General features: G+C 34.7%; 36 protein-coding genes, 2 long non-coding RNA genes and 2 pseudogenes across 62 annotated transcripts; 16 read left to right on the top strand and 24 right to left on the bottom strand.

The window, feature by feature from the left end:
* The first annotated feature begins 3,643 nt into the window (after positions 1-3,643).
* LOC126772591 (organic cation transporter protein-like) lies at positions 3,644-8,941 on the top strand. The gene is made up of 6 exons (XM_050492993.1): positions 3,644-3,855; positions 4,351-4,576; positions 5,168-5,423; positions 6,375-7,016; positions 7,938-8,119; positions 8,777-8,941. The coding sequence occupies exons 1-6, from the start codon at positions 3,644-3,646 to the stop codon at positions 8,939-8,941; spliced, it is 1,683 nt and encodes a 560-aa protein (XP_050348950.1).
* A 1,501-nt stretch (positions 8,942-10,442) lies between these two features.
* LOC126772590 (organic cation transporter protein-like) lies at positions 10,443-14,359 on the top strand. Its single transcript, XM_050492991.1, has 6 exons — positions 10,443-10,756; positions 11,025-11,256; positions 11,684-11,939; positions 12,397-13,038; positions 13,108-13,289; positions 14,207-14,359. Exons 1-6 carry the CDS (start codon positions 10,587-10,589, stop codon positions 14,357-14,359), a joined length of 1,635 nt encoding a protein of 544 aa, XP_050348948.1. The 5' UTR covers positions 10,443-10,586.
* A 5,277-nt stretch (positions 14,360-19,636) lies between these two features.
* Positions 19,637-36,729, top strand: LOC126772536 (solute carrier family 22 member 1-like). 4 transcript variants are annotated; one of them, XM_050492934.1, is made up of 11 exons: positions 19,637-20,174; positions 29,670-29,744; positions 29,816-30,000; positions 32,252-32,456; positions 33,677-33,777; positions 34,175-34,323; positions 34,593-34,747; positions 34,867-35,040; positions 35,184-35,493; positions 35,760-35,941; positions 36,114-36,729. In XM_050492934.1, the coding sequence occupies exons 3-11, from the start codon at positions 29,816-29,818 to the stop codon at positions 36,285-36,287; spliced, it is 1,635 nt and encodes a 544-aa protein (XP_050348891.1). In that variant the 5' UTR covers positions 19,637-20,174; positions 29,670-29,744; the 3' UTR covers positions 36,288-36,729. The 4 variants fall into 4 exon arrangements, with proteins under 4 accessions (XP_050348891.1, XP_050348890.1, XP_050348892.1 ...); XM_050492933.1 differs by having other exon boundaries at positions 29,670-29,749; XM_050492935.1 differs by lacking the exons at positions 19,637-20,174; positions 29,670-29,744; positions 29,816-30,000 and adding an exon at positions 30,867-31,042.
* A 1,070-nt stretch (positions 36,730-37,799) lies between these two features.
* On the bottom strand, positions 37,800-40,974 carry LOC126772298 (organic cation transporter protein-like). Its single transcript, XM_050492590.1, has 7 exons — positions 40,562-40,974; positions 40,124-40,358; positions 39,792-40,047; positions 39,368-39,702; positions 38,943-39,237; positions 38,151-38,332; positions 37,800-38,012 (listed from the first exon to the last, which is right to left on the bottom strand). Exons 1-7 carry the CDS (start codon positions 40,765-40,767, stop codon positions 37,845-37,847), a joined length of 1,677 nt encoding a protein of 558 aa, XP_050348547.1. The 5' UTR covers positions 40,768-40,974; the 3' UTR covers positions 37,800-37,844.
* Positions 40,975-42,018: 1,044 nt separating this feature from the next.
* LOC126772300 (organic cation transporter protein-like) lies at positions 42,019-48,625 on the bottom strand. Its single transcript, XM_050492592.1, has 7 exons — positions 48,375-48,625; positions 47,916-48,150; positions 47,227-47,482; positions 46,679-47,007; positions 44,987-45,281; positions 44,446-44,627; positions 42,019-42,210 (listed from the first exon to the last, which is right to left on the bottom strand). The coding sequence occupies exons 1-7, from the start codon at positions 48,596-48,598 to the stop codon at positions 42,046-42,048; spliced, it is 1,686 nt and encodes a 561-aa protein (XP_050348549.1). The 5' UTR covers positions 48,599-48,625; the 3' UTR covers positions 42,019-42,045.
* A 3,237-nt stretch (positions 48,626-51,862) lies between these two features.
* On the bottom strand, positions 51,863-55,933 carry LOC126772456 (organic cation transporter protein-like). Its single transcript, XM_050492828.1, has 7 exons — positions 55,692-55,933; positions 55,304-55,538; positions 54,936-55,191; positions 54,531-54,859; positions 53,770-54,064; positions 52,390-52,571; positions 51,863-52,058 (listed from the first exon to the last, which is right to left on the bottom strand). Exons 1-7 carry the CDS (start codon positions 55,931-55,933, stop codon positions 51,891-51,893), a joined length of 1,707 nt encoding a protein of 568 aa, XP_050348785.1. The 3' UTR covers positions 51,863-51,890.
* A 684-nt stretch (positions 55,934-56,617) lies between these two features.
* Positions 56,618-63,256, bottom strand: LOC126772294 (organic cation transporter protein-like). Of its 2 annotated transcripts, XM_050492587.1 has the most exons (8): positions 62,697-63,256; positions 61,193-61,388; positions 60,643-60,877; positions 60,266-60,521; positions 59,833-60,170; positions 59,011-59,305; positions 57,165-57,346; positions 56,618-56,930 (listed from the first exon to the last, which is right to left on the bottom strand). In XM_050492587.1, exons 2-8 carry the CDS (start codon positions 61,372-61,374, stop codon positions 56,763-56,765), a joined length of 1,656 nt encoding a protein of 551 aa, XP_050348544.1. In that variant the 5' UTR covers positions 61,375-61,388; positions 62,697-63,256; the 3' UTR covers positions 56,618-56,762. The 2 variants fall into 2 exon arrangements, with proteins under 2 accessions (XP_050348544.1, XP_050348543.1); XM_050492586.1 differs by lacking the exon at positions 62,697-63,256 and having other exon boundaries at positions 61,193-61,587.
* LOC126772295 (organic cation transporter protein-like) lies at positions 62,872-69,061 on the top strand. Its single transcript, XM_050492588.1, has 8 exons — positions 62,872-62,970; positions 65,830-66,019; positions 66,557-66,657; positions 66,784-66,947; positions 67,180-67,558; positions 68,309-68,544; positions 68,638-68,819; positions 68,906-69,061. The coding sequence occupies exons 1-8, from the start codon at positions 62,924-62,926 to the stop codon at positions 69,041-69,043; spliced, it is 1,437 nt and encodes a 478-aa protein (XP_050348545.1). The 5' UTR covers positions 62,872-62,923; the 3' UTR covers positions 69,044-69,061.
* A 246-nt stretch (positions 69,062-69,307) lies between these two features.
* Positions 69,308-93,296, bottom strand: LOC126772131 (organic cation transporter protein-like). The gene is made up of 7 exons (XM_050492303.1): positions 92,914-93,296; positions 73,753-73,954; positions 73,392-73,492; positions 72,581-72,735; positions 71,793-72,434; positions 71,365-71,546; positions 69,308-70,020 (listed from the first exon to the last, which is right to left on the bottom strand). The coding sequence occupies exons 1-7, from the start codon at positions 93,072-93,074 to the stop codon at positions 69,841-69,843; spliced, it is 1,623 nt and encodes a 540-aa protein (XP_050348260.1). The 5' UTR covers positions 93,075-93,296; the 3' UTR covers positions 69,308-69,840.
* A 5,073-nt stretch (positions 93,297-98,369) lies between these two features.
* LOC126772130 (tetratricopeptide repeat protein 7B) lies at positions 98,370-113,551 on the bottom strand. The gene is made up of 17 exons (XM_050492302.1): positions 113,305-113,551; positions 112,547-112,826; positions 111,720-111,834; positions 110,260-110,405; positions 110,084-110,189; positions 109,882-110,004; positions 109,581-109,778; positions 109,347-109,464; positions 109,151-109,272; positions 108,910-109,026; positions 108,449-108,802; positions 107,497-107,641; positions 107,212-107,359; positions 105,953-106,034; positions 105,703-105,808; positions 105,395-105,621; positions 98,370-105,229 (listed from the first exon to the last, which is right to left on the bottom strand). Exons 1-16 carry the CDS (start codon positions 113,429-113,431, stop codon positions 105,401-105,403), a joined length of 2,508 nt encoding a protein of 835 aa, XP_050348259.1. The 5' UTR covers positions 113,432-113,551; the 3' UTR covers positions 98,370-105,229; positions 105,395-105,400.
* An 88,140-nt stretch (positions 113,552-201,691) lies between these two features.
* On the top strand, positions 201,692-221,031 carry LOC126772136 (calmodulin). 2 transcript variants are annotated; one of them, XM_050492313.1, is made up of 4 exons: positions 201,692-201,999; positions 205,251-205,425; positions 217,332-217,574; positions 220,274-221,031. In XM_050492313.1, the coding sequence occupies exons 1-4, from the start codon at positions 201,997-201,999 to the stop codon at positions 220,300-220,302; spliced, it is 450 nt and encodes a 149-aa protein (XP_050348270.1). In that variant the 5' UTR covers positions 201,692-201,996; the 3' UTR covers positions 220,303-221,031. The 2 variants fall into 2 exon arrangements, with proteins under 2 accessions (XP_050348270.1, XP_050348269.1); XM_050492312.1 differs by lacking the exon at positions 201,692-201,999 and adding an exon at positions 204,896-205,014.
* Positions 221,032-226,141: 5,110 nt separating this feature from the next.
* Positions 226,142-228,473, top strand: LOC126772133 (dihydroorotate dehydrogenase (quinone), mitochondrial). Its single transcript, XM_050492308.1, has 5 exons — positions 226,142-226,371; positions 226,451-226,660; positions 226,758-227,152; positions 227,232-227,569; positions 228,262-228,473. Exons 1-5 carry the CDS (start codon positions 226,348-226,350, stop codon positions 228,471-228,473), a joined length of 1,179 nt encoding a protein of 392 aa, XP_050348265.1. The 5' UTR covers positions 226,142-226,347.
* LOC126772135 (ATP synthase subunit s, mitochondrial) lies at positions 228,327-229,499 on the bottom strand. 2 transcript variants are annotated; one of them, XM_050492310.1, is made up of 4 exons: positions 229,396-229,499; positions 229,031-229,322; positions 228,691-228,954; positions 228,327-228,615 (listed from the first exon to the last, which is right to left on the bottom strand). In XM_050492310.1, the coding sequence occupies exons 1-4, from the start codon at positions 229,411-229,413 to the stop codon at positions 228,590-228,592; spliced, it is 600 nt and encodes a 199-aa protein (XP_050348267.1). In that variant the 5' UTR covers positions 229,414-229,499; the 3' UTR covers positions 228,327-228,589. The 2 variants fall into 2 exon arrangements, with proteins under 2 accessions (XP_050348267.1, XP_050348268.1); XM_050492311.1 differs by having other exon boundaries at positions 228,450-228,595; positions 228,684-228,954.
* A 1,030-nt stretch (positions 229,500-230,529) lies between these two features.
* On the top strand, positions 230,530-232,780 carry LOC126772134 (ras-related protein Rab-4B). The gene is made up of 4 exons (XM_050492309.1): positions 230,530-230,671; positions 230,751-230,831; positions 230,958-231,290; positions 231,368-232,780. The coding sequence occupies exons 1-4, from the start codon at positions 230,656-230,658 to the stop codon at positions 231,580-231,582; spliced, it is 645 nt and encodes a 214-aa protein (XP_050348266.1). The 5' UTR covers positions 230,530-230,655; the 3' UTR covers positions 231,583-232,780.
* An 802-nt stretch (positions 232,781-233,582) lies between these two features.
* On the bottom strand, positions 233,583-258,536 carry LOC126772132 (hexokinase type 2). Of its 4 annotated transcripts, none has more exons than XM_050492306.1 (9): positions 258,213-258,536; positions 245,631-245,793; positions 245,370-245,551; positions 244,857-245,030; positions 243,493-243,592; positions 243,032-243,221; positions 240,749-240,954; positions 238,357-238,583; positions 233,583-236,272 (listed from the first exon to the last, which is right to left on the bottom strand). In XM_050492306.1, exons 1-9 carry the CDS (start codon positions 258,237-258,239, stop codon positions 236,186-236,188), a joined length of 1,356 nt encoding a protein of 451 aa, XP_050348263.1. In that variant the 5' UTR covers positions 258,240-258,536; the 3' UTR covers positions 233,583-236,185. The 4 variants fall into 4 exon arrangements, with proteins under 4 accessions (XP_050348263.1, XP_050348264.1, XP_050348262.1 ...); XM_050492307.1 differs by lacking the exon at positions 258,213-258,536 and adding an exon at positions 250,839-251,042; XM_050492305.1 differs by lacking the exons at positions 243,493-243,592; positions 258,213-258,536 and adding exons at positions 244,071-244,170; positions 246,564-246,746.
* Positions 258,537-263,383: 4,847 nt separating this feature from the next.
* On the top strand, positions 263,384-302,010 carry LOC126772151 (proto-oncogene tyrosine-protein kinase ROS). Of its 3 annotated transcripts, none has more exons than XM_050492332.1 (37): positions 263,384-263,808; positions 266,677-266,736; positions 282,387-282,446; positions 282,520-282,610; positions 282,714-282,934; positions 283,212-283,460; positions 283,747-283,894; positions 284,019-284,138; positions 284,489-284,825; positions 285,063-285,272; positions 285,351-285,752; positions 285,831-286,064; positions 286,373-286,574; positions 290,106-290,295; positions 290,378-290,496; positions 290,577-290,772; positions 290,898-291,064; positions 291,347-291,534; positions 292,191-292,395; positions 292,635-292,904; positions 293,186-293,391; positions 293,477-294,312; positions 294,451-294,591; positions 294,830-295,064; positions 295,159-295,355; positions 295,638-295,773; positions 295,918-296,051; positions 296,544-296,750; positions 297,366-297,505; positions 297,585-297,749; positions 298,092-298,286; positions 298,415-298,634; positions 298,714-298,811; positions 299,065-299,174; positions 299,393-299,556; positions 300,011-300,061; positions 301,314-302,010. In XM_050492332.1, exons 1-37 carry the CDS (start codon positions 263,656-263,658, stop codon positions 301,715-301,717), a joined length of 7,461 nt encoding a protein of 2,486 aa, XP_050348289.1. In that variant the 5' UTR covers positions 263,384-263,655; the 3' UTR covers positions 301,718-302,010. The 3 variants fall into 3 exon arrangements, with proteins under 3 accessions (XP_050348289.1, XP_050348290.1, XP_050348291.1); XM_050492334.1 differs by lacking the exon at positions 263,384-263,808 and adding an exon at positions 266,535-266,570; XM_050492333.1 differs by lacking the exon at positions 300,011-300,061.
* Positions 301,896-313,191, bottom strand: LOC126772152 (probable serine/threonine-protein kinase DDB_G0280133). The gene is made up of 12 exons (XM_050492336.1): positions 312,603-313,191; positions 312,426-312,528; positions 310,907-311,038; positions 309,679-309,795; positions 308,448-308,536; positions 307,973-308,048; positions 307,820-307,891; positions 305,938-306,000; positions 305,543-305,806; positions 304,504-304,704; positions 304,166-304,380; positions 301,896-302,780 (listed from the first exon to the last, which is right to left on the bottom strand). Exons 1-12 carry the CDS (start codon positions 312,967-312,969, stop codon positions 302,542-302,544), a joined length of 1,938 nt encoding a protein of 645 aa, XP_050348293.1. The 5' UTR covers positions 312,970-313,191; the 3' UTR covers positions 301,896-302,541.
* Positions 313,192-314,242: 1,051 nt separating this feature from the next.
* LOC126772461 (armadillo-like helical domain-containing protein 3) lies at positions 314,243-323,263 on the top strand. Of its 2 annotated transcripts, XM_050492834.1 has the most exons (14): positions 314,243-314,369; positions 314,473-314,757; positions 315,241-315,401; positions 315,475-315,642; positions 316,171-316,282; positions 316,408-316,572; positions 316,829-316,970; positions 317,173-317,252; positions 318,713-318,845; positions 319,320-319,404; positions 320,509-320,741; positions 320,917-321,043; positions 321,144-321,298; positions 322,234-323,263. In XM_050492834.1, exons 2-14 carry the CDS (start codon positions 314,489-314,491, stop codon positions 322,444-322,446), a joined length of 2,043 nt encoding a protein of 680 aa, XP_050348791.1. In that variant the 5' UTR covers positions 314,243-314,369; positions 314,473-314,488; the 3' UTR covers positions 322,447-323,263. The 2 variants fall into 2 exon arrangements, with proteins under 2 accessions (XP_050348791.1, XP_050348790.1); XM_050492833.1 differs by having other exon boundaries at positions 314,260-314,757.
* A 677-nt stretch (positions 323,264-323,940) lies between these two features.
* On the bottom strand, positions 323,941-327,137 carry LOC126772462 (coiled-coil domain-containing protein 149). The gene is made up of 7 exons (XM_050492836.1): positions 326,973-327,137; positions 326,638-326,877; positions 326,362-326,532; positions 325,838-326,113; positions 325,676-325,754; positions 325,376-325,514; positions 323,941-324,853 (listed from the first exon to the last, which is right to left on the bottom strand). Exons 1-7 carry the CDS (start codon positions 327,045-327,047, stop codon positions 324,490-324,492), a joined length of 1,344 nt encoding a protein of 447 aa, XP_050348793.1. The 5' UTR covers positions 327,048-327,137; the 3' UTR covers positions 323,941-324,489.
* Positions 327,138-327,674: 537 nt separating this feature from the next.
* LOC126772469 (girdin) lies at positions 327,675-336,659 on the top strand. Its single transcript, XM_050492844.1, has 7 exons — positions 327,675-327,887; positions 328,831-329,247; positions 330,066-330,349; positions 331,334-331,504; positions 331,892-332,108; positions 332,197-334,804; positions 334,929-336,659. Exons 1-7 carry the CDS (start codon positions 327,831-327,833, stop codon positions 335,276-335,278), a joined length of 4,104 nt encoding a protein of 1,367 aa, XP_050348801.1. The 5' UTR covers positions 327,675-327,830; the 3' UTR covers positions 335,279-336,659.
* Positions 336,660-336,894: 235 nt separating this feature from the next.
* On the bottom strand, positions 336,895-339,341 carry LOC126772505 (threonine aspartase 1). Its single transcript, XM_050492902.1, has 4 exons — positions 339,167-339,341; positions 338,971-339,099; positions 338,086-338,900; positions 336,895-337,210 (listed from the first exon to the last, which is right to left on the bottom strand). The coding sequence occupies exons 1-4, from the start codon at positions 339,192-339,194 to the stop codon at positions 337,067-337,069; spliced, it is 1,116 nt and encodes a 371-aa protein (XP_050348859.1). The 5' UTR covers positions 339,195-339,341; the 3' UTR covers positions 336,895-337,066.
* Positions 339,342-340,962: 1,621 nt separating this feature from the next.
* On the bottom strand, positions 340,963-738,534 carry LOC126772529 (HIG1 domain family member 2A, mitochondrial). 3 transcript variants are annotated; one of them, XM_050492927.1, is made up of 3 exons: positions 738,523-738,534; positions 341,320-341,537; positions 340,963-341,233 (listed from the first exon to the last, which is right to left on the bottom strand). In XM_050492927.1, exons 2-3 carry the CDS (start codon positions 341,447-341,449, stop codon positions 341,067-341,069), a joined length of 297 nt encoding a protein of 98 aa, XP_050348884.1. In that variant the 5' UTR covers positions 341,450-341,537; positions 738,523-738,534; the 3' UTR covers positions 340,963-341,066. The 3 variants fall into 3 exon arrangements, with proteins under 3 accessions (XP_050348884.1, XP_050348885.1, XP_050348883.1); XM_050492928.1 differs by lacking the exon at positions 738,523-738,534 and adding an exon at positions 581,060-581,071; XM_050492926.1 differs by lacking the exon at positions 738,523-738,534 and having other exon boundaries at positions 341,320-341,583.
* Positions 342,465-364,140, top strand: LOC126772508 (uncharacterized). 3 transcript variants are annotated; one of them, XM_050492904.1, is made up of 7 exons: positions 342,465-342,566; positions 347,752-348,110; positions 354,378-354,625; positions 357,949-358,037; positions 359,367-359,548; positions 360,282-360,424; positions 361,099-364,140. In XM_050492904.1, the coding sequence occupies exons 2-7, from the start codon at positions 348,040-348,042 to the stop codon at positions 361,269-361,271; spliced, it is 906 nt and encodes a 301-aa protein (XP_050348861.1). In that variant the 5' UTR covers positions 342,465-342,566; positions 347,752-348,039; the 3' UTR covers positions 361,272-364,140. The 3 variants fall into 3 exon arrangements, with proteins under 3 accessions (XP_050348861.1, XP_050348862.1, XP_050348863.1); XM_050492905.1 differs by lacking the exon at positions 342,465-342,566 and adding an exon at positions 347,444-347,536; XM_050492906.1 differs by lacking the exons at positions 342,465-342,566; positions 347,752-348,110 and adding an exon at positions 352,534-352,700.
* On the top strand, positions 428,429-429,055 carry LOC126772532 (uncharacterized). Its single transcript, XR_007669670.1, has 2 exons — positions 428,429-428,488; positions 428,641-429,055. It is a non-coding gene; the product is annotated as an uncharacterized LOC126772532 (long non-coding RNA).
* LOC126772589 (uncharacterized) lies at positions 464,288-465,055 on the bottom strand (annotated as a pseudogene).
* LOC126772530 (protein couch potato-like) lies at positions 489,684-684,502 on the bottom strand. The gene is made up of 10 exons (XM_050492929.1): positions 684,357-684,502; positions 672,514-673,277; positions 500,440-500,517; positions 499,362-499,415; positions 497,838-497,900; positions 496,773-496,917; positions 496,018-496,145; positions 495,586-495,782; positions 494,488-494,698; positions 489,684-494,053 (listed from the first exon to the last, which is right to left on the bottom strand). Exons 2-10 carry the CDS (start codon positions 672,571-672,573, stop codon positions 494,015-494,017), a joined length of 975 nt encoding a protein of 324 aa, XP_050348886.1. The 5' UTR covers positions 672,574-673,277; positions 684,357-684,502; the 3' UTR covers positions 489,684-494,014.
* LOC126772522 (PRADC1-like protein) lies at positions 722,086-728,862 on the bottom strand. Its single transcript, XM_050492921.1, has 6 exons — positions 728,743-728,862; positions 728,535-728,671; positions 727,815-727,930; positions 727,481-727,606; positions 726,893-727,060; positions 722,086-726,490 (listed from the first exon to the last, which is right to left on the bottom strand). Exons 1-6 carry the CDS (start codon positions 728,834-728,836, stop codon positions 726,487-726,489), a joined length of 645 nt encoding a protein of 214 aa, XP_050348878.1. The 5' UTR covers positions 728,837-728,862; the 3' UTR covers positions 722,086-726,486.
* LOC126772470 (endoribonuclease Dicer) lies at positions 735,206-800,472 on the top strand. Of its 5 annotated transcripts, none has more exons than XM_050492850.1 (34): positions 735,206-735,270; positions 735,901-736,061; positions 736,140-736,267; positions 736,810-736,920; positions 737,606-737,783; positions 738,552-738,675; positions 740,174-740,366; positions 741,089-741,267; positions 741,719-741,855; positions 742,638-742,878; positions 743,203-743,321; positions 744,647-744,759; positions 745,570-745,675; positions 746,132-746,307; positions 746,934-747,049; positions 747,721-747,844; positions 748,619-748,902; positions 749,745-749,922; positions 750,909-750,994; positions 761,514-761,652; positions 762,537-762,751; positions 762,867-762,949; positions 763,617-763,713; positions 764,674-764,785; positions 766,594-766,787; positions 766,852-767,079; positions 767,756-767,891; positions 794,654-794,845; positions 794,918-795,022; positions 795,438-795,593; positions 796,318-796,529; positions 796,718-796,871; positions 797,531-797,715; positions 798,437-800,472. In XM_050492850.1, the coding sequence occupies exons 2-34, from the start codon at positions 735,962-735,964 to the stop codon at positions 798,591-798,593; spliced, it is 5,058 nt and encodes a 1,685-aa protein (XP_050348807.1). In that variant the 5' UTR covers positions 735,206-735,270; positions 735,901-735,961; the 3' UTR covers positions 798,594-800,472. The 5 variants fall into 5 exon arrangements, with proteins under 5 accessions (XP_050348807.1, XP_050348805.1, XP_050348802.1 ...); XM_050492848.1 differs by having other exon boundaries at positions 735,211-735,336; XM_050492845.1 differs by having other exon boundaries at positions 735,211-735,336; positions 735,898-736,061.
* Positions 776,472-778,961, bottom strand: LOC126772514 (juvenile hormone epoxide hydrolase-like; annotated as a pseudogene).
* Positions 785,007-791,676, bottom strand: LOC126772499 (juvenile hormone epoxide hydrolase-like). Its single transcript, XM_050492892.1, has 7 exons — positions 791,560-791,676; positions 788,685-788,867; positions 787,846-788,235; positions 787,565-787,722; positions 786,577-786,767; positions 785,792-786,020; positions 785,007-785,503 (listed from the first exon to the last, which is right to left on the bottom strand). Exons 2-7 carry the CDS (start codon positions 788,865-788,867, stop codon positions 785,284-785,286), a joined length of 1,371 nt encoding a protein of 456 aa, XP_050348849.1. The 5' UTR covers positions 791,560-791,676; the 3' UTR covers positions 785,007-785,283.
* Positions 800,473-807,278: 6,806 nt separating the features above from the next.
* Positions 807,279-816,860, bottom strand: LOC126772500 (juvenile hormone epoxide hydrolase-like). Its single transcript, XM_050492893.1, has 7 exons — positions 816,635-816,860; positions 813,150-813,332; positions 812,584-812,973; positions 812,030-812,187; positions 811,310-811,500; positions 809,884-810,112; positions 807,279-808,459 (listed from the first exon to the last, which is right to left on the bottom strand). The coding sequence occupies exons 2-7, from the start codon at positions 813,330-813,332 to the stop codon at positions 808,243-808,245; spliced, it is 1,368 nt and encodes a 455-aa protein (XP_050348850.1). The 5' UTR covers positions 816,635-816,860; the 3' UTR covers positions 807,279-808,242.
* A 12,014-nt stretch (positions 816,861-828,874) lies between these two features.
* Positions 828,875-831,109, bottom strand: LOC126772525 (60S ribosomal protein L18a). Its single transcript, XM_050492923.1, has 4 exons — positions 830,986-831,109; positions 830,376-830,552; positions 829,687-829,866; positions 828,875-829,080 (listed from the first exon to the last, which is right to left on the bottom strand). Exons 1-4 carry the CDS (start codon positions 831,001-831,003, stop codon positions 828,922-828,924), a joined length of 534 nt encoding a protein of 177 aa, XP_050348880.1. The 5' UTR covers positions 831,004-831,109; the 3' UTR covers positions 828,875-828,921.
* Positions 831,110-832,311: 1,202 nt separating this feature from the next.
* Positions 832,312-840,869, top strand: LOC126772491 (aarF domain-containing kinase 1). Of its 2 annotated transcripts, XM_050492882.1 has the most exons (7): positions 832,316-832,461; positions 832,548-832,867; positions 833,203-833,613; positions 833,906-834,079; positions 834,770-834,970; positions 835,866-836,072; positions 839,358-840,869. In XM_050492882.1, the coding sequence occupies exons 2-7, from the start codon at positions 832,604-832,606 to the stop codon at positions 839,475-839,477; spliced, it is 1,377 nt and encodes a 458-aa protein (XP_050348839.1). In that variant the 5' UTR covers positions 832,316-832,461; positions 832,548-832,603; the 3' UTR covers positions 839,478-840,869. The 2 variants fall into 2 exon arrangements, with proteins under 2 accessions (XP_050348838.1, XP_050348839.1); XM_050492881.1 differs by having other exon boundaries at positions 832,312-832,867.
* A 39-nt stretch (positions 840,870-840,908) lies between these two features.
* Positions 840,909-844,605, bottom strand: LOC126772521 (uncharacterized). The gene is made up of 4 exons (XM_050492920.1): positions 844,454-844,605; positions 842,929-843,150; positions 842,101-842,238; positions 840,909-841,162 (listed from the first exon to the last, which is right to left on the bottom strand). Exons 1-4 carry the CDS (start codon positions 844,542-844,544, stop codon positions 840,909-840,911), a joined length of 705 nt encoding a protein of 234 aa, XP_050348877.1. The 5' UTR covers positions 844,545-844,605.
* Positions 844,606-845,790: 1,185 nt separating this feature from the next.
* On the bottom strand, positions 845,791-849,879 carry LOC126772511 (ubiquinone biosynthesis O-methyltransferase, mitochondrial-like). 2 transcript variants are annotated; one of them, XM_050492910.1, is made up of 7 exons: positions 849,665-849,879; positions 849,477-849,554; positions 849,227-849,406; positions 848,835-848,949; positions 848,319-848,453; positions 846,412-846,682; positions 845,791-845,947 (listed from the first exon to the last, which is right to left on the bottom strand). In XM_050492910.1, the coding sequence occupies exons 2-7, from the start codon at positions 849,512-849,514 to the stop codon at positions 845,829-845,831; spliced, it is 858 nt and encodes a 285-aa protein (XP_050348867.1). In that variant the 5' UTR covers positions 849,515-849,554; positions 849,665-849,879; the 3' UTR covers positions 845,791-845,828. The 2 variants fall into 2 exon arrangements, with proteins under 2 accessions (XP_050348867.1, XP_050348868.1); XM_050492911.1 differs by lacking the exon at positions 849,665-849,879 and adding an exon at positions 849,638-849,656.
* Positions 849,880-855,259: 5,380 nt separating this feature from the next.
* LOC126772512 (ubiquinone biosynthesis O-methyltransferase-like) lies at positions 855,260-859,698 on the bottom strand. The gene is made up of 6 exons (XM_050492912.1): positions 859,608-859,698; positions 858,789-858,917; positions 858,428-858,542; positions 857,485-857,619; positions 856,714-856,984; positions 855,260-855,448 (listed from the first exon to the last, which is right to left on the bottom strand). The coding sequence occupies exons 1-6, from the start codon at positions 859,682-859,684 to the stop codon at positions 855,327-855,329; spliced, it is 849 nt and encodes a 282-aa protein (XP_050348869.1). The 5' UTR covers positions 859,685-859,698; the 3' UTR covers positions 855,260-855,326.
* An 8,519-nt stretch (positions 859,699-868,217) lies between these two features.
* Positions 868,218-869,210, bottom strand: LOC126772587 (uncharacterized). Its single transcript, XM_050492990.1, has one exon. The coding sequence runs from the start codon at positions 869,208-869,210 to the stop codon at positions 868,218-868,220; it is 993 nt and encodes a 330-aa protein (XP_050348947.1).
* Positions 869,211-876,243: 7,033 nt separating this feature from the next.
* Positions 876,244-881,738, bottom strand: LOC126772586 (uncharacterized). Its single transcript, XM_050492989.1, has 9 exons — positions 881,511-881,738; positions 880,695-880,858; positions 879,639-879,832; positions 878,695-878,919; positions 878,152-878,323; positions 877,900-878,074; positions 876,829-877,489; positions 876,636-876,751; positions 876,244-876,378 (listed from the first exon to the last, which is right to left on the bottom strand). Exons 1-9 carry the CDS (start codon positions 881,736-881,738, stop codon positions 876,244-876,246), a joined length of 2,070 nt encoding a protein of 689 aa, XP_050348946.1.
* Positions 881,739-892,915: 11,177 nt separating this feature from the next.
* Positions 892,916-905,493, top strand: LOC126772531 (uncharacterized). 3 transcript variants are annotated; one of them, XR_007669667.1, is made up of 4 exons: positions 892,916-892,976; positions 893,922-893,979; positions 902,526-902,582; positions 905,284-905,493. It is a non-coding gene; the product is annotated as an uncharacterized LOC126772531 (long non-coding RNA). The 3 variants fall into 3 exon arrangements; XR_007669669.1 differs by lacking the exon at positions 905,284-905,493 and adding an exon at positions 902,949-903,002; XR_007669668.1 differs by lacking the exons at positions 902,526-902,582; positions 905,284-905,493 and adding an exon at positions 899,272-899,507.
* Positions 905,494-965,403: 59,910 nt separating this feature from the next.
* On the top strand, positions 965,404-1,044,099 carry LOC126772488 (alkaline phosphatase-like). The gene is made up of 12 exons (XM_050492877.1): positions 965,404-965,695; positions 1,021,941-1,022,140; positions 1,024,629-1,024,710; positions 1,026,769-1,026,910; positions 1,027,959-1,028,133; positions 1,028,827-1,029,005; positions 1,030,804-1,031,011; positions 1,041,838-1,042,017; positions 1,042,410-1,042,604; positions 1,042,736-1,042,930; positions 1,043,420-1,043,553; positions 1,043,810-1,044,099. Exons 2-12 carry the CDS (start codon positions 1,022,044-1,022,046, stop codon positions 1,044,017-1,044,019), a joined length of 1,797 nt encoding a protein of 598 aa, XP_050348834.1. The 5' UTR covers positions 965,404-965,695; positions 1,021,941-1,022,043; the 3' UTR covers positions 1,044,020-1,044,099.
* Positions 1,044,100-1,060,052: the final 15,953 nt, after the last annotated feature.

Raw genomic sequence — 1,060,052 nt, 5'->3', positions numbered from 1 at the left:
AGTTTATGATGATTAACTTTATCAAAGGTCTTACTAAAGTCGGTATAAATAGCATCAAAGGATTTGCCACTATCCACCGCCTCAGCAAGGTCTTCCACAAACGAAACAAGGTTAGTTGTGGTAGAACGGGCCCTCAAAAAAACATGTTGTTGCGGTACAATGGTCTGCTTTAGTTGTGATAAGATACACGGGTATACAAGAAGTTCGAATATTTTACCAAACACTGAGATCACAGATATCGGTCTATAATTTTCTACACAAGCCCTATCGCCTTTTTTATGCAATGGTATAACCAAGGCTTCCTTCCAAGCTGAAGGGTAGACACCCGTACTCAATGATCGGTTGATGATTAAGGTAAGTGGCTTGACTAATTCATCAGCACACTTGGTAACAAATAATGCTCGTATACCCTCCGCACCAGCCCCTTTTGAAGAATCTAGACCTTTTAAAACTTTAAGGATTTGGCCAGAGGAGAATGATAGAGAGTAAAGGCAACTATTAACGGTTAAGGCCTTAACAGGATTAGGCTGAGTAGAAATAGATACAGACCGATTAAAGACTGAGGAAAAGTGTTTAGCAAAGAGATTACATATGTCCTCACCCTGGGTAGCCGCATTAGATTTGCAATTTAATTTATTTATAAGAGAACAAACGAGCTGAAAGTCCACCTGATGGTATGTGGTCAGCTACAACATAAAATAAGTTTCCAATGCTATGCAGGCTTTTAAAAAACCTGTACACTCGAAGTTTGTTCTAAATTATAGTTTTTTTCATCTGGATAAATATCATGCCACATTCTGCACCTACGCGGAAGGAATCCCCTTGGAATGTTCTACTATATGGCAAGGTCAATTTATAATATTTTCTAAAGCTGTGTACAATAACATGAACACAATTAAAAAAATACAATAAAAGAGTTTATTGGTTACACTGCCGTACCTTTAAAAGCATACAGACTTGTGCACTATAATATATCCTCCGCAGTTTGCTATATTTTTCATTTGTTTCTTTTTCTACAGACTTTTGCGTCCATACCTGTATGGACATGGATATGTATATCTTCCATGTATTCTTATTAATAATAAAATTATATCACTATAATATCAAATTCAATACAATAAATTTTATATAAAATATTGAATACAGAGCTATATGTAGTAGAGCAACTTTTTTTTTTCTCGCAGTGGAAGCCTTCAGAAAGGTCCCATGGGGGTGGAACCGGGTTATGTGGGATTATTGCCGCCGATGTGATTACGAGTACCCACTCGGCTCGGCGGAGCTCCCAGGGGTGACTCTCACCCTCCCCCCTCTCTTTGCTAGTGCGTACGACAGTGCGAGGCCATCCCGGCTGCCGTCCTCCTCACAGCCGTCTGAAATAGGACACGCGAAGCCCCCACCTCACGCATCCACAGCCCCAGGGTTACGCCCTATCTTTTAAGTCCCGGGTGTCTAGGCTATGGGAGGGCCGAGACGACGCTGTCGTCGTCTCCACCGAGCAGGATCGGCCCTTTCCCGTTCCCGCTCCGCCATCTGCTTCTGGATCATGACGGTCTCACAGAAGGAAGCCTCCTTCGGCCCTCGGCTCACGGCCCTCCACGCCGATTTCCTGTGAAGCATCGCCGACACGATTTCGCGCAGGGACAGGTCTTGTTGACAGGTCGTGACTTTGGGGACCAGGATCTTCCTCTCTGGGGACCAGGATCTGAGCGGTGTCCCGGTCCACGCCACAGTGGTGACACATCGCCGTCGATTCGCGTGCGATCTTACACAGGTATTCTCCAAAACAACCGTGACCGATCATTACCTGCGTAAGTCGGAAGGTGATTCGTCGCTTTCGTCTCATCCAGGCTTCAAAGGCTGGCAGGATCGCTCCAATGACGCGCTTGCGTGCGTACCGTTCTTTACAGAGACGGTCGCGCCACGTTGCAAGAGCTCTCCGGTGTTCCTGCCGCTTCAACGCCTCGAGCGCACTTGAAGAGGGCGCGCTTTCACTCTTCTGGCGGAGGATGCGGGTCTGTTGGTAGACCCTCGCGTCCATGTACGCCAGAATATCCAAGGGCGGAAAGCGCGCCAGGACGGTTGCTGCCGTAGGGTATCATGCGATATCCCCGCACTATACGGATGGCCACTTTCCGCATGTAGTAGAGCAACTAAAATAACGCAACCTACATGTCAAAGACATGTCTTTGTTTTTTTAAATCTACACAGAAACTGTGTAGTATAAAGGTATTTAATTAAGATCGGTTTTAATAATCTACAAAATAAATCGGACTTATTTTAAGAATAATTCAATTAGTAGTAGTATTGAACGAACTACATAAATTATCCTTTTAGATTTTAAGCTTTCACATTCTGCATGGTAAAAAGTTCGGAGGAATTTCAGGGATAATTAATCGTATGGCATCATTTTTAAACTTAGTCGAAAGAACATACCCGTACCTACAACAAGTATAAACATAATTTTCTTTACGACATTCAGTAAAATATATCGTTATGATTAATTCGTTACATTGCTCAGAAATAGCTATTGTTAAATAAGAGAAGCACTGCCTTCTTGGCTGCTACTGAAAAAATCTTGAGAGAAGAACCCAACTTTTATAGAGCTCACGGGAAGTAAGATTTTATGTCATTTTATCACATAAAATCTTTGTAAATTATAATTTTTGAGGTAAATTCTAATAGTAATTTACATTACATGTTGATTTGGAAATGAATATGATCAAATATGTCCTTAACTGTAGACTTATTTCCAACGCAATCTACCTTCATACAATCTTATTTATTATATAGATAAATACCTATCCGGATTTAACCCATTATCCACAATTTATAGTTATTGCTCATATTTTGCAAACAAAAGATATGATACGAATATTTGTGTATAAAAAATATGCAGTTTTCAATCATTAGCTCCAGCGATAAACTAGTAACTTTTATAATTCTAAATAATATTATAAATGCGAAAGTGAGCTTGTTTGCTTGTTTATTTGTCACGCTTTCACGACTTAACTACTCAACTTCAATCATCATGAAATTTTGCAAAGACGTTGTATAAAATATATGTTATGACATAAAGTACCTAATATCTGCCCTTTCCCTCACATGCGGGCGAAGACGCACTCAAAAACTAATCCTAAGTAATTATAAATGAGATACTCTTCAAGGATGCAGCAAAGGACTCACGGTACCTAATACCTGCCCCTCGCCCCTCACCCCTCACACGTGGGCGAAGCCGCTGAAATAAAGAATGTAAAATAATTTAATCATCATCATCATCAACAACAGCATGAAGTACTGAATGTTGGGCACACGTCTTCCTTAACTCTTGTTAGACTTTTCACCGATGTGCTGATTGCGACCAGACAACATTGACCACAAGCCAATACGCTGTTTATCGGATCCTTAATTCCTTGTCATTGACATTTAAAATCCCCAAGACCATACAACAAGAGTAATCTTTTTTATATTACACAGACAGGCGAAAATAAATATAACTAGATTACACTTTATAAACTCGTTCAATTGAATAATTCTTATCTACTATTGATACATTACTTACCATAATAGCTTTAGTAGACAATATCGAATCTGAAACACCGCTAGAGTCACGGAGCGCTTCTTGCAAGACGGTCTTGTTTGAAATATGGCTGAGCAGAAACAACCAAATCCTCATGACGATAATTATGAAGAGAGAACAGTTAAGAAGACTGTTAATCTAGATAGAATCCTAATAGAGGAGATCGGGGAAATTGGTCCATATCAGCTGCGGACGTTGGGCCTGTCCGTTATAGTGGTCATCTTTGCTGCTTGGGCTGCGAGCGAATACGTTTTTACGACTGCTCGCATAAGTACCAGGTATAATAAAATAAATTTGATTAAACTCAAATCAAATATTATTTACAATAAATCTTAAATATGTGCAGATCTAAATAAAAAACAGTAAATACTTGTATTATCATGCGAAATAGAGAATTGCAGAAGCATTTCCCTATCGATCGAAGTTTCTATTCTCTGGGCAAAATTTTATAAAATCACCAGTGATGGCAATGAGAAAGGATGTAACGTCTTCTATTTATTTTAAGCACAAATATGTAATTTAAAGTAAGATACAAATATTTAAGCCGCTTACCAGATGAAGGCATTCCCGACGCACCTGCCGCTCCTAATGCCGTTGTATTATGTCAACGCAATTTTCTCGAACGCCAATCCGTCCGTTCCGTTTGTATCTCATATAGTCTCCTACTATTTATTACGCACGACTATACCTGTTAATGCCATATTAATATGTATTTTTGGTATTTTTTAAAGGACAATGAGGGAGTTTTAATATTTTTATATATTTTATTTAAGATGTTTAATACAAGAATGCGAAACACAAGATACGGCTGAGTTCAGACCATCTTGGGTCTTCAACGCGGTACCCACTAGCAGCAGCTCTTTCGATAATTGCCGTCGATTCGATGTCATCAATGGAACTGGTAGAAGCGATGTCTGCCCTGCCGACTGGTTTAACCGCGAGAACGTCGTTGACTGCCAAGACTATGTTTACGAGAATACTGATACTGTCGTCTATGACGTGAGTTATATAACATTCTTAGAACTCTAACTACAACTGTCGACAGTCTTTCGATGCTCAGGATATTTAGTCAATCGCTCGTGTTTTATAAAATAATAACTATAATACTGCTGCTTTTTATGTTACTATTTATTTGATTTCTTAATTATTATTCTGTTGATTATTTTCAGTTTTAAAATAAATAAATATGGTACATATGTCGTCAATTACGTACATGACGATTCTAAAGTGCTTTTAAGAGCCTACTTGAATAAGTAATTGACGAACCGGTTGGCGCGGTTGGTGGACGCTTACTTTTCACGCCAAAGGTTGTGGGTTCGATTCCCACCCAGAACAGATATTTGTGTGCATGAACATGTCTGTTTGTCCTGAATCTGGGTGTAATTATCTATATAAGTATGTATTTACCAAAGGAAAAGTAGTATATCTAGTATATCAGTTGTCTGGTTTCCATAGTACAAGCTCTGTACAAGCTTAATTCGGGATCAGATGGCCGTGTGTGAAAAAATGTGCTAAGATAAAAACAAGTAATATTTTTTATTTGATTTTACATGTGGAACATAATCACGTAACCATCAAAATTCCTTTTAGTACGGGTTAGCGTGTGACGAATGGCGTCGAACCCTTATAGGCTCAGTTCGGACCTTTGGTACCCTGACCGCGTTACCGATTACGGGCTACGTGTCAGACCGGTGGGGACGGCGTACCGCACTCAGTATTAACGCCTTCAACACCGCTTGGATGGGTGCAATCCGGTACTTTGCCGGCACCTACATAGGTTTCCTCATCTCGGAAGTTGCAGAGGCTACGTTCGGTTCAGCTGGATTTTCCTGCTGCTATATACTTTGTAAGATTTTTCATTTGTATTAATCGTGTTTCAGTATGTCTGACAGATTACAGGAACAATGTCAGAAGTGTTTGAACGGTGCCAATCTGGCCCATTTGCTTGTTAAATTAAAATAAAAAAGTAAATATGTAACTGCATAAAAATTTAATATTTTTGAATTACATGTATGACACAATGTAATATGATAGAGATAATAATTTGTATCTAGAAAAGATAAGCTATATGCATGCATATATAACTATATGCATGACTTCATAATATTATTTGAGTAAGTACCTAACAGTTTATCTCCAGCGTTCGGGCGACGCCTTTTCCCCTTGGAGAAAAGGTACGAGCGAAGGTAGGAGGAAGGGGTGAAGGAAGGTTGAAGCTTATTCTAGCACGTTAGCTCGAATCCGAGTTGGTGGATACATACATGTGTGACAGAATTTAATACGCCACATGTAGGTTTGTTGGTTTCCTTCTCCGTCGAACAAGACGGGCGGGATTGGCTTGAATTTAAGTCGGCGATTTCACTGGTTTTCTTCAGTAAATATAAATCGAAAAAGTCACGCTTGCCGTGCATGGTCACGTGGAACGTGTATTTACTTATTATATAATACATATATGATATTATTATATATCAGCAAAAGTATTTATTTTATAAAAAAGAAACAAGTTTAAACCAGTAATTAGTATTTTAAAAATACATGTTATACGTACCACTTAATAAAATAAAACTCCAGTAGTTACAGTACATTAGTAGGAATATTTAGGAGACATTAATTTTCACTTTTATGCAAAATAAAATAAGACTTTCTCTTTTTCAATTACGAATTCTTGTTTGCATTTAAGAGAAACTCCACTTTTTCGTTTCTTATAAATTTACATTGCTCATAATTTAATTTATTTAATTGTAAGGGATTTAAATACGAATAAGACAGTTTGAAATTGGTTATATATTATTTTCAGTAATGGAACTTGTCGGTCCGAAGTATCGAGTCGCCGCTGGTGCGACTATGAATACGTTTTTTTCCGTTGGTCAAATAACAATGGGCTTCATTGCTTGGGGAGTTCCTAACTGGCAGAAACTTACCCTTACTTTGTACGTTCCGCAGCTCATTACCATATCGTACTTCTGGATCATGTCTGAGTCTGTTCGCTGGTATATGAGCAAAGGTCGTTTTGAAGAAGCAGAAAAGGTTTTAAAGGCCGTAGCCCGTGTCAATAAGAAGACATTATCGGATAAGTCATTACAACTATTGAGAGAAAATGTGATAGAAGAGGAGAGGAAGAAAGCCAACGTAGAGGCAGATAAAGCAAGAGAACCATGGTTGATAGTACTTGTATTTAGATACAAAGCAATTCTAGCACGAGTACTCGTGTCTCCGATTTGGTGGATTACTACCACCTTCATATACTACGGGATGTCAATCAATTCGGTGAATATGTCTGGGAACCGGTACTTGAACTATGTGGCGGTGTCCGCGGCCGAGATACCGGGTTACTGGACTGCAGTGCTTCTGATGGGCAGGATTGGGAGGAAACCCGTGCTGGCCGGAGCCTTTTGGATATGTGCTGCTTGCCAAATGGGCTATATCTTCATGCCTGCCGGTGAGTTTTATTGTATTTTATTTAAAAAATAGAGTAGGATCATAAATATCAGTGATAAAGATTTATTTTTAAAATATATAAATAAGTAATATCCATCAAACATTGAAAGGTGATCTTTCTATGGCTCTTATCAATGTTTAAAATGTTTTTATCATTATTTATATATTTTTTTCATTTAACAGTGTCAATAAACAATGAAAAGGTAATCTAAGTTTTCGTCGCAGACTGATATATTTCAAGATCACTTAAATATTTTACAAGCCCTCATCGAGGAGGATTATTCCAATTACTCTAAGTACTAAATGTTTTGGCATAGTCGACTGATTTTATAACAAATTGATTACTTTGCCATGATTTTTAATCAGACCTTTGTCATTTGAAATATGATCAATCTCTGCTGTCTCACTTTAATATGTATTATTGTTACGGCAATAACAAGATTGCCTGAATTCTAAATGAATTGTAATATTTGGTTGTCATTAAAATATCATTATATTTTCCGATTAGATTTTTTTAGTTGCAGTTTGGAGTTAGGAAGTTGGTCATTCTCGTGCTATCATAATATAATATAACGTTTTCTGGACAGTTCGCTAGATCTTGTGACAGGCTGGCTGCCATAGCCATAATTTGACCAGCTGTACTTCATTCATACTAAATAAAAAAATGCAGGTTTCCTCATGATGTCCTTTTTTGTGAATATAAAAAAAAATCACATGATAATACATAATATAGTGGTGCTTGCATGGGCTTGGACTTGCAATGATTGGTTAAGATTCTCGTCTTCTAACCACTGGGCCATCAAGGCTCTTCTGATATGATGCTATCAACTTAATTATGAAATATGAAACATTATCTTTTTAGAAATAATTGATAGATAGATGTTGAACATTGACGGTAACGAATGATTGAATTATTTATTAGGTTTCTACGGTGTTTCCTTGACGTTGTATCTGATCGGAAAGTACAGCATAGCCATGGTGATGACTTCGGTCTACGTTTACACAGCAGAGCTGTACCCTACGAAGTACCGGCATAGTCTCTTCGCCTTTTCTTCTATGATGGGCAGGATTGGATCTATTGTTGCACCACTCACACCTGCGTTCGTAAGTATTTCTATTAAATTCATACATGAACAAAAAAAAAATGCAAAGCTCAGCTTACATAAATACATGTAATAACATACTAAAGTATCCTCCGAAACGCGCTGCTTCCTATAGTATAAATTTTGTGCCTATATAATAGTTTTTTCAGTTAGGTTTTACAACAAAAATCTCACTATTTATTAGTATATATTATAATTTAGTGTTGAGTTAAGTTAAAGTAAGTAAGTAAGTTAAAGTATTGCAGAGTTATCACAATATAATTCATACAAGTTATTATATAGTTATTAATGAACTATATAATAACTGAGCTCAAGTTAAGCTTTTATATGTTACGTTTTTATCAAGTTACCGTGCTATTTTTGTGATATCTTATATATATATTCCTCAACAGATTTTGGTTGTTATGTTAAAAACAGTAACATAGACGACCACGCTTATCAGGCACCTCCCACATTTCACATACAAATAATAGTGATTCGAAACGTATTTCGTATTAAACTAATAATTAAATATATAATGAAGTTGGAACAACTTCCAACTAACAAAGACTGTACAGAGATACCAATTTTTCGCAATAATAAGGTTTCTATGTCGTGTATTGTGAAAATAATTTAATGAGTTGTTGAATTAATGTTAATAAATGTATATCGATTCCAGGGTGCTATTGTTTGGGATAACCTACCATTCGCTCTGTTCGGTGGCTTCGCGTTACTGTCAGGACTTTTAGTTCTCATCACCCCAGAAACCCTGGGCTCCAAGCTCCCGGATACCATGGAAGAAGCGTCTTTGATAGGCGTCAAGAATAAAAAAGCTGCAGCATAACTGTACCTTGTTATCTTTATACCGCCTTGAGTAATGTAAATATTTTTTGATTAAGCGATTATATTAAGATTTAACATTTAGTTTTTTTATTAAACGTCAAGTTTTTTTTGTCAGCCACTATTGTCAATTACAATACTGTACCTAAATACTTTATTTTCGAACGTTATATTTATGAATAAAATAAAATATTGATAAATTTGTCTGTATAATTCATCTTGTACTCTCAAGTGAAAGAAAACGACGCTAGAAAAACATGCCGGTTGCATGCGTAAGATGAAAATCAGCCACATCGTGGTGGAATAAGCTGCAACGCGGTACTCAGCGATGTAGGCCAAAGTTCACTAACCCAAATTGGTGCGTAATATATTTAAGATCAATATTTAAGCCACTCATGTCTGTAAAATTCTTTTAACTATTTAAGTGCACTGGGCTATTGCGTAATTTTAACAACATTATGCAAATAATTATAACTCATAAAACACATTGAAATTTTATTAAACCTCATAAAAATAGGAGTATTATTAGAAAAATAGCAATATAATAGTATACACAGATTAGTATGGCAACGATTCAGGCGCATCATCATACACGACCAACTTTACTCATTCACAGAACAATGGATCATTACTTTTCATTATTCGGAGATAAAAGGCAAATAAACAATAAATAATCTTCAAAAAGTTATTACAAACAAACATATGTTCTATCATAAAAAGTTACATATATTTTATACCATGTTAAGAGTATGAGTAAAGCCACGTCGAGAACCTTCTAAGGCATAGCGAAGACCGTAACATGGCAAACGTGATGATGTTCTCCTCCTCGACCGGCGGACTTTCTCAACACTTACCTACTGCGCAGGAGGTATTATAGTTTACAGTGATAAATGTTCTGTAGGCGCAAACAACAGAGCACTCTTTATTCCCTCAGTCCAAAATCCGATACAACCAGAGTGAGGTCCGGCTGAGTATCAACGGCTTTACGTGCTTTCTAAGGCACGGAAATGCAAGCACTGCAGACTTCCAGACTTCGGGCTGCTATTGAGAATTTCACTCTCAAGAAATAAAGGCTGTATAAGAGCTACGAGAATTATTGTTTTTTTCGTTTCTTTATCTATTTTGCATGTATAAAAATATGATTAAAATATAATATGCAACAAAATATACGAATAACATAATATTAGGTTTGGGTTGATTTTGAAAAGTACTAGATATTTTTTGTTTTATTTGATTGATCAATAATATTGATAAGATAATATGTTCGGGAATGTTAAAAGATAAGTACTGATTAAGATATCATAAGCTTTTATCGATACAAAATATTTTTAAAATTTATGATACTTACTGATATATTAATCCCTGTCAATACATTATAGAGTAATAATTCGTTCGCGCAGCACAGCTAATGACGATATTTATGATACAATGTAATTCGTGATAATGTTTAAATAACAAATTAAAGTATTTACACAGCGCTTTAAAATACGTCAATTCGTATAACCAATGCGCTGCGTTGACCATGCACAATATATCGTCAATTATGGAACGAAAATAGTAATTTACTCGACAATTTAAATAAACAGAAATACAATATAACGTTTAAACAAAAGGACGGTGTGATTAATCTGAATACGTAAAAGGAGAGAATGGAAAAAGAAGAAAATGAAAGAGTGCATTTAGATACTATATTAAAAAATGACATAGGACAGTTTGGTAGATTTCAACTGAGAATGCTGGGCCTGGCGGCTTTGGTGGTGGTGTTCATAGGGTGGTCGACTAGTGAGTACCTGTTCACGGCAGCTCGAATTAACACTAGGTTAGTTACAATTATTATTTTTATAAAAAGAAAACAAACTTTAAAATATGACGTCATATGATGTGACCTACGTGGCTCAGTGATATATCTCGATTAGTTATTTTAGTAGTAATAGTATGTCTTACGGAATATTACTTTGGGGTCAGTACATATATTGAAACAATTAACTTAATTAATTATACTAATAGCCATTCGTATACGTTTTGAGGTTAGCTGTAACATTACGTTAAGAGAATTTGATAAGACTAATCACTCTCGTGTCTTTCAGATGTCTCATCCCTGAGTGTGAGGGTAGAGAGGGCGCTACATTTTCACCATCTTGGGTGTTGAATGCGATACCAGCTAGCGGTAGCTCGTTCGACAGTTGTCAAAGATTCGCTGCATCTGATATTATATCTAACTTGACAGGTGAAATGTGTCCAAAAGAAATGTTCAACCGCGACAGAATTATTAATTGTGACAAATTCGTATACGAAAATACGTATTCAATCGTTTATGAGGTAATGACAGGGAATGTTTGATGAGATAAATTGTAGTATCTTTACATTATAGCAATAATACCTAATGAATTAATACTTTATTTCTCAAATAACATTTCATTGTTTATTTATTGATATAAGAAGCATCATCGGAATTTTCAAAAAATTAACAACGAAAAATTACGATAATAGGCTAGTACAGTGTTACTCATCATTACAGACTTTTACAACAAAACAATTGAATAACATGCACTTATAAAATAAACAATATAATTATAATGCTCACATTACAAGGTTATTCACTTGAAGAGAAAATTAACTATATAAACTCTTAATTTAAAATAAAAAATACTTACAACTCGTTTAAACTACTTATTTATTAATAAAGATTGCTATTTATTATAAGCTATTGTACATTGAAACTCTCTAAAATTACTTCATATTTCAGTTCAAATTAGCTTGCGACGAATGGCGTCGAACGCTGGTTGGGTCAATGCGGACTCTGGGCACTCTAGCGGCTCTTCCACTAATTGGCTTCATTTCGGACCGATGGGGACGCCGTACTGCCATCGTCGTAAGCTCTATTAACGCTGCATGGCTGGGACTCACTAGATATTGGGTTAACACTTACACAGGTTTCCTTGTTATGGAAGTTGTCGAATCCATATTTGGTTCTGGAGGATTTTCAAGCTTTTACATTTTTTGTAAGTGATCTATGTAATCATTAAAAAGTTTTACTGACACATCCAAATCGATAAAGTAAGTGTAATTTGAAGAGATTGTTACTGAAGAGGATTGTAATTATGCTTAAAATTATATTTTATCATGATTCCATACCCTAAATATAAAAAATTCGGGACATATCCTAGAGAATAATGCCATTAATAAGGATATATACATACTGCGAGGCCTTGGGCGTAATGTACAAAATATAAATATTATACAATATAGTTAAATAGGTAAATAAAATACAAAATTAAAAATGTCTTCTTTACAAATCATGACTGTGTGAAATGGTGGAAGGAATGCTAGCAGGGACCTGTTGAATCCCTTTGATTAAAGGAGACAATAATACTGGGTATTAGTTAGGGCTAGTTATAAAAAACAAACAATAGTCGTCAAATTGAAATCGATGGTGTATAAATTATACTTTCGTTTTAGTGATGGAGACTACAGGACCCAAATACAGAGTCGTGGCTGGCGCTTTTATGAATACTTTCTTCGCCGTTGGCCAGATGACAACAGGTCTCATTGCATGGGCTGTTCCTGATTGGAGAAATTTGACTCTGACCTTGTATATTCCTCAATTTCTAACAATATTGTACTTATGGATTATGCCTGAATCGGCGCGATGGTACATGAGTAAGGGACGGTATGATGAGGCAGAAAATGTATTGAAAGAAGCTGCACGTATAAATAAAAAAGAACTGTCCATTGAATCTCTTAAGGCGTTAAGATATAGTGCAGAGGAAGAAAAAAGAAACAATGAAATACTAGAAATGCAAAAAACACAGGAACCCTGTCTTGTTGTACAAGTATTTCGTCATAAGCCAATATTAATTCGAGTAGTTGTGTCTCCGGTCTGGTGGATCACAACTACATTGGTATACTACGGGCTGTCTATTAATTCCGTGCACATGGTCGGCAATAGATACCTCAACTTTGTATTAGTGTCAGCAGTGGAAATACCAGGCTATTGGACGTCTATGTTTCTAATGGGGAAAGTTGGTAGAAAACCGGTGCTTATTGGAGCATATTGGGTTTGCGCACTTTGCCAGATTGGATACGTATTTATGCCAGATGGTATGTATTTCATTTCACATAGATATTAATAATAAACCCTTAAGATTTTATGATATACTTTAATTTCAGGTCTTCATGGGGTTTCTTTAACAATATACTTGATTGGGAAATACAGTATTTCGATGGTGATATCTGCAATTTACGTTTACACGGCTGAACTTTACCCTACCAAGCATAGACACTCTCTTTTTGCATTTTCTTCTATGGTAGGAAGAATTGGATCTATTCTAGCGCCACTGACGCCGGCTTTGGTACGAACTTTTCAAAAATTATTATTCCAGCTATACATACTTAAGATCTTAGTTAAGCTTAGACATGGTCACTTCTATCTAGGGACATGGGTATAGCAGAATTAACACTAGTTACAACGTCTTAAGTACTACTCATTCTGCTCCGTGGACAATTTTTTTATGATATATGATTACAAATTGTGTCTAATGTCATTGAAATTATGCCACATGTGTATTCTACCAACCCGCATTGGAGCAGCATGGTGGAATAAGCTCTAAAGCATCTCCTCAAAAGGGAGAGAGGGCCTTAGCCTAGCAGTGGGACATTAACAAACTGTTACTAATGAATGCAAATGGTTCACCTGATAGAATGTGGTTACCATCGCCCACTCGTTACATCGCCAAAGCACCACCAACCTTGGAAACTAAAATGTTATGTCAATTGTACCTGGAGTTACACTTAATCACTCGAGCCGGAGCACAACAATACTTAGTTTTTTTTTTTATAGAATAGGAAGGCGGACGAGCATATGGGCCACCTGATGGTAAGTGGTCACCAAACGCCCTTAGACATTGGCATTGTAAGAAATGTCAACCATCGCTTACATAGCCAATGCGCCACCAACCTTGGGAACTAAGATTTTATGTCCCTTGTGCCTGTAATTACACATTCGTTTTGTTGTTTGGCCTTACCTCCAGGTAAATACCACACACCACACCTAACCATGATGCCATAAGGAAATATTGCTAGTAGATAGATTATGTGTGGCAAATTTAGTACGATTGATTTAAATGACCCTGTTCATCTGATTTACGCCTGATTTCTAAATAGATCACTAGATCACAAGTCCGTTACTGTTTTTTTTTTATTATTAATGCAATAATAATCTTCATAATGATTACTGAACGAGTTATTATTGATAAAATTGGATTCCCAGGGTGCAGCTGTTTGGGATCAACTTCCTTTTGTCTTATTTGGAAGCTTCGCGCTGCTATCCGGCGCACTAGTGATGTTAACGCCGGAAACTCTCGGCACAAAGTTACCAGATACAATGGAAGAAGCGTCTAAAATAGGCACAAAAACTATTTAATAGATATATTTTACAATCTAAAATATTTTTTTTTTCTAAAACTATTCTAACATTAAATGCCATTAACATTGAATTGAGTAATTAATAAATACGATAAATTCCTAATATCATGCTTAAGGTAATTAATACGTAAATTAGTGATAATTAAAATTTTACAATAACCTATCAAGTGTTAAATTACTAAAGGTGTATTAAATTGTAAATATAAACTCGTATCTAAAGAGAAATATTAATCGGTATTTAGCTATATGTTTGTCTATTTCATAACTAAGCTACTGAATTTATCGTAATGAAATTGAGATCGACAAACCTGGGACCTGAATACGTATAATAAACATATAAATTAGGAGGTTTCAAGTGACGAGAATTAGTAATGATACAAATTTACCAATTTATAAGATATGACATATACGAGTAAGTAGGGGATTAGTGTTTCAAAAGCCGTTTAATTTGCACTGTAAAGCATGAGTTATATAGTATCTCTCACGTTGTTTTCTTTAACTTCTCCTAGGAAGATAAAAAAGAAAAAGCGGCTTCCATTCTGCAAGCGTACCAGTAAAATGCAATGGTTTTTCTTATAATATACAATTGGAATTTACGCGATTCTAATTTAATTTTACACAAATAACAAGATCATTCAAGATACACTAAGGTGCTTAAGAGTGACGAAAGACATTTCTCAACAATAGCTCATTATTTTTTTACAGTTAGCACTAATTCACTGTAAAGTAATATCAATTCATAATAATTGGAATGTTCAATATTTCATCGGCAAATATCATCATAACTGTCTAAACCACATTTAACGAGTGTGGTCATATAAATAGAAAACGTTGTACATTATTTTCTTACGTGACGTAAGAAAGACTTCCATATCCTATTTTTTGAAATAAAATTTGACTTGGAAGTAAATTATGTTCTATAAAAAAAGTACTATTTTTATGGTTCCTAAAATCCATTTCTTAGTGTAAGTTAAATACAGCGTATATAGTTGACATCATGAGAGCAGCAAAAACTAAATATTCAAATCAATCACCCAAGCCAATATTACCTAGCATTTATTTGACTGACGAGCCAGTTGGCGTGGTTAGTGGATACTTGCCTTTCACGCCGAAGGTTGTGGGTTCGATTTCCACCCAGGACAGATATTTGTGTGCATGAACATGTATGTTTGTCCTGAGTCTGGGTGTAATTATCAATATAAGTATGTATTTACAAAAGAAAAATAGTATATGTAGTATAGTATAGTAGTGGTTTCCACAGTACAAGCTCTGTACAAGCTTAATTTGGGATCATTTGGTCGCGTGTGAAATGTGTCCCAGGATATTATTATTATTATTTATTTCTTTACTCGAAAATACCGCACACTTACTTCTGTAAGTCGATGAACTTATATGTCCAAGTGACGACTACAGTCACGAAGTTACTACGAAACTTTTGAAATAACTAATCGATTAGCGGCCCGTATAGTGTAACCTCTAAAACCTCCTGATGATATCAATAATGGTATTAGAGGAAGATGTAAATATTTTGTTCTAGTTGTATCTTACGTACGTAGCAAAGTTACGTATGTAACAAAGTACAATGATAAAATTAAATCTAAATACTCTCCTTCATCATCATTAAAACTTTTATCAGTCCTCATCTCGACCCACTCACTGTTGGGCACAGGGCTCTCCAAAGTTGCATAAAAAACCGGGCATTTCGAATCTAGTCAGGTCTCGATGACATCTTTGCTGTGTTGCTGTCTCCACCCTTGATTTATTTATAAGCAGGCTATTCGACATACGCTCACAGCCATTACCGTCTAATTAATAACATATTTCAAAATTATAAATATTAAGATCTTAAATCTCGAATCTTGAAATGTAAAAAAAGCGTTGACTGAATGGACTTGTGTTGGCATATAATATAAAAGTGTATATTTTTATTATGATCTAAATCTACATAGTATAAAGTGGGATCACGAGACCGTGGGTCACGAGACCGCTTATTTTAAATATTTTAAGCGACAATCGTGAAACTTTCAAAATCGTGTGCATATATGCACATGATTAACTAACTTACGATGCAAAAATTAATAGTGTTACGAATAATATACTCGTATATTTGTATATATAAATGGAGAATTATAAGTTGCAAATTTATATGAAATATTTTTCAATAAATTACTTACTGTAATAACAACAGAACTATATCCATCACCATGTGCGGCTAAATTATTAACAAACAATGGTTCTAAGCATTGAATTTTTAATTGAACAAGCCACAGCTGTAGATATAAAAGTATACTAAACTCTCAAACAAACTATGACCTGTGAGGTTATTGTGTTCCTAATGAATAATATCAAACACGACACAGTTCTGTAGATTTAACTTTTAACCAATTGATAAATAATCGCGGGTTAATATCCTAATGGAGTAGTTCATTTTAAGAGCCGCGATGGCGTGAAATTGCTTGTTTGCTATGTACATATATATATATATATATATATATATATATAATTTATTTCATGCTCGGCAGTGAAGGAAAACATTAAATAAATGCTGAGTCATGAAATATATAGTATAAATAATATATATTTATATATTATAAATATGTGTAATATGTAATACCATACTACAACAGAGCGGCGTGGTCGAAAAAGCTCCTAATTTTTGTCCCAAATAAAGAGGAGGCTCACCCAACAGTGGAATATTACTAGGCTACTTTGTTCAAGTATTCAAGAATATTATATAAAGTGTTACTTTAGGTATTCCAAATGATATTTTGTCTTACAACCGTTTTTTTTATTACTTAAAATAAAGTTAACATTTAAAATGATTCATCAACATAAAATTAGTCCACATAGTTACGGCATATACTGATATTATTATGATGAATTAGATGTAAAGGATAATTACATTTTAAACTCATTTTTCTTCGACATTTACAAACAAACAGATCCATAGAGAATTAATTTACTTTTTTGGTATCTTCAATTATAAAAAATGTTTATAAACATTTTTTAGTTAGACGTTTGAAAAAAGAAGGTCGCATTCGCCTCGTGGGGATCAAGTAACGTCGTCTCTCTCTAACAAAGAAACTAAACAATAAATTAACGTGACGCGAGTGTGCGGAAGTGCGTCCGCTCGTCACGACTCCATCAATACATTGTCACCGTTTGTTGTTAAAATGAACTGAAACATACTTTCCAGCAAAATTATTCATACGTACGAGTACGCTTTTAGCAACTGCTATTGTTGTTTTAATGATTACAGTATTGTTATTATTTTTTCTTATTAATGTTGTCGTAATAAGTAGTGACGAATGTAGATAGCGATAAGCTGAGAGGGAGACCGAAGAAGATAATAATCTTCTTGAGAGTTGGACTTTATATTTGTGCAAGTTTTAGTAGGTACGTTTTGCAATTCTGTTCAATGCAATTTTTTGTGTTTTGAACGGGGGAGAGCCAATGCTCCGGGATTTGTTTTGCATCAATTTAATGCTGTAAAAATGGTAATGATATGTTCCTGACCAATTTCGGCCACGGTGGATAATTTCTAGAGAGATTAGTCTATGCCGAGTATATGATAGTGCAGAAATGTATGCGTAAAAACAGCAATGCAATCTCTATACCCTCACTCTCATAATCCTACGGGGCGGCAATCCGGTACCACCGGAAATAGTTCAGATGCAAGACCAACGGCATCACGTGCTATCCGAGGCACGGGAGTGTTCAAAATAGCAATTTTCAGACTTCGAGTGCTACTGAGAATCTTCGACAAAAAATCCAATAACTTTGTATTGGCCCAATGTGGGACTCTAACTCGTCCTGTGTTCCTCGGGATCTGCTGCCTTATATCTAAAAATACGTTTAAAACCACTATCGTTACTAGCGATATTTTTTTACTGTAGGTATAACAGCCCTTATACTCCTATGTGTTTTTATCAGCGTGGCTTAAGTGGTTTCCGCAGAGCAGACTCTTGTGAAAATTAATAGTGACAAATTATTAAAAATTATTAAAAAAGTTGCAATATTAACTTCATGTCTATAAAGCACGATTTGTATAATGTTTGGATGACCTTCGAATAGATAAAGGAAACAATTTTTTTTAATTAGAACTTAACAAACGATTCTCTATACGCTGTTTTCTATATATTTGATATTAAAGTTGTCAATAATTATATATATTTATAGAGCTTCTTGGGTTACGTTGTGTAAAATAAATTACATACTCGGGCATATTAGTTGATGTATTTGAAAACAAGTAGAGAATGATTCATCGATATGATTTCATTTGTGTAAAGTTTCGCTGATTTTATTATGAGTTCTGTAAAAATAACATCATAAAAGTTTTTAATGTTTTCGTTTTGTGAATTAACTAACGCATGAACGAGAACTGAACCGCACAGTTATGGATATGGTATCTGGTATTACAAGATTAATTTTCATAATATATTTCAGGCTAGTTTCCGCCCCGGCTTCGCCCGCTTCTGAAGGGAGGTGTTACATATTGTATGTCCTTTTATGTATCCCTCACGTGTATATGAAATTTCAGTAGGATCGGTTGAGTAGTTAAAACGTGAAAGTGTAACAAACAACCAAGCAAACAACCCAACTTTCGAATTTATAATATTAAGGGCGCTTTTTACTTCAACTACCGACGGTGTTCTGGTCAATAGAGTTTTTAAGTAAATAATATGTAACTTAACTTGATATGAAACTATCTACAGATAAAATAAAGAAAGCAGTATTGTTAGTTCTGTTTTGAAGAGTGATTGAGCCAGTGTGATTACAGGCCTTATGCCTGTAATTAATTAAGAAATATATACCATTCCTTATTGCTAAGAAGCATCTTAGTTCCCAATAATGGTGGCGCGTTAGGAATAGTTATATATTTTTACAGTATTGGTGTATTAAGGTGGTGGTGACCACTTGCCAACAGGTGGCCCATTTGCCCGTCTGCATATCTGTTGTATAAAAAAATGTTGAAGTATAAGTAAATAACGTTGGTTTTGAAAATATTTCATTAATTTGATAGCATATTTTATTTAACGTATATTAAACACGTTTTAATGTTTTAATTAGGGTTTATTGAACTAGTACAATTTTAGAATATAAATAAGTTATGTCTTATAAACGTAAATATTGAACAAATAAAGCCAGCGGACAAACATATGATATCAATTTTTTTTATTTGACAACGTTTGTAAGTACGATACTTGGTACTGGCGTGTGCTCTCGACCGTCACATTGCAGAAGTCTGTTGTCAATGCACTGGCTCACTTACTCTTAGCTACGGCGGAGAGCGATACGGAATAATATTTCTTGGTTATAGAACACATGGTATATTATACAATATGACAGGATCCCAATACTGAAGGCTACTGGGAACTGGAGGTTCTCTCCCTGTATTACAGTTCGAAATGAATGACATCGACATAAATGTACCGCGATGTTTTATAGAAAGCGGAAGTATGAGTCATCTGTTGTTCGGATAACAGGTGCTTATGAAGAATTGAAATATAGCGTATTAGTAGCGATTAGCTGTGAATGAGCGGCGTCTTGACGTGCAGACGTGTGTGCACTTCGCTGCATCCACTGTTATCGGGCTATCGGCCGCGGTCCGGTGTCGCACGCTTCGTGAAATTAGTGTCATCGTTTCAAATATTTATTAAAAAAATAGTGAGCTTCGAGGTTTAATTACAAGTATTAATAAATTTAGAAACATTGTTTTAAATATATTTAAAAAAAAATTGTGTCGATAAAGTGACAAAAATTTTAATTTTTCTAGTGAAGTTTTTTTTTATTTTTATATTTAAAAAAAAAAGGTAAAGTATATTATGATTTGTAAATAGACACGATGACTTTATTATTTAAGTAAAATATACAAATAATGCTACATATGTTTGGATACTAAGGTCATGTTTACTTTTTGAAAGGAGATCCCTATCACAGCACAATGCATTGTTTCCGCGCATTTGATTAAACAACTGTTGGAACTTGGGAGATATCAATCGCGATCTGTCTGTACGCGCTATGCACATGTTTGTTTTTATATCAATACTTTAAAAAACTTTGAATAAATAAGATCTTCATACATCTCAAGTAAAAAACAAAATCAGTGTCTATGAGTGTGTTATTATAATACATATTTGATTTAAATAAATTGCATTTATTATAGTAATTAAGTCTGTCGTTACGCTTTCAAATATAAATTGGCGATAAACGTTCTAAGGTTAAACTAGTTACCATTAGAAATGGTAAAAGAAAAGCGTTAAACATTATCAGTAAATCCGAAATGTAATAAAACGAATCGGTAGGGCTTTGTGGTTGAGGAACCAACATCTGATCAATAATTACCGCTAAACAGCAGCAATTGGTGCTGTACAAATTGAGTGAGCCAGTGTCAATTTCAGCCATAGCGGACAATAGCGCAATAATGGTGTAAGGAGTTCATTTATTCCAGAGCCAATGTCTATGAGGTGGTGACCACTTTCTACCACGTAGCTTGTTCGCTTATATGCCTTCCAATTATAAATAAAAAAAAACAATATGACAATAATTTATTCGGTGGTTCGGCTTTGTACTAGCTCGTCTGGGTAGGTACCACCCACTCACTACACCAGCTACACTCAGCCACCAGACAGCCTAATGATTTATAAAAAACATTACAATTACATAACTAATAATGTTAAAATGATAACATGACGTCTTTAAAGCGAATATAGATACATACGAATTATAAAACGATAGCGATGGAGTTTTTATCACGCCTATTATGTACGATTAATATAAAAACGACAAAATAATAATTTAAATACATTGGAAATTTATGTTAATAAAATTTATAAGAACGATGTATAAAATTATTATAATTTAAAGTAATTATTGTTAGTTATAGTAATCATTTAGTTTTGACTTCGTTGTCACCTAAAGAAAGGCAAGACACATAACACGTTGCTATGGCTACACGTGATACATATATTATGTCCGCTTTATAAGTAGCGCTGTTCTACATTATATTGTAATAATAACATCTCTTGTATAATTTCATATCAAGGAATAATTTCTTTATGCTTCTATGATTTATCCATCTTGATAAGATTAATAAAAATACCAACCAGTGCAACGGAAACCGGACATAGTTTTACTGTTCACTGTGGATTTATTAATGGTTGTCATGTTAGCTGGTGGTAGAACTTCGTGCGAGTCCATCTGGGTAGGCATCACCCATATTCTTCCAACAAAAATAAATACTTAGTATTGTTGATACATTTTTTTGATTTGATTTGATTTGATTATTCAGATTTGAAGGGTGAGTGAGTCGGTGTAACTAGAGGCATAGGAGACATAGTATCTTCCCAAGGCTATTGGCGCATTTCCAATGTAAGGGATGGTTAATAATTTTTTTTCTAATGCCTAATCACAGTCGTGACCACTTATCATGAGATGGTCCATTTGTCTGTGATATGATGTTTTTTTTTTAACTTTTTTCCATATATGATGTCTTCGTCTTTCGAACCGATTTGGGCCACAGTGGCGTTCACAACAGACATTAGCCAAGTGTGCGGAACCTACTATAGTGCACAAGTGTACGCGCAAACACAAGTGCAACATATATAAATATTATTTGATTTTTAAAATATCAATTGTATTATAGAGCCCGGGCTCTGGGTGTTGCCCATGAGTGAGTTTTCCGATAATATATTTAATCGTAACGTATGTTAAAATAAAATATCTTCCGTATAGAAAATTATTACAGAATCATTAGACTTACTAATTGGTAGTTAAAATCTACTAACAGTTCGGAAAGAAATACCTCAGTCTTGAGAAGAATCTGCTAAAGAAACTCAGCGACATTTTAGTAATATGTAAAATGGATTATATACTTCGCGAAAGTTTGTTGCGTGTGTCTCTTGTACTATACAAAGTGTTCAGATCATATTGACAGCCGAGACAGTGAGAGTGGGATTCTATTAATAGCTGGGGTCGGAGCCCGCCTATCGGGCCGCTATCTAATGCACTTGAACAGCTGCTCTAATAATTATAGGCTAATTTACTCGTATATTAATAAAGTTAAGTTGTTTTTTTCCGGCGGCACGACTTTTTGATGTTTGTGTTAATACCACCGAAAGAAAGTGAAGTACCTGTGTGTAAATGTCCCATGCGGGACCAAGATTTCGCCTCCTTTTTAATAGGAAGGGTTGAAACTTATTCCGCCAGGCTGCTCCTATGCAATTTGGAGAATATATATGTAACAGTAACAGCCTGTGAATGTTCCACTGCTGGGCTAAGGCAGGAGGCCTCCCTTTTTGAGGAGAAGGTTTTTGGAGCTTATTCTACCATGTTGCTCTACTGCGGGTTGATGGAATACACATGTGGCAGAATTTTAGTGAAATTAGACACATGCAGGTTTCCTCAAGATGTTTGCCTTCACCGTCAAGCACGAGGTGAATTATAGTCACAAGTAAAGCACATGAAAATTCAGTGGTGCTTGTCCGGGTTTGAACCCACGATCATCGGTTAAGATTTACGCGTTCTCACCACTGGGCCATCTCGGCTTTATATTTATATATATATATATATATATATGTATGTGGCAGATATTGATGTGACAAATTTTTGCAACACGTTTTCTCACGAAGGTTTCTCTCAGCGCCAAGCATGAGATGAATATAAACTCAAATTAAGCAAATGACAATTCTGTGAGTCCTGTCCGATTTTGATCCCGCGATCTCAACTAAATGTTCACATGTTTTAACCACTGGGCTATCAATTAATCCAAATTCAAGCACGAATACTACGTAGTAATGTTCCGATTTGGGTAAGTAAACATAGCAGTGTAATTAAAGGCACATGGAATATAAAATCATACTTGTATATCCTACGGGAGGCAACGTATTGATGGCTTGTAATTCTTGCGGTGCCAATGTCTATGGACGATGTTCCGCTTAATCCACTTTCCAAAAATAAATTATAACTATAATAAGAAAAGTTTAATTTACCTATGCCAGGAATACGTATAAAAAGGTAAAAATGACAAATTATAACAACTGTCTATCTCGACCACTATGGTTGGCGCTACTTTACTTATGGGTGGAATAGTTAATATTTAGTCAGTCAGTCAATCAGTCAATCTCTAGTCCCTATTGGGGTAAAATTTGTTTATACAAATTTTGTTTTAAATCTAAAAATGGGGCCGAATTTGACTTCGGAACTAGTATAATTATAATGTATGTAATTTACATAGACAAATTATTTGCACATGTTTGCAACCATTTAAATACAACAATTGATACATTAAGTAGCATCAAATATCAGGGCAGAGGCCGAGTACGGCTCACGCTACACGTGGATACTTATCTCGTGGTCACAGGTTGCACTCCCGACGAACTCCGACCTTCTCGGTTACTTTGTTTACTCATCACCTTACTTTATTTAATTAACATTTATTGCACTAATAGACTGATAAACGCAGTAAATATTGCTTACATTGTATATAATATTGCGGTGAAGATTATTATGTATACTCGTATTGTTGTTATCTCATGAACGGCCTATAAAAATATATAATAAATTTATATTTATATAATAATTAATTAAATTATTTTGAAACATTTTCTAAGCGTTTGTTATTCTATTTGTAATTGCAACACAAAAGACAACTGGACCTCTAGAGCTTGTCCAGTAAGATGAGCTTGTTTGGTTTTGTAGGAGATCGATGACTAAAATTCTACTTACTCAGGTGACATGACACCGGGTCGGGTCATGTGTAGAACATGTGGCTATTAACTGTGGCTGTTTTTATAATTCGATAATAATTGTCTTGTGTTTATAATTCAATATTTTATACGACTAGATATATTATAATTATTCTTAACGAGTCTATGTCATTGAACTCCTCCTAAGCGACTTTTGTGTGTGTTTGAATGGTTAGATATTGTTGACTTAGATAGGACGGTAGGTACGGTGCGGTAGGTGGCACTGCGATCGGGGTTTGGGGTAAATGCAGATAATGCAGACAAAAATCTTATTTCACCCTTACGAAGTCGGAACGAGTAGTTCTGTATAAAAATCAACGAACCATAAGTCCAGGCATGATTATCTTTTTTTTATCGATTAATATGGCTTGTCTGTTTGTTACTCCTTCACACTACAACACAAAACCGATCGCGATGAAATTTAACATTGAACCTGTGACCTAGATATAGAGTATTGTAGTCTCTTATAAGATCACTACATCAAACTAGTATTCAATATAAATTTTCTACAATTGCGGACAAACGATCGTCCCTTGATTGCCCCATTACCATTACTGCGATATAATAGAATATAAGTAGTAATTTGAGAGATTTGCAGACTCACTGTTTACTTCCGAACATATCGTAATTATTGAAGTGATATTTCAATTTCAAATGACCATGTTTATGTACATAAATACATACAAGTTTCAGCGTAAGATTATTACAGAAGCTAAGATAACAACGTATGAAATTGAGTGTCTAACGCGTTACCGTATCGTATCGTTAGTTCATTACGATAATGAAAACAAAATCACTTGGCAATTAGGACGGTACTTGAAGTCGACGACGGAGTTTTTTTTTATATGCGTCGGGATGGCAAATCACTCTACTCAATCTGATGGTAAGTGGTAGTAGAGTCCAAACGCGACGACGCCCAGTACAGTCGGGAAGAATGTTCTGTACTAGCCATCCCCGCCTTGCCGGCCCGCAAGATGCCTCTTCACGCCTCGTTTGAAGGAACCCGGGTTGTAAGAGGAAGGGTCAGGCCATAAAAAGCCGTCGAGTATTTTTGTGTATAAGCGGTGGTAGGGCTTTTTGCAAGCCCCTCTGTGTAGTTACCACAAACTAATCACATATTCTACCGCCAAACAGCTATACTTATTATTGCTTTGTTCCGGTTAGAAGAATGAGAGAGCTAGTGTTACTACGGGCACGAGGGACACAACATCATAGTTTCGAAGGTCGGTGGCGCATTTGCGATGTAAGTCCGAAACAGCCTGTGAATGTCCCACAGCTGGGCTAAACGCCTCCTCTTCTCTTTTTGAGGAGAAGGTTTGGAGCTTATTCCACCACGCTGCTTCTATTCTACCAACCCGCATTGGAGCAGCGTGGTGCAATAAGCTCCAAACCTTCTCCTCAAAAAGAGGAGAGGAGGCCTTTAGCCCAGCAGTGGGACATTCACAGGCTGTTACGGTTGCCCGGGTTTAAACTCACGATCATCGGTTAAGATTCACGCGTTCTTACCACTGGACCATCCCGGCTTCAATGTAATGGAATGTAAGTCATGTTATATAATTTATACAGAACCAATCTAATAAAATAATTGATTAATTTAACAAAAAATGTATAAGAGGGAGGAAATGATAAAACAACTACTGTAGATAAAATAACGCATAAAATTAACAGTACCGCGGGAAAGTATTAGTTTGGGAGTATTTAGTAACACAATAGTCACATCTTGTATAAGCTGTTACGCCGAACTGTAATTGTTCGAGTTGTGAACTATAAAGACCGAAATTGTTACGAAATTTATTTCAGTGAACGTCGCTACGAATTCAAGTGAAATATTTGGTGCGAACGCGATTGAAATTATGTTACCATATTATCGAGACAATGAAATGTATTATATGTAATCACTTATAACGGTTGATCTTCTTTAATTGGAATAATGTGTGCAAATGGTCATAATTTGAAACAGGTATATTGTATTTTAAAATAATTTTATATTCCGGCGCCGGTCTATATATAAACTATATTATAAGCACTTTTAGTGGTACCAACCATTTTATATTAATTCTTTTGCGAGATATATATGTTTTGTGTTGGTATATGTCATAGGGCCATCTCAGTGTATTAAGAAGTGTATATGTGTCGTTGACCTTGTTTAATTGATAACCCCATAAACTAGTGTCGTACCCACTCGTAGCACAAGCTTGACGCTTATTTGGAGTAGCAGGTATATAGGAATATTAATCATCTCTTAAAGACTTTACTAGAAATAAAAACCGTCGTTTTAGTCGTCTCAATAAATTATTAAATCGTTTTCGGCTAAACTTGAGCTGCCGCTAGGAAGGCTTCGTTTATTTATTAAATTATTTCTTGATAGTATTATACTCTTTCCATTACTCTGTTTCAGATTATTTATCTGTTAAAAATGCAAAGGTTAAGTTATTGCTCGATCTCGTGTAAAAATTAAGTAATTGTATGTAATTTATTTGTATTTTTGAATGTGTTCTACAATCGGTTCCTTTCGGTAGAATCCACATTCCGAACCACATTCCAAACGCTTGACGATTCAGAAATTGTTTTGAAAGATTATATTGATATAATAATATTTTGATTTATTTTTAACTTTTAACATTTTCTCACTACAGTCTTACGCCTATAGCGATGTTTATAAAATAAAATTCCAAAACTGGCTTCCTATTTCATAAAGAGCAAAATTTGTATATAAATAAGGCATATAAATTACCGTATCTTTTTGTAAACAGTGCTTGTGAAATTTGTTCATTTCTACATACTCGTAGAAATATTCTATAATGAGCAGTTTGATTTTAATGCATTTCATTCGCGTCGAGGTCACTGAATGATTGACTTCGAGCGACTGCAAGTGACACGTGTACGTTTCTTTGTGCCTTTATTTTAAAAAAGAAAAAAAATGATAATTATTACATTATTATATATCATTCAAATAATATCATTTTCGTAATAATTGATGTTTCAAAACAAATAAATCAGCTAATGAAAGTAATTAAATTATTATGTTTATATTAGTAAATAAAATATTATTTACAAAATAAATCTATTATTTAAATTTAAAAATACATTTTTATTACGGTCAAAAAGAGTAAATATTTACAATAACCGATCAGTTCCTCGCGTAATCGCGGAAAAACTAAATTTAAATATGGATTTGCCTTATCGTGCTTTGGTTAACAACAACACCAAACCTACTTTTTAAAATTTGTTTTCTTTTTATAAAATATTTTTAATTACTTAACTTTTCCATCACTGGGCGGGTCTTTCACTATAAAAACTCCCACTGCTGATAGGAGTGAAAATTTAAACTGTTATATATTTGTAATATATTTGTTTTTTCAATTTCCATATCTATTGGCACACTAAGTAAAAATTCTATCCCTTTTTATTTTATAGCTTTTTATTCAAATTCAAAATACACAGTATGTCGCAAACTCGGTAGAAAATACTAATACAGATTAATTTAACAAAAAAAAAAGTTAAAATACACTTATATTATTCGTATAATATACTCTTAGTATTTACATAGATTTTAATCATTATTGTCCTCATTAATTTCCACAATACTTCAATTACTATAACTTACTTACTTTAGCACTTTCAACGATTTCATTCTATTAACATTAGCATATCGGTAACGCGAACCCACGTCTGTCCCCTACAATAAACCAGCTATGGACCACTATCAGTTAAGGCTGTAGATTGTAGAAGATTGCTAAATTATACTTCTCTCTCTCTCTCTATCAAAGTTGCAACCCAACGTTTTCAGTTAGCGAACATTTTTTAAAGTTGCAATTTCACATTAATAACATTAATTACATTATTTTAAAATGTCTGAGTTGCGTGTCGTGCCATCGGACTTGCGTTGCAGATGGTGCAGTCTAACGGTCTCCAACTCAGAATATCTCTGCTTCCAAGTTTTTGAAATATTTTATTTGTTATAAGAAGCTCTCTTATAACAAATAAAATATTTCTTCGTTAGTACTAAAGCAAATTGTAAATACAATGATAAGGGTTTATTTAAATACGTCAAAACCATTTATGTGGGCACTTCGCAATATATGCTAATAGTGCTCATTAATGTATAAAGCATTTAGTGTATTATTTTTTTATAGAGTTTATAAGTGACCACCTGGTAGTACGTGGTTACCACCGCTTATAGACATTGGCATTGTAAGAAATATTAATCATCGCTTACATCGCCAATGCGCCACCAACTTTGGATACTAACATGTTATGTCCCTTGTGTCTGTAGTTACGCTGGCTCACTCACCCTTCAAATCGGAACACTACAATACTAAGTAGCTATTTAGCGGTGGAATATCTGATGAGTGGGTGGTACCTACACCCACACGAGATAGCACAGAACCATACCACCAAAAAAAAAATGTTGCCCTACTAAAAAATTAATGAAAAAAAAAACAATACTCCCTGTACGCATGCGGTAAATGCTATAATCTCCATTTACAAAAAAATCTTCGTGGTTTAAGTCTGAGGAAATATGTTGTATATTACTAATTTTGTTCTGTTAATAAATAAATAAAAAAAATAATTTTTTTCAACCTGTCGTTATGATAAGCAGCCTAATAAGAATTGTTGTCACAAAACGGATTCCATGCGAATAGAAGCCGCGGGTTTAGCTAGTTTCATAACGTTTTCATTTATAATTTTAGTGTTGAAAATAAACGATTGCATATTTTGTTTTAGGTACTAAATCTGCAATTTAACATAATTAGGGTATTTTAATGTATTTGTAGTGGAGAGAATTAGTTTTAAGTTGCAATTTAACAATTAAATAGCTAATGACTTGTCGGAAGTTTACACTTAGCACTCGCTTAGATTGACGTTTTTTTTCCACAAAAATTTATCATTGTTGTCGAGCATTCACGCCACAGGCGCACTATTAAAATAATTTGCATTTCATCGCGTTATGTATTCGGATAATAATGTAAATTATTTTTTGCCTACACGAGGCACTTCTTGGACATTATTGGTATAAAAAAACAAATTTAATTATTATTTAAAAAATACATGGGTATTGCCTCCCCCTGTCTCGTAGACTGCGATCATTTTTTCGCCAGGATAATCGGAATCGAATTCAATAACGCGATCATAAATTTAATCGCTATGTATTTTTTTAATTGTATTGGAATATGCTCCAAACCTACTCCTCAAAAGGGAGAGGAGGCCTTAGCCCAGCAGTGGGACATTAACAGGCTGTTACTTTACTTTCTTTATGTATTTTTAATGTTAATCTCTACATAATAATGGTCTGGCCTCAACGTAACTAAAAACATTTAATTATGACAATACACTATCTATTTCTGATAACAGTCAATATTAAAATGATGCTTATTTATTAATTATAGAGGAGACATTTTACAATAATATTAAAATGATTTTTACTAAATCAAAATCGGTGCAATGGTTTAGCCGTGAACGTGCAATAGACAGACATAGCCACTTCCCAACTATAATATTAGTATAAATGTAAATATCATAAACTAAATAAGTAACAATTAACTTTATTTTTCATTTCAGGAATAATGGTTCCAACAATAAGAACGAGATACTGAAGTATTTACTTTGTAGATTTTGAATAAATAAAATAATAAAGTATGGTGATTATCATTGTATATTTTCATTTAAACAAGCGAGTTGTTTTGTAAAACTATATAATATTTCAGATGTCAGCCCAATCAAATATTGCGGACGAGCACGACGGCCAGTTCAACCTGGACGGTATCCTGAGTGAGCTGGGCAGCTTCGGCAAGTACCAGCTGTTCCTGTTGCTGCTGCTTGCCTTCCGGGACTCATTCCTTAACATGTGCAATTTCAATTACGTGTTTACAGCAGCCGAGGTTCCTTTCAGGTAGCGTTTTATGTAAAGTCTAGATCATCACTAACAACCAGAACACCTGTACAAAAACAGCCTTTACTCGTTTCACTACTGGGCACGGGCCATCTATCCTCTTGAGAAAAAATATTAAAAATATTATCGGCTTTTATAGAATCCCTATTTTCATTAACAACAAAATAAAAACGTATTAAAGAAAGCTGTAAAAATTAACTAGTATTAATAGTTCAATGACTATATATAATCGAACTTTGAATCTCATTCAAAGTTCGATTTGAACAATTTCAGACACGGGACCAACGCTTTTACTGATATAAATGTATTTTGAGGCACTGAAGTGTTATACTACTAAGTATCTCTGGGCAACTACTGATCAATTGTTGGAAAAAAACCTTCAATAATTTCTTTTGGCCGGACCTCAGTTTTGAACAAAGGACATTGTGATCTTAGGCTTTATAAGCGGGTAACGCTTAATTAAAGTGTCAGTTAATAAAATTCTCTATATACTTTAGTAATAATTTATTGTCATGGGTGTAATATTTTAAATTAAGTTTCCTTGCGAAATATTTGGTACATAAAACGAACCAATGACATTCATCGATGGTGTTCATATGTACAAAATATTAGTATGTGTATTATTTAAATTAACTAATCCTGTTTAAAGTGCAAAACGAGAGAAACAATAATTTTATTGAATATTTTACTGTCGGTAATTCAGTTAATATTTTACGAGCAACTAATATATATTTTGAATTTAGAAAGATTTAAAATACACGTGTAAGAAAACTTAATTAATTTTATGATAAAACGATAAACGAAAGTGTAATCAGTTTCATTATGAGTGCAGAATAATAATTATGAGCAATAAATACCTTGTTGCGGTAATTAAATCACCTATAGCATTTACATTGTAAACTGTTTTAAACTCGATTGTTGTATTATTCTATGTCCCCCCCCCAACCTAACACATAGCAAAAGTCAATTCTCCTCATTTATATGAGCATCTTAAATAATTGTGTTTAAAATAATATTGTAAGACAGTCACATCTTATCACAGGTAATCACATATTCCACCACCAATCAGCAATACTTTGTTTTGTGTGTGTGTGAAAAGGTAAGTAAGCCAATGTAACTACAGGCACAAGGGACAATATTAGTCAGTATAGTGTAAACACAGTGGTTATCAATATTTCCTCATGGTACACTATGTACAGGTTAGAATATAACTTGTTATGTCTAAGAAAGTAATGGTTTAAATTACGCAGATAAATTTGATCGACGATTTCGATCATTCAATTCATTGTTAAAATTTCGCAGACATTTTTGTTGCTGGTAACAAAGCAAAATGTCACTAATATCGTTATATTGTTCAAAATGGACGTCATGCAAGATGGCGGATTACCATTTTCGCTTACTTGCTTACTTAACTCCATCCGTTTGTCTAAATTTTTCAATAGAATTTTATATCAGTTCCATTTAAAAGATTGAAGTGAAATAACAATACAATGAACCATTACAAATGGAGAATATTTTATAAAGCTAAGAACTCAATTGAATGATATAATATCTGTACAAAGTGATAGATAGGTACGCGTCAGTAATATATATATATTAATAAATTTGAATTATAATTTGGTTGAGTTTTTTATGTTCAACAATTATGTATTCGTTTTTTTAAATTGAATCATAGAATATGTATACATGATAATTATATTAATGTGCCCCAAAAATAATTAATCGATTACAATACTTCATTTTTATTTTATTATCAACAAAATGTAGTGTTTGACGTAGATTTGATGTTGGCAATCAATCCCCAGTATTGTCCAATAAAGTAACAGATCCACTATTGAATTCCATTAGCCATATTTTACTCAAGCCTTTATATTCAATCGCCAAACAACAATACCTTTTATTGTTGTGTTTCGGTTTGAAGGTTGAGTGAGCCAGTAAAACTACAACTAGAATCACTTTATGGTACGGATTCGTGCAAGCCCATTAGGTGGGTACCACCCATTAATCACATATTCTACATCCAAACAGCAATACTTAATATTACTGTGTTACGGTTTGAAGGGAGAGTGAGCCGGTGAACTACAAGCACAAGAGATATAACGTCTTAGTTCCCAAGTTTGGGGGTCATTGACGATACAAGGAACGTTTAATATTTCTTACAGTCTATGGGAAATGATGACAACTTACTATACCATTGCGGTGCCATTTGCCAGTCAGCCTACGTATTTCATATAAAAAAAAAACATTTCAGATGTCGTATACCAGAATGCGAGATGTCAATTCTGAGTCTCAACGCGTCATGGGCTAATTTCGCGACATCCAATGCTACGTGTCGTCGACCCGTGCTCGCTGCACCGCCAAACTTCACCTCCTGCGACTCGTGGACGTTTGAGAGCAATCACACTGTCGAGTGCGATGACGTGCTTTATGAGAATTACAACAGTATCGTCGCTGAGGTATCCATCGTATATTAATTTAACTTTGTAATTATCAATCTAAGTCAATCTCCAAGACTAGCTAATAATAATTACGTGTACTCTTAATACCCTTAATTAATGTTTGTACTGCACAACATTTTTATTACGTCGGACGAATTTGTTTTTCGACGAATTAATTAACGAATACTTTCAAATAAAATTATTAATGAACCGTAGATTTTTAATAATTAAATAGATTAAGTTGCTTCGCGAATATTTTAGATACAATAAAGTGGGAAATTAATAAAGTGGGACCAACCTAATAAAACCGGAACTCGTAAACAAACACTATTGAACGGTCGTGTGAGCGCGCAATCTACGAGTCGTATCTACATGTTATATCAACGCTATTGTTGTTCGTGACATGTGGTTATATTTAATCACGAAAACGTATTTTCCCGGAACGGCTACACTTACTGTTGTAGGAGTACTTTCGTGCTCCTTATTATTTTAAATATTTAATCAATTATTCAATTTAGTCGAACGATAGGATAAACGCATAAAATTAATCTATACAAATCACCTCGAGTTCGGCGATAAAACTTTAATTGTAATAAAATTAACACTTGCGTCGAAAATAGATCCTTTTTTGAAGAGATTTTGTTTTAGAAAACGGGAGGATCATGTGAACCTCCAGATTATTTCCTTACTTACAAAACTATTATGGAAGTGAATTCAAAGCGAAAAGTTTCGTACTGATTCAAACTGTTATTTAGTGTTGTTTTTCATTTAACATGCAATTCAAACATAGGAAAATCGCTCTCGGCGACCCGGGCACTAGCGAGCCCCACATACTTTCACTGTTCCCATTGGGGAAACGCGAAACGCGTTTTTCCAGCGTTAAAAAAAATAAAGGCCTCTTCTCCACTCACGCAAGTGTGCCCGTAACTTCAATAACTTAATATATCTTTATTTATAGTACAAACTACTCCATACATCCAACTTTTGTTTTGTCATTTTTTCCACTTTAATTTTACTTCCAAAACTCCGATAACTACTTCCGCGACATTCAAAACACATTTTTTTGACGAATACATATTGATAATATAATTATTATTTAAGATCTCGACCAATGATATCGTATCAATTCAATGTCAAAGTTGTTTGTTTATCTTTACTTTTCTAAGGTCAGGAATTGGAAATAGCTATGTTATAGCCAGAAGTAAGATTCACAGCACCAATAAATATAATGATTTCAGTTTGATTTGGGCTGCCAGCCGTGGAAGAGGACTTTGATTGGAACCGTGCACAATCTGGGACTAGTTTTTTCCTTCATAGTTTCGGGATTTATATCAGACAGGTAACATTTATTTTACCATTGATACCTAAAATTCAAGGTGCTTAGATTATGATGCTTCAGCAGATAAAATAACTATATATGTAAAGCCATCTCGAGTCAACGCGTCGTGAAAAGCGTGCAGCTTGAGCTGGCCACTGAGCTGAGATCCTATGCGGCTGTGCCACTTTAACACAAACACGCAGTTTTTATTTAATATAGTATATAATACTTCAGCAAATCTGGAGATTTTTTTTTATAATATAAACAACAAAAACAAAATTATCTTATGTATATTGTACTGCTTCCATACGATTTTTGTGATAAGATATCGATACCAATTAATAGTCTACATACGTTATTAGATCATGTAAAAAAAATATCACCATGAGAGTGAACGATTCATACTTTTTGGCTTTAGATATGGCAGGAAAGTGATAATAGTTGGCACGCCACTAATGGTCGGCGTTGCGGGTCTACTCAAGTCTTTCGCCTTTGATTACTGGACCCTCCTCGTGCTGGAGTTCCTGGAAACCGCACTGGGATATGGCAACGCTTCGATGGTTTTATGTGAGTTTGTTGTGTATATTTTTTTTTTCAAGATTTTAAGATCACTTCGTGCCGACAATAATCAAGTTACTACATACATAGCTAATTCATCCAACATATGCAGATTTTTTCACGATATTTTTCTTTACATTCAAGCACTGAAGAGATAAAGAACACTTATTACGCTTACGAATACTCAATAGTGATTGCCTTTATAGCCGAGATCTAAGAATTAAAAAAAAATTGTCTCGCGTTTTATATATTCTTAAAATATCTTATTAACTTTGCAGCTCTAGAGTCAGTAAGTCAGAATAGCAGGGTAGCGTTTTCTTGTATATCGGACATTTTATCTAGTCTGGGTGGAGCATTCTTCGGACTCATCGCGTGGAAAATTCCTTACTGGAGACATATGATGCGCGCCATTTATGCACCGCTTTTAATTGTGGTAATGTATACATATTACATATTAATTTTATGAATGTTATACACTAAAACGTAAAATAATGATATACGTAATATATGTAAATAAATGACATACATTTTCATTCGTTGAATTAAATCCAGGTGTTCTACATATTTCTCGTCGACGAAGGAGTAAGATGGCTTTTAGCTCATAACAGAAAGGACGAAGCAGTCCGCGTGCTTAATAAAGTAGCGAAAATCAATAATATTACACTTTCTAATAAGGCTAAGGAAATGCTAACAAAGATAACAGAAGAGAAAAGTAAAGCAGACGAGGTAAGAGTTGCTAATTTTAAAGTTTGTGTGTGCACGTGTTGTGCTTTTATCGTTGTTTTTGTTCCTTATAACTACCATACGTTTATCCAAAGCCAATTTTTACTATTTATTTACAAGATGACTAAATAATATAATGATTTTAGGTTGAGCAGTCATCTCCATCAGAAAATCTGCAAATCTCATCGGTCCTTCGATCAAAAACTATTCTCGTCCGAATGGCAATTATGGCAGCTTGCTTGTTTTGGTGCATGTTTGTGTATAGTGGAGCCATGATCAACTCAACCACCATTTCAGGCAGCAAATATCTTAACTTTTCTGCCATGATGCTAGTGTCGGTACCAACGAGAATTATTACAGCCTTAACATTAACAAAGTTTGGTAGAAAAATACCCATTTGTGTTGCATACTGTTTGTGTTCCATGTTCTTTATGGCGTCCGCTTTTGTGCCTCAATGTGAGTTATTTTATATTTCATTTAATGCTGCATATCTTATGTATAATTCGATTATAAACAAAATTTTAAATAACCCAACGTACTTAAAATTTATTTTACTGACTCACCGGTCTGTCTGTTGGCCATCGCATCGAGTCTTGTCTAGTCTCTCTCGAGAATGGTGGTTATAGCCGAAACAATTGGAAGATCATCATCAGTTAATGTCAATCTATTTTTATGTTTTTCAAAAACAATGTGTAAGACAAACTTATTTTAATTTTCGACAGCTATCTGGTGGGCTTCTGTGATTTTGTACATGGCGGGTAAGATGTGCAGTAGCTACGGTATTTTCTCATTACAAGTAGTGGCGATGGAGTTATTTCCAACTACGTCCCGTAACTCTCTGACAAATATCGTTACCACTGTCGGCCGGCTTGGCTCTGTGATAGCTCCACAAACACCGTTATTAGTAAGTACTAAAAGTATTTTTCCTGCGATTTTTATTGTACGACTTAAATTATATTTAATTGTATTTTTAACTCTTATACAGTTTACTTGCAACTTTCTGTAACACATTTAATACAGTTCGATTATTTGATAAAAAATCTAAAAATAGTTATTAAGATGATTTGTTTTCCCAGGAACAGTTTATGTCAGGTATGCCTAGCGTGGTATTTTCATTAGCAGCGCTGGGCACAGCGCTGCTGGCACTCTTATTGCCAGACACAAGTCGCATGGCGCTGCCTGAGAGCATCTGTGACGCTGAGCGCATTAACGCCCCGAATGACACCAATCGTGATGTAAGCAATGCCTGAAAACTACTTTTCTAAAAGTATAGTGAGTTTCAATCCGCCTATTTTAAGAGAAAGACTGTGAACTACGAAGATCTGTAAACAGTAGTGTTATTTTGCTTAACCATGATAACAAGAAGTATAATTTTATTTAATAAATTTATTTATTAAGATAATGGTAAGTTTTTACTGTTTATGTTATAATTGTGTACAAAATAATTAAACTAACGTCAATGTATGTAACGGCCAGGGCGCCTGGCAGGACAGTTTACATGGCTTTTAGCATAAATAAGTATTTTTATTTTTCCTGGCAAATCAACGGATTAAAAAGTATCCTAGTATTATATAATATAAAAACAACAGTTGAGTGTGCTGACAAGATTCCGTAATTATTTAACTATATGCATAAATTTGTAAAAAAATATCAAAATTGTTCTGTAAGCATTAATAAAGTTTGATTTTTTTTTAATGTTCTTTTGTTAATTTTATATATTTACACCAATGTTAGTATGATATGATATTATACAGTTACAGTTAACTCAATTATAATCCATATAGGTGGTATTCAATTTTTTATTTTACGTAACATTGTAATTATATAGGCTTATGTATTTTTATGATCACTATATAATCCTTCTATACTGGCACAACTGTCAAAATTTCTTTCGTTAGCCGATATTAAAATACTTTTATAATTATAAAATAGATAAGATAATTCAACGGCAGTGTATATTGTTTTTAGAAAACATTATCACTTGACGATGACAGAGGTAATTAAGTGACTAACTTTTGAAATACTTACATTAAAGACAGAATATTTGCAAATCAATATTCAAATTAGCTACTGTATAAATCAATACTGCATGAAATGGTTCCAAGAATATTAGCAATATTTCCCAGGCTAAAAATAGGCTCGCTCTCCTGTCAACAGTGGAGGCAAAAAGACGGGGTGTCATATTTAATTAAAAGTGTTTGCAATACAATTCCAAAGGCCAAATTTGTAAACGCAACGACATTAATACAAAATATTTAATTAGACAAATAATGCGTCGTTTTTCGCTTCAGTTTCTTTGCACTATTTTTGCTTAAGATTGATTCCCTCATATGAGACGTCGTAAATCAACACATATAGTGCCCAACATCAGGGTCCGTCTCCGTTACCAGGGAACCAGTGTCGGTCCGTGAGGTCTTTTGCCATCATCACGACAGATTCTAGAAAGCTCGACGTTTCATCCGCTACATATTCTGCCAACAAAGCTTGGTTTTGCTGTTTCGTTATGAAAGATGCGCTATGGTTACATTTAAAATGTTAGAGACAGAATTTTCCAATATCTATCACATATCCAAAAGTAATCACCTTATCACTTACCTAATCATCTTAATCACATTTTTGAATTCATTAAAAAAAATCATCAATCATAAGTAACAATCACTTTAATTGCATATATTTTACTATATATTTATATTTGCGTTTCTTAATACTATTATTAATTATATTAAGGTAAAAATATATTTTGTAATATACTTCATTAATGAGATATGCTAAGAAAGATCATTAAAATTAAGGTTATGGCGATTGGATTATCTTGCGTTTTGTAAGTTCGACTCCGTTTTACCAAGAGCCTCTGCTTCTGCTAGGGTATTAGGCATTTTGGTGCCGAGCGTCTCAGGCTGCGTCAAGACGAGAAGACCGGACAGGATACCCATACCTCCGAACAAAACCGACGGGATGCCGTGCCAGTAATCCATCTAGAATTAAAATACTCCACTGATAAAAACCGAAAGATTTTAAAAGCTTAAGTGCTATATCGTAATATGACAATAATTTTACACTAATCGCTTATAAGGTCAATGTTATATACGGTATTTGATTATAATGAGACTTACAAGCACAGGTGTGAGAGGCGCTGTAATAGATCCAATTCTGCCGACCATGGATGAGAACGCGAGCAGAGTGTGCCGGAACTCCGTCGGGTAAAGTTCAGATGTGTAAAGATACACAGACGTCATCACAGTCGATATGCCGAACTTGCCCAGTAAAAATATAACTAAACGTACAGCGTAGTAATCTAAAAATACTTTATAACATTAAAAAAATATATTTCCAAACTTAAAACAACTTTTACTGGTGGTAGGGCTTTGTGCAAGCTCGTCTGGGTAGGTACCACCCACTCATCAGATATTCTACCGCAAAACAGCAATACTTGATATTGTTGTGTTCCGGTTTGAAGGGTGAGTGAGCCAGTGTAATTACAGGCACAAGGGACATAAAATCTTATATCCCAAGGTTGGTGGCGCATTGGCTATAAGCGATGGTTGACATTTCTTACAATGCCAATGTCTAAGGGCGTTTGGTGACCACTTACCATCAGGTGGCCCATATGCTCGTCCACCTTCCTATGTTATAAAAAAAAATACCAATTTTTAATATTTCAATAAATTACGTACATTCGATGAACGAAAATACTTAGTACTAGTATAGTTATAAAACATAAATATATAAACAATATATAAAATACATAATAAATTAAAGATAAAAAATATACTGAATATTTTACACAAAAATATTTCTGACTAAAATATTTGTTATATGCCTAAATATTTATATGCCATGTCATTTGTAAAAATAATTAAATATCTTAAAAAAATTTGGGGAGCGATTAAAATGTAAGTACTCACCGGTAGGAATAAACACAAAAGCAATGTTACAAGCTGAACTGAAGAAGTACGCAATTGACAAAGTCGCTTTTCTGCCAATTCTGTCCAGGATCAAAACAGCGGTGTAGAATCCAGGAATTTCAATGGCGCAGGTCAGTATGTAGTTTAAGTATATAGTATCAGAGAGACTGGTGGAATTGATAGAGAGTCCGTAGTAGACGAATGTGGTAGTGATCCACCAGATGGGCGTGGTACACACTCGTCTCAGTAATGTTGGCGAACGGATTATACTTTTGATAAGGTTTGGTTTTTCTTCCTGTATTGAAGAAATACTTTTGAGCTGTCTTTAAATTGTTATTTATTAATAAAATGTGTATAATTAGTTGCTTAGAGGAAACGTCAGTGTAAATAAAAAATAGGAATTGCTTAGACTATTAAAAACTCACTTCTTTTACACCTTCCGGAAGGGCCGCTTGAGGTGGATTCATAAGTCCCGCCATCGACTTCTCGCTTATTTCTTTTCTATTAACTCTGGCAACCTTTTCTAACACCACTCTAGCTTCTTCAAACTTCTTCTTTGAAAGGAGCCACCTCACACTCTCGCTGAGTATCCAGTAGTAACTTATTATCAGGAAACACGGAACATGTAAGGCTAAGATCATGTATCGCCAAGGTTGGACCAGCCAAGCCACACCGCCCATTACAACTTGGCCCACCGCAAACATCGATGTTGATGTCGCACTTGCTAACACGCGGTATTTCGGGCCGACGAGTTCAGCAGCTGAAACATACAAAATTAACTTCACAATCAGTTATATTTATTAACATTTTATTTATATACAATGTCTCGTTATAACAAGAATCTCATACCAAATATATAAGCAGAACTGAATGTCCCAGCTCCTAATGTTGTTTGGACAATTTGTAATATCATATACATTGTATAATTAACAGAAAATGCTCTAATAACTCCGATAGTAGCCAGATTTAACACGCTTATGACGAGAGCAATGCGGCGGCCAAAGCGATCTGAGATGTAGCCAGTAATAGGTAGTACCAATAGTGTTCCCACACTGTTTAAAGTTCCTGCCAATGCTCGAAGCCATTCCTGGCACCCTAAATCGAACTGCAACGACATAATAAACATGAAAACAGGGAATATCGCTTTTACAGAATTTGTATTAAAAATTATCGTTACGTACATCGTATACAACTGAATTGTCTCTAGCATAAACAAATCCATCACAACCCACTGTAGAGGATTGATTGAAGAGATGAGCAGGACAATGGTCCAAGGTACCATTGATACTCAGACCGTGTGGAGTGAATCTTTGACAACTGTCGAATCCTGTGCTTGTTTCAGGAACTGCGTTTAAAATCCATTCAGGTTCAAAATCTTCTAAATTGCTTTTTTCACCACACTCCGGTATCCGACATCTGCGAAACTTATTATTAAGTATATCGTACAATATAACATAGATACAAAGAGTTGATCTTGTTGGAAGCAAATATTTAATAATAATAATAATCTGATGAAATTGAAACTTATTTTATCAATTTGAATTTAATTTTATATTATCCTAAGAAATAAATCAAATCAAGGTACAAATTTATTTTGTTCTTTTGGAAATTATTATTACCTGTGTGGAATTGCAGCTGCTGAAAAAATGAATTCACTCATAAATGCCGACATGATAAGTGGCACCGCTACCAAGAGCATGTTCCTGAGCTGAAATCGTCCAAATTGTCCCAGTTCATTAGTAAGCACATCATCTAAGTCTACTGGTTTCTCAGCCACATTTGCCTCCAATCCATTTGTGATACTCTCCGTCTTTGTGTCCGTCATTTTAAGAATCAATTGTTTTGGTCTCCGTTTTGGGACTTGTACTGCAAGTAGGACCGTCTGTCCCGGACTAGTGACAATAATGTCCTTAAACGCTTTTGAAAGAAATCAATGGATGTGTTTTTATCTAAGAACTTGATAAAAATAATTACCAATGATTGATCTATTAATCAAAAGTCACAGTTTTTGACTGCGTAGATTGATAAGACAATATATGATATTTATAAACATTACACGATAAACGACTGGTTGTCACTAAAATGTAATTAAAAATTAAGGATATCTCCACATCGCACAAAATAGTGTACGTTTTATTATAAGCAATTGTATTAAAATGAAGGAGTGTCTCCTGCATATTATAATTCTCTTACGAGATGTGCTATGTTCTGTTCATCTCTTTGCAGAAGATTTATGCAACGATAAGAATTATCAATAAATACAATATAAATTGACGTCGTACGTAATCCAACAGTAAATAATTATTAACTTAAATAATACGAGAAGATCGATCTACAATGTTGCTATTATAATTAATGATATGTATCTTCATATTATTATTTCTTAACATTTAACGTTTCTCCTGTTTCGAAGGAGTTACACCTAAAATGCGGACCACAGCCAAGCGTGACATAAGATGATGAAAACTTTCAGGTATACGACAGGTGTTGTATCTGTCTCGTTGATCCACTGAGTTAGCTGCCGTGGCCGATGTCGTTCAGGACCACATCATCATCCCGGCAGGCCTTAAGAATGTTCGGTATATTCCATAAATCATTGAAGCCATATCATTGAATCATTTAAATCCACAACGTAGAGATACGGCGGTGTGGTTATCATAATAATTATTATGTAATGGTCTTGGTAAATACTGATTTATATAAATAACTTGTTTTAGCTTTGGTTAAACAATGCAAAAATAATAAGTTTGCTGACGTCGCGTTGGAAATAATTTGCGTGAGCTTTTTGCCATTGTTTCAAATGGATTTTACTTAGTTTTAATTTTAGAAACAATATACCGTAATTAATAATGAAAATTATGATGCTTATGCCTTACAAGTACATATTTATGTATGTAATACACATTTACAATAACTTAATACATTAACTAATGATATCATTATATTTTAAGTATAAAATATATTCGAGCTAAACAAATACATGGTTAACAAAGCACACGTCAAAGACGTCGACTTCATATAAAATAGGTGTTAGATCTCAATACTCAAATGAATGTAAATATATTGCTTAAAAATTTGGTAGATCCAGCTGGTCTTGGTAAAATTAACAAGTTCTTTGAGAGCGGTCTGTTCTTCCAAGCGCTTCTGCCTCAGCCAAGGTGTCCGGCATCTTGGTCCCTAATGTTTCAGGCTGCGTGAGCACCAGAATACCTGAGAGGATTCCCATTCCTCCAAACATCAACGAGGGTATACCATGCCAGTATTCCATCTAGAAAGCGATATTAACGTTCATTTTGAATCTTAAAATTAGTTAAAGATTAAATTTTATATAGGATTCTATAATATTAACATTAAATGTATATATATCATTTTTTATAATATATATATATTTAAAACTAAGAAATTAAATATTAAATAACATTTGAAACACATGAAAAGAAAAGAAGAAAACCTATTTCCGAAAACTTTCCTACCTAAATGGACATATAATTCAATATTAATATTAACAATACTTAATCAGTTATAATTTTAGTCGGTATCAGCCAAGGCAAGGCAAGGCTATTTGGATATGAACACCGTTTCCGGAACGTTATAACTCCAGAACTTCTGTTATTATTGAATATTTTGTAAAATAAAAGGCTACTATTTTTAAAACTTTTTATGTGCCTATAATTAACATAAAAAACATAACAAATAATAATATCTAATAATAAATTATTTATAGTCCTAATGACATTTTTTTAATTACAGGTAAAGATATAAAATATTTATTACATATGTATGTAAAAAAAACATACACACATAATATCAGATCGTTGCAATTAAATTTATTCAACGAAAAAAAAATCTATATCTACTACTTTACTCTATTCAACAATTGCAAAAATTAATAATAACCGACCTGCGGAAGATGCGACGCTGGCAAATGAAAATGTACAATGTATTTTGAAACTGATTTAATAAAATATTATCTGATTTTTCGCTGGTTCTTCTTTTCGGTGGTAAATTTTTGACAATCACAGTTAACGTGTCCTTATTGAGAAAAATTTTTTGCCTTTGGATATTTTGTGCGGGTTGTTATTATTTCAGTAACTACCCGACTGACTTTTACGTTTCGTTCATTGATGTCATTAACATAACACACCTTGAGGAAATCTGCGCCAGAACTCTCCGTCAATTCGGATTATGAAAATGATAGTATAGGGAGTGAACTGTACCATCCTTTGTACAGTTGTCTACTATCAGTTGAAAAGGGACACCGTACCGTAGTCAAGAGGACATCACACTAAGGGAACGCTTCCGCCTGATATTAAAGTGAGTGAGATTATTTGTTTTATAATAAATGATAGAAATCATCATATCATATTTTTGTTAATCGATGATTGAAGTCATTTAAAAAAAATCTACTTAAAAAATATCGAGTGAGTGTTCTTGTATGATAAGCGCAAGTGATGTATTAAATTAGTTATCTTTTCATATTTTAACGAAGGGAAATATTTTTTTATTATCATATTGATGTGATATAATAATGTTTTTTTATTTGTTGCTAACCTTAAAAGTTCTATAATATTGTTTATATTATTTGTGGTTATTTTAGTTTTTGAGGAATAATATTTTACAAATTATCTCTTCAAGATATTCTTTTTTAGCGTACTCCAACCACAAGAGGAGTAAAGACAAATAAACAGTCGCGAATAATGGCGTTTTAAATGTCGTCGAAGTTGTTATTGAAACTTGGTAATAAAAATAAAATGGTAAGTATCTAATCTAACCTTTTTGTTTTACAAGTGAACAGTAGGAGGGGGGGGGGTATGTGGGGCTCGACGGTGTCCAAGGCGCCGAGTGCGCCCCGAACATCGGAATAACCACTAAAAAACCAGCGGTACCCTTTCCGTCTTAACAAGAAGCGCCACGGGATCGCTTTCGCATGCTACCGTGATCTAATCTAACCTAAATTAAGATATATTAATCAAAAATTTCTTGTAGTGCATAATATTTCAGATCTATTAACAAATCTCATGGGATATATAAATCCAAGGTTTGTTTATTTTTACTCCTTTTTCGAGTGACTGCTCTAGTAGGGAGTTGGTAATTTGGTGTGTGCTAACTAACTAATATGTGTCTTACAATAGTTCATTTGTAATTAATCAATTCATTACAATTATAGTATGAATGTAACACTTAAGATATATATTAATAGCTACACAGTGATGAAATTGAAACCGATATGTCCCAGTGGACAGGCATTGGCATCTTAGCTCAAGATCGCGGATTCAAATCGGGGCACCACGTTCTGTGTGTTTTCATGTGTTTTGTTTGTACTTAATTTATTTTGTTTTGGTTTTATATTATTACTATTATATACTATTGTACGTCCACCACCCCAGTATAGAACAGAGTGGTGGATTTAGTTATTTTTCCTTTAGAGAGAGGAGGCCTTCGTCCAACAATGGGAAATTTAATCGATGCTACTTAAAGAATACTTAATAAATTGAATACTTACAAGTACTGGAGTCAGAGGAGCCGTAATAGATCCGATTCGCCCAATCATGGAGGAGAAGGCGAGCAGACTGTGACGGAACTCAGTTGGGTACAGTTCTGATGTATATAAGTACAATGACGTCATCACCATTGAAATACCAAATTTCCCTAACAGGTAAATAATGAGTCGGAGAACAGACAAATCTGAAAAATACAATTACTTTATTTGAAATTGTGCAATGAAGTCTTAAAATTTTAAAATGATCTAATTATAATTATGTTTTTTTTTTCAATATTCAATAATTAAGTTATGAATTCTTGATATTATATATTTTGAGTTTCGACGTAGTTATGCAAAATTGATCCAGCCAAAATCTTTTGAAAGAGTTTCTATAAAATTAATATAACAAAATAACAATACCGTTGGTTTGAAAATAGTTACGTAGTAACATGGATATTTTTGCACCGACTAAGGTTGATATATAAAGATAATTTATACCAATAATACAAAAATAGATTTTCAAACACTGGAATATTTTCCGTCAATTATAAATAAAACTTACCATTGGGAATGAAGACGAAAACAATGTTACATACAGCACTAAAGAAAAACCCGGACGATAGAGTTGCTCTTCTACCAACCCTGTCGAGTACCAGAACTGCAGTGAAGAAACCCGGAATTTCAATAGCACAGGTCAAAATGTAATTCAAATATATTGTGTCCGAGAGACTCGTCGAATCGATGGACAGTCCGTAATACACGAATACAGTAGTAATCCACCAGACGGGCGTGGTGCACACTCGCCGGAGCAACACCGGAGAGCGCACGATCGACGCCGTTAGGCTTCTATTCCCTTCCTAAAAATGTAATATTCATTCAAATTCTCAAATAATTTACAAAATGCTTACTCCAAGTCAGCTCTTGGATCTTTTAGTTTTCCTAATTAGTTTAGATACTTTTATGTTACTTTCTAAGGTTAAATTGAAGGGCTCCCAGCATGTCTACTAAAACAGGGAATATAGTGAATCTGTTATCCTGCAAAACAACTGCTTATATTGATTTTGTATATAAAAAATCTGAGTTGAAATAAACATCATCCTGTTAATGTCGTTTGGATCTTATTACATTATAAACACAAATAAGGCACAAGGAAACTCAATGGTGCTTGACTGGTTTGAACCCGCAGTCTTCGGTTAAGTTCCACGTACTATAACCACTGAGCCATGTTGAAAAGCCTAAAACAATTTAAGCATTTAAACCTTTAGTTAATACAATAAGAGTTTTAATTTTTAACAAATAAAATGACACAATATTTTTTATGTACGAGTATTTGATTTTCTAAAAAATATTTTTTTATATCTAATATAGTTTTATCCTTTTTTTTGAAATTCACGTGAGTTTAGCTGCGGCGGAATTTAATAAAAATTATGCATAAAATACGTTAAACGGTTATTATCTTAATGAATTAATAGATTGGTGTAATCTACATATAAATGATTACATTGATAAAAAAGCGATTTGAAGAAAGCCTTGATTTATAAATTGTTATTTATACACTAGAAATTGTAACTGTAACTGTAACAGCCTGTTAATGTCCCACTTCTGGGCTAAGGTCTCATCTCCCTTTTGAAGAGAAGGTTTAGAGCTTATTCCACCACGCTGCTCCAATGCGGGTTGGTAGAATGCATATGTGGCTGAATTTCAATAAAATAAGACACATGCAGGTTTCCTCGCGATGTTTTCCTTCACCGTCAAGCACGAGATGAATTATAAACACAAATTAAGCACATGAAAATTCAGTGGTGTTTGCCTGGGTTTTAACATACGATCATCGGTTAAGATTCACGCGTTCTAACCACTACTCCATCTCGGCTATATATATACAAGAAATTGTACCCGTTCAATTCAAAATGAAAACAAATTAAAGCAATATTGCTAGAAAAATTATCTTCTTATGTACTTTGTTACGTAGTTCACAATACCTTTAGATTCTTTGTTATTGTTGTGTATTATTATTTATTTTAATTGCCAACAATGCTATACGCTAAACGTTATAATATTATAAATAATTTTGTTCAAAATATTACTCAGTTTTTGAGCACTTTATCGATCTTCTTTGTGGAGTTACTGTTTTTTAAACGATAGATAAGCTGTAAATGACTGACACCTAACACCAGATGCAGTAGAAACAGGTAATGTATGTACTGGAATGACAAAATATGAAAGATATATGCGTAGCTATATAAGTAAGTACCTTTAAATGAGGCTTTGAGTGTTTCGAATTATTTATCAATGCTTCCAAAGATTTATCACTTATTTGCGTCTTATTCAACCTAGCCACTGTTTCCAACACCTTCGTCGCTTCAACGTACTTTCGTTTAGACAGTAACCAACGAACACTCTCCGGTAGAATAGCGTAGTAACTTATCACCAGGAAGCCAGGGATATGAAGAGCCATGATCATGTAACGCCAAGGTTGAACCAGCCAAGCTACAGCACCAAGCACTACTTGCCCTGTTGCGAAGATTGAGGACAAAGTCGCACTTGTAACCACACGGTATTTTGGACCGACCAGCTCTGCGGCTACAAAATAACACATGTTAAGTGTTAAATAAGTAAAAATAAATATAAAGACCACATTTTTTAATAAAAGTACATTATTTATAAAATTTTTAATTCTACATCTACACTACACCCTATTCAAATATATACTATATACACTAAATACTATTCAAATATAAAAATAGCATCATCTTGTTTTAGTATATATATGTAAAATGTAAATATATCAAGTATTCGAACCGAAAATATAAGCTGAACTGAATGTGCCGGCGCCGAGCGTAGTTTGGACGATTTGAAGCGCCATGTACATCGTGTAGTTGACAGAGAAAGCTCGAATTAAGCCAATAAGACTTAAATTAAATACATTGACGACAAGTGCAAATCTTCGTCCGAAGCGATCCGAAATGTATCCTGTGATCGGCATCGCCAATAAAATGCCCACGCTGTTGAGAGTCCCAGCCAAAGCCCTCAACCAATCCTGACATCCGAGGTCAAACTGAAATAAGTAAGTTGACATCGTGATAAAAATATATCAATAATTCAAACAAAAATTACTTGATGAAATAGCTTGTCCAAAAATATCATTTTAATACCATTATTATATAACGCACCCAGTATCTTTAAGCTTTCTAAAAATAAGTTGAGTAGTATATTATGTACTAATTGTAATTGTCCCTTTAAAAATAAATTCATAATTTATTTTGGAATAGTATTAAATTGGTAACAAGCAGTTAATATTGTATATAAGCAAATGCTAACTATAAAAATGTAAATAGTACGACGCAAATAGGATAAGACAATAAAGTGCTAATATCATTACACAGGCGGTTGGTATTGGGTATGTTTTTATGTTAAGGTTAAATAAGCGGTTAAATTGCAACATTATAAGTGTTACACTTATCGTTATCCTACAAATTATTGAGACTTACATCGTAGACCACGGAATTGTCTTTCGAGTACACGTACCCGTCACAATCTATGGTTTTTGTTTGATTAAACAGACTGGCAGGACAAGATTCGAGAGATCCTTTGGTATTGAGATTCAACAGAACATATCTTTCACAACTTGAAAACCCTGAGCTGGTCTGCGGTAGCACGTTCAATATCCATTCGGGATCATACTTTTGAGATTTATCTTGTTCATTGCATTCTGGGATTCGACATCTAAAATATTTTTGTCATAATATGTAGGATTATATTCTGTTTTACGATCACCTAACGCACCAAGCGTATTCTTAACATATCTATGATGACAAAAAGGGATAAATACATGTTTAACTCTAAACGCCTGCTGAAAAATGCTTTTAAAGAAAGCCATTTCTAAAATCTGGGACTTCCCTACATAAAATGTATTATTATTATTAATGTAAATAGTTTAAAAATATTACCTATGCGGTATTGCGGCTGCAGAAAATATATATTCACTCATGAAAGCGGACATCATAATAGGTATCGTGACCAGTAGAATATTTCTCATTTGAAAGCACCCGAATTGCCCTAGCTCGTTAATCAACACATCGTCCAGATCCAAGGGTTTACCGTTAATAATTTCTTCTCGTTCTTTATCCACGATTTCTTGTTCTGGTGTGTCAGATTCTGTGTTTTTACGCATTTTACTTTATGATTCAACAATTGCTTAGCAAACACTGCGATCCGTGAAGCAACTCTTAAATGAATGATTTGAACGCTTATATTTAGGTCAATCATTGCTTGTTAGGAATGACATAATATATTATTTACGTTCATCAGTATTGTCAATCAATTGATAATTAACAGTTTAATTAATCCGAATAGTTGTTCTCATATCAATGAGTCTACGGTTTACATAAGTTCGCCTTTAAGAAAATACTAATAATAATCCTTCAATGGAAATATAAATAAAAGTTTATTAAGCTTTTGCTATTCATACAAAACCATAATTATTTATTATTGGTCACGTTCATGATGTTGATGAAGAGCTGACATAGCCTACATATAGCTAGAACACGTAAATCTTAACCAATGATTGCGGGTTCAAATTCCTCAACGGTGAACAGAAACATCGTAAGAAGGCCTACATATGTCGGATAAAATTTTGAGACAAGTGGATACACCAATCCGCATAGAAGCAGGGTGCTAGAATAAGCTCTTGACCTTCTTTTTGGAGAGATGATGGGGCCTTTACCAAGCAGTGGGACATTTATGTGTGGTTAGATTTTTTTATTACTTTGATTGTTTAATGAATTAAAGAGCCAACAGTTGAAAATCCTTTTATGGAATTATTAATTATAAACTTTGTTAATCGTTTTCATAAGTACAGAAGCAAGGAGCAAGGTAAAAACTTAGCTCAATAGTTATTATAAATATGGTTGTGTATCAAAAAAATGACCGTTTTATCATATTTAAGATTTAAAAGTCTGTTAATATTTTAATCCTGTTTTATACTGACCAATACTTAATAATCCCTTTGGAGCATTCTCTAAACTTGTTTATTCCTAACCGACTTTTAAAAAAAAAGCCTGGTTTAGTTATTTGTTTCAGAGAAGAAACATGACAGTTTTCTTCGAAATTCTCGTAATTTTAAGGCATTACTGAAAAAAAAAATTTACAGCCGCTGAAGCAATTCGTGAAATTATTAAATATGAAGGGGAAGGTGTCCTTGATCAGTAACGAAGGTGAAAAAGAGTAGTAGACTGGTCCTACTGAAAAAGAGTAGTCATTAACTTATTCCTCAGAAATCAGCTAAGAGGTTAGCAATTTGTGGAAATTTATTGAAAAAACTTGCTGATATGAGATTTTACCGGAAGATTATGACCTGTGATAAATAGTGGGCTTACTGGCGAAATCCGAATATCCGTGAGGAATGGCTAGGTCGCGGTCAAACTGCTTTTCCGGTTGCTGCACGGGGGAAATTTCATAAAAGCCCATGCTTTGCGTTTTTTGGAATTTTGAAGGTGTTATCCTTCACGAATTTGTTCTTGATGGATGCTCTATGAACCCTGAACTTTACTGCGAACAACTGGATAAATTGTACGCCAAATTATCAGAGCGTTATCCTGCTTTGACTAACCCAAAAGGAGTTTTATTCCAACAAGATAATGTTCGTCCTCACACTTGCCGTCGAACCAAAGAAAAGTTTGAAGAACTTCATGTGTTCGAACTCAGCCTCATCCACCATATAGTCCAGACCTCGCACCATCAGATTACTACTTCGTTCGATCCATAGACCATTTTCTTCAAGGGAAAATATTTGATAATTTTGCATAAGTTGAAATTGCGGTCCAAGAGTTCTTTGACAGCCATCCCAAGGAATTGTATCAGCGTGGGATCGAGCAATTGGCTAGCAGATGGCTAATGACTGTTGATAACAATGGACTATACTTCAAGTATTAATTTTATTTTATATCAAAGAAATAATAATACAAATAGTTGGTTAAAAAACGGTCATTTTTTTTATACATCCTATTAATTAAAGTAAAAGCAAAAAACACTTTCTAAAACAACTAAGCTGAAATATCTCATTAGTTAGAACGCATGAATCATAACCGATGATTGCTAATTCCAACCCAAGGAAGCACCACTTCAGTTTTATGTGATTAATTTATGTTTATAATTCATCTCGTGCACGGCAGTGACTGGCTGTATAATAATAATAATATCCTGGGACAGTATTCACACACGGCCATCTGATCCCAAACCAAACCAGAGCTTATACTATGGAAACCAGACAACTGATATACTACATAATAATACTACTTTTCTTTTGTAAATACATACTTATATAGATGATTATACCCAAACTCTCTTGAGTTCATGCACACAAATGTCTGTCCTGGGTGGGAATCGAACCCACAACCTTCGGTGTGAAAGCCAAGAATCTACCAACCACTACAACCAGCCCGTCAAATAAATGCTTGGTACCTACTCAGATGGGGTTGCACAAAGCTCTATCACCTAGTAAGTTATATATTACTCGATTGATATTTTAATAATGATTAAGGAATGGTTAGTATTTCTTACATAGCCAATCTCTATGGGTGACCACTTAATATCTGGTGGCCCATTTGCAATTCCGCCTACGTGGTATACGCATAAAAAAATCAATATCAGTTAGTTGTCTAAATTTTTTAACTGAGTGAGCTGTTTTTTATAGAATAGGTAGGCGGACGAGCATATGCGCCACCTGATGGTAAGTGGTCACCAACGCCCGTAAACATTAGCATTGTAAGAAATTTTAGCCATCGCTTACATCGCAAATGCGCTACATCAACGTTGGGAACTAAGATGTTATGTCCCTTGTGCTAATTACAGGCACACTCACCCTTCAAACCGGAACACAACAATACATACGTGTATAGGTATACAATTTTATAAAAAAAAAGTTTCATAATCGATAGCGCTGATCAAATAATAACATCATCATAAATATAATTAACGTATATTAATAAATAATAATTATAATTTATATTTTATTTTCATATACATATAATAAAAGCTATGCAATATTTAACTTACGTTATTTCGCCTTTAAAATCACAAAGTTAATTTAATGAATAATAACTATAATCACATTATGTCATAAGAAGTACTGTTGTAAGGACAATTCCACGTTTATTGTAAGCAATAAGCGCCTAATACAATTCTAGTTGAGGGACAGTCTTAAAAGCCTTAGAATATCCTGTCATAAAGAGAAACAGTGCCGTATCGCGGACCGTATCCTTGAGATAGAATACAATTGTCTTTATATTGGTGGACAATTTGGGTGGCTTTACTTACATAGATACTTCTAAATTACGTCTAAACGATTACAAAATTAATAACTATATTGAAATTAAAAACAGATCGGTATATAAACAATTTGAATTAAACATAAGGCTCATGAAACTTTTCTTAACATAAAAATACAGATTCGTAGAAAGTAAGTATCAACTCGACTGTTCAATTTTGGAGTCAGTTCTTCCTAGCGCCTCAGCTTCGGCTAGCGTATTTGGCATTTTAGTGCCCAAAGTTTCAGGCTGGGTGAGCACCAGCAGACCAGAGATGATACCCATACTACTAAAAAGCATCGAGGGGATACCGTGCCAGTAATTCATCTGAAAAAATACTTATATTAAAATGTAATTCCTAGTCACTTTCTCTATGAACTTATTGACCATGATATACATGTTTGTTTGTCTTTGTGGGACTTGTGCATTTTCAAGTGTCAATAATATCGGTGGTTATAACTGTCCACCGATAATAAAATAAAAATATTGTCTATCAATAAAAATACCACTAGTAAGTACGAGAATCAACGTTGCGTGGCTTAACGTCGGGAAAAATCAAAAAGGAGGAGAATCAAATAAATAAAATTATATGGTCTAATGGTAATCAACAAGAAATACAATAAACAAGCTCTGTAAAATGAATGCCAGTAAAACTTACGAGCACAGGAGTAAGCGGCGCCGTAATAGATCCAAGTCTGCCAATCATAGAGGAGAAGGCGAGTAAGCTATGACGGAACTCCGTGGGATACAGTTCCGAAGTGTACAGGTACAATGACGTCATCACTACCGAGATTCCAAACTTACCCAGCATGAAAATTACCAAACGAACAACATATAGATCTGAAAGCAAATAGATTAAGTAACTATTGGCTGGTTAGATTATAGCCTAGGATAACGTTTTAAACGTTTTAAATGTTTTAAAGAGGAAATGTACAACAGAGATGAATCAGCAAGAAAATGAATAGCTTTTTTTCATTAATTTAATTACATTACTACTAGTATTACAACTAATTAACAAATCCTGCACGATAATCAACAAATACAATCCCCACGCTTCCTCATCATTCATATTAGTATTCTAATCATTTGATAATAATTTAATATACATAAAACTAAGCAAATAAACACTACATGATTTTACAGTATTTTGTATAAATATGTGCTAATCAAAGAGCCTCTTAACCGTGATAAGTTCAAAAAATATTTTAGTAAAACGCCAGTACAATTTCTAGTTATTGTTCATGCTTAATCGATTTTGTAAATTAACATTAATTAATTTATCTATATTAAGAAAGCTTGTCTTTCTATATAATAATAATAATAAATTTTATATAAATATAATAAAATAGATGAAAAAAAATTATAAAAGAGATTTTTTCAACAAACTACTGAGTAGGATAGAAAACATTAAATAAATACAAAAGTTTTAAACACCTACAATCATACAAAATCTTAAATACAATTTACAATAAGATTATCAGATTAACTTGAATGCAACGTACATACATACTTGTACATATATACGTGTTAGCTTTGTGGAAAAAAATAAAAGTAGAAACAGTTCTATTGACCAAAAAATATTTTAGAACATATGTATAAATAACCTCTTATGATGTCACACAGATAAGAAGATTATTAACTCAATTGATAAGAAAATATTCCAAATTACGAAACTGATTTACCTTTTGTTATGAATAAAACATTATTTTTAAACGCGATGAAATAAAAACTACTCACTATATCAGTCTACGTTTTGAATATTAAAATCACTAAAAATATTTACAATTCATACTAATTTCAAATATTTAACAAAATCGTAATCAAAAGAAACGATAAAGATGCTATGTATGTCTATTTGTTACGTTATTACAACTAAGCCACTAACCGGATTGTAATTTAACAAAGAGGTAGGCGTGAACTTGAATAAGGGTATAGGCATATAAATAATAGGATTTACGATGGTAGGAGTCGCAGGGAATAGCTTGTATATTAATATAAATGACATACTATTTGATAATGAAATACAAAATTTACTAACCGTTAGGAATGAAGACAAAAACTATATTGCACAAAGCACTAAAGAAGAATCCACACGAGAGCGTGGCCTTTCGACCAATGATATTAAGTATAAAAACTGATGCAAATGAACCTGGAATTTCAACCGCACAGGTCAAAATGTAATTCAAGTGCATCGTATCAGAGAGACTGGTCGAGTTGATGGACAGCCCATAGTAGACGAAGGTAGAGGTGATCCACCATATTGGAGTGGTGCAGACTCGTCGAAGTAAAGTTGGTGACCGTACTATACTCCGAATCAATCCTGGATTATTAGTCTACAACAAACAACATCAACTGTAAAAGTGAAAATATATATAATAATCCTATACCTAATATATAAAGCGTTTGGACCTTCTTGAAATCCTGTAATGGCAGCTAAAATTTTCACAATTCTTTTGATCAAAAGAATCCAAGTTTAAGGTGCTAATTTGATCACGATGTCGTATAAATATATATTTTTTCATATTTGATATAATGTCACATGATTAATAAGGTTAATTTTAGTGAAAATATTAATTGATGTCCTCCTGACCGAGTAATGGCCAAGAGGATGGCCAATTTCTAATACCAGTCTGACGAGACTGACAATTTCGTTTTATAATAACGAATAGAAAATACTTTCCTAATAATTTATCTGTTTTTTTTTATATCAATGCTCTCTATAAATTGAACATAAAGTTATATTATTATTTTATCTATTGTTTAAATATTTTCTAAGCTTACATTTAAAAAAGTACTTACATCTAAAGCTTGGACGGATGTTTCTGGCGGATTCATTAAAGCTTCTAAACTTTTTTGACTAATTTGTTTTTTGTTCACCCTTGCAACAGTTTCCAATATTTTCCTGGCCTCGGAAAATTTCTTCTTCGAAAGTAGCCACCTGACACTTTCTGACAAAATCCAGTAGTAGCTGATAACGAGAAAACAAGGAATGTGAAGAGCCATTATCATATACCGCCAAGGATGGATTAACCAAGCGACTCCACCAAGTATTACTTGTCCTACAGAAAACATAGATGCAGATGCAGCGCTTGTAATTACACGATACTTCGGTCCAACAAGTTCAGCAGCTAAAAAAATTCAAAGATATAAGTTACCCTGAAAACATTTGCGTTTTAATTTAATTATGTGATCACCGATTCTTACCGAAAATATAGGCTGAACTGAATGTCCCCGCTCCGAGTGTAGTTTGTAAGATTTGTAGAACCACGTACATGGTGTAATTGACTGAGAAGGCGCGGATGAGACCGAAGAGGCCCACGTTGAAAACGCTGATTACCAAAGCCGTCTTGCGACCGAAACGATCGGAAATGTAACCAGTGATCGGTAGCACGAGTAACGTTCCTACGCTATTAAGAGTACCTGCTAACGCACGGAGCCAGTCCTGACATCCGAGATCAAACTGAAAAACATTTTTATTTTATGAAAGGTCATAAAATACATCATATAATAATTTTTGAAAAATATAAAAGAAATTATTAATTATTAACAAACACTATTTTTGAAACACTCACATCATAAACAATAGAATTGTCTCTCGCATACACGTAACCATCACACTCAACAGTTTCCAAGTTGTTGAAGAGATCGGCAGGACAATACTTGAGAGTACCATTAGTACCAAGTTCTCGAGGAACGTATCTCTGACAGCTAGAAAAACCTGAGCTCGACTCCGGCACAGCGTTCAAAATCCACTCAGGATCATATTGGTGCAACTTTCCGTATTCTTCGCATTCTGGAATTCGACATCTATTTTTTTTTTAAATTAAATTTCATTAATATTTGTTATGCTGTAAAATTAATTTGTAAAAGTAGCATTAAAAATTAATGTAGGGTTTTATTTGTTGTTTTAGTTGTTGTTGGTTTTCAATTAATTGAAATAATTCCTAATCAAATAATTACCTATGTGGTATTGCAGCTGCCGAGAAAATGAATTCACTCATAAATGCTGACATCATAATGGGTATTGAGACAAGAAGGATATTTCGAAGTTGGAACCACCCAAATTGTCCCAATTCATTGATCAAAACATCATCGAGATCTAAAGGTTTCACAAAACTGCTTACTGGTCTGTTATTGCCAATATCCTCACTATATTCTTTTGACGGAGCATTCTCTTCGCTGTCCTTATTACCGGTGGACATTTATTATGATTTATTTTAGTAAGTCAATATCAAAATTCCCACATGCGACGAGCGACACCCACGGTGTGTGCAAATAAATTATTTCAAAATATGTTAAATATTACTTCAATAGGATAGAACTTTTATCAAGTTTTTCTTTATCAGAGCGCTAATTATCTGCTGCTTATAAATCCACCGTATAAATATATGAATATTTCATGCCGTATTTTGACGCATTCAATTAAATATTCATTATAAATAAAATGTACAAAGATTGCAAACCTTGCTGTAGTGTAATTTCATATTCTTTTTAAATTAAAACACAATCGGATCGAAAATCAAAGATTAACACGATGGTAGCTACAGTTCTTTCGGGTTTTTAAATGTATAGTATGTTTAATGATTGATTTTCAACAAATCAACAATGCAACAATCACCGAAGAATGGTACGCTTATACATATAATAAGGAGACTGATAGACAAAGTCACCAAGAAAACATACGATTAAATATATTTAAAAGTATGCCAACAACGCGTCGGTTCATATAATAAGTATTTATTAAAGAATAAGTTGCGACTATTGATTTAGACAAATATAAGATTATGTTTGAGTACTTATTTTTTATTTATTTTACAAGTTTTATATAAATATAATTATTATTATCTATGTATAATATAATTCTTCATATTTCGTAATGCCTGGCTTACTTTATTGTAAGATCTAGCTTAATATTTACAATTATTATAGTTAAAGATGTTATTTATTTCAATTAAACTTTAGTTGTTCTACAAAACATAAGGCGTATGAAACATTTCTTAACAAAAAATACAGATCCGTAGAATATTACAATCAGCTCGATCGTTCAAGTTTGGAGTCCTTCTTGCCAAGAGCTTCAGCTTCAGCTAGCGTATCTGGCATTTTCGTGCCTAAAGTTTCGGGTTGTGTGAGCACTAGCAGACCAGCGATGATACCCATACCGCCAAATAACATCGAGGGGATGCCGTGCCAATACACCGTCTAGCGAAAAATATGTATCTTTAAAAAAACATTATATTATACATTCCATTTTATTTTTATTGATATTTGGATTTTTTGTTATTTATACGGAGTAATGTAAGAAGTAATAAATCCCATCTTATGTAATACTTCCCGAACTAGTGCTGATTATTGGCAATCATTAAGTACGCTTAATACTTATATATTGAATTAATTATTTGAATTTTGGATAAGTCTAACAAGTAGAACACTTACAAGTATAGGAGTTAGCGGAGCTGTGATGGATCCTATGCGACCGATCATTGACGAGAAAGCGAGCAGACTGTGACGGAACTCAGTGGGATACAATTCCGAAGTGAACAGGTACACTGACGTCATCACTACTGAGATCCCAAACTTACCCAGCAAGAAGATGATCAAACGCAGAACATATAAATCTGAAAAACAGAAAATTGGTTGTGAGTATTTTCTTAACACGATAATAATAAATATTACTATATCACATACATTGTATTCCAAGAACAAGAGAGTTTCGCAGGCGATACCAATATACGCAAACACAAGTGCACTCTTTATTCCCTCACTATTCCTCCGAAGTGACGATAATCCGATCACAACCGGAAAAACTTCGAGTGCAGAACTAATGGGTTTGCGTTTTCCTGTAATGTACTAAAAGCTCCTTTTGTCTTTAGTTGGCCATACTATTAGACTACGCATAGAGAGTGCACTTGTGTTTGCGCGCACTAGTCCTCCTTGAGAATTGCTGCCGTGAAATATTCGTAATCAGATATAAGATACTGAGATAAGCCAGAGTTAATGATATATAATAATGTAATTAATATTTTCTAATCGATTTATTATGATTTAGACGAAATTAAAAAATCTAAGACATGTATATTGTTATATACATAAACGCTATGTATGTATTACGCAACGGGTGGGTAGGTTACGGGTGTAACCGGTTGTTTTTTGCTTCAGAAAAATTAATTACATATTTTTTTACTACATTTTAGATAACTACGAGTATATTGTAGTATTAACGGTATCAATACTTACATGTATATACTTTTATAATGTTATGTTTCATGATTATTTCATATTTTGGTTTCCTCATAAATAAATAAAAAAAGGAATAGACAAATGAATTTCATTCTTCTACATTAACCTACAATCTACAACTTCCGGCTTAGTATTGAGAATAACTTGAAAGTAAAACTCAATTACTTTTTAGTGGCCCGGCTCGAAATTTAAATCCGGTACTTCGAGATTTGTTTATAAACAAGCAAATAGACTAATTAGGATTTAAAAAAAAACATTGAAAAATATATCATTCAGTTGCTACAAAATCGTCTTCGTAACGTATGAACAACATATTACTTAATAATACAACAGCGCTCCATCAATTCTGTATTAATCAAAGTGTTTGCCACTTGAGAGTAACAAGTTCAATAAATCTTTAAGTGATGCACTCCTTATGGGTTGTCTGATGACCTCGAAACAAATAACCAAAGTCCTACACTATACTTTTATGCACAGCTCTAAGTACGTCGTCTAATATTGAAGAAATATGGTATATTATTATTACTTGGCGATAGGGCTTTGTGCAGACCCATTTGAATGGGTATCACTCATGACTTATTCTACCTACTAGATTAGTTTGTAGAGCTATGTTCCGAAACCACTAAAGCGCACTCATTACGAACTGATACAATAAAAAAACAATAGGTTTTCTAAGATACAAAACAAAGCGAATACACGACTCGTTCTGTCTGTTTTTTTATTACGTAAATACGTAAAAAATCAAAAGATAAAATAAGATTAATTGATACATTAATTTATTATAACAACTAATTTTCAATTCGAGATAAAATTGAAAGCTTATTTAAGCCTTTTATCACATAACTTGAGTAATACCGATATTGTTATGCTCATATAAATACACATCGAGTAATATTCTAGCAAGTTTCATATAAAAAATATAAAAACAAATTATAAGCAATAATCATAAAAAAGTATTTATCACGATCATGTTGTCACGCCGTCAACTAAACAAATAACATCATAAACATTAAAATTAAAAAAACAATCACTATATACTCACCGTTGGGAATAAAGACGAAAACTATATTACACGCAGCGCTGAAGAAAAATCCTGTCGAGAGTGTGGCCTTTCTACCGATTCTGTCAAGTACGAGAACTGCAGTATAAAAGCCAGGAATTTCAATAGCACATGTCAGAATGTAATTCAAGTGCATTGTATCAGAGAGACCAGTCGAGTTGATGGACAGCCCATAGTACACGAATGTGGTGGTGATCCACCAGATAGGAGTGGTGCATACTCGGCGAAGTAAAGTCCGAGAATTTACTATATTCCGAACCAACCCAGGCTTTTCAACCTAAAACGCATAAAATATTTAAAATGACTATGTATATTGTAGTCAAAAAAATCATTTATATGAGATTATAAAATAATTATAAAAAGCGAAGAAAATAATTTATATTTTCATCAGAGGAGAAAGTTATTTAGGATATATTTATTAAATTAATTTTAAATAATAATATTGAAACTGCCTGGCTGTTTTCGTATTTTATACAACCAGAAATATGAACTCCCATCTTCAATACAATTGATTTTGCTCTTTTTATTTTGTTAATATCCGCGACGAAAATATGTGTGTACCATAATTCATTTAATAATTTCCTTCACATCAACATTTGTTACTTATATCAAACGTCACCAATCTTTATTGCATGTGTCCCGTACTGATTGAACATCGTTTTATTGTCGTATATTGACAGATATTTAAAGTTAAAAAAAATTGTTATACTCAACGGAATTTAAGCAAATGAATTGTATGACTATTAAATCTACTTATATAATTTAGTTTTTTAACGATTCTGTCTTTAGTATTGAATGACTTACATCAGACACTTCAACAGCTGAAACGGACGGTTGCGATGTGTTCATCAATGCTTCCAAGCTTTTTTCACTGATATGCGTCTTATTTACCCTCGCAACGGTCTCCAGAACGTTCTTCGCTTCAACAAACTTCCTCTTTGAAAGGAGCCACCTCACACTTTCTGTCAAAATCCAGTAGTAGCCAATAATAAGTAAACAAGGAATGTGAAGGGCCATTATCATGTACCGCCAGGGATGGATCAACCAAGCGACTCCACCAAGTATTACTTGTCCGACCGCAAACATTGACGAACATGTGGCACTTGTAAGTACACGATATTTCGGACCAACAAGTTCAGTAGCTAAAACAAATCAAAAATCATGAACGGATTGTAATACATGAACATGATAATGTTGAAAATATTCGATTTAAAATGTTGCTTTTAACAAACTTTACCAAAAATATAGGCAGAACTAAATGTCCCTGCTCCGAGTGTAGTTTGTAAGATTTGAAGAATCATGTACATGGTGTAATTGACGGAGAAGGCGCGGATGAGACCGATGAGACCCAAATTGAAGACGCTGATTATTAGAGCCCACTTGCGACCAAATCGATCGGAAACGTAACCAGTGATCGGCAGCACTAGCAATGTTCCTATGCTGTTAAGAGTACCTGCTAACGCACGAAGCCAATCTTGACACCCGAGATCAAACTGAAGGAAAAACCGAAAAAATTAAATAAAAAATTACAAATAAATAAAATCAGATCATTCTTATACTATGTAAACGTAGTAGTATAGTATTGTTTTTTACAAAAACCCTTAAAACGCTCACCTCGTACACAACGGAGTTGTCTCTCGCATACACGTAACCGTCACACTCAACAGTTTCCAAGTTGTTGAAGAGATTAGCTGGACAATAATCGAGAGAACCATTAGTACCTACACCTCGAGAAACGTATCTTTGACAGCTGGAAAATCCCGAGTCCGTCTCCGGTACAGCATTTAAGATCCACTCCGGATCATATTCGTGCAATTTTCCATCCTCTCCACATTCTGGAATACGACATCTAAAATTTGTTTGTAATTAAATCAATGTTACTACCGAAAACAATTATCATCAAAACGGTATTTTTTAAATATACTTGCTTAAAGTGCTTAGCTTTACATTATACAATAATAAATAGATGAAAATGACTAAGACTTAAATAATGCATTTTGCGATAGTCAAAATTAGATGAGAAAAACACAAGGAAATTATAATGATTATAGATTATATTTATTAAAATTATAAACATACTAGTATATAAACTTAGAGTAACAAATATTATGTATATTTGGTATCGTATAGAAGTAACAAAGAAGTTCTCATGTAAAATATTTACCTGTGTGGTACAGCAGCCGCAGAAAAAACGAATTCACTCATAAACGCTGACATAATGATAGGTATTGCGACAAGGGCAATGTTCTTCAACTGGAACAGTCCAAACTGTCCTAACTCCTTAACCAACACATCATCAAGATCTAAGGGTTTTTCAAATACACTTGCTTTCCTGCTATTGACCATACTCTGTTTTCTACCTGGAAGAGCGTTTACTCCATTTTTTGTAGTATCTTCAGACATTTTACTTCTCTTAGTAAGAGAACGTAGCGATATATAACGCGACCCCTAAAGGAATGATTCTGGGCGGCATATATCCATCATTACCTCGAAGACGCAAAGGCTTTTTATCGATTTTTATCAAATTGTTGGTTATCAATAGCTTATTAACGGGGTATATAGCCCAATAAATAATAACAAGCCAATCAAATAATCCAATACATTACTTCTTATAGTAAATACTAAAAGATAAACGATACTAGAGATAATAATAATTTCAATACTTCAACAAAAACACATTTTGAGAATTGTTCAAGACTTATATATGTATATGTTAGGTGGCAGTCTAGAGTATCTAACATTTTTGGCGTAATACAATAAATTGTAATATATGGAACATCATTAAGACTGATTATTGTAAGCATTTTTTAACTTTATCTCCACTGTACTGCATCTTGAAAAAATTAAGCAAATCTTCAGAGCTAAGATTGGTCAATGAAAAGAACTCGTGGATTTTTAATAGAAGGTTCCTATTTTAAATCCGCTTAAGCACCTCTGACTTTCGTTTGCCTTATTTATGTTTTTAATTCAAACTTAAGACAAATAATATTCTGCCACACATGAACTTTACCTGTAAATTGCATTGAAGTAGCGTGTTAAATATGTTATAAAATGTTTCCTTTAGTTTCTCTTAAGGTGGCCATTTTTTTTTTATAGAAGAGGAAGGTGGACGAGCATATGGGCCACCTGATGGTAAGTGGTCACCAAACGCCCTTAGACATTGGCATTGTAAGAAATGTCAACCATCGCTTATAGCCAATGCGCCACCAACCTTGGGAACTAAGATTTTATGTCCCTTGTGCCTGTAATTACACTGGCTCACTCACCCTTCAAACCGGAACACAACAATATCAAGTATTGCTGTTTTGCGGTAGAATATCTGATGAGTGGGTGGTACCTACCCAGGCGAGCTTGCACAAAGCCCTACCACCAGTAAATGCCACTATTAGTACTATTTCCCACACGAGGCATTTATGTATTGAATTGTTATCTTACTACTACTTCTAGACAAGTTTAAAATATTTATTTGTGTAACCTTTCAAAGGGAAACCAGTAGATTCCATAAATTTATATTGAACTCAGCTAAATAATTAAGCTATGATTTACAGTAATGATAGAAAATCGTATGTTGTTAATCCAATAACAATGCTATTGTGTAAAGCGAATACAATGCATATATGATTTCCCCGTGACCATAATACACACTGCAGATGACTTACAAACATTACCTTAAAGTGTAATCGCGATAGGTTCACTGCAGAAGAAATATTTGTCCAATTTATTATATTGACTGCTTTATTGTATTTATGTGCTCAAAATGATAATGGAAATGGAAAAGTCCGATGATGTGGTGAAAGTATCAATCGGGGAAAGTTTATCAGAGCTGGTGAGTGGTTTTGGAAGGTACCAAGTGTGGCAGTGTCTACTCGCTTTGCTTCCAGTGGTTTGCACAGCGATGAGCAACACCAATTTTGTGTTTGCAGCAGCATCTATCAATTACAGGTACATTTATAACAGTTACCGTATTTTATATCCACAAATATAAAGTTATCAATAATATAACGATTCGCTTGGCCTTATCCCATTTATTACAAGTCTAGTAGTTGTGTAGTCGTCTCTATCTCAAGTCTACTTTCTTGCACTTGGCATCCTTCACACAGATTATCCATCACACTTAGGATCATACTGTGGTATGACGTCACAACCCTACATATTACTAGACCACATCATGATAATCTGTTTCCTTTCAAATTTTCTGTCACGGAATATATAATAATAGCTTAAAATATTTAAAAGAAGAAGATTGAATATTATAATTTCTAAGAGATATACTAAAACACAAACAATGACGTATACGGTAAAAATAAACTTAAGCTTAAAAAAATGGCTAAGTCTACGCACAAGGAATTGATGAGAAGCGGCCGGAAGTAACAGTAGAAATAATATCTAATATAGTTCTACTGATATTTTATTACACATGCAACGACTGAGGTCAATTTAGAAGCACCAGTAAATAAAATATATCTTTACGATGTGAGTCGATTATTATTCGACCAATAGAAAACAGTTAAAAGCAATCTTATTTTTTTTATTAATTCGAAATCGTTACGTTCCTGTCACGTACAAAGTAAATTTTATAACTTAGTACTCCAATAACGAAGTCTTATAAATATCATCTTGTTCATTTTTACAATGTTTTTACAGTTTCTAGAAATTAATCTGCGAGATTTGCTTAGAGACTATTTAGAGCATATCTGTAATAGAGTTTATAAAATCTTTAAATATTTCATTTCAAGTACACCAAACGTCCCAGTTTAAGGTTTGAATCTATAAACTTTAATGCTTATTTATTTATTAAGATTCTCTAGGAGTAATTACGCCAACAAAACAAAAAAAAAACAAAAAAACTTATAGCTTATAAAAAAAACTAGATCTTAATACGCAATCCACAATGCTCGTAAAAAGCATTCGAAGTCTGTTTTCCGCCATAAATGCGCCGTATCTGTCAAGGTTCTTGTTGCCAGATACAAATATAGATTATTATTGATTAATATAAAAAAAACTCTCCAGTAATACTTAATAATAATTCGTACCACGTCTAATATTATATTACAATTTGACTTAGTCTTACACTTAAAACTAGATGCATTACCTATTAATTCGTCAAAGCTTATCTGCAAGATTATCATGTCAATATTTTTGTTGACAGATTAAAAATGTAGAATATTATTGTTTAATATAAAAGTGAAAGATACTCTTCAGTAACTTTTAATAATAATTTGTATTACAAAGTAATTGAGTGTTACATATTAAATTGAATATTAAATATTCTTGACTTCCAAAGACATATAATTTGTGAGAAAATATATAAGCATTTTTCTAAAACACGTCACGTAAAATAATTATATACTGTGAACATAATTTCAGCTTCTTTGTAGTTAATTTTAGTTTGTTGAAATTGATTTAAAATTCAAGTTTTTCCTACACAAACTAAATTTATACATATATATATATATTAAAAGATTAAGATATTTTTTGTGCTATAAACAATTAAAACAGTTGTAATTTTTTTTCTTATGTATTTTTCAGATAATCATAATAATAATACCTCACGTGCGCAAATATGATTAAATAATTTTTATTATCCATTCTATGCAATAAATATTAAAAATTATCTTATCAATCAATAAATAATGAAAAAAAATGTAAGCATGACGTTGAAGGACAGCAGATAATACGTATATTACGTCTCGATGCTGTCAATGTAAAAATTGCAATGTCGTCTAAGCAATATTGATGATTTGTAAATATATTGTATTAACTATATATACATATTAATACAACTTGAAGAAGACATAATCATTTTGTTCTCTAGCATCACTTACCTCACACGCCGGCTCACTTCATGTCAATTTTATTCGTCAGCTTACTGCAACAATATGTCATTATACAATTAGTTTGTCAAAACCTCTAATCGTTAACAAAAGTACAAAACTTTTGTTAACGATTAGAGGTAATGAGCATTACGATATAATTATAATTTGTTCACATCTCATTACGTAAAAGACGTCTTATTATCTGTCTGACCATAATATTCTGTAAAATTTAAACATGCTTTTCGATGTAGTTTTTGATGATCCTTCACCAGAAAATACATCGAATACATACAAAAAGTATAGCTACTCTTGGTAACAAGGAATCCATAAGGAATTACTTTAAAAACATATACACTGTTTCTGTAAAAACTTTCCATCTTAATCAAAGAATCTTTATTTAATATGAATTTATGTATTGAACAGAGCCTGTAATTGGCAGTATTAAAATTTGTATTAAGTATCTTTGTGTCTCATGTAACCAAATAAATTTTGATTTCTGGCTTTTACTGAAACGGAAATTTAATTTAGTATAACAAATTTTCTCGAAAAAACAGCATGTTGGTTTATTTAAATGTTTTAAACATACAAGGCTATTCATATGCAATAGAAGTTTATACATTTAAATATATTTAATAAATCTTAAATAAAATTTGATGAAATTTGAGAAAAGTCAAGTCCTAGACATCTGGCTCTTCGATTTATACAGGACGGAGTCCGAATATAAGGAAGGTTTGTAGATTGCATGCGACAATGCGGAGACCACGTATAACCAGCTTAACGTATTGTTGGGAATGGAAATCGGCATATTAGTTAAGAACAGATAGCTCAGTGATCAGTTCGGCAACCTTAGCCCTCGATTAATTTTAATGTGATTTATATTCAATTACTCGAAGAGAACATCCAGGGGAAAGTGGGTCATGTAAAATTAGTTATATTTTTAAATGCAGTAACTACCGTAGTATTGTTTTAGAATTAAATCTTGCAGATGTGCTGTACCAGAATGCGAAGCGACTAATGCTTCATCGGCTCTACCTAAGTGGTGGCCGTCTAATGCAACAGATGATCGCTGCTCGCGACCAGTTTTCGATAATAACAGTTGTAGCGTTAACGATTTTGTTTACTTTAAACAATGTGGTGAATATATTTATGAAACCAAGAATTCAATCGTTGCTGAGGTATATATTAAAACTAAATTATGTTTATTTGATAACTTCCCTTTTTTCCCAGTTATTTGTGGTTTCTTCTTAGACCGTGATCTGGTTGTGATTTATATTAAGTTTGACGTGGGTGTTTTTATATACTAACTGTACGTATAGCAATCCAAGTGTTATATATATACTAATTAATTTGATGCAATTGTCAATTTTAACGATTTAACTGTACATATTATCCTCATTTTCAAAAACACCAAATTCTTTTCTTTTTTTTTTATATGACCCGGGATGGCAAATGACTCTACTCCACCTGATGGTAAGAGGTAGTAGAGTCCAAACGCGACGACGGCCAGTACATTCTATGCCATTTGTAAAAACTATTACATTAAAAACAAAAGGGTTCCGGACTTATTGACCTTTTCGTCCTTGTTCCTTCCTCATTCCACTTGTTTATTAATATTTCTAGATATATGTGATGACATTACATAAAAAATAATGGATACATTGATACAACGATTTTTTCTTGATGGAAAATGGTAATGTGATGTAAAATTTCAGTTCCTCCTGGCATGTCAGGAGTGGAAACGAACTTTAGTGGGCACCATTCACAATTTAGGAGTTCTAATATCCATGCCTCTAATGGGTTTTATTTCAGACAGGTAATGTATATATATGATTTTTAATTAATTTGCTACAAAATCACTTAAATTATCAAGTGCAATGCTGCATGCATACAGGATTATACACATATATTGTCTGCCTCAGACTCATATATTTTTGTACAGGATAGGCCGTCGGTCAGCGATTATTATAAGCGGCTTGAGTCTAGGATTTGGAGCGTTTAAGACTTTGTCAGGAGTAGGACCGACTGGATACATCACATATGTGTGTATTGAGTTTGTCGAAGCTGTTCTCGTGACTGGCACGTATACTACATGCTTTGTGCTGAGTAAGTCTTCCTTTTTACATTTTTAAAGAGCAATAAACTTTGAGTAAATGGCTGTAGGATCAATACATCAAATGCAATAAAACATTTGACTATTAAAAATATAATAATTATTTTCAAATATTTTTATTCCTGTCATAAAATCATTTTATGAAAATAATATTTTTTGTACTATAGATAAATGTTTCTGTTAATTGGCAAAAATAATGAAACAATAATTTTACGTTGAATTTAGTTGTTGAGCTCATTGGAAGTGACAAGAGGATCATAGGAGCTGCTGCTGTGGGTATATCAGTGGCTATCGGAGAACTAATACTAGACCTCATCGTGTGGTACATTCCGTACTGGAGGAATTTTCTCTTGATCATCTACTGCCCTGTTCCAATATTTCTACTATATACATATCTTCTGGAAGAAAGTATGCGCTGGTTGATAACGAATGGAAGAAACGGTGAAGCATTGATTTTACTGCAAAAGATAGCTCATTGTAACCAGTTCGCTATTTCTGATAAAACAATTGATGAAATTAACAAAGAATCGAAGGAAACGAATGTTATACATGAAGAGAAAATTAATATAAAACTACTTTTGTCATCTAAAGCTTTATTAAAAAGGTACATCGTGCGTTGAATATAGTATAAGAACTCATTTAGTAGTTTTATAATATTATTAAAAAAAATATATAAGTAAGCTTTTTGTTGTACATTTTTATATGGACTTCAATAATATGGAGACTAGAAATCTGTATAGAAGACATCTTATAATGCACAATCGTGAATATAAGCACAAGCGAATTAACTATTCCTCTCATAATTCGATGGGACAGCAATCCGACACGCAAGGACAGACTTTACACGTTTTCCTCAGGATCTAATAGGTTGGCCATTAGACAACGAAGCAATTGATACGTAACTTATTATAATACATAAGAGAAGAATAAATATTGTTATTAATTTTAAAATATCTATTTAAAATTTTTGCTCACACATTGACGATAACCATTTAGTTTATCTACCACGTTTACGACTACGTTTCTCTTGGAAGGAGTATTTCGACTTCTTTGAGTCCTTGTAGTTCTCAGCAGTCACACTTTTGTGAGTAAGCTCTGAACAGTTTTGGTATAATCCATACGATACCTAATTTCCACGGGACTCACGACATTGATAGTCGGATATCTGCAAAAGTACTCTCTTATCCTCTTTCGATCACGATGTCCTCAACGATTATAATTTTGACTGATGTGTTCCAATACGTATTGAGTCTAATTTTTCTGTAAGGATTCAATGAATTATTCAATATATCGTAATATATGTAGTATAATAGTTAATAAATAGTTTTTAGAAGACATTTGAAATATATTTCAGGGTAATCGTTTGTTCGTGGTGGTGGTTCACTGCTGCGTTCGTGTACTACGGACTCATGATCAACTCCGTTGCTCTCCCTGGGAACAAGAACACCAATTTTGCTCTCTCATCCCTTGCTACCATACCTGGTGATATTATAGCGGTGATAACTCTTGATAGATTTGGCAGGAAAAAGACGTTGCTTGTAGGATTTTTGTTTTGTGGACTTTGTTGTGTTACCAATGGCTTTATACAAGGTAAAAGGGAAACATTTCGATTTTATTTTTGCAGTAACATAGAGCTATATTTTAATTACTTAGATCTTTGATTTTTTATTTATTATGTTTTAGAGTATAAAATTGCGTCGACTGCAATATTCCTGATCGGCAAAATGTCTATATCCGCGTGTTTCAACGCGGTTTATGTGTATACGTCGGAACTTGTACCTACATCAGTTCGAGGATCTTTAGTGGGCACGTGTTCGATGCTTGCGCGCGTGGGTTCTGTGCTGGCTCCGCTTACGCCTCTTTTAGTATGTTATAATTTTTTATAGCCTCAATCAAAGAGGAAAGATTGTTCGACCTATCAGCTCGATGCATATTAATTTATTGTTAACAGAGAGAATGGTGGGACTCATTACCAACCGTATTGTTCGGCTGCGTGTCACTATCCGCCGCAATTTTGACTCTCGCCACTCCCGAGACGCTTCGACGACCTCTACCTGATACTGTGGCAGAAGCAACAGCTCTGTCTTAGATCAACAAAAATACATTAAAATATAATTATTAATTTAGAATAATCATCTTTTCAACACAACTTGGACTATTGAAAGACTGATGAAATTTATTAGTTGAAATATTTACATTTTTTTGTAATTGTCTTAAATATATCTAAAAATGTCACTTCAAGTAAAAAACAATAACAAAAATGTTGTTAAAATAATAATATGGGTTGGGTTTCGTAGTAAAGGTATAATATAAATCAAAATAATATATATTTTGTATTTTTAATACAATAAGCTAAGTCATCTTAAATATTTCTTAAAATAAAAAAGTAAAATTACCGTACATATTTAATACTAATGACTAAACAGGAAAGTGTGAATCAACAAAATACAAAAATTTTACTTTCTAAGTGATGCTGCGATCGAAAATTGGTCGCCGTGTTGTTTAAAACGCTACTAAAACTTTGGACTTCAAACCTTTCATTTTAGTGATCAACAGCTGATGACTACATTTAATGAGGAAACTACGGCCTTTGAGCATTCACTGGCTGGACTAAGTTCGGTCGCAACTTCAACTATTGAAAAATAGCTTGTATAACACATTAAATATATTCTTCTTGAAAGTTTTATTTAAATAAGTGTGAAAAGTTAATTGAGGATTTCGACTTTATTGTTTTACAAAATACGATTATATTGACTACAACTACTGTTTCAACTTTGCAAAAAGATTATGTCATGGATGTCCTTAAGTCGACTGATATTGATATTTTGTACTCTTCATAATTATATTAAATAATTTTATTTATCATTACATTAAGTGTCACGTTAATTAATCTACAATGATGTCGGTCGCGCGGCTGGTCCGCGGTGCGGTGGCGATCCTTTCAGCCTGTTTGACTGTGTCCGGCAGCCGCATATGCAGCGTCTCAGGTGTGAGGAGCATCAGCAGCGCTGACATGGCAGCCATCGCCCCGAACACCAGGTACGGGAGAGCTTCCATGTATGCCATCTGGTGAGCAATTGGAGCAGTGTACAACAAAGAGGAACAGTTAAGAGAAGAGGACAATGTGAACTTATCACTGGTGGTAGGGCTTTGTGCAAGCCCGTCTGGGTAGGTACCACCCACTCATCAGATATTCTACCGCAAAACAGCAATACTTGATATTGTTGTGTTCCGGTTTGAAGGGTGAGTGAGCCAGTGTAATTACAGGCACAAGGGACATAAAATCTTAGTTCCCAAGGTTGGTGGCGCATTGGCTATAAGCGATGGTTGACATTTCTTACAATGCCAATGTCTAAGGGCGTTTGGTGACCACTTACCATCAGGTGGCCCATATGCTCGTCCACCTTCCTATTCTATAAAAAAAAAATAAGAACTGTGAACGGGTACAAAATCTAAACATTTTCCTTTAAATTAAATTCAACACTACACTGTCCCAAAAATCTGTCGATATTAGAAACGTCTTAAGTAAAAGTCACTGACACGGTCTTGACTCCTTGGCAATTCCGTTCAATTACCTCAACAAATAATTTGCTTAACATAAGCTATTATGTGGAAACAATCATTAGACATCTATTTTTCAATATTAATAGATACATTTAAAAACACTACACAATAATATAAATATAATAACTTTAATTTGCGACTACTCTTTTATATTTTTACTCTATTAAAGCCAAAAACGTCATTGATTATTTTTGCCAAGTTTTACTAGCTATGGTTAACACTAAATATTTTATATAAATAATTCCACTATTTTTAGGTAAAATTACAAATATCCTCGGTTTTAAACCTACTTGTAACGTACTATGACTGTTCTACTGACCTAAAGATCAAGGTGAAAGGTAAAATACCACAGATGTATAAATATACTATTTAATGAAATAAGAGAACAAATTCCCATCGAAATAAAGCCTAATAATGATAGTAATAATGATGATAAGGCAAAGTATTGTAAATTATTCAACTACAAATCAATTTATCTACTTGGTCTACAACTCCAGACCATTAACGGCGTCATTGGCGCAGCGGTGGAACCAATCCGTCCCACCATGGAACAAAAGCTCATCATCGAGTGTCGCACTTGCGTAGGGAACAGCTCGATGGTGTAGATATAGATGGACGCGAATACCATACTTATCACCAGCTTGCCCAGCATTGAAAGCATTGTTCTTATTGTAGCTGTTGACGTGTCGATGTTTAAATATTTGGGATGCTTACATTTTTTAAGTGTTATTTAAAACTATGTGTAAAACAACGTATAAAAAGTGATTTCTAATAAGAAATAAGTGACTGACCCCTTTTAATTTGAGGTGTGATGTACATAAATATTAGTGTCTACGCAATACTAACCAGTAATGGAGTCTGCGGAGCAATGATCTGTCCAATCCTGCCGCACATAGAGCACACGGCCACAAGACTATGTCGAAGCGTGGTGGGGTACAGCTCAGACGTGTAAATGTAAATACTGCTGAATGCCATACTGATGGACAGCTTACCCAGCAAGCTGAGGCACGTTTGTAACCATTGCAGATCTGAAAATATTACACTACGAGCTCGTTTCTCTACGTACTCTACAATCTTATATATTTTATAAATAAAGCAATTCAACATTAGCAACTTGCAACATTGTTTAATATAGTAGTAGTACTAAAAGTCAAACTATTAACTAAATCAGTATAAATGTAAATGGAACATTGACACAGCTAGCTCTAACATGTAAAATAAAAAACTACGTTTACTTCATCTAAATTATAAATAACAAATAATAAGACACTTACTTTCAGGAACGAAGGGTAAAATGACGAGAGAGATTCCGCATAAGAAAAATGCCGTCATTATGGAACTCTTCCTTCCGAAGCGATCTAGTGTTAAAACGCTCATGCAATATCCAGGAATCTCCACCAAAGCCGTCAATATGTAATTCACGTAGCTGTTTCCAGCTAACGACACCGAGTTTATAGAGAGTCCGTAGTAAATGAACGTAACTGTGATCCACCAGAATGAACATATACATAATCTCGTCATAAGCACTCTAGACTTTAAGACCTGTAGTGCAAGAGATGTCTGCTTCTCTTGAGGCTCAGCTGTTCTTTTTGTAGCATCCTGGCCCGAAGGAGATTCTTCGGTTAATTGTTTGATTGTTTCGGGAGACAACTTTCTGTTATTGATAGCTGCTGCTTTGAATATAATTCTAGCAGCCTCCTTCTTATTTCCTTTGCTTAAAAGCCATCGTACACTCTCTTCGATTAAGAAGAAATATAATACAAAAATAAATGATGGCGTGTATATAATCCTTGTAAGTGTTCTCCACTCAGGTACTGCCCACGCTATCAGTGCGACGACGGCCTGTCCGATGGCGAACGTGCATGAGATTATATTGCCTCCGAGGACCCGTCGGTTGAGACCCATCATTTCAAGAGCTGAAATAGCAGTAAGCATTATTTTTTTTTAAATACTAAAGGAATAAAAATGTCATTCTTTGCTCTTCCACTTTTTTATGGCAGTTCATTGATTATCCTAAACTTTAATAACTGAATTGTAAGTGTTACATGTAAATATTATTTACCAAGAATAAATCCTGAGCTATATACTCCAGCGCCAAGGACCGCTTCTAAGAACTCAAGGATCACGTAAGTAATGTAGTTCTGTGAGAAGGAGCGTCCCAGACCCACGAAAGCTGGAGCTACGGCCGTTGAAATAAACGCCACGCGGCGTCCGAATCTGCAATACATTACAATATAGTTTAACAAAGAAATATTATTATATAAGTTCAATTAATTAAGCATTTGCTTCCGATACCTAATTAGTACATTTGTAGTGACAAATATATATTTGTCACTACAAACTTATAACAAAAATTTATCACTAACATTGGATTGAAAAGAAAACTATTATATTTTCCTCATTATATAATTTCCTCATTATATATATTTTCCTCATTATAATATTATAAACGTCCGCTGCGGATGGGTTTTGAAATTATTGCTTCCTGAATATGCGAAAGCGTTAATGTTATTTATCTTCTGCCTAGCGTTTTCCCGGCCTAGAATTGCCAGAGTCTGCTTTCCTGCATCTATTTATCTACTTTGACCGATATAAAGCATCCTTCTTAGTGAGATCGTGCTCTCATGTCGTCCTTCTGGATATCGAACCAGCGTTTCTTGGGCCTGCCACCGAATCTAGGGCCTTCGCCAACAAAGTCCAGGCATCAGTTACCGACGTAGGTTATTTATATTATATTAAATACTTTAAAGCTGTAGAAATAACGAATAAGAAAAAGTGGTTTTTATTTTAGGATACTTGATAATTATTTTATAGAATGAAAACAACAAATGTGTCAAATCGAATTAGTGTAATAGGAACAGACGGATGCTTACGTGTCGGATATGAACGCTGTGAGCGGTAATGCAAAGAACAGCCCGGCGCTGTGCAAGGTTCCCACCAGCGTCCGCTTCCATTCTTCACAGGCGAGATCAAACTAGAAAAAACCACGTTTATTCGATACACTTTTTGTGAATATTTGTGGAATATACGTCATGACTATATCACGATATACGATGTATCTCTAATGTTTATAACATTGACATACTTTCTTGCCAGCATTAATTCTTAAATTAAAAGTATTGTTACTAAGCAATAGAATGTCTTGTGGTCAAAGCAATCATGTTGTCCCAAGCCCAACATTATTTAGACAATAGAAGCCAAAATATTAAATAAATAATATGCATGCCCACATACCGTAGCCACAATGCTGTCGCTATGTTCATAAACCCAAGCGGTGCATATTTTAGTGTTGGTCTGGTGGAAGGACTCTGGAGCACATGTAGTCCCTATCGGCACGAAGCGCTCGCAGCGTCCTGCTCCATCTGGAAGAGCCCAGCTGCCCCACCCATTGGTTTCGAACTTCGGCGGCTTGGCTTCGCACTCTGGCACTCGACATCTGAAATACATTTCATTGATTTATATTAAAAAAAAAACGTTACACATTCAGGAAAGAGCCGTTGCTCGTCGTCTGCCCAATTTATTATTTAGTATATTATATAAATTGAGCCTCTCGATCTCATTATATATTACCCCGTCTTCAAAAATATTAAAGTGCGTATGTTATGCCTAGGTTTAGGTTTCCCCATTAGGTTTTATTTAAATTTGGTCGTACGTTTTAGTTAAGGGGTAAGAACAATTTAACAACTTGTCCTACTGCAAGTTTTGGACATATTATGTAAACCTTCTCGTGTACTAGTTACGTGTATGTAAACTATTTCTGATAGTTACAAATTTCCTCAATTTTTTAGGTACGTATTAATCTTTGGACTAACATTCCCCAGGAAGAGTACAAACTCGTTACCGGTAACGTGTTTACAAAATGGTATTACATAGTTAGTGAGTTCATAAATGATACACACCTTGGGATTCGAACGATTATTTTTATTTATTATTTTTCTTCTGTATAATCTATGTAATGTATGTGTGTAGCAAAATAAATGGTATAAATGGTAAACGATCTCTTTTCTTTCTTATATATAATATAACAATTACAATAATTAACAAAACCAAATCACTGCTTAGTTACTATGCCGGTTCTTCTTAGGTCTTGATATTTCCTTTTTCAAGCCGGCGGAAGTACCTGACCAATTGTCACGATGACTATTAACGTCAAAGTGACACTTGATTTAAATGTAATGCTTTTGTATTGTATATATTAATGATTGCCTTTTAGTCGTTACATTTCTATCGCACGTCCAAGTTGATCTCAGTACCGTAAGAGTGTTAGCACGATGCGTCAAATTTCCGTTCTTTTGTATGTCAATAAGCCATAACAATACAGAGGCCACTTGTCTGTGGGTATCTTAACGTCATAGTGACCTATTTTGAAACAATTTGCAATTTGGTAGATACTAACCGTGCCTGACTTCACACCCACGTTAAATTTTCTATATAAAAATATAAATGACTCTCCCAACAATTATAGTGTTTCACTAATTGTGGTCACGTCTGGTAGCATGACTATACAAGTATTTACTTAATTAATGGACAATATATCGCAAATATAATTGAGTAGTCGGAGTGTGCTGTTAGTTCATAAGATTAAAACATTCTAAAGTAAATAACATTGATTGATATATTATAAAGCAGGAAAACGATCTTTAGAGTGCAAGAACTTAAATGGCTAATATCTAAATTTGAAAAAATTAATATGTCAACAAAAACTACGGCAAATTTTGTTTTTTATGTCAAATTTTTCAGTTCAATTTTGTAAATGCACTGACAATGAATGAATTGACAAGCGAGTATGTTTTACTTGGTAGTAGGGCTTTGTGCAAGCCCATCTCACCCACTCATCAGGTCCTTATAGAAATACATTTTAATTAAAATACCTAATATTACACGATAAAGGCTTATTTCAAATCAATGTTAAAAAAATAAGTGACGTATCATTAAATTTTCTTTCTTTTGTCACAGACGCAAGAACGTCTGTACATAAAATAAGATAAATAATACAAATCTAAATTTTAACACATAATTAAACTGTTAAATCAGTCTTCGTAACGAGAAATGTTTTTAGAAAGTATATAGACTAGTGATTCTTAAATTAGTAATATATAGAAAATGTTATCTTCGTTTCCCTCTTTATTACTGTAAGGCAAACAGGCTACCTCATGGTAAGGAGTCACTTTCGGTCACACGTTTATATTATGAGAAGTGTAAACAGCTCACACCTCATTGTGCCAGCAAAGAGTTTGGAAGCAGGCAAGGTTAACACTCCCGTGCCTCGGCAACCACGTAATGTAATTGTTCCATAATCTGATGGTTCTCCAATTGTGGCTGGCTCTCACACTCTGATAGTGAAGAAATAGAAAGTACGTCTGTGTTTGCGTTGACTCTTGCACTATTCCTTGAGTTTATGGTTAGTCTCGTAAATATGTCAAGAGGACCTATAATAACACTGCCCCACTTAAGCTAAAAGCCGAAATACAACAATACAAAATGGATAACGAGAAAAATTGTAGATATAATATATATAGAGAGAATATAGATGGTGGGCCGTTATGAGTGGCATTGATTTTTACATTTTTATAGAGAAATAAAAGTTGGGACATGAATTTTAAAAAATATAAAACGTGACTAGGAACAATTGTATTATTCCAAGGTTCGAGGAAAACAGACGAGGAGGAAGCTGTTTGTTGTGAAGCGCGCGAAATATAACGCGGCGGTCGAGCGTCGGACGCGTAAGTGGGCCAAGGCGTCATCTACTAATATAATCAGAGTAAACTGATCTTTTAGTGAAAAGGAAATACTCGATCCTTGTCCTTTGATCGCCGCGTACTTGTATGATTCAATTTCATTCGAATGATCATTTACTTTTATATTCAAATTTGATAAAAATACCAATTAACTATATTTTTTATCAAGGAAACTTAAACGCAAAATACAGACAAGGAACACGTACAAGCGTACACTAAAACTAACTATATGGATGATAGCACACCTTTTGAAAAAACGATCGCTTTCAAGCTGTTTCAAATATACTTCTAGCATTACACTTTTTATTTGTGTTATTTTAATTGAATAAAGATTTTGATTTAAAAATTATAAATTTAGATCAGTTATAGTCGATTTAATAAAATAATCATTAAAATCGGTTAATAATCGACGAAAACGTTGAGCTGCATAATTATGTACAAACGAAAAATACAGCAAAAAGCTTTTTTTTCTCTGCTAAAAAAAAAATTTTCAATAACAAAGATATATCGAGGGGATAAATTTGTTGTTGTAGAAAAGTCATTTTGTTTTATCTAACTGTCCAACGTTAATCCCTGGCTCTTTGGCGATAGCAGAACGAGCCAAATAATGTCCAGTAATGAAGGGTTCGGCCGAGATAATACACAACATTGCAAATGTGACATTATCGTTCGCCTCCACTTAGATTAATTTTGAAATTAATTATCTGGGATCTGTAGTAGTTTCAATAACATGAAATATGGATAAAATATTATATAGATACATAAATATGTATGATTTTATCGTTTATAGTATTTAATTATATATATGAACGTCTATATATTTTGGACGTATTAAAAACGAATAGGCGATGATCTCCTGTTTAGTTCAACGATAGACAAAATTATCAAAGAAGTCAAGCCGGCAAGATATATATGTATATGATATACTATATTTGACTTTGTGTCCTCACAGGCGTGTTATCCTTTAGCGTAATACTCTGTTTTCTCTTTCTTTGATCTTTAACTTTTTTAATGTTATTTCAATGCCTACGTGTTTATTACCAGAAGGCACCACAATCTAAGTTTCACGATTAAAAAATGATAGAGTTATTGTATTCATTTGCAATATAATATATTGAAGTGCCTTCCCGACCACGAGAGGAGTATAGACTAATAAACCACTTTGACTTGAAATATAGCAAAGTTGCTCCTTTCGCGACGTAGACGCTGACTTAGAACGCAAATCCTATCCAAAAATATTTTTTCACCGTCTGAAATTTGGATGATAAGTTTCCAACAAAATGAAAAAAAAATGAATGAAATTTGTATAAATTTTACCCATACGAAGTCGAGCATTATATATTATATATAACGTGCTTCAATATAATTTCATCTATTTATCATATTCTTAAGTCTATATAACTGCACTAAGTCGAGAGAGATAGCAGATAAATGAAGTTATTGCCTTAGTGTAGAATGTATAGCATAATACAAACGTATTATGCTTTTTACTAATATGCAGAACCAATTAGAAGATACAATATATATTATATACCTACGCAATAACTACGTTTAATTCTAAGTGTAAATATGAATTGTCATAAATTCCACGTGTTAGACATCGTTAACAACGTCCTTTATCGTTTTGATTACAAGTAGTACTTACAAAACGATTACTGTTGATACTGTAATACAACACCGATTTAACTCTCGCTGTTCTAAAGAAACGATTGTTATGTGGCGTGATTAATTGGCTATCTAACGCACGTGGCTATCAGCTAACTTATCATGGACTTAGCAGGTTCTGCCAAAGACTTCCTTAAAAATCAAAATCATGCGAATGTATTATTATAAAAGAAATAATTGATAAATAAATATACCGTGTTACGACCGTATATAATCTAATGATAAAAATTGTATCTTATTATGTGTCTTAGTTAGTTGGACTTTGAATATTAAGATAGGCTACCGAATTTCCGCTGAAAACAAAAATTTTCCAGTTCAAGTTTTTTTATTTTATTTATTCCTGGTACATTGTTCACACACGACCATCAGATCCCAAACCATGCGGAACTTGTACTATGGCAAGTATCTACCAACCACGCCAACCGGCCCCTATATACATGTATTTTGTTTACGGACGACAATGTTTACCATTCCACTTGGTTTCACGTGGATTAATAATATTTAGTTGAATTTATATGAATTTATAGTATAATAATTCTTAAAACAAACTGGAATATTCCCCGGCTAGAATAAGTACCCACCCACCATTTTTAAATGAGTGGAGACCTTCGTACAACTGTGGGATGACTACGAATTGTTATGTACTTACTACTTTATATTGTTATGTTGCCCGATGCGTCATACCTAAATGGCTTCCAATGGTGACCCTAAAACATTTTTGATACCATCAATACAATACCGTCTGCAGGTCGGTGTCGTCTGCTACATTATATATTAATTTATTATCAGCTCTACTGTGTAAACCATTATCATTCCAGTAACCTAACATCAAAATAGATACTTACCTGCTTGAGTCAGAATAAATTATTAGAAATGTATCCTTAATGATGCCGCCTTTATCCTATTTGGGATAAAATAGGAATGCCAGGGTAGGTATAGGTGATGGTAGAATTATAAGCGCGAGTAAGTGGGTACTTCATCATTTCACCGCTAACAGCAATAAAGTGTATTGCTATATTCCGTTTTATAGGGTCAGTGAGCTAGTGTACCTAAATGCATAAAATACATAAACTATTTCCCATGGTTAGCGCTGAATTGATAAATTATTGATATTTCTATCGTCTGTATCACGGCGAGTGCTCTGAGGAATTATTCTCTCTAATTCCTGCTTCCCCCTTCCTTCTTAAGTCCACGCGAGCTGGTTCTCGATGTCACCGCCTAACTGTGACATCAATTCCATCGCGCACAAAGAAATTTGGCAACTCCTTTCTTTGCCGCACTACCAAAGAATGGAATTCCTTACCAGCTCACGTGTTCCCCTCCTCTTACAACCCGGGTTCCTTCAAACGAGGCGTGAAGAGGCATCTTGCGGGCCGGCATGGCGGGGACGGCTAGTACAGAACATTCTTCCCGACTGTACTGGCCGTCGTCGCGTTTGGACTCTACTACCACTTACCATCAGGTGGAGTGGAGTCATTTGCCATCCCGGGGCATATAAAAAAAAAAAAAAAATTTCAAAAACTTCCTTTCTAAAAGTTCGGCAACGCAAGTGCTCTGATGTATCCTAGTGCCTATAGGCAGTAGTGACCACTTACGTCACATAGTGTATCTGTTCGTTTGGTTTCATACAATAATATTATAAAAACTTGATATTTTATACATGGATTCTATCAAAGATTTTTTAATTTAGAATTATTAGATGAGAATGCCGGTGTCACGATAGACAAGTAACGTCGTAGTGCGAGCAGCGAGCAGCGGTGTATGTCCTTCTATAATAAGAATACTGACATAACTATTGGAATTAAATAATTACTTGCAATAATTGTGAATTATTTTTAATATAGAGACATATTATTATTTAACTTGAGTATTCGATGACACGTAATGGTGTGCTTTCCGTAGAAGAATAATTAGCATATCACTACATATTTACAATTTGTTGATATCATAAGGTATATACAGAAAACTGTCACTAACACGCGTTGACAACACAAAAGTTGCCAAGTTTCCTGTTAAATGGACGCAATCTTATAGAAGCTGAGATGGCCTAGTGGTAAGAACGCGTGAATCTTAACCGATGATCGTGGGTTCAAACCCGGGCAAGCACCACTGAATTTTCATGTGCTTAATTTGTGTTTATAATTCATCTCGTGCTTAACGGTGAAGGAAAACATCGTGAGGAAACCTGCATGTGTCTAATTTCATTGAAATTCTGACACATGTGTATTCTACCAACTCGCATTGGAGCAGCATGGTGGAATAAGCTCCAAACCTTCTCCTCAAAAGGGAGAGGAGGCCTTAACCCAGCAGTGGGACATTAACAGGCTGTTATTGTATATTGTTATAGGAGTTATACTCTTAAAGTATTAAAACAACAAGTAATAACAAAAATAAAAAGCATGACTTAATAACAATAACGTGTTCTTCTAAGGAAAATATATATTTTAAAACGATTGTAAGCGTTAAATACAACCACTTGAGACAACACAGGTGTGTATAGAGTAATTACGAACATTTATTATTGAAATTGTTAGCGATTAAGATAAAATTTGCTCTAATTACAATGACTAACTACCTATATCAATCCGCAGTAGAGGAACACAACTGTAAGTTTTTCGCGAGCTATTTAAACCAGAATATATAAAAATGTGATATTTACCTTACATGAAATTCTAGATGTGAAACGTCGAAATTAATGGTCATTGCAGAAAATATATTAATTGGAAACTCATAAATAAATAAATATAGAGTAACGTACGAGCGCGGCGGCGGAGGAAGCGCCGTGCTCTCTGCTGCGCATCGAAAATTGCTTGAGCTCGAATTAAATAGTAACTAGCTCTTGCGCACAATTTTGAACCGTAATTTTACGAGATTAAATTAATTTTAAAGTTACCACCGGTGTATCGCAAATATAATATATAAAAAAAAAATAAAAAAAATAAAAATAAAATCGGTCAATATGGAAGTCGCCAACAACGCAAAATCGTAATAGACCGACTTACACTTAGCTAAGGGTAGACTTGCACTGTCCTTTATAAAATTAATATTTTCACTTGTATTTTTATCATTTTTAAGAATAAAGAAATCGATCGATCTCTATGTAGACAATACATCAGATTATTCTTGAATCTTTCTTTTGTCGATTGCATATTAATTTTAATTATAAAATTATATACCTAATAGGTCTTTGAATATTCACAATTACATAAGTGTCAATTATATTGTGAGTGGAAATATTAATTACTCTTGAATAAAGCGGACTTAATATCTAAGATAATTAATTTGTAACAATATCGATTGTATTGTTTTGTTCGATAACAGGCTACACATCAGCCATTTAAATTGTAATACGTAACGCGACATGGCTCTTGTTTATGGACCGGCATTACGCGAGTACGTGAAGAAACGAGAGGATATAAGCTTAGGATTAATACTGAACATAAGATAACATATTATTTTATTAATTGGTTAATACCATGGGATTTGGGATTCATGTTTGACAGTCATACAGTCAAACTTAAGCTTGCATACATTGACGATATTGTTAACAAATTATAATATAGACAGTTGGCAAACAACGAGAAGATAACATGATGTAGCCATAATATGAACGATATCAATATCACCTACTCGATGTAATATAAGGAAGAACGAAACCCGAAAGTGACGACCGATTGCACAGAGGTTAGTGCAATTGATATTCAAAACAAAACAATAGTTTCGGTAAATTGCTCTTCATATTTCCTTTCGTTCAGTTTCACTTTACTTATGAAAATAAAAAATTAAATTTATGTGATTTATTCGAAGCCTTGGATGATGAAATGTTTTTTTTTTTCTTATAAAATAGGTAGGCGGACGATGAGCAAATGGGCCACCTGATGGTAAATATTCACTACCGCCCATAGATATTGGCATTGTAAGAAATAGTAAATATTGCTTATATGCCAATGCGCCACCAATCTTGGGAACTAAGATTGTCCTTTTTGCCTTAATTACACTGGGTCACTCACCCTTCAAACCGAAACACAATAATACCCCGTACTACTGTTTTGCGGTATAATATATGATGTGTGGGTGGTACCAACCAAGACGAGCTTGCACAAAGCCATTGTACTAATATAGTATAGTGGAAACAATGTTATCTGTGACATAGTTCGTTATTTTTTGAGATTAGTTTACTGGTGAGCAATAAGATATATTTACTATTTTTATATAATGTAAAAAGTATTCTTACATCAAAGTAAAAAATGTTGTTAAAAATACCAATGGGACACGGACATTTTTTTTTAAAGAATAGGAAGGCGAACGAGCATATGAGCCACTTGATGGTAAGTGGTCACCAAACGCCCTTAGACATCGGCATTGTAAGAAATGTCATCCATCGCTTACATAGCCAATGCGCCACCAACCTTGGGAACTAAGATTGTCCCTTGTGCCTGTAATTTCACTAGCTCACTCACCCTTCAAGCCGGAACACAACAATATCAAGTATTGCTGTTTTGCGGTAGAACATCCTCCCATAGATGTAATCAAATCCAATTGCTAATAGGTATACATGAATAGAGTGGTAACTTCAAAAAGGTCAAATAATCATTATACATTGAGCTCAGGCAGGCTATTGATTAATGTTAAAAAATTAAAAAAAAATTAAGAAAAGTGTTTTTAAAAAGGTTTTATACGATTACTAATTTTATTTATTATATTTTAGGCTATTTGATTATTTCACATTGTTATATAAAACTAGCTACCCGACTCGACTTCGCACGCTACAATAAAATTTACATAACACGTTTAAATATTAAATAACAAACATGAATGTTAAAGAAGAATGTTTCTTTATTCTTTTTTTTTCGGCCAGTGCCTTCACTGGCGTACACAGAACCCCTCGCGGAAGTTTCAACACAATCGAATGAATAGCTTAGGAACGCATAGAGGACAAACATACAAACAGAAAATGAAGAAGACGAAGAAATTGTCACAATATTATAACACTAGCAAAGTGAAAACGTTTCATTCTTCTTATCAACATCTTTAACTACACGCTTTTTTTATTTAACTGATAAAAAACGACATAAGAAAACGAACAATAATTTACTTAATTCAATGAGACCGTTCCTTTTCCTTAGTCTACACGAACGCATAGACTTGCACTCTGACACTACCGACAAATTTACGGACGATTGAGCGTGAAATTGCCTGCCTTGTATACTTTGTTAAAACGCATAGATAGTGTAGCGATACATTGGTAAAGATATATAAATATCACTAGCAAATTACCTACACAACGAAACATGACATTATTAAGTAGTGCTGTTTAGCGGTAGAATAAACGATGGGTGGATGGTACCAGACGTGAATGCACAAAGTAACCAAGTAAAATATCAAATAATACGGTTATCTGTGTTATTTTTTCCGTGATATGTACAAAAACCCTTATTTATTATATATTGATAGTTTAAATTATTTATTTCTATATTTAATTTTCAGAAAAAACAATGTTTCAAAATAATACGGCCTTACTTATAACTAGTTAGAAGTAACTGATTAGTAAAACTTAAATAAAAATACCATACGTTATAGTCTAAAGGTGAGACTTCAACATGGTCGTCCGTGGCTACGTCCGTCTTGGGTTATATTTGGTTTCTTAATATGTGTTAAATGTTTGATGACGTTGTACATTAATGTAAGTATTCAATCAGATATATAATATGTTACATTATAATAACGATAAAGTGCTAAGTAACAATATAGGTTAATAAACGTAGCAGACTAATTAGTTCACTAGACAGTTCGATTGTTTTAATCTCTTAATTTGCAAGTAAAATGAATTTATATGAAGATTGCACCAATTTACTTGTGATTAGAGTTTGTTCCAAAAGGATCGCAATTTTCCGTCGTTTTTAGTTTTTTCAGTTTTAAACGACGCATTTCGACGATGCGGAAAAAATTATCCGTCATAAATCAGTGTATAAGATGTACGTAGACTTAGCATAATATATATTATTTAGAAAGATATACAAATTAAAAGAGAAACATACATTATATTAAAAAAATGATTTTAATTATTATTAAAAATTAGTTTTGGCAATAGTTAATGCATATGTCAAGTAAATATATTTATTTAAACGACGCTGCCGACGCTGACTAAGCCGAGATGGCCCTGTGGTAAGAACGCGTGAATCTTAACCGATGATCGTGGGTTCAAACCCGGGCAAGCACCACTGAATTTTCATATGCTTAATTTGTGATTATAATTCATCTCGTGCTTTACGGTGAAGGAAAACATCGTGAGGAAACCTGCATGTGTCTAATTTCACTGAAATTCTGCCACATGTGAATTCTACCAACCCGCATTGGAGCAGCGTGGTGGAATAAGCTCCAAACCTTCTCCTCAAAAAGAGGAGAGGAGGCCTTTAGCCCAGCAGTGGGACATTCACAGGCTGTTACGGCAAACGACGCTCCGTGTTAGCTACATAATTAAATTATACAAATTATATATATATATACATAGATCTGAAACGACCACTGACTCACAATATGAAGATGCAAGAAAGAAGTGGTCACCAGTAGAGTTAGAAGAACTTATGTTTTGTTATTTTAAACGTGAAGGTGTGGCATATATCAGTAAATTGGAAGAAATTTTTAAAAGCAGAAACCCAGATAATCCTAAAATTCACAGATTTAATGGAAATACACTGTCTAATCAAGCACGCAGAATTCTGAAACAAAATCTTTTTTCTCAAGAATTACTGAACCGAATCAAGCAGCAAGCTGATGCCGAGATGCAATATTCTCACCATACTGACCCAAATAATCAATCGAATGCAGTATCGGCGTCTGTTTCGGGTGGTATGGTGGGGGCCCTTGAAGAAGACATGGTGGGTGTTGAGAGTGGAGGTGAAAAGGAATCTCCAACTGGCCAACTTCCTGAAACATCTCAAGTTGAGGATGAGGATCCCATCAAACTTCAATTCGTCAAATTTTTTGCAGAAGTAAAAGAAATACCTATCGGAGAGCGCACTTACTTGCCAAAAGCTAAAATCAATAAACAATTCTTACACAATCTTTCAATAATTAACAACTATTTACCCAATTTATTGGCAAGTAATTGTACTCTCCGAGACACAAATGATTTGATTTATGCAGCAGCTAAAACACTAATAGTTAATAATAAGCAATCTCCTTACTTACTAAGAGAAGTAATAAAACCCTATACAGACCCCCCATGGAAAAAGAGGATAAAAATTAAAATTGAACATCTGAGGAAAGAATTAGGTCAAATGGTAGAGATCTCGAGAGGAGTTAACTCACGAAAAATGATAAAAATCAAAGGCAAACTTTACAAAATATATAATATACAGAACGAAACAGAACATAAATGTACAGAAGAAACATTAAAACAAAAATTAAAAGCACTAGCAGGCAGGATAAAAAGATATAAACAATAAGAAACAACAGAATAAAATGTTCATTGAAAACGAGCATAAACTATACAAAAGTTTAGATAGTAAAAAAGAACGTGCAGATATTAAAACCCCAAACAAAAGCTGTACCGAGGTATTTTGGAATAACATTTTATCGCAACCGATCGCATACAACCATGACGCAAAATGGATATCAAATGGATATCTGAAATAGAGCAAGTTAATAGTAACTTAAACACGAGCACTTTTGAAGAAATAACTGTAGAACATATTAAAAAATCTGTTAGTAAATTACTTAATTGGAAAGCACCAGGGTACGATAAAATTCAAAATTATTACCTAAAATATCTCACTAATATACATAACCACCTAGCACTGTTATTTACCAAGCTTTTGAAAAACGAAGAACCTCTAGCAGACTGGCTCACAAATGGAAAGGTCATTTTAATACCGAAAAATAACGACACCGAAGACCCAAAAAATTGGCGTCCTATCGTATGTCTACCTAGCATGTATAAGCTTTTCACATCAATACTATCCGATCAACTGTACACTCATTGTCAAGTAAACAATATTATGGCCCCAGAACAAAGGGGATGTCGACGCGGAGCCCGCGGATGCAAAGACCATTTGATGGTAAATAAAGCTATTCTAGAAAATGCACATAAGGGACAAAAAAATTTAAACATGAGCTGGATCTACAATATTAAAGCGTTCGATAGTATATCCCACGAGTGGCTGTTACGTGTACTTGACATTTATAAATTCCCACATCTACTAAAATCTTTTCTTGAAAGAGCAATGCTTAAATGGAAAGTTATAATGACGGTTAGGGGCTCTAGAGAGTCTTATACTACTGAACCGATTTACATACGACGGGGCATCTTTCAGGGAGATTCCTTGTCTCCATTGTTGTTCTGCCTAGCTGTTAACCCAATTTCTACATTACTAAGTAAACATGAAACGAAAGGATATAAACTACAGGATAAAGTGTGGATTAATCACCTAATATACATGGACGGTATTAAAGTTTATGCAAACAATAGAAATAACTTAAAAATTTTACTAAATAGTGTTGACATATTTACGGAGGATATAGGCATGACTTTTGGTTTAGATAAATGTAACACACTTCACTTAATAGCTGGACACAGAAGCTACACTGATGGTAACGAGCATGTGCTACTTAGCGGAGATACTTTTAAGCAGTTAAAATTAGATCAAAATTATAAGTATTTAGGTATTAATGAATCCGGAAAAATTATTCATAGTGAAGTTAGAGATCAATTAACTAAAGAGTATTTCAGGAGAATCAAAAAACTAACAAACTCTTTCTTAAATGGGCGCAACTTAATAAAGGGGATAAATACATACGCCATTCCAGTTTTGTTGTATTCTTTTGGTGTAATCAACTACAACATAAGCCATCTTAAGCGGATTGATATTAGAACACGAAAAATGGTAGCAATTAAAAAGGCCCACCAAAAAAAAGCAGACGTTGATAGATTGTACTTACCGCTGATTAAAGGGGGTAGAGGACTAATTAATGTAGAATACTTGTACAAAACCCATATTCTAAAACTTAAAAAATATTTAGAACAAAAAAATGACTACCTAATTGAAGCAATAGTACAGCAAGACCAAAGAAGAGAAAAATATTCCATATTTACAGAAGCAAAAGAGATAGAGAAAGATTTGAAGTTACCAAACGGCAAATACACAATCACAGAAATAAAAAAGAACATAATTAAAAAGCAAAACGAATCCTGGAGAAACAAGAACCTACATGGCCAATTTCCCAAAAAGGTCCTTGACCTAGCCAATGTGGATACAGAACTGACGTTTAAGTGGCTTTCAGCTTTATTGGAATCATCTTTATTTGCAATGCAAGACGTAACGCACCTCTGGGGTGAAGCTATCGACAAGCATGGAGAATCGTTGGCTGTCAGCCTCGATATCTCCAAGGCTTTCGACAGGGTTTGGCACAGAAGTCTTCTCTCCAAGCTACCGGCATATGGTCTGCCTGCTCAGCTATGCACCTGGATTGCCAGCTTCCTACACAAGCGTAGCCTTCGTGTTTTAGTAGATGGTTGCGCTTCACAATTCTATGTAGTGAATGCTGGCGTCCCCCAGGGATCTGTGCTATCTCCCACACTCTTTCTTTTGCATATCAATGATATGCTCTCTCTTGGGAACATACATTGCTATGCAGATGATAGTACAGTGCATGGTGGATACCACGGACGCGCAGTGGCTGGGCGGGCGGAAACTGAGGAGAGGCGGGAGAATCTTGTTATTGAACTCGATAGGACATTAGAGCTCATCGCCAAATGGGGTTCTGATAATCTTGTTGAGTTTAATGCCAAGAAAACACAGGTGTGCGCTCTCACAGCGAAAATTCACCATTTTACCCTCATCCATCCCTCTGTGGCACACCGCTGATGATACAAAGCAAAATCGCCATGCTGGGGATGGACGTTCGCTGCGACCTTAGTCCAAGGGATTACATCGAGGCTATTATAAAAACAGCTTCACGAAAACTCGGAGTTCTGAACAAGGTGCGGCGTTTTATACAAAACACAGGTACGGTCTTGCGTTGAATATTGCTCGCACCTTTGGGATGGCTCCGCTAAGTACCTAATGGAGGCCTTGGACCGGTTGCAGCGACGTGCAGTACGCATTATTGGCGACGTAAAGGTCACAAACACCCTTGAACCTTTACAATTGCGTCGCGAGATAGCAGCACTGAGCGCTTTCTATCGTCTGTATCACGGCGAGTGCTCTGAGGAATTATTCTCTCTAATTCCTGCTTCCCCCTTCCTTCTTAAGTCCACGCGAGCTGGTTCTCGATGTCACCGCCTAACTGTGACATCAATTCCATCGCGCACAAAGAAATTTGGCAACTCCTTTCTTTGTCGCACTACCAAAGAATGGAATTCCTTACCAGCTCACGTGTTCCCCTCCTCTTACAACCCGGGTTCCTTCAAACGAGGCGTGAAGAGGCATCATGCGGGCCGGCAAGGCGGGGACGGCTAGTACAGAACATTCTTCCCGACTGTACTGGCCGTCGTCGCGTTTGGACTCTACTACCACTTACCATCAGGTGGAGTAGAGTCATTTGCCATCCCGGGGCTTATAAAAAAAAAAAACCAAGCGTTACTTACACGTCAGCACGAACGCGACATATTGAAACGAAGCGTCGACGGAAAATGCCGCTTGTGCGTATCTAAAGATGAAACTGTTCAACACCTTCTCGCAGAATGCGAAAAACTAGCTGGAACATATTATGTTAAAAGACATAACAATTTTGTACAGTATATATTCTGGTGTTTAGCAAGAAAAAGCAAAATAGAAGTTAATAAATTATGGTGGAAAGAAGAACTTAAACAACCCACTGTAAAGGAAAATAATATAGCCAAATTAATGTGGGAAATTCCCATACAAACCGATGTCACAATCACTCACAATAGACCGGACCTTATATACATAGATAAAATCAACAATAAAACTTACCTTATTGATGTTTCGGTACCATCTGACTATAATATTGGAGCAAAGGAAATAGAAAAAATCAGCAAATACCATCCGCTGAAAGTCGAACTCTCTAGACTGTGGAAAAGCACAGTCACAACGATTCCGATAGTAGTGGGCGCCACAGGAGTAGTGACAAAGAATCTGAAGCGGTACTGTGACAAACTAGAGACACACGTTAATATCAACATCCTCCAAACACAAGCATCACTCCACTCAACCACAATAATCAGCAAAGTTCTTGGAGACACAATATTTGTAACAAGCACACAGACTAATAACGTCAAAACTCTAGTTATTATACATCATCTTTACTCAGGCAGACCTGTTTAATTATAAATTATTGAAAATATAAAAGAAAATAATAATAATACAAAAAAGCAAAAAAAAAAAAAACAAAAAAAACATTAAAAAATGCACATTTAAAAATAATAATAATATAAATAGTTTGGTAAGTTTCATGTTAATGTATATATATTACTTTTTTGTCATTATTATAGTAGTAAGTAGATAATAGGGGAAAAAAAAGAATACTTTATTTTTTAAACATTAAAACACAGACGGGGATATAAATACTCTTTTTCCCGGTGACCGGGACGGAGTATTTATTAAAGCCGACTCAAAAAAGTCGAGAAAGTACAAACGTGATGTACAAATCTAATAAATTAAAAATATATATATACACAGACGACTTGATCACCTTCTTTTTTGTAGTCGGTATTAAAGCATAGAAAACGTAATTATGTTTAGAATAACAATTTGCGAGTCCCTGGCAACGATATGATTGGAATTGATTACAATAATTGGAATTAAGTGATAACATTGGGTTTTATCTTTTTTTTTACAATTAATAGGCCAGCGTTTGACCGTTGACTTGCCTGATGTTAAGCATCGACACGGTCTTATTCTATTGAAAGTTCTTTTAAGGAAACGATGATAGATGATAAGATGGCCACAAGATGGTAACTAGTCACCAACACCCATAGACGTTGGCATTGTAAGAAATGTTAACCAACCCATACATCGCCGATGCGACCTAACTTGGGAACTAAGATGTTATGTCCCTTGTGCCTGTAAAATTACACTGGCTCACTCACCCTTCACACCAGAACACACCAATACCAAGTACTCCTTTTTTGCGGTAGATTATCTGAGGAGTGGGTGGTAACTACCCAGACGATTTTTTACACAGCCCTACCACCAGTATTCAAAAGTATTTGCAATATCGTAATTAAGTAAAACATATTTAAAATGTTGTTTAATTACGTTGGTATCTGCTTTTAGAAAGGGTAGAGGAATCTCTTTTAATATAGTGGCTGAATCAAAAGGCGATTTTCATAAATATAGTCAATGTGTTATAACTAAAGAACAAGTAATGTAACTTTCTTTTTAATATAATTTTTTAAGCTCTTAAGTCTGAGCACTTTAGTATCGTCATTTTAAAAATACATTTTTGAAAATCTACCAATGTGACGGTTCAGAATATAGACTCTACCAAGAAGAACCGACAAGACACGCAGTAGATACTCTTTCATACTAACACAGTTATTAATTACATTAATTATTTATTGTAACACTATCTCTTCATAAAAATCAACGAATATTAATTTCACGCTTTATGAAGATAAACTTTATCGAATAATATAATGTTTTGTCTGTTAATATTTCCGTTAATCTGTGTTACTTAAAGGATTACAATAATTTATTACAATTTTCATAAACCAATTCAAGCCGTAAGTACAAAATGTGCGACATGGTTTGAACTGACAGGTATGAGTGAGCCAGTGTAGCTACAGGCACAAGGGACATTACAACTTCGTTCCCAAGATTAGTGGTGTATTGGCGATGTAATGAATGGTAAATATTTCTTACATACGTGAGTGCGTTTAAACGTTTTTATATTATTATAAAGAAAAATTACTATATATATATTCATTATGAACGATTATATTATATATTAATGGTGTGATACCTGTCTGAATTCAAAGCCAGATGACACAGTGGATACAATAGGGGACAAGAACTAGTCTATTGACGAAAACACATTGTGTTTATAATTCAGGCCACGCTCGACCATTAAGCGCTTAAGGAAACCTGCATGCGTCAGACGATCAGCCGCGAGCTACGTCAACCCGCAGTGGTGGTGAATGTCATTGGCTGGAGAGACACTTCGGAAATCGAACCCGGTCGGGCGTTGCAAGCGAAAAGGTCTCGGAATATATCAGATAAAAAATGCCCAGCGATAAACGGAAAACATGCTTAATTTATGCTTTAGCAACGCTTACGGGTAATTGGGATCAATTATTTTAGTTTCTATAAGATTTTATAACTAAATTCATATTGGAAGGCTACATGGTCATAATAATTTTTTTAAAAAAGCAGTGTGGTGTAAACTGTCTTCTAATATTAATCTCAAGGTGAGAGGTTTTGTCGAGGCCATACGTGCGCCGTTATTGTCACTATACCCATGAATATTTATATGTTATTTAACAACATTTATAATATTTAACAAGCTTTTCCTCTCCTTATGACTCTATCTGTGTCAATATGATTATTTCCGTTGATACCGTAATTTATTTCTCTATGCCCGTATCCAGGAACCAAGCCCGTATATCAAATTCTACTACGATCTGTTCAATTGTTTTTCGAGATGAGGTAACAAAAAGACAGAGATATATTTTCGAAAGTATATTTAGCGCCCAAATTAATATATTTAGATGTATTTTGACGTTGGTCATGTCATTATTATATCCTGATCAGTTTCAGCCACGGCAGCCATTCTCTAGTGAGACTAGCCAACTGCACAGGACGTATTATAATACACAAGCATTTGAGCAAACTCAAGTATCTTAAGGTATATAACTCTCTATACTTCACTCTCATTATACGATGGGAATCCGACACCTCCGAAAGGACTGCTTTACGTGCTTTCTGATTTTTACAACGCTAGTTAGAACAATTTAATACAAATTATTTTAACATATATTATACAAAAGTATAAGTATGTAACAGCCTGTATAAGTAGTTCGGTACTGACACTATCAGTTACTGCAATAACACAGGTGTGTTTTCAAAATCAACAGATTCGATTCAAGGCAAGGAAAACATTATTTTAAAAATCGAAGTAAAAAAAGTAACAGCCTGTAAATGTCCCACTGCTGGGCTAAGGCCTCCTCTCCCTATTTGAGGCGAAGGTTTGGAGCTTATTCCACCACGCTGCTCCAATGCGGGTTGGTGGAATACACATGTGGCAGAATTTCGATGAAATTAGACACATGCAGGTTTCCTCACGATGTTTCCTTCACCGAAAAGCACGAGATGAATTATAAATAGAAATTAAGCACATGAAAATTCAGAGGTGCTTGCCCGGGTTCGAACCCACGTTCATCGGTTAAGATTAACGCGTTCGTACCACTGGGCCATCTCGACTTTTTTTTAAAATTAAAAATCGAATCCGACATTAATTTTCATCAAAAACGACGAGCATTTTCCGGGGTGCCTTGTAGACAGATTTGGCCAGCCTTGCCCACTTGAACTTCATAGTCAAATAATAATAATTAGCTTATCATCTCACAGTACGAGTACATATGTACATATCATAAAACAATCAATGTTGATTAACTTTGTTAGCATAAAAAAGCGCTGTATTTTAGGACTTTCTTTTTTTTATTTTAATGATGATTAAATGAACAGACGTTCCTTTAAAATGGAAACATTAAAAAATATATATATTATAATGTTTACTAATGAGTAAACATGAATGCTATTCATACAAGTATATAACATGACACCGGAGTCATCTTTAACAGAATTTTAAAATGTTTTAAAAAGTATGACATTGACTTTAAGTATTAATTTTTAAATAAAGAGACAATTTATAAATAAAAAGTTAATTCTTTATTTATAAATTGAAGATAACGAATATAAACTCAGTTTATATAAAATATTATTATATTTTATTGACATCAACAAAGTTCAATGACATTAGTTTAAATATGTTTTTTTGAAAACATATATAATACAATATATCAACTTACCTGTAAGGAACGTTGGCCGCTGCAAAGATATATTGACTGTTGTACACAGCGCTGAATAGAATCGGTATTAAAATGAAACAGTAGGTCCGAATCTGGAAACGGCCGATCTGCCCCACCTCCACCAGGACCTCATCCAAGTCGATATCGCTTTCTTTGCCCATCGTTACCACTTCGATAATTTAACAAAAAAAAAGTTTATAATCCGTCAAGCATACTTTCCGTGTTCCATCTTGGATATAATATTCGTCACTAATCGTTTTATCTCATTAATAGTATTAATTTCGTATTTATCTTTTGTTATTTTAATCGGTAGCGCGGTGCTGCGTGCGCGCCACTTGTCTGCTGGCGGTGAGTCGCCACTCCGAGCGGTGATTGGTGCTCCTCGTGCGGTAGATGCGAAATAATCGCACGTAAAGAGTCTCCTGTCCATCGCGTATAGCGGACGGCAGTAAGATATATAGTTCGGTCCGTTCAATTGTCGAAGATATAAAGATTAAACGTGAAAAATTGTAAATGTTGTAACATTATGTTTAATCTATTTTTACCGATGTTTGTATTATTTTAATCCTCACATATCTAAAGATCTAAAAATATTATAATAATGTAAATATTATATTATTTATAAAATTTAAGGTACTAATCTTTCACTACCGTAAGTCTTTTTTTTCCGATCCAGTCACAATCGACTCCCACGAGGCAATATCGCTCCCTATCCAGTAGACAGTTATCTTAAGTGTCGAATAATTCAGATAAAGTTGTGATAGATTACAACAGATAATAACTTAATATTGTGTCGTGACTGTCCATATTAAAATAATCGAAAGGTAACAGATATAAACGTTAGACTTTGTAAAAAAAAATATCGTTTAAGACTTTTGACACTGTGAACAAACACGCTCCGCGCACTTACTCTGATAAAGTGTTTATATGATGAGTTGAGTCACTTCTTGACATGTTATAAATTGAAATGTTAGCTCTACAAGCCAAGAAGAGTCGACGTGGATACAAAGATGACACATTTACTGGTGGTAGGGCTTCGTGTGAGCTCGTCTGGGTAGGTACAACCCAACTACCAGATATTCTACCGCAAATCACCAGTACTTAATGTTGTTGTTGTTTCCGTGTTTAAAGGGTGAGTGAGCCAGTGTAATTACAGGCACAAGGGACATAACATCTTAGTTTCCAAGGTTGGTGACGCATTGGCGAAGTAAGCGATGGTTAACATTTCTTATAATGCAAATTCTTACAAAGTCTATGGGCGTTAGTGACCACTTACTATCAGGTGGCCTATTTTGCTCGTCCGCCACCTATTGTATAAAATAGAACTCATTATTAAAGAGTGAGAATTTAAGTTAAGGGTATTTCAGGGATGTCAAGTTAAGTTACGCAAAAATTTTCAAACTGTTATATTTTGCTTTAACACGCTATTCATCCTAACACTCACTACTAAAATATAGATAAAGTCGTTAATTTTTCCCTGTAAGAGAGACTTCTATTCAAAAGTCGTGTTTTCTCTATGCTCTAGTAGTCACTTAACCAAGTTTCTCTGATTAATGTCCCCCAATATTTATATATCTGTCAAACTTACCTGGCCTTGATGCCCATCGCCATGAAGACGTACTGAATTTTGTACATGGCGCTGAACATAACCACGATCAATATAAGGCAGTAGTTTCTCTTCTGGTAGCTCCCACAGTGACCCACTTCGACGAGGACCTTATCCAAATCGATGTCAGTCTTTCGTTTTATCATGATATATACTACCAACTGTGTTTAGGCCAATACTTGTTAAAGGCATTTACAAAGATCGTAACGATCAAACACTACTCTTCTTTACTAATAATAAATATTATTATATCTAGCAGTCTGACGTTTACGTTAAAGCCTCCAGGTCTCAATCGATCGCCATATTTGGGACATAGAGTTTAAAACTAGTAAGTTTATTTATTCTACTTCATATAGAACATTTATTAATTCATGATAGTGATACTGAAGTTGATACGGCCGCCATTGAATGTTATTATAAAATTCGAAATATATTTTAATTATTGGATTTAGTAACAATAATCAAGCTTGCAATTTTTATTTTTATAAAAAATTACACACGCACTTAAGCACCCTTACCTACTATTTATTAGAAAAGATAAAAACATCTTATTATAATAAGAGTAACGTTTGAAAATATATTTCTTAATCACAAACTGTCATGCGTAAAATTTTTCTTAGTTCTTTGCAAAAAGAATTGATATCATATACTTGTTAAGAATACGAACGAAAGTAATTACAGCTTATATTATTATCAATAACTATCTTATTTAATAAATAAAAACTGATATTGAATTATAAATCATGAAATAACGTACAACAATAAAGAAAAATCTAGCATATTATATTATAGGTTATCTTATTATTATATTTATGTGTTTTTAAAAATTGAATAATAAATAAGCGAAAATATTAGTTCAAATTAAGAAGACAAGTCTTTTTAAAACGAATAGCATATTATTTTTAATAGATTTACTTTACAAGACACCTTGTAATCTGGATCAGCATTTTTAAATAAATTACAAGTTAATTAAAGAAAGGAGGACCAAGCTCCAATATTGGCATACATGAGAGAAGAGATCGTTTGGTGCAGATCACGGCAAGAAATATCTATTCCACATTCGCAACAGTTAATAGTTCGCAAAATTGGGAAACGAAGCGCAAACGCCGCAGAATATGTATGCCCATACATTTCACGTAGGTATCGGCCTATATATGGCCTTGAGTATTTTACAATCAAATATTGATTGAATGCATCCATAAAAGTATATAATATATAATCGCATTTATTTCTGATGACACTTACATAATTATTGTAAGTGATACGCACACGATCGGTCATGCGTAGAACTCATCAAGATTACGATTACAGTAATGATCGTGTACGTTATATTAGAAATGGTTTTATATGTAAATATAATGTATCGACATATAAAGCCAAAGGTTCATAAGTAAAGTATATATTACACTGTTGGTCAAAGATCTCTCTTCTTCAAAACACGCACTGTTTTTGCATGAAATCTGACACATGCAGGTTTCCTCACGGTGTTACCTTTAGATCTATTGAACTGTTGTATTTTGTTAATGCTAACTGAGGTGCCAGCAAAAGGTATTTTTTTTAAGTTAATTTGTTGAGCATATTTTGCTTTTTTCTTTAAGCTTTCATCAATTAAAATGAATTTTAATAGTGTATAGCACTATTAGTCTACTTTCGTTCTATCTTTTTAATACTTTGTGAATTGACCGTTATTGTTTCTTATAATCTATAAATTAAATAGTTAAAATGAGCTTATACTGCTTAACAAATGAAAGGCTTTTCCGAAATGTATGATATTTTTTTGCCACCACCCATCAATCATCAATTTTATCTTACCACCAAATATCAATACTCCCAGGTCCCAGGTCTCAGTAGAATCTTCGGTTCATAATTGAATTACATTAAATTAATATATAATTAAATTATAGAAGTAAAATATATTCTAAAAAAATTTTTGCCAATAATTTATTTAAGCATTTATTTATTTTCAAAATGACCAAGATGGCCTGAATTCTTAATAGTATATAACGCGATGTCACGTCAAGGCAAAATGACTATTACGTTTGATTCCTTTTTAGTCAGAAGTAATGTTGTTTCGTTAAATGCACGTATTAAGCGCATCGTAATTCTTCGGTCAAGGCATTTATAAGACACAGATTGTCGGCGTCTATATTTTAAGTTACCTGTCAACAATTGGGACTAAAAATTTTATAAGAGCGCTTATTATAAAGAGAAATGGTTTCAGAGATTATAATTTTAGATACTTTTTGCTTGAGTCATAAATTGTGACTTTTAGAAGGTCTTCTTATGATGAACTGGTGCTGCCTGCTCCAATAAGGCGTACCTTATCGCACACACATTATTTATGGTTGGTCATGCTTGAAAGATTGGACCGGAAAGAGACCAGGCGGAGGCGGTTTAACTTGCTTTCCGAAGCACTACAAGGAACTTTCCCTGATAGATCAATCGAATATCTTTGGGATTCGAGCCTCGGGCCTCGTGATCTGCAGCCGCAATTCTAGCAACTAGTATACGGTAGTTGAATTTTGATCATCACAAGCAAAAATACTATATTCCTTCGCACATATACGTATTATTTGCGAAGGCTAGAAAACGCTTCAATTTTTGTTATATCTGATTTATGATAATTATTTATCTTATAATAACGATTTTCAACATTACTTACTGCCAGTGGTCAGTATAAATATTATAGGTAAGGTCAATATAAATATTATATCACAACGTTTGTCGATGTCATCATAATAGTGTATTTATAGTCAAAATATAATTTACACCGTGAGAATCATTTTGGAACAATAGGGGGTTATATGGGACTTGCCAATGTCCAAGGCGCTGAGTGCGCTTCGAACATCGGAATACCCCCTAAAAAATCAGCAGCCTTTTCCGTCCAACGAGGAGCGCCGCGAGTTTGCTTACGCATGGTAACTTGAAAAGGATTCCGATATTATAAGAGAATTATTTACCTACATCAAGTTAAAAGTAATTTATTAATTTTATAAACTTAAATAAAACTCTCACAGACCAATTTTTTTATTGCAAGCAAGGCAACTCTAAAATGAGTATTCATAATTGCATTATTTTCACTACTACGCTTACGTCTCGTTTATCTGTCAATTCACTATACATGTATGTATTACTATTATACAAAGGCATCTAGCATATATACTTACTAATGTTTACTGCTTTAACATATCCTGTAACCAGTAACAGCCTGTGAATATCCCACTGCTGGGCTAAGGCCTCCTCTCCCTTTTTGAGAAGAAGGTTTTGGTACTTATTTTACCACGCTGCTATGCGGGTTGACGGAATACACATGTTACAGAATTTCAGTGAAATTAGACACATTCCGGTTACCTCACGATGTTTCCCTTCACCGTCAAGCACGAGATGAATTATAATCACAAATTAAGCGCATGAAATTCAGTGGTGCTTGCCCGAGTTTGAACACATGATCATCGGTTACGCTACAAACAGCTCCAAAAACGTTGCGTGATTTTGCGTTATTGTATAAAGACGAGAAGTTAAGTTAAGCTTCCAACATCAAGTTCCCTTCTCCGCAAAGTCAATTTCTTCCGCAGATATTTATAACTTTGCATATTAATAAATGTAAATAAAAATAATAACTAAGGTTTATTACTCAATAAACATATATATAGGACAATAAAGCGTGGAGTTATTATTATTCTTCCTTGATTGTTATGTAATATATATAATAAAAGAAATTTATTCCATTCACTCATATAAGTATGTAATACTACTTCTACTCGAATAATGTTTATTTTGATATGATTTCGAAGGGTGAGTGCAGTAGACTTTTTGAATCGAAGAGGTATATCGTAGAAATAAAACACAATTATATGTAACGTAATAATTACATATTATATGTTCAAACTTTATATGTACATCAACATCGAATGAGAAAACAACAGCTACAGATAGTGTACACAGGAAACAACAGGTTTAAACGTATAGATTATGTACAGAGGTGCACCCGAGTATAGATACAAATATTACATTGCTTATATTATAGTTACACGTGGCAACGACGTTATCCTGCATATATACTAACAGCACTTACGCAATGATAATACAGTAGATTAAATTATTTTATATATAAATATTTATAGTTAGACGAAAAAAATGGCAACATTAAAAAATGTCAGTGTTACCATTTTTTTGTAATGCATTCAGAATATTCTTCAGTTTGATTGTTTATTTTTTAAGATAATTTTCAAACTGGCATTTTAAGAACGAAATATATATAAATAAATATACTAATATATACATATTTATAATACAATTGTTTTCATGATAGGTAACTTATGTTAACATTACTGTCAATATTAGTAATATATGAATACGTCATATGTTATATCTCTATTTGACATTGCTATTGATGGACAGACAAATGTTTTCATTATTCGCAGGGTGACGGTTACGATTTTTTTTTTGTTATAATTAATCCATGGCAAGATTACAACTATGTATTAACCAAATAATTATGAACAATGACAATAGGTGATTAAGGCCATGAATTTTCATAACTAATGTGAAGAAATACACAATAATTTATATATATTATTTCTATTTAAAATATACTTTTATATTCAGATAAAAAATCATTCGAAAATTATTATCTTGCTGTAACGTGATTGTTTTTAATATCAACATAAGAAAACTTATGATATAAATACGACTAGGAATGTGCAACTTGTAATTTGGTTATTAAATATATCGATAACAATAAGCAAACAATAAATCGATCACTTTTATGAAAATATTACGAAATATTAATAAAATAAAAACTATGACAAGCATTAGTTACTTAAAAATAATTTACACCATCCTTATGCGAACGTAGAAATTTACAATGAAATATTACACGTTATTGGGCTCGCGCGCTGCGGAATCCGTGTCACGACAATGATGGTAATACAGGTAACTGACGTATGTCCGACTGTCCCGAAACGTTTTATGCGCAAACGGCTTTGTTTTATACTCGTGCTTTTTTGAGAAACTGTTTATAATTCACGTCGCTATATTATTTGTTGCCTAACGATTAAAATAAGGTTGCCGCTAATAGGTTTCTTAAATACTGCAAAAAATACATTGAATTTTTATTATTTTCGTGGTTATTTGTTATAATATTGGCCATAATAACGGTTGCAAAGATGTCTTGTAATAGACATATAGACTGACTGTGCAGGGTTAGTAAAGAGTACATTTAATGCATTGTCATTTTAGTAATTAGCATCGTACTTGCTTTAGTCTAATTACAACTTCATATAAATTGGCCACCCCCCACTCCCTTTTTTATAAACCGATTAAATCTAATTTCACAAACTCGTCACCAACCAAACCATTATAAACTATAACAATAAATAATTATTATTTATTGTTATTATTATTAATTAAGCAAAAAAAAATGTTATATGGTAACAATGGGAATGACCACAATATATTGTGTTGTCAGAATTTTAATCTAATCACAGATAGTTCAAATTTTACCTTCAAACAACTTTTGTATGAATATATAACTTAAATATGAATAAAAAAAATTGCATTCGATAGTTCAAGTGTTTCAATAGGTGTTGTGTGGACTGACGAAAAAATTTGATCTAGCTCAGTCAGTTGGGCAGAAGAGCAAAAACTGAGATGTCCTAGTGAATAAAACACCTCAATCATAAGTGAAAATCACTAACAATACGGGAACCAACCACCAGGCATTAATACCAACAGAGCTACGCGATATAAGTTCCAAACTATTTCCTTAAAAGGAGAGGAGACCTTGGCCCATCAATATGGTATTTACGGGCTCCACCTGTGACTTTAGGTCAGTTTTCAAATTTATTTTGAAAGTTAAATAATGGTTTGACCCATCAAACAATCAATCAATTTGACGTCAACATTATAATGATTGGCAATTACACGGTTATCTGATCTCATTTGATCAATATTGAGGACTTAATTGCAATTAACTGGGTATTTAAGATACCTTCCTTAACCACGAAACCATCAATTTTAACATTACACAATTAATCAAAATATCAATTGAAATTAATTAGTAATCGTTTATTTTGATGCAGGATTGAACATTTTATTGGTAATGATATGTGCCGCGTGGATCTCAATCCGTAGGTATCCTAAGAGAAACGACTCGGAATTTTGTTAAGCAAATCCATAAATCGAGCAAATTACACTTGATGGCCGAGGAAACCAAAAAATATATCAGAAGAATTTCCAGATTGGGAAGGTAAGGAGAGCTGCGTTATATTGCAATAAACCACGCCGAAGACGCCCATTACTCCAGGTATTGGTAATAAAGACTTCCACATTACCCAGTCCCCCATGGGTACCTTTCTCACCACTGCGGAAAAACAAGAGAGGCAGCCTAAAAATAAATGTAATAAAAGCAAACGAATGATGATGACAAATACAAGTTCAAAAGTTTCAGTAGGAGTAACTACTACCGAGATTATTGAAGGGTTTACTCAGAAAGGTCTACATTCCAAACAAATTTGGAGTCGTTTTATTGATCGTGTCAAATGACCATTCGAAAGAAAAAAGTTTATGCGTTTGCACGTTATTTCTTTTCAGTTCGAGATATCTCTTAGACGAAGAACTTCCGCCCAATTATTCGTCCAATGGCAGACAATTATCATCGTATTTTTTTAATTTAATTTACTGAAACAAATATATAACAATTATAGTTAGACATTTACTTCAAAATGTAATATATGAAACAATAATCATTTCGGTGATATATTTAAGGTCACAACCAAATCGTCTCATTACGATCATTGTTCAGATTATTGACAAAATTAAACAGCACCTTTGAATTATAATAAGTTAGGAAACCATATCGTTGCATTGAACCCATTAAACTATATCAACCAAATATCCATGTAAATATTCACACCCTTAACCGAGACAAATAGCCTCTGAATACTTCCACTACCCCTAACCGCAGGAAATGTTTAACTTATATAAGTACACGAAAATAATACAAATAAAAACGCCATAGTGACTTAAGTATCAAGAAATAATAAACAATTTAATATTTTTGGAGCAAGTTTTTTCTTCAAGCGAACTCTTGTTACATTCATAATGTTGTATATATTTGTGATTATAATAAACATAAATAATAAGCTCAATCTTCGAAACAGTTTTGTCCTCCCCAGTAGTTACTATTTATTGAAACTTAATTGTCACTTTGATATTTTTTATCGATACACTATCTCTTTGTCACAAGTCGTGGAACGCCCATTCACTATATACGCACAAAAATATCACCCTAAAAATGTTTTATCTGCAACAATTGCATTTTTATCTCGTACTATCAAGTATCTTGTAATATTCACGATATATTAAGGTTATATTTGAAGAAATGCAAAATTGCAATCATAATTTAGGCTCGTAAGAAAAAATATTGAAAAGATGATTCCTCGAATATTTTTCACGGGAATTATTTGTTCGCTAAATATAATATTTGTCCAGTTATCAAACCATGCCAAATATAAATACAATATAATACCACGATCCGATCAAAGTAAAGTCATCCTTAACTACACTACCATAAATCATACATTCCTTTACGCCGAGTCGTTGGACGGGACTGAGCGCAGACAGACCGTAGACATAAAAACCTCGACTATAGAAAGCTCGTGTCCGTCTGTTCGCCATCTCTTGGACCCATTGAAGTAAAATGTGTTACTACGAAATTTAAATATTTCTAAAAATTCATTAAAAATTGCTAGGAAAGACGACTGTCTGTCGATTAATAGAATAAAAATACATCTGAAGATTGTAGAGGTAAGTTAATCAAGATTTTTATTTCTCTCGTCAGCCTCATGAAGAGTCACCACGTCATACACTATGTTAGTCTTTGCGATCTTATTACCTTATAACTTAAATAAGCTATAGAATTATTACGTTTCAAACACAAACCTAAGGGGACGTACTCGCCGAACGCTTTCGCGTAGCAGAGTCCTAGTAATGTTTTAAATAAATTCTTAACAATAAATTAAATCGCCACGGTCATACATCCCCGTCCCACCCCCTTATTAAATTAATATAAAACACCAAAAATCTAATCACGTCCTCATTCAAAGGCGCCCAAACCGCTGATAACTTATTAAAATGAACACGTATATTAAAAATATTGCAATTCGAAACGTTAAAATTATTAAACATTATAATACACCGTAACAACATCGACATAAGGTTGAGTTTCGTAATTCATATATATATAAATTGCTTCGTCGTTAATATATCAGCATTGAATAAATCTAATTTACTAGACTAGTTAACAAACATCTCACTATACTCGTTTTAACTTGATATATTAAGACACGCCACGACACGACACGACACGACACGACACGACACTCACGACGCCAAGACATACGATAGAATTTATAAGATACAGTATTTACACTTTAAACGTTAACAGTATGATTTCGTATACTGTGCGGAAACTTCCATTATAAATAAAATAATTATTTATTAATATATATACGAAGGTCGCAACATGATCATTGTTCGATTATTGAGTTAAGGAAAAACTAATGAAACACCGATACAGTATCGAAGGGACGAATGCAGACGAAAGTATTCGAATAATTATATTTATAAGGTACCACTTGACATTTTAAATAATAAAAAAAGTAATTGTTCTTAGTGCAGTCGAACATTTATCCGAGTTGCGATCTTTTATTCGATTATTTAAAAATAAGTCATTAAGTAATCGATGTGTTCGATTGTTACATCCGCCATCTTTAATCCAAAGTAAAATGGCATCGGACAAAATTAATTATTAAGTAACATCAATTATTATCGTTTTGCCGAATGGAATCAATTCCGAGGCATTAAGTATCTAAATATCAGTCACGAGATTTCATAAAGTAGAAATACTTTAATAATATAGACATATAGACATCGCCAAACATTGCCTGATACGAGGATATGACTGGGGGCCAATTCTACCATTTAATAATGGTCACTTCGACCGAACTGCGACTAGATCGTTGTGTTAGTAGAATAGGAATACGTACTAGTAGTAGAATTGTGCCCCAGTTACTCCAGACGAATCGCCGGCCACTAAGTCGGACTGAAAATATTACACAAACAAGTCTCCTTGAATAATTTACTAACATATTGCCTAGCTCCGTTGTATTGTGTAATAAAAACGATGCAATAAATATGTTACGACTCACAATGTCGTATTGTTTTTTAGTTACGCTTGCTGTCCGCCCCGACTTCGTACGGATAAAATAAAGACTAGCCCAGGATATTTTATATAATAATAGTTATGGATGTAGGAAATCCAAAAAAAAATTAGGACAGTTAAAAAAACTGATTGACGGTAACAATGCCTCCTCCGAAGATCTAGTCGAAAAGAGAAGAGGGTTAAATTACAATATGAAATGTTACATCAAAATCAGGCAATCCATTTTAGGAGAAGAATTACGAATTGTATATATAAATATATCGATGGCGCGGACAAACGCCGGTGAGTTAGTAATTGCGGAACCGTTCACTATAACTTGCTACACAATTAAATAATTATAAGGAAGACGTAATCCGATTCTATATATAGACATCGATAATATTATGCACACACTTGACTCATTGAACGAGATCATCACGATGTCGTCCGATGACTACGAGGTCGCCGGCGAGTCGTCATTTATGTGTTTACACTGGCATTATTTTAAAACAAATTTTACGATTATGACTTTTGTCGAATTTAAATATATTTTATATGACGTCACAGACTCGAAATGGCCTTATGCTAGACGTTGCTAGAAATTTTGTAACAATATTTCATGCGGAGATACTTTAGAATTTTCTAAATATATCAATATTAATAATAAGGAAACTTGCAAATTTTCTTAATTTAATACACAAACATGAACCTTATTGTCATAGAAATAAAGTTTATATTTTTAATGTTTTAAACATATTTAAACGTTGAATAACTATATATATACAAGAGTAAGACATTGATTATTTATTATTCTCAATGAGATTATAAGCCGGATACAACTAACTGAAATAACATACTTATTAAGGAAAATATTATTTGGCGCAATTTATTGTGGATAGATTTTGTGCTCGCGTGAAAAATAAGCTGTAAGCCAAAATTAAGTTATCTGGTGAATATTTACTTTGATTTTATTTATTAATAGCGGTAGCCGTCTAGTGGTAGGCTTACCTATGTCTTCCTACCACCACATACCACATCAGATACTACTTGTATTTCTAAGAGAATTTAACGACACAAACATTTATTGGCTAAAAAGGAAGACATATTTAAAAAAGTTATTTTTTTATGACATTAACAATTCAATAAACAGTAACGATTTTGAAAATTTAAAGTTTATGATTTGGGAAATGTCTTAGCAGTTCAGTGTGGGAGGCGATACATATCGTAGCATTCGCGTTATATTAAGTATCAATGTCGCACACTAAGTAATAACACATATATAATATTACATACATTGATACAACACAGCGGACTCGTTGCCAAGTCAATGGACTTAGTACCAAAAGTACACCGTGCTGCGTGCTGGTAAAGCACTCGTATTATAATTTGATCACCTCGGCAATTACAGTATATCTTATAAACATATTTCGTGCTCCCGACTCGGAGCGCGCGCGGGAGATATCTGGCAGTTGAATCACTCGCATCTAGCGCAATCGCGTAAGATCCTGGAATCGAATTAAGTCATGAGCGGTTTGATCTCTACAAGAGTACGATTTCACGAAAACGGGGTCGGTCCTTCGAGCCGGACTTCGGAAACTGATTACTCCGTTTAGGACTTCAACGGAGCACGGACAACTGACGGACACAAACATATGATGTAAAACACCGACCGCGGCTCAGAGCGGCAGGTGCGCGGCGGGCGGCGCGGCGAGCGGCAGCAGCGGGTGCAGCGCCAGCGCCGCGGCGGCCGCGTCGGCGGCGGCGCCCGGCTCGCCCAGCGCCGCCAGCACGAGCGCCAGCCGCCGCCACGTGTCGGCGCGCGACGGCTGCAGCGCGCCCGCCTCGCGCAGCGTGCGCTCCGCCAGCCGCAGCCAGCCCAGCGAGTAGTACGTGGCGCCTGCCGACACGGTTTCTTTTAGTTAGTGCGCATCCTCGGGGGCGATCGATCGAAACGCGTGTGCGGGGCGAGGGTACCGACCGAGCTGAATGATGCTGTCGAGGTGTGTGGGGTGGATGGCGAGCGCGTTCTGGAAGCACGTCCGCGCCTCGCCCCACTCCGCACTCGCCGCGTGCACGAGCCCGCGCTGCGGGACCGGCCCGAGTGTTACATATGAATAAAAATACCCAGGTAAGTTGCAAGCTAAACATTTCACAGGGCAAATGCGGACCACATAGCTAAAACGTAATCCAGTGCAACAGTGTAGCTCATTGCATAAATATACACTCACCGTGTAAAACACGTGGTGACTGAACGGCGTGAGTGCCGCAGCTTCCGACACGCACCCCGTCGCCGCGCTCACTCGTCCTAACCTACGAATAAAAATCACAGTAAGAACACTCAATTAAACTATAAAATGCTTTACTACAATCTTTTAACACAGCTTTACAAATTATATCTTTCGTCGTATCAAATTTAATTATATTGTATTATTAATGTTAAGTGACAGCGCGCGCTCCATGCGGTGCGCGCCCGTGTGTGTGCGTGTGTGCGCGTGTGCGCGTGTGTCACCTGAGGCAGAGGTCGGCCAGCAGCAGCCAGGCCTGCGCGCGGTGCTCGGCGAGCGGGGAGCGCGCGCGCGGCGCGGACTGCGACGACGCGCCCTCCGACAGCGCGCGCTCCATGCGGTGCGCGCCCGTGTGTGTGCGTGTGTGCGCGTGTGCGCGTGTGTCACCTGAGGCAGAGGTCGGCCAGCAGCAGCCAGGCCTGCGCGCGGTGCTCGGCGAGCGGGGAGCGCGCGCGCGGCGCGGACTGCGACGACGCGCCCTCCGACAGCGCGCGCTCCATGCGGTGCGCGCCCGTGTGTGTGCGTGTGTGCGCGTGTGCGCGTGTGTCACCTGAGGCAGAGGTCGGCCAGCAGCAGCCAGGCCTGCGCGCGGTGCTCGGCGAGCGGGGAGCGCGCGCGCGGCGCGGACTGCGACGACGCGCCCTCCGACAGCGCGCGCTCCATGCGGTGCGCGCCCGTGTGTGTGCGTGTGTGCGCGTGTGCGCGTGTGTCACCTGAGGCAGAGGTCGGCCAGCAGCAGCCAGGCCTGCGCGCGGTGCTCGGCGAGCGGGGAGCGCGCGCGCGGCGCGGACTGCGACGACGCGCCCTCCGACAGCGCGCGCTCCATGCGGTGCGCGCCCGTGTGTGTGCGTGTGTGCGCGTGTGCGCGTGTGTCACCTGAGGCAGAGGTCGGCCAGCAGCAGCCAGGCCTGCGCGCGGTGCTCGGCGAGCGGGGAGCGCGCGCGCGGCGCGGACTGCGACGACGCGCCCTCCGACAGCGCGCGCTCCATGCGGTGCGCGCCCGTGTGTGTGCGTGTGTGCGCGTGTGCGCGTGTGTCACCTGAGGCAGAGGTCGGCCAGCAGCAGCCAGGCCTGCGCGCGGTGCTCGGCGAGCGGGGAGCGCGCGCGCGGCGCGGACTGCGACGACGCGCCCTCCGACAGCGCGCGCTCCATGCGGTGCGCGCCCGTGTGTGTGCGTGTGTGCGCGTGTGCGCGTGTGTCACCTGAGGCAGAGGTCGGCCAGCAGCAGCCAGGCCTGCGCGCGGTGCTCGGCGAGCGGGGAGCGCGCGCGCGGCGCGGACTGCGACGACGCGCCCTCCGACAGCGCGCGCTCCATGCGGTACGCGCCCGCCGACCCCGCGCGGATGGACGCTGTCAAAATTTTAAAAAAAATTGTAAATATTTTTATGGACGATTGGGTAGTTCGTCATGATGATTTTTATTCGCGGATTTAGATGGAGAAGTTGAATTAAACTATTTTATTGGCAATTTCAACAGCAAATTCTTACCGGCGTCTCTGTTACTGTGAGTGTCGTCGTGCTGCGAGTCGGACAGCGCGTCGAGCTCGGCGTACCCGTTCGTGTGCTCCACGTCCACCTCGCACTCCGCGCCGTTCAAGAGTTTCAGGAGCTCCTTGCCGGTAGCGAGAGCTGCCTGAAACAGAGGCCCCGTACACTAGAGGCCGCGCGGCGCCTACTCGACGACTACTATTTACTCATTACGACTAGCTTGCAATTTAACGCCACACGACATTACAATATAATCAATATATATGGAATATTAATATTACATCTAATAATGCGGTCACCACGCGATGGGACCGGGTAGGTCGGGGTAGTACCTCGCCGCTCCGACGAGTCACCTTCCGACTTACACAGGTAATGACCGGTCACGGTTGTTTCGGAGAATACCTGTGTAAGATCGGACGCGAATCGACGGCGATGTGCCACCACTGTGGATGGCGTGCCCCGCTTGGAATGCGGAGAGAGATCCTGGTCCATGAAGTCGGACAAGACCTGTCTCTACGAGCAGTCGTGTCGGCAATACTCCGCAGAGAATCGGCGTGGAGGGTCGTAGCCTCCTTCTGTGAGACCGTCATGGTCCAGAAGGAGACGACGTCGGCGTCGTCTTGGAACTTCCACAGCCCCAAAGCCCGGGGCGTAAGATAGGGCGTAACCCTGGGGCAGCGCGTGCGGAAGGTGGGGGCATCGCGTGTCCTATTTCAGACGACCCTGAAGAGGACGGCAGCCGGGATGACCCCGCGCTGCCTTACGCACTCGCGAGGAGTACAGGAGAGGGGAATCTTCGCCCCCCGAGGAGAGCTCCACTGAGCCACGAGCGGAGCACAGCACGGGAGAGGCCGCGGATGCGTTATATTAACACGACCCCGCAGCCTCTCCGATCCGTGCCGAGGGCGGCCATCGCAGTGATTTTAGATTCCACTGCGTGAAAAAAGAGTACCTCGCCGCTCTCCCACACGAGCTGCAGCGCGGCGAGCGCGGCGAGCGGCCAGTCGGCGGCGGGGTAGTGGTGGTGCGCCAGGCGCGCGGCGGCCAGCGCGCGCGGGCCGCGCACGCCGGCGCACGCGGCGCCCCACAGCGCGGCCGCCAGGCGCAGCCCGCCGCCGCACTCGCCGCGCGCCCGCAGGCACGCGCGCGTCGCGTCCATGGCCTCGTTCAGCTGGCCCAGCTGGATGTACTGCAGCGCCAGGTGGTAGAACGCCAGGTGGTCGTTGTCGTCCAGCTCCACCGCCTTCAGCAGCATCCTCAGGCCGGTTTCGTTGTCCGCCTCCTTCTCGATGCGGGAGTTACTCTTCTGGAAGGGGAGACGATTTCTGATCACGTATCGCGGCGTTCCGTCTGGACCGGTCTTTTGCTCGATCCTTCGATGGAGCGCCTCGCCCCGCTCGTCGGCGAGCTCACCTGCGCCTTCGACTGTCGTCCGATCCCGCAGTAGAGGTAGCAGCGCGCCAGCAACGGGCCGCCCCGGGCCTCCTCTATCGCCAGCGCCTCCTCCGCCAGCTCGATGCCCTCCTCTATCTACGCGAGACGAAAACGATCGATCGGCATTATAATTTTGTAAACACGCTGCGTGCTAGCTTGACCGGTATGACATCTATATGTGGCGTAAGTTTAATATAAATTATTATACGAGGGCGCTCACCCATCCGGCGCGGTAGGCCGTGCTGGCGGCCAGCAGGCGCGGCGCGGCGTCGGCGCGCAGCAGCGGCGCCGCCCGCCGGCACACGCACAGCGCGCGCACGCTGGCGCTCCACGCCGCGCTGCCTGGGGGGGGCACCGCTATAGCACACGGGGTACGGGGTCGTCGCTATCGACTGAGCGAGCGTGCTGACAGTTACCAGGTAGAGGAGGCGAGGGGGGCGCGGGGGTGGCGCGGGCGGCCGCCACCGTCGCCAACGCGCGCTGCCGCCAGATGTGCGCGCACCCGAACGAAAACTTCATCGCGCGTTCCAGTGACTGCAAAGGAACAGGGTTGGACTCGGTGGGAGCGTAAATTACTTATACAACTATTATTGGATTTATTATATATAATGTGCCGACGCGCCAGCCGTGGCACGCAGTGTGGCACTCACCTCGATGACGAGCGCCAGCTGCCCCCAGCGCACGGCTGCCAGCGCCAGCAGGTCGGCCACGGCCATTGCGTTGAGCAGCGAGTGGTCCCGCGCGGCCGAGAACTCGCTGCTCTGCGACAGCACGGCGTCGCGCACCGCCATGGCCTCGCCCAGCAGCAGCAGCAGCAGCACCTCCTCGAACTCGTTGCGCGGCACGAACTACGACACAGGCGCACGGCTCACACACGTGTTCCTTATAAAGATAAACCCTCTCTTCCGTCCGACGGATCGACGAAATGTTCTCGACTCGTGTGTCAGGTACCTGATTAATTGCAGCGTATTTCTTCGGCTTCCACGGTCCCTCCGACACATATTCCTCCCTACGCCTCGTGAGCGTGCCCTGCAACTGCGTGGGAGCTGTCACCTTCCGCGGTGCTTTATACACCTAGATTAACATCAATAAATATGTAATCTCGGAGGGAGTCGGGGCACACTCTGAGTAAAACATTTGTACAGTGCGCTACCTGTCCCGTGACGCCCCTCATGAGCACCTCGGCGAGTTGCCGGGCGAGCGTGAGGCGCAGGGCTTGCGTCGACACCGACTCGACGGCCGTTAGCATCTCGCGATACCTGTTCGAGTGAGACTGATATAACAATTGTAACGTGTGACAAGCGCGCGAGAAGCGGCCCGTGTGTGCACCTGTCGATGGCGGCGTGCAGGCGGCCGGCGCGGATGTGCAGCAGCGGCGCGCGCTGCAGCGCCGTCTCCAGCGTGGCGCCGGCGCAGCGCGCGCAGCGCTGCAGGTACAGCAGGCTCAGCTCCGACGACACCTCGAAGCTGCGGATCTGGGGACGCCATGTGAACGGGGATTTATTTCATTTAGGAACGGAACTGTTTTGTATTCGCCGAGTAGTTTCTATGCGATATTCGGTATTCCGAGTTCTCAGTTAAACTGTCAATATCTTTAGATTAATGCCCGATTTCTGAGGTACTTTTATCGTTTATTTAGTCGTAAAGGCTGTGCGATAACTGCGATAACTTTTGAAATTGAATTTCCGCGCATTACAATGTAGAATAACCTCGAAGCGACGTCCGTTACTATTTAAGAAGGCAGCTATCAGCTTCATAGTTATTGAACAGCTACTTGTGTTTCAGAAACGCAGCAACAATTGCCGGACGTTTATACCTTAATTAAGCAGTAAATAACATCTAGTGACAGTCTGGGGTAGCCACTAGACCAAAGAAGCAAACAAAAAGATAAGCCAGCGATAGAGATACCTTAGGAATGTGACATAAGCTCTTTATACATTCAAAACGAATTCTTTCAGTAAGAGTCGATCATGTATGATTGATACTTATTTCTATATCAAATTTAATACTTAAGTAAGTATAAGAGTACCACCTGGTCTGTAACAGGAGGAGGAGGTTAACATGTTTTCCACCACACTACTCTAATGCGGATTGGTGGATACATATGTGACAAATTTTTCATCCAACACTTGCAGATCTTCTCACAATATTTTCAAGATGAGTTATCTTTCTTTTGGCCATTCTCAAAAAAAAAACGTATACGGTGGCTGGGACACGTGCATCGAATGGAGCAGACTCGTCTTCCAAGGCAAATACTACTGGGAGAGGTTGTGGATGCAAAGAGGTCTGTTGGGCGGCCTATGCTCCGTACAAAGATTGCGCTAAGCGTGATATGGTTGCGTTTAACATCCCTAGCAATCGATGGGAGGAACTGACCGTGCCAAGTGGCGACGCCTTATTCACGAAGGTCAATCAAAGCATGACAATGCCTGGTTTAAATTACTAAAAGAAAAACGCACTAGGCGTCATGAGCGGGCTTCAAACCCCGCCCATCTGGGGGCGCATACACTTGTCGGAAGTGCGGCCGAAGGATCCTCTCTCGCATTGGTCTTTTCAGTCATGAACGCAAGTGCCTTCGCGATGTCGCTTAAATCATCTGTCAGTGATATATGTATATATATATATATATCTTTTGTGTCTGAGGCGTGTTCTGTCTGTTATTGGTGGTTTATCTATTCAATACCCATTTGCCAAGTTATCTACTAAAAAAAACTTTATTGAAACTATAAGCTTATACTTACTGTGTATCAAAACTATAGTAAAACAAATTATTTGATAATACATCTTACCATCTCAGATTCTCTCTCTGCTTGTTTGTATCGACTTGTCGAACTTGGTAATGCAGTTTGTTCTAAGCACAAACCCTTGATGGCGTATGATTCAGCTACTATACGGAGACTTCGCCTGTAACAGAGTTAATATCTGTTTAGCATATTCATTTAATTCTTGTTCAAATTTTAGTAGTTCAACACCATTTTTTATGTTAGTAAATTTACTTTTTTTTAAATTAGGTTAACTTATTTTTCATATGTGAAAACACAGGATATTAACTTTAACCTAACCTAATATAAAAGTTTGTAAATTAATGACGATGCCGGTTGGCGTGCTTGGTAGATACTTGCCTTTTCACGCCAAAGGTTGTGGGTTCGATTCCCACCCAGGACAGACATTTGTGTGCATGAACATGTCTGTTTGTCTTGAGTCTGGGTGTAATTTTCTATATAATTATGTATTTACAAAAGAAAAGTAGTATATCAGTTGTCTGGTTCCCATAGCACAAGCTTTGTACAAGCTTAATTTGGGATCAGATGGCTGTGTGTGAAAAAAAAAGAAAAAAAAATGGCATTTAATGGTTTTTTGCAAATTAAGTGACCCATACATATTTTTTGCTACTGTTAACAATCTCGCTAAGTTAAGTAAATTAACAGTATTTGCAATGTTCTAGAGACATATTATATAACATATATTATATTTCATTATATAATTAGGCTGGCAACTAGGTAATGACCCCATAAAGTTGCCATTATGAGCCCAAATGTACATTGGAAAATAAAGATATGTGAAAGAAAAAGTTAATCACAATGGGTAGAAAAATATAATTTAATTATATACTAACACAGGCAACTCCTTCTCCGTCAAGGTACTCAGTTCAGCCAGTTTATAGTGTTTTAAGGCATCGTCATAAGCTCCACAGGCATAATTTAACTTCCCTAATAATAAATGGGAATCAAGAGCTACACCAGCCTTCTTCCCTGCCTCATCTGTAGCCAGTGTCAGGTAGCCACGAGCCTCTGAGAGCTCTCGTTGAGCCCTTTCAACGTTCTCCTTGATGGGTGCCCACTCATCAAGATAGGCTTCCAACTTTCCCTCTCCAATGAGAAAATGTGCAAGACTTTCTGAAATCATTTGAAATTACATAATTTAAACAATGTTAGTTTATATTAAAATTAAAACTTTTCCCATTGAAATCTAGACTTATGAAAGGATTTACTTGTTTTAAAGTATATCTTAGAAATGCTAAAATATCATTGTCATTTGAAGGTAATTTACACTTGTAAGTATATATGTGATTTTTGATTAGACATAAGTAAAGGAAAAAATAATAACAGTTTAAATAGTGACTAGTGATTACTTTAATTGTATTATAAAATATTTATGTATATGATAAGACACTTGTCGGGATGAATCATTGTATGATAAACAAACCTATCAAATAATAATAACAAAAAACTCTACTTAACTCATAGTAAATATTGCAAGTATTAGTTTAACAACAGTCAGAACAACCGATATAATATTTATAATTCTGAATTAATCTAAAAGTTACTTCCGTTTTTAATAATAAAAAAGGTATTAAATACAAATGCTGTTCACCATGTTGTGGTGACCTGGCCTTGAGCTGCTGAGCCAACTCCACAGCCTTCTTCCAATTAGACTCCTCCCGACTTTTTTCAATTTCAGTCTCGTAACTTCGTACTGCATTTTTACTTCTCGATGTCATTTTAACACGAGTAAGTCAGTCAATTGTCACAGCATCGATTTCGCGTGTATCACTTCACTCGGACATTGCAAAACCCTCACAAATTGCGAGAAACCACAGTAATTGAAGGCCAAATCTGACACATGATGACATCGGGTGTGAATTGCACGTTCTGTTTTACGTAAAGCAACAATCCAAAGGAATCATTTGTAAATACAAAATATGAAAATGAAAGAACTTTCTCTTCAATAATAAATTTATCTAAAATATTCAATTTGCATTTACGTTTGATCCAAGTATTCTTTAAGAAAAGTTTTAAATTACGATTTAAGCATCAAAATGCTTCATAAATGCTTATCAACATAATGCTGCAAATAAGTTTAAAAACTGCCGCTAGATGGAGCTATCTGCAAAAATTTTAAGTCTATTGTTAGTTTAATTTAATACAAAACACAAATTTATACCTTTTTCACGCACAACAAATTCTTCTTTTACCGTAAGTTATCGACAACCTGGCTTTTAAGGTTTGAGTTTTAAGGGATAGCTATACAAAACTTGCATATATATATATATATATGCAAGTTTTGTATATATATATATATATATATAATATTTATATATATATATATATATATATATATATATATAATATTTATTTATTAATTTAAAAACTTTTTGCCCACCACATTGAGTAGCATGACAAAATGCGGATTTAATGCCTACTTTTTTATGCTTTTTTTTTTTATGGATTTTATGCTCTACCAGTCAACCTTTAGGCTAAGCGGAAATTCGTGAAGGCGGTAATATATATAATATATATAAGTATATATATTTTTAGACTGATCAGTCTAAAAATAGGTCTCAATGAAATATTACAGAACATCTAAAAGAACTTAAGAAAAGGCATTTAGTAAAATACGTATATTCCAGATCATATAATACTATACTGTTTATAATGAAGGCAGATGCTAAGGTATCGCTTATCACGATAGTGATTGACAAATTATTTAAAAAAATAAATCGTATTATAAACTTAATTTTATTAAGCTCTTACGTAATAAATATGGATGGAGAGTTATTTGAAATTTAAAGTATCACATTAGGTAAAACAGAATGAAACGACTCCGTTTTTATAAATTTATCACCCGTGTATTTTGGTTTCCACCAAAAATTGTATGTACGGATGTAATCGAATAAACAAACTGCTGAACATACTTATTATAGTGCTACGCAAATTTAACTTTTTTAAATTTAATTCGTATTTTAAATGATTACTACACGCAACAAAAAGTATTTAAGCCTTTTTGATTTTTTTATCGTTAATTTTTCATTATTTTGATGTAGGGTTGCTCTTACTATCGTGAATACCCTCACGGGAACAATAAAACATTGTTTGTGCACATACATAATTACATTAGGCATAATAAGTTTTGGGGGTAATATTTAGACTTTTATATTGTAAGATATATTTTTTCATTTATGTACTGTTGTAATGCATGATTAAAAACGATTTACATAGTTAAAAACGAATATTAGAGCTGTTATATATCGCTTTACTGGGTTAGATTAAATCTTCAGAAAGTAGTTTCTACTAAATAGAACAGGCTAGAAACTGATGCTATATGTATATTCTGTATGGAAATCACTTATAACTTATTTTTTGTATTAAGTATTTTTCCTGGTCTAACATGTTTTTAACGTTCAATTTTAAGTGATTAATTGGTAAAGTCAAAAATATTAGCGTTAGATAAGTTATAAAATACGAACATCGAAATGACGGCACGGAAGCATGTGTTGAGTTCAGAAATGGGAGTATGTGTTTAAAATTATTCTTTGAGAACATCATACCGTTATATGATGTATCCTAATCGATAGCAGTGGCACAAAAGCGGAATTGGCAAAATGTCAGTGGCACCAGACCATGAGGCGCCACATATTTAACCAATGTAGGGCTTCCTACGAGAACAAACGCTAAGCCGCGCCCTATATGAGTGTATTTTACAATCCAATTTATTCAAAATGTAAAAATACTTATCAGCCGTTCTACTATCCTTCCCTACATACCTATTACCATAAACGTACAAAATATTTTCTATTGCTCTATTGCACTTTCAAGGATATGTACCTGTAGATACACTTAAAAGAAATAGAGTTTTATCTGAGCTATACGTAACGTTACGTTTAGTGGAAAATGTCGTATGTGCAATTGTACATTATATGTTAGAAATCTAATTTAAAAGTGGTTAGGGTATCTTTATATTTATAACATTAGAAATTACGTAATACATTAATTTAACTAAAAGGACGTAAATGTCCTACTGCAATTCAGAAGAGCAAACCAATCATAGCTTAAGAGTCACGAGTTCTAACCACTGAGCCATATCAGCTCATATATGGTGAGGAACCATGGAGACAGTGGAAATGATCATGATTACATATTAAAATTTAAAAATATAATCAGTTGCTGGGATCTGTAAATTATTTCATTATTTATTTTACTGTGACAACATTATGTATGTCCACTTTTGGGATAATAAATATCAACATACTAAACTGTTAAGTTGAAATTAATTTCATCGGACATGACAACAGTTATGTTTAAAATGGTTGCATTTATTTATTGACCGTAATTATATCCCCAAGGGCACGAAACGCTATATTAAGCACCGTATAAATAAATTGCTCATTCCAACTTCCTGAGCGCTGGCGGTGACACGCGGCGCCATCACCGCTCGCACCGCCGCCGCCTGTTACTGGAAGGTCACAACCTTTGCAGGATCAAATCCCATTATTAGCTCACATTTATTCACAACAAGCAGCTGCCTCAGGCCTTGCTTACATGCAAGTCAATAAGACTTGGTCCAACATCATGTAATAGATTATACGTTGTGTTTTTTTATAGAATAGGTAGGCGGACTAGCATATGACCCACCTGATGGTAAGTGGTCACCAACGCCCATAGACATCGCCAATGCGACACCAACCTTGGGAACTAAGATATGTCCCTTGTGCCTGTAATTACACTGGCTCACTCACTCTTCAAACCGGAACACAACAATACCAAGTACTACTGCCTTTAGAATTAGCCGTTAGAGTTTTGTTGTTAGAATATCTGATGAGTGGGTGGTACCTACCCAGACGAACTTGCACAAAGCCCTACCACCAGTAAGTGTGCACTGATGCCTTTCTGTTATAACATTATCACAATTATCTACCGGCGGATCATGATGCCCCAAAACGATTCAAATTCAGGTTTAGGCCAGTTATTGGATTTTTCCGTCAATTCATTCCCGACGGCTCGTGTGAGAGCAGTTGGCGGTGTTACGTTGTCACGCCTCGGAATACCCGAAAAATCAATAATCCTGCGCCTGATCTCTCTACAGGCGCGTTAGATTGACGTCTCAGTTTACACACACACATTATTGCATTGTCTTGTAATATTTATATATATTTTTAATAATAATAATGACTGCCTCGTTGGTCTACTGGCTTGATGTAATACCGCAGACCCGGAGGTGCTGGGTTCAATTCACAGGTCGAGCCAATAAAAAAGTTATTGAGTTTTTCTCTCAGAAAATTCTCAGTGGCAGCCCAGAGTCTGGAAGTTGGAAGTGTGTGCACTCCCGTGCCTCAGAAAGCACGTAAAGCCGTTGGTCCTGCTCCTGAACTCTTTCCGGTCGTGTCGGATCCCATCGGATTATGAGAATTAGGGAATAGAGAGTGCACCTGTGTTTGCGCACACACTAGTGCACTATAATATCTCCTGCGTAGTTGGCTAATCTCTCTTGAGATTGGCTGCCGTGGCCGTAATGTGGCCGTCTGGAGGACATTATTATTATTAATATATATATTTTTATTTTGATGTAGATTTAATATAGTTAGATAAAGCAAATATTGTTAGTTCGCTGGAAAATATAAAGAGAAATGCATAAATATAAGACGAAAGGAAACATTAATTGTTATCCAACGTTTGCAAAAGTTTTCCCTCGGGAATGAGTTATGAATGTACATTTCCACATAAGTTCTTAAAGTCAAATAAAAATAAACACACGTATTACTTGAAACTCTCTCCGCCCGCTCGCGTGCTGGGAGAATTTTAATAAAAACCTACCAAGTTCCTTTGTGTTACTTGCCATGGAAAACCCGTAGTCCGGAGGTAAATGGATATAGTTAAGTGTGTAATTTTCAATTTTATTGTTCCCGCGAAACTATAACTGTAACAATGCTATCGCGATTCAAAGTGTTCGCTTTGTTTAATTGTAACCGTCATATACTGAGGTATTATTTCAAGTATTTGATAAATATATAAAGGTACAACACAATATACAAACCTTGCCCTTGATAAATATATATGTCATTTATGAAACATAACCAGAAGACGTTTAATGTGAAACAAAAAAAAAAAAATGTGACGAAATTCGTTTTAGTGTGTAAAAAATATATACTATACTTTGAATGGTATGATTGCATCAAGTCGAAAATGGAGCGATCCTTCTTTTTTTTTTTGTAACGATCCATCTTAAAATACACATTTACGTTTTTTTTTTAAACAGAAATAGTTTGTTTACAGCAAAATATAAATGATTCAATAGCTAGGTTGTTTGTTGAAACGATATCATAATTGTATCTCTGGTGGCATTTCACACTAAGCAAGCTACACTAGCACAATGTGGTATATGTACTTATATTGTTCCTGATGAGTCCTGAAACCCGAGCTTAAATTCACGCATCTTTATCCAAAAAGCATGCTTTTAACGCCTATATAGATTTATTGATTAATTACTGTGACTTTGTTTAAACTATGCATTGCAACATAAGTATGATATAAATATGATAGTCAATCAGGACAATTTCTTGAGAAATTGTCGTTTATAAAGTGTAATACATGAATCGAGAAATGTTCCTCCCAACATAAGTGTTTCAAGTGATGGCTATAAGACAGTCGATACTGGTTGTACGCTATACCAACTTTCCGCCCGCTAAGAAAACACCACAAACCGTCTAGGTTTCCGATCGACATAAATTGTAGGGAACTAACTTTATTCTCTGAGGCGGGAGAAATAAACCGATATAAATAAAAGAAATGAACGTTTTCCTAGCGATTCGAACTCGTTTAATTTTATGGCTCTTCAATAACGTCAATTCGTCTGATTGAGCGTTCTCGAGTGCCTTCGATGATGCTTTCGTTAGTTCTATTTATGACAATTTCTCATTCCAACTCACGTTTTTAGCCTATTCGTAAAGTGTTTAACAAAAGAATATCATACATTTTAAGATTCGATTGTTAAGGGAAAAATCATCATTGGCGGTAGGAATACTTTTTAGAATTTGATAATGAAATATAAAACAAAACATTATATTATTGCCTTACACGCCGAAGGTTGTGGGTTCGATTCCCACAGGACAAATATTTATGTGCATGAACATGTCTGTTTGTCCTGAGTCTGGGTGAAATTATCTATATAAGTATGTATTTACAAAAGAAAAATAGTATATGTAATATATCAGTTGTCTGGTTTCCATAGTACAAGCTCTGTACAAGCTTAATTTGGGATCAGATGGCCGTGTGTGAAAAATGTCCCAGGATATTATTATATTGATAGTTTATTGCATCTATTTTATGTTGTGAATAATCGGTTATTTTTAGAAAAACCTACATTATCCCATAATATGTGACATATATATATATGAAATGAAAATAAAAAGAAATTAGATTTAAATGTTTTTTTATATATTTTCAGACTTCAATATAATGTTATTTTTATATCGACTAATAATTATATGACAAACGACAATTATAAATCATATTAGTATTATTAGCTTAACAAAATAAAAACGTTAATATTTTCCAATTCAAGTTGAAACTATTAGTCACCTAATTATTATTTTTTTACATAACACTTACAGCAGTATATAAATAGACCAATCAAATTATTTTAATAATAAATTAAAAGCAACTATACTCTTATGTAAAATGAAACGTATAAGACGAACATTTACATGGATGCGGCAAACAGCAGTAGTTACTGCGGCACTGCGTATTCAGAGCCTAATAAGATTATTGCAAGTCGTCACGAGCTCCTGTATGAATACGACTTAGACTCACTACAGCTCTCTATCACAAACACATTAACATTTAACTAATATAACGACACTAGCAAACAAAAGAACTCAAAACTACCCAATCGTTTTACAACGATCCTTTGATTTAATGAAATAAAAAACAAAACACTCATCGACGCGTTTGTCTAACCACAGAAACGAATATAACTATTTATTTGTCTCGATATTCCAAGAACATTGATACTTGAACAGGTCGTTGAGTAAGGAAGTGAGAAGTACAGCGCCCTCCTTAAAATAAAAATTTCGCAAAATTATTGCACTTGTCAATAAGGAAACGGTACTTTAAGCTACGTCGATAGTCAGGGTCGATGTCTTGTAGATGTGTAAATTACATTTTTATTTATTTTATCTAACATTATTTTACAAAGACGGCGATTTTTTAAAGGCGTAGTCATCTGTAAGAATGTTTTATGAGATTCCCATTATGCTTAAGTAGAGTATTGAAAGGAATGTAATGAGCAAAACGTTAAATAAAATATACGTTGCTATTTTATAGTAATTGGAATGTCGTGTCACAAAGAACAAAAGTAGGCATGTAATCCGTCGCAGTTAAGACGGGACGCAATCCAATGTACCGGTGAAGCGCAAACCGATAGCGATCAATGAGGAAGCCCGGCGGTGCATGAATCGCATATGCCATGCGTGCAGGCGATGAATGACGCACTCGGTCAATGTCGGGTCACGACACCCCCCACCCCGCCCCACTCAGCCCCTCGCCGTCCCTGTACAGCCAAATTGGTTTACTTCGGCCCACGTACCCGCTTTTCAATTTGTTACCTGCAAATTGATATCGGAAGGTTAATATCTGGTGAATTTATATTTACGAGAAGGTGCCTGGTTATTTAATGATTGAAATTTAATTAACGCGGTCTAAGAGGCGTAGTAGCTTTTACAAGGTTCACGTTGTTCGATCATTTGTTATATGAAAATGAATATTAATTTGACTATTTTATTTTATGAGGCTATTGAGTGTCGAGTTAAAAAATTATGAAATACTAACTTAACATGCATCACACGAACCAAAATTGATTAATTGATTGATAGTTCGTATCCAAACATTTGATTTGGTTCCGGTTCAATCCGATTCAGTCTTCGAGCGACAAGCGGAATTTTACTTAACTTCTTGATTTATTTTGCTTGAGACTAACCGGCTCTAAGGGCAAAATTGTTGCAATATTATACAGACTTAGTAACTTAATTATCAACGCAATTAAGACGCAATGTCCATGAGTTGCAAAACATCAACAAAAAAACTCGTAATCATCCTACAGCTGGGCAAACTCATTTTCTTTCATAAGAAAGGAGGTAGTTTATTATCAAACTGCTGCCGAGTCTCCCGTGTCGCATGAGTTGCATCCGACACAGCCTCCCAAATATTCACGAGACGATTGACTATAAACACAAATGTGTAAATTACGTAAAACAGCAACGCTTGGCCGGATTTGACCCCGTGTTCTTTGATTAATATGTAGCGTTTTTTCGGTTCCAAAATAAATAAAAGAATATGTATTATATTATATTTTTATGCAAAGGTTGCAGTCCTTATTAATTGAGTATGAATATGAAATAATGTGTCTAATTGAATGAAATCCGTACGACTTTTACCCATTCTATTTTTAAACAAATATATATATAATTTTTTTAATATTCGCCGGGAGGGCAAATGACTCTACTCCACCTGATGGTAAGTGGTAGTAGAGTCCAAACGCGACGACGGCCAGTACAGACGGGAAAAACGTTCTGCACTAGCCGCCTTCGCCTTGCCGGCCCGCAAGATGCCTCTTCACGCCTCGTTTGAAGGAACCCGGGTTGTAAGAGGAGGAGAACACGTGAGCTGGTAAGGAATTCCACTTTTTGGAAGTGCGACAAAGAAAGGAGTTGCCAAATTTCTTTGTTCGCGATGGAATTGATGTCACAGTTAGGCGGTGACATCGAGAACCAGCTCGCGTGGACTTAAGAAGGAAGGGGGAAGCGGGAATTAGAGAGAATAATTCCTCAGAGCACTCGCCGTGATACAGTCGATAGAAAGCGCTCAGTGCTGCTATCTCACGACGCAATTGTAAAGGTTCAAGGGTGTTTGTGACCTTTACGTCGCCAATAATGCGTACGGCACGTCGCTGCAACCGGTCCAAGGCCTCAAGTAGGTACTTAGCGGAGCCATCCCAAAGGTGCGAGCAATATTCCACGCAAAACCGTACCTGTGTTTTGTACAGCAAGCACAGTTGTTGTGGCGTGAAAAATCGCCGCACCTTGTTCAGAACTCTGTGTTTCCGTGAAGCTGTTTTTATAACAGCCTCGATGTAATCCCTTGGACTAAGGTCGCAGCGAACGTCAATCCCCAGCATGGCAATTTTGCTTTGCATCACCAGCGGAGTACCACAGAGGGAGGGAAGAGGGGAAAATGTTGACTTTTTCGCCGTGAGAGCGCATACCTGTGTTTTCTTGGCATTAAACTCAACAAGATTATCAGAGCCCCATTTGGCGATGAGCTCTAACGTCCTATCGAGTTCAATGACAAGATCCTTCCGCCTCTCCTCAATTTCCGCTCGCCCAGCCACTGCGCGTCCGTGGTATCCACCATGCACTGTACTATCGTCTGCATAGCAATGTATGTTCCCAAGAGAGAGCATATCATTGATATGCAAAAGAAAGAGTGTGGGAGATAGCACAGATCCCTGGGGGACCCCAGCATTCACTACATAGAATTGTGAAGCGCAACCATCTACTAAAACACGAAGGCTACGCTTGTGTAGGAAGCTGGCAATCCAGGTGCATAGCTGATCAGGCAGACCATATGCCGAAAGCCTTGGAGATATCGAGGCTGACAGCCAACGATTCTCCATGCTTGTCGATAGCTTCACCCCAGAGGTGTGTTACGTACGCTAGAAGATCACCTGTGGACCGTTTTGGTCGAAGCCCGTACTGACGATCATTAATTAAACAGTGATCTTCTAGGTAATGGATCAGTTGGTTGTTTAAAATCCGTTCCATCACCTTACAAAGTACTGAGGTGATAGCTATTGGCCGATAATTTGCCGGGTCAGACCGATCCCCTTTTTTGGGAACACTTGCACATTAGCTCTTCTCCAAGCCTCCGGCACACATCCCGAAGAGAGAGAAAGTTGGAACAGGCGCGTTAACACAGGAGACTGCTCCGCTGCGCACTTCTTCAGCACTATGGCTGGTATTCCATCGGGACCGCTAGCTTTCCGTACATCAAGTGATTGCAGCTCCGCACGTACATCACGTTGCCTGATTTTAATGTCAGGCATCGTATGGCCACATGAAGGTATTGTAGGTGGCAGCGCACTACAATCATCGATGACTGAATTATCGGCAAAGAGTTTAGCCAGGAGATCAGCTTGCTCTTGCGGACTGTGAGCTAGCGATCCGTCCGGATTTCCGAGCGGTGGCAGCGAAGGTTGGCAGAAATTGTTTTGCACAGACTTGGTCAGATGCCAGAAGCTACGGGAGCCCATAGGATGCGAAACAAGGTCATGACCAATCTGTACAATGCGCTGTGCATCCGCTCTCGTGTATGCCTTTCTACGGGACTTGGAATTTTTATTATAGTTTGCTTTCAGTGACCTTCTCCTCAAATAGGGAGAGGAGGCCTTAGCCCAGCAGTGGGACATTTACAGGCTGTTACTTTTTTCAGTGAGTCAATGTTAGATGCCCCGCTAATGCAGCCATTGATCCACTTGCGATATGCCGCCTGCTTAGATGATACAGCATCGGCACATTCACGAGTGAACCAACGGTTACGCGTACTCCTACTGACGAGATCTGAGCTAGGAATATAGTATTCCATTCCCAACATGATCTCGCCAGCAACAGCAGCGGCACTAGCTGTCGGGTCATTCCCACTGAAGCAACGTTCCTTCCAAGGGACCGACGCATAGTAATCGCGCATACCGTCCCAATCCGCCGACTTATAGAGCCAAACGCGACGTTTGCATACCGCTAGTAGCGGCAGCTTGGCCTGTGGCACTCTGGTAGATATAAGGCTGTGATCCGAAGAGCCAAGAGGAGCCTGAACCACAACCTGATATTCCATCGGGTGAGAAGTCAGCAGAAGGTCCAGTAGAGAAGGTGCTTGCCCATCAATGTCTGGGATCCTGGTGGGCTGATCAACCAGTTGGGTCAAGTCATGTGTGAGAGCAAAAGCATGAGCAGTCCTTCCAGCATGGTCAGTTTTGAGGGATTTCAACCATGATTCGTGGTGAGGATTAAAATCCCCCAAAAACACCAATTCCGCGTTAGGAAATTGCTCTTGTGCAGCATCTGCCACCCGACTAAGATGGTCAAATAATCGGCTTGTCTCCAAGTCACCATTGTGGGATCTGTAGAGGCACAAGTAGACTCGGCTCTGACGAACCAGGTCCACACGTACCACCAACATGGAGAAGGAGGGGTCCTCCAAGCAGCGCAGTCGGTGACAGCAAACATCCATCCTGACGAACAAGCATACTCCGGCTTTCGCTTTGAAGGATTCTTCAAGCGTGTAGCCGGGATAATTAAGGTAGCTGGTATCGGCAGGACGGAGTATTTGTGTCTCCGTGAGAAACAACATTGCTGGCCGTGCTGTCTCGAGATGGTGGTGGACAGCGTTGAGGTTAATGTGGAGTCCTCGGATGTTAGAGAACTCGACCTCAAACAGCGAGGGTATGGTGGAGGTGTGCACCGCTGTACGACCGTTATTTCTGTTTTGTTGCGCCATTTGGCAAAAATTAAAATGGAAAAGAGACGTGAAGCGAGCGATGTATTGCCACGATAGGGATGGGCAAAGTGTGGAGGCGTGTTTCCCCAAGTGGTTGCCAAAAGGAAAAATACACTGACCCGCCGGACGGAAGGGCCCCCGAACCCCCCCGGTAGTGGCTGCCGGGACCCCACCTACCGGTCACCAACCGGCACGACGGTCCACCCCGAGATTATGCGTGGCCTGGTGGGGCAGCCTCACGAGCTGGTTAGGCACGCTCGGGCCCCTGTACTATGCCACGGGCGGCCAGCGGAACAGCCGTTTCTTCGGGTCTCCCTGTCCGGCAGGTCAATACAGTTTCCCCCGGCATTGGTTCAATAGCCGTCTCCATTGGACCAACACCCATCGCGGCAATACTCGCTCGGCCTCTGGCTGTACGCTGGCTGACCTCGAAACGCGGCTGCAAGCCACTTCACGAGTTTTTCACCATGCGTACGGTGGTAACAAGCCAGGCGGATGTTTAATATTTTATTTAATATTTTTTATATATATATTCACACACAGCAAAAAGTTCATATTAATATATATATATATTTTATTAATATTAACTTTTTGCTAATTAAAATTGCTAGTTGATTGCAAGTTAAAATGATTATCGTAACGAGATCGACTATAGGCCCTTTGCTTTAAAATTTAAATGAATTTATAATAATAAACATAATAAACAGTAACAGTCTGTGAATGTCCCACAGCTGGAATAAAGCCTCCTCTTCCTTTTTAAAGAGAAGATTTTGCAGCTTATTCCACCACGCTGCTTCAATGCGAGCTTGTGGAATACACATGTTGCACAATGTCAGTGAAATTAGACACATGCAACCTGCATGTTTTCATCATCGTGATGTTTTCATCATCGGTTGAGATTCACATGCTCTAACCACTGTAATAGTTTAAACTATTTAAGAATCGCGTATAATTGATAGCGATTAAATAGAAAAATTATAAAAATATATCTATGTATATATGTATATGTATAAATATATGTATGTTTATTACATCTTAATTCCTTAGGGTTGTTACAAGTTTTATTTCTAAAATAGTAAATCAAGCGATTTCCGCTCTGAGAAATTTCAGCTATACGATCAAGAATTTCCTGTAAATTCTAGTTCAATGTTGTGTATTTATCTTCAGTCCCGCCATTAAAATAGGCTATACAGATTATACGAGTATAATTAAAACGCTAGAACTGCTTTAAGCATTTGTTAAAATAAATAATAACAACACTCGTAAAAGTAATATCAGCCTGTCTACGCCTGATAACATATGTATATATATATATGTTCAGTTAACAGAATATGTATTTATCTCGGATAATTGAAAAATATCCCGGGGGACCAAAAAACTCCATCTCTATGTCCAAAGGTCGAGGTCGCGCGCTCAGCTTCCAACGATAAATACTTTCTGAAATATTGTTACAATTTTAATATAACGCCTGGACTGTTGAAATAATTGTCTGCATAAAAATACAACCAACGTTATAAAATAAATGTGAGCCAAACATTAATTTTTTTAAGTCGGTTAAAAATTTAAATAATTTGTTATATAATATTTTATTATGTTAAATATTTACATAAACAATAATCTTATTGTAGAATTTCAATATGATTATAAAATATTCCAAATTAATAAAACTACATGCATATAATTTGAGGAGCATTATTTATATTATAATAATAAAGGGCGTTACTTATAAACATCAAACTACCAAACTGTAAACAGATAGAAAGATACACCATAGGCACGGACTATACAACCACAGACGACAAGACCGCATAAATCTCTAAGCTTCCTCTAAAGGAGAGAAGATCCTTAGCCCAACAGGTCGCCACCGCTCATAGAGATGGCGTCGTAAGAAATATTAACCACGCCTTATATCGTCAACCTTGGGAACTAAGATGATATGTTCCTTGTGCCTGCCTATAACTACAGAGTTATACTTTCTCAATGGCACTGCAAACTGAACCACAACAATACTAAGTATTGCTGTTGGGCGGTTGAATATGTGATGACTTGGTTGTGTCTACACAGGCGGGCTTGATCAAAAGCCCTACGACCAAATGAAGTGAAGTATATATATTTTAAAACAAAACAACATTATTAGTACTTACAAGTTATATAAAAAAAATTTACACCTCTGGAATAATTTAATACAATATTGCAAAGCTTGATACAATATTTAGTCGTTGGCAATCTTAATTTATTATGTTCGCGTAGAGCTTATGTTATTGATCGGAGGAGCTCGGCCTTGGTGTTCCTTGCACCGCCACAACCCATCCCCGTGTCTTGTCTACTACATAATATACTGTATATATAAAGCGATAACAGAGCTGTGGTGTACATGGAATAATTATGCTTATTTGAACATTATTTAAGTGTGTGAATTATGAAAATAAAGTTTAAATAAACGTCAAGCCTTTATAATATATAAAAAAAACTTTCATTTAATTTTATATTTGAATAATAAATATTTTTTATATTGTATTCTCAGTTCAATAGAAGTTGCAGGCTTAACTCATATTTACTATTTATTATATACATATAAAAATGTTGGTTATGTAAATAAATAAAAGGTAAATAAATAGATACGACGACGATAGCGTTTGACCAATTATCATGAAAGTTGGTAAATATATTATGTATTTGTATAATGTATATTGGTATCCTCTTTGTTGCAACTCTTCTAGAAGGCGCAGCATCACTTCATCTTCTTTAGGAGAAATCTTCTTTAGCTTGGGGCTTAACCCCCACAATGCTCCGATGATACACAAGTGGTTAACTATCATCTGAAACATGTAGGCTACGTCACGATGTGATACTTCAACGCATGTGAGAGAAAACAAGATGAATTCTGTGGAATGGTACTAAAAGAACTAATATACCCTTAATTATTATTATTTTCATTAAATATTATTAAAATACAATAACCCTTTCTTTTCATAATCAGAATAGAAACAATGAACACATATCGGTTGATTTATATAACATATGCCATTTTGTTTAATATTGTTGGTAATGTAAAGCTTATTAAGCTTATTGAGCACACATAAAATTATTATTTCTCTATGATTTGTCAAATCCAAAATGTGGTTTACATTTTACTCAAAAATGTACTTTGGCCATTTTAGCAGCAGGCCGCAGAATTATGAACACAAATTCAAAGCATGAAAACTTTAAGGTGCTTTTCCAGATTTGAACCCGTGATATTCGGTTAGGTTTATTCTCTCCAAGGGATTATAATAATATTAATAATAATGTCCTCCAGACCAATTTCGGCCGCGGTGGCCAATCTAAAGAGAGATTAATCGCAGCAGAAAGAAAGCTGAAGGCTAATCTCTTTTAAGATTGGCCGCCGTTTCCGAAATTGGTCAGAAGGACATAATCATTATAATTATTAAGCATTTCACATGCACATGTTGCTATCAAATCGAACTTTATCAAGAACATAATAAATTGTACTTTATCGACAAAAGATATAATTTAGATAGATTTATTAAAAGATAAATTTAATTTAGATTTTTTTTTATATTTTAATGTTTTATTTATTTACATTTTATATACAGACATTTTTATAAAATACAAAATTAAAATTAAAAGAACAAATACATATTACAAATTTAAAGCAGAAACACGCCGTCTAAAAGATTGTCCTGTGGCATTGTACCCAAGACGCTGGCACTGTTGCCTCTCTGCACCGCTAGACTCAGCCTTTGGGCTAAATAAGCACCAGCTCTTGGGTCACCAGAAGTGTGGACCAGTTTCTTAGAAATATCTTTTATTATTCTTTTTGTATTGGACGACCATGGACCCAATGTTTCAAAACCCAGCCCTGCAAATTCATAATCGTTGCATAAAAGTGAATATTTGCGGCGCTTGAGTATTTGAGCAGCTTCAGCGGCTGCACTGGCCTTCGAGACGTATTCTTGATATGAGATACTGCCAGCGTATCTACGCAAGTTGCATCTCACACAAGAACACGTCCCATCGACCATGGCACTATTGTCGCTCCATCGGGTCTTTTGCCATCATCTCTGCATAAACCATTCGGTTCCAAAGTAGCAGGAATCGATGCTGTGGCAAAAGCCCGACGAAGTATGTCATTAAGAGATCCATGGCGATATACACGGCCAGCGCTTTTGCGGCAGCTAAGTCCATGGCGTCCTAAATCCACCGTCCGTCCACCTTGGTACCACAGGGACATGTATGAGGCTCGCACACCTTTAAGCCTAAACGAAGGCATACGGCGATGCGTATCGTTGCCCGATCAAGTACTGCCCCTAGATTTTTAGAAAGGATAGCCTGAAGCCAGTGGCCTGACTCTCTTTCAGATACAGTACACTGGGATAGGAGCAAATTGTGTGTAAGTTTAATGCGGGGTGAATCCCAGTTCTTCTGACAAGTTATATCTGAGGGAAATACTTCATCAGGGCAAGAAACACTCCAAGCTGTCTTACCCTCATCAAGATCCTTCACTATAACATCAGTCGAACTTGGAAAGCTTAATATCCGACTGACGAGAGAGATATAACCATTAGCAGAGGCCAAGAAAGCTGGGAGCGTCAGAGATGAAGTAGACCGTATACCTAAGCCACCATATTTGACTGGAAGAGTTGCTTGTGTCCAAGAACGTGTATCGAATTGTAAATTTAGAATTTTGGCTACGGTGTCTTTAAGTAAGGCATCAATAGCGGCTGTAATAGAAGGAAATTTCTAAAAGGGGCTGCTGGGTAATAAATACATAAAATTTGGGGCAAATAAACATGTTCGAAGAATGAAAATGGCTATGTGTGGCTTAATGTCTAATAAACGCTTCGAAATGAGGTTAAACTTTTCTAATTTTGAATTTATTAAGGGAAGAAATGCATCATCAAATATTGGAGCGCCTAGTAAAGTTAAAGAATGCTTGGGCACCGTAATAATATTAGGGATTAAAAGGTTTAAATCTCTTAAAATTTTGTTTTTCTTTTCTTGTAAAAGAGAAATAGGTTCTGAAAAATGTACTTCACATTTACTGCAATTTAAATTAAGCCCTATGCTTTCAATTTTTTTTTAAATGTCTTTTCAAGTCGCTAATGACTTTTGTTAAATAAGCCGAGATGGCCCAGTGGTAAGAACGCGTGAATCTTAACCGATGATCGTGGGTTCAAACCCGGGCAAGCACCATGGAATTTTCATGTGCTTAATTTGTGATTATAATTCATCTCGTGCTTTACGGTGAAGGAAAACATCGTGAGGAAACCTGCATGTGTCTAATTTCATTGAAATTCTGCCACATATGTATTCTACCAACCCGCACTGGAGCCCTTTAGCCCAGCAGTGGGACATTCACAGGCTGTTACGGTTATGACTGTTGTTACATCTCCTCCCAAAGAGCCATCATCGAGGTACCATAAATTAAATTTTGAATTTAATAATGAAATTATTGGATGTATAACCAAACTGGCGGGGCCAAGCGGGTCACCTTGCTGACAACCTAATGATGAATTAATTTCATGCTCGCCAAACAATAATTTTGTGGGAGAACCATAACATTGCCACATATAGTCGAATATTTCTGGAATTTCTTTTAACATAGCTTCCCGATCAACCGAATTGAACGCATTTCGAACATCAATTTTGACGAAAATTTCATAATTTTCGAATTCACTTAAAAAGGTTCTAGCAGAATGGACTGCCGCTTCACATCCTCCCTGTATACCAAAACCCAGTTGTTGAGGCATGAATTTATTTTTTAATTTGCTGCTTAATATATTGCAACATATCTTAGAGGCTAGTCGCCGAATGGTGCTGCCAACTGCAATGAGACGTACTCCTCCATCTTTTTTTAATAGAGCTACTAAATTTGCACCATAAAGGACCGGTGTGATTGTTTCTGGAACTCGACCAGAGAGCATTAAGTTAACTAAATTTGCTAATTCCCGAATTAATTTTTCCTTGTCTTCATTAAGAACTGAGGGACTTAACAAGTCTTTTAGGTGCTGTGGAGTAAGACCGTCCAAACCTCCAGCAGAACCATTTGAGAAAGATTATATCCCAGAATGGATAGCATCTTTGGAAATATGTAGAGGCGTTATAGAGTCTACAGGGAGAAAGGAAGGTTGAGAAGGTTGTATTGGTAAAGGATGTTTATCCTGGAGGGCCTTTAGCGTCTCAAGAGTATTTGTTGCTAAAATATCATAGGAAAATAAAACATTTGAAGCGCCTCTTACATTTCCATCACTTACTTTATGCTCAATAAGCTTGGTGTGATATGCAGAGGGATTTGTCTTATTATAAATATATTTAGGATTCGGTAAATTATTATGTTTTGTATTTTCTTTAATTTAAGATGTTGGAGAGATGTCTTTGTTTCGATTTTCTATATTAAGTACTCTATATGAAAACGTGAGAAATTCTTCCCATGCTTGAGTTGTATTTTCCGATGAAACCTTGGACACACACTGTGAAACAATGAGCCACTGATGCTCGAGCTCCTTTCGGGATATGTTTTACCAACCTGACCCCGTGTTTAAGGAGTGCGAGTCTTTTCCATATTGGTGTATTGCTTAATGTCTCGTTATTCTCCGTCTTAAGATTAAAATGGTTCGATGACCTTAGTTTCTCATCTGGTTTTAAAATAATATTTGGTATATGACGTCGGCTGCTATGGATTGATAGGCCACGTTGTCCCTTGTAAAGTTTTGCATCGATGCAAATGGGACATTCAAGCAATACACAGCTACTATTAGACGACGTGTCGGAAGAAAACATGAAAATATTACAATCACTTAAACAATAACTTAGACACAGAGAAGAACAGAATAAAAAAAAAGGATATATAAATTATTTTAGTAGGATATATAATATAAAAACGCATACACCAATGTTTGTGTCTATTATTTTCTTTTTAAAGAACAATTTGTATCACTGTAATTTCACTGATTTTTTTTTTAAGTGTTTCACTGATGATCCAAACAAACAAACGCCGTCACTCTTAAGACCAGATTATCAGCTTCGTATTAAATAATAAAATATTTCTGATTCTGAAATTTTCGTATTTGACAATGCATCTGTTTTCTAATTTGACAATCTGTTTTTCATCTTTTTGGTGAAAAATGTATAATATTTCGATGTATTTCTTTGATATTTAAGAAATATTTGCAGTCTGAAATATGTTTTTTAACCGGTAAGTTTGAAATTGTAGTTATTTTACATATTTTTATATAAAATAATAAATGTTTATGAGTGACAGTTGTCAAAAAATTTTAAATTTTAAATTGTCAAAAAGATAGATTTATTAATCTATACACACATATATGACTTGTTATCTTATATATCTACATACAAAACATTAGGTTCATTTAAAAGATAATTGTGATTTAAAAACCATTGATTTCTCAGGAAATTTTTGGATACGGATGTTAATAAAAATAGTTCATTAATTTATTAATCTATCCAATCGGACGACATCCGTCGACATCCGACGCGTGGCAATCCGACACGACCGGAAAGAGTTGAGGCACAGGACCAACGACTTTACGTGCTTTCCGATACACGGGCGTGTACACACTTCCAACTTCCACACTCCGGGCTCCTACTGAGAATTATCTGACAGAAAAGCCCAATAACTTTTTTTATTGGCCCGACCTGGGAATTGAACCCAGGACCTCCAGGTCTGCGGCCTTACATCGAGCCACTAGACCAACGATTCAACGGGATGATACCGACTCTATAAACATATATACTTTAGGTAATAGAATATTTTTAGTATTGAGGCGTCTTTCTAGGTCAGATAACATCGAGGCACTCGTATAAATATATTATCATAATATACAACATATTTCATTATATAACGTATGATCTTATGTTAGAGCTTATAATATTTTATATAAATATTTGTGAGTTAATTTACAAATGATTAGATGAAGCAATTATTTATTTATTACTGAAAAGTCGGTTATTTTTCTAATGGTTGACAAAAAGGTAGGACAAATTATATAATATTATTATTTTACAAAAATATTTCACCAACCATTTACTTGATAAATATCTTATTTGTCAAACAATCAATTCGCAAATGTACTAAACGTAATTTTTTTTTCATCTAATCAAAGCATGTAAATATTAAACCAACTATTTCTGAATTTATATTTTATGGAACGTAAATGTGTGGTAAAAATTTATTTGTCAAATGAATTATTTATAGAAATAAGTTAGTATAAAAAAGAAAATTTGATTCGTAATAGTCTCAAAAAAAAGTTTATAAATTGAAACCCGATTTATATATGGCTCCTCCAAAATAGCGGCGGTGCAAACAGCAAAATTGGCCGCCTGCATTTTCAGTTACAAAAGTGACTGAATTGAAAGTCGAATGTTAAATGTTTTGAAAAAGATATATCTAAAAGTAATAAATAATGCCTCTATTCTTTTCAGTTGTTAACGTGATATATGAAATAACCTGCATAGTAAACATCAATACAATAACATTAAAAAAAGACGTCAAACCATATATGCCCATAGCGTGACCCATGCGAAATTAAGAGTAGATGACTATTATTATAGTCTTACCAATATATTTAACATTCAGGTAAAGATACGAACATAGCCTTCTAGTTACATACATAAGAGTACATAGTGAATAATATAGCAGTTCTGTAGTTACTTGTTCGCTACATTATGTGATCATCGTGTATCGCCGAGCCGAGCGCCTGTAATATTGATCACGGGAACGAACTCGCTTGTACTAACTAACTCGTTGAAACAGTTTCAGAGATGTAATTTATATGCAATCATGTATTTTCTATTTACAGAATTAATAAATAATAAATATATGTAAGTGTGTTAGTAACTAAATGGGCTAGTGGCTAGATTAATAAAGTGGCCGAAATCGGTCAGGAGGATATCACATGTACATCATCATATATATGTCACGATTGTCTTACTAAAACATGAAAGGTACTGGTTTACTGGTGGTAGGGCTTTGTGCATGCTCGTCTGGGTAGGTACCACCCACTCAACAGATATTCTACCGCAAAACAGGGACAACGGACATAATATCTTAGTTTCCAAGGTTGGTGGCGCATTGGCGATGTAAGCGATCGTTAACATTTCTTACAATGCCAATGTCTATGGGCGTTGGTGACCACTTACCATCAGGTGGCCCATATTCTCGTCCATCTACCTATACTATAAAATAAAAAAGTCACGTAAGCCGACATATGTTATTGGATCAAATACACTCTCATATTTAATAGACATCACTTTCTCAAATTCAGTCATCAGATCTTCTCTGTAGAACCAGCTTTTGTAAGTCGGTGGTTTATCCGAACATCCGATATAACATGGGAACCTTTAAGGCAACAGCCATATCACTCCTAATATATGTTCATAAAGGCCGGCAAAGCACCTGCAAGCCCTCCAGTCATGCAGATGTCAATTTCCATCAGGTGAGCTTCCTGCGCGTTCGCCCCCAATTTTGAGGTGTTGCATTCCAAGCCGGTGGTAGTATTTTTGACAATCAATGAGAAAGTGTAATACTTCAATGTTGTATAAATATTTATAAAACTTTGGGCGTGTGATAAGACGTATATACATAAATTCTCGTTCTTACCATAAATTGTAAGGACAAATCGCGTTGATCGATATTTATCGAATTGTAATAATTATTTCTATCTCATTGTTTAGGATATATCTGACATATTTTTAGCCAGCAACATAATGCAATCATAGTCAATAGCTCGTAATACGTTATACTTTCCGCAATGTTTTGGAACAATCTGTAGCCAAGTATTTACATTTTAAAGTGGTACTTTAAAATTAAAATGCATAATAAATAGTGGAAGACGGCGGGTGAAGCGAATGTCATTTGAAATTCTGATGCAGTTTGTCCTGCAGTTCGCTCTTTCGAACTTACCGGAGCTACTCTGCGCTCGAAACAGAAATATTGATTCGATTTGTTGATTGAACTCTATTGGACTTCATGTAATCATATAGTTTATTAAAGATTTCCTTCATATATAATATTATTTTTTTTCATTTTAACGCTTCATAATTCTATCTATCTTGGCTATTTCTGTTACGTAGAAGGTACTGGAATTCAAAAGTCCACTCTAGGACTTGCCTACTCCAATTCTCCGACCTGCTTCCTTCTCGGAGATGTTCTTACCGAGTTACCGAAAAGGAAAAGTCTACACAGCTGGGCCGTGGGCCTTCTTGAAAAGAAGATTTGGTGATGAATGAACTTGTAGTAGAATTTCATCTGCTATACCCATCTGCATGGAAATCGTTCCTCACGATATTTCCTTCACCGCCGAGCACATGACATTTCAATGCTTGCCTGAGTTTGACCCCGCAATCTACAGTTAAGATTAACGTTTTCTGATCAATGGGCCCTTTCAGCTCGAGTTCAAAAGCCTACACATATATTTTATCCTCTAAAGAGTAGGTTTATTACAATTAAATATAATATGATTTATCAAAGATCTAGGTGGTTTGTGTGTCATTGTCAGATATTTTAAGGGGAATTCTGTGCACGCAGAATTGTAGCGCGGGCTTTGTAAGGCAAAGAAAAATGTCAAAGAATTTCCTTCTTCAGGCTTTAGACAATTTCAATTTAAACACAAAGGAAAAGTGTCGTTCTGCGCAATTATTTTACTGCAGAAATATCTGAGTGTCACTGAGGAAAATATTGTGACTTTTCTTTGTTAAATTCTTGTTTAATTTATTTTCAACTTATTTATTCGTGTCATATTTTACATAATTGTAAATGTATTTAGGTTAAACTAAATCACTCTCTATAATCTATGAATAAAATAAAGCGAAAACACATAAAACTCCGATAGTGTAAGTTCATCTTTTATTTTAGATTAGATTCGGATTAACAGAATTTCACTCGTAATTTTGTATATTGACTGCTCCGTTACTTTTCGACTTTACAATAATGCTATATTTATTACAAACTAAGTTAACTGTATATGTTACTGAGATGTTATATATGTATAACATACGTATGTTATTATTTTTTTATCTTGTATCAGCAATAAAGTATTAATACATGTTGCGATGCAAGACTATCAAAACAAAAAAAAAAACATTTCGAAGTCACAACGTTACAAACGTAGCCCACTTTCAGAAGTACTCAAAGAACAAACAAATGTTTTTCTTTTAGCTTCCATTGTCAAGATAAACAGCGTCATATGAATCCGTATCTCAGAGCTGTTTATAATACGTAGACACAAAAAAGTTTAAGCACCCTTCTAGAACAAAAGCGAAAGAATCCATTCAGTCGGCCGCAGCGAGCGGCGACTGGGCGTAGGTGCAGGTGCAGGCTGCGCGGCGGGTGGCGCGTGTGGGCTCACCTCCAGCACGCCACGTAATATTGACCGGCCGGCTCGGCCTTGGCCCGATGCAGTTGCGCCACTCTTACACACTCAAATATATTATTTACAATCCTTTTCAGTAATGCCTTTAACGTTCTATGTTTACGTTATGCTTTTGAATAATGAATCGAACCGACGTAGTTTTATGATGTGATAACTTTACTCGTATTTATGAATGTAAGAACGTAACTCCAGAATATCATTTATATTTCAGTAGTCATTGATTTAAACATAAAATTAAAAAATTATGTGTTAACTATTATATTTTTAAATAAAAATAATTATTAATATTTTTTTATTCTCGTTATTTTTATTACTGTCTAATTGACTTGTTACTCCGATAATAACTATATGTATTTAAAAATGTACCAAAAATGTCGTTTAATTCTTTTAGTTCGAACAAAGGAAGTCTGGGAGACTCTTCAAAAACTCAACAAACGGACGTATAACTTTCGTTAACGGTTTCCGTCCTGTCACACTTTCGCAACATTAATAGAAATGCGAAGAAGTAAAAGCTAGAATCTAGGTTTTACGAAGTTCAAAAACTCCGCATCACGGTCGGAAGGCGAGATAGCATCATGAGTCTGAAAATTCCTCCCCTCCTCTGGCCCCTCAGCAGCCACTCCCTGGCCCCTCCCGCCCCGCCGCGGATGTCGTAAACTCGACGTTATTTTATGACTCTCTTTCCTTTCTCAGTCGTGGGGTTGGAGTTGTTCGTTGTAAATCGCAAAACAAGTGTCGATATTTGTTTAGTACTTTGCTTAAATAAGAAATTACAATATTTCAATTATTGTGTATTGAATTTTTCTATAAGTCTAAGTAATTCAATTTCATTACTACTAAAGCTTAATAACGTTTGTGTGTTGTGGTATGTTCGGCAGAGTAAAATATGACCCTCAACAAATCAATCCGCAGATGTCGTTAAAGTTGATTAAGGGAAAATGCGTTAAGCGCCACACCCATAAACACTGCCTCCGGCTTAATCACCTTTCAAACGGAAATACAGCAACACAAATAATACTATTTTCGTTGTGTTTAACATTATTAAAGCCTCACAACTGTATAAAGATTCATTTTAATCGGATGAACGATATACGAACGCATCCAAACTAACCGACACTATTATTATATAAAAGTTAAAAGTAGCTGCCCGACTGCTCTTCTTCTACATATAACATATTTACTTTGATTTCCCCAGATAGGGAGAAAGAAATTCGTCAGTTGATTATCTCAGGAATAATAATATCGATATCGTAGAACACCTCAACATCCCTAAACAATGCTTCTGAACTTTCGTATTATTAATAACGGAATTTCTTTTTTGCTTGGCGCTTAATCTCTGCTCGGACCGTTTAATAAATAGCATTACAAAATTTTCGCGATTAGTTTTGACGCAATCATTTTTGATTAACTTTTATAATACGAACTAGCTATTCGTCACGCTTCACCCGAGTAGATAAGGATCTACATTTGTGTCGTTATACAACTGTAACCAGTACAGTTGTATTGTACAGTTGTATTACGCGTGTAAACATTATAGATATCCACACATAAAAACAACAATTAAAAAAATATTATAATGATATAATACAATCAGAAAATAAATAAATCAAGGTAATAAAATATAATTCGATCTATTTGTAGATTAAGATATAGCAGAACGGGTTCAGGAGCACATTTGATGACTAAGCAGCACCGTACTCTGCGTACGTCTGAACAATGGTGGAGCCGAGAGAAGGCAAACAAAGCTGCAGCTAGTCTCAACCTTCAACCAGATAGCATCAGCAGTCATCGGACACAAGACAAATGCAGTGGCAAGACATTTAATAAAGTCACATCTATTAACCATTAAGAGGAACTACAATTTTACGAAAGATTTTAGAATAATTTGAGTGATGTAATATATATACACTGATGCTACCATCAGGCTTTGTGCAAGCTCTGAGTAGGTACCACCCATTCATCAGATATTCTACCGCAAAACAGCAGTACTCGGTATTGTTGTGTTCCGGTTTGAAGGGTGAGTGAGCCAGTGTAATTACAGGCACAAGGGAAATAACATCTTAGTTCCCAAGGTTAGTGGCGCATTGGCGATATAAGCGATGGTTAACATTTCTTCATAACCACCTGGCTAAGTGCTGGGAAGAAAACTACGTCCCTCAGGATATGCGAGATGCTAACATCGTCACTCTTTATAAAGGCAAAGGCGATCGTGGCGACTGCAACTGTTACCGCGGAATATCTCTTCTTAGCATCGTCGGTAAAGCCTTTGCCAGGGCCATTTTAGGCAAACTACAAAGGCTCGCCGACCGCGTATACCCTGAGGCACAATGTGGTTTTAGGTCCCAACGGTCAACTGTCGACATGATATTTTCACTCAGACAGCTACAAGAAAAGTGTAGGGAGCAACATACCCCCCTAGTCATTGCATTTGTAGACCTAAATAAGGCTTTTGACTCCGTGAGCAGAGAGGGGTTGTACTCGGTTCTTGTCAGAATTGGATGCCCCCCAAAACTCCTAAGGATAGTGCAATCGTTCCACGAAGGTATGGAAGTTACCGTCCTGCACAATGGCAACGCATCCACGCCATTCGACGTACGCCGTGGTGTTCGTCAAGGTTGTGCACTGGCCCCCACCTTGTTCGGAATATTCTTCTCAGTGCTTCTGAAGGTTGCTTTTGGAGATGAACAGCAAGGCGTCCACTTACACACGCGAACCGATGGTAGGCTGTACAACATCTCAATGCTCAAGTCCAAACGCTACAGGGAGGACTTATTTGTAGATAGTCTCCTCTTCGCTGACGACGCTGCCTTCGTTGCTCATGACCAAGCTCAACTCCAGAGTCTAATGGACAAATTTGCCAGAGCGTGCGACCTCTTTTCAATGTCCATAAACTGCAAGAAGAGCGTTATTTTAGCGCAAGGATGTTTAGAGCAACCAGTCATCTTGCTTAACGGCGCACCTTTACAGGTGGTTAACAAATTTTGCTACCTTGGGTCGCATTTGTCGAGCAATCTCTCGCTTGATGCAGAGATCGACTTCCGCATCGGCAAAGCAGCCTCTACGTTCGGGAGGCTCTGTTCAAGGGCTTGGGATAACAGACACCTTACGGTAAAAACGAAAATGCTTGTTTACCAATCATGTGTCCTAAGCACACTCTTGTATGGAGCAGAAACGTGGACAACGTACGCAAAACAAGAACGCCGACTAAACACATTTCACTTGCGCTGTCTTCGGAGCATTCTGGGCATCACATGGCAGGATCGCGTGACAAACGAGTCTGTTCTAGGCGAGGCACAGCTGCCTAGCATCATGGCCATTCTTAAAAAAAAACGGTTACGGTGGCTGGGACACGTGCATCGAATGGAGCAGACCCGTCTTCCAAGGCAAATACTACTGGGAGAGGTTGTGGATGCAAAGAGGTCTGTTGGGCGGCCTATGCTCCGTTACAAAGATTGCGCTAAGCGTGATATGGTTGCGTTTAACATCCCTAGCAATCGATGGGAGGAACTGGCAGAGGACCGTGCCAAGTGGCGACGCCTTATTCACGAAGGTCAATCAAAGCATGACAATGACTGGTTCAAACTACTAAAAGAAAAACGCACTAGGCGTCATGAGCGGGCTTCAAACCCCCGCCCATCTGGGGGCGCATACACTTGTCAGAAGTGCGGCCGGAGGATCCTCTCTCGCATTGGTCTATTCAGTCATGAACGCAAGTGCCTTCGCGATGCCGCTTAAATCATCTGTCAAAGATGCAGAGGCCTATATATATATATAACATTTCTTACACTGCTAATGCCTATGGACGTTGGTGACCACTTACCATCAGGTGGCCCATATGCTCACCCGCCTATTTATATTATAAAAAAATATATAATGTTCTTCGATTAAAATTCAAAAACATACAACTTAATGTAAACAAAACATATCTACTAATACGACTACAGCTTCGCGCCGAGTTCATTTCGCATCACGGTCGCTCCCACCTCCCTTAATTGCGTCGGTATTTGATCTCTAAATCTTAATTTGAAAACAAGGATAATGCCATTATCACGAGTTAATTATTAAAGCCAGAATTAGAGCGAGGTGTGTCGGCGAGGGCTTTAATTACGGCAGTCATGCCATGTGGCAGTTTATTTTGCACAACTCTGTAATTTTATATGTACTCATTTGTTTTGAAAACTTTAACATAGCGGTTTTATTCTGTAAAATAACTCACTTCGTACTCGTTTATTGTATTTTTTTCAAATGTATATTTATATATAAAGGCGCAGGTCACTTTCTGCCATTTCAATTTCAAAGATATGGTTTCTCTGAGGTTCGAACTGAAACGAGAGAGAAATAATAATAATGGTCTAAGCAAATTCCGTCCAAGACGGCCAAACTCAAAAACTAGTACGTGCTAGAGATATGTTAAAAATTTAGAGGGTAGAGAATGTACTTTGACGTTCTCAAATTGGCACATAAGCTTTAAATGCTTTGTACTTCTTCTTTGAAACATTATGAACTTCCTAACACCGGGCAACTATTTCTTTTATAAAAGTCCTCATTTTACGTTATTTATAAACAGAACATAACAAACTATAATAAACCATCTATTAAAACCACAATACAGAACAATTGTTTATTTTACATATACACAATACGATAAGATACAAAAATAATAAATAAAGAACATTACTTATATAAAAAAATAGAAAATTATAGAAAAGAGCGTTGAACAGTGCTAGTCAATAAGAAGTCACTTCATTACTCACCCGTGAAACATTAACAACCGACTTACGGCGATATACTGTTTGGATGCGTGTATTCTTAAAATGTTATGATTATTATGTTGAATGTCGCGTCACTATTTGACATTTCACGACCGTTTTTTTGCGGTGAGTGTCGAGTTGTTAGAATAGCCCTGCGGTTAAGTCACGTAATAGTAAAAGCATCTAAATAAACTTTCATTCAATCTTAGTTTTATCCGTTTAGAACGACTAGTTCAAGTTTTAATAACAATGCTAAGCCTGAGCAACTCAAACATTAGCTTGAAAAGGCTCATATAAGATCCGCAGGGGAATCTGCAACACTTCAGTGACATAGTAAAAATAAAAAGCAAACACAATTAGTACAGCGGCGAAAGCAGAGGGTCACGAGAGACATCCGTGCAGCATCCGAGACGCGTCATTAGCGTGGTCATTAGCACACAGGAGGGTCCAGCGGCAGTACGAGCGGCCAAACGAACAATAATAACAATAATAAGCAGACACTTATGCTTATTATGAATGTGATTGAGAATTTGTACTACATTTATTATTTCTGCGTCGAGACGATGCTATATAATCTATTTACAATAAAGATCCAGTTCAGCTCAGTTTTGTTTCAGTAAGGTTCATATTGTTCATGAACTATTATTATATATTATATAGAAGTTTATTTAGTAATATTTTCCATTTTACGGTAAAAATGCCGAACACGAATTTAAAAACAAATGAATAATGTCAAGAGATCTTTATCATAACAAAAATTGAGTACGTTGAGAGTGCTTTGAAAAGCTGTCCAAAATTTCATCCATTTCCCGCTAAAACTGCAGCCATTGACGTCACGCTAGTGCTACGCCTGACCCAATTCCCGTCGCGGAGCGCACCTGCGGTGGCATTCATTATTCACTACACTCTAACTGCGTCTGACCTCCGCTAAACTGCATTTTAAGCCATGCTCCATCGTATCTATTGATACTACTTCTTGTTCAAAACCCCTCCTGTGTCAGGACTTTAAAAATCTTTATATAACCTTAAAAATATACATACTTTGTTCAAGTAGGATCATTCATTTCACCAGATTTAATTAAATGTAAAACGCATACGGTGACTTCTACTCACATGAACTGCTAAGAAACTTGGTAGATTCTTTTTTTTTAATTACGTTACATTATGAACTATAATTAAATTTATTCATATATCTAATTTATTCATATATATCCTGTTAATAAGCCGAGATGGCCTAGTGGTTAGAACACGTGAATGGTGGAATAAGCTCCAAAACTTCTCCTCAAAAGGGAGAGGAGGCCTTAGCCCAGCAGTAGGACATTAACAGGCTGTTACTATATATCCTGTTTGGCTATCCACAAATACTAACTTCACTATGGTTGATTATCAATATTATGAATGTCTTGAATAACGCGCTTTATTTACAAATGTTTTTTTTTATCAACAGCTTATTATATCATTTTATTATTATTAACATTATCATCTACTGATAAATTCAGGGCTGAAAAAAACTGAAGAAGTTATGCATTAAATTTACTCAAAACTAAGTATCTAGCACTATTAATAATATACACAAGCATAGAAAAGCATTGATGCTTATGGCACATATTGGTACCTATTCCAGAACTAGGTAACTGTGTATTCTCCCACAGAAATGACATAGGTTTCAGAAACACAACATTATATAATATACTATAAATACACGATGTGCTCTATACATTTATTACAATAGTTATGTAATTACGTGTAATGTAATTATTTAAGAGTCGTTTACCCCGCCCCAATTCTCGCTTCGTGTCGATCTCGGTGCTCGCTCGACTTAATAGTTGAACTCTTTGTGTAACAGCTCGTGTCAACGATCTTATTATCTTATTTGATAGGAAAGATGGAGTTCGTCCATCTTGGAAGCTTCTTGCGCAAAACAATAAGAAACGTGATTATTTGACGAGCCGGTTGGTGTGGTTGGTGGATGCTTGCCTTTCACGCCGAAGGTTGTGGGTTCGATTCCCACCCAGGACAGATATTTGTGTGCATGAACATGTCCGTTTGTCCTGAGTCTGGGTGTAATTATCTATATAAGTATGTATTTACAAAAGAAATAGTATATGTAGTATATCATTTGTCTGGTTTCCATAGTACAAGCTCTGTACAAGCTTAAATCGGGGATCAGATGGCCGTGTGTATTAAATGTCCCAGAATATTGTTATTATTAAATAAGGTAACAACTTGGATAGATTATATTCTAAGATTCATTATGTTTTACTAGTTTTCACCTGTTACATATAAAAAAGCCTCATAGCGAATTTCATCTAAATCGGTTCAATGGGGAAAGTGTAACAGACAGACAAACAGAGTTACTGTCGTATTGATTGTAATATTTTATTTATTTATAATTTGTATATCAGTAAGAAAATTAAATTATATTTATTATTTGTTTATTTATTTATTTAGAATCACCAACATGGCGTACAGTAATAATTACAAATTAAAAGTTTACAAACTAATAGGTCTAAGGGTAAAAGTTGCCATACTTATTATTATTTTTGTTAAGTACATACAAGTATAATGCTTTTTTTCAAAGAATCACAAATATTCCTATTTTTCTCTTTAGTTACAGGACGCTAGCCCAAGCTAACACTAAGGTCAGGACAAAACTTGCATCTTTAACATCGCTACTTCATATAAATCGTATCGCTATATTGTGACTTGTATGCTCTTTTGTTTTGTATACGTCATGTTTAGCGGTCCGATGCCAAAGCTATTGTATAACAAGGATGTTAAATTTCAGTAGAATTTTTTTTTGTTTTTCGACAATTTCTACAAAGAAAAATTGAAAAACTACTCAGTAGATTTTCGTCAATCACTTACTGTAATCATAATAAATTTCTTTCCAAGGAAATTGCGCCAGAACAAGCCGGTTTTGTAAAAGGAAGGGGTACACGTGAACAGATCCTCATTGTTCGCCAAATAATAGAGAAGGCACGAGAGTTTAACAAGTCTACCTATATTTGCTTTGTTGACTTCTCAAAGGCATTTGACTCAGTAAAATGGCCCAGACTATGGAGGGTGTTACTGGACATGGGTACACCGAAACACTTAGTTCATCTTCTTAGACGTCTTTACGAAGATGGGACTGCATCCATGCGGACGGATGATGTTTTATCTGAAGACTTTCATCCCAGCGCTGGAGTTCGCCAAGTATGCATAATATCACCGCTCTTGTTCAATGCTTACACAGAACTGGTAATGCGCATTGCGCTTGAGGACTGAAGTGACGGTGTTGCAGTTGGTGGGCGCAAGATTACGAATTTGCGCTATGCCGACGACACGACCCTGTTTGCATCTGACGCGGTTCATATGGAAGAATTGCTTCTTAAAATGGTGCGCGTATGCCAAGAATTCGGATTAAAGCTTAACCGCAGTAAAACGAAGATGATGATTGTAGACCGGGCGAAAAACAACTCGCCCGAGATCACTCAGATTGCGAACTGTGAGGTCGTCCAATCCTATATATATCTGGGAGCTTTAATATCGAATAATGGCGGATGCGTAGATGAGGTCAAGCGACGTATGGCAATTACAAGAACTCCAATGGAGAGGTTGAAGAAAATATGGAGGAACAGAAACATTACCAAAGCAACCAAGATCCGGCTCGTACAAACGCTTATTTTCCCCATATTTCTATACGCTGTGGAGACGTGGACTTTGCGGCAGGTCGAAAAAAAGAAGATCGATGCTCTGGAGATGTGGTGCTGGAGACGAATGTTAAGAGTTTTGTGGACCGAATTTCGCACCAATATCTCCATTCTTCAAGAACTCGGCATCAAACAGCGTCTTTCGGCGCTGGTTCGAAAGCGCATATTAACATTTTTTAGACACGTCTGCCGGCAAGGAAATGACTCCATTGAACGCCTTGTTATTCAAGGCAAGGTGGATGGCATCAGACCACGTGGAAGGACGCCCATGCGATGGACCGACCAAATAAAAACAACTGTTGGCGGTCCTTTGCATGAATGCACGAGGCTTACCACTGACAGGGACATATGGCGCAGGCTCGTGAGGCAAATAACATCTGCGCCGAATAATTTATAATACTTCGTGGCGACCACGACCGCTCTGACAAGAGTGACACGACGAAGAAGAAGAATCATAATAATATACAATTAACTGTATTTGAAATTATAAGTCTGATTTATGAAACTTTTTTTGATATTTCACTGTTTTTCAATTTCATACAAGATCTGGATCTCACATCAAATTATCTAAACTAATGTTCACACTATTTGTTCAATGTAACTATAAAAACGATTGAATAAATTCCATTCCGTTTTCGACAATTAGATATTCATATTCAAAATACCTTTGTTCCATTTTGCAGTTAAAACTGTAGCTGAATCAACAGCGGCGCAATAAATTGGAGCCCAACAATAGAAGCCGCTTAGATCTGCAAGGCAAATGCGATCGCGCGCCAATTTGTATTTGCAAGCTTCGGAAATAGACGAAAACGTACAAATTGCTGCCTATATTTTCAAAAGAGTTAAATTTTATATGCACCTATATTTTTCAATATTAGTATATTAAAGATAAATCTATAGAGAACTAAAACGAAATATTTAATTATTCTGACGTAATTCCGTCAAAGCTTTACCTTTACTCGGTGACACTTTAGAAATATCTTTTTCTCTTAGATAATGACTAAGTAAATTGAATAGCTCAAAAACATTAGTTTCATAGTTAAACAACGTTTGTTGATTATTATAAGCAATTATTGTTATATAGCTACATCTGTACATCTCGCAATCCTATTAATATTAAAGGCCGACAAGGCAATTGCAAGCCCTCCTGTTGCGAGCATCTGCAACTGGAGGGCGTTAGACGTTGGTAGTCACTTTCCTTCCATAAATATATATGTTAAAATTTTTGAATATTTGTTACTTAATCACACAAAAAACGCTGGAAATATTTGAATTAATAGTTTATTATCAGCACTTGCGCAAAATATGTGATCGGATGCAGCCACAACCAATAATTTGAATAAAATATAGCTGAGCGCGAAGATGACCTTGTGGATATACTTTAGTACAAGATCTCTTGCAGATTCAAGACAGCCTTGAATTTGTTTTCAGTTACTTTGTATTTGTATTTCATCGCATGCGCGGCGGCGAATGAAAACAGAAACTGCAACATGTTTATCAAAACCACATGCATTTACTTTGTGGAATAAGCCTAAGGCCACTGCTTAAATTAACTGGTGGTAGGGCTAAGTGCAAGCTCGTCTGGGTAGGTACCACCCACTCATCAGATATTCTACCGCAAAACAGCAATACTTGATATTGTTGTGTTCCGGTTTGAAGAGCGAGTGAGCCAGTGTAATTACAGGCACAAGAGACATAAAATCTTAGTTCCCAAGGTTGGTGGTGCATTGGCTATAAGCGATGGTTGACATTTCTTACAATGCCAATATCTAAGGGCGTTTGGTGACCACTTACCATCAGGTGGCCCATATGCTCGTCTACCTTCCTATTCTATAAAAAAAAAACTCTTGGTTAACAATTAGACATTTACGAGATGATACTTAATTTTTTATTATGGTCATACTACGAGTTAGGAGGTCATTGTATATTCACGGTAGCATGCGAAAGCGATCTCGTGGCGCTCCACGTTAAGACGAAAAGGGTACCGATGGTTTTTTTAGTGGAGGTCATTGCATATCATATGCATATAGTCATTGAATATAATTTTGATTTCACATCTTGAACAGCAATTTTGGCCTTCATCTATTGATGATCATGGACAATAATGTAAACAACGAACAGAACATATACGCTGTGGAAACCATAATGGTATGTATTAAAAACATATTTTTGTTACTTTAAGTTTTGTTGTACTATTTGTTTCGCTTGAATAATAAATAAATAAACGTTAACACAATAGAACGCGTACTTATTCAGAACTATATTCCGATTTAAGTTTACAAAGAAGGTACTTTAAAGGAACTAAAATAATAAATTTATTACAGGTTGTTATTACCTGCTAATTAAGCCACCCTCATACTGAGGCACTCGAACACGCCATGTACGAATGGCATTCTCCTCCGTGGACTTGCGTGTGTAGCGTGGCGCGACCAGCGGCGCAGGCCAGTCGGGCTACCAACCTGTATAATCCTGGTGGCCATCTAAGAAAAATTATGCATATACAAATGCAAAAAGTCAATTAAGTCTACTTGATCACGCTAACGAACTTTTAATATTAAAATAATTAAACAAACTAGTCCTAGTTGGGTGGTAAGCAAGCGTAACGCGGTAGAAAGCACATACTCTCAAGTCAAAGTCAAATAACGAAGAGCAGTACTTGATGGTGAAATAAACGCCGTCTTTTACATTAATAGAGAGGAGGCTTTTTTATCATGCTGGAAAACTGCATTTACGCGAAGTAATTTCATTTTCCCCGGTCTTCTCCCCCACGCTGCACACTCCAAGAGGGTTGGCGCGCCGCGTCCACGGGCGTGCCATATTAGTGGCAAGAGGGTGACACTACCCGCCTGGCTATTCCATGCAGGTACAACCCGTGTCCGGTAAACATCTTTTTTATACATAAAAAAAATTAAATAACTTAATTACTTGTTGTATTACTGCTTACGAGCTATAAAAATATTTATATTGGCAGCTAATAGAAAATAAACAAATTGCTTACCTCAGTGTTAGACGATAGCTGTTCGTATCGGATATTAGGGTGCATGGAAAGTTCCTACTGGATAATTTACATTTTTATGATGCATTAAGCATTACTTTTCGTAGTCGGAAACCTACTTCTCACTCTATTTCCTGTGGCAGATTATCGCTGTTTCAATCTTTCTTAACTCTAACATCTTATAAATAAAAATATTTTTTTGTAAGTTCGTTTATCTAATTCTGATGAAATTTTGGTGAGTGTTTTGCATAAGCCAAAAAAGCCCCAATTTTTTATGTTTGTCTTTCAATATAAATATTTTATGAGGACCCTTAAAGTTTGCGAAGCCGAGACGGGCAGCTCATAATCAATATATTTAATATAATTCTTGTTACCGCAATACTTAATTTGCCTTGTATGTTGTATAGCATATATAGATAAGAAAAGAATTTATTTTTATCATTGTCAGTTATCTGTTCGTCCAAGGAGTCATCAAGATATATATATATATATGATACTTTATCTTCACACGACTGCTTTGAATACCTGGCGATTGTTTGATATTTCTATTTGATAACAATTTGATTCGTTTCCATTGAAATAACATTACGTAGCTATAGCAACCGGAATATGTATATAAGTATATATAACAACTTTTCCACGAACTATAGCAAATGAACTCGATACACCGATACTGTGATTATTAAAAATCACGTGACCGAGTATAATATTTAGCTTTTAAACTATTAATATTATCAATAGCATACATATCTCTAGCAACTGCTGAATACATTTATTTAAAGTCGACATGCCAGCTTCAATGATATTTCGTATTGGGTTAATTCGTACCACAGAGATAATGGATTCTTTCTAATATTTTACATTACCTTAAATAATTTACATAAACAATGCCCGGCAGATGTGAAACATAGAAATTGATGGTGATTAATATGGAATCAAAACTTAATTATTTCAATTTATGTGATGAAATAAATTGTAGAATTTGCTGATTTAAAACTGACCAACTTTATGTCACCTTCTGTTGTGGTGAAAAAAAGCAAATTGAAAGTAAACGAAATACAAATATAATTTTAAATATGAAAAAAAAATATCCTATTTTATCTAGATTATTACTCCTCGGGAGACTCATCTTGGTGAGTACAAATAACGGGGACTCTCCTCCGGGACGGCCGCCATTTTTAAACAACCCTCTTAAGTAAAACTACCCTTGCCCAAATTCATAAAATATGAAATAGTTAGACCTTTATTATAATACATTATATATAATATGTACGTATGTTAAAATTTTAAAGAGCAATCGTCGAAGTAATTTTCAAACCTTAGTACATATCCAAATATTATTGAAGACGTAGTTTTTACACTTGTATTACAATGATCTTGTGTTGTACAACTACTCTGTACTGCTTGTGATATTTGCTCTAATTTTCCGCATTAAAAAAGTGCTCTCAAAAACGATCTTAAAACTTTAATCTCATACGTAAAAAAACATTAACCGACATCCTAACCATTTCCTATAAGATCGGCTATATTAGACATCTCAGGGCCGAGGAACGAAAACAAGTCTAAATATGATGTATACGAAATGAAAAGTCGCTGTATCCGACACCGACTAACAAGATTATTATAACATACTATCAAAAAAGAGCTGATTTATAATATAACAGATATTGACGTCAAAAGTAGTCCTTAGTGCAAATGTTTCAACATATAAAGGTACAAAGTACATTTCTGCCAAACTTTGCGACAGGGCTGCTTTAAATGTAGTTTTAGAAGTGGCAAAGTTCGCCGCACGTTCTACCAGCGCGGTGAAGTAATGGGCTTACGAGTTAGAGTAACTTGAGAAATATCACTCTCGGTAAAATATTGTCTCTTACTCACAAGGGGCACTGTGGGCCGGGGCTTTGTTTTGGACTTCGATTATGACAATACCGTTTTTTGATAGCAACGTGATGTTCAAAGGTAGCTATAAAATATAAACGAGTATATGGCGTTTTTACATAGGTTAATACTGCGTTGAAAATTCAACAAAAAATTAACATATTTTTATCTTGAGTTATGGTTCTTTCCATGCTTGTAATGGCGATGGGGGTGGCGTGACAAGGTTATGTCAGCAAGTATCATCCGATACTCTTAATGGCGACAATGATAAATGACCACTTTAACTTACCCATCATGGAATTTTAATTTATGACGAAATCTAAAACCTAACTGGGCTGACCTACATACTTATACATTCATACATAAGCAAATACATTTATTTTTCAATTTGTTTCCCTAAATCGATTATATTGTTCCTGTTTTCTAAACTCATATTTACTTCATATATTATTTATTGTTATATTATTATATAAATACGATTGTTAGTATTACATAGTATGCGATAAAAAATAACTATTAAGTTTCTTGTCGGTTCTTTGCTTCAAATACAATTTATCTTGTAAAATGAATCCAAAGTGCAATTAACAGTGCTAGTTAGATATAAACATCTGCATAAATAAAATAATTATAATGGTGATAGTGACGATGAGGATGATGATGATTAATCGTCAGATAATGTCAACGATAATGATAAAGGTGATTATGACGCTATCGTCAGTATGCCTGCCTTGTGTCTCGATGTTCAACATTATATATAAATAGGGTGTACAACACTTCCAACTTCCAGACTCCGGGCTGTTACTGACAAATTTTCGACAGAAAAACCTAATAACTTTTTAACTGACCTAGGCTTCAAGCCCAGGACTTCGGGATCCGCCTTATATTAAGACACTAGACCAACAGGCAGTCAATAAGACTAATAATACAACAATCGTATATCTCAGAGTTAAACTTGATACAGAGTACAGACTAGCCGCATTATACGATAACTCTAGACCAAATATTGTAGTGTTACGACTCGACCGAGGTACGAAGGTACTAAATTACACAACGACTATATGAATACTCATCAGATATTCTACTGCAAAACAGCAATACTTGATATTGTTGTGTTCCGGTGTGAAGGGTGAGTGAGCCAGTGTAATTACAGGCACAAGGGACATAAAATCTTAGTTCCCAAGGTTGGTGGCGCATTGGATATGTAAGCGATGGTTGACATTTCTTACAATGCCAATGTCTAAGAGCGTTGGTGACCACTTACCATCAGGTGGCCCATATGCTCGTCCGCCTTCCTATTCTATAAAAAAAAATATATATATATATAATTGGTGTAATTTTGAATAAGTTTTGCAAAGTTAAATAATATTCGTGTAAATTGCTGGTTTTCGCTTACAATTATGTCGACCTGGATTGTTTTAATTCATTCCGAAGAAATATTTAGTTGAACTTTCAACTGCATAATTATAAAGACGTTGTACTAAATAAATTGAATTGAATGCAAACAGGCAAATGCCAGCTGATGGTATTAAAAAAATTATATATATAGAGCTATAATATATTATTATTTTACTTTATTTGTATATCTTTGCGTTGAACACTTTTGGGTATTTGTATGCACAATGCTGAACAAATGTATATGTTCAATCTTGTTCAGAATACTCTTTAGGCTTCAACGTAACGTTCATCATAGACGCAGGTCGTTTTAAACCGTAGAAATTAATATGTTATGTCCCTTCTACTATCACCAATTTTACTCTTGTCGCGCACAAATTTCTCTTTCTTTGAATTTACACAGCGTAAGAGTTGCTTTCTAGCGCGCTAAATACTTAAGAAACGATTTATCATCTGTAGACTTTACAGTTGATGACTAAGTGCAGATACCGTGATACTCAGGAGACATCGGTCAAGCTGGTTTACGAGGCCGTAGTCGAAGGGTTGAAAGTCGATTAAAGGTCCCTTCAGAACGGTCTCGTTAGACCGCTTCGTTAGTTTTATTGGTTAGCAAATAAAACACGTTTTATGAATGTCGGTGTGCCACATCGCTACAATTTTATGCAATATTGTTTTATAGCCTTGTAAAATAGCCGTGGGGTTATTTATTTTAACGTTGATTAAGATTAAGATTGAAGAAAGGAAAGCTATTACACTCTTATCTATGAACACTCACTACTTGAGCCCTGTTTATAGGTTAATATTGTCATATCAAAACCTCACTAGTTTTATGAGTTCTTAAATATATTATAATTTTATATGACCTATATTTCAATTAAACTATCATTTTATCGTCATCGCTTCTAGAAATATTTCTTGAACCAAATACAATAATTATGTATTATTATATATAATATAATTATAAGATTTCTCAATAAATATGCTATCTAATTTAAAGAATTTTCTGATCACATTAATCATCTAAGGATCACCTTAGTTAATTAATTATCGTTCAAACAAACAAACTTTTGTATTTTATATAATACAAACGACCCGTCCCGGTCTATATATTTAGGGTCTTAGTCATTGTAAGACATAATCGTGGTACGGCACGCCCGTCGAGATGGGTACCACCCACTCATCACATACTCTACTGCCAAACAGCTATACTTAGTATTAATATGTTGAATGTATTATGATGTTGAAGTGTAGTTAGCCAATGTAAAACAAGATATGTCACAATCTAGTTCCCTTGGTTGGTGGTACGTTGATAATTTAAGGGATGGTTAAATTAATAATAATGTCCTCCAGACCGATTTCGGCCATGACGGCCAATCTCAAGAGAGATGAGTCAACTACGCAGGAGATATTATAATGCACAAGTGTATGCGCAAACATAGGTGACTCTCTATAATCATCATAATCCGATGGGACGGCGTCCATTTACAAAGAACCTAATAATAATTATAAGCTACGACTATTTCTCATCATAGTTGCAGACACTCAGCGCGAGATCGGCTCAAAGATAGTCAAGGTTCAATTTGAAGAGCCCTAGAGAGGGTCAGCGAGCCGATTGATTTGAAAGTAACCATCGAGCGGTCTCGCTGCATGAATACTTGATAGGTTTTCACGGAAATGAGAATATTCATATAAAAATTTATTTTTATTTTTGATACAAAATTTAATTGCAGGCTGAGTTTATTCAAAGGTAACTCGCCAAAGGATTCAACGTCACACGATGAATCGTCTACATCATGCAATTAATGAAAAGTAATTACTCGGTTTAGGGTAGGTTTACTTGGTGGCAGCGCTTTGTGCAAGTCCGTCTGCGTCCACCCACTCGTTACATTCTATGCCAGTTGTTAGCTACTGTAACACACTCGAAAGTGCTTTACAGTATAGATATCTTTTTAATCATAAGTAAATGAAGAAAGGTATCCAGATTCTGAAATAAAAATCCAGATTGAATAAGCTTTTTCATGAGAATTAAAAAATTGCTATGCAATAAACAGCTGCGTGTTTACCTGGAAAATAGAATACTCCACTGTTACATCTGGATTGTGAGATTTGAACTGTTAAAGAAAACAAAACACTAGACACCTTTGAAGGAGGTGGATGTTGTTAACATGGGTATATGCTAATTTTTATTAAGAAACGGGGAACTATTACGACAAGGTGGTAAAAATAAGGACTTCAATTTGACTATTAAACAGAAAGATAAGTTATCTGGGTCTTACGATCTCAGACATGACCAGTACAGTCTCAGACCATCACGGTGAACAAAATAAAGAAATGGGAAGGGTTGGCAGACCAGGATAGCTGACATTGCACAACTTCTTCGTTTGGCGACGGGCAAATCATTAAATGAAGATATGACGGCCAAAACCTCAATAGCGGAAAGGCACATGGAGAAGAAGAAATTAGAGATATTATTAAATATTTGAATAGACTCGTGAAAAATGAACGTGGGAAGAATGGTAGGCGTTAACGTGTGATTAGTAGAGCACAGACGGATCGCTTGACTCGATATTTACTCTACATTTATATTAGCTATTACCCGTGACTTCACCTGTGTATTAATTTAATGTATTAATTTTATTCTCTCAGTTTTAATATTTCTTGCCGAAGTACCTTATAGTCACAAATATATAAGCACACTAACTGCTCGTCCCGACTTAGTACTGCGAGTTTTATTTATTTTATATTTTTATTAAAATTCTGACAACCGATCGAGACGCAAATGTCGTGAGTCCAATCTTAGCCATCCAGGGACTCACATAAATACACAAAAAATCATCGAAATCGTTACATTATAAGAAGAGTTCAGTACAGAATAATAAAATATAATAAAAATATTTTTTATAACTATTAAAACTATCAATATATACACTTAGTATAACAAATAAAATATTGCTTATTTATATAAAAGAGAAATAGTAAAGAGAATTAATACATGGAAACTCAACGATTTCCACAACAATATCGAGCAAAGCGCTGTATTATCATGCCGAGATAAGAAAATTTCATCGCATAAAGGGAGACAATGCGAACCCTTTTACAAAGGTCGGCGTCGCCTCGGGCACGATTCGTACAGATTTGTCGGCAAATATAAACAAATAAACGGAATTATTTGAACTTTTATGTACGCTCGTTCAAAACACAAGATATAGCGCTTAGTGCTATAACCTTACGGGTTAAATGCTTTTTTTCGTTACGTTAGGTTTTTGTGAAGCTACTATTCCATTTTCTGTGTTTTTTATAAAATTATAAAGTATATAAATGGGCAATCGTATAACAAAATATATATATATATTTGTAATAATGATGTAGAATTCGGTTAAAAATAAAAGAAGGTTAAGCTTAATAAAAAATAATACTTTAAATATTTTCGTTTTTCTTTAATAAACAATTCGTAAGCTTACTTTAATATATTTCGAGGCATTTTTCGTTAACATTACTAGTTCTATATTTTGGCTATTCTTTTTTACTTTGAACAATATTCAAATCTGTTGTATGCTTTGTCTTGTACAGGATACAATTTATCACTCACACACAGACTTGTATGTTGTAGAGTACATATATCATATGACAAGTAGTATTTAGACGGACTAGATTTTTTCGTACACATAAATTCACGATGTGTTTATTTCATATACTAATAATTTACGCTCGCGTGTTAGGAGGGGCAGGTGTTAGATATAGAAAGTGTTCTGTTCCTTGATTTCGTTTCGTTTCTTTGTTTTTCCATCTTGCTTTATAACAAATTTCATCAAAATCGGTTCAGTGGTTTAACCGTAAGAGCGTAAAAGAGAGGCAAACAGACAATGAAAATAAGTAGGTAAGGACCTAATGTACATAACATATTTTTTTATAATTTCTATTATATTATATAAAAGAATAGAACAAAGAAATTTCATTTTGATTTTCAAGATTCCAGCTCTCAAGCCGGAAATAGAACTAAACTGAACCCTCAAGGAGTGGCTTTAGGGTTTAAAGAGAGCAGTGAGAGCCCTCGACGCTAGAGCGTTATATAAGAGCCGTTTGAGGCTGTGCATTTCAACCCTCAGTATGTATTAGGGATGACTTTTCGCTATGTGTGGTATTTGTCAGAAATATAGGGCGGTGCTGCATATAGAGCATATACGTATAATATATAAACAAAGATGAAAATAAACAATATAAACAAAGAAAAATTCGTATATTTAAAGGCGCTATTTTTCAAGGCTACCAAACTATTTGCATAAAATATGTTTGCGTTAGGTAACTCGTATCTCAATTTATAAAATACCGTCAATAGGACGTAACCCACGCGATTTAAGAAGTTATGTCCCTCAAGCCCGTTGTCTACCATCGCAAAATAGCTTTATTACGTATTATACAACAATTGAAAACATGAATAAAATGCCTTAGCAAAATATATACATATATATTATACAAAGTTTTTTTTTGAGAAATGAAATGTGCCTACTCTTTGTTGGTATTATTATATACCTCTATAAATCATTGATATAGTACCAACGCTTCTCAGCTCGTAGCACTGTTATAAAAGTGCTACGATGTACCGGTCACAAAGGCTACGGCGCTACGAAATCCCTAACAAGCGCTTTAATGGGTGGAGAAAGGGGGAATATTTTATAAGAAGGCTTACAGTCATGTGTATGAATAATGTCAGGATTTAATATTTAATTAAACCTCTTGCGGCGACACATATATCGTGTGTAGATACACTTGTTATTTACGAGCGTTTCCAACGGATTTGCTAGCAATATCAGTTGTGTAAATAACAATAAAGCTACGATCCTTTCTTATACCATAATAACGTAACAGCACATATGTGCATACATCATACCGCGTATATAATTGTATGTATGTAAATAGAATAATTGAACTTTCTATATTTTACATGGATAATTAATAAATAACTACATACCTACCGCCACTTTTATCGTCTGATTCATTGATAAGCTTGTCTATAAAAATGAATGCTCGATTGTATTTCGGATAGTGTATAAATATATATAAGTGAAGTATATAAACTGAAATAATGATTGCCGGAGCTATGTTTTATATTTACCATGAGCCCCGAAACTCTCACATATATGATTTATTTAATGGAAAAAGTATATAAATTATCCTTTGTTGTGATTTAGGTCGCGCCACATCACACAACCTTCTATAACGTTCAAACGATCACCATAACAATAGGTATGTTACCGTATACTTGAAAATTGTATCTTTATAAAACTTTAAAATTTATTGTAAATTGTATGCTCCATTCGTAATGTTGACATAAACATATACACAGTACAGGACAATGTCTGCCGGGTTTAGCGAGTGACCTTTACTCTGTTATAAAGCCGAACAACTTAAACGAGTTACCCAATGAAGGTTCGTTTCATCTATCTGACGTCATAAAGGTTATAACAGATACCTTAAGGCATTTAAACTAGACGTTTAAGACTCGTGATGGTAACTAACATCAAGCGAATAATTAAATAAATGCTGAATAAGCGCTTTTTATAATAATTATAAAGAATTTTTTTTATTCGTTCTCAATTATAACAGTTAAATAAAGTGTGCCATAAATTCAATCAACCAAATGCAGCCATTATATGTAAATAGATTAAGTTCATCGCCGAGACAACAGAAACCTTTTTGCCTTGAAAAAATATCACTAAACGGAAAGATTTGGTGAAGATAATACTGTCAAAGCGTTATTTACAAAATATAATGCTTAATTCAACAGAACAGACGAATTGAAATAAATATTTAGATAAGATATGAGATATACGCGCGACAGTTAAATATTTACATGTTTTGATATAAATCTTTACATTAAGAGTAGCAGCACGTGAATCAGTCGTTTACAAGCCGTAAATACACATAACTCGCATTTTAAATAAACCAATTGCTTACATCAAAATCTACTAATCTTAATAAAAGTGTACTTTCATAGTACTTTATTATATACATACAAACATTAAATTATTGAGTGAGCCAGTGTAATTACAGGCACAAGGGACATGATTTAAGCGATGATTAACATTTTTTACAATGCCAATGTCTATGGCGTTGGTGACCACTTACCATCAGGTGGCCCATATGCTCGTCCGCCTTCCTATTCTATAAAAATATTTATATACATCAACGCACGTTATTGCGTTCCTGATATTCACCAATTTACTTTGTCAGTCGTTATTAAGCGCCGCTCACATCGCGCAAACATCACACACACTTGAATATGCATGTTATATGAATATTATACACAACACACTTTTTACATACTGGTTTTCGCATGCGGCTTTGTTTGCATGTTAAGGGAGGCAGGGTTATGTATAAAATGCTTACATCAGTGAGCCAGTGTAACTAAAGGCACAAGAGACATGACATCTTAATTCCCACTGTTGGTGGCGCAGTGGCCATGTAAGGAATGGTTAATATTTCCTCCAGCGAAGGTCTATAGATGGTGGTGACCACTTACCATCAGGTGGCCCATTTGTCCATCTGTTATATATTTAAAAACCCATTTCTTTACTCGCCAGTGAAATGTTGACAAGCGACTTATGGTGATTTACAATTTGTTGCGTGAATTCTTGAAACGTTATAATTAATATGGTCAATGTCGCATATCACGTTCTGACATTTTACGACCGTTTTCTGCGTATTCTGCGTTCGAGTTTGTTCTTACAGAATAGCCCTACATTTGTTATTTGATGCCAACTAATAGAATAATTTAGTTGAACTACATTAAAAACATTTATAACATTCTACATGATTCATATATTTGATTATAATGTTGATAATAACGTCCCCTGCGATTAATATTTCAAATAATAAATCATTTCGGTTATGACCCTGTTAGTTTTATTTGTAAAATATAAAGTAAAATTAAATCTATTTAAAGCGACTCAGAAATTTTACTAATAAAGATCAGATAAGGTCATGATTTTAACTCCAATTATTCAGGTCAAATATGTTCACTCGAAGCGCCGCATCGGAAGTATCACCGCATCAACAAATAGCAATAACTCATATCATTTTAGTACCGATTAATGGCGTATGGAATAAGGCGTGGTTGTTAGCATATACCAGCGAGCTATCAATTAACTTGTCTATAATATCAACATAATGGAGACGGCTGTTGAACCAATGCCGGGGGAAACTGTATTGACCTGCCGGACAGGGAGACTCGAAGAAACGGCTGTTCCGCTGGCCACCCGTGGCATAGTACAGGGGCCCGAGCGTGCCTAACCAGCTCGTGAGGCTGCCCCACCAGGCCACGCATAATCTCGGGGTGGACCGTCGTGCCGGTTGGTGACCAGAAGGTGGGGTCCCGGCGGCCACTTCCGGGGGAGTTCGGGGGCCCTTCCGTCTGGCGGGTCAGTGTATTTTTCCTTTTGGCAACCACTTGGGGAAACACGCCTCCACACTTTGCCCATCCCTATCGTGGCAATACGTCGCTCGCTTCACGTCTCTTTTCCATTTTTTTTTCTCCCAAATGGTAGCGCAACAAAACAGAACAGTCGTACAGCGGTGCACATCTCCATTATACCCTCGCTGTTTGAGGTCGAGTTCTCTAACATCCGTGGACTCCACACTAACCTCAACGCTATCCACCACCATCTTGAGACAGCACGGCCAGCAATGTTGTTTCTTACGGAGACACAAATACTCCGTTCTGCCGATACCAGCTACCTTAATTATCCCGGCTACACGCTTGAAGAATCCTTCAAAGCGAAATCTGGAGTATGCTTGTTCGTCAGGACGGATGTTTGCTGTCACCGACTGCGCTGCTTGGAGGACCCCTCCTTCTCCATGTTGGTGGTACGTGTGGACCTGGTTCGTCAGAGTCGAGTCTACGTGTGCCTCTACAGATCCCACAATGGTGACTTGGAGACAAGCCGATTATTTGACCATCTTAGTCGGGTGGCAGATGCTGCGCAAGAGCAATTTCCTAACGCGGAATTGGTGTTTTTGGGGGATTTTAATGCTCACCACGAATTATGGTTGAAATCCGAATGATGGTATTGACATTTTCAACAATAACCTAAATCTATTTAGAAAACAATTGGTTTCAATATTTTCAATTAACAACTAATAATAGTGATTAAATCTATTTTCTTATTCATTATTTAGTTCCTCATTTCAACATTTCATAATTTCATTTTATTTTTCATTGTCATAACTTGTTCATATTTTTCTGTATAATTTTTCTTTTCATTTATTGTAAACGTTTTTTGTAAAGTGTACAATGTATTCTCAAGTGCTGATGTTATTTGATTTTTATAAGTGAAATATTTCGTCTACAATCTGTGTTCACATAGTTGTTGGGTTATAACTTAGCTTGCTTATAATGTTTACTTATATATTAAATGTGTCTTTAGTTATAATCTGTTTTGTGGACCATAAATAAATAAATAAATAAATCCCTCAAAACTGACCATGCTGGAAGGACTGCTCATGCTTTTACTCTCACACATGACTTGACCCAACTGGTTGATCAGCCTACCAGGATCCCAGACATTGATGGGCAAGCACCTTCTCTACTGGACCTTCTGCTGACTTCTCACCCGGTGGAAAATCAGGTTGTGGTTCAGGCTCCTCTTGGCTCTTCGAATCACAGCCTTATATCTACCAGAGTGCCACAGGTCAAGCTGCCGCCACTAGCGGTATGCAAACGTCGCGTTTGGCACTATAAGTCGGCAGATTGGGACGGTATGCGCAATTACTATGCTTCGGTCCCTTGGAAGGAACGTTGCTTCAGTGGGAATGACCCGACAGCTAGTGCCGCTGCTGTTGCTGACGAGATCATGTTGGGAATGGAATACTACATTCCTAGCTTAGATCTCGTCAGTAGGGGTACGCGTAGCCGTTGGTTCACTCGTGAATGTGCCGATGCTGTATCATCTAAGCAGGCGGCATATCGCAAGTGGATCAACGACTGCATTAGTGGGGCATCTAACATTGACTCACTGAAAGCAAACTACAATAAAAATTCCAAGTCCTGTAGAAAGGCATACACGAGAGCGGATGCACAGCGCATTGTACAGATTGGTCATGACCTTGTTTCGCATTCTAGGGGCTCCCGTAGCTTCTGGCGTCTGACCAAGTCTGTGCAAAACAATTTCTGCTAACCTTCGGTGCCACCGCTCAAAAATCCGGCCGGATCACTAGCTCACAGTCCGCAAGAGCAAGCTGATCTGCTGGCTAAACTCTTTGCCGACAATTCCGTCATCGATGATTGTAGTGCGCTGCCACCTACAATACCTTCATGTGGCCATACGATGCCTGACATCAAAATCAGGCAACGTGATGTGCGTGCGGAGCTGCAATCACTTGATGTACGGAAAGCTAGCGGTCCCGATGGAATACCAGCCATAGTGCTGAAGAAGTGCGCAGCGGAGCTGTCTCCCCTGTTAACGTGCCTGTTCCAACTTTCTCTCTCTTCGGGATGTGTGCCGGAGGCTTGAAGAAGAACTAATGTGCAAGCGGTTCCCAAAAAAGGGGATCGGTCTGACCCGGCAAATTATCCGCCAATAGCTATCACCTCAGTACTTTGTAAGGTGATGGAACGGATTTTAAACAACCAACTGATCCATTACCTAGAAGATCACTGTTTAATTAATGATCGTCAGTACGGGTTTCGACCAAAATGGTCCACAGGTGATCTTCTAGCGTACGTAACACACCTCTGGGGTGAAGCTATCGACAAGCATGGAGAATCGTTGGCTGTCAGCCTCGATATCTCCAAGGCTTTCGACAGGGTCTGGCAGAGAAGTCTTCTTTCCAAGCTGCCGGCATATAGTCTGCCTGCTCAGCTATGCATCTGGATTGCCAGCTTCCTACACAAGCGTAGCCTTCGTGTTTTAGTTGATGGTTGCGCTTCACAATTCTATGTAGTGAATGCTGGCGTCCCCCAGGGATCTGTGCTATCTCCCACACTCTTTCTTTTGCATATCAATGATATGCTCTCTCTTGGGAACATACATTGCTATGCAGACGATAGTACAGTGCATGGTGGATACTACGGACGCGCAGTGGCTGGGCGACCGGAAATTGAGGAGAGGCGGAAGGATCTTGTCATTGAACTCGATAGGACGTTAGAGCTCATCGCCAAATGGGGCTCTGATAATCTTGTTGAGTTTAATGCCAAGAAAACACAGGTATGCGCTCTCACGGCGAAAAAGTCAACATTTTCCCCTCTTCCCTCCCTCTGTGGTACTCCGCTGGTGATGCAAAGTAAAATCGCCATGCTGGGGATTGACGTTCGCTGCGACGTTAGTCCAAGGGATTACATCGAGGCTATTATAAAAACAGCTTCACGGAAACTCGGAGTTCTGAACAAGGTGCGGCGTTTTTTCACGCCACAACAACTGTGCCTGCTGTACAAAACACAGGTACGGTCTTGCGTGGAATATTGCTCGTACCTTTGGGATGGCTGCGCTAAGTACCTACTTGAGGCCTTGGACCGGTTGCAGCGACGTGCCGTACGCATTATTGGCGACGTAAAGGTCACAAACACCCTTGAACCTTTACAATTGCGTCGCGAGATAGCAGCACTGAGCGCTTTCTATCGACTGTATCACGGCGAGTGCTCTGAGGAATTATTCTCTCTAATTCCTGCTTCCCCCTTCCTTCTTAAATCCACGCGAGCTGGTTCTCGATGTCACCGCCTAACTGTGACTTCAATTCCATCGCGAACAAAGAAATTTGGCAACTCCTTTCTTTGTCGCACTTCCAAAAAATGGAATTCCTTACCAGCTCACGTGTTCCCCACCTTTTACAACCCGAGTTCCTTCAAACGAGGCGTGAAGAGGCATCTTGCCGACCGGCAAGGCGAAGGCGGCTAGTGCAGAACGTTTTTCCCGTCTGTACGGGCCGTCATCGCGTTTGGACTCTACTACCACTTACCATCAGGTGGAGTAGAGTCATTTGCCCTCCCGGCGAATATAAAAAAAAATTAAAAAAATAAAAAGATCCATTCCTCTGTTTTAAATATTAACAAATGTTTAAGTGATAACATAAACAGTAATTTAATATAATATGAATATTAATTACAACTTATAATACAGTATATTTAGGTAATTATCAAAGCATAACATCGATCTCGTATTCACAGCTGTTATCTCGAACTATGGACTCGAAGAGAAAAATTGTTTTTGTTTATGAGGTGTTTCTCATAAAACAGTCCGACATGAAGTCGTTAAACGAGATACACAGTTGTAACTGAAGTAAGCTTTATCACATAGCGACACGTATTTATTGAATAATTACCAAATATTTTATAGCATAATTATTTATTATTTCCAAAGTTTAGCGACAAAAAAATCACAATTAAATAATAACTCGCTAAAGAATATAATACAAATGGCGGCTCCTATCTTACCACCAACATCTTTTGCAGCTTAAAAGTGTTTGTAGTTAAAAAAAAACTAAATTTTAAACTATTTTTTTAAATTGAAACACATAAAATAATCTTGTTATAATGGTATAATTTTATAAATGTGTAATGTAATGTAGGCAATGTAAACTTATATTGTATTATTTATATTGCATTAATAAAATATAAGTTTAATACCGTAACCGTACCGTAACAGCCTGTGAATGTCCCACTGCTGGGCTAAAGACCTCCTCTCCTCTTTTTGAGGAGAAGGTTTGGAGCTTATTCCACCACGCTGCTCCAATGCGGGTTGGTAGAATTCACATGTGGCAGAATTTCAGTGAAATTAGACACATGCAGGTTTCCTCACGATGTTTTCCTTCACCGTTAAGCACGAGATGAATTATAATCACAAATTAAGCACATGAAAATTCAGTGGTGCTTGCCCGGGTTTGAACCCACGATCATCAGTTAAGATTCACGCGTTCTTACCACAGGGCCATCTCGGCCCTTTAATAAGAAATATATATATTCATGAAACAATATAAGTTTAATAAGAAAATAAAATTGTAATGTTTTTTCTGTCCATACATTAATACTTTCCGCCATTTATACTCGTAAATATTTTCTTTATTGGCACTGTTCAACCGAATGTGAATGTTTTACCAGTACCATTAAATTATAAACTAATGCGATTTTACATAACGTACGTTATATTATCGATTTTCCTAATCCCATTCAACTCGCGTCGCAACACGGGTCTCGCCGCGTGACTCCGGCTGCAACTGGTACTTACTCGTACCACACCCACCACGAGACACGGTAATTTAAACCTTATGCTGACAGTAAATAGTCTTATATTGATGTTGTGCGAATACATCATACACATCGATTTTCTGTTAGCTGGTTTTAAAGACTCACCTTCGCGCCGCATAAAGTTTCGAACACACCTGCGCGACCGAGTGAAGCGAAAGCGATCGAGACGCGGATTTATTTGTAAAACTACGATCATACACATGACCAAGTGATAACGAAGTTCTGACCGTAAACTTATGGATAAATCGCAGTTGACACGAGTGTATTCAGTACAAGTCTACCTAATCATAATTAATAAATAAAAAAATTATGAATAATTAACCTTAGAATTAAGAGGAAACTTAAGTATTACGATTCTCCAAGCATGAAATTGTAATACCGGATTTCATTTACAAATCTAAACAGCGTAAGACGAACCAGCCCAGTTGATAGAAACTTCAATCTTAACCAAATATCACGAGTTAAATCTAGAAAAACGACACTGAGTTTTCATTCACTTCATTTGTGTTTTTAATTCATCTAGTATTCGGAAAAGGCAGAAGTGTAATATACGTATAATTTCTCCTGACAAGAACAGGTGGCCTTTGTCTTATAGGCTTTAGGCTTTATTGGTTTTTTAAGAAGACTTATTGTTTGGACGTTGGTGACAGACTTTCGAGAGAGTTTAGTTTGTTGTGGTAAATTGGAATAAAACAATTCAACATTCTTTACTGTAAGGAGGCCACTGAGAGCAGCGTCGAACCTCGAAGGCACGATGTGGTTTTTAGGTTGCCGCCGTAAGTTTAGAGGCTAACCGATGTATGACTTGACACTGCTGTGTCATTAAAATTTTACCTTTTCTTATAAGTTACTTATTTTAATTTTTTATTTTATTTTTTATTATTGGTAGCATATTTGTCCAAAAAGTTTTATGTTTTGTTTGTTTGCTTGCTTTTTTTTATAGAATAGGAAGGTGGACGAGCATATGGACCACCTGATGGTAAGTGGTCACCAAACGCCCTTAGACATTGGCATTGTAAGAAATGTCAACCATCGCTTATAGCCAATGCGCCACCAACCTTGGGAACTAAGATTTTATGTCCCTCGTGCCTGTAATTACACTGGCTCACTCACCCTTCAAACCGGAACACAACAATATCAAGTATTGCTGTTTTGCGGTAGAATATCTGATGAGTGGGTGGTACCTACCCAGACGAGCTTGCACAAAGCCCTACCACCAGTAAATTTATTGTTATTGAGTCTTATTATCAAAAATAATGTCTCATCGTGTAACACTAGAGCCGAATGTTGTAATCGTGAGTCGTCGGCGTTATAATGTCGATCTTGTGTTTATTTTATCAAATACGACGCGTGATATGTTATCTGTGATTGTAGATTGCACCAGACATTCCACAGATACTGGATTGATTAAATTATCAGCTGGACATAAAACAGATTATATTATGTTGTTTATTATAAGTATTATCCACTTATGCTAAACCTTTTTTTTCCTTTTCTTGTCAGTTGTGTAAAAAATATAATCTCCTAGAATTGAACGAAGGCCTCTTTAAACAAGTTTTTCGAGAAAATAATTAAGAACAATGTTTATAGTTACTGGTTGTACGGCTTTGTGCAAGCTCGTCTGGGTAGGTACCACCCACTCATCAGATATTCTACCGCAAAACAGCAGATCTTGATATTGTTGTGTTTCGGTTTGAAGGGTGAGTGATCTAGTGTAATTACAGGCACAAGGGACGTAACATCTTAGTTCCCAAGGTTGGTGGCGAATTGGCGATATTAGCGATGGTTAACACTTCTTACTATGCTAATGTCTATGGGCGTTGATGACCACTTACCATCAGGTAGCCATATGCTCGTCCGACTACCTATTTTATAAAAAAAAATCGTAATTAATGACTATTCTCCGTTTAAAATCACCGTATTGTCTGAAATCTGTCAAGAAAAAATAATCGAAGTTAATATTAAAAACAACTTTAAAAAAAGCTTATATTTAAATGCTCTAAAAAGGAGAAAATAAACTTCGAAGCATCCCATCATCTTGTTACATGTTATACAAATATATTTGTTAAAAATGCATTGTCATCGGAACTGAACCAACGCGTACAATTAGAGAATAAGTGAAAGTGACTCTAATTCAGCTCGCAAAGTTTGACCTTTAGTGAACAAACATTGTGAGGTAAATAAGAGCTTTTAAAATACATATCACTGCTTGAGCCGAAATGATCCCGTGGTGCATACACTTGATCTTGACTGAAGATTAAGGGTTTCATTTACGGGCCTTTAATTTTTTTTTTTATGGTCACCGCATTAAAGCAAATATAATTATTCCCTCTGCATTACTCTTAAACTATTTTAGGAAAACGTTCCTATAAACACATTATATAAAAAAAGTATTCATAAAATATAAAATTATATTCGTAATAGCTTTAAAATAAAACAATAGACTCTTGAACTTCGATATAAAAGAAAATATATTTAATGGAGGTCAAGAGCTGCGCCGCTGCGGTTGAGTTTTAAACTTATTATAATAACATTTTCCGAAGGCATTATAAGAGATGTAAGTCTACATTCAGCAGAAACTTGGCGAAATGAAAGTTCAGTAACTAACTCACACAGAGAAACGTTGCGATCAATTTACGTGTATAATGTGTAGCAGCGATGCACACAGACGCGTTACACAGACGAATTTATTTATAAAATGTAATACCGTACTATGCGATATTGAACCGAGATAGTGTAGCTGATGGAATATATTCGCTTTTGTTAAAGACATCGACTTAAGACAAATCAATGTGAAGATATGTTTATACGAATTCTCTGTTTTCTTTTATGAAATTTTGAAGATAATTAGTATATATTTGCACTGAATTGTAATATGGCTATCGTGGTACGGAGTTACTTAGTCGATCGTGTCCTAAGGCTTCGCCCTGGCTGTCTTAATGGCTTTCATCAGTTAGCATTACGTAAATACAAAGGGATAATAAAAAAAAAAAAAAGTCAGGGATATTAATCATTAAAATCCGACGAGATTGACTACATTTTTTTTTATATCTAAGTTATTATTTAAATTATATATTTTATAACGCATAACTAACGTTACGTGTTAAACGTTAAGTGTCCCACTGCTGGACTAAGATTTTAGACCCGAACATTCACGTGTTCCTAACAATGAGCCATACTTACAAAGAATAAGTGTTTTAAAATTTCACTAACGCTATAAACTGGAGGGTGATTTCAAGTCATCGCGTTGAACCGTGCTCAACAAACGGCCGAGCAAGATGCTTTATCATATTAAAACAATAGATGACAAACCTTATCGCGCGATACTGATTCAATATTTGCCAGCCGTTATCTCATTTATTTGAGGTCAACGTTTTGTATACACTGCAAGATAAATTAATTTGATTTATTTTTTAAGATATAGGCAGGCAGATGGGCAAATATGGTTACTGGTTAATGGCTACCTGATGTTAAATGGTCACCACTGCTCATAGACATTGACGATGTAAGAAATATTAACCATTATATACATCGCCAATGCGCCACCAATGTTATGTCTCTTATGTCTGTAATTACACTGACTCACTCAACCTTCAAACAGTAACGCAACAATACTAAGTATTTCTGTTTAGCAGTAGAATATCTAGTGAGTGGGTGGTACTTACCCAAACATGCTTGCACAAACACCTACCACATAGTAAAAAACTGATATTTGTAGACTATCTGGCGTAGACTTAGAATCATAATGTAGATTCTACCGAAAAGAATCACCAAAAATCTCAGTAGTTACTCTTTTCCAACATTACAAATACAGAGTAATGTCAATCAAATATAGTTATATATATCCTGCCTGCAATCAACAAGTACTAACTCCAGCGCGGAATTTACACCAGAGGCACTCGGGGATACTGTCCATGGCCACAAATTTTCAGCGACGGCAAAATTCGGAGGGTGAAAAAAATATATTCGCGTTATCTTACTACACTTGTGCGTCTGCCTGATATAATATGACACCACTACACGTACCACATGTTTTTCCAATGAGTCACTTTATTTAATTAAAAAGTATATATCTAAACTTCATCCATTTTATACAAAATTTCGATAACGCAGCGGCATTTTTATGGGCGGCGCTAACGTTAAGCCCGTCATTGACGAACTCCTCACTTTTTCATTGTTACAATACGAATGCTGCGAATAACAGATACGGAATAGCAGGTGTAGATAGTAAATATATTTAGATGACAAACACTAGTGTTATTATAAAATGTTATTATCCACAAACAAAACAAATCTATAACACCGCTTTATAGCTTTATTCACGGGGCGGGTCCGCTATACACCCATAGGTTGACACTGACAAGGGCTCGATCTAATACTCCGCCGGAACTATTTATCACTACTTTAAAACTTTTGAACTGAATATGCTACATTTACTTAAATGTATGAATAATTAGTCTCTTTTATTTCCAGCAGGTCGTCAAACAAATCGGCCAATATATCGTCAGATGGCGTGAGCTGTTCGCGTGTTCGTTCAATATTCAACTCCCCGTTGAAAAAAAAATTAGCATAATTAAATCGTAGATGTGTGTGTATGTCTTTTATAATTTAAACGCTTTGTATAATTAACCTTTATAAGTTTAAAATATGTTTTCGAGATATAATAGTACAAACACTATGAAATACATCGACCATGTCAACATTTATATTTTTCAAATATCAACAACTTTTATTTTTTTAATAAAAATTAGTTGGTAGACTTATTATATGATAGACTTAGAGCCAACTAATGGAAAGTGGTCACCACCGACCATTGATTTTGGCACTGTAAGAAATATTAACCATGTCTTACACCACCAATACGCCACTAACCTTGGAAACTAATTTGTTGTGTCCCTTATATCTGTAGTTACACTGGCTCACTCATCCTTTAAGCCGGGTGTAATTACTGGCACAAGAAACTTAATATCAAGTGTACACAAAAGACAAAAGTAGCTTATACGTAATATATGTATCTGTGGGCTAAGATCACTTACCACCAGTTAATTGTCCCACTGCTAAAATAAGGCCTCCTTAGGCCTATTTAGACGTGATGGTTATGAACGTATTCCCCCACGCAGCAGATTTTCATCCGATCCAGGAAGTTGTTTGACCATAACGATGTTTTCCTTTACCGTCAAGAAAGAGATGACACAAATTAAGCACATGAAAATTAATGGTGCTTGCCTGCGCTTGAACCCATATACGATTTATTACGATACATAGTATTATACTTTAACATAATTTGATTATCACCACAATAACATATTATATAATAAATACATACATAAACATATATTTTAGTATTTAACAGTATTACGTAAAAATAATAATAAAGTGTATAAATATGACAAGTACATATAAATACGAGTGTATATGTGTTGAGAACAGTGTAACAGCCAATCCCAAGCGCTATGATGAAGAGAAAACGACACCGGCGTTCGCTCTTTCCCTACAATTTGTAGCGGTAATTTCTTTATAACGTATAAATTGTTTAATTTGTTAATGAAACTGAAAACGTATAATAAAATAGAGACTTTATGTAGGTCGAAGGATGGGTGTGATCTCTTTACGTTACCGTTAATATTAGTATTTTATAAGGCATTTGATATTGCCTATGAATAAAATTAAATCTTATGTTAAGAAATATATTAATTGATACGGATTATTACACAATAGAAGAATATGTAATAAAAAAACGTGTAGTTATATGTGACTTACATACAGGACATATGAATTTAATTGTACATAGTTCATTTCAATACAATATAACTATTGGGTATCTTGCTGGTTCTTTGCGATAATATCTACATTCGCAAAAGGTTTACATTCGATTTAATCCTACCCGACTACCTACGAGCGTATTTGAATAAGAAATATATTTGATTTTAAATTTTCTATTCCATGCTTTTAACCTGAACACGTCTGCAATGTCGTGCCAAATACTGGCTGGCACTTATCGATGTGACCTTTTAGGGCGACAGAAGACACTAAAACAACTTATCGAATCAAAATATACTTTAAGCGCGCTCTTACGCTTAAATCTTCATTTTACAAGATTTTATTAAATTTAAAACAACAACTAACAACGGTTAAGAATATAACCGACAAGAATTTTAATTTACAAATATAAAGTAGCTGGTTACATAATCATTGGCGAGTAACACTTACCACTACAAACGACGCGTGTTGGGTTTATGATTTAATAACAAAAATCTTCAATTTTCTTGCAATTAACTCTCCTGGATAAATCTGATCTGAGTCAGTTCTTTGCCATGACTGACAAGCTCTCCACGGAGTATTTATGCCATATCAGTGAGACCTCACCAGTCTTACCATCATAAATAACAGGCAAGTTATATAGTAAATATAATATATTTCAATTATTTATTTATTTATTTATTATTATATCAACACCAACAAGAAGTACACTAATAAATACAATTGAGTATTTAAACATGACGTTATACAGATCAATTGTCTCCTAAATTATAGGTGTTGCAAAATATATCAACATTTCGAGTTAACAAAAAATAATAATTTTAAAAATCAATTATCATCTTATTACTTTCTTTGTTCTCGTCAAACTTACGTAAAGTAAATAAAGTATGTCTAGCCAATTATGTACAGGCGGGTATATACCTAAAAACGTATCATGTTACGCCTTAACAATAATCCTTGTTGAATTCGAACCTAGTACCCACTTAATACGATAACAATATTACTTAATCGTCATTATAACCTTTGAACGCCTTCGAAATGGCTTCGTTATTGAATAAGAAAAATTATACGACATTTTGAAAAGGCTATGTAGATACAATGGACTTCATTGTGATGGTATTCTTTCGGTATATGTATATACAGGTAAACATTGTGATTCAAACCTTTAAGTTTAAGTAATATAATATGTAAAGTGCAATTAAATGGTGTCTCCAGGAAATACCTATAAAAAGCCTATTTTGATATATCTCACTGCCTATATTCTTAGCCCAGCTAGGTCAGAGATATAAACCGGGAACCCCATCATCACTACTTCATCACACTTTTCATGAACTAAATTTGATTTTATAATTCATCTCATACTGCTACTGCTACCGAGTTCGAGATGTGCCAGAGATTCATTCGATGTTAAATGTACTAACTCACATTGGAGCGAGGTTACATGATCTGCAAACCTTCAAACTTTAAGAGAGGAGGACTTGCACGGCAGTGGCGTATTAACGTGCTGCTAATTTTCTTGTTTATGTTACCCAAGCCCTAACGGTCACAGCGGCAAATGTTTTTTTTCTTATGACGCGTGAACAATAAACATTACGAATGATTGTCAATTTCATTATGTTCTTACATCAATATAAAAACTATATATTAATTATATATACAAAAAGGGAGACCCTTTTCGTTTGTTTAAAAATAAAATGTAATTGGAATACTAAACTCATATGATTCTATAATAAAAATATTACTTAAATGACTTTATTGTTTTTTTCGCTTTATAACAATGAAAAAATTCATAATAACTATATCGATATTAAAATCAAAATAATTGTTAAAGAATTGTATGTTTTATTTGTGTTTATTACATGTATGACAATGTGGAACAAAAGACTTAACGCCGGCGATATGTCACCTTTAACTGACAAATAGGCACGACGCCATTAAACTACAATTTGATTAATACAATATCTTCATTTGTTTTATTACATTCTCGCTATATTCTCTAATATTTGCTTAAGTTGATTCAAAATCACTCGCATGGATTTTGAACCAACACCTAACAAAGAAAATTTGAAAACATGTATATTTTTCTTCTCGCGACTGATTTCTTACCTCAAAATATTTTTGTTTTATAAATTATGTGTTGAAATATATAAACCAATTGTTACGTAATTTATTTCGAACATAGAATCCTTACTACCCAGTTCATTGTTTTTCGAGGTTTCTCTTGCCAACAAAAATGTAGAGCAATTATTGCAAAAACTCACCCCTCCCTATGTATTCCTTTTTAAATACGCCTTCCATTGCTGTTTCCGAATAAGCTTATAGAAAAATTTCATTACATGTCGAGTAATGGTCAGGATGAAAAGTGGAAAAAATTACAAATAGTAATACAGTGTTGAGGCTGACGGGCGCCGCACGTGGCTGAAGCGACGATCGATATTACCGTTTACGACAACTGTTGCGCTATAGAGGCTCTCTCTTTCGCTCAAACCCAAATATGTATTCATGAAAGAGATGGGAAAAAGGATTCAACCACGAGCGCATGGCACAAATTCCACGCGTCCGATGTTTTGTCTCTGTTACTGTGACGGGATCGTTCTTACGCTTGAACGGGAGGTTAGATGCGGCACCGCGCTCCTAAACGTCACAAAAGAGGTCGCCGATGAATAACAATGCGGACTGCGGAGTGATGTCCTTATCGACAAGCCACGAGCCTTGCAACCTCGCCCTAAGCCTCGCACACACTACGACTTTAATTATCACGAAAATGTACATAACAGTTCAATATTTCAATTACAATTTACTCTAAAGAATTGACGTAACATTTTTTGTGCTTTGTTCAACTTTAAGACGTATGCATAAAAGTAAGTGTATAAATGTAAGCCCTTCAGGTTATTTAATACCAAACAATAAATACTTAAAAGATGTTAAAACCACAAGAAAAGCAAAAATGTACTAGTTATAAAGTTTTAACCAATTTTGTTATCCTTTAATTGGCTGCTATAACTCTAGTTTCAGATAACTAATGTACGAAATAACACAATCTAATAAATACAAACACGTTTGCTAATTCTAATAAGCGGTTACGCCCAGCTCTACGGCTAAATGTAGGGATGATAAAATTAAACAATCACTAATCAACTCATCCGCGGGCTCGTAATATACTCGTTTAAATATTTGACACATAGTCATTCTCACCAATCCATTGTCCTTATTTCAATATTGGTATTGACGCGTTATATTATATACCAGTGGAAAAGATTTGGCAAACGTTTCTACTTTTGTTAATGAGTTGGTGTATCCTTATGGTTTACATATAAACAGACTTGCATCATACAAAACACATCCCGTATTGAGCTCTTACGACACCTATGTTTTGAGTTCTATTATTCTATACTGGAAATCGACTTCAAGAAATTGTAACATCTTAATACAAATAAATGTAATTTACCCAAGAAAATGAAATACTTTGAAGGACTTGATTGTCACGATGACATTCAAGACCCTTCCCTTACAAACAATCAAGATAACGGTTCCTATTTGATTACAGAACTCCAAAGAAGATAGCAGTAACAATGACCGTAAAGGGAATAGTAAAAGACCTCGTAAGAGCTAAAAGATCGATAAGCATCAACGCTCGTCTTAAGCCAAGTGCTATCTCATACTCGTACATTTTATTTTCAGTCTTAAAACCTGGTCAATGAGTTCTATTTACAGTGGCAATAATGTTGCTACTATTAATACGAACATTAAGCCATCGTAGATTGAATGAGCTAATGGCGGATCGTGTCGTCATCAATTATGTAATAAGGTTTTTATACGATTAGAAATTGATATCGATTTTCTAAGCACACGTGATTAATCGACTTTGATGTGTTTATTAGTCGACGTTGTTCAAATTAAAGTTTTAATTTCATCCATGATATCGATAGTGAGTTTACTATTAAAATAATTCATGTAAACATTTAATTCGAGTTTGTTAAATGTTCTCAAATTAAAATATTATTTCATTTTTTGAAGTTTATAATTTAAACGAGTATAAGGTATAATATATAATTATAATATAAGTTTATTAATTAATGTAGGACGTATATTTGACGTCTACATTAATTTAAGAGAGTGAAAAAATAAAAAACTATTTAGGTACGAACGAAGGCTGGAAAGATCAAAAGTTGGGTTTGCAGCTTATTTCAGGGCCACATGTGCCACAATTACATGAGGCACTCGCATGTATCCCAATCCGCAAACACAGCTGACCCTTTGTTTGCTAGTGCTTATGATTCATCTCATGCACTGAAAGGAAACATCGTCAAGGAACCTCAATAAGTCCAAAATAATTCTTACAAACGTATATCGACTAGTAGTACAGTACAGTAACGAAAGTATTTGTTGAATAGAATAGGCCTTTGCACAACAATGATTTATTTAAAAGCTGAGATGGCCCTGTGGTAAGAACGCGTGAATCTTAACCGATGATCGTGGGTTCAAACCCGGGCAAGCACCACTGAATTTTCATGTGCTTAATTTGTGATTATAATTCATCTCGTGCTTTACGGTGAAGGAAAACATCGTGAGGAAACCTGCGTGTGTCTAATTTCACTGAAGTTCTGCCACATGTGAATTCTACCAACCCGCATTGGAGCAGCGTGGTGGAATAAGCTCCACACCTTCTCCTCAAAAAGCGGAGAGGAGGCCTTTAGCCCAGCAGTGGGACATTCACAGGCTGTTACGGTACGGATTTATTTATAGGTCATTACTATATAATAAAAAATAATCATTATAAAGCCGCATAAAAATTAGGGCAGTAGTTACAAAAATAATAATTTTAAAAAAATTTAAAAAGTATGATCATAATATCTAATGTGCGTATAAGAAAATAACGCCAAGCGCAGCATTTAATAGCATAGAAGATAGCTCCATAAATACGGGTAGGGATCGTTTGACGAGATTACCATGATTGATTGATGACGATCTCTTCCTGACCGATTTCCGCCACGGCGACCATTCTCAACGGAGATTAGCCAACTGTGTATGATTTATCAAAGTGCTCAAGTGTATGCGCAGGCACTTTCTTTTCACTCACTTTTCAACGACAGTTCGTAACGACCGTCGAGAGGTCAGTCAGAGCGCATTTATGTACACGTTTTCTGAGGGACAGAGATTGAGCACCAAGCTCACTTATTGTTAGGGCTTTGTGTAAGCCCATCTGGGTAGTTACCACCCTCTCATAGAATAACCTACTGCACAAACAGCTATAATTAGTAATATTATGTTCCGGTTTTAAGGGCGAATGAGCCAGTGTAATTACAGGCACAAGGGACATAAAATCTTAGTTCCCAAGGATGGTGGCGCATTGGCTATAAGCGATGGTTGACATTTCTTACAATACCAATGTCTAAGAGCGTTTGGTGACCACTTACCATCAGGTGGCCCATATGCTCGTCCACCTTCCTATTCTATAAAAAAAAAAAAAAATATCATATCTTAGTCCCCAAAGTTGGTAGCGCATTGGCTATGTAAGGTATGGTTAATATTTCTTACACGCCAATGTTAATGGTAGGTCGTGATGACTTACCATTAAGTGGGGCATTTCCCCATCTGCCAACCTATTTTATAATTTAAAAAATAATTATTAAAAACAAATAACTTCCTAAAAAATTTTGTCAATCCGATCCGAGACTTAACCATCAATATATATACTATGTCACTAGACCAATGAGGCGGTTTAATGATTGATTACGAACACCGTCCGTTAAATATACCGTCCCTACATACATACTAAAATGCGATGTTGGAGCGCGTCGTTAATTTTAATTAAGTGCTTGTGTTTTTTAAGTATTGTGGAATACATGAGGCCATCTCAAATACAAATAAAGCAATATATATATAAAAAAAACTTTTTGCTTTACAAATATGCTTGTATTTAAACTCGGGTTGCATCACAGGACTAATCAGGAATAATTATTGTGAACACTAACCAAACCAGCTTTAAACGAAATAATAATTTTCAGTATAATTTGTTTAAATATATTTTTGTATAAAACATTGTAAATATGACAAAAGTTTTACTGGTGGTAGAGCTTTGTGCAAGCTCGTCTGGGTAGGTACCACCCACTCATCAGATATTCTACCGCAAAACAGCAGTACTTATTATTGTTGTGTTCCGGTTTGAAGGTTGAGTGAGCCAGTGTAATTACAGGCACAAGGGACATAAAATCTTAGTTCCCAAGGTTGGTGGCGCATTGGCTATGTAAGCGATGGTTGACATTTCTTACAATGCCAATGTCTAAGGGCGTTTGGTGACCACTTACCATCAGGTGGCCCATATGCTCATCCGTCTTCCTATTTTATAAAAAAAAAAAAACGAGTATTTTTTTTTCGTTTGCCCATGAATGGCGTAGTTCATCTTATGCTGTCTAGCTCAGTTTTTGCCTGACCCTTAATGGGTTAAATTAATTCTTACCAAAAGTATTATCACGTCTGGTACATATAATAGATAAACTTTTACGCTAAGTAATTTGGATAAATATTTTATAAGTTACGAAAATGTGAAGGCGCTGCTCGAACGCGTCAGTGAACCGCGCGTCATTTCATACCTTCCAGTGGCGCGGTGCGCGATATGGGTGCGGTGCACGGTCAGCTCTGCATAGCTTGCTTACGTATTTCTAAGACGTAAATTCACATGTTTTCGCTGAAGGAAATACATCTATCAAAAAAGTTTATAGGAGGGTATTACAGTAAATAGAAAAGTAAAAACAGATAATGATTATCTGAGTTTGCGCGAAGTCGCGGGTCGAAGCTGGTAATAATATAAATATATGTTATGTTTTAACTATACATTCATACAATCATGAACTTACATACAAATGTAATAAATAATAATATGAGAAATTTAGAATATAAGGACTATTTTATCAGGTGTCTTGTACCCGACAAAATAGGGGAGCCATATCATATTGCAATACGAAGTCATGAAATGTTTTTTATAAGAGGCATAAAAATAGGTTGAGTTCCCGAGTTACACACACAGACAAACGCTAATTACATTATTATTCTCAGTGCAAGTAACCTCAGCTAACAATTCAGTCGTTCCGCAAACATGATTTTTTTTAATTGTAGTCTGTTTTTGAGATTTTCATAACGTCATTATAACTTCGACGTTTACAGAAGAAATACATCTGCTTTTGTAAGTCAATTTCCTTTGATATATTTAACGATATCAGATCAAGCAAAAGGGACCGTTCCTGAGATACAAAGTATACTTTGATAAAACTCCTTTTATCTAATTTTATAAACGAGTACCGTAAATAATAATAAAGTGAGCGAGTCTAAGATACAAGAAATTTTATATATGGCAAAGTTACTAACAAGAAACATTAATGGGAGGCCAAGTTCAGTTTCGTCGGAAATTCCAAAGTTCGACTATTTGAATATTGTTTTCATTTAGTTTAACTTCAAATTTATAGTCAAATGTTATTCCATGAAGACTACAAACACTAAAGTGAATAAATAATTGCTAAAGTTTTTGTTATCTTTCAAAAACTAAGTATGTATAAAATTTAGAAGGGTTAAATTTATTATTTCTTGAGACGTCATACATTGTAGACAAAGTTAATGTATATTAATTATAACAGTAAAATAACAGATTTATTTAATTTACTTAACCCATACTTAACATATATTACAATAAAATAAAAAATACAAATAATAAAACAAGACAATGCATAACGTAGCATACAATATCTCTGATTTATAGTCTGTCGCTGAGCAGTATCGAAGTCTTTAACACGCTAATATTTAAAGCATATCTTGGTGCCAGTTATAAAACTGGCTCAAGGCGAAAGGCCTTCAACACGAAATTTTGATGGTTAAACATACCCAGGCGTTCATAAGCAAACTCATACTTATTTATTAAAACGAATACAACCTATTTCAATCTATTCATAATTACAGCAAAACTAGCGATTAAAAGAAATAAAATATTATAATAGATTGCATACAATCAAGTTGTAAATAGTCTTTAAGATAATACTATACAAACCACATTTTTTATCGTGGTTTTTAAACTGCTTACATAAAAATATCTAACTTTGCTCGCTCATTCAGCTCGCTGCTAGAACTTGGCTAATAAAGTGCTGCGCTGAATCTACATAGCTAATATCGTAGCTCACTTTGACCAACTTCGTCTAATGGATACATCACTTAAATTATCCTTTGTTATGTAAGTAGAGTCTTTTAAATATGCTTTAAATTATAAATATCGTCCAGGAACATCTTAAGTACATACAAAAGCATAACTTTAGGACGCTGTAAATTGATGTTATAAAACTTCCTACTTAAAGCTTTTCTCATAGACAACGATAAATAAAAATCAACCTTGAAATGTATTTTTTTTACACTAAATAATTTTTATTTACATTTAAAATAAATAACCAGACTACCAAATGGGCTACCTGAGGGTAAGTGGCCGCCGTTAGACAATACGACAATGTGCCACCAACCTTGGGAACTAAGATGTTATATCCCGTGTGCCTGTAGATATACTGGCTTTCTCATTTAAACTGGAACTCATCAATACTGTATTTTTGTTTGGCGGTAAAATATGTGATGAATAGGTGGTACCCAGACGGGTTTGCACAAATCTCTACAAAAAGTAAAAACTAAGTAAGTTTTATTTTACAAAAACATTTTAGATTTATAATAAAATTTCATAATAATTATTATTAATAATAAGTGCTTAGAATAATAAAAACTACTTACGGCACATTACTTATTGGCTTATCTAGTCCATCCAGTGAAAATAGTTAAGTGACTTTGATTATCACACGGATTAATATATTACCGTTGTAACTCTAGTACTTATGAATATTAATGCGTTGTTGGCTAGCCACGAAATTGTACTAGTTACGTTTGGAAATAACGACTATGAAGATCGCTTCTGAACTAACAAACGGTTATAATATTTAGAGGATAACAATTCTGTTGTTGTGCTTTATTGTAAGCCGAGCTCTCATATTCAATCCCACAGACACTTAAACGTATGATAGCGTATTAGTCTTCCCTCACAAAAAACGCCCCAAAACGAGAACCAGCCTCATGAACCTTTGTACTTAAGACCCTAAAGATAGAATAAATTCTGAGGTTCCAATTTATGGTGGAGTCTAAGCGCTTCATACAAAAACGATGACGCTTTATATGACTGTAAACAGGCAAATCGAAATTTCCGAAAAATATAATAATCTCTATTGTTCAGAATTTATATTTCTTTGTGTTTTCCAGTCAATAGCAATAGAAGTTGAAAGGTTTTTCATGTTCTCAAAAGATTCTCAGATGGTTGTTGCTCTTACACGCCGCTTAACGATAAAAATCATAGAGGACTTAACAGAAAATTAATGATGTAGTCTGCGAAAAAATACTTTTTACTACGAAATAAATTTATGTAACATGCACAATATTATCAGTATCGGGTTTAGTTATTCGATAAATGTCTTCTATCTGTCTATGAATATGGGTCGTAATAATAAAAGCCTTTATGACTACATTTCTCTGAGCACACAACAGGATTTTCGGAATATTCAAAGAGCGCTATACGATACACTCGTATGTGTTCGTGCAGGTCGAATGTCGCCGAGCATAAATTTTCATTAGCTGTATTTCACGTCCGCTGAAGCAGAATTGGTTGCGCTGGTTTTTTGACTGCTAGATGTGGAAAGTGCATCACGGTCTGCGGACACGCGACATTTATAAAACGAAAAAATGTATGTTTTCCCGTCGGAAATAAAAAATAAATAACTTTTTCTTAATTCATTTTACATTAGTACGGAGCATGTACTATATACACACAAGATTTATAAACAAAAGAGTATTATTTAAATCATAATTGTATAAATAGCCAAATAACTCCTAAACCTGGCCAATTTAAAGAACTACAAGCGCACAAGCACTATTCTCTTATTAACATAATCCGACAGGGAAAGAAACTGACTAAGAGCTGGATGGTTTTAAGTGCTTTCCGAAACTTTTCCAAGGGCTACCATTAAGAATTTCTCCATAGAACAACTTAAGAACTTAAAATGGGGCCACCGCAGGATCCGCAGCCTTTAAGCTAGCCACTAAGTGAACGAGACATTTAAATGAGAAGTACTCCTGGTGGTAATACAGGGTGTGAATAGAGCACAATCGTTCAGAAGCTTAAAACTATAGTGACAGATAAACCCGACGACAAGATTAGTAGCGCAGCTTTGCCAAATTTCTACCCGAGACCAATTGTTTAAGTTGGAATGAACTTATCTTGTTTTGGGTTTTTCGATACTTGTTAAGCACATGTTAAGAGTTAACAAAGTAGTGTGCCAAGCGACGAGGCGCGGCCAGGCGGCTGGCAAGCTTTCCTCTGTGCTGCGCCAAACAGTTTTTCCTAATTGCCAACCCTGTCTCGATTGAGATTTACTTGGCAAGCTTCGATTTATTTTTTTCCACTTTACATATGACCTTTTTGTAAAATTGCGTAAGGCTGCTTAATTCTCTTAAAATTCAAATCAGAATTCAATCAGAGTTCCACTGTTCATTTTAAATCATGAGGTTAACAGTGTTTTTTTTATTATAAAGCTGCATACATTCGTCTCGATCGATATATGAATAAAGTAAGCTGACTAACAAATTAACTAAAACACCTTGACAAAGTATACGACAAAACATCAATCAAGACAGTCTGCTACATGTATGTATGCATGTATGTATGTACAATCTGCACTGAAGCTGCATGGGAGAGTTAACGGCCCTTCTCCTTAATAGGTGTGGTCTTTGACGGGGAGTGGGATATATACCAAAATAATGAACATAGCTAAACTAAAATTCAACACTCACTTTTGATGATAATACATTCCACTAAATGTTATTCTTTTTTTGTATACTGATTAAGAAGTAAGTAATCGATAGCTGCGAAGCTCTAAGTAAGGAGGTTTTCGTACAGCGATGACATATAGGCGTACTTGATGACGTACGGGGAACGCGCAAGATCTCTGCTTGTCATATATTTAAAAAAATGTTGTATTTTCTTCTAATTAAAAGTATTGCGAAATAGTACGATTATATAATAGATAGATACGATTTTATAATTATATACGACCGTGTATAATTATAAAATTTCATTTATAAAACGAGACAGATTTCGAGTTGAAGTTTAATATCATAAGTGTATTGAATATAAGTCATTAAGCCTCACCTCGGTCCCTCGGCGACAGCGCTTCGGCTTATTACTTACTAAGCTACAGTTTTGTTACACAATATATAATATCATATAATAAAACATCATACATAACGATCAAATATTACTGACAAACGATGTGGCAGGAATGTTTTATTTATATTATACCTTGAAAGTGAAATGGCCAGTTGCTGCCTAGTACTAAATAGAATATGTACATACAGTAAAGACATTAGTATATTAACTAAAGATTATTGGTAGAAAATAAAAAATATATTTATAAATTAATTATTGTGATAAGCAGCGCGCTTTACGAATTTTTACTTTTACGAATTACTTTCGCGACCACTTACTAGCTGAGTGTCATCTAAGTAGTACCTAAAGAAAGTATTGTGTAATTAGTGTCATTACAATCCTTCCATCTACCCGTTCTATAAAAAAGTCATCGCTGCATTTGAAAAAATCTGAACATTGACAAAAGTCACTTTCACAAAAGTCCCTTTGACAAAAGTCCGTGTAAAAACGGGAAAACGATCTATAGAAATTTTAGTAGAGCCGCAGATCCGCAGCATCGAATGCAAATAATGTCCGCAAAACAGGTTTTATTATATGTTCATTGCAATAGAAGTTTGACGACGTCGTATAACATTATAGTATGTAACAAATACACAGGAAAACTAATCAAATGTGTAACAATGTTATTTATGTATTATTATAATAGTTTTTTATTATAATAGTTTTTTATTCGATATATACAAAAAAACAATACGATTTCATAGATATATATACTTGAAGATAATATATTATACTCGAAGAAGACGGTCTGTCATCAAGATTTTCTTGAGTTGGTTTCATCTTCCAAGGAATACAGACAACTGAAATAGTAACACATCTGCAGTTTTAGTTCTGATCCAATGAATAGCTTAAGAAGCACCTTGACCTCAGCTTAGGGTGTGTATTTGCATCCTATTCTGCTATTTCATCATCATCTCACCAACAAGCTGTTGATGCCCCCATTTCTACAAGCATACTATACGGTGCTGCTGCTGACATCAGTCAAACAATTAAATCTACTCGCCACTAAATACATCCAAGTGTAAGTTGACGTTTCTTAAAGACTAACTAAATTAATCATAAATGATTTCTGAATTAAACTCTAATCTCCGATAGATACGATAACGTATTTATTTATTTTAAAAATAACGTAATAAACTGGTCAGGCTAAAAGCAAGACAGGATGTAACAGTTATAAGTTAATTAAAAGTTAATTACCCGAGATGAAAGAACAAAAACATGCGGAATACGACGAGCGTGTTTACAGATGGGCGGGCGGAAGGCGCATGCGCTGGGTTAGGGGCGAGGGGGAAGTAGGGTAGGGACGGTAATAAAATAAGGAGCCACCCTCTGAGGAGTATATTGTACAGTATGCAAACACGGACTTTGAAAACATATGAGCTAGTAACTACATTATACATTAATGTTTAATATTTCAATCATGCGTTAGACGCATGATACTCGTGCTATAGATAATTAAACGCGGCTTTGTTTGAAGATGAGCAATAACTTCAATGTCTCACTGATCAGCAAACGCCATACTTTTGCCATATCATAGATTAGATGCTATGTAAGATAAGCTATTTTACATTGCACCGAAACCGAACCGAAACAGCCTGTGAATGTCCCACTGCTGGGCTAAAGGCCTCCTCTCCTCATTTTGAGAAGAAGGTTTGGAGCTTATTCCACCACGCTGCTCCAATGCGGGTTAGTGGTTACATTGCACGCGTGCAGTGAATTTTGATTATATCCATTTTTGTTAATTGAGTTATAAACTTATGTTATAATAAAATACCTTTAGATAACGATAATACAATATAGCAAGTGTACAACCAAGCGGCTACACTACGGACTAATAAAACACGTAGCACTACATCTCACTGCATACTCTTTATGTCCTCATTTAAATATTTTGTAATATCTCTGAAACCACTCATCCGAATTGCAACATGCAAACGGCAAGCTATTTAGTTGATTGAGTTTAAATACTCTTACAACAAAAATGTTATTAATTTAAATGAACAAATTGAACTAAAGTTAATATTTCTTGCAATGTTTGTTAGTTTACATTAGTTAGTTTCAGGTCACATCTTGCAAGCTGAATTAGAACGAATTCTTTTTATTCTAGTCTAGTAGTAGAGTTGAAATTTTAAATGGTTCAGTTCCGATGAGAATGCACTATTAAGGTTAGCATGACCTAATTCTTCATCCACGATTGACTCCAGTAGAAATAACTTCACAACGTCAACAACAAAGACACAAAATATTCAATATAAAATTTTGTTTTAAAAGTGTTTTTCTACTATGATTATTTGTTGTTATGTTTTCCTATATATTTTTTAATTGTATCGAATACAATATACTAACTTCTGCGGTTATATCTGCGTTAAACGTACATTTGCTTGGATCGTCAAGTGATAACCTTACTCATATATATGGTCTGAGATAGGCGCGTTAAAACAAATTATAAGTATTTATTATATTGATGTATACTAATATCATAAAGCAAAACTTAACTGTAATATTATTATAGGTAAATATATTTAGCAAAATATAATGACTCGTAAAAGTTGGAGGCGTTCGTTTGGAAGATCGCGATGATTATACCCGTTCGATCCAATGAACCAAAGCGAACGGCGCATCTAGGTGCTTGGAATTACATACCTGCTATAAAGTTTTCATTAATTATCTATCCTAGTATAATAAATGCGAAAGGAAGGACAGAGGCTAATTTTTTTACCTGAAAACTTGTTATTTATAAATATAAAAAAACAGCCTGGTAATGTCCCACTGCTGGGCTAAGGCCTCCTCTCCCTTTTTTGAGGAGAAAGTTTTGGAGCTTATTCCACCACGCTGCTCCAATGCGGGTTGGTAGAATACACATGTGGCATAATTTCAATGAAATTAGACACATACAGGTTTCCTCACAATGTTTTCCTTCAATTTGTGATTATAATTCATCTCGTGCTTGACGAGATGAATTATAATCACAAATTAAGTACATGAAAATTCAGTGGTGTTTGCCCGGGTTTGAACCCACGATCGTCGGTTAAGATTCGCGCGTTCTAACCACTAGGCCATCTCGGCTTTGGTTTTATTTAATTTTAATTTTTGAATGAGCCCATTGTCTAGAACACATGAATGTTCATACCCTGTGTTTTCATGTGCTCAATTAGTTCGGTGAAATTTAGCGAGAATTTATGTTGGATCTCATGTTTATAGGAACAGCGTGGTGAAATACACAAGAGTATAGAAGGCCCCAGTTAAGTACTGTGTGCAGCTATCTGCGTGCTCTCTTCATTTCTGAACCATGTGACCATTTTCTAATGGAATACTTACTGTTTAATTAGAAAGTTAATTACATAACCACAATGAGTACATAACAAAGTTCATCTCATTAACTAACTACCAGTGCAACTTGCCAGTTATTTGACGTTTATAATCACCGCTCCGCTACTTAGGTTCGTAGAGTAAAGCGATATAGCCTAAACCTCACACAACATAAATTCTATCGTATAAAGACTTGTTGAGTTTCTGAGGGATCTTCGGTTCACGGCTTAATCCCGTTAAGGGTGTGGACCAAAAAATAAATATTCTATGCATGTTTTTTGAAACATTTAAAAACAATAGACGTACTGCTACATTCAACGTCTACTTGAACATCTAAACTATATCTAACGATCGACAAAACCGTGACATATTAAGTTTAGGAAAATTATCATTTTTTAACATAAAACTCAAATTTCTTATAAATATTTTTTTATTATAACCGATCTTACAAAATATGCTTAAAGATGATCAAATCTTCCGACGTCCGAGTTAGGAAGCTGATCGACTCGAACCGTCGCAAGTTGGGAATTTGTCTGTCGGTCTCATAGCCAAATTTAATATTATTCCCCGCGGAACAAATATTCCAAAGCTTTTATGGATACGGTGTAAGTAAGACGAATAAGCGTTTCATCTATTTAAAAAAATTGAATGGGCATAAGCCTTTTCTGTACTTTTATATAATGCTAACTAAACTCAGCAGGCATTGTCCTGCTATCTACATATATAAGTATACCAATAAACATGGCGATCTATGGACGGACCATATATCCATAGTATTGGTATATCTGAATTATAGTTTTAAAATATTTACAAATCACTTGACAAATATGCGACAACACTTCGCTAAACTACACTAGCTAACTTCGACAACCATAATCAAATATTTTACAACGTATTGTAACTAATCATATAATAATACCACTTTAATATTTTCCTTTAATATTAAGTTTTGGTAAATTTAGAAAATTACCAAAACATTTTCTTAATTAAATTATACAAGCTTGCAAAGATACCGGTTAAACTGCACAGGGACACGGATACCTTATTCCTAAATTACTATTTATGACAGATTTACCTACCTACGGAACATAAGGAGCTAATTTTTATCCTCCAGTTCTTAATTTATACTCAATTCAAACGAGTGGAAAAGCAACAGTTTGTATTTTGTTCCTCGAGATGAATCAAAAGCCTTCCCGACTAACTCCGCTGTAAGAGTCCTTCGACGAAATTTAGCCAACTTGGGCGACTGTTCGTCCGTATCGCTAATACTATGGAAATTAGCTCGCAAAATAGAATAAACTCCTGACAATTTTCGGAATGAATTTTTTATTTACTTTTGTTACTGCCTTTATGAGATGTTACTGTTAAAAATATGATTATTTTATTGAATCTAATCTTGGGAATAGCCTGTGAATTTCCCAATGCTGGGCTAAGGCCTCTCTCTTTTTGGGGAGAAGGCCAAGAGCTTATTCCACGACAATGCTCCAATGCGGGTTGGTGGAATACACATGTGGCAGAATTTCAATGAAATTAGACACATACAAGTTTCCTCACGATGATTTCCTTCACCGTAAAGCACGAAATGAATTAAAATCACAAATTAAGCACATGAAAAGTCAGTGGTGCTTGCCCGGGTTTGAACCTACGGTCATGGGTTAAGGTTCATGCGTACTTACCACTGGGCCATCTTATCTAAAGTTAACATTTTTTTTATACTTTAATTCCCACAAGTAAAAATCAATTTATATGTTATAATTTACCATTTTTATTCCGTTTCATTGGTGTAGACATTTATTTTTATACGAGCTATGTCATTATTTATTCCGATAATTCGCTTTGATTATTGAGTTAAAGATTTTCTCCTGCTCTACAAAACAAAATATATAAAGTAATTACGTTACATGAAATACCTTGACAGAAAACAAAATATCTTTTATTCTAGGGAAAATTTTGTCTCATGTAAAAGCACATTTGTATAATTTAAAATATAAGTAATTTTACTTTTTGTCTGTGAAGAAATACTGTTAAATTATTATTAGATATTTTATTGCCTTTTCATTTTCCTACTAAATGCAGCAAAGCCATTTATACCAAAAATCATATCCTTCCTGATCATACATGTGTCAGTGGCTAGCATATACGGCTGCTCATCCGGAACTCCCAAATCGAATTCTAGGTCGAGCCAAATGTTTTATTGCGAAATTCTGTAAGCAATTAATGAAAACATTGTTTGGTAATTTGATGCAATTATGCAAGTTTTGTATATTTTAAAGTTAAGCAGAATAAAATAATAATGAAAGATAAAAGAGTCAGGAAGGCTTCCTATCGTGTGTATAAACTAAACAAAAGCCGTCATAACCATCACGTTAGTATAATTACGGCAACAATTAATATTCAAGAGACGCGGACGCCGTCACACGGGGCTCGTTGGGCGCCTCCCTCCGAGTTATTACAAACTTCACTATATTATCTAGCTTTTGAAACGAGTAGGGTATTCACTTTGTGAGCTATGAATGTATGTATGTATGAACACACACAGCAATCTATCGTTCGTTTTATGGAATTAATGAATTACTATTGTTAACATTTAATAGCTTCATTACTTTCTACGCACGCATTCGCTTGATTGGTTTTGTTTTGTCCAATTTGAATAAAATGACGCGCATGTACATAACTTACTACTCGTCCTTATATTTATATTAATAAAAAAAGGAAAACAATTCCCTGTATAACCAACTGTTGATCAAATGCCTATTCTTGTCTTGAGGAGGAGGTTTGGAGCTTATTCAATCTCGATGCTCCAATGCGTTTCGGGTATACATGGGACAGATTTTCATTCGACACATGCATTTCCTCACGACGTTTTTACCGGCGAGGTCCATTCTTGCCCGAATCTGCACTACCAGTGTTCGGCTCCCATATTCGTATGTACAAATCTAAATTAAAAATCGCTACCGTACAAATCATGATCGCATGGAAAAGTGGCAAGAATGTTAACAGCATTTCTCCGTTGAATTGCAATTCCGATTCTCAGAGCGAAAAATAAACATGCTGTCACCAGTGGAGGGAATACGTTGGAGTGCTACATGTTTTAGGAATTTAAATTACGTATATAAGTCTTCAATGTAAGCTAATGGTTGGAAAGCTTTGTGCAAGCTCGTCTGGGTAGGTACCACCAACTCATCAGATATTCAACCGCAAAACAGCAGTACTTGGTATTGTTGTTCCGGTTTGAATGGTGAGTGAACCAGTGTAATTACAGGCACAAGGGACATAACATCTCAGTTCCCAAGGTTGGTGGTGCATTGGTGATGTCAGAGATGGTTGACATTTCTTCATGCCAATGTCTAAGAGCGTTGGTGACCATTTACCATCAGGTAGCCATATCAGGTAGTATATATACAACTGACATATCAACAGCATAAAAACTTTGTATACGGGTTCCTTTTGCACAAAAAGTTAGCACTAAGGACGGATATTTTAAAAATTTACCGCTAAGGTGATTTTTTTGTATGTATTTAGCAATTCTATATTATGAAATGGTTCTTAAACTGACGTACATACTTTATTATTTATTATATTAAAAAAGTAATATGAAAATAAATGGAATTTGTATCATTCGAAAGAAATTGTTATATATATATATTCACTATTGCCTATTTATTATTAAGCCGTTGGTCCTGCGCCTGAACCTCAAGAACCGCCAGAGCGGTAGGTAGTTTATTAAGGGAATGTTTTTAATACAACCCTCTCCGTGCATGTTATCCCCTCTGTGATAGATTTTCGGAAATCCAACTTTATAGTTATATCAATTCCGACTCAAATACTCTCTTTTAATAGAATACTAGAGATTTTTTTTAATTATGACTGCCTTATTATAAGTTCTAGAGATTTTAATGAACAGAAACTTAGATGGAAGTTTGTGAGTGCTTTCGACCTAAAAAACCCATCCCTAACTGTAAATCGTACAGAAATGAAACTGTATAGAAGTTCTTTAAAAAAACAGTTTTTTTTATTATATAAAAAAGGAAGGCAGAATGGCCACCTGACGGTAAAGCTGGTGGGTCCGACCTTTTGTTTTTTTTTATGCCGAGCCGAGATCACCCAGTGGTAAGAACGCATGAACCTTAACCGATGATCGTAGGTTCAAACCCGGGCAAGCATCACTGAATTTTCAAGTGCTTAATTTGTGATTATAATTCATCTTCGTGCTATAAGGTTAAGGAAAACATCATAAAAAAAAACGATCTTTATTCTGTTTCAAAATTATAATTAAGTATAATTATAATATAATAAAACCGTATGTACATTAAATTACATAATAAAAACAAAGTAACATACAATTAACAAAATACCGACGATCGGAAAATCTCATTCTTTACAGTTAATAAAATTAGAAAGACTCGCCTTGCACGAAGCTAATCAAATTACTGCAGCGTTCCACTTAGAATGAACCGTTATGGACAATTTAAATAATTTGCAATCGTGTAGGTATATAGCTTTCATACAAACCACAATTCGCTCACCCAATAATCACATAAATCTCATATGTACATATGTGTGTGTGTGGCTTTATGTTACGAAAGGTTATCGATTGTTTACGTTCAATCGTGTGAAAACGTTGCGCGTAAAATTATTAATATAAATAACACTGAACGGCTAGTACGTGTCCCACTGTTGGACAAACACTTCCTCGAAGCTTATTTATATGTACATAACTTAAATGTATGTACATGTAAATTTTATCGGATCTTTATTCGATGTCATTTCAGTTTAAGTCTGACCAATAATTATAATTAGCTCGTGATAGTATAATTTAGATTAATCGTAAAGATGAAATTGCTTATTATTATTTTTAATTAATTGGCTATGTTAACAATATACGAAGAAACGAACTTCTCAAGTGAAGTTCGATCATTATTATATGGGTCGTTTCATTCTTCAGATATAATTAACTAGGTAGATGTTTACAGATATCAAAGTTTTGCTAATTGTCATAAATAAAATCATCATTAATAAATCAAAAGCATCATTTATTTTTTCATAATACTATTATTTATTTATTTGTTTTTATACAATGTTAGCAATGTATTTTTAATTGTTATTAGGAATTATTATAGACCTTGCGAAACTGTCACGATTATCGATTGGTCGATCGTAAAACTTAACAAACGTTTCGGAATTGGTGGTCCAGCCGGCCGCCTTACGAATCACGTCCACGGAAAAGCCCGCAGCGCGAGCAGCTGATGTAGCTGCGTGTCTTGTGCTATGTGCACTAAATGCTGACATATCTAATCCACATAAGTTCATAGCTTGTTTGATCCAACGACCGATAGTTTGAAACGTGACAGTTTTCTATGGTCTTCTCGAAGTAATAAGCAAGTTATCTACATCACAAGGCCTTGAAGCTTCAGTCCTAGCTATGTAGTCAACCAAAGCCCTAGCCGGACATATGCTTGGTTTTTCTAAAAAATAAGGCAGTATAAGAATTGGTTGATTTTTTCCTGCTTCTGAAGTTTTAATTATATCGAATATATATATACTTATTTCTCTTTTAAAGTATTTAATATAACTTATTTTCATTAAAGAAAATGTTTGTAGCAGTACATATAGCTAATAGTATAACAAGTTTCTTTGTAAGTTTTTCTAAAGTTAAGTGATGATTAGGGTACCAATTATCTAAAGTATTTAGTACTACTTGTGGGTCCCAAGTATGTCTATATTTAGGTACACTAGGTCTTAGTCTATAAGCACCTTTCAAAACTCGTGAAATACACTCATCTTTACCTTTATTATTACCCAGAAGTAACGACAATGCTGAGCGGTGACAGTTAAGAGATCCATAGGAATTGCCTTTGTGATACCTATTCTCTATAAATGACATCACGACATGAACTAATGGATCCGTTGGGTTAAACTTATTCATATTTATTTATTTAACACTTTTTGCACAACATATACATAAAATGAGAGAAGTAGGAAACAATCAAAGAAAAAGAAAATAAAAAATGGTGCGCAAAGGCGGTCTTATCGCTGATAGCGATCTCTAACAGACAACCTTTGGTGAAAGAATTTTGTAAGAACAGGTAAGTGCATTTACATATAAAAAGGAGATACTAAATATTTAATAGACTACACATATCTACATCCCACTAACCACATATACATACATACATACACACACATACACATATGCATTCATACAAATATATATATATATATATATATACATACACATATATAATTATTACTTAGCATATACATATTATATATAATTATAGAGTATAAAATTATATATAGATAAATTATAAACCACATACTATTTCATACATACATACATACCTTACTTGGAAATGGACAAATAATAGCTTTTCAAGCGGTATTTAAAAATACTCAATGAATTCGACTGCCGAATATCTGTAGGTAGTGCATTCCAAAGTTTGATGGTTTTTGCAGTAAAAGAGTTACTGTAGGTTTGTGTCCGGCTGCAGGGAGTAACTAGCTTATTATCATCCGAAGAACGCAGGTTGTGTGCGCTGTCGCAACCAAGAAATTTAAAGCGTTCTTTAAGGTAAGATGGTGTGTGATCGATATAAATAATAGAGTAGAGAAGAGATAAGGCGTGTAGATTTCATAGTACAAAAATTCCACCATAATTTGTAAGTTACGTTATACTGACGAATAGTGTTGCCTGATAATGATGCATAAGCAAGATCTAGCGCTTGGTCGGGAACACCACACTTGGAGAATGCGAGCCGCAAAGTATGGCTGCTCCCAGGGTAGGCTGTAGGCTCTATTCTTGCTTCTGCGATCTGTCATATAAAATACCATTATTAATAATTACAATTTCAGATTTTAGTGATTTTTTAATAATGGAAACTAAGGCTGAGAGGGCCAGTAAGGAAATACAAAGATTTCGGTGGATTTTAAAATTAATGGAAATGGTGGAAATGCATTAAAGTATAAAGTTCTCCGATTGACTGTAAATGCATCAAGATTAACTGCATCAGGGTCAGGTTTCCAGGATGTGTAATTTTTACATTTAGTATTGGTGCGTGAAGCAAACAGGTCTATCTGAGTTTGTCCAAAGTTATTAACTATTTCAGAAAAGGCAACCTGTTATAGTTCAAACTCTATATCTAGTTTTTTTTTTTTTTGGTTCTTGTTTATCTTTCGTATTTATATAAGACGCAAACAACCACAGTTTTTAGTTTCTCGCACCATTGGCAAATTATTTTTGTCGTTCAAAAAATTTTTGTATATAACCACTCGTATCTAACAGCCGAGACAAGCTGCTCAAAACTCCAATGAACTGTGCAAATTCCCGTATAGTACATGTAGGTAATTGTAAATATTTGTTAACTAATCGTATTATGTTGATTATATGTTCTTTACCAATAGAAAAATGTTTCTATTGGTAAAGAACTTGACATTTTAAATGTATTAAAAATGAACCCTAAAAATTACAACTTTGTTGAGGCTTGATGCAACTTTTTTGATAATCGATAACAATACCTAAGCATTCATGAACCTTCATAGAAATTTTTACATTTTTCAAGCAATCTTCGTAATCTATTCCAATACACAATATGTCATATAAATATATTACGGAAGTATATCCTTGCCTTCTTAAATAATTCATTACCTTCTTCCTGCCACTGATAAACTATAAGGCATGACTTTAAATTCCTATATTAATATTTCTGAATTTTTATTTTTAAAATTGATTCTGAGATATTTTCGATAATTTTATGCTACCATGAAACCAGACTAGATATAGCTTTTTAATATAAATATGTATAAAAATAGTAATGCAGTTTAGTATCGCGCAGTCAACACAGCAGCGTAATATCAGATCAACACACCCTTAATTACTCAGGAGCGGCTCCGCGCTCACATGACTTCATGTTATTTCTTTGTATGAGGTTAATAACGACTACGAAGCCGTTTCAACTTCGCCAGGTAGAATTCCACTGTTTAATGTATTTATAGTAGTTATCCGCTCGCTGAACCTTTTTATTTAATAAACTTCAATGTTCTGTTACATATATGTCCCACTGCTGGGCTAAGGCCTCCTCTCCATTTTGAGGAGAAAGTTTGGAGCTTATTCCAACACGCTGCTCCAATTCGGGTTGGTAGAATACACATGTGGCAGAATTTCAATGAAATTAGACACATGCAGGTTTCCTCACGATGTTTTCTTTCACCGTCAATCACGGATGAATTATAAACACAAATTAAGCACATGAAAATTCGGTGGTGCTTGCCCGGGTTTGAACCCACGATCATCGGTTAAGATTTACGCGTTCTAACCACTAGGCCATCTCTACTCGTACATATATACACATGTTATTCAATAATGTAATGACTCCCCAGGTTCCATCCCACTACAAGCCAGCCCATTAGAAGCTGCAAATCACGAAGATTCCAGAAAATTCCAGTGCTCGTTCTAGCCCGTGAAGTAAAATTACTACTATTATCTTCCATAGAGACGTGGTGGGGTGAAGACTATTCCCACTATAAATTACGTGCAATAATATTACTATTATTACGACCGCACTACGTTTAGCACAATTCTATAATATATTGTGACATTATCAAATTCATAGGCGAGTTCCATTAGGCAGCAAATTTATTGGCAGTTCAACCTTTTGAGCGTGATGTAATTACAAATATGTCATTTATTACTTAAACGATTAAATAAAATCAATGAATACATTGAATATTTTTAAGTGTTTCATTATTATCAAGAGCCTTAATAGCCCGGTGGTTGGCGTACGTGAATCTTAACCGATCATTTTAAGTTCAAACCCGGGCATGCACCACTGAATTTTCATCTGCTTAATTTTTGTTTTATAATTCTGTCGTCTCGGCGGTGAATAAAAACATCGTGTGTAAGCCAGTAGCAGATTGTCATCCACCATATGTATCTACCAACACTCATTTTAGCAGCGTGGTGGAGTAGGCTCCAAAACTTCTCCTCAAAAAAAGAGATCTAAAACGGTGTCGTTTTATTCGAGTCAAAGACATTGAGATGATTCCATAGACAATCACCTCTTATATATATATATCCATCCTAACATAGTTAACTTTAACGAGGCTGTACTCTAGTACGTAGCTCGTAGCTTCGGTATGACTCAATCCGTGTTTTCCAGCCCGTCATCGCGCGGCTTGTTACTTGTAATTACGTTTAAATAAAGTGCTCATTATTCAAAACTTTTCCGTCGAAACCTGAATTACGTCATACTTTATTTATTTTTATACAAGTACGAACGTGTAATACTTTTATGTATTTTGAATAATGTACTCAACATAATGTTAGATATAAAGTACTCGTACATTGAAAAAATATCAACACTAATCGTAGTTAACATAAGCGGAGTAGAACCTCATGAAATACTCACACTCTCAATAAATTATATATAAAATCTCATTAAACACTAATTACATTAGTAAATTAATAAATTATGAGTAAACATTAGCGAACGCTAAATGAAAACGTTACATTTTTACAAAACGTTTGTACAAAATGTGTTACACAGATTATAATATATACGCATATAGCATGGGCGATCCAATTAAAGTCCAATTAAAGGAGTAAAGACAAACATGTGATTGGCTAATAGCTCTGCTACATGATGCACCACAAACAGTTCATGATTAATATATATTTATTTATAATACACTACTCCAATTCTATTTCCAAAGTTCCGAAAACGACTTTGCCAACATTTAAAAGCCGTTTTCCACGGCGCTACTTCAATACGTATGTAAACACGTGCGTTATAATAATACATCTTCAACATGTTAGTTTCCTTCATTAATTATAAACACAAATTGCACATGAATTCTCAGTGGCTGTCGCCCGAGTTCGAACCCGCGACTATCACTTAGGATTCACGTGTTCTAGCCACTGGGCCATCGACTCGCTAGTATGTTTATATGCTGTAGGTTTCGTATGTATACATTAGTATAGTCGGCGAGAATGTCATCTTTCCGGTCGCTTTTCTTTAGAATGCTGCCAAAACATACATCAAAACATTGTACAAAGGCATTGTGTTAAAAAAATGTTCACAGAAAAGTCAGTGACAACAATCGATGTGAGCTATTCACACGCTTATATAATACATAATATACTATAAAATCGGTAAATTATTATATTGAGAAATAAGTCATAGCTATAATAAATTTTAAGAAAGTAATTAATTTTATTTAGTCCTGATTTTATAAAACTTTATTAACCCTTATCAAAATAAGTTAATTATTAACTCGCTGTTAATAGTCTCTATTTAGATAAGTATATTAGATTTTTCATATATTATGGTGTATTTATTGCAGTTATTATAAATGTAATAAGTTTCCATACATATATATTATGATTAAACATTTTAGTGATGAGATGTTATTAGGGAATGTAATGATTTTAGAGAATAAATATATTAATTTATTAAATCCATTTCAAACTCAAGTTTGAAGATTGCTAAAATCGCTATAATAATAAAACATCTCTATTTTAATTTTAATTAAGTATATCAATGCGAAGGATGATGATGGACAGGACAAAGATAGTAAAATCAAAAAGTAATAGTACAATTATCTTGTACTTTCATAATAATAGTGTCAAAATAATTATAAAAAAGTACACAAAATAATAGAAAAAATCTAGCTTCATTTATTAATTAAAGATAATTATAAATTTTTAATATTCATGTGAGTATGTTAACCTCTTTGTGTGTTTGTGTGTGTGTGTGTTATAATACTCGTATATCATAATCATTTAAAGGTCAAGCATTTCAATTACACTTTGTACAACTGTCCTCGAAAATTTATAAATATTCCGGAAGTTGTTTGAAATTTGTACAACTCCATATTAAACGTGAATGTCACCTCGCGAGCTCGACTCCTATTCTTTAAAACAGTTTTCCTCTTGTCATATTTTGATTCACCCCACACAAGCTGCCAACGGAGCCTGCCAAATGGTCGCTTGGCAGATACACTGCGGACTCGGAACGATACAAGCAAAATTACATAATGATATAATTAATACAGCGCCGGAACTTAACAAAAGACTTATAATTTGAGCAAAGTATAGAAAACACTACGCAAAAAAGAAAATAGGGATATTTATGGGAACAGAAGAAGAAAAAAATGCGTAGAATATTTTTGATCATCAGAAATTAAATAATAAAATGTTGATGATATCTTACTAATTGAATGTCAAAACTCCACGTCCACCTTATGCGGCAGAATATACTTCGAATTTATGACCCTTAAAAATAATGTTCCTTTGATGTTAATTATATTTAATATCCTTTAATATCCTGGGACATTTTTCACACACGGCCATCTGATCCCAAATTAAGCTTGTACAAAGCTTGTGCTATGGAAACCAGACAACTGATATACTACATATGCTACTTTTAATTTTGTAATTACATACTTATATAGATAATTACACCCAGACTCAGGACAAACAGACATGTTCATGCACACAAATGTCTGTCCTGGGTGGGAATCGAACCCACAACCTTTGGCGTGAAAGGCAAGTGTTCTACCAACCACGCCAACCGGCTCAATTAAAAGTTTGTTTAAAATATTTAAAATGAATTACCTAATTACTACGGCATTTAATATTTTATTTCGTTTAATCTGATAGACGAATTTGACAAATCTGATTAAAATTTTAATTAAAAATATAAAACTTTTATCAAAATTATGATATTTTAAACTTTCTTATAAATTGATTAAATTATATATCTTAAAATTTTTTAACAGAGCTAAAAAATAGTAACACTTCTTTGTTTAATATACAAATATTAGAAAAGTAACTTTCTTTTCTATTTGATTTATCAAAGTCATTATTGTCATTCAGAATATGAATATCTTGAGCTGCATAAAACAAGAGCTCCGTTCCTAAGTACAACATATATGTATATGAGTATTCATTACATCTGCCTCATTGCGGTAAAATCTCACTTGGCAAGTTAGCATTCAGGCAGTGCGTCATGGTGCTGTCGTCTGCATTAATTCGTCTAATGTGAGCACTGCAGCTCAAATAGAAGACACCACTTCATTTGCAAAATCAATACCAGCCAGTCCCGTGTGGATACACTTTTTTCTTCCGTATGATAAAATATGTATTTTCAATTGCCATGTTCATTGGATAATAATGCTTACGTTACTTAAGTTTTGTGTTTTTTATTCATAATTATACTCGTATCTCTACAGACAGTTACTTTCTGTTATTTTATTACTTGTGTTGTTTCGCCCCCTTACTTGCGAATAAATTTTTTTAACATTTATATCATCAAAGACTAGAATAGAATAAGTATACTTTATTGTACACCAAAAGAGTCAGAGAAATCTACAAACACAAACATAAAAAAAAGAAAACTATTAATGTACAAAAGGCGGTCTTATCGCTAAAAGAGCGATCGACATCTACAACTACATTCTACAAATGTATTGTATTACATTTAATAGAGTTACACGTGATGGTAACCACACCAATTGCGTTCGAAATGTGCAATATTAGTATTATTATTATTTTTCGATTTTATGCCGTCTTTATGATAGTCAGTGACAGAAGTCAGGTTATGCAAATCCAATCTCGGTTGATATTTGCACGACACTGTTATTGTATATGTTTATATATATACATATATATAACATTATAAATTTTATTATAAATAGTATAAATGTAATACTTATTGTATTAGGAGTATAGCTTATCAGAGTAATTATCACTCGATGAAAACTGTTAAGTGCGGACGCTTGGCAGGCTTCCTGGCTGGCGATCGACTTGAAGTGAATCAAATGATGCTGCATTGACGTTAAACCGAACTTGGCCATAATAAAAGAAGGGAATATTAGCGTATTTCTTGTTTTAATAATATGGCTTGGCAAGATGTTCCAATAGATTTGAAATTCAAACATTTAAAACGTAATGTTTCAAACGTTTCTCTTGTAATAATAGTATATATTGTTTGCGGTAATGAAGTCAAAATCCAATTAAATATATACCTACACATAAAATAAAAAATAACATATTGACTTGTAATAGACTTTATATAATATAATTTAATTGAAACAAGCACTTTTGCACATTTTACAAGATTATATAAAATGTAACCGCTAAGTAACTAAGTTACTAATTTACATAATCAAATATAGATATACAACAACCTTTTTTTTTAATTTGCATGGAAATAAACGAATACTAACTGAACGCTATTTTATTATTTACTAGTTACCCGTCGCGACTTTACACGGGTAGAATAAAGATATATATAAAATGTTTAGATTATTTTAATTTCATCATTTAAATTAAAATTTTATATATAATTAAAATGATCAATTGCAAAAACTATTTGATAATAATAAGTGAATTGACGCAATGGATCGAAAACTTTGATCTAAAACGAAAATTGTGCGTTCATATCCGGGCAAGCAGTACACTGAGTCACATGTAAATCCACCAAGCACATAGCGGGACACTCACGGGCTATTATTGTGTCACTATACTATAGTGTGACGTTAAGAGAAAACAAACATTGCCAACGTAAGGGAGGGTATTATAGAATTAATTCAACCGATGGTATCCATTTGGGGCAGGCTCGTCTGGGATACGATCCACTCGCCAACAGGTAGGACGTTTGACAGTCTACCTACCTAACATAAGCAAAAATGAAAGAAGCAAAATTTTATATTTCGGTGTCGAGTTTTTTGCAGCTTATAATTATGAAGTCGTTGAATTTGACTTGCATATTTTCATGTCAATAGCACACTCTATCCGGCCTCCAGCAACTCACGGCAAGCTAAAAATAACTCCTCTTACCCCCTTAAAAGGGGCTCACTTAGTTTTACAAATTAGGCAATAAGTGATACAAGGATCTATTGTTATTCAAAAAGCTCTCGAGGCGGCTAATAAATTAACTTTAGGTCTTCTAATTGCCTTTGAATGAGCTCATTATCAGTCAAAATTCATTCTCATGAATAAACTTCTCGAAACTTCTTTTGAGTTTCATGATAAGGATTTCTTATCATTTATTTCTATTGCAATTAAGAAAATATTGAAATAGAAGACACGATGACGGCAACGAAATTGGTACGGCACGATAGCATGCTTTGCGTAAATTATTTATATATTTTAAAAAAATACAAGAATTAAGTTACGAGTAATTAATTATTCTGTTTTATTTTGCTCTCTATACATGAGCTCTTTGATGATTCATAACAAAATATTGCATCAGAATACGGTGACGATTTGGTAGTACCAACCAATAAGAACAAATCTACAAAAATATATAGATAGTCATAAAATTATCATTTTTATAAACTATCGCTCTTCCATTTTATATACTGGCAACATTGCTTATTATAATTAGAACTGTGTAATACCAAATCTATCTAACTGCAATTACTATAACTTTAAAATAAAATATAAACACGCGATAGAAATTGAGTTGTGAACACAAGGTCCTCGGATATTATCGCCGGATGTGACGTAGCCGTCATTTCCTGCAACGTGCTACGATGAGCTACGCCGTAGTACCGAGGAGCATGCTACGATGACTTGTGAAATGGGAAATTAGAGGAAACACGATGATTGGTGCTATCAAACCTTAAGATCACGATAAGTAATGACTTGTAAAATTATAACAGAAGTTTATTTCCTCGTTAAATTCAGCGAAAGAAACATTTCCTTTAGATTAACATCTTAATTATACGCTTGGTGTGTACAAGACCCAACAAATCATGAACATTATATTGATAGCAATACATGAAAATACTTTGAGAATTTTTTTTTATTTCCTTTCTCCTCAAGAGGAGAGGAGAGGCTTAGCCCAGCAACGGGAGTTTCACATTACTTTTAAGTTTACTTGCTTATTAATTAAAAATCTACAAAAATAAATTTTCTAGATTGAATGCTTGCGTTTGTTTGTTATGTTATGCGTTTGGGTATCGTTCGTTCGATCGAGTTTATAGTTTGCACAGCTTTTGATGGTATGTCCGTGAATATTTCTAATTGTACCATTAACATAGGGTAATTGTCACCTAAGTCATATCAGATAATTGTTTAAAAAAATATTTATATAATCTGTAACTAACTATTGTACATATTTAATTAACAATACTTTTCTTTAAATTAATTTATAATATTATTCTTTAGTAGTTTAAGTTTACAGTCTACATTTTTGTAAATATTTATTTCACTTTTCGAATTTTCAAATTTTTAGTGGCAAATAAGGTTATAATTTGTATTTTAAATGCAAGTAAATTTTTCTGAACGCGCTGTTCAAATAAGACAACGCCGTTCCGTAAAAAGAATCCGTCTAAAATTTGACTTATTATTCTATAGATGGAATTTAAGGATGCCTCACTGTGGTTGTATGCATAATAAAGACAGTTTTGCCTTACGTTTTGAATTTCAAATGACTAATGGCAGAAATCGATGTGTAACATTTCACTCGTCCTGTAGTTTATTAATAAGCCCTTAAACATTTAATTTTGATCATTTTATTTCCAAATGAGAAACAATGTACAACTTATGCAAATTATTAACGAGGGATAATTTATTATAACCTGTTTAATTACAGGCCATTCAAGGGATTAATTAAAGTCTACAACTAAATACCTTTTAGCGCTAGACTATTGTATGAATAAACTTTTATTTTATCGAGGCCACTGTATTGGCGACGCTGTCCCGTCTTCCCTCTGCTAACGAAGTTAATCTTTTCAGGCGGACCTTTCACTACAAACACATGTATATTGAAAACTAATCCTGAACAATGCCCTATATGGCGTGCACTGGTATATATATATATATATATAATAGATATTTAAAAGTAAAGCAACAGCCTGTTAATGTCATCTGAGCTCAGGCCTCTTCTTTTTTAGGGAGAAGGTTTAGAAATACTACTCCACCACGCTGCTCCGACGCTGGTCTGCTATCGCCGAGAACGAGATTAATTAGAAACACAAATTTAAGTTTAATCTTAAACCCTAAATCGTCTATTATGATTTAGGTAGAACACGTAGAGCAATGTAGCAAATAAAATATAATTCCGATTATATGTAAAAATAAAAATAAAGTCCGATTATATGTAAATATATTATATAGTTTAGTTATCTTACTTTTTTAATAGCAGTGGGATATTGACCGGCTACCATAGTAACAGCCTATTACATTTACAATTGAATCCGATATAAAGCGTGCGAAACATAATGCCTCTTATCTGTTGACATTTTGTCTGTTATAGGTCAAAGACTAACATTTTTATATTGCTATTTTAAGCTGCGGCCTTCAGCAATGATTTATAGTCATAAATCCAGTATTTGAATCCACTATACAAACAAAATAATCCGATAAACCTTTATTTACGTACTGTTGTAAACATCTTAATTCCCATGTACTATTAATTTTTTATCGGCCACCTGATGGTAAGTGATCGCCGCCACCCATAGACATTGGCTCAGTAAGAAATATGCCACCGACCTTTGGAACTAAGATGTTACGTCTCTTGTGCCCGTAGTTACAACAACAATAATAAATATTGCTGTTTGACGGTAGTATAACTGATTATTGACCACCCACTCTACCTACACTACCTACCATACCACTTACCCTACTCAATCTACCTCCCCAGATGAGCTTGCACAAAGTTCAACCACCAAGTAAAATTCAAAAAAATAACTATAGTATTCGATCCAGATTCTATTATTCCTTAGAAACGTGTTAATTATCTTCCATAAAAAACCTAATTCAAAGATATTAATATTTAGAGGTATTTTTTGTGATAGACGTTTCACAATCTTATTTATAAAGAAAATCCGTAGACTGTGAGACTTAATCCCCGTGCTACCTTTACTCACTCGTTTGTAGAGGATTACCGAATATTGGAACTTTAACGTCTGATTTTTAGGAGCTTTCAGAGGATTTCTGACTTATCTTTTTAGTAAGACTCCTCGGTGAGTAATTCAAGTTCATAACGTTGGTGTTGCTGTCAAAAATATGGAACAGTTTTATATGGATTAGCCAAAGGAATAACTACATAATATACAAAAATAACTTTAGTTCTACTGACAATTTATTAATTGCATATTTTAACCATAATTTAAAAGTAAATAGTTCAAATGTAATTGCATTGCAATTGCATTGCAATCACATTGCAATTGCATTTTTTTATGTTAAACGTCTATACAACAACAACATATTTATTATAACAAAAACTCTTTATTTACTTTACTCCATATTTATTTATTACTTATCTCTAATTACAAATTATTTTAATTACAATCAATTCCGATGTGTTATTCTTGCCGATCGCCCTGTGACTGCCATTTTTTGTATTTATTATATTCATTTATTGTTTATCAACCTACTTTTTAAAATAAATATCTTCATACAAAATTTAACAATGTCAAATTTCAGAGTCAATTACGATTCCTACAAAAACTCATGGAACATTACGAATATAAAACAAATATTATCAATGCATTAAAAATTATTTACCAAAAAAAATAATCGCCTGTTAACTTTATTCTACCAGAGCGCTTTTTTCATCTTAGACCCTGGATTGGGAAAACGATGACGTCAGTTTCCAAACTTTTCTTAAACTGAATCGAAAAAATGCTACCATATTACATCAATCACAACTTTATGTGTGAGCTACTTGAAAGCAAATTGTATACCGACAGTAAACAAAAAAAAGGGTTAAATCGTCTAACGAAGGGATGCATTACAACATGAGGCTTTAACTTACGTATTTTAATTTAACTACCTACATAAAATAAGTTCACAACTCTTAATTTGTAATTAAGCGGATAATTAATAATTAAGAAAGCGCCTTATTTATAACTACTCGCTGCAAATAACGCTGTAACGCTCTGTATGTGTACAGTATTTTAAAGATACGATTTTTTTTTTACTATATGACAATGGAACCGGCCGGGAAATTGAATAAATTAACGTGAAAAGGCTTAATTAAAGCGCCATCTGGTAAATATTATTTAATCCATACGAACTATTCAAATTTACAGATAAAAAATGACAATTGCTAATATCGATTGCTATCGATTCTTAAAACATCGATAAAATTCTCAAAACTACATGATTGTCTTCGTATAAATTAGCGAATCAAAATTAGGTTGAAAAGATTGTAGTAGTAAATGTTGTTTATGTAAATGTGTGTGTCTTATGTTTTTTTTTAATACTTTATTAAGAAATCCATAAAACAATATCCAACTTAACAACACCACAAGAGCAAAAGTTGAAAAAATTGTTTGAATTATCAACTTATTTAAAGACAATGAAAATGATTGTTTATTCAATATTATGCTGTTGTATAATTTTATTGTACATTGTCTAAAGAGCAACTTATCAAATATATTTATATAGCGTATGTATAGAAAGACGCATTGCCATGTCAGCGACAAATACGCATTTACGACGCGTCGCGCGATGGCGGGAAGCCTGCGCAATCCTGGAGGCCGGAGCTGTTATCTCGTTAAGCGCCGGCACTGCGGCGGGCGGGCGAGGCGCGCCGTGAGCGAACTGGGGCAGCGGGCGCTAGCAGCGGCGCGCCGGCTGGGTGTCGCCGCACCGCTGCCGACGCCGCGCGCGCCGAGCACCCCGTGCGTCCCGCGAGCCGCAGTGACGCATTGCAGGTGCGCGGTGGCCAATCGGCGCGCGCCGCTGTCCGCTCTACGCCGCCGCACCCGCCCGATATAAAACCGACTATCCTTTGCGGATCAAATCTAATCCCGTGGCGTGCGTCCCGAGATATGGACTTGGACGTTCGTAACGTGCATTGAATCGAATAACGTAGAAGAGACCGAGTGAGAATCGAGAACGGTCATGAGAGTGCGGCAATTCGATTGAACGATTCCGAACGATTCCCGCGGCGCACGAAGTGAATCGCGGTCGCGAGTTTCTCGGCGCGACCGCTCGCGCGAGTGAGGGCGGCAGTATCGTTTCAAACGTCGGTCCGTGCGGTCGCTTTTGCGGCGTAGTCTGTGATTTTTTAGTGTAGCTCCAGATAATCCAAGTTAATCTACGATGGTGAGTGTTTTTTCGTCAAAAAGAAATCAACAGTGTCATCGAGGGATCCTTCCAAATCTGCCTTGGGGTATATTTTTTGGTTGTGGTGCATCGGTGTTTATAGTGATGACGGCCTCCATTATTATTGTGATGGCCGTTTTTTACCGCATTGCGGATTGTCAACGTCGCCGAAGTAGTAGTGTAAATTTAAAGTGAGCCGTACTAAAAGCAGCGGAATGTCATTTATCAAAGATAAAGCCCAGTTTTTTTAAACGACAGTTCCGTCGTCTCGAGAAACATCCGTCGCCATAGTTTGTTAGGTGTAATCGATGAAATGACGTTACTATGTACGGAGGCTACTTTTCGGCTTTTATTTTAGTGCTCGCGTCGAGTGTTGCAGCTTGTGTTTTTCGATTATGCACAGAGCAGAGGCTGTGATGCCCGTCGCGCCCTGCTGACGAGCGATCGATCGGCCGGGCGCACCTGTCAAACGCCCATTGACTCATCGCAATGCTGGCTTACATTTTTTTATACGCAATTCATTGAACGGGTTCCGTTAGCTTTCTTCGCAAACTTGAAGCATGGTGACACCCATGGTATGTCGTACTTACTTAGTATGTCACTTAGATTATCTTCGCTGAAAAGCCGGTGTCCCTCGCAAAAGCCAACGAATGTTAGTCAGTTATTTGTATTCAAAACTATTATTTTAAAATAATTCTATCAGTGAAACAATGATGAAACATTATTTACGTTATTTTATTAGATAAATTAATAGACTAAACTGAGAAAAAAAACCAAAATTTATTCAAAATTACTGCAGTAACACTGATCTTAGATTACAAAGAATTGTCAGATGTCTCACTATTGTTAAAAATCTTTTATAGTCACCCTTTCGACAGCTGCATGAATCCCCTTACTAAATAACAAAGTGATCTTACAGTACATATAATATTTAATGTTTAAAATACAAAGTTGCTATTTCAAATAAAGACATATTGCAAAATCATAATCTTTTAATATTTAAAAAATTAATTTTGTTTTTTGATTATATATGACTATTTTATACAGTGCCTTAATTTAATCTACAAATTTAAGTAAACCTTTCATTTTATTATAATTTAACTATTTATTTAATCAGTTTATAAATGAATAATCTAATTTGGTATATAATAAATTTTATGTTGTAAATATTTTTGGGCAATGAGAATTTGAGAAAGAATGTGATTAAATTGAAAGTACTACTTTTTCAAAGATCGTCCTAAAATCTTATCACATTTATACAACAATATAAGAAGTTATTAAGGGATAAATAACTAAGTTGATATATCTTTGTTCCTTATGTAAATTTCCTTTTTTCTTAATTATCTTTATTTCTACATTATTTTGTTAATATTACATTTTAGATATGATGAAAAAAAGAAATTAATTAAATGAAACCTAAACCTAACCTAACCTGAAAAACAAAATTGACTTCCAATAAATTTTAAGCCTATAAAAAATTTCATGCCCTAGTTTTTCAACCATAGAAATGGGACCAAACAAATAGTAATCCCGAATAAATAGATAAATTTCCAAAACAGTTTATAAATGATAAATAAGAAAAAATACAACTGAATTGAGAACTCGTTTTATTGAAAATTTTTGGGATATTTAGTCATCATAAGTATTTAAATAATTAAACATTTAAAATTTAATTTTACTAATAGTCAATTAAGCTTACTAATGAAATTTATACTTAACGATATACTTAGTGTAATGTGTATTTTATAATAGTACAGTATGAAAAAAAAATACCAATTAAATAATAATTTTCTTTTGTTATAGTTTTAATTGTGCCATATTGACTCTGAAAATATCTTTGAAGTGACTATCAAGGGAACATTGTAGGACCACTTGTTTTAAACTGTTTTATTAGTTTTAACCTTGCATTCTGCCGCAGCTAGATTGAACTAAACACTGAACATTTTGGATACACAATATGATCACACACACACATAATATAATTTGCTATTATATATGATATTTGCATACATTATCTAATCAATACCTGTTATATAGATTATTAGGTTTTATTAATCTGAATACCGATATTATGACTGACTAATATTCAATTTAGTAACGAAAATATGATATCGTTACAAGTTTTAAAAATATTCATTAAAACAATTATTTAACACCTATACAATATTTTATGATAGAATAAAAATTATAAGCAAGCTCATATACATTTACATAAATAAAGACTGATCTTTTGTCTTAATTTAAGGGAACAATTAAAGAAACACTTGTATATATGTGTGAATTAAAATCCACACATACTCACTCGGATTAAGTTAAATAAGCTTATAATACAAAAAGCAAATCATATATATTAAAAATGTTTTTTTTTAACATTACTTTTATTTGAAGTAATCTTCATAAAGGCTTATTATTAAATTATAAAATTATAACAGGAGATAAATGTATATGACGTTATCAATATAACATGAAAATATAGTTTGCTTGTCTTGTGTTTTTGTACAAATAGAAGCCACTGTATGCGAATTTACCGTCGACGATACGTTAAGAAAAGATCATGCATAATGATCGTGTTATCACTTATTATGTTTACAATAGAATTTGTGCGAAATCATTACACTTATAACAAAAAATTACTTGTACTTATGTAAATATCTATTTTAATAAAAACAACTAAAATATAATATACATAAAGTTTTTGTGGAAATGGTTTGGCGTTTTTTTTTTTGTTATACGATTTCGATACACGTGTATATTTTAGATTAGCCAGAATATATATTCATTATATGTGTAATGTAACATTATCGTGCGATATATATATGTATTGACAGCGCTATTGTAATACTGCAGTATTTGCTATCTCGTAGTATCTCGAGTGGTCCGCAGTGTGACGTGTCACGAAGTCAAACAGTAATTACTCTCGTAATCTTCATAATAATCTTATCAGTCTAAATATCTCATTAACCGCTCCGACTCGGTCTTAGGCTGTTCTCTTTTTGTAAAATGGTGGTCACAACGGTGGGTTTACTTTTTTATAAATATTAAATGAAATTTTGATGTTAAAAATTTCCACTTTGTTTTTTTTATTGGACAGGTTTCGGGAAAATTGTTTAACTAGAGTAATGGTTTCTTTAATCCTCTATGAATAGATAATGAAATAAAACACTCGGTAGTGGCATTATTTCTTTATACGTTGATACGATAATGTATACAAAAACGTAATGAGATTTTTATATAAAATATTCGTATTCCAGGCGGATCAGCTGACGGAAGAACAGATCGCGGAGTTCAAGGAGGCGTTCTCACTGTTCGACAAAGACGGCGATGGCACCATCACCACCAAAGAGCTCGGCACCGTGATGCGCTCCCTAGGACAGAACCCCACAGAAGCTGAGCTTCAAGACATGATCAATGAAGTCGATGCGGACGGTAAGTGAAAAATATCAATGACGAAATACTTTAGTCACATACTTCAAATAAATGTAGCTTAACTTTTTTATGTATTTGGGCCGAAATCAGTCTAAATTTATTAATAAATATTTAATAAGGTAATTAATATTGAGTGTTGCAAATTCTCACGTAATTCTCAGTATAAAACTTTATCGCAAAAATACAAGAAAGAGATAAGTAAAATGTTGATAAGATATTATGACACAATCAATATATATTCTTTATGAGGACTGGCCATTATGACAAGTTATATTTGGGCCATAACTCGCATAGGTGTTAATATAAAGATTAGTTTTAATTGTAATGGTCTATGTTCACGAAGGAATGTTATCGCAAATCGAAACGTTATCGTTGGCCGTATTTATTGTTGCCGATAACATGCATACATCTAGTCAATACTTGTCGCTCTGGCAATAGTTTTAATCGAGTACTCGAGTCTATTTGGAAGAAGATTACTTTGTTTTAAAAACTCGACCAAAATTAGAAAAAATGTACACGTAGTTACAATAAATCGTGATTATGTCAACCTCTTGTTAAGCGAGGGCGAAAATCCAGCAATTTTTCGAGAGATTGGGGACAGCCGCGATAAATCAGTATTAACTTCAAACTTAAGCCGTGGACAACTTTTGCAAAACTGACTCGAGATATACTACCTTCCTTTGTCATTTTTATTTGTGCTTTCTTTATTTACTAAAGCCCGGTTAATATATTGAGAAATAAACATAGATAGCACAATAATGTGATTAACGATTACGAATTTTTTTATTTTGTCATATTTCTACATTTATACCAATAACAGATAGTAGGTATGGTATCCGTTAATAGCAAGCGAATAGAAGATTCTAAATAACAATTTTACTGTACGTAAGCAAAACTAGTCGTTTTTTTAATATTGTTCCCGGGCATACGCGGAAAATATCAAGTTTTACAAAGATCCTGCTTTGATCAGCAAAACATTAATATCTCCGCCCAAAAGTGAACTCGAATAAAAGTCGAACTTTAGTTTTATCGCGTGTCACGTTACTTATATTGTTATATCGTCTATTTTTGGCCGAGGAACATTAATTCCGCCGTCTTCGATGTCGTTAAACAATCGTCTTGAAACTTGATGAATGAGTGTAGGAAAGTATGTTGGGATCGTCTTGAGCTGGCATCCTTCCTACGGTCTACATATACCTTTACCGGCCATGATCGAGTCGATTTTTCAGGCACGTTAGTGGGCGTCTTAATATATTATCTACTACTGCGTAGGCCGAAGCTTACGTCGCACTTTATCTAATTGTAATTAATTTTTAAGTTAACCAACCGTTACGACATAATTATTTTTATAAACAGGTATTTTATTTATAATTTAACTATAATTAGTATAATGGGTATTGTTATTCCAATTACGTTCATTTCTTAATATTATTGTGTAATATTTTGTTAAAAATTACATGAATACCATTAGGAAAATTATACGTCGCAAAATGTTTTGATTGCGGCAGTAAACAGTAGTATTGCATGATATTTCAGGAAATAAGATGTTTAATAAATGTTTGCTGATCATGAAATGAATCGTTTAATTACACAGAGATTTATAAAGTTTGATTGCGAATCACGTGTTGGGACTACGTTTGCTCTCTACAGTCACAAGAACTTCTATTCGGGGTTGGGCGATAACAATGGTTCTGATAAAAAAACCAAATAATATGACTTATGACAACGGAGATTTGACTTAACGTCAGATGATTGCTTAAATATACAATACATTTATTTTTTTAAACAAATTATGAAATGAAAAACAAATAAGGATTTTGTAATTCTAACTCGGAATTATGACAAAACAATATCACTTATATGAATAAATAATTCTGATAAATATTTTGAAATTAAATGTACAAAGAATGAAGGTTAAAAAAAATCTTGAGAAAAAACCCCAACGCCGGCCGAGCCTAAGCTTTAAAAAGAGAAAGCGTCTGTACAATATCAATGTAAAAATTCCCAAGATCTCGCAGCCTCGGCAATACATCATATGTTAAGAGCGAGGAAGTCGTGTATCAGAATTGGACGGTATTTTCGGTATTGTTTACAATATTATATTGTACGAGCCGGGCGCGACGCGAGACGGCCTTGACATCACATGTTATCAACGTGGCGTCAAATAAGAATTGATACTTTATTAATACGAGGGGTATTTATAACGACACGCACTCACCTGGCCGACGTCTTGGCGCATATGAGCCGTGTTCAATGCCCACCCGTTTAGTCAATGTACGAAACAACGCCAAACCATCAACACTCCGATTCTCGGGAAAGCCATGTCAGAAACTGATCGAAGTCGCAACTTGCTCCTCCTATAATTATTGAGCTATTTTACTGAATGATCTTTGAACCATACAAAAGATCCGATTAAGATTTTTTACATTATGTTAATTATCATCCTAATATGGCACACATCGTTCAAATAAATTTGGTAATAAGAATTTGGCTATGAATAGAAAATATAAGAATCATGCCAAATGTTAAATTGATAGTGCTCACCTCATAGCACTCTATTTTAATGATTTCATAATAATATTGAAGTTTTTGCTTTTATATAATATACTCCTTCGCGTTTTTATCAAGTCTTATTGAAACTTGCCGATCGCTAGAATTTGCGTACATCGAAAATCATGGGAACGAACGTCAGACGCCTGGGTCCGATTGTTTATTATTTTTAGACGCAGTTTATTCAATGGGGGCGTGAGATCTTATATTACCATAACAATTACTCCGTTTATATGTTAACTGTAACGCAATACTTATTAACATCGCGGAACTCTTCTGATGTTGATATGATACCTGTCCATCATCATTGTCTTCGCAGCTCTGACGTCAGTCTAAGGTCATGTTTACGATCTCTCAAACAATTGTTTACGAATCTGCATGCGAATGGTGATCTTAAACATTTACGTTCATATGTTTAACATACAGGATATTACACAATAATAATATAACGTACAGAAAGTGAAAAAAATAACAAATAGAAGTTGATTAAATTGTGTGAAAGGCGATAAGGATATGGGTTATTGGTAATGCGGTGACTGACCGGGAGGTAGGGATGCAGATACTGCGCCAACCCTTAAATATATTGGGAAGGTTAAGTAATTATGATATGACTAAATAAGAAAAAGTAAAATTGACATATGTATCGACAGTTAAGATTAGGCGATGATTATATGGTGCCGACCCAACAGAGTACAAACAACGAACGGCAATAACTTTAAATATGATATTATGTCTATATAAGTTTCAATATTGTCTGACCTTGTGCGTTCAGAGTTTTTAAGGTCGAACTACGATTCTTATTTGCCTAACAAACGGCGGAAAAACTGCTCAGCGCAAAAATCTTCATCAAACTAAATATATCCTTGTAAATACTTCTTACTCGACAAGAAATTGAGTAGTACACAAATTTTCATTGTGTATGAAGTCAAGTATATGAGCAACGCAACTAAGGAAATTAGATGCTTCCTGTTCGGATATAGTTTCGGTTAAAAACCATCAGACACGGACTGTTTGAGATAATCACGTCTTCCCGTCTAAGTAGACATTAAGTTTGTCGTAAAATTTAGCCTAGCTTCACTACCTACATCAATTGGATGGGCATCCAATTGATGTAGGTAATTATAATAGAATGCCATAAGTTCATTATTCCGCTTGTTTGTGAAATATGGCGATGAATACAAGTCGAATGTTTCACTTGTTTGAACATTGTTAACATAATTGGCGTGTAATCAGTTGACGTTGTGTCGTTATTGAAGTCACGTTGAAGATAAACTTCCTGATTACATTTACTAATGCTCTTTTGATTACTTACTTTTAAATATACATATAATGTTTGATATCAGTATAAAACAAAATATCCGATTTAATTATAAGAATGTTCTCGAAAATTAAAACGCTCGCCGATTTGTTTGTATATATGAAAACATTTTCAAATAATCAAACGTGTTAACGGTCATTTTATGACCGTTACGTTCCGCAAACCATTTGCGGTTAATAATGTGATAATGCCACGCTGTCGCAACCGACGACCGCGACCGTTGCAAATTAATTTAACAAACGAATAGCAGGAAAGAGTCCTTGATAAACAAATGTATGTTTTCCTGTAAAGAGCCTATCCTGCCTCGATAACGACACATATTCAATAACAATTACTGTTATAAATTCGAACAAACCAAACATATTATACATAAACCATTTGAAAAGATTGCATGGATACTAAATTGGAACAAATTGCAACTGTCATACAACAAATTAGTATTCGTATGTTTGGTATTTCTTCGAAAAGTATAACGTCGTTTTTGATCTGAACAAGTGTGTTGGGCAAGCTTCCATTTGAAAAGTTTACGTCCATTCTGAAAACGATAATAGTTAATGTTCCGTATGTACGTAAATGATTGTTTACAACTCCCCCGCGGCCAGTCTTGACAGTTTTAGACGGCACAAACGTGGCCTACCCGAACGCGATACGCCATACATCAATTCAACTTCTGTCATCTCGCACTAACATCATATATACAGAAACTATTATTGAACACGACTTTAGAATAATTTTCAGCCGAAGTCAGTTTTTGATTTAATCATAATAAATTGTTGATATGCGACTAATGAAATGTAATGTCTTACAATTAACTTTTGTACAACACTTGGCGCTCGCGTCTACGATATTTGTCACGTGTCTCTCAACGATGCTACTCGCAATCAATATAACATACCAAGATACACTTTCCTCATGACGACGAAACGTTTCGAAGTTATTTTCGTCTTAAAAAGTGAAGTTTAACTTTTAATATTTACAGTCTATATATTTTGAGTTCGGCGTGCTGAGCCGTGGGGTTCGCCAACTCTAAAAGCCTTTCGAAAGCAAATTTGCATCGCCGTTTCATTGACCCCGTATTCTATACGAGATCGTTTTATGACTTTTCGATAGCGCTTTATTCAATGAGATCGCTGAACTGCAAAACGCTGCAGGAATGCACATGTTAGTCACCCACAGCGGAGCAGCTAAATAGCTGGCGTATATTTCTCCAGTGGCCAGGAAGTGCAGTGATTCAGTTAATTGCGTATAAATTCCGTCGAATAACATATTTTATAGAGAGTAAAATTTTATCGACCACGACGCCTTCGTCGAACAAATATGTTTGTCGCACTTATGAATGCAGTCACGTCGGCTTCGCATCTAATCTATGAACTTTCTTATCAACAGTAGCGTTTCATTTATATCCACTTCATAGCATCACCATAACGATTCGTTAAATTCGAATAGACTGTTAACGGATTTCGTGTGATTTTAATGCTGATGTCACACGATGTGTAAGAAGCCGCATGCTTGTCCGAGTGAGACAGAGTTTCGCCAGACGATTGTAACTCTTCGCTACAACGCTATTTGTGGAACAATGCTACAAAATCAAAAACCAACTCGGCTCTTGCGATCGTCAGCTGACCAGAAAAATCGACTTTGCTTTGACCGGAAGACTCATTTATAAAACGTACCACACTTGTACAATACAAGTACAATTTAAAAGTAAACTTTTTAAATTATTGAAGATATTTTTGTGATATACTTTCACAATTATAAATTGTGTTCATTGATATAGTCGAAATAATGTGAAAAATAAGGTTCTAGAAACACCGCTCATCGACAAGAAAGTCAGCTGACGTTGGGGCGGGTGCCGGGGCGCGATCAATACCGTCCGGACGAGGCGGGCTTACCGAATCCAACTAGCTCGAAAACTCGTTTTATGCGCTTAAGCCAGCAATATTCCTGTCAATCAGATTTATCGAGATTTCCCTCGGCTCTTCAAATTTAACATTCTTATAAACCATCTTCTAATAGTGAAATGTATTTCGCTTAAAAAATAATCAGTGTTAAATTGCCAGCACTCTGATCAAACGACCCTGCACAGTCGTCGATGCAGGTAAGCTATTAGCGTTGAGCGGAGGCGAACGACCAATTAACTATTGTACTGGGCTTACGATCCGCGTCTCTCGTCTTGATTGACCCCATTCAACCTCCAGTCTAATGGCAGACATATTGATTTATATGTATCAGATAGTAAATGACGTCATCGATGTGTAGTTTTGTAAGTAAATTAACGCTTTAAGACGACAGAAACAATCGAATAGTTAACTATAGATGAAATAATTAACGTAATGTTAGTAGTTCAAGTACAATTCGTTCCAGCAATCACTGTCAATGAAACATAATTGTCCTAGTGTCACGTGTCAAGTCCTGAGATTTATTATAGCTAAACGTAACGTAGTGAACGCGCATGCGCCTGTTTATGCTTCTAAACTGGGATCACAATATAAATAGGCCGGTCAAGCAACTCGCCCATCGATCGATGTCGAACGACACTGCTCTTAATATGTCAGCGCAATACTTGCGAGTCATGGCGCTTTTTACTAATAAATTCATAACAAATAATAAACCAAGTACTCGAAGAAAAGAGAAGATTTGATCTATCATCATGAACGCGAAGTCTCGAAGCAGTCATTAGTATCGCTAAGTGCTAATAATTTGGTATATTGAAAAACCGAGTACAAATCCTAAAGCTATTTGAATTGCTATTATTAACTAAATAAATACGAACTAAATGAAATTATCTTAAAAGTTGGCGTTATCTAACTACACATACAGATTTACTACCCCCAAGATATTCTTGCCAGCGATTCTGGTTTGTGTCTTATCGTTACGAGACCGTTATAAATTAGACAGAAATGTGGATAATCATTAAGAACTGAACTCTGCTCGAAACGTACGTTTTGATAAATATAATTTTCATAAAATTATCTGTTTTTTCTTCTAAAAAAAATATGTAACATATGAAGATGAGACGTCATCGATAATAATAATATCATTTGAATAAACTGTCAATTCGTCTGAACAGTTCGTTAACGGCGCTCTTGTCGTTAAACACAAACAACAGTAATAAATCACATATTGTAATATTCACGGACACAACATTGAATTTAGATGGAATTCAGAGGGAGGGAAATCGTAAGGAGCTGGGGAGCTGCCAAGATATCGATCCGCTCATCTTTGACTGTCGAGTGGCATTACGGAGACTACATAGCTCAAATGGCTGACCCATTGTCGTCCGTCCGTCGTAGTGGCTTACCGAGTACCCTTAACGACTCTGATTCACGGACGAATTTAGTTTAGCGTTCCATTTTACATCTGACATCATGTTATTGATATAATTTACTAGTCGGAAAGCTACTTGCGATAGGTTATTGATTAATATCTCGGTTGCTTCAGAGTAGTCGTAATTTTTTACAGGAATAAGGTGTAATCATACACTGTTCTCTTCTATACATGTCGACGGTCATAAACGTTTCGAATATAAGGTCGCATGGACGTCCGTGTCCGTTCGATTATTGCCAAGCGAAGTTGTTGACAACACGCTTATCTAACAGTTCTGTGTCTGGAGTCGCAGCGGATTGCAAATGAATTTGCATATTCCTCTGGCGCCGTGCCAGCGCGTTTGTCGCGATTACTCCGCGCACAGTTAGGAGCATCGTCCGAACCGAACACTTTTACCCTAAATATTACACGGATCTTCCTTCTGCCTTCCACGCTACATCTGGCAAACTGACAAAAATCATTCTGATAGTACAGTAAATTCACCGACTATTCACATGTTTTATAACAATGTCCCGTTTGTTTCATTTTATTATCTACAGTGCCTTAATATGAGCTGTGGAATAATACAAAAACTGAGTATGAAAAAACTACGTTCGTCTTCTACGTACACTAGTCAACCGTTCCGCAAATGTCACTATTAGGTTGTCATAAATTATATTCAAAACGTGTTCATAACTCTTCGCTCGCTCGTCCGCTGTCCGCGTGATAATTCCGCTTCAGCAGCTTCCGCGTGTCTCCCCATTTCTATCGTTACATGCAACCGTCGATAATTAAGATTCATTACGTTCTATGTCCGATCCCGGCCGGGCGCGATCTTAAATATAGTCTGTTATTAATACAACGATCCCGATACATTTCTCTTCTTTCTTTTGAATCGCAGTCAGATGCTTCCGTTATTAATAAACTCGTTCGTTCGATTATCTTTTATTTCTAACGCGTAATTTGGAACATATATTATTAGAGTACATAACAATAAATTAAAAGTAAACGGATAGTTATAACTTAGCGTACCTAAAGAGATGACGTAATAACGGAGTAGTATCCAATTATATGAATCGATTGTTGGACACGCATGTGAAGCCATGCCTAATTACGCAGTCCATAAGGAATTTAATACTAGTAGGCAGTGGCCCGCTGACGCCATCTTGACTCACGCGTCCTTGCTCACCGCCTGCTAAGGCTTCGTCTTGTTCGCAATACTGTATCGGCATACAAATTTATCTCTAAAACGTACAAGGTCTCGGTCTCAGAATCGTGTTATTTAAAATGTTGCTTTTAATTATACCATTCATATATGCTCGTCTATATTGGTTTTATCTATAATCGTTTTTAACTTGTCATATTCCATCGGACAGAAACAATATTTTTTCTAAACAAGCACTTTTATTATTGTTCTCACGAGTCCAGTAACTCCGTGTGTTACACTAAGTCCAAAATACAAGGGCCCAACCAAAGAACTTACTTCATAACGTCCTTCATAAGGTTTGGAGTTTTATGTGTCGCTGTAATACGATGTGCGACGTATACGTTTGTTGGTCACCACTGATCGCTGCGCTTAAAATGGCAACTAATTTGTCTATAATAATGTAATTATTTAAATAACTACCTTTCATATAACCAGTAACATTGAAATACCGATTACCTCGCGAAAAAACAATTATAAAGATATGATTAGCGACGGTCTGTGTAACGATTTAATTTCTACTTAGTTTTACTGTTCGGACGGGGGGGGGGGGGGATTACATTTGTAAATAATTGAATAAATTCTGTCGACGTTTAATATTTTAGTGAAACATAGTAAACATTTAGTTATTTATAAATGAGCCGGTATCTCTCGTTTCATGACGCAGTTCGGTATAACCAAAGCCGGCCGCAGACCGCAATAGCCTCATTGTTCAGGATTCACCGCAACACTAAAACATTTCCTGTCCTAATTGTGCAACGAATTAAATAACCGTTATATTTAGCCTTACACAGATATTCTACTTTGTATCATAGCTGTTTACGATATCGTTTAATGTGTGCCAAAATTTATAGCGTGTGTTTACACAGTCCAAGTTATCACGAAGCGTTGGACAGAGAAATGAGCACGGCACCGGCGCGTCCGGGTTCAAGGTCCTGGCGGCCATTGTTGTTCCTTAAACAATGAGCTGACCACCCAGGCGCCTAACTATACTCGACTCTTACGTACTAATTTAGCTATTCCAAAATAGGCGTGAACGGCCTGCGAAATAAAAGGAAGTCTAACTTCAACACTTTATTCATAACGGTAATTAATTTATGCTTATTAATTTTATTACGGCTGAAGGTTTTGGTAAATAAACGTATCTATTACGCATTATTCAACTTAATTTATTATTTTTATTTGTTGTTTTCAAAAGATAAATTAAAAATCAAAAAGAAGCCTACTGTACTACAATCGTCCAGATGTGGCCTAAAAGCGACAGGCATTGCGCGAGCGGGAATGCGCCGTGCATTCTCGAAAGCTCAGTGCCGGTATAAATAGCCCACGACGCCTCGAAAGGTTACCACGGAATTAGCAGCGACAAACTTAACAAGAACTTATTTTTGCAACAGTCTCGCAACGTTAAATGAACGAGACGAAATGTCGCCTTCTTATATTTAAACACGATGACAAGTGGATGAATTGCACTCAAACATGATTTGGTTGAAATGGTAACTTAAATGATTTTATTAATTGTATCTTTGAAATATGAAAACTGATTGATTCAATATAAAAATATAGTGTGATTCGATAGAATAGAGCCACCCCGTCTTACCCGAGGTATCAGAAAGAGCTGACAAAAGGAGTTTGTGTTAAGCTCATCCATAAATCAAGCACGTAAATGCCTCAACTAACCCCTTACAATGTCGGGAAACAATTCACTAGAATAATAAATTCAAAGAGCAGTTGAAGTAAGCATGCATCTAGACCGCAAAATTGTGGGTTTTTTTGTAGCAAACCGCGATAAGAGGTAATGACCGCTTAAACATACAGATCTAGATTTTTTTATAGTTTCGAATGTTCATTGTTTTCGAGTCGGAGCAAATATAGTTTACAGTTACCGAAACAATACATGAAAACCTAAGTCGCATTTACAACGATATCGCGATATTTTAATCTGAAATACGTGTAACAAACGTGTAGTTACAATTCATTTTATGCAGAAAAATTTTATAACTTACATTGGCTCAATCAAAGTGTAAATTAAAGTGTCCGTTAGCTCAATATCAGAAATTATACAAATATATATATATAAGAAACATTTCATTTAGTATTCTATAAAGTCGGTATCTTCTGATTGCTTAAACAGATGTAAAGTTACACAGCTTTTAATTAAAATCTCGGATCCGGTCAATTTCATGGAATAATAAATTTGTCACCTCTCCTTATTAGTTTCCGTATGTAAAGTTGAGTCATTGATAAAGAGTGTTTTTGTAAATGATTTAATCTATAAATAGTCCTTATTATCACCTGCCAATTGTTTAACTGTACACAAAATACTGTATGAATCAAGCATGTTAATTACATACAACGGCATTATATAATCAACTCGATTACATGAAGATTTTGGAAGTTTGGAGAGCGTTCAATGGTTGATAACTTTTCAATACAAATTGACAATATTTGCCATTGCAACATCAACAGTTTTGTTGTCGTAGTTGTAATATGTAGCTCGAATAAATTTCATTGTTACGTCTCGCCGCCGTATATATAATCTTAGAATTGTGTTTCCAGAATTACAAGAATTATTCGCCTCGTAATCTAAGGTATATTTATGGGTTTTCCGTCCATAACTTCTTCATTGTTCGTCTACCAATAAATCTCTCAGTCGGTGACTGACAATTACGAGATATAAGCTTTTGTTCAATAATTGCAAGTAATACTAGTAGCGAAGTTGAATTTGCAAGCTGATTTACAATAATAAGATAAATCACCGCTGCCTTTTTAAACAACATGTACGATGTTTTTTGCTACTCCGATTAATCTCACCCGCTTCTCATTATGTCAATCGATCACTCGGTAAAGTCAAGTTGCAACGAAATAAATTACGTGTATATAATGGTAACGAGTAGACACTCGAAGCTGATTTATTTCGATATCAAATCATTAGCCGGTATTTCTCATCATCAGGTCATTTACTATTTATTATGTTAGCGTCGAAAGCGTACTAATACAATTTTATCGACAATTAATTGATCATAGAGAGTGATGGAATCACAGCGTGGAACAGCTGCGCCGGCGCAATCCGTAAACAATGAAAACGGCTAGCTTCTATTGATCGGGCTCATTAATCTCTGAAATAAATATTAACTGCATTCGTGAAATTCGCGTCCATTATTTATTGTGAGAAGCTTTTGATATTATGTATTAAATTATTTTGATTGATTTACAATGAAAAGTTTTTTTTTTTTTAAATGATTTCTTATCTACCTGAATATTTTTATTTGAGTTATAAATATACTGTATTAACGTCGCCATAATAACGTTGAAATAAAAAATGTCAAAACGGTTATTAATCGTTAAAATTTATGTGAGTTTTTTAGATTTTTATCGTTATATTTTGTATGTTTTCAAGATAAACATAACAAAATGATTAAATCTATATCTTAAAAAATGCTCAATGAATTGACTATGCATAAAATGAAGCTTTACATATATGTCGATGTTGAAAGGGAATAAACTCAATCGAGTGCTATTATTTTGCAGGCAACGGCACGATAGACTTCCCCGAATTCCTCACGATGATGGCGCGCAAGATGAAGGACACAGATAGCGAGGAGGAGATCCGCGAGGCATTCCGCGTGTTCGACAAGGACGGCAACGGATTCATATCCGCGGCCGAGCTGCGCCACGTGATGACCAACCTCGGCGAGAAGCTCACCGACGAGGAGGTCGACGAGATGATCCGCGAGGCCGACATCGACGGCGATGGACAGGTCAATTATGAGGGTGAGTGTCGTGTTCTTGTGCACGTTGTGTACGTGTTCGAGCTGGAAGTGCCGTTGGGTGTACCACACGACATGAATACACCCAATGACGCCTCACATCAATGTTAAGCCTTTGCACTATTAATTGATGTACAATTTCAATTGATGTAGATTGTTTGCGACTATTTCTTTTTTTTTTAACAATGCAGCAGAAAACATTCGTGTCTTGCTCGCGGCATATTCAAATTCCTACATGGTCGTGCTCACAGGAGACACGGCTACTGTCAACTCTTTTCACCGACAAATATGAAACTGCACCACCTTCTAGATCTAGCGCTGACTTGTAAAAATACGACAGCGCGCCTTATAACTAGCAACGGTTTAGTGAAATTGCTTAGAAACGGCTCATATAATTATAAGTGTTGACTCACGAAGGAATCTCACGCCATAAAGATCATGTTTGTTCTAGTAATACGTATGTTGTATACGTACTCTTTGCTTTATAGATATCGTGAGTAACCGAATGACATTCGGGTAAACCGTTGAAACAATTTAAAAATACATTAGGCTGAGCGAAAGTTTTTATATGCTTATTTACACAAACTGATAATTTAAAAAAAAGTTTATTCTTATTAACATAATATTGTCAAGCTAGTTCAGTAAAAGTACCACTATCAGCCAGCAGTAAGCCAGCAATAATCGCTATCCATACATATAATAAAACAGTAGAAACCGTGTGTCTGTACATATGTATAAATTTATCAAAAACGGATGTGGGCGATAAAAACAGAGAAACGACAAGAATGCACGTTTTTAATATATCGTAGTAAAACCCACTTTCTCGCGGTCGAAGTCGCGGGCGCCGGCTAGTAACACAATAATTTAATTAGTCGAAGTGTGAGAACGTGCGCTGTTGTCACGTATCGCATGTACCAAGCTGTCGGAAATGACTGATGTTATCATTACCGTGTACAGTTTATTGCTGGTACCGTATATTCCGATAGTGAAATTTCGTGATAACGCAGTAAGGCCGATGAGATATATACTATAATTTGAAGAACTATATAGATAGGTTAGTATTCTTAATTGACATCTGAATATAATATCATACGAAGTTTTAATACGGTTTAATGAAAAAAAAGCATAAAAACCTACTATAGTCTTCTTGGCTTCATAACTGGCATCGCATTGCTAATGACAGAGATACTTCTAATTATTCGAACAATAATACGCACACCAGGTCTTAAACTCGATAAAAAATACTTGGTCAATTTCCAAACCGCATCATGTATTCGATTACTGAAAACGGATACAAGTGTGTCGTGACGTGTTGTTTACATGTAGTATGTACTATTGTTGTATATTATGGATATTTCAATTTTCACAGATAATACAACTAATTATAGTTTGATTCAATGATTGAAAATCGAAACGAATGCAACGATAGCAAAATATGTAACTCGTACAGACAGGCGGTACTCACTGGTTGGTGGTTTGTGACTCGGTACCTGCGCATGCGTGTAAACTGTCCCGTAACATAATACGACGTTAACTAAAACATCCTGTTTTAGTCACTAATGCATCCGACACGGGAATGAATTGGTAATACACAGACAGACACACACACACACACCTAAACGAACTTTTATTTGAATGCTACACCTACATCAGCAAAGGGCAGTGGCGACGCCAGTTTTTTGGAAACCGGCACTCGACTTATAGATACATTCAAAGCATAATATTTGTATTCAGTTGAAGTGATAACACAATTCAAACAAAATGGTGTAAATTGCGTGGCGCCGCTGCCCCCCCACCCCTCCGCATAGTGCCGTCTCAACCGACCGAGCGTTCTCTCTTGCAGACTTCCATGCGCTCGCGCAAATGATATTCGCGCGCGGCGACGGGAGCCGCTAGCGCGAGGCTCGCCCTTGTCCTTTCGTTACACTAACTAACCGTTACCATGGACGTACCATCGCAGACGATACCAATGTCACCTCGAACTATTCCCTAGTAGTGTGTAGAGAAGGCCTACGTCGCCGCGGCCCACTAGGTACTGACAGTGCTATCTCAATGGTTTGCTGCTCGTTCTTGACTGTTTCTACCTCTGACATGTTAGCTCCCCCGGCTCGCCCTCACCTCTCTATTGTGCCTCCTTAACTGCCGGGTCGCCCGCAATCCCGTCCCGGGCGCATTTCGGGCGACCCGGCAGACTCTGGTGCATGTATCTGTATAGAGTTTTCTTCTAGAAATACCACCTGGCGATCCCTTCCGCGCTTTGCACTTTATTTAGCTTGTGTACCTTCCGACAAACGAGCAGCAAACGTAGCGACGCCGGCCTCCAGGCGTTGTATCCAGACGGTGGTATTTCACGCAATCCCCTTGTAGTGGCATGACGAGGTTCGACGTTCGTTTGTACCGTGTCCGAGGGTCGCCGAGCACACTCCTCCCGAGGCCTGTGCTCGGCGACGGCGACTTTAAACTTTATATCACGATCGATTTAGCGATTCTATTTTGTCTAACAGGTTACTCGTTTTATATATATAATAGTGCATCCTCTGTCTGTCGGTCACAATCTTCTGTGTTAATATCCATCGTATTAATACTTCATCTCTAGACACGTTTGCGAGGGTTCTGTGAATACTTTCTTGTGAACATCTGTCGACGGGCGCGAACGTACTCTACAACGAGAGACTAATGCTATGTACGTTTTGTCTGTTTCAGAATTCGTCACCATGATGACGTCGAAGTGAGCCGCCGGCTAGTGTGTGTGTATAAAGCAGAGAATTTTAATATACGTTTTGTTTCATGACACACAATATTACCATCGTATTGGACCTGCATTTCTCTAGTGTTTGCGATAAATTAATATTGTCATCGTTTCAGTTCAATGGTATATATACCGGTGGGCGCGGCCCCTCCCTATTTAGACTTTAAAGTATTCCGTTAATTTTACTATATAAGGAAGAAAACTTCAAGTGTAGCGGTACAAAAGCGAAACGAGTAGGTGTGCGTCGCGTTGTGGCGGACGGCGGTCCGCGAGTGTCGCGAGTGTGGCGCGTGTGGCGTGCGTGGCGTGCGTGTGTGTGCTGCTCCACACCTTTCCGATACATTTAAATGTAAATTTTTTTCAAGTATGAGATATTTATAAAGTACGTGAAGATTAAAAAATTTAAAAAATCACAAAAAAAATATACCGTGGCCGTAGCACGGCGAGTCACCGCCGCTGTACATTAATCATCATAATAAATGTTTCAATTTAACTAACTCAGTAAACGAATAAATTAGATTTATTGGTACTGCATTAATTGTATCTGTAAATGACTTGATAAATATTATATTTCTATTGTTGGTGAAACTAATTCTATCGAATGGAAAGTACTCCGCTCTGTTATTCTCTTACCACTTTTGATTCATTCTGTTATTAAATTTTACAAAAGACATACTGAAAATAAATGTTTCTTCATTTTTAGGTCAATAAGGATCGGTGTTTCATTTCCTCTACCCATTCCACCCGCTCACCCCTTAAGACACACCCTTGAGATAATCGAATCAATAAGTAAATAGCATACATACACTTCTAGTCAGACACATTTTGAAATAGTAAAAACAATAGATATTAGAATTTGTTTCTAAAATTAATAACGAAGGTTAAGACAAAAATATCTTGTATTTAAAAAAAAAAGTCATCATTATCAAACTGGTATAATGTATGCAGTAATTTTTTAAATGTTAACTATTTTTAATCGTCCGATTAAAAAACTTACCTTATATCCTTTTGGTGTTTGTAATGTAAAGTGCTTATATTTAGAACTTTTATTTGTTATATTATTTTTTTAATTATTGACGTTTATTTGTTTTGTGCCAGTACAATATTATTTTTTAAGTGTAACCTATAAATTATTATTGCATACCTCCTTTTTTATTGGCTTTTATGACTACATCGTGTTGGTGACATAAATGCTGTAAATAAAAAAGCAATCATAACTTTTCTTACATGATATATTTATTAAACATTAAACTTTTTATTTATAATAATGTTTAAAGTTTCATTTTTCTACTATATTAATTAAAACATCTATGGACTATGCTCAGTCTTCATTACTAAATACAATATTATAGGGTTGACTAGACTTGCTACAGCTCTAGTATTATTCACTCCCTAAACATTATGTAAGCATTCAATCAATAGTCATATAGTATATACAGGTTATATTTCGTTTGTTGTGTTATTATTTTTATTTTCTGCTCCAAATGCTATAAGGGTGTGACCTTGTTAAACCGCATTACACTGCAAATGGTACGTGTAGTGCCAAAATAAAGATATTATTATATAACATAAGTCATTTCTATATATATATATATATATTGTAACTAATAAAATGAGAGTAATTAAAATAATGTTAATCGTTTAATTATTCTACTCTATTCGAAGCACACTGCTCTTTACAAACATTACTTACTTGCATGAGCATTTTTGAGTAAGTCTTCTTTTAGTACTTATTTTGACATATTGAACTAAATTTCGAGTCATTCCTTTTTTAATCAAGAAGGATTCCGCAGATATTTTAAATTTTGCCTTTTAGTAAGATTTGATCTTATGTTAAAAAATATTAATTGATTATATTTCTATACAGATAATATAAAAGCGTGGATTTCGTTGAGATCCCTAAAGGAATCATCGATTTAATCGTGTATTATATAACTATAGCCTATTCCAACAACAAGAGGAGTAAAGAAAAATAATGAACTTTGACATTTAATTGACGCGATATCATTATTCGAGATGGTGAATAATCCATGATATTCACAGTAGGTTCGCGAAAACATGGCGTTTTCAATGTCCGCGAAGTTGTAATCGGAACTTTGGAAGTTAAATGAAAGTGGTTATTACTAGGTTAAGTGGAATAGCGTTATAATATTTAAAGGCAAATTAATAAAAAACTGTTTGTACTGCATGATACAGCAGAACCATTATCAAATCGCAGTGAATATGTAAATAAGGTTGTTTATCTTTACTCACTCGATTGGAACAGGGTATACATACTTCACATGAGGAAAGAATTCTGAGTATCTTTTGTACCAATTGTACAAATTGTATAGAACCAATGTCCTATTTCAATGTAGACGAAGTTGTTATATGCAGATAAAGGTAATTTAAGCAATAAGAGATGGTTTTAGTGCATTATATATCAGAGCTTTTAGCAATACGCATGGAATAAGTATGTAAATCTAAATTTTGTTTATTTTTAGTCCTTCCATTGGAAAAGACCATACATTCCGAACCGATGGTAGCTTTACTTATTTATGGCTGTGTTTATTTAACCATAATCAAATTATATCTGTCGATCTTAGGGTCCGTTCACACAGACCGGCTCGGAGAGGAGAGCAGATTTTTATCACGTTGGAAACAGTGTTTTGAGTGATTGTAGTAAAGTTTATTTTTGCATTTGCACCTTTTTTGTCATTAAAAATGCCTGAACGCGCTTCGTGTGAAGTAATAAAAGGAGCCGACCGGCTCCGCTTGCGTGCTCTTTCTCGCTCGCACCCGCTTTCAGATCTCTTCCAGCCGGTCGATGTGAAATAGTTGGCGGCTGCGCTCCGGCCAATTCCAAGCGTATACGACCCGGTCTGTGTGAAAAGAAAAAAGCAGGCCGATGCTCTCCGAGCCGGTCTGTGTGAACGGACCCTTAATATTTAATGTATTAAGCGGTAAAATAAAATAAGAATATAGTTTGCGACCCATTTTACAACAGTAGATTTATCATATAACTTACTAGTACCATAACCACGAAATATATAACAATGTCTAAAAACGAAGGTACTTTTTATTACTAGGCTACACAATGTTAAAAACTCTGATGATGTGTGTATCTATGAAGTGGAACGCACGCTGATCGGCTTTGTATTTTGTAGTGAGCTCTCTTGTTGCCTGTTGGTACGTGTTGTTAATGTTACTAAATCAGTTTCAATACTCAGAGGCCGCCTCTGACTGCTATCAATTAAAGTATCCTATAATATAAAGTAATCACGACGCACACGAGCGTAGTAGTACCATTTAAGGCTAATCGAGAATCGCTGTTTTTTATTTTCATATACGAGAACTATCACGTCGCCTCGCGTGCGAGTTGCTACCTACCTACAATATAGTGCATGATATTAATCTTAAATCGCAGATAAGTAATCATACCCTGATTAATTATTATTCAATATTTTTCATCGATCGATTATTATGTTATATAAACATTCGCATAATTACCTCTTCACACTTTTCGCATTCAGTATTTATAATCAAGATGAAATATTGTTGTAAACGCTTTCTTACAATAACCCCCATCGATAATAGATATATAATAAGATAACGTCCCGCGATGCACGAGTACACAACAGCCATACCTGCTCCATAATCTACTAATAATTAAAAAAAGCCATAACACCATTACCGCTGCTATGGGTGTGGTAGATAATATGCTTACTGCGCAGGGGATTCGTGGAAACCGTACGTGACCTACTATGCCTATTTTGTCAGGCCTTTAACCCACATCTTGAAGCCCGTCAAAATTACACTCTTATGGTTTTACTAAGCACTTTCACTGCCAAGCTTCTGATTTCATTATAGAAATCAGATGCCACAAAATTTTTGAAAAATATTCGTCACTCTCGCTAGTCGAGTCAATCGCTATATAAGCCGATTAATTAATCCAGTAGGATACAATTTGTTTTTGTTTGTATCAATTTTGCGTGCGAAATAAATAATTAAAAAAAAAAACATTTATATTTTACCAACTCCATTAGCTTGTCGCTTACTACAGCCGTTAGGGATTACGTCACTATAGTTACGACTCGCATTCGAGTGCATGGCAATGAAAGAGTAAGCTGCTTTAATTGTTTTTTTTTTTTCAAAATATAGTCAGCCCATGTCAGATGAATGGATGACGACACACTGATATCTCCACTTTGCTCATATCTTGGGAGAGTTCCTCAGGGACCTCATGTTGTTTGCACGCTTCGTATATAATTCACTGTTTCAACGGTCGACGTGCGATGGGACATAAAGGTCTAACAAATATTAGATACAACTCATAATAATGATTATATTAGGGAATTAGGTATAAATAATATAACCATTCTTTACATCACCAATGCACCACCACCCTTGGGAAATAAGATTATATCCTTTGTGCCTGTAGCTACACTGGCTCACTACCTCTTCAAACCGGAATGCAACAATACTCAGTATTATTATTTAGCGGTAAAATATCTGAGGGGTGGATATATGGTACCCTACCCAGAAGGGCTTGCACAAAGACATACCACCTACTAAATAATAATACCCTTTTGCCTGATTTCGGCAACAGCGACCATTCTCAAAGAAAACTATATAACTGCGCATATTACTTTTTATTTTGTCTGGTGACATAAGCTTTTAATATTATACTAGTAAACGCTACATTATGATCTAATATAGTCGTAGAAGTTAGACAAACAAACTGAAAATAATTTAAGTAAATATTGAGTTTCTATTGAATTCATTGTCAAAGTTGTACTCGGTCGTGCAGTCACTTAATTATGTGCTTGATAATAGAATTATTAGTTAACTGCTACTAAATACATACAATATACCTTTATTGTCAGAAATACAAAAAATAGTCGGCGGCCCTCGGTCTCCACACTAGGACGCCTGTGGAGACCATTTTACTGCCTACAATGTATTTATTTAAACTACTAGGTTGAATGTATAATGTATTGATTTAATAATATGTATAATACTGTTATTTTTGTTAAATAATATTATAACATAAAAAATAAACCGATATTTTCAGTTTTGAATTTCACAATCTCTAAGCCCCGTAGTTATTGTAATATTTCTATATACTATACATGATATACTTGTTTTCATCTTTTATTTACAATTATTATTTACTTCGTTATTTGTTTCGTTATTATGTCAAAATATGATATTTGTCGTCTTTGAGTCTAACATTTTCAAGTAGCAACCAAAGCAATACGCAAACTTTTCTAATCAGTATCTGGTGATTCTTCGAGCTGCATCTTGTGTCCTTGCATCCATGTATTTGATACCTCTCAAATCAAACTTTATTTTAATTCAGACGAATCTAACATAGGAGACACAAAAATACTACTGCCTGAATTTGCAGCCTTGATGGAGTGGAGTGTAGACTATGCCGCGGCTTGTTTGTATACCCTTGGCTATAAAGCCAGGTCATAAGAGTTGATGCTTGGCCACAACTGGCCAGTGTACTTCAGGAAGTGATTCATGATATTTTTATCCAATGTTCCAGCTAATCTTTGTTGAGTTTTTGTAAAATTTTGTGTGAAAATTTGTTGTGTATAAATCTCCAGTCAACTCAAGATTCCCAACAAATTGGTGAAGCTGCGGACAGCACATCCTTTGATAGCTTAAAACATATTTTTATTTAAAATTAATGATTTATTCCATAACCAGCCATGTTTTTAAAAGATTTTAGAGATTGATGAAACTTGTTACACGCCCATTGACAGTGGTTGTATGATGCCATACTCGTGCCGATAGGAAAGAAAGAATTAAAGTCACATTGTAATTGAAAATGTCAAAACGCATATGTCACTTGACATGTGTATTTTATTAGCATTTACCACAACTACCTACCTATATTTACAAAATTAAATATAGCGAATAGCATTTAATTTTATGCAATAAATAATGCCCTTTACAACCGGTAAATAAATACTTTTTGAAAAGTTTATCTATTAAGGGACTATAATATTGTTTATTTACAACATAGCTAGCTATCATAATGAGTCGAAAACAAAGTAATTTGGTTTGTAAAACTTATGATTATATGATTTTATTTATTTCTTTCTTTGTTTTAGTCATTATAATTGTTTTCTTTTTTCTAGAAAAAAATAAAATCTCTTTGTTATTTGACATTAGGGGGTTCCCTGTCGTACCAATTTATTTACTTCAAAAAAGATTTCAATGGCTATTATGACAATGTATTACAACCGCTGAGCCAACAGCTCAATCCAGAATGGGCGCATAAAATTGGTGTATCAGCCATTAAGTATGGATTATTTCCCACAGAAAATTTTGAAGATCCTAAAGTTCTTGTAAGTTTGTCACACTTGTTTTGATTAATATACAAATTTGTAACATTTAAACATGAGTATAGAATGATATAAGAATTACAACTTTAATTTGTTCCAGAACACAAAGTTCTTAAAGTATGAACTTAGTAACCCCATTGGTATTGCTGCCGGCTTTGATAAGCATGGTGACGCTATCACAGGGTTAAGAAATATTGGTTTTTCTGTAGTGGAAATTGGATCAATAACACCTGAACCACAGCCGGGTAATCCAAAACCTCGAGTGTTTAGGTTACCGGAGGACAATGCGGTTATTAATAGATATGGTTTCAACAGTGAAGGTCACAAAGAAGTATATGAAAAAATAAAGAATATAGACAAGGCTTTACTACAAAATGGACTCTTAGGAGTTAATTTAGGCAAAAATAAAACTTCCAATGATGCTGTCCAAGATTACAGTTTAGGAATTAAGAAATTTCAAAATATAGCTGACTACTTTGTAATAAATATAAGCAGGTAACTAAAGATTATATCTAAGTGATTTTCTTTTAAGCATCTCTAATAATATGATTAAAACATTGAAAAATCTTTTCAGTCCTAATACTCCAGGTTTAAGATCACTGCAAAATAAAAACGAGCTCCAGGAACTGTTAGCTGGTGTCAATAGAACTTTAAACACATTAGAAGGAGGCAAGCGGCCACCTCTGCTTCTAAAACTTGCACCGGATTTGACTCTTGAAGAAATGAAAGAAATTGTTTCGGTAATAACAAAGAAAGAAACTAAAGTTGACGGTCTAATCATATCCAACACCACAATTGAAAGACCCTCGCTCATTAATCAAGAATTTTCAAAGGAAATAGGTGGTCTTAGCGGAAAGCCCCTGACAAATAAATCTACTGATGTTATAAGAACAATGTATAAACTAACAAAAGGTATATAAATGAAAATTATTTTTATAATTCAAATATAAACAATAATAATAAATCTATACATATATATATGAAAGGAGTAGTCTATTGACCTAAGGCAATATGGTAATCATATTGTACTGATATATTATAAACTTGATGATTGTTTAGAAACAATTACTGCAAAACAGCAGCAAGAAATGCACTATATTACATCTCTACATGGCTCAAACTTAAATGTGTAATTCAAAAATAAGATATTTTTATACTCAAAATATTTGAAGACAGCATATATTGTATTAAAAGAATATATAATTTCTTAAATTTTTAGTTAACCTCAGAAAAAGTATTTTTCTATTTCCATAGTTTAAACTTAGATATTTTATAGTGTTTTTGAAATAAAAACAATATCACAATTCATCTCCAAAATGAATTGATTGACTATTCATACAAATGGAACTATATATACTGGGTCGGTTAATACTTTTAATAAATATCAAGATTCATTTGATAAACAAAATGATCAGGTTTATTAATAACTACTACAGCACCACCTGTACAGTCATCTCAACAAAACACTGATGTAATGAAACTTTTTAAATGTTTAGCTTTTCATATGTTATTTTATTTAAGATAAATCTATTAGTAAGATAAAATTATTATTAGTGATATATGTTTAGGTACATACCCTTAATATATACTGTCCTTGTTTTTAGGTAGCATACCCATAATAGGTGTAGGAGGTGTGTTCACCGGTCAAGATGCTTATGAAAAAATATTAGCTGGGGCAAGTGTCGTGCAAATATATACGGCGCTCATTTATCACGGTCCTCCAGTTGTTACCAAGATTAAATCGGAACTAGCTCAGTTGTTATTAAAAGATGGTTATAATGATGTTAGTTCTGCTGTTGGTAAAGGTGTAAAATAATATAAATTGTTAATTATTAAAGATTATAATTACTATAAATAGTTTTCTTAATTAACATGACTACAAAAGCAATTTAGATTTTAGTATACAAGCTTTTCTTCATTTAATCCATTCATTTAACACTTAACCTGCTCTTCTTGGCCTGAAATAAATAATTTTACAAGTATTTTTAGTAAGTATGTCCTATAAATGACGATATAAACAATGAACTATTTACCTAGTATTTTGCAACTTGGCAGTTGAGACTGGAGATACTGTTTACAATCATCCAAGTTATTTACACTTGACAATTTAAATAGGACTAGGGTGTTTAGTTTTGTTAAAACCCTAATTTCTTTCAATCCTATGTCAGTCACGTTTACACATTCTGAAACTTGTGCATATTTGAGAGTAGCGTCACCATATGCAAGTCCTTTCATTGCTCTGTCATCTATATATTTGTTATTATGGAGTATAATTTTCTCTAACATTGTGCAACCACCTATAATTAAAATTTATATAAAATTAAATTGATTCAAAATTGTTATGTAACTATGACCTTCACAATGTCGACATACTTAAATGTGGAAAACCATAATGGGAAATGGATGAATCAGACCCATCTATAGCTACTATTTTTGGCACAGATTGTTCTTCTGGAGGAAGCGAATTATAGTCTTCAAGTTTTTTTCCATCAGACCAAATAATTTTGCCTCCATTGCGAAGAACCCATTCGGCACATGCTCTATCAGGTCCTAGTGTTTTTATACGCTCTGGATCCGGTTTATTAAACATCATATTAACATATTCCCAAAATGATCTCACCGGGATTGCTTTACGTCTAAAGTTATCATGAAGATTATTGATCACCTAAGAAACATTCAACATAATTATACATTGTTTTTAAACATTTATATATGCAATGCACCAATATGGTACGTACAGGTCGTAATTTATACATTTTTCAAAGATGCGTTAATACTAATCGTTACCAAAATAAAAATATTTTGCTGTCACTCAAAAATGAAAACTTGACAACAATTAAATCAGTGTTGCAATTTTTTTATATAAAATTTATCTTTAATAATTGTAAGATTGCATGAATGTGATTCAAATTCTCGTAATATATGTTACATAATAATTTCAGAGTTCTCAATTATAAGAGCAATAATCTCAAAGCTCCGTAAATGAAAAAAATAAAAAAAGAATCATGCAATAATATATGAGTATGTGGGTCTTTCGCAAAAAACAGTGTAATTAAGGATTATATGTGTCATATATATTGCATTATTGTTGATTACTCGCCCTTATGTAGTGAACTCTAATTTCCTTTATGATTTATATATTGCCTGTTTGATCACCATAGACTTAATAAGCGTGAAATATAGAAGCTGCTCATGAATAACAATAAAGAAAGTAATAGCCTGTGAATGTTTCACGGCTGGGCTAAGACCTCTTCTTCCTTTTTGAAGAGAATGTTTGGAGCTTATTCCACGCTGCTATAATGCGGGTTAGTGGAATACACATGTGGCAAAATTTCACTGTCAAAGACGAGATAAATTATAATCAGAAATTAAGCACATGAAAATTCAGTGGTGCTTGCCCGGGTTTGAACCCACGATCATCGGTTAAGGTTCACGCGTTCTTACCACTGGGCCATCTCGGCTACATATACAAGAAACTTGAATAGATTTTACTGGTGGTAGGGCTTTGTGCAAGCTCGTCTGGGTATGTACCACCCACTCATTAGATATTCTACCGCAAAACAGCAATACTTGATATTGTTGTGTTCTGGTTTGAAGGGTGAGTGAGCCAGTGTAATTACAGGCACAAGGGACATAAAATCTTAGTTCCCAAGGTTGGTGGCGCATTGGCTATAAGCGATGGTTGACATTTCTTACAATGAAAATGTCTAAGGGCGTTTGGTGACCACTTACCATCAGGTGGCCCATATGCTCGTCCACCTTCCTATTCTGTAAAATATATATATACTTTTACTATATATATATACTTTTTATATTCTCTAATATTATTAAAAAAAAATTCAACACACACACAATTGGCAACATTTTTTTGAAGTTTATTTATTTGTGACAGTTTTGACATATCTACAATTAGCCGCAACGAAAAGGTTTTGGATTTTCTTCAAAGAATAACAAATAAACCTTTGGTATATATAGCATTAACCCAAATTGCATCAGCCATGTCTGAATCCTATGGTAATGTTTATTTGCAATCAATGACGTGTAATATTTGTATTAACTCTACATGTATATGTTAACAGTTTTCATGTTTCAGAATATTTGTTCAAATTCTTAGTGATAGGAAGTGCGGGTACAGGAAAATCAAGTCTTCTTAACAATTTTATTGGCAACAAATGTAAGTATTTGTTGTTGCATTAATTATTATGTGTGAAGTATTTACATTTAAATCTGTACAATTTGCTTTTTCTTGCTGTAAATTTTTTTAAATTAAAAATTTAATAAAGGAACGCATACATTTTAGTTAAAGAAGATCGATGTCACACTATTGGGGTAGAATTTGGATCTAAGATTATAAATATTGGAGGCAAATCGACAAAGCTACAAATATGGGATACAGCCGGTCAAGAAAGGTTTCGTTCTGTTACACGATCATACTACAGAGGAGCTGCTGGAGCATTACTTGTTTATGACATTACATCTCGTGACTCTTTCAACGCTCTATCTAACTGGTTAAGGGATGCTCGTACATTGGCAAGTCCTAACATAGTCATACTACTTGTCGGTAATAAAAAAGATTTAGAGGAATCACGGGAAGTTACTTTCTCTGAAGCTAGTCAATTTGCCCAAGATAATGGTAATTTTTTTATTAAAGAAAAATATGTGTAATTCTTAAATATTGTTTTTTACTTGATATTTTATATTTTTCTACAGAACTGATGTTTCTTGAAAGTAGTGCAAAGTCTGGGGAGAATGTTGAAGAAGCATTCTTGAAATGTTCAAAAACAATTCTTGCTAAAATTGAGACTGGAGAATTAGATCCTGAAAGAATAGGTTCTGGGATACAGTATGGAACAGGAACCTCTAAGAGATTATCAGCACCAAAGAAGACTGTAAGGGCACCATCAGATTGTGCTTGCCATGTGTAGCGTGTTTTAATTATAAGAATAAGTAATCAAAAAAAAAAATCCTTAATTGGAGTCATAATTTTCTCTATCTTTGAATGTGATGTACTTTGTTTACAACATTTAGTTACTAAGTAAAACTAGAATTTAGATTTTGAATTATAAATTCAAAAATTACTCGAACTATTCAGAATGTATTTTAGGGAGGAGAATCTTTTTTTTAATATTAACATAGGTAAGAAGTGTAAACATTAGTAAATTATTATTATCAATATTATTGGGGAAAATATAACATATAATTACACTTCATGTAATTTAGACTTCAGCGCCACTAAATATATTTTTTTTCATATCTGACATGGTATTTTTTTTATTTATAGCAATGTTTATTTTATTTGAAATTAATTTTATCATAAAATATCATTAACTAGCTTTTGTTCTATGCACAGGCAAACCAATTGATAGTTAAAGAATCCAAGTTACACTAGTTAATATGTAGCATGAAAAATGCTATGTTACTTTTAATTTATATTCATAATGATATCATGATTTTTAAACAATGAGATCTTCTTATTTACAACAAATAATGATTTTGAAGTCGGGTTGTGTTTACAATTCTTTACTAAGTGTCATAAATACTTGGAACTAAAGCACTCTGATTGCTGTTTTTAGATTAAGACATTTTTAACTATATAAATTAACTATAAACAGTAAACCTTCTAGCTTATAACTCAGGTGCAATCAATTGGCTTGAAATTTTGTGCGAAACTCTTAATAAACCAAAACATAATATTGAGGTAGGCATCTAGTACATTTGTATAATATATTCTCACAAGTATTTTATGTTGTTTTGGCTTAGGTACATTTGAAAACAATGGGCAAAAATAATTTCGTCGCGATTGGTCTTTTATTTTATTTTTTAATTTATAATCTTTATATACTAATTTTGAAAGATCTCAAAATGACTCATTATGTACTTTTATCTATATCAAGGTCATATATAAATAGTCAAGTAGTTCTAAAATATTTATTGTTGTTGTTTGTATGACTTTGGACTTTATTTTTATGAGAGAAATATAAGTAAACCAAGTGAGAAGTTCAAAAAGGTAATTATTATTACTGGTGTTAAAATACTTTTTAAAATTTGTAATCAAAAACATAATTGTAATTTGAAAGTGTCACCTGTATTTTTATGACAATAAAGAAATATTTCTTTTCCGGATTTGTTTTTAAATTTCAAATGATTCAAGTGTAATAAAGTAATTTCTTAAACACGAACATATTTAATTTTTTGGTACTTATTTATTATAAATTTTAAACGTCAAGTCAATAAAAATATTATGTTTCTTTGTAAGGAAATTTTCAATAGCAGTTGATATTAGATAGTAAGTAGTACTCAGTTATTTAGTTGGCAGTGTATTTATTTAGATTTCAATGTATTTATTAAGATTTCGTTAGTTCAGCAACCTGTTTGTGTCAGATCATCTTTTATTTTATTTTTTTATTAGGAAAACAATCAGTATATTATTACTCTAAATAAACCAATTACTTCCAGGACATAAACAAACAAAGTTTCCACTTAAAATAGTACAAAAATAGGACAGTGCAGAGAGATTACAGATAGTAAGACAAATAAGGTTGAGGGAATTCTGTGCACACCCACATCTGGAGGATAATATCTTCGACGTAGTTGAATCTTTTAGATTGACTGGGATGGCCGAATTTTATTAAAGAGAATATTATTAACTTTAGTGCAAAAGCTCTTATAATTTATTTGAACTCAAAGAAGTGATTATTTCATATATTTTTTCGCATGTAACGCTAAAACGTTAAAATTATAAATAAAAAGTAGAGTAACATACACAGATTTGAAGTGAAATGGAACTTAATTGTTTTTTCTTTACACTTGCTGTATAATGATTTATTAATAATGTAGTTACTATGAAAATAATACTAATGTGTAATGGTATCAGAATTTCTGAATTATAGATAGCGTTGCGTTGACTGGAAATAAGAAGAGAGTATACTGTTTTTAAAAATTTATTCTTGCAATAACATTATTAACAGCGTTTACAGAATTGGAGCTAATTTTTTAAACAACAGTTCATTCTGAATTCGTTTGCTCCATTTATGTCACCTAAATATTTATAAAATATTTTCAAACATATTGGATACTAAAATCATATAATTAATTATATATATATAAATTGTTTTCATGAAGCAGCCAGTGCTTGTTAACCTTAATATCTTATTAATGCACTAATGGACATGTTGGGGTGGCGATATGTAAACTTCTGCTATACACAAACACGCTGTGTTATTATCGTCTCACATATTATGTGGAATGTAGCAACTTGCCGAATATATGCAGAACAAAATTCATTTTATAATTTCGATTTAACAAAGAAAATTCAAAAGTTTGAGCAAAATGAGAGCAATAATCCAATCGCGAAACGTTTTTTTTTTCTTAAAATTATAAAAATAACATCGTACAATATCTTTAGAAATAGTTAAGTATCTTCTGTATTTAAATGTACTTAAGCCACAAATCCCTACAACACATTAAAATGGTGCAAACTTTACTAAAGATTTAACATAAAAATTAGAAACATATGAAGTTCTACAAAAAATTATAGTCCATATATTTGTGCTTGAAAATAAATAATGTAAGTATATAAATGTCAACATATTATACAGAATTCTTAAGTAGTTACAAACTGCAAAAATTAATGAAAAATACAACTAAAAATAAAATGCACCTATTTGTAACTAGGAACTATAGCGTGGTGTGATGTCATACTATGACCTAATATCGTACTTAGCACTCGCCTTATCCTCTCACATATATCAATGAACAGAAACTGGTATAAATTATAATCGTTATCCGGCTTGGTTTGATTTCGGAATATCTCGTAATCTTTAATGTACTTATGAACTTAATATCATATGTTACAGCTACTGAATAATTCCAACCAAACAAAACACTTACAATGAGTCCTAGTTCTATCACAGTAAAATAATTAAAACACTCACATAAATCCCATAAAGAGTTCACTCCAATCGTTAATATTCGTTTATTTTAATGATCGAGTTGAACTTCAAATAAATGACGTCTAATTTAATTACAACGATTATGAAACTACAATTCTGTACAATAATAAAATATAAATAATAATTTTAATGATACTAATCAGTGTGTATTGATGCAATTTTTAATGGAATGATTGATATTATGATTCTAACGTAGCGTAAGGCCAGCATGTCTACTGAGATTCTTAGTATTGCTACATTTTAAGTATACGTATCTGCGGGTCATATTATGACGTATCGCGATCATAAACAAAGTACATACCGCACACATAACGAAATATTTCTTTAGTTATTTGATCATTTGCTATCAATACACAATTTTTAATTTAAAGTAATATAAATAATTCATATTAAAATTCATTTTAATACGTTTAACAATATATCATATTTTTTTTTTTCAATAATTTGATATAAAAGTAGATTCTTATATTACAAGACCAATATTTATTGTAAAGTGTAGAAATTACCGTTTTAATAATAATAATATAATCACTGCTGTTAAAACTTTCATAAAAGTATTATGTTGATAAACACTACAGCGATCAAATACAATGCGTACTGCGTGGATTGACACTAAGATTAGTTATTTGATTAAATTAAACAAATTTAAAAGTGTAAAACGTGAAGTCAGTCTTAAGAACTTTGTAAAACAGCAAGTACAAAATCATATTTTATTTTACAGTTTAAGGGACTTCTAATTTAGTACGATTTGTTTTATTTTAGATGAATAATAAAAAGCCAATTACTCTTTATTCACATTGACTAGACTAAAATAAGGTACGGTATAAATATAAGTACACGCATCTTGTATATACTGAACTTTCTTCTTAGTGCCTATCTCAGTTTTATTGAATTTTAAAGTGATGGAAAGCGGTCTATTTGTTTGTATAATAAACACTGGCTCATGCACAGTGTTGAGACCGCACCGCTCATATCGGACAAATTTCAAACCGAGCACGCATGTAACCGCCGGCCGAGCGTCGCAGCACGCAACGACAATTCATCTAAACTAATATAAATATACTGTTCCGATTTCCGATCTCCCCGGATCGCTCTTTCCTTATCACATGTCGCACGGTTACTGTAGAAGCTGTGACATCTGTATACGGCTTTAAAATATATTACCATTATCGTTTGATGGTGAACGGTCACTCATTGGTCCGCATTTAATGAAATTTTCGATTTTGACATTCGATTTGACAACGAAACGATTTGATTGATCGAATGTAGCTGATAATAATTGAACTAAAATTAATCACAATGTGTACAATGTAACCGCAATAGGGACGATTGGCAAGCTACGATGCAGTTACGTCCCAGTGACGCTATAATATCACGCCTTCTATAATAACCCTGCGACGCAGACACAAAACTTATCACTTCGAGACGCTAGTTGGCGACGAACGGCGGAGCGGGTAGGACCGGATATACAAAAATATAAAAGGTCGGCGTCGAAGCGCGTGCTGCCGACACACCCGCGCCAGCCCGGCGCCGCCGGCCCGGCGCCGCCAGCCCGCCGCCGCCAGCCCGGCGCCGCCTACGCCAGCGCCTGCTCGCGACACGCCACGGCCGCCACCAGCGCCGCGCCGCGCCCGCTGCCGTCCTCCGACAGCATCAGGTCGAACTGCAACACGACAGCCACTGTTAGTCGGGGTCAACGACACTAGCTTGCTTTTCACTTTAATATAAAAATGGTGGTATATCTGTTTGCTGGATTGCCTGGACGGGATTTAGCGGAGGTTTTAGCAAATATTTTGCTTGTCATGGGTTGCACTGTTACCATATAGGCAATTAATTAATTAACACACTTATGTAGTCGATTGAATGCGCTTTCAAAAATTTAAGAGATTTTTAATCTTCATAGGTAGGCACAGGCAACGGACAAATGGGCCACTTGATAGGAAGTGATCACCACTACTCATAAACATTGGCGCGGTTAGAAATACTAATTATCATCATAAGATGTTACGTCCCTCGTGCCTGTAGTTACACTGGCTCCCTCGCCCTTCCAAACGGATCACAACTATACTAATTGCTGCTGTTTGGCGGTGGTATATGTGATTAGTGGATGGTACCTACCCAGACGAATTTCTATCAAGCGCTAAAAAATAAACCATGATTGGAGATGGGGTATTATTCTCTACCGGAACCATGAAGCCCTTGTATGCATAAGGGTATTAGGATAAGGAACATACTAAGCTATATCCAGCTAAGCCTTTCGAAACAATGCACAATAATAAATCATTATTCATAACAGAGAATTACAAATACGTTTGTATTTTTCAATTTAACTCCAATCAGGTCGGTGCAGTCTGTACTTCTCGCTGAGTTATAATTAAGGTGTAAGAGTCCCGTTCCTCTTTTTGTATGTAACAAAATTATTTTAAACAATATACTTTCTTTTGACTGCCAACCATGTCGTAGAAATTTAATTAGTTATTAAACGCGGTCATAAACAAAAAAAAAAAATCGCTATCAAGAAAAAATATTTAGCATTTTTGAATATGTTATATACTTGAATAATTTAAATTAACATATTGGAGTCAAATATGAACTAAACCTATTAATCGAATGTTTTTTTTTTTATAAATGATATCGTTCGACGTACTCTCGGCCGCATTCCGGCACACGGCTCTTTCACCGTTCACGTTGTCAAGGTGGCGAGGTCTAATTACGTAGCGTTAACGATTAAAAATTTTGACTACAATATAAATAAGCGAGCGTTTGTAAATTGTTAATAATAACAATTAATTATTATCTGACAAATGATAAACCTATTTCTCAATATCAACACGAACAAAGTCACGGGACACTTGCAAACAGCTGGAGGTCCGGCTCGGATTCAATGCCACACGTTTTATCGGTTGAACGTTGAACTGTAGCATTGACGAGTAAAAAGAGGCTCGCCTCTCGCCTCTCGCCTCACGCCTTCACTTATCACTGTTTATAATTGTAATAACGTTAATTATTCAAATATATAGATATTTTTTTAAGTTAAATACTATTTATTTACGTAAATATGTGAATGACCTCAATAACGCGTACCGATTGTGAGCGTGAAGCGTGTTGCGCTCTAAGATATTTTGAAACACTTTCATTGAACAAGGTTTTGATAAGTTTAAAACAATAATTTTAAAACTAACAAAAACGCGTTCACTTTTAATAATTTTTCCTTGACATTTTTGATAAAACGAGCGAGTCTTGTTTAGAATATTTTAAATTTTTGTTGATATTACTAATTGTGATAGTTCAAGGCGACTTTAAATTTTAACGATCCTTTATCTAGGACCGAGTGATTACCGGTTTTTTTTTTAATTAATAATGTTTATACGGGGAAGTTTAGTTATATATTATATTTAGATTTCCTACCGCACCTATTCGATACATATATAATATATTACATATGTAAATAAAGTTCAACATATTTCAATGAATAAATAAAATGGACACTGGTATAAATTATTTTTGAATCGGTTTACACTACAGGTATAATATTCCTCGAGCCTCGTGATATTTATGATGTGAATATTTTTTTATATTTCTTACATTGCCAATGTTTTTGGACACTTTTACACCGCCGGTGGTCCGGTTACATGACTTTTGTCCAATTAATTTAATAGACTGCATAAATAGATAAAAAACCTCCTTTTAAAATGAAATGTCATAAATGAATTCGAGTCACTGATCTCGGAGTCTAGATAACCTCACCTGCAGGCCGGGCTGCACGAGCGCGGCGATCTTGTCGCACATGAGCGCGTGGAAGTGCGGGTGGAAGCGGTAGACGGAGCCGTCGATGCCGACGGTGACGCGCGGCTCGGCCATCTTGTTGAGCAGCGCGGCCAGCCCCGCCGCCACCAGGTGCGCCGCGCGCCGCGACACGCTCTCGCACACGCAGCGCACGCCGCACATGTCCGCCTCCGACGCGTGCGCCAGACCTGCGACGCGCACGCACACTCACTACAGAACACTGGCCGCCCGAATGGCCCCCCGCTGGCCTAGGTCCTCCCCTTTTTTATATATTATGGGAAAGCAAATGACTTCACTCCACCTGATGGTAAGCGGTAGTGGAGTCGAAACCTCCTGTCAACTCCTCTTTTTTGAGGAGAAGGTTTGGAGCCTGTTCCACCGCGCTGCTGCAATTTGGGTCGGTGGGATACACATGGCAGAAATTCAGTGAAATTAGACGATTCCTCGCGATGTTTTCATTCACCGTCGAGCACGAGATGAATTATAAACACAAATTCAATTAAACATATTTATTATTGTACACAATTTAATTTAACATGTGTTAATTGTTAAATACTGTACATTTTATTTACACACCTAAATACTAACAGGATTTTTTCTATAGCACTTGTCTGAGGTAAACCTATCGAGCTATGTCTAATATTTGCATATTGCGAAGACGATTTATGTAGAGAACGTGAATGATTAGCATAAATAGCATCGACATACTAAATGCGCGGATCTGTATGACTAACATTTAATCTCACAACAATTATAATTCTTAAGAAATATATTAAAATTATTATATATGTAACTTATTAAAGTACGTGTATTTGTTTATAATAATTATTAAAAAAAAACCAAATGAATTGTTACAACAGAATAAATATTATCTGCAAGAGAAAGTACTTCAAGTGTACTTGATCCAAATACATAAAACAACCTTATTGAAATGAATTTGTTTTATAAAAATAGTTAATTCAGTACTCATATGCATATTTTAAAGATAATACTTTGAATGGTATTTTAATGAATTCCTACTTTTTTCTGTTTATTATAATATATTATTTAATGCAGATTATTATTATATAATATATTCTTTATTGTATTAACATAAAATATCTAATATGCAATATGCCAGGCAACCTTATTTTTTGGGTTTTTTACACAAAGCCCAGCGCAAATGTGAATAGAATCAAATACATCAGTTTCCCAAGCGGATACCCATTGAGCTATATGGGCTATCAATGTAGTAGAAAATACTTAATATCATTTTTATATATATTTACTATATAACGTCCAGTAATCCCATCCAGAATAGTAAGGTTATCCAAGAAATTCCTTTTCGGGATGTGTCAACCTCCGTACACATAGTTCTATACAGCCTTATGTAATGTAATTCATGTTATGTGTGCAATAAGGGAATAAAGCAACTAACAATATATATGTATAACAACTCTTTATATAAGTTTTCTTACAATATGACAGTTACAAAATGTATAAAAAAACTTGCATAATTGAACTAATCGAATATATTTCATTAGCATATATTATGTAATGTTTTCTGTATATAAAATACTTTTATTGCACAAGTATGATTATGACAAAGGTGTAAATTTGTTTGTCTTTTTTTAATATATACTGATATATGTAATTTTATTGGAATTTAACGATAACTACTGTTTATGCTACAATTGGGTTTTATTCATATATGTTTTATGCATTAATTATCGAATTGCAATTTTTTTGAAAAATTTATAATGCCAAATATAAATTCGCTGGGTTTCTTTCGCGGGTTCTTTTTAACTTTGGGCAAATGGTAACATACGATATTTTACATAAATAGCATTGATAATTGATTTTAACGGAATTGTTATTACAATGGTATTCTTGTCTATTTTTATGATAATATAAAGAATGAAGATAAACATAATTTCAAAAGAATTGAATAATCTTATCTTTCTGATTGTATAGATATTATTAAAATAACGTGTTTCGTTGTATGTTAAAAACTTAAATTTTGGTATATTATTTTTTTAAAACAGAGATGGCCCTGTAGATTAAATCAAATTATTATTATATATTATAATTTATAATTCAAATGCTAAATAAATATACCTTTTTGTATTCAACTACAATTATGCCACATTTATTTATTTAGGAGAGGCAAGTTACCTACTTGCACACACACAGGACACATTTACACACACACACACACAATAGTGAGGACATGACTATATAGTCTATAGAAATAAGTCTATAAAATCATAATTAATAATAGCCACTGTATAAATCATAGCTGCGAGCAATCACAGCATTAATACTAAACAGCATTTTGAGTTTTTCTCAATTGAATAGTTTTAATATAACTCACCAAGCTCTTCCAGGACGTCCATACAACTGCTGTAGTCCCCGGGTTTGTCGGACTCTATTTCAGACACGTATTTTGTGTAAAAGCTTCCTTTCTGGAACAGCAGGTCGGAGCCGCGCCCACCGAACAGCAGCCCCATCTTTGTGAATTTGACTAGCGCCAAGCGGACCAGTTCACCCATGTACATTCCTGATATCATCTTCTCTTGGCTGGAATTGAAATAATACAAATTAACATTTAGACAATTCAATCAAGTTACATTGCTACTCATTAATCAATCATTTATATTGCTTTGTTCCTGTTTGAAGAATGAGTGAGTCAATATAATTATGGGATTACTCGAGAACCAGTGTGGACTAGGGACATAATATCTCAGATGCTGTGGTTGACCTGTACTGGAATGCTTATATTTCTATTAGTAATAATAATATCCTGGGACATTGTTTACACACGGCCATCTGATCCCAAACTAAACAGAGCTTGTACTATGGAAACCAAACAACTGATATACCACATATACTACTTTTCTTTTGTAAATACATACTTATATAGATAATTACACCCAGACTCAGGACAAACAGAGATGTTCATGCACACAAATGTCTGTCATGGATAGGAATCGAACCCACAACCTTCGGCGTAAAAGGCAAGTATCTACCAACCACGCCAACTGGTCCTAATAGTAAATAATAACATTATATTTTCATAAATGATATATAATTTTAATTGTACATAGTTGACTACATAGTCAACAATGAAATAGTAACTATTCAGTTTCTTGGCAATTTTTCTGTTGAATCTACTTTTTGGACTGCTGGTCGCATTGCATTCAAATTTCTTTTGTAACGAGACGATTTAAAAGTGCGTATTAGAGCTAACTTGATTATAGAATATTTTGATTTTCGCATCAGATTTTCTATCCTAATCATAAAAAAAGTTTAATAGGTATTTGACTTGTGACATACATATATCATAGGGGCGAAAGTAACTATGTCTATAATGCTTTCACGACTAGAACACTAAGCCGATTTTGATTAAATTTGATATGAAGCAAGTTTGAACACCAAGAAAAGACATACTTTTTTTATACCGATCACCTAAGATCCTCAACTCAAGACGCGGGCAAATACACGAGAGAAAAGTAGTTCAAATATAAAACTATGTAATCAAATTATCATATAAATAATATAATTATCAAATACAATGACGTACTTTCTATCGCACGAATATTGCACATCGAATTTATTAAATCATTACGTTTGAACTTTACACTTTAAATCGACATTGCCATTTGTCATGAGTCATTTACAATTGATAAGATTCAATTACGTAATACAATCACAATGGTCACTCGACACAACATACGAGCCAAGTATCTTACAAAAGTATAGTTAACGTATACAAAGATCGTTCTAATGTAAAACTGAATCATATTTTTTATATATTTTTTTATTAAATTGAATCAATAGCGCATCGGTATAACCCAGCCATCAGATCACGATACGAGTCTAGAAGCAGATCAGAGAACCTGCGACCGTAGAGGTTGAAGATTTGTCTTCAGAAATAGGCATCGTTATTATTTGTTATATAATGTAAAAATATGTACCAACTATGTGTACTTAATATTATATATGTGACGACTACGTATATGTACGTATATGTGATGACTATAACGAAACGTTCTCAGTGTACAATAAAGGAAAATTTTATTTATTTATACTTTAGTAAATGGACGCTTGTTGAACACGTTCCTGGAATTATGTTTAATTTTGTTTTAAAAAAAAATCAACATCTAGAACTTATTGAAAATATGTAACGCATATATAACCTTTTTTTTAACGCTAGAAAAACGCATCACGCGTTTCCCCCACGGGGAAAGTGGGGGGGTATGTGGGGCTCGCCGGTGTCTAAGGCGCCGAGTGTACCCCGAATATCGGAATACCCACAAAAAAAGCCAGCGGTACCCTTTCCGTGTTAACGAGGAGCGCCACAGGATCGCTTTCGCATGCTACGGTGACGCTCAGACGGCCGGCCCGCCTATGCAGGCCTCCATTCTCTAGGAAGGGTTCCCGGGGTACTGTGAACCCCCCTAGAACGCACATATAACCTGGATAACTATGTTTACAGGGTTATTTTATTAATCTCTAGTACAGTCGCGGGCGCAACTAGTTAGACAGTCACTGTACACACTGACTGATCGAATTATAAGTAACGAAAGTACAATGAAAATATAACAAAGTCACGAGTACTGAACGAATGTGGCAGCTAAAGGTACGGTGGACTCACATCTGCTTGCCGGGGTTGATGGAGTTCTCGTCCACTTCGCGGTCGAACTCGGTGCGGATGAAGTCGAGCGCGCCGTCGTCCCCGAAGGCGCCCCACTCCGTGTTGATGAGCAGCTCGGGCTTGCCGGCCGGCCCGTCGAACAGCTCGCAGTTCTCCGTCTTCTCAACGTAGCACGCGTTGCTGCCCGTGCCTGCACACAACCTCCCGTCAGCGACCGCGACCGCGACCACGCAGGGACCATTTCCCTCAAGCGTCACAAGTGTTAATCGTGATTAAGCAAATATCGTACATGATTTTGATTAGGCGTTATCACACAACCGATTAGATGAGTCGGACCGTGCGATTATGGGATGGCGGCTTTTAATCTAATCGAGCCGGGTGAGTAATGCGATAGTTAATGCCGTCTGTGAACCATAAGCGAGCGACTCAGCGCTGCGCCGCTGTAAACAAGGTAAACCTACCCACGATGAGTCCTATTTTGCAGTTGTGGTTTTTCCACGCGCAAGACATCAATGTACCCGTTGTGTCATTCAGTATAGCGCATATATCGATCTGAACGTCCTACAAGAGTGGAGAAAACAAGCTGTTTAGAAAAGGTGTCATGATGTCGGTCATTGCCGACGGAGGGCGCCGCGAGTCGTCGATGATGATCGATAGAGGCTTTCGTTCCCGGCATGAAAACTCAAGTCAAGTTGATTCAAATGCGTATTAATTCCGCGAGCCTTGACAGGAGACGCCAATGCAGTATAATTTTGTACGTAAACAGGAAACAGCCGAATTAAAAACCTTTTAGCATGCAACATTATCCATAGAAATAGAATGATATGACATCCAAAGAAATTGCCAATATGTTAACCCCATAATATAGAATGGTACCAATAAAAATTTTGACAAGTCTATTTTTACCGCCAATTTTTGCAACATGCGTGTTTTTTTTTTAAACTTGAGCTGAGGTTTCATATGTAAAAGCCTCTATTCAGCTCTCTTTGGTTTAAGAACATGCCTTATTAACTAAAGAGAGCTATCATCGTCAACTCACCAATTATAATTCCTACTCGGCAATAGGGATCTTTAAACGCACAGGACATAAGGGTCCCAGTCGCGTCGTTAAGGATTCCCATCACAGATAAAAATAGATCCTGGAAAATGGTGTTCCGTATCATTTACAAGCTTTTATTTAACTTTTGTATGGACCAAAACGAAAGCTGATATTTTCTAGGTGAAATATAATAAAAACTTTTTATGAGCGTTTTTTTTTAAATTCAATCTTTCTGTAGGCACAATGAACTAAGTTGAAGGACAAATTTGTGTACAAATATTTTTATATGTATTGTTTTTCCGTTAAAATGTGTTTCTGTCACTTGTTCTGAAGTAATGTTTATCAATAAATCCAGTTTACAGTTTACAAGAAAATACGATTAGTGTTAATACTGTATTCGATCGATAACGCGATCTGGTATTAAATGTATAAGTTGATTATCTTTCATTACTTTTATCTTTTTTTAAATACGAGTATATTAGAAATATTTTCCGTAAGTTAACAAAGGAACAAAAATATATTCAAGATTTTATTTAACTTCACATGTGTGGGTCACACTTGAAAGTGAATTTTAAACCAATTCCAGAAAAGCGATTGAAATGCATTTTTTTGCTCATACTTTTGATGCTGCGGACAATACTTCTCATCACAATATATTTTTTTAATTTAAGTTAAATAAATGCTTGTTTTTAAAGTTTTATATTTAATCTGACTTGACTTTAAGAAGTTATTTATTATGATTGTAATAAATGAAATGTGGTGGCATGATAATGTGTCGTGTCTTACCCCTCTCCTCGCGATAGCATCCTTAAGGCCTTGGACGACATCTTCGCCGACGACTCCGCTACAAGAGAAGCCCTTCGTCCAACGTTGTAATATCCCTTTAGTGAGACCGAGCTGTTTTAGAGGGAAACTAAACGTAAAGCCGAGGGCTAGACGTTCTTCGTATACATCGTGTTCCTAAAACGTGAGAAACACTTTCGATTATATCACCATGGTTTGTTATCATTGATATTAAGAGCAGATGGTTGAAGTGTAAGAAAGCACAACTAAAGTTTCGTTTGCTTTATTTGTGTTTATATTTTATTTCATTTCATGCGATGGGAAACGTGAGGCAGCCTAAATGTATCGGATATCTAAAAGTATATTAACATTCACCAAATACAATAAATCAATAGATACGCGTATGGCTTATACCATCTTATTACTAGTTTACTCAAAAAATAGCTACTGGCATTCGCGAAAACAAATTGTTTTTTTTTCCAATTAGAATTAACAATTTTGTCATTTTTTTTCTACCTTCATAAAATTCGCTAAGCACTCCGCGATGTGGTCGAAGAGGGCAACTCCAGTGCCGGTCATTATATGATTTGGTATAGCATAAATTTTCGACTGCATGTCGAAGTGATTTTCTCCTAAATTTATAATTAAAACTCTAAAATTTGTTCCTCCTAAATCTAACGCCAAGAATTTACCGCGTTCTGAAAGATAACAACAGATGTAATATTTTCTTTAACACAACAAATTATTTACTTGTATGTATATTAAAAAAATAATTACCTTTTCCATTCGGCAGATCCTGTATGTAAGTGATCCAGCACTTTACAATAGCATTGGCATGTGTGTCTTTGCCGAGGCCTTTAACTAGGTCATTGTGAAGTCTGTGCATTATCTCCCTAAGCGCTTTATCTGATAGGTGGAAGACTTCGCATTCTTCGCGAATCTATAATAAAAAAAATAATGTTCCATTTAATCAAAATTATGCAGTTACCAGGTAGATTAATTACTTAATAGTACATTAATTTTTGGAATGAATAAAAAGTTTTAATCTTAATTTAAAACCCAAAGTACTTTTTATATTACAGAATTTAATGAAACATGTCACGCAAAATTATTTTTAAGGTTAGTAGTTTGGTCGTATTGGTATTTACCATGCAGGTAATTATTAATTGGGTAAATGTGAAAATACAACAAAATTCTTTATATTTTACTAGAATATATACTATATTCTACATATAATAGTTAAACACATACGCAGTATAATTAATACCCCGCGCTTTATGAATATGAAACTAATATATTTAAGAGTTGACTTTTCCGTCCTTTATTTTACTTAAGAAATTTATATATTTCAAATTAATCAATGTTACTAACACCGTCGTACTTTTATATTTAAATTATTCTTCAAAAAAGAAATAGTAACAACAAATGATCTATAATAAATATTATTTGAAGTGTAAGCAGAATAATTGATTATATAGCAACTAACGGAAAGAAAAGTCAATTTTATGAAGAATTAAATGCATTTCCTTTGCATACAACTAATCGTCCATTTTATCGCGAACAAGTTTCACAAGGTCAAAGCGGTCATTACAACACTATACTACTGTCGCTTACGGTTGCTTTCCAATAATTCAACCCGGCTTAAACCAATAGCTGCTACATCTATTTTTATTTAAAATTTATAAATAGAAATAATTTTTTAACACTCACCTGAGGTAAATGATTAACGGCCATACCCATTTTTATTTTTTAACTATAACTTTTTATTATTAAAACACTGCGCGAGGTATGTGTACAACTTGCCAAAGCTGTAATGTAATGAGAAAAACGGCTACTACGCAAACGCTGTGACCGTCGATTGGGCTTGTTTCCTATAGACTGACGCGCTCTGTCGCGTTCTTTTCATTCATGTCTTCATGTAATAAAATATTGATATCTCTCTCTAATGCGCGAATGTACAGCGCGTTAAAGTAGTGCGGCAGTATGTTGTGCAATACAATGAGTACATACAAAATGTGAAATAATTATTTTTGTACTTAATTTTATATAAAAACTACATATAGTTGTTAATAATGTTAAATATAAACGGGGATAAAATATTTTTTGTTCAATAGGATAATGTTTATCTTATTTCCTCCGGCGAGCCTCTTGTTGTTTGATTCTGATTGGACGACGCGTGGGCTCGCTCATGACGTCATAAAAATTCCTCGAGTCGACGTCTTTCTATATTTACATTGCAATAGTATGGGTAGGTACTGTTAGTGGTAGTGAGATACATTTTATGTGTGTGCTAAGTAACGGCACAAGGATATTGAATTTTAGGGTAACCCTGTCGTCAAATATAAACGTAAGCTCTATATTAATTCATATGATAATTCACAATTTTGGTAATTCGTCACTAAATATAGTCATTTACGAATAAAATCTTAAAATAAATTTATTTGGCCTCGTGTCGCATTTTCATGAGATTAAGAGTTGTGTTTTTGATTCGATGTTGTGAAGGAATAAATATAATTATCGCTATAGACTATCGCAAACCCTGCGTCAATTGCGTCATTGTAATATACCAATATTGGGCAGCGATATCGTAGTGGTAACCAAAAACTCGAGTTATACGTCATAACACACAGTGGTTAATTTCCATTAGTTAATGTATAAAAACTGATAATATTCATATTCGTTAAGTATTTTCTTATATTTCTTTTAAAGTAAATAACAGATTATAATATATATATGCCGTTAATGTTTTCTAATTCTGTTTAGCTATTTTTGTGACATTTTCGTTTAACGTCAAAGTTTTAATTGTTTTTAAGCCTAATGAGTTTTAGTTTTGGCAGTGGATCGATTGTACGCTTGTTTATTTTCGAGTGGTCTCGTGATTGCTAATGATAGTAGAACGGCGAACGCAACTACCTATTATATATACCATAATCGCTGGCGCAATATATTATTGCAGTAAACGAATTTTTTTTTATGTCAGAATAATACACGTCAAAGGTTTGGTGCTGTTATAAATTTTTGTAATCATCTTAACAGTTTTTGGAAACGATAAGTGAACTTTAGTATTTTTTATCAGTTGACTTTATTTATGTTTTTGTTTAAAGTTTTACATCTCGTTTCCGTGCCTTATGAGTATATTTTCTTGAGGTTAGTAGTTTGTATTTTTAGTTCAGCATCACAATATACTTCAGAACTTTTAGTTAGACTATATCTATGTATTATTGTTGCTATGTGTTTTGTCTTGTTTATATAACTATTTACTATTTACGTGTTAATTGTCACAGTTATCCGACATAGACCCTACACACATGTAGTTGTGGTTGCGGCGTACTGTCATTACTTTAGTATGAGACCATAGACAATTTAGTACTTTTATTGACATATTCCTATTTGTACGTCACAAAAGCGACTGACCGGATGTTCTTTTCGACTGGTGAGATAACTATTGCTATCATAAAATAAACAACATACTTTGGTGATATGAAAACTATCGTTAAATACAATCGTTTACAGCCCTTTATATACAATAAAACTTTATTTTAATTTTTGTACTACATATTATAGTGATTATTCGAGTGACGTAGAGATGGCCCAATGATGAGAACGAGTGAATCTTAACCGATGGAATAAGCTCTAAAACCTTCTCCTCAAAAAGGGAGAGGAGGCCTTAGCCTATCAGTGGGACATTTACAGGCTGGTACTATAGTAATGAATTATTCTCAGTATGAATAGATTCCTTTACAAAGTCATTTTAAAGATAAAAATAATTTAAAATAATTGCAAACCGGTTATTTCGGGACAATGTCATTTTACGTTAAAAATAATTTCGTTGAGACAGCTCTACTGAAAATTTACAATTCTCGAGGTCGAGGTATCGTCATATAAAAGAAACAAATAAAAGAGATACCAAATTGTTATTGTTTGTTTTTACCGAATTGAAGCAAAAACTACTAATATATTACGTAATATGAGGTTATAATTTTTAAACCTACAATGTGTATGCATTATAAATATATTAATGTGTTTAATTATTTATAATTGCACGTAATTTTCAATATTTTAAGATCTTTAACCTTTTTAAATGTCACCGAAATCCGCAATAGCGTATGACGTACCTTTTAAATATCTAAAAGTTGGAATAAATTAACAAATAAACAAATGATTGGTGTGCTAATTTAAATATAAAAAAAAACTAGCCGTGTGTAAATTCCTATTTCGCGCGTAGTCAGGGTGAGTAGCAAGTACAGAATATTAAGTCATTTATAATATTGCATTGTCACTATACTCGATAATATGACACTCCCTGATATGTAAGATATACCTATTTATTAAAGAAGGTATTGTATTCAACTGAATAACAGTTTCATCATTTCATGATACGTCAACTCAAAGAAGAGATTTATGTTTTAATAATTATAAAATATATATATATATATTTAATAAATATATATTTAATAAATAATATAATCAGAAACTGATTTAAGTGTCCACAGATAACACATACAAAATACTACAAATAATACAGATTATTACCGATTAAAAAAAAATGCTAATAAACCTTATGAATACAAGCTTTACTCGTGGTTCGTATTTTAAGTATGTGCATAATATATCGCAGACGCTTCGTCACGGCACTTTAATCTAGAGTGTTATGATAAAACTCTACAATCTACATTGCATTTTATATGGCAGCGTATTCATTGTAGCTAATTCGCACATAGCCGATAAATTACCTACTTGTCATATTCATAGCCAAGAATAAATAAATTAAAAAAAAAAATTCCACTCGGTGTTTACGTTGCCCCGACTATGTATATTTATTTCCAGGTATAGGTAGTTGACATGTTACGTAGGTATTTCATTATAATTTATTATATTCGTTTTGGTACAAGATGCATGAACCCAATTTTACATATTATATTTAAAAAACATGTTTAGCATATTATTACAATTTACATAAAATGTATACAACACTGTCATCTAATAAATATGATGGTGTAAACTAAATCAGTACTCGTAAATCGTGGTTAACAACTTATACATAACCACAAACGACCAATTTTAAAGGTATGACAGAAGATTAGTAACTGGTTATTACAAGAAATAACAAACTAATAAACACGAATGTGGAAAAAAATATGTTATGTTTGAAATAAACAAATTCAGTCACGAATGAAAAATTTAAAAATGAGAATCTTTTTAATTGGTTATTATTAACTATTACGGACGCGGCTTAGCACGCGTGTGAAAAGGGGGGCCTGTGCTAGGTCTTCTATTTTGGGGTTTTCTTTACCCCTGACAACGTGTATCCAAAATTTCATGATTCATTGACTAGCTCAGACGTAAAAGCAAAACAAATTTACTATTGCATTTATAATAATAGTAAGGATTTAGTTAATCTATAAATCTTTTTCAAAATGACAAACTAAGTCTAAATCTAGTTTTATTACAATTATTCTAATTAATGTTTAAGTATTCCGAGTATGTTATTGGTTTTTTATTGAAATGACAGTTTATTATTTTTCAGAGTATACTTTACGTTTGACCTTGTGACGCGACCTTGTCACTCACATATCGGTTACTTTTAAGCCACAGATTATAGTAAAAATAATATATATACAGCTCAAGCATAGGTTATCGTAATATAAAAAGAAATTTTTTTTTATCATTATTATTATTGGATGTAGGTATCGACTTTCCTGTTGTAACTAGTTTTTATTTATGTCTATATACTTCATTTATATACAATGCTATGCACTAATATGATTGTTGTTGTTTAGAATATTATGTACGTAAATATAGCAGTGTAATTTTTTTTACTGTAGTTATTTATTTAATCGGTCACATTGCACCAGTATATTTATATTGGTTACTTAAAAAACTGGGTATAACAGTTATATTTTTAATGTAACGAAATTATATTACAGATAGTTTAAACTTTTTATATTAGATTATATGTTTGCAAATATTTAACGTAATACTTACGATATCCCGTGCTTGGCGCATATCGATTCGTCTTGTCAGTCGTGAAGACTGAGATAATAGGTGATGAATGAGAAGCGTTGGCGCCCACAGGGTGCTGTCATAAATTTCACCGAGCACAAATACCTGGTGATGATATCCGCGTTCGAGCGAATACCGGTTTGTCTGGACTGTATAGTAGACTCGTGCAGAAGTGAAAGGAACCGATTACTTTGTAAAGCGGCGCAACGCGGAGCACTTGTTTAGTGAATCGAGGGTCACCTTGAGACGAGGCGGCCGGCGCATGTGCACCACACCCTCGGCCTCGCGTCCCCCCCGCGCGCGGGCCAGGCGTGACGTCACGGCCGGCCCCCGAGCGCGCCGTCCGTGCGGAAGCCGACAGCCGCGGCCCTCTCACGTGACGCCCTTCACGCAATATCGCGTTAAAATAACGCAACCCGCTGCAGAAGCTTGTGAAATATTTCGATACCGTCGTCCGTGTCATCACGATGCTATCATTAAAAATACTACGTGTAATGCTTTATTAGAACTGGAATGATTTCCTTAAGTTTTCGTCGAATAAAATGATCGTCTTAGAAGAATGTTGGAAGAAATAAAAGTAAAATATATTTAAAACGTTATTGTAAAAGTCAAATGAACAGGTTTTTGCGTATTAAAATGTATGGATTGTTATTCTGCAGTCGAGTGAAAGGATTTTACGTTAGATGTGGGTGTGGCGACACGGCGCGACGTGCTCGTGCGCAGGTTTTTGTTCTCAAATGTTCCGTGACACCGAGCACGTGTCGCTAAAACACGCCGCACCTAATAAATGCTGGCCGCTAGGATGTAATATGTTATTCTGCAGTCGAGTGAAAGGATTTTACGTTAGATGTGGGTGTGGCGACACGGCGCGACGTGCTCGTGCGCAGGTTTTTGTTCTCAAATGTTCCGTGACACCGAGCACGTGTCGCTAAAACACGCCGCACCTAATAAATGCTGGCCGCTAGGATGTAATATGTTAAGAACTTGACTTATAAAAATTAACGCAAATCCTTTTAAAGGGCAACAACATTTACGTATTGAGTCGCATTGAATATTGAATCTATTTCGTATGTAATAGATTTATATCAAGTAATTTGTAACATTTTTAACTTTTATTTCATACTAAGAACTCGGTATTGGATAATTGTCTAAAATTCGTTGATTATCTTTACAACGCAATTTAAACACTGGGATAGATAAGATACATAACATGTGCAGACGGGACTTGTTGGCTTAGTGGTTAGCTTGAATAAATTACGAAGTACCGAGTTCAATCCCGCATCGGCTTAAAAAGGTAATTATTTTCACCCCTCAAGAGATTAATTATATTACCAGATCTGAGTTAGGAATATTAAACATGCATACTAAAGTATTTAACTAGTGGAATATAACCGAGAAAAGTAAAACGTTTGCAATACAAAGGAATTAATGGACAGGCTTTAAGTAAGATTTATCATCAACAAAACGACTATGAGACTAACACTGACTACGTGAAAGGGCACGATACATTAAATATCATCACTGAGCTCTATACATAAGGTTTTTGCTCGAAAACGTTAAAAAAAATGACGATCGTGGACGATGAAAACAAAATAAATAAACCTATGATAATATTGAATAAGATATGATAATAGATAAGTACATGGCATAGGGGGATCCCTTGAAACTGTAATCTTATACATAGGTCAATGTAAGCAAACACGTTTATATTATTTTACATTATATAGTTTTTTGTATACTGTAATTAAACGCATTTAATCAATTTGACACCTTCATGTTTTCTTACGATGTTTTCCTTCACCGTCAATCACGAGATGAATTATAAACACAAATTAAGCACATGACAATTCAGTGTCGCTTGCTCCGGTTTGAACCCACGATCATCGGTTAATATTCACGCGTTCTACCCACTGGGCCATCTCGAATTATATTTATATTTCAAAACTGACTGAATTTTCCGATTTGCTACTTCAGTAATTTATTTATTTAATAATTAGTAATATTAATTAGTTTTAACATGCTCGTTCGTGTTTATACGACCGACATCGCACACCGCACGAGCTCGCACCGCAACATTGAAGTCAACGACTCGCGGCAGCTCCAACACACTGCTACCATGATACTCCCACGGTGAGCCGGTGCGGGCTGGTCCGCGTGCGCCCATAACGAGATGGAGCCAATTTAATTACGTTTGTAAAGGTGAATAATCCGCAGAATCACGTACATTGGGAAGTTAAAACCAAAGTGCAGTTTTCCCATTGTAATCCTATGTGGCCTTACTTTAGTAATGAGTAATAACTGTACAAAAACTCCTGAAACGTTGTTGATTACAATAAAAAATAAAACAAAGAAAAGTAAAATATTGACAAAGACTGTGATTTAAAATAATTTTTTAAACAGATAAGACCCACACGGCGACCCATACGGCGCAACTTAGATTTTGTAAATTGGTTATTATGTTTGCAAATATTGAAGCGTCTTATATAACATATAGTAACATGACGTGTGTGAAGAATATAAACAGAACACTTAAAAGCAGCGTTAACAATGTTTTTTATTAAAAATATAATTGTATACAATTGAAAAATTTGAATTATTTTATGAATACGATTTTGGATGTTCCCTCGGCGGATAATTTATCTTGGCTTCTAACGGTTAAATATCAAAAAAATCTACTAGTACTGGCGCTTCGTCCTAATTTTTACGGGTACAATTTAAGACAAATGTATATAAAATACTAGTAATATTTCAAAGATCAACGTTTATTCTGTAAGTCACTAAAATACACCAACCGAGCACGAGCCGTTATCAGCTAATAGTCTTATTTTTTGACCGCGAATGCTGCAGAGCTGAGTCTACTCCTACCAGCCAACCTAATAATATGCGCCGGTCTAATTGTAGCCTATCATCTATAGTGATACCTAGTTATAATGCGTCTACAGTTCTAGTGCATTCAAAGAACATCGATTTTTACTCATTCTACATTCAAGCAGTAAATTAAATATTTAATGCTTTCTTATATAGAAGTTTCGGAAATTCTTAACACTGAATTAATGTATGTATTGATCACGTCGTCATATAATTTTACAAATTAAAAAAATACCAAATAAAAATATTAATTAACAATTAGGTCCCATTTACGAATATTTTTTACAATGAACTTTCGCAAAACTTTACATTAAATATCAGAACATACGAGAAGAAGAAGTGTCAACACATCTACTAAAATGGGCGCCGTAACCTCATCGACATCGCAAAAAGAATAACCACCAAAAGACGAACAGCGTGATGAAGAACGAACTTATATATGTATGTACAATATCTAGCATCATAAGCAAGCTTATATTCATTTATAATGACAAAACCAAACATGGCATATAAAAATACCGTATATACATGATTATATTCTTTATGTTTAGGGTAATATTAGCAATGTACATTTTTTTTCATTTGAGATGTTACAAACTAAAGTCTAAATAATAAGTATAATAATAATATGCATTGGATTAACCCAATTTAATTCTCTTGTACGACGAATCCTCGCTGGGGAATAACCGATTCGTGGAAAATGGAATTGCAGTCATGCATAAGACAATTTTGTATATTGTAACTTTAATGTCGACGATGGCTGCGGATTATATTTAAAAAAAAGGAAAACTGATTGGGCTTAATAAATACTCTCAAAAGGTTACGCGAATTAATATTCGCTTAATTAATATTATTGCAACCGTTGAGTTATTTAATATATACATTATCCTCAATAATACAAATACGAATGACGTAATTTCTTGACATTGTAAAGTGTAATGAAAAGTTTTGTTTTAAAAAGTTTTTCGTAATATTATCTGAATCTATGTTTTGTTTTCAAGCAACTTTAATTACGTGGTATTGTTTTAAACCTGCATGAAATTTTCTTAGTAAGTAAACTCGGGTGCTGTGTAACTATCTTTGTTCTCCTATCCTGAGTCCTTTCTATCTGTATTGTACTTTTCGAGTTGTGCCTATTTTAATCTACTTGGCATGGTGACAAGATGGATTCAGATGGGCGGATTCAACGTTTAATTGGTAACAAATTGTTCATTAAGTATATTGTGCATTATGTATTATATATATATATATGGCTTTGTGCAAAGCTCGTCTGGGTAGGTACCACTCACTCATCAGATATTCTACCTTAAAACTGCATTACTTGGTATTGTTTTGCTTTGGTTTAAAGGGCGAATGAGTCAGTGTAATTACAGGCACAAGGAACATAATGTTCCCAAGGTTGGTAGAGCATTGGCGATGTAAGCGACGGTTAACAGTTCTTACAATGCCAATGTCTATGGGTGTTGGTGACCACTGACCATCAGGTAGCCCATATGCACGTTCGCCTACCTATACTATAAAAAAATCTAAGTTACAATCACGATAGCTCAGTAGAACACCGATAAAAAGACGATATTGCTATAGTTGTACTTCGGATAACGCCAACTGCGTTCTATAATCGGAGAACAAGACGCATTGCACGAAATTATCACATTTGATGGATTTCCCCGTTATCAGACCCAAGTGTTATTAAACTTTTCACTATTGCGAACGGCTAAATTGAGGAACTCATTGTTATACCGTTACACCATTAATCCTTGAATCATTTTATGCCGCTCGTTACAACGTCCATCACAAGACAAAATTTTCTTAATAGAGCCGATCTATTATTTAATCATCTCTTAAGAAAGGTTTTTGATTCGATATTGTTGTTAATTTTTGATCAAGTGAATAAAAACAAACGAAGAAACAGAGAGAGAGAAAAAAAAAAGTTGCAGTGTAACATAATATTAATAAGTTTTGTTGTAGGATAATAATATAAATTCTTAATATAATAAAACATGCATATTTGTGGTATAGGTAGTCAATGTGGACAACTTAGACCGCGTGAGTCTTGGAAATAATTATATATACATATATGTGTGCAGTGTAGGTATGCACTTGTAAATTATAATTATTTTTATTAGACACATGGCGTGATATTGTCCCTACTATGTAGCAAAACAACGAAATAAGAAATACAGCCCACATATATTTATAAATATTTACAGTATGAACGTAATTAGGAGAGCAGAGGCAGTGGCACGTACCTATGTATATGTACATACGTCATTTGTTCATGTGCTTATTTTTGTTTTTAACAATTCATCTCGAACTCGATGGTGAGAAAACCCTGCATAATATGTCTGGTTAGAATGTTCCTCAAATTATACCTAAATATTTTTAGTAGAATGCAGGATATAGTTATTAATATGTATGTATATGCAGTGGGATATTTACGGACTGTCCTTGCAACGTTCGATGAACGTAAATATTACATTTAGTATTTTGTCTACACAATTTACTCATAAACTATAATGATAAGAAGGTTTTATAATAAAGATCAAAAACGACCTCTAGCTGACATAACAGTTGAAAGTTCAATTGTAGATTATAGTAATTTCCTGAACTCTTAAAGTCAAGTGAAACGTAAAATATAGCAAGATATGTTACTCGTGCACATACTACGTGATAAACAATCGCTTTTAGGAAAAACATCGTGTAAAGCGATAAAACTCGTTTAAATACTACATATTCTCTATTCGATATTGCGATTAATACCTATTTGTATGCTTTCAATAATTGTTAAACATATTTTTTTTTAACCGACTTCAAAATATTCTAATTTAATTTGTTTTTTTTTGGTCAATCTGCGTTGTTAATCCCAGAGGTCCTGGGTTCAAACCCCGGGTCAGGTTATTGAAACCTACGAATTACTATCAATATCTTGATCAACTATCAAGTACGTTTCAATATGTATCGGATAATTGTATTCAAAAACAATTTCGTAGGCATCGCAATGTGACGGCCATTATTAGCAGTCATGCTATTTTTTGACTCAATTCGTACCTCACTGGCTTAATCTTGGACATTTCACGATTGTCTTTTGTTTTTAAGTTTCAATCTTAGAATTTTTTTTATATTGCATTTAGTTAAGAGCATTTTTATTTATATAATATATACAGTACAGTAACAGCCTGTTAATGCCCCACTGCTGGGTTAAGGCCTCCTCTCAGAATTTCAATGAAATCAGACACATGCAGGTTTCCTCACAATGTTTTCCTTCACCGTCAAGCACGAGATGAATTATAAACACAAATTAAGCACATGAAAATTCAGTGGTGCTTGAAAGTTGCCCGGGTTTGAACCTACGATCATCGGTTAAGATTCACGCGTTCTAACCACACAATATATAAGTAGCCTTAATTCGATGACCGACGATTCGAAGATCATGTCTCTGTGTTACACATTTACTTGTGCAAGTTGTGTCGTATTAGAAGATTCGTCAGTTCCATATCAGTATTAACAAGATCATCAAACGCGATGACAACACTTTTTTTCTGTGTATTTAGGTATCTTTTACCGTCAAATTTCCTTGTTACACTTAATCCGGAATAACAAGAAATATTTCTGTTGACTATCTGATAATAAAAGTGAAAACAGCTAACGCGAATCCAGTTTAATATACTTGATATCATAAAATAAAATATTATTTACATTAGTTTGTTAAATTAATTAAATCTTGCATTTGTCTTCGTAACAGCCTGTAATTGTCCCACTGCTGGGCTAAGGCCTTCTCTCCTTTTTTTGAAGAGAAGGTTTGGACGCCTATTCCACCACGCTGCTCCAATGCGGGTTGGTGGAATACACATGTGGCAGAATTCCAGTGAAATTAGACACATGCAGGTTTCCTCACAATGTTTTCCTTCACCGTCAAGCATGAGGTGAATTATAAACATAAATTAAGCACATAAAAATTCAGTGGTGCTAGTCCAGGTTTGAACCCACGATCATCGGTTAAGATTTACGCGTTCTTACCACTGGGCCATCTCGGCCCTTTATCTTAGTTAAAAATAAACAAGTTAATTTCCTAATCCTTCCTGGTTCAAAGTATAGAGTATATAAATACTCTACACATATCGTTAGAACTTCGCCAATGAATAAATTCAACCTTAATAAAAAAAAAACATCAATAAATAAGGAAAATTACTCAAAAAAAGTTTATATAGATGATGAAAAGCGTGAAGTTAATATTTGTTGATTTTTTTTTATATATATATATAAATATATTTTTATATTTGAATTTAATACAAGCACATAGATCTTGATATATATTTAATTGGAGTCAAACGATCATAATTATATAATCTGCTATTATATATTATTTTGTAAATAATTCCTACACATGTGTATTGATTACGTAATATATTTGTTGTATTTACATAACTTTTACGTATATATCAATAAACATATGATATACGGTATGGTGAGCGTGTTGTAAGTACATACCATGGGGTCCAATAGATCCATCGTCATTTTGCGTCAGAGCAGTTCGTTTCACTCAGCACCGTACTAAGAACGTTATGAGAAGAAATGTTCTCCACACGACTTTTCTATAACGTACTCACAATAAAATCCTTTATCTGCTAACACAATATAATCTTTATCTAAATTGAAACCGACAATTGCCGTAATTATATTGCGTTGATACGAACAATAAAGTTATGAGTGTTATATTTAATATTCTTAGGGGGGCTTTATGTGTCAATAATTTTAAACAATAAATTAATTCACTTTTACAAGGCTGTAAAGATGTTTTGTTCGGACAGGCTGAACACTTTTTTACAACTAAATATTAAGATATATGTTGTTAGCTGGTAGGAATCTATTTGCTTGGCACGATATGGTTGGGAATTTGGATGTCTCCCAACTAGGAATGGACTGTTGATTCGAAGATCAAATCTAGGTCTTATGTTTACATTTAGTTTATTGACTTATTTACAAATCGGATTTTATTATATTTACATTTATTCAATACAGTCACAGAGCTAATTAATACTTATTATGTTACACTTTTACCTTATAATATAAAAAGGGCATAAGTCGATTGATATACGTATGTTTGTATTTGTGTTTTTTTTTATTTGCTGTGTAGACAAATGACTCTACTCCACCTGATGATAAGTGGTAGTAGAGTCCAAACGCGACAAAGGCCAGTACAGTCGGGAAGAATGCCTTGTCACGCCTCGTTTGAATTGAAGATGAAAAAATTGAGAGTGCCTGTGTTTGAGCTCACTATATCTTCTACGCAGCTGACTAGTTTCCATTACCAATGGCCACCGTAACCGGAGATGGTCAGATGCAACCATCACCATCAGACGTATGCGGGGTATTGTGGAGTCTTCGCAACCTGGGCTAAATATAATCTGACCTTATAAAGTTTAGCTTTAAAAAGCGAGCTGCGAAAAGTGGACAAAGTCAATTTTGGTAAACGACAGTAAGAACTTCGAATAATATTAACCTTGTAAACCGTTTTATATTAATTAATTAACTAACATGTAAATTTTTCCTTTGTGTTGAGAGAAATAATTATCATTACATTTCATTTAATATTATACGAATTTCGAATTATTATCGAATTGTTTTACTGTTTCTTACATATAAGTATTATAACGATTTGCACGGAAGTAATTAAGTTTGAAACTAATCGAAAGTAAATAATTATATTGAGTGGAATTTATGTAAATTATGTTCTATTAAAGGTAGAGGAAAGGGAAGTAAATAACATTCAGTTTTTATTTCCTGTATCTAATCCGCGTTTGTGACATTTATTTTATGCTAGTTTTTGACCGCGGCTTTGCCCGCTTGTTACAGGGAGAGGGAGGTCTATGGTATAGAGGTTCTTCCTCGGATTTCAAGTGCTTCATACCAAATTTCATAGAAATCGGTTCAGTAGTTTATCTGTGAAAACGAACCAGTGACAAAGTAGAGCATTTGTAATAATGTTAAAGATTAATGAGTATTTTAATTATTTCTATTTAGCTTGAGCAGTAATTAAGTTATGTTACTTTATAGTAAAATTATATTTTTTAAATAAATAAGTCTACTGCACAACTTTCGGAGCAAATCCTAATGTTATAAATGCGAAAGTGCCGTCCGCCTGTCTATCTGTCTGTTTTGTCTGTGACATTACAATATACAACATGTATGTATAAAAATTATTATAAATACATAAACGACACTAGATGCTTAGTGTGGTAATAATACGGGATGTTGAGAGATACTTTAAAAACGCACGAAATAAAATACGGAGCGTGCGATCGGAGTATTAGGACAGTTAGCAGGTACGGACAGATAAACCAAGTTCAATGTTTGTCTCAATACTGACTTATCGTGTTATTATATTTGTTTATATTTCAATATATCATAAATACCACTCGTGTAAAAGAAGAACTTGCACGAAGAGATAACATCATTCCTTTGATTATTTAGGCAGCTTTTTTATGTTATATGTAGGCGAATGGGCAAGCGAATTGCCTGATGGCAAGCCATCACCACCTGTTGATATTGTCGATGTATGAAATATAAACCATTCCTTTCATCGCCATTGTGTCACCAGCCTTGGGAATCTAAAATATTATGTCCCTGGTGCCTGTCGTTGTTCACCTTTCAAAGCAGAACGCAACAATACTAGTATTGCTGTTTAGCGGTAGAATATTTCCTAAGTAGGTGGTACCTATCCATACGGGCTTGCACAAAGCCCTACCACCTGTTAAAATGCCATAAACCCTCCCCCCTCAGCGTCCTCACCTCCAATGGATTACGATTTTTTACCGATTATAATAGCACCTTATAGAGTTATTTTTTTCAGAAGCGACGACACGAAAATTATACCGAACAAAAGATATCTACCTTCTCAACGAATACAACTTTTTAGGAAGTATTTTCCTCTAAAATGAATATTTATTGCAATAAACGTAAAAATATAATTTTATATAATAAATATAATGAAATTTGCGCTAATTTTATTTATAAGCGAGTCAAAATATACGAGTATACAAAACTTCAAGGAATACAGCGATACGGGCTTTTCGGAACTTTATCCAATGTTAAAATTCTGTCAAAGGTACTACTCATACACTCGGTAACCATTTGGATGAGGATTTTATTTATTTAACAAAATATTAAATATTATATGATGATTTATGAGGTAACAACATTAAGTATAATTTTTAACATTAACATAAAACCATTCGAATGGCTTCGTATAATATTTTGCCGTTTATCGTTTATGTAAAACATTAAAGCAAACAAATAAATACAGAGCTACTAAGTAACTTTTCACTTTCATTTCTTTTTTAAAAAGTGTAATTAATTGATTATGACAGAAAACAGGCACTTTTTCTTTCATTTATTCTACTGACGTATGTATGACGTGTGTATATTTTACTCATGTGTGTGTGTTATATAAAATTAACGATATAATTAATATGTGAGTGAGTGACCTCAATGCATTTGCGCACGAAGTTTGAATATACAAGGATGCGTTAAATCCAAAAATAAAATGCCCACTTGATGTTTATCTTACCAATTTATGTAACATATTATTTATGTGTAATATAGTAGGTAAATATGACATTCAAATAGAGCAATCACTCGCTATGATGGTTATTTACTGATAAAAGATTCACATAATAATAAATTTTATCTGAAAATTGAATATGCTAATTAAAAGAACCGGTACTATACTATACATACAAGTAACTATTTATGAATTACTTACTAGTTTTAAATCCATTTTCCTCATTTTGTGATTTCATTAATTTTTTTATCAGTGTACTAGTAGCGCCATCTAGTGTCGTACTTATAAAATATCTTACCTTAATAACGCCATCTATGTATTATTGTATGAACTCTCTCAATGAAGGAAAGATCACTCGGTACCATTAATTATTGGAAGCGAAAGATCTATCTTAGCATTTAGCACTTGTTAAATTATATCTAATAGATGGCATTATAAATGTGTGTTCTAGCGAAACTATAATATCGTAGCTACTTGGTAACTTATTAAATAATAAGTATTAAGAAATATTTATCTCATTTAGAATTATAGTTGTACTATAAATTCAGACATACGCAAAAATATACCTAGCTTGCCTTATTTTAAATTACTTACCTACGTTTATAATAATAAAAATTGCGCTAGTGACCTGCGTAATTCTGCGTTATTATTTATTATTACCATATACAAAATACAAATAGATTATTTCTAACGACTTCTACTTAGGTATTAGTAAAAAAGATTTTATTTCAATTAGATATTTTGCTATACGTTTGAAATACCGAATATAAAACTATCTTTAACAAAGTTCAAAAGTAAATAAACGTTTTATTCAAAAGTTACGTAAGTTACTATAGTAATGGTTAAATTGAAGCTTGTAATTTGACACTCATGGCACCCATTAACATTGTTCTTTAAAATATTCTAAATTAGGTTTCACTCGTCTCTAAACTGAATAGACAATTCAAAGAAATAATTTAAAATTAACAGCTTTCAACTGATCAATAATAATAATGTTTTTAAAACATTAAAAGAAAAATATATGCTTTTTAACTATTCAATTTTGTCATATACGTCACAGTAGTAATCGTTGAAATTAGTTTTAAAATTAATCCAGGAACGATTATAGCATTTAATAGAACCTAGAATCAGAGATGAAATCATTCAAGAAGTGGAATGCAGTTAAAGCGTGGGAAGTCTGCCAGTTAACTAATTGAACGCGGTGTGAGGAACGACCGCTCTCAGTGGCCTTGCTTACTGATGTACGGTATCATAAACCATTGTATTAGGTGCTAACAGGGTCAATAAGAGAAAATTTATTGGTCTCAACGGCACAACTAATAACATACCTATTAGTAATCTAGGTAATCTTGTACGTATATTGAATTAATTTCGAGATTAAACAAAAAGTTCTTGTCACTGTTATTATTGCAAAGGAAAGTAATAATTCGTTTAAATGAAGTGAATATCATCATCATTCTCTCGTCCTTATACCGAAATGGAATGGATGGATGAAATTGTATTTGTAATTTTACGGCCGGCCACGTTCTTGATGTCAAGCGGGGACTTGGAATCACTTTGACGACTGGTTCAGTTGAGACGTAATGTTTTTCTTAGGCGGCTCTTTACTACCTATACTTCTCGAAATGTGGTGTCTATTAATCTCTATCAGAATTCAATCGGCTGCAATATAAAATAAGTGTTATTAAAAGTTTTAATAAATGAATCAATAGTGTGTAACTTTCATATTTCTTGTAAATTCGATTAAGCCAATCATTTTTTACATCAATTTAAAACCGAAATATTATTAAACGAAGACATAATTCAAATAATTATTGTACCGAGTTGAATAAAAAAAATATCTGGATGTTCTATTAAATAAAACATCGATTAAACAGCTTACAATATTGTAAATGAGAACATTAAACGACCTCACCGGACAGCGCTAAACGCCAATTGACTTATGAATACATTTATGTAAATGGCAATCACTGCATATTAGTAACAAGTGAGTCAAAAGGCAGGTAAAGGATAATAAGCGTAGCGCCCAACCGTAGCGGCCCCGTAGCGCGAGAGTTAGCGCCGTTAGCGGCTGACGCGCAGTCAGTATGCGAGTAGCTTTCGCTGCGCACGCGCACCCAAAAGACGAGTCCATTCATTTTCAACTTACGAACGTTGCGCTCATATCCGTCCTCTGATATTGTTCGTTGACATTGATTACTTTCAAAAAACAATTTAGAACAGTGCTTCAAAATTATCATTATTTTTTTTGTTTTCGGAAATAAGAAAAAAATGTTAAAGTTATGATATTAAACCAAAAATATAAACAAGTTATGTTTTGTGTGTTCGTGCGACGGTAAGCAGAAGTGACGTTCAGCGGCGGCGGGCACAATGAAACCGCCGCAGAATTGGCACAAATGGCTAGTGTTGTCGCTGTTCGGATTGGCTTTGTCCGCTCGCACAATTGGCTGCGATTACAGTTCCATCGCCGAGAAATTTGGAGCGGAAGCTGTGGCTCGATGTAATGAAAAATGCCCTTTCCAGGTCTGTTGAAGAAACTTACAAATAATTTCTCAGTAATACCGAATTACAATCATTAATTTGTATGCATAATAGTATATTTTATAATCGATAATAATAGCAACTATTCCTACGATATGACTTTGAGAGACCTCTAATATGTGTCTTGTAATATGATAAGACGTAAAATATAATGTTTCTTCCAAAGAAATTTAATTTTTTAATATGAGTAGTATTTATTAAAAGTACCTCGCATTAGTATACAATTCATCCTAACACATAGTAATTACTAATTATCATTCAAATGAATCAAACGCAAAATTATTGTAAAACGAGATTAAGTCGTTTGTTTGCAACGATCGGCGCTTACGCAGGTTCAACGCACAACTAATTGTTGACAATTAGTAAGCTAGTAATCAACAAGATCGCGCTAAATATAGAGGAGTGTGCTACCACTGTATTGTCCAACAGTCGGCCCGACCTTGGATCACACTGGCCATGTGGGACGATACTTATGTGTAAAAACAGTTTCATAATATTATATATTTTTTACACATTAGAACAAAACCATTATCATATTTAGAAATTTAACATTGTCTATGAACGTCTATATTTCATTCATTTACAAAATATTTTCAATACATCCCCGCCCATCACTATCATTCTAAGGAATTTTTCAAGTTGTTCTCGTAATATTATTAAATTTTTAATGTGCGGAAGTAAGCTTGAATTTCAATATAAAATACGACTATATGCAGGCTGAAATTCACATTACGGTTTATTTTACTCTGAATAAGTTTTTTTCTCATAACGTTTTACTCTTAAATAATCTTAATAAAAATAATATTATCTATTTGGGTTAAATGATGCGTAATTATGTTATTACAAGCAATAGTTATCGCGGCTTCGTACGATCATATTTATTTCATTTGGTGTACTAAAAAAATAGCACTTATAACATGGGAATTGAATGTATTTGAAGATTGCAAAAGTGAAACATTTTGCAAAATCTAATTTATGTGGGCTTCTACACTAGCAGGCGAAGGACTCTTTCGATTTTCAAGTCCTAGTTACGTAGTTTACGCTGAGCGCCGATATTAATCAGTCGGTCATTACATTGGTTTTTATTGCTTTTGCACCCTTAATACCAATCACAAAAACCTTAGTTTGCAACTCAATGACCACGTTACTCCAGTGCAATTTTGTAGATACACGTATGGCAGAGTTTCATCTAACACATGCAAGATATCTCACGATGTTATTCTTTGCCGCCGAACAATAATTGATTTAAAACATAGATGAAGCACACTAATACAGATGCCAGACTAGATTTGAACCCACGATTTATGGTCAAGAATCTCGTGTACTGTACACTGGACAAGCTCGATTCCTTAAGTGGAGTAGTACAGTAACAGCCTGTGAATGTACCACTGCTGGGCTAAGGCCTCCTCTCCCTTTTTGAGGAGAAGGTTTTTGGAGCTTATTCCACCACGCTGCTCTAATGAGGGTTGGTGGAATACATATGTGGCAGAATTTCAGTGAAGTAAGACACATGCAGGTTTCCTCACGATGTTTTCGTTCACCGCCAAGCACGAGATGAATCATAATCACAAATTAAGCACATGAAAATTCAGTGGTGCTTGCCCAGGTTTGAAACCACAATCATTGGTTAAGATTCACGCGCTCTTACCACTGGGCCATCTTGACATAAGTGCTACTCTACATTATTAAATGAATCGATTTCTTCATTTTTTTTTTCAAATTAGCGGTGAAGTCTAAATGACTTGAAATTTCAAATTTTCAAGTCCATTTGTTTATGCGCGTTGATAAGCAGTCAGTCAGGACGTTGTCAACCTTTCCCAATTAATGGACTATCTAACGCAAACATATTTATTTTAAAGCGGACTAGTATCTTCTTTCATAAGGGTCTTCAAACAAATAAAAAAAAAAAACAAACTCTTCGCAATTATATATTAGTATTGATGTAGATTATATTTTATTGACTTGGTGGTAGGGCAGGTCTGGGCAGGTACCACCCAGTCATCATATATTTACCTTCAAACAGCAATTCTTAGTTTTTTTGTGTTTTGGTTTGAAGAGTGAGCCAGTGTAACTAAAGGCACAAGCGACATCATCATTTCAATGTTGGTGGTGCGTTGACACCAATATTCACTTACTCTCATGGCCTATTTGCCAGCCTGCCTAGATTATTTAAATAAAAAATATATAAATCGGCAAATGCATACATTTATTTAAACGCTGACTGCGATATAAGGTAATAAAATGTGATGGTTCAGTTGTAAACGGAATAGGATATTAGTTTTATCGATGTTTAAAACATTTTTTGCGAACGTGTGACCGGAACCGTGCCGGTAACTCCACTGCACTTTAGGGGCTTGGCAACGTAATTCGATAGCCTGTGGTAAACTTTTTCGAGATTTTAAACCCTTGTTATGAAATTGTATTTGATGCTGTTTGACATATTAATAATAATAATCATTCGATCGTGGGACCTACCTGTCTCATTTCATATTTTTTTATTAATATTATGATTTACAGTACATTTAGATTGTACTTTAGAACACAGAGCCTTGTGCAATCCAGTAAGAAGAATAATATTCTGTGATAAATACTTTGGTTCTAATATCTACGGTAATTATAATTAATAACTCTTAACATAACGAAAAACGGAACGTAACGTAACGTATATCAACATAAACAATCAAGACCTAATGTCGCAGTGGCACGCTCCGATGCGCACGCGCAGTCACGGCGGAAGTTATCAGGTCGGTGTCCGGTAGATGTACAACCAGGTTATTATCAAAAAAGAGGATTTTACTCGTGTTTTTTTTTAATTTGAAGACTCATTGATTGCATCCTTTTTTTTTCTAGAATCGAACGGGTGAAGGCCATTTTGATGTTAGCTGTGGATCTGACTGCAGTATGCAGCAAGTAAGTATTTAATTTTAATTTAACATAAATACTAAAATACTTTCTTTTATAACTTATATTGTTATTTGCAATTTAACACTGTCAATTACGAACGTTTATCGTAGAATTAATTAATTATGTTCTCAGATGAAAAAAAATATCAAAATATAGTTAATAAATAATTGATCGTTGAATTTAATAGAATTAAAGTGATTGTAAATGCTTTGAAATAACTAACGTTAAATCGTAAACCTAATAGCTGTTATTACCGTCTCTGTAAGAATAACCCGTAAATCATACGTAAAAAATAAAATTAACCTATTACAAAATCATTTAATTAGATCATATTATCATACTAAACTTTACCAATCTTTATTATCCAATTTAAGTAAAGTACATAAATTTTACTGTGTGAATTTGGTGTGTAGGCGTTTTCGCACTTTTTTTTGTTGTCTTACGTTATAACAGAAAGAATAACAATATGATGGTAATATTTAAATAAAAAAATACGTGTCAAAAGTTTGTTTTAATAAAAGTGAAATGACGGTAGAAGAAGAAAGCACGCGTAGATTGGGCGCCATATCTATCGAAACTTCAGGAAACATGGTTACAACCCGAATAAAATATAAAACGAGAGATTGTTGTTTTTCTTATATAGTTTACTGACGTCGTAAACATCAGTCAATTTCTTTATTTTAAAAACAACTCTCACGCTATTCAATTATAAATCTCCTATCAATTCAATTTATGTGTAAAATGAGTGATTGTACGTCAAAATATATTATATTGATCGTTCGCGTCGACGCAAAATAATGTCGTAAAACTTTGTTCCCAACCGATAACTTAACTTTATTATTGTATTGTTTATATTTGTAATACAAATAGTTATGGCTCGATCAAAATATACGATTTATATTACGAAAATAAAGCAACGTTAGATTTTACTTAGAATAACGTTTTACTCGTTAATAAATAAAAACATCAAAGATATCGATTAGATTGTAAGCATGCCAACTAGCTTATGAGGCTTTTATCAGGTTGCGGATCCTTGGTCATCGTGATCATTTTCCGATCAGAAGGACATTATTATGTAAAATATTCGCAGTCGTTTATTAACATAATATAAATAAAAATCGGCCAAGTAAAACCAACATCGCAGTGACCTGCTACTGTGCTACATACGTAGTTATAAAGAGTGATACAAAAATACAGTATTATAATACAATTAATTAGTGTCGCTAACAAGGATTAAACCCCGAAAGTAATTATAGAAAGTAAAGGAAAATGTCGAATTTTAGTAAACTGATTACTATTTTGAGCTAATGTTTTTGTCTAATATATTACCCGTACCGTGGTCCACATGATGCTCCATTTTTTCCTTAATAAACAAGCTCTAGTATGCCAGTTACTTTAGTCTATTTGAGCCAAAGAAGGATTAAAGGCAAATAAAAAACTATGACATTGAGTTAACGATATCATTGGACGATATCTTGAATATTCTATGGTGTTTATTATGGACTCCTGAAGAAATGGCGTTTTTAATGTCGCTGAAGTTGTTATTGGAACTCGGTATTCGGCATTAAAATTCAAGTTGATATAAGTAGTAAAGTCAAATTGTATTGTTGTTATATTTATAATATAGCAGAGCTGTTGGTAAATTGTATGGCATATGTAAATCTTAAGTTTGTTTCTCTTTACTCTTTCGATTAAATATGCTATATGTACGGTATTGCATATGTACGTTAATTACAAATGTACCGGAATCATAAAACAATCAATAAGCAACACAAATAAAGGAAGCTCTAAAAAGTAAACACACATGACCCTGTTGCAAAACCAATAAACGCACAAAAAATATCTTTTTTTTAAATCGAAGCGTAATAAACATATATAAGCAAAGAGGCGCTTGAGGGTAACCGATTCGAAAATCACGTTACCATACGAAAATAATTACCTACGTTTATATTGCTGTAAGATAACTGAATCACATCACGTAACCTTTGACTTGTTTTATACGATAGAAGGTCTTTAATGAATAGTGGTTCAAAAACATTTGATAATGATGCACATTAAGATTATGAAAATGTACAAAGTGACACTCGAAAATAGTTACTAAGTTGCAAAATAACTTAGCAACGTCAATAGTTAGTTGGAAAACAAAAGATTTTATTAAATATATACCTACGGCAAATTGCTATATGAAAGTAGATATATTTGCATCGATTTTTATGTACCATCGCTTAATGTCTCTATTTACTTTACCTAATTACAATATTATGGGTTAACATAAAACCACTCCATCTTGAACTATCGAAGGAATGTATAGATAATTCCAGTCACAGGAGCAGAATAGACAAATGCTCAACTTTGACATTGAATTTACATGATATCATTGGTCGAGATATTCAGACAGTATGGTATTCGGAACTTTGGAAGTCAAATTAAGGGAAATGGTGTTGTATTAAATATAAAGATATATTAATCTATGCGTTTGTAGTGCGTATTTTAGCAGAGTTCAAATCAATTCAAATCAAAGCAAATCGCATGGAATGTGAAAAAATTATGTTTCTTTATCTCTACTCCATCGATTGGAATAATCTCAGTATCTTATTTAATTTTATTTAGTAGGATTCTCCATGAGGAGTCACACCAATACAACATTTATAAAACAATAATTATACCTCATGCAATGAAAAAGGAGATATTGGTTATATTATAAAGTTTACTATAAAACATATTTGAAATAAAAAATTAAAAGTTACAGAAAAAAAAAATAGCTAACCTAACATCTATCTTAATATTTCTTTTTTTAATTTTTTTATTGATGATTTTACTGACCTTGATGGCCACTGGACAGGAAGAGGGCGAGTATTAACACTCAAACCGGATGTTGGGAGTTACTTAAGGGATCAGAATAAATTCGTCCTGAAGGTTCCTCCTTTGAGGCTGACCCTCGTCGTCGGGAGAGACCGATCTTAAACTGGAAACATATACGTATATATATTTGTCATGATGCAAACATAAGCGAGATTTCGTTGATAACTAATCTATCATTTTATTATTAGGCACTCCTCAAAGTTCATTTAATAACGTAATTTTTTTATTTAAAATCGTCAAAAGTTTACAACCTACAAAAGTGTAAATTATTATTTGATGTTTATATTATTGTTATATATATCCTTGTTTATTTAAGTATCCATACATTTACTTGTTAATTATAACAAAGTTCCCTGCATTGAGCCTATTGGCGTTCTGTCAGCTAATCAAATATATTAAAATGTAACCATAGAGAATTTCGTTACTTTACATTTTAAATTTTTGTTTATTGGAGATTTGACATATTCCTAGCATATAATATACAAGCCGAGACGGCCTAGTGGTTAGAACGCGTGAATCTTGACCGATGATCGTGGGTTCAAACCCGGGCTAGCACTGAATTTTCATGTGCTTAATTTGTGTTTATAATTCATCTTGTGCTTGATGGTGCAGGAAAACATCGTGAGGAAACCTGCATGTGTCTAATTTCACTGAAATTCTGCCACATTTGTATTCTACCATCTCGTATTGGAGCAGCGTGGTGGAATAAGCTCCATTACTTCTCCTCAAAAGGGAGAGGAGGCCTTAGCCCAGCAGTGGGACATTAACAGGCTGTTACAGTAACATATAATAATGTCCTCAGTGTGTCCAGTGATATAAACAAAGCGCAAACACAGGTGCACTCTCTATTCTCTAACTATCATAATCCGATGGGACGGCAATCAGACATGACCGGAAAGAGTTTAGGCGCAGGACCAACGGTTTTACTGTCTTTCCGAGGCACGGGAGTGTACACACTTGCAACTATCAGACTCGGGGCTGCTACTGAGAATTTTCTGACAGAATAATCCAATAACTTTTTCATTGGCCCGATCTGGGAATTGAACCCAGGACTTCCGGGTCTGCGGCCTTATATCAAGCCACTAGACCAACGAGGCAGTCATTCCTAACATATACAATTATACACAATGTATATTACATATTGAGAAGGCAGTGAGAATTGTTTGTAAAGACTAATAGTACAAGTAGTAACAATAATACAAGAATATATTAAAGCAGGTTTCAAGTAATAAAGATGTTGTTAAGAACAGGTTACATTTGAACTTACTAGAGCGCGTCAAGTGATGCTCTAAACAGGACCGGCAGGACCGGGCAAACAATATACGCGGAGCCCACCGCTAATATCTATGCAAATATGTTGAATACATCTTAGTGTAATTCATTTAAACAAAATATATTAACATGTATATAGTACACTGCAAATAGTGTAAAATGTATATACTATGTTTGAAAATCGAAAATTATCCAAAAATGTATGCTCTGCGCGCCTCGTTAAACGTTACTACTCCGCCCTCGTGGGTTGCAGCCAAGTGTTATATAGTTTATAACGGTTCTCGAATTCCATTAAAAAGGTTATCTAACACAAAAAATATAGATTTAATTTGGGTTGACTGTTTTTGAAATAAGCTCAAACGAAGAAATGAACAGCGGATTAATAATATTCATTATCATCTCGTGCATATTATCCACTGCTAGATATTGTAGATGTATGTCGAAATACATCCTAAAAAACCAATTTATTAAGAATAGATGAATTTCGACAATACGCGATACTGGTTACATAAAGGTGTGTTCGTTGAATTACTGGAGATCGCGTCTTGGACACTAAGTAAGAGAATTATAATAGTTAGATACTATATAGATTAAAATAATAAAAAATATGCACAAATTCGTTCCAAATACTGTATTATTTTAGATTTTTTATTATTTTATAACAATAAAATTACATTACTACGAATTACTAGTAATTACGTATAAAATAAATATCAGTAGGTAAAAAATATATGTAATAAAAATATATTTCTGAATACGTTGGTGATGTAAAAACGTTTTTAAAATAAATATTTCACCCGTGAGACAAAACGTAAAGCTATTCATCATTTCGAATCCATGTAAATTGACATAGAACGGCTTTTTCTCCTAAACTTGACAGTTACTACTGGTTAATGTCAATTTTACCAGTCGGGTTCAATTTATGCGCCCGCGCAACGCAAAAACACTTAAGTGGCGAGTCGGGGCGCGCACCCTCGACACAGCGAGTGTAGTCAATTGACTTGTTATTATTTATTTTTGGATATGATCATTACATTCACCATTTATGAACCAATTTGTACAGAACAAACGGTTGGATGCATGAATTGTTCTTTATGGTGTTATTAGTTCGTTAAATTAAAATGATAGTTTGAAAATGTTTTCAAATTGATTACGTACCTCTTTTGAAAATAAAACTGTCGCAAAATTTATTCTAAATTTAACTGTCATAGTTTTAGCGATGCGTTGATAATCAGTCCGCACATTGCCTCTTATGTATACAGATAATTAAAAACGGAGATCTTGTTAACATCATTCATCCGACGAGGCGAAGGTGTAAAGGACAGAACCCAATCCTCTGCACGGTACCTGTCTTTGTTGCTTCGTTACACTGCATCCTTAATTTAACTGTCGGCGTGTAGTGTGGCAGCGTGCTTTTTAAATAAAGTAGTTCCTGGTAACTCTTGTTAACGGCTAGGCTAATAATGTGCATGGATTAAATTTTATCTTGTTATTACCTACTTAAATTTTACGTTAGGTATTATTATTATGAGATAATAATAACTTGGATCTAGAAATGTTGTTTTTTGTTTTCATTTAGTTTTTTATATGGTATTTATATAAATATGTAGTTATAATTTTTATCGTTTATTTTATCTTTTATTTACTATTAAGGCTTTTGACATTAATTCTGCCTTATCATAATGTTGAGTTACTATGTCTCATTTGATGTATGAAAAAGAATAACTGCTCAGTTTCTTGTCGGTTCTTCTCGGTTAAATATATGTACATTTCAAAACAAGCTAGCACGACTTTAAATTAATCTTATTAAATTACTATTTAGCAGTACTTGTAAAAAGGTCCCGTAATAAATTATATTTCGATTTTATATTAAAAAAAATATGATCGATATCTAGATCGTCTGTTAAAATATATTATAAGAAAATTGATGAAAAAAACAATTTCTAATTATTATTGGTTATATATGGTACATAAGTCACCATCTAACCATCTATATACATCTCTGGGTTAGTGACCGTGGTAATGTGGTGAGCGACTGCGTAATGGGGATACATCTATCCGGCGTGCTGGTCATCCACCATGCTCGTTGGGGCTCGCGCTGCCCTAGCGCGGGGTCGCGTGAGATCCGCCGCCGGATGGACGCAGGAAGGAAGTTGCTAGTTGCCTGCCTGCTCCCCTCGGATCTATTTTAGAGTTCATTTTATTCCATTTTATCTAACGCACTCCAGAATAAAGAGTTCGTATCCTATTGCTGCAATTTGCTAACTCGTGGCAAAGAAAATGTCATCCATATTTTGAAAATGATATATGTATATATAAGGACGTACATATCGATGGACAAATGAAGCGTACTAGTCCTCCAGACCGATTTTGGCTACAGCGGCCAATCTCAAGAGAGATTAGCCAACTGCGGAGGACATATTATAGTGCAAAAGTGTCTGCCCGAAAAACAGGTGCACTCTCTATTCCCTAATTCTCACAACTCAATGGGACGACAATCCGGTACGACCGGAAAAAGTTCAGGTGCAGCAACGGCTTTACGTGCTTTCCGAGGCACGGGATTGTACACGCTTCCAACTTCGGGCTGCTACTAAGAATTTTTCAACAAAAATCACAATAAGTTTTTATACGCCCGACCTGGGATTTGAACTCAGGTGTTCAGCTTGTTGTAGCAGGTGTTGACATGTAACCACTAGACAAACGAGGCAGTCAAAAAAAGCGTACTAACGTGATATTTAAAATAACTCTAAAAATAATTATCAATAATGTTGTAATACAATACCAACAATAGTGTATGTGGCTCTCTTTTTAATAAATAATCAATATTCATTAAAAAATCTAACTGATGACCATTTCTTTTTTAGTTTCTGTTTATTGATCCACAAAACAAAATGATAATCAAACAATAATGCACTGTTACAATTTGACTGAAGAAAAAATCAAGTAGTAGTTTAATAGCTTTTACGATTTAATGTAATTTTAATACTTAAATGATTAATACAAACTTATCATCAGCTTCGGAGTGAAGATTCTACTGAGAAGAACCAAAGACAAGAATATCAGTAGACACTTTTCTGACGTTAAAAATATGTAAAATAATTAAAAACTATTGAAATATTCATTTTTGCAATGACATCGGCTGAACTAAGAGTAGTTATTATGCTAATTTTGTTTTATTTTTCTGTGAAGTAACAAACATAAAACACAATCGAATTAAGAACCTTCTACTCTATATCAAGTCCGTTAAAAAGTATACCAAATAGTTAATATAATTTATTCAAAAATATTATTATAAATACAGAATATATTATAACAGAAACGTGGGAAATCTAGTCAAAATTCCAATACAATAATTAGAATAATTTATTCACGAAATCAGCAGAGCAAAACCGTCAAAACAGTGTTTATAAACGTAGCGGAACTTAAACGAGAACGGGCAACGACTCGCCATGTGCATACATGAATATTCAAAATATACAATAAATGTTGCACAAGCTTGAGGTTTTACATTTGATAAGTAAATCTGATTGCAGATTTTATTTATATACTGTTATGAATATGTCAAAACATTAAAAAGTACTAAATTGTCTATGGTATGATAAGCAAATAGACATTTAAATATCTCTGAAATGCACTTACTGTATATAAGACAGTGTTTTATATACAAGTATTAAAGAGTATTTATCTTCAAATGAGAAGGGCAAAAGTACTGCTCCATTATCAATAGCAAATAATAGATCGCGATCCTTCAGCTTTATTCGTCTTCCTAGTAAAGATATCATGTTGCACAACAATTTCGGCTTAGTTTTTTTTTCACACGAGAACTTTCTCTGCATAAGTGCACGAAGAACATCTTTATGGTGAGCTACCAATTGGTCAGCTAATTGAAACATGCGCGATAACATTACGAGTTCGTCTGTGCCCTTTCGTTGGGTAATCGACGCTGACTAGGTAATTAGCTATGTTTGTTTTTGCTTTAATATTCTTAAAATAAAACATGTTATTTACTCCTGACGTCGTTAGTACAAGCTAAAACTGCTTGCAATTTTTTAATGTAATTTAATAATGGGTATGAAATAAAAACATTTTTTTTACCTGTTATATATTTTAAAACAAATTCAAAGCAAGTCCATTTTACGTTTATACAACGCAAGACATACACTATAAGTTTTTATTTAATCAAGCTTTTATATATTATAATCTATGTACAAAAACGATAAAAATAATAACCAAATGCATACATACAAAATGAGAGCTTAATCAGTTTTTATTGCTTATATAAAAATTACAAGAAAACGCTTGTTATAGATATCAGTGACCGGCTGCCAGACGGCTTAATTCCTAGGCACGCTTTGCACCCAAACAACAGTATGACACAACCAGATATATATGGATAGAGACAAATGCCTTAGACATTTTCTAGTTGCTATTTTAAGATCATCATTTACACTTCCCATTGTGTTATCAAACACGAGACAGGTGGACGCAAAATTTAGAACAAAAAGATGTATAACAATAGTTTTTAATGTCGTCACGGTTCTGTTTAATTTGTTTTATGTAATTAATTTAATAGCACAATTATTTTTACCAATTCTACAAGCAATTTTAACTTATTTTGTTTTCGTTTAGAATCCTTTAAAATGATTTATAATGCAAGAGTAATATTTATTTCATTAAATGCTTCTTTGTTTTGGGCGAGACAGAACTTTGAGGCGCTGTTAACTTAACCGCTGTCTCATTCAATTTCCTTCTAACCCTATTTTGTAACTGTGTGTTAGGAAACTATAGTATATAATAATAGTTTCATTTATTACCTATAAAACAATGTCTTTGTTTAAAATATATTTTTATTATTTGTCCTATACAATGAACACGTTTTATAGCAATTAAAATTTAAACGTATTAACAACATTGCACGCTCATTGGCTTGCTCAACATTCAGGTTATGAAATAATTCCATGACATTGGTATTTAAAAACAAAAATCTAAAAATATATAAAACAATTTGAAATAAACTATTCTCTAAAAAATTTGCTTTTTAAGACTGATCTTAATTTTTTTATCTACAACCTTATTTTACCTAAATCCTTTAATAGTAAAAAGGAAATATTAATAAAATAAGTTTAAATAATAATAAATTCTGAGAAAAATGAAACTTATAAACGAATCAAAGAAGGTTAAAATGTGGTGTCATGCCGATGTGGTTTATAATTTTGCATTTGTATAAAAAGGCCGAATTTTTGATTTTTGAATTGAATACAAACTATTCGTAATATACAATAACTTAAAACTGATCTTGGAGTAAAATATAGACTTTATGGAAAACAGTTAATTATAGACAGCAGCTTTATCTTTATCTAGGCGAGTTTATCTATTTTGAGGAGATTTCATTTAAATTAACTTAACGTTGAAATTAATCCGAAGATTTGACTACTAGTTATGGTCATAAAGAACTGCATTCAACTTCGTCGCCCGCTAATTCTTATTTCCTCATTAGGTGGAGCGTTCCCCGCCGAGCTGCGCTCGCGTTGCGTCCATTCAGCGTCTATACTACCTCGTTCCCCCCTCTCGGCTTCATCTCCGCACCCCGAACCTCACCCCCTTCCCCTTAAACCGCGTTCATCCGCTCGGCGAAATTGTCGCGAATGCACTCAACCATGGAGAGTTTTGATTTATTGTCCATTTATTGTACTCGTAGCGACGACTGCATGAGTAAAAATAGAATACTCTCAACTGGGCTGAGCATTATCATCGCGTTAAGTCATTTAAGAGTAATCACATGAAATATTTGTCTACTTAGCAATTGTTACACACCGCCTTTATATACCTCGCGTCTATACAGAATATAAAAAAATTAAATTGAAAATAGTGCTGTATGCTTATTTATTTTACTTTGATACGATAATTATTGAGTAATACCAAAATAAAAGACTAAACGCAGCCGCCTGGTAGAGGCCAGCAGGGATACTAGAAACAAGAGCTCTCGAGAACGCGAAGAGCGGCTAACGGGAAGCGTACTGGTGGGTCCCAATTTGTCCCAACATTATCCAATTGCCACAGCCAAACGTTTGGCGTGGGCCAGCGCGTGACCTGCGCACTGTTTTCGAACCCTCTAATTTAAATATTTAACATTTTTCCGTAAAATTGTGTAATCTAATAACAGAAATGTCTCGTATCATTTCTGCTTAGCGACAGATTAATGGCTTCCTGATACTACTATTTCCACGCTTCTCTTGAAGTATGAATTGATGCTCAGCGCGTGTAATGATACATTATATAGGTTATTATGTCTTAAAGTTTATCTAAGGTTAGTAACGTAAAGAGTTAGAACACAAACATATCAATTGGCGCCAGTTGACAAATCAATATTGTTATTATCAATTAAAGTAATAAAATCGCAAACGTGTTTAATCAAACCCATATAGTAGGTGTATAATTTGTTTTTAAAATTTCCAGAGTCAGCGGGTCAATACTTACTATCAGATTATATAACAATCAGTTATATTTATCTAAAAAAATATAATATTTTTTATTCTGGTATAAATATAGACTTAAATATTTAATAAGAAAATAACGCTTATTATAAGACTAAGGAAAAACGTAGTTTTCTATTTTAAGACGATATATTATTTGTTTCCTTTTTTTGTTGAAGATATTTTATTACGTACAAGAGATAAGTTTCAAGCGATAATAAATATATAAAGTATCATCGTGTTTTCACGGCACCCTGTATCCGGCGTGCGCCTGCGCTCCCAATTGGACTTCCGAGAGCGTTTCCGAAATCGCTCCGGCAATTAAGTGGAACGACAATTTTAATGATTCCAAAGGGAGCAACTATTGTTTTGTTATTATTAGGGCACGAGACAGGATGTTGGCTAATTAGACACTAATTTACTTAGCTACTTGGACTTTAAGTGCTCCAAAACTATTTTTTTAAATTAATGTAGTTATAAATTACTTTTTTATGTGTAATGATAACTTTAATAATATACATTTATGTATACGCCTTAATTTGTCTAATTGTACATTAATAAAAAATACCGAAGCTATTGGTATTTTTTTGGGAGAAAAATTTACATATTTATCGTCGATATCTTAATAAAAAAAAATTACGCTGAATACGTTATTGTTAGCCTTATTTGTTAACTTAACTTTTAATTTATATGAATATAAATTCGTGTCAATTTTGGTTAAATTAAATACACGAGTGGCTAGTGGTCGCGTGGTCCGAGGGTGGAGTCGGGCGGGGTGTTGTGACAAGGCGTTACCCATGGCGGAAAAGTCCTATTAACGTCAGTCACGTCAAGAGCAACATTTAAATGATCTGTCTTTATCTATTAAACTATGACATTAATGTACAGACATGTTACTTCAACAACGTAAATTCAATTAAGTTATAATTTAAAAAATAACTACATTTAAAAAAAAAATCTGTGAATATATTATCTTGTATCAAATAAAAATATACTTTTATTACCTATATTTAAGTAAGCTTTTACTTCATTATGAATTACTTTTTTCTGGTAATTAAATACAATTTATTCAGCATTGAAATCACCGATCAACGCTTTTTATAATCTATATTATATTTTATTACACTTTTCGTATGATCCACATTGCAAATTGCGTGCACATATTAGCGCTGATTCCAGTGCCCCAGTTCCCTGATGGGAGTGCGACGAGGCCACGACCCGTAATTATAAACCCGAAACAAACCGCACTGATCGCGCACACTCATCCTCGCTCGTTAATTATTCCGCGCACTGGCTTACGCCTCTATATTATGTACAGTGAACTACACCGTAATACACAGATGAACACATGAACGTCCAAACCGAATGTATCTTTCTGCTTAAATATATATTGCCTTATTTCGCTGGTAGGTCTTTGTACAGTTAGATAGTTACTAAATACCATCTCATTATTACTAGCTAGTCGATTTACTCGACTAACTCCTTTAAACCAGGACATACTCTATGTATGTACATAAAAACGCGATATGGAAATAGTTACCAGTTTCAGATGTAATAACTAATTCAATTCAATTGATAATTATTTGTTAAAAAACTCTTATAATATGAATTTTATTCATAATTCTTTATTCGATATAGAAACGTTACATATTGATAGACAGAGTAAAAAACTCTACTAATATAAACCGCAAGTGGAGTAAAAACTACCAAATACCGAGTAACGTATTCAGCTCAACTCTAGTTCAAATGAAACGCTCCCGGAATCATTAGACATTGCATAACTGCATTCATTAATGATCAGACACTACGTAGTCTACAGTTCCGACATTGTTATTGTAATAATACTAAAATTATAAAGATAACTTTTATACGTTTGTGTTTTAAACGTATAAACTGTGTGTGTAGTGTGCACTATAATATGTCCTGCGCAGTTAGCTAAGTTCTCTTGAGATTGGCCGCCGTAGCCGAAATCGATCTTGAGGACCTTATTAATATGATGTATTTTTTTGGAAATGGCATATTCGTATTCGGATATTATATTGTCGCTTTAAGAGATTTCGAAACAAACGCTGCAAAAACTATAACAAATAATGAAAACCTGACATAAGATTTCTGGTTTTTGTAGTTTTATAAGTTACATATTATTTCATTTTACAATTTCTGGTAAAACAAAGGCAGCATTGTTAGTTTGTACATATAACTTACTATGTTATCTTATTTGGATCAATTTATCACTGTTGTTGACTGACACAACAAAAATCTTTATTTTTGTTGTGTCAGTCTTTTTATATAAATAATATTAACCTTTTTATATAAATAATATTATATTTTTATAAGTACTTCATATATTATAGGAAGCCGAGATGGTCCAGTGGTAAGAGCGCGTGAATCTTAAACGATGATCATGGGTTCAAACCCGGGCAAGCACCACTGAAATTTCATTTGCTTAATTTGTGATTATAATTCATCTCGTGCTTGACAGTGAAGGAAAACATCGTGAGGAAACCTGCATGTTACTAATTTCACTGAAACTCTACCACATATATATTCCACCAACCTGCTTTGGAGCAGCGTGGTGGAATAAGCTCCAAAACTTTCTCCTCAAAAAGGGAGAGGAGGCCTTAGCCCAGCAGTGTTACGGTACAGTAACAGCATTCACATGCTGTTACTGTACCGTAAATACCTACTACAAAACAATACAATAATTTTGTTACGTTAGCCGTGCCACGCAACGTTTAATGTTTGTTTTTTTTAATTTACGGGTGCTTAAAAAAATATATGTAACATAGTAACAGCCTGTGAATGTCCCACTGCTGGGGTAAGACCTCCTCTCCCTCCCTCCTAAGTATTTGATCCATACTTAATGTTATACAGATACAGATTGACTTAATAATACGAGTTACTGTCACTTTTAAAGTTAGTATTTTCACTTTTGTGCATTTATACAATTGGTATGCTTTATATTATAAACATCTCATCTCAAGTCAGGTATTTGATATAATTTAAAACAAAACATAATAAAAAATATTTTTATGTGAAACCTCTTTGCTTTTCCGATGATTACGACTATTTAAAATCAACTTTTCTAGTAACCTATCTTTTGAGTGTAACGTTTCTAACACAAACACGTTTCATTTCTGTCACAAGCAACAAGTTTTAAGAATGTTTTTATTTAATAAATTTATGAACGTCCCCATTTTTCTAAATCAACAATATAATAAAATTTATATACACAAAAATGTTTAAATTGAGAACTTAAAAAAGGATATAAAAAATCTAAATTATAAAAAGCTATCACACAAGTCATGATGATTGCGTGGAATTGTGGCAAGAATGCTAGCAGCATTTCTCGTTTGAATTGCAATTCAAATCCTGTGGACGAAAAATGAACCAGCCCCTCTTGTTTAATATATCCTATATTACAGTGATTAAAATAGTCAGTTCCATAGCGGGTTGTGAGGCGAAGCGAGGAAATGCAGAAGCACCTGCGTCTTACAAGTCACCACCCGTAAAGGTCGCAACTCGACCGTAAAAATCCGTTACAAACCAGGTTACTGTGTGAATTGTTTACATGTCTATACATAATTATACATATATTTTACCGGGACTTAGCTTCGTTCGAGTCCAATATTTTTTTTCTTTTTGTAAAAAATTGCGTAAAGTTTCTTTAGAGAAAGACCTACATGGATAAACTTAAAAAGCAAAACCTTATCTAAATACAAAATTTGAGGCAAAACGTTAGAGCCGTTTCCGAGATACAAGATAGTTTTAATTTAGAAAGCTTAAAGTTACGTTTTTACGTTGTCCTATAATAATAATAAATAAGAACTGATATTTCCAAGTGATTAGGACATATAATGGTAGGGTTGGCAAATGAGCCACAATGGTAAGTCACCACAACCCATAGACATTGGCGATTTTAGAAATATTTACCATTCTTTACATCGCCAACGCGACCAACCTTGATAACAAAGAAATTGAAAAAATAAATAATAATACACCAAAAATAAGAAAATATAATAGACATATTGATAAATGTTATAGTTTTATCTAGGTTCGTCTGAAAACGCCCGGACTGTCAATACTGAACACACACAAGCTATACAAACTTCCGTAGAAAATTAGTATGAGTTCTATAAATGGAGAGTAACGATAATTTGTAAAAATATACGCTGAATAACGTAGTATAGTGAAAAAATGTAACTGATAGGGTTTTTGAAAGCTCTTGAGTTACGAACTCGGTAAGCGTTTTAAGTTGAAATGAACATGTGCAACTCGCTAACGTAAACATACGCGAAACAGTACCGACTTAATATCTACAAGAGATCTGTAAACACACACGATACATATAAATATGTTTACATACACTTTACAGATTGCTCTAATTAGACCCGATGTCAAAATATAATAAAAAGTGAATCGAACTCACAAAGTTTTGACGGAAAGACTATTCAATTTATTTTTTTACAATATAACATATTGATAACAAAAACATATAAAATAAGCCAGCGAAGTTTCATAATAATACATATATAGCAGGAAATATATACAATGTTAATATTACAAAAGGTAATTGACGCAAGTCAGTTGAAAAGTTTGTTATAATTTGTACTTATGTTATTTTACACACGCGGCTTACTAGCTTCCATCCGCGGCTTTCCTCGCATGTGAGTTCGTGCTGGGTACCCCCTGTCTTTTTCTGTACCCCTGACGACGTAAATGCATAATTCCACGGTTCAGTTGAGTAGTCAAGACGTGAGAGCAGAACAAAGAAACTCAGTTTCGCTTTTATAATATTAGTAAGGATTATGGATCTCTATTACAGTTGTACATATATGTATATACTTAGATTTAATAAACAGTACATGCTTCAATATTTAAACTGTATCTTCTCCAAGTATATGAATACATCTTGTTTTGTTTAATGATAACAATTAAAATCGTCAATAATATTAAATTGATAAATACAGAGATATATGCAATGTATTTAATTTAAAAGTAATGTTGTTTTCATATCATTTTATTAATGATTGTAATTTAATTTCGCAGTGCAGACTTGGTTGCAGTCTTTGGTTAGATGGACTTGAAAACTCCTGCCAAATTGTTTGTGTAAGTAAAAGTAATGTTAAGCTTTAATTATAATTGTATACAACCTTATTATAGACACTATGTTCAATTTCAGAATGTCACGTCAGAAACAGTTTTTTCTCGCGAATTGTACTGTGTGATGGGTTGCAATGAAGCACTGAACACCTATTTTCAAAAGATCCGAGGTACATTTATGTTTTAAGCAATAATATTGATTTTTAATTTCTTTACAATTATAATTTTAACAAAATACCTAAATAAATTTATTAAAAATATTATTCTCAACAGATTTATTAGGCACTCCACCAGCCCCGGCTCTGGTAGCGGACAGCCTCACAGCCACGTCTTTGTCGTTAGTATGGGATGCGCCTAATCTGGGAAATTTGAGTTATCTTGTTCAATGGCGCTACGAGGAATTACCGGGCACTTGGCAGTACTATTCCAATTCAAGCCATTCCGACAAATCGATAATTCATGTAGAGAACTTGCGACCGTACACTAAATATCGAGTAAGTATTGAACATGTTATATGTGTCTGACTGCCGCGATGGTGTAGTGGCTAGCTTATAAGACTATAGAATCCAAAGTCCTGGGTTCAAACCTTAGACCATAATCAATCAAAGTCAAATTAATAAATTATGGTAATCATTGGATTTTTTCTAACAAAACTCAAGATATTCCTAAACCCTAGTTTGAAAGTTGGCAATGCTTATAATACATGCCCTATGTACGCCATAAATATAAGAATATTTTACGAGATCATTATGAGTGATGCGTTTTTTTTAGTTTCGCGTAGCCATATTTTTATCGGGCCACAGCGGCGCGGGGGAACCAGTGTATTCAACTCCATCCGTAGTAATATCGACTTTAGAGTGTGGCAAGCCAAGCTCTGCTCCCAGCGCACTTAGGGCTGCAGCGCCAGATCCTAGTCGAGTTGCTATTTCCTGGGAACCCGGACCATTCCCGAACGGACCACTCATATCGTATGTGTTAAGACTTGCAGACGCACAGCCCAATACTAATGATGCTTTAGAGGTACGTATAACTTGAATTAATTATATTATTTAAGCTGCGCTAAGCTAAGCTCGAATCGATGATTGCGAATTCAAGCCTGAGTTTGTTTGTGTGTTGAGTTGATTTGTGTTTGTTATTCATCTCATCCCCGGCATTGAAGGAAAACATCGTGAGGAAACCTGCATATATCGGATGAAATTTGTCCAACTCGTATTGGAGTAAAGCTATGAAATAAGGTCTAAACCTTCTAAGAGCAAATGCCCTCTCATTTGCTCAGTATAAATTATTTTAATATATTTTTTTATAGGATATGCCTGCTTCGAACAATACTCTATTCTACATGTTTCAAAATTTAGCTCCAGCAAGAGAGTATGAAGTGTCAGTTGCAATGCGAAATGCCGTCGGAGAAGGACCAAGGGCGTACGCAAGGATAAAAACTCCATCTCTACCTACATGTAAGTACAAAGTCCAGTGAGTACTACTTGTACTGCCTTTTTTTTGGAAATGCATAAAAAGGGGGGGGGGGGGGGGGTTGAGCGTGTCACACCTTCATTAGTGATACCTATTTATTGATTTCAGCTATTCCTAGTCAGCAACCAATTTTAATTCTGGGTGGCGAACATAATATCCTTGCAGCGCCGGCGAATGACATGCTCTCCGATCCCGTTGAGCTTTACAGCACCGAACATAAAATAACAGGTATTTGTTGAAAATAAAATCAAAATATACTTTTTTTGGAGGTGCTTAAAACAAGCACTTTAAACAGTGATTAGGTGTAAAAGATTCTATTCTAAAGCTACCGCTGGTTTGGAATGAAGATTTCATGACCAATTATACTTAATCTTGTAATAACAATAATATCTTTTTATATTCTCATTATAATATTTACAGTTTTTCAATCAGCAAATCTAAAAAATCCCCGGGAAGAATGAATTAAAATTAAAGTCTGTTTTCTAATACTTATACAATCATTGCCATTCTTTCTATTAAATAAACAATATTATCGTGATAATATAAATAATAATTTCATTCTTTATATTGTGTTACAGGTGTTGGTCTCGATCTATCAAGCGATACATTATTCGTGTCTGTATCGGACGGATTTGTGTATCGAAGTTCTTTAGTTAAAAAGAGTATTTCCGAGCCTATACTTACACCTAAGAACATCTTATATAAACCTTTGGATTTGTCCGTGGATTGGTTAAATCGACATTTATATGTGCTTGGTGAGGTATACTACAGCAGGGAAAGTTCTAATTTGTCGAACACCAGCCTATATTCGAGTTGGGAAATATTGCGATGTGACTTTGACGGAAAAAATCAAATTGTCGCTTTGTCCGGGTTTAACTCCCGTCCGATACATTTTGAAGTAGATGCCTACAACGGGTAAGTTTATTAAATAATTCATAAATAAATAAATAATATCCTGGTACATTATTCACGTACGGCCATCTGATCCCAAACTAAGCAGAGCTTGTACTATAGAAACCAAACAACTGATATACTACATATATAGAATTTTGTTTTGTAAATACATACTTATATAGATAAAAATAGACAAAGGATTGTAAATGTAACGTTTTATGAAATATTAATATTATTATTTTTTATTTTTTACTTTAGGTATTTATTTTGGGCACTTCGTGGTGTTGAACGCGGTGGTCTATATAGATTGGATTTAGCAAATATTTCAAATGGAGTTCGGCACGACGCTCCACCTGAGCTCATTGTAAGAGACGCTCACCTCGGAGCCTTTACAGTGGATCATGCAGATTTTAGACTTCTCGTTGCGCATCTAAGAAGAAATACAGTTCTCGCGGTGTCTCTTGATGGGTACAACACAAAATATTCACATAAAAAAAACATAAATTACGAATAAATGTTTGATAACACAGCTTTTTTTTATTCTAGGCGCGAAGTTACCGATTTTAGAAGCAATACCCAAACGCCCATGTTTTTCTCGGCACGTTCGATCGCATATGCTAATGGTCTTTTTTATTGGACTAATGGCCAAGAAATGCTTACAGAAGAATATCACGATCAAAGTGACAGTTATTTTCACAATGAATATCCTCTAGCATATAACACTAAAACTGTGGCAACCAGACAAGTCCTAGTCGCGCTAAGAAGCTGTCAGCCAATTCCTGTTCCTGTTAATCCTCCTTTAGGTGTTCAAAGCGTAATGGGAATAAACAGAGCAAAAGTTTCGTGGTCGCCTCCTCATCTTCTAGGTCATCAAGGAACAGGGGCCTGGCAGCAATGGACATTTCATTTACAGTTGACAGAACCGCTATCTGGTGAAATTATTAAAATGTTAGTTACATACAGTAATATAAAATAAATTTATTTTCTTAAACTTTCTTTTTTTCATGTATCTTTACCAAATTTCAGCGAAAACATTAATGAATCAATGTACAGCGTCGAAAACTTGATCCAGGATACCGAGTATGTTATTCGAGTTGCAGCTGTAACGGAGTCTGGATCAGGGCCGTGGTCATCAGAGTTTGTTGGGAAAACATTGACATTCTCTCCTACCACATTGCAAAGTACTTTATTGTGGTCAGGACCCGACGGACTTTTGCAAACTGATTTGACTGGAGACAAATTACAGACTCTTATACACAGGTAAACAGTTAAATATATTAAACTTTAAGCGGCATTAAAAAAGGGGAAATCTCAATTCGTCTATAGATATATAATTACAAATATTTTATGTTTATTTCACTGTAACTTTTTGATTTATGAACCACAAAAAATATAATTTTGATGATTTATTTTACTCTGGATTCAGTACGTCCGCCTATTTCCATTGGTAGAACACATTGTTAAGTTTTTAATTAAAACGTACATTTAGACAAATTTGTCAGATCATTTTAATTTTATTTCGAAAATTTAAAATATGATTAAATTTTGTTTTCCAAACTTTCCAACAGGTCCCATCTGAAGAACTTGTACATCACCGACATTTCATGGTACAGAGATAAGCTTTACCTAGTAACAAATGCATCGACGGTAATGTGGTACAATACCACGACCCATGAAAAGGGAATAATGCCCAATATGGACAATGTCGGAAGCTTAGCAGTGGATTTTGTCGGGAAAAAGATTTATTGGTCAAATCCTAAGCAACAATTGGTAGGTAAAATTGTAACTTCATTTTGAGGTGTATATAAAGATGTCAGTTTATAGTTTAAGTGCGGGATAACATATAACGATTGTCGATTTCGTTTATAGAAATGTGTAAAATGCATGAAAATTATATATGTATTCAATTTATCACGTGACTAATAATTGACATAATTTGTCGACAATACCCACATCATATTTATTTATATGTTATATATCATTGCCGTGGAGTACCGGCTTAGAATAGTACTCCCCCAATCTCATCCCGTGGGTGTCGTAAGAGGCGACTGAGGGACGGGGAAAAGGGGGGATGGGCAGCAGCGTCCCCCCTCCCATAAACATCTTACCCCCTACTGCGCTCGCCAACACGCCTGCCCAGCGCGGCGAGTATGGGTAAACCCCTCCCTTAATGGCAGATGCGCCCAAAAAAAGGCCCCCAGTTACCGGCAAGCCCGCTAGGCCCGACCAAGGTAGCGGTCGCGGTATCGGCAGGGCAGGGGGTGCTAAGAATCACCGGTTCACGGCAGGCTACCGTATAAAACGACTGAAAATGGCAACGTATAATGGACGCTCGATGAGGCTGGACCATCACCTCGCCGAATTAGAAGTAGAGTTAAGTCATATAAACTGGCATATACTGGGGTTATCTGAAGTCCGAAGACAGGGGGAGGACACGATAACTCTAGAGTCCGGTAACTTACTCTACTTCCGCGAAGGTGATAACCTCTCCCAGGGTGGTGTCGGTTTTCTAGTCAAAAAGGATCTCATTAGCAGCATTGTGGAAATCAGTAGTGTGTCGAACCGGGTAGCGTACCTTGTCCTAAAACTTTCCGACAGGTACTCCCTGAAGGTTGTACAGGTATATGCGCCAACTTCGACATACTCTGATGATGTGGTCGAAGCGATGTACGAGGACATCGCAAAGGCCCTCAACGACACCTCGAGGGCCCACTACAATGTTGTTATGGGAGACTTTAATGCTAAAGTGGGAGTACAAGATAGCGGTGAATCGAAAGTCGGACCTTACGGCTTGGGCTGCAGAAATCACAGGGGGCAAATGCTGGTAAACTTTCTCGAGGCGCAGGGGCTTTTTTTGATGAATTCTTTCTTTCAAAAAAAGCCTCAGAGGAGGTGGACCTGGCGAAGCCCCGATAACGTGACAAGGAACGAGATAGACTTTATCATTTCGAATAAAAGGCACATATTTAGAGATGTTTCAGTGATCAACAAGTTTAATACCGGAAGTGATCACCGCTTGGTTCGAGGCACTCTAAATATCAACTTAAAAGCCGAAAGATCGAGAATGATGAGGTCTACTCTCCGACCTACCATGCTCCAAGCTGCTCAAGGCTCCGAAAAGTTCCAAATGGAACTTCAAAATCAATTCACCGCGTTGGAAACCATAAGCAGCATTGATGAGAGAACCGACACGCTGGTCAAAATACTGCAAAACACATCCCGCAAGTGTTTTCCGCCACAGAGAAGAGACAACGCACCAAAACTCTCTGCTGAGACACTCGAGCTCATGAGAAAACGACGAGAACTACCATCGTTTTTGTCAGATAAGGCCTTAAACCGAACAATAAAAACGCTGACGCGACGCGATCTCCGACGCTCCAATACCCGTGCCATCAAGGCTGCGATTGAGCAAAATCGGGGATCGAAAGTGTTCGCTCGCAAGTTTGGAAGGCCGCGTCTGACAAAACTTAAAACTGAAAATGGTGGGGTCGTTACCTCTAGGCCTGAGATTATCGGAGAAGTAGAGAGGTTTTATGGGCAGTTGTTCTCTTCAAGATCGGATAAACCCGTGGGAATCAGTATTGATGACCAGCGCGCCCCTCTTTTGCGCCATTACTCCGAGGAGCTCCCGGTCGTTGACCAAGGAGAGATTAGGGCGGCTCTAGAACAGCTTAAAAACAACAAAGCTCCGGGAGATGACGGAATCACAACAGAGTTGCTTAAGGCAGGCGGGACTCCGGTCCTGAAAGAGCTAGCAAGCCTCTTTAATTCCGTCATCCAACATGGCAAGACCCCGGAAACGTGGAGCGGGAGTGAGGTGGTACTGTTTTTCAAGAAAGGTGATAAAACCCTCTTGAAAAACTACAGACCAATCTCCCTCCTGAGTCACGTGTATAAGCTGTTCTCAAGAGTCGTCACGAACCGTCTCGCCAGACGACTTGACGAGTTCCAGCCCCCAGAGCAAGCCGGCTTTCGATCAGGCTACAGCACCGTGGACCACATCCATACTGTTCGGCAGATTGTGCAGAAGACCGAAGAGTACAATCAGCCGCTGTGTATGGCATTTGTGGACTACGAGAAAGCCTTCGACTCCATCGAAACCTGGGCAGTGCTCGACTCATTGCAGAGATGTCATATCGATTGGAGATATATCGAGGTACTGAGATGTCTGTACAACGCCGCTACAATGACTGTCCACATCCAGGACTGTAAGACGAAGGCGATCCAACTGCGCAGAGGGGTGAGACAGGGGGTGATGTAATATCCCCGAAACGGTTCACCAACGCGTTGGAAGACGTTTTCAAAACGCTGGATTGGACTAGGTATGGAGTCAATGTAAACGGCGAGTACATCTCACACCTTCGATTTGCCGACGATATCGTCATCATAGCAGAGTCGCTGGAACAACTCACCGAAATGCTGCGTAGCCTAAGCGAGTCTTCCCGGTGTGTCGGTCTCGGTATGAACTTGGACAAGACCAAGGTCATGTTCAATAGGCATGTCGTGCCGGGACCGATATACGTCGAGGGGAAACCTCTCGAAGTTGTTAGTGAATATACCTACCTAGGACAGATAATACAAGTCGGTAGGAACAACTTCGAGAAGGAAGCCGATCGAAGAATTCGCTTGGGATGGGCAGCATTTGGCAACCTTCGTCAAGTCCTCAAGTCGTCTATACCGCAATGTTTGAAGACGAAAGTCTTCAACCAATGCGTCTTACCTGCCATGACATACGGTGCCGAAACGTGGACACTAACTGCGGGACTAGTCCACAAATTCAAAGTCGCTCAGCGTGCTATGGAGCGAGCTATGCTCGGAGTATCTTTGAAGGATAAGATCAGAAATGAGATTATCCGGAAAAGAACCGGAGTCACCGACATAGCTTGCAAAATTAGCAGGCTGAAGTGGCAGTGGGCTGGTCACGTATGTCGTAGGACCGATGGCCGTTGGAGCAGACGAGTCCTAGAGTGGAGACCGCGAATCGGCAAGCGCAGCGTAGGGCGCCCTCCAGCCAGGTGGACCGACGACCTTAAGAAGGTGGCGGGCACCAACTGGATGCGGAAGGCGGAGGACAGGGAGCTTTGGCGCACCTTGGGAGAGGCCTATGTTCAGCAGTGGACAACGATTGGCTGTTGATTGATTGATTGATGATTGATATCATTGAATATCTTTTGAGGCGATACTGGTTACAATATTGCTTATAATTAAGACACTATACGTCTTAGTGTTAAATCTTGCCAGACTTCACACGCCTACTTGGTGCTAGTTATTTCCTAAATTAGATAATTTGCCGATTTTTAGATAACGCGAGGGAACTTTGATGGTGGTAACAGGGAACCCGTTCCTATAGTAACTGTTGCAAAAGAACTCACCATTGACTCATTGGGAGCCTACATATACTGGAACACAGGCCACGCCGTGGAGGCTGCACGTTTAAATGGAGAAAACAAAATTATTTATTATCCAGCACAATTGTTTAGTGGGAAACAAGGTGCGTACAGAACACATACTAACAAGGTCATTCCAATATTATTTTAGTTTTTGAAAAATATATTTTTTTCTATTGTTTACAGTTATGGGATTAACGGTAGACTTAGAAAACAAATGGTTGTATTGGTTAGTCAGAAGTTATGATGGGTCGGAATTGCATCGAGCACAGACAGCAGACCAAATATCACTTGGAACGAATGAGGTTTGATATTATAATAAACATAATTGTGATTTAATTTGTGTGTTTACGTAATTTTATAATATAATGGGGTAAAATTTCAGGTCTCTGGATCATTAGTAACACGTTTGTCAGGAACGGCGACCCTCGGACCACTATGCTATTTTAGTGGGAGACTGGTGTGGGTACAGGACGCGTCCAGGGCAGTCGTGTCCGATTTAGCGGGAAAATACACAGCCGAGCTCATCCCACGCGTCCATGTAATCGCTGTAAGGGACCCCACGCTACATAAAGACAGTGGTAAGTTTAAACGTTATTATATATGAAGAAAAATTTAGAAACTTCATATTGACTTAACATCATAGGATATTTCGGTTCAAAGAGTCAAGCTTTAGTTGATTTTGGCTTATTTAAATGTATTTTAGAGTCGCTCGTCGCTATTCCGGAGACAATAAACGCGACTTCAATCAAGGTGGAGGGCGAATGGGACAAGTTCAACGTGACGTGGGCCCCGGCGGTGCGTGTCAACGTCAACAATAGCAGAGTGTACTACGACGTCAGCTTACACTTTCATGGACAGTACAAAATTGAGGTGAGCAAAAACACACTCTACTGGCTCTATCCCATTAATTTTTGTTATTGTATAAAAACTATACACAATTTATATGATATATTTTTTGTACATAAGCTCTTGAGAAATTTTGAAATAAAAATACATGAAAATTGTTTCTCATAAGTGTTTACATACGAGATTCTTAAGTCCGAACAAACTCCTTAAATCGTAGTACGAATGTTTTCTCTATCAGCCTCTTTTTTCCACTTCCACGACATGGAATAATAATTCTACTAATGCAAAATGACTACTCGTTCGCAGAGGACAGTGGACGTGGCGTGGGTGGAGCTGTCGTCGCGGGCGGTGTCGCCGTACAGCAGCATGGACGTGACGGTGCGCGCGCACACGCAGTGGGGCGGCGGCGCGGCGGCGCGCGCGGCGCTGCGCACGCCGCAGGCGGCCCCCGCCGCGCCGCGCGCGCCGCGCGTCTACGTGCACGCCGCGCACAGGTACGAGCCATTGTTCTGAGATCTACTACAATCATATTATACTGCAAATCTCGAGGACCCAGATTCCACTCGGATGGGACCCATAGTTAGTTATAAATTTTTTTATTACACTCCTGTGCTTCGGAAAGTACATAAAGCTATTAATCCTAATATCTCACTGAATTTGACCACACCATAACACTTCCTGCGCTTACTATCCCTGCCTGCCTTATTTACTTACTATATACCTGGGATTGGCCGTACCGTACCGTAACAGCCTGTGAACGTCCCACTGCTGGGCTAAAGGCCTCCGCACCTCTTTTTGAGGAGAAGGTTTGGAGCTTATTCCACCACGCTGCTCCAATGCGGGTTGGTGGAATACACATGTGGCAGAATTTCAGTGAAATTAGACACATGCAGGTTTCCTCACGATGTTTTCCTTCACCGTCAAGCACGAGATGAATTATAATCACAAATTAAGCACATGAAAATTCAGTGGTGCTTGCCCGGGTTTGAACCCACGATCATCGGTTAAGATTCACGCGTTCTTACCACTAGGCCATCTCTCTAAGTGGGATTGGCCACTGTTACCAAAATATGGTTAAAAGATTAAAATTTCTCGTAGCATTTATGTGACTGCGTAAAATAATTAAATAAGTTGCACAAACATTCCACAGCGGCGGCCCGTTGACTGCTACTTTCCGTTGGCAGTCTCCGAGCAGGAGCAATGGCGTGGTGCGCGGTTACGAGGCCCAGTGCTGGGCAGTAGGCGCGCGTGCAGCACCCGCCAAGCCATCCGCCTGTGCCGACGCGCGCCTGTCGCCGCTGCACACGCAGCTCATGCTGCGGGACTTAGCACCTGCTTCCACCTACTATTTCCAGGTAAGATTTTATAAAGTTATTATAACATGTTTAATTGAGAAATATAATAATAGGTTTATTATAAATTGATTGAATACTAATACTATCATATTTAACTTGACGCCCTTCTCAGTTCATATTATCACCCAAGCATCCAAATTACACAGTATGTAATAAGTTCCTTCCATAGTAACCTATATTTTCATACTAAAGCGTTTAAGATAAATCATTGTGCCCTTGATAAAAACTTTCATTTATAGGTTCGAGCGTTTACTGATGCTGGGTTCGGGCAATACTCCGAAATTGTCTCGGCTTCATCTGATGACATTAATCCCATTCCGAGAGTAATGATATCATCCCAAGAGTCGATTAAAGTTGTTGATTTGGACTCAGGAGAAAGCGAAATAATACCAAAGAGTACTGGAGTGCCGATAGACTTCGATGTCGCTATCGAAGAAAACGTTGCTTACTGGGTTAACAATTTAGAAGAAATGTTCTCATCATGGATCGATGGAAGCGGAAATTTTAAGGTTCGTGTTTTACTATTTTAAGTAAATTTAACTCTCAATCGCTCAACTGTATAAGTGTCTAGAGATGTGAAACTTGAATGTTCAATCCTTACCCCTTGGGCTATTATGTTACCGCTTTAACACAACAGTTATTAATGCTTAATTAGATAGGAAAATAGGATTCTAATTAATGCTCTAAAAACCAGCATTGCTAAAACGCCTTTCTATATATAAATAGGTATTTCTATATTTTTGTAGAAAATAAATGATGTATTTGTTTAATTTGCCTTAATTTATTTTAGCTAACGTCAATCAACGGCACTGCGGGTAGTATATGTGTGGATTGGATCAGTCGCTCGGTCTACTGGACCCAACGAGAGTTAGCATCTACGGAGTCCTATGTGATGTATCGAGCTAACTTAGGCATTGCTAACTCCCGACCACACGTGACGCGAGTGTTGACTAGGAAACAACCGATATACAGTTTGCAGATTGCTCCTTTGTTAGGGTAAGTTACAGCTTTTAAATATCCTTCAGCTTTGTTATATCTAATACCCTTAGTTTAACTCCCACAACATATGTACCTATTGCAGATCCTTATACTGGTACGAAGAAAACAGTCACCCTGGCTTCGGAGTTCTAATGACTTCAAAAACAGACGGCAATAATATCAGAACATTTTTTAATAACACAGACGAAGAGGTATCTTCATCCGATTTTCAACAGTGCAATTGTCCTGACAATCCACAAATTGCAAATAGCTTCGTAATTGACTTGACAAGTAGTAACTTGGAATTGTATTGGGTGGATCCTTGGACTCATCGTATTATCGTGTCCGATCTACACGGTTGCTCTTGTAGAGTAGTCATTGATGCTACAGAGAAAAAAAAATATGGATTTACACCAATGTCAATAACTGTAGACAGCAAGTATATTTACTGGTACAATTCAACCGAGAAGAATATTTACTATACAAGCAAATTGAAGAAAAATAAAGTTGAACAAGTCAAGACCACGTTTGGCTACAAAATAATGGCGCTAGACCCAGCCAGCCAGCCGTACCCTCCTCAATTATGTTTATTTCCAAGCCTACAGAAACTGCATCCAAACACAGCGTCGGTTTCTGCAAACAGCATAACCCTTAAAATGCCGCCTGTAAACAAACCGAGTAAATGCCAAAAAATACTGTATGACATGACATCTACGGAATTTACTATATTTTATCGATTACACCTGAACAACGACACGTCCGTCTGTGACCGGGAGTCGTGTCCCTACGTCACAACTACCAGTAATAAAGTTGTCCTCACTGACTTAAAGCCGTTTACGAATTACTCTGTACTGCTCGAAGCCACCAACTATTACGCTAAGCTTTATGAAGTAAAGCCAATCGTTGGTACGCCAATTATCTTACAGACCGCAGCCAAAGGTATTTACTTAATTAAGTATACATATATTTAATGTACGTTATATATTTAATGTAAAATATAATAATAATTTTGACTGGAATTTTACTTTGACTGGTACATTTTTTCGTAGTTAATTAACTATATTTCTTATATTTCAGCTCCGACTGCTCCAATCGGAGTCACAGGAGTAGTGTTAAGTCCAGTGCTAGCTCGAATAGAATGGACCCCAAGTCCCGGACTGCTGTACGAGTTACACTGGAGGACAGACGATTCAGCGTCTCTCTCACATAAATTAATAGGTAATACACCTCTTACAATATCCAACTTGTATTTGCAACAATAAAAAAAATGATTTCACAACCACAATAGCCCGGAATGATATTATTCAAATATTCAAAATTACAAAATGTTGTATGTGCCATATTTATTATTACGTATGTGTTATCGGACGTGTATTACGTCGACAACATACAACGTGTATATACTCGTATGTCGTCTCCGTTGTCGCTGGTTACTCTCACGAGGCCCGTGTCGCAGAGCACAACACGTTCGAGGTGCCGGCGGGCCGCAGCGCCGACATGTCGCGCCTGTCGCCCGCCACGCGCTACACGGTGTGGGTGCGCGCGCGCTCGCCGCACTCGGCCGTGGCGGCGGACAGCGCGCCGCTGCGCCTGCGCACCTTCCCCTCCCCCGCGCCGCTCGCGCTGCACGCCGCGCGCGCCTACAGCCTCGTCGTCGTGTGGCCGCCGCCCACCGCCTACCGCATCCACGAGTGAGTCCCGCTCCCGAGCCGACCGACGCCGTACTCGTCGTCGCGTCGTCGCGTCGTCGCACCCGCACTCATTAAAACGAGAGTTTCGCTCCAGATACGCCGTGCAATATACGGAGGCATCGAGTTCCGGCGACGAGTGGAAGTCGTGTGAGCTGAGCGGGAACGCGGAGTGGTCGGCGAAGGATCTGCGGCCCCGCACCCGCTACCGCTTCCGCCTGCGCCTGCAGTACGTGCCGAACTCTTCGCCGTACCACTGGCCGCCCGACGACCGGTTCACTTACGAAACTATCGGTAAGAAAATGACGACTTCCGACGACGGCATGTTCTCATTTCGAATTTGGAATGATATTCTTACAGCGAAATAGTAGACTAGAGAATAACGGTGTCTGGTGGACACACTAATATTCAGGTAAAACCTACTGGTATGATTGATAGAAACCAACGAATGTTATCTTGGCTTTATTAGCTGGGCCAAGGTGCTAAACTCCTAATTTAAATTAGCAGTTTGTGAATTATAACCGGCTTGACCGGCAGAGTTTATCCTTCAAATGCTATAATGAGTGTGCTCGCCAGGCGACGTGCCGGGCCCGCCGGGCGCGCCGCGCGTGGAGGCGGTGGGCGAGCGCGTGCTGCGCGCGTGGTGGGCCGAGCCCGACGCGCACGGCTCGCCCGTGGTCGCCTACCGCGTGTGGGGCCGGCCGATCGGCAGGTAACGTACTGTGTGCCTATACCTACACAAATTTGTATTTTGCAAAGACTTTTCTAAAATAACATTACATTATCTTAGTTAAGATAAGCCTCTTGTGTAAATATTTCAATTTCAACAATTGAAAAAGTCGATATATTATTGCAGGATAAATTACGTCGACGACAACGTGACACAGAACATAAGCGACCTGCTGCCGGCCAACGTCCCCGACGACGTCGACGACGAGATGAAGCAGCGCATCGTACGCGAGGGACTCGAACTGCTCCACAACGGAACCGGTACGAAACCATCTCAATTTTTTTTATTTACTTGTGTACAAAAATCTTACTACGTGGAATGGCTTTGTGCGAACCCGTCTGGGTAGGAACCACTCATCAGATATTCTACCAGTGCCAGTGTAACTACAGGCACAAGGGACATAACATTTTCGTTTCCAAGATTGGCGGCGCATTGGTGAAATAAGAAATGGTTAATATTTCTTACATCGCCAATGCCTATGGACGTCGAGGACCATTTAACATCATGTGGCCCATTAGCCCGTCCGCCTAACTATAACGTCAAATTAACAACTTGAAATAACACTATTCATTTTAATTTTTTTGATTTTTATTCAAATTTAATAACATTAATTATATTTTTTATCACTATGACCTCGCGATATTTTATTGTACAAAAATAAAAGTATGTGCAAACCCAGAGGAACTGTGTTAGCTCATTATCATATTCCGACGGGACCTAACCCTGTGCTCGTACGCCCTGGCCCCCCACAGAGTCGTACTGGGTGGTGGGTGCGGGCGCGCTGTCGGCGGGCTACTGGGCGCGCGTGCAGGCGCGCAACGGCTACGGGTGGGGCGCGCTGTCGGCGGCGGGCGAGCTGCAGGCGGCGCACGCGGCGCGCCCGCTGCCGGCCGCGCTGGCCGTGGCGGGCGCCGCGCTGGCCGCGCTCGCGCTGGCCGCCGGCGCCGCCGCTACGTGCGGTGAGACACTTCGCTATCTCAATATTTTGCAAGCTTTTCTTTTATAAATTTGTGAATTTTTGTTGGTCAGCAGTCTGAAGGTCAGTCGGGATGACAATCTGATGTCAATAGTGGAAGTCCTGATTTACAAATAACAGTTATTTGTTAGCCCATGGAATATCACCCTCCACCGGCTTATAGTTATGTCCTCCGAGTATGTCCTCCTCGAAGGAATCCATGACGACGAATACCCTAGGCACTTGGACATTTGAGGTTCACTTTGAAATTATATTATTTCGAGCCGGGGCCCTAGGCCGGTACTTGTCGGCCTAAGCATTCATCTGGGACTGAATAAGGAAATAGTGACACTAGTACTGCATGTACTACTTTGTTTTAATTTCATCACCCGCTAGGTACCAATGTCTAGCACATGACTTATTTGTTTAGCTTCATTTCCTTTTATTCAAATCAGCTGTGCCGGATATGTCGTATCGTCTACTTGATATGAAATATTTATTAATACCATTAAACTACGCGTTTAATATTGTACGGATTATTGAACAAGACAATTAGGTATCATCTAATCTTTCGTTTCTTTACATTATTACAAATTACCAAGTGTATTTTTTTTAACAGCATATAATAATAGAACCAAGAAGAAAGCTGCAATAGAAAGTCAACTAACTACTAATATTGTGAGAAGGGGGCCCGATGTGGAGCTGGCAACTCTACGACAACTTCCGATCAGACATTCCACAAATATTTTATACAACCAGGTATTTATTATGATTATGACGATAATGGACAAATTCCGTTTATTAAGTAATTCTAAAGTTAATCTATATTGTACTTCAGGGTGTCCACTGTCCATCGGACGCGGAACTAGCCAGCTTACCACACATAAGGCGGGAACAGATCACTCTCACCAAATTCCTAGGCTCGGGCGCCTTCGGTGAGGTGTTCGAGGGTGTCGCGCGACAGATAAACAACAGCAACACCGACACTAAAGTTGCTGTTAAAGTAAGTTAATATTGGAGATCATCTTTAAATGTATCGTAGTCAACTACAGCGTAGTCAAGCAGGTTCTATGATTTTTGTTTAATGGCGATACTAATCGTAGCATGTCCGCGTATTTAAATTAATATTACGAGCGCAATAATGTATTGAGGACACATTCAATTTGCATAATTTTCACAAATATACGCAATTGAGAAATAAATGTTTCTGTCCACTTATTACCCTAAATGAGTCAGATAAGACTAATATTTGCGTCGACCTACCACTTTTCATTTTGCTCGACTTGTTTTTCATAACGGAATCAATGAAGTAAAAACATCATTATAACAAAATGTGGTTATTCAGACACTCCGTAAAGGCGCAACAGAACAAGAAAAGACTGAATTCCTGAAAGAGGCGGCGCTGATGTCCAATTTCAAACACGAGCACATCCTGCGACTGCTGGGCGTCTGTCTCGATAACGACCCCAACTACATTATCATGGAGCTAATGGAAGGAGGCGACCTTCTCAGCTATCTTCGATCGAAAAGAACTTCACTGGTACGTCGATCGTCTTTTTATAATCGTTTAGCATTTCGATAAGACGTGATAAATGATAAGCATTTGATCATATACTCTTAATCATCATCGTGGTACCTTGACTTCTCTGAAAACGTGCGCGGTTGCAGTATACGGCGTCGTCGCTGACGCTGCTGGACCTGCTGAACATGTGCGTGGACGTGACGAAGGGCTGCCGCTACCTGGAGGAGATGCACTTCGTGCACCGCGACCTGGCTTGCCGGAACTGCCTCGTGAGCACGCGAGGGCCCGCGCGCGTCGTCAAGATCGGAGACTTCGGCCTCGCCCGCGACATCTACAAGAACGACTACTACCGCAAGGAGGGCGAAGGTGCGTCACACCACTGTCTAAACCTCCCGTGTATTCGTTACCTCTCAGGCCAGGCTCTGATTCGCTTGTGTCGTTGCAGGTCTGCTGCCGGTCCGCTGGATGGCGGTGGAGTGTCTCGTGGACGGCGTGTTCTCTTGTCAATCCGACGTGTGGGCGTGGGGCGTCCTCTGCTGGGAGGTATAAATTCTCATTCTTGAAAAAGATTTCATTTGTATCCAACATCGAAAAAAATTAGGCTTCAAAAATACTTTCGAATTTAATAAAGAAAGCCTACAAAATCACAATTTTGTAGGCTTTAATTGAGCTGTAAATACACATAGGACCAATGTGAAATACTTTGTAGTATACAAAGTATTTCGATAGAATAATTGGTGAACGGGTCAGTGTACTTCTAAATTGAAAGATTTTGACTTATGTTTGTATGCTGAAGGTGCTTTCGCTGGGCCAGCAGCCCTACCCCGCGCGCACCAACCGCCAGGTGCTGGCACTGGTCCGCGCCGGGGGGACGCCCGACCGCCCGCCAAACTGTCCCTCCGCATTGTGAGTACTCTTAGGAAATTTGCACTTGGATATAGTTAATACGCAACAATATAGGCTAATTTGGTTATAGCATGACAGTGTTTTCTTAATTTCCTAGGTACCGTCGCCTTAAAACATTACAATCTTATAATGTATATATATAGCTTTTCCAAATCGTCTTGAATTATAGTGTCTATAAGAATTGGTGTTATAAATAATTATACTAAAAATATTTGCAGCTACGAGTTGTTACAAAAATGCTGGAGTTACTCCGCCGAAGCGCGGCCGTCATTCCGCCACTGCCTCGAAGTGGTAACGGCGCTGCGGGACAAGACGTCCCCCAACATCACCCTCACGGCCACCGCGGAGCCCGCCCCGCACTACCTCACGCTTCTCGGAGATGGTAAGTCAATATATTCATTTAATTTATATGAATAAAAAAAACTATTTCTTGAATTGAACATAAACTTAACTTGTAAGAAAAGGTAAGTAACTAAAATTGTGAGTCCGCGTCTTGCAAGCATGAATTCTTGATATTTTTATTAAATTGTCCAAGCCTTTATATAATCGGTAAAAAATACCGTTTTTTATCTACATGTAATTAATTAAATCTAAAATCATATCTACCGACTTTCTTATCGGTTTTTCTTAGAGAATTTGTGATCTGAAATAGCAACATTTAATTGATCTAGTCAATTTAAACATAAATAAATTATATTTTTATTCCAATAATAAGCATGCTATTTTATCAAATAGTCGAGCATGCTCAAAAAGCGCAATGTGCCTAAAAATGTAACTAAACAATCCATTATGAAACGAGCCTTACTAACTAGTATGTTGCATGCACGCATGTTCAGATGCCGTCGACAACCGCACCTACCTGCTGGACGAAAACGGCAATGCTCTAGGTCAGTAATATAACCTTCATTGCATTACATTTGTACGAATACTTTAGTTGTAAGAAACATTTGATTGAACTTTTGTGTTCTGAGACATTGTCTTATTTAGAAAAAAAAAAACATAAATTACAGTGCCAAGTGGTGCTCTTAAAATTTATGTAGGCGCACGCCTCGTCACGCACCCTATATATATATATATATATATATATATATATATATATGGTCTCTATATACATGGTGCTATTGTTATATATGGCAACAACGTTACTTTTTCATGGTAACGTATCAAGTTTTTATCACCACAAAAGAAATCACTAGATTTGATAAAGCCTAAAGGTTTCATTTGTGTGTATAGGCATGATGACTGATTTTGAAATAACCTTCCATAATGTAGGTACACGTCTACTATTACTGAAAATAATTTTATTTCAGTAATAAACTAACTGTTTACGCAAATAATTGCCTTTTCATTTACCTATTTAGAATTTCGCTCGAAAACACCCGCAGGTGTCATGGCCCCTGCACGTGACGTCACGCCTCAGTAAACGACAGTAAACGTTGTATTGCAGACAGTATTGCTTATTTTCTAAGGTTAAAAATGAATTCCAAAGTTTGCCAGTGGTGTGCGGTTCCTCTGTGTAAAAATACATTCGAATGCCAACCAGATCGAAGAACAATCTACAGAAGCAGAACGTCCATATATATATATATATATATATATATATATATATATATATATATATATATAAGTAAGAAACGAAAGATGATGGTTTTTGAAGAATGTGAAAAGCAATTAAAGAAAGTATGGTTACAGAACATTTTGAAGAAATTACTTAAAAGTAAAAATTCTGACTGATAAAAATATTAGGGCTCTTCATATGCGAGTAATACTATATAGCTAACAGAAAAACCTATGATAACACTAAAGATAAATAAAAATGTACTTATAAGGAAGTTTTCACATTTCGTAATTTAGATGAATAACGTACACACCACAACTGTTCAAGAGAAACGGTTATAGATACAGAGGCGTGACGTCATTCGCTCTGATTGGTATTTCAAATAAAATGGCCGAGTCCAGAATTTTATACTTTTGTTTTATTAAAAATCTTATTAATCTCAATGTGTATATTAAAATGGGACCATTTTCAAAAATCCTTTTAAAATAGTTTCTTCTCTAAAATCATTTATTTTTTAATTCTTTAATACTGTCATCGTGCCTAATCCATTAAATAATAAGATAAACTTAAAATTTGAACAGATGAAGATTTCCCCGAGCAAGAGATGGAGGCGTCGCACGCGCTGCCGCAGCGCAGCCCCAAGTACCTGCAGCTGCTGTACGCCGGCGCGCCCCCCGCGCCCGCCGCGCCCGCCGCGCCCGCCGACGGCTACGAGGTCCCGCGCTCGCCGCTGGCCTACGCGCCCTTCTCGCGACACAGCATAGTGGGCGTGGCCCCCAACCGCCTCATCAAGCCGCCCCTCTACAGGACGCACTCGCTGCGGGCCAGCGCGAGGCCCCCCAACGCGACCATAGTCCCCCTCCGGAACGGTATCGCGAAGAGAGCTTCTCTGAGCGAGGGCGTCGAGCGGCCCCTGCACGAGCGGCCGGGGCCCTCTCGGAGTAATATAGACTTTGATAGGCACATCTTTAAGACTACATTTTGAACTGTGATATTAGGCAACTCGTTTTATTTCCACCGAGATACGATATTTTAATGTTTAATTATTTATTTTGTAATGATAATTGTAAATGTACATATGCGGATCGATTCTTTGTAAATATTAGTGTAGACTAAGTATGGGTTACCGCGGACGAGACGAGCTGAGAAATGAAACTATGTGGTCATTATAGTTATGCATTTATTTTATTGCTAGGACTTATTTTAACAAAAATATGTATAATCATGGTCTTCTATGATCTGTTTTTAATAAACTGGAGACGTCGTATGTATCAGTAACGCAACGTTTCATTTACTCCTGTTCGCCTTAAACTATTAATAGGATACACTTTCTATTACTCGTCAAGAATGATATTCATAGATGATAAGTCTGCCATAAATAATATTTTGTGACTACCAACTATGTAGAAATATTTTATATTCGTTTGCAAACATTTTAATACTAAAGTACATCAAGTTGCACTATTTGGCTACAAATATTATATATAATTTAGCGTCTATATTAAAAAGAGATTGATTTATTAGATCGATGAAACTTCTACACACCAACTAATAAACAATTAACGAATCTCATATAACAAAGGCATACCTTAAACTGTGCTTATACCGTATTCCTTATCTTTAAAATATTATTACGATCAGGTCACCTTCCTGACCGTTAAACCGAATTCTAAAATAAATCATCTAAGCTATATTGGAAAACAAAACTATTTCATAAACTTACAGTTATTAAAGAGTTATAATAATTCACATCTGAACTACTCGAGTTTAATAATTGAACAATTCGCTTTACATAATGACAATATAGCCCTACTCCCCGTCGGCCGCCGCCACCTCCTTAGCCCTCTTCTCCTGCTTGATCTGGTCAGTGGTGGCGACCGCCAGGTTAGGATCCTGGTCGTCGTCCTGGGCGTCATCTTTGCTGTTCTCGTGCAGCAGGACGTACTCCCGCTGCGAAAAGCCGAACTTGACAACGTCGCGCTCCAGCAACTCCACGTAGCGCCTCGGCTCTATTTTCTTGTTGTTCACAAACGTACCGTTCGCAGAATCTGTGTGAAGAAAATGAGAACGTCATTTATGTACGATGAACGATTATTATTATCTCACTAATACTCATAAGAATTGTTCAATTTCGATCGATAAATACTTCCTAACCGACTCATATGGATTTTTATAAAATGGAGATTGCAATAAGAATATAAATTAGTGACACACGCGCGGTACTGCAGCGCGGCGGTATATATATATGGGGGGTACCCAGGTCCACGAGGTAGGGGCGCACGCGGCGCGCCTGCGAGCCGTCGGCGCGCGCGAAGGGCGTGGCGCGGTACTGCGGCGCGGCGGTATATATATATGGGGGGTACCCAGGTCCACGAGGTAGGGGCGCACGCGGCGCGCCTGCGAGCCGTCGGCGCGCGCGAAGGGCGTGGCGCGGTACTGCGGCGCGGCGGTATATATATATGGGGGGTACCCAGGTCCACGAGGTAGGGGCGCACGCGGCGCGCCTGCGAGCCGTCGGCGCGCGCGAAGGGCGTGGCGCGGTACTGCGGCGCGGCGGTATATATATATGGGGGGTACCCAGGTCCACGAGGTAGGGGCGCACGCGGCGCGCCTGCGAGCCGTCGGCGCGCGCGAAGGGCGTGGCGCGGTACTGCGGCGCGGCGGTATATATATATGGGGGGTACCCAGGTCCACGAGGTAGGGGCGCACGCGGCGCGCCTGCGAGCCGTCGGCGCGCGCGAAGGGCGTGGCGCGGTACTGCGGCGCGGCGGTATATATATATGGGGGGTACCCAGGTCCACGAGGTAGGGGCGCACGCGGCGCGCCTGCGAGCCGTCGGCGCGCGCGAAGGGCGTGGCGCGGTACTGCGGCGCGGCGGTATATATATATGGGGGGTACCCAGGTCCACGAGGTAGGGGCGCACGCGGCGCGCCTGCGAGCCGTCGGCGCGCGCGAAGGGCGTGGCGCGGTACTGCGGCGCGGCGGTATATATATATGGGGGGTACCCAGGTCCACGAGGTAGGGGCGCACGCGGCGCGCCTGCGAGCCGTCGGCGCGCGCGAAGGGCGTGGCGCGGTACTGCGGCGCGGCGGTATATATATATGGGGGGTACCCAGGTCCACGAGGTAGGGGCGCACGCGGCGCGCCTGCGAGCCGTCGGCGCGCGCGAAGGGCGTGGCGCGGTACTGCGGCGCGGCGGTATATATATATGGGGGGTACCCAGGTCCACGAGGTAGGGGCGCACGCGGCGCGCCTGCGAGCCGTCGGCGCGCGCGAAGGGCGTGGCGCGGTACTGCGGCGCGGCGGTATATATATATGGGGGGTACCCAGGTCCACGAGGTAGGGGCGCACGCGGCGCGCCTGCGAGCCGTCGGCGCGCGCGAAGGGCGTGGCGCGGTACTGCGGCGCGGCGGTATATATATATGGGGGGTACCCAGGTCCACGAGGTAGGGGCGCACGCGGCGCGCCTGCGAGCCGTCGGCGCGCGCGAAGGGCGTGGCGCGGTACTGCAGCGCGGCGTGCTGCTTGCTGATGGACGGGTGCTCCAGCGCGATGTCCACCACCTTCTTGTCGCGCCCGATCACGAAGCACGACTGGCGGTGGATGTACAGGATCGGCAGCGCCTTGTCGCCCTTGAACGGGTAGAACCTGCAACCGACACCGGCGCCGGGACGCTTAGTATACGTTACAGTACAGATGCAGGTCCTACCTACATTTCTAGCAGATAAAGAAGAAAAGAATTTCAGTGATTACAATAACAGTCACTCGTACCTCCAGCGTCGTTTCGGTTGCTTGGCGTCGTCGGGCTCGGTGTACTTTATAACGACGCCGTTCACCGTATTCGCGTCGGCTGTAAGTTTTCCAGATAGTCCAAAGTTCGGTTTCTCTTTGTCCGCCGGGTTTTTATCATTCTCATTCTTCACTTCGGTTTTACCCCAAGTATATTCTTTGTTATCGCTTGCATTTTCAAATCTGGAAAATTAGTTATTTTGTTATTTTTTTGATAACATTCCTTCTATCAATAACATCCGGCTCGAAGGACCAAGACTTTTTAAATATATATAGGTTGTTTACCTAAGCATCCATTTTTATGTGTGAAATTAAACTGAAGTCAATGTTAAATTATTGTGCATATACTTAAGCTAATAATAATATCCTCCAGACCGATTTCGGCCCCGGCGACCAATCTCAAGAGAGATTAGCCTACTGCGCAGGAGATATTATAGCACACGTGTGTGCGCAAACACAGGTGCACTCTCTCTTCCCTCACTTTCATAATCCGATGGGACGGCAATCCGACACGACCGGAAAAAATTCTGGCGCAGGACCAACGGCTTTACGTGCTTTCCGAGGCACGGGAGTGTACAAACTTCCAACTTCCAGACTCCAGGATGCTACTGAGAAATTTCTGACAGAAAAACTCAATAACTTTTTATTGGCCCGACCTGGAAATTAAACCCAGGACATCCGGATCTGAGGACTTACATCAAGCCACTAGTACAACAAGACTTAAACTATACTAATTCTAAATGAATGTTGGGGTGTGAGAGGTCCACCGTGCTATCGGCTAAGACGTCGACCAACTAAAATCATTACATTTGCGTAATATTGTTGACGCACTTAATTGATCAATGAAAACGTTGCAATATTGTCGGTGCAATGACCCGTCTGAGCATTTCAACAAGTCGTGTTGTTGATACAAAACCAAACACAAACACATTTTGTTTTATTTCACTTGTTAAACTTTTATATAGCACAATAAATCAATATAAAATAGATGTCATAGAAGAGAAAGTGTGTGTTATATGACCTGGACTTCCGGTCTCGCGGTCGGTTGCGGCGATCGTCCCGGGACCCGTCCCGTGGTCCGTCCCGTGGCCCGTCACGGGGCCCGTCTCGGGGCCGGTCCCGGGCCCGATCCGGCCGCTCATCGCGCGGCCTCTCCTCTCGCTCCCCTCCATCGATTTTCTCCGTTCTCTTCCCTCTCTCCCCTTTTTCTTCTCTCTCCGCCGCCCTCTCCGGTCTTCTCGTGTCCCTATACCGCTCTTCGGGACTTTTAGAAGTTGAGTGATCCCTAAAATTGTAGAAATTCAATGTTAATAACATTCCTTTTTCAATCCTCATATTTTACTTAACAATGGGTAAGTTATTTGATTTCATTTTGCTTTAGGATGCAAAGCAATAATTTTAAAAGGTGCTCGTTACCCGCGAAGAGGAACTGGCGGTTTGTCGCTCCTGCCGGGTCTCTCGCGACGGACGTCACGGCTCCTGCAATTGATAAATAAATCTATTATTTTCACTGTCATAAAACTGACATTTAAAAGCAAGATTCGGACATAATAAATATAACGTTAATATTATTAAAATCATTGTAATTTAATCGCTTAAGTTTTGTATTACACGACAATATTCGGTATTTACACAGATCATAATTTTTCAGATTATATGTATATAATACTTTTTTTTTGCGAAATGTAAAAGCCTATTGAGAGCATATTGTATAAAATATACGACCAGTTTTTTGAAACTTGATGACGTAACTTGTTTTCTTTTTAATTCTAATTATATAACAAATGGCAGGACAAATAGTCAAATCTGCATTAGCTAAATTATAAACATCAAAAACACCCCAACACGATGTATCATTTATTTTGACACTCCTTGTACACTTACCATTGCTTCACACTTCAATAGAATGATGATTCAGGAAGGTATACCTACATGATTTCATCCAATCGTGGATATCTCTGTTTATATATAATGTACTAGGACACATTAACAACGACGGTGTTTATATATTTCTCTATGATTATATTTTGTGTATAAAATCTAGTAGAATTTGTATATATTTAAAAACAATACATAGAAAGTTTTCCTCTATAAATCTTATCGAAAAATATTTAAGTACTTCATGTCAAATAATACATTCACTTCTAGAAAATTTTATGATGTTTATATATTTAATTCCAGTTCAACTTGAAATGTTGTATGTACATACTGTGAAATAATTGCAAATAATTTGACAATCCCGTTGATTAAGTGAAAAAAAGATGCTTCAAAATATCTTAATTCATTATCCATTTTTATATATCTATATATATATTCCATATGGTATTTAGTAAATTTTTACGTTTTGTTCTCGTTTTTCATCAATAAGATGACGTTATAGACAGCTATTCTCAATAGTTTTTCATATCTTTCATTATCCTTCACTATATATTATATATATATAATATATGATATTTTGCCATTTGTTTCTTCCACTATGTAATATAATAAATATTTCAATTCCATCATATACACTGCAGCTTTATCTTCTTAATAAATCCAAATCAATCCAAACTTACATTGTCATTTAGTTTCTACGTTGTCATTGATAATTTCATGATTATTTATTCCATTTCTTTCTTCAATTTTTAATGAATGATAATTATAAAATTTAATCGCAATCCCTCGTCTTCATTGGTTCTCATCTTTGAATATCAGTCTTAATCAATCTTCAGTTCTGATCGTACGTACCCCATATAAGATATCCAAATCCGATCCAAAATCAGAATACAGTTATAAATCATCAACAAATAATGAATTTGAAGCAATGTCTGTGTGAAGTAATCAGAGATCCGAACAGCATCCGTGTATCATTCCTTGAATAATTATTTATAAATAGTAAATTAATGAAATAATTTCCAATCGATGGTCTCGTTCGCTTCTTCGAAAAGCGATATTTAAACAACAACTGTATGGTACGACTACACATCCGTTTAAATGTATATACACGTTCGTATCTCACACACGCCTAGAGTAATTATCGTTTAAGGTGAAAACATTTAAACGTTTTTGCAACTGCGACATGTTCAGACCGAACTCATTACAATTGTCTGTAGAGGTGTCACTGTAAAAACAAATACAGTCATTTAACGTCGAACACACACCAGCTTGCGGCACGCACACACATGCACCTATCCCATTACATATCAACATGTCCTCAGGCTAAGCTACTATTGTACTTGTGTTCAAATAACATTACTTTATATATTATATTCATTACTTCGGACTACATTATGACGTAACAATGTTAAGGATGTACCTTTCCGACGAATATCTGTCCTCTTGCAATCTATCCTTGTCGCGGAAACGATCAGGTTCGGCCGGGCCACGTCTGTCGAATGCAAAAATCATTAAAATATTTAATAAAATTAACAAAATATCGTTTATATTACAATATTATAATATATATCACCTTTCACGATAATCTCGAACATCGCCGAATTCTCGTCGTTTAGGAGCCCTTTCATATCGATTGAATCTATTATTTCCTTTGGATAAATAAAAAAAAATATATATGTAGTCAACATTTTAACATTAAAAAATATTTTATTTTGTATAATTGTAATTAAATGAATAACTAATTTGTTATAAATATATATTGAGCTTTATAGTCCAGTCAAACAAACATTTGATATTATATAAGCTTTTAAAAACTATTATAAATTATAAACACATTTTCAATCCCTTTGAATGATTGAACAAAAGATTTTTTTTTAAATCATCAAAATCTTTTTTTTTTTATTATTTCCTCTTTCCAATTATGCCTTATAGGACTGGGAACCATAATAGTCCAATTCAGGATGGAACCTGCGATATTGACATAGACAATATCACAACATACCGTTGAGCTAGTGACGCTTAAACATATAATTATATACATAACATACCTCGCATATCTTCTCTAGACTCGTACGGCACATCTCTTTCTCTCCTATAATGGTCTTCATCCCTTCTTTGATCTTCATATCGGGGATTCCTTATTTGTTAATACAGATTACGATATAAAATATGTTATTGATATATGAATTTATGATTATGTCAAATATATTCAATATTGAGGTTAGGCATTACACTTACGTAGTAAGTCGAGACGGCTCAGTGGTTGAAACGCGTAATCGATGATCGTGGGTTCAAACCCGGGCAAGCAGCACTTGATTTTCATGTGCTTAATTTGTATTTATAATTTATCTCGAGCTTGACGGTGAAGGAAAACATCGTGAGGAAACCTGCATGTGTCTAATTTCACTGAAATTCTGTCACATGTATTCCACCAGCTCGCATTGGAGAAGTGTGGTGATATAAGCTCCAAAAACAAAAAAAGGGAGAGGAGGCCTTAGCCCAGTTGTGGGATTTTCACAGGCTGTTACTTATATTTACCATTTCACTTACGTATTAAGAAAAAACCTATTACAAGTTCCGATAACAGAGGAACGGGTGAAAAAAACGGGTTACTCTTGTCAAATTGTTCATTTAACACATTTAAAGTCATAAGGCGATCGCTTTATTGCCAAAGTCTCACTATTAACAACAAGGCTACTGAGACTAGCAAGTCGAAATTTGGATGAAAGGTTCATTTTGTAATGTAAGCAACCGCTAAGGATTTTTGAACATTTAAATTTTAAAGAGGGTAAATGGGAGGTGTAACTTTGTGCAAAAATAAAGGCGAGCAGCTAGTTACTTATAAATTGTCTAAATGAAAATGTTTAACAATTGTTATTGGCAAACAATATATTCTAGCCTCCCCTTGCGACTACGTTCGCGTGTGAGGGGAGCGGGGGCAGATGTTAGGTAGTAGCAGTAGGTATGTGTCAAGTCAGGGTATAAGCTATCTCAATTCCTAATATCTCCATATCCGATCAGTAATTTTTGCGTTAAAGAGTGACGAAGTAACCGGCCATCCATCCCTACAAACTTTAGCGTCTTATAAACAACTTAGTTTTTTTTTTTAATTTAGTTAGACAATTCGTATTTATTTCCCTGATCACACATGCAAACTGAGTTCGTGAATGAGGTGAGTGCTAATTCTAAGCCGTTGATGCGAGGTTGCACCTCCATATGGTAAGCTACATGGTGGTGCAACCTGGCATCACCGGCTGAGCTCACTTATAAGAAGCTCACCTTTTGTATTCATCAAAATCCCTTTGCCGTCCGCTGTATTCCTCGTTGGGAACAAAAGGCGCGTTTTGACGATATCTGTCCCTCACCCGTTCGAACTTTTCATCTTGCGGTGCAAATCTGTGAAAATCAAACAATTATACGATTATATGGAATTACAGTGACTTTTGTTAATAATGTACATATATCAAAACGAATATTATAAATGCGAATGTGAGTTTGTTTGTTACGCCTTCACGTCGTAACTACACTACCGATCATCGTGAAATTTTGCATACACATTGTCAGTAGTACAATCAAGGACACACGCGGGCGAAACCGCGGATGCAAACTAGTTTATATTATAAAGCTGGAGTTAGTCTGGTTCAAATTGAACCGTTAACAAGCCAACATCGTACTACCAGTACGATTAGACAATGTTTGTTAGGCAAATGTTTTTAGTCGGATAGTTAGAGACTTTGGCTATATTGCTAGCTTCGAATGTAACTGAGCATGAGTTTATATGACAGTCAGGCAAACTGTACTTATATTTAGACAATGAAATCATCATATGTATGAAATCTATGTGCCCATTGTGCTTTATACAAAGGACAATGGCAAACACGTGTGTGTGACTTGAGCTGACCGTTAAATATTTATAATTGATAAACCACTGAGATCTTTTAAAGTTGTACAATAATGGGTATTACAATCAATGTAAAATATTGTGTAAAATATACTACTTATTTTTTTTGTAAATACATACTCATATAGATAATTACACCCAGATTCAGGACAAACAGACGTTCATGCACACAAATGACTGTCCTGGGTGGGAATCGAACTATCAACCTTCGGCGTGAAAGGCAAGCTACCAACCACGCCAACCGGCCCGTCGAACTTTACTTTTTACTTTACAAAGTAAATCAATTAAAACTGACGCAATGTACTATGCATACAGATATATCTTTTTAATGTGCTGCTCCCTTAATATTTTAATACAACCAAAGTATCAATAAACTTAGTATCGCATAATACATAATACAATGAGAATTTACATATAAATCTCAATGCAGCAGTATATCCAATTAAAAACTGATCTGTATCAGTTTCAAATGCATGCGTTTTCTAATTTAAACCAGACTGAGAATTTAAAAACAGCAGATTAATAGGAAACAAAAAAAACTCTGTTTCAATCGAGAAGTAAACTCATAACATCTCCTTAAAGTTTGTTAATAATAATTATACAAACCTTTCATTTCTCTCTCGATCATAGTTGTAGCTGTCCTGGTATTCGTGGTGACGCGGTCTACCCGGTTGCTGATAATACTTCTGAGGTTCACGTACATAATCTTCACCAGAAGCAGATCGATGATATTCTTTTCTGTGGATCAGATGTTTCAAATGTATATTATTATGTGCTTTGAGCATGTACATGAGTGAATGAGCAAATGAGTCTTTTGATAGTATGGGAACAACACCCACTCTCATTGCCATAAATATAAACCACCTTTCTCAATATCAATACTCTATCAAAATGGGATCTAAGATGTTTCTTTCAAATACATCACACTGATTCGCCTTTAAATTTGAACATGAAAGCAAAATCTGTATTTCCACATCTATATGTGTATATTATTCGACTACCAAACCCCATACCAACCCCACTATGTTTGGTATTAAAATTAATGTTAAGTGGTACCCACCTAGAGAACTGCACAAAATATTAGAATTTACTACCATCTACTTTAATTCTTCGAGTAATACATTTGTAAACATTAAAAAAATATTGGGATGGTTTTTATTGGTATCAAACAAAAGGTTTTGTTTGAAGCTATATACATTTCTTTTCATTGACTTAGTTAATGTCATAATGTGAATGATCCTATTATTGAGTTGCCAATATTTATATATTTATTTCTTAACACCTTCAGACTGTTTGTCAGGAAGGTTGGGCATTTGATTGATTACAGTATTGGATCACTAAGATGATGGTTGAAAATAAAATTAATTCAGCTGAAATATTTGGAGTGACAAGGAAGGATCAAATATACACAAGCCTGTTAAAAAGAAGTAATGTTACTACTTGTAAATGTCCCATTACTGGAATATCATCTAAACTAAGCCTAAGATGAAATATGTACAAAAATTAAGCACATGCAGAGTCACAATCTTTGGTTTTGATTTACTTGTTGTAACCTCTAGAGCTCTTATACAATAAGCATGTGAGGAGTATAATAGTAGCAACTGTGGTAGAAGCACTTACAGAAACTCAATTATTCTGAATAAACTGTGAATGTTAGGCAACAACCACATTTGGACCTAACAAAAGAGAGTTAAGAATTAATGTAGTTGAATATGAGGCTAAAGAAAGATGAGATAAAAGATGACTGGACAGTGAGGATCACATATGCAACAAAAATGTGAAGATATTCCTAGAGATAGATCACTAGATAGAGATCAATTGAACAAGAATGCAAATATCTCTTACACTAAATATCTTGAAGAAATGATGAAAAAAATATGTATTGCTCAAAGTCAAAACACCAAAACATTTAAAAATCATTACACACATTTTTTAAAGTGTTATTTAATGTGTTATGAGTAATAATGATGGAATAGTAATATTTTTTAAAAGATTCCTTTTGTTTATTTTTTATAATATGAAAATGCTCACTTTACTTCACTTTGAGGTTACTAATCTAATTCCTAATATAAAAAAGATAAATTGTTATTAAATAAGTTTTATTAACACTGAATCGAATACTTACTGATAATATGTCCGAGATGGTTGAATGCCTTCTTCTGAGGATGGTCTACGTTCTTTTACGACGCTATGCAAACGACGATCAGACTTGTTTTCATAATCTTCATCTAATAAAAGGAAAGTTTCATAAGTGATTTACACAAATATTTTTATTTTTTTTAATTATTGTATATGATTCTACCTCCACTAACGGAACTTTGAGATCGCTTGGAATGCTTATGCTTGTGCTTCTTCTTCTTCTTAGGAGAGATTTCACCTTCGCTTATAGATATAGCATCGTCGGAAACATCATCGTATGATTGTGATCGACGCTTTTTCTTGCCATGCTTCTTCTTCTTTTTCTTATGCTTGCGTTTCTTTACACGTTTCTGGTCATCGCTGTTACTATCTGAATCTGAAGATTCAGCACGTTTCCGCTTCTTTTTGTGCCGAGGTTCAGATAATGAAGAATCATCGCTATCACTTTCGGAAGAACTAGTAGACTTCAAGCTAACATCTGACTCCTCGGATTCCTCAGAACTATCATGGTGACGCTTTTTCGATTTCATTTTGAAAGTTTTATCAAATTACAACGATAAATGAAATACACAAATTACAATGTAGGCAATAGTGGCAATTATTTAATGACATAAACATAGATCACAGGTCTAGCGCCTAATAATTATTAATATTATCTAAACATCTCCAATTCAATTGGCGATTTTGCGAGTCTTCCTTGTGAAGTTTATAGTTATACGGATAGGTAGCCGATATATACCTAATACTCTTTGACTCTTTGTTCTCTTTGCCTTTGGTTCCATAATTCAATGGCCAGTGATCATAGACAAAAAATACAGAATTGCCATAATCTAAAATGATGAACGTCTATACTGTATACAAACACCTATTTTTTGGGAAATTTGATACAGCAACTAAATTATATAAAGCAATAATGCTGCACATTTTATAAATTTATACAATCTATTCAATAATACGAAATATGTACCTACGTCTGGTTGTAGACATCATGTCAATGTCGCATAAAAATATTATAAACCATATTATATGTAATTATAATACAAATTCTTATTTAATTAAACTGTATTGAATTGATTATATAATCTTTGCATTTAATCCTAATATTTTAAATACAATAAATAACAATAATAATAATAATAATAATTTCACAATCGCATTGTATATTTTAATAATAATAACAATAATAATAATTTATTTATTTAAGTATAAGTATAAGGACTCATATACAAAATTACAAAAAAAAAAAACACTACTATCTACTACTTATAAAATTTAGTGGTCCAGCCGAAACTTTACAACAGCGGTTTATAAATATACAGTCTAGTCTGTTAGCTACCATGATTAGAATTTTGTTTGAGCTGACCCGAACCCTGTGAAACAAGGATACACACTTTTTTCGCATATTCGATAACGATTATGATTATAAATGTTGCCATTACTAATGTATCATTTATCCTAACGAAAAGACGTGGGCAAAATGAAATCAGATTAATGATTAACCATGGTGAACGCAATATATTATTATCAGCAACACATATACTTTACACGAATTACAAAAATGTATATGATTACGAAAAAATGTATTTAAAGTTACAGAAACTATGATATAAAATTATATTTACGAAAATGCTTAGTAAATTTTACAAATTGTCGGCTTAGGGCGTTAGAAATTCCAAGTGAGGAGCTAAGCAGGAGTTTCTATCAACTTAAATATAAACTTAAAAATATCATAAAAAATCAAGTTTTGGTGACATTAAACTGATTACTGATACTGACGTTTAAATGACATTTACACAGTTCACAGTACACTTTCAGTTGTACAGCTGAACACCTACAAAAGTTTTAAAGTGTCAATTTTATTTATTAAATAAAAATACCATAAATAGTGTTAATTGAGTTTTTAAAATTAAATTTGCCTCTTTGTTTAAATGTAATTTTTTATATGCAATTATCTAATTAAAGAAAAGAAGAAAGTATTTTCTTGTCAGAAAATACAATATTCTAATAATCTATAAATAAACATATTGTTTTAGTTGAATACAAAGAGCTATGGCTACACGAAAGAGAAGTGGCTCTGGTTCTAAAAGACATTTAAAAGAAAAAGTGGTGCAGATATATGAATCGTTCTTTAGAGGCGAAGACTTAACAAGTGATAATCCAACGTTTTGGGATGAGTTTTTTTTGTTGAAACCCAAAATTCCCCAGCTAGAGGCTGAAATACACAAGCTGTCTGTAGAACAACTAACCAATTTGAAAGACAATATCAATTTATTGGTTCTACAATGCATAGAAATGTTGGGACAAGAACATCATATAAGGTTGTCTAAAATAGTAAAACTATATTATTTATAAATTATATATTGACACAGTGCTTATATTAATAATGTTATCTTAATTTTATTTTGTATTAATTAGTATATTTTTAGTAATTTTTTTTGTAACGTAAACTTTGCATGAATTTAATGAATTATTTAATTTTAATTTGTACCTATATCAATTTCAAACTATTTGTGTTATTAATTTTAATTTTATTAAGTGCATGTTTATTTTTTTATGATCTTTAATTTGTACCAATTTGGACTTTTTTTTTTTTTTTAATCTTTCTACTCATGTTGCTATAATTATGTGTTAATGTATTTTTAAAACAAATATTGTAATTGTTGTGGCTACTTTAAAAAGCTTCACATGTTAGCTATTTTCACTAAATTGTTTTACATTTGTCATTAAAACATGTAGTAGCTACTAGTGGTCCTTAAAATAAATAAAATAAAATAAAATATATGAGTGTTATTACTTTGCAGGTTAGTGTATGCACTGCAGACATTCAGTGCAATTTTGACTACCATGTATCAAAGAGCAGGGCAAGACGCTACTTTCAACATCAAGACTATTTTATTAGGAACAGATAATGCAAATGCTAAAATGCAGAAACTATTAGAGCACTGCAGTACAGTGTTGTCAGGTATTTCATTTTTAAAAATGTAAATATTTTTATTTATAAACATATAATTTAATTATCTGGTTATAATTAACAGGGGATGTGCCAGATAGCTTGAAATCAATGGTTCTGAAGTTACTATTAATAATTGCAACTGGAATAGACAACATTGATGACAACCCTCTGGTGGAATATTTGATGCTTCATTCGTTGTTTGAACCTTTGATACAGTTACTGTGTACAGCAGCTGAAAGACAGCAACATGGTGTGTATTGTGATATAAAAATGTGTGCCTGAATATAAAAACTCAAACTCAAAACGATAACAATGCAATTCTTAGTTTAATTGATGTTAGTTGTACCTGTAAAGCATAAATTATTTTGCTAATGTCATGTAGGATGGAGATTGATCAGTATAGTCGAGAGAACAAAACAATAACAATAGGTTTAATTCTGATTGTCAGAATCGTTCGACTTGGTTTCCAATGTAGAACTGCTGCTAGCATTCTTGTCACCATCCCACATTGTCATAATTTTATTTTTGTTTGTCTAGTGGCTGTTTATAAAGCTATAAAGTTGAACATAAATGTTTTATTATTCTTTATGATCTCTTTATTATTCAAAACCTAAGAATATAAAATAAGTTAAGGATAGGAAATATTAATATTATTAGAATATTGATCTCCATGGGTGGCGGTAGTCACTTTCCATGAGGTGAGTTTCCTGCTTGTCCTCTAATTGACTCGAATCTAATATAATCAATTCTAATATGGACCTTTCCTTATATGTTGTAGGATATGATGTTGTGCTGCTCCTGATGTTTCTAGTTAACTATAAAAAGCAAGAATCTGCTAATCCCTACGTTGTGAAACTATCGATACTTGATGATGAATTAGCCCTGAATGGGTAAGGAATAATCCTTATATTTCAAAACATAGTGTATCTATAAAATTAACTATATATTGTTTTAAACCATTGAAATTCTTTTAATATATTTAATTTTGAATTCACAAATATATATATATTTTCAGATATGGTCAAGTAATTAGAGCGGCATTAAATGATTTTGTTATGTCAACATTCGGAGGAATGCAGGCGAGTGGTGGTGGGTGGTTATCATCCCTCACGAGTATGGTAGGAGGAATATTTCTCACGAGCGATGAAACACAGCCAGTCATTAGAGGACAAAGAAATAGGTACGTTAAAACAAATAATAATATGTAAAAACTAAATGTTTTTATTTACTGATTAAGTAAATGTTTTAGTGAAAAGAGAGGTCCCTTTTGTTTATATATTAAGTGTATTTCTGCTTATGACTAAATTTAGTTCATTTCATTGCTATACAAAAAAGTCTTCTTCTCGGTACTTTAATGAATATTATAATAATATATTTTGTTTAACACAATAAATAACTCGTGGTAATAACCCCTAACTATGCATTTGTGTGAACAGTGGTGGTGAGGAGGGCATGCTGCTGGCGCTGTACGAGGCGTCTCACCTGAACCGCAACTTCATGACGACGCTGGCGCACTCGTCGTCCGCCGCGGCGTCGTCGGCGCCCCCCTCCCCGCCGCACACGCTCCCCCCGCACCAGGTACAAGAAATAACCTGTGATAATTATATTTCATCAAAAAAATTAAACAGGTATAAGAACAGTGATTGTAGTGGCAGATTTTCATATAAAATGAACACAAATTAAGAACTTGTGTGCTTATTCAAAGCTAGTAGTGCTTTACGGTTAGAAATCGGTATAAGGTTACATTCACGTCTGCTAACCTTAGTATTTTTAATTTCAGAGCCCACCGAACTTGGCACAGATTCAAGCGCTTGATAATGATCAGCCGACAAACTTATTAGTCACATTCTTTCAATACTGGTATGTACGTATGTATTAAACTACAGTAACATCCTGTTAATGTCCCACTGCTGGGCTAAGGACTCCTCTCCCTTTTGAGGAGAAGGTTTGGAGCTTATTCCCCCACGCCGCTCCAATGCGATTGGTAGAATACACATGTGGCATAATTTCAATGAAATGAGACACATGCAGGTTTCCTCGCGATGTTTTCCATCACCATCAAGCACGAGATGAATTATAAACACAAATTAAGCACATGAAAATTCAGTGCTGCTGGCCCGGGTTGAACCCACGATCATTGGTTAAGATTCACGCGTTCTAACCACTAAGCCATCTCGGCTAAGTAAGGACTAAGGAATGAATAATTTATCACAATTGATAATACAAGGAACGAGATAGACTATCATTTCGAATAAAAGGCACATATTTAGAGATGTCTCAGTGATCAACAGGTTTAATACCGGAAGTGATCACCGCTTGGTTCGAGGCACTCTAAATATCGACTTCAAAGCCGAAATATCGAGAATGATGAGGTCTACTCTCCGACCTACCATGCTCCAAGCTGCTTGATCAAGGCTCCGAAAAGTTCCAAATGGAACTTCAAAATCAATTCAACTTACCGAAATGCTGCGTAGCCTAAGCGAGTCTTCCCGGCGTGTCGGTCTCGGTATGAACTTGGACAAGACCAAGGTCATGTTCAATAGGCATGTCGTGCCGGGACCGATATACGTCGAGGGGAAACCTCTCGAGGTTGTTAGGGAATATACCTACCTAGGACAGGTTATACAAGTCGATAGGAACAACTTCGAGAAGGAAGCCGATCGAAGAATTCACTTGGGATGGGCAGCATTTGGCAATCTTCGTCAAGTCGTCTATACCGCAATGTTTGAAGACGAAAGTCTTCAACCAATGCTTCTTACCTGCCATGACATACGGTACCGAAACGTGAACACTAACTGCGGGACTAGTCCACAAATTCAAAGTCGCTCAGCGTGCTATGGAGCGAGCTATGCTCGGAGTATCTTTGAAGGATAAGATCAGAAATGAGATTATCCGGAAAAGAACCGGAGTCACCGACATAGCTTGCAAAATTAGCAGGCTGAAGTGGCAGTGGGCTGGTCACGTATGTCGTAGGACCGATGGCCGTTGGAGCAGACGAGTCCTAGAGTGGAGACCGCGAATCGGCAAGCGCAGCGTAGGGCGCCCTCCAGCCAGGTGGACCGACCTTAAGAAGGTGGTGGGGACCGACTGGATGCGGAAGGCGGAGTTTCGGGAGCTTTGGCGCACCTTGGGAGAGGCCTATGTCCAGCAGTGGATTACGAAAGGCTGTTGATTGATTGACTCATCCTTCAAACCGAAACACAACAATACCAAGTACTGCTGTTTTGCGGTACATATCTGATGAGTGGGTGGTACCGACCCAGACGAGCTTGCACAAAGCTCTACCACCAGTAATATTATGTGTAATTTTGTTTTTTTAGTTCCATAGTGATGGCTGACACGCGAACAGAGGCCAGCATTAATAAGTGCAGTCTGTGTTTCATCACGCTCACTTGTATTGTTGAGGAACAGTTCGCGAATTCCATAATGCATGATCAAAATCTTACATTTAAGGTAAATTATATTATTTAATGACGAATTTTTGTTTTAGTTTATTTCTATATGGACTAAACGATCGAAATGGAAACATTGGAATGTGAGAAGCACTTTCTAGAGCGGGGAATGTTTATAATTGTTTTATAATTTTTTTAACACTAACTGCAGTATTTATATTAGGTAACGTTTATTATAATAATAATATCCCGGGACATTTCACACACGGCCATCTGATCACGGCCATCCCAAACTAAGCAGAGCTTGTACTATGGAAACCAGACAACTGATATACTACATATACCATACCCTTCCCCTGCAAATACATACGTGTATAGATAATTACACCCAGACTCAGGATAAACAGACATTTTCATTCACACAAATGCCTGTCATGGGTGGGAATCGATCCCACAACCTTCGGCGTGAAAGGCAAGAATCTACCAACCACGCCAATCGGCTCGTCGTTTATGATTAATTAGGTTTTGTTATCAGGTCCAGCTGTACAGGCTACCAATGCGTCATAGGAAAATTGTTCCCGAAGAACCTCCATCACAACCGCTGGCTTCGACTCTCATCGGTAAGGAACATTTATATAATATATCCTAAGTACTAAACACAAATATTTGTCATATGTCTTTTTATGTTAATGTGTGTGTGGATGGACTTCGAGTTACCAGCAATTTTCATATTTAAAAGCTGTATTATCTACAAATGATACTATAATAGCATTGTTATACGAGGTTGCATAGCTCATCGACATATACAAGCAACCGGCTTGGCCCAAGAATACTACGTTAGGGGACACCATAAGAAAGTATCAAATTGTGTGAATCAGCTATAGTATCACCGACTTTTATTTTAAATAGCTTACGACAATATTCTTATGGCTTGATTTTTTTCGAATAAAGTGGCGACAGAATCAAGCGCCTGTGCCAGGTGTAAAAATACTCCAGTGCATTTACGTTTACAGTCTAGTTACTAGGTTTCTTCTGATAAAAATCCTTTGCTAACTTATTTTTTTTTATTTTGGACAACCACAAGTAGATATATTAGATAGGCACTTAATTAGAGGTTTAAAAGGTTTTTTGACAAATGTTCTATTAATTATAGTTTATCACATCATTCGTAAAAGCATCACATAATACACAGTCATTGAATAAAGTTTTTAGTTTAAAAATTACAAATCCATAAAAATACAAATACATTAACATCATTAAAATTATTTTGAAATTATTATTAAATTTACGATTGAATATTTATATAAACTTACATATTAATTTAGAGAAAAAAAATTGAGAATAAAAAGAAAAACAAAAACCAATTTTAGAGAACAAAAAAACTTCTAGATCCCTCTAATGATTTCCAATGTTTATGCTCTAGTCTTTGTTGGGCAACTTCACTCGTTCAATTTCAACTCGATCGAAGCCTCTGCAATGTATAACCATTGTGATCGTTTAATCCCTTTTCTCCCTTGGATGCCTGACTCTGTTTTATTTATGAACAATGTGGGAGAACTTATCGATAGTGCAAGTCTGTCTGAGTGGGTCCCTACTGCATACCGTATACTACTGACAGAGTTATCAGATATTCCACCGACAAACGGTAAAGATTCCGGTACAACGAGCGAGTGAGGGGCACAGGGACGTACTGAATATTCTCACCCCTCACGGTCTCGATGCAGAGCTGCTGGTGGAGTTCATGATGTGCCACCTGCTGAAGAAGTTCCCGGGCGGGCTGTACGAGCTGTGCGTGGGCGTGCTGCTGCGGCTGCTGAGCTACCAGAAGCGCTGCCGGGTGCGGCTCGCGCGCGACTGGCGCCCCCTGTGGGCCGCGCTCATCGCGCTGCTCAAGTTCCTCGTCACGCACGAGAGCACGCTGCTGCGCCGCCACAACGTGTTCATCATGGCGCAGCAGGTACCGAGCCTGAACTGTATAGCGCCGATGTCCCGTCCGTTGTGAAGGAAGACAATCTAAGGGCAAATCGAACAGTCATATAAAATTCAAACCAATTCCTATGCCGTCACCTCCCGCGAACTGTAGGCATCGAATAAACAAATTCGACACCGACTCGCACTCCATTTCCTTTCAGGTGGTCAACATATTTAACCTGTTCATCACGTTCGGCGATACGTTCCTGCCGACGCCGGCGTCGTACGACCAGCTGTACTACGAACTGATTCGGATGCACCAAGTGTTCGACAACTTGTTCTACATGGGTACGTACGTCGCTCCGGCCTCGCCAGCGGGCGCGTAGTGAGGTCGCAGTGAGGCCGTAGTGAGTCTGCAGTGAGTCCGCAGTGACCTCGTCCGTTGCAGCGCTGCGCTACTCCACGGCGGCGGGCGAGTACAAGGCGGAGGCGCTGCGCCTGGCTAACTGCCTCGTCAACGTGCGCGCCATCATCCAGCACTTCTCGCCCAAGATCGAGGCCTGGCTCGCCTCGCAGAGCCTCTCCACGCCCACTGAGGACCAGGTAGCGGCCCCACCGGTCGACTTCGTTTTTTATTCTGTCGCTTCTCAATATATATTTGATAATGCGTACATACACGCAAAAACATAACAAAATTGATTCAAATTTTGACGTACATACTGTTAACACCAGGAACGAGTATAAACTTACAGCCATTGTTACCAGATTACACGGGGTTAGTAACTTTTTTATGGGACAATGTATACGACGACGACGGGATCCCAGAAAAGGTTCAAAGATATTCAATTGTAAAATTTAAAAGAATCGTTAAGGAACGCTTGTGTGTTGTTGATATTACACAACCAATGATTTCTTATATGATTGCACACCTTGGGAATGAAACAATCGACTCCAGGTTATTTGAAATTAAAAAAATATGTATTCGCCGGTTCTTCTCAGGCCTGAGGTGTTTATTTCCGAACCGGTGGTAGATTTATGACAATCAATAGGCAAGTGTAACGCTTCTATATTTATTTTGACATTATTTGTAAAACTGACTAGACTGCCACGTTCTTCTACTGGATATATATATTATTATTTTTACAAGAAATTATTGAAGCTATAAAGTCGAATGACAAAATAAGGTTATGTGTCAAATATATCGATTGTCGATACAATAGTCGATGTTTAATAGTATTTATCATTTTATCATCATATAATTCGTGTTCACGTATGTTCCGCCTTATGTAGTTACTTATTCAGTTTTGCGAACGATATAGATTAACGATAAAAAAAAGAATTACTTTAACAATTCTATTAGCTTGTAGCTCGAAGCGATAGGGATCGAAGCGATATATAGTTACGACCCGGGACCGAGTCGTCTGCGTACGGACAGAATACGATTCGACTCGGAATCGGGTGCACGGCAGTGAAATTGGTAAAATAACATTCAGATTCTCTCATGCCGAGTCATAAAAAAACAATTTAAAACGGATCAGATCCTCGAGGTGGTCCGCAAGAACTACGACAGCCTGATCCTGAAGCTGCAGGAGGGGCTGGAGGGCTACGAGCGCTACAGCGAGCGCGCGCACCGGGCGCTGCTGCTGCGCCTCGCGCGCGCCGCCGGCGCCGCCGCGCGCCGCCGCAGCGACGCCGCCGCGCTGCGCCTGCACTCCGCCGCGCTGCTGCACCACTACACCGCGCTGGCCTAGCGCCGCCCGCTCGGCGCCGCCGCGCTGCGCCTGCACTCCGCCGCGCTGCTGCACCACTACACCGCGCTGGCCTAGCGCCGCCCGCTCGGCGCCGCCGCTGCCGATACTTTGACATTGACCGAACCGCGCCACGAGTATTGTGACGTCATCCCGTGGACGAATTACCACTCCCCTCGCATTCGTCGTATACTATACTAGCCTGACGACCTCCATTGACAGACGACGTTCATACATTTGTTTATTTGATGTTGTACATATGTATCTAATACGAGTAAACATCGGACTTTGAGATAGATTAAAAGAAACATTCGATAATCCTTTTTTCAGGTGACTCCTTTAAATCATGAATATTTCTCATAGAACTTTCGAGACCCTCATCCATCATTGTAGTGCATTTAAAGAATATTCATCTTAAAGATAACGTGACCCGTTAAGACGCCGGCAACACCTTATGGCCTTCGACATTTCGATATTTTAGTCACGTCCACTTTTATTTTATCCAATATTAACTAATTAATTAATTATTTTATTTCATATCAACGACATTTTAATTTTTTTTTCTTTGTTGTCCATTTTTACAAACTGTATTTAGAGAACTTTACAGATCGAAGTAACATTCGTCCACATAGCAGCGTATCTTTGCGGACATTGTCAAACTCTATAGGTTTGAAAGATAAGCTCCAAGTCAAAAACAATTAATTTGTTAAAAATAAGTAAAGTAATCGAAGATAAAAAATATGTTTTTAACATACGTTGTGTTATTAATATGACTACTTTACGTTGATAACAACATTGTGTTGTTGAAACAACAATTTTTTTATAAGTATTTTAAAGAGGTTAGTTTTATTTATTTTTCAATCAAGATTTTTTTTGTCTTGTTTCAAACACAACAGTATTTTTGAAACGATTAAGAAATATTATTTACGTCACATATGACAATTGACAGGTACTGATTGAATATAATAAGCTAAAAATGATTTTAAGTTAAGTTAGTTAAATCTTATTTGGCTGTTGTCAGGGTCTTAACAAAATACATATTCGTAAAAAAATGTTTAAGTACCTAAATAATTAGTAAATAGTGACAAAAATCACGCTCTACCAATGTTACATTTAATAGAATTTATATGTATATAAGTGCGAAGTTGTATCACTCATCATAATATACGAGATTATGCAACATTGTTATAAATCCTATAACCAAGCACCATTTATGATTCGGTGCAATAAACATACCATATAATTAAGATAAGTTTTTTAGTTATAAAAAACTTTTATATTTATTTAATCCAATGATGTAATGAACCAAATTATTGCATTATTATATATGAAACCATTTAATACATCAAGTACCTAATATATTTTGATATTGTTATGCTTCTAATAATTTATCATGTAACAAATATTATATTTTTACATTAAATAAAAGACTGAATGTATATAAGCATTTTATTCTGGAATGTCAGTGATTTTATAAATGCATTTCTGATATATATATTATGTATATCATATGTATAATAATTATATATATTATTCATAAATTTATGTAATTGATTTTATAAATATATGATATATTTTATAAAGACGTAGACTAGAATAGTTTTCATTTGATAATAATTCTTTGGTGATAAGTGCAGTACCTATTAAATATTTAATAACTATTCAAACATATAATAAAAATGACTAAAAAATTTTCAAATTGTGAACTTTTACCTAGGTTTTTAATAACCTTATTATCTTAAGTATAAGTGACAGCCAGTAAATGACTAACTGGGATAGCCTACTCTTCAGTTTAGAAGGATTGTAGCTTATTCCACAGCAGTGCTTTCTTGGATTTGAACCTACAAAACGATTAGATATCCATGTTGTCGGACATCATTTTTTTATTTGTAACAATATTAAATTTGAAACATGAATACCATTTCTACAGTTAGTATATTTAATTTTGATATATGTTATATTTTCTTCATGATATAGTAGTCCAACAAATTGTTTATCATTAAAATACCTCGTAAATCAGAAAAATGCCAACATATTTTTAAAAGATCACTGTACGGATTTCATTGCTGCGAGGGCTTCCTTAACTAAATCTTCTAATTCTTGGGGCAGAACTATTTTTGAAGATAAACTTCTGTGATCTCCACTCCCGTTTTCATAATTCGATCTAGATAAATCTTCTTTGCTTTTGTTTAACTCATCGTCACTATCTGTATATTTGATCTTGTTAATATAATTATTTTCATATATTTCCTTTTCGGATTTATCTTTGGATTCATCGGATTTTACTGATCCCGAATCATTAAAAAACTCTTCCATTAACATTTGAGATGGGAAAATTGGTACACACTTTTGGCCATTACACCAATTCTCTAAAGTTTTCTCCAAGTCTGTTATCCTGTTGGCTAATATTCTATAAAAAAAAATATAAATTGACATCAAATAGATGATTTAAAAATATTAAACAAAAATGTATATAAAACTTAAACAAATATATAACTTTTTAAAATTGTAAAATATAATATAGTAGATATATATAAATAACTTATAATTAGTTCACAATACACAAGTACTTGCGACAAGGGTATGATTGTGTTTTTGTTAAGCGAACCCCACTGTAGTGTTCTCTTAGGGGAAACTTACATTACTTAGACATTACTAATCAACCCTAACTTATTAAGTTAATTTATTTATTAACACTGTTAAGTTCAGTAGATCTCAAAGCAATACAAAATTCGTGCACCCAAAAGTTCTGGCCAGTTTAATGTTTGCCAGGACCAGTCTATTTACTTTGTATTTTAATTTTATGTTAGCTTGCTAACTAATTCGCAACGAAAATTGCTTTATCCTAAATTTCATCAAATGTGTGCCAAATCTAAGTGACAAACCCTCAAAACAAAAACAAATTAAATATTTATAAAAATGAAAATCATACTGATTAGTTTTCCTTTGATGTTGGAGGGCAATCGATTTGTCATTTAAAGCTTCAAATAGTCCCAAACACAAGGACTTGAGCTCTGCAGCCGAGGTTCGTTTTAAACCTGTCTTCGAGTTTATATCCAAAAGTTCTCGCACTGAAATAAAATGTTTTTATAAGAAATCTTGTTATTATCGTGCAATTTTTATTTTTGTATTTATATAGCATATGTGCATAGGATTATAGGTAGAACTCGTTGGTTCTTATATATATAAATGTGTTTTTATACATTATTCATATATAATAAGCTCCATGTACCTTGCTTTTGGGTTATTACATCTGCAAATCCCTTTTTAATATTAAACGGTTCGTTTTTACTCCTATTGTCAAGCAGAAACTGTAAATAAGAATAATTAACTATATGTATTTATTTACTCTACGTAATTGTAAAGATATTTAGGTTTTCCATTTATAATTTACCTTGTACTTAGTTAATGTTCTTTTGACAATTTCTTTTTCGACCTGCAACTGCGTTATTCTTTCATGTAAATATTTATTTTCAGTTATCAATGCATCAATATCAACAATTTGTTTAGGACTGTCCTGTTCGTCTGTTTGCATCTTTACTCTATTAGATAAAATGTAGCTTATTTGCTGATTCAAACGTTGAACCTTATTCTTGTAGTAATCACGATCTGATACAAGCTCCTCTTTCTCATCTAACGTAGCTCTATAATCAAGTTGTATTTGCTGATACTGCATAAATAATATTTATCAGAACTTTAATTAGTATTAATATTAATTAAAAAATATATACTTTTCAGTGATGGTCAAATTTTCCTTGTGTATGGAAGTATTAAATAAATTAACTTCCAAATTATAGTACTAAACTTAATTTTTTTCACCTTACTAATGGTAAAATCTAAAATAAAGTTAGTTCTTAGTTTTACATAAGTTTCAAAATTATAATTTAATTTAGATAAAAAAAAATATTTCAAACAAACCTTCTTTTTAATTTTTTCCAATTCTTGGACCAATTGTTCATAATCCGTTTTAGACGTGGAAAAGGCCTTATATTCATTTTGCTCATCAAAACTTCGTCCCTTTTGCATTTGTTTCCTTAATGCCAATATATCACCATTGGCCTCTTCTAATTTGCTTTGCAGTGTTTCAACCTGTAAGAAAACATTACTTCAATGAATGAAAATTTTAGTAACAACAGAGCATTTCCAAGGCCCTTCAGCCACTTCAATATCTGCTCATATTATTATATACAGCACCTCGAGCTTAAGCATGTTGTTCTGCTCTTTTGTTTTTGCCAAAATTTCACTGCCACTTATTGTATTAGTTGGTGCAAATCTGTCGTGACCGTTTGAATTTTCTTGAACACTTTTCTTGCACTTCAATTGTTCAACTAGCAATTTATATCTATCCCTTTCCATACTACATTTATCCAATTCTTTGGTCATAATAGAGAGGGCATCAATTTTACTTTGAAGTTTACTTTTGATAACAGAATTCTGAAAGTACAATATAGTTTTTATTATATTCTAAAAATTATAATGGTAATGATTACCTCATAGATTTACAATTTACTTCTCTTAATTTATCTTACCTCGAGAACATAGTCGTCTAACTGTTGATCTTGAAACTGAACTTTATTTACTTTAGCGAAAATTTTACTAGACATTATAAATTAATAATATTTTTTTTTATTTATGTTTTGATCTATGTTGTGTTCAATTTTAACAAAATTATGTTTTATCTTAATACTCTTAATATGTTAAATGAAATAAAAATTATAATAACTCAATGCTAGATTTAAAATTGTTAATCAATACAAATAGACATCATAAAGACATTAAACATAGATAACTGACAATATACAATAAAGTTAATAAACTTGACAGTAAGTTAAGCTTCGGCTGTCATTTTCGAAGTTAATGATGCATTTGTTCAATGCTTTTAAACTAATTTTCATGAAAAGTGGATAAAAAAATAAGTTGGATTAAGTCATACAAACATTTTGATTAACCAAACATCTACAGGAATTATAATATATTTAAGAAAATGTAAATTAAATACTAATAGTAGTTAAAGAATATAGAAAGATGAATTATAACGCTAAAGTTAACTCTTCTTGTTTTTAATTTTGACCAAAATGCATTTTTTTTTACTTGCCTTGAATGACTATAGCCTATATTAGAAAGTAGAAATCTGATGGATTGGCGAGTTGAGCCTAAGCTTAAAATAAATGAAAAAAAGTTGATGTCAATTGTCAACTGTTTGTCAATATTTTGTCAAATTGTCAAATCGTGTTACGGTGTTTGCACATATTACCAGGAGTCTTTGTATTTTGTTGCCGATGTTTAATAGGTTTGGAACTCGTGTTAATTTCGATTGTTTTTTCGATGCCATGTTATGTAGACGTTATCAAAGAGTTAGTTTTGGTTCATCCTAACGCTTGGCGAGAATGGCCGCATCTGCTTCTGAGATCGAGGACTTCTTAAGCGGACCACTTGTTTCGTGGGTGAGTGATCAACCATCCGTGCCTTTAGTACTAATAAAATGAAGCGTGATATAATTTCGCTCGTGTTTCATTTTATTTTTCTAATATGTATAAAAAAGCTCTTAAGTTTATTTGATATTTTATTTCTAATATAAAGACAATATTATTAATTTAATAATGGTTGATTAGTATATTTATTTTAAGCGACGGATACTATCTATAAATATTGCAAAAAAACAAAATTAATAAATCCTAATTAGTTTAACATGCAAATATTTACTATATTGATTAACACTATTACTATTATTGATACCCATATTAATTTTTATTTTTTACAATAAAATCTGCTAATATTAGAAAAATATTTTTGAGTTACAAAGATGTGTTACTACTAGCAGAAAGTACTTTACAGGAAAAATTATTGTACACAATGGCTGCTTCTGACCTCTTTTCCCATCATCTTCCCATACATAAAATTAATTATTAACTTGCTGATCTATTGTTTTTATAGACTAACATTGTTGTGCAAATTATACAACTTTCACATTGTATATATTATCTACAAATATATTTATTATTTAAAATAAGAGAGATTTTGCATATATTTAAAAAAAACAAGTTTGAGACATATAATGCATATATTATAAGTAGCTATATAAATGCATTCCTAATATTTTAAACCAATATACAGTCTATATTCTATTATTTTATTAAGTCTGTAATTAATTGAATTTTATGTATGGTATAGTTTTTTTTATTAGAAATTACTAAAATACCATATATCATAATAATTAGAATTGTACTAAAAATATGTCTGAAGTCATATTAAAAGAAACAATATATTATATACTTGGATTAAGCCTTACTCATTTTTCTTAGTTCTTAAAAGAGAGCGCAGCTTTGGTTTTCAAATTTAAATGTAGTTAAGTTCAAGCTTAGATTTATTAATTATATTTTTTTTCAGCTAAAATCATGCCTGCCAGAACCTGCCAGTATCAAGGAATACTCCTCTCTCTTCAATGGAGATATCCTACACCATATCTACCTCCAGATTGACCCAGAACCTTCATTTCACATAACAAAGCTAACAGGACTTGAAGACCAGGCACTTATTTTAGGGAGAGTAAAAAATTTTGATGCAATAGTTAAAAATGTAAAGGCTTTGTTCGATGAAGAACTAGGAATGACATTGTTAGTTGTGCCAGAATGCATATGTTTAGGTAAAGCACCAGAAACCAGGGAAGGTCTGGAGAATATGAAACTGTTGTCTTTGTTGCTACTTGGTGCAGCAGTCCAGTGTCCAAATAAAGAAATTTTCATCACAAGAATTAAAGAATTAGATGTAGACTTGCAGCACAACATTGTGGAATGTATAAAACAGGTATCTATATTATATAGTCTTATTAAATATTATAAAAAGCCTTCTGTTAACCTCATCTTATCATTCAAATTTAAGTTTTTTGTTTTCCGTACATGTAAGTACAAAGTAATAGGGGTATTATCATTTCCAATAATACCCCCATGGTAGCGAATCAAGCGTATCTATCAGAAATTATCCAGAAATATCACAAACTTTGTAGAAAAAACATTATTACACTAATATAATAATTAAAAATATATTTCTACATGTAATATTCTAAAGTAATTAATGGTTGATTTTATGCAAAGGGACATGCTTAACCAAATGTTTGACAAATATGGAGGAACCTTGACTTGCCTATTTGACAGCATCATAGCATAGAGGTTACAAATCAAACGGAAATTAATTCAAACCATTTAAATAGAGATACAATAATACTAAACTGTAGTTGTCAAAAATTTTATATTGAATTCCTGTTCTACCCAAGAATTATTAATGTATAATAATATAATATCCTGGGACATTTTTCACACACGGCCATCTGATCCCAAATTAAGCTTGTACAGAGCTTGTGCTATGGAAACCAGACAACTGATATACTACATATACCACTTTTTTTTGTAAATACATACTTATATAGATAATTACACCCAGACTTAAGACAAACAGACATATATACTATGAAATACCTTAAATAAATACATTTTTATTAAATTTTAACGAGCACAAATATAAGATACAGTTATACAAATATTATTGTTTTGTTATCTATTAAAATAATAGCACTTATAATATTGATTTCATTCCTAATGTATTGTTTATGAGTTTTTGTGTATCAGGTGACAGATATGCAAACAGTGGTATTGACACCAGACGCAATAGACCTTTTCCAATCACCGACAATGTTCAATCACATGAGAAGACTGGCAAAGGAGCGAGACCACTATTTACAAAACTGGGCTTCACTCGTCCTGAATGAAGGTTTATGCGAAAATGAAAACGATAATAAGAACGGAAAAAGTCGATCCACCCAAAATGTCAATCAGAATAACGGAGAAACTCAACATCTTGCCGTTGAACTAGCAGATTGGAAAGCAAGGTTACGGAAACAGAGACAGGAGCTGTAAGTAATTTTTTAAACTGTAAGACTGCATGAGTACTAGTACTATCTGCCCTGTGATGTTCATTCCGCATTAAAACGATGTCACATCGCCCCGTGTGTGAGGAATGTCATATAGTAAGGAAGATAAGTTTATTCGATACATACATTTCAGTCATTAGAAAAAATGAAGAAGGAAAAGAATTTCATAATTAACCCACACTTAAAAAATATTAAAAATATATTTGTATATTTAAAAAATAAACACAAATAACATAAATTCACATAAAGTCGCAGGTTCGATCCTAAACCCTTAGGCTGTTATCGTCCCCACTGCTAACACATGCTTTACGCTTAATTGGAGGGGTAAATAGGAATGTTAGTGATTTCTTATAATTTGTTCTGACTCGGGAATTGCTTATACATATTATAAAAATAAATAAATAAAACGAATATACAATTTTGTATATATCGAACTTGAGAAGACTTTTAAATCGAACTGGTTGATCCTGAGACTCGTACAAGCCAACAAACTCTCTAGCTTAGTATAGATATTTTATATATATATACTAGCCGGGGCCCGCGTCTTTATCCGCATAACAATCGGTTTTATGACGATATATTAATGCATTTTCGTTTACTGTTTTTTTTATCGCCCGCGCTCGTTTTTGATAAATTTATTCAATGTACTCACGGTTTTTACTGTTTTATTGTAGAAGACGATTTAAAATTATTTTTTAAATGACGATAACTATTTGCACTGTCATTCGATTTCAAAGAAACAAAGCCTAAATTTCGGAGGTTAGTGTGTAAACGTACATAGAGACAAAAATAAATTCTTCTGTTACTCTATTTTTATCGCCTACAATTCATTTTTTTAATAAATTCATTCAATATACAGACATACAATGTTACTACTTTTTTATGTGTAGATAGTATAAATATTATTTTATATATATATATATATATATATATCACAAATATGACATGATTTTCAAATAATTTCAGTGAGGAAAAATCCGAACAATTGTCGGAGTGTCGCGAGGAATTGGAACACACTAAGCTGACTCTGGCGAAGTTACGTGCGGACAGTCAAGAGTGGTTTAATGAAGCGAGGAAGGCGGCGGGATACCGAGACGAAGTTGACGCCTTGAGGGAGAAGGCAGAGAGATGTGATAGGTACTTGATTGTATTTTTTTTTTATGTTTTCGATAGGCGGACGGACAAATGGGCCATCTGATGTTAAGTGATCACCACCGCCCATAGACACTGGCGTATGAAATATTAACCATTCCTTACATCACCAAGGTGCCACCAACCTTGGGAATGAAGACGTTATACCTCTTGTGCTTGTAGTTACACTGGCTCCCTCACCTTTCAAACCGGAACAGAACTTTACTAAGTACAAGTTTAGTGGTTGAATTTATGATGACAGAATGGTAGCCACAAAGACGAGCTAGCACAAAACTCTACCACAAAGTTTACATTACTACAACAATATTGAGATGTGGTGGCCTTTATATACTTTTTTATCTACTATAAAACAGTTGTCGTATATTATTTAAGGTTGGAACAGGAGATACAACGATATCGCGATCGTTTATCTGATGCTGAATATTATAAGACAAGAGTCACAGAATTAAGGGAGGACAATAAAGCTTTAATGGAAACAAGGGATGCGTTGGAAGAACAGTTACAAAGGGCCAGAAAAAGGGCAGAGCAATGTCTGTCTCTAGAAGCAGCCATGATTAAGTTAAAAAGAGAGGCGAATGATATAGCACTGGTAAGTTATATACTTACAGCTTATATATTATTATCGTAATAAAACTGTATAACTGATATTATATTAATGCTTTTTTTCTCATTTTAAGGAAAGAGATGCGGATCAACAAAAAATTCAAGAACTAATTGAGGAAAATAATCATTTGCAATACATAACGAGGTCTGTTTTGAGTGAAAGCAACAACAGCAACTTAGATACAGATAATGAATGTGAAAATACTCTGGAATCAGGCGAAAATAGTTTGTCTGAGCAACTGACCAGTAATGCGCAAGCGAGAGCCTTAAAACTCGAATTAGAAAATAAGAGACTTCTCTCGACAATTGACAGTCTTCGAGAACAATCGTTATTAGAAAGTAGCGATAAAGTATTAGAGTTAGAAAAGGAAAAGAAACGATTAACACTTAAATGTGAACAGTTACAAGAAAACTGTAACAGGCTCAAGCTACAGAATTCTGAATTAGAAGAGGTATTCAAAAATGCATTAGAAGAAAATAGAAAGCTACAAGACTCGTTGGATAATCAAAAAACTTTCATAGATAGGCAATCGATTGACAGGGATTCGGAAAAAAATAAGTTACAAGATTTCGAAAGACATTTAGAGTCTTTGACTAAAGACAAACAGAGGATACAAATGTTGTGCGATTCGATACAAAGACGAGCAGACGACCTCGAGAAGACTCTAGATTCGAGAACAAAAGAGTTGAACATAGTGAAACCTGAAGCCGAGAAAGTAACACGTTTCATTATACAAACGGAAGAGCTTAAAACGAAACTAACGTACAGTGAAAAAGAAACTCACAACTTACAAAGAGAAGTTACTAAGTTAAAAGAAGCGGTAGAAGAAAAAGACGTGACATTAGATACTATAGGCACTGAAATAGAACTTAAAAACAAAGAAATCGAAAGATTAATTAGACAGATAGATATTAATCAGTCGCTAACGAGCAGGCTCCAAGACTTGGAGCAAAAGACGCAAGAGCTAAAGTCAAATAAGAAAGTCGACACGGAAACTATACAAACCCTCCAAAAGGATTTAATAATGGAAAAAGTTAATTTTGATAAATTGAGAAATTGTATGGATAAATTGGGAATAAATACATCGGAATTGATATCAAAGGATGTGAGCATTGAAGAATTGTTAGAAAAAATTATAACTAACGTTGATCATGAAGCGTTGATATCAGATATTACCGCAAAGGCGAACTTCTTTAACTTAGTTCCATGTAACTGCAACAATAAGGGAAAAACTGACGATGATGAAAACGTCGTTAACCCTCAAATTGAACAATTAACAGCCGATTTAGCGACGTTACAAGTTTCTTTAGAAAATTGTCAAGCAGAGAATGCTAAGCTACAAGTAAACGTAGCCACGCTTAATTCTCAGAATGGTTCTCTTATTTCGCAACAAATGACATTACAACTTGCCAACAGTCAACTGGCTGCAGAAAAAGAGGAAATAATTAAACAACTTGAGGTTTTGAAAGATAAACAAGACAACCTACTGCGCGATCAAGTAGCTTTGCAGACTCTGCATGAACAATTAAACACGGAATATGAAACTCTGCTCAGCGAGAAGGAGCCCGTGAAGGCTGTCATTCGAGATTTGAAAATCGAAAACAGAGAATTGAAAGAAAAGTTAACCAACTGTGAAAAAAAGATAACAGACCTAGAATTGGAACGAGAGAACTTGAAAATAGAATCTCGAAATCTAACAAATCTAAGGGCCGAACATTCTAAGCTAAAAGAGGATTTCAGAAATCTATTTACTGCCAGTGATAGGTTAAAGAATGAGTATAGAAATATGCAAGAAGAGTACAGAAACATTAGAAGTGAAGTGGCACAATTAAAATTAAGAAACACAGAAATATCTGGTGAAATCAACACAAAATCGGAAGTTATTACTAGTATGGAGCTAGAAATCAGTAAAACAAATCAACATTGCGAAATGTTAATTCAGATGAACAAGAGCTTAGATGCCGATAGAAGATCGTTAATGGATCACGTGTCCCAACTTCTCACGCAATATCATGAATTATTAGCACATTCCCTTAAAGATAAACAACATTATCACGAGGAGGAAAAGATGTTCGCTGACAGGGTAAACGCTTTATGCCGACAAAAGGAAAAATTGGAAGAGAAAATCATGGAACATTATAAAAAACTTGACAATTGCACGACAAAACGACGAGGGTTTGGTGCGTCATTTGTAAAAAGAGTACGAAAGGCTGGAACGGATTTAATCAACAAAGTACCTTCTCGAAGCAATAAAAGGATAGAAGATGCGAATCGTTCCAAATCACAGTTGACATTAGCAGGATCAGAATCTGGCGAATCAGATCCAGGTAGTCAAGATTTGGAGAAATTATCAAAAATTTCTGACCAAGATCAAGGATCTTCTAATCCAAGCGTCGAATCACCTAGACACAGCTCAGACTCAAGCTTTAGACGTTTCGACGATAGTTTGCTAAAGAAGTCTGATAATATGGAAATGTCAGGTTCGATTCACAGTCTTGACCCGATGAGAATGGCTGGTGAGAGTAATTTCGTTCGAAGATTATCTGCAGCTTCAATCCATAGTGGCGGTGGGGACGATGCTTTGATTCGAGCATCGCTCAGAAGGCGACCGCATAAAACCGTTCCACCCTCGCATCGAAACAGTTATCAAGGCGTAGAGGGTGAATCGAGCTTGCCAGCAGGTAATTTTAAACATAAGATAAAATATAATTTAGTAAGTCAATATTTCATTGCAATTTCAATTGATTTTTGATAATAAATGTTATTGCTTTTAAAAATGTAATATTAATTTATTTTTTATTTTAGCGTCGACTCCTTCACCTGTATTCGGTACAGCTGGAACACGCCGAACCGTATATTTAGCTGACGACAACCAGGACGTAAACATAAACAGTAAGCCACAGAGTACACCTGTTAAAGAAAATCCAACTTACTTGGTTTACAATAGAATTTCAACCGTTATCGGCGACGGGGCGTGTCAGAGTAACAGTGACAGGTCGATGGAGCACAGACCCGTGACCGAGCAACCGCGCTCCGTGGACGAGAATACACCGGATAGAGAAGATTCGCGAAACGACAAACGTACGGTCAGTCGTAACGAGAAAACTGATAACTCAAAGGAAACTGCCATTTGGTACGAGTATGGATGTGTGTAATGTTTTACTATACACCGTAAAAGACAAAATAATTTGGTTATGTAATGGATTGGATAGACTGATGGTGGCCTTCAGTGTGAAAATATTGTGATGGTATGCAAAAAATTGGCCTTACTACATTTAAAATGTATCTTAATGATTGTAAAGAAAAAAACAGTATTAATTCGGCATTTATTTTATACAATTCAACGATCTATAATTTTATGGTAGTTATTTTTTTATATTTTACAATTTGTACCATATGTTTATTGCGAAGAAATATGTTTGAGGCTAACCTTTATCTTTAATCGTTATACGAATACGTAAAATATAGTAAATATGGATAATGTGACTTTATATGCAGTCTGTGTGACTTGATATGATATTGAAGATTACCTTGCCAGTGGTCTGTGAATTAGTAGTAATTAAATGCAGCCTCTTCCATATATTTAAACTTATTACTCATTTTAGTTATTTCTACAGATTTATTAATCTAAGCATAATTTGTGATTTATTCAGGTGACATTTTTTTTAATATGTCTAATATGCACACATTAATTAAGTTAAGGTTTAATTTCTATGCTATTTTATTTAATAATAAAAGACAATAAATATCTGTCCCAGTGTACCTAAAAGTATATGTATTCATTATAATTATGCTGTTTCTAATGAAATTCAATGTTTTTAATTTACTTACATAATATTATGATATATTGTAAGAAAGTAATAATGCATTTATTCTGCACACTTGCAGTAGGAACTTTTATCACGAAATATATTAATTATATTAGTATCAGCATTGACTGTTAACAATAAAACATGAATGATATAGGCCTATAATCATATTTTAGTACAAAATATTATAATCGTTTTAAATGAGTACATATAGTGTTACTAAGTTAAAAATCAAATACAGATTAGACAATCAATTTAATTTTTACAACTGACAATTTTTTTTTGGATATTTTTAAAATCCATCTGATTATATAAGTCTGTGTTTGTGTTGTGTGTCATTATAGTACGTTTATTTTTCTAAAGAGATTAAGCATTATATTCATAGACTGATAACAGTAATATTAGTTAAATATTCCGTTATTTTCATGTATTTTTCTAGATCTTAATTAAATTGAACGATGATTTACATTATATAAAACAATGGACAACATCACAATACTCTGTTTTTAAATGTTTTACATTAGATAGCGCCTTCATTTTCAAGATTAGTATTGGTACTACCATATGGTGCTCCGCTTTACTTATACTTAGCAAATCTTGCTATACATTTATATAATTAAATGAAGTTTTAAATCAATTTGTATTATATAGTCATGTACTTAATAATCGACTCTCACCGAATTACGTATCTTAGCACACTTCTTTCTAATAAAACATCGAAATATTTCTTATGAATTTTTATTTTGTCAAATACCTATTACTAGTTCTTTTAGTGTTTTTTTTACATTCGTCTCGGCTCAAAGTCATCAGACATTACGTTATACCGGGCACTCGCCTCTCCAGTAACATACTTACTGGTGAGGCGAGTGCCCGGTATACAAAAAAAATATAATAGGTACAATCCAAAAAAAATATGTATTAATATAAAACTGTTCAACAAAAAATATTGTATTTAACTGATGCAATTGTAAAAATTATATTATGATAAGTTTTAGGTTCAATTTAATGGCTACAAAATTTCAACATTTTAATTTACTATAAATTTACTAGTACAATGTATATTATCATATTTAAAAAGCATTTATTTGTACATGTATGGTTAAAAGCTATAGTTGCAATAAATATAATTGAATGTCAAAGAGATCCATTGAGGTGTGGTTCAGTCTTAATCTCCCATTGCAATACTGGAACAGGTTGTATATTAACTTTGAATGGTACTCCAGATACAACTGCCTTGCGCCCAGACTCAACTTTTGGTGGTAAGTAGGAAATGACACACTAAAATTATATTAATTGGTTTAAAAAAAATATTATATGAGATTACTTTTATATTAGATATCTAGTTAAGGTTATTATATAATAATATAATATCCTGGGAAATGTCCCAGTGCCAATCCCAATGATGAATGCCAATGTCTATCCTGGGTGGGAATTTAACCCACAACCTTCGACGTGAAAGGCAAGTATCTACCAACCACGCCAACTGGTCCGTTGTATAATAATAATATGATTATCACTGGTGGTAGGGCTTTGTGCAAGCTCGTCTGGGTAGGTACCACCCACTCATCAGATATTCTACCGCAAAACAGCAATACTTGATATTGTTGTGTTCCGGTTTGAAGGGTGAGTGAGCCAGTGTAATTACAGGCACAAGGGACATAAAATCTTAGTTCCCAAGGTTGGTGGCGCATTGGATATGTAAGCGATGGTTGACATTTCTTACAATGCTAATGTCTAAGAGCGTTGGTGACCACTTACCATCAGGTGGCCCATATGCTCGTCCGCCTTCCTATTCTATAAAATCCATATAAACATTTTAAAAAAAACTTAATTTTTGTAGTTTAAGTTTGTCTTATTAGACCTTTTTAAATTAAATTTGATCATTCATAAAAAGATTTAGGTAATAAAAATAAAAAAACCTTGTCGACTACTTACTTAATTGCCCAATTAAGTAATTAGGGTAAGTCATATTTAATACTATCAGTACACAGCCTCAAAATTACCAGTATACTTTTACCAGCATATGTTTCTAGACATCTTATAAAATATACTTTTTATTTATTCAAAATAAAAATCAAATCCATTGTTTTTGTGGGTGGTTGAGAAACAAATAATTTAAACACATTCAAATTATTATAATATTAAAAATGTACCTTTGGTTTAGCTGTTTCCGTTGACATATATCCAACAAACATTGTTTTTGTTGTATGACCCCAAAGTAATTCTCCTTCACCAACTTGAGGGTTAAAAGTGAGTGCCAAAGTGCCACCAAGCCTTTCTGGTATATCCCATAAGAAAGGTGACTCCAAAAATTTTTCTTTTAAACATTTGTCAAGACCTATTACAGGAGATGATTCTAACAAACTTTCTGCTGAGTTCTTAGCCAGCTGAGTTCTTATTAAATGTTCTCCGCAACCTGAAGTACAAGCTGCGATGGAAGGTGTCAATCCGTCTCTACTCATTGCAGCCCATACACCGCTTCCAAAAGATGCAGCTTGTCCCACTCTTCCTTCATGTTTAAGTGAAACTCCACCTGAACTTGCTCCAGATGCCACAACTCCATTGGCGTCAACACATATAGCTCCTACTGTATCCAATGGACTAAATTTCAAATCATTTTGAACAGAATACCTTTTTAATTTTCGTTTACAATGCTTATAATTACGGAAAGCACGACTCGATATCATCTTGTTTTCTTCAACTATTTGCAAGCCCATTCTTTCAGCCCAAGTCTTAGCTCCTTGCCCAGTAAGGATACAAGGTGGTACACGGCCTAATGATAAACTCTCACACTGTTTAATACAAAGCTGTTTAGCTAATGTGATGGGGTTCCACACATTGGATACTGCACCACATGCACCAAAGTGTAATGTTTGCCCATTCATGATTGAAGCATCACACTCAACTAATCCATCCCAACTTAGATTTGATCCATACCCAGCATTTGTTAATGGACTATTCTCTAATTCTGAAATATAATGAAAAGATAATGCAACAGTAATTATAATGTAGCTATTTAAATTAATTTATTTACAAACCAATAATAGCCTTTTCTACAGCATCCACAGCATTTCCACCTTGTACGAGTGCTTCAGCAGCTTTTCGACATGCAGTGTAGCAGGTTCTTTGGTACTCTTTTTTTAAAGTATCACTGTGGTAGCCAGCTCCTGATATATATAGTGTTTAAAAAAAATTTCATACTTAAAATTCCGTAAATATTATTTTTTAACTTACCACAGTGAACGGCGATAAATCCGTTCATTGTCACGATATGATATCATCAGAGTTTTCTTGAATTATAAGGCTATTAAAACAAAATCTCCCTTTAACATGTTTCATAGAAATTAAATACTTACTACTTTTAACTTATCCTACTTTTCTCTTTTAAATAAATTCTGTAATCTGTATGTTTTAATTTGTAATTTCTAATGTCAATTCCCATTTGTCGGTTGTCAGTGTCACGCAAAATAAGTGTTTACCTATAAGGGGACCTTACCTTACCCGGCCCAATTAGTTTTTTACTTTGCACAAGAATGTCAGTTACATTATTTCGACTCGCTTAAAAGTTAACTTTTGTAAACTGCCTAATCTTATATACATATCTTATTTATGAGTTCTTACATACTTTATAATAACGGTATTACTTAATACATTAACCATAAATAGTTTATAAATAGATAGATATAGATATGATATACACAATAGGACTCTAAATATTTCGACATTCACTTAAATATCAAGAAAGTATAAATTAAACTATCCTAAATGTATTTTGCTATGAAGCTAATAAATAAAAATAAATAATGGCTTTAAATAAATCGATTATCGATCGAAGGCTCGAATTAAGCTCGGTAATTGAAACATGTCAAGTTGATTATTTATTTGGCATGTACAGCATTAAGCTAAAAATGAAACAATGTTTTATTATTAAGATCGCCGCGAATTATTAAGACTATGTAAGTTTTCACACTTTGTGTGATATCGTTAATTTCGAGCTTAATTTTTTTTTTTTTTATAGAATAGTAAGGTGGACGAGCATATGGGCCACCTGATGGTAAGTGGTCACCAAACGCCCTTAGACATTGGCATTGTAAGAAATGTCAACCATCGCTTATAGACAATGCGCCACCAACCTTGGGAACTAAGATTTTATGTCCCTTGTGCCTGTAATTGCACTGGCTCACCTCATTAATAATATTTAGCTTTTACCCTATTAAGCACGGAATAACTATTTTTAGAGAATATTTGCATTGTATTTTTACCAAAACGATTTCAGCAGTTCATTTACATTTTCAAGTAATATTGGGCTCATTGAGCCCAAAAGCCGAGTGCCTAACGGTTGAGAGGCAATAGTGCCAGCATCTATCTTGGTTACAATGCCACAGAACAATCTTTTAGATGGTGTGTTTTTTCTATAAATTTGTAATGCATATTTTGTTTTTATTTTAGTTTTACTTATAGAATATATTAATAAAAATTATACTATGTTTATTAAATAAATAATTATACAAAATATTTTATAGGACATTAGTAAAAAATCTGAGGATAAAATTATTTTGTTAATAATCTAGCAAAAAAAAAACTAGAAGTAACTCTTATATATCTTTATGCATGCACATAAAGCTATCCACTTGAATATCTAGAACAATAACACTGGAGATCACATGGTGGTAGGCTTTGTGCAAGCTCGTCTGGGTAGGCACCAACCACTCATCAGACATACACTAAAACAGCAGTACTTAGTATTGTTGTGTTCCAGTTTGAAGGGTGAGTGAGCCAGTGTAATTACAGGCACAAGGGACATAACATCTTCGTTCCCAAGGTTGGTGGCTCATTGGCAATGTAACAAATTTGTATTTTTCTTGTTTGGGGTAGACTTATGTAAAATAAAATAATTCAAACCACATTTAAATTATTAATATTGAGTGAAAGTAACATTTCAAATAAAAGAATAGCCTATTTAGATATTTATGTATTACTTTTTTCAATTTTAATTGTATAATATTACATTAAATAATTTAACAATTAAAAACTTTTCATTAACATATATTTGAGTCTCTAATTCTAGGGCACAAAAAATATAAGCTTTACTCTTTTTATTAAATTTATTACTATTAAACCTAGTTAGGGTTAATTATTTTAAAGTTTTCCCTGCAGTCATAACAACCCCAACAACTAAAGCTGTTATTGTCAAACCTTGTGCAACAATTCTGACCCGCATCATTTTCTGTGATAATTGACTTCTTCCAGTTCGGAAACACCATAAACCATATGATAGAGCTCCAGCCGTTGCAAGGCATCCTAGAAGTAAAATCATTTGACTGGATACTTTACAAAAAACGAACAAAAAGTGAAGAACGTATTGTAATACAAAAAAAATCCAATACCTATAGGCACAAATGGGTTTTCATAAAATTTTCGTGCGAATTTTTCTGCGGTAGTTTCACCTTGATATGCAGGACCCATTTCACGGCGCAATTGGATCCAATCTAAATCTGAAGGTTCGTCATTTGCCATTATAAATAGTGTTAGTTTAAGTTTACAGGTAATTTAAAAAAATCTATTCCGAGGAATAGATTTCAATAAATAAAATAAATAATGGATTTTGGATTGAATTGAATATTTTGACAAATGAATGACACAAATGTGATTTCTAGAGATGTGCAAGTCTATAATTATAAAAGACCGGTAACATAAATAGATAATTAAACGAAAAATCTTTTTTCATCAAGTGTCCTGACTAGTCTATTTAGCCAATCTAATAGTTTATCGATAGAAATAGTTTAACATAACTAAATTCGTACAACTAAATCAAACTGAATGTTTTTAAAATAAATGTTATGCAATCTCATTACATTGTAATGTAGTTCATAAATATATTTTTCAGAAATATTTATGTATGCATAGCCCATTTATTTGTATTTAATTCTATTATTTCTTAATCGATTGTAAGTTTCTATAAATGTAGGTAATATCATTGTCCATATAAGCTCTATGTTATTAAGATCTCCTTAAACCAATTTCAATCAGAACAAGTTCAAGCAATTATCCGTGAAAGTCAAGAAGATAGAAAGGTAACATAAGTATTGTATTCGTTCTGGATTTTTTAATTATATGCTGACCTAAATCTAATTTTTTTCAATCTCTCTGATGTTAGGTAGGACTTATTTGTTTAACTTGCCTTCAGAATTTTTTTCAAAAATGCTTTATTAGGGTGAGATCTAGCAGCCACGCTAGCCATTCCAAAATGTTATGACCACATAATGATCCCCAACCATATGCTTTCCTTTCCAGAGATTCACTCAGCGTACTTCTTTCCCGGTCATTTTCGTGATTTGTTCCTTCCCACTACTTGGCTTAATATTTTTCTGACTCAAAACATAACATTAAATATTATGCAGCTGCTTTAAGTTACCTCTAAATATGTCGTAATTTATGATCACCAAATAATCGATAAATGAAAATCGGTAAATCGGGTTTTAGTCGATTGCGAAATTTATGGTACAACTCTATAGTTCAGCAAAAATCAATGAAATATATATTTATTTCTCATTGTTGTAGACGGTACATTTGGTAGCAGGTGTTGTTAAATAATAAAATGTTTTCTAATAGTGATTCAATTGTTTTTGTTAAGGTATGTTGAGTTTTTTTATATATTTAATTTATTGATATGAATCGTTACAAAAATCAAACCTTATTGTATTACGTACACGTGTTTTTGTTTATATTGATGTGATATTTAAATTAGAGAGTTCATTTAAAACAATACGTAATTGATTGTGCTTATGTAATAATTATTATTACATGAGTTCAATTAATTTCAAATATTGAATGAAAGTCAGAAACTAAAACTAGAACGAGAGATCAAGGGCATCATATCAGCATGAATTAAAATGGCGTACATTTTCAACTTAATAAGTTCATAATATGCAGATATCTAACCTACGTAATTACTAAAATCAAACTGTCTTGGTAAAGAAATTATAGATTGTCGTTATATTACGTTATTTTCACGAACTAGACATTTAAGCTAAAAAAAAAGTAAATAATGTATATCTGTTAATATTTTTTGCAATTATGTTAAAAAATATAATATAATTAAAGTTTTTATTAATATGTTTTAAATAAAACTTATCTACCTCCTCACACAACGATTAAAACTGCAAAACTTTGGCTTATTCATAAATCTCACCCAAATTTGACAATTAATTATTATCTATGTCATGATTGCAATTGTAGTCTCTTGCAAATGTATTAGTAGGTATAAAAAAAAAAAAACTTTTAATACTATATACTTATACATATAAACATCCGTGAGCGCTTTAAGATATAACAACACAAATTAATGAACTAGATTTATATTCACTTTCATTTTCATTCTATTTTAACAATATATATTTCCGGTTTGACATTTAATAATGTTTGCAATGAATAATGTACTTCATCTTAAACACACAGTGGATAGAACACATTAATCTTAACCAATGATAGTCTACTCAATTCTGAGTACATGTCACTGAGTTCTCATGTATTTATTTATGTTATGTTAATTTATATTTATAACTCAACTTGAGGTTGATGGTGAAGAAAAACATTGTGATACAATACTGACTGATGTAAAGATAAACAGCGAAGAAGTTAAAACATACTCTTTGACTGAAGAGCAGGTCTTTGTCCAGCAGTGCGATACTTACAGGCTGTTAGGATTTTATTTGGGTACTTGGATGTAACTGTACGGAGTTTTAATTTGACAATTCTGTCAATATAAATTATTGTTAATGTTTTTAAGTTATGTTTGTATTTTAATGATAATTAATTAAAGATATTTATTCAAAATATCTTTTATCTTGAAATGCTAAGGAATGTTTGTGCTAAAACAATCCAAATTTATCCTCTATTGACTAAATATTGTAGTAATAGTAAAATACAGATAGATTAAAAGATAAATAATAGAGAAACATTTAATTTAAGCACTGGACAATGTGCACTATATAAAAGTGATTAAAAATATTGATCTTTGTTTTTCTCGCTTCTCTAAAAATATATTTTATGAATAATAAATAATGTACATGGCAAGTTACATAACGTCATCATTTCAAAATATTCAGGTATATTTAATAGATTCAGAAACTTATTTATTATTACTTGTTCTATAAATTTATCATTTGGACCAAAAACTCGAAGTAATATTAAGAAAACAATTTAACCCAAAACATGGATACATATCTGAGCAGAAAAATTTAATTGAATTATGTCTTACATATTATTTTTTCACTACTTTCATTGCAGTGTGAGCTGAGCTCCACATAATGCTGTAGAGTCTAATTTACATAGAAAGTTGCTCTTTCTTAATGCTTACTCTTCATTAGTGCTTAAAATATTAATTTAAATTGCTAGTAGGTTTTAGCCAATTATGTTACGGTTGAATTGCTATCTATTATTGATTATGAGAGTGACGAAACAGAGAGTGCATGTGTTTACACACACACTAGTGCATTATAATATGTCATGTCATGGCTAATCTCTTACATTGGCCATCATTACTGAAATCGGTTGAGAGGATATTGATGAGTAATGTCTTACAATAATAACATGCTGCCACTTAATCTTTAAAAAGTATATAAAATTGAATGTATGTCTCAATAATTGATATTATTTTATTTACCATTTGAGCGATTTGTTGGGATCTTTCTTATCATAAGTCTATTAGGCTGCAAATTCTGGGTTGGTGCAATAAAACATCATTTTTTTTTATAGAAATCTTTAGTAGCAGCTCAGAGTTTGCCCAGTAGTGTATTTAGTGTTTATTCTCCTGTGACTCGGAAATTGCTAAAATTTATTGGTTCTGTCTGAACTAATTCCGTTTTTGTCGGATTTACGTCCAACAATATAATAAGGCTGAAGGAATAGAGTATCTGTGTTTACATTTCTGCACTAAATTATCTCCTGTGAAGTTGTCTACGTTCACTATGGTCACTGATATTATTCAAAACCATATCATTATTTGAATGCTATCATTTTGATTTGTAAAGGGGATTTAAATTATTAATGCAAATTGATTCAGTTTGTGATCGTACTACTGTTTTCGAAACCAAAACCTTTAGGGTTGAGACTCCAGTAAACAATGATATTATCCTTTCCAGCTATATATTGCTACAATACATGTTAGCTTGAACGTATTTTATTTAAATTGGACATATTTGACTTGTAGATTGAAACCAATTGGTATGATGACGTTTATATTCTCAGTATTAAAGAAGCTCGATTTCTTGTAGGTATGAGTAATTATTTTAGTATAGTTATTGGTAAATGGTTCTGCAACATCCGACCGTTACATTTGGATAGTAATCATTAACCGCGTTACCTATTAACCCATTAGTGCCCAAGCATCGAAAACATTGGAATTTTTTGATCAAATCTTTAAAAGTTTTTTCATATATATTTATGTTAAATCCGTAACAGCCTGTGTGTGTCCCACTGCTGGGCTAAGGTCTCTTCTCCCTTTTTGAAGAGAAGGTTTGGAGCTTATTCCACCACGCTGCTACAATGCGGGTTGGTGAATACACATGTGGCAAAATTTCGGTGAAATTAGACACATGCAGGTTTCCTCACGATGTTTTCCTTCACCGTTAAGCACGAGATGAATTATAATCACAAATTAAGCACATGAAAAGTCAGTGGTGCTTGCCCGGGTTTGAACCCACGATCATCGGTTAAGAGTTACGCGTTCTTACCACTGGGCCATCTCGGCTTTTTCAGAAAGAATAATAAAAAAAATGAATCTAGTCGCTGAGTCAGCCTGTCATATAAATTTGACGATGTGGACATATGATTAGAAATGAAGAAAGATCACAATTATAAGAAAATCAAATTTATTTATAAATTGTGACCACAAACTTAAAATGCTAGTTTTAATAACTTATTTTGTATGATATGGTAAAACAATTACTGCAAAGTGTTTTTTTCACAGTTAGCACAAAAAGTTACGAGATTTTTTTTACAACCTTTTCCTTGGCAACGGCTCTTTTTGTCTCTTCATTATATAATGACTAATCCGATTTTTTCATTCAAGAAAAACACACCCTTCGTCTAAAATCTAGCAGAGGGATGGTGTCACTTTTATTTACCTGGTTGTAAATAATTCATGCATTTACTAATCACATATCTAAAACCCGAATGACTAGAGGCCTGTATCGTTTCTTTCCTCTACAACGGATTGGATATTTAGAAATCGACCAATCACCTGTATTGACTCCTCTCATGTTTTTATTATAATTATTTGTATAAGTCGAGACTTATTCACGGCTACTTTGGCTTTTTTTGTTTTCGAGTGTATATTTGTTTTCACAAAAGGTTCAACAGTATCAGAATAAGTCAAAAGACGCCATTTGATGCATAATATTTCATTATTTTTATTAAAACGATGATCGGATTAATCTCGCTCTTACTTTTTCATTTCTTGTTTTGTCATAATAGGACAGTTTTTAGTCGTTTTGTCTCTGACTGTGCCTGTAGCTGTGGCTTATTTTGTAAGTATAACTACGATACTATACGATATAAAAATTAGAAAAGAATGCTCTTCTTGACGCAAAAAAAGTAATCGATTAAAAAAAAATGATGTACATATTTTTTGTTTAGCTTGTGATTAGTTAAACAATGATGTCTTTTGAAATTCAAATCAATAACGGCAGAAAGAGAGACGTAGGTAACTAAGGTTATAAGATTGAAAACGAAAAAAAAACTTTAAATTCAATCGAGAAAGAAAGTAGCGTCGTGGTGTTTTAAAATATATATATATGTTGTGTGTATTTCCTTTGCCTGCATATTTAGAGCATCCTTTGAGAAGGTTTCTATTATACTGCTTTAATGCGTATTAGTGGAGGAATACACGTGATGTATAGATACGGATTTTAAATACAAATTAGACAAATGGAACTTCGTTACTGAATCCGCAATCTTCCATTAGGATGCCTATGTTCTAATCTCTAAGCCATCTCCGCTCTTACTATTTTTATTATTTAATCAAATATGTATAAACAAAGTTTTAGCCTTGTATCTCACACCTTAGTTAAAAGTGGCCGCCAGGTATCGGTACGTGATGTTAAATTCTATTGCGCATACGTTTATTTCGTAAGCAGTCAACTGGAATGCGTATTCATATGTATTAAAATTAACGGTCGACAGACGAGATGGTTAAAACTTGTCTAATTTAATATTATAATCGTATTTTATTTGAAAACTGAATATATGTTTGGTTGTTTTTTTTTTCGGATTAACGCTAATAAATAATATATAACATATATATAATATTATGACGATGGAGGTATCTTAACAGAAAACCCAGTAACTTTTATTGACCCGACCCGGGGCTTGTACAGCAATAAGCTAGCCATAAGAACATCGAGACAGTCATACCATAGCAGAGCTATCGGCAAATCGCATAAAATATGCATTTCAAAAGATTATTTGATTATTTCCTCATTCAATTTCAATAGACTATAGTGCTCGTGTGCTCACTCGCTCGCTATTCAGCTAGTAAAGAGTACTCAAAATCGTTGTGTTGTGTCTTTTACATATTATAAAATTAATTTGCAATCAAAATTTGTACGTAAAATATATATCATTAACATATACTTTAATCTCAAAAATTGTTATCGTTCTATTCAATTTTAAATGATTAATTTATATATTGTTATATTTTAAAGAAATACTGTAAAAATTTAGAATCTGTGCAATACTTTATGGTTAATGTATTTTATAAAAGTGCAATTGAAAAAATACCATCTGATCGAGGTACGATGATATTATTTTTGTTTCAGATGCCTATATCGTCGCTCAGTTTGAAGTCAGGTGCTTCTCAAAGGGTGTCTTGAACACTAAATCAATTATTTAAATTTTAATTTATTTAATATATTTTATAGTTACGTATTGGTTATTAATTCTTAATGTTGGCAGTATCAGTCTCTTATCATTCTGCTCGTGATAAAACACACTTAAGTATCATATCGTTTTTAATATAACTGCTGTGTCGTCGATTATTTGATTATATATAAATATATATTATATACTATAACTTAACAATACTTGCAATTTAATTAATAACAAAGATGGCATCGTCTGATCCAGAAATTAAGGATGGATTTACTCTACCTGTCTGGATGAAAAGTAAGCCAACAAAGTAAGTAGAATTTGCTTTATTCGTTTATATTCGCTTATAGTTTAAATTAAACCTAACACCTCGCATTTACATTCAATTTTGGAAATATATATTTTTTTACATATTATTATTATTATACCCCTTTGAGAAAACTTAGGAATAGCAATAAATGCCTATATTTTGTGGATGACAATTTTTTTAACAGGACCTTTTTATGAAGACAATTTGATTTAGCACGTTAACAGTTTTATTTTAAATTGAACTTACAAAACATACGTACATACACACAAGTTAATATGCGAAAGCTTAATTAAGGTTTACAATATAAACAGTATTTCGTTATGTTTCTTAGTTTACTTAATGTGGTTTCTCCGATAATAATTCCGTTACAACTACACGTAATGCATTGATTTAGATATAATTTATTAACTAGTACTAATGTAATTACGATTTAATAGTTTTTATGAAGTCGTTTGAAAGGATGGTGATTACAGTGCGGTTTTGCTAATAGGCGATAAATGTTTGAAATAGTATAATTCTTTTTGATTCTTAAGTTAAATATTCGAAGCTGTTAGGCGGACGCGCAAATGATCCACCCGAAAAATATTAATAATCACAATCTGCCATTAACCTTGGGAACAAAGATATGTCCCTTACCCTGGCTCACTCACCCTTCCAACTGAAACACAACAATGCTAAGTATTGCTGCTTGGCGATGTAATATATGTATAAAGATTGGGTGGTACCTACCTTTTTTTTCACGCTGGAAAAACTAACTGGAACAGTGGGGGTGTATCTAGGGCTCGCCAGTGTCCGAGGCGCCAAGTGCGCCTCGAACATCGGAATACCTACTAAAAAACCAGCGGTACCCTTTTCGTCTTAACGAGGTGCGTCACGGGATTGCTTGCGCATGCTACCGTGACGCTCTGACGAACGGCCTATGCAGGCCTCCATTCTTTAGGGGGGATTACCAGGGTACTGAGAACCCCCTAATCCCGGCGACGCCTATTGCGGCGGAGGGAGAAGGTGCGCAAAGCGCAAAAGGACCACCCTTTTACCACCTACCTACCTACCTACGAGACTTACACAAAACCCTATCACAAAAGGAATACTGTTTAAACTAGTATTTTAATAGTTCAACTTGTCCAAGTCTAAGCTAAACTTTAGTGAAGGTTAATTTAACAATTTATTGTTATTGCCTAACTATTGATTTACTTAAAATAGCATGTTATTTACCCTAACATAAATAATAATATTTAAACGTCATCCATTAGCATTATTCAACATGCTAATTTGTGACGATATGATGTTTACACTAAACGTATCGTTTGTACAGTGCATTATATGAATTGGTTTTTATTTACTTTACAAAACATTACATGGGTTATAAAAAAAAAAAAAAAAAATATGTTGCAATTGCAAGTTTATATTCCAAATATTAGGTTTAACTTGAACTTTTTATTTATTGAGGAATCGAAAATTTCAACAAAGAAGTAATCTAATTTCGAATTATAATACCGTCACTAGAAACGATAATTATATATACATACCATGTTTATATAGTAAGAAAATGGTGAGTTAAATAAAATACACATTTCGTTACTAGTCAAAAACGGATGTTTCGTATTTATTTATTGCATAGCGTTATATACATGCATGTATATTGTTTATATAAAATATTACTGACCGAAATATCATCCTAATATACTGATTAAATCGGCCATCTTTTACGCGTCAGCTATCCTATAACTTCATTGTTTCGTAAATAGCCTTTGATTGTGTACGATTCAATTATTATGTAATATATATATTTATATATTTTTCTACCAGCGAACCTTATTATATTTAAATGAATACAAGCGCAGTTGCAGTTATTTATGTAACAATGTTGATGTAAATATGAATCCTTATCGGATTTATTGAAAACACCTTTCAAATGTTGTGACGTCAGCGGCGATCGATCTTGACTGTCACATAACATAATAGCACAACAGATTGCCTTGTTTATTATCTATGTACTGATTCAAGCAAATTCATAGAACATATTTAATATTTATAAACAAAACTTAGAGTTAAAATACAAATAATGCTTTAGGCAATGTATGCCTATGTATATGATAAGTAAAATGTGAGGCTGGGTATAGATAGTATGTATATAGAAGTTTGCAAAATAGCATGCTAGTTCCTTGCTCGTGCTAGACACTGTCCTGTTAAATGACATAACTATAGCTATTGGCTGTGAACACAGGACCAAGCTGCTGTTGACTATGCGTTCTGCTTGTAATTATTGTATGTTTCCCTAATAAAGAGCCAATCGTACAGACAAATTAATTATATTTTAGATTACATAATATTAACTATACTCTCATCATTTTAATGATATTAAAATTCATCGTAATCAGTTCATTATCCTTTATAGATTGCTGAGGTGGACAAGGTTAATTGATAATATATATATATATATATATATATATATATATATATATATATATATATATATATATATATATATATTATAATGAAAGCAGAGTATGCACTTAATTACACTTACTCGGTGGTAGGGCTTTGTACAAACCCGTCTGGGTAAGCACTACCCACTTATCGCATTCTACCACCAAGCTACAGTAATTCCGGTATAAAGGGACATAACATCTTTGTTCTAAATTATGATTAGGTTAAAAATTACTTATTAGAAGTAATAAGCTTCTTTCAAAGAACTGTCCTTGGTTAGTGATGTAATGATATTTATACTTTATTCTATGATTGACACGCATGTCTGGAAATCCTATTTCGAAAAGGTGTTAGCTTCTCTATCCCGGCCTTTTCAATGTCCAATGTTTCTTAAATTATATTTTAGTAAGGTGGCTTTTGTGGACGTCACACGGTGCTAAATCTGGAGAGTAAGGTTGTGGACTTACTAAAATCTCTTTTGTGTACAATTCACGAGCCAGAGTGGTGGCACGTGAATCTGTCGTGATGAAAATGTCATTTTTCTGATCTCATACTCAGTTTTTTTATGGATTCAAAATTTTTGTAAATAAGAGTTTATATTCATTTATTTTGCAACGAAAACTGATCAATCTTCTATACGTACTAGATGTTCAGTTCTCCGGTAAGGTCTCGAATAGTTAGTCGCTTCCTAAACCTGTGTTGCAAGTTTTTGCACTTCTTTATCTGGTTTTGAAGTTGAAGGACGTCTCGATCATTGTTCGTTTTGAACTTATTCATTTCCGCTACTATAAGCCGGCTCTAAAAACCGTTCGACATCTTGTAAATAACATATTGTTGTGAAACTGACTACCTCAATACTTGGGCTATTTGGAATTAGATGAATTACTTAAAATAAAAATAAATAATTCATCGTATTTTTGGTCATATTTATAATTGACATTAGAATCAAAATGCAATAATAAGTACATATATACTGATAGCGTATCAACTACATATCCTTTCTTGAGATTAAGACTTTGATTATTATCTTCAAGCGAAGACAGGTGTTCATTCGTTTTTGAGTTATAACGTTGATTTCTCTATTTGTCCCCCTTTATCGAAGAATTAGTAGGGGTTTTTGCATTTTGACCCAATGAATATCTACGTTTAGGAGATTATTTTCAAATGTCCCCAGAGGAGGGCTAGAGGTTGCTGATATGATGTGACTGTTTTGTCCAGTTCCATGTATTCATCTGAAATATATTGTCTTTAAGCTAGAGTTATTATTATAATGCGACTCATTTACTTTTTTTAAGCGTCTCAAATATAATTAAACTATGGTACTAAAAGTGGTTCACGAAAATTATGTAAAATCATTGTTTTTAAAATTCAATGATAGTATGTAATGACGGAACTACTCATACGTATCTTTATATAAGATGATTTTCGCTTTTTTTTTAATAACTCACTATCTAACAATACCATACCAAGCGATCCTTCTAAATATAATTGTCTTCGTAAAATATGTTTAATGGAATTATGAGACTTCTTATCTTTAAGGACATGTGTCGGTCACAAAATTTTGATCTAGAAAGTTAACGAAATATTGTATGATAGCCAAGTTAGTTATTTATAGAAGTAATAAAACACACCGGCTAGGTACTCTTAAAGACTTCTCGCTACTGAATTCAGGCGCATTTTGGCACGTGATTGCTGTGAGAGATCAATATTGTGTGCCAAGAATTATTTACCCAGCTTCGAAATATTATTAACATTAAAAAAAATAATCAGTGCCCGTCTTTGACCCCTAAATGTATTTAATATACATGCGCAAGCACAAATGTCGTGATGTTACGCCTCTGGGGGAGTGTTCGTGCAAATAGACACCATTGGTTGGCTAGCTGTGACGTCACGAGAGTTATTTTTGTTTAGTTTGCAACAATTATTATCACGATAAGATTAAACTCGGCAGCAACAGTGTTTACAGTATAAAATGGTATACATGTTCTTATAGGATTTTAGTTCGCGGTGAATTTTGTATTCGCGTACATCTATCTACATCTTCATTGAAAACATATTGTATAAGAATTAAAATTTTAATTATTCGTTTTTAATATTAGTAACAATGATGAAGAAGAGAAATATTTTGACGCGGTTTAGTGATATGAATAGCCGTTTTTCGTAAGTAAAATTGTTCTGCCTGTGGATGTATTTATTGGTTATCCTTATTTTTTGCGAGCGGAACGCCTACATAAATGATTTAGTTTATTAACTATTCGAAACCGAAATTTGTTTTATTATATAATATGTAACTTTGTGATAATGTATATTAACGGTCTTATAATTAAGTTTTTTATTATTTAATAATTAATATTGCACAGCATTTTATAAAAACAGGTTCTTGAGTCCTTTTAAAATTGATGGACTGTTAGTATGTATGATGTGTAACGTCCCAGGTTTTGTAATTACACTGGCTTAATTCACATTTCAAATCGAAATTCAGTAATACAAATCGATGGTAGAATAACTGATGAACAAACTGAAACTAATGAAAACATAGCCTTACATTATATTCAAAGCATTTTATAGAGCGCATAATAAAATAATAGCTAATATTATAAATGCGAAAATGCGTTTGTTTGTTTGTAATGCTTTCACGTCTTATCTACTCAACCGATAATCATGATAACATGCATACACGTTGTCAAAGGTACAGTATTGTACCTAACATCTACCCTCAAATGCTAGCGTAGCCGCGGGCGGAAACTATTAAATGAAACTTCTGTTCACATATGTTTTAGAAAATATATTATAGGCTCTTAAATATAAAATATATACACCGGCTATTCCTTAATACTTCAAGGTGCTGTATTATTATATTAATATTTAAGATACGATTTCAAGATGCATTAAACTATTATCATTATATAAGTGCGCTCGTTTGTGTTATGTTGATATTTCCATGTATGTATTAGTTATCTGTGCCAAACGCTGTTACGACGTTTTGAAGCTGTGTTGCGCGTTATAAAAGATAATAACGTGCAATATAAAACCTCACGAATTTAATTAAATAAATAATAAACTTTGCTTTTATTTTAATTATATGTAGATAATATGTCAAATGAGAACAATGCAGGTGTGAATCAAGAATAGTGTTTAAAGTTTGAAGAGATAATTATGGAAAAAAATTATACATTGAAATAATTTATTTTATCGTTTTATAAGTATAAGGCACTTAATTAGAATATTAAAATAAGTTAATCGTTTTATTATTCTATAACACTCATAGTACACTCTTTCAAACGACACACAACTTTGATTTCATAAGCTTTTTTTTCACGAGCATAAGGGTCACCTGATGGTAAGTGGTCACCAACGCCAATAGGCATTAGCAGTGTAAGAAATGTTAACCATCGCTTATATCGCCAATGCACCACTAACCTCGGGAACTAAGATGTTATGTATCTTGTGCCTGTAATTACACTGGCTTACTCACCCTTCAAATCGGAACAACAATACCAAGTATTGCTGTTTTGCGGTAGAATATCTAATGAGAGGGTGGTGCCTACCTAGACGAGCTTGCACAAAGCCCTACCACCAGTCTGCATTTATACTTTTAATCAAATTTGTACCGTAAATAAATAACCTCGATAGCGTTGTTAACGATACTTACGTCACGATGACGTCATAATATAGTGCTCCATTTCAAAAATTAAATATTCGGAAAGCGTAAAAGTTACGGCTATTAGAAAATAACAATACTTGGACCCGTCATATATATATATTTATATATTAACTCGGTTCATGTTGTACGTTTAGATAAGCTAGATTCAAATGAAATATCATCATTGTCCACAGGGAATTTACGCCGTTCGCTTCATCTCCCCCAGCTCCTGAAGATTCATTCTTTTACATTCGTTATCCGAAGACAGATGCATTGTTGGGTAAACCTAAATTCAGCAACGAACTCCCGAAGGTTCTGATCGAACAACACAACGAAGTCGCAGCGACGGCAACGTACAGTGTTGTCAAGGAGAAGGATTGGTCGAAACACACGAAGCCCTGCCAAGAAGTCCTGCACGGCATTGCACCAATTAATACAGCTGGTATGTAATAATAATAAGTTTGTTTCAATTCTTCGCAGAAAGTTTACAAATAGATGTAACATTTTTGTTATTAATTAAATCCTGGTGTTTGCAATCGGAGAACTTGTTCTGCAAGACACCAGGCCTCCACTCATACATGAACGGAATGAAATGAAAAGTACCTCGCAGCGTTTTTATCTAACGTATAGTATGTTCCAATGGAAGGAGTAACGATAAACAAATCTTAGATTGACATATTCCATGCGATTTGTTAATTTGCTTTATTATGCACTACAAACAGTTTTTTTTAAATACAGTTATTTACATTAAAGCCTTAAATATGTACAAATAGAAATTAAAAATGGGTACTGTACAAATCATGACCGCGTGGTATGGTGGCAAAAATACTAGCAGTATTTCCCCTTTGAGTCGCAATTCCGATCCGCTGGACGATAAATGAACCAGCCTTGTTATATTATTGATAAAAGCTTATTACTACAAGTCTTGCAACTGCAAACGACACAACGACACGTGGAATAGGAGAATTTCTGATTAATATTTTCTGACACTATTCTACTTTACTACTTAAATTTTACCTTTGATTTGCTATCAAATTCAGCGACATTCAAAAGGCATATTTTTAACGAATTCTTAGTAAATACCTTATATGTGTTAGTCAATAATTGGAAACTTATTGGTAATGATTTGCTAATATTTAATATTTATGAAACGCACTTTGTACTGTTTGTTTGCATAAAATATAAATGTATATATTATACATGATATGATGTCTTGTCAATTTAAGGTCAAAGTCGTTTATGTATCTTTTCTCCTGCCATTGGAATAAGTAATAGAACAACTGTTTTTTATATCTATGTATATCATGAAACTACGGAAAAAATGTTATCATGGGGCAGCGTTCACTACGTTCCGAACCCTATCCCTAAAAACCTAAACAACTTTGCCCAGCTGCGAAACATTTACGGAAAGTTTATTTACTAGATCTTAAAGTATCATAAAGTTCAAACAGGAAAACACGTGTTTTTCTCAGAAAATGAATATTAGCATTTGTTCCGTGTTAGATAAATATTATTATCTATCAAAAATGTTTTCAATAACATTATAAATTAAAACGTTCCACAGGTTAGTAAAATGACTCGTAAACACAATCACGCGCAATAACTATGTCCACTTGCATAATTACACTCGATATGGAATAAACCATACAATTGTTATTCTCATAGTTTGTGCGCTAGATAATACAAACATAACGGCTATTAGGTATAAAGTTTGTTATATTCACACACTCGGGAAACACGTTGTTCACGAGTAATAAGATACACGATTTTATTATCTGATGACGTCACAGAATTATCATTTGCATTATTTAATTACATATAACAAAGCGGTATCCTATTTTGAAACGACGTAACAGACATTTTTTTCAATTACAAATTTGTCCTTTAATAAGTAGTGAAATACACTTACTTCTCTAATAATTTTATAAATGTGAAAGTGAGTTTATTTGTTTGTCTGTTACGCTTTCACGTCTTAACTACACAATCGATCATCATGGAATTTTGTCCGCGGTACAGAAGAGAATATAGAGTACCTAACATCTCCCCCGCCGCTCACACGCGAGCGAAGATGCGAGCGGGAACTAGTTATATGTATAGATGTGTAATACATTATATAACATAATGATGCTTGATGCTTTGTGTGTGGTGAAGTTTGAGCGTTATGGCGGGCAATTCGAATAGTCAGGTATTGTGCGGTCATTGTACATATACAATGAAAATATGAATCAGTTTGTTAAAATGGATATATCTTTTATATTTTCCGTTTTAGCTTGCCAAGTTTTTTTTTTCGTATTACTGTTTTTTCTTGTCAAAATCAATCAGTTGAAAAAAGATTTACAAAAATAATTTAGTTTTTTAAAAATGCCGAGATGGCCCAGTCGTAAGAACGCGTGAATCTTAACGTGATCGTGGGTTCAAACCCGGCAAGCACCACTGAATTTTCATGTGCTTAATTTGTGTTTATAATTCATCTCTTTACGGTGAACTGTATTGGAGCAGTGTGGTGGAATAAGCTCCAAACCTTCTCCTTAAAAAGGGATAGGAGGCCTTAGCCCAGCCGTGGGACATTCATAGGCTGTTACGTTACTTTACTTTAAATAAACAGTGCTTTAATTTTTACCGAATATGACTCCGAGACTAATTTGATCATATTTTTATTTCCGTGTAGATGCGGGACACGGCCCACTAGGACCAACTTGTTACCTGAAAAAATACCAAGTTACTTAAAAGTCACTAGATTTTTAAATTAGTCTGGCGATCAATACAAAGTGCATTCCTTCGTTCGATACATGTTTAGTTGGCATTTAATTTTGCTTTTAATAATAAGGAACATATAGATTAAATGACTGGTTCTGCGACAATGGTCGTTGAACCGAGGCGAGCGAAATACGATTAGTGACATCGTTGTATAAAAACTTAAATGTCACGCCTACTTGTACGTGTTATACATTAAAATATTCTTTGTCAACTTTGTAATGACGCACGACTTTTTTCTTATTATTTCCTTAATATCGCTAGTATTAAATTATTTAAAAAGAAAACATATTTATGAGTCGAAAAACGCAAGCAGTCGCGTCTTAAATTTAACTGACGAAAACATTTACCTCAAACGCGGGCGAAGCCGCGAGCGGAATCTAACTAACTAGATAATCTTGTTTATACATTTGATACAATAAAAAACTCACAATTTCCAAGATAAACTTGTGATTTGTTTTTTTCTTAAATTTGACTGTTATAATGCGAAGAATGTTATATACTTTATTAAGTTAAATTATTTTACCATCCGAAAAACCAGCAAGAAACTGATTTTTTTTTCAATACTGCAATGCTTGCATATTTTCAACATATGCTTAAAATTTATCGATAGTGTTTAACAAAAAAAAGCCGAGATGGCCCAGTGGTAAGAACGCGTGAATCTTAACCGATGATCGTGGGTCCAAACCCGGGCAAGCACCAACTGATTTTTCATGTGCTTAATTTGTTATTATAATTCATCTCGTGCTTGACGGTGAAGGAAAACATCGTGAGGAAACCCGCATGTGTCTAATTTCATCGAAATTCTGCCACATGTGTATTCCACCAACCCGCTTCGGAACAGCAATGTGGAATAAGCTCCAAACCTTCTCCTCAAAAAAGGAGAGGAGGCCTTAGCCCAGCACTGGGACATTCACAGGCTGTTACTGTACTGTGCTTAGCAAGGTCCGCCAGAATGTTTCCTTAACATAATACGTATTTTAAATAAATTTATTGTTGAATTGGTTTCAGTTAAATCAATAAATGCTAAACCCAAGCCCGCTGGCACAGACGATGGTTTCAAAGGTGAGGGGGCGGCGTGCGGGAGTTCTGTCGTCAAGGTCAGTCGATAACGTTACTATAGATAAGGTGAAATGTATTCATAATTAATACGTTTATAATATAGAGTAGCATGATTAAGTGAGAGTGTATATTTATATGATTTGCTTAATCTAGCTCTGTTTTTTCTGAAATAAGTAGGCGGACGAGCAAATGTTATGATTGACGGTAACTGGCAACTACAGCTCATTGAACATTTATTCTTTTTTTTATATTATAGGTAGGTGGACGAGCAAATGGGCCACCTTATAGTAAGTGGTCACCAACGCCCATAGACATGGGCAATTTAAGAAATATTTACTATTCCTTAGATTGTCAATGCGCCATTTTGGGAACTAAGATTTTATGTCCCTTGTGCTCTTAATTACACGTTGAAACCGGGTGTTTTACTGAGATATAATAATTGATTTTTTTCTTCTTTTCCAACGTCGAATTCTTAGGACATTAGTTTCTTTTGCTGCTACTTCTGCTAGTACTATAAATAGAAAGAGAAATTCGCAATTTAAAAAAAACTGTCCCATAACTACGTAGCTAGTATAGTTACCCTTCACGGTTTCGTAAGGGTAGAATGAGGTTCTTCATAAAAAGTATATTGAACGTCAGATATATAGAGATAATTTCGGCCGTCTATATAAATATGCACTCGCATCTTGTTTAAATATGTAATACTTAAACGCCACGCTAACAAATAATAAAAAAAATAGTTAAATAATATAAATTCTTTTAAATGTGTAAGTTACTAAAAAGTAATGCATTTAAAGTTTGGAGCGCATTCTTGTGTTCTATTAAAGGAAATAGTAGTTATCCTTTCATTTGTGCTCATAACTGGTCACAAATAAAGTAGAACTTGCAATCTTGCAGTATCTATATTAACAGGTACTCGAGGTACTTCCGAGCGCATTGTTCTATTTCAAACGCGCGTGCGCCGTGACTCAGCGCTACATTCACCTCGGTATACGTTTCAGTCCGCTATACGTTAGAGATGAAATTCATACTCGATGAAACTCGCTACGCTGTTATACATTGTTTTTATTTATGTACGAATTTCGATTTCAAACAAATATTGTAAAAGATTCCTCAGGCTGTTTCATAATGTAACATCGCTGTTTAGCTGTTTAGTCGATAATTGTATTGTTTGTAAATATATAATTTGCGTCATTTAACTTTGGTCGTGTCAAAAGTGCTTGAGAATGTTTATTTTTAGCTTTAAAAAATGCAAAAAATTAAATATTACACAATCAATCGTTGCCCACTTCAGAGCGGCAAAGTCACATGACGGGAATTACAAATGATAATGAGATTACAATTAATCATGAAATTTCAAATTCCAGGTTGCACACCAAATGATCCAGACTCGTTCTCCCCGCGGCTTCACAGTGGCGACCCCCGCGGAGGAGGGACCCGAGCTCAATCCGAAGGTGTTGGCTCGTCGCGGCAGCAAGAGTCTGCCCGCCACCCCGGCACACTCGCCCCCCTCCAGTCCCACGTCGCGCAGGAGGATGAATGGTAATCGGTGGGTATCATATAAATATGACAATATGACTATTCTAGCCACAGCGGCCATTCTCTATGGAGTCAAGCCAACTGTGGAGGGCCAACGTACTTGCGTCCTTTTGGCACGGTCGCTTAACACTTATCAATTTCTGAACAGCGAGTTGTAAAGTAAAACTAAAAAATCAGTAAATTGTACGACCCCAAATTCGAATCTACTAGCTGTAGAAATACAATGATGTAGATGTAGTCACACATTCTTGCCACCGGGACAACTGGCCAGATTTTTTTGGCTCGGGCCTAGTCCTAGGGCTCAAGACCATAATGATTTTTCATATGATACGAGTAGTAGATCACACATATCTACTATGTATGATCTACTACATATACTCTACTACTCGTATCATATGTTTATTACAACTTTTGGGTTCCTAGATAAAATGGAACGATAGACCGGCATCCGACGGAATGGCTACCCGACCCGAATAGACTCCAGGCGCGTCCAATTTCCTCACGAGAATGTAAACGCTATTAACTTCCGAGCCTCGAGCCGCTGCTAAGAATCTGTCGATATATTAGGACAAAAAAAATTTTACTGACATCCGACCCTCGTTCGAACCCGGGACCTCGTGATCTTCATCCCCTAAAAGCTAGCTACGACGACGAGTCGAATAGTTACAAAGTAATCAGATCCCAAACGAATAGAAGGCGGGAGGTCGATGCCAACAGGCGATATAACCGGTGCGCGTGCGCAGGTTCTTCACGTCGCCGTTCGAGCCGGCGGAGGAGGGCGGCGCGCGCTCGTGGCTGGCGGCCGCGCTGCTCGGGTGCAAGAAGGAGCGCGCCGCCTCCACGCACGCCCTCGCCGAGGGGGACGCGCTCGACGGCAGACTGCACAGTGAGTTGACGCCCGTCGTGCCGACCACTGGACTGACCGTCGCCGGTCTATAAAGATTTTTCTTTATGTTATACGTTAAGTGATCACCGCCATAGACATTGGCTATGTAAGAAAAATTAACCATTCCTTCCATCGCAAGGGCGCCACCGAGTTTGGATGACGGCCAAATGAAGATGTTTTGTCCTTTGTGCCTGTAGGTACTCTGGGTCCTCGAAACCTAAACGCAACAATACTAAGTTATGCTGTTTAGCGGTAGAATATCTGATGAGTGGGTGATACTTACACAGACGGGCACGAAACCCTCCCACCTGGTATATTTTAGTCGATATGTTTCTCGTCAACGATTAAAGTAAATAAAACCGAATTAAGAAATAATAACGATCACAATTTGTATTTTCCGGTATAAAAACGAAAGGTAAATAACAAAGATAAATCCTATCCTATCCTATATTGAAATTAGAACTTAAAATTTGACTAGTAAGGTTATTTGAAGCTTATTTGAAAAATCTCCTAAACATAAAACTTACTTAGTTTTTCTTAAAAGGTAGCATATAAAATTACCATATAAAGAGCTGCGCTTCGCAATATCGCTCACTTTAAATTAATTAATTAGACTATTGACTTAACAAGCGTGAATTTTATATTCGTGGTAGTAAATAAACTTAATATTTCAGGTGGATCGCTAGCGGAGTCAGTAGAGAGCCTCGGCCCGTCTCCGAGAGGCGAACCGAAAATGTTATCCAATGAGACAAGTCAGCAGTCCAAGTTCACGAAACCGGCGCAGTCCTTCCGCCCGAAGCCGACAGAACTCCGAGAGATGAACTTCTGGTCACCGACGTCAATGTGAAGTGATTCACTTAATCTATTTATCTTGTTTGGATTTACTCTTACTCCCACAACGGCAGACATGGAGTCGTCTGTGTGGGTTTTGACAATTTGACACTCTTTTAAGTTGATTTAGTGGTCTTATTAATATGGAAAAGTTTTCACTATTCGTGCTTGCTAGGTATAACAGCTGCAGTTAGATTCTGTTAGTGAATATGTTATAAAAACAGTTTATTTCTTAGATATACTGCAGTTAATCTGTATGATCTGTGTGACCGCGATGAAGTTGTTATATATATTATATAAATTCTGTATATCTGCAATCCGAAGATATATTGCATCATATTCTTTTCTATTTATATATGAAATTTCGACATTGATTGATGACCTCCTTTATCTTTATACTCAAATATCAACAATGTATATCTTGTCTTTGTTATTTTCAAGATTTTTTTATCACTTATTGGGTTTAGTGTAACAGATGGAACATATGGTTCTTATCCAATCTCAGGTTCAAATCTGGAATGGTACCACTGAGTTTACATGTAATTTGTACATGTACAGTTCAAATTATGTATTGAAGAAAACTTCGTATTAGATGATTTTAACGCGGAAACTTTCATTAACTGCTACTCTATATACGACTTAGAGTTGCTTTACACGGTGTCAGCCCAACAGTTTTCATTTTCTGATGACATCACAATACATGACGTCACAACACTTGTGACCGACCTGACAGTGACAATGTCTGGGTAATGTGTTGTGAGCGAATATTATCATACATATACATCTTCTGTTGATCTGACCGAATATGAACCCGGTCTAAGGATTTTTAATTTTATTTATTTATTTATGAAAGGTTTGCTAGCGGACTTTACATAAATAATCTTAATAAATTATGTACTAAAACTAGAAACATTTTATGTAACCCAAGTGAAAGCAAACACTGCATGAAACTGGGGTTAACTATCTTAATATTAATAATAAATATATATACAAAAAAATACTGAAATACGTCAGAATGGCATGCAATACATATTTTCAAATAGTACAGTTATCCCTACAAAGGTTATTAGGCTGCTTCCTAGCCATACCAAGAACTCGAAGTCTGGCAAGTTTAAGAAATATGATGCACATTTAAATAATAACTGATTGTAACTGTAGTATAACCCACATAGCATGTATTCAACCTTAGAAATTAAAGTTTCAGTGTGTCTATAATCATAGGTCCACATTATCAATCCTTAATGTATGCTTGGGATAACCATCTCTTCCCCCTTGGTTTCATACTCTCCTGACTCCACATAATTTATTGTCAAATTACACTTGTTATACCTATAGTTTACAATAATCTTCACCTCTTCTCTCTCTCTCTTTTTCTTTCAAATCACCTCCATTCATGACAACAATCAGTATTGGCAGACTTTTAAAGACACAAGTATATATTTACTCCTGCGTGCTGCGCCACGATGTGATTGGTTACACCAGCAATGTATAACATCAATGAACAGAAATGTTTATTTTTAATATTGTTTCGATTACCTTTAGCAAGATATTAACATGTGTATTAAGATTTATGTTTAAAATGATATTCCATTAATGTTAAGAATCATCGATGTACATGGCAATACTATATGCTTATTGTTGACATTTATTTTAAACACTGTAATACTTTCGACTGAAATAATTAGATTGATAATAATTTATAATAATTCTTCTTGCTTTTAAATTATGTTTTGAATTTGTTTAAATTTTTTCTTGAAATAATAGAAACAATAATTATATATTGTTTTCAATATTTCACAATTTGAGTTCTTACCGAATAGTAGAATCTACATTCCAAACTGGTAGCTTTAATTCCTGTAACATAACGATTCAAAGTTGCTTTTATGCGCCTACTTAAATAAAGAATTGTTATGCTGAAAAATGTTTATGTAGATAAAGTCAAATAAGTGTTTGCGAGGAAAGTCAAGTTATTTATCTAATTATATCGGTCAAAGGTAACCATATATTTTAAGCTTAGGATTTATCCTTGTAAGTTTACTTTACTTTATTAAGTGTATGATAAGTAATAATATGTATACATATGAAATATATTATATATATTCTTCTTGCATGCTTTTTAATAAAAAGTAATGAAAGTAAATAAATAGGAGCCCGTATCACTCGAAAATAAATATGTAGCAAATATTAATAGATTTGCATACAGCGTTTCTTAGAGACAAAAAGAATTTTGGCACGAGTCTATAAACTTAATATCGATTATATTTTTATACTATGTGATATATAATTTGTGTATATTTTATTAGTATGACCCTTTAGAATAGTGTGATTCTTTATTCGTCAATGTAATGTACCGAAATTGTCTAACGTCATCAATCTCATTTAAAAATACCGCCTTTTTGTTATTATAAAATATTTATAAAAAAACTTTTTTTTTTCATTTGAATGTCAATGTAATAAATGAAATTAATTTTTACTTTTAAGAAGACCATATGAGCTTGTACTTTAAAAAAAATTGGCTTAGTTCGTAATAGTAGCTCGTTCGTAGTATTAAACGTAGCTTCATCAGACCTTTATTTTTATTTTAAGTACGGAGATTTTTGTCGTCACATAAATAACATGAGATAATAATTAAGTCATAATTTTTTTAAGTAACGAGTATTCTGAATTTGGTCAATGTTTTAAGTAACTTTTAATATTACTTATTTCGAGTGTATAAACACATTTTCATTCTAGTTACCTTCTTATTTATTGATACATATATATTTATTATGTATTGATGCTAGATGTGATTTATCTAGAGCAGTAATAATACTTCAATTAATGATGACAGACTTTTAGCAGTTTGTTTGCTGTTAATAAAAATAAATAATCATTTAACCTAATAATTTGTATTTTTATTTATTCCCCTTCTCACATGTGCAAGTAATGGCTTCTATGTATGCAAAGCACGCAATGTGTCTGGACAAATGTGTGTAACTAAACTTTATATACTCAATTGTTATTTTGATTGTAATTTATTAAATCTCATATTTGCTTATACATTTTAAATATTATTATTTTTTATTCAATATGAAATATTTTCCTTTTCCTAGAATAAAAAAAAAAATCCTCTCTGCTTTAGTAATGCATGTTTTTTATTTTACTTTTATTATTTAAGTAATTTTATCCTCTTTTACCTTTTACTGCACTGAATGTAACGTTTGTGTTGGCAGCATTTGTACAAGGCGTAGACTGAAAAGCAGCCTAGATGACTACGACCTTTTCACCAAATTATCAAATATGTTTGTTAACTCTTTTTTATGGTTTTGTACCTTAATTTTGTCATTGTTTCTTTTTGGTGAAGCTGTTACATGTGGATCCATCATCACTGAATTTTCTTAATGTATTTATAATTGTTATGAAAAGTCTTTAAAATAACATGTGTCTAAGTTCTTTAAAATTATGCCACATGTGAATTCTACCAACCCATATGGGAGCAGCGTGGTGGAATAAACTCCAAACCTTCTCCTCAAAAGGGAGAGGAGGCCGTAGCCCAGCAGTGGGACATTCACAGGCTGTACTGCTATGCAACTGAATCATTGTGTTAGTAGAACAGGTAAACGGCAACCATTATGTTTCAAATCAATTGCGATAAAGTGATATTTTTCCATGGAATTGGTTCCCAGTAGTGTGACATTCACTGGTTGTAATAAAAGTACATTATTACTTTTCTATTTTTATATTTACTTGTTTTTTTTTAATCCATTCGTGGTTAAGAAACATTGTATTCTTAGCAATTACAATATTATGAGTTTGCGTGATAGTTCAATACAATAAGGTTCGTAAATAAATTACAGGCTATTCTCACGCGTTTCTTTCGAGTTGTATTTATTGTAATAAGGTTACAATTAAAGCATACGACGTCATTCATGACATAGTAATATTGTTTGAAAAATGTTATATGGAGTAAATATTCCGATGCATGTAAAGAGGAATTTCAATTAAATAATAAATAAAAAATTGGTGCAGAGAGGCAATAGTGCCAGCGTCTTTGGTACAATGCCACAGGACAATTTTTAGACTGCTATAAATTTGTAATGGGTATTTTTTTTAAATTTATTTTTATATATTGTAAAAATGACTGTATATAGTATCTATATATATATACTGGTGGTAGGGCTTTGTGCAAGCTCGTCTGGGTAGGTACCACCCACTCATCAGATATTCTACCGCAAAACAGCAATACTTGATATTGTGTGTTGTGAGCCAGTGTAATTACAGGCACAAGGGACATAAAATCTTAGTTCCCAAGGTTGGTGGCGCATTGGCTATAAGCGATGGAAAATCTAATAATACTTAAAATAATTAAGTTGTTATTCATGCTATAATTAAATCAAAATATAAATTTTATGCAAGTAATTTCAATCAGCCAATATTAACACTCGCTCGGTATAAACGGCTTAATAGTTATTATCCTTAACAAATGTATAAATTGTATAAAAACATTAACAAGTTATACACAGTTAACAATAACCGAACCAATGTCTCTCGGTGGTTACCACTGGCCATCAAGTAGCCCTGGCCGTCAGGTATTTGTCCGTTCGTCTACATATTTGATATATTAAAAAAAACATAGAATAATTCAATGGCATAACTTATTAAAATAATATATCGATCACATTTAAATTGAATTCATGTCATTTATATTCATAAGTAACATTTTAGGAAACAATAATTGGGCATATTGTTAAAAAAATTATAAACTTTCGGTATTGAAAACTCTAAAAATTGCAATTGCAAAATCCAATGTTAAATAATGTTACTGAAAAATATTTTTCCCATATAATATAAGGATGTATATAGCACCTATATTTTAAAATAACAGTTCCTAGTAAGAATTAATATTTATTACATCAGTATTAACGGTATTAATATTATTTATGTTTAAGTAGCGTACTTGTTTCATACGGCATTATTTAGTATTGTATTCAGGGCCAGATTAACATAAAGGCAATGTAGAGGCCCACGTCCCTCTGGGGCGACGCCCTCCCAAAAGAAGGAAGAATATAATGCTTACGAAGTCCACGCTAGTTCATTATTTATATTATATATCTAAACTACTTAAAAAAATACCACTAAAATTTTACAACTAAGAGTTATCAACGCCAAAAGTGTTTAGTTTCCTCAATCGTTTGGGAACTGGTTCAAAATTTTGTTGTAAGATTGAAATAACAGCTATAGATGTAGATATTATCCAAATTGAGGGTAGCCCAGGGGACAGAACATGTATCAGTACACAAAATCAGGACAAGCATCATTGAGTTTTTTCATGTGCTTAATTTCTGTACATAATTCATCTCGTGCTCGGCGGTGAAGGAAAACATCGTGACGAAGGTTCTACGCTTAAAAGTCTGTCGCATGTTCTCTACTCACTTTGTTACTATTTACTAATAAATAAATTTGTTTAAAAAAAGAAGAGGTTTACATAAGGGCTTTGGCGTGACTGCAGCCTGGTGTGTAGTAAAAGTACGTAGTTGATACTTTTTTGCAATGGCCATTATTCGAAGTCTTCGTTCATACCAAAACAGGTATTTAGCACAGATTTTGTTTTTGTAAATGATTTGGCCGCAATATTGCATGCTACGGCTAAAATCGACAATTCCAAAATAATTGTTGCGATAACCGACCCGCATGGCCGGAATGAGCTTTTTATTTCATTTTCTAACAAACAAAGCAATATTCCCTTCGCGTGACGGAATCTCGTGTACATTTTATGATTACCCAACCATTTGCCCATTTTGTTATCGCTTTGCTGTGACTTATAACGATACTACTCAAATTTGATCACATGCATCACGTAAATCGAGCAATTAAGTTAATATATTTCATAACTTTTATTTTCGGAATAATATAATTTTAATCGTAATGTAATCAATTTGTTTTACACAAAAGTTTTTCGTGTTTTATGGTCACTTATTTGAAAATATAAATTTAATTTTAGTTGTGTATTTCTTTATTCATGTAATTGTTATTTATATGTCATAAAATATGCTAGTAACAATTTTATAGAATTCGATATTACTGTGTTATAAGGACTATTCTCTGTAGTTTATTCGAAAAAAAAAACAGTACAAGAATTTTACACGCGATTCCACCATTCTGTTCACACGCACGCTATATAGCTATGTATTTTATATATCTTTAACAAACATGTTGGTTTAGCTCTAGCACCTAACCTGCTCAGCTATAGACTATGAAGATCTGGGGTTCAAATATAGAGTAATTATAATAATTATCATTGGCTTTTTCCGTCAAGCAATTCTTAGTAAATAAAGGAAGTTGGTGGTGTCATCATTTTGTGCTATCAAACTTGTATAGATTGAAAATTATATTTTTCTATTTATTGTATTTCGTGTATTATCCTTTGGTATATATTATTATCTGTTCTGAACCGGAATAAACATCTAACAATTTTTTTAATGAAATTTATACTAATGTAATGTAATTATACTAATGTAATTATTATTTTCTTTTTCAATATATAAAACAACACCATCCTTAAAAACAATATTTAACAAGCTTTTTGTTTTTATTTTTGAGAATGAGTTTGATAATTTTCTTCATTCATAATAGAGAAAACCGAATCGAAACGTTCCTATTGGTTAGACGCGCGACTACAGCGCCACAAGCGTTGATCTATTGTCTAATATCCGAACTGACCGGTCGATATCTTACGCGCCCTCATAAAAACGAATCTGTATTCTCTGTGAGTTCTATCATCCTATATATATAAGTGTGGGTGACACTGTCTGGTTCCTTCAGCACCTGGTAACCTATGGAAGACACGTACTGGGCCCAGTTTACGTAAACTAGTTGGTGCTGTTGAAGGTAGGTGCTAAGGCTCAATTGCACGTTACATTATCTTTAATTTGTTTTAAGGCTTTATTAATATTATGTTTACTACCAGGTAGCGTTATAATCTAAGTTTCAGTTTATTAAGATATGGTTTTTTTTTTTTATAGAATAGGAAGGTGGACGAGCATATGGGCCACCTGATGGTAAGTGGTCACCAAACGCCCTTAGACATTGGCATTGTAAGAAATGTCATCGCTTATAGCCAATGCGCCACCAACCTTGGGAACTAAGATTTTATGTCCCTTGTGCCTGTAATTACACTGGCTCACTCACCCTTCAAACCGGAACACAACAATATCAAGTATTGCTGTTTTGCGGTAGAATATCTGATGAGTGGGTGGTACCTACCCAGACGAGCTTGCACAAAGCGCTACCACCAGTATTTATATGCAATATGAACATTGGTTTACATTAGACGTATAGTCTTGTTGACTTCTTTGAAAGAGCGTTAGTTGTCTTCGTGGCATTCTGGAGACTGGATTTCTTATTCGGTCTGGATGGTATTCGGCCAGTCTGTCCATAGTCGGGTCATCTCTATTTAAAATAGGTACGTTATGAAATTGTACAACAATCCATTTTAATCGTATGAATCATAAGTTATATCTTACAAATAAATGTAACCTCATAAGAGCTTATTCCCCGACGCTGTTCCACTACGGGTTCGTAGATTTAGAGGTGTCTGAATTTTATCCATAAACATTGCCTGGCGCCGTTTTCGTGGACTGTAACCGGCAATGATATATCTACTATCGCACTAAAATCTCTGATATTATTTTTTTACTAGGGACTTTACAATTACATGGAATATTGACTTTATGTACATATGAACAAATAAAGAGTTTCAGTAAACTTAATTAGTCACAATAAGTGACAAGTGACTTAAACTTTTAAATTCGATTCTTTGAGTGTAGCTTGTGTGTAGCAAAAATAATTTCATATTTAATATAAGACTGTTTTTATTTGTATCAATGTGAAAAAATAAGCGGTTCATTTATAATTATAATATAATAGAAAAAGTATACTAAGATTACTATTTAATTGGAATTTTTCCGTGATATTGTTTGTAAGGATTTGGATTATAATAAAGTATTGAAAAATTTAAACCAACTCGTTAGATTATAATTTCATGGTTTTCACAATAGCTCCACGATATGTCCATTCTGTCATCTTAGATCAAAAAACACTAATATTTCGTCATAATTATTATTTTAAACACTAAACGTTGGAACAAATTTTGACCCAAGTTGTATCCTTTTTAAAATATAGGTGGGCGGATAGGCAAATAGGCTTGATGGTTAACGGTCACCATAGCCCATAGATATTGGCGATGTAAGAAATATTCACAATTCCTTACATCGTCTTTACAACAACTTTAGGAACTAAAATGTTATGTCTCGTGTAGCAATACTGGCTCACTTACTCTTCAACAGGAACACGTCAATACTACGTATTGCTGTTTGGCGGTGTAATATGTTATCTGTGAAAATATTTTGAATTCCAAATGTCTGCAGAAAAACCTTGTTTTTTCCTCAATTTTCTTCCGACTTTTTAATTAGACTCGTTTCATTACTCAAATCGGATTTGCATTCTCGCCCGCGGTTCTTGAAGACAGCCTAATTGTCTTCGTCGAAAAAATTAATTTAGGTTTTCTTAAGCCTTAATAAGTTAAGGCTGTCACTTTTAATTTTAAGTTTCTGCAATTAGCATTAATCTTAGTTAAGGCCTAATAACTTCTTAGCTTAAAATTCGAAGTAAATAATAACATTATTGGTAATATTCTTTATTTATCATTAGAAATTTGTTTATTAATGCGACTAATGTGGCTTTGCATAAATTACATTTAATAATTTATTAAATAAATACTCTTTATTTAATTTATCATACTTTTAAATTATTATGTTACATTATATATTTTAATGTAAAGGTAAACAGGCTCAGAATTAAGATTTTACGCAGAATGACCGGCACCAAATTTGTTATTCTTTTTCGCAAATGATATAAATTTCATTTTTATATTATGTACAATAAAATAAAATTATTATACTTACTTAACTAGGTAATTGGTAGGTCAATGTTTTGTTAGAAGCTATATTAGCTATATTATAGAAAATTTCAATGATATTTAAAAATTAATATGGAAGTCGAATGGAAGCGTATGAAATGAAACTTTAAAAATCTCATATTAATTTTGGATGACCTGCTCTATTCGAGTCTGTAATAGAATTTCTTCCAACCCGAGTCACGTTTCGCCCTCACATATGCAGCGGCTACCTCTACTTTAAACACGGTAGGAATTTTGAGATTTTATGTAGAGTGAAGGATTTGAAGTAATAAGTTGTTTATGAGATATATACTTTCATTGCTATTTTATCTAAGAGCGGCTTTAAGCTTTATTCGACATTTAGATAAGATATTTATTTAGTAATAAAAAGTCCATTTTTTTGGCAATTTTCGATTTGAAAGTTTCGATGATTGCATATTCATATATATTTACGAGTTGCTACTATTTTAGTGACTAGTGAGTTTTTGTTTTCTTACTTTTACTTGGTGGGACAAAATCGAAATATACTTTATTTAATAACATTAAATCAAAATTTTGAGCGTAACTTGGTGCGGAAATTCTACCGATGAGGACGGGCAAGATACTAAGTTTGTAGTTTCTTTTTAACAATAAAATTGTCCATTTTGATCCAGTTTAAACGCTAAAATGTAATAAGCCTTATCGACGTACCGCGTGATTCACGTGCCACGTGTATCAACGGTATTTCTAATTGTCAGAAGGGAAAAACTTCGATCAAATACCTATATTCCGAATTAGATTTAATTTCTGAAATTAAATTTGTTAAATATTAATGTCCAATCATAATTGAATACTAAATAGCATTTACATAATAAGTAAGTATACGTGTAAGTGGCACCGAACCGCTCAATATTGCTGGATTAAAGGATGCTGATGAATAATTGTGTCCATCCGCTCCAGATTAAACCGATTTCTCTTCATTTAATTGATATGCATCAGTAAATGTTTTGTATGAAAACGTGTCACAGATAATTTAGTCAAACGTCCAAGTAATTACTCGGTAAATTAAATTTTTAGGCTATTTTTTGATTATAAAAAGGTTTAATTATGAATTATATTTATTTATTCTATCTGTAAAATATTATATCTGTAATAGTTACAAAATAAATAGAAACAATAATGATACATAGTTTGGACGAGATATTTTTTTATATATGCGCATTTTGTGTCCACATGTACTTTTAAGCTTTGGGTTGTTGTTTTCTAAATATTAAAAAAGTTGTTTTTTTTTTTTTTTTTAAATAATAAAGCAACCAAAAACAAAAACAACATGCCGTTTTTATTAATGTAGAAAAGAATTACGCATTATACATTATTATTTGTATCGGCGAATATGTACATTTCAATCTCTCGGAGCAAAGTGGTTCCTTTATGCGTATGAAATATTCTGTTTGGGTCAATACCTTCATCTATATTTAACAAAATGAAAAAGGTGTAGGATCGCGATTATTTAGGTGCCGTAAATTAAATTTATCGATAATGATTTCCAATTTTTGGCACAGGCACTTGAAATCATGTGATAAATGGTGCAATTCATTCGCTCAATAAAGTCTGCGGCTTGGCCTGCGGTCTCGCTATTGTCACCTTAATTACCTACAGAAATTGTTCAGAGATTTTTTACAAATGACAGGATGTATAGAACTGAAGCACAGTATACTGTATATTTTAACAGCCTCACAGATCTAGTCTTATAATACTGCAGTTCTCGAGTTCCTGGATTCATATTCCAGGTAAGGGCACAAAAGAAACTAACCAACCACCTATCTACGGGCCTGCAGAAAGCTCGGTGCCTGCACCGATTAAATGAACTTGCTTAATACATCCTGAATTTTGTCTTATTCCTTATAAAAGTTGTTAAAGCTTGTAGCACAATAAATATATAAAAACATTTCAGATTGTGCGACCGACATTTTTAATGACATTTGGGATACGACAAGAGAAACTTATGCTATATTTTATCCCGAAGTACTCTGAAGAATACAGCTGCGGAAAACAAGTAAACTTTATAATTGAAAGAAATATAAGTGAAATGATATACGAGGACATTGCTCCTTTCATTTAGATGAAAAACAATTGTTAATTGTTTAGATAGGTATAGAAATGTAGCATGTTATATTAAGGTTGTAGTTTTCTAGTTTCTTAAATTAAGTATATAATCTGATTAAATACTAACACTAATGCACAAGGTCACCGATGTACACGAGTACAATGTAATACGTACTTATTTAATTTTTCTAATTTTAAAATTGGAGCAAACATTTAATATCAGTCAAGAAATAGACACATGGGTGTCTGGTGGACCAATTGTAATTTAATAATAAAAAAAATGTCCTATATATTTAAGGTACCATTATATTTCCTTATTCATCTAAATTATTATATGTAAGCTGTGGTGATACAGTAGAAAGAATACTTAAATCTTAAAGGAAGATCGAACTTCCATTTAATGGACATACACCAATGAGGTTTTGTGATTAAATAAGCTTCAAGCAATCTCCTTGACAGGCAGGAATTTGTCCAGCAGTGGGCTACGATTTTTTCATATGTTTTTTTTAATTTAATTTCTTCGTTGCGCTTATTTTATTATTTATCTTAGTTATATAATATACATCATCATTATATAATGTACATCGTCTTCACGTATTCGGTGTTTCATTTAAATAAATAAGGACAAAAGTCAACTTTAAAATATAACAAAGCATTAAGAATAAGGGTGGCTGATGCTCCGTATCATTTTACAATGCTCTTAAAATAATCACCATGGGATGGCGCTCGGGTCTTGTTTCAAATAACAGTACGGCAACACTTTATTACATACATTTTAAATGCAAAAGAAATCCCTTATCAAAATAAATGTAAAGAATATTACTCGTATAGAGTATATTAACACTGCCTATGAATTATGTAAATAACACAGAAAATAACTCGAAAAATATAAATTGTTCCAATTATGATGGACTATATACGTGAACACCGAGAAGTGTCGTATTTTAATATAATTTTATATAATTAAGTATTATAAAAGCTAGAACTAGCTAAAGCCGCGTCTGCGGCAATTCGACACGTAAATTGTTCGAAATCTGCCATCGTGCCATTTTAATGGATAATTATTATATACTAATAAAAATGCATATTTAAAAGCTCATCCAAATTTCAGCCGTTTTTTGATTGATTGAGTAACAAACATTCAAACATACAGACTTTTATATTTAAAATATTAGTAGAATAAAAATGACGATTTTTTGACTGGAAATGTGCTATTATTAATGTATGAGCACAAACAATTGGGAGAGCTTCGGCTGGAAAAATGGGGGAATATTACTGCTACATAGCAATACACAGTATTGTTATGTTCCGGTTGGAGGGGTGACTGACCCAGTGAAAATTCAGGCACAAGGCACATGACATTTTAGTTCCCAAGGTTGGTGGCGCATTGGCGTTGTAAATAATGGTTAATATTTCTCACGACATCAATGTCTATGGACGTTCATGGACATTAGGTGGTCCATTTGCCCGTCTGCTTTGCTAGATTATAAAAAAAGAACCTTCGAGTATGCATAATGTATAATTCCGACGAAAGGAGCTGAAATAGAAAAAGGTCACTAACGCACGTAAAACGAGGCGATACGAGAGCCGCGTCGAATCAGACTCGCTCTTGGTCTACGCGCTGATTTCCCCGCAGACTGTCAATTGCGAGTTGAAACATCACTATGCTTTCTACTTGATTAAATATACATTTTTAATTAACCTCCATTCATAGTAATTAACGTTGAGTGCTTCTTTATTAGCAGAAATTTACTTGCTTCATGTTTTAATTTGAATATGAAACAGTTAATATTACGGAGCGACTGAATTTAAAATCTATATAATTTATTTTTGGTAAGAGTTATGAACGCATTTTCTGTATAGCTAAGAGTTTCGAATCGAAATTCGACTTAGAACTAGATCGTGAAAGGTATACGTGACTTGATTAAAATAATTATAATATAATATTAATTAGTAAGACTGTTTGACTGTTTTCAACATTTTAGTAAACTTGCTATTGATCTTTGTACTGGTGTTGAACTGCAGTTTCTATTAAATATATAATAAAAAGCTACCATTATAAAATGTGGCCGTCACCGGACAATCGGCAAATTAAAGTAAACCCATAAATTAGTGTAAAGTTAATAAAATAAATATGTTTTTCTTTTTTATATTAATAAAATAATTTACAGAGTGGGCCGAGATGGCGTAGTGGTTAGAACGCGTGAGTCTTAACCGATGATCGTGGGTTCAAACCCGGGCATGTACCACTGAATTTTCATGTGCTTAATTTGTGTTTATAATTCGTCTCGTGCTTGACGATGAAGGAAAACATTGGGAGGAAACCTGCATGTGCCTGATTTCGTTGAAATTCTGTCACATGTGTATTCTACCAACCCGTATTGGAGCAGCGTGTGGAATAAGCTAAGAACCTTCTCCTCAAAAGGGAGAGGAGGCCTTAGCCCAGCTGTGGGACATTAACAGGCTGTTACTGTACTGTTACAGAGAGAGCGCCAGCGGCATCACGGTATAATAAAGCGTTACAACGCTTGCCGCCACGGCAGGCGTTGTTTCTCAACAAAAAATGATATAAGATACCTAATAAGAGTTATTTTACTATATTTAGAATGTTGAAGTTATAATCGTTAACGAAATAAAAAGTTCCGTTACAAGTGCGCTTACGCGGTAAGTGCCTAACGCGGTAACAGAGGTTAGCTGCCAGCTAATTTCGTTACGATGTAGATAAAACACGATGCCATTTACTTCAGACGCTTTTCGTTTCGCCACCTTTATAATTTTCGTCGAAACGTGCTCGCAAAATATATATATTTTATACTTTTAATGTCCTTGCGCAATGTGTTTTTATTATCCAAGAATAAAGATTAAACTTAACAAAATTGTCATGAAAATGTAAAGTAAAGCAAAGTCGCAAATAGCTCATTGTACGCGGTTTTTATATTTTTTTGTACTAGTTATATAATTATCAAAAAATTTGAAGGAAAGCTCCATTACTTGGGACCGGAATGTTTCCTAACGTTTACGATGAATAAAACTGTATAGATGCATTTAAGTGTTAATAACACATAGAAATGCAAGGGGTTTTCAATATCGATATTTTATGGAGTTCTAAATATACGATAATATCGGTCTGATATATCGATATAATTTTCGATTTTTTTACCAATTTTAACAGTCTTAATATGTGCTTAGTTTCATGTACATATAAAATAGCTATGTGGCGATTATGATTTTTTGTTTGATCTTGACGCTTTTCTATTGTTGTGCAGATCCTTAAGTCTTGGGTTCGAGTCCAGGGCCCTGTAAAAGGTTAGTCTACTTAAAAAAAGTATATTATCCTTTTTTAATACATAATTTGAATATGTATATAAGAACAAACGTACGTCCCGTGCATATACGTATATGTAAAATTATTTACAAAATAAATTAAAGTTTCAAATAACGTGGTTGAACCTGCATTGTTTTCATAGAACAATACTAAAATTTAATACCAAAACGTTGAATTAAACATTTTATTATTGCAACGAAGGCCTCCTCTCCTAAAGAGTAGGTGAATAAAAAAGTTACTTTTTTATTTTATTATTAATAAAAACTTTCATGTCGAAATAATTGGCAACATAAAAGATACTTCATAAAAAAATATATCATAATTCAAATACATTTTTTGTTAGCTAGCTAGTTATCTCTACAGTACACAATATGGTTTTTTGTCGCTATTTGAGCCGAAGCTCTCAATCATCCCGCATCAGATTTTTACACTGATTGATTGATTCCACTTTAATTTTACTAACGTTCAAAATGCTTCCAAGATTGATTGAGCCCGTGCCCTGGAGCTGAGTTATTTATTCGTATTTTCTATCTAATTTACTTATAACTGTTTCGATTTTAGTTGACCATTTGTCGCTCAGCTAAAAGTAATTGAAGCTTAATCAACACCCCCAAACTGTGTTGATTAAGCTACAAGGCAGGCAAACTTTTATTGAATTTAACTGAAAAACTGTTTGGACGATTCAAAGACGGTGGTACATTTTTGACAATTAATAAGCAAGTGTTAAGCAATTATTTGCTTATTTATATGAACGCTGTTTTGCGTACTTAATTGGAAAATTAAAAAAAAGATATTTATTTTTAGTATTAAAAAAAATATTTCTAATTTGAGGGATCGTGTGAGATCATTTAATTATATTTTAAAAACCCATTTTTAGTAGTTTTATTATTTTATGTCCTATACTACAGTAGCTCTATCTTTAGGGCTCGCACAATGCGCTGGTCAGGCTGAAAATATCGTTAGTATTAAATAATTTTATATTTCATAATGCTTATAAGTCCGTATATTAGCCTAAATGAACATGAATTACCGATATTCCATTTCATTGTATAGCCGCTCTGTTTGTCTACGATGCTCTGGAGTCTCGTAACAACCGGCGTATTGTGGAAAGGTAATTAATTGTTATCGAAACCTGCAAACACGTAGTTCACTATACTCGATTACTTAGTTACATATATATCACTTTTTATATATTAAGTTGATAGCTTCGTGGATATACCATTCTAACCAAAGATTGTTTAAATCCGGACGAGAATAATTAAATTTTCAATTCAATATGTGATTATTTTTTAATTCGTCCTTTGTTTGGCGGTGAAGGAAAATAATTATTCTGTTTGAGCAATAAATAAGTAAAAACACAAAAAAATGTATTAAAATATATTTTACCAGTACCAGCCTGTGAATGTCCCACTGCTGGGCCTAATCTCCTTTTTTGAGGAGAACGTTTTGGAGCTTATTCCACCACGCTGCTCCAATGCGGGTTGGTGGAATACACATGTAGCTGAATTTCAGTGTAATTAGACATGCAGGTTTCCTCACGATGTTTTTCTTCACCGTCAAGTACGAGATGAATTATAATCACAAATTAAGCACATGAAAATTCAGTGGTGCTTACCCGGGTTTGAACCCACGATCATCAATTAAGATTCACGCGCTCTTACCACTGGGCCATCTCGGCATTAAGTTATATGCATACACACAAATATATTATGTAGTTTTTTATTCATTTATCAAGAATGTGACTTATAAAGAAAATATTTTCTCGCTAAAATGTTTATTAACTTTCTTCCCGAGTTAATGCTCAAACATATACTTTTAAAATGTTTTTGAACCATAACATAAAGTATTAGACTATTAAGTAACTATAAGTTAAATGCTGTGTTATCATAATTCGAGTATAAAGTTTGTTCAACATGTTTTCGCGTTTGAAATAGACATACGAGTTTGTAAGCAGTTTCTGCGAAGCTTAGTACAACTTTAGTAGACGACAAACATATCCTTATATAATATTTACTACATTAAAACTACAATGACGAGCTATTTATATAACTTTGTGACGCTGCTTTGATTTTGTTTTGTATTTATAAGCTGTCATTCCTCTCTATTCGATTTTTTTTTATTAGTATCTGTGCTAATTAGGTACAAAATATTCTGCCGTTTTCGTACTTTAAATTTGATTAAAAATCAAAATGAAAGATGTACTTTACTTAATTACATTTTCAAGATACTTTATTTATAAGTAAAAAAAAAAAATATATATAAATATATATATTTTTAATTTTGATAGTTTTTATTACGTGATAATAAATGGCGTTAGTATTGAATGAAATATTTGAATGAAATAGAAGAACGATTAATTATTTTTTTGTATTACTTAAGAAAAATTAAAGCGTTCGTCTGGATACATTAGTTTTAATCTAGTGTTAGAAGTGACTTGCTTGGCAGTGGAGTTTGTAGATAGTTTTGAATTGAAACTTGTCACAGGTCCTCCTATATGTGTGAATCTAGATTCTACTCCTTAAGTACCAGCAAGAAACTCAGTGGGGGCTTACTCATTGTCATCATGTATAACTAAATTTATATAAACTGTATACAATGACGTACATACTATTATGGCTTATTTATAATGTCACGTTGGATGGAACAACCATGATTTACATTTTATTTTCTTTTATCGTATTTGCGCCAACTTTTGCGCAAAGAAAAAATAATGTCAATCAGTTGTAGTGAGCTAAGATTTTTTTTTATGAATCTTATAATAATATAATAGCGGAAGTTAGTGAGTTTGCTCGACATATTATACAAAAATTTAGTAAAGAATTTTATTAAAATTAAACACACTAGTTAATTGAAAGCGAGAACATTAGTTATGTTAAATATAATTATAATAATATAGTAAATAATTTTGATATAATAAATGTTACGTTAATAGTAAATAAGCTCCTGGTGTGCACTGTGAAGGTTCTATTTGAGGAACGACAGGCTCCATCGCGACGGCGTCCAGTCACAAGTCGCGACAGGTTAAATGTAGTGAGTGCTGTGCTAGCGCTATGCACTTTAGACGCTGAATTTTTAATGGCGGGGGTTATTCCGGCGCGAAGTGCCTAATTAGCTTTTGTTAATCAGCCACTCGTTGTGTGCCTTACTCAACATCCTATAAGAGGTGTAGTTATACTTTAAGTTACTTACATTGTGGCCACGATTATTATTTTATGTACTTTTAAATTTGTTCTACTTGCATGGAGCTGATTATCATATTGTTTTTATACTAACAAAGAATTATATTAAAGTAAAACTTTAAGTAACAACGTATAAATGTCACACTCCTCGGAAAAGAATCCCTTCTTAAAGATACGGGTTGGAGTTTATTCCACCACTCTGCCCCTCTTTAATTTGATTTTAAATATGCGGGTTTCCCCACAATGTTAGACTCGCGTTCTTATACAAAATTTAATTAAGTTGATAAACCATGTAATGAGATTTTGAGACGGTTTTTTTTATAAAGCTTAAATTTTTCCTAAGATTTACGATTAACGATTTACTAATAAAATAAAGTGCTTGCTGACTTAACTTTTATTTTGGCTCAGCAGTCAATAACATTATCGAAAAGCCCCGCCAACTAGTTTAATATTCAGCTAATTGAACGTAGCATATTCGGCTCCTTAAGACATTCTCGTGTTCATTCCAGTGGAGGGTTGTCTACGACAGCGCAATTTATGCATAGAGCATAGATATTATTTATAGTCTAGTGAACATTCGCAACGGACATTGAGAAGAGCCGAATTTATATCTTTATACTGTTTCATGAATGCTTGGATTTTGTGAAACTTCGTTTAGTTTTTAAACTACTTTCGGCTAGCTTATAACGGACATCCCAAAGTCGTGAACTTAATACGTTTCGATTAATATATAGATGTATGTTTTAACACTGATAATACAATTTATTGCATAAAGTAAATAACATATACACTTACCCTACTGGTGACTTAAAGCTCTTTTATGTTTGAGAAGAAGATTAAGAGTTTATTCTACCATGCTGCTTCATGCTGATTGGTGGATTTTCATGTGGCAGATTGTGAAACATGCATGTTTCACGCCGAGAACGAGATTAATATTATAAACACTTTAGTATCTTAAAATTTAATATAAGTTTCAAAAGAAACTTAATTTTAAGGATTAGATTTAAAAAAGTATTAATGTAACTTTGTGGTCCTCAAGACGAGTCTAATTTTTCTTGTCAAAATAAATGAGTCGGCCGTTAAGTAAGATTATCGTGTTTGCTTTTGCAAGTTTCTTATGTTTTGTAAGTGTATTTAGAGAATATGATATTTTTTATAACTGTTCATACAAGTAGTTATAGTTATATACATTTTTATGACTTATATAATGAGTTTATAACATTTCTCAATGCTATTTAAATAAATGGTAACATATTTGTTTACAATTTGTCGTATATAAAATGTAAAAAAATATTAACAAATTTTCTCATTTTTTTTTCACTAAAAGTTATGAAGAAACTAAAAAATACTTTAATCTAACTTTTTAGCTGGTTTAACAAGCACATTGAATTTTTTATTTCATTCATACACACACACACACACATACACAAACACACACACACACAAACGCACACACACACCCTAATCCACATGCACAAAATCGTTTTCTTATTGTATCTTTTTCGAATAGAAATGTTTTTATTTACTTTAAGCCTTAAGTTAGTAAATAACTAATATTTACTGTATGTATGTCTGCTTACCCATCCTGGGTGTTGGGAAATTACTATACTTAACACAGGTTATCCAAATAGCCCATGAAGGATAGTGAGTTCTAGTCACCGAATAAATTAAAGCAAAACCAAAATTTTAATGTTATGCCTTAGTACATAACTTAATACATAATAGCTTAACAGCTTGTAATCCATATGTCAACTTATGTTTTATGTGTGTGTTAATAAATTATTATTATTATATTTAACGCAATAAGGAATCTATAAACGGAATTGGTAGGTGAGACATTAGCACTTTCAACAACAATAAAGAAACATATTTTATAATATTAGTATTTTTTTTTTTTTTATAGAATAGGAAGGCGGACGAGCATATGGGCCACCTGATGGTAAGTGGTCACGCTCTTAGACATTAGCATTGTAAGAAATGTCAACCATCGCTTACATATCCAATGCGCCACCAACCTTGGGAACTAAGATTTTATGTCCCTTGTGCCTGTAATTACACTGGCTCACTCACCCTTCAAACCGGAACACAACAATATCAAGTATTGCTGTTTTGCGGTAGAATATCTGATGAGTGGGTGGTACCTACCCAGACGAGCTTGCACAAAGCCCTACCACCAGTAAAGTATAGACATATCTGAGACAAATTATTATAAAAGAATATTTAAAAAAATAAGCCTTTAGGTATATCCAAAATTTCGTATCTATGCTATTTACCGTTAAGGAATTCCTTCGTCTGGAGCGAATCCCGGGTGTATAATCAGGTCATACTTATCGTAAAAATGCATTGTCATCGGAACTGAACCAACATGTAAAATTTTAACTCCGTGAGATAAATGGAAGTGGTCTAATTCAGCTCGCAAAACTTGACATTGAATGAACAAACATTGTAACTTAAATAAGTGATTGCAACATGAAATTTTTTTTTTTTTTTTATATTCGCCGGGAGGGCAAATGACTCTACTCCACCTGATGGTAAGTGGTAGTAGAGTCCAAACGCGACGACGGCCAGTACAGACGGGAAAAACGTTCTGCACTAGCCGCCATCGCCTTGCCGGCCCGCAAGATGCCTCTTCACGCCTCGTTTGAAGGAACAAGGGTTGTAAGAGGAGGGGAACACGTGAGCTGGTAAGGAATTCCATTTTTTGGAGGCGCGACAAAGAAAGGAGTTGCCAAATTTCTTTGTTCGCGATGGAATTGATGTCACAGTAAGGCGGTGACATCGAGAACCAGCTCGCGTGGACTTAAGAAGGAAGGGGGAAGCAGGAATTAGAGAGAATAATTCCTCAGAGCACTCGCCGTGATACAGTCGATAGAAAGCGCTCAGTGCTGCTATCTCACGACGCAATTGTAAAGGTTCAAGGGTGTTTGTGACCTTTACGTCGCCAATAATGCGTACGGCACGTCGCTGCAACCGGTCCAAGGCCTCCAGTAGGTACTTAGCGGAGCCATCCCAAAGGTGCGAGCAATATTCCACGCAAGACCGTACCTGTGTTTTGTACAGCAGGCACAGTTGTTTTTTTTTTTTTTTTATTTCGCCGGGAGGGCAAATGACTCTACTCCACCTGATGGTAAGTGGTAGTAGAGTCCAAACGCGACGACGGCCAGTACAGACGGGAAAAACGTTCTGCACTAGCCGCCTTCGCCTTGCCGGCCCGCAAGATGCCTCTTCACGCCTCGTTTGAAGGAACCCGGGTTGTAAGAGGAGGGGAATACGTGAGCTGGTAAGGAATTCCATTTTTTGGAAGTGCGACAAAGAAAGGAGTTGCCAAATTTCTTTGTTCGCGATGGAATTGATGTCACAGTTAGGCGGTGACATCGAGAACCAGCTCGCGTGGACTTAAGAAAGAAGGGGGAAGCAGGAATTAGAGAGAATAATTCCTCAGAGCACTCGCCGTGATACAGTCGATAGAAAGCGCTCAGTGCTGCTATCTCACGACGCAATTGTAAAGGTTCAAGGGTGTTTGTGACCTTTACGTCGCCAATAATGCGTACGGCACGTCGCTGCAACCGGTCCAAGGCCTCAAGTAGGTACTTAGCGGAGCCATCCCAAAGGTGCGAGCAATATTCCACGCAAGATCGTACCTGTGTTTTGTACAGCAGGCACAGTTGTTGTGGCGTGAAAAAGCGCCGCACCTTGTTCAGAACTCCGAGTTTCCGTGAAGCTGTTTTTATAACAGCCTCGATGTAATCCCTTGGACTAAGGTCGCAGCGAACGTCAATCCCCAGCATGGCGATTTTGCTTTGCATCACCAGCGGAGTACCACAGAGGGAGGGAAGAGGGGAAAATGTTGACTTTTAAATTAATATTTATAAATATAATTTGAAATAAATATTTAGCTATCATAATTGCTACATTTATACCTTTAGCTTAATAATAAAAGCTTATATCGAGACTATCAGATTGTAGCATCGTATTATCTAGCACACTTATCACTGCGAAATAAGTTTGCTTCCATTTTTAAGTTAAGACATTTAATAAATGTACACTTCCCAGTCTCATTGCGGAGCACATCAGTTTAACTGTCACTTCAGTGGATTCCGGTTCAAAACAATTCTAAAAATGAAATATTTTAAGGCCATTAGCTAGAAAGGCTTTCTAGCGTCTGACTCAGGTTATCTTTTATTTATCCACTGCAAGTAGTATAAAATTGGATGCTGTTCTGAGCGAGATTCCGAATAAGAAAATTGATGGTCTCATAAAGTTATTTGTAATTATATATAGTGTTATATAAAGTTTGATGTTTTGGTTTTGTTTCGAGTTTTATACGTGAAATTTACCTTCTTTTGTTTTTGAGATTTTGTTTTTAATTAATTCTCGTTTTATAGATTTTATAATTTTTTTTATCTGTTGTAATCTTTTTTTTTAAATATTTATTTACTATTTGTGAACATATTTTTATTTGGTTAAGCATGTGGTGTTTAAATTGACAGTGTTTATTCTGTTTAAAAATATATTGTGTACTACCGTTTTAGATATTGAATAAATTAAATATATTTATGTTATGTATTCTATTACTGGCTATTACATCTTTAAACACAACCGTAACACAGAATTTTTCAAAATTTACGTTAAAATCTGACCTATGTGTGGATTGACATGTACCAGGCGGTATGCTCTGAGGCTATATTAATGAGAAGAGTGCCTCGTTGGCCTAGTGGCTAGATATAAGCCCACAGACCCGGAGGTCCCGGGTTCAATTCCCAGGTCGGGCCAATAAACAGTTATTGGGTTTTTCTATCAGAAAATTCTCAGTAGCAGCCCGGAGTCTGGAACTTGGAAATGTGTACACTCCTCGGAAAACATGTAAAGCCGTTGGTCCTAATTTCTTACCTCTGCCTGAATTCTTTACGGTCGTGTCTCATTGCTGTCCCATCGGATTATAAGATTTAGGGATTAGAGATTGCGCCTATGATTGCACACACATTTGTGCGCTTTTTTTTATTTTTTATTACTGTATTCTGGTTTGAAAAGTTATTGAGTCACTATACTATAGTAGCACAAGGAACATATCAGGAACTTGGTTGTTTTTTTAAGTGTACATAGTGATTTTCTTTGCGTTGCCAGTGTGTACAGCTAACGTTGATAACTTACTATAATTGACTTTCCTAAAAATACATATAATTTAATAACATAGAGTGCTCTATTAAAACTGTGATCTGTCCCAAGGTTTGACTGATGCCAACATCGGATTACGTTTATGAAACCTATATTGAAATCAAATCATTTTAATGCTCATCAAAATATTTTCTCTACTTATAATTGGGGAAACGTTTTTGTTTGTAATGTGTAAAAATCTACTAAAACAATATACATAAAACTAATATTAGGTGGTATAGAGTATTTGGTTTTAGTTTTAAGTTTATGACTTTAACTATTTTACGCCCTCGGCTTTGCGCGTTTTTCTTTTCTGTACCTCTGACAACGTGTATCAAATTTTTATGATGATCGGTTCAGTGTTAAGACGTGAAAGCGTAATTAGTCTTACGCTTTCACGCGTAAGTCATTTATAATATTAGTAAGGATTATCTTAGTGGCTGCGCTTTGCAATGTCAGCCGAATTTAGACTTGATGTGACACGAGACTCACACGAGATTTAACACATGAACTCAAAACCCACGCAGGGTTTTGTTCTCTCTTGTTAAATAAAAAAGCTTTGAATGCGTGTTCTTTGATTTGCATACAAGATAGTTTTTGTTGTTAGTTCTCGATAGAATGTACGTTGCGATCCAGTTGTAGCTTCTCTCAACCGAATCCCGTAACATGACAATTCAAATAGACAGATAGTTTATAAGATTTTTCTTAAAAGAATATTTTTATTTTGACTGTAGTTCATTTAATAATATGCATAAATATTGTTTTAATTTGTTATTTTAAGGTAGTGTGCACGAAACAGCGATTAAACATTTTGTAAATGTAAGCATTAGATCCGCAAACTTACGCCCAGTTTGGACGACTCGACTCTGTCGTACAATCGATAAGTTTATTGCCAATAACAAGTTCCCCGGAGTGATCGCATCGTTATAAGACATTAGGTTAATAGATTACATTTTATAATATTATATATAGTGGAATTATGAAATATACTACATTAGAACTTAAAAGATTTATATAGCTTAGAGCTGGATTAGTTATACGTAACAATCATAGTCAATCTAAGTTATGTATTAAGCTTAAGAAAATCCCTCCAAACTCTTGCCCGTTAATTTTTGATAGATTTGAAAGACTTTCGCCAATTTATAAAAATCATGAGCTTAAATTTTATTTTTCTTATATGTTTCTCGAGGTTTTTTTTTTGTTATGTTCTTTTTTATTTATTTACGGAATTACATTAAAATATAAACTAAACCATATATATCATTAATCATGTATTTAGTATTTTATGCTAGAACTCTTTTATGAATATTTCAATTATAAAAGTAGCTCTGTGTTCTGCGGTTAAAACCGTATTCAAATATGAAGGATTTCCAGTTTGAATATATGTGTCTGCTGTGGGTATTTCTGTAGACGTATCTATTTTAATAATCTATAAAAATGTTTAGTAAACATCTCTCTCTATATGTAAATATATGTATAAACGTATGTGAAAATTTCAGTTCGATCAGAATTAGTCTGTACAATAGTATTATCGAATCTCAAAAGAGACACGAACAAACAAACGTAAGCCTTTATTATATAAGCATAAATACGAGTTACATTGAAAGTTATCGGTTGAATGAATACAATACGACAGTGTATATGTGCAGACAAAGTTTTTGAAGGATCGTCGACTTTGCCTGAGTACTACAACGAAAACAAGACGTCGAAATTTCTCTTCTGTAGTTATAGTTGATATTGTGGTTGAAAATACTCAACTATTCACAACTGCAGCTACTTACGGGCACGATGCTGGAAGCGATCTGCCGCTACATTTAGATGAATATTTAAACTGTATTTTATTGTTATGTATATTCTTGTGCTTTGTTACAGTATTGATTTACTTTTTACAATTTTTAATTTTAGACATGACATTTAATAGTTTATATATAGTGTTAAACTAAACGTGTCGGATTGCAGTTCCTTCGATTATGAAAGTGAGGTAATAGAGAGTGTGCCTGTATTTGCGCATACATTTGTGGACTATAAAATGACCCGCGCAGTTGACTAGTCTCCCTTGAGATCGACTGTCGTGGCTGAAGTCGGTCAGGAGGACATCATCACCAGTATTTAACTATTAGTTAGGTAAATACTTTATGTGAAATTAAAGCGAATTTGCGATGTCCTTTTCGTTCATTCATTCAATAAATTAATTATAAATTAATAGTAGTAAATTAATGGTCTCTATCACCAAATATAATATTTATTTAAGTTGCCTCACGTATCCCGCGTGTTCGGTACGAACCGCGTTTTCCCTTCCCGCACTTTCTAAGATAAATGAAGGGAAAAGTAAGGTCATTAAATAAACACCACTTTGCCAATACTTGGTAGGAGTTTTTGGCTACATTTTAGAATTAAAGAAAAAAAAAAGTTTTGAGTACATTTAAGCGGTATAAATGATAAAATATTACCCAGCAATTAAACCCAATATTTACTATAACTGATAACGCGTGGTGTTTTATACAAAACTAACACTTATCACCTTTCTACTGCTTTTTTATAACAAATTAGATATTATATTATATTACTATAAATACTACAATATTGTAAAGCTTACTTTATAATATTATAAATATAGAAGATTTTTAGTATATAGAGATATTTCTTTATATAATATAATTAAAATATCTATAGTAAATGATATAATTATTTAGTACGTTTAAAATCAAAATAGTTTTTACTTGATGGTAGGGTTGTGTGCAAGCATGTAGGTACCATCCACGCAACAAATATTCTACCTCCAAATAGCACTGCTTAATATTGTTGTATTTGAAGGGTGAGTAAGCCAGTGAAACTACAGGCACAACTTTCATAGCATATTAGTTCCCGAAATTTATGGCAGATTGGCGATGTATGAAATGGTTAGTATTTCAGCGCCAACGTCTATGGTGACCACTTACCATTAGGTGACCCGTTTTCCAATCCGCCTGCCTCTTTTATATAGAAAAAAATAATTATATATAATAATTAAAGGAACTCTTTCAGAAGGTCTTTTAATGGTATCGACGTAGGATTATCATGTTCTGGTTCGAACATATTTTAATATGTTGAAACTCCTACGAGTACGTAAACAATGAACTTTCCTATATTTTAAGCGCCATGTTTTCTTCGGTAAGAGATACACAAGCCGGTAAAGAAGTTTGTTACAACTTCAGCAAGTGAATAGCATATCTCATTATTTATTTTCTAACTTAAAGTATAGAAAATATTACGATTACAGTACAATGCACATAAATACTAAAAAAGCACATTTTTCTTAGTTTAAGTATAAATAAATATAGATCGCTTTTTAAATATTAATTTTTAAATTGAAATTTTCGATTCACGTCACACAAAAGCCTGAATACAGAACATGATATTTTAATACCAATTTCTATATTTATTTATAGTTCCCAGTAGTTTTGTAGTCGAAGAAACTATCGAAATGTTAAATATAAGTTATATAATATTTTTGTAAAATATATTTTAAAAAAGTGAATTTCAAATATTTTCTACTAGAATTACTTAACGAAAAAAATTGATTAAAATTATCAAAATTTGATATTGAATTTACAAAACACTGCTGCTGTTATAATTAGTTCAATACACGAATACACGCCCTACTATTACTAGTTGCATTGCACTTACACTGTAGCGATTGTAAAATAAGAGTGGGACGCGTTAATGTGTATATAGTTTAATATATAATAATCATGAATGAATAGAGCTCTTCGTGTATCCGAAGGTTCTATTTGTAGAAGGACAGGTCGGTATCGCGGCAGGCGTCCATTCGCGACAGGTTAAATGCAGCGAGACTGCAGCGACACCGATCTGCACTTTGCCCGCTGAATTTTTAATAGTCCAAGTTATTTCGGCGTGAAGGGCCTAATTAGCTTTCTGAATTATCCTGCTGCATTGCGCTTCGAGCCAAAAGCCGTATAGCTGAAATTATTTTGCCAATTCCACTTATTAGTTGACCTAGTTTACGTTTGTATAAACTCAATAAGATTAATGTGGTTATATCTAATTAGGATAATGGAAACTAGACATATTAGTTACATATTAGTAAATAATACAATACAAAAGGGTAGAAATCGGTCTCATTGTTGAAATAGCAAATACATATAATATAGACAGCCTTTGGAAGTTTACCAAAAACAATATTTATGTACATAATTTCTATTAATTATAACACACAAATACATATATCTAAATATATAAAATGGTTTACATCATATAAAAGGAGTAAATACAGCAAATAATGCTTAATAAAATAATCTCAGAAGAGTTAACATGCCCCAGTAGTTTCGAAAACTTCTTAGTCGAAGATTGTAGATTTAAAACTGGGCTGACATTACTAAATTTCAATGGTTAAATTAATCTAACGATATAGAAAAATATCGTTATATTATAAATGTGTATCCATCAAACTGCATTACAGTAGCGTTGTGGAATAAGCACCAAACCAAGATCAAGAGGATGAAAGGCTTCTTGCTTTAGCCCAGCCGTGGGTTTTTTTATTTCAGATAAGTAGGCAGACTAGCAAATCGGCCACTTTATGATGTGGCCCCCGCCCACAAACATTGGCACTTCAAGAAATTTTAACCATACTTGTCAACCTAGGGAGGGTTGGTGGCGCATTAACGATGCAAGTAAGATGTTATTTCCTTTGTGCCTGTAATTACACTGGTTCAGTCACCTTTCAACCGAAACACAACTATATTAAATATTTTTGTTTGTGTTACTTATCGGCTGTTATTTTACTTTTTACATTTGAATATAAGATCACCTTTTAGGTTATTTAAAAAAAATAAATAAACATTTAATATTAAATCAGGAGACAGTTCAACAGGTAAATAGAACGATTCACGAAATAATAAAACCGGAATCTACTGAATGGACATTTTATTTTAGCTTGAATTGAAAATGTAAAGGAAAACACGATTGGAAAATCAAAGCTTACAATGAAAGTTGACGGTGACCATTGGCTTGCAAGGATTCAATAACGGACAAACCGCGCATTCAACGTTGAACGAAAATTTTCAGATACCAGTTTGAATTTAAATCTCTGGGCAATATATGAGTTATATTTACGCTAAAGAGTAATTAACTGGCGTATAGAAACTTAAGTAAAGTTAGAGAATTCTTATAATACAATAATTGGCATAAAAACGCAAAACAACATACAGTTTTTTAATTTATATTTTAAATAACGAGTGTTGTGTAGGTTGATAGGTGTATTCTATTATTATATTATTTCTATAAAGGATTATATAGATCGAATCGAATATTGTTTCTAACAATAATGTTAATATGACTTCGAAACTATTAGACAGTCAGACAGACAGACAGACAGTTGTTGTAGATTCAGAGGTTCTGGGTTCAAAACCGAAACTGGAACCTCCTCACATTGACATTATTTTTTTTAATCGACATTTTCCTTGTAACCTGGAGTTGGATAGCCGTTTGTTCAGCCCCTGCTCTCTCTTCTGTCGCGTCGGATTGCCATCTCATTGGATTATAAGAGTAGGGGAATGTACATGTGTTTGCTTATATAGTTATGTAAATACAATAATATCTCCAAAGCCGTTAGTCTCTGTTGAGAATGATCGTCATGGTCAAAATTAGTCAGGAGGACATGTTCCTTGTATTAAAGTGCTAATATTGATATATGATAAATTATAAAACAAATATAGTTCGTTCTTGATAACATTTTATAACATATAAGTTTCAAATAATTAAATTTATTTGAAACGAAATATTTTACGTAAAATTAATTTTACATATTATAGATTCAGCGGCTTAATCATATTATGAGCCGGAAAATTCATTAGTGGAAATCTATTGACGGTACTATAACTGAATACTGGCAGCGGACACCGCTAACCCCCACATGTTTATACCCAATACGTGTTAACCTTAACACCAAAATTTCAAACGAAACTAACTTTTATTGACATAAACAAAGAGTCCACTCTTCCGGATATTTACAAGCAAATACGCAGAACCTCTTTGATTTTAACATACATTACAATTTGTATTTTAATGTGACGTGAATAATGTTTAATTTCGCTTATATAACCGTAATTAAGGAGAGGATTGATTGGTCTCTGATTTTGCGTTAGACCCTCGTATCAGACTTAGTACATGCTTAATTAAACTGTCAAACGTCGAGCTTTTGGTATTTCAATACTATTTGCGTTGAGTGAGTTAATTACGTCCGCGTAATGTCGAATATCATTCAAGTGTTATAATCTAGTGAAACATTTAACTAAAACTAAAAACTAAAACTTTAGACGTTGTATTGATGTTATTTACTTTGTGGTTGGGCTTTGTGCGACTACCCGTCTGGGTAGCTAAACCGCATCACATATTCTACTGCTAAACAGCGCTACCTAGAATTGCTAAGTTTCGTTTTAAAGGGCGAGTGAGCCAGTGTAACTACAGGCACAAGAGCGAATTGATAACGTTTTGAATGGATATTGAAAAAAAAAGGGATGATTAATATTTCCCACAGAGTCGATGTCTGTACCGCCGCTGTATTTTAAATAAAAGCGCTTTTTCTATTAATAAAATATTTTTAAAAAAAGATTAATTTTATTACTTCATGCGTCTTACACCTCAGGCACGACCTTCACAGCCTTCTGGATATCCCAGTGCTACAGATTAAAGTATGTTCCAAAAATTCGTTTGTCTATCTAGCTATCTGTATTTTTTTTAATATTATTAAATTAATTATTAATTCTTATTACGTATAAATTATCACATTTTTTCACATTATAACTTATGTATTATTTTTCATAAAACTTCTTATTAGATATATGGCTGTTGTTTTTATTATCGATTTATTTAATGTACTATACCGATTTAATAGAACAGAGAGACGGTATGGTCTAGCGGCCACGTGAATTTTAACCGAAAATAGCGGGTTCGAGAACCCGCTGATGTAAAATGGTGGTATTCCACTTCAGCTTCTCTTAAATCCCTGAAATGAGGGGACTGTCACGTAGTAAGATTTTATTATTTTAAATTACCGATAGTTTTATATATTATATTTTATGTATAAATATTATATACTCGGAGTGTAAACCTATCGTAAGGATTCGAAGTAAAATTAATTAATGCGCTTAGATGTAATGGGAAATAGGTTTAAATGAAGCGATTCGCTCGTTCATGCATCCTGAATTGGCAAAGATTGAATTTATTTATTTAATCGATACTAATTCGCAGGACGTTTTGCTTGTAAGAAGTTGCTTGCTGGCGTGGGGAGCCCTCGCCGGCAGCGCGATTTATGGCAGCATTAGAGTCGCATTTGTAGCGCGCACTCGCACACTCGCAGCGACCGCTCCACGCAGAGCTGTTTACCTAATCCTGAAGAGGAACTGAATTTATTACTTATATATCACGCTATCGGTTTAAAAAAGACTACTTTATAAATAAGTCTAGCGCCGTTAGTGTTCAGAAACGGTTGTCGAATAATGCATTGTGTGCATGTAGCTTTAATAATTTTTAAACGAAAAAAAATAGATCATCACCATAAGGATAAACTTTTTGCTAATAGATCACTTAAAAATATTTGATAATAATCATTTGTTTTATTTCGTTCAATTAATTTATTCGTATATTAACATGAATAATTTTGTATATAAAAAAAGTAAATGTCCGACACCTGGGCTATGCCCCCATTTCAAGAGATTTTGTAGCTTATTACAAATGCGAGATGAATTATAAAAACAAACTAAGCACATGACCCCGTGATCAAAATTTAAGATTCACGGGTTATAACCACTGGGCCATCTTGGCTTTACATTGATATCATATGTAATTTTAACAATATATTTATGCTACATATAATCGATATTTACATTGCAAATACACTGTTTTCATTTTTTTGACTACCTCGTTGGTTTAGTGGCTTGATGTAAGGCCGCAGACCCGGAGGTCTTGGGTTCAATTCACAGGTCGGGCCAATAAAAAGTTATTGAGTTTTTCTGTCCGAAAATTCTCAGTAGCAGCTCGGAGTCTGGAAGTTGGAAATATGTACACTCCCGTGACTCGAAAAGCACGAAAAGCCGTTGGTCCTGCGCCCGAACTCTTTCCGGTCATGTCGGATAGCCGTCCCATCGGATTATGATAGTTAGGGAATAGAGAGTGCACCTGTGTTTGCTCACACACATATGCACTATAATATCTCCTGCGTAGTTGGCTAATCTGTCTTGAGATTGGCCGCCGTTTCCGAAATAGGTCTGGAGGACATTATTTTTTTTTTTTTATAGAAAAGGAATGCGGACGAGCATATGGGCCACCTGATGGTAAGTGGTCACCAACGCTCTTAGACATTGGCATTGTAAGAAATGTCAACCATCGCTTACATATCCAATGCGCCACCAACCTTGGGAACTAAGATTTTATGTCCCTTGTTCCTGTAATTACACTGGCTCACTCACCCTTCAAACCGGCACACAACAATATCAAGTATTGCTGTTTTGCGGTAGAATATCTGATGAGTGGGTGGTACCTACCCAGACGAGCTTGCACAAAGCCCTACCACCAGTGAATTATCGTTATCGATCTTATCACAATCTCCAAAATCAACAAAATAAAACATAGTAGGAAAACAGCAAACAACATTAAAATAATATTATTGATGTAATAGCCTATTGGCAATCGAAGCGACCGAGTTGCTTCTATTGACAATTCAATGTGCCCAGTGAAATTACAATTAAGCTAATTGAAATTTGTTCGTGATATTGTTGAGACGAGCGACTCTATTAATAAACTTGCTACTTAAAAATATATATTTATGAATTGTAACGAGTATAATTATAAATAAATGTTTCAGCTTTTATTTCGGAATTGTAAATAAGAGCAGTAAGATGTAAGAGCGAGACGGCGAGCGCTCCTTCGCATTCGGCATATATTACTCACTGAGTGCGCTTTCTAACAAATTAAATTTTGATGGCTGCTTGGATAACGCGGGAGAGCTGATTTTTTATAAGAGTAATTTATGAAATGCCATCCCGTAATGCTTATACATTTCTCTAAGAAATAAGAAATTGACTTACAACGTTAATTTCCTTTGATTTTAATATCCGAGATAAAAGTTTCATATTTATTAGTTCGACGATTTCATAACTACGAACGTAATAATGTCTCGTTGCTTAAGTAATGGTTAATTTTATCTCATATACACTTTAATATATTTTTACGTTATATATACTACTAAAAATGCGAAAGTAACTGTCTGTTACGCTTAAACGGCTAAACCACTGAATACATTTTTATGAAATGTGATATTGAGGAAGTGTGAACATCAAGAAAGGATATAAGCTACTTTTTATATATCTTACACATGCACAAATCCCAATAGGAGGGCGGAACTGCGGACGAAATCTAATCGAATATGTAACGATACAAAATTAGCAATATTTAAATAATTGACGGAAGCTTTGGAGGTAATATATTTTTTTTATAGAATAGGAAGGCGCACTCGATGTTGTGAGGGCTCAATGTTGTGAGGGACGATATTAGAGAGCACGATTTCACTAAGGAGGACGCTTTAGATCGGGCAAAGTGGAGGCATAGATGCAGGAAAGCGGACCCTGGCGTTACTAGGCCAGGAAAACGCTAGGCAGAAGAAGAAAAGGAGAATAGGAAGGCGCACGAGTATATGGGTCACCTGATCGTAAGTGGTCACCAACGCCTATAGACATAGGCATTGAAAGAAATGTTACTGGCTCATTCTCCTTTCAATACAACAATACTAAGTATTGCTTTTTGGTGGTAGAATAAGTAATGAGTGGGTACCTCAGACGGGCTTCACAAGGGTCAAACATCGCGTAAAGAGTTTACGCGTGTATCCCCAGCGTAAATAAATATATATAAACTAATAAAGTCGAAACCGAAGATCACACGTTAAAATACTGATAAGTAACAAGTTTTCATGCATTTATTTGTTTTTATAATTTATCTCGAGCTTGGCGGTGACGACACACACAGCGACGATTAGATTGTACATGTTATGGAGGTTATATCGAATCAAATTATATTTCATATGTTTTCAACAGCTGCACAGCGGCGTAGTAGAGTAAGCCCAAAACCTACTCCATAAGAGGGAAGAGAACAAAAACAACCAGGCTGTTTTTTAATTTATACAAACAATATTTCTCTTACAAGTCAAATTCAATGATTTCTATGAAATGTATGGTATGATCGATGTAAGAGTCGCATGTCTCAGGCAATACGTTTAATATTTATAATAAAAAGTGCTTATTTAAGCACTGAAAACTTTACTCGAATCAGATAACAGCGGCATGCCCGATAACGAACACGATATGCGTGTTTCGAGTTACAACGAGCAATATAAGACTTTATCAGAATCAAACACTTACTAAATATTATAATTATATGTAATTCATGAACCCAGATGACCTAGTGATTAGAACAAGCTAATCTTAACCGAGGATTGCGGGTTCAAATGAGCAAGCACCATTCAAGTTTCATGTTTCATGTGCTTAATTTGTTGTAATTTGTACTCGCAAAACACACGACGGACCACGTGCATACTAACGTCTCGGAATACGCTACGAAAATGTTCGCCAGTGTCATGAGATTGGCTTAAGTGATAGCATCTAGATCCAATGTTTATATGGGACTCGCCGGCGCTTAGTGCGCCGAAATATTAAGGCAGGAAATAAAGAAAAGTTATAATTATTAAGTAGTAAAATAAGGCTACATCATATTATTATTACATAACAGTTATTATTTTTTTTATTTTTCTAAAATAATTTGATAGAATAATTTATGAAACTATTAGAACAACAAAATTAGAAGATTAGAAGTTTTCTAACTTAACCCGTACTCTATCTAAATCCAGAAAATATATGTAAAATATTAATTTTCAACTTTTCCGAATAAAGTTTATGTTACAGCCTCTTGAGATTATTAATTGTAAAAGGGAGTCATTACGTCTTTAAAAGTTAATCTATGTTTATAAATCGTGGGGCTAATGAGAGTTCTCAACTTTATTGTTAAAACTGAGCGAGAGAATATTACAAACTTCAGAACTTATTCGAAATAAATCATGCCGAAATTTGCACCGTTATTTGTGAATGCTGAATTACGTCACGAGTTCGAGTGACGTCGACGTTCGATTCAGGTTTTAAAATATTTATACAACATTTACCTTAATGACTATTATCTGTTTAATATCTATAATAATATATAATTATAATAAAAATAAAATAAAAATATTATAACGCTCAAAAATTTGCTTCTTTGATTATGTTAATCTCATGCCTCTGGATTTGTAAAATATTTTTGTATTAGATAGCCTGTTAAAGATTATATAATATCATGCTTTCAGTTTTTTAAAAATGGAAGGTTTTTAAAAAACTGCAAGGAGTTTTGTTATTTCTTAAAGTAATTTTGGTATAAATGTTTGTATGTGTGCGTATGTGTTTATATATGTAACTAATTGCCCGTACCGATTTCGTAAACGTATTGAATAATTGTCCTTAAGATGAAAGGAGATCTTATCCTAGCAGTGGAACTTTTTCTGTTGCAATACTTTACTACGCTACTTCTATGGTAACTTAAGTACAAGGTTATTTAAAAAAAAAACAGTAAAAATTCTTAAAGATTGCACTGACAGAAGTCATAGTTACTGAAATGATGAGTGAAGTCAGATTAAATAGCAACATTATAAACACTCATTGGTTCTCTATTACGTCATCGGCTATCACCGACCAATGAGGCCTTGATCAACGTAAACTGGAGATCAATTTTAATACGAAAAATAAAATTATTAATAGTTTTAAAAATCAGCAAATAGTTATTAATCGTCATTTAATATTGTTTTACAATTTCTGTGTTCATATTTTTATTTGGTATAAATGTTAAATATTATGTATAAGTATCTCTTTAAGACATTTATTCGGGAAACTTTGTGTTACGGTCCAAATAAATTGCGGGATTTTTTAAAGGTTTTACGCGTTACCGTGATCAATGAGGGAGCTTTGCAGGTTGTATAGAGGATTATCTTCGTCCCTTTCCCACTTTTTCAAACATAAATACACCTTTCTTCTTCTTTTCATCTTGAACCTGTTTTGTAAGGACTATAAGCAGCCGGTTGACAATTTATATCGTGAAATGTTTCGTTTTCTATAAATTTGTCGTTTTCGAGATTTGTAACAATAATATAAGATTTTAATTGATACGGACGACAATTAGATAATTTTGATCTCTTTAACCATTAATAAAAGGGCCTCTATGTCATGGAATGCATTTTTGTAGTCATTTACTAATTATGACTTCCTGCAAGCCCGTCTGAGTACTCATTCATATCTCATTTTACCGCTGATATTCTACCGCTACACGGTAATATGTATTGTTGTGATTTGGTTTTAAGGGCGAGTGAGCCAGTGTACAGGCACAATGGACAATAACATATTGGTTCCCAAGATTGGTGGTAAATTAGCGATATAAGGGATCTATCTAGGAGTCTACCGGCATTGGTGACTACTTACCCTCAAGTGGCCCATTAGTCTGTCCGATTACCTATAACGTCAAAAATGGTATATTTTGAACGATAAGTATATTTATACATCCCATTTTAAAAAAAGCCAAAAGGAGATTAATAATTTCTTTAAGTAATTTTAGTAATGATGCTGAACTGTTCATCGCGACTTCATACGGGCTTAATTTATCTACATTCCGAACCAGTAGTGGCTTTAATGACCAAACCAAGAAGAATGAAATAGTTCCTCGTCATCGATATTATCATCATATCAACCGGAAAACATACACTGCTGGACAAATGCCTATCCCAAGGATTTCCACGATGGCTGGCCTTGCGCTACCCGTATCCACTACCCGCGACCCTTGTAATATCGTCGGTCCACATTGTACCTGCCCACGCTGGGTTTTAAATAATAATATTTATAATCATGTAATTAATTAAAACGTTACTACAACCATACCTTTCAAGCTGGCTTTATAACATTTAGAATCAGAACACTCATAAAATAAATGATCTACGATGTAAACACGAATAGCTCAAATACTCAAATTGGTTAAGACAAGAGTAGCTGTAGTGTACAGGTATTTCAGTCTGGGAGAGATTTGCAAAAGCTAATTAGGCACTTCGCGTCGAAATAACCTAAGCTATTAAAAATTCATCGGGCAAAGTGCAGATCGTTGTAGCTGCAGTCTCGCTGCATTTAGCCCGTCGCGACTGGACGGCCGCCATCGATATACTCCTGTCCTTCCTCAAATAGAACCTTCACATTTAGTCTGGGAGCCTACTCGAGATTACCGATGCTTTCATAAAATTGTATTAATTATTTGAAAAGGTAATGGATATCATTACATAGCTCAGAAAGAAGTATTTCTTATAAGAAAGCGAAAATTTGGATTTTTTGTATTTATAGAATAGGAAGGCGGACGGACGAGCGTATGGGCCACCTGGTGGTAAGTGAACCATCGCTTTCATAGCCAATGCGCCACCAATCTTGAGAACTAAAATTTTATGTCCCTTGTGCCTGTAATTCCACTGGCTTACTCATCCTTAAAACCGGAACACAACAATATTAAGTACTGTTTTGCGGTAGAATGTCTGATCAGTGGGTGGTACCTACCTAGACGAGCTTTAAAAAAGCCCTACCACCAGTGAATTTCTATTAAAGTGTTTTCATTATTAATTAGAACTAATAATAACTTACTAACCGTTTAGAGACGTAACCATCGTGTATTCGATTTTTCCATTGTTCTATTCTTATCTATCACTATAACGAGATTTATGTTAAGAAAGTCATTTTATAAAATGATTGATTTAAAATAAAAAAAAAATATATATTATTAAACTTTTTATTTTACAAGGTTAATTTTAATATAAAGACCACCGGTACTACGTTAGATTTATTGATTTGGATCTCCAACATAACACATATTCAAATCACTTTTTACGTTAACTTAAACCTAACTATGCACAACCAATTACAGGAGAACACACCATTCACAAACACAATTACAAAATATACAAATCAAAAATAGAATAAAAACAGAAAATATAAATATTTAAATAAAGAACCAAAAAAAAAAAACAGAAACAAAAGGTAGTAACTAATTAAATTTTTTAACAAATTAACAGTTTATACTAAAAGAAACATCACATTTTTTCATGAACGATGAGAGCCCGTCACAACCAACTGTGTTTTTTACACAATAATTATATTCTCGCGATATTCGCGATATTGCAGCATTCTGTCCAAGTTTCGTTCGAGTGCGGTCAATTTTAAAGAACGGACATAGGTTGCGAGGTGGTCTTCTAGGAACATTAATATTAAATCTACTCAACAGTCTATCGTCATTTTTTCATTATAGACTTCATAAAGCAATTTCATGTCTAGTAGAATTCTTCGAATCTCCAGTGGCTTCATTTAAAAAAAATCTAGTTTTTTTTTTGTAGGACTCTAGCTGATTTGAAGCTTTAAAACGAAATACCAAATGTTTAACGAGTCTCTTTTGAACACGTTCTATTCTTCGTATCAAGCTATTGTACAATTGTAGGATTGTTGATGACTTTTTGAAATCCTTCGACTGTCTTAAGATAAAGCCAAGTAGTTTAAAAGAACCTGTTACTATTGAATTGATGTGCTTATCAAATCTTAGATGATTGTCAAATATTACACCCAGGTCTCGAATACAATTAGTTTCTTTTAAATGTTTGCCCGAAATATTATATGAACTTAACAATGGATTCCTTTTTCTGGTAAATTTTATAAAATTACATTTGCTTGGATTGAGCACAATGTGATTAATTCTACACCATTGGATTACTAGTCTAGATTTTCTTGAAGAACAGCTATATCAGATTCTTTTTTTATAACTTTTGCTATTTTTAAATCATCTGCAAACAGATAAACCTGACAATTTTTCATGATATTTGTAATATCATTTATGAATATAATGAAAAACAAGAGCCCTAAATTTGAACCTTGTGGAACACCGGAAGTAGCATGGAAAGGGTCAGAGCACTCCCCGTCAATAACGACTTTGGAATATCGATTGAAAAGATATGATTTACACCATCTCAGAGATGTATCAGAAATGCCAAAATACGAAAGTTTTCTAATCAGTATCTCATGGTCAACCTTATCAAATGTTTTGGAGACATCAGTGTAGACTACATCTACTTGCAGGTTTTGATCAACAGCATCAATAAGATGGGAAACATAGTTAATTAAATTAGTATTGGTCGATCTCTTAGGCATAAATCCATATTGATAGGGAGAAAGATAATTTTTAACATGATTAAAAATGAATGGTTAGATAAATATATTGTGTTTTTAAATACATAAAACGGTTTTTAAAATAAATATTTTTATTTAACATATAGTCTCTTAGACTATGTGAGCTAAACTGAAAATAGCAACCTGTAAATGTTTGAAAATTGATTTTGACACATCGCGCTTTATCCGCTCTCGGATGAGGCTCCTGCATTATTCAATATGCACTCCAAATTTAGCCAACAGACATCTGAAAACAAAAATTTATATACTAATTTAATAGAGCATTTTGAAGTTAATGCTTTCAAAAAGCCTTTAAGCCCGTAAATCTCCGAGTGGACCAACGCCTGTCTGTTAAGGAGAATGTTAGGAGCTTATTCACTGTTCTAGGGGTTAGTGGATACGTGGGGCGGAATTTTATCTGACTGAAGCTAGTTTTCCTACGAAAGCATGAGACAAATAAATAATTGATGTTTGCCTGTATTTGAACCCGTAATCTTTAATATTAAAGGCTATCTATCTATTCAAATGAAACCAACTATGGATTTAAAGCTTGTTTTCTAAAATTTTAACAAGGAGTCTCCGAGAAGATGGCGCGTGTGTCTATTTCTAGGTGGAGAAACTTTTTACTTAAAATATAAAAGGATTTATATCTTATGGGCAACTTTTAACAGCTCCAACATATTGGGACGTAATAATTTACGCTTTAATCTTCAAACAAAAGCTTAAAGTAATGCATAAGTTTTGTGGTTGTGAAAACTTTAAAGCTTTTATCATGAGAAATTTAAAAATATTATATATAGTTTAATATGATATAAAATCTTTTTTTTTTGTATTTATCGCGTTCTCTTTTCAAATTGTAGCTAATTTAATCTTTTGTCTTTTCGTTACAGTGCAGCTACAGAACCATTTATAGATCGTTTGAAATCAGTGTTGAAATGTTTTAAGTGCTTTGACTATTTACTATGCGAATTTCCATTTCGTAAATATTTTAACTAAAGCACAATTTCTAGTACGTAGTAGTAGTTATATTTATGTAGTTATATAACATTTTATGTTTATTTTCTGTGTTATTAGTATACATTTTTTATAAATAAAGAGTTTTATCATCATTGCATATTATAAAACAAAGTTTTGTGTAAGTGTAACGATTCTCTGTTAAAATAATTAATTGAAACTGTTATCTCATCTGTTTTGCTGATCCGAACGAATTGTTATATTTATAAGTTAGATATAAGTTCTCATGTAAATGACGTTGTCGTAATGAGAATAAAGTTCTATGAACCTAAGTTCCCGCCGCGTCTGTCTTTCTAAACCCAATAATGTCAAAAACTACCGAACGGAGGATTATAGATTTGTGTACCTCGTAAACCATTAGAGTTATATGTATTACGATATAAACATTTTATGTAGACTATCTTTTTTTTCACGTAAAGCCGGAACGCGTAGCCAGTTATAATTATTTGTGTTTGTGTCAGCCATCTTAAGAAATACATTAAAGTATCAAAATTGTTCAAGAAGGTAAGCAAAGTAAGTATACCAGCTATACTAATATTATAACTGCAAATGAAAGTAAGCCTGTCTGTTACGCTTTCACGGCTAAAACACTGAAGCGATTTTGATGAAATATAATTGAAGCTTGATCAGGGGAAGGACGTAGGATACTTTTCTAACCTATATATATTTCTAATATATAATAATAATAATATAATAATAATGTCCTCTAATCTCAAGAGAGATTAGCCAACTGCGCAGGAGATATTATAGTGCACAAGTATGTGCGCAAACACAGGTGCACTCTATTCCCTAGCTCTTATAATCTAATGAGACGGCAATCCGACACGACCGGAAAGAGTTCAGGCGCAGGACCCGCAACTATACGTGCTTTCCAAAGCACGGGAGTGTACTCACTTCCAACTTCCAGACCCCGGGCTGCTACTGAGTACTTTCTGACAGAAAAATTGAACCTTTTTGAATTGAACCCAGGACCTCCAGGTCAGCGGCCTTATATCTAGCCACTAGACCAACGAGGCAGTCTAAACTAATATATAACATTATATATATTAGCAAATATGATTGCAGATTTTTAAGGGACGGATATTTTATCTTTAAGTGATGATCCTCGTTAATAAATTAAAACATTGTAAAGAAACTTTTTGTTTTGCACTTACTTTTAAAGGATAGAACTTCGATCAGCCTTTTTGTAATGACATTAATAAATAATTAGGCTTTTATACTTCATCAACTCAATATTATACAAATATTTAAGAGATCGTTACTATAGAAATGCTATAATATATCCTAATGTGTATAATGTTATTAAATATGAATTATATTTTATTATTTAAAAAATCACTAATACTCTAATAGCATTTAAATATGTTATAATTGTGTTTTTCAATAAAAATGTGTTTTTTTTTTTATATTTATGGTAACTTTTTATGGATTTTATTTATATTATATGCATGTATTTTTAATCGATAGGTTGGTTTATTAAAGTATATACTAGGTAGAGTTACAATATCATAATTTTAAAAACTAGCCATCTGTCATTTTGTATCGTTGTTTAATAAGATTGAAATGAACTTATTATGTAAAACGAAAGCTGTAGGTGAAATCTGGCGAAAACTGTGTTGTTTTCCCGAAAGAGTAGCGCCGTAGGTTAGCGATGCATAGGTATATGCATAATAAGTGGTGAGCGCTGTTTGTAGTATGCTGGTTTTTTATTTTATAAAGAGAATACGAACATTTTGACAGTTTGATCGAATTTTTGTATGTATGCTTTACAGTGTATCTGTACTACTCGGATTAACGCAAAATTATTAACAATTTATAATCTGTATAAAAGCGTAGTATCACTCACTACTAAACTATGCGCCCGATTGTCTTGAAATTCGTCACAGTTACTCCTTACCCGAAGTAGACGCTCACTAAGAACGGGTTTTATGCAAATCCTATCTAAAACACATTTTTCTTCTTATCTACCCTTCTATATAAACAAAAAAAAAATGTCTGTAATTTGTTCTCTATGCGTTCCTGAATTATTGATACGATTGTGATGAAACTTTTGATAACTATGTTTCCATGTTTTGTAAGTAAGGTTCTATTCTAAAATTTCACAGATATTTTTAAAATTACCAATTATAAATTTATAACTAAGGTTAATTTTAACATGTAAGGTTTATATATATATATATATATATATATATTTATATATATATATATATATATATATATATATATATATATATAATATATAAGGTAAGTATAAACCAATAAAATAATAAATAGTTGATAAAAAAGCGAGAAGGTAGTTTTTATTGATCTTCAGACAAGGTAAATATAATTTAATTAAATTACATATTATTAAAATTTTCGATCCGATCCTTATCCGAGAGTACCTACTAAGTGAAATCAAATCAAAATATATTGACTCATAGACATATAATTAGATTTACATATAATTAGGCGTTACCGTAAATTATTTATAATAAATCCCGATTGATTGTGAACGGAACATTCAATTTTCAATGAATCGCATAAAATATCGATAGCTCACAAGCTTTTAGGTTAGGTTCCTGCGTTTACTGCGTTTAATGTAATCATTTATTCGATGTATATATTTATTACAAAGTAACAATCGATTCGGTGACATAAATACATAAAAAGACAATCTTGATGATCGCGACGACATACAGATGCCGTCGGCGATCGGTGAACGTTTCTTACAAGTTTGACAACCACAAAAAGAGCCCTTCGACAAGTCTTGTTTCTGTTCGTATGAGCGCTACGGGATCGACACGCCCCCTGAAACTTTATCTCTACAAACGTAACATGTTGCATGTCTTTCGCTTTCTATTAAATTGTAAGTTAGTAAAGAAGATAAAGTTCTCTCCTTATTTATGTCGTTCTTTATTCTGTAGGGAGCTACTCGTCTGAAGATTATCTTAAAATTCCGTTTTATTAACAAAGAGAAAGGACATTTAATTGAAGCGCTCTGTGAATAAGTGCACAAAAGCTAATGGATGTTTAAATATTTTGTTATCGTCTTAATAACTAGTACACTAACCGTTCGTTTAGAGCCGATTTGGCCCAGTGGTTAGAAAACGTGATCTTTTGTCGGAGATTCCGGGTTCAACCACACAATTTTCATGTGCTTAATTTGTGTTCATAATTCATCTCGTACTCGGAAATAAAAACGTCGTGATAAAAACTGCATTTGTTGAATAAATATTTCCTCATATGTATCCCTCAACCCGCATTAGAACCGCGTTGTGGGGTAAGCTACATAACTCTTTAAGCTGAAAGGAGGCCTTTATCCAGCCGTGGGATGTGAAAAGGATTTTTTTACATATACACTAATTGTTAACGTAAAAATGAGAACTAAACGTTATTCAAATATACTGTTTAAAGTATTATAACGAATAGCAAGGTTAGTTCAGCAGAGTTATATAATTAATTACGATTACACAATGGCTTGGACGGGTCGTTAGGGGGCCCGAGAGTGTCGTATTCAGTAAAATGCCGCCATTTTCATTCTCGTATTATTGTTTTACGATAATTATGAATTAAGCGTAATGAGGGTAGCAGATTATTAGTTTTATTATTATTTATAACAATAAGAGTAATGTTTTCGTAAATAAAAAAAAATATTTTTAATGGCGCGAAACGTTTGTTGAATCTATGTAATAGAGCAGTAGAAACCGTGTCTGTACATTAAATACATTTATCCAAAAACGATCGTGGGCGATCAAATAAGAGACACGAAAATGGTTTTTTTTTTATTTATGTCTATCCGTTTGTGTACACGCTTATGATTGAAACTACGGGACGGATTTTATTTCGGTTTCCCCAGATAGTTTAAGCTCGGGTGCTTCATTCATTCCCTCTACCAACCCATTTCAAACAAAATAGGCTAAGATATCATAGATATAAGGTACTGCTGATTTGTGGAAGAATATCTGATGAGTGGGTGGTACTTACCCAGACGAGCTTGCATAAAGCTCTACCACCAGTAAATGTGTACTGTACATGTGCCTTTTTAAATAAATAAAATATGTACAAATGTATATCTGTGCGAAGAAAACAAGCGTTAAGGCGATTTAAATTATAAGTAATTCCATCTATAATTCGATAGCAATATATAAAAATAAGATAAATTTGAATTCGATCGATTTGAATAAATAGTATTGCACTTACATTTTTTTACAATAAAATCGTTTTATACGTGATATAAACAACTTGCTAAATAGTATGATTCAGTTAAATCATGACTGGGTCCGAGACCGCAACAATGAGAACGACGCCGCAGTTATTTTAAGTACTATGGAAAATGACGCAGGTCAAGTGACCCGTCGCTGCCTGCCTGCGAGCGGACTCCGTAGGTAATTAACGCGACGATAGCGCCGCCACGGTCATTCGACGGTTCTAACCGCATTCTTAATGGAGCACTTCAATAAAATTGCACGACACTTATCAGTTAGCTTGACTTTCTGACCGTGTGCCAAAAAATGGGAACGAAAACGGTTATAATTCCTTACGATTCTGGATTTGAATCCTCAATACATACGAACACGTTTGGCATTTGTTTTATTCAAATATGTCTTGCATTTTAGATTAAAGTCGGCCCAGTAGCTCAAACACGTGAATCTGTCACCTAAGATTGTGGGTTCCTGTGAAAAACTACTAAATTTTTATGTGCTTATTTTGTGTTTCAACTCGTGCTCGGCGTCCAAGGACTTTTTTTAGTGGGCTTTGGGCAAGCCTGTCTATTTGTCATCATACATTTTACCGCCAAACAGCAACCTTAGTGTATTCCAGTTTAAAGGGTGAGTCAGTCGGGCACAATAGTGACCACTTACCATGTGGTGGCTCAATTAACGATAGACCATCCGTACGAGTCTCCTTGTTAGGCATGCAAAATATAAGTAAGTTTAAATCAATAAATATAATAATAATAACTATCATATATCTCTATTAATAATAATATTATATAATTATCATATATCTATAATAATAATAATATCTATTCCTATATACATAAATGTATAGTATATGTATGGAGGTGTTCTGTCACACATACTCAGTAGCACGAATTGTTTTTTTTTTTAATATTTTAATTAAATTAATTAACATAAACAATATTGTTTTTTTAATAATATTTGAGTGCGGTGTTGATGGTTATGTTTGGTGTTAATGCGAAGCTGCGAGGTCAGTGGATAGAAAATTTATAAGCTCAATTCAAGCCAACAGAAAGTGAACGACCTTGGTATTATCCTATGACTGTAATAGTAGGAACGAAACTGAAGATTACACAATACACATACTATATTATAGAGTTATGTTGGGAAAACCACGAGAAGGTACATTACAAGCCTAAACAAATAAATAAATGTTTGGTGTACGGAGATTGGCTATATAAGCAAATTAATTAGGTACTGAACGTTGTCTATTTTTATGCTATGTAGTCGAGAAAACTTTTGTTTTTTTTTAATGCTAACTATCTATGCATACAAGTCAGAATGGCCTGGATACACTTGTAGATTAAGGGTCTAAAATGTTTCTTCTTCTTCTTCTGCCTAGCGTTTTCTCGGCCTAGTAACGCCAGGGTCCGCTTTCCTCCACTTTGTCCGATCTAAAGCGTCCTCCTTAGTGAGATCGTGCTCTCTCATATCGTCCCTCACAACATCGAGCCAGCCTTCCATCACATCCACCGCAGCATCTTCATTTCCATGACGTGAAGTTGCTGAACGTGTCTCACGAGAGCTGGTCACGTCTCGCTGCCGTACAATAAGACTGGTCGGATGATGCACTTATAGACAAGGCCCTTTAATTTCACCGGTATCCTGCGATCACAGATTACCCCAGTGACTTCCGGCCATTTGGCCCAGGCTGCGTTTATTCGAGCTCTGACGTCGTGGTCGATCGTACCAGACTCGTGCAGTACGGACCCGAGGTATTTAAACTTTTTCGTCTTAATAGCGGATTCTCCGCGTATATTTATGGGTTCGGGGTCCGTACTGCCACAGGCCGTATACTCGGTCTTCGCAACATTTAGCATCAGACCGCCCCTTTTTAGCACACCCTTCCACTGGTTCACATTTTGTTCCAATACCTGCTTGTCCTCATCTACCAGTGCAATGTCATCAGCATAAATCATGAGCCAGGGAGATGGCTCTAAGACGGCAGGGCTAAGGGTCTAAAATGTTTATATATCGTATTAATTATACATATAAATACTAGTTTACTGGCGTATAACAGCTATATATATAGCATGAAAGCTCCCAGTCGGCATGATTATTTTCGTCATCATATTTCAGCCAATTTACACAATACATTAATTGTTTATATAATTAATTACTCTGTCCATTGGTGAAAAACGTATGAAAATTCTTTCTGAATTTGAGGTTATCGCGTTCAGAAAGAGAGACAGACAGATGCGCCGGGGGATAAATAAATCTTTATTATTTAATATACTAATCGATTCTTGTCGGTTCTTTGCGAACCTGCATTTCGTATCATGAATAGCTTTATATTGAAATTAATCTTTTAAAATTATGATTTCTTTTAAGATCCCAAGGTTCCGATTTAATAAATATATTATATATCATAGCTTTCGTATTAAATTATGTAAATGGAATTAAGTTTGTTCTTATTTTTATGAGGCGAAATCGCTTTCGTATTTTACATGAATCTGATTAATTGAAGGTGAAATTCTACTTGAGCCCTTTTGTCATTAGACTATTTTATTATATGGTATTTTTTTAACAACCAGTGATTGAGCCAGTGTAGGCTTGTAAGTACATAACATCTTAGTTCCCAAGGTTAGTGGCGCATTTGAGGTATAAGGGGTGATTAGTATTTCTTTCGGCGTCAGTCTATGGGCGGTAGTGACCGCTTACCGTCAGGTGATGAAAGAAACATATATGTTTCTTTTACACATATAAAGTAAACTGATTAATTTATTTTACATCATTTTAATAACAATATATAATTAAACACAGCGAGTTTTTATTTACAAATTGGTTTTTTATTTTGAGTTAAACGATGTTTATAAATGAAAACAGTATTTTATTACTTTTACAATGTTCAATATTTTTTCTACTAAACGTAAAATTAATGAACTACCAATAAGAGTTCACAGTTTGACTGGTGACATGTTTATACTATTAATACCTAACAATAAAATTATATTTGAATTGTCAATTAAATCAACAGAAGGCGGTTTAATCCGGGTTGGATGGGGACAATTATTCATCAGTAGCATTAAGCCTATAATCCAGCAATATTGACCGGTTTGCCGGCAGAGCTTCGGGGACACTTGCGTGTGTGCGCTTAGTACTCGAACTAGTAATCAATCAAATATTTGTAACGTTGTTATTTGGTAATTTATTTATTTAATAAACTAGTTTCCACCTGGCTTATACGGGGGACGGGGACTTAGGTACAATAAGTCTTTATAACTATCTACAAACCTCTCACAAAGTGAGGGGACAAAAATCATGGTGATCGGTCTAGAAGTTAGGGCGTGAAAGCGTAATAAAGACCCTTAGAGATGAAATCATAGAACACTTCATGCTTGTTTCTTTTTATCTTAACCCTTATCTGCTCCAGGTGTTGTTTTGGACCTACGTATAAAAACACTTTCAGAATTGAAAACTACTATTTCAGACCTTATAACGGTCCTTAAAGTCACTCTGAATCAAATCTTTCAAAGGATATATTTTACACGTTAGGTATATCAATAGGAAAACTTATATATTTCAAGTATATGCTTAAGCCAACAAAAATAAGATTAATATCACCTTGCAAGCTTTTAAAAATAAAAGCGACACTCCTAAATTATTACCCACAAAAAAGCTTAGCCCATTGTTTTGACAAGGAAAATTAGACTGTCCTCGAGAACCGCGGGCGTGAATGCAAATCCGATTTGAGTAATGAAACAAGACTAATTAAAAAGTCGGAGAAATATTTTTTAAAGGAAGGAATAATGTTTTAAGACGAAACAATTGCACATACTTACAGACGAAGAATTAAAAAAAGGATGAAATTAATCTGAACCCTTATCTTATAAATGTAGAATTCTTATTAGGTTTTCAGTTGTGGTGAATATGTGTTATTGTTTGAGTTTTTTCGTAAATGACTGACTACTGGACAAAGCTCTTCTCTCTTTATTAGAGAAGGATTTGGAGTTTATAGCACCACACTGACTCTAAACCAATTGGTGTATACACGTGGGTCCGAATTCGTTCGGACCTGTGTTTTCCTTTAGCATAAGATGAAGTACAAACAAAGCCATTTAAAAATTGTCAAAATGACAGGTCACGGTAAAGGCGGGAAAGGACTAGGAAAGGGAGGCGCGAAGCGTCACCGTAAAGTGCTCAGGGACAACATACGGGCATCACAAAGCCTGCGATACGAAGACTGGCCAGACGAGGCGGACTTAAAAGAATATCCGGCCTTATTTACGAAGAGACTCGTGGAATTCGAAGATATTTCTAGAAACATAAACACAATGAGCACTTGATAACTAGACGGCGCTTGTCCCCGGACATTGTCGCTTGAACCCGGGGTCTTGTCATACGATCGACATCCTTTCGTTTTAATCAATAGCGATTTAATAATAATATAAAATATATAATAAACTATTAAAGTTCAAATTGTAATTTATTAAATATCTCCTTTCCATTTTTATGCATCTCAAGAAATATAATCAAGTTTATTAAATTTTCCGCTATGAGTTGCGGCTTACGACTAAAAATTTAATAAAATCATTTCTTAGCGTGTCTACTAAGAGTTAGTCAGCGTACACTGGTTATAAAACCATACCATAAACATGAAATCAGCCAGTTTATATACTATTTTGTTCGCCTAGTGCTCGAAATTAGACCACAATCATTATTAAAAGTTTTAAGAATAAGAATTAATGAATTAGCTGTGGTCCATTGGTTAGCAGACGTGAAACTTATATTTTTAATAGACTATTTCTGAGTTCAATCCTGAGCACTGAATTTTCATCTGCTTGATTTGTACTTATAATCTATCTAGCTCATCAGAGCAGCGTGGTGAAGTAAGCTCCAAAACTTCTCCTTAAAAAGAAGAAGAGGTCTTAGCCCAGCTGTGGTCCATTTACAGGCTGGTAAAAGTACTGAACTTTGTCTTTTATTATATTTAAATGGGCAAAGACAAAGTATAACTATATTTATTAATTACATTCTTCTATTAACAAGTATCGCTTAAATTATTATTATTGTATGTTTCTCCTTCAATACAAACATTTTATGTTGAATCTTATTCTACCCGTGCGAAGCCGGGAAGGGTAGCTAGTCTTTATATAAAATACGAAGGCTATATATAAATTAGCATATAAAGTACGTGACTTATAAGACTTTTTAAACCGATAGCGTGATATATAAGTAATAAATTCAGTTCCTCTTCAGGATTAGGTAAACAGCTCTGCGTGGAGCGGTCGCTGCGAGTGTGCGAGTGCGCGCTACAAATGCGACTCTAATGCTGCCATAAATCGCGCTGCCGGCGAAGGCTCCCCACGCCTGCAACTCCTAAGTAGCAAAACGTTCTGCGAATTAGTATCGATTAGTAAACGAAATTTCAATGTTAGACCTAAGAACTACGCGGTCCCGAATTATTGGCAACGTCCGACTAATCGTTCCATTTATAGATATAGATGACGATTTCTTAATTGTAAATAAAAATGATATTATGAATTACAAGTGTATTCTTATTGTCGATGTAATTTAACAATTACAAAACTTATTTATTTGTTTTTAATTTAATTGTATTATGTTTCTAATATTATAATATAACGCAGTGGATAGAACTGGGTTGAAATAATAATATCAATGAATTTTCTAAGTGCTTAATTTGTGTTTATAATAAAATTCATCTCGTGATTGGCGGTTAAGAAATACGTTGTATGCTAACCAATATGAGGATGAAATTCTGGCTGATATAAACCCGTACTGGAGCAGCGTGGTGGAATCTTTAAAAGGCTTCTTTGAATCAGTTATTTTTATTTTATATGGTATTGTTGTAAATAACATCATAGAATACGTATAAAAAATCAAAAACAAAATCACGTCAAGTGATATTGTTATGTCAACGATATAAAAATAAAGTTTTTATATTTTCCTCTTCGTATAACGAGTCGTTTATAGCGGATGCTATAATTTAAAAATTTAATACAAACCACTAAGGACTGAACGGTCGCCAGAGCGCGTACCTCCTGCAACGTATTTACTGGAATTTATGATTTCATTTGGTGTCGCATATTTCAACGATGTGCCATTTGCATTGGAATGGGCGCCGTATCAGTATTGAACTCTCTTTGTATTACTTATTCGATTTTTTACATTTTATTTAACAATTAATAATTTCTTAATATCTTCGTCAATGGATACATATGTACGTGTAATACATTATTATGTCCAATAATGTTGACTAGTGGATAACGCATAGCGAGCGAAAATTCTCACTAATATAATAATATAAATTGAGAAAGTGAGTTTGTTTTTTTTCACGCTTTTATGTCGTAAATATTCAACCGATCATTATAAAATTTTGTATACGTCGTCTGCAAGATTTTTTCGTTATTATCGTCATCACAGCCAATTATCACAAAACCTTAATCTTAATGAATTAAACACTTAAACCTTAATTCTTGGGGGACCAAGATCACTCCGTTTATTGGTGACAACCGTATGAAAATCCGTTTGGCAGGACACACCGTTTGTGTTCGGGCAGACAGACAGGGGCGAGGACTTTCTTTTATTATATATAATGATTATTTTGTAAACTTTAATTAAAAAAATAATACATCCAATGATATAAAACTAACAATTTTTTTTAAATAAACCTTCGACCTTTTCCTTATTAAATAAGGCATCATATTTAATTAAATTTTTGTAGCTTCAAGGTACCGCCATAACCTTTACATTTTTTTATTTTGTTCTTAAAATACGATATTAACCGAATATCGTTAGTTCAAATCTAAAAATTACTGTTTGGAGCTCGGATCGTAAAACTTCAATCCTTTATGAGTCGGATAAATTTCTGCCATATGTGTACCAATCTGTAATGGATTAGTAACCTTCTCAAGAGCAGAAGAGACGTCTGCCCAGCAGTGGGACATTTACAGATAAGATTTTATCACATGTACATCCATCAACCCGTGGGTACTCTAATAAGCTTTAAAATAACTCGGGAATTGAATAGATCCCCTTTGCCCAGCAGTGGGATGATCAAAAGCTGTCCATTTCATTTCATCTATTAATGTGAAAACGTTATGAAAATCTTTATAACAAAGTGTATTTTCTATCTTAACAAGGTTTGTTCTCGTCTATTGTTGTATCATGTTCGTTTTGCACAGACGTAGCGGCAAGCAACCTGTTGGGAAATTTTTAATTAAGTGTAGAGGTGCGCTGCGCTCAGCTCTTCCTACCTTTGATATTGTTAGTTCCCGTGTAAAGCTGCACCCACACTCGCTTTTTATATTGCCCTAGCTATTCCATGTTATTTCGTAATGAGGATTGTGTGAAATGAAAAATCTTAATGCGTTTTATATTAAAAATATATCACTTGTAATGTGATTTATGTGTTTTAAAATGGGTGTGTTTATTAAGTGATTTATGAATTTGATAATTTAACTATGTACAGTGGCAATAAAATGATGTCGGATATATATATACATATTAAAACAATATATATATTTGTCAAAATTGACGGTCGAAAAAATTATTCCGGCACATGTCACGTTCGGTTTTTTCCCTTGCCACGATGCAAACAATGTTACTCGTCAAAGCATAATGAGTACATCAATATATTATTTATAAACGAATACAGTGTTATATATCATAATTTATTTATAACCAATATGGAATGGCTTCGAAACTCACTTATAGTGAGACACATTTAGAATCAACCTTCGTTGGCTTTTATTTTGCTTATTACCTGCAAAATTTCGTCCTACTCAAGGGAGGTTTAAAATTTAAATCTTTAAAAGGGTTATCAAGATGGTGAGTAGTTCTTAAATATTTAGGGCAAGCAACGCGAAGGAGCTCATCAAATATCGCAGGCGGCGGCTATGACTTGAGATTACATCTCTTTATCTTAAAATATTTATATCGCTGTAAAATTGTTTAGCAACGTGTTTCAACGTTATTACATAGTTATATAATGATATATACTTGTCTTTGAACATGATGAACAAAAAGTGTTGTATCGCCCGCTTGCAAGGGGTGTGAGGTTATTCTAAGGTGAAAATATAAACAAACAATCTCACTTTTACATTTATAATGTTAGTTAGGATTAGTAATACATTTTTTTTAGTAGTATAGGTAGACGGATTGATTGATGGCCACCTGATGTTAATGGGTACCAACGTCCATATACATTGGCACTGTAAGAAATGTCAACTATCGCTTACATCGCTAATGCGCCACCAACCTTGGGAACTAAGATGTAATGTCCCTTGTGCTTGTAATTACACTGGCTCACTCACCCTTCAAACCGTAACACAGCAATACCAAGTACTGCTGTTTTGCGGTAGAATATCTGATGAGTGGGTGGTACCTACCCAGACGAGCAAAGCCCTACTACTACTCTATTTCTCTATTTCTACTACCAGTAGAAATAATTATATTTAGGTTTGCTTACCATTGTAACATTATTCTACAAAGTCTTAATTAGTACTAAATATCCATTAAACAAGTGAATGCACAATATCCAAATTACATTAATAACTTTATTTAATTAACTACCACAATATGTCGAAAGGTTTACAAACAAAATACATACATACAACAATATAACAAGTAAGACTTATTAATAATAATAATATCCTGGGACATTATTCACACACGGCCATCTGATCCTAAAGCAGAGCTTGTACTATGGAAACCAGACAACCGATATACTACATATACTAATTTTCTTTTGTAAATATATACTTATATAGATAATTACACCCAGAATCAGGACAAACAGACATATTTATGCACAGAAATGTCTGTTCTGGGTGGGAATTGAACCCACCACCTTCGGCGTAAAAGGCAAGTATCTACCAACCACGTCAACCGGCCTGTCAAATTATTCTTAAAAGAGTAAAATTCACATGAAAAATAATACTATATTTAAAATTAACGCTTACATTATATGCGAGAGTACAAAAGAATACATTTAAATTATAAAATGTTAAATTAAAATCGAAAATACATAACAAACATTGCAAAATAAATATTATATGCGGGTAGTTTTTGTAACATCGTACCACCTTTCGGTCAATTGAATGACGGTGATTTGTATTGTGGGATAAAATACACAAATTAACTATTCAATTATAATTAAAAAAAAAACTGAATTAAACACATCTCCACAGACGTCCGTGAGTTTGGTGTATATTTTCTGTTAAGTCGAACTTAAGTTAATCGACTTAAGTTAACAATCTTAATTTGAGGATTACTGGTGACTGTGTACAATTTTACAAAAAAAGCCGAGATGGCCTAGTGGTTAGAACGCGTGAACCGATGATCTTGGGTTCCGGGAATCCGGATCGTGAAATCCGGGCAAGCACCATTGAAATTTAATGTGCTTAATTTGTGTTTATAATTCATCTTGTGCTTGACGGCGAAGGAAAACACCGCGAGGAAACCTGCATGTGTCTGATTTCATTGAAATTCTGCCACTGGTGTATTCTACCAACTCGCTCCATTGCGGGTGGTGAAATGAACTCCAAATCTTCTCCTCAGAAAGTGAGAGGAGACCTTAGCCCAGCAGTGGGACATTTACAGACTGTTACTGTGTACAATTTTAATAGGACTCTAAACTGTTACATTTTTTTGGCCGTTACTTTTAGTAAATCTTCTTGTGTTGAATTTTATATTTGCGACTTGTTCATTAAGCCGAAGCTTGCTAGTAATAGATTAAGTGAATTCTGGGTTCCTAGACTAGCCCGGATGATATTCGTCAACCTGTCCATGGTGGTTTTTCTTTATTATATTTCTATATTGACTGCCTCGTTGGTCTAGTGGCTTGATGTAAGGCTGCAGACCCGGACGTTCTGGGTTCAATTTCCAGGTCGGTTCAATAAAATGTTATTGGGTTTTTCTGTCACAAAATTCTCAGTAGCAGACCGTAGTCTGGAAGTTGGAAGTGTGTACACTCCCGTGCCTCGGAAAGCACCTAAAGCCGTTGGTTCTGCGCCTGAACTCTTTCCGGTCGTTTCAGATTGCCGTCCCGTATTTGCGCACACACTATAATATCTCCTGCGTAGTTGGGTAATCTCTCTGACATTGGCCGCTGTGGCCGAAATCGGTTTGGAGGACATTATATCTTTATTCCAATTTCAAAATAATTAATATTCAATCAAAATATTATTACACTTGAAATCCAACGAAAAGCAATAAAACAATTTTTCGTTTTCTGTAGCTGTCACTGTAACATCTGTAAGCTGTGCTATATAATGATTATGTAATATTTATTATCAAAATACAAAGTTGCATATATAAATATGCTAATATAACACGCCCTAACTAAAACAAGTTGGATGATGAAATAAATTGATATTTTAATGTACATTTTTCTTAAATTAAATGCTCATTGCAACAAAATAAATTATTAATGACATTCCCATAAAACTATCTTGGCTACCTGCCAGCCTAACTCGAAGCTCATATATAAGATTTTTAGTGTTATTCTTTTTGTAAGACTTAGATTTTAGTTTCAGACAATTATCTATCTTGGTCTTTATTTATATCGTTGCATGAGAGAGTAAAATGTTATTTTTATTTGGAAATAATATTGCAGGGAGCGGAAATGGTTGAATGGATTGACACGCGTCGAAGAGTTATTTATTTAGTTTACTAACAAACACTTGCATTATTTATTTATTTATTTCATCGAATTTCACGACTTGCATAACTTTTTTCCGTAAGAAGTCTGAAAAATTATCAACAGTTACGCTACTGTTATTGAGGGACTTACATAATCTTGGACAATTGACGTAAAGGACGACAAAGACTTATCTTCTTGCTAGATCTTAACTGAAGGTTCAATTCGGACTAGTGTCATTTTGTTTAATTTCTGTAATTCATTCTGCGCTCGACACCGTGAGATAATTTCCAAGACTTGTCCTTAAGAAAAGATGAGGCCTTTCTATTACTCGACATAAATAACATAATAACTTTTTATTGGTGCGAATGGTTTGAATTAATTAGTTCGGGGTCTACGACACTTTAGGCTCGCCACTAAGCACAGGAGGTAATTGATCCCAAACTTTATAATATAAATATAAAATCGTAAGCCTTATTTGTTGAAATATAATCTAGAAGTACAAAATTATTCACGTGAGCTTCTTATTCACATGGTTCCGAGTTGCACGCGACGTCTTCGTGCATGATACCGCTACCTACGGGCTTTAGAAAAGTTTACGGTGAATGTGCTTTATAAAGCAAAGCGATAGCGACGCCATATGTCATCGTTCAAATATGCATTTGGATCATAGGACTTTATACTTTACTCCTTATTTATTTGTTTGAAAGCATTTAGGTTTAAACATTTTCTATTTTAACATTATTTGCTATCTTAAAATAATATATTATTAATTTTTATAGTACGAATGAAGTCGGTTTTTCGATTATTTTCTCAACCTATACTGTTATATAAAGGCGAAGATTTTGTTTGTTAATTTCATCGTTTTATCGCGCTAATCTTACGATCTACCAGCCCGCTTAAATTAGATTCTACAAAGAAGAACCGACAAGAAACTCTGTAGTTATACTTTATATTATATAAAATTAAATTTATATATCCCGTAGGAAAAGTGATGAGTAATGACACCATGATTTTTAATAATAATAGATTTGGAATATTGTAGAGTAGTATTTTTTGACGGGCTGATGATTAACTTAAACATTGCTGCCATATGAAATATTAACCATTACATACATCACTAATATTAAAATCGAACACTTTCTATTAAAAAAATTCAGCATATCATGGATACTAGAGAGTGAATGGAATATTTTTTCTTCTTTTAGAAAAATATCTGGTCCTCTCAACCGGAATATGTAGTGTATTCTTATCCATTAAAATCCCCGCGATGGCTATCCTTGGCACGGAATGGCCTCTTGCGCGAAATCTTTTCAATAACTTTCCATAAAAGTAAGTATTTTCAAAAAAAGTTTTACATACAAAGAAAAATGTGGTTACAAAACTACGCGTTAATACTTTAAATAACATATTTGTGTCGGGTTATTTAAACCCGACACTGGTGGTAGGGCTTTGTGCAAGCTCGTCTGGGTAGGTACCACCCACTCATCAGATATTCTACCGCAAAACAGCAATACTTGATATTGTTGTGTTCCGGTTTGAAGGGTGAGTGAGCCAGTGTAATTACAGGCACAAGGGACATAAAATCTTAGTTCCCAAGGTTGGTGGCGCATTGGATATGTAAGCGATGGTTGACATTTCTTACAATGCTAATGTCTAAGAGCGTTGGTGACCACTTACCATCAGGTGGCCCATATGCTCGTCCGCCTTCCTATTCTATAAAAAAAAAAAAAAAGTCTGCTAAGCTTTTATATTTTTATAATTTCCAAAAAAATCTGCTTTCGATACTTAGATAATGTATAATCGTAATAATAAACAAGCAAAAGTACTACATCGATATTCCTAACTATTTTTAAATATAATCTGTATTCCTTTTATTTTTAGTAAGGTTCTTAAAATGAAGTAATTCTGAATCGTGTGCTTATTTCGTGTAGTGTAGAATCGAGTGGATCTAAGATGAATGAGAGTGCAGCTTGAATCAGACGGGCTTTACTCAGTTGATTAAGAGGTATTATTGTTCGAAGAAACGGGAAGTTCTTAAGAAATATTTAATACTTAGAGAATAACTGTTGGTATATTTTATTTATCCCTTTTTAAATGTTATCATTACGAGTCCAATTCAAATATTTAACTTAATCTTAATGACCATTTTAATTGTAAATATATTGCTATATGTTAGCTACCATTGGCACGGGTATTATACGGATTTACATAAAACTGTTCTTTTCACAAACTTTCCGAGCAAATGTCTTGTTTTTTGGGCCAAGAACACGACTCACTAAAGCTTCATCACAATCGGATGAATGGCTTTAGATCGCATTGAGAATAAACACCCAAATATTCATTTTTATTTATATATATAGAAGATAACCACTATATCTTTTTTATTAAATATATGTAAACATAGCTGTAATCGACATATGTCCGTTTTATTTAATTTATATATTAGTGCGGTAAGGACGTATTATACTCGTGAAACATTGAAAAGTGACTTAAAATGTCATAAATATTAAAGCCAATATCGCATATCGCTTGTGAAGTTACGAGATAGTGTTTTGCGGTTACAAGTTTATTCTTACAGAACAAACAGCTTACAACAATCATCAAGACACAAACATTTGTAATATGAAATATGAGTCGGTATGATATAAAATAATATGCGATTTCCCGTTTTTATTTCTTTGATATAAAACACATCATTAGAAAATTCCACTGCTGGGTAAATGGAGTACGATTACCTCTTATGGAAAAGAATGAAGCATGTAACGCGCTGCAACAGACGAGCAGAAGATTAACTATAAACAAAAATTAATCATATAAAATACATACAGATTTTTTTATCATAGTAGTGCCCGTTTCTTAAGGAATTACTAATATTACTATATACCCCTCCAATTAAGCGTAAAGGTTAGGATCGAACCTGCGACTTTTACGTCGCTTTACCAATGCGCTATTGTCGTTTCAATTCGCGTATTCCATCCACTGATCCATCTAGGCAATAAATTTGAATATTCATTTCAAATGTCCTTACTCACCGTAATATATAAGAATAATTCAAATACTAAATGGAAATCAAATTACATTCCAATAAACAAAGTGGGATTCCTTTGATGTGAGCTCGCGTACGAGTAGGTATTTGAAATATTCGTAGCACTGTTCATTAATTTTCTCTTAATTATTCACGTGTTAGGCGCCTGTCGATTTTTTATAATTTATACTAATAATAATGTCCTCCAGACAGATTTCGGCCACGGCGGCCAATCTCAAGAGAGATTAGCCAACTACGCAGGAGATATTATGTGCACAAGTGTGTGCGCAAACACAGGTGCACTCTCTATTCCCTAACTATCATAATCCGATGGGACGGCTATCCGACACGACCGGAAAGAGTTCAGGCGCAGGACCAACGGCTTTACGTGTTTTCCGAGGCAAGGGAGTGTACACACTTCCAAATTCTACACTCCGGGCACTGAGAATTTTCTGACAGAAAAACCCAATAACTTTTTATTGGTCCGACCTATGAATTGAACCCAGGACCTCCGGGTCTGCGGCCTTATATCAAGGCACTAGGCCAACGAGGCAATCTATACTAATATTATAAATGCGAAAGTAGCTCTGTCAATCTGTTCCGCTTTCACGGCTGAACCTTTGAACTTAATTCGATAATAATAAAGCAAGCTTAAACACCAAGAAAAGATACATTTATAGTTAACACCTATCCTTCACCGGGTGAAGACGCGGGCGACAACTAGTACAAAATAAATTAATAAAGTTGTGAGACAAGTATGAGGATATAAATGTCGCACTGCTGGCTTTTGCTCCTTTTGATGAGATTTGGAGTTTATTACATAACGCTGTCTTTATTCATGTCCAGTAAAGGTTGGTAGATACACATGTAGTAGATTTTTATCCAATGCAGTTTTCCTTAACCGCCGAGCGCGAGATGAACTTTAAACAAAAATTAAGCACATGAAAATTAGTGCTTGATTTAGGGTTTTGAATCCACAAACTTCGGTTCTGCTTTACATGATAACCACTGGACCAGTTCGGCTCAGAATCAATTAAAGCACTTGCAATTAAGTACACAAGATGTTAAAACTTTTTCATTAGCGTTTCTCTTGAAGATTGCGTCTAGAACGTTCCACTCTATTTTGACCTTGACGTTTTACTCATCACGCCCAAAGAAGTTCAACTTCTCAAAAGTTTTCTAGTAAACACCTTTAAAGTCCGTGTACTTTTATGTACCAACGTTTCTATTTATGAATAGTGAATCTCGAAGTGCTGCATTTGACATGGGCAATCTTCAATCGTTTCAGTGTTTATATTTATGGTAAACGCTGGAAATCAATCCTAGCTAAAATTTAAATAACTATAATATATATAAATATATACGCCGTTTTTTATTATAGCCTTAGAAAAGTATAAGCTTTGAGTTTGAACATAGGTGTCATCGATATCATAAAAGTCGAAAAAATGTATGAAAAAAAACGCTTAAGAGTATTTATAACTTATTTATTGTTAACTAATACATAATACACCTGGTGTGAGTTGTAGAGGAGTTGGGTACTCTGCAGTATCACGTCAGAGTTATGCTATTGTAATATCATCGAAACCACTGTCGAACCAGTAAAAGTTCCTTACATGAACAACTAGATATTAGCTGAAGACACTGGTGCTGCAGAAAATATTAAACGTTAGTTACAAGACAATGCGCCACCAACCTTAGGAATTAAGATGTTGTGTCTGTAGTGGATACTGGCTCACACACTCTTAAAAACAAAATATGTATTGCTATTTGATGGAAGAAGAGTTTGGTATCACCGCTAAGAACTTTCATGATCAAATCACCGCTCAAACAAAATCAAAATCAGTTCATCCGTTTAGTATACTTACGTTTGCCGTATAGTAACTCTATTTTGGTTCGGCGGTTACAATATAACGTTATGTTCAACTTTTGCTACGTATACTGAATTCTGGTTTAAGTATTAGGCCTATTTTTTCGAATCGAACCTGTAGGACGAAAATGGTTGAAACTAGTATACAATTCGGAGATAAGGAACAGAAAACAGTTAAATCAGTTAAAGAGCCGCTATGAAACATAAAAATTAAAATATAAATATTTTAAACCTGTATTTTTTATATATTTATTGTATAAGAAAGTAAGTATACGAAATCGAAACTACTTTTAATCTATTGAGCCTTAAATAAAATATATTATGAACTATATTATGACATTCAAAGCTTAAAGGATTATTGTTTAGTCGATAGTCATACAATGTTGTGTCTTCTTGTTTCGAATGTCAAAACAATAAAGACAGAAATCAGTGTTAAAATAAACAACCGCTTAGCGACTTTTATATGTAAGGCCGTAAGTCTTTAAGTGTCTATGAAAACCCGAAAAGAATTCGAACCAAACAACAAAAGCTAATTGATTATTAACCCATATCCTTCAATTCAAATCCCACTTCTATTATCAGTGTGACTGTTGGAATTAAAAAATAAAAACATTATTGATGTTGTCGTATTAGTATACAGATCATGGTCTGTTCCGACGTAGCTTGTACCAAATGCTATCCAACACATCTGGCGTACGTAATTTCATTATAGGGAAAAACTTTCTTAATAAGAACGCTTGCTTTTCAACCATTTCGCTGTTGGGATGAATTCTGCAATCATGGCTGTCTAATTTAGTTTTTAGTTGTCTATTATAAATATAAAATAAATCTTAAATAACACTAATTAAGCACATGAAAATCAGTGATGCTTGCCCGGGTTCGACCCACAACCATAGATTAAGATTCATGCGTTCTAAACACTGGGCAATCTCGGCTTCGATGTAGTTGGTAAAATGAGAATTCGAATCTAACCTACAAGAAACAAGCGTCGTACTATTCGTTGGGTTTTCCGCATTTGAAGTGGTTTATAATCAAAGTGGATAGATATATACAAAGTGTATTGAGTCTTACTGAACTCGATAAAACTTACATTTTAATATAAATCGAGTACTTATGTGTTATGTATTCGTTTGTTCCGTGTGTGTTCCTAAAACATTCACCCGCTGTTAATCTTTGAACTGAACTACTCCACAGAAAATATTATTATATTTTAATAAATGGATAAAAATAAGCAGTAAAACGGTAACTTTAGCCGAATTTACTCCTCATTATTTTCTCATATTATCTTATTTATCTTCAAAAAATTAAAATCTCATATTAAGTTTAAGAGATTAGTGTTAATAAAAATTGCCTGTTTAAAAGTGGTTTGCGAGCTGATGTTTCAATAAAGGCTTGAGAAAAAAAGACGTGAGATGTTCGATAAATGTATAACATGGAAAGATCGCGTGACTTGATATTGATTTTATAATATATATTTCCTTTTAAACTTGAGGTTCTTTGTTCAATTTAAGAAAATGAAATTTGTCACGTCATTGGTCCAAATTATTAGTTTTTTCAGTTAGGCACTACAAAAGAAACGTTATCATTTTCTAGATAGATAGACATGTCAAAGTGACACTTTGTCTTATTATTTAAAAGAATACGACGAGGTGAATTCCATTTCGTGCTAAGATGACTATTTATATATTAAATAAAGTGACGTCCAATATGATTAGGTCAACATGAGAACTTATGAAATAAAAAATGTTTTAAAAATCATATCATTTATTTCTCATAGAGGAAATATAATATTTAAGAATACAACATTCATTATTTAATACACACGTTCTCAATACAAATTATCATTCATTAAATCTAAATATTTTTTAAAGCCTGAGGATACCCTGGGCTAGAGCCTTTTCTCCTTTTTGCAGAGATTGGAGATTATTCCATCATGTTTTTTCAATGCAGGGCGGTACATAGTACATCTATTGTATTAATTGATATGTATTATTATTATTAAATGTAATGAATTATAAAGACAATTGGGCCCTTTTCTGTTGTGTGCAAGACATTATGTATTATACGTTTTATTCGAACAAAAATATTATGCTTAAAAATATTTTAAAAAAAGTGCTAGGCGTATTCTAGTCAAAAGTGGTGGCCATGGTGGGGTGGAGGGTGATGGTGTGGGGGTCCGTGGTGGTGAGGTGGGCCGTGGTGGTGGGGCGGTCCGTGGTGATGCGGTGGTCCGTGGTGATTTGGCGGCGGCGGTCTGTAGAAGTGGGGCGCGGGGCCATGGCGTGGTGGCGGTGGATGATGAGGTGGAGGTGGCGGGTGGTGCGGCGGCGGCCAGTGGTGGCTATGTGGAGAGCCGGGAGGTGACATAGCTGTGAAATAAATGATGGCAGTCAAATAAACATTTTTATAACAAATTAGTTTGAGACCATTTGTTTATTTTCAAAGCAAATGTTTACTTTCAAAGCGTTGCTAGACAATAGACTACATACACAGACTATAGTACCTACAAATATTGTGTAATGAAAAAAATGAAACATTGTTTGATTAGTTTTTACCCACACATGAAAAGGTGGTAGCACGAACAACAACCTTGAAATAATAGCAGGTCGTTAAGACGGCTAAAATAATTGCTGATTCTTATTCAAACAAAAGAAAATGACGATTCGTTTAAATTAATCTAGTTAGCTACAGTTGAGAAGATGTGAAAACAAAAAAAATATTTCGTGTATAACAGCCGTGTGGATCCGGCAGGGTCAAATAGAGAGCAGCTTGTGCGTATCACGTATGTGTCACACTCTTAGGCAAATGCAAAATTCGAGAAACATTTCTCTTAACGTCAGCAGGTTCCTAGTTGGCTGGGTAGCATTAATGAGGTAACTACGATGAAATGATTCTTGTGAAATTGTTTGTCAATTAAAAAAGTATACTTGACACCTTTGTCAAACATAAAAGCGACGCATGAAATTAGGAAGAACTTCGACCTATTTTTCTGGGTGGTGCGAACAGTTATACCAGATAAACCAAAACTGATCGTAATAGAGTAACTTGGTGGTAGGGCATTGTAAAAGCCTATTTGGATAGGTACCACCCATTCATCAGATATTCAACCGCCAAACAGCAAGAAGTATTGTTGTGTACAGGTTTGAAGGGCGAGTGGGTCAGTGTAACTACACAATGGATATGTCCCTTAACGACAACATCTTAGTTTCTAAGGTTGGTGGTGCTTTGGTATGGAGTGGTTAATATTCCTTACATTGCCGATGTCTTATGGCGGTGGTGACCACTCACCATCAATCACATATTTTAATAGGAATATACTATAAAAAACTACTAAGTATTTATTTGTAAAGCGCGTCGACGAATCATTTCCATGAAAGGCCAGTCGTTAAAGTTAGTCATATCCTTTTTTTGTGCAGCTCACACATTGTTTCAAATTTAAATAAATGGGATGGGTCAATAATGATGATGACTCAAGATGAGAAGTATTAACAGACGCACAGTACATAGTGTGTTCGTTTTTTAAAGTCCAAAAAGTGGGGTAGACCAATATTTATCATCGGAATATTACCTTAGTTACTTCGTAAACACGAATTTGCTGATGAAAATGAAATCACACTTGCTTGATTATAATACGTCCAATACTGTTGGGTTTTTGGTTCCCGTGTTTATTTTATTGATTTCAATTTTATCACTGATATCGAAGATACGATATGAGCTCGTGATTAATTGGAAAAACATTGGTAAGTTATTATGTATGTTATCTTATCTTTGAAAGGGTATTGTTGATAAAGATAAGTTTATATATTTGCACACATATAAATTTGAATGCATGTATTTGTGTTACGGTTTTGTTGGTCTTGGTCGGGTCGGGCCAATAAAAATTATTAGATTTTCCTATTGAGAAATTCTCAGTAGCAGTCTGTAAATTCCATGCCTGAGAAAGTACGTAAAGCTCCAATAGCTTGGTCTCTCCGATCGCGTCGAATTGATGACCCATTGAATCATGAGAGTCCTTGTAGTTTCATAATGAAGGCATTAAAACATAGTGCCCAACAATTTAAGTGCTTTTTTGGATACATTCATTTTGAATTACTTGATAGAAAAACCCAATTATATACCTAATCCAGAATTGAAACCCGGAAAATTCGTAGCGTACGGGCTAGTCACAATGACTAATTAGGCATTTTATGTGCAGTCCTGAGCAGTAAAGAATCGTATTACAAAACAGTGACAGCAGTTCCAGCATTAGCGACCAGAAGTAATATTTAATTTTTTAAATACAAACACAATTTTGTGTACATATCTATCACTAATACATTATTTATTTATGTTTTTGTATTTCAATATTTATATATATACGTTATGTATGTGTGAGTTTAAGTATATGTGTTAAACCATTTTTTTGCACACAGTGCGTGGTGGAATTAGCTCCAAATGTTCTATCTTGCTCTTCCTAAGGTTAGCTCGTAGACCGGGTCTGTCAGAGGCTCAGTACGGGTTCAGGGTTGGTCAATCAACTATAAGAGGCGGTGGCCCGAGGGGACGTAGTCCTGGCGGTATCGCTAGATGTTGCGAACGCCTTATAGTATAAATGTAAAAGTGAGTTTGTTTGTTTATTATGCTTACACGTCTAACTATTCAACCGATCATCATGATATTTTGTATACACGTTGTTAGGGTGAAATAAAGACAGAAACTAGTACTACTAAAACTTTTTTTTTATAGAGTACGTAGGCGGGCGACCCTATGGGCCACTTGATGGTACGTGGTCACCAACACCTATAGACATAGGCATTGTAATAAATGTTAAAAATCGCTTACATCGCCAATGCACCACCTACCGTGGGTACTAAGATGTTTTTTTTTTTTTTATATGTACGGGATGGCAAATGACTCTACTCCACCTGATGGTAAGTGGTAGTAGAGTCCAAACGCGACGACGGCCAGTACAGTCGGGAAGAATGTTCTGTACTAGCCGTCACCGCCTTGCCGGCCCGCAAGATGCCTCTTCACGCCTCGTTTGAAGGAACCCGGGTTGTAAGAGGAGGGGAACACGTGAGCTGGTAAGGCATTCCATTTTTTGGTAGTGCGACAAAGAAAGGAGTTGCCATATTTCTTTGTGCGCGATGGAATTGATGTCACAGTTAGGCGGTGACATCGAGAACCAGCTCGCGTGGACTTAAGAAGGAAGGGGGAAGCAGGAATTAGAGAGAATAATTCCTCAGAGCACTCGCCGTGATACAGTCGATAGAAAGCGCTCAGTGCTGCTATCTCGCGACGCAATTGTAAAGGTTCAAGGGTTATGTCATGTTATGTCCCTTGTGCCTGTAATTACACTGGTTTACGCACCCTTCAAACTGGAATCCAAAAATACTAAGTACCGCTGTTTTGCGGTAGAATCTGATGAGTGGGTGATACATACCCAGACGAGCTTGCACAAAGCCCTACTTTGAACAATCGTAAATAAACAAAATATTCAACAATCGTATTTATTTATTTAATTAAAATGACCCCATAAAGTTCTAAAACTCGGAATAGTATCAATTCAAATAATAAAAATTTCATTGTTTAGAGTTTTCATCGTCTGTTTGTTTTCAAATTTTCTCAAAGGAGCAAATTGTATTTACTTATCGCGCTCCGTTTACTTACAAGGTATTTAGGTTTGCGTCGCCTTTTCTCAGTTTTGTGTTTGGAAAATGGAGTTTCCTTGTTCGAAGATGAAGCGGAATACTCAATTGATTCTCCCGGTTGAATTTTATTAGCCGTTTTGTTTGCAATGCACTGCTTGTTACAAGCTTTTAATAAAATTGCATTCATGTACACTGTGTACATTTTGATTTTTCTATATGGAAAAGCGTTCTTTAAAAATTTTAAATGTAATGTTTAAAATTAAATTTATTTCAGTAAATTTCCAACAAAGAATACAATTCAAAAACTTATAAAATATTTTTTAAGATTTATATGTCTATTTTTATTGTGCGTTATTTATTTTTACTTGTAATCAATACCAGCAAGCAGTTTAAAGGATAAGGTTACAGCAAATATTAAAAAAATATTATACCTTCATCTCAGCCGGAAGATGTCCAGTGCTGGACAAAGGCCTTCCCCAAGGATGGATCTCCACGGCAATTTGTCTTGTGCTACTTGCACCGCGATCCTCACAAGGTTATCGGTCCACCTTGTAGGTGGATCTGTCTCCGATTAGTCTTCCAGTTCTTGGTCGCCACTTGATAACCTTTCTATATATTTAAGTATATATAATTAATTTTAAAACTAAAAGGAACTACCTATGATATTTTTAAAATATATTAAATTTAGCAGCCCTAATAGGTTTGAAGAAAAGACTAGATTCACAATAAAATACTTGACTGGGATCAAATACTATTGTCTAAAATATAACACAATATAACTGATTTTAATTAACTACTCCCCAGGACTGATTTCGAGTGGCCAAGAATAATTAAAACACACACACATAATCCACGTTCATTGTGTTTTGATCGTAAACAAATTAGCAGGAAATAGGTTCAATACGATCCAAGCAATATAATGGGCCACCTGCTTTGTTACCTTACGCCGTAGTTCTTGAGATCCTGGGTTGAAACCACAAGCTAGGCCAAACAAAGTTAATTTGTCTTTATTTTGAAAAATTATCAAAATTCGCCTAAAGCTATCATGCGTCGGAATGCACGTAAAGCCGTTGGTTCTCCATCTGGAGTCTAGCCGTTTCTGATTGTTAACCCATCGAATTTTGACAGAGCGTCTGTGTTTGCGCACGCGCTTGTACAATGTAACATCTTCTGTGAAGTTGGCTTTGATAATGGCCGAAATCTTTTAGGATAACATTATCATTGACCTCATTTCATTATGAAGTTCAATATTAATAGTATTTAATATATTTTAAGTATGTTAAATTTTGTATGTTAATTAAAAATTATATATATTTATAAGTATATTTATATTTAAAAAAAATTAAGGTGTCGCCGAGATGGCCTAGTGATTAAAACGCGTGAATCTTAACCAATGATCGTAGGTTCAAACTCGGGCAAGCACCATTGAATTTTCATGTGCCTAATTTGTGTTTATAATGAAGCTTCATTTCGTGCTTGATAATGAAGGAAAACATCGTGAGGAAACCTGCATATGTCTAATTCAATTGAAATTCTGCCACATGTGTATTCTACCAACCCAATGCGGGGAGCAGCGTGTTGGAATAAGCTCTAAATCTTCTCCTCAAAAGGGAGAGGAGACCTTAGCCCGGTAGTAGGACATTAACAGGCTGTTACTGTAAGTATGTTAATATATTTTCAACTTGCTTAATAAATGATTATAAATTCATTTTATTTGCTTTAAACATAATATTTAACTAAATATAAAAAAGGCATAATATTACAATTTATTAAAGTAGGTATGAAGAAAGTCACAATACATATTTTATTATTAAATTAGAAAACAAATGTATTATTATAATTGGTCGTTAAATTAGACTAATACAATTTATTAAATAATATGTTCGACATTTATCGCAGGAATTATTTTACAGAATTAATAGCAATTGTCAACTTGAATTTTAAATATGGCCAAACTTTTATATCGGAAAGAAATTTTTTATACATAATAAGTTATAGTCACAGTGAATGTCCCACTGCTGGGCTAAGGCCTCCTCTCGTTTTTGAGGAGTAGGTTTTGGGGCTTATTAATAATAAGTTATGAGTTTAGTTGCTTATGAAAATTCGATAATATTTGAAACTTTAAATAAACGAATTCATTATTATGAATTAATTTACTCATAACTGATTACTATGAGTAATCAGTTTAATTCCTTTGTGACAAACGTCACATATGTATAATACATAGTGATTTGCAATATGTATGTTTTAAGTGTAATCAATTTGTCAATATGAAAAATATGATTTGTTTTCTTTTATATATTATTAGAAATAAATACGAGATTAGTTCAATCTTATCTTCAGGCTTTTGGTATTTTTTTTTTGAGACAAGACGTTGGAATCATGTCAACAATTACAACTTGGAATTGTAAAATAAATATAAAACGTTAAAAAAACGTTTGTGTGTTAAGGATATGATACAAGTAATAAATTCTCACATCACACATCTTGGTAATGAAATGACCGATTTGTCCAGACCGTTTTAAATAATTTTTTTTTATAAAATAGGTACACAGACGGCCAAAAGGGCTAATGAATTAGTTATGTATTATTAGTTATATACGATATATATCTCATTTACCCTTTAAACCGGAAGTATTATTGTTTGGCGGTGGAATTAAAATACCAATAATTATTTATAAATATATGAATACATAAGTTGTTTGCAAGTATTGAGCTGTCCGAATACTGTTTTAATCTTATCAATAGCTTAATCGAAAATAAGATAACAGTGCTATCAATAAAACAAACTCGTCGGCTCTGTGAAATTCAGTGTTTTTTGTACTTTTGCGAAGTAAATTGTAATATCGTTATAACATTTGATATTTGTGTTTACGTTACAGGTAGACATTGTGTTATATTATTGAGTTTTTTATAGTGTTTATCATTAACAGATTTATATAATTTCGCTTTTTTAAATAAAGTAATAATATATATATATATATATATATATATATATTAAATAATAATGTTGTGTGTTTTTTCTGTTATTTAGCAATGCACAAGCTTCCTTGTGGGCCTCAGTGTCGCGGTGGTCCCTGTCTCCCCCACTGTTACTTTCGGGACCTGCCGCGCGAACCACCTCACATGCAGCAATGGCAGCCACCACCATACAGTCAACCACCAGGTGGCAGCTACCCTCCTCAGTATTATCCACATCCACACCCGCAACCGTATCCGCCAATGTATCCGCCACCACACTACCCACCTCAATACCCACCCCCTCCCCATTACCCCCCAAATAATGATCACATGCTGAGATAGACTACATTCAAGACTGGAATTTTGTTTTTTGGCCTGATTATGTAATTATTTATTAACAAAGGAAGCGTGCGGGTCGTTATATGATATCTTTGTGCAATATTATATTTTTACCTTTTTTATGTTGGTATAATAAAATATAAAATCGATTATTTACGTTTCATTTACATTCAGCTTAATTAGAATAAAAATAAAATTATCTTTGACGAGCCGGTTGGCGTGGTTGGTAGATACTTGCCTTTCATGCCGAAGGTTGTGGGTTCGATTCCTACCCAGAACAGACATTTGTGTATGAACATGTCTGTTTGTCCTGAGTCTGGGTGTAATTATCTATATAAGTATTTATTTACAAAAGTAAAGTAGTATATGTAGTATATCAGTTGTCTGGTTTCCATAGCACAAGCTTTGTACAAGCTTAATTTGGGTTTAGATGGCCGTGTGTGAAAAATGTCCCAGGATATTATTATTATTATCTTAAAATTAAATTTAAAGAATTTATTGAATAATATTAAAAAGTGAAAAATTGTTTAAAATGTATTCTGGTATTTCAAAGTAATCAATCGCGCGCTGGCGCATAAATAGTGAGCACGTGACGTCACAGCAGCCAGCCGTGAGTTACGGTTATGGCGTCGCTCTTCCGCCGCCCCTGGCCTCCAATATCCGGGGCATCGTTGCGACTTTTTTCGATAGACGCTATCTGAAAGATTAAAATGATTCATGCTACATTTTTTTGTTCATAATTTGTTTATATGCAATAAGGCTAGGAGCTATTTCATTATCCATTCTTATTTATATTTACCAAGCAATATTTTTTTATATTAATCTAACGTATGATATAATGATGAATAGTTAATATTCGGTAAAGAAATCAGTGATATATTGGAATAGAGTAATCCTTCCTAGTCTTTAATTATGTATAAAGAAAAGAAAGGAGATAACATAATTGCTTGAACGCGTCAATGTTAACAAAAGATCGCGGGTTCAAAACGGGCAAAGCAATACTGAATTCTTATGTACTTAATAGGTATCTGCACTGACAAGTTGGATAGATTGAGGTTCAAACTATCTTATAAAAAACAGGGGTTCTTAGGCCAGCAGCGGGACATTTAAAGGGTACTCTAAGATATAATTTAACTAAAATAAGGTTTCTATATTTAATAATAAGCATAAATATAATTATTGAGGGCTTAGTAAAGGTTCATGCTAATCCATGACTTTCGGTCACTTATCACGACCTGTAAATCGAATAGCCTTAACTGTTGAACATCACGAACGTTGCCAGTTCTTGAAAAATTATTTGAGAATTGCGAAGTGCATACTTATCGCCGTGTTTCAGGTTCGACTGCTTTCGTTTTGTGGAATTGAAATAATTAAATGTACTCTATTAATATAAGATGTTGAGAAATTGTAAGCGTAGTTCTCGACTCTGAAGTTAGTTTAGTTCGTTATTAGTTCGTAGTTTTGCTTCATGGTCCATATATATTGTAATGATTTTATTCTCCTTTCAGAGCCATCTGATGGTAAGTCATCACCGCCCATAGACATTGGCGATCTAAGAAATTTTAACCAGTCAAATCGTAAAGCAAAAATACTAATATTGCTGTTTAGCGGTAGAATATCTGAGGAATAGGTGGTACCTACCCAGATGGGCTTGAACGAAGGCCGAAAATGTAAATTACATTCAATTCATGCACCAAACTTAGTTTTTGGAAAGCGAATGCCATAAAAAATATAACAAAGAAAAAAAAAATGTCTAGATAATATTATTGTCTATGGTATGCATTGGAGGGAAGACTGACTCGGATGCCGCGACGGCAAAAGGCGTGATCCTCTTTTATGCCTCGTCATACACCCCACCGTCTCTCTGGCCACTCCCTGATTATATGTATACTTGGCGATATATATAAATCGTTGCTAAATATTATTATAATAAAAGTAAAAATATTTTCTTATATGAAGGAAATTTTATTTTGATCAATTTCACTTCATATTTATTGATTTTCTTTAATTTTAAATTCTTTCAATAACTATCAGTTTCGATGTTTCACATCAGCCGGGCGGGCCATGACGGCTATGATTTTAATAATAATAATAATAATATCCACGTTATATATATATATATTATAGAATATAAAGGCGGACGAGCATATGGGCCACCTGATGGTAAGTGGTCACCAACGCCCATAGACATTGGCATTTAAAAAAATGTTAACCATTGCTTACATCACCAATGCGCCACCGACCTTGGGAACTAAGATATTATGTCCCATGTGCCTGTAATTACACTGGCTCACTCACCCTTCAAACCGGAACACAACTCTACCAATACTGCTGTTTTGCGGTAGAATATCTAATGAGTGGGTACCTATCCAGACGAGCTTGCACCAAGATGGACCACTAGTAAGCATAGTGTATATAGTGTATACATAATGAATACATAATGAATGTTAGAAGATACATACATAGGGTATATATATTCTAACATTCATTGTGATCGATCAAACGGCGACGAAGTTTATTAGTCTCAAATAGATACATATATAAATATACATTTTATTTATAATGTATAAAGTTTCGATCGGCTCGTTAAATATACTTTACCAAGAAGAAACTCATATTATTAATTAGTAATTGCTTCTAATATTTAAATAACATAGCGATGTATGGGAGGTCTTATTGATAATTTAATATTCCTATTTAGCAAACGGCGCAAATTGAAAGTCCTTAGGCAATAATATTTTCTCTTAAAAGTATTTTTAATGTAATATTCATAAAAATGTATATATTTTACTTATAATATGTGAATTTTATTTATCATTTCTGCGAATTATTTGTAATGAACTAAGATTAATCTGATAATATAATCCTACAAGGCGTAAAGAGGCTTAAAATTAATAATTCTTCTTCTAAGACGATATTTTAAAATAATCTAATAACGAAAATAAATAAAAATAATATATATAAAAAAAGGATCTGGATAAATTCTACTAACGAAACGTAATCGTTTCCGTTTAATTAATCATTTTCCTATTTTACTACCGCAACGATCCAGTCACCGTTCCGTCGAAGTGGGATCGGTTTTGGTTGTTGTTGGGAAACTATTTGTTTTTCATTTTATTGTGTTCATATTAGTTGACGGTAGAGCTCCTATATTCTAGCGACAAACAGCATGTATAGTATTAATTTATTTTTATTAGTGAGGCAGTGTAATTACAGCCACATAGGACATAAAACTTTAATTGTCAAGATTGGTTTAGGCGACGTAAGGAAGGTTAAAATTTCTTACGGCGACAATGTCTGTGGGCGCTGGTGACCACTTACACGTCGCCCATTTGCCTGTCCGCTTATTTTACTTATTATTACATATAATACATATAATTGTCTCAAGTAGTTCAGCTTTTATCCATTGTAATATGCCTAACCTTAGTTTTATTTTTGCTTTCTAATTGCTCCCCAGGCCCCAAGCCTTTAAGGGCTTTACTCAGTAAGACTTAAGACGGCCATGCTCTTAAGTGTGTAACGCTTAGATAACTTTTTTATTTGAAATAGTTTTAAAATTGGTTGAATTCTTGTATAAACCTTAACTCTTTCAGCCTTGTCAGATTTATAGTTCCATCGGATTATAGAAGTGAAAGAACAGAAAGTGCACTGCTGTATGATTTGAGAATGGCCGTCGTCACCATGATAGGTCAGGAGGACATCATCATCCTCATCAAATCTTTGTTGTTATGTGATCCAATCGCCAATCATTATTATCTATCTATTAGAGGGGGAGGTGTTAGTTTAGGTTAGGTAACCCTATATCGTTTTCTGTACCCCTGAAAACGCGTTTGCGTTTTTATTTTGGGAGATAAGTAGTTAAGTTGTAAAAGCGTAACAAACAAACAAACGAATTTATAATATTAGAATTTCTCCATTTTGCCACGCACTACACAATGATACATAGCTTATTGAACGTAAAGAAATATGTCAATATGTTTGTTATGAAATGTTTCAACTATTTCAATTTTACATATCTGTTAAAGGCAATTGTGTCTAGGAGAAAAAATAAACCGCAACGAGCGCTTGCAGAAACAGCTGAACATGAAAGAAACCAGCGATATCAAAGCGATACCGAAGGTGGAATAAGAAATAACTGAGCACAACTTTCTACACTTAATTAAAAATATTTACAACAGGTTGCTTGCCGCTACGTTTGTGTTAAACAAATGTGGCGGTTACCGCAACTATAAATGTTTAGTTTATTTCAAATAACGTATAATGTTTATGGATTTAAAAACACACATCAATATTAAAGTAAATCAAAATAATAACAAGATAAATCAACGACGCGGAGAACAGGTTTGTGAAGATTTGACTATTTAAGAAAAATCATATAAAATGTTTCGTATTTGTTATCAGTAATTAATTTGTTTGTTCTGTCATCAAACAGTCGCAAAATATGAAGTCATATGACGTCATAACTCTCACTATTGCTTAAATATTGCCATAGAAAGTATAAAATCTAGTTCTAAAAATGTAGTAAAAATATATATATATATGTATTTATATACATATATATACATATATATTGCCTATTATCTATAGATTATATGTTTATGGATTTTGTCAAGTTGAACACTTAATATTATTACATAATTTTTTTCACGCTAATAGTGCTCGCGGTTTCACTCGCATAAGAGGGGAGATGTTGGTGATAAGGAGGTTGTTAAAAAAGATGCATATGCCCTTGTTCGTAGTTAAAGCTTCCTTCATACCAAATTTCATCAAAATCGGTTCTGTGTTCTAGACGTAACGTGACGAGTTACTTTTTCATTTATAATATACTAGCGTTTTGTCCGCGGTTTCACTCGCGTAGTTCCCGTTCCCGTGGGAATACGGGGACTAAATGTAGCATATTTTACTCGCTGATAATGTAGCATTGCTGAAAGGATTTTTAAAATCGGTTTAGTGGTTTAGGCGTGAAAGCGTAACAAGCAAACACACAAACTCACATTCGCATTTGTAATATTAGTTAGGATATAATAAGTATAGGTTTGTAGTCGCACTAAATTACGTTCGCGTATTTTGCTTTTTTTAGTTTGTGAAATTTATATAGCGGTGGTTATATATTTGTATTCCATATGATATTGTATGACAACCCTGAAAAACCTAAAAGATATAAATAAATTTAGTTGAATGTATTTTAGTTTAAGAAGTAACTTCTTCAACGAATAATGTTTGTATGTAACAAGCCGTTGTTTGTTACTGCGCTGGCTTACTTGTCTATCTTAAAATACAAACGCAACTTTTTATTGTTTCGTAAGAGATAGAGAGAAAGATCCTCAAAATTTTACGTGTTTTCATTTTAACATAAAAAAATATACATAAAATAAAAATCAATTATCAGATTGAATTATCAGACAGAACAAGTACAACAGTTCAGCAGTGAATGATTGGAAATTAAAAAAAAAGATTGGTAATTTCAAAATATTTTCCGACTGTTAATTGCTATAAATTAAGTTATGTAATTTGGACCGTATATTTTTCAAGCGTAACAAGAGCCGCTACAAGTGTATTGCTGAAGTTCTATGATTTAACGTTACAATGCACTATGAATGAAATGAAAATGAATATTTGATGAAATTTTGGCTTAATTAATATTACGTGAAAAATTCTGATTTAATATATATTTTTAATGAGCATATTTTTATAATATACGAATGGGCAAATGGTCCACCTGGTGGTAAATGGTCAACACCCACCATAAAACTCGGCGCCGTAAGAAATATTAACCAGCTGCTACATCGCTATTGCGCCACCAACCTTGGGAATTCTGCTAATTAAGATGTTATGTCTATAAGGTTCAAACCTTCTCCTTAAAAAGGAGGGGAGGCCTTAGCCCAGCAGTGAGACATTCACAGGCTGTTACCGTTACTGTATATTGTTCCTGAAGTTACACTGGGTCAGTCACCCTTCCAACTGGAACTCAACAATACTGAGTATTACTATTTGGCGGTAGACTATGTGATCAGTTTCTGGTAGCTACTAATACGTGCTTGCACTAACTCTTACCTCCAATTATCTCGGTAACGCACAACGGCTACTTTTCATCTTAAATATTTTTCATCGATCATATCAAATTACTAATCATCTATAAAAAGTAAGAGCCTAATGGTGATCGAATTATCAATTATCTTTGAATTTACATATGTGTCGCATTGCCAAATATAGTTTAGTCTCCGCCCTCGCTCTACAGTAGCAGTGTACGTGGCGTGCATATTATATAATTTGTTGCTATATGATTATATAATAATAAATGTATTTTTTCATATATTTATTTTAGTAACGAAATTATGTTTTTATTTATTCAACGCAATATTAATTTCAAAATATAACTGTTCGCCATCCCGTGACGACCATATTTATATTACTACACTATATTTCTAAGTATATGTACTTTATTAATAAGGGTACACTATAAAAAAAGTACTCAAAGAGTAAACCTAAGTATTATGGTATAAAAGTCCGTCGGTTAAACGACTTAAACCAATAAGCGAGTTAATTACGAGGGGAGAAGCAAAGAAATCAGGAAATTAGGTGTTCGAGTAACTTCTTCCCGACCGGAGTGTTCGCTTATTGACCGGAAACTCGCTGGACATTGTCATTTTTTACTTTTCATTAGAACGACTTTTTTGTCAGTCATCCAATTTTTTTTAATAGCGTATAACAGATGTTTATGTATCTTTCTAATTTTAAAATTAGAATAAAATTATCGTTATTTAATAAAATAAAAAAGCCGATATTGCCCAGTGGCTTGAAGACATGAATATTAAAAGAAGATTGCGGCTTCAAACCCGGGCAAGCACCATTGAAATTTCATGTGCTTAATGTGTTTATAAATAATAAGTCGGATCAAATTCATCCAAAAGTATATCCACGAGGCTCCAAACCTTCTCAAAAGAGGAGCCCAGCAGTGGGAAATTTACAAGCTGTTACTTACAATGTAATTTGACGACGTATTCATTCGATTTGTTCAGGCTTTAAATATTTGATTTTTGATAAAAGAACATATCGTCAATTTTTAAATGTATTGTAAAAGGCACTTATTAGAAAATTCGTTTTCTATAAAAAAAAAAAAATTAATCCACATAGTGTATTGTGTTTGGATAAACATTTCAATCGAGAGGTTTTCATTGGTGTTGGCTATTCGACCGGAACGGCGCATTCAGCTCTTTTTCACGCAACACTGGCTTTCGATGAATGAACTGCGGGAATATTAGTGCTCACTCACAATATAGCCGGGTCACCTCCGACATCATATTTGCTAAAGTTACTAGTGTGACCCTGAGTGCCCTGAAGTATAATTTACATTATGGGTTCTTAAATACTTGTTACTTGAAGGGTTCGGTTGTACCAACCTACGTCTTTATATATATTTTTATTTAATTTTAAATTATTTCATCAAAACGTCTTGGACTGTTTAACATTATAATATCATGTAGCAAAGACTTGATTCGATTTTATCAAGATAAAATATTATTATTATTATATTTTTTACAAAGACAAAAATAAAAGTGATTACGTGAGAAATGTTTATATAATTTTTAAAGAAAAAATTATGCAGATAGTTTGTCGTTCGTGATAGGTATAAAAAGAAATATCGTTAGAAGTACATCCATCCACAAATATATATATATATATATATATATATATATATATATATATATATATATATATATATATATATACATATATATGTATATAAAATTAAATGTGTTTTTAAAATTAAAAGTAGGTATTTATAATATGGGCTAATTTGGATTTAAATATTTGCATTGAGTTACAATTTGTAATTATTGGGGGTAGTTTGTTATAAATCTGCGAAGGTTCATTAAAGAATCATTATTTTAGTAGTTTGATCGCGTCTTCGAGAGTAACAACCAACTAGCAACTTCGCTTTGTTACTTCGTGTATAAATATAAATGTCAAGTTAGTCTTGAGAGAACTTTTCTATGTATTTGTTTAACATTCATAATTTGAGTGTCTCTCTAAATTTTTGTCGTAGGTATAAAGTATGGGTATCGAAAAGAAGTTTTTTAATTTTGTTTTGGGTTGTGAAGTTCTGCTAAATGAGTTTTAGCGGCACTACCCCACACATTAAGTATTGAATATGTAGTTTAACTGGTGAGCTATAGATATCATAGTGCAGTGATCGTGGAATACAACGACCAACATTACGAATGGGACCAATGCATAAAGAAACTTTGTTTTGATTTGTCCTATGTGAGTTTTTCACGTCAAATTTTGTTTGCTTGCTTTAGCTTTTTCTTGCAGCGTTACACCATTAACTGTTAATGACATGTGTGATTTTATTTATTTGTTTTTAGCCTTAAAATAACGTAACAGGTTTTTGAGATGATAATGGTCATAAGATAGTGTTGAAACCAAACAAAAAGAGTGTCTGGGTTAGGATGTGATTGTGGTGGGATATCTTATAATGTGTTTCCGAAGTAGAATACAGCAGACAAGTCATTATTGTAGCCAGTTCGACTCAGACTTTATAATAATTTAAACGTGAATGTGAGCTGTCGAACTGCCACAAGTTCAGAATTCGAGTCTAGACATTTATGTCTTAGTCATCTGTCGTACCTGAAATACCATTTAATGGATATCAAGCAAATTGCACTCCGAAAAGTTTGGACATAGTCGATAGCTCAATTGCTATTCGTTTTAAAAACTTCTCATAGAGTTGGTCGTTGTTTTTTTTAATGTCAATAAATTTGACGTCTCATTTACTCCGTTCGAGGTAGACAGAGATTCGTAAACGTAAATAATTATATAAGTGTGTTATTTATTAAAAAAAATTATATGTGCTACAAAACTAGCCGCCTTTATCGACATGCCGGTGCCATGAAATTTCATAATCCCTTTGAGGGTGAAATAGGGGATTGTAGATTTATAATATGAATATGAATTATTAAGGTGATAATATTTACTTAGTGAAAAGCTTATTTGTCACTAATTGTAACAAATGTTAATAATTGCTAATTCTTTATAAGCTACAATAGTGAACTACAGGCATCGTCCGATTTTTTTTGAATATAAATAAAAAAAATGAAAAAACAAGATTTTTTTATACCTTTTATATACCTTTTAGTGGCATCATATTAATTTATAATAAATTTAGAGGTTCCATTATCTCGCACCATATGCGACACTTAACTTTAACGAGTGTATATATAAGTATACATATATAATATCTGTTGTATTTTTTCTTGCCCTGTCTTAATTAAAACAGCAAAATGATTGTAGTTTATTTTTTGTGATTACATTTATTTTTTATTTTAAGTGATTGTGAAATTCAATAAAAATTAAATAATTTAATAAATAATAATATGCAGTTTTTTTTTTAAAGTTTATTAATACTTATAAAAACTGGTGGTAGGGCTTTGTGCAAGCTCGTCTGGGTAGGTACCACCCACTCATCAGATATTCTACCGCAAAACAGCAATACTTGATATTGTTGTGTTCCGGTTTGAAGGGTGAGTGAGCCAGTGTAATTACAGGCACAAGGGACATAAAATCTTAGTTCCCAAGGTTGGTGGCGCATTGGCTATTAGCGATGGTTGACATTTATTACAATGCCAATGTCTAAGGGCGTTTGGTGACCACTTACCATCAGGTGGCCCATATGCTCGTTTGCCTTCCTTTTTTAATCCCAATAAAACGAGCGCTGTGCGTCTATTTTATTACTATTATATGCGGAATAATCTAAGTCTAAACGCGTTTATAATACATAAATAAACGAATTGTAAAAAGTAAAGAATAACTTTTTGTATGGTTTCGTTTTTATTTCGTAAATATACAAAAACAACTCCGCCTGAGCATTCGCTATATTGAATTTTCGGTGTCATAATGTAATCTATGACACTAAACCCACATACGAAAACATGCACAGGCATTTCCTGTCTTATTTGATAAAAAACATCGGAGCAATAAAGCTTCCAGCAACGACGACGACCATAACAAAATACTTTATGAAAGTCACCGGTTTTATTGTTCGGTAGTAAAATTTGCATCGGGAATCGAACTACACACTTCGGAAACGATCGTAAATTTATCCTGTACCGGTCACACGTTTTCATGAATAAAACGTCCCTATCGGAACTGAGTTTGTAAGAAAAACACGTCGGTACATTGTTAAAACAAATAAACAGTTTTCGTATTTGATTTTTTCCTATTTTATATGCAACGTATTTAAATTCAAATAATGTTAATACATTATTATTTACAAGAAAACTAATTTCACGTTTGTCAATGGTTTAAATTTAAAGCGAGTGACCCTCGGAACAACAGCTACTTATATATTAATATTCTTTTAAGAATAGGAAGGTGAACGAGCGTATGGGCCAACTGATGGTAAGTGGTCACCAACTCCCATAGATCTTGGCATTGTAAGAAATGTTAACCATCGCTTACACCACTAATGCGCCACCAACCTTAGGAATTAAGATGTTACGTCCCTTGTGCCTGTAATTACACTGGCTCACTCACCCTTCAAACCGGAACACAACAATACTAAGTACTGCTGTTTTGTGGTAGAATATATGATGAGTGGGTGGTACCTACCCAGACGAACTTGCACAAAGCTTTACCACCAGTAATTATGTACTAAATATTTCTTCGAAATGCGCTGCATTATCTGCTATAGGTTTTATGTATTTTTGTTTAGTGGTTTTTTCGTTTTAAGCATCATTACAAAGAAAGGTCTACTCATTTATTAGTAAAGATTACGGCAGCCCTTCTGCCAGTCCATCTGCTAATAATTAAAAAAAAAAAACAATAAGGCTTTTGGTCCCGAGATTCTAGTTTCAAGTTTCGGGCCGGACCAATTTTTGAGTTTTGAGAGTTACTGTCAAGAAATTCTCTGTAGCAGCCACAGTTTAGGAGTTGGTAGTGTTGACGCTCCCGTGAATCGGATACCACATAAAGCCGTCGATCTTACGCCTCCGCTCCGAACTCCTTCCGGTTGGTTTGGGAAACTATAGCTTAAAATAAATGTTGCATTCTAAGCGGATTAGTATTTGAATACTGATAAAACATACCAAACGTATCTCTTTATAATATATTTTTATAAACAAAAATATGAAATCTAAAAATTTTTAGCGTTGCTGCTGGAAATGAAAAGATGTAGACACATAGAACTACCAAACTATGAATCGATAGGAAGATATAACAATAGATTACAAAACTATATAATAAAAATATATACAAAATCTTTATAAGTTAACAATTGGACTATTAATATCGTCGCTTTCGTAAATGTATATTTGAATAAAAATATTTTGATTTCATTTAATATATAGTGATAGAAATGAAACATGACGAAATTATTTCGTAGAGAATCGTTGAAGCAGTAGTTAATAATTAAGTTTGATAATTATTGTTTAGCGCAAGTGCGAATAAGTTCTAAATTAAAAAAGTTCCAAGCTTATCGAGTTGAGAAGTTGTTATAAGCTCGACACATGTTCGTGGCGACGTACACGTTCAATACTCCTGTGAACACACTAATTGTGTTATGTGATATATTGAAGGTAAATCATATCCTTGAAATTATCTCCGGTGGGGCTTGGCACAGTGTGTGTAGAAGACGACCGGGATTAGTTCTCTATCGTTAAACATTAACGGCCTTTATTATAAACATTGTAGTTAAACAATGACTGTTTCATTGGTCTAGTGTCCAGGCTTCATACCCCGGGTCGGGCCGATAAAAAATTATTGGGTTTGTCTGTCCAAGATTATTATTAGCAACCCGGAGTCTGGAAGATGGAAGTAACACTCCCGTGGCTCAGAAAGCGCGTAAAGCCGTTTGCCCTGCGTCTAAACTCTTACCGGTCATATCGGATTGCCGTTATATCGGATTATGAGAGTTAGAGAAAAGAGAGTGCACCGGTTTTTGTGCACACACTTGTGCACTGAAATGTCCTGCGCAGCTATCTCTTGAGATTGGTTAGACAATGGCATATATTCTTAAGAAGAATAACTGATGAGTTAGCGGTTATTTAATCTAAACTCGGAAGATAAAGTATTAACAATGATAATAAAAAAAGTTACATAATTTAAACGAAAGATTATTATTATTTAACAGAGCTCGATAGGATTCGCGATAATTATTCACTGTATGCTAATGGATAGCTCGTAAGCTTATTAAAATTGTTAACATTGAAGATGGAAAAATGTGTATATAAATGTGTAAATGGCAAATAATGAACATTTTAAATTTGACGTATAATAATGTGTGGCAACATGAATCAGCTAAGTATAAAACACAGAACTGGCTTAGCTGTTATGTGTATGAATATATTTCTATGATTTATGTACAATTAAAAGAGTATCGATATATCTTTGTATCTATAATACATAAATATATAGCCGAGATGGCCTAGTGGTTAGAACGCGTGAATCTTAACCGATGATCGTGGGTCAAACCCTGGTAAGCACCACTGAATTTTCATGTGCTTAATTTGTGATTAAAATTCATCTCGTGCTTGACGGTGAAGGAAAACATCGTGAGGAAACCTGCATGTGTCTAATTTCATTGAAATTATGTCACATGTGTATTCTACCAACCCGCATTGGAGCAGCGTGGTGGAATAAGCTCTAAAACCTTCTCCTCAAAAAGGGAGAGGAGGCCTTAGCCCAGCAGTGGGACATTAACAGGCTGTTACTGTACTGTAAATATATAGATACCGTTTTAATTGTAAGTGGATAAAGGTCTTAATATCTCCTTTATTTCAATGCTTTTGTATAGAGAGGCGAGCTATTTATTTATTGTGTTTCGTTGTAAGTGAGGTGTTTTGATTTATATTCTCTTTTACCGGTTTCGTTTGTGAAATGGAATTTTCCTGTTGGGAGACGGAACGGAATCCCCAATCGATTTCTGTAAAGAATGCTTTGTAGCCCTTTAGTTAACGCGTTTGTTTCTATGCAAAAATATTCTCTGTTCTATAATGTATTTGAATTTAATTATTTATTAAAAAAAATGGTTGCTAATTGGTTTTCATCTTCGTCCCCATTAATATGTTTTTGGATAATAAGAAATACACGTTCATTTGCTCGCTAATTTATTCAAGAGAGACAGTTTCTCATGACAACCTGAATAATTTCTGTATTATCCATAGCAACACGAATGACACAATATTAAACTATTGATAAACTCAGAAGGAATTTAGAAATAACACAAGAAATGTAATTTACTAATTATATTTATTATATCTTTTAAGCTCCAAATAGCACACGTCCTTTCTATCCAAAGGATGACTCTCGAATGGCTGACGGGCAACATGTCAAGTCGTCTCATCGAATATATAAAATATTAAATGAATGTAATGGGTGAATGAGGCAATGATAGATGCGAATGATAGTAACAGTGTGAATGTAAAGTGTGAGTGATTGAATGATAGATGTATATAGTAATTATCGTAACACGTATATTTATCTATATATATTCTAAATGAAAAACGCAAACGTGATCGTTTGAAAACGTGTTTTTATACATTTTTTTATTATTAATGAATAATGTAAACTAATAATACTCCCGACTATCTCGAAAGTCATTATATTTTAACTGTGGCCTGTAATCTCATGAAAAAAATTACTGGTGGTAGAGCTTTGTGCAAGCTCGTCTGGATAGGTACCACCCACTCATCAGATATTCTACCGCCAAACAGCAGTAGTTGGTATTGTTGTGTTCCGGTTTGAAGGGTGAGTGAGCCAGTGTAATTACAGGTACAAGGGACATAACATCTTAGTTCCCAAGGTTGGTGGCGCATTGGTGATGTAAGCGATGATAACATTTCTTACAATGCCAATGTCTATGGGCGTTGGTGACCACTTACCATATATATATATTCTATATATTCTATATTATATATATATATATATATATAACATTTTTCCATCTTCGATGTTAACAATTTTAATGAACTTACGAGCTATCCATTAGCACACAGTGAATAATTATCGCAAATCCTATCGAGCACTGTAAAATAATAATAATCTTTCGTTAAAATTATATAACTTTTTTTATTATCATTGTTAATACTTTATCTTCTGAGGTTGGATTAAATAACCGCTAACTCATCAGTTATTCTTTTTAAGAAAATATGCCATTGTCTAAACAATCTCAAAAGATAGACAACTGTGCAGGCGATATTATAGTGCACATGTATGTGAACAATCATAGGTGCACTCTCTATTCCCTAACACTCATAATTTGATGGGACGGCATTCCGGCACGACCGGAAAGAGTTCAGGTGCAGGACCAACAGCTTTACGTGCTTTTCGAGGCACGGGAGTGTACACACTTCCAACTTCCATTAATGAATACATGTTTTATATCGGGGCTACTTTCAATATTGTGTAATGTTACGCCGTAGCAAAAACAAAATGGTAGTCTTATTAATGAAAAATTTGTACCATATTATTTTTGGCGGTAAATTATTTATTTTTATTTTAATTAAATTAATTATTTTGTGTTTTTCCTTTATTATTAAACGCATTTAATTTTACTGAAAATATATACGTATTATGTGTAAAATCCCATTTATTTTGTTGTATTTTTCTGGATGATATTTAACCGACTTAACAACGTATTTCTTCCCATTTTGTTTTATTCAAAATGACGAGTAGCCACTTGTATGGTAGTTACCCAATGATTGAAGCATTTTGCTTGAAGGCAGATGTTATGTTTATTGCTGCGCAAAAACGGAGATTTACATGAAAAAAATAATTATAGAGTTTAATCCTTTATATTGGACTAAGCTGGTATTTGAACCCAGGACCTCACACCATACAGTTGTATAAGCCAGCCACTAGACCAACGCGGTTGCCTATGTCAACGACTAGGAGTGGCCTTTCAACACGAGTTGGCCAATTTCCTATAAAAAAAATCCAATTCATAAATAATTAATCATTAAATATATTTTATAAAATATTGAATCCATTCCATTGTACTGAGTAAACATTCCAGTCGAGGGGTTTTCATTGGTAACGATTACTCGATCGGAACAGAGAATCACAATGTTTGCATTATTATTTTTATATACCCGATGAGCTCACTTTGGAATAAGAGATTCCTGGTATTAAAAATCCTTTAATAATTTCGGCATATGAATCCTATCAGGATATCATTTATCATCTTCATTCTATGGTGAAAGCTTGGAATAAGTATAAGTAATCATGTTTGCCTTATTTGGTCTAATGCCTATAAGGTCGCAGATACCAAGATCCTGGGTTCAAACCCCGAATCGAGCCTCTAAAAAGTTATTGTGTTCTGTCAAGAAACCCAAGCATTGGAAGTTGTCTTTCTCCAGTCTTATCGGATTGCCATCACAACGGATTGTGTGCGTGAAGGAATAGAGTGTACACCTGTGTTTGTAATTTATAATGTCTCCTGCGCAGTTGGCTTGACTGAAATCAGTCCGGAGAATATTATTGTAATGTTTGTATGTTGTTTGTTTGTTGTATATTGTGTATAATGATATTTATCTTCAGCATGTGATTGAGTTCTATGTCAGATTTATAAATATAATTTATATTAAAGTAATTTTAAAATCGATTTGAAATCACGAAGATGTTAAAATCACTAAATATTATAAAAAATGTCCCCGCAGCTATCTGTCTATCTAAACGCGATAAACTCAAAAATTACAGAACGGATTTTCATATGGTTTTAACGAACGAACGAAGTGATTCATTAGGCAGGTTTAAGTATATAATTCATTAAGGTTTTGTGTTATAATTACTATAATGATTAGGAACTTTACTGCCGTGTACCGCGTAGACCATTATAGTTATATGTATTACGATATAAACTTTTTATGTAGATCCGTATACTGCCCGCGCAGATCCAGAAGGGAAAGCTAGTAAATAATAAACAAAGAAAATGATTAAAGTTGATCAGGATTTCAAGATAAGCTTATAAACATTTACGAGTAGTTTCCGACTCCGCAAAATCAATAAATCCATCCAGGAGCAAGGTATTCGTTTCTATAATAAAATTCCGAAGATATTTATAACTTCGCCAATTAGTGATATTTTATATTAAAAAGTTATTAAAAACTAAAGTTTTTTATTGAACACAAGATTATATAGATGATAAATAAACGTAGTCAGTATTTTGTGATTTCAATCTGGATATATAAATTTAACTGTATTTAATTTGTGGATTTTGACTATGTTTATGTTATGTATACATATATGTGATGTACCGCATTAGGTGACCTTCCTGCCTCCATGCTAGATCTTATTGTACGTCCCACATCTTTCTTGTGGGCGTTCTCTCAATAAAAACAAATTATAATATCTCCGAAATAATTAGTCGAAAGGGCAATGTATATAAGATGTTATGTAATAAAAAATTACTAAAATAATGAAAGTTGGTAATTCAATTGAGAATAAAATGGATTGGAAAAAACGTTTAAATAAATATTTGAAGATAGAGATTTTGAAATATAAAATGCACAGATAACGTAAACGCAGATACTGGTGGTAGGGCTTTGTGAAACCTCATTTGGTTAGGTACCACCCGATCACACATCACATATTCTACCGCAAAACAGCAGTACTTGGTATTGTTGTGTTCCGGTTTGAAGGGTGAGTGAGTCAGTGTAATTACAGGCACAAGGGACATAACATCTTAGTTCCCAAGGTTGGTGGCGCATTGGCGATGTAAGCGATGGTTAACTTTTCTTACAATGTCAATGTCTATGGGCGTTGGTGAACACTTACCATCAAGTGGCCCATATCACCTTATCTACCAATATTATAAAAAATAATAATAATAATCTAATTTGCCAAAATAATGTTGCGCAGGTATTTCCCTGTTTTAAATCAATGTGAACATCGCAATTATAAAACCCGCATATCGTTTTTGGATCGAAATTCAAACATTATTATTTTTTTTATGTTTAGGTCCTTAGTGTTATATATATTCTGTCGCTGGAATATATAATAAATGGGTGTTACCAACCTATACGGGGTTGCACAAAGCCTTTTTGGAAAACAAAGCAAGTTTTGGAATGTAATTTTGTTTTTATAAAAAAAATCCCATTCAGTTACATTTATATGTAATATAGGAAAAAGTTTTAAGGAATGTTTTATTGAAATCGTCGTCGTACTTAAGTTGTTACGATAGTTTCACATTTCCTGGCTTCTTTCCAGATAGAGACGGCTAAAAAATTTTGAGTTACAGTTAAATTATACATGTTCATTCATAGGGAGCCGATGTCACGCAGTGGTAGGAACTCGTGAATCTGTAAGAATGTATATAATGCAAGTTCAAGCCTGTGCAAGAATAAATCTTCTTGTGATGACATTCTGCCATCGGTATCCATCAACGCGCATAATAGGATGTAATTCGGTAAATAGTCCCCAAACCTTAAAAAATAATAAATCAGGCTTTAGTCCGGCAGCATTATCGGCAACATTTATTTACCCTCCACAGTGATCGGATTCAACTTTTGATAATTTCTTTTTAATCGAATACATAGAGTTAAGAAGATAACTATCGAGTCACCTATTGAGTCCTAGGAATAAGCAATTGTTTTAACAAAAAAAAAAATAGTGTGCAGGTAACACGGTAGCGAGCTCTATTTTTTCATCTTAAGGGTGGTGTTGGTCCTTAAGAGCGTCACGGTAGCATGCGAAAGCGATCCCGCGGCGCTCCACGTTAAGACGGAAAGGGTACCGCTGGTATTTTAGTGAGTATTCCGATGTCCAGGGCGCACTCGGCGCCTAGGACACCGGCGAGCCCTACATACCCCCCCCCCCCACTGTTCCCGTGAGGGAAACACGTAACGCGTTTTTCCAGCGCTCAATAAAAAAAATGGTGTTGGTCCTTCAAATTTAAATTGGACCAAACAGAAGCAATAGTCTCCCGTACAAAAAATAATTTACCAAATCGGTTCATAAATGACGGAGTTCTAAGGTAACAAACATAAAAAAATACAAATAATTTAAGAGCCTCTTCCTTCATTACGTCGTTAATAAATATTATTTATTTAAAACTTCAGATTACAATTATCTTAATATCTTATCTTAGCTATATATATATATATATATATATATACACACACATATATATATATATATATATGTTTCTTTATTTGTACTCTACCAGGTTATTATTCAACCGATTGATTTGAATTATTTACAAATTTATGCTGTTGTTAATACTTTCCTGAAGATTTATAGATTATATGGTTGTTTACAAATAAATGTGAAAGGCATTGCAACACGTGGCGGACATTAGTATGAAATAAACAATTTATATATAACTAAAAGTAGTTCATGAACCTTAGGCTATGTATAGAGATGTCAAAGGCATGTCAGCTTAGTGAAAGTTGTCGGATATTGAATAGAGAGAGTAAGTACAATGTCAAGCAGAAAATATTTTATGAAAAGAGCGGAGCATATCACTAGCGCCTTAGAAATGTATGAAATAAAACAACAATACATAGAATAGTAACAGTCGTGCAGTTGTGAAATAATTTTTCATCTTTCATCCGTACATTGAGGTTTGCAAGTGTCATCTATTCGAATTATTTAAATACGTAAAACACTTCAACGACAACCTTTGCATAACGCTCCAACCGTAAAACTATTCAAATATTTATAATCATTTTCGTTAGGAAATACTGATGAATATTTAAATATGGAAGCGCAGACGTTAAACTAACGACGTTTAACGTTTCACTATTTATGATTTTCGAACGTTTCAACGTTAAAACAATAATTTTATTATAAAACCGTTTTGTTTAGGAAATATAAATATTTATATATGGGATTTTAACAACGGCCTGATGCAATATTTATGCCATCAACAGTTCAACTATATAAAAGCGTTTTGATTAGGAAATTGAAATAAATATTTAAATATGGAAGTGCAGAATCGCGTCGGTGCAGCAGCGAGGTAACTGCCGACTTGTCAGAGCTTACATTTGGCTTGTCGGTAAAATGAACATGTCTGGGTCGTCGTGTATTCCTAGAATGGCATCGAACGGGACAGGTCAAACGGAAATAAAGCAAGCTAGCTAGCAAACTTTGGACATGTCTGATAGCTTTAGCGGCGGCATTTGAATAAAATACACCGTTAAGATCGTCTGCGTTCTTTATTTGTGAATCCTTTTTATAAATTTATTGTGAAGTTAGTTTAGTTATATTGAAGAAACGGTTATATATTTTATTTGTATATCAATTGTATTTTAGAAAAGGTATTCTTAAAAATATATATAAATAGAAATTAATAATAAATTAGTTAAAATATGACAAAGGGCAATGCAATGCATGCGCGTCATTATAATTCAATAATATCAGAAACTAAGCAGTGTAATAATCAATATAATAAAAAATACCCACATAAAAAATTATTTTAAATTGAAAAATATATAATATACACCGAACAAAAGTAAACAGATTAATTAAATAAAAAAAAAGAAAAAGAAACATATATAATTATATATGTTACAATGTCTGCAACTGCGATTTGAACCACTTAGCTTTCATTTTGAGTATCTAAGCCCAATACTTAATTTTGAATTTAATGGTACCCCTTATTTATTATTGGTATATAGCAATTTATTATTTATTATTTTTACAAAAAAAAATATATTTTTATGAAATAGGCAGACTGGCATATGGGCCATCTGACGGTTAGTGGTCACCATCGCCCATAGATATTGGAGATGTAAGAAATATTAACCATTCCGTATATCATCTTCAACCTTTAGAACTAAGATTTTATGTCCGAGGTGCCTGTAGTTACACTGGCTCTCCCACCCATCTAACCGGTACACAACAAATATTGCTGTTTAGTGGTAGAATATCTGATGAATGGATGATACTTAAATTATAAAGTCCTAACACCAAATGAATATCATGAATATCACTGAAATAGATTTTGAAGAAACGTCATTAGATGCCTGAAAAATGTAAACTATAGAAATTGATGGTTATTCAAAGAATTTATAATAGTTAAAGAGAGCCAATGAAAAATATGAAATGCAATAAATAAAACAAAAACAGAGTTTGTTTAATAAAATATTTGTTATTAATATAAAGTAGTAACATGTTTAAGTGACATGTGGAAATGAAGTATATAGTATACGAGTCACGCACGCGGGAGTTGAGAGACATGACTGTATGAGAGCGTCACGCGTGGTCACGCCGTTCGCTGTCACGGCTAACGAGTCGGCCTTACTAACAAGACGCGCCCTTACATGTTAAACGTTGTTGTTTTTACACATCAATAAAGAATAATCATTTCAAAATTTGAACCGACGACCTTAAGAAGGTGGCGTGCACCAACTGGATGCGGAAGGCGGAGGACAGGGAGCTTTGGCGCACCTTGGGAGAGGCCTATGTTCAGCAGTGGACAACGATTGGCTGTTGATTGATTTGATTGATTTCAAAATTTTAAAGGATAGCTACTAATATATTTTTCTAGACTGAGCTGAAGTATCTCAATTAAATAAAATTAAGAGTTGCCTAATATAAAATATTTTAATGAAATATGAATAAGATTTTTATTTTATTATTTGAACATTTCACACACATTGTATTATTAAAATAACGCGCGGTTTTGGCGTTAGTACACACGGGCAATGTAGTTTCGGTTCTACAAGAGTCACGTTCTGACAATATTTGCTTTGTAAAATTTAGCAACTGCGACGTTTCGTGGTGTATTGTTATATACTCACTGCTTAGTAATATAACGTTGTTTTAATATCTTATTATTATTATCGTGACAGGATAATTTTGGAACAAATATTTGTTTACAAGTATTTTTAATGGCTTTCAAAGTGTTGAACATATTTTGTTTTATCATAATTATTGTTATCACGCTTAGAACACGCCGCTTGAAGTATATGATACATATTATGTATATGTATTGGTTTTTATATAGTAATATAGCTTTTATATTTTGGTTACGCTAAACCACACCTACGTGCTACACGCAAACTTTGGAATGAAATAGATATGTGGAAATTATTTTAACTTCAGGTGATTTTTATTTCTTATATTTTTAGCATAACAAAGAATTGACAGTATAAGGATTTATTTTTACCACTAGCCAATCCCTATGGCTGAAGTTGATTTACTATCAAATAAGCTCTTACTTAAAACAAGAAAATAAAGTAATATTATAGAATTGGGAAAGACAGTGTTATATTATATACTAAAATCAATATAAATACAACCGGAGACCTCTCGTATCTAATAAAAACTTTATGGATCCTGAATGAATAAAACTTTTCCACGATATAAAATATTCATACGTACTGTCTTAAATTATGTTTAATATAAAACTTCAGTACAAATTATTGAACAGAAGTTCTTTATGACCTACATTCTGATGTACGTCATACAGTGAAGTTTTTAAAACGAGTTGCTTAGCAACTACAATGTAATCGAAATGTCGAGACGTCGCCTGGAATTGGTTTAACAGAATGACTTGCTTCGAATGAATTTAATTTATGCTCCGTTACTGTATTCAAGAAACGAATTTTTGCAAATAAATATTACTAATATTTGTTACTTAATTACGAATAAAGAATAGAAAAGAAGTGGTAAAAAGCTAACTGGATGTCCTGGCTAGAACCGCCGATCTTCGGTTGAGATTCACATTTCCTAACTTCTGGGCCGTTTAGGTTAAAAAGATAACATAAATATTGTTTCAAGTAGTATTTAAATGTTAATAAAGCATATATATGTATATATTTTAACAATAAACTGATATTACCTTAATCGTTTTTGTCACCTAACTCCTCCTAAACGGCTGGACCGATTTGGACCGGTAGGTGGCGCTGCTGTAGGTGTGTCACCAAATGAAAAAATGTCTGTATGGCAGGACGACGTCTGCCGGGTCCGCTAGTTATATATAAACTAAATTAAAAATTATTCCCGTTCACTTGGTGTGAGAATATTGCAACTCTTTTTACCTGATGTTATTTAATCGATTTAAATATGGGTGGACAAGTCGTTACTCAACCCCGTTACCGGATTTACGTCTGGGCAATATGTGATAAAGGCACCATACATTTTATTTAACGATCTGTACAATATAAACCTATGTTTGATTGTTGTGTTACGTTACACTAAAGAACACCAGCTTAGCACCTAGCAATGTATAAAGTCGCAGGTTTGATCTTATACTCTTGAGCTATAGTCCCACTCCTGACACGAGCTTCGCGCTTAATTAAAGGGAATAATCAGGAATATTATTATTTCTATCCTCAAAAAAGCACAATATATATAATTATTTATATATATTTTAATCAGGATAAGGTTACATTCAAAACAATTGCACTTGCTTATTTGTCGTCAATAATTATATGTTTAAAAAAATATATACAAATAAATATAAAGTTTTTAAATTTATGGGCACGAGGCGAAAGGTTTAAGCAGTTAAACTGTAGATGCTAATTGCTATTTACAGTTTGACTTTTAATTACTTTTTTTATATTGAAGACGAGAATCTGAACCGATGATTCCCAGTTAAAATCATTTTCATGTGTTTAATTTGCATTTATAATTCATCTCATGTTCGACGGTAAAGGAAAACATCGCGAGGAAACCTGCATGTGTATCTACCCTGCATTGAAACAGGGTGGTGGGGTAAGCTCCAACCCTCAGTAAAAACCTCCTCAAAAAGTAGAGAATCCATAAAATACAATTCATTTTCATCACGATGATTGACGTCACGACTTGCATACATTTGCATTATAATACTTTCTATACTTTTTCAAGACATATGTTTCGCGTCGTTTTTTTCTTCATTGCGATATCAATTTGATGCAGGCTAGTCACCTTTCACGCAAGTCACACGTGGTCTCATAAATTATGTAAAGCCTGGGCTGTCGGCTCACACTCGGTTTGTCCCCAACATTGAATTAATCCGTGTTTATATCGAATTAAACGGCTGTGATAGCGTAAAAATATGTTAATACTTCACGCCGTACGCTTACACCTCTGCTTCTTCTTCTAAATAATTTAAATTAAGGTTAATTGAATAAATAGAAAATATTTTATTTGAATAAAACTAACTAAGTATAGTTCAAATTAATTTGTATTTTACGAATGTTTTCGTATTATAGTATTGTTATTCGAATTGAATATATATCTGAGTTATATTGATACTGAGGTCTGTGTATGTTTATTTTTAAATCTTTGTTTGAAGTGGTCGTATCAAAGGCAAAGATTTGAAAGGGTGCTGTTTTTGTATACTCGACTGTAAACATCGTTTTTTGTTTTTTGTATCCAAGGAAGCGAAGTTAGACAACTAAAAGCTTAGAATGAATCGAACTCTTAAGAATTTATACTTTGCTTTTTTTTTTTTTTATATACTAACAAAATATGCGTCCAAGGTCTGGTATAATTTTTTTTTTAATTTTATATTTGTCTTATTGGTTTTGTCAGGGTATCAGATTTCTAATCATTCTCTTACTTTTATTAATTGTATTAGGTAACTATAGTGTAAGTCAAATAATACATGACATATTTTGTTAGTATTTAATAAACTTTATATATTTATATAAAGCTTGGCTGATTCTGAAATTAATCTTTGTTTTTTAAAATATGATTTTTGGATATCTTGCTCAATATTAATATGTATTTAAGACCATACATCAAAATAGTATTTTTTACATATTCAACGGCGCTGAACCGTGTACGTACGTGACGTCACGTTCACCATTACGAACGGTCTCTGTACGCTGTATGTACGCCGCATGCTACTTGATATTCGTTCGTGTACTCTACCATGTTTCATTCTGGTTCCGGCTGCTTCTACGATCTTAAATTTTGCTATTGCTTAAACCATATTTATTAATATAATCATTGATTGACAATGAAGTAGTAGTATTAGTACATAGATAAGTGAATAAAACAAAATTACATAATTTAACATTACAGAAACGTTGTTATTCAATTGTGTAAGCCATATCGAATTAATAAATAAAAAGAGTCAAAGTTTACAAAACGTGATTGGAAAATGAAAATGTCTAAAAAAATGGAAATTGTATGTAAATATATAATGTTTTGTTTGTTAATTTTTTGGTTCATAAATGATAACATTGTATGTTCTATTCGAAATAAATAGTAAGTGCGAGTACAATTAAAACGTCCAAACTTAAGGGTTTGTTACTTAATACGAAACCGTTCAAACATGTAAACGGAACTTAGTTTATTTCCAACTTAAGTTAGCCGTTAGACTGCTTCCTTTTACGGCTTCCTTGTGTTTTGTTTTTTCTCGATTTTGTTCGACTTACCTTCGTGTGTTAATTGTGTAAATAATACTCAACCCTACATATAAATATATATTAAAATGACACAATATATATATAATTCTTGATGCTTTATATTAAGGCTTAAGGCATTTTCCACTTATCACATATTCTACTACTAAACATTACTATTTCGTATTGTCGTGTTCTGGTTTAAAAGATTACTGAGCTGGAACAACTACAGGCCAGTACATAACATTTTGGTTCCCAAATTTAACGTATAAGCGATTTAAGGGATGGTTAGTATTTCCTACTAAGCTGTTGTTTATGGGTGCTGACCATTTATCATCAGGTAACCCATTTACCCGTTCTTCAACCAATAAAATAAAAAAACAGACAAGTTAAGTACATAAAGCTTATTAAATACTAACAATATATATTATATTGGCTATATATTCATTCACTGTTGGTAGGGCTTTGTGCGAGCTCGTCTGGGTAGCTACCACCCACTCATCAGATATTCTACAGCAAAACAGCAGTACTTGGTATTGTTGTGTTCCGGTTTGAAGGGTAAGTGAGCCAGTGTGATTACAGGCACAAGGGACATAACATCTTAGTTCCTAAGGTCGATGGCGCATTGACGATGTAAGCGATGGTTAACAATTCTTACAATGTTAATGTCTATGGCGTTGGTGACCAATTACTATTATTACATATACTATAAATATATATATATATATATATATATATATATATATATATATATATAAGGTGACCGGTTACCATCAGATCGACCAATATTCGTTTGTGTTCTTGGTACACAAAAGTAACTAAGTTAGATTATGTGTTTGTCACATCTTATAACTAATAAACATAAAAGTCAATGTAATATTTTAAAATAATACAAAGTATAAAAATGTCTAAACATCAAAAACGAATGAGAGATAACATTCTATTATTTGAAGTAGTGTAATTCTCCCCAACACGGCTGGACGTGTCGTTGCTCATACGTCATAACCAGAGGGATTTATGTGTAGAAAATATTTAAGGTGACTCGTGTAATTTCTGAGGCATCGTGTTATTTTGTGCCATTGATATTTTATTATATCAATGCATTGAATACGAAATACTCTAAGGTTTGATAACAATATTAATGTCGCAATTTATTTTGTTATTTTATCAATCATTTATTTAATAATAAAAAAGTAAAGGTCTGGGATAAGGCCACCTCTACTATTGAGAATATGTGAAGTCTATTTCACCTCGCCGCGCAAACGCGAGTTGGTAAAAAAAAAAGCTTTTGACAGCTTTTCGTCTAACGCACGCGGGTCTTGTCACGATGTTTTCTTTCACTACCAAGCACGAGATCAATTGTAAACAAAAATTAAATGCATGAAAATTATAAGGTGATTGTTAAGTTTTGAACACGCAATTGCGTTTAAAATTCACGTGTTCTAACCACTGGGCCATCTCGGCTCCATTTAATGATGTCTAATCGGTATATTACAATACATCTTCCCAGACACATATGGTGATCTGAATAATGTATAGTCAATGTTGTCAGATCTCACTCGCGTCACCGTCACTTGAATTAGGACCTGTCTGTATGGAATTACTGCTGTGATAGCGTAAAGGTATGCAAATTTCTGTCACTGTATCGTACGTCGGTGAACCCGTCGTTTAAACCTTTAAATCTTTTATAAAAAAATGTGCTAATGTTTTTTTATAATCAGATAATTTTATTTGTTGATATTTACATCTAACGAGTTTTGAAATAAAGAATTGTTTTTTTTTATTGTTGTTTCTGTATATAGAATTTTCATTGTTTTTTCATTTTCTTAAAATTATAGTTATAATAAATTGTTTTAAAAATATTAAGTATTTTAAGACATACTTTATTATTATAAAATTAATTCGAAATAAGTATTTTATATGTGCTTGGGATTCTACGCCGTTGGTGTAGCAGAGTTGTAGCCACGTAGCAGCTGTTTCGACTTACCGTAGAAAATGAATACAATTGTTAGTCAAGTTGCATCAAACTTTGTTGATACTTTGTTAGAATTCGCAGTAATGATTTACAGAAATATAACTATATTTTTGTTAAATACAATTTACATCGGTTTACATTTCATTGAGAGAAATTATAAAAATATATTTTTTCATATATGATCAATTACTTTTTCGATTAATATTAATAATAATGTCCTTCAGACCGATTTCGGCCACGGTGGCCAATGTCAAAGGAGACTAGCCAACTGCGCAGGACTTGACAGTGCACAAGTGTGTGCATAATCACAGGCACACGACCAACGGCTTTACGTGGTTTCCGAGGCACGGGATTTTACATACTTTTAACATTCAGATACTGAGCTGCTACTAAGAAATTTTCGACAGAAAAAACCCAATATTTTTTATCGGCTCGATCTAGGGCTTGTACCCCAGATCTACTATACCAACGAGGGAGACCTCCTGTGCGACAATAAAAACTGAACTATTTTTTCTATTGTACAGATATGTATATATTATTATTTTTATCGTTGTCTGCGATCGATATTAAATATTAAAACTACGCATATACTTAAAAACAGCATTTTATATGATTGAAAAGTAATTGATCATACATACGAGGGTGGGTGGCCGGATCTAGGTTCTGGGTAGTCGACAGTACGTCCGTTTCGGTCGCTTGCAATTAGTTTTTACTGCAGGTAATTAGGCGCCTGATTGCCTCGGGTCCACGCTCCATGTTGAAAAGGCATGGAAGTGTAATTAATTTGCCATACTCTTTTGTTACACCGGTCGAGCAAAAGGCATTCCACTTTAGTGGAAAAGACCAATAAAGAAACTTTAAAATTGTGAACAGTTTTCGATTTGACCAATTGAATGGATTCTATTTTTAATCTTAAAATGAAAGCAATATTATATTTAAGGATATCTTTTGATAAATATATTTTTTAATTTTCAAAATCCATAATATATTTCTTAGTCGTGAATTGTATTAAAGGCAATAATCACGGTTGATATAACGAATTATTATTTACTGAAACTATTTGTTCTCATATTATAAAAGTATAATGGTTGAATATTTTTTTTTAACATTATAACTTATCATTAACGAAGTCACTAATTAAATACAAACATACTTTATTTAAATATGCTCTTATTAGCGGTCGATGATCATCATAATAGCGGACAATTAGCAGCCTTCTGTGCGTGGGATATTATTGTCTCATAATTTGATGGAACTGCAGAGAGATTGGGCGAACGCCTGGTTTATGTGCTATCTGAGACAAGGGAATAAAACACAAAACTTGTAATTCTAGACTTATTTTTTAAATAACTCAGCAAATAAACGAAATAAAACGAATATTTCATTGTTTAGAAACTGCATTATATAATTTGAAACTGAGCTCTGCATTTTTTCTTAAATATAAAGCTGTTATATTAATTAATAAATTAAATTAATATTGTAAAAAATATTATTAAAAATATTTCAGTATTTCTTTAAAATTTATCAATAGCTTTCTTGAATAAATTTTAATTCGATTTTAAACATACTGCCAGTTCATAAATATAAATACAATGATGTGTCAAGATATCTAAGTTCTTTAATAGAGGGTTAATCAAGTAGACTTGGCTTAGAAGGTCTATTGAATCGTCATATAATTTTACACCACACAATAAGTAGAATGTAAGTGGTCATCACTGCCCATAGACATTGGTACTGTAAATACATCATAGCCCTTGTGCCTGTAGTTACAGTGGCTCGCTCACCCTTCAAACCGCAACACAACAATACTAAGTACTTTTGTTTAGCGTTAGAATATCTGATAACCGGGTGTTACCTACCAATTAAATAATATACTTCGTACGTATTTTAATAATTTAAAAATATTGTCTATAACTTTAAACTTCAGTTTAAACCAAAAACAACTCTTATTTATAAGAAAAAAGATCATTAGTATAGTGTTAAGCAATACACAATACGAGTACAGTAGCGCTACTGAATCGTATCCGTACGTGACGCCACGATCCCCATTACACGCGGGCTTTGTACGCTGTATGTACGCCGCATGCCACTTGATATTCGTACGTGGACTCCACTACATTTTACCATGGCACCGGCTGTTTCCAGGGTCTTGAATTTTGTAACGTGTCTTTGAAATCCATTTATTTACTGTTAAAATTCAAATTATTACTCTTGGAGTTAATAATTACGCAATTTTGAATAGATTAGAAAATAACAGAAACGAAAAAGAACAAAACAGAAAACTAAACAGATCGATACATATTAATAAATAGAAATAATATAAACAAAAAACATATACTTTCAAGACAATAAATCAACAATCTATATATACATATATAAAGTATTTTTGATTGCAATCTCATTGATTTATATTTGAAGAACATTTAAACAATTATACAGATTCCGAAAATATTGTATCTAATTACATAAGATATTCTTTTGATTTTTTTTTTATTTATATGGTCTGAAAAGTATATGTTACGTGTTATATTAAACCGAGCGATATTTTAAATGAATAAATCTGAATGTTTTACGAGTTCTCCAACGCTTTAGCGTTGAAACTGTTTTAGTAGATATATTATGTAAAAATGTATGACAGTATATCTGTAAGGTCTCTGTTCTCTGTAAGAACAAATTCAAAACTCTCAAAATTATTAGAAATCGATATGCGATCGCTTTCTAATAATTCACAACTGATGTCTGAATAGGCCCGAGATGGCCTAGTGCTTAAAACACATGCACCATTGTATTTTCATGTGCTTAATTTGTGTTTATAATTCACCGTCAAGTGTGTAAGAATACCCCAGTAAAAAAAAACTTCACATTTAATTTTAACATTTTATTCTCTTTCACACGAAACTTGTTATATAATTTAATACTATTTAATATTTTCCAATTCTATTATAATTTTATTGGAATTCCAGCAATCCTCCTGACAACCATCAAGCGAGTCAATCTTTCCGTGTTTTGTTCTTTTTTTATATATTGCGTAGTTTTTTTTCGTTTAATAATTTCCAACCAGTGTTATTTAGCTAAAAATATTGCCAGTATTTTCTAAAATTCTCGAAATAATTATTAAAAATCAGTAAAAATGTACACTTGCATGTGTCTAATTTCATTGAAATTATGCCACATGTGTATTCTACCAACCCGCATTGGAGCAGCGTGGTGGAATAAGCTCCAAACCTGCTCCTCAAAAAGGGAGAGGAAGCCTTAGCCCAGTGGGACATTAATAGGCTGTTTCTGTTCTGTTACTGATAAGCGATATTGACTATAACAATTATAACATTTAATGAATACACACATCAAAACAGTATGAGTCGGTTATCAACATTACATTGGTGACTAATGGAGCGAGTTTCTATAAAAGAACATTGCTGCTTGAGGCTTAAAGACTTCGATATTGTTTGACCGACCAACAGGAAAGTTGGCACATATGTTTATTTTTTCATGGAGAATGTTTTTATACGAAACTCTCGGTCGCGACTCATTAAATATCGGTGTGGTGAATAGCGAACGCTTAATATATATAACAGTTTTGACTGTTATACTTATATGTACTTTGGTACGAACGAAGTTATGTGAGATAGAAAAATCTGTGTACTTATAGTGAAATATGAATTAAGCACGTGTAACCGCAAGACACAGCCAGTATTGATGTCTCATGTCTGGCCATGGCGTCTATAAATGTAGGAAGCTGCGCACGAGTCATTAACTTTTATTTATTTTCTGAAGTCTGAAGGGACGGTTATTTAATATAACTTCAGATTTAGGGAAATTAAGGACTTCATATTTCATTTAAGGATTACAAACATATATAACATAAACGATAATTCATCGACAGTATAACCCTAGAATTTTAAAAAGCCCGACCTGGGCTTTGAATCCAGTATATCGTTGTCTGCTGCCTTATAAACTACAAAAGACTAAACTAACGAGCAGTAAGCAACGATTAGGTGGTAGCGTAATATAATATATAAATTATAAGAAATCTAATGAAACATTCGAGAGAATAATGGATGGTCTCGAAACTTTTGTTGGTTAAATTAATTTATTTAAAAGTAAAATGAACTTTAAGCCATTCCCTTAACAGGAAATTAAAGTCGCTAAATTAATGTTTCGTCGGCGACGAATGAATAACGGCTTTATTATTTTTGTTCTACACCGTAAAAACTGCTATTAATATTTATAATTTCTAGTCTACATTATGTGAGCTTACGTAGAAAATAATGTAGCATTAAGTTATAACACAAATCGTTATCGCTTTAAAAGTAGACTAATCAAATAATACAATTAAAATTCATTATACATTTTTTTCTCGTTATAATTTCCAAATGAATAAATGTCATCATATATATATATATATATGATGACATTTATTCATTTCTAGTTCATAGTTCTACCGCAAAACAACAGTACTTGCTATTGTTGTGTTCCGGTTTTCAGAGTGAAGTGAGCCAGTGTAATTACAGGCACAAGGGATATGACATCTTAGTTCCCAAGGTTGGTGGCGCATTGGCGATGTAAGCAATGGTTAACATTTCTCACAATGCCAATGTCTATGGGTGTTGGTGACCACTTACCATTAAGTGGCCCATATGCTCGTCCCCCTATCTATACAATGAAATATATACTGATATATACTTCACTCTGAAAACCGGAACACAACAATACCAAGTTCAGTGAAGTTCATAGTGAGCAGAGATATATATAGTGACCTCAGAGAGCAACCGGCAACCGCAACCGCTCAGTAGATATTATTTATCGACAATTTACATAGGTATGTTAATTAAATTTGTTATTTACCCTGCATGAAAATTATCGAATACTAACTCCACGCTTTTGTATAATCCATATAGCCTACTAAGTAATGAGCCTTATTTATTTAACACTTTTTGCACAACATATACATAAAATGAGAGAATTAGGAAACAATCAAAGAAAAAGAAAATAAAAAAATGGTGCGCAAAGGCGGTCTTATCGCTGATAGCGATCTCTAACAGACAACCTTTGGTGAAAGAATTTTGTAAGAGAACAGGTAAGTGCATTTACATATAAAAAGGTGATCTAAATATTTAATAAACTACACATATCTACATCCCACTAACCACATATAATAATACATACATACATACACATACATACACATATACATACATACAAATATAAATATATTAATTATAAAGCATATACATATTATATATAATTATACAGTATAAAATTATATATAGATAAATTATAAACCACATACTATTTCATACATACATACATACCTTACTTGGAAATGGACAAATAATAGCTTTTCAAGCGGTATTTAAAAATACTCAATGAATTCGACTGCCGAATATCTGTAGGTAGTGCATTCCAAAGTTTGATGGTTTTTGCAGTAAAAGAGTTACTGTAGGTTTGTGTCCGGCTGCAGGGGGTAACTAGTTTATTATCATCCGAAGAACGCAGGTTGTGTGCGCTGTCGCAACCAAGAAATTTAAAGCGTTCTTTAAGGTAAGATGGTGTGTGATCGATATAAAGAATAGAGTAGAGAAGAGATAAGGCGTGTAGATTCCTTCGTAGTCTGATTGGCAGCCACTTTAACTGAGACCGATACTCAGAGACATGATCAAACTTTCGCAGACCAAAAATAAATCTTATGGCTATATTTTGCAGCCGTTCTAATTTATTTAGGAGGTCTTCAGTTAAATCCATCTAGCAGACATCAGCATAGTCCAGTATTGGTAAGAGGAACGTATTAGCTAAGCTGATCTTTGCCTTGATAGGCAATAGGTTTTTCCATCGCCTTAAAAAACCAATGATAGCGAAAATCTTACGACTCATTTCAGCGATTTGGGGTATCCAGGAAAAGGAAGCATCAAGAAGTAGTCCAAGATTTCTAACAGTCTCTTGCATGTGTAATATTTGGCCCTCAAATAAGATTGGAGGTAGATGTTTATCTTGGACCATCGTCAGAAGCTTATGACTGCCAAATATAGCCACTTGTCTCTTGCTCGGGTTCACTTTGAGACCGTAAGATTTACACCATTCAGATATCTTTGCCAAATCATGATTCAAGGTTGCAGCTGCCTCATCGATACTGTCTAAAGGAGCGGTAACGTAAATTTGTAGATCATCAGCATATAGATGATAAGAGGAGGAAATAAGTGAAGAGAGAGTATTAATGAATATAGAAAAGAGAAGAGGAGAGAGCACACCACCCTGCGGGACACCGGAAGAAATATCTAGATAGGATGAATATTTATTATTAGCCATTATGCATTGCTGTTGGTTAAACAGATAAGAGCGAAACCATTCAATGACAGTAGAATCTATGCTTAGCGATCTTAGGATTACCAAGCATATGTCATAGTCGATGTTATTAAAGGCATTTGAAAAGTCAAGGAGAGCTAGTACAGTCACGGGTTTGTTATCAATACCCTGGCGAATGTCGTCACATACCTTAACAAGAGCTGTAACTGTACTATGGCCTAATCTAAACCCAGATTGAAAAGGGCACAGGATTTTATTAATAGTGAGGAATTGGTTTAGTTGAGAGTGAACAACACGCTCTAACACCTTTGAAAGAAATGGAAGAACAGAAATAGGTCTAAAATGAGAGGGAAGCAAAGGATTGGAAACTTTGGGAATAGGAATCACGAGAGCTTTACGCCATACAGAAGGGAAGGCACCATGTAATAAAGAATAGTTAAATATATGGCATAAAATAGGCAATATACTGTTAAGGGTAAGAAGTATAAGTTTTCGACTAATTCCGTCGCAACCGATTGCATCAGATTTGATGCATAGGATGTTTTTTTTTAATTCTCCCATGGTAACAGGACTGAATTGGAAAGGAGTATAGTTAGGGATCGGCAAAGAATGGAGATAGTTGTGTGTGATGGATTTGTACTGATTGTTTAGAGAGGAAGAGGAAATAAAGTGTTTATTAAGATCAACGAGATTGAAATTGGCAGGAAACGTTTCCTGCCAATCCCCAATGATCGCAAAAACTGCCATATCCTAGATGTTCCGCTTTTTTCGATAGCATTAGTAATAAACTTACGCTGAGCATCACGACAAAGCATACTGCAACGATTTCGCAGCTGCTTATATTTTAAAAGGTTATCGTTCGTCGCATTTCTTTTGTATCTAGCTTTCGCAGCATTACGCTTTGCCATGAGTGCTTTAATGTCCTGAGTTAGCCAAGGAGCCGGTAGGAGCTTAAGCTTGATAGGTCTCAAAGGGGCATGTACATCCAATAGATCATTTAATAGGAAATTAAATATACTCATTTTATCGTCTATTGAGCTGGCATTATATATTGCGGTCCAGTCGATATTGATTAGATCATCCATAAAATTGGGAGTATTCAAATTCTGGTAATTTCGCCGCATGACTATGGTGGGCTTAGCCTTCGGAGGCCGTATCCTATAGGATAAATAAATTAAGTCCGTAACCGTAACCGTAACAGCCTGTGAATGTCCCACTGCTGGGCTAAAGGCCTCCTCTCCTCTTTTTTGAGAAGAAGGTTTGGAGCTTATTCCACCACGCTGCTCCAATGCGGGTTGGTAGAATTCACATGTGGCAGAACTTCAGTGAAATTAGACACATGCAGGTTTCCTCACTATGTTTTCCTTCACCGTAAAGCACGAGATGAATTATAATCACAAATTAAGCACATGAAAATTCAGTGGTGCTTGCCCGGGTTTGAACCCACGATCATCGGTTAAGATTCACGCGTTCTTACCACAGGGCCATCTCGGCTTTTAAGTCATGGTAAGAAAAGGCTTCAGTGGGAAGCTGACCATGCGCATCAACATGACTAGGCGAGGAAACAACCATTAAGTCCAACAGCGATGGCAAAGAAAAATGAGGAAAAAAATGAGTTGCGTTCGTATGAAGTACATTAAGGTTACAGCTATTCATTATATTTTTAAAACGTTTGGCGCGTTGATCATCTTAATTTAAAAAAGTATTAAAATCTCCCATAATGATTGTGTGATCAACAGACGCACTAAATTGTTCCAACAAATTTTCAAAATAATCAAAATAATTAATAGTAAGGGATGGACTATAAAAATCACCCAGTAGTAGTTTGAGATGGCCGAATAAGACTTCAATAAAAATATGTTCAGATGACTCACAGTATTGTGTAGGAGATTTATTTAAAATAGTAAAGGGGATATGACTACGGAGATATATTGCCACTCCACCACCACCTTTACCGGTACGATCATTCCGGATCAGATGAAAGCCAGGCAAACAGTAAGAAGTTGAAGGTAAGCAGGGTTTCAGAAAAGATTCGGATACTAGGACGGCATGAATATTTTTACTATCGAAGGAAGACAGAAAAGAAGAAGAGAAGCACTATGAAAACTATCATCACTAGAGAGCACTGCTTCACTAATATACTCACTATTGTCATTCGAGTCGCTTACACTGAGAGTGTTTGAAATCATGCTGGTTATATCAACAACCAACTATTATATGTATGTATAAAATACTAAAAATAATAATAATAATATAATCACAGTATGTGAGATAGCATTTTAAAATTAATATTGAAAATACCAATCATAATAAACAATAGGAGTGGATACAATTTTAAAGATTTAAGTGACACGGTAAAAAAACAATAAAAAAAAAAATAAAAACTAAAAAAAACATACATCAGTATTATGAATAATTACACAACAAGTATCCATAAACTATAGAACTATTATAACAAGCTATTTAACTAACCCAAAAAAACAAGAAACATTTAAATAATAAAAGGGATATTAAAAAAAAAGAAGTACTAATTAAAGTAATACAAAAATAAGAGTAAGATATTGAATTACTACAGTTATTTGTACTAAAAAAAAACTACGGCCAAAATGCAAGAGTCCAAAGCCAATCAACTACAATTAGCATGTAAACTTGTCAAACGTCTAATTGTTGACATTGTACCGACATGTCCATAAATTATAAATAATGAAAGTAAAAATAGAACAATATAGTATCTAACATAAATACAAAATACAAATCGAAGCTAAACACTAATGTTCAAAAGTATACGATATTAATTTAATGCTACAGTACGTCTAACAAAACAGAGCTTACTTTTTGACAGTTCTCTTGCTTTGAATCGCCTGTGTGGAACTGGTAGATTTAGCATTTGAGTCGACAGAACTGGTACTGGGAACAGCAGCAGGAATAGTAGCCAAAGGAATATCATTCTGTGTGCATTTGATTGAATTAAGTTCAGCTGTTGTGACAATACGATGGCGCTTACCGTCTGACCCAGTATATAACGGCACCATCCTTCGTCCAGCATTTAGATATATTTTAAACTTCCGTCTCGCAGCCATAAACAGTTCATGTCTCTCCTTAGTAAGGAATTCCGAAAGAGTCACACCCGTATTTTTGAGAGATGTTTTCGAGTACCAGATTTTATTACGAAGCGACGCGTCATGAAATTTGACAAGAATAGCTCGAGGCTTATCTCGCGTGGATTGACCCAATCGCTGGCATCGGCTGAGCTTATCCATGGTAAGCTCAGGCAACTTGAGATTATCTGATAAAACCCTCGACACCACAGTTGGTACATTCTCCTTTACTTCTTCAGGAATTCCATGCAAGAGGAGCATTTTCCTTCTACTTCGCATCTCCATTTGGTTGTATTGCTTTGATAGGAGTTCAACTTGCTTCTGAAGGCTCTCCAACGCAGTTAAAACAAAGACTCTAAATGTATTAAACTGAGCCGCTATGTTGGTGGTTGGACTTGATGCTGGGATAGAACTCTGAAGAGTCTTTTGAAATTCAGCCATCCGTGAGTTGAAGTGTTCAGTCAGCTCTTGAATTGAGTGCTTGATGGACTCCATAGTGCAAATGTGAATGTATTATATATTCTTTCATTGTTTCTGTTTATGGGGGATTAAATCCGTGTTATGGAGATTTAGCTGGCAGGGAACATAATTAGCACATTTGTATTAGTGTAATTATTGATCTTCCAATTTATTTAATTGAAATTAACAAGAGCTCTTATAAAACCGTTTTGTCTTTTATTTGACACCTACCCGAAAAAAAGTGTTTTATCAATGTTTCTTTTTGCTATATTTAAAATTATCCGATACGCAAGGGAGCCCATTTGGGTCGTCGAACTAATAAAGCATCAAGCATGCGTAATAATAGAGGAGAAAGAACAGACGAACAAATCTAACAAAATAACGAAAATATGCGTGTGAGCATGTCACGTTTGAACGGTTTGCTCATCGGCACGTATCCAGTAGCAAGGCTGTTCCTGAAGTGCATTCGCACACGAAAAAAAAATAGCGTTTCTCTCCGGGTCTCTTCTTCCCAAACCGTAAAAATTTTTTTTTTCTTTTTAATTTACACGGGACTTGTATCATGTCTTCATCGCAATTTTATGGAGGAAAGTCAAGAAAACGAAATTGTAGCAAGGGTAAATAAGGCAATCTTGAAAAATAAATCATGTAAATTAATTCAAGTATACATACATTAAATATATACACATGATTCGAGTGTTTACTATTTACATGCATTACAGAGAAATGATAGTATAATCATATAAAAAAACTATCGAAAGAAAAGAAAAACAAAATCAATGACCCTTATATCAAGCAATTATAACAATATTTAATTTATAGTAGACTCTGTTTTGTTTGTTTGAAATTTTGAAGACATTTTTGATGTTTTATTTATTGTTAAAGGGTTTAAATTACTTTGACAATATTCAAAATAAAATCTTTTAGAAATAATAACGTCATCATCATTCTGAATCAAATTTAATTATTTAATGCAAAAAATAAAACTTAATTCCATTTGAATTCTGTTAGCAGCGCCACCTTTGAACAGACTATGTTTGTTTATATAGTTTGTGTGAAATAAATCATCTTGAGTTGTGTAAAATACTAAATTATATTTTAAAAAATATTTAGCAGTAATTCAATTTGTCTGCTTAAATAGAAAATCGATTGAAAGGCAATAAAAAGACGCGGTTGCCTCACTAGAATAATAAAAGGATTAATTTAAATTAAGATCTTAGGAGTCACGGCAAAATTAAAATTCTCGCCCAAGAAGAAAAATTATGGTGATGGCCAACGATGTGACAGCGAAATAGCCAGCGCAAACATTATGTTCCATTCGTATGTACTATGTCTATCACATATTCTACCGCCAAACAGTAATATTTAGTATTGTTGTGTTCCGACTTAAAGGGCGATGGAGCCAGTGTAACCATAGGCACAAGGGACAATTTAGTTCCCAAGGTTGGCGGCTTATTCACGATATAAAGAATGGTTAATATTTTTATAGTGCTAATGTATATGGGGGGGGGGGTTACCATTTACCAATATTATAAAGAAACCAAATAACGGACCACCTTTTTCAAAAGTTCTGTCTCATAATGTGGGACGAATGTACGATGAGCCACCACTCACACACAAAATCCGTAGACATAACCTAAGAAAACAATAATAAATAAACGCATGAAAAAATTCGCAGGGTGTTGCTTTATGCATATATGTATAATGACAATCAATAAGTCGCAAGGCCAAACGATGTCTTTTTGTGGCTTTGATTTAGGCAAACCATGTTCACACGGACAAGTATACGTGGCATGTTCTCGGGTGAGCAAACCATCGAGCTTATTTGTGTTGGCTAAAGACGGACTAACAAAAAATATCTTACACTCAATTGCTCTTCGAAATTAATTAACTGCTTTAGGATAAAAATATATTACTTTTTTCACTTTATATGAAACTTTCAATCAAACAGTGAATATGTCCATTACATTAATGAAGTACATTGAATTGAGAAAATGAATGGTTGGTGTTTTTATCAGCGGTTATCATCTATAGCGCTTCTTTCCTTTTTCTGTCATAGATCCCATCCCCACACACTTACAATAAATTCGTTACTTTTTATTTAAAGTCCAAAATGTTCAGAAGATATAATGTATATGACAGAACAACGTTTGCCGGGTCAGCTAGTCATAGATAGATCATGTTAAATAATTGTAATAATTATTAATTAAATTATTTTTATGTCTGTTTGTAAACATAAGAAGCTTTAACAGCTTAGTCTTCGGTTCTACTTAAAGTGTTTATAAAAGGTAATCAAAACATCGTGTTTTCAATCACGTTTGTTACCTTGAGACATTGAAGGGTTGGTTGAAGTTGGTTTACTCAGGAAGGATTCGCCTTGAACTCGTTTTGCAATTTTCATAATCTATATATTACGATGATATTCTAAATATCATCTTCGAGTTTGTAAAATTGATATCCCATTGGATGAAAATTGATATGAAAGTGACGGAATAGAGGGCACATGTGTCTCCGCATACACTTGCTAAATAATATACGCAGGATACAAGTTAAATAATATTATATATGCAGATACCAAAATAAAAGGATATCCTCATTATTAATATATAAATTAAAACTTAATAAGATTGTTGTATTTTATAAATATTTTATATGGAAAGGGAAGTAAAACTTACATCATTTGAAATGCAAAAAATATCGTAAGATTTTCAAAAGGGCCTTTAGAAATCCGACCACACTCGACCAAACGCCATACTGATTAATTATTATTATTTCTGTATGTATGGATTTATAACTATAATATGAATATTAATTAAATATCCAAAACTAATAAATAAGTTAAGTTTATAAAATACTTTTCTATAATGTCTCAATATGTATTAACGTTTTTTACAATTTTTAATCCGTATTTAAACTATATGATTTTGAAATACAAAATACTTTGTTTATTATATTCGTATTAATTTTGATGTAAAATTTTGTTAGTTAACTGGAAACTACCAATCTGCCAGAGACCTATCAGACAGGCCTCATGAATAACGAACACTCAGTTGTCAGTTCTACGAGGAGCTCGCAGACGGATGAATTAGTACATGTCGAAATGTTATTATCTGTTGTTTAGTATGAGCTATGTAAATATGTATACATTTCTATATTTGGGTTTGATTTTTATCAAAAAAGGTAATCTATGTAAGGAGACATGAAAACGTGAATGATCGTTGATTCCGAATTTCAGTTTGAGTTCAAACCACTGAATTTTCATGTGCTTAATTTGTGTTTGTAATTGATCTTGTGTTCGGCAGTGAATGAAAACACTGTGAGGAAACCATCACGTGTATCCACCTACCAGCATCGGAACAGCCTGGAGTAAGCTTTAACCATTTCTCATCAGCTTTTTTTTATATCAACATGTTCTATTTTAAATTAAAAAATTAAAAAAAACAATATTTTTTAAGACGTTAATTTCCTTATTATGTTATTTAGAATTGATAATTTCGATTGTAATTATATTAAAAAACTATTAATATACTCTAGTGATTATTGTATAAGCGAGTGACAGACATTCGCCTATTGTTTGAACCATTTTTTCAAAACTTTATTCTTTCCATTTTACACGTAAATGTTAAAATAATGTAAAAGAAGTTTAAATCTCAAAATAATTAACATTTTCTAAATGCAAGTGTACTCTTATTACGGTCGACTATTACATCGGATTCTCGTAGCCGCAATAGCGGATCTGTAGCCACGTAGCAGCTGCTACGACTTTATAAACGTCGAGAATGCAATTGTTTGAAGAGTATCTTAACAGGAAGAACTTATTCGTATAAATAGGGTCAATAAAGTATGTACAGTTTATAAATAGGCATAAATTAAAACATAAGTATTAATGTTTTTGAGAAACTTAAGCAACAATTTCATATAAATATTGTAAATGCAATTTTAATGAGATATTACACAATTATTATTATTATAATGTTGTAAATAAGAATATATGTAGTTCTAATATTAATACTTAAAGACATTAATAGTATCTTTCTGATGAAATGTGGGCCGTTTTACTAGGTTTTATTTAACTTGCAATGTTTGTTAGTTTGTTTAAGAATTTTGCACTTATATCCACTCCTATGGAGTTGATAGTTTACATGTTGTTTAATTTCCGATGACAATTCGTAGTGAGCATGACCTGAATCTGGACCTAGGATTGGTTTCAGACGAAGAAAATCCTCAACGATGAAAAGCATATACATCAAATTTTGCACACTATTATGGTTGTCTAGGAGAGATCGCTTTCTTAGCGATAAGACTTTTGTGCATACCATTAATATAATAATGCCTCCAGACTAATTTCGGTCACGGTGGCCAATCTCAAGAGGGATTAGCCAACTACGTAGGAGATATTATAGTGTACAAGTGTGTGTGCAAACACAGGTGCACTCTCTATTCCCTAAAACTCGAAAAATAATGGCTAGGTTTAAGGCCAGTGCTTTCGGAGGTATGGAAATGGATGAGAATTTGTTGACAGCAAAACCTAATACTATTAACTATACCGACCTAGGATTCGAACTCGGCTTCAGACTGCAGTCTTATTAGCTAGGCACTAGGCAAACGAGGCGGGACTTCGAAGTTAAATGTTTTTTTGTAAATATAAAGTATATGTCGCGAATTGTTGTCGGTGGTGTTGCTATTCTAGTAAAATAAGTGACGTCGTATATCCAAATAAATTTATTATCTGTAACATATTTACATTTATAACATATAACATATAACATTTACATTTATATTTATAACATTTAAAAAAATATTTCAAGTCCGAAAAAAAGTATTAATACTTGTATTACAACTATTGTATATTTTTTAAATCGAAATTAAATTAATAATAAAGCACGACTTAATTATGTTTAGTTATTCCTATTGGGTTAGCATGATCACTCTGTGACTAAACTCCTAAGAAATAAATGCTTGTGACTTATGGCGATACGATTTATTTTTGAATACTTAAAGAAATTGAGAGTTATATAGTTAACATTTATATTATTATTCCAATTCATATTTAGTATGTTGTGAAGTTTACATTTATATCGCACAATAAGATATATATTGATAAAATTAATTAATACAGATAATTATAATTTTTAATATGATCGAACAATATACCATTTTATTTTATTTTTTATTTTAATAGGATCTTCAACAAAGAATACACATGGCAAGCTTTAAATACATTATGCGAGTTATAAGTGTAAGTGCCTCAGTTACAGGAAACCACAGCATCCATCCCACACCGTTAAAACTATCAACTATTACGGCCCTACTTATAAACGTCGTGTAGCGGGTGATTAAACGAAAAGGTTAAACGATGCTGTTTTTTTTCGAATGTTAAATCAATAATTTCGTACTTAATTGAAGTAAAGGGCAGTGCTGCCAAAATAAAACTAGCTGACGTTCAAGTTGCACCAAACAAAATTATCAAAATGCTCTTTAATTATATATATTTACAATATTTGTCTCTTTATTAAAAACACGTCGAGCGAGCTCATTGTCCTACCGAAGATAAGAAAGAACTATGGAAAAAAAATGATTACATTTGAAGGAGTGCAACTTTTTAACAAAATACCCTCAAATATATGAAATGTAAACTCGCTTAACATATTTAAGATACAACTAGCCGCGTATCTTACAAAAAATCATTCGCTTCTAAGCAAGAAGTCACAATGTGTTAAATGAGTATTAATTAATAAAATAACGACTAAAGTAACAACGAACGGCGAATGTAACAACTAATTTTAAGTTTATCATTGTTTTCATGTAAGTGACGTTAGTCTTTATGGAAATAAATATTCTTTGAACCTTTATAGTGACAGAAAGAGATAAATCATTGTTTAACTAAACAGTCGCTAAGCAACTTTCATGAGTAAAGCATTTAATTATTATCTTCTATCAATAATAGTTATATATACAAAAACATATTGGAATATTCCACAGAAAGATCCTGCTCTATACGGTTGCTAGTTGGCAGTGCGGCTCTCCGTCGGTCGCAATTAGTTTTTAGTGCCATAATTAGGCGGTCGATTGGCCGAAGCGTCCGCTCGGGGCTAAAAAAAGCGTGCAAGTCTTGTTTATTTTCTATATTCTTGGTTACATTGTCAGGAAAAAAATTACGATTATTACAATGTTCTTAAATAGTAAATATGTTTTTTAAATTGAAATAATTTAAAATAGGACTTTAAATACTTACTTAAAGAAGATAAATAATTGAAAAGTCAGTCACAAGAAACAAAATATTTTCGATACTAATATTGACATTTTATATAATAATAACAATTCTACATAATAATAATACACACTTTATATTTTTTTCTTCGGTTTTTCTTAGATCTTTGATATTTCCTTTCTTACCGGAAAGTATTTGACAATCGATAAGTATGTAACGCTTATGTGTTGAATAACTATATAAACATTGACTTTGAAACCATCGTTGGGGGCGCCATGGTGTAAGGATTGGTTAAAGTTTCGTATAGTGCTAAGTGTAGCATAGACGAAGGTAATCAATTATAAGTAAAGGGCCTATCTGCTTTCTTATTATATTTAAAAAAATCGACCACAGTTCGTTCGGGCGTTCAAAATAGTAACGTCAAATGAAACAAATACTAAGAACAGTAACAGTAACAGCTTGTGAATGTCCCACTGCTGGGCTAAGGCCTCCTCTCCCTTTTGGGGAGAAGGTTTGGAGCTTATTCCACCACGCTGCTCCAATGTGGGTTGGTGGAACATACATGTGGCAGAATTTCAGTGAAATTCGACACATGCAGGTTTCTTCACGATGTTTTCCTTCACCGTCAAGCACGAGATGCATTATAATAACAAATTAAGCACATGAAAATTCAGTGGTGCTTGCCCGGGTTTGAACCCACGTTCATCGGTTAATATTCACGCATTCTTACCACTAGGCCATCTTGCCTTTTTTTTCAATTACTAAGAAACATATTGTAAATAAACAAAGTTTTATTAAGAAAGAATATTAATCAAATTATTTTATCGCTAAATAATTTTTATTTTCATCTTAGTAAACTATTTAAACAATTTTCCATAATTGAAAAAAAAAAATACTTTACTAGTACATTTTACTAAATGAACGTCGTATAAAGAACACTAATTAATATTTTTCTGTATTCGTTTCTTTCTTTCGTGGATTTCATTAATTCAGATAACTTGAAAACGATATTATTGGGCTTCTCCTTTTCCATCCCAGGTAGAGTTTAATTTGTTTTTGTTTTAATAAAAAATATAAATTATCTAAGATATTAAACACCTTAAATTTACAGATATTTTAAAAAATTAATCATATAAATTCATTGATATTTCTATTTTCATATATTATAAGAAATTTTAAAATAAAAAAAAAATACATTCTTCATTAAACCTTAAGACGTGTCCTAGAAGCAGTAACGTGCAATAGTACAGTTGGTCAGAATCAAACCTAAGACGTTAACATCGCTATGCAACTGAATACCGTTGGGCTGTAGTGAATTTAGTTTGTTTGCAAAAATTATTCAAATAAAACCATTTGATATACTCGTATCCGTTCGTTTTGCGATTGAATACAGCCATTGTTATTTTATTTCGTATTCTGTCAATAACATTGAACTCGGCTAGGCCTGACAATTTTAAATCCAAACAAATCTTTGACATTCTTTTATTTTTTATTACGGTTTAGATATATTTTGTATTTTAATTTATATTGTTTATTAACAAAATATTATAGGATAGAAAAAAGATATATTTTATTAGCTATTGAATTTATTCTTGATATTAAAAAAAAGTTAATTTCCTGGTCTACTCTCAAAATCAGAGGAACCCATCGCTGGATGGGTTCCTCTGATATGATGAGCCTCTCATAAGACCTTTCTTATTCTTACTACGCTGTTCCAATGTTATTTAGTGGTGGATGGACACATGGGGTAGAAATTCTTTTCATACATTCATGTCCTGGTCCTGGAAACATATAGTTTTCTTCACGGTGTATTCCTTCACTGCACGACTTGAATTATATAAAGAAATTGCCGGATTGGAATCCCCAATCTTCGGTTAAGATAGCGTTCTACCCACTGAGCTCTATTCACTTTATTTAACGAAGCATTTTTCAACATGTTATTTATACCAAGTAACAAATAATATTTTATTCATACGTACAATTTATAATTTAAAAAGTTCAGTTTGCAATTCCTCATCCACTTGCATACAGAATTTATCAATTCATTCAAAAACTCGAGTTAAGTGTTTTTCAATAGGAATTCAATTAAAACATCCCAGCTCAGCGGCTTGCTTCACAATTCGAGAACCGTCCAAACATGTAAACAAAACTGAGTTTACTTTGCAGTTAACTTCGCTTTTCGACCGCTTCCTTTTCTACTTTTTTTTTTCTTTAGTTGATTTGTCCGCCGCCAGACGCGCCATATTCTCTGAGTATATTAATCACTGTAATGAAATGCTCTGTAAACTTCGGATTTGTTTTAAAGAAACTTCGTAATGAATACCCATTCGCTTTTTGCTTTTGTTTACGGAAGATAAGACAATAATGCTTGAAATTCTTCCATAAATGATAATCTTATATTAATCCTCGTGTTTTTACGTACCTATTATATGCCTTCAAGCATAGTATATACGACTGAGTTGAAGTACAGTTGTTATTGGCGAAAAAGTTTTTATCTATGTCCTATTAAATAAATAATTTTACGAAATTTCTTTGTGGCAACGCTTGATAGACATTAAATAGTATTACATATCGTGCCGCGGAATGAACTTTAGTTCGTTCGTCTCCTCGGTCATGTCGGATCGCCGTCCGATCGGATTATAAGAGAAGGAACAGTGAGTGCACTTGTACGCTATAATATCAGCTGGCTGTTGTGACCGAAAGTGGTGATGGAGAAAATCATCATATATACAGGGTGACTGGTTGAATACTATCGATACTTAAGGATGTGATTTTTGACGATCATATATGATTAAAAAAAAATACATATAACATAAATATTAATAAACTTCTAAGTAAAGTTAACCAAGAGTTATGTAATTAATTACGCGTCGTGTGGACACCCTAGCTGCGCTGTCGACACAAAACAGGTAGGTACATTTAGTTATCGCGCGGTAGTATACCTACATCCAAACGCCGCCACGTGTTAACAGGGTAGCAGGCTACCTTTGATAAACAACCATGATCCAATCCCTCTTCATACTTTAATCCTAGCTTAGGATAGGTAAAAATACCAAGATATTTCACTCGTTTAAGCAACAAATTTGTTGACTAGGTAAATAATGTGAACTTGGGACAAAAATTAATATGAACTGTTTACCTATCTTGGTATTTCCGGCGTATTTAAAAATGGAATTATACTTATTTACAACGATTGTCAATCATTAAACTAAACTATTTACCTACAGAACTACACTAACCTTAACAAATGTTCAAAGTGAGCTCCTGCTCGTGTGATACACAGTTCGGCACGTTTACGCATATTGTCTTTCACATGATTTACTGGTGATAGAGCTTTGTGTACTGGTGGTAGAGCTTTGTGCAAGCTCGTCTGGGTAGGTACCACCCACTCATCAGATATTCTACCGCAAAACAGCAGTACTTATTATTGTTGTGTTCCGGTTTGAAGGGTGAGTGAGCCAGTGTAATTACAGGCACAAGGGACATAAAATCTTAGTTCCCAAGGTTGGTGGCGCATTGGCTATAAGCGATGGTTGACATTTCTTGCAATGCCAATGTCTAAGGGCGTTTGGTGACCACTTACCATCAGGTGGCCCATATGCTCGTCCGTCTTCCTATTTTATAAAAAAAAAAAAAATTAACACGAATGGGTCACTTTTAACACTTTCGAAAGCACTGGTGAGTACTCGCTTCTGGATTGTTCTCGAAATACTCCAGAATGTCTGCTTGTAGGGAGACCGGGTATGCCGCTCCTGCTCGTCCTTGGGCATGTGTTGGAGTACGGAACTGTCCAAAGTCTCGTAGCCTTTGATTAGCGTTTAAGATTACGCTGGCAGTAGGTACTCGGCGATTGGGGAACATCTCCCGGTACAAATTGATAGCACCCGGTAAGCTATCATTCGCACGCGCATAAGCACGAACCATGTCCAGGTATTCTGCATTTGTGTATTGATAACCCATACTTAATTATTAATGACGAATCACACACGACAGATTAGGTATACGCTTATGATCGATCTCTAGGCGCGCGCGCGGGAAAACGGACATACGAACCTTACGGCAGCGCTCGTCCGACTAATTGGCCGCGGGGCAGGTGTTGCGGGTATCAAGCGGCACAGTACAACACCGCGCCGCATGCGCCGCCGCCGCGCACTTCATTTATTTAAATTTAATTTTTTGTAAATTTGGTCAAAAATTAAGTACCTATTTTTTTTACATAATTCGAATGAGAATCATGTACCGAGTATCCTCCTAAAATATTGATAGTATTCAACCAGTCACCCTGTATATTTGTCAGGCAGGCAGACAGGCAAATTTACCGTATGATGGTAAATGGTCACTATAGGCCATATATATTGACATTGTAAGAAATATTAACCATCCTTCACATCATTAATGCGTCATCAACCTGGCAACTAAGATGTTGTATCCTTAGTGGCTGTAGTTGGATTGGCTCACTCACTCTTGTAATCGGAACACAATGATACTAAGTTTGCTGCTTAGCGGCAGAACATTTGATGAGTGGTGGTACCCAGACGGGCCTGCACAAAGCCCTACCACCGGGAGGTAATATTAGAAATGTTCGTTGCTCACTATATTTTATATCTACAATATTTATATTATTTATTTTAAATAAAAATAAATACTAAATATCAAGTAAACTAAAATTATGCAAAAACGGTCAATGATCTCTTCAAGGCAACCTGTATTGATGAGGTAGGATAAAAATCTAGCATAGTGTGCACTTACAATTAACTTAGGACATAACTCAAAATATGTGCAATAATACATATACCTACATATAACTCTTATAACATTAAAATATCAACGCACAGCGCAAACTATATGTATATGATTGAGTTGTACCTATCCAGACTTAAGCAAAGTGTAGAAATAGTTCATGTTTTGCAACGATTAGAGAAAGAAATCGTCATCGTTTCACTAGGTAGTTTAAGCCTACAAAAATAATTCAACTAAAGATCAAAAGCGGTTCAGTTGATTGCCTGCCCTTAAGAAGCAAATCACAAAAAGGGTGCGAAATGTTGCCGAGTGTTCAGTGCGAGGGTTAGCATGTAATTAGTAGCGTAATTGGGTCGCCCGACATTCTCTAAGCTTTATGACGACCAGGTCGAGAGGTACGCTGCGTAGATATTAAAAGGAACTGTTAGACGCTTTTATATGAATTGTTCTATTTTTGTGTTTTTATTTCGAATGATGATGAGAAATTCGTTTAATTATTAAGATTCTTAAGTTTTAACAATAAATTGTAATATAATTAAAATGTGAATTAATTAGATCATATTACATAATTTCTTTAATATTCTGCCGATTGCGTCCGATGTCGATATGGCTCAGTGGTTGTAGAACGTGAGTCTTAACCGAACCATGGGTTCTAATCTGGGCGGGCATCATATCATCACTGGTATTATTTTGACAAAAAGCAAATACCCCAGTGGTTAGAAGACGTGAATCTTTAATGGTGGTTTTGTGTTAAAACCCGGCACCACTGAATTTTCATTTTATAAATATATGTTTATAATTCATCTCGCGTTCGGCGGTAAAGGAAAATGTCACGAGCACACCGTCATGTGTACGTGGATCCACTAATAAACATAGAATTATAAACACAAATTAAGCATAAAAAAGTGAAGTGGTGCAAGCTAAGCAGTACATAGTGGTGATTTACGGTTACTAACCAGCACAATAAAATTACTTGTTCAGAATTAGGAAATTGTGCCTTTTATTTAGTTACAACATTAACTAATTTAATTAAATTCGTAATGAAAGTTGTAAATAGAAATTGTAATACAGAACCTTTTATTATGAAATAAAAAAATAAAACTATGACATAATTATTATTGAAATAAATTAATTAATAAAAATGTATTACTGGAATTACTGAATTAAATCAAAATAAGCCGAGATACAAGCCGATATGGCCTAGTGGTTAGAACGCGTGAATTGTGACCGATGATCGTGGCTTCAATCCCGGGCAAGCACCACTGAATTTTCATGTTCTTAAATTGTGTTTATAATTCATCTCGTGCTTGATAATGAAAGAAAACATCGTGAGGAAACCAGCATGTGACTAATTTTATTGAAATTCTGCCACATGTGTATTCTACCAACCCGCATTGGAGCAGCATAAGCTCCAAACCTTCTCCTCAAAAGAGAGAGGAGGCCTTAGCCCAGCAGTGGAACATTAAGAGGCTGTTTCTGTAATAAAAATAAAAATATCCTTTATTCTAATTTTGAATCTATTCATAGAATTATAAAGGATTATTTTTAAATAAAAGGCACAAAAAGTTAAATACTAACTAATTACTCTAGAAAATGTAAAGAAACGATGCTAGGCGTACTGAATGCGGAAATGGTGTCAGTAGTTCATCGCCGTTGGATTTGTTTACATAAAAATTCTTAACAGTCAAAGGAATACGTTAAACGTCTCTAAATTAAGCGTTTTTTTCACATAATATTCGTCGTATAAACAGGAGACAAATCTATTACATTTTTTTTTTCAAGAAAATAGGCGTTATTAAATATTCAACACAGTCTCGATTTCGTATTTTCAACCGCGACCTTTTTACGATACGCATATGTTATGTAGCTCAGGCACTGTTTCATAAGCCTGTTATTAATTCCATAGCGACTCATACGACTTTAATTTCATTGGTACAGGAAGCGACGTGTCGAATATGGTTGCTTTAAAACTTTTACGTTTAAAAGTTCGTGAGTTATGTCCGACAGTATTGCGGTCACATTTGACGAATCCTCAACTCATATTTTATCAACAACACCCGACGTTATATTTAAAACTTATTCTATTTTGTAAAGCATGGCTTTCTATAATAAATGTTAGAGTAAATTTAAAATATTCCTTTACGTGTTACAAGTGTTTTTATGTCTTAAAGTTTTGTACAGTTTGTAAATGTCCCACGGCTGGGACAAAGCTTACTCTGGGTCTCCTCATTGTTATAGTTCTCCGCCGAGCACGAGATGATTTATAAATATAAATTACGCATGTGAAAATTCAGTGATGCTATTTCTTATGAAGGGCCAACTGTGAGGAGGCTCAATTGATCGAAAGTGACTACCACCGCCCATGAGCATCTGCAACACCGGAGGGCTTGCAGTTTCGTTGCGGGCCTTGAAAAATATGAATTTTGCTCCTATATTTTTCAACAATGTATACTACATTTTAAACACTAGGCCATCTCTACTCTTAAAGTGTAGTACATGGTTTAAAGTTGTATATAATATATTAATCTTGTACATATTTAGAATAATACTTTAAAAAAAAAATGAAGTATATTTAGTAACGCTCCAAATGAGCGATATAACCTTAATGTAACCATTAAAACTCTCAAAATCCGTTTTAGTACTAACCTACTGTGTAAAAAAAGAACCGTATGCAAATTTTCATTCTAGCCCTAGTAGTTTGGGCTGTGCGTTGATATCTTAATGTTAAAGTGTTATACGTAGGTTATATGTATTATTGCATATATTTTGAGTTATGTCCTAAGTTAATAATACAGTGATGTATCACAAATATAAACGAACATATATATAGCTTTTTAAACGACTCAATAAAATTGACTTAGCAACAAGATTCACTGGTGATAGGGCTTTGTGCAAGCTCATCTGGGTAAGTACCACCCACTCATCAGATATTCTACCGCAACACAGCAGTACTTGCTATTGTTACGTTTCGGTTTGAAGGGTGAGTGAGCCAGTGTAAATACAGGCACAAGATACATAACATCTCAATACCCAAGGTTGGTGGTGCATTGGCTATGTAAGGAATGGTTATTATTTTTTACATCACTAATGTCTGAAAGTGGTGACCACTTATCAGGTGTCCCATTTGCTCGTCCGCCTGCCTATAATATAAAAAAAAACATTTTAGCACAATTATTTTCAGTTTATATACTCTGTGAACGTTCAAAACTTCCATTTACCACAATTCTACGATATCTGTAATTCCATTGGCCACTAAAACCACTGATTTCTTGCAATTGGAAACTCTCTCTCTATTGACGGTACTTATTACGTTCACTAACTAGGAATAGAAATTAATATATCTAAATGTTCGTATTGGAAATGCATTATATAAACTAGATTTCAGTTTAGTTATAATGAAAATTAATCTTGATACTAATCCTTTTGTGCTATACATATTTGAAAAACATTTGCCGAAATAGTATAGCTTTAGAAGATTCAATGCAAATTGCAATATTTTTAGTAATATATTATTATTGTTATTATTAAACAATTTTATTGCACATTCACAAGGAAAAAAGACAAATACAAGTAAAAATATAAAAGAAAAACAAAACCTTAAGAATAGTCATGTCATATGTAAACATATTATAATTATGTAATAATAATAATAATAATAATGTCCTCCAAACCGATTTCGGCCACGGCGGCCAGTCTCAAGAGAGATTAGCCAACTACGCAGGAGATATTATAGTGCACAAGTGTGTGCGCAAACACCGGTGCACTCTCTTTTCCTTAACTCTCATAATCCGATGGGACGGCAATTCGACACGACCGGAAAGACTTCTGGCGCAGGACCAACTTCTTTACGTGCTTTCCGAGGCACGGGAGTGTTCACACTTCCAACTTCCAGACTCCGGGCTGCTACTGAGAATTTTCTGACAGAAAAACCCAATAACTATCATTGGCCCGACCTGGGAATTGAACCCAGGACCTCGGGGTCTGCGGCCTTATATCAAGCCACTAGACCAACGAGGCAATCATATGATAATTATGTATATAGACATACTATATATATAAAATATATTTTATAATTATCCGTAAAATTCATCGTCTGTTATGGCGTATCACTTAGGGGAAACGCTTCATAGATACGTATAATAAATAAATCTATACATTCTTCAAAATGAGCTGTTCGGCTATTTATAAACTTGGAACCAGAGACTCCCATCCCATAATATTAACAAAGTAGTATTTTACTTAAGATATCGTTACAATATATTAATAACAATATCATGAATTTTGATAAAAACAAGAACAAAACATTGTATAAACACGACAAGTACATTTGTAAAATCAAGTTATCGACTTAGAAAAGTAAATACGTTTTAATGTATTATAACATTTTACATTTAGCAATAAGCTCATCCCAAAATAAAGTTAATAACTAAGGTATATTATCTTTATATATAAGTGAAATACCACTCATTACGAAATCTACACTATCCGCCCGATTGACTTGAGATTTGTCACAGTAACTCCTCCCTGACATCGACGCTCATTAAGAATGGATTTTACGCAAATCCTATCCAAAATAAATTTTGCTTGTTATACGCCCGTGCGAAGCCGGGAAACATTAAAAAAATATATTAAACGTATAAAAATATAGATCAGCCTACAAAATTAGACAGGCGTATACCAACTTTATTTGAAATTGATTTTACCTTATGAACGTTGCTTAGCGACTGTTTAGTTAAATATTGATTTCTCTCTTTCTGACATTTTTGATTTTACAATTGAAAGAAGAAGACCTGTAATGTGCCTGTGTCTTCTTTCGAATTGTTTAATTAACACTGAACTACGTTTATAGGTTTTTAACCATTAACTATGATTATTTGATTCCAAAAGTACTATTAAATTATTTTTGTATATTACGGACGGACCCGAACCAGCCCGCACCATGGGAAGAGTATCGTCTATGCAAGGGCAGACAAGTCCGTGCCGGTGCGTCGGATCAGAACCGGGTCGGTGACTTTAAATGTGCGGTACAAGAAACGTAGAAGCAGCCGGAGGCAATATGGCGTTCTCTTTCACATTGTATTTTGGAATGAAAAAATCCGAATTTGGACCGACCCAGACGGACATGCACTGTTGGAAGAGCCTTGGTGTGGTGCGTGTCTGTCCGTGGTTATCGTCCGAGCGTGAATAATCCGCAGAATCACGCACCGTAAACGCACCTTCAAAGTGTATATTTCGACGTAATTTTTTCTCACAGCTAATTGTGAGGTAAATAATAATAAAATGTAGCATTTGAAAAACCAAATGTCGAAGCTCTTTTTTTTAATAATTCCTGTATATTCAATCAACTGTAGTAACTCGGTTTCATTAAAATTTTATATTTAAATTTGTTATTATTCAAATGAATTAACGTAAAGCTTTTATAACAGGCAATGCGTAACCATGCCTACTTAAATTTGTTTGTAAATAATTATTCAAAAGGATTCGAGTACCACCTTTAATGTTACTATGTAATGATCCAACAGGCACTATGTAAATATACAACCCAAGCGGATTAACAATGTGTGAGCGTAAATAATATGGTTTTATATTTAATGTTATGATTTAATTGTAGTTTTTATAGATTTGATAGCTAGTTTCTCACCAGTTCTATTTTCATGTAATCTACATTCAAAACCAGTGATCTACGTATTTATTTTTATCTAACTCAATTGAATTTGAATTAAATATTATATATTTTTTTGCAATAATCACCTTAATAGTAATCTGAATAGTTACTACCCACGTTGTTTGAATAAAATATGTAATATAAATAGAAAAAAACATTGAAAATATAATAACATCAACATATTTCAATATTCACGGACTTACCGTCCTTTGTAGGACGCACATGACGTGCTTTATAAAAATCTGAAGATTCCAAGCGAGAGTTCATATGTAATATTTCTTAGAATGATATAAGGACGGGTAAGTATCGTCTTTGATGTGGGCTCAATTTGTAAAACATCTGGTATACGTCACTTGTCGATGCGACCGAACTGATACGAGATCTATTGGATCAAAGTTCTATTTGTGGCCGTCTGTCGGATTATATTATTTGTAAATTCGTGTCACGATTCAAACTACTTTATTTTATTTACGATTTGTTTTGTGAATACTATTTTGTTTTATTTTATATGTACTTCATTGAATTGATATTCAAGTTTTTTTGTTATTAGACGAGTTCTGGTTTAAGTCGGATATATAAAAAATGAAGTTTATTAAAATCAAAATGTACTTCATAGAAATAGGCTTATACAACCAGGTCCGATCTCTCCAATCCAAGGAAAATCCAAGGCTCCTAGCCACTAATACTTTCACTTCGGAATGGGGGCATTTCGAAGCGGATTGAGTGAAATTATATTAATTTTGGCTGCCCCTTGGCTGGCCGTTGGTATCTGTGGAAAATGTGGCTTGGCAGCTTACATATCGTATGCGTCTCGGACTTTGGTTTTTTCTTATTCTTTTAAGCGCGGTAACATGTTATATTATATTTTTAATAAAATGTCCTTAAAATAGTAATTTTATGATTTACTACTTATTTTAAATTGATATTTCACTTCTGTGCTAAAAAATTATCCTGAATGAAAATCGACTCATAATAACTCCAAGCATTTTGATCATCTACATAATTTTGTATGACTTATTTATATTTTCTTCAATTTATTCATTGGTGTATGTAATATGATCTGCGGGTTTTTGTATAAATATCATCATTATCAGCCATTCGAAACCCAAACAAATGCAAGGTGCGCCAATCGTGCTCCCGGTTGTCCACCTACATCCAGTCGGTTCCTGATAAATATATGTCGGTGATGGCAACAATACGGGAGTTGTTTTGACAACGAGCCGCAAGCGTTGTCAGTGTTACATAACGCTTCGACGGAGTCTAGGTGGGTCGGTGCGAGTCGGCGAAACTACACTTTAGTGCTAGCTGCCGTACAGACAACACGTCTAGAAACTGTCTTACGACTTGTTGTTATAATTGTGTTAAAAGTAATTAGTATAGCGTTTGAGTGATTCTGGATTTGTTATCTGTTACCCGTACCCTCATTTCGCCCACACATAATGTCTGATGGTGAGGAAATCCGCTCACATCGACCACCTCATCCTTTATATAAAAAAATCTCTAGTAATAGTTTCAAGATTTTTTTAATTAATGCACTAAATTAGCAGCACCAATATTAGTTTTACGGGTTGCATTTTCTTTATTTTTTATTTAATTTTGTCTGTTCTTTCTACCTTTGTTTATATAGGTCTTATACTGACCTACTATTGTATTGTTTATTTTGTGAATATGCCATCGGTTTTTCTATATTATAAATAAAATGAAAATCTTCACTGCTATATAAGTTTTACAAGTATTAACCTATATAGCGGTTTCCCAAATGTACAAACATTTAAATAAAGAATTTATAGGTTTAAAAAGATTCCGGATAAGTATGTAACGGTAAACATTTTGTTATATATAAATAACATTTACCTTATTCATTAGCTTTAAAGTAGATAAAACCGCAATCGGCAAAATTTAATAATGGTAGTAGGGCTTTGTGCATACTGGTAGTAAGGCTTTGTGCTACTGGTGGTAGGGCTTTGTGCAAGCTCGTCTGGGTGGGTACCATCCACTCATCAGATATTCTACCGCAAAACAGCAGTACTTGGTATTGTTGTATTCCGACATAATATCTTAGTCCGAAAGTTGGTAACGCATTGGCGGTGTAAGCAATGGTTAACATGCCAATGTTTGGGCGTTGGTGACCACTTGCTATAAGGTGGCTCGTCTGCTCATCCGCATTTTTTTCTTGATTTTTTTAAATTTATTTATTAACTTTTTCTAACAGTTGTATACACTTCTTTACTTAATAAATTAACAAAACATACATAGAATAACGTAACAATTAATTATAGGTAAACACCGCTTGAAATTAAATATAAAAAAGCACGATTATATGATGAAAAATAACGTTATTTTCTAATTAGACCAGCTGGAGATTAAAGCAATACGTTAATATAAGATAACTAAAGCACAAACTGAAGATAGGAATGTTATTGATTCATTTCCGAGAAAAAGACGTTACAATGAAAGTTTAATTACGAAGTTTTATAAATAATTTATTAATTATTTACGAAACGCCTAATTTTATTAGTATATTGTAAAGTTTTCGCTGTGACTATAAATCACTGTGACCGTTAAGATTTTCAATACTAGAATTTTTATTAATTTGTTATACGTAGTAAAAAAGAAAATGGATAGAAGTTACTTTGAATTAAAAATTATTTTATATTATGTAATTTGAATAGTCTCAGAATATTAATTTTTAATGGAGGAATTTAGTATTGTATTATATTTATATATATTACAATAAATATATACACACAACTTCCCAGATACATTGCAGTGCTCATTAATGGCTCAATATTGGGCAAGGTCTCTATTCCTATTAAATATATTTTTGAGTGTACTCCATCCCTCTGCTACACATCCGCAGTGAATCGACTAGTAATTCAACAGTAAGAATAGAGATTATTTATTTATTAATCTACGTATTTTTTTATGAATAAAGTTTAATTAAAACAGAATGTACGCACTGAACCAGTTTTAACGAGTGGCCGAATGGAGTCTAGGCAATTTGCGGAGCACGCGAAGTCCTTTAAAGTTTGCTCCCTTGGGAAGCATAACGGTTCCTACCATGTCGTGGCAAGCTTTTCATTGTTACGCGTCGAGCCTTTCCATTCACTGCATTATATACGTATAAAAGAATACAGCCTGCATTCGCTACTTTAGAATGGAGTATTTGAATAGAGTGTGCTTAATACTTAAGTAAGTTTATTTTGGCAGATTCTAAGTTATTTAGTTATTTTTAGATTGATTAAAGATTAAAGGCTTAATATATGATTTCTTATAATTTTAGAATTATATTTCTTCTTTTGTCTACTATTGATGATGTCCTCCTACCCGATTTAGGCTACGGCGGAGACTAGACTTGCAAGAAATATTATAGTAGACAAGTGAATACGCAAGTACAACTGCACTCTCTATTCTGTCACTCTCATAAACCAATGGGACGGCGATTCCCATGCAATCGGAAGTGGTTCGGCTGGAGGTTTGTCCTTACGTGGTTTGTGTATACGGCATACATAATTCCAACTCCCAGACTCCGGGCTGCTGCAGAAAATTTTTGGCCAGATAAACCTAATAACTTTTCCCGGGGTTTAAGCCCAGGACTTTAGGATTTGCAGCCGTATAAGTTAGACACTAGAATAACGAGCATAAGTACATAATTATATTGTGTATTATACATCATAGTGAATAGCTCCGTTATTGTATAGTAATTAGTGGATTTAATTTCTCGATAGCAGATTTTTTAGTAAAAGCGCGCTTTTTTATTTAAAATTAAAAGTGAAGAGGCACCTTACATACTTTAAAGTAAACTCACCTAAATCTGTAACTGCGCTGCATATGCTTCAGGCTCTAATGAACATAAGATTAAACGGGTAATAAATAATACAATTGTAGTTTAACTAAAGCTTTTATTAGTGTAATATATTACAAAGTTCAATGTGGACGCGTGAAACAAACCAAATGAATGCAAACACGAGGAGTCGACTAGCCATTGAAGAGTCCACTATCCGATTCCTTCATCAGATCAGCTCCACAGATCTCCGCATATCAGCACCAAGTTCTTTTATCGTCGTCCGAATTATATAAAATATAGAATTATCCAGATAACGAAGTTTTGATTTTTGCTTAAAAACTCAACAAAATGTAAGTTCATTTGAAACCAAATGACTTCCCATCCCACTCTGATCTCACATAATATACTGTTATAACCGTTTATAGAATAAATAGTTTTTTAAGACATTTTAAAAGCAATGACATATATCCTATCGCCAAACAATAAATTGGTATTGATGTGATCTGGTTTTAAGGGTAAGTGAGCCAGTGTAATTTCAGGCACAAGGGAGATAATATTTCGGATTCCGTAGTAGGCGGCCCATCATCACAACTCCAGGTGTTAGAAATAGCAGCATTTACCATCATGTGGTCTAATTACTAGCTATCTGATTTACTACGATATCTATAAATTGTAAAACACGAATTATTTAAAAACCTGTCTAACAAAAAAGCTTTCTCGTTAATATGTAATTATCTTAGTTCTCAGAAATTTTAATATTGCTAAACAAAACATTCATATTAAATAGAATTTATATTGTTATTAAATATTTTCTAACAAAATAAATAAAACAGTTGCTTGAAATACCGAACTGAACGTATGAAAACATTTTTATTTGGTTTTATTTCTAACCGTAAATAAGGGCATGTATTTTAACGAGCTTTTCCAATTTGTCAGCGCAGAAAAATTCGAAAATCGAATGTGAAAAAACATGGATGTGTGTTCAATTATTACATAGATATCCACACAAGATTTAGCGATTAAATTAAAAAAAAACAAACGTTATTTCGCAAAAGATAATAATTAAGGATGGGCTACAAATAAAATAGGATCAATTATTAAAAAAAATATTCAGTAACAGTTTTTTTCATATATATATATTTCATTTATTCGTAAATTACTAATTAATTAATGGCATAATAATTGCGTTACCTTCATTTTATAAATAAAGTTAGCCCTGTAGTTTCCTGCTGCGTAAAGTAGACTCCCGCTTCTTAAACCCATGGGTGTCATAACTATACTAATGGAAATGTTTGTGTTAAGTTCGTCTCAATAAAATCAACACATAACCAACATACTATGGTGGCAGAAACTAATTTTGTTCGAAGAGCAAAATCATTCCTAATAAGAACTGGTGTCAGGTGACCCGTCGTAAAAAAATGCTAAATACATCGCTTTACCAAATAAATGATATAAAAGTGAATAATGAGCAAAATAGTCTAAATATAAAATAGATAATTTTATAAGGATTTTATTTATTATAAAAGGAGATAATCCCCTATTACATAGCAGGGAGATTATTTTGCCCATCAAAAACACAGGCAAGTGTATCTCGTCGCTGTCAGACCAACTTATAACAAATACACAAGAGTTTTAGTTGGTCAAATTTATTTGTAACAGTAACAGCCTGTTAATGTTTCACTGCTGGGCTAAGGCCCCCTATCCCTTTTGTTGAGAAGGTTTGGAGCGTATTCCATCACGCTTCTCCAATGGCAGAATTTCAATGAAATAGACACATGCAGGTTTCCTCACGATGTTTTCCTTCACCGTCAAGCACGAGATGAATTATAAACACAAATTAAGCACGTGAAAATGTAGTGGTGCTTGCCTGGGTTTGAACCCACGATCATCGGTTAAGATTCACGCGTTCTAACCACTAGGTCATCTACGACATTTATTTGATGCTTGTCAAAAAATAAAAGTTTAACACAATTTGAAATTGAAATATTTCAGTAAATGACTATCCTTAAATATATTGTTTTAATGTGCACCTTGTGAGTGTTCTTTATTTTAATAAATAATCAAAACAGCAATCAATTACATTATATCGATATTTGTTGCTTCAATTTAATAAAAAGTCTGTTTACATTGAAATCGCTTTCAATATAGCAGTTATTAGATTAAAATCAATTCGTGTGAATATGCCTTAATAACTTCGTCGTCAAGTTGTTTTCAATGGTTTTCAGTACGAAATGCAATTCATATAATACTAAATTGAAAAGAATAGTGAATTAATTAGTGGGTGACCTGGCACAGCTCTGTATTACGCCGCTACAGCCACGAACAGAGTAAGTTTGGAGCTAATGTGATATTAATGTTACTTCACTAATTTGCTCGGGGCCTTAGAATGAGGTCACACTAGCTTCAAATTGTCTAAATAATTACAGAGCGTTGTGACTCAATAGACAAGGAGGTTTAATGGTACTATGGTTACTGTTTTAGATAAAGATAGCGGAAGAGATAATTGTTAATTTTACTGCAACTCATTTATACTTTACATTTTTGGTGGTAGGTGGTAGGAATTGTGTAAGTAGGTAGGTAAGTCAGTAAAGGTAGGTAATAATGTCAATTATTATTTAATAGTGATGGCAACTATCGAAGGCCTATTTGATCATTTGCCTTTCTATTATAATTTAAAAAAAAACATTTCTTCAGACGTAGCCGGAGACTGGATGAAGTGCAGCACCGGCGACCACGTTGCTAGTTGACTCTGGAACTTTCTGCTCCCTATATACTTTTAAAATTGGCTCTGGATTTTTCTATTTCTCTTTTGTTATGTAATTTTAGATTTTTTTTGTTTTTAATTAATATTCCAATTCATACCTGCATAGCTTTTAGCGTACATCTAGTAACCCTTCATAAGTGTATTTTCATCACAGTCATTCGAACCGAAGTTGTTACGATGCCACAAAAACTATCCACATATGTATAATATTTATTTTGCAATATTTGTGTTAGTGTATTTTTTTTTTCTTTTAGTAGGTATTAATTTTAATTCTAGTTTTTACTGGTGGTAGAGCTTTGTGCAAGCTCGTCTGGGTAGGTACCACCCACTCATCAGATAGTCTACCGCAAAACAGCAGTACTTGGTATTGTTGTGTTCCGGTTTGAAAGGTGAGCGAGCCAGTGTAATTACAGGCACAAGGAAGATAACATCTTATTTCCCAAGGTTGGTGGCGCATTAGTGATGTAAGCGATGGTTAACATTTCTTACAATGCCAATGTCTATGGGCGTTGGTGACCACTTACCATCAGGTGGCCCATATGCTCGTCCGCCTTCCTATTCTATAAAAAAAGTACTCATGTAACTGTAATTTAATTCTTATGAGATCAATAAATAATCTTAAACCAGAATTGTATCGGTAGTTTATAATTTAATTTGAAAATCGATATAATAAATGATCTAATTATATTCGTTGCTTCAAAATAAATAATTACTCACAAAATATCTGCAAGTACAGATGTGTATCTTCGTCTCTACATATTCGATCAAAGTTTCAGTGAGTTTGTAGTGTGTTCACCACGTTAAATGTGCTTATTATCGTGTTATGTTTATATGAGTATTAAATGTTTAATTTAATAAACAGTTGTAACTACAATTGTTTCAAGATTGAGATAATATTGCTTTTACAATATTATTCACTAGCGAATTAGGCTCAATTTATAATAATAATAATATCCTGGGACATTATTCACACACGGCCATCTGATCCCAAACCACGCAGAGCTTGTACTATGGAAACCAGACAACTGACATACTATATATACTACTTTTCTTTTGTAAATACTTACTTCTTATGCTGGTGACTTTATAGTGTACTGGTGATTCTTTTTAAGTGGGTCAAAAATAGGTTGTTTTTAAAAAGTAATTATATTTTTAGTTTTATGCTTTGATGAATCTTCAATCTTAAACAAAACTATAAAGGAGACTTTCTTACAATCAATATTAGAAATTTCACTTACTCGCCTAGAATAATAGCATCCTCTATGATTGGAATTTGGATCTGTGGATAATTAGAGCACAGGATATTTCAAATGACACGTGTCATTTCAATATTTTTACAAAAAAATAAAAAGTAAAAAAAATCAATGTTTTAAAAATGTACATTTCGTATTTTTTATGTGTACATGATAATGATAACGCAAAAACATAATTACGTGAGCCTGCGACGAGCTAAGAAAAAAAAAAAAAGAATTTGTTAAAATCATAAAGAAACAAACATGATATTTTGTCACATATGTTTTATTCCCAATCTTTGGACCCTATAATGCTTTAAAACTAATTATAACATAAATACAACACTTTCACAAAATCATTATCGAAATAAGAAAGTTTATTAGCGCTTCCACATTTTATAACATCTTCGTTGTAAAACAATTGCATTCGTAATTACACAAAATAAAATCGTTTTACAAGATGACGCGAGAAAGCAGTTAATCTACAAAGCATATTCCAAAGCCAACTGTTTAATAATTATATCTAATTTGGGTTATTCTATAATACACCTATATTTTACTAATATGTCTCAATTATAACAAGAAAATTGACAAAATAGAACAGTAAACTCGAATAATTCATTAATTTGTTCGAATAGAATGTTTCTTGTCCAATAAAACACGTTTAATTGAAAAGTTTAGCTGAATCTCTGAAGAACTTCGGTCAATATCTGTTTGGAGACTTGATCGGTAGCGAGTTCGAAGGGATCGGTTGAATGAAAACTTCGATTGAGGATGAGCTCAATTTTATTTGAATTAACAATGACGTCTCCAATGCCACAATAGTCCATGAAGTAAGGAAAGAAAATTAATGAACATCTATAAAAATTGTAATAATGATAATAATTAAGCTAAATTTATCACTATTTTTTACAATGTCATTATGTTTTTTTTTTTATTTCTTAAATCACAATAACACGTTACCTCTGCTCTAAAAGCTTTAAATAATTCAAGTCACACAAATCTAACAATTAATTACTAACTATATATTTTGTATGATTTAATTTGCTCGATATACAAATAAGACCTAGCAACGCGCTAGCTCCCGTCACGGAAAATCAAAAGTTCTTTAATACTGAATACGAAGCGAATCGCTAAAAATATTTTGGTAATTAAGCCATATTAAACATTAGCCTAAGTATAACAATAAAAAATACATTTAAAGATCTATTGCGGTAAGTTAAAATAAATTGCGCGCAACTACTCGGGTACTATGCGTAACGATTCACATCTCGAAAACGTCCTAACCGCCTCATTAATTGTTCAACGTACGAAAACAACACTTAGTATATATCTGATACTCCGAACGATTATTTTGTTTATGCTATTCATATGTATCTCTTAGATTAGTATTTAATTATTTATTAAGGGGCACAGTATTGATATGTTTCCGATGTACGGTGTTTGTGTCTTACCGCTTCACTTAACCTAACTTGCAAGGCGACGCTACCCCCTACACTACCCTATCACATGCGGGCCAATGTCACGCGGCTCCAGCCGACACTCCGAGAACAAGCTACTCGATTCAACGATAAACTTCAACAAATCATTCACCGGCTCGTTTCCCATACAACGTAACACCGAAGCGAAAATATTCGAAGACGGAGTGGAGCGAATTCCAAGCGTCGGTTCCGACAACGTAAACTCGATACTGATATAGCGTGACATGTAGCCGAATGCATTACAAGTAGTAGACGAGTATACTGAATAAAAGTCTCTATGAAACCGCATATTAATTCTAATTACACATTAATATTACACGATGATATGTCTCGAGTAGTCCCGCAAATGACGTAGCCGTGTTCGTAGCCACTGGACGTCTCTTACTCGCTAGCTACGGTTGGACGGAATCATGGCGGCGCCCGAGCCCCTCTCGCGACGCCTCACCTCCCCTCGGATAGCACGCGATAGTACTGCCGTAAGTAGTAACGTAACTCAATCGACAAGCTTCGTGGTTACTTTTATATATATACGAAAAATAGTTTCTCCTCCAATTTATATATAGTTACGTAGAGATATATATTTATATAAAAGATCTTAATAGCTTTTTAAATTCCTAAATCATTTGCACAGCGAGAGGCTATAAATAAATAGAGCTGAAGTTACCACGCAGCTTGGGAAATAACAACGGAAAAGAAATTTAAAACTTTTCGTTGTATTATCCGCGGTCGGGGACTCCGGGCGCCGAAGTTTTGGGAGATCACTAATACACTATTACACAACTTACATACGAATTAGCGTTATATATCGAATTAAATAAGTAAACATTGACTTAGCTTAACTATTAAAACAGACAGTGAAATACGAATACCAAGAGAAACCGAGTTTTATATTTTTAGGAATTTCGTTATAAATTAAAAATCGATCAATATTTTTTTTTATAAATATTTAGTTATTTCTAAGAGATTTAACTAATGCTGGCTCCACACATTGACGTCGATTTTTACATTAAACTGAAAACTAATTATTTTGCAATGTTGAATATATATATAAGCGTTTATATCAATTACCCGGAAAAACAAGTTACGATTTAAAATCGCCATTACAATACATATTATGTATATAATTAGAACGTTTGCGTAATATCTGTATATATATATATATATATATATATATATATATATATGTATACAATCGATTTAAAATCCGTCTGTCAGTGTGTAGGCCACGAGATAATGTTTGGTACGTTTGGTTTGAGGTTAGTATTAAGTAATGTATATCTTTTATCTTTGGTCTATACGCCATGACGCTCGGTATATCGTGATAGTTACAGTCACTATAAATAACGTATAAAATTTTGCTAAGTCAAAAATTGACATATTTCTATTAAATATTGACTAAGAGACTTTCATAAGAATTCACATGCGGAATAAACCGGCTCACGACGAGGATCCAGTGAACGCTCACTTGATATCTGTCGCGTCAAGATTTCAACCGAAATATCCGAAATCTTATTAAAATAGCCTAAGCAGGGATTTATTTATATTATTTTTTTTTACTTTTTTTTTTGTATAATTTTTAAATGTTTACATCAGCGGAATACGTTTCTAGATACCTATAATATAAACATTAAGAATTCATTTTTGGTTTATTGCTATTTCGCATCCGAAACGAAGTGACAAATTCGCGTCGCGCGTGTGACGCGCTCAGCGAGTACCTTCTATACGCGATACTCAACTAGCTAAAAATAAAAAATATATTAATTTTCCATTTGATTAACCCTAACACAATAGATTCAACATCATACACTGCTTCATTATTATGTAAGAATAACTTTCAATTAATTGTAACGTAACTATGCAGATCGTCTACAATAAATACCCTTATCTAGTATTATAATATTTACCTAAAGATTACACAATTAAAGTTACTACTAAGTTTTAAATTAGTATTACCAAAAAGCTCGTCAAAGCATGCAAATAGAATAACTGTTTTACTATTCAGCTTGGCGCGTGTCGCCGTATAATTATTACTAATAATTAATAATATAATGATTACATATAGTTATTTAACTCTCATAAGGCCAAGGCTAAATTCTCCCAGCGAGACTGAACCCTGCTCGATGATGTCGCATCGTACGCACGGAGAGACCGAAATGTCTACCGAGTCCAAAAGAAAACAACGGAAAATGTTCACGCGGTTCGAGATTGACGCGGTTTCAGGGAGAAGTTTCCACAAGGCACGAGACATTAGGGTGCGGACAGACGAGTAGACATCAGGGCGGTCGGCGCGCACGATGCGAGCCCGAGCGCGGGTGGGGCGCGTTCGGCAGTGTACTGCACTTCACGAGCGACGCCGAGGGCCTCGCGTAACGATTGTTACATCTTTACATTATTGCATTTCATCTTTATCCCATATACAGATAGAAGGATCGTAAACCAACGCTAGTGTGCCAGCGCTTTAACGAGTGATCGAACATTATAAAAATTACTAAAAAGCATTAGGTAAATATAATTTGAGATATTAATGAAAATTCATTTAAATACGCTAACACTATCGAGACTAAAACAAAAGTATCGTCATCATTACATACAACTTCATTTAAAATCATTCAACTTGAAATATTATCAACAAAACGTAATCTTTCTATGAAGGGCACCTTTGGTTTTTAGCTTACTCGAATGTGATATATCCTAAAATGTTTAATTTCTGATATTACACTATATCCATAACAGAACGTCTCAGTTGTGTAATCGGCCTCGGAGAAACGAATACACAAACGTTATCGTACAATAAGTCACTTGTAAATAAATCTTATATTACATAAAAAAAATGAATTAAATAAACACGTTATACAATAAAAGTTAATAATAATTTCAAATAATATTTTCATCGTGAACGGTAAACAATTAAACTGGAATGTTAATATAATAAAAATTTACGCTAAATTTGGTATCAACAAATTACATCACACCCCTGACGCTACAGATGAAAAACATAAACGAGGAGAGCGTTTTGCCAACAAACGTTCAGCCGCCGCCGCCGCGCGCCGCGCACGCGCACGCGCAGCGCGGCGCCGCTCAGTTGGCCGGTTGTCAAGTGCCGAGTGCCACGAACGAGTTAATGCTGTTCGCCCTCTTCTCCGCCTTTGGCTCCCTGCTGACCGATTGTAATTTAGTAAATGGACAGATGAGTAAATTGCTTATGTCGTGTGTGCGCTTGTAACGCTAGTGATCGTTTATCAGGCCGTAAGAACTAAGGTGCGAGGTGCGTGGTGATGCATTATGCGGTCATTTTGGAGTACATCCTGTGTTCGTTCCAGTGGTGTGGATCCGAACTGTTTAGAAGATACTACACGGTTTTTAGGAAATGGCATTTCGTTATTTTGCCTCAAACTATTTATCTGTAAACGTTGTTTTTAGATTTCAAATTGAGTATTCACTAAAATATCTATCTATATTCGGAAAGAAAATTAAACCAATTATTATACGATCCGAAACTGGACGCTGAACTTTGTAAGCGACTACTAAAAGTATACGACATGGTCTAGGAACCCGTGTGGTATCGTGGTAAAGAAGAGTGCGCGTGCATACTTCGTGTGCGAGTATCCAGCCGTTGTGTGCCAACTTATGCCTCGCGAATTCGAGGTGGATGGCCCCCTCTGAGCTGAGGAGCAGAGCGCCCTGCAGGCGGGCCATGGCGGTCGCCGCGTCGCTCGGGGTAACGAAGTCGACGAACGCGACCGGACCAGAGCCGCCGCCGCTACCGGCCGTCAGAAGCCGCAGTCGCGAGAAACCCGGGCAGCTGTTACCATTACACTCAGATTTGCCCGCACTCGTACCCTCGTCTTGTGTGTTTATTATTGACATAGCCTGCTGTGGTGCTGTATCGAATGACTTTAGGACTATGGATGTCTCAGAATTTTGTCTATTGTTTTAACTCGCAAATAAACTTTTTGAATGCGTAACTTATTTTGGATAAAAGCGATAACAAAAAAGAAATTGTTCTTCCATGGGAATTTTCTAACCTTACAAGGTTTACAGTTTTAAGGAGGAAACTATATTTTGTAGCTTGTAACTTATAAATCGGCATATTAATACTATAAAGTAAGTTTGGGTGCAATGGACAGTTCATACATTTATGTGATGTTCGTGCTAATAGCATACGACTAGTGTGTTTTAGTGTAAATAGATGTTCGACTGTCATGCTGAAGTGGTACGGGTGCAGGCTTACGATCTCATACAAACTGAACGTGGGACCCTCAGTTGGTTTGAGATACATTAGAACATAAATATAACCCAACAATAGACGACTGTGATGTTTGGTGCGACATGCACTGTGGAGAATATATATTTATCTATTTAAAAATAATTACTTTGTCTTCGCTCATACAACTGATACTTTTTTTTAAAATATATTTTGCGATCATGCAGACATTTAATGAATGCTCGGTTCGACTGGAAATATTTGTTTAAAACAATTTTGTATATTTCTTGGAAATCGTAACAAAAGCAGACGGGTATTCTATAAAACCAGTTGGTTTTAAATTAGCCAAAATAAAGAGATTTTTATATGCACATTAGGTCACACTAAAATATTGTATTAATGTAAAAATGTCGATGAAAAATAAAGGCTAAACATATCGTAAGCCGCTTTTCCAGTCGAAGCCTTCAGGTGAAAGCGGCACGTACCTGCTGAATATCTCTTTGAGTTCGTGCTCGGAGACGAATTGTCCGAGGTTAGCGACAAAGAGCGTCGAGCAGGGAGGCGCAGGGTGCGCGGGGTGCGCGGGGTGCGCGGGCGGCGCGGGCGCATGCGCCGGGACCGCGGCTCCCGGCGAGCCCAGCGCTGGGGCTGGTAGTACGCATGCGCCTAGCGTCAAGGGGGTCTGAGGGCGAAGAATATTGTTCGAGATGGAATTATGTAACTTTTATGTTTTATTACTTTTGAGGTGAATAGTAAAGTTTCTGCAACGAAATTACGTTGTAAATATACTTTTCGGTTTAACTGTACATAAATAATACACTGTATATATGTTATACATGTGTATGTTATACAATGTATAAATTAAAACTTACGTGGTGTGGCCTGTCGGCGGCAGCTAGTCAGAGGTAGGAACGCACGGGCGCCATCTGAGGATGGATGGCGGGATGGACCAGCCCGTGCGACAATGTCGGCAGCTCCCCTCCGTAAGCTAACGGGTGATGCCACAGCTCAGCGCCCCCTCCAGGGAAGAAGGGACTGGCTAAGTCTGCGCAATACCATTAATATTAGACGAAAACCTGTACTGTGAAAATTCTACAAATTCGTGTAAAATTAAAACGACAAAGAAATTTATTTACAATGTGCTAAACGTGTTTTCACGCTCCTAAGTAGCCAATTCGTGTAACGAGACTTTATTAAAGAAGCGAGGCTATAATACGGAATGTCATCAGAACATGTGACTATTTAGTTTAACAGTGGTTAGAACCCGACAGTCAATTGGAAGATAACAACAGCTTCACGGAGCTAGGCTTTGCGTGGTACGTGTAAGCTTTTACAGATACTTGCCCAAGTTTGCGATTGCTCGACGCGCCATCACTCGTAATCAGATGTGAAAGCACAATACCGTAGGAATATAAAGTCTTATGTGTATGCTTGTGGCGAAATCTTCGTTGTACTGTGTAGCGTTTAAATGACTACGGAGAAACATTACGTCACCATTTTACTTATTAAAAAAAATGTATGTTCTAAAAAAGTTTATGAAATAAATCTAAAAGGAAACAGTTAAATGAATACGTATAAATGAAGGTGAAATATTGTTTCTTATGATTTGAATTCTGGAGCGAGTTGAAGATCGAGCGAGCGCCGGGTGGTGTGTGCGTACGGCGGTACTTACGTCCAGTGAGTGGGTGCATCAATGCGGGGTGTGCAGCTGGCGCGGCTGTGGCAACTGCCGGCTTCGGCTTGCTGACCTTCGTGTTGCTTTTAGCGAACTCCAGCCGAATCGTTTGCGGCATGTCGGGGTCGAACCGGACGCCCTGCTGTGAACAGCCGCGAGCGGTGCGGCGCTCCGATATAATGACGATGGACGGTTCGCCGCGTGTTCCCACTGAACTTAAAGTCCAGTGTGGAGGCAGAGATAGTTTATCGATGAAACGATAATCATTAATAGGAAACGTTTTAAACTTAAATTCTTTTCAAATAAATAAATAATAAGTCATTCGCGATATTTTGATTATATTATTTACTATTATGTAAAATTGTTTAAATAGCAACTGTCACAATGTAAAAAAAAAATTTCTCGTTTGCTTTTCACGCCAGCGCCTGCTGAGGTGCCGAAACACGGTGCTCGGGGTGTGACATCAAAATCTGTCAAACGGTGACATGCAGTTGCGTATATACACGGTAACGTAATCGATTTCACTCCAATATCCGGGATTGAGAGCTTAGTGGCTCCGACTAGATGACTCGACGTGGTCTAGTCGATATGTGCATGGGTTTAGCATAACTTACGATGCGGTTACTCGAGTCAGGAAAATGTTATTCCAAGTCTACAATGAGTATATTAACTATGGTGCTGATTGGCTGTGTAGGCATGTGATGAGAAGAGGTTTAGTAACACCGTGCGTTTTACGTTTATATATCTTTTTAATTATTTACATATAGCATTTTTACTTCTTATCGTTAGTCTTTCGTCTATATCTTTATATTGCAAGAATATTATGTTATTCTTGTAATGTTTTAAGTGTTGTAAGCGATCGATGTTTACAAGGCGATATGTTCAGTGTTTGTGATTTTCTTGTTGTGTTTATTTACGAAAAAAAAATAATAATATTAGTAATGATTCCATTTTAGGTCCTACTTCTGATATGTACTATAAATATAAAACTATATTTTAATTAAATATTATATATAAATAATGTATAAATTTAATTAGTAAAAGCATGTTGTGGTAACTAACCTGAAGATCTTGCTTAGCGGCCTCAGCTCCGGCCCGAGTGTGAAACGTGACGAAACCGACCGGCTGCAATAACAAATATACACGTTAACTATTCTGTATAGAATAATTTGCATACAAGTTTATTATCGTTGCAGATAAGTTTATAACTCCATATTATTGCTACAGTATATTTCAAAACAGAGAACTGGCTAGAAACAGTAATTAATTTCTTCCTAAAATGTAATTGATAGTAAATTATAAACATCTAGTTACACGTCACGGCTTCGCACGGATAGAATAACTACATAAAACGTTAATATCATTATATATGTATTATGGCACAGGGCCATCTCGGCTTTTTTTTAAAAAAAGCCGAGATGGCCCTGTGGTAAGAACGCGTGAATCTTAACCGATGATTCAAACCCGGGCAACCACCACTGAATTTTCATGTGCTTAATTTGTGATTATAATTCATCTCGTGCTTAACGGTGAAGGAAAACATCGTGAGGAAACCTGCATGTGTCTAATTTCACTGAAATTCTACCACATGTGAATTCTACCAACCCGCATTGGAGCAGCGTGGTGGAATAAGCTCCAAACCTTCTCCTCAAAAAGAGGAGAGGAGGCCTTTAGCCCAGCAGTGGGATATTCACAGGCTGTTACGGTTACGGATGTATTAGTTAAGGTAGCGCCCGCCAGTAAAGCATGCAGCCAGCATGCTTTTTGTACGATTCATATTTCAGTCAAGTTACCTAAACCTTCATCACGAATCACTTCGTCTATTGGTGAAAACCGTACGAAAATTCATTCGGTAGTTTTTGAGTTTATTCCAGACAGACAGACATACAAACAGACACGGCTCGGGGACATATTTTTAAATATATAGTGATTTAAATAATAACGATACAAATACTATTACAATTAACGATTTAAATACTAACGCCATTATTCTGAAGTCAAAAACATATTTCTATAAAAAAAATGAAATAGTGTACGATCATATTATAATCAGGCGCTGCATTCTAAACTTTGGCCAATGAACTAATATTTCATGAAAGTAGACAATGGTTATACGAGAAGTATAGAAAGGGTTTAAAAAAAAACCAGTTACGGTTCGGAGTCTGGAAGTTGGAAGTGTACACTGGTCATGCCATGCGATTGGTCTTTCGCTTGAACTCTTTCCTGTCGTGTCTGCTGTCACATCGTATTATTAGAGCGAGAGAATAGAGTATTCCTTTTTCACACTTATACACATAAGCCTTGTATTAATCATAGTAACAGCATGTAAATGTCCCACTGCTGGTCTATCTTATCTTCTCTTAATTCACCACGATGCTCTCATACGTGTTGGCTCTCTCATACATATGTGTTAGAAATTCATTCGATACATACAGGTTCATTTACTGCGGATCACGAAAACTGGTTGTTCGCAACTGATACTGCAATTTGTATCAAAATTCACGTGTTCTATCATCCTGGACCGTCAGCCCGGGCTTTATCAACGACCTATTAATAAAAATTAAAAATAAACAGAGAGATACTTACGGATGCTGTTTTTCCATTTTTGCTAGTAACCTTCAGCAGCGAACCTTCGTATCCCTATGAAACAAAATTCAATTATATATGTGATTTACCACACATTTACATATACTATATATTTTTCTTTGCTTTACAGCCTTATATAATTAAGTTCGTTATTTAATGGCCTATTATACGAGTATATATGTAGCTTAAAAAAACTGAGAGTACCGTGGTCCACCCGGTTGGAACGATGTACCTTGGCATATATATCATAATTATGTATTTATCGTTATATATCTCATATCATGTATTAAATAAGAAAAAAAAAGAATATTTGTAATTCAGTGAAAAAAAGGATTGTAAATATCAAGTTAATATAATTATAAAAATTAACATTTTATTAATTAGTTATTATAAAACGCAAGTACGCTTGTGCGCACGCCGCAAGTCTTTACTCCAGCAATTTACTTATATATAGATATTACTTATAACTGCTTTTAAACACACACATACTTCGGGCCAATACATTTATTTCGGCCAAACTCTTATTCGTCAAGTTTTTGGATAAGGGTTTTAAAAACAATAAACTAAAATTGTACAGACGAACTTTGAATAACATTGAAGCATATATAAAATTATAAGTTAAACTGCTGGTTCAACCAATTTAATTCGATCGATGGCATCATAGCAACGTATGTCAGTTCCGACGAAATTTCGCTCCAACAATGGTATCCAATCGTACCAGGCGTTGTTACGAACACGCGATCGAAAACAACCCTATTAACTTTAGGCACATTTATGGTACCATCCGTACCAGCCAAGAATCGAGTGTATGCATCTTATCGGTGGACGGAATCGATTCAATTCGAATTATTACACAATGTCATGACGTTTCATATTTATGACGCATTAAACAATATCGATATTATATTTCCGAGTCACGTGATGGGGCGGAATGAGTTTCAATGAATCATAGACGTTACCATAGATAATTTACATTGAAATTTGGAAGTATGTAAATTTGCATTGAATAATTACGTTTCTTTTGAATTATAATGAGAAATATTAGAATAATTGAGTGTTTCATCATATTTGTACTCACTTCGTAAGCTCGAAACAGCAGATAGAGTTCCCTTGGCTTGGCGTCCATGGGCAGTCCACTCACGAACAGCGTCCGCACCTGAGGAAATATGTATGATTATATTATATGTACATAAATTTAATATAAAAAAAAGCCTCACTACTGTGGGCATAAGGGAAGCATTTTCTCTCAAGGAAAAAATCTAGCTCCTTTTACGTCAACGCACAGAACGGTTTTTAATATCGAAAGATTGCCGGTTATAATATTGCCGATTAACAATAATAATAAAATTCTAAACTGGAAATGATCGCGATACTCTAAAGCGTGTTTCGTCTTCACAATTTATTAAATTTTCTTCAAGTTCTTCGAACCCTAGTGTTTCCAATATTGATATTCCGTTTAAAATTAGCTACAAGTTTTTCTTTCTCGTTTATTTCTTAAACAAAGGCGAAGCGGGGCATTTATCACAAACCGACACAAAAGGGGCATAGATTCTCCCGACGATTCTTCGTCGATTCTTTTGCCTTTGTAAACGTTTGAGCGCATTAATTCGGCGGGTCCATTTAACGAATAAAACAGCGGCGTGATTTGGCGCGTGCGGGTAATGGAGATTAATTGCTGGTAACACCGGCCGTCGTCGCCGCCATCTTGTTGTGCATTTTATTTATGCGTCTGAGTTTTACTTTTACGGGCGATGTTTAAGCGCCATGGGCCAGAAAAATTAGGGTAATAGCGACCTCCTAGCAATATCTTGTAGAAAAATGAAAGCATTTCGACGTGAACTGTTAATTATAATTTAGATTAATTGTTGTTTTTGCGTCTCATTCGATACGCAAACATATTTTAAGAACTTTAACAAAATAAAACATATATACACGGAAAGTGCTTATTAAACAACGTAGATGATAAATTTATTGACGAGTTAATGTAAAAATAGAATTGAAAATTTTTACAGAAGTCATGTGACCCGGCTGAGGGTGTTGGTGACCCTCATATATATTTTATCGCTTCCGTCCCCGGTCAGGACCAGAATGTTGGACCTTTATGTCGGCTATTTTCCGGTCGAACGCACGGGAATTCCCCGTATCGACGATACGTGATATTTTTCCACGGACGTTCTTTAATATTAGATTTGAAGGGCACTTAAATGGTGTATCTTCAACATTTGCGTATGTACATATAACTTGATTACAAACAAATATTATTATAACATTGATATTCTTCTCTAAGCGTGAACATTAGATATATCCGTTAATTTTAATAGAAATGTATTGACAACGATATCAATACATTTCTATTAAAATTAACGGATTCTACGGACGGACGGACGAACGGAAATTCTATATTGTATCTATCAGCACAATCAGGAGAAAGTAAAAGAGAGGATAACATTAAATTGACAGCGGGAACCTATTGGATTACGATGGACTTCACTGGAGGACACTTCACTAGATGAGGATGTCGCCTTTTTCCATACTTTGAGTTAAGAGATATTAGGAATACTGGATTGTAACGATAAAATAAAGCGGTAACAGTGATCGACTTCCACTATTAACGAAAGTCCACGACTGGAATTAATAATAAACACGACGCCGATGTAACTGGAATTTAAACGGGTGACCTTCGATTTAGACCAACGTGTATTACACACTCAACCAACTCGTTTCGAAAAAAAAATTGGCACACCCTACTTAATTTTCTGTACAATACAGCAAATAATGTACATAAAAAAATTATACGTACTAAATAAATAATAAGCGTAGCATTCTTATGGTCTCTCAAAGCCGCTGTCTGGCAGCTTTAAGAATATTCTTTATAACTCTCAGTACACAATGTGTTGTACACGAATAATAAAACTTAAATATTTTTACCCGACTTCAAAAAAAGAGGGGGTTCCCGATTCGTTTTTTTATGCTATTGCCTCAGAAATCCTTAATTTATGAACCATCATAAATGACAGAAGGTAGTGTACTTTCCCAAACCTGATTGGTCCCAATTAAATAAGAAAAAAAATAGCACTTCTACGGGTGAAAATATAAAAGATGATTTTTTTATATTAAATCGAATTTAATTTTATTTCTGTTTTTTTAAACAGTTAATAATCGATTCTTTAATAAGAAAACGGATAAAATATATTTTTTGTTCTACTAGTGACAAGGCTTCGCCTACCCACCAATTGAAATGCATATATAAGTATGTTGATAGATAAAAGGATTCACATAATGCACACTAGAGAACAGCAACATCACTGTATGTTATGTTACGTTATGTTATACGTCATGCTCTCACAGCTCCCATATATTTCACCGGAGTAGTATTCGGTCACTCTGAAAACGCCCCTTCACGTCGCCCATTATACACTCGGCTGCACTCGAATCCCTACGCTACTATTGAGCTATGTTTAATAGTCGCGTTCATAAATAAAGAAAAGAGATTTTATATTACAAATATTATTCATTCGTTTCGAACTTTAGTTTAAAATCGAATCGTGTAATCTTAGCTTTAACGGTGTCCTGTAACATATGTATATTGAAATAATTCACCTGTAACTTGATACTATGTATTTGTGCACGCTAAGCTTAGGAATTTAAATAGCAAGCAACATCTTCCGATCGTTTACGGTGCAAAGATTGGTCATTTTTTCTAACGTTGCCATTGTATGTGGATGACATCACGTGACTCATTTGTCTTCCAATTATAAAATAAAAATTACGGTTACCAATTTATTTATTCTTAAATAAGACATGACAAGTCTCTTAACTATGAAAACGATACAACAAATATATAAAAAATACATATGTCAATAACGATTGTAAATTGAATTGATTGTGTACACTAGAAGTAGTATATACAAAAAAAATTAATCAACTTAAAAAAAATGTTTGTATTAAAAGAGCAAGCGGTGCTTTATTCAGATGATATTTTTATTAAAATGAAATTAATTTTGTTTATGCGGATTCATATAATTGAATATTAAAACATCGTATGCATATTTCAGTTACAATTTAGACGTGACTAAGCGTATAATACATTGAAAGCTTATCTCAATTTTACGCCTCCTCAACTTCAAAAGCGAAGGAATATTTGATCTGTCTACGGGGGCAGATAACATCTACGCTTGACATTATTGCGACGAAAAAAAAAAACGTATTAAGTATTCCGCCTCGTGGAAAACCTTCAATTTGTTTAAAGCTTCATAAATTATTTTAGTTGCCTAGAGAACAGCGGTTTCGAGTGGAATTTTAAATTATACATGTATAGCGTGTAAAACTTTACAAAGAAAACCGACCTGAGAAATATCTAATAACATTTTAGAATTAGAATGGCTGGTATTATATTTGAACTGCTATAAATTTAATTTATAATTATTGAAGTTATATATATTTTACATATGTAGTAGTTGTAATTAGTAATTATTTTTTTCATAATGAGCTTTGTATTCTGTCTCATATAAAGCAGAAGCTTCTGCCGGGTTTCACGTAAGTTAAACGTTACAACGTTTCCGTGGATCGTATCGAGGTGTTATATAACCTTATGGTATATAACCTTTATTTATTTATTTGGACAAGCTAACGTCGTTTGACAGAGATCACGAAAATCAATAAAAAAATTATATGTAATTATTTTATAAGAGTAGTTGAAGCAAATTTAATTTAACTTACATAACTAAAATTAATACATTGCATAATTATAGCTAGAGAATATAAAAATAAGAGCAAAAACAGTAAAAAAAATAAATAAAAAAAATACATAATACAATAAAAAGCAGAAAGCCTAAAGAGCCGAAAAATTATATTATAAACTTTCTTAATAATATATTATTATTTCAAATCGGTCTAGTAGGTTTCAAGAACAAACAAAAAAAACTTACAGACTTCAGATTTATAAATGAATAGATTTACTTAATTTCAACAAACTTTCTTTCAAATCGAAATCGAAATTTCACAAGAACACCTCAGAACCATCTGTTTCGAATAACGAGGCTCATTATATCGGAGCGTCAACTTTCGATTTCATATTGGCTCGATGGGCGATCCAACGGCTAGCATGAACATTGTTTAAGCTGTGACACTGAGCATTCGTTCATGAATGAGCAGTCAAAGTGATGCAACAAACATCTTAGTGCATAACCATACGATAAGTCCACTCAAACGATTTCAGTTTAGTGCACTGGACATAACAATAAAGCGATCTAGTTTAAATACACTACAATGTACCGCCGTAGCGATAAATACTACGGGCGGTGTGTGGAAATAATCCTATTGGATTCGCTACGTGCCTCTTACTCGTAGAAGACAAGATTGTACGAGTTATATACGTACGAAATACATATATTGTTTCAACATATTGAATAATGTAAACGCTTTCTAGTGTATTAGCCAATACATAAATTTAAAAGTGGTGTTGAAAAATATTAATAAATAATCCATATTATTTTATACAAAAAATTATATATAAATGATAATAGAAAAAAATCTCTAACATATAGTTTTCGTTGATACTTTATTCCTTACGAGATATATAAATTCTACTGGTGGTAGGGCTTCGTACAAGCTCATCTAGGTAAGTACAACCTCACAACCCTCGTCTGAGATATTCTACCGCAAAACAGCAGTACTTGGTATTGTTGTGTTCCGGTTTGAAAAGTGAGTGAGCCAGTGTAATTACAGGCAAAAGGGACATAACAAATAAATGCCAATTTCTATGGGCAATGGTGACCATTTATCATTAGGTGGCCCATTTGCCTGTCCGCCTATATATTTTATAAAAATACCATATATATATAATACACGAACTATATTTGTATAATAAGGTACATTTTATATATAATTATCTTTACATAGTTTATCTATTGTATTTTCATAATAATATACCGAGGGCGTACAATGTTATCATTTGCCGCGATATTAATCATAATACGGCTCCATGGAATATTTCAAATGGAAAGGGGTCGTGTGATTTACTGATACCACTTCATAATTTCGAGAGGAAATTTTAACTGAATTGCATTTTAAAATATAATTATATCTGTATAATTACGATAACATCGCCGGTAATTAATATATATAAGTTATGTTTTTGAAGCCGAGATGGCATAGTGGTAAGAGCGCGTGAATCTTAACCGATGATCGTGGGTTCAAACCTGGACAAGCACCATTGAATTTTCATGTGCTTAATTTGTGATAATAATTCATCTCGTGCTTGACGGCGAAGGAAAACATCGAGAGGAAACTTGCATGTGCCTAATTTCATTGAAATTCTACCACATCAGTATTCTACCAACTCCATTGGAGCAGCAGAGTGGATAAGCTCCAAAACCTTTTCCTCAAAAAGGGAGAGGAGGCCTTAGCCCAGCAGTAGGACATTCACAGGTTTTTACTAAAGTTATGTTTTTAAATAACCGATAAAATATAACGTGTAGCATTTATGATGTTTTATCAATAAACTGACTAATCGATCATACGATTTACAAAAAAGGTTATGTGTTCGTACCGGGGACGGGATTCAATGGCACGCTATAAATAGATGAAAATAAAAAAAAAAACGGATAAAGGTGTATTCACACGATCGATCGCACTGGCGTGCATCCGAGGCGAGTGGAGCGGAAGCGCCCGGGGCGCTGCACAGCGAATTTATCATACTGCTTGTGTATATAGCTCACATTCAAAGTGCACATATTATCCGTATAGCGAACACAGCCGATATATATATCAAGTCTCTGTGCATAGATTTGTCGCTAACATATTGGAATGTTCCTTATGTATTTTTTTTAAAAATAATGTAATATTCATTCAAGGTTTTAGTAATTTTATATATGTAATTTAATAGTATTTTTTTTATAACGCCGATTCAATACTGCCTATAAGATTATTTGAAAAGATGTGTATTATTTGATTAGACTCGTGTATGCCGCCTCTAAATACTCCTAAATACCATTAGGAAGTTTTTGAAGAAATGAAAATTGTTTATTAGATAAAAATGATGTTAAGGAATAAAAAACAAAAAACGTAATCGAATCCAATCCCGTGTACCCGTTGTGATCATTGTTCAATCGACAAAAAGACCAACAGTGAAAGTCTGCGCACTCGAAACAACAAAATAAGAAGGAATCGAAATTAAATGTCAGCAGTCCGGCAACATTGAAAAATGATAAGCAAAGAATCATTTCACTTCACTACACGATCGCAGAACAATATTTCGTTTCGTTTTATTCGAAGGAAACACTTTCTGCTTTATTATTTTATATTATATTTATTTGACCTACGCTTATACACTTTGTGTTTATAATTAACAGGAAAACATCTTGAGGAAATCTGTAGTGGAATTTGTTCCAAGCTTTGAGGAGAAGTCCTCGAAAAGGAGAGAAGGCCTTAACCCAGCAGTGGGAGATTCACAGGATGTTTCTAAAACACGACACTTCTAGCGATAGAAACGGCGGCAAGCATTGAATCTAAGATGTAATGTCCGTTGTCTGTAATGAGTCAGTTTTTACGTGTTCATAATTTAACGATATTAAAATCTGTTTGGTGGTTTTTAAGGTTATCGCGGTCAGACAGACAGACATACATGGCGGAGGACTTTGTTTTAAACTATGTCTTGGTTATTTATAAAATAACAACAAGAAATAAGACAATAATTACAAGGAAATCACGGTCATATTTTTATTGCGTTCGAATCGACGATATCTAAATAAAATACCAGAAATTATTGAACAACAGAAATAAATCAACATATTTGTCATTCACTACGATTTAGAATTAGCGACGTGCCATAACGAATACAGTCAAGATCGGTGTTTGCGAACCATGATTACGATTTCCATGAAACTGTTCTGAAATTCAAATCGACGCGATTACTAAGCGTTTGGACGAACGAGATTTTATTGTAATGGGAAGTTAAACGAAATTTAAAAATTCCCATCCACTGGGAATATGTTAAAGAGGTCTCGAATTTGATCGAATGGCGCGCCTCCGGTCGGCGATAATAAAATATCGGCAAAACAAACTTCGGTATGAAGCGCTCAAACTCGACGAAGGCAATTTTTCTTCGAACGTCAATGTCGGCGGCAAAATTTTAAACTTTCTCAACAGGCTAATAGATAGTGTCAATCAATAAAGTAAAATAATTTGTTAGTTTTAGTTTCATCAGCCTTTCGTTGTGCGGGCCATTCGTTGATGTTATATATATATAAATATAATTTTATATAATTATTACATGTAATTTTTATATTGTTAAAAAGAGTAAATACTGAGCTTCTCGTTTTTATTCTTGGTGGAATCTACATTCCGAACCAGTGGTAGGTTTATTGGACAGCACGGTAGTATGCGCAAGCGATCCCGTGACGTTCCCCGACAAGACGGAGTGGGTACCGCTGGTTTTTTAGTGGGTATTCCGGCGCCTTCAGCGCCGACGAGTCCAACATACCCTCCACCTCATATGGGGGAAACACGTAAATGTGTTTTTACAGCGAGAAAAAAAATGTATATATTACAATTAAAATTGTAAAATGTGCTTATGTACCCTAAAAACTGTAAAAACTTTGTCTTTTGACTATTTGAAAGGTTAAACAATCATATGTTAATCTTAAAAAGCTTTTAAAATGTTTACATTGATCTCTTCGAGGCAAACATTGTGACTTGACTTTATAATAAGTTATGTAAAATATTATAAAATTTTGTAACTTTATACTTAAATTTAAAAGATAATAATAAAATACAAAATTATATATAAGTTTTATTATATAGCGACCATTAAACCGACCTTAACTAGCCAATTAGAAAAATAAACCACCTCAAATAAAAGACAAATGTTGTCATTCACCTGATACTACATCTCACTGAAATATAACAGTCTGTCCACCCTTAACCTCCATTACCCCTAACTTATTGCGGTAACACTGATAAAACTTCACTTTTATCCGTCGTAAAGTAAAAATAATCGCCTGTTACTGCATACCTTAAAGCCGGTAACGGTCCGTGTCTTTTATTATTAAAATACTGACTTAAAAAATAAAAAAATAGCAGCGATGGGGTCTCTGGATAGAATACGTAGAAAGTTCGCCGGTTCAAATCCGAGACGAGGTCTTTGCCCAGCAGTGGGACATTTACGAGTTGTTTATTTATTTAACATAAAAATAAAATCGATAGCTAATAATAAATAGTTCGATTAGATATATATAATTGTTGAAGTAAATAACATCTACCTTGTAAAGGGGAAAACGTTAAATGAGCCATTATAATGGTGGGTACAAAAAAATAACGTCTTAAGCCTTACGGATGGTAGCGCATCGGCAACGAGGGCCAGCGATTACCATTTACCACCAACTTACTGGTGGTAGGGCTTTGTGCAAGCTCGTCTGGGTAGGTACCACCCACTCATCAGATATTCTACCGCAAAACAGCAATACTTGATATTGTTGTGTTCCGGTTTGAAGGGTGAGTGAGCCAGTGTAATTACAGGCACAAGGGACATAAAATCTTAGTTCCCAAGGTTGGTGGCGCATTGGCTATAAGCGATGGTTGACATTTCTTAGAATGCCAATGTCTAAGGGCGTTTGGTGACCACTTACCATCAGGTGGCCCATATGCTCGTCCACCTTCCTATTCTATAAAAAAAAAAAAAAAAGTGGCCCGTGAATGCCCCCGCGTCTGCTCTTTATATTATTTTCTGCAAATAATTCATATAACATATACAATAGTTTTCAGCCGCGACATCACCCTTGGTCGTTATGTTGTTAGGTATAAAAAATAGCATATGTCCTTACTTGTGGTTCAAGCTTGTTTCATACGAGATTTCTTCAAATTTGAATTTTAGCTGTTTAGTTAATTATAATATTAAGTATACATTATCATCTTTACGTTTAATAATTCGGTATTAAAATAAACTGTGAATAATATGGTTGCAAATCCCGAGTCTCGACAATCCGTTGGTCTTGCGACTGGGCTCTTTATAATTGTGTCAAATTTGGCGTTAATTCTTTCGGATTATCAAATTATGGGACCACCTTGTACTATAATATATTCCAAATGAAATAAAATTAGATGTTATATAAAATTTAGAATACAAATTTGACCGTCGGTACTAAAACTGCAAGAATTCAGCTCAAGTGAGTTATTTTTTTTATAGTAAAACAAAAATTTAAAATATCTGATGTGGGCGACTCATATAATATAGTAAACATTTACTAGTTATCTATTTTTGTATTATAGCACACGCAACATAATTATTTATATACATATATAATATTTTTTATTTGATATTAAAATTACTGTGTTGCAGTCAGTTATTTTTTCATCAAATTTATTTAGTTAAAAACGAAAGCATGACGGTGTAACTTGATACAGTATATAAACATTCAAATCATCAAGATGTTGCGATTTCGTAATCGCGTTGCTATCGGATTTCAGGCAAGCGATCGGCTCGGATAGAGATATTTCTAATTTTTCGGTTGACCGGCACCGCACTACCGGTTGCTTCGGAAAAATAGATAAAACAAACGCAAACAGACTGGAAAGGAGAAACGAGGGTTTAATCGTTAATAATAGCACTGTTTGTGACGATACCAATCATTGTCTTTATTGGAATCTTGTTACTAAGTCAATTTTATTGAGTCGTTTGAAAAGCTATATATATATGTATATATTTATATATATTTGTGATACATATTTTACTGTATTATTGACTGGTCGATAACGAGTTGTTGACATTTGCATGCTTAAAATAACATGTAAAGTTGATCATGTGCCTGAACTACCTTCGGTCTCGTTGGACTGTTTTCATGTAAAATGTAGAAATAAATTACTGACACACACACCCTGTTAGTCTGCTTAAGAATTCAAATATTATTTTAAATATTTTACGCGCATCACTTCGGGATGGAAAGTGGAAAGAATTCTCACGGCAATATCAGCAGCCACCTGCTCCAAGCAGATAGGGATCATAACGTTAATTTAATTAAAGTACTAATCTAAATTGCAGACGACCCGACACTCCGACGGCCATTAAAGGGACATTTCGTCGCCGACTGTTCAACGAAACTGGCTGATTAGAAATATTTTTGTAAACAAGGGTATAAATAAAGTACGGTATGGTTAATACGTTATTGCGTACGTAAACGTTTAAATATTTTATTTTAGTATAGTAAATAAATTTGAGCACCGGAAATTTTAACTGACAGATATACGGTGGACTACGGTAGGCAACACGTGTTCAATACACATCGAATTTACTTGAAGAATGACAACAAGTAGTGTCCTTCATACAGAGAGATAATACCATTTATTTATGTACACAATTAATGATTACATTTATATAATTTCTAGAAGTCGTCGATATAGATATAAATAAATGAACAACAACTTTAATTAAATGGTTAGACTGTACATAGTTATCTTAATAGCAGACAGCCAGTTTAATTTCTATTAAAAGGGGTTCCCGGAGTTTCCTTTACGGAAGAAAAAGTTTCAGAGATAAGATGCCTTTGCATCTTTATCACGACGAAACAGGACGAAAGCGTCTCGAGAAACTTCGAAACTGGCGGGATAGGAACGATTAATCATTTTTTTTTTATTCTTTTCAATATTTGAATCCGAATCCAAATAGGGTATAGAAAAAATGGTTACTCCAATAAGTTAGGGTTTGTTTGCTTAAACAATATGTCCAACACGTTTGATTGACGGATCGGGGGCCTAAATCTATATTTATAAAAGAAATTGTCTTGACTCACTGACTCAAAGACCTGAAATTTACAAGAGACCTTTGTTTTATAAGGTAAGCGTGCACTAATAAAGTGTTTTTATTTTTTTTTATTTTAAGATGTTTAAGGTGTTTAATGTGTCAAGTGCATTAAACTGACCTTTTTAAGTTTCATTCAATTTTTGTATATCGAAACAAATATCATATACGTATAATGTATTCATGTATGACACACTAAATATTAATTTACTAAATATTATATTAATTACATTAACTAAATATTACTTTTAAGTTTCCGCAAGCGTTGATAAATATCACGACTGTAGTTATATCTAACACACAACTAATGTCGCAAAAGTAATTTTTATACATATTTCTATATTGTACTTTTATTTCCTTAACCCTAATATCTATGAATTGGAAGAGCAGTCTCCTAATATACATCATGTTAATTAGGAAGCTTCATATTCTACTTGTTAAAAAACTTAGTATGGAAATTTTGTATTTTAATGATCGTACAGAGTAACATTAACGAAATAAGTATATAAAAGTATAGCAGTAAGTTGGTATACTTATATATATAAATATATATTTATGTTACGTGTGTATGTCACTGACGATTTTAACGAATGTTATCGAGAGAGTTTGAGAGAGTTCGGTCCTCCTGACCGGCCTAGGCCAGTCAAAATACGGGCCTCGGGGTTGCCCTCTTTACCCGGGCTATTCCTCACCGTCAGATTTATCTGACGCGTCTTTCCATTTTGGCCCAAGGGGCCAGGGTCTCTATGACCCAGTGGCTATTGTCGTAGTAGTATATTGTCGTATAGGTTGTTGATGTCCAGTGGTTGTTGTCGTCCTATCGTCAGTCCAAATCGTCGTCTTCGTCCTCGATGCCCGCGTCGGAACAGATGGGCGGCGACAGTAGGAGCTCACGAGGCAAAGGAGAGAGTTTAAGTGGTTCTGGATATTTGAGTAGGTGGCGCTGTGATCGGTAAATAAATAAAATTCTCACTTCACACGTACGAAGTCGGAGCGGGCAGCATGTATTAAATATAGATTTTAAACATTCTCACCTGAAATGATACCAACCTGTCGAATAGGCTGATAATAATTTACGTATTAAATATCAATTCAAGTCAGATGGGGCGATCCATTACAGCACTCGCTCAGTGGTCCGCCCAAATTATGTTCGATGGATAATTAATCGCTTCTGCTCACTTCAATAACAATAGCCTTAATAATCAGCGTGATCGTTGCGATGCCTCATATACAAATATGTCCAATAATTTCATCTCTTTGGGTCGTAATTGTGGTAATTGTGAATCGCTTGTATTATATTGATTATGTTCATATGGAATGAAGATAACATAACGGCTTGAAGATAACATTCGTAAATATATATTTTTAATATATTATCAATATTACTGATAATAATCAATTTTATTTCAAAGTTCGACATAATAAGCATTTAAATATTATAAAATGTCACCTAGTATGTTTATATATTAATTAAAACAGTAACAACCTGTGAATTTCCCACTACTGGGCTAAAGCCTCCTCTCCCTTTTTGAGGAGAAGGTTTTGGAGCTTATCCATCATGTGGCAGCATTTTAGTGAAATTCGAATACATGCAGGTTCCCTCACGATGTTTTCCTTCACCGTCAAGCACGAGATGAATTATAATCTCAAATTAAGCACATGAAAATATATTATGTATTCATAATAAACAGACCGTAAGTAACCCTAACACCTTCTATCTTCTTTTAGATCAGGTTTATGATAAAGACATTCAGTTTCAACCTGTGAGTATCGGTTAAGTATCCCACGTTTAATATTCTGGGCCATGTCGGCTTTACATATATTATTCAAGTTGTCATGAAATGGTTAAATACAAAACGAATAAAAACAAATACAATTACTGCTAATTGCCCATTTCTTGGAGGGGAAAATAACAAGACGCGGTCTTCTTTCGCATTCCCTTCGCTAGCACCCAACCCTTTCACCAAAATTGTTACTCGGAGAAGGAGTGTCGGGAAAACTATTGACGATAAACATTCGGCGACGAAGTGGGTTTGTCTCACCGTATTTGAAATTCAAATCCACTGCAGGTGGGAACACGATCGGTACCAACTTACTGCTCGGTTTAGATTTCCGCACCCCAATTCAATTTAACACTGAAACTACATAGATATTGAACGGCTTATTATTATATAAAATATATTTCTGTATATATTTATGAGCAGTGTCATAACTTCTTCGTGAAATGAGAAGGATTTCTCTTGGACGAAATAAGTCTCAACTTCGTTTAAATTCTTTATAGAAATTCAATCTTTATGGAAAATTCTTTATTTAAAAACTGTATACATTTTGTTTTTATATAATTTCGTTTGCTTTCAAGAAAAATATTTTCACGACGATACAATATAAACTGTTGATTTTAAATTTTCATTTAATAAGCATTACATTTTAAGGGTTATTTAAAGTATTGTATTTCTTAATTAAAAATAACGTTAGTATAATTACTGTAGATTATAGTTAATTTCTTAGTTAAATTTTAGAGGCAATGCCTATTTTTCTAAAAATTACTAATATTCCATTTTCTTCTTCAGGTAAGCGTTTAGCATGAGAAGTGGATACGAATTATCGTAGGGATCAGAATCAAACCTGGGAGATATTAGGACAAAATTCAATGAAATAATCAAAAATCAAAGCCACACGTACTTTGTTTTAGTGGGTTTACTACTTGTGAATCTTGTGATAAAATAACAAAGCTACCACCGGTTCGGCGGTACCAAAGAAGAAATATAATTATTTTGTATCAATTCTTGACACTTATTCATTCCCACTATGAAGGTACACCCACTAAAAAGGCGTTTTCTTATTGTGTTCACCTAACATGAGGCGGTATGTGAATAATTGAGTGTACGTAAGAGAAAATAACAATAAATAGCGCTCCCATAAGGACGATTAAACTCTTTGTTCCCGTGTAAAGGCGAGGATATTCCAGCTGGATCCGTCTGCGGTAATTTCTCACATATCTGTAGCTCTATGCGTTCTCTGGTCCAATACTAAGATGACATTGACGGATTATGATCGATATATTGACTCTGAAACTGCATTATAGGATATAAGCCGAATTTGGGAATATTGAAGGATTTCAATAACCTTTTTACTGACCAACTTCGAAAAAGGAGGATGCTCGCAAGACGTCAGTATATATATGTATATTTTTATATATGTTCGAGTATAACCATGTTATTAGTATTGGATTTTGTTGTTTTTATTTAAATTTAAAAAAGGCAAAATCAAATATATATATGTAAAGAAATTTAGATAGAATATTAAGAAAGATTAATTTTAAATCTTATTTTAAATTATATAAAAGTTTATTTTTTATGTTTTATTAAGCCACCTTTAGCTACCTTTCTATCTTGTTCCTTAGAATTAAGTCTGTCTCGGCAACATCTTAACGTCATCTGATTGATTAGTCATCTGATTGATAGACTCTGCCACAACGGTATTCTCACAAAAATAAAAAAAACATAGAAATAAACAGACAATAATACAATTTACAGCGATGGCGTTCGACATACGTAAAAAAAAACTATATAAAAAATCTGTCAAATCGAATCGGAATATTTTAATCGAAATTCTATTGATTACAAGGGATACAATCAAATCGAACACGCGGAAAATCGAAACCGAAACCAACCAATCGTGGTAAATCTCGAATTCCGAGCTAAGGAGACGGTCGGTCCCGGCCAAGTTCCTGATTTAAATTGCAGATGCCTCTGGGGTACGAACGCCGACTCTCGCGATATGCTAATCATAGTCAAGCTAAGGATTATCCCTGTTTACACTCAACAAACTCACTTAATTTCGCTGGGACAGGCATCTTGTCATATTTGCTGGTCGGTTTCGAAAATTAGACGTTATTTATTTATTCCGTAGAGCTAAATCCGTTAAATGTCAGAAAGTGACGTGCGACATTGTTGATTAAAACGTTTATAGTATTTAATAGTAATTAGCCTGTATCATATATACATATAAAAAGCATATTATCGTAATTCGGTTATCAACATCTTATGTATGATACGAAGTGACTCTTCGTTTTGCTTACGAATAATATCATTGTCTTATTTAAGTTTAAAATTATTGCTTTTGAAACAATTGTATTTATATATCAATGTTAAACATTTAACCTTATTTGATGTAAGGAATGTGGTCAATGGTAACAACCATACCATATAAACTTTCCACAGCGGCTGTTTATTTAACAATATTTTATCTCTTTCTGACATTATCGATTTGACATTGGAAAGAAGAAGATAAAGCATATTTAACTAATCACCCAATAAACAACGTTTATAAGCAAGGCCGTATATTATAAGACATCTGCTTAGACAGTTCCACTATTCCAGGCATTACTGTAGGACTCTGTCTGGGTACCACACTCATTACTTAATCTACCACCAAAATAGCACCACTTGACATTATTGCATTCTAGTTTGAGGCAAGCTAATGGAATAAAATGATAAAGCTAAAAAAGTATCTGCGTTTCCTGCCGATTATATTCTTGATAGAATCTAATTTTCCGGATTGTTGGTAATTTTTCATTTAATGTTATCTTATAAAATGACGATTCAAAATTGCTTTTAACAGCTTACTTGAATAAAGCTTTTTTATATTTTTCTTTGACTACTGGTACAAGTCATTTCCCAGTTACAATTAGATTCCTTTTGACTTTTAAAACTAAAATAATAAAATACCGAGGATGTTATTATGACCTTTAACATGGCAACGCCGATAACCGACAGAGATATTTTTATAAGCACTGAGAGCACTGTCAATGCTACGTTTCTCAATATCCGAAGTAACTCCTCGACACCTTAGAAGTTGTCTCTGATCGAGTGTTCATCTTTACAAATTAACTTGAGACTGTCGCTTCTTGAAATCTCACTTTCAAAGCGCTTTTGTACATCGTGTTATATAAAAGCCGCTTTAATAAAATCTTAATCAGTACTTTACATTTTATAAAGAACATTATATTTTTCATCGTTATTATGATAAATTCAACAAAAAGTATACCTAACAACGTAAAAAATTAGAGATAAAGTAAAGTAACAGCAATGAAATATCGAACAGAGGGCCTCTTAACCTCTTAAGGAAATGATTTTGATTCCATCACCCTGATCTAATGCGGGCTGATGAATACACATGTAATAAAATTTCGTCCTGCATAATAAGGTTCCTCACTTAAAAAACTCAGTGCTACTTGCACGTTTTCGTATACACAATCTCCAGTTCAGATTCACTTGTCCTACCAACTGAGCTACCTCGACCCCTTTAATTATATAATTACTTACATTTTTTAGGATACGTGAGAGTGCTTTGTTGTCATTAAAAATTGAACATCCGTGCAAATATTTAGATTCACGAAAGAGCAATAAGTACACAGGAGACGTCGTAAAGTCGACCGAAACTGGCACTAATACGAATTTACGTCGATGGACTTACGGACCCACCCCACATCGATCCCTTAACAGCCTATTACATAAAGTGACTAACCTTTTTAGAAAAATTAAATGAAATGCGATACTGAGTTGATAAAATTTGTCGTATAGCGCATTTTTTAGGCAAAGATTGCATAACTTTTGTTTACGATTGTAATATGAAACGTACAATTTTGAAACATGCTTAATTGTAAATTATATGGAATAGTTTTAATTAGCAGTAATAATTGTATTGATTTCAAGTAAAACTATTTAATATTTTATTGAATATGAACTGTAATTGCAAAGACCTTTGTCACCGAACACGTAATGAATTATAAACACAAAGACGTCGTTTAAGATCGACGTTTTCTATCCATTCTTTTTTTTTATATAAAATAGGAAGACGGACGAGCATATGGGCCACCTGATGGTAAGTGGTCACCAAACGCCCTTAGACATTGGCATTGTAAGAAATGTCAACCATCGCTTACATAGCCAATGCGCCACCTACCTTGGGAACTAAGATTTTATGTCCCTTGTGCCTGTAATTACACTGGCTCACTCACCCTTCAAACCGGAACACAACAATAATAAGTACTGCTGTTTTGCGGTAGAATATCTGATGAGTGGGTGGTACCTACCCAGACGAGCTTGCACAAAGCTCTACCACCAGTATGCATAGAAAGTTATATACCAAAGCATAAAGTAATTTAGGTAAATTAACCAATGTTGCGAGATTAAACAGCTTAATTATAAAAAGTACATTTATAGTCAAAGCGTTTGTCAAATGTAGTTAATCTATATATACATATATAAAGGAGAAGGAACTGACTTCACTGATTATATATCAATACACAAGCTAAATTATAGTACATAATATTAGAAATATAGAGAGGACATTTGTTTTATAATTTAGAGGCTTCAACCTTGGCAGAAGTCCTGTTTTTTCTGTAATTTTGTACAATTTGCCAAGGCAAATAAATTTGGTCATTAGAGTTTTCGTTATAAGATAATGTGACCAACAACAAATCACACTAATATATATAGAGGAACAGATGGTTTAAATACTATATATATTCATATAACTTATATACATGTTAATTGTTTAACTTATATATATAGAAGTATATTATTAATTAAACTATAAAAAAATGTGAACAGATGAATTTCGCTTATAAGTTATATATCAAGTTTGGAGAGGAAATCTTGAAAATTTACATGATAAAGGCAAGGGGGTGCGTTCCACGTTCGCTCGGTGTCTTCTAACAAGGGACCGGAATGTTTGAGGTATCTGACGCAAGCACGTCAAATACCAAGAGAACATTCAAATTGAAATCGCGAACGCGCTTACGTTATATTGAAATAATACTTGAGCATCTTATTACATAAGTGGCGATAATCGTACCTTGTCCTTTTAACTTTATTCATTGTAATTATAATCTATAACATTGCAAGATTTGTTAAGAAAGAAATAATATGTGTATCATTACAGAAATAGGTAAAGACAAAACAGCAGTGCTATTCTGTAAGAACTCACTTCATTACTCACCCGTGAAATGTTGACAATCTTGACGGGCTTTAAATGGTGATATACATATTTTGATCCGTGCATTCTTGTATCTAAATTTTTACAGTAATTGTCGCATATCATTTTCTGGCATTTCACGACCGATTTCAGCGGTAAGTTTCGAGTTTTTTCTTACAGAATAGCTCTACAGTTCATGTTTTTTCGCTGTTTTTCAAACGATTTTCTCATCAATAAAAAAATGAAAATACGAGTAGAAAAAATGTTCAATCGATCAACGCACGTGATAGATAGATAAACATAACAATAGATGTATTAATTAATTTAAAAAATAGGTAAATTTTATTATAAAGTTAAATATATTAAATATACTTAAATATACAAAAACTTTGCATGTAAATTTATAAACTATGTGTATAGGATAATATTAATAAAACACTAATTTGAATCATCCGTCATTCAATATAAAAAATGGGAACAAGTGTAGAAGTTCAGTTGTTCCCTGGCAAGCGGCGAGTATTACTAAGGTACGATAACTGTTTTTATTGTATAATATTATTGTATGGCTGTTATATTGTCTTCCTATAGAGTGATTATATATTTTTTTCAGCCTTTTGCCGTACACTTCTGGACGAAAGCCATAGAACTCCATAGAAAACCAACCATCCCGATCATCGACAGTCCGCATCCATCCCGTACCTGCCACCTTTTCTAAATCGTCGGTCAACCTTGCCACAGCATATATTATATTATGATATAAATATTATTTTTATTGTGTTTATATTGTGTAAGGGTAATTTGTATAATATGAAAAATATAGGACACAATGAATTCTTATTTATGCTCCTAATACAAGGTTGACCCTCATATCTCTAAAGAAATAAATACAAGCAATAATTAGCTAACATTTAAGTATTGATGTAACCTTTCATATATCAAAATATTGTTATATATATATTATTACATATAATATATTTACCGGGCTATGCTAGTAGTATAATATATTTGTTTAATTTACTTAACGCTACTAATTAAAATTCAGATAAATTGTTATTAACAAATGTCTTAACGACATACATGACATCCGTATTCGTCGTCTTATTCACATTACATTAGATGTTAGTTCACAAATTAAGGTGTACAGTAACAGTACAGTAACAGCCTGTTAATGTCCCACTGCTGGGCTAAGGCCTCCTTTCCCTTTTGAGGAGAAGGTTGTGGAGCTTATTCCACCACGCTGCTCCAATGCGGGTTGGTAGAATACACATGTGGCAGAATTTCAATGAAATTAGACACATGCAGGTTTCCTCACGATGTTTTCCTTCACCGTTAAGCACGAGATGAATTATAATCACAAATTAAGCACATGAAAATACAGTGGTGCTTGCCCGGGTTTGAACCCACGATCATCGGATAAGATTCACGCGTTCTAACCACTGGGCCATCTCGGTGGCCAATTAAGGTGTAATATCTACTAAACTAAGAATTTTAATTTTTATTAATCTCAAATTAAAGTTTTAACGAGATTGACCCTGTCGTATGTACCGTCATTGTAAAAAGATTAATTTATGGCGAGAGGCCCACGTCGGGCGCCAAAGTTCACGATGTGCGGCCGCACGAGTAGTAATTAACACCGCCTCGCAGTTTCTGCACATGTTTCGCTTCACCCGCAATATCATCCCACAACTTTGAGGCGCAGTGATTGAATTAAGCTTCGACACGTCTGTAATATCGTTCAGAAAATGTAACAAGGAAAAAACATCATCAGTTGGTGCGTGCTGTTAATGATATATTAAGTATCTAATTACCAAGGTCTGGTCTTTATGATAGAATATGCGACGTGTAGCCTATCGCTAGAGTAATTAACTCGGCCTCGCAGTCAGTGCACATGTTCCCACCGACCTCACTCCACAATCCTGAGGCACGGCGATTGAATTAAACTTTAGCACGGTTGTTGTGGTTCGAATCCTAGGTTGGTTTTGTCGCTCGCGTTTTGTGCAGCTGCGATTAAACTAGCAATACTTGTTCGGCGTTTATTAGTTTTGCTATCGACCTTTTTGTTTGTGTCGCTTGAATGCTCGGCTACGACCGCAAGCTTTAATTGTATCCAAGCTTACAGTCATTTATCAAACAGCAAATTGTTTAAAAAAGTTATTGTCAGAAGTTAACAACGGAATTTATTCTAGTAATAGAGTATTCTAGTAAACAGTATTCTGTACATATAGTAATAAATTATATATTTAATAATATTAAATAAAAAATCTACGGTAAATTTATTGATATATACATAACAAGTTATATCTGAAGTAAAAATAAAAACGCAAAACGAAAATATTGAAAAAAAGCAAATAATATTAATGTAACTCGACAAAAGTTAATTACGAAAGATTATTTAAATTTATTCTAAGACTTCAAACATTAGCAAAATCTGTCACAAAATGTAGAGATAATTAAAAAAAAATCGGTCCCTAAAATTAAGTAGGTAGTTTAAAAATATATATTAAATGCCAACGATAATTTGACAAGATCGACACACTCGTGACTTACACATATTTTAATAAAAAAAGTTAAAACTAACGCATTAACATTGCGAAGATTTAAAAGAAAAGTCTGTATCACCTAACGAGTTGATAACAAAGACAAGAAAACGGAATTAAAAAGACGCTGTTCTCCTTTAAGCCGAAGGTAGCTGGTGTATAAGCTCAATGTCAACAATTACAAGTTTTTTCCACGTACAATGTGCTTCCGAAACAAGGAGTGTAGAGCAATAGGTAGAGTAGCAAGGTAGACTAGTCCCCCCTGGGGTGGGTTACACTCTACGTAGAGCACAATTAGCACAAGCGACTCAACGCGGCTTGAGTTTTAACAACGCCGCGCTCGGAACACTCGGCATCATTCACACGAGATGCCTCTACCTCGCGGGACTCTACTTGTGTTCTACCGACATACTAATGCTAATTAAATAGCCTTCCCTATTATAAGTGCTTGTAACTATACTTTCAATAACGTATGTATAATACGTTTCTACACACTGTTTCTAAGTTTATTTATTTTTATTCATGACTTTCTATTGACTTTTAAAACATGTTATAAATAATAATGTTGATTTATTTAAATTGAATATATATTTTTTATTTTTCTTAATTATAAATCGTTTGTTACATAAAAACTTTCTCATTTTATTTTACAATGATAAATAAAATATCGAGTTCTTTAAGCATTTTGTATACAAATAACACTGAGCCGTTAAAATTTCACCAACTTACTTAATTTACACGGCTCCCTATTCTCTGGAGATTTTCGAAGCCCCTTTTTGCTTCGTAACGAGAATATTTCATTTAAAATATTACTTATGAAGAACCGATTACAATTTATTTAAAATAAAATCACTATAATTATTTTCTTTTCCATTTTACGATAAAACTACCTTATTTTTATTTATGTTCAAATATTATTTGAAATAATCATTTATATATTCAAATATACATATTTTATCCATATTAATTTATTGCACAAGATTTTTTGTATTGAAAATAAATAATTATGAAATTATATGTTTTAATATTCTGAATCATAGGGTTGTTGCAACTTATTAAGTAATGTTGTTATTTCTTTATGCATTAGATCCACCGTACCAACACCATGCAAACTCTACTATTTGTACTATACTCTATGTTATAAAAACACTTATATTTGTTTCTAATACATGATTAATTACAACATTGAATAGAATTCGGTATTTTGAGTTCACTAGCAATGCCCATAAATACGTAATGTTTTTGAAAGACCGTGTGCAAAAACCAATAATAAAACGCTCTATAGCATACGATATATAGCATAGCATTAGGGTAAATGGGGAGAGATCGCTCATAACGTACGAAATTGATAAATAAATTACATCCCAATATCATTTTTTTAAAAATAACTTGACGTCCTTGTACAAAGTCAGGGCAGGTGACGTTGACGACGTGAAGAAGATACATAATGGGATGGTATCAGCATATGAAATTTAATTAAATTATTTCCGCTCGATTATTATTTATAAAGAGTTATGCAATAAGTTAAAAAAATATTATTTTATGTAAAAAAATACTTGATTTATTCTAATGAAATTCGGAAGTGTACCTCATCATGAGACAGCTTGCGACTGTTTTTAAAACGATTTCCCTCTCTTTCTCTCCTTCTTCTTGTCTAAGTGATCCGGAGCTTTACATTTAACGTTCTACATGGACACAATTGCGGAGCCAGATTTTTTTTACGTCATTTCGGCGCAGTTCCTTTTAATAAAACGCAGCTAAGGAAAAAAATGCGGGCATTTAGATTTTGATTTACATATCATTTATTTCTCACTAGCTCCGTCCGAGGCTTTTGGCATATGTTAAGTAACTTATGTATTAAATAAAAAATAAAGTTATTTCAAATTCAAATTTCATCCAATCCCGTCCGTCCTTCGTTTTTTTTGTAATTAACAAACATGCAAACATAAAATTTCACATCCGTAACTGTGTTTTTTATATAAGTATATTGAGTTTAGAAGTAAGTTTATTTATATATACAATACTGTATACAAGAATAAATATAAGAGAATTTATAATATGTACAGTTATTTTTATAATATATAAAATAAAAAAAATACGCATTACAAATTTATAGAAAAAACACGCTGACTAAAAGATTGTCCCGTGGCATTGTACCCAAGACGCTGGCACTATTGCCTCTCTGCACCGCTATATATATACACTAAAAAAGAAACATCAGGCTATGAATTTTCCTACCTGCTCTAACCTTACTATACCTACCCTACCCTATTCCTTTTGTCTTATTCATCTCTATGTCATCCACGATTTTAACTCGAGTCGGCTGTACTCTACTCAGCCCGAAACCATCATACGAATATAAAAAAAACACAAACATACATAATGATAAACATAAAAGAGATGATGCTTTTAAAACTAAAATTTGTACGAACAGAACAAGCACGCGAAAGAAGTTATTAAACATCCTCGTGCACGCAGTCAAAGCTATATAATAAAACTAAATGAAAACCGCAGTTGGCGCGTTCATAATAAGCAAAACCCTTTATAAGTAGAAAAGAGTTTCCCGACTTTAATATAAACAGCAAACGCAATACGTTACGTCTGCAATGAACTTGGTTTTTTTTTTCTATTTATCGTTAAAAGAGCCTTAGTTTATGTTTTATATTAAATAAGTATTTTAGATGTTTTCGTTTCGAATTACAGTCGAATATATAATTTATATACATTTACTTAAATAGACTCGACGAGATTTTCATTTGAAAATTAACTTAATGAGCCATTTCTGTACGAAAAACTTACACACTAAAGAGTAAATGTCCTACTGCTGGCTACCTCTCCTATTAAGTAGCTGGCTTGGAACATATACGGCCACACTGTTTTAGTCGGGTACAAGTTTTGTTTGCTTGGATTTGAATCTGCGATGATCGTTTAAAATTCACGTGTTTTATCCAAAGTAAAATAACATGAGTCACTTTATAATCGCGTCAGCTTAGTGGATAAGTCTTGAAGACAATTCTACTTGGAAGCGCTATCTTTAAGAATACATGCCAAGGGGTGGGTGACGGTATTGGTTAGGAGAAGGATAATCGTTCGTTACACTAGCTGACTTTAAAACACGGCGCTTACATGATACACACGTCGTCGCGGCGCACTCGAGAAGGGAAGTACGTCATACGTCAAAATCAAATGACGGTTAAGAAAACAACGTTCCAATCCACGCATTAGCGTATAACATTATCTGTCTCTCTCTTTTAATACTCGTAAGAAGAAAAATCAGATAAAGGAATAAGTTTATTTTATATAATATTGATCTCAGTAAAGATTAGGCCCGTATTTACATCTCAATTATTCAAAGCTGCGCAGAATCATATTCATATTTTATGAAATTGTTCAAAAAGATATGATGTATAACTACTTTTGCTGCCAAGAATCTTGCATTAATTTTAACTTGAAATCTGTCCAATCGTTAAAGCTATCGTGTTAAAATATAATTTTTAATCTTTTCGATGATATTATTAGTCTACATTTTAATCGTAATTTATCCAAGTGTAAATTAACTAAAGGCGTTTAGATGAAAAATAATAATAATCAGAACATATTTAGCAATTTCAATTTATATATATATATATTTTCAAATATTCTACCGTCAAATATAAAAAAGTGCGAGCTAGGTTCCGTTAAAGAGGGTTCTGTACGGATTCCCATGGGAATTTTATTACTTATGTTTACGTTGAGTTATCCTGAAAATCATGAACGCGTACCTATATTCCATTTTTTTTTTAAATTTTAGCCACTATATTTCCAATATAAGGTCGTTTCTTATTTTCTTAATCTTGTGTAAGTTTAAAAGTAAAGTTGTGATTTTTATGTCGTCTATTATTTAACACATCACACGATTCGCTTAGAACATAATTAGGTTATTTATATACCCGTGATTACGTCACCTAACTCAATAGAAATTTATGACTTTTTGCATTGTAAATTTAAAGAAAAAACGCGGTGACAGATGAACATACGGACATGAGAATGTTTTATAAAGATTATTATTTATCGGATATACGGAACCCTAAAAGCACAACCATTATGGCATAGATATAGTATGCGTTGTACTTAATCGGATTAATTACTAAATCCTTTGACTTATAAGCAATATAATGATTTACTATTTTAAAAAGTTTATTTATGTGCATTTTTAATCGCTCACAAAAAAAACGTCGCAGTTATCTTGCTCATTAGCGTATGATCATTAACGCGTTTTTAAAATGACTTAAGTGGAAGGCGTCGAGTAAAGTCTACGGATATGTGAAGGCTTCGCTGCTTCCACTTACCTCGACCTAGGCCTTAAGGCAAAAATCAAAAATAAAACTTAACACAAATAGTCACACAAGCCAGTAGACCGTCGAGGCAATATGATATAGTTCTGACCGATTTCGACCACAGCGGCCAATCTCAAGGGAGAGTAACCAACTGCGCAGGACAAGATAGGACACAAGTGTGTGTGCCAAAGTAAGTGCACTCTCTATTGCATCTCTCTCATAATCCGATGAGACGGCAAATTCGATACGACCGGAAAAAATTCGGGCGCAAGACGGCTTTTCGTGCTTTCCGACAAGGGGGAGTAAACGCAAAATTTTTGAGGTTTGAACCTAGGGATCTTCGGTCTTATATCTAGCCACTAGACCAACTGCTATATACAACTAGTATATACTGCTAGTATACAAGTGACATAAAGATAATGTTATATCTTAGAACTGTGCTATGTCACTCGTTTAATTCGGTGATTAGCCAGGCTATATCATCTGAGCCTTTGAAATCTCGTCTTGTTCTTAGCTGAGCTCAACTTTCGAGTACTCATTTCCGCATCTTAACCGACGTCCCAAATTTCATGTCGAAGGTTTTATACTGCGAAATATTACTATAATTTTTTATTTTAAAAAAATACTAAAAAGTAGGTTTTATTTAGTACCCATACAAAATCTATTAACTAAAAAATATAAAAAAAAAACACAATATATTATTATAATAAATATTCGCTATACTGTGATTGAAACAATTGAAATGGTGTATCCATTTTATCCCTAATGATTAAATCAATTAAGATAAAAACAACCAGTACCGTGTTAAACTTTAAATTAAACGATATATTATAAATGTATGACTTCCATCGAATATTCAGCAACAGGTTCAACATCCGTAGATGGATCTGCTTCAAATATTCAACGTGCACGAGATCAAAATTTAAATTTTACTGGTGGTAGGGCTTTGTGCAAGCTCGTCTGGGTAGGTACCACCCACTCATCAGATATTCTACCGCAAAACAGCAATACTTGATATTGTTGTGTTCCGGTTTGAAGGGTGAGTGAGTCAGTGTAATTACAGGCACAAGGGACATAAAATCTTAGTTCCCAAGGTTGGTGGCGCATTGGCTATAAGCGATGGTTGACATTTCTTACAATGCCAATGTCTAAGGGCGTTTGGTGACCACTTACCATCAGGTGGCCCATATGCTCGTCCACCTTCCTATTCTATAAAAAAAAAAAAAATTGAAACTGTCGCTTGCGAACCGAGGTTACTGTCACGGGTTCAAATTAAAATGCCCACATGATTTTTAATCAAGATGTTTTTATTCACAATGTTTACTATATCAATTAACCATATATCGTTAAAATATATAATGCAGTATCGTATGTATGTATATGTTATATCCTAGGACATACTACCTGCTGACGATATTACATTCCAAACACACATTTCAAAGTTGATTTTCTACAATCCAAACTTCAATTTACGCGACTTAAGATTTGAGCCCTGGACCTAATAATTTTATAAATCCCACTTTTATACACAATTATATACGCAGTCCACTAGATCAATGTAACATACATATACATATAAAGGTCAAGTCAGTAGAAATAGTTTTTTTATCGTAAGCAGTGCGAGTCCTGCTGTGTGATGTGCGTCACTGACTATATGAAAGGAATAGCCTGTAAATATTCCACTGCGGGGCTAAGACCTCCATTACCATTTTAAGGAGAAGGCTTAGAGCTCGACTTAAAGTCGAAATGGCCTAGAGGTTAGAACGTGAATCTTAACCGATGATCGTGGGTTCAAACCCGGGCAAGCACCACTGAATTTTCATGTGCTTAATTTGTGTTTATAATTCATCTCGTGCTTGACGGTGAAGAAAAACATCGTGAGGAAACCTGCATGTGTCTGATTTCATTGAAATTCTGCCACATGTGTATTCTACCAACCCGCATTGAAGCAGCGTGGTGGAATAAGCTCCAAACCTTCTCTTCAAAAAGGAGAGGAGGCCTTAGTCCAGCAGTGGGACATTAACAGGCACTTACTGTACTGCTTAGAGCTCACTCCAGCACCCTGCTCTAATACGGGTTGTTGGATACGCGTGGCAAATTTTCATCCGCCCCAAGCAGGTTTCCTAACGATATTTTCCTACACCGCCGAATACGAGATGAAATTAAAAAAAAAATTAATGAAAATTCAGTAGTGCTTGCCTTGGTTGATAACCATATGGATATCACGGCTTTTTACTATATATATGTATAGGTTACATATATAAGACCGTTCGTAGGAAACTCAATAACGTACCTTAACAAAACGATATAACATTCCCAGTATTCTAGTTCCTTTTGATAGCCCCCTCTCTCGGTCGCATTCAAATAGCCATTTTAGCATAAATAATACTCGAGTTAGAGAAGAGCTCCATACACTGTTGGTTTAGACCACTCGTCCCGCGCAAATAGAATGCCAATACTGAATACAGAAAGGTTTTCTTTGTATTAACTCTGTTCTGTTTTGCTCCTCATCTTCTATTAGTATTATTTTATACTAGCTGGTTGACCTGACTACGCCTAGATAAACTCAAAAAAAAATTCATTTTTATTTAAAGTACGCAGACTTGCAAATGAACCACCTGATGTTAAGTCATCTCCACTAACTATAGACACTGGACTTGTTATAACATTGTTTACAACGCAAATGCGAAAATCTTGGGAAATGAGTTGTTATATTCATCGTGTCTGTAGTTACACTGGTTCACTCAGCCTTCCAACCGGAACACAACATTCCTAAGTATTGCCGAGTACGTGGGCGTTATCTACCCAGACGGCCTGTACAAAGGCACTACCAATATTACCATCGAGTATTATTTTATTCTATATAAAAGCATTAAACGTGCTTATTGATTGTTAAAAATCTTCCACCCAAATATATCCAATTCTCAAAGCATTAGATAATCAGTTTCGTTTCTTTAGCCTTCGGTAGTTTATTTAAGTTTATTGGAGCAGTAACAATTAAGGAATATTGCAAACTGTATGAAACAGGAATATCAAATCCCAATATAATGCAGGCAAAACCGCGGAGCACAGATTATCTATACTAATAATTAAAATGTTTTTTCGTATAAAATCGTTTAACTAAAAAAAACTACTAAACCAATCTACATAAAACTTATACCAAAAGATGCGGCGAGTTTCGGAGAAGGTTTTATTACATAATATTATTATATTTTAAATTTATAAAACATAAACGTCAATTGGCCCGTCGGTTCACATTAATAATTTATTCCTAAGGGATTTAAATAACAAGTTAGCTGCATAAATTGCAATACCATATTCGTTATTCGAATCTAAATAATAATTATCATAAAGCTACCCCCGAGTTCTGTTTCCATTAGTTCATACAAGTAAGCTAACAGACCCCCGTCGGGATAACAAAGTTAAGTTATCCCTTCACAGCCCTGTCTCCACTATTTAACTATTAAAGTGGACTAAGGAACTAAGGTATTCATGAGCCGGAGCCTGGCAGGTTTTACGACCGGCGGCCGTATTGAATCGAATACGTTATTCGGGCTTCGTATTCGTAAAATATCACGCAAACATATGTTACACAATTTGTAACATTCACATTATACTTTGCAAGGGTTTCATGATTCTTTATCCAATTGAGTTCTTAGACCAACGAAAAAGGTTTTTACCGTCTCCTAAAAAAATACGCATTTCAAAAAAAGAACGATTAAGTTAATTAAGAATAAATTATAATTCGAGAAATAAGTCTTCGTTACATCATAGTAAAGAATACTATCGGATAAAATAATGATTAATAAAATACACAAGTGCAATTCGGTTGGTTTACGAAATCGCATATCGGCGTCTTTTAATATTTTGTATCTAAATCGAGCTGCGGACCAATTATAGGTTCCTGAATTCAAATTGGCAGTTCGCGTTGACAGTTAGCAGGTGGCATTCAAGGCGCCGTCTACATCAGACGCGTATATCGCTCCCTACATATAATCACCACCTTTGAAGTGTTAGAAAATAATCGTAAAGCTATTTCTAAGACTGAAGTGACGAGTTCACACGGCTTTGAGGCGAGATTAATGTTTCAATAACATACCGCATACCGGTGTCAATCAAATTCACGAGTGGTCTGTTTACCTGAAACGAAACAAAAAACATTTATATGAAATTCTGTAACAGTTGTAACCACTTACAAAATATAGTTATTATCATTCGAAATAAAAATCTCATACATATTTTAGTCAGCAATGAAATTAAAAAAAATAATGGTCTGAGAGCAGTTTGTTCTGAAAGTATTTTTCATTTAACATACTAAGAGTTAATTTTCATTACGTCATGACTTGTACATTAGCAATTTTAATATGTTTTTGTATATAGCCGCGACGGGGCCATCTGTGGTTAGAACGCGTGAATCTTAATCGATGATCGTGGGTTCGAACCCGGACAAGTACCACTGAGTTTTCATGTGCTTAATTTGTGTCTATAATTCATCTCGTGCTTGACGGTGAAAGAATACATCATGAGGAAATTCTTCAACTCGTATTGGAGCAGCGTGGTGGAATAAGCTCCATACCTTCTTCTAAAGATGAGGAGGCCTTAGCCCAGCAGTGGGACATTCACAGGCTGGTACTGTAATATACTTTAGGCTTTAATTACAACATAATGTACCCACATAACAAATCCGTGACTAATGAACTGACACAATCGTGTCGTAAGAATGATATACACAAATAACTCGGTAAGATTGCTACGTACTGTTTATACGGCAACAAGGCACAAGTTCACTGTACTGCAGAGACCATCTGTCCGCAGCCGGGTTTATCTCTAGACAAATTACAGCACTCACATTGTCGCCTCGCTATATCCTACTAAGAACAATACCAAGACGACGACGTTCCCGGCATTCTAATCCTTATATTTAACAACGTAAAAGTCATTTCTCTTCACTAACATAAGTTACATGAGACTGATAATGATCTCTCTTAATAAAAGTCTATAAATGACATTCATAAAAATAGATGCGAATTTAATTGAACATTTGCGTTGGCCATCGGCATCATTAGCGTTTCGGCGTCAATATTAATTGTATTGGTCGGTCGGTCGTTAGCAAAGTAATGTGTTTACGTTCCAAATTACACTTTTGTAGGACAACATTTGGTGAATCGATGAAACTAATGCATCAGAAATATTGTATTTTTTAACATTTTCTGATTATATTTATGTTTTTTTTGCTATACTTTTTTTAAACATATTTATTATGTTATAGGTAGGCGGACGGTTACATGGGCCACCTGATGGTTAGCGGTCACCACTACCCATAGACATTGGCGATGCAAGAAATTTTAACCATTCCTTCGCCAATGTGCCAACCTTGGGAACAAAGTACTGCTGTTTTGCGGTAGCATATCTGTCGAGATTGCACAAAGCCCTACCACGAAATAAAATGTATGTACAATATACAAATCAGCTTTTTTACAGTCAATTCGAATACAAAACGAAACGGTAGAGCAATAATTCTAAAAGAACAAACTAACCGCAAAATACGGGCGCTGAATGTCATAATGCGACATTAATTTTAATAATTAAAACGTTTAATGATTACGTGTTTGATTTTTCAAAATAGCGTATCAAATTAAATTAATTTTCAACATTTCACATGATATGAGATACGATGTTTGTCCTTACACAATATCTTCAGATAAGTTTTTGATACTTTTGAATAAGCTCGAAACATTCTCCTCAAAAAGGAGAGGATGCCTTAGCCCAGCAGTGGGAAATTCACAGGCTGTTACTGTTACTGTATAAAATTCTGATGTTGATTCAAATAAGATTATTTATGTACGAACAGTATAAACCGACTTCAAAAATAAAGTTATCATAAGGTCTTTTCTGTCTGTCTTTAATTTCATATGATACTCAATACAATACAATATGAAATTTGCAATTCATCATGACGTATAATAGACTTTTTATTTTTTGTTAATTTATAGACTATATATAATTTAAATTATAAATTGATTACATATCTACAGTAATCCCATTAAATTAAGCAGATAAACCCAAATGGATGAAATAAGGGTGTAATACTAGGGAATTCATCATCTGTTTCTATAAAAGCGCCGCCTCATTTGAGCAGCATGTTTATATTTCAATTAACAAAAGAACATAAATCGCGTTAAAATAAATAACAATATTGTTCGTTAGCAAATACTGCTTATTTAAGTACCAAAATACCTATTTTATTAAGTAGAATTATAATTTTAGAAAGCGAATCAATTCTCTCAACACAAACACAAAGTTGAATATAATTCGACCGTGCGGACACTTTGAACTTTCAACGAATATCATCTAATCGTCTTCCAGTGTGGTTTGTTTGTTCGTTAATTGTCGCTTTATTTACTTACTATATATAATACTGGGGTGGTTTCGGGACGCGACGAGGCACTCGTTTCGTTGTTTGACAGGTGTCTCGCTAGGTCGGATTTATCACCGGATTAATTACGTCGGCTTCGTAGCAGTACCAAATTTCGTCTTTCGCACAATTCATAAAATAGACAAAATAATGACATACCGCAACATATATATATATATATATATATATATATATAATAAATAAGCAAGACTACCATATTTAAAGTAAATATAGGAATGAACCATTAGCAAGGAAAAAATGTGTTACATAGCGAATGTCACTTAATTAACTTAAAATCATGAAAAAAAACATGTAAAGGTACTCCGTATTTTCCAGTGGAAAGAAATGGTCGATGATATAAAAAAAATAGTAAATATTTCTACATTCTAAATTTAAAAATATTCGTTGTATTAATATATAAACTGAAGCTCAAAGTACTCTGTTCGAAAGTATCTCTCGCAATTCACTCCATTGAAATGTATTTGGACCTTCTCATTCGCTCTTTATTTTAAATATGTATCGCGCCGTCGCAGCTCGGAAGCATCTCAAAAGCGTCTTGGCACTTGTTGAATATTTAAAAAGTAGCTCCAATCGATTGCTTCGTTCGTGTAAACAGTATTTTCATCAGAAAGTTTATATAGAAATTTTTATTATTAACAGCCATCGTAAATTAAATACTTAACAGACTTATTAATTCAATAAATTATCGTTTAATTAGTTTTAAGTATGTTTTTTAAAAATATATATCTCATTGGTACATGGATCCACTGAGAGCCGCTGATAAATAACAAATTATTTAAAACTATAGTTGTTTTGGCCACTTGTCTTTTATCGAAAATAATCCTATATAAAAGCAGTTTTAATGATGAATTAAAATTAATTTAAGATTCAATCATCTATTAGTACATTTAGTATCTATCTATCGATTTCGAAATATTAAATAGTTTGTTGCGTATTCGGTATACCGGAATACCCAAAATCTTTTAATAATAGTAGACAAAAATTATGGAAATTACTAATTTTCCTATTTACCGCTCCAATTAAGCGTATAGCTTGTGTTAGGAGAGGGGACGACGTTAGCCTAATTATCGTTACTAGATGGCACTGTTTTTATTCCACATAATTCGCAGTTAACGTCTATCGAATACCTGAACACGCACTAGGCCTACATAGACGTGAAGTAACAGACATGAGATAAAGTCGGACATAAGCGAGCTAGTAACGATTTAACTGGGAACTTCAGAGATTGCACATTAGTCACAAAATAAGACAAAACATCGATAACTTTATTCGTTAATGTTTAAAAAGCTGACGAGACAAGAAACGAAAATTGTTTTGAAAAGAAATGAAAATTGAATTGTTATTTTTTTTTTTTTTTTTATAGAATAGGAAGGCGGACGAGCATATGGGCCACCTGATGGTAAGTGGTTACCAACGCTCTTAGACATTAGCATTGTAAGAAATGTCAACCATCGCTTACATATCCAATGCGCCACCAACCTTGGGAACTAAGATTTTATGTCCCTTGTGCCTGTAATTACACTGGCTCACTCACCCTTCAAGCCGGAACACAACAATATCAAGTATTGCTGTTTTGCGGTAGAATATCTGATGAGTGGGTGGTACCTACCCAGACGAGCTTGCACAAAGCCCTACCACCAGTAAAATTATATACAAACATAGTTTTACATATATAATATTGTGGATTCGACACACGATTTATTCGAACAAAAATATCCCATTCATATTTAGCGTCATATTTAATATTAAAAAGTTACATTATAAAACCATTTTAATAGGCAGTATATGATTACGATGAATTTTTAGTGCTTAATTTGTGATTATAATTCATCTCGTGCTTTACGGTGAAGGAGAACATCGTGGAAACCTGCATGTGTCTAATTTCACTGAAATTCTGCCACATGTGTATTCCACCAATCCGCATTGGAGCAGCGTGGTGGAATAACCTCCAAACCTTCTCCTCAAAATGAGGAGAGGAGGCCTTTAGCCCAGCAGTGGGACATTCACGGGCTGTTACGGTTACGGTGATATGATTGATATATATGATTGATATATATGATTGATATAGTACAGATCGCCATATCACTGAACAGTCTTCACCTGCAATTTACAAACAACAGTAAAGGGTAAATAAACTACAATTACTGAAAAATAAATATGTACAAAATGTATTTCGATAATCTGTTAATTAAAATCGACTGGAATAATTATCGTCGACATCATCAATTTAAATTTTATTTGCATTTGAATGATTGTACAGCAAAAACACCGAGTCGGTTGATATGTAATTATTTTGATAGCGTTATGTTTAATTTATATACATAAACGCTACATATGTATAACTTACATACACATATTTATATAAGATTAAAATGTTGGTTTACTAACTAGCTTATAATGGTACAAAACACGAGATATTGTGTATAAATCCAGGGACAGTAAATAAAAAAAATACTGATATTTTTATAAGAAATGCTCACTTATAAATCTACGCACTTTTTGTAGCACGAAAGTGTAAACACTTTAAGTGTACACTTTATGAAAGCCTAAAGCTGCTACAGGCAGACTATCTACCACACCTAAATTCGGTTTGATGGTTTCGGAGTGCCATCCCATCAGAGTAGAGAACGCATCTGTGTTTTTGCACTCACTTGTGATCTACAATATTTATAGTTCTTATATTATTGTCATGTTTGTCGCGTATCCGTTTTAATACCATTCATCCGATAAAGTTGAAACAGTTTACAAAAATTATTACATAATTTCTAGTAAAAAATATTGCAACAATTGTTATATATAAATTAATATATTCGACAGTAATCTAAATAATTTGGATACATTGTAACCACAAACGACATGAATAATAGCTTCGTTTTTTTTACTTCGTGCCTTAAAAGGGTTTTAAAGGGATGTAAACATTTCCATTTCTTGGGCGAACATGTAAAGAATTTTGAAACCAGGACGCAGATGTTCAGTTTTTATCTCGAATGTAAGTATAATTAATTAATTCGTTCCTTTGAAACTTTAATATAAGAAAGGTTTTAAACATAGAACAGGTGATAATATGTTCCTATTTAAAAAAATATTTTCTGTATATCTCTATACGTAATTCGTATTTTACTGATTCGTTTGCCGGACAATGTGAAATAAAAAAACGACTTTTGGAAAATTTGTGTGATAAAAAATATTATATAGCATTTATATAACACTCTACTGATCATAAAATGCATTGCAAAAGAAACGTTCGCCCCTAGGCCTTATAAATTATTACTGGCAACAGAAATTTGTTGCCACATCTAAAAAAAAAAGTACAAACCCGCTGTGTTTTTCGCTGGTTCTATAAGGTCTGAGGTCGTTCCGATGTGGACAATAAGCGAGTGTATGTAGACAACGCAACTAACTTGACTTTCGAGAATCACATTATAATTGAAGTTTTATTAAATGTATGGTGTGAATAATTAAATCGCTGTGCATTACGATAGCTTATTTAATGTTTACATTATTAACAATTTAACGAATATAATCGCTTGACTATAAAATTGAATTTATACAATTCAGTAAATTTGTCGAAGGATAAATAGTAATACGAGGTTTGTGTTTATTCTGATCATTGAACCCTGTAAATTTTATTTTACCATAATAAATATTATTATATATTGAATAGTGAGACTTCGGTCGTCCTGGCTGGCCTAGGCCAGTCAAGGTACGGGCCTCGGGGTTGCCCCCCCTACCCGGGCTGCTCCTCCTCGACGGTCTTGAACGTCGCGTCATTTCATTCTGGCCCAAAGGGCCAAAATAAATATGAATAGTCTGAATATCAAAAAAAATATTGCCAGAGAATACCTAGAGGGCGTTAATGTTTGTTTTATGCAATCGCTTGTGGTCCATAAAATTTAAATAAATCATAATGAGATAAGATTTAATATTTTATTAAAATTAATTTTATTTTCGTTCATTTTATTTCGTTTTCAGAAGTTTTTCTTTTTTTAATTACCAATTAAAACATTTAAATAAACATGTTGTTAAAAAAATATTACCCGATTATATCAATAAAAAGGTCTGTTTTTAATAAATTGTGATTGTTTTATACTAATAAGCCTTGTACTATTTGAGTGTCATTGCCTTAAAAAATATCTTCGTTTTCTTCATTTAAATTTCTCGATTAGATTTAAATATCGAACGAACAATTGTTTAATTAAGCGATTTATTAATTGCTCGTGATTCTAAAATAAAATCACAACTACTTCGTAGAAATGATATAAAAACTTTACAAACAATTTTAATATTTTGCTTACTAACGTACGAAACAGCATTAATTTTGATTGTATCATACGAAATCCCGTTAATTAAATTTTACGTCCCGAGAGTGGAAGTTTGTTACTAAACGTGTCAAAGGTTTAATTGAGTTCTGAGATGTTAAAAATAAATATATCACCTACTTATTTAACATATTATTTTTATCTAAAAACAAATAAATTTTAACGTGTAAGGTATGTAGCTAGAAATTAAATAATTAGTCATAATATATTGTTCACTTATCTTTAGGCTATTATAGGATGGTGTAATGTACCACCGACCAATGGATGGTAAGTGGTTATAACCGGCCACAGACACTAAGAAATATTAACTATTCCTTACATCATCATCATACATCATTATAATGTGCTTGTAACAACACAGACTGATTCGCCTTCCAAGCCAGAACACATTAATACAAAGTAATACTAACCAACCGAAACGGACTTGCTTATGTAAATAAAAGCCCTACAACGAAGTAAATATAACAACAACGCTCTTGGATAAACATTATTATGAATAAGAAAACTGCAGCTACGTCAAAACCTAATTAAAACTTATTAACTTAAAAAAAAAAACAAAGTGCATTAAATGAAGCAGAGGTAATGGGGTGTGCTCGACGGAACGAGTGCGGCGGCTCCGAGATGCGATCTACATACATTAGCCTAACGTCTCTTAGTTTTGACACCTGCTTTCAGCATATGAAAATACGAGACGGATGGCGCAAACATGCTTCGAATAACTGTCCCAACTTTGACTGATACTCAAAGAATTATTGTGACTTTATGTGCGAATGCTTTTAACTAAATATACTTGACAAAACTTCGCGTTTAGACTTATACGGATGTTTATACAATCACTATAATAGATAAGCGCTTCAAAGACTATTGACGCTTCTTTATTAGTCAGCGAAATATTAATAGTTAAAACATGTAATAAAATATAAGAATACATTTATTATAGATGGTAAAAACTCCACGTCGAGTGAGTATCGGTTGATTTCTGTTAAATGTTTAAATTGTACGCGTCGGTTACAACAATACGTATAAAAACTGTCTCCAGCGTCGAACTGTATTAATTTCAAACAGATGTACTTGTATATATATGTACCTATAAGGTACATACCGATGTAGTGACATATAAATAGTTTTTCCTATTCGCAGCTTGTTTGAATCCATTAAATTGTTATCAATACATCAGTTTCCATTTACTATATCAGCAACGATTGCCTCACAGCGATTATACTTTAACTGTACAAATAAATATTATATTGCAACATTCGCTAACGTATGTTCATTGTTTTTTTTTTTTTTTATTACAATGACAGGCATTTCCTATCATTGTAACAAAAAGTTAATAAAATTAATCTGATACATTTTTTGTATAATATTTTTATTATTATTATTTTTGTCGAAGTATTATAAGGTCTACATATAATTTGTTTTGATTACTACTTATCGTAAAAAGAATTTATAAACTTAATTGTATATAATCGATTTGAAAATTTATTTTAAAATAAGAATTTATTTTACTTTTTGCTTTTCTTCTTGCCGGAATCGACTGTAATATGACGAAATAAAACCTAATTGAATTAAGTATATTTTAATTCCGATAACCTTATTCTTAAAGTATTACCCAACGGTGGGCAATTTAAAGCTTTTACGTTAAAGATACTTACTAAAACTTATGTTATAATAAATAGTCAACGTAAAAATGACACACGACATCTCTAAAATAAATTTCAAAAATATTCCTGTAACTGAAAAACTTTAAAAAACCGTTTCCGACTTCAAGTATAGAATAAAAGAAATAGTGTTTTAGTTTTGACACGAGCTCTCACCGAGCTTTAAGATATATGGTGGAAACTGTCGCGAATAAGGCAGTTGCTGCAATCTCAATACTCGAAGAATTATTTCGCTCGAAAACACTTTCAGTTCCAAAATGATGTATGACATGCTGCACCGTAATAAATATTACCGAATAACATTTTTCATTGGAGACTATCAATAATATTTATACTCCTCTGTTTTATACTCTTGAATATATGTAAACAGTACTAATATATAAAGTTTGAAATGCGTTAATCTCAGAATCTACAAATCTAATTAGGAAAAAACTTTTTTGCTTTAGATAGCCTCTTTATTGGTAAATAGTTACAGTAGTTATAAAATAACAAAAAAGAAGTGGATCAATAACTAAGAAATGGAAAAAAAACGCGTGTCGCTATTTAATATAATACAAATTTTATACAATTATATAATATTTTAACTGTAATATTATTAATAACGAAAACAATTGAAACGTAAAACAGTTCAACTTTTTTCAACCGAAAATGACGAGGTAATAATACAAAAATATAATTTAAACAAAAATCCTTACAATGTAACTGAGAGAAACAAAATGCGCTCGGTTTCAAAAAATTAAAGAAAATTACATTAATGTATTGATAAGTTCCGCAGGGGTGGAAAATATTTTACGAGGCGATGTTGTACTGAAACAGGGGCTCGGGTATGTAAAGCCAGCAAGTTTAAACGCCGAAGTCGACGAGGGCTGTCACGTCACGGTACATTTTAATAATGCAGACCGTCGTTTAGTATGAAAATTAGCTGGCGAGTTGCGACCCTGCGTTGTGACAGTTTGTTTTATTGATGACGCCGCGCGAATTCGTATCGGTGGCCTATCTATGTTGATTAATTAATTACGTTAAAGCTTCTGACCTAGTTGTTATTGTTTGCAGAGCTGTATGCACGGGCAGTCCCCTTGACTTTTCAATACATTTTTTAAATACAACTTCCGCTATTTACTTTTTTTATATTACTATTTTTTATTTTTAAAAATTATAACTCTGAAAAAACTATTTTAGACTTCATAAATAATAATACTTATAAATGAGGTAAAGTAAATAACAAATATGTTATGTCTAACTGAAATAAATTACTAAACTATTATACATAACATTTATACAATAAGATGCAGCGCGTTTATTAGATAAGCAGCTGGACTTCGCAGTTTCACCGGTTTTACTAAATATAAACATTTGACGTGACAAGCTGGTATTTCGTTATACGAAACACTACGTAACAGTTTCCAAAAATATATATCAGTATGGTACAAAAGTTTTATGTAAAAACATAATAAGGTTTCAATATTTCTCATCTATTCCATATCTCGTAAAAGATCTGCAGCCAATCGGAATGTACCCTCTACTATCGAAGTCAACACGTGACCAGAATTCAGACGCCGTGAGCAGTTTAGTCGAAAATTATATATCCGGCTACTATAAATAACAATTTAAATGTACATCAGAGGCCAATATATAAATGAATAATATTCCCAGGATATTTGAATTCGTTTATGATTTAACGTAATTTAGTACATTATATATTAAAACTATAGGAATAAAATCAAAATATTCTAAATGATATTATTAATTTTGATATTATAATATGTTAATTATTATTTAATAATGGTTCAATAATAATTTGATTATGTTACACTCTGCTGTTGACATTTATTTATAACTAAAATTGTAGTAGTATAATAAATTTTGCTTTTTTATGATATGAGAGTGAGTCGACTAATAAGTCATTAATATGTCTTCAATTTTGAATGGTAATTATACAAAATTATAGCAAATATATAGTTATAATTAGTTCCGAGAATAACCGTAAAAAATTTTAAAAATTTATCTTTTTCACTAATATAAATTATATAGGTTTGCTAAATAATACTTATATATTTTTTAAGATTAATATTAGTATTTTTTCTGTTTTTAAGTTAATATACAAAATAAAAGAAACATTATGGTTAAAATGTGATTCAAAATATTGAAAAAATGTTCAAATCACCACAATATGAATCACTTCAAAAGGTTCATTTTTCTTATTTGTGATATAATATTTAAAGATAAATAAAATGTTGAGTTCCATCGTAAAGAGATTACTGCTTTGTTCCGCGGCTAAGCGAATGTACGAAAGATTTTTTTTATTATTTTTATATGCGAATTTATGATAGTACGTTTGTTTAGAACTCTATATGGTCACGTAGGTAAACAACGCGCGCTTGAAGGCTATTATTTTACCGAATAAAACAGAACTAGTTTTATAAAAATCAAAATGTTTTGCTTCATTTAACGCACAGAGATACATATTGAAAATAAACGATATTAAAAATAAATGGTTTCTTCTTGTTGAGTTTGGATGTTGGTAGCGTTTACAATGCTGTGCCTCGGAAAACACGTTTAGGCTGCGTTTGATATTTCTCGTCATTTTGAATTCCATTTTAATATTAGTACTAGACTATAAGAGGGACGATGACATCCTCCTGACCGATTTCGGCCGCGGCTGCTAATCTCAAGAGATTAGCCAATTGCGCATGCGGACATATCAACACTGCTGCACTCTCTATTCCCTCACTGTCATAATCTGATGGGTAGCAAAACTGACACGACTGGAAGAGTTCAGGCGCAAGACCAAAGGCTTTATGTGCTTTCCGAGGCGTATACGCACTTCCAATTTCCAGACTCCGGTCTGCTACTAAGGGCAGAAAAAACCTAATAAAACAAGTGGCTTCACCTGGGATTTGAACCCAGGACATCAGGAACTGCAGCACACTTCCAATTTCCAGACTCCGGTCTGCTACTAAGGGCAGAAAAAACCTAATAAAACAAGTGGCTTCACCTGGGATTTGAACCCAGGACATCAGGAACTGCAGCATTATATCTAGCCACTAGACCAACGAGACAATCGATTATGACAATAAGCGAATAGGAAATGCTCTCGTGTTTAAGCGCACCATTGGCCAATCTCCGTTGTGATAAGCCACCGCGTACGATATTGGTCAGGAGAACACTATCATCAATGAAGACAGATGCGTTGATTATGATTCAGCGTACTATTTATTAGTGGAAGTTAACCCTTAGGAAAGCGCGCTTAAAGTCAACAACGGAGCGTATTAAATTATTCACACAACTGGAAATTCAATTTGTAGTTTCAGCCCCTAAGGTATGATAGCTTTTGCAGCATATTTTTATAAAATGTTTTTCACTTAGTTTTGTAGTTTAATGGACCACATTTTTTTAAAAGAATAATATATACATCTACGAATATTCCAAGTCAATGTTAACTTTAAGAAGCGTTACATTTGGCTGGCAAAAATCTACAACCGGATCGGTAAGAAAAAAGACAGACGGATGAAAGAATTGGCTCAAGAAACTCAACGATTTTGTTTATATTTCTTTATATATTATTATATTCTTTTAATATTAAAAAATAAATTATAATATTTAATTATACCAACTCAACAAAAACTTATATTAAGATAACAAACTTTCAACACATAATCATTATGAAAAAGGTGGTTGTAAGCTGATGACAGTTCGAATTCAATTCGTACACCGTTCCAGGCTATCGGGAGCATGACGTTAAAAATTTTCCGGGTTCTTTAACGGGTTTCATTCATAACTCACGGCCGAGTGGAGCCTTCGAATATTTCAAGCCATACCCGCCTCTATAAATTCCGCGCGTCGGGTTGCCAAATTAGGCGCAAGGAACGTCGACTTATTCCCCGCCATTACCCCGAGGCCTCGGCGCGACCCACGAGGAAACTCTTCACGTAGTGTCGCAGGTGTTTCTAACATTGAAACTTCTTTGAAATTGAACTTCAAATTCTAGTTTCATTGTGCGATACGTGCTTTTGTGTAATTTGTCTGGGTCGGCTTATGTACTTGTTACATAGTCTTCAAACGAATATAGTTAAATTATATTTTATTCTATATATTAATACTTCTGACTATTAAGATCTAACGTAGTTGTTTTTTAATACACTGTGTGTGTACATACATACAAATATTTTACAAAACTGTTTATATTGCACACAACTAATACCTTAGGTTATAAACTGACTACCTACCCGTTCCTGCTTCGTCCGGGTAGATTAAGGTTCTACATAGAACGTTTATATTTAAGGAAAACATGCCTTCGCTTACGTAGTTCAACTCACCAGTTTCATCATAATCGAACCAATTATTTAGCAACGCATAGAGACAAAAAATATTTTTCATTTATATGGATAAAAAAAAACAAAAGACGAACAATGAAATACAATAATAGTTCGTTGCAATTACACGAAATAACTCTAAACAAATCCATTTGAAATTGCTACATGACCTTCCATGTTACGAAACGTGTTGTTACAATGAAATTAATAAGCAGGTCACAAATAAGCGAACACAGCATTAATGCCAAAAATCAAATAAACTTCCGGCCAATTTACTTTATGTTTAAGCCATTATTATAATTGCTTCAGTTTCAAACTTAACCGACCCGAAGTTTACGTTAAATGAAATAATTCGCCCGAACTATTTATGATATGCATACTTTTTTAAATTATATCACTATTATATATACAAATACTAGCTTCCGCCTGCGGCTTCACCGTGTGATGGGGAGTTGGAGGCAGGTCGCCTCCATGTATATTAAGTCAACAATAAAAAAGCAAAAATTGTAAAACTGTTCTAAAACATTGCTTGAAAGAACTTACATGAATAAAGTATATTTTAATTTTAATCCGACAAATACCTAGCATAATATTATTGCAAAAATAATTTTACATTGGTCGATGGAAGAGTTAAAACCTGAAAACGTAGCAAACAGTTATATACCCACGTTTTAACATTTTAGGGGAGTTACATGAATAGTAAATGAGCAACTGAAATTGCCGAAACGCTTATCAATACTGAATGAGCAACGTGAGCAACGATAAATTCATCTAAGGTCAGTTAAGAGTTAATAGACCATCTGATAGTAAGTGGACAGCAGTACCCAATAGCCATTGTCACTGTTAGAAATATTAACCATATCTTACAGCTACATTGATAGCCTTAGGATCTAAAATGTTACGTCTTTTTTTTTTTTTTTTATAGAATAGGAAGGCGGACGAGCATATGGGCCACCTGATGGTAAGTGGTCACCAACGCTCTTAGACATTAGCATTGTAAGAAATATCAACCATCGCTTACATATCCAATGCGCCACCAACCTTGGGAACTAAGATTTTATGTCCCTTGTGCCTGTAATTACACTGGCTCACTCACCCTTCAAACCGGAACACAACAATATCAAGTATTGCTGTTTTGCGGTAGAATATCTGATGAGTGGGTGGTACCTACCCAGACGAGCTTGCACAAAGCCCTACCACCAGTAAATTCGAACGAGTTTGTAATTACACTCACAAACTCTTCAACCCGCATTGGAGCATCGTAGTGGAATAAGCTCCAAACCTTCCTTTCAAGAAAAGAGGAGACCCCCTAACAGTGGAACATATACAGGCTGTTACTTTAGTTTTTATTTATTCACCCTTCAAACCAGAACACAGTAACACAGTATTACTGCTTGGCGATGAAAGGGTCGCATATAACCAGACCGGTTTGCACATAACCTACTAACAAAGTAATGATTATTTGATTATGTTTTTGTGTTAATAAAGTAAGTATATATTAGTCATTATTTTAGGACTTTATCATACGTTAAAATGTAATCATTAAATATTGACAAAAAACTATTTTGAATGTTTCTCAAACTTGGAACTCACTTATATTCTAAACGATATTTATCACTTTAAATTGGTAATATCAATAAAAAAGTTATGTTAAAATCATATTCAGCGTAATCGTTTCAATGGAATATGAAAAGATTCGTAAGTAAATAACAGTAAAAAATTACGCAAATTAATAAGCGTATTGAGCATCGGAGCCATGACGAGAAATAATCGGCGCAACAATAGGGACGGGCTCACAATGACCGGTAATTTAGCGAGTAATTCGGAGGCGGCATTTGGCGAATTTAATTTTATCTCGGATAAACCAGCCGCAATAATTCATCGGAAACATTGCGTTCTGGGAACACGAGTAATGATAGCCATCACGGATACACTGCAAAACATTGAAAAATTAATTAAATCTTTCTTTCGATTGAACAATATTCGATCCAAAAATACTTAACTCTTTATGAAAGTAATAGCATTATTTATATACAGTAATAAAGTAAACAGTTATGTATATAGAGATATATATAATGGCCGTGCCAGAACTAACCATCCAAGATGTTTGTTTTTTAAAATTAACTGTTTTTATTGTTGCATAAGTCACATAAATAAATGGAATTTAATTTAAATCCGGACATTATATTCTAGAAAATTAAAAGAATAATTCCCTCCAAATGAAGAATGATTCTCAAATGAGTATAACCAACTGTGCAGGTCATATTATGGTACACAAATATGTGTGAAAGCACAGGTGCACTCTCTATACCAGCACTCTTTTAAGGAGAATCAATGGCTTAACGTTATTTACGAAACCTGGGAATATATTCACTATCATCTACGAAACTCCCGACTGATATTACTGGTTGTGAAATTCAGTATAGAAGACCCAGTGAATGTTTATTGACAGCACCTCTAGATCAATCAGTTGACAAACACGCAAGGACTTCCACATGGAAACATTTACGAAAAGTTTTCAAAAGTTCTATACAAAATAACATTGACGAGAATATTTGGGAGGAAGTCATCAAAGACGAAGGTAACAAATCCCCAAAACGGAGTTCGCGGACGGAATGTTAAACTTTACATTTAGTACGGGACACTGAACGGAGCAATAGAATTAATTCAATCGTACAACTTTGCATTCAGTCTCAAAGACTATTGTTCCTATTCACGATGCCAAAATAAGGGAAGCCGCGAAGGGTTACAACAATCCGCAACGTAATTGATGGATAAGCCTGATTACAGTTGCGGCCTCTTTCAACTTCGTAACTTGTAACAACTAATCGATACTAACGATATTAGCGTTGAAATACGACGCGAAACTGCCTAGACACGTAATGTACGTAAGTGACAAACAACCCGTAATTTTTTTATCATATTATGTAGGAAGGCGGGCGGACAAATGGAGCACCTGATGGTAAGTGGTCACCACCGCCAATAGATATTTTCAATGTTAAAAATATTAGCCACTCCTTACATCGCCAATGCCTCACCGACCTTGGGAACTAAGATGATGCCGTACCACCAAGACATAAGCATCCCACTTTTTCTCTTAACATGGCTATATATATGTATATGAGACTATTTTTAATATTTACAATCATATCCGTGATGTCTATGAAATTTCGTAGAATTTGATTAACGTTTTGACAGTGTAGTCTCCTGGAATATTTCTTAGCGTTTCACGAGTTCCAGCAATTGCTAAAAATATACATACTACGAATTGGCCAGCAGTTTCTCGTGAACCATTAGATTTAGAGATATAGTTTTTATGTAATATTTATAAATAATACGTATAAAAGGACAATATCATTAACAAATTTATCAATAACAAATTTTATGGCTCAGAAATGTGGTTGAAATTATTTTATAAAATGAGGGAATTAATGTTTTATTTTTGAAAGAATTCTAAAGAGTATTATAATGTTACTCAAGTATTAAAAACTTTCGCATTAGCTTCACAAACTATGGACTACAATATTGCCTCACCGAACATTTAACTTAGTTAAAGACAGACGGCTCAACCTGGAATTCAAACTCGAAACCTCTCCAAACACTGAAGCTTAAGTGCTTAAGCTATAACTATGGACCATCGGGGCATCGCATTAAACTTATGCTACACATAAGTGTTACTCGCAATACCAATGAGGGGATTTAGGCAGCCTGACTGATAAGTCTTGTAACAAATAATTACACTGCACTGCGTACGTTGATTACTATAAGTGTACGGGCAAACTGGCAAATGCCAGTGGGCATTTACACAATACCCTTTTTTTATGTAGAATTGTTAAGCCGACTAAATCACCACCGCCCACTGGCAATGGCATTGAATTAAATATTAACCAATGCTCCACCGACCTTAAGAACTGTTATATCCCTAATGCCTGTAGTTACACTGGCTCACTCAACTTCGAACCGGAACGCAATAATGCTAAGTTTATGCTGTTTAGAGAGATTAGTCAAATGTTAGTTAACTGCATAATACATATTATACGCACGTATTAAGCACAGCCTATATTGTAATATGTCCTGCGCAGTTGGCTAATCTCTCTTGAGATTGGCGACCGTGGCCGAAATCGGCCAGGAAGACATCATCAATGAATATCAATTATGATATAGAAAATGTTTTGTTCCATAAAATTTATAAATAAAAACCTTCATCGGTAAAGCAGTTCTTCGTATTTTTTATTATAACAATTTACTTGCAAACCGTTGCTATCTGGGAAATGTATTGACATTATTGTGTCAGCACTCAATTTTAATATTCCTGTTATGGAAAATTGAGCCGTATCCGTTCCAATTAACGGGAGTTTGTTTAGCATTTCCCGTGCACCTCAAACAAGCGAGCGTAATAAAAGCAACACAATGCGGATCACGTCACAGCAGAATTATCTCGCTACGGCAGCGACGATCAATTACACCGACTACGACCATGTGGAAAAACTACGGTACTGTCTTAAGGAGGTTTCTATTTGTTGCGTTTGTTTTAAATTACATAAAAATGCACACAACTTGACGATGAAATCACATGTAATTTTTAATATCTTTATATCTATATATATAAAAGAAAAACTACCGTAACAGCCTGTGAATGTCCCACTGCTGGGCTAAAGGCCTCCTCTCCTCTTTTTGAGGAGAAGGTTTGGAGCTTATTCCACCACGCTGCTCCAATGCGGGTTGGTAGAATTCACATGTGGCAGAATTTCAGTGAAATTAGACACATGCAGGTTTCCTCACGATGTTTTCCTTCACCGTAAAGCACGAGATGAATTATAATCACAAATTAAGCACATGAAAATTCAGTGGTGCTTGCCCGGGTTTGAACCCACGATCATCGGTTAAGATTCACGCGTTCTTACCACAGGGCCATCTCGGCTAAAAACTATACATATAAAAATTTAACCCCTAAGATAGAGATAAATGGACTGAAAGTTTGTATAAAAATCCTTCATTTATGAAGAAAGTGCTATGGAAATTTGGTATTTAGCAATTCTGAATTATGAGCAAAGCAAAGCCGCGGGTAAAACGCTACTATTATATTCTTCTGTATGTGTATAAATTTTCTGCGTGTGTAATTATTCTTTATGTTAGTATGTAACTGAACTCCTGCTAAAGGACTTGACCGATTTTGATGAAGATTTTTCTGTCTTTGATTGGGTTCCTGGATGGATCAAGGTAACTAGCGCTGCGAACGGCTTACAGGATTGTTGATTTAACTAAAATAAATTTATTTCACACGTTTGAAGTCGAGACCGCTAATAGAAAATAAAAACAAATTAAAATTACACCCTAGGAAATAAAACTACAGTGTTGTTTTATGAATAGTAAATATACAATTAATTGTAACAATGTTAAGGAGATATGTTATTTCGTCAGTGTCGTGAGATTACAATTAAGATATAAATTGTGTTGTAACAACACGCTCAATGTTACGTAGACAGAGAAAATTAACGGAAATTACTATTGATGACGCCGCGTTTGATGCTTCGTAGCGTATTAATTATTGGGGTTATCACTTGGGGATTCCATACCGTAATTAATATTGCTTTGCATTTCATACCTTTTGGGTTATAGCAGTAACTGGAATGTTATTAAAAAGATAATATAAATTCAACGATTTATAAAGTAACGTGATAATCTTTTTTATATTTATAATATAAAATTGACAAAAATGATCGAATTAAACAAAGGAAAAAAAAAACAATCCCGATATATTTCTTTTCACCGGTTTTTCTCAGGTTGAGGTTAAGCACATTAAGATTTGGACTTTGAAGCACAAGACGTCCCGGGACCTTTTGCCAGATTTAACAGTCTCGTGACCCGGGACTTTCAAGTCGAGACCCGAGACTTGCTTCATGCTCGTCAAAATCGTATCATGATGATGACAAAAGGTTGTAAGTTTTATTCTGTCACTGATACTTATAAAACTTTTCATTGCGATATGATACACATGATTACTAAGTCTGTTTTAGTAGCTAAATTTCATTAAAAAAATGCTTCATTGATTTTAATTATTATATTATTGATTACAGCGTTCACCTGCGTCAAATTTAATCATTTATTTATTTTTAATCAAAAAAATATTGAGAATTTAACCTGTGAATTGCTTACAACTAATGTTTAATAAACGTTGATCTTATATTTTGTAAATATAATTAACCAAAAATGGTTATTTAGAAAAGCCTCAAAGTCCCAGGACTTTGACGCGACTTTGACTTTAAAAAATCGAGACTTCCCAAACTGTATTCTACAAATACTATTGAATGAATGATTAATTTGAATTGACTTTAAAAATATAATTGAAAATTGTTCACGCTACAAACCTTTCACAACCAAACACAAAAAAAAAAATATGATCGATTCCTCAACATTTTGTATCAAAGAATCTTTAAACTAAATAATAAAAAAGGAACATTTATATCTAAAGCATCGAATCATACTACATTTTCGCGAGAAACAATAAAAACCGCAAGTGCCACGAAGCAGACAATAAAACGAAGACACGGTCGAGATCGAGTCAGAACGAAATAATCTCGTAGAAACGTAGATCAATTTGGGGAGCGCGGAATTAGGGAACCCGGTGTACCATCAAAATTGGTGAAGATTTACGAGGGTAGATTTTGTACGGTTTAATTGTTGGCACTAGGTGCTTGTTTAGGTAAGCACTCTTCGGTATTGAATGCTAACAATGGTCGAATCGTAGTTACGATTTCATATTTTTTTTATGCATCTCCGATGATGCTTACGATTTTAATTTGCTGCGTTGCGAATTATTATTTAATAATCGATTGCTTATTTTTATAAGCAACAATAGAGACATGTTTTAATTGTTTTACAATGAACCGAGGTGGCTCAGTGGAATACGTTAACCGAATATTGAGGGTTCGAGCCCGGCGAGCACAATTTTCATTTGTTTAATTTGAGCTTATAATCAATATCGGGTTAATGTCGAAAAAATCGTTGCGAGAAAACCTGCATGTATCGTATGAAAATATATCGCAAGTGTATCCATTAATCTACATTGGAGCAGCGTGGTGGAATAAGCTCCAAATCTTCTCCACAAAAAAAGGAACACCTTATCCCAACTGTGGGTCATTTACATGTTATCAAACTTTTATATATTATATAATCTAAATATTTACATAATTAAAATATATCCGTGTAATATTGCGAGAGAAAAATATTACGTCGGTAAATTTTAACGAGAAATCTCATATCGGGTGAGGAGTTCTTGTAAATCAAACGTGAATCATAACAGTACGTAACGTATGACAATTTTATATCGACGAAGGAGTTGTTATAGCATTTCTATTCGTAATAATGTGCGTTCGTCAAAATTTGATTCGGATATAAGTGTTTGTTTTGCTTATTATTGAAAGGTTGACGAACAAATGTGCCACTAGGCAAGTGGTTACTTTAAGACCCTGGCACCGTGAGACGTAGTTCGTATGGTGTCAATCAAAGTCAAAATATACTAATTTTCGTCCGCTGTTTTAAACACGTTGGTATATTATAAATACGAATATAGCTCTGATCAAATTTTGATAAAATTTGATATAAAGCCAGCTTGAATCTCAAGGAAGTATATAGGCATTTTCTTTTACCTTTTTTACCCAATACGCGGACGAAAACTAGAAATAATATGAAATTATACTATTATACTCTTTCGTCATCGTGACTCAAACTTACATAAGCCTAATAAGATAAAATATAATTAGATTTTGCACGAGTCGAGTAAAATTCTGTCACATATAGTGTATGATAATATATATTTTTTGACTGAAACAAATACATCAACAGACCCTAATGTGGAATAATACATGTGTTAACACACGGGCTCCATTATATCAATGAAACAATTTTAAAAAAGCTGTTTTTTTTGCTCAGTATATCGCTATTGCGATTCAAAGGATATACTGCTAGCATTTTTGCCACCATTCCACGCGGTCACGATCGATATTTCTTTTTAATAATTAATATTATAAAATTATTTAGTTTATCTTTACAAAATCCTCAAAAAAAAATAGACGTGGCAAGCAATATGTGCCTTCGTATAAGTTACCGACGTAATCAACTCGTGCGAACAGCCCGAGACAACATCTAGTTCAGCGGAATATATCGACACGATTCCAAGTAACATTTCCCGAGATCCCTTATCGAGTTGTTTGGGCATTTCGTAACAGTAATTATACTCTATAGCGTAGATTCGTAATTATGGGTAGGATTATCCCTAATAGGACAGTTTAATGGAGCATTATATGAGCAATAATTTATCAGGGAGAGAAAGTAATATGACGAATATGATATCTATCACTTAGAACGAAACGTAAACAAACAATTAATGAAAATATTAGATAGAATAGAAGCTGTATTCAATAATCTTTTTTTCTTGTTAGTATATCCACAGACGCGTCGCCGAGCCATTGTTGTATCTTGTCTTTAGTTCACATTAATTTTACTTTAATATGGTATTTTAATATAACATATATTTTTTTTAAAAGAGATAAATAAAACCCTCACTCGTAATAATATCATATAGTTTTTATATTAAATGAATAAACAAAAGATATCATATTTGCATATACAATATTACTATCAATAAATTAAGAAATATGCGTTTTGTTAGAACATTCTAACTAATTTATAAGAATGATAGAATAATAATCGAACAAAGTAAATGTTAAATTGATTAAAAACCGAAGTCCCAGTGTATCAATTAAATTCTTGTTAGGGACGTGTTGCGGAATGCGATATCTTCGTCGAGCGGTGCGGCCGAACGCGGATTAAATACGAAAACGCCGCGATTACGAAACGGAGCCGACCCTGCGGCACCATTAAGAATTCAGCAAACGAATTGGGGACATCGAATCGACAAAATTGTGCTCGACTCATCTTTTCTTACATCGTGTATTTTCGTTCCCAAAAGGCGGATATTTTAATATTTTTTTTCCCCACTCGAGGGAGCAGACCGCTGTTTTGATCTACGATTCGAAAAAAATACATAATCGTAGAGTATTCTTCTCTATACTCTCGGTCCGAACTTTGTGAATACATGTACACTATAATAATACACAAATATTTCATGAATGTGATTTTATATAGCCGCGTTGAAAGGGCAGCTCTCAAACCAGGACTGGCAACCCATGAGGGAAGACAAATTGCCTTAGTATTATTTATAACCGTTACGTTTATCTACGTAACTATTAAATTTATTTTAACATTTGCATAATTTTATTTTAAATTTAAGCCCTCGTGATATGATGTGATAGGTTTACGCGATAATGACAATAAAATAGGGAAAAAATTAAAATCTAAATAAAATTAATGTTTATATGTTTTTTTTAAGCGTTAATAAGCCATCGATCCGATTAGTGAGCAGTTCTGTGTACGACAGGGTAGGCTCCTTTTCCAAAACATCTAGATTATTTATATTATCGAACAAATATATTACTCTTTTCTTTCGTTATAATATAGGAGAATGAACGTAGATGGGCCATCTGGTGGTAAGTGGTCACCACCAATAGGCGTTATCGACATTGACGATCACCAATGCGCCACCAACCTTGAAAACAATACTACGTATTGCTGTTTGACGATGAGTGTGGTACCGGCTTTCACAAAGGTCTACCACCAATTATATCGTCACTATATACGTTTTATCTAGACCCTTATTTCTGCCAATGCGAAGCCTAAGTTTTCATACTCGAAGTATTCAAGTTCACGTAAATTATATCGGGGACAAGTTTCAACGATGTCAACCCTACACTAAATAAGTTTTGTGACATACTTTCCTCGGGGACTCATAGCTCTTTTAACGTTTCAAAATACATTACCTGAAACAAAATAAACAACTCGTTAAATTTTATATTTCTTAGATATTTTCCTACTATTCGATATACGAGTATGTATACTGTTTCTTGTTCGTTTTTCACTAAAGCACTTCAAACCTGTCACTTCAAACCACAGGTTACCTAATTGATTATAATTTTGTTTGTTTACAATATATTTCTTCGGATTATTTAAATATGAATCGAATATAAGCACTCTGTTCAATTTAAACACTAAATTCAATAAATACTGGTGGTAGGACTTTGTGCAAGCTCGTCTGGGTAGGTACAACCCACTCATCAGATAGTCTACCGCAAAACAGCAGTACTTGGTATTGTTGTGTTCCGGTTTGAAGGGTGAGTGAGGCAGTGTAATTACAGGCACAAGGGACATAAAATCTTAGTTCCCAAGGTTGGTGGCGCATTGGATATGTAAGCGATGGTTGACATTTCTTACAATGCTAATGTCTAAGGGCGTTGGTGACTTACCATCAGGTGGTCCATATGCTCGTCCGCCTTCCTATTCTATAAAAAAAAAATACTCCCATAAAAGGGAAACATCGTGAGGAAACCTGCAAGTGCCTAATTTCTCTGAAATTCTGCAACATGCGTATCCACCAATAAACTTCCTTGCAAAAAGTCACTTTACCTTAACTTAAAAATTTATTTTACCAAGATAAATATTTCCTTTGACATTTAAGTTCAACAAAATAAACACAACAATAATAAAACAAATGTCACGTCGAAACATACTAAGAATAAAATATAACACAAATTTATTAGCGCGCTAATTGATATTGATGTAACATTCTAACGAACAATAATCTTAACCTTACGATGCTGATTTTTTAAAACCTCTTGAGGAATATTGTGCACGTGTGAACGTGTCATAAGTATATTGGGTGCCTTTTGACCTGCACTTCATTGACCCACGGCATATTAGGTCTTCCACAATCGAGGTCAAGTGTCTTAATTGTCTACGGGCACACTAGGATGTGCCGAGATGTTTAGGTGCTACGCCGCTAGCGACACGAAGCGGCATCGTCACACACGCTTAATTAATTTTAAAATTATTTTTAAATAATTTACGTTTATTAAATTAATTTTAAATAAGTCAATTTAATACAGCAGCTACTTTTATTATTTGAAAGTGAACAAATATTAAAAAATACTTATAAAACTAGCTATTAATACACGGTCAAGAACGAGAATCTGCGGAAATTAAATAAAAAATATATATGATGATAAAGACATACAAAACATATTCACTGTTTTTCTAATTTGAGATGTTTATTTTTGTCATAATAATTAAATTCACTGACATGAGAACTTAATACTAAATTTAAAAGTAGCGCTTACGCAAAGAGTACAAAGGAACACATTTTAAATCATGAAACGGTAAACAAAAGCCGAAAATACGTTATCAAAAACATTGCTAAATAATTATTATATGCAATTAGTTTTTATCATAATTGTTTATATGTTAAAAGCCCCTGAATTAAAACGTTACGAGTAAACTTCATCATCAACTTAACGTTTCGCATTTTAATTTAATTTGACGGTGGTACGGCCGCATTTATGAAAAAAAAACATATACACTATTTTAAACGGTGATTTATTCGACATTAATTACAAATTATACGACATAGAAACAGTACCAATATCCTTATCAATTACATCCCAGCAAACCAATTTGCTTATAATAGTTATATATATATTATAATATTCTTACTAGAATTGACTTTACTTCTGTATGCATCGAACTTGCAACTAAATTTTAAGGTTCTTACGACAGATTGAGCTAAAAATTTTCAACACAATGCCCGTGAAAATACAATATTATTATATAATATATATATTTTATTACATTAATTGAATAAAAGCTTGGCATTAAAAGGGTATTTTTAGCGATTGAATTGCCTCCGGTTGGATTATCGGTCCATCAAATTAAGACTTAGGGAATAGCTATTGCACCTGTGTTTGTGTCTGTGTGTCGCGTGGTTGGCTGAGCGAAATCCGTCAGGAACACATCACTGTTATATGTTTTAAATATAGGCAGTTAATAATATTGTGAACCAACTAAGTATATTCAATAGGAAATTATCAAGAGACTATTAGACAAAATATATGAAAAAAAGGACAAATATATGAAAAAATAATAACAATAAAAATCTAGAAAATTAAACGATCCAGTGAACAAAATGGAATGTAAAAATTTATCAAAGAAGTGAATACCTTTATTATTTATTTTTTTCACTCCATTCCATTACCGGTACAATAGCAGTAAAAAATTGCGTCTGGAGTTATTTCACCGGCACAATGAGAAAATTGGCAACAAAAACGACCTACATGATGTGGTGTCAGCAAAGATAATGTATATCGCGATATCGGCGCGTCTCCTTCGCTATTGTTGTCCCTAAACGCGACCGTGATCCCGGGATCGTCAACCCCGGAGTCGTTTGTCCCGGGATATCCTTCTGTAAACATCAACGAAACCCGAGATTCACTAGACCTTTACTCGAGAGCTTTGTTGAATCGCCGCAGGGTATAAAGATATAAATAAATATATTACTTTCCCCTCGCTTATATTCGCGCTGTTTTTCTTATTGCATAATATTGGTTTTTTTTTGTAACGTTCTGCGAAATTGTATTTTTTTTAATTTACGCTATAATGGCGGGCGGCCAAATGCCCTTCCTGATTGTTACCAGACATTAGTCTTTGAGAAATATAAACCACTTGTATTAATGTACAGTGAACTCGAGGTATTCCACTGTCACCTATCAAAATAATACAGATCGAGCAATACAAAGAATTGCTGTTTGGCGATAGAATAAATGATATGACCCCTATACCTAGTATAGGAATGTCATTTATTGGTATAATATTATATACCGTGATTATAGTTTAAGTAACCATGATTTGTTTGGTGATGTTTTATTTAGCTTAACGCTTTTTATACCGATTTATACAACAACATTGAGAAGAGATTCAATACTAAATTAACATATCGCATAAGTACTTTTTATTTGTGTAAGCCCTCGGACCCACGTAGAGATTTTTTATGATTATTTTAACATGTAAATAAAATGTGTTACGTGTATAATAATGTTTTAGGTTCATGTGACGATATGTAAGAGAATGTAAGTAATATCTCCATTTTGTCGCGTCTTCACTTCCGGTAACACGACAAATTGAACTTTCGCGGAAACATCCAATAAAACGAGCGTGCTGTTCACGAGTTGCAACCGAAAACTTCGTCTCATGTCGACCTATTGATCGGTGAACTCAAACGACTTGTCTTAACTTCGATATTAGTTCGCGCGTGATAGATTCAGCCGGGCCAGTTTGACAGTTACGATGGTGACAGATGACGCCTAAGGCCATAACGCGCCGGTGATTTGTCTCAGGCTTCGAGTCTTTTGAGTACCTTATTAAAAAAATAAGCCATAACGTGTTTAAAGGCTAAAACATTTTGAAAATATATTAAGACAAATAAATAATATAAACATTATAATTGTCCTGTCATTCTGTTAATGAAATTTTTATTTTGGGTTAAAATTTTGCATAATTGTTCTCGGCGGTGAAAGCATTCATTGTGAGGAAACCTGCATGTGTTTAATTTCATTGAAATTCTCTCACATGCGTATCCACCAACCCAGATTGGAGCGTGGTGGAATAAGCTCCAAGCCTTCTCCTCGAAAGTATACGAGGCCTTAGACCAGCAATGGGGCATTCACAGTTATTATTCTTTTTTCAATATTATAATATAATACGAATATATATATATAACGAACAAAGCAATTACATAATCATTAGAACCCCATACTTAGCGACAACATAGTCGATTACGAAACATTTTTAAACTACGGCGAGGGACGGTAAAAAATCTTAAAGCAACTTCGTGACAATGTGGATCCATTTATAAAGAGTGACTAAACAGTCTTGAGACTCGACCTTATTGTATAGCAATAATTACTTTAGCGTCCTGGTGGGGAGTTTTGCGGCGGTTTACTCTGCAGGAAAGTGTTAAACGCCTTTAGTGTCATTTCAGTGATTAATTTGTGTCGGAGCTGTCGCGTTAATGGGCTAAAATAATTTAGTGGGCGACGCTGCTTTATTTATTATCAGGCTTTGTAGCATGTTGGTCTTCGGAAAATACCTCATCGTTAATCTATCGGAACGTTGTATTGTATTGGTTATACTGTTACAGAGGCCTCGTTTATATTATAATGAATTTTGATTAAAACGTGATATACACGTGTTCATCGCTGATTAGATACATAGTCAATACGTTTATGCTAATGGCGCATATTGTTTGTTTGTTTAGATAACAATAACTTCTAAACATCAAACGGGTCGATATCTGTGTGAATAACGCTTATCTATAATGTGAACGAGATCAAACTTCGAGCTTATATTTGGATAAAACAGATTGTGTTCTAACTTTGTTGTATACATCTGTACTAATATTATAAATTCGAAAGTAACTCTGCATGCCTGTTACACCTTCACGACCATACCACTGTACTTATTTTGATGAAATTTGTTATGAAGCAAGTTTGAGCCCTGTACCTTTTTTACCACGCGAAAGAAGCCGCGTGTGAAAACTAGTTTTATATATAACAACAAAGATAGCTTGTAAATAAATTATTCACATAGATCATTGCTTTTAAGCAATACGGGCAGCTACGGGTGGACTTGCTAGTAATAATATAATACATAAAGTTTTCCTTTACAAACTTTTCCGATTGACTTGAGCGAGGCATTTTGATTTCGGGCTCATAATGAAAGTTTTTGACTGATGAACAACAAAGTTGAGGTCGAATCAGCATCACGCAATAGCCAAGTTCGAAGTGAAAAGCCGCTAGGAATACGATATAACTTGTCTGATTTCAGAGAAACTTGCCTAAATCGCCAGGCTTGCTTTCAACTTCTAACGGAGCCGGAGCGGAGGGCGAGCAACAATGCCCTTCAAAACAAAGAGCTCCTCGAAATACTTTGCAATGTACAAATGGAGCCAAAATAAAATATTCATACCGAATCGAATATTTATTTGAAATTCCGTCAAGTTTTTAAAAACATGCGAACAATTTAATTTAACAATATTTTATATACATTGTTAATTTACATAGTCTTACATATTGTGTCGTACAATTTTTTTAAAATCATATAATGTAGTTTATTATTAAATATTATTACCTTCTATTTAACAACTACGATTAAAAGAAATAACAATATACATACAACTAGCAACACCCAGCAGACGTTGTTGACTGTGCATTATAATGTATTATTAGCGAACGATTGAACGATATATATGAATACCTGTTTTAGCGCCATCTAGCGACGAGTCACAAAAATTTGGACAGTAAAAAAACTGTTATAATAAAAATACATATATGTATCAAGCTCCATGGCGAGATAGTCCAGCGTTTTAAACACTTGAATCTAAACCGAAAACTTTAGGTTCAAACTCGCTTCCACTCAATTTTCATTTGCTTAAGCTGTGTTCACAATTCATTTCGTGCTTGGCGGTGAAAGAAAACACCGTATGTGGTGGATGAATCTGCCAAATCCAACAATCGATAAGGGAGCAGCGTGGTGGAATAAGCTCTTCAGTTTATTCTTAAACAGAGAGAAGACCTTCATCAAGACGTGGTACATTTGCAGTTTGTTACATTACTTTTAAAAAACGATTCATATCGAAACGATGTCAATTTCTTATTAACCTCAAATAGCTAAACCACCCAGCCATATAAATAAGATAACTGGAGTAAAATGTTAACAACATCGCATCTATTTCGTTTTGTCCTGAAGTGTAATGGTGGCTTCAATGTTGCCAAGTACTCGCTGAGTTCCATTAAAGCTGCTATTACCGCAAATTAGTTTACTTTGAAAGGATTTGATCCAAATTAGCACTGGAATGTATTATATTACATAAATAACACGTCACACGTCTAATAAATAACATTTTGTCGATCAGAAACAAAATATGGTATAAAGATAAGTAGTTTGTATATTCGATGGCTCAATTGTTAGAGTAAGTGAATCGTAAGCGGAGTTCATGGGTTCAAACCCAGGAAAAAGACATTTTATTTTTATGTGCTTAATTTTGAAGGAAACATCCTGAGGAAAACTGCATGTCGGATAAAAATCTGCCACATTGGAGGAGTGTGGTGGAATAAGCTCCAAACCTTTTCTTGAATGAGAGCAGCCTTTAGCTCAATAGTGTATATAGTACATATAGAGGTTAGACAGAAGACATAGTCACGTATATACTTTTGTATCACACATAAAAGCCAAGCGTCATCCTTATGTAATAAATAAATACCGAAAAAAAGGAAAATGGCGTCAAATGTCTACGTCAGTTACGTAGGTATTTCTTTTGTTGTACGAGTGGTGTTCGTGTTTTCTCCTTACCGCCGATGAATAAGAGGCCCTTAATCCGGCATTACATGAACGATGACTGTCGAATTGAACGAGAACATAAATAAGTACAGTTTGGACTTATAGGATTTACTCTGTATCACCGATTCGTAATACGTTTTGAAGGTATTACACGTTTACGTTAATATTTTACTGTATCGTTTTTATTTTTTGTTTCTTTATGTGTCCTTTTCTGACCCCTGGGTCAGAAAAGGACACATAAAGAGGTCAGGACGTGTGAGCAATATTTCAAACTCACTTTCGCATTTATAATATTAGAAAGAATGAGAAAATATGTACTTATATCAAAGAATAAAAATTTGATACACTCTTTTACTAAAATATATGTAATTTAATCAATAGCATGGTGTTTTCATACTAATAAAAGAGGAGACTTTTTTATATGTCTAAATGAAAAAAACTACAAAAATATACACGTATATATAAAACTTATCTCGGAAGTCGCAGCGCGTTTTGGCGAAAGTTTTAGTGTATAATATTATTAAATGTGTAGTTGCTTGTTTATCGCTCACTTAAAATTTAGATGTTAGTGTTTGAAAAATGACGGTGTCGTACTTATAACATTCGTTACGAAATACCCGAAGGTTATTTTCTGACCCTTTAATCTGTTTAGACGAACCACACATTGAGAATGAATTGTCCAAACTTTAACAATATTAAAGTGCAGCTTTGGAGAGAGAATAATTAAAGTAGAATTATAGAAAATAGTGTGTTCGAACACGACTTATAATCTATGGATAGTATTCGATCGATATTAAACTTGGTATTCGTAATAAAGAAAAATAATAGAAACGAATCCTTTCGCTAGTTAGTACTTATTAAACTGTAAATAAGAAATATCAATTCAGATTATTTCAAGTAAATCTATGACACATATCTGCCGATATCTGTCGCTGAGTCGTTTTCGCAATAAACACAAAAAACATATTACATGAAAATTGATCAAATCGATTTCAAAAATGTTGTAACCATAAACGAGTTGAAAAAAAATCGTTAACGATATACTATACTGGTAGAAAAAATTACTGACTATTTTTTAGTGCCATATCGCACATTTTTTATGCCTGGCAATGTACTTGGGGGATGTAATGAGCTGAATGCATTGTTTTGATCTCCGAGCTCTCTGTTAGGGGAGCAATAAGAACAATTGACTAAACAGCAGCTGTCAGTGAAATCATCTATTTAATTCCTAACGTATTTGTGCCGCCTGCAATTATAGTTATTACGTCAAATTAACAAATGCGGCTTATTACTTTGACCTCGCGATTAATTCATGTCATATTCATGCTACGATGATTTTTTCCCGAACGAATGTCGGCCGAACGAGTGTGGCCAATCGCTATGAGATAAAAACGTTTGACAAATTCTAGTTCAGTTTTTTTTTATTGAAATAAATAGGTGGACTTGCAAATAGTCTATATTATGGTAATTTTTTACCACCGCCCATAGAAACTGCACTAAGAGAAATGCACTAATAACACTGTATTTAACCATCCTTTACACCGTCAATGCTCCATCAATCTTAAAAACTAAGATATGTGCTTATAGACACACTGGCTCACTCGCCCTTCAAACCTGAAAACGACTATACTTAGTATTGTTGTTTATAGAATATGTGCTTGCTTATCATGCTATATACGCAGACGGCCTTAAAACCTTAACGGTCGTAACTAATAATCTCTTCCTCTCAAAGTCTGATATAGTATCGGGCGTGGGACCAATATCTTTACCTGCTTTCACTTGATATAAGTCAAATATATAAATAATATATTATAGACAAATGACGTTTATTTCTTTATATACATAATTTAATGTATATATATCCAAAAAAAATTAATTCTAGAACTAATTGTACTAAGTAACACTGCACTACCTGGTATGTCCTGAATAAACTTTTTCTTATAATCAAATGGCCAAGTTTTATAATCAAATTCCTCAAACACTATGTAAAAATTAAATCACATGTGAAGAAAACTTTCGAGTATAATTAATATTGATAAAGTAAAAAAGTGTGAAGTATTCACTGATAACCATGTAGGAAAAATAATAATTCAACTGTATTTAATTATAATATACGTAACTTGATTGTCGAAGAGTAACAACTGATTTTCTTGCCGGTTCTTCTCGATATAATCTACATTCCGAACCTGTGCTAGCTTTAACTTTAATGTCATCTTGTACAATAAATCAAAAGTGCTCGCAAGGGCTTACTCGAATTAAATATGGTTAGGATCTTGATACTTACAAAATAACTAAATCTCATATCATTAAATATGATACGAACGTATATTAGTCACTACATCACTTTATAATTCAGCTACTGATAGTTGAAAAGGTGACGTAATAAAACAAAATCGATATACCATGGGATACAAACCACCTGACTGCATATCACCTAGCGACGGGGCACAAACATCGCTAGAACACGCCCAAATTGCTTTTATAGTTATCGAACGACACGCAACAGGAGTTTAAAACATTAGTTCGTTTATACCGTTTTTACCTATCGAGAATTATACAGCCCCGATGCGGCAAAATTATTGCTTTGTCATTATTATATTATGTCTTATAAAATACTGTCACATTAAAATGCGATGTAGAAGGTAAAGATGTTTCAAGTTAAAACTCATAATCATTATTCAATATAAAATTATTCTTGATTATTTGTTATTAAAAATCATCTATCGGTTTCCAATTTAATAATTCGGATCCGATTACGGTTAGTAATTAATTTAATGAATAAAATTTCTTTTCGTTATTTTCGAATTCAGGTCATATAATAATTTTAACATTGGGCATTATTTGTTTTAAAAAGAGTAAAGTAACATATTGTAAATGTCCCACTGCTGGCCTACGGCCTTCTTCTTGAAGGGAAGGTTCGTTAATAATTCCACAACACGGTATAACGTTATTTATTCTTTATTACACAAAATGTATAGAAATTTAAATCAAGTAAACTACAAAGGTGATCTTATTATTTAATTAATTAGCGGCATACTTGTTATTTAGTCAGCTGGAATCTCAAATATGTTAAGGATATGTGGATAACAATAAGGGGTCGTTTACACTGCAGGCGCGTCGTAAGGGATAACAGTTAAACTCGTTGTTTGCTATATACGTTAGGTAATTAAGGCGTTCGTATCACGCTATAGGGCCCCCAAAATACACACATATAGAGGGCATATGTGTGTCTGCAAACTTTATCAGACAACAGTCACTCGAACAAATAAAACGATATTTTTCGGAATAAAGTTCCTTATCGAGCGATACTTTTGCTATAGTATTGTATGTGTGTTATCCAACATTCTACAACTTCATATTTAATATTAAAACTAATTATTGCATTATGCTAATTAATTACCATTTCATCATTATTGTTTTTATTCACTGAAACCCTCTTTATACATATTTCATTGCGTCTGTTATTTAATTAATATATAGTAAAAGGGTTTTTTAAATATATTAATTTATATTTTTAAGTCGTCACGTGTAACATTTTGCATGTGACAAAAGAAAAATGTACCGTAATTGCATTACGAACATAAAAAGTGTATAACGTGTTAAGAAATTTGCATACGAGAAGGCAACTTAGTATGTCGAAGGCTAATGGAATGGAAGCCAATGAGAATAAAAGGCGAAAAAATTCAGACACATTAAGGGTCACACGGGCTAAAACCACACAAGACACAATTACATACCCTGTGTGAAGCCAAAAAGGGTTGACCCGAAACCGATTGCCGAACATTTTATTTCACTTTTCGGACACCGCAAGTCACAATGAGGTATAATTTATCTTTTACAAAACATGATGATGGTAGATAATGATACAATATAGGATGAATATTTACCGCAAATGACGCTTTTTGAAGCGCAATTTAAAAATAAAAGCATTATTAAGCAGCCTTGGTATCCCAAGCCTTGGAATAATCTTTTGTAACAAGTTTTTATTTAATATAACCTCGTAGTGATTTGTGGATTACTTTGCACCTCAATTTCAAACCAGTTCCTTATCGATTGTGGAAGAACTTTCCTGGTATGGTAATGGATATATTTTTCAAAAATGACATAATTATTCATACATTTAAGTAGTAAATAATTCTTAAGAATATTATTGCGATATTGATTGACATGGACGTGATTTTCAATTACAATTTTTTTATTTATTAAAACGAGCCCTAATTGGAATCTTATGATCTAACGAACAAGGTAGAAAATCCCAACGGAAATTAAATAGCCATAACGAAGATACATGTAATGTACACACGTTTCTCGTTCGCCATTGATCATGTTAATTTGTATCGCCCTGAGAATAAGAAGTATACTAAACATAGTATATTTATCGAAAATTAACCTGCAGTATTCGATGAAAAGGAACTAATAATACGCCTAAATCTGTGTACATATATGTATATATTGACGGACACAGTAAATAACGAGCATAATGCAATTTAATTATATACTTATTTTATTATATATCTTTCGTCAGCGTGTGAGGGTAGAAGGTTATGTTCAGATGTTACGTAACCCATATATTAAGTCATGTTAAAAGCTATCTTCAGCTAACAGCCGTTTTTGCGATAGTGAATAGCAAACATCCAAGCATACAAACTTTTACATTTATAATATCAGTAGGCTTGTATACACTTATGGACTTATATATATATATATATATATATATATATATATATATATACTTACTTACTTACGTTGACACTCGCAATCTCTCTGATAAGCATTGTAGGCTTTGCATCGTGTACAATGTCTACATACAATTTAACTGCTACATTTGCAAATGTATCAAGCTAATGTATTTTTTTAATGATTCTTTCTAAAGGGGCGTAATTATTATCAGCTGTTCAGAATAGATGGTTTTCTTTCAGAGGTATTTTTAGATAAAAACAATGTGCTAAGACTTGTGTTAACGGCCTTACTTATAAACATTGACATTGAATGACAAATCAATAATGATAAAAAAAATCTATATATATATATATATATATATATATATATATATATATATATATATATAATAATAATAATAATAATTACGCCCCTTTAGAAAGAATCATTAAAAAAATACATTAGCTTGATACATTTGCAAATGTAGCAGTTAAATTGTATGTAGACATTGTACACGATGCAAAGCCTACAATGCTTATCAGAGAGATTGCGAGTGTCAACGTAATGCGTGTCGCGCCAGAATACACAAGATTAGGTCGAACTAAGCTCGGTTGACAAGGGACTTGCAGAACCTGTCCATTCTATCCGAAATCTCACTCACTAAAACCTAACAACTGAAAATTAACTAATTTACTTGTATTACATGAAAATAACATCTAGTATATAATGTTACTACTTAATAAAATTATGAACAAAGAGATTTACTAAACTGACTAAATAGCGAACGCTCATTGGTCGCCCATTGCGTCATCGACTGCCATCGACCAATGAAAATTCAGATCAATATCAATACAGCTTATCTGACTTTGATTAGCGTTAAAAAATCCGAAAGTAAGTCGCTTATGCGTCACAAGTAAAGTTTGCCCGCGCAAATCGGTCCACAGGTCGACCAGAGTGAACAAGCGCAAAAAATCTTTCAGCTTACCGGAACATAAACTTAACTTGCGAATAAATCACGAGGAAACTTCATTTAAAACAGTGGACCGCAACGAGGAAAGTACGCTATTTTCATAAGGGGAAAAACAATAACTCGGGCCGTAGAACAAGGGCCGCTTTTAAGGTCCATAAATCAAAATACGGACAATATTTTCGGTATAATGTTAGGCGAGCACTTTCAGTGCGGGATTTTTGGGACGCAATGGGATTAGTGTATCGTTTACAGTTCACAACTACATACGTACTTTTATTTCTTTATCGGAACGCTCGTAAAACTATGTTAGATACAACGTTGTGTGCTTAAGTAAAATTCAACTTTAAATCTTTATTTGTAACAATAAAAATAAAGGATATCGTAGTCAAATCAAATATTCCAAAAAGTGTTTTAACATTTCTGAAAACACTTCAATTTAAATTATTTGCACAATTAGGCAAAGCAACCTTATATACATCATTAACATTATGTATGAAAGTCTTCCTACATTGGTGTGTTTTGTTCAATGCTTTCATTGAATAGAAGTAACATGGTTCTCGTTTTAAGAGCCTAGCTGCAGGCACGAACGGAATGAGATTCTTCCTTTGTGCCTTCATATTTCATTCACCTTCCCGTACACGCACTCATAATGTCGACTGCAATATGAAAATCATTCTTATGCCCTCAGGTTACAGTATACATTAAAATGCACCTTCAGTTAACTAGGTTCAACGCCGTGAGGTCGGAAATTTTGCTTTTAGGAAATTCATATCAGGAGTGAACGTTGAAACTGACAATTTAGTGTTAATCGATTAACAGGAAGCTGGTTGGTTTACATCAGTTATAATATTTTTTTAGTTAAGTTCTAAATTTTAAATTAGATAAATATAAGATATGTTATATTTGAATATGATTCAAGTACAAGTTTATTTCAACCTAATATTATATCATGGACAAAGATTGGAGTGATATTATGCTTGGATTTTTTTTTAAAGTTTAATCTTTATCGCGAAGGATTGTTGTATTTTTAACCATCTTAGTAACGGCATAACAAACTACACAATTAAGACTATATTATTCCTTAACTAAGCCATTGATATTTTATAAATTGGTACTGAACTGTAGTACAATTCAAAATAACGTCAGGATTTATTGTCAATAATCAAAAATATTATTAAATTAAAAATTTCGAGTATCTGTTCTACTCCCGATTCAATGTTTCCGCAAAATATTTTATTAACGAAATGATCTATAAGTAAATCCTATTTCAACTGATATATAAGTATATAAAACTTCTCAACGCAAGTCAAAGATTATGTCTTGGATATCTAAACATCCTTAACAACATTGACCTTAGATTCCACTCCTCGTTTTGACGTGACAAATCGGCAACATTTTTTCCTTTAAAGCTTTGGAAATTAGCGTGATCAATCGCGTTCTTCGAAGTATTTGAACCTCTCTTTCCATTGCTGAAGTTTGAATATAGTTGTCTCTTTTATACCGATTTAAAGGGGACTTCGAATAGGCAAATCTTCACACCTAACGAGAAGCCTACCTATCTCCATATAAATAGCATTTTATTGCCAAAATTTGACTAGAATTAAATTACATGAAATTACTCTTGAAAATGATGATATAAATTTAAAATTGATTTCTTTTATTTAATTGAAGAACATTGTAAAAGAAATATTATTAATCTTGTAAGAAACAGCCCTGATTTTGTATATTGTTGTAAATATACGAGAGGGCAATCAGTTTTCGCCGTATCCCCCACTTCCAAATCTGCCGTAGACAATTATGAGTTCACGATTATGGATAGCAGGGGTATGCCGCCCACTAGGAGCCTAGATAACGCAATTACGCTTCCGTTATTAAGCGACAGCTATTATTCATTGCTAAGACCTTGTATTCTACTGAAAGCGTGGAATGTCTGATTGTATTTCTACATTGGATTTGTGAAATCACTTCTCATGATTTTTAATATAGCAAATAATTGCGTGTTGCTTGTACTCTATGTCATTGTATGTAAAAGAAATATTGTCGCGTGGTTATTTAATTTTATAGTAATAGTGAATTATTTAAAATTACCATTGTTTATTAACATTTGAATAGAACTCGGGCAAATAGAATGCGGGCAAAAACCACAGAATGATTATGTACTGAATTTGCGAGTGCATCCCGGAAATCGGAGTAAAGTATAGCATCATAAAAAAAGTTACATGTGACCGGTGAAATTCTTCCACCTGTGTTAGATGGCACATTCTGCCAATCGTGTGAATCCGATGCGCATCAGAGTGTGATGTGGAATAAGCTCCAAGCATTCTCCTTACGCGAAGAGTTATTTTCTACTTTACTATATAATAAACTTTAACATATTCGTACAATGTTAAACGGCTAGATTAAATATAACACTGCGTCATGGTTTCGCATTTATAAGTACATATTTAAATAAGTAAATTCAGAGTTAAGTATATTCATTTGAATTAATTATGGTTAATTATTCAGAAAGATAAATACATAAGATATAACGACCCGGGCCGTTAAGGGAATTTCAGTTTATACACTGTGAAGTCGAGAGAACAATAAAAACACGTGAAATAAGGTTAGAAAGCGCGCAGAATGGATGTAATAAAGAAATAGCGTCAGAGTAACGCGTTTTACGTGAATAATTTGGCGCTATCGTACTTGGTGCACACAATGGATGATATTGTTTCGAATATAATAAAAATATTCATATTTTTCATCCGCTTACAAGACAAATAGAATACGCAAACTTTATCGTATCTAACATAATTGAATAATATTTTATATTAACCTTTATAAAGCATTATTATTATTTGAATAGGACTGTTGTCTTGTCTATTCATTCGAATTGAAGACACAGTTTTTGAATATCTTCGAGTAACCCTTGTCCAATAGAGTACAATATTAATATTGATTGACACAAGCTGAAGCCTTGTCGTGTTTCATTCGAAGTATTTTCTTTTCTTTATTTCAGAAGTATTAAACTTGGCTATTGACTATGAAAAATCTACTATAGGCTTGGAAAACAATACATGTGAAAAGAAGCAGTGAAATAAACTTATTATATATTATATTTGAAAGGCTTTTGAGGCGATCGTTTAATTTCAAATATTATTTAAGTATTTATAAAGTTTGTAGAAAAATTTGCCTTGAGATATATATTTAATGAATTATAGTATACAAATTGTATATTCAATTTCGTTAAACGGATCTGGATAGATAGACAACCTTTAAAAAGAAAAAAATAATGAAATAATAATAAAAGTAATTTCATTATACATCAAATATTTATACATTTATAAACCGTATAAACACATAACGTTAAGTTTTATTATTATTACTTATATATTAGTTAAATTCGGATATAAAGACCGTAATCTATAAACATATATAACGTCGAGCTGTTTTCTAGTATTTTCTTATCTATAAATATAGGGACGTCCTCGGGCAACAAGGTGAAATTTATCGTGAGCGCCTTGTTAACTTGTAAATGTATTGCAGCTTGTTAGGGATTTTTATCAAATTGTACGTACGGTACAACGCGAAATAAAAATGTTATTTTACATTTTTATACGATGAAAGTCACCGAATTTATAAGTAAATATAATATAAAATATTTTCATGAAAAAAAAAAAAAACATTTAGATATGTATTTAGATAAATAACATATCTAGTAAAACAGACATGCAAGGGAGTTTTGTTAGTTTTATACTTTTTTTCTATATTATATAGATAGTAGGTATATAAGTATTATGAAAATAAATATTTTTAATTTAAAAAAATATGGTAAAAACTTAAAAACAACTTCAATTTAAATGCCGCAAAGTATTGTTCCTTATCTTAATTCATAAATCATACGTTTTAAACGTAAATAAACAACGTCTTAGACACTTTGCAATTTTAGTAAGACAAATAAATATACAAACCCATGAAGATAATCCGGGTCGTGTTGTAAGATGTATTAACTACGGGCAAATACAAAGATCGGTAAGCATATCTTTATATCTCATGCAGAATATTTGATCACCCTTGCGAAGTCAATTCGGCCTTTAATCTATATATTTATTTAGTACATTATCAAATCTATAAGACATCGTTATTCGCACTTAATATGATAGTACAAGTAACAAGGCATTGAGGAAAGAGGTGTGATCATAGACGATTTGAAGTAAAATGTTGCCTCTCAGCCTCGTGAGTCCACCTTAAGCCGTCGTGTACAGCGTAATAGAATTGATGAAAACGGTTGACCGCCTGCTCCCGGTTATAACCTGTCATTCCCTAGCGATATGATCGAGTAAGGGTTAATAGTATGTTGAAAATTTAAATTTAGTTTATATATCGAAAGTTGTCCGTTACATTTAGGAAGGAGGAATACTCGCTATTTCTTTATCATATTGAAAATTGTAAGATATTATAAAAAGAGACAAAAAAATACCTGTTGACTTCACATCTACTGCTCAGGTCTACAGGTGGTAGAGCTTTGTGCAAGCTCATCTGGGTAGGTACCACCCACTTATCAGATATTCTACCGCAAAACAGCAGTACTCGGTATTGTTGTGTTCCGGTTTGAAGGGTGAGTGAGCTAGTGTAATTGCAGGCACAAGGGACATTACATCTCAGTTTCCAAGGTGGGTGGCGCATAGGTGATGTAAGCGATGATTAACATTTCTTACAGTGTCTATGGGCGTTGGTGACCACTTACCATCAGGTGGCCCATATGCTCGTCCGCCTTCCTATTCTATAAAAATAAATCAGGTATTTTCGTTTCCGAACCAATGGTAGTTCTTATTTTGGATATCAATAAGTATAGTAATACATACTAGCTCAAGTACGTGTTTACTTTAGATTGAGTAAATGAATTTGAAGTCGATTGTTTTTAAACGATTTAATATTTTTACCTTTCATGAGTAAACTGCATAAGACTACTTAAATTTTTAAGCTTTTACATTGTACAGTGTTACGTTCCACGCGGTGACCTCTTAGAATATTCAAGTTAGAATTGAACAAACTTTCTATACCTAAACTTTGTCGTCGCACCGACTAAAATAAAGAAAATCAATTTTACAAGGGTACCGTAGCTAGAGACATCGATACCTTAAGTTTCCGTTGAATAATATTTATTACAAAATAATTTCATTTATATATTTTTCGTGTATTTCCAGTGCTAGTACAAGAGAATGTAAACCGAAGAGTGTGGGTTTAAACTCGGACGAGCATTATTGTATTTTCATGTGCTTAATTTGTATAATTCATCTCGTGCTCTAGAAATATCAATAGAATTAATTTCTCTTATCATACGAAATATAAAATTTTACAATTTGGTTCACTTGCGATGACATGCATTTTTATGAAACGCATGACAAGAACGATTGGTTCCAGGTAATGGAACTCCTTAATGGTCGACAGCAAGGACACAATTTTTTTTAATCACGTTCATCATTTTCTTCTTTTAAGCACATTAAAATGATTTGATTAAAACAGCAGATTTTTTTTTCATTTAAAAACAATAAATTGTAATGTAGAAGTATGCCGAGAACGGGCGGCCCATGTGGTTACATCAAACAAGTTAGATTATGTTAGTTCAGAATCGTTACAAAGTACGGAACCTCGAACGAGATGGGGTCGTGTCGAAATTAAACAAAAGCGAGCCGAGCAAGAGGGGAATTGGATTGATTGGTTTTTCTTTTTTTTTAACTAACACAATAGACAGGTAGGTTACGAGCGTAATCCTCTCCTATTTTTTATCTCCATTTCTGATTGAACGCCAGTTTAATAAACGTTTCTCTAAATAAAACCAAAAAAATAATACAGAAACGGGTTATCGTCAGTTAACTTTAACTTCTTCAACCTATTTCCGCAATGTTAACGATCCTTTGGTTCATTAATACTATATACTTTGCAATTAAAAAATAGCCATGCCGGCTATTTCGAAAAGACAGAGAACACGCCGAAGTAACTAAAAATACAAAGCCCGCTGTAAAGTTGAAAAACTAAACGTCAAAGGAAAAGTGGTCCGAACTCTGTTGTATCTCCACTCTGTTGGGGCAGTTAATTGTTTGCGGGGTCGGGTGGCAGTCGCACGCACCACTGCGAGTTACGTGTACACCGGCTACAGCTTATGTTGAATATTGAAATATAAATGAAAGAAAAACTTTACCAAAATCGTATAATACTTTGCCAAATATATTGCATATTTTTAAGAAAGTGTATCGCTTTCTTAAAAATATGCCATGTACAAGCAAATGAGCACACTACCAAGTAGCGAGATAATATATTTTTATTAATAGCATGTGCATTTCATTCAAATATTTATAATCGACATCACAAAATTTATTCGTGACTCGAATAAATACAAAAAGCTGTTATTTTCTTTCGCTCGCGTTTTTTTTTATTTCCATTAATCTGTTATTTGAAATGATTATGCAGCTGTAGCAAAAAAAAAGTATACCAGGTCAGTGAGCATCGAGTGCAACGTACGCGGCTCTCGATACAGCACCGTTGCTAAATATTTTAATCAAAATCTAAATACGAAAAGACATGCGATAGTTGTAACAGTTATGAAGATAAATATGCTTTATTTCGTTCCATATGTATATTACTTACTGAACTTTAGAAGATTGCATTGTGTGTTTTGCTTACCTGTAAATAATAATAACATAATTAGATAAATACTAATTCATATTTATATACCGTAATAGTTTTGCTTATTATTGACAGTGAGTTATGCAAATAATGTGTATATCGCTGCTAACCTATTATCTTACAACATAACAACCATACCTGCGGTTTTATTTGCGGTATTCTATGCGGTTGCAAACAACAAGATGTTATTACCGCTAATTAACTCACAATTTACAAGGAATTCATACGTATGCAAAATTTATTTTATACCTAAAATAAAATAAATAATTAACGCTAATTCTACTGATAGATCAGTGTTCCGGCGCATATATATATATATATATAACGACATATATATATATATATATGTCGTTATTATATACGACATATATATATATATATATATATATATATATATATATATATATGTCGTTATTCATACAATCGTTTTATGGTTACTTTGTTAAGGATAGGAATTAATATTTTTTATTATTGTATTCGGTTTGCGGACGGGCTAATGGGTCACCTGATCTTAAGTGGTCACCACCGCCCATAGACATTAGCGTTTTAAGAAATATTAACCAGTCCTTATATCGCCAATGCGCAAACAATCTTGCTACTAAAATGATCTTAAAGCGGTATACCAGCGCAGACTTCTAACTTCAAACAGTATACATTTAACCCACCACTTATTACAGGAATAACTTTAAATGGAGTAAGAAAAATAACTAGGTCTGGACTGTATATTATATATAAGCTTTAATACTTAGTCATAACAATAACGTTAACGCAGATGTAGATGGAGCATAACAAATAAATAACTTTAATCAAAGCTTTTCGATGGTATCGATACTCAGTTAACCAAAAATGTTTATAAAAGGATAAAAGTAGATAGTTCCGTATCTCCCGATACGCTGATCCCTAGTGAACAGTGTGTCAGTTGATTGGACATGTGACAACGGGCCCGGCGTGAGTGGATTGATTCCACCCTCCCATCCCATTTCCGCGAACTATTACTGCAGCCATTCCTTGTGATTATTGACCTCGAAACGAAAATTGCGAAATTAATATTTCTTAATAACTTTATATGATATAAATAAATATGGAAATCGGTATTTTGGTTTATGTTAATGAGTTAAAGATTGATTGATTGTTAATACTTTTTTGAAAATTCATCGTGTAAGAAGATGAAACTTAAGATTTTTTTTTTTTTTATAGAATAGGAAGGTGGACGAGCATATGGGCCACCTGATGGTAAGTGGTCACCAAACGCCCTTAGACGTTGGCATTGTAAGAAATGTCAACCATCGCTTATAGCCAATGCGCCACCAACCTTGGGAACTAAGATTTTATGTCCCTTGTGCCTGTAATTACACTGATAATTATGTATAGATATGTAGATGTATGGAAGTTCGTCATTTTTAAAAGTAAGAAATACGATAATCGCTGTTAATAGTTCTGTTTATGAGAAAATACAAATATTACAGCGTTTTTGAAAATTCGTCACGCAAATGGGTGAAATTGAGGATGAAAGTTTGTATAAAAGTTCGCCTTTTTTAATGTTTAAAATCGGTGAGTTTCTATGTAATGTTTTTGATTGGATTAAATTTTTATACAAAAATATGCATTAAATTTTTCGCTGCAAACTAGATACAGGGTATTGATTGAGATATCGTAGTAAGTATATAATACCTTGGAGAGGAAATACCTTCCTGCGTCCCTTTCTTAGACATGTAGGCGTAACGACATTTCAGACGGGATGCATGGTTACGCCAACTCTTATATGAATAAAAGATCGCAATGACATATGCATATTTGTGACATTATGTACGATATATATAACAGAATGGGTTCACGGATAAAAACTCAACATTTAAAGTTATTAAAACATATTAAGTATACTTCGAATTCATAACTTCATAATACATTCATAACTTCCCAGTCTAATTACCCGATGAAATCGTGAGTTTTTCGTTTCAAATCTAATATTTTTCTAAGCGGATACTGCAAATAAATTTTTATTTAACCTCCACCGACATGAATGCTGAAAACTGAAAAGTTTTCAAAGCAAAGTTAAAACGACATTACAATTTCATCAGATAAAAATATTCCATTTTCTTATCACCTGCGACACATATCGTTCATATATATATCAAAAGCGAACCATAAATAAAAAATCATTTCACAAAACGGCAATACTGGTACGGTCATATTTCACTCGTTCGCGTTTCCTGCGTAGACGTATGAGGAAATATTTGCTAAGTCAACTTAAATGCGCGCGTATTGTAAATGCTCTCAGAAGGCCGCTGTGACGCGGGATGACCAGAGGTTCCTCCGAGATTATTTATTATGTCAGTGACGTGACAGGTGTCAGTAATTCGTTCCCCTAACACAGTTTCGGCTCCATCGCTCTATGGATTGAAACAGATTGACTTATTGCCGACTTACGATGACTGATGAGATTATTATTTTAAATTTTCGGGGTATTTTATAATTTGGCTCAATTCTAACGAAACTAAAATATCCTTAACAGTATATAATATAAAGAGAAAACCATTCGTCGTAAAATATTTATTATATATTTATGCTATTTATACTACTACCTGCCCATTGTTCGTTTGTAGATAATCTATAAAAAAGTTAGCGATCGCTGGATAAAGTATAGTATTTTAATAGTATATAGTAGGGCTTTGTGGAAGCTCGTCTGGGTGGGTACCACCCACTCATCAGATATTCTACCACAAAACAGCAACACTCGACATTGTTGTGTTCCGGTTTGAAGGGTAAGTGAGCCAGTGTAATTACAAGCACAAGGGACATAACATCTTAGTTCCCAAGTTAATAGTAACATCTTAGTTAAAATTTCTTACAATGCCAATGTCTATGGGCATTAGTGACCACTTACCATTAGGTGGCCCACACGCTCGTCCGCCTACCTATACTATAAAAAAAACTTACGGCCTTATAAACGTTGTTTAGTAATTAGTTCAACATGTCTTCTTATTTCAAATGTCAAATCAATAATGATAGAAAGAGAGAACTCAGTGTTTAACTAAACCTTTAACTAAGTCTTTAAATAAAGTTTATGAGTAAGGTTTGATTTTTGTCATTTTCTTGAAACCTTCAATCTCGATTCACATGTTTCTGACAAATGTTCCTCCCCATACCCGCGGAAGTAATGACGCTCACCTTATAAACGATTTGTGTGAATTTCTTACGTCGTGGAATTTTATTGGAGAGTTCTCAATTTCCTCCATGCATTGCTCGTTTACATTCCCACATCATTAAATTGATTTTTTATTTTATCGTCGAGTATTAAATTGTTAACAAATATCTTTTAATTGAATCAGAAAGAAGCACTTACATAATTGTTAACGAAGTTACATACATCCGTGTATATTCCCCAAGCGACCTTATTTATTCCGCACGTTGCTCTCAACTTCCTAATTAGAAAATATGGTCGCCCTGGCAACACTTATCAGAGTGACCACACTCTCGGTATGTTTACTTAGGACTGTTGCCCTAATGGACATGAGAATGTTTTGCCGCTGAATTTCCCCCGAAATTGGCAACCTCGGATATGCTAAGCGGATTATTATTATTTTTTAGATTAAAGTTATAGTTAAGCCTTGCTTTACCGTCCGTTGCTTTTTTTTATTGGTCATTTACCCGTGAAATTACGTTAAGTGTAGAATACCTATACTATTAAACATTAAACAAAATATTTGAGGTTTTTTTATACGGAAATTTGCTCAAATATATCGGAAACTCGAATATTACGTTCAAATATATATTATTACCTGCAAACTTGGCACTTTAATTGAATTATTCAGAGTAGGAATAGTTTAAGATCTTCCGCGTATTGTGTAGTAAGGAGTAAGCCCTTCTAACAATACGTTATTTTATTTTTTAAACTTGCTTATTTGTTTTTAAGCATATAATATTATTTATAATACCATATTATCAAAATAAATTATGCCTCACATAGAAAGTATTTTTTGACATAATTAATTTTTTTGATTATTTTTTTAGTATAAATAAATGTTTAAATAACATTATTTCGTTAACTTTATAAATAAATTTATAAAGTTGACGAAATAATGTTGAAACTTTAAATTTAATTCAATAAAAATTCTTTATATTTTTATTATTATCATATAAACCACTGCGGTATGAAATTTGAAAAACGATAAACGTAGTTAAGTTACGTAACAGTTTGTAAATGTCCCACAGCTGACCCCTTCTTCTTTTGAGGAGAAGGTTTAGAACTTATTCCATCCTCTGCTCAATTACGGTATGGGTCATACATACTCCTCCTCTTACAACCCGGGTTCCTTCAAACGAGGCGTGAAGAAGCATCTTGCGAGGCAAGGCGGGTACGGCTAGTGCAGAACAATCTTCCCGGACTCTACTACCACTTACCATCAGGTGGAGTAGAGTCATTTTCCCTCCCAAAAAATATTTAAAAAAAAACGTGGAGTAGGGTAGAGTTTCAACCGTTGAAGACGTCAGTCAGAAATCATCACGATGTTTTCCTTTACCGAGCACGAAATTAATTAAAAACACGAGTTAAGGAAAGGAAAAAACGCAGGTTTCAACTTACATTATTCAATTAAGAATCACGTGTACGAACCATTGAACCATATCCGCTTACAGTATTATAAAATTCAAAACATTTCGTATCCTACAAATAAAATGTTGTGCAAGAAATTTTCCTACGAAACTAACTCGAATAATATGTCTACGAAAATCTATCAAGTAAGTTGATAGATTTCGATACCTCATTAGACACGCTCTAATAGCAAAACTCGCTGAAGCAGTTAATGTCTCAACGCCGTACCACATTTAATCAGTCTTAAGAAAATTACGTGGAGATCAATTTTAATTAAAATAACTGAAATTTTTCTTTTTGATTTATTTTGTAATAACGCGAATATTATGACATTTATGCGAAGACAAATTTTTGCTAAATTATATTTTTATCTCCAACATTAATATAGTTTACTACGTTTATATTAGAGAAAGTTCTAGAAATTATTGTTATTATATGGAATAAACGTTTCGATATAAAAGGAAATTAAATTAAGGGCCAATAAATGTCTCACTGTTGTCAAAAGCTGAAGTTCATTTTATCGCTACATTTTTATAAAATAGGTAAGAGGACGGCAAATTATCATCATCACCCATAGACATTGGCGCTGTAAGAAATTATTAACAATTCCTTACTGAATTGTCATGTTCGTGGTGCCTGCACTCCGGCTCACTCACATTCAACCGGAATACAATAACACTACTTGTCCCAATACCTATCACCAAGTGCAATTACAGGCACAAGGGACATAAAATCTTAGTTCCCAAGGTTGGTGGCGCATTGGCTATAAGCGATGGTTGACATTTCTTAGAATGCCAATGTCTAAGGGCGTTTGGTGACCACTTACCATCAGCTGGCCCATATCGTCCACCTTCCTATTCTATAAAAAAAAAAAAGTTTGGTACGAAGCTTTAGTGCGTGTTACAACTATGGATTTAATTTAATACTAAGTATATAAATAGTAGAATAAATTCTAAGGAGTTGACTCAGTCAGCCAAATCTGTTGTTATATTTTTAAGATAAGCTATGTAAACAAGTCTCACACATACACGTATACACACTTAAAGAGTCATGCAAAATGACTTTCAAAGTAATTTTGAGATGGAATAGAATACTTCATGAGCTCATAAATAATAAATACTAAGACACATAATTAAGCTAATAACACATACGCTACGTCAGCGTGGAATACAACTGCGGAGCACGTCGGAGACAAACTGCTCGACTCTACATTTACGATACACCGTTATTCCCAGGAGCACCCGCTCGATCTTATTGTGACTATTTAGCTTATTTTGATACTTGATAGGTAATTCAAGTCTCAAAATGTACTCATTATTTACGATCATGTAAAACACGTTATGGATTATTCATTTATATTTATAAGAGACTTTTTTATTACAATGTACAAACCAATTTAGACCTAAATTTTTACATACTGTGTTGTTATACAATCGGTTTTTCTACTTCATCTTATTGAAGATTATGATAGTTAATAAACAATTTTAAAGTGTACTATTGTCTGTGATAAAACGCAATTAATAGTGCATTTAGGTATATAAAGAGTAAATAAAAAGTCACTTTTATTATGCTCTTCGCAGTTTTTGTTAAAAATGTATCAAAGTGTATCCAAGACAGTACACAGTTGTTGACTATAAAAGAATCCACACGAAAGTTCCAATAATCGCACACTACAACTTTGGCAACACGAGAGCGAATATCTAGTCTTTACTCACACATACTCACGTTGCCATAGCAACCGGCTGATCTCTTGGGATTGAGTAATAAGTCGTGCCTGGTTAATAGGATGTTGCCAAAATTAGGGAAAGCAGCCGCTCTCTGAGCACTAGCTGATCACATGTCGAGAAATGCGGAAAATTACCTAAATACTTAATGACAAGATTACATTTACACTCCACACCATATAAATATTTACCTCACTACGCATAACTTACGTTTTAACTCGTAACGGAATTGAAGTTTGTTATTGTACAAAGTTTGCATTAACGACCTAAGTGTAAACATGCGTTGTTCTAAAAGCATATTCTCCGTATACAAGTGAATTTTTACTTAAAATATTTTCCTTAACATGAAATAATTAATGCGTCATACTTCGCATTAATTTCTTAGTATTTAGCGCCTGCCAAAAAAATCTTAGCAAAAACGTAGTCATGCGGTAAAACTTTCATATAAAAATAATTAAAAATAAAACTATTATTTCGATTAAAAATAAACGGCAACTTTTAAAAAAGTTTATTTATTCAGGTCAGAAAAAAAATAACATACTTTAAACCGCAAACTCTTAGCAGATGAACATGATTATCGATTAAGTGTGTTTCTTACAAATTTCCTCGTTTGTTCTTTTGTAATTGTTTTCAAATGCTTTCGAGAAAACTTACAACTGTAATGGAATTAGTGGTTAAACAAGCGTAAGAAAATTCGTAACAAATGAACACTGCTTACTGAACATTTTAACTTTGTAGATTTCACCTCAATAAGTTTAACTAGAACTGTACCAGTTTCATAATGAAGTAAGTACGTTATCATTAAATCTCAATCTAAATTTAAAAATATCAAAGTATTATAGACATTATACATAACGGATTATTTTGTAACAACGTCTAAGATAAAACTATATCGAAGTAATAAAATATACCGTTTTGAGGACGACGCTAATACATTTTCGTTTCCATTGAGAGCGAAGATGGATTAATTTCAGCGAGTCAAGATCCGTCTGAGGCAGTCGCTTTGAGAATTTGAGCCATCGCATTGCAAGAACACTACTTTGGTTCAGTTCTCAACTAAGTTTCAATTGAAACTTGCCTCGAGAAGGGATACAGTTTGATGAGACGTTTGCGGATGAGTTATGTTCATTTAAAGCAATTAATATCTACTGAATGAAGGTATATGTCAGTAATATATGTATCATCATTATATCTTGTAATCAAAAATCTCGAAATCAAAAGGTTCGTTTAATTTTTTTTTTTTTTTTTGCAGAAATCATGCAAAATTATTTATCCGCTTGATATGGAACTTTTAATTTATGATTTCTTATTATTTCGATTGCTGAATATTGAATATATTTTGACCTATAACTTGATATGTCGACGTAATTCAAAGGAGTATTGTTAGTACAATCTCTGGCTATTGTACGGCGCAGCCAAAACTATAAGAGCAAAATAGTCAAAATATCTTACATTCTTATAGATATCTCCCTAAATAAACTATAACTTGAGTTCACATTTTTCAGTGATAACACATTAATTTTAAGCATCTTCCGTAAATAGTAATTACAATTAAACTTAGTAATACCGTTCAGTAATGTCTAAGAGATTTAATATAACAAATATTGTGTCTAAATTCGAATAAAAGCGTATAAAAAACCGAATAAATTTATTAGTATAGTTCATAGCATATGCATTATAAGATTAGTTTATCAAAAATATTAAAAACATATATATAGGGATAAAACTTCTCAGACTGTGAAATCGGGACGGGTAGCTTGTATAATCATAAAGTACGTGTGTTAAGTTATAACATAATTTGTGCTACGAACTTCGGCTTAACCCTCTATTGATTCTTGAAAAAGTGTTTTATGGCGCGTTTCCTCTCAGCTTCCATTTGGGACAGGAGGAAGGGCACCTTTCTTTGATAACGTGAAAAATAGCGTTTTGGGAAAATGTAACTTATATTACTTTTGCGTAACCTTCCTCGATCATTCCTAAGACATATTGACACGTGAAATATCGTCTTTAGAGTTATTTTATAGTTTGTGATATAATATTTATTGAATAAATAAAGAAAATGTACTGATCACTGACTCGTAAATAGTCCCAAACCATCTAATAACTTTACCTATATATAATGTTTAGGGCGTCATTTGATAAACATTACTGTCTTATTTTTCGAATTAAATTCGAATGTAAATTCTATTATTAAAGAAAAAGAGGAAACAGTGTTTATTAACACAAACTATATTTGTGAGCCATAGCGGATTGCGGCCGATTGTGCAAAATAAAATTAAATGATATATTGAAAAAAAAAACTATTTAAAATCTTTATACAAACTGATTAATTAAAAACACAACAAAAGCTATTAAGAATCAAAAGTCAGACACGTGAAACCTCATTTATTTTTCGGTATAAAAAAATGGACGTATATATATTCGTTTGAGTGTAAGAAGGCGCCTCTCAAAAACTTCCTTCACCTGTTGAGAAAAAAAATCTTTAGTGACGTCGAGGTAGCGAGACTCGTCATCAAAAGCACTTGAGCCTGGGTCGCGTGCTAACAATGTGCTCCCCTCACCCTTTGACCTGCTCGACGCTTTGTCGTGAGGGCAGATGAGATGACATCACGCTCTAAGCATACATCATATACCCGCGCTCGTGTAAAAAGAATGTTTCGATGTTAAACGTAGAAAGACTTACGAACTAATTGCACATTTTAATGGTAAGCTAAGAAAGTCCTGTTTAATGAACTAGAGCGAGATGAAAAAGTTTTCTGTTAATACAAATACAACGGGTCACTGTTATATAATACATAACGGAAGTTAAGTGTTTTGATGACGTACGTATAATTATGTAAAAAGATATTTTGCGCTTAACTATGTTAAAGCTAATATAAATAACCATGTATAAATGTCTCACTGCCCACGGCTTGAAAAATGTAGTCTCTGCTTTTGAGCAGAAGCTTACACGCAGAAGACCCGCAGTTTTGCTCGCGATGTTCCCTATTATCTACGAGCACAAAATAAATAATAAATACAACAACACAATCTTACACAATCTCGGCTCTTTTTAAGGATTTCATTAACTTGAACAATATACTTTGCAAACTAAAAAAAAAAGAGTATTTTTAAAGTATAAACTTATTATGTATCAATAAATATTATATGTCGTCTATTTTACATCACTCTGCAAAATCGCACTGCAAAACTATGGAATACTTTGCCTGAGTCTGTATTTCCTAATAGGTACAACGTTGGTGTCTTCAAATCCAGAGTAAACGGGTTTCTTATAGGCAAGCGTGCTACATCCTAGACCGTGTCGATGTAACATCAGGCAAGACAACGGTGAAACGCTGGCCTATAAATAATAAAAAATACTCTTGCCTGGTTTTATATCTTAGTTTATTGATTTAATAAAGACTGCATTGTATGATTTCTAAGTATAACCACTATCCGTATTATCTCAAAAAAAAAAAACATCAATTTTCAAAGTTCATCTCGATTGAAATACGAAAGCAAATAGTACAACACGATGTAGTTCCTCCCATATGTGACTGCATTCGCGTTGGTGTGCGGCGGTGCTTAGTGTTTCCTGCTGATGTACGTGTTCACAACAAGAAGGAGGGATGTTCAGAGCGTGTCGCATTCACCCGATAATGATTGCATTCTAGTTATTTATTAACTCGAACTTACACGCGAGATTAATAGTTCAATTGTACAAAGTGCGGTTATAGTCGCTGGTTCAATCCTGAACTCTAAACTAATTCGGGGGTAAATAGCATTATTACTAAAATAAATAGCATTATTACTATTACATTAAAAACTGCCATTACATATTAAAACTGTGTGACTAAATTAAAAATTAAAAAAAAAATAGTAATATTTTTAGTACCATTTTAGTATTAAGCATACTACATAAAAATCTTTATTTTATACGTAGGTACTTAACAGACATAATATAAAAATGAAAAAAAACATATGCTTATCCTTTTCAGAGAAATCTTCTAGTACAGGAGTACTGGAAGGAGGGGAAGGAATAAATGATGTCAAAATATGAACAAAAGGTACGCACAAAAGAAGAAATAGAGGAATGTGGAAATAAAAATGTGTTTTAATATATAGAAGCGTTCGAAATTTAAAATATTTACATATATTAGCATAGCATAAACGACCTGTTTATATTTAGTATTTACTAAAGTCGTAGCGATTGGTTGAACTTTAAAAAAAGTTAATAAGCTGCAGCGCCGCCAAGCAAACAACAAAGAAGTAGATAGTATAAAATCGTATAAATGAAAAAATAAAATCTAATATGAGGCAACCTTTATGACGATCGCTAAATTGGTAACAAAGTCTTTTAATGCCAAGCATATATAACAATATCTATTTTATAAATAATATATAAACAACCTCCATTAAAAAATGAAGGAAATTTTCACATGGCTTGTATTGTATTGTAAGGGTTTCTGTATAAGAAATTTAATTGCACAATAATATTGTAATGTTCGCAACATCACTCGACAAATCTCGAATAGAAAGTCGGCTTAATAATCTGAGGGTGAGGTCAAAAGTTTCGTGTTTTCCTCGTTAAGCTTCGGGACTTCGAAAAAGTAATTTTACTTAGAAAGTCATGTTTTGACGTCGCTACTTGTTTGGTATATTATTATATAAGTTTGAATTACGGCCAAAACATAAGTTATATACAACTAATTGGAACTTAGGAGAAATTGTTTATTGAATATACTAAAATATCACTAAGAAGGAATTACTCTACGTTTATTTTTAGAAACTAAAATAAACTTTTACCTAGTCTTAAAAATCTAAACGTCATATAAGGTAACAGTAAATAATAATCTGTAGTACCGTTTACTGGTGGTAGGGCTTTGTCGTCGACGAGCTTGCTCGTCTGGGTAGGTACCACCTACTCGTCAGACATTCTACCGCGAAACAGCAGTACTTGGTATTGTTGTGTTCCGGTTTGAAGGGTGATTGATCCAGTGTAATTACAGGCACAAGGGACATAATATCTTAGTTCAGAAGGTTGGTGGCGCTTTGGCGATGTAAGCGATGGTTAACATTTCTTACAATGCCAATGTCTATGGGCGTTGGTTACCACTTACCATCAGGTGGCCCATATGCTTGTCCGCCTACCTATTCAATAAAAAATATCAATTTATCCTTCTTATGTCCTTTTTTATGTATGTACTAACATGCGGAAATCACTGCATAAAACTGGTTTTTAATTAGTGCTATCAATAATACTAGTCTACGCCCTGTGATCGAAATTCGATTGCAATCATTATTGAAAAAAAATCTAATCTCATTTTTATTAATAACGCTAATGTTTGACAAAATTTACCAAACAGAAAAGAAAATGTTACAGACCTGTTTTATTTGTGCCTATTTATATATAAATAATTTACTTTTAATATAGCCATTATACTCGATTTCAATAAAATACCAATATCATCAATTCGAACTCTATATGAAAGAATTATTGGTAGATATTGTATATACAAGTACGTTTTTCTATATAAATATTTACAAATAAATATAAATATAAGTAAAAATTTTCGTCTTATATTATATTTATCGTTATATTATGGTTATATGGCCGTGTGTGAATAATGTCCCAGGATATTATTATTATTATTATTAATTATAAGCTGGCAGACTATCGGCTTCAGCGGCCGATTTAAAAGTTGCCGGCGCAGGAGTTTATAGTGCATAAGTGTATACGCAAACATATTATATGCAAACTCTTCCCACACGAAATACCTTTGAAAAATCATGATATTTTTTTACTGTCAACTTCCTAACGCCAAACTGCTACTGAATTTGATATAAAACACCAAAAATATATTAACCCGACGAAGTAGTTGAACCCCGAACCTCGGTATCTGCAGCCTCATAAGCTATTACTAGACCAAATAAGCAGTTATCGTTATATATATTAATACATTAACCAATTTCAGGTTTTAAAAAATCTTTTCATTTGCGATACACGAGCTTTATGAAACGCGTATCAAGGGCTAACGGTAGGTTTGATCCGCAAACAGCGTAAATATTTATAGGCATTTTTAATTTACGGCGGTTTAACGCACTCTTTACAACCCGTACAACTGCAAAGTTTTCAATAAAATATACGATCAAATATTTCACAGCGTACATTTTATAGTTATAAAAAAAATATATTCCCAATGGGTACCTAACATTCATTTACATTATAAATCAAAAAGCGCTATTTTATTTTATTGCAATACATATGAAAAACAGAAACGAGTATATATTAAGCTTGGTTACGCGAAACGATTGGTATAACTACGTAAAATTTACATGCTGTATATTATTATACCTTTACATGACATTTAAAAAAAAATATTACGCCATCTTGATTTGAAAACTCTGTTAAAATGTTTACAAATCTGACATGTCGCGCGCGTGACGTAGATGGATAGTTAGTATTTTCTGAGCTTATTGGAAAATTTCCGATAATTCATTACGGCCATGATAAATGTTCCCCGCCGCTTGCCTATTGAAATCCGGCCCCTTTTTCCTTCGGTGATACGCAAAAACGGGTTAAAAGGGACCGGCGCAGGGAACGGATGATATATTAATCAGTCCCTGCTTGTCCTCGTTCAGACGGATACCTATTGAAGTATTGTCGTCTGACTCCTGTCATTATGTGTAAGATGCGAATGAGGTACGAGCGGAATTGTATGTATTATTCTGATGGAAGGTTATTATGATTACATACGATGTTTGAGGATGATAAATACATGAAGTACATGAATTTTAAATTCTACGTAATTAGTAATTAATTAGTTCTCTTTCTTTTTAAAGTCATGCCTTTATTCAAGAGGAATATTACATATACTTATAAATTATTAAATTAAAAACTACCGCGCACCGGTTCGAAAAAGTAAATACCCAGACTTGAGAAGAACCAGCGAAAGAAACTAAGCGGATTTTTTTATTTGTTAAACTTTGCAATTCCTTACAAATTTTCATTTAATGAAACCACTAATTGTAATAACAATAAATGCCATAATTATTAATTAATTAGTTCATAATGGAGAAAATAAATTTAAAAAAAAGTAGTCAATAAAACATGACGTCACGGTCGTAAAGTTCAAAAAGCGTCAGCAAAGATATGCGGGCGTAAATAAATCAGGACGCAATGCACAAAACTGCGGCGCGGGCATAATCGGAAACACGTCAACTGCATGTCGACGCACGCCTGATATAGTTCAACTAGCGCTACTCTCCGTTGAGACACGAAATTACAAAAGTTCTTTTTCTGCGCGACGCGTTTTTTTAATTCAAGAATAGTATAATATATTCATTTAATCATATACTTTTTCTTGGATAAAGTTGAAGACTTAGGTCGTGATAATGGTATCATCAAAAATTTAACATAATCCTTGTTAGATTAACTCTACATTACAAAGGTATTCTAACTATAACAAGACAATTTGTGCTGCGTGTTTATAGTTAGTCTCGTATTGCCCAAGTTCTTATTTAATTTCATACAACATATTCGAATTTTAACCACGAACCAACCATTTTTTTAATTATTATTTTAATAACATACATTGCGAATATTTAAAGTACACAATACTTGTTTTTAATAAAATGAAATCCTTGTAAACAGACAAGTCGAATATCAATACAATGATCACTTCCACTATCCAAAAAAAATATTTAACTATAGAAATTGGTTAAGGTAAACATCATAACATTGCCATTTCGAGTAACGATATAGTGCGAAAATAAATCAGAGTGTTTAGTCTAGTGGCAAAACTGTTCGGCTCCAGATAATAGCTTCCGGGTTCGACTTCGACGGGTTTTTGAGCAATGACAGTTATTGGGCTTTTCTGTCCGAAAAAAATACGACTGGACTTTAAAAAAATACTGTTGAATAAGTGCTAAATTCTGCCACGGAAAGTAAATAATCTTCAGGTCTGAGCTACGATTATCGCCGGTCGTATCGGATTGTCGTCCCATCGGACTATGAGAGAGAGGGAACAGAGAGTGCACGTGTGCTTAAGCGTATACTTGTGCTGTTTAACACGTGCAGTTGATTCGTCTCAACGAGAACGGTCACCTCACTGAAATCCACCAGGAAGACAGCATAATATATTCATCATTGATCAATGAAATAAACTCCTCAAATTCCGATACAATTGACGCCATACCTTTATTAAATATTCACATTCACATGTATTTCCTGTGCGCGAAATTAAATAGAAAATATAAAAAAAGAAACGTTGTCATCGATGGATAGCTTGATAATAAATAGCGTGACACCACGACCGTTGTATTCAAATAGCGGTCACGGCGTAAATAAATCAGGCCGCAGTGCACAAAACTGCGGCGCGGCCGAAATCATTGGGACCTGTCAACTGTACGTCAGAGCACGCGCTTGATGTGGAGTAGTTAATACCCAATGCGAAAACCGAAGTTTAAAACACATACATGTTTTTATTGTGTATAAATTTAATGAAGTAAGAACCCGTTATGTCCAATGGCTGGTCAAAGGTTTTTCCATTAGAGAAGGTTTCATGAAAACTTAGCTGTTGTCACATGAAAACTTAGCTGTTGCCCCGATTTAAGCGTGCGATAATCTGTTATTCCCGGGTTTGAACCCGTGTTCTTTCATTTTACTTTTTATATTTTCACTAAGCCATCTCGGTTCTGAATTGATAATCCATACTAGAGTGGAGTAATGGGATAAGGCTCCAACGTTTCCTTTGCCCAGCGGTGGGACACTAACTGGCACTGCTATTAATAATGTCAACATTGAAATTTCCAATTGTCAAATATCATAGAATTCCATCTTCTAATTTGTGTCAACAAGAAATTTATATCATCGCTGTGCCAAATTCTATTCTAGATCCGTTAAAATATATTACGAGCCTTGTTATCAATACAGACTGTAAAGTTGCAAGTTTATTGATTAAAATAATAATCATATTTGTGATCTTGACCTATACGTATATAAAAAAATTAACTTTTTTTTTAAATCACTCTTTTATATCTAGACAAAAGTTGTCATTTACTTTACCTTACCTGTCAGGATAATTGCAGCTTAATTATATAACGCATAACCACATATGTATTAACACATATAATTCAAATCTTATTTAAATTTTGTTAATAAAAAAAATATTTTTAATTTTTTTAATTAAATCACTCGGTATTAATACTAAATAATGTACAATGTAAGCCGTTTAATATACTATGATAACAGATTGGTTAACATATTTCGATATTTATGTAAGAAATAATATAACGCCACGTGCAGTGTAAGCGCTTCGAATTACACGAGATCGTATTAGCATGTCGTGCAAATACGACGCGTGCCAAGAGTTCATTGCACGAAAACTTCGATCTCCACACCTACTTATTAGCCAGACAGAAAAAACGCCTGTATAAAATATTTCCCATTTGCAACGTAATTTTGTATAAGTTGCTGAAAGAAACTTTGATCTCGCTTCAATTTTAAAGAGACATGTAGCTTCTGAAACGCCGATCAAAGTGAGATAAATTAATTCGACTTCAATCGAAATGCTCATTGGTTGATGATATCTGATGACGCAATAGAACGACCAATGAGCGTTCTGTATTTAGTCAAATTAAATTTGAAGTTAATCAAAGTAAATTGGACGTAGTCATGAAAGTCTTTAAAATTTGTATATGTTTATATATTCCTTAACAATAATCCTTTCATAAAATCTTCCTTTAGAATCTAATCAATTAAAAACATATTTACATGTCACTATTAATTGTCTACGACCATCTATCTTTGCCGCATTGGCGATAGACGCGTTGGTATTTGTGTTGTAAAGAAGTACTCATTGTATAAACGGTAATTTATTCGACCAATATTAAATAACAAATTACTTACGAAAATGTACTTCATAAGGTAAAGTATACAAGTTAAGAAGTCACTGTAAGAAGTAACTCGTAACTATCTATAAACATCGCAATTCGATCGTATTGACTTCATTACTTAACGGAACAACTCAAGAAAATTGCTTCGAGTCAGTAGTCAGCTTATAGTTTAAATTTGATCAAGTCGATAATCATATTCGAATAGGTTAAAATAATGGTCACATGGACCAAAAATCGATTTTAGTATATCTGCGGTACTCCGTCAAATGGAAATCGGAATTTATGGGAGACAGGGGCGTGGCGAGAATTTTCAAGCGAAACGAACAGCCTGAAAGCTTTATCTACCAAAATGTAAGTAAGAGGTGGGGTTATTCAAAATTTTGCTAACTAAACGTTTTTTGAAACTGACTGATTTTATTGAATTTTTGCGATATCAAAGTAAATCGACGTCGATAGAAGTAACTAGTTTGACTACAAAACTTATTTGGATATAAAATATATCTAAATTTAAAAAAAGCTATTCTTGTTTATATATTGTGTATAATAAACATTGCCTTGTAATGTATGTAAAACAAACAAACATATATCCTTAGTCAAAAATATATATATCTACGTACATATAAATCGAACAAAAACAAATATTTATAAAATAAATATCAAGAGTAACGTTACGATTCGGACTTATTTCTGTATGTAACGAATTTTTGTTTCTTTTCAATAATATAGAAACACAGTTTATATCTGATACACGGAACAGCGCGCTATACGAGAATATCAATAAGATTACGTGAATGTATCAAAAATAAATAGTGATCTTGAACGAATATCGTGCTTGTATATAATAACGATCGACGTAATTCTGTCAACTCCACCACAATTAGACGGAGGCCGCTCCAGAAATTGCGACACGGGATAAGTCACAGCGTGACATAAACATATTTCTTGATCACAACACTTGGATGTTATAACTGACATTCTAAACTACTCCTTTTGAGGATATGGTCTGAGGGTCGGTGGTTAGAAATGTAGGAAAATCATTCGATTTATTTCCAAGGTTTCTTAAGAGATTAATTTTAAGCTCAAAATCGACAAATGACATCTCTGTTGTTTGCCCGGGTTAGTAGCCGCATTTCAGGATTAACTGGTCACAGGGCGATATCCGCTCTTATTGATTTTATTAATGATTTACCAAACGATAACTAGCCACTTTAGTTCATGGACATAGACATTTTAAAGATGATAAACTATTTCGCACACAGTCAACGCACCGGCAATGCCTGACCGACCTGACTTACTCATTGAAACATAAACGTAACAATACTAAGCATGCTACTTATCAGTAGAATAACTGAAGAGTAAAAAAGATTTGAGATATACGAAGTGCGCCTTCACAAAGCGACTTCCACAGGTTATTATACAAAAATGCTAATTGCTAGAGGAATTTTTAAGACAATCTAGCCCTGATAATATCTTACGGAATTTAATAATAAGATCGCGCATAATATTATTACGATCGTACTTTAGATACCGTACACATAGCTGAGCATTTATGACTTCCTGTGTCGTTGTCAGCCGCGACAGAAATCAAACGAAAAATCATCAAATCGCTAACTGGAATAAAAGTTAAAAATAAATATGACGAATATCGTTGCGGACGAACAGACAAACTCATCAATTTTTTTATAAAATAATCATTAACAAAAACAAATGCATCGAGCTTAGTTATATATTTTTTTATGTTTTTAATAAAAACAAACGCAAATACCAATCTTGGACACGCTGACAAGATAACATATGGAAACGAAAAGGTATAGTTTTTACATCTCAATACGAACACGTGGAATATTTATCTCGTTCAGATAAAATCATTATTATTGTGCAAAACGGAACGCATAAATATATTTAAGTATACGCGGTATAAACGCATAGACGCGACGGTGAATCATGCGCTACATCATGTCACGGTACGACCTCGAATATTAAAAATAGTCATGTACCACTTAATTTGTTTTAGATATCGATAAAATTATTTAAAAATTACGAGGTGATTTTAAATTTTTTTTTATAGAATAGGAAGGCGGGCGAGCATATGGGCCACCTAATGGTAAGTGGTCACCAAACGTCCTTAGACATTGGCATTGTAAGAAATGTTAACCATCGCTTACATAGCCAATGCGCCACCAACCTTGGGAATTAAGATTTTATGTCCCTTGTGCCTGTAATTACACTGACTCATTCACCCTTCAAACCGGAACACGACAATTACAAGTACTGCTGTTTTGCGGTAGAATATCTGATGAGTGGGTGGTACCTACCCAGACGAGCTTGCACAAAGCTCTTCCACCAGTATTATTGTGTTAATTACAAGAATAGATTTAAGAAAATAAATTGCGTTTATAAAGCTTATATTGTAAAATGTTTTATTTTTAATAAATTGCATCATTGCTATTAGTGTCTCGCGGGATAAAAATAACAATATTAATCAAAAATGAATAGCAATATTCTACTATATAGAAAACTATTTAGTAAGTTACAAAACAACATTTAAATAAATTTAAATCAAAATACTTTATACCATATTCACGAGCGCACGTGAACCGTAATTTTATAATAATATAAATAAAACCAGTTCGGAATATAAATTCTATTTAGAAGAACTATTTACTTCAAAATTTAAAAATAATTGATTTTATTTATATCGATAAAAATACATCGATGCTCGGTTGATCGTGTCGTAGCATCACTGGCGTTATGCTAATCTGTGGCTCGGATGTCATCTTACGCAACAGGCGACCGCAGCGAGTATATACGCGGCTTAACTCGGTACTAGTTAATGCCCCACTTCGAGTTTTAACCACTGTCATCCGTAAATGAAGGAGTACGTGGACGGAATATTTTACATGCGACAAATGAGACCCTTCGTTATTAGAAAAGGTATTTATACGGATATGAAGATAAGTTTTCGTTGAATACAACACATTTCGTTATACGTATGTACATCAAAGTCACGCAAAAAAATGTTATTATTAAAAACAATAAATAATAATAATGTTAGATAAAAATGTATGTTTTTATTACATTTCTTCTTATTTCTAATAACTAGCTTCAAACACTTATGAATATTTTCGATGTTAGGTAGCCTTAGTCCTTTTCTATATCCCTCGCAACGTGTATGCAAAATTTCACGTTGATCGGTTTAGAAGTTAAGACTTGAAGCGTAACAAACAAACAAACAAACAAACAAACTCACTTTCCAATTTATAACACTAGTAAAGATACATAAATAACAATATAATAAGACATTATTTAAATAAATCCTTAATATATATTATAATATATTTAAAAAACCTATCTGGTATGAATGAAAATTAAATTTTCACGAACATAGTTCCCCGGTACCGTTCATACAGTGGCTGTTTTTCATCCTTGCGAATCGAATAGTTCTCCAGGGATAAATATAAACGCCGGCCCGAGTTGTGTAGCGGGCAGAGAATATAAACATGCCGTTAAAATAATTTAACAAACACGATAATCAAATTAAAATCCATTCGTTATTCACGATACTCGTAGCGTTATAATAATCATAATATTTTTCGCGCGAAATGAATCTAGTTAGAGTAATATGTTTTTTCGTTTCGCTCCTAATAAATACGGTGCTTTTTCAATATTAATTACAGGCACAAGGGACATAACATCTTAGTCCCCAAGGTTGGTGGCGCATTGGTGATGTAAGCGATGGTTAACATTTCTTACATGCCAATGTCTATGGGCGTTGGTGACCACTTACCATCAGGTGGCCCATATGTTCGTCCGCCTTCCTATTCTATAAAAAAAAATATCGATTATTTACAATGAGGTGGGGATTAGATTGGATGGATGTGGTCCACGGTGCTGTAGCCTGATCGAAAGCCGGCTTGCTCTGGGGGCTGGAACTAGTCAAGTCGTCTGGCGAGACGGTTCGTGACGACTCTTGAGAACAACTTATACACGTGACTCAGGAGGGAGATTGGTCTGTAGTTTTTCAAGAGGGTTTTATCACCTTTCTTGAAAAACAGTACCACCTCACTCCCGCTCCACGTTTCCGGGGTCTTGCCATGTTGGATGACGGAATAAAAGAGGCTTGCTAGCTCTTTCAGGACCGGAGTCCCGCCTGCCTTAAGCAACTCTGTTGTGATTCCGTCATCTCCCGAACATAATTGTGCAGAAGACCGAAGAGTACAATCAGCCGCTGTGTATGGCATTTGTGGACTACGAGAAAGCCTTCGACTCCATCGAAACCTGGGCAGTGCTCGACTCATTGCAGAGATGTCATATCGATTGGAGATATATCGAGGTACTGAGATGTCTGTACAACGCCGCTACAATGACTGTCCACATTCAGGACTGTAAGACGAAGGCGATCCAACTGCGCAGAGGGGTGAGACAGGGGGATGTAATATCCCCGAAACTGTTCACCAACGCGTTGGAAGACGTTTTCAAGACGCTGGATTGGACTAGGTATGGAGTCAATGTAAACGGCGAGTACATCTCACACCTTCGATTTGCCGACGATATCGTCATCATAGCAGAGTCGCTGGAACAACTGGAACAACCGAAATGCTGCGTAGCCTAGGCGAGTCTTCCCGGTGTGTCGGTCTCGGTATAAACTTGGACAAGACCAAGGTCATGTTCAATAGGCATGTCTTGCCGGGACCGATATACGTCGAGGGGAAACCTCTCGAAGTTGTTAGTGAATATACCTACCTAGGACAGATAATACAAGTCGGTAGGAACAACTTCGAGAAGGAAGCCGATCGAAGAATTCGCTTGGGATGGGCAGCATTTGGCAACCTTCGTCAAGTCCTCAAGTCGTCTATACCGCAATGTTTGAAGACGAAAGTCTTCAACCAATGCGTCTTACCTGCCATGACATACGGTGCCGAAACGTGGACACTAACTGCGGGACTAGTCCACAAATTCAAAGTCGCTCAGCGTGCTATGGAGCGAGCTATGCTCGGAGTATCTTTGAAGGATAAAATCAGAAATGAGATTATCCGGAAAAGAACCGGAGTCACCGACATAGCTTGCAAAATTAGCAGGCTGAAGTGGCAGTGGGCTGGTCACGTATGTCGTAGGACCGATGGCCGTTGGAGCAGACGAGTCCTAGAGTGGAGACCGCGAATCGGCAAGCGCAGCGTAGGGCGCCCTCCAGCCAGGTGGACCGACGACCTTAAGAAGGTGGCGGGCACCAACTGGATGCGGAAGGCGGAGGACAGGGAGCTTTGGCGCACCTTGGGAGAGGCCTATGTTCAGTAGTGGACAACGATTGGCTGTTGATTGATTGGGGATTAGATTTATTTTCGCCCGTTAGGGGGGGCAGATATTATTTCCCTATGTCCTTTTCTGAACCCCGGACAACGTGTAAAAAAATAAATGACTGTCGATTGAGTAGTTAAGACGTGACAGCGAGACAAACAAAGTCATTTATTATATATGTTAGCTAGATATCGATATACGATATGTCTTAGTATTATGGATATATATATACAAAGCTTTTTTTTTTTAATTACAACCTTTTTGTGTATCGGCATTCTACACGGATAGATTTTCATACTCAAACAAAAACTTTTACACGCTATAAATACGCATACGCGAAAGCAATAAAAAAAGTATATTGATTTAAATATTTATTAATATTTACAAAACTAAAAATTAGTTTTGAAATATGAACAATTAGTTTTCGCCCGTGAGTTTAAGGAAGGGGGACCCTGATTAGGTATATCCAAAGCCCATCCATGGGGTTCAAGTTTGCTTCAAAACCATACCAATTTGCATAAAAAACTGTTCAGTGGTTTGGTGATGTGGACCGTGAAAGCATAACAGATAAACAGACAGACTTACTTACTAATATTTACAATACTAGTACAAAGCTAATCCTTTTTTTAACAATAATCACGTGTTTTTCTTTTATATTTATATGTAGTATTTATCAATATTGAGACCATTTATAAAGTCATTAAGCAAACCGTATAAAGGTGGGCTATACCTTGACAATAAAACGAACGTGCCGGAAGCGAGCAGTTTGGGCCAGGCCCTACTTCCTGCGGTCGCGCGCCACTGCATGCAAATAAAAGTTTGACCGGCGCGTGCGCAGACATGTGACGAAAACATAAATATATGGCCAGTAAGTGTAGGCTGCCGCATCGCAGTTATTGATTTATCGATCGTATTCGTTTGTGATTTGTATAACATTATATTAGTTATGATAATTTTAAATAGTTCGTCTTTTGTGATAAAATTACACACGACAAATTTTCAACCTACCGTGGATATTTTTATTCTGTTTTTGCAAATAGACTATATTTTGTTTAACTGAACTAGGGTTAATTCGATATTTTATGAAAATAAACCAATGTAATGAGTTTTCCCTTTCAAACAGATCTGTTGGAAAGCCTATCTAATCCTACACATGCGAAGTCGGGTCGCTCGCTTATTATTTATATAAGTTTTAGACTAAGATTCGAGACCAATTTTTTATACATATAATTATTAAATAAATTTATCTATTAATATTCAGAAACATTGTGATCTATACTTTTTAGGAAATTACATTGAACCAAGTCCTCGAGAGCTGATTTTTCGATTTAACCATTATTCTTTCAACGGCTCGATGCGGTCACGGGCGGACATCCGTACAATGTACCGTTTGCTAGTTAGGAGTGCTATGAATTTTTTATCCTCCATTATTGCCGCCTTTGCCGACTAATCCGGTCTATTTCACTTTATAAACGTGAACGTGAGCAGGCGCATGCATATAGTTTTCGAAATTTTAGGTTAATACTTTTTTTATGATATAAAAAAACACGTAACATTAAAATATGTTTTTTTACTTACTTAACTGACACACGTTTATATGAAACAAATTATCATTGACAAAAAAAAATAAAAAAACAAAACAAAGAACAAAATTAAAAGTTAACATAGTGAAAAATACATATATTTATATTCTAAATATAACGGAGTTTTTTCAATATATTGACAATATAGCTTCTTTAAACCTTGCTATATAATTATGAAATATTTACATATATTTTATCAAGCGAATCTCTTTTTTAGGCCCACTTAAATAATGTAAATATTTGCACTAGCGAAGTGCTACTAAGGCTGTAAGACTCAAACTCGATCAGGATTTTTAATATCTGCTGGTGTTTCATCATCGAACTGAATAAAACTTATTAATAGTTAATTAAAAACTTGAAACAATACTATGAAGAAACCTAATTAAAATACTCAGTCTGAATTATTCCGCGAAAATATATTATTCCTAATAACGGACTTTGAATTGTTCTATATTCAAAATCCATTATTCAACTTTTCTATGTGCAAAGTGTAATAATTAACATTGTTAACTTGTTAATTAATTAGAACGATAAAGTTTAATTAAAGCAGTACCTACAACTGATAAAAATTTAACAAAACACACAAAAGCCAACTATTCTTTTGTCGTTCATGTAATAATTCAATCTCATCGAAATCACGATCAAAACGGTACGCTATCTAATTAACACACAAAGCGAGTACACTTAACGACAAATTACTGACCGAGATAATCTAAAGCAAAAAATATAGCCTCCGACATAGGATAGCGTGCAAGCATCCAACATAGAACAATGGTTGGCCTTGGGCGAGGCACAGTAATCAGCGTTTCTTGCTAACAATGGCGTCCGTGGTCTGCAGCGCGGTCGGACGTCAGAATGAAATTGTTTGAAAACAAATCGGTAGCCGCTTCGGGCTCAAGATGGGATGGATCTGTTTTCGTCTTCCCCTAAGATGAAATATATCTTCATTCATTATTACACAAATTTAAATTGTAACTTAATTTCGAATGTTTCGCTCAGCAAGTTTTCTGTTAAAAATTGAAACTTCTAATGGATAATAGATGTAAAATATTTTATCGAAACGAATTTTAAAACAAATTCAAAAATATTTGATTAACGAGAAATGTAAGTCAAATGCAATATAAGGCAATAAAATCTACATTATTAACCGATAGCTACCAACCGATACCATTAAATTTAATTCCGTGTCAGGACAATTCAAAAGTGTGCCTAAAAAATATTTCCTCAAATCAAGACTTATTTAATAAAGTTTGGATTACATACATAAATATAAAGAGTTGCAAAGTAAACGCCAGCTGCAATTACAGTCACAAAGACGTAACATCTTAGTTCCCAAGGTTGGTGGCGCATTGGCGATGTAAGCGACGGTTAACATTTCTTACAATGCCAATGTCTTTGGGCGTTGGTAACCACTTACCATCAAGTAGCTGATATGCCGGTCCGCCTACCTATACTATAAAAAAAATTGACTGTTTATTTCAAGAATGACATAAGTAGAAACGGACCGAAAACATCTCTTTCATAGTCCGTTCAGATCTAAGCCCATAGTACGATCATTAACTGACTCGTTGATACTAAGAATATTTATTAGGCTGCAGACTTAAAAATCACGAATAAATAAGCCAGATCACATCATTTTTTTTATTCAATATAGAAGCTTACACTTACTTATTGATTCTCAATCCGCCGTGATAAGCCACCATGGTGTAAATTCGATCAGGGCTTCAAATAAATTTTACCGTTAGAGAAAAAAAAACTCTAAAACTTTGTTTTGATGTCAAGTTATCCACTGTAAATTTTATCGCTGTGATATGATTGGATATGACTGGCGTATGATACTCATATAAGGTCCTCCAGACCGATTTCGGCCACGGCGGCCAATCTCAAGCGAGATTAGCCAAAGGCGCAGGACATATTACAGTGCACAAGTGTGTGCACAAACACAGGTGCACGCTCTATTCCCTAGCTCTCATAATCCGATGGGACGGCAATCGGACACGACTAGAAAGAGTTCAGGCGCAGGACCAAGACCTTACTTGCTTTCCGAGGCACGGGAACGTACACAATTCCAACTTCCAGACCCCGGGTTGCTACTCAGAATTTTCTGACAGAAAGAACCAATAACTTTTTACTAGCCCGACCTGGGAATTTAACCCAGGACCTCCGGGTTTGCAGCCTAACATCAAGCCACTAGACCAACGAAGCAGTAATATAATGTACTCGTAGTATGCCTATATAAATGAACAAGATATACATCATCAGTTAGTCTATTTGCTAGTCAGTCTGCCTATTGTCAACCAATAGCAAAATACAATACATTAAAAAGATAATCTATATATTTTCTCAAATGCATATTGTTGTTACGTCTCCGCGTTCACGCAGGGACCTCAAATAACAGTAATTTTATTCAATGCCGTGAGAACTTCGTTGAGTAAACCGCTGATCTAGTTCCCAGTTAATCTTTAAAACAATCATTAACGCTTACTTACCGGTAAACCACGATTAGACGATGCCTTATGTAACATAACATGACTCAGCCGTAACGTTTTACATTTTATCACTTTAATATGTAACAAAATATATGACTACCTGTTGTTATACGGGTTTTCTGTGTTATAGACGTTAAGATGCGAGTAGCTTCAATGTTTTTCTACGAAACACTATGACAAATAAAAAAACGAAATATTTTCGTGGAATTCCTGTGTTGCAGTCGGTTACAAAATCGCGATTCATAATTGAGGATTTCAATCCGAAACTCTTTATATTTGTCTTCTTCTTATACTAGTTTTCTGGTTTAACATTTTTAAGAACCGAAAACGTGATTAGCTTAAATATTTTCTACGAAAACACAATGACAAAAAAAATATCTTATGGAATACGAATTGCTGTGTTGCAGTCGGTTGCGAACTTGCGATAGATCATTGAGTATTTCAATCAGAAACTCAATCAGTTGGCTTACAAAACCGACACGGTGCAATCCAATCCTCGGTGAAATCGAGACCACGTCCTATAGTTGCTGTAAGTGAAACCGTATACTATGCAACTTCCGTCCACAATATGTTAGATATCCGATGACCGCTCGGTAAGGCACGGCCCCCAGGCGTTGCGGTTGGACAAGATCATCTGACTTACTAGACCCGCGTCCCTATCCTACTGATATAATATATTTATACAAAATAAAATATATAACTTGGTTTGTTAAGTAAGGAGCGGGCTGAAATTCAGCGCTGTTACATATACGACATGGCGTTTAGCTGAGCTTGCGTCATTTTGTTTTTATTGTTTGTAAGTTTAATCCTCGTAAAAATATCGAGATCTATAAAGTAATTTATTATTATTATATAGCAACGCAATATTAAGATTCATATAATAATCAAAATCTATATTATTCAAGCAAGCTCTTATTCAACTCTTGAGTCGTCAATTTACAAGACTATATTATACATTTACCATCGATTCAGGATATTAATTCTATTACCACCTTTATTATAAACCACATTATTATAAACGTCAAAGTGAAGTTAAAATATTTATTTTGGTTCGAAGCCATTCGCACAAAGTTGAAAAAAAAACTATTGTATTCATAACGCGAAGAAACTGCTACACAGCATAAAACACCATAGCGTATTTTACCTTTACACTCGCCATTAAAATAATACTGTGTTCATAAAATTCTCCGCTCTGGCTTTAATAAGGTCTCTAGCGACGGTTAAAGAAAAAAAAAACAGAGGATTATACGGCCATATCTAGATAACTTCTAAGAGAGTTACGAAAGCCTAATAAAAAATACATAACTAAGTGCCGTCGGCAAACGGATAGGGGGGACGTTCCCTGTTACAAAGTCCCCGGGGAACAATACAAAAATGATACAACGCTTGCAGCGGTGCCGTGGAAGGAAAATCGATGTAAGAAAATGTCAAACGTTGGAATTAATTAGATAATATTTTGGTCATCTGTGTTACTTAAGCTGAGATGGCCTAGTGGTTAGAACGCGTGAATCTTAACCGGTGATCGTCGGTTCAAACCCGGGCAAGCACCACTGAATTTTCATGTGCTTAATTTGTGTTTATAATTCGTCTCGTGCTTGACGGTGAAGGAAAACATCGTGAGAAAACCTGCATGTGTCTAATTTCATTGAAATTCTGCCACATGTGTATTCTACCAACCCGCATTGGAGCTGCGTGGTGGAATAAGCTCCAAACCTTCTCCTCAAAAGGGAGAGGAAGCCTTAGCCCAGCAGTGGGACATTAACAGGCTGTTACTGTACTGTACTGTACTGTACTGTGTTACTTCATGGATTCCGTTTATCCGTAACTTTTTAAGCAATATTTATTCACGTAACTATTTACAAATATTAAAAACTTTACCATTTATACGTACAATTTGAGTAACAGTGGTAAAAATTTAAGCAACAACCCGTATTATTTATTTTAAAATACTAACCTATAAAATTATAGAAAATTATCGTTAAAAAAAAGCTTTCAGAAGTCGATAAACGAGTTCGAAAACTATGGTAGTGTGTGTCTTCTGGATCTGATTACGGAATGAGACCAGCACGACGTTTCTAAGCTATTATTCTATCATCCGAATCACATATGAGTATACTGACAAAGTTTTAAATGAAAACAACACTGACATACAGAATAAAATATAAATTTGTTAACACTCTGACGTTGTTATTAACCTTAAACCGACTCTATTATGAAACGAAAAAAAAGTCTTACCAGTTAAATACGAATACCGAAAATTGGATCTTACCTGTAAAAGAAAATTAAGATAATTATTAAAATGAAATTATACAAAACAGATAAAAAAAATCTTTAGTAAAACACAAACAAATTGAACACTCTTTTTGAATATTAAAAAAAATATTGGAAGCTCACTAGCTGTCACAGACTAATTGGTGAATTGTTTCAGACAACAAATAAACCAGATCAAAGTGTACTCCGATAGCCTAAATCGACCTTGGTGTCTATTTATCTTGGATGCAACGCCCAATGCAATGTCGTTAATGTAATAGCCGCGAATTTATATAATATGACGTTAACGTATCGCCGTATATAACACCTCTAGATGCGAACCAATTGGCTACATTCCCGATAATATCAACAAATAACACTCGCCTTGTAGTAGCCGCCGTTACAGATAAGTATTATTCGTGGAGTGGGTCGGGCATCTCGTTTTATTGTAAATCAATCGTCCCGACCGAGCTACTTGCCGTAAAGTGGTGACAATTAGTACTGCTAAGTGACAGTTTTAAGTTCTTCGAACACTATCCGATGTTATCATTTAGCAAACATACATAACACGTATATCTGTCTCGTTTTATTTGTAAAGCAATAAGACTTACTAATTTTACGTTTTGAATAATGCGTTGGATGAAATATTTTTATTTATTTATGTAATAATTTATTTTTGAACACAAAATATAATGACAAGGCGGCCTTACTACTAATATGTTACTAGAAACATTCCCTACCAGCTAATTTTGAGAAGTATTTAATCGCTTCAAGATAATAGGTGTCCAAAAAAAATGTTGTTCACTAACAAACATATACATAAAATATGTATAAATTATAAACATATGATACGTATCCAACTATTTTCATACAAAAAAGTAACATTTTTTAATTTAATCAGTCCAAGGTCTATAAAATGAATATATATAATTGTTACGCCACTTGCGCAGTTGATATTATACGGATGAATTAAAAAACGAGGACACTTCAATAATTTAGTATAATGAAAGAAAGCTAGCAGACTTATATACACTCTCTGAATATGTGGTCTTTTAATTACAATATTTATATTGAAAAGGCAAAAATACACGTATCCGAATGATGTATATATTAAAATAATATGTAAAAATGCGATTTTATTATATATGAATTAATATATTTAGCGTTAATATAAAAGTTTTTACAAATATAATTTTACAAGCAATATAATAAATATTTTATTTTTTTGATAAACTTACAGAATATTTTACTATAAACGATAAACGCATGCGTTTATATCATCGTAATATTATTATGGAAAATTTTAAGCGCAATAGTTTTGGGCACTCACGCACACCTAGACTATACGAGGTAGTCAACAAAAATCTTAGTGGTTTATTTAGTGTACGGTCTGCATCAAAATAAATCGATTCGATTTTAATTTACAAATTTTTATTTTATCATTTAATTAACGTTTTAATGAAGATATAAGTCAATATAAAAATACTTTCTAAACTCATTGTATATCGAAACAAAAAGGAGGAAACGAGAGTGACTGTAAAATTTCAACGGTAGCTGTTCACGTCCGACCTTTTTTACGATCTTGTTAACTGTTGATTCTTTTTAAACATCTGCGTCACAAACTGTAAACTACATTGTTCGTGGTCGAGCTAAGGCGACACTTTCAGTGCTTCGAAATTAACGTGGAATTAATTAATGATTTTTTAAAAGAAAAATTAGTATTAATTCTATACAAATAAATGATTTTTTTTTTAATGTCTAAATGAAATACTATAATATACATAAAACTTATACCAACAAATGCAGCGTTTCGAAAAAGCTTTTAGAATACAATATATATAATAATATCATATACACAAGTGCGCTTCGCAGAATCATCCGCTTTCAATTTACTCTTTCGCCGTGACAAGCGAATATCACAATCATGTTTATTAATAAATATTACTTGAATTTATAGTAAAAAATAAAATAAAAAAAAATAATGTACATTTAAAAAAAAAGAAAAGCCACAGTCAATAATAATTCTATTATTGAAGTTGACACATGTCATTTTAAGACCAGTCGTATTATTTGCTTATTTTTATGACTCGTTATTGACATGATTTTATTATATAAACTGATCTAAATGTCAGCAACGTAAAATCAAAGCGTCCTCATCCTCATACATAACGACGACAACCGTAGTCTACCCGAAATATGTCAAGCCATGCTCCATAAATATATTATGAATACTAATTGATTCAATATAATAGACTAGAGAATTGATAGCTTAAAAAAAACAAATATAAATAATGAAATGAGAAACATAAATAAAATGAAAAGACGATTATTGTTTATATATAATTTCAAATTGTATACGTTTTGATTTATTCCGTTTAAACAATATTACTAAAGCGTCGAATAGAGCTCCGAGAATATTGAACAAACTTCTATAAGATTAATTGTTGATTTGTCGCACGACTAATTTCCTTCTTTCACTGCCCCAACAGCGAGCACGGAAGCCTTAATCGCCTGCAGCGTCGATACAATTTAAATCGGTATAAAACGAGCAAAACAAATCGATCTCTCGTAACGGGAGCAAATCGCACGACTAAAGACGTTCTCTGGAGCGAATGCTCGGATGCTCCGAGCTATTGGATACTCGTTTGAACTTGGAACTAAAAAAGTTAATTGATATCTTTTTGTCACTGCAATATAACGTTACTGGATCGACTTATATATCAATGCGAGAACGAGACAATAAGCATTTCTGCATGCTTTTTATAAATCGCGAAAGTAAGTCAAACATTTGGGACGGCAAATTGTAAAAGAAATTGTAGCACCGAACGGATTCTTTCATCGTAAATTATGAAAGTTTTAAAGCGGCTTTAGTAGGATGAAATGATGCCAGCCTAGTTGTAATCATAAAAACAAAGCTACGGAGAATTGAAATTGATGTTTCGCCGTTGAATAATAAATCAAAAGCGGACTTCTCTATGGATATCAAAGGGATCTTCAAAGTGTTCACTTAACATTGCTGTTAAAGAGTCGTGTAAATACGATAGATGTAAAAAGAGATGCAAAATATCACTTTACACTATCATTTTATAATTAAAATAAAAATGTACTTTATTCAAGCAGGTAGGTAAATTCTACGGAATATGTAAGAACTCTTTTTCACTAAAAAATACAGAGTTACGTTAATTATATTTATATACTAGTATATCCTGCTTGCAAACCAAAAATCATAATAATAAGCCGTGACAATAAATATAATTAATTTGTTTTTATTCAAACACTATCACGCTTTCTCCACTGAATGATATTATATATCACCGCCGTCGTTCGTAATAACGTTTCATCGTCAAGTTTTTTATATAACATTCTTTGGCACCAGTACATGGGTGCATGTGCTTGCGTTATTCGAAGCGTGACTAAAGTGACGTCTACTGTGACGGTTGCGCACAGGCAGCCGTGGAGCGACCTGCGCTTGAGCGCTAATGTCGCTATGCTCTAAAGATCCAAACGCTATTGTTTACATTCACATATCTGTATATAGATAATAAATAATTGCTTTTGTTATAAATTCTGTCAAACGAAACAACAGTCGAAATAATCCCCCACACGTTAATCCTAACATATATTATAAATTTGAAAGAGTTTCTTTTACACGTCTTAACTATTCAACCGTTTATCATGAAATTTCCTATACACGTAATATCGCGGGTTTAAATAGTATTACTTACAAAGTTTACACGTTAATTTGTGTTTATAATAAATCTTGTGCTCGGCTGTGAAGGAAAACATTGACAGGAATCGTGAATGTGTCAGATGAAATTCTGTCACATGTGTTTACACTAACCCGCGGCGTGGTGGAATGAGCTCGATTTTTTTATCTTTAGGGGGCTGTTATTGTAGCGTTTAAAAGCTTGCAATTATTATTCGACAGTTATACGAAAAAAAAAAAAAAAGAATGAACCATGCTCTACTTTATGTGAAGTGTACTTATTTTATAAATCAATTCAATTATTTGATATAAACAAATATTTAAAAAGCCGATTTTTTTTATTCAAAAAAAAAATGTTATAAATAAAAGCCGATACAGTTTTCACTTTATGTTAAATATTAATGCCTTACAAATTTCCCGTCTCTTAAGTATAGCTATCGTTATTGCGGCGGCACTTTTCTCGATGAGAGTATAATTATTTATAACTCTGAAGCTTCACAAACAGCTACAGGCCACGATTACATTTTCACGTCAGTGTCAACCCGAAACAAAGACATTTCGAGAAAGTCATCAGTCATTAACAGCCGAAAGAACAATATAATAGCGAGTCACTATCGTTAGCCGTATTTAGCTCGGGGACTTATCCTGACGCGAAAATATCACACGAAATTCTCCCAATCTGAAAGTCACCGAGTCCTCAAGACATACTCGCCACACGCCTAATAAAGCGTGGAATTCTTATAACTAGGCTCGTGGTACAGAAAGTATGTCGGGCACATGTGATGCAATTCGTTAATTTTGTTTCCGTTATTCTATTTTCTTTTACATAACAAGCACATCAGTAAATCTAATAGACAACTTTGATAATGAATCGACGCGATATCATTGGTCGAGAACTTGATTAATCTATGATTTTCATTATGACAAAAAATGGTGACTTGAATACCGGTGAAGTTATTATTGGAACTTTGGAATTGAAATCAAAGTGATTATATAGAACAGTGTTGTATTATATATATATTACCCAAGTTACTGTTTGTTGTGCATAATATGGCAGAGCAATTAGCAATTAGCAAATCGCGTGGAATATGCAAATCTAGTGTTTGTTTATCTTTACTTATTCTTCGATTGGAATAGGATATAGATCTGTAATTAAGATAATATAACTCAAGAAAGTGTACATCACATTAAAAACTCAACGATATTCAAAATATTTAGGCTTCAAAGGTTTAATCAAATATATTTTTTTGTATCTTCCTTACTTAACAACGTCTACGCGTACCAACATCATTTCAGCTAAACGAGTAATAATTGCAAGTAATGGGGAGCTTTAAGCGGACGGAATAAGGGACATATTCGAGTGCTCGGTAATATATAAAGAGAGTGGTTGCGGCGAAGAGACCATTAGAGCAAATGACTTTACTACGAGCGATGCTGACACTGGCCAAGACCCGTGTGGACCGTTATATTCTAAGAGATTTTCGTGACGAGATCGTCGCTTCAAGTAATTGCTCAGCCTGTACCCGAACTACCGTTTCGCCCAGTGATACATTTAATAACATTTGACACAGGAAAGAATATTATCATTCATTTTGATATTTCTCTCTTTAAAGTAACGTCATATCGCAAAAATTTATCACATGTGTGGAACAAACGAACAAACGAAAGAAAAAAATAAATAAAACGTTCCAAATTCAAAAGAATGTTTACTTCCTGACAGTGTTCACACAAAGCGTGCGAACGTGATAATTTACACCACATGGTAAAACACTGCATACGAATGCAGCTTATTTTTGGGTTCAGATAATTAAAAGCGAACATATTTTTTTTTTTCATAATAGCCTTCATGTTTAAAAAGGTCATACTTTGAAATAAAGTTACATTACTTTTGTTACGCTAACATGCATTTTTACATTCGTGATAGGACTGGCCTACAGTCTCGAATCACGAACGAAACAAAATAAGTACATAACACAACAAGTTTGAAAGTCGTGCTTCAAAAAACGAACGACACATCATTCATTTGAGTGCTTTCTAAAGTCATTGCTCTGCCATCAACGTGACGTAGGGCAACACAACAACGAGAAACTCTACGACAATAAATCGTAGTATCAAGATTACTATCAAGTGCTATGAGACGGATAGATCCTTTTATTCAGAATGAACCTACGTTTGCGATTACCTGATTCATATTACTTAACTCATAAAAATCATATTTCTCCGTCTGTCTGTATGAACGCGATAAACTCAAAAACTACGTATAGTAATATAATAATAATATATTCGTAAAAACGTCAAATTTTAAAATAAATACATTTAATAAAAACGTAACTGTTATTTCACTCGTATTTTTTAATTAATTGCGTTAACTAGTAGAATTGCAACAACAATAGCAGTAGAAAGTACGTAACTTATTGCTTTTTATCATGATTTAACTTACGGTAAGTAAGTACATTCCGTTTTAAAAAATGCTCTTAGAGAACATAGCAATGTTCTATACAAGTCAATTTCTCAACTTAGCGGGCATCGTTAAAATTGTGTAGCTGCCTTGGATGTGAGTTGAGTATCACATTAAAATTTTAGTAATTGCACCATCGTTATAGTTATATTGGAAGGCTGCACTGTCATTATATAAAACATAAAAATGGCCTCGAGATATACCTCTGTTCATACAAAGTTATTTAGGAAAGAATTTCAAACATGATATGGCTAATAAAATTATTCGTGTAAGTATGCTTTAGTTATCCGATAACTGCGTCGTTGGTTTAGTAGTTTGTACGAAAATTACGGAAATCCTACAATTTCTATCATGATGATGTCTGGAAATTTAAAAAAAACACGCCAGCACATCAAGTAACGCAAAACAATTTAAAGACGAGATAGAACAAAGACACGGATGTACATCGAGATACAATAACAATAATAGAAAAAGGATTAGTACCATCAACGTAAAATAGATGGCGCAAGAATGATATCGATTAATTCGTAAAATATATATATATATATATATATATATATATATATATATATATTATATATATATATTATATATATATATATATATATATATATATATATATATATATTTCCAACTCATTTTGGCTTTAGCTAATCTTATATTATTGTCAATATCAATAAGCATTATATATCAGCTTACAGGTCGTTCAACTGCGATACTATTCAAGGGACAGTCGATAAGTAACATTCAACACGCTCCGTACAAACAAAGGACGTAGCGTCGCTTTATTTCGCAATAGGAATATTTGCCGTGGACGCTTTTCCGGTTACCATTCATGATAGTAAAAGCAAACTCATTTTTAAAAATAACAGATGCAATTTTTAAAACACTCGACCGTGATTTATTTGTTTGTTTATCTATTGTGACAGACGTAACCGTAAGAAAGGATATGAATGATAATTTTGAAGAGGAAAACATGTCGACTTCGAGCGATAACGTTATTTGTTTTATCATTTGAACGGCGGATATAGAACGAGAACAGCCAAATAGATCAAAGAAAAGCTAATTAATAGCTTCATAAATAATGTGACATTAACAGTGTCTATTTCTAATAACAGCCCCTATGTAACCTACAGCTAACCTTGAGTTTGGAGCATGTATCATGCTCCCGTTCCTTATTCGAATGGCGATTGTTGGATACACGTGTTATAAGACCCCTACACAACACAATTACACATATTAAATTTGTGGTGCTTTTCCAGATTTGAACCGGGATCTTCGATTAAGACGTATTCCACTGAACCTTAATTAAAAATTAAATGAACAGTATTGATTTTTAGTAACCAAAGGTTGTTTGTTAGCTTTAGAATTTTTTATCTTTCCAAAGTATATACCGTCCTATTGTTCGCCGTAACAAAACATAACGCAGCTCATTAGAGACGGGCTGTGGGAAAAAGTAGCCTGCTAGGGAAGACCATTAATGTTTTTTTTAAATATCGATATTATTATCGACAGAAAATTACAAAAAAAAAATATCGATAAAATACGATCTGTGTTTTATTAAAAAAATATAGAATACTAAGTTTTATACAGAATCTTATATAATGATTTAAAAATGTAGGTCGTTCGTGATTATACTCGCGATGATTAGCAGTCGCCTCCTCAGTTACCAGTCGTGATAGCTGATAACCAAAGTTTCTCACGCGAACTGTTTCAACGTAATTACTCATTGTGTACGTTCATTCAGTACTTAATCAAGGTAACTATCGCACATCATATTTATATATATTCAACAATTTATAAAAATGGTAGGTAATTGTAAATGAACTGTCAGAGTTAAAGAAATGAGATAGCTTAGGGTATCTTAAGCAGATGATTGCGGGTTCAAAACCGAGCAAACATTGAAATTTCATGCACTTTATATTGTGTTTATCACGATCTCTGCGAAAAACATGAGTACACCTGCATGTGTCTGATGAAAACTTTTCACATATGGTCCATCCATCTGCTTTAGCAGGAGGCCCTAGCCCAGCAGTGACACATTTACAGGCTATATATATATATATATCAGGCATGTTACTTTTATCTGCGTTATGATAAAATTATCGATATTTAAACAAAGTGCGTCACTAACCGGATTGCAGTGCAACGTTTACAAACAACAACGCCCGCGAACGAGCGAACACACGCGTACATACATACGTATAATTCATGAATACTCATAGTTTCGACATACGTGTACACCTAAGGGCAACAAGCTCAGTAGAAATGGCATGTGCGTCAAAATCTCGGCTCACAATATGTATTGTGTTTCACATTTATCACAATAAAATTAAATTATTAATTGAAGGTTGCTAGATATAATAAAAAAAGTAGAGATGACCCAGTGGTAAGAACGCGTGAATTTAAACCGATGATATTGGGTTCAAACCCGGACAAGCACCACTGAATTTTCATATGCTTAATTTGTGATTATAATTCATTTCGTGCTTTACGGTGAAGGAAAACATCGCGAGGAAACCTGCATGTGACTAATTTCACTGAAATTCTGCCACATGTGTATTCTACCAACCCGCACTGGAGCTGCGTGGTGGAATAAGCTCCAAACCTTCTCCAAAAAGGGAGAGGAGGCCTTCAGCCCAGCAGTGGGACATTCACAGGCTGTTACGGAGATATAATAACCAGCTTTTTTTGTACAACATTATCTCAATATCGTTAAAGACGTAAACATTCACCAAATAAACCAATACTGACATTTAATTGACGCGATCGAATAATCTATAGTATTCAATATAGATTCGCGAAATATTATTAAAATATATCATTACATATTATAAAACAAACCCCTGTCGCGTGTGTCTGTCTATCTAAATACAAAAACCACCGACCGAATTTTCACCAACGGACGGCGTGATTCATGACAAAGGTTTTGGTGTAGAATTCATAAAGGGACGAGTTGGTAGTTATGAATAAAGATATAACTATTAATCGTGAAGTATTTGCAGCGCATACCGTAGCAGAGCTATTAACAAATCGCATGGAATATGCAAATCTAGTGTTTGTTTACATTTACTCCTTCTTGGATTGAAATAGGATATAGAGAACCGATATGGCTAAGTGGTTAGTACATGTGAATTATAACCAAAGTTCCAACCTTTTTTTTTAAAGCTGGAAACCGCTTTACGCGTTTCCTCCACGGGAACAGTGGGGGGGTATGTGGGGCTCGCCGGTGTCCTAGGCGCCGAGTGCGCCCCGAACATCGGAAAACTAGCGGTACGCTGGTTTTTTTAGGGGTTTTCTTACTTTTTGTCTCAACGTGGAGCGCCACGGGATCGTTTTTCCATGCTACCGTGATAAAGGTTCTAACCTGGACAAGCACCGCTGAATGTTCATACGCTTAACTTGTGTTTTTAATTCATCTCATGCGCATCCAATACTTTGTTCAGTGTAATTCTGCCAAATATGCATACACAAATCCACTATGAATAACAGTAATACAATAAGCTCAGTGTTTGCCCAGCAGTGGGACATTTACAGGCTGTCACATTGCCTAATTGGTTTGCCAGCTAAATATATTAAATAAAAAAGATTAGATAACAACATTAATATAATATAAACATACAATTTTGTTTTCACAAAAACAGTTCAACGGGTATGAATTATATCTTACGATCATGGGATTGTAATTAAATTAGTAATTTATTACCGTTTCATTGCAAACAGTTCATGCTAGCAAATAATGAGATCACTCTTTTTTTATTTGTACATAATAATGTTTGAGGCCAAATCAATTACCCAAGACTGATAAATCTATGATTTTTTTAAATTTAAAATTGACAAATGGACAACCTGCTGGTAAATGGTCACTGACCATAAACGTTTTTACTATGCGAAATATTATAAATCCCTTACATCGCAAATGAGCTACATGCCTTGGGTACTGAGTAGTTATATCCCTTGTGTCGGTATTTACTTTGGCTCATCCTTTAGACCGGAACACGACATTAATAACTATTGCTGTTTGACAGTAGAATTTATCACAAAAACCCATTTATCACAAAAATGGGTGGTACCTGAACTTACGCCCTACCACTAAGACGATGTTTATATATTGATAATTATATCAATTAATCAAATAATTCTCTATTAAAATATGCACTTTTAAATCATCATGTTAATTAATGTTTAATTTATCATTGAGTGTATAACAACCACCGGTTCGGAATGTAGATTCTACCGAGGAGAACCGGCAAGAAACTTTGTAGTTATTATATTAACAAATAACTTCTAACATATCCAATACGGCCCAGTTACATTATTATTATATATGTATTATGAGTAATACTTAAGTTGATACGGTTATTTTTCTATAATATTAATCGACATACAAGCAAAGCGACACGTAACACGATCGAATCATGTATATTACAAATGTAAAACTATTTGTATATTTATTTAGTAACAGCTTTATCTCGTATATCAAATCTTGTAGGAATTTTTGCATTTTTAAATGGCAATAAATTAGATGAATCTCTTTTTTCACACCTGGATATATTTGGACGTCGTCCAAAAGATCGCGTTAAAACATTTTAATTCGTTTAATATTAAGGATCTTAATAAAAAAATATGGTTTTTGCCATTGTTATTTGACTTTGGTTGTTATTCTAGAACAATAAGATAAAGTCACATTGTATAAAGTTAAAACGAGATACAATTTATCAATGACGTAATGTTAAAGATTTTCCGATGTAGTCAACGTAATTTTATTATTAGACAGATCTGCTTTATACGCAAATCTTAATTTGTATCGCCTACATACAAAAAAAAGAATTATAAATAGCTAAGACTTGTGGCAAACTCTTATAAAAATATAATATAGTTGCAGTCCGACATAATTTTATGACTTTTATCATAAAAAAACCCGTCACGATCACGTCGTCAAAATGTGCCCGGATCGAAATGAACGCTCCGCTATCTAAAAATCGCTACGAACGCTGCCATCAAATACTTCAAACCTACAGTTTACATATTATATTATATAAATATTTTTTTTTATTATAGAATAGGAAGGCGGACGAGCTTGAGGCCACCTGATGGTAAGTTGTCACCAAACGCCCTTAGACATTGGTATTGTAAGAAATGTCAACCATCGCTTACATAGCCAATGCGCCACCAACCTTGGGAACTAAGATTTTATGTCCCTTGTGCCTGTAATTACACTGGCTCACTCACCCTTTAAACCGGAACACAACAATAACAAGTACTGCTGTTTTGCGGTAGAATATCTGATGAGTGGGTGGTACCTACCCAGACGAGCTTGCACAAAGCCCATATAATATAAACTTTTCATGTACTTTCAGGTACAATAGCAGTATATGATTCGGTTTGAATATAATATTTCCTTTTCATTTGTTACGGGTAATGAAATAATTATTTTGGATACATATGTGGCAGAGTTATACTTACACTCGCGATATTTTTCAGTTTGATAACATCTATACTAATCTTATAAACGCCAAAGTAATTATGTCTGTCTTTTGCGCTTTCACGGCTAAGCTATCGAACCGACTTTGGTGAAATTTAATATATAACGCAAGCTTGAATCCCAGGCAAGGGACATAGGCTACTCATTTATACCTTAGACCTGACCAAAACAACAGGCGAAGCCGCGGTCGAGAACTAGTGCAAAATAAAATAAATATAAATCCTCCTTAATTACAGAAGACATTCGGTTCGTTCCTGATTATTCGGAGCGAGCAAATCGCACGTAAATCCGAGTGATTAATCACAAAACTAGTCTATTTTGAAATATTTCCGTTGACCCCTCGTAATGCGCTCCATAATGTCACATGCGGGATTTACTACTGATTCATCGTGCTAATAAAGCTCAATATATAATCGTTTCAAAATTGAATATTTCAGTTTAATATTCCAAATAACACTAGAATTAAAAATTAATCCATATAACTGTTCATTACCTTGTGATTACTACTAACCGTAATAGGATTGTATTGCCTTTTTTTGGTATATTTTTACGATGTAATGGATCATGTTGTCAATCCTGTTATACCATTTTAATAAAGTAATAGTATATCTATCTTTCTTTCTCATATATAAGGGTGAAAAGAATAGCAAACCATTTAGATGAAATGATTTTAATCTATCTACGTGATCAAAAATGGTAATACTATGAAGCAAACTCTGCTAGGCAAAAACTTTGGCTCCCCTTAAGGAAAAGGTTTAGAGTTTATTCCACGACGCTGCACGAGTGAGGGTCGATGGATAATTGTGATAGGATTTAAACCGATCATGTAATTCTTCTTCACCGCCAAATCAACACAAATCACACAATCGTGCTTTCTGGATTTAATCCACGTGTTCTATCTAATGAGCTGACTTTTCTCTCAATAATAGTTAGATATAAAGAAAACATTTATTTTTCTGGAATGAATTAAGTTCTTTCCTCCGATGAATTCAAAATTAGAACGAATTTAGCTTCTCACTACGGTCTTATAAATTTCCACTTACCAATAAAAATGCTTTGGTAGATGGCGATGATTGAAAAATCTAAATATTTACAATCAAAAACAAACTTATAGTAAATTAAACTATTTTTAAAACCGCTATAACATTATACGCGAGCTAAGGCAAAACATGTACAGTACGGACTAAATACAATGTTGAGAACTTTAACATATAATATATTATATACTCTAGTGTTATTATATTTATACTTCCGTACATAAAAATATAGGTAAATTGAGTTAAAAAGTCATAAAAACTGTCGCCTATACTAGTAGTACCTGTGCAAATATTCATTTGCAATAAAAAAAAAAACAATTACATCTAAAATAAAATTAATGCTAATTCGTGTAAGGCCAAGCTGAATGTAGGGCTTCGTAATTAGGTGAGTTTAAAAACAAACACGAAACAAAGTCGTTTATTTAAACATTCTCCTCGAGAGAACTCTTTACCCAGTAGTGGGATTTTACAGGCTGTTACTTGACTTTAAAGTCTTTTATACTGTTTATTGTAAGAGCACAAGTAGCGTCATTTCTTAATTTTTTTTTAAATGAGTCTTAAAATCATTTTAATTCCAGAATCTTAAACTTATCTTGGTGGTAGGACTTGTGCAAACCCATCTGGGAAGCTACCAACCACTCATAAGATAATTTACTGCCAAAAAGCAATACTTCGTATTTGTATATTACAGTTTAAACTATAGGCAAAAGGGACATCATATCTTAGTTCCTAAGTTTAGTGGCTGTCGATGTAATGAACGGTTAATATTTATTACAGCGCATTTGTCTATGGGTGGTAGTGACCACCAAATAAAAAAAAACTAATAAATAATTTTACCAATTTACCCCAATTTCCATTGACCCAATATTTCTGTCAACATACCTGTTTCAAATATCGTACTCGAAATGTGGTAAATGAAAAAAATAATTGTCAAAATTGGTAAAATTTAGGTGTAACAGACATGCTTGCATATAAGTAAACTATAAGAAATCACTATAGACTTCTAATTGCAAAGATTTTTTGACAATCCAAAATCAACTAATTTATTTATTCACTAAACTATACTAAAAAAATGACCTACAAAACTACGACTTCAAAAGAGTTCAGATTTAGTTAGAAAAAATTCAATTTCGATTCGCCCGTATAAAACATCGAATACAACGAACGCAATATATTTAATTTAGTGCGCGCGTACTTAAAAATAACTCGAACGGAATCCGCAATTTGTATAATATCATACGCTTCGGTATTACATAAAAAATATAAAAACATCTGCCCGGAGTCGTTCGGAAACGCGGCAGATGCCCGACATCAAGACGTTATGGAGGGTAATCCGCCTCACATGGTTCACGAAAAGCGATCGGATGTATTCCTATCGATACCATGATACGTACGATGAAACCGTATCATATCGTTTGTACGAGAAAAAATATGTTTACGAATTTTCCTCAAACGTTATTAAAAATATCGCATCAGTCGGAGCTTTGATACAGAATGTATTAATTTCACACAGATACATAATTCAATTACGTGTTCGCCAAAACTGATTTTACTAAACCGACGATAGGAATTTGTGCATGCGTAGATGGGTACCGCTCATTTATTCTACCATTTGCATGTTTAGTGAGCTAGTGGTATACAGGCACAAAGGAGAACATCTTTTTCTTAGTTTCCATGGTTGGTATCGTAAGTCAAAGGCGGAGTAAGAAATAGTTAATCTCTCAAACAGTTTATCTATCAATAGAATGTAAGTAATAACCAGTTACCAACAGTCGGCACATTTTCTCATCTATATTGAAATTATAAATAGAGAAAAAACATTTAGAATTTTAAAAGGAACAAAGGGCATAGAGGATCGTCGTCTAAAATACATTATTCAATAACTATCAAGATGGGTCCACTGGTATAAAGATGCTTGTATCTTCAAAGCTGATGTATCAAAGACGAATGTTCGTGTTTCCATTTTGTGAAACATCCAATCTAATATTTCAGGGAAAGTGATTTGTCAGACATAAGAAATACCAACGCTTTGTCTCTACACGATATTACAAGAAACGAAACTGCTTAAAGATATTGGTTTATTCACATTTTCTATTGAAAATATTTTTATTTAGAAAAAAAAAACTAACTTCAGTCGTGCTATTTTCTTAATGTAGCCACGGTTTCCCATTGTTGTATTACGTTTTGTAGAATACTACTTTGAACAATGCATTCGCCTCTGAGTGCGAAATATCCTGTTTTAATGGAAAATTCATTTGTACTCAGTTCACTGATCGCACGAACCAGTGTTTTAGTTAAAACTAAACTTGCGAAACTGCAATATAACTATAAGTACGATTTCTCTATCTTTTGTTTATTTTAAGACTGGTACATGATGGTACGGAGAATATATCTGATTCTCGCTATAAATTGATTGTGACTACTTCTTATTTATTTGTTTAAATTATTTTTTCCTTCTTGGGTGTGCTGGAAGATATATCTTCATGAGCATGATTTTTACACTAAGTTCTCTTTTGTAATTTTTTGTACCTATGTTTTTGGTAAAGTACGAATAATAATATATTAAATAAATATGTACACATATTTGTCCATACGGAAAGAGATAAGAACAGCTGATGGAGAAACACCATCAATGCTTCAAACACAGTTCATGACGTTAATCAAAATTATACATCACTTTGGTGGTTCTAAAATTTGACGAGACTTTACAAAACCTTGCCACAATATCACGCCTATCCTTCTCTCGCCTTCCCGTAAATATCCAACTATAAAAAAACTTTTACTATACAATTTTTATTTATTAAGTACAAGACATCTACGTGGAAGGTTTTTGTTTGACGATTGAGTAAACCTTCGACACGAAAGCGTCGGAGCGAAAGCTATTTACCTAACTAAATTATTCAGTGTCTCTCGGGAAAGTGAAGTAACAAAGGAATGTCATTAAAAAAAATTGTCATCAAATACAGATGTTGTTAACAAATTGACAAATGTCAGCAACTTTAAATCATTTAGCAGTTGTCAAGTCAAGCGAACAATACTGACGATGTGAATACACGTTTCCATCATGACGTCTCCTGGCAGATTTCGGTCACGGCGACCACCGGCGACCAGCTATAGTTAGCTACAGCTATATAGTGGACTAGTGTCCAAAAGCGTCAATAGTGTAACGTTTATCGGGCCGCCTAGCGATGTGAAAATAGTAGGTTCCAAGCATATCCAATTCAATAATCCCAATTCCTCACCAACCTTACGCTTAATTGAATGATTAAATAGAGTACTAGTAATTCCTTTTAAGGTGGCATTGTTATTATTATTTAGGGGGGTATTTATCCGATAGGAAATCAATTCCCACATAATCGTTAAGGCGAAGCACCCAACGTGCGTTCCAAATAGCAGAAATGTAAAAATTGCTAGTTAGACTTTCTAGACAAAAAACACCCATAAAATTCGGGGCCGTCCTGGGATTCGGAGCCAAGACCTTGGACTCAGGATCTTGGACTTAGATTAATTAAATCAACTAGGCAGTTGTAAAACAATATTTCTCAACTTAATTCACAATATACGGATATGAATGTTTACATACAAACACAATTCGCACCACGTTTAAGCCGTATTCGAAATCGAACTCCGCCAAGGTTAATATTACGATACCTGTATGGAGTTAAAACATTAAACCTAAACACCGGCAGCCTTGCACTCAGTTTATGCGAACTTCTGAGAAACTCCGACGTCTGACGCAATTCCGGTCATGATCTCAAGTTGTGCTCCAAATTCAAAACTCTTCGAGCTAATTTCCGAACGCCACTTTGTTCTTTATTCAATTTCCGATATTCCCTTTATTACGAACGAAAATTCGATTCCTATTATACTTATCGTCTCGAAAGCGCGCCAAGTGTATGAAATGCTTTATTGATATATCTAAAACGGCTGTAATTAAAGAGTCAACATCTCTAGATTTGACTTTCTCAAGATTCCTTATAACTTGATTATCATTGGCACAATATAGTTATTTTATTAATTTCTTTATCTTCCATCTTAAGATGCTTTTATCTTGTACTTGCTGAATATCTGATTTCTAGGGGCTTAGGTTAACTTTCCATGAATGAATTGGTAACCACTTTAAGTCATTTTGTTCCAAAATAGTAATCAAATATTAATATAAGCTATAGCAACTAAAAGATACACACGTTATTACGTATCAATAATTTTTTACTAGTTTATATTTATGATCGACGTAGTTATTCAAAATAAGAATATGAAAAATACATCTCGTCTCTACTCCTGGTAATGTCACAACAGCCTTCCCGGCGAATATTAAATTTGCCACGTCCTTAGAAGGCAGGGCTTGTCAAAATATATATAAAGACTTTTTTCATTTGTTAGAGATGTATTTCAGTTTATATAAAAATGTTAGAGAATTAAATAACACTTTTTTTATATTTCGAGGTCTAGTTTTACGTAATTTATAATATCTTTATACATATATGTGTGAGTATGTTTACATATGTACATGTATGTAAATATTGTTGAATATATTTTCAATTTATTTTTGGAAGGAATCTACAAATAGGCTTTCAAGGTACAAGCGGTCAACTCCAACTATAGATACTCTCATTGCAATAAAAACCACTATATATTTAATTGCGATTTAAGAAACCCCATGTGTCTTTACACTGGCTCACTCAAATAAGAACAAAGTGCTAACGCTTAAAACAGTAACTATTATAAGTAAAAGGTACCAAGGAGGGCACAAAAACCTACCACCGGATAAACCTTTGACCGATTTTTGACTCGCTTATAATTCAAGCGGCTAAGCCTGTATTTTAGTAAATAAAAGTTACAGTCTGTAAACATTCCACTGCTGGCCTAGGGCCTTCTTTCCTTTTTGAGGAGAACGTTTGGAGCTTACTCCACCACGCTGCTTCAATGCTGTTAGTGCAGGTATGATATTTTTGTCCTTTAACGCCGAACACGAGATTAATTATAAACACAAATTAAGCACATTTAATTATAGTTATGCTTGCCCGGAATTGATCTCGGTATCATTGATTAAGATTAGACTTCGTCCTGGGCCATCACGGCTGATATTTTAATAATAATTTGCTCTTAATTTTGGCTGAAGTCGTTTGTATCAAACAACAAATTGAAACATCGATGAGTATAGATAACCAGTTGGAAGATATTCTATTCGTATTTTATAGGATGAAAGCGAGATGAAACGTATCAATTTTATTTGTTATCATTAATTTATTTATATTAATAGTTCTAGATACACGGTTTATGCTAATTGAATGTATCGCGGAGATCAAATAGCAATCACTTTGTGTTAGAGCTATCCTGTCAGACCTGGATTAAAGCATTAACCAGACTAAAATTATGCTGAGAAAAATTTGGCGTGGTTTTTATATCATGTTTTTATATACCTAAAGTAAAAGCCTGTAAATGTCCCACAGCTGGGATAAGGCCTCCTTTCCTTCTGAGGAAGCTTACTCAACTTTTAATATATTTATTTATCCCTACGCTTATTATTTTTTACTAAAATAGTTCATCGTTTTTACATTTTAATTTTTTATTATTTTATATAATTTTTATTTAAAGCAATGAATGTCATATTTAAAACCTGCATGTTGAGTTATTATATAAGTATGTACATAATATACATTATGTACCGTTGACTTGACTTGAAAACAGACGTAATAAACTGAAGTATTATATTTGTATTACACGTATTATTAACAGTTGATTATGCAATAAATTTGACGTTACGTGTTAAATAAATAGTCAACTAAAATCTAAATAGTTCGTGTACTCTGCGAACGTAATATAAACATGATTAATAGCGTATACTGTCAAAGAGCTATGATGACGAAGTGCGCCAAGAAGCGTCCCAGCCACTTATGATAGCGAAAAACAAAACTGTAACGTCTTATCGTGTTAAGACGGGTTTTCATTAAGATCGAAATGGATATATCTTTGTTGACGCTTATTTACGATAACGTCGTTTTACTAGTAAGCACGTCAGTGCTCTAAGCGCGATAACAAAAGCTTAACAAACGTCAAACAGGACCTCTTTAAAAAACGGCTTTAGAACAAGAGGATTGAATTCTCAAAATGCATTAGCTCAAACGGATTGTCTGTTACTACGCAATTAAGGTTAAAAAACGAGGCGAAAAAATACAAAAGTGCATGCCCCGACAGATGTTGGCGCAGTGGCGCTGAGCGATCACGACAGGTGCATTGCATAGTTAGGGTTACCACGTGTCTGTATTTTTATACTCATATATTTTCTATATTTATATGTGAAAACGGTCAGCCTAAAAAAATCATACAAAAAGGGCACATCCCTTTATTATTATTAATCGCTCAAATATTAATTTACGCCTCCTTTAAACCTCTAAACGACTCAAATTAAATTCAATATTAACATTAAGGTATTAACTGTTACAAGTTAAAAACAATCAATGAAAAAAACCGGATATAATATATTATTTATATGTCTTTACATTCCCTGGTGGTGAGAAACAAAATACATACACTGTACTTGCATGTACAAAATGAAATCATCACTTAAGCGTGTCTCTTCCTTTATTTATAATTATTCAATTATAAATTGCTTTGATACAGAAAAAAGAAATACATGAAAACATTGTTTTTTATTTAATTAATTTAATTGTATTGCGTAATTATATGCTTTTTAAGTTATAAATTATTCATGTAAAGTATGTAACTCGCAAATGAATATTTAATAAGTAAATATATAATTTAGACTTCAATTATAATAAATTAACTAAAACAATTCATGGAAAATGATAAATAGCCATTACGAATTCATCACGGTCCGTGATTATCGGCTCCTAAAACCTCAATAGATCAAACAATTAGGTGGCCGAGCAATTATCCCTAATCGCTGTAACTTACTGACATTCTACATAATAAATTGCAACAAAATGCCCACAGTATTAATACCATTTAAATAATTATAAAAATAATTATAAATGATCATTAATCAAATTATTAATTTTAAAATTGGATGTATATTATTTAGTTAAAATTTAATAATTTGACAAACTATTAATACTTTTTTTATACTTAGTAATATAAAAACTATTTTTATTTGTAAGGCTATGTTTTTTCGCAATAAATTATTATTATTATTATATTATTATTATCAGCTACCCGAACCGACTTCGCACAGGTTAAGGGTCTACATAAAACGTTTATATCGTAATATTATACATATAACTCTACAGGTTTACGAGGCACACGCCAGTAAGCTCCCAGTCGGTATGATTTTTGCCTACATCTTCAACATTCGTCGTGATATTTTAGCCAATTTACACAAAACATTAATGAATTACACTTAAACCTTCCTCATAAATTACTCCGACTATTGGTGAAAACCGTATGAAAATCCGTTAGGTCGTTTTTGAGTTTATCGCGTACAGACAGACAGACACGACGGGGCACTTAGTTTTATAATATAGAGTAATAGTAACTGCATTAAAAATATATAATAAGCGTTGCCAGCCCTATTTACGCAACATGTGACCGTGACGTCAATTTTTATTAATATCAACAAATTTCACACCAATTCACTTCAAGCTGACAAGGTGGCAACCCTAATAAAATGATTGACCTATTGGCAGCGGGAACGATAGTTAGCGCGTACAAATCGACCTACAAACCAAAAATTATTCTGTAAGTCGCTTATATTTTATATAAAAGTCAATTAAAATAAATAAACATAGACTCGACTAATTTGCCAATAAAATCTTTAGTATATAGTATAATAAATATTATTGTTATCTCGGTAAGATCAAGGGTAGTCCCTTGTTCGCTCATTGGTCTAGATAGTTTATACGCTGGCAGATAAGAAGACCCCAGTCACAAATCTCGAGGTCATATTAAAAGTTATTGTTTTTTTTCCGTCGAGGAGTTAGTAGAAGTTTGCAATGTACTCGCTCGTCTCGGATAGCACGTAAAACCGTTCTAGTCCTGCGGCTAATTTCAAAATTATCACAATATAATGAGAATCAATAATGTCCTCCAGACCGATTTCGACCACGGCGGCCAATCTCAAGATAGATTAACCAACTACGCAGGAGATATTATAGTGCACAAGTATGTGCGCAAACACAAGTGCACTCTCTATTCCCTAACTCTCATAATCTGATGGGACGGCAATCCGACACGACCGGAAAGAATTCAGGCGCAGGACCAACGGCTTTACGTGCTTTCCGAGGCACGGGAGTGAAATCACTTCCAACTTCCAGACTCCGGGCTCCTACTGAGAATTTTCTGACAGAAAAACCCAATAACTTTTTATTGGCCCGACCTAGGAATTGAACCCAGGACCTCCGGGACTGCGGCCTTACATCAAGCCACTAGACCAACGAGGCAGTCATTGATGAGAATCAATAAAATATTCTTGAACGGATTACATTTATCTAAATCTACGCATATACGATCATATATCGAAATTTCGCAAAACGCTCCACCTACATTCTTAGTATGTTGTAATTTTCTTATTATATCCATTTATCTTAAAAATAAGTTTAAATTCGTGGTTGATTCTTATGTGTTTATTCTATTTTAATGATAATATTTTTATAAAATCCTCTCACACTCACCATATTTCAACAACACAACTGAAATACCTTGGCCTATAAGATGTGCACAATATTATTGTTTTTAATAATATCTCAGTTTGATTTAAATACTTCAAGTCCCTTTTTTTGATGACTAGCAACCCTCCTCGGCTACAGACGGGTAACAGAGTTACCGCTTCGATTAGATAAGATAAAATTTATTGATTTTCGTAGCGCACACCTCGAACGGTGTCAGACAACACGATATTTTCAGGCTTAATTGATAAATATTATAAAAACGTTAGCTAATTAGCACAAAATGTTCATAAATTATACGTTAATCTTCGGAAAAAACCTCGGTGAACACGGAATGATAATCAACACATCGATAAGTGGAGATTAGCGCGAACAAAACGGCAGACGCGACAGGGAAATTCAAGTTATAATGGACACACATGAAGACCGACCATCAATTGTATCAAATGGTCCACCACCAGTTACTAATAATTATAACATGAAAAAATCTAACAAACATAATCCATATTTAAAATATCCACGCGCAAACAGTAGCTCATAGAACAACAACCAACGCACTTAGAAAAGCGCGCTCTGAACCACAATCCATATTATTATTTACTAATGGCATTCCACTTCGAAAATGCTAGTAAAAATTTCTCGTCTGCCATCTAAAAATGTCTGTACCGAGATAAAACATGAAACAATTCTCACAAACCCAACAAAGACATTCCGCAAGTCCGGCTTACGGCACCGGTCGACCGGCGCTCCGCAGCAGCGTTCTCACTTTTGTTTAATTCCATTAAACCACCCTTTTATCTCCTCCACTATTGGATTACTACAAAATGCCGTACAAGAGACACACGCAATCTTTCGCCTCTGCCATTATTTCATCTCTTTTTAAATAACAGGCTCTTTCAGCCGTTGACGCTTCGACTTATTTTACATGTCGGTTGTTTGGGAGAATTGAAACCATTCCATACGTGACTTTTACTTTATTTTAAGATGAATGTGTAGCTTTGTATTGTTACACTGTTAAATTATATTTTGATTTGAATATATATTAAGAGCTAGTTATATCGTATAAGGATGATTATTTTGTAATTTTACATTAATAATTTAACATAATTTTACTTATGTATACTATAATTTATTAAAAAATTACATTTTCTGATTTTGTATGCCTAACTTAAATAATTAATAATAAAACAAAAAATCAATAGTATTTTTGTTGTTTCGCATTCTTAAATATGTATATACTCAACAATTAGTTGTCCATACTTAGTAGGATGATATTAGGTAAAGAATATATATTAAAAAAAGAGGTTACATAGAGATAAATGTTCTTCAAGCTAAGAGAGCGTGTTACAAATAACAAGAGCATACTTGTTGTTCGTAGCATCAAAGTGATATTAAAACTCGGTGTTCGAGTCGATTAGGGTGAGACAAAACTAATTTCTAATATGTTTCCTTAACGACACTTACACGAGTTTCAATTGCGGGCAAATTTTCACCGTACGTCGAATTATTACTCTCGACAACTTGGCTCTTTGACATCAATCAATAGCCCACACCGCAACCGCGAACTGATGGCTCTAATGTCAGTTTAAGCTATTCTGAACCAATTAAAACTTTAACTGACAATTCTTAGTGTAAAACTTACTATTATTATTTAGCATAAACAAACAGAATGACGGTTATAGACTTATAAGTACTAAAAAAATACTATTTTAAATTTATTATTAACGAGTTAAGGAGTTGAGTTATAGATACGTCATATTGATCAAAGTTGATTCGAACCTCGACCTCATTGGTCGAGATTTAATTTGTATTACTCATCTCGTTTTTAATACAAGAGTACCATGTGCCAAATGAAAATCAACTACCAATATGCATTATAGCAGCGTGATGGAATGAGCTCCAAACATTTTCCTCAAAGGGTAAGGTCACAACTCTACATATTAGTAAAATCCAAGCCATCAATTGTTACAAATATTAAATCCCACACAAATATCCTGATTAGAGACTAATGTTATATAATATTATTACTTGCGAGTTCAGAAACTTCTCGCGCAGAATATGCGTATCGCCAGCTATAAAGTTTACCAAGCGTAAGTTAGGATCCCAGAGGACTAGGGTATGAAGTAAGAGGTCTGCGGACGACAGCCGTGCCATATCAGTATACTATATTTAATTTTATATACGACTTACAGTAAGTTCATTTTATTTTTCTATATATAAAGGAATAAAAAATGGCTTCAACAAATTGTAATAAGTGACATGAAACATTACGTTTGTTGATAAAAAAAAATTATAAGAAACAAAACAATTTTATAAGGGAAACTCCTTCAGTCTTGAAGGAGTTTTCACGTGATATTATAAGACGCGATTTTATCTATATACATATTTATCACATTTGTAATTTATACATACATATATATATATATATATATATATATATATATATATATATATATATATATTAATTACTACATGTATTTTTCAGTTTAAATAATTTAAATAAATATATAGAAAAAGGTAGCCTGTGCCCTTATTGAGAGAACCATGTTCTCAGTGGCAGATTTTTGTCAATCAATAAGCAAGTGTAACGCTTCTATATTGAATAAAGATTTCGACGACTTTCATTATCAAGAATTTTTTGCTGAGAAATCAGAGACTGACAACCAAAGATAATCACCGAAAAGGAAATAAGGTTATGTATAAAATTCAAAAACATCTTACGATATACTCTTATAGAACCTTTGGGATGGATTGGGAAGGATTTTTGGAAGTTTCAATTTCAAGGTAGAGAATGGGAGGAGTAACAAGTTTATTAATTTTATCCATACGAAGTCGCGATAGACAGCTAGTAATAAATAAAGTTCTTTATTTATATCTTGATAATGCTTATATAATTTATTTTAAAGTTAAACCCTCACAGGTTGCCTGCCCCGCAATCGACACCTTCAAACGTAACGCGCAGTGGCGCGTAAAATGATATCAATGACTTGATTCCAGCTAACAAACAAGCAACCATGGTGATATCCAGCTGGTTGAATTCTTGACTTATTAAACTATATATAGAATTGTGTAACCATTTTCAATGCACATTCTTAGCGCGATGATTGTAGACATACAAAGAGAGAATGCGTATGCGACGTGTTTAGCCTACATTAGCTTTTAGGGTTCACATAAAAAGTTAAGTTTTATGTCATTTTTCTATGAATTATTTGTATGTATATGTATATACTATACTATTTCATAATTGCCATAAAACATTTCTAAGGTTTCTAAATTTCGTATCAAATCAAAATATTTTTATTCAAATAGACTTTTACAAGTACTTATGAATCGCCAAGCGCTAGCACCGGCGCGGGGTGTGGATTCTACCGAGAGGAACCGGCAAGAAACTCCGTAGTTACTCTTTGTTTCAAAATTACAAACTTGTATCAATTTGTTTATTTATATAAATGCACTTTTTCTCTATCTTAAGAAAACTAGTATTAAATTATAACATTTTTAAGTTTAAAAGATTTGCTTTCAAGTGTTATTTTTCTAAAGAAGATCTTCAGCGTTAAGGTAGTGTTATTACAGGACATTTCAGACTTACTTACCCTCGTGGAAATGATACGTAACCCGAGTCGTACCACCAATAAAAATATAATAATATGAAATTTTATGTTCGTTTTCTATGACAACCCTGCAATAGCGCCACGCGTTACGTTCTTACTTCCATATTCAAACTGACCACTCACTTTCCTGCGCAGGCGCACCGAGTTGCATTGACTTAATTACTTACATGCAAGTACTGACATGACTTGTCGATTTAAGTAACAGTAGGACATATAACCTACATAAATTAAAACAGGCTTGGCTAAATATATCTTATATAATTATTTAGATAAGAATATTTTAATTTAGATAGTTTATAATAAAACTTATTTTTGTCTAAAATTGCAGTCGTTATATATTTTACGATGTATTTTTACATAATATTTATAATCGATGATCTACGCACAACTGTCTCATCAGCATTAGAACATATAAGACTTTTTCCATAAAATCATCCCTTATTTTCGCTGGCTCACTCACGCTTAAATAACGAATCTGCTACAATAGGTTTCTACTTTTAAGCTTAATTTCATAAATTAATTGACTTCGGAAGTTTAGTCTTTGATAAATGCATTCGACTTAAAAACATCGAGGATTTAATTTCGTACAAAGGAAAGAGAAAGTAGACAATTTAAAATCGTTTGAACAACTCTTAATAACAACACAGAACAATTGAAATACATTTTGAAATTGAAAGGATAGGTTAGGTAGGTCAGCTTATATGTTGTCAACGACAGTCAAAAACTGAGAGTGAAAACAAACTTTGATACAATATAGGTTGATGCAATTATGATGTAATATTATAATACAATTTTAATCTTACGATCAATGTACATCGTACGACGGCCCCTTACGGTTTTTCCTAACTAATCATATAAATGCTAAAGTTAGTTTATTTATTTGTTTGTTTGTTACGATTTCACGCCACAACTAGGTACTTAAAATATCATCATGAAATTTTGCATTCACGTTGTCAGTAGTCTGTGCACATGAGACAAGGGCATAGACATAGACGTAGCAAACACCTGCCCCTTCCCGTCTACTAGTATTATACGAATAAAAACCGCGTAGGGGTCGATTGCGAGCCGCGATGACGCTTCTGCCGTGCCACAATTTTATGTAGATTATCATCTAAGCAGCTGTTCACGTTAACTCTAATTTCTCTGCCCAGTTGATTAAACCAACATGTAGCAATTATCGTCCTCTAGTTTAGTTATACTTTATACAAGCTATGTTATCTTTACCAGGCAAAAGGCTATTTTTTATGTAAAAGTGGCGACAGTGCGACACCAGCGAAATGCACATAAAGTTTCTTGACTTCCAACGTCAACTAATAATATTTATTGTATTTACTAGCTGCTCTGCGCGGTTTCATCAGAGTTATACGTTACATCTCCACTTCCGCGTTTCGTAGCGTAGTGTTTAACAATCCGTATAATTTCTCAATAAATTTGCTATCTAACAAAAAAAATTTTAATCGGATTGTCAGCCGCAGAGCACGTTCAAACAAACCAACTCTCAAGCTTTATATATTATAATGACGGATTTTACGAATTTAAAATGACATGTCGCATGTCGCGTCGTACGATTGCGAAACATATTCACCGAGGGCACGCTTTCATAAAAGTGAACATAATTAAAATACAAATTAAATAATGTCTGTGCTTTCATTACTCTGTATGTCACTCTATAATTTGACTCGGAAATATTGTAATGAAAAAGTTGTATTACATTTTCATTGGATTGAATAGAGGTATTTTAGAGAGCTCGGTCAATTAATGCCACATCCAATTTCCATCTATATGAAATGACGTACCGCTTAATGTTGCTGCGTCATGCATTCTATAATCTCCCGTCTGTGACTGTGTGCAGCGGTCGGGCCTCAATCGGTACTGATTGAAACGTAGAGATTTGTGCTTGCCCTGCGCTTTGACTGTTTGCAACGGATTTAGATTGAAAGTATCTAAAGCCCATTCGTAGAGCCCATGTCGGTATAAAATGAGGGATAAGCACAAAATAAAACAAGTCCAACTCACACAGGGATACATGTTTATGTGTGTTGTGTCATCTATGCTATTAAAAATCAAAATCATAACAATACTAGAACTATACTACCGGAATACGAACAAAGTTATCCGTAAAGAGAATCTGTTTCCCCTCAAGAATGTTAAAGACTCGACGGCTCAATTCAAGTTTTCAGTCTGAACAAGTTATTGGGACACTTTAATCGCTGATAACAATCGGGATTCCTTTCAGTGTCATGTAGAAACATCGAGAGCGTTTAAAATCTGCGCGATGTCGTTTAAGTGCCGGATAATTTATTCCACATCGGGAAAATTCCGATAAACCCGTCGCGTCCCCGAGACACCCTCTAATCCTTTGATGGATTCCACCTCGAGACGGCAAATACCGGAAAAGCGCACTCCTCCATGAGATGGAATAACAAAAAAAACTTGTCTCCTCCTTCCGTTTGTTTAACCTTTGATTTCCTTTCAAATATTTCCATTGAAGAAATACATTCAATAGCTATTTTATTGTAAAGCAATACATTAGAACTACATGGTTTTAAGTTAATCGTATATTATTTCGATTTAGTATATAAAATACAAAACAACGAAACGCGTGGCGTGAGCGTTCAGCGCTCATGACGGTATCGGCCAATCGTCGCTTTTCCCGCCGAGTCGATGACCCAGCGGGCCAATTGTAACTTGAACGATCTGCTCCACTACTCGTCAACCGAAACAAATCGCCGCTATTCTATTCCTTTTTTCCGCGACACGGTTTTTGTCGTTTTGGTTATCACACGAACTGTTCGATTCAGTTTTTACATCGCAACAGTAAAATTGGATTCCTGACCGACCCGCCGCGCCGCACCGTTAGCAGCTTGCTTGTAGACGCGTCGCTGTTACATTTTCTATTACAAAATCAATTGTACGTTTCGTTTTGCAATTTATAACGATCGATACCATAAGCAGGTACAAGAGTGCGGACGTCACGCTTCGAGTTCGCTCGTGTGCGCCATAGCGTTACCGTCTAACAGTGGCTGCTATAATTATCATAGCGGCACCGAGATAATAATTATGCATTTCGCATTCTATAAATAACAATGGATTAACAATGCTTCGAGCACAAACGGGTAAGATGCATGTGGTGGACGAGGGCCAAGAGTCGACGAAGCGAGTAATGTGAGCTGAGCCCACCCCGAGATTAGCAATTCGGTAAGCAGGTTGTTAGCGACAAAAAAGATAAATGTATAAAGAGGCACAGTTCACTGTATTATTTCATTTAATTGGATATATAAACGTTAAAAATTCTTACGTAAATAACACGCAATTAAATGCTATAATTACCAAAGTTCGTCGGAAGCACCAATTTCGACATAGTACCGAAACAATACAACAAATAAAATCTTCAATCGAAACGACGAGGAAATTTCGGCAAGAGTCGTATCCTGAACGAACCGCAACGCAAACACACAACGTCATCAAAGACAGACATTGTATTATGAAAACAAGCAACCGAGAGCAAACACAAACAAACACGCGGAACAATTGATGAGAACGGGGATACGGGGCACGGGGGGCTCGGTATTCATCGCTTGATGAGGAATTTCTTGACTCGTAAAAATGTATACGCGTAACGAAATACAGAACTCGTAACATATTGCATTGTTAGCGTGTTTAATAATTTGGGTTACACGTTAACTGTACAAAATACGAAATTGGTATCAATATCAATCTATATATAAATGAGGGAGACGTTTTACGTTTAAACGCCTTACTGAAAAAACTTACTAATACAAATATACATAAAACTTATACTAGATGAAGCAGCGCGTTTCATTCTTCAGCGCTCATGAACTTCTTGTTCATTATTTTTTTGCAGATTATTTCTAACTATTTAATATTCGAATGATTTTAAACCGAATTGGAAATTAATAAGATGTAATAAAATACAGCTCCATTCGATGAAATATATTTAAAATAGCTATAAAAGCAACATACTTACATACATACTTAGCTTGTTAATATTATAAATTCAAACGTTTGTGTGTTTGTATGTTTATTAACCATTTAGGCTTCGATACAATTTTGGTATAGAACTACTTCAAATCAAATCATTTCAAACAGCCAATCATTGTCCACTGCTGAACATAGGCCTCTCCCAAGGTGCCCCAAGGCTCCCTGTCCTCCGCCTTCCGCATCCAGTCGGTGCCCGCCACTTTCTTAAGGTCATAGAACTACTTACATACATTTTATTTACACCATGCGAGGCGTTCGCCATCTTTTAATTAATTAATTAATCGTTACTGTGACAAAAAAAACTACAAAGAAATTAATCGGTTACAATTCTCTACAGAATATTACTTTTGACATAAATCAAAAACATTTTTTTTTTATGTATTTAATTACTTAAAATATAACTTAATACTTAGTGACAAAAATGAAAGCGTCTATCATCGGCTTATCGACAGAGGATATGAGCGTACGCCAGGAAATTGCAAATTGTTTAACTTAAAACGATAAGTCCCGACTTAAATTCGCATAACAGGTTTTCAAAGCCATTGAATAAAATTTAGTCGCAACAAATTAAAATTAAAAGATATATATATATATATATATATATATATATATATATATATATATATATATATATATATATATATATATATATATATATATATAAACTGTAAGCGTATGATAGTTTTTAAGAGTAATTAAATTTGTAATTTATTATAATATTAACAGCATTAAATGCTTCATACAATTTGAATAATAATAATAATAATATTTTTCTGGGCCACTTTTTAAATACTAACTACACAGAAGACATTATAGTGCCCAGTGTATGCGCACGAGCAGGTTTCTCTGTCCGAAGGGACAGAAAATCGACACTATTTTCATTTTATCGATCCGGAATTTGTACCTCGAGCAGACTTATAATTAGCCACTAAATCAACGAGACAGTTAAAGGCTGTCAAACTATAACGAACTAGTTCCTGCGCCCGCGTGTAATTTTTTGTAGATCTCATTATCCTTTTCTGTACACTTGATAATGTGAATGCAAAATTTCACGATGATTGAGTTCGGTTGAGCCGTTAACACGTTGTTGAAAGTGTAACAAACTGGTGGTAGAGCTTTGTGCAGGCTCGTCTTGGTAGGTACCACCAACTCATCAGATATTCTACCGCAAAACAGCAGTACTTGGTATTGTTGTGTTCCAGTTTGAAGGGTGAGTGAGCCAGTGTAATTACAGGCACAAGGGACATAACATCTTCGTTCCCAAGGCGCTTTGGTGATGTAAGCGATGGTTAACATTTCTTAAAAAAACAATTCACATTTATAATATTACAAATCATTTAAATAATAACAGTCAAGATTATATTAAATCTAAAACTACGATTTCAACAATTAAATAAACCCAAGTCGTTGCTTGTAAATGCTTAGCGCACAATGCCTTCTCTTTATTGAGTCTATTTGGCGGAGGCTACTCTTTTTTAATACGTGCTTTATTTTTATGTACTTGTATCTCCGGGATTACGGCTTAATTGAGGTTTTTTTCCTACACAAGCTCTTGTTAATACAACTCGGAAACGAAATCGTTCTAAGCTGAAGTTAATTTTATAATTAACTAATTAAATCTTCACATTCAACATATAGTTTTGTATGTTTATGTCATAAATAGACATATATTTTAAGAACGTGGTATGACTTAACGAATAAGAATTACTTTTAAAAATGTATTTTGAATTTCATTTATATTAAATAATTTACGTATGGTTTGTTTTTTTTTTATTGTGCCTGCTAATTTCAGAATCTCCCAGTCTGATATCATCGATTTTTTTTGCATCAGCTCAGTTATAGGCTGAATAACATCAACCTTAGACCGATGGGAGTCATTCAACGAGCTAATCGTGTTATAATACAGAATATCTTTTATGTTTTATAAATCCAATCTTTTAATGTAACATGAACATTTTATGATTAACCATTTAAATAATAATAATAATATCCTGGGACATTATTCACACACGGTCATCTGATCCCAAATTAAGCAGAGCTTGTGTTATGGAAACCAGACAACTGATATACTACATATACTACTTTTCTTTTGTAAATATATACTTATATAGATAATTACACCCAGACTCAGGACAAACAGACATGTTCATGCACACAAATGTCTGTCCTGGGTGGGAATCGAACCCACGACCTTTGGCATGAAAGGCAAGTAACTACCAACCACGCCAACCGGCTCGTCAAGTAGCTATAAAACAAAAAAAAAGCGATCAGAGATCCGAGTGTATGTAGAGACGTTAATCGTAAAACCGATCGTAACTGTTAATACGGTAATTCACGAAGCCCTAATAGTGGGCCGCAAACAAAACATGGCTGTAGTGTGTAAATCTGATTTGATTTTTATAGCTCGATTCGTATAGTGGATGATGTTTGATTGTTGAAGTCATGTTGATTGTTTTCACAATGTTAATGACTGGGAGTATTACGCAGCGGCCGGAGCGTACAATTTCATTACTTTGTTAGCTTTAAAATTATCAGACGGTAAGTTTTAACGAATATAACAAATAAACATTTTTATTTTTCACGTATTTACGCGTTCGTCAAATTTTATATACCGTTGTGATTTAAAAAAATATATTGAAGCGTGAGGAAAGCAGCCTGTATCGAATTAAAAAAACTTATAGGGGAAAAATTGCAAATCCAAACCTTTTTCTGACAATTACTTTACGTATTCTTTATAGTTTACAATTTCTAAATCAATGATAAAATATATAAATATCTCAATTCGAGGAATCGAAAGCCGAATTTATTTGTAAGTTCGTAATCTACAAGCCACTAAAATAGCAAGAAAGAGGACACGTGGGGCAGTTCAAAGACAGAAATGTTCTGCAGCGAATCTTCTCAGTGCGCTATAAATTTTTACTAAAACAAACACAGGCGAAAAGCAAACAAACAACTTGGCGCATGCGTCTCGCCTCAGCATATACGTAACGTATGAAACTACGAATGCAACTGAATTAAAAATAACGTAAGAATCATAACTATCATATGTTTTTAACGAAAACTAAGACTATCGAATATGATACAAAAATACATTTCGTATAAAAATCTATAAATTTTATTAATTAAACTACAAACGAAATAAGTTCCGTATAATTTTTAGTACACCTTTACACAGATATAAAGAACAAAAAAAAAAACAAAACAATAACGTATTAATTTAGGTGCACAAGCTGCTGTGAAGTTATAAATGAAAAATCATGAAAGCAAAATCAGAGGCAGTGCTACCGAAAATAGGTCTACCATCACGATCGGTCTCCGGCACAATGATTCAAATAACAATAGAACAGTGGGGCATAGAATGAATGGAAAAATATGTCAAACTGAGCCTGAAAAGATTTTTATTAAAAAGTATTATTTAGTAGCGACTAGCCCGCGGCTTTATCAGACTTCATTTGTTTACTACGGTCATCTAGCTACAGCGATTATTGTGTTCATTTGCGTTTCGTGTGCTAGACGGTACACTAAGGAAACTTAGTATTTAAATGAAAATAATTAATTATGCCAAAATATTTTACGTAAACAGTAGCTATATTGTCGTTTTCTGAGAATAATAAAAATGATTTTCAAAAAAATAATTTAATAATAATAATATGAATAATGTAACACTTTGAGTAATAACATTAAAGGTTCACATACCTAATATATAAAAATTACCATAACGGTACAATATAATAAAGTACCTTACCGCATACGTATGAAAATAACAAACAATAAACTCTAAAAAAATTATTAAAACAACGAAATTACCCAGTATGCAGTAATACAATAATGTAATTAAATTTATATATATTGTAAAATATATAAAAAAATAAACATTAATAACGAATGTATAACAAAATTTCTCATACATTTCTTACTCGAGAAAGTAAAGTCGATAAAACCTTTATAAAACTTTCTTTGAGCACGTAACTTATAAAACCGGTATCAGGTACCTATCGGCGCCACTTAATATAATAATCCCACTGTAAGTGTGCATCAATATCGCTTAATACTTGTAGGCCTTGGGATCACCCACACTTTATCTCGACGTTAGCTAAGATTGGACGAGGAATATATTTTTTAGCATTATAATCTTTATTTCTACAATAGTAAGAGCTATGGAAGGTCGCGTGTATAATATAGCTTATCTTCCCAAGTCTCATTTTACAATAGTGGGATGCGTTGACTGCATCAAGAATAATAGAATTGATTAACTTGGATGCAAGGAGGTCAATTACACACGATTACATTAAGACAAACATAAAATGTGTTATTTTTATGTCTAACCGCTTAAAAACAACTTCTTAATTAGTGAGATTTATAGTTAGTACTTATGATTTATCGTTAATCTTAAACGAAGATTGTGGATTCAAACCCCGGAAAATATTACCGAGTTGTCCATGATTCATGTGGTGTTAATAATTCATATCGTACTCGGAGGAGAAATAAAATGTCGTGAGGAATGCCTGCATGTGTTGGATGAAATTCCGCCACGTGTGTACCTGTCTACCAATCCGCATTGATGCAGCGTAGTGGAATAAGCTTAAACAACAGGAATTTATATTTAGCGAAATTACATATTTAGCGTGCTAAAAGGCAATTATATAGAAACATTAAATGACATATATCTGCTTATGATTTAAGGTTTCACGAAAAAAAAAATATATTTTTCTTTCTTCTCGACATTCTTTCGGGAAATTCATTACTGCGATGGCGTCGGTTAAATAATAACCGCCCTCATGACAACCGACACACGGCTACAAAACAAGTAACATTTAATATTTCCACGTGTTGGGGGAGGTTATCGTGTAAAGGGGGCTCGGCAGGTGACTCGGCATATGCCCTCTTTAAATGCCAACGACCCCTACTCCGGTACGTAAAATATACTTTATTGATATTGTAACAACAGATGACGGATCTAGTATCGACGATGAGTAAATTCACTGACGTCTATTGTTTAATTGACTATTATTATTTATATTTTCATTAGAATTGTAATGTATATGCACAATTCATCTATAAATATAAAGGACCATATCTTGACTTATTTATTATCAACGTACCTATAGGCTAAACTTGAAGACATTAAGATACGAAACTTGACAAAAACCTTCGTTTTTTAACGTAAGATTTTGTCAATTTCAATTCCAACAAATGTATTTAGCTCTATCAGCAAATGAACTGGCGCAATGGCCAGCCCACGTGACTTTTGACAGAAGATTTCGGATTTAGAACGCGTTGGAGCAACGTCCACGACGTAAGCAAGAAAAAAACCTTATCTAGAGAATAGGTTTTTGTCCAGCCATGAGACGTTTAATGGGTGTTGCTGTACTTTGCCGAATTAATCTTTAGTCTGATGCAATTGACTCATCAAAAGCCTTTATAGCATACTAAAACATGTTACTATGGCCATATAAGATTTTGGGATAAGACAAATGCATTACGACAAATATTACAACGGATAGTGTTAATCTATTTACAAAAATAGTTACAAACACATAATAAATATAACGTTGTTATAATAAAAGTAAAATAATATCACTAATTAATCAAAAAAAATATATAATTCATATCCCATTAATTTATAGTAATATTTCATTGTTTTAAAAATAAAAAAGCAACTAAAGAAACATATCTTTCCCATGGGCAAGCAAGAATTGCAATAGGGGAAAATTCCAATTAGCTAATTGAAATAAACAGCAGATCATTAACCTGATATTTAACCCCTGTTCCAGTTGCCAAATGTCACGCTGGTAAGGTCAGACGACATGAAATATGTCGAGGGGAACCTTTTTTCATGAATGGCACCCTAAATAAAACACAATCGATAAACTTCCTAAATCCCTACTAAAAATCGCATAGACAACTATACCAATATTAAAAAAAGCTTTTTTTATTGAATAAGAACCTTAATATTGACACAGCTAATTAACTAGCTATCTATTGATCGTGTGTTATCAATTTGTTGTCGAAATGACTCATGCGCCACCATTATCAAAATGTAAATTAGAAATATATCACGGTATAACGCTCATAACAAATTTAAGCATTATATATATTACTGTATAAAGCCGGATGTGTTCTATACATTAATAATTGAAATATAACAATCCTTATATAATTAAAAAGTAGGTGATATATAACACACATAGATACTTTTTATAGCAAAATGTAGGTAAAATAGTATTAAATCGATTTTATTCGAATCATATTTTACTCTTACACAAATCTAAGCTGTACTTAATAAACTGTTTTTTGTTCTATTAAAAGGTTATGTAACTTGGTGAAAACTACTATGCGAGCTAAGTGAAATGCCGTACCGTAACAGCCTGTGAATGTCCCACTGCTGGGCTAAAGGCCTCCTTCCTCTTTTTGAGGAGAAGGTTTGGAGCTTATTCCGTAATTTAAGTATTTCTTAAGTGAAATGCGTGGGTTTGTAATTGACAAATGAGTGGCCAATTTCACTACAAAATGTCTCAATGAATTCCCTCGGGTTAAATTCCGATTATGGACTACAAAGTGTACCACATATTAAAAGTCCTCTAAGAACTTTCTTATTGATAATATGTCGGTTATTTAGTTAGTAAATATTAAATGTATTTCTCTTTTTTATAGACGATTTAAATATTTTTTATATTACAAGTCTAACGTGGCTGATGATAGTAATGCTACTGGAAAAACAAAACGCCGTATGTCAAAATATTTAACACTGCAAGAATTTGTCTTTTTTTAAATTATATAATGTGTTGAAATTTCCTAAAATACATACCTTTAAGTACATCAGTTGAAATCAAAATATAGGCATACTATTCAAATAAAATATAAAGAAATCACCAGCGATGCTAATCTGTATAACCCCTAAGTGTCTCATTTGTGAAATGTTGAAAACTGACTTTTGATTATATGCTATTATGATGCTTGTATCCTTAAAATATTATCATTATTATAGTCAATGTCGCGTATCACTTACTGACATTTTACGATCATATTCAGCGGTTAATTTCGAGATCGTTACAGAATATCTCTAAAGTCTTCTCTCCTGTAAAGAACACAATTAGTACATACGACCTTCAGCGCTGACAGCAGCGAACTGTAGCTAAAATATAACGATATTCCGACTTAATAACATTTAATAAGCTAATTTCGCTGATGAACTATATACAGAGCAAACATAAACACACAACGTGACTTCTGTTTGCATGTGACAAGACTTAGCGAGTGTTAACTGCAGTTAACTGATGAAAAGCAAACACGGTTAACATAACAAACGTCGTGGTACATCTTGGCCACATTTATACTTGCGTAAGCGCAATATTTAACTGGTAAATTATTTGAGATATTAAATAGATTGTTTACGTATTTAAACGTTTCCGAATATAACGAGTTAACGCATTATATGACGACGTATAAGTTGCTTTCTCTGAAACACGATGTTGTTATTTCATTATTTTTTTTATTCGTGCAATTATATATACAATATACAATACAAAATATTATTATAAATTGTATATTTTGTACACCCTTACTAATGTTATAAATGCATAAGTGAGTTTTCGCATTCACGCTTTAACTACTCAACAGTTCAACATAAAATTTACACTTGGTCTAGAGTACAGAGAAGAAGGTTACCTAACACCTGCCCCCTCTCCCCTAACAAGGCTCCAATTGGTCACTTTATAAAATTTAATAAGCCGACCGATTTCAATCAAGGTGGTAATTTTCAATGGAGATCAGCCAACGGCGCAAGATTATTATACTGCGCAAACGCAGATGCTATTAGTACAATATATACAGTTCAACGAAACGGCCATCCCACAGCAACGACTACAGCGTCGACCATATTGGCGTATCCTGTAGTCGAAACAAGAATCGCGGTAATTGTAGAATGTACGCCGAAAATATACTAAAAATACCACCTAACTATATATTAGGTATTCGGTATTTGTGCTTGCAAATAATATATATATATATATTACTATATATATATTACTGTGACTAATATATATAGCCCTTGAGCCACCTATTTTGCCTTAATAATGTGTTTTTTTTATTAATAATTATTGAAATAACAGTATCCAATCGTCTGTTTCTCGACATAATCGAACGATTATCAGAAATGCTTTCAGACTTTATGCAACCGCTCGATCGTTAGTAAACAATATACCTTCAAACATCCGGAATTTCATTCATAATGATAGTGAAATTTATCACGAACCGAATCCGAGAATATTGATATAATTAGTTATAACCACTGCGCCAATCGGCTGTCGAATATTAATTCAATTATTCGAATATGTTATTGTACAAAACTAACTTAACAATTAACTTTCGTTACTACGTAAACACAATTGAATAACCAACACATAGCTATAATAATATAATTTTCATTGTTTTATTTTAAATAAAAAATGTGTTTTAAAAAAGACATTCGATTCACACTCGTATATTATCTCGCCGTATGTGTATGTGTGTGTGTGTGTGTGTGTGTGTGTGTGCGTGTATTTTCCCATGCATGATTAATAAACATCACAACGAAAAATCCTCAAAAAGCACCAACCAAGACACCACCACGTCGACCTGAATAATTAAAAACAATTCGCATTTCACCAGCCAGAGAGAACATTAAAAAAAAAATTGTGCAAAAACTTCTCACATTTGATAACAGCCGGATGCTAGCCGGCATTAATTAATAACTTAGTTAAGCCGCTACTAAAGCTCAACACATCAGGCCAGGGTAGGAAGTTCCGGTCGAATCCCGCGCTCGCCCGCAAGCACTTCCGCTCACCGAAACTCAGAGTTTCCATACGCGAATAAGGCTGCGATTTGTACTCGTTACAATTTTGATATTACGAAAATTATTACTTCATATTTTAAGCTTAAAATGTTGAATACAAGGCTATCATCATCTTTATGGTAATAATAGACTTTAATGCAAACAAAAGATGGCAATAACACAAACAAAAAACATACTAATTAATTTTCTACTATACTATACCGTAACCGTAACAGCCTGTGAATGTCCCACTGCTGGGCTAAAGGCCTCCTCTCCTCTTTTTGAGGAGAAGGTTTGGAGCTTATTCCACCACGCTGCTCCAATGCGGGTTGGTAGAATTCACATGTGGCAGAACTTCAGTGAAATTAGACACATGCAGGTTTCCTCACGATGTTTTCCTTCACCGTAAAGCACGAGATGAATTATAATCACAAATTAAGCACATGAAAATTCAGTGGTGCTTGCCCGGGTTTGAACTCACTATCATCGGTTAAGATTCACGCGTTCTTACCACTGGGCTATCTCGATACTATACTATACAATACGTGATATAAATTAATTATTATGTACGACTATGATATACTTAAGTATGCCAAACGACAAACCAATCCCCTGATGATAAGCCTCTTTTCTTCTGAAAAGGAGTCCTTCGCCTCAGGACTCCTTTTCAAAAGGTTTTGGAACTTATTCTGCTTAGCTGAATCTTAACATAAAAAGTTAATAACGACAAACAACAAATAATTAACAAAAATTGTGTTACTAAAAATATATATATATATAATAATATAAGTGTGTTACATTACACGAACTAGGTTAAAATATTATGCATAATAGTTACTATAATTGGTCACACATTGTCCTTAACCCATAAACTTTTTCAAACCACATCACGGACTTCCTACTTAATAAAATACACATTATATACAATTTAAAAACCACATAAACGCGTTCACACGCTTAATAGATATATAATTAAAATCAAGGAGGACAAGTATATTGATTAAAATTCTAGACTATAAAAAAAAAATTGTGAGTCACTGTTGTCATTCTTTAGTAACTTAGCCTAATCGACACTGAACACATTAAGTACATACATTTCATGTTATTTTAATATCAATCATTCGTGATATTAGATATTATATATAATCGTTTCCGCCCGCGGCATCGCTCGCGTACGATTGTATAGGTGGCCATGTCCTTTTCTGTATCCCTATCAACGTGTATACAAAATCTCATGAACTGGTAATTAATTTAAACGTGAAAGTGTAACAAAAAAACAAAAAAGCTTTCGTAATCATAATATTAGTAAGTATTGCTATATACACATCTATTATTCTTGTCAACATTATGATGAGGCGTTATATTTTAAAACTGTTTATATGCTTATAAAGATTTTCAAAGACAATCGATTTTATATTATAACTCAAATCCCGCATATATTTTTTTCGGAAGTCCAAATCCTTTCGAAATATTTATATTTTAAGCGCGAATCGGATCTACAATCGCTGGATCAGAGGCCGGTTACTTTATAAGTACAATTAATGATACTGGCTAGTTACCTTGAAGGCTTTAGATGTTAATGTAATAATACATCTCGAGTTGATGTGTGGTCGGACATCGTGAGAGTTCGCGGCTGCGGTCAGATTTCCAGAGCGCTCGGTTGACTCGGAGCAAGGATTAACGGAATGATATCTTACGGTTACCTCGCCTTAGATTCCGAGGTAAACTTTACACACATTAGTCTAAGGCTTAGATATTATTTCCTATCAAAATTGATATATATTATTAGAATAAGAAATCTATTGAAATTTACCTCAAAATCAATCAACAGGCGCTATTGTTCTGGATCTCGAATATTAGATTACATTAAAAAACCCTTTTAACTATTTTAGAAAGTTATTTATGTATAAATAGTGAATCAAATGATTTTTTAATTATATTCATAACATTTTAAAATATATAAAGGAGCTATATGAATAATACAACAAGACAATCTAGTATGATTTGATAAGGCAATTAATATGTCGTGTAATTTCTGCGACGGACAGTATCATTAGCAGTTTGCCCCGTATCTCGCATTCCTAGTCACAACTGACGTCCCCGGCGAAACCTAATCAAATATGAACGAGGCTCGCGCCAGGTGAAGGGTGGCAGGTGCTTGACAATATCCCTGTCTCTTTCACTCGACAACATATCTCGTAATATCCATCTCACACTGTTGCTATTTTATTATTATTTTTTCCTGCGATATTACTTTTTGTCGCTGTAGATATGCATCTAGTTGATATACGCTGGTGTTATTTGACTTTTCATCCGTTTCCGTCATGCATTTCAAAAAAATTGGCTTTTAAGTTAGTTTGTACTATTGTCGTTTTGTTTCTCGTTTCAGTTCCACTCGGCAGTTTCAGCAAACTCGGTATATATTCGCATGACAATCGGGGAACTAAGTAGAGATATGTTAATTAAAGGCTTCAGCTGCGCCAACTTGTCTAATCTCGCTCAAAGTGAACCAGAGTTTTCACAGGCAATGAACTCGTGAAGTAATTCGTTTAATATTAAAAACTTTAACCAGCGCTCGGTTTAGAAGATCATTATTAAGCCACCGGTCTCTGGAGATATATTAATATTTCGAAAATAAATAACAAATATGGCGAAACTTTTCGTTTAGTGATAACATGAAAGATATAAGATATTTTTTTTTAGAATCACATGATTGATCCATGAAAATTTTACTGGTGGTAGGGCTTTGTGCAAGCTCGTCTGGGTAGGTACTACCCACTCATCAGATATTCTACCGCAAAACAGCAATACTTGATATTGTTGTGTTCCGGTTTGAAGGGTGAGTGAGCCAGTGTAATTACAGGCACAAGGGACATAAAATCTTAGTTCCCAAGGTTGGTGGCGCATTGGCTATAAGCGATGGTTGACATTTCTTACAATGCCAATGTCTAAGGGCGTTTGGTAACCACTTACCATCAGGTGGCCCATATGCTCGTCCACCTTCCTATTCTATAAAAAAAAAATACAACAAAATAGAATAGAGATTGAAATTTGAACTTTAGTTAATTGCATTTACAAAAATCAAAATATAATTTGTCATGTAACATCTTACGTCATTTTACAAGTTTATAATAAATTTAAAACTACCGCCGGTTCGGAATTTCGATTCAACACATCATAGCTAATCTTTACCGCCAATTAAATAACGTTGGTTTTAGGCCATACACGATTAATGACTTCCATAAAAATATATACATAAATACGTTAACAAAAAGTCGAGATGGCCCAGTGGTAAGAACGCGTGAATCTTAACCGATGAACGTGAGTTCAAACCCGGGCAAGCACCTCTGAATTTTCATGTGCTTAATTTCTGTTTATAATTCATCTCGTGCTTTTCGGTGAAGGAAAACATCGTGAGGAAACCTGCATGTGTCTAATTTCATCGAAATTCTGCCACATGTGTATTCCACCAACCCGCAATGGAGCAGCGTGGTGGAATAAACTCCAAACCTTCTCCTCAAAAGGGAGAGGAGGCCTTAGCCCAGCAGCCTACATTTACAGGCTGTTACTAATAAAAAAAATACGTTAACATCTTTCATATATCCGAAATTTAAAAGGACAAACTAAAAAACAAAATGAGTTCTAACTAAACAATATACAAATAATTTATATTAAAAGCTTGGTATTATTACCGTTAAGATTATTATTATTATTATTATTATTGAAACAAACAATACAGCTTTAGCAATGGCGTTATTATAGAAAGATATTTATTTCCCGAAGCCAATAAAGGCTCTATTGATAATGTAGGCGATAAGTTATCAGCGGATCAATAAATCATCGTGTTTCTTTCGTAAACGAGTGCGCTTTTAACGAAATAATATGTAGGCAGGAATTCTTTTGGAGCATATTCCATCACGCTACTTCAATGCGGAATGGCGGATACACATGTGTCAGAATCTTACATCAGACATGCTTAGAGGCTTCCTTATCTCACATGTTTTTATATCTTTGAACATTTAATCTACGGTTTTAATCCACATGTTATAACCACTGGACCATCATCAAATCTCTGCGAATTTTGATTCAAATCTACTCTTCGAGACTAGCGGGAGCCGAAAACCAGCAGTGGGCGTTATATTTTACAATGTTTGGTTAGAAAACATGGCGATATACGTCAAACAAAACCACACCCAGCGAGAAAAAATTAGAGAATAATTTATATAGCCCCAAAACTTTTTACTTTCCTGACCGCGTGTTACTAAATAATGTCCCTTTGAATAATATATGTTTTTTTTTCTGTGTCACACAACACTGTCATAAATGCGGACACGTCGCTTGCATTTTATATGAGTGTATGACATATTGTCCCCGCTAATGGGGTGTTCGCGTGTAGGCACGCCCTTGCTGGCAGAGTCGCATAGTGTAACCACACCTTTATACATTACAACTGTTGTAGATTACATATATATATATATTTATATATTTATATATTTATATATGTAATTAAGATGCGAAATCATTATATTGATTCCATTTAAACAATTACAGTTCAACTCTTAATATAATTTAAAGTAATTAAAGTATAAAAATCTATGAGAATAATATAAACTAGTTTCTGCGTGCGGCTTCGCCCGCGTTTTCGTGAGGGGTTGTTAGGTACCTTATATTCTTCTATTATTAGAAATTTAAGTCCTTACTTATTTTATACATGTAGCTTAGCGGCAGTTTAGTTAAACACAGATTTCTCTCTTTTTGACATTATTGATTTGACATTCGAAAGAAGAAGACACAACATTGTTAAACTAATCACCCGATAAACAACGTTTATAAGTAAGACCGTAAGCTTATAAAGTAAAACTAGGGTTTGCCAATGTTAAAAATTAGCAGAGTTTGACCAATCAACGCACGGTCCTCAAAATTTTGAATACTGACAGTTTTTCTTCTTTTTTTTTAAATAGACTCTTCAAGCATATTCTTAGTCACTATTGAATCATCGTTTGACTGGAATAAATTAAATTAAAAGCTACCACCGGTTTGGTATGTAGATTCTACCGGAATAATACTCACTATATATTTTTCCAACAATTAAATAACAATAATATATATAATCTTACACTGAGGCCTCAAACTTTCTTCTCAAAATGAGGAGAGGAGGCCTTTAGCCCAGCAGTGGGACATTCACAGGCTGTTTCGGTCGGTTCGGAGGCCTCATTGATATACAATCAATATATATTATTAAAATAAGATTTTAATTAATTGATAGTAACTTGGGAGAGGCCTATGTTCAGCAGTGGACAATGATTGGCTGTTGATTGATTGATTGATTGATTGATAGTCAGAATTAAAATTTATAACAGTTAATAAATGTTGTTTTGTAAAGTCCTCACTGAAATAAAATAAAACTAATACCAGAAGATGCAGCGCGTTTCCGAGATTTTAGTATATAATATAAAATATATTATTTGACGTAACAAGAGTAAATTTCATGTACTCAGATATGAGATAAAACTTTAAATACCTTGTAAGTTTATGTAAACATATAAAAGAATTAGTCGAACCACACGATAGAGGTATCAATGTTTATTAGCGTAACGTATTAACCTCCGCGGCGTGGGATAAAGTTTCTAATACAATTATTTCTTCTTGCTTCAGAGACTACGCGATGTAGTGAGTATTATATACAAGTAACCTCGTAGGTGTGGCCTTGAAGACGTCGAAATACTTCCACCGTTTGCATTTTTTCGATGAATTGCGCGGAATCGTACGAAATATGTATTTAAATATTTACTTAGTAACATTTACTTGTGCGAAGAAATTAAGTTTACAATTTTTACAACGTCACGTAGCTTAAAGTTAAATGATTTTTATCATTCACTCATACGTTGGAAATTTTATGAATACAGTATTGAACATATTGTCTTAATATCTTCTTTGTGTTTTATGTTGTATCGTTTAAAATATGTATACAAATTTTATCTTTTAAATTGCTTGTGGGATACAAGATAAAATTACCGGTGGTACTGGGCTGTGGAAATACCACCTACACACCAGTAATACTACGTTGCGGTGTACGAAGTGATTTATATTTATCGCAGTGTCTGTTTACTGGCCACCTGTGTGAAAATCGCAGGTTCTATCCGATCAGGATAGAACCTTGGGCTATAGTCATCACCACTCCTAAAACAGGATGCACGCCCGATTAGAGGGGTAAATAGAAATATTAGTAGTTCCTTAAAAACGCAGAGTAAAGCCTGTAATGTATACAAGTGATTTATTAATATATATTTCTAATTTATATAACATATGTTATAGTTTTGCTAACAGTCAATAATGTTACATAAATGTTAATATATACATATATGTATGTAAATGTAAAACGGATGGCAATTATAATATCCTCTATTAAAATCCAATACAGAATATATACTAAGCAAATGAGTCATAATATTAACAACTAACTTAAACAAAATCGATTAAAACGTTTTATGGGAGAATACAAAATTGCAATTATGTTATTTATTAGTTATCGGAAACATGCAATACCTAGGTATGTACACAATGGGTTATGGTATGTTTTTCTTGATCTCTTATCATTCGTTTTTTTTATAGTATAAGAAGGCGGACGAGTCACCAAACGCCCTTAGACATTGGCATTGTAAGAAATGCCAACCATCGCTTACATAGCCAATGCGCCACCAAACTTGGGAACTAAGATTTTATGTCCCTTGTGCCTGTAATTACACTGGCTCACTCACCCTTCAAACCGGAACACAACAATATCAAGTATTGCTGTTTTGCGGTAGAATATCTGATGAGTGGATGGTACCTACCTATTTGGACGACCACGAAACAAACAAACGACGTAAAGACGTCAACAATACCAATTGACAATTGAATTGTTGGAGTCACTATCTGTTTCTACATGGTCAACACTTCATCTAGAACTGAGATATAAGGCATTGTAAACTAATATAAAAGTTGTTGATTTAATATTTCGGTAAATTATATATAATGTAAACAACAAAAAATTAATAATATCCTGATGACTGATGACATGACTAAGCAGAGCTTGTGCTATGGAAACCAGAGAACTGATATACTACATATACTACTTTTCTTTTGTAATTACATACTATTATAATATTAGTATTATAATATTAATAGTGATAATTACACCCAGACTCAGGACAAACAGAGATGTTCATGCACACAAATGTCTGAAGTAGTATATAAGTAGTATTATATGGTATTCCTATTGGCATATCACTTTTGGTAGAGCAAACGGACTACATGATGTCATCTCGTCATCCTGTAGGCTCTAAAAGATATATTAATCGCACCATTAAAGGCGCATCTATCTACTATGGATCGGAGATGTTATTCGGAACCGACAGCAGTTTTACATTCAATTGAATCTTCAAATACGATTCAAAAGTGATTACAAGAGTCGGATTGAATAATGGATATTTTGATTTTTGATTCAGATTGTTTTATAACGGTATATATATATATATGTATATACAGTAATAGCCTGTGAATGTCCCACTGCTGATCAAAGGCCTCCTCTCCCTTTTTAAGGAGAAGGTATGGAGCTTATTCCACCACGCTGCTCCAAAACGGGTTGGTGAAATACACATGTGGCAGAATTTCAGTGAAATTAGATACATGCAGGTTTCCTCACGATGTTTTCCTTTACCGTATAGCACGAGATGAATTATAATCACAAATTAAGCACATGAAAATTCAGTGGTGCTTGCCCGGGTTTGAACCCACGATCATCGGTTAAGATTCACGCGTTCTTACCACTGAGCCATCTCGGCTCTATATATATATATGTATGGTATGTAAATAATCTGTAAGTGATTGTTACCAAATAATTAATAGAAATCTTATATTATATTCTCCGCTACCGTTAAAAATATATTTGAATATGATACATGTCGTTTAATAGCTATATAAATATTTGTAAATAAGTTATCATAGCATACACAAACACAATAAATGAAACAAAAAGATAAAATAGTTTTCAAACAAAACGTGCCGTTCAACGCGTACTTGGAAAGAATTTATCTATATTGTTTAACATTGTAACGCAAATGGCGTTAATAGCGACTTAAAGCGCTTTGAGGCCAGACAGACAGACAGATGGAAATCTAAACTGAGTAACAATTTCTCACTATTGTCAATTCATATTGTTTAATCGCTAAAAAGTGGGACACACGTATAAACGACTACTATTGTTTATAAATAATTATTGTTTTATATGAAACATAGATATCACTACAAAACTAAATAAATGGACATATTTTTTTTACTGGAAACAAAATTAAAATTAAAAATCCTTTATACAATATAGAAGCATAACACTTACTTATTGATTATCAAAGTAATAACTACCACCGGTTCGTTAATACCCTGACCTGAGAAAAACCGCCGAATGAAACGGAGCGATTCTCTTTTTTGTCATTTATTTACAACGATACATTGCACTTCGATTTGATAATTATCATGACGTCATCTTATGTAGAATTTGACACGGTACGGGTGTGTGCTCCCAGAGCAGAAGCATTGTTACTACATATTGTTGTCGGATTGTGCAATATCACTAAAATCTCTTGCGAAATGCTTGTATAGCGACGTCCGTTCGGTCGGCTGTTTGTCCTTTTGCATTGTCATATGTTATGGAATCCGTGAATGCGTTCAGTGTGTTTCAACGAAAAATATCGCAACATGTTCTACGTTTGGAAATAAAGTCAATTGTTTTGTTTTGTTATTATTGTTGTCGGGATTTATCGTTTTGCGTGTTTCGATAGTGTGAATATAAAAAAAAAACTAAAAAATCTTATATTCATTAAATACATAATTATCTATATAATTAGAACATAAATCCCAGATGCCAATGGATGTCGAATTTGGACAAATATATTTTCATTAAAAGTTTCAAGTTTTCACTCTTATCTACAGTCCCTACGACTGCCTGATTTTCATTAATAAACACGTTCACTTCAGAAGTATATTTTAATTCATATCTTTACTATCTCAAATGGCAAAATTAATTACACTTATTTATTTAGTCACCTTACAAACTACCCTAATCTGAGACAAGCCAAGGAAAGTTACTTGTTTTTTGTAAAAAAGCGAATACAGCATACAATTTTTCTCCCATGTCTAAACTAAGTCTTAAACTCCGCGAGTGTTAAACGAGAGGCTACTCAAACAATACGTCGGTACTAAGTAGCAAGTATGAACGCACGCCTGACTATTATGAACATTGTTTATCAAACCCTATTATCATAGTTTTCACGCTTGTTTATAAGTTGTTTTTTCTCGAATATCCATGGACAATACAAACCTTTTTCATGATATAAAATAACATTTCAATAATTGAATTTAATAATACCGTTGCGAAGTTAAAACATTTTAAGAAAGTTAAAAAATATCATATACAGTGCAATTAAAATAAAACGATAAATATAATTAATACGGTACCGTCGTGTTATTTTTTTTAAATAATCTATTCGTCCGTATCAGTTACAGGTGAATAAATTTTTGAATAACTACTTTTAAGATCCATCGACACCTAGGTATCAGTCATAACTTTGGTGCAGTGGAACAAAAACTCCATGTCTAAGGTAACATATAATATGACATTCTTTTAATTAATTTCACTACGAACATTTTAAGTTGAGACTAGCCATCTGCGCAGGGCAAGTTATAGTGCACAAGTGTGTGCATTAATACAAGTGGACTCACTATTCCCTCACTCTCATAATCCGACGGGACGATAATACGACACGATCGTTGAGGGTTCGAGCGAAAACACTAACGGCTTACACATTTTCCGAAGCACGGGAGTGTAAACAGCAGCTGAGTATATCATGACCGAATAATATCGGGCTGACCCGGGATTGAATCTCGGTACTGCATATAAGCTATGTACCAGAGGAACAAGGCAGTTTATATGCATGGATAGCACGTCGTTGTCATCAGGCAATTATCATCCACTGCCGGACAAAGGCCTCTCCCAAGGTACGCCAATGGTGCCGGTTCTCCGCAGGTATTTGTTTCATCTGACTTGATGGTACTACGTTTACCGAACCGCGGTCTCCACTCTAGGACTCGTCCTTTGACACACGGCCAGCGCACTACCAATTCATTTTACTAATTTTGCAAGCTATGTCGGCAACTCCAAGTCATTTCGAATAATGTCATTTCTGAATTTATCCTGCAAAGATACTACATACAAGATACAAGCATAGCTCGCTCCATAATACGCTGATCGACCTCAAATAATATAGCATGTATTCAGGACTAATTCGCGTAATATGGAAATTGAAATGAACCTACGGGCACAAGTCCCATATAAGCAAAACCTAGGCATGGACCGCTGGCAACATAAACGCTCGTACCTAACATTATTAATAACATTACCGCAAATTCAGCAAAATGTTGCAAATTCACCGACCAAAACAATGATGTTTATTCAACGTAGCATGTAATATGAAAAGGTTTTTATAACACAAATTTATTTTTAATAACAAATGTTAATATATATATTAATCCACCCTAGTTATATATAAGCACTTACCTTGATAACGTAATCAATATGAACATGCTTTTCGCTTACCTGTAAAGAGAAAAAAGCACCATTAATATATAACACATATTAGAAAAAAATGCAAGTGTATAATAATAAATAAATAATATTAATAATACAATTATAAAATTGTTTTGATTATGTAATTAGATGATACTTTATTCAATTAGGCTGTTACTGATCGTGAGTATTTTTGAATAGTCATTTTAACAGACGAAATAAATGTAAAAGATACCACCGGTTCGGAATTTAGATTCTACTTATTATTTTTCACAAATCAAATTTAAATTACAATTAAATTAATATATCCTACATGAGAATCGACGAATACTAACTCACGATTCTTTATCATCTATATAATAATCTTGTAAAGAATGATGATTTGTCTGTTAAACGTAAGCTTTATATTTACTATTTGGTATATGTAAATTGTTCACAAATACAATTGTTACAGATTAAACCAATCACGTCCGTGTAAACCGTCCATCAATCAAAATAAAAGCCTGTACGGTTCGCGGCGATCGCATCCCGTGCCGCGGACGCGATCGCGAGTGAGTTCGAAATGAGGCAAATAAGCAATTACGCGATCATATTCTGGCTCGATTACACGCTCGAACCAGACGAACTGGTGAACACGTCGCTCAGTAGAATAAACACCGCAAACGAATACATTAATATTAAGACAATACGTATATAATTTCTTTATTACACAATAATAATAATCGAACGAGCCTTTATATTTTCAAATTCAATATCAAGTCCAACGTTTGACAATTGTACCAAACCAATGATTGGCAGAAGGCTTCCCTCTTTTTAAGGAAAAGGTTTGGAGCTTATTTCAGAACGCTGCTCAATTGCAGGTTGGCAAAAATAAATGAAGCAAAACGTGGATAACATTTTACCGCCAAACATGAGAAAAAACACACAAACGGTACTGGAATGATATTTTATGTTATTTGAATCTCCACAGATCATAGTCTGATAAATATTGTAGATGTTTACATTATTTTCTTTGCTCATTTATAACTGTTACATAATAATATGTCTGAATTGTAACAAAGTGCTGTATTTAATTGTTTATTGTGGATTTTGTAAATTTTAAGCAACGTAATTAATCTCAAATTAAAATGTTAATTTAAGATAATTTAAATTATTATCTTTTTCAGCCATTACCTATTATGAAACTTGAAAAACCTGTTATTTTAACGTGATAGCATCAACGACGCACTAACGTGGCCTTGATTAGCGTTGTGGGAGTAATTCCAATTGTCATTCTTTGTACGAACGCCATTTGTTACTTGCATAATGTTTTATATTATTACAACATACCTGAATGCACTATAATATTACTCTTTATATTATCTGTATTCAATAATTATCTATATGTTATATATAGACAAAAAAAAAAAACAAAACTGTTCAGCATCTTTTTCTCCTCTATTGGTCAATCGATTTTCTTCTTTTTGTTTGTTTGATATCTATTGAGAAACTTGGGTTTTATCGATATCACTTTTTTTTTTAAATAAAAGTAGAAAATAAAATCATTCGACATATGCAAACTTACATTTGTTTTTTACTGGGCGGCATACAAGTAAAAATTAATAAAAACATATGGAACAATGAAATTAACGAAAAAGAATACTTTAACATCTATGATTTTTTAATAATTATTTTTGAAATTTCATTGCAGTATTTATATTTTAATAAAACTAAGACAAACTCACTTGTAAATAAATTAATGAAATATATATTTTAAACTGGTGGTAGGGCTTTGTGCAAGCTCGTCTGGGTAGGTACCACCCACTCATCAGATATTCTACCGCAAAACAGCAATACTTGATATTGTTGTGTTCCGGTTTGAAGGGTGAGTGAGCCAGTGTAATTACAGGCACAAGGGACATAAAATCTTAGTTCCCAAGGTTGGTGGCGCATTGGCTATAAGCGATGGTTGACATTTCTTAGAATGCCAATGTCTAAGGGCGTTTGGTGACCACTTACCATCAGGTGGCCCATATGCTCGTCCACCTTCCTATTCTATAAAAAAAAAAAAAAAAATATTTAAGACACGACAAAATACAATATTAAAATTAGCAGTCCAAAGCGAGTTCAACAAAGAAAAATATTAGTCGCAAAAGTAAAGCCCCGCCGTCGAGCTGCTTTAAGTATTTGTAAATAATACTTTACAATAAAAGTGTTGAACTATTTCACTGGCTCGTGTTTCTCGTCCACAATTTACCAACAAAAACACTTACGAGATCACATTTACATAATAAGCGAATCCCGTACTGCAAAGCGCCGATATATTCAGATTTTCGTTATTATTTTTACCTGAACCGATACCCTTCAAAATTATGTATTTCTACTGCCTGATAAACTAACAAAAACAAACGTTTTGTTTTTATTGAATAGAACTCGAGGATTTTAAACAAAAGATCGCGGGGTTAAATCCGTTTGAGCAACACCGAGTTTTCGTAAGCTTAATTTGTTTTTATAATTCATCTCGTGCTCGGGAGTGAAAACGAGTTATCGAGGGGTAATTTCCAAAACACGGAAAGGAAACTCCACCACGTGTATACCCACCAACCCGTTATAGAGTTGCATGGTGAAATAAGGTCGAATGTTTCGACTTACGAGGAGTTAAAACCTTAGCCGAGATTGGGATATTTTACGGACAGCCTTGTATTTATTATATAGATAAAATATAAGACCTTATTGTTTTATATTTCAACTTTTTTTTTTCAAATTTGGTGATTTGTCCAAAATAACCAAATTCAAAATTAATGATAACAAGTGTTTTTTAAAGAACATTTACTCACGTTGTTCTAAGAGCATCTTTATCTAATGAACAGAAAAGATGGATGCATTACGACACAGATTGCACATTCATTTCTGTTATTAATAACGCAGTATCGCATAGTGAACATAGCCCGATGACTCACGGATAATGAAGATACCTCATACTAGGCAATTAGGCGTTCTATTTCTCGAATTTAGCAGTAATTTCTCTGTAAAGGTCCTGATGAGAGCATAAAATAAAACGAAATGGTCAGTCGGCATCCAGCGACATCGCGTTGGTCGAGAGCCAACTGTCGCGAAACATCGATATATGTACAGTGGGCAACTCTTAAAACGATAAACATGATAACGCATTATAGTATCTACAGTCGTTGAAATACGAACTACTAATGTATATCGTATACCGTTCCCAATATCGACGCGTCGTTAAGGCGTCGCACACACTACAGATTATTGAATCACGTTCTTTGAGCTCGTATCAGTAAATATGTTGATTAGATGTGCCGCCTACAAAGCAAACTCGTAGCTTTGGGTATTACTTATGGCAAATCTTTAGCTTATCTTGATGTGACTTTGATGAAACACTTACTTCATATATCTAATTAGACGTTTATTCATATTATATATAGTCTACTAAAAGTTAAGTAAAGTAACATAGCAAAAGCTGGAGATAATTCTGCCAAGGTGCTCCCCTATGTGGTTGCTAAACATAAATGTGGCACTTTTTCATCCGATATGTGCGTATCTTCACGATGTTTTATTTCAATGGAGAGCAAGTAATTTTTTTTAACACAAATATTGCACTTGAAGAAAAACTTCGATTTAGAACCGCTTGTTCCATCCACTGGGTCATATCGGCTCTTAGGTTATTTCGAGTTTAATAATAACGGCCAGTAACATAAATTTTAAGTGAAATTCGCGCCTAGCTGCGATAGAACATCGTTGTGCACGCAGTATTTAATTAATCGAACCAGTCGGTTTATTTTATTTCCCCAACACCAATTACAGTTAATTGGGCGTTTCCTATGCCGAGTAAAAATAGCACACGTAATAATTAAAGAATCGAAATAAATTGTGAAATTGCTGTACCGACTTCGTTACTTAGTGGAGCGAGCTAATGCTTAGTTATCGGTCACTTTGTACAAAGGTTAAGTGCAAACTGGACGCAATTTATGTACTTCCCTCACATGATTTACATATTGATGGAAAAACAACGTCTGATTACTAATTATTGAGTGATACTATGTATATATCAGTTAAATAGCCACTTGAGTATGGTCGGAACCGAAATTGTCACGGTAGCATGCGAAAGCGATCCCGTGGCGCTCCACGTTAAGACGGAGAGGGTACCGCTGGTTTATTAGTGGGTATTACGATGTTCGCGCACTCGACGCCTTGGACACCGGCGAGCCCCACATACCCCCCACTTTTCCCGTCGGGGAAAAGCGTAACGGGTTTTTCCAGCGTTAAAAAAAAGGTCGGAACCGAAAACTGCGGTTAAAATAAATTAATTTATTTATTTATTTATTTAAAATTAAGTTTACAAAACTGACTTACAACTAGTGCATACAAAATAAAATCTACGCTAAACAGAGTGTTAATAAGTTGCAGTCTTCTGGATGTAAACCTAGCATGCTTTAAAAAAACATATTTAACAAGAACAGTACTTGTGCAATTACTAACTAGTTAATTATTTAATTATTACATAAACTAATGTGATTTTGTTTTAAGTTTATTCTTAAGAGAACCAACAGATTCACTAAAGACATCTAGGTGTTGACGACTACAATTCGCAAGCGAGCAAATACGGTAAATTGGCGAATGTTGACCAAGATTTGATTTGACATCAGGTAGGCTAAATATTTTACGATTTTGTAAACGGCTACCTTGACGCGGAATGTAGAAACTAATTTTAGCAAGTAGATCAGGTGCATCAATATATCCGTGCAATAATTTGTATAAAAAAAGAAAGTCAGCAGCTTCTCTTCTATATTTAAGAGTTTGCACTTTATAATTAATTAGGCGTGCATCGTAAGAGTTAAAATTCTTAGCATTTAGATCTGTGTACGCTAAGTAATATAGAAAACGTTTTTGTACACGTTCTATTCTATCAGAGTGCACCTCATACCCAGGACTCCAAGCAACTGAACAATATTCTAGGATACTCCTTATTATACTATTGAAAACTAATATTGTCAAGCTTGGATCTTTAAAGATTTTCATTAATCTTAACACCAGACCAGATACTTGCGAGGCTTTTGATATGATGTAATCAATGTGATCTCTAAAGCTTAAGGTGTTATCTATTATCACCCCGAGATCCCTTACACTCGTTGACTCCGTAAGGGGCGTACCGTCGATGTAGTAAGTGTGTTTTAGTGGTTTTCGTTTTCTACTAAATGTAATATGAACACATTTATCCTTATTTAGAGTCATACGATTTGCAAGACACCAACAAACAAGGTTGTCGATGTCACTTTGCAGAATTTCTATATCCTCTGGTGATTTAATTTCCCTGTATATTTTTAAATCATCTGCGTATATTTTATATTTGGATTTAAGTACTTTTCCAACATCATTAATGAAAACAAGGAAAAACATAGGTCCTAGGTGTGACCCTTGCGGTACACCAGAGGGTATATTACATTCGAGAGATTTAAAACCTTTCATGGCAACTAATTGGGATCGATTCTTTAAGTATGACTCACACCAACGTAACAAGGAACCATGAATACCCATACATTCCAATTTGGTTATAAGAATGTCGTGGTGGACTAAGTCGAACGCTTTTTTAAAATCCAGATATATAGCATGTACCTCATTATTCTTATCCACAGCTTCAGAAATATCAGATATGTAACTAACTAGATTAGATGTTGTGGATTTATGTGGACAAAAGCCATGCTGGTATGAATCAAAGTAAGGTTTTAAATGAGAATACATCTTTTTTTGAATTAGTGACTCAAAAACTTTCCCAAAAGTAGATAGTATGGATATTGGTCTGTAATTAGTTATATTATTAATGTCTCCAGACTTATGAATTGGTGTTATATAAGCAACTTTCCATTTAGCTGGGAATATTCCCGATTGAAGTGATTTATTATATATAGTTGTAAGAGGGTTAACTAAAACTTTAGCACAATTTTTAATAAATATAGGTGGTATTAGATCGGGTCCCGCCCCTTTATTGCAATTTAAGGATAGAAGCTGTGTTTTAACCTCATGGTCTGTTACAGAACATTTGACGTATGTGTTATTAGTACATTTAATACTAGTTAAATATTTTGGGTTGAAAGGTGGTAACTTATGTGTGGTATCATAGATCGACTGAAAATTATAGGAAAAAAGATTACATATTTCCTGTCCTCCTGTAGCTTTTCTATCATTTAATATCATTTGATTGGGAATCGACTTAGAATTGCATTTTCTGTCTTTAAAATATTTCCAAAAGTATGTAGGGTTGTTACGAATATGGTCTGATATATTTTTTTTGAAGAAATCATAGCATTCAAATATCATTTCGTTTGAGCGATCTCTTAGGAGATCATAAGTGTATTTATCCATAGGATTTTTATACTTCTTGAATACTTTATGATATTTTGATTTTTCCTTAAGAGTACGTATTAGAGAACGTGAATACCATATGGGATGCTTGCCATCACGGGGTTTGGATTTTGGGGTATTTTTGTAAATAGCATTTAGTAAAGTTTCATAAAAAACTTCTATCATTTCATCTACAGAGCCACAATTTTTCCATAAATGTGCCCAATCAATCTTTGAAAGTTCCTCAATAACAGTATTATAGTCGCAAAAAGCAAAATTATATTTAGGTTCAGTGTTACTTTTAAGATAGTGTTTTTGAGTAGAATACTGTAGGTCTATTAATAAGGCTGGGTGATGACAATCAAGCGGAACTAAGGGTTTTTCTTCAGATACCGTAAGAAAAGATGGATGTGAGCTAAGTACTAGGTCGAGAATTCTATCGTTATTATTAGAAATTGAGTTGCATTGATGTAGGTTGCAAAAAAATATTGTGTCAATAAATAAAGAATCCACATTATTGTTTGTACGTACAGGTATTAGACTACGACTGTAAGTGCTATATTCCCAGACAATATTGCTCAAATTGAAATCCCCAATCACCACGTTTATTGTGCCGTCATCTGTATTAGAGTTAATAACTTGTGCAGTATTTTTAAGAAAGTAATTAAGTTCCAACTCCTTTACTGGAGGTGGAATATAGACACCACAAATATTAATTTGAGTACTTTGACCTATTTTAAATGAAACCCAAAGATCTTCACATACAGATTCCCAAGTGATTTTTCTCAGACTCTCAAACTTTTTGTGTATGGCAATTACAACACCACCACCATCTTTCAAATAAGATGAAGTTGTACTACGATCGCGCCTAAATACTGAATATCGAGTGTCAAATAATTCATGATCAAATATTGTATCATTCAGCCAAGTTTCCGTAAGAATAATGACATCATAATCACAACAGAGAACAGATAAATAGAGGTCCTCAGTCTTGGTCCGCAGGCCCCTCACATTTTGATAAAAAAATTTAATATTGAATTTTAAAACTAAAAAACACAATAAATGCTTACTCAGGTAGAAAAAATAAATAAAAAAGAAATAAGCACAATAATATAACCAAAAAATTACTTTAGACTATTTAAAAAATCGTTATTTCTTATTAAAATTGCAGGTGAATGCTTATTTTTACGAATATAAATGCGGCTATTTCGGATCCAGACAAACTCGTATTTCTTCTCTTTTGCGACGAGTCTCGTGGCTGCATGAAGTTTCTTGTTCGTTGGGGACAAATGTTCACTGACGTATATTGATTGCTTATCACCCGCGATGCCTAAATGAGTCGAATTGAGTTTGTTGTTTTCATTCTTTTTGTTGAAAGTTTTTACCGCTGCAAGTATAGTATCACGGACGCGCGGGCTGGTTAATTTGACTATGATATTGCGAGAGCGCTTCGAGTCAGAATCAACCTTAGCAACGCGATGGAATTCTTTAATATCACTATCATCTATGTCACACGAAACGACTCTAGTGAGTTGTTTCACAATAGTAAGCAGGTTTTCAGACTTATGCTCCGGAACACACTGTATTTCAATATTACAGTCTCGAGCACGTTGCTCAAGCTGTTCCATAAGGCTGGCGACTTTGCTAAGTTGCGCACGTAGAGATGTGCTTTCTGTTTTTAATTGAGAGATATCTGTTTTGTAACGATCGTTAATGAGTTGTTGTTCGTCAAAATTATCAGATAAAAACTGCACTGTATTAGTTACTTGATCTAACTCCTTTCGCATTATAGAAAATTTGGAGTTTAAATCTCGCACTTCACCGCGAATCTCACTTAATTTCGTATTGAAATCGTTTAGGCTTAATTGTTGGTATTCAAATTTTTCATTCATTTCTCTACGAAGATTTCGAATTTCTTGAAGAATAGCATCTTGGGAGTCTATGTTACTTACTAAGGAAACTGGTGAATCTATTTCAGATTCTTTAATACTCTTGCCATGATCGGAAGGAGAGCTTTTATTCCCTGTTTTTGATTTCGGCCCTTGACATATTGGGCAAACCCATTTAGCTCGGCTCGATTGTGCCTCATTGAACTTAATACAGTCCGCATGAAAATGACGGTTACATGATGTATTTGAACATTTAACTCTCTTCTGAGTTACAAGTAAATTATTGTTACATGTGTAGCACACAACCATACTTATAAAAATAAATAAATAAAAAAAAAAAAAAAAGCTCGGTGTATTCAGGATTTGATCTTGGTACCCCTCGATGTCTTTGAATTACAGTCACTTTTACTACCGCGCTGCTATTTGTGCAGATGGTATGGAGGTCGAAAATGTGGATCAGTAGAGTACTTAAGCTTAGCAGCAAATAATTATCAGTGCTAAGTGGGTGGTGTAAAATAACTTTGTTCCACTAGCACTTAATAACAGCAACTTAGGAGTATAGTTTTAGGTAAAAAACTGCACTTTTTGGACACGATTGATATGAATTATGGTTAAACTAATTATAGGCACTATAGTCAATTGCAGATTTTGCACTAAAAGCTATTAGAACTATTTTATTTTATTAATTTTAATCGACACAGGTACAAACTGATGTTTACACAAGTACTACGAACGAACGAATGATAATCATGAATATCAAACTATTCATCAAAAATGCGTTATAATTATAATTTGTTTTATTCTACCGCCAAATAGCAATACTTAGTAACTTTGTGTAACTACAGGCACAAGGGAATTAAAATCTTAGTTCCCAAGATTGGTGGTGCAATGTCGATGTAAGGGATTATTGGTATTTCATTCGGTGCCAATGTCTATGATCTGTGATCACATACCATCAGGTTGCAATGGTTTCCAATTTACTCGCTTACCTATATGTAAAAGCCACTTATATAAATTATGTTACATATCAATAAATAAATTATTATTATCACATAGTGATATTATCATTAAAACAAAAAAAAAATCAATAGGAATTGACCAATACAATCTTAGAGAATCATAAATCATCGTACAATAAGACTCGTGGCAGTCGGACGCACTCGCTGACACGCGTCCCGAATGTTAATATCACTGCAGGCAGCCGCTGTTGGGTAACTACGTACGTACAAGTACAATGTTTACGAATCAGAACCTTTCGCATAGACTTTGTTCATTTAGTTAACTAAGACGAATGTATTTTAAACCCAATTTACAAATTTATCCGACATGACTCAGTGGATAGAACACCGTGAATTCAAACGAGTTCAAAATCGGACAAGGACGTTTAGTGTGAGAATTCATAACATGGTCAGTGGTTCAGTAGGGGGAGGGCTGAGACACAGCGACATGACAGCTTAATATTGAATAATAATAATAATAATGAAATAATTGCTATGTGAAACTAGCTTTATCTGTCTGTTTGTTCTCACCACAACTAAACCACTGAACTGTAATTAAATTTGACGTAGAATAAACCTGGAACGTGAATTTTTGTATTTAGAAGACTATGATTAGAATTAAAGCGTCAATCGCTCAAGGATTTACGGTGTAAGTCGTGTCCACACCTAACACCAGTTTTACGCTTAATTGGAAGCGTAATTACGAATATTAGTAATTGACAGGAATAAATTAATCAGTGTTTATCTAAACACCCGGCTAAGCAACGTTTATAAGTAATGGCGATATTGTTTTAACATTTTCGCAACAACTTCCAGTCAGTCAATGCGTAAAACCCTCTCATATTGTATGCGTTGTAAATCATAGCACCTTTTGTGGCTCGCCGTCGACGTCCGCAAAACTGCCGGATGATCTCGCAACGCATCAGGGGGATTAAATGTAATATTGTTAATGTATTTGTTATTCCACTTCCGTGCCCTTTCAACGCATTCTTTATATAACGGTAAAAAACGAACAGTATTGTTATAGACACATTATTTTATATATGTTACATCTATGTACATACATGTACTGATTATTTGAATTGAAAAACCTATTTTATAAAATCACTATGATCTATGTTCAATCTCTACTTATGAATAGGGTTTATTTTATTATTTATTATTACATGTTGAGTAGTAATATATAGTACGTATAAAAGTGACAATGGTTTTCTGACGATTTTTTAATAATATTTTGCATTTTGGTAATACTATGTTATTGATAATGTAAATTACACAAAGAATATTATTAAGTACTTGTTTTCGTCCAAGCGTGTTAGAGGAGTCGGTGTTAGTTATACAAAAGTCCTTGATTGAGGTTCAAGTTTGTTCATACCAAATATCATCAAAATCGGTTCAATGGTTTAGCCGTGAAAACGCAATAGACAGAGCAACATTCACATCTATAATATTAGTATATCTATACTATGAGTCTATGGTATTATAAAACAATTATTTAAACAAATAAAAATTTTAATCTACACAATTTTAACACACTAAACAACCTTGCTGAAATACGCTCTAATCCCTCTCCTTAATAGAGGAATTCTTTATTTAATATCTGATTTACTTGCCGGTTCCGCTCAGTAGAATCTACATTGCGAACTGGTCGCCTTACATTCAGTTCAATTCTGTAACATGATTCAAGAGAAGAGTGCACAATAAGAGTAAGTATTCATATAAATAATATTTTGAATTTAATTTTGATTACAATAATATTTAAAACATCCTTTCAAAAAAACAATTTCAAACTTTAACAGGGTAACAATGTAAATATTTCGGCATTTGTATACATTTTTAAATAAACATAAACGAATTAAACCATCCTTAGTGCCTTCGGTTAATTATTATTACCCGTTGCCAGAGATAATAACCGAGATTAAAGGCTTAACCTCCTCGAAGTGCGAGAAGCTAAATAGTTAAACTCCCACAAGGATAATAAACGCACCACAAAAGATTTGTATGTCTATTAGAGAATGTAGCAACGATATAAACAAACATAAAACATCAGACGAAAAGATCTACTTTCTTTGTTAAAAAAAAAAATAAAAAGATTAAACGAATATTTAGCGTTCCGATTTTATTAGGTACTTTAAGTCTGGCGAACGGTCTCCACCTCCTAAAAACCTTGGCACTGTATTTAGAAATATTAACCATCCCTTAATTGACGCGAATCTTGAATACAAAAATGATATATACAATCACTTGTGCCTGAAGTTACTCTGACTCACCCTGCAAACCGGAACACAACACTACTAACTATTGCAGTTTGCGGTAGAATAAGTAATGCATGAGTGCTACCTACTTTGACGGGTTTGCACAAAGCGTTACCACCAATTAATTGTAAAATAGTAAATGAATACAGCTGTATCTACGACTGATGAGTAGACAAAAACGTCTAATTAACCTGCATTGGAGCACCGTGGTGGAATAAACTTCTAAACTTTTCCTCAAAGGGAGAGGAGGCCTTAGCTTAACAGTGAGATATAAGCCTGTTACTTACCTTTTTATTTTATAGAAAACTTCAAATTCAAGCTAACACTATTGGATTTTTATGTGATAAATGTATTTACATCAAGGTGATGTGTCCGGAATGAGAGAATATGGTGCACCTGGTATGTGCATACCAGGCCATATATGTGCACACACGCTGGTGATGAAGAATTCATCATCATATGTGTAGTAAATTTTTAAATCTTTTTATTGCTAGCTTATAATACTGTCAAGGAGAATTTTTTATCTTTGGACCCTGGATATGACTGATGACCTTAAAAGTAAATCTTCCATAATGCAATAACATGACAACTTAATCAGCTTTGTTATTGGTACGTGAGAATGAAACTCTAGAACGGATTTTGGATATCAACCCCCATAACGAACGTATTAACATTACAATGTTGAAATGTGACAAAAATAATGTATATTGCTTTGTACACCATATTGTATTAATAAATTTTATGTAAAGATTTTTTTATTTAATTATTACACAATTGTACAGTTATTAAGACTCCACAAATAGCTGTTCCACAAACGGAACATCTATTTTGAATTTAAAAGGAAATTGTTAATGACATTCTGAAATAATTGGAAACCATAATAGTCAATTATTTCATTACACCATTTCTAATAAATATTATACAGTAATGAGCACTCACCGTGAAAACCTAAACAAAAAATTGAAGTTTAAATTTTAGCGTGACGCGACACTAAATTAGAAAGGTCTCAAAATATTTTATCTACAACAAGAAACAGTTACGACAAAGTCAAGTGTGTATATATCACATGTATAAACTTGTGCATTTGCACATTGCCTTTTATAGGTATATATATATTATTATATATTATCACGTTCTATGTATTGATATATATTGAATATTGATGATTCAAATCATATAAAATTATAAATATACATACGTACATAAATGTACAAGAAACGGTTCACTCCGTACTTAATAATCAATATGTTAATCATAACTACCCAAGCCGCATATTGGATCATCGTCAATAACGCATATAGGCAAGAGGCCTCGTCGATTGTGTATGTAGGTCTCACGCATAGCACAGACCAAATTGACCGCATAAACCGATCAAATATCTATCCAATAGTGCTGAAGCAGGCAGTCAGGGACCGACCATTGGCACACTTCGTAATTACATCGCATGTAATTATCTTGCCCGTCGTACACTCTACGGAACACATTATAACAGCCGTTGTAAATTCTTGCAACGCTATATAATGTGTTAACAAAATCACTTCGCTTATGTTACATTTCATCTGTTGTCAATCGATAAAGACGCGCTTTTGTTTATTGTTAATATTGTTTTGATTTAAATACACATCTTAATACATTGCAACAAAAAAATGCAGCAGTTTATATTGCTGCATTTTTATGAATTTCAAATAAACAGATACCTCAAATCAAAAACAAATGCGATGTGATAGGGAAAACATTTTCAATGTTTACTATGTCCGTTGACATTATTCGATCCACCTACAACAAATCGATGAGATCTCACTTACATCACGCGATATGAAATAACTCACCAGGACAAATTGCGCTCGACGTCCGACGTGGCGAGAATCGAATCGTGCGTGACGTTCATCACTACGCTCGATTACAATCGGGTACGGGGCAATATGCATGACCTAGAGTCGGCGATTTAATATTCAAGTGTCGCCCGCGCGCGGCGCACGCTTTGCTGTAATAAAAGCACGCTCCGACGCTTAACGAGCCAGACCGATGAGCTCCTTCGTATTTCAAACAAGTCGACCCCGTACGTGACCGCTGCGATGCTACATCTTAATTTCTGCAGTAATGTTGACATTGTGAATTATTATCTTTGTTAATGCTCCATGTCAGCGTCGTCATTAAGCTTTCAGTAAGAACTACGCTGCGAGCATGGCAACGTGGAACAACGATGTTATGAGACAAGTGTGGTACCAAATAAAGCGATAGCATGCTTAAGCTTATTTTTCGCTTTTCAAATTCACTTTCTTGTAGTAAGATAATAAAAACACAAATCCATATATGTTATTAACAAATATCAAACCGAATTAAAAGGAGGGAAAAATAACAAAGGCAAATAATGACGACGTGCCGTACGCATTATTGGCGACGTAAAGGTCACAAACACCCTTGAACCTTTACAATTGCGTCGTGAGATAGCAGCACTGAGCGCTTTCTATCGACTGTATCACGGCGAGTGCTCTGAGGAATTATTCTCTCTAATTCCTGCTTCCCCCTTCCTTCTTAAGTCCGCGCGAGCTGGTTCTCGATGTCACCGCCTAACTGTGACATCAATTCCATCGCGAACAAAGAAATTTGGCAACTCCTTTCTTTGTCGCACTTCCAAACGTGTTCCCCTCCTCTTACAACCCGGGTTCCTTCAAACGAGGCGTGAAGAGGCATCTTGCGGGCCGGCAAGGCGAAGGCGGCTAGTGCAGAACGTTTTTCCCGTCTGTACTGGCCGTCGTCGCGTTTGGACTCTACTACCACTTACCATCAGGTGGAGTAGAGTCATTTGCCCTCCCGGCGAATATAAAAAAAAAAAAATGAATCTATGAAATTTCAATAAAAATATAAACGTCTACAATGCTGTTTGTGAAAGAAGACAAATTTACATTGCGAAACCTTTATCCCAACCGCGAAGTTTATTTTAATAATTGAAATCGAAAAGTTCTGGAAGATGTTACTCAAAGAAATTATAAACGTGACTTACATTTTAAATAAAGATATTATCTTTTCGAAATTCGAAACGATAACAATACAGCTAATTCCATTTTTAATGAGGACCATTCAGCGAGGAGTAGAAAATAATCGACACATTTATTGCTATATCTGATTCGGTTTCATTATTAGAAACTACTCGCAAGTGGAGGGCTCATACTAAAACGGATACTCCGCCAACTTCCAACTCAAACTTCTAGACTGCAAAGAAAGTTATCAGCAATCGAGGGCCCATTGATTGTGCACAAAGAGCCTTTCGTCTCGCGACATTCGAGTTCGATTTTCCACTCACAATGCGGGCCCCGTTTTTCGTCTTGCATTTCGTATAATAGTACGGTTCATTCGTTCCCAGTCGACATTGTTCGCTCTTTTTCGTTTATTCGAGATACTACAGGATATTTAAGCGCTCATTTCAGATCTCAAACATATTTTGTTGCCTATTTTAAATTCATTTTACGAATTTTTCGAGCGGGCGTCCGATAGTCATTCCTAAAAGATATAATCGTTTACATACTCTTTACATTGACTCACCAGTTAATCCATCGTTAAGCAGCCTTGCAAAATATAATATAATAATTAGTGAGAGGCAGATACCTAGACAGACCAGATTCCAAGTATCGGTTCATTCTCCGGCGAATTTGTTATAATTTTAATATTAGCGACTTAATACATTAGCGCGATGCTCGAAGCTTTAAATCTGCTTGGCTGGGGTCCAAAGTACTTACACAATGCACAATAAATACCTACAACGACTACTCTTAATTACTTCACATCCATACCAAGACCTCTAGTACACAATAAAAGCAGTTTGTTTTATGATAGCTCAAATTGGTTGCACACTATTTGACTTACAAAAAAATATAAATTTAAGACTCAAAAATACTCTTAAAAGTATACATACATATATGTATATAACCTATTCATTGTAACCACTCCAATGAGTTTTAGATTTTTTCTCAAATATTCAAAACTCCAGCGACGTGTTGTCCGTGTACGCCTTTGGTGTAATCTTCTCTATTCTTTTGATTTAAGATATATTTGATGTGCGTGCGTTTTTATTTCCAGTTTGCATAACAATCTCAACTTTTAGTGCGTGCGTAGTTTTGTTTAACACAAAAATTGTTTACACCTGTAAAACGACGATACACCTTGAGTTGTGTATGACTTTAAAATTGTTATATAAAGTTATTAACTAACTCTTAATAAATCAAATTTCAATAATACGCTGTATTAAGAGACGACATCATCATCTGACATTTCAAATTATGCGATCATACATATATAGGTAGACTAGCTAAAATAACCATTTATTATTATTATTATTAAGTAATTTCGCGGTAAAAATAGCTACTTAATAGAATTCCTTTCATCACTAATGACATAGTCATAAATTCCAATCGCCCGACAGCTCTGAAGATGCGACAGAACTGAAGTATCTGTTTACACGAGCCACTGGTAATCCGAGGTGCAAAGCGATAGAGGAACCAAGCAACAGTTATTGACTGAGCCTGCGTCCATTCCATTGTTCACAGTTTAAGCCGATATTGCCGTTTCCTAAGCTTAGCAGACGTGCCACGTTCATTTCGATCATTCTGTTGGCTTACAAATGCATAAACAAAAGCGTTGAAACGAATAAATATTATTTCGTATTCGGCAACTATGACGTCAGTGTTGCATGGTCATGCAAATTGCATGATATTATATTTTGTTTGAATACAAATGATAATATAAACATAATTTAAAGCTGTAAATGTCCGACTGTTCCACTTAATCGGTTTTGGAGCTTAATTCACCACGCTGCCCTGATGCGGTAGGATACACTTTTGAATTTTTGATAGAATATCGTTGGACATACACGGGTGTTGCGCAATGTTTTCGTTCAAGATGAATAAACACTTTTTAAGCACATGATAACTTAGTCGTTTTTGAACCCGCTATCTACGGTACGATCTGAGCCGTGAGCCACCGCGGCTCCATCATATAACTCATGAACGATAACATAGAACAACATTCTACATCTCCTTACTGTTTTAACATAGAATTTCTGTTTAATTTAAGATATAGCTTTAATCATCTATTTTTAACTTATAATTATGATATAAGATTTTTGTTATCTCGTTTTTTACAAGATTATATATTTGTTTTTCTGTGTGTGGGTTTGAGCGTGAGTTTGTCTAGCATTGCATGTGTGAGAACTTAACGTTAAGAAAATATAGGAAACAAATTGCAAGTCATTTTGTAGAATCGTTACGAAAAATGGTTAAAGAAACTCGATCTTTAGTTTCCACTTGCTGGAGGGAAAGAAAACTCACAATACAAGACAGAGAGGAACACTTAAACAAACTATATATATTTCTTGTTTCATATATAACAGACCAAGTTAAACGGATATTGAATTATAATGATCCAGAAACTTCTATTGTAACATTACAAATGTTATGTACTTAAGAAAAACCATGTAAAAGCAATTTTCTTCTATAATTCTGGCAATGAAAAAAACCCCGACTTGACGTGCAAGTTGCACTTGGCCGGTATTTAATGGAGGCATAAAATCGTATGAGCCAGGTTAAAGAGGCTGAATTCACGGTCGTGCTGACAGGAGACCAGAAGGGGACCGATAATGGCAGCGAAGCACGACTCCATTAACATGAATAATTTTAATGATGGATCTTTGACTTGGGTTGTATAAATAATTATGGTTACTCGTTATTTATGTAAACAGATTATTAATGTAACATAACATAGCTAAAAAAATATATGAACATGGTTTATTTCTAAATAATATATATTATATTAAATAGTGTTCATTTAATATAATTATGTACATTGGTGGACAAGAGTACCTACCGAGTGTCTGGCCGGTTCCCGTCAGTAGAATCTACATTCTAAGCCGATGATACTTTTACATTTAAATTAAAACTAACATGTTCATTCAAAAGTGATTTTAAGAGTACTTGAGAAAACAATATTTTAAATATAAATAATATCGATATTACATAAGTACTTGCCGACACTTTGTTTTTGTTTTTAAATTAAAAGTTTTATTATTTTGATATTCTTATACTTATAATAAAAATGTTCGAGAGTTTAAATTTCCTAAGTAAAATAATTTTTATAATAAACCTTATGACAGGTTTATGAACGAGACCCTGTAAAGCGTTAACTAGAAATATTTTCTAGCTGCAACACGCTCCCGATTTGTTAAAAAAGTCAAAATCGACAAACAAATTCAATTAAAACTTCGCAACAAGTAACCTTAAGCGAGATATTAAACGAAGCGAGATTTATAATTACAATGAGACCTGTACACAATCAGACAAATAAGATTCAGATTAAAACAAAAGATTGAACTTAACCAATTATCGTTTACGAAATTCAAAGCCAAATCACAAGGTTATAATATACTTCATTCAAGTTGGCCTTTGCAAGCATTTGTATTGTCGTTTTACAAGATTATTTCAAATTTAAAGCAACCACTATTCAAAATATAGACAAAAAGTTTAAGTTACTCTTTCCAAAAATTAAATTACATAGCTGTCAATAAAATACAAAGAAATTCACATCTATATTACATCTATATAATCTTGTGCTGACTAATATGCTCTTGTTTATATTTTGTAACAATATTTATATTTATTGATTGGCATACTTAAAAAAAATCTGCAGTTTTTTTTAAGAAACGTTGTTTTATCAAACGTTTGTCCTTTTTTACAACGTTTTATCAAAATATATCTGCCTCCTTTGTTCGGAAGGGGGAAACGCGCGACGGGCTATTTGTTTTTACAGTCGAGCGCCGTCGAACAAATTAGATGGACAAACTGTTGGAACGGGCGAGGTGTCTATATTCCACTCTTCGAGAATTCTTCTCTTAGATTCGTTCGAAGAATATCTTCAATCGAGTTCGAGTGATGTAATAATCTTCTCAACGATTTCAGAGAAGTTTTCGTGTTATCATGTTTTCAGATTTTGGACGTTGTAATCGCGGATTTAATTAAACGATTTTCATTAAAGTTTAAACTTCTCAATCAATACATATTATAAAAAAACGCCCCCCCCCCACGTCCTTCTCTCTGTCTGTTTGAACGCGATAAACTCGAAAACTACAGAGCGGATTTTCATAAAGTTTTCACCTATGAACGGAGTGATTTATGTTTTAGGTACATAATTGATTGAAATTTTGTGTTAATTCGCTGATAATTGACGATGATTGTTAAAGATGTCGGAAAAAGTAAAAATGAATTAATTTTCTTTCAACTTATTAATAAAATATCTACCGCTATAAATATGTATATAACAAACAAATCTACGCATATATTTATATACTTATTATAATAAATCTAAATCAAATACTTGTTATTATTTAATATATATGTGATTTCATTTATGTAGATAGTATTTATAAATATCAAGTATATACATCAACTTAAGTTCTAGTTAGGTCATTATTTGTATTTTTTTCCTTGTGTCAATATTGTTCCGATTCCTACCGAAAAAATAAATTTAATTCGAGTTCACGGATCGTTTCTTTTAATAAAACATTAATTGTTTTTTATCTGTTATTGAAAGCATTTTATATTAAGTTTGGAACATACAGTCTCTTTTTTTTTTTATCCTTTTTTTGTTTATATATATAAATTTTAACGAAACATTTGTCTTACCGCCGTTTTATATACGACATGGATACATGGAGAGGTACATTGGATTGCGTTCGGACGGGTTAAGCTGAGGTCTTTCTTGTGCGATAAATCTTTTCCTGATCAATTCGGAAAGATTGGCGAACTCGCAAGAAACATTTCATGCATGGCCTTGCGCAACTACTAACCAACTCTGTTTCATCTTCATAAGGCCAATGTTTGATCAAACATTCGAATAATTAAATACGCACAAAAAATACTAAAGTACACACACAATATTAAGTAGGCAAACAATTCTTCAATAATATACAATAACAAAGAAAGATTTCGACGTTAAAACCTTACACGCCACGATAACGAAGGGTTAAATAAGTGAAACGATTGCAAAAAGTATCGCAAACTGTGAACAAACTAAAACAAAAGTCGTTAAAGGTTTCAGGAAGCCTTACAGGTGCTGTCTGCGCGGGCCTTTAGTCGATTCACGTGACCAGTTGCCCGATCGATTAGACGATCGCCCGACGGGTAATCGGTTGACATCTAAATAACACTCGAGGATAATATTACCGGAAACGCTTTAGCTAGCATCAATTGATAGTATTTTATTATTATATACTAAAATATTCATATCAATAAAAACCTATCACCGTATAAACACAACAAATTTTATTCAAGTAGGGTCTTACTCAAATAATTACATTACTAATATTATTATTTATATAATTGTTTATTGTTTTGATCAGGCGGTAGGTTATGTAATACCTATGAACCGGACTCCGGGCGATTTTAAAGCGAAAGCTGCCAAAATAAAAGAAACAACAAAACTTTGTATGGAAGTTTTGCTGGTTGCCAAAATATCTAAAGAAAATAATACAACTGTATAGAAACTTAACGATTTTAATTTAAAAAAAGACGTCAAAATAATCGATAACTTTAATTTAATTAATCTAACAAAACAGATATGAATATTCTGTAAACAAAAATTGCTGTTTAACTTTTGCAATTTGGACGAATAGTTTTAGAGATACAACAAGATTTTTGAATAAACGCATTGAAGAAAGGCGTATGTGCGTGCGTTATTATATATTTGCCAAAGGGGGCGGAGAGATAACTTGGCTCGGTACTGATTATATTAAAGTATTGATTTATAAGGCTGTCTCATTATTTCAAATAGGATTATGTACTATTTTTACCTATGTTCATTATAGGTAGTATATCTACCTAAAATATATTTGCTTTAAAAAATCCTCATATTATCTTTTTGCCTCTGAAACGTTACTTATATTTGATCCTGAGTTTGTAATTTCATTAAGTCCAAAGATATTCACTTGAAAAAACATAAGTAAGCTATATTAAGTAACAAAATTTTTATTTATGTATTTTCTATTAATTACTTAAATCAGATCACTTAATTATTAATTCAAATGTTAAAAATGTAAAAAAGATTTTGTTTTTCAAATCATCACCGTATATACATCTTTGCAACACTAAAGCACTATCCTTTAAAAACCGTTGAACATTAAGCAACGCAACACAATCTATAATTCTATATACAAGTGAAAAATTAATGCGAAAACATTAAGTGACGTTACCGACGATATAGAGCCAGTCGGCGCCAGACCCGGCGGCGCCGGGCCGCGCCCGTCTCGGCAGTCGGCACGCACCCCTGCCTTTCACGTTGAACCGGTTATTATCTACTTTACTACAATATTTTACCGCTACAATATTGTATGTACTATGGACTATGCTAAGGGCTGACTTAATAAATAGGTCATTCATAATGTAACGACAATACAATGACTGTTTTATCCGCTAAGGTTGTTTTTAATACAACGGACCAATTTCAGTTCGATCATAAAAACACTTAATCTTATTTAGATTACGTTTTATGTAAATTGAATTCTATGTTCCAAATATTTAAAAGTTACGGTACGGTGACATGAAATTTTTCGTTACGTGATTTTAAACTAAGATATCACTCAAATACTAATAAACTAATTAAAAAAAATACACCAGAACAAAAACGATCTAGAATACGCACTTACAAGTCATGTATGTACAATGTACATATTTCATTCCAGCGACTTATAAATTCGGAGCGAACAAAATTCTGAATTTTGACGAAAGTAATATATTAAGTAATACAAAGCGGGTAGCTGTTTAGTTATTCAATCCGAACTTACAAATTGTAGTGTCTAGACCAAAACACAATTTACATTGGAGGTTCCGAAATATTATTTCAACTCCCACAATTGTTCACACACGTTTAAATTTCGACGATGTTATTCGCTAACGAAGATTTACGTTTAGATAATAAAAGAATACTTAACAAGTTTGGTAAGCCATGATCAAATCTTAATCGTTCGCTTGTCTTTTACATGCGGGCGTACAATGGTATCGAAGTTTTTAAATTGATTTAATTCATGGTCATCTTGTTGTACACATTGTTATCAAATGTTTTGCTGACAGTCTGTCTCTATAGTTGTATCATATTTAAACCATGAAAGTTTACAAAATAAATTAAACAAAAATGTATCAAAAATACTCTCAATGGCCATCAATTTGCAGATCTTATTAAAAATTTATTATTATTATTATTTAAGTTCATAAAAGGCAACAGAAACAGCGTAGCGTCCCATCGTTAAGCGAAGGGGAAGATTTTGCAGCATTTCACATCATGCTGTCCCAAAGCAGGTTGCTAGATATACAAGTGCAAATTGTATCCGAGACAACCAGGTTATCTTAAGATGTTTTTCTATACTACGCACGACTAGAAATATAAACACAAATTGAGCACAAGAAAACTTGCTCGGATTTGAAACAGAAATATTTATTTACGATCCACAAATTCAATCATCTGTGTCAATAGAGATAATTAAATAAAAATCTGACATTAAGTAACATTCAAAACATTACTTAAAGTTGTTTAATTTTACGTAAAAATTTATAAACACGGATATAACAAATTAAGAAATAACCAATTATTGGCTAATGACGATTAAATTCCACTCTAGTTGTGGTCACTTTCGACATAATTCAAGTGTTAGCGTTGGAAAGTTGCTTCAATGCACAACCAAGATACTTCTAAACATAAATTATACTCGACCACTATCTTTACTCTATATAATTGATAAACGCGACGCGTACTTTCCCTCAAACCATGATAGGCAATAAATGTAATAACTTTCTAGCATCATTCTAGGAACGGAGAAAAGCACATATATACTTTAACGGATTATATAAGAAATTATACAGAAAAAATGCATATTTCGTCCCAAAACCTGATTAGATATTTAATTTACTTTGCTACTATTTGTTTATCTATGATTATTATTTTATGAGCCGCGATGGTCCATTGGTTACAACGGTGATGGTTCATTCATTTATATGTGCCTAATTTGTATTTATAATTCATTTCGTGCTCGGCGTTGAAAGAAAACATGAGGAAACCTGCATGTGGCAGATGAAAATCTATCACGTATAACCAACTCACATCGGAGCAGCCTGGTATAAGCTCCAAATCTTCTCATCAAAAAAGGTCCATTAGAAAGTCGATTGTGCTGCATCGTCTGGTATAAGTTTTATGTATATTCGTTTATTAGTTTCAGTTAGGCATTACTAGAAAAACATTCCCTCATTTACTGTTAGAGATATGTATTCATTAGTAATGTCGTTATAATGATACATATTTAAACATTTACAAAGGTTCGGTGGAACAAAGCGTTGAATAAGGTTAATATAAGCTAATATGAATAAAGGATTATTCCCGAGTGCCATAACTTAGTACTATGTAGGCAGCCGCCTGGATGATTGCACGTACGCTATGTTAGCAAAGGGTCTTGTCCATAATCGTTCCCTTCGCTTAGTGCATGAATTCACATCAAAGCAAGATACATAAACTTCCAAAACACGTTAACGGACAATGTAACGCAATTAATACCGAGTTAATTATTATTTTAGACCTAATATTGTTTGCGGTCAGAGCGTTGTCTATTCGGTTATAACGTATGTTTTACATTTAATTGTAAGCCAGAACACAGTTGTGTTTTATAAACAGTTAAATAGTGATATAATTTTAAAAGTATCGCTGTACACACATGATACGATGTCGTAATGTACGTCGTAAGAGGTTTAGCGAACGAGAAATGTTGTAACTTATACTGGACTAGTTTATATAATCATAACTGCATTTTATATATATATATATTATATTTATAATATTACAGGAAATAAGTGTGTTCTTCTTTAACATAGATTTAATATCATTTACATTCTAAAATTAAAAGTGAATCTCGGTTTATATATGTATTACGTCAGTTAAATTCTAAGTAAATTTGAAACGATTTATAAATAGAACGAAAATTTTATATATAAAATACGATATAAAAATATTGTATCACAAAATCGTTGCATTCGGTCATTTATTCGGAGATTTTTATATCAAAGGCTAAAACAACACAGTGGAAAGCAATCAATTTATAAAGCTCCCCGCACGAGGGCCCAGACGAGGCAAACGACATCCACTCTATTTGTCTCGCTAACACAACCGCTGCCCACTTCTCGCCTGCGAGCGGTTTACGTTGAGGAATTTATCGCTATTTCTTTAAGGCTTCCATCGCTTTTCCTCTTAACTTCACTACAGATGCGATTTCTATTTCACTCGAATACGTTTTAAAATAATTGTACGTTAGATGTTAGCTCAAACGGTACATTGATATTATTTCCATTAAATTCATCTTAAATTGCGATGATGTATTATTTTAAGATATATATTTTACCAGGTATTTAGGTATTTTATCTTAATGATGATAATGACGTATGACGATACTGACTTCGGCGGCGGTGACAATTCTGAATGGCGAATAGACAACCGCACATGATGCACTTATTTTCACATAATCCAATGGGAAGTTATTCCAATAAAACCAAATCCCTCACTATCCCACATATATGTTAAATCCGAAAGTTTTTATCTATACCTTAAAATTATAATTTTACTTTATAAGATTTTGAGATTTTAAGATACTGAGAAGTTTGACTAAAAATCCTCATATTATTAAATAGCAACACAACCAAATATTATAAATCAATTAATTTAATTAAGGAAATATGTATGTTACCTAACAAGATCAATACAAAAAGGATAAAAGGCACCAACGCAAAAACCTGTGCAGAAATAAATAAATATAACAAAAAATAACTAAGCGATGTGTTTAAAAACAAAACATCGACATATTCAAACCAATTTTATAAATACAATATGTATACCAAACGTTTCGTTCCCAAGTCGCATAAATATATATAACAACATGAGATAACATTACATACTTGTTTCATACAGACATTACAATTACCCCCTCGGACAGAATTGACGCGTCGCTGCAACGTAGCGGACTCCCTAAGGCTGCTTTTGACATATCGATAAAGATGCTATAATGTGAAATTGACCACATATTCCTTTGCAAAAGTAAAATAACATTATCCTTTTTAATTGATACAGATTACATGTTTATAATTATACGAATAAAATGCTTTAATTATTCTTTTAAAATATGTGGTCGTCACACACACATAAAAGACGCCCGGCGAAAAATCGAAATTAATGTTTTTTCAAAGAATTTATATTTAATGAAAACCAATAAGTAGTAAGTATGTACATACAAAGGAGTAGAAAGTGGAGGGGAGGCGTACAAGAGAGCGTCATGCCGTTAGCCGTGACGGCATACGAGTCGGTTCTACCCCCAACAAGCGCAAATAAATGTTTCACATCACGACGGTTCAAAAGCTCGTAGAGCATTCTTTATTATGATATATTTTGATATTTGCAACTAGCTCTCTCCTGGCTTCAAATAAATCAGGGTTTTCTCTTTAATATTTTGTATTAACAAATGTTATAATATAATCAATATCGAGTCCATGGATCTAGATCCGCTTACTGCAATACATCTCACCGTACACGCGTCGTTTTTCATACGTTTATTCAATCACTCGTAAAATATCTCAAACATGTAATCGTCATTGCGAAATTTAAAAAGTAATTTTTTCTTTACAAATTGCTTTGTATTAATACACTGAAAGCATATTTTAATCACTTGCTATTATAAAATTAAATATGATTATTCTAAAACCATTACTGATAAATTATCCAAACTACCAAAAGCGATTTTTTTATACAAAGTAAAGGAACTATGAGTAGCTGTTCCAACTTCCTCAAGATGTAAAAACACAATTGATACAAATAAAAACACAATGGTTCGGCTGTTTTGGTATACTAATAATTATTATTAACTACAAAAATATTTTATAAAATTACTTTAAATATTTCAATTGTAATTAATTGAAATAAATAAGATTCAAATTGACATTTATTAAAATAAAAAATTACTTGCTAGAGGCAAGATACAATTTGTAACAATAGCTGCAAGCTATATACTCATTCGTTTCAGCTGGAATAGTTGTGAGAAAAATTTCCTTTTACTGTGTTAGGGAATACTTATTGTATAACTGCGCATTTTTCCCATTGTCGTTGCTATCGCCTTCGGTATTATTTTACGATTGTTCGATGACAAATCGCTTAAGAGATACGTTCAGTTTTACACGAAACAAAGTACAATAGTCTATTTAACCAAGCATGGGTGATGGTATGCAATGTTTTATATTGTTTAAAGAAATATAACATTTATTTCTATTTTACAGTATGACTAATTTTGTATATAATAAAATTCTTTGTAATATCGAATATTACAGCTACCTTATATGTTTATATATTAATTTGGGGGTCGCTATATTTTATCGAACATTCTAGTACAGAGTTTAGTATTAAAATTAATTTCTAGTCGCCAAATGTTTTTTGTTCGAATAATGATATATAACCATTACAAAGATAGCGTGGAGCAAATAGTTTGAAATATTTACATATGTTAAAGTTAAACATAACGAAGCTGAGTCCACTTACCTCTTCCTCAGTGGTTGCGGTATTGACGGAATCCATACTCTGGCACAGTGCAAGCTCCATGCTCTTATGTTGCGGAGAAGCGGCCCGCGGTGATGGTTGCTGCGGCGGCACCAGCGCGCCTTGTGTTGCTCCTGTCGCCTGCTGCGTGCCTGCGCCGCCTGTAGCCGCTGGGCTCTGAGCTGATTGCAGCCCTTGAGCAGCCTGCAGACTCTGTGCCGCTTGAAGGCTTTGCTGAGCGGCTTGCAAACTTTGCGCTTGCAGGTTCTGCAACGACTGGTGGGCCAGATTCAGTTGATGTTGCTGCACGATGCTCTGTTGCACTATGCTTTGCTGCACTTTGATATGTTGGTGTACGGCGAGTTGGTGTATTGGGTGAAGGGGCGCGGGGGGTGCGGGATACGGAGGGGAGAGCCGCTGGCGCTTCACTTGCGCACTCTGAAGCGCTTCGTGCAGCCTCTTCACCGGAAGGGGGCTTTGGCCGAGGTTATCCACGGCTATGTCGGGGCGTGCCGGCCGAGTCGCGCGACTCCGGCAAGCACTGACAGCTTCAGCGACAGGAGAAGGAACCGCGCGCGACGCGACTGTCTACAGATATTTAGTTGACGACAACGGCGCGGCAGCAAGCGCGCTCGTTGCAATTTATTGGCTGTGATTGTTAATTTTAAGATTATCTACAGGCCAATAAGTGATTGTTTCTTTATAATTTTGCACTTAAGCACTTTGTTCTCATTCGTACTAGATGATGTTCTGCGTATAAACCGATCCTGAAACAAAATAAAACTCGTATATATCATTTGGATAATAACATTTGTAAACATCTAAACACAAATACGAGTAGGTAGATAAAAGGCAACTCGATGTGAATGGATAGGGCCGCATGTAGATTCCGAATGATAATTCAAAATACCTCACATTCTGTCAGACTCCAATTAGTAAGAGAAGCCTCTTGCCACCCTCTATCGATAAATCGAAAAGCACCCTCCTGTATATTTCACCCACGCTTTGAAAAGTAGAAAGCTACCATATTATGTAATCATATGTCGATACTATAGTGGTTGGTGGCGTGATTGATTTTTTTTTCATTGCCATTTATTATTACAATAAAAATATCAGAAAATCATGACTTATTTAGGTAGCATCGTTGACTATGGAATAGATTTTCAACTATTTGCTTAATAGTCCAAACGTTGATCGGATACACAAATCGTAAGTTATAATTATAGTTATATAACTTTATAGTAAGTTATCAATTCGATTGCGGTGGTTAAAAATGTTGTGCAAAAATGCTCAAAACTTTATATTGTTTATGCATCATTAATTCAATATTTTAACAGAGCGTAGACTATGAAATTGTCAGAACTTTTCAACTAACCATTAAAAGTTATGAAATTCACCACCCACAGGCTTAGAATTAATTATAACTTAACTCCTAAATTAATCCGCGTCATAACAGCGTATGTCAAACTAAATAATCATCATCAACTATTACCTGAGCGCTTTTTAAATCAATATTTAAATTTGTTTCGACACATCAAATAACAGCCATTAAATAATGAACTGCAGGCTGAAGCAGATTTGGAGCTTCGTCGTCAAATTTTAAATGCAGATTTCTTTACTATTTTTCTATTTTCGGGTTCAAGATTGTAAATACTTAATTTCTCTTGATTTTAATTCTATGATCTTCGGCTAAGATCCACGTGTTCTATCCATCTATTGGTGATCTCTGCTCTTTAATATGGCTAATGAAATACGGTGCTATACGGTGTTTTAGAACGGACGAAGGTATTTTAATGTGTCAAACAGAGCCGATTGCACACACGTGGGCGTTAGTCGGTAATTTAGATTGTTAGTCATCGCAGTAAACACCTAGAATCGTCTAAATTGAAAACTATGACGTCATATTGAATTAGTTACGCACCTGACGCGTAATTATATTGTTGGTAAAATTAATTCAGGGAAACGAGACCTTACAAATAAATCATTACCAACTATGATTACGTATGACGTATCTACATTAATTATATGTATTATTGCTGAATATTGAAGTTGAAATTGTTGATAAAGGCCGTTTCACAACATTATTTTAGATCTTACACATAACCTCTATATAAGCTAACCCAACCACAAGAGTATTAAACACAAATCAATGAAAACTACGATATCAAATTGACGCGACATCAAGTTCTTGAATAATCTACGGTATTCTTTTATATATTCGTGAAAATTGCATTTTGGATGTCGGTGAACTTTTTATCGGCATTTTGGAAGGAAAATTAAAGTATATGTAGTGTTGTGTTATAAATAAAGATAATTATATTGATCGAGAATTATGTTTATAGTAAAGCTGTTAGAAAATCACTAAAATGTGTAAATCTATCATCCTGTGTCACGCAGATAACACAAACAAAACAAACCCAGATATGTAAACCGTTCGCTTGTTTCATACAAATATTTGTAATATGAGGGTATCGAATCTAGACCAGCTGTCGCAGAAGACAATAAATGCATCGACCATTGCGTCAAACGCTAAACCATAAAAGATTATACACGTAGGTTTATTTTCAAATTTAGCTTTGACATGAATTTCGTGCAAAAATAAGACCGCGTTCAAATCACGTGTAACATCAGCCAGTTGTTTCAAGGTCACCTTTTTGCTTCAAACGTGACCAACTTGTGAACAAAAAAGCTTGAGAACTCTAAAAGAATACATCTCGACACCTTACGCGGTATTTTATCTGCGAACAAGATTTTAAAATAGTAATATAATATGCAAAAACTGTTCCCTACTTAATAATTAATTAACTACACCCGTATGTAAATAAAATAAATAATTAACTTTGTATTTTAAACACATATAAAGTAAATATTTTATTAAATTAAAATTTTACAATATTTGCTACTTTTTGCTATTTGAAAATATCTTAAAAAAAAAAATTTCCATTTTAAAAATTTCGAGGCAGTTTTTTAATATTATTATTTTATTAAACCTTGTGAGGTACTAAATACTAAACTAAGATGTTATATCCCTTGTGCTTGAAGCTGGCTCACTCATCCTTTAAACTGGAACACAACAATACTGAGTATTTCTGTTTGACGGTAGAATATGTGATGAAAAGGTGGTGCCTACACAGACGACTTGCACAAAGCACTGTTAACAAGTGATTTTTCTTTTATTAAAAATACAAAATTATAATTATCTATATGCATTTTTAAACTTATAATCTGTAGCAAAAAATTTATGTCATACGTGGTGTAATATTAACTATACAAGCTGCAAGTATATAATAGATTCATTTACTTATCCTTCGTTATAAACAGTAGTCACTGTTTATATGTGTACTATTCTGTCCTATTTGAAGGGAGAACGTCCCTTTTTCCGGTATGTTCCCTAAAAAAATTTCCGAACGCAAACTATTCCACTAACAAAAATAAACATTAAATCATGATTTTCATTCCAAACACTAAACAAAGCGTTGGTGTATTTTTATTATGAACACGCCTCGTTTTCAGTTAATAAAGAAATGGTCACGATATAATATATGAAGCTCATCAGAATTTATGCGCAGGATGTTCTTTGAACAACATAAGATGAAATCATACATCCAAATAAACTAGCACCAAATAGTAACAGAGAACAAGGACATTAGTTCTTATCAAGCTATTGTGATGTGAACTGTAAGGATTGATAACTTTTCTGTGTGTGTGTGTGTGTTTTATTTATTTATTAAACGATGATAAAATGCATGTGTTATGTGTGTGCAATACCCACGACCAGGCTATGAGACTCATCAGCCACTAAAGCCTTTGTCTAAACTTTGATTAAAATCTTTTATACATAGTTAGGTCCAATTGCGGATAAGTACATACTATCCGATAGCTCCGAAATTCCCCGGTCAGCACTTTCGAACATTATAGAGTGAGGAGCAAGTCGATTTAGATAGGCAAATATCTAACCCACTCAGCATGTCTGCAATTAAATCTAAAACTACCTTTACTGTTACTAAATTGTAGTCTGTGTTTACTTAAACCTCAATATCGATTTCATAACGTTATGATTACTTTATGTTTCTCAAAAATAATTGTAATAATATGCATGTTTTTTTTGTTATTAGCGTTGTTTTGTGGACCAATAACAAAGGAAAATATTTCAGTTTTTATGTTGTTTTGAGATTTTTTTCGACATCTTCAAGTTTTATCCTCGTATTTTAACCAATTTTCAAAAACCTTAATTATACAACCAAAAACATTCCTTATGAATCACTCTGTCCATTGGTGGAAACCGTACGAAATTCCTTTGAGTAGTTTTTTGAGTGTATCGTGGACAGAAAGACAGGCAGAGGCGGCGGGAGATTTGTTATATAATTTTTACTGATGAACCAATCGTGTCTGTGTATCTATAGCGTGAGTAATATGATTTATTTATTTATTTAAAAACTTTACAGCAAAATTATTATTTTAGTTGCTACAAAAGGCTTTATATCTGAAGGCATCCTCTTCGTCAACCTTTGGCTAATCAGAAATACATAAAAAGCGGTACTATAATTATCAAAACAATACTGAAATAAATTACACGACACTAAAACAGGCGATCAAGCCTAAGTAGAACCCCACAAACTATGAGTATATAAAGAGCTTTATTTAAAATAGGAAAACCCACAAACATATAATTGTAATGTGGTTCATCTCCCTTCATTGTATTGTAATTGTGTCTAATTTGCCGTTAAATGTAATTAACGATTAAGCGATTCAATCGTCTGTATGTGCGATTAACATAATCAACAAATGATTTATTTAGTGGTAATGCAAATATTATCTATATCATGTAGTTGTTTCCGAACGCGTGTTGTGAGGAGCGGGTAGGGGGGTAGGTGTTAAGTACCCTATGTTCTATTTTATACCCCTGACGTGTACGCAAAATCTCATGATGATCGGTTTAGTAGTTACGACGTAAAAGCGTATCAAACAAACTAACAGAAAAACATACAAACACGCTTTCGCGTAACATTAGCATATAGTCGTAAAAAAAAGAATTATTTTATTTTGTTACTTTAATAAATGCGTAATCAACTCTTTGTCTGTAAGCTCATCACTACTAAACCACTTAACGAATTGTAATGAAATGTAAAATAAGGGTAAATTAGGTTCTAGCTAGGCATATAAATTAAGAAAAATAAATGATGCGAACGGAGTTGCGTGAAACGTCTAGTATTTATTTTATATCAATCTCTTCATTTAATTTGTATCATACTCGTTTTAATTACAAATAAAAATCATTAAAATACTTGCTCGAAATGTCGAAACAATATATATCGTCTAATTAATAAAAAATCTAATGATATGATTCCCATTAAAAAATAATAAAAGTATTATGAGTTTATTTGTTTGAATTTTTATTAAAAAATGCATTTACCAGCAGGCTGTGTAAGCTTGAGCCGAGGGCGGCAGATTGGAGGGGGGAGTCTAATTTAGAGACCTTTTTTTTAAATTTTTTATTGTTATAAGTGAGGGCAAGACCAACCAATGTTTTTTCCTCCATCCTTTTCACTGTACATGCGACCTATATATTTTTTGGGATCCAAGCCAGGGGACAATAACTCAATACCTTATTCTTAGTGTTCAAATAAATATCAAAGGGGTGATATTTCCTTAACCGCTGAATACTTTAATCCAGAGTTATATTTATGGTGCGGTGAAATAAGTCGGACAAAACTTTTCCAGCTCCGATCCATTATAAGTCCCGTGAGATCTTTAACTTCGTCGACATTTTGATATGTACAGACCCATAAACATATTCACAACGAAAATATTTACTAATATCAACTTCGTATAAAATAAACAATATGACACAATTGTTATGTATACACTAGAGCTATTCTGTTAGAACAGATTCGAAAGTAAACGGTCGTGAAATGTCAGAAAGTGATATGCGATATTGGTCATAATAATTATGAAATTTCAAGAACACACGCATCAAAACGGTGTATCACCATAAGTCGGTTGTCAACATTTCACGGGTAAGAAATTAAATGAGTTCTTATAGAATAGCACTGCTGATTATATACAAATATTGCCTTATAATTGGCCAATATATATAGTATCGATGAAGTTCAATAAAAACAATGCCAATATTTATAATATTGATACTGCGTTCCTGTCTGATTTCGTTCATGGCGACCAATCGTAAAGGAAACTAGCTAGTTAGCTCACACACACTCATATTCCGATAACCATACAGGACAAACAAATTGAATAGTACGTGTATATGGCTATGAACTTCATTTGAGAAAAAGATTAACCACTGAGTTTCTTGTCGGTTCTTCTCTGTAGAATCTACATTCCGAACCGGAGGTATTTTTTGTAATAGATTAGGAAGGCGGACGAGCATATGGGCCACCTTATGGTAAGTAGTCACCAACGCCCATAGACATTGGCATTGTAAGAAATGTTAAACATTGCTTTCATCACCAATGCGCCACCAACCTTGGGAACTGAGATGTTATGTTCCTTGTGCCTGTAATTACACTGGCACAATTACCCTTCAAACCGAAACACGACCATACCAAGTACTGCTGTTTTGCGGTAGAATATCTGATGAGTGTGTGGTACCTACCCAGACGAGCTTGCACAAAGCTCTACCACCAGTAAAAGCTTTGTATTAAAATTGAAATTGTAAAATGACAGATTCAAAAGTGCCTGTGAAAGCCTTAATATATTTTGACTTGACTTGACTGCAAGAATATTTAAATATATATATTACATTCTTAGTTATTATTATTACTAAAAACAATACAATAGTAATAAAATACTATTCATCTAACAATATGTTTAGAGAGAAAGAAGCCGTACGTTGCCGGTTTACAAATAAGTCGATTAGCGAGCCGCCAGCTTGCCACTAAATATTGATTGAATTTCTAAAAGATAAATATTCATTCAAATCATTTCATTAATGTTATCTCAGCAATGTTTACGCATTTACATTTACTATATATATATATTTATAACTACCTCTGTCCGAAGCGCCACGGCAAGTTTAATTCGAAAACTATGAGGTTAGGTACAAAGAAATAGTTTCGTTGGGTTGTTACGAGTTATTTTGAAGATGAATAGACAAAGGCTTCTTAACTTTCCTTTAATTTATTTGTATGAAGCATCCATGTAGATCAGTATTATGGATGTATATTTAAAATAAACATTTTGTAAAAAACACAAAATAGTCAGTAATATCAATATTCTATATGTATCGTACTTTATTGTGAAACAAAATATCAAATAATACATGTGGCAATATCTAGCGTTCCGTAAATGTGGCTCACAAACTAACTCATTCAATTAACTGTACCGTTAAGCGCGACCAATTGAACCATTCGCTTAATGAAATTTCAACTGAAACAACCTCACAGATATAGTCAAAACATTCAAACACATAACCGACACTTAGTACATATTGGTATACTAACCCCAAACTTTGTATACTTTGTACAGTGGTTGTATAGATACACAATGCTTTGTCTCGTCTTTAAATTTCAAATCACTAATGACAGAAAGAGAGAAAAAGTAGCAGCCTGTAAATGTTTTACAGCTATTGGGCAACAGCCTCTTTTCGTAATAGGAAGGAGCTCATTCGAACACGCCACTCTAGGTTAGGGAAATACACAAAATTTTATCCGAAAATGCCAGTTTCTTCACGACGTTTTCCTTCACCGCCAATCATTACTCCAATTATAATTATAATTGGATTTCAACCCGCAAATATATGCTCAAGATGTTCATACGTTTATTAGTGAGGCCCACTAAATTTAGGTTCCTCATACAATAGTATTTCGCGATCAAATATTATTTAATATTGCTCGCGCCGACAATTCTAATCCGAGAAGATCCTGTTAAACAAACATAGAATTATAAATGTCCTACCTTTGTTCGACGCGTATTGACACAACAAACAGACTTTTCTTTGCTAGCTAATTACGAAAACGCCCAAAATATTAGCGCTCCTACCGAATTTCGTCATTCTGCGCTTTCGGACTAATTTGAAGAGAAATAAACCTTTGTTAGTTTCAGTCCCATATTCATAGTGCTCGCCGCAAATTGAATCTAATTGCCACAACGAAGTGTTGAATCAGGCCGACCGACGAAGCTTCGGTGGCCTAAATTGCACCTATTTACCCACTTAGTATGAACCACCCACGGTCCACCTGTAAACTGATGAATATTTCGCAAGAAATTATTTGTTATTGTTTATATCTAGATTGTAATCTACATATTACATTAATGTTGACAGTAAATATCTCACTGCTGGGCACATGTGTTTTCTCTCTCGGACAGAAAATTTACTGTACATGTTTCACACATTACACACGGCACAGGTTTATACAAGATTTTTTCTTAACCCATCGAGCACGAGATGAATTATAACCACAAATTAAGCACTTGAAAACTCAGTAACGCCACGGAATTGAATCCGCACTCATCGGTTAAGATTGTCGTGTACCAGCATCTGTAATAAATTACCTATTTCATTTAAGTTCAATTTTGAACTTGCAGTTTAATAGACAAATTTAATAATTTGTTTCTAAATCGTTAAACAATGCGTATCGCTGCGTTATTAAAGAGGTCGGGCCGCAGAAAGCGTGACAAAGCAATATTTTTTATTGCAAATCAATGCTATTCGATCGTTTTACCGGAACAGACAAAACAAATTTCTTGTCGGCGCACCTATCTGGCGCATTCAAATCATATAAATATTCCTTAATGTGCTTCTAATATTTTTACCCGACTACGACTACGAAAATGTATGCTTACGATTTATGCAATCCATGTAAGTAACATACTAGCTAACTACGCCTGTTCCCGTGTAGCTCCTTATCTACTGATCATACTTTGACAAATGAGATATCGTTAATTTCGTCTTAGAGTCCCACGTGTAGGCTATCGCATCGACATTGCGGATATAACTTGCATAATACGCTGAACAACAAAGATGATAAAATGACTAATGTTTCGAATTGATTAAATATTAATTGTCAAAAATCTAGCACTAATTCAGCTACAAAAACCACCGACCTAAAAATAACCAGACCAGAAAACTCAGTAGAATATTGTTTTATTTCCATATATAATCAAATATTAAAAACGCGTTATCTTAGCTAATATTGTAAATGCGTCCGTGTGTTTGTTTGTTCATTTGGTTGCTTCGATACGCTTTCATGTCTTAACTGAACCAATCACCATGAAATTCAGCACACACATACATGTTGTCAGGAATACAGAAAAATACAACGGGTACTTAACACCAATGACACTAGTGCTAAATACATTAAATTTTAAGCAACATGGTACAACGCAGGTCTATTTTATAATTAATAACAGCTGCACGTATTTAAATCTTTTGAAATATAACACGCACGGCACACATTGAACAAAATATTGAGAGCAATTAATTTAACAAGCTAACTATTAGTCGCTCTCGCGGACATTCGGCTGCGGTCTTGTCATTCCGTGACGCAACAAGCCGACACAATAGCAGGCCTTGGTACAAGTGACTATTCCAAATGGACTTGCCAGTAATTACGGCAACAATGTATACGAGAACAGATTGACAACAAAAAACTATAATAATGCTCGATGTTGAAAAAAGAACCGACATACGACGTTATACAAAAAAAAAACAAACCTAAATCATAATAAATTAAACTTCTCTGGTCACTTTATATACCTGCAATGCGTCATGTTCACGTCTAACACGTCATAATTATTTGATTTAATTCTCTCTTTACTATTTACTTAGTGAAATTAAAATGCATTAAACAAAATTGTATAACGCCGGAATACTGTTTCGCTGGATAACATTTTTAATTTTCATTCGAAACTTCTGACATCAGTGCGTTATGTATTGTTATAAATAACGTATTTACAATTTGAAAGCGTAATAATTAAATGTAAATACTTTTAATCAACGATAAATACGATAGAACAAAAGTTTATATTCACGAGTGTTGTTTTCATACTTATATACATTCATTCAGACGCAACATAATCAACTGCATGAGACTTCAGACGTATATAAAGAGGTTTTATATATTTTATTTTTTAATTAATCATTATAACTATTATTATTGACGTAATTGAATGTATTGTAACGGTAAACGTCGAATAAGCATTACGCAATTGATCTAATTTAATAAATATTCTAAATTGGTTCGAAAACATTAACTACGTTATTATTATTAATATTAATATATAAAACCAAACTAAAGTAAAAATAATAATTTGTTTTTCAAATAGACGTAGAGCTTCGCGTATATTTACAAGATAATTATATCAAAATTTAATTAAACACAGATAAAATAAATCAAATATATATTAAATATTTAAACCAATATATATAATTAGTTAAATTAGACTATCTGATTTAAACTTAGGTTATCATTTCACTGAAGTTTTTTTTTAAATATACGATTTCTTTCAGAATATTTTTTAATCACTAAGCATAGCAATTCAATAAATGTACAATTTACAGATAAAATTATAACTATTGACAATAATTTAACTCGACGAACGCATGCATTTTGAACTATTGAATAAAAAAAATATGTATATTTTCAAACTATTACTAGACATAATAATGTGAAAAGCATACTTGGCTATCTACCGTAAATGTTGAACATTTATATATTTTGATGTAACGGCCATGAAACACGACAATGTAACAAATGTAACAGTTTTTAAAATAAGTACATCAAAATGAATTCAATGCACAAATTTTATAAAAAAAAATAAAGATTCAGCTACCAATGTGTAACGGATACTTTATTATTTTTTCTCTGTGGCAGCATTTTAAAAGTTAATATTTCCGATCGTTGTATTGTTAAAAACAATGTGCTGTCCGATCATTTCTTAGTATGAGATGTTCAAGTCTAATTCGATTAACCTTTCCTAACGTTCTTAACTACTTAAATTTAATGATGACGCTGACATTCTTCGGATCGTTTTTATTCATTGACATCAATTATTTCATTTGTTAGGGGTGTACGCTGTTTGGGGTCAAACTGACTTTAAATCTATTAATGATATTATTTTGATGGGCGATTAATCAAAGTTAAACTAAGCATTGTTTTTAACGTATTTGTAAATGTAGCTTTCATTTCTAGTTAATTTATTATAGAAATATTTTCTTTAATGTTACAAATTATATATATGTAATAAAAATTATATCTATGCGACGGCTCTTAGAAAACATTTCCATGTAAAATAGCGTAACTGAACTTAGCTATTTAAATTGAATGAGTATTAATTCCTTAAATGTCTTAATCTTTTAGAAGTCGTTGTTTCAACTTTCTTACTACTTCAGCTCTACTTATATTTTTTATGTATACTCAATTGATTATATTATTAAAATTTTCATTAAATTAACTAAAATTGACATTGGTCATGTTTATTTTCATACCATAGACTACACTGTTATATTTTTATAAACTTTATTATTTTAACACAATCAATTGTACACAAAAAGCTTGCTATATTATCTAGATTCCAATGAGAGATATTTCACAGTATCCACAGGCAGTATATCGTGTAGTTTGTTATGCTTATCTAAGCGGCGCGAGCAATTAACGGGTCATAAAGTAACCAGTAAAAGAGTTGCACGCTTGTGGAGCTACACATATCGGCCTTTTTATATTTACCTTTCAGAAGGTTCACCTAAACTACTGCTATCAATAAATTTAAATGTTTTCCCGGCAATGCTTTCGATAAAAAAATTTATAAAAGTTAAATTAAAAACTACAATGAGTTTTAACCACGGTAATAACATCGAGTTGCCTTTATCCGACAGTAATCCCCGTTACCTAGAAAACAACAGCACATCTCACTAGCACACACACTGCTCTCGTCGGAAAACGCACATGCACAATTTTCCGAACACCAGTTACGGACACCGTGTCGGTCGCGGTAGAGCAAAGAGCGGCACATACAAGCGCTGCCTCTGCGCGCGATAGACTGACGGCTCTCAGGCGGGCTCACGAGCGAGCGGGACGCGCGGCGGGCGTGCCAGCGTTGTGCGCGCGCATAACACTTCTCCCTCTCGCCTCTCGAGTCTACATATAGTCATCTCTTGCCAGCACGCGCGAGCACACCTTTCGTTCCCGAGACAGGTGTTCTTGTCAATGTGTGCGTCTCGATATAGTAGGCTTTGCTTGTGTGCGCGCTTCCTGCGGATCGTTTTTTATGCCCGGCAGAAATTATAAAAAGTAAATGGAGGGAAAATTAAATAAAACGTTTACAATGAAGCGTTTTCCTGTGCGCTTTGAATGATTCAGTGTGCGCTATTTTTCAGGGTGGGTATTCATGGAGGTTCCACTGTCGGAGTGATTACGGTGCTTTTTACGGATGTTTGAGTGACGTAGGTGGGCGTAATTAGGCATGGGGCGGAAAGGCATATTGATTGCGGTAACGCGGCTTTGTGGAAGAATCGATATTTTTGTATTAAAGGTGGCACGCGATGTGTCCGGCGGCTGGCAGTGCGTCCGGACTCCGCACTTCGGACTTCGTGTAGTTGAAGTAAACCTTCGTATCGATCCATGCCGACAAGTTTGACCCTAGTTTATGGCGCGCTGTATAACTTGAGCCACACTTATATCCCTTATCGAAATTATTTTAACTAATCGCCAACTTTCTTAAAACTTTTGTCATCACATTTTTACCGAATTAGAAATTTTATAATAAATCAAATTTAAATCAAATCAGCTTCTATTCCTGTGTCGATATCATTTACAGAAAAAAAAGCATTAAAAAAAAGATTATTGTTTAAAGTTTTTTTGAATTTGAAAAGTTACGGCTCTTTTCTGATAAATATCAAGTATCACCTGTAGTTACTACGTTCTTTGTTTGTTTAAGTTAAATTTAGATTGACATTAACAAAAGGGCAAAATTTTCATACGAAAACATAACTTACAATGTGTCGAGAACGCTCTGTCATAGCATTCGAAAAGTTGAATTCGATGTGGACTATTTAATCTTATTACGAGAAAGCGTAAGCCAAACTCAAGTTGAACGACGGCACTATTTCACGGCTCTTTGTCATAGTAATAGTATTTCGTTGTGCCCAGATGTTGAAGCACTTAGCGGCTTGCACCGGTTTTATTATGAATAGCAACGGAACTAGTATTTTGTGGTTTCCCTGCGGAGCTAGACACAAATTAATGCCTGAGCTTTCAACTAGAAATTAATGTAATACACCCAGGTTGCGAGGCCAAATTGTTGGCATTCAGTAAATTTTGCATCGCGCTACGAGAAGATAGCAAAATTTGTAATTGAATTTTTGATCATAAACGTGATAGCTGCCATTATATAATATAAAACGAAAGAAAAAACTCGATTAAACTTGTTGATACACGGTACATGTCATGGCTTGTAGAATAATGACCTCTGAAACACAAATTGACAGTGTTACTGTTCATTCTAGATTTTTGCTGAACAAAATCAGGAACCTTACTCCTCATTACTCGAAATCGAACATAACCTATCGCCGATAAATTATTTTAAAAAATTAATATCATTTATCAATTTTATAGAATAAAATAAATATAATTAAAAAAACTTTTACACCTGCATAAGTAGCAAAAAACCATATCATGTTTATTTATAATAATAATATATTATTATTATAAATAAACATGGGACATTTTTCACACACGGCCATCTGATCCCAAATTAAGCTTGTACAAAGCTTGTGCTATGAAAACCAGACAACTGATATACTATATATACTACTTTTCTATTGTAAATACATACTTATATAGATAATTACATCCAGACTCAGGACAAACAGACATGTTCATGCACACAAATGTCTGTCCTGGGTGGGAATCGAACCCACAACCTTCGGTGTGAAAGGCAAGTATACTACCAACCACGCCAACCGGCTCTTCAATTATTTATTCTTCTTTATAATATAATTCCATAACAAGAATAAGCATATTTTTCAGAAGTAGTTTGAAATATAACGAGTAGCGAGCGAACTCCTATTACATCTAAGAGCCTTTTCGTAAACAATGATTCATCGTGACATCATACGGCGCGCCCATTGGCGCCAAAAATCGCATCAATTCATACAAAACTTTCAAACAAAGCGAGTTACGAGGGCTTGTGATTGATTAATACATATATATTTAATATATCCTTAGTTCATACGACACATTTCCTTTGATCGTTGCAACAAAATGACGTTCATTAACTCGAAGTGTATGTTTTTACAAATTCTATAGTTCCCGATTATATAGCCGAGAGTTATATTGCCGAGATTTCCAATGGCTCGAACATGTTAATCTTAACTGATGATTGCGGGCTTAAAACCCAGGCAAGTACCACTGAATTTTCGTGTGCTTAATTTGTCTTTGTATTTTATCTCGTGTTCGGTGGTGAAGAAAAACGTTGTTAAGAAACCGGTGCGTGTCGGATGAAAGCGCATCGGAGCAGCGTAATGGAATAAACTACAATCCTTTTCAAAAAGGAGAAGAGCCTTAACCCAGCAATGGGACATTTACAGACTTACTTTACCTGTCCATATAGAATTCAACAAATGAACTAATTTATCATCCGTAATTAAAACCAACGCCAAAAAACGTAAACATTGTAATATTATTTTCAGAAGTAAATGGATTGGGCTAGCGAGTAAAAAAAATTAAGCTTTTGTTTGCTTCGATGGTACGAATGTTAACTTGTAAAGCAAAAACCTACGAATCTGGCAACACTTAAACAGATTAAAACGCGTATAGTGTGAGTTTGAGATCCTTTTACAGTTTTGTTCGGTATTTTTTTACTTTATTTCTGGCTTTTATTTCTTAATGCTGTAAGGAAATGTTTATTTAAAGAATATGTTTTAAGACAGCTGCCGTACATAATCATTATCCTATATAATACTCATGTGATATAATGCTTAAAAATATTTGTTTACCGTGTAACATTTTCTCAGACTGGTTCACCATTTTCGTAAACATATATACATTATATGTTTATGTATCTACTATTAAATTTAATGGTAGACTGTAGATCCCGAGGGTCCGGGTTCAATCCCTGGGTCGGGCAAATAAAAAGTTATTGTGTAAGAATTTCTCAATAGTTACCCGGAGTACGTACTCCGTAAGTTGTCAGTGTTTACAATCGCTAGTCCATTCTGAAATACTTTCGATCGTGTTGGATTTTCCGTCCCATTGCATTACGAGTGAAAGAAAAGAGATTGAACTTTGTGCCCTATAATATGTCCTGCACATTTGGCTAGACTCCCTTGATGAATTGCCAGGAGTACATCATACGTCCTACATCTAAATACTGTATTGAATCAGAATTTAGTCCATGAACAAGGATACAAATGGAACGAAAATGTAGAAACCGTTTTCATTTGTCAAATATGTTAATAAATGGGATTCTTTTGTCTCTAATACGCTGCAAATTATGGTAACATATTTGCTTGGAACTAATGAAGCTTATTAATTCGATTGGTCGAATTAAAACGTCTTGATAGCAAAATCAAAATATTCATCATTTAAGTAACGATAGAGTGAGACGGCCTTACTTATAAACGTTATTTAGCTGATGATTAGTTGAACAACGCCTGTGTCTTCTTCTTTCGAGTATCAAATCAATATTGATAGAAAGAGAGAAATCTTTGTTAAACTGATCAGGCGCTAAGCAACGCTTATAAGTAAGGCCGTACCTGTAAAAGTTACGATTTTATTTGTAAAGTCATGTACAAATAGAATACAGGATTAAATTGAATGTAAAACTTTAACTTTAAAGGCCGGTAACGCACCTGCAAACCCTCGGGTGCTGCAGATGTCCATGGACGGTGGTAGTCACTTTCCATCAGGTGAACTTCCTGCTCATTATTACATAATTAAATTTAAAAAAAACTACATCATGTTTCAACAACAACTCAACAAAACGAAATGTAGAGTACTATATGAAAAACAAAAAATAAGAACTCCATTTTTATTGTATAATAATCCTTATCTATTAATGTCTGAATATTTTTTAACTCTGTATCACTATTAAATACACAGAAACATTAAACATATATTGAAATTGCCGCTTAAGTCTAAGCTTTGTGATTTAAGTTGCAAAGAGTTTTGATATCTTAAAAACGCACAGATGAACATTGTCTCCTCCAAAGGTATGGCAATACCGGGAGTACTCTATACCTCCCGCAATCAGTCAGGTCCTGCCACCTTCTTTAGAGTAAGTATGTCTGTCTGCCTGTTGCACTTTCACGACTATACCACTGAACCGATTTTGATGAAATTTGGTATATACCAAGCTTGAATCCCAATGATGGACATAGATTTATTTATACCCGTCGCTTGCCCCCTAATACTTGGGTGAAGCCACGGCTGAAAACTAGTGTATAATTGTAGAATCATACCTTAAGCAAACCCGTGCAAATTGGAGCAAGTAGCTAATCCATATAAAAATGACATATTACAACGATTATAAACATAGCCAATCAAATTGAAAACTTCGTAATTCTAAAATTGTCTGTAAACATTCTAAAATTAAATACTCGACACCTAAACCAATAAAACGTCGCAAACGATGGTGCTAATAAACTCGTGAAAATATTTCGTCAACGAAAGCAACGGGCCACTGACGATATGACGGGGCTCGTCCTCCTGTACGGTAACCATAATCTTTCGAACAATTATAAAAATATCAAATACAACACAATTTTCATTTTCACAAACAACACTAATAGAACACGTTCCATCTTAATTTTTTTTAAATGATTATGCTTTTGTTATTTTAATTTAACAAAATCTAATTTGTTTTAATCGTTTCAAACGTAAAATATCTTTTTGCTATTTACATTGTTAATATTAGATGAGAGTAAAATTGATATTGTTTTTTGGGTATAATAAAAAAAATTAATTTCCTGTAAATAACCCACAAATATTTGTCAAGCAAAAATCTGCTTCTAAAGATAAGAAAGATAATTCGAAATCCAACAATTTAGAATACTGTCATTACAATGGGATTTTAATCGGCAAAACAAATTTAGCATATAAAAAATCCAGCGGTTCTTGTAAAGATTTAAACGAGACATTGTTTTATCCACAAATCCATCTAAATTCAGTTATATAAATATTAATAGGTACACATTTAAAAAAATATCAACTCAATATATTTATCGTATAGTAATTAATTAGAAATATTTCATTTCAACAGTAAACGGCTTGTAACGAATCAATTAATTGTCACGAATAATTCTGAAAAAAAAACCTGTATTTATTAATAATCCGAACTAACACACTAGATATATACAATGCGGATTGAAAACAAAATTTCATTTACGCGTCCGAAAGTGTGTGAAACGAAAAAAAAACCATCGATTCCCACAATCTGTTACCCGTGGAATGGCCACTCTACATTCTGAACCGAGAATTTCACAGTAGCTAATAACATGTTGCGAAACGGTCGCACAGCTCCCAGCTCGCTGGTATGGCAACAATTTTAATAAATAATTATCCCCCTGGTGCCGTATGCTCTTGGATAAGCAGGCTTAATTTCCTTTCGCCTCACGTGCTTCTAAGTAGACTCTATTCTGTTTTGATTTGATCATATTATTTTGGATTTCGGCTCTTAACATATATATATACAATATATTTATTACATTTTAAGAAATTAGAAAGTTACTTAGAAATTTTTATAAACATTATTTAGAAAATATGTAAGTAAATATATATAAATATTTGATTAATTTATATTATTTATTACGTCAGGCTGAGAGAGCCGCGCTTCAAAATAATAAGATGAAAATTATCAACGTGATTCATGAACTCTTTCAAGAGCTATCGTGCACTTAAACGTGCAAACCCATCTGCGTAGGTTCCACCTACGCGTTATATATTCTATCGCCAAACAGCAATACTTAGTATTGTTTTGTTCCTGTTGGAAGGGTGAGTGAGCCGGAGAAAATTCAAACACAAGAGAATTAACATCTTCGTTCCGAAGGTTGGTGACGCATTGGCGATGAAATAATAATATTTCTTATGGTGCCAATGTCTTTGGGTGGTCGTGACTTGTAGGGCGCCCGTTTACCTACATTATAAAAAAACTCATTACTAAATACTAAAAAATACAAACTTTTAGAGTCCGGCGTTTAAAAATTATCAATATAAAAAATAGTACGTAATATGCGTCAAAGCTTCGCTTGAAGATATTTAAAAAAACATATTAAATAAGGCTAATGTGTTAAAAATTATGTCACTGATATCATCAGTCGGTAATCAGGTTGATTGGATTGGTGACATGTCCTTATGTAATAAAGCTGTTGTGCGTGATAATCAGTCAGTGCCCATTACCTTTATATATTATATAATTTTAGCCAGGAAAAGTCACCAACGTTGCTTTAATAAAAATGAGTGCTTAACATAATACAGTTTTATTATATATATTTCTTAATAAAATCACCTTTCAACTAATTACTACAGAAATATAAACAAAATATTAAAGTGAATAGTTAAAAACGGAAATGTTAAAATGGGTAAGCTATGCGAATATGAAAGGCGCTAAGAATAACGACGCGTTAAGCGTTTTCATTTCAAACAAAATTCTATAAAAATGTTTTATAAGAGATTTTCCATTCATAGTCGTTTTGTTTCCCATCGCATTGAAATAAACGATGCCCACGTAAGCGGCACTCCTAAAAAGCTGAGGCTAATTGCAGTAAGATACCGTCCTTTGCTAATACGATATGTGTTACACGGGGCGCGGTACGGGGCGATGATTTTTAACACAAATGCTTTCGATTCACAGGGGACTCTCGTTCTTAATTTACTTCGGTTTAAAGTTCAAATCTGGATATAAAGAGTGAAACATCGAGCCGTTCCTGTTTCGGCGTGCCTTAATGGAAATTGTGAGCCGTGCCCGTGTCGTTACGCGCTGCAAATGTACATAATGTGTCGTCAAAAGGGTGAAATATACTTTAGCCTTTAGCGGGCCGTGATTTCATTCGTTGCGAATTGGCCTTCACAGCTTTTAAAGTTACTGCCATGTGATTTATGTTTGCCAGTCGGACACCGTTGAGAAATAGAAATAGTTCCTAATTTAAACATTTCTACATACAGAGGTTTTGTATTATTAAACTGTTTTTTTTTTTTTCAATAAGTTTTTACATACATTTTCATGTTTATTGAAAACGTAGGAAACAATTACACAGAGTGTGTTTATTTTCCGATTTCTGAAAGTTCTATAAAACTTTTTAATATGTTAAGAGATGAATGTTGTTTCAATTTAACAAAATATTATTTAACGCAAAAAGCGTATACAAAAACAATGCTTTTATTAAATTCTTCGTACATTATCTACGAAAGAGAAAAATGCTCTGACTTAACAAGACTGCGAGAAAAAACAAAACTTTGCGCTTTTCTCGTAAGAATTTTATTAATGTTTTTGTATTTTTTAACAGGAATATTTATATAAGTACGTCTAAAAATACTTCGAGCTTTTAATAGAAACCTGCGATTCCTATTCATCCAGATCCATATTGAATGAACAAAATAATTAAAAACATTATTTACTTTACATAACTAGACACGATATTGTACGTTATTAAAGAATATTATTTCTAATCATATTTCTATAATAATTCAACATTCACACATAACTGTTATAATAAAAAATTATGATTTTCGTTAGACTATTCAAACAAAAAGCACGTTGGCCATAAATTTTCTCTTAAACCAACTGGTGTAGCTCGCCGGCTACAATATAGGTAACCTGGTAATGTTCCAAAAAGCCTATTAGGGTTACGGCCGCTCGGGCCGCGTATGATAAATGTCAAAAAACAAACCGCAATGCAGGATAAGAGGATACAATTTGTAACGTACTCTTTTTAAAATTGTCAAAATGATACTTGTATTCCATATGAAATGGCCGTTTGTTAATAAATAAATTCCTTTAAAAAAAAATTAACAGCATGTAAATGTCCCACTGTTGGGAGAAGGCCGTTCCTTTTTGAGAAGGCTTTGTGCATTTTCCACTGCCTCCAATGCTAGTTGGTTAATAAGCTTGTCATATTTCATACCGCCTAAGTTTCCTAACACGAGAATGGAATAAATTATAAACAAAAATAAAACACATGAAAATAGTGGTTCTTACATAAAAGTAGAAATATTATATGAAGAAGTCTATGTTTAAGTTAATGTTTTACTACCAGAAGATTTTCGCAATTTCTTTAGCTTAGTAACTAGCTTCTTAACTATCCAACAGTTAAGCTATGAAGATTTACAATTAAGTAAAGTAACAATCTTTAAATATCCCACTGATGAGCTTTTCGCCACTTAGAGAAATGGAAGGTTTGGAGCTTATTCCGCAGTGCTTCTCAGCACATACAGCTGTTATTAACCGCCAAACACGAGATAAATTATAAACACAAATTAAGTACATAAAAATTCAGCGATGTTAGGGCTCAGGGGCGTAGGTTGCCCTTGATTTTTTTTATTAAATAGGTAGACGGACGCGCATATGGACCACCTGGTAAGTGGTCACCAAAGCCCATAGACATTAGCATTGTAAGAAATGTTAACCATCGCTTACATCGCCAACCTTGGGAACTTGATGTTATGATGATGTTATTTCCCTTGTGCCTGTAATTACACTGGCTCACTCACCTTTCAAACCGGAATACAACAATACCAAGTACTGCTGTTTTGTGGTAGAATATCTGATGAGTGGGTGCTACCTACCTAGACGAGCTTGCACAAAGCCCTGCCACCAGTTGATGGGCCTTGTATCAAAATTAGATGGGGGCCACTTCATCTTAACTGTGCCGATGACCTTTTTTTTTAAACGCAATATTAACGCCTTGACCGTTAACGAGTTATACTACCTATTCAAATTTATTTTTCAAATGTGTATAATATTTTCATTTCTTCTCGTAAAATTTAGCTTACACTTTTACAGTTCGAGTAAGACTTGTATAACGTTTTACGAATTTTTGCTCAATCGGGTTTGGGGGCCCTTGTAACTAGGGGGCCCCGTATCTTTGATACGGTTAATACAGCGGTAGCTACTTGAATTATCAATTTTCGATTCAAATTCTAACTACTGGACAATAACGCCGTTATTGCCATCAAAAAAATTTCCTGAGTGATGTTGAGCCATTTACAAATGTCTGTGACATTTAAATACAGACTCTTTTTATTATTATTCATTTTATATGATAAGCAATCGTGAGTAATACGATTGCTTATCATATAATAATATGTTTTGTTTACAATATATCGTAACTATGACAACCAAGTATCGATGTTTAGGCGTAACCAAAAGACGACTTACGACTTGCGACCAAATAGTATAAGAACTTAAATTGAATTGATTCAACTTGTCGATTATCAAGTTTTTTTTTTAATACTAGTGTTGTAAAAATACATAGAAATTTCCTTTTTTTTATTATTGATACAATTACATTTATAATCGTTAACTTTACATAGTTTTACAAGATAAAAATAATAATAATAATAATATTCTGGGACATTTTTCACACACGGCCATCTGATCCCAAATTAAGCTTGTACAAAGCTTGTGCTATGGAAACCAGACAACTGATATACTACATATGCTACTTTTTTTTTTGTAAATACATACTTATATAGATAATTACACCTAGACTCAGGACAAGCATTCATGTTCATGCACACAAACGTCTGTCCTGGGTGGGAATCGAACCCACAACCTTCGGCGTGAAAGACAAGTGTTCTACCAACCACGCCAACCGGCTCGTAAAAATTCATAAACAGATTATTTTTTTAAATCGAGATTTTAGTTCCCTGTATAAATATTTGTGATTCTTTTTGGGGTTGGGCTTAGTAATCTCATTTTCATTGGATAGTTCATATTTACAAAAGAATAGTAGCATATGTAGTATATCAATTGTCTGGTTTCCATAGTACAAGCTTAGTTTGGGATCAGATGGCCGTGTGTGAATAATGCATAATGTGTTGTATGTGTTAATGTGTTGTATATATATATATATATATATTTGTATGGACAGGACAGGATTGGCTAGACCATTATAGCGCGTGGACAATAACTTTTTAATTCTGGTTGTCTGTGCATCGTGATGGAAACGATATATATGTATAATATAATGAATATTGTAACGATATATCTTGTTTAAAAATCTTAAGATAATTTTTAATAATATTATAATATATTTCACAATGTATCAATAAAGTTAATAATCATTACGATTTTTCTCTTCTTTGCAATTTTATAGTAAAACAGGTTTTAAATATAATATATATATACAGTTAATATGTTTTGTTTGTATTCAAATAATATTAATTAAAGCGATTCTACAGCGAATGTAACTTGTACCTACGTTTTAAAAATCTTAGTCATTTTAACTTTTTCACATCCTTTCATTCACATTTACCTGCTCGTAGACACGAAACATTTCTATATATTTGTCGGCCTTTCGTGAATAGCGAGGATCTAAAGCTGAAGATTTTCATAGCATACATAAGGACGTGTAGAAGTACTACACTTTTAACTTACTGATGTGACGTAGACGAACGAATACGACAACAAATATAATGAACACAACTATATTATCATACTAACATTGACTTGCTACACATTTTATTAATACCATGTTTTTATTTTTAAAAGAAATGTGCTTAATTTGTATTTATAATTCATCGCGTGCTTGACGGTGAAGGAAAACATCGTGAGGAAACCTGCATGTGCCTAATTTCACTGAAATTCTGCCACATGTGTATTCCACCAACCCGTATTGGAGCAGCGTGTTGGAATAAGCTCCAAAACCTTCTCCTCAAAGGAGAAAAGGAGAGGAGGCTTTAGTCCAGCAGTGGGACATTCACAGGCTGTTACTTACTTTTACCTAATATTCCGGTTTTTCATAAATAATAATTCATCTCTCTAAACGTTGTCGATTCACATGGTTCGATGTAACTTGACCAAATGTATTGGAAAAATATATATATATTTAATCAACAACTAGCAAAGAGGATTGTTATCATGGTCAATTATCGCTTAATTATATACATTAAAAAATATTCAAAAACACATAGAAACTCCTTTATTTGAAGTCAATTAAAAGGATGTCATAGTCAGAATCATATCAACATTTTTATAATATGTAAGTCACAGAAAATGAATGTATATTTAGAATGGGCATAACAATTATTCAATAATTACAGTTACGAGTAACACAGACTAATTACACACGAGTCCGTTGGCTTCAAACACAATCAAATGTATTTACATTTTAGATTGAATTTATATCCAACCTTTCACTCTAACAATTAATTTGTTGCGTTATCGTTACCCTTTGTTTAATTATAATAAATACATACAGTACATTGCTTACTAAAAAACAATGAATTATACATAATTCAATGCATACAACAGTACCTACATCGATACGTTATCGAATGAAAAGTTTTAAAACAACGATTGTGTATCTACTTATAAACATTGAATACAGGTTTGAACAAAATTTAAATTCATTTATTTAGTATAGAAGCAATTAGACTTATGTACTTATTAATGGTCAATGTAAAAACTACCATATATTTATCCTATCATAATACATTAATTTCATAAATGCGAACGTAACTGTGTCTCTCTGTGTACTTGTTATATATACCTTATCAATACAAAACATTAAAACTATTATAACGAAATTTACCATAGAAGTAACCGGACAAGCACGCTGAGAATATCGGTATTACTTACATGCAATTCAATGTCAGTCGGTTATGTTAAGATGTTACAATAATCAGCTAAGTTTAAGTGTTATCAAGCGAATCAAAGCCACTTACCCTATTAGCTAGAGAATTTGAACATAACGCGGAACACTAGTTAAATGCGGGCAAAAGGCCTACGCCGCATCCAAATAAAATTAATTAAAAGTTATTCGCTCCAAAGCCTTTGTAAACAAATTTAACAGAGGCAATTTCTATTAGCAAATTTTTCGCGAAGCTCTCCGTTATAATGTTCTGCGCAGGATGAAATAATTACATTGTTTTTTATTTAACTCAGTTTTTATTTTATATTATATATGATAGCATTTTATGTATTATAGTCCATTACGTCACAGTAGTCATCCCATCGTGCAAAATGTTTAATACTTAAAACAGGTGCTAATCTTTTCATGAATAAAAAAGCATTTTCATACATTTACATTCCGACGGCTAACCTTCACATAATTTCGCTTGTCCTATTTAAACCTTTCATAGGGCTCACAATTTAGGTTACAAAAAGAAAGAGTTTAGGCCTGGCCAAACCCTACAGCATTGACAGTTAGTCTTCGTAGGTCGACGGGTCAGCTGGTGGCACCCCACCACCGGGCGGTGAAAGGGTGGGGGTGTTGTCATGGCAACCGCGCCCCACAACACGCCGCCGTGGCGCCGACCGTTCTATACGAACGTACTTATTATATATGTATGTATGCTTTATGAGTTTGTTGGTACCACGAATGCATCATAGGTGGATACACACACGCGCACTGAAAATAGTACACACGTTTTAATATTTAAAATGTACACAGTGTTCGGTGGATGGGCGAGGTACTCTGTACGCCTGGCTCATGGGTCTAAATAATGTTTGATAATTGTAGGTATTTCGTAACAGATCAATAAATAACTTTTATAATAGCGATCTATGAGAAACATAACGATAAGAACGTCTGTTACGTTGTTCTCAAAAGACTCGAATCAAATCAATTAGTTATCAAATCAAATAATTCTTTATTCAAGTAAGCTCTTAAGGACACTTTTGTATCGTCATTTTAGAGTAAATCACAAGTCTACTTCCGGTTTGGAATGTAGATTCCACCGAGAAGAACCGGCAAGAAACTCAGCAGTTAGTCTTTTTCACCCATTTATTCACAGAGTCATTCAGTCTGTCGTCAATTCAACAATAGTTCGACAGTTTACGTTGAATAGTACACATGTACATTGCTTACATTTAGTGACTGTATTGACTTCGTATCGATTTAAGTAGCAGTGCTAGTGGTAGTAGGAGCAGTAGTAGTAGTAGTAGTATATAACAAACATGTGACTGAGCTAGTTCTGTAATTACAACTTCTCCTAAAAGTAACAGTAACAGCCTGTTAATGTCCCACTGCTGGGCTAAGGCCTCCTCTCCCTTTTTGAGGAGAAGGTTTGGAGCTTATTCCACCACGCTGCTCCAATGCGGGTTGGTAGAATACACATGTGGCAGAATTTCAATGAAATCAGACACATGCAGGTTTCCTCACGATGTTTTCCTTCACCGTCAAGCACGAGATGAATTATAAACACAAATTAAGCACATGAAAATTCAGTGGTGCTTGCCCGGGTTTGAACCCACGATCATCGGTTAAGATTCACGCGTTCTAACCACTAGGCCATCTCGACTTTTAATACTCGACTCCTAAAAGTCTTACAATAAATTATTTACTGGTGGTAGGGCTTTGTGCAAGCTCGTCTGGGTAGGTACCACCCACTCATCAGATATTCTACCGCAAAACAGCAGTACTTGATATTGTTGTGTTCCGGTTTGAAGGGTGAGTGAGTCAGTGTAATTACAGGCACAAGGGACATAAAATCTTAGTTCCCAAGGTTGGTGGCGCATTGGCTATAAGCGATGGTTGACATTTCTTACAATGCCAATGTCTAAGGGCGTTTGGTGACCACTTACCATCAGGTGGCCCATATGCTCGTCCGCCTTCCTATACTATAAAAAAAAAAAAATATTCAAAAACCGTTTGACTTCTTTTTTATTAGAACTTATAATAAAAAAAAGATTAGCCTTCTCTAATCTTGTTTTATAAAGTAGGCACCGGCACTGTAAGAAATTTTACCATCCCTTACACCTCCGATGCGCCACCAACCTTGTGAACTAAGAGGCCATGTCCCGTGTGCCTTTAGTTACACTGGGTCATTTATCCTTCAAACCGTAACACAACAATACTAAGAATTGCTATTTGGCTGTAGAATATAATATGATGAGTGGTATGGAACAGACGGACTTACACAAAGCCCTACCACCAAACTTAAGATCTGAAGTTTTTATACAGATGTGGTAGAATACCTACCGACTCATTGTTCTCACGGTATTCTCCTTTATTAGAACATAGATTTCGATAATTGTTATTATTCCATACAAACAAACATCGCCACACGGTAGTACACTCAATTATTCCATATGGCACGCGAAAAACACTAACTTCTCGGTAATTGCGCGTTCAGCGGTATAAAAACGACGTAATATAGTAATTGATGCCATAAAAGTTAGTTTCCTCAGCGCGACCATTACTATAACAAATTTTTGTATGGGTTACCGTTCGCCGCACGCATACCTACCCTTATTACAAGTTAAGACGAAACGCTTTGGAATTTCCTTCGTAAAAACTTCGGAAGCGAACCTTTAGAAGTTTTGTAATGTTCTAATCATAATCATCGGTTTTTTATTTAAGTACAAAAGTTGAAAATGTTAAGGAAAATTAAAAAAAATGCCTTGGTAAAAAAAACGCTTATTAAAATACGATTTTAATAAATGTCTGTACTTAGGCGAAGTGGTTTAATATTTAGTCACAAGATTGACCTACACATACGCACAGGGAGATCCCCTAATATATAACGTTCATTAACGTTCTCGATTCTATTCCGGTCATCATCAGTGGACGATTACGTTTCGCTTCGATTGCGATAATGTGATCATTTATTAGTACAAGTGGCCTCCAGTAAAATACTTTGGAACAATTGAGGAAAGGCAAATCAAGCAGGAGATTGTGATTGGCAAATTGGTGATGATGATGATAATCACACTGACAAGTAAAGTTAAAGGTTTGAAAAAGAACTTCCAAGCAATTTAGTTTACCCACTCTATAATACTTTATACTTCATGCAACAAAAGCTATTTTTTTTTCAAGTTAAAATTGCTAAATCGACTTTGATAAAAACTTCAATAAATGTCATGTATTGATAGATTGTGAAATGTGCGTGTGTGTGTGTGAATGAACTAAATATGTGTAAGAGGAATAAAACGAATGTGTATTTATTTATTTAGTTTTGCTATTTGTTATGATAGTGATCAAAACTAAATGTACTGATTTAAAAGCATATTAAAGCAAACAACATTATTATAGTTTTCACGAACACAAATACATCCTTCTACGAAACAAAATTAAGTTCGAGAGACATCGAAACGCGACCATTTGACAATATTTGAACTTAAACACCAAAACCGAATCAAATAACTAATAACTACTTAAATAGAAATATTTTACATAAATACGTTTTACGATAAACATCTTTATAAAGAAATATTTTATTCAATCGATCGTAGCTTAACGCGATGTAGGCACTTAAGCATTTACCACGAAGCTTTTACGTTTTAACTAACATGAAAGTTTAAGGAAAGGATTAAGCAAAAAATAACATTAAGTTTGTTTTACTTTAAAGATTATCGCATTAAGCATCTTTTAGAAATCGGAATAATAAGACAGGTCAGGATTGAACCTACGATATTACCATCGCAATATCATTGCATTTACTCGACTGCATAGGACCAGTATCGCTTTTTGTGTGACAATTTTAGTTAACAACAGGAATTCAGAAAAACGGAAAAACGTTCAAACCGCCCAATTTGCTAAATTAAATATATAAGAACGTTTGTAAACTAAAAATTATTATATACACAATTATTGCGTTATAAAATCAGTGAGTTCATGAATTATAGCACACCGAAATGAAACAATCTCTTGTATTGAAAATTGTAAAAAACAGATCATTCGTGGCATATTCGTTCTTATGTTTTCAATTATCATAATCAATGTCACATATCACTTCCTGACATATCACGTTATGCTTTAAGTTTCGAGTTTGAGTATTGAGTAATTACAGAGTTACTCTACAAATCCCAGATATAGGTGTAAGTTACAACACCTTATACCAGTAAACATTTTATTTATCTTTGTTTATAATTAACTACACATCTTCACGAATACGAATTAAAAACAAAATGAACGCGTTCAAGATACTTTAATATGCTAATCTACTTAAACGCGTGATCTCAACTCAGTGCTGTATATAAAATGTCCGAGTTACAGTGTTTTAGTGAGTTATTTTAGCTATAAATAAAACGTTCCATTCCAAGTGATGCTTGCTTAAATAAAAATGTTCACACAAAAATATTCTTATTTAACATGAAGTCCTATATCCCGTATATGGAAGCCTATGTTGCGCTAATATAAGCTAACAATATAATGCTTGGAAAAATTTAAAACCAACATGGCTAGTACATTTTTCGTACGTACGGATAGAATTTACATTTGTTTTTTTTTTTCAATTACAATATTAGCGCAAAGGGTCGTATTTGAAAATCAGGATCTAGTATTAAAATGTTAAAATTCGTATGTAATATGAAACATCTATTGGCATGCTTTAAGGGTAAGACCGATTCGTGTGCCGTAACGACAAACGGTATCACGATCTCTTTGCCTCATGCCCACTGCCACCAAAAAAAATAACAGTGAAACTGCCAGTCAGACAGTAAGTTTAAAAAAAAAAAAAAGCTGTCACTCGGGATTATGTAAAGATTCTAACGATATATCCAAATCTGTACTAAGGCATTTAAAAGTTATTAATTAAGTAATGAAGAAACTCACATACATACATGAACCCTAAAAATATTACACTCCTTTTCTGGGAAGTCGTGTAATAAATAATGATTTTTACTTATATTAACTTTACTCCATACTTATTGTTTTTATTAATTACATATATTCACATCTGCCAGGCGTCCCGCGACGCTTAAATATTTACATTAAACGTTAGTCACAATGTAAATCAATAAAACATAAGGAAATAATCGGTTTTAATAATCCTCGCCTCTAAATATATACAATTTAAACATACGACCTTTTCCTATAGCCCTTAAAAAACTTATTAACCTTTTAATCTCATCTCCCTTACACACGCTACTTGCAACGATTAACATATCTAAGATTATTCTTTGTTTGATCATTCCTTATTCTGGGAAGGACGCCAAAGAAAGAAATTGACTAAGAAAAGTCCTTTAGTTCTTCATTTTCTTTACATAGCTGAGTTTTTATTTATGTACAATTTATATAAAGAGTATTAATGCGAAATAAACTCTGTCTATCTGGCACTCTTTCACGGCTAAACTATTGAACCGATTATCATGAAATTCGGTATAAACAAAATCTTGAACCTCGAGGAAGGACATAGGCTACTTTTTATACGTAACACCAGCTACCGCCCCCCCCCCCCTAACAAACACGCAGGCAAAGCCACGGGCAAATATTATTAGTATCAATTGATAAATATAAGTTAATATTCATAAATGTCATATTCAATTCATGCAATTTAATTTGTATAATGATTATGTCCTCCTGACCGAGTTAGTTTAAGGAGGACATTCCCAAGAGTGATGGGAGAGAGTGCCAACTGCACACAAGATTTTATAAATTACAAGTGTGCGCAAAGTTAGGCGCAATTTCTATTCCTTCAATCTGTAACGATCGAAGAAAATTCAAGTGTAGGACCAACAGCTTCTCGAGGAACGGAAATGTCAGCTCCGTCAACTTTCGTGAAATCCTCGTCATTAAGCCTCAATAACTTTTTATTGGTCCGATTTAGGGGCTTCAATGTGTATACGTTAGAAAGAGGTATATATTTTAAAAATCGATGTCTATAATGGTCGAAGGCCTTTAATTAATTATAAATAATACTCATTTGCTGTATAACAGCTGTGATGGCTCAGTGGTTAGAACGCGTTAATCTTAACCGATGATCGTAGGTTCAAACCCAGGCAAGCACCACTGAATTTTCATGTGCTTAATTTGTGCTTATAATTCATCTCGTGCTTGACGGTTAAGGAAAACACCGTAAGGAAACCCGCATGTGTCTAATTTCACTGAAATTCTGCCACATGTGTATTCTAACAACCCGCATTGGAGCAGCGTGGTGGAATAAGCTCCGAACCTTCTCCTCAAAAGGAAGAGGAGGCCTTAGCCCAGCAGTGGGACATTAACAGGCTGTTACTGTTACTCATTTGCTATCCATATATGGAAATTGAATGTAAACAACCGCAGCAGTGTAAAACTGAAAGCAACATACGATGTACATTTGTCAAGCATTCAAACAGTACTGAGACCAATTCAATCGCGTAACGATTATTAATCGAAATGGGTATAGCTGCGTGTAGCACGAATATCTCGCTATTAAAATGTTTTAGACTGTCACATCGCCCACGCAACTAAAATAATATCCGATTATGAAGATATTTCTTTTCAAAAGAAAACACGTACAACCGACCGCGTATTTATAAGCGTTCCGTGACATTTTATACTTTTATTTAACTCGATCTAAAATAAAAAAACATTAAAGTAAGAAAATATAAAGTAATGTTTTAACTTTATTGTTGTTACATTTTCAATCGGATAACTTATGATTTAGTATAATAATACCTACTTATGTTAAAAATTATGTTATGCTTAGTAAATAAAAATAATTTATTAATCTGATAAATTTCTATGTAATATTTCTAGGTCGTAAGGTTCTATATATAACAATTGATTGGATCGATTGGTGTTTCTGACGCAAAATAATGTTTTACTTATTTCACACCACGGTTTAAGTTGGGAAATATTTAAATATACACAAATATTGTATAATAGTGGATTTCCGCGACACATTTGTCTAGAACTGACAACGTATAAATTACTAGATATTTATCTTTTTGTGCTTATAAGAACTACACTTTAAGTTGATTGCATATAAGTAACATCCTGCGAATGTCCCACTGCTGGGCTACGGCCTCTTCTCCTTTTTTTTAAGAAGAAGGTTTGGAGCTTATTCCACCAAGCTGCTCCAATACGGGTTGGTGGAATACACATGTGGCAGAATTTCAGTGAAATTAGACACATGCAGGTTTCCTCACGATGTTTTCCTTCATCGTCAAGCACGAGATGTGTAGATGACAAATTAAGCACATGAAAATTCAGTAGTGCTTGCCCGGGTTTGAAACCACGATCATCGGTTAAGAATCACGCGTTCTAACCACTAGGCCATCTCGGCTGCATATTACATAAATTTAAAAATATGTTTTACAGAGTGTTGTCTACCTAAATTTGTTTCTTAGTTTCAAAACGATGGTTTCTAATAAGCGTCAATAGCGCAATGGTTTACGAGCACCTTAGCGATGTAAAATTCGAACGGTTCGATTCCGACCTTTTGGGCTATTGTCGCCCCCACTTGTAACACAAGCTGTACGCTTAATGGGAGAGTAAACAGGAATATGAGTAATTTCTTAAAAAAAATTGCTATTAATCTTTTAAAAAATTGATCTCGTCTTTATATCTTACAAAATAAACTGTGCGTTGATAGTTAATTTTTTTTTATATTATAGATGGGCGGACGAGCACATTAGCCACCTGACAGTAAGTGGTCACCAACGCCCATAGACATTGGCATTGTAAAAAATGTAAATCATCGCTTACATCGCCAATGCGCCACTAACCTTGGGAACTAAGATGTTATGTCCCTTGTGCCTGTAATTACACTGGTTCACTCATCCTTTAAACCGGAACACAGCAAAACTAATTACTGCTGTTTTGCGGTAGAATATCTGATGAGTGGGTGGTACCTACCCAGACGAAATTGCACAAAGCTCTACCACCAGTGACAAAATCAGTAACCAGTATCAAAATAATCTCAAATTAGTCGTAGATGCTAATGATAAGCGAGAATCGGTAACTGAAATCTGTAAACCACCGTCAACGGAAATTGGTCCACGGGTCAGCGCGCGCGCATAGAGGAAATGAAATCGCGTCCGACACACATTGATCTATTGTACTGTGTGCGGACGCGCTGAATTATATAGCGATCGACGGAGCACATTGGGAGGTCATATTTTATTCATAGCTAATAAATTTGTTTTTTTTTTAAGGTAAATTTACATATATATTTAAGAATTCAATATATGGCAAATTAAAATAAAAAGTAAATTAAAGAACAAAACTAAAAAAAAACAGTTTTCGAGTAATAATTCAATTGTCAAATATCATAGACTCAATAAAAAAATAAAAAACTGACCAAAAATTGTTGGTTTTAATCGTCTTATCTTCAATAATAACCACTGATAATTTTCCAAGTTACAAACTACATAAATTACGATTAAATTTCTTCAAAATACGTTTAAAAAATAATTAACAACCCTTAAATGTCTCACTGCTAGGCTATCTATTCTAAATTTTTAATGTCATATGTAGGTTTCTTCGCAATGATTTCCTACACAACAGAACATGAGATGTATTATGATCACATGAAAATAATTGCTTGCCCGTTTTTGATCGCGCAAACAAATTTCACGTGTCCTCAGATACTTACTTCACTTATACATGCTGAGTTTCTTTCACCGGTTCTTTTCAGGTCTGAGATGTTTATTTCCGAACCGGTGGTAGATTTATGACAATCAATAAGCAAGTGTAACGCTTCTATATTGAATAAAAAATTTTTGACTTTGACATAACTATGTAATAATAAATTTACGTTACATATGCAATCGATCGTTATTTCTGTTTGTTTGCAATTTTAATAAAACCAAAAAAAACCTAAAAGAATAGTTGTCCGGTCGTTGATTTCTGTTACGGTATTGCGTTAAGCGAATTCGAAATCGCTACCGGTGCATTGGGTCAGCTCACGATGCGTTTCGGACCGGTGCCCGCACGTCCGCTCTTAGCACATTTAACTGTTTTGTTGTAAACGAAATCAATAAACAATATATATAGTAAAACATCAGCATCGAAATAGATTAATAATTAATTAATTACTCGTAAATAAAGAAAGCCTGTAAATGATCCACTGCTGGATAAACGCGTCGTCTAATTTTGAGGAGAATGTTTGGAGTATGGACGCTGCTCCAATGCGGTTCGGTGGATTAAATATTTACTCGTGATATTTTCATTGCGTTCAACGCCGCGCACGAAATACGCACACAAATCAAGCACAAGTTAATTCATCCGCATCTTAACCGCTATGTTAATAATATATACGTTAATGATTGTTGGTCTGTTGTCTATAAAAAAAGATATAAGGCCGCAGATCCCGAGGTCCTGGGTTCACAAGGAAAATTCTCAGGTACTAGAATAATATCATCTTAGTTCCTAAGGTTGGTAGCGCATTCGAAATATAAGGAATGATTAGTATATCTTAAGGCGCCAATGTCTATGGGTGGTGGTGACTCACCATCGGGTGGCACATTTGTCCGTCCGCCTACCTATGATATACAATACATAAATGATTATTTATTATTTATCGTAATACTGATTTTTTATTGAAAAAATAATAGTTTTGAAATGATCCTTTTTTAATTTAGATTATATATTTATATGTAAGGATTTGCATTAATTGTTGTCTCATTTCAGGAGACGGATTAAAAGATTTGTGGACAAATTTGCGCGGTGGGCTTTGCTTTGATAAGGCCACGGTACGGATTCAATGTTTGTGTTAACCACAAAGAGCATCGAGCATTGTTTTGTCTCTTTGTTCCATATTGTGTACTCCGAAGAATTTGAAACACAATAATATATTGCTAAAATAATAAAAATATTCCCCATTAAATAAAATAACATGAATACGAAGCTTTATGTAAGTAAATGCTCTTTTAGAATTTTGTTATATTTTTTTTATATTTTTTTATTACTGAATCGCAGTAACAATATGAGCAAAAAAACTGAATTGCTATCGAGCATGCAAACCGCGCCCTATTACTTCATTCCGACCGAGTTTCGCTGGGGACTTAACTGAAGTTACAGCTGGTCTTGTTTGCCTCCAAAGTGATCGATCAAACATGAAAACGCGGCCTAACGTTGGCTGTATATTGGGTAATACTGAAAAATAATTTAAGTAGGTAAAACATTATTGTCAAGGTTATATATTATTTGATAGTATTATTTCACTAATTTGAATGACAATTTTATTAGATAAAGACAAGTAGCTTAACAGACGGCTAATTTGAATATTTAAAATGTCATTACATATTATTAAAATTATTTATTATAATTAAACGCTTATAATTTAGTCAATGATGAGTTTATGATGCTTCCGTAACGGAAGTGCATCACACAGTGATTGTTAAAAGTTATATATTTCTACCTTTATACCCAAATATATAGTTATGTTAAAAAAAAATTTCAGGTTGGAAGGGTACTTAAATGAACATGAACGAAATTTTAAAATAACTGTTATAAATATTATAGTAACTTATACTTGAGATTGAATGCGTTTTCGGAAGAGTGATTTAATACTGTCACGTGGAAAAGTCGTTTCTGTTGTTCCATCAAACCTTTGTTTGGCTTCCTATGAGTTTGTTCAAGTTATTACTTTGTTAAGGAAATGTGTCGGCAAATACGTGGTAATGTCTTCGTGAAGGCATAACAAATCATTTGTATTCCGGCAAAATCTAGTTTAAAGGACATAATATATTTTAAAACCGTATGTAAATAAATAATTAACTTACCAATACTCCTGTTCTCCGATGTGCACATTGATTTGTATAATAGCTTCTATAATACTTTGTTTGTCGTATAATAAATGTCACTAATATATTTATTATAAAAAGTTATTGAATATTCGTTATATTTAAAAGTAAATACAATGTAAAAGGGCTTTAATTCTACAGGCACAGTAATGATATGTATCGGAAGTTGATTTTTATTTAAATTCTAAACCATTGTTAGTTTTAAACACAGATTTTGTAACGCGTAGGTTAGACGCAACGCGATGTCATAATAAGAATATTATTTATAATATCTTCGTTTACATTTCTATTTGATATTCTTGTTCATTCAGTCTTGTTACGTTCAAAATGTATATTTCACAACACAGCGTCAAATTATATCAAAAAACACTCATTATTACGTTTATTTAGTCCATATTATGGCGGCTGTTTAATTTCAACGAAGAAACAGATTCCGAACACTCCAAAATTCCGATGGAAAGCAAGAATATCGATATAATTTCTGGGGCAACACCACAAATAGTCCATCTAAAGATTTTAGCTGTGCTTACAGAAAATGATTGCTTTTCAGTTTTGGTGTAAGGTTAGACAGTACAAATCCATGTTTCGGTGTTACAGATGTCAAATTTCGCGCGCATGCGCACTTTTTGTGTTTTGACAGGTTGCGGAAAGGAAAGGCGAAGGTCGATAAAACAGTGTTTTGATAACATAAAAGGGAAGTGATCTGTTTCAAAAACAGTTATGAATGGTTAATATAATGTAAATAAGTATAATTAGTTACTATTATTTTAATATTTATTACAAATGAACAACTTTTTACAACTACTTTTTTCTTTTAGCTTTCTTCAATACTTGATGATGATATATATAGTAAATGCACTACTAAGATTTTTTTTTGTAGTTGTAGTAAAAAATAGAAATATGTTTTTATAAAAATTAATAAGTTATACCAAAATTACTACATGGCTTCTTTTAATGTGAGCTAATCCTCATAGATGTCCTTTAACTCGGAGATTATGGAGGATTATGTTAGAATTACCGAGTGGTAGAGCTTTGTGCAAGCCCGTCTAGGTTGGTACCTCCCACTCATCAGATATTTAATCGCTAAGCGGCGATACTTAGTATGGTTGCGTTCCGGATTAAAGGGTGAGTGAGCCAGTGTAACTACAGGCAGAAGTGACATAACATCTCAGTTCCCCAGGTTAATGGCGCAATTGCAATATAAGGAATGGTTATTATTTCTTACATCGCTAATATCAATGGGCGATGATGACCACTTACCATCAGGTGTCCTCGAGTCCTTGCTCGTCTACCTGCCTAAAAAGTAAAAAAATAAAATACTGACTACATTCTAAGGATTACTTCAGTCACCGCTGAATATTCGTGAATACTTATATAGAAATGTAATATAATCCTTTATCCAGGGCTTTACTCGCGTTCTCCTACCTAATGTAGGAGGGCCGGAAACATCATGACGGCGTGTATACGCTGGCGTGGTACACTCCATGGCGTTGTACGGTGCACCCATTTGGGTGGATGCTCTCACCGCTCGTAACAGAGCTCTTCTGCGGAGGCCGCAAAGAGTCATAGCGGTGAGAGCGATACGTGGGTACCGTACGGTGTCATGGACGGCAGCGATACTTTTCGCGAGCGATCCGTCCTGGGAACTCCAGGCGGTGGTGCTTGCTTGGTGGAAGTGCACCGGTTCCGGGTGGAAATGAGGTCTAGCGGCGTCCGTCCAGAGTCGGCGGAGGTTGAGCGAGTCAGGGCCCTAACCCTGAAAGCCTTGATTCATAGGTGGGAGGAGGACCACATCAGGACATTTTATACACAGTGGCTACAGTTATAAGTAAATCCATAGAATATTTCAAACGCCGCGGGCTTTTTTAGTAAAATATAATAAAGTAATAAAGTTTTTAATAAAATTTAGCAATATAACATAAATTTAGATTATATATACAAAACAATTGTTATTAGTAAAAATATATAAGTTCAGCAAACCGTATAAAATAAAAAGAAATTAGGCGCAGGCAACGACTTAAGATTGGAACAGATTCAATATGCTCAGAGTGGCTGCTACTTTTTCATGAAGAAGCAAATGGCCATAAGCCAATGGAGTGATGGTGAGTGGTCATTTTTCTGATGGAAGAAATCCATCAACCATTGTTTACATCGCCCCTGCGCTAACAATTTTGTTATTAAAGGAGTTATGTGCGTTGTGCCTGTAGTTAAATTGGCTCACTCGTCCTTCATCCGGAACTCAATAATCTGATGAGTGGATCATACCTACCCAGGCGGACTTGCATAAAACCCTACCATCAAGCAAACTTACTTTCTACAATACTTTCTTGATAAAAAATATTACAAAAAATATTTTGATTAGATTAGATTTGGCAAAGATAAATAAAAATAAAATGTATCTAAATCATGTACTTTATTTAACGGTTGTCTAGAAAGCATAATCGCTCTCTAATAAATACGTAATAGACGTATTTAAGACTCGTACGAAACGATTTGCTTCCTCGTTTCTGATTCGCACCGCTAAGGTCTGGAATGGGTATTCCAATCCCGACCTCCGTTTTCCACACCACCTTCAATATAATAGGGTACCTTGAAGTCAAGAGTGAACAGACATCATCTAGGCAAGCGCGCTCAAATTTAGACTATCATCACTTTCCATCAGGTGTGATAACAGTGAAGCGCTAGCCTAAATATTAAAAAAAATGGTATTATTGTTCTTTACAATTGTATTTTCCCGCCCGGTGACGCTGTCGAGGTGATTTGGGGCAACAGCAACAAATCCATTCGAAAAAATAATTGTATTTTTCTTTTCGTGCACAAAAAGAATACTCTATTATATATGCAATTGTTACGTAACAGCGCATTTACTCTTAAATTATCCTATTCATCAAACTTATGAATACGTACAATAATGACGGTGATAAGGAGCGCTTATAAAATCTCGTATAACTAATCATAGTTTTCATAAGGCGCGTCGCACGGTACGAGCACTTATGCATTGTTTTGATACACGCAATAAACTGTCTTTGTAGTAATGGTTTATTGTTCTTTGTGAATCTCCAGTGGTTCGGAACGCATTCGGCTTTATTACGACACCCATGATAAACCACTACCGAACTAGGTGCTAGTAGTAGGTACCTTAATATATATTATATACATATTTTTACCGTTGGGATCTGAGTCTGTCAATGGAAGGAACTCGTGTGTCTTGATCGAAGATTGTGCGTTCTAATACAGTATAATTTATGTTTATGATTTTCGTTGTGTTTAAGCATCGTGGTAGGGTCAGTTCAAAACATTATCCTTAAGAGAAGAGGACGGCCTTGCCCAGCAGAGAAATATTTACTTTTACTTTATTTTTTTATAAAACAGGTTGGCGGCGGGCTGGGGCCACCTGATGGTAAGTGGTTACCACCGTCCACAAACATAAGCGCTATGAGAATATTAACCATTCCATACACCGCTAATACACTATCAACCTTAACCGAGAACTATGATGTTATGTCTCTTGTGCCTGTAGTTACACTTTTTTTTCACGCAGTGGAAACCTTCTGAAAGATACCCGGCTCCTTTGGGGAGGGAACCGGGTTATGTAGGATTCTTACTCACTAAAACCACTGCGATGGCCGTCCTCGGCACGGATCGGAGAGGCTGCGGGATCGTGTTGGTATAACGCATACGCGGCCCCTCCCGTGCTGTGTTCCGCTCGTAGCTCGGCGGAGCTCTCCACAAGAGGCGAAGGTAATCTCGCCCCCCACACTCCTCGCTAGTACGTATGGCAGCGTGAGGCCATCCCGGCTGCCGTCCTTCTGAGGCCGTCTATAATAGGACACGTCAGGCATCCATAGCCCCAGGTTTACGCCCTATCTTTTAAGCCCCGGGCGTCGGGGCTGTGAGAGGACCGAGACGACGCCAACGTCGTCTCCGCCGAGCAGGATCAGCCCTTTCCCTTTCCCGCTTCGCAAAATCCTTCTGGACCATGACGGTCTCACAGAAGGAGGCTACGGCCTTCCACGGCGATTCCATTTGGAGCATCGCTGACACGATTGCTCGTATGGACAGGTCTTGTCCGACTTCACGGACCAGGATTTCCCTCTCCGCACCCCACTTGGGGCACGCCTCCAACGTATGCTGAGCGGTGTCCTGGTCCTCGCCACAGTGGTGGCACATCGCCATCGATTCGCTTCCGATCTTACACAGGTATTCTCCAAAACAAACGTGACCGGTCATTATCTGCGTAAGTCGGAAAGTAACTCGTAATCTAATAATTAAAAATTATAATTTTTAGAAGTAGCTTGAGTTAAATAATAATAATATGCAAATCTCTTATGCCTCATTACAGCATAACTATACTATTAAAATATATTGTTATACATAGATGTTCTCCTTTAACGTATGTTTTTTATAATGAAAAAAACAACCCTTTTATTACACATTTATAGAATGGTCGCAAAGTCCCGACAAAATCAACATTTTATATAAATTTTTAAAAAGCAAGTTGATACGTTCTAGATTTTGTGAGATATATAGCATTAGGCGGCATTCGAATAAATAGCAATATATAAATTTTAAGCAGACATAATGATAAATTAAAAGTTAAAAAAAAAACAGAAAATCAACTAATAATTTTTAACACCATACAAATATTAAGTGCGAAACATTTTTTTTAAATCGTAAAGAATATTAAATGTACAAAATATTAATAATTATAATAAGCTATTTATTTAACCGGCTTCAAGCTCCGGGCCAGGCTAATAAACGCTCGCTCACGCTCATGCGCAAGAGATTCCGTGGCAATCCTCGTTATGACGGAAAGGCTGGTTTTTTAGTGGGTATTTTTTTTTATATATATTCGCCGGGAGGGCAAATTACTCTACTCCACCTGATGGTAAGTGGTAGTAGAGTCCAAACGCGACGACGGCCAGTACAGACGGGAAAAACGTTCTGCACTAGCCGGCCCGCAAGATGCCTCTTCACGCCTCGTTTGAAGGAACCCGGGTTGTAAGAGGAGGGGAACACGTGAGCTGGTAAGGAATTCCATTTTTTAGAAGTGCGACAAAGAAAGGAGTTGCCAAATATCTTTGTTCGCGATGGAATTGATGTCACAGTTAGGCGGTGACATCGAGAACCAGCTCGCGTGGACTTAAGAAGGAAGGGGGAAGCAGGAATTAAAGCGCTCAGTGCTGCTATCTCACGACGCAATTGTAAAGGTTCAAGGGTGTTTGTGACCTTTACGTCGCCAATAATGCGTACGGCACGTCGCTGCAACCGGTCCAAGGCCTCAAGTAGGTACTTAGCGGAGCCATCCCAAAGGTGCGAGCAATATTCAACGCAAGACCGTACCTGTGTTTTGTACAGCAGGCACAGTTGTTGTGGCGTGAAAAAACGCCGCACCTTGTTCAGAACTCCGAGTTTCCGTGAAGCTGTTTTTATAACAGCCTATGCCGATGTAATCCCTTGGACTAAGGTCGCAGCGAACGTCAATCCCCAGCATGGCGATTTTGCTTTGCATCACCAGCGGAGTACCACAGAGGGAGGGAAGAGGGGAAAATGTTGACTTTTTCGCCGTGAGAGCGCATACCTGTGTTTTCTTGGCATTAAACTCAACAAGATTATCAGAGCCCCATCTGGCGATGAGCTCTAACGTCCTATCGAGTTCAATGACAAGATCCTTCCGCCTCTCCTCAATTTCCGCTCGCCCAGCCACTGCGCGTCCGTGGTATCCACCATGCACTGTACTATCGTCTGCATAGCAACATATGTTCCCAAGAGAGAGCATATCATTGATATGCAAAAAAAGAGCGTGGGAGATAGCACAGATCCCTGGGGGACCCCAGCATTCACTACATAGAATTGTGAAGCGCAACCATCAACTAAAACACGAAGGCTACGCTTGTGTAGGAAGCTGGCAATCCAGGTGCATAGCTGAGCAGGCAGACCATATGCCGGCAGCTTGGAGAGAAGACTTCTGTGCCAGACCCTGTCGAAAGCCTTGGAGATATCGAGGCTGACAGCCAACGATTCTCCATGCTTGTCGATAGCTTCACCCCAGAGATGTGTTACATACGCTAGAAGATCACCTGTGGACCGTTTTGGTCGAAACCCGTACTGACGATCATTAATTAAACAGTGATCTTCTAGGTAATGGATCAGTTGGTTGTTTAAAATCCGTTCCATCACCTTACAAAGTACTGAGGTGATAGCTATTGGCCGATAATTTGCCGGGTCAGACCGGTCCCCTTTTTTGGGAACCGCTTACACATTAGCTCTTCTCCAAGCCTCCGGCACACATCCCGAAGAGAGAGAAAGTTGGAACAGGCGCGTTAACACAGGAGACAGCTCCGCTGCGCACTTCTTCAGCACTATGGCTGGTATTCCATCGGGACCGCTAGCTTTCCGTACATCAAGTGATTGCAGCTCCGCACGCACATCACGTTGCCTGATTTTAATGTCAGGCATCGTATGGCCACATGAAAGTATTGTAGGTGGCAGCGCACTACAATCATCGATGACGGAATTGTCGGCAAAGAGTTTTGCCAGGATTTAAGCTTGCTCTTGCGGACTGTGAGCTAGCGATCCGTCATGATTTCTGAGCGGTGGCAGCGAAGGTTGGCAGAAATTGTTTTGCACAGACTTGGTCAGCCAGAAGCTACGGGAGCCCCTAGGATGCGAAACAAGTCATGACCAATCTGTACAATGCGCTGTGCATCCGCTCTCGTGTATGTCTTTCTACAGGACTTGGAATTTTTATTATAGTTTGCTTTCAGTGAGTCAATGTTAGATGCCCCGCTAATGCAGCCGTTGATCCACTTGCGATATGCCGCCTGCTTAGATGATACAGCATCGGCACATTCACGAGTGAACAAACGGTTACGCGTACTCCTACTGACGAGATCTGAGCTAGGAATGTAGTATTCCATTCCCAACATGATCTCGTCAGCAACAGCAGCGGCACTAGCTGTCGGGTCATTCCCACTGAAGCAACGTTCCTTCCAAGGGACCGACGCATAGTAATCGCGCATACCGTCCCAATCCGCCGACTTATAGTGCCAAACGCGACGTTTGCATACCGCTAGTGGCGGCAGCTTGGCCTGTGGCACTCTGGTAGATATAAGGCTGTGATCCGAAGAGCCAAGAGGAGCCTGAACCACAACCCGATATTCCACCGGGTGAGAAGTCAGCAGAAGGTCCAGTAGAGAAGGTGCTTGCCCATCAATGTCTGGGATCCTGGTGGGCTGATCAACCAGTTGGGTCAAGTCATGTGTGAGAGCAAAAGCATGAGCGGTCCTTCCAGCATGGTCAGTTTTGAGGGATTTCAACCATGACTCGTGGTATTCCGATGTTCGGGGCACACTCGGCGCCTTGGACCACACCCCCACATACTCCAATGTTCCCGTGGTGGAAACGCGTAATGCGTTTTTCCAGCGTTTAAAAACAGGTTAATAAACGCTTTTACTGTCAAGAATTACGATGCAACCCGAAACGTGAAAGGAGTCCCCGTGTCAGTGTTTACACTCCTGTGTCTCGGAAAGCACATCGAGCCGTAGCGGTTATGCGCTTGAACTCTCTCCGGTACCGACGAATTGCCATCCCAACGTGTTTTTAGTTTGAGGGAATAAAGAATGCACCTGAGTTTGCGCATACATTTAATTAGTATAATGGCTATGCGTACCATACGCAGTTGTCTTTTTCCGATGAGAATGGCCTCCATAAACGTCAAAATCATCATTAATAATATATAAAACGTGCAGCAGATTTTACCTACATAAACCAAATGGGTATTCGGATATTAAAAATCTGAATCATAAAGCAATACACTTCTCGGGCCCCTTCTCCTAATTCCATCGAATTTTTTTTCTATCTAATAATTAAGATGTTTTATTATATAGGTATACCATCACCGTTTTGTGTAATATAAAAATAGTACGTTTTAAGAATTTTATAAACAAGGAATTTTAAAACCTGATGGATTCGGTTGTATAAAACACATTAGCAGAATTTACATATATTATATTTATATAAAGAAGTTTTAATTGACAAATTTTTAAATACATTTTTGCAATTAAATCGAAAACTTTGTTCAGAATGAAACAAGAGAATGTGAATTTTATACGAATCAAAAAGCCTTCAACGTACGTTCGTTCAGACGCTAAATGAAACAATTAGAAATATAACTCAAATATGGTGACGTACCTACTAACATGCTACCGAAAACAATTAGAGCTTCAATGTAGCCTTTATTGAGGCCAGGATCCACTTACTAGGATTATCGCTTTTAGTCTAACGAATACATACATATGTATATGTATAATTTTATATGTTTATTACTCTGTATGTATCTGTATAAAATTGTGAAAATACTGTTTCAAATTGATAGTAATAAAGAAACTCGAGTTACAACAACAATAGTTTGTTACGCTTTCACATCTTTTCTATTTAACTGACCATCATGAAATTTTGCGTACACGTACACCTGTTCTCTGACAGAAAAGGACATAGGGTACCTAACATCTGCCCCTCTCTCTCACACGCGGGCGAAGCCTCGAGCGAAAACCAATCATCTATGAAGTCATTAATAAAAAAATTACAATTTACGTAATAAAACGTCCGATACGATTTAGTTTTCATTCTACATTAGGAACAAATATAGGGTAATATAGGGTTTTTTTATAATATTGGATTCTTACTTTTTTAAAAACGAAATTAAGTAATTTTATTTTTAATAAGGCCTTTGGTTTACCATTATACATAAAACTTATACTAGAAGAAGTAGCGCGTTTCGGAGAAGATTTTATTTTACAATATTATTATACAAGCAGCTGCGCATCGCAGTTTCACCTGCTTTAAAATTATACTATTGACATGACAAGCGTGTTTACAAGTTCTTGTTCATCATATAAAGTTAATAGATGAAAAAAATTAAATATTTATAAAGGAAATGCGACAGAAAATCGATCGAAATGTCATTATTTATTTAATATTACTGCGTCTACAACGGTTTATGTCACATATAAGCTTTGTATATTTGTCATATAGCTAGTATTGTCGCATAATTGTCGATTGTTAAAAAAATTAAATAAAAAAAAAATAAGTTTCAACAAGTAAACGTTTTTCTTAATCCAAGGCTATTTTCTATTTGTTACAAATAAGTTAAAATCGTTATTTACAATAAATAAAATATCAAACTAACGCCAATTCGAAATGTAGATTATAAATTAAAAAGTATAAAACTAAAGTAAATATTTTTAATAAACAAACACAATTGTAATGGCAAACTTAGACTGTTACCATCATTCCATTTCCATTTAACGTCTGATTAAAACAGAAAATCTAGTTCTCAATAAGCAAACTTAATTAAATTGGATTTACGAAAATGTTAATTAAATTTTCCCATTGTGTACAATACTTTAGTATACATTAGTATAGTTATATAAAAACAATAAATACAAAATGTTATAATGTTAAAATATAAATTTACACACCAAACTAAATATTGGTTATTTATTCTAAGTCTATTTTTAAAAAATAAATATTAAGTTTTCTTTAAAATTTTTCTTTGACGTAATTAAAATTTTTGACGAGCCGGTTTGCGTGGTTGGTAAATACTTGCCTTTCACGCTGAAGGTTGTGGGTTCGATTCCAACCCAGGACATTTGTGTGCATGAACATGTCTGTTTGTCCTGAGTCTGGTATTTACAAAAGAAAAATGGTATATGTAGTATATCAGTTGTCTGGTTTCCATAGCACAAGCTTTGTACAAACTTAATTTGGGATCAGATGGCCGTGTGTGAAAAATGTCCCAGGATATTATAAAATTTTATTTTTAGATTTATACGTAAACTGCCAGAGGGACAAATGATTGTAATCGACTTTCATTTCTGGTGTAAAAATTATTTTTTATCCTGTGTTCAGTAATATTATGTTTGTATTATTTGTGGAATCTATTTCTAGTTATTTCAATAAAAATGGAGTTATCAAAATCGCAAATACGCAACGTATATTTTCAATCATCGTTGATATATAAAAAAATAAGTCGTATAGTAAATAAGCTCATGTATTTTATATTAAATAGATAAAAAGAAACAAATTATAATTCTATATAAAGAAATAGTGATATCAATTTTCCATTTGCCAGAATTTACCGTTAGAAAACATTAAGACGTTTACAAATTACAAGTATAAAAAATTGTTGAAATATTATTTCTTTATCAAGAAATACAAAATTGTAACACATTTTTGTTTTATACATTGAAATACTCTTTCAACATAACAATAACATTACAAATGTATCACAGATACGGGAAACATTTTGTTACATTTGACTTGCAATTTAAGTATAAGAGAAATAAGTGGGTAAATATTCATAAATATACATAGAATGTGATCTGTAACAACGCGTGCGCAACCCGATTCGCGCATCCAAGATGGCGTGCATAGAGCACAGCGCACACGCCGTGTCGGTTGCGCTTGACCGGCCAAGCGCGAACCCGTTTTTTTTCTACATAAACATTGTTCGCAGTAGAGAAATCGACGGCCGTAACTGTGGCTATTGTTGTACGCTTTTAAACCGAGAATATCAGAGCGTGATGCAGTAAAATAATGGAAGAGCGTACAGTTAAATTTACTTTATATAATGTTAATCCTAAATAATACAAATGTTTACATATACATTAAAATCCATTAGAATTTATTTTAATAATTTTACAAATCGAATTTACGCCGCGTCATTGATATATATTTTTATATAAACAAGGTCCAGCTTCAAATAAATTTTTATTAACAAAACGTTATTCACATGACACACATGAATTGTTGCAGTATAACATAGTTAAATGTTACACATTAAGTATAACTGTAAACTATATGTATATTGTTTCCAGTTCATTACAATTCTTATATATTCCTTGTTCAAACTTATCCAGGCGTAACATTAAAATGACGGCATATCTATGCGCATACGCAATGAACCCGCATTTAGTGAACTTCTTCGAGACTCGGAGATTATTATTTAAAGTGTCACCAAGTGTGTTATATTTCTTATGTAAAGAGAAATTCAACTATTACTTGTACATACTGTTTAATAGTACATAGCCGAGATGACCGAGTGATTAAAACGCGTAAAACTAACCGATGATCGCGAGTTCAAACCCAGACAAGAACCACTGAATTTCATATGCTTAATATGTGTTTATAATTCATCTGGTGCTCGGCAGTGATGGTGAACATCGTTAGGAAACCTGCAAGTCTCTAATTTTACTGATAGTCTATAAAAATAATAATAGTAACTTTCATCAATACTAGTATTATAAATGCGAAAGTGAATCTGTTTGTTTGTTACGCTTTCACGTATTCACTACTCAAGCTATCAGTTTGAAACTAATTGTCAGTGATACAGAAAAAGAAATAAGGTACCTAACACACACAGGCAAAGCCGCGGGCGGAAACTAGTTACCGATAAAACGGATATATCTAAAATTGATTAAAATAACGTATTCATTTGTCATATGTTACATTTCCCAGGCCGGCATTAGATACGGTCAACTTAAATATTTCATTATTCTACCCTACTTTCTCGATAGAACCTTTGTTGCCACGTGTAAATAAACGATACCACACTGTCCACCCCTAGAATTAAATAGCAGAATTATTTAATTTTTATTATTCATTACGTTACCTAATTAGTACCTACGACAAAATATTAAACAGTTGAATCTGAAATATAAAGATCAATTTATTTTTTATAGTATATGTAGGCGGACGAGCATATGGGCCACCTAATGGTAAGTGGTCACCAATGCCCATAGACATTGGCATTGTAAGAAATGTTAACCATTGCTTACATCGCCAATACGCCACCAACCTTGGGAACTAAGATGTTATGGCCCTTTTGCCGGTAATTACTCAGGCGCACTCACATTCCAAACGGAACACAACAATATCAAGTACTGCAGTTTTGCGGTAGAATATCTGATGAGTAGGTGGTACCTACCCAGACGAGGTTGCACGAATCCCTACTACTACCAGTAAAATCATCTGTAGACCTCCTTATCGCTTTATTGATTATCATGTCTTTTAAAGGTTGCCTGGAAGAGTACGCCCTCTTAGCGTTAAATCGCCTTGTACATACCATTTTTTTTTTTTGCATTTGTAACTTTTTTGTAACTCTTTTGATGTACAATAAAGCATATTCTATTCTGTCCTATTCTATACTTATCTAGTATTTATGTAATGACATGACATGATATGAGCCGAGGAGGACCAGTTGTTAAAATGCGCGAATCTTAACCGATGATTACGGGTACAAGCCAGGCAATCACCACTGAATTTTCATGTACTTAATTTGTGTTTATAATTCATCTCATATTCGGAAGTGAAGGAAAACATCGTTAGAAAACCTGCATGTGTCTAACTTTACTGAAATTCTACTACATGTGTTTCCACAAATCCGATTTGCTATCGTGGTGGAATAAGCACCAAGCCATTAGCCCAGCAGTTATTTTTTTAAGTAATACTTTGTAATTTATTTATAAATTAAACAAAATAATACAATAATAAAAATATTATTTATACAGTTACATATTATTATTACGAGATGTAAAAAAATACTATGATTTTACGTTACACAGCTTTACTATGTAACGATGTCAAAATGTCACTTGATTTTTAATTACAGAAGTAATTACATAAATAAATAAAAAGCAGGAACAATACATTTGAAAAATAAATATTAATCATAGGACATGGGACATGTGATTTGCTGGACAGAAAAGGGATTAAAATTAAGTATACACTGATTTCCGTTTCATGTTCGATACTCGACATATTGCTGGCTTCACAAACATTCGCCTTTCACATAAAACAAACTTTCTGTCGAAAATACTTCCATAAAATAATACCTCCATGTTTGCTCGTTTTGTTATCATATTCTAATGTTCACATTCAATGCAAGCCTATTTCAGATAGAACCTAAAATTTCGACTAAACGCTCGAAAAATATATCTAATAAAGCCCTCCGCTACCAATCGCCTCACTAAATTAAGTATCTCTTTTATATTGTATAAGACAAACAGACATTGGCATTGCAATAAAAATTAACCACCCCTTACAACAATGCGCCACCAACCTTGGTAACTAAGATGTTATGTCCCTTGTATGTAGTAACACTGGCTATCTCATCCATCAGATCTCAATACTAAGTACCCATTCCTGCGCTAGAAATTATGATGAGTAGTGGTACCCATCCCGATTGGCTTAAACAAAGCCCAACCACCAAGCATACTTTGCAAAAAATACTTTAAATTATAATATTTTCTTGTCTGCGCTATAAAATATATTCCAAATATTTTTAAATACATTTGGTAAAATCTATGTTCAGCCCATCAGTCTGTAAAATATTGCGTCATTTGAACATTATCATATTACATTTTAGTAATGTAAGTACCTATTTTGAACAAATAAATATGCTATCTAATAAAGTGAATAAATATTTATATATTCTATTTATTATTTGCTTATCGCGCAGTAATAAATTGTTTTTTAGCTAACCTACTTTAACATCCTTTAAATAATGCGTATATAAACCAATTAACGGGGTTAATTACAGTTGTAATTATGTTTCGTCGAATCTATCATTGGGTAATAAAAATTCGTAAATTGTATTAGTTAAACAAACGTGACCATACTTGATGCCATGACCTATTTTGAGTGGGATAGTCCTGCTTTCAAAATACTTGTCTACTACTGCGTGTTCTTAAAAAAGTTGATAACGTATACGACGTCGTTTGACGTTTAAAAAAGCTTTTAAAAAGCGAACTTTGACTTGGCAGAATTTTGTACTCAACTAGCATAGACACACCAAAGAAAAAAAAAGACTTAAAAATATGGTTCGAAAACCAAATTAATACATTTATCTATTAAATAATAAATTTGATACGCATGCGTTTTATTTTTTATTTATTTACAGGCGTAAAACAGCTAAGCTTCTGAACTGCTTCTGTTTGTCAACCGATTTTCTTTTTCTTTTTACCAAAACTATTGACAATTTAGTAAAGTAGAAAAAAATGTTTAAAACTTGCAAATACTCATATTTCTTTCTCAAATTTTCACTAATGGTTATGGTGCAATCTCTACTACGTAGTGACTGTACTATATTACAGTCGAACAGTATTTTTTATCAACCAATTAGTTTGATTGTAAATGATTTGAAATAGTAACTTTTTCGATTAATTATATATTTTATATATAAAAGAATAACTGACTGACTGATTGATTTATCAGTGCGCAGCCCAAGCATTGGCATTGGCATTGTAAGAAATGTTAACCATCGCTTATATCACCAATGCGCCACCAACTTTGGGAACTAAGATGTTATGTCCCTTGTGCCTGTAATTACACTGGCTCACTTATCCTTCAAACCGGAACACAACAATAACAAGTACTGCTGTTTTGCGGTAGAATATCAAATGAGTGGGTGGTACCTACCCAGACGAGCTTGCACAAAGCCCTACCGGTATTGACTGATTTACATTTGGCAGAATTTCCTTCAACACATGCAGGTTCTTTCCCCAAGTAAATAGGTTTATTTAAAAAAAATAAGTCAATGTACACAAAAATGTTTTTTTTAATGTAGGAAATTAAATGGAACATGTCACATCGACGTCTGACCAAAATATGCACAAACCTCTCGAAGAATTCTTGATAATCAAAAAAAGTAACATCAGTTCAGCCAGTTTTTCGGTTCTATGCCTCAGAAACTAATATGCAACATTGACTACAATAATTATAACATTTTAAGTGTATACGCATCAAAATGGCGTATCAGCAAAAATCATCTTCAATATTTCACGAGCAAGTGAGATAAGAGCCGAGTTCTAACAGAATAGAACTACTGTGTGTCTAGCACAAGTTTTTTAAATAATTAAATAAATAAATATCCATAAATAAAAATTACAGTTCAATTTTTTTCAACGTAAAATAGGTGAGGAAATAAAAGTCAATTCATAAATGGAGTCTATTATATTTCTGTAAAAAGGAACAAATGACGAGAAACAACAATAAATTAAACAAAATGGATACTCAAATAATTAATTAATAAAATAAATATACTGTGTCAAATCAGACTGATATACGAACACAAAACATTACAAATGCATATACTATAGGGTAAGTTTTTGTAGTGAAATATCTTTGGTCACAGATAGAGTAAATAGTCAAGTTCGACTTTTGTAACGTTGGAATGAAACTTTTCTGATCAAAAAAACGTTTCACTCTTGTGTGTTGAACGCGTTTGTTTTTAAATAAATGATAAGACATTATTAAGGTATGTAATACGTAGGAAAATTTCTGGTGTACATGATAATGCCGCAGTGCCCATTATTAACGCAACCTCAATTCACGTATAAAAAAATATTTGCAAATTTTTTATTTTCTTATTTTTTATGTTCTTATTTGTATTTTTCATTATTTATTATTTCACTTAGTACATTAGTCACACTGAAGGTTTATTATTCTTGGAATAATTACCTGTTAACTCTACACAGGGCAGATTTTCGCCATCGAAAATTTGAAGCGTCTAGAACTTTCTACTGGCCCAGCGATCTCTCTCTACGACAAATATGACTAAGTGTACACGCTTCCATCGATTAGGGCAACAATGTTAGTTGCGACCAAATTTTTTTTTTGAGTAGCAACATTGTAACCCCAAAAATGTGCAAATTTACACCTGTGTGATAAGGGTGCTAGCTCAGTGAGGCCTTGGTATTTCATCGATACAGTATTTGTCCCGTTAAGTAAGTGGAATTATCTTGAAAGTAAGTATCAACTATTATACGCAATAATTATATTTACATCAGTAATGTTACACTAACGTGTGTTCAGACATGTATACATGTTCTAACAAGGGGTTACATGTATAAAATTCTAATATAAGATATAGTATTCCTAATTTAATCCATATCCGGCCAGTTATTTTTGCTTGAAACAGTAACAAAGATCCATCTGTCCATGCTCACAAACTTTCGAACATATCATATCTGTGCAAGCAATAAAGCAACTGTTCACTTTATTGCTAGACGCCGCTAGATGGCACTGAAAAATATAAACTTCTCGTAGACAGAGAAACTAATAGACGCAATGGCCATTTCTTTCTCACTTACACAAGAAAGAGAACGAAAATTACGTTAAAAATGATTTAGACGGAGATAGAATTATCAAATATTTTGTCCCTTATCGCCTAACCAATTTTGGTATTTGTTTCGCTACTCAAGTAGCGAAATCCTATTGTCTTCAGGATCAGGACGTAACAAACTTGACAGTTGGTGCGTTCATTGTGTTTTTTGTTAAATTTTCGCTTACTTTTATGTTAGAAAACGGTTCTTATCCAGTGAAAAGGCCGAGAAACAGTCCATATATCATATCGAAGGTTATACAATGGTATATTGTCGTATTATTTCATGTTAAAGTGATAGCAAGTAGGAAATTGCCGGCGTGTGTTTTTATTTATCATGTAAGTGCTGCCAGCGTTAGCTAGAAAAATGTCCTGTTTTTTGATAAAAAAACATCGACTCGTCAACAATGTAAACAAATTAATATGGAGTCCAATAATAAACTAAAGTGCTTCGTTATATGTAAATATGTTATTTTAATTTATTCGTTCTTCTTTTTATAATTTCATAACGACAATATTATTTAACATTCATCATGAATTTATAATATTATTAGATTCCGAGTCAAGAGGTTAACATAGAAATATATGTGGCAACCATTCTTTAGTAATAATTTAATTGAGTGTTTTAGATTTCAACTTCTGAGGAGAATGCTAATCCAGTACCATATAAAGATGCTTAAGTACTATTGATAACGGAAACAAAAACAAACAATGCAACAGTTTTTGGGTGTAGTTGGAAACCAAAAAATTAATTTAATTAAAAAAAAGTATAATAAATATTAAAAGTAAAATTTAATAAACTTATTTTGTTTTAATTAAATCCTTATAATTATTTATCTGCCAAAACAGGGAATGCAGTTACTATGACAGCATTATACGCACACATTAACAAACTATCTCTCAATCGCGGTTCTAAGCCGGTAAATCATTTCGTAAACAATATATGTTACCGGATAATTTTAATGACATTCAGTTTATGATAAATCCAGCCAGATTATAATCTGTCGTAAAAGTATGAACGGCGCATATTATTTTTAATATAACGCACCAATTTTAGTTAAATTATAAACACAATAAACTCGTGTAACAAACCTATTTATACTACCTACAATTAGGGATTAAGGGGATTGATAAATATTTCATTATTTCACAATATTATATATTTAATTTATGTTATTTTGTTTTCCCGTATTTCATTGATTATGTTATTTTATAAATAAATATGACGTAATTTTTTTTTTTTGAAATGTGATAACTGTCTTTTTAATACTTTTAAGTTGGCAACATGGTCTTATAGAAAGGGCGGCAAAGAGAGTAAATATGGAGGGACATAATAAATGGCTGCCGAGCTGGATATTTGGTTTCTTTTATTTATAAACAGTATCGATCACGCGCCGACCGCATATACCCTAATACTAGGTTAGGTTAACATAAAATATTACAAATGATGGATATTAAGTGCTCCGTTCACTAATTTTTGCTAGTTCAAATTTTTTCTATATTAATTATAAAGCGATGTCTCCAGCTAATTAATTCGAGCGGTACATAAGCGTTGTTTGATGTTTACACATGTGCTAATAATTATTTATATAACATTAATCTGTGTGAAGTGAAAGCGTCGACCAAAGGGCGCTGCAAGACAATCTCGCTCTACTGACCAAGGGCCAGGGCGCCGCTCACAATAGGATAGGACATCATTTAGACATTTTCGCAGATCCGACCATATTCTCCGAGAGCGCGTCGCGACCCGGCGTCGGACATGAAAATAAAACACCAGTCGAAGAATCGCCTTCGTATTAATTTAATTTAAGATGACGTAAAATCATTTATATTATATTATGTGAAATGCACTTGTATAAAGTGTGTTTTATTTTGCCTATGTAAACACTTTCAGTTAAAAATATGTATTAGATTGTCACGATCACGAGGGGGTGTGCAGAATTACCAGATACAGATAAAAAAGTTTGAAAAACTTTGAGGTATTGTAAATCGAACAATATTAATAATCTTCATTTCAAAGTAAATTACATACTAAGTTTTACTAACACATTCACAGTCTAAATAATTAATTAATAGTTAATGAAATAAATAGACCAAACATTCAACTATATTTATATATGTATATTGGAATGTTTGTGAATCACATCTTATACCAGTGGCTCTCAATATATTTGAAGTCGGGGAACACTTTAGAACTGGCATTGCTGAGCTTGCTTGTTTTCAAAAATTAAGTTAATTATGGAGAAGTTGAAATTACAGGCACAAGGGACATAACATTTTAGTATCCAAAGTTGGTGGCGCATTGGATATGTAAGCGATGGTTGACATTTCTTACAATGCTAATTTCTAAGGGCGTTGGTGACCACTTACCATCAGGTGGCTCATATGCTCGTCCGCCTTCTTATTCTATAAAAAAAAAAAAAAAAACAAAAAACATAATATTATATTATACAAATTGTACCAGTATGCTTCGCTTTGTACTTTTGAGGTAATGTTGACAACACTACGTACAGCCATTATGATTATATTGTGGTTGCTGCGACACCAAAGCAGCTGTTACATTGGCAAACATTTTTTTTTTATAGAATAGGAAGGCGGACGAGCATATGGGCCACCTGATGGTAAGTGGTCGCCAACGCCCAAAGACATTGGCATTGTAAGAAATGTTAACCATCGCTTACATCACCAATGTGCCACCAACTTTTAGAACTTAGATGTTATGTCCCTTGTGCCTGTAATTATATTGGCTCACCCTTCAAACCAGAACACAACAATAAGTAGAATATCTGATGAGTGGGTGGTACCTACCCAGACGAGCTTACGTTTTATTCCTTTAATCATATTTTTAAACAAATTAACCCACTTTTGGTACTCGTAACATTGCTGTATAACAACAATTATATTGCCCCCACTGTGTGTTAACTGCACTAGCTTACGATTCATGCCAGTACGATTTTTATATAAATACAGAGTACTGCGGTCCGCGCGCAATAGCGAATGCCCCGACATGTACACGAAGCCATATTGCATAGTTATTTGTTAAAAAAGCTAATCATTATATATAAAAAAATCCGTAACATTATCTTTTGAAACAGCTTTTAATAGTTTAGTTAATTATCTTGGATCAGTTGATGTGGCTTCACGGAGCACCAGTACAGGACCACTGGCTTATGGTCAGTGAGCGCTACCCGTTTTGTACTTACATACGAACTAAACCATCTTGCATTATTCATGTAACTTTATCACCTAGGACAAGATATATTAATATCAACATACATATTTTTATACATGACCATTTTTTTACACTACAGATGTTTGTTAAAAAATGTAGGCACTTATCACATTCAATTTGTAAAAAAATCATGGTATATCTCCAATAGAGGAGAAAGTGAAAGGCATCTTACGATATAACTACTAGCAGCCACTTAGTGATTCACCCAGAAATTACCGTAAACTAATGACTTGATAAAATGCAACTAATTTTTTTTGGATTAGACATTATTATTATTTTCGAAACAAATCAGTATGATGTATTATAACATTGATTGTAAAATATCAAGACTTTATGTGAATTACATAATGTCTCACATTGTAAAATTACAAAACATAAGAACATTCAAATGGAAAACAAACAAACATTTGCATTACCATGATATCCAAGGTGGTTGATTCATTTTACCTAATGGTACATGGGTCATATTTATAGGTAAATTTACAAGGGCATATCTTTTATGCAGCCTCTTCAATGTCCTCAGTATAGTTGCTCCACTACGACCCAGTAGAAAAGCTGCTGGTATGTTCACATCCAACTCCATTCTGAAATAACAAGAGAAACATGTTTTGTTTGAATAAATACAGGAGAGTTTTCTTATGAAGCTGTTCCATGTGGTTTCACATGTGGGCAAGATTTTTTCAAATCCTTCTAGTAGTTCCAGAGATTACTATGTTCAATCAAAAATACAAATCAACTCTTCAGCTTTATATTAGTAATAGTTATTTCTTAGACCGACCACATCGCTTTGGTGGACATTTAATTGGTGGATGTGACTGGTTACGTCTTCATGATTGACTGCGGTCCAGCAGAGATCAATCAACTGTAAAATACTACTGAACAGACATCTTCTACGGCCCTTTTTGTCTAATAAATATCTTGTAAGGCTGCAGATTCCAAGATTCTGGGTTCAAAACCTAAATTCTAGTCATTATTCGAGTCTAAATTATAGAAATAAAACTTACTTATCATCAACCATTTCAATGAGATGGTCCAAGGCATCGTCCCATTTATCAACTGATTCTGTGATGATAATTGCTTGAGCGCCTGCTTGCTGTGCTTTTAACGTCTTAAACACAAATGAGCACTCCCTGAAAAAATTAAAAGTTTGGCATTTACTAAACAACAAATAAGTTCTTTCTGTTTATGTTGTCTTGTTATAATGTTTCTCAATAAATGGGCTCCAACAAACAAACTCCTTAGTTATATAATATGAATATAGATTTTAACAATTCCATTGTTCTAGACTAGCTTCAAAATCTGATATGGTTGCCTTAAGATAAAGAATTTTATACTCACCCTCTCTCTGATAAGGCTATATTGCCAAATACTTCGTCTGTATTCATAACATCAGCACAGCTGTGCAAAGGAACTGTTGGGACTAATCTTGCCTTCTCAAAATGAATACTGCCATTCTGAAAATTAATATCTTTTATAAAAGCAAAAAAAATACAAAACATTCTTATTACTATTATCTCCATTTAAATAATACTTTTGTTAAGTGTAATTTTATATTTTTTAGTCATATTTCATTATGAGATATCTAAGAATTAGTATGAAATTGCAATTAAAATTTTATTATTCAATGCTTATGCAATTTAAGATTATTTTAATAAATAATAAACATTGCGAACCATGATGAACTGATGGATGGAGCATGTAGATCTAAACCAATGTTTACAAGTTCAAGGATCTCAGAAAAAAAATTGAGTTTTCATAGACTTATATTTATTTATAATCCATCTCTGGTCAGGCAGTTTAAGCAATCATTGTAAGGAAACCTGCACATGTCGTGTGAAATTCTGACAGATATGTATCCAGTAACTAACCTCTATTGGAGCAGCATAGAGGAATATGATCCCAATCATTTCCTAAAAGGAGAGGAGGCCTTTGCCCACAAGTGGGACATTATTTTAGTGTTACTTTAGTGCTACAGATATGTGTATCTATATTAAATCATATTGTTTGTATCTAGTTAGTAAGAAAAATTACAATAACAAAAAAACTACATATACGTACAAAAGGAATACCAAAGTCTTTAGCTGGTCTAATGCGATAAGAATATCTTAGCTCTGGTGGGTCCAAGATTTCGAAAAATATATCTCCTGCAATAATATCAGCTGTAGATGCGCCGTCATAGAAGTGTAAGTCGTTTGCTGCAATGTTGTATTTACATTAATAAAAATAATTAATAATTTTATTGTAGATATAAATTTAGACTGTTCACCTCCAGACGAAACTTTAGGCATAAAAAATGCGAATAATATACACATAAATAAATGAATACATTTTTTAACTTTTAAAAATTTTATGGAGGGCATATTAATCTATTGAATGTCAAATCTACCTACCACAGAGTACATAACCACTACGTTTTAAAATCTTCTATGAAAATAATGTCAATGTCATTTAAGCAAAATGCAGATCGTATATTAAAATTTGTTGACTGTAAATATACTAATTACACAAGAATTGCTTATTTATAGGCATTTATTATATGCCTCATCAATTTGAAGGCCGCCACTGTAGTTGATTTATCCTTTTGAAAACCATTTTATTCTCTTCTAATAATGTTGTTTTCTAAGGAAACTGTCTATTCGCTTATACCTATTCCCGTCTATTCCCTTTCAAATATTTTAGAGAGAACTGATACTAGTGAAATTGAGCAGTAATTGTTAACATTAGATAAACAACCTCTTTTATGAAGCGGTTTTACTACTGACGTTGTGAGATTTGAAGGAAATGTCCCATTGGTGAAAGACATATTTATTAAATCGCACAGCGCTTTAATACTTTAGTATTAATAGAATCTGCACCAACCGCATTAATATTTTTGAGAGACTTTACTATTTTTTTTGCTTTTTAAATGGTACAAGGTTCCAAAAAATAGTATTACTAACATGTTCTCCTTTTTCATTCTATTATTATTTATCAATTGAGACTTATTTTTAGTATCAATGAATACTTTATTAAATATTTGTGCAATATCAAGGAGATTTTTGGTTTTGATATTATTGTGTACTATTTTATTCAGTCCTTGCACACGCTTAAAAAAATTATCTTGACATCCTTTTATTAATGTCCAAGCAGCTTTACATTTATTACTTGATAATTCAATGTGTGTCGTATTGTTTTTATTTGGGTGTAATTAATACAACGTCGTAATATTTTATTAAATGTAAAATAGTATAGTATCCTTATAACTTTTTTTATCTTTATAGATCCTATATCTTAACTTTCTTTTAGTTTTACACGATAATTTCAGGCCCCGAGTCATTTTGCCATTTTTCCTTTTTATTCCGCTTTACCATCTCGCAAGAAACGTAGTAGTTACTCTTGTGTCAACAATCATAATAAATATTTAACTATCTATCCGTCCGGAAATCGTAAAGGTGAAATGATTTTATTTTGTTAATCCTGAAATATATTATTAAGTAAATTATTAAAATTATTACCAACCACGAGAACTTTTACTAAAAGAATTCCTACTTTGTTAAAATTATTCCTCAGTCTTCTCTAGCTCCAAGATGTAACTACATATATACCCAAGGGACATAATATCTTTTTTTCCAAGATTGTTGCTGTACTGACGACGTCAGGGATGGTTAATATTTTGGGTGGTGATTACCACTTACCATCAAGTGGTCCATTTTAATTAAGTACATAAAATAATTAATAATGGATGACAAAGTAAAATTCCAGTGCAGCTTATAATTTAAAGTAATTAAAAAGATTGATTATTTTAAAATTTATTTTATTAATAATACGAATGAATATTAGTATTGCTTGGCCCCACTGAGCTTGAGCAAAATGCAATCAGATTAATGGTTAACGATTAGGATTACGATACGTCATCATCAATCATTATTACAGTATAACGAAAGTAATCAAAAAGGTAAAGTGATTGATTAAAAACGTTTGTATTTTGTTTAAATTATTTAGCGGCATAAGCCATGGAGTAACATTGAAAAACATTTTTTGTGTGTTTTGTTTATTTATTTTTGCATTACAAGTACCTATTTTCGTTATAAACTTTCAAGTACACGTTGAGTCGGGAGGAGGACCAAGTACTAGGTCCTCTGATTATGTTGTATCATTATACAACATAATCAGATTAAGAAACAATAATCTGCATTGAAACTTGGCTGTATAGCGCATTACCAGTGCTTGCCTGTTAAATGTTATTTTAAATTAAAAAGAAATGTTTAGGTGACGTGTTGTATTTTAATTCAATCTTAGTTACGGGGAATAAAAGGTAGTGATTGCATACTCTTTGGTGGGGGAGAACACAAAAATAATTCATTGAATTATATTGCGTATGAATGCAGTATAGTGATTAGTATTTCATGTACCACATCTCCCTAAAATAAATAATCAACGAATTGTAATAAGCGAATTTATTATTATACTTTAAATATTGTTTAAATATTTCTGCAAATATAAAATCTAATCAGATTTACTGCTGCGGCTTAAAGCGACTATATTTTTTTTCTAAATTAGTAAAAAACAGACACTTAGTATTATGGTTGGAGAGAAAAATTTTATGTTAGGTTAGTTATTTTTTTTATGACGTTGGAAGTTCTCTTTCTCGTCATAATATTGACTTTATATAAATAAGAGTGCCGTGGAGTGCCGGCTTAGAATAGTACTCCCCCAATCTCATCCCGTGGGTGTCGTAAGAGGCGACTGAGGGACGGGGAAAAGGGGGGATGGGCAGCAGCGTCCCCCCTCCCATAAACATCTTACCCCCCTACTGCGCTCGCCAACACGCCTGCCCAGCGCGGCGAGTATGGGCAAACCCCTCCCTTAATGGCAGATGCGCCCAAAAAAAGGCCCCCAGTTACCGGCAAGCCCGCTAGGCCCGACCAAGGTAGCGGTCGCGGTATCGGCAGGGCAGGGGGTGCTAAGAATCACCGGTTCACGGCAGGCTACCGTATAAAACGACTGAACATGGCAACGTATAATGGACGCTAAATGAGGCTGGACCATCACCTCGCCGAATTAGAAGTAGAGTTAAGTCATATAAACTGGCATATACTGGGGTTATCTGAAGTCCGAAGACAGGGGGAGGACACGATAACTCTAGAGTCCGGTAACTTACTCTACTTCCGCGAAGGTGATAACCTCTCCCAGGGTGGTGTCGGTTTTCTAGTCAAAAAGGATCTCATTAGCAGCATTGTAGAAATCAGTAGTGTGCCGAACCGGGTAGCGTACCTTGTCCTAAAACTTTCCGACAGGTACTCCCTGAAGGTCGTACAGGTATATGCGCCAACTTCGACATACTCTGATGATGTGGTCGAAGCGATGTACGAGAACATCGCAAAGGCCCTCAACGACACCTCGAAGGCCCACTACAATGTTGTTATGGGAGACTTTAATGCTAAAGTGGGAGTACAAGATAGCGGTGAATCGAAAGTCGGACCTTACGGCTTGGGCTGCAGAAATCACAGGGGGCAAATGCTGGTAAACTTTCTCGAAGCGCAGGGGCTTTTTTTGATGAATTCTTTCTTTCAAAAGAAGCCTCAGAGGAGGTGGACCTGGCGAAGCCCCGATAACGTGACAAGGAACGAGATAGACTTTATCATTTCGAATAAAAGGCACATATTTAGAGATGTTTCAGTGATCAACAGGTTTAATAATCGGAAGTGATCATCGCTTGGTTCGAGGCACTCTAAATATCAACTTAAAAGCCGAAAGATCGAGAATGATGAGGTCTACTCTCCGACCTACCATGCTCCAAGCTGCTCAAGGCTCCGAAAAGTTCCAAATGGAACTTCAAAATCAATTCACCGCGTTGGAAACCATAAGCAGCATTGATGAGAGAACCGACACGCTGGTCAAAATACTGCAAAACACATCCCGCAAGTGTTTTCCGCCACAGAGAAGAGACAACGCACCAAAACTCTCTGCTGAGACACTCGAGCTCATGAGAAAACGACGAGAACTACCATCGTTTTTGTCAGATAAGGCCTTAAACCGAACAATAAAAACGCTGACGCGTCGCGATCTCCGACGCTCCAATACCCGTGCCATCAAGGCTGCAATTGAGCAAAATCGGGGATCGAAAGTGTTCGCTCGCAAGTTTGGGAGGCCGCGTCTGACAAAACTTAAAACTGAAAATGGTGGGGTCTTTACCTCTAGTTCTGAGATTGTCGGAGAAGTAGAGAGGTTTTATGGGTAGTTGTTCTCTTCAAGATCGGATAAACCCGTGGGAATCAGTATTGATGACCAGCACGCCCCTCTTATGCGCCATTACTCCGAGGAGCTCCCGGTCGTTGACCAAGGAGAGATTAGGGCGGCTCTAGAACAGCTTAAAAACAACAAAGCTCCGGGAGATGACGGAATCACAACAGAGTTGCTTAAGGCAGGCGGGACTCCGGTCCTGAAAGAGCTAGCAAGCCTCTTTAATTCCGTCATCCAACATGGCAAGACCCCGGAAACGTGGAGCGGGAGTGAGGTGGTACTGTTTTTCAAGAAAGGTGATAAAACCCTCTTGAAAAACTACAGACCAATCTCCCTCCTGAGTCACGTGTATAAGCTGTTCTCAAGAGTCGTCACGAACCGTCTAGCCAGACGACTTGACGAGTTCCAGCCCCCAGAGCAAGCCGGCTTTCGATCAGGCTACAGCACCGTGGACCACATCCATACTGTTCGGCAGATTGTGCAGAAGACCGAAGAGTACAATCAGCCGCTGTGTATGGCATTCGTGGACTACGAGAAAGCCTTCGACTCCATCGAAACCTGGGCAGTGCTCGACTCATTGCAGAGATGTCATATCGATTGGAGATATATCGAGGTACTGAGATGTCTGTACAACGCCGCTACAATGACTGTCCACATCCAGGACTGTAAGACGAAGGCGATCCAACTGCGCAGAGGGGTGAGACAGGGGGATATAATATCCCCGAAACTGTTCACCAACGCGTTGGAAGACGTTTTCAAAACGCTGGATTGGACTATGTATGGAGTCAATGTAAACGGCGAGTACATCTCACACCTTCGATTTGCCGACGATATCGTCATCATAGCAGAGTCGCTGGAACAACTCACCGAAATGCTGCGTAGCCTAGGCGAGTCTTCCCGGTGTGTCGGTCTCAGTATGAACTTGGACAAGACCAAGGTCATGTTCAATAGGCATGTCGTGCCGGGACCGATATACGTCGAGGGGAAACCTCTCGAAGTTGTTAGTGAATATACCTACCTAGGACAGATAATACAAGTCGGTAGGAACAACTTCGAGTAGGAAGCCGATCGAAGAATTCGCTTGGGATGGGCAGCATTTGGCAACCTTCGTCAAGTCCTCAAGTCGTCTATACCGCAATGTTTGAAGACGAAAGTCTTCAACCAATGCGTCTTACCTGCCATGACATACGGTGCTGAAACGTGGACACTAACTGCGGGACTAGTCCACAAATTCAAAGTCGCTCAGCGTGCTATGGAGCGAGCTATGCTCGGAGTATCTTTGAAGGATAAGATCAGAAATGAGATTATCCGGAAAAGAACCGGAGTCACCGACATAGCTTGCAAAATTAGCAGGCTGAAGTGGCAGTGGGCTGGTCACGTATGTCGTAGGACCGATGGCCGTTGGAGCAGACGAGTCCTAGAGTGGAGACCGCGAATCGGCAAGCGCAGCGTAGGGCGCCCTCCAGCCAGGTGGACCGACGACCTTAAGAAGGTGGCGGGCACCAACTGGATGCGGAAGGCGGAGGACAGGGAGCTTTGGCGCACTTTGGGAGAGGCCTATGTTCAGCAGTGGACAACGATTGGCTGTTGATTGATTGATTGATAAATAAGAGGTTATTATTTTAATAGTAAAATATTACATGAGACATTAATGTATATTTGTATAATAAATATATTTGTATGTATTTTTATACATTTTTCATCCATCTCGGAAATGATTAACGAGTTGGCTCAATCTTTGTATTTAGATAAGGTTTTGCTTTTTAAGTTTATCTATTTAGGTGTCTTCTATGAAAAATCTATTTTTTACAACAATTTTTTTTGTCAATAAAAAGCTCGGTCTAGGTCGGTAAATATTTAATAAAGTAAAAGTAGAAAGCTCGGTCGCCTAGGTACTTAACATAATCGACGTCATAAGCATTTCGTAATACAAGTTGTTTGAAATAAATTTATAAACGTATGTACTTTACACTAGATTTCGTCTACTTGATAAGGAGAAGATGGCGGGTATTAAGCAAAAAAAACCTGTTTTGACCCTTGTTCTTCTTTAAATTTCATCAAAATCGTGAAAGCGTAACAGACAGAAAGACTAACAGAGAGAGTTACTTTCGCACGATCACTATTATTAAATATTAGAAATGCGAAAGTAACTGTTCAGAATATTTTTCAAATATCTATTTTCAAACTTAATGTTTTTTCTTGTCAGACCAAGTTTTGTCGTAAATACATTTAGTAGTCAGGCGATAATACTAAAAGCTTAACGAATGGTCATATTTTTCTATATTGTAATGAAAAAAATTACGACCGCGTTTTTCTTTTGTATTAATTGACTTGCAGCACGGTAATAACTTAGTAATTGCAACACTGCACTTACTAAGTACATTGTATTTTTAAGAATTCAACATTTAACGGGGCAATCCCTATAGATATAAAATTTTTTTTGACATTTGTTGTCAGTTCTATATTAATGCTACAATCTGCATTTCGCACATAGATAAGTATTACTATAAGGAATTGAAATTGAAAAGTACACGACATTCGATTTAGTGCAGAAAGCAGTTGTTCTGTGCGTGTATGTATTGGTGATGAATTGCATCAGTTTTATACTAGTTTTGTGTTAATTGTATTATTCCGTGTAGTAAGTACATCAAAAGTAATTTTATGTATAAGCGATAAATACATTGTATAAAATAGAATACGAAACTGATATTGTTATAAGTAAACAAAACTATGAAATGCATTACCGTTATTGTGAAAGGTGTAAATAAAATTTATAAAATGATATTCAAGTTTAAGTTTCCTTAGTTTAAACAATTTAAATTGAAATAAAAAAAATATAATTTATATCCATGACTTAAAACTTTAAAGAGGCAATGAAGACGAAAGGATTTCATACGGATAATATTTATTTCATTCATGTCTCCGTTGATTAGTCTTTGTAAATTCTAAATATTTTTATTGGATACTATAAATATTACCTTATCATTTCAGCATATAGAGAAGAGTAGAGATATAATTTTATATTGATATATAAACTGTTTCTTTGCTAGTGTTATTTCTTATTCTATTAAAATCAGCTTGCAAATATATATTTATCAATTACTAGTAAGTTAGTTAGTCGAAATTTTACATAATAGTATACATGAAGTGGATGGAATTGAAAATAAATAGGAATAAACAGCAAATCTGTTCTTAAAAGCAGAGGACGCATTTGCGTAGCAGTGGGTCATTTATGGGCTGTTACTTTATAAAATATTTACAAAATGAATGCGAGTGACACAACGGAATTCACATCAAGATTTTATCAAACTCAATTAGAGGAAATTGCTGTTAGAAGAAATACTATCATATTTCTGCCTACAGGTAAATTAATTTATTTTTAATTTAATCAATTAAAATAAGTTTGGAAACTTTATTTAAAAAAATACATATTGTATGCAGGTTCAGGTAAAACTTTTATTGCCATTAGACTGATAAAAAGATTAAGAGAAGCCTTGAAAAAGCCATGGGGAGAAGGAGGAAAAAGGTGTTTTTTTTTAGTAAACACAGTTCCACTAGTGGCGCAACAGGTATTTAATAGTCATGTATGCTTAAGCAGCTTAATAGAAAATGTAAATATTATATATTGATAGACTATTCTAATAACCAGTAATATTTGGCAAACACACAACTGTTTGGTATCATTTTCTCCTTTTATATAATAAATAATATAATAAAAATTCTCTCATGTCTGTTCAACTATAATTAGTTAAACTTTAACAGTGGTTCAGACACTATTGTAGTGAAATATATTTATCTAATATTTATCAGTGCAATTGTATCCATTTATTTTTATATGTGTAGTGTTTATATGTTATGTAGTTACTTGTATGTATTTGTGGAAATAAAAACACCATGGTGGGATTCCTAGATCTCAATTTTCAAATGGCCTAACCCAACAGTAATAAGTTAAGGCCCTACTTTTGTGCTGGTCAATTTTTTTTTTGCTTTACTAAGTTAATTTTTAATCTATGTAATGGGGGCTTACAATAAAGAGTTAAGTAAATAATGATAATAATGTATATAAATATGTATTCATAAGTATATATGTACATTGTTTATTTTGTTTCAGTCAAAAGTCATAAGACTATTATGTCCAGTTGATGTTAATGGATACACTAGTGAAGACAATGTTGATTATTGGGATAAGAGTAAATGGAATCAAGAGTTAACAAAGTATCAGGTAAGAACATAATAATGTGATGCAACTTTCACGTTTCCAACCTCAATGCATCTTTTTGTACAAAATAGTACAAATGTTTCTTCAATTGCGTTAAATTAGCAAATCAATGACCTTAAATCAATTAACTTCAATAGTGGTAGGGCTTTGTACAAGCTTGTCTGGGTATGTACCACCCACTCATCAGATATTCTACTGCAAAACAGCAGTACTTGGTATTGTTGTGTTCCAGTTTGAAGGGTGAGTGAGCCAGTGTAATTAGTGGCACAAGAGACATAACATCTTAGTTCCCAAGGTTGGTGGCGCATTGGCGATAAGCGATGGTTAACATTTCTTACAATGCCAATGTTTATGGGCGTTAGAGACCACTTACCATCAGGTGGCTCATATGCTTGTCTGCCTACCTATACAACATGTTTTAATAAGTTTTATTCAAAAAAGTTTTAGTAACATAATCTTTATTATTTATTTTTCAATCAATCTCAAGTCTATTTTAATAATATTACTGATATTCCTATTTTAAATTTCACTAGGAGTTCTACCATAATAATTAACCACCAGTCAACTTAGTCAGAATATTCTGTTAAGTCAGTACATGACAGAAACATTGTGCGTGTTTATGATCCAATTGATTCGTGGATTTATGATTGAAAAGATATTTACATTAAACTTTGCTTCTATTTTTTAGGTCATTGTTATGACAAGTCAGATCCTCAGTGATATGCTTACTCATAGATATGTATCGATCGCGGATATAAATCTTCTTATATTTGATGAATGTCATCATGCTGTTGATGACCATCCCATGAGAACAGTGATGAAGCATTTTGAAGATGTTCCGAAAAATAAGCATCCAAGAGTTCTGGGTATGACATTATTTACATAATATCATAATAACACTATTTACTGATCTTTATGACTGATCTTTACACTTTTATCTTCATTCTAGATTTTGTTCATAATTGAAGATGTTATTTTAAACTTATAATTCAAGAAATCATGATATCCATTTTTCCAAATTTAGTCCAACTCTTCAGAAAACAATAATGAAAAGAATCATCAATACGTTTATTTATTAGTTCAAATAATTAATACAGGATTCCATTGGCAGGAATAAAGATAAATAAACTATTTTGACCATGAATTTACATGATATGATTGGTCATCATCTAAATCTAATCTATGGTACAAAGTTGTTATCAGAACTCGGAATGGATATAAAGTGTGCTTGTGCCTCACTGAATCACAATTCTGAATAACAGCCTATTTGAAATTATAAATGTTAACAAAATTAGTACATAATAATATAAGTTACCTACAAAAATGCTATGTTTCATGGACTATAAAATGATTATACCATGTATTTTTTTTTCAATTTACAAACTAATTGATGTAAAACTAAAGTAACAATTAACAAAATTTTCTATAACTATCATATGATATTAACAGGAAAGAATAACATATAACCTCTTTGTTAAAAAACCTCTGTGAGGTTACTTAATGTGTTAAAACATGATCTTACTGAACCAAGAATTTTGGACTGTCGTCACTAAAATTTAATTTATTTTGTTGTACTTATAATTTATTTTTTATTTTATGTAGTGTGAAATTTAATTGTATAAATATACTTTCAGGTTTAACAGCAACACTGCTCAATTCGAATGTGAAATTAAATAAAGTTGAAGAAACATTGAGAAAATTAGAAGCAACATTTCAAGCTACGATCGCTACAGTCAATGATATGGGAGAGGTTGCAATGTAAGATATATTATATACTTTTTTTGTGTTTTTATATTTGATGCTCTAATGATTTGACTGAATTTTTCTAATTTATTGTTAAAGCTCAGGTACTTTGATCTATGTGAAAGTCATTATAGCTAGGCATTATCTGCCTCGTTGGCCTGGTAGCTAAAGATACAGATCCTTAGGGTATTCGATTCTAACGCTACCGCCGTTTGGCACCTGAACTCTCTGGTCACACACACACGCACGCACGCACGCACGCACGCACGCACGCACGCACGAACGAACGAACGAACGCACGCACGCACGCACACACTCATGTCTAATATACGCTGGCTCGTCTCCCCTGGGATAGCGGTCGATCAGGACATCTACTCAGACGAGTTTCTATAAAGCCATATCGGGAGCGCAAATTCTTTACTCAATTTTGTTTGGTATTTGACAGTAGGTTTTCGGAAGCTTGCACAATAATGTTTGTAAACATGTAACGCTATTTTATGTAACTCACAATTAGTAATACTAACCGATGTTATAATTTATGCACTCAAAGAATCTGATAAAGCGTATGTAAAATATAAGCGTACCACGAATAAAAATTAATATTAACATTTTATTGGCATTAATAAATAAAATAAATTAATTATGTTAGTAAAAAAAATAAGGCGAAAGTTATCTTGTTTATTTGTCTTTTACGCCCTTACGTTTTTACAATTCGACGGATCATCATGGAATTTTGCACGCACGTTGTCAGGGATACAGAAGAGGAGATAGGGTACAGCTGCCTGCCCTCCCACAAACGCGGGCGGGAACTAAAAATATTATACATATTGTGATATTTTTTACTACAATTATTTGTATACGAGCTAAAAGGTATATTACTTGATTTTAAATGCGCGATTTAAAGCAGAGCTCCGACTTTTATTTATCCAATTTTTAATTCATATTTTTACTATTTATTTTATTTTTTACGTACTTAAAATCCTTAGTTTCTCTCATCGTTTGTACTTTCAGTATCACATAGATGAGAAAATGTATAACACTGGAAAATTTTCGTTATTCGAGAATAGTTCGAAAAAGCCTCTTATTGATCTAAATTTTTTGAATCGATCGATCAAAACTAAAAAAAAAGGATTTTCAGACAAAGATTCTAGCTTTATTAACTACTGACTCCATGTGGTCTTGTCCGTTCATGCAGAGGGAGTGGAGTCCGCGCCAACGGTGCAAAGCACAGCGAGTCAATCACATTCATTGATCCCCTCAATACCTATTATTATATCTATCTTTTCAACTTTTTGCGTGACCGACAGATAAGTTGAAAGCAATCTAGATAAACGTAAAATTAATGTTAATATAATGTATGAAATAATTCAAAACACGATGATCATCATTTTAATGATTTCAATGATCAATTTGATATTGACTAGCAATATCAAATTGATCATTCTACATAAAAATATTTATGAGTGTTTCTGTCATACGACGTATTGCAATAGAGCGGTTTTTTTTTGTACAGCTATTCGACGAACCCTCACGAGTCTGTGCAGTACTTCAGATTGCCAGCCCTAACGAACGCATGCGAAGAAGCTATAATGCTACTCAAAGAACTCCAAGAAATCGTAATGTCCATAAAGCTGCCGATGAACGATATAAAAATGGATTTGAAACTAAAACCCTGGCAAAGGGATATATCCAATAATCCGACGAAAGTAAGTTGCTCAATAATGTCGAAATTTACAATTAGAAAAATAGGTTCGATGTGAAAATGGCCAGTCGCTAGTTGATTTGACGATTCACATACTGTTATGATATTTGGGATTTTTTAATTTTTTTTTTCATAAAATAAGTAGGTCGTGTTATTATGCATTCGCAATATCAAATGCGATTACTAAGATGTTATGTCCCTAGTGCCTGTAGTTAGATACACTGGCTCACTCACTATTCAAACCAGAACACAACAATACCAAGTGTTGCTGTGTTGCGGTAGAATATGTGATGATTGGATGGAGCCTATATGGGCTTGCACAAAGTCTTGATGGTAGCAAGCATCAAGACTTGTTACATAATGTTGTGAAATGCCTTTAAAATAATATAGAGTTTTTGTGTGTTAGAACGTTTCTGCACAACACAATCCAATTGTGATAAATTTGAAGACAGAAAATGATCACACATGTATGATAAAATAAGTTTAATACTTATAACAGCTTTTGTTAACATTAACGTTATTCCATTTAATCGAGTTGTTTGGGCAAAGAAACTAACTCATGCCACCTTTAGAGTAACATTATTACATGTTTTTTTTTTATATTAATTTGTTTTTCTTCAAAAATATATTGGGCGTTATTGTTTATGTGTGTTATTGGAAAATAATTGTGTATGTGTGTGTGTTTTTTTTTAAATATAAATTCTAATAATTGCTTTATTCTAACAGATAACAAAGGCAATAAAGAACATGATTGAATCGATGATATTAACAATTAAAGAGATGGGCGCGTACGGAGGGGCCTTGGGTATTCTTGCATACATCACCTCGCTGGAGCGGAGCAAGCGGCGGGCGGTCACCGAGGAGGAGGAGCTGCTGTACAACATCGCCGTGACACATTCTGTTGAGTATGTCTTGTTCATTCTTATGCTTATACATGAGAGAGAGAGAAAATATAGATTTTCCTCAGATGTGTTGCATTGACTAACGTTTAAAGGATAGCTGCATTATATAAGTAATGAAAACTTATTATTTAAATAAACTTCTTATATAAAAAGTACATAGTTGACGAAGAGCTTAATATGTTGCTAATTAAGATTCTCAAATGGGTAATTCATTACACGGATGAGATTGGGATCCGGTATTCAATTGTTATTGTGTAGTTTGGCTCATTATTCGTTCCTGCGTTATTTTTGAGTTTTAGGGTTATACAATTATTTTAATGATAAGGTCACAAATCCCGGCGCCTGAGTCTCCTAACCCTTAAGCCGATATTTATAGCATATTAAATTTATTTTAATGTAATTACATTCTATAAGTCTTGTAATGTTAAAAATGTAAATCATTTAAAATTTTCAGGGCAAGGGCGACTTTACTCCAATCAATGTCAAACGATTCCGGTTATAGCAAAATAGTTCGTAACTCTTCAGAGAAAGTGTTACAACTTTTGAATATTCTAAAGGAATACAATCCGAAATATTACTTAAATGATGGTGGTAAGTTATTGTTTATTTAGTAAAATTACGCCTGATGGGGATACTGACACTCCTTACATGGGGTCAGTACACTATCGACCTTGGGTGTTCTTAGATGATTCATTAAGATGTTCTTTGTGTCTTTTTTTTATAGAATAGGACACCTGATCGTAAGTGGTCACCAAACGCCCTTAGATATTGGCATTGTAAGAAATGTCAACCATCGCTTACATAGCCAATGCACCACCAACCTTTAGCACTAAGATTTTATGTCCCTTGTGCCTGTAATTACACTGGCATCACTCACCCTTCAAACCGGAACACAACAATATCAAGTACTGCTGTTTTGCGGTAGAATATCTGATGAGTTGGTGGTACCTACCCAGACGAGCTTGCACAAAGCCCTACTACCAGTAAGTGTAGTTACACTGGCCTACTAACCTTCAAACGATAAAATAATGACTGGGTGCTATCTATTTAGACGGGTTTGTATACAGCTCGACCAACAAGTAAATAAATTAAGTAAGTTTTATCAATATATATAATTTATAATACTTATTATACAATCAATACCTCTGGTAAATATAAAAGTAAATTTTAAATAGTTGAATTTCAAAATAATATCGCTTGTAATAATTTCTAAATGTAATCGAAAACGAACTCTAGAAACCCGAGAAACTTAACGGAATACTGGAGATTCGAAACCGGTTTTGGATAAGGAAACCATTGTGAGGAAGCTTAAATGTGTGGAAACTGTCACATGTATAATGAAAAAAATAATAATCAAATGACTTTTTTTTTAGTGACCTTGAAAATAAACCTCAAGCGGGGTGCACTCTCCGGGATCATTTTAACTCAGCAAAGATACACGTCCAAAGTACTCTATAATCTTCTAAAGGACGTGAAGACAACCAATCCTGACGAATTTGGATTCCTGAAACACGATTACATCGTCGGATTCAAGATAAACCCCCTCACCAACACGAGGGAGCAACATTACACTAAAAAGTTGAGCCTGCAGGCACTCCTGAAGTTTAAGAATGGGTAAGATTAATTCACTCGAACGAACGTCACGACTATGAACGACTTAAGCGACGGGGGCCGCTCCCCGCAGAGAATAGTGGGTAATGTTATAGTGTGCACGATTCCCTCCTATGATCCGGCGGGACGGCAATACGGGTTTGGGAAGGGCCGTATTTCCTGATAGGTACAATGTCGGTGTCTTCAAATCCAGAGTGAACAGGTTTCGTGGAGGCGAGCGTGCTACATCCCAGACCGTGTCGATGCTTAACATCAGGCAAGTCAACGGTCAAACGCCGGCCTATTAATTGTAAAAAAAGTGCGGCGGTACAGCGTCGTGTGTTGCAGCGACCTGAACTGCGTGATCTCCACGAGCGTGCTGGAGGAGGGCGTGGACGTGCCGCACTGCTCGCTCGTCGTGAAGTTCGACGTGCCGCTGGAGTACCGCTCCTACATACAGAGCAAAGGTCAGCCCGCTGCTCACGCCACTTGCATACCCGCTTGCGAAACGATTTTTTATTTTTTATTTTAGGCTACCGCTGCTACCTACTGATTTAAGTATGTTTTTTATATGTATAATTCATTAATGAGTCAACGTAACGGATTTGGATGTTTTTTTTTGTCACAAATAGAATTAAACGTAGTCGAAGCCGCAGTTTTTTGTAGTGATGGAATATATTTTCGAATCTTTTCAAAATAAAATAGCCCCGTAGTCACATTTAGTTTAACGGTCACTTCCATTACACACCCACAAGAGTTATTTCCTGCGCTTTCTAAGATATAAATAGATTATAGACTCGGCAAAGATACACGTCCAAAGTACGTACGTAAGTAGTATATATGTATGCAATAATGTATAAAGGTTTTATAAAAATCAACAACAAAAAATATTACCTACAGTAACAGCCTGTGAATATCCCACTGCTGGGCTAAGGCCTCCTCTCCTTTTTGAGGAGTAGGTTTGGAGCTTATTCTACCACACTGCCGAGATGGCCCAGTGGTAAGAACGTGTGAATCTTAACCCATGATCGTGTGTTCAAACCCAGGCAAACACCACTGAATTTTCATGTTCTTAATTTGTGATTATACTTCATCTCCTGCTTGACGGTGAAGGAAAACATCGTGAGGAAACCAGCATGTGTCTAATTTCATTGAAATTCTGTCACATGTGTATTCCACCAACCCAAATATTACCTAATATAACAAAAAAATAAATAATTAAAATATGAATTACGTATATATAGGATCACATCAACTGGTAGTATTGTACTGTCAATCTTACTTATTGCGTTCCTTACAGTACAGTAACAGTAACAGTAACAGCCTGTTAATGTCCCACTGCTGGGCTAAGGCCTCCTCTCCCTTTTGAGGAGAAGGTTTGGAGCTTATTCCACCACGCTGCTCCAATGCGGGTTGGTAGAATACACATGTGGCAGAATTTCAATGAAAATAGACACATGCAGGTTTCCTCACGATGTTTTCCTTCACCGTTAAGCACGAGATGAATTATAAACACAAATTAAGCACATGAAAATTTAGTGGTGCTTGCCCGGGTTTGAACCCGCGATCATCGGTTAAGATTCACGCGTTCTTACCACTAGGCCATCTTAGCGGCTGTTTAATTAAACACCGATTTCTCCCTTTCTATCATTATTGATTTGACATTCGAAAGAAAGAGACACGGCATTGTTTAAGTAATCACCCGCTTAACAACGTTTATTGTTTTTCTAAAAGTTATGCATTTAATTTTGTGATTTTATCTGTGCTCATAAAACCAAGTTTTTTTTTTAAGGACGCGCTAGAAGCAAGGATTCGAGTTTTGTGTTGTTTATCGATGAGGCGAATAAATTTAAGTTTCAACAACAATATTTAGAATTTCAGAAGATTGAACAATACATAATCGATGTAAGTCAATTTTTATATATAGGTGAAAGTCTATTTATATACTTTTTTTATCGTGGACGGTTAAATGGCCTGATGATAAGCGGTGAAACGGCCCATACACATTGGCGATGTAAGATATATTAACCATTCGATACATCGCCAATGCGCCACCAACCTTGGGAACAAAGATGATAAGTCCCTGCAGTTACACCGGCTCACTCACCTTCCATACCCGAACGTAACAATACTAAGTATTGCCGATTAGCGGTAGAATATCTGATGAGGGGGTAGTACCTACCCAGACAGGTAGAGCTTTGTGCAAGCTCGTTTGGGTAGGTACCACCCACTTATCAAATATTCTACCGCAAAACAGCAGTACTTGGTGCTGTTGTTCGGTTTAAAGGGTGAGTGAGCCAGTGTTATTACAGGCACAAGGGACATAAAATCTTAGTTCCCAAGGTTGGTGGCGCATTGGTGATTTAAGAGATGGTTAACATTTCTTACAATGCCAATGTCTATGGACGTTGAAGACCACTTACCATCAGGTGACCCATATGCTCTTCCGCCTTCCTATTCTTTAAAAAACAAAGACGGGTTTGCACAAAGCCCTTCCACCTAGAAATATAATACAAAGTCTCAACACTCATACTTAAATTTGATTCTGTAAAAAAAAAATTACCATCAAAAAAATTAATAGAATGCAAAGCTTTTGTACGATAAAGTTTTTTTTTTTTCAACAACATAATTTAATGTGTTCATGATCAAATATCGACCGTGGATTGTACCGGTCCGATCCGGTTTTTGATCTGATTAACATACTTAATATTACAGATACTCTACGGCAAAGCATCACTTAGGACCGCTCCCACAGAAGAAGACGTGCAGGAGAACCTCTACGAGGTGGACGACGTTCCGCCCTTCGTCACCAAGCACGGAGGTACGCCGGACATATTGTAGTTCTTCAGTCTCGTACTCCGATGGGATGGCATCCGACGCGATAGGATAGAGGTCAGCCGAGGCATAGGACATCCTAGCAGTTTCCAGACTCCGGGCTGCTACTGGGAACTTTTAACTGGTCCGACACGGGTTTGAACTCGGGGCCTCGGTATCTGCTCTAGAGCTGGCCACTCTAGACTAATGAGGCAGTCTGTTGTGATTAGTATACTAATAACACTTCGTTGAAATTTTGCAATGACACATAATGCGAAATGAAAACACAAAGTTCAAGCAAGCTTCGATTTGACACAGTACAGTTGGCATTTCTTCATAGGTCAGGTTATTGTTGCCAATAACCCTCTTGAGATGGTGTTTGATGGATTTTACGCCAGTCCCACAGTCCACCAAAGTTTCGAGAGTGGGGTGGTATACAATAAAATGTTTGACGTGTTCGCAGCTCGCCTGTCGGGAGCGTCAGCGATAAGCCTGCTAAATCGCTACTGTTCCAGCCTGCCGACCGACCACTTCACCATTTTATCGCCGATGTGGATCCTCGAAAAAGTTACCTCAACAGGTCTCACCCTCATCACCGTCGTCATGCCTATATCGTGTAAACTTAAGGATCCTATACAAGTGAGAATATTAGCTGTTATGAACGTTTAGTTGTTTCAAGCCAGTCTCGTAGGCCCCACCGGCTGCACACCTTGAACTGATAGTTTGCACGCACTGGCGTCGGTGACAATACCACCTGCTATACTTTATATCGTAATTAGTTTCAAAAATGTCGCCAAATAAAAAGCTTGTGTTTGAGTTTCTATATACGAATATGTGTAAGATATACAAAGCAATCGTGCAGCCGGCAATTATCGGATATAGGTATTAGCCGCATAGTCGCTTTGTCTCTTTCTACACCTTAAAGCCGAGATCATTCAGGCGGCACCTCTTGAGATTTCACGTGAGATTCTTCTCGTGGTCGGCGATCGTACGAAATTCTGTCTCACGTAAGTCCGCATTGGCAGAAAGAGACAGCAAATTCTCGAGAAAAATATCTATTAATTACTTTTTATTATTGCTCATTGCAACTATCAAAGCCAAAGCCAAAAGTGTTAAATGAGCCTCTATGTTTAGTAAAACTTTAATTTCTCTTTCTGTCATTATTGATTTGACATTTGAAAGAAGAAGACGGCATTGTTGACTAATCACCCGCTAAACGACATTTATAAGCAACGTTGTTCATTTATAAAACGTTTTTGAAATAGGGAAAACCTTCGGTAAATTTGAGAGCGGCAAAACGTTCAGCGGCGCTGGCTGCGTGTGCGAAGTTGTATGAAGTTGGGGAGCTGGATGAGCTTACTTTATTGCCACGACAGCATGGGTACGTAAATATTTTTTCCAGAAGCCCACACATGGGATAGTTTATATTCAGTTAGCTAAAGTGGTGCTACTGTTCTTTAATGATGACTTTGATATTGCCCAATTCTATGTCAACGGTGATGAACGTAACATGAAGATGATGTTGATGATAGACTGATAACTGAATGATTGACCGGTTCCGATCAGTCCTTTTCAACATAGATGCACTCTCTATTTCTCCTCTCATAACCCGATGGGCCCAAGGGGGTTACGTGCACAGCGAGGCACGGGTATAAACACTGGTAGCTTCAAAACATCAGGCTGAGTATTTATGACCCGACCCGGGTGCTGGAACCAAGACCTCGGAACATCTCCGTACTCTCGGTTGTCACAGTGCTTTCAGTTTTTGTTACGAGATAATAGATGGCGTTGGTAGAAATTTAAATCGCGCTATAATATGTAATATTGAATTGCATATAAAAAAGATTATTTGTTTTATTTAAGCAGAATTAAAGTGTTTCGTGTGGAAGTATTGGTTTTATGGTAACATGACACAGGATTGGAGTACGTACATTGTACACAGTACTGCGATCGAATTTCATGTTATTTTAGAGTCGGACCGGTCAACTTACTACGATTATTATACTGCGTATTATTTCCTACTTATAATTGAAGTTAATTTACTTTTAACAGCAAAACTGATTTTAACTCGGACGAAGTAAAAGCATGTTTTCCTAATTGGCGCGATGAGCAAGATGTCGGAGAAGGCATACCGAACCCTGGAACTAAGAGCAGAGTGCGAAAACATACAAAATTGGTAAATATATATATATATATATTTTTTCATTACGTTTATTCATATATTGCTTAGTCTCGCGTTCCAAGATTATATGCCATCGTGGAGTAATGTTTTCAGATATGTGTGCTCCTTCAATTATAGGAGACCACATTAAACACATAAAGTAATGACTTAACAGAATTAAAAAAATATATATATTTTTTTTATAGAAAAGGAAGGCGTACGAGCATATGGGCCACCTGATGGTAAGTGGTCACCAAACGCCCATTAGACATTTGCATTGTAAGAAACGTTAACCATCGCTTACATAGCCAATGCGCCACCAACCTTGGGAACCCTTATGCCTGTAATTACACTGGCTCACTCACCCTTCAAACCGGAACACAAAAATATCAAGTACTGCTGTTTTGCGGTAGAATATCTGATGAGTGGGTGGTACCTACCCAGACGAGCTTGCACAAAGCCCTACCACCAATAATATTACATAGTGCTACTAAATAAATTAACTTAGCAACTGCAAAAAGGTAAACAATGGTAATTAAGACTGCAGTGAAAATGAGACTTAAGTACTGCAAAACAAAATATAATTTTTTTTAAAATAGTAATGGTAATGTTTTTAACAAACTAGTGTTTGTTGAAATAGTGTTTGATAAAATCGGCGATAAGAATCCACGATTGCCATATATTGTTTTAGATCTCGATCAATGACGTCATGCCGACGCAAGGTCGGAGTTGCTTATATATCTTGGAAATGTTTTTAGTATTATTACCACTTTAATATTTTTTTTACAGTATCCAAAGTGTCTCAACGGCCCTCCATCTTGGAACAAGGAGATGGCGTTCTACCTGCACGTTATAAATCTTAAGACAGCCTTCGATGAGCCAAAGGATTCCCGCGACCGAGCTCTTTATAACCTGCTGCAGAGCAAAGACGGTTACGGCTTCCTGACGTTGCAACCTCTGCCAATTATATGCGACTTCCCATTGTTCCTAACTGTGGGTGAAGTGGATACGAAAATAGAAGTGAACTATGCGAAGGTTGTGCTGGATCCCTCGTTGTTCGAACTTGTTAAACGGTGAGTTTGTTTCAATGTATATCTAGATATAGCATCCGTACCGCGAACGTTTGTACGTACGCTATATCATCGGGGACTTTTGAGTGGATTTTTATTTTATTATCATCATTGTGGGCAGATTCTTATGAAATATTTGTGTGGAATAATAGCAAACGTTATTATATATAAGGGGAAATTTTCCTGGTTATTACTAAAGATTATTAAAACACGCATTTTGTACGTGAGCCAGTGTAACTACAGGCACAAGGTAAATAAGATCTTAGTTTCTAAGGTTGGTGGCGCGTTGACTATGTGAGGAATGATTAATATTTCTTACAGCATCAATATTTTTAGGCGGTGGTCAACATCAGAATTATTAATATATTATGATTGTACATATACTTCTACATAATTTAATAATCATAAGTTGATCACCGCGCGTAAGAGGAGGAATTATAAGGTACCCCATTTTCTGTACCGCTGACAACGTATGTGCAAAATTTCATGATAATAGATTTAATAGATTAGACGTGAAACCGTAACAACCAAACAAATAATCAAATTCAATATCGCATTTATAACATTATTTAGGATTACATTTTTATTCGTTTATTATATTAATAATAAATATTGTTTACGCCTACGTTTACTATTGTTAAAGTAATATCGGCGGATCAAATTAATAAAACCAAACAAGAGCTTTCCACAGTTCACACAATTTATTTGATCACTATCAGCGTATATATACCCAGTAGCAAATCTAGACAGCGCGATTCAGGAATGTGACAGATTCAATCAACGCCATCTATCGCTACCGAGTAGTAATATACGCCACTATACAACAATTATTATTTCATTTACAGGTTTCATTTTTTCATTTTCGATCAAGTTTTAGAAGTTTCGAAAAAGTTTCTGATATTCGATGGAAAAATTAACAATCTCTATGTTGTTCCAATCGTGGAGAAGTCGGGCTACGACATAGACTGGGACGTGATGCAGACTTACAACGAGATACGACCTGTCGCTGTACCGTCCGTGAAGGTAAGTTAAACACATAAATGATACTTGTTTAACTGGACACAGAGTACACTTCCGCGGTATAATAACTGCGCAGAAGATAGTATAATGCACAAATGTGTGCGCAAATAAAGATACACTCTCTGTATCTCCTGTGTACCTTAAATATAGGTTGTGTTCAGGGATAGGACCATCGGATGTGTCCTCCAGATGTCGAATGTCCTCCAGACTGATTTCGGCCACGGCGGCCAATCTCAAGAGATTAGCCAACTGCGCAGGAGATATTATAGTTCACAAGTGTGTGCGCAAGCACCGGTGCACTCTGTTCCCTAACTCTCATAATCCGATGGAACGGCAATCCGACACGACCGGAAAGAGTTTAGGCGCAGTACCAACGGCTTGACGTGCTTTAAACTTACGAGGCACAGGAGTGTACACACTTCCAATTTCCAGACTCCGGGCTGCTACTGAGAATTATCTACAGAAAAACTAAATAACTTTTTATTGGCCCGACCTGAGATTTAAACCCAGAACCCCCGGGTCTGCGGCCTTACATTTAGCCACTAGACCAACGAGGCAGCCAACGATACAATTATATATGACGTGTGAAAGAAGGCTTCATCCATGAGGTTGAGTGCTAATGGGCAGAGATAATATTACCACGAGGTTTTTTTTTTTATAGAATAGAAAGGTGGACGATATGGGCCACCTGATGGTAAGTGGTCACCAAACGCCCTTAGACATTGGCATTGCAAGAAATGTCAACCATCGCTTATAGCCAATGCGCCACCAACCTTGGGAACTAAGATTTTATGTCCCTTGTGCCTGTAATTACACTGGCTCACTCACCCTTCAAACCGGAACACAACAATATCAAGTATTGCTGTTTTGCGGTAGAATATCTGATGAGTGGGTGGTACCTACCCAGACGAGCTTGCACAAAGCCCTACCACCAGTAGTGGTGGCTAATATTTCGAGAGTACGATATAAAGCAGTGTTTTTATTTACAGGAAAGAATGGCTCTGAACGTCACGAAGGAAACCTACCTAAACTCTGTTGTCACTCCTTGGTATAGAGGAAGCATTCTACCTGACAGGTGAGAAGTATATTATTTACTAAATCAATTGTGCTCGCCCCGGATGTGAATCTCGCGATCTTCGGTTAAGATAAATGTACGTCATCAACTGGACCATAGCGGCGTATATCGTTCGTGTATACAATTCAATAATGTTCAATTAATGTAATCAAATTATTCAAACCTAAACCTTTATTCAAACACATTTTTACTACATTTTACATTACTGAAATTATCACTCTGGTGAATCGACTTAGACAACTTAGTCTGTTAGCCACATTTGGCAAAGGCCTCCTCCATTCCTTTCCATTCTATTTTATTTAGTGCGGTCCTGGTCCATGTATTCCCTGCCGTTGCTTTAATTTCATCTTCGAAACGGTCTTCAGCGTTTCCTTTTAGCGTTTCTGGGGTACCAGAAAACCAAAGTTTTGTTCCATTTCTCAGTACCTCTTATTATATGACCTGCCCATTTCCACTTGAGTTTCCGAATTCTAGTTATTACGTCGTCGACTTTCGTGCGCTTTCTAATGGTTCTGTTTTATATTCTGTCGTTTTTCCTGATATTCAGCATGCTCCTCTCCATAGCTGTTTGGCACGTCTTATTTTTTTCATTTTGAGCTTTGGTGAGTGCCCAAGTTTGACAGCCGTAAGTGAGTACTGGCAGCACACAGGTATTATATAGCTTCTTCTTTACAAACATCTTAGTTTCTTTATTTTTCATAACTTCTTTTAGTCTCCAATAACTTTTCCATGCGTTACCTATTCTTGTGTCTATTTCTTTTGACATTGAATTTGTTGGTGAGATGAGTTGGCCTGAGTAAGTGTACTCTTTTGCATATTCGATGGGTTCACCATTTAATACAATAGGATCTTCGGTCGCTTTTGTCAATACTTTGGTTTTAAAGGTATTCATAGTTAGACCACCTCTGCGGCTTTCTATATCCTGGTCCAGTAGCATATTTTGAAGGTGGGCACTTGATGCAGTGAATATAATGATATCGTCAACAAATCGTAGGTGGGTAAGTAGTTCTCCAATTATGTTTAAACCATAGTGGTCCTATTTAACTTTGAGAAAGACGTTTTCTAAAATCGCAGTAAATAATTTGGGAGATAGGGCGTCTCCTTGGCGTATGCCCCTGTTAATTTTTATTTCTTTTCCCTGTTTTTCTAACTTTATTTAAGCTGTACTGTTTGCGTATACATTTTTCAAAATTCTTATGTATTTATGTTCAACTCCTTGGTTTTATTAGGCTTAACCAGATGCTTTCATGTTCAATTGAATCGAAAGCGTTGTTGTAATCTATGAAGCAACAGTAGAATGGTACATTATATTCTCTATCCTTTTCAAAGACTTGCCTTACAACGTATAACCTAAATCCGGCTTGTTCTCTAGTTTGGTTCTCGTCTAGAGTTCTAGTTATTCGGCGAAGATCAACCTTTGCAAATAGTTTGTATATATTGGATATTAGGCTGATAGGTCTATAGTTGTTTAATTGACTCTTATCACCCTTTTTATGGAGAAGTATTATCGTGGAATTCTTCCACTGAGATGGTATTTTTTCGGTTTGTAGTATGTCGTTATAAATAAGTTTTAGTATAGGTAAAAAAGTCGAGATGGCCCAGTGGTAAGAACGCGTGAATCTTAACCGATGAACGTGGGTTCAAACCCGGGCAAGCACCTCTGAATTTTCATGTGCTTAATTTCTGTTTATAATTCATCTCGTGCTTTTCGGTGAAGGAAAACATCGTGAGGAAACCTGCATGTGTCTAATTTCATCGAAATTCTGCCACATGTGTATTCCACCAACCCGCATTGGTGCAGCGTGGTGGAATAAGCTCCAAACCTTCTCCTCAAAAGGGAGAGTAGGCCTTAGCCCAGCAGTGGGACATTTACAGGCTGTTACTACTATAGGTAAAACAACTTTTTTTACAGTCGATTAGTAGTTCATTGCTGATGTGGTCGGGTCCAGGCGCTTTTTTTTTTTTATAGAATAGGAAGGCAGACGAGCATATGGGCCACCTGATGGTAAGTGGTCACCAACGCTCTTAGACATTGGCATTGTAAGAAATGTCAACCATCGCTTACATATCCAATGCGCCACCAACCTTGGGAACTAAGATTTTATGTCCCTTGTGCCTGTAATTACACTGGCTCACTCACCCTTCAAACCGGAACACAACAATATCAAGTATTGCTGTTTTGCGGTAGAATATCTGATGAGTGGGAGGTACCTACCCAGACGAGCTTGCACAAAGCCCTACCACCAGTAATATGCTTTGTCTGTTTTCTGTGTTTCGATGGCTTTAATTATTTCCTCTTCTAGGATAGATGGCACACCCTCGTTACTGTTTAGGTCGGCCTCGTCTAGGTTATTTTTCCTGGAATATAAAGTCTTCGTAGAGTTTAGTAGCTATTGACAATATATCTGGTCTTTTCCACAGAATATTGATCTTTCATTTTGGGTATTCTTTAACAGCTTAACAGGTCTGATGCCTCCAGCCTTGATGATATGTTTCTCAAAAACCACACGTCTAAGGCGTTCTCTGTCTTTCTTAATTTGTGTTTTTATTTCTTTAATCACTTTGCTTATTTTTTCGCTGATATTTTTTGTTTTGTTTATTGTAATATTGATCAAATTCAACCTTTTTTCTAGAAGTTCATTTGCTTTATGAGACAAGTTTTTCTTCTCGTTCGGTTCGCCTTTATTATTCTCCGATTTTGTTGTTAGTGTTTCGTGTAGTACATTATATTTTTGTTGAGTGTTTAGTATTGAATAGATATTTCCTGCAGAGAGTTAAGATTTTTTGTAATGGTGGCTATCGATGCTGCATTGTTTGGAGTTTGAGGTTTTATTTTGAAGGGCCGACTTAATTTTGATTTGGATTCTATGTTGAGATAACCTCGGAGCATTCTGTGGTTGCTATTGAAGTTGAGGTTAGCGATGGTACTGCAATCATCAAAAAATTTAATTTGGTTCGTAAGAATATAATTTATTTCATTTCCATACCGTCCGTCTGGTGATATCCATGTCCATTTCCTTGATGCGCTTTATTTTGCATTTACTGTTTAGTATTTTCAAGTTATTTTCGAAAGCGAATTTCATTAACTTTTGTCTTTACTATGAGGGCCCAGTACGATATCTTCTCCGTTCCGTGGTGAACCAACTTGAGCGTTAAAGTCCCCCATTACTATGCAGTTTTTGTGCGTATATTCTTTCATAGCACTATTAAGGCACGAGTCGAAGGAATCTATCTCAGAAACGGTAGATTGCTTTGTCGGGGAGTATATTTGGACAATAGACCATCTTTCTTTCTTAGAGGAGATTGTTATATTCAATACAGCAATTCTTTCGGAAATGCCAACTATTTCTTCTATAAATTGGAGGACCCCTCCTTCTCCATGTTGGTGGTACGCGTGGACCTGGTTCGTCAGAGTCGAGTCTACGTGTGCCTCTACAGATCCCACAATGGTGACTTGGAGACAAGCCGATTATTCGACCATCTTAGTCGGGTGGCAGATGCTGCGCAAGAGCAGTTTCCTAACGCGGAATTGGTGTTTTTGGGGGATTTTAATGCTCACCATGAATCATGGTTGAAATCAAAACTGACCATGCTGGAAGAACTGCTCATGCTTTTGCTCTCACACACGACTTGACCCAACTGGTTGATCAGCCCACCAGGATCCCAGACATTGATGGGCAAGCGCCTTCTCTACTGGATCTTCTGCTGACTTCTCACCCGGTGGAATATCAGGTTGTGGTTCAAGCTCCACTTGGTTCTTCGGATCACGGCCTTATATCTACCAAAGTGCCACAGGCCAAGCTGCCGCCATCAGCGGTATGCAAATGTCGCGTTTTGCACTATAAGTCTTCAGATTGGGACGGTATGCGCGATTACTATGCGTCAGTCCTTTGGAAGGAACGTTGCTTCAGTGGGAATGACCCGACAGCTAGTGCCGCTGCTGTTGCTGATGAGATCATGTTAGGAATGGAATACTACATTCCTAGCTCAGATCTCATCAGTAGGGGTACGCGTAACCGTTGGTTCACGCGTGAATGTGCCGACGTTGTATCATCTAAGCAGGCGGCATATCGCGCGTGGATCAACGGCTGCATTAGCGGGGCATCTAACATTGACTCACTGAAAGCAAACTACAATAAAAATTCCAAGTCCTGTAGGAAGGCATACACGAGAGCGGATGCACAGCGCATTGTACAGATTAGTCATGACCTTATTTCGCATCCTAGGGGCTCCCGTAGCTTCTGGCGTCTGACCAAGTCTGTGGAAAACAATTTCTGCCAACCTTCGCTGCCACCGCTCAGAAATCCGGACGGATCGCTAGCTCACAGTCCGCAGGAGAAAGCCGACCTCCAGGCTAAACTCTTTGCCGACAATTCTGTGATCGATGATTGTAGTGCGCAGCCACCAAAAATACCTTCATGTGGCCACACGATGCCTGACATCAAAATCAGGCAACGTGATGTGCGTGCGTAGCTGCAATCACTCGATATACGGAAAGCTAGCGGTCCCGATGGAATACCAGTCTTTGTGCTGAAGAAGTGCGCGGCGGAGCTGTCTCCTGTGTTAACGCGCCTGTTCCAACTTTCTCTCTCTTCGGGATGTGTGCCGGAGGCTTGGAGAAGAGCTAATGTGCAAGCGGTTAGCAAAAAAGGGGATCGGTCTGACCCGGCAAATTATCGGCCAATAGCTATCACCTCAGTACTTTGTAAGGTGATGGAACGGATTTTAAACAACCAACTGATCCATTATCTAGTTACCTACTGTCTAATTAATGATCGTCAGTACGGGTTTCGACCAAAACGGTCCACAGGTGATCTTCTAGCGTACGTAACGCACCTCTGGGGTAAAGCTATCGACAAGCATGGAGAATCGTTGGCTGTCAGCCTCAATATCTCCAAGGCTTTCGACAGGGTCTGGCACAGAAGTCTTCTCTCCAAGCTACCGGCATATGGTCTGCCTGCTCAGCTATGCACCTGGATTGCCAGCTTCCTACACAAGCGTAGCCTTCGTGTTTTAGTAGATGGTTGCGCTTCACAATTCTATGTAGTGAATGCTGGCGTCCCCCAGGGATCTGTGCTATCTCCCACACTCTTTCTTTTGCATATCAATGATATGCTCTCTCTTGGGAACATACATTGCTATAATATGCTATATTAACCTTCCTTGGAGCTGGCGTAGTTAAGCGGTGTGGCGATTTGATTGGAGAATCTGTGAGGTCTCTTTTCCTGACATACTCATTCGTTACTTTGTCCAGCCGGGTGATTCCTCCCGCCCATCTAAGCATTTTCATCTCACTTGTATGCAGTTGTTGTTTGTGTGTGTGTGTTTGTGTGTGTTTTGATGGTCCAACACTCTGCCCCATAGATCATGGATGGGCGTACTACCGTTTTGTACACTTTTCCCTTTACACGAATGGGCATTCTATGGTCACAGAGAACACCCGAAAGCGATTTCCATTTTATCCAGGCGGTTTTAATGCGGTGGTCCACGTCCTTATCGATATTTGCATCAGTAGTAAGCACAGTTCCAAGATATTTGAAGTTATAAGTTAAATATTACATCCCGTCTCTTCTGTCCCTCCATAGTCACACTCAAAATATTCGATCTTACTTCGACTAATGCGTAGCCCATGTTTTTCTATTTGTATCACCCACCGGTTAAGTGATTCCTGTAGGTTTTGTGCATTTTTCGCCACTAGAACTATATCATGTGCGTAAAGAATACACTCTGGTGCTGGTTTTTGTATGCGTCGCGTGATGTAGTCCATGCACAGGTTGAATAGAAATGGGCTTGAGCCCATTGCTATTCGACCTATACTACTACTAATACTTACATGCACAGTATTACTAACCTAATACTGTGCATGGACCTGCCTTGAGGCAGATCCCTGATGTACTCCTGCATTTACGTGGAAGGGCTCGCCAAGACCCGCTGGACTTTTGACGCGCGTTTTGGTGTTTATGTACATATCTTGTATTAGTACCACATAATATTTCGGGATGTTTTGAGCTCTCATAGCCTGCCAAACTATATTTCTGGGTACCCTATCGAAAGCCTTTTCTAGGTCGATGAACAGGAGATACAGATTTTCTTTGTTTGAACGATGTTTCTCCATCACAACTCTAATTAACTGAATGGCATCGATGGTAGATTTGCCAGGCGTGAAGCCGTATTGGTTCTCAGTTATACGGGTACAGTCATTTATGCGTGCAGCGATGAATCTTTCAAACAGATTCAGTGTGTGTGATGTGAGTTTTATTCCCCTGTAGTTTCCGCAATTCACAATGTCCCCTTTTTGTTTATACACTGGCCGCCAAAAAAATCGACCCACCCGTATTTTTTTACTTACAAAGTTGTTATCTTAACTATGCGACGACCTAGGTGGATTGTTTTACTTATGGGACATACATTTAACATTTTATTACCCACTTGATATTGATTTGGAGGAGTTGTAAGTGTTATTGAGGATATTTGGAATATTTTTAAAGTATTGATAAGAAAACGTTACTTTGTGCACAAAGTGCATGGTTAGTTTATTTCCAGTTCTTAACGCGGAGTCATCTCGGTTCGATGTTTATTGTTGATTAAGTGTATGAAACTTTGTTGAAACAATAATTTTAATAAGTTTAAACATAAAAAATGGATACTACTGAAGCAGAAGCTGCTCAAGTCGTAGCTCTTATTCATGAGGGGTTAAGTTAGCGAAATGTGGCTAGAACACTAAAATTAAGTCGTTCAGCGGTGCGAAGAGTGTACAAACGCTACTTGGAGACTGAGGAGTATCGCCGGAGACCAGGATCTGGCAGGGGGCGTGTCACGAATCCGACCGATGACCGTTTTATTGGTTTGACGTCTTTAAGAAACCGACATCTTTCGGCTGTTGACGTTCAAGGTAGACTCCGAGAAAGTCGTGGAGTGTCTGTGAGTGAAAATACTGTAAGAAGAAGACTTCGAGAGTAAAACTTAACCCCTCACAAGCCAGCAACAGGACCAAAACTCACAGCATCCCATCGACAAGCAAGACTACAATTTGCTAGGCAGCACGTCGATTGGACACTGGACCAATGGGAGACAGTATTGTTCAGTGATGAAAGCCGAATGTCTCTAGTAGGCTCTGATGGACGACGTAACGTCATGCGAAGGCCAGGAGAACGCTACTCTCAGTGTTGCATTCGAGAAACAGTCCGATTTGGTGGAGGCTCTACAATGTTTTGGGGAGGTATTTCTTTGACGGGACGCACAGAGCTGGGTTTTTTTCGTAATCGTGCTGTTAATGCTGAAACTTACATAACGGACATTCTGGAGCCTCATGTGATGCCTTACGGTGTATATTTTGGGGATAATTTCCAACTTATGCACGACAACGCACGACCTCACGTCGCTAGAATTGTTAAAGACTATTTCAGGGAAGTCGAAATTCCAGTTATGCAGTGGCCAGCCAATAGTCCGGACTTAAACCCGATAGAGCACCTCTGGGACCAGCTAAAACGTACGGTTCGAGCACGAAATCCAATTCCAGAAACCCTGAATCAACTGGAAGCTGCCCTAACTAAAGAATGGCAACGGACCCCACAGGAAGACATTAAAAAGCTAATCAGGTCACTTAATAGGCGTGTGCAGGCAGTGATTAGGTCAAGAGGAGGAAACACTCCCTATTAAAGTAAGATTTAGGCACCCAAATTTAAAAACAAACGGCATAATCGTTTTGTACACAAAAAAATAAAATTGCGTAAAATTTTGTGTTTTCGTGTTTTGTCACATATTTACCTAAAAACCTATTTTTTGCGCACTATTTCTGTTTTTGTACAATCCTACAATTGCATTTTTTCATTATCAATCTTAAAAATATAAATATGTGGTAGTTTAAAACCATACGATAGCTTTTTTACAAAAAATGTAGGTGGGTCGATTTTTTTGGAGGCCAGTGTATATTGGAGATAGGATGCTGTTACGCCAGGATTCAGGGATCTTGCCATCTTTAATAATAGCGTTAAAAAGCTTGGTGTTGCAGTTTCTTTCAGCTTCTTCCAGAGATCTGCTGGTATCTGGTCGGGACCAGTGGTCTTATGGTATTTCATTTTTGATATGGCCTTCCTCACCTCCTCCTCTAATATAAATTTTATAGGCCCTTCAACAGGTGGCATATGGGGTAGTTTTTGACTCGAAAACTCCTCGTTCATTAGTTGTTCGTAGTATTCCTTCCATCTTATGTTTATATCCTTTTTTTTTTTTGAAGTATTTGTTACATTTAATATCGAGAGTAGACCTATGGCGTTGTCGGGCTATTTTGTAGATAGAGTTCTCATCCTCGGCTTTTTCCAATCTATCATAAAAATCTTCACTAGATTTTGCCATGGATTGTGCTACAGCAGATTTAGCTATCTTTTTAAGATTCTTATACAGTAGGTGGTCTTCTTCCAAACCCGATTTCTGCCATGCTTTAAATGCCTCTCTCTTTGACTTTATTATGTGTTGTGCAGTTTCATGCCACCAGGACGTTGCTTTACTTATGCGCAGTGCTCCACGTGAAATACCCAGGATCGCTTTTGCCCTTTCCAAACATAGTCTTTCGAAATCAGACCACATCTGGTTAGCTGATTGGTCGGTCTCAATGTCTTCTTTTATATAGGTGTGGGCCCATTTTAGAAGCGGTGAGCCCTTGTCGGAGTGCAGTTCTTTCCACTTAATACTGTCTGTTCTGCCCATGTGTGTTGTTATAGGTTTGGGTAGTTTCATGACTGAGACGAGAAGCCTATGTTGTGAGGCAAGCCCATTGCCGGGAATCACTTTACGGTCCTTATAAAGTTTAAAGATGTTGTTGCTGGCGAGGATATAATCTATTTGTGAGTTATATTCAGAGCATTTGTAGGTGATAAGGTGTTCCGGTTTTTTTTGGAAATATGTATTAATTATTTTTAGGAAGTGCTTGGATGCGAAATTAAGAATTCTTATTCCTTGTTTATTTCTAGTGCCAAATCCATAGCCTCCGTGGATGTCGCTATAAAGGTCATTCTTTTCTCCTACATGTCCATTCAGGTCTCCTCCTATGTGGGCATGTTCTGTTAAAGGAATATTTTGCATAATTTCGTCAAAGTCCTCCCAGAAATCTTGCTTTTCTTGTTCACAACATCCCGCTTATGGTGCATACGCAGAGATTAAGTTCAAGGGCGGTTGGCCGTCCATTGCTAGTTTTATGCTAATGAGTCTGTCATTCTTTCTATCCACGTTGATTTTTCTCGTTTTCAGGTTTTCATCCAATACGATACCTACTCCGTTTCTTTTGGTATCAGTACCATGGTATACAAGCTGGTAGCCATTTCCGATATCCCTGGATTTTGACCCTTTCCATTTCGTTTCTTGGACGCAGAAGCCGTTTATTTGTCTTGCTTTTAAAATTTCGCTTAGTTCTGTGCTGCGTCCCGTTATTGTGCCGAGGTTCCACGATGCGATTCCGAGTTTGTCAAAGACTTTTGGATGCGAACGTTGGTTCTTGTCTTTAGCGTCGCTTGTGGGGAACGCCCTAGCATGTATAGCATTCTTCGCATCTACGTCGCTTGAGGGGGACGCCCTAGCATTTAACGTTCTCATCTTTAGTTTTGCTGTCATACAAGGAGTTTGAGTTTTTCGCTAAAGTTTTACGGCTGGTTGCCACCTGACACACACTTCTCTTGGAGACATGCGAGCGCCGCCGTTGGCCTTATGCAGGCTCTTCCGCCGCCATCCCTTTTGTGCGTCCCAACTTAGGCGCACAACACTAACTACAGCCTTTGCTCCAGATATTTGAGTAAGCCTGCAGCAGGGGTTTAGTAACGAAGTGGTTGGCCTGTTGGTCCACGGGATGTATTTTATTTCCCTCCTACCCGGCATACCTGCCGAGTCCTCCCCTATCCGCCACCTGGGGACGCGTTCTCTAGGGGTGAGGCTCCCCCGAGAATTAGAGAAAGTAGAGAAACAGAGAAAGCTGCATAATTTTTATTTTATCTTGTAAATTTTTTACATCTATTTTCAGGCTTTTATTTTCTTCTAAAAGTGTAATTAAATTCCCATTGATACTTTCCGTAACGTTTTTAGTTACCGCTTCAGTTATTTCCTTTGTTTGTGCTGCCATCTGCTCTTTTAATTTTTCCCAGAAATTTCCCATTTGATTTTCCATTTTTAAGGGTAAATTTCTTTTTAGGTGGCAATACTGGATTTGCGTTGGCAACCCTGATTTATAATTGTCAACGCTAATGTACAGTTGGTATTATCGGTATTATGATGGCAACTCTAATAGTCTATGGTGTAGTGGTTAACTTTGTTAGGTTGGTACCCATGATAGTCGCAGTAGAGAATGGTATTACCTACCCTCTTTGATTAGCGTATATATTTGATAGTGATCACACCACTTTTTCACTGCACTATTCAAGTAGTTATAATTACTAATAATTATTTTCCCACTTTGTTTCTTTATTTAAGCCATAACTGGAAAAACTAAATCAATCAATGTCTCATCAATCAATCAATTGTCTTATATTCGCAGGTACATAGTGTCTAATGTACTCGAATACATGACACCAAGATCTCGTTTCGACTGTGATACGTTTTCAACATTCGAAGATTATTACCTGATTAAGTATAATTTGGAAATCTTCGGAAACAAAGATCAGCCGCTGCTCGAGGTAAAAATTTATGTTTTATAAATAAAAAGGTAAGATATAACTACAAAAATTTAGTCAAAAGCTTTTTGAAAGCCCGTCTGGGTAGATACTACCCACTCATCAGATATTCTACCGCAAAACAGCAGTACTTGGTATTGTTGTGTTCCGGTTTGGAGGGTGAGTTAGCCAGTGTAATTACAGGCACAAGGGACATAATATCTTAGTTCCCAAGGTTGGTGGCGCATTGGCGATGTAAGCGATGTTTAACATTTCTTACAATGCCACGTTGTCCACGTATAAAGGGAATCTATGTTTTAAATTTTTTAAAGTTTGTTTTTCTTTCGTTATATTTAGTACTTTAATAACCTTATACAATAAAAACCCTCACAAACATTCACATTAGATATACTTACTGTGCAAATATTAATAAACTTTATATTTAGAAATATCCACATTTGTATAAAAAAAATGTATTTTTCAATTTTCGTAGTTCATTCGCTCCCCATTGTTAGAAAAACGGGAGCAGTCATTTGACCGGTTTTTTTTTATTTGAAACTAACTTCAAAATTTTTAACTACTTTCTGTTTTTAATTTGTGACTCCAACTATTACGAGGCCAGTAACAGCCCGTGAATATCCCACTGCTGAACTGAGGCCTCCTCCCCCTTTTTGAGGAGAAGGTACAGAGCCTATTCCACCACGCTGCTCGAATGCGGTTCGGTGGAATACACATGTATCTAATTTCACTGAAATTAGACACGTGCAGGTTTCCTCACGACGTTTTCCTTCACCGTATAGCACGAGATGAATTTTAATCGCAAATTAAGCCCATGAAAATTCAGCGGGGCTCGCCCGGGCCCGGACCCCCGAGCCCCGGCTGAGACCGACCGCCCCCCCCCCCCGCAGGTGCGCAACATCAGCTCGCGGCTGGCGTGCCTGCTGCCGCGCGCGGCGTCGCTGCGCGCGCTGTCCGACAAGCAGCGCAAGCTGGCGGCGCAGGCGCAGGGCGACGACCGTCCGCGCGGGTTCGCCGAGGTGTTCGTGCCCGAGCTGTGCCTGCGCTACGCCTACCCCGGCCGCCTGTGGTACAAGGCCGTGCTGCTGCCCAGCCTCGTGCACAGGTGCGGCGGATCTGATCATCCGCGATTCGTGCTTTCGTTCGCGTCGTGTCTGAGGCGATTTGTGCGGATGAAAAACTTTTTTTAAGCGAGTGCCAATCTTTCTCGTTCTCGTTAGGGTGACCATGCTCTTGACGGCCGACGAGCTTCGTGCCGAGATCGCAGCTTACGTGAAGATCGGCCAGAGGACTTTACTCAAGGGTGAGTTTTTCTGAAGTAGTAAATATATAAAATGTGGTACATTGGAATTCAGTTTTTTTAATTTTGGAATTTTAAAAAGTTCCTAAATTTTGTACTTGTGTTTAAAGAAATTATTTCTCATAAAGAATTACAAAAAATCACGTACATGAGAGAGTTACGAACTAATATAAAAATCTAAGCGTACAGTGTTACAAAAATTCATAATAAAGAAGGTAGATGTAGAAATTTTTTCTTCTCGATCGACGAAGCTCGTTAAACATATCGCCCGCCGTGTCACTTCGGGAATACAAAAGTATGGATGTGGCATATTTAATGAAATCTGTTCATCATTTTATTTTATTATTATTATTTTTAATATATATTTTCCATTTTTTTATTTTATTTTTTTTAGAATTATTGTTTTATCATTTATATATATTTATTGTACTATGTTGTTTGTTATATAAAATCTTAGACGTCTTTTGAAACTTGCCATAGATGTGGGCTCTTTAATGTCCCTGGGTAACCCGTTGTACAGCTTAGCTCCCTCGAAAGTAATATTTTATTTCCCGTAATTAGTTCAAGGGGTGCGCAAGATAATATGATTAGCGTTACGCAATTGAATTCTTAGTAAAAATATATGTAACATACTCTTATATTTATAATAATGAGTATTGTACATGGACAGGTGAAGAATGGCTGCCGGTACAAGTGGATCTTCCGATCGCTATAAAGTCATTGCTGTCGAATATAGAAGAGCCCACAGCTATCGCCAGTATTGACAGGTAAACAGTTGTAAATTTAGATATATATATACTTACTATAAAATATTAATTAATTAGATATTAATATCCTGGGACATTTTTCACACACGGCCATCTGATCCCAAATTAAGCTTGTACAAAGCTTGTGCTATGGAAACCAGACAACTAATATACTAGTTTATTTTTTTGTAAATGCATACTTATATAGATAATTACACCCAAACTCAGCACAAATAGACATGTTCATGCACACAAATGTCTGTCCTGGGTGGGAATCGAACCCACAACCTTCGGCGTGAAAGGCACGTATCTACCAACCACGCCAACCGGCTCGTTAAAATTGTAATTGTGAAACTATATTTGTTACTTTGTTCTCTACTTCTTCGTTACTCTTTCAACTTAACTTACACCAAACAAACAACGAATACACATTTTTTCCCTTTTAAATAGTTTATGGACCAGTGTACATTGAGAAAAATTAATAAATTTAAGTCACACTTAAAAGTTATTAAACGAGTTTTACCGATGCGCCTGGATCCTGAATGAAGAGGTTTCCCTATCACTTTATTACAAAAAAAATATATATATACACTGTTAAGAGGAAAATTCATATTTTCATTTTTTTTTTAATTTGAAATTTGTACGTAGACTTGCCAATAGATATTGGCAAGTGATCACCATCGCCCATAGACATTGCCAATGTGCCACTAACTTTGGGAATTGGTACTGCATCACGTACAAAATCGGAACATAGAAATACTAAGTATTCTTGCTTGGCGATTGAATTTGTGTCACTTCAATTAGACGTTTCGTTAAACTACACTTTATTGAAATGAGCTTTGTGTTCTAAAATTCGAAATGTACAATGACAGCGCGATTCAAAGTACAATTTCTGACATCTGTTATGTATTTTGGAGGAGTAAATTATCTTAGAACACAAGCGGTCACTGTCAGATTATAAGTTTTTTTTTTTTTTAACAGAATTAATAATCCGATCGATGAAACTATCCCGAAACCGGTCAATATCATGTCCGTAAAGGAAAGCGTCTACCAGCTGCAGAAAAAGAAGATCAGCAAAGAATATCCATGGGATGTGAGTTGTTCATATCTTTGTTGAAAATGTTAATAAATTTTTAAAATATTTTAGTTATCTTCCGGTATCTCCCAAATTTCGTCCCTTATCTAAATACATGATTGGTATATGTTCCGTCGCGGACTTTTCTTTGGTAATTTTTAAGACTATTTATGTACTCAGATTCGTAAGTGCAATAGTTTGTTCTATATCTTATTATTATTTTTTTTTTTTTTTTATATCGCCGGGAGGGCAAATGACTCAACTCCACCTGATGGTAAGTGGTAGTAGAGTCCAAACGCGACGACGGCCAGTACAGACGGGAAAAACGTTCTGCACTAGCCGTCTTCGCCTTGCCGGCCCGCAAGATGCCTCTTCACGCCTCGTTTGAAGGAACCCGGGTTGTAAGAGGAGGGGAATACGTGAGCTGGTAAGGAATTCCATTTTTTGGAAGTGCGACAAAGAAAGGAGTTGCCAAATTTCTTTGTTCGCGATGGAATTGATGTCACAGTTAGGCGGTGACATCGAGAACCAGCTCGCGTGGACTTAAGAAGGAAGGGGGAAGCAGGAATTAGAGAGAATAATTCCTCAGAGCACTCGCCGTGATACAGTCGATAGAAAGCGCTCAGTGCTGCTATCTCACGACGCAATTGTAAAGGTTCAAGGGTGTTTGAGACCTTTACGTCGCCAATAATGCGTACGGCACGTCGCTGCAACCGGTCCAAGGCCTCAAGTAGGTACTTAGCGGAGCCATCCCAAAGGTGCGAGCAATATTCCACGCAAGACCGTACCTGTGTTTTGTACAGCAGGCACAGTTGTTGTGGCGTGAAAAAGCGCCGCACCTTGTTCAGAACTCCGAGTTTCCGTGAAGCTGTTTTTATAACAGCCTCGATGTAATCCCTTGGACTAAGGTCGCAGCGAACGTCAATCCCCAGCATGGCGATTTTGCTTTGCATCACCAGCGGAGTACCACAGAGGGAGGGAAGAGGGGAAAATGTTGACTTTTTCGCCGTGAGAGCGCATACCTGTGTTTTCTTGGCATTAAACTCAACAAGATTATCAGAGCCCCATTTGGCGATGAGATCTAATGTCCTATCGAGTTCAATGACAAGATTCTCCCGCCTCTCCTCAGTTTCCGCCCGCCCAGCCACTGCGCGTCCGTGGTATCCACCATGCACTGTACTATCATCTGCATAGCAATGTATGTTCCCAAGGGAGAGCATATCATTGATATGCAAAAGAAAGAGTGTGGGAGATAGCACAGATCCCTGGGGGACCCCAGCATTCACTACATAGAATTGTGAAGCGCAACCATCTACTAAAACACGAAGGCTACGCTTGTGTAGGAAGCTGGCAATCCAGGTGCATAGCTGAGCAGGCAGACCATCTTATTATTAACATAGCGCAGGGGACATTCCAAAATACTATGAAGTTATATATGAACTATATATATATATATATATATATATATATATATAGTTCATATATATATATATATGAACTATATATATATATATATATATATATATATATATATATATAGTTCATATATATATATATATAAATATCTTTCCGAAGTAAATATCTAAATAATGGAAAAACTGCACCAGAATTCAAAACGTGGTGTTTATTAGGAGCAAGTAAATAATCGGATAGACTCGAAAAGCTAATTCGAAAGAACTCTGTACTGATTCATTTAAGTGCATTAATGATAAATGTGGAAGGCAATAGAATGACAGAGAAAGTAGATTGACTCGTTCGGAAGGAATGGAAGATAAAAGCGAGGGCAAGTGAATAAGCGACGTCGAACGTTTTGTTTTTGCTCGCAGGAAAGCAAGGAGCCGATCGACATCGACCGCAACCTGTCCACGGTCACGGTGATGGACATCGAGTGCTACGACGCGTTCGTGACGTCACCGCTGTTCGCGGTGGGCGAGGCCGAGCCGGGCGCAACGGCGCCGGCACCGGCACCGGCACCGGTCCGGTCGCCGCCGGCGCCGGCTCTGCTGCCGCCGCCGCCCAGGTACGTGCGGGCGGGTGGGGGCGGGGGCGGTGGTGCTGCGGGCGCTGACGGCCGGGTGTCGCAGGTACGACGAGCGGCTGCGCGCGCTGGCGGCGGCGGGCGGCCCGCAGCTGCGCGACGTGCTGGCGGCGCTGACCACCATCGGCTCGCACGACAGCTTCAACCTGGAGCGCGCCGAGACGCTGGGCGACTCCTTCCTCAAGTTCGCCGCCACGCTCTACCTGTTCCACAAGTTCCCGGCGGCCGACGAGGGACAGCTCACCAACATCAAGTGCCGCCTCATCGGGAACAGGTACCCGGCGAGCCGGGGTCGACTCCCGTCTCGCTTCTTATTGCATTTTCATCTGATCTTACGATTCTAGCATCGGTGAAGTACTTCACTTGTCCCACATGCGAGCCGTAGTATTGGCCGTGGTGGCGTGTGCTCGTGCATGTTTTTTTTTTTTTATAGAATTGGAAGGCGGACGAGAATATGGGCCACCTGATGGGAAGTGGTCACCAAACGCCCTTAGACATTGGCATTGTAAGAAATGTAAACCATCGCTTATACAGCCAATGCGCCACCAACCTTGGGAACTAAGATTTTATGTCCCTTGTGCCTGTAATTACACTGGCTGACTCATCCTTCAAACCGGAACACAACAATAACAAGTACTGCTGTTTTGCGGTAGAATATCTGATGAGTGGGTGGTACCTACCCAGACGAGCTTGCACAAAGCCCTACCACCAGTAAACTAGTAGTGACACTAGTAGTGACTCTAGTAGCGACACTAGCTCCCTCCCCCTCGAAACCGAGGTGCTAAAAACGGTACAAATAATTTCGGTTTGTCGTTAAAGTAACTGATAATTTGGTGGGACCGGCCCAGGTGAGCGACTCGAAATCCTCCCACCTATAAAAAGGGCGGCAGGGGCACGGGTGCCGCCGGTCCGATGAGCTGCATGCGAGCGATACGGTCATCCTTGCCCAGGAACCTGTACTACGCGGGCGAGCGCGCCAACCTGGCGGGGCGGATGAAGGTGGACCAGCTGAGTCCCAGAAGCGACTTCGTAGTTCCCGGCTTCTCCGCTCCGAAGGAAGTTGCCGACTTCATCGAGGAGCACCAAGTGAGTCATGTTTTTTTTATACTCAACGTATCGTTATTATGTACTTTGCGTTAGCTACTTTTCGATTGATTTTAAAATTCGTTTCTGTAATTTACTGATGACGTCATTTAGGAACATAAGTGCGGAGAGTGCGGGCGATACTAAAACTAGTCGTGCGAATACGCATGTGCGGTTAACCATTACCGAAAAGAACCGCCAAGAAACGTAATATTTCCTCCCTTTGTAGTAATTAAATTACTTACTAAATAATAAAAACTATTTATACTTTTTGCTAATATTTCACGCTTTTTAATCATTTGTAAAATATCATTTAGACTATTTTACCTTATTTAAACTTTCTAATGAATTTAGGTTATCTTTTACGGATGGGACCTGGTATGGGTTTAAATCTATGATCGAGCCAATAATAGTTTAAACCATTTAAAACCATTTAAACCATTTAAACCATTTATTTTGCTACACACATACATTACATAGATTATACAGAAGAAAAATAATTAAATTTAAAGAATACAGTGTAGGTAGCAAGGGGTTCATCTCAGTATAAGCTGTGCTAATGCACAGCACTGATTTTCAGATGGCCCCTGACTATTGGGTAAACATATACAAATGCGCGCACACGAAAATAAATAAATGATATTATAAGAACAAAAAACTAAAACTAAAAAGCCCTTATCCTTGAGAAAAAAAAAAACATATTACACAAAAAGAAAAACATCACAAGGAACTTAGACATAAGACAGACAGACAGACAGACAGACTTAGACATAAGACATTAAAAATGAATATGATAAATACTATGTCTATGAGGTAGTATGACTGACACTATATTTGGAGGTTGTTACTCTGACTTTTGTTTATTTAAAAATAATACCGTCAAATGTTTTTTCCAAGTCACCTGGGACGTACTATTACGCAGAGGGGGGGGGGGTAAGTCGTTCCATATCTTGGTGGCAGAGTATTTAAACCCTCCCTTATATTGATTATAGTTATTACGATAGTAATAGTCTGAGGCTTTTTTTTATTTTAATGGCACTTCAGTTTTTGAAGTACCGGCCGCTTCTCCCCCGACATGGAGGTCGGAGACCTTGTCCACTTTCTTTTATCGATTTAGCGATCTTGTTTGTGGTGGTTTGATCCTCTAGCGTTTGTAACGCTGACTTCGAGTCGCTTATAATCTTCACGGATTTTGTTCTTTTGTTTGGCCGCTAGGTTCGTGGCTTGGTACAGGGCGTACATCTCCGCCTAGTACACTGAGCAGTAGGGAGCCAAAGTGTTTTTTTGGTCGTCACCTCCCTACTTCCGCACCAAGACGTTAGCGCCGCTCCCACTCGTCTCTCTATTTTGCTGCCATCCGTGAAGATCATAATTTCCCCTTCGTCAGTTCCATCAAACTCCGCCGGGCCAACGCCCCCGAAATCTGAGAAAACGATCCTCCGTTCCTCCGCCGGATGCGGGGCTTCGAGGTGACTTGCCTTGCTCAACTTTCCTTTCTCAATACTTCCTGCGGCTTACCTCGCTTTGCCTCATACAGAGCCGCTGCTTCCTGTATTCGTAAATCGAGCGGGAGAAGACCCGAAAGGATTAGCGCAGCGTTCAGCGATACTGTTCGATACGCTTTGCATATTTTTTGTGCAAATCCTCTCTGAACGCTATTTAAGCTCGACGTGATCTTCTCCTCAGCTGGTGCCCATACACTCGCAGCATTATTGGCTCTATTACTGCAAGGTACATTGTACCGATTATCTCGGCACTTAGTCCCCATGTTATTTTGGCTGTCCTTGCTAGCATTTTGTATAAGTTTGTTATTTTTCTGCAGATATTCGAGATGTGCGTATTGAAGGTTAGTTTTGAGTCTATCGTAACACCCAATAGTTTTATAGTGTCCACCTACCTTGCCCATTTCGGTTCCTCCCATGTGCGTGCGTGGTGTGTCGAATTTCAGTTTTTTTGTTATTATCGTGGCCGAGGTCTTGTGTGGCGCGAACTTTAGCTTATTTTCGACACCCCACGCATACACACGGTCCAACACCTCGTTGGCCTTGGTTTCGAGTTCTTAGCCCGTGTCCCCTGAGAACACTAGAACATCATCATCAGCGAAGGCTTGTATATGAGCGTCTTTATTGTCAACGTTTACCAAGAGTGGATTTAGCAACAGGTAGTAGGTCCACTGATCGACCCTTGGATACATCCCTTCGTTGTCGAGATTTGGGCCTCTTCTCCGGCGTACCGCACCCTAACCGTCCTTCACAGGTAGCTGCTTATAATTCCACGGAGGTTTGCTGGACAGCTGTAGTCGGTTAGTATGGCTGGCCACCATGCGCTATCGAAAGCACCCTCTATATCTAATGACACCATTAAGCAAATTTGTTTCCTTTTAACAATGCCTCTAATATGCTGTACCAGATCATAGAGGGCGTCTTCCGTACTTATGTGGCATGAAACCATACTGCCTGGGGCTACATTTGGGCAACAGATGCCATCTAATTCTCTTGACTATCATCTTCTCCAGTATCTTGCCCACTACGGGTAGTAGGCCAATCGGTCTGTACGATTTGGGCGAGGAGTAATCTTCCTTGCCGGTTTTCTTAGGACTACTACCGTAGCTAGCTTCCATGATGCTGTGAAGTATGATAGGCTGAAGCATCTGTTGAATAGTTCCAAAAAGAGCTCTCTTTCCGACTCGATCGCCTCCATGCATATGTCCGCGGTAAAGCCGCCCATTCCTGGGGCTTTTTTGGGGTTGATTGATTTTGCCGCAAACCGGTATCAGTAAACAGTAGATCTGTAGCTCCCCCAGTTCTTGGAACAGTTGCCGCTCTCTCTTATCTTTTTATGGTCTTCGTTGTCTCTCTCTTTCGTCCTCCTGAAAGAAGCTCCGAGCAATGAGTTCGACGGAGTCCCTAGGGCTTAATACGGTGCCGTCAACCATCATTGATTGGTCTTCCTTTTTTGCTTCGGACTTACGTATCACCCTATAGACCCCATCCCAGATTCTCTCTCTCTCTTAACCACTTTTTGGTCGCGCACCTTCCTCAGTCTGTCCACCCTGATGCCTGATGTTCTTGCATCGTTCGCCTCTCGTAGCTTTCTCACCACATCGTCTGACGTATCAACTACATCCTCCGATGAGATGACTAGCGAGTGGACAGACTGGGTTCGGGTCGCCACTGGTGGAGTCGCGGCTTTTGATGCGGACGAGGCGTGATTTTTTTCTAGTTCTTTTATTTCCTTCTTTGATTCCTCAGCTATCTTTGACTGATTCTCGATATGCTGCAAGATGTGTTGTTGTCTTTTTACACATTCCTCCTTACTTTCACCGTCCTGTTCATTTTTTTGCCCGAGATTCCATGCTCTCTAACGCTTTTTGCGTAAGTTCTTTCACTTCGCTGATCCTTAAAACTATTTCGTACATTTCACCCAAATTTGCGATTACCGTTTCCTTTATCTGTGTTTTGATATTTCCTGATTATTGTGTGTTTTCACCTCCTGAAAAAGTTCGTTTGCCCTCGCCGGTAACTTGGAGACTTTATTCTCGATGAAATCTCTAGTCAATTTCCGAGTATGGGTTTTTTAATTTTCCTTAGGGGCGGTTGCGTGATGGTCTTTTTCTTTTCGACCTGCGCATCTTTAGTTTCGATGTTAGAGACAATTTTAATTTCTGCAACATTTTTAGCACTTTGCGACATTCTTATTATCTTTGAGGACATGTTTTCTTTTTGATTGCGGCCTTTGTTGTTGCTTTGTTTTAATTTAATTATTTACAATGATTTTAACTTATTTATATTAATTGTTAAGTACCTTAGGTCGTTTCTAATAATGAAACTGATAAAATTGATATAAAATAAAATGGTAAGATAATAATTTAAAACAAAAATAAAGCCAAATTTAATTTAGTTATTCGATTTATCCTTTAGTAATATGGTTCGGAATATGGTTTGTATTTGTATGAAAGCAAGCCAAATTTTTTTTCGGGTTTTCACTGTTAATAAAACAGTACAAAAAATTATAGCTAGTGTTTTATAATAATGAAATCTATTTCACAAACTTATTAGAAAATTTGAATTAAATAGGAACGCAGTTAAATGCCTTATATAATATATACATAACAAGGATATTAAATGAGCCAACTAAATCGTATGTCGTTTTCGTTCCTCTTGAATGCCTGTAACGACCTATTGGAATGAGCTATTGGGCTTAGGCCGCAGATGTCGATGACCTGTGTTTTACCTCGGGTCAATTAAATCATAGGGTTTTCTGTTAAAAATAAATCTCAACAGTTGCCCGAAGTGTGAAGTTAACGCTAACGAGCCGAGATTTTGAGAGTGATCGTATAATGAGTGTGCACCTGTGTTTGCGCACACACACGAGCACTATAATATCTCTAGCGTGGTTAGTTGTTCTTACTTGAGAGTGGCCGCCGTGACCGAAATTATTGAGGAGGGCATCATCTCCGTGCTGAGACTTACTCTCCTGGTTAGATATGTTTTAAAATCCATAAAATTTGTTATGCTAACTATTGCTTATAATCTATACGTATACTCCGTATGAAAAAAATAAATATAAAATTTTAAGTTCACGTTATTTGTCATTTTTCTCATGGAATTTAATGAATTCGACAACAGACTCGAATACATCGTCCGCTAATTCCTTAGGCGTGTGCATCCCAGCGAAGTCTCCACCGAAGTCTAATGTAGTCGAGTGTACTAAGTTTGGAAACTTATCGCTGAGTATGCAATCCGGTTGGTATATGATTTCGTGTAGGAATTTTATAGCAGCAAAGTACATTGAAAATGTTTTTTTTTTAATTGTCATAGGTTTTTTTTTTAGGCGTTACTCATAGGACCGTCACTAGGCAGTAGGCTAACACTTATGCCTTAACAAAGGTGGACTAACTAAATTTATGTTTTTTTATAGAATTTTAGTAAATTACTTGCATTCTTTTGGAATAAAAAAATAATTTTACGCCTCGGCGAATATAACAATTAATTGACAAATGTTATTGAGGTCTACTCTTGTCTAGCAATTGCCTTCTTTACTGGCCTCGATAATAAAGTACTATTTATTACATAATGTTTTTTAGTGAGCGTGATATTAATAAAAACTGCAGTATTATTTTTGATAAATGTTTAGGAATGAACCCGTTGATTTTGTACTTTTTGTGTTGCTCGACAAACTAAATGATTCTCGTAAAACTAATTGATTTTTAGTAGCCCAACCCGCTGTGTCCATCTGTCCGTGTCCGTGTTTACATATACGGGTTTATTTATATATGTCGCTTAGCCTCTGTTTAGATAACTGATTACTTTATTTCTGTCGTCATTCATTTGAAATTCGAAAGAAGAAGACAAAATTGTTTAACTAATAATCATTAATACAACTAGCCCGAGTATATCATCTGGAAAGACCGTACACATATGTGTCGCTACTTGCGAACCCCAATCGCCGGCTTGAATATAGAATTTATCGAAACCTAGCCTTTTCATAAGGTTCTTCATTAATATACCGATTTGTAGAGGATTAAGCCCTGGTTTATTTGTGCCCTGTAAAAACATTCTTGAATTAATTATTATCGTTAAGAGTCGAGAAGGCCTCATCATATACATTGTTATATCTTAGAATATTATGGACTAGAATCATCCTAGATTAGATATTGTTTTATTAATTACCTCAGAAAATCCGTAGCCAGATAGATCGACGGCAATTACTTCAAAAACAAAGTCCTATCCATTTCTAGGCGTTGTGAGCATGGGAATAACTTGATCGAACTCCTTAGACGAACTCGGCCACCCATGCATGAGCAGCATGGGGAGGACCTGCTTGCCTTTCGTTTCAGGTTTCACTCTTATGTAATGTATGTCGAGACCTTGTACCCTCGTTTTGAAATGAGGATATCTATTCAAGAGATCAGCCCTCTCTGAAATTATACTCGTCCTGCCAATAATTCAATATTTTTTCCAAATATATCGTATTAATTCCATTTTCAGATTTCATGCCCTCTAAAGGTGGAGTGTAAGGGCGTCTATTTCTTAATCTCATTCTTAAATCTTCGAGCATCTGTAATGAGTTTGTACATGTTAAATTTGCATATTACATGTTTAATATGTTATAAGTAAATAAAATATGGCATATCGTTTCGTATATACGATGTCTTTAAATAAACTATGTTTACATACGGAGGACGTGGAAAAAAACCACAGGTTTTTAAATAAACTACTTAGGACTAACTTGGAAACTACAATATACTGAAAAAAAGAAGTAATTGTCTTTGTTTATTTGTAAAAATATTACATGGCGCTAATTTTGTTTTAACATTATGCTCACAATGCTAAATAATATACATGAAAAAGCAATGCTTACATGTTGTATTTAATTGCTGGCAGGCAAGATGTTTTTTGTACGATTTTTAAGTTTTAACTTGATGTTAAAATTAAATTGAAATTATTTAAATCGAAATGTCAATGCACTGTATTTATTTAAAATAGATATTGTAAGTAGTAGTAGTAGTAGGTATGTTACCTAGCCTTTTCATAAGGTTCTTCATAAGGTTGGGGCTTTTTTGGGGTTGATTGATTTTGCCGCAAACCGGAGCTCCTCTTCAGTAAACAGTAGATCTGTAGCTCCCCTAGTTCCTGGAACAGTTGCCACTCTCTCTTATCTTTTTATGGTCTTCGTTGTCTCTCTCTTTCGTCCTCCTGAAAGAAGCTCCGAGCAATGAGTTCGACAGAGTCCCTAGGGCTTAATACGGTGTCGTCAACCGTCATTGGTTGGTCTTCCGTTTTTGCTTCGGATTTACGTATCACCCTATAGACCCCATCCCAGAAGCTCTCTCTCTCTTGCTTGAGCAGTACCTCTTCCAGCTCTCATTTTGGGCTAGCTCCGTTCTTGCTCGTATTCCTTTTTTACACAGCAACCCAGAACCACTTTTTGGTCGCGCACCTTCCTCAGTCTGTCCACCCTGATGCCGGATGTTCTTGCATCGATCGCCTCTCGTAGCTTTCTCACCACATCGTCTGACGTATCAACTACATCCTCCGATGAGATGACTAGCGAGTGGACAGACTGGGTTCGGGTCGCCACTGGTGGAGTCGCGGCTTTTGATGCGTACGAGGCGTGATTTTTTTCTAGTTCTTTTATTTCCTTCTTTGTTTCCTCAGCTATCTTTGACTGATTCTCGATATGCTGCAAGATGTGTTGTTGTCTTTTTACACATTCCTCCTTACTTTCACCGTCCTGTTCATTTTTTTGCCCGAGATTCCATGCTCTCTAACGCTTTTTGCGTAAGTTCTTTCACTTCGCTGATCCTTAAAACTATTTCGTACATTTCACCCAAATTTGCGATTACCGTTTCCTTTATCTGTGTTTTGATATTTCCTGATTATTGTGTGTTTTCGCCTCCTGAAAAAGTTCGTTTGCCTTCGCCGGTAACTTGGAGACTTTATTCTCGATGAAATCTCTAGTCAAATTTCCGAGTATGGGTTTTTTAATTTTCCTCAGGGGTGGTTGCGTGATGGTCTTTTTCTCTTCGACCTGCGCATCTTTAGTTTCGATGTTAGAGACAATTTTAATTCCTGCAACATTTTTAGCACTTTGCGACATTCTTATTATCTTTGAGGACATGTTTTCTTTTTGATTGCGGCCTTTGTTGTTGCTTTGTTTTAATTTAATTATTTACAATGATTTTAACTTATTTATATTAATTGTTAAGTAACTTAGGTCGTTTCTAATAATGAAACTGATAAAATTGATATAAAATAAAATGGTAAGATAATAATTTTAAAACAAAAATAAAGCCAAATTTAATTTAGTTATTCGATTTATCCTTTAGTAATATGGTTCGGAATATGGTTTGTATTTGTATGAAAGCAAGCCAAATTTTTTTTCGGGTTTTCACTGTTAATAAAACAGTACAAAAAATTATAGCTAGTGTTTTATAATAGTGAAATTTATTTCACAAACTTATTAGAAAATTTGAATTAAATAGGAACGCAGTTAAATGCCTTATATAATATATACATAACAAGGATAGTAAATGAGCCATCTAAATCGTATGTCGTTTTCGTTCCTCTTGAATGCCTGTAACGACCTATTGGAATGAGCTATTGGGCTTAGGCCGCAGATGTCGATGACCTGTGTTTTACCTCGGGTCAATTAAATCATAGGGTTTTCTGTTAAAAATAAATCTCAACAGTTGCCCGAAGTGTGAAGTTAACGCTAACGAGCCGAGATTTTGAGAGTGATCGTATAATGAGTGTGCACCTGTGTTTGCGCACACACACGAGCACTATAATATCTCTAGCGTGGTTAGTTGTTCTTACTTGAGAGTGGCCGCCGTGACCGAAATTATTGAGGAGGGCATCATCTCCGTGCTGAGACTTAATCTCCTGGTTAGATATGTTTTAAAATCCATAAAATTTGTTATGCTAACTATTGCTTATAATCTATACGTATACTCCGTATGAAAAAAATAAATATAAAATTTTAAGTTCACGTTATTTGTCATTTTTCTCATGGAATTTAATGAATTCGACAACAGACTCGAATACATCGTCCGCTAATTCCTTAGGCGTGTGCATCCCAGCGAAGTCTCTACCGAAGTCTAATGTAGTCGAGTGTACTAAGTTTGGAAACTTATCGCTGAGTATGCAATCCGCTTGGTATATGATTTCGTGTAGGAATTTTATAGCAGCCGTTGGTACTTTTGTAGGGATCCTGTGAAAATTTTAATGTCAGTTAATGTCAGATTAAAGAATTGTGCAACATAAAAATTGATTTCAATAAAAAATACTCTGAAATATATATATATATATAAATATATAAATATAACCTACCCATTGTATCAGGTTTTGTTGCCTGTAAATGATAATAGCCGCTTTCTCTCATCAGGTAAGGTAAAGTATCACTTAGGGGATACATTCGATGTCTCTATTTATCTTCAACAACCAAACTAGGAAACAGTGATCCAAGGAAGTATTTCAAATTGCTTATCAGTCTTATTGATACTGGCATGTTTGTGTGAAATCTGTGTGATAGAATGAAACGTAAAATGTAAGAAACATTCATAAATATGCTCGGAAATATTCTAAAAAAGAATACGGCCAGTATCACATTTACTTATACAACCAGAGCCTAAAAAATAAAAAACGCGCCAGTAAAGTACTATGAAACTACTTTTGTAGTTTAGCTTAAATTTGGCACCAAAAACCCCCTAGGAAAGTACATTGAAAATGTTTTTTTTTTTAATTGTCATAGGTTTTTTTTTAGGCGTTACTCATAGGACCGTCACTAGGCAGTAGGCTAACACTTATGCCTTAACAAAGGTGGACTAACAAAATTTATGTTTTTTTATAGAATTTTAGTAAATTACTTGCATTCTTTTGGAATAAAAAAATAATTTTACGCCTCGGCGAATATAACAATTAATTGACAAATGTTATTGAGGTCTACTCTTGTCTAGCAATTGCCTTCTTTACTGGCCTCGATAATAAAGTACTATTTATTACATAATGTTTTTTTAGTGAGCGTGATATTAATAAAAACTGCAGTATTATTTTTGATAAATGTTTAGGAATGAACCCGTTGATTTTGTACTTTTTGTGTTGCTCGACAAACTAAATGATTCTCGTAAAACTAATTGATTTTTAGTAGCCCAACCCGCTGTGTCCATCTGTCCGTGTCCGTGTTTACATATACGGGTTTATTTATATATGTCGCTTAGCCTCTGTTTAGATAACTGATTACTTTATTTCTGTCGTCATTCATTTGAAATTCGAAAGATGAAGACAAAATTGTTTAACTAATAATCATTAATACAACTAACCCGAGTATATCATCTGGAAAGACCGTACACATATGTGTCGCTACTTGCGAACCCCAATCGCCGGCTTGAATATAGAATTTATCGAAACCTAGCCTTTTCATAAGGTTCTTCATTAATATACCGATTTGTAGAGGATTAAGCCCTGGTTTATTTGTGCCCTGTAAAAACATTCTTGAATTAATTATTATCGTTAAGAGTCGAGAAGGCCTCATCATATACATTGTTATATCTTAGAATATTATGGACTAGAATCATCCTAGATTAGATATTGTTTTATTAATTACCTCAGAAAATCCGTAACCAGATAGATCGACGGCAATTACTTCAAAAACAAAGTCATATCCATTTCTAGGCGTTGTGAGCATGGGAATAACTTGATCGAACTCCTTAGACGAACTCGGCCACCCATGCATGAGCAGCATGGGGAGGACCTGCTTGCCTTTCGTTTCAGGTTTCACTCTTATGTAATGTATGTCGAGACCTTGTACCCTCGTTTTGAAATGAGGATATCTATTCAAGAGATCAGCCCTCTCTGAAATTATACTCGTCCTGCCAATAATTCAATATTTTTTCCAAATATATCGTATTAATTCCATTTTCAGATTTCATGCCCTCTAAAGGTGGAGTGTAAGGGCGTCTATTTCTTAATCTCATTCTTAAATCTTCGAGCATCTGTAATGAGTTTGTACATGTTAAATTTGCATATTACATGTTTAATATGTTATAAGTAAATAAAATATGGCATATCGTTTCGTATATACGATGTCTTTAAATAAACTATGTTTACATACGGAGGACGTGGAAAAAAACCACAGGTTTTTAAATAAACTACTTAGGACTAACTTGGAAACTACAATATACTGAAAAAAAGAAGTAATTGTCTTTGTTTATTTGTAAAAATATTACATGGCGCTAATTTTGTTTTAACATTATGCTCACAATGCTAAATAATATACATGAAAAAGCAATGCTTACATGTTGTATTTAATTGCTGGCAGGCAAGATGTTTTTTGTACGATTTTTAAGTTTTAACTTGATGTTAAAATTAAATTGAAATTATTTAAATCGAAATGTCAATGCACTGTATTTATTTAAAATAGATATTGTAAGTAGTAGTAGTAGTAGGTATGTTACCTAGCCTTTTCATAAGGTTCTTCATAAGGTTGGGGCTTTTTTGGGGTTGATTGATTTTGCCGCAAACCGGAGCTCCTCTTCAGTAAACAGTAGATCTGTAGCTCCCCTAGTTCCTGGAACAGTTGCCACTCTCTCTTATCTTTTTATGGTCTTCGTTGTCTCTCTCTTTCGTCCTCCTGAAAGAAGCTCCGAGCAATGAGTTCGACAGAGTCCCTAGGGCTTAATACGGTGCCGTCAACCGTCATTGGTTGGTCTTCCGTTTTTGCTTCGGATTTACGTATCACCCTATAGACCCCATCCCAGAAGCTCTCTCTCTCTTGCTTGAGCAGTACCTCTTCCAGCTCTCATTTTGGGCTAGCTCCGTTCTTGCTCGTATTCCTTTTTTACACAGCAACCCAGAACCACTTTTTGGTCGCGCACCTTCCTCAGTCTGTCCACCCTGATGCCGGATGTTCTTGCATCGATCGCCTCTCGTAGCTTTCTCACCACATCGTCTGACGTATCAACTACATCCTCCGATGAGATGACTAGCGAGTGGACAGACTGGGTTCGGGTCGCCACTGGTGGAGTCGCGGCTTTTGATGCGTACGAGGCGTGATTTTTTTCTAGTTCTTTTATTTCCTTCTTTGTTTCCTCAGCTATCTTTGACTGATTCTCGATATGCTGCAAGATGTGTTGTTGTCTTTTTACACATTCCTCCTTACTTTCACCGTCCTGTTCATTTTTTTGCCCGAGATTCCATGCTCTCTAACGCTTTTTGCGTAAGTTCTTTCACTTCGCTGATCCTTAAAACTATTTCGTACATTTCACCCAAATTTGCGATTACCGTTTCCTTTATCTGTGTTTTGATATTTCCTGATTATTGTGTGTTTTCGCCTCCTGAAAAAGTTCGTTTGCCTTCGCCGGTAACTTGGAGACTTTATTCTCGATGAAATCTCTAGTCAAATTTCCGAGTATGGGTTTTTTAATTTTCCTCAGGGGTGGTTGCGTGATGGTCTTTTTCTCTTCGACCTGCGCATCTTTAGTTTCGATGTTAGAGACAATTTTAATTCCTGCAACATTTTTAGCACTTTGCGACATTCTTATTATCTTTGAGGACATGTTTTCTTTTTGATTGCGGCCTTTGTTGTTGCTTTGTTTTAATTTAATTATTTACAATGATTTTAACTTATTTATATTAATTGTTAAGTAACTTAGGTCGTTTCTAATAATGAAACTGATAAAATTGATATAAAATAAAATGGTAAGATAATAATTTTAAAACAAAAATAAAGCCAAATTTAATTTAGTTATTCGATTTATCCTTTAGTAATATGGTTCGGAATATGGTTTGTATTTGTATGAAAGCAAGCCAAATTTTTTTTCGGGTTTTCACTGTTAATAAAACAGTACAAAAAATTATAGCTAGTGTTTTATAATAGTGAAATTTATTTCACAAACTTATTAGAAAATTTGAATTAAATAGGAACGCAGTTAAATGCCTTATATAATATATACATAACAAGGATAGTAAATGAGCCATCTAAATCGTATGTCGTTTTCGTTCCTCTTGAATGCCTGTAACGACCTATTGGAATGAGCTATTGGGCTTAGGCCGCAGATGTCGATGACCTGTGTTTTACCTCGGGTCAATTAAATCATAGGGTTTTCTGTTAAAAATAAATCTCAACAGTTGCCCGAAGTGTGAAGTTAACGCTAACGAGCCGAGATTTTGAGAGTGATCGTATAATGAGTGTGCACCTGTGTTTGCGCACACACACGAGCACTATAATATCTCTAGCGTGGTTAGTTGTTCTTACTTGAGAGTGGCCGCCGTGACCGAAATTATTGAGGAGGGCATCATCTCCGTGCTGAGACTTAATCTCCTGGTTAGATATGTTTTAAAATCCATAAAATTTGTTATGCTAACTATTGCTTATAATCTATACGTATACTCCGTATGAAAAAAATAAATATAAAATTTTAAGTTCACGTTATTTGTCATTTTTCTCATGGAATTTAATGAATTCGACAACAGACTCGAATACATCGTCCGCTAATTCCTTAGGCGTGTGCATCCCAGCGAAGTCTCTACCGAAGTCTAATGTAGTCGAGTGTACTAAGTTTGGAAACTTATCGCTGAGTATGCAATCCGCTTGGTATATGATTTCGTGTAGGAATTTTATAGCAGCCGTTGGTACTTTTGTAGGGATCCTGTGAAAATTTTAATGTCAGTTAATGTCAGATTAAAGAATTGTGCAACATAAAAATTGATTTCAATAAAAAATACTCTGAAATATATATATATATATATAAATATACAAATATAACCTACCCATTGTATCAGGTTTTGTTGCCTGTAAATGATAATAGCCGCTTTCTCTCATCAGGTAAGGTAAAGTATCACTTAGGGGATACATTCGATGTCTATATTTATCTTCAACAACCAAACTAGGAAACAGTGATCCAAGGAAGTATTTCAAATTGCTTATCAGTCTTATTGATACTGGCATGTTTGTGTGAAATCTGTGTGATAGAATGAAACGTAAAATGTAAGAAACATTCATAAATATGCTCGGAAATATTCTAAAAAAGAATACGGCCAGTATCACATTTACTTATACAACCAGAGCCTAAAAAATAAAAAACGCGCCAGTAAAGTACTATGAAACTACTTTTGTAGTTTAGCTTAAATTTGGCACCAAAAACCCCCTAGGAAAGTACATTGAAAATGTTTTTTTTTTTAATTGTCATAGGTTTTTTTTTAGGCGTTACTCATAGGACCGTCACTAGGCAGTAGGCTAACACTTATGCCTTAACAAAGGTGGACTAACAAAATTTATGTTTTTTTATAGAATTTTAGTAAATTACTTGCATTCTTTTGGAATAAAAAAATAATTTTACGCCTCGGCGAATATAACAATTAATTGACAAATGTTATTGAGGTCTACTCTTGTCTAGCAATTGCCTTCTTTACTGGCCTCGATAATAAAGTACTATTTATTACATAATGTTTTTTTAGTGAGCGTGATATTAATAAAAACTGCAGTATTATTTTTGATAAATGTTTAGGAATGAACCCGTTGATTTTGTACTTTTTGTGTTGCTCGACAAACTAAATGATTCTCGTAAAACTAATTGATTTTTAGTAGCCCAACCCGCTGTGTCCATCTGTCCGTGTCCGTGTTTACATATACGGGTTTATTTATATATGTCGCTTAGCCTCTGTTTAGATAACTGATTACTTTATTTCTGTCGTCATTCATTTGAAATTCGAAAGAAGAAGACAAAATTGTTTAACTAATAATCATTAATACAACTAACCCGAGTATATCATCTGGAAAGACCGTACACATATGTGTCGCTACTTGCGAACCCCAATCGCCGGCTTGAATATAGAATTTATCGAAACCTAGCCTTTTCATAAGGTTCTTCATTAATATACCGATTTGTAGAGGATTAAGCCCTGGTTTATTTGTGCCCTGTAAAAACGTTCTTGAATTAATTATTATCGTTAAGAGTCGAGAAGGCCTCATCATATACATTGTTATATCTTAGAATATTATGGACTAGAATCATCCTAGATTAGATATTGTTATATTAATTACCTCAGAAAATCCGTAACCAGATAGATCGACGGCAATTACTTCAAAAACAAAGTCATATCCATTTCTAGGCGTTGTGAGCATGGGAATAACTTGATCGAACTCCTTAGACGAACTCGGCCACCCATGCATGAGCAGCATGGGGAGGACCTGCTTGCCTTTCGTTTCAGGTTTCACTCTTATGTAATGTATGTCGAGACCTTGTACCCTCGTTTTGAAATGAGGATATCTATTCAAGAGATCAGCCCTCTCTGAAATTATACTCGTCCTGCCAATAATTCAATATTTTTTCCAAATATATCGTATTAATTCCATTTTAAGATTTCATGCCCTCTAAAGGTGGAGTGTAAGGGCGTCTATTTCTTAATCTCATTCTTAAATCTTCGAGCATCTGTAATGAGTTTGTACATGTTAAATTTGCATATTACATGTTTAATATGTTATAAGTAAAAAAAAATATGGCATATCGTTTTGCACTATCTTCTTTCATCACTGAGTTTTGTCTAACAACTATCAACAGGTCTTTACATAAGTATACCAACGCTCCTTTTATCTCTGAGCAAAATCTAGATGTTATACCTGTTTCCTTAACCATCTCAATTGTGATTATTCCGATCCTATCTGTTGGTTTCCGGGCATGGGATGGTGCTCTTACTACAAAACCTGAACATAAACGTAATCTCTCAGTACTGGTTGCATCCTCTTCTCCTATCGATGTCATTTGAGATATTATAGGGAAGATAGCTATATTTCTCTTATCTTTGTTAGTTTCTGTTATCTTGTGCCCATAAGCTCCACCTAATCTCGAATATAGATTTGTCAACTTAGATGTCATTAAAGCAGCCTTGGATTGTAATATAAATTGTGTTATGTTTGAGACCGCTTCTTCTACTACTACAGCTATTGGGTGTCCATCATTAGGTGGTGTTTTGATTAGGTCTCCCATAGGAATGTGTGTGATATACATATCATGTTTTTCTTCTAGTCCACAGAGCACCTCTTCATACCACTCAGGGTACACACATTTTCTTACCCCTATATTTTCTGGTTGTTTCATTCCTTTTACATATTCTGAATGAGATTTCTTTTTCTCCCCTATACCCAATGCTGATTCAACTTCACAGTGGCTTGGACAGTTGATTGGATTCATGAAGCTAAAATTGGCTTTGTTTGAACTATCCCATGCTTTTATTATAGTAGTAAGTATATCCGTTTTTAAATTACTCTTCTCATGCATATTTTCCTTCCTTAGCTCTATCAAACTTTCAAGCTGATCTTTTATGCAGCTGACTATTCTATCAATGCATTGTGAATCTTCTCTCTCCTCAACATGTATGTTCTGGACAAAATGTTCTGGGAATATTTTGCCCTTGTAATACATTTTCTCACATCTTTCTTCATTTTTTTCAAGGTTGTCTAATTCTTTTAACAAAGTCCTGGCTGTTATAGTTCTGGGTGCTGGCTCTTTTACATACATCTCAGTTAATCCCCATGTTTCAAATTGGTCGGCCAATATATCTTCCATCCATCTGTCCAAGCACAAATTTATCCAAGGACTTGGAAAAATATCTTGAATACCATGTTCATCCATTTTGAAGAATTCAGAATTAATTCCTAGTGATTCAAATATTCAAACCTTCTCCTCAAAAAAAAAAAAAAAAGGGAGAGGAGGCCTTAGCCCAGCAGTGGGACATTTACAGGCTGTTACTGTACTGTACTGTACTGTACTGATTCAAATATTATACATGTTTAATATGTTATAAGTAAATAAAATATGGCATATCGTTTCGTATACACGATGTCTTTAAATAAACTATGTTTACATACGGAGGACGTGGAAAAAAACCACAGGTTTTTAAATAAACCACTTAGGACTAACTTGGAAACTACAATATACTGAAAAAAAGAAGTAATTGTCTTTGTTCTCACAATGCCAAATAATATACATGAAAAAGCAATGCTTACATGTTGTATTTAATTGCTGGCAGGCAAGATGTTTTTTGTACGATTTTTAAGTTTTAACTTGATGTTAAGATTAAATTGAAATTATTTCAATCGAAATGTGCATTGAGCACTGTATTTATTTAAAAAAAGATATTGTAAGTACATACCGTTTTGTTAAATACAATTTTAAACGGTCGTATTGTTTCGTCTTCTTGTTTCGGTTTGTTGCCGTCTCCCCACCATCGATCGAAGTCAAGATTGGGCATGTCGGGAACACTTTGGAGGTAGTAATAGGTAACAACACCCAAGCCTACAATTGCTACCGCGAATATTGTGAATGATTTGAACATCTGGAATATTAAGTCCATTTCTTATTTGTAATTACTTATAAAATATAAAGTGGAAACATTATGGGTTTATGTATAACTTACATTGTTAAATTCAATGCCATACTATACTGTGTGTTTTCCAAATAAAAATAATTATATTTAAATTTACATATCGTATAATTTACATGTAATTATTCAATTTAATTTTAAAAACAAAATATCGAATTATAAAATTATAGTTACTTTGTGGATCACAAATAAAACTCGTTATAGTATGACTACTCGTTCTGGCGCAGGCCACCTCTCGATTGTCCGGGATTCGTATACTCCCCGCCACTCGCCCCGCCAGATGCTGAGCGGATATTTATTAATTATAATATACTACAGTAGGTTTATGTCCATTTACAAATACACCGACTAGGTAATATTATTATGATATCAGTGGCTATTTTTTGGTCCAGTGGCTAGCTTATAAGGATAGTGCCTTAACTAACTAACTCTACCCAATGCTTATAATCAATACGTATAATCTGTACGAATACTCCGTATGAAAAAAATAAATATAAAATTTTAAGTTCACGTTATTTGTCATTTTTCTCATGGAATTTAATGAATTCGACAACAGACTCGAATACATCGTCCGCTAATTCCTTAGGCGTGTGCATCCCAGCGAAGTGTCCACCGAAGTCTAATGTAGTCGAGTGTACTAAGTTGGGAAACTTATCCCTGAGTATGCAATCCGGTTGGTATATGATTTCGTGTAGGAATTTTATAGCAGCCGTTGGTACTTTTGTAGGGATCCTGTAAAAATTTGAATGTCAGTTAATGTCAGATTAAAGAATTGTGTAACATAAAAAATTGCAAAAACTCGATTTCAATAAAAAATACTCTGAAATAAAAAAGGAATCGTAAACTATTATATGTGCCTTATACCGGAAATGAACTAAAATGGGCCTTATACCGGATGTTGCAACTTCACAGTCAAATTCATATTTTTAATAATGGCAATATTATGTATTAGTGAACCAAAAGATCTGGGCTTTTTCGTATTTGCCAGAAAAAAGTATATATGTATGTATAAGAACGTACTCATGAACGATAAATATTTCAGACGTTATAAACGCTTCCGCATATAATCTCATAGAGGTCGTGATCCGCTCGTTCGCCCATAATATTGTGGCCGTGTCTATCAAGTCGTCTAAGGCTAGGCTCTCTAAGCCCCCGTGTAGTGTATTCAATTGGTTCTTGTTACTGACAACAGCGATCTTCTCAAATATATAAGCAGCCATCCCGGCTGGTGTGTCTGTTATTGCGGCTCCTATAAAACAAATGTTTATATATAGGCACAATTTTAATGTAGGGCAATGTACAAACAGTATGTATATCCGTATGTGTGGGTACCTGCCACTTATCAGGTATTTACTGCCAACTAGTGTACTGAGTACTGTTGCATTTCAATTTGATTGGTGGGTGAGCCAGTATCAATACTGGGAGAAAACATTGCGGATCTTAGGGTTGGCGGTGCGTTGACAGTATTTATTGGTTTTATGTTTTTAAAGCAGTAGCCTTGAGTTCGGAATTTAGCAGTGATTGCGCTCCTGGGTCTCAGGAAGCGCGTAAAAGGCTTGGTTATTTCTAACTGCCGTCCCATCGGATTATGAGAGTAAAGGATAATGGAGTGCACCTGTGTTTGCGGGCAGTTGGCTAGTCTTCTTTTTGGCGACAGAAAACTTGTGTAATGTCTTTTCTTCGTGCACTGTGGTCTTTTTATACTATCACATCGGTTACTTCTTTTTGAGATAAACACATGCCATGTTTAAGTGGCACAGTATGGTTTTGTCGAAGATTTATATATATATATATATATAACCTACCTATTGTATCAGGTTTTGTTGCCTGTAAATGATAATAGCCGCTTTCTCTCATCAGGTAAGGTAGAGTATCACTTAGGGGATACATTCGATGTCTATATTTATCTTCAACAACCAAACTAGGAAACAGTGATCCAAGGAAGTATTTCAAATTGCTTATCAGTCTTATTGATACTGGCATGTTTGTGTGAAATCTGTGTGATAGAATGAAACGTAAAATGTAAGAAACATTCATAAATATGCTCGGAAATATTCTAAAAAAGAATATGACCAGTATCACATTTAAATATATAACCAAAGCCTAAAAAATAAAAAAACGCGCAAGTAAAGTACTATGAAACTACTTTTGTAGTTTAGCTTAAATTTGGCACCAAAAACCCTCAAGGAAAGTACATTGAAAATGTTTTTTTTTTAATTGTCATAGGTTTGCTTTTTGGCGTTACTCATAAGACCGTCACTAGGCAGTAGGCTAGCACTTATGCCTTAACAAAGGTGGACTAACAAAATTTATGTTTTTTTATAGAATTTTATTAAATTACTTGCATTCTTTTGGAATAAAAAGTAATTTTACGCCTCGGCGAATATAACAATTAATTGACAAATGTTATTGAGGTCTACTCTTATCTAGCAATTGCCTTCTTTAATGGCCTCGATAATAAAGTACTATTTATTACATAATGTTTTTTTAGTGAGCGTGATATTAATAAAAACTGCAGTATTATTTTTGATAAATGTTTAGGAATGAACCCGTTGATTTTGTACTTTTTGTGTTGCTCGACAAACTAAATGATTCTCGTAAAACTAATTGATTTTTAGTAGCCCAACCCGCTGTGTCCATGTGTCCGTGTCCGTGTTCACATATACGGGTTTATTTATATATGTCGCTTAGCCTCTGTTTAGATAACTGATTACTTTATTTCTGTCGTCATTCATTTGAAATTCGAAAGAAGAAGACAAAATTGTTTAACTAATAATCATTAATACAACTAACCCGAGTATATCATCTGGAAAGACCGTACACATATGTGTCGCTACTTGCGAACCCCAATCGCCGGCTTGAATATAAAATTTATCGAAACCTAGCCTTTTCATAAGGTTCTTCATTAATATACCGATTTGTAGAGGATTAAGCCCTGGTTTATTTGTGCCCTGTAAAAACATTCTTGAATTAATTATTATCGTTAAGAGTCGAGAAGGCCTCATATACATTGTTATATCTTGGAATATTACGGACTATAATCATCCTAGATTAGATATTGTTTCATTAATTACCTCAGAAAATCCGTAACCAGGTAGATCGACGGCAATTACTTCAAAAACAAAGTCATATCCTTTTCTAGGCGTTGTGAGCATGGGAATAACTTGATCGAACTCCTTAGACGAACTCGGCCACCCATGCATGAGCAGCATGGGGAGGACCTGCTTGCCTTTCGTTTCAGGTTTCACTCTTATGTAATGTATGTCGAGACCTTGTACCCTCGTTTTGAAATGAGGATATCTATTCAGGAGATCAGCCCTCTCTTTGAAATTATACTCGTCCTGCCAATAATTCAATATTTTTTCCAAATATATCGTATTAATTCCATTTTCAGATTTCATGCCCTCTAAAGGTGGAGTGTAAGGGCGTCTATTTCTTAATCTCATTCTTAAATCTTCGAGCATCTGTAATGAGTTTGTACATGTTAAATTTGCATATTACATGTTTAATATGTTATAAGTAAATAAAATATGGCATATCGTTTCGTATACACGATGTCTTTAAATAAACTATGTTTACATACGGAGGACGTGGAAAAAAACCACAGGTTTTTAAATAAACTACTTAGGACTAACTTGGAAACTAAAATATACTGAAAAAAAGAAGTAATTGTCTTTGTTTATTCGTAAAAATATTACATGGCGCTAATTTTGTTTTAACATTATGCTCACAATGCTAAATAATATACATGAAAAAGCAATGCTTACGTGTTGTATTTAATTGCTGGCAGGCAAGATGTTTTTTGTACGATTTTTAAGTTTTAACTTGATGTTAAGATTATATTGAAATTATTTCAATCGAAATGTGCATTGAGCACTGTATTTATTTAAAAAAAGATATTGTAAGTACATACCGTTTCGTTAAATACAATTTTAAACGGTCGTATTGTTTCGTCTTCTTGTTTCGGTTTGTTGCCGTCTCCCCACCATCGATCGAAGTCAAGATTGGGCATGTCGGGAACACTTTGGAGGTAGTAATTGGTAACAACACCCATGCCTACAATTGCTACCGCTAATATTGTGAATGATTTAAACATCTGGAATATTAAGACCAATTCTTATTTCTTCAAAATTTGTACTTAATGGTTGTACAGGAAGCTCGCGTCTACGCATCGGATTCGGTGGGTTTGGGGCGGAAACGGGAGTGCAACCCTTACAAGATCTCACATACTGTTCCGCGTCATTGTCTATCTTAGGCCACCAAACTTTAGTGCGTAATCTAGTTTTCATCGCAACAATTCCAGGGTGGCCCTCGTGAGCAGCCGCTAATACTAAATTGCGCATACTTAATGGAATAACTTATTTATTTCCCCGTAAAACTAAATTATCTTGGCAGCAAAGTTCATGGGCAAAGTATTTGTAATTATTTACTTTTGGGTCCCAATTATCACTAATAATTCCATTTCTAACTAATTTAAGTTCCGCATCTATTTCACTGGCCTATTTTAGCTCATTCAGTTGGATCGCTGTAGGGCGGAAATTTGCAACTATTAAATTAACATAATTGTCACTATTGAAAGGCTGCGGCATGGCTGTAGAACGACATAAGCGCGACAATGAATCAGCAATATTATTTTTTCCTGGGCAACAACAACAACAATTTTTTAATTGTAAGATTGTAACCGCAATACCTACCGTTCAATTCGTGTACATGGCTTAGAATTTGGTCCAAAATATTCCTTTAATGGCTTGTGATCATTTACTAATTCAAAACTGTCCATCCCAAAAAGTTATAAATTAAAATGTTAAACTGCCCAAACTAAAGCCAGAGCTTCTTTGTTAGATATTAATTTACGACCTTATTTATTATAATCGTTATTTAGCGAGTGATACGTAAAATAATTCTGCCTTCTTTCGAATGTCAAGTCACTAATGACAGAAAGAGCGAAATCAATGTTTAACTAAGCTGCCAAGCAACGTTTATAAATAAGTTCTTTAATGTTAGTAAAATTTACATACTCATACACCATCACGTGATTGTTATTGATTAATAAAATTGTCGAGTTACGTTAGCTACAGTCGAAAAAAAAAAACGAAAACTAATTTATTATAAAACAATACTTTTACAAATTACTCGATGTAAGTTATAAGAATGATGGAAAAATTATATAAAGTTATAATATTTCTAAATTGCAAAACTGCATTTCCGTCCCCGTGACGACAATGTCTATTTATTATTCGAATATACCAACGATTCTCTTGGAGCATGTGGAACAATCGCTAACGTTTTTTGTTTGTTGACGTGTGCAATATAACATAAAATAGTATATATATTGTAATATGACCTATAATACACTGAGAAATTTAATAATAAAAGTGAAGTCATAGCCCGAAAAGGCCCACTAATGGGCAAAGGCCTCCCTTTGAAAAAGTATGGAGCTTTTTTTATTGAATTCAAAGCGCACTGGTGTGCGCTTTGAATTCAATAAAGAAAGTGTCTTTAAAAGATTTTTGTTTATTTTATTAGTGTTAAATATGAAAAAAAATATATCAATTAAATAAAAAAATATAAAAAAAATTATAATTTTGGTTTGGAGCTCAAATAATCAACCACGCTATTTCACTGAGTTAGTAGACAATGCTACTCTGGTTTGTTTCTTCACTCTATTTTACCTTCAATGCACTACAGAGATTAATTACTGTTATCACATATTAAGCTCAAACCACGTCTGTTATCTACTTTTTATAATCTTAAGTTAATGTAATCGTACGTCCGAAACCGAAACCGAAACAGCCTGTGAATGTCCCACTGCTGGGCTAAAGGCCTCCTCTCCTCATTTTGAGGAGAAGGTTTGGAGCTTATTCCACCACGCTGCTCCAATGCGGGTTGGTGGAATACACATGTGGCAGAATTTCAGTGAAATTAGACACATGCAGGTTTCCTCACGATGTTTTCCTTCACCGTAAAGCACGAGATGAATTATAATCACAAATTAAGCACATGAAAATTCAGTGGTGCTTGCCCGGGTTTGAACCCACGATCATCGGTTAAGATTCACGCGTTCTTACCGCTGGGCCATCTCGACTTTTATCGTACGTACAAAAGTGAAATCCGAAGTATTTAAGTTTTAGAAAAGAAACGTGTTACGTGATACCTCAATGGTAATGAAATGTGCATCCAATTGTGGAAGGAACACGAATATCGTCTCCGGGGAGAAGTTTCACAAACATACGCTAATAGTGACACAGATTAGCGAATTAATAAAAATATTCGCTCAGTGTTTAAAAATCGAACGTAATAATAATTGAAAATTTTAGGGATAACATTAATTATGTATATGGGTGTTTCGAACATTTTTCTTTTTTTTTTTAATTGATAATATTCTTAACTCGCAACACTGATAACGCTCGTTAGCTACCAAACAAAATAAAATCAATAGCAAATAGATGCAAAATGGTACATAAATCGGTTGTGATGTGTCAGAAATTAAAATGCGACATTGAACATAACAATTATAAGTTACAATATTAACACATGAGGCAGACTTATTCAGACATCCGATTTCCTCACGAACACAAATAAGCACATGAAAATTTAGTAGTACTTGCCCAGTTTGAACCCGCAATATTCGGTTAAGATACAATAACCACTGTGGCCCAGTGGCTCGGCTCTCGGCTCTTTCATATGTAGTAAATAGAAAAAAACATCGATCGTCGATAAAAAACTTTCACACTCTCACTCTTTGGTGTTTATCTTGTCTCAATAATATATATAAAATATAACTGTACCTTTAATGATTGAAGCAAAACCAATAGAACTTTTTAAAACAATAAGGTCGTATGTACGATATATTTTTCGTTTCACTAAGTTTATAAGATATCTCGACAATAGTCCGCACGTCTGTCGTCTCCGCTGCTCGTAATATCGAATGGAAGAACGACTAAAGACACGCGAGTACTTTCGTTTACGAATACAGTCGACTTTTCACACTGGAGTATAACTTATGTTCATATTACGTTTACATAGTTGAACGAATTTATCTTAGGATTATTATCGAGTATTTTTATCAATCAGCATAAAAGTTTGCTGAGAGGATTTGTGGTTTGCGGGTTACAAGTGGGAATATAATTTTTTGTCAGAGCGTCACGTAAGCATTCGCTTGCGCTCCCGTGACGCCCCTTGTTAGACGGAAAGCACCGTTGGTTTTGTAGTGGGTATTCCGATGTTCGGGGCGCACTCGGCGCCTTTGATACCAGCGAGCCCCACATACACCTCCACTGTCGTAGGGGAAACGCGTAATGCGTTTTTCAAGCGCTAAAAAAAAGCGAATGTAACTTATATGACTCGATCAGATTTGATTGATGCCTAGAGTTACACCAATTAGAGGTCAAATTATATAAAATATATTCAATTAAGTCCACTTGTGAATCGTCGTTTTACAGAATTAAATTACATAAAAAGCTAGGCAAAAATGTACGTAAATTCTACCGAGATGAAACAGCAAGGCAATCAGTACTTATACATATATCAGTACTCTTTGTACCGACGATTAAATCACGTTGGTGTGGTAATTACATACTATTAAATATATTATTATTAGTAGCAGTATTTCTTTGTACAACATTGTGTTTATTTATTTATTGGCGGTACAAACAACGAACATAATAATACAATTTATTGTTTATCAATTTCATATTATACATATAATTTTTTCCGTAGTATTGTTTTGATAAATAATCATAGTTTGGAATGTAGCGCTTGTAATGTATTTGTAAATGTAATAATACTGTAAGTAGGTCAAAAAACTTAGTTTTAGAATTTATTTGCTGTGTCTCGTCCTGCCTTTAAGTATTAAATCAAAACTCACATTCTTCGTGTCGTCTTCGCTCAAACGACTCACGCGATGCATTATATGCGGATACCCTATTTATATTTTTTATATGAATTAAAGCCTTCCAATCAATATGATGGCTGGAAAAATGACAGAAACTTTATAACTAATTAAAAAATGATATCTTTAGATGTCATATATTTTGAAAAGTGATCGATTGCATATAATCTATATATTTAAAAAATACTCAAACGTTTTTAAGTTAAAGCCATAAACGTTAATAACGATAAAATTTAATGAAAGTATGTAAGCTTTCTCTCGTTTTGCATAATTCGTTGATGACGTCATTTGTCTCGCATCGTCGAGCCGAGATCGCATCTATGGGCTGGTTCGTTTACTATAGTTATGTAGAAACGTGTTGATATTAAATTAAAGTAATATTATATTAATCAACTATATGTTTTTGTTTTAGAATTTTCGCAAAAATATGCGAACATTACATAAATTTCAAGTCGATTTAAGAGTTGCATTCCTAATTCAAAGCCCTATCAGGATAATTCTCTTGATCTTGTTAATAATATTAGATATTGTTAATAATAATAAATGAAATAAGTGCAAGAATTATAGAATTTAACTATACAATCGTCACACACCTTAAAAAGGATTATTATTAGGTTATTCATAATGTGAAATAACATAAAAACAACATGAAATAAATTAAATGTTTAATATAAAGAAAACAAAATTGTTAATCAAATATATGCAAGTCACATTTCTCATTAATTAAGTCATTATTTTATGAACAACGTTACAGCATAGTTTATTCGCTAAACTCTATACCGTCTAGAACAGCGATACAAATCCTTTTCTTTATAGAGCACACACGTGTCAGTCATGGTGTACTTTTTTTTTGTCGCTGGAAAAACACATTACGCGTTTCCCCCACGGGAACAGTGGGGGGGTATGTGGGGCTCGCCGATATCCGAGGCGCCGAGTGCGCCGCGAACAACAGAATACCCATTAAAAAACCAGCGGTACAGCGGTGGGCCGCAAACAAAAAATATTTATAGCAAACAAAAAGCAGACAAAAATTAAACCGAAACCTATGAAATCGGAAATGATTTTCGGGATTATTACAAATTAAATTAGACGAGCCGGTTGGCGTGGTTGTTAGATACTTGCCTTTCACGCTAAGGTTGTGGGTTCGAATCCCACCCAGGACAGATATTTGTTTGCATGAACATGTCTGTCTGGCTGGGTGTGGGTCTGGGTGTAATTATCTATACAAGTATGTATTTACAAAAGAAAAGTAGTATATCAGTTGTCTGGATTCCATAGTACAAACTCTGTTTAATTTGGGGTCAGATGGCTGTTTGTGAATAATGTCCCAGGATATTATTATTAAATTAAAATCATTTCATGACGTTTCAATCACTTTGCAGTGTCAGCAATCTGTTTGTGGCCAACAAGCAGTTGTTTCTTTCAAATTTAGGTTTTAATAAAAACCTTTGAAATTTAAAATAGTTGAAAATAAAGTAAAATCAGGTGGGCCAACGACAAAATTCCGGCGGGCTGCAGGTTGAGTACAGCTGGTCTAGAAGCTTGTAATTTATAGGAATTAATTTTGCAAAAACTACGAACCTATAGTATCGGGGTCTTTGACGCGACTAATGTTCCTAATTAATGGAATTGAAAAAAAAAACTAGCATATTCCAATAGCAGGATTAAAGAAAAATGAACTACTTTGAGCTTGAATTTACATGATATTTAAACTAATTAATAATTATAATTAATTTAATAAAAATTATGTTGTTAATGTAAGATGAATTTTTAATCAATACAATAAAATAATTATATTATATATTTTTTATAATAATTGATTTATTTCGTAATAATACCTTCGACTTTTTATTGTTAGGAAACAACGCGTTTTTCTTCTTTACAACTATTATTCGTTCTCGTTAAATCTCTTAGAACTTCATAGAATATACTTCATTTTGTCTCATTGTTTAAGTATTAATAAAATGTTTACTTATATTTTCCATTCGCAGATACGGCCAACCTTCATGATAGGCATGAACTTCCCTCAAGCGGACGCTTTGAGCGGTACACTGTCCTCTGAAAGCAAATTAATGATGGAGCAGCGCTTCGCCGACTGTGACAGGACAACTGAACACGAGCCCCAGGGCCGAGCTCAGAATGCGATGCAATGCTATATAAATATACAAGCTGTATCGGACAAGGTATAAAAAGGCCTTTTTCTTGTATAATATGTATCGTTATAGTGGTTTTTAATAATAATGACATACTTTTAGTCTGTGGCTGACTGCGTCGAGGCTCTGATTGGTACCTACCTTATGAGCGGAGGGATATCAGCGGCTATTGGCTTCTTGGAATGGACGAGAGTGCTGCCTCCAGAGGTATTATGTTATTTGATTAACTTGAACTCATTTACAACGTCGCTTTGTACATAGTCGTTAAATAAAGTTTATTTTGTTGCCCCTGGGCTGGTATTATAAGAAATATAAACCAAAGTTTTCTGAGCCTTGACGATAATTTTGGTATTTAAAATGTTATGTCCTTTGTACCTATGAGTGGGTTTTCATCATAAATGCCAAATAGCGTTACTTAGTATTGTTGTGATATGTTTTGGAGGGTGAGTGAACTAGTGTTACCAAAAAGACACAATTGTAACTTCTGAATTCTCAAGGTTGGTGGCGTGTTGACAATGTCAGGATGATACCATTGTCTGCGATTAGTGGCGACCAATACCATGAGTAGCTGTATATATATGTACATCTAAAGAGGTTGCAAGGGTTTTTTTTTTCTTTCTAGGACAACGTTAAACAGTTTCTCCATAAGAAAGTGGATACGGTGTTAACACAGAAGAGGACCACGGAGCAGGAAATCGACTGGCTTCTTAATAATTGTCGCACTGACATTGAAACAATTATTGACTACAAATTTAAAGATCCATCTTTATTATTGGAGGTAACTTATAACCTATTATATTATATAACAGTCATATATATGACTGTTAAACATAAAAGTACCTTTTTCTAATGCATAATCATATATGTTTTCTTATAATTTTAGTACTTTTTTCGCCGATTGATTTTTTTATTATAAAAATGACATCATTTATTATTTAATTTTGACATTTTTAATAATTACTGATGATTTTTTGTTACTTTTAATTTAAATTTGATTAGATTGAATCTGGAAGTGCTATGTACACTTGTAATTGACATGCATATTAGATATACTATAATTGTTTTATAATTTTTTTTAATACTTGTATGTTGTAAGTTTGCTATTACAAATAAATAAATAAATTCATAAAGTCTGTCTTTGTTACCCTTCTATTTTTTTTATTAAATATCAATAGGCAATATTTGTGTCATTGATTAACTTAATTGCTAAATTTGATTTTATTTCATTATAATAGCTAAAAGAAAGTAACAATTAATGTACATTGCAAGCATTAACTGCAATTGCCTATGTGGATGCAGTCAGATTGCTTTTCACGCACACCTTTCAGCCACATTCTGTCGAGAGATTATCTTTTATAATCTCGTTTAGACACATGTCCCGACCATTTAATAGCCTTACAAACCATGAGGGTATAATTGCCCTAACATTTTATCCTAAGTTGATTTTAGATGAATATGTATAACCTTTGGATAAGAAATAAGTATGTCTCACAATTTTTCAGGCTCTATCTCACGCTTCGTATATACGGAACCGGCTCACGAACTCCTACGAACGGTTGGAATTTCTCGGTGACGCCATATTGGATTTCCTAATAACGGCGCACATTTTCGAGAATTTCGGTAAACTAACGCCGGGAGATCTAACCGACCTGAGATCTGCTCTTGTGAACAATGTCACATTCGCCTCCTACGTTGTCAAGCTAGGACTGCACAAGTAATAATGCCTATGATTTTTATTACCGTTTTACCAAAAAAGTTTGGGCAAAATTATGTACCACCAATACATTTTTATCGTTATACCAAATGTGGGACTATTAATAATTAATTTGAAAAAAAAAATTATTTCATAAAATATCACTTGACTAACAATTGTTTATTAATCATATTATTTGGTACCTGCAGATTCCTGTGTTTCCAAATGAACCCGGTGCTGGAGACGTCCATCAAGACGTTCGTGGAGCACCAGGAGGAGCGCGACCACGAGATCGTGGAGGACGTGCTGTACCTCATCGACGAGGAGGACTCCAACGTGGCGCAGTACATCGACGTGCCCAAGGTAGCCACTTGCGTACACACGCCGTCGGTGCTACACGTCACATACATACATACGTTGTAGGTCGGAGCATATGATTTGAATCAAATATTACGTTATTTGTAACCGTTTAATCGCTATCACACGTCTGTGTAGAAATTTGATTTATTTGGTTAGTGTCGGTGGTTGTTGAAACTTAAAGTAATATGTGCATTTAAGACTATTTAAGAGACGATATCCCCTGGAGAGGAGGTATGATAAGCTTATTCAGAGACGCTACTCCAATGCCGGTGGTGGATACACATGTGACTGAATTTCGTCAGACACAATACCATTCATTCATCATATATTATAACGCCAAACAGCAACACTTAATACTTTTGTGTTCCGGATGGAAGGTGAGTGAACCGGTGTAAATTTGGGGACACAGCATCGTAGTTCCCAAGGTCGGTGGTGCATTGCTAATGTAATGAATGGTTAATATTTCTGAGCTCGACCACTTACCTATTTTTGTAGTGTACAATAAATACTTTTATAAAACATGAAGGTTTCCACGAAACGTTTTCCTTTATCGCCGAGTGCGAGATGATTTATATACAATATTAAGTTAACAGTTAATGTCACCTCGGCCCATTTGTTAGTCCAAGTGAAAACTCAATTGAATTATGTAATATTTTTTACAGGTTCTCAGCGATATATTCGAAGCAATAGTTGGAGCGATATACTTGGACTGTGGGGGGAACCTGAGCAAAGTGTGGTCGACTGTTTACAAGATAATGCATAAAGAGATAAACAACTTCTCGATGTGCGTTCCGAAGCAGCCGGTCCGAGTTCTGATGGAGATGATCCACGCTTGTCCGAGATTCGGGTCAGTTTGCATAGTTTTGTTATAAAATGTTTAATCGGAATTGTCATTGGTCAATATTAGCCGATGACGCAATAGGTAACCAATCAGCGTGCAGTGTTTAGTTAGATTAATAATTCTGAGTTGCTTACCTTTTCAGAATCTGACGGTAGACATAAAACGAATTACATGTCTATCTAGAGTTTTTATTGTCTTATGATATGACATATAACTTACACTAATATATAATTTGCTTAAATATATAAGGCTTTATATATTAAAGCTATTTTGATTCTGTAAAAATTTGTTTGGGCTGTTTATAAACTCATTGTTAGAGCTTAAGACTCCTTGAATACATACTTGCGGCTGAGTCACAATATCTCAATTTGACTTGTAAATAACAGTTATTTTTTCAATATCGCCATTTAATACAAAAAAAAATGCGTTAAAAACATATAATATTTATAACAAGATTAATAATTTTACGATACGAAATTGTATAGGTTTTATATAAGATAAACAGCCTAGCAATGCTTTGAAAGACAAATGTTAAATCAATAATAACATAAAAAGATACATCTGTGTTTGTCTGTGCCGTTAAGATCTATTGATAATTAGAATAAAGTTTTTGCGATGATATCCAAAATTTCATAACCAGATAATACATTTTGTTTTTTTTCCAAAAAACGACAATCAGTCTCCCAAAAAGATATATTATTCTCTAATAATTATTTTATATTTTCAGTAAGCCGCAGCAAAGCACCTCTACAGTACGTAAGGTGATAGTACCAGTGAACTTCTCCAAGGAAGGTAAACAGCATACGGCGTACGGTATCGGCACCAATAAGTCGCAGGCGAAGCGAGCTGCTGCTAAAGTGGCCCTCAAGATTCTCGGAGCCTGATCGCATTCACGTGGGAGTTGCAATATTTATAAAATAAGCAATCGAGACACAGTGGAATCTTAAATTGTATACTAACCAGACAGACATTCCCCAGTCATGCCTCCTTCATCAGATCAAGGTTAACTTTATTCGTTATTAAACGACTCGTTTTCACAATTTTGGAATATTTATTAAAGAAACTAAAAAAATCTCGTCGATTTTTCACTATAGCCGATTCGAATGGTAGGAGGACAACATCTGGTTTGATTTGGTATGATTGATCTTTTTTTTTATATAGAATAGGAAGACGGACGAGCATATGTGCCACTTGATGGTAAGTGGTCACCAACGCTCATAGACATTGGCATTGTAAGAAATGTCAACCATCGCTTACATATCCAATGCGCCACCAACCTTGGGAACTAAGATTTTATGTCCCTTGTGCCTGTAATTACACTGGCTCACTCACCCTTCAAACCGGAACACAACAATACCAATTACTGCTGTTTTGCGGTAGAATATCTGATGAGTGGGCGGTACCTACTCAGACGAGCTTGCACAAAGCTCTACCACCAGTCGAGTGGTCACGTGAAAAACATGCATTTCGGATGTCGGTGAAGTTGTTATCGGTGCTTTGTAAGTAAAATTAATGTCGATATAAGTAGTTAATTGAAATAGTGTTGAATTATAAATAATATTAAATCAAGAATTGTGTGTGTGTGTACCGTCCGTAACAGCCTGTGAATGTCCTACTGCTGGGCTAAAGGCCTCCTCTCCTCTTTTTGAGGAGAAGGTTTGGAGCTTATTCCACCACGCTGCTCCAATGCGGGTTGGTAGAATTCACATGTGGCAGAATTTCAGTGAATTTAGACACATGCAGGTTTCCTCACGATGTTTTCCTTCACCGTAAAGCACGAGATGAATTATAATCACAAATTAAGCACATGAAAATTCAGTGGTGCTTGCCCGGGTTTGAACCCACGATCAACGGTTAAGATTCACGCGTTCTTACCACAGGGCCATCTCGGCTTTTTGTACAGTATATCAAAAATCACATGAAATATATGAACCTATGGTATGTTTATCGCTGTCCTCCGGCCATTGGAATGTAATATAGATGAATAAAGGAATAACAAAAAACGTTCGCATTTATATTATTCAGATGAAGGATTCACAATTGTTTTTTATATGATAAGACTCGGGACGAGATATAGTAATAGTACTGCTTACAGGGCTTCGAAGTACGAGTAGAAAAACCAGGATCGATAACCAAGTTTCAAAATATTTTAAAAGTAATACGTAAATGCAAGCATTTGCTCTAGTTTGTAAATAAAGTTGAAGATACTTGGGCGGTAAATCAATCCGTATCCTCTTATAAATAACTGAGGGGGGCGGGTTTTGGTGAAAAGGAGTTGTCCTCCCTTGCAGTTCAACCTTGCCCTACACTAAATTTCATCAAAATCAGTTAGTTTAGTCGTGAAAGTGTAACAGATAGACGAACGTTACATTCGCATTTATAATATTAGTATATAAGAGTACAGTAAGTATTTTCATTTCGTAAATACGATTATACTCCTTATTTATTGGGTGATATGGATCAATTTTCACAAGAGAGTATTTCCCGCCCGTACTTCGAAGCGAAGCCCTGGTTTTAAAACCTGGTAAGTTTACTGAAGTCGCATCATTCCTTGACCAATTTCCTTCGTGTCTCCGCCACCCTTTAGCGATCTCGTCCTCAACACTGGTAAGACCACAAAGCAATTAATCTTATTGTATTTACTTTTACCGTCAAAATTATATTGAGTTGTTTAAAAAATTAAATATTATTTGAAAGTTTGTTATAAATCTTATACATATTGTACCAAATATTTTTATATTTTAATACATAGGTATTAAAGTATTAAGTTTTTTTTTTTAATATTATTACTTTTCATCTGTAGACTAGTGGCTTTAAGCGGTGGTGACCATTTACCATCAGGTGCGCCACGCGCTTGTCCTTCCTATTAAAAAAAAATTAATTAATAGTATAAACAATTTTTTTTTGGTATTAGTAAATTTTGTTGTAATTGTTTGGGGCCTTTAATTGTCACAATTATCATTTCACTGTTTCAACAATACCAAATACTGCCGTTTCGCGGTAGAATATCTGATGAGTGGGTGGTACCTGCCCAGATGAGCTTGCACAAAGCTCTACCACCGGTTATGTTAGTAAGTGGTGGGTTCGATTATATAACGCTTTTATTAAAATTTGCTAGTGTTCGATCTTTTGTTATTTGATTCAGTCGTACCGGAATTTGTCGTTTTATTGATAAAGTGTACAAAGTCTGCGAGCTTCAAGTGCTTCAGCTTCTTTTTTTTTACACTTAATAGGCAATTGTTTGACTGTTGACTTGCCTGATCTTAAGCATCGACACGATCTAAGATGTAGCACGCTTGCCTAAAAGAAACCTGTTCACTCTGGATTTAACTTTTACTTCTAACCTACAACACTAGAAGCCGTATTAATGTTAAGACAAAACAATGGGATTCATAAAATGAGATATTTTTCGTCTCGTTAAAAATAAAGATGTCCCGTTATAATTGAAAAACGTGAGTTGATAAATGTGATAAGTAACGAATTCGTAATTTTAAAGAAATGAGTACCAAAGATTAAATTTTGCGAATATTTGAAATTGTGTGATTTTGAAATTTAAATACATACTATGATGTGTCCATAGATAGCGTTGTAGTTATTTATATTATCGGTGAAAAATTAAATAATATATAAGCTTATAAAAAAATGATTAAGTAATAAGAAATAGGAACATAACATTGTATTATTATTATTCTTTGTTTATACACAAATTTACTGTTAACGTATTAATTGTCATTGATTTAATTGACATAAATCTTGCTCACACGCAGCCTTGAGAATATCAAGATGAGATCATATAGACATTTTTTAGTATTTTTTATAGCTTTAACGTATTCCTAAAAAGCACGTTAATCCGTACGTGTAATCACTGCAACTGCCTTGTTGGTCCAGTGGCTTGATGTAAGGCCGCAACCCGGAGGTCCTAGGTTCAATTCCCAGGTCGGGCCAATAAAAAGTTATTAGGTTTTTCTGTCAGAAAATTCTCAGTAGCAGCCGGGAGTTTGGAAGTTGGAAATGTGTACACTCCCGTGCCTCGGAAAGCCGTTGGTCCTGCGCCTGAACTCTTTCCGGTCGTGTCGGATTGTCGTCCCATCGGATTATGAGAGTTAGGGAAGAGAGAGTGCACCTGTGTTTGCGCAAACACTTGTGCACTATAATATCTTCTGCGTAGTTGGCTAATCTCTCTTGAGATTAGCCGCCGTGGCCGAAATCGGTCTGGAGGACATTATTAATCGCTGCAAATAGAAAATGAATAAAGTTAGTAGAACACATCTTTCATGAAAATCATAAAGTAAAATAACATCAGTAATTTTGACATCAAATTAAAAAAAAGTTACATCACGTTCACCCACTCATGCCTTTAATTCTGGATTCCATTCAAAACATTCGGCTTTCAGGTTTTGTAGATGTAAGCATGAAATTAGCTTAATGTACATTTAGCGAAATCTGATACGAGAGTTATTTAACTGTCGAGTGTTTGAAGATTCGTTTTCTCAAGCTTTTATTTAATTTTTAATTACATACAATTGTGGATCAAAACTTACGACTAGTACTCCACCGCACTGTCTCAATGTGAAATGGTGCATCTGCTCTGCAGTAGCTCTGAATAAGCCGAGATGGCCCAGTGGCAAGAACGCGTGAATCTTAACCGATGATCGTGGGCTCAAACCGGGGAAGCACCACTGAATTTTCATGTGCTTAATTTGTGATTATAATTCATCTCGTCCTTTACGGTGAAAGAAAACATGTGTATAATTTCACTGAAATTCTGCCACATGTGTATTTCACCAACCAGCACTGGAGTATCGTGATGGAATAAGCTCCAAACCTCCTCAAAAAGAGAGAGGAGGCCTTTAGCCCAGCAGTAGGACATTCACAGGCTGTTACGGCACGACTGAAGAACAAACTCAAGACTAAAACACGTTCGTAAAAAGTCAGAAAGTGATATGCGACATAGACTGGTGGTAGAGCTTTGTGCAAGCTCGTCTGGGTAGATACCACCCACTCATCAGATATTCTACCGCAAAACAGCAGTACTTGGTATTGTTGTGTTCCGGTTTGAAGGGTGAGTGAGCCAGTGTAATTACAGGCACAAGGGACATAACATCTTAGTTCTCAAGGTTGGTGGCGCACTGGTGATGTAAGCGATGGTTAACATTTCTTACAATGCCAATGTCTAAGGGCGTTTGGTGACCACTTAGCATCAGGTGGCCCATATGCTCGTCCGCCTTCCTATTCTATAAAAAAAAGACCATTATAATTATAACATTACAATAATACACGCATGAAAGTAGTATATCGTAAAGTTCGGTTGTATACATTTCACGGTTACTAATGAAGTGATTTCTTACAGAATCACACTACTGTGCTCGCGACAATCGTGTACTTCAATGTGTTTGATTAAGTAGAGTTAAATAAAAGCTTGTATTAATATATATTTTTATTAGAATGATACTATTTTTATGAATACATTATATTTTATGCTACTTGGTGTTATTTCATTTTAATATACACTTAATAATCCGATGTAGGATTTAAAAAAATCAATTATACAAGTTTGAATCAAGGCGTTACTGCCGGTATGGATTCTACCAAGAGGAACCGGCCGAATATATAGAGGGGTCAAAATAATTTAAAAGAGGGTATTTATTTTATTACAAAACTTAAAGAATCACTCTGTCGTAACACAAAATAAATCCAATTTAAGAATTAAGGAAGATTACTGGCACAATATCACTCACACAGACACACAACAGATCGTAAAAGTAAGTCCTTAAATGAATAACGCAAAAGTTAGTTCTTTTTTATGTTCTAGGCCGGCGGACAGGCAAATAGGTAACCTGATGGTAAATTGTCACGGTCGCCCATACACATGCGATAAAAGAAATATTAAACATTCCTTACATCGCTAATGCACCACCAACCTTCGTAACTAAAATGTTATGTCTCTTGTTCCTGTAGTTACACTGGCTCACTCATCCTTCAAACCGTAACGCAATAATATTAAATAAGTAAGTATTGCTGTTTATCAGTACAATATCTGATAAGTGGCACCTCCTCTGACGGGCTTGCACAAAGCCCACCTAGTAAGCATTACAGTTCCATATCTACTAATAAATTACTAACTTTGGCGAATTTACGAGCCGAAGTGGTTCAGTTGCTAGAACACGTCAATTCTAACCGAAGCTGCGCTCAAACCAAGGCAAGCGCAAGTTGTCATATATATATATATATTGTACAGCAAAGGAAAACTTGAGGAAACCTGTATTTGTCTTATTTCACAGAAATTCTACCACATGTGTACATTCATACATACCAGTTTGTGTATGCCAACCCGCTTTATAGCAGCGTGATGGAAATAGGTCTGAGTTATCTTGTCTAGGGGAAAGGAGGCTTTGTCCAATAGTGGGACACTTCTTAAAATCAAATATTTGGCACCTTTAAATTTCAAACATTTATCGCAGTGAATTACCACACCAACACATAACTCCAGAGGTACTAAGGTGTCTTTATAATGAGATCGATCACAAATCATTGTAATAAGCTAATTGAAATAATAATATGTGTCAACATTTATTCTAAGAAGTTTCTATAAAATGATTAATTAAAATATCTTATAGAAATATTATCCTATAAAAAGTTATAAGATCACTTTTATAATAAGAATACCAAAACATAAATGTCGTAATATTTAAAATTCTAATTAAGTAAATTAATGCTGCGTGCACATATAGTGTTAACATTAGAATAAAAACACAGTGAGAATTATATTTACAGCACCGACACCGATTGAGTAAGAAAGTTAAGATCCGCAGATCTTGACACCAAATATCCGTATTCAGATCCGTATCCGCGGATATACATTTTTAACGACCCGGCACATCAGTATTATTATGTAACAATGTACTAGTTTTCGTATTGAACCATTTATTTGCTTGAAATTTTATGAACAAATTTTTGAGAACACGAGCGTTTTGTATATGTCTTTAAATCTATACAAAAAAAAAACAGATTAACTCCAATTTTTTTTTAATTACCAATAAAAAAATTTAGCAATAGGTATATAAGACGTCATTTTTATTGTAAATGCGCAGTCAGTAATTTCGTTTATATTTTCATTGAGAAACAATGACAAAATAATTACGAATGTAAGCAGGACTTGTATATTATTATTCAACCATGTACTCACAGTATGATGTGACTATAAGCTTTATCCTGAAAGATCATCATCAGCTTAAAATAAATGCTAATAAATAAATTCAGGCGCAAGTAATAAATTTCGTTATTTCTGAAGTCGCCTTATAAGTTCTTTCGTAACTTCGCTATGAAATTGCAAAATACTTCGTAAAACATAAATGTATAAAATAAAATACAATAATAAGATGTTTTTTTTTTGTTACATTTTTACTCATTTACTAAAACGAAGCTATATGCCGTGACAATTGTACATTTTCGAACACACCAACGCGATCAACGTGTATGAGTTGGCAAATAAATAGCGTTGAATGTTTTTTTTTTATATTTTTGCATGCTGCATTTGTATCCAGCAGGATGAAGTTAATTTCTTTCTTCTTATTCCGGCACCTGCCTTCAGCAGGCGAGTAACACATACCCATCAACCCCATGTGGGGGTAATGCATAAATGCGTTATTCCAGTGAAAAAAAAAAGATACAAATAATTATTTTATTTTTATTTAAAGTGTTCGTGTTAAATGGCAATGAAAGACTGCGGTTACACAAAGCGAAAATTCTCGTGAGCCATTAAAATGCAGTCTACTTGTGTGTCCAAACATAGATTTATTCTATCCTATTGCCATATAATATGCTTATATACTTTAAGCAAGCGCAAGCAGATCTCAATAATCTTTATATGTGGTTCCAATCAAATCTGCTCACTATTAATATTAATAAAACATGCTAAATGATCTTCAAAGCGAAAAATAAAAAAATACAGCTTCATACACCTCTTACAATAAATAATATACCTTTGCAAGAGAAAAAGCAAGAAAAATATCTAGGACTAAGACTTGATACATATTTAACATGGAATACACATATGGAACATATTACAAACAAGCTCTCTAGCCTAATCGGTTCACTGAGGTCAACGGTTCGATGTTTACCTCGTCGAGTTCGCTTAATGATTTACAATAGTTTAGTGAAACCACATCTTTTGTATCTCATCGAAATATGGGGTGTGGCATCAAAAAGCAATATAGCCCAACTTCAAATTGCTCAAAATAAAATAATTAAATTACTTTTTTAATACCCTTATTTAACACCTTCAGATAAAGTCTATAAAGAAACCAAATTAATGAATATTAAGCAATTTTACAACTACACTACTTGTATTCTTATACGTAAAATCTTAGACAAAAAAATACATACAGAAATATCTTTCGAAAGCAAAGGTCAATTACACGAATATGCAACTAGACGTGCTAGCCATCTAATGCTGCCTAAAACTAGAACTAAGAGGGGAAAAAAGATGATTATTTTTGAGGGAGCAAAACTTTATAACAATTTACCTAAACAAGTAAAAACTCTAACAAATTTTTCTATGTTTAAATCTCGACTTTATAACCATATTCTGTGTAACGATTCTCTGTTAAAATAATTAATTGAAACTGTTATCTCATCTGTTTTGCTGATCCGAACGAATTGTTATATTTATAAGTTAGATATAAGTTCTCATGTAAATGACGTTGTCGTAATGAGAATAAAGTTCTATAAACATAAGATAGTACCATGAGAATAAATACTATAATTAAACAATGTCCGAGATCGTGTTAGCAAGTTCAGCTATGTTTGCTTGAACCAAGTCTAGTTAATAATATTCTTTGTTTGTGTGTGTTTCGTTTGTTTTATAGCGTTTAATTTTTTAATAAAACCGTGAGAAAATCTAACTGCAAGTCATGATAATATTTGATCGAGTGAAATGAACAATACTAAAATAAAAAATAATCTTTACCGTAACTAGCAAATGTTTTCATACATATTTGATCTTTAAAATGAAAAGTCAGTACAACCCATCCACAGCTCCTCATCTCCTCTTATGAAGAAGGTTTGGAGCTAAATACACAACGATGCTCCATTACGAGTTAGCGATTACACCGACATACGATCCGAAACACGTGGCAGAATTTTATCCGGCACATGCAGGATTACTCATTATGTTTTCCTTCAACGCTGAACACGAGATGAGTAATTATAAACATAAATTATGCAGATTAAAGCTCAAACGGCGTTTGTAAAGATTCAAAATTGCTCTCAACAGTTAATATGCAGTTACTACCAGTTAAAATAATGTAATTTAACCATTTATAATAAGGCGTGGGCAGGCCCTCTACAAGGTGGACCGACAACTTAGAACGAGTCTCGGGAAGCCGTTGGATGCGAGCAGCGCAAGATCGGCCAACGTGGAAATCTTTGGGGGAGGCCTTTGTTCAGCAGTGGACGTCTTTCAGCTGATATGATGATGATGATGAATAATATAACTATTTATAATTTGACTATATATAATAATTATTTATAAAGAAATTAGGAAAAAAAAAACAACGGAACGGTTAGGCATAATTATAATGTTTTTTTAAGATTGATACCTATGTAATTCTTGTGAAACATCTTATAGAATTATTATAGTCACTACTTTATAAGTTTCACACTCAACTAAAATTTTTGTTCAAAATATCCATATTATATAAGTCAGTTGTGGACATAACCGACAAAAACATAAATATCTTAATAATAATTATTAGCTAGTATTTAAAGCTGTTCTCATAATTTTGATTTCATGCTTTAATATGACGCATAATAAACTGTCAATGATAATTTAATCAGTCTGAATTTTTCCTTTGATATAGTATAAATTGTTATTAAAAAAATAAAGAAATTGCTACGTCAGTACGCAATTTGCTTACAATGACTTTTACACAAAGTTTGATTATATTTGTTGTTTAGTTCTTAGTATAGATTCACGTCCGTAAAATATTATATTCCGTAAATATAAACAAGAAACGATCAGGTAAAATACTGTTTTACGTAATTGTATGTATAGCGTAATTATAATGCGTACTCGGTTCTTGTTCATAAACATTTAACTGTAACATGTAGTTTCTATCAGTTCAAACTTGTTGTAATTTGGCCTTTATAACTAAATGCTTTGGATGTACGTTTTTATTGTATGTAATACATGTCCAAAGACAAAATGATTATAAATAAAGATCAGTCTACAAAATCGTATCGCAGTCATGAATATATAATTATCAATACTGTCTTCCTCACGTCCAATTTATTTAACACTAAACCTATTACTTATTAGGTAACCGAACATAGACCTAAACAATAGACACCAATTGACTTAGGCTAACTATACATCTATACTCCGAATTTAATCTATTTTCGGAGGTTTTATACAACAAATAATAAAATGTACAGATTTTTTACTATATATGTTATTGAGCAAATTAATAGCAATATTCAGGTCTAATTACAGCTTATAGACCTCAGCTCGTATTCGTAACAATCCATTTTAAGTTACTTGTTTCTCGCGTGGAATTTGAGGAATTCAACAGCTGACTTGAAGATATCGTCTACAAGTTCTTTAGGTGTCTGCATTGCCGCGAAGTGTCCGCCAAAATCTAAAGTTGTGGAATGTACTAAATTTATAAATTTATCCCTAAGTATCCAATCTGGTTGATAAACGACTTCGTGTAGGAAATTTATTGCAGCCGTCGGCACTTTTGTTGGGATGCTGAAAAGGAAAATTTTGTAAGGATTAGTGATCCAAGGTCGCTAGGCACTTTGACATTTGTTTTTGAAGTCAAATTCCGAAGTAGAAAAGTAAAATTATATTATTTTTGGTTGGGTGGAGTTCCTCGGCTGGCGGGGTAGTAGGCATAAATCAGGGACGAAAGCTCTTATATGTATAATTTCACCTGTTAGTATGTGTGTGTTATTTGACTGTGGGTCAAATCTTTTAACTAAATTTTAAAACATTTCCACACAACCGACTGAGTTCAAACTTGATTAATAGTAGGTAGATAATACATAGATTATGAGCTTGTTTTTTTTTTTAAGTATTATAATTCGATATTTTTATAGCATTCACGTTGCTTAATAAACAGATTACGTCATACCATCAGCGAAAATTAATAATTTATTTATAACTAGCTGTGTCCGCGGTGTCACCCGCGTTAAGTTTGTTTGACTTTTTTAAATAGTAAAAGATCGTAAGCCTAACAATAGTAACGGAAGTAAGACTACTTTTTACTCATAAGTTACCAACTTAAATGTTTATAGTTTCATGAGGGATGATTTTGGCTCAAAACAGTTTTACATTTTTCTTTGGATAAAAGACATTCTTCCACAATAAAAAACATTCTATATATTGACACATATAATAAGTTAAAACAAAGCCAAATGTTATCAAAATCCGTCTAGTAATTTTCACTTGGCGCGTTAGCACCGCACAAAAGACATAAATTGTTAAAATTGTATATTTAGCCCGTGCATCGATAATAATGACAAAGAAAATAATAGAGTTTACTTTATCGCAGGACACAAGATCAATATATTTTTTTAATTTCTTAAAATGTGTTCAATAACCAATCACCAATTCCAATATCTTTCTATTTCATTGAAGACTGAAATAATTTAGATAAGATAAAATGTGATTTTTTGTTTTTTTCATTTCACAGAAAATAGTAAATTTTCGACAGAATTCTTTATGTTTTATAAAGATTTAAACGTATTTGAAAATGGAATTTGAGAATTGATTTTATTTATCTATCAAATTTAAAATTTAATAAAATTGTATAATTTATTTTATGTCAATAATTTTTTTTTATAGAAAAGGAAGGCGGACGAGCATATGGGCCACCTGATGGTAAGTGGTCACCAACGCTCTTAGACATTGGCATTGTAAGAAATGTCAACCATCGCTTACATATCCAATGCGCCACCAACCTTGGGAACTAAGATTTTATGTCCCTTGTGCCTGTAATTACACTGGCTCACTCACCCTTCAAACCGGAACACAACAATATCAAGTATTGCTGTTTTGCGGTAGAATATCTTGCACAAAGCCTTACCACCAGTAGTGATTATGATTACTAATGAGTGTTAGGATTAGATAAATGGGTTTGAGAAGTATGCAGTTATATAAAACGGACTTACTCCTGAATAATGAACACTTCAGGCCACGCAAACGCCTCCGCATATAATCTCACGGAGGTGGTAATACGCTCATTCGCCCACAATATTGTGGCCGTGTCCAACAAATCCTCTAAGTCTATGCTCTCTAATCCGCCGTGTTGTGTGTGTAATTGTTTTCTATTGGTGCATATACCGATCTTCTCGAAAATATACGCCGCCATACCAGCAGGTGTGTCCGCTATAGCGGCTCCTGTAAAAGAAAAGCTCGATGTTTTTTTTTATGTAGGCACGTGTAGATGTCCCATTCGTCCATAGACTTGTGCTGTAATTTTATCTAATATTAAACAAATTAGTTATGAAGTAGTAGTAGTAGTAGTAACAGCCTGTGAATGTCCCACTGCTGGGCTAAGGCCTCCTCTCCCTTTTGAGGAGAAGGTTTGGGGCTTATTCTACCACACTGCTCCAATGCGGGTTGGTAGAATACACATGTGGCATAATTTCAATGAAATTAGACACATGCAGGTTTCCTCACGATGTTTTCCTTCACCGTCAAGCACGAGATGAATTATAAACACAAATTAAGCACATGATAATTCAGTGGTGCTTGCCCGGGTTTGAACCCACGATCATCGGTTAAGATGCACGCGTTCTAACCACTAGGCCATCTCGGCTTTTTGTTATGAAGTTAACTTAAGATTTACACGACTTCGTTTTTAATCACATACCTACTTAGTCGTAAATAAGAAAAGGGTTTATAAAGTCGAAGTACTTTGCTGAAACGCTGTCTTAATGAGGCGAAATGATAAGACAATAATATTTGTAATGAACATAGTTAGTCGCCGATGATGGTGTATAGAGGTAAAATTTTACCTCTATACGTTATCATCGCCGACAAATTATGTTGATAAAACTCTTGTAAAGTTGAATTTAACTTCATAACTAATTTGTTTAATATTAGATAAAATTACTAATGACTAAAAACAAATGTTTTATTAAGTATTGAATTCATTTCGGCTAATCGATAATTGCTAGCATTTGTGTTGGTACGGATTGAATTCCAACTGCAAGCAAAGTCCACAACCAGATGTATTTTAGTATTAATAATAATAATATCCTGGGACATTAATCACACACGGCAATTTGATCCCAAATTAAGCAGAGCTTGTACTATGGAATCCAGACAACTGATATACTACATATACTACTTTTCTTTTGTAAATAAATACTTATATAGATAATTACACCCAGACTCAGGACAAAGAGATATCTTTATGCACACAAATGTCTGTCCTGGGTGGGAATCGAACCCACAACCTTCGGCGTGAAAGGCAAGTATCTACCAACCACGCCAACCTGCTCGAATTAGTACCTTATTTAAGATTTATTATATAACTTTTCACGATTCGTAAATAAATCATCTTTATTATTATTTATATTGCTCACTTGCCTATTGTATCAGGTTTCGTTGCCTGTAAATGAAAGTAGCCGCTCTCTCTGACCAGATATGTTAGCAAATCTCTCAGAGGATACATTCTGTGTTTGTGTTTGCCTTCAACAATCAAACTAGAGAACAATGACCCGACGATGTATTTCACATTACTTATTGGTCTTGACGATAACGGCATGTTTGTGTGAAATCTGCAAATTACATGTTCAAGTAACTAAGAAACATGAATGATAAATATATTACATAACTATTTGTAACAGTAACAGCCTGTAAGTGTCCCACTGCTGGGCTAAGGCCTCCTCGCCCTTTTAAGAAGGTTTGGAGCTTATTCCATCACGCTGGTCCAATACGGGTTGGTGTCTATACATGTGGCAGAATTTCTGTGTGCAATTTTCTTCCTCATGACGTTTTCCTTAACCGTCAAGCACAAGATTAACTATAAACAAAAATACGCACAAAGCACATAAAAATGCAGTGGTATTTGCCCGGGTTGAACTCACGATCATCGGTTAAGATTTACGCGTTCTAACCACTGGGCCATCTCGGCTTTTAAGATACATAACTAGTTACTACTGGTCATATCCAAGTATTATCAATTACATTAGCGTCACCGCGTGTTCACAGATACAACTACTGTTTAAATTGGATGACACTCATTCCTTAAACGTGATCATTATGGTGCTTGTAAATTTCAAATTGAATAGAAAATTAGTGACAAACCCAAGTACTTCGTCAGGAAAGATCGTACACATATGTGTAGCCGCTTGCGAGCCCCAATCGCCTGCCTGAATGTAGAACTTGTTGAAACCGAGTCTTTTCATTAGATTTCTCATAATAATACCGATTTGAACGGGATTAAGACCTGGTTTATTAGTGCCCTGAAAATGAAACGAATTGAATGATATGTAATTTATATAGTTATATAAGATGATAAAGGAATGTTTTTAATACCTAACAAAAATGCTTAAGTGATTAAAATATGTCGGGCATGTACATGTACTAAGCAAAAAAATAAATACCTTCGTATTATATTAAAACAACATAAAAGCCTTTTTTTTTCAAATACGCATCCTATTTTATAAACGGAATGGTAATAGGAGCGGGCGAGACGAAAAAAATGACACGTGTAAAACTGTTCTATTGAGTCGTTCATATTATATTATAAGTATATACATTACTGCGTATTTTGCGCGCGCTATAATTTTTTTTAATAATATATATTTAATGAAAGGTTTCCGTCAGTATGTGATTAAATAGCCAATTGTTTTAATTACCTCAGAAAATCCGAAACCAGGTAGATCGACGGCAACCACTTCAAAAACAAAATCATATTTTTTTGTGGGCGTTGTGAGCATGGGAATAATTTTATCGAACTCCTTTGACGAACTCGGCCATCCATGCATAAGCAGCATGGGGAGGACCTGCTTGTCTTTCACTTCAGGCTTCACTCTCATGTATTGTATTTGAAGACCTTGTACCCTCGTCTTGTAATGAGGATATCTATTCAAGAGATCAGCCCTCTCTTTGAAATCATACTCGTCCTGCCAATATTTTAATATTTTTTCCAAATATATAGTATTAATTCCATATTCAGATTGCATGCCCTCTAAAGGCTGAGTGTAAGGTCGCCTGTTTCTTAATCTGCTTTTTAAATCATCGATCATCTGTAAGAGATACTGAGTACATATTTACGTGCTTATTTACAAGGTTTTTAATTTTAAATATAATTTTTTATTGTTTTTGTCTGGATTTTTTTATTATAAAATCCAAAGGTATAAAAATAATATTGACTGATAAAATAATTAATTTAATGTATTTATATGTAGATATACACTGATACCGTGTCATTGAAGATAATTTTAAATGGTCGTATTGTTTCGTCATCTTGATTTGGTTTCTCGCCGTCTCCCCACCATCGATCTAAATCAAGTTCAGGCATATCAGGAACCCTTTGGAGGTAGTAATTCGTTCCGACTCCGATGGCAACAGCTGCTACCGCGAAAATAGTAATAGATTTGAGCATCTGAAATGATTTATTAATGTCATCAACGTATGCAAATTTTCGTTACCAACCGTTTCGTTGAAACCGTATCAGATTATATATACCTAGACCTATTTATTTATGGAACTTATACAAAAATAATTCTGACCAGTAGTTTTAATTTTGGAGTTGATAAAATAACACAGATATAGCCAAAATATGCAGTTAATAAAATAAAGTGATTTCGATATTTCATTTGCAGTTTAATCATGCTCTTTAGTAATTCAATTAACGATAAATTTACTTATCAAATGATAATTGGATACCATAGTGAAAGTTTCGCGATAAATGTAAAATTTTATTCTCATATACCTAATGAATAAAATATATATAAAATGTGCAAGGTTCATAAATGTTTATTTAACAGCTTTTATTTACTTTAATTGCAAATGGCTTAGTAAAGATATACCTTCACCTAGTTACGAGCTTAATAATTTTCAAATAAAAAAAATGATTCATAACTTATATTCCACATCTAACTTTCAAACTTGAAACAAAAACGAAAGTTATATTTTAATTTATCTATATAGTTTTAATACAATATTGACTGTTTATTTGGTTTATATGATTGATTTGTTTGAATTTGAATTGATTTAATCTAATTTATTATATGTAAAATCTGTTAAAAATTAATATTGTAATTTTTGTCTCTTTATTATTTATGGCCTTGTATTTATGATCCCTGTTTGGTCGGAATAAATGATTTTATTATTATTATTTTGGTCTAGTGGCTTGATATAAGGCCGCAGACCCGGAGGTCCTGGGTTCAATTCCCAGGTCGGGCCAATAAGAAGTTAATGGGTTTTTCTGTCAGAAAATTCACAGTGGCAGCCCAGAGTCTGGAAGTTGGAAGTGTGTACACTCCCGTGCCTCGGAAAGCACTTAAAGCCGTTGGTCCTGCGCCTGAAGTCTTTCCGGTCGTGTCGGATTGCCGTGCCATCGGATTATTAGAGTTAGGGAATAGAGAGTGTTTGCACACACTTGTACACTATAATATCTCCTGCGTAGTTGGCTAATCTCTCTTGAGACTGGCCGCCGTGGCCGAAATCGGTCTGGAGGGCATTATTATTATTATTAGGTTTTATAACGAACCGGATTTGCACAGGTAGCATAAGAGCTTATAAAAACGTTTATATAGTAATAAGTACATATATGTAACTTTATTTTACACGGCAAGTACAACATCTTCAGTAATCATCGTCGTGTTTCAACCAATTTATTTAAAACCTTACTTAATTATTCATCTGAACCATCAAATCACTCAGTCCATTGTAGAAAACCGTATGAAAAGCGTTCGTTAGTTTTTGAGTTTATCGCGTTCAGGCAGTCAGACAGACGCGCCGTGGGGACTTTGTTTTATATTATATAGCGATGAATTCAAAATGATTGTACACAATTATTCAAGTGAGATATATTTAACTCCTCATCTAATTGATCCCATTTGTTGGGGGAGAATAAAAGACAAAGGTTATCTCCTCGTCTGCTGCCTTGTCCGAACACGTTCTGCTGCCCGGGCGTGTTTTCGTCGTCTTTCAAATTTTTTTTTCCGAATTGGAGAATTTTTCTCGTTAAAGAGTCTACCTAGGTGAGGTTGTACGACAGGAACATGACAACGATAATTGATTTCTTGCACAGACATTCAGTATTAGCGATTTAGAATGCATGCTGCAGATGTACATACTGATCAACGCGGACATGATTTAGTCTTAAATATAAACTATTTTTGTAATTATATTTGTCTATTTTATGAACACGTGAATCTTAACCGATGATCGTGGGTTCAAACCCGGGCAAGCACCACTGAGTTTTCACGTGCTTAATATGTGATTATAATTCACCTCGTGCTTGACGGTGAAGGAAAACATCGTGAGGAAACCTGCATGTGTCTAATTTCATCGAAATTATGTCACATGGTTTTTCTACCAACCCGCATTGGAGCAGCGTGGTGGGATAAGCTTTAAACCTTCTCCTCAAAAAGGGAGAGGAGGCCTTATCCCATCAGTGGGACATTAACAGGCTATTAGTGATACTGTTTTTATATGTCAGCTCTCCAAATACTACATAATGTATGCTTAAAGAAATGTTGTGCATAATTAAATTCAATTTATATAGAAATTTATATTAGTTGTAAACGAATGGGTATTACTGTAATACTTGAAACTATAACTGGTTTTAATAATAAATATATCTTTGTTTTATTCAATGTATTAATACCGTTTGTTTTCAAAATAAATAATAAATAGTTATAAATTATACATATTCATGTAAATATATCAATTTAGTTAATAAATCTTTTTAACAATGCATATCGAAATCCTATGTAGTATTAAAAGCTTGTAAATGTCCGACAGCTGGACAAAGGCTGTCCTCTGTGTTGTGAGAATACTGATATTGCTATACTGCAGCATTACCTATATCTGACATATTATGCAGATTATCTAACGACGTTTTCCTTTATCGTCTATCTCGAGATGAATTAGAAACATAAATTAAGCATAAATAACTCAGCGATACTTCCCCAGATTTGTACCCGTTAACTTTAGTTAAGATACACGTGTTCCAATAGACAATTTCAGTTCATATTATAGATAGCTATAATAAATATTTGAAAACAAATATAACAACCATAATTATACTAATTTAAACAGACATTTGTTAAAATAAGAAGAGCTAGTAAAAAATTATGACGCACTTGAATAATTCACCTTCTCAATGTTTTTACAAGTCTCAGTGATTGGTTTTTCCTATAACTTTACCATAATAACGTTCAATGACGTTATAACAAAAAATAAATGCTTAGCAGTAATTATATATACATAAGAATATCGGATGAGACTTGAGTTAACACGATCGTCTCGTGAGACTAGAGTTCCACTAGATATTATAAACAAATACATTAATGTTTACATTAATTTTTAATTTGCCGTTTATATTAATTTAGTTTTCGTAAAAATCGTAATTTTAACATAGGAATTAATATGGTATAATTTCTAATGAATTATACATATATTTTTTTAATTTAGAAGATATATATATAGGTTTATTTTTTTACCTATATATAAGTTTTGAAACGTATCATAGACGAATGATAAAACTGATAATATCTATCTACCTACCAAATATTTCAATAAAATGGTTTCAATTACTTTTTATGACGGACTTCACAATAAAAGCTATAACTAAAAAAAATAACCGTTAATCCGACAACGTAAGTAGGCCGTAAAAACTTTCACTCAAAACGATGAAATATTGACCGAATATTTAAAAAAAAATGGCTACTTTACCTTTTCTAAAATAAATAATATAAACGAAACTAAGGGAATAAATTATTGTTCTTAAAAAAAGTTTCACATATAATAATTTCACATCAAAGTCGTTCTCACTTTAAATTTAAAATAACTTTAACATCGCACTTCAATACCGCACGTATGCGAGCACCAGCGTTCGAAGACGAAATCGTAAATCAAAGCGATCAGCGACAGAACGTGTTGACATCAGTACGGAACTAGCGGCGTTTACGGCCTACCTACTACTGTACAAAAATTATACTGATTATACATTACAATTCGGCCGCGGCCTTGACTGATATCGAACATGAGGCTAGAATCATAGGTACGTATTATGTACATGTAAAATTAACACGATAATTATTATTGTAAATCTTCTAAGTTATAAATTAAATTGTAAATTTTTGTTATTGTTACTATACAGGTCAAATTAGAAATAAATAAATGCTTGTTTATAATCGATTTATTTTATTAAATATATTTAATATACTCGTATTTTGAAGTATCAAACTACGAGTCCTTATTATATAGGCACTAGAAAATTACCTAGGTGATGAAGAAAGATACAAAAAATATAACAAAACTATATCATGATAATCATGATTATATTTCAGCTAATATATCATTAAATTACGTTATTTATAATACGGATAGCTAACTAGTGATCAAAATATTTCACACATTATACCTACTGTCTATTCATAAACGCAACTAATCGTTTATTTAAATAGTGTTAAAATTATTATCACGTTTCTCAATTTACATCACTATTATAATATTTCTAGTATATCGCACGATTTCGGAAGTTTTGCTTAGACTGTAATATATTTAAAAATGTTGTGACGCGCTAAATATCAAATAAATAAATGTCTAGGTATACCTACTAATATATAAAACAAATGTTTATTTGTTTAAACACGATAAACTCGTGTAACGTGTTGAAAAAATATGTTTGTGTTGCCCATTTATTGAGAAAAGTAGACTATATAAATAACACCTCGCTACGACCCACGGGATTGGAGCTTCAGTGACGTATTATTTCCAAAATGTTCTTTGACTGGTTTATTTACCTATACACTTCATTCACGGGTTAATTGTCAGAGTTTTCTGATATAGACTCTAACCTCTCTATCGTTATATTTTAATCAAAGAATAATCAAAGATAGATAGAGGAGGACTCAATAGACAATTTAGTATTTTTATCAGATTTGACATATTCCCAACATAACGCTGTACAGTCAGTACTAATAGATAACATAAGAAAGTTATTAAGTACATATTAAGTATCTTCACGCTGCCGCTGTGACCCTAAAAAGTCGAACTGTAGCCAGGGCCGAATTTAGGGGAGGGCACCCGAGGCTACAGCCGCGGGCCTCCACAAGAGAAGTGCCCAAACAAGAGAAATTTCTAAAACAAAAAATATCCCAATTTCGAGGATTATACATTTAATGTAGTATATTATGAAGATATAGTAAAATCCTAGTATAATCCTTGTATGCTGCAAATTTTATTATTGAAACATTCGAATGAAATAAATTTAACACCACTACACAGTAGTTAACCGTAAAAGTCCACCAATCTATTAAGTACTAACTATGTATAAACAATTAACAGGCGTATAATCTCAATCAATCAATCAATCAACAGCCAATCGTTGTCCACTGCTGAACATAGGCCTCTCCCAAGGTGCGCCAAAGCTCCCTGTCCTCCGCCTTCCGCATCCAGTTGGTGCCCGCCACCTTTTTAAGGTCGTCGGTCCACCTGGCTGGAGGGCGCCCTACGCTGCGCTTGCCGATTCGCGGTCTCCACTCTAGGACTCGTCTGCTCCAACGGCCATCGGTCCTACGACATACGTGACCAGTCCACTGCCACTTCAGCCTGCTAATTTTGCAAGCTATGTCGGTGACTCCGGTTCTTTTCCGGATAATCTCATTTCTGATCTTATCCTTCAAAGATACTCCGAGCATAGCTCGCTCCATAGCACGCTGAGCGACTTTAAATTTGTGGACTAGTCCCGCAGTTAGTGTCCACGTTTCGGCACCGTATGTCATGGCAGGTAAGACGTATTGGTTGAAGACTTTCGTCTTCAAACAGTAATAAACATCTTACCCCCCCCCTACTGCGCTCGCCAACACGCCTGCCCAGCGCGGCGAGTATGGGCAAACCCTCCTTAATGTATAATCTCATTTAACAACAAATACACAATGTATAATATTTCGTTTGTTTACAAAATGGCTGACAAACATGTCGATATATGATAACGATTAAAGTTCAGATCAAAACGAATATTTTAATTCCGATAATTAAATTAGCGTTTTTGAATAAAGGCGCTTTGAATTTATAACAATAAAAATGAAACTAAATTATTTAGCTACTTATGTCTGCTTCTGAGGGTGATAGTCAAAATCATCTTGAAAACAAAGAGAATCTATGAGATCGAGATGCTGACAATGCAGCGCTACCGTGGTACCATGTGCTTAAAGTTGCTTGTGATACTATTATCACCATTAATAACGTATAACATATAAGCAAATTATAAAGAAATTTTGTTCGTTAGCTATCAATAATTAATAAGTAGTGATAGGTAAATGTTTTATATCAATTTTAGGTTTCTGCACTCCATATAAACTTTAACTATACTATAGCTCACACTCTTCCGTGCGAGCAATATTCTTAAAATGGGATAGCTAGAAATAAATCTCTTCACTTAGGTATTAATAATTATATACACGTAGGTAATGTAGTCCTAAAAGCAGTTTTTTTTAAGTAAAGGTAGGAGGAACGAGCTTGTGGGCCACTTGATGGTAAATGGTCACCAACGCCCATAGACATTGGCATTGTAAGAAACGTTAACCATAGCTACATTCCACCACCAATCTTCGGAACTAAGATGTCATGTCCCTTGTGCCTGTAATTACACTGGCTCACTCAACCTTCAAACCGGAAAACAACAATACAAAGTACTGCTGCTATTGTTATTATATATTTGATGAGTGGGTGGTACCTACCCATTTAATATAAAAACGCAGTTTGTGGAGAAAACTAAAAATGTTAAAAAAAAACATTTCTATGTCGCCGATTTCCAATTGCTCAAAAGCGAAAATTATAACTTCTATAATATAATGACGTCATAAGAAACTCAATCAACTTTACAACAAGTAGGCACAGACTATTGGTGTTTTTGTTTGTTCTGCGAATGAACGAGATAATTGCCTACCGTCATATAATATTATTTCATTAATTAGAACCATTCAATAATATTTACAATAAATTACGTACATATTGTATTTATTCTCGTCGCTATCTGACATCCGTCGCTATGGTCGGTGAACTTGCCCTCTTTAGAGTATATGTTGGAGTCCCGTGATAACATATATGTATATTCCTTCCTTTCCTTCCTATACCGAACATTTAGGTAAAAAAAGGCGTGCTCTATCTGTCGACGGTGGAGGTAATTCGTCCTCACATTGATGACTGGATAAATATGCCGCATAGCACTCACGCATGATTTGTTTCAGTGAAATCTAACTCGGGTCACCCAACTGCGATGTAATTGTGTAGTGCAACCTCGAACACGGTGCGTCACAGCTTCCCTTTCAGAGAGCTCTGCATGGGCGTCTCAACGCCATTACTCAACGAGGGCAGTTGTCAGACCTCTCTTTGTCGATTGTGGTAAGTGCCATTATCATTAGCAATCGCAGTAAAGTAGGCCGCGGAGTATGGTCGCAAGCAGAGCACTTCTGTTATATTGCTCTGCCGGAGACCAGTGAGAAGAAGACGGCGATATGTGCAGCAACTACCAAAAACATATAATGATAATAATACAATTCTTAGCGAGAATTTAGCCTGTAGTTACACTGGCTCAATTTCCCCTTCAAATCGTACCACATCAATACTAAGTTATTTGGCTTAACCGTATACATATGTAATGTGTGTGGGTCTTTTTATTTATTTTTGACGCAGTGAAACTTTTAAAAAGGTACCCGGCTCCCTAAGAGGCGCGTTGTATGGGATTCTTACCCGCTAAAACCACTGCGATGGCCGTCATCGGCACGGATCAGAGAGGTTGCGGGATCGTATTGAGTATTATATATCCGTGGCCCCTCACGTCTGTGCTCGGTTCGTGGCTCGGCGGTAGCGGAGCTCTCTTCAAAGGTAAAGGTAAACTCGTTTCCCCCCGCTCCCGCTCCGCCGTCTCCTTCTGGACCATGACGTTCTCACAGGAGGCTACAGCCCTCCATTCCGACCAGAGCATCGCCGGTACCACTGCTCACAGACAGAGGTCTTGTCCAACGGCACGGACCAGGATTTCCCTCTCTGCAGTCCACCCAGGACACGCCTCCAACGTATGCTGGGCAGTGTCCCGATCCGCGCCACAGTGGTGCAACATCGCCGTCGATTCGCTTCCTATCTTATACAGGTATTCTTCAAAACAACCGTGACCGTTCATTACCTACGTAAGTCGCAAGGTGACTCCTCGCTTTTGTCTCATCCAGAATGAGTGGGTCTAATCCAACCTATCCGACGATAGACGAGACGAGCTTGCACTAAGCCCTACTAACGAAGAACACCAATGTAGACGTTTTCGTTAGGTATTTACGATTAGCAGAGATGGTCCAGTGGCAAGAACGCGTGAATCTTAACCAATGATCGTGGGTTCAAACCCGGGCAAGTACCACTTAATTTTCATGTGCTTAATTTGTGATTATAATTCATCTCGTGCTCGACGGTGAAGGAAAACATCGTGAGGAAACCTGCATGTATCTAATTTCACTGAAATTCTGCCAAATGTGTATTACACCAACACGCATTTGAGCAGCGTGGTGGAATTAGCTCCAAACCTTCTCCTCAAAAAGAGAGAGGAGGCCTTAGCCCAGCAGTGGGACATTCACAGGCTGTTACTGTACTGTATTTACATCCGCATATTTCGCTTCTATAATTGTTTTTAATACTTATTATTCAAGGCTAGTACCAATCTCACTATAAAGGAGTTCAATTTCAATTATAGATACAAACAACCGGGGCAATTATAAACAACACCGCCGGGCGCCTATTACATATGAAATCATACATTGCCTTCAGAACCCTCCAGGCGCTTGTTAAATGACCTAAGACATTCAAATTCTTTTATTTAACATTGTCAAGATCATTTATATTCTGCAAAATATTTGACTAATAATAATATACACGAATAAATAACACTCGCTAGTCCAGTCGATTAACGCGATGATTGCGTAACGGTCGCCCCATGCCATTGCACCCGTGAGCCCGGCCACGGACCAGCAAGAAGGATAGTCAAAACTACTTACTACTTTTATTATGTTATTTAGAATTTTTTTAACTACATTGTCCTTTCAAACTATTTTATTCGCAATGCTGAATTATTCTCTTTGAAGAATTATTCTCTCTAATTCCTGCTTCCCCCTTCCTTCTTAAGTCCACGCGAGCTGGTTCTCGATGTCACCGCCTAACTGTGACATCAATTCTATCGCGAACAAAGAAATTTGGCAACTCCTTTATTTGTCGCACTTCCAAAAAATGGAATTCCTTACCAGCTCACGTGTTCCCCTCCTCTTACAACGTGCAGAATGTTTTTCCCGTCTGTACTGGCCGTCGTCGCGTTTGGACTCTACTACCACTTACCATCAGGTGGAGTAGAGTCATTTGCCCTCCCGGCGAATATAAAAAAAAATTCAATGAATTAATATTTATTTACACTCGCAAAAAAAATTGAATACTGATACCTATAAACTCTTTAAACATTAGAAGTGTGAAACAGAATGGATGCCAATACATTATAATATCTACGTTCGATATATATGTAGCAACTTTTTATTATATATTCTACATTACCGATTAAACAAATAATACAATCTTGGTTAAGCATTAAGCTTGGTTAAGCTCGTCTGGGTAGGTACCACCCACTCATCAGATATTCTACCGCAAAACAGCAATACTTGATATTGTTGTGTTCCGGTTTGAAGGGTGAGTGAGCCAGTGTAATTGCAGGCACAAGGGACATAAAATCTTAGTTCCCAAGGTTGGTGGCGCATTGGCTATAAGCGATGGTTGACATTTCTTACAATGCCAATGTCTAAGGGCGTTTGGTGACCACTTACCATCAGGTGGCCCATATGCTCGTCCACCTTAATATTCTATAAAAAAAATAAAAAAAAACTCAACGCTAAGACCAACGCGTATATAATTTAGAATAATATTATATTTATTTAAGTTGATTATAAATTTTGTTTCAATGTTATTTAATTTCGTGATATGATTTTTACAACTACCAATATTAAAATTATTTGACTTTTGTATAAATAGCTATGTATTTACAATGAACGATCATAATTATTGTTGAACTTGAGCAGGGTGGTTACTCTGCCTGTTTAATAAATAAAGTCTTATAAAGTTAAGATCAAATTAAGTTTTTTTAAAAAGAAACACAATAACAATCCTAACCTCTATTTATTCAATTAATCTTAACATGAGCAAATCACAAAATAAACTAAATAGGAACTAAAAAAACAAAATTAGCACAAATAAATGAAATCAGAATTAGCGATCACCAATATTACGAATAGCACTTGAGAGCACAACCACACAACCGTCTCGCCCCAGCGCCGATGCGAAAAGTGAAGGGGTGCACGGTATTGCTCCGTTCTCGTGTTGCTATCCCTTCCACCTGACGTCATCGCCGATGTACTAGGTTGAGAGGGATTTTCCTCTAAGACGGCCGTTCCTGACAGCTGAACGGCCTCGTCAGCTTGGATTTCTGCAGCAGAGTCTCTTTGTAGTCCATCCTCACTTGATGGTTCCTCATCAACATCATTCTCTTCTGAAATGTTAAAACAACATTGTAGAGATGTATTATTTTGGCTTTGGATACTCAATGCAAACGGACCGCAAGCGTGCACTCAAGCAATCCCCTTACAAAGGGTAACCAAAGCAAGAAGGCATCGTCAATGAGGAGCTCTACTCATGAACGATGTCGGCAAACATAGTATGAGCAACAGTAAAACAAGAAGCTCTCGAAAGTGGCCCTATGGCTTCCGCCAGGACAACAAATAAGTAACAACAAATCAAGAAGCCACTTCCGAGGCCCTCTGATAAACCTCCGCATTGAGGAGTATCAGGACAACACACACAAGGTCACCTCCGAGACGTTCTGGCTGCCCCGCAAGGGTACCAGGTAAACACACACATGGTCACCTAGGTGACGTTCTGACTACCCCTCAAGGGTATCAGGTAAACAACACAAAAGTCACCTGCGTGACACTCTGGCTGCCACTCACGAACACCAGGACAACACAGCTCACTCACCAGTCCCGAAGAATGCCTCGCATGTATCCGGGGTCCACTCACCCCGCCACTGAACCATATGTTCTGCGGCGCTCTGAGTCTTCTTTCCATATGAGCCTGCCAATAACTCAAGCTCGTAACGGTGGTGAGGCAATGCCCGGACAACTTTGTACGGACCTCGCATCCCGGAATCTAGTTTGCCGGTACTTTGTGAACCTTTGCTGACGAACACGAAACTGCCAACAGAAAAAGCACGGGGCTGTCGACGACCTTCATTAACGTAGGCGTCCTGGCGTTGCTGGTTGGCAGCGAGCAGTTCAGAGACCCTCTGTCTTCTCAGAGTCTGCAGGGCTTCTCGGTTCGGATGAGAGTCGCTCAGCGCAATGTCTCGGACCAGCGATCGTAGAACCGGAGTGGTTCCTTCAACACCGGTCAGCAGCTGCAGGGCAGAAGTGCGAGTTGTTGCCTGCTTCGTGATGTTAAGGGTTAGCTGCACTTTCCATAAGACGTTGGACCAAGAAGCACCCTTGTTGTTAACCTCTATGCACAGCATGTTGAGGACTGTGCGGCAGTACCGTTCGCCTTGGCCGTTCTCGCGATGCATCCCAGGTGTGATAAGGTGCATAGAGGACCCAAGCTCAGTTACCCACTCTTGAAACGCAGCACTTTCGAACATCCTAGCTCTGTCACAGACTATAGTTGACGGAGTGCCAAACAGTGAGACGGCATTGGAATACACCCTTTTCAATTCATCCGCGTCTTGTCGGTATAACGCGTATAATAAGCAAAATTTTGAAAATGATTCTACAGCTATGAGAATGTATTTATAACCGTTGGACTCTGTTAACGGCCCAAGAACATCGGCATGTAACACGGAAAAGGGAATGTCCGGTTTTGTCCAAGACTCGATTGGTTGGTGAGGTGCTCGGGGCACTTTCTTGTGTGCTAAGCAAACGATACAATGGCCAACATACTTCTTAACAAAATGTCTAAGGCCAGGAAACCAAAAGTGTCGCAGTATCAAGTCGACAGTCTTATCGACGCCTATGTGATCGTGATCGTCATGAAAGACTCTTAAAAGACTAAGCCTATGTCCCTTCGGTATGAAACACAGAAGGCGCGAGTCTTCACCAGTAGGCGTGTACTTATAGTACAGCAAGTCATTTTTAATAAAAAATCGACTGCTATCTAACTGGCCCTCTCGAACCTTCTGCATTAGATCCTGAGTCTCCAAGTCGGCAGTTTGAGCAATTTTCGCCCAGTTTCGTGGATTTTGGATTTGGAACACGTGAGCAGGCTGTCTGCTGAGAAAGTCAGCATGCTGCATGTTGCAACCCTTTCGGTACTCTAAAGAAAACTGAAAATCTTGCATGTAAACCCACCAGCGAGCTACACGAGGTAGTAAATCCTTTTTGCGTGCAGTTAATTTTAAATAATTGCAATCAGTGACAATTTTGAATTTTATACCGATCAAATAATGCCGAAAGTGTTGCAAAGCACGTACCACAGCTAAGGTCTCCAGTTCGTAACTGTGATATTTTGATTCCGCTCCCTGGGTGGACTTACTGTAATACCCTACAACTCGCTTACGTCTTCCTTCGTGTTCCTGAAGCAAAATAGTCCCGAATCCTATCGAACTAGCATCAGTATGTAGTTCTGTGGGCAGACTGGGATTGAAAATTGCTAAAACTGGCTCCTCAGTTAAGCACTTAATGATATAATCGCGAGCAACATCTTGCTCCGGTCCCCAAACAAAAGGCACACCTTTTCTCAGTAGCTTGGCAATACAAGCAGTCTTTGAGGCGTATTTAGCAATGTACCTGCGGAAATAACCTGCAAGCCCCAAGAACTGACGCACCTCTTTTACATTTGTGGGTTTCGGGGACTTAACTAGAGCATCAGTTTTACTCGGACTCGGCCGTACCTGACCATGTCCAATCAGCCGTCCTAAGTATTCAACCTCAGTATCTAAAAACGTACATTTCTTCAGATTGACCGAGAAACCTGCCGCTGACAGGGTTTTTAAAACCTCTCGCAATACCTTTAGGCCTTCCTCGATCGAATTGGACATGATCAGTACGTCGTCAATATAGGTCAATACGTGGCCAGTGTCTATAAGATGTTTGAGTGTCTTTGTGATAATGCGCTGATACACGACAGGGGCGTTAGCCAGCCCGTAGGGCATTTTCAAATACTCATAATGCCCTTCAGGCGTCACAAAGGCAGTTTTACTAATAGAGGCATCGTCTTTCATTGGTATTTGATGAAAGCCAGTAGCCATATCAAGACTGGTAAAATACTTGAAGTTGCCTAATTTATCGATGTGGTCATCGATTAGTGGCAATGGAAATCTTTCTTTAACAGTGACAGCGTTTAAGGCTCTATAGTCTACGCACATCCTATCTTCCCCGCTCTTTTTCTTTACGAGGATGATAGGACTCGCATAGTCTGATTGGGATTCTCGTATGATGCCCTTACTCAAAAGCTCACTAATTATGCCGCGAACGCGTAACTTCTCGTCTGCCGAAAGCTTGTACGGTCGATAACTTATTGGACTGTCACTGTTAAGCCTAATCTCCATGCTCCCAGTGTTTACTGTGGAGGTCGCTGTGCCAGTGGTGAACGTTTCAGAAAACTCGTCAATCAAAGATAATAAACGTTTCTTGTCATCACCAACTAAGGGTGTCCTCACTTGGTCGGCCACCTCCACAGACGACACATTGTACGCTTGATCAACCCTCATCAATCGTTGAGAGTCACTTGTCCTAATGTAGGTGACACCATCGCGATTTAAAATGTCAGTCCCTACCAAGACAGGTGCCTGAATGCAATCTGTTGGTACTACATAAAGATCCGCCTCTAATGATAATTCAGGAAACTCAATTATTGTCTTAACAAAAGAAGTAGACTCGATGTCTTGACTACCGATACCTCGCAATCTACGATAGGTTGGCAACTGATTAAAGCTAAAATGCTTTAAAACCGATCTAGAAATAAGTGAAATATCAGACCCAGAATCAATTAAAACATCTACGGGTAGTTTTTAAATAATCGTCGTCATCACGTTCTTTCGTCCGGAATCGACGCGGAGCAAAAATTTACGTCACTACCTCTTTTATCATTGGACTTAGAATCCATACGTTGCTTTAAATAGCACGAATCAACGAGATGACCGGTTCTCTTACAATAGGTGCAAATCACTTTGACTGGTTTTGAATTTGACTTCGTGTCTTTTACATTCAAAGTCTCAGAGGAGGTAGATTTAGAATTAGAAGTGGCTGAATCAACTTTTAATTTTTTTGAACAATCAGCTTGTTTGTGACCGTGTTTGCCACACAAGAAACACGTTACCTGTCCCCTCCTAAACGCTTTGCGTTTACGAGGATTGGACGTTTCAGCAGCTGACGAGCGTATGGCATTACCGGTAGCACTTTGCGTGTTCTTAGGTTTCACATACGCGGACAAAAATTCGACCAAATCTTTCGGCTGCAGTTTGGCGTTGGTAGCCGTGGCTTTCACCTGAGGATCGGAGATGCCACGAACTACTATAGCGGTTTTGAGCTCATCCGAAAGCCCTCGTACGATATTTAACCGCAGTAGGGACATTCGAGCGTACTATGCATACGTGGTGAACTTGTTAGACGTTGTACTCATAACGTCATACAGCAGAGTCGCTATATCGACTTCACGTGGACACAACGATCGAAACTCGGCTTTAAAATTCGACCACGAGCGATCGCCTGTCACCCAATGGTTCAACCACGTTTTGGCGTCACCGCGTAGGCAGCCACCAATACGCCCAAGACACTCATGATCATCCCAACCGTTCAGGTTTCGGCCACGGCAACTATTTACAACAAAAAAAAAAAAGTACTAAGCTACCAGAAAAAGATTAATCGACCACGTGGTTTTAAAATAAGAGGATGGAGAATGATCAAAGTCGCGTGAACTATCCCACTTCTGATCTTATAAAGGTAAGATCAAATTAAGTTTTTTAAAAAGAAACACAATAACAATCCTAACCTCTATTTATTCAAATAATCTTAACATGAGCAAATCACAAAATAAACTAAATAGGAACTAAAAAAACAAAATTAGCACAAATAAATGAAATCAGAATTAGCGATCACCAATATTACGAATAGCACTTGAGAGCACAACCACACAACCGTCTCGCCCCAGCGCCGATGCAAAAAGTGAAGGGCCGCACGGTATTGCTCCGTTCTCGTGTTGCTATCCCTTCCACCTGACGTCATCGCGCCGATGTACTAGGTTGAGAGGGATTTTCCTCTAAGAATAGTTTATAATAACACAACACTTCTTTCGCTATCCTGGCTCGACTTCTGTTTCAATTAATAATTTAATGGAAAGTTTAAAGTCTAGCTTGCTATGAGTGTTGTTGATATCCGGATTAAAAACGTTTCGATTCAATAGTCGGGTGCTAGGCAAACAAACTTGCAATGTTTATTGAGATAAAATCTTGAAAATTTAATTAGAACCACTTATTTTATCCTACGGAGTTGAAAAATTTTACTCATTAGTTCAGATGACATTCCATTTTAATGGTAAGAACGACCTGACGTTACACTTACGTTTGGATGTAGACGAAAGAACCTTTTAGAGATAAAAAACTTTTAACTAAACAATTATTTACTCAAATAATTAGTACTAGCACCCGTTTCGGTTTATTTTTGTTCTATTGAAGTCAACCTTCATCCATACACAAAATGCAATACATCTTCATAGCGCCGCCAAAATTGGTATTTTTATTAAATAAGCTCTTCAAACTCGACAAACAATATTATAGATGTTTTGTCCTACACAACTAACCAGACTGCACAAAATCCTAAGTCCCCAGTAAGTCTGTGTAAGAAGTTAACTTTTTAAATAAAATGCTAAACCCATTAATATCTTTAAAATAATAAAATACAACAGTTTTTCCACTTTATGCGGATTTTATTGTAATATATATATCAATAAAATTACAAGAAGTATGTGCTCGGTCTCTTGTAGGCGAATTTGTTGAGTCGCTTGTAGTGGTGTACACGCTTGGGCAGAGGGAACTTGATGGTACTGTTGTGGAATTGTTTCACCTGTGGCCTGCGGCACGCTGAAGCTTTGATTACTTCCACTTTAATAATCTGAAATTTAAGTTAAAAAATTTAGCACATTTCATACAGTTTAATGTATAAAGATTTATTTGAAAATGTTTTTATGTTAATAAAAAATAATTTACAAATAAAACCGTATACATTCTTTGATTTAAAATCAATGGCCAAATGCTAAAATGATCAAGTACATTGGGGAGTAAAATGGAATCCAACTTTTGGCATCTCATAGTTTCTATTTCAATAGACCAAAAGTAAGGATTATTGATATTTTGAACCTACATGCTATTTTAACATAAGTACTATAAAAATAAAAATTCTTTAAAGACATTTACTACCATGTACTAAAATAAGATTTATGGCACTTGCACAAGAAGCAAACCGTTGTTTCATGCTTAAAAGCACAAATTATGCATTTCATTGTGCTCTAAAAATGTAATATGACAACTTTTTGTAAATTCTTTATGATGTAAGAGATGAAAACAAATATTATAAGCATTAACTAAATATAAGATTATTATGACTGCATAATCAAACGACATTCCTTTTGAAGAATGAATATTGCAATTCATGAATTGAAAACTTCTCAGATATTCATTTTCAATGTGGAATTCATTAGTTAATAAAATAGAATATAACCTGTATGGAATGTGCGCGTGCTCTGTGGCGGGCACCCATGTCACGGTAGCACTGTGTCACGGCACCTCCCACACTGAGGTCACGGTACTCTCTGTACATGTTGTGGACGCCAGATCGGGATTCATAACGCAGCCAGATTCCAAAGTTCTTGATCTTAATTGGACTCTTCTCTGGGATTTCCTGTAATATTTTAAAAACAATTATAACATAAAATTATATAGTTACTGTATATTTATTTATTTATTTGAATCACCAACAGAAAATTATAAGATTAACCATAAATTAAATTGATTTGTCTTTTATAGGTAAATTTTATGAGTAACATCAACAATTATTTCAAAAATTAAAAAAAATGAATTAAAATGAAAAACTGAATTGTGATTATATAGCACAACATTCATGCTTAAATGCAACTTTAAAAAAAGTTAGATAGAGTTATATTATTTTCATCTCATTATTAATCAATTATCTTCTTTCTATCACTATCAAATATCTAGATTCCAAATTATTCTTATGATTAATTTAATAGAAATCTAAATTTAGACATCATCTTTAATCCTATTGGAAGTCAATATTCTATACATAAAATCGCACATGATGTATTTATCAAGTTCACAAACTTGTAATATTTAAGCCGCATTTTACTAAAACATTTAAACTATGAAGTCTCATGATAAAAAAAATTATACCTTAATGGAAACAATTTCTCCAGTCGCCTTCTTGAACTTCTTCAATTGCCTTAAAAAGTACCAGAAACGGGACTTGGCGACGATGGTATCTGGGGAAAAGATCCTCATCTTGTATAGGGGCGGCTTCGGCTCATTTTCAGACGGCAGCTTGCGCCCGATTACTTCAAATTCTTTCAACTACAATATAAATGAGATACATTTAACAACAATAATATAATGGAACAAAAATCTACTTCATATAATTAAATTAATTCGATCGATGGAATCCAATATCTTTTGATACAAACACAACATGACATAACCTATAACATTTAAGTAAGTTTTTAAAAAACACATTATTTTCAGATACATTTCTGACACTAATTACGATATAGTTATTTTTAAACTATAACAGTTAGAATATAATGTAAAAATTAAACTGAAAATGAACGATATTGCTAAAAGAAATAGTCGCGGCAACGTGTACTCACTTTAAGTCACTAGCACATTTAAAAACATAAACTTTTGGGCACTTTAAAATTAAATACACACAAACAACTATTATTACTCGATTATTTTTGTTAAACGACATGATTTCTGACTATAATTATATTAATTTTATAAAACTTACCTCTCCTTTAGCCTTCATTTTGAGAGATTTTAGCTAAAAAGATCTGTCAACGGAAACGGATCACTGAGGAAAGAAAATGGCGTCATAATTAATATTGCCATCAAAAAATATCAAATTATGTTTTTCGTACTTATAATCATAAACCTAATTTTTATGAATATATACGATATTTTTTATTTACTATTTGTTTTCAAAACCATTTTTTCCTGATAATTTTAAATAAATACTCCACACAGTATTTATAGCTTGCCTAATGTAAAGTGGTAATTACCACGCATAGATTTTGGCGATGTTAGAAATATTAAACATACCTTATATTACCAATGCACCATCAACCTTGGGATTTACTTTGTTGTGTGCCTTGTGCCTGTATACACTGGCTCACTCGCCCTTCAAACCAGAATACAATAATGTCATACTATTATATTATGAACTGTGATAATACTAAGTATTACTATTTGGCGGAAGAATATCTGATGAGTTAGTGGTACCTAACTTGATAAGGTTACATAAAGTGGTAGGGACCATCTAAAAGGTAAAGTTATTTTCCGTTTTGAAGAGTAAGTGAGTGTAATTATAGACACACGAAACATATTTCATTTTTGATGTCAATTTATTAATATATGTTTCGTTGTATCTGTCAGTGATGGGGACCACTTTCAATTGTCAAATATAATTTTAAAATAATGATATTATTCATGATTTTAAAGTATTTAAAACCTATTTTGTTATAAATAAAAAAAGTATCATATTTGTTAATTTCTTTCTGAAATCGTGTTAAGCTATACAACTGTTCAGTTCAGTTCTGTTCAGTACTTGTAACTTGAAGTTACTGTTTTTAATTACAATGATTAAAACCACTCTTAAAATGAATAATATTTACAATAGTAATGAGAAAAAAGGTATGTATATCATAACGTACGAGCTTCAGTTAGTACTTATAAATCTGAAGTGTGAAAATATCTCAGGCCATTCACCTGAAATTTTGCGGATTTGCGGTCATAATCACATTAATGATCAATTTGGTTACCTGCCAAGATGAGGATATGATAGATAGGGACTTCCAAACAAGAATATACGCTTTTTAATTTTTTTATTATTTTTAATATTACTATTGGTATTAAAATTTGATAATTTTTCTGATTAAGATTATTTTATACTATTTTACTCAACTATTCGTCCTCAAAATTTAGAAATTCTACAATAATTGGCAATTTGGTGGCAAGTTATGGAGGTGTAATTTCACTGTCACATCACAAACACACTTACGACATTGACATTGAAGTGAAAAGTTGACTGTTGACTGTTGAGAACTGAGCACTTGACTCTGTCTTCGTCTTGACGTTAACGTACTATGTGCTGCTCGTCGTAAAATAAAAGTAAAGTTTCAAAATAATATGTTAATAAAAATTAACTTAAGTTTAAATAGTGTACAAATGTAAATATGTTGTCAAGAAATTTAAGTAAAGTCATTAGGTATTCGTTGTACGGTGGTGTTACCGTGGGAAGTGCTGTTGTAGCTTTAAAATATCATGACGCTGATTACAATTCCTTTGCTATAGTGAGGCTCTCGAGAACTGCTTACACAGCTGTTGATATCGGTAGGACATACCAATCCATGTTATATAGCAAAGAGTGGGATAAAAGTTCTGATGAATACTTGGAGGTTAAAAGCCAGGCTCATCAAATTGGGGCAGAGAAACTGCTTAAATTATGTAAAGCTAACAAAGGGGTTTACATAAAGGTTGGTCAACATGTCGGTGCTCTTGACTATTTACTGCCCAGTGAATATGTAACGACTATGCGAATTTTACATAAAGATGCGCCCAGAAACACAGTTGAAGAATTATATGAAGTTATAAAAGAAGATCTGAAGAAAGATGTAAGTGTAGCTTAAAATAGACTTAAAAATAAGTATAGTAAGTAAATAAGTACCTATTTAAAACAAAGTTCACATATTATTATTTTTTATTGGCATAATGCATTATGTCATAATATTATGTGCTTCTAAACATCAATAATTTATGTTTCAAGAATATAAAATGAAATGGCAATATATCTAGATTAACTTTTTTTTATGTAGTTATTGTTTGTAAATATTTTAATTGCACAATAGTTACATCATTTGATTAAAATATAAATTCCTGTTTGTGTGAATCATAAAATAAGTGTCTTAATATTGGTATTTCTGTGTAAAAATAAGTGATACAATTACAGCCTAAGGAATTGTTTGAAGAGTTTGATCTTGAACCTCTTGGAACGGCATCCCTTGCTCAAGTTCATAGAGCCAAATTAAAAGATGGACCAGAAGTTGCTGTCAAAGTACAACATCATTTCGTTAGAAAAAATACAAAAATTGACTTGAAATGGATGGAATTTATCATTACAACAATGTCAAAGGTATTCCCAGACTTCCAAATGCAATGGCTTATTGAAGAGACAAAGAAAAATATTGCAAAGGAATTGGACTTCTTGCAAGAGGGTAGAAACGCTGAAAGGGTTGCCGAATTATTTAAAAATTATTCATGGTTAAAGGTTCCTAAAATATTTTGGGATTTTAGTACTGAGAGAGTTTTGGTGATGGAATATGTTACTGGTGGTCAGGTCAATGATGTGAAGTATATAGATGTAAGTAGAAAACAAAAGTTTTGTTTTTTTTTAAATTTACAATTTTCCATAGTCATGTGCTATAATTGTAAAACTGTTTGTTCAGTGTCAGTTTATTTCTGATATAAATTAAAAAAAAAACTTAAAGAAATATTATGCAATATGAATTTGCAATAAGGCCCTATGTGTTGTGAAATACTAGTATTTCATAAGTTTATCAATATAACATCAGTTTTCTTCGCCTGTGGGTAGGTGTGGGACAAAATTTTAATTAGTATATATTTTTTAAATTACCTTTTTAATTTCCTAACAGGAACACAAAATAAGCAGACCTGACTTGTGTCAAAAGTTAGGTGATCTGTATTCACATATGATATTTGTAACTGGTTTTGTGCACAGCGACCCCCACCCTGGTAATATACTCGTGAAAAAGGACCCCAAGGACAAAGATGTTACAGTATTCTTATTGGACCATGGGTTATATGCAGTAAGTATTTATATTCTTCTTTGTTTAAACCCTCTTCCCATTTCAGCTGGGGTCGGGTCTCCTTGTACATCTGCGCCAGAGAGCTCTGTTCTGGGTTGTCTGTGTACTCAGATTCTCTTTCTGGGCCTCTTTTTGTATGTTTGACAACCAGGTTGCGGGTGGTCGCCCTTTTCCCCGAGGTCGGTCCGGGATATTTAAGGCTTTCTTGATAGGATGATCATCGTTACATCTCAGGATATGGCCGTACCAGTGCAGTCGACATTCCTTCAATTTTCAATTTTTCAATTTTATTCTATATATTTATATGTAAAATTGAATTTAATAACCAACTGCTGAGAGAATGCATTCCCAATAGATCAAAGTTTAAATGAACACTTTGAAGTGGGGAAGAATTAACAATAAAATTATTATTACCAAATAAATTATATTATTTGGTATAACAAAAAATATGTCAACTTTCAATAATTATGAATGGTTTGGTTATGCACTAAATTTCATTTTAAATAAATAAGAAATATAGAATAATATTTATTAAAATTCAATAAACAAAGTTTGTCCAATGGTTTGTCTGTCGGAAATAGTTCTCTTAGCAATAAGATATGAATTATATACTTTTTTTTTACAATAAACTTCAAATTAAGAATAATTGTATTATTGGATATCAAATGAATTTGTTTATTATATTTTTAGCAACTTACAGACAAATTCCGATACCACTATTCCAAATTATGGCTCTCGATAATTGCAAGGGACAAAGATCAAATCAGAGAGCATGCTGAGCAATTAGGAATACAGAAAGAATTGTATGGACTTTTCGCTTGCATGGTGACGGGGAGACCATGGGATGTCATAATGAAAGGCATAGACAAAACTAAACCATCATCTGCAGAGGTTTGTTAAATTTGTTTAGGATAATTTAAACTGCAAAATTTCATTAATTTCCTAAGTTAATTGTTATTAATAAACTTAATTTATACTTATATTAACCTTCTTAATTATTTTAATTGTATCAAAAGAGTAAATACTGAGTTTCTTGTCAGTTCTTGGTTGAATCTTCATTCTAAACACCTTTGATAGCTCCTAAAGTACTTTTTCATTTTTACACATAATACAAGAATATTATTATTTCCTCAAAATATATGTATCATCTGTAGAAAATTAAGATAAATTAATATCTTTCGTTAATGCATTTATTTATTTTTTTAATGCTTTCTTGCAGTAAACAGTAAACTTATTTATTTTTTCAAGTTATAAAAATATGTTTGTCATCCTGACTGTGACATTTTAAAGTGATTCATCTATGAAAATCTGAATTATAATACAGTTTGTTTATCCTCAATCTATGTAGTTATAGAGCTTGAGGATAACGTATGTGATGTAATCATGATATTAGCCTTGAAAGCAACACTATCCTAGTTATAAGGATAAAATGACACGTCTTAAAACTATGAAAATTATAGTTATTATAGAATATAGGAAAAAAAAAACAAATCGATATGTCGTTTTTTATAAATAAGATTGCAAACTTTTTTTCAAATATATCTTCTATTATTTTTTTTATACAAATACTTTCTTTAAAAATTATTTTCATACTAATTTTCGTGTCAGTTATATAATTATAAACTGTATAAAATTATTATAAAGTTATATAAAAGAAGGCACATATAGTATATTATTTGTTTTTGAAATATATATCAAAAAAGTCTAAATGTGTTATGAAAATTGTGACGTGATGTCCCAAAAATGATGGGATAAAATTTTTGTTCACGTTAGTAATGTTTTTCAGAAAACGACTTTCCAAAACGAGATACCGAATTTCCTGCATCACGTGACGCAATGCTTGGAACACGTCGACCGGCAAGCGTTGCTGGTGCTGAAGACGAACGACCTCATCCGCAGTATAGAGTACGCGCTGGGGATGCAGGAGCGCATGTGTGGGTTTATGGTCATGACTAAATGTTGCACAAAGAGCATTTACCAACACGAGCTTAACGTGAGTGTCATATTATTATTATTTTTTTAACAGAAAGGCGGACGAGCATATGGGCCACCTGATGGTAAGTGATCACCAACGCCCATAGACATTGGCATTGTAAGAAATGTTAACCATCGCTTAAATCACCAATGCGCCACCAACATTGGGAACTAATATGTCCCTTGTGCCTGTAATTACACTGGCTCACTCACTCTTCAAACCGGAACACAACAATATCAAGTACTGCTGTTTTGCGGTAGAATATCTGATGAGTGGGTGGTACCTACCCAGACGAGCTTGCACAAAGCTCAACCACCAGTATTTAGTTAAGTTTGTAGCAGTAACGACAGACTGGCGAATGGGACACCTTGTAAGTCATGTATATTACCATAGACATTTGTAGTGTGAGAAATTTCACCATGATTAAATATTGCTGACATCGCCAATGTGCCACCGACATTGGGAGCTAAGATGTTATGTCCCTATATGTTATGCTCTGCACTAGACCAACTGCCTCGTTGGTCTAGTGGCTTGATGTAAGGCCGCAGACCTCGAGGAAGACCTCGAGGGCTTAATTCCCAGGTCGGGCCAGTAAAAATTTATTGGATTTTTCTGTCAGAAAATTCTCAGAAGTAGCCCGGAGTCTGGAAGATGGAGGTGTGTACACTCCCGTGCTTCGGAAAGCACGTAAAGCAGTTGGTCCTGCGCCTGAACTCTTTCCGGTCGTGTCGGATTGCCGTCCCATCGGATTAGGGAGAGTTAGGGAATAGAGAGTGCACCTGTGTTTGCGCACACACTTGTGCACTATAATATCTCCTGCACAGTTGGCTAATTTCTCTTGAGATTGGCCGCCGTGGCCGAAATCGGTCTGTAGGACCTTATTATTATATGTTATGTATATGTGATGGGTGGGTGGAACCTACCCAGACGGGCTTGAACAGAGACCTACCACCAAATGGGACGGATTCTAATAATATATTTTACATATAATTATATATGATGTATCGTGACTTGATTAAAATTACGAAAATGCTTTCTGCATATGACAATAACAAAGTGAAATATAGGAATAAATATTGAAAATTGTCCTACGTAGGGGGGCGTAGTAGTAGTAAAGATCACACGCGTCCGTTACTCACGCTTTCATCTCACCGAACACGTGGGTCTATATAATACTGCTCATTTTACTTGTCGTGTCGTGTGCATATCTTTTTATTTTCAAATTCGTTTGAGAATGATTAATGATTTAAAAGTTAAATGAAGTTTCTAAACAGCTGTACAAATAGAAAGTATTATTCCTAAAAAAGCTATTTATAAATAATATACTTCATAATAGGTCAAATTTTGCTACATAAGTAAAGAGGCAGGTAGGTATACTATAGGTCCAATCAAATTTATCTATTCCGCAAGTAATTTAACGATACTACAATTTTTTTATCATCTAAATAATCTGATATCTAGTAATTCATATTCGTTAGTAATGTCTGCGATTATCAGACATAATTATTAATATTACTATCGCGTGTTACCGAAATTCGTTTACATTCGGAATTTTTTCTGGCCATCAATCCCAATCATTTTTTTCTATGGCAACACTAAGTTATCTTCGTTCAAATTATAGACTTCTTTAAAATTCTTTTAAAGTACAAAATTTACACATTACGTTATTTTTTCCTCTCGATATCTAGTGTCGTGGTAATTTTGTTACAATTAGACTTTTACGTATCCGCTATTCATTATATACGCTTCAAGCGAAAAAAAATCGCGTTTACTAAGATGATAGATTAGTTATTGAAAGCTACAAACATTTAATCAGCGATTACCAAATGTTTTTAATAATATCCTGGGACATTATTCACACACGGCCATCTGATCCCAAACTAAGCAGAGCTTCTACTACGGAAACCAGACAACTGATATACCACATATACTACTTTTCTTTTGTAAATACATACTTATATAGATAATTACACCCAGACTCAGGACAAACAGACATGTTCATGCACACAAATGTCTGTTCTGTGTGGAAATCGAACCCGTAACCTTCTGAAAGGCAAGACCAATATACCAACCACGCCAAGCGGCTCGTCAGTGTTTTAAACTTAGTTTTAACATTTCGAGTAAATTACATATTTAATCTATCAATTCAATCGGTCAAATAATTCGAGTAGCCTTATAAGGGCACTTTTGAATCGTCATGTTACATATTGAATTAAATGTAAAGCTATCACCGGTTCGGAATGTAGATTCTACCGTGAATCGGCAAGAAATTGAGTAGTTCCTTTTTGTGTTAAAAGGATGTAATTACCGTTTAGTAAATAAAATTATAAGGGAACCCATTGATATAGTATGTCATTGATTTACAGAATGAATGCATCCCGCATACTAATTAGCCATAACCATAGCGTGTCTACGCATCCAAGGCAATAAAATGTCATTGTCATTTGATTTCCGCCTATAAAATTAGGCTTGTATGTAATTATATCTTTATACGTGTAATCTTGTATGTAATTATATTTTTATACTGGTGGTAGGGCTTTAGGGTATGTAATTATATTTTTATACTGGTGGTGGTAGGGTGCAAGCCCGTCTGGGTAGGTACCACCCACTCATCAGATATTCTACCGCAAAACAGCAATACTTGATATTGTTGTGTTCCGGTTTGAAGGGTGAGTGAGCCAGTGTAATTACAGGCACAAGGGACATAAAATCTTAGTTCCCAAGGTTGGTGGCGCATTGGCTATAAGCGATGGTTGACATTTCTTACAATGCCAATGTCTAAGGGCGTTTAGTGACCACTTACCATCAGGTGGCCCACATGCTCGCCCACCTTCCTATTCTATAAAAAAAAATATATATATATATATAATTCTTATGTATGTATGTCACTGAGCGCCTCCTAAACGTCTGGAATGATTTTGATGATTTTTTTTTGTGGGTGGTTAGAATTGACCCATGCTGCGATCGGGTTCTAGGTATTTTAACAAGGGAAATAAAATTATAATTATGTATATAAAGTCGAAAATATTTTTTATTAGATTAACTTAATTTATTTTTACATTGTGCAACATCTGAAATCATCTGTTGGTGACCACTTACCATCAGGTGGTCCATATGCTCGTCCGCCTTCTTATTCTATAAAAAATAAGAACTACAATATAATAACCAGATTGGAAGTCTGATATATTTTACGGTCAAAATTTAAATTAGAATGTTTATAAATTGAATAAATATTTCGTCGTCTATGTGATTACTATTCCAAACAATTCGTGACTTGTAATTATTTTCTTTTAACACTTTCAGAAAGCGGGGTCGCTGGCGAGAAAGCAGCTGCTCAACACGAAATACGTATGGTCACTGTTCGTTCTTTACATTTATGGAATTTATTTATCACTGAGAACTAGATTTAATCTATATAGCTAGAATTTCATCAAACAATATATAAATTTGTATTATAATAGTCGCGTCTGATGGTAACCAAAAATATTTATTGAGCGTATGATGCTTTAAGAGTTTTAAGGGATATTTTTATATGGGTTGCCAGTAAGAAAATCACAAAATAAACAATATATAAGTGTGTATTATATTGAAAAAAAAAATGTGTAAGTAATATATATGTATAAAATGTATATTTTTAATTTACATAATAAATTATGATAAGATCATGTTATTTTTATAAATTACAAAGGAGAAGAAATTTGAAATTGTTTTTTTTTTGTTTTGCACAAAGATTTTAGCTTTGTTATTCCTTACATAGTCAATACTCTGTCATGCATGATACTAAGATGTCGCGTTTGCCTGTAATAAAACTGGCTCACTTTTTTTAAGCCGAATCACCACATTACAGTTGTTGGTGGTAGAATAAATTATATGATACCCAGAATAATATATTTATTATTATTATTTATACTTTTGCAACCCTATTTATTTAAATAACGATACAAAGTAATGTCCTAGTCAGCTGTATTGAATCTTACCTCAAATATTTCATACCAATAGTGCAATTGTTTATTTGTATATTATCACGTTACCCTCGATGGTGCTAGCTCAATTTTTTATCGCGTATATGATGTTATTGTCGCAGCCAACTGGTTGATATAGTCGTTTCGTTGAACGCCATTCAACCATACGACTAATAAAGATCAGTCGAGTGGCTTAACACAATTTTATAGCTTATTTGCTTGCTTAAGTGATAACTTATTTGGGTTCAAGCACACATTCTACCAACCCGTATTGGAGCAGCGTGGTGGAATAAGCTCCAAACCTTCTCCTCAAAAGGGAGAGGAGGCCTTAGCCCAGCAGTGGGACATTCACAGGCTGTTACTGTTACACATTAACAAATGTCAGGTGTCAAGAGTGCATGAATGGAGTGAAAACAGCGCCATCTAGTGTCAATAAAATTCTATACAAATCGCTACAATATCTACGCTACCGAATAATTAAAAAAAAACTAGCACAAGCTACGCTGTTATTTATATATACGACTATCTCAATCGGCAGTGCTTTTCTGTAAAATTCACTTCATTACTCACTCGTGAAATGTTGACAACCGACTTATGGTGATATACTATTTTTATGCGTGAGCTCTTGAAATATTATAATTACGGTCAATGTCGCAAATCACTTACATTTAACGACTGTTTTCTGTGTTTCTGAGGTGAGTTCCGAGTTTGTATTTACAGAATAGCCATATAGTTGGCTGCGACAAATATTTAGACCAATTTAGATTATAAGAATTAATTCGTACATATGTTTTATTTACTTTGTAAGCTTTTCAGTTAATATTGTATATTCGTAATAAAATGTTATTTTTGGCATGAGATTTTTATTAATTTATTTAAATGATAACTTATGTTACAATTGTATCCTGCTTTCCATATCCGATAGTTTATTATTAAGGGTCGTGAGATCATTTTGTATTTTCAACAAAATATTTGCGAAGTTATCTCGACTTTTTCTTCCGTGCAGCTTAAAAAATATGGACGAAGATGATATTTTGGATGATAAATCCGATTTCCTTTCATATTCTTTGTTTTTAATATTTACTTGGTTTTCCATTAAGTGAAACTTATTGAGCGCTATCGTTTCATTGATGATTGTAGTATGTGCTGTTGTAAAATAAATATTGTATTAATATTTTTTTTTACAAATAACTAATTTTTTTATGTTTTAGGCGGACGGGCAAATGTGCCACTAGATGGCAAGTGGTCACCACCGCCCATACACATTGGTGACGTAAGTATTAACCATGCCTTACATCGTCAGTGCGCCACCAATCTTAGGATCTAAGATGTTATTCCCTGTTGCTTGTACTTACACTGGATCACTCACCTTTCCAACCGGAACGCAACAATACCAACGATGACTATTGCTGTTTAGCGTTAAAATATTTGATAAGTGCACATAGCCCGATCACTTAGTAAATTTAACTATTAATTAACACTTTATTTCAATGTATTTTTTTTTCTATTCATAGAATTGCTATCAATTATTACTGCTAGTATTTTTATGTGCATATTGTTCGTATATCCTTCAAATGTTATAATTATATTATGTATTTAAAATTTCTTGTAAATCGGTATTTTATAATTCACAAGTGATTTACGAATTGCAAGTTCTTGCACAATAAATGGTGCGATTCAAATTATATTTTTTATTTAAAATTATATTGAGCATTTAGTAATATAAAGCAATAGCGAGGGATTTTATGTTAGTTTAATACATAATATATATTATTACATAATATATATTATTTAAGAAACAAATTACTAATACTAAGTCGCAAAACGGTAAATTTATATTTTAGCGTTTCTGTAATTGTTTTGCCATTAGTATGTACATCGTACATGTATATATACCATTGTTATAGAAATTTTTCATAATTTTTGTTCGTGAGGAAAAACTTGGACAAAATATATGAAACCTGTTGCAAAAACCGTCAACGTGAGATTATGTAAGTATTATTATCAGCATAGAAGTTATTTAAATGTTTTAAATCCGTTAAGTATTTAAATTTTAAAACTGTTTATAAATTCAGAACTCTTACAAAACTCTTCCTCAATGCCTTTTTCTTTGAAATCGCTTTTTACTTTTTCCTCAAACACAGTGTCCGGTGATTCTAGATAGTCTCCTGTTGCACTTTTGTTACCCATGGTTATCATGTTATTTAGTAAGCTTCCTGAGGCTGTAAGACCAAAAATGACAACATAATTTGATAAGCAATAACCTATTTTATTATTCTAATTTTGTATTTGTACAATGATTGGAGTATGAGTGGTATCGAAAAATATTTCTTAGTAGGCAATGTAATTGGAAAAGATCTACAGATTGCTGATTTGTTTCGGTAGAATCTATGTTCTAAAGAAAATTGGTAGTTTTACATTAATATTTGCGTCGTGTAAAATGACTTTTTATACGACAGGCGGACAGACAAATGTACCATCTGATGATAAATGGTGTACCCGTCCCATTTACCCATTAACCGTTCTTTACATGGTCAATTCGCCACAAATCTTGGGAACTAAGATGTTGTGTTCCTTGTGACTAGTTTCACTGGGTTACTCACCCTATGAACCTGAACACAACAATACTAAGTATCGCTGTTTGGTGAAATAATGTGGTAAGTAGGAGGTACCTATCCAGGTGGGGGCACGAAGCCTTACCACCAAGTAAGATGAGTCGTCTTTAACAACATACTTAATGGATTTATTATTTATGGATTTTGACTTCAATAATTTACTATTAATATAACTATTATAACTAATTTTGCAACACTATTTTTTGGAAATTATAAGTCGGTATCGATCAGCAACCGTTTTTTAGATAACATAGAAATTCAATACAAATTTTTTAATGAAAGTTAAAATATTCTTACGCATAATTTTATTAGGAAGCCAGACTTCCAAAATATACGGGTGCTGAGGGTCATTACCCTTACGAAGATCGGTCAACGGTAATTCAAGGTCGTTTTCAGATTTTAATATTATAATTTCCTCACAGTAATCTGGTAATTCTAGAAGATACCACACTTTCTGTCGTAGTTGTGATATAGAGGCTGTCGGTTTTACTGCTATGTAGCAAAGTTTCTCATCGATTACTAAAATAAAGTTTAAAGCAGTCATCTGTGAAGTCTTCGGACATCTGTCTCGTCTCGTGAAATTTAAGAGGAAGAGGTAAGAAGGTCGATAGTATTACACTTTTAACATTTCTCATCCACTATTAAATATCCCAAGGGCTAAATAGCACACCGTGTGCGCGGTGAAGATATAGTAAAGAACCAGCAGTTCAATAATTTGACTAATCGATATATTTGAAGTGAGCGCAGTGTGTGAAATTCGCTAAAAGGCAATTTTGACGTTTGCCTTATGCTTAGAATTAGTCTGCTTCAACACTTTTGGTTTAAGAAGTGAAGGCTCCATAATATTCTGCCGGAACCCGTCTATAAGTAGCCTAACTGTTTGAAATATTTTTTTTCTTATATATTGTGTGAACAAGGTGCGGCGCTTTTTCACGCCACAATAACTGTGCCTGCTGTACAAAACACAGGTACGGTCTTGCGTGGAATATTGCTCGCACTTTTGGGATGGCTCCGATAAGTACCTACTTGAGGCCTTGGACCGGTTGCAGCGACGTGCCGTACGCATTATTGGCGACGTAAAGGTCACAAACACCCTTGAACCTTTACAATTGCGTCGTGAGATAGCAGCACTGAGCGCTTTCTATCGACTGTATCACGGCGAGTGCTCTGAGGAATTATTCTCTCTAATTCCTGCTTCCCCCTTCCTTCTTAAGTCCACGCGAGCTGGTTCTCGATGTCACCGCCTAACTGTGACATCAATTCCATCGCGAACAAAGAAATTTGGCAAACTCCTTTCTTTGTCGCACTTCCAAAAAATGGAATTCCTTACCAGCTCACGTGTTCCCCTCCTCTTACTACCCGGGTTCCTTCAAACGAGGCGTGAAGAGGCATCTTGCGGGCCGGCAAGGCGAAGGCGGCTAGTGCAGAACGTTTTTCCCGTCTGTACTGGCCGTCGTCGCGTTTGGACTCTACTACCACTTACCATCAGGTGGAGTAGTCATTTGCCCTCCCGGCGAATTTAAAAAAAAAAAACAATTATAGAATCTCGCCTTGTAGTCAGCCTTCATATTTTAATTAATTTGTCAAATAATTAGCAATTTTTTTTAAGACAAACATTATATTTTACTTAAAGCTGCCTCGGACTGCACGTAAAGCCGTTGGCCCATCGGACTATGAGAGTGAGGCAATATAATATAAAGTGCACCTGTGTTTACGCACACACTTGTGCACGTGTAAGTCCTGCGCAATTGGCTAATATCCGTTGAGACTGGTCGTTGTGGCCGAAATCGGTCAGGCGGACATCATATTTCTCTTAACTTACTATTCAAGTCATGACGTCGTAGAATCAGGAAGGTGATAACGTCCTTTTTGAATAATCCTATCGAATTTCGGACAAACTTTATAAAAGACATTGCTTTTACAGCCTCCGATACCTCTCGGAAGATGATATTTATATAAATCACTGCATTTACCGTTAATTTTGGGCTTGTGACATTTGAATTAGTGCAACAGATTATGTTGACAGTTGACACTACTCATTGACACGGTATAATGATATTCAGCCTTGGTAGACCAGTATAGCGATACAATCCAATAGCATACTAAAGATAAATAAACAACTTGGCTTTGAATCAACATGATAATATTAACCGGTTTATACAGATCCAGTATTTCGATCCTGTGCAGCAATTTGTTTACACTGCATCAATATTTGACCAATGTAAGCACTTTTCAGTTCATTATGAATGAACGCTGGATTGTAAAAGATTAGAAGCTATTTTTAATTTTTATAGAATAGGAAGGCGGACGAGCATATGGGCCACCTGATGGTAAGTGGTCACCAAACGCCCTTAGACATTGGCATTGTAAGAAATGTCAACCATCGCTTACATAGCCAATGCGCCACCAACCTTGGGAACTAAGATTTTATGTCCCTTGTGCCTGTAATTACACTGGCTCACTCACCCTTCAAACCGGAACACAACAATATCAAGTATTGCTGTTTTGCGGTAGAATATCTGATGAGTGGGTGGTACCTACCCAGGCGAGCTTACACAAAGCCCTACCACCAGTGGTAATGTAAACCGGCTGCACTGGCAGAGATCGGTTGTTATTGTAGGTTATTTTTTTTTATAAAATTGGTAGGCGGACGAGCTTATGGGCCCACTTATCTTATGGTAAGTGGTAACCCACGCCCATACACATTGGCATTGTAAGAAATGTAAACAATTACTTACATCGCCAATGCGCCATCAACCTTGGGAACTAAGATCAACAACAACACCAAGTACTGCTGTTTAGCGATAGAATATCTGATGAGTGAGTGGTACCTATCCAGATGAGCTTACACAAAGCCCTACCATCAGGAAATAATATAAATAATAAAAAAGATAAGTAGTTAAGTGTGGGTTTTAAGATTTATTGAAGTTGTTATTATATTTCAACATCTCTGTTCTCATCTTTTCTTCTGTTAGGTGGTGTAGATTAAATCTTACAAACCATCAAACGATTGTAGCTGAAATTGCGCACACTGGGCGCTGGTGACAATACAATACAGTATACTAAATATCAAAATTTGTTCCAAATTACCGCCAAATAAAAACATGTTGCTTAAAAAAAATACTTAAATGAAGTAGGAGATTTACTACAATGAAAAAATTATAAGTGTATCATATTTATTTCTAATATTAAAACATTCATTCGGCTAGCTTGACGGCTTGTAATGCGAATATCAGTTGAGTGGAACTAGTCCAGGCCCACTTATTTATAATGGGATAATACATAATACCGTGAATCAACTGGACGTGGCAGTTATCTGAAACAAATAATAAAAAATAGTTAATAAAGTAATTGTTTTTTTTTAAGTCCTTCATCTTGATTATTACGCGAAGGAATGAAGACCTCAGCCTAATTATTGCATTTAATATATAATTTAAAAAGTAACATATCTGTGTCCAATAAAATTAATTGAACGTTTCTAAATTTGAATTTTGCACTTCCCAATACTTAAAAATAAGTAGAGGCAGAGATAAGCTTTCGTTTGTGACATAATTTCAATGAAATTAGACACATGCATGTTTCCCCACGATGTTTTCCTTCACCGTCAAGCACCAGATGAATTATAATCACAAATTAAGCACATGAAAATTCAGTGGTGCTTGCCCGGGTTCGAACCCACGATCATCGGTTAAGATTCACGCGTTCTAACCACTAGGCCATCTCGGCTTTTTTTTAACAGCAACATTAACAGGCTGTTACTGTATTGTATATAATACTAACTTCTGTCCAACAAAAATGAGACTTCATTTGGTGTCGTGAATTTGTCATATTCATGCGTCCCCCTCGGTACTATGTTGAAGATGTGTTCACTGAGGCATATCGTAACGAGTTCAGATAATCTCGACCTGTTTGGCGTTGTTATAAATATCCTTCCACCTGGCTTCAAGGCTTTCACGCAGGATTGGATAAATAGTTCCTTATCAGCTACGTGCTCGATGACCTCTGAGGCCACCACGGCGTCATAGTAATCGGTAAAATGTTGAGCGTGTTCCTGTAATACGTAAAAAAAAATCTTCAAATAAATATTGTTTTCATCGATTTTATTTTACACTAATAATAATATTATAAGACACCTTCAAATAGGTTTTTTTTTATAATAAACAAAACCAGATAATATTTGCTCAAACTTAAAAATTAAGAAACCTTGTGTCCGGAGTTGGCACGAACAGAAAAATTTAGAACTGGTCTATTCAAGCTACTGGTGATAGGGCTTTGTACAAGCTCGTCTGGGTAGGTACCACTCACTCACCAGATATTCTACTAACAAAAGTTACAGCAGTACTCGGTATTGTTGTGTTCCGGTTTGAAGGGTGAGTGAGTCAGTGTATTTACAGGCACAAGCGAAATAACATCTTAGTTCCGAAGGTTCGTGGCGCATTGACGATGTAAGCGATGGTTAATATTTCTTATAATTCTAATGTCTATGGACATTGGTGACCACTTACCATCAGGTGGCTCATATGCTCGTCCGCCTACCTATTCAATAAAAAAAAAGCAATTGTCACGAGAGGTGATCGAACCTTCGATTTTAGCAAAATAGCCAGTTGAAGTGAACACTGCGCAAACCAGATACCACCACCGAAACTTTGTCTCTTGCCTATCCAACAGCAATTTTTCGTAAATACTCATATCAACTGGGAACATTCTCTAATTAAATTATGAAAATGATTAATTAAATTAAATGAAGGTTGCAATGAACGTTTTCAAGACATGGTTTTAATTTGAAGATATTTAAATCGTAATTTATTTGCAAGAATCTTAAAGAATTTGAATTGCATAAAACAGGTAGCAAATAAGTGAACACTGCGCAAACCAGATACCACCACCGAAACTTTGTCTCTTGCCTATCCAACAGCAATTTTTCGTAAATGCTCATATCAACTGGGAACATTCTCTAATTAAATGATGAAAATAATTAATTAAATTAAATGAAGGTTGTCAATGAATGTTTTCAAGACATGGTTTTAATTTGAAGATATTTAAATCGTAATTTATTTGCAAGAATCTTAAAGAATTTGAATTGCATAAAACAGGTAACAAATAAGTGGATTATTTGGGTTTTAACTCAATGTTTATACAGTCCTAAATTGATGTTGGGATTACGCTTCGTGTTTATCCCCTTCGTGTTTCAATGAGCACGTTAAGTTGCTTGCCTTATTGACAAATAAATCAATTTATCTGAATAAATGGACGTATACCATTAATTAGAGTTTTGTGGAGATAAGTTTTTTTATTTTGTTTCAAAAAAAGGCAGACCGGCAAACGGGGCAATAAGTTTTAAGAAATGTTAACCATCGCTTACGATGGCCAATGCACCACCAACCTTGAGAACCAAGATGTTATGTCCTTTCATTCAAACCGTAACACAACAATAATAACTATCGCTGTTTGGTGGTAGAATATGTGATATGTGGGTGGTACCTACCCAGATGAGCTTACACAAAGCTCTACCACCAGTAAACTAAAGTAAGTTTGGTTTCGATAAGCATTTCTTTAACTAATAAACTTTCAAGTTATAAATATGTATGTCTTATTTTTATTTGGACAGGGAAAAAAACAATGTTCACAAATTAACTATAATGTCATTATTTGATATTTACCCTCCTAACACAATATTTATCACTCACCTCGACAGTTGTACAATGATAAGTTGGTCTATTGTTTTCTAGTCTTGAATCTATGGTACAGTGTTCTTTTGCTATTTCTACTAATTCCTTACTAGCATCTATCCCTGTTACTTTTGCTCCTAGCCTTGCTATTCCCTAAAAAAAATGTACTTTAAAAAAAAACAGAGAAAAATTTAGCAAATTTAGGAAAAAGCATAATTATATCAATCATTTCATCTTATATATAAACTTTGGCCCTGTTGGCATAATAAATTTTACCATTTAAAAAAAACAAATTTATATTATAATACAGGTAAAAAATATTTTTTAATCATTATTCTAAAGTAGAACTGTTATTTTTTATTCTTATTTTTATTAAACCATTATAAATAAATTATTAAAAAAAATTCTAATAATCAACTAACTTAATGATTCCAAAATAGTATATATTCTTAACAGGATTCAATTTAATGTAGAATTGAATAGTACATATATTTTATACAGAAATGAATTAAGAATTAAACTTGTGCTTCTTACCTCTGAAACTATACCTCCTCCACAACCTACATCCAATATCACTTTATTAGTTAATGGTAAAGTAGTTCTTTTATCCAGCGAGCAGGAAACAAGCCCATCTCTTATAAAAGGTACTCTGTTTCATGAAATAATTTAAATAAGAAAACAATTTTCAATATAATGCAGTGATCACACATTCTAGTTTACAAATTACTTGGATATCTACTGAAAACCACAATGTTTTGTATTGAAAAAAAACTAAAATGTCTTCAAAGATATTCATGGTATGTATACATTTTAAACAACGAAAGAGCATTGATGATTATGTTCTGAGTATTTTGAGCCATTTGAAGTAGAATATAATCCAGCGGTTACTGCAGTAAAAATCAACGGTTACAGACCTGAGAACTTACCTAATTAAGTTATAACTATGAAGTGCCTTCATAGGCCCATTGGGATCCCACCATCCTTGGGCTTGTTGTGAATGTTTCTCTACATGACTCGCATCTATTGTTGTCTTTGCTACGGTAACATTGTTTGATATTTGTGCTATTTTTATACCTCTAGATATGGTTTTATTTAAATGTGATATCCTAAAAAAAATGTGATGCCAACTTACAAGGACTTTTTTTATACATACAATGCAATTTCAAGAAAACTTACGATTTAATTGTTACAAGTGTTTGGCTTAATGGATACATGTTCAATTCTTTTATTATTTTCAATATTCTATATTCTTGTCTGTAAATATTAATATGGTTTATTGTAAAAAGATGGTGTATCTTCTAAAACACGTTGCAATATGAGATACGATTTAAAATTACCTTTTTAAAGTCAAACAATTAACATACCTTAGAATCAAAATAATAATTAAAATGTTTTTATATTAAACCATGCGTCTATTATTTCTTTTTCATCTATTATTATTTTGATTTGAATTTTAATTATTGCGTTCCTGTTCAGAATTTACTAGCTTAATGTGCCGTGTGGTTATTTAATTATTTATTTCTATAATTTGGTTGAGATATTGAGAGAAGTTTCAATGTTATATAAAATTAAAAGTATAAACATTATTTAGAACTATAGCATGTCACTGTCAGAAGTGTCAGAATTCATACTTTAGTCATGTAAGTCATTAGCAGTGATGCCAACTTCTACAGAATATTTAAATATTTAAATTCTAAGACTAACTACAAATTCCCCTAAATATCGATTAAGAACCACTAAATTTTTTGTTGTATCTCGGTTTGAGAGGTAATTTCAAATAAAAATTAAAAATACATTCAAGTAGAATAAAATAGCTGTTGTTTTTATGCAGATGTGTTTTACACATTTACATACATTAATTAATGTCCTAATAATATTAATGATAATAACAATGAAATTAAACGATTTTTATTTTCTAATCAGTTCGATGTTGTGAGGGACGATATGAGAGAGATCTCACTAAGGAGGACGCTTTAGATCGGGCAAAGTGGAGGTATAGATGCAGGAAAGCGGACCCTGGCGTTACTAGGCCGGGAAAACGCTAGGCAGAAGAAGAAGATTCAGTGATCAGAAATCGAAGCCTGGCTTCTTACGTGTTGTACAAGCACGCTGACCGTTGAGCTATTTTTTAGTTTTTTTAATTTCAGTTATAGCCACGCTTGGAGTTTATATTTGGTTTAGGTTGCGTTCAAGGCTTAATATAAATTGTACAGTCGTACGTATTTTTAAGAAAAAAAAACTTGAATAATAGACCTCCTACAAAAAACCCTGGACCTCTTCAATCAACAGCCAATCGTTGTCCACTGCTGAACATAGGCCTCTCCCAAGGTGCGCCAAAGCTCCCTGTCCTCCGCCTTCCGCATCCAGTTGGTGCCCGCCACCTTCTTAAGGTCGTCGGTCCACTTGGCTGGAGGGCGCCCTACGCTGCGCTTGCCGATTCGCGGTCTCCACTCTAGGACTCGTCTGCTCCAACGGCCATCGGTCCTACGACATACGTGACCAGCCCACTGCCACTTCAGCCTGCTAATTTTGCAAGCTATGTCGGTGACTCCGGTTCTTTTCCGGATAATCTCATTTCTGATCTTATCCTTCAAAGATACTCCGAGCATAGCTCGCTCCATAGCACGCTGAGCGACTTTGAATTTGTGGACTAGTCCCGCAGTTAGTGTCCACGTTTCGGCACCGTATGTCATGGCAGGTAAGACGCATTGGTTGAAGACTTTCGTCTTCAAACATTGCGGTATAGACGACTTGAGGACTTGACGAAGGTTGCCAAATGCTGCCCATCCCAAGCGAATTCTTCGATCGGCTTCCTTCTCGAAGTTGTTCCTACCGACTTGTATTATCTGTCCTAGGTAGGTATATTCACTAACAACTTCGAGAGGTTTCCCCTCGACGTATATCGGTCCCGGCACGACATGCCTATTGAACATGACCTTGGTCTTGTCCAAGTTCATACCGAGACCGACACACCGGGAAGACTCGCCTAGGCTACGCAGCATTTCGGTGAGTTGTTCCAGCGACTCTGCTATGATGACGATATCGTCGGCAAATCGAAGGTGTGAGATGTACTCGCCGTTTACATTGACTCCATACCTAGTCCAATCCAGCGTTTTGAAAACGTCTTCCAACGCGTTGGTGAACAGTTTCGGGGATATTACATCCCCCTGTCTCACCCCTCTGCGCAGTTGGATCGCCTTCGTCTTACAGTCCTGGATGTGGACAGTCATTGTAGCGGCGTTGTACAGACATCTCAGTACCTCAATATATCTCCAATCGATATGACATCTCTGCAATGAGTCGAGCACTGCCCAGGTTTCGATGGAGTCGAAGGCTTTCTCGTAGTCCACAAATGCCATACACAGCGGCTGATTGTACTCTTCAGTCTTCTGCACAATCTGCCGAACAGTATGGATGTGGTCCACGGTGCTGTAGCCTGATCGAAAGCCGGCTTGCTCTGGGGGCTGGAACTCGTCAAGTCGTCTGGCGAGACGGTTCGTGACGACTCTTGAGAACAGCTTATACACGTGACTCAGGAGGGAGATTGGTCTGTAGTTTTTCAAGAGGGTTTTATCACCTTTCTTGAAAAACAGTACCACCTCACTCCCGCTCCACGTTTCCGGGGTCTTGCCATGTTGGATGACGGAATTAAAGAGGCTTGCTAGCTCTTTCAGGACCGGAGTCCCGCCTGCCTTAAGCAACTCTGTTGTGATTCCGTCATCTCCCGGAGCTTTGTTGTTTTTAAGCTGTTCTAGAGCCGCCCTAATCTCTCCTTGGTCAACGACCGGGAGCTCCTCGGAGTAATGGCGCATAAGAGGGGCGCGCTGGTCATCAATACTGATTCCCACGGGTTTATCCGATCTTGAAGAGAACAACTGCCCATAAAACCTCTCTACTTCTCCGACAATCTCAGGCCTAGAGGTAACGACCCCACCATTTTCAGTTTTAAGTTTTGTCAGACGCGGCCTCCCAAACTTGCGAGCGAACACTTTCGATCCCCGATTTTGCTCAATCGCAGCCTTGATGGCACGGGTATTGGAGCGTCGGAGATCGCGTCGCGTCAGCGTTTTTATTGTTCGGTTTAAGGCCTTATCTGACAAAAACGATGGTAGTTCTCGTCGTTTTCTCATGAGCTCAAGTGTCTCAGCAGAGAGTTTTGGTGCGTTGTCTCTTCTCTGTGGCGGAAAACACTTGCGGGATGTGTTTTGCAGTATTTTGACCAGCGTGTCGGTTCTCTCATCAATGCTGCTTATGGTTTCCAACGCGGTGAATTGATTTTGAAGTTCCATTTGGAACTTTTCGGAGCCTTGAGCAGCTTGGAGCACGGTAGGTCGGAGAGTAGACCTCATCATTCTCGATCTTTCGGCTTTTAAGTTGATATTTAGAGTGCCTCGAACCAAGCGGTGATCACTTCCGGTATTAAACCTGTTGATCACTGAAACATCTCTAAATATGTGCCTTTTATTCGAAATGATAAAGTCTATCTCGTTCCTTGTCACGTTATCGGGGCTTCGCCAGGTCCACCTCCTCTGAGGCTTTTTTTGAAAGAAAGAATTCATCAAAAAAAGCCCCTGCGCTTCGAGAAAGTTTACCAGCATTTGCCCCCTGTGATTTCTGCAGCCCAAGCCGTAAGGTCCGACTTTCGATTCACCGCTATCTTGTACTCCCACTTTAGCATTAAAGTCTCCCATAACAACATTGTAGTGGGCCCTTGAGGTGTCGTTGAGGGCCTTTGCGATGTCCTCGTACATCGCTTCGACCACATCATCAGAGTATGTCGAAGTTGGCGCATATACCTGTACAACCTTCAGGGAGTACCTGTCGGAAAGTTTTAGGACAAGGTACGCTACCCGGTTCGACACACTACTGATTTCCACAATGCTGCTAATGAGATCCTTTTTGACTAGAAAACCGACACCACCCTGGGAGAGGTTATCACCTTCGCGGAAGTAGAGTAAGTTACCGGACTCTAGAGTTATCGTGTCCTCCCCCTGTCTTCGGACTTCAGATAACCCCAGTATATGCCAGTTTATATGACTTAACTCTACTTCTAATTCGGCGAGGTGATGGTCCAGCCTCATCGAGCGTCCATTATACGTTGCCATTTTCAGTCGTTTTATACGGTAGCCTGCCGTGAACCGGTGATTCTTAGCACCCCCTGCCCTGCCGATACCGCGACCGCTACCTTGGTCGGGCCTAGCGGGCTTGCCGGTAACTGGGGGCCTTTTTTTGGGCGCATCTGCCATTAAGGGAGGGGTTTGCCCATACTCGCCGCGCTGGGCAGGCGTGTTGGCGAGCGCAGTAGGGGGTAAGATGTTTATGGGAGGGGGGACGCTGCTGCCCATCCCCCCTTTTCCCCGTCCCTCAGTCGCCTCTTACGACACCCACGGGATGAGATTTGGGGGAGTACTATTCTAAGCCGGTACCTCTTGATTCTCCCCAAATTTGGGGGAAAACCCCCAAGTTGGCATCACTGGACATTAGTCAGTCAGTACTCAGTGCTGCCAGCTTTTATTTTTGGTAACTATACTCTTTAAATATTAGTAATCTTTTAAAAAATAGATATGTTTTCCTTATAAATCATCATTTATTTACTCAAATTAATAAAATTATCATAAAAGTGATCCCAGTTTTTATACATGTAATATTTCGTATAATATGTACTCACGTAATTTTTTTTATTTAAATTAATTCAACAATGTTTGATAATAGCACAATATGCATATAGTTTAGTCAAATCGAAAATGCTGAGGGTTTCTTCTATTTCGTTTCAAAGCCATCATGGAAATTAAAGAAGGCAAAAGTTGAGAAGACAAAGAATGAGAGAAAAAAGCACCGCTTGTCTAGACACACAGTAATCATCCTTTTTATCATAAAAAATTATGTTTAACTGGCTCCCCGTCTCATTGTGTTAAAAGAAGAAGCTGTCTTGTCACACTGTATACGTATTGTATTTGCATTTGATTGTAAGGCTGTCTGAAAGCCCACCTGTATATACTACCCACTCATCAAATATTCTTAGTATCGTTGTGTTCTGGTTTGTAGCGTGAGTGAGCCAGTATAATAACGGGTAATAATAATAAATAATGTCCTCCAGACCGATTTCGGCCACGGCGGCCAATCTCAAGAGAGATTAGCCAATTACACAGGAGATATTATAGTGCACAAGTGTGTGCGCAAACACAGGTGCACTCTCTATTCCCTAACTCTCATAATCCGATGGGACGGCAATCCGACACGACCGGAAAGAGTTCAGGCGCAGGACCAACGGCTTTACGTGCTTTCCGAGGCACGGGAGTGTACACACTTCCAACTTCCACACTCTGGGCTGCTATTGAGAATTTTCTGACAGAAAAACCCAATAACTTTTTATTGGCCCGACCTGGGAATTGAACCCAGGACCTTCGGGTCTGCGGCCTTATATCAAGCCACTAGACCAATGAGGCAGTCAAAAAAATAACGGGTACAAAGGATATCATAACATCTTAAGTTCCCAAGGTTAGTGGCGCATTGGCGATGTAAGGTATGATTAATATTTTTTATAATGTCTATGTGCGGTGGTGCGCAGTAGAACAACTGCCAGCATATTAAAATAATTAAAAATGCTTGAATGCTTCCTCTTTACAATAAAAAGTAGAAAATAAAACTTGTGACCATGACTTACTTACAAACACATAAGACGCACGCACATACAATTCCGATTTATTCTAGATTAATATTAATTCTATTCGCTTATTGCAGATTGGAGTCTATAAGTTGTTAGGTTCGGATAAGCGCAATAATCCACAATAAAATGTCTGGCAAAATTAAATTCTAAAGATAAATAAGAATGATAATATTCATGAAATAATTAAAGTACACGTGGGACATAATTTAATAATAATTATACATAAAAAATATACATATCTCAAAAGATAATTACGTTAAAGTCTTAATGTTAATAAAAAAAAATTAAATGGTATTTAATTAAGTACATTTACTATGATATTGTAATGAAAACTTCTTCGCAGTTGTTATAATTGGGCATTAGCATCGTTTTAATTTAACAGCTTGCATTGCGAACATGAACAATTTGTGGTTAGTCCACGCCCATTTCTTCGCTATAGGATGAGCGACAAAGCCTCGCGTTGATTCCACCATACAATTGTCTGAAACATTAAAATAAGTATTTTTAATATATAAATCTAAGTAGCAATACACATTATCCGGATTTTCACTAAGTAATATAATATATAAAATACTAGTGTTCGACCGCGGCTTCAATCGTGGCTTCATCCGTAAGTTAGATGTTGATGTTGAGGGCAGGATAAAAAAGTAGCCTCGTATCAAATTTTATGAAAATCGCTTCTGTGGTTTAGCCGTTAAAGCGTAACAGACAAACCGAGTTACTTTCGCATTTATAATGTTAATATAGATTAGTGTTCAAATTAAAATTATAATCAGGAACTAATGTCGACGTGGACGTCTGAAGGGTGAGGGGTAATGAAATCTTAATATAACTTAAACACATCGCTCGATCAATAGAAAATATATCAATTCTTTGTAAGGTTACAAACCTTATATATAAAATATTATATATATAATAATATATAAAATATTTTATTATCCGGGGAAGGATCGTAGTAACATAGATTGCAAAATTAGCAAAATGAATTGGTCGTGGGCTGGTCATGTGTTGAAGGACCGACGGCCCTTGGAGCAAATGAGTTCTAGAGTGGAGACCGCTGGAGATTGGCTGAAGATGATATAACACATCTAAATGTAAAGGGCTCTATTTCAATACACGATTAGCGATATTACGGGATACTATATTATGTCGTATCGAATACAAAAAAGCCGGAGTAACACGTTCAGGGCTACCATTAAATAATGTAACCGTAACAGCCTGTGAATGTCCCGCTGCTGGGCTAAAGGCCTCCTCTCCTCTTTTTGAGGAGAAGGAAACCGCATTGGAGCAGTGTGGTGGAATAAGCTCCAAACCTTCTCCTCAAAAATAATGTTGGATAAAATTAATAATAGAAATAATAATACTAAATTTGAATTCTCTTACAAATGAAAAGCCAGTTGAGTTTTATTACAGCCGTTATAAATTGCGTAAGAAATAAAACCCGATATCAGAGACTTGAATCGTTAAATTGCAAATAAATACTCGAAGCGTTTCTTTGCAACTCAGTTGTACCAACGCTTTTAAATTAAAGTTTACAAATTATTATATTTAGATGTATTTTGTCATTGGTCCTGTCATTGGTATATCCTATCCTATTATTATTATTTCATATATACTTCTAATATATTTTAGGAAAAATGTAGACGTGTTAAACAAGTTCTAATGAATGTATATATGAAATATATGTCATAGTTTTCATACATGTATAGATTCAAATTTAAATTGGGTCTAATAATATGAACTTACTCATCTCCAACATAGATTTAAGTTCCATTGGAGTTATAAATTTATCATATTGGTGAGTGCCCTTTGGAATTGCATTCAGTATTGTTTCATTGATAAATATAACAAAAAATTGAGCTATTCTTGTTTTACTGGGTGTTGTAAAGAATAATTTTCCGTTTGGTTTCGTAGCGTGTACACACGATTCCAGAAACAATTCTTTTTCAACGACATGCTCTATTATTTCCGATGCCACAACAGCGTCGTACTTTTCCGAATGAATAGCGGCATGTTCCTAAAAAAACCGGTATTAGGTAGATAATAAAAAAACATAAGGAATCTAAAAATTTGCCTGCACGTACGCTTCAAATAAAAAGCTTTATTATGTCTAATACCAATTAAATGAGATTGGAGCATAGATACAGACATACTGAATCATATACAAAAATAATCAATATAATCGGTTTATAAATAAAAAAGTTCTACTCGAAAATACATACAATTTTCTTAATTAACCTAACCTTAACCTGCAAATTGTCCATCTGATGGTAAGTAGTCACCACCGCGCGCATTGGTGCTGTAAGAAATAATATTTACCATTCCTTACATTGCCAATGCGCCACCAATCTTGCAAACTAAGATGTTATGTCCTTTGTGCCTCTAGTTACACTGGTTCCTTACCTTTCAAAGCGGTGAAGAGATGTGAAGATTGTTAGGTACCCAGTAAATATGTATATAGAGAAAAATTGAGACTTTTTTTTGAAGTCATTTAAAAATACCTATTTATGTTGTTACCTCTATTGTAGTGTTTATATACGTTGGCCAATTATATATCAATTCCTTGTTTTTAGAAGAGTGATATTGCGCTACTTCAATTAATTCCTTGCTTGCATCAATACCAATAACATTGGCCCCCAACTTTGCCAACCCCTGTAAAAGAAAAACACCTTAAAGGCTTGGAATATAATTTATACCAACCAAGTAAGAAATGCAAGAACAAACAAAAAATTCACAGCAGAAAACGGTCGTGAAATGTCAGAAAGTGCTACACGACAATGACCATAGTAATTATAACATTTCAAACATACACGTATCAATATAATATATCTCCATAAGTCGGTTATACACATTTCACGGGTTAGTAATGAAGTGAGATTTCACAGAATAGCACAGCTGTTCCGCCCCCATTGGTCTTAGCGTGGTGTTACATGATCATTATACCTTTATTGAGAAATGGGCTGTCTAACAAAAGATACTTCTTCAAATTGGACTAATAGATCTTGAGATTTGCTTTTTGAAACAAACACTCTCCAGCTTTATATCTTTTATACATAGTCGTCAAACTTTTATTCAACCTAATGAATTATATTATTTTTAAGTTTTTATTAGGTACTAGTGTGAGCTTCAACCGCATGTTTGGTAAGGGTAGATGTCGGAGGAGTTGTAATAAAAAAGACTATGTCCTTCCTCGCAGCTTAAGCTTGTTTTATTCCAAATTTCATCAAAGTCGATTCAATGTTCTAGCCGTGAAATCTTAACAGACAGTCATAGTTACTTTCACATTTTTAATATTAATATAGATACATGTCAATTGTAATCTTTTAAGTCGGTTTATATTTTTATTTTTTAAAAGAAAAGAGTTATCATATTCATTTTAGTCTCTATATTTTTCTTTCTATTTTTGTTAAGCATTATAATAAGACAAATTGATAGGGAAATAAATAATGGCGATGGTTACCTCTGATAGAATTCCCCCGCCACAGCCGACGTCTAATATTGTTTTTCCTTTTAATACAGATGAAAAGTTATCTTCTAATGATGTTTGAGCTAGTCCTTCTTGTATAAAGGGTATACTGCAAAAAACATCGTTTTGATAAAATTTGAACTTATTTCACAAAATTAAAAAAAATCCGAACGCACCAAGGCACCTACGTATCTACGCATACCATATATCTACACATGTACATCCACACACCCAGAAATCCTCTTAAAAACTTTAGAAATGGTCTCTAGTGACCTTGAAACGTGGAGAAATGTCAAATTTCGGGATTTACAAAATCCATTACAAAAATTTCCCACTGGGAAGTTAAAAAACTTACCGAATATCGTTTAATCGATGTAATAGTTTTATTGGTCCATCAGTATCCCACCATTCATTCATGTGTCGGGTGTGTCTGTCAACATCTGAAGCATCCACTGTTGTTTGAATTCGCCTTGCTTGATGCTTCCTAAAATATATACCTTAAATGATTAACTTCATTGACTAACTTAAATGAGTAACTTAAATGACAGAGATTAAGTCTTAATTATTGATTATTATGAATCATAATACGGGTGCCACATCAGGGCTAGACCAAATCGTGACCACACTGGTGGTAGGGCTTTGTGCAAGCTCGTCTGGGTAGGTACCACCCACTCATCAGATATTCTACCGCAAAACAGCAGTACTTGTTATTGTTGTGTTCCGGTTTGAAGGGTAAGTGAGCCAGTGTAATTACAGGCACAAGGGACATAAAATCTTAGTTTTCAAGGTTGGTGGCGCATTGCCTATGTAAGCGATGGTTGAAATTTTTTACAATGCCAATGTCTAAGGGCGTTCGGTGACCACTTACCATCAGGTGGACCATATGCTCGTCCGCCTTCCTATTCTATAAAAAAAAAAAAACGTAAACGATATGACGCTTTTTATGCGTTCCTACTCCTTTGTGTGTACGGTGCGATTATAAAATACACATAATAATTATATATTTATTTTAAAACTCTAACATAACGCTGCTATACCATAAACTAAGGTTTTATCATTCGAATACCCTTCACGTGAATAATATAACGAGGTAGCCCTCGACACGGGTTTTGTTTACATTACAATTTTAATTATCATTTATTTCTTAAAACATATTACTTCTAGTTACACTTACTGGATGCGCAAAAATCTGAACAAATATTTTGATTCACTTAACAAATTATTAGCCATAGCCATTTTTAACAAAAGCATATGAACATGTAGTTCTTGACTTATATACATTTGTTGTGACGACTTAACTCGATAAGAGTTGATTTAGGGTTTCTATATACTAAATATATTTTCGTATATAGAATTTTACGTCACGTGTGACGTGACTGTATCATTTTTTATTAAAATGTTTAGCAGTCGGGATAAAGGTACACTTAATGGCAAGTGGTCAACACCGACCATAGATATTGGCGATGTTAGAAATTTTAACCGTACATTACGTTTTTTGGCCTATCTCATAATTTTTTATGAGCAATTATTGTATATATATCTGTATTTCCCGTCTCTCGGAAACGACTCTTACGATAATGTATTCCAGACTCCAGGAAAAAAAGCAATGTATCACAAAAATTAATATGAGAAAATGGAGAAGAGTGGAGCTCAGTCACTCAGGTACTGACTTACAAAAACTAAGACATTCTTAGCAGTGACTAGAAATCTTACGATTATAACCTGGTGTGGGAGCCTTTATATGAACTAGTTTTCGTAAAATTTATTCGTTTTTAAACGTTCGCATGCATAAAAAAATCGATTTAGTGTCGGATGTAGCTAGTTATAAAGAATCGGGTTTTATTCCGTATTTTTATTAATTTTATGTCATATATTTAAATGTTAAACAGAACACGATATAAAAATATTAACATTTTATCATATTTTAATTATTTAAAAAAGTGCATCGAAAAAGACTATACATTCATTATATACAGATAATAAAAAGAGCGCTTTAAAATTTTTGTATCCAGGCTGGCATTATTATCGCCTCTCTGAACCGCAAAAAAAAAAGCCGAGATGGCCTAGTGGTTAGAACGCGTGAATCTTAACTGACGATCGTGGTTTCAAACCCGGGCAAGCACCAATGAATTTTCATGTGCTTAATTTGTGATTATAATTCATCTCGTGCTTGACGGTGAAGGAAAACATCGTGAGGAAACCTGCATGTGTCTAATTTCATTGAAATTATGCCACATGTGTATTCTACCAACCCGCATTGGAGCAGCGTGGTGGAATAGGCTCCAAACCTTCTCCTCAAAAGGGAGAGGAGATCTTAGCCCAGCAGTGGGACATTAACAGGCTGTTTCTGTTACTGTACTGTTACTGAACCGCTAAGTTGTTGTTGGGTCTTGGGTCACCAGAAGTCTGGATAGAGTTACCAAGTCTTTTATTACCTTTTTGGTATCTGATGACCATTGACTTTATAATAAATAGCAAATATTAAACGTGACTTATAGCAATGCAAGCCTTCTCCTGAAGAGGAAAGGAGGCGCTGTATAGTAAAATTTATATACAGTTTGTTTATAATAGTATTAGTAATATATATAAGATAGGATGTTGGAATGTTTAGGTACGTTTCCATGTGCCATAAAGTGTAAGGGTTTTAATTGAAGATGTACTAATATATAATTTGCAATAATAGGCGTATATTTGCGCCATCATTTGTAGACGTAGTCTTTTTTTTCATAAAATAGGTTGATGGAAGGCAAAAGTTGGTCTTCTGATGATAAGTGCTCACCACCGCCCATAGACATTGGCACCGTAAGAAATATTCACCATTACTTACATCATACAGTATTAAGTTTGTTATTAAGCGGTCTGATGAGTGGGTGACCAGACCCAGACGAGCTTACCAAAAATCCTCCCACAAGTTCTTTGATATATATTGTAAGAAATTACGATGTACCCACATTTATATGTATAAAATAAAGAGTATAAAAGGGTCTCAAACGTTTTTCGAGATCAGTTTATCGTTACGCTGCCCGAAGGCAACTTAGTCGTGACATCCATAAAGTGTAATCGCGATTTAATTAAGGACTAATAATTGTGAAAGAAAACCGTGTTATAATTGTATTATAACATGGCCATGGCGTTCTATGGCGTTCTATGGGGGAGGCTTTCGTCCAGGACAGGCCATGGACGGCAGAAGGTTGAAAAAAAAAAATTGTATTATGATTTAAGAGTGATTGATGTGTGAAGTGATTTAAAATAAAATTGTGTGATAGTAAATTGGTGTTTTAAATTATAATCGCCACCCTCGAAGAAATTATTTTACAAATATCAGAAGTGGGATAACACTGAGTCAAGATGTCCGGTGCTACACCTAAGGAAACAGGGAGTCGGCGATCTAAGAATCGGTCTTTACGTTACCGTGTTGAGTGCAGTAAAACAAAACGTACACGTGAACCCAGCCAAGACAGCAGACATTATCGAAGACGTAATCGTAGTCGTAGCCACAAACGTGACTACAGCCGAAATCGCAGCAGTGAACACCGCTGTGACCGCCGCCGAGAAAGCAGTCGTGGCCGTGATCGGCACTACAGTCGAAACCAAGGTAAAGTTGATGGTCAACGCAGCGTCCGTGACCGTAGCAGTGGCGGTAATCAAGAGGTGCTGCGTAGCTGCACCAACCAGTTGCTTGATCACGATCGCGGGAGCCATCACGCATCCAGGGAGCATTTTAACACTCATGGTATGGACTTTACGTAATATTTTGTGTGAAAGTAGTAAAAGCAATAAATCTTCAATTATTCATCATTAATCAACATTTTCATATCCTGGGGCAAATGACCCTTATTGCGGTCAGATTGCCTGGTAGCAGGCCGATTGCCCTGATCGCGGGCAGATTGCCTGGTCGCGAGCAGATTACCTAGTGGTGGGCAGATTGCCCTGGTCGCGGGCAGATTGCCCTGGTCGCGGGCAGATTGCCCTGGTCGCGGGCAGATTGCCCTGGTAGCGGGCAGATTGCCCTGGTAGCGGGCAGATTGCCAGATTGCCGTGGTCGAGTGAGATTGCCAGATTGGCGTGGTCACGGGCAGATTGGCGTGGTCACGGGCAGATTGGCGTGGTCGCGGGCAGATTGGCGTGGTCGCGGGCAGATTGCCGTGGTCGCGGGCAGATTGCCGTGGTCGCGGGCAGATTGCCGTGGTCGCGGGCAGATTGCCGTGGTCGCGGGCTGATTGCCGTGGTCGCGGGCGGATTGCCGTGGTCGCGGGCGGATTGCCGTGGTCGCGGGCGGATTGCCGTGGTCGCGGGCGGATTGCCGTGGTCGCGGGCGGATTGCCGTGGTCGCGGGCAGATTGCCGTGGTCGTGGGCTGATCGCCTGGTCGCCGGCGGATTGCTTGTACATCTGATTCAGATTGCCCCGACCGCGAGAATATCATACTGGAACTTTTTTTTTTGAGAAACACGAGGTACACGAGGTACAGTTACGATGACATCTATAAGCACACAAAGTAAAGGAAAATGAGCACAGAAAAGAAGGAACACGTTGTTGGTACAGGAAATAGATGAAAATATTTTATAAATCGGACACTTTTGGAATCGGTGATTGTGGCTAAAAATATTTGTCTTGCCATATTCCGGGTTACACCATTAATGTGGATGCCGACTTATATAGGAGTACACTGACACTGTAATATTTTTAATAAAACCACTATAATATAATGTCCTCTAGACCGATTTCAGCCACGGCGGCCAATTTTAAGAGAGATTACCCAACTACGTAGGAGATATTATAGTGCACAAATGTGTGCGCAAACACAAGTGCAGTCTATATTCCCTAACTCTCATAATCTGATGGGACGGCAATCCGACACGACCGGAAAGAGTTTAAGCGCAAGACCAGCGGCTTTAAGTGCTTTCCGAAACACGGAAGTGTACACACTTCCAGATTCCGGGCTAATACTGAGAATTTTCTGACAGAAAAACCCAATAACTTCTTATTGGCCCAATCTGGGAATTGAACCCAGGACCTCCGGGTCTGCGGCCTTACATCAAGCCACTAGACCAACGAGGCAGTCAAATAAAACAACTATCATTCATATCGGGTCGCATTTGGCGAAAATATCGATCATGAACATAACAAGTGACATCTACATTTGCACTTACTCCAAAAATAGTTATCTACTCGATAGCAATATATACAAAAATAAATAAAATAAGGCTGAATCGATAAAAACCTTTTTTCGAAGTCACCCAAAAAAAGTAGATTGCGTTTATAATCATTTATAAGTTTCAAATTAATTTAAACTTAACATTTTACTAATTATTCGGAACGGATAGCGATGAAACATTGAGAATTATATTTAAATGATACTTTGCACTATTGCTATCAATATTTTCTATGATAACTGCTTAAATGGCAATCAACATTTATCTTCAAATGGTGGTCTTTAGAAACCTATTTTACATCGTGTCAACGATAAATATACTTTTATAATTTTTTAATTTTAAAATAATGATAAATAGGTTTTTTTTCCGTAGTAAATGTTAAAAAAAAAATCAAACAGTTGTACTCCGTGGATTACTATGATTTTTTACTGCTAGCATGAATTAGATATTTTGTCTTCATTTAACGACTAACTACATTGATTGGCATGTTGCCTTTAGCACTGACCCTGCCGTCCGATCCAGGGTTGCGGGTTTGATGTCCTCTCCGAGTCTGGGTGTATTATGTATATAAATTTGTATTAGATATCTATACATTTACTGAAAATGATATTAATATATTAATATTTGTATCGGTCAGCTGTTACCTATAAAACAAGCATTAAGTTAAGGAATAGACGGCCGTGTGTAATTAAAAAATTAATAATATTACTAATGTACAGAAAGCCGAGATGGCCTAGTGGTTAGAACGCGTGAATCTTAACCGATGATCGTGGGTTCAAACCGGGCAAGCACCACTGAATTTTCATGTGCTTAATTTGTGTTTATAAATCATCTAGTGCTTGACGGTGAAGGAAAACATCGTGAGGAAACCTGCATGTGTCTAATTTCATTGAAATTCTGCCACATGTGTATTCTACCAACCCGCTTTGGAGCAGCGTGGTGAAATAAGCTCTAAAACTTCTCCTCAAAAAGGGGGAGGAAGCCTTAGCCCAGCAGTGGGACATTAACAGGTTACTGTTACTTTACTGTTACTAATGTACATGTATGTTTGTATTATTACCACTATTAGTCTTTAGTCTTATTTACATCTTAATTCACTACATATGTATTAATTATTATAGAGGTATACGGCATATATCTTCGTACATAGCCTCCTGACGTACTCTCAAATAATATAGATATTTGTTTGTTTATTTGTAAGTAAGTGAAACAAACAGCATATTTTATATTACATAATACTTATAAACCTTAAATAACACACATGCCAATACAGTTTCCACAAATAATTAATCTGGAAGTGAACATATATATAAAAGAGATAAAACAGTTAAATTAAATGTATGGTAATTAAAAAAAAAAACTAACAAGTGTAAAAATATATATAAACCAAACCTATATCATGTGAAATATGAAAAAGGAAAAAAAAAAAAAAGTTAATAACAAATCTTAATCTAATTATTTTTAAGTATCGAGTTAAACTTACCGAGACCGCCGCTGAACAAGTCTATGTGGTTATATTTATCGTTATAGTTGCTACACGATCTTACTATAAAACTATTTTTGTAATAATTTGTTTGATGATTTGGAGTTGCGAAAGTGGCTTTGTACCGAGCACTTAAGCGAGGACAGTTAAATAATATTTTATTTAGGAGATAAGGCGAATCTATAAGGCTGTTAATAATTTTAAATAGAAACAATTGGTCTCTATGTTCTCGTCTAGTTTTCAAGGACAGTAGAGTAGGCAAATCGTGACCAAATTTATATTTTAATTTTTTAATAAATTTATTTTGAATTGTTTCGATTGCTTGAATATACTTAGCATAACATGGATTCCATACAGTCGATGCATATTGCAAGTGTGACCGAACGTAAGCATTATAAAGTATAATGTGTGTATTAGGGTTCCTAAAGTCAGTACCTTGCCTTGAGATGAAGCCCAACATTTGGTAAGATTTTAAAGTAATTTTTTCAATATGCTTATCGAACACGAGTTGGCTATCAAGGTGTACACCAAGATCCCGTACCTCAGTTACCCTTCGCAATTTAACACCAAACATTGAATAACTGAAAGAATGTTGCATTTTTTTTCTTGAAAATGTTATAATACAACATTTAGCCAAATTTAGTTGTAAACCATTAGATTTGCAGTACTGTCCTAACCTATTTAGATCATTTTGGAGTTCGATACAATCCTGGTTATCCCTTATAACTTTGAAAATTTTTGTATCATCGGCATAGAGTAAAAACTGTGAGTTTAAGAAGCAGCATGTTAAGTCATTGATAAAGACGTTAAATAATAAGGGACCAAGGTGGGAACCCTGAGGCACACCGGATGTTATAGGTACAAAAGTAGAAGTAAACCCTTTAACTGCGACAGCTTGAGTACGATCACGAAGGTAGGATGTCAACCATCGCAAAAGATCGCCGTGTACACCGATGTTTTCTAGTTTTTTTTGCAACAGATTATGAGAAATTTTATCAAAAGCTTTCGAATAATCGGTGTACACGGCATCTACCTGGTGACCATCTTCCATAGCTTTCAATACTATATCAAGAAATTCGCAAAGATTTGACTCAGTTGAGCGTTTATTGATGAATCCATGTTGATTTGGTATAAGTAAAGGCCTTAATAACGGAAACAAGGTATCAAAAATAATTTTTTCAAACATCTTAGGAATCACAGACAATTTTGAAATGCCACGGTAGTTTTTAACATTATTTTTATCGCCTTGTTTAAAAATAGGTGTGATTAAAGATCTCTTCCACTCCATTGGCATACAACCCGTGTTCAAGGACTTTGTAAAGAGAATAGTTAAAGGAGTGCAAAGTGCCTTGCTGCAATTTTTTAGAAAAATAGGATGTAGGCCATCTGGGCCGCTACCCTTAGATATCTTCAGCTTTGAAAGATAATGCTCTACTTTGTTATTAGTAATTTCAATTGAATTTATTATTGTCTGATTGCAAGAGTTGTTAGACGATATGATCGACATGGACCCTGAATCCAATTCAAAAACAGAATTAAAAAAGTGATTAAACATATTCGAGATTTGTTGTCCATCAGAACTGAATTCATTATTATAATATAAAGTATCCGGCAGAATGTTATGACCTTTCTTAGATTTTATGAAAGTCCAGAAATGCTTAGAATTAAAACATATATTCAGTTCTGCTCTCTCTACGAATAAATTGTAACAATCAGTTTCAATATTTTTTGTTTGAGCCCGAAGGTCCGAAAATTTATTGTAATCATATATTCGTCCATAAATTTTCCACTTCCTATGCCATTTTAATTTTTTATTTATTAAGGTAATTAGTGTCCGAGAGTACCAACAAGGATAATTATTGTTTTCAGTAATTACTTTTGATGGAATAAAATGTTGTATGATCTGGTCCACGATTTGATAAAACATATCAACTGCTTCGGTTATATTTTTATTATTTAACTGAAGCTCCCAATTAACTTTGTTTAATTCAGCACTAATAACCTCATAGTCAGCCTTATGATATAAACGAACAATACGCCTATTAGGTCTTAAATTCCTTTCAATTGAACAAATATCTATCATAAGACAGAGAGCAGGGTGGTGGGCATCCTCTGGTTCAGATAAAGGGGCGGTACGAGATACATCACAGTGTAAATTTGAAAGAATTAAATCCAATAACCTACCGTTTACATTCAGAACGTGATTAAACTGACGCAAGCTTGTAAAATTTATAAATGCAGATAACTGATATGTTATAACATCCACAGAAGGATTTGAAATATTAAGAGAGCTGTTATCATCACTATATAACCAAACCGATTTACGTATGTTAAAATCACCCACCATCACAATGTCTTGATATGGATGATGAATAATTAAGTCAGAAACAAACTCGAAAAATTCCAATTGTGACTCAGCCTGGTAACAATTTTGTGGAAAATAGCAACAGAAAAGAAGTATTGACTTATGTGGTAAATTGTGCCGCAATATAATTTTTAAGTATGTAATATCGACATGAGGATGAGTTGGTGAAAATTCTTTAATACACATGTCTACAGAAAATTCCTTACGAATAGCTATTAATGTTCCACCCCCTCTCTCCATATCAAGACAGTCATATTTACGGTCATTACGATATACAGTATATCGGGTATCAAATAATTCCTCGTCAAAAATACCTTCCAAAAGCCACGTTTCTGTTAGGCAGATAATGTCATAGTTATGATTTAATACATTAAGATAAAATTGTTTTGTCTTGGTACGTAAACCACGAACGTTGTGGTAAAAAATATTCAAAATCATGGCGGATATAGAAAAATATACAAATATGCATTCTGTTTATTACGACTTATCCAATTAAAGTTTTCGAATAACATTATCCAATACTTAAGTAGAGTACTTATATCTGAGCAATTACCCCTAGGCTTATTATTATTAAATAGAAGAAGTACAATTAACTTATCACTAGATTTAGACTCATAACCACCGACAAGCACAGCAATCTCATCAAATTTAACTCGATTATACGGTATAAAGTATGATATAATGCAAAGAATTACATAAAAAATATAAGAATATAAAAAATATAACGATTGCCTATAATAAATTAAGTAAGTAAAAAAAATATTAAATAACGAGTTAACGCTTATGAAATTTTTTTTAAAGATTCCTCAGATGTAATGTGGAGTACCGGCGAGTTATCTGTTCTTCGTACCATAATCGTGCAATTCCGGACCCAACAATAGACATAACCTTTTTCCTTAGAAAGACGTTTGGCTTCTCTCAATAATGCTTTGTTACGCGTGGAGAGGTGATCATTAACATATATTTGATTTTGCACCCCTGGAAATCCAATGTCAGACGCCTTGATGCTTCCTAATTTGCGAAGTGATGACAAGAAATCATCCTTTTTATATCGAGACTGCATCTTCACAATAATAGGTTTAGGCTTTTTAATGTCTAAATCATTTTTGGTGGCTACTCGAGTAACAAAGTCAATGTCAGTGTCAGGGCACAATTTAAAGTTTGATCTTTCAGCAAGTAATTTAACTATATTTATTAAATTCTCACCCTTTTTTTGAGGTATGCCATTAATCTGTATATTAGAGCGCCGAACCCATTGCTCATTCTTACAGTGGCTTTCCTTTAAGTCCTTGATCAATGTCTTTAAGTAATTAAATTCCGCTTGCAAACTATGGATTTTAGATAATTCGACTTCAAAATTATCTATTCTTTCATTAACACTTTTTACAGATGACTCGATGTTTACAATTCTTTCAGTCCACTTCTTGACCGTATCAGTAACTTTTTTCAATTCCTCAGTTATAAAAGTTTTGAATGACTCGATAGTTGAGCTTAATCTATTAAAACGCTCATCGAAATGAGACATTAAAGAGTTTGCATCAACGTTTAAAATAGAATGCTGTTGAGACGCGGTCAGCTCCTGGGGACTGCTTTGACCAATCTTTTTAGAAATTTTACAATTAGGACACTTCCATTTGGCCTTATTCATTGGCAACATTTTCTTAAAATCACCTTCTGATAATCCAATACATTCGTGATGGAAGTTACCTTGACATCTAACGCATTTAATAGATACTTCAGGTTTTAACATATCCATACATTGTTTACAATCCATTTTGTTTTATAATGTGAGGCAGGTAAACAAAAAGAAACACTGCATAAGTATTACTTTGCTTTATAAAAATGTCACGTCCAAAACGTCGTAAGCGCCGTGTATTCCGTGTCGCTTACGCGTTTTATACAACACACTGGCCACTCCACTAGTTTACACCAATTATTTCGATATTTTCGTTAATTTTAAGTTTTAATGTTTATTATTTTAGTTTTTATCAAGCACATATAAACTTGAGTATCTAATACACTTTAAAATAGTTGTTCACTTCAAAAATATATCTTTTAATTTGTTATAATTAATTAATTAGTACGAATGGGTAGACGACGTATTGTTTTGTCGACGTAAGATTGAGTACTGATTACTTGAACTAATCGAAGAGATTAAGATGATCCTATAGAAAATTTACTATGTTTAACTAGTTTGACAATATGTCAAAACAATGTACAATAGAATACACATGTGTATTCTTCCAACCCGCATTGGAGCAGCGTGGTGGAATAACCTCCAAAACCTTCTCTTCAAAAAGGGAGAGGAGGCCTTTAGCCCAGCAGTGGGACTTTTGCAGGCTGTTACTGTAATGTTTTGTTTTTAGGTATATGAGAAAGAGAAAAAATTCAAAGATCGCTCCTTGGGAATATTCCATGTCAACTGGCACTGTGGAGTAGGGAGTGAGACGCGGACGCGCCGATTGCCCGTGGCCGAAATCGGTCAGGAGGACATCATCACCATCAATTATTTTAACTTCTGTTACGGCGTTTACTGTTTCAGATAGTGTTAAGTCAATTATTTAATTATCTTTTTTTATTGTCTCTGACCTTGTCTACAATGTGTGCTATTAATTTTTTTTATTTCAATAATGAAAAACAAATAATATATTGAAATATATAATAAAGTACATAACTATTTGGTATATTAATAAATACATAAACAGCATACTGTTGATTTATGTTTATATTAATTTAAATAAACAATCGATTATAATATATGTATTGTCTTTTAAATTACATTAAAAAATCTCATTATGTTTGATTTTAAAGAGATTTATGTTCACCTGCTGCCTAATGAAACCTCTTTATAAACTTTTTGTCACAAAGAAACATCCACGTGGGCTTATACCAGTTAATTAATATATATAACTGAAATACGTTTTCAAATAAGCGTAGACTTCAGACTTTTGTAAGCTACCTTTTAATTTTTATAGCATAGTTTTAGTTTTTTTATTAGTTTATTGTTTTCTAATCGATGAAGAAGATACTAAATGGCATATCTGTTCTCTATGGACGTCCCACGAATGTCTTGGACCCAATTTCCGTTTGGTCCACTTATTAAGCGTGATATACCTTTCAATTTAGGATCACTAGTTCAGTCATAGCAAGATTTTGAATGGAATTATAATCAATTCAAAATTATTTATTAACACTACTTTCCGCTCGCGGCTTCGACTGCTCGTGAGAGGGATAAAGGGATAAAATGCTATGTCCTTTCAGGAATCCTTGACAACATGTATGCAAAATTTCACGACGGTCGGTTCAGTAGTTACGACGTGAGAGCGTAACAAATAAATAAACAAAGTCTCTTTCGCATTTACAATATTAGTAAGGATAGAAACATTACACGTTTTATTGATTGTCAAATTAGGGACTACCATTTGATAATAATAACACCATGAATAGACGCTTGAAATAAGGCTAAGATGAATTTGTACAGAACTAGCAAATATATCGCATGATTCAATCGTGATAATATCATATCATTTCTACTGTTTTATGTTTTGTATGTCTTGTGTGTTTTATATTTTTGCTTTTTAGTCAATTCCCTATTTGTATATAATATTTAAATCAAATAAAATAATGATGGTCAGTAGGGGTTAATTCTGTAAAAGCAAATTCGAAACTCATCGTAGAAATTGATCGGTAAATGTCAAAAAGTGATATGCGACATTGACCATAATAATTATTACATTATAGGAATACACGCACCAAAATAGTATATCCACCATAAGCTAGTTTCACGGTTGAGTAATGAAGTGAGTTTTTACAGATTAGCACTTATTATGTGTGTGTGGATCACTCGAACCTTCTGCCGTTGCTTCGACGCCAGAGTCTTGTCGTACCTCTATGCACCACACCCCGTGACGCTATTATCGTTACTCAGGCGCCGACATTTGTTTATATCTCATTATTTTAAAATAGCGTAGTAAAGCTTCAATTTTTGTCGTACGAAATAGCTTTGTCATAAAATAAACGTTTCTAAAAATAAGTGTGATATGATATTTCAAAAGTAAGTTTTATAATAACGAGATAAATATACATTAAAAATCCTTTTTTTTTACCTTTATCGGCGTATGAGAGATTCCTCACAATAGTTTTATCACAATCGAATAAATAGTTTTTTTTTAATTTTAATTTTTTGGTTTGCTAGCGATTTTTATACAAGTATTAAAAGAACACGTAATATAAAATTAAAACTTGAAAAGAGTAATGCAAAATCAGTTAAAAGCAAACACAACTCACTGGAAATAAATTACTGTTCATTACATTAATTGTAATATAGAACTCAATTTATTTAATCAGTATCTTATTATAATTCAGTTAAGAAAAATAAGACAGCTGTTAACAACCGAATGCAAGAACTTATAAATTAAATAATAAAAGTGGAATTGCGTAACTTAATTACTGGTTTAAAGGGAACAAAAATACGTAAATAGATAACATATATCATTAATAACATAATCATTTTGTTACATAAAAAAGGGGAACGGGACTGTTACTCCTTAAAATAGATAACTTAATAACGAGCGAGCGAGGAGTACAATACAACACTAACGATACGAATTGATACGAATTTAATAGTACAAACATATTTGTAATAATTACTATGTTGCATCTCTATTATAAATAAAAGAGATGAGAAATAATAATTGGCTGCCTCGTTGGTCTAGTGTTTAGATATAAGGAACTGACCCGGAAGTCCTGGGATCAATTCCCAGGTCGGGTCAATAAAAAGTTGTTGGGATTTTCTATAAGAAATTTCTCAGCAGCAGCCCGATCTGGAAAACTTTCGGTCTGGAAGTTGGATATGTGTACACTCCCGTGCCTCGGAAAGCACGTAAAGCCGTTGTTCCTGCGCCTGAACTCTTTCCGGTCGTTACGGATTGCCGTCCCATCGATTATTAGAGTTTGGGAATAGAGAGTGCACTTGAAAACTGTAAACACTTCAATATGTCACATTGAAAACGTTTTTCAAATGAATTGTCTCTTTGATAGTTCAGATAAATCTATACTGATATGATAAATCCGAAAGTAACTTTTCGTCTGTAAGGTTTTCACGGCTAAACCACTTAACCAAATTTGCTGAAATTTTGTATGATGCCACCTGGAACCCAAAGGAAGGACATAGGCTTACTAGGCATACTTTTAATGCCTCTGTCCCCCTAACACGTGGATGAAGCCGCGTTGTAAAACTAGTTTATAAAGCTGTCATAATTAGTATTAATCTCAGCAACATCCGCATGAATTCCGCGTGGCGGAGTGAAATCGGAATCATAAATTCAGCTTGAGGTTGCACAGATGCAAACGGAATTACAATTAACATCTAACACAATACTTTATATTTTGAATTTGCAATTACTAAAAATTTAATATATACATAAAACATATGCATAAAACACAAGTACATAAATAAAATATTTTGATGATTTCCATCAGAGGTAAGCAGGTTTCCTTACGATATTTGATAAGTGATTAATTTATATATTTTTTATATTACCGCTTTCTACTTCATTGTGTGTGCGTGGCGCTTATACCTAGTTGTTTTATATACATATTATTATATTATATTTTATTTATGTATATATCTTTCTCCATACTAGGTTGCTTTTGTATAGAACAACGTTCTATGAAAAACATACATATCATATCATTAAAACGCAAAAAAGATTTTCAATATTACAATGATAATTCTAATTGTGTATCTGATTACAATAATACTTTTCTTTTATATTACAGAAATCATGATCATTACATAGGATTTGATTTAAATTTAGATTATTAATTTTTATTATTTTAGTCAAATTTTAAAATAGTCCCTCCCGATTCCCACCCGACGCAAAGCTGCCCATAATGCAGGCCGCATTTCCGCGTTGTGGCGATGGACAACCTTTGTGCCAAGTGTGACCCGGAGCGACTGTCAAATCCCCTCTCTCTAAGGCGACAGCAAATTTCCCTTATTAAACTGAGGGCATTCGACCCCAACATCCCGACGTCTCAACCGCTAGTGGCACAAATAAATATTTTTTTAAAAAGGGGGCATACTTCTCCCGTTTCCTTGCTGCTGCACTCTCAGCAGCCGCCCCAGCCGTCCGTGTTGTGTGGGCCAGGTGAGAGGCCGCGAAGGTATTGACACAGGTAGCATCCCATATCAAACTTCTTCCCCTTTGCCATGGGACCAGTGTCAAGCCATCCGGTCTCTTGCCATTGGAGCGACTGAGACCTGGTGGTTCCAGGACGCATGGGACATTCGCCGAAACCAAGGCTCTCCGGACAATGTCGTTTAGAGCGTGGTGTCGGGGAAATCTCCCCGAGCATTGTCCGCAACTCAATGCGTGATGACTGTTGGCATCCACCATGGATCCGCAGATGCATCGGTGTGGTTGACAAACATCGCAGCCAAGGCGGAGAGCCACAGCCACACGCAAAGAGTCACTGTCGAGAAGAGTCCCAAAGTAGGGGGAAGGCAAAGCCTGCAACCAAGCTCCAGACTCCGCCCTCTACACCGCTCTGAGTCTGGCCAAATCCGCTCCCCCAACCGCACTGACAAGTTGGTCGAGCTCAGACTTGTACCCCACATCGTTCCAAGAACGCTGCCTTTCTGGAAATCTAGGAAGGGGTGCATTCGGGAAGAGCGTCTCCCACTTCGCTACTCCCTCAGCAGCAAAAGGTATGATAGTCCTGCCTCCATCGGACGATAAAATTTTAGAGACCAGACTAACAACCCCATGTGCCGATGCGAGAAAGGCAGGCAGACACACATCCCTCACTCGTCGCACACCTAGGCAGACCAGACCGTACAGGCAAAGAGACTTGGCTCCACTGAGTTTCATTCAATGACACATTCAAAATACTTTCCACCGTACACTTTAAGGAGCTATCAAAGGAAGATATATCTTGAGGGAACAACCAGACAGGAGACGTCCTTAAAAGATAGGTAATCTTTGGTACCGCAAAACACATTCTCAACAGAACCAAGGCTACATGCGCAGAGATCCCAGTGAGACGGTTCTGAGCAAGTAAAAGAAGACGTCTCCCGACTTCAATAGCTTCGGGAACAGCCTCCGGCAAAATAGGTGAACCCAGAAGATTAAAGGTTTCACGAGACAGCTCCTTGAGGCCAGGTAGAATGGAAGAGAAAAGGGAGAATTTATTAAAGGGGCCGGCTCCACATTGAAAAAACTCGCACTTATCCGAGTTAATCTCTAACCCTAAGTCTTTAAAGAGGGGAATCAAAGTAAGGATATCTTGTCTCACGTCTTCTGGCTTTCCCCCAATAGTGCCATCATCTAGGTACCATATATTAAGAGGAGATTTTAAGGACAAGATTGCCTTATGGATTGCAAGGCTGAAAGTAAGTGGTCCAAGCGGATCCCCCTGCTGTGCACCAACTTGGGAAAGTATTAGGGAATTCTCGAAGAAGAGCTTAGAAGGGAACTGATAGACCTGTTGAAGAAATGGATAAAGAGAAGGAATGTTTCTACTGACCTCATCAAGGAGTACGTCCCTTTCCACTGAGTTGAACGCGTTCTTAAGATCTAATTTTATCACTACACAATCTGCGTTCCCTGGCTCTGTTACAAATGTACGTGTTGCGTGTATTGCTCCCTCCCACCCCATTTGGGTTCCGAACCCCAACTATAATCAAAGTAGATAAGATATATATGTATTTATTTTACTCGAAAATAATTTATTGTTTTTCTTCAATTTTGAATTCTTTTATTAATCATCAAATTCGATATTTCTGTCGTCCTGTGAAAAGTGTATTGAATTGGTGGTTGCTAAATTAATAAATTAATTTAAATTATATCTGTGTGTTGTATAGTTTCAGTGTTATATTAAAATAAAGCAGTCATGGCTGCTTTCAGGAAACAGGAAAGCTTCCAGCGCTATGGAATTACTGGCAAAGTTCAGCCATTTTAATGAGCGATTTCACATTTTACGCTAGTTTTTAGTCAGTAATTACTCTTAACAAGAAACTCGCGGCGTGGCCAGTTAGTCAGAAAGTGTTGATGTTTGAAACTGTTGCAAATTATGCGCCTTGAAGTTACGCGGTTTTTTTTCCGATTTTTTAAACATGCTCTGCCCTTTAGAAAATAGTTCCGGTATTATGTTACGTTAACGAGCAGAAAATTAAGTTTAAACGCTAATATATTGCGAAACATTTGAGTTTTTAAGACATAGTGCTTGCATGTGAAAATCATTTATGCTACTTATAATGTAATTAATAATTTGGAGAAGATTGCTTTTATTTATTTAGAGGAGAGTTTTTGTTTTATATAATATATTGTAGATATAGTTATACTATTAATGTTAATGACAATATTCTTCGCACCGATTTCGACCGCGACGATCATTTTCAACTGCATAGAGAGTTATGGTGCAGAAGATTGTGCACAAACACAAGTGCATTCTCTTGTTCATACCCCGCTGCCGTCATCCTATAGGACGGCAATTCGAGACGATTGTTGAGATTTCAGGGGCATGATCCAACTTTACTTGCATTTCAAGGCACAGGAATCCCAACTCCAAGCAGCTACTAAGAATTTATTGACATTCAATCATCAAATCTAATACTTTTGCATTGGTGGTACTTTGCCAAAGAGATGAATAATGTTTCTTAAGGTGCTAATGTGTGGTGCCTTACTACTAGGTGTTTATCGGTCTACCTACCTAGTTTATATAAGAAAACAAATAGAAAAAGCGCATACGTATTTATTTACAAATATAATTATATATTTATGAATTCTTAAGTTTGTCATTCATCATTTTGATCTGTGATGTAACGGCTTACATAGCTCAAGTCTAAAACTGTTTAGTTCTTCGCTGGTCGGCATTTCGTTTTTAAAAGGTATTACTTTAATTTTACTTGCAACTAGCCGAACAATTTTCACCAATGCCTGTTAATATTATATATATATATATATATATATATATATATATATATATAATAGGATTTATCATCATCGTCATCATCTACAACCTTTTTTATCACAGTGAACCCGTAATCTTCGGTTAAGGTTTCTGTGTTCTAACCACTGGGCTACCTTGGTCCATGACATACGACTTTTTAATTTAGTTGTCTCTTCACGATGTTTCATATCAATCAATTTTTTACAAAAGAGTAAATTATGTATTATATTAAAAACACACTCACGGATTTAGCAGGTAATGGTAAAGCAGGCTTCACATATGCTTGCGGACACTTTAGAAGAGTGTTTAACGGGATCACCATTTTTAGCATATCAAATGGAGTGACAGCTGATATCATTTCTAATGATAAACAAAACACATTTTATAGTACAAATAGTGAATTTATGTATCTATTCCCAAAGAAAATAATACTTTACCAGGATAAATTCTATCTAAATATTGTTCTGAACATGAAAACACAGGCTTAATAATGGGATAAAAACGACTTGTTACATCCCATATTCTTGAAATCGGTCCGTTTTTCTCTCCTTCGACATAGAAAATGACCATATCACCGGTGTCTATAGCAAATCCTGTCAGTATATTAGCTATATCGTCTGTATTGTGAATTTTTTCACTGACTTCTATTATCTCATCTAAGATAACTTTAATTGCATCTGGATCACGAGTAGAACAATACATCCTTGAATAACTAGGAACGAATTCTCGTGGTGTACATCCAACTAATCCTAAAGATACATCCATTGTCATATGAGCATCCAAGATTACTGATGGCTGAATTAAAATATCTGGTACTTCAGTTATTCTTACAGCGTTTATATCGTTTGTAGAAGTATACATACGACCAAGCTTATTTCTTGAAATTTGAGGTGGATAGAGAGAAAAATCTCCTGATATAATAGTACTATTTCTTTTCGAAATTGCGCTGGCATCTATTTTTGTAACAGCGATTAGTATATCTTCGTCATTGCTGGTGATATTAGATGGTAATTTAATATCGAAATTACGATCATTTTTATCGTTTCCAAAAAGTTTTTCATAGTTATATACTAGATCAGGATTTCTCAATCCACGAAGCTGAAATAAATTTATTTATTAAGATACATTTATTACAAACGCCACTACTGTCTCGGTCTCCTCGTCCATGTCGATTTAGACATGAAATTGGAAAGATGGTAGAAATACACAAGTATAATAACTATACACATATATTAATTTATAATTATTAACAGCTCATAAATGTCCCCTTTCTGGCTGATAGCTTCTGTCTTCTTAAGGAAAAGTTTGGAGCTTATTCCATTGCGCTGTTATATTGTGTCGGAAACGTAGGTTTTCTTTACCAATCAAGAAAAACGATGCTTGTCCGGATGTTTACTTCGGTCATATCCATGTTTTCTATTAGTAAATAGAAAAGCACCCATCCATACATACATAAGTACAGCTCGGATCCTTATAATTTGTTATTATAGATATACATATATATGAACCTGAATTTCGAATGGATTATCTAAAAACGTCGCTGTGACTTCAGAAGCCTTTGCAAGTTGTAGAGGAACAATATGATGATCATTAAAATCAATAGTTTGTGCTGATTTTATATTTAGTTTTTCTGAATCATGTTCTTCACCATTTAACTTCCATCTTGTATATATTTGTGTTATTCTATTAAAATATTCAAATTATATTTTATAAATATTAAAAATTCTATAGATATTAAAGGGTAGGGTTTAAAAATTTACCTTGCCTTTTTAAATTTTACTAATGGTGCATCATATAAGGGTCCAATGTTAACAAATATGATCGGTAAATCATCGTAAGCTGGGAGATTATTGGTACTGATTAATACTATAATATCACTTTGATCCTGTGGACGTTCACCAGAATATCCAAAAGTGGAAATTTTTCCAGTACCTAATAACAGTAATTATTTATTAGAGAATGACTATGAAAATCGTCCTATATGTTACAAAATACTCAACTATTCTCATACGTTTGATCTAGGTACCTATGAAATTTTATTGAAAAAATTGATGCTTTATTACTTTTAAATATTCGTTAAGTTCTTATTAAAAAGGCACTTCTTAGGCTTATTATAGACTCAAGTAGTCCTTTGACGTACTTGAAACCACCCACGGGGGCGGCTTGACTAAAATAATTAAGATTCTTTAAAGATTATAATAATATTGGTATTATCGATTCTGATATATTGGTTGTTGTAAATGAAATATATATATATATTTTTTTTATTAAAAAACATCTTCACTAAATTCAATGACAATAACCAGCCATAATCGCGTCTCCTGATAAACTTATCATAAATTTTTCTTTTTGTACGTCGACTACTTTCTTTTTTTCTTTTTCCTTTTCCTTGGCTATTTTAGATTCTCTTCTATTTTTCGACTTTATCAACTCATCTGATTCTACTGCTACGTCTTCTTTTATTAGTAAATTATTTTTTAAAATAATTTCTTTTACTTTAAATAAAACAGCGTCTTGATGTCTTTTATCTGAAAAAGTTATAAAGCAAAAAGTAAAGTAACAGCCTTTAAATGATATGGATATATACAGGGTTACATTCGTTTATCGTTTGGTTTAAGAGCTTATTCCAACAGGCAGCTTCAATGGCTGTTAGTGGTGGATAATAATGTAGCAGATTTTCATCCAAAACACGAAGGCGATTAAGTTTATGCTAATAACATAAAAATGTGTTGGAGTTCCCATTTACTTTGTCTAACCAAACAAATTGTAAATAAGTCGGTAGATGGAAAAAAGTTTCGTTATCATAAACACACTAATACCGACAATAGTCTATTCTTCTATATTAAGATGTAATACATTTTAGCATGTCAGTTTTAAAATTGCATAATGAGTTTGAACCCATTGAATAATTGCAATGTATCCATAAGTTAAGGACACTTAATGTTGGGAAGGGCCAAGGATGCGTTATATTAACACGATCCCGCAGCCTTTCCGATCCGTGCCGGCTATCGCAGTAGTTTTAATGGGCAAGAACCATAACCCGGTCCCCCCTTAAGGGTACCGCTTGAAGGTATCTACGCCGTAAAACAAAAATAACACTAAATGTATTTTCTAATTTTATTAGGTGTGCAATAAAGTATTTCAAGTATGAAAATCAAGCATATTAGTAATAATTATTATGTGTAAGAGATATATGTATAGATAGATTTGTTTCTATTATAGTTGAATAAATAATTATTAAGCAAACCTGTAACATTAGATGGTGTGTTAAAAGTTCCATCTAAATATGAAGATGGTATATGGCCTTCAATGACGTGCCAAATCATGTCTTGGATATTTTTTTCAAATGTTTCTTCCGCTTCCAATACTGGAGCAAAATAACGTTGATCCCCAAATTTTAATGACGGAAGAAATGCTTCAATATTCTTATCGTTCTTAGCACTAAACGAAACATATTCGTTTTCAGAAATTTTCCGATTAGAGTGAAATTTTGTTTCATTATTTCGTATTCTATTCGCTAACGCATCGTTTAACCAATTATGTTAAAATTTTATATAGTTGTTGGCATATGCGTAAATATTTATAATTTAATAGTTAATATAAAACAAATCGGCGCGAGGGTCGAATATTACTTTACCCATTAATTTAAGTAAGTAATGCAACTTATGCTGGGCAATATCTAGCTTCTAATGAAATGTACTTATTGTTATGTATATGTTTATTATATTTAAGGAACGTTTCGTTTTGGTTACGGATTGCTTACGGAGAGTAGAATATTACATACATTTAATTACTCGTTAATTAAAAACGATTACTGAAGTATAGTAGCGATTCGTTTAATATTATTATTCGCCAAGACACCGTAAAATTCAACGTAATGATGACTCGAGTGTTATATGAATAAAATATCGAGAATTTCTACATCAAAATATCTTAAGACTTAAATACACCATATACATCAGTGAATAAAGTCGTAAAAATTATATATTATTTTATAATTAAATGATTATACATTAAAGAACTTTAATACTTAAATATGCATATTAAAATTATAGTCTAATATATAAAAATGAATGTTCGTATATATATTCTGTATAAGATTATAAGACTTCGACCACTTGATGATTGGTGTTATGTTTGGTATATATATGTCTTTCTACAATCCATCAATACACTAAAATTCACTTTGGTTTGACTTGTCAATTGGCATAAATTTGACCACGGGCAGTATTTTAACCCAAGTCGTATTTAATAAATTGAAAATTATAACTCATTATATAAATAAAATAATACTTGAACATACTTATTACTAAGAGCGTTAAGTCCCATAGCACAATTAATAACAACCGAGTGATTCATTAAATCGAGTACTCTGACTGGGAAAGCGTGTCGAATCGAAAATGCGAACCAACGCCTCTCCAAAAACTGCCACGTCCGTACATAGCCGTATTGTCCTCCACACCAAATCTGTAATATTAGTATATATTTATTTATTATTTCCAGGCATCAAGGTCCATACATATATATATATATATATATATATATATTATATATTGTAATAATGTCCTCCAGACCGATTTCGGTTACGGCGGCCAATCTCAAGAGAGTTTAGTCAACTGCGCAGGAGATAAGTGTGTGCGCAAACACAGATGCACTCTCTATTCCCTAGTTCTCATAATCTGATAGAACACCAATCCAACATGACTGGAAAGAGTTCAGGCGTAAGACCAACGGCTTTACGTGCTTTCCGACTCCGGGCTGCTACTGAGAAATTTCTGACTTACATCTAGTCACTAGACCAACGGGCAGTCGTATTATACTCTAGTATATATTAACATACATATTAAAAAGTTCTTAAAATTAATCACATTTGGTGCGAGTTTATGCTTTCGTTAAACAATTCCTGTCGGCCAAAAGTCGGCCTTGAAGTATAACAGTTCGTCATGCTGTGCTGGTCAAATTTCTCTCTGGAATTACCTACGTGGCGGTTGATTTATGACATAAATTTGACTCATTTCAATTTAGTTTTACTCCGGTTAATATCCAGTTCACTTAAGATTTGCAGACGTCACAAGAATTTAAAAAATCTCGATATAACCTCGACAGTGTGAATTCTTACCTTAGCAACATGAGGCCATATTAATACGTCTAAATCAAAAGTTTGTTCTGGGTAAAGTTGGTATTGTAACTTTATAGCTTGATGGCACGGGCCGAGATCCAACCATCCTTCATTACAGTCGTGCCAGACGTCCATACCAAGAATTTCAATAGCAAATGTTAGTGTGAATGTGCTTTTAGAAAACATTGTTAAGTCAATGACCTTTCTGTTTTGTATACTCTTGCTCATGATGCGATTGAATTATTAAAAAGTAATGTGTAAAATATTAACATAATCTATGATATACAGTTATTTGAAGGATACAAACAGAAATGACATTTAGCTTTATGGATAATATCATTGACGTGAAAGACGAAAGAGTTTCTATATCGAAAGTTAAAATCTTAGTTCAACTTCGATTTATTCATTATGATTTAAAAAATAAATAAATATTAAGATCATATGAACTCGACTTTAAAAATAACATAAATAAATAAAATAATATAAAAATAACATAAAAAATATTACAATACGAAATTATTTTTATAATAATCAATTTTACGGCTCAGGGAATTATTTCATTCGATTTCAGTTTCTGTTGCAATTTGACACACACTAACACAGTAAAATAAAAGTTTGTAGTCGGAGCTAAGTAATGGCTGATAATATAATATTGTGCTTACCAATTGTAATTATTTAATAAAAAAAATATTTAACGCAAATATAATGACAAAAATAGCATAGACATTGTTTCGTTATATATTAAGAAATAAAACCCAGAATACTTAAACCCCAGAAATACATTAATGTTAAAAAAAAAAGTTTATAAAGTATATTACATATTCATAGTCATACGAAGAAAAGATCACTTTTAACTTGCAAACTTATCTAATGAGCATAACTTCAGAACAATTTTAATTATACATTCACATCTTGAAATGTCTGTTGTGTGGAAAAACGATATTACGAGTCGCAGAATGAGTATAATGTAAAACAATTCTTATGATGATTAAATATAACATAAAATTGACGGTTGCTTCATTTGCTTTCGCGACGTAAGATAATAAATTGACTTGATTGGTTTCAACTATCTTGAACAACGCCGTATTTATTAGTATTTTGTTAACACTAAACTTATATATATTATCAGACAAAATTAAAAGTTTAATGTTATATGAAGATGTAAATTATAAAGCAGTTCGAAAATAGTTTCAAGCATTCAGAATTGATATAATAACTCGTTTTATTACGATTTTAGACGTTTAACTACAAACTGCATTTTGTTTATGAATATGCAAATATTTTGGACTCTGTTTAAATGTTTCGACTAAAACTCCCCTGTGGAACTACAGTTCAACCGTTTAGGCTAATGTATACTTTGATAGTGTTAAATATGTCGCAACTGTTGCCGTACACAGATGAATTTTATGCATATAAATTATATATACACTTAAATATGAGTTTATATTTCGCACGATCACTAACGGATGTAATATAGTATAGTTATTTAATAAGTACCACAGGTGGTAGGACTTTGTGTAAGCCCGGCTGGGAGGTACCACCCATTCATCAAATATTCAACCAAATAACAATAAGTCAAATAGCAATACTCAGTATTGTTAAGTGCCAGTTGGGAGGGTAGATGAGCCGATGAAACTTCAGGCAGAAGGGACATAACATATTAGTTCCCAAGGTTTTATTTTTTATAGTTATAGTTATAATATCCCGTAGATATTGGCGCTGTTAAAAATATTAACCTTTCCTTATTAATTTCCTTACATCGTCAACGCGCCGTCAACTCTTAGTACTTTATTGTTGGTAGGGCATTGTGCAAGCTCATCTGGGTAGATATTTCCACCCACTCACTATACATATATTCTCTTTACTGCCAAAATCGGCAACGAGAACATTATTATCATCGTCTATTATTCTAAGTTAATATTTCTCTAACTTTGTGATTCTCACGTAAGGCTCACATAACATTTTAGTCACGTACTTTTACATTTGGAATACCTAAAAATCTATATAAAATTTCAATTCTAACTTTGCATACTATTCACAATTTTGAGCTTAACTCGATTCCTAATTTCCTATGCGCTTCGGGTAAGTTGCAAATAGTTTTTGGATCGGTTAATAATTTTGTTTTGAGTTGGAAATTGAATGACGTCATTGATTATTATTACGTCATGATTGAGCTCGTTTTAGTTGATGAGGTCGTACTTATTCCATTATCCTGCTAGTATTATAAATGTGAAAGTTCGTATGTCCGTGTGCTTGTTACCCAATCACGCAAAAATGGTTCGGCAGATTTGCGTGACATTTTAAATAGAGATACCTTATAACCTTTTACTTAACATAAAGGCTTACTATGATGCCAACGGCTTCGCCAGCATGCCTTTACCCCGTTACGGGACGCCAAGCAGACGTAATATACAGAAATTTATGGTTATTGAAAAAATATATAATTAAAGAAAACCAATAAAGTAATAAAAACATTAGTGTCATAAATAAAATAAATATCTTATACAGGTAAATTCTACAACACGTGTTGGTGACATAAATTGAACACATTTCAATTCAGTTGTGTTTCCGGTTAATATCCAATGTTATTCCTTTATGAGTTTTATAAAAATATATTTTTTTTCTTATAAATATAAATAATATATAGGAACAAAGTATATAGTAAACGAGCCACTTATATAAAATGGAGTAAATAGCGATGGTGCAGAGAAGCATGATGACATAAGAGAGTATGCAGTTTGCCATCACGGCAAGCGAGTCGGTGTTACGATTAGTTGGACATAATAGTATTATACATGTAATGTATAAGAATTCAAGCTGTCTGTTTGTTAACTGCATCACGACTAAACCACTGCATCGATCACAATTAAATTTGATATGCAGATAGCGTGGGACCTGGGACATAGGTGTATCAATTACTGGATCTACCGGACAACTCAAGGTAATACCAAATAAATATTGAGAAGGAATTAGTCTTTTAAATATTAGTAATTTTAGAGCTAAAGATTTTAGTTGACAAGACCTTCGTTTTAGTTGTAAGTTGTAACGATTTTGATACTTTCGAAGTTAGGGTATCAAGTGTATCTTCAATGTTGTCAAAATGTTGATTGTATTAAGAAATTTAATATCAAGTGAACAGCGTTCTATCTTTAGAAGCAATCTCACCCCTAATATTTTGCTTTTGTTTGTGTTAACGCTACGCCAGCACCGATCCTGGAACAAATTTACAAGAGCATCCGTTCTATCTCAATCAATTGTAAGACAAAATGTATATGACAGTAATCGAAGAACAAATTGTTTTGGGCATTTTATAACACACATCGGATTTTACTGGTTTCTTTCTAGTTATACATTTCCTTAAAATTACCCTTTAGAAAAGTAAAACGACGTACAAGATTTATTCCATATAAGTACCTTTTGTCCAATATTATGTCTATATATTATTTATTTAATTATTTTTTTATATCACAAAATGTAAATTCGATCATAATTATAAGCTTTTACTCATTTATCTGGTATGTGCGGTTTATTTATTCAAGCTTACATACGTAAGCACGAATAAATTAACTGATTTTTTTGGCTAATGATATTATACATACTATATTATTATTGTTGTTTTGAAACAGGATTATATATTAATAACTTTAATTAACCTTCCACTTTTCAAGTTTTGTGTTCAAATTTCCATAATCGTACACTTTCACAAACTAACTTCGTAAACAAAGGTTTGGCAAGTTTCCGTTAAAGCAGTGGCTTTTAGTTATATTGCCTCAACCAAAACGATCTTTGAATGCAAATGAAAGCTAGGAACGATTTCCCTTATTACCTAGTTGGTATTTTATTACAAACGATTCGGTTATATTTAGTACGAGCAAACAACGTCCCGGTGTAAAGTAATTATGACATTTAAAAAATTTGTAAATAATAATAATAATATCCTGGGACATTTTTCACACACGGCCATCTGATCCCAAATTAAGCTTGTACAAAGCTTGTGTTATGGAAACCAGACAACTGATATACTACATATACTATTTTTCTTTTGTAAATATATACTTATATAGATAATAGTAAATAGAAAAACGTCAAAACTTTCATATTTTTCTCTGCATTGTATAATGTTCTCTATAAATAGCTAGCTTTCACCCACGGCTTTGCTTACGTATAAGGAGCAAGAGTATAGGTTATCCTTATTCCAAATTACTTACCAATCTATCTCGCCGTTTTTGCATAATTGAATAACAAATATACACATTTTCACATTTAAATTATTAATAGGATTTTATTGTGTAGACAAAATATGACCTTGCATATTTCGAGTTTAACGGTGAAAGAAAATATCGTAAGGGAACCTTCATAGTTATGTTGAAGTAAATTTTTATACATGTATCCAAAAACCTTCATTGGAGAGCGTAGTGACATAAGCTTCCAACCTTCTTCAGAAGAAAGAAGGCATTTCCCCAGATGTGGGACATTTACAGGCTGCTACTTCGATTTAAAAACGTAAAACGTCTGCTGGTGTAATTCCTTCATAACGCCAAGAAAAAGTATTATTGCAATGTCACAGTTGCACAACATAAGTTATATTTGTATTAAAAATGCTAAATAGTTATTTTTTTCTCGGTTTCTCCTTCTTTAACGCAGCTTTAATTCAACGGATCGCTGTGATTTTTTGGATAAGGATAATTTATGGCCTGGAGAGTGACATAGGCTTTTTATCCCCGGAAATCCCACAGTTGCTGTGGGGCGATTACAGAATTATTTTATAATTATCGTTTCATGCTATAAAGTCTTAAAAGATTTCATTGAAATTCGATCTTGGATTTAGAAATGTTATGCTTTTTATTCTGAAAAAATGTGCGGTTTCTTGACTATGCTTGACTTGACAGCTATTTAGGATAATTATGTAAAGATTGTTATAAAATTTGTTGGAGTGCATAGTTCCCGAGATGTTGACTTGGCTCAAACATCATTATCAGTTAAATTGTAATGCGTCTTTTAAGATTTCAAAATCTCTATAAAACTATTTCATCTAGAAAAAATTCAAATGAATATTTTTTTAAATATTTTCAAAACTTCAGAGCTCAAAGTAAATGTAACCGATATAGGATCTTTTTTTAAAAAAGTACTGGTCTTGGCTTAATTTAAACAAGCTGACTTTTTGTTCCTATTAGCGGTCGCGTGGCGTCGTAATGAACGCCTTTAGAAGGGGACATTATGGACAGAATTAAAGTTGTAAATTAGAATTTTAGTAGCGCAAGCTAGCTTATACAATTTAGGCCTTAGTACTCGTCAACTGGGTCCAGAATTATCCAATGTGGACTTCAACTTCGTAAAATGCAAATTAAATTTAGATTTCATGCTTGTAAATTCAGATTTTTTTATGACATTTATCTGGCGAAAATAAGCAGGGCATTGGTATTAAAATTAACTAAAATATTTAAATGGCTTGTGTTTAAATATTATATAGACACTGGTCGTTTCAGGAATACACCCATGGGTGGCAAAGTATATTTTGGCATCTTTAGTTATATCAATAATAAACAGCAATAAGAAATTTGTAGTAGAGATCACGCCTTGGAAAACGTAGCGTGCTCGGCTTCCAACAGTGGGGTGACGTATCGCCAAGTGGCTGGCAGCTATTGAAAATTACGAGCTGAAAATCGAGTTCATTGGCATGCCATTGAGAGGCCTATGTACAGCATTGGACGACGAAGGGTTGATAATAATGATAAAGAAATTTAAGAAGAGACTTTAAAAAGGTACAAAGAAGTTGAAAGTCACAGGAACAAAACACTAAAGATTTATATGATTCTCAATCAATTTGCTGAGTTATATTTTTGTCAATTATTAGCAGAACTCTCAGAGCGATTGTCAATGTTATCATAAATTACATTTGTATGACCGTTAAAGGTTAATAAAAAGTAAGCCAGCCAAAACAAATCATGTATCGTTACTGAAACAACTTTAAATGGTTCTTTTTAATGTTTTTTATTATTGTTATATTTGTAAAATGCATAAATGTGCTTAACGTTAAATGCCATTTGTATTGGAGCCACCAGAAGTCAAACGCAGCCTTTAAGGGTCCGTTCACACAGACCGGCTCGGAGAGCATCGGCCTGCTTTTTTCTTTTCACACAGACCGGGTCGTATACGCTTGGAATTGGCCGGAGCGGAGCCGCCAACTATTTCACATCGACCGGCTGGAAGAGATCTGAAAGCGGGTGCGAGCGAGAAAGAGCACGCAAGCGGAGCCGGTCGGCTCCTTTTATTACTTCACACGAAGCGCGTTCAGGCATTTTTAATGACAAAAAAGGTGCAAATGCAAAAATAAACTTTACTACAATCACTCAAAACACTGTTTCCAACGTGATAAAAATCTGCTCTCCTCTCCGAGCCGGTCTGTGTGAACGGACCCTAAAGCGGTTCTTTATTACATCCCGCGAAGTTTAAAAGGAAACAAAGAAGATTGTAAGGAAACGAAACGAGAGAAATCTCTTTCGTAAATTTTCCTATCTTTTTCAACAGTGTCTGTTTAATTTGTTGGAATTTGCTGATGCAAATAAGCCAATTGTTTGGCTAATTGGAAGACGTATTACATAAAAGAGAAGTTAATTTGTGAAAACAAATTCTCTTTCATCCATAATTGGGGTGATTCAATAATTTTGGATGAGACGTAGATAACAGATCTGTCCCATAATTGAATAATACCATTTCAGTTGTGAATAAAGCGTATGATATAGTGAGTAATGTGGGAACTACGATATGGTATACATATTTTCTATTATGAATCAAAATTAAATACAATCATATTGATGGTAGTAAATAATATGGTAATGATTTTTTTCAATTCTTGTATAAAGTTACCTTATATGTTAAGAAAGTTCATTCTTGGAAAAAGTAATAAAATACACAGTATACGAAGCATTTAACGTCCGAGTATATTTATCTAAGTCAAACTTCTTTTTAAGTGTAACGTTTCGACGGAAAAAGTTTCACCATCGTCATGTACCGAGTTGAACATGGCTTATCTTTTTTGTTGTTATAAGATCAAAATCAGTAATTATTAGCTTATCGCTTCGAAAATTAAACTGAATTGTGTTTATAGTTCTGATGAGTATTTCTTGCACTATGAAACATTCAAGCATCAATTGACACTTTTTGAGTAATCGTTTCGTTGTTTTTTTTTAAACAGTAAATTATTAAAAACTGATAACTTAAAATCTTAATATTATATTCGCTTAATATACAAGTGCTATAATTCGGGCCTAGTAAGTATAGCTTACTAAGAACAATAATTACATTTACAATTCAAAACAAAAATAGTTGATTTCGAAATCCACATTTTTTTTGGTCAGGCTTAATCATAGTCATCTTGGCATATGTTATTGTTTCATCTTATTTGTATGAATAATTTAGAAACGCATAGAGGATACTCTTACAAGCTAAATTAAGCTTCAATAGCCCAATGGTTTTCGGGCCGCCTAGCGTTGTAGAAGTAGCAGATTTGATCTTGACCCTTGAGTTAATTGGAGTTGTAAATACGGTATTAGTAATTTCCTATCTAACATTATTTTTATAAAAAAAATATTATTTTTTTATTTATTGTGAAGCTGATATTAAGGGAAGAAAGGAAATATACAACGGATGCAATTTCGCCGCATATTGTGTATATAACCCAAATTGGAAGCGTCATGGTCACGTATATTTCAAGCCGTGACAGCTTCTTACTAGTATCCACTGGTTCCATCTTGAGTTTAATTTTGGTGCTGGTTATAATACTGTTTACTATACTAAATGTGAGTATTATACGTTTTGGTATATTTATCTAATAATATTGTTTTTTACGAGTTGGTAACACAAATGTTACCATTTTCCTTCAATTGATACTAGTTTTGGGGATATAGGTACATCGTAATACTAGATTTCACATTTAATGTAACTTAAATATACCAATCACAAGTACCAGTTATTAAATGCTAGGTACAAAATCACGTTATTATATGTTTTTAATGAACTTTATTGTACCATCTCTATTGTACCATCGTATTGTGTTTTCTCATCGTATAATAAGGCAGACAAACTGACTGAAAAGTACCGCTATTGTATCAATAGCAATAATGTTTAATAGTTCTGTTATTTTATGAGTTTATTTTGACGATAGTATTAATCACAGGCACTGGTATGGGTGAAATGTTGTAACATTGACAAACTGCTGTGTTTTGTTTTACCCATTATTTTTATCTGTGACGATAAATACGCCTCAACTATAAACGAGACATAGCTTTAGAAATCTTCAAGATAAGTATAATTCATATCAAATAGTTCTTAATTGAAAAATAACACTTCATTATAATTATTATTAATTATCTTTCCGTGGGACTAATTTCTTAACTGAAATTTTAAGTTCATTATTCAAAACTCATTTCCGAGTCTCTTAGTTAATATATAAAATAAAATACAAATTGTTTGTTTGTTTTAAATAAAGACTTTTAGTAATACATTGTTCACAAGCGATTTACTTAGTGGTAGGGCGCACTTACAACATATTATATCGCCAAGCAACAATATTTAGAATTATTGTGTTTTGGTTTAAAGGGAGTGAGCCAGTGTAACTACAGGCACAAGGAACATAACATCTTAGTTGACGTACTTAAGGCGCGTACGAAACGATTTGCTTTCTCGTTTATGATACGCACCGCTAAGGTCTGGAAATCATTTTCCTCGCCACCTACAGTATCAAGTCAAGAGTGAAGGCATCTTCTAGGCAAGCTCCACCTTAGATTGCATCATTACTTTCCATCAGGTGTGATAACAGTCAATCGTTAGCCTATACATTAAAAAAAAACAACCCTTTGATAAGTTCCTTCCTATTTTAAATTAAAAAAAAAAACTGAATGTAATAATGTCTTTCGTACCGCTATTCATAGCAAGTTGTATACAGCAAAATAATCCGTGCAATTTTAGCATTTAGAATTAAATTTGGCATTGCGTTTCATGTCGGGGTATAAAACGGGGTACAAAGGTTTATTAATTAAGGTTAGTTCTGATTACACCGAAATTGTCCAAAAAGATTAAGCACCTTGTATACCATTTGTGTGCTTAATATAAAGTTAAATATGCTTCTATGGACTTGTTGTTGTTAAATGATGTTCGTGTAAACTAAAATATTACAATGTTTTGTTGTATAATACCTGTCTCTATTTACGTTTTACTGTGTGTTTGTTTGAAGGATATGGTTTCAGAAACCATATCGATTATAATTGATAAGAAGCCAAAATATTGACTTCCCTGTTTCTAAAATAAGAAATTGACGAATTTCCATACAAATTTTCATCCCCATTTAACTTCCTTAGAGAATTTTGAAAAACATTTCTAATTGCTTGTTTACGTTTCGTAAGAAATTACTGTGACAATTTTAAGTCGATATGGGCTGTGCATGGTGTGTCTGTCGTTTTAAAATTTTATTAGGAAGATACTGGTAGAGCTTTGTGCAAGCTCGTCTGGGTAGGTACCACCCACTCATCTGATATTCTACCGCTAACAATTGTACTTGGTATTGTTGTGTTCCGGTTTGAAGGGTGAGTGAGCCAGTGTAATTACAGGCACAAGGGACATAACATCTTAGTTTCCAAGGTTGGTGGCATATTGGTGATGTAAGCAATGGTTAACATGTCTTACAATGCCAATGTCTATGGGCGTTGGTGACTACTTACCATCAGGTGGCCCATTTGCTCGTTCGCCTTCCTATTCTGTAAAAAAAAACACCTTTTAAAAAATACCCTTTAAATATCTCACTCATGGGCCAGGCTACTTTTTTGAGAATCTTTGGAGCTTATTCCACCACGCTGTTGGCAGAAATTTATATGATACATAGAGATAAATTAAGAACGAAAGATATGGATGGATGAAATATTTTTTCAAGCTACACCCTCCGAGCCTAAATATGCCTTAACCATGGCTCAACGCATTATGGGTTTTCTTCATTTCCGCAACGCGTTGTTGTCCAATCGTTTTTTAGTCACCAAAAAATTTCGCTAATTATATCATTTTTTCTGTGTTTGCCACGACGCGTCATGGCGTTTTTATAAGAGCCATAACACGAATTTCGCTGTGTGAATATTTTCAGACACCACAACGCATTGTGAGCTGTTTTTATGCTATGTAAGCCTTTTGTTATTTGAGCTATATACATAATGACAGCCACAACTCCATGAAATCGAATTTACATAATCATTTCGAAATATGGTTTTAATTTTACAAAGAATTGGTAAATTTTTAATAAACCATTCTTACATAAATGTCGTAATTATTGCCTTTTATAATGATTCTTTCGTTCGCTTTAATTAAAACTTTACAATTTAATTAAATTTTATTTGAAATGGATTTAATTTTTTTATGGATTTAACATGAAGAAGATATTTAAGAACAAAAGGTAATTAAAAACGTCGCTTTATAGCGATATTTATGTATTTAAATGAGTTAGTCGTATTTTTATTAGCAATGAATTTATATACTGTTCAGAACAATACGTGGTATCGGTCATCGGTTATAAATCAATTTTCTATTCGCATTTCCGCACCACAATCGTAAAATAAAACTATCAAGGCTGATTTATTATCTTCAAACTATAAATATTACTTTTATTCCAGTTTTAAATTGCGTGATGTGTGACAATACATAAGCCTTCGATGAAAACGTCAATGATAAATGATACTAAAATAAATGAATAGTAGAAAAGCATTTTTTAAAACAAATTTCTATATACAAAGTTTCATGTTATACACCGTTGACAGTTGAAGAGTTCTTTCGTCTGGGCCCGATCCTGGGTTTAGGTCTTGTATAGGTTTAAAGACATTTATTCTCCGTAACCGTGCCGTAACAGCCTGTGAATGTCCCACTGCTGGGCTAAAGGCCTCCTCTCCTCTTTTTTGAGGAGAAGGTTTTGGAGCTTATTCCACCACGCTGCTCCTTATTCCACCAATGCGGATTGGTAGAATTCACATGTGGCAGAATTTCAGTGAAATTAGACACATGCAGATTTCCTCACGATGTTTTCCTTCACCGTAAAGCACGAGACGAATTATAATCACAAATTAAGCACATGAAAATTCAGTGGTGCTTGCCCAGGTTTGAACCCACGATCATCGGTTAAGATTCACGCGTTCTTACGACAGGGCCATCTCGGCTTCTCAATAAGACACATTACAGTCACTTACTTGAGAACAGAGGTTACATAATGTGTACAACTAAATTCGCGATTCCATCTTAAGTAAATAAAATAAAACAAAAACAAAACATGAAAATACAATAAAAAATAGGCTGATTAATTAAGGTTAAGTTAAATAATAATGAAAAATTGATTGTTCAATTTGATTGTTCATTCGCTGATTGTTCATGTTTATACATATGTTGTATTATCAAAAGGTGTTCGTAATATAATTAGCTAGTTTTATTTTGAATGAAGTAAGTGGGTTTATATTTTTTATAAGATACCCTCTTATTGTACAATTGTGCGCCTTCAAAAGTTGTACTTTTTTGCCGTAATTAGTTTTAGTTTTGGGCGAAACTAGAAGACTCGCATGATGGTTACGTATGAAGCGACTAGTTATTTCTTTCAATTTTTTAAAAGATATGTCAGTTTACGATAAAAAATACATTATCATCGGAACTTTATGCAAAAGGGCTTTGTGCAAGCTCGTCTGGGTAGGTACCACCCACTCATCGCAAAACAGCAGTACTTGATATTGTTGTGTTCCGGTTTGAAGGGTAAGTGAGCCAGTGTAATTACAGGCACAAGGGACATAAAATCTTAGTTCCCGAGGTTGGTGGCGCATTGACATGTAAGCGATGGTTGACATTTCTTACAATGCCAATGTCCAAGGGCGTTGATGACCAATTACCAGCAGGTGGCCCATGTCCGCCTTCATACTCTATAAAAAAAAACTGAAAGGTAAAATTTTAATCCATAAAAAGTGTTTCTGATTCAGCTTGCAAGATATGAGCTGAATATACTTGATTTAACTTGAAACTGACAAGTTTTTTAACAATCCGCATTGGAGCAGTGTAGTAGATGCTGTTTAAGATTTCTGCTTTTGAGTTTCTCCTCTAATTGGAGGAGAGGATTGAGATTTGGATCCCATTCCTTCACACTACTTCAATGCGGTTTGTTGGATACACACATGGGAGATTTTCATCTGACACATGCTTCATTATGTTTTCTTTCACCGCGAGTTGCATTATAAACACAAATTAAGCACATGAAACTTCAATGGTGCTTACCCGGGTTTGAACCCGCTATCGATTAACATTCACGGCTTAAAACCACTGCCATCTCAAAAATATATATTTAAGAAAAAATAATAATAATCTGTATTTGTATATTAATTTATAAATGAGCTATTTTCACAGCTGATCCCGACAATACAGCACCATTCTGTAGTTGTCTAGTAGAAATGGATTTTTAGCGGTAAGTAGAGGTTGTATAAGATCTTTATAATTTTATAATTTGTATAATGTACAATCATTATATATCAGGGCCGAGATGGCCCTGTGGTAAGAACGCGTGAATCTTAACCGATGATCGTGGGTTCAAACCCGGGCAAGCACCACTGAATTTTCATGTGCTTAATTTGTGATTATAATTCATCTCGTGCTTTACGGTGAAGGAAAACATCGTGAGGAAACCTGCATGTGTCTAATTTCACTGAAATTCTGCCACATGTGAATTCTACCAACCCGCATTGGAGCAGCGTGGTGGAATAAGCTCCAAACCTTCTCCTCAAAAAGAGGAGAGGAGGCCTTTAGCCCAGCAGTGGGACATTCACAGGCTGTTACGGTACGAAACAATCATTATTATTATTTACATATACACATATATATATATACATTATACAATCTATACGATATAGTGTACGAACGTGTTCCTACTAATGTCCCACGGGTCATGATCGTAGCACGTCTACGCGTTATTATTACTTATGTAAATGTTGATAGCGCTACACATGCGAAGCAGGGCCAAACAGAAGGCTTCAGATATTCTACCGCAAAACAGTAGTACGTAGTATTGTTGTGTTCCGGTTTGAAGGGAGAGTGAGCTTGTGTAACAAGGGACATAACATATGAGTTCCCAAGGTTGGTGGCGCATTGGCGATGTAAGCGATGGACAACATTTCTTATAGGTCGAGTTCATCCGCCTACCAATACTACAAAAAAAATGTATGTGCGCAAACACTCTATTCCTTCACTCTCTTAATCCGACGATACGTACAGGACCAACGGCTTTACGTGCCTTCTGAGGTATGGGAGTGTACTCACTCTCAACTACGATTACGGGAAGCTACTGAGATTTTTCGACATGCAAACCCAATAACTTTTTTATCTGACTTGGTTTGTACCCGGAACGTCGGGATCTACGGCCTTATATCTAGTGTTAAACTCAACGCTACGACTAGAATAACCTAATATTTATTGAAGTTAATTTGATTATAAATTTTGTTTTAATGTTATTTAACTTCGTGATATGATTTTTACAACTACCGACATTATAATGATTTAACTTTTGTATAAAAAGCGATGTATTTACAATGAACGATCATAATTATTGTTGAACTTGAGCAGGGTGGTTATTCTGCCTGTTTAAATAAATATTGTTTATAACCACCCAACACTTCTTTCGCTATCCTGGCCCTCCTTCTGTTTCACTAGTCACTAAACCAACGAGGGAATTAGATAAATAATATAGATAAACCAAAATATTTAAAATGTTCACAATTTTTATGGTCGCAAATGAAATTTTTGTATGATTATATTACATACATATTATATATATTACATTACGTAATGTATAATGTTAATCAATGTCAGGAAAGTTCGGGGAGCTGGAGAATAGTAATTTCTTGCTATATTTCAGAGTAGTAATTAGAACAAGATTGCTGTCTGAAACGTGCTACGGTTTCAAGTAAAACTTTCACGTATACTGAGGCAATATGTTTTATTTGTCATGCAAAATTTTCATTTTATTAATTAATACGATAGGAACAAGTGATAGAGGTAAAAGTGTATCTCAACCGAAGATTGTGAGTTCAAACTCGGGTAAGTTCATATTTTAATTCATATTTTCTTTGGCGGTTGAGGAAAATATCGAAAGGATATTTGGCATGTGTCACATGTAAATCTGCCACCTGAGTATCTACTAACTCGTAAAAGAGAAGCGTGTTGGAATAGGCTCTAAGAGGCTCTCCTCGAAAAAGAGCCTCGGCCCAGCAGTGTGTGGCATATATAATATATGGCTGTAAAATAAAAAAATATAAATAAGTGATAATCTAATTTTTACTAAAAGTAAAGATTTTTAAGAAGATTAAAATTCATCAGTAAATTAATCCAGTATAATAACATTAAGTAATTCCATTCAACATTAATACATTAACCCTCCTGGCGCCTTCCTGCTTAAACCCGAAGTCCCTAAGTATTATCAGGGGATCGAATGTTGAATGACGCAGAGTAGGTGCTATTCACCTATTCAGTTCATATATTTGAAATAATTTGATCAGCACACTAATGTTGTTCTAAGCTACATACTAGAACCAGACTATATATCCAGTACTAGCCTAATATCTAGCCTTTTTTTATCTCACTTGAAAAATTACTTACACGTTTTCCCCTGATTTTCGTGGGGCTCACCGGCGCTTAGAGCGCCGATCGCCTAGTGCACCAGAATAACCACCATTCGGAACTAAAACACTTCTGCGAGCACCTCCGTCTGGAGTTCCCAGGTCGGATCACTCGCAAGAAGTGTCACCACCGTCGTTCAAAACAACGTTAACCTCATATCGCTCTCACTGCTATGATATTCAGCGTTCTCTACAAAAGAGCCCTATTACGGACGCTAAAGGCGTTCACCCATATAGGTGCACCATACAGCACCATGGAGCGTACCACACCGGCATGTAGGAGTCAGCATGGTTATTCTAGTCCTCCCACGTTGGGTACAAGTGACCAAAGGTGGCAGCGACTTTGATGAGCTTCAGGCCCAATTAACAAATGTCTCGCCTGCGTGATTCAGAAACGTGAAATATTTAATCAACGCCATCTATCGGTACTAGTCTAAAATTAATACGTATGAAATGATGTACAGAATTCGTATATTCGGCCGCTCTGCTTGTCGGTGCTGACAAGCCGATGCGTCGGCTCACCCTTCGAGGCCAGGACGTGGGATGGCAGACCTCAGTCTGCTACCTGGGGTGTCACTTGGACCGCAGGCTGCGCATGATACCCACCGTTAACAAGGTGGTGAGTCATGCCGCGGCTGCCCGGTCTAAGCTGCACACCCTCTTCACGTCGCGGCTTCCATTAAAGACCAGACTGAGGGTCTACGGTGCCTACGTCCGCTCGCGCCTGACGTATGCGGCCCCCGCCTGGTACGCACTCTGCTCAGCGTACCAGAAGCGGAGGATTCAGATCCAACAGAACCGATGCCTACGCTTGATTGTAGGAGCTCCGAGGTACGTCAGAAATGATGTCATCCATAGAGACACCAGGACGCCCACCGTGGAGGAGTTCGTCCGCAAGCTCGCTCGCTCGCTATTTGCTAAGGCAGATAGCAGTGCGAGCGTACACCTCCACGGTATAGCACCACTTCATGCCAGACCACCTGAGGGGCGTCCGTTACCTCGTGAGCTCCTATTGTCGCCGACCATCAGCGCCGATGCAGGCATCGGTGAAGAGGAAGACGACGATCTGGAGACGCGGTAGGACGACATAACCAGTGAACAACCAACCAACCATTGAAGAAAGATAGCCACTGGGTCACAACGACCCTGGCCCTATGGGCCTAAAAGAATCGACACGACGGTCGAACCGTCGGGGAGGACCATCCCGGGTAGGGGGGGCAACCCCGAGGCCCGTACCCAGACTGGCCTAGGCCAGCCAGGAGGACCATTGATTGTACAGAATTCGTGTTTATATTATATAAGATATAAATAATTATGCTTGGATTTACAGTGAAATCCTTTTGTGACCACCGATAACATTGAAACACACTCTTTAATGCGACCGCAGTCCTTTTATATCGTTGTATCTCGTATAAAGGTGACAGTTTCTTGAGGAAGATTTATAGCACACTGAGACTTACTTATATCTGGAAATGGTTTGGAAATCCTCAAGATTTACTTCTTAAAGCTATTCTTTATAAGGTTTACTGTTTCAATTTTCTCCACTGTTTTTATTAGTTTTAAGTGATTCGTTATAAAATAACTTTTATTATAATGGACAAGTATTAGGCTTCAATGAAAGACGATATCGCCGGCTTCGTTGAAATTAATTGTTAGTTATCTGTTTATTTCTAATTGATTGAGAAATAAACAGATGACTTACTTATAAATGTTGCTTAGCGGCTGTTTAATTAAATACTGGTTTCGATCATTATTAATTTGACATTCGAAACAAAAATACAGCATTGTTTAACTATTAAATCGTTGAGCATTTATTTTATTTATTAATCCTTTATTGAACACAATTTACAAACATATAATAACAAGTTGTACATATAGTATGCAAAGGCGGCCTTATCACTTACAGTTATCTCGTCCAGGCAACCTCTTTAAAGAGAAATCTATTAAGTTATGCATCTTTTATAAGTAAGGCTATGTACTGATTTTTAAAATAAGAATCAAATACAGCCGAGATGGCCCAGTAGTAGACATGTGCACCTTATCTGAAGATCTCGGGTTCAAGCACGAGAAAACACCAATGACTTTTTATGTGCTTAATTCTTTTTTCTTCTCATATTCGGCGGTGAAGAAAAACATCGTGATTCTTCACAGATTTATATCTGTATTTGATGGAACCTGCCTTGTTATAATTATTCATCATATCTCATTGTAGGAGAGAATTCTTCTCCTAAAATTCTCTTCAAGAGAAGAGGAGGTTTTTCCCACTGGTACAAAATTTGCAGGCTGTTACATAATTTTGAGACAGAAATAAGAATTAACGATTTAAATAATATTTTAATAGATCAAATGAGCTAAATAGGAAACATAACACGAATACATATACTACAACTTAGAAAATAGTAAGTTGGTCGACTATAAGACGGAATCTACCATTTGTATGTAAAGTTTCAACATAAGAACATCTTAGAATATTCGCAAAGCGTTTCGGATAGCTGTCATCGTAACTCGTTTCCGAACATCTGTGGCTTGCTACTTAGTTGATAAAACGTACATGAAACATGAGCTAAATTGCACTAAAGCTTGCACACTAAATATATATGTATGTTGCAGAACCCGAGGTACTTTTTTGTAATTTGAGAAATTTGTTCATCCGACATGGCCAGTGTCACGTTCGGCACGGTCGAGTATTCTCAATACAATGATTTTAATCACCGCTCTACTGACTCACGATAAGTCATATAACTGTCAAAGAGTCTTACGACACTGTCAGTGTTGCCATTAGTCGTACACGAGTCAAAACTAAGACTATATTTAATTACTATTATTTAATCTCTTAAATAAATATTTTATAGTATAGGTAGGCGGACGAGCATATTGGCCACCTGATGGTAAGTGGTCACCAACGCCCATAGACATTGGCATTGTAAGAAATGTTAACCAAGTACTGCTGTTTTGCGGTGTGATAAGTGGGTGGTACCTACCTAGAAGAGCTTGCACAAAGCCCTACCACCAGTTATAGTAGTAGTATAGTATATAGTAGTATTTGATTTAATGTAAATATATTTAATGTGAACCATTCCCTTTTACAGTAGCTGTGTAGTCTCGACAGGTACCACATTCTCAACACATATTCTACCGGTTCCGGTTGAAAGGGTGTGTAAGACAGTGTAACCACAGGCACAAGGTATATAACGTCTTAGTTCCCAAGGTCAGTGGCGCATTGGTTTTGTAAGGATTGGTTAATATTTCTTAAGGCACTAATGAGACTTTATGGGCGGTGGTGATTTATCATCAGGTGGCCTATCTGTCCTACCTATTTATATCTAAAAAAATCTATATATTCCCTCGAATACATAGACAAGTTTATATATTTCTTTGAATAATTTATAATTTGTATAAATATAATATCACTATAAATATAACTAAGAGTAAAACTACATATTTAGCCTAATTATATATATTCGTAAAAGCAAGCTTTTATTTACTTTCTGTAATAATAAACCCTCGGTCACGCTCTCATCCAAAATTTCCATTTAAAATATTATTAGTTGAACAAGTTAGCTTTCTGTATCCAAATAAAGTACATACAGACTATTTATTATTTAACTAGTCTACTGGCTAGCTTAATAGGTTGTAGTATGGCCCATGGAGATCTTAAATGGCTGGGCTTAAATCTCGGAATCAGCCTTGTAATCTACTAGAACAATAAGAAAAATCATATAAAAATAGATTTTTATATCGAACGATCATTATTCTTTGATACACGAACACTATGAAATCGTTAAATGAAGCAAAAAGTAATTGACAAACGAGATGGGATTAGAGATAACCCTTCTATCAAGAATAATGTTTTCACACTAAGTCCTCAGCTCCTTTCTATGTATCGTAAATAAACAGTTGTCTCTAAATGATAAATTATGTATAAGACTAGTATATATATGTATATAAGGAAAAGTAAAGTTTCTACTTGTACAACTACAACTATTTGTCAACATCAACAAACATGTTTTTATTTCATTTTAGCCAACTGTATATTCTTAATGTGTTCTTGGGCAGCTTTAGCTAAGCGGTTATATTTTCAGATATTTCAAACAAAACTACGCCTGATTAAGCGACATAAATGTTAGACTATTAGTCAAAAGTGTAAAAATTAAACGCATTATTTTTAATAAATGAAAATTACTTAATATTTATTGCAATTTATTTTATAACCAAAAGATAGCAATATGAAATGAAAACAGTTTTATTGTATTAAATATAACTTGCTTCATGTTATAATACTCAAAAGATTTTATCTCTTGAGTATATTTTTAAAGCGTGAAGAAAACTCATTCCGCTGAGAGTACGAGCAATTGTTTTCACTCACAGCGTGGGCGTAATGTGTATTGAAACGGTGATGTCTCAAAAGGAAATGACAGTAATTCATATCAAGTCTGGAGGATATGATGCTTTTGGTGATAAATATATCTTGATATACATATATTTCAAATTGTACAATATTTCTATTTCATATGCATAGAAAGATTTATTACAATTTAACACGATACCCATATTTTTGCATTTGATCAAACCTCGTAGGTCTATATATCATTTTATTTACACAATTGTTACCGTTTGGTTTTTTAAATTATGTTTTGAATATATAATACCCTTGGATTGTAAAGTTTTTGGAAAATATAGTATATTTTTTTGAATAAAATTTGGAGGTTGATTTTCTTACTGAACTCGACTGGACTTTCCCACTGGTGGGCTAAAGCCTCCTCGCCCTTTTTGAGGAGAAGGTTTTGCAACTTATTCCACCACACTGCTCTAATTCGGGTTGATAGAATACACATGTGGCAGTATTTCACTGAAATTAGACACATGCAGGTTTCCTCACGTCGTTTTCCTTCACCGTCAAACACGAGATGAATTATAATCACAAATTAAGCACATGACAATTAAGTGGTGCTTGCCTGGGTTTGATCTCACGATCATCGGTTAAGATTCCGGATTGTAAGAGGAAGGGAACACGTGTGCTGGTAAGGAATTCCATTTTTTGGAAGTGCGACAAAGAAACGAGTTGCCAAATTTCTTTGTGCGCGATGGAATTGATGTTACAGTTAGGCGGTGACATCGAGAGTCAGCACGCGTAGACTTATGAAGGAAGGGGGAAGCAGGAATTAGAGAGAATAATTCCTTAGAGCACTCGCCGTGATACAGTCGATAGAAAGCGCTCAGCACTGCTATCTCTAAATTCAGAAGTCAGATATTCTACCCCAAAACAGTAGTACTTGGTATTATTGTGTTCCGGTTTGAAGGGTGAGTGAGCCAGTGTAATCGAAAGCACAAGGGACATAATATTTTAGTTCCCAAGGTTGGTGGCGCTTGGGTGATGTAAAAGATGGTTAATATTTCTTACAATGCCAATGTCTATGGGAGTTGGTAACCACTTACCATCAGGTGGCCTTCATAATCTATAAAAAAAAATGTATACTATACGACAAACGTATTTTTTCACACCAAATACGTCAAAATATGTATTTATCTCTCGAAAGATATGAAACATATTAACATAATATATGTCCGTTCTGAAACTATAAACGAAATAATATGGATGTTTCATATCAGGTTAGAAACAAACTAAACTTTTTTTAAAATTAGTACAATGAGCTAGTCTCTGTAACTAGTCCGGGTTGACGTAACTTTAGACATATGCACATATTGTGAAACCTTATAATTTACCGAATACCGGGTAACTTTTCCTTGACAATAAATAGCGCTCGGAAGCTCCATATTTACCTTGTTCAATTCAAATTGAAATTTATTTATTCATATTGAATATATGAGCAGTTAAATTTTATAATAGCTTACGATTTTCAAATACAAATAGATACCGTAACAGCCTGTGAATGTCCCACTGCTGGGCTAAAGGCCTCCTCTCCTCTTTTTGAGGAGAAGGTTTGGAGCTTATTCCACCACGCTGCTCCAATGCGGGTTGGTAGAATTCACATGTGGCAGAACTTCAGTGAAATTAGACACATGCAGGTTTCCTCACGATGTTTTCCTTCACCGTAAAGCACGAGATGAATTATAATCACAAATTAAGCACATGAAAATTCAGTGGTGCTTGCCCGGGTTTGAACCAACGATCATCGGTTAAGATTCACGCGTTCTTACCGCAGGGCTATCTCGGCAAATAGATAGCCAAAACTAAATAGATATAACAAGTTAAAATATAGAATCAAAGTTAAAATCTAAATTATATATATTCACATATTTGAAAATTAACTCATATAGTTTAAGAGTGTAATGTTTTGTACAAAGGGAATGATTCCTTAAGTTATGATTAATTATCTTACAGACCGTGCATCGGACGAGATGAAACTTGCGCTGTTGTCTTCATAAAAACTTTATAAAAGTAGGAGAAAACCTTTAGTTATCTTCCATTATTTCTAAAACCATATACCACTTACTGCATGAAATAATTATATATATTATAGGACAGAGGAGTACAGGTTTCATGAATTCGCCATCAGTTCCAAAATTACTGTTACGGTCTCTGTGAAACCGCACACTGGAGATTCAAAGGCGATAGACGCTGCAGACCCTTATCTATGTCATAGATTTGAATTATTTATTAATTTACACATTACATAGTCTGTGGTTGAAATGTTTAGCGAAGTAAATATAAATTTAATTTATACGGAAACTTTGTGTATGATCTTTTTTATGATTTTTTAATGATAACCGAATTTGTATTTTTAAATTATTTTATATTTAATAGGTATGTTCTAACAACTGGATCACTTCGGCTATAAATTTGAAAATTCAATAAAAAAATACGGATTTCAACAAAGTTACGGAACTGTATTAATATTTATAATATTTTTACACCTGCGTGTGGAAATAAAATAACAGATAAATGGGTGTGTTGTCTTTTTTATAGATGTTAAAAATAGTAGATGTTTGAATAGTGAGTGAGCCAGTGTAATTAAAGGGACAAAAAATCTTATTTTGCGGGGTGGGTGGTACAATGACACAGTAAGAAATAGCCTATATTACTTATAGTCTCAGCAGTTATGGCTACAGGTTATTGTTGACATATAAAAAAAAACAAGCTTAACGGTTTTTATCTGCTTAACTTCAAACAAAGAAATACTTTTATAAATTATTGGATGACAATATGTATTTTTTATTTGGCTCAACAAATGGGCTTGGATAAGTGGTGTTTGCTATAATCCGAAAGCCTCTTCGGGGGTCACCCTTGTTTACAGGCGATAAATTTTCACAATTCAGTACAAGGACTAATTGTCCGTAATCTGTCTTTGGATGTTATCTATCATAATTTTTATGACACTAAAGATGGCGACACTCGTCGAGACATTTCTGAATAGTCTAGTCGATTCTTGCCATTATTTTTCATTGGTATGTATAATATTTCTTCTTAGAAACAATTGTTATGAAATGGATTGTGACATAATTTAGAAGAAAAAATTCTTGGTAGTGTGAGTTTGATAGTTAATTATGACGTAATACTGGTTTTCATACATATTATATCAGTATGGTGAACAAACGTATGTATATAATGGACCTGTGTGTCGCCGCATTATTATATATCCAGAGCAGTTGGCTGTTTTCCACTAGCAGTCGCGGAACTCGCCGCCGTCTTCGTGACCGATTTCGTTCATCATCATCATACAATTATGGTATCGATAAGTAAATAATTATGGTATTCATAAGAATGGAGTCCTAACATTTTATATCCTGTCATTTTCGTAACAACGTAAGATTTTAAGCTCAACGTCTATTTACTAATTTGATAGCATTGAGGTAACGGAAATTTATTTTATAATACTGGCTCACTCACCCTTCAAACCGGAATACAACAATACCAAGTAATGCTGTTTTGCGGTAGAATATCTGATGAGTGGGTGGTATCTACTCTGACGAGCTCGCACAAAGCCCTACCACCAATCAAAAATACAACAGAAGTATAACTTCAAAAAAAATATAAACGAATCGTTAAGTCATCAATATCAAATACGAAATCAAATATATTCGTTATTGAAGCAAGCTTATATTAGTTTTTTGAATTGTCATGTTATATGAATGATTTAATTGTTTGTTAATTATTGTTATTCTTACATAAAAAAACTTTTTTTTTTCAATTTTATATTCGAAAAAAGGCAAAATATTGTGTCGCCGTATAAGTAAGTATATATATTTGTGTGAAAACCTTTAATATTTATTTTTCTAAATGTGTAATTCATTTATCAAATAATCTAGAGTATATTGGCAAGAAAGGTGAGTGACCGAGAGTAATGATGTGCAAACGGTTGCTCAGTTTGCTATATACAGTATTTGTTATATATAATTTATTGTCTTTGATAATATCTAAAAGCGGATATCATCAATCAGCACCAAATGGCTCCCTTGCTTGTATGTTATCTTGCTATTAATAATAAAGCCCTCCAGACCGAATTACGGCAGACAATCTCCATGACATCCAAGTCATCGAATGAGATATTAAAGTGCACAAGTGAGTGAATGAGACCGGTAAGAGATTAGGATCAGGACATGGTTGTCCTTCTTTACGTGCTCGACGAGGCACGGGACTAATAGATTCCTAACTCCGGATTCTTGTCGAGATTTTATTGACAGGAAAACATATTCATTTATTATTGGTCCATCCGAGTTAACCCTCTTGGGTTAATCATATATATACATATATAACAAGACTAACGACAAACAACGACTACCTTTGTAATGATGCAATAAGAAAAGGGGACTGTAGATATTAATTAAGACAGCAGCTAGGCTATATTGAATAGAGCAATTGAATCTCCAACCATGTTGACGTAACAGCCATTTAAGAGAAGGTTTTCAGCGCATCCAACAATCGAATGTTTAAGTGTCTTTATAACTTGTATTGTGGTAATCAGTTCACCAGCAAAAACATTATATATATTATATATTTATATATACATTATATATTACAGTAAGGTGATTTCCAAGAGATAAATAAAGAGTAAGCGAATTATGTTTTATCTTATTCATTATTGAAATAAAAATAATGCAGACTTTTCAAATATTCATATAATAGATGAGTATAATTCCAGGGGATTGATCATCACCACAATTTTACTGAATGTTATTTTGGATTTGTATTCATATCGTGATGGGTGGCAAGAAGAAGAAACATCGTGAAGATCGCCGTGGTGCTGAGTAGATCTGCTTTCGAACCTTCTGCTTAAGAGAAAAAAAACCCTTTTTTAATGATTTCCGTGTTTTTACTTTAATTATTTGTTTGTTGTTGTTTCTGTATCATACATTGAATAAATATTATGTAGTAATTACTTTTGATAAACTCGACCGATTTTTATGATATACAAACTAAGTTGTATATTGAAATACTTCTTATTAAAAATCGGCAACTTATAATTGTTATTTCTAGCTGTTTCGGAGATTACCCTGGACAAACAGACAGGCAGACAAAAATTAAAATAATGGTTGTTTTGGTTTTGGTAATATGTAAACAGCTATACAACCTTAAAAATATATTTATAGTTACAAAAATATAAAACAGGAATAAATGGTTAAAAAAAATGAAATGCAAAGTAAAGAATAGGTATTTTATATTATAAAGGACACTATTTTATTCCATATACTTTCATCAATCACAATTCGTCAAACTTTGTTTCAATGGTCATGACATTCAGTTCAAGAACTGTAATTTATCAAAGTGGTTGTCTTCAAGGTCTTCGCGTTACGACCGTTATTTATCGTGAGTTGTTAATACTAATAGCTATGCTTAACATTTGTAGCGATATTTAACATTTAAATTTTAAGCATTTTATTTCTATTTATATACAAATCTTAAAAATTCCGTCATACCCAGTGGAATCTCATTGGTGCTGAATTCACATTTCAACAGGATAATGATTCTATGTATTCTACGAAACTGTATCAGAACTTTTTGAACAAGAACAAAGATGAAAAATTTATGGCCATTTCATCTCAATCACCTGACCTTTCTCCCATTGAACCTATTTGGGATGAACTCGACAGAAGGGTGAAAAATCGATCTCCAACAAGCTCAGACATTTGTGGCAACTATTGAAAAGAAAATAGTACAAGTTAGTTGAAGATTATTTTAAGAAATTAATTAATAGAATGCCTAGAAAATATGAAAAGATAATAAAAGAAAATGGTAAACACTTCGCAGAAGCTAAAATTTAAATTAATTTTCATATTATATGTTAAAATCTTACTTTGTTTAAATTAGTTTTTGTTTAATTATTAATTTAATATTGACAGAAAACAAATTGACGGCTTTGTTTGTTTTTTATTTGATTTTACACGACTGCTTCCAAACTTTTAGACGGTAATATACTGTACATTAAATAAATTTATCAAAAAACGAGTGTGGGCTATACAAAAGGAGTAACAGAACACGAAAATATATTTTTGGAACGGACTTTCAAGCAGATCAACTGGTGGTAGGGCTTTGTAACTGGTGGTAGGGCTTTGTAACTGGTGGTAGGGCTTTGTAACTGGTGGTAGGGCTTTGTAACTGGTGGTAGGGCTTTGTGCAAGCTCGTCTGGGTAGGTACCACCCACTCATCAGATATTCTACCGCAAAACAGCAATACTTGATATTGTTGTGTTCCGGTTTGAAGGGTGAGTGAGCCAGTGTAATTACAGGCACAAGGGACATAAAATCTTAGTTCCCAAGGTTGGTGGCGCATTGGATATGTAAGCGATGGTTGACATTTCTTACAATGCCAATGTCTAAGAGCGTTGATGACCACTTACCATCAGGTGGCCCATATGCTCGTCCGCCTTCCTATTCTATAAAAAAAAAAAGATGAAGTTGCAGGCATCAACTAGTCTTAATAATAAAATGAACTAAATAGGTAAAAAAAAAGTAATAAGAACCTATATGTCCCAGTGTGTAAAACACAGAATAAGCTTCAAGCCTTCTCCTCTAAAGATGAATAGGTCTTAGTCCAGTGGGACATTTAAAATCTGTTACTTCACTTAACTTTACAAATAATAATAAAAGCGATGCAATAGTTTTAGAAATGTTACAATTAAATGTTGCACTCAACGTCAAGGATTGTTCACTTTATTAATATCAAAACCAGAATGTTTCATGTGAACATAAGACTTACTAAAGCCTTATAAACTATTCACAATGCCATAAATAGTAGAGGAAAAGAGGTAATCGAGGCGCTTTATGAAAAGAGGTGAAAACATCGCGAAATCCAAGTTCATACTTCAAGCTTCCAACTAAATAAAGTTAATAAACCGTTTTCAGGACGAGTTGTATGCATTTTTAATAAGCCTCAGCTGTGTATACTTGAGTTAACCCTAAGCAGGCTTCAATTAGTTTATAAAAATATTATTATTATTATTTAGGCTTTACAATTACTATATTTCTGAATATATCTAATAAAAATGTGTGTGTGTGAACTAAGTGTGTGTAATTTATACGAAATTTGTATTTTTTGAAAAAAAAAAGGTAACTAATGAGTACCGGGAATAGCATTTATAAGTTTATTTGAATAAATATATATATTATTTTATTTCAAGTAGAAAACTAGAAATAAAAAATGTAGCATAGCAAGTATGATAATTGTAGTATAAATTTAAATGTATAAGTCGTATGTACACGGGTAAATTATACTGCAATTGATATATTATATTTATTCATTTAGCAATTAAGTAAAACTATTGTAAAAACCCATTTATCAGAAATTATTCCGTCAATCTGTATTATTTACAAAAGTTTAGTTGTGTTCCGCTTTTTAGGGTGAGTAAGTTATCTTAGTTCCCAAGGTTGGTAGTGCATTGACGATGCTAGGATTTTTTAATATTTCTAACATCACCAATGTCCATAGACGGTGGTGACCACTTACCACCATCGCCTATTAGCCGTTCTCACTATTTCATAAAAAAAATAGATCATTAGAAAAGTTAAAATATTTTTAGCTAAATTGAGTTTCAAATCGCATCAGTAATGTCGAGCCTTCGTAGACACAGCTATTGTTTACGACAGTCAGATATACGACACACATAAATTCAAATAGCAAATATAATTTACGGTTAATTTATAGGTCGCTTTTGGAGCATTCACTTTGCGTTAAATCATTTAATCGTGTCCCACCGTGCAATATTTTCCATTCAAAGTAGACATTGTTTTATATTAACAAGGTTATGCGACATCCTGAACGATGTTTCGGCAACGTCGGACATTTTTAACGGAGACTTGCTGGATAATGCAAAACTCTAAATTATAATATAGAGCATAAGTGTGTGCGTTAATATAGATGTCTGTGTTATTGTCAGAGTTCGTTCATATCAATACGACGTGAGTTCAGGCGCTTAGCGTTCATTGCGAGACACTGGAGTGTTCGTATTTTCTTAAGTCTGTGCTGCTATTGAAAATTTTTGACATTGATCTGGTATTTAAAATCACCTGGTAGCAATTTCATTGTATTCTCCTTAATGTCGTTAACCGTTTATATCGGTTGATGTATCCATTGATCCGAATCGGTGGAGAGTGTTGGAATAAGCCCTAAGCTGTCCCGTTCAGCATTAGAACACTAAAGAGTTGTTACTTTTTATATGTACATACTATATTAAAAAAGTTTATATACATATTAAGTATAGGAACATTTAATTTTCAATCTTTTAATGTATATTGTGATACATTTTTTTATATTTATATCAAAATTTAATTATAGATTATATTGTTTTGTTTTTCGTCAATGAGATTATTTTTAATGTTTAGTTAAAAATAATTTATAATTAATATATATTTTGTTACAATATTTTTAAACATGCAATAACTAATGTTTTTTCTGAATATAACGAAATATAACGTTGGCTTCCTATTTGATAAAATAAATAAAAATAAAATAAAACCCACCCAAAACCCACATATAGTTATTTATATTAAACACACTACAATACAAAGAAATCTAGAATTAAATCATCAAAATAAATACTTTCTATAATCTTAAATATAACTAATAATAATGCTAAATAAAAACGGAACACCATCCAGCTAAGCCATTGCTTTGAACGAGACTGATTTTTAGATACGGATAAACTTAATAAAAGCAATATTTAAATTGCACAACTTTTTATCTGTGAGAGGTCGTTTACTTTTATACACGTCGTTGTTCAAATCAAGATAATAAAGTTAGAGAATGACCGCATTCAAAGACAAATCTGCGAGATCGTTTTGTTTTATCGTTGTTACAAAGTAATATGGAGTTTTTGTTATAAAATTGTTCGGGATCCAACAAATTGTCGCACGATGTTTGCATACGAAGTTTATTCGAGGTTATCTTAATGTATATTGTAAGGTTTTACTGATTTTTAATAATCATTTAGAAAATAATTAATATTTTCAACTAAATAAACAATGATTTGAAATTATTGAGCGTAAAAAAACGATGCTATATAAAATAACAAAACACGGAAAAATTTACTCTCTTCTGGTTGTCAGTGTGATTATACGAATACGAATGAAAATTGTAATAGAATTGTAAAATATTAATTATTAATATATTATATTACAAGCGCCAAACCTTCTCCTCAAAAAAGGAGAGTAGGCCTTTAGAGCAACAGTGGGACATTCACAGGCTGTTACGGATGTTACGGATTACGGAAAACTTACGTGTGAAAGGGAATAAACTGTTAATATCTAATGTGAAGGACTGTTTTACTGGGGTATTCTTACAATGTTATGTGAGAATATCTTAATGTATAGCTCTATGGTATTAAACAACTTGTACGGTTGCGGAGCTTGAGGTCTCGGCTTCGTATTCCCAGACCAATTTATACCATAAGTGTATAATATTCGTATTGTTTGTTTATGCAATAATCCTTACAAACAATACGAAATATAGTTTATTCAAGTAAGCAAGCGTCTACAAGCGACAAGATTTTTTGATCGAAATTTTCAAAGATAACATTGAAAGTAGCCACTAGTTCAGAATGTAGATTTCACCGAGAAGAATCGATAAGAATCTCAATAGGCATACTTTTTTCATCAATTAAATGATAAAGTTATATTGTATACAATAGGTAGACGTACGGGCAAATTAGCCATCTGGTAGTAAGTTATTACCATCGCTTTTAGACTTTACATCGTTAAAGCTCCACCAACCTTGGGAATTAGGATTTTAAAACCCTTGTGCCTGTAGTTACACTGGCTCACTAATACTTCAAACTGGAACACAACAATGCTCAGTATTGCTATTTAGCGGTAGAATATCTGAAAAGTTAATACTTACCCAGACGAGCTTGCACAAAGCTTACCAAGTTATGGTTATTAAAAAAAAATAAGATAAGAATCCTCGAAATTGTTACTGAAATTATTATTAAAGATGACCAGTATATATATATTTGGAGTAAAATGAATAAAAACAAATAGTTTGTTTAATATAATATAAAATCAGAAACAATATTCAACATAGAAGCATTACCCTTTCTTATTTATTGTCCAAAGTCTAACACCGGTTCGGAATTAAACACCTCAGACCAGAAGAACCGGCTAAAAAAACTCAGTGTGATTTATTCCTTTCTCTTATTAAAAACGTACATTTTTTTAAATATTAAATTATTCATTTCTGAAACGACCTGGAGGCGACCGTTTCATTTCCAAGGCCTGTTTTAATCTATACAGTGGTTAACTTTATAATAAAAGTTAACACACAAGTGCTCTTTAACAGTTTTTTAAACCTGTTGAATTGCATTTTTTTATCGTTTTCTGGTAGCGTTAAAGCGTATTACTAACCCTGTGTAATCGGGTAACATGCTATGCTAGTTCCTCGTATTAATAGCGTGCACAATACAATTTCTAGAAAATTCGTTTATAATTTTAGGAATATACTTTACATAATCAAATGTATATTGTAAAGCGACTGTCAATACTTATATTTCTTTAAATATACTTCTGAATAAAGCTTTAGGAAATTAAAAAATGTTTTTATTTTCTTATTACATAAATTAAATATTTTTTCTTTTTATTATAATAATATATATACCAACGAAGTTTTATGAATTAATGAAGTATATTAGATAAAAGAGCGTCATGCCGTTTGTCGTCACGGCATACGAGTCAGTCTAAGGCGTGCCAATAGATATTTCACATCGATATACGTATATATATATAGTTCTAAATAGAGATATATGATAAAAGTGTATAAATAAATTCCTTAAATATAATATAATAACGAGCCTGTTTACTATGTCACTGTACAAACTACATCACATCAACAACAAACGCCTTTGGCAAACTCCTGTTTAATTAAATTACCTGTGAAGAAGTTTTTAAAGTAGACCGATTAAGACATAATGCAGCTGCGAACGACGCAACTTTTAATAAAGCTTTCATACATATAGTTACTTGTTGTTTGTTTCAATATTAATGACTCCGTGAGAAATTGTGATGCTCAGTGTGCGCATAGTAATTCAAGAAACAAACTCGAATGTTATCCAGTCGGTAAATCTTTTGTGGGGAAATTTTACATACAACCGTGCAACTATACCAATAAAAAAATCAAAATGATGATGATGACCTGACAGATTTCTGCCACGACGGTAAATCTCAAGAGACTACTAACTACGCAGGACGTATTATAATAAGTTCACAAGTGTGTGCGCAAATACAAGTGCGCTCTATTCCCTCACTCTCGTAATCCGATGGGACGGCAATCCAACACGACCGAGAAAAGTTCAAGCTCTATACCAACGGCTTTACGTGCATTCCAAAGCACGAGAGTGTACACACTTCCAACTTTTAGACTTCGGGCCGCTATCGAGATTCATCAGCAGAAAAACCCAATAACTTTTTATTGCCCTGGTCTGAGGTTTGAACCCCGGACCTCAGGATCTGCAGCCTTATATATAGCCACTAGACGAACGAGGCAGTCAAACCGAATTTATGACACATTCAAATTCATAAAAGTGGTTGATTATGATATTAGTAATAAATGCCCAAGCAGTGCGGTTTCTGCGTCGATTGTGAAGCGATCCTTAGTGAAAGCGTATTGTTCACAGTGAAAAATAGCATTTATATATTGATATAAAAGCAATAAATAGTATACACAATTAGTCCTAATCACGAGCAGTTTTTACGCACACAGACAAACAATTCACACATATAGACCATAAAATGTATATTACAATTAGTAGAAAAGTAAGTATAAATAAGACAATACGTCAACAGTTTTTTATTCACCAAACAATTCCCTATTATCTTCAATATATGGTCCGTATATACGGATTTATTGAGTTGTATTCGGCGACGGTCCTCATCGAGAGAACAAAAGCAATCCTGAGCGGATTATCTTTGCTAACATCGATTTATCATTCAAATCTTAGATTATTTTGTTTTGTATTTAGAAATTTTCATATGGACCCAATGTATTAATAACTTCAATTATTTTTTTTAAACCCGAACGGAATCGCCGTTTAGAAATATTTAATGATTTTAAATGACTTTTGTGCTAAAACAATTCAAAAGTTAGATTGTAAAAAACATGCAACATTGTTTTTTTTAAATTATCAATAATATTATTATATCTAAGAGTGATTTCGACATGGACGAACTTCTGACATGACTTACCTAGATAGTTTTTAGCTTAATGCCATATTATTTTAAAGAAAAAAAAATATATATATATGTATAATATAATAATATATATATGTGATTACATAAGCATTAATTAGTTAAGTATTTAACTAATTAATGCTTATTATTATTTATTATAATTAAGTATTAGTTAATTTAAGTATTTAAGTGTCATATATCATTGAATTTTGAATCAACATATTGGACGTGTTGATTTTATTAAATTAGTCAGTGCGCACTTCCGGCGCTGGCGCTGTCCTGAAAGAAAAAGACCAAGGTGATGATTTAAGTTGTTACCTTTGCATTGTTGCCTAGACTACGCAAGCACCGGTTCCATTATTTCAATTACCGCAGGTCTCTTTGAGCTCTTCAAGGATTGTCGTTTTGTCAAAAGCCGTCAATATCGATTATCTCCTTTAAATTTAGTTGAATAATGTCCTACAGGCCGATTTCAGCCACGGCGGAAAATCTCAAGAGAGATTAGCCAACTACGCCGGAGATATTATAGTGCACAAGTGTGTGCGCAAATACAGGTACACTCTCTATTCCGTTACTCTCATAATCCGATGGGACGGCAATCCGACACGACCTGAAAGAGTTCAGGCTCAGGGCTGCTACTAAAAATTTTCTGACAGAAAAACCCAATAACTTTTTATTGGCCCGACCTGGGAACTGAACCCAGGACCTCCGTGTCTGCGGCCTTACATTAAGCCACTTCACCAACGAGGCAGTCAGGTATTGAATACGAACATTATATAGATATAGGTCAGATATAGCTGTGGTTGAGAATTTTTTAAAATATGTATGTATCATATATGTTTAAATGAAGTCTGTAAGTTTATTTTTATTAAGAGCAGCCCCCAGAGCAAGCCGGCTTTCGATCAGGCTACAGCACCGTGGACCACATCCATACTGTTCGGCAGATTGTGCAGAAGACCGAAGAGTACAATCAGCCACTGTGTATGGCATTTGTGGACTACGAGAAAGCCTTCGACTCCATCGAAACCTAGGCAGTGCTCGACTCATTGCAGAGATGTCATATCGATTGGAGATATATCGAGGTACTGAGATGTCTGTACAACGCCGCTACAATGACTGTCCACATCCAGGACTGTAAGACGAAGGCGATCCAACTGCGCAGAGGGGTGAGACAGGGGGATGTAATATCCCCGAAACTGTTCACCAACGCGTTGGAAGACGTTTTCAAAACGCTGGATTGGACTAGGTATGGAGTCAATGTAAACGGCGAGTACATCTCACACCTTCGATTTGCCGACGATATCGTCATCATAGCAGAGTCGCTAGAACAACTGGAATAACCGAAATGCTGCGTAGCCTAGGCGAGTCTTCCCGGTGTGTCGGTCTCGGTATAAACTTGGACAAGACCAAGGTCATGTTCAATAGGCATGTCTTGCCGGGACCGATATACGTCGAGGGGAAACCTCTCGAAGTTGTTAGGGAATATACCTACCCAGGACAGACAAATACAAGTCGGTAGGAACAACTTCGAGAAGGAAGCCGATCGAAGAATTCGCTTGGGATGGGCAGCATTTGGCAACCTTTGTTAAGTCCTCAAGTCGTCTATACCGCAATGTTTGAAGACGAAAGTCTTCAACCAATGCGTCTTACCTGCCATGACATACGGTGCCGAAACGTGGACACTAACTGCGGGACTAGTCCACAAATTCAAAGTCGCTCAGCGTGCTATGGAGCGAGCTATGCTCGGAGTATCTTTGAAGGATAAGATCAGAAATGAGATTATCCGGAAAAGAACCGGAGTCACCGACATAGCTTGCAAAATTAGCAGGCTGAAGTGGCAGTGGGCTGGTCACGTATGTCGTAGGACCGATGGCCGTTGGAGCAGACGAGTCCTAGAGTGGAGACCGCGAATCGGCAAGCGCAGCGTAGGGCGCCCTCCAGCCAGGTGGACCGACGACCTTAAGAAGGTGGCGGGCACCAACTGGATGCGGAAGGCGGAGGACAGGGAGCTTTGGCGCACCTTGGGAGAGGCCTATGTTCAGCAGTGGACAACGATTGGCTGTTGATTGAAACAACCTAAAAAAACTTTTCCATCAAAAATAATAATCTTATTACTTTTGCATAAATAAATATCTTCTTATTCGTCGTTCAACTGATTATGTTTTTCGTTGGTTCATATTTACATTTAATTTCGTTTTATGAATAAATGAATGTGAATGAGTGTTATATTTAAGAATATAATATCATTGTGTTACTTATTAGTATTAATTTTAATTATATATGAACGGCTTTATACATTTTCTTTAGTTTGTGTTGATTTAAAATCTAATTTATCTCTTTCTGTTATCATAGATTTGACATTCGAAAGAAGAAGACACCGTTTATAACTAATCACCCGCTAAATAATGTTTATCAGTAAAACCGTGTAAGGTTAACAAAAAATAAAATGAACATCTGTTTTACACGAAATTTATTTCCATCTATAAGCATTTATTCATATTTATTTTAATTCGTTAATATATATTGCATAGAGAGTGGTCTGTTAAGTAAAAAGAAAACATTTTCGTGAGCATGAGGATTAAAAATAAACGTCGTTTTTAATGTCGCTCCTTACTCGAAAAGTGGTTTTAAAGTAAGTACTCAAAGGTTAGCCCAATATTAGAAGATAATCCACTCCGCCTGTGAACTTCACCGCAAAGCCAGTGAGGGCGTCGAATAATATTTTGTTAAGACCGACCACTGATGCTCTCTATGAATAAAACAATAGTTTGAAGCACCACGAGCTCACTTATTATTAAAGACCACTTTGCTGCTAATACAATAGTCATGAAGAATATTCATAATTCCTAAACGATCCGATCTACTTAGCTTAGAATCTGTCACTGTAAATGTTTAATACTATTACCAGATTTATCCGGATTTCGTTAGACATTTTAACGGCTATTTTCTTAATCTTAGAAAACAAAATGAGGATGTTCTCCGTTTTAAGTGTATATATTTTTTTATGAATTATACATTTTTTTCAGCAGCCGAGATGGCCCAGTGGTAAGAACACGTGAATCTTAACCGATGATCGTGGGTTCAAACCCGGGCAAGCACCACCCGGGCAAGCAAGCTTAATTTGTGATTATAGTTCATCTCGTGCTTTACGGTGAAGGAAACATCGTGAGGAAACCTGCATGTGTCTAATTTCATTGAAATTCTGCCACATGTGTAGGCCATTGCGTGATTTTTTCTTATCGAGACAATATTATTCCTTTTTGTTTTTAATTAGACACAACGTTCGAAAATGCAATGTAGTTTTTCATATCATTTTCTTTTTCACTTTGAACTGAATATCCCCATCCAAAAGTCATATTAAATTGCCAAACATTACTTATACAATGTTGGGGAATTACCGCACCATAGATTCAGATCGTTAGATAGTTATTCGTGATAGGAACAGTTTTGAAAAGATTCAGATATTATATAATAAAATTTGTTGAATCATTCCAACCCTTTCTAAAAACTTTCTATGGATTTCATTATTAGTTACAAACAAGATGAAAGCTTTTCAAAGACTTTATTTATTTAGAATTATGTCAAAGTATCTTTTTGAATGTATACTGAGACGGAGTATAATGATAAACAAGTATATACTTTAAACCTAACAAATATAACATAATTATTCGCTTGAATAGATTTAAATTTAACATAACATTAAATATAGAACGGGCTCAGTTGTGTGCATTGTAGAATACAGACTTATACACAGACGTAAAATTTATGAATACACATTATATATTTTACTGAAGGTTGTTCACGTGATTAATTAATATGATATATGATATATAGATTGATATTTCTGAAAATCATATGAATTAATCTTACTTAAATCCAAATATAAAAAATAATGGTTATTGGTCGATAACAGCCGATGACGCAATAGATGACCAATGAGCGTTTAGTATTTAGTTGAATTAGTACTTATGATTTGATCATGAGTTTATCATTTAGAAACTGTAAGATAAAAATAAAATATATTCCTGACCAGTATCATCGTCGAGTCGCGATGCTCTTTTTTATAGAATAGGAAGGCGGACGAGCAAATGGGCCACCTGATGGTAAGTGGTTATTAGACATTGGCATTGTAAGTAATGTTAACCATCACTTACATCATCAATGCGCCACCAACATTGGGAACAAAGATGTTGTGCCTGTAATCACACTGGCTCACTCACCCTTCAAACCGGAACACAACAATACCAAGTACTGCTGTTTTGCGGTAGAATATCATCTGTTCATCTGTTTTGCTTACTTATACAATGTTTACCAGCATGCTTAGACAGTTGCATTAGATTCAAGACGATACGATTTCTATTTTCTGTCCGTGTCTGAATGCTGACGAAAGGCTTTATGAACGCCTAGAGGAAGTTCAATGTATAAAATGGGATGTGATCGGTTTATCTGAGGTAAAAAGACAAGGAGAGGATCTTATACGCTTATAATAATAATAATAATATTTCAAGTATCATGCTTATCTTGTGGTCATCTGCTTTACCACAGAGGCCACGAAGACACTTTTTATGGTGGTGTAGGATTCTTAATACATAGAAGGCTTTACTCAGATGTTCAGAAGGCAACAAGTGTATCAACACGAGTTTGTTATCTTAATCTGAGACTAAATAAAAGGTATGCCGTCAAGATCATACAAGCATACGCTCCTACTTGCGACCACATCGATGAAGAAGTAGAGGCCTTCTACGAGGACATAAGGAGAGCGCGTCAGGAAAATGCCTGTTATTGTACCATACTAATGGGTGACTTTAACGCAAAAATAGGACCTCAAGTTAAAAAAGAAACGTCGGTAAGACAGTTTGGGCTAGGTAGTCGTAATCCGCGGGGGCAAACCTTAGTAAATTTCCTTGAGCAACATCATCTATACGCAATGAATACCTTTTTCAAAAAGGAAATTTTCTTGAATGACGTCAAGGAAATGGTGTTGGGCTAGCCCGGATGGCCGGACGAGAAATGAGATCGACTACATAATTAGCTCGCATAAGTCAAATATAACAGACGTATCCGTTTTAAGTCGCTTTAAAACTAATAGCGACCATCGTCTAGTGAGAGCCACGTTCAGGTATATTTCTCAAAGAAAGAGCCAAACTGCTTAAAACATCTAGCTCAAAATATGGTAGGGATAGTTACAAACTCTTACAAAATGAGTTTCAACTGGAACTCAAAAACTCTTTCGAAGGGCTTTTAGAAGAGAACCGGAATGTCAACTCATTGAACGACTTGCTGTGCACAGTACTGACGGAGACCACGAAGAGACACATAGAGGGAAAGAAGCCACATAAAGAGGCCAAATTAACATCTCATACGCTCTCTCTCCTATCCCAAAGAAGGGAATTGAAGACTGGTATAACATCAGATCAGAGAGAGATTAATAAGGCTATAAAGCAGGCAATCCGTAATGACTTAAGAAATTATAACACCAGAACTATTGCAAAACCCATCCAAGACAAAAGGGGCCCGAAAGTTTATAGAAAAAAACTTAGCTTGGGCATGAGGGAAATAAAAAAGCTGACGGATCATGCCGGCAATATTGTGTCTGATTGTGACCAAATTATAAAGATCGTCGAAGAGTTTTACAGGGAGCTGTATACCTCAAAAATACCGCACTCGATACAAGATGCGACGGACCCCAGAGCAGCGCCAGTAGAGCGAATCGAAAAAGGCGAATTACCTCATATAACACCAGATGAAGTAGAGCATGCGCTAAGCAAAATGAAAACAGGTAAAGTCTCTGGTGAGGACGGGGTGCATGTCGAAATGTTGCAGGCAGGTGGAAAACCTATACTTGAAGTCCTTGTAAAACTTTTTAACGAAATTCTCCTACAGGGTTCTACACCCGGTCAATGGAAGAATGCGATTGTCACGATACTTTATAAAAAAGGCGACAAAACAAAACTGACAAACTACCGTCCAATAAGCCTTCTCTCTCAGGTCTACAAACTGTTCGCTAAAGTCCTGTGCCACCGACTCGCTAACACCCTTGACGAATATCAACCTATCGAGCAAGCTGGCTTCCGGAGTGGATACTCAACTATGGACCACATCCATACTGTCAAGCAGCTAATGGAGAAGTGCAATGAGTATAACCGACCCCTGTGCTTTGCCTTTTGCCTTTCGACAGTGTCGAACTTTAGGCCGTATTTCAATCTCTCCATCGCTGCGGTATTGACAAGCGATACGTAGATATCCTCCGAGAGCTGTACAAATCCGTAACTATGCAGGTACGCATGCACAAAAACACCAACCTCGTATCTGTTGACAGAGGGGTCCGACAAGGCGATAACCTCTCACCGAAACTCTTCAACACCGTCTTAGAAGATCTGTTGAAGACGCTGGATTGGAGGGAGAGAGGTATCAATATAAACGAAACACGCATGACGCACCTTAGGTTCGCGGATGACTTGATTCTTGTCGCCGAGAGCACCAAAGAACTTCAACTTATGCTAGCAGATCTGCAAGAAGTTTCACTGAGGATTGGTCTGAGGATGAACATGTCCAAGACCAAAATCATGATTAATCGCCACATACGTGCACCTAACATAATCGTAGGTAAGGACACCGTACAGGTGGTCAGCGATTATATCTATCTTGGATATCGTTTATCATTTGATCAGAAATCTCAAATACAGGAGATCGAACGACGCATTGGATTAGGGTGGGCTGCTTTTGGAAAGCTCGAAGATACGTTGACATCCAAACTCCTACAATGCTTCAAGACCAAGGTGTCTTGCCTATACTCACCTACGGTGCCGAAACATGGACGCTTACTAAGCATAACATGCACAAAATAAAAGTGGCACAAAGGGCGATGGAGCGTGCTATGCTAGGCATCTCCCTCGTTGATCGTGTACCAAACGCAGAAATCCGACGAAAGACGAAAGTCGAAGATATTGGGAAGCGTATCACGAGGTTAAAGTGGAGATGGGCTGGACACTTGGCCAGACGAGAAGACGTAAGGTGGACTACAGTCGTCACGTAGTGGTGGTCTAGAGAAGCAAAAAGGCCAGTGGGCAGACCACCCGCCTGATGGTCAGACGATTTTAGGAAGATGGCGGGTGCTCAATGGATGCGACTAGCACAGGACCGGGAGACCTGGCGCGCCTGTGAGGAGGCTTATGTCCAGCAGTGGATTAATGTGGGCTGAATATGATGATGATGATAATTTCCCCATTGTCCCACGATCAGTTGTCAATTTTGGTTTTTGCTTCGTTCGTTTACTTCTCTAACTACATACTTCGTTAGCTACGTCGTAGCGGATATAACTCTACGATGTAGCGAACGAAGCAACTGCAACGGGCTATCTATTGGTAAATATGTTATTATATCGGGATTGCAGATATTAAGATAAGCGATTTCAAAATAGTCGACGTTTAAATAATAACTAAATATATATATTTAGTTATTATTTAAACGTCGACTATCAAACATTATATCATATTAGCATTTAATCTTCTAGATAAATTAAAAAATAAATGTTTGTATTTTGTTCTCTATGTTTTTATATTCCTATATGTTATATTCCTAAACCATGTATCCGATTGTGATAAAATTTTGTTCAGTTGTTTGCATACGCTTGAGAAAGTTAATAGACAAAATACGAGAATATTTCTTTTTTTTGTGATATGTTTGTCCTCTAATGGAATATTTCTGTCTATTCTAATGCGCAGCCAGGGTGGAGGTATTCATCAGATATTCTACCGCAAAACAGCAATACTTGATATTGTTGTGTTCCGGTTTGAAGGGTGAGTGAGCCAGTGTAATTACAGGCACAAGGGACATAAAATCTTAGTTCCCAAGGTTGGTGGCGCATTGGATATGTAAGCGATGGTTGACATTTCTTACAATGCCAATGTCTAAGAGCGTTGGTGACCACTTACCATCAGGTGGCCCATATGCTCGTCCGCCTTCCTTTTCTATAAAAAAAAAAAAAAAAAAAAATATTATTAGGTTTGGTCGATATTTTTGCAAAAGCACCAAAAATTTATAATAACTTAGTAACTAATATTGAAGATTTACTTCAGTTTAAAGATAATTTAAAATTGTCTACTTATTTGTTGAAGTAAATTGATAAATTCTGTTGATTTTGATATTCAGTTCACGCCACATAAAGCCGAGCAAGAGCTACATCAAGCAGGCTTATGCAAATATTTTAAAATACTCATTTGAATATTATTATTTTTGAGCATAAGAGCAGGTTAACTGCGACTACGAGCAAGCCTAACCAAATATGTGTTGAACATTGAATAACACCGAATAATATAATGTATTTAACGACGATAACATACAATACTATACTACCTTGGTCGAGCGGCTATAGCTTAAAAGGAACCTGATAACGAGGTTCAAATTTCGAATCGAAATTTCAAATTTCGAAGAAAAAAAATCTATACGTATAGTAAAACAGGAACGAGCATGAAGAAACGAGCATGGTAGACAATAAAAGTGTAAAAGTGTTTAAATTTTTGTTTCTTTGTCTACCTGTGTTTATACGCAAATCTTTGAAACTACGGAATAGATTTTGTTGCGGTTTTTACAGGTAGATTAAGCTCAGCTTGGAGCATCATTATCGTCATTTAAAAATAATTTAAATTCGTTTTCTATACATATAATAAAGAAGTAGAAGCCGTGTCAGTACATTAAATAAAGTCATAAAAAAACGAGCATGAGCGATAAAAAATAGTAATAAAACAAAAAAACTCATTTTTTAATACAAAATTACACATATTTTTTAATAAAGCCGATTTTCGCGGGGACGAAGTCGCTGGTAGCAGTTAGTTTGTTAATATATTGATTCACATTAAAAATATAAAACCTATTTGAACATACTATATGATTTGTAACATTTGTCATTTAAACTAAAACGGATTGTTTTAGTTCTAACTCTTAAACTAAACGTTAGACTAGAAAGTCTTCAACTGAAAGCTTAAGATCAACAATAATTATAATGTTGTAAATTTGTAATTATCTAAAACATCACAGAAAGCTGTTTTCTATAGCGTTAATACAATTTACTTATAATTACTTATTTAACATACAACAGACGTAAGCTGTAAGTTAACAAAGTAGCTTTGTGCTTAGTTATCAGCTATACTTATGATGAAATTGTCATGAACAGACATTTCGTCTGTTTATTTATATAAAAAAAATCATAGATATTTTAACAACTGAATATAATAAAAACAACAAATAAGAAATAGTTTTATGATATCCGTTCACAGCGGCCGATCTCAACGTAGGGGAGAGGACTTCTCAATTCCTCACAGAATTTGATACAACTGGAGAGAGTTCAGGAGTAAGACAAACAACTTTACGTGCTCTCCGAGACCTTCTGAGTCGTTAAAAGTGCCAACGTCCAATCGGGATACTATAGTGAATTTCTTGACAGAAAAATTTAATATCTTTTTATTGGCTATAAGGGATTGAATCTAGTTTCAAAATCTGCTGACTTATGCTAGCCACTGCTGTCCATGCGACCACATTACCATCGAGTATCTTAGTTTATTTGCCTCATCAGAACATTTTAAAATCAATTAAAATTAAAATACTTTAATAACCAAACTTTTTCTATGTTGATAACTTTGAATAAGATGGTGCTTCGACAGCCAAATGACAGACAGAATTAATGAGGACAAGCAAAAATGACAATTGAATGAATGAGTTTGTTAAAGCCGGTAAAGGCGTGAGAATCAAAATAGTCATTTCATTATGATTACGAGCGAACCCAGAACGTGTAACTAGTATAATAATATTATATGCTAAAACGTACATATACATACGTGAATTTACGTATATGTTTTATGTATATTGGCTTAGAGGCTTTATTAAGGCATTACGAAAAAACCTCTAAAAGCATAACAGTTATATGAGATATCAGCCATCTTTTTTCCATGCTTTATCTTAAAATCGAATGTCACGTTATAGATTCGATAGTCATTGAAATAAATTAGTTCGTGTATGTCTCGTGTCGGTTTGTACGCGTTGAGTGTGGCTCATCGCTATTGCCTCTGAGATTATCCTAACCCATCCAGATGTCTGAACTAACACCAATCAATAACGCTTAAGTATTCGCAGAAGCAATTCGTGACATAATATAATATAAACGTGCTTAAAACATTACACGAATATATGCAATTCGTATTTATTATATTGTATATGAATATTAGTTATAGCTCTGACAATTTATATAGCCCAGTACTCCAGTTCATAGTGCTTAATCGAGTCTATTCGAGTGAGTTCTACTCTCTCATCAGTTATTTTACACTCAACATTCATCGCTTGATATTAAGCCTTTGTACAAGCCCGTTTGAGTAAGTACCACTCAATTGTCAGACATTATAACATCAAACAGCAATATTTAGTATTTCTGTGTTGCGGTTTCAAGTTTGAGTGAGCCAGTGTTATTCCAGTTGCAAGGAATATAACATCTTAATTCCCAAGGTTGTAGCACAATGTATAGAATGGTTTATATTACCTACAGTGCCAATGTCTATGAGTGGTGGTGATCACTTACCATCGGGTGGCAGTCCGCCTACCTTATTTATTAAACAAAAACATTGATATTTTAATTAGCTATTTTACGATTGGAAATGTGGGTTATTCATTACCTCTAATGTGATTATTGCTTGACTAATTAAAATAAATATCGATTTTTAGCAGTATCACTGTCCATTGTGGACAGTCCATAGTGATGTCCAAATATCATTTGCTCGTGTCTTCCTAAAAAAATAAAAAACTACAGTTGACATGGCACTTCTATATATTTATAACTTTAGATTTTATAAGTTTATTATACTAACATTATAAGTAGTTAAGTTTTTATTGTTTATTTTATCGATTAATATTATTATATACTTAAATAAGTTATTTATTGGTTAAAAAAAAGCATGGGATAAAATCGTTATTTTGTCCTTGCGAAAATTGCTAATAATATTTATAGAAAACTAGTTTGCGTCCGCAGTTTCGCCAGCTTGTGAAGGACAGGAATTGGTATCCTATATCCTTTTCTGTACTACTGACATCATGTATGAAAATTTTTACGATAATCGGTTGAGTAGTTTAGACATGAAATCGTAAAAAATAAAATAAATAAGCAAACAAACAAATAATTTTATATTCGCATTTTAATACTATTGTTAACAAAATGACCCGTTTATAAAAATAATTCATTTCACAATGTTGTAGTTGAATGCGCTTAATATGTAACAAATATTATAAAAACGGAACATCAGTGAAATAGTTTAAAAAAAAAAGAAGAATTTAAAAGAACACGTCAGTGCAATACGAATATTTCTGTACGCAATTGCTCAGGCACAGAATCTAAAGTAGGATAAAGCGTGATACCTATTCAACCGAGTACGGGTTACGTTTTGCATATTGTATAATGCGCCAAGCAGTCAGATTGCGTAAATCGCAATGTAGGTTAATCGAAAAACCGAGGTCGTGAAGATGACAAATTCATTGCTATATATTTATATATTATATATTTTTATTTAATATTGTTAAGGATGATTCACAACGAACAGTATCTAATTATACATATTACAGTAACGTGCGACAATTCTCTCATCACATATTCTACTGATATCAGCAATACTTGTGTTCCGGTTGCAATGGTGAGTGAGCCAGTAAAACTTGAGGCACATGGACATAAGATATTAGTTACCAAGGTTGATGGCGCGTTGGCGATGTAAGGAATGGTTAATATTTCTTATGGCGCCAATGTCAATACTGTGATAGCCACTTACGATCTGATGACACATTTGCCCGACCGCCTATGTTATAAGAAAAATGACGGGATGGCAATCCAACACAGTTTGAGAGAGATCAGGCGCAGGGCAAAAGTCGTTACTGATTGCTGAAGAATAGAAGAAAGAAAACCTCTAAACGTCAAAAAAAAAAAAAAAACTGCCAGCGTCTAAACTAAGGGAGACTAGTAAGCTAAGGGAGAACTATTGAGAACTTCGTGATACAAAAATCGATTAACTTTTAATAAAGGGTTATTGATGGTCAGGCCAAGATTTGAAGCCAGAACCTTAGACTACTGTGATAATTGTTGTAAATATAGCCACTGTAACAATTCACAGTCACGATAACAAAACTGAAAACGAATTATAATAATACGAAGGGTCAATAAAATCTAAATAGAAAACGAATATTTTCGTCGATAAAGAATGTCTTTATCTAAAATAATATCTGATAACTTCACTATCTTCTAAAAACTATCGTAGACAATTCTTTTCAAGAGTCTACGAAGAGAAAGAAATGAAACAAGTTAGGTATGCTCTTGACAGACTGAACGTGTTACTTGGTATTTAACTGACACATAATTTATGTCCCAGACACATCCGATGGCAGAATTAGTTAAAGCAGGCTACTTAAGATGAGGAATTAAGCCAAGTTTATCTATTAGTCAAAGTTACACTCTAGTTAATTAGGCCTTGCTGATGTGGTTATGAGACTAAATGCTTTGCGTATCTTGTTTACATTTTAAAATAATTGTATATAATACCTAGTATCGCATTGATAGTATTATATAATAGACTAGTTTCAGTCTGCGGTTTTGTTTGCGTGTTGAGAAGGTTGTTGGCTTAAGATATAAAAAGAAGGCTTGGTCCTTTCTTGGGGTTTAAGTTTCTTTCATACCAAATTTTATCAAAATCGGTTTAATGGTTTTGCTTTGAAAACGTAACACACAGACAGAGTCACTTTCGCATTGATAATATTGGTATGAACTTAACATGGAATTTATACTATTAAATTTAAAAAGGAAACCGTCTGAAAATATCCCACTGCTGGGCCAAGGCTTTTGAGAAGAATCTTAATGTAGGTGAGAAAGTTAGTTATTTTAGTAAACTTAGTAATATATATATATATATATATATATATATATTTTTTTTTTTTTTTTTTTTTTTTTTTTTTTTTTTTTTTTTTTTTTTTTTTATAGAATAGGAAGGCGGACGAGCATATGGGCCACCTGATGGTAAGTGGTCACCAACGCTCTTAGACATTAGCATTGTAAGAAATGTCAACCATCGCTTACATATCCAATGCGCCACCAACCTTGGGAACTAAGATTTTATGTCCCTTGTGCCTGTAATTACACTGGCTCACTCACCCTTCAAACCGGAACACAACAATATCAAGTATTGCTGTTTTGCGGTAGAATATCTGATGAGTGGGTGGTACCTACCCAGACGAGCTTGCACAAAGCCCTACCACCAGTCTATATATATATATATATACATAATTTGTAAAGTTTTCTTCTTTTTCCAAATATAAAGGTATTTGGTTTCATTTCAGCTTCAAGGGAAATGATAACAACACCCTGCACGCAGCAGTGCTGGACCATCCCAGCTACAGAATTTTTAACTCTTTACAATTGGAATGTTGGCATAACTAGACCAGGATTTAAAACTATATTATATCATAATGTAGCTAATCTTATCATCACAGCTTAGGATTTTATTCTTAATATACATATATAAAATACACACAACGCCCGATTAATGATCCTGGCTAAAAAAATCATAAATATTTCTCTTTACAGAGGTTGCCTGGAAGAGATCATTGTAAGTGATAAGCCTTTACGTACTATATAATAATAATATTCTGAGACATTATTCACACACGACCATCTGATCCCAAGCTAAGCAAAGCTTGTAATATGGAAACCAGACAACTGATATACTACATATACAATTTTTCTTTTGTAAATACATACTTATATAGATAATTATACCCAGACTCAGGACAAACAGACATGTTCATACACACAAATGTCTGTCCTGGGTGGGAATCGAACCCACAACTTTCGTCGTGAAATGCCAACCAACCACGCCAACCGGCCCGTCAAATTGTATTTGTACTACTTGTTCTTTTATATGTTTGTAAATTGTGTGCAATAAATGATTAATAAATAAAATAAAATAAGCAAACATATAGTATTTTTTACAATAATATAATTATCGTTATCAAACAGAAAATAATTTTAATAAAATTAAGAAAGCAACGTCACAGCATGAGCTTGCTATTCCAATGCTAATGCTGGCAATGAATCAATACGGTTTCGGAGAATTTCATCAACTTAAACGTCTAGAAGGTAGATGCAAATACTATCATGTTTATATATGCACCAAACAATCATGAAAAAAATATGGGTTGCAGTTCAAAAACTGGAATTTAATCTTCCAAGATCGTATTAAAATATTAAAAAGTGTTATAAGATTTTAATTAGACGTTAAAAGAAAATTCAACCTTTATTTCTTGTTGAAAGTAATTACACGTTTTCACTTTTGTTAAGCGCCGTTTGATAAGTAGACTTTGATTATTAAGACTATTCAAACATCCTGTCTGTCTGCGAACGTCTTCGGCAAGATTAATTTGAATTTTTCGAAGTAGATTTATTGGAAAGCTTGAAAACTCAGATTGCAAGGACGTGTCCATCGGTCACTCGATTTTATCTATCATTTATCAGTGTCCCTTCTATTCAATGTTAAATTTTAATAAATTCACAAAAATCCCAAAATAATCTAGTAAAAAATGTTCGATTCACTTATTGATATATATATATATATATAATATATAAGTTCGTTTTGAAAGTTGTTATAAAAATATGTAACTATTTATTATTATTATTAAGGATCTAATCTATTAAATATATTCTATTATATATATATATATATATATATATATATATATATATATATGATCTATTAAATTAATTGAAGGAATTATAAGAATATGATTAGTTACTCTTTATATAATAATCATTATTTTAATTTCTAATTCATGTTGTCTTTGTAATATACAGTGGGATAGCTATCATACGGCAAGGTCCCCTAAAAAAAGGCTCTTACTTACGAAATAGTTTATATTCCATACGCTAGAATACCAAATTTTAGATATATTTGCGTACCAACATAATTATTATATTATATGCTTTGCCTACATCTATACCAATTAATCTACCAATCGCTGCACCGGGGCTTTTATCCTAGCTACGCTTGGTAATATAACCGTAATTTAAGGACCATATCTTTAATATAACGTATATTAACACAAAATCTCGTTTTTTTCTCGTTTTTTTCGTGACGCAATCTCTGAAACCCTCGTAACGTTAGTTTATGGTCCTCTCAGACTAATGAATGATGAGCTAGACGTTACGGAGGAGCCAGGACTTAAGGCTATCCGCGTTGATAAATATTTCATTCGTATAAGAACTGGTATTTTAAAATCACTATTGTTAATTATATTACTGATTAAATTAAATTAAAATGCGACAGATTAAACAAATAAAAAAGAAAAATCCTGCCCATAAAGAAAAAAAAAGTGACGACCTATAATTTACTTTATTATTATTATTTATTAAACAACTTTATTGCACACTCACAACGAAAAAAGAAAAGACAAACACAAGTAAAAAAAAAGAAAAACAAAAGTTCAAAAGAAGCTTTGTTATTTAAATAAAATTTTATTTTTCAAGGACAAACTGCAAATTTTTACATTCCAATAAAATATAATTAAATAAACAAATTAAGTATTTATAAATTAGACATACAAATGACAAATGGCAACCTTTCAATCAAAAAGATTATAAGAAAATATGAAGATAAATGTACATATTTTAAACTAGATAAGAATATGTATAATTTTAACCATTTTTTAAGGGTAAATAAATAAAATTTATCAATATGTTTAAAACAAATGTTTTTTCTTTAAATAATTACGTATTTATTGCCGAAGTCATGACAGAACAAGGAAACTTAAGAGCAAAGGTTGTCAATAAACAAAAATATATAAATGGCAAAAAGTAATTAGTAACCTGACCGTACAGCAAATATATTTTCAACTTATAATTGTTTATTATTTTGATTTATGTAATGTGATTATTTTTTATTTCTTTTAGGTTGTTATAAAATTTATTATGAGAGAAAATATAACAATTATATAATTGTACATAGTTTACTATGTACTTCATTTGATAAATAGAATAACTAATTTCTGTAGAATCGATATTCCGAACAGTTTACATTAAGGTTTACAGTAATCCAAAAAGTCAAGCACTTTAAGAGCCTACTTAAAGTGTATTTTGATTTTCGATGGCCGCCTTGACCGAAATCGTCGGAAAGGCATCATCCCTTACTTTAAAAGCAGAACTGAGCGTAAGCAACTACTTTTGTAATCAAATTAATTGTCCGATTGAAAGTAATAACATGTATATGGCAACTCTGTGCGCTCTTCTCAGAATCAATCAGAAGTAATCTAAATCATGATTATAGATAAATAATCATTAATTACCGAATATAATAACTTATAATTTTAACTTTTGATTAATTTCGTTAATCTGTAATCGTAGTGATCTTTAATCTGAATACATGTTGCGAAAGAAAATCTACTACATGTATCCACCAAACCGCTTTGGAGAAGTGTGGTGGGAGCAAACATTAACAGCAGTGCGATATTTACAGGCTGTTTAATTTTTAATATATAATATTTCCGTATTGCATCAATCGCGATATTATTAACAGCCTCGAGAAATGCCACGAATTGAAATTGCAAATGCCATGAAATGTTCAAGTGCATTTAGTTATAATATTCACAGTGACATTATAACTTGACTTAAGACAGTTTCTGAGTTAAATGGGATTAATCCTTAATTAATCCCGTGAGACATACACCGAAATTTATGCAACCCAAGGCAATTCAAAGTTACAATATACGAGTAATTATGTATTAACTAGGCGTTAATTATAATCATCGAAAGAGAATTTTTTTTTTTTTAATTTCGGTGGGAATTTCGTATGTATTTTCTTGTCACGTTTTGATAACATTTATAATATTTTTCGTAAATGGTTTTAATATTTTATTTAAAGTTTAGGTTTGTTTCAATGTGAAATATCTATTGGCGCAACTTCGGGGGTAAGATGACATACGAGTCGGTCGTATATCGTGACGTCATGCCTCCTCTCTAATCTCTTGTATGAGCAGCATATATTTATGTATATTTATGTTATAAGTAAGCGTACGTGCAAAGTGGCTTCCTGATGGTTAGTGGATATACACTTTTTATTTAGAATAGTCGGTTCATATAAATTATCATATATCTATCTATAACTTTAAAAAAAAATTCAATTATGTATCAATTTAAATGTAACTACCCGTCTTCGGCTTCGCACGCTAATTATAAAGATATTCATAAAACGTTTATGCATATAACTTTATTGGCATGTTTTTTTTTTCATCTTCAACAATCCTATTTCAGTCAGTTTAAGCAAAACCTTAATGAATTACACAACAAAACCCTCTTAATTAATCACTGTTGGTAGAGCTTTGTGCAAGCTCGTCTGGGTAGGTACCACCCACTCACCAGATATTCTAACGCAAAACAGCAGTACTTGGTATTGTTGTGTTCCGGTTTGAAGGGTGAGTGAGCCAGTGTAATTACAGGCACAAGGGACATAACATCTTAGTTCCCAGGGTTGGTGGCGCATTGGTGATGTAAGCGATTAACATTTCTTACAATGCCAGTGTCTATGGGCGTTGGTGATCACTTACCATCAGGTGGCCCATATGCTCGTCCGCCTTACTATTCTATATATAAAAAAAACTCTGTTCATTGGCGAAAGCCGTATGAAAATTCATTCAGTGGTTTTTGAGTTTATCGCGTTCATACAGACAGTAAGATACGGCGGGGAGACTTTGTTTCATAATACCGAATTATTACCAAAACGATAAATTAAAAACTTAAGTTATTTCTTATATGTGACAAAGAATGATTATTTAAAACAACGATTATATTTTTCTGTCAAGTGTCACGCTACAGTGGTAGCGAGCGACGTGTTTGAAATGTACAAATATAGCAGAAACACGCACGCCATTACGCGTATTGAATCTAAAATGGATTAAACCGTGCGAGTCGAGATGGCTCTTCGGATAGAATGTTTACAGTAGACTACATAGTACATATCCGTCGAGTTTAAATTCCAGCAATATTTAAGTGCTTCAAATATATGCTGTATTTATTTTTATCTACATCATATTGTATATGATAGAAGGGAAAAAGATTAAATTCATTCATACATTGCAACCAGTTTTACCTTTTTTTATGTATCTTATATTGTTGTTTTTTTATATCGATTATAATATTGTACTTTTTTTTAGGATAAAGTGCAAATTGCAAAATATACGTTGTGTTGTACTGTGAACTGAAAATTTCACGACGTTCACGGGAAATTTTACTTACGTCACTGTCTATGGGCGGTGGCGATCACTTATCGTCAGTTGTGTGTGAACATCTGATGAGTGGATGGTACCTACCCAGACGAGCTTGTACAAAACTCTACCACCAGTACCAGTATTTTGATTTGACTTAATTTTTATATATAATTGTACTCACCTGTATTATTTTCTTTACTCCAATAAATAAATAATAAGTTCATACTTTTTTATTACCTATATAAACGTTTTAAGTAATATGTTTAGTTTGTTAGTAATAAATAAAGCATAACTGAGAATCGATTATCATTAATTCGAGGACATTAAGAACGACTAAATACAACGTCATATAGTTTTAATTTTTTCAAAAAACTTAGAGCATTACTCTAGCTTAAGCTAGCTTAGACCCGAGACGAAAAATTGCCAAATATCTTGAGCATTTTATGTCATCTAACTGTTAAATTAAGATCATAAATCATCAAGATAAGCAGTAAGATCGTTAGTAGGTTAAAATTACTTTACAGTTCGGTAAAACTATATTTTATATTACTAAACTTTTCATTTTAGTATATTAATACAAGATTTATTTCATGGAAAAAGATAATCTTACTTAGTGGTAGGGATTTGAACAAGCCAATTTAGGTGGGTACTTACTTTTGTTGTGTTTTAGTTTGAACAGAGAGCGAGCTAATGTAACTACAGGTATAAGGTACATAACATCTTAGTTCTCAAAGTTGGAAGCGCGTTAATTTTGTAAGGAATGTTTAGTATGTCTTTCAGTGTTTTTGGGTGGTAGTGTCTACTTACTATCAGGTGATTCATTTACCAGTCCGACTACCTACTTGAAAAGAAAAAAATAGTACGTAGTAAAAAGTGTATCATATATAACTATATAGTAAGAAATATATAAATTGGATCCGATTAACAGTTCTTTCCTTTAATTGATAAAAATGAACTATTCATTTCAATTAATATAAAAAACCGATTAAATATACACCGTTATTATATAAATCTCACCCCATACGAGGGATTCGTAGTCAGGAAGCGTCGAAGCGGTAATAATACCTTAGCTTGCAGTCACTTGAGCACGTTAAGTAGGTTAAATCATGAATTCCATTTAACCGAGTACTTGGTTTTATTTTTATAATTATGCAACCACTTTACTGTTCAGGTCTAGTGGCTATCTACGTCTGCATTCGGAAGCCTTGGGTCTAACGGCTGTCCCAATGAACCCAGACCCAATGAAAACATAAACTTGGGATTTTCTTTGAAGAAATTCTCATTAGCAGCCCGAAGCGTTGATGTTAGTACAGGTACAGATATGTTTTTTTTTTTTTTTTTATAGAATAGGAAGGAGGACGAGCATATGGGCCACCTGATGGTAAGTGGTCACCAAACGCCCTTAGACATTGGCATTGTAAGAAATGTCAACCATCGCTTATAGCCAATGCGCCACCAACCTTGGGAACCAAGATTTTATGTCCCTTGTGCCTGTAATTACACTGGCTCACTCACCCTTCAAACCGGAACACAACAATATCAAGTATTGCTGTTTTGCGGTAGAATATCTGATGAGTGGGTGGTACCTACCCAGACGAGCCTGCACAAAGCCCTACCACCAGTAGAATGTCTTATAGCTCATCACATCTCACATCTTAGCACTAGGTACAGGGTAAAGACAAACTTAGAGTTTGATCGTCATATGACGTCAGCGTAAATTGTTATTGTAAGTGCGCTAATGTGTGCGTCAGATCGGTACATGAGCTCATATATTTACATATCAGTTCTCGTATGTGAAAAATGTAGAAGCCGAGATGGCCTAGTGGTTAGAACGCGTGAATCTTAACTGACGATCGTGGGTTCAAACCCGGGCAAGCACCACTGAATTTTCATGTGCTTAATTTGTGATTATAATTCATCTCGTGCTTGACGGTGAAGGAAAACATCGTGAGGAAACCTGCATGTGTCTAATTTCATTGAAATTATGCCACATGTGTATTCTACCAACCCGCATTGGAGCAGCGTGGTGGAATAAGCTCCAAACCTTCTCCTCAAAAGGGAGAGGAGGCCTTAGCCCAGCAGTGGGACATTAACAGGCTGTTACTGTCTCGTATGTGCCTAGGTACTTACACCATTTATTTAATTATATAAATTGTTTTAGTCTCACGTATAAATATAACGACTCAAACTAGATCAATAGATCTATATAAAAATAGCATAATATACAGGAATATTTTTTAAACACATACGTTAATAAAACGTATATAGAATAATAAAGTAGTATGCGCCATAAGAATACATTGCCAATAATGTTTAAGATAAATTTTATACTTATATTTATTTATTAATTTTCAATAACTTATATTTAAGTTAGCACTTAAGTGGTAATAACTGGTTAAAATGCTTCCTGTTAAGGTAAATAGCGAGTCAAGTTTTGGAATATCTTTTAATGCAGGCGGGTTTGTTTACGATGTTTTAACCGCAGAGTACGAGATGAATTTTAAGCACAAACTTAGAATTGTACCAGCGTTATGGTTGGCACATTGGACCTTATTTATTGCGTTATCTTGCTTTTAAGTGTGTAATAAGGTGTTTGGTATGTGAGGTGTAAAAGGTATTATGTTTTCTGTAAATATATTGTATTTTGAAGAAGGTTTATTTTTAATACAGACAATTGGGCCACCTGATGATAATTGGTCAACACCACCCATAGTAATTGACGCTGAAAGAAATATTAACCAATCGAACATCATCAATTCGCCTACAGCATTAGGAATTAAGACATTAAATCCCTTGTGCCTGTAATTTAATTGGCTGATTCACCCAAGTTTCGGTAAACTCACCAATACTAAGTATTTTTTTTGGCGTTATTGTTGAGTGTTACTAACCCCTACACATTTGCACAAAGCCCTACCATCATGTAAATATAATTTAAATATATTTTAGATTGGATTAAAATCCAAGCTCAATTTTTGCACTAAGTTTTCATGTATATAACCTTGGTTTATAATTTATCTCGCTCGGCGCTGAAGGAAAACATTATAAGGAAACCTGTATGTGTATCCAACATGTAATTGAGTAGCGTGGTGGACGCTTCTAACTTTTCCTTTGCCCATAAGTGGGAATATAATATAAGAGCTGTTTCGTATTACTTAAAAATTTTTTTTTTTTTTTTATAGAATAGGAAGGCGGACGAGCATATGGGCCACCTGATGGTAAGTGGTCACCGAACGCCCTTAGACATTGGCATTGTAAAAAATTTCAGCCATCGCTTACATAGCCAATGCGCCACCAACCTTGGGAACAAAGATTTTATGTCCCTTGTGCCTGTAATTACACTGGCTCTTTCACCCTTCAAACCGGAACACAACAATATCAAGTATTGTTGTTTTGCGGTAGAATATCTGATGAGTGGGTGGTACCTACCCAGACGAGCTTGCACAAAGCCCTACCACCAGTAAAAATATATGTAAAATATATGCAGTATGTTAGTAAAGCTATATAAGCATATTACAAAATAAATATATAAAGTTAATCATCGTCCTATTTGTGAACACAATACACGTTACAATTATTATTAAATAAAATCATATAAGCATATATTTTATTACTACCCATCAGCGCATTTAATATTCCACAAAGACATTTTTTTTCATATCTTTCATCGTTTATGAATTCTTACTCCGCTTAATTTAAATCTAAATAGCCAAAGGCAAAACAGTTCAGCCTTTTCTTTTCTGTTTGTCGATAGAATTTCTTTTTTTTTTTGTTTGGTAGGTTGATGAGTTTATCAATAAAAATATGGACATAAGAGTAGCATAGTAAAATAGAAGAAATTTGATATATATACGTATGTCAAATTTTGAAAAATGATTATGGCCGAACTAATATTTAATAATTAATAGCGTTAATGCTGATATTTGACGGCCTTGGTTTAGTAGTTAGAGTTTGGTGTTAGGTATCGGTTCGGTACTTTAACTGTGAAAGCGTACAATATAGACAGAATTACTTTCGCATTTACAATATTAGTACAGGTAAACATAATCCTGATCTTTATTTATTTAAATTTACACATTAATTTGAAGTTCATATTACACAAATTGGGATATATATATAATTGGAGCCGATAACAACCTAGGCTCTCTACCGTCAATCTCACCTGCTTGTGGTACATCCTGCTAATCAACGAACGAGGCTCTGGCGACCGAAATCGTGGCGGTATAACCACACAAATGCTGGAATCCAAAAATGCAAATCCTGATAGCGGGCAGCAGCGCTATTAGTGAAAGATTTCCAGCCACTGCGGTTACCAACCCGCCTGCCAGGCGTGGTGACTAAGGCAAATACCCCCCATATGAGCGACGACAAAAATTCACGGCCCCCAATTCCCGGTAATCGCACTATTCCTGGCCACGGTACCAGCCATGGTAACGGTGCGATGGGGGGTGCTAAGAATCCCCGGGCTACGGCAGGGTACCACAAACGGCGACTGTTTCTGGCCACATATAATGGACGCTCTTTGCGGCTGGACGAACATCTGACAAAATTGGAAGTAGAGTTAAGTCGTATTAGTTGGGATATAGTAGGTCTATCAGAAATCCGAAGACAGGGCGAGGACACGATGACACTAGATGCCGGTCACTTACTCTACTTCCGAGAAGGACACCAACCATCCCAAGGTGGCGCCGGCTTTTTGATCCACAAGTCACTCAGATGCAACTGTGGGGGCTATTGCTTCCCTAACTATTTCGGAGGTTTCTTGAGTATCGTAATAAACTTGTTGATGCTTCAGGTGGAATGATTTTATTTGAAATTTACACAGATATATATACAAAAATGACAATTATTAATAACCAATAAACAATATTTACAGAAATTCGTCTCCAATAAAAAGTTTCACATTATAACCAATGAAATTGGATTATAATGTGAGTTACAATTTAATTACCGGTTTACCAATCGGAAGGGCTATAACAAGAATAAAATTCTTTAAGAAAATTATGTACAAATCAAAACATTGGCTTTTCTACCAATAGCGAGTGAGTATGTAAGAACAATAATTATTTCTTACGAATTGTACGAGAGGTGAGGGGCGCACCGTCGCCGCGGGGGGCACCATATAAATACGCGCCTATCTGTGTCCATACAAAACTCGGCGTATGTGCTCCTACGTTTTAGTAACCGCGCGCCTTCGGCTCGCGACGGTCATATGCTTGATGTTTTGTATGGACGCTGCGTGTGGTAGGTAATGTAGGTCCCACACAACGTTGTGGAGGTTGGCAGTGTGTCGGCGAGGGTGGCATACCTTGTCTTAAAGATAACCGAGAGGTATGCCTTGAAGGTTATACAAGTGTATGCCCCAACGTCTACATACACTGACGAAGAGGTCGAAGCCATGTACGAAGACATAGTGAAAGCTATGTCTCGTACCAATACCTTCTACACAATTGTTATGGGTGACTTCAATGCCAAAGTGGGAGTACAAGAAGATGGTGAATAGAGGGTAGGAAAATTCGGCTATGGGCACAGAAATCATCTGGGGAAAATGCTGGTAAACTTCCTCGAGGCTCAGCGATTATTTCTGATGAATTCATTTTTCCAGAAAAAGCCCTAAAAGAAGTGGACCTGGTGAAGCCCCGATAACATAGCGATGAATGAGATCGACTTCATTTTATCCATTAAGCGCCAAATATTTAGGGATGTCTCCGTGATCAACAGGGTAAACACTGGAAGTGATCACCGCCTGGTAAGAGGCACCCTGAATATTAACACTAAAATAGAACGATCGCGGTTAATGAAGTCGACTATTAGACCAACTCTGCCTCAGTTCGAAGCTGGTTGCGAAAGCTTCCAGCTGGAACTACACAACCGATTTGCCATGTTGGAAACCAGGCAGGGCATTGACGACGTCACCAATGGTCTGGTGCGTGTCATCCACGAGGTAGGCCAAAATTACTTTCGACAAAAGAGCAATAGACGTAAGTCGAAGCTCTCAGGCGAAACTCTGAACGAGATGACGAGGAGACGAGAACAGCAGAACATGACGCCATCTGAGTGTCAGGCACTTAACAGGAAGGTTAAAAAACTAATAAGGCGTGACATAAGACGAGCGAATACCCGGAATATTGAAGATGCTATAGCACTCAATAGGGGCTCAAAGGTTCTTGCAAAGTCACATACCTCCTGTTGTCACCTGACAAAACTCAGGACCATACAATACATACAAGGCACAACCGTCACCTCAAAACCAGACATTCTAGCTGAAGTCGAAAAGTACTATGGCGATTTATACTCATCACGAGTACCTCCACCTGAGTCCCACAGTGCGGATGACCCACGAGTCAGACTAACACGCCACCTATCAGACGATCTTCCCTAAATCGATTTGGGCGAGATTAGGATTGCTCTCGGGCAACTTGGAAACAACAAGGCTCAAAGGAAAAAAAAATTACACAAATATTAATAAATAAGTTATAATATTATATACGAGATTAATAATAATAATAATTTCCTCTTTAGCCAACTACGCAGGAGATATTATAGTGCACAAGTGTGTGCGCAAACACAGGAGCACTCTCAATTCCCTAACTCTCATAATCTGATGGGACGGCAATCCGACATGATCAGAAAGAGTTCAGGCGCAGGACCAACGGCTTTACGTGCTTTCCGAGGCACGGGAGTGAACACACTTCCAGCTTAAAGACTCCGGGCTGCTACTGAGAATTTTCTGACAGAAAAACCTAATAACTTTTTATTGGCCCGATCTGGAGATTGAACCCAGGACCTCCGGGTCTGGTCTCTTTTGTTGGTAGCTTGAAATTTATTTTTCTTATAACAGAACAATTAAAAAATATTTGGAAGAGTTCTTTTATTAATTATGAATGTGTTTATGATTATAAAATAATAAAATTGCATTCCGAAGTAGTATTATATCAATTGTAACGACAAAATGTTTCGTTTTAACCGCATATGAATGCTAAAACGGTTCAAATATGTGTTTAAAACTGAACCTGCTAATGTTTTGTTAATCGAGGTAGAACGTGCTTGAACTGAACACGCATCGGTATAGAATATTCTCTTCGACGCAATTTTAACATAAAATGCAATTCGAAGCTTCGGTATTGCGTTCGTTTGCGAAATATATTATTCCGTTTTAAAATTTGTCGTACGTTTTGTCGTGTAAAATCTGTTTAAGGCTAAATAAATATAAGTTATGTAGATCAAAATGGGTATGTTGTCATAATTGCTGGTTGTCGACGTAGGTTACCATTTCAATGCTAATGTTGAACCATTGAATAAAAATAAATATCTGAACAATCAACAGTCCTCACGAATTAATGTAAAGGGTCTTCGTGACCAGACTTTCAAATTACCTATAGCAATATCTATAAAATTCTCATCGTAGATAAATCTGACTTTCTCCAGATAAGAACATAGAATGAATTCACTTAGTCACTTTTGTTACAAATGTTGTGTCAATATATACATATGTATAAACGGCGTGCACATAAGTATGTCTTCTTCAGACTTTACTCACACAAACTTCGGAGCAGACGACAAAAATAACAAGTGTATATATGGACAGGCATATGTGACTTATGAAAGATTAATGAGGATCAATACCTGAGAATCCGTCGGTTCTTCTGCAAGTTATTCTTTAAGGATTGTGTCCAGGAGGCATGACTTAATACATTCCTCATCCTTCTACCATAGTTCATCTAGGCGCTTTATGAACCTCATCAAAATTCCACATATTCGCACGAAGCGTTTTGTTTCCTCATATCTCATGCGAACAGCTAAGGAATGGAATTCCCTGCTACCGTTTGTGTTTCCTGGCTTTATAATCCGGGTATCTTCTAGATAAGTTTCATCTTAAACTGCATTCGTTATTATCATCTGGTATTTTTTTCATTATTTAGACAGGCGGACGGGCCACCTGATCATTTTTTACATTGGCGATGTAAGAAATATTAACCACTTCTTACATCGACAACCTTGGAAACTAAAATATTATGTCTCTTGTACCTGTAGTTACATTGGTTCACTCACCCTTCAAATTGGAACACAACAATACTAATGGCTGTTTGGCGGTAGAATATCTGATGACTGGGTGGTACCTTCCACAAGCACACAAGGCCTTACGAAGATGTAGGTAAGACTGGGCAAGTAATTATACTACAAAAAAACACTTTTATCTAATAATGGATTAATGTACCAATAATTTATCTTTATTATTATTAATATATATATGTATGAGTAAAATAAATAAATATCAATTTATCAAAATGTCCCATGCAGCTTATGCGTATAAATACGAGCTAATAAACCGTTGTCGGCGTCCGGCATTCAAAATAGCGCAAATCCGGAGAAATCCGAACAGACGACAGCACGAGCTATGAGGACAACGAAACATACAGCATTTCGTATTTCAAAATATAATTTCGCTATACTTATTGGACGTCAAAACATGAAAATGAAATCCAATTTTGCAACAGATTACTGTTAAAACAAATAAACACAACTTTTTATTACGTGAACAAATAACCGTGTAAGGGAAATATGTAAATTATTGGTAGTTTACATATTTACCATCATTGATTTCTAAAGTCGTTTCTTTCAAAGCTAGGAAATGTATATATATATATATTTCCTTATTCGTATTCGTAACAGCCTGTGAATGTCCCAGTGCTGGGCTAAGGCCTCCTCTCCCTTTTTGAGGAGAAGGTTTGGAGCATATTCCACCACGCTGCTCCAGTGCGGGTTGGTGGAATACACATGTGGCACAATTTCTGTGAAATTAGACACATGCAGGCTTCCTCACAATGTTTTCCTTCATCGTAAAGCACGAGATGAATTATAATTACAAATTAAGCACATGAAAATTCAGTGGTGCTTGCCCGGGTTTGAACCCACGATCATCGGTTAAGATTCACGCGTTCTTACCACTAGGCCAACTCGGCTTTTTATATATATATATTAACTTCCCAGAGGAAGTAGGGTAATGGGGCCAATTTTGTTAATGCTAGCATATCTCCACGTTTCAAGGTCGCCAGAATCCAAATCCAACGTTTTCATGGAGATGTCTGTATGTGCGCATATACGTATGCATATATGTATGTGTGTATGTCAGTTCGGAATTATCTTTCTCCTAGATTACCTTGAGAACTAAAATTGATATTGATTGGGCTGGGATCTGGGCTCATTTGACGCGTAATTATAAAATTAAGAACTGAATTTTTTTTTAACAAAATCGTTCTAGTTGATTTTTAATAAGAAAAAACAAGGCAGTGGCGTCGTCTTATATCAAACATTTTATTAAGGTTTTAACCTTTAATATTAAATGTATAATATTTATTTAAAGTAATTATAAAAATAATAAATAAGTTTGAAATCACTTCACTCAAGTTCACTGGTGGTAGGGCTTTGTGCAAGCTCGTCTGGGTAGGTACCACCCACTCATCAGATATTCTACCGCAAAACAGCAATACTTGATATTGTTGTGTTCCGGTTTGAAGGGTGAGTGAGCCAGTGTAATTACAGGCACAAGGGACATAAAATCTTAGTTCCCAAGGTTGGTGGCGCATTGGATATGTAAGCGATGGTTGACATTTCTTACAATGCCAATGTCTAAGAGCGTTGGTGACCACTTACCATCAGGTGGCCCATATGCTCGTCCGCCTTCCTTTTCTATAAAAAAAAAAAAAAAATCGATTTGAAAATGTATTTAATAGTTTTCTATTTCTCACCTTTGGGAAGTAAGTCGTGTGGACCGGACCTCACTGGTGGCCACCGGACCACTTTTTTATATATGAATTATATATCATAATAAAGGTATGTTCACTTTTCTACTGTTTGACTGTCACTGATTTAAATTGTTTATTAGGTCATATTGATTCATTCATATTCAGATTGATTGGGTCTTGTAAATATAAGAGAGATGGTGCAATGATTAGGCTCTTAACCGGCTTCAAGTCCAAGCAAGCAATACTAAATTTTCGTGCGCCTCATGTTTTTAATTCATCTTGTGCTTGGTATGAAAACATAATATACATCCTAATTAATATATATTATAAATGCTATTGTGCGATTTTTTGGTTGTTTGCGACGCTTTCACGCCTAAACAAATAAACCGATTTTAAAAAATTATTTCACCAATGGAAAGCTACATCATCAGCTAGTAATATAGGGTACATTTTTCCTCCGTATTTCAACGGGAACGGGAGCTACGCGGATGAAACCGCGGGCAAAACGCTAGTAACGAATATTTTATGTGAAAGTGAATTTGTTTGTTATGTTTCACGTCTAAGCTACTCGACCGATCATCATAAAATTTTGAATACACGTTGTCAGGGATATAGAAAAGGACATAGGGTACCTAACACTTCCCCCCTCCCCCCTACTCGTGAGTAAAACCACAAGCGGAAACTAGTATAATTATTTTAGGAAATTATGCCAACCAAGTACTCATGGTTAAATGTTCGGTTTTTAAAACCTGTGTAGTATTAAAGGATTTTTATTGTTTTTTAAATAAAATGATTAATATTTTCACACGCGTTTTCTAATTAAACATTAAAATATATGTTTTATTATTTTACGTGAGATTAAAATTTAGTTTAAATGTATTTAATTTTTAGATAATTGAGTTCAATATAATGTTGTATTAAATTAATACGTATCAAATTAAGGGATTAAAATAATACTCTTTATGATAAATACGCAACGAACCCTTTTATTTTCGTAACACTGCGCGGATATGAAAATGTATAAATTTATTATTTTTGCAACATCGAATTTATGTTTAATTATATATTATATTAGTTTTCGCCATGACTTCGTAATATTATATGCCGTTATTATTAAGTTATCGTCCATTTAAAATAAGCGTACATACCACGCTTATTACAGTTTATAATCTGTGTAACTTAATATAAGCTAATGGTTCTTACAATTTAATATATATACATATATATTTGCAGTTCTCGCGGATGAAAATTCTAACATTTGGTAAATTTCGGCCTGTTGAATACGTATTGTGAATAAATAACCAAATACAACTCATTAGCTAAATACTACTTCACTTTGCGAATTTGGTTGGCGTGTATGGATTCCCTCTAAAGTGAGTGAAATTATAAAACCTATACTCTCAATAAGCGGGCTATATAATGCAGAATGGCTTATAAAGAAAAAAATAATTTTTATTTTTATATGAGGCTGAATAATTTGTTTGTTAGACAGCACTAACCAGCGCAGATTTGAAAAAAACAGTGTTTGAGTTTGATAGTCCATTTATTGAGAAAGGATAAAGACTACATTACGCTACGAACTAAAGGGGCGGAATAACGCGGAGTAGGTAGTCTAAAAATTCAATAAATTATCGTGAACAAACATCAAACTTGATAGTTGTCAAAAGAATCTTTAATTAAAGAAAACCAATACTATATGGAGTAAAATGAATAAAAACATAGATCTTATTTAATAAAATAAAAATATTTTTCTTATATATACAAAAAAAGAGCCAGGAAAGCCCAGTAAAAAACCGAGATGGCCCAGTGGTAAGAGTGCGTGAATCTTAACCGATGATCGTAAGCTTATAATTCATCTCATGCTTGACGGCGAAGGAACACATCGTGAGGAAACCTGCATGTATCTAATTTCAATTCTGCCACATGTGTATTCCACCAATCCGCAATGAAGCAGTGTGGTGGAATAAGCTCCAAAACATTGTCCTCAAAAGGGAGAGGACGCCTTAGCCCGGCAGTGGCACATTCACAGGCTGTTACTGATATATGTATATAATAATATATAACAACAAAGTACACAGTGTACGCGTCACACACTCAAGGGAGACAGCGGTGACGGAGAAGGCGCATAATGGCATCAGACAGTGACATGACGTTTACCGTCACGGCAGACGTGTTGGTCTTAGAATTCCAACCAATTCGCGCCATTAGATATTTCACATGAAAAAGTACGTAGTTATATATCAGTCGTCTCAAATAAATTTATAAAAATGTAAGCATAAACCAAAAAAAAGCATCCAAAATTATTTCACAAATAATTTTCGACAATTCTATTTTTGAATTTGTTAACAGATTAAATAAATAAGTATGAACTATGAGGTATTTACTTTTATTACTCTGTGAAAGTGTTGTCCCATTAAAAAGAGATATTAAATAATTTATAAAGTAGCCAGTATAGTAGCTATCTTAAACAGATTATGAAAAAGCCATTAGACTTTACAAATGCGCTCTAAAGAATAATTAAGACTCCTGACACAGTCTCAAGAGTAATGATATCAGAATAGTAAGATAAATTAAAAATAAATTTCTATGTTTATTGTATTACATATTTGATATTGACTGTCTCGTTGGTCTAGTGGCTTGATGTCAGGCCGCAGACCCGGAGGTCTTGGGTTCAATTGCCAAGTCGGGCTGATAAAAAATTATTGGATTTCTGTCAGAACATTCTTAGCCCGGAGTCTGGAAGTTGGAAGTGCGTTCACTCCGTGCCTCTGAAAACACGTAAAGCCGTTGGTTCTGCGCCTGAACTCTTTCTGGTCGTGTCGGATTGCCGACTCATCGGATTATGAGAGTTAGGGAAAAGAGAGTGCACCTGTGTTTGCACACACACTTGTGCACTATAATATCTAATGCGTAGTTAGCTGGCTAATCTCTCTTGAGATTGGCCACGGGAGTTCTCACTTCCAATTTTCAGACTCCGAGCTGCTTTATTGGCCTGACCTTGAATTTGAACCCAGGACACAGATATAATAATATAATAATTTTTTTTTTTAAATAAACTGGCGGCGATCCTCTTAGTCCCAAGTTACATCCAAGATGTACAATCATTTAAAAAGTCGTTTGACGAGTTATGACATATTTTAAATCAATAAGTATTCACAGCATTAGTGTTTGACTTGTCTAATTAATATCGATGAAGTACTGATAAATTATAATTCAGTAACAGCCTGTTAATATCCCACTGCTGGGCTAAGGCCTCTTCTCCATTTTGAGGAGAAGGTTTTGGAGCTTATTCCACCACGCTGCTCCAATGCGGGTTGGTAGAAAACATATGTGGTTGAACAGGTGAATTTCAGTCAAATTAGACATATCTAGGTTTCCTTGTTTTGCTTCACCGTCAAGCACGAGATGAATTATAAACACAAATTAAGCACATGAATATTCAGTGGTGCTTGCCCGGGTTTGAACCCACGAACATCGGTTAAGATTCACGCGTTCTAATCACTAGGCCATCTCGGCTTTATATAAATAAATAAAAAATTAAAGAGATATTAATGACAAATTTGTTGAACGGATGAATGAATGAATAAATAAATAAAAGCGGATTTGACTGAATGTAGATTTATCATTATTATTATTTTTTATTTATGGATTTTTATATTATTATTTTAATAAATATTTAAATACATAATACATACTTTTATACACAATAAACCCAGACTACGGGCGGGAACCGAACCCGCTACAATGGGCCATTCAATTACACTACAATCTTATTATCCGTTTCTTTTTGTTTTGTTTAGTTAAATTTAATTTAGCTGACATAACTAAACGGGTGTATTCCAGCAGTGTAAATAAAGTATAAACTTAAATTTGACTAATTACTTGCTGGGCAAACAGAAAGGATGTCGGATAACGTAAATTGCTCGTGTTGACTGACACGACACGAATTACGTGAAATCGGGTAATTCACGCTCGGAATTGTGAGTCCCTTAACAGTTAACCTTAAGGGTTCATTCGTATTAGCAAAAATTTGGTTGAATCACCAAATTTGATAACAATTTATATAATATTATTACCACCACGCTAGCTACAATAAACAGCAATATGTTAAGTAACCGTAAAGTTTACCGTAAAGTTTTTTTATTAGTAGCCGAGATGGAATAGTGGTTAGAACGCGTGAATCTAAACCGATCGTGGGTTCTAGCCCGGGCAAGCACCAATGAATTTTCATGTGCTTAATTTGTGTTTGTAATTAATCTCGTGCTTGACGGAGGAAAACATCGTGAGAAAATCTGCATTTGTCTAGTTTCATTGAAATTCTGCCAAATGTCTATTCTACCAATCCGCATTGGCGCAGCGTGGTGGAATAAGCTCCAAACCTTCTCCTCAAAAGGGAGAGGAGGCCTTAGCCCAGCAGTGGGACATAAACAGGCTGTTACTGTATCCTTAGTAATTGTGACACTTAGAATTAGTATATATTATTGGTATATTATATTATTTAAATCAGTGTACATATCTTTGAAAAAACCTATTATTAATATAATGGTCAATATCTACATATACGCTGCGTCGTTGCTCTAGTGGGGTCATAATGTACTCTGAGCATGGTCAGTTTGTAAACTTCAGAGTTTGCCAGCCTTGGTGGTCGATTGATATGAGAGAAGCTCCATTCGGATCTCTTTTGGTAGTTCTATGTTTGGCAGAGTGGACCGGCCTTATGGCATAGCTTGCCTTTGGGGAGTATCCGAGGAGGAACAGTAGTAAATGATGAGTGATTGGTAGGTGGTTCACAAGATCTTCCATACCAAAATAAAATCACTAGGCCTATCATTATGGAGCAACGCTGGGTTATTAGTAAATAAAATAAGAAAGATATTCATAAATCAGCATTCACGCTCACTTTGACGCTGTAAACCGTTTGACAAGCGTAGAGCTATAAATTACTTGATTCAAGCTATCGCTTCGTATATTGGCTGATGTAGATTAATTGCTTGGAATTTTAGTCTCCAGCAGTGGTCGAAATAAGCAAAAAATGCTCAATAATATGGTTGATTACTGGTCACAAAAAGTTTTTTTTTTTAAAACGACAAATGGGCTACATGATTGACATTTGTGATATAAGAAATAGTAAACTGACCCTTACATTGTCAATGCACCAACCTTGGGACCTAAGATGGTATGTTTCTCGTGACTACAGTTACACTGGATCACTCACCCTTCAAACTGGAACACAACAATACTAAGTATCGCTATTTTGCATTAGAATATGTGACAAATGGGTGGTACCTACACAGACGTGTTTGCACACAGTTGGGTAACTGTGCAAGTAAAATGCACTTTTTATTCTTAGAAAATATCATACATAATTATGATATGTAATGCATATATTATGTTCAAATCGAAGTTAATCGAGTTGTACATCCGTCCGTTGCGATGCATATCAAGTAGATATTGGAATGTGTCTTAATAAGATCATCAATACATATACATAGGTCTGTTGCATTAGTGCTGTTTCTCAACTTTTATATATGTATGTCTATGTAATAATATAATAAAAATATTGAAATTATGGTGATGATCAGGTGGCTAAGTGGATAGAAAATTGGTTCTTAGACGAAGATCGAAGAGCAGGAATATCGTAACACGCTCAATTTTTCATGTTTGTGTTGGATTTCAAATACAAATCGGCTTTCTTTGGGGGTAAAGCCGAATTGTACGCAGTGGCGGCAAACGGCATCACGCTCTTTTAAGCCATCTTGTCTCCGCTTCCGACCTCTACTCCATTGTGTGCGTGCCTCGTATACAATATATTTCGTTGCTTTATATTATTATAATAATAAAAAAATATTTTTATTTCTATATTTACTCTATATTTGTTTATTTTGTTTTAATTATAAATTCTTTAAATTATCTTCGTCTCATCACAGCCAAATTTAAAAGCGAAGAAAATTTCATGAGTCACTAACACGTACTTGAGAAGCGTTGTTGAATAAACTCTAGCTTTCGCCGAGAATTCGTACATTATGAGGCTGTGACCCTACCTATTATTTATATAAAATTATTATCAATTACATCACACAATAGTTCTCACACCATGCACTTTAAAACGTAACAAAACAAATTAACATCAACCTTGTGCTTGTTTGGGCGGCCACAAATGCAATTTATGAACGGTACAACGTGCCGCCGGCTGCCTTACAAAACTGGAGCCAAGCGATTTATGAGCGGACAGCCTTAATGTCCCGGGTTTTCCGTAACTATTAAAATCTGGCTTAGCGCATTCACATTCATGTAGTTTTTAATGTTAAAAACTTGCAGCCTTTGTTTTAAGTTCGCTTAGAACATTAACGGCAAGGTATGATTATCTATTCAACAATTTGCTATAAAATCTATTGTATATAATTACACCAAAACATGTGACTGAACCTATAAATCTGACTTTTGCTAAACAACAATAATTTTAAAGTTTATTTAAAAAAGGAACCGATATAATGTAGTGGCTAAGTCGAAAATTATAATTTATTGTTGAGGAAGACATACAGTTATCATACATAAGCCTCCACATATTATTAAAATCACAAAAAAGCAGACGTGGATTAAAATTATAACTAATTAAGCAACAATCTTTAGTTATTATTATAATCTACCAGCAAAATAATGCGTTAAATTGTAAGCAGTATATTGAGGTTTACAATATTTCGACGGTTTACAATATCGCAAGATAGATTTCATCTTACGGTATTTACAATTTTACGGTGACATATATAAATCAAAAATAAAAACACTTACTATGAATTATTAACATAAAAGTATTTTTTATGATTAAGGGCTCTTATAACTTTATAAAATTATAAATGATGGTGTTCGCGGTGAAGGAAAACTCGTGAGGAAACCTGACTATCAGATGAAATTCTGCCACATTTGTAGCCATTCCTGCATTGAAGCGTGGTGGAATAAAATCCAAACCTTCTTCTGAGGAAGGGGAAGATTATATTTCATTTTTCATTTCAAATCAACAATAACAGATTAGGGGAATTATTCTATTCTATATGTGATTTTATCGACAAGCTTAGTTTTTTTTTTTTTTTTTTTTCTTTTTTTTTTTTTTATATGCCCCGCGATGGCAAATGACTCTACTCCACCTGATGGTAAGTGGTAGTAGAGTCCAAACGCGACGACGGCCAGTACAGTCGGGAAGAATGTTCTGTACTAGCCGTCCCCGCTTTGCCGGCCCGCAAGATGCCTCTTCACGCATCGTTTGAAGGAACCCGGGTTGTAAGAGGAGGGGAACACGTGAGCTGGTAAGGAATTCCATTCTTTGGTAGTGCGACAAAGAAAGGAGTTGCCAAATTTCTTTGTGCGCGATGGAATTGATGTCACAGTTAGGCGGTGACATCGAGAACCAGCTCGCGTGGACTTAAGAAGGAAGGGGGAAGCAGGAATTAGAGAGAATAATTCCTCAGAGTACTCGCCGTGATACAGACGATAGAAAGCGCTCAGTGCTGCTATCTCGCGACGCAATTGTAAAGGTTCAAGGGTGTTTGTGACCTTTACGTCGCCAATAATGCGTACTGCACGTCGCTGCAACCGGTCCAAGGCCTCAAGTAGGTACTTAGCGGAGCCATCCCAAAGGTGCGAGTAATATTCAACGCCAGACCGTACCTGTGTTTTGTATAACAGGCACAGTTGTTGTGGCGTGAAAAAACGCCGCACCTTGTTCAGAACTCCGAGTTTTCGTGAAGCTGTTTTTATAATAGCCTCGATGTAATCTCTTGGACTAAGGTCGCAGCGAACGTCTATCCCCAGCATGGCGATTTTGCTTTGTATCATCAGCGGTGTGCCACAGAGGGAGGGATGAGGGTAAAATGGTGACTTTTTCGCTGTGAGAGCGCACACCTGTGTTTTCTTGGCATTAAACTCAACAAGATTATCAGAACCCCATTTGGCGATGAGCTCTAATGTCCTATCGAGTTCAATAACAAGATTCTCCCGCCTCTCCTCAGTTTCCGCCCGCCCAGCCACTGCGCGTCCGTGGTATCCACCATGCACTGTACTATCATCTGCATAGCAATGTATGTTCCCAAGAGAGAGCATATCATTGATATGCAAAAGAAAGAGTGTGGGAGATAGCACAGATCCCTGGGGGACGCCAGCATTCACTACATAGAATTGTGAAGCGCAACCATCTACTAAAACACGAAGGCTACGGTTGTGTAGGAAGCTGGCAATCCAGGTGCATAGCTGAGCAGGCAGACCATATGCCGGTAGCTTGGAGAGAAGACTTCTGTGCCAGACCCTGTCGAAAGCCTTGGAGATATCGAGGCTGACAGCCAACGATTCTCCATGCTTGTCGATAGCTTCACCCCAGAGGTGCGTTACGTACGCTAGAAGATCACCTGTGGACCGTTTTGGTCGAAACCCGTACTGACGATCATTAATTAGACAGTGATCTTCTAGGTAATGGATCAGTTGGTTGTTTAAAATCCGTTCCATCACCTTACAAAGTACTGAGGTGATAGCTATTGGCCGATAATTTGCCGGGTCAGACCGATCCCCTTTTTTGGGAACCGCTTGCACATTAGCTCTTCTCCAAGCCTTCGGCACACATCCCGAAGAGAGAGAAAGTTGGAACAGGCGCGTTAACACAGGAGACAGCTCCGCCGCGCACTTCTTCAGCACAATGGCTGGTATTCCATCGGGACCGCTAGCTTTCCGTATATCGAGTGATTGCAGCTCCGCACGCACATCACGTTGTCTGATTTTGATGTCAGGCATCGTGTGGCCACACGAAGGTATTGTTGGTGGCTGCGCACTACAATCATCGATCACAGAGTTGTCGGCAAAGAGTTTAGCCAGGAGGTCCGCTTTCTCCTGCGGACTGTGAGCTAGCGATCCGTCCGGATTTCTGAGCGGTGGCAGCGAAGGTTGGCAAAAATTGTTTTGCACAGACTTGGTTAGACGCCAGAAGCTACGGGAGCCCCTAGGATGCGAAACAAGGTCATGAACAATCTGTACAATGCGCTGTGCATCCGCTCTCGTGTATGCCTTTCTACAGGACTTGGAATTTTTATTATAGTTTGCTTTCAGTGAGTCAATGTTAGATGCCCCGCTAATGCAGCCGTTGATCCACTTGCGATATGCCGCCTGCTTAGATGATACAGCGTCGGCACATTCACGCGTGAACCAACGGTTACGCGTACCCCTATTGATGAGATCTGAGCTAGGAATGTAGTATTCCATTCCTAACATGATCTCATCAGCAACAGCAGCGGCACTAGCTGTCGGGTCATTCCCACTGAAGCAACGTTCCTTCCAAGGGACTGACGCATAGTAATCGCGCATACCGTCCCAATCTGCCGACTTATAGTGCCAAACGCGACGTTTGCATACCGCTGATGGCGGCAGCTTGGCCTGTGGCACTTTGGTAGATATAAGGCCGTGATCCGAAGAACCAAGTGGAGCTTGAACCACAACCTGATATTTCACCGGGTGAGAAGTCAGCAGAAGATCCAGTAGAGAAGGCGCTTGCCCATCAATGTCTGGGATCCTGGTGGGCTGATCAACCAGTTGGGTCAAGTCGTGTGTGAGAGCAAAAGCATGAGCAGTTCTTCCAGCATGGTCAGTTTTGAGGGATTTCAACCATGATTCATGGTGAGCATTAAAATCCCCCAAAAACACCAATTCCGCGTTAGGAAACTGCTCTTGCGCAGCATCTGCCACCCGACTAAGATGGTCGAATAATCGGCTTGTCTCCAAGTCACCATTGTGGGATCTGTAGAGGCACACGTAGACTCGACTCTGACGAACCAGGTCCACACGTACCACCAACATGGAGAAGGAGGGGTCCTCCAAGCAGCGCAATCGGTGACAACAAACATCCGCCCTGACGAACAAGCATACTCCGGCTTTCGCTTTAAAAGATTCTTCAAGCATGTAGCCGGGATAGTTAAGGTAGCTGGTGTCGGCAGGGCGGAGTATTTGCGTCTCCGTGAGAAACAAGATGGCCCTGTGTTAAGAACGCGTGAATCTTAACCGATGATCGTGGGTTCAAACCCGGGCAAGCACCACTGAATTTTCATGTGCTTAATTTGTGATTATAATTTATCTCGTGCTTTACGGTGAAGGAAAACATCGTGAGGAAACCTGCATGTGTCTAATTTCACTGAAGTTCTGCCACATGTGAATTCTACCAACCCGCATTGGAGCAGCGTGGTGGAATAAGCTCCAAACCTTCTCCTCAAAAAGAGGAGAGGAGGCCTTTAGCCCAGCAGTGGGACATTCACAGGCTGTTACGGAGAAACAACATTGCTGGCCGTGCTGTCTCGAGATGGTGGTGGACAGCGTTGAGGTTAGCGTGGAGTCCTCGGATGTTAGAGAACTCGACCTCAAACAGCGTGGGTATGGTGGGGGTGTGCACCGCTGAACGACCGTTATTTCTTATTTGCGCTACCATTTGGAAATTAGGAAAAGAGACGTGAGGCGAGCGACGTATTGCCACGATAGGGATGGGCAAAGTATGGAGGCGTGTTTTCCCAAATGTTTGCCAAAAAGGAAAATATACTGATCCGCCGGACGGAAGGGCCCCCGAACCCCCCCGGAAGTGGCCGCCGGGACCCCACCTTCCGGTCACCAACCGGCACGATGGTCCACCCCGAGATTATGCGTGGCCTGGTGGGGCAGCCTCGCGAGCTGGTTAGGCACGCTCGGGCCCCTGTACTATGCCACGGGCGGCCAGCGGAACAGCCGTTTCTTCGGGTCTCCCTGTCCGGCAGGTCAATACAGTTTCCCCCGGCATTGGTTCAACAGCCGTCTCCACTGGACCAACACCCATCGCGGCAATACTCGCTCGGGCACTGGCTGTACGCTGGCTGACCTCGAAACGCGGCTGCAAGCCACTTCACGAGTTTTTCACCATGCGTACGGTGGTAACAAGCCAGGCGGATGTTAGCATCCTACCACCAGATGAGCAGATGGTCGCTCAGAAATCCCTTAGTCGCCTCTTACGACACCCATGGGAAAGAGAGGGGAAGTGAAATGTATTCTTTCTCCGTTACTGCACGGATTAAAAGTACTAGCTTACTTGCTACTGTTGAGAGCTAGCTTGATTGTTGACGATAAGGACCATTATTTAACCAGTATTGTGTTGAGCAGTCTACCAAATATCTCTAATTAATTACCATAATTCTGTGAACAGAGGCTTTATCTTAGTTATTTGCGTCTCAGTAAGGTCCAAATTGTAACTCTAATCCGTGTGCATCTGAATGACAGTACAAAATTACAGATCTACCTTTGTTTAAATATTTGTTCCTAAATTATTAACAATTAAAAAAATGGCCGGGTATTCTTGACGTCACGAAAAAACAGCCTGTGAATGTCCCACTGCTGGGCTAAAGGCCTCCTCTCCTCATTTTGAGGAGAAGGTTTGGAGCTTATTCCACCACGCTGCTCCAATGTGGGTTGGTGGAATACACATGTGGCAGAATTTCAGTGACATAAGACACATGCAGGTTTCCTCACGATGTTTTCCTTCACCGTAAAGCACGAGATGAATTATAATCACAAATTAAGCACATGAAAATTCAGTGGTGCTTTTTGACTTGACTTGACGTCTCGATGAGCGCCCATTTATAATTTTCGCACAAAAGCTCCGTATTGTGCAATTGTTTTTACTCAATAATTTAGTACCTATTTGGTAACCAAACACACATTTTTATTAGATCACTAACTCAAAAAAAAAGATTATATTAGCGAAGTCAAAAAAATATAAAAAGAGCGTACTGATGCACGCCTCTACTCCAGCAAGAATTTAGTCATAGTATCGTGGCTTGTACGTTAAATTTCAGCTTAACGTTCTAACTTGTACAAACATAATACCAATGTGTCAACATATGTACGAAGTAACGTCTGTCTATAGCAGGAGGAACAATGGACCGCAATTATTCCGTAGACAATAAAGTTCATTTAATACCGTTACTTATTCGTGTAATGCGAGCAAAACAGATTTAGAAACCTATTAATCCGGAACGGCTGTATTCAACTCTCCCAATATTGATAGCTGAACAAAGGAAATCTAAGCGTTCATTCGAATAGAGGGGGATTTCTATAGAATGGATGAATTCAATAATTTGGGATAGAACTCATTTGTTTTAATCATTTCATTCTTAAAATAAGTTAAAATATCAAAATAATAGTTTCTTCAACAGGTTCTGTCTTAGATAATTTGATTAAATAATAAATATCATGACAACAGCTTACTTTTTATATATTCTAGAATTTTATGCGAAAATATTTTACGAAGTTTGGTCACTATTCTGTGATGTTAAAATTATTCTAATACATTTATTAATAATTTTATTTAAAGTTGCTAATTAAAATCAAAATTACTTATGTAAACTACAGGAGGTTAGGGTAAATAAAAGAACGACAATTCAAATTCAATAAGACTTTTTTTTTTTTTTTATAGAATAGGAAGGCGGACGAGCATATGGGCCACCTGATGGTAAGTGGTCACCAACGCTCTTAGACATTGGCATTGTAAGAAATGTCAACCATCGCTTACATATCCAATGCGCCACCAACCTTGGGAACTAAGATTTTATGTCCCTTGTGCCTGTAATTACACTGGCTCACTCACCCTTCAAACCGGAATACAACAATATCAAGTATTGCTGTTTTGCGGTAGAATATCTGATGAGTGGGTGGTACCTACCCAGACGAGCTCTACCAGTAAAATAGCATAGTAATTACAGACACAAGGGACATGACATCTTAGTTCCCAAGGTTGGTGGCACATTGGTGATGATTAATATTTCTTACAAAGCCAATGTCTATGAGCGTTGGTGACCACTTACCATCAGATGGCCCATATGCTCGGCCGCCTTCCTATTCAATAAAAAAAAAAGATTCTACCGACAAGAATCTGTAAGAAACTCATGTATGATGAAACTTCATTTATATTTTATTTTATTTACAAATTTTAAAATTGTCCAGTGGAGCGTTAACAATTAATTAAAGGATTTATAACGGTCATTAAACATCTGATCGTTGTAACCCTGTTATTATCTCGTTGGTTTTGTTAATTTACAGATGATTTAGAAGTCCGCTAATAATTGGTATAAAAAAATACAAATTTTTATTTTATAGTTTCTTTTTATAATACTCGACCGAATTCTTTATATAACGGTATAGATATCAAAAATAAAGAAAAAAACATTTTAACTTTAAAATTTGATTTATGCCATGATTTTATTGTGTTGGTTAAACGTAAAAAATATCACATTATTAAAATGTTTATGTGATTTGAAATCACTCAACAAGCCACTCAAACCCTTGCAAATACCTACCCTCATAAAAGTAACCCCATTCCACTCATATGACTTGGTATTCACGACTCGCCTGAGTTCACATAATTAGTGTTCTTAAGATAAAGTTTTCTTAACATTATTTCAGTAAAATCTTAATGTTTTATTTAATTACTTCCATTAGTATTCACTTTGAAGAGCAAATATTTGATTAATTTCATTGGAATGAAAATCTAAACCATTTAAAAATAGTATAATATTTTTCTGTGTATGAAAATGAACCAGAAGAAATATTCAAACTTCGTCTATAGTACAGTACAGTACAGTATCAGCCTGTTAATGTCCCACTGCTGGGCTAAGGCCTCCTCTCCCTTTTGAAGTGAAGGTTTAGAGTTTATTCCACCACGCTTCGTAGAATACACTATAATAACTTCATCTTTAAACATATATAATTATTTTGTTGTGTGAACAGTAAAATTTGCTATTTAGATTTGAATATTTTAAATAATGACGTAAATGGAAATTGCTTAAAACGACTTTTATATTAAAACAAATTATATCGTAACAATTATAATTAATAAATATAAATGTGCCAAACTTCTAACTTTATTAATAAAGGAATCAGGTAGCTATTTTTATTTTTTAAAAGTATATCTTGCATGTGATATCTTATTTAAATCTTGCGACGGTTTTAGATACTTAATGTTTTCGAATAACCATAACTTAGGGCTCAAGTTCACCGTTGTGTTTTGGGCATAAATGGACAACCCTCGTGATGGGAATGGGAAGGGACCATTTGTTTGAGCAGTTGCATACTTTTGTCTTGACCTTACATTAGAGCTCTGTAAAAGCGGACAACGAAGGACAATAAAATCTAACACACATATATATGTATATTTATGTCATTTCGATATTTGCGCTTCTGTTGTTTTTAAAGTTCCGCCTTATAGAGTAATATTCAGCTGCCATCTTTTGTATATGAAAAGAAACACCCAGCCCTGAGAAATAACGGCGAAAGAAACTTAGCGGGTTTTTTTAATATATATATATATATATATATATATAAACATATGTATATGTAAAGTTTGTTACTTAGTAGATGTAAATACAAAAGTTAAACATTTAAGTTAAGTCTTTGGTAAATGCCAGTAAAGTTTAAAAAAATATTTAACAACGCTCAAAACTCATGGTTTTACTTATAAATATTGGTTAGACAATAATGTCTCCTTCCTTTGAATGTAAAAAAGAGACAAATCAAAAAAAATTAATAAAACAGTCGCTAAGTAACGTTAACAAGTAAGGCCATTAATAATGTTCTCCACACCGATTTCGGTCACGGCAGCCAATCTCAAGAGAGATTAGCTAACTGAGCAGGACATATTATAGTATATAAGTGTGCGTAAACACTGGTGCACACTTTATTCCCTAACTCTCATAATCCGATAGGACGACAATCCAACATGTCCGGAAAGAGTTCAGGCGCAGGATCAACGTGCTTCAACGTGATCAAAGGCTTTACGTGCTTTCTGACGCACGGGAGTGTTCACACTTCCAACCACCAGACTCCGGGTTGCTACTGATAATTTTATGACAGAAAAACCTAATAACTGTTATTGGCCCGGGAATTGAACCCAGGACCTCCGGGTCTGCGGCTTTACATCAAGCCACTACACCAACGAGGCAGTAAAAGAGCATTATTGTTTAAATGTATGGCGAATATTCAATTATATATAATTTTTATAATATAATTTTTTATGCCTACTAATTACTTGTACGCTGCCATTTTTAATTAAAAAAAATTAAATAAATTAACCTAAAAATGCAGTCTACACCTTTAGCTTTGCAAAAAAAATATGACTTTATATTGTAGTTATTGCTTGTAAAATTTTTATTATATTTCCAATGTGAAATTATATAAATAAATTTTATACTCGACCGCGATGGTTGTATTGAACACAAGTTGCTATTCGAAGAATGGCATTCACGATAACATTTTTCTGTAATGATTTCCGCAGCTCTTAGCCACTCGAAACATGATGAGAGTTCGCGTTATATTGAAGAAAAGGATTTTCAGTATTTTCAAGTTCATTTTTATGGTAATATATTATAATATGACTAATGGATACGTTAATATTCTTTACTTTAAAAACAAGTTTAGTTCTTGTATATTCTAAGTCTAGTTTTATTGAATAGGACGAGGCGGACGAGCATAAATGGGCCACCTGAGGGTAAGTGGTCACCAACGCCCATAGACATTAGCACTGTAAGAAATGTTAACCATCGTTTACATCGCCAATGCGCCACTAACCTTGGGAACGAAGATGTTATGGCCCTTATGCCTGTAATTACACTAGCTCACTCACCGTTCGAACCGGAACACAAAAATCACAAGTACTACTGTTTAGCGGTAGAATATCTGATGAGCGAGTGGTACCTATTCAGACGAGCTTGCACAAAGCCCTACCACCAGTGTTACTTACACTGGTGGTAGGGCTTTTTCTATATAAACTTATTTTACCTAGGTTTAAATAGAGAATTTTAATATACTAATTTTTAATATATGTAAAATAATGGACTAGAATATTTCTTTATTATGATTTGTAAAAGATTTATTGTGTTAGTAATTTGCTTATGCTGTGTTAGTAAAATTTTCAATCCCCTTACAGTACTCGTATATCAATCATTGCCGCTCCCATCTATTGGCAATTGCGCATCAGTGATTCACTGATTCAATGGACAATCAAATCTATTTACGTTCAGAGGTAGGATACTGTTATTACTGTCACTAAACATACAAGTATATTTAGCAAAATTGCTCGCATAAAAGTTTGAAAAAAGTTGCTTTTACAATGATGGAGCAGCGAGCAAACTTGATTCACTTTGAGTGCCAATGTCGTTTTGAAGACATATCATGTTTAAGGTTTCTGAAGTTATGCAGCCTTTGAAATGACATTCTATTGATAGCTATGATAAGTTTTTCATCATGAAATTTGCTTCTCGCCATGAACACACTTCTCATGACGTTACATTATACGTCAGACCGTACCGTTTACATACTTCCTGCTCTTGACTGTATCTAACCAACTACGTAATTTTCTCAATCCGCAAACCGATGCGCATTATATTATCTGTAAAGCATACAGAACAATATCAGTTCATGCAGAGTCCGTCTAAAATATTACGGAGGCCGCTGGGTGAAATGGGAATAAAATTAAAAGAGATGCCGTACCGTGATATAGATCATTTGAATTTCTTGATATTAGCGGGAACGGTATTTATACAATCAATAAATTATAATATAGCCTATTTTTGAATTCAAGAACTCATTAATAAGCTCCTCTAAATACAACTCATATTCGAACAAGGATATGGACAAAGGCAATGATATGACAAAGTTAAAATCGTGGGTTGTTGATCTGATTTCTTTTCCAATATTAAAAATATTGTTTAAGTTAACACGAATTAAAAAAAATCTAGTTTTTTTTTCCATTCATGGTCTTAAAAAACCAGACCATAAAGTTTTGTGCTTATATAAATTAAGGATGAGAAGGATTATTAATAATAATTGCTTAAGACAAGACACCTGCGGTTGACAATTGCTGTCAGAATCCTAATTGGTTGTCATGTGGAATTATAAATACTGTTGTAACATGTGAATTGTTTTGTCTATAGAATATCTTCAATTTGATATTGAGCTTGCTGTCAATAACCTTTTAAAATTACCGTCACTAAACAGTAACGGTACAGTAACAGCCTGTTAATGTCCCACGGCTGGGCTAAAGCCTCCTTTCCCTTTTGAGGAGAAGGTTGGGAGCTTATTCCACCACGCTGCTCCAATGCGGGTTGGTAGAATACACATGTGGCAGAATTTCAATGAAATTAGACACATGCAGGTTTCCATCCATCCATTCCATTCATCGATGTTTTTCTTTACCGTCAAGGGCGAGATGAATTATAAACACAAATTAAGCACATGAAAATTCAGTGATGCTTGCCCGGGTTTGAACCCACGATCATCGGTTAAGATTCACGCATTCTAACCACTAGGCCTTCTCGGTTTTCACTCACTAAAAATAAACTAAGTTATTCCTATCAGCGAGATCTTGATTCTGATTGCATAGATCTATCCGTGCAGTGACGGAGAAAGAATACATTTCACTGCCCCTCTCTTTCCCATGGGTGTCGTAAGAGGCGACTAAGGGATATCTGAGCAACCATCTGCTCATCTGCTGGTAGGATGCTAACATCCGCCTGGCTTGTTACCACCGTACGCATGGTGAAAAACTCGTGAAGTGGCTTGCAGCCGCGTTTCGAGGTCAGCCAGCGTACAGCCAGAGCCCGAGCGAGTATTGCCGCGATGGGTGTTGGTCCGGTTGGAGACGGCTGTTGAACCAATGCCGGGGGAAACTGTATTGACCTGCCGGTCAGGGAGACCCGAAGAAACGGCTGTTCCGCTGGCCGCCCGTGGCATAGTACAGGGGCCCGAGCGTGCCTAACCAGCTCGTGAGGCTGCCCCACCAGGCCACGCATAATCTCGGGGTGGACCGTCGTGCCGGTTGGTGACCGGTAGGTGGGGTCCCGGCGGCCACTTCCGGGGGGGTTCGGGGGCCCTTCCGTCCGGCGGGTCAGTGTATTTTTCCTTTTGGCAACCACTTGGGAAAACACGCCTCCACACTTTGCCCATCCCTATCGTGGCAATACATCGCTCGCTTCACGTCTCTTTTCCATTTAATTTCTCTCAAATGGCGCAACAAAAAAGAAATAACGGTCGTACAGCGGTGCTCACCCCCACCATACCCTCGCTGTTTGAGGTCGAGTTCTCTAACATCCGAGGACTCCACACTAACCTCAACACTGTCCACCACCATCTCGAGACAGCACGGCCAGCAATGTTGTTTCTCACGGAGACACAAATACTCCCTCCTGCCGATACCAGCTACCTTAATTATCCCGGCTACACGCTTGAAGAATCCTTCAAAGCGAAAGCCGGAGTATGCTTGTTCGTCAGGACGGATGTTTGCTGTCACCGACTGCGCTGCTTGGAGGACCCCTCCTTCTCCATGTTGGTGGTACGTGTGGACCTGGTTCGTCAGAGCCGAGTCTACGTGTGCCTCTACAGATCCCACAATGGTGACTTGGAGACAAGCCGATTATTTGACCATCTTAGTCGGGTGGCAGATGCTGCGCAAGAGCAATTTCCTAACGCGGAATTGGTGTTTTTGGGGGACTTTAATGCTCACCACGAATCCTGGTTGAAATCCCTCAAAACTGACCATGCTGGAAGGACTGCTCATGCTTTTGCTCTCACACATGACTTGACCCAACTGGTTGATCAGCCCACCAGGATCCCAGACATTGATGGGCAAGCACCTTCTCTACTGGACCTTCTGCTGACTTCTCACCCGGTGGAATATCAGGTTGTGGTTCAGGCTCCTCTTGGCTCTTCGGATCACAGCCTTATTTCTACCAGAGTGCCACAGGCCAAGCTGCCGCCACTAGCGGTATGCAAACGTCGCGTTTGGCACTATAAGTCGGCGGATTGGGACGGTATGCGCGATTACTATGCGTCGGTCCCTTGGAAGGAACGTTGCTTCAGTGGGAATGACCCGACAGCTAGTGCCGCTGCTGTTGCTGGCGAGATCATGCTGGGAATGGAATACTACATTCCTAGCTCAGATCTCGTCAGTAGGCGTACGCGTAACCGTTGGTTCACTCGTGAATGTGCCGATGCTGTATCAGCTTAGCAGGCGGCATATCGCAAGTGGATCAACGGCTGCATTAGCGGGGCATCTAACATTGACTCACTGAAAGCAAACTATAATAAAAATTCCAAGTCCTGTAGAAAGGCATACACGAGAGCGGATGCACAGCGCATTGTACAGATTGGTCATGACCTTGTTTCGCATCCTAGGGGCTCCCGTAGCTTCTGGCGTCTGACCAAGTCTGTGCAAAACAATTTCTGCCAACCTTCGCTGCCACCGCTCAGAAATCCGGACGGATCGCTAGCTCACAGTCCGCAAGAGCAAGCTGATCTCCTGGCTAAACTTTTTGCCGACAATTCCGTCATCGATGATTGTAGTGCACTGCCACCTACAATACCTGCATGTGGCCATACGATGCCTGACATTAAAATCAGGCAACGTGATGTGCGTGCGGAGCTGCAATCACTTGATGTACGGAAAGCTAGCGGTCCCGATGGAATACCAGTGTAGCGGAGTTGTGGTTGATGTTGTAGATGAGGTTTAATTAAAACAGTTTCTTCCACTAATAATTTATTTCTTGTAGAAATAATAAATAACATAAAGATAGGCACAGCACAGAGTAGAATGATAAGAACGAAGTATGAAGATAAGTTTAGATGCAAGAAGGAAGTATGACTTATCACAAACACTTAAGGTTTAAAATTGTGGGGCAAATTAGAACTTAGAAGCGACGTGCGTTCAGTACGAGATCTAAGATTCGACTGGTTGGCGGAAGGCGGCCGACGACTGAGCCGATGCGCTTACGTTCTTTGTTTAAAGTAACGGTATATAATCAAAGAATAGACATTTCTATTATACGATCGCGCGGCGACTGCCTTCCGACATTACATAAATTATTATATTATTCATATAAGTATATAAAGTATTATAGTATATATAGTATAGTTATATTTACATATGTTATAGTAATATTTGTATTCATGTTACATTTATTATTTTATGTATGAAAAATATATAAGATATTATATGATTATATATATAATGTTTTATTTATATAAATTATATCTGGTAAGTGTCGCGTTCGCCACACCAGCCATAGTGCTGAAGAAGTGCGCAGCGGAGCTGTCTCCTGTGTTAACGCGCCTGTTCCAACTTTCTCTCTCTTCGGGAAGTGTGCCGGAGGCTTGGAGAAGAGCTAATGTGCAAGCGGTTCCCAAAAAAGGGGATCGGTCTGACCCGGCAAATTATCGGCCAATAGCTATCACCTCAGTACTTTGTAAGGTGATGGAACGGATTTTAAACAACCAACTGATCCATTACCTAGAAGATCACTGTCTAATTAATGATCGTCAGTACGGGTTTCGACCAAAACGGTCCACAGGTGATCTTCTAGCGTACGTAACACACCTCTGGGGTGAAGCTATCGACAAGCATGGAGAATCGTTGGCTGTCAGCCTCGATATCTCCAAGGCTTTCGACAGGGTCTGGCACAGAAGTCTTCTCTCCAAGCTACCGGCATATGGTCTGCCTGCTCAGCTATGCACCTGGATTGCCAGCTTCCTACACAAGCGTAGCCTTCGTGTTTTAGTAGATGGTTGCGCTTCACAATTCTATGTAGTGAATGCTGGCGTCCCCCAGGGATCTGTGCTATCTCCCACACTCTTTCTTTTGCATATCAATGATATGCTCTCCCTTGGGAACATACATTGCTATGCAGATGATAGTACAGTGCATGGTGGATACCACGGACGCGCAGTGGCTGGGCGGGCGGAAACTGAGGAGAGGCGGGAGAATCTTGTCATAGAACTCGATAGGACGTTAGATCTCATCGCCAAATGGGGCTCTGATAATCTTGTTGAGTTTAATGCCAAGAAAACACAGGTATGCGCTCTCACGGCGAAAAAGTCAACATTTTCCCCTCTTCCCTCCCTCTGTGGTACTCCGCTGGTGATGCAAAGCAAAATTGCCATGCTGGGGATTGACGTTCGCTGCGACCTTAGTCCAAGGGATTACATCGAGGCTGTTATAAAAACAGCTTCACGGAAACTCGGAGTTCTGAACAAGGTGCGGCGCTTTTTCACGCCACAACAACTGTGCCTGCTGTACAAAACACAGGTACGGTCTTGCGTGGAATATTGCTCGCACCTTTGGGATGGCTCCGCTAAGTACCTAATTGAGGCCTTGGACCGGTTGCAGCGACGTGCCGTACGCATTATTGGCGACGTAAAGGTCACAAACACCCTTGAACCTTTACAATTGCGTCGTGAGATAGCAGCACTGAGCGCTTTCTATCGACTGTATCACGGCGAGTGCTCTGAGGAATTATTCTCTCTAATTCCTGCTTCCCCCTTCCTTCTTAAGTCCACGCGAGCTGGTTCTCGATGTCACCGCCTAACTGTGACATCAATTCCATCGCGAACAAAGAAATTTGGCAACTCCTTTCTTTGTCGCACTTCCAAAAAATGGAATTCCTTACCAGCTCACGTATTCCCCTCCTCTTACAACCCGGGTTCCTTCAAACGAGGCGTGAAGAGGCATCTTGCGGGCCGGCAAGGCGAAGGCGGCTAGTGCAGAACGTTTTTCCCGTCTGTACTGGCCGTCGTCGCGTTTGGACTTTACTACCACTTACCATCAGGTGGAGTAGAGTCATTTGCCCTCCCGGCGATATAAAAAATTGTAAGAGCTGTTCGTATGATAAATAAAAATAAAACCATACTTTTTTTTAATTATTAGTTTTTACTTATTTATATTTCTTTAAACTGTTGAAACGAATATGTTACATGGCAAAGTCGATGTATATTATGAGGAATAAATATAAAAGTGCGTTGGGTGAAATTATAATTAGTAATTGCAGACTGGTTGAGTCATAGATGAAATACAGATTTAACATAGATTTTACGTAGCAACGGTTTTGTTGTTTGTAATTAGTAGCTTTACTTATAAACGTTGCTTAAATGCTTTAGTGTGGTGGTAGAGCTTTGTGCAAGCTCGTCTGGGTCAAAACAGCAGTACTTGGTATTGTTGTGTTCCAGTTTGAAGGGTGAGTGAGCCAGTGTAATTACAGGTACAAGGGACATAACATTTTAGATCCCAAGGTTGGTGGCGCATTGACAATGTAAGCGATGGTTAACATTTCTGACAATGCCAATGTCTATGGGTGTTACCACTTACCATCAGCTGGCCCATATGCTCTTCCGCCAATTTTATAAAAAAAAAATGTTAAATAGTGATTTCTCTTTTTCTGTCATTATGGATGTGACATTTGAATGAAGAAGATCCTATGTCTTATACATTCAAATGTCAAATACGCTAAACAACTTTTATTATACGTTTATTTGATGTTTAAGGACAATGTGAAAAGACGGTTAAAATTTAAAATCGAATATTATAAATGTTGAAGATATTATAAATAGTTTTAAACGTTAAGAAAACGACTGAATTGTGGGACGTGTCTGTTAAGGAAGGCAATTCACTAATTGATATAATTGCATCCTTACATTGTAACTATATTTAATGGGTTAATTACGAATGAATTAAGAAATACGTTTTTTAATTAGACATATTTTATTATGTGATAGAAAATGCGTTATGTGGTTTTTGATTTAGATCTACTTTAATTTTGTTTTTAATAAAAGATTTATGATGTAAAAAAAACGTCATTAGATAAAAAAAAATCTACACGATAAAATCTATCGTTTTATTCCATTTAGTGGAGCGAAATGAAGTCATGTGTTCGATTGGATTCCACTCAACTTTTAGGTCTTCCAGTTTTACTCTTTTCAATTCAACGTCACGTTACTTTATTTTGTTTTGTATAAATATTTAATGAAATGTGAAATTATTTTTCTTAATCGATTTCCTTCAAAAGTAATTTTAATATAATATTTTAACATTTATATCGTAAAGCTATTTTTTATATATAGAAATCGGATATATATGTCATACATATACAATTGTTATTTCAACTGTAAGGACAGTTTTTATGTCAAGTAATCGAAGCTACAATAAAATATATATTATTGGCTGCCTCTTTGGTCTAGCGTCTACATATATACATTTTGAAAAATTCGCAGTAGCAGCCCAGAGTCTGGAAGTTAGAAGTATGTACACGCACATGCTTCGAAAAGGATATAATACCATTGGTCCTGCGCTTTAACTCTCCGCTCATGTCAGATTAGCCACCAATGGCTGAAATTGGTCAGGACGACATCATCTTCAATATTATAAATGCGAAAGTTTTTATGATATTTGTTACGAAATAATCTCGGACACAAACAAACGGACGAAAACATCTTAGTTCCCAAGGTTGGTGGCACATTGGTGATGTAAACGATGGTTAACATTCCTTACAATGCCAATGTCTACGGGCGTAGGTGACCACTTACCATCAGGTGGCCCATATGCTCGTCCGCCTTCCTATTTATAAAATAAAAAAAAAACCTACTTAGTTTTCTAATAATCCAAAGGCTGTCTGGAAGATATAGCTAGAAAGTGAAAAGATCGCCTTGTTTCTTATATTCATAAAACTTTGTTAAATATATTTTTAATACGAGAAAAACAATAAAGAAAATAAAATAAATTTGTCAAAATGATACTTTTTTTATGACAGTTAATTTTATAAATGCATACAAGTCTGATCTCTCATACTCTATTTAAATTACAATCTCACAAACATATGAAATTCAAACTTATCACATCAACAGTGTAAATTCATTGCGAGCGAAACTGCAAAGCAGATTTAGTTTTATAACAATATCATACACTAAAACTATCTCCGAAATGTGCTGCAACGTACGTGGTCACCACTGCCCATAGACATTGGCGCCATGAGAAATATTTACCTTTCCTTATATCACTGATACACCACCATGGGAACTAAGATGTTATATCTGTTGTTACACTGGCTCACTCACAACCGAAACATAATAATACTAAGTGTTGCTGTTTGGCGGTAAATATGTAATGAATGGGTGGTACATTTTACATCCATAGTGCATACGAAAGCGTATAAGGAACTTTTTAAAGTTTTATTTACTTTAAGTAATACCAAAAGAGCCGAGATGGCCGGAAACCGATGATTGCGGGTTCAAGCCCAGGCAAGCACCACTGAATTTTCCTGTGCTTAATTTGTGTTTATCATGCATCATTCATGTTTCCTACATGATGATCCTTCATGTGTCTAATTTCACTGAAATTCTGTCACACGTGTATCCGTCGACTTTCATTGGAGCAGCGTGGCTTAAGAAGCTCCAATCTTCTCCTCAAACGGAGAGTAGCCCTTAGCCCAGCTATGGGACATTAACAGGCTGTTAGTTTACTTACTACCAACAGAGATGCCATAGATTAAATCTCGTTTTCGATCGTTTTATCAGTTTGGGTACTTAAAGTAAGATAAAAATCAATAATGTAAAAATATAAATATAATAATAATTTTTTTTAATGAATTACCTTTTTTTTATTTAGCGGAAAAACTGTTTAGTATTCGTAGTCCTGTAGATAAAACGGCGTATGAAGGACGCATGCGTTGTAAGAACTTTCGTGCTTTTGTACCAGTATATTCTGAGATTCGTCGGGAAACGGTCCTGACGCGCTCTCTAAACCCGGTGCAACGATTTTATCGATACCCGCGTGATTTGAATAGTGTGTTTAATATTCGTTTTATTTTTCAAATTTATCTGTTGCTCGCAATGAAAATAAAACTACCAGTCAAATGAACTTTAAAAGTTAAAGTTTGTACAGTTTAAAAGACCGGTTATAGTGAAAGTGCTACAACTTTATTACAAGTGTTCAATAACAATTTTGTTGTTAAATTTGTTGAACAAAGTGTGAACGGGGTTTAATGTTAAATAAAATGTCTTTGAAAATTTTTTGAATATCATTTCGTGGTGAGTATATTATATATTTTAATTTATTATCCGAGTAAGAAAAGTAGTTTATTATTAGTTATATTTATGCAATAGAAGTATAATTTAATAAAGTGTTTTTTTAAAACGAAACTAATATTTATTCCTTTTGTAAAGAATAAAAAATATTTTAATAATATTAAATATAAGAAGGTAGTATAATATTGAAATATGAAGTTTTAAAACTACTAAATTTGTTCGTCGTATTATAATTACGTGATATAAAGGGTAATTGATATTTTTTAATTTGACAAATATAAGTAATTCTTTATTATATACATACATTTTTTAATTTTATATTACATAATTCTAATGTTTTTTTGAATTTTAACTAATTATGGTTATTGAAGTTAAGTTTTCTTTCGGTAATATTATTTCTCACTTTACTACTAGTGTGACATATAATTCCATTTTTAAAAGTTTACAATTTATTGAGAATAAATAATTATCATCTTGTATAGATAGTACAGTAAATAATAAAATAATAATGACAAGGCTTTTATAAGCTGTTTCACCTGTACGTGTGGGTCAAATCTCGCAGTTGGTTTTTTAAGAATATTAATTCGATGGAGCTATAATTTGCCATACAATTTTGTCTCGATGACAACAGTATTTAGTATTTTACTAAATATTGTATTTATTTTAACATGGCCGCCAATAAAGATTATTTTAATAAAGTTGATTTAAAACTGTAATTTATTTTTAAAATGATGATTGAATGAAATATTAAATAAGATTAAAATACTTAATGCTAGCAGTTAAATACGGAATTTTAATTTCAAGGGCAATTTTCGTGTAATTATTATGTTTCTGATCGGTTTTGACTTAACATGAAAGTATCATTTTAAATCGTAAATTTTATAATACATCGAGATAACAAAAAATGTTTAATCGATTTTAATTAAAAAGGATTATTAAGGTTCTGTTAGTACAGAAGACTTTTTTTACTGGTGGTAGGGCTCTGTGAAAGGTCGTCTGGGTACGACCCACTCATCAGATATTCTACCGTAAAACAGCAGTACTTGGTATTGTTTGGTTCCGGTTTAAAGTTTGAGTGAACCAGTGTAATTACAGGCAACAGGGACATAACACCTTAGTTCCCGAGGTTGGTGGCCCATTGGCAATGTAAGCGATGGTTAACATTTTTACAATGCCAAAGTCTATGGGCATTGGTTACCACTTACCATCAGGTGGCCCAAATGCTCATCCATCTACCTATACCATAAAAAAATACATATAATATTGTGGCCCATATGATCGTCCTATATGATCACCTATAGTATAAAAAAATAACAAAATATTATTTATTTTGTCGGTATATTACATATGTAACCATATTGAATTATAAGCTGATTGGAATCAATGATTCCATAACTTTGGTATCCACTTTTATAATAATGTAAAACGTGACATATTATGAGTTAAGTTAAGTTATAAACATAGTTTTATTTGATAGCGAATAGTAATCAATTTATTACGTCTATAAAACTCAATTTATTTTTATTATTATTTACTCAAAACTTCGATCATTGTTAAACAATGTATGATTATTTTACGTTCACTAAAATTTTTGTTTTGATACTAATTTCAGTCTGTTAATTGTTATTTTATTATTATTTATTTTATCACAGTCGTTGTATCATAATCTTGCTATAATATTATTCTCTTGTAGTTTTGCCTCTTTCTTATTTAAATATAAAGACTGCGGGTAAGTTTACAATCAATATAATATTTATATATGTATCTATCTATGATTTGTCTGTAGCTTATTAGTGATCTTAGTTGTGATAGAGTTGTATAGCGCCACACCCAATCTCGGTGTCATAAGATGATTAAGGTAAATCTTTTATCAAGCTCATCAATATTGTCATCACTTTAAAGACTTTACAAATGTATGGCGATTTTTTTTTAAAGAATAGGAAGGTGGACGAGCATATGGGCCACCTGATGGTAAGTGGTCACCTTAGACATTGGCATTGTAAAAAATGTCGACCATCGTTTAAATAGCCAATGCGCCACCAACCTTGGGAACTAAGATTTTATGTCCCTTGTGCCTGTAATTACACTGGCTTACTCACCCTTCAAACCGGAACACAACAATATCAAGTATTGCTGTTTTGCGGTAGAATATCTGATGAGTGAGTGGTACCTACCCAGACGAGCTTGCACAAAGCCCTACCAGCAGTAAAGCACTTACTCTAGAAGAAGCATTTCCAAGAAGGGCTGGCGTCATACAGCCGGGCGTAAAGGATTGTTTTTTTTATCTTCCAGTATATAAAATTCCCCTTTAAGTAAATGGTATATGTGAATAAAAAAATTCTAAATTTAAACTAAAGAAATCTTATATTGTTTTAACTTCGAAATCGAACCTATATATTTAATCTTATATACAAAAATGTTCTTGGTATATATTTTTTTTAGATTATTATACTTCGACACCATTTTACGGATTATCATTAAAAATGAGACATATATAATTTTGCCATGGAGGTTTTTTATACCATCCAGTTTGTTAAACCTCGCCGCTAGATGGCGATACAGTACAGCAATTACTATACCGTTTAACCAATCACTATAATAATTGGTATATGTACAAAAATGATAACATCTGCCGTGTTTAGCTAGTATATAATTATAATGAAATTTATTAAGATTTCTAATGTTATTAAGTCTTTGTTTTTAATTTAAAATTTTATTTCCTTGGTGATATAGCTTGAAGCTAGCCCGTCTGAGTAGGTACCCACTCATAAATTCTACCACCAGACAATAATACGTCGTATTGTTATGGTCCAGTTTGAAGGGTGAGTGAGCCAGTGTAATGTACAGCCACAAGATATGTAACATTTCTCAAGTTTAGTGGCACATCGACGATGTAAGGAATAGTTAATATTTCTTACAGTTCCAACGTCTATGGGTGGTCCACTTAGGTGGTCCATTTGCGAGTCTGCTTATCTATTTCAAATAAATAAAAAAAGAGTTTCTTTCGAAAACGTTAAAAAAGTAGTTTTGTACAAAGCCATTGAAAAATCAACCATTAATTAGCAACGTTAAAAACTGAACTTTGAACTTCATTAACAACACAGTGAAAACTCGGCGAAGAAATCGGAAGACTAACTTTACTTTTCATTAATACTACTATTGTGTTTTTAAATAGCTTTAAAAAGACGTTTCATTCTACGCAGCAGTTCACTTAAAAAGAACATCGCGTATTGTTTTTTCATCGCATATTGCAGATTTTCGCCCGTTGTTTCACTCGCGTCTGAATGGGGAGGCTGTGAGATAGACGGTATCCTATATTCTTTTCTGTGTATTCTGTGTATTTCTGTGAATTCACGATGTGTATGCAACAATATTTGTAATTTTTTGTTATTTTTTTTTTCTCTAATAAATCGTTTCGGTAAATGTTGGCAAAGATACAGAAAACCACGTACCAGTGACGGATAATTTATGGTCCACGACGAGTTTTTTCTTAAAATTCTTGTTGCAGCAACTGAAAATGAAATATTTTTAAGAGTTGTCGTGAAGTCGAATTGTGAATGTTGTTTACGGAAACGTGGAGTCTGTAGGTTTTGACTTTGAAATATCACGAATGTATTTTACTTGTTAGAATTTTTAAAATTTTATTTTTATGCTAGCCATATACCTGATGAGATACAGCATCAAAAACATTCAGAAACTCACCGAATTTTAAATATTGAATAATGGTGACTTACACCTTTAAGTTAACTTTTATATAAACTTTCATCCAACCATTAACTCATTTAGGAAATAAATTCCGAAAAATTCTTTCATAGTTCTCAAGCAATCTTGAACCTCGAGGAAGGAATAGGCTACTTTTTACCTAATACCCTCCTGCTAACACGCGTGCAAAGTCGTAGTCAAAAACTAGAAAAATTAAAATTTTAAAACATACATTTAAGTACTACTACTTTCTAAAGTACAATAGTGATTAAATTAATTTCAAGAATATAAAAAATAACCAATTTAATTAATTTTCATTGAAATAGGAAAATTAAATTATTTCAAAAACTTTGGACGGGTAATCAGATAATTAAAATAGATTAAATTTATCCATGTTTATCCACTAGTATTACAAACGCGAAAGGGAGTTTGCTTATTATCCGTAGCAACCTTCGTCCTTATTTCACGTAGCAACTCACGTAGTGACGATTTTGCCTAGGAATAGCAGATGAATCGCTCTATCTCTCTCTGAATCATAAGATCCGGTGACTAACAAAGGCCGACTACAGCGAATCTAAAAGGAGGCTTTTCTTTCCTCTAAACATTAATATATATACATATGTGATCAATTAAATTGTTTCAGTTGTCTCCTAATTACAGTACAGTAACAGCCTGTTAATGTCCCACTGCTGGGCTAAGGCCTCCTCTCCCTTTTGAGGAAAAAGTTTTTAATGAAATTAGACACATGCAGGTTTCCTCACGATGTTTTCCTTCACCATCAAGCACGAGATGAATTATAAGCACAAATTAAGCATATGAAAATTAGTGGTGTTTGCCCGGGTTTGAACCCACGATCATCGGTTAAGATTCACGCGTTGTAACCATTAGGCCATCTCGGCTTTTTAATTAAATGATAAATAAAAGAGTAGTTGGTATATAAAAAAATCGGACATGAATATTCTCTGTTTCGCTATGTTTTCGTAGTCAGGTTTTTGTGTTTAAACTTAATTTTTTTATTCACCCTAAAATATACAAATCTCTGAGTAAAAACTAGTATAGCATGATATGCCAATTAATCTGAACATGACGATGTGCATATTAACGTTAATCAACTGCCTCGTTGGTGTAGTGGCTATATATATGACCACAGACCCCGACGTTTTGAGTTCAAGCCCCAGATCAGGCCGATAAAAATTATTGGGTTTTTTTATGTCGAAATTTTCTCAGTAGCAATCCGGAGTCTAGAATTTATAAGTGTGTGTACACTCCTGTGTCTCAGAAAGCACGTAAGAGCGTTGTTACTTGTTGGATATCATCTCAACGTTAATAGGACTCCTAGCTAAACCTAGATGGCTCTTACGACACCGGACTCGAATTGACACAGCTCTATTCTTGAACAGGAAACAACACGACTAGACGCTTGTACATATATAGTTTAACTTGTATATATTAATTAACGGAGATGGCCTAGTGGTTAGAACGCGTGAATCTTAACCAATGATCGTGGGTGCAAGCCCGGGCATTCATCTCATGCTTGTGTCTAATTTCATTGAAATTCTGCCATATGTGTATTCTGCATTGGAGCAGCGTGGTGGAATAAACTCCAAACCTTCTTTACAAAAGTTAGAGGAGGCCTTAGCCCAGCAGTGGGACAGTAACAGGCTGTTACTGTATATATATAGTTATATAACACTTAAAATATACGGTACAAGCTCATGAAAATGAAGCTGTCACTTCAATAAGAATTTAAAGCGAATGAAATTGTGAAGTGCAGTGACTTCCATAATAATATTATATATGTATATATGTATTAACCCCTTTTCGCGAAACGCGTTGCATTGGTATAAGTTTTATTTTTTATTGTTTTAGTAGTTTTTGAGTGAGAAAAAAAAACATCTCATTTTTAGTATAGATTTGTTAATATCGTTGTAACGCTTATAAAAACAATTTTATTATTATTAAAGTTAAAATTTATGCCGTAAAATAGGATCGTAATCTCTATCGAGGGATGTTGCCGGGAGGCGTGGGAAATAAAGAGCGTGTCGTATTGACCGCTGTCTTTGTCCGAGCCTGTGATCTTCGGTTTTTCTTTAGTTTCCGTATATCATCAATATTTTTTATCCGATTTTTTTCATGATTTTGATTTTAATCATGACTTTTCCAAAATATACGATTTTTTTCTGTAAAACAGATTAGCGATTTTTATAATAAGTTCCAAGATCGAATAATAATAATGAGATGCTCCCAATTGTTGCTCCCATATTGATTATTTAAAAAAAATAGATTTGATGTACAAAAATGAATAAAATAACCCAAATACGTGATATAAAAGTATAGTGGACAAATAAAGGAGTTCCTGTAACCACCGCCATGTTATCACATTTTTGCATTATCGCCAAAGTTATGTATAAATTCCAATTTACAGCTCAATTAGTTCGTGGGAACTTGTATAAAATTTGCTGGTTTGACTACATATTAGTAAATGAAGTTAAATAAGGGCTTGTAAAATAGTAATGGATCGTTCACGGCTTTTCATGTTTTCATGTTTCATGTACTTAATTTTACATTACATAATTATCTTATATTAAATAAGCAATTGTTACATACACAAAAAAATCATGTATCTAGGAAACGGCTCTAACGATTTGACTGAAATTTGTGTAATAAGGTTTTACTTTTCGGTGAAATGCAAAATTGCACAGAAAAATTGATAATTTTTTTATAAATAATTATTATTAGAGCCAAGCGAGGATTTTTCTGGTACTTGTTATAGTATGACGAAGACACGTAACATAGAGATAAGCATTATTGGTTCCCGTTTTTATATATTTTTTAAAAACAACATTGAAATTGTTATTTAACCTCACTTGTACATATCTCCATAATGTGCAAAATATTTTATCGGATTGTTTGGACCACTCTGTAACGTGATATAAGCAAATGTAATTATCGCAAACTAATTTGTTTTAACATAATTATTATAATTTAATATTTGATACAATAATAATTTTACTTTTATGATAATTTAGTCCTTATTTATTTCAATTGTTAAAGTTATGTTTTTATCATGATATTCCAGATATTCAGAAACACATGAAACTGTTTATTCGACGACTAAAGCATCTGTGTTTGCGAACACACCTGTGCACATTGATATTTCCTGCGCAGCTGGAATTATATGCCTACAATATTTTACGATTCAAAAATGTTCAGTTAATTTTAACGTTATATTATCTGAGAGCAGTTGCTTAATATATTATCATTTCAAAATATACAAATGATTGTCGACTTGCAAACCTTCGAAACGCTTTATTTGTATTTGGGAATACATCTCTCAATATAGAATAATAGCTTTTCCAAACGTTCCATCGGGGCGCGGCGCAGTCAAAAGGGTGTTTCTCCATTTTTTCATACATACTGCCTTTATTATTTTGATACTTGAAGTTGACAAAAGGTCAAACTATTTTTCTTTGTATTATTTTCTGTTTACACTCCTTTTGATTGTCTTATGTACCGTGTTTGTATTTATCGTTTATTATATTTTGCTGTAATATGCAAGCTATAGTTTCCTATTAATTATGAAAATATGATAACTAAATTTGTTACTCATTGACCTGTTTATATGGAATTCTCACGGAAGCATATGCACGCGATCTCGTGGCGCTTCTCGTCTTCTCCACTGGTTTTTTAGTGCGTATTCCGATGTTCAGGGCGCACTCGGCGCCTTGAACACCGGCGAACCCCACATACCGTAATGCGTTTTTATAGAATAAAAAAAGGTTTTTATGGAATTACAGTTAATGTCACTAGATGGCGCTGTTTTCATTCCTTATAAATCGCAGTGAACTTCAACGCTATCAAATAAGTATATAAACTCGCACTAGGGACACGAGCATGTACGTCATAGTGAATAGTTTCATGATAGACAGCTGCATATGGTGTTGTATAGACACGAGATAGTTCGATAATTTTAATTAATTTATAACTAATTGTATATATTATTAAAGATACATACTTGACAAGTATTGCTATTTTGCGGTAGAATATCTGATGAGCGTGTGCGAGCTAACCAGAGTTTGCACAAAGTAACTACCACCAGTTATGTATGTCCATCTTTATTTAATATAGAGATAGTTTGATTATTTTAATTAATTTATAACTTATTGTGTATATTATTTAAAATACATAATTTACAATATACGATAATATAGATTTAAAGGAAAATAGTGAAACGAAATGAAATTTAGATATACTTAATATATGTCATTAAAACTCATCAATACGAACACCATATTTATAAGTAGCTCCGTCTTATATATTATATATGTGATATTGAAATAGTTATTTGTAGGATATTTATTTTGTATTTTGTTACAAGAAACTCCAATCTAATATTAAAGAACCATTAATTTCACCCAAACAATTAATCTTTGTAAGTCATTAATATCAATAGTTTGAAAATTTTGATGTAGATTGCTTTTATCGTCGCGTTTAATAAAATACACATCGTTTTAATTAATATACAATAAATTTATACTATTTTTTAAGTTTTCGAGGTTTTTCTCAGTAATTTTCTGATCCAAATCAAAATTATTTGTATAAATATCAAATAGTTATTTTAATAGCCACATAAATTACGAACGTTCATAATTCCCATAGTCGTAGAACCGTACCGTGCGTGATCTAAACAAAGTTTTCAGAATTATTTTAATAATAGCTATAAACGGTGGCGTGCGTCTAGTTGTTACCTCGAAGTAAAATACAAAGTCAGAAACCTTTGTTGCGTCATCGCTATGTAAGCAGGATGAATAAAGGTACATTTAAGCGGAAAAAGGGAAGGCGATTAACATTGATGACGATAAAAACTAATTCCTTCGTCCATTTATATTGGTAAGTATAATTAGTAACAAAAAATATTCAACATGATTATGTGCAATCTTTATTAAGACGCATATTATTCTTATTAAACAAATACACGCCTATTTTTTCAATAATGCGTGTATTTGTAGTATATTAATACTTAATTTAATTTACTGGTGGTAGAGCTTTGTGCAAGCTCATCTGGGTAGGTACCACCCACTCAGTACTCAGTACTTGGTATTGTTGTGTTCCGGCTTTGAAGGGTGAGTGAGCCAGTGAAATTACAGGCACAAGGGACATAACATCTTTGTTCCCAAGGTTGGTGGCGCATTGGTGATGTATGCGATGGTTAATATATCTTACATTGCCAATGTCTTTGGGCGTCGGTGACCACTTACCATCAGGTCGCTCTAATGCTCGTCCGCCTTCCTATTCTATATAAAAAAATAAAAGAAAAAAAATCTAATAAGTAGGCGTTCTGATAAATAGCTGATGGTAAACCACTGAAATTAGTCATTGGAGCTGCAAGGAATATTAAACATTCCCCACATCGTCAATGCGCCACCAACTTTGGGCGTTAAGAGGTTACTTGTCCCTTTAATGACATTGGCTCACTCGTTTTTCAAACCGGAACATAATAACAATAAGTATACTATACCAAGATGGGCTTGCAAAAAGTCTTCTCACCAGGTAAATGAGTTGTACACCACATGAGTTATAGTTTAGATCCCACGATGGTGTCAGAGGTTCCTTATAGTTCATCTGTTGCTGAACCATGAGCTAACGAGATCACATACCAACCTGTGACCCAAAAGTTCATTTGCTTAGAATAAATTAGATATAGAAAGGTTCGCATAATATATGTTAACTAACATTTTTGTATTAAAATAACATACAGCGCACGAACGAAAGTTTTGTCATTAACTTTTTTTATAACTTGACTAGCCGTAGCTAGCTTAATTAACCTAGATACGACCAAGCTATCCGATGGCTTGACATAACACATTATTAAAACGCTGCATCATACACGACTGAATAGATCTCATTTGGCTGACCTAGTAGAAGTCCTATAAGGTAAACTTCACGATCTTAGAGTTTTGATACCTGTGTAATTTAATTAAATAAATATGGAAATGGAATTCAAATATACCTTTGAATGTGTTCTTCTGGTTTTATATATTTGAACCGAGATAACTCAGTGAACAGAATACGTGGAGTTTAATTAAAGGCCGTGGATTCAAATCTGGAACCACTGAGCTTTTTTTTATAATTTAAGAGGCGTTCATGGTAGACCCTGGAGAGGAACATTTACGGGCTGTTAGTATAGATATTGGAAACTTATCACGGTAGTCTAGTGTGGCTTATAATATATATGATGTGTATCTCATACTTATTCCATCACTGCTGATTTGCTCCTTTACTGATAACCTAATGATAAATTTAACTTATTCAGCTTTGAAACAAATTTTGGCCTCGATTTAACAGTTTTGTCTTTTGAGTTTTCAACGCTTAGTTTTTTTAATAGATAATTTTGTTCTGAATGATTTCGGTCGCGGTTACCTTATTTTAATTGTCAATATCTATAGAGTAAAATAAAATAAAACAAAAAAAAATACTGAAGATTATTCATAATTTTTCAGATATAATAAATTAGATACTAGGACTTTTACGTCTTAAGGATAAATTTAATGGTAATGCAAGCTTAAAACATCATATAGATGTTGTAGATTCTATAAAAATAATATTTTATATTTTATTGATAGTAGCAGAAATAGCAAATTTAATTTCCTTTCATTAATGCAGAAACAGAATTTAAAAATATAAATTTATCATGTTATGTGTGAATTGTACAAAGCGTAACTTGTAATAAGGATTGTATTTTATTCGTGTTCAAAGGCTGTTTTTCATGTAAGCCTAAATTCGTGTTGGTAATTTTGTTCAAAGTGTTTGTGGATCTACACCAGAATTACATAATTTAATAAATAACTTTGTTGTTTAGATATGCCAACTACGATATATAAAATGTTTTTTTATAGTATAGGTAGGCGGACGAGCATATGGGCCACCTGATGGTTAGTGATCACCAACGCCCATAGACATTGACATAGTAAGAAATGTTAACCATCGCTTACATCGCCAATTTGCCACTAACCTTGGGAACTAAGATGTTATGTCCCTTGTGCCTGTAATTACACTGGCTAACTCACCCTTCAAACCGGAACACAACAATACCAAGTACTGCTGTTTTGCGGTAGCATATCTGATGAGTGGTTGGTACCTACCCAGACGAGCTTGCACAAAGACCTACCATTAGTAAATATTTGCCTTAGACTGAGTAGGGCTGATAAAATATATACTTTACATTATGAAAGGATCTATACTCAGAGGTTGAAGTCTGATTGCGGATGATGGTGATGAAATACACAAGACAATGTTATGATTTATATATCAGCCATTATCAAATTTTTTTAAAGCTTTTACTGTTATGTGCTCGCGACATAACGTAAGGTGCTGCCTCAGAGTCAGCGCTGTAGTAGTAAAACAATTCAGTGTCGGTTTAAGGTATCAGATTATCAAAGAGTATTGAATAGCTTATAACTGTTTAGTTTTATTATCGTAGGTTCTTATATAGTTTTATTAATTTTTTTTGTGCACTTTTATATCTTGACGACGCTTAATAATGTTTATTTATTTAAATGTATGCCGCTGAAGAGGAACATTACTTTGTACAGCAGTAGGACATTTACGGTGTTATTATACTTTACATTATTTCTTCTCTGAAAATAAACTTTTAAATCGCTTATAAATTTAATATCGTACCAAATATTGCCATACGTATTCGTGACAGCCTGTGGATGTCCCACTGCTGGGCTAAAGGCTTCCTGTCCCTTTTGAGGGGAATCAAGTTTTGTATGGCAAGATGTCCCAGATAAATAACGCGTGAATCTTAACCGATGATCGAGGGAGCAAACCCGGGTAAACACCTCTGAATTTTCATGTGTTTAATTTCTGTTTATAATTCATCTCGTGCTTTTCGGTGAAGGAAAAAATCGTGAGGAAACCTGCATGTCTAATTTCATCGAAATTCTGCCACATGTGTATTCCACCAACCCGCATTGGAGCAGCGTGGTGGAATAAGCTCCAAACCTTTTCCTCAAAAAGGGAGGAGACCTTAGCCCAGCAGTGGGACATTTACAGGCCGTTTCTGCTACTGTTCATTGTAAACACCAGTGTCTCTGTTTTTTAAATGGCTTTGTATGTATGTTAAGAACGTTCATCTTTGCCGTATATCTCTTAAGCTACTCATATTCGGGCAAATGAAATACCGTTAACCTTGCCGAGCTAGACGTAGAGTCCCACGTATAAGCGGCTATGTGATGTCGTTTAAGAAGATTATAAAGATAAAGCGTGAAGTTTGTATAAAAAGAATGCAGGATTTATTTAAAAATTGTATATGATTAGTGAGTTTCTTGCCGGTTCTTCTGGCAATCTATATTTCGAACCGGATGTAGTTTTTCATTTAATGTAATCCTGTGAAATGTCGATTTAAAAGTGCTTGAAAGCCTATAATAATGTGTATTTAGTTTTTTTTTAAATTCTACATTGTGGATATGAATTGAATAATTCACATTGCAACAAAAAAAAAATCAAACCAATGACTTTTATTAGCAATTTCCGAAAATGTAATAGTTAGCATGCGTAAAATGTATCAAAATATAATTTGTTACACCTCTGCTTTTAACGACCACTAACGCCATCTAGTGAATATGGTTGTAACTAACAATATAATGTCATTTGTTCTCTCAAATAAAATATTAGTTCTGTTGCGAATATCCCACGTGTTTGAATAGTTATATTTATAGGTAATAATGAATTGTGATTTCATAATCATCATCATAGACCCTTCGTTCTCGACTGCTGGACATAGGCGTCTCCAATGGTACGCTACTGAGCTCGATCATCAACTCTCATTTTCCATCCGCTGCCAGACGCTTTCCAAAATCATCACTCCACCTAGCTGGAGGTCGTCCTACCGCTACGTTTTCCAAGGCGTGGTCTCCACTCCAGAACACGTCTGCTTTAACGGTTGTCGGTTCTGCGACATATGTGTCCAGCCCACAGTCACTTCAGCTTACGGTTATGTCAATAACTTTGGTTCTCTGTCGGAATTGTGAGTTGTCATAGGCATATCAAAGGTTATAATCATAAGTTTAACAGATACAGTATATATTAATTAAAGGAATATATTTTGTTTCTTCATAAAAATATTAATAAACTTAACCATGGAAGAGCATCAAGTGAAAATCCTTTATTTATATTACAAAGAAAGTACGAGTTACTTTCTTCCGTCCGTTACCTATCATTACACGTTGAACCGATTATAATGATATTCGACACAGATATATAGTCTGGATTTAGTCTGGAATTAATAAGAGCATAGTCAAACAAATTTACAGGATTTATATAAAAAAAATAATTGAATTTGAATACACTATTGTCTTTTAAGCTTAGAAGACGTGAATCTTAAGCGATGATTGCGTGTTCAAACCCAAACGAATAACACTGAATTTTCATGTGCATAGTTTGTGTTTATAATATATTTAGTGCTCGGCGCTGAAGGAAAACATTGCGAAAAAGTCTGCATGTGTCTGATGAAAATCTACCAAATATATATATCTACCATCCCCGACTGAATTATCGTGGTGGGTTTTGGTTTTTTTATAGAATATGTAGGCGGACTAGCATATGGACCACCTGTTGGTAAGTGGTCATCAACGCCCATAGACATTGGCATTGGAATAAATGTTAACCATCGCTTACATCGTCAATGCGTCACCAACCTCGGGAATGACCTTTGTGCCTGTAATAACTCTGGCTCTAGCTCACTCACTCTTCAAATCGGAACACAACAATACCAAGTACTATTGTTTTGTTGAATATCTGATGAGTGTGTGGTACCTACCCAGGCGAGCTTGCACGAAGCCCGACCACCAATAAATGCCAATTATCTTCTCAAAAAGAGATATCTTCACCCAGCTGTAGGAAAATTCCTAAATATTGTATATAATCTAATTTAAAGCATTTTCATTTCACAGCATCTTTCTTTGACCTTGACAGCATAGATGAATAATGCCCTATGAATTCCTTGAGAGACGTCTTTTGTACCCGTTTTATGTTTTAAAAGTCATTATGGCCTAATAAAATGCTTTATATAAAGATTATATTAATATTTGTAATTTACGCGAAACTGTTAATTACATATGTAATTAAAGCTAAGATGGCGTAATGGATAATAAGTGGAGCTGAAAATTGCGGGTTAAGTTTATATCATGGGCTCCACGACGAAGTTAGCATCTTGGTATACACTTGTCGGATCAAATTCTGACATATACATTTCCAACTATCCAAAACACCGCAATGGAGCAGTTTGATGATTTAAGCTCTAAGCGCTCGTTTGTCCATTAGGAATATAGTAGCGGGCTATTACTTTATTTGTTATATATTTATTATGATTAAATAAATAAATTATAGTATATTATATATATTATGTACGTTATTATAAGGAGTGACATTTTAATGTAAAAATATAATCGTCGCGGTAAAAACAAGCGGTAAAAATAAGAGGTTTATATAAAACCTTTTAAAGACTTTTTTCTGATTACGTAAAGCTTAACAAAGCGTTCAATGTATTTGCTATAAACAATTTTTACTTAAAAAAAAAATCTCCTTCATAAATGAATGAATTTATAGACAGTGTCACTAGGGGTGATGTTATAATTCTATCTTTATCTGTACATACATCTAAATATGTTAACTGAAAACGGAACGGAATAAAGAAACTCATAAATGCATGAACGAGGAAAATATTATACCCCTTTTTTGAGCAGTCGTGTAAAGATGGTCGCAGTATAAGTTTAACTGTTGTAGAGTTGTATCTATGTGTAAAGTAAGGTCCTGACTGATTATCAACGCAGAGAGCTATACCTACCTATAAGAGACGACGAAATAAATAAAGGTTTTGTCCAATCATTGATTGTGATTGTGATCTATGCATGCACAGTGATAAGATTTTCCATTATTTTTATTTTAAGGGGAGCGCAGCATCCCTTTAATTTTCAAATTTATACGATAGTTTCGTTCATAAAGTATTTAAATCCAACGAGTTAAATAAATTATATTGACAAATATATTAAGGCGTGTTCCAATTTTGAAATCGCTTACTACACAGTTTAATAGTAAGTTTTTAATAAGTTTTTTTAAAAATCGATATGAAGTTAAATGTTATTGTATTTGCAATACACAAACCATAAACTGAATGTTATATAATTTGACCTAACAAAGGATCGCTTGAATTGTTGTTACTGTAGAGCTCGTTAAAAGTAATTTTGAAGTCTGGGAGGATAGTAAGATGAACTCAAGATGCGGTCGAAATATTTTGTGTTCCTAAAGCATTTATTAACGTCACTAACTAAGATGTTACGTCACTACGGCATCAGAGAAGCTAAATTTAATCTTCTGATTGCGTAATTGAGCAATCGAATTCAATAATTTGCTTGCTATCGTTATTAGATGTAGTGGGCACTTACAGTACAGTAAAAGCCTGATAATGTCCCATTGCTGGGCTAAGGCCACCTCTCCATTTTGAGAAGAAGGGTTGGAGCTTATTCCACCACGCTGCCCCAGTACAGGTTGGTAGAATACACATGTGGCAGAATTTCAATGAAATTAGACACATGCAGGTTTCTTCACGATGTTTTCCTTCACCATCAAGCACGAGATGAATAAACACAAATTAAGCACATGAATATTCAGTGGTGTTTGCCCGGGTTTGAACCCACGATCATCGGTTAAGATTCTCGCTTTCTAACCACTAGGCCATCTCGGCTCACACTACGAATTATAATTTGAGAGCTTTTACAACACAATTTTAGGTTTCATTGTAGGTGTGTAGCTACAGGCACAAGGGATATAACATTTTAATTCCCAGTGTAGATGGCGCATTGATGATGTAAGCGTTAATATTTTTTACAGTGCCAATATATATGGATGGTGGTGATCACTTACCATTACGTGGCACATTTGACAGTGTGCCTACCATTTAAAAAAAATCTTCACCCACTTCAAGCCCGAGAGAGCTTAGGGTCAGGATCAGTTTTTTCTAGTAATTCCTTTTAAAGTAAAACTGTTGTTTTGAGGATAAGAATTTCTCAATAACTTCTATCAACTTGAACTGAGGTCGCAACTAAACCAACGATATAATCCTATGATTAATATTAATCTCCCAACATTATTTCGATAGGTCGTTTGTACATTAATTGCTTAACCACCAGTCACGATTAAATTTGGTCATAAACTCGCAAGCGGTATTTGTTGTATAATTAATAAATCCCATCAAAAACATAAATGTAAAATGAGAGCTAAGTTCAATATTATGATATATGCCTTGGTTGTTGACTTCAATGACTAAAGAAGTGAGATCTAAATGGGTTCAATGGTTAGTCTTGAATTTTATTTATAAAAACATAAAATATTTAGTAACAACTTAAAATATCATTTTTTCTTATAAATTAGGATAATATATTGAAGCCTGAGCTGACTTGGCTAGTTCTCATTTACGAATTATTATTAAATACCTACTAAAACAGTCATGGAAGAGCCTAAGTTCGATAGCTAGTTTCTAACAGCAAGCCAAATTTTCGGAAGAATAAAATAAGAACACAGCTATAGAATTCGCGAAGGCTATAAAATATACTAAGAAGCAAAAACCTCACACCTCAAGAAGGTATATATAATACAACTATTTAAGCTAATTACCTAAAAAGGAACAAAACAATAGCAGGTTCAGTTTGTGCAGGAATGTTGTTATAATAGTAACACTAATTAAAACAGCACAAAGAAAAACGAAACTCAAACAGCTTAAATCTTTGGCAATGCAAAGACGACACAAGTCACGTTTGTGAGTAAGTAGAGCACCGTTTTACTCTATAGTCTATACACTCAACTCAAGCGCTTAATTACGCAAACTGGTTTGTACAACCAAAAATGCAAAATAATTTTGGCGTGCAGGCGAACTTTTACGCTTTGGGCTTAGTAAACGTATAACTTGGGATAGTTTTCGAACATCTGTCAAGTCATGGCGTCCGTTTAATACTCGTTTTTAAATAAAAGTGTTTGAGACATACTTAATGCTTCCTTGCTTAATTAACATATTATATTTATCAATTATTATTTTTATTACAAAAGTTACAAAACAATTAACGAGGAAAGTTTATAAACCAAGAAGTTACTATCAATGCCGAGATGCTCAACTAAATTTTACAATTATTAAAAAAAAATGCCATAAGACTTTTTATTCTGGAAATGGGACACGACAGGGGACTGTTAATTGAGGTGGTTGAAGTGAATTTAATTCAAAATAACAATATTAAATTACAAGATAAGCAATGGCGAACCAAGACTAGGTAATATATTTTTGATACTAATACATATATGTCAGTAATAAAGTAACAGCCTGTGAATATCCCACTGCTGGGCTAAGGCCTCCTCTCCGTTTTTGAGGAGAAGGTATGAAGCTTAGTCCACCACGCTGCTCCAATGCGGGTTGGTGGAATACACATGTGGCAGAATTTCAGTGAAACTAGACACATGCAGATTTCCTCACGATGTTTTCCTTCACCGTTTAGCACGAGATGAATTATAATCATAAATTAAGCACAGGAAAATTCGGTAGTGCTTGGCCGGGTTTGAACCCACGATCATCGGTTAAGATTCACGCGTTCTTACCACTTGGCCATCTCAGCTCATATGTCAGTAATAATAAAATCTAATATATAAAATTAGCTTCGGGCAGCGATTTTCCAATTAGTGGAGCAATGACCATATATATCTAGACAAGCTTGTACAAAAGCTACTACCTACCACTAAGTAATTATGAAATATGTACCTATGGATTCAGCTTGACAAATTACACGAGGCATTCGATAGTGGACAGTTATGGAATTATTGTATAATTGTTTGTGACATAACGGCATTAAAAGCTTATTATCCCGGAGTGTGAAAAAGTGCCGAGAAAATACTAACTCGCTGAAAAGAGCATACCACTTTTACAAGTAAAAATTACAAATGACTAATAGAAATCTAGTTTGAAGTCTTTAAAAACAAAAAAATAAGAATAGAACATTAGGAGGGATATAGATACGTACCAAGGTTATATAAAAACAATAATTGTCTATTTTTATCGAAACAAAAGGGCTAGTTCGATCCGCGCAAGCATCACTTTATCGGCCGAATAAACGTTATTAGATTTTCCTTTTAACAATTTTTAACTAGAAGCTCGGAGTTAAAATTTTTGCTGTCGATATACCCTTGCCTCGAAAATAAAGCAGTTCGTCCTGCTCCTGATTTCTAGCATGTCGTGTTGAATTTCTGTTCTATCAGAATATTAGAATAAGGAAATTGAGAAAGCATATAACTTGTGCACTATAATTTAATACGTCCTCTGTGTTTTAGGAAATCTATTTTGAAAACGGTTGCCATATCGAAAAGTATTGATTATTTATTCTTTGTAATTATAAGAAAATAGTTAAAAACCCTCAATATTTATAAGCAAACAAAGTTAAATTTAAAATTTTCGGTTGGACTATTTTTTGCCTACTGTATTATCTTCCAAAAACTTAGTGTACTTTATAGTATAGAATATAGTTGGACTCTTAGATTGAGTTTTATATCAATAACTCTCTAATCTGTACCGAGCATAATTACCGAGTGAGTAAGGCAAAGAAATTTTTCGGTCCTTCGAGCCGGATCATTAATGGTCGACATTAAACTTGCTCAAGGAAAACAATTTATTTAAAATTCTGTCAGAAAATGCGAAAATATTACGCTTAAGTGCCCGTAAGTTTCAATGACAATCGCCTTGGGAACAGATGAGTCGTTTGACTTTACCGTCGTCGTTAACTATTGATAAGGTGCTATCCGTTTTATCGCAACAACGTCACAATGTTCTTTTGATCTTATGACAATGTCTATATTGTTTGAATATTTAATACTTTCCAACAAAAAGTATTATCATAAGCTTAGATTTTATCCATGTATATGTATATTGGTTTTACTGTTTAAGATTAATAGACTACGCTATACCTATTAAGCTGAATACCAGTTGTGGTGTTTGTATTATGTGAATACTAAGTGTTCAAAGTATTAAAGAGGAGTTTTATTAAAAATTGGTAGACAAAAGCCATTTTTGCACATGGTTGACTCTGCATGTATATCCAGCCATGATTGACAAAACTGGCTCATATATGTGTTTATTTTTACATTAAGAAAGTTCTATTCACTTTGTTGTAACTCACCGCAAGATGGTTTTTTAGCACGTGATATACCATGAAACTGATTGACGTAACAATTGCTATACACCTATAGACGGGCAGGACAACATCGGTCTTTGCTAATATAAATTACATTTGAAATAAAGGTAACTGCTTCACAAAAAAATTGGCATATTTTTATCGTACACGTATTTCAGGTTTCTTCGCGATGTGTTTCCGCCGCCGAGAACAATATTATACATGGAAGTTCAGAAGTGTTTCCTGGGTTTGGTCCTGCAATTATCGGTTAAGTTTCACATTTTTACCCGTCGTCCTTTTCAACTCAATGATTATCTAATTATTATTTTTATTAACAATTACTCACTGCTTTAATAATATGAATGCAAAATAATATGAATTTATCGCAGAAGGACGATAAGTGCTTTATTGGTGGACCGCCAACCACACCAGGTGTTGTTTAAAGCTATTTAATGGATATATTTACATACTTAAAACGGCAACACATTAATTTTTCGGTAACATTAAATCAAATATCTTTTGTCTGAGTTTTCAGCCAGTGACAGTAAAAATTAATTTGCGGCAATAGTTGTGGTGTAATTTCTAGTGCAACACATTCACGAATAACTTGTTGCAAATTGATTAAAAAATTCGCACCCCGACTCGAATCGATATAATTTATTGTTTTATTACTTTAAAGGCAATAAATTTACATTATCCGCCTGTATAATTCCAGAAAGTTGACCGCACTATTCTGTGCTTTGGAAAAGTACATAGTTGGTTATAACTGATTTATCTTCAAATTGCTATGACCGTGAGAAAATGGGTAGTGCACCTGCCTTTAATAGTTCAAGCTGTCTTCTTCGCTTGAATGATCGTCGCGGCTAAAATTAGGTTAGGATGTTTTATTGTATGGTTATAATATATATCTTATATATGTACTTTTTTATGGTATAGGTAGGTGGATGAGCATTTGGGCCACCTGATGGTAAGTGGTCACCATCGCCCATAGACATTGACACTGTAGGAAATGTTAACCATCTTACATTGCCAATACGCCACCAATCTTGGGAACTAAGATGTTATGTCCCTTGTGCCTGTAATTCCACTGGCTCACTCACCTTTTAAACTGGAACACAACAATACCTAAGTATTGCTATTTTGCGATAGAATATCTGATGATTGGGTGCTACCTAACCAGACAAGCTTGCACAATGCCCTAAAAAAAAAAACTAAACCACCAGTAAAGATAATTTAGTTTTACCATTAAATACATATACAGTAATTTAATCAAACCAAAGAAATTAATGTAATTAATATGCTATCTTCTATTTATTTTAACTACATTACGTAGTGAGTTTTTATAAAAGAAGAATCAAATTATCATTATATTATACAATATCAGATTGGATTTTAAAATACGCTTACTAGTATTGTGCTTAAGTTTATTAATAAAACAGTTTCAAGTACCAAGTACTTATCAGTTGTGAATTTCAAATATATGATTGTTGATAAAACTATAGGATACTTTATAAGTTTCACACTTTATGTTTTGTTTAAGAATCAAAGTCAATATACGTTTAAAATATAAAAGAAATAGCCCCAAGTTCGAAAGTTAACAGTATTTACTCTCACGTGCCTTGTAACGTTGGTCCCACATCTGAAATATTTCGAAACGTGCGGCGCAAACGGCGACGAGGCAACGACGGGCGAATCGACATATTGCGCGGCGCGGTTTTCATGTCACGGGCAGTTACGATCACCACCGCGTCTCTTATAGACTGAGAACGATATGTGATATATATATTTTAGAATAAGAGCAATCACAGTTTTTTTGAAGAATTAATAATAACAATTAATTCCTATTTACTACTCAAATTACGTGTATAATGGGGAAAAAATCGTAGTAGGTTCTAATAAAAAAATGTACATATTTTTTATTTTTTAAAAACATTATTTGCGACGATTTGATGAAGTTCTAATGATTGATTTATTTTTTAATAAATACTAACAAAATAGATAATAATTTCATAATATTTAATTAAAATATTTTTATTTCTGGCAATAATTTTAAAACAACTTTTTAAAATGGAGTTTATATGCTTTATTCAAATTGGAAACTTTGTAAAATGGATTTTATTAAAACTATTCTAGTCAACTTTTCGATCCGCTTGTGACTGAAAATTTTATTGGTACGTCTTAAGTCATTGGAAATTCAACGAGGTCAAACAGTTTCAATTGCAAAATCCCACAGCTACTCCCTAAATTACACTAAAAGGCTTAATATAATATTAAAGTAATCTTAGTTTCAATACCGACGGGTCGTTAGGCGTTGTTGGTATAGATACTTGCCTTTTACGCCAAAGGTTGTGGGTTCGATTCCCTCCCAGGACAGACATTTGTGTGCATGAACATGTCTGTTTGTCCCGAGTCTGGGTATAATTATCTATATACGTATGTATTTACAAAAGAAAATGAGTATATGTAGAATATCAGTGGTCTGGTTTCCATACTACAAGCTCTGCTTAGTTTGGGATCAGATGGCCGTGTTTGAGTAATGTCCCAGGATATTATTATTATACTCACAATCATGTGTTCATAGATAAGGTTATATGAAATTATTACGTTTAAACAATTATCTATAACACGATATATCACACAGATATAATTATCATATAAATAATAATACAATTTTTAAAGTGAGTTTATTATTTTTTTTTTTATAGAATAGGAAGGCGGACGAGCATATGGGCCACCTGATGGTAAGTGGTCACCAACGCTCTTAGACATTGGCATTGTAAGAAATGTCAACCGTCGCTTACATATCCAATGCGCCACCAACCTTGGGAACTAAGATTTTATGTCCCTTGTGCCTGTAATTACACTGACTCACTCACCCTTCAAACCGGAACACAACAATATCAAGTATTGCTGTTTTGCGGCAGAATATCTGATGAGTGGGTGGTACCTACCCAGACGAGCTTGCACAAAGCCCTACCACCAGTAAAATATATGCCACGAGGGCAATACAAATACGTATTTAAAAATTCGTATTACATTCCTAAAACAAGCTGTTGGTCAATGTTATATTTTTAAAAAGCATTACTAAAGTAAACCCAACTTACTCAGTAAACACTCTTAATGGTGCACTTACAATTTTCTAAGAATGTAGCGAGCGCTAGTTTGGTATCGTACTTAGGTAATGGTTGTTAATATTGTCGTTCCGTAAGAGTTGTAATGAGCGAAATAAAATGTAACGGCCGTCACACAATCACGCGTTATTACTTTGCAGCAATACTATTATCACGAAACCACTTACCTGAATAACTTTGGTAATTCCCCTTTACCTCCAGCTCAGTATCTCTAATGAAATTCTCAAGATTATTTAAGATATTTGGGTATTGTTTGTATGATTTTGAAAGCTGTAACATACAACTGAATTACATTTATTTATTTATTAAAGGCCGTGATGGGCCAGTGCTTAGAATGCGTGAATTTTAACTCTGGCAAGCACCAATGAATGTTCATGTGCTTAATTTGTGTCTATAACTAATCTCGTGTTAGACGGTGAAGGAAAACATCGCGAGGAAACCTGCATATGTTTAATTTTACTGAAATTCTGCCTCGTGTGTATTCCATCAATCCGCATTGGAGCAGCGTGGTGGAATACGCTCGAAACCTTTTCCTTAAAATAAAGGAGAGGAGGCCGTAGCCCAGCAGTGGGACTTTATTTAACTTGGATGATGGTCCTATTAGTTAGTTTTTTATTCGTAAATTTACTCTAAATAATTCTGTCTTCAGCAGACAGCGTCTACTATGGTTTCATATCAGCGTTTATTATAATTAAATATGATAATATTAGTTGCGTGAAACTGACATAAGCAATATGCATCTTTTTTAATTTTTAAAGATGATTAGCAATTCTCCTTTTAAGGAAATTACTAACATTCCTATTTACCCGCAAATTAAGCTTGTGTTGAAAGTGGGGACGGCAATACGTTTATATGGTTAAGCGGAGCGTAAACCATTGCTCTATTGGTACTAAATAAAAAATATATAGTATAAAAAAATATAAGACTAAAAAATTAATTAAATTAAATTGTTAAAATTTCCGTTATGTTGGCTTGTTTTTTAATTTAACAAAACAACTTCGTACTCTTACCAAGCGATCAGAATGAAAGAAAATTTATATGGGTTTTTTTACATATATATTTTTTGAACAATTATTTTCTTTTTGTACGGATCAATAATGTATTATTAATGCGAGACTTGATATCAATTTACATAAATTAAATGAAAATATCAAATAAATTAAACGATGTAATTGCTTCGCAAATAAATTTAAACTTCGCGATATAATAGGCATTATTATTCTTAAGCGGCATATTAAGGTAAGGATTTCTGTTGGTACAAACACAAATCTCGTCACACCGCTATCGTGAAATTTCAGAAATTGATATTATACGACATTGACTGTAATTGAAGCGTCAATAGCGCAGTGGTTTAAGAGCCGCGTAGCGATGCGAAAATAACAATTTCGATCCTGAAACCTTGAATTTTCATCGTCCCCACTCCTAACACAAGATGTACGCTTAATTGGAGAGGTAAATAGAAATATTAGTCCATAAAACGGGCATTTCTAGTATTCTGTAAAAAAATTTTTTTTATAATATTTAAAGACAGCATCAGAATAAATGACCACTGTGGGTCGGGTTTCAACAGTTCAAGAGTAAGCTACAAAGAGTTAACAATAGCACTGCCGTATGTTCTTAAGAGGTGTACATATATAGTAAGCAATTAACGTATCATAGTCTTAACGTCAACATATTTAATACGAAAAAAATGCTATCATAATATCATAAAATGCTATCATAATATTTATACGTTAAGCTGAGCGACATTATTGTGACGTTTTCGGGTTAGTTTTCGAATAAATATACTTTTATTTACTTTGGTTGTTCTTTGATAATGTATTTCTGTCACGCATCGACATATACAAGTCAGGGGCCAATGTGTCAAGTTAATGTATTGCGTTAAGGGAAATGACAAAACGAGGAATGAGAGTATCTTACAAAATTTAAAAAAGATAGGCTGTGTGACAAGTGGGCCACTTGATGATAAGTAGTCACCACCGTACATATTCATTGGCACAGTAAAAAATATTACTGGTGGTAGGGCTTTGTGCAAGCTCGTCTGGGTAGGTACCACCCACTCATCAGATATTCTACCGTAAAACAGCAGTACTTGGTATTTTTGTGTTCCGGTTTGCTTTCGAAATATTTCGAAATCGGAACAATTGTGCAAAAAAATATTAAAATATTTAACACCCAATCTTATGGCTTCCACAGATGACAGGAAACTGGTCGATTTTTTACTCACGAAATCGAAATTGCAATTCAACAGTAAAGTGCTACTATCGTTCTTGCCACTTTTCAAGCCTGGCGTGATTTATATATAAAGTTTTATTTAGCTGTGCTCTGTATATATTTAGTTAAGTAGGTTATCTTATTTGTACTACGATTATAAAGCCAAAGAGATATAAGAATCTAGAAGACTGATTTAAAAATATTTCTGACTTATATAGGCCATTATTAAGAATGGTGAGAGAATATATAACACCACAGAGCACTAACGTTTTACACGCGTTTAGCCGCGGTAAGCAGTTAATATGAATATATTTAATACGAAAAAATGCTACCATAATATTTATTTTAACAGTTTTTTTATTTACAAATCATATTCCACATAAATTCATACACAGACCTCAATAAAATTCAATATAATCTTTTAAATAAGATAACATACATAAACGTGACTTTTGGTTAATTTGAATAAATATAATTAATACAATTCGTTAAGTCGAATAAAATAAATTGCGATTAAATACAATTAAAAATATTTTTTTAAATGCAAAGTTAAAATAAATCACGCGTGGCGGCAAAACACGAAGCGATACTTCCTGCCTTTATGAAGCCTCGGCTGGTACTAACATAGATTCCACTAAATATCGTTTCCACGCGATTTATGTTGAAAATGTAAATTTTATTTCATATCAATTATGCAAGCTTCATTATTATATTATACAAAACAGGATTAGACAACGACCCTTATTGATAAAAATCTGATAAACGCTCTTATCGAAAACTAGACAGCACACTGGCTTATGAATAATTTAGTGCCCCTAACATTACAAGTACATCATTACCAGTCATCATGTGCCCCAGTTATCAAAACATCTTATTTTAGTACAAACAAATCTAAACTATTAATAAAGCAAGAATGAAATCGTAATGTTCACAAATAACATCTAGAATTTAACGCCCCTTGACGTTGGAGAGATCTGAAAAGCTCTTCCGCACGACCGATCATTATTACGAAATTTTTATACCTTATAAGCGAATAAATCTTTAATGTACATAAGTAAGTCACAAACACTCAACAATATTCAAATGCGAGAAATATGCATGAGTAAGAATTTTGTAATGCATCGCGTTTGTAATGTTACGTATGAATTTTTTATAATGTGTTATACAATCATGTTGTACTGGGCCATATATCAACGATATACGCAGCATTTTTGAAGTTGATTTCTTTGAAAAATTATTATTAAGAGATGTTAATTATTCGGCTTGAAAGTTAATTTCATATATTTTATTTGGATCTTCAAATAACTGAATTATTATAAGTTGTATTTCAAGGTACTTTAGAGTATTACTAAAATATTTTCGACTACTGCTGCTACCTAATAATTTCATTATTTTTATAATACGTATAATTCAAATGTGTGCGTTAAAATGGCAGAATTTGAAGGACTTTTATCACAAGCTGAACTCCACGATGGGAAAACAGCGGGTTTTGCTATTTTGAAGTAAAAACGCATTATATAAATACGCATTGTAAAAATAATTAGCATTTAAAATTACACTTTTGTTATACACAAATATGAATTTTATTTATGGTATGAAAGAGTGATATAATGATTCAAATTTTTTAAAATATGTACAGCGGTATTCATTAACTTTTTAATAATTATGCATTTATGTTAAATGTATAGGAAAAACAAATTAAAATTTTGATAATAAAATCAAGGCTACATCAATACTAATATTATAAAAGTGAAAGTAAGTCCGTTTGTTTGTTTCTCTGTTACATTTTTTGGTTAAATCACTAAACAGAATTTTCTGAAATTTTATATGAAGCAAGCATTTGTCTATGTTCTTAAGGCAGGACATAGGTAAACACGGGATGTAGGTAAAAATGAAGTCGTGGGCGCAAACAAGTTGAGTATAATTAAGAGTGTTTGTGGGAAGCCCAATAATTCGCTTATTCAGCTATCGACATGAACGCTCTTGTAGATAATTAATGTATAATATTGTAATTAGGAGTTGCGAATTTAAATTAAATAGATTTAAATTTATAATTTTAAATTTCGCTCGTTTGGCATTTTATTTAATTTTCAACATATATTTTTCATGCCTACATATAAACATTTCTTTAAATAAATTTATCTGTATTCATTTTATTGGTATATAGTTCATAGTAAATAGAATAACCATCTATATAAATACATATATACGAGACAATTTTTATAGAAACAGTCAAACGGTGTCGAAGCCTGTTAATCTGAAATATGGTTATTTGTAAAACATTAAAAAACTCACACGATAATATTACTATCATCAAACGCAACTAATCTTATTTTATGATTTTAAATAATTAATCATTTGATTTTTCTAAATATTAATAAATTAATTCAAAAGCGCGGTAGTAAACGTACTAATTAAAAGAATTACTATAAATAGCGAACAGTTATAGGAAGGGCACCGGCTGGGCGTCGCTTTAACTTAATATATTTATTTGCGGTCTAGTTCAGGAAACAAAAATGCGTTAAAACACAATAGTTAAAAACACCTAATTTTGGTTTTCGTAAGAAATGTCTTAATCAAAGTTGGAGAACTAACTATATCTTGGAAAATAAAAAAAGTTTAAATTTTATCCTCTATAAAAAAGGACTATACTATTTTTAACGTAAAACCCACGTTTCTGAGAAATTGCGGAATTTTATGAAGAGCGAATGTCTAAAAATCTTGGACTAGTCATTAGTCTTCCAATTAAGAGACGCTTACGCAGCTTGTCCTTCTAGCTCGATTTTCGGTACCCAGTACGTAATAATTCAATTACTCTTTTAAATGTAGCCAATCTAGCTTGGTGAATGTCGATTGTGCTGATAAAAAGGCTGGCTAATAAAAGCCAATAAAATTTTAAATAATTTCATCATCATCATCATCATATCAGCCGGAAGACGTCCACTCCTGGACAAAGGCCAAGGTTTTCCACGTTGGCCGGTCTTGCACTGCCCGCATCCAATGGCTTCCCGCGACTCATTCTATGTCGTATATAAAAGGTAACTAAACAATAAAACGGTAACATGATACAATTTTACCCTGACAAGAAATATGGATAATCAATGTTTATTTCATTATATTTAGTATATTATTGACAAATAAAATATCATTCCGATTGCCATAATGTGATTATATGGATATATACTCCGAGTTATTGTTGTGAATAACAATAATAACTCGGAGTATCAATCCATATTGTGAACAGCGCCCGGAAACAGTGACGCAACTACTCACTGCTAAATACAGATCTAAGGAGTGTCAGAGAAAACGACAAAAGCTTAAAGGCTATTGTTGGAAAATCGAGGTTTGCGAAAAGTTAAATTTCTTACAAAAAACAAATGCGAGGTTTTTATCAAAATCCATTTTGAGATATAAAATTAAAGTATATAATTTTTATTTATAGCGAATGGTATAATGCAGACTTATTTTACTATGCTGTCATACATTTATCTTTGTTTTATACGTCATTATAAAACAAAGATGAAGGAAGAGAAAGGGGTGCTGTTATTGTGGCTAGAAAGGGTGAAGGTATAATAGCGTTAACAATGTATCGTGATCTAGATTCTCATTACGTAAGAAAATAATGTCTCGAAATGTAACATTAGACGTCAGCACAGAAATAGAGCCGAGTCAATAGTTAATTTGTGATTATAATTTAGTCTTGTCTCGAAAACACGTAACTGCTTATATGCCTAATCTCTTTACCTCGCTCTTTCTTTCTATTTCTCTTTCTCATTGTTTCTAATTCTTTTGCATGATTATCAGACAATAAGAGTGAAGCAAAAGAAAGCATCTTTATGGTCACACTTGTGCGATATAAATTATTCTTTTTAGGTCTTTGAAATTGGTAAAATTCGGTAAGGAGAACTAGACACGTGAACGACACCATGCCAGCGTAAGTGTTATATATCTAATTATATATATGGACATAAATATTTAAACGCTATGGCCTTAAAAATAATGTGTTAGGATAAAAATGTTTATAAGTGGGTAGGCGAACAAGATATAAAAATATGAGGATCAATTAATAATTGGCTCGAAGAGCTTTTGGGAATTATGTCCCCGTTTTATAATTTAAAATCTGAATAATAAAATATAAGTTAAGATTTTAAATATATGTTTAGGATTGTAAATATATCTAATTTAATTGAGTAAGTAAAAATATGTAAGCATTTTGTGTATAATTTATATTTTCAAGTATTCCTTTATATGTATAAATTATATTTCCAAGTATTCCAAATTAGCTTGTTACGTCTGTTAACCGATTATACCTTTTAGTAATCGCTTACCCACAATGTTTTCAGAATAAGTTCAGGAATTAACAATTGTATAATTTTATAAATTTGTGAAATAACGTTTGCGTCAAAGGATATTACAAAACGAGTGTTTAAATTGTAGCAGATAATGGATAAGGAGGCCTTTGAGCCTTCATTACAAACATAGGTGGTAGGGCTTTGTGCAAGCCCATCTGGGTAGGTACCGCCCGCTTATCAGATATTCTACAACTAAACAGCAATACTTAGTATTGTTGCGTTGCGGTTTGAAGGGTGAGTGAGCCAATATAACTAGAGGCACAAGGGGCATAACGTCTCCGTTACTAAAGTTTATTTCCTACATCGCCAATGGCTCGGGGTCATGGTGACCTCTTATGAGAGGTGATCCATTTGCCAGTCTGCAAATCTATTAAAAATAACAAGTAACGATTCTATATTCACTGACCCTTTTGGGTTTGACTTCAGTCATTTTAATTCCAAAAAAGTACTCAATTATTTGTACATAATGTTATATTAAATCCTTGCCAAAACTATTCATATTAATAAACGTTTACATTTCATACCGTTTAAATATTTATATATATAATGTATAAACATATAAATCTTTTGTATTTACGTCTCATAATCAGCTTGGACCCTCTTAAGATGAAGACATTCTCCAAATAATCAAATCAATAATACCTACTTTATTATTAATCATACAAAGAGAATACCTAATCGCAGAGGATTATGTTTCGCAATTTATTTCAAAGCCAATATACGTCTATACCAGCGGACGGCTAACACTTATCCAAAAGCAGTTTAAGGAGAACTGGTTTCCTAATCAAAAGACCGAAGCGCACCCCTTTGCCCTCTCGAGACCATAAATTACAGTGTAGACCATAATGTAATGGGAACAGCCATTTACATTTAATTAAAGCTGTGATATCCCATTAGAACTGTGATTCGTTATCATTTTTTGAAACTAGGAACTATTTAAAAGTAAATTTTTGCTCAAACAAATGTCTTTAATTACTTCAAATTGTTGTAACTAAACTATTTTTTATATTGTGACAATACATATTATATTATATATGACAATACATACAATATTGAACACTTGTAAATTTAAAACAATGGAGTACAATCTATCTGATATTTGTACCAATTATACTTTTCAGCTTGAAGTTTAGCCAGATGCCTAGCTTGCGAGCGAACACGATCCAGGATTTTAAGCGTGCCCTTGCTGGCACTGATATTGGAGTATCGGAGATCATGTAGCGTTAGCTTTTTCATTTGGTTTAAGGACTCATCTAGCAAAAACGATGGAAGTCCTCATCATTTTCTCACGACCTTTGTACCAGTATAATAATATATTGAATCTTAACGGTTCCAGTAACAGCCTGTGAATGTCTCACTGCTGGGCTAAGGCCTCCTCTTTCTTTTTGAGGAGACGGTTTTGGAGCTTATTCCTTACGCTGCTCCAATACGGGTTGGTGGAATGCACATGTGGCTGAATTTCAGTGAAATTAGACACATACAGGTTTCCTCACGATGTTTTCCGTTACCGTCAAGCATGAGATGAATTACAAACACAAATTAAGCACATGAAAATTCAGTGGTGCTTGCGTGGGTTTGCACCCACGATCATTGATTAAGATTCAACGCTCTTACCACTTAACCGTTCAGCTGGCTTCTATCTTTCGGACACGGCGTCTTTTCTGAAAAGAGACTTATCAACTAGACAAATAACATTACAGTGCAGAAGTGTTTGCCCACTGAGGGAATGACGTGCTTTTAATAATAACTTTCACGGAAAACTAATATTCTTGTTGCTTATATTGGTCCAACTTGTGATTTAAACTCAGGTCTTTGAAATCTCTACCTCATATTTCTGCTCTTTATTATTTTGACCTTTCATACCTAAACATATGCAAATGCTTTTTTCAAAATAACAAACGTAAATCATTAAATCTAATCCATTAGCTTTGATTGAGATTAAAGGTTGGATACGCTGAATTATGTACTTGGAAAAGGTTTCAATAAAGAAATAGCTACTCTTACTCAAAAGTGAAAGGTTCTATCTGAAATTTTCAAAAGATGATTGATGTTTGCGTAAGTATTTTTATAAAATTAAATTTTATTGAAAAGCGTTAAGTTTTTAAGGGATTAAAAATGTCTTATTATAATTTAATCATTATGATATTGGTAGTCAAAAATCTACTACCGGGTCGGTAAGAAACATCTATGACCTGAGAAGAATCATTGTCAAAAAGTCAATATTTTGATTTATTTCTTACGAATCTTTAGGGTTTAGGTAAACTATTATATTGTTTCGGAAACCAAATATCTCTTTTTTTATTCAATAGGAAGGCGGACGAGCATATGGGCCACCTGATGGTAAGTGGTCACCAACGCCCATAGACATTGGCATTGTAAGAAATGACATTAATTGAATAATGAAAATTTAAACAAACAAGAGGTGCAATATATAATATCTTGATAATTGGGGTCATAGTCCTGGTGGGGAGCCAGTTATCGAGTCAGTCTAATTTCGAAAATTATTTATATTATGAAACCTAATCCAGGATTATCTCAAACCGTAATCTGATAACTATTATGATAATAGTTATCAGATTACGGTTTCGTGTTATGTTTACGGATTCTGAAAAATGACCTTTCTAGAAAGATATTTTACTTTTTTTAAATAAAAAGACTGATTTAAAGAACTTGTTTTAATTAAAAATAAATAACATTCGTTGATATTATAAATTATATATACTAGTATATAATTTGCTGATTAATATCTACAGTACGTTCGACGGAACTTCGTTCGGCTTTCGTATTAGAATTATGTTTATTTTTTTTATGAAAAAAATTATGAAAAAATTTTTTTCTTTTGGAAATGCATTTTTATACTAAAACTATAGTTTTATCTAAATACAAAATTTGAGTCAAATCGTTATATATTTTTTCGAGATACATGAAAGAAGTTTATATATAATATACAAAATTGCTCATTTAATGAGATGATATAATATATTAATGTAGGTATTGATCGGGTCGCAGCTTTATTTCTAAATATGTAGGAATAATTAAATTTGATGTAAAATAACCTACAGAACCAACTTTAAGATTCAGATTTTGAAATTCAGAATTTGAAGACTTTTTCGGTACTAAAATAACCTATATTGTGAATATGGTTCATTTCAGCACTTACATAAATAGAAGTCGCTATACACAAAACTATAGTGTCACAATTAATAATATAAAAATGTCTTTATGATAATATAAAGTATATAATATAGTTTAAACAAGGAAAAAATAAGTCCATAATAATTTAGTCGTTCTGCAGGGGATTTGCTGTTAATTTTAATATAACTGTCAATATAAAACAAAACACTTACAATAAAATATAAAGTATATATAAAATACAATATATATAAAATTAAATATTTCAATTCATTGTATACATTGTATGAATCGATAAACAGTAATCCAATACTGATCTTTTCAGATTGTATCGAGGGGAATTTGTTCTCAAGCCTAGATAGAAATGGAGCGAAACGAACGTATGCTGAAGTAGATCCTTGATCTAATAATGTACCATTCCTTCCAATAGCTAAAGGAAAATAGTAAAACAAATACAGAGGCAATTTTCCGAAGTCGCCCATGTTCATAGTGAATGATGAGACCTTTCCCGTGTCAGGCTTAGATTGAAATACTGTCATAGGCCCTGGCTGATTGAAATGGTTAACAATCCAAACCACAGTGACTCGACGTATTTCTTTCTTTACACGAATCGCGTTCGATGTAATATAATGATATTTTTATAGTATTGGAAAATAATTTTCGTTCCACGCCTGTTTTTATTGACGCGACTATATTAACCTGACTTGCTGTTTTTAAAGGGAATTGTATGTGTAAGACAATACTGCTCTACTAAAGAAATATCTCAATTACATATATAAAATGTGTGTGTTTTTTTTAAATGTAGGTTATATTATATGTCGTTGCATAAATTTGTAGTTGAGAATATGTGTATATTAATTTACTAAATATTTAATAACTTACTATATAATATCTACCATTTACATGAAAACTATTAATAATCATTGTAATGTACAATAATTACGCTACCGGAATGAGCAATTCAGGCTAAGTATAATCATCACAGTTCAACTAATTCTATTCAATCATACAAGCCATTGTTTCTATTTTTGAATGATAAGTGAGCCAGTGTAATAATAGGCCCATGATATTTTAGATCCTAAGGTTGGCAGCGCACTCACTGCGTAACGAGTGGTTTGGGTGTGTAGTAAAAACATTCTTTTTTATAGGTTGGCGGACTTGCTAAAAGCTACTGTATAGTAAATATCATCTTTAGACATTGGCGCCGTAAGGAATAATAATCATTCCTTACCGTTACCATGAGACAATAGGATATAAGATATTATGTCCTTTTTTAGTTAGTTTTATGTCTCATTCACCCTTCCATCCAGAACATAAAAAATCTAAGTATGGCTGTTTGGCAGCAGACTATGTTATTAGTGGGTGCTACTTACAGACGGGCTTGCATAAAGTCCAATCAGCTGTATGTTTGTGCTCGAAGCAGTATCACATACCTAAGAATATAAATACTACTAACTGTCTTTAGCCAGAGATGTGAGCAAATGGGCGTTTGTCTGTACACACTGGCTTATCGTACAAGAGGCTATGTCTGTCTTTAAGCAATATAAATGCTATTTGGTTCTATGATTATGTCTTCAAGCAGTTGTTAAACTCTAACTGAATTATTTATTAATACCGTTAAGTGTCGTTCGCATAACGCAAGGAGGTGCTAAGTAATGTTGTGTTAAATGAATTTATTTTATATTAAATGCAAACAATCTTTATATATATATATATATATATATATAGTATCTTATGTCCTTACTTCATACCAAATTTCACGAAAATCAGTTCAGGAGTTTAGTCGTGATAGCGTGATAGACATTCAGAGTTACTTTCGCATTTATAATATAAGAATATAACCTTTCTCAATAAATTGGCTATATTACTGTAACGTATGTATATATATATATTTATCAATCAGTGAAAAATTGAAGATGAGTGTCCTTGATAAATAAAGGTCGAGGGATGGTAAACTTCTATTAAATCGATTTTCGTTTTTTTATTTGATTAAAAGTCTGTTCAGATGGTTCATATTATTTTCGATTTAGCAGTTTTGTTCATATTACAAATATATATGATATCATACATACTATTATACCTAATTCACCCCGAATCGGGACGGGAATCGTACTCGCAACCCCGGAGCGGAAGGCAGAATCATATCCAACTGCGCCAACGGGCCATCTAAACTAGTAAAACTAATCGACTAGTGTGAACGTGATTTAAGTAAAAGTCTCAACTTTGTGTGAAAGTATATGGGTGTGGTTATTTCTTAATAAAACTATAACCAAACCACACAACAGCACCTTTTATAACTACACAAAGAACCTGTCTATAGTGTTATAGCTTCGCAAAGTCGTAAAAATCGTTTGCCGTATCGAATTTCCGACTACATACATTTGCTACTATATATTTATTATAATATAAGTAGCGACAGGCATATGGGATTGATGGTAAGTGGTCACCACCGGCCATAAAAATTGTTAAAAATCACTTACAACGCTAATTATGCGTCACCAACCTTGGGCAAAGACATTTCAAATGTCATATTTGTTCTAATATCATTGCGATAGTATTTTTGTATCGATCGGCAAACTGAAATATTAAAAAAGATAATCTATCAAAACTGTATGACACACAATGCTTGGATAACAGTAAAACTTTACTCAGTTACTTTGATATCGAGTAAAAAGTGAATTGTTTTGCGGCTAAAGGGTGTAATTTATGATGTTTAATAATAATGTTTTTGCAAGGATAAGCCGTAAATCTATGAACTATTCAACTGTGGGCCTGTAAGTGATATATAGTATTTGTATTCATACGGTTACATAAAGATTAAGTTTGTTTAATAACAGTAATCCCATAATCTACTAGTTCAATTTAAAACAATTTTTTGTGTCAATTTTATTAAAAACCTTTGACTGCCTCGTTGATCTAGCTAATAATGCCGCATGTCTCGAAGCCAATAAAAAAGTATTGGGTTTTTCTGTCGAAACTTCTGAGTAGCAGTCCAGAGTTTGAAAATTGGAAGTATGCCTCGGAAAGCACTTAAAACTATTGGCCTTGCGTCTGAACTCTTTCCGGTCGTGTCGGATTGCCATTCCATTGGATTGTAAGAGTGAAGTAATTGAGAGCGCGTGGGCTTATTATGTCATGCTCAGTTCAGGAGGGCATCAAGGAACTTTTAACTTTTCTTAAGGAGGACAATGACATTTAACGCAAGTGAAACCGTACAGAGCAACTAGTTTTTATTATAAAGCTGAAGTTGAAGTTCGATTTGAAAAAAAAATATTATCCTAGTAGAGCGCCCATTTATTGACGAAGGTTCTGTGTAATATAACTTTACACTACGACCCTATGAAGCTGAGCTATAATCATAAATATGAATATAAAATAAATTTGGTCAGTTGAAATTTCCCCAAGCCTCATCGGCAGTCTCAGAACTATATATCGTGTGTTTATGGCATCATAATTTATACTGGCATTATAAATGTTATCATTATTATAAAAAAAAACTGGTGAGAAATCAAATAAAACTATTAATTAAGTTAAGCAAAGGCGTGGGCGCCATGTATATGAGCTATTAACGCCAAGAGACGTAACTGCCATACTGATATATAGTTAATGAAAGGCATATATTAACATAAGTTGTTTTTATCCATGTTGTTGTAACTAAATCATAGTAATGTACTCGTCTGATTTTTCATGCAAACTTTTTTAAAATCGCGATTTTCTATGACGTCATTTTTATGTATGTCTTAAGTAAAATTTGGAAAAGCTCGACATTTTTAAAGTACCAGTATTATGGAAATATGAAAAAAAAATGAACGATATTTTTATTAAATTCTTTGTTATTTGATAACAAATTGTTTACATCTTCTAGTTAAGTGACTAGCTCATACCTTGGAACCGGAGGTCCAGATGTTGATTTTGAATGTGAATTCTGGGTCGGCCAATAATACCTAATTATTATGTATTTTCTGTGTATAATTCTTCAGTATGCCCGGAATCGGGACGATGGTAATGTTTCACTCTCTCCGGTCGTATCAGATTGCCATCCCATCCAATTTATGGTCAAATGAAATAACCGAAATTCTATCACAGTAAGGAATTTACGATATATTGTATTATTCGCTGTTCATCATCATTATCTGCAGCCTTCCATACTCCAATAACAGATAGAGGCCTCTTTTTGCAAGCCAGAATACATACTCTGGTCCAGATTGGATCTGATAATATCGCCGACCCGTTAAGATGGACGTCAGACCCCCTTTATTCCAATAATCGAGTATCTTGTTTAGATTTAGACACTTTGTCAGATTTTGGTAAAAAAAATATAAACAAATAATTATATATACTAATGTAAATACTTCTTAATACTTAGTTGTTTTGTTACAACGGCTTGGTACATTATCATCAGCGACACCTCTTGAAAAGGCATTATGTTGCGAAGGCATATTTGAAATGAAACCCTCTATCTATAGTGGAAACATCTATTCATTCAGGCTTGACGGTTGAAAAGGATTTTAGTTACAATGGCAATACAAATTGTATTTTCTGACGGTTTTTACGCCTACAAATATATTTATGTTGAGATATTGTTTATTTTAAGCAGGTAGAGATTTAGAAACGATGTCCCAGAGTTTGAAGACGTGAATCTTAAACGATGATTTAAAATGAATCCTTGCAATTACTACTGAATTTTCGTGTACTTTATATTCATGTTTATCATTTGTGAGGAAACCTAAAACCTGAAAATCTACCACATATGTCCACATTGGAGCAGCGTTGTGGAGTAACCTCCAAACCTTCTCGTCATTAAGGAAAGGAGGCTAATGAGTCCTAGCCCAGCATTGGGAGATTTTACAGGGTGTATCATTTTACTGTTAGAGATATTTGCATTTGCTGCGTTTAGCTTTGTATAGTAAGTGAGCCAGTGTTGTTATAGCTACATGGGCTTAACATTTATTTATCATTTACCACCTCTATTTCTATCCAATCCTTAATTAAAATGTATTCTCAAAACATAACTTTTATTTTAATTTACACTTCTAATAAGTTAAAATCATTGTTTTTCAACCTGCGACTATTACATTGTTTGGTGTTACTAAACAACGTAATAGTAACACCGTTGAGCTCGTGAGGCGTCAATAAAAAAAGAAACGATTCTCTCATTAAAAATTGCCACCCGCTTCAGGTATTTAGATGAAGTGGATTCACAGCAAACACGGAGCTAAAAGTTGAAATGTTTGCTCTATATAGCATTTTTCGCTAGTTGTATGTGGGTATCATATTCAGAAAACCTGAAATGGAATGGTTCCTATATATAGCAACGCAAGTGTCCATCCGAATGACTTGTTTGTGAATTGTATTTTTGCGATAGTGAATATTTAATTATACATGTATATTTATGTATATTTATTAAAATAAATGGTATTTTTAAGCTTATTAGCTTGCCCTGTGTGTTTATGTAACGGAATCTTTCAACGTGATTCAGACCATCTTACAGAAATCTGATGAAATTATCATACGTACTAACGACCAATTTCACTGTAATAATTTAATATTTTTTTCCTAGTATATTAAGCCCGTTTGAGTAGGTATTACCAGATATTCTAACGCCAAACATCAATACTTGGTATTGTATGCTGCCAATGTAATAACAGGCACAAGAGACACTTAACACCTTAGTTCTCAAGGTTGGTGGTGCATTGGTAATGTAAGGAATTGTTAATATTTCTTACAGTGCCAATGTTTATGGGTGGTACTTACCATCTGGGGAGCACTTACCATCAGGTGGTCCATTTTTTCGTCTGCCTACATAACGGATATTTTAGTTTTTTAAAACAACTGATAGCACTTTTACTTGAATTTTTTTATTTTATTTTTAAATCAAAGGTTAGGTCTGGATGACCCTTCCGGCTTCCCCACCACTTACAATATAGGTACCTTCAAGTCAAGTAAATAGGCATCTTCTCCACCTTAGGCTGTATCATCACTTTCCATCAGGTGTGATACCAGTCAAGCTCTAGCTTATATATTAAAAAAAAAGCTGAAGTTTTCATATTGATAATTTTTTCTTATATGGATTTGGATTAATTTTCCAACCTCAGCAGAACCGACTAAGGACATTTAGTGGGATTATATATATATATATATATATATATATATGTATATATTTTAATTAAATCGTTTTTATTATACGAAACGACCCGAAAAAGATCGTTCATATCCAGGTTACTATATAAAATAATATATAAAAAGTCAAAGCTTCTCCAACAATAAAACAACTAAACAAAAAAAAAAATATTTGAAACAAGCGTAAACTTTGAATTTCATACGCTAACAAAAGAAATAAAACAATTCTATATATATAAGTTAGAAGCGGGAAAATTTGCTCACGAAACCAACGCGCAAAACGCTTACGAAGGTTCTAACAAATTCGACAACAATTTTATACGAATGTAAGGTTGATCGTATTAACAATTCAAAACTAAGTAAAACTCGATTTGTTGCGTTAATAAATAATCTTCTCTATCGCGTTATTTTATGGCAGAACTGTGTCCGCAATTCTAAAAGCCCTTTTATTTGCTGTATCATTAAGTACAATATGTTGGACGACGCGGATTTATGGCGGTATGTCCTTATTGCCATCGTGATAAATGAAGATGGGTCTGAACTGAGAATAATGTTCACCTATAGGTACAAAGCATGTACTCTGCGAAATACCAAAATATTGAATATATGTATGTATATAAAGTGCTTATTAAAGAAACACTGACGTTATTATTATTACATGATTAAAAAATACACCAAGACATAAGTTTATAAGTGGAAATTAATATTATAAGAATTAAATAAATTTATTAAAATATATAAATATTTTATAAGAATACAATACGAGCACTTTTGAATCTACATTTTACTATATAATATTAAATACAAATCTACCATTGATTAGTTATTTAGATTCTACTGCTAAGAACGTAAAATAAACTCATTATTTACAATTTTTTACCAATTATGTAACATAGGTATATATGCATACGTAATATAGGTATATATGTAACATAGGTATATACATATATAAATGCAATCAATTGAATGTCATATAAATTGAATTCACTCAAATTATTCGTTGTTGTGCGTAATGTGCTTCGCGATAAAGTAATAACAAACTCGTTAGAGAAAGCTAAGACTAAGTCGTTTATTATTTAATAGTTTATCTTTATTACCATGATATACCTTAGTTATTCTAGTATAGTTATGAGTTAGATTTTACTTGGTGGTAGGGGTTTTGCACAAGCCCGTCTGGGTAGGTACACACTTCTTTCTTATTCAACCGCCAAACAGCAATACTTGGTATTGTTGTGTTCCGGTTTAAAGGGTGAGTGAGGCAGTGAGGTAGGCATTACATCTTAGTTCCCAGAGTTGGTGGCGCATTGAGGATGTTAAGAATAGTTAATATTTGTAACAGCACCAATGTCTATGGGCGATGGTGACCATTTACCATCAGATGGCTCTGTGTGTGCCTGTCCATCTTCCTTTTAATAAAGAAAGAAAAGAAAAATAAACAGCCTTCGAAAAGAAAAAACCAAATAGCAAACCTTGGAGAAACCTACTTGGCCATCTCTGCTCTTCATCAATAGTATTTACTTGTAATGAAGCTTAGAAATATTTCATCAATGAGTATGCTCACGATACTGTCTCGGCCAATTAACATTAGTAGAATTATTTTTAATTTCAAATAAATAGGCATACAGGTAAAGGATGGTACGTGGTCAACACCGCTCATAGGCATTGTCACTTCAATTTCAACCATCTCTTTTATCATCAATGCGCCAATAACTGCAAAAGCTTGCCTTTTGTGACTGTAGTTATACTAGCTCTATTCCCTTTCAAAGCAAAGGAACCACAGCAATACTAAGTATTGCTATTTGGAGGTAGAATATGTGCTGAGGGCAACAAACCAGACACTTGCATAAAGCGAACAAGTAGAATCAATCTAAAGAAATATTTTCATTAAATAAAACAAACATTTGATGTTGTTGAAGTTTTTATATGTGTTTGTATGGCTTAATTCACCATTGAAAGTTTTGTTTGTTGAGTTTTTTTTGTTTTGGCATTATTCACACACGGCCATTTGATCCCAAAACACGCAGAGCTTGTACTATGGAAACAGACAACTGATATACTACATATACTACTTTACTACATATACTTCTTTTTGTTGTAAATACATACTTATATAGATAATTACACCCAGACTCAGGACAAACATACATGTTCATGCACACAAATGTTTGTCCTGGGTGGGAATCGAACCCACAACCTTCGACGTAAAAGGCAAGTATCTACCAACTACGTCAACAGGCCAGTCAGTTTTTATCGTGTTCTACTTTAAGAATATTATAAAATATATTTTTTATACTATGTCAAGTACAAAGTGAAGTGAATTTTGTAAAATTTACAAAAGTTGACATCCTTACTAAGTATTTAAAGACTGAAGTGAGTTTGATTGTTTGTTTGTTACATGTACGATTCTTAACTACTCAACCGATCATTAAATTTTACATACACGCTGTCAGAAAAGGATTTCAGAAAAATAACATCTGTCCTCTCTCTCAAAAGCGGGCGAAGCCGATGGTGAAAATTAATATTGTATTAAAGGATCAAATTCCATGCGCAAAGAATAAAATAGGAAATATAAACAAAATCAATTAAGCAAATTCATCTGAGTTAAAATTACGTAATAGAAATATTTTTTTTTTATTTATTACACCAGAATAACAAACAAGTCGAATTGATTCAATAATCTTATGTTCAAATATAAGTTTTAGTATAAACGCACTATAAAGCACTCATCAAAACAAAATACGCCTGAGAAGGCTTTTACTAGTTTTCTTGTTTTAAAAGTTTTTAATCCTGAAACGTAGATTGTGGTGCTGCTTGACAATAACCATGTATACATTAAGATAAATTGAAGATAAGATGCGCCAAAGGCACGGACAACACGTCATTGAGATACAGACACAAGGTAAAAAAAAAAACAAAAAATGTCATGAAGGGTTTCCACAATCCCCTTTCTGGCACCATTATTCCTTTAGAGTAAACTTCGCGGGTTAACAAAACAAAGAAATCAAGTGTTATGCTGAATAACACTTTCATTCATCAATTTTTCTTTAAAGCAAATAAAAGTAATTAAACATTGACAAGGTCACCGTTTTGGAGCAGTACCTATCCCGTCATACTCCATACCATATTTTTACTATTCGTTAATATATTACCCCACTAGCGCCCCCTACCTGAAGCGCTAAATCCTGAAGTTATTTAATAGCACTCCTTCCTCTAACAATAACAAAAATCTTTTATGATATCTATATTAATATTAAAAATGTGAAAGTCATTCTGTCTGGTTGTTACGCTTTCACGGATAGATTATATAAATATATATAAAGTTTAAATCGATACGTAAATTTCATGTAGATTAAAAATCGATTCTAAAAAACAAAATCGATATGTCAACTGGATCAGAATCGATTCTACGTTTTCTTACATATTTGTCAGTTGTTTTCGAAAGGTTTTGAAGTATGTCAGAAGCGATTCTACATTTTCTAACATATTGACTTTGTTAGTCGCTTTGTGAAGAATGTATCACATTAGAGAGTAATCGTATTTTACAATGTTGAAGGAATGCTTTTATAAGATTTTGGTTTCATTTTGTGCCAAATTCGGGGTTTTACTGCGATCATTTTTATTTAACATGACGCTGCAACAGAGTTGCATTGTCATGATCACGTGCTTACTAGAAGCTCCACGCCATCCGACGTTAACGGCATGAGCTATTGACATTTACCTGCATTTTGACTATTATTTTTATTTCAACAATAATGCTGTGGCTGCTTCTTTGGTCTAGTCTATAATGCATATCCCGAGGTCCTAGATTCATACCCCAGGTCGGTCCAATAAAAAGTTATTGGGTTTTTCTGGTAGATTTATGACAATCAATAAGTAAGTGTAACGTAATATTGAATAAAGATTTTTGACTTTTGACTTTGACTTTCAGTTTTGTTTTAAAGCCATCCTGCGCCTGAACACTTCCCGGTTGTGTCGGATCGGGCCTACTAAAAGAAACAAAATACAATAATATAAATAAAATTATTATTAACATAACATTTTTTTTACAGTATACAGAAATTTAATATTTTATTTATATATTTTTACAATATGATTAAAGTTAAAAGCAATCGAGTTTTATTTTCGGAAAAACAATATGCAATACAACATTATAAAAAATAAAAACGCTTTTCATAGGCCGTGGAGCGAACGGAAACGGCGACTGCTTGCCGGCCGACCGCGGGTAATTTTTTTAGTTGCACCTAATATAGAAACGATGATATCTTCAAAAGAATTTATTCGTATGATAAACTGTAAAAGTATATAAAGTGTAAAATTGTATATTAAATGCTAAAGGTAACTAATTGATCTGATCTAAGGATTAAAAATGAATTATATATTATAATAAAAAATGGCTTCGCACATAACCCATAAATTTTTACTAATTTGTAGTATATAAAAATGGTTATAGTAAATACCTTCCGAAGTTAAACACATGTTATCGCATCTTTTTTTGTATTTTAAGGCCTTTTTAAGATATACAATATTCAAACACGAATACATTACAAGTCTGATATTTACAAAGTCAGATTTTTTTTCAGAAATTGTAGCTAACGCTTCTCTCGAGAACTGTTATTTTTTAATAACTTCGACGACGTTTCCCATTCTGATAGGGCGAGGATTATCTACAACGTCACGGTAAGACAAAGGGGCGGAACTTTATTTAACGTTTAAAGCGGTTGAACCTTCGCGGAGCAGCTAATTTAAGTATACACGACTGTTACTCAGCTGCTATATATATAGCCGACAGTAATAACAAATGCAATACAACACGATCTGTGTATTACAAGAGATCTATTTAAGGTTCAATATTTTACTGGTGGTAGGGCTGTGTGAAAGCCCGTCTGGATACTACCTGGCTACCCACTCATCAGATATTCTACTGCAAAACAGCAGTACTTGCTATTGTTGTGTTCCGGTTTGAAGGGTGAGTGAGCCAGTTTAATTACAGGCACAAGGGACATAACATCTTAGTTCCCAAGGTTGGTAGCGCATTGGTGATGTAAGCGAAGGTTAACATTTCTTACAATGCCAATGGCTATGGGTGTTGGTGACCACTTACCATCAGGTGGCCCATATGCTCGTCCGCCAACCTATAATATAAAAAATAAATTAAAAAAAATATCTTAAACAGTCTTATACATTGATACAATTATTTAAATACACTTTTAATGCATTTGTTACAATCGCAACATACTTTGTATTTTGTCTTCGTAAAATAAAATATTTTTCCAAGTTTTAATTATCCCACGAAGTAAGCCTTGTTACGAGCTTGGCAATCGTGGGGTCAGCGTAGCTGAGCATATTTAACTAATTGAATGTCATCTGAGCGTTACAATTTAGCTCGTAAATTATTTAAGTTTATGGAAACATACAGACCATTTACAGCAAATTTTCTTTATTTTTAATAGGTAATCTGATAAATTAGTCTCCTGCTGGTAAGTGGTCATAACTGGTTATAGTGGCAGTGTAAGATTAATTATCCCTTACCTAGCCAATGCACCACTAACTTTGAGAACTCGTAAATTATATCTCTTTTGCCTGTATTTACACAGAATCACCTACCCTTTAAACCGGCACACAACAATAAACAGGAACTGGGTAGGTACCCATACCATCCTACCCAGGCTTGGTCACAGCATATATAAATATAGGTTATTAAAATGTCGTAAAACTTACATTTAATAGAAATATAATTATGTAAATAAAGCTAAACTTGTTCTACCATAATAACTGCAGATGGGGGGATAGACAGAAATAAACTCGTCAAGGGTTAATTTAGGTCAGTTTTGTCTGAGCAACGTAGCGCAAGACCATTATAAACATTAATATGTTATCAAGAATATTAATTTGTTTTGTATATATTGAAAGTTAAGACTTGGGTAAGCACCTCTGAGTTTTTAGTTGCTTAATTCGAGCTTATTTCGTGCTCAGTGGTGCAGAGAACTGTCGTGAGAAAACCTGCTTGTACCACATTTATCAATCCGTATAAAACTAGTGAGATGAAAAAAATAACGAATATTTTTTTTATATTAATTTTTTTATTATATATATTTATTAACCATGAAATAAAATTATTTCTTCGATATTTAACTAATTTATATTCAATCTTATGGGAAAAAGTATGTCAGAAGTCAGTAGGTCAATCAAGTAATATTCAGAGCAAATGTCGACAATTCTTTTACGATTCGAGGTCGACAACTTGAGCTCTCATGCTGGCCATAATTTACCTTAAGTAGGAGTTATAATTTCGCTACTTTAGCATTTAGGTCATTACATAATATTGATATAGTATTTTTTCCAAAAACGCTATTATTTTCAAAGGAGTGAAAAACAAACCCTTTTTTAAATAACAATGCTTTGAACTTTATAAAATACATATGTATAATAATAAATGTATATAAAATAAGTATATATAAAATAATAATGTACTATATATAAAATGTAGTTATGAAACGAATCAAATTATCTGAAAAATAATTTGAAGCAATATGGTTACTTCAACAAGTAAAACTGAAATGAAAGTGAAATAAATAATAATACTATCGGAAACTAAATTGTTCATTATAAAATTATATATAAAAGACAACTAATTCGTACATACATGAGCGTTCTTCCTTTAGTGAAAATGATATTTATCATAAGCTCAAACTACAAATGAAATCTCGTTAGTGGTTTCGAGCCCACAATCTTCGGTTAAAATTCACGTGCTCCACCCGCCAGCCCACATCAGCAACATTCATAAACAGTAGTAGAGCATTAGTGTGCAATATTGCTCATAGAAAGTATTCCAATCTTCAAAGTACGCCTTTTGTCAACATAATAACAAATTGTTGGATAAAATGTTTAGATTTTAAACAAAATAAAACAAGTGGAAATATATATAACAAAAGCAATTGTTGCCATCACTTTTTATGTATATTTAGTGCATAAAAATTGAAAAGAGGAGAAATTGTAAAGAAAACGAAACTACAGCGATATTATACGAGTAAATACAACACGTTTTAGGGATGTTTTTATCGTGGTTACAGTGTTGTTGGCAATCTTTCTGCGACATATCTTATTTTGTTTTCTGAATATTAAATCATAATATATTTATTTGGAAAATATCCAAAATGTGAATATGGAACATGGAATTTATATCATGGAATATGTTACATTTCACAATTACCTAAAAATATATGTAAATTATTGTTATTATTTAAACTAATATAACATAATTATATAACTTGTCTTTTTCATTAGGAATTCTATAATAATATCATAAAGTCCTTCTGGCAATATTTAACACAGTTTAATTTAATTTAATTAAAGATTTGTAAAGTAATCATCGCCGAGGCGATCGCTACTGTAAAAAATATTAGCTAGCTAGCTAGGAACTAAGAAGTAATTTTATAGTCACAGTGGCTCACTCACTCGTATTTATATACTAAGTGCTGTTTAGCGGGAGAGTAAACGATGAGTACTTACCAAATAAGGCACACACAAAGCCCAATAGGTAGTAATTTATACGCTTGCCACAACACGAAAGCTTTTAATAATATAAAGGAAAGTAACTGGTCACAAATAAATATAAAATCGGAACTCAACTGAATTACTAGGGGTGCTTTAGATTGTTAGTTGCACAAATAAAATAAAAATACAAAAATTTTAGACCAGGTCAACTGGTGAAAAACACGCAAACGAAAAGGAAATAATATGATGAATGTTTACTCCGTGTTATTACATTTTTATACGCTAATGGCCTCTCCTTATATTTGTTATTACTTATTTGACTATTTTTATTTAGTTTAATTCTGCTATTTATTATATTTTTTGTTTATTTCTTATGAAACGTTTACTTTCTATTTTGTTACTCTTATAATCTAAAGGGGTGGCAATCCAACCCGTAAAGTGGTCAGGCGAAGACCAACGGCTTGCGTTCCGAAACACGGGAATGTAAATACTGACAACTTTGAAGCTCTGCTAATTAGAAATTCTTGTCAGACAAGCTTAATTACTTTTATCTGACCGGGATTCGAGCCCATGATCTCAAGATCTACAATATTTTAAGTCACGTGGATGATAATGCAGTTAGTTGCAACCTTAATCACTTATTGTGATTTTGATTGTGAATTGCAATAAATTGCCTGTTATTATTTCACTCTTGGGCTACGGTGTCTTCTCACTTTGAGGAGAATTTTTTGAGCTTATTTCACGCTTCTTTTCTTCTCGCAGTGGAAACCTTCAGAACGGTCCGGGTCACATCGGTTATGTGGGATTCTTAGCCGCAAAAACCACTGCGATGGCCTTCCTCGGCACAGATCGGAGAGGTTGCGGGATCGTGTTGATATAACGCATCCTCGGTCTCTTCTGTGCTACCAGAACATATATACCAACATCAACTTTCTCAACCGTTTATCTTGACCGACAATAAACGCACAGCCGACACTACTGTCTGTAAAACTGAAATTTGGAACTTAGGTTTATTTAACATTAATTTAGAATAAGGATTTTGGAATTTCTTTAAGGAGAGAAATATGAGTGTGTGAATTTTATCCATGCTAAGTCGGGACGGCCAGCTAAAAATATGGTAGCTTATAGGTGTATGTATTTTACTGCAAAAAATTGCAAAAGCGAACTCGACGAGCGAGTATTTTTAAAATATGACGGCGTAATTCGAATTGAATCCGAGCGGAAAATTAACAAGTCAGATGACAGTATTTTTTAAAAAAAAAGATTTCCCATTTACCTTTAGTATAACGGATTAGGTGTCAATTTTAGCTGAAAACTCGTTGCAAAATTTTGATACAGTAGATAGTTTATTTTTATTTCATCATCATCATCACCAGCCGAAAGACGTCCACTGCTGGACAAAGGCCTCCCCCAAGGATTTCCACGTTGGCCGATCTTGCGCTGCCCGCATCCAACGGCTTCCCGCGACTCGTTCTAAGTCGTCGGTCCATCTTGTAGGGGGCCTGCCCACGCTGCGTCTTCCGGTTCGTGGTCGCTACTCGAGAACCTTTCTGCCCCAGCGGCCGTCGGTTCTGCGAGCAATGTGCCCCGCCCACCGCCACTTCAATTTAACAATTTTTCGGGCTATGTCGGTTACTTTGGTTCACCTGCGGATTTCATCATTTCTGATTCGATCTCGCAGAGAAACTCCGAGCATAGCCCTCTCCATTGCCCTTTGAGTGACCTTGAGCCTTCTTATGAGGCCCATTGTGAGCGACTACGTCTCTGATCCATAAGTCATCACTGGCAACACACACTGGTCGAAGACTTTCGACTTGAGACACTGCGGTATTTGGGATGAGAAGATATCGTGTAGCTTCCCGAACTATTAATTATTTAATATTACCGAATTTTTATTTACTTAAAAAATATTTACCTAGAGGCTTATGGTATATTATATACGTAAAAAACACTGATATTTTAATCTTATGTCAATAATACATTTATTAATCAATAAAATGAATAACGCCCTTACTTATAAATGTGCCTGTTTAGTTAGACACTAATTTATCCCTTTTTTCATTATTAATTTGACTTTTGAAAGAAGAAGACACATCATTGTTACTCTAATCCCATGCTAAGCAACTCTTATAAGCAAAGAAATACAAAACCAGTATACATAAATCCTATACCTGAAGATTATTATATAAGTTGCGTAGTTTCACCCGCTTTACTAAATTGAAACTAATGACGTCACAAGTACGAATTTAATGTTTTTGTACATGAAAAAAGTATGGAGCGAACAGTCGATTTTCATAGAGAATAAATATTAATTTAATTATATTTAATTAATGTATGTAAATTTCTGGAAAATAGTAGCACCTGGCTAAAGCCGAAGTGACCCAGTGGGAAGAACGCGTGACTCTTAACCGATGATCGTGAGTTCAAATGCAGGCAAGCGCAACTGAGTTTTCATATGCTTAATTTGTGATTATAATTCATCTCGTGAGTTATGGTGAAGAAAAACATCGTGAGGAAGCTGCATGTGTCTAATTTCACTGAAATTCTGCCACATCTGTATTCCACCAACCCGCATTGGAGCAGCATTATAGAATAAGCTCCAAACCTTCACCTCAAAAAGGGAGAAGAGGCAACTAGAACATTCACAGGCTGATACCAGTAGCACCCGAGTTATTATCCGGTTCTTCTCGATATAATTTAAATTCCGAACGCATTTTAAATATAAATATTTTTTCTGACATACCGCGATCATATCTCGTTGATGTTTCGCCAGAACTATTCTGCTGTGGACATACATTTGAGGGTTGCCAGCTAATTAAAATATTTAAATAAACTAGCAGCAGCTAGAGTATACATTTTAAACGTATTATTTACATTTTCCGTTAGTTCCACAATTTATGTCTTTATACAAGTTTCAGGTAAACTATAATACATTGAAATACATAAATGATGATGTAACAAACACACAGAATCACTGTCTTATTTAAAATATTAGTCTGATGGATATATACCGCAAAAGTTTCCTGTTTTCTTCATGATTATTTTAATAATAAATAACGATACACGTTTGTACGTTTTACCTTTATATGTCACGAAACCATTCATCATTATCCTCAAAAAACAAGATTTTTCTATGTATGTTTGTCCTTGAATATAAATATTTTATGTAGAGTTTTTTTCTACACGTGCGAAGCCAGAACAGATTGTTAGACGACAATATCTTTTACATGATAAATCCGTACTGAAATTAAATATTCAAAAGCCATATCGGTAACAATGTCTAAAATAATAGAAATACGAACTAGTTCGTGGTTATTTAATTAGTGGATGTTGAATTATACGTACATAAGATTACTCAAATCATTTGATTATAATAATTATTAAGTAATTACTTTAAAAATTAAAACGAATAACAAGTATTTGTCGCACTAGAGGGCATATACCTTATTTTCATGGACGGTGTGTAGGACACACTTGTGTCAAATTTCATCCGAAACATGCAGGTTACCGTACTTATTAATAGAAAATGAACCATATGAAAACTTAGTGGTTTTCCCTTGAAGCACATTATCTTTCTTAACAGGATTTCTAAGCAGAAAGTTATTCATAGAACTATTTAAACGATCACAATAAACAGCTCAAAAGCAAATTCCTATAATATTTATAAAACTACAAAAGAAAAAGTTGCCTTAAAGTTGTTATTTTTGACACAGTGTTGTTTAGTTAAACAACTCTGTGTCTTCTTCTTTCGAATGACAAATTTTCAATAATGACAGAAAGAGAGAAATTAGTTATTATAAAATTGGTATATACCATGACCATTTGTACCACGCAACTCCAGAACCTACCGCTGTGGTACCGTGAAAACCGCCATCTCAGTAAGCTTCGTTCTATTGTATGCTCGAACCGTACCGATGCATTATTATCAATTTTATAAAATTATAATTAACTTTTGTAACTTACATTGTACAATTGTCACGTAGTTTTAGATTTTTATTAATTAAAATATTTTAAGCGCGTTTATAGCAATCACATTGCACCCTCGACGGCACCCATACTTATTTAAACTAAGGCTGTTAATATTTTGTAATTATTTTTCTAACAGACTCGTATTGATACTGTGTCATATATTCACTTATATTTTATACTTATTTATATTGATCAATAAATAATGTAATATTTTTAACAATATTAAGTAATTGAATCAGCCTTAGCCAATTTAGTTTGGAAAGAGTCTCAAGTCAATAATCCCATCTCCTCAGAGATTCGACGTTCATGTCTTAATATAAATTGCGGAGAGAATACGAGAATAACTTAACAATAGTGTAATGATTATTGTTTTTTTATGGAAGACAGCCTGGCAGATTAGTCACGCCATGGTAAGTGGCCACCGTGCCCTTAGATATGCCACCCTCCAATTCTATGGGAGGTTCGATACTACTAGTTCATGCACAAAATCTTATGGCCTTACATACATATTTTTTATTTGAAATGGTAGGCAGATTGACAAATGGACCACCTGACTGGCAATGGCAAATAGACATTGTACGAAATATTAATACTGCTTATTGATAGAATATTTGATGAGTGAGTGTTTCTTATTCAAACGGGCTTACGCGAATTATTATACGTCTTTCCGTGTTTTTGTTTTTACAAACTTAAAATAAAAATAAAAAATAAAATAAAATATTTATTTATTTTCGTTTATTTATACTATAACTCTAATCAACTTAATATTTACCTGTTAATACCATTGCCGTGTGTTTAATTTCTAAACAAAATTTATACTCATAGGTAAAACTCGTAAAAGTTACTGAAGTCAATTAGTCAATTAATTTGTGTAATATCGAAAGAACCAATTAGTATTTCGTTAATTTTCTTATTATTTTGTTATATTAATTAAAAAGAAACTCGGCTAATGTGATTTTTGTTGCGTGATTGAATACAGTAACTTTCTGTGTGCTTAAAACCTGTAACAATTACCTCTGATAAGTGAAATATTATGAGCCGATTTCTTTACTAAATAAGCTAACCCAGAGTAATTGAGTAGTAGCTAATATTTAAGAATTACATAATTAAATATAGTGTTTCTTAATTTTATAGACCAATACCAAAACCAATGTATACTTTAATTAAGTATGGTTTTACAAGCGCTTTGGAATCGCAATTCTACAAGATAAACTACAACAGGTTCTGAATGTAGAGTTAAATAAATCGCCACGATTTTTTTTTATAAAATAGGAAGGCGGACGAGCATATGGGCCACCGGTAAGTGGTCACCAACGCCCAAACACATTGGCATTGTAAGAAATGTTGACCATCGCTCACATATGCCAATGCGCCACCAACCTTGAAAACTAAGATGTTATGTCCCTTGTGCATGTAATTACACTGGCTCTCTCACCCTTCAAACTGAAACACAACAATACCAAGTACTGTTTTGCGGTAGAATATCTGATGAGTGGGTGGTACCTACCCAGAGGAGCTTGCACAAAGTTATACCAGTAGTACACTTCTCAACGCAATCATAACATAGATATGTTTAATTCATATTTTTAAATTTATATATCCTTAATAAAAAATAACAAAATAATACGCTTCCACGCTTAATGATATTAAATATATATATTTAAGGGATGAGGAAAAATAGGGAATATTACGAGTTTTCAAAGCTGCAAGGACAACCTTTATTCGCTTTCAATATCAAATTATATGCGGGCATTAAAGCGGTGTAATTCGGAACACGTGCCTGAATAGTTTTAACACATGCATTAATACTATATATAAAATAAGGAAATCATTATTATATACTTTAAAAATATCTTTTTAATTTATTATTAGACAAACTAAGCAAGTGGGCCCTTTTGGTAGGTAATCAACATAGTAGGAAATATTAACCATCTCTTACGTCGCCATTACACATCCAACCCCGAGGAATTCAGAAGTTTTTTCCCTCGTGCATGTAGTTACACTGGCTTACTCACTCTGCAAATCGAAACACAAACATATTAAATTTCTACTTGACGGTAGAATATTACGAATGGGTGGTACTTACCCAGACCGGCTTGCACAAACATTACTACCACTCTGGTATATTTAATTTATGCGTCATTTAAATAAAAACTATCAGAAGAATTTACCATATCGTTGAATATGTAAATACCGTTAGGCAAAGACGTTTTACTTTAAAAAGGTTCGATCAAATCAATTCAAGTGCAAAAATATTCCACTAAAACATTACACATAGAACTTCGTCGGACTCACCCACCTAAAAGTCTAGGTATGAGAGTCGAGTGGGGTGAACAAAGTTGTCAGAATGATCGAAACGAATGGCGAAAGCTTAAAAAGTGAAAATTTAAAAACGTTTTACAATTTTTATAAAACATTCACATTTAAATAGTGACCATTAAACGCATACAGCTAGCGGCAGATTAACGTTCATAATCAGCAAAATTGTTTTATAGTTATGTCTCGGTATTAAGTTTTTTTTTACTGTAGACTATAACTTTGTTAATGAGACAGGTTTATTATACGTTTTTCCAAGTTCCACCCTCATTTATGTTTCATAGTTTTATGACATAACTGGCTCTATCTGTCGCGGCTTTGCTTCCAAAAAGTTTAAAAGTAACATTATCATATTAAGTGCGACAAGTTTTTCTTTTTAAATATATATTTGCATAAACACTTATAACCTAAATAAATATATATACATACATAAAAGAAACTGACTGACTGTGATAAAGCGCTAATTATTATACAATTCTACTCTTAATCCTTCTCTGTTAAAGTCGTTCAACTATGGAATTCTGTTCCTTTTTGTTTAAATAAACTAAACGTCAGGCATGCTTTAAACGATATCTAAATTATCAAGAAAAAATAGACTTCAAATATTAGGTACATTTACCTTACATACGAAATTGGCGTTTTGTAGGGGGGGAAAATAAAGTTTTTTTTTTTTAAATATATTTAATTAATCAAAGTGTGTACCATTGTTATCTATGCACTTTTGCCATCTCATAGGTAGTTTATTGATCCCTTTACTAAAAAACCATGGAGGCGAGAATCAATAAGCTCTTTGAAGGCGGTTGGGACTGCCGCATCGAGGTTGAATTTTTTTCCTTATAAGAAGTTGTCCAAATTCCGGAAAAAATATTAATCTGTTGGAACAAGGCCCGGGGAGTACGGTGGATGTTGCAGACATTCCAATTGTTGGTCATCTAACTTAGTGGTTGTTTGTTGTGCAGTGTGTGGTCCTGCGTTGTCGTGAAGTAGCAGTGGCCTAGAGCGATTGATTACTCTCGGTTGTTTAGCAGCTAGTTCTTCCTTCATGGTTTGCAGTTGCTGACAATAGATATCTGTCGTAATCGTTTGGCCAGATTTTATAGTGAACGACACCGGCGCTAACCCACCAAAACACTCACAAGTAACTTTTTCTGAGTCAATTTTCGTTTAGAGCAGGATTTGGCTGGGTCTCCAGGGTTCAGCCATTGCGACGAGTGCTTCCGATTATCTTACAGCATCCACTTTTCATCACAAGTAATGATTCGACTTAAAATCCCTTTATTATTGAGTCGGTTGAGCAAAGTAACACAGCAGTCGACGCGTGTTTGCAAGTTCGGTTCACTCAATTCATGAGGTACCCATCGTTCAAGTTTTTTTACTTTCCTGATTTGCTTCAAGTGGATTAATACAGTTTTATCACTTACCCTGAAGCCTGCAGCTATCTCTGAAGTGCTTTGTGATGGATCCGCTTCCACAATAGCCTTTAATTCTTCATTTTCCACTTTGGTCTCCGGCCGTCCATGGGGTTGGTTCTGAAGGTCGAAATTTCCAGAAAGAAAACGTTGAAACCAAAAACGTACCGTGCTTTCTTTTACGACACAACGCCATACACATCATTAATCCTTCGAGCTGTTTCTGCAGCACTGGTGCCACAGTAGAACTCGTACTCGTAAATATACCGATATTTCATGTTTTCCATTGTGCGGTAATAAGCGACGCCAAAGATAAAAATAATGAGGAAAAAACAAATGAATGACTGTTTTCAAAACTCAAATGTACCAGCTAAATGAATTTATAAATTTGAATTTGGAATTCTTAACCAAAGAGTTCTTTACGAGTATTTACGTGTATATCATAAACACCTTGATACTTAAGTATATTATATTTAATGAATGAGTTTTATTGTTACCACTCCTATTAATTATCATCATTTATTCTACTGCAAGATTTAGCTGTATTAAACAAGGAAAGGTGATTAAGTATGTAAGCGTCAATATAAGGTGCGTTAAAAATTAGATGTCCCAATGTGTTCTAATTTTTATTTATTTATTTTTCGTTAAAACGTCAATATTTTTTTTTTATAATAAAGTTATTTTCCAGTCACATCAACAAGGTAATGAAACGATTCAAAATCAACTTCAATATAATCATATCAAGGAATACTACTTTTGTTTATTTGTGAAATTAAGTTTGAAACTGATATCGAAAGGGTAAAGTTTGGCACTCGCTTCGAATACCAAAGGCCAAACTATTGGACTTAGAAATGTCTAATCTCAAAGGAACTTTTCAAAAGTTAAAAGAGGGGAATACATGGCTGAGTAAAATAATAATGAAAAGAATGCAATCTCATTTAAAACTTACTTGTTCCACTATCCTTGTTAGGTTTTATTTAAGTCTGTTATTGAAGTAAGCAACGGAATACGTCTTTTCGTGTTGTTTATTTCGTATTAGTAGAAAATATAAAACGGATTCCTTAATCCCCTTATAATTGCTGATTGCACTTAGATATATATTTCATAGGATATGAAACTTATCTATGTATGAGTGTGACGTAATTTTTATAAACATTATCGCTCGCTATTTCTTACTGACGAATCAATTAACAGCGTTGAAAATTAGAAATAATATTTGTAATGAATTAACTAGACTGGTCAACATGAGAATCAAAGCAATTAATAGTCACGTTGCGATAGCGCGGTTTCGAGAGTCCGCGTGCGAGTTTCAAACGCCCTTTTTTTTAACGCCCGGCATTGAAGTGGGGGGGTATGTGGGGCTCGCCGCCGCTGAAGGCGCCGGAATACCCACCAAAAAACCAGCGATACCCACACCGTCTTCTTCGGGGGACGCCACGGGATCGCTTGCGCATACTACCGTGACGAGTTTCAAACGCCCTTAAGCAGATATGAAATTATGCAAACGCATTATATTGTAACATAATATATTATTATACGATAAGCTTACTTTACTGTAACATACACACCATTCTATTTCTAAATTTTTCTTTAATTGGATAAATTATATTACTGTTTTTACAAAAAGGCCGCTGTTTCAATTTGAGAGTATTTTTATTTTATTTTTTAAACTAAAAGCTTTCACCGATTCTAATAATTGACACGAAATTGTTTTACAATATTATTGTATATAAATTCGCAACAGATTGTTTTGTTTAACATCACTCTCTTTTTTTGTAATATTTATTTGTGTCTTTGTGTTTATTTTTGTACAAACTCTTATAATTTATAGTAACTAGTATAAAGATGGAGAAACTACCGAGTTTCTTGTTGGCTGTTCGCAGTAAAATCTTTGTTTTGGCCCTGTGTTATTTTAAACTTCATTTATCTTGTAAAATGAGGATTCAGAAATACTTGTTCCTATGAGCCTATTCGAAAAACGTATATTACGATTATTAATTGTACTCCTGACTGATTTCAACCACGGCGACCAATCTTAAAGAACATTGGCATATACATATTATAGTGCACAGGTGTGTGTTCAAACACAGGTGCATTCTTTATTCCCTCACTCTCATAATCCGATACGATGGCAAATCCGACACGATCTGAAAGACTTTTGGGACAGGACCATCAGCTTTACGTGCTTTGCGAAGGCATGGGAGAATATGTATTTCCAACTTCCAGAATCCGGGTTGCCACTACAAAAACGCTCACTACCAGTAGTAATAATTTTTCGACAAAAAACCCAACAATTTTTACTGGCCCAAAACGGGGGGGGGGGTTGTTGTGCTTTTGAACCTCGGGATCTACGGTTTTAAAACTAGCCACTAAGCCAACGAAGCAGTCAAATATTATTATCGATTTTTAAAAAGAAAACAAAATGAAATACTCTTCTCAGTATCAAGTATATGTGTACGTGTAGTATTGGTTGTATTTGTTAAGAATGAACTTGCGTTACGTGATAATAACATTAAATGTTAACAATACTGCCACATGTCATTCTACCCCTGTTGCTACATAGCTATTGTTATATTTCCAACATACAAACAATCTCCCCTCAAATGAATTGACAAAATATATACGAAACGTTCCAGGAAATAACGTCAAATATACAGTCAGATAGATTAAACTTCGCACGATGAAATATTTGATTGCGTGAGTTGAGAAGTTTCTTATTTATGCACAAAAATACCTTGTTTTGCGTTTGTTTACCTATTTTTACTGTTTGGCAAGTGTGAATAGGTATAAACAATGAAATTTATTTATTTATTGTGTTATCGCACGGGCAAATGGACCATGTAATGGTAAGTGGTCACCAGTCACCACCGCCCATATACACTGGTGCTATAAGAAATATTACCAATCCCTCAATCTCCAATTCGTCACCAATTTTAGGAACAAAGATGTTATGTACACTAGCTCACTCACCTTCAATCTGAATACAACAATGCTAAATATTGTTATTTGGCTATACAATATTTATCTGATGATACCTACCGACACGGGCTTACTCAGAACCCACCAAGTTTAAGTTTGAGAGTAAAGGAACTCAGGGTTAAAGCCTTATAAGCCACTATTTAAAATAATACTAAATGACTACTAGTAAAAATAATAAATGATGAGCAGAATAAATATATTTTAACGTAACTTTTTTGTTTCAGACAAATGGATAAAAAGTTTTCGAAGCTGCTCGTACTAGCGATTTTTTTAACAGTTTATTCGTACCTGTGGAAAGACCGTCAGCACCGATGAATCTTGTTAATCATGAGTGCTTGGTGCTGCATCGTGATCATGATGTCCACGGTCAACAATGGAGTCCTGTCACCGGCACCGATGAATGCAGAAGTTAAGGAAACATATGGTATTTAATTATTTATCTTTTTATAAATATAAAAAGCTACTCTATACTAAAATGGCTAAATAGTCTAGTGGCCACGTCAATCGTGGCCTAAACTTTATCATGTACTTTTTTCGTGCCTATAATTCATCTCGTCTTCGGCAATGAAGAGAAACATCAAACTCTGCAACATGTATATCAAACCCGCATTGGTGTAGCATTGATAAATATCTCAAAACCTTCGTCTCTAGAGGAGAGGTTTATGGCTAGCAGTAGGAAAGTTACAGGCTGTAGACTCGTACTTATTTTTAATTCATTAAATAAACCTTGAACTATTTACAAATAATTTCAGAAAAGCATTCGCCAAGAATGAGATAATAGTGGTATCAAACTTCCCCGTAAGAAAGCATAAAAATACCCATAGAGAAATCTCGCTCATTCATAACATTACGAAATTGAGGTAAACGTAAATAAAAACTAAAAAATTAACGTACTAGTAAATAATTTATACAATAATAATGTCCTTATGTGTATCCGTGTACTTGTGTGAATTTTTGTGTGTTATGTTCTCGAAAGTCCATAATGTGTAAATAACTTTGAAGTCAGAATCGAGTTGCTGGTTAAAAATAACAATGCTCGAGTGGAGACGAAATGTGGGACTTGTAGATCGCTTTGATGTTATTGCTTATAACAATTGTGGGTCAAGTCTTCGAGGACAATCACAACTTTTCGTTTCACTAGTTATTGACTTTCACTTGTTAGTTGCGGTCAAACAGACTTAGCGGCTAAAAGTGAGACTTGTATTTATAAACCGTAAACTTCGTTTCAATAGAATAAATACTGGGTTTATTTCTCATAGTTATATAAGCGAAGATTATTTGGAAATATTATTATTTTTACGGCTTAGAGAACATGTGAATGTCATAGTTCGATTAGACGCAATCCCACACGATCGGAAAGAAATCATTCGTTATACCTGCGCCTGAATTCCGAAAAGAATGACCACATAAATTTTTATCAGTCTGACCTGGGATTTGAAGGACATTCATTCACAGTAATTGTAATAAAATCTACAAGTCTAAACAAAGTTATATATTATATATGGGTATTGTACTTTATCTTTAAGAAATGACAAAATAACTAAATATCTTGATTAATAATAACGTCCTCCAGACCGATATCGGCCAGGGCGGCTAATCTCAAGAGAGATTAGCCAACTGCGCTGGAGATATTATAGTGAACAAGTGTGTGCGCAAATACAGGTGCACTCTCTATTCCCCAACTCTCGTAATCTGATGGTACGGCTATCCGACACGACCGAAAAGAGTTCATGCGCAGGACCAACGGCTTTGATTATTTGCTATATCAACATATTTGTTATATGATTTTAACACAGCGAAATTGGAATGTGACTTACAAATTATGTCACTTATCTTTTATGTTTTGTGAGCTTAGACAGGTAAACTACATTTAAAATGAATATGATAATTTTCATAACTTCTTAATAGTGATTGTCGAATCATTTACACTAAAGTTATCTGATGTGAGAAAATTTTATGAGTTATAATGAATCTGTATTACTAAATAATTTAAAAATAACTCAACCGATTGAAATAAAGAAAATATGTAAATTTGCCAAATTGTCATTAAACATATTGGTGTTTAAATTATTTTTGGTGCATAACTGTCAAATTAGTCTTATAATAATTAATAATAACTTTGGATTGATATTGCAAACAGTTTCATCAAAAATATTACACCCAGTCTTATTGCCTCTGCTGATTCTTTCTTGATGATTTCTACTGGAGTTGCGATTAAAAACGGAAATGCTGCTTGCATTCTTGCCACCATTCCACGCGCTCACGATGTATTTATTAAAGGATCTATATTAATTAATATTTAATTTCTTGCAATCAAAACTATTATTATGTTTGCATTATTTAATATTTTTTTTTTTATTTATAATTAAGTAGTTTTATTGATATTGTATCTGGATGTCTTCATTCGAGTGCAGTGATCTTGCACGATTCCTATTATGTGTTTTACACCGACCACTCCTACCGATTTTTGAAATAAAATATGTAATTATTTTAAATTACGTATTGGAAATTATTTGTATATACATACATATACATAAACTCACTAATTTATATATATATATACATGTATATGTATGTTTAATATGCTTATTATAGTTAACACCTTGTGACACTTGATTTCACCAGCATTGAATTCATATTATACCAGCGTGTTTCGTATACATATTACGTATGCATATGACGGATACTATATAATATATAAGTACTTATCTACTGTTAATCTAATGTAATAAATCAACTATATCATCGATGAAGCGCCATGAATAATTTGTTAATCATTTCGCTTCCGTGCCTAAATATAAAACAAATTTCAACTTTTTAGTTGTTGGTCGCACGCAGTAAAGTCTATTAATACGTTATAGATATACCAACGTGAATTTTTATACATAGCTAAAGATAAGGTCATCTTTCAGATCGTCAGTATTGGTATGCACAAGCTCAAGAAACGCTACAAAAGCGGCTCCAATACGCATCCGAGAAGAATCCAGTGGCAAAGTGAGTAACCATTATTTAAAACTTTATTGAATTTAATAATTTTAAATTCTTATCATATGTCTTTTTTATGTATTTATTTCAGAATGATAATGAAATCAATTATAACTTACTGTAAATACTGAAATATTTAGAGGTCAAGCGAAGAATCAAAATATTAATTTATTAAAAACTAAATGTAATAAACAAAAAATTAAGATCCTTCATTTTAATAAATTTAAATTTAAATAAGTTGATCATTGATAAATAATAGATTTGTTTATCTTCAGTCTGGCCTATATTATCGAAATTACTTTTAACACACGGAAGTACTTTACATAAAACTTTCTAAAATTAAAAAGATAAAAAAACCTCTATTATCATTATTTAAAAAAATATTAATTATAATTTATGTTTTAAAAAATTTGTAAAATGCATTTAACTGAGGTCTTCACCCCGATGTAGATGCGAAAGCGAAACATTTATTTACATGTCTCGGGGGTAAGAACGACTTGGATGTCGTGACGCATGTACTTCGTCGCTATATATTATTATAGTAATTAAAAATTATATTATTTTATTAACGGAACTCGAACTTTTTTATTTATTTTGATTCATATTTATTTGTTTGTTTTTTTAAACTAGGTATACACTTTCAATAACAACCAATTGCTAAGAATCTATTACTTGTCTTATTTCGCTATTACTCCGTAATTTTATATATTTATTATTTGCTATTCGACTATTAGTATACATATAATTGAAATCATGAATTGAATTATCTTATACAATTTCTTCATACCGACTTCGAACTCCGCTATTTTAAGTTCGCACGTAAAGTTTGCATAACTTAAGCTCTGTTTGCTATATGGTATAGGGGCTGCTTAGCGATGTGAAATTTACAAGTTTGATCTTTGGACTGTTATTGATCGGATCACGATAATAATAAAGTCTGATTATAGGGAAAAATAGAAATATTAGTAATATCTTGATAAATGGAATTGCTAGTATTATTTAAAGCAATAAAACTCTTATGCAGGAACTCTTTGTCCAAGTCTTTGAAGTATGAATGCCGAAATAATTAACTTATTGAGCTATAAAAATATTATACCTATTATATTTGAATTAAAATATCTTATAGAATTTTTAAAACAAGTAGAGTCTTAAGCATCTGTGCTTGCGAAATTTAAAACGTGTTCCTTGTTATTAGCAACTGCAATTGTAAAAATCCATTTTGATTATAATACGAATTAAATTACTTGTATTTACATTAAAACAATTCCAGTAAAGGTATTTTTTATAAAACGTATTAATATTCTTGATATATTTTTTTATTTATCTTTTTAATAATGTACAGACATTTTTATAAAACACAAATTTAAAGCAAAACCACGCTGTCTAAAAGATTGTCCTGTGGCATTGTACCCAAGACTGGCACTATTGCCTCTCTGCAAAAAGTATAAATAAAATTATTATTATATAAAAAAAAAATCCGGTGATTCTGTTCTATTTTTATAAAATAATTTAAAAAAAATTTAAGCCCATATTTATTAAAATGGTATTGTTTTTTTTTGTTAATATATTTTAGTTGTGTCAACTTGGTAAAGATTATTTCATCAATGTCATGTTGGATGGAGAAGACATGAGATAGGTCGGTACGGTCAAGGTTACTACAGTTATATAAATCTTGCTTAGCAAGTGATTAGTTTAACAACGCTGTCTTTTTCTTTCATATATCAAATCAATAATGACAGAAAGAGCGAAATCAGTGTTTAACAAAACAGTCGACAAGCAACGTTTATAAGTAAGGTCGTTGAAGTTTATAGGGAAATTAGGCAGTGCAATGCAATGAGAAGTTATTCGTTCGATGTATTATTAGTTTATTAATTTAAATAGTTTTTGGAGGTATAGCTATAATAATAAATATATTTAATTAACCTTTAACACACTAATATTTACAGTCATTTATCATTTATACACTATAAGCCCCTTTTATACGTCACGTGCGCTATGCAACTCTTTTTTTCTAAAGAAAGCGACCATATGGAACTACGTAATAAAAACAAGATATTGTTTCTATAGGAACGTTATATTGGTCGTTGGTGACGGTATGAGCTTAACAACGGCAACAGCGGCTAGGATTCTGCGCGGACAACGGAGGGGTCAGTCAGGGGAAGACGCGGACTTAGTCTGGGACACTTTTCCTGCAGTTTCTCTTGCAAAGGTTTGTCTAAAAAGTTTTGTTGTTTTTTTATTTACGTAAGTTATAGATCCATAACAAAAAAAAATTGTAGTTTCCATTAATTTATTTTTATATATAATCGAAGCCATTAATTTATTTTTAATACTAATTTAACGCCTTAGCCAACTTATTTATTTTTGTAAAAAAAAAACTTTGTATATAAGTATTTGTATATATATATTTGCGATCACACTATTATCAATTGTCTGGATATTTAATTAAATAGATCAATGACGTATTCAAAATGTAAAGTCAACGTCATACGGACTTACCTAACAATTAAAACTTGTGAGCCATAGTAATTAAGGTAGTTACGTCCAGTTTCAAACATTAAGTAGGAACTTCTATCTTTGATCCCACGGTAATTTATAATGTAAACAAATCGTCAAGTATAATTATATTATACGGATATACTCCAGCAAAAGTTAAGGAAGGGACTTACTTATGTGTTTGCCCAACTTAATTAAAACAAAGTTAATATATAAGGTTATCTTTGGACATAATGAACATCATAGGGTCAGGATATATGATATATAAGTCCTATATATCATACATTCTTGTAAAAATAAAGATATTATTATAACGTATCATTTTGTTATTAGTTGCTAGCTTAATTATAAGTGAAGGTTTATTTTCCTTCAACGGAGTCAGTCGTTAATAAAGATTTAATTGTCTAAAGTGTATTGCATCGTGTTCTGAAATTGGATCTATTATAATATCTAATATGTTTTATATTTTGATTAAATAAGTATTTTTACTTATATAACTTTCATTTATATTTTATTTAATAAATAAAAATATAAGTATTGCTAAGTGTTTTCGATAGAGTATACAAAGACATCTATCAATCTTTATATGTTGTAAGACCACGAAGGATTACTTGCCATATTTTTTTTAAATTTTTAAAAGTGAATTTGAAATTATTTCAAGAAATTTACCTTAAATTAACTAATAAAAAATATTAGACTACACATACTCACAATCGTGCCGAACTAACACAATTTAATTTATTTCGCTTGTATTCCATTAGACATACAATATTGATGCTCAAACGGGTGAATCTTCCGCTTGCGCAACAGCCCTCTTATGTGGAGTGAAAGCTCGATATGAAACCTTGGGCCTCGATGCTGGAGGTCGTTTTAATAACTGCGCTTCTGCCATCAATTCTAAAGTTACTTCGTTGATTGATTGGGCGCACGAGGCTGGTAAGTGGATGTATCTAAATATAACTCAAAATGTTGCCAGTTTTTTTAATGGAAAAATTAAATATAATTTTTTTTATGGGCAAAGTGTTTCTTCTCGATGAGAATGTTTAGAAGTTCCACCACGCTGTTCAACTGTAGATTTGTATATATGCAAACTGTAATTACTGATACTGACACTGATTTTCATGTTCTTAACTTGTGTTTATAATTCGTCTCGGTAAAGGAAAACATCGTGATTAAGCCTGCACGTATCAGATCAAAATTACATGTTTACCAAACCGCATTGGAATAGTGTGGCGGGATAAATTCCTAGCTATATCTTGAATGCGTAGGGCAACATTGGAATATTTAAAGGCTGTTGTTCTAAGCTTTTGCATGCAAAGTAACAAAATACATGTTTCCTCACGATTTTTATCCTTTACAGCTCAGTGCGACATGAATTATAAGCGCAATATAACTCTTTTTGGTGCTTGCCTGTAACCAGTTACATACTGGGCAAGTACCACTGATGCTATATACATATGCTTAACTTGTGTTTATAATTCATATCATGCTTGATACTGCAAAATATCGCAAGGATTACGACAACGTAGGTTACGTTTGCCTACGTGGAATAAGTTCCAAACTTCTGTTCAAGAAGAAAGGCTCAGCAGAGGGACATTTACAGACTGTTGTTTTTTTTTGTAATAATAGGTAAATCGAGCGGTATAGTAACAACAGCGCGTATCACACACGCGACTCCAGCAGCGTTGTATGCGCACGCGCCTTCGAGGTACTGGGAAGATGACAGTCGTGTGCCACCGACTGTGAGACGAGACTGCAAGGATATCGCCTTACAGCTTGTTGAAAATGAGCCTGGGAGGAATATTAATGTATGTAATTAATAATTTCTATAAGTATTAAAAAGCATATTTTATAACATGACCGATACTAGTGAAAATTTGAAACTGTAACTAAATATATTAGTCCAACTTCCACATCTATTGGCACTCCAAGTAATAATTGTATCCCTTTTTTATTGTATCCCTTTTTTATTTAAATACACTTATATTATTTGTATATACTATTAGTATTTTCATTAATTTTAATCATTATTATCTCCATTAATTTTCACAATTCTTAAATTATTTGTACTTTCAACGATTCCATTATGTTAACATTAGCATATTGGTGACGCGAAGCCACGAGTATATCCTCTACGATATAACAGTGCACCGCGCTTAAAGAATCTTTCACATCAAAAAGCTTAATATTTATCACGTGTCTTCGTACGTTTGAGATTGAACAGTATAACATATTGTATAATAGTAAAAGTATTATAGAGAAAAAAGGGCTTAAGATAACTGCTTCACAGTACCTTCTTAACTCAAATGTGAAACTCATCGGTGGTGGAGATTTGCACAAACATTGGAACCACAATAAATACAACGAATAACATGTATTGTGTGCTTCTAATACTGGCTCACACCCTTGAAACCAGAACACAGCACATCACAGTACAAAGTATTGCAGATTGGCAGTAGAAGTACGATGATTGGTTCCTTTTGTACCAATGTTTGTACCAATCTATTTCAGCTCTGTATGATCATATTTAATCATATTTCACTAAACGTTTTATATACGTGTAAAACGAAAAGGCCGAGGCAGCTTATTGATGTAGGGTAAGGTAATTATTTTTCCAATAACCTTTTTTCTACATGAGAAAGTAAAAAGCGGATTGAGGTCGCATTTTATGAAATAGTTCTTTGTTCGACATCACAATTGAATTTTTCTATCGTAAAGCTTAAAACTTATAATACTAGAAATTAAAATTAATATTATAAATGTGAAAGTGAGTTTGTTCATTTGTTTGTTTGTTACGCTTTCTCGTCTTAAGGATTCAACCGATCATGAAATTTTGCATATATGATACGGAAAGGGATATAGGGTACTTGGCACTTACTACCCTCCCCTCCCATGCACATGCACATGCACATGCGGGCTAATGACTATCAAACAATTTTACAGTAAAGGTCAGTTATATGTATAATGGAGCTCAGAAAAAAACAACAAATAAGTGAGAAACGTTTGCGTTTTGTTTCGAAGACCGTGGATTCGATTTTCACATTTTTACTCTTTATTTACAAATTTTTGTATTTAATGCTGATTATGTGATGTAAATTGTTATTGAATGGCTTTTGTAGAAAGGATTAGTTAGGTAATACTCAGTATCAGCCAGAAGTTTGAAAGATGGAAGACACTCCATTCTCATGATCTGATATGATATAGCATGATGTCCTGATACCTTAGAGCATGTTGGTTTACTGTTATTAGACCATGAAAGTGAAGGAATTGGGCACTATAATATCACTTGCATATTTAATCATTCTCCATTGAGAACGTAGAATAACATGTTTCGGTTTCACTTAAGACAGACAATTATTGAAATTAGTTTGAAAGTTTTTAGGAAATTACGGCTTCTATCGTTATCTTTTCGTAATGTCGTATACAAGTATTATACATAATTATGGTGTATATCATATATTAATATAACAATGCAAAGTTATACGAAGTTAAAACTACTTTCTGATACATATTCAGATTAATTAGAGCAATGGCCGTTTTAATTATAAGCAACTAAGCGTTCAAGTAGTTAGATATCCCATTTTGTTTCCATAAAATTTTTGACAGGTGATAATGGGCGGAGGGAGACGTCATTTTCTCCCAACGATAACCACTGATCCTGAGCATCCAAATAGAGAAGGAAGAAGACTAGATGGTAGGAACTTAGCAGAGGATTGGGCGAGAGAAAAAAAGAGGAGGCGACTGCGAGCGCAATACATACATTCACGGGAACAACTAGCTAAGTTAGATCCAAGGACAGTCGACTATTTATTAGGTGAGTAAAACAAAGGTGATTTTCTTTAGTTTATCTATATATAAAAAAGAATAACCGACTGACGGGCATATAAACGCACAACTCTATGAAATTTTGCTTACAAAGAAGACTAGGCTAAAATACAAAGTACTAAGTATTTAACACCTAAGGTAGTGATGAAGGTGATGAAAGTTTGTATGAAAATCTTTCATTTTGTAAAAAGAGGTAGGAAAATTGGTATTTAGCAATTTTGAAATGTGACGGGAGCGAAGCCGCTAAGTTGTTGCAAAGCGCTATTTTATTATATAACAATAAAATATTTTATGTTAAGTTATAGCCAGCGCAAAAAAAAAAAAAAACTTTTACTGAAAAAAACTAAAACAAGGGGTGGGCGGGTAAATGCCACCTGATGATAATTGGTAATTACTGCCAATAATCATTGGTACTGTAAGAAATAAAAACCGTTCTTTAATCACCAATGCATCACTACCTTTATAAACTTAGCTGTACCTTGTGCCCGTTACACTGTACAATAATAAGTACCTATCGCTGTTTAATAGTAGAATATCCGATGAGTAGGGATACTTACCCACGTGGGCTGAAATAAAGACTTATTGAATAATGATTATTTTATATAAAAAGTTACATATATATATTCTATATGGTCCTTACATATGAAATTAGCATTTTGTCGTACTGACCACTTTGATCTGAAATATCTCCTCTTTGGTTAAGAATTCCAAATTCAAATTTATAAATTCATTCAGTTGGTACATTTGAGTTTTGGAAACAGTTATTCATTTGTCTTTTTCTCATTATTTTTTTCTTTGACGTCGCTTATTACCGCACAATGGAAAACATGAAATATCGGTATATTGCCGGTATAGTGCCGCAAAAGAAAGCACGGTACGTTTTTGGTTTCAACTATTCTAGTCTATTGTGGAAGTGGATCCATCACAAAGCACTTCAGAGATAGCGGCAGGTTTCGGGGTAAGTGATAAAATTATATTAATCCACTTGAAGCAAATCCGGAAAATAAAAAAACTTGAACGATGGGTACCTCATGTATTGAGTGAATCGAACTTGCAAACACGCGTCGACTGCTGTGTTACTTTGCTCAACCAATTACTTGTGTTGAAAAGTGGATATTGTTCGATAATCGTCACAATGGCTGAACTCTGGAGACCCAGCCAAATCCTGCCCTAAACGAAATTTGACTCAGAAACAGTTGCTTGTGAGTGTTTGCTGGACTAGCGCCGGTGTCCTTCACTACAGCTTTCTAAAATCTGACCAAACGATTACGGCAGATATCTATTGTCAGCAACTGCAAACCGTGAAGGATGAACTAGCTGCTAAACAACTGAGATTGGTCAATCGCTCTAGGCCACTGCTGCTCACGACAACGCAAGACCACACACTGCACAACAAATAACCACTAAGTTAAATGAGTTAGAATTGGAATGTCTGTGACATCCACCGTAATTCCCGGACAACAAGCTCCAACAGATTACCATTTTTTCTGGAATTTGAACAACTTCTTACAAGGAAAATAATTCAACTCCGATGCGGCAGTCCAAACCGCCTTCAAAGAGTTTATTGATTCTCGCCCCCATGAGATGGCAAAAAGGCAATGATAACAATGGTGCATGCTTTGATTAATTGAATATATTTTACAAAAAAAAAATGACTTTATATTCATCCCGTACAAAACGCCAATTTCATATGTAAGGACCTAATAATATCCTAGTGATTTCACGTGTACTCTTTACTAGTCTTTGACCAGATAGCGTACGGTTTTCATTTATTGATTTTGCATATAAAAATAAAACTATCAAACGTAATAAAATTTTCCTAATCCAAAAGGAAATTCAATCTGATCCAGTTTTTTATTCATTAAATATTGTATTTTTACTTTTATATGGCTTATACGCTACTATTATGATTATGAAATGAAAATTTGTTGTAAAAATAAATTTTACGTTTCGGACTTATGAACAAGTAGGAAATGAATAGAGAAATTATGCAATTGGGTATTGGAATAAAAATTTATTCAATTTTATCTCTATACACTGCATAAATTTTATGCACATGCGTAAGTAAAAAAATGGATTCGTTATATACAAATACATATAAATTCATAAATTATTGTTAAAAAAATCAAGTGACAACAAAATACATCACGAATGTTTGTTACGTCATATTGTTAAGTTGTTAATGATGAGAACGAAAATGAATAGACTATTACATATAAATTATCATTGTGACGTCACACACGCTAGGACCTGTCCATATTATTGAAATATGTTAGAAGAGGCGAGTTTAAAAAAATATATGTTTAATACAACTTTTTTTATTAGTATATAATAAGTCAAAAAAAGGAAATACATAGGATATCAAAATAGTTTTGTTGTGAAGCTTTATCATCTGCATCCAAATTTCATCCACAGCTGGGTATAGGCCTCCTTTTGTTTGTGTTTCCTCCTCACGGTTCTGCACTTTTTTTTCACGCAGTGGAAACCTTTAGAAAGGTACCTAGCTCTCATGGGGGGGGGGGGGTCTACGGGGTTATGTGGGATTCTTACTCATTAAAACCACTGCAATGGCCGTCTTTGGCATGGATCGGAGAGGCAGCGGGATCGTGTTGATATTACGCATCCGCGGCCTCTCCCGTACTTCGGTCCACTCGTGGCTCGGCGGAGCTCTCCTCAGGGGGCGAAGGTAATCTCGCCCCCCACACTTCTCGCTAGTGCGTATGGCAGCGCAAGGCCATTCCGGCTGTCATCCTCCTCAGAGCCGTCTGAAATAAAACCCCTTACCACACGCATCCAAGGCCCCAGGGTTACGCTCTATCTTTTGAGCTCCGGCTGTTGGAGCTCTGAGAGGGCCGAGACAACGCCGACGTCATCTCCACCAAGCAGGATCGGCTCTTTCCCGTTCCCGCTCCTCCGTCTCCGTCTGTCTTGTTCTTCCTCCTTCCCTTCGTTAGGCAACACCCTTTGGCGCCAAGACGGTGAGCCGAAGGACGACCCATGTCCGTGCACAAAGGGCACTTCATCGAACGAGAGGTTCAATCCTTCTATGTATATTCTTGGAAGCCATTGAGTTAAAGCTTTGCTCCATCTGTCTTATCTCTGAACCAGGTGTCCTGCTCAGCTCCATTTTAATTGCATTACAAGATTCCCAATACTTTTATACGTTGGTTTTTCCCTTTTAGGAATATGTTCTATAAACAGCATCCATAGTAAAACTTATATAAAATATATTATTATGTTTTTATGATGACCAAAAATACATTCAGAAAAATATATGTTTCTTCATGAAACTAATACAAAAACTTTAATAATATCTTTAGAATTTTCAAAAGTTATTTTTCCATATTCGAGAAAATTATGAAAAGAAAATACAAAGTGGAATTAACTATACTGAAGTTCCTTTAGAACGTAAGAGATCTTAAATTTAAACGGAGATAGAGGAAAACGCTTCCAACTATTCAAAATAAGTTCTCGAACAATAAATGAGCGGTGAATTATTCATTTTAAACAAAAGACAAAGAATTTGAAACAGTTCAACTGCATCCCGCGAGGATAAACTTTAGCTTTATATAAAAACAAACGATTATCTACCGTATTCTATCGATATTAACAAGTTCCTCCGTAACATTTTTATTTATACATACATTTAAAACTTTTCTAACATCAAATTGTTTTCACGTTATTAAAGCAAAATGATCAAAGTAGAAAATCAGATATTTTATATATGGATAAAAATGAAAATTTTGACTCACATAATTTTTTTAGCTTATGATAAAAGGCCATATTAAAATATTTTCGATCAAATTCTAATACGGAAAAACACCTCTGAATTTTAAATGCTTAATTTGTGCTTATAATGATATTCATATCGTGCTCGGCAGTAAAACCTTTAGGTAGGATCACATTTCCCTACATTTATGTTTACCAAGCGGCTCAAATAAATAAATTTTAAAGCGTTTACCCACTAGTGATTTATAAACTGACTTATGTTGTTTGATTTTTTTTAAATTAATATTGCATGGTTTGAGTTACATGAGATGTTATGTTATTGATTTATTATATAAAAAAAAAATTAAATTGGCATAAAAATAAAATAGGATTTTTAATCTACTTTTAGCTAAATACGATTAAAATGACATTATTTAAATTTATAAATAACTTTTTTTAATGTTATAGGTAGGCGGACGAGCAAATGGGCCACCTGATGGTAAGTGGTCACCACTGCCCATAGACATTGGCGAGGTTAGAAACAATAACCATTTCTTACGTCGTCAATGCGTCACCAACCTTGGGAACGTGAGATGATATAACCCTTGCTGTAGTTACAGTGTCTCACTTACCTGATGAGTAGGTGGTACCCACCCAACGGGCCTACACAAAGTCCTACCACCAGATGAACTAGCTGTCGTTCAAGCTTCGCACTGGTAGATAAGAAGAACAATGTATTTTGGATTCCAAATCCTAAATCCAATATCAACATAATTAATTCTAATATTTGTCATTATATTCTGATTACGCAATTTCTTATTTACTTGGCCTTTGAGACCTTATCTATGTCATCACGGTATTTTGTTTTTCATTCACGATTTCAGTTGTTCTCGTTAAAGTTTATATTACTTTTTTTAAATGCAACAAAGTATTTTCATATGTTGCTAAGCATTGTTCATTACTGGTACAGAAACGTATCCACATAATTATGGTTGTAATATAAACTGAACTTGTTCACGGTTAAACAATAAGTGTGGTCAGCTTATTATATTTTATATTTATTCCCTCGGTGTAGTGGGTAGCTTTACTTTCATGTTGGCATTATATTACAAGGTTGTGTGTATAATGTAAAAGTTTTTTTTTTTTTAAAGAGATGCCTTGTTCTTAGAACACGTGAACCCTCACCGATAATTGTAGGTTCAAACCCGAACACCACTGAACTTCCATGTGCTTGATAAATTTATAAATCATCATGGGATTTATAAGTCATCTAATGCATGGCTGTGAAGGTAAACTTGCATATTCCCGATAAAAATCTGTCACATTTGTATACAAGAACCCGTATTGGATCGGTATGGTGGAATTAGTTCCAGACCCTCTCCTCCAAAGGAGAGTCTATTCTTTTTCTCTATTAGGCCAGCAAGTATGTCAAAAAATTGAGACAAGTAGTATGACCGTTATTGGCATATGGAATTTAATAAACGACTTTAGTAATTTTTATTGCTAAAGGTAAAGTAATACTTGGTCACGACATTCGAGAAATTCCTGTAAGCGGGATAACAACTAGAGAAATTAGCCTTTCAGAAAGACGGTTGAAACACAGATAGCTAGGGTTCCACGCAAACGGCGAAACTATCCATGGACAATAAAATGTAATGCGTTTTAAAAAGCTTCCCACATATCGAATCTATTTCTATCGGCCAATGAAAATGGTTCGCTATTTGAGGGCTTTATGGCTTTACTTTTAGAAATTACTCTAACGTCCAATGAAAATAGATATAAATATATTGTCATAAACAACATATGGTAACGTTCAATAAAATGACTTTATTTATGAGGTTCAGATAGATTAAAACTTTATTGCACTCAATTATAATAAGGTTTCCGGATAAATAGATACTAAAATGGCATACAAAGGCGGTGGTATCACTAATAGCGATCTCTTACTGGGAATCTAGTAGTGACGATTGACTTAAAAAAAGGACAATTAATGATGATGATGACCCGACCGATGTCGGTCGCAACGATCAATCTCAAGGGAGACTAGCCAGACGCGCTGGTCATATTATAGCGCACAAGCGTGTACTCAAACGCACACTGTAATTTCTCACTCTCATAAACCGAAATCTGGCACCATCGGAAAGAGCTTAGGCACGGGACCAACGGCTTTAAGTGCTTACCAAGGCACGGAAGTGTACACTTCTAATATCGCAGTCCGGGCTGCTACTTAGAATCTTAAACAGAAAAATCCAATAACTGGGTATCAACTGACCGCCCGACCCGGTCTTTGAACTCCGGACATCGGAATCTGTCTTATATCTAGCCACTAGATCAACGAGGCAGTCAAAATATATAGCGCAAATATATATAACACATCGCCCGCCATATTTGTTTTTTGTGTATATTTTGAGAATTAATCAAAATTTAAACATGGTAATGGAAAAAAATAAACAACATGTAACAATTTAATGCAAATAGTCTGAAAGAAGACATGCTTATTACGATAAACAAAGTCGAAATTCATGAAGTAATATCTTCAGCTGAACAAACAGCTTAACTACTGTCAGAAGATAACTAGTTGCACGGAACTTGTTACAGTTAAGAAACTCAAGATGACGGTTGTTAAAATGGACGGAGCGAATCAAAATAGCTTAAAATGTGTACAGCGCTGAAATCGCTTTTTAATGATTTTTTCCTGGGTCAACATACATTTTGAGTGTATTTATATTAACTTTATTCTATTTAATTTTACTTTTAGATAGTAAAGGAATGATTTTTCATTTAAAATACGGTATTAAAATGTTTTATACATTCACGATGTATACTACTATTTATTAATGAAATTATTATATTTAATAATTAAAAATATCACAAAACCTAAAACAAAATGATATTAACATTTAAATATTTTAAACTAAAACATATTAAAAAAAACGATTTACAATTCTGCAAGATATAAAGCAAAATATTCATGTTAATTTTAATGTTATAAATGAAACGATATTCAATTTTATTTTATTTAGACGCAATGAAAATATATTTCGTACTGATGCAGTATTTTCACTTTAGCCGCGTAATAATTTAAATGAAACCGCGTAATCATCGTTGATACTATTTTATTATGTTTGAGTTACCGCGAGTTGGTCAGAGCATGTTAACTGTATAATCTCATCTGTCTACTGCAAAATCCTCTTAAATTATTATAAGTCGGGAATTACGCTTAGGAATTATGACTTGGGATTAAAATGTTAATCCGTATTAATATAAATGCAGATATTTGGTAGATTTTATTTTCGCCTAGCAACAGAAACGTTTTTTGCATGATAAAATATTGATCGACGAGTAACGTTGAATGGAAAAATACCACTTGCTAAAATGGCTAAGCTGATTTCGATGCAATTTCGAATGATGATATTTTGAATTTTTTAATAATAATACTAGCCATGTTTCTTGCTGGAAAAATGTAAGCTTTCTGTTGGGTAGCTTTTTTTTAAGGTACCCAGCTCCCATGGGGGGGTGGGGGGAATTGGGTTATGTGAGATTCTTACCCACTAAAACCACTGCGATGGCCGCCCTCGGCACGGATCGGAGAGGCTGCGGGATCGTGGATCGTGATCAATTCCCTGCGGAGCATCGCCGACACGATTGCTCGCAGGGACAGGTCTTGTCCGACTTCGCGCACCAGGATCTCCCTCTCCACATTCCACGCGGGGCACGTCTCTAGCATATGCTGAGCGGTGTCCCGGTGCGCACCACAGTGGTGGCACATGGCCGACGATTTGCGTCCGATCTTACACAGGTATTCTCCAAAACAACCGTGACCGGTCATTACATGCGTAAGTCGGAAGGTGACTCGTCGCTTTCGTCTCATCTCCTGTTGTGTAGGCTATTTTAACATTGCAATTCCCAATTACTAGACAGATCGGTTTTTTTTATGAAATTGTATCCGTTATCCAAAAACCGAAAATTTGTAGTTACGACACATATATTTTTTTATGATTGCAAACTCATTTGGAGTTGGTAAACTAACCGTGACCTATGTATGGAGACAACTGTCGATTTTCCAACGGCAAAGTTTCATCCTCAACTTCGACTTAGTTCCCGTGATGGAAGAACTAATTACATACCTAGATGTTGTACGGAACCCTTGGTGCGCAAGTCCGACGTACACTTAGCCGGTTTTAAAATGCTTTAAAATTAAAACCATATTTTACTTTTAATATTTGATGGCCTCGCAAACATCTAGTATAATTTATTTCCTTATATATTACATTTTGACTAATGTCTAAAAAGCTGACTGAAAATATCGTTTGAACTACAAACCTCCTATATTTAGTTATACAAAGAAGTGATTTTAATACAACCATCTTTCATAATGTCGGTAATAAATTTTTGAAAATTCAATTTTACGCTATTGTTTCTGTAGATAAGTAACCTCCATGCCTAGTTTTAATTTCCTAAGATTTATAGCTGGGAAGTCAATATTTGTTCAAATCTATAGAATTTATGACGAGAGAGACAAGAGAGACGATGAAAAGAGCAAGAGAAAACTAATGGTTTTCAAATGAAATCGAGTCGATATATATATATATATATGTTTTCTCAATGTATATAAAAAAATTAAGCTCTTTCACTTTAAGACTAATATACTATACGTCTATCAACGTATATATAACTATAATATACTGATGTAAAATACTTACTTTTTCATAACGGATTTAAAAGTACCCGAAGTCATATTATGATCCATGAACTTGTAGTTTGTGAGATATTTATACCTAAAAGGTTATACAGGAATGTTAAAGGTTAAAAAAATAACCATTTTATAACAAAAAATCATACGGTATTGAAAAGTGGGTGTAATGCTTTTATTATTACGAAGACATTCGCTAAAGAAGGTAGGATCTATTTATTTATTTTTTCTATTTACTGGTGGTGGGGCTTTGTCTAAGCTATTTTAGATAGGTACCACCCACTCTTCAGATATTCTACCGCAAAACAGCAGTACTTGGTATTGTTGTGTTCCGGTTTGAAGGTTGAGTAAGCCAGTGTAATTACAGGCACAAGGGACATAACATCTTATTTCCCAAAGTTGGTGGCACATTGGCGATGTAAGCTATGGTTAACATTTCTTACATTGCAAATGTTTATGAGCGTTGGTGACCACTTACCATCAGGTGGCCCACATGCTTGTCCGTCTACCTATAATAAAAAAAAGAAAGTGGGTAGTACTCCAATGTTTTACACCTGTAATACCTCACCTGTATAGGCTCAAAATTAGGCAAGTATTAATTTTTCATCATCGGATAATCACTAATTATAAATACATATATAATTAGTGATTGTTCGATGTGTTATGCAATACATGTATTCATGTGGGGTTGTCTTGAAAAGATCTTTCTTTTTCTATAAATAAGTTTTACAGATATAAATAAATATCAAATCTTAAGAGGCTTAAAGGAGCTTTCAGTTAAAATTAATTTTCTTAAATACCTAAATAAAAATACATCTATCACGGAGTTATTAATATATAAAACAACCACGTTTTTAACTACTTACGTTTCTATTTTTTATAGTTTTAACATTTATATTTATGATTTTAAAAAATAATGTTTTTATTTGAGATTAAAAAGCTAATTTATTTTAAATATTCAAATTTACGATATAAATATTGAATTCTTTAATACAAAGATTACCTTTCAAATTATTTATATTCATTCTAAATTCATTTTGATTATTATTAAATTAAGATTAATAATTGTTAATTAAGATTTCAAGTACTCTGTATCTGTATTGTTATTTTAATTTGTATATGTATATATATGTTAAAAATAACATAAAATGTCTGAGATAACTGCATTATACAACCATGCTGAGCTGCTCCGTGCGGTTTCACCACCTTTAAACTTGACTGATCTGCTCCCATGGGCACTAACGTGATGTTTTATAACCCTTCTAAATAAAAATACTATCTACCTCAAAAATAAACTTTCAAATTAGATCTGATAGAACTGAAATATAACTTTAACAAATAAATAATAATAACAAATTTTCTGTCTACTGCATCCTGAAATTAAGGCGCTTAAACAATCCATATCTGTAGCTTTAATTATATAAATATAGATAAATTAAGCATTGTAAGAAGAACCTTTATATTGATATGAACTTCGTGGAAGGGTTTTGTGCAAGCCCACATAGGTAAGTTTTACTTCGCACAGAACACAACAATACTTTAATATTGTTTTGTTGTGTGTGAAGAGTTATGAGATAAGGGACAAAATGTATTAGTCCCAAGGTCACTCAAGTGACCCGTTTGCCTGTCTACCTACCAAATATATTTAAAAAAAAACACTAACGTGAGAATATAAGTTTAAGCATAATATTCATTTATCTGTGTTTGTAATAAAACAGCGGTATGTATTTAACTCAACAGCGCAGTAAATTAATTAGGTAAATATTTACGTTATTTTTTATCTTATCATGAATTTCTCATGCAAGCATTACCGCACGGTCCGGTGTTACGGCAGTCAGCATTTATTCGATAATTAAAAAATGTTTTATGAATATAATTAAAATTGTTATCAATTCTGGTTTTTTCTTTCCTTTGTGATTTTTAAAGGTTTTGTGTCCTAAACACAAAATCTTTGCTAAATCGTTGAATCGTTTTTGTTGATTTAATTTTGTTATATTATGCCTCAGTTTCAAAACGAGAATCCTAATTTAATGAGATGATTCTTAGTTCGAATCTGGGCAAACACCACTGAATTTTCATGTGCTTAATTTGCGTTTATAACTTATCTCGTACTTGGCGATGAAGAAAACATCGCGCGTGTATCCATCAACTCACTTTGAAGCAGCGTGGTTAAGCCTCAAGCCTACCAATAAGGACAGGAGGCTTAAGCCCAGCTGTGGGACAATTAATCGCTGTTACTTTTTATATTTGTGCTAAAGTGATAACCTAGACTTACATTAGGTAGTATAATATTTATATATAAATAATTTTATATATAGTACTTTTAAACATTACTTCAAAGAAATTGAAAACAATAACATTTTAAAATTCGGTTGTTTATTTTTTATGTAAATTTATTTTATTTTGTAACACAGGTCTATTCGAATATTCTCACATGGAGTTTAATGCGGAAAGAGGAGCCGTGCTAGATACAGAGGAAGGTACAGCTGCCAGCACAACTGTGAAAGCTGACGACCCTTCCCTAGCAGACATGACTCGTGTCGCACTTGCAATATTGACGAAGAACGACAAAGGATTCTTCTTACTTCTAGAAGGTATGAAATAAATGAATAAATGATGCATTGGTATATTAAATTTGACATATTATCAATGTCCGTTTCATTTTTGACATATACTCTTTCGGGTTAAAAAACCCTGCAACCCTTTAAGACAAAGTATTCTAATAATTTTTTTTACTGACATTGTATTCAATTATGGAATTGATTACATATGCAAGAACTAAAATTTTATTACTTATTACTTGCAATAAGTAGAAGTTTTCTATGTTTAATCTCGTAATTGAGTTAATTTGCAAAACCCTATTTGGAATACATTAACATAAATTTGCGTTGCATGATGCAGAATAAATAATTATAATAAAAACAAATAATGGTATAATGAAAAGTTAATAAGCATTCTTTTTTTAAAATTTTGTATTCACTTTTAGGTGGACGAATAGATCACGCTCATCATTATAATAATCCCTATAGAGCACTCGATGAAACGTTAGAGTTGGAAACGGCGTTATTAGCGGCGTTGGAAAAAGTTAACCCGGCAGAAACCCTCATTGTAGTGACCGCTGACCACGGCCATGTAATGACTTTTGGGGGGCAAGCCACACCTAGGGGACACCCTATTTTAGGTCAGCATTTATTATAATGACTTTCTGTTTTATGAAACTTGTATTGCATTTTTATGTTTTATTTTTAATTATTATGAATTGTTTCTTATACAGATAATCACAAATACTAAAAGTTATATAATATTTTGTAGGTGCTGATACTGTTGTATCAGATATTGATGGCTTAAGATACACTACCTTATTATATGGAACTGGACCAGGCCATTCGGAACCTCGAGCTCTTCCCTTAAATGGTACCAGCACTCCAGCTGATGCAGTTCACGCTGCAGCAGTACCAAGACAATGGGCGACACATGGAGGCGAAGATGTACCAATTTATGCCTTAGGTAATCTATTCATTGTAAAAATTTCCTTGAATATTCTAAAAAACAAAATAAATAATTTATTATTCATAATGTTTATTTTACGAACAAGTCTTATTCGTTACAAGTATCCGTTCCTGACTGCGTGGAGTAGTATATAATTGAAGATCAGCTTGACCTTTATCCTCATGAATTTATAAGGTCAAGCTTAATTTCAGATTTATCTAGGCATAAAGGCCCTCATTACTTCACTTTTAAATTATGTTAAAGTTATTTTTGTGACGGAAATATAACTGCATTTCTACCACCTACTGAACGTTTCTTCCAATTATACGATTCCAAGGACGATACCAATTTTAAAATGTAAAATTTATTCAAATACCTATAAATAATATAATATATAATAATAAATATATAATTATAAAATATAATAATAAATTTGTTGTCTCGAAAACTACATATATTAGAAGAGTAAGTATAAAAAAATATGTTAAGGGCGTACTATTTTCTTAGGTCCAATGGCGACGGTTTTATTTGCTGGAGTGGTTGAACAAAGCTATATCCCTCACGCCATTGCATACGCCGCATGCCTCGCGCACCAAGCACGACGATGTCAAGAATCGATTTTCAATTATACAAAACCACAGGTAAGTTATATGGTTTTGGAGTTTATTACATGCCGCTGAAACTTGCACATGTGGTAGATTTATATGCTATATGCAGGTTTCCTCATGATATTTACCTTCAATGCTGAGCACGAGACGTATTGTAAAAATAAATGAAGTACATGCATTAATCTCAGTGGTGTTGTCCCAGGTTCGAATCCACAATCAGTTAAGATCGTCCCACTATACCATCTCGCCATTTAGCAAACAATATTATAATACTAATATATATTTTTAGGTCAAATTGCCGAACTGTGTTCCACCAGAGGTTAGCAGTGTATCAGCAGCAGATGAAACGAGGAATGAAGGATCGAGCGGGCGCCGTGTCGTTGTCGCATCCAGCGTTATGTCTGACGAAAGAGTTCCTCGTTCACCCGCTCCCCTCATCGCCCCGTTGGTGACCGTAACACCCTACCTGATATTGTTTGTGTTTAGTTTTGGACTTTAAGAGCTCAATTTAAGGTGTTTGATGTCAATATCAGGCATATCCTAAAATGTTTTTTGTACAGGGATCGTTTGTAGATACTACGGGCACTAAATAAATAATGTAAATAATATTGTATTTGATAATTGTAAATAAATACTTCAGAATACTTACAATTTGTTTTTTTTTTTTTAATAATAGGAAATAAAAGGCCGGTGATCGACTTACTTTTATTACTTGGCGGTAATTATTTTGAGAAATGCTCGACATCACTTAATATATCACATCATAGATTGTTATACGCTTATTGATTACGTTAATAAGAAACAATTTATTAATTGCCAGTTAAATTTTACCTATAGAACTAGTTCGAAATTTTAAATTTTTATCTATAGAAAACTTGTCGAATCTTTCTTTTACGTTAATGAAAAAGTTAAATGTATAAATTGGCCCCTACATAAAAAGTTTAACGGTAACGTGATGGTCTTAACAAATGTACTTAGAAAATAGTTTTAGCAGATACTAAAGCTAATTAATTATTTTTGTTAAATATAGCTTATAGCCTTTTCAACACAATCTACAAATCTATACAACATACGTTTTTTTCATACTCATTTATAAAGTACTTTGAAAAAAATGGCAATATTAAAATTTATATAAAGAATTATTCGAAAATTTATTGAATGTAATGTACGAAGTGAATAAAAATTGATAGATTGAATATAAATATTTATTTAAGTACGAATTTTGTATACTTAAAGAAAGGAACTGTATAAATAAAATATTCTTGTACTATAAATTGCTGCGGAGATGCAAAAAGATCAAGAAACCTTGTACGATGCTGAGAAACGAGGCTATTTCCTGTGAACTCGTTCTGTAAGGATGAACTCGAACTGCGATATAGAGTTAGACTGTAAAACGTCTGAAAATAACATTACGCTACATTGACTAAAATCTTTGTAATATTATAAATAACTAATAAATAAATACTATAAATGCAAACCAACCTTGGAAATTAAGTTGTCTGTTGTGCCTATAGCTACATAGAAATAAAATCAAAATATATTCATTTAAGTAGCTTCTTGCGAGCGAGCATTTTTATATTTTTAATTATTTTGTAAAATGACGTTACAATATTAAATTGAAAGCTGCTAGACAAAAAAACTCAGTAGTTATCGTTTTTCGATAATCAACTTACATAGATACTGAAATAAAATAATAAATAAGATAATTAAATCGCGCGCCTAAAAGTCAATTCAAGGTAGATAGAAGGTTATTTTTCAAAATAATTTCAAAGTTATATTCGTTATTCAATTAAAAATCATTAAACTTTTCTTTAAGATAAGGTTTGTGCAAGTCCAGGTAGGTACCGCCCACTCGTCATAAATATTCTATCGCCAAGTAGCTATTATCATCGTGAGCCGTTTCTTTTTTTTCAACTGTTATTGTTTACAATAAATATGATGACGGTCTGATTCGATTTTTTCATTGCTGTGCAAGCTGTGGTATAACCTAAAATTTCTTAATATTATATATAAAGAACTAGCATTACTGGGGTCAGGTGGCAATTATAAATTGTGTTATCACTAAATATTATAAAACTACCGAACCTATTTTCCTACGGAGATACATGAGTTTTACTCGTGACGTTGATTTTTGAAGATGTCAGAAAAATGCCGACCGGGCTTTACTCGTGTGTGCGTAGAGGTATATAAATATTACGATATAAACGTTTTATGTAAAATGTAATGTTATTTTGTTTTACTTAAACACATTCTTAAGTTAACCTAAATCGAAATGCAAAACAATTTTTAAATTAAAATATCTATGTTTATTTCAAACAGAAAGAAGAAAAATTATGTACGATTTCAGTAAGACGCGGGCGAGCGGAGCAACGCTTCAGCAACCTTGAAACGAATCGTTTAAATAATTTACTCAAGATATTTCATTTCAACAGATATATCTGTCGAAAAGCTCAACCAAATGTTATCAGATAAAATAGTTTTTAACATAATAAATATTTAACGTTGTAAGTTACTTCAGTTCGTAGAAACACCACTAGGCGATAGGGTTTTGTGCAAACGCGTTTGGTTATACCTAATTACCAAATATTCTATCGCTAAACTGCGATACTCTGGGTGAGTGATCCAGAGTAACTACAGGCACAACGAACATAATATCTTAGTTTCCAAGGTTGGTGGAATATTGGCGATGTAAGGACTGATTAGTATTTCTTACATCGTCAATGTCCAGGGGTTGTGTGGACCAATTACAATCCCTTGGCCTTTGCCCATTTGCTTTCTTATAACATATAAAAAATTGTAACAAGAAATCGTTTATCACTTTGTATTTATCTTATTTTAATTTTAATTTTTATTTTATTTTATTATAATATCAACACCAACAAGAAGTACACTAATAAATACAATTGAGTCTTTAAACGTGACGTTATACAAATCAAGTGTCTCCTAAATTATAGGTGTTGCAAAATATGTCAACATTTCGAGTTAACAAAAAAAAAATTAAAAATCAAAATATTTATAAAAAATAGAAAAGACATTAACAATTAAATTATTATAAAATTATCACTTGATTGGTATAAAATAAATAAACATATAAATATCTGAGAACATTTAAATTTTTTGAATATTAATTATTGATTAAAAGCCAACAAAAGTAAGAGGACCATCTATACATAAAGAAAAAGATGTTAAAAACAAAAATTTATACATTATTATTGAGGAAAAAAAACGATATTTTTTTACGAAACTAATTATTTTGTCATTAAAAATATCAATTATAAGAGCTTCGTTTGACATTTTCTTATTGTTAATCATATTATTGAGCGTTTTGTAGATATTATTAAAATCGATGATGAGCCTGTTTATTGGAGAGTAGCGCCCCTGACGGAAGCGAGTAAGTTTTTCGACAAAGGGAGTATACACAGATGGTCTAGTGGCCTTTTTAGGAGCACGAATCATAATTTTAGAAAGGAGGTAACTACAGTCGATTGTACCGTTCAATAACTTATATAGAAAAATGTTATCGAGGACGCGTCTACGATCGTAAAGAGAAAGAAGCTTAAAATGTGAGAGTCCATCTTCGTAACTTGGCAGCTTTTTAGCTAAATTTTGACTATAAGATAAAAGCTATAAGAATATTTTTTGTACACTTTCAAGTCTATTCTTGTAAATATCGTATTGAGGATTCCATACAATGCTACCGTATTCTAAAATACTGCGAACTAAAGCAGCGTATAAAGTAATTTTAGTCTGAGGCTTTTTAAAATCCCTACAATTTCGCAAAACAAAACCCAAAACCCTGAAAGCCTTAGTTACTATAGTGTCCACATGAAGATGAAATCACAGCTTAGAGTCTAAAATGATGCCTAAATCACCCACATTGTCCACCTCTGTCAAACAAATTGTATGTGTAACAAAGCAAATGTCCGTTGATGGTGTACGATCTAACGAGAGTGGTTTTTTTCTTTTTTTTCGTTTAGTGAACCGTGTAGTGAAACATTTTTCTGTGTTTAAGCTCATTTCGTTTATGTGACACCATGAGACCAAACTATTTAAATCTCTTTGCAGAAGTATGGCATCTGAAACAGTGGATACAGGTCTAAACAACTTGAGATCGTCAGCGAATAAATAGCATTTAGTATGTTTGAAACATGAACAAATGTCATTAATAAAGATGTTAAGCAGTAAAGGTGGGGTCCCTGAGGTACTCCAGAGTGAGATATGAAGGTGTTAGATGCGTAGCCATTGATAACCACCGTTGATTTGCGATCGTGGAGATAAGATCCACACCAGTCAAGAAGAGTGCCCGTTATACCAATCGATTCAAGTTTTTGAAACAGTTTTTGATGATTAACTGTATCAAAAGCCACTAACCACCGCCTCAGTAAGGTCTTCAACAAACGAAACAAGGTTATTTGTTGTAGAACGGGCCCTCAAAAAACCGTGTTTTTGCGGTATAATGGTCTGCTTTAGTTGTGATAAGATACACGGGTATACAAGTTCGAATATTTTACCAAACACTGAGGTCACAGATATCGGTCTATAATTTTCTACACAAGCCCTATCGCCTTTTTTATGCAATGGTATAACCAAGGCTTCCTTCCAAGCTGAAGGTTAGACATCTAACTTTAGATCTTGATTCACGATTCGAGAATTTATACGTAGTGCATTGGGTTGCATTTATATGTAGAGCTGCGTTTTGTTTGTTTGTTTTTGACGCAAAAACTTCGAAACAAATTGGTATAAAACTTTAACATTATGATAGATTTTGGCCGAAGCGGACAGAAGCTATCTAGTATAATTAGTTTATGAAACATGGCTCATTAAGCTAATGTAGTCGGAGTAAATTAACTGCCAAGTCATGCCAAAACTTTAATACATCTATGAAAACATTTATAAAACTGAAAATAATTGATAGTGAAAATAACAAACAAATAATAGATAGTTTGTGGTATCAATAATGTTAAAGAAAAATATTTAATTGCATGTTTTTATACATAATAGAAAAGTAATAATTTATTTTTAAAACGAAAAAAAAAAAAACAAAAAAAGTTCTGTGTTATCTAGATGAAAAATTATTAAGTAAAATAATAATTTTAATAAATTTCGTGGATAAAAAATTGGTTTTTGTAAGTAATTTTGAATTGACATTAATCAACCGGAATAAACTGCTAATTAATTTCTGACCAGAATTTATACTACAAAATTGATTATTAATTTTTGTTTCAATTTATAAGATAACACAATTATTAGAAACAAGATTTATCTAGTTTCTTATTATTATTTATGAATTAGGAATAAGTTTGAGTATCTTCTTCATTCATAATAAAGGAAAGCGAAGAGAAACGATCCTATTGGTTAGACGCGCGACTACAGCGCCACATGTGTTGAACTATTCTATTGTCATTGATATCCGAACTGACCGGTCGATATTTTACGCGCTCTCATAAAAAACTGTAATATATATTCCCTGTGAGTTTTATCATCATATATATATAAGTGTGGACGACACTCTGGTACCTTCATCAACTGTTACCCTATGGAAGACGTATGAATAGGAGGACCAAAGACACGTATTGGACCCAGTCAACGTAAGCTGTTGGAGCTGTTGAAGGTAGGTGCTTAGGCTTCATTCCCTATTGTATGTTACAATCATATTTACTACGACTACGACATATAATGGTCGTATATTCATGTTTAGTTATTTTTGTTTTATTTTTAACATATTATTTTGGTTTTAATTTTTTGTTGCTATTTATTATAATTTAAACCTAAACTTAGGATACATTAAGACCGTATAACATCCATCCATCATTTAAAAGAGCACAGCCTTTTAATACAATACCATACAGAATAAAATTGCAATTAGGTGCTTGCTCTTTCAAATTATTTAAAACTTAAAACGCAGTAAATTATCTTAAATCCAACAAAAACATTTTTGAATAAATTTAAAAATTGAAATAAAAAAGTCACCCTTTTCCTAAGCATATATGTAGCTCTTAGTTCATCAATTAAATATATGATAATTCTACGTAGCATTATAAAAGTAGCATTAATTCCTCAAATTATTTAACTCTTCTAGAGCTTAGAAAAAGTTAAGTAAATATTTTAGCTATCTCATTTTTATTCCTTTTTTTTAAATACAGGCTTTTAAAAACCTACTTAATCATGGCATAAATTCTCTCTGAAAAAACGAAATTGTTGTTCAGCTTACTGCGTAAATACTTTACGGCACGATAAATTCAAATAAACATTCTTTTTTTGTATTTAATTATTTTTAATATTATGCATAAACTTTAAAGATCATAGTTTATAGAAATAACGCATTTATTTATTAAATAAAAAGATGACATGGAAAATAAATTGAATAGTATATAATAAAACTGATATTCATGCTGTCTGTGATATCAAGCGAAATATTGGCAATACGAAGCCTGTCAAATTGTCTAATTAGTCTCATGGCTTATTCTGAAGAACTAGATTCAAATCTCGGATCACCCACATAAAAGAAATTATTATTGCTAGTCTGGAGCAGAAAAGTTGCCACTGCCGGTTATTAATCCATTCGTCTACCTATATCATAAAAAGACAGCGCACCTTAGTTGGCGTACAATATACTCGCGGACTATAAAATTGCTTGTCTTTGAGATTTACAGTAATATCCCAAGTTCGGATCGGACTTCTTAAAGCCTGTACAGGACTAATATGTTACTTGATAACAATGTATAGCCGAGATGACTCAGTGGACAGAGCACGTGAATCTTAACCGATTGCGGGAAGCACCACTTAAATTTATTTATTTTTTAGGATCTCCAACAGAAAATACAGAAAATACAACATAAAATACATCCAACACATGATTTAATTTAAACCATATATGTATGACCAATTATTAGAGGACACACCATTTCCAAAACAATTACAATGCTTAGATTTAAAATCGTTATAATTTTCATTTGATTTGTGTTTTCAATAATTAATTATGACACATTCAGGTTGTTGAACTACCATGTGTCATGAAAATCATAAAAAAAACCTTATCTTCTCCTCAAAATGGCGGCATTAACAACGGCCGGCATTGGAGCATTTACAGGCTATTTCTTTAACATTTTTCTAAACCATAAAATTTTTAAAATAATATTAAACAAGCAACTCGCTCTAAATTACGAAGATATATTTCCTGTATGTAGTCTGAACTTTGTTTATGGAGCTAACGCGAAGACTAAACTTCGCAAGTAATCCTTCTTAAATAGGTATTTATGTGAGTACGTTCTTTTCATATCTCTCATTTCCTAACTTTCACAAACTTTATATGTGGAAAAATATAGGTATTGCAAGCCTCCGATCATTATTAAAACTTTTCTTGTACCTAATAGAAATATCATCTTGACCATAAACAACTAAGCTTGGATACATATTATTACTTAGATATAAATTTAATTGTTTTGAAAAGTTACTGAATGATCATATTATTAAAATTTTAATCAATAAACATACAGTACAGTAACAGCCTGTAAATGTCCCACTGCTGGGCTAAGGCCTCCGCTCCCTTTTTTGAGGAGAAGGTTTGGAGCTTATTCCACCACGCTGCTCCAGTGCGGGTTGGTAGAATACACAAGTGGCAGAATTTCGATGAAATTAGACACATGCAGGTTTCCTCACGATGTTTTCCTTCACCGAAAAGCACGAGATGAATTATAAACAGAAATTAAGCACATGTAAATTCAGAGGTGCTTGCCCGGGTTTGAACCCACGTTCATCGGTTAAGATTCACGCGTTCTTACCACTGGGCCATCTCGACTTCAATAAACATAAATAGGTGCTTATTCCGAGGCAGGGTAGTATATACACAGCCAAGTTCCAGACACCGGACTGTTTCTAGTATTCCTGCACTCTCTGAGGCTGTCTAATGCTTTTACTTTTTTTATGGAGTCGGGATCAGGGCTTTGTGCAAGCTCGTTTGGGTAGGTACCACCCACTCAACGGATATTCTACTGCAAAACAGCAGTACTTGGTATTGTTTTGTTCCGGTTTGAAGGGTGAGTGAGCCAGTGTAATTACAGGCACAAGGGACATAACATCTTAGTTCCTAAGGTTGGTGGCGCATTGGCGATTGTAAGTGATGGTTAACATTTCTTAAAATGTCATTATCTATGAGCGTTAGTGACCATTTACCATCAGGTGGCCTATAATATGCTCGTCCGACTACCTATACTTTAAAAAAGTGTTGTGTAATAATATTAAAATAAACTTTTGTATATAATGCAGACATTTAATTTATATTAAGATATATAGACTTAAGCAATAATGATTTCTGTATGTGTATTGGTAGATCTTTCTAATTAATTAATATAATATAACTGCTATAAACGGATTTGACGACTATTAAATCTCTCATTAGTGTTCTCTGTAAATCAACGTTAAACATTAAAAGTTACGTCATATTCATGTAAAAACATAGTAAATTAACGATAATAATGCAGCATATATTATATGAATAAAATAAATATATGATGATGCCGCCTTCCGACTAATACCGGTTGTGAAATATTCTGTATGCACGCTGTATCATGACCAAAATAAGTCAGGAAGATTATATTATATTTATTTTAAACTAAATATTCTTTGCGATATATTTCGTCAATCCAAAATATATTAATATAACGTGTGTGGTCAATTCATTTAACTTTTTTTCACCGATGACAAGAAAACCTTATGTTTGAACCGAACGTGAACTAATATTTTTTTTCGGACTATATTTTTATGAAGATAGCAAACAGTTTTTAAAAAGTATTAATAATTTTAAAAGTATTTCATGTAAAGAAAAGAAAAAAAAGTATCTATTTAAAATATATTAACCGCGATTGCTTTTCTATTATTTTTCCCCATGTTTTAACGCCACGTTATGTGCTGACTGAGATGTCGATCGCTATTAAAATCGTGTGTAAATTTTAATTACAAGTATATTTCTATTCGAAACGAATAAAACAGAACAGCAATACATGAACTAGTTTTATTCATATTTGCATTTTGTTATATATTGTAAGCTTTATTAAATCGAACATAATTATTATTTACACACATATAGCCAACTTAATATCTATTTAAAAATAGTTTATTATACTTTAACCAGTTTAAGTCATCTATTGCTATTTCTAAATAAAATTTAAAAGATATATATATATATAATATTTCACATACATAAATCTATACTATATAATATCAGTCTACGACTCACGGGGGCGCAGTAACCTTTAACGCGTGTGAAACTGCACGGACGATATATATACTGAAATGCTTTAATATTTTACTGGTAGTAAGGCTTTGTGAATTCATTAACAAAATATATTAATACATGAAGGCAAATGTGGATGGAATGCTTGCCCGAAAATGGTGACGTTAGTAAGCGCTTATAATTCATTTTGTGTTTCTCATGAAATTCTGCCAAAGGTATTTATATAGATCTACTCAACTGCAATTGAAACATGTGTTGGAATATACTTCAAATATTCTCTTTAGAAGAAGGCAAAAGGACTGTGTTCACATTTGACGTAAATTTACAGTAATGTTTTGTTAGGTAAGTGATTTATATATTATTCAACATAATCACCATTATATATCTTCTAATAATATGTAAGTAATGATATATAAAAAGTCATTATTCAATCGATATAATTAAAATAAATACTATGTATATTATAAAAGCAAATTAGTTTAAAAGAATTAATTTTTTGAACATGTAAGTGCAATACAAATATTTTTAAATAGTATGTTACTTAATTTGTTTGATAAACGTACATGGAATATTTTCAAAAATTTGTGATACTTACAAACGATCCGCTCCAAAGTTTCGTATTCTATAAATTGCGAAGCGGGTGCATCATTTATCTGTACAGAAACTTCCTATTTCACATGTAAAAAAATTTCAAATGAAAAAAATAGGCATAAGCTTAATTATATATAATTTCTAGATATATATTTTAGATGAGTTGGATTAGCTACAAAGTTATTGCCAGTGCTTTTCGGTATGACCTATAAATTAGAAATATTATAAAATGGCGAAACTTCATGTAAGAGCACACTTAGAAATCAAATGATAATGTGTGGGTATATTTTAAATTTAGCATTTTCGAAGCTAAAAGTTTAGAAAATCATATATACTATATACTTATGTTTTAATATGTGGAATAAGATGTCATGAAAACAAAATCTGGTCATTGATATAAAAAATTCAAAAAGCTAAATAATACGACATAACACACTGGTGTATTCATGTTATTAACAAAAAGCGAAGCTTGTAGCAATGCCATAACATCGAGGGACAAAAATACTGGTAGAAACCCTTTTTCCTAATGTATTTATACTAACATCACTTGTAATTGGGACATTGGTCCCAACATATCAATTCTGTACTTGATGTGGTTGAAAAGATGGGAATCAATGTGTTTGGGTGGTTTTAAACCAACCAACATATGTGACATACCAACCAACATATTCTTGTACCGTACGCTCATATGTCGTTCAATCCCTTTTGGCTTTAGCGTAACTGATAATATACAGTCGGAAAGTATTTAATGAACTGTCTCGTTAGTCTAGTGGTTATATGTAAGGCCGTGGACCCGGAGTTTCTTGGTTCAAATCCCAAGTCGGGCCAATAAAAGTTATTGGGGTTTTCTGTCGAAAACTCTCAATAGCAGCCCGGAGTCTGAAAGTTGGAAGTGTGACACTCCCTTGCGTTGTAAAGCACGTAAAGCCGTTGATCCTGCGCCTAAACTCTTTCCGGTCGGATTATAAGAGATAGGGAATAGAGAGTGCACCTGTGTTCGCGCACACACTTGTGCACTATAATATGTCCTGTGCAGTTGGCTAATCTCTCTTGAGATTGGCCGACGTGGCCGAAATCTGTTTGGAAGATGTTGTTATTTAACGAATGAAATAATTCAATTTTTATTTATAATCTCATGATAGAATGTAATCCAAAAAAATCAGGGCAATAATTTTATATTTAATATTTTTATAAAAGTTTAAAAACATTACTTTGCAAATGTCACAAATACAGCCACTTTAATGGTTACGCTCTGAGTAGTCTGTAAAAACCGGAAAAGCTTCATCCAAAATGTTTTCTACAAAAAGGGATAATTTCATTTCGTATTCGCGCATATTTTAAAGGCGCCATTTAAGTTATTTAATCGGTGTTATAAAAATGATTTTGGACTTCTATTAATATTAAAAACAGTTTTTATTTATCGTGTAACTTGAGCTTATATAGCCAGGACACGCTAATTTTAATCGAAGATTGCGATTTCTAATCTGGACAAGCATAACTGAAGTTTCATTAACTTGTGCTTATAATTCATCTTGTGGTGTGTGTGTGTGTGGTGGCGAAAGAATACACCTTGAGGAATTCTTAATGTATGGGATAAAATTCAGCTATATATACATCAGAATTAGAGTGGCATGGCGCTATAAGTTCCAAAACTTATCCTAAAATGCAGAGAAAGCCCTTAGTCCTAAGCTACTTAGCTTATTACAATGCCTGCTGATTGTAATTTGCATTCGCTTAGAAAGAACCGTTCGCTGGGGAAAAATTGTTTTCTCACTCTTACAGAAAGAGACATTTGCAAAAAGAGGCGATACGAGCCCAACATAGGTGATCTCACACAGCGGATTATGGTGTTAATCACGCTGACTCACGGTCTACTAGTCGGAGTGTGGTGTGGTCCGTGTCCAGTGGCGTACCACGCTCGTAGCAGGAGCGCCCCCCCCCCCTACGCTATCCACCGCAGTTACTTACCATAACAGCCGTATATAGATCAACGAAACAGATAATTTATAAACTATAAGATCGAAAGAACATAATTTTGCACAAACCATTTAAAATACAATTTTGGTTTTTAGAAAGGGTTGTATTTACGTATTTGTGCATTAAATTATTTTTCTATATTCTGTCATAACTAGATCTAAACCAATTCTATCCGATTCATTTCGGTTTTCTTGTGATGAAAAAAAGCAAAACATTGCGATGAAAATAAATCTAAATCAGTTAAATGGAATATTAATAATATTCATCAATCTAGTTGACAAACTCGCTCTCGGGCCAATTTTCCAAACATAAAAGTTGCATGTTTTATGAGAGTACTCTATAACGAAAAACTTAATCTTATTTAATTATTCTATAAATAAGATAAAATGTGTATCATAAATGAAAATTATTGGATCAATTTTTTTACTTGTAAAACACCTTAAGCTCCTCGGAGCCTGCGCGAATGACAGACTCGTATGCCAAACGGCAAGGTGCTCTTTTGTGCCGTCAGCCCCCACTCTCTACTCCCATGAGTGTACACTGTGCGTGGCGCGTATACTATATAATTCGTTGCTACGTTTTTTTTATAGTATAGGTAGGTGGACGAGCATATGGGCCACCTGATGGTAAGTAGGTAGTAGGTAGTAGGCATTGTAAGAAATGTTAACCATCGCTTACATCGCCAATGCGATACCAACCTTGGGACCTAAGATTTTATGTTCCTTGTGCCTGTAATTACACTGGCTCACTCACCCTTCAAACCGGAACACAACAATACCAAGTACTGCTGTTTTGCGGTAGAATATCTAATGAGTGGGCGGTACCTACCCAGACGAGCTTGCAATAATGTATTCAATTTATTAACGAAACTATATTTTTATTAATTTACTCCTTATTTATTTATTGTATTGCTTTAATTATAAATTATTTCAAAAACCATAAATTTCGATATTTATAACATAATATTGCAAATTTCTTTCTTTTTACAAAGAAAATCTACTTCTGCCTACTACATTACTACAAATAAAAATACTACAGTAAATTAGTAGCCATATTGTCTCATAAATCAAGCGATCCTGTTATCGGACGCCAACATTTTTTCTTAAATACGTTTGTTTTGACTTTAGTGTGCCCGATAACTGATACAATATTTCTTACTGAAAAACAACTTACTTTTAGATCAAAGTCTCTTGTCGCGATGGAATTGACGTCACAGTTAGGCGGTGACATCGAGAACCAGCTCGCGTGGACTTAAGAAGGAAGGGAGAAGCAGGAATTAGAGAGAATAATTCCTCAGAGCACTCGCCGTGATACATTCGATAGAAAGCGCTCAGTGCTGCTATCTCACGACGCAATTGTAAAGGTTCAAGGGTGTTTGTGACCTTTACGTCGCCAATAATGCGTACGGCACGTCGCTGCAACCGGTCCAAGGCCTCAAGTAGGTACTTAGCGGAGCCATCCCAAAGGTGCGAGCAATATTCCACGCAAGACCGTACCTGTGTTTTGTACAGCAGGCACAGTTGTTGTGGCGTGAAAAAGCGCCGCACCTTGTTCAGAACTCCGAGTTTCCGTGAAGCTGTTTTTATAATAGCCTCGATGTAATCCCTTGGACTAAGGTCGCAGCGAACGTCAATACCCAGCATGGCGATTTTGCTTTGCATCACCAGCGGAGTACCACAGAGGGAGGGAAGAGGGGAAAATGTTGACTTTTTCGCCGTGAGAGCGCATACCTGTGTTTTCTTGGCATTAAACTCAACAAGATTATTAGAGCCCCATTTGGCGATGAGCTCTAACGTCCTATCGAGTTCAATGACAAGATTCTCCCGCCTCTCCTCAGTTTCCGCCCGCCCAGCCACTGCGCGTCCGTGGTATCCACCATGCACTGTACTATCATCTGCATAGCAATGTATGTTCCCAAGGGAGAGCATATCATTGATATGCAAAAGAAAGAGTGTGGGAGATAGCACAGATCCCTGGGGGACCCCAGCATTCACTACATAGAATTGTGAAGCGCAACCATCTACTAAAACACGAAGGCTACGCTTGTGTAGGAAGCTGGCAATCCAGGTGCATAGCTGAGCAGGCAGACCATATGCCGGTAGCTTGGAGAGAAGACTTCTGTGCCAGACCCTGTCGAAAGCCTTGGAGATATCGAGGCTGACAGCCAACGATTCTCCATGCTTGTCGATAGCTTCACCCCAGAGGTGTGTTACGTACGCTAGAAGATCACCTGTGGACCGTTTTGGTCGAAACCCGTACTGACGATCATTAATTAAACAGTGATCTTCTAGGTAATGGATCAGTTGGTTGTTTAAAATCCGTTCCATCACCTTACAAAGTACTGAGGTGATAGCTATTGGCCGATAATTAGCCGGGTCAGACCGATCCCCTTTTTTGGGAACCGCTTGCACATTAGCTCTTCTCCAAGCCTCCGGCACACTTCCGGAAGAGAGAGAAAGTTGGAACAGGCGCGTTAACACAGGAGACAGCTCCGCTGCGCACTTCTTCAGCACTATGGCTGGTATTCCATCGGGACCGCTAGCTTTCCATACATCAAGTGATTGCAGCTCCGCACGCACATCACGTTGCCTGATTTTAATGTCGGCATCGTATGGCCACATGCAGGTATTGTAGGTGGCAGTGCACTACAATCATCGATGACGGAATTGTCGGCAAAGAGTTTAGCCAGGAGATCAGCTTGCTCTTGCGGACTGTGAGCTAGCGATCCGTCCGGATTTCTGAGCGGTGGCAGCGAAGGTTGGCAGAAATTGTTTTGCACAGACTTGGTCAGACGCCAGAAGCTACGGGAGCCCCTAGGATGCGAAACAAGGTCATGACCAATCTGTACAATGCGCTGTGCATCCGCTCTAGTGTATGCCTTTCTACAGGACTTGGAATTTTTATTATAGTTTGCTTTCAGTGAGTCAATGTTAGATGCCCCGCTAATGCAGCCGTTGATCCACTTGCGATATGCCGCCTGCTTAGCTGATACAGCATCGGGACATTCACGAGTGAACCAACGGTTACGCGTACTCCTACTGACGAGATCTGAGCTAGGAATGTAGTATTCCATTCCCAGCATGATCTCGCCAGCAACAGCAGCGGCACTAGCTGTCGGGTCATTCCCACTGAAGCAACGTTCCTTCCAAGGGACCGACGCATAGTAATCGCGCATACCGTCCCAATCCGCCGATTTATAGTGCCAAACGCGACGTTTGCATACCGCTAGTGGCGGCAGCTTGGCCTGTGGCACTCTGGTAGAAATAAGGCTGTGATCCGAAGAGCCAAGAGGAGCCTGAACCACAACCTGATATTCCACCGGGTGAGAAGTCAGCAGAAGGTCCAGTAGAGAAGGTGCTTGCCTATCAATGTCTGGGATCCTGGTGGGCTGATCAACCAGTTGGGTCAAGTCATGTGTGAGAGCAAAAGCATGAGCAGTCCTTCCAGCATGGTCAGTTTTGAGGGATTTCAACCAGGATTCGTGGTGAGCATTAAAATCCCCCAAAAACACCAATTCCGCGTTAGGAAATTGCTCTTGCGCAGCGTCTGCCACCCGACTAAGATGGTCAAATAATCGGCTTGTCTCCAAGTCACCATTGTGGGATCTGTAGAGGCACACGTAGACTCGGCTCTGACGAACCAGGTCCACGCGTACCACCAACATGGAGAAGGAGGGGTCCTCCAAGCAGCGCAGTCGGTGACAGCAAACATCCGTCCTGACGAACAAGCATACTCCGGCTTTCGCTTTGAAGGATTCTTTAAGCGTGTAGCCGGGATAATTAAGGTAGCTGGTATCGGCAGGACGGAGTATTTGTGTCTCCGTGAGAAACAACATTGCTGGCCGTGCTGTCTCGAGATGGTGGTGGACAGCGTTGAGGTTAGTGTGGAGTCCTCGGATGTTAGAGAACTCGACCTCAAACAGCGAGGGTATGGTGGGGGTGTGCACCGCTGTACGACCGTTATTTCTGTTTTGTTGCGCCATTTGGGAAAAATGAAATGGAGAAGAGACGAAGAGTGAAGCGAGCGATGTATTGCCACGATAGGGATGGGCAAAGTGTGGAGGCGTGTTTCCCCAAGTGGTTGCCAAAAGGAAAAATACACTGACCCGCCGGACGGAAGGGCCCCCGAACCCCCCCGGAAGTGGCCTCCGGGACCCCACCTACCGGTCACCAACCGGCACGACGGTCCACCCCGAGATTATGCGTGGCCTGGTGGGGCAGCCTTACGAGCTGGTTAGGCACGCTCGGGCCCCTGTACTACGCCACGGGCGGCCAGCGGAACAGCCGTTTCTTCGGGTCTCCCTGACCGGCAGGTCAATACAGTTTCCCCCGGCATTGGTTCAACAGCCGTCTCCAATTGGACCAACACCCATCGCGGCAATACTCGCTCGGGCTCTGGCTGTACGCTGGCTGACCTCGAAACGCGGCTGCAAGCCACTTCACGAGTTTTTCACCATGCGTACGGTGGTAACAAGCCAGGCGGATGTTGGCATCCTACCACCAGATGAGCAGATGGTCGCTCAGATATCCCTTAGTCGCCTCTTACGACACCCATGGGAAAGAGAGGGGCAGTGAAATATTTTCTTTCTCCGTCACTGCACGGATAAACAATGAAACTCCTTCAACTGATAGCACTTATAATATATTTCTCAAGCAAATTTGGAATTGTTACTGTTAGTAAACATTAATGAATAATTATTTTGCAAGTTTTTTATTTACATATTATACTTTAC

Source organism: Nymphalis io, chromosome 12 (genome assembly GCF_905147045.1).
Source record: "Nymphalis io chromosome 12, ilAglIoxx1.1, whole genome shotgun sequence".
Lineage (NCBI taxonomy): Eukaryota > Metazoa > Arthropoda > Insecta > Lepidoptera > Nymphalidae > Nymphalis > Nymphalis io.
The sequence above is the reverse complement of the archived record's forward strand: the minus strand, read 5'-3'. Positions and strand labels throughout refer to the sequence as shown.

Coding starts and splice junctions, on each gene's coding strand:
- LOC126772135 (XM_050492310.1), bottom strand. Junction 228,955..229,030: donor TTATGGTTTTCCACATTTAA/GTATGTCGACAT, acceptor TTTTAATTATAG/GTGGTTGCACAATGTTAGAG. Junction 228,616..228,690: donor GCCAAGTTGCAAAATACTAG/GTAAATAGTTCA, acceptor TATTTATTTCAG/GCCAAGAAGAGCAGGTTAAG.
- LOC126772512 (XM_050492912.1), bottom strand. CDS start 859,684: ATGCTTTTGTTAAAAATGGCTATGGCTAATAATTTGTTAAGTGAATCA. Junction 858,543..858,788: donor CATCGATTAAACGATATTCG/GTAAGTTTTTTA, acceptor TGTTTTTTGCAG/TATACCCTTTATACAAGAAG. Junction 857,620..858,427: donor GCGGGGGAATTCTATCAGAG/GTAACCATCGCC, acceptor TTTCTTTTACAG/GGGTTGGCAAAGTTGGGGGC.
- LOC126772136 (XM_050492312.1), top strand. Junction 205,426..217,331: donor CAATGAAGTCGATGCGGACG/GTAAGTGAAAAA, acceptor ATTATTTTGCAG/GCAACGGCACGATAGACTTC. Junction 217,575..220,273: donor TGGACAGGTCAATTATGAGG/GTGAGTGTCGTG, acceptor TGTCTGTTTCAG/AATTCGTCACCATGATGACG.
- LOC126772511 (XM_050492910.1), bottom strand. CDS start 849,514: ATGTATCCATTAAGCCAAACACTTGTAACAATTAAATC. Junction 849,407..849,476: donor ACACTTGTAACAATTAAATC/GTAAGTTTTCTT, acceptor CATTTTTTTTAG/GATATCACATTTAAATAAAA. Junction 846,683..848,318: donor ATCATTGTACAACTGTCGAG/GTGAGTGATAAA, acceptor TACGTATTACAG/GAACACGCTCAACATTTTAC.
- LOC126772469 (XM_050492844.1), top strand. CDS start 327,831: ATGGCCGCATCTGCTTCTGAGATCGAGGACTTCTTAAGCGGACCACTT. Junction 327,888..328,830: donor GCGGACCACTTGTTTCGTGG/GTGAGTGATCAA, acceptor ATTTTTTTTCAG/CTAAAATCATGCCTGCCAGA. Junction 332,109..332,196: donor AGGCGAATGATATAGCACTG/GTAAGTTATATA, acceptor TCTCATTTTAAG/GAAAGAGATGCGGATCAACA.
- LOC126772456 (XM_050492828.1), bottom strand. CDS start 55,933: ATGTCCACCGGTAATAAGGACAGCGAAGAGAATGCTCCGTCAAAAGAA. Junction 55,539..55,691: donor GCAGCTGCAATACCACATAG/GTAATTATTTGA, acceptor AAAAAAAAATAG/ATGTCGAATTCCAGAATGCG. Junction 54,860..54,935: donor CAGTTCAGCCTATATTTTCG/GTAAGAATCGGT, acceptor GAATTTTTTTAG/CTGCTGAACTTGTTGGACCG.
- LOC126772591 (XM_050492993.1), top strand. CDS start 3,644: ATGGCTGAGCAGAAACAACCAAATCCTCATGACGATAATTATGAAGAG. Junction 4,577..5,167: donor CTGATACTGTCGTCTATGAC/GTGAGTTATATA, acceptor AATTCCTTTTAG/TACGGGTTAGCGTGTGACGA. Junction 7,017..7,937: donor CTATATCTTCATGCCTGCCG/GTGAGTTTTATT, acceptor ATTATTTATTAG/GTTTCTACGGTGTTTCCTTG.
- LOC126772462 (XM_050492836.1), bottom strand. CDS start 327,047: ATGTCTAGTAAAATTTTCGCTAAAGTAAATAAAGTTCAGTTTCAAGAT. Junction 326,878..326,972: donor TAGACGACTATGTTCTCGAG/GTAAGATAAATT, acceptor TTGTACTTTCAG/AATTCTGTTATCAAAAGTAA. Junction 325,755..325,837: donor GAACATTAACTAAGTACAAG/GTAAATTATAAA, acceptor TCTTATTTACAG/TTTCTGCTTGACAATAGGAG.
- LOC126772152 (XM_050492336.1), bottom strand. CDS start 312,969: ATGAAATCGAAAAAGCGTCACCATGATAGTTCTGAGGAATCCGAGGAG. Junction 308,049..308,447: donor GTCTAGAGAAGATATGCGAG/GTATGTTATGTA, acceptor ATTTATCCAAAG/GAAATAATAGATTCAATCGA. Junction 304,705..305,542: donor CCGCGAGACCGGAAGTCCAG/GTCATATAACAC, acceptor CTAATTTTCCAG/ATTTGAAAATGCAAGCGATA.
- LOC126772151 (XM_050492332.1), top strand. CDS start 263,656: ATGAAACCGCCGCAGAATTGGCACAAATGGCTAGTGTTGTCGCTGTTC. Junction 296,052..296,543: donor ACTGCTCCACAACGGAACCG/GTACGAAACCAT, acceptor GGCCCCCCACAG/AGTCGTACTGGGTGGTGGGT. Junction 298,812..299,064: donor GGGGCGTCCTCTGCTGGGAG/GTATAAATTCTC, acceptor TGTATGCTGAAG/GTGCTTTCGCTGGGCCAGCA.
- LOC126772536 (XM_050492933.1), top strand. Junction 32,457..33,676: donor ACAACAGTATCGTCGCTGAG/GTATCCATCGTA, acceptor TAATGATTTCAG/TTTGATTTGGGCTGCCAGCC. Junction 35,942..36,113: donor CTCCACAAACACCGTTATTA/GTAAGTACTAAA, acceptor TTGTTTTCCCAG/GAACAGTTTATGTCAGGTAT.
- LOC126772294 (XM_050492586.1), bottom strand. CDS start 61,431: ATGTCTGAAGATACTACAAAAAATGGAGTAAACGCTCTTCCAGGTAGA. Junction 60,171..60,265: donor TAGTTCTGCCTATATTTTTG/GTAAAGTTTGTT, acceptor GATTTGTTTTAG/CTACTGAACTTGTTGGTCCG. Junction 57,347..59,010: donor TTTCGTCTTTATTCCCAACG/GTGAGTATATAG, acceptor TCTGTTTTTCAG/ATTTATATGTTCTGCGTTTG.
- LOC126772522 (XM_050492921.1), bottom strand. CDS start 728,836: ATGCCCTCCATAAAATTTTTAAAAGTTAAAAAATGTATTCATTTATTT. Junction 727,931..728,534: donor AAGACTTTGGTATTCCTTTT/GTACGTATATGT, acceptor ATTAATTTTCAG/AATGGCAGTATTCATTTTGA. Junction 727,061..727,480: donor ATTGAAATGGTTGATGATAA/GTAAGTTTTATT, acceptor TTGTTATTTCAG/AATGGAGTTGGATGTGAACA.
- LOC126772529 (XM_050492927.1), bottom strand. CDS start 341,449: ATGGCAAATGACGAACCTTCAGATTTAGATTGGATCCAATTGCGCCGT. Junction 341,234..341,319: donor AAACCCATTTGTGCCTATAG/GTATTGGATTTT, acceptor TTTTACTTCTAG/GATGCCTTGCAACGGCTGGA.
- LOC126772491 (XM_050492881.1), top strand. CDS start 832,430: ATGTTGTCAAGAAATTTAAGTAAAGTCATTAGGTATTCGTTGTACGGT. Junction 832,868..833,202: donor AAGAAGATCTGAAGAAAGAT/GTAAGTGTAGCT, acceptor ATACAATTACAG/CCTAAGGAATTGTTTGAAGA. Junction 834,971..835,865: donor CTAAACCATCATCTGCAGAG/GTTTGTTAAATT, acceptor AATGTTTTTCAG/AAAACGACTTTCCAAAACGA.
- LOC126772133 (XM_050492308.1), top strand. CDS start 226,348: ATGAGTCGAAAACAAAGTAATTTG. Junction 226,372..226,450: donor GTCGAAAACAAAGTAATTTG/GTTTGTAAAACT, acceptor TCTTTTTTCTAG/AAAAAAATAAAATCTCTTTG. Junction 227,570..228,261: donor AATGTATAAACTAACAAAAG/GTATATAAATGA, acceptor CCTTGTTTTTAG/GTAGCATACCCATAATAGGT.
- LOC126772499 (XM_050492892.1), bottom strand. CDS start 788,867: ATGTTTAAATCATTCACAATATTAGCGGTAGCAATTGTAGGCATGGGT. Junction 786,768..787,564: donor TTTCCAGATGATATACTCGG/GTTAGTTGTATT, acceptor TCTATCACACAG/ATTTCACACAAACATGCCAG. Junction 786,021..786,576: donor AACAAAACCTGATACAATAG/GTAGGTTATATA, acceptor TTTGTTTTATAG/GAGCCGCAATAACAGACACA.
- LOC126772508 (XM_050492904.1), top strand. CDS start 348,040: ATGGCATCGTCTGATCCAGAAATTAAGGATGGATTTACTCTACCTGTC. Junction 354,626..357,948: donor TGCACCAATTAATACAGCTG/GTATGTAATAAT, acceptor AATTGGTTTCAG/TTAAATCAATAAATGCTAAA. Junction 358,038..359,366: donor GCGGGAGTTCTGTCGTCAAG/GTCAGTCGATAA, acceptor TTCAAATTCCAG/GTTGCACACCAAATGATCCA.
- LOC126772130 (XM_050492302.1), bottom strand. CDS start 113,431: ATGACATCGAGAAGTAAAAATGCAGTACGAAGTTACGAGACTGAAATT. Junction 109,779..109,881: donor AATACGCTGCAATTAATCAG/GTACCTGACACA, acceptor CCTGTGTCGTAG/TTCGTGCCGCGCAACGAGTT. Junction 108,803..108,909: donor GACGACAGTCGAAGGCGCAG/GTGAGCTCGCCG, acceptor CTCCCCTTCCAG/AAGAGTAACTCCCGCATCGA.
- LOC126772132 (XM_050492305.1), bottom strand. CDS start 246,593: ATGGGTATGGCCGTTAATCATTTACCTCAG. Junction 245,031..245,369: donor GCTTAGCGAATTTTATGAAG/GTAGAAAAAAAA, acceptor CTCACGTTTTAG/GAACACGATGTATACGAAGA. Junction 236,273..238,356: donor TCGTGCAGCCCGGCCTGCAG/GTGAGGTTATCT, acceptor GTCGTGTTGCAG/TTCGACCTGATGCTGTCGGA.
- LOC126772500 (XM_050492893.1), bottom strand. CDS start 813,332: ATGCTCAAATCTATTACTATTTTCGCGGTAGCAGCTGTTGCCATCGGA. Junction 812,188..812,583: donor CTGGTTTCGGATTTTCTGAG/GTAATTAAAACA, acceptor TTTCATTTTCAG/GGCACTAATAAACCAGGTCT. Junction 810,113..811,309: donor AACGAAACCTGATACAATAG/GCAAGTGAGCAA, acceptor TTTCTTTTACAG/GAGCCGCTATAGCGGACACA.
- LOC126772461 (XM_050492834.1), top strand. CDS start 314,489: ATGGCTACACGAAAGAGAAGTGGCTCTGGTTCTAAAAGACATTTAAAA. Junction 314,758..315,240: donor GGACAAGAACATCATATAAG/GTTGTCTAAAAT, acceptor ATTACTTTGCAG/GTTAGTGTATGCACTGCAGA. Junction 316,573..316,828: donor ATTAGAGGACAAAGAAATAG/GTACGTTAAAAC, acceptor TTGTGTGAACAG/TGGTGGTGAGGAGGGCATGC.
- LOC126772525 (XM_050492923.1), bottom strand. Junction 829,867..830,375: donor GAGAAATTGTTTCCATTAAG/GTATAATTTTTT, acceptor AAAATATTACAG/GAAATCCCAGAGAAGAGTCC. Junction 829,081..829,686: donor CACGCGCACATTCCATACAG/GTTATATTCTAT, acceptor CTTAAATTTCAG/ATTATTAAAGTGGAAGTAAT.
- LOC126772295 (XM_050492588.1), top strand. CDS start 62,924: ATGAGCAACACCAATTTTGTGTTTGCAGCAGCATCTATCAATTACAG. Junction 67,559..68,308: donor TCTAAAGCTTTATTAAAAAG/GTACATCGTGCG, acceptor AATATATTTCAG/GGTAATCGTTTGTTCGTGGT. Junction 68,820..68,905: donor CTCCGCTTACGCCTCTTTTA/GTATGTTATAAT, acceptor TATTGTTAACAG/AGAGAATGGTGGGACTCATT.
- LOC126772586 (XM_050492989.1), bottom strand. CDS start 881,738: ATGAGCAAGAGTATACAAAACAGAAAGGTCATTGACTTAACAATGTTT. Junction 878,920..879,638: donor CACACCATCTAATGTTACAG/GTTTGCTTAATA, acceptor TAACTTTTTCAG/ATAAAAGACATCAAGACGCT. Junction 876,379..876,635: donor TACCATTACCTGCTAAATCC/GTGAGTGTGTTT, acceptor TAATATTAACAG/GCATTGGTGAAAATTGTTCG.
- LOC126772521 (XM_050492920.1), bottom strand. CDS start 844,544: ATGTCTTTTATAAAGTTTGTCCGAAATTCGATAGGATTATTCAAAAAG. Junction 843,151..844,453: donor ACGACGTCATGACTTGAATA/GTAAGTTAAGAG, acceptor ACTTTATTTTAG/TAATCGATGAGAAACTTTGC. Junction 841,163..842,100: donor AGGCATTGAGGAAGAGTTTT/GTAAGAGTTCTG, acceptor ATTTTACAACAG/CACATACTACAATCATCAAT.
- LOC126772587 (XM_050492990.1), bottom strand. CDS start 869,210: ATGGATTGTAAACAATGTATGGATATGTTAAAACCTGAAGTATCTATT.
- LOC126772590 (XM_050492991.1), top strand. CDS start 10,587: ATGGAAAAAGAAGAAAATGAAAGAGTGCATTTAGATACTATATTAAAA. Junction 11,257..11,683: donor CGTATTCAATCGTTTATGAG/GTAATGACAGGG, acceptor TTCATATTTCAG/TTCAAATTAGCTTGCGACGA. Junction 13,039..13,107: donor ATACGTATTTATGCCAGATG/GTATGTATTTCA, acceptor CTTTAATTTCAG/GTCTTCATGGGGTTTCTTTA.
- LOC126772530 (XM_050492929.1), bottom strand. CDS start 672,573: ATGGAGCTTGCACTGTGCCAGAGTATGGATTCCGTCAATACCGCAACC. Junction 500,518..672,513: donor CCGCAACCACTGAGGAAGAG/GTAAGTGGACTC, acceptor ATATTTCCTCAG/GTGCGGACGCTGTTCGTGAG. Junction 494,699..495,585: donor CTCAAAGAGATATTCAGCAG/GTACGTGCCGCT, acceptor TAATGGTAACAG/CTGCCCGGGTTTCTCGCGAC.
- LOC126772470 (XM_050492850.1), top strand. CDS start 735,962: ATGAATGCGAGTGACACAACGGAATTCACATCAAGATTTTATCAAACT. Junction 736,062..736,139: donor TATCATATTTCTGCCTACAG/GTAAATTAATTT, acceptor TATTGTATGCAG/GTTCAGGTAAAACTTTTATT. Junction 764,786..766,593: donor GCAAAGAATATCCATGGGAT/GTGAGTTGTTCA, acceptor TTTTGCTCGCAG/GAAAGCAAGGAGCCGATCGA.
- LOC126772505 (XM_050492902.1), bottom strand. CDS start 339,194: ATGAACGGATTTATCGCCGTTCACTGTG. Junction 338,901..338,970: donor TGTAGAAAAGGCTATTATTG/GTTTGTAAATAA, acceptor ATTATATTTCAG/AATTAGAGAATAGTCCATTA. Junction 337,211..338,085: donor CGGAAACAGCTAAACCAAAG/GTACATTTTTAA, acceptor ATATAATTTTAG/TGTGTCATTTCCTACTTACC.
- LOC126772134 (XM_050492309.1), top strand. Junction 230,832..230,957: donor CAATTTTATTGGCAACAAAT/GTAAGTATTTGT, acceptor CATACATTTTAG/TTAAAGAAGATCGATGTCAC. Junction 231,291..231,367: donor TCAATTTGCCCAAGATAATG/GTAATTTTTTTA, acceptor ATTTTTCTACAG/AACTGATGTTTCTTGAAAGT.
- LOC126772300 (XM_050492592.1), bottom strand. CDS start 48,598: ATGCGTAAAAACACAGAATCTGACACACCAGAACAAGAAATCGTGGAT. Junction 47,483..47,915: donor ACAATTCCGTGGTCTACGAT/GTAAGTCTCAAT, acceptor TACTTATTTCAG/TTTGACCTCGGATGTCAGGA. Junction 47,008..47,226: donor CAGTTCAGCTTATATTTTCG/GTTCGAATACTT, acceptor GTTATTTTGTAG/CCGCAGAGCTGGTCGGTCCA.
- LOC126772298 (XM_050492590.1), bottom strand. CDS start 40,767: ATGACGGACACAAAGACGGAGAGTATCACAAATGGATTGGAGGCAAAT. Junction 40,048..40,123: donor ACAATTCAGTTGTATACGAT/GTACGTAACGAT, acceptor ATGTCGTTGCAG/TTCGATTTAGGGTGCCAGGA. Junction 39,238..39,367: donor TTCCGGAAGGTGTAAAAGAA/GTGAGTTTTTAA, acceptor TCTTCAATACAG/GAAGAAAAACCAAACCTTAT.
- LOC126772488 (XM_050492877.1), top strand. CDS start 1,022,044: ATGAGTGCTTGGTGCTGCATCGTGATCATGATGTCCACGGTCAACAAT. Junction 1,022,141..1,024,628: donor AGAAGTTAAGGAAACATATG/GTATTTAATTAT, acceptor GTCATCTTTCAG/ATCGTCAGTATTGGTATGCA. Junction 1,043,554..1,043,809: donor TCAATTATACAAAACCACAG/GTAAGTTATATG, acceptor ATATATTTTTAG/GTCAAATTGCCGAACTGTGT.
- LOC126772131 (XM_050492303.1), bottom strand. CDS start 93,074: ATGGGCAAAGAAAGCGATATCGACTTGGATGAGGTCCTGGTGGAGGTG. Junction 73,955..92,913: donor GCGGCCAACGTTCCTTACAG/GTAAGTTGATAT, acceptor AATGTATTTCAG/ATGTCGAGTGCCAGAGTGCG. Junction 71,547..71,792: donor TTTACCCTTCGTTCCTGAAA/GTAAGTGTCTTA, acceptor TAATATTTTCAG/ATCTGCAATGGTTACAAACG.